The 1153433-nt window shown below is 38.5% G+C and overlaps 14 protein-coding genes and 1 long non-coding RNA gene across 34 annotated transcripts; 6 read left to right on the top strand and 9 right to left on the bottom strand.

Moving 5' to 3' along the window:
- Window positions 1–5267: 5267 nt before the first annotated feature.
- On the top strand, window positions 5268–58694 carry RGS17 (regulator of G protein signaling 17). Of its 2 annotated transcripts, XM_079331855.1 has the most exons (6): window positions 5426–5532; window positions 42383–42472; window positions 44667–44810; window positions 53104–53193; window positions 55001–55235; window positions 58349–58694. In XM_079331855.1, the coding sequence occupies exons 3-6, from the start codon at window positions 44692–44694 to the stop codon at window positions 58535–58537; spliced, it is 633 nt and encodes a 210-aa protein (XP_079187981.1). In that variant the 5' UTR covers window positions 5426–5532; window positions 42383–42472; window positions 44667–44691; the 3' UTR covers window positions 58538–58694. The 2 variants fall into 2 exon arrangements, with proteins under 2 accessions (XP_079187980.1, XP_079187981.1); XM_079331854.1 differs by lacking the exon at window positions 42383–42472 and having other exon boundaries at window positions 5268–5532.
- Window positions 58695–64814: 6120 nt separating this feature from the next.
- On the top strand, window positions 64815–76170 carry MTRF1L (mitochondrial translation release factor 1 like). Of its 3 annotated transcripts, none has more exons than XM_079331760.1 (7): window positions 64815–65236; window positions 66566–66645; window positions 67811–67994; window positions 71495–71658; window positions 72552–72669; window positions 74430–74566; window positions 75170–76170. In XM_079331760.1, the coding sequence occupies exons 1-7, from the start codon at window positions 64975–64977 to the stop codon at window positions 75383–75385; spliced, it is 1161 nt and encodes a 386-aa protein (XP_079187886.1). In that variant the 5' UTR covers window positions 64815–64974; the 3' UTR covers window positions 75386–76170. The 3 variants fall into 3 exon arrangements, with proteins under 3 accessions (XP_079187886.1, XP_079187888.1, XP_079187887.1); XM_079331762.1 differs by having other exon boundaries at window positions 65097–65236; window positions 66505–66645; window positions 67836–67994; XM_079331761.1 differs by having other exon boundaries at window positions 65097–65236; window positions 66505–66645.
- A 1469-nt stretch (window positions 76171–77639) lies between these two features.
- FBXO5 (F-box protein 5) lies at window positions 77640–83426 on the top strand. The gene is made up of 5 exons (XM_079299088.1): window positions 77640–77714; window positions 79497–80227; window positions 80510–80600; window positions 81440–81601; window positions 82661–83426. The coding sequence occupies exons 2-5, from the start codon at window positions 79512–79514 to the stop codon at window positions 82910–82912; spliced, it is 1221 nt and encodes a 406-aa protein (XP_079155214.1). The 5' UTR covers window positions 77640–77714; window positions 79497–79511; the 3' UTR covers window positions 82913–83426.
- Window positions 83427–193026: 109600 nt separating this feature from the next.
- VIP (vasoactive intestinal peptide) lies at window positions 193027–199835 on the bottom strand. Of its 3 annotated transcripts, XM_079298297.1 has the most exons (7): window positions 199674–199835; window positions 199139–199260; window positions 197563–197703; window positions 197073–197177; window positions 195476–195595; window positions 194711–194819; window positions 193027–193198 (listed from the first exon to the last, which is right to left on the bottom strand). In XM_079298297.1, exons 2-7 carry the CDS (start codon window positions 199249–199251, stop codon window positions 193190–193192), a joined length of 597 nt encoding a protein of 198 aa, XP_079154423.1. In that variant the 5' UTR covers window positions 199252–199260; window positions 199674–199835; the 3' UTR covers window positions 193027–193189. The 3 variants fall into 3 exon arrangements, with proteins under 3 accessions (XP_079154423.1, XP_079154421.1, XP_079154422.1); XM_079298295.1 differs by lacking the exon at window positions 197073–197177; XM_079298296.1 differs by lacking the exon at window positions 197073–197177 and having other exon boundaries at window positions 199682–199835.
- Window positions 199836–213458: 13623 nt separating this feature from the next.
- Window positions 213459–236862, bottom strand: MYCT1 (MYC target 1). Of its 2 annotated transcripts, none has more exons than XM_079331811.1 (2): window positions 236598–236862; window positions 213459–216441 (listed from the first exon to the last, which is right to left on the bottom strand). In XM_079331811.1, exons 1-2 carry the CDS (start codon window positions 236845–236847, stop codon window positions 215909–215911), a joined length of 783 nt encoding a protein of 260 aa, XP_079187937.1. In that variant the 5' UTR covers window positions 236848–236862; the 3' UTR covers window positions 213459–215908. The 2 variants fall into 2 exon arrangements, with proteins under 2 accessions (XP_079187937.1, XP_079187938.1); XM_079331812.1 differs by having other exon boundaries at window positions 213459–216436; window positions 236598–236782.
- Window positions 236863–240938: 4076 nt separating this feature from the next.
- On the bottom strand, window positions 240939–252484 carry LOC306815322. Of its 2 annotated transcripts, none has more exons than XR_013777377.1 (3): window positions 252368–252484; window positions 248541–250670; window positions 240939–244634 (listed from the first exon to the last, which is right to left on the bottom strand). It is a non-coding gene; the product is annotated as an uncharacterized lncRNA (long non-coding RNA). The 2 variants fall into 2 exon arrangements; XR_013777378.1 differs by having other exon boundaries at window positions 248541–249545.
- SYNE1 (spectrin repeat containing nuclear envelope protein 1) lies at window positions 250831–534315 on the top strand. The gene is made up of 147 exons (XM_079330874.1): window positions 250831–252479; window positions 261170–261425; window positions 300055–300116; window positions 309516–309611; window positions 311416–311499; window positions 314327–314347; window positions 314639–314731; window positions 316354–316532; window positions 318479–318675; window positions 318819–318928; window positions 326307–326414; window positions 327157–327294; window positions 328470–328634; window positions 331594–331706; window positions 332243–332411; window positions 335920–336016; window positions 337293–337495; window positions 341088–341252; window positions 342730–342882; window positions 343326–343469; window positions 343749–343922; window positions 344982–345140; window positions 347106–347270; window positions 347825–347959; window positions 348365–348523; window positions 348756–348964; window positions 349223–349331; window positions 350609–350773; window positions 352646–352813; window positions 354235–354411; window positions 355695–355835; window positions 356850–357010; window positions 359769–359919; window positions 363209–363436; window positions 363974–364072; window positions 365780–365967; window positions 366076–366199; window positions 367216–367382; window positions 368585–368738; window positions 369014–369642; window positions 370293–370472; window positions 371939–372089; window positions 373121–373279; window positions 374249–374431; window positions 376042–376143; window positions 377503–377706; window positions 378646–378853; window positions 379540–379652; window positions 380334–380539; window positions 381489–381644; window positions 382804–383095; window positions 383789–383961; window positions 385354–385663; window positions 387430–387594; window positions 389039–389395; window positions 392564–392700; window positions 393636–393813; window positions 395779–395961; window positions 397462–397605; window positions 397934–398089; window positions 399572–399736; window positions 400862–401034; window positions 401857–402010; window positions 402149–402292; window positions 404298–404462; window positions 405189–405506; window positions 406257–406412; window positions 407083–407253; window positions 407985–408311; window positions 409531–409683; window positions 410836–411003; window positions 412115–412291; window positions 413131–413277; window positions 414332–414457; window positions 415922–416098; window positions 417759–418024; window positions 418824–420984; window positions 421172–421509; window positions 422160–422304; window positions 423260–423478; window positions 424093–424355; window positions 425866–426031; window positions 426250–426405; window positions 426601–426753; window positions 429145–429327; window positions 430814–430951; window positions 432096–432281; window positions 432994–433116; window positions 435230–435412; window positions 436662–436805; window positions 440333–440527; window positions 441544–441684; window positions 446154–446321; window positions 447089–447250; window positions 447850–448044; window positions 450161–450334; window positions 452123–452314; window positions 452908–452955; window positions 456577–456711; window positions 457325–457431; window positions 458456–458606; window positions 459403–459537; window positions 459691–459846; window positions 460655–460864; window positions 462163–462264; window positions 463344–463463; window positions 464941–465141; window positions 466360–466533; window positions 467010–467141; window positions 469790–469986; window positions 470875–471007; window positions 471383–471565; window positions 472383–472533; window positions 474016–474191; window positions 474800–474955; window positions 477783–477938; window positions 478672–478842; window positions 480652–480785; window positions 482162–482366; window positions 483571–483753; window positions 484691–484837; window positions 485300–485454; window positions 485763–485910; window positions 489606–489700; window positions 490692–490926; window positions 491682–491876; window positions 493619–493744; window positions 494493–494648; window positions 496586–496744; window positions 497200–497366; window positions 503285–503447; window positions 507072–507259; window positions 508868–509018; window positions 512220–512402; window positions 512798–512935; window positions 513674–513865; window positions 514722–515052; window positions 515895–515963; window positions 517872–518014; window positions 518817–518943; window positions 520109–520320; window positions 521776–521976; window positions 522308–522436; window positions 522803–523015; window positions 524002–524091; window positions 525906–525964; window positions 531921–534315. The coding sequence occupies exons 2-147, from the start codon at window positions 261362–261364 to the stop codon at window positions 532159–532161; spliced, it is 26481 nt and encodes an 8826-aa protein (XP_079187000.1). The 5' UTR covers window positions 250831–252479; window positions 261170–261361; the 3' UTR covers window positions 532162–534315.
- Window positions 534316–540035: 5720 nt separating this feature from the next.
- Window positions 540036–696693, bottom strand: ESR1 (estrogen receptor 1). Of its 2 annotated transcripts, none has more exons than XM_079331385.1 (9): window positions 696639–696693; window positions 642988–643492; window positions 611694–611884; window positions 598895–599011; window positions 586597–586932; window positions 564073–564211; window positions 552436–552569; window positions 547058–547241; window positions 540036–545256 (listed from the first exon to the last, which is right to left on the bottom strand). In XM_079331385.1, exons 1-9 carry the CDS (start codon window positions 696661–696663, stop codon window positions 545022–545024), a joined length of 1866 nt encoding a protein of 621 aa, XP_079187511.1. In that variant the 5' UTR covers window positions 696664–696693; the 3' UTR covers window positions 540036–545021. The 2 variants fall into 2 exon arrangements, with proteins under 2 accessions (XP_079187511.1, XP_079187512.1); XM_079331386.1 differs by lacking the exon at window positions 696639–696693 and adding an exon at window positions 694097–694115.
- Window positions 696694–729843: 33150 nt separating this feature from the next.
- On the bottom strand, window positions 729844–761947 carry CCDC170 (coiled-coil domain containing 170). 3 transcript variants are annotated; one of them, XM_079331297.1, is made up of 13 exons: window positions 761344–761947; window positions 759382–759468; window positions 758897–758945; window positions 755489–755620; window positions 752384–752508; window positions 748691–748835; window positions 746772–746957; window positions 740681–740998; window positions 737750–737950; window positions 736265–736438; window positions 735279–735521; window positions 734186–734422; window positions 729847–731649 (listed from the first exon to the last, which is right to left on the bottom strand). In XM_079331297.1, the coding sequence occupies exons 2-13, from the start codon at window positions 759453–759455 to the stop codon at window positions 731437–731439; spliced, it is 2097 nt and encodes a 698-aa protein (XP_079187423.1). In that variant the 5' UTR covers window positions 759456–759468; window positions 761344–761947; the 3' UTR covers window positions 729847–731436. The 3 variants fall into 3 exon arrangements, with proteins under 3 accessions (XP_079187424.1, XP_079187423.1, XP_079187422.1); XM_079331296.1 differs by having other exon boundaries at window positions 729850–731649; window positions 752384–752640; XM_079331298.1 differs by lacking the exons at window positions 748691–748835; window positions 752384–752508 and having other exon boundaries at window positions 729844–731649.
- A 3715-nt stretch (window positions 761948–765662) lies between these two features.
- ARMT1 (acidic residue methyltransferase 1) lies at window positions 765663–775998 on the bottom strand. 3 transcript variants are annotated; one of them, XM_079331682.1, is made up of 5 exons: window positions 775832–775998; window positions 773706–773811; window positions 772933–773174; window positions 771337–771502; window positions 765663–770343 (listed from the first exon to the last, which is right to left on the bottom strand). In XM_079331682.1, exons 3-5 carry the CDS (start codon window positions 772965–772967, stop codon window positions 769576–769578), a joined length of 969 nt encoding a protein of 322 aa, XP_079187808.1. In that variant the 5' UTR covers window positions 772968–773174; window positions 773706–773811; window positions 775832–775998; the 3' UTR covers window positions 765663–769575. The 3 variants fall into 3 exon arrangements, with proteins under 3 accessions (XP_079187808.1, XP_079187806.1, XP_079187807.1); XM_079331680.1 differs by lacking the exon at window positions 775832–775998 and adding an exon at window positions 775134–775264; XM_079331681.1 differs by lacking the exon at window positions 775832–775998 and adding an exon at window positions 774718–774812.
- On the top strand, window positions 775268–795993 carry RMND1 (required for meiotic nuclear division 1 homolog). Of its 2 annotated transcripts, none has more exons than XM_079331660.1 (12): window positions 775268–775402; window positions 777995–778503; window positions 782608–782716; window positions 785452–785527; window positions 785871–785910; window positions 788937–789037; window positions 790290–790396; window positions 792414–792478; window positions 793366–793442; window positions 794338–794458; window positions 795145–795261; window positions 795501–795993. In XM_079331660.1, the coding sequence occupies exons 2-12, from the start codon at window positions 778009–778011 to the stop codon at window positions 795531–795533; spliced, it is 1341 nt and encodes a 446-aa protein (XP_079187786.1). In that variant the 5' UTR covers window positions 775268–775402; window positions 777995–778008; the 3' UTR covers window positions 795534–795993. The 2 variants fall into 2 exon arrangements, with proteins under 2 accessions (XP_079187786.1, XP_079187785.1); XM_079331659.1 differs by lacking the exon at window positions 775268–775402 and adding an exon at window positions 776221–776609.
- A 6977-nt stretch (window positions 795994–802970) lies between these two features.
- On the top strand, window positions 802971–810161 carry ZBTB2 (zinc finger and BTB domain containing 2). Of its 2 annotated transcripts, none has more exons than XM_079331602.1 (3): window positions 802971–803112; window positions 806589–806772; window positions 808734–810161. In XM_079331602.1, the coding sequence occupies exons 2-3, from the start codon at window positions 806600–806602 to the stop codon at window positions 810094–810096; spliced, it is 1536 nt and encodes a 511-aa protein (XP_079187728.1). In that variant the 5' UTR covers window positions 802971–803112; window positions 806589–806599; the 3' UTR covers window positions 810097–810161. The 2 variants fall into 2 exon arrangements, with proteins under 2 accessions (XP_079187728.1, XP_079187729.1); XM_079331603.1 differs by lacking the exon at window positions 802971–803112 and adding an exon at window positions 803226–803407.
- Window positions 810162–825176: 15015 nt separating this feature from the next.
- On the bottom strand, window positions 825177–855522 carry AKAP12 (A-kinase anchoring protein 12). Of its 3 annotated transcripts, none has more exons than XM_079325908.1 (5): window positions 855143–855522; window positions 845726–845912; window positions 830954–834675; window positions 828316–830200; window positions 825177–827796 (listed from the first exon to the last, which is right to left on the bottom strand). In XM_079325908.1, exons 1-4 carry the CDS (start codon window positions 855278–855280, stop codon window positions 828317–828319), a joined length of 5931 nt encoding a protein of 1976 aa, XP_079182034.1. In that variant the 5' UTR covers window positions 855281–855522; the 3' UTR covers window positions 825177–827796; window position 828316. The 3 variants fall into 3 exon arrangements, with proteins under 3 accessions (XP_079182034.1, XP_079182036.1, XP_079182035.1); XM_079325910.1 differs by lacking the exon at window positions 855143–855522 and adding an exon at window positions 854504–854600; XM_079325909.1 differs by lacking the exons at window positions 845726–845912; window positions 855143–855522 and adding an exon at window positions 842761–843005.
- A 36802-nt stretch (window positions 855523–892324) lies between these two features.
- MTHFD1L (methylenetetrahydrofolate dehydrogenase (NADP+ dependent) 1 like) lies at window positions 892325–1029646 on the bottom strand. 2 transcript variants are annotated; one of them, XM_079299279.1, is made up of 28 exons: window positions 1029396–1029644; window positions 1028199–1028283; window positions 1025468–1025518; window positions 1025337–1025390; window positions 1022670–1022794; window positions 1021509–1021603; window positions 1020484–1020608; window positions 1013588–1013699; window positions 1008854–1008933; window positions 1008076–1008173; window positions 1004052–1004225; window positions 996158–996294; window positions 994888–994934; window positions 993942–994049; window positions 992993–993067; window positions 991547–991649; window positions 988308–988384; window positions 984002–984142; window positions 977427–977495; window positions 970519–970630; window positions 950593–950732; window positions 948862–948903; window positions 947706–947806; window positions 947114–947291; window positions 934729–934836; window positions 933201–933353; window positions 896092–896200; window positions 892325–892520 (listed from the first exon to the last, which is right to left on the bottom strand). In XM_079299279.1, exons 1-27 carry the CDS (start codon window positions 1029515–1029517, stop codon window positions 896111–896113), a joined length of 2802 nt encoding a protein of 933 aa, XP_079155405.1. In that variant the 5' UTR covers window positions 1029518–1029644; the 3' UTR covers window positions 892325–892520; window positions 896092–896110. The 2 variants fall into 2 exon arrangements, 1 of the variants encoding a protein (XP_079155405.1); XR_013773499.1 differs by lacking the exon at window positions 892325–892520 and having other exon boundaries at window positions 933104–933353; window positions 1029396–1029646.
- Window positions 1029647–1030378: 732 nt separating this feature from the next.
- On the bottom strand, window positions 1030379–1152742 carry PLEKHG1 (pleckstrin homology and RhoGEF domain containing G1). 3 transcript variants are annotated; one of them, XM_079299277.1, is made up of 20 exons: window positions 1152414–1152742; window positions 1140315–1140399; window positions 1116701–1116775; window positions 1075284–1075822; window positions 1058411–1058511; window positions 1053750–1053819; window positions 1047512–1047558; window positions 1046867–1047017; window positions 1045767–1045898; window positions 1043273–1043455; window positions 1043089–1043184; window positions 1042888–1042974; window positions 1040982–1041015; window positions 1040432–1040527; window positions 1039197–1039235; window positions 1038712–1038734; window positions 1037618–1037836; window positions 1036415–1036516; window positions 1033931–1035599; window positions 1030379–1032978 (listed from the first exon to the last, which is right to left on the bottom strand). In XM_079299277.1, exons 3-20 carry the CDS (start codon window positions 1116747–1116749, stop codon window positions 1031873–1031875), a joined length of 4743 nt encoding a protein of 1580 aa, XP_079155403.1. In that variant the 5' UTR covers window positions 1116750–1116775; window positions 1140315–1140399; window positions 1152414–1152742; the 3' UTR covers window positions 1030379–1031872. The 3 variants fall into 3 exon arrangements, with proteins under 3 accessions (XP_079155403.1, XP_079155402.1, XP_079155404.1); XM_079299276.1 differs by having other exon boundaries at window positions 1140331–1140399; XM_079299278.1 differs by lacking the exons at window positions 1039197–1039235; window positions 1152414–1152742 and having other exon boundaries at window positions 1140331–1140399.
- Window positions 1152743–1153433: the final 691 nt, after the last annotated feature.

Below are 1153433 nucleotides of genomic sequence, written 5' to 3'. Positions count from 1 at the left end.
CCTGTGACTGGCACCAGATTCAGGTGGGAAAGTTGCCTGTCTGATGCTGGTGGGCTCTGGGCTGAGTCAAAAGTACTGTCAAACCTAATGTGAATGACTGATAGAGTGATACACCATCCATAACACAGGGAGCTGCTCACCCTGCTCCTTTGAGTGTACAATAAAACTTCTGAGGCTGAGAGCTGTAAAACCTGCCTTACAGGGTGCTGAGGAAAAGTCTCAGCCACAGATCAGACCCTCACCGCCTTGTCACCAGCTGCATAGTATAGGCAGAAATATGCAGGATTAAAACCACATGAATTTCAAAAGCTTCACGTTAAACGACTTGAAAAGATATACCATGACCCTTTATTTCCATAATATAAATAGTTGCTATGGTACATCATGGTTTTTCTTCTTGAAATAAAGCTCTTGATTCTCTCAGAAACTCCAGGTGGTCACCTATATGTGCTCCCAATCCCAAGTCTTGCTGTTGCAACCAACTTTGGAAGAGGAATTAAATATATTTTAAAATTAAAAATGAAATGAAATGGGTTGACTTAAATACTTAATTAAAGACATAAAATACATTTCTTCACATTATACTGAACACATTGCCTGTACCTGTAATAGAGAACAGATACCACCCAAACTCACAAACAAGATCACCAATTTTATTGCAACACTTCCACCTTGTTCTATATTTACTTACAATTCTCCACCCGAAATATTTGCCTTTTTTAAGAGGTGGGCTTGTATTCACCTATATTCTGTGCCTTCAAATGCTCAGAGGTTTTAAGTCAAAGCATACTCTATTGAATTTCAGCAGTATAAGTTCCTGTAGACACTCTTGTGCTATAAGGTAGAGGGGATTTGGGACTTTTTAACTGCTATTATTTACACTCTGACCTTTAGCTTCAGCTTGACTAAGATTTTCATGGAAATATGAAGTAGACCAATTAAGTAAAAACAAAGTATACAGTACAAGTCTTTGTTATTTCATTTTGCCTTCACAAAAATATATGACATTATAAGCTAAGTAAAACACAATGAAAATTACAAAAATTTCTTCTTGAGAAAGCAATCAATATGCTATTTTTATAAAAATTTCTTAAGCATGGAATTACCACTAAATCTCTATATAAGTCTCATATACTGAGAACAAGCATGTGCTTAAAGGCTTTCTTGATTCAAGATCAATTCTTAAAAGTAGTTATTTACTGATAAAACCCAAAGTTTTATAGACATCACATTACAATAATCCCATGACTTCTAAGGATAGGGTGATATTGTGGGTGTCAACATTAAAAAGAAACATTAAAAAGTTTGTGGATAAGCAAGCTATGTAGAAACTAGCATGTTATTGTTTAACCTTAGTTTGGATAATTTATTGTGAATTTGTCAAGATTCATAACCTTGGGATTATCAATCACTAGAAACAGACGTATATATCTGATATCCAAAATACTTCATGCTAAATGTCATTTCTTGAGAGATACAAGTGGGGTTTATGACTCCTAAAATCTTACTATTGGTCCTTTCTGTTCCATGCCACATAAACACCAGAAATGTTTTGCTGCAGACTGTAAAGATCACTTGATTACTGAAGCAAATCTCCATATCCTGCTTCTGTGCAATGAAACATTTTAAAATCTATTCACTCTAGCTGCTAAGGAAGAGGAATGAAATACATTTAGTTTTAGGAATGGTGCTAAGAATCTTTGCCTATCTTGCAATGAAATTTGGTGAAATGGTAAAATGATACCACTTTACTACTGAGCTGTGATCAAGACACCACCAGGACACCTGAAGCCCATAGGAAGCCATTTCAAGCATTAGAGCTATAGTTCAGTTTGGTTTAGTGACATTTTTCTTCTGAGTCAGCAGACTTTTGGTTTTTGGTGGCTTTTGGCACATAATACCAGCCTCTGAAACACTGGTTGCTCAGCCAAAGTTAACAGAAACAGCTGCAAAACAAGATGCCATTATCTCTGGGTCTTGCTCTGAGTAAGCTACAAGAGCATTGCCATCTGTAAAGAGCAGTTCTTTAATAAGGGGACTTCTGAAGCCTTTGTTTCTGCATACAAACAAGCCAAATTATAAATGTCACTTGGGGAAATCTAAAAGTGGACTCTCAGAGACACACTCTCTGTTTGCTCAATTTGCCGCTACTAAAAAAAAAAAATTAAAATCTCCCTACCACTGAGGTGCTGTGTCTGTAATCACATTTACAAGTAAGACAAGAGCCAACTGAAGATGATCATTTCAACTCATTTGCTTTGGGACAAAGAAGAGTTAGGTGTGGGGGTTGTTAGTCTTTTTTCATTTTCATGTTTTTATGTATAGCAACACAGAAAAGTCTATTTAATTCTTTAAATGCATCTTAATAGTGTCAAGTAACTTTTAGACAGCCTGATAGTTATTTAAAAGTGCCATAGCTGAAAAAGAACCATGGTATCGCACAGATATATCTAAGAAGGATTCAAGATTCACTTATTTTGCATGAAGTAGATCATAAATACACATAAATACATCTCTGTAACAGCAGGACATTTTTCTGACCCATTTCTCAGCAGATACTACAAATCTAAGTGTCTTTAAGCTGTTACAGTACTGCTGCTTACAGAGAAAAAATATATATATGATCAGTGTTTCAAACACCTTTTAAATATTTAATTTTGTATCACACTGAGGTCATGCTGGGGCCACAAAATAAGACCATGACTTTATGATCAATATTAGGTCTTCAACTATTGAGTTCTTTAATGTGAGCCTTTGATTTCTTTTACATTGAAGACATGCAGGGAATACTATTAACTGACTGTAATCTTGAAGAGTTCATGACTGTAACAAGTTTTAAATGCCTGGATTTCTACAGGTAGAATATGAAATTGACTGAAATTATATAATCAACTAACAATAGTGTAGACTTAATACCAGAAAATGAGGAACCTACTTTCATGACCATTAAATTCAGTAGGAATTCTACAGACATTTAACCTCACAATGTTGAAGTAAAATGATTTTAGTAGATTTATTTGGACTCTGTTTCAGAAGACCTTCTCAAGTACATGTTATAGATTTTCACAAGTCTTTTATAATCCATTTCCCTTATTTCAGAAGACAGTGACAATTCTTTGGAAAAATAATGCAAACATGTTTTAATTAATTAAAAAAAAAAAAGAAGTGCTAATAAGGAAACCATTTGGATTAAGAAATGCAAAGAAGCACAGAAGAAAACCCATAAACCAGGGAGAGAGGACAGAAAGACCTGGAAGAAAAAGTAATTGAGAGCAAATCCAGGGCTCTAAAATAGGAACAAGGATTAGGCAGTGGCCAGAACAGAGCAGCTAAACAGCTATTGAAAGGAAGTGGGTTTATAAACAGGAGTTCAAGCAACAACAAGAAATGGCTTCAGTGCAGGAAACTACGGTAAATAAGAATGGCTGGGCCTGTTCAGAGCTGTGGGAAACATTAAGAGAGTAATAGAAAATAGAAGTCTTTTATTCACTTAAACATTTTAAACATAGCATTTTCAAACTTGTAGAATTTGATATTTTTCTGATACATGGATAAAATTATTTTCCTTCAATCTCATCCATTACTCAGTCTCCCATTACTGTTTTTCTTTTAAGTTGAACCTCTCTATGTAGATTCTAAATCTGTAGGAGAAGATGCTTGCTATGAGTGATTTCACAGTTTTTGTCAGAGTGGGGCAGTCTTTGTAATATTAAGCAAGTATGAAGGCTGACAGTCTTTACTGAGAAGTCATTAAGTTTCAACATATGAGTTTAAAGCTAAACAACTCTTGAGATTATTTCCTAAATATGGAGGTTTTTCCTAACTGAGGCCTCAGAATAGCACAGGCTCTCTTACAAGCTGTAGAAAGATACTCAAGAAATATTGCAAGCATTGCAAGTAACTAATAAAAACACTGTTAATGATTTAGAGATGTATTTTATCCTTTACAATACTCTTTTGACCACTGTTTCTAGAGACAGAGAATATAACTTAGATTTCCATAAAGACTACCAAATTGTCATGCCAATAACCCTTGGTAATCAGGCAGAGTTGTGACTTCCAGTTCAATGACTTTTTCTCCACAAGGATCAAGATCAGAAGAAAAGAAGTCGTGGTTTTATAGGCAGAGACTTTCAGGGAGATTAACACTGACTTTAGTCCTTGTGAGATTCAGAATTTGAAGCTTCTATCCCAGAAGACAAAAAGTAAGCCAGACAACCATGGCTGCTACTGTCATGCTTGAAATTAGTTGTGTTTTGAATACAGATTCCCGAGAGCCGAGCTGGTTTTGATGTGCCTAAGCTCTTACAGCTCTTATGCAAGCTAGCCCTTACAGACTGCTTTCAACCCTTTTAATTTCAGCCCCAATAACATACATATGATTTTGGCTTCAGTTTTTGCAGCACTCCACTTTGGGCTCTAGATGGGATACAAAGGTGTGTTGACCGCTTTGTGAAGAGAATTGATACACATTGATGGCAAGCCACAGAACCACTTTAATGCAGCCTTGTGCCTTTTTGTACCATCTTGCCAGACTGTTTTAGTGAAGTGGTAAATATAGTGATGCATCCTCTCCTGAAATATTAACATTTCTGGATTCATGGCATGAAATAACAGGACCCAGATGCCAAATATGTATTTTTCCAGTGCTTTTACCTGGAGGCGTATCAGGCTCCAGATTTTTAAGGTGCAGAAGGAAAGCTAAGTTCTCTAATGAGCCAAAATTTGGCAGCTGGAGTTTGGAAAGGTAGGACTAACTAGCTGGCAAGACCTGGCGGGATTCAGGATTCACAGCCAGACTTTCAGAGCATCCTGGTCTTGATTCTTACAGTTGACAGATCCACGCAGACCCACTCTTGTTCTTCACTCGGAAATTGTGCTTCAGGTGCGCAACACCAAAAAGTTACTTGGCCACTGAACCCCTGCCTCTCCCTCGGCTTCAGAGGAGAATGAAGTGCTGGACAGCGGTTTACGGAGTTTTTATTTTTCAAACCTATCTGGACACCCCGACGTGGGGACCAAAGCACAAACCAAACCGCAGCCCAGCACCTCCAGCGCTGCCCTGCCCGCCCGGCCGCGTGTCGCGCCGCTGTCACAGCTGCCAGCGCCCCGGCGGGGACGCGGCCGCTCCGGGCCGGCTGCCGGGAGCGGGTGTCGCTGCGCCCTGCGGCGGGGCCGGGCCCGGGGCCATGCGGGCCGTGACTCACCGGCGGGGCCGAGCGGGGGAAGTCCCGCAGCCGCCGGGCTCCGCCGCCGCTGGCAGAGCGCATGTGCGGGGCTCCCGGCTCCGCGCCGCTCCTCGCACCCTCCCGCCCTCCTTCCTCTCCGCCGCCCTCCCTCCCTCTGCTCCCGCTCTCTCCGTGTCCCCCTCCCTCCCTTCCTCCCTCCCTGCCTGCTGCCCGCCTCCCTCCCTCTCCCCGCCGGCTGGGTGCTGAAGTTGGGCGGATGGCAGCGGAGCAGCTGCGCTAGGGGACGAGCCGCGCCAGCCCTTCCCGGGATCGCTCAGCGCCAACTGCACGCAGCCGGGCGGGGGTGGGTAAGGCGCTCCGCGCTTATTTCAGCCCGAACCGTGACAAACGGCACCAAAATGTCTGCTTTATAGTGATGCAAAGGGTGTGTGCGGGGGGATAACCACGCCGACCGAAGGGAGTGATGTGGGGGGGAAGAGGAAAAGGAAGGAGGAAGACTAGAGGATGGTTGGATGGATGGATGGATGGATGGATGGATGGATGGATGGATGGATGGATGGATGGATGGCGGGCGGTAGAGTGCAACACAGGGAACAGGCTGTGTGTAAGCGTGCCCGTGTGTGTGTGTAACAACGGGCGGCTCGGGCGCCGAGGTTGCAAGGTGGAGTGTGTGTGTGTGTGTGTGTGTGTGTGTGTGTGTGTGTGTGTGTGTATGTGTGTGTGTGTGTTTGTGTATGTGTGTGTGATGCACAAAGGGTTGGGAAGAGGTGTCGCCGGGCTCTACCCGCGTCCCCCCATCTCCGCCGCCCCCCGGTTTGTGCCGGGGATGCCGCGGGGTATCCGCCGCGCCGGGCCATGCTGCCAGCTCGCGCAGGGGAGGGATGGGCCGCCCCCGGGGAAGCCGGGGCACGGGCTGCCGGTGTGACAGCCGCCAGATCGGAGGCGAGGCAGCGGTCCTCCTGTCTCTCCTCTTGACCTTCCCCTGCCTGTAACATGGGTCTGCTTCGCGCGAGGAGAGGTGGTGTGATTTTTATTAATATTATTGTTGTTGTTATTATTTCAAACCGAGGAACCGGCGGAAGGTGAGGGTGAACAAGCGAGTCGTTGCTCTAAGATCAGGAGTTGCTTTCCCATCCTTCCCTCCCTCCCTCTGCCCCCTTTCTCGGCTGCCTCGCCGGGCCGGGGCCGGGGCACCCCCGCGGGCAGCGGCGGCGGAGCCCCGGGCGGCACCCAGCCTCCCCCGCCCGCCGTGCCCTGCGGCACCGCCATCCATCCCTCCCTCCCTCTGCCCCGGCCTCCTTCCCGCCCCTCCCCTGGAAATGCCGGCGGGAGGCGGCGGGGAGGAGCAGGTGGCGGGGCAGGGATGCTCCCGGTGCGCCGTGCCCGGCTCCGGGCGGCGCGGGACAGCGGCGCGGCCGCGGGCGGAGCGGGGCTTCCCCGCCGCTGGGAAACACCCGGCGCTCGGTGCGGCGGGGATGCGGAGCGCTGCCCCAGCCCCGCCGTGTGCCGCTCCTGCGGGGCTGCGCCGCGTCTCGGCATGGAGCCGCCCGCAGTTCTGAACGCCGAGATTGCCTCGGTCGGCTGCCAAGCTAACATTCGTCTCTATCTCTTCCTGTTGATTTAGAAGGAAACCTTACTGGGGCTGTCATGCTTAGAAACAGCAGGGGTGAAATTTATGGTTTTCGGTATTCGGTTTCTTCATTTCTGTATCTGGATTTTCACCAACGTGTGTCATAGGTTTGCAGCCAGATGCTTTTGCAAAATGGATGAAATCTGAAATACCCTTCTAGGTTAATATAAGTAAGTTGCATATTGGCTGGCAATGCTAGTATGGGTAACAGTTGAAAAATAGCTTCCTATAAATGTAATATTCATGCATTAGAAATGTGGGGAGTTCTATAAAGGAAGCTGATTCTTTTTCTCATCAGTGGATGCTGGTGTCATAATCCTTACAGAAATCACTGGGAAATTTACCTGTGCCACAAGCCATTAAGGCAAACAAACTCTTTAGCCTTTATAGAGAAACACTGTTGCACACTGTTATCACTGTAATCAAATACATATTTTTATTCTATGTCATACCCAGAAAAAACAAGGTCCTAATAAAAGATGAGTGAGCCCCACCCCAGTAAGTTTATGGCCTAAGACGCAAATGCTATGATACACACAAGTACTTGCCTCCCTGAAATAACGTGAGCACTGAACCATTTAAATGCCTTTCTCCATCAGGGCCTTAGATCCTTTTAAGTAGCCAAAATAAGAACATAATTTAATTAAAAGAATACGATCAAATAAATTGCTATAGTGAGTTGAACATCTAGTCCAATATCCTGGCTCTGACTACAGTCATTAGCAGACGCTGGAGGGAGAAAAACGTAAGAAACAGAACTGGCATACAGGGATCTTTTCCTGGCATATCCTTTCAAGTTTCAGCAACACATAGAACATGAATTTCTTAAACTGGAGTTTGCTCTCAGACCACTACATTTAATAAATGTTGAGTTTCCGTCCTCCCTTTTTAAAACTCTGTTTATGCTTTGGTCTCAATCCCATTCTGTGGCAATGCGCACCATAATTTAATTATGATTTGTGTGAAAAAGCACTTCCTTTTGTTTACTATGAGCCTGCTGCCTGATAATTTCACTCAGTGCTCCTTAGCTTTCGTATGTGACAAGGGGCACATACTGTGTAAAGTGCCAGGAGCATCCTCTCAAGCCAGAGCAGGTACAGCACTGGCACATCAGGTCCCTTTATTTTGCTTACCACCAGAGGCCTGCCTGGGAGTGTGAGGCTGTACTCAGCCCTTGGTCTTTATCTTGAAATCTACAGATAAGAATAGTTATCCTTCTTCTTGTTATGCAACATGGACGCACATGCACAAAGAATTGCCCTGAACCCATGAACTCCTTTCCAGAAGGCTACTGAAAAGCTGTCTGCTGAAAAATACTCCAGCACTATTGATTTGAATTGGAATCTGACCGACAGCTTGGTGAAAAATTCCCTACCCCAATGCAGTTTTCTAACTACCCTGAAGAGAAGATGAAATATTTTATTCTTAACTGCAATTCTTGTTTTTTAACAACTATATTAAATACAAAATGCAAGCTATATGTCAAGGGACATACATACATATATACATATACATATACATATACATATACATATGTGTATATATATATATATATATATATGAACTCTGTACATTTGAAGTAGCATCATTTTCTAATTGTTCTGTGTAATGTTCATTATAAGGATGTCCATATTGACAACATGCACAGTTTGAAAAAGAAAGTTTAAATGTCCCATAAAATGTAGCTGATTTATGTGGAGCTATAACACAATTTCTTCTTCAGAAGAGTACTCCTGAGTTCAGTCCTGCTTGAGGAGACCAACACTGATCAGGTCAGACCAACACTGCAGAATACTGATCTCAGCTGTAGCACCTCTTTGATTTTGATAAGAATAATAAAGGAACAAGAGACCAGAGAACTACCAAAGCACAACCCAAACCCAAAGACACAGAAGTTCTCACAGTTTTAATTCAGCAGCAGACACAACTTGGAGCAACACAATCCACAACATAACGTGATGAAGCAGAGAAGTGCAGAAACCCATGAGCTGTGAAATTCTTCACAAAAAATAAAATGCTGGAAATCTGAGATGTGTTAATCCCCATCTCCCAAAAGACTAAAAGAAGGAGAGATATTGTTATAGGGGCAGATAGGAGTAATGTCAGCCAGTCTCAGACTTAAGCCAGTCTCAGACCAGACATGATTTTCCACTTACAAATGGTGTGTATATGTCTGTGTGTGTATATGTAGAAAAACATATATATATATGCGTAGATATATATATGTATATATATGTGGCATATATATTTTTATTCACTAAAAATACATTATCTTAAATAAATTCTACAATCCTAGTAGTTTTAAATAGCACTTTCTGACTTGTATGCTTCACATGCATGCCTTTAAGTATGAACATATGGAGATTCTTCTGAGTACGCCAGAAGTGTACTAAGTGAAACAGTATTAGCTCTTACAGAGATGTTCATTACAGTTCCATTAGCTCCCTCCTGATCATGTCTTTGTGATGTCAGGGATTAACTTTGCACTCATACCAAGATGTCAGCTTTTTTAGTGAAAAATATATCCTTAACATACCAGTACTGCTTAATTTGTGAATACAGGATGAGTTTTCTAAGAACATAAAATTCATGTGCTAATTGGCTAGAGCTAAAATTCATTAAAAACTAAATCCTTCACAAAATTTAGCATTTCTTTTGACATACTCTTTGTTCTAATTAGTTTTTATAATGAAATAATGCAATTAAACTTTCCATACCATTAATTCATTAAAAGCTTGTGCATAGGGTATGAAAACAAATGAATAGATTAAGTTGTAATTAAGTTTATCTGTTCATGGTTATATCTAATGGCTAAGGCTACACAGGCTGTATGTAGATTTGTGTGAATAGCTTTGCTGCTGACTCCTGGGGGTCCACTGAACCCTCCAAAGAAGCCCAGTCCTTCAGCTTGGCACCTCTGCAGGTCTTGGCTGCAGAGGGTGTGAGAAAGTGAGCTGCATGCCTGTCTCACTCTGACTCTCTGGGAAGCTGACCATTTCAGAGAGGTCTTTTCTAGGGAGATTTTGTGTCTCCACTTGAGGTCGGGTATTGGCTCTCCAAAGGCTCTCCTTGGCATTGCTGCTGTCCCTAGCGTGTGCAGAGAAAGCAGCCAAGCAGTGTGACTGTGGCAGGCACCTTGGGGAATGCTTGAAGCACACAAATAGATGAACTCAGGGTCTGCTCTGCTCCTCCTGCCCAGCCACCATGTAGCCTTGTAACCTGTGCCTTGACCAAACCAACATAAGGGGCTTGATTCCCTAGTGTGCTTTCTCTGATTTGCACTGCTCCAGTGATGTAAAATAGATGTAGACTCAATTTAAATGATTTGTGTGCTTTGAAAAATTTGTGTTGTTCTGGTATATTTCATGAATCCAGATTTAAATAAAGGTATTGTAATCAATTTAAGGTTGATTCTATCGTATCATCATAAAAATTTTGAATCATGCTTTGGCTTTATGTTCTTTGCTTATAAAATATAAATGAAATGCATCTTAACTTCCATACAATAGAAAATTTTCATACATTATTTACTTGCAAGCAAATGGCAGCAAGTTCTTTGAAATCAGTAAATACCTAAATAGAATGTATGTGGAAAATTGCAGGTAGGGAGATAGAAAAAAAATTTAATAAAATCTTAAATCCAGCAGCCAAGCATTAAAAACATGCACACATCTTAAACACTTTATCTGTGCTGCATAATCTTTCTTCATACAGAAGCAATTTATATCTAGCCTAGGTACTTCAGTAAGAAAGAGGTAAATTAGACAGTGATGCATTAACACTGTAGCCTCTGCTACTGAAGCAGCTTCATTTGTAGCAGTTTTGCTGCTCTCTCCAGTGATGCCAGCTCTGTGCTTGCTGAAATAGGAGATATCACAAGCTGAACCACTGTATGTAGCCCATCTCTGTACATACAGACTAGCAGAGACTAGCACAGTAGTGCTGTCTTTGAAGGACACAGCCACTCTGTCTCAGATCCCTGATTAAGTTCAAGTAAGACTTGAGGTCTTTTTTTGTTTTAGGAGAGCTGAATCTGGTTTGAGCAGTTCTGCTGTATTATGTTTTTGCTGTATTATGTTTTGCTATGCTGTGGTATGCTGTAACAAGGTCTTCATTTATCATCAGCTCATGTCAGTTGAAGTAAAATAATCCTGTGAGAGAAAGCAATTAAACCCCAGGAAGCACGGATGAGGCTGTCACGGTATCCTTAGCACAGCACTTTTATAGCTGCTTCCAAGACCAGGTTGGATGTGGCTTTGAGCAACCTGGTGGGGGGGTGGAACTAGGTGATATTTAAGGTCTGTTCCAACCCTAACCACTCTGTGATTCTGTGATTCTCTGGTACTGTGGTTCAGACAGCTTTCAAGAGAGAGATCTCAGAACAGTGAGCACCCTTAGAGGTGGCGTGTTCTAGGCATGCTGCAGCTGTGGCAAGGAGCTGCAGGAAGTTCTGACATTTCTCACAGCACCACTGCCTGGTTCATATCACCATATATATGCTGGTCTCATAGAAGTTTAAATTTGAGGGAGGTCATAGAATGTCTGGGCTGGAAGGGCCACTACAGATATTTTAGTTGCAGTTCCCCTTGCCATGGACCAAGACGCCCTCCACTAGACTGATTTGCTCAAAGGCCCATCCAACCTGACCTTGAGCACTTCCAAGGATGGGGCATCCTTCTCTTCTCAGGGCAACCTGTTCCAGTGTCTCACCAGCCTCACAGTGAAGGAATGTAAACTAAATTTTTAATGCCATGGTTACTGTTTATGGTTTGCTTAATGGGAAAAACCTTCTGAAGTAAGGAATTTCTTATCCAATCTGCCTTAATTTGACAGTACTGCAGACAGCACATGCTCTCTGATATTCACATTGCACCAGACCTTTGAATAGTGTAGATTCTTCTCTCTCAATGATTTGCATCATATGAAAATTGAGAACAGTGAATAATAACTTCCTGTACAAGAACTTCACAAGTAGCCCTGATTTAATGAATGTAGGTGGGAAGTGTCATCCTAATTACTCAGTGTCCAAAAGGTACTTTTATTTCCAAGCCTTATTATCTTCAAAAATTACAAAGTCCTACAATATTAATCAGATGCTCCATAGCTTTCAAGATGGGTTTGAGAAGAGTGAGATGTAAAAGTTATTTTTTTATAATTCATGTAGAATGGTTTAAAAATATATCTACTGTGTTGTAATGCAGTTGTCTTGTAATGGTCTGATAATTTAACTGGTACAGTTTGATATATCTGATAACCTGGTAACTGGAATCTAATATGTAGAATTATATGTAATACATTTGTCCAAGTATTTTTATAAACACTTACAGACCCTCAGAACGTAAAAACCCCAGATGGTGTTAATTGACAGAGTCTCAGCTGTATGGTAAGCGTTGCGCTGATCAGAATAAACAAGGCTGTTTTCAAATTTTTGATTATTTGATATGTAAAATTAAGTCAGAGAACAACCACAAAAGAAATAAGTACTTGTGTGGTGAGAATCTTGAAAGGATAGAGGGAATACCTACACCCAGTGAATGCAACTACTTCATAAACTACGACATTAGGAAGGCAGTAGCTTTGAGCTGATAGCTCATGTAGGACAGGGCACTGATCAGTGATTCTGCATACAGGAGTCTGACTGTTTATTGGATTTGTCCCCAGCTCTCTCTGCAGAAGAACCATCCCATATCCAGTATCTGTCTCAAAGCCTATGCCTGCAGTGCTGATTGAGGTCTAGGGCAGAGATAGCTGACAAAGTTCAGACACTTGAAAAATCTAGTTAAAGCAGCACTAACAAGAAAGTTACCTTATTCTACCTGTACTATCTGTATGTCATCTTGCATCCTGCAGTACAGACTACTCAGAAACTGAGACATGCACTCCTGAAATTTTTCTTTTTTTAACCTAAATGACTCCTGAAGACATTTACCACCAAATATGTTCCACCCTCCTTCAGCTGTGGTCTTAGCTCTTCTTAACCTACTTCAGTTGATCAGTAACCATCTAAGGAAATCACAACTGTTGTTTCAATAGCAGTCAGTGCTAAAATACAGAAGTAACATGTGTTTATGTGACTGTCTTTAAGATTTCAGTTTTATGTAGTCAAGGTAGCACAACTCCTGTGGGTGCAGGATTGGACTGAGTACTTTTTCTAATTGCCGAGACTCTCCATTTTTTTGTTAGGAGTCTCAGGTTTTTTCTCTGAAAACTACCAGAAAACTGAACTTTTGCACCAGGACTTGATTGTCTATGTACTGTGTTCTTAGAATGGTCCCAGACCTGGTTGGAAAGTTACCACATTCCAGGGATCAGTCCCAATAAAACACTAATATGAGACTGTCCTGTTATGCAGAGCAGGTCACTCTAATTGTATGAATGAAACTAAATTGCCCATTTAGCCTCAGAGGCAGAGTTTCTTTCCAGTACAGGTACATCACATCTCTTCAGGAAGGCCTCTGCCTTTGGCCTGCATTCTTTCTTCTCAGGAATATGATATTAACCAAAGGAAACTGTGCTTGCTGAGATTTACTTAACAATGGATGCAGATCATCTCAAGTCAGTAACTTATTTTTGTTAGCTTATGTTGTTCCATTGATATTCACCTACCACAACCAAGAACACTGCAGATTTTTATGGTTCTTTTTATTTTGTTCACAACAGAGGAGTAGGTTGTTAGGTTGTATAAACGAACATATGCTTGAAGGATCTGGTTTGTAACACACCTGCTTAATAGTTATTCCCCATGTTTAATTTCAGACCAAGATTCAGCTTTAATACATTTAATCTTTATCATGCTGAATTCTACCATGTTTATTCTAGAATCACAATGTTGTGTTCACTAAAAGTAGTCAACATATTTATATTGACAGTACCATCAATTTGGCAATCTGATATAAAATATTAATATAACCATCTCATACCCATCTCAAATATACATGGCTTTAAAAATTGCATTTAACATAACTGATATTGAATGGCTTTAACTATACTGAGCTCACTCAAGTCCTTTATCTGTCTATTAGGATTCATATTCTATCAAACCTGTGGGACAAGGATGTTATGATTTATGCTCAATATTAATTTTTTTTCATGCATAACAGGCGAGAGATATGTTTGAACATATTTTTAAAGAAAGTGTAAAGTTTAGGAAAGGTGAGTTGCTTATATCTGTATGTGCATGAGGTAACAGGAAAATTATATATCTTGTATGATCTTACTTCTGCTGAGCATTTTTCTTGGTCAGGCATATAATGCTGTGGCAAATACAGTGTCCTGGTTTCATACAATGTGACCTTTCAAGAACTTTCTAGAAAATAGAGAATCCAGAAAGATGAAAATAGTAAAAGAGGTGACTGCTCATTATATTATTATTATTCTGAGAATCTAGCAATTTAGCAAGCATAAATAAAGAACACATTGTGAAAAGACTATTATTCATGTCCTTCCAGATTTTTGGGATTCAGACCTAATAAGTGCTTTTTAATCATTCCATCCTGCTGTCTTTTCTACAAGCTCACTTTTCAAACAATCACTAAATTACCTTTACATGCTAAGACAACAGCACTGCTTTTCACAGAGCAGAAATACAGATACACATGAATTAAGCAATTAGAGGATCACACAGTAAAATAGTGGCAGATGCAGAAATTAAACATATGGAGCAAAATTGTTGTTGATTTCAAGGGTTAAAATCTAACACTAAGAATCTTGTCTCCTACTCCAGTTTCCCTGTTACCAAAGTAATGCTCATATATAATCACCAGAGAGAGCTTAAGATCCAGAAAATCTCTAGACCCAGACAATTTCCAGGACAAAATTAGGAATTTGCAGCTGAATGAGTAGTTAGTCTTTCTGATCAAGTGTTCTTACTCATTTGATGTGACCAGAATGACCAGGGTAAAACCTCTCCAATATGCTCCATTGAATTTGTAATCTAAATATCAATATAAAAAATATAAATTAGGGCCATGTTAGAAAAAAAAAAAAATTGCTCCATAAGCAAAACACTGCAAAAACATGAAGACTTTGGATAATTGAGCAATGTAGACCTGCATCTAAAAAATGAAAAAGAGAGCATATGGCAAATAGCATGGGATACCTTCTGCATAGATGTATGCCATAACTCTCAGCTCATTAGTTCTTTAAAAATACGTGGGATTTTGGGGATCCATTAAACTGCTGCCTCTAGATCTGTCATCCTCATAAAATGACTTAGCTCCAGTATAGTCAACTCAGTCCTGTTCATAACATAATAGCACCTGTTCCTAACTTTACCAAATTATGCATTATAAAATCTGGGCCCATTTGTTTTAGCTTGATTGTTTTTTGACATGAGTTCCTGTAATATCATGGTTATATAGTATTTTTACAGGTAACAAAAGTTAGTGCATACCTAATAGTCAGTGCACACCTAATTCTAATAATGAAGGCAGCATACAATTTCTAACCCCCAATTACTCTGAATTTCAACAACATTTCTATCTTGGATGCAATCAGGACTAAGGGAGATGCATTACTCAGTCCATATCAGCATATAGTTTATATATGCTTATATATATTTCTTTGTAATTTAGCCTCAGATGCTTGGAAATAGTTGCTTTCTAGTTATCACTGTGAGAGGACACACCATGGGCTGTGGCATAAATTACCACCAATCAACTTCTCCAGCAAATTTCCTGTGAGGTATGCTGATGGCCCAAGTAAATGCAATTTAGTTTATTTTTTAAAGAAAAGAAGTAAGTTACTGTATATCCCTGGGAAGATGGAGGAGAGGTCTCCATGAATTCAAGAAAATATGGTCTAAAAGTGCTTTCATATAAGAAGACTAAATTTCGGAAAGCGTAATTGATTGCAGATCCAGCTACAGATAGGAGACAGTTCATAGGGGTTTTAAGACTCCAAATAATTGAATTGCTATTAATGTTCAAGGCATTTTTCCATTAAATTGAGTGGACTTCTATGGCAGAAACTATTCTTACACCCAGTGCTAGTCATCATTCACATTTCAAGCACGGGATTTTAAGGTTCTGTTTAGGGCTTTGTTAAGTATAAATTGTTCTGATGAACAGTGAGATCATACACAACAAGGGGACTGAGTGCCAGAGGCACCTAGATTTTTACTGCTTAATATTCAGTGAGGTACTATCTGGAATAATCTAAAGACAGTAATGTTTTATGTTTTAAAGTTAAGTTGGGTACTATTCATACAGCAGACTGACGTTTTTGTTGGTTTGTTTCTACATTAAACCTTGAGCTATTTAGGTGAGATACTGTTTTAAATTGTACTGTTTTAAACAGTCCTGTTCTCTGGGGTGGAGAGTGTATCCAGCTGGGTAGGAAGGAAATCAGCTGCTATTGAACCAGGCAGGCAGTGTGTGCTCAGCAGCACTGTGTTAGGCTGCTGTTCAGTAGCAAGGCTGATTCCAGCAGGTGCCACAGTAGCAACTTTAAGAACATATGAAGGCATGCTGAGAGAAAAACCTTGATTAATTTAATCCCAAACTGCCTATTTCCATCAACCAGTTCTCACTTTTTCTCTCCTTCTCTTGATCAAATTGATATTAAGAGCAGGAAGTCTTGTTTTGTTTTGTTTTGTTTTGTTGTTGTTTTGAGTTTATGGGTTTTTTTGGGGTTATGAGAGGGAAGGAGATTGTTTGGGTTTTCTTATTTCATTAGGTTTGGTGGGTATTTTTTGTTTTGTTTGCTTGTTTTTTTACATCTATTCTTACCCAGAGGCAGCTCCACATCTCCTGTTGAAAACCTTTTTCTCATTCCCAGCCACATTCACTCAAAGACTGCTTATTCTCCATTTGCTCTTGTGCAATGATCCATATTAAATTGTTCTCCCTCCCTTCCATTTGTTCACCTGACACATTCATATGCCTCCCCTTTAAACATTTGTCCCAGAAACTCTCTTTAGATCAAATGGACATGAAAAAATGAACACTCAGAATGCAGAATCCGTATCTTGTGAAACAAGGGGGCTCAAATATCCTGGCAGCACAGTCACAAAACTCCTCCTCCAGCCTTTTCCCTTCCTAACTCATCTGTGGGGCTCCCTGGAGCAGAAAGACAGTAAAGCCTGTGTGACTGCTCCTTGAGCATTCTCTCCTGTTTATGTAAGGGCATTCCCTTGATAAGGAGTATTCAAGGTGCAGCTTACACCTGAAGGAATCTTAGAAGTGTGCTGCTTGAATTTCAATGCTGTGTGACCCAGTGAATAGTGGCAGCAAAACACATAAGGTCATGTGTATAAGAAGAGATTTACTTACCTACCTACATAAACTTTGGGCAACCTAAAGGCTCTTTTTTTTTGTTTGTTTGTTTTGGTCCATCATCAAAATACATTTCCATGTTGATTTGTATGCAAAATAGCTTCAGTATTATTATTCAGTATAATTTCTCTTCTCAGACAAAACAGCTCTTTCAGGAATCTCTTCTGTATCTTACTTAAAATTTCTTCTCAATCTTGGCATCCTATGGAACTAGATAAAGATGTAAAATTTTAGTGTAGACATGTACTAGTCTAGAAGAGAAGGATTCCAGCAATAGCAACTGCATTGCAAGTGCATTGGTTCACCTACATGAGATTGCACAGGACAAACAAAAATGTCATAATTTTGATTTGTTGTCCATGACTCACTTTGTAAAGAAAAGTCAGATCACAGGAGAAAATTAAACGTTTGTCGAGGAAATGAAGAATTTGGGTCGCTAAGATGAGTTGCTGATTGTTGGTGATTGTTCTCAGACTTCTGTTATGTTGACCCACTTGCAGACTTGAATGGAGACTGATCACTCTTCTCTGTGACTTCTCAGAGTCACATCTAGAAAGTTGTTTTTAGAGCCAAGGAGAGGTTTGAACTGACAATAACCACACCATATCTTAATGTTAACATCCTACCTGTTATTATGTGAAAAATAGTGCTATCTCAGGACAGGCACTTCACTTAAAAAAATAATTTGCTGCACCCAAGCATTTGATGGCTGAATAAGGATCAAACATTTAATCAGCAAGCATGTCTGCCTCCCACGCTCTCCTGCAATTATAACGTTCAGTTTACTTTTTCTATTTAAAAATAATTGTATTATTCAAACAAAAATAAAACCATTCAGAAAAGGTCTAAATTTGGCTTTCAGACTCAGATTTTGAATGCCTGGTCACTGCTTCTGAGTGAGGTATAATGGAAATTGAAAGGTCAGTGCTATTAGCACATTATAAACATTTCCATCCACATCTCCTTCCTAAGATGTTGCATGGATGAAATACCAGCAGGCAATGTGTGTCACATGTATTGTCTATGTGTGTCAGAAAGCCGTTCCCTGATCAGAAGGAGCAGCCACTCTGAGGTCATAGGTATGCATACACTATTTATTAAAGGCAGTATGAAGTTCAGAGACTCCCAAAAAGCATGTAGGGACAGCACTGAGATGGTCTGGCAGCCCAAGATTAGCCCTTATCTTTCGAGTGTCCAGTGGATGGTCCTCCATCAGGCACTGCATGTCCCACCTGAGTGCCTGAGCCTCCCTGGCCCTGCTGCTGTTGTGATGCCACACACAGGCACAGCTAATCTTGCCATCTTGTTCCCCAGAGAGAAAAGGGTTCCTCAGCACATACTTATTCTTGCTAGGACTCTAATCTGCAACTCCCCAAAAAGAAAATTTCACGTGTGTATTTATACAGAATACTGTTGGCAAGGATATCTAACCTGCCAGTCTTTCTTCAGAAGTCATGGGTCATACCACAATTATAGCTGTAAGGCTGTAAGTTAAAGTGAATCCAGAGAAAGAAACTTCCAGGAGTTTTGAGACATTTAGATTGTCTTTGAGAAGCATTTAAAAAATATTCTCCGTGAAAGTATCCCAATACTTGCCTACAGGTCTACCCCAGTGAGGAAAGATGTTAGTCTGAATCAGTTATTGCAAGGCAATACTCCTTCCTACATTTCCCCCCTGTGAAACAATAAACATGAACATAGGCATTCACCCTAGCAGAAAAATCTGCAAAATCTTACTTTGTGACCAGACATGCAGGTGGTTCAATTTAATTCTCAATAGTTTTTTTTTCACAAAGCTAAAAAAATTCCCCGAAGGAAGAAGTGCTTGAGTCAGCTCCACAGAGAACAGAAGTTTGTCCTATTCACTAGCTGGGATGAATCTTCTATTGAGATGCTAAGTGTTGTTTCATTGCTTTCCATACAGCCTTTCCATAAGATCTAAAGAACTTTTTATGCCACATTTATATTCATTGTGAGATTTTTGCCCCTGGCTCTCCAGCTGTTTCCTTGCTTACATCCTGAGGCAAGAACTGCTGAACTTGGGGAGCAGGAAGACAGAGTTATTGACAGGGAGAGACAATTTTAGAGTGTGTACACCTCAGAATTGGCTATCCAGATGTTCCAGGTGAAGGGACAAGTCTCAAGACCAGAAGTAATAACCAGCACAGACTGAGAGAACACAGAGAAGTTGAAAAGGACCTTTAAAGTCCAAAGGAGCAAGAAACAGGCATAATAGACAGTGAGACTGAAATCTCAGTAGATAGCAGTGAAGGAAACTGAGTGTAACATGGATCTGGATGCTAGTTAGTGAAGAAAGAAGGAAATTAGTAAAGAACAGGTGAATTAAAAGGCTATAGTGATAAAGTCTGGAAGTATGGAATAGCAGAGACAGACACTGAAAAATAAATGTATTAGAGTCACTTTTTAAAAAATAAAAGCTGGTTTCTAATAGCTTTTGATTATAGCATTTGAAGAATTCAGTCTTATAAAGAAAAGTTTGTTCAGCCTGATTATTGAGAAAAATATTACAGAAGTCCTACCTTTAAAGAAGTGCTAAAATTTAAAATCATTCCATTATGTGCAATAAATAATGGCATATGGGCAACAACAACAACAAAAAACCCACACTAAACCCAGGTGGTTTTCTTTTCCTATCTGCAGCTAGAATTTGCTTCTGAAACACTCAAAACTATGTGCTATTCAACTAAACCTCCTTAATCTAGAGACAACAGGAGATAAGAGCCAACAATTGGGTGATGCCTCTTTCCCTGCTCCTCCTTTCTGATTCTACACCATGGTCAAAATCAGTGAAATGCCTCTGGCTAAGCAAGAACAGATGATCTTGAAAAGAAAGGAGATCAGCTTTCCCAATGCTGTGTTCATTTGATCTGGAGTTCTGCACGTGAAGAGGAAAGAAGGCAGAGAACTTTTGATGGCAATGGAAGGTCACACTGTTTGCTGCACGTGTCAAAGCTACTGGACGCTTTTCTTACCTGCAGCACACTTACTAATACAAGACTATGGTCCTAAATGAGGAAGGTACTGTTTAGTCAACTGCAAGTCTCCAAAAGATTTTAGTGCTGTTACAGATAATTTGAAATTTCATTGTATCCTGATCAGTACCCCTAGCATTTACAAACTAATTTAGCTTAATTGTTTTTGTCTTTTTTTAAAAAGAGGCAATTTTCTACTATATAAAATTTTCCTAAAATTATTTTCAGCAATTCTGTTTGTGGAAGATGCATAAATATTAGAGTAGCATACTTATTGGCACCACTAGTGTCCTCTGGTGAATAAAGTGGCCATTTCAGTAATGCCATAAATGTACATTCAGGGATCAAATCTAAGAACTCCATAATTCAGAGGATACAGGCATTTCTAATAGCCATCTTCTTGAGGAAAGCACTGGGCTTAGATGAGAATTAAAAAATGCTATTAAAATATTTCTCTTAATTTAAACATTTTCTGTAGCTCCTTCTTCCATGCAGCCTTCCAGGGTGAAGTATTTGTGCACAGGTAGAACTGGCCTAGCATAGAGATGGACAAGGAGGAATTTTTTTCTTCTTTACTGGGATGACAGCTGCTGTAATGCACCTCCACCCCAAACTGCTACATACAGTAGTCATCCAAACTTAGAACTTAGTTGGCTTTGAGTCCTCTAAGAGGACTGAGTTTTTAAGAACACACAACATCCCATTCCCCTTTCACCCTTAGGTCCCCAAATTTCCCCAGTGAAGTGCATTGAGTGCCTATTACTCATGCTTGAAATGACATCCTGCTAACTAGGTCACAACCAGCTCTCAGCAGGGCGTGTTGTCTGCCAGAGATCTCAGAGGAGCTTGGTCCAGAAGACACGCTGAGAGTGTGCTTCTCATTTTCCAAAAGAGCTGGACTCATCACAAAACACTAGACACAAATGAACTGTCATTCCAAAACAGCCAGAGAGGGGGGCTGGTCAGATGTAAGGTTATTTCATCCCTCCTGCCCTCACCAAAACTCTTGCCATTTTCTCAATTTTTCTTTCATAAAATAAAGGAGGAGGGTCAAGTTCAGCCAGGATATGATACACCTGGGTTCATCCAATGTGAATCTGAGGGAATTCACACCTTCCCCTCCCCACCACAAAAAGTCTGCAATAATCACCAGTTTTGAAGATGCTCAAAGGCAGAAACAGTCTCCCCTGTTACCATTGACACTGCTGTTTTGCAAAAACACCTACCCAAAACCCCATCATACAATTAAAGAGAAATTGCCTTGATTCCTGCCTTTTTCTAAGCACTAGTGAGTGTGGGGCTACATTATTTAATCTTTGCAAGACAGAATAAAAGCAAGAAAGCTCATCCACCATCTCATTTTACAAAACATGTTCTAGTCCATGATGTGGTTTTTTTTAAGGAATGAATCAGGGTCTTAAATCTAGGTGAGGGCCGTGGCTGCAAATCTTTCATTTTGCAGTCCAGGCTGGGTATCTCCATCCAAGGATGGAGACAAGGGCAAAGCACTCTTGGTCACCAATCCTTTGCTCCTACTGTGCAGCATTTTGTGCAAGTCTAAGCCAGAACTGCTGCCTGTCTCTCCCTGCCATGAGCAACTGCAGTGAATCAATTTGGAGAGTTAATCCTCCTAACAGCTCATCATTGCTTCTACAGAGCTAGCTTTCTGCCACAAAACCCACTTGATTTGTGTTACCACGTGGTAGAAACAAATCAACCAGAAAACAGGAGTTGAAGGACTGATGGCTTGAGCTTTATTGGATCAAAGTTGCCTGGGAGCCTCATGCTTGGGATGCTGCTTCTTGGAATTCATTCTGAGGTGTCTCATGTTGTCAAGTTATTGCAGATGCCCAGGTACTTTACACAAGGCTATTCTCTTCTACAAGAGAGAAAAAATACAAATCCAACAAAAAACTTACAAAAATATGCATGCACACATAAAAAGAAAAAGCTGCTTTCTCCTCATTGTCAGTCACTGATTCTTCTACCTGATTTTAGAAAACAAGGTTCATGATGAGCAGAAAAGGTACTTACACCTACATCCCTTGCATCCCCTGTGAGCTTTGTACCTGCTTACAGCTACATCCACTTTGATGCTGCCTACACACAAGGGAGAAGTCTGGAGCTACTCACTTCAAACCTGGAAAAAATTTAAAATCATATATATGTTTCATTAAATGGAAAAATTAAGTTTTATGAGAATACCTGAAATATATGATTACACAACCTCTAGTGTCCAAATGCTATTGAAAGAAGTATCTTGTAAAAGACAACAAGCAATGGTTTAGTTTCTTAAAAAAGTTTCTTAAATTCTAGGATAGTCCTCAGCTACTGGATCATCTTTCCTCTCCAGTTTGTTGACTATCTCTGATCAATGTGCTATGAGCACAAGTGGAGCTTCCTTTGTTAGCTGTCTCTTAAAGTTGTGAATAGCCAGCTGTTCTAGAAAGTTTGATGCTTATGCTCTTTAGTGGAATGTGAACACTTGCTCTTGAAATGTCTCTGGCTTATCTACTGAGATGTGAAGGGTTGCAAAAACTGAGAAAGTATTCACATCTCCATAACCAGATTTTCTGTTTAGTTAATATAAACATTAACTCTATGTGGCTGGATTTTTTTTTTTTTTCTCCTTGAATGTCTTGCTTATACACTAACAAATTTAGGATATGAGAGAGCAGTGAAGATGAACACTGAAAGACAAATCAAATAAAGAACTGTGTGGTCTGTTAGGGGAATGCAACAGCAGAGAACATTGCTAAAACCAAAGTGCAATAAGTGAGAGGCGTTTTTATGCTAAATTAAACTTTAATTATAAGGATTGCACCAGGACCTCAGAACTTATTTCTTCAGTTAAAAAGTGTGCAAGCATCTTTGTGTGAATCTAAGAAACAGACTGACCAATTTTGTGAAGGCTCTCATGAAAGTGACACAAATGGACAGAAATGGGAATAAATGAATAAATGAGGAAGCAATATTTCTATCCATTGCTACAATAACTTAGATGGAAAAGGACACACCATTAAAAGAGAAAGAGTGATAAAAGCCTATCACTAGACCACTGAGTTTGGCTTGCACTTTGTTGTAAAAGCTAGGGATCATCAGTCTGAGTGTACTGAAAGCTTCTCCATTCATCAGGACTCAAAAAAGCAGTTCGTACATTTTGTTATGAGTCAAGCCAGCAAAATGTTTTTAATGGGCTTTCAGGCTTGATTTTGGAATTATCATAGTGTCACTTATGGTAAAACCAGGAGAAATAATAGCATCTGTCTTGAATATAGCCATCTTAGCCCCATTACACCATAGCAATGCCATTAGAAGCAAACTGGTTTTCCTGTCTTCTCTGCCTATTAAATTATCTTCCAAAGTGATAGCATTCTTACCAGGAAAATTTGCCAAGCATCTCTAAAGAATTATTAACTGTTTATATATTACTTCAATTTCTCCATCTATTGCAGCTTCTGATTTCCTTTCATTTATGTCTTGAACATCACATCCAAAAAGTAATTTGTTGTCCCCATTTGATAAAAAATACCCTCTGTATCTGAAGGAAACTAGTGTTCAACTTGCATCTAGGTTAGTATAAGATAGTTGGGAGATTATGGGTCAGCAACTCCAAATTTAAAGAAATTCATATTTTCAAGAACCTGTGGCATGTGAAGTATGTTGCTGGACTTGGGATTGGGGTTTATTTTAAATATGGTCCTTCAACCTTTCCCTAAGGAAGCATACTGAAGTAAGCCATGTAAACTGCAAGTGTGAACACTGGGTAACTAATGTCAGCTGTCACTGAAGAAAATGTTCAAGTGTGCAATGGTGTAGAACATTCAGCATGAGATAGAAAACTGAATCTCTTTCGTATCATTTTGGGGACCAAATAAGACATGGTGCTGAAGAGCAAGGTATTGTTCTCTTGAATTGAGTATTGTTCTCTGCAGCTGATCCTTTATAAACTCCCTTAACTAATGGACTTTGATAGCTAAGCTACCAGAAAGACACAGCTTCAGCAGGACACCAGACTGAGTGGTCTTATTCCTGAAATCTGAGCTCAGTCTGTTGTGACCACGTGGCTGCTGAACCTCACTGACTCAAATCAGTTTCCTGACATGGAAAAACATAAACCATATTTCTTGTTGCCAAATGGCTGTGAGCTGCTCACCAGAGCCTCACAGTAGATATATATCTCTGTGACTGAAGCATAAACACTCACTGGATAACAAGGGAGGACAGAGAACAGAGAAAGGGATCTGAAAAATCTGAGGCAGCTGGCACAACTGCTTTTGTAAAGGAAAACAAAGGGAGCACCTGCAAACCCCTGCACTATGGCATATGTCATTCTTGAGCACGAGTGTGGAGTAAACCATATTCTGCACTTGCCCAGGAGTAATCCTGACTCATTTAGGAGACAAGGTATTTCCAAGTTATTACTGGCTTTTGGTAGGAGTAATCACTTTGCTTCTGCTTGTTCTATGGCAATTTGATATCTTGTTATCAGCCTTCTTGACTGCCAAGAAAATAAGTCACAAATATGAGTCCTATGCCATTCTCTCTTTCTTTGTAGGAGTGAAAAATTCAAGTAAAAAATCCATCCTATTTTAAGAACTTTGTCACTCATTCCCCTGACCAAAAAAAAAAAGACAAGAAAAGAGGGGGGAAAACCACCAAAATTTTAATTGTATCCAATATGAAGTATATTCAATTCTATCTGGGGGCCTTTGGGGCAGTCAAGAAAACCTTGTATCATCAGTACTTACTTGGTGATTTCCTGTATAATTCTGCAAAATATCCTGCAAAAACCTTATGCACTTGCTTTTATGTTTAGATGGACAGTTAAAGGAACCCAAAACTCCACTTCTTCTAGGGTTATTTGGGTTATTATATAGGATTATTGATGCCTATCTAATATATCTTATCTGTTTGGAGTCTGATGCAAATTCTATACAAATGCATAAAGCTGTTTTCTTACCAAAATGTGTCTTTGCAATGGTTAAGATGGAGTTAAACTGGAAATACATCTGGGCAGCTTTATTGGGTCACTGGTTGAAAGGATTATTCTTTGATCTACACTACAGCTGCTCTTTAAATTACGCTTCTTCTCCAACAGCTCATATAAGCTTTTGCTCACTGTTCACTTTCTCATTTTAAAATACAGTTTATATAACTTTTCTAGTTTATAAGTAAAGGGATGGTAAATGGTGCCTAATAAATTCTAGATGTAGTTATGATTCAGCAACACTAGAAAATAGTTATGCAAATAGCAGATATCTGCCTTGTGAAAGAAACACCAGGGTAATTTCATAATCTTTGAACCAGAACTTTTCAGACACCAGTCACTTTGTACTACTCAGTTTTGAATCCCTGATCCATCCAGTTGGCCAGAGAAGAAACCTTTCACCCAGTTCAAGTGCTGAGGTGCAATCAGGATGAAGTATCTTGTCATAACATGAAGTAAATATGCTTTTAGTCACTCTGTTGCTTTAGGGATGAAGAGGAGTAATTTTTATTATCACATATAAGATTTTGTTTTGCACAGGTTTACCATGAACATCGGATATTACAATTATTATATCAGGTATTATATTAATATGATACTATATTTCTCCACCTACTTATTGATTATTTGAAACTACCTGACTGTGATGAAGCTCTAGCTTTTCCTCTTCATTATGCTCAAAGTGTTCCATTCTTTCAGTTCAGTCATCTACTTGTCTACTGGTGCACTCAAAAGGAATTGGGCTAATTAGCAGAGGTAGCATAGATGTCTGTAACAGAAGAGATTACATTGTCAAAAAGTTCTAAATATTGTCTTTTTTTTTTTTCCCCTTATTGTGAGACACTCAGGATAACAAATTCTAGCTGCCATTATTTGCCTTTCCTGCATACTATTGGCATTCAAGTATAATTGTTTTATTAAGTGGAAAAGCTTTGGTAGCCCAAAAACCTTCCATTAGTATTCATTCTCAGCTAAATACTAAGCTTGCTATGGGGAATACTTCTCTCCTGTAAAATAACCAGGTATTTCCAACTGAATCAGTAACAATCAGCTGATAAGAGACAAAATTAAGGTATTTATTTACATCATACAAAGCAAGCAAATAAGGTTTGGGTACAAGAAGAATTCTCAATGTATTCACTAAGTATTGGTTTGTCTTTCTTTCTTAACCAAGAATTTATGAATTGTATAGCTTGAGCTCTGCTTTCTCCTCTGAATTGTTTGCCCATTTTTAGCTATACTGCAGCCATTTTCACTATTCATGTGGGAGCACTGAGGGTGTTTTCAGCACAACTGCTTGAAAACACAATAAATTGGATTCCAGAGGAGAATGAAACTTTTAAATCCAGAAAATTACTGGTTTATAGGCAAGTAGGAAATGGATATTATCATAAACATTTTGTATTGTACTTTTCACTTGCTGGCATCTCTAGTAATGTGTTGACACAGAGTCCTGAACAATTCCATTCTAGAGCCAGAAAGATTGGCTGTTCCATAAGCATACAAATATTTTCAATACTGTTTCTGCCTTGAATAGTGAAAAAAAGTCTTGAACATAACCATTTTTCATGCATGGGAAAATGTAGGTATTTGGTTGGACTTACTGAAACAAGGTTTTGTTATTCTTTTATTTCAGTTCACAATATAAATTTATTAATTTTTAACTAAAGATTCCTTTAAAATAAAAACTGCTTTTCATTGATAAAAAACAAACAAAACTAACTAAACTGTTTCAGTGAGATATTTTGGCAACTTCCAAACTTGCTTTAAAAGATCTTTTCTTAAGACAACATCTTTAAAAAACAATTGTTTCAGCAGTCAGTTTTGATTCTGACAATTGTAGCTTTTTCTAATAAATATTTAGTTGAAAACTTCCTGATTGTACCTCTACTAGATTGATATGGGAGTTGTCTAGAATTTGGCACTGTGCAAAAGAAATATGATATTTGTGTAATCCAGGGAAGAAAAGAAAGCTGGGGAGTGAGGGCTTAAAAATTAAGGTGATGTTATCTCAGGCAACTTCTTTCCCAGGAAAATCTCATAGTGAGCAGAAAGCATTACTGACTTTGTTTGCTGTAGCTGCAAGGGGAAGAAGCATGGTCAAACTGGGATTGCTTAATGCCCTGGCTGTTTCCCTGCCCTGGAAAGCATCTGCACACCTCTGCAGGATATAGAATATCAGCATGCACATTGCCAGTAGTTGAAATTTCACAGGAGACTGGTGTCATAAGTATCTCTTTTTTGATGAAAAAAGATTAAAATCTAGATTTTCCTTTACTCCATGGAGTAGCATTTGTGACAGTGATGCTCAACAAAAAGCTTATCTTTTGCTAATTGTGGGGCTACAGAAAACTATACGTGAACAGAGTTGCAAAACTTCCTTTTCCTCTTGAAATGCCTTAATAGAATAATTACTTTGCCAATTATTACAAATTAGCCCTGCTTGTAAAGAATCCCCCCCATTTTTAGTCCGGATTTTCAAGAAGAAAAGGGGTTGTTCTTTGCTGCTGTTGCACCTCCCACCAGATTGATTACTGCTGCCTGAGCAGAGGTGATGGTAAGGTGCACTGTCACAGACAGCAGTGGTGCTTGCAGCAGGAGCTGTGCCTGTGGGGGTGGAAAAAGTGCAATCATAAGAACAGTGTCAAAAGAGTTGGGTATGTGTAGGATGAGTTGGAATTCCTGCATTCCTAGGATGAGGAAATGAGATGCTGGAGAGATTTCGAACCTTTTTATTCCTCCAAATCAAATCCTCTTTTCTTTGATTCTTTGTTCTTCTAGAGTGCAGCAGAAGAATAGTGATTACAGTCTCCCTGTGCAATTCCATCTTTCTAGCCACAGACATTTGGGGGGAAGATATAATTAATCTTTTTCTTGTGCACTTGAGAATGCCTTGGGATATTCTCCAAGTCTCATCTTCAGCAGACACCTTTGTTCCCCAGGGGGAATTTATTCACTGCCACAAATCACTCACTTTGAACATCCTAATCGATATGTTTCAGGAGAGTTTGAATAAATTATGCTGGGAATCTCTGGTGAATAATTCTTCTTCTAAAAGGAAACAAACTGTCCTTGAGAAGGGATGCATCATGTAATTACACAGGAGAACTGAAAAAAGGACAGAGATACCTGGATACCTGGTTCACTGCAGCAGCTACTCTTCAATGTGAATTTTAGGCAATAATAAAACAAAAAGATAGAAGATACTCAGGGTTTTAGTGTAATGGCAGAGGTTGATCTTTCAACAATAACAGCAAAAGTAATCTCATTTGCATAGGCCTTGCTGACATTAAAGCCCTGGATGAACCAAAACTGTAAGAGATCACTTTCTCAGCCTCATTAGGTAATGAAACAAAGTCTGCAGTCTTGAACTGCTGAATGAGAAGTAGGTGGAGACAGAATCATTAGAAGTGCCAAAGTGGCACATTCCTGATTAGTGCAAGAACACCCAGGCTCTCCACACCTCTGCAAAGGAAGAACACCTACAATAGACTCAACAGAGTAGTTGCATTTACCACTAAATAAGAACATCAGAATTTGGCCTTTTGTCACTAAAATGTCAATTCATTAATACAAATAATAGTTTCAATAATGAAATTAAAATTATGAGTGATGAGAATAGGAAAGGAACCACTCCAGTAAAATTATTCTTCTGGATTAATTTGAATTTGAAAAGAACACAAAGCTGATAGAAGTGACAATGGGCTTTTTAAGCATCTTTTCTGGCTCTGTAACATAAATTAACTTGCACAAAAATTACAATTTCAATCCAATGGTAATCTGCCTTAAATATTTGTGTTAATTTTAGATGATTGAAATAACTCTGCAAAACTTTTGACCTCTAATTATAACAACTCCAGTCAAATATTTCAGGCATTGCTTGCTTTCCATTGCATCAAGATCTTTTCTACCTGCTGTTTCCTATGAGGCACTTCCAGTAATGGGACTTCAGTGCTACATTGTGGGGTTTAGGCAGTGAGGGAAAAGCAGTACATCAGAGGAGACAAATCTTGCAAATGCTCCCAGCATTCGGGAAAATGATTAAACATGGCATCAGGGACAGAAGCAGTCTGATGTTGAACTGAACAAATCTGAGAGGAGGCTGGGAGAGGGGAGAATTGCCCCAGCCAGAAATTTAGAACGTAACTAGCAAAATCTGTTCACCACTACCACACCACCAGAAACCTTTGGTGTTGCAAAAATTCTGTTTTCCAGCAGTCACAGGGAAACTTTGATTTATCCTTGCCAGAATATTACATGTTGTTCAGTAATTTGCAGCAAGACACAACTGTTTACTTCTGCAGTATCTTTTGTATTTTTGAACTATCTGCTGTGAGCAGCAATACTTAATTTGAGTCTTTTTGTTCTGGGAAAAATGTGCAGTCATAGTTGTGAGTATTATTGAGTAATTCACAAGTGTTTCAGGATAGAGCAGGTTATTTTTGAAGTTTGTTTATGGATAAATAAATCACAAGTAAAATACCTGGTGAGTTCACAAGAAACTAAACAAGAGTGTCCAGCAACATCATCTGAATAATTTTTCATAAGCCATTTTTTGTTTCAGCTGAATTAGCTTTCCTGTCAGAGCACATGTTACTAATGGAAAACACAACTTCCAGGTTCTCATCATTTTCATTAACTAGATTCAGATTATCTGTAATGATTAATCAACTTGAAAAGAACTGCCTGCAACATGCCTTTGAGCATTTCCTGCTTGTGATTAAAAGCAGTATCTTGACATGGGAGGGAAGGGTGGCAGATGTATTTACATAAAAATAGGAAAAAAATCTCCTCATCTTGTCAAGTTCCTGCCTCCTGCAGTAAGAATTGCTTGTGGAGTTGTCTCAGCCCATCCTGGGGGACCTGATTCCTGCAGTTCCCTCGATGGAACAGCATCCTTCTGTGGGCTGGAAGCAGGGATGGAGCCGCGTGTTGGGCTTGAAAGAGGGAGGACAGGGAGGGATCTCGAAAGGGATGTTGAGCTCAGCCAGGCACCAGTCCAGAGATGACAAAGCACTAATTGAAACTGTCACCCCAGCCTTAGGGGAAGAAAGGAGCAGATCCTCCTCCACTGAGAGCTGAAAGTCTGGAAACGGAAAAGGCTAATAGAGAAGTTTTAGATATTCTTTAGGTATTTTGACAGGAGTCAAATTTGCTATTTTAAAAGGAAGGTAGGAAGAAGCATTATGTTTCCAGAAGTAGATGGTACCAGACAATCTGTTGGTTTTTGTTATTTTAAACAACTCAAGTAGGGTTTCTAATGACCTATAGTATGCTCAAACTAGGAGCGATGCACAAAACTGAGCCCCAGAAACAACAAATTTTATAACAAGATATTACATGCAAATACAAATGGAGTTAAGGACTGATCTAGATTTCAAAGGTAATTTGAGAAAGGTGAATTTAGATACAAAACTCCCCTAGGACTGCAATTTGGGACAAATCCCTTGGTTTACTGAAAGATGCAGGATTGATTCTTACCAATATGTTTAACAGGCAAAGAAAGGCCCTCTGCCTGAAATTGTGAATGATAAATAGGACTTTGGCTTCTGAATGGCATTCTACTTCAGGCCTATTTACAAATGCATTTTATTTATGTCCTCATTTTCCACAATGTCAAAGTCTACCATGAGCAGCACCCCACAAACAGCATGAGTATGCCTGGCCCGTGTAGAAAAAACAGAGGAACTGTGTTAGATTTTTGCCCTTAGGATGACTCTGCAAATTTTAGGAAAAGCAATGAGCAGAAGAATGCTTTGTTACAGTCCAAGACAGCCCTGAAATAAAAGATAAAGGGATTTTTAATTGGAGTTAATGGAGTGCTCCAACACTGAATGCTGATGCACAGTTATTGCTGACAGTATTTTAGAGAGAAAAGCAGTAGATAGTAACAAGCAACCAGAAACAGAGTTGTCCAGGTGACTTTTCCCCCACAAGAGGACAGCTAGATAACAAACAGAAGAGGTAACTAAAGCCTGCAGTACCACTGGGGGAAGTATCCCTGTTAGGGCTTATATCTGCTCTATCTGTTTTGTCTTTTCTTTTTGACTGTGAGCTGTTCTCCCTTCAGAAGAGGCTTCAGGTGGCCTCCAGTGGAATGGTAGTCCAGAGACCTCTGCCCCCACATGCTCTGTGGGTGTCAGGAGTGCCTGCCCCATCAGCCTCATTTGTTCCACATCTGTGAGCTCTTCTCTACAGCACAGGGCAATTCTTCTCCTCAGGTTGTCTCCAAGCATAACCAAGTAGTTCCACTGGGATTTTTTTGTTCTCCTTGTCTGTATGGAATGAAGCCACTCCAAGAGATGTGTGTTAGAGCTAGCAGGGACTGTCAGAGTGGCATTAGGCATTCTGACCTGTGTCAAGTGTGCTGGGAAGAAATGCTGTTTTGCTGTTTCAGTTGTGCATTCACTGAATGTACTAAAGCTTTGCAAAAGGCACGAGTCAAATATAAAACATAACAGGGAAGAACAATTTCGTTTGAGAGCTCTTGAAACAAAGCAGTAGTCTCTTTATTGAGAGATATTGTGTTTAATGTCCCTCTCTGAAGTCTCTGTTCTTACTTGTCATTGCACTTAGTTGCACACCATTCAGATATCAACAAGGAAACACATAAAGTAGAATTCTGAGGCTGCACAGTTGTGTTAAATATTCCTCTTTTGTCTCAAAGGGTAAGGATTTATTTAGCTGTAGCAAATGTAATGATTTTTACTTTGTGAAAAACTACAGTGTCAGTGGATGCTCTGCTCCACATCATGAAACCTTAGAAACCACTACTATGAAACAACCTTATGTCTAACACCTAAAACACAGATAGCTTTGTAGTAAAACAAATTAATTTCATTCAGCTTTCTGTGATTTATGTATTTTTTTAGGTTCTTTTTCTATAATCTTTTATACCTAAGGTTTTTAGAGTATCTTCAGAAATGTCACCTTCTTCAGAGTGAGAGCCTCATCTTCACTTTGCTTCAAACGAGAGAATTTTTTAAGATTCAGTACAGAAAGTACTACAATAATATGGATGTTTCTGTAAGTCCTATCATACAGAACATGTTGTATTTTTCATAAGAGGAAAGATATGTCTTGGTCCATAACAAGCTCTGCTTGCTACAGTGCTCTAATTTCCAATTTGCTCACTCAACTAAAGCTTCATTATTCTTTTATTATAAAGGGATTTAGAAGAAAATATGCTAGAAATTGCTATGGTAGATATTTTAAAGCAACTGATTCCATATTGCATATAAATATAGAACATACTCTACCTTTTGTCTCAAAAGAATCAGCTGAGGCAAGTTAAATCAGAATATAAGAATTTTGACCTGAAATGAGTGCTAGATAAGACCCTTCAGATGGAAAACTTCAAATTATCTCTTATGTGACTTAAAAAAACAAAGTCTGAACAAACATTTTTTCTAATTTTTGCCTTTTTTAAGAAGAGGCTTAGGTAGTTTCTAATATTAAGCTTCCTCTTTAGCCCACTGCAAAGCTTGATAGCTTCAAACATATTTTCTAGCTTTTTTTGCTTCTCCTCCTTAAAGCACATAATGAAATGGCACAATTGACAGGGCTGAATCTAGGCTAAATACTCCTGACATAGGGAAACAAAACCACAGCTCTGCTAAAGTCAATGTAACTGGGCTAGAAAGTGAGCACTATTCTCCTTCCACACCCCTTTCCAGCAACAGCCTTCCTTCTTTGCCTCAAGGACTGAAGTAGCTCCTGGATCATGGTTGTGGCTGGAAAAAAACAGAAATGTATTATTTGGTGATGGGCTATCCAGAGCTCAAAGCTCTCACCATTCATCTAGTTTCTGACTTTTCATGTCGTTTTCCCAACAGATGATCCTTGCTGTGCCTGCCTTTCTCTCTCCCCTCAATTCTTGTATGTCATTCAATTTCAACCAAAATGACAGCTCACACTTTCAAAGGCAATCTCAAAGGCAGAAATTTAAGCAAAAAATCAAACAGCCATGTAAAGGAAAGAGGTGACACTAAAGCTTTTGTGGAGAGAATCACAGCTGAGTATCTGGGAGAGGGCAAATTGTGGGGAAGGTGGAGTTGCAGATGGCTGGACGGATCAGATCTGCCACGACCATAGTTCTTTTTAATCCACTTAATGCTGTGCTTAAACATACAGTCAACAGGCTTCCCAGAGCTCCTCTTGCACTGTTCTTTTAAATTAAAACATTACCTTGTCATCTTATCATTGCAGACATAATTTTTTTTTTAATTCAGCAAAATCCCTCTACCTAAGTATATTTCACTGGCTAGAGGATAGATAAGGATACCCTCTTTCTGCAAAGTTCTATATTTTTTGTTGTTGTTGTTGTTCCTTATGTTATGTAATTTTGGGTTAAAGGATGCCTCTGAACTTCCCTCATGGAATCTGCCATCTGTGCAGCAGTAAACAAGGATACCAGGCTGTACTTCCAGTGAGAAGAGCTTTAATGGGAGGAGGGATGCTTGACCAGACATTCACATTGTCATGTTACAGCAGTGTTTTGAAAGGTCTCATCTGCTGATCTTCAAAAATATAATTTTTTTTAAGTTAAGTCAATTCACCTTATCTCATTGCATACTCTGGTGGAAGAGCTACTTTAACACCTTGCTGTGCAGTAACAGTGTTTGCAGTCTGTGCTAATGCTCAGCATAAGAGCAGAGAGCCTGTAAATGTATGGATATGACTATAGAAATGGAACTTTCATACAGAATTTACATGTTTCCAGAGATTCTGAAGGTTTTAAGTTTTCACAGCATGTTTTCTGTCCCTTGTGGTTTAGCAGATTTTTTTTTACATTGGTATAATAAAAAGATTATGAAAAACCATGAACTTCATATTATGAGAGAGTAGCTTTAAGTTCCATCCTCTAAACTTTATAAAAACAAAGTGTTGAAAGTAGACCTTTTATGTAATTCACTTGTATGTGGTATTCAAAAGGTTTTCTGTGTTTGGATGTATTTTGCTCTTTTCTGGTCATCAAATAATTTGCAATTCTTTTGCTCTTTTTAAGCTTTGAAAAAATGCAGTAGCACCACAGCCTTCCCTAGGCACATATTGCTTCACATAATCATTATAGAAAGAAAAGGGGGAACAAATTAAATTCTGGAATATCACTTACTATTGCTGTTTGTCCTTCAAAATGAAATATCCTTTCTGAGAAGGAAAAATGATGGATTCTTTCTATAATTTTTTTTTTATTTAGCATTAGTAGAAATTATAGATAAAATCACTCATATACTTGGTAGGGTAAAGAATGAGAAAAAAAAAGGAATAAAAACTCCTATAATGTTTTTTAATATTAAATTTTTTCTACAGCAATAACTGTCAGATTGTGCAGGAAGACATAGCTGTTGGTGAATATGAAAATACATGCACAGCTTGCTACAAAAAAATCTGTTTACTGGGATGGTTGGCATTTTGTATTTTCAAACTGACACATTAAAAATGACCATAGGATGAGAAAAGAGAGGAGAATAAATAATTGGGTTTTGTTTTCTTTCTCTGAACCTCCAAACATCCCCTCCAACACACAACATGCTAAATAGTTTTCCACAGTGGTTTCAGGACATCTTAATCTTCCACCACACAGAGATGTATTGGGCTATGGGCGTGGCTTGTCTTTTCCATGAGATCTAGGTAGACTTTTTGTATATTTGACCACATAAATGTTGTTGCTGGAATGTCCACTTTGTTAACATATAAATATAGCTCAAAACACATAGTAGCTGAAAGCTGTGTGCCTGTTCTTTTGTGGATTAAAAAAGCCTCCCATTAGAAGTTTGGCTTTTCAAGCCATATAGTTTGTGTTGTCTCAGACATCCACTCTTATTTGTTGCTCCACAATGGTTCTGACCCAAGATTTATTCAGGTAAATTCATGTCTTTTGTCGTTATTTTTTCACCGTCTTGCTGTTTTCCCACTCTAGCCAACTACCCTTTTTAATTAATGCCAGTTTTTCCTGGTAACTTGCAGAATAGCAAAAAGAGACCAAAGAGCCCTTGATAGCTCCTCCCAGTGACTGTCCTGTGCTGATGGCTGTGATCAGTCCCCCAGCTCTCTCTGGTGAAGCCCCAGCCATGTCTCAAAACCAGCTGCAAGGCACACAGAGCCTGGGGAAGGGAGAGCAACAATTGCAGCATGTAGCAAAGCCTTGAGGAAGTATGGGTCACAGCACTCACTCCAGCACATCCACACATCCATGAACCTTTCTGCTAGTGAAGACAAAGGGCCACATTCTTTCTATGTGTGGGAAACCCTCACATGTGATAGACCATGAAGGAAGGACGTGATGCTCAGAATCAGCATATGGAAATATGAGTGTTGCTATGTGCAACATGCAGGTAAACAAAACAGCATTAAACACAGAACAAGCAAGTACAGTGAAAGATTCAGACAGAAATATAGGATTTCAGACAAAAAACCCTTCTCCAAGCATGGTAGCCATAGGTGGTTCTAATAGCATGTGCCAGCATGGTGGAAAAGAGCACATGCCTTGCACAGGGTGGAACTGGTTTCTCTCTTCCTCAGACCAGCAAGCATCAGCACTGTCTATAAAAGCACAAGCACCAGGGGTTTGCTATGAGTTTAACAGAAATAGCACAGCCTGTGGGAGAGAAGTGGAAATTCATTACAGGTGGGTATGCAGCAGCCTGGCCACTCCCTGCCAAGGGCAAATATTTCTTTAATTCTATGGTTATGAATTTCATAGAAACTGTAATGTGAGCAGAACACGGCACCTAGACAAGCCCTGCCCCTGCCTTTCATTCTGGAAGCAGCCTATCTGAATCTAGTGCTTGCATTCATCTTCTCCCACTGTACCAAGGCATCAGAAAGACTTTAAGGCTGTTTCTACTTCATGCCACCTTCTGCTCCTCTCCCTCTGTTATACCATATTAACTAAATACATTCTCTACACCATACTATCTTATTTTTAATACTTATTGTATTTTATTTTTTTCCTTTTGAGGGTGGCTAAGGAAAGGAGGGCTGGAACACACAGAAATCTTGTCAGAAGATATCTCAGAAGTCAGTCAGTGTAACTGAAATCAGCATGACTCCCAAATACTGAGTTATTTCAAAAAGTCTATAGTCAGGAAGCCTTTTTGAAGCTCCTTCTGTTCAAATTTGAGACTTTCATTTTGAAAAGGAAATTGAAAAAATAAAAGGCCTTTGAAGTAGAGGATGCAAGTCTTCACCTTACAGTGAAAATGTTGATTCTGTCATTTCAGAGACTAGAACCATGTCCAGTGTGGTTTCAGAAAAGCTCTCCTCACATTAAAACAATTTTCCTAATCCTTTTTTTGTCTTTCAGGCCTTAGTAGCATGTGCACCATAAACAAAATTTATGTGGACTTATTTGATTAAAAACTGCCATTTCTGCAGATGAAAATTTTCCAGAATGGTCTTATGTGCAGAAAAGGTAGCTCACAACAATAAAGCTTGTTTGACACTTGGATCACACCTGCAAATCTGTTTAGTCTATGCTGGCTACAAAGTCTTGTGCTATGATTATGGCTTTTTTCTTAAATTTCTGATTAAATTTGTACAGAATCTTTGCAGTTCACATAACCCCCAAATGACAGCTGACTTTATACAGAGAAAAGGCTTTGAGCACAGGAAAACTTATTTAGCAATTACAATGTTAATGCATAAAATAAAGCTCTCTGGGCTCTTAAGTGTCTTCTTAGTATCCTCTTCATGAAGAATGACAGAGACTTTAACAAAACACTTCTTTTCAGCAATATGTCAAGGTCTGTATTTCCCCACTGTAAGGAAATTATCTTCTCAGCTTTCTAAAGTATACTGGCTTCATGTGTGCAAGTCAGTGGAAGCCATGCCAGCCATAATGAATAGATATATAGATGTCATGCAAACAGGATTCTCAGATGTTTTTCAAACACATATGAATAAAAACAATACACTTAAAATAAATAAAAGGTTTCCTGATGAGTTTTACATTTTTCTTCTTATAAAATATTCCTGAAGACTGTAAAGTGTTCTTAATCATAATTTTAGTGCAGTATCTTAAAAACCACATGCAGCCATCTCAAACTTTTCAATAATGCATTAATGTCAGGTTTAATGTTTTGTTACTGAACAGTAATGTCTGATTCAGAAGCACAAATGCATATCAAGTTGATGATGCAAAGATTTAAGCAAAGCTTCTTCAGGATACCAAATTCATGATAACATAATAAAAAGAAATCTTAGACATCCTTTATGAGTACAGAAGGTGTCTTGGTAAAGTCATAAAAAGAATATTACTGCACAAAAGACAAGGATTTCATAGTGTTCAGCCAAATTGCACAGTTTCAATTTAAATGAATATTTTGCAGGAGTATTCTATCCTAAATAAAACATTTAATATCTGAAACCTTTCTGCCAGTTTTCCACTAGTTTTGTTTGTTTGTTTGGTTGGTTTTTTTATTATATTCCTCTAATGGATAGAATGTCCACTTTATGACCTTCTCTGGGCTTGCTGTGAAAGACTTTTTCTAAAGTCCTACATCTCTAGGCCAAAAGACCTGACAGGAGAAAGATGTCTGTATGGCAGTAGTAGATCACTTGAATATTTTTTGCTGAGTTTCAGTAACTAATAGAAGAGCGAGATATTTTGCTGTAGATACTCAAGTCCTCAGTTCTCCAAAAGCAAAAGTCATTAGGTGCAATAACATGTTCTCTGAGCCAACAGGTATTCAAAACCTATGATGTCAAAAGTTCAAGAAAACTCAATTGCACTTTTTCTGGTAGATTTTTTCATCTCCATTACTTTGTATGAATTTATTTGTGGAGTAATGAATGACTTCCAGGATTTAGTAACAAAAAGAGAATGTCCCCATGTCGAGGTGTCTGTTGTGCAGAGTGAGTGGTATGAATGCCATTGCTGTAAGCAGTCAGCAGCACTCAAAAAGGTGGTTCTGCTGTCTTGATTTTGCTGCTCACTCAGCATTGCAGGGGGTGTATGGAAATTTGTCTTGCTCAGAGACATCTGGTAAAATCTTGTGGTCTGTCTTCATTTAGCTTGTGGTACCTTTAAAACACTCCTTCAGATGAATAAAGACAGCACAAATAAAAAATCGAAGTTGTGTTAGGGCTGTCTATGCATTGCAAGTGCAGCACATGCATCAGTGGCATTATTTAACTGGCAGCTGTATCCAGACTGTGTTGCATGGTTCTGTTACTCTAGAATGCCTGTTCTTAAAAAACCTTGTGGGTTTAAAACAAAGAGCACATCACAGATCATTAACTGTGTCACATTGCAGCATTCCCTGTGGGGTTTTGCTTAGTGTTTCAAGTTAAAAAGTGGTCTATACATTAAAAATTGACTGACTACTGAAAACTGACTATTTGGAAAAAAAAAAAAAAGAATTCAGGATTATCTCTGTCAATCTCCTTATGACTATTTTAGGAAACCACAACCCAAGCAACCAATCAAAATCTTGTAAAGCCATCCAAGTATCCCCAAACAACTCATTAAAAAAATTCAAGTAAGTGTTAATGTAGCTCTGTTCCAATAAACTTTGAGATTTTACAATTATATGGAATGCATTCTAAAATGATAGTTTGAAGTCTTAAATCAGCAGGATACAAAGCTTTCCTCAGTGTACATTTTGGTTCTTACAGTGAAGCCTGGATAGGTCTTAAATGGATATTGCCTACCTTAATACTTAGGTTTTACAAGCTTTCAAAATCCCTAAACTTAAAAACAATCCTTGTTAGGAATCAAGAGAATGCCAGTACAGACGGTGTAAACAAGTATGGTTAAGAGATTGATAGTCACATCTGGGTCTAAAATAAATGAGTATAAGGTGTGAATTTGTACAAACTACATGGCTGAGGTTTTGGCCCTTTATTTTCAAAGTCAAAAGAAGTAAAGCAATGTGGGAGAACTGATGTGAAAAATCACAAAAAAGATATTTTAAGAGCCAAGTTTCTTGCCTGCAGAGTAAATCACCCTTTATATCCTTAAGTCGTTGACTGCACCTTTCTTTTGCAAGGTGATCTTTCTTGCCTATTGCAAAGTTTGAAAAAGGACAGATTTTTCTGGCTGATTCTGCACCAATTCTGTCCCGAAATCTTAGCCATTATGTGTCCTGCCTGCAGCAAAAGACAAAAAGCCACTTCCTTGCTGTATAAAATGGTGTGTGTTTATCCTCACCCTTACATGATCTCTCTCTTTCAAAACAGCCATTAGATAATGATTCCAGAAGACAGGCTAGAAACTCTTTTCAATCCCCTGTGGAGTTTCAAGATTTTTCTCTGGTTTCATAATGAAGGAGTTTCTCTAGGGAATTTCTTCTCAATGCTAAGAGGGGGACAGAAATTATTACAGGGAGATCATGTGCAAGGCAAGGCCCCAAAACAAGAAAAAGGGTCAGACTGGACTGTGCCAAAGGTTCAGAAAATTGTAGTACTGTAATGACAGCCTTTTGAGGCCAGGGGACAGAAAAAAAACCAAAACATCTCTTCATCAGAAGAGAGACATCAAATTAAAATATTTAAATGATGCAGCCTGTATTTTTTGCCATGTCCAATACCTAGGAAATCTCTGGGGAAAATGCTTCAAAACCTGTCTAAAACTTAGCACAAATCGTACAGGAGGTGGAGAGTCAGGGAAGTGCAACAATTCAGAAATTGCCTTCTTTTCATTTTTTAGAGGTACTCTGTGGAATTTGAAAGGACTGTATTCTGTATTCAATAGGCCTTCCCAGGTATAAATGTAATAAACCAAATAATTCTTCCATCAGTTATTTCTTTAGAGCAGTCTTCCCTAGATAGTGCTCTGTGCACAATGGGATTTCTGTAATAATTACTCCTGGGAACCCAGTGGAATTGTCTACCTTAATAGGTAATAGGTAATTACACTATCTAAACACAGAAATAGATCTTTGTGCCATTGGTTCCAGAACTAATAGGAAATCTTACTCCAAGTTTCTAAGGGTTTTTTAGTATTCATAATCTTCCAGCACTGCAAGATTGAAGATACAGGGTCACACAGACTTTCTTGCTCTGCAGCTTATGAGAGCCACCTGTCTCATAACTGGTATAATAAACAGTTGCTGTACCCTTGGGTTCCTTTCCTCAGCTACAGAGTAGGGCCAGCAGATGTTCTGCAAAATGAAGTCTTCCATGATTATGGGATTGCTCAAAGGGCCATAATACCAACACACCCCCAAGAGAATGAGTCAGTCAAGCAAGCTCGAATACTTTTCCTATTTCCTATCAGTACAAATGGAACTCATAACACAGTTAGTAAACCATGCCACCAAATGGAGGCAAAAAGCCAGATGCAAAACTAGCAAAAGAAATTGATGCCTGTGATATGATGGTCTGAGAGATCATATGTAGTGTACCAAGAAGAAAAACCATTCAGTTGGACAAAAGGCCGACTTTCACCCCCTGGTATTTTTGCCAAGCTAGAGGTCTCAGGAAGAATGAAAATGGTGAAAAAGCTAAAAGGAAAACTGAGATCTTGGAGACAGTGTGTACTATTTGTACTATTATTCTAGAAGGACTACTTAGAATCAGTTCACAAAATGCTACTCCTTCACAATTATGTACTAACTTTCACACTTTGGAAAAATTGTTCATCTCATCAGAGTGACTTGCTAAATCAAAGATTCTGAATTTCTTTTTTATGCCTTGGAACAAGGCACCAAATATACACCCTCTGTCTACTCAGTCTCTAAATATAGCAAGAATTAAGATATTCCTGCCTCTGCATCCTAAATAATCTAATGGAATCAATTACTGTTTTGCGTAGATGACATCTGGTATTTGCAAATAAAACATGTAACATGAAATCCAACCAAAATAAGCATGAAAGTAAAGTTTCCACCCATCCAACTACACCCTCATTAAATGCAATAGTTTTGCATCACAGGCTGGGTTTTTCTTATTTCTTACAGACTTCAGCTTAAAGCTCTTTGAGAGAAAGTATCACAAAAAGAAGAACAGGGCTGATGACTTTTACTTCAGCCACTGCATAAGCCAGTGAACACTTCGTGTATTCAATGAGAACCTTGTTCCACTGCTTGAAGTTTCAGCCTCATGCTTTTATTGAGCAGAGCCCCGTACATGCCAAGCAAAATCACTTTCTTTGTACCATGAGACTCAGCAAGGTTCGGCATGAACACCAATGTCAATGTGGGAAGGAGAGAATCTGAAATGGATTAAATGCAATTTTTCCCACTGTGCCAGTAAGATCTTTCCCCATTATTTTTGAAAGCTAAGGATAGTCCCACTGTATAATATCCATGTTTACAACCCATTTCAAAATATATTCCATTGCAGAACTTTGCTGGCATTGCAATTAATGCATTATTGTGCTAGAGCCAGAATCTCCTTGCATGTACATACAGGATTTGGAGATGTTGCTTGCTCTTTCTTCCTTTCTTCCTTCTTTAGGAAAAGAATTCTTTACTGTGAGAGTGGGGAGGCACAGGAAAAGGTTGCCAAGAGAAGTTATGGGTGCCCCATCCCCGGCAGCATTCAAGGCCAGGTTGGATGGGGCGTTGAGCAACCTGGTCTAGTGGAAAGTGTTCCTGCTCATGGCAGGGAGATTGGAACAAGATGATCTTTCAGGTCCCTTACAACCCAGGCCATTCTATGATTCTCTCTCTACAGTTCTTTTCTTTTTTTCCTTTTATATTTTTTTTTTCAAATACAGCCTAAATAGATAAATATAACTTTACCTGCAATCAAGGACTGCCCTCTTCCTTCACCAAATAATGAATAATGCATAACCAGAAAGGGGATGGGTTATATGCCTCCCCATACTCTAAAGCAGCCAGAACATAGCAAAGCAAGCAGCTCTGCTCTAAAGACTGGATAGACTGGCCCTGAGCAATCTTGGAGGAAGCCATTTCTCCTGAAATTCTCTACAATGGAGAGCCATATTTCTTCACAATTCTATGTTCTGCCGGACTTGCAAACCTCTGAAACAGTTGGCCATGGTAATTCATACCAAAAGATGAATGCTGGAGACTTTTCGGTGGCTGAGGTTGCTGGGCAGGATTGAAGGTGTGAACCATCCCTGTGAAACCTCACTTCTGACTGTCCTTCTCTGTCCCTCTCTGCCATATTCCAGATTTTACATTTCTGCAGCTGCATAATTGCCACACATTTCACCATCACTTGCTGACAGCATGAGCAGGAATGGAAGAAAGTGGTCCCCACATTCTCCTTGCCTGCCTGATATTCAGTTTTCTCCCCTGCTCTGTCCAAGTGCTCACATCACATTCTCTTCCCGTGGTAAATGAGAAAGTCTCTTGAAGCAAGTTAAACCTATTTTTTTCTTTTCCCTCTAGATTAAATTTCAATCATGCCTACTCTTTTATCACATTCACCAGCTACCCGTACAAACGCTGCTGCCAACACAGAGAAGGGGGACAGCTCAGGTGAGGGAATGAATGACTGTGAGCTGTGCAGGAGAAAAGGGAGAGGGATATTTATTTTAGCAGCAGCAGCATCTTGTGGTGTGGTAATTTTTGTGAAACTACAGCAAAGTAGCCAACTGTTATCATCATGTCTGAATGGATAACCTTCCTCCTGTCCCCTTTATTTATAGTGCTACATATTCTAGCCATAGTAAATTTATATATATATAGCTAAAATGGTGAAAAAACTGCTTCAGGTACACAGGGGGAATGAATGGGATTACAGCCCAACAAATGCCTAAATTTGGGTAACTTACTGGTTTCTGAAACTAATTTTGAGGCTTTTTTTTTTGTTGTACAAATATTTCTGGAATCACTATCTTAAAATAAACAAGCATTCCATGTGAAAATATCTGACTTTAATTCCTTTAACCATAGTCATTGCACTTGCTGAATAAAACAAAAAACAATTGACATGACGCATCTATCTATGAAATAATTTAACTGCATCATGCACAGTCAGCAGAAATTCTGCATTGTAATTTGGAGACAGACTTTGTACTGTCACTTACTCTCTGAACTATGTATTATGCTTCAACAGTTTTCCTTCCTTCCTATCTATTGAAAAAATATGGGCAGTTATCCGATTACACCAGAGCATCCCTTGTTAACCAGAGGTTTGCATTTGACATGAAAAAAAAGGTGTGGGTTTTGTTTGCATGTAATTTTAATTTTCAAGAGCAGCTATAAAACATAAGTAATATCAATAGCATAAGCAGGTGCACCTACCAGTGATAGTTACATGATTCTTCACTGTTTGATTTGACCAAACACTTCAGAAATTACTTGATTCTACTCAGTGACAGTATACATGGGAAAGATAGCTATGCAAGAAGGCAAAATAACTGCCAACCTTGAGTTTTAGAGCATGAATTTGAGTTCTGAAGCTTAATATCCATGCTGTGTGTGGTTGTGTGTAAGCTGTCAAGAAGGATACTGTTGCAGAATAAAAACCTTGGGAGTTTTAGCAACCATGTAAATGAAAATTCTCACAGTTGCTGCTTGAGTGCATGTAGAAGTGGCATGTCTCTTCTTTGCCTGTGCATGGTGTATCCAGGTGGCAAATCACTCAGATTTTGCCTTTCCCCAGCACTCCTGGTTGTAGCAGGATGCCCTGGGAGTGTGGAGCACAGTGCATGCTGCTCACATCAGGCCATCTCTATCCACTTCTGTTTTCAACCAAGCTCCTCCCCACAGTACTGTTAGTACTTTCTCAAAGGCAAAAGTACTACATTTTACTCTAATTTATATGTTTGTACTAGCCATTACTCTGGGAAATTTATAGTTGTTGTTGTACAAAGATGTGTGCCATTAGAACAACCCTGACATCTAAGCCTTCCTAAATAATGTAACTTAGCAGTAAATGTTTGACTTCTTTTGAAGACTAGATTATGCATGGTATACTACTTCCAGCTGCATATTTTAAGTCAGTGGGAGGAAAAAAATCTTGGCCTAAAAAAGATCTTGGCCTATAAAACGTAGGAAAAAATGGCAATGAGTAAAGATCTGTGGCCAGAAAATAGTCTCAAAGGTGGAAAAGTATTTTATAAATACATATTTGTTATTAATTTTATTTAGCAAGAATAACTATTAAATGGCAAGCCTCTCAGTTATGACATAAAAATCTTGGCCCTTACCAGACAGCTGCCCTTGATATAATATCACTTATATCGATTCCATTGGTCCAACATAGACTAAAGAAGTCAAAAAGTAAAAAAAAAAATCAGTTTCTAACTCATGTTTAAGGTGAATAACCACCCTGTTGTATTTTTAGCTGCATATTTAGTACAATGAAAACAGCTGTGATAGTCCTATGGTAAGGAACAAGCCAGTCTCTCCCAAGTGCTACAAAAGCTGTATGGCTTGCTCTTAAAAACACTGATAATAAACAGCTCTTTGAGTCCAGCCAAAGCAGTAAGAATGGGCATGATTCAGCAGCACAGGAGCTGAGATTTGGTCTTCTGGAAACTGCTTTTAACACAATGAAACTGTTTCTTGGCTGGCTCAGTTGATGGTCACATCTGGTCAGATGATGTTGCTTCTGTTGCCACAAGCTGTGAAAATCAGTTGCATCAGACATTGCTGTGGAAATGTGAATGTAATTTATGATGGTCTGTAGTAATTCTGTACATCTCTTATGTCTGTGTTCTTATAGCCACTTGGGCACTGAAGTAGCTGAAATGAGAAAGAGGCAGCAGTCACAAAATGAAGGAACATCAGCTGTGTCTCAAGCACCTGGAAACCAAAGGCCCAACAACACATGTTGCTTTTGTTGGTGCTGTTGCTGCAGCTGTTCATGGTATGTCCTGTAGTATATTTGCTTCCATATCAACCACAGGTAAATGATGAGAATGGAAAGCACTGGGGACATGTTAACTTCTGGGAGAGGAGACACAATTTACCTTTTCGCTTAAAAATTTGATTTCAATATTTCCTAATTTGGCTGGACATGTTGCATGTCCATGGATGGACATCCATGGATGGGGAAGAGGAAAGAATAGTAAATTCAAGCTATATCCTATTTAAGCTGCAACCAAATAAGGAAATTTCAGCTGTAAAACTTGTATTTGTGAGTGACTCAGTAATTAATATTTTATAGCTTGGATTCAATTTATTTTTCTGCTTGTACTTTTGATAGTGAAGTTCTCTGTATTCAGGAGAATAAAAGGGAGTTGGTCATAAATGTGAATATGTGGTGTCCTGTTAAATTATTGATATAAATTCTGCAATCTGAAAATGTGAGCCTTAAATTCCACTTTATCTTTTAAACAGAGTGGCATAATTTTAGGGGCTACTTGTCCCTTCCTCAACAAAGGGTTCACTTGTAAAGTCAATGATTTAAAGTCAGTTTCAGAAATAGCTTTAAATCTCAGTGTCTTGAGATGCATCAGATCTTTCTTTGTTTTTCATGAACACAGTATTGAAATATAAGGTAAATGACATGCAGCACTATTCAGAGCCTGTGCCCCATATTAACCAGACAGTTCAGCTTTTTTGGAGTGACAATTCCTCTGTATCTGTTATTTTCACTCCAATCATCCATCTGCCCCAGTCTAAAATCTGAGGCTATTTGCTTCAGTAGATTTAAAAATACATACCAGCATATATGCACTAGGTACCAAACAGGACAGTTTTTTTTCCGAGATGCTGCCACATCCTGGAGGCTGTAGCAGGGTAGATCTGCCTTGCCTGTTAGTTCCAGTTTCACCTGAAGGCAGAGTATATTTGGAGCAAGGATGAGCCAGAGCTCATGTTTTACTAAGTTACTTTGCAATATGGTCAGTAGAGAGAAACAGGTGAAAATGTATTCAACAGGAAGTAAAGAGAGTGTTTTGTCACTTTTGTCTCTGCTCCGGGACAAGGGCACAATATCAGCTACAGTGTTACAGGCCAGAGATTCATTTACCTCAGTATCCTATTTCAGGAAGTGACCTTTATCAGATACCGCAAGATAAGGACGAAACAAGTAGATATACACCTCCTTTACCCACAGTAAGACACCTCACAACTACTGTCAATCTGCAATTTAGGGATTTCCTGGCCCAGAGTTCATTTCTGTGTGGTTTATAGACTTTGGTAGAATTTTATTTCCTTAATTTGTCAAACCATTTTCTGAAGCTACTTCCTGAACTCATCTAAACTTTTGGCACCCAGGGTTTGCTCTAGCAATAAATTCTACAATGGACCTGTGCACTCCATGAAGTAATACTTATTCCCTCTTGTTTGTATTAACCTGCTAGAAAATAATCTCATTTGATACTTCCCTCTTCTTATGTGAAGAACCGTGACTAATTGCTCCCAGGATGGTCAAGATTTTACAGAGCTTTCAAATATCTCCCTTCAGCTGTCTTTTCTTCCACAGTCTTCTCTATTTTTAATCTCTGTTATACAGAAACTGACCCAGACCATGATTTCTCCTTATCTGTCCTATTTACTCACCTACCTTGTTCTCTCTATGTACCTTTCCTATTTTGCTATTTCCCATCTGAGATGTGTGACTAGATCTGCTTTTCTGGTTGAGGCATGGGTGCACCATATTTTGTGTTTGCTCTTGAGTTTTGTTACTAATTCCTAGCACTCTGCTTATTTTTTAATAGCCCCAGAGATGCTGTTTTCATGGAATTACCCACCCTGAATACAACATCTCTTTCCTGAATGAAAATAAAGGCCATCACTGTGCATGTACAGCTAGGGTTGGCATTTTCCTTGCATACTAGAATATGAATAATATTAATATACTATCAATAGTGTTCACATAATATCAATATTATTCAATAAAATAGTGTAATTTTTAAAACTTAATGACAACTGATTTCATTTTTAAGCATGTTGCTAGTTTTCAAGATTTAGTCAAATAAGTGATCAAAGGAATCGTTACATCACTCATGTTTGCTAAAATCAAAAAGAAAGAAAAGGTGATGTAGTATTTTCCAGATTTAACTTCTTTGATTCTGCAGTGGAAACTCCATTAGAGTAAAGAAGGGACAAAACTTTGAGAAATGCAGTATGAAATGTTCCAGAATCTCATTTAAAATGAAGTAACTGATTGTGATGCCAAATTTGTTTCATAAATCAGAACTGTCCAGGAAGAGTACAGGTTACTGTTCTTGCCTCAGTTGTCTACACTAAAAAATTACAAAAATAATAATATTTTTTTTAAAGTGGCTAACTTTATTATTCTCTCATATATAGGGGATTCTAGGTAATTAATTCTCTAGGATAGTTCTCTGTAACAAAAAATCGTGATCAACAACTGTAATGGGTTCTCTGGACCTAAGATAATTACATGTTTTCCCTAGTTCCACAGGTCTTTGTATTTGAGTAACATAAATTTCTCAAGAGATACCTGTCTGGAAATGTTGCTGGATTCATTAATGAGGAAGGCAATGTTCTATCAAGATTTGAATTTTCTTCAGTTTTTCCACCTGTGTGTGATTGAGGACAGCTCTTACATCACTAACCACTTGTTGCCTCAACTTCTTCACCATTCACAGAAATGGGAGGAGAATGGGCAGATTTTAGTTTAAAACATTCCGTTTTTACTGTTCAAAGAGTTAGTTCAATAGTTCCTGTATCCAAATAAATCATTAGAATTCTGAAAATATCTTTGGTGAATCATGTGGTGCTTGTTTTCTTCTGTTCTACCCCATGTTAAAATCAGAATAGGCATTAAGTCTTCTGTTTGCACAACATCATAGGCAAATATTCACACCTTTGTTTGGGGAAATAGTATCTTGCCTAATAGAAATTTGTTAAAGGCAAAAAAGTAGAGAAATTATTTGGTACATCTTATTGAAAACTTTTTTCTTTTCTCTAATATATCTTCCTTAAAGATAACAACTATTTGGCGGACTTCTCTATTGTTATGGAATAATGCTTGTAGGTAGCTCAACCCAAGCAGATGCTTACTCACTCCTCACCAGCAGAATGGAGAGGAGAATCAGAGAAATTAAAGCAACAAAACTCTTTCATTGACATAAAGAGTTTAATTGGTAAGGCAAAGCTGTGTGCACAAGTAAAGCAAAACAAAAAATTAATTCACAGCTTCCCATCAGTTCAGCCATATTCTGGAAAGCCATGGTCCACCACATGTTACAGTGACTTGGGAAAAGAGATGCTGCAACTCTCAACCTCCATCCTCCCTTTTTCTTCTGCAACTTTTATTGCTGATCACAATGTCATCTGATATGGAATATTCCTTTGGTCAGTTGTGGTCACCTGTCCCAGCTGTGTCCCCTCACAGCTTTTTATGCACCCCCAGCCAGGCCACTGACAAGGCAATGTCAGAAACAGAGAAATCCTTGTTTCTGCGCAGTGATTGCTCAGCAGCAGTTATAACATTCATGTGTTATCAACACTGTTTTGGTCAAAAATCCAAAACATAGCACCATAAGGATTACTATGAATTCCATCCGAGTCAGACTTAGTACATCTATTGGCTTGATAATCATCAGGATAGTAAATTTCTCAGTTTACAGAGACAAAGCAAGACTTTATTAATAAGCTTTGCTCAGACTGAAAAAGAATGGAGATTAACAGGACTGTTAAGATGGCTATTTTATTTTAAAAGGTATGCTCATGATGTTGCCCAACTAGTTTAAGCTCTGAGCTTGTTTCTGAGTACAAGTAGTGAAGTAAACACTAGTCCTCCTCCATGGAAAAAAATGAGGTGCTTCTGAAGTTCCCAACAGGAAACACTTGTCCCTTTACAGCAGAAGCAGATGATATATCCCTGTGAAGATCTTCAACAGAGCTTCCTCTCTTCACTGACCAGATGTAGACCTTAGGCACACCTTTCAGGAAGACTGCCTAATTTAGGTAGCTAACAGAAAAGTATCAGTCATGTGTCTGTGGTCATGAATCATTCCATGTCTTAATCTTCTGCAAAGCTCCATTTCAATAGAGGAGAGAAGAATGTGCTTCCTTATGAGGCATGATTTCAATGACTTCAGTTGCCTGAGACTTGCAAAAGTTGCAGTAAGTCTTCTAACATTACAATCCATAATTTCCTCAATTACACTTTCTCCAGAGAGTTGCACATTTCATACTTAGAGCTGTGACTTTATAGTTTTGAGCTCAGTTTGGCAAGGCTAGAGGAGTAAGCCTGCTGTTTCACCTCCCCAACCTTACTTAGCAATCCATTATTCCAGCTCCCTGAGCAGACATGCAACTAGTTGTTTTCTTCCAAACACTTGTAAATTGCATTCTTCAAAAAAAATCTTCAGGCACTAGCACAGGGAGGTTGGCTTTTCTGCCAATTTTATTTTGCTTCCTCCTTTGTGTCCTACCAAGAGCAAGAGTCATGTATTTTTATCCCCTCTTTCTTTCATAAGGAGCTCAGTAAATTTGAAAACTGTGGGGCACTGATGCCCAATAATCTGTCTCCTTTAATTGTACACAGAAGGCTTAGAAGGAATCTGACATCTACCCTGCAAGAGACCTTTGCAGTATGGCAGTTGGGGGGACATGAAAAGGCTTCCAGGGGATAAGTGAAGATGATCACTTAGCTTTACTTGTAGTTCAATTGAAGTGAGTGAGCTCAAAGGCCTTTACCCAAAAATGTAACCAATTAAAACTGCTGAAGATTTGTGGAAGAGAGTTTTCCACAAACAAGATATTCCAGGGAAGATAGGGTATTTGCTCTGTAGGCAGTACACAAGAGTTGGTCTTAGCAAGAAACCTCTCTCCTCAGTTCAGGATTAACTGATCAGCCTAGGGTTTCAGCTACAGCTAGGGTTATGCTTGGAGCTGGGGTTCAGAAAACTACCAAGCCCTGAGGTACCGGGACTCTGCCACTACAACTGACATGCCAAGGAGAACACAAGACTGCCATAACATGGCTCCCTCACCCACATTTCTGCGTGCCTCCAGCCTCACCCCAGTACAGCTTTAACTGCTCAGCTGAGGGTAAGGGTAACGCCTAGGGTTGGCGTTCAGAAAACCACAAAGCCTAGAGCTCCAGCAACTCTGCAGCTACAAAAGGCATGCCAAGGAGAAAACCAGACTGCCAAAATATGCCTCTCTCCACACCTGTATGCTCTGCTCCAGTCTCACTCCCGTGCCAATTTAACTGCTCAGCCAATGGTTTCAGCTACAGCTAGGGCTAGGGTTACATCTCAGGTTAGCATTTGGAAAACGGCAAAGACCCAAATTTCTGAGAGTGTGCTGCTACAAAAGGCATACCAAAGGGAAAGCCAGACTGCCAAAACATGGCTCTCCACACCTATATGCTTGGGTCCTGTCTCACCCCCATATAAGTTTAACTGCTCAACCTCGGGTTTTGGCTACAGCTAGAGTTAGCGTTATGCCTAGAGTTGGAGTTCAGTTAGAGTTCAACTCTTGAGGTACTGGGACTCTTCCACTACAACTGGATGGCCAACGAGAACACAGAACTACCATAATATGGCTCTATCCACACTTTTCTGCTTCCCTCAGGTCTCACCCCCATACAGGTTTAGGTGCTCAGCCTAGGGTTAGGGTTACAGCTAGGGTTAGGGCTAAGAAAACTCCAAAGCCCCGAGGTTCTGGGAGTGTGCAATAGGCACAGCAAGGACAACGTAGCACTGATTTAATAATGGGTCCCTAAACACTTTGATGCCTGGATACATTCCCACCAGCATACAGGCTTAAGTACTCAGCATAGGGTTAAGGCTAAAGGTTGGGTTAGGGGTATGCCTAGGGTTAGGGTTCAGAAAACAGCAAAGACCCGAGGTTCTGGGACTCTGCCACTACAAAAGGCATGCCAAGGAGAACACAGCACTGCCATAAGATGGCTCCCCCTGCGTGCCTCCAGCCTCCAGTATCACCCCCATGCAGATTTAACTACTCAGCCTAGAGTTAGGGTAACGCTTATGGTTAGTGTTCAGAAAACCACAAAGCCTAGAGCTCCAGCGACTCTGCAGATACAAAAGGCATGCCAAGGGGAAAACCAGACTGCCAAAATATGTCTCTCTCCTCACACCAATACAGCTTTAATTGCTCAGTCTACAGTTAGGCTTACGCCTAGGATTGGGTTCAGGAAACCACCAACCACAGGTCTCCAGGGGCACTGCAGCTGCAATAGGCATGCCAAGAGAAGCACAGGACTGTTGTAACAATGGCTCTCTCCACACTTTGCTGCCTGGCTCCAGTCTCACCCCCATGCAGGTTTAACCACTCAGTGTAGAGCTAGCATTAGGGTTATGCCTAAGGTTAGGGTTAGAGTTATGGTCAGGGTTAGGGTTAGGTTTAGGGTTAGGGTTACCCCTAGGGTTAGGGTTCAGAGAACAGCAAAGACCCAAGGTTCTGAGAGTCTGTAATTACAAAAGGCATGCCAAGAAGAAGAGGACTGCCGTAACAAGGCTCTACGCACACATTTCTGCTTCACTCAGGTCTCACCCCCATAGAGGTTTAGGTGCCTAGCCTAGTCTTAGGTTTATACCTAGGGTAGGGTTCAGGAAATCACCAAACATAGAGCTCCATGGACAGTCCACCTACAATAGGCATGCCGAGGGGAGCACAGGACTGGTACAAAAATGGCTATCTCCACACTTTGCTGCCCAGCTCCAGTCTGAACCCCCATGCAGATTTAACTACTCATCCTACGGTTAGTGTAACACCTTGGGTTCGGGTTTAGAAAATCACAAAGCCTAGAGCTCCAGCGACTCTGCAGATACAAAAGGAATGCCGAGGGCAAAACCAGACTGCCAAAACATGGCTCCCTCAACACCTATATGCTTGGCTTCTGTCTCACCCCTATGCAGGTTTAACTGCTCAGCCTAGGGTTAGGGCATCTGTTACAGTAAAGGCTACAGCTAAGGTTAAGGTTCAGAAACCTGCCAAGCCCTGAGGATCTGGGACTCTGCCAATGCAATTGGCATGCCACAGAGAACATAGGACTGCCAAAACATGGCTCCCCCCACACATTTCTGCATGCCTCCAGCCTCACACCAACACAGTTTAAACTTCTCAGCCTAGGGTTAATCTTATGCCTCGGGTTAGGGTTCAGTAAACCACCAACCACAGAGCTCCACATACACTGCAGCTACAATAGGCATACCAAGGGGAAAAACAGACTGCCAAAACATGGCTCTCTCCACACCTATATGCTTGGCTCCAGGCTCACCCCCATGCAGGTTTAACTGCTCAGCCTAGGGTGAGGGAATTTTTTATTCGGTTGCTTGGTTTCTATCAACCGGACACATAGTGAACACCTGATGAAAAGAAATTTCCATCTCCTTACTGTATTTCACTTCTTAAGCTTAATTAGAAGAACCAGATTTTCCATATGAATGTCTACGTCACTCAAAACACACTTTATTTCTGCAGTTGTCAGGAATTGAGGGTTTGCTGACAATACCATGTTCTTGAAGATTCACAGAGAACACACAGAGAGGAAGTCTTTGCCACTGTAGGAGATCTGATTAAAAAGATATTTGCAGAAAAAAAAAAAAAAGTTATTCTAATTAGCAGTTCAAAGAAGAAGCAAAAAAAAAACCCAAAACAACCCCATTTAAAACATGCTTGCATAAAGGAAGTCTTTCTTTTCCTTGCTTGTGTTAATATGAGGATAATGGATGCCTTTCTACTCTGAGACCAGTATGTTTTACTTTTTGGAATGGAAAACAAATTTAGGTCAGAAAAGGAAATCATAAGGAGCTGCCACATGCTAAGTTCTGTATCTGAGCCATCTACTGGACTCTATCTTGGAGAGAGAAAATGGAACATTCATGAAGACTGAAAGACTACCCAGAACTGGTGGGGCATCAAAGCCCCATCAATATCCAGTTCAGATATTCATATCTCCCTACTCATATTGCTGTTAGTATTCTCAGTTAACTAAGAGAAATCACTCCAAGAATGACCTCTAAGAATTCACCCATCTTTCAGTGGATAAACTGTGAGCTTCAAAAGAAACCTATATGTGTTACTAGCAATTGTAAATTTATATTCATCATAGTTCAGGTGAAAAGTAATTATAAAAAATTTTTGCCACAATTTTAAACACAAGAGTGAAAAATTATACCCTATATCTTTTAAAAGTTTGCATTACTATAGTCATTGTTTTAAACTATCTTTCTCTAGACAAAATAAAGTGTTATACTACATTGCAGCCTCACTGTTAGGAATGAAGATAGAGGAGACAATGCAGGAAGGCCAACACATACGACCAAACTGGAGAGTATTCAGGTCATAGAAGAATGGTAAGTTGGTCAAACTGTTATCTAATAAGTGTTTTGTCTTTTACTAATATCAAGAATTGTCTTGGGCTTAATTCTTTGGGAACGTCCTTTTAATTGCTTTTCCTCCAAAAAATTCCATGCAAAAGGAATCAAAATCTGTGCTGACAATGAAATTACAGCAGAGACATTCACAAGTCAGGATTATTTACAGTTTCTTATTTGTGGGGAAGAGCCATGGGGAAAAATGAAAGGTGCATGGACAGTTCCATATGTGAGTCTCTATAAGAAACCTCTGCTACCTATGAGAGCCTTTTTTCCTGTCTATCCAGACAAGAAAAAAAATTATAGTCACAATGTTCTTCATGACCAAATTTTTAACAGGGCTATCTTTCATAAAACAGCTTGAACTATGTTTTCACTGGAATTAACAAAAAAACACATATCTTGCAAACAAGTCTAAATACACTGAAAGTCTGAGCTTGTACTTCTGTCTAAATCTTGGATCCATGTTTATTGTGTGGGGAAAATTGTAATCTGTCAGGGGCCCTGAGTTCTCTAATCCCATAAGAAGGAAATTAAAACTTTAAAGGATATATATGATGGTAAAAACAGCCCAAACAACTCATCATGGTCTTTTATGAGAAGACAATATCACCAATTTCCACAAAATATGACAGTGACAAGAGCTTCTCAACACACAATAAGGGAGCCCAGGTTGTTTGTCAGCCCCATCCATCTCAGCAGGTTCTTTGCACTCTCCTCAGCAGAGTCCAAAGTCCTAATGGGATTGTTCACCTTAAAATATGTGTTTAAACTTTTTCATTCAGTTTACAATTACTTTGCAGTTAAACAATTTGTGATTTATCACAAATAGCTTCCCATCATCCAATCTGCTTTGCATGCAGAGTAGGAGTTGATAAATTGACTTGAACAGAAGTCATATAGAAAAATGTCACTTACTGTGCATCATGGTAACACAGAAGGTAATGACAACAGCTAGTAGAGCTCTTGTGCTGGATCAGGAGGGAGACAGCAAGTGCTCAAAATTAAGTTTGAAACTATATTTAATTGTTAAGTAATCTGAATAATTAATTTCTTAAGTATTTATTAATGGATTAGTGATGCCAGTAAGTCTCCCAATCACTTACCAGTGCATCCACTGGAAAAAGTCACAAATAGTTTCCTTCAGGAAACAGAAATAAGGACTTTTCCCTATTTGTTCTCTTTCCAGTTTTGCCAGCAAAAGCCATCACATCTCAGGCCAGAAGATTATCATTCAGGTCAATAGCCTGAAACAGTGGGAAGCTTAGCAATCCTTAGGTACAAGTACAGAGAAATATGCTAATTTAAAATCTCTCTGAATTACTACTTTGGTTGGCCTCATTAGTATGCTTTTGGCTGCCAAGAGCTTTTTTTTTCTTGTTCTTCCTAAACCAAATCATGTACAGCGACCATCCATCAGAGGGAGGCAGGGACATCAGGTGTCATCTAAACTCCTCATGAAAGAATCTATTTCCAGCTTCTTGGAATCTCCTTTAACTGCAGAGGCAGGAATTCAGTGCTTTTGAACCACATGGCTAAGAATATCAGCAGAAAACTCCTAAAAAGAGAAGTGCATGTCTCTTAACATTAAAGACATTTAGTGAGCTATTGGGGTAATGAATGCACAAGTGAAGAGCAAACAAAATTCCCCCGTTACTACTGAAGCTTGTTGCTTCCAGTTTTCCCTTTGGACTAAAGTGCAGTTGAAAGGAGAATTTTTGGATGAATGTATGAAAACACTGTTGCAAAAATAGAAGCATATTTGTAATGATATTTGCTTTTGCAGCCAAAACCCTACTGCAGACGAAATTTTGTCTTGGGCTCAGAATTTTGACAAGATGATGAAAACACCAGCTGGGAGGAACCTTTTCAGAGAGTTTCTCAGAACGGAGTATAGTGAGGAGAACCTGCTTTTCTGGCTTGCATGTGAAGATCTAAAGAAGGAACAGAACAAGAAAGTTATTGAAGAAAAAGCAAGACTTATATATGAAGATTACATTTCTATACTATCACCAAAAGAGGTAAAGCTGTAAATGTTACATTTACATTTACTGTTATCCCAGAGAGAAGTGTTATACACTGGACTGCCAGGTGAGGGTCTGAAAGTCTGTCAGATGATGTAGTATGAACATTAAATCAGGAAAGGAAGGGACAGAAACAGCATCCACTGGGCCATTTAGCATTACCAGCCACAAATCATCCAAGTTCTCTGTAAGGTTCAAGAAATTCACTAAGACAAGACTGAGAAATAGGTTTGCTTCTTTAGTAATGCTACGTGTCTGACAGAGAGAGGAAGAAATGCAGATGGATTTCTGGAGAAAAAGCATCATAATTAAGGGATTTAAATCACAATCTTTATAGATTTATCTGCTGCTAAAATTGTCTGGGAGAAAATCTGAATTCTTGTGTGAGAGTCCAGGAATGAAGCTGACATTTTATCTAATGAAATGTATAATATCTAGGGAATTATATAAGATTTTATTCAACCCTTTTACTGAAATAGACAAATTCTGGCATTATCTTCACCTGTAGTAAAGAAAAATCATCCCTATCAAGCCATGTTTTGTAATACAAAGATATATAAATATATAAGCACGATAGAAGAGTTTTTCTTAGGCCACATCATGTACCTTTATCACCTTTGCCTTCTCTTTGTGCATTGCATTTGAATTTCTACTCAATGGCATTATGCTAATTTGTGCTCACTGTGGACCTTGCTTCCTACATTTTACTTCTTCACTGCATTCAGTAATTTGCAACTTCATTCATATGAATGAAGTCAAAAGTGATTTATAGCTCCATTATCTTCTCTTGTGCCATAGTATCTGCTTTTGCTTTGGAGTGAAATACAATTGCCAATACAGCAAGCTAATAAGAACTTTTTAATATTGTGTTTTTAGCAGATAGGTATGGGATGAATGCTCAATTGTCTTTTTAAGCTAAGACCAATCAGCATTTAGGATTCAAACACCAACTAAGCATTGTTTGACTTAAGAGTTTAACAAAGCTACTCATGAACTTAGTGCACTGGATGCATACAGATCTCATCCATCCATTTGCTCCTGCCCATACTAGAAATCTTCGGAGGCGAACAAGAACTGTTTGCAATGCACTAGAACAGCATGGGAACTGAAAAATTCTTGTTTATCCAGGCATCCCTTTCCAGATGTTACCTTTTGGCATAAGAACTGAAATATTTAGCATGACTTGTTCAGTAAAGAAATTATTGAGGCAGAAGGTCTTGGTGTTCTAAACAGATACTTTGTATTCATCTGTTTAGCAAGAAAATACCTTTAGTAATTCCAACTAGTTTTGCCATCTGGCTTTAATGAGTCACTGAAAAAATACAAAGCAAATTAATGGTTCCATAATTAATTTTGTTTTTTGCATTCTCTAAATGCAATTAACTTTTATTATGCTCAGTGGCTCAAAACCCCACTACCCTGCCAAATTTGAGGGTTTTCTTATCCCAGCTATTGTGTTTGATATTGAAGAACCAATTAGCTGCACAAACTGATTTTGTTGACATAAATGTGGGTGCCTGTATGTCAGGGGCAGAACTGCTTAAATCTTAGTGTGTTCTTTTTGTGCTATAGAAATAGTAATGGGCTGGGCTTGAAGAGTATGCAAATATATTCTGAAGACACGTGGCTGCAACACTGCCACTCAAAACTAGCGTAGCACTGTACTCCTGCCCACACTCACTGGCTGAGCAGCACCACTGGTCCCCTATAGTTGTGCCTTGTGACTGATAACCAAGTGACAGCAAATACTGGAGGGGAAAGAGCTTGTCTGATCTGTCAGTAGCATACTCCAATATGCCAACAAACCAACAATGCCAGATTCTACAGCTGGTACTGAAGATAGAATGAAAATGTATATTTACTTCTCAGTACTGTACCATACTATATCACACCACGCCAGCATCTTTCAAAGACTTTGCTTCACCATGTATGAAATCACAGACTCACACATCCAAACATATTCTGAGTTTTCATCTTGGTTAGCATCCTTCATGTAGCAAGGTATCTTAATACATGGAGCTTTCCACAGCTGAAGTCAATCCTTCAGACAGTATTCTCTCTCTGTATGGTTGCAGAGCAGTAGGGACAAGTTGCAACTTGGTATAAATAAGAGTGTCTTAACTGATCTCTTCTTGGCATTTATCTACTCAGGATTTTAGCCCTTTTCTTCTTAGCTGAGTAAACCCTTGCTGGTGTCACTGGCCTTTGCCGCTACTGCCATTTCATTTAATCAAGAACGCATTAATTTACTAGGTTTTAGAGCATTTTGTGGGTAAACTGTACATTCACTCAGATTTCTAAAGGATATTCTAAAATCATCTGGACATTCATCCCAAGCATAATATGTCCTTTTCTGCCTAGGCACAGGAGTTCATCACAAATGGTAAGTAAATGAGAAGCTACAACTGAAATCTGCTAACAACTTCAGTAGGGATATATGATCTCCTGAAAGTATGAATTACCAGATGTTAAGGAGTCCTGACAAAAAGAACATATATGAAGTAGTTAGTATTAATGGGGAGATTAACACAATAAAAATGATAAAAATCTCTGGGTAATTTGTAAAGAACAAGTGCAGTGCCTAAAAAAAAACCAAAACAAACAAACAAAAAAAACCCAGAAAAAAAATATCTAGGGCATGGCATGCAGGTAAGAATGATGAATAGAAATCTTCCAAAAGTTTGAATACAAATGCTCAGAGGAAAAAAAAAAAAAGAAAAAAAAAAAAAAACCCAAAAAACCTGCAACTCTCTGAATGAAGGTAATTCAACATTCATTTGAGAGAAATAATTTTAAATACATACAAATTATTTTCCAAGTTAAAACAATATATTTTTTGAAAACTTCAATTGCAGTGCATTTAATCTGCTATACAGCTGCATTTCATTGTACAGATCTTAAGATGGATGCAAAGACCAAGGCAAAACTCAAATTGAATTTATGGTCTCAGTGTATTACATAGTAATTGTGTGATGGTTCTGAAAGAAGCACAGAGCATTACTTGAATAACTGATAAACTCAGCATGTTCAATGGAGCCCTGAGAAATAAAGAGACATATTACAGCTTTTCCAATGTTATTGTTTTATTATTCTGTGCTCATCTTCTTCAGGTTAGTCTTGATTCCCGGGTGAGAGAAGTTATCAACAGAAACTTGTTGGATCCCAGCCCTCACATGTATGAAGACGCCCAGCTCCAGATATACACCTTGATGCACAGAGACTCTTTTCCAAGGTTTTTGAACTCTCAGATTTATAAGTCTCTTGTTGAAAGTATTACAGGCTCTACTTCTGAAACTTAGTTATAATTTTCAAAAAAAAAAACAACTTGATTAGGTTTTTTTTTTGTTTTGGGGTGGGTGGGATGGAAGAAAAGTAGTTTAATAACATCTGGAGCTGGGTTCCTGGAGAACTACAGTTTAGCTCTACTCAGGCTACTGTGAAGAAAAAAAAAACAAATTATGGTCTCTGTCTACATTTTTACCAAGGTCCTCCTTGCTCAAGATGGCGTAGGAGGGGATCAATGGATTTGCCAAAATACATTTGTTTCACACTCCTTTCACCCTACTGCAGTCAAGATTGCAATGATGTATTTGTAGTTTTATGAACAGTCCCCTTGTGTATTCTCACACTGCATGTGCAAGTAAAACTGCTTCACTTACCACTTAGTTGTTGCAATATTTAATCCAATAACATAAATTATATCTGTATTTAAAAACTTTTTTTTTTTTTTTTGTGCAATACAGTCCTATGGTACATAGAAACAATTGCAGCAAACCAGAAAGAGGCTTGCATTTTTTAACATCACTAACTAAAAAGCCAATTTTTAAGGTGTAGCATTACTCTACATGCTCTACTGAGTACAATACACTGACTTTTTGAAGCCAATATTTCTGTACAGAGAAAAAGAGCTATTTATCACTGTTTATTTAAAATAAATCAAGCAGAGAATTCCTCTGCTTGTTCACTGCCAAAACTGTGGCATTTTCATTACAGAGTTTGCAATGTCAAAGAAAAAGGAAAATAAAAGAAGAAAAAAAAGCACAAATCACTTAAAGGGATCCATTTCTGGGTGACACAATCTATGCGCTGATATTGTTTAATTGTTAAAAGAACAAAGATTTTCAATGTACATTTCAGATGTCAGATACTGTAATTGATTTATTAAAGACTGGCTATCCAGTTCTAACACTGTTGTATAATGTTATGTACTTCAGAAAAAAAAAAAAAAAGAAACAAGAAACAACACACAAAGCTTGATAATTTAGTTTTTTGAATAAAGAAATTTAATAAAAGATTGCCTACATGTAGCATTTTAGAGCATTTTAGAACATTTTGATGAACTGCATCTGTTCTGTAAGATATTTTTTTTGAAAGCTAAATCTGGTATAAAATGTTTTTAAATGAAGTAATGTTTTACGAGGTGGCGGGTTAAAGAAGACTTAGCTTCTAGCCTCATTGATTTCGAACAACTCCTTGAAAACAAGGGGTTTGGAGAGTAATATTAAACCAAACTTAAAGGGCTTCTAAACCCACAGATCTTACCCAAGCAAAATGCCTACAGAAACACAATGGGTATCTTTCCTGGGTAAAGATTCCTGTACTGAGCCCTTAATCTGAGCTAAGGCAGCACAGTACTCCCATCACTAGGCTGCCATGGTGTTTTTAATAGGTGTTTGCTTGGCCTTTTTATCAAAGAATGTCCAGTTTCAGGACACATTTTGATGTTTAAAGAGACAGTGACTTGGAACTTAAAAAAACCCCATCTTCATATCTACCATATACAAGCAAAATGAGTGTTAGCATCCCTCATAAACTGCTAAAGATAAACCAAGAAATTGCTCCGAATACTTGTTAAATATATATATATATATATGTGTATGTGTGTGTGTGTTTGTATATATATATATATATATATATATATATTTAATATTGACAACCATACTAAGACTTGAGGCAAGGTTCTTCTCACTTGCATAGGACTAAACGTGGCACACGCCCATCGCTTTTGATGGGCCGGGAAGGTCTGGCAGGTGTGTCCTTGAGTGGAATCTGGCCTGGCCACAGTTGGCTCCAACCCCTCAGTTGCTTCCTGCGGCAGCCCCCGGTGCCGGCTTTGGTGGGAGCTGCTGCTGCCGAGGCAGGTCTGCCGGGACACCCTAACTGGGAGGCTGCAGGTCTTAGTTTATCTTCTGGGGCTTATTTTTTTCACTTTGTTTTACTACCTCTCATTTTCTTAATTTATTGAACATGCTTCAAATAGCAGGTTTGGGGAATTTTTTAGTCATTCTTTTTACTTGAAACCTGTGTGCTTTTTTTGGATATATATATATATATATGAACAATTTAGCAAACTGTTTCTTAAACTCATTTGGTTTTGTAATTTATATAGAATTCAGGAGATGATTAAAAGGGCTATTCTCTATTCCCTATGCAAATATTTTAACTGTTGTAGTGTTTGACAAAATGGGATCTAAAACAAAAATCTGCAAAGTGGAAAAACAAATCTGTTTACAGTGGCATTGCTGACTATCCTACCATATTCAGCACTTTTAAATATTGTTATTTATGAAAATGTAGTTTAAAATGCAAGACAAAATATTTATAAATGTTTCTTTTAATAAATACCTGTTTTGTCTGAAAGTGCTACCGTGTTATGACAACTTTATTCATGTTGGTTAGCTACTTACCATTATGAATAAAATATTCAATTATTATACTGATAGAATATGAGCTATGATGTTTACAAATCCTGAGGGGGGGAAATTCAGTGAGAAAGGACTGCCTCCTTCTACTGTGAAATGCTGTTAGGAAAAAATTAATTTTCTCACTTTTTTCTTAATTGGAATTTAACTATGGTCCTACATATGTCTAGTATCATTTGACTAGTTGTATTTACTTGGTACTAAACATATACAGCATCATATATGTATATATTTATACAGTGTAATTTCAGGTTGTTGGTGTTTGAGGCACAACACATTTAGTGCACACATCTGAGCAACGTGTAAGAGATAAAACTGCATGCATAAGTCTTGGCAAATGTAGACTTGAATTCTAAATGTTACTATTTGATGGTGACCTGCTAGTCATAAGCTATCTTTATAAGATATTTCACACAGGTAGAAGTTCTTGTCAACACAGACAAGTCATCCTTTCAAGACAGTTTTAAAGCTAGGTGTGCAGGCCCTAAAATATTACCTGGATTTCTAGCATAAGATTCCAAAATATGTACTTGGAAACTGTGACATCATTTTGAAAAATATTACACCAATCTTCAGTGTAATACTGCAATGAAATCACGTTCAAAATTTATTGTCTAAAATCCTCTATTGGGAGGGATTGAAAAATTGAACATAACATGTAAAGTTTCTTTCTTGGAGTAAATGCTTATATTAAAATGTTTAATATACATTTCATTTACTGGTTTGGGTTTCCCAAATTTTTTTTATGACAAAAATGGATGTGGTCCAAATGGACAATAAGTAACATGATCTCATTGCCTATCATACAGTTCTTTGAACACAAATTGTAAACAGTCAAGCTATTAAACTGATTTATTGTGCATGCAGTGTACAATACACTTTGAAAAACTGCCTAAATGCACTTATTCTATAGCTTGGAATAAAATAAGTATGTATTTAACTTGTATTTCAGTTTTTCATGACAATGTATATAGCAAGTGCACTACAGAAAGTGAGTTATGTTTTTGTCACTTTTGCCTGGTGTTTTAAATTCCTTTCAAATAGAGCCTAATGCCAAAGAGATAAAAATAAGCAGAGCACTTCTGTACCATCCTGTCCTTTAGGTTACAAAGAAACTGAATCTATATTGTGTTACACGTGTTGAACTTAGCTGTTTACAACCAGCTTTCATATAATTGAGCCTAAAGCAGTTTGGGCTACCCAGGATGTAGCAGAACACACAGACAGTATCACAAGCATTCAGACTAGACTGAAGGCACATGTGGTATGAAGGAGACTAGAGGTTTGATGGAGAAAAGGCAGGTCAGTGACACAGGTGGCTGGGCTGCAGGTTAGAGCTACAGGTACTGTGGAAACATGGGCACAGCACGACCAGGTCCACTTGCCAGTCCATAACTCACTTGAGTACCTGTGGAGTACACATGCTCCATTTGCAGGCCAACAGAAAGTGGGCACAAACCAGGCTTCAGCTAGCAATAGTGATTTTTAAAGTTAAAAGCATGCTGAAGTGCTGCTAAGCTGGTCTAAATCGAGCAAAAAGGCAGACCTATACTCTAGCTTAAACAGCCAGGGCTTAAGATGTCATCTCATGCCAAACTTGATTCCCTAGGCAGCAAACTCAATTACAAGGAGTATTTGTCTGTGGAGCCAATATCTAAAATCAGGCAGGAGGCTTTTTCAGTAAGAGCAGCTTGCTGAACTGACCATGCTGTGAGCCCACTCAGGAACCCACTTCCATATGCAGGAAGTGGTTTCAAAAGCCATTTAGCAGAAGCATTCCACACGACAAGTTCAAAAGCAATCAAAGCTGATACAAGAAAGTCTCTAACTTCAGCAACTCTGCACCATGAGGAGTAAAGTCTGTATTTCTGCAATGTCTGCGAGTCTGCTCCTGGCATTGATGACCCAACCAACAGAGCCTGCATCCTTATCAAAATCAACAAAGCAAAAAATTAAAGTTGCACTTAGACAGAGTTGTACATAGACATGCTGGGACTTGGACACAGTGACAAAAGTCCCATCCTGTTCAGCAATACACTGAGTACATTTGCAGTGACAAAGCACCAGCCCTGCTCGAATGTGTCCTGAAAACTTCTACCAGCAGTACCAGTGATGGTGGTGGGATGAAAGAACAAAGGAGTAAGTAATAGTGCTAAAATCAGTTGGACAGACTTGACAGAAACAGTGTCTGCATATTATTTTAAATTTATACCAAGAGCCTGATTTCCCCCCTTCCTTTATCCATAATCTCACCCTGTGGAAATATGATTTAGGTGATTCAAAGGCTGAGCATTGACTTGGATTACTATTTTTCCCCTCCTCAAAAGCTTTATCTTCAATTACCCCTTATTCTAAGTTTCCTGAGTTTTCCATAGGTCTCTTCACAAGCCGGGCTCACACAGCAGTTAGATACTCATTCCTTGTTACAGAACATCAAAAGATTTTGCCTGTTAAAGCATAAATTGGGTCATTTTTCCTTTATGCTTCTGGAAGAAGACTTCAAGGAGCTTCATGGGCAGGCAGTAGTGGCTGCAAAGGAAACTTTTGGTGGGTGAGTTTTCCTAAGTGATGGCCTGGGGTTTTTATCAGTACAAGACAACTCACACAAAATGTACATTCTCCACAAAAATCTTCCAGTGTGACTTTTACTTATAAATTATTGCTACACTGTATTTTGCCAATACACCTTATCCAAAGTTGTGCACTTAAAAATCATAGGAAAACATTTTTATCTAACCATTAATTTTAATGTTTAATATTTTAAATAGCAAATCTGCACTGGCCTTTAGATTTCCATCATGGAACAAAAACTTCCATGTTTTCTTCTCTGATTACTAAAACTACTTAGGTTTTCAAGAATTACTCTTGCTTTTGATATTGCACTCGTGAAAATAACAATTTACTAATGTTTCATAAGGAAGTAACTGTTATTCCAACAGTGTAATTTAGTTGTAAGACATGATTGCCTAGTCCTGGTAAGACATAACCAAGGATAGAGGAAGGCAAGGACACAACTCTGCCTCCTCCATGATTGTAATATTAAAAACTGCCTAATAACATTTTATGAATAGTTGCACATTTCTATAATAAAATATATTCTTGAAACTGTTTTGAGCTTAGCCAAAAATCTCATTAATGATATTATCTAAAACAAGGTAATATGCACTTGGTCTGCATTTCAGGGGGGATTTGCCCAGATCATCCCACAACACACAGTTCCTAAATGGCTGCATCCTCGCTGCCTTCCCACTTGAAACTTACATCTAAAACACTGTCCTCAGACCTGTTTTGTAAATGAGCTGTCTTTTAGTCTCACCACTAATCTCTGATGCGAGACGGTTCATTTCTTTTCCTCTAAATGCTCCATTTTACACCTGCTTTCAGTGTGGGGCCATCCTTCCACAATATTTGCATGTTCCTTCTCAGCGTACTTTAATTCTGAGGATTTCTTCTGGAGGGAGAAGGTCTGAAAGAGTAACCTGGATATCCAAAGCCCCAGCTCACACTTCCCACCAACCTCACTTCTACCTCTGCAACCTTTAGACCGCCCCGTTAGAAACCTCAGTACCCCCGAGGCTCTTGCGCAGAAGTCCTGCTATAAGCTTGAGGAACGGAGGATTCGCTGTGGTTTAAGGCTTTCTTGATTTTTTTTGGATTTTTGTTGTTTCTTTTTTGTTTTGTTTTGTTTTTGTTGCTGTTCAGAATGACTTTAAACCGCGTCCGTCCCGCGGCCTGCAGAGGGCGCTGGGGGCGCCCGGCCGCGGCCATGAGGCGGAGCCCCGCCCCGTCAGCGCTGGCCAATCAGAGGCCGCCCGCCCCACCGCAGGAGAGCGCGAGCCGAGGGATGCCGAATCCCTTCGGCTATTTCCGCCAAGGAGCCCGATGATTTCCGACTGCGCCCAAAGCCAGCGCCGAACCTCTTCGGCAACTTCCGGAAATCCGGAAGGGAGGCTGCCAAGCGCGTTCGGGCGTCTCCGGCACGGCAGCGACGCCCGGGCGACAGGAGGGCGGCCGCGCTCCGATCCCAGCCAGACATGCGGCTGCTCTTGCGGGCTCTCCGCGCGGCGCGAGGCTACCGAGCGGCCGCGCTGGCCCCTCGGAGCCTCCGGGCAGCGCCGGTGGCACGGCTGAGCGGGCGGCCCGGCCTGGAGGAGCTGTTCGCCGCGCCCTCCCTGCGCCGCCTGCTGGAGGCGCGCGCGCGGGACGAGGGCGGGGCAGCGCCGCAGCTGGCGGCGCGCGTGCGGCGGCTGCGCGACAAGGAGCGGGAGCTGCGCGACACGCGGGAGCTGGCCCGAGGTGCGGGACGGGGCGCGCGGCGCGCGTGACGTCACCGAGGCGCGGCCACGGGGGGGCGGGCGGAACGCGCGTCGTTTGCATACGCGGGCGCGATTGGGCGAGCGGCCCGGGGGGCGGGGCGGAGGCCGGCGCGTGGCGCCGCGCACCTGCCGGGGTGGCGGCTGCGCGCGCGGGGGGCGCGCCCCGGCGGCGGGAGAGCGGCGCGCGTGCCGCCGGGCGGGAGGGGGACGGGGACACACGTGTCACCTTCCGCTGGCCGAGAACAGCCCGAGCACGGGGCTGGGCTACGAGTGAGGGGGAAAAGTGCTTCTGCCGGCTTGGGAAGTGCTGGTACTGCAACCTGTTTCGTATAAAACAAGGAACTCGTCGGGAACATACAATTTTAAAGTTTTGGTGTTTTTTTAATCCATCTTGTTGCCAACACAGCCCAGTCCGTCTGCCTGCCTCCGTTTGGACAGTCAGCACCTGAATCTACTGTGTCCAAACTGTCATTTGATTTTGTTGTGTGTCAGTAGCTGCACACTTTTATTGCTGCCAAAAAGTTGATTTTTTTTTTTTTTTTTAAACCCAGAATCGAACTCTGTTTTGATGAAAAACTAAAATGTAGAAAAGGAGTACTTTAGGATCAGTAAACATTGGCTAGGTGATTAAGTATTCACTAGAACTGTAGTATTCCGATTTTGCATATACAGTGATACGGGCGTAAGTCCTTTTAACAAGGAGTGCCAGTTTAGGAGCCTCTGTGCTCTTTAAATCCTTTTTGTTCTTGCCATACTGCAATACATAAAATAGTTTTTTAGAGCCACAGAATGGCTGGTGTGGGACGGGCCTCTGGGCATCACCCAGTCCACCCTCCTGCTCAAGCAGGGTCTCCCACAAGTTGCTCAGTGTTTTCCCCAGTTGTGGTTTAAATATCTCCAAGGATGGAAATTAGCAACCAATCTATGCAACCTGTTCTACTGTTGAGCCACTGGCACAGTAGTCATTGTTTTTGATGGTTGGCTTTGATTTTAGTTTTTGATGTTTTAGTGGAAATCCTTTTATTTCAGGTTTTTCTCATGTCTTATGCCTGCAGAGGATTAGAAAACACTTAATATGTACTTAGGACAATCTTCACAGACCGTATTAGTCATATGATTTTCTGGCCGGCTTAGTGTTCTGGGGGAGGGAGGGGTTGTGTGGTAATTTGGTTTTGGTTTGTTGGTTTGTTGTTTTTTTTTTTCTATTATTTTTGGTAGAGTAAGTGTTTCATGTGGTTATTTTTTCAGAAGATTTTCACAGAATGGCACTGATAAGATTCTGAGGATTAACAATACTCAAATATTTCAGATGAGAATGAAGATTTCCGGAAGCTTGCAGAAACAGAAATTGCTTCCTGTGAAGAAGAGATAGCTGAACTGAAACAACAGGTTAGATCCCCTAATAAAGCATCTGTTTCCTTGCCATTCTTAAATTAAGCCAGATTGTCTTCTTGGGGGTATTGGAACTAGGTGATGTTTAAGACCCCTTCCAACCCAAACCATTCCATGATCCTTGTCAAGATGTATCTGATAAGTTCTTCTCCTCCCCTCAGTGCTAGTTGCAGTCAATAACTATAGTAATAATAATAATATAGACTGTTAGCTAAGGAAAATAAAAAAATCAGGTGCTATAAAGACATCCTGTGTGCAAGTGCCTGTTTGTATATGAAAATGTTTCAATCGAAGTATCTTTTCGAGGAGGTGCTATAGTTTGTCTCGTCTGGGCGTACCTTTATGGATGTCAAACCTATATAGTATCTGTATCACTGTATAGTATCACTGATGGTTTTTAAAAAAAATAATACTATGTAACTACTATAGACTGCTACTTTGTATAAATTCTACAGAGTATCTATGCTATTTTAAGAAAATCTTTCTGTAAACAGACTGTTAAGATTTCTGTTGAAGCTGCTATTGTCACATTCTTTATTCTTCCAACAACAATACAACAGTCACTTTATAAATATTTTTTATAAATATGATTCTGCCAAAAAAGGTCATCATCTGTGGGAGGAAACATCACCTGATTCTAGTAAAGGAAGAAGATTTAAAAGCATTTACAAATAATCCAGAATTTTGGTCCAGCATGCAAAATTGTGATCTTTTTTTGGTTTTGATATATCTTTCTTTTGCAAATCAGGGTCTTCTTTTTAAAATAAATAAATAATACATTTGCTCTGTTGTTGAAGGACTCTGAACATCCATACATTCTTAGCCCTGCAGTTGAGGTGGAATTCAAAGAGGAATCTGGGTAGAAGGGAGATGTTCAGTTGTGTTGCAAGAACAGGCGTGCATCTTGTGGTTTGTCCTGATGGATTAAAAATTTCTGTGAAATTCTGTGGCTCTCAAGAGAGGCCTGTGTAGCTCCTATGACCATGAACAGACTGAGGGAGCCTTCCTGCTATGCAGCATCACCCTTACACACCTTTGCCTGGCTGGAGCCTGTCCTCGGGGCAGGAGAACACAGCCTAGATCAGTCACAGGCTTTACACTGTCTCAGGTGTGGGTAGTAGTGTCAGAGAGGAGTCTTAGCTGGGTGCTTTTGTATTCACAGATAGTGTTGCTTTTGATTCCTTCAGAAGAAACAGATGAGAGTGATCTTGTCATGGAAGTAACTGCTGGAGTTGGAGGGCAGGAAGCCATGCTGTTCACCTCGGAGATATTTGATATGTATCAACGCTATGCTGCTTATAAAAAGTGGAAATTTGAAGTATTAGAATACTTTCCCAGTGAAATAGGTCAGTAATGAATATACTATAACTTTTTAACTCAAGTTGAAATACTCATTCATATGACATTTTAATTTCCTAAGTAAAGGAAGCTTATTTGCACTATCTTAGTTTTAGGACTGGAATAGTGTTTGAATGTCTGAGTACAGTTCTCCTCAGCTTCTGTATTTGGGCATGAAACTCCATTTCAGAAAAGCTATTGAACTACTAAAGTGCTATAAAGAAAATTTGTATTTTAATATTTTTTTTTCTACATTTTAAAACAATAGTTTTAAAGAGAAGTGCTTGGCAGAAGGAAATTTAGGAAGTTGTACAGATATGTTGGTCTAGCTTTTTTTTTTTTTTGATAAAGATTGTGTGAATTTTATTTGGCTACACTGTTCTACTTAGTTATCTAATGTTTTATTTATTGTTTATAGATTAGGTTGGTGAAAGATTGAAAAATCGTATTACAGATCTATTAGCATAGAGGAGTCCATTTTCGTAAAACAATCCATGGAGTTTAATCTAAAACATCTTAAATTTATTTGTAATAGTATCTCATCCATAATATAAGGGAATGGGATATTTGGATATAGCTTATTTGTAACAGCTGTTAAAATCTTTATTAAAATCTGTTTTTAAAAATGTTATATTTGTAAACTGTTCAAATAACTCTCTTTAGAGTTCTTGGCAAGTATCTTATTTCAAGTTGATGAGCATGAATTCAGGCTCCCTTCTAGAGTGGCTCACTCCCCTCAAGACTGGCTGCTAATAATTCAATTAAAAAAAATATTAATTTTATGACACTTTAATTCCTTACTTTCCATTATCTAGATTTTTTTGTATTAATAAACTTCTTGTATAGTTAAGAGCTCAGTGCCAAGTAAACTGTTTTTACAGTTCAAGTGGAGATGGGGATGAGAAACTTCATATTACAGTGCATCTTGTTGCTGAAGGAGCAAAGTCATGTTCATCCCCATTCATGACCAGGCAAAAGCTTTGCCAGGAGCTGAACCAGTTCAGCTTTCAAAGCCAAAAGAAATCTGTTTATTTTCTTTTTTTATATTTTTTTTAAGTAAAGGAATAAACCTTGTACGGGTTAAATGGGTGCAAACATAAAAGAAGAAGGGCCTGGGTCTTCTTTTTTTCACATACTAGGGGGAGAGTTGCCCTTTCCATTGATGCAAGACTTGGTTTGGGTGAACTCCAGCAGTCTCATACACTTCACCTTCAGAGCACAGTTTCAGTCAGCTTAAGCAAGGTCTGACTCACCTTCCAGCCAGCTGTATGTTTTTTCTTTCTCAGCTCTAGCAGTTTTGAGGCCACCGTGCTAATTGGATCAGTCCACTGATTTGGCCTGAAAGCCCTGTTATGGAATAGTATGGAATTAAGTCAGGGCTGACTCAGCTTACAGTCCTGTGATTAAAAGAAAAAGAGAGTTGGGCTTGGCTAGCCTTTTGGTGAAAGCTCAGTCCTTGGACAAGGAGCCCACACACTCAGACATTCTCATTAATGCCTTAAATGGGAAATTTAACTAATATGTTAACCTGGTAAAAATCCATCCATATTTTCTCTTTGAAAGGGTTAGGTTTTTTTAATGGCTGTATGTTTATTTTAAAGTCTTTTGCTGAGAATTTGTCTATGCACCAAAATTAATGTTTAGGATGTAAATCTTGGGAAAATAAAGGCAGCCCTAGCTTTTGTCAGCCTCTTGCAGGTTATTTTTTAGATTTTTCTTAACCACATAATATCGAAACAGATGCTTGAAATAAATTGGGAGGTAGGAGCACTATACATGGCACAGCCAGTGAAATGGATGTTTGAACCCTCAGATTCAAAGTGTCCATGCTGTGCTGAGTAAGAGTGGGGCTAAAGATGCTTGTGACACTAGGCTATTACATCCTACCCACATTCCATTTTTATTGATCACTTGAGCAAAAGCAAGGTCCTGTGTTAAAATGTCAGACTCCCTTGTTTCAGAGAACTCCTGAATTTGAAATCTGAAGGTGAACATGTGTGAACAAGGTGAATGTTAAATAAAGCTGCAATAAAATACAGGTTACAGTCCACTCTTAAATTACTTTATTGACCCATTGTGCAAGAATAGCATGTTGAACTTTTAGTGCACATGTTGAAGCATAAACTCACATATCATTATTTATCCACTTTTTCTCACCCTGTAGTGGCAAGCAGAGACAGATGTGGGACTTTTCCTCAATCTAAGATGCCCTTTCATAAGAAATGAGTGCAAACTCAATACCCTTGTTCTGAGTAAATCCAATACCAGGATAGATTGGGGCATTTTATATGACAGAGGCAAACACATAGTTATCAAGAGTTAACTATATTTGACAAGCATACAATATGTTTGCCAGGGTAAAAGGTCTGTCAAAATTTCATTAGATTTTCATAATAAAGCTGTGTTGGTAATAGTCAGCTTGAAGCAGTATGATCTAAATACCTGTCATGTGAACCAGTTTCGTGGTCATCTTATTCTAAGCACTGTAGGCACACATATCACTAAAAATTTTAAAAGCAGAAGGACAAAAATTATGTGAAAGAGAAAGCCAAACTGCCTCTTCCTTGTCTTTCACAAAAATGACTGTAAAACAATATATATTTTAATAAAGTTATGAGTAAATCAACATGTCCATGGAGGTGAAGAACTGGGCCTATGTTCTGGCGGATGATTTTTTTCCTGCTATGCATGTTATTTTCAATTCCACGTTGTCTTCATTTTCCTTTTTCAAAAAGCTGCTGTCTTGACCTTATGAGTCAAGACCTTACATCTTGAGTTCCTGAGTCTGAGAGATAGCCTAAACCAGTATTTCTGAGAAGTATGTGCCTCTTCTTTTCTCAGCTGTGGTTTCATATTGCAAGGCTTGAAGAGCAGTACTCTTTCAAGACCACCTGTGTCTTCTTCAGTCCTTCCCTTGGCACACCATCCACTGTGCTGAGAATGGCACTTGGGAATTGAGCTGCATTAAAAACAAAACTGAGTGAAAAGTTATATTCATTTATAGTGCCATCACTTCTCTGACCCTTCACTTATCCTGCACACCAGCAAACACAGAAAATCAGAGTGTCATAAACTAGTGGAGCAGCAAACTCTTGTCCTGAAGCTGTGATTGCTATAGGCTTGATTTCCAAGTTCCAAGTTGTTCAGTGCTTGTAAGATGTTGCTGTCAAATGTTTTGCTGGAGGCATTAGTAAGAGGTGCAGGAACCTGTGTTCTGTTTGCTCCAGGAAAGAACGTATATAAGTGTATATATAAAATGTATATAAAATTAAATTGGACTCTACAAAAGAGAATTTTACAGTCCTTTCCTTTTTGAGATAGTGAGTAAATATGTATGGCTTTAAGATTTTTCTTGCATTTTTGGTGTAATTTTGCCCAAGTGTGTAAATGGTAGATTTTTAATTTTAAGAAAGAAATGCCAGTGGTGTGTAAGTACACTGTTTGAAGTATAGCAGCATAGTACCAGCAGTTCTTAAAGGTTTACAACTGTTTTTCTTCTCTGTTTAAGGTGGCCTACGGCATGCAGTAGCCAGTATAGCAGGTATTGAGGCTTACAAATACATGAAGTTTGAAGGAGGAGTGCACCGTGTTCAGCGGGTACCAAAGACAGAAAAACAAGGACGCATTCACACCAGCACAATGACTGTTGCAATATTACCCCAACCCACTGAGGTAATATTTATCTTTCAGTAGAACAGACATTACCAGCAGCAGTATTTGATACCAAGTGTTTTCTGCCTCTCTTGATATTCTCAATATGACTTTTTAAATCTTAATTTTAAACTAGGTGATATTTGTTAATTTATTTTTATCACAGGGATGAAATAAAGAATTTCCGTCTTTCCTCATAATCCTAATCTCGATAAAGTCACTGACAGTTTACTTGACTATGACTTGAAAATTCACATGTATTGCATGTTTTGTTGAAAACTGAATTTTCTACAAAGTAACAAGACTAAATCATTTTACCAGGCTAAAAGATTACTTCTTTTAGCACTTCCTCTTTCCCATTTTTGTAATATCCTCACTTGCATGTTCTAAAGTGTACCATAATTCAGCTTTGCTATATTTGCTTAAAAACAATGGGCTAAGAAAGCTTCATTTTGATCTTGTTTTCATGTTGTCCTAGCAGATGTTACTCCTTCCTGAACTTTCTTGAAATTGTCTTGCTCCTTCCCTACAGAGACTATTGCTCCACTCCAAAGCCAAAAAAAAAAATGTCTGCCGTTTAATTTTAAAAACATCTAATCAAGCTCAAATATTGGTTAACAATGCTGGAAGAGGATGCAGAATTCTCAGAAGAGAGGAAAATCAGTGCTAAGCAATGGTTATGCATTAAGTTACTATTTGGCTGATTTCTGGGGTTCCATTGTGATGCATTCCAATCTGATTACCAAGATTTCTTAATATGTTTATAACAGGATTTGATCTAGTACCCATAAATGTTCAGAAGTTTGATCTTGCATTAACATGCCTTCTAAAATAAACTGACTGCATATTTGATATCTGGTGAGTAAAAAACCAACATAAAATGATGTTTTCTCTTCTTCTGTCTCCCATGACAGATGAGGCTGCAAATTAATCCAAAAGATCTACGGATAGAAACAAAGCGAGCTAGTGGAGCTGGAGGCCAGCATGTCAATACCACAGACAGTGCTGTACGGATAGTTCACATTCCAACAGGTGTGCTGCTTCATTCTTTCCTTAGTGCAAGATCTACATTCCAAAACTGCTGTCAGAATTTATTTTCAAACAATGGTTTTATTTTCAAGCCTGGGCAGCAGTAGAGCAGAGGTTTTGTGTAGTTCTCATATCTACTCTAAATGCATCATTTTGTGCCCACTTCAGTTTTTAGTGAAGACTACTGGCTTCAGTAGGTAAGCTATTAATTTTGCTATTAAACATGACATTCTAAAAGCATTCAGATCAGATTCTATCAAGAAATTATATTTAAGCTTTCAAATAATGAAAGTGACATCAAAAAATAGGGTAGGTTGAAATCTGATTTGAATTTTCTTGACGAGTCTCCAAAAGAGAGATTGTGCTATTTCCGTATTAAAACATTACTTTTAATTGCAGAGTCTGCTCGGGATGCCAGCTCCCATTCGTCTGCTGGCTCCGTTCCCATAGATGACACACATAGTTAGGAGGCCCATCCCTCTGGCTCAGGTTAGGAAACATACCAGGGATAAGATACACTCTCAAACACAACTTGATTTTAGCTGTTGTATGGGGGCTTTTTATTGCCATTCCTAAGCCTTTTACTTCCCTTTGAGCAATTCACAACAGCCTTCTTGACTTTCATTGCATTTTAACTTTTCCTCTTCTCTACCACAAACATCAGTCAGGCTTTACAAGGTTTCAGGATAATCCCAAGCACTCTTTATCTTCATGTATCCAGATTTTTGCCACCCATTGCTTTGTATCTGTTTAAAACATCAATCCATTCTGCACTTATTGCATCACCATAGTGAAGCAGAAGGCAAGCAGTGGAGAGGTTAAAATTCACTGTAGATGCCCCAGATTAAGAATGTTTTGAATTGCCTGTATGTTTGGGTAAAAACACAACAAACTAAAACCAGCAATTGATCTTAGTTTTTGCTGATGGCAGTTTTTAGGGCATCTTATAGAAATCTTAAAGTGTATTGCAAATTTTTTGCAGTTATACACAGTTAATAGAGTTCATACGTTACATTAGCTCCTTACTTTTTCCTGTTCCACCTTTCCCTTCTTCATTTCTCTGATCTCTCTTCCCTTTAAATTGTCCTGTTACTTCTTCTATTTCTCTCATCCTAAGTCTTTTTATAAACCTTCACCATGATCCAAAATGTTGTTTATAAATAAGTCTTTCAGGAACTAATACTATGCAATCTTATAAAATCATCCTCTAATATTACCAGAGCTACTTAACAAATCCAAATAACAACTTAGCTTGTACTGTATTTCTTCTCCGTGCTCCTTTTTTTGGTTTTTCATTTCTTACCTCTAATTGTGTGTTTTAGGATGAGAAAGCGCACCTTTTATTTTTTTAAATAAAACAGTGCCCATTTCTTATATTCTGATCATATTCTAAGCACTCACCATCTTATGTACTTTAGTATTTCTTAAATCCTACATTTCCTGGAACTGTGGCCAAAATTTACAAAGGTGTCTTTTACAAGTCAGATCACATCACGTATCTTTTATTTCATTATTCATCTGTTGTCCAGGTGAAATGAATTTCCACTGAATTAAATTTATTGTCTTATGGCTTAAAACACCTGTACTACTCAGCCTATACTTCTCTCCCAGAATATATCATTACTCATTAATAAACCTGGACTTCTACATTCCCAGTCCAAATGTAACAGCCTAATGTAACATATAAAAAATCTTCCAGAAATTGCAGAGCTCTTTTAGTACGTGTTAATCTTAAGTGCTAAATGTCACGATATTTTTGACAGGGATTGTGTCTGAATGTCAGCAAGAAAGATCCCAAATTAGAAACAAAGAGAAGGCTATGCAAATGCTATGTGCTAAACTATACAATGCCAAACTAGAAGAAGAAACCAAAAAGAGAAACAGTGCTCGAAAGATTCAAGTAAGTTTCATTTAGTTGTGATATAATTCTGTACAAGCATATGTTTTTTGGGTAACACCTTTGTTGAACAGCTAGTAGTAATTGGAAATATAGAGCAACAGGAGCACAGGAAGGACTTACATAAGACAAAAAAAAGTAATAGAATCATAGAATGGTTTGGGTTGGCAAGGACCTTAAAAATAATCTAACTCCAACCCTCCTACCATGGGAAGGGATGCTTTCCACTAGGCCACTCTGGAGAACAAAATTTGTGGAGTCCCCAAGCTCTAAACATAAACATTACATTTCACTTCAGCAATAAAGTTCACGTATTAACCAGGCTTAAAATTTCAGTTGTATGTAAGTCCTAAAGATCCAGTGAAACAAACTGGATTGCAGCATGAAGAACCAGAATAGCATTAGAAAAAGATGCAATAAAATTGTTCTTTTACATTTTTGAGAAAAATCACTGCAGCTGTTGAAGTGATCTGAATAGTATGTAACTATAACAGATTTTGTATAGTCATGTGAGGAAGAAAAACCTTTTGTTTTATATGCCTAATCAATATTTTATCATTTTTGTAAGATAGTGATGGTGATAAACTGATTCTTCTTGTTCAATAGGTTGGGACTAAAGGAAGATCAGAGAAGATCAGAACATACAACTTTCCACAGGACCGGATTACAGACCACAGAATAAGCAGATCAGTGCATCATGTTGAGTCTTTCATGCTTGGGGAAGAAATGCTAGATGAAATGATACAAACTCTGAGAGAATATGCTGATTATGAATCTCTAATGGAAATTATTTCAGAAAATGAAAAAAATAATTCCTCCTGAACATTGTTCTTTCTCAGGCCGTTACAGCAGATGTAGACCTTGTTCTGTGAAGAAGCTTCTTGGAGCACCACCCAGAAAATGGAACTTATTTTCAGATCATGAAAAACATCACAACTTGTTTCTTCATGAATATTAAACAATCTTATTGCTTGCTGAGTAAAAGACTTTATTATCTTAACATAAGACATTTTTGCTGCAGTAGTCCTTTTGAAAAGTTTGACTGCACCAGAAGTAACAGCAGTTTTTAACTTTTTCTACTGAGAACTGATACACCATTCTCAAAAGGTATACCTGCATTAAAAAAGTTCCAGCTTTCATTTCTACTGTGGCTTAGCCATCACACAACAGTGAAATAGTTTACTTGAGTGAACAAAAAAAAAATCCTATTTTGTTTGAGTGACTGGAAAAAAGTGATAAATAAATGACCTCACTCTACCTATCCACATGTTTATTAATCGCTTATTTGTGTCATGGGAAAGGGAGTCAAAGTGTATCTCTGTCATGTTTTCAAGACCTCCTGGGCCTTATTTATAAACACAAAACAATATTTATAAACACAAAAGGAATATCCCTTGTTTGAGAAAAAAAAAAAGCCAAGCCAAGTGATGAATCATATGAATTGGTTTTAGAACAAATATTTCTGTTCTTGAGTCAAAAATTAAAATAATTTTTACAATATTATTTGGCTGATATTTTAGTATCCACTTGACTTCAATTTCTCCTTTATGGTTTTAATTGACTGTCCAAGTTACTAATCTTCCTAAAGTTATGTGCTGTGACTGGCACATACTGGTTTTGTCTGTTTATTTAACAGCATTTTAAAACATTTGATACCTTTATTAACTTTTTTTTTTCCTACTAAACCTGCATGATAGCTATGATTAAGTTCTAAGTCTTTTAATTTAAAGATGCGTACATTAACTTCAGGTAGAGGAATGTCTGTGTGCATAAGATGAGGCATACATAGTTCCTCTAGGTAAGCATGAGATCCAGGTCTGTATTTACTAGCAGTTTTATAACTCCAGTCTTCATTCTTACCAGATCAGTATTGTAAATGGAGCGCTAGAGAGCACTAATGACAGTCCTGCTGACATGATTTAAAGCCAGGCCTTCTTACGCCAAGTGATAGATGGAGTTTGCTGTTCAGCTTCCTATTCTTCCAAATAAATAAGGGCCATCAACCAAGTTCATGCACTGGACTTCTGCATGAAACTTAGATAATTGTTTAGGTCTTTGTCACCCTAGACTTTCTCTGATCTTCCAGCTTGTATCCTGTCTGGCCAGATCCTACCTCCCTGTTCTCATCTGGCTCTTGAATAAATGCTAAATGTGTTATTGCCTCACAAGTGATCAGACTCTGATCAGCATGAGAAGAAACAGACATCGTGTAGTTGTGGCAGGAGGCTGACAGAGGTTTTCCAAACCTGGTGTCTGACAGTGATGTACACAGGAGGACCTTGGCCTGTCATGGCAAGCTTTACTATGTAAAGTCTTGAATTCCCCTGCTTGCTCTGTATTAATTTTAATGCAAGGGATGTTGTCTCTGCAAATGCAGCCTCCTTGAGCTGTGAGCAGACTGCCTTTCCAGCAGGGGCAGGGATCCCTGCACTAGTGTCCAGTCTCCTCAGTAGTATTCCTGCTCACTCTGCAACCACTGGTAGCATTGGTCATACAGAATAAATACAGTTCTTTTATGAGGAGGAGCCCAGATCCACCACCAGACTGGAATCACAGAATGGGCTCGGTGGGAAGGGACCACAGTGGATCATCCGGTCCAACATCCCTGCCTATGCCTGGTCATCCTAGAGCACATGGCACAGAGTTGCATCCGGGCTGTTCTTGAGTATCTCGAGTGCGGGAGCAAATCCTTGCCCGGCAGAAGCGTTTTGCACATTCGGAGCTCGCCAGAGAGATGGGGAGATCGCAGGCGCATTGTCCATTTAAACAAGCGGATGCAGCTGGGCGCCAGGCTGCGCTGAGATGCGTGTCAGTGCCGGGAGCGGCACCGCCGGCTCCCTGGGGGCCGGGAGCGGAGCGGGGCCGGAGGGCGGGAGGAAGGGGCGGGCGGGAGCGGCCAGCGCGGGAGCCGCGGCCGCGCCATCGCGCTCCTCCCTGCCGGCCGCGGAGGGAAAGCGAGGGGCGGGCCGGGCCCGCCCGCCGGCCCGGATTGGGCCCCCTTCGCCTGCCCGCCGCACATTGGCGGACCTGGCGATCCGGCGCCTCGCCATTGGCCGACGTCTTTTGGATACCAAATTTAAAGTATTTAAAAAGCGCCCGGCGAGAGCGGGACGTACTCACTGCCTGCGGCGGCGCTGGCGCGGCTCTGCAGGTGAGCGCGGGGTGGGCAGCGAGCTCCGCCGGGCGCCGCCCCGGGGATGCGGGACTGCACGGCCGGGGCTGCGCTGCGGGGCCGGCTCGGGGCAGCGCGGCTCCGCGGCCAGGGCTCCGCGGTTGGGGCTCTTTGGCTGGGGTGGCGGGACTGTGCGGATGCTAGCGGCGGCACCGGATGGATTGAGGATGGGGGTTCCTGGCGGCCGCCCGGTCCCACTGCTCCCCTAGCCTAGCCCCGCAACCATCCCGCCGGCGGGATGGGACGGGGCGGCGGCGCATTGGCGGCCAGGGAGCGCCCGATCCCGCCAAGGAGCCGCGTGCGGGGTGGTCCGGCTGCTCGCCGCGCTGGCGGGACCGCGGCCGGCCGGGGTGCGGATCGCAGCTCGGCTCCCGCCGGCGGGCGGGGAGGCGCCGCGCCGCTCTGCGCTGTCTCCCGCCCGCCGGCCACGCCGTCGGAGGGGCATCCATCCCCTCGGCGCGCCCTGCCCGCCCCGCCGCCGCCGTTTTGGGGGGAACCCTCCATTGCCGGGGAAAGGGGAGGCCCCCGAAGGCGCGGGATGAAGTTCCCGTGGCCGTGGGGCACGGGAGCCGGTGTACCTGCAGCCATCTACCCGGGCCATCTTGAGCGCTGGGCGGGAGCAGCCTGACAGCGCCGCGGGGCCCCGCGGCTGAGCCCGCTCCTCCGGGGGTCGGGACCGGCCCTGGTGCGCTGAAACGGGATGTGGGGTCTTCTCCAAATCATCAGGCTTTCAGCCCCAAAGCTCTAGTTGCTCGAAGGGAAAGAGGGAAGAGGAGGATGAGTTTTAGGAAGGCCTTGCATCTCTTCCCCCAACTCACTATACAAAGCCATTAGCCCATTTTCTCCTTTTTCCCACCAAACGTAGGTACAAAGAAGGAACTTTTTCTCTAAGTTGTTCATGTAACACATTTTTCTCCCGTTTCTTTCCAAAACTGCAGGAAGTGCTTAAGTCGTTTAAAATGCTTACTCAAATCGGGGATCTTCTATTTTCTATGGATTGCATAGCATGTTGAAACTCTTTTTCCCTTTAGATTTAACTGGGGAGACATGACCTCCTTCTCCCCTTCAGGCCTCGCCCATCCCCCCGCAATTGTTAATATAGATAGCACCACATTTCGCGGGGGAGGGGAATGGAGCAGGGCAAGAAAAGCTCAATTCCCCTATGATATCTATCTACCTCGACCCTCTTTAAACCATGCTTTATTTCACTCTGATCATTGTTTAAGGATGGCCACTTCTCTTTGTATTTTACTCACACATGTGAGCACTCAAGCCTGTCCTGTGCCACCCACCCTCCTCCCATCTCAAAAATGCCAGATATCCGGCTGCAGCCGCAGCATTGCCTCTGGTTTTGGATGCAAACTTCAGGCTTCTCTGGCCTGCTCAGGCCTGGGTCACTCATGGACCCTCTGCTCCTAGTGACCCTTCCAGGGACCTCTAGTGTCTTTAATATGTTGCTGCCTTTATGGTAGAGAGTAGAAGCACTAGTGTGTCTCATCTATGCTGGTGAAATGGTGACCAGGTTTTCTTGCTCTAGTTATATCCAGTATAAAACTAGTTTTTGGGAAGATCTTACATAAATTTGATCAGTGGCTGTTCAAATCCTTAGTTCCACTAGTTATATTTTAGACACTAGAAGGTGTGTCAGAAAAGCATAAAATTCATAATGCAGAAGGGAAGCAGGGTAGTGTCTTTATAAGAAAAATCATTTCTGATCTAGTTTATGCTATGTTTTCATGCTGACCTTGTTGTTTCTTGCAGAATACAAACAACAAAATGAAATCGAACATTAACCGCTCTTGCAAAATGAAACGTGATTTTGATTGCACTTCTCTTCGTGCTGGGTTTGCACCATTGGAATGTGCTGTAGAGAAAGCAAGACTGGAAAAATCCTGCCCCTTGAATTGCAAGGAAGGCTTTTGTAAAAACTGTGCAGAAGAACATCAGAAAATACTCCTTAGTGACTCATACCATGCAGCTACCAGAAATCTAGTTCTTGAAGAAAGACCCATACATAACAAAGAAAACAACCAAATAACCCAGAGACTTGATGAAGGTATCTGTGAAATGGAGGCAATGGAAAGCAGTAAACTTAATGAGGACAGTGGTTATTCCTCTATGTTGAGTACTCACTATGCTGATTCAATAGAACATGAGGATAGTTTACCTTTGGCTGGAAATCTCTGTGGTACACCAAAGCATTGTCTCATAAAGAACCAAAACCAAGAACAGTTGTCAAAGAAGACACTGTTGCCAGTAATCCATTATGAAGAAGTGATTTGCTCAACTTTGAAAAAAAGTGGTAAAAGAAATCTCAAGTCTTGGGCTGCTGTAGACAGAATTGTTTCTAGGGGAAAATTTGAACTTTGTAACTTAATTGGAAAGAAAATGGGGCTGGATAGAATAGACATTCTTGCTGAGCTCTTCCAAAAGAACTTGAAGCATATACTAGCAAACATTTTAAGGCATCTCAGCGAGATGGATTTAGTAAAGTAAGTATATTGATGTCATTGTATTTCACTGGGAGAGGAAAAAACCTAACCAGATGCCTTCATGTTTTTGATATGGGGCTTGTGATGTTTAATATTGTGTTAATATATTAGAACATGAACTGACAATGTAAGTCATGATACATATAGAGAATGTGTATTTTCCCTAACTACAACTGTGAACATATCCTATCTTTACATAAAAGAAAATGATTACAGTTATTGTTGCTATTTAATAAATCCCTTTCCTAGGAGACAACTGATATGTTTGTATTTTTGTTGCAGTTTTGCCAAAGTCAGCACAACATGGCAGAAGATTCTACAAGAAGATAAATGTATTTTCCAAATGTATAGCAGAGCTGTGAAAAACCTTTCTGTAAGTTTCTGCACTGAACCATCCATGTTTTTCTTCTACTATTTCAGGTCTTCTATGCTTAAGAGATCACAGAAAAGATTCTTAGATTGAAAACTGTCACTGGAGTGCCTGAGTTTGTCCTGTTAGGATGCCTTGTCTCAAGTGTTGCTAGATACATCAGTGACTTGGGGTACCCCAAGGAAGGTTGACTGAGAAGGTGACCCAAGGAGAGATGCAGGTGTTTTTAAGAGCTTCCACAAGTCCTATGAAAGAGAAAGGCAGGAAGAAGAGAGTCATTGCCAGCACAGCCTACTGGGCAAACCCTAGAGCCTCTCATCAGAGGCTTGCTTTCTTCAGCATCCACACTGATCCAGAAGGGAGGAAGACTGAGATAAACCACTCAGCTGGCTCTGTGAGTCAGGGTCTCTGTTTATAGCAACAGTCTCTGAAGTCCATCATGCCTGCTATGGAAAAGTGAAAAGCGTTTTGCACTATGGGCTACTCCTAATGCCTCTGTCCTATGAAATAAAAATACTAGATCCATCCACACTAGACTTGTGTTCTATGATGAATAGGCTACATGCTCTGCCTAAATAACTGTTAAGATGGAAGTAGGATTACATGATAGAAGATGGTTGGTTTTTGAACCAGCAACTAGGGAGCTGTTCTATGCATGTATAACAGAAGTGACAGTGAAAAGTGTGGTAAAATCAGTAGCACTCTTTGATGTGATGCTTTATTGTTGGAAACCAGGAGAAAGGATCTAAAATTATTTATTGACTTCTATCAAACATTAAAACCTGTATCAGGTAAGTTCTCTTTTCTCTTCCCAAATTTAACTCTGTTTTTCTTTTTGTTAGAATGTCACTAAGGCATCAGAGCATCCTGCAACAAGAGAGTACGTTCTCTGCAGAGTGTCCTTAGCTTCCATTCAGAAAGCAGCCCCACCAAAAAACTTGAACAACAGATGTACAAGATCCAAAGCATCTAGGAATCACAGCAGGCTCACGGAGTTTTCCGAGGTAAGAAGTGGAGAATATTGATGTACTGAGATGTCCTACATCCTTTTTTTACCTTCTTAAAAATTTCACTTTGTGAATTTTTTTTGCTCTAAATTTTGTCTTGTCAGATATGAAAAAAATTAATGATTTCCTGTTATTTTCCATGAGTTTATAATGAATCTCATGTTTTCCAGTGTTTACCAGACATATCACTAAAGCAGTCTACTTTGCTTCAAAATTGATGGACAGTTAGAAAAAAAAGACCAAAGGCTTAATAGTTTTTAGTTTCAATATTTTAACAATTTAGCAATGTTTATTTTTTTTAATAATTCTATGGCGTTTTTGCCAACTAATTACCTGGCATTAAAATGAATTTTTAACTAGATATTTATGGTGTCATAGATTTGAAGTTGTCACTAGCAGCCTGTTTCCCCTTCACCTTATTTTTCTTAAGCTTTTTTTTTTTCCCTACACATGACCAATGTAGACTTGCACCTATATCTTATAAGACTTTTAAAAATGCTTATTGAAAGCTATTGCTTGTTATTAAGCAAAATATTTTCATAACTAGAAAAAGGTTTTATGCTCAATTCTTATTCTGTAAATTAATGCAGTAAGAGAAGATGAAATGTCACTGGAAAGTATAATCAAGATGCTGTAATACTACTGTGTAGGACTTTGTAGCATTAGGAGTGTAAAAGTACAACTGTTCTGTAGCTGTTTTAAAGTTTAATTCCTGATACATATATCTATACACAATTATATCACCATTCTTGAATGAGGTTTGGAAGATTCAGGAAGGCTATTCTCCTTACTGCTCTTGATTTAGCCTGTCCTTTTAACTTTTAAATTTTAAGAGATTAAAATTTGGTACGTCTATTCCAGTTTAAAATACATGCAATTATAGACTGATTATTCCTGTTCAGTCTCAATCAGAATTTAATGCAACAAGAATTAGGCTGAATTTTCAGTTTGTCTCTCTCTATTAGGAGAAGTTGTGTTTTGTGGCACTAAGATAAAATCAGGTAGTGTTTGGGGAGTCCTCTACTCATGATTTTCTGTATGTGCTTTTTCCAACAGGCTGCCAGGAAATTGAAAAACACTGAAAGCCTTAAAGCCTGCCATCGCTGTGGCTCCCCTGCCAAGTACGACTCCTACCTCCAAAGAGCAACGTGCAATCGTGAAAGTTGTGGCTTTGACTTTTGCACTAAGTGCATGTGCAGCTACCACAGCTCCAGTGACTGTGTCAGCAGCAGGCCAGTGAAGCACAGCTCTGCATCAGGGCCACTTCCTGGGACTAAAAAAAGCAAACAGAATCTAAAGAGATTGTGATCCATCCCCCCAGTACAAATTGGCAAATGTCCCATGAAAGATTTTTTTTTTTAGTCATCCACGAAGAGAATGCTCTCTGCTATTCTGTATTCATCAAAATGGTTAATTCTGTTATTACTCTGTACTATTTAACCATCCTGCTCAGAAAGGTTTTAAAAGCATTTCTAGTGCTGTTGAGTGAGGTGAGTGAAGTCCCTTTTAATATGAAAATATGAAGGAGACTAGATTTTATGGTTTTTGGTGCTTTGCCTTTGATTTTAAAATGTGGACATCCCTTTCCTCTGATGCTTATGTGAATCTTAAATTGCTCTTCCTTCATTTCTTCTTTCATTTCTTGAACCTTTTCAAAGCTGGAAAAAAAAAGTACTGTATGTTGGCTATACTGCTAAAAATACTTTGACTTTTTTTGACATCACAAGCTAATTTTAATATTTGTATATATTTGTAAATATTATTCATATTTTTCTTGTAAATGTAAAAATAAATGATTATTCTCAACAACTTGGTTGGCAAATCTGGCCTTCCTGTTTATCACTCTGAAACATTGTTTCTCATGCTCTTTTGCAGGCCTTCTACTATGTATTTCTTTAAATTGTTGATTTAACAAAGGGCAAGTCCTCCTGGGTTTGTGTAAAACCTGTGGAATCCATTGTCATGCTGTATTCCTGCATCTTACCTAAAGGCTCTTATCAGCAATTGCCTCAGGGTCAAAAGTACCAACACTTCCTTTTCATTGCAATTGAAATTTTTCTTTTGGCTGGATTTATACTGTTACCAAATTATAGCTCAGTCAGCAAAATATTCCTGATCCTAAAGAAAAGCAAGCTTTCAAGAAATATAGCAATAATTTTGTGGAATTATCTGGGGTGGTTTTTTTTCCCTTTGGTAACTAACACTGTAGGCCCTGCTTCTTGAACTATAGTGCATGTAGTGACAGGACAAGTGGGAATTGCTTCAAAGTTAGGAGAAAGTAGTTTAGATTGGATATTAGGAAAACATTCTTGACTGTAAGGACAGTGAGACACTGAAACAGGTTTCCTGGAGAAACTGGAAAGTGTTTATGGAGCTCTGAACAACCTGGTCTAAGGAAAGATGTCCCTGTCTGCAGCAGGAGAGTTGAAACTAAAATCTTTAAGATCCCTTCCAACTCATACCATTCTATGAATCTGTGATCCTATTATACTTTATTCTGGTATTTAGGTAGTACTATCTTGCTATATTATATAAAATCACAGCAAGTGTTAGGCTGAGCAGAGACAAGAAATGTTGCAAGCAAAATTGGTTACAAAATGTTCATCTGTGTCTACTGAAATTCCTGAAGAGTGCAGGTAATGTGATCTGAACAGAACTGCTATTTCCTATAATAGTTTAAGGAAATTTGGCACAGGCACTTCTCTCTTAAACTGGTGTTGCGCTCTAGAATACATCTTGAATTAAAATTGTGTATTTTCAAGCTGAATGTGGTAAATCAAGTTTACCTTTTCATATTTTTGAGCTTACTAAAGGAACAGTGTTTTTTCTAGTAGGCCTATCAATTTGTACACTGAGTAAAGAACAGCAGTTCCTTTTATTCCTTTTTTTCATTTTTTAGTTGTAGAAATTTATTTGTTCATGAAAAATTTTTAGAAAAATTCCTTCTTCTCTCCAGATAGGAGAGAAGAAATGGAGATTTTTTTTTTTTTTTTACTAACTTCTGAGTGATAAGGAGCAACTACCATCTTTCTACCTTTAACCTTGTTGAAAAGGTCAAATTTGACTTAATGAAGCTTTAGCCAAGTTGTAATGTATCTGCTGCAAACCATTGTGTCTGTTTCATGCCCAGTCATTTTTGATTTATATGATCCTCAGATCCTTGCCTACCAGCTTTAGATTTAATCCAAATAGACATTCAAGATTGCAGCCTTCAACAGGTGAGTGACATCTTTTTAAGGACCTTGATCTGTTATCAACACTTTTAATTTTTTTATGTATAGGATCTGTTAGGGTGCTATTTCTTTATCATAATCCTGCTCAGCATTTGAAACCTTGCCCAATTAACACTGAGCAAGAAGCCTGAATTAAAACCATGCATCTTTCTGAAAGTGGTAGGATGTTTGGTCTCCTCATAAATAGTTTCAGTGAATGGTGAGCTGTACAAGAAAAGGGTGGACAATCAGTCCCCATCCAAGCATACTGAGGGAAAAAGCAGGTCCTCACTGAGTGAGGCTGATGAGTGCTACTACTAGTAACCTACTAAAGGAGAGTGATTTGTGTGCCAAAAGTGTGAAAGTCGTAGTTGCAGATTGTTGTTAATGTCTCTGCTCAGCTATCTTGGCCATGCCTTTGATATGCAATCGCTGTGAGTCATACCCAGGCAAGAGCACAGCCCTTGCCCTGTGGAGATCACAACTCCTCAGGTACTGCAGCTGTTGTCAAAAGCCCCTTCCAGACTCAGCAGTTGGCAGCCCCAGTGACTTTGCAGGAATGTGATAAGCTGCTTACCCACACTGCATAGGCCTTTCAGATCCACAGAGGGTGATAAATACCTGCAGGCTGCCACAGTCTCCTGCCTGCCTGGTGCAAGTACAGATTTCTTCCAGTTACTTACTTATCTCTAGCAGTGGCTCTGCATGGTGAGGAAGGGTGGGACGTTTCTCTGCTCTGTAAATTGCTGTCTAGCAGCTCTTCCCCCCAGCTAAAACAGCTGTGAAGCCAGATTATCCCTTCATCCTAACCCTAGCTGGGAGACAGACAAAGGCATTTAAGGACTTTCTGAAATCAATATTGAGTATATGCATTTTTCAGGTCTTCTTTCTTGCACTTATGATGCTGTCCTGAAAAACCCAAGGAGCTGCTTGAGGTGCTTGCACCTTTCTGCAACTCATTAAAGGCAATTTCAGCTCTCACCACAGCAAGGAGAGAAGCTGAAGAGAAGTGCCTGATAGTGATGATAGAGTCAAACAGAGACAAGTTTGGAGCACTTGTCAGTTTAATATATCCTCCGGCAGAAGCCTGTATGCTCCGTGGGACATGTTAGAACCAAAACAAGAAAAAACAACTCTCAACTCTGCAACTACTGGCACCTTAGCCCAGCTGGTCACCTCGAAGCCTGATTTCTAACATGTGGCAAAACTGCAGCAAGTGTCAAATATGCTCTCCCTAGCCAAAGACTTCACTGCAAGGAAGCAAAAATTTAACACGTTGAATGCTTTGGGGTTTTTTTAAAGTATAAAATAATAGTTTTTCCAGTGACCACTCAAAAAACTCCGAATATTTAGCCCTAAAAGATAAAATCTGTCCTGACTCAGAGACTTCAAAAAGAAAGAATCTAAATTAAGATTTAGCCAAAGCTAAGGACTGACAGCCTTTTGAGGAAATTATGCTGTAGTATAGAGATTTTTCTTAATGGAATCTGTTCTGGAAAGGGAAGACCACGAGATGGTGCTCTTGACTCACTCACTGTGTGAAGCCAGATCATTGAGCTCCTTTTGCTGTGTGCACAGAGTGTGTACTCCGTCCCCCTTTAATAACAGTAGCTGTAGTTATAGTTACTACAGTCACAGGGAATCAGATTAAATTCACAACTAAAAGAACAAAACCCAAACCCTTGAATTAAATTACTGATTTTAACATTTGTTTCAAACATATTTGTGTAGGATATGTGCATGTTTGCTAAATTTAAAAATATGCAGGTGCCTTTCATAAAAGCTTTGTTGTGATGCAAAATATATATGCTTTCTTCAATGAGTGTTTAACTGCCCTAAACTGATGTTTACTTTGCTCTCCAGCTGTTACCATGAGGTTACAAAGTGGACAAAATCACCACTCCTAAGCAGTGGGTGCAAGCTGTCCTATGAAGCCATCGGTGCTGGTCTGGAGGAAGCAGCAAACAGAGCTTTGCTTGGGATTGGACTGATGGAGGCTTGGAGAACACCCCAACAGCACAGCAGCTGCGGTGCCACCTTGATGTGTCTTCTGGCAGGAGCTAATGGTGCTGACTTGCAAAATATCTAAAAGGCACAGCATGCCTACAATCACCTCCTGCAGAGTGCCTCCACTGTGCTTAGGGAGGGCTGGCATCTTGAGCTGAAGTGCCACTACCTGAATGCAAGGATGGACCAGGCCATTACTGTGGTAGATGCTTGATTTCTTGAGACACTTGCACCATGGAGAGATCCCCCTTCTAATATATTTAAAGTATGGAGTAGAGGATGAGGAGTAACAGAGATGGACATCTCTTGGATTGTGAGTCTTTACCTAAGGATGTACAAATTATCAGGTTAGCTCAGTTTTAGTGCAACCATGTCAGAATGGTTTCTCCTCTGAAGTAGTCCATGGGAACTTAAGGTTAACAAAGGTTAAAACGGAGTGCTGATATTCCCAACACAAAAGAAAAGCAGCTAGGCTCTACAAGCCTGCTGGCACAGGCACAAATAGTTGCAAGACTCAGATGATGGAACAGACATTGTTGTAGGGGCCACTGAGATGGTTCAGCTGCAGCTGAGGTTTTGTCCCTTAAGGTTTTATATTGTTCTGCTTTTTGCATTCAGAGCTGCCCTCACAGTACCTCAGTCCAGCACTTAAACAAGCTGTCTGCAGCCCTCAGCCAGCTGCAGTGTCAGGGCCAGGCCATGGCCTGAAGAACAGCCCTGAGGATATCTGGGAAGAGGGAGGGAGCCCTGCCCTTCTCTGCCCTATTTCCCACCTCACAGGGGCTGGGCTAGCTTTTGGGATGTGCCAGTAGCACTGTTGCCCTTGACGTGTGTAATTGTATCAGGCCAGGGCTGAAAAACAAAGTCCCCTGGGCATTTGATGTTTCCTTGTAGCCAGGGCAAAGCAGTAATGGTTCATGCTGGTTTGGGGTTAAAAAGCCTCTCTGGCTTCATCAGGCTCTCAAGTCAGACTCACACTGAGAAGGTGAGGAGTGTCTCTAACTTAAAGTATTTGCTGTGGGCATATCAAGGTGGGGCAGCCCCCAGCTGCTCTGCAGAGGGACTGGGCTCAGGGGACACTTGAGTGTTTCAGGAGGATTTGCAGCTCTTCCAGGGCTAATGCAGGGCAGCTATGGCTTCTCACGAGGGACCTGTGGTGGGCACCACCTCCCAAAACCGCCCTGTGCTTCCTGCCCGTGGCAGCTCCGTGCCCGCCAGGGAGCGCAGTGCCCCTGCTCAGCAGGGATGGAGGCTGCTTCCAGAGGCTCCACTGGAGCTGGCTGGTGCATGAATCATAATGCAAACATGATGACACCAGAGCTCTGAGACTTATCTCTTGTGTTTAGTGTCATTTTCTGAGGGTCTACCTTGGCTCAGTTAATTACATTGTACAACAGATTTTTGTTAGTCATATGTAGATCTAATTTTCATGATTGTCCCTTGGTACCAAATTAGCAGAGAAAACATCAACTGCAATTTGCTTACAAACATACTTTAAACACCAGCTGCTTGTAAAAATGCATATGATGTTTTTAAATTAAAAAGCTCTGTGTTGCCTTAAAAATAGTTCCAACAGGCAGCATAACATTTACTCTCTACAACATGCTTACTTATGTACTCAACAATAAAAAGTCTGTGTAAAAAGCCAGTAGGAAATCCAGAAAGTTTGAATAGTTTCATGTCCCTTTCTTTGTGGTACAGCATGGTTGTGTAAAAAATTGTGATGCTAAACTGTAGTAGTAAGAGCCCTCTGAAGGAGGGTAGAAAAACATGTAAACTCTCTTATGTTTAAGATAAGTAAATCAGTAGGAACACAACATGACTTTCAATCTCACTCCATACGCTTAACAATGGTTTTGGCAAAATAAGCAGTTCATGTTTGTTCTCATCTCTTCACCTCTGTTAAACAGCAGTGGTATTCTCTGTATTTGATAAACAAAAGTAAAATGTATAGAATAAGATGTCTCAATGTCTTACAACACTACCACAGCCCCACCACTCTGCCTTGAATTGACTGTGTAGTGGCTAACAAGCACACTTTTTAGTATTTCTATTTATACTCTCAGCATGCTAATACTCACAGAGTTATTCTCTTACCAGTACTGATAATCTTCACTTTTCTCAACACTCCTGTAAATAGCTTAAATCCTGAAGGCTGGCTTTCTTAAAAAGATTAAGACAACTCTTTTACCATTTGACCTATCAGAAGAGAAGACATATTCTTTCCTTGGAGTTTCAATCAAGAGCAAGGTTTTCACTGTTCATACAGAACAATTTTTCCTCACTACAGTAAGGTTTTCACAAAGTTTCTCGTGTAGGTGGTAATTCAATATATTGCATTTTGTTTACATGCCATTTCAAATATGATTAAAATTCTTTCAGTTTTTCTATCCATACACATTGACACTGAAACAAATTTAGTGCCTTTTTGTACTTATTTTACCTCATATCAATTTCTTAAATTCTGCTGACCAAAATCAAAGGTACCAGTTGTGCAGGTCTTAGTAAGATTTGTATTTTGTCTTACCTGATGCTCAAACAAGCAGCAAAACTTCTGGGAACATAAGGGATTGTCAACAAAAGTAAGATTACTGGTTTAATTAATATATGTTTGAAATTGGGTTATTTTATTGTTGAAATAATATATAGTTACAACTACAGATATACAAAAGAAGTTGTATGAAATGATAAAACCAAGCTCAGCTCATGCCTCATACACCTTTAAGACCAAGCAAAGATCAGAGATAAAAAATATTTTTATTTTTCTTTCTGATATGAAGTTCACATTTAAAGCAACTTCTCACTGCAGATAAGTGAGGTACACTTGTACAGACCTCCTAAGTCTATATCACATAAGGCAACTGCTTATATAGCTGGAAAAACCAGAAATTTATTCTCCTGTATAGAGCCAGGATAAGCATTTATCACTGCTAACTGAGCTGAAATAGTTGCCATTCCAAGTGAAAATATCTGTGACCTGACCAGTGGATTAGGCTTCCAAAGTTTAACAGATGATAATTATGGAGAGGATGGTAGAGGGTAAATATTACTTTTCCTTTGCCATCTTTCCTGAATAAATTAAATGTATGATTTAATATAAGTTTAGAAGGACTATAAGCTAAAAAGGAAAAGCCATCAGCAATATTGTTATTTATTTCTGTTCCTTTGATTATAAATTAGTAGATTCTTTTTTCAGAGAAATCATTAAATAAAATTGTAAAGTTCAAAAATATTTCATTACCATATGAACAGAAATTCTTTCTTATGAACCAACTCAATTTTTATTCAGGGAATAAGGTTCTCCTATTCCAGAGTTATCAGTAAGCTAAATTCAAGTAATTGTTCACAGAAAATGTATTCCATTTAAAAAAAAATACATTACACATAGAAATCAGAATGTCTCTGTAAACTACTGTGGTAGGACTTAGTAGTAAGTAGGGACATTATACTATACATTTTTTTAAATTACTGAGTTTAGTTTTAATTTACAGAATTTTAAACTTATATTTTTTACCCTTTTTGACCATTGACAAGATGTAAAGTGTGTTTTATGAACATTTTTAAAATTTATAAGCTTATTAAAATATATAAATAATATGAAGGCTAATTTTAGACATATATTTTTATCTGATAAGTTGCATTTTTGCATGGGGTTTTAGGCTCTTTTTTGCTTTTCCATTACCTCATATCCTTTCAGAGAAAGGGGGAGAGAGAAACATTATGCCAGCTCTTTGTTCATTCTGGCTTTCACTTTTACTAACATTTAACAGAAATTTCTGTGAGAGCTATGTTGAAAAGACATCAGTTTTATAAACTAGTTAAGAGCAAATCGTGAAAGTATGAAAAATCAAATATGTATGCCAGGTCTTTGCTTCTAATGGAAACTACATACAAACTAGAAATAATGTAATTTGTCTTTCAATTTGTAATCCAACTTCCTAGGGTTATAAGGGAAATACACAGTTATTATTTATTACACAGCTTAGAATAGTTGGGGAAATGTTTAATCCAGTATCATAAGAGGTGTTTTCTTTAAAAAATGAGATTTTAAACTGGTGAGTAAGTGAGAGTGTTCCCTTTCAGGCCACCACAAGTATCACAGTTTGCTGGTAGTGAGCCATACACCGGGTAGAAAAAGTTCTGAAGGATAAGAAATTAAAAGAAGCCAGCAAATATTTTGGCTACCATCTCCATCACTTGTTCAAAGCCAGCAAGAAAGCACATAATTTTAAAAATTAACATGGCAAAAAACGTGATCCAAAAGGCTTCTCTTTAAGCTTGCCCTTAAGGGCATGAAAGGAGCTCAATACAGGATTGTGATACACAGCCCACAGGCAAGAAATTGATCCATAAATCTTTGTAAATTAAGCCAGTATTTGTGTTACTGAAAAATGGATTTCATCTGCTGGTGAACTCAGAGCACTCATAGGCACGATATATCCTCTGTATGAGCTTGGTTTAAAGGTGCTGCTATATTGTATTAGAAGCTACTGCAAAATTGCCACAAAACCCCCTACTGTATGCATTTTAAATGTTATTCTAGTATTGATGTGTTTTGTACATAATAAATGTTAACTCTGAGGACAATGAAAAAGCATCATGACAATTTTTGTGTTAAACCTCAGTTAACATGACTAAATTTTAAATTCGTAGTAGTATAATGTTTTTTATTTATTTTATTTAAACACCATGAAAAGCACCTAGAATATATAATTTGGAAGATCTGAGAGATCATAGAATTTAATCCAGAGAGTACAGGACATGTCTATAATGATATTTTATTTTCTTCTTTATATGTGCTGTGTAATTTTAAATTTGTTCATTTGAAAGGTTGTCTTCTTAATATTTCTTGATTTTCATCACCCTGCTCTTGCGATGTTTATGACAAATTCCAATACTTTTCAGGATATTTTACTATCTTTCAAGCTAAGACTTTCTGAGTCAGCACACTCAATCTTTTACAAGGTCATCTTACACAATGATCACTGGGGAAAAACGCCAAAAGAAAAAAAGACTTATTTCCAATAGCAGAGAAAAGTTTTAGTAAACTTTTCTGCAATTCAGAAATGATGAAATGGAGCAAAAGTTGAAAGTTTGGCATTTGTTACTTGGAGTCTGCCAGTGTAATGTCCACATTGTGAACACTTGTGACATAAAGCACAGTGTGGCTTAAAGGCAGCCTGAGTTGAAGCCTGGTTCCTCCTTACTTAGCGAGGGCTCATCCAAGAGATCCTTTTAGCATATAACACTAATCCTAACATACCTCTTTTGCTTTCAGTATGAGTATGTAATGAGGGTGTGCCTGTAGAGCCTTTCTCTTCTTGATTTTCCAGACTTGTGATTTCTCTGCCCATGCTCTGAACAAGCAGGTGGCATTGGGTTCTATCCAAAGCCAGGTGTGCAACCGAGTTAGCACCATCCTGAATGCAGGCTGAGAGCTCAGGATTGCCCCTCAGCTTTGCTCTTTACACTGGTATGACATGGACATGGGCACCTTGTGCACTCCATTTCTCCCATGTCCCATCTTTCACACATGCAGGTACTGCACACACAACTCTCCTGCTCTCAGCCTACAGCACTCTGGCAAGCAAAGCTCACAGCAGGAACACTGAAAATAATTTACTCTTGTTTTAACCAAAGACAGGGTTGGTTCTTCTCTTGGACAGACTCACATTCAGAGCAAAAAAAAGCTGAGCTTTTAAAGAAAATTTCAAGTACTTTTGTACTCCTCCATTTCTGGTAAGCCAGAGGCAGGTGGGAACAGGCTGGCAGGGAGTGGAGCTGTTTTCCAGCACTGTATAAACATTCCCACAGCAGTGCTTCACTGCTTGGGCCACTTCTACCCTAGCAGTGTGGAAACTGCAACCACCCACCTTCACACCATTGGAACCACGGTATCCATCCCGTCTCCTGAAGCAGCTTGAGACTGCATTTTTAAATTTGAAATACTTAGTATGGATAACATCTGAAAAAAAAAAAAATTAAAAAAAAGTCAGTGGTTTAACATCAGAACAGAGAAGACAGAACCATCTTCTTACCTGCCTTCTGAATGGATATAAAACAAGCAGGTGAAAGCACATGCACATACAATTCTTGATCTTTTGTGATTTCCTTGGGGAAAGCTCTAATTGGTACAAACCTACAGAAACCATTACACTAATACAGTGATACTCTTCTTTCCTGCTGCGAGGTGGGCTATAAAATGTGTAAGAACTCATGTCATCAGTGCCACCCTATATCCTTGGTGCTAAACTTCGCCACAATTTCAAGTTTGCTATCATGTTAATCTTTCTGTGGTACCAACAACCATACCAGTACCCATACATTCCTCTAAAGTAAGAGTCCTCTGCAAAAGAGGAAGGAAGCAAGGAAAACATCACAAAATAAAGTGTGTACCAAATATTTTTTCCTTTTATTAGATATTTGTCATGCATAATATTTTTGAGTCCTATTTTTCCATGAACTAAAGCACAGTGTTTGTCTATTGTTTTAATTTCCAAAAGTAATATCAGAAAAATATCAGAGTTCAACATAATATAATTGAATTTATCTGTTTATTGATGCATTTATGAGTGTTGTTTAGAACACACATATTTCTTTAATTACTACCTTGTTTTATTGTCAGTGCTGTTTAGTAATAAATTCTACTTCACTGAAGTTATTTCTAATTCTATCAGTTCCTAGTGCTTCCTATCTTATTAAGAATGTAAAGCCATCTCTCTGTATACAGACTTGCAGGCATGATGAGGTGGATTCAAAGTTAATGAATCTTCCTCTTAATTTTAACCCCTGAATGCAGCCATGACCTTCTCCTCCTCCATTGTTGAATTATAATGAGGTTGGGGGTGGCTTCATCTATTGATCCTGTTGTCCATGACAGGTCTGCTATGTTATTAATTGCAGACACAGACTACGTGTGCATACTCATCCCTTACTTCAAGAAGAGATACTTTTCAATCTTTATGTAACAGAGCCATGCTGGGCATCTAATTATCCCAGTTTAGGCTTTCTAACTGGAGTATGGTCTTAATTTGTCGAGGAGTGCTAGTCACCATAAGAACAATACATACTACACTACAAGGCATTCATAACATAGCTGTACTTTAGAAATCAAATATATGATATATTATAGAGGTTTAAGAAAATATTTGGTATCTGTTGAGTGTGGTAACAGTCCCAGGACCCAGTCCTGGTTTTCAAGATGCACTTTAATTTGAAGGCAAACACAGTGGTGTTCAGAATAATTTTTTCTGCTTTGCAATGTGAGTGGGTTTAGAGCATACCTACAGCTATAAGCTGGCAAAATAAAAGCATTCAGAAATGTTTTCCTTAACTGAGGCTGACTAGTACAGAACAGCCCATGTCTGTGCAAAAGAGCTTGACTATGTGCACGTGACCTCTTTGTGGCAATGTTCATTCAGTGTTAACTTTTGAACAGAACAGCAATTATTTAGGAAAAGTTAGTTGATACATGCTAATAGCATGGCTCTAGCACTAGAAGATAGAGTTTTCCCATGCCCAGGTAACTCTTCAGGTAACTTATAACCTGCTTGCATAAAGACAGCCACAGTGGACTAGCTGAGCTGCTGTAATATAATCAGTTGAGGCTTTAGAATACAGAATGTTCTTTACTGAAACAATGTCATTTTAAAAGTGATTGGAATTTGGCCCGTTTGCATTTATGGCAGTGAGATAATTGGTTGGGTAACAACTGGTTCACATTCAGATCTTTAACCAAAGGGGCCAAGTTTAAGGACACCAATCTGGGGTGTTAAGACAACTCCTGGCAGTCTGTGTCAAACTGTCTCAGCTTATTCCTGTTTCCAGTGACTGAATCCTGCATAAGGGACAAGTAAAAATGCACTGATGTTGTAAGAAATGTGTGCAGTTTCTGTTGCTTCCCAAAGGATAGTACACCTATTAGATAGATAGATAGATAGATGATAGATGGATGTAGATGGACTGTAGGAACTTAAAAACTTGCTATAGTGAATAAATTACCATGCGTGTATAGATCTGACCCCCTCTGAGGAAAGACGCAGATCTCTAACAGTGCCATGGAAGAAAAGTGCAAGAATTATATATATATATATATATATTTATATATATATACATATATATATATATATATATACATATCCTCAGACAACTGAGCTGAAGGGATTCTGTTCTGTTTCACCCTGAGCACATGGGAAGGGAGGGTTTTGTTCTGTCCTGGAAGGAGTAAAAAGAGAGATAAAGAGGGTTGTGTATGATGATAGGAGGGCAGGGAAAAAGGACTTTCAATCCTGAGCCATGTCAAGGAAATGGAAAGAAAACCTTTTTTTCTGGAATTTGTTCTGCAGGTTAGGAAGAAGAGGTGGCTAAGAGCTGAAAGTATGGCTTAACTTCCTGACCTTGCACTAGCTATGCTTGACTATCACCTGCAATATTCAGCAAGATAAGATTTTGTCTGATAATACTCTGCATGTGAAAACAGCACATAGATTCCATGTCAGCCAAAGATTCCCAGGGATTTACCTCTCAGATGAAGCCTGTAATTTATGTTTGGTGAGACAAAGATCTTTCAGCTGCTGTAAATCAAAACACCTACATAATTCACAGCATATGAGGCTCTAGTCCAAATTGTGTAAAAATAATTTCTGTTATACTTTAAGGATTACGTGATCTGTTTTTCTTGCAAATTCTGTGAGCATAATTTTGGAATGACTACAGTGGAAGTAAAAGTGTTTCTTATTGAGTAAGAAGGGAATTAGCTCCAAAATGTGTGTTGCAAATATATAAATGACAGATCATGTTGTGTTGCTTGCTGTCACTGTCAAGTTTAAACCCCAGCAGGCATATATTTAAGTCGATTGATAATCATGTTAAATTGAGCACGTCATCATGTTAAATACACTATAAATTTGTGGATAAATCTCAATAAATTTGGATTCTTTAGATAAATAAGATTCTTTCTTTTTAGTACTCTTCTTCTAAGTAATTTTTCTCTTTAGAGAAAAAACATTGCTTATTCAATTCAATTGATGCTGCAAAAATATCAAGAATATTGAAAGAAACGAGCCTTTTCCAAGCAGAAAAGCAAAACAAGAAAACTACGTAATACTCCTGAAAATGTGCTGAGAAATTGTAGTTTTGAACAATCCAGCAAGGAGTTGTCAGATCTGTGAAAGATTTTTATGAGATGCTTCCTTAATAACAGTGTTAAGAACTGGTGCTCCCCTGTGGAGAGTCTTTTACAACCATTGTGCTGCTCACAGCTATTGTTTCTGTCTGTACAATGAGAAAAATTTTCTGGAGTGGCACGGTTCAGCTGAATATTTACACCTAAATCCACATAAAATTGATTTAGACTCCAGGATACTTCTGCCTGACTCTTCAGCCTCTCCTTGAAGGGGTGGTTATTCAAGTAATGTGGGTAGTCCTAGAGATACATCCAAAAATCTGCCAACACATCAGGGCAAGAGGGCAAGTCTCTGTCACTGTGGGAGAGAAGGTGGAGAGGGGAGCAGCTGTTGTCCACATGTTCTACATTTAGATTTGCTTCTGGAGCAAGCCAGCCCAGAGACACATCCCTCATCTGGAACATGGCCCCAGTGCTGATGGATTTCAGACTACTGTCTAAAATGTAATTATCTCTAATATGTATAACTGAAAGTCTGGAAGAAGGCACTTTGAATGCTGCTTTCCAAGATGCTTGTGAAGTGCTGGCATGAGAAATTGGACTCAATAAAATAAGAGAGGAAGGCTAAAATAGAAGTGATAGACATTTATTAGCCATTTGTGGAAAGTGTTGGTCATCATGCATGCTAAGTGGTGATAATGATGCTCTGTGGTGGTGTGGTGACTCAGAGCTGACTCCAGAAGTCTGCAGCAGCTGCTGGGCTTCCAGTCACCCTCTTCCTCACTGCTATGGGGAACTGTGCTGGTGCAGAAGCAGTGGCTTTGCCCTTTCTTCTGAAGATGGAAGCCTAGAGGCTGGGAGAAAGAGCTACAGGCTGTTACCACTGCCTTCTGTTTATATTCCCCTTTTACACTCATGGCAGTAGGTCCCTCCATTGACTGGAGGAGCAAAGGCAGCTGAGGTCTACAGGAGGTCAGTGTTGGTGTATGGGTCTCACCTGGAGCACCTGTAAGAAGTGGCTGCCCTTCCTTTACTTGTGACTCAACAGCTGGTGGCTTGGCTGGGCCACTCAGCCTTCTACCACAGGGAAGATGAGGAGGTCTAAGTAGCCTCAGGGGTTAGGGGAAAGCAGAAAGATTTGGTGCCCCAGAATTTTGTTAGGTGCTGTTATTCACTGTAAGGTGGGGTCTGCTTTAAATATGACAGGCAGCTCTTTCAAAACACCTGGAGGTGGAGAGGAAGGTGGAGGAGTACAGGATGAGCTTCTTTCTTCAACAAGAGAGAGGGAGTGGGGAGGTGCATGACATTGAATCATATCTACACTCTTTTGTATGGAAAAATAGGCTGAGGAGAGGCTCTGCTCCTGACACAGGCCTTCAGCCAGCAAGTGCCTGTGGATGGTCAGAGCCTATGAAATCATCTCACATGACTTGCTGCCATTAGGAGCCTCTCATGAAGCACTTCTTGCTAGGTAGGTCTGTGTTATGGGTTTTTTTTTTACTTATTTCATGTTTAGGAATTGATGCCAGTGAAGAGCAACTGCACTCTAACACACCTGGGGTACACAGCTTTGGAACTTCTGTATTGCAGAGTCTCTAGAGCAGTGCTTTTTCCCACTCTTCTCCCCAAACCTTTTTGATTTGGTCATTTGATTTGGAAATTTTCTATCCCTCACAATTAATTTTTGTAGAAATAATTATAAACCAAACAGCATTATACCTAACTTTACTAAGTGGCTGTTGTATGTGCCCACCAGCTTGTTCCTGTTTTCATCCTCCCTCACCAATCTGACTGTGCTTAGCTGCTGTTGCTGCTGCAGGAGCTGGGGGAGAACATTAACACTGTCCTGTGAGTTGCTTTTGATGGTAAAACTGACGCATTGTTTGAAGGAGAGATGGTTGGGGTCAATCACCAAGCCATGTCTGATTGAGGGTGTTGTGCTTATATTTTATTACAATATGTTGATGTATAGTTTTTATCCTTTGGAAGGACATAAGTTTTTCTGTTGACAATATTTAGCACTAGACTGAAGTTTTCATTATTATAATCTCACCTCAGGGAAGTCTTTACATTTTTTAAGCTAATTATTTAACATAGAAATCTTTAATGAATAAAATCTCAAACAATCCCAAAGCAATCTCTTTTTTTGTATTGTGGACTAATGTAACCTCATATACCAAAAGTATGTTTCAGAGAGAAATTCTGCAGCCACTAGCTAAAGTATGATGACAAATGGACTCAAACTATGTGTGGATTGTATAGTGATATTACACACTGGCAAAACATCTCTCACTGCAACCCTAGGATGTTGCCTATTAAACTTCGTTAATTTTCTTGTGGAAGCTTATGGTGCTTGATGCAGCAAAGGACCAGGATGGATCAGCATGGTTCCAGATGGGGCTCTGGTTGATGTGGACATGGATAGCCTAAAAGGGACAGTAGAGTCAAGAGGACGCAGTTACATTACTGAAATCACAACAGATATTTTACCTGTTGGGCTCTGCATTGGAAGGAATGAAATCATTAATGCCACCCAGATCCTTCACTTTCTAGGCCTTGCATGTGCAATTATCTTTCTTGCTTCATTTCTTTGACTTGCTTTACTAACCTCTACTTCAGTTTTCCTAAGAAAAGTTTTATTCATTACATAAGCCAAAATTTCAAGTAGATGGTTTTTGTGAAGGGAAATGAAGGTTAGAAAAAGCTTGTTTGTGTCTTTATTACAAAGGAACTAGAATGTTGCATTTGTGAATACTCATCCAATTATTTAAAATCAAACAGCTTTTATTCAAGGTGAGAAAGCATAATTTCTCTATTTTATTCACAGTAGAATTCTGCAGACTTCAGTGGAATTATTCTAGTTTATAGTTACCTAAAATTGGAAGGAACAAGACATCCCTTTTTAATTATTCATTCTTTCTTTTCTGATACTTGATTTTCCCACTGTTTTACAGTGTATACTGAGGATGAAGATCTGTTGTGGTGTGTAAAAAATTCTGTGCAACCTCTGCTGTTTGTCTGAAAGCTTGCTGAACACAGCTCTGCAATGTCAAATGTCTTTGATTTGATTTGGTCTGGACCAGATGTCAACAAATTGGAAGTTAATGTTGTTGAGACAGAGGACAATGTAGGAAGCATAAAGGGTTTCATTACAAATTACAATTAAAGAAAATATTCAGATGCAGTTGTGAAATTTTTATATACTGCAACTTAGAGCAATTAGGAAAAAATCAGAAATCCGGTTTTCTCTCATTATTTATAAAGAATTGAATGGGAATTTAGCACTTGTGTCATAAAGCATGATCATGGTGGCTTGGGTTTTTTTCATCATAACTTTTATTTTTAAAATAACAGTTTGTGGTATATAAGGTGAGGTGACATTCTTCTTCAGATCTTTTAAATTATACATGCTTTGATTTGTCTGGTAGAATATTGAAAACTCAACAAAAGACCAGTGTTAAGGAACAAAAACTAGCCTTTAGTATAGTTTCAGACTGATCTACAGTAGTATGTAGAAAGCTGGCAATAATATTTTCTTTCTTCATACTGCTAGCAGCAAATATACAAACAATGGCATTTTACATGCAGAATTGACTGAAAACCAATTTCTAAAAGTCAGAAATGCACAGAAATGAACCCTTCAGACTGCCTGTGTGAGCATTTGCTGGATGATGACTGTCTGTTGCTTGTCTAGCAGAAAATACAGAAGAACAATGAAGAGGGAGAACTTCCACTGCAACATGGCATCTACCTCTCTGCAGGACAAAGCTCCTTTTCTCCAGGTTGTCTGTGGTGGAACAGAAGTTTCTTTTTCTAGCTCTGACTTACCCTTAGTGCATCTACCTGGGACCTCAGGGACACCTTTCTTCTGCCCACCAGGTGTGACCCCACATTTTCTTTAGGAGAGCAGGTGGTCTGGCTTTCAGGAAAATGCTTGTAATGGAATTTGGTATTGACTGGTAAATCTCAGGAAATTCGAAGAAGTCAGGAAGAGACTGGGACCAGTTTTCTTCAATCCTGAACAGTGGATTCACATCCCCTTCCTGGTGCAGGCGGTGTGGTGGGAATGGAGAAAGAAAAATCTCCAGAGTGGTTTAATTTGCAACTGTATAAATATTTCCAGAAGGGGTTTTTGTTGGTTTTGGTTTGGTTTTCTTGGGTTTTTGTTTTGGAGGGGGACAGGGGTGTTGGGTTTTGTTTTGTTGGTTTTGTTTTTGGTTTTGTTTTCTTTATTTCTGCAAGGCTGTATATACTTCAGATTGCATTAGTTCTGCACACTGTGTTAGATGCTTAAGGTTCTATGTGTATTTTTTCTGAAATTAGAGCTGAAGCTTTCTGGAGTCTAACCTTTAAAAAAATCATAAATTCAGATTTTTCTCTGCTTCCCATTGATGTTAAGGGAGGTTATAAAAAATATTATTCCTTGGTTTGTAGAAATCTCCATGGAGATACTTCCTTGTACGTCTTCAAGAAAACTTTTACTAGAAGAACATTTAACTCTTTACTTTTTTTTTTTTTTTTTTTTTTTTTTTTTTTTTTTTTTTTTTTTTAAGATGACAGAAAAAAGACATTGGCCAATTATAATTTAGAGATTTGGGCACCTTCTAATTTAACTAAATTTTGCAAAGCAGTTGATAAATCCTTCAAGAACTTTGTCAACAACAAGTATGTCTAAAAGTAGTATTCATCAAATTTTTATGTGAAGTAAATGATAAGTACGATTACTTATAAGAACAAATCTTCCTCGTTTCCATAAATGCTCATTTAGCAAGAGTAGGTTTTTCCCTACCGGCATTATCTCTAGTTCTTCTGTTTTCTAGAAATACAAATCTGGCCTGAGAATGGTCTTAAAAGTTGACTAGAATAGTAATAGCACCTATTGAATGTCTCTGGTCTGGTAGAATCCAGTATAGATTGACTTCATATCAGATATAAGGGATAAAATCCACGTTTCTAAGATTAAACCTCTTTAGGTTCATGACTTCATTCAGTGACTGTGATTCTGAACCTAGGAGCTGTAATGCTTGATTTTGCAAGAAAGAACAGTTCTGATGATCCACAGCTAATTTTCCTCCTCCTCATTTTTTTGTTATTATGTTAAATATAACCAAAATGTATATCTTGATGTAACTAATTTTATAGGCAATTTTGAAATTATTTAAAGCATATTATCTCAATACCAAGGTGCATTAGCACCACAGTTTTTCTTGCCAACTAAAACCAAAGCTTGAATTCTGTCTTTCAGACTTCCTTTTTTTTTACCTACCCTTTATCATATCCCCAATGTTTTAGAGTAAAATAAAAAGCAGGTGCTTTATTATTGTTATTATTATTATGATTGTTTATCTCAAGTACATAGAGGAGCAAACAGGACAGAAAATGCTAGAAAGATAGTACAAATAGAGACAGAAAGCTATAAATGAGGTTTCATACGTACTTCAGAAGAGTGAATGGCTAAGAAATGTCGTTTGAAATGAAGAACACATGGCAATGGAATCTATTGCTACAATGTAAGGTTATTCCTTCTCATGACTGAAGCAAAGGGAAGGCTATTCCCCACCTTTTTGCGAGGGTCTCACAAGTCTGCTCCACTTTATCCCAGGATAATTTTGCTGCTTTGGTAACAGCAAATCATTGGTAACTCATGTTTACTTTTATCTTTTCTACTCTTTATCTTCTTTCCTGAGAATGTATAGAATCACAAGATAAACTCATGAGGAAGGGATGTGGAGATGTGGGTGCTTAGTTCAGCCTCCTGCTCATGCACTCAGCTGTGTGCTCCCCAGGTTGCTCATTCTTATTGCTGCCTGTTACATCTCACCCTCCTGATGCAAAGAGCCTTACTCCATCTTTTCTCTTATTTTCCCAGAGGAGCTGGTGAGATACAGAAAAGAATCCCAAAAACCACCTCTTCTGCAGGCTGAGGCAGCCCAGCTTTCTCAGTTAGTTCTCACAGGGAGAGTGCTCCAATCCCTGACCATCTTGGTGGCCCTCCACTAAATCCACCCTCATTTATTTATGTCTTTCCTGTAATGGGAAGAACAAAATTGACTGCAGTACTGTAGAAGGAGTACAAGAAATGCTGTGTAAAGGGAGATGATTACTTTGCTCCATCTCTTCTAGTCACACAGCTGAGAATATTGTTGCTCCTCTTTGCTGCCAAGGCACACTGCTCTCTCTGTGTCTGCCAACACACCTTGCATCTTGCCAGCAGTACTACTCTCCTCAGTCAAGCCCAGCTGGCAAAACTGCAAGGAGCTTTTCCTTCCCAGGTGAAGGACCTTGCACTTGACCTGTTGCCTCAGTAAGTTAGTTGGTGCTAAATTCCAGGGTGTTTATAAAGCACACCTGCATGACTCAGAAAGAAATCCTCATCCTAACTGCAGAGTCTGGGTAGAAATATTCTATAAGGAACAAAAGCCTTCTACAGTATTCAGAGAAAGAGAAGAACATCTTCAGTGAGCTGGGCATGTATTTTCCAATTAGCAGAGCAAACATTTCTTCTTCAGTTTTCTTTCTCAGAACAAAATCTATGGGGCAGTCAATATATTAAAAGAAAAAAAAATAATCCTAGAAACATAGAATCATATAATATGCTGATTTGGAAGGGACATGCACAGTACAGTTCTCAATTGAGATAATTTTTTTTGTACTGTGATTTATTTAAAAACATTATGTTAATACTTCCTGGGTAACAGATTTCTGCAATTGCATTATACACACCCCAAATGTGAGGATTGTCTGCAATCACATACAAGAAATACGATCTTGCAAAATACACAGAGAAAAGCCACATGAGCATCTTTCCTTCTGTTGTAGGAGTCATCATTGACTCTCAGGAACAGAGCATGTTGCCTGAAGACCCCACAGAAGCCTTCCAGTATCTGAAGGAAGCCTGCAAGGAAGCTGGAGAAGGACACTTCTTCAGGAACTATAGTGATAGGACAAGAGGGAATGGCTTAAAACTGAAAAGCAGTAGGTTTAGATTAGATGTTGGGAAGGAAATCTTTACTGTGAAGGTGATAAGGCACTGGAAGGCACTGGAACAGGTTGCTCAGAGAAGTTGTGGATGCCCCAACTCTGGATGTGTCAAGGCCAGGCTGGATGGGGTTCTGAGCACCCCAGCCTAGTGGAAGGTGTCCCAGCCCATGGAAGGGCTGATGGAACTAGATGGTCTGTAAGATCCCTCAAACTCAACCATTCTATGAGCCTGTAATGCTTTTTTGAGGTGTAAATTCAGTTCTGTGAGGGATGCATTGTTTCCTTAATAGCACCTTGAAATTATTCTCAGACAAGCAGTTATATTGTGAGAATGTTAACTTCTCCCAGAAAATTCCTCTTTGTCCTTTCATGTCTACAGTTCTGCTGAGATTTGGAAGTTGAAATTTACTGAATTGTCATTTACTAATCTCTTAGTATCATGCTCATCACCGTGTTTTGAATATTTGTTTGATTACCAAAGTTTTATTGTGTTTCACCAGTGTATGAAAGTGAGAAAACAAGTTATTTCTTATTATCCAAGCTTCAGTCTTCAAACAGGATCCTAGAACAAGCTCACTGCCTGCTGCCCATCATCTCAAGCAATGAGTATTCCAGCTCTCACACCTTTGTGCAGTGTAATTATAATTATATTACTGGAACCTGCACAAACACACAAACCTGCCCAAGGCAACAAAATCTTTAATCTTCAATTATTACTTCCTGTGCTTGTTGCCTTCATGCTTCTTGTGCAGAGAGATCATTCCAGTATGAAATTAATCACTTGAAGAAGATAAATTAGTTTTTACTTTCTAGTTAAAATATATTCTTGCTTTTCTATTCATAAACATCTTATTTTAAAGAGGTATGATTTTGTAGAATGACCACAAGGCTTAACATTTTCAAATAACAGCCTTTTACACAGACATGTTGTATTAAACGTGCTTTCACTGGCCTTCTTTGAGTAAGAAATTGGAGAACTTGAGTTCCCTTCTAACCTAACTGATTCTGTGTCTAGCCTGCACATCCTTGTTGTAGGAGATGTCGTATTTTCAACTTCGAGAGATATAATAAATCTTTGTTATAGTACAGGAATAACTTGGATTATAGAATTTCTAGATCAGCTCATTGTTAAATCTTTAATTTCTGAAATCCTCAAGAGTCTTCCAAGACATTCAGAAAATATTAGAAAACATTTGAAATTGAAAACATGAAAAATTAATCCTAGGAGTTGCATTATCTTTTTTGAGTCTGTTTTCAAACTATCACTTCAGATTTAGAAGTTATTTCTTCTGGTTGAGTGTTTTTTCATCCAGGATCAGATGATTATGGAAAAAAAAACAATACTCAGACAGTTTTTTTTATCCTGTTGTTAATCAGCAATATTATCATTATCTGTTTCAAAAGCTAAGGAGTTAAGTGAGAACTACTGCTGGTCTTATTCTGGAAGTTACTAAAACCTAAAAAGCTATTATGATCAAGATTTTCCTATTAATAAAAATGGCTTTATAAAGAAAAAAATCTAATCTCTGTGGCTAGCTTCTGGGAACAAACAGATTTTAAAATTTTGATTTAAAATGCAAAAGAAATAGGAAACATTAATATTTAATGTTAGTGGGTTAAAACTATGCTAACCTTAGTAGGGAGTGACCTATAAGTTCAAATGTTATTATAACAAAAAGTAAAGAAATTTTTTTGTTATTTGTCTTGGAGTATGCCCCTTACATCTTTCCTTATCTCTCCCCCAACTAGGACACAGAATAGGATTCTGAATACTGATAGGTATAGCAGTTCATAAGATAAATGAGTTTCTACAAAAATTTTCTACAGTGTTTTTTTATTTTTTTCTTGTATTATATGGTTTATATGGTTTCTTTAGCATATTCCTATTAAGCTTTAAAAATTTAGCACTGATTTTATAATTTTAGAACTTGTTTAACAGTCAGGTATTTCCTAATGGCCTAATTGTGCCAAAAAAATTGTCAGAAAGGAAATTAAAAGCACTAAAACTTACGCTGGCAGTACCATAGAAGTTGGGAAAATCATATCCACATTGTTATTAAACAGAGCTGGTCACTGCAGTATCACATGTTGCATGGTTTCTGAGGAGGTTGCAATGGCATGATTTCAGCATATGCTATACATGTGGCAAGAGGCAGCATTGTATAGCTCTGGGCTTACATTAAACACTGGGAGCTCAATTCATTTGTGTGGACACGAGTGTTAGTTCCCCTTACAAGGTCCTAGGATATCTCACCCAGGGCCTTGAGGAGACCCATGTCCTTCTAGTGCAGCAGTGAGAGGATGCACAAGGCCATCCCAATGGTGCTACCTGCCTCTCTGGGGGTACCTGCATGTGGCTGTGCTGGCTCCCAGCCTATTTCCTGCAGGGTGTTCTCCCTAAGACATCATCGATATGCCAGGTGTGCATGGAGCTGACAGATCCATGGGAAATATGTGTCATTCTGTAGCAGCAGTTAGGAAGGGAGTGAAGAATTGTAGGGTAGCTGAAAAGGCACTAAATTACCATGTCTGAACAGCTGGATCCAGCCACAACTGCACGTGCAGGCAAATAAAACTTTCTCATTAGTTTGCACTCTTCTTTAATGGAGAAAAAACTGTGCATTCTCCTTGATTATACCTCTGTCTTAACTTGGGATTGCCATGAACTAATTTTGTTTCTGAGAATTCAGAGAATTTTGACAATGACTTTATGCACTATGGAATTAAAAAATTAACAGCAACAGAAATTCACCTGCTTTATTTCCCGGTTCCCTAAGCAGACACACCTGTACCTAAACTCCTCCTAATGGACATTTGTTCTAAAACTTTAAATGACAGAAATGCCATAAGATATCTATTCTATGAAAAAACTAAATATATTCTGCTACAATTTAAAACATTACTAATGCTATTCAGAGCAAATTAAAAAAAACAAACCAACAAACAACAAAAACCAAAAAACCCAAAGCATTTTATCACTTTTTGTTTGAAAAATAGTCTAAATATTTGAAAATATTGCTTTATATATGGCGTCTTCCAGATGTTTTATTTTCTTTATCTGGTAGCATCTTTCAATGGAGCAAAACATAAAAAGATTTTCTTCCCTGCTATTGTAGCCCAATTAAAACTGACCTTTATGATGGCAATGGTGAGCACTGAATCAGAGATCATCTACATTTCAGGAACACACATTGTCTCTGGCTTTGTTTTTGAGGAACATTCACTGAGATTAAATTCTGAAACCTTCAAGCTTTTCACAGCAATAATTTGTAGTGAGCTGAGCCTGACTTGTCTGAGAGGCCATCTTTTTCCTCAGGTAATAATGATGCAGCATGTGTTTTCAAGTTTATGCCTTGCCTGTGATTTAATGAGGACTGGAAGCTTTTTTGTTTGAAACTGTTTGTGGAGGTGCTCTAAGCTTGTAGTGCAGTGAGGGAGCAGCAGACTGAAGCACAACAACTTTCTAAATGTTAAGTAGGTCACCAACAATTTACTAGATTTAACCTGACTCTTTTCAGCGTACATAAAAGTTTACTTAACTTGCCTATATTCTTGTTGACTTGCCTATATTGCTGACAAAAAGTAAATTAGGAATTCAATAAAAATACCTTTCCAATTAACTAAAGAACTACCAATGCACCACCCATGGAAATGCATGGCAGCAGGGGAGCTTGAAAGTCAAATGTTAATGAATTTTATCACGTCCTGCAGAAAGTTCTTCTCTTTGAGCTTGCCTAGTGGCAGGCACAAGAACTTTGGCATGAGTCAGTGTCAGTGATGTACCATAGCTTTATCATAGGACAGAGACTGGGTCAGACACTCAGCAATGGAATGAGTTTCCCTGGCTGAGGGGCCAAACACTGTTCAAACCAGCCAACTGACTGCTGTTCCATGCCCAAACCCAGGAAACTGTTTTGAAGAAGCCTACACAAACCTTTCAAAGTTATTATTTTCCCCTCACTCCTTCTTGCTTTTTCAGTCACTGGAGCTTATTGTAGAGAGTAGAAGACAAGAATAGTAGAATGTCACTATAGCACAAATTGTGGGGGATCTTGGCTACAGGGGTATATCTGTCACTGCTTTTAAAGTGACCAGATTTTGTCACAACTAAATGTGATGGGGATACAGTATCACTTTAACAGCTAAAGTGTAGTTAGTGATCGGATGAAGCACTGAATTAATTTGGTGAGCCTGGAATATATAAATCTCAAGGAAAATAGACACTTAAAAATAGTTTGTCAAATTATGGATGAAGATCAGATGAAAGAAATAAAAAATAGAAACAGCACAGCCTTTGGGACGTCAGTGGGATCCATCAAAGTCTAATCATTATACAGCTGTGGCATTTTGCTTCAGTGTAGGGGGTCCCCCAAGCACTTCTGGTTGGTGGCTTGCTGAGTAAATGTCAGTTTAATGCTCATTTCCTGTTTTCGTAGAAAACTCCTGTAGGGTCTCTCATCAGCTAACCAGTTAGATTATGTCCCCACTGCCTCTAGTCAAGCATAAATGCTAGTTCTAAAAGTAGCTGTCTTACCTTGTTTCTATTTCACTCAGTGACATAAGGTTTTTTTAGCCATCAAAGGTCCAAGACCAGCTATTTTTGAACAGTGAGCTTGTGGTGGTTTTGATGTTTCTTGCAAACCACAGCCCTGAATGGATGTCACTGAATTTGATACACACACCATTATGACAGTTAAAATTATTATACATAGATGATGTAACCCAGTGAATACACAGGAGACAGGTTCAGCTCTGCTTCTTTGTCATAAGCACCAACAAATAGAAAAACTTGTGTCTGTTCTTGTTCTTGTTCCATACAGTATGGGGAGAGAGACACTTGTCACTTTTCTGTTTGCAGAGTATGTGTCTGATCATGATTGCATGCTATACTTCTTCATTTAAACACGCTTCACACAAAATAGAGAGAAAATATTATTGTATTAGTTAATTTAGAAAAGCGTCATCACCTAGTAATGAAAGTAATGCAGTTCATTATTCTGTTCTAAACCCTGTAAGCAGCCACAGTAACTTACAGCATGCCATACAAACATAATCCCTGCATCAGCAGAGCACTGCAGTCTAAACCCATACTCAGTAGGCACAGCATAGTGACCTTTCCTTGCATATCTGTTTCATGGACACTTTATCACCAACATATATATTATATATAAAAAAAAATATATAGAAGAATTAATGGCATTAGACATGGGCAAAAATACAGGAGAGGGCCCATTTACTGACCTTCTGCTATAATTGCTATTTAATTTGTGGTCAGAGTGGGAACTTTTTCATGAGGCTGAACAGTCTTCTCTGAGATAGAGCACTTAGAGTGGAGAGAGTTTCAGTAATGCTGCCAGACCTGGTAGTTTACAGCCAAACCTCTTTCATGTTTTTTTTGTTTGTTTGTTTTGGGGTGTTTGTTTGTTTGTTTGTTTTTTAAAGAAGTCCCTTGTAGGCATGGTCATGCTTTGACTCACCTGACTTCTCTGCATAGATCCCTGTCAGGCACTGTGAAAGATTGAACTGTAAACCTTGGGACTGTGTCTATCTGTGGTCAGAGAGTCATGGTGGGAGCAGAAGCTCTGCATTTAGACAATACCAGGTTAGGAACTTGTGTTTTCATAGACATCAGGTCACAGAATTTGCTAGTAGTAAACAGAAGCTGAGAAGTTGCCACAAAACCTCTCCCTTTGCCAAAGAGTGAATCTGTGCTGAAGCAACAGGGCAGCCATATTTAAATTTGCAGTCTAATATCTCTCCTGCAGATATTATTTTCTTAGCGAAAGAAAGTAAATTTTTAAAAGGTGAGAAAGCATCATTACTTTGAATAACTTTGATTTAGTTACAGTCTGAACCTTGTAATATTTTTATGCTGGGTTTCTGTACATAAAATATAAATGAAAGCAGCTATTAAGATTCCGCCTTTTTACTGCATCATAACGTGCTGCTATTTTTAAATAATCATCCCTTAATGCATCACATGCTTGATTTTCATTAAATAAACATTTTGAGTGTATAAAAGTCATATTCATTAGTAATTTTTAAATATAAGCTAATGAACATGCCTTTAAGAATACATGCTATTTTATCTCCTATTTCATAGAAAGAATTAGTTATATTAAAATAATAGGGTTTTTTCTCATCTCTTCTATTTCTTCTTCTCTTTTGATTTCCCATATAAGTTAAAGCAATTCAAACACACTTCGTATTTGTTTCATTCTTCAGTTTTCTCTTGGCTCCCTCTCCAAAGAGCTGAGAAGCTGCAGCCATTTATACAACCTATACACTGCACTGCCTATTCCACTTACAGCTTTGCCTATGATCCATCCTCAGCATTGTTTTTTCATTGTGGTACCAGAACCCATTAAACCCAGGCTTCTTGCAGCTTCTAAGTTTCTTTAGAATATGCCATTGATAGCATGCTGCTCCTGGGTCTGAGCCAGATGCCAGTGTAGTTGATGGAAGGGCAATGGGAGTTGAATTAAACCACTCCATAATAATTTCCTGGACAATGAGCTATGTTTATCAAATGTTTTTCACAAAGAATTACAGAATTCTATGATTTTGGCATGGAAAGGGACTTGTGTTGATTTTCCAGTACAAGCTCCTGCTCAAGCAGGGTTGGCTACACCAGATTGCCCTGTGTACAACCAGGACTTCAAGTATCTTCAATGATATTACTTGAAAAACTAGATTTTTTCCAACTATAGTAGCTGGTCAAATCGTGGGGAAATACAATGCAAACAGATTTAAGGGCAAGTTTTCTAATGAAAAAAGAGTCAGAAGTCACAAATGTTCTGATTTATTCAGTACTTTCCATAGTACCATTTTTCAGGCTTTTGGGAAGCTTAATTATTGAGTAAGAAAAAAGTAATTAATATATTTAACAGTGGATTAAATCAGAGACTGAATTTTGGCTACTTCTGAATGGCCATGTGATCTGATGCATATGTGTATTTTGATGTACTCTTTTCCCAGTAAACCTATTCAAAGTGCCATGATGTCCTAAAATAATAAAAAGATAAGTCTGTGATCAATCTGCCAGGGAGTTAGAAAAACAATTATCTTCTGGGTTTCACAGATTGCTTGCAAGGAATTTGCTAGAGTAGTAGATAACAAAGGAATGGACTGTCATGGGGACTAGGAAAGCTTCAACTCACAAGTTGTCTGAAGTAACAGAGAATGCATTCTTCAGGGTTAAGGGTGGTTTGGAGTAACAAAACTTTGCTGGTTAGAAACTAAACATGATGAGAGTGGTTTTTGTAGCCATAGATGGGACTGGTTGGTAAATTTTTATATAAGCCAATAGTAACCTGAGGAAAAAGGAATTGCAGTAGCCAGCAGTCATGGGGTCTGCATGAAAAGAAAACTCTTGGGTTCACTCAGTGTGTACACATGACCAATCAATCATTTCCTTTTAATTCCCTCTAAGTTCTCTGCACAATGTTTTCAAGGACAGCAGACATTACTCTGAGTAGACCATTAATGCTTTTTGGTTTGATTTTGGTTCTTGACTTAACCATATAATTGTCCAATCTTCTTTTTCCTCTTCAAATTTATTTCCATTGTATTTATGAGATCCTTGAAACTCACACTTCTTTTTTCCATTTCTGGGGACAGAGAGACACTTACCTAAATCTCTCTGAAATGAGAACAGTGACTCTCAATGGAAGAGTGACTGGGAATTATACTAGGAGATTAGAGCCCCGGTCTCTAAGATTACTGTTTTCTAATTTTTCCTAGGCTTTGAGTCACTTCTCTATATTCTAACTTTTCCATCAAGTGAACACTTACTTCATTAACCATTAAAATAAATCAGGACAGTGGTTATAAAGAATGAGCCATGGCTAGTTCTTATGGCTATTTTCCTTTCCATAATTGTAATTACTTATATTTGTGAGAGTGAATATGTAGAAATAAAAATTCCTCATGTTTTGTTATATTGAAACATGAAAAAAAAAAAAGAAATGCACAAACAGTTGTTTCTGACCCCACTCAAAATGCTTACAAAATAATCTTAATGGAAATGTTTCAAACTCAGAAAAAACAATTTTTTTTAATTTCATAGAAGCATTTTCTAAATGACTTTGTTTTGAAAGCTGATGTATTTGCACAAAAATAAGGATAATTCTGCAAGGAACACCTATGATGTAGAAATAATTTCTTCTCACTATTAGGAACACCCTTGCAAAGATCTGTGTAGCTTTCCTGCTGTTATCCCTCTTGAGCTCTTATTGATTGCTGACTGATTAGCACACTGCTTCTCATGCTCCTGAGCAAATCTAAATCCTGATTTTTATTTCTTCACCTAGATGTTTCTCAGAAATGTTTCTGAATGCCTTGTTATGGTTTGTTGCAGGTTTTTAAAGTTAATTTACTAGATTTGATGATTTTACCATCCCTCTTTTTACAGATTCAATATTGACACTTAGAGAAGATTCAAATCCCAGAAGCTGCCATGGAGTTGTATTTGGAACTTGTGTGTCCTGAAGGTTCACTGTAATCCTCTCTGGTTAAGGTTAGTTGTGATGCCCAGTTACCATGATCTACTTCTGGTTTATGTTTTAGCATTGTCTTGTAATTTTTAGAAAGTCTCTCAGGCTTTTCAGTGTTAAAGAAATCAAATATGAAGGCAGACACTAAACATGAAAGAATTTAAGCTTCATCTTCAGCAGTAGCCTTGAGGAAATAGAAATAAAGGACAAAATTTCTGAACAGTCATTCTTGCTCTGTTTTCCACAGTCTATAATCTGCTAGTGTGTCTTTACAAACCTCCCCAGGAAAGTGGTCAGAGCACCAAGCCTGACAGAATTCAGGAAGTTTGGTGTGATCCAGGTGCTGTACTATGCTGATCCAGGAGCTGGACTCTATGCTCAGAAGCGTCCCTTCCAACTCAGCCTCTCCTGTGACTATATGATTCCAAGTCCACTATAAATGTACATAAAATATCCACTGCTCAACACCACAGGACTCTCTAATGGTTTCTACTGCAAAAGGAAGCAGAGCAGAGTTGCATCCTTGTGCAGATTTGTTGAATTGATTTTTATTTCCATGCACAGATCCCAAGTGGCCCTGTCATGAATCTGCAACACTTAATTTGACTACAGAAATCAGACAGCTGTATCAAATGTCTGCTCTGGGTCAATCTTAAATGGAGACTGAATATTTAGCAAGCAGTGAAATCCACTGTAATATGATAGAAATACTTTCTCTGTATATAAACGTGGTCTATCTGAAGTAACCAAGTACTAAATGTTTGCTCTGGTTTTTTGCAACACATTCTCTCAGAGAAATGGGCAAATTTAATTCAGTTGTATTAATTTCATTATATTTCTAATCTTTTTACTACAAAGGGAGGCATAAGAAAAAGAAACCTAGACATGTTAGTAATATTGATTATTCAGTTAATACTTCTGTTAAACACCAAATTTGAAAGACATTATTAAATTTACAAAGACCAGACAAAGATATTCACATTCCATTTTTATTTTTATACTTTAAAGGGAATATTTGCTCCTTAACACAGACATTAGTGATCAGGACAAAGTGATGGTAGCAACACAGTGGTTTTTTGTCTATTTGCTTATTTTTATTTTCTATTATTTGTTTAGGAAAACCATGTCACTTTACCTTCTTCTGTTATTTCACCTGTAAGTAGAGCATCTTTCAATTGCTTTTATTTAAAAGTTAGAGAGCTAATTTGAGCTGTTCATTTAGTTAAAGCTTAAGCAATACATCTAGCCAACCCTCTTTAAAAAAAAAGAAAGATTGCTTGAGGACCAAATTCATACCATAATGGAATCAAATTCAAGTAGGATACATCATTTTTCAATATGCATGTGTCTCTTCATAGACAATAGAAGTAGTCTGAAGGCTTACCTTAGTACTTCACTTTTATGTGATTAAAATTAGGAAAAAAGAAGCCCACTCTAAGATTCTGTCCATCATCTGGGATTTTGGATGATATCCCTGACTATTTTACAATTTAAATTCTTCCCCCTCTCTCATTTCTGGGACATTTTTTCTCTTTCCTGCTTTGTACGGCCCCATCTTCTTAATCTTTCTGCTATTTTTCATGCAGCTGAAGGACAAGACTGCAGAATTTCAGCCATTAAGGAAATCCAATAATACCTCAAGTAATAGTTTATTTCTCAAAATCTAAGTTTGCCTGACTTTTAAAATTGGAAGCTCTAAAATGTTTCTCCAGAAATTGTCCAGTAGAATAACCTTTTCTCCTGTTTCAAATGAACTTCTAGAGGTATATTTTGCTCACATTTAAAGTTACAAAGTAAGTGATTTCTTTAGTTGCTAAAAGTGAGCATTTATTTATAATGAGGTAAAGGAATTATATATATTAAAATTTATCATATACTGTATCATATGAGTAATGCTTCATTTGAGATTGACTGATTTTATTATGCTGTGATGAGTAACACCGGTTTATTTCAGTTACATATTTCTAGTCAACTATATGTGGTTAAGTCATTCACCTTAACATATTATTTCTCTGTGTTTGTTTTTTTGTTTTGTTTTCTTTTTAATTATGAAATCTTTATTTTAATTTCTTTCATAAACACAAGAATAGTCTTTAGAGTGAGATTTGATGAAAATTTAGAATGATGGTAAAGGTCCTTCTTCCTTTCTAACTTTCACTAAGGTAAAAAAGTTACAAAAACTTAGAGAGGGAGAAAGAGGAAGAATTGAAAAGCCATATTTTCCCCATTACTGAGATCCATCTTGGCTAGAAGTGCTTTGTAAAAAGCTGGTAAAAGTTGCATAAATATTTGCTTGGCTTTGGGAGCCATCTCTGTCAAGACAGCATCTGGCTGTCTCTTGTCTTGTTTTTATTTGGCACTGCTCACTCTGAAACTGGACAGTACAAGGTTGCTTGTGTTTTCTTTGAAACCCCCATGCACATGGTCTTTTCATGGTGTTTACAGGGACTGCTTGAGCTGATGAGAGCATTTATCTGCAAGAGAGGGCAGCCAGCTTTCTGGTAAGGCTGCTGACAGAAGGAATTGATTTCATAATTAGAGCTAAATGGCACCTCCCTGGCAACAGACACGTTGAGTCACATCTGCTATGCATGTACCTCTAGGCTGTTCTCTTGGAAACAGTCCTGTATGGGATCTGCCTGCCTCTCAAAACCAGGAACAAAAATGGCCTTTCTGAACTGTTCATTTCAGACAGGTTTTCCAGGTACTGATGTTTACAGCACCTATTGCACCTCTTATTTTTCATGGTTTCCAGATATTCTGCGTTAAGGTTAGTGTCTTCACTGTATCCCCTAGGCTGAATGGGATGTCATACATCACTACAAACTCCACAAAGTAAATAAATTTACAAGAACCCTATACAGCTTCCTATACAGCTTTGTGAATAACTAGAGGTGATTTCCCCAAACTTTTTGAAACAATATTCTGTGATTAAGACACTGCTTGTACAAAGTAAGGCAATAGCTGCTTTCAAAATTTACTGCATACAGGCACATAAAAAAGGTGGAAATTAGCCAGCCAACAAAATTGAAACAGCAATTAGCTAAGGAGAATCCTGTGAGTTGACTTGAACAGCTCAAGCTTCACATATCTCCTACATGAAAGGAGAAATCACAGAAATTTAGTCACATAACATGATTCCTCCTCTCTACAGGAGATAATTAATCATCCTCTTGCCCTTTATTAGGTAGATGGAGCTGTGATTGAAATTACACACTCATTAGAGTAATCAGACCTCAAAAAACACTTGACTTAAATTACGTAGATCAATATATAGCTTTACTTTTCAGTAGCAAAATGACACATAGTATAAGAAATTACGGAGTAATTAGCACCTGTATTTTCTTTCCCTCCAGTCAGTAATTCTTCTTTTGTCTTTTCTCTGTTTTCTTCATGTAATGAAGGTTCTCTGATCTTCCTGAAGAAATCTGTCAAATTGTTTCACATTCAGCTTTTGAAAAAATGTCAAATTATTTTTTCCAGGAGTACAAACAATGATACCAAAGAAAAATTAAAAAAACCCCAAAACCTAAAAGATATAGTCCTCTTGAATTTTTAGTGATGAACAATAAAAAGTGACTTCACTTATTAAAGGTAGATTCCAAATGCTGCAGGAAATTATTTGGTGGTTAAAAATGGCAGTGGAGAATTTCCTGTTATTCATGTATTATTTCCTCTCTCCTTCAAATGTAATATTAGTTAAATGATAGCTTGTTTTTTCATTATGTTCAGGAAATATGATTCAACATTTCTGCAATGTTTCTTGTAAATGGAAATAACTATACTTCTAGAAATTATAATGTTCAATATTAATTCCTGTAGATAACATTTCACTTGGAAAAGGAAAAACAAATGTAAATGGAAAACACTTCCAGCTGATTAGACAAAATGCGAAATCAAAAGTCCTTATAAATACAGTGCTATGATTGCTTCAACAGAATAATGAGAATAATGAAAAATAATTTTCTGTGAAAGAAACCAAGAGCTCCTATTGATGCTGAGTACAAAACAATCCCTAGAATATTATTCCAGTTTTTGTTGAGATCAGCATTTGTTTTCAAAATTATACCTTTGAAATAGTATCTACACATCAAAAGGCGAAAAAAATGTAATTTTGGCTAGTAAACCTCACTGTTTAAATTATGTTCTTTATTTCTGCCTTGACTTGGATAATCTCAGAACAGGTCCAGTAAAAGCAAGTTGTTCAGGGCTCCATTCAGCTGAGTCTTGTCTGAATATCTTCAAGCCAACTCTGAACTTATCCAAGGACAGAAAATCCTCAGCCTCACTGGACAACTTCTTTCACGGCTTGCTCAAGCCCAAAGCCTCATGGTATCTTAGGCCTCTTCAAAACATTTTGAAAATATTCTATAACAGCTATATCAGATTACTTGAGAAGCATTTATTACACCCAGAATAATTGTGAACAACATACGGTGCTATAGAGGATTTTTTAAAGATCAGAGTAGAAATCTTTTTCATTGCAATTCTTAGGATACCACCATTCCATGAATAGTAAAGAGGTAACTGTGTTATAAAAATCCTGAATGACAAAATTTGTTTCTTAAAAGAATAGACTGAACTAAACATATTTTAGTTGAGAGTCATCATGAATCTCATATATCATGATAAAAAATTACTTTGGTGTGAATTTTTAATGTGTTTATGCTGTCTTCCCAGGATTGATTAAAAAAAAATCACACCCATTGCATATATAAACATGACTCTGTATAATGATCAATGACCAGTATCCTATTAGGCATGAAAAAATGGAAAACTTTTCTCTGCATAACCTTTATATAGTTTTATGAAGCAAAACTGAGACCTTTCATAAAGGGTCAAGAATTTGAAAAGTGGAAGAAAAAAACAGGGTTGAAACTACTGAATTAAATTAAATTTTTTAAATGTTCCTGGAGTTATAAAAATTATCTTCCAATCATTAGGGCTTCTGTATACTTCCAAATCAATGTAAGATCTGGAGACAAAACGTTTTCTTTATATTTCTCTCCCCAGTGTCTTTTTCCACAAAAGAAAGACGTATAAATGCTACTCAGACAGACAGTGCCTCTTAATCTAGAGCAAATTCCTGAGGGAAAGAAGGCAAATATAAAGATTATTTTTTTGAGAGGCAGGGGAGAGATTGGAAATTATGGACCAGTTATCTTAATTTCAGTTTAGGCAATAATAGCAATATGAAAGGATACATTTTTGCAAATGCATCAAAAATAGAGTGAGAATGAGTACCAACTAATATAAATTCGTCAAAAACATATCATAGCCTCTAAATTTCCTTCTCTGTTAATAGGAAGTTCTGAATATGCAGAATAGTATACATTGTATATCTTGACCTCCCCACTGTCTTTTGTGTGACATTTTCATAAAACGGAGAATATCTTCATGAAATTTCTATGAAGCAGATACATGTTTAGGAAACCATGGTTAGAAGTTATTAATGGTTATTTTTTTTCTAACATTACGTATTGAGCAGTGTTCTGCAGAGATCAGTCTTGTGCCCGGTTCTTATCAATGTTCTCATTAGTGACTTGAGTCATTGAGTAGGTAGTCAATGATTAAATAGTGTAGTGTGCTTATTAAATTTCCAATGACATCAAGCTGTGAGGGTCTGTAAACATATATGAGGACAGACTTAAAAACATCTTGACAAATTAGGAAAATCATTTAAATAAAATGGATGCAATTCAGTAACAGGAAATGCAGAACACTAAATTTAAATGATCAAAAATTTCAAGATAAGTCATAGTACGTGAAACAGTAATTTTGCAGATTACAATCTGAGGCAGACTGAGTTGACTTTTTCCTTAACATTTGATATCCAAAATGTTCAAGACATCCATGTCTTATGTATTTATGCATTTATTTTCCCCTGTAGACATTGGCAAGAAATTCCTTTTCATGAAACCTTACTTGTTCTAAAAATTTGTTTAAGATTCCTTAGAAAAGTATTTATGTCTCCAATGACTATCAAAGAAGCCCAGGACAGAGGTTCAAATGTAGATGTCCATGTCGTAGAAAGAAAAAAACATAGTAAGTTTAAGAGACAGATAATTTTCTCTTAAACCAAATGAGAAAAATCCTCTTCATTTGAAGCAATTATAAGGGATTCAATGTCAATTAAAGAATGGGAAATCCTATATGTGAATTTACCAGACATAATGAGAGAACACCACTTGTTCCTACAATTCATTAGCCAGCTCCTCTTTGACTACTCCCCACCAAAATCATGTCACTAAAATCTCACTATTCAGGAAAAAAGTATTTGAAGAGCAGATGTTCAAACCATTATGAGTCAACACGACACGTCAAACAATGTAATGTTGGTGCCACACATCTGAAGTCTGGCCCAATGCACCAAAGCACTTCATACTTCTCCATCTCTTATTGCTGGCTGCTGGAAATCACTGTGATTATTCAGGTCCCTTGAGTCATGCAAGTGTCCATCCTGGCTACCAGCTTTGACAAAATTTCTTGAAAAGCCTATCCAAATACTGTCAATAATCAGCAAGAGCTCAGCTGCTTGAACAACTGCAGCACCAATTTTATTCAAAATGTGTTCAGTTCTTGTTCTGATCCATAGGATTATTTCAATTACCCTCCCCCAAGAATCTATGGGTTATTAGAATGAACAAGAGCTTGTGATAGCTGTGTACTAAAGACTTTGTGCATGTTATTCATAAATACTAACCAGGTGTTCAACAATCTACTGAAAGATGTGGACAACCTTCCTGGCTAGTGTTAGGATTTTGGGGTCACCTACATTGGCTTATGAATGATGGATTTGCAAACTGACAAACCTAAAAGGAGAAAAATCTGGGAATATCTGATAAAGCACTAGTCTCTAGCTACCCATTACATGCAACCAGGATGATTTCAGATGACTGAAAATGCTTGTCTTTTTTGGCTGAAGACCTTTGTAGGAAGAATGTGACAGTCACTTCTGGCTCCCAACAGGCAATTTTTTTTAAACACAATGTCAAAGGATGTATTTTTTAACTTAGTGGAATCTTTACACAGAGTTCTAGGACTTAGTATTGTGTAGTACCCAAAACTCCCAGTGACAGTTTGTTTCTCACAAAAGTTTCAGTCTCCACTCTTTCATCAAGAATAAAATTGGGAATGTGTTATGGCTACAGTCCACATCTTCTATGTTTCTTTCCACAGTATCAGAGGAGTTAGACAGATAGAATCTGTCAGTAGGAGATTGCCTATACTTTTTAGTCCCAGCAATAAATTGCTTTAAAAAATAAAATGCAGACTTAACCAAAATGAACAGTAAAAGCAGCAAAAATCTCAGGATTTCTTTTTTTGATCTGTTAATATTTAGCTTGTGAGGATTTAAGCTTGCACTAAGCAGTCATCTGGACCATATAAATCAAGTGTGATACCTGCTGTCACTGTCTGTGTCAATCAAGTGACAGTGTTATTTCCATCAGATTTATTAGAGTTGTGTGTCCCTGGACACTGGCTCTGAGAGCTGAACAGCCAGCAGCCTAAACCAGGAGAAGTTCAGTGACATTTGGATGAGAATGATTCAGTGCCTGTTTCTTATTGAGGAAGGGGATAGGAACAAATAGGTTTATGCATGCAAGGAGCTCAGGGCTCAAGGTCTGTAAACAATGAGAGTCACTATTTCATAAATGTTCTGTGACACTTTTGTTGGGAAGTAGAGAGCACGAGGTTGTCCATAAATCAATAGACATAGATGAGGATAAATATACAGCTCAGAGATGTGTTGTGACCAGCAATAAGCAGAAAGACAAGTGCCTTGTGCCCTGTCACAGTCAATGCAGGTCTTGGCCTGCCACTGTGAGACTGGTTTCTTCCTTTGGTCCTCCCTCTTCCTCATGTCCTAACATCTGGGACCTAGCCCCTGTCACTTTGGATGTCTTTTCAGCACTCTCCAATTGCAGTTCTCATGCCTGCTGTGCCCCCTCAGCCCACAGCTAAGTACTGCTATTGCCCTTCTGCTCAGACTTTTCTTGATGGACTTGTTTTCCTCTCTAGAGTGGATTTTCACCTGCTAACTCTCACTCTTCCATAGTTTCTGAGAAACAATTTGTTATAGCTTTAGAGCATGATAAAGTGGTGGAAGCATGGATTTTGCTGACCTCAGCAAGGATTGCTGAAAGAGTTTTGGCAAATGATCTTTGTAAATTATAAAAACCCTTTGAAAATATGCATATAAACTGCAAGTGGAATACATCTTGACAGATGTCTTTTCAACTCAAAGAAAATGTTTTGTTTTGATAGCATCAAGCTGTTCTATTCTAAGTTTGACTTTTTATGCCCACAAGCCCAAATAAAAATCAGAATTGTTTTCCTGAAGGAAAGGGGAAAGTATTTTACATAAGAAGTTCAATGCCAAAAAATGGATTTGCATGAACACCTTAGAAGCTAATTTGGTTATCAAATTTGAGGTCACAAAAACTAAAGAAAACACAACACTAGTAAAAGAGCATGTGAAATACCCATAGAGGTGAATAAACCTTCACTGTCACTGCCTCAACATGGTAATTTACTGCATTGTTATCTGAGGAAACTTGTCTAGACCATGGAAATTTTTATGGTTATGGAAGAAACTCAGAATGGGATATAAGCAAGCTCTTAATCTGCCCAGGTTATATCCTGACAGGCTGAAGGATTATAAAATCAGCAATAGTCTACTTTTGTATGTACTTTCCTCTTTGGAAGTATTTGCATATGTGTATGAAGAACAGTATCTGTAGAGTTCTTTTGTATCTGCTCCTTGCACTAAAAAGCATATTTCAAAACCTCCTTTGTATCTGACTTATCTAATGACATCGATGTTGGGAAGTCTAACTGCCCAATTTCTATGTGCAACCCTTATTTTTTCTTTCATTATCCTAGGATGACTTTATGATGTTTGTATCCCCAGTCGAGAGGTTCCATTGTTGAATATTATTCATTTTTACATGTTTGTGAGTACTTTGCTTGCTAAATAAACTTCTTCCACTTCTCTAGAAGAAGGTTTATGTATCCTGAATGTGGAGGGAGGGCCACTTGAATTTGCTTTCTAGAGGGACCCCAGTCAGAGGTTTCCTCCCAAATTTGTTCTAAACCTGGACACTCATGTATCTCCAGGCTTATTCCTCAATCTCTCTGTGGAACATTATTTGATGCAACCTTAGATCCTCGTACTATAAGTAAAAATACTCTGATTCCTTAGTGAGGATCCTCTCTTGCATTACAGCCATTTATTCTAGCATAACATTCTCTACTGTTTTGCACAGATGCAGCATAAATATGCCCTCAGAAGAGAACCATTACAGCTCAGGCCCTTGATCTCAGAGCCTCATTATGCAGTCCACCCTCTAATTCACTTGAGGACTTCCTTGATGTAAATTTGCATAATACTTAATTTTGTTAGATGAATACACAGTGTATTTCTTATCATGAAACAGAGGCATACACATGAAGCAAGCTTTTCTGTGGAAAGAACCTTATTTAAATAAGAATATGAACTTGAAAAACCAAAGGCCAAGTTAAAATTAGATTTGTTTCTTGGCGGGAGCAAATATCTTGTTGATTAAAGTATACAAAAATCTCACTTTTGCTGGAATTTGGATAAGTAGTAAGTTGAGAAAATTTTAAGTGTCCAGCACTTAAATATACACTCCAGAAAATCATCCTCAACATCAAAATATGTTTTTTAAGGGTCTTAAAATATTGCCCTTTGATAGAAGAACAAATATCTATTGCAAAGTTAGGAGCCTTAACCGATGGTGTTTAAATGCTGGATTAAAACCACCCTGCTTCTTAGACACCAGGAAGGGTTCCTCCATGACACAGTCCTTCATAAAATATGATAAAACCTTCACAGCCTGCCTTCCAAGTCAAAAGCTGTAGATACAGACCTTTTATCTTTGCTAATCTAATTAACCATTAACTGTCAACTATTGGCTGTTAAACTATTACATTAAGAAATAGCCTGGTTTTTTTTATCACCAGAGCTTTCAGAATGACCCTAAATATATAACACTGTTAGACTGCATGACCATACTGTGTTTACAGTGTTCGTGTTGCCAGTATGATGGTTGACAGATTTTTTTATACTTTCAGTCTCAATATGAAAATATGTATTAGATTTTTCACATGGGAGAAAAGAAATATTGAGATATATTTGCATCTTTTGTAAGGGACATGATGAAAGCTAATGTTTTATTATGTATTTTATGTATCCTAACACAGCTTAGTTTATAGAAAACATGTTATAATTTTTTCCACAAAATTGGTCCCCTTTCTTGACAGTTGTGTCTGTTGGCAACTGACTGCAAATAATTTTACACTGATATTACATAAAATCAGCTGCTATTGTAAGCAATAGTTCAGCATACTAAGTGCTTATTTGATCTTCTGATTTCTCAGCACATTAATTTTACATAGCAATGTGTGGTGCATTTTGGTATGCACTGACAAGCTTGCCCACCTTTGTGAGTTGGGACTGAGAAGCTGCCACCCTCCACCCCTGAGCTCCTCACTCCTTCTTGACATACTTTTTAAGAAATTTCTCTGAGTTCAGTTGTAACATGGGCACATTTTTCAATATAAAGGTGTAGTTATTTAGACAAAGACTAGCTATTTCACTGAAAAAATCCACCTTATAAACATTGAATAGCAACATTTCCCTGTCAGGCTTTCTTTGCTCACAGTGGGTTACGAAATGAAGAGGTCTGAGATATATCAACACTTTGCATTGGATCAAATGTTGTTACAGGAGATAATAAACTCGGCTTTCTCTCAAGTTGTCATTTTCCCTTTTGTCTTTGTCCTGTTTTTTCCCTTACCTCATTCACTTATCAGCCCTTGTGCACTTGCTTCTTTCTGCTGTGAATTACGTCAGACAGCACGTTGGTGCTCACTGAGATGCTGGGCAGAGGCTTCACAGGGAATAGTGCCTCCAACTGAGAAGAGCAAAAGAAACTGCATCACAACACTGCTGTACCCCAAGACAGAGAAAAAACAACCTGCATTTTATAGCAGCCATGAACAGATAATATGAATGATTCTGCTGGCTCTGTCCTATCAGCTTGTGGGTCAGATGTGAAGTGGCTTTTTCTTTGTTTTATTCTGTGCACAGCACAGCAGCTCTGTAGACAGCAAGAATTTTCTTTGCAAAGATTTTAAGCAGTGCAGCCAGAAGCTTGTCATCTATCTTTAATACTACAAGGATATGACATTAATCAATTTCCAGTAAATCTCTGTTTCATGTCTGAGCATGCAGGTTTTATTCTTCCTGGTAGTTGTTCTAATTGCCTGGCTAAATGCAGCAAATCTGTACCTCTGGGAGCAGTAACACTCCAATACTCTTTCCACAGCTCTGAAATCAGTCAGCGGTTGAGCATACTAACTTCAGATGGCCAGATATTCATTTTTTCAGTGCTTTTACCCTGCATTCTTAAGGAAGGCAGGTATGTGTGAAAACATTGTTTCACTGGCATCCAGCCCTGCCCTTTCCCTAGTAACTTCTAAATACATTTTTGGGCATTTTCAGCTATATTTGACAATGCCTAGATAACTCAAAACTATTTAATTCCTTTGACTTTTGTGGAAGCAGATGGCTGTAACTCAATTTTATCCCTTCTGTCTGACTTCCTAGCTGCAAAGGAAGAGAGAACCTAAAGCCAGACAGTAACTCATACAAGACAACCAGTCAACCCCCACCACAGCAAATTTTACTGATACGTGAAGGCAGATCATGGAAATTCAGGAGGCTGTTTGTGTTTTGAGAGAGCTGTGGCTAGAAGAGGAAAAGTTTCAATGAAGGCTGCAGCTGAAAAATTTTTGGACACATAGAAATTTGAATGTGCTGTGAAAAAACAAGTCTAGAGCTTGAACAGGTAGAGAAATTCTAGGAAAACTGTAGAGACTTAAGACTAATGCACTTATTCCCATGGAGGACATACAACACATTAGTATATTGGAGGAAGAAAACATGGACCAGAGGAGGCACCTACATCCCTGGGTTAATTGCTTTATTGGTCCTGCAGCTACAAAAATACGAATACTTGCTTTGAAAGGACTTGAAACAACTCCAAGAAGGTACTTTGCAAAATCCAGTACAAGTGATTTTTATCTTCAGCTATGGAAATTTGTGTCACTTTTCATAGATCAGAAGGTTACCTAAGCTGAAAAATCACATGCATTTTCTTCTGCTCTTGTATCATCCTGGAAGTGAGGGTTGGATTGTTTCCTGTGTTCTGTCAGAAAAAATAACAAATTTAACTCCTAGAGCTATCTGAGCATATCATTCCTAAATTAATCTGCCCTCATGTTGCTTTCCTTCACTTCTGTTGCCATATTTACCTTTCAGACTGAAAATAAAACACTCATTGAGTTCTGACCAGTGAAATTATCATAATAATATACCAATTTTAAAAATTCACTGCCATTTGAAAGCATAAGTGGCATAATAAATTGAAATACCAAGCTATTATTTTCCTCTTACTACTTGTTATGTTCCTTTAAATTTCTCTAGTTTCTGCAGTTTTATTTAGGAGACAGAGGGGTTTTTTAATTTTGCATTACTGTTATAAACTTGATTGAGGACTATGGAAAGTTAATCAAACACTCAAAATGGGAAGTTGGCTCTATTTAGTCACTGAAACTGCTCTTTTGAACTGCACAGTTATGAAATTTTGCTTTTGATTTACAATTGAAACAATATTCATTAGTTTGGGATTTTCCTCAGTAACCCCTTCCCCAAGCAGCACACAGTAAAGACTTCATTCTTTTAAAATATTACCTGTTACTTGGAGTTTTTTGATCTCAAATTATTTATCAAACTTGTTATCTTTAAAAATAAAGTATACTGAATGAATATTTAGTGGGTTTATTTATTGTATTTATCAATATTTATGCAAAACCATTATTTTTTTCCTTAACCCAAACTCTTCCCTAATTTCAACACAGTATTTTCAAATAATTTTGATTCTTCCAGAGGTATGTCTTTGGATGGTATACATTAAGAAAAACCATCATAGTTTTTTAAACTAACATCTACTTTAATTTTCTCTCTCAAACATCATTAAATCTGAAGATAATGTTACTTTATCCTTTGTCCTCTTAAAAGTGGAACAACATAAATGTATCACTTTAGGATATTGTCACACATGCTGCAAAATTCATGACTTACAAGGAGAGATAAAAAGCAATCACTTTTCAGGAGATTAATTTCCAAGTTGCTCTAAGTGGTGTCCCATTTCCCTGCTTGCTACCATTGGCTGCAATTTTGTGACACGGTGTTATTCAGATTGTAAGAAAGCTTTCTGTAGTGTGAGCTTGATTTCTGCGAGCAATCAATTTGAATCCAGCAGTAGAAAGTAGAAGAGAGGGAAATTCAAAATTTACCCTGCTCCTCTTCCAGGGCTGTGCAAAGAGAAAGTGCATCATTGAGGAGCCATCATTCTTGGAGTCCAGAAAGTAAAAAGGGATTAAAAAAGCCCCATATAGTTTATTCTTTAGGCTCAGTCTTAAGGGAGGTGGGTCTTTGTGTAAGTTGCTGCTACCTTCTGAAATTTGCATTCTAGAGGTTCCTTTAGTCTGTATCAGTGCTCAAGGCACAGCTGCTCTCTGTGGGCAGGTGAGCCAGAAGCTGGGCAGGCAGTGATCTCCCCCATGGGCACTATCCTGGAGAGCCCAAACACAAGGAGAAAAGTTGGGGAGAGAGGTCCTTGGGCAGCCCCAAGCAGACAACCAGCAAGGAGGTGAAATGGAGTCTGTGCCAGCCAGGGAATGGTCCCAGAGACAGGGCAGGAGGAAGGGCAGATCACACTTGTCCAAGGGAGGGTCACACCTCCATGAGACCCCTCTCCTGGGGTGTGGGGCCAAGGCCCATCCAGCAGGCAGGGCTGGAGACCTGGCAGCTTTCAGCTGGGCTGAAATTAGGAGATTTGTTGATGGGCTTGTCTCATCAGCAAGGCCATTGATTAAAAACTTTGGTGGGTGTTTGCTCCCTGGGGAATGCTCTCAGTAACCAGCAGCCAGCTGGTTTTGTGCTGCTGATCTCCACCCTGGAGACCAGATAACTTTCCACCCACTTTGTAGTCCAAGTCTGCAGCCCACATTTCTCCAATGTGGGTAGAAGAACACAGTGGGTGAGGTTGGATAAAGTCACAGTGAACAGTTTTCCATGCCACCTCCACCAACACAGTCCTGCCAGTGCAGAGGGCAATCTCTTTATGAGGAAACTGCAAAACATCTTAATTATTTATTTGGTCTGACCAGCATTTCACTAGGAGCTGGATCAGGGCTTTGGCTAAGCAAACACTTGTCTTGTGTTACCTCTACTGTAAACTTATTGTTCTTGAAACATAGTGATAGTGATTCTTTTCCTTCATACCAGTCACCTGCCTTACAGAAAATGGTTGTATTCTACACTAAATAAGCTGTACAAACAATATCAAGGTTGCCTTCTCCAGGTTTTTCAAATCATCAGCTTTCAGTTATTGTCAGTCATTTGCTGAGGTTATTGTCTTGAAAATTCTCTCCAAGAACCAGTTATGACATTTACTGACTTCTCTTTGTTTTCTAAAATGCAGAAAAACAATGCTATGTCTGTATTTTCATACATAGTTCATTACCTCTACAAATATTAATTTTATTTTATTTGTAGTTTCTTCTTCCCTGATTGATTAATCTCAGGATATGATATGAATTTTACTTCCTCTTTCCATAACTGAAAACAATTTCAAGGAAAAAAGGAAAGCTGAGAAGGAGCACTTTACTTGCATGAGTTCTAACATGAAAATGTCAGAGCACAGTTTTGTTCAGGAAACCTTCTCTCTGAGCTTCTGCAAATCAAGTGACAACAGTGATATTCATAAAACAGTCTTGCTACAAGTGATGTACTCATGACAGAGTTCTGGGTTTGCACATTTCTAATTCAAATAACCACGTTATCATACTGCAAGCTTATTAAGTGGTTCTATTGATGTACTACCCACATTCTGCAAACATTTAAAAAATTTTATGCTTGTGTCTTAAATAAACCAGTTTCAATTGATTTCCTTTGCCTTCCCTTGCCTTCCCATCCCTTTCTTTTCTCCAGATGGTTAATTTTGTCTGTCTCCTGGTGGATTCTTGTGATGTGTGCACGACATGCAGATTTGTGACATGTTCTAAGGAAGTCTAAAGGGTGGAACACCCATGAGAGCTACCTACTGGGATCACCCAAAGAACTAACATGAAGTTTTGAACCAGAAAAGACCTCTTTTGTCAATTATGTCAATTATTTGATGTCCCTGCAGCCATACCCCATGCAATCTCAAAAGATTCAAAACTGCAGAAATGGAGTGAAGAAAGCAATTTTGAGAATTTAATTGCCTAGATGATGATAGAGGAGTTTGCTTTTTGAAAAAAAAAGAAGAGCTTTAAATATTTTTATTATATTCCTTTTTTTTCCCTGATTCTTCTCATGGGGATAAAGGTTAACTTCTTGTTTCAAATAAATAGCTAAATTAAAGCCAAACATTTTGACCCGAGGTCACAAAGGCCACCTAGTCAGATGTCTTTTCAGCTTACCTTCAGTTTCAAGTATTTAGGCCAGGAGGCCAAAATATGATTCTAATTAAGAAATTCTGTTTGGCAATTGTTTATTTCATAGTTAGATTGAAAAATAAATTAAATTTATTACTTTTGTTATTTTCTCATTTACTTCAGAAGTTCCTCAATCACTAGTCTAAGCTTATCTCCAATCACTTTTCAAGCACTAGCTGAACAATTAATATTGATCTTTTTTAGTTATCATTCAGATATTCTACCTACTACTAAAATCCATATATGATTTTAATAGTACTTCCATGAAGCTGCTAAAGAGTTAAAGTGAAATAAAATTAAATTAGTGTTATTTGCTCTGTAATAGTCAGTAAAATGTAAATCTGAATCTAAGATTGTTCCAGCTGTCTTTCCATAATATATATTTGTATTCATATAATAAGCCTTGTTTAAATATCAGGTTCTAACCACAGTTTTAAAGACTACTGAGCTAAAAACTTACGAGAAAGTAAATTATAAGCTTAGGGAGCTGGGGATTTTGGTGCCATTTTAGCAGTCCCAGAGACTGAGAGTAGGTGGGTTGAGTATGATTTCAACTTTCTCTGATTATGCTGGAATGATTTGCTGGTACTGCAGGTACTTTCTCTTTAGTAACCCTATGTTTTTTAAGGAATTTCTAAATTCACCTTCAGCTAACAAAAATATATTCATTGCGTCACATCTTATTAAAATTGGGCTCCCTGCAGTATCAAGTTCTATGAATTAATCAAAAAATAAGGGAAAATCGTAACATTTTTAGGTTAATTTTTAAATGGAAAAAAAGCCCCAACCCAAGCAACAAAACAGGCACTTTAAAATATTCAAAACATCCAAAATAAGCCATTTTATCCAAAATGCATTTTCACAAAGTAACGTCTTACATCCAGAAGGAAATTTGCCAATTTAAATAGCTCCAAATCAGAACTCAATGAGCAGACTGTATTCATTGTTAATAGCCTGAGCCAAATTTTTTAAAAAATAGCTTATGCTATTTGATTGTATAGAGTAATATGTTTGCATTAAAGTGCTATTTGCATGCTTATGTTATTTTCATTAATATATTTTATAATTTTTTTACGGTTTTTGTATAAAATCATATATTGAACTAATTAGTAGTCCTTGCCAGTATTGTTGTGACTCATAACAACAACGTGAATCAGCAGCTCTGACTGTTTCTCTAAAGGGCATCCACCCAGTCCTAAGACCTACACCCCTGTTTGTATAAATAAGTAAAACTCAAGTTGGATTAACCTTGGACTATTTCCCAGAAATTGTTATTTTCCCCTCATCTTTCCTTTTTTTGCAGTTAGGAGAGGCCTGTATCAAAATGTCAGCTATGGAAATCTGTCACTACGAAACCACAAGCTGCTTTTCCAAAGAGTTCCTACATTTGGTTATTTGACAACTGCCATGCTAAGTAAAACTTACAGCCCTTTTAATCAACATTTTTTAACAGAGGGATATTCTAGGTATTTCAGAAGAATAATCAGCCCCCATATATTAAGTTTAATCATGTTATTTATTATGAGTGAGATATTAGTTTGTGCCCCAAAGCAGGTTTTAATATTTCTTCCAGAATATATTTTTAGCAATAACATTTATAACTCTGGAATTTTTGCTCTCTGTTTAAATGTGGAATTTCTTTTTACCTCTCACTATTATTTTTTTTTCCTTCAGTACTTCCTTGGGCACTAAGTCATGCAGACCAATTACTGGTATCTTGAGAATGTATTCACTTTTATTAGTTTTGATTATGCTACCTGTTAATTTCATGGTGTAATTCTCTAGGGGTGTTTTCTGTTACAGTTCAGGATGAACAGTAATTCCCAAGAGAAACTCTTTATAGCATACTGTATCTTACAGTTTTACACAAATATTTTAAGCTAATTAATATAGTCCTCAAGTACTACTTAAATTAAATTTGTTTGAACTTTTCCCTCTCCTTTTCAGTTTACTGAACTAACTTGGAGTCAAAAGTTGCAAAATAACTGGTAGGTTATTTTGTACAGACATGTTGCTGCAAGATTTTCTAGCGCAGGGAAGACAAAAATCAGAGACTTAAAAAAAATCCCAAATCCATGGATCTCTGGTTAAACACTAGGCTTGATCCAGGCTATTATAAGAGTAAACAAAGTATTTTTATTTCACTAAGTTTCAAAGAAACCGAATGGGGCCCTTGACAAAATTTCCCATTACTAATTTGCAGCAGCATGATCGAGGCAACCCCTGTTACTGCTCACTTTTTCTTGACTTTGTTTTCACAACCAAAGATAGAGTCCTACATGCCCTTGCCACAGAGAGCACTTAGAGATTAGATCATTTCATGAACTAAAGACCCTTTTGTTCACTGTTCTGGCTGACTGATGAGTTGTTTATCCTATTTTTTACGACGACATTTAAAAATACACCTATAGTACAATCCATGTCCCCAAGGAGCATTTTAAGAAGTTTGTGGGTAGAAAGTACCATATGTGCAAAACACTGCAGTGAGTTAAGAAGATTCTTATTGAAGATTCAGTTGGGTCTTTTGAACTGAAAAAAATATTTGTGGGGTTTGTTCTGAAACTTACTAAATTGGTTTCATTATATTTCTGCAGCTAAAACAGATGTCTTGATATTGTGCTATTCATCTTTTATTAATTATCTACTTAGACATATGAACAGACCATTTGAAAACTATAAGCATTAGCAAGCTGAACTCTTCTGTACTGGATATACTCAAAATTTTCCTCTCAACTAAAATGGTCCTCATTATAGGAAAATATTTAGGTACTGAGACAATATCCGCTGTATTCATAAGCCTATAGTTGAACTTAATAACTGACTTATTTTTCTAATGGAAATCTATGTGTGTGTTGGTTGCATATATTGATGTTGCCAACTTGTCTTTCATGGAGAAATTAATTAACTGCTCTAACAAGCAGCAATATGTCTATCATACATATAACATTTTATATATATAGCAAAATAGATCTCAACCTGAGGTTTTTTTACCTTAGATGGGTTCTTAGATGTTGGATTAGATATGCTACATCAATAAATCATCTCAACAATATGCAGGGTCTATAAAATATTTTGGGAGCTTAGCAATGCAATTAACAGGCCTAATAAGCCTTTGAATTCATGGTGCTTTCACTTCATTGAAACTACTGAAGATCATCAATAAAATCTCTGAAATGCCCATGTACTTACTAGAGGGAAAGAAGGGATGGAAAGAGAGAAAACCATTGCTACTATGCGTGCAGCCCAGAAAAAGAAAATCATACTGCTGAAAATCATCCCCAAAGTACAAAAATGAGTAAAAAAACACCCACTGTACTGGGTTTAGCTGTTAAATTGGAGACAAATTTCTTGACAGTAGCTCATGAGGTGCTATGTTTTGGATTTGTGACCAAACCTGTGCTGATAACATAGGGCTGTTTTAGCTGTTGCTGAGCAGTGCTTGCACAGTGCCAAGGTCTTTTCTGTTTCTCACTCTGTTCCATCAGGCTGCAGTGCACAAGATTTGAGAGTGAGCCCAGCTGGGAGACCTGACCCCAGCTGACCCATATATATGTCCCATATTATATGACACTGTGCTCAGGATAGAGGCTGGGGGAAGGAGGCAGAAGGGAAGGTGGAATTTAGAAGTTATGCCACCTGTCTTCCCGAGTCACCATTGCCTATGGGACCCTGCTTTCCTGCCAATGGGAAACAGGGAATAAATTCCTTGTTTTGCTTTGCTTCTGTGTGGGGCTTTTGCTTTACCTACTGAACTGCCTTTATCTCAACTCAAGAGGTTCCTCACTTTTACCCTTCCAGTTCTCTCCCAGGTCCCACTGTGAAGCTGGGTGGGACTGAACTGGCTCAACACAGCACTCTTGGGAACCGCACCTTAGACATGCTGTAATGTACATTCAGTACAGAAAATATTTTGTCAATAATTGCTTTTAAGATTGTCATTTCTGCTTCTTTAACTACAGGTCCCTGTTCCCTAAAAAAAACCAACTTTCTTTATCTGAAATCCGTTATTCAGAGATAATCCTTAAAACATATTTTGGTATGGAAGAGGAGGTGTAAAGATGGTGAAATAGGAGACAACTTTAAGGATGATACTTTTAAATTATGTGGGCCTGCACAAGCAAGCAATATGTGTATGAGAGAAAACTGGGGTACATATTAGTTTTGCAAAGAAGAGAGATTTAAACTGGTGTGTTGATTAATATATCTTTAAGCATAGAAAATTATTTTTAGTTAAATAGACCCCTTTTAATTCTTCCTGCTTGCTCACTAAGCCACTGTCCAACATCACTGATTATCATAACAAAACATTTGAGTCAATTATGACCCTTAGCAAAAAATGGGGAGACAAAACCTACTAAACTCACAATTTTGTGGTCTCAGAGTAGTTTTACAGTGGGTTTTTCCTTAAATCACCACAAGTTGCACTAAAAAAAACCCCAAATAACCAAAGATGAAACTTTCAAAAGTTGGGCTTCCAAGGCAGAAAACCCACACATTTCATACTGATGTGAGAAAATAAATAAGTATGTCAATGCAGAGTTTGATCAAAGGTTCACCTTTTTCTGATGCTGGATACTAAGAACTTCATAAATTTTAAGACCAGGGTCACCTGCAGTGATCATTCTCCAGCCTGTCTCTTTTTCTGCAGACTTGTATTTCAGATGATTTTGCATTTCTTAGACTGTTTGGAATTGTCATTCCCAAGGTTGTCTGGCAAATTCATGATAATTGAAAATGTAACTTGTGCAGAAGCTGAGGGCAACTGCAAACAAGACTGATGAATATCACAAAGTGGTGCTGTGATTTCCTGTGGCAGGTGATACTAGATAAGAAGATTAAATGGGAGAGTTGCTCAGATCTTAGCAATATGGAGAGGGAGGAGAAGAGCTCCTGTGCCACTTTGCATGGGAGCATTCTGCAATGGCTGAATTAACTGGGGAAATCTGGCTCATCAGAACGATCAGTTGAGCCTGGGGTGACGAGGTTGCAGAGGGCACAGGGTGAAAAAACTGACAAAGAGAGAGCAAAAGCACTTCAGATACCCCATATGTCACTGAAGCTACCACAAACCACCAGTGATACACAAAGGTCTGTTGATAAATTGATACTGCTTGTTATGAGGACAAAATAAATGAATGATGAAGTTGAAGTTCCTTATAACTAAGAGGACAGGCCTGCAAAAATGAAAGACTGAAGCAATTAAACATATTGACTAAAGATCCACACACAACAAGATAGTAAGAGCTGGACATGGAATAAAGTTAAGGCATAAAGAGAGCATAGGTTGAGCATAGAAAGGAAAAAAAGAAGAAAAAGAAAAGATAAAATAAAGATGGAATCAGGTGTATTCATTTATGATAGTATCACAAATATTTCCTCCCCATGTCCATCCAGAAGAGACCACAAATCTGACGGTCTCTTCTGTCCCTTAATTGATAAATCCATCTTTTTCAGTGCCATTTTTTCAGCAGTGTGTGTATGCAACAGTAATCCATGTAACCCTACTTATACAAGAGCAGAAAATGTGAATTTGTTGTTTGATATACCAATAAGGATTTCGGAGCATTGAGGTAAAGTTCTTGATGTTTTTCACAACAGGGATACACAACGTTTCACAATATTTGGTAAACCAGAGGACTCCTTTGCAATAAGAAGTGTTCAGGAGATGCTACTCCTTGCTTGAAAACACTTCAGTTTTCATATCTGTCCTTGATGAGCTACAACTGCATCTTTGGTGGACTACTACAAATAATGTATTTTCATAATTTTATGTCTACAGTTTTTCTCTCAGTGCAGCTCCTGCTTCAAACTAGGTAACCAAAGAGCACTCCTTATAAACAAGATGAAGATAACACCCTGCCTCTCTCTCAAATCTCTTATTTAGTCATGAAAAGGGGCCCCAGTCTCTTCCTTTTGTTATGTATTCTGCTGCCATCCTGTGGTTATTTCTTTTCATTCACATCAAGATTTTACATAAAATTTTTGGATTTGCACCTCATGCAAATTGCAGGTTCTACACTCTGTCCTCAAATATCTACAAAACTTGTCTCTAAGAAATATACTCCTTAATTTCATATTTATTGATAAAGGAGGCATCTGGCCAACACTTGCAGAATAAGTTTTTCAGAGGTTCTCAGCTGGATTGCAAAAGTTATTAGGTGAAAATACATAGAATTTTCCACAATGAAGAACAAGTGCACATGTCATTTACAGTTGAGTAAAAAAATTTTTGCTCACATGACACTTTCCATAATGTTTGTTCAAAATGGCACCTGGAGTTGTCACAGACAAATTCTACATTTTTCCCATAATAATGAGTTTGACTTGATGTGCAATTGTTGAAGAAGCCCTCTGATTTTTAAAATTTCTTTTTGTATTGAATTATGCATTGAAACACTAAAGATTTTTTTTTTTTTTCCCTGAGCCTTTTTCCTCTGGTTTTAGTCTTGCAGGTCTTGTAAGAAACTGAAGATAATTTGATAGGGAACATGGTTGGTATGGCTCTAGATTGATGCAATTTTGTGTTACCAAATTCTTCCTGAAATGTGAACATATTATGTAACATGTCAGTTTCAAAGAAATAAATTATAGTGGTTTAAGCAAATATTAAGATACATAGGGATGTTAAGAACAATATTCCATACTAACAGAATTAATGGAAATTCCATCTTCTGCTTAACACACTTGGGTATGCTGCAGTGCCTAAGTTTTAATTTATCAATATGCGTAAATGCTGAAAATTCTGCTGCTCTTTCTGCCTGGAAGCGTTGCCATCTTGCTGAAGTTGAGCAGTGCAGCACCTACTTCATGCCTGACACATTTGGAAATTACAAATTGCCTGACACTCCCCAAGAGCATTAAATGCAGTACAGATCTACAGGGGGAAAGATGCTTTTCATAATATGGTAAGCAGAACTTTATAATCCTTACACATTTTCAGTACCTAAATTAAGATATAATTGCCTGTTGCTTTACTCTATCTGACATCTCTGAAGTGGAAGCAAAAGGAGAGTTGCAACTTAAAGCTGAGATGCCTGTTCCTGCTGTTGCAATGCTACTGTTTTCCTCCCATTTGCTTATCACTGTGCCACATTCCTTAGGGGCAGAAAATTCCCCATTTTATGTTAATGTAGGTGGGAAATGGGTTTTAAAAGTTTAATCTCACACACTTGTGTATCTATACTTATGTGCATGCACATGAAGGAAGAGGATTTGTCCGTTTGTCATCAGACACAAACTGTAAGACAACATCTGAACTGGATTGTGACAAACTGGTATCTTTGTAGCATCAGCTTGGAATCTAAAGTTAAGCATGAGGGACAAAAAGTTAAGCTGACAGAATATTAAAACTATATGCATATATAACAGGATTTTTCTCATCACACTTGGGAATGAGAGTATAGCACTCACTGACTCAGGAGAATTTTACAGGTTTTTCTGTTCATTTTAAAGATACTGCAAGCATTGGCTGCTCTGGGAAACATTTTAACTTCTAAGATACTTGCTTCAGAGCAGAGAGTAAACAGGAGCAAGAAAAGTGAAAATATATGCTCCCAAAATTTGAACCGTGGGCTTCCCAACAGCATTTTGACACACTTGGAAATTCTTGTAAAATGTAGAGGTTATCCACCATTTTAGCACTGTGATACTGAACTATGTCTGATGCAATGGCCTGGTTTTAGCAAAACAAGACAGATTTGTGTGGACAGCAAAAATTTTTAGAGTCTGGTAAAGCATTTTGTTTGGTTACCTGTTTATTTTGTCCCAACAGAGCCAAACTCTTGTGCTTTGTCCAGAAGTATATGCTAGACAAGCATAACACAGGAAGATAATATGTCAGACATTGGCTATAAAACCTGTGGACAGAATTTCAAAGGGCAGGGAATTAATCTGATGGGTTTTCAAATATCTGTTTGGGAGCAGATATATTCAATCATTAATAGTTTTCATACAGTTTTGTTTTGCTTGCATGTGCATAATTTGCAGTGATGAATCTCTTGATAGCTGGAATCTTCCAGTTAAAGAAAATAAAACCTTAGCAACCTGAAGATCACTGAAATTTGATTAATATGGAAGGATGACTACCAATCAACTTGCTTGACATGGTACTTATTGAAAAGAAGGTTAAAAAAACCCTGTAATTTTGAGTTGTGTAAATTATTTAACTTTCTACTAGGAATTAAATTGAAGGAGCAGTAAGAAGATGGAAATTTTCCAGTCAGCAGCTCTTTATAATCGCTAAGTCTTGATAGGTCACACACAGATTCTGTAATAACTTCAACCATGGTATATTAATTATCTAGCAAGACACTGACACAGGAAACATAGTATAATGTTTTTCTGTCTTGATCATAACTCCTCGGTCAAATTTCTTTCTAGGGTATTGTATACAACCATGAAACTTTTCTTTCTACTGATATTGTGACGATGAAGGTTAATGTGAAGATGAAAATATTCTCATTGTTATAGCTGCAGTTAAGCAGGAAAGAATTCTAAATTATTTTAAAACAAAATAAGAATGGAAGTTGAAGTGGGAAGTATTACTCTATTTCATCACAGAAACAATAATTATTATTACAGTAGTAAAGATACTCAAAAGCTGGATAGAAAAAAGTGTTTGTCTAAGTTGAAAATCTGTATGCAAAGAGCTGTGTACAGCATGGGGAAAGCAGCATGCTTAATCCTCAGAAACTCATCTTCACCTCATCAACCAAGGCATTACAGGGTAGGAGACTGAGGGAATTTTTCCAATGAAGAATACTTTTGCAGAGGAGAATGTGAGTTTTACCCAAAATATTTACTGCATATACAAGTTCTAATATTAATTGAGTTAGACTACAACACTGCTTCACCATAGCCCCTGATGTCTTCATCCACAGATAAGGAAAATTAAGTGGAGGGAGCCAAGCTACCTCACTTCAGCAAGACTTGCAAAATCTCAGAATTATGTCCCATCAGTCCAAGTTGCTGTGTGGGTCCAAGGCCCCACCACAGTCAGTGCATAAGCAGTCTACAGCTGGTGGAGCATGGAAAACCATCCAGCTGGCCCCCAGGAGCACAGCTTGGTGCAGGATGCATCACTCCACATGTTCCTTTCAGCTGCATGACCAGGGGCAAATGCATGTACCTAAATGCCTTTATACTCTCTGATAATGACATGTCTGCACTTTTATCAAATGATGAGCTGTAGTATCAGGCTACTCAGTAATTCTGTAGCCTCCTGAGTACTGAGCTTAAATTGTTGACTCCTCAACCCAAAACTAGCCTTACCTGCTGTATTCAGTTTGAGTTTAAAGTATTCTTTTTACACAAAAAATGAAAATATATTTTTTCTTCTCCATATGTACTAGAAAAACAGGTATTATGGAAACATGATGACCAAGTATACATAGCTCTTGAAACTATAAATGTGAACTTAAAAAAAAGATTTTCGTAAGAATATTGGACCCATTCCTGTCTGCACAGGCAAGAAAGCCAGCCCTGTGTGTCTGAGGCAGCACAGAGTCTCTGCAAACACTTGTGAAACCCTCTTCTTTGTGGAGTGTGCTGGAAACCCTTGAGAAAAACCTGTCCTCATTGCACTCTTTGTAGAGTTCTCAAAGTTCACATTGCGGATGATGAGCCACCACTTATGAATTAGCATATTATATAAATCATGCTTGATTATAAGGGTATATTCCCACTCCTTCACCAGCACAATGAAAATAGAACAGGAAAAAAGAACTGTATGACTGTTTTATTTACGTAAAGACATGTCATTAAAATTCTTTTGATTTTCCTGAAGGCAATTTTTTTACATTAGTAGGAATACAGATCTGGCCTAATTTCCTATCTGCAAATTAATGAGGATTGGAGATATTTAAATTACAGCCAGTGAACTCAGATATTTAGAAAAGGGAATATCTCTGCTGAAAGAGATGATGAGGAAAAATACTGCAATGAAGTTGGAAAAGAGAACTTTTTTTTGGATTGAGTGTATGACAATTTTCAATATATAGTGTTTTTTATTTGGAGCAGCAAGTTAAAACAGGTATTGAAATATAAATAGGGTGTTTGTCAAAGCTGGGCAGAGTTGAATTTTTCTTGAAAGTAAGATGCTATTTTGCTTTTTCTCTTCTTTTGCCTTTATTGCTGTATGTGCTTTTCAGTCAGGGTTGCATATCTGCCCTAATTTGAGCTATCACAGACATCAAACTGTATCCTTTAAATCCCCAGTAGGGTACTGGACCTGGTATGGCAGAGCTGCTCAGAGGAAAGCCAGCTGGTCCCTGGAGGCAGCGTGCAGGTCACAGTGGGAGGTGGTGGGCAATTGTATAACAGCTGGATCAAGTGCAGATACAGGCCCCCTCCCTAATAACATCAATGGCTACAAATTCTCTGTGCTCTGGGGGGAGTCATGATGGACACATGCTGTACAAGCACAACTGGATATTGTGCTGATTGTATCCTTTTTCCTTACCATGCATTCTTGAACTTACTGGAATCACAGATATTTTTTTGATTTTTTAAAATGAAAATTATTTCATTTCTTCCCTCTTCTTCTTTACTCTTGTTTCCTGATATATTTGGGGAGGCATGCCTGCTGAAACACTGCTAATTTAAAGTCTACAAATATTTGAAGTTAGAAATCTGTGACATTTTTATGTTGCAAAATTTCAATTTGATAAGGAAAGCTTAAACCTTTGACAAAAGAAAAATTGGCTGTAATATTGATTTTTATTACTTCTTTCAGTTGGTAATCATATTAATTTAACTTCTAAACATATCTACTGAATTTGTGCCTTTCTTGACAATTTTGTCTCTAGTGTTTCAGAGCAGTACCTTGCTGATAGCTCATTTCAGACAGTTCAGTGTTCTACCATTACACCCATTGTGCAAAATAATGACTACATTCTTGGAAACTGGCTGGAAACTGGAAAGCAGAGGGATGATGACAAAAAAAAGAAAGTTGATAAAATAATTTTTTTATTGTACATGCAAAAAATAAACCTTTCTGATTTTTTTCCAAGTCTGAGTTTCTGCCCAAGGGCCTTGCTGATGGCTGACCCCATTTCCTGCAGTACTCTGGCTTGTCAGGCAGCTCCTCAAACAGACACTTGCTGCATGGTGGCAAAGCTGAATAAATTTAACAGGAAACCTAAAAGCCTTGTGGGCTAAAAGAGGCAAGTCTCTTGCAAGACACAGAAGGTCCTTCCAGCTCGTATCTTCTACGGATTTAATGGAAGTTCTGCTGTGGGCAGCAAGGCATGTGTGGCCACTTACTGGCCATGCAGACTGAATTAGTGACTTCTGTCAAAGAAAATTCCCCCAAAGAAGTGTTAGTTACAATCTCTGTGATGCTGTTTCAGTGAACAGGTCTGGAGTAGATGTTTTCCTGATGTCTAAATTTCTCTTATCAAATATACTGTTTGTGTCTGTACAGATTTTTTCCCCTGACTGCTAAAAAATTCTACTACAGCATCTCCATATTGGCAGGTAAGAAGAGGTTTTTATTGAACCATGCAAGAAAGCTGACAGCATTCCTCAGTCTTTAGAAGTGAACTCTCACTAATTAACTGTGGCCTTTGTTGCTGCAGACATATGGCAGAAAAGTTATGTGCACATTTTAAAATCAGCAGAAAGACTGGCTGGCAAAGATTTTCTGACCAATATGTATTCCACTTGCCAATTTCAACATACTAGCATCAAAAGAAAATGAAAATAAACCCTTGAAAAGATCATCTCTTTCCAAACTTGGTCTTAAAACAAATGGTTCTTATAATCCTCCCTCTATGTCAAACTGGTGTTACTCTTTTCCCTGGCATCCTCTATTAGAGAATGAATTTGAAAATTGTTGCTGTAATAATACTGTGTAGTTACACATGCATCAAATGTTAATATAAGGTAAAAAGTAATTAAACAAGTTAAATTTGCATGATCGAGCTTGATACCTATATCACTTTCAGCTTTGGAAACTCAAACTATTTTTTTTTATTAAGACTTAATAGTATTAAGTGAGTAGGAGTGCAGGGAAAACAGGTAAGGGGAAATTAATGCAAAAACTCTCTGTTGTCTTAATGAAGAATTCACCATGAAGATCTTAAATTTTCTCTAGAGATAAGCTGAATAGGCAAGCATGCTTTTACAGTGGAAATATATTTTTTATACCTTTCAGGAAAAAGTCTTCCTCAAAATCCATGTATGTTTAAGAAATGAAAACTGAATGCTGAGAAGTTCATCAAGATTGTTTGGGAGACAGTCTTTTAATTGTCTATTTACATGACCTCTGACAATAAAATAGCCACAGTTCCCAGACATTGAATTATATATATATAGATATATATATATATGTATATTTATTTAAATTTTAAAATAAACATTCATATTCATAGACATGATACCACAGAGTCCCTAAAAGGTTTAAACTCATGTTTGCATCCGTCTTTACCAGGAAATCCAGTTACAGTCACTTATTGTATTGATTTATCCTGGTGATAAAGCATTGTTTGTTATTTGCAAAAAGCAAAAACTGACTTTCAAGTGTCATGGGAAATTAAAATACATTAAACTGGAAAGGCTGATAAGTGGAGATAATAACACATCCAGAGGATTCAAGAGGAATACTAGAGAGCTGATTGAAGTAAACCCTGTGAGCAGATCAGCCAGGAGGTGCATCTCCTCCTGCCCAAGCAGGCAGCTGATCACAGAGCTCAGAGGGGCTGCTACAGTTCCTGTTCTCTACAAGGCACATGAGCAAAGTGTGCTTGGGAAGTGCTGATTTACAGTTTCTTGACAAATAAAATTGCAATTCAACGCATCTATGGATCTTGTTAACCTTGGGTCTCAGTATTCCAGCTTTTCTGTCTCATAACAGACCCTTTCCATCTAACTAGACAGTAGGAAATGGGGACAGTCCCTGTTAGTGGTTGTTTTCAACTGGATGGATCTCAACAGAATTTCAGCACATGCATTTGAAGATATTGGTCTTATTGCAAGCTTAATTCCTGCAGTGTAAAACTGGATGGATAGTAAAACATACTTCAGAAAAACTAAGAAACTTATGCTTTATGTTTAGATATAAATCCTACTGTTAAAGGAGTTTACTGTAGTAGGTTGACTAATGCTCAGTATTTGTAGCTGTTGAGTCACAAAGTGAGGTCAATGGAAGTTGGATCTTGGGTGATCATACTTCAGCAGCAGCTGATCTCCCTTACCAGCTGATATTTCATACTAGATTGCAGTCCCCTGTATTTCACTAAAAGGAATTGCAGTTTACATTTACCTCATGTCCTGTAGTCAGCTCACTGTGAGACTGCACAAACCTGAGTGAGGGAAGCAGCTGTTACATCTGTGCTTTTCAATGCAGGCAATATATTTGCAGGCAATTACTTTCCATCTTCTTTTCTGAGTTCATGTCCTCTATGCTTATCAGAGATGACAAATTAATTAATATAGTGAACAGAATAATGTAACAAGAAACCAAGCCCCTTTAAAAACTAGGGGTCAGTTTTGGGGATTTTATGTTTTGTTCTCTCAATTTCAAAATAGCAAAGCTTGAAAAGTTACTTCTCTCTCTCTTTATTGGTCTTTATTTTTTTCTTTAAGAAGGATTTCCCATAAAAGCTGCCTTTTGCTTTGGTTTCTTTTATTTCTAAAAAACGGAAGGCCAAATTTCTGCTCTGGGACAGAACATAACCACTGACCTAATCATGGAAGCATCACAAGACCAAACATAAATCTATCTACCCAAAATTTACTACTTCCTTTCACAACTAGCTCTGAGTTTTGTAAGGTCTTCCTGAAAACTTTTATGGCAGGTTTTGTCTTTCTTGTTACCTTCCTTGTCATCTTACAGCTGGGCCTTTCCATGCTGGATCTGATACTGGGATAGGAGTTTCTGTGGTTTTCCACAGACAGAAAGTAAGTCAGATATTCATCTGACACAGAGCCATATATCTTCATCATATATCTTCACTGACTTTGAATCCATATTTTGTCTCAAAGAAATGAAAAAGAGCATCCCAAAATCTCTCCAGTAGCAGCAATGTATGGTTAAGGATATCAAGACTGGTCTTTAGCAATTTTTTCCCCTTCCTGTGGCAACTGACTTCTTCATTATCTTGAGAGGAGTTTAGGCATAATACTGTTAACCTGAAAAAAGAACAGACAGAGTCCTTTGGCCTAGACAAATTTGAAAGTAAAATAACAGGTCTGGGATCTAGATGAGAAATAGAAACATGGAAAACTTCTGACCAGCACTTTCCTGGGTTGGCTGTCCAATCCATATTTGGGTGATCAGCCATCACAAGGTGCTTTGTTACTGCAATTCAGTCGACTTCAAAAATCTTAGTTGTGGTTGGTTCCTCACAGTCTTACCACACTCTGGATGCTGCCCTTGTCCATCTGCCTTCCCAGTGATTATTTAGTTGTTAGAATTTGTTACATTATTTCTACGAATCCTAATTACAAAACCTACAACCCAAGAAAACTCATCCTTCAATGTCTTGTTTCGTGTTCTTACAGACAAAAGTAGCATGCAGATGTTTATGCATGCATGTAATTTTCCTACAATGCCTCTCAGCACCAAGTTTTGATACATAGAACAGAAAACCATGGCAGTATTCTAAGGTTTGGCCTTCACTTTAAAGTGCCTGTCATTTCATCATTATATTGTATTAGATCAGTCCTTAAGGTAGTTGCAGACAAAGCCTGTAAGAAAGGCACAATAGGAATTTATCAACTTTGGAATTGTTTCTGTTGCAATTAATGTCTAGATTCTCTGACATGGATGCGCTTTCTCAGCTAAGTTCTTAGCACATTTTCATCTAATCTTTTAATTCATAATTTTATTGTTTGCTTATCCAGAAGAGTAACTACAGTAATCAGAACCATGATCTCCTCTTTGTTAGTCAGGAGAAACTAGTAAATTATTTTATTTTATTTTATTTTATTTTATTTTATTTTATTTTATTTTATTTTATTTTATTTTATTTTATTTTATTTTGTTTTGTTTTTCTGTTTCCTAGTTGCTCCTCAGATCCCTTAGTTTCCCCCTGTGGATCATGAAGAAAATGTGATATTCAATCACTAAAATAAATACCAACAAAATTTCTAAAAGGAAAACAATATACACAATTCTATGGATGCTGGTGCAGATGGTAATGAAAACCTTCTTTCATTTTATGTGTAACATTAATAGCTGAGTACCTAGGTCCTTTCTCAGGGGAAGAATTGCATTACAAAAAGCTGAGGAGGTGTGATTTCATTTCCTTTTTGCATCTGCAGAGCATTGTGGGGTCAACATTCCTTATTTTATTTGCTTAGTGAATGATATAGAAAATGTGCTTTTTAAAGAACATAAGCACACCAGAAAAACAAAGATCTATACAAACTAAATAAAGGCTTTTTTTCAAAATGAAACTTCACTTAGGGTTTTTCCTCCAGTTTGGTTAAAAATCTGAGTAAGCCATGTCAAAGGTTAGAAACACAAGAAGCAATTAGACATTTATTAGTTTTTTGCTTTGTTATATATTCTGCAGAATAAAGATGATATCTGCTTTATTTACTACAAATATGCAGATTTCAGCCTGCCTTGCTATTATCCAACCTGAATGCACGGAGCTGAATCAGAGTAAGCTGTTAGTGAAAAACAATGAGAAACAAAACCACTGCAAATATCAGGTCCTTCAAAGAACAAAGAGGAGCTGCTATTTATCCTCAAGTGGCCCTGGAGAATAGATGAGACAGAAGCAAAATAACCTGTGTCCAAACAAGCTAGTGGCCTGCAGCCTCATCATCCCTCAATTTAGAAACAAAACAAATTCTAAAATCTTGCACATGCTGAGGTTGGCAGAAGTGAGAGTGGGTTTTAAACACATTGATAGATACTGGGAGCAGTTTGCAGCCAGACTCACAAAGGCAGGGAAGCAAGGAACTGGGTGGATGAAGCTTAGAGATACTGGCCAGGAGATAGTGGGATGCAGGCTGAGTATGAATCCCATTGCTGTTTTAATCATTTTGTTTTATGCATTGCAGACAAAGAGAAATGTAAAAACAACCTTTTTACTTTACAAAAAAAAAAAAGGTTTTGAGACTCTGAAGTAAAATTTTATATAGTTTATTGAATTTATTTGTCATTGCCACAGGTATTTGTTGCATTGTTGCATTGTGCAGGAAACAGAACAGGCTACATGCAGTTCCTTTCCTACTCTCATCCAGCAGTGTTACCTGAAGCTCCCTATCTGGTTGTGCTCTTGATAAACAGAAGGCATAAACCCCCCAAATAACTGCAACTGAGATACTTCACCCTTATAGTCCTTCAGAGAAGAGTGGTAGAATTCCAGTCCCAGATTTTCTCAGGTAGCACACCCTCTCTTGGTCCCAATTATGGATGTTTGGCACCTGATCAGAACTCTGATGTTAAAAAAAAAGGTTAGAGTTCAACAAAACCCAGGTAGACCTTGGTTCCCAAATGGTGCTTTTAAAAAAAAAAAAAAAATTGATATAAAAGATGAGCTCCCAGTGTTAATAGGAGTGTTCAAGTGAATTTTGGACTACTTGTAGGCCTTTAATTATGCTAATTTTTCACTTGTAAGCCAGAACTGTATTCTAGTCATATCCAACATCAGAAAAACTGAGCTAGTTCATGAATTGCACTCACTATTACAGCATCACAGTCAATATATGTTATGCTACTTTTATGTGTAAAAATGTATAGTAGAACACTGCACATGTCATTCCTTTAACTGTTTATACAGTGTCCTCTGAGGAATTCAATATATTTCTTCTCTTAGCCCAGTCATGATTCAATTTCTCACATTCTGAACAGCAGGCACAGATCTATATTTCTTTTCTTTATTTCATTACTGGCTGATAATTTTATTTTATTTCATTTTGAGATTCATCTCATGAACACAGTATGTGTTTTGCATTTAGCTAGATCTTTCTTATTTTTAGATCTTGCCTGATTCACAGTATGCTTAAAAAAATGAAAAAGCAAGCCACCCAGTAGCTTTTGTTCTTACAACCATTTAAAATCAATTTATGATCCTTTCCACTCAATCTTTTTCTTTAAAACTGATAACATTTTCTTCATGAAAAGTTGCTGAGTTGAGAACAATAATATATACTAAAACCATATATGCATTTTTCTTTTTAATTGGTTTTATTATATCCATACATTTTCTTATGTTCTTATTATCTTCTTCAAAGATGGGATTGTATCATGAAAAGCTCTGTACAAAAGAACAAATAAAGGGCCCACACATTCCCTCTGTGACTGCACATACTGGAAAAGAGATCTCAGCTTGGGCAGTCATGTGAAAAGCTTGTCATCTTCTCTTTTTCAGGCTAAGGTAAAAGTCTTGAATTTTGCTCTTTAAGATCCTGGGAGGAGCAGAGGTGAGAAGTCTTCTGTTCTGGTTATCTACAACCTGTCAAGGCAATCATTTTGTCTTCTAGCTCATGAAACTTCTTGCTCTTGTCTATAGCAACACACTTTAAAACAAGGGTCTGGTGAGTGCCCTTTGGGAATTCCTAAACTGAAACACCACCACTGAGTATCCCATCTGCAACATGCCTGCAACAGCTGGATCCTACTTCAGAGGTATCCCAAGACACACATCTGCAGCAGGCACAGCAGCCAGATACATGATCCATGATAAAATCTGCTTCCACAAGGACTACTGCCAGACTGTCTCTGGATTTTATCTCAATTTGATGCTCATTCCAATACCCACAGCTCAAAATATTTACTGTTACAATGGAGGAGACACAAGATACAAGTCTCAAAGATGAGATGTTTTCTGGTTTTTCTCCAACCTGTAAGGTATTAGACAATACTTGGGACTGGAGTAGAAAGTGAACTAAAAATGGAGCCTCAAAATTCTCTTAGATTCTCATTCTCACACACAAAAGATTCCTTGCACAGAAGTATTACAAGAAGGGTAGGAAATGTTTGAAATATTAAATATAAAGCACTTCAAACTTTATTGGTTTTTTTTAATGTCCAGGTGTTCTTTTTGACACACAGCCTGACAATGTAATTTATTCATATACGAGAAGTGTTTTAGTATTTAATATTTTTCAAATACCTGCAATGATAAAATCCCCTGTAGATTAATATATCAATGCAATCACTGGTGAAAGTATGGAAAGTATGCCTTGGATTTCAGGGTTCTTCCAAGCAGCTAAGATTATGATTCAGAATCATTATATCCTTTTGTACTTACACTGATGTCAATCTGATACAATGGCAAAAGTAAACTACTATATAGAAGTACATTTTTTGAAATACATTATCTTTCCTTATAAATCTCTTTGATTTTTCAGTTGTTCCTTGCAATCCTCCAAGCTGTTAGCCACTGTTTTTAATCTGCCAGCACACAGTACTCTATACATTGTAGTGAGGTCTCATGAACATAGAGGCCCTTGAGGTTGTAACACTCATTTGGACACCATCAACTCAACATGGTTTTTCCTGGGTTGAGCATTTGGGGCTCTGTGAAAAGTTTGCACAATATTTTCAGACCAGGAGTATTGGTTTTAAAGTTTTCTCAGCCCTTCCTTGCCATCCATATTCATAATCTTTGAATCCTTTAGCACATAAGCACATAGACAAAAACTCTCCAGAAGTAATATGAAGAAGTCAGACATAGGGACAAACTGAGATCTGATGCTTAAATTCTTCCTCTGATTATTTTATTTAGTGATGTACAGACACAACCTGTACCTCCTGGAGGACCTGATAGATGGCTTCAAAGAGTCACTTTGTTTCAGCACAGAAAACAATTTCAGATAACTTGTGGAGAGACACTGAGTACATTCTCTAGAGTTTATGATTCTGATATTTTTTCCCATTTTCTTTTCTCAAAAAAATAGTCTTTCATCTTTCATATATGTAAAAGGAACAAAATGAAATTTTGGTTGCAGACATAGTGACAGTTGTAGGAACTTGGTTGTCCAGTGTTGCAAATAGTTTTTTTTATTGTAGAAAATATGAGTTTTGATGAAAAAAGTAAAAGGTAGAGCAAACTGTGTAATCCAAGTTGTCACTTGTTATTCAGGCCTTTGTCTCTACCAACTTTTATCTGTGGCACCACTTAGCAAGGGTATCTGTAAGCATTTGAATATGTAAATAATGCAGTCAGTTGCTTCCAAAGGAGAAAAGTTGGGGTTTTTTTATCTTTCTTGTGGCTGTCTCTAAAGTCTATTGATCTCAAGCTGTGTATCTTGGCTGATTATACCTAACATATTATATCTGTTTTCTGTGAGCCTATAATAATTTTTAACTCCTGCACAGAGGAGCAGATGTTTTAAAAAAAATGTTTGAACAGCAAGCTGAGCACAGCCACATTACTACATGGCCTTCAGCTGTGTAAGGTTTCAGAGTTATTGATGTGCTGCAAACTGAGAGCATAGATTTTCTTTCATATAAAAATTGTTTGACTTTATCTGTAACAAAGCAAGCAGAAATCGCATACTCTGAACTGCAACTGTGGCAGTTTTAACATTTCTGTACAATTCTTGTTTCTGCAGTGTCAGGGTGTCCCTTTGAGTTTCCTATCAGATGTCAAGGGAATTTAAAATGAAAGAAAACCTTGAGTAAAAAAAGGTCTAGGACAGATTTGTGTTACAGAATTTTTATATGTTAATTCTACTGAATTTGGCTCCTAAATGTTAGTGCAAGACATCAGTAGAAAAAAATTTAGAGGCCATATTATGGGGAAAATACTCGAAATATGATTAAATGTCATAACTGAGAAAGAGGAGAAGTTCTTCTAGGGAAGAAAAAGCAGTAGCTCTCAGATCCTCAATCTCCTAGTGAGTGAACTCTATTCAAAATTCTTCTGGAGTACCTTGTTTCTTCACAAGCAGTGTGAATGCACTTTACTAGACATGCCATGTTGGGAGAGGGACCTGTCATTTTGTGAGAATGTGAACAGTGAACAGGAGGAATGATGTGTTTCCTGGGAATAATCAGAATAAAAATTATGGAACAAACTGCCTACTTAAGTAGGTCTTTTGGAGCCTTTCCTTGTATTTCATTTACCTTAAAAAGTATTTAGCTTTGTGATTTTCCACTCCTCTTTTTTTTTTTTTTTTTAATTTTTTTTTCTCTGCTTACAGTCATCAGTATTTTTCATCAGTATTTAATCTGGATTATGCCTTCTAGGCAGTGTTAGAGCATAAATGCTAAATAGAAATTATACAGAAATAATATCTTTCTCAAATACTATTGAGATATTAGAATATAGTATATGAAGATGGATCTTCATATCTCTGGGGGGTTTAGTAGCTTGCTGTTTGATTGATATATCCCATTGATACAAAAGACATAGTTTACATATCTGAAATGGAGCATGGACACGTGAATTCTGAGCATGAATTGCCAATATCAAATTTTTATGAGTCTTAGCCTAGCCTGCATTGCATCTTCAAGTATATTGTCCTAGGCTGGTAATTACAGTCTTTTATACAAGACCTATTTTAAGATACTGTTTTTATATAATGTATATTTTTATCTTGACTTTGAAAGATCAGATCCTGTTTGTCATGTAAATTCTGCCTTGTGAATGCTTCAGTGACTTAAAGGAACATCTCAGCTTCTAAGAAATTGAAGCAGCAGTATTTTTCCTGTGATTGCCACATATGTGCAGTTTTCTTCCAAACTCTTCTGACTGAAATAAAGGTGATGGGGTGAGGTGGAAGAAGAAGTTACAGCAAATTTAAAATAAGGTCCATTCACAAATGAAACAGATTGCATTTAGTTCTACTTGGAGTCAAAATAATTTAAAAAAATAAATTCAAGTATTTCTAGTATGTAGGCTGAATGCTCAATTCCAACACAAATGTTAGTGGAGGTCCTTTTCCTTTTTCTTGTTCTGCTCAGTCTTCCACCTGGGTAAACTTGAACACAAGAAGCTTAACAGAGGTATCCTAGGTTGAGTACATATCTCCCTGCCCAGCAGCTTTTAGGAATCTTTCTTCAGTCCTGTTGGGATAACCCATATCTGTGGGCTGCAAGTGGTACTAAAAAAACCCCCAAATAAGTGATGTTTTAAACAGTTGCTTTAAAATCAAACAACTTGAATATCTAAGATTGTGCTACAAAGAAATTGTTCAAGTGGGAGGAATTCTCATCAGTTTTGCCAGTTTCTACCAACTGCAAATCTAAGTGAGGATATTTTTTATACTGGTAGAGGTACTGGATATAGCAGGTATTTCTTTTGTCTTCCAATAATCTACTCCATTTTCCTTTCACTCTACATATAGTATCTGCTTGGAATAAATATGATGAGACAATTGCAGTAGCCCTGGTGTTCCTAAGTCCAGCAGCTGTCTTGAAATGTATACACACTGCTTATTTTTAAACATGCAAAACTACTGGGAGGAGAGTAGAGGAAAATGAAGAATTCAAAGTGATTACCAGAGTACATTATAAATAATATGTGAAACAATGGTATGTAAATGTACCATGGTGTAGTTAGAATACATTGCCACAAAAACTTTTTATTTACTTGCACACTATAAAAAATGAGTCTCCAAAACCAGGCAGAATTTTAGACAAAGTTAAATAATGCTTTAATGTTTCATAAAGGGGGCAACTACATTCTCCCTTCCTGTTGTGGAGGCAAATTTAAGGGTAATAAATGACATTAGAGTAACAAAATTTTTCCACTGGTGGACAAAGCAATGAGTCTGGACAAAAATCACGACATTTTGTCTGCACTTCCAGGATTTAGGATCTCCCTCTCAGTTTTAGGAAGATTGCCCAGTTCCACAAGTAAATTACCACTTTTCTCAGGAACCTATGGGATTATATACATTCATGTTTCAGCCTGACAGGAATATCTTTGTAGGGATCATCAAACAACAGCTGTATTATTGAAAGTGATCTGCTGAACTGATAAAAAATTTCAAGATGTCCACAATTGGACCATGACATTTAAATGATACAGGCTGAACTCTGCACACATCTTAAATTACATGACCAGGTAACTCAGAAAACAAAATCTATATAAAGACAAGATTTCTCTATGCAAAGTAGAACAATATGAGACACACATATTGGTGTCAAAATGACAGTACAATAGCTTTTACCTCATGAAATATAACTCAACAAGGATATGGTTCTTATTTCACACAAGCCTCTTAGTTCTCTTCTAGTTTAGGAAAAGTGATTTGAAATATGGGTGATATTAATACAATCTTGGGTCCATCTATGAATTCATTATTTGTGTTCCTACTTATGTTATTTTTCATTGCCATTATTTTTCAAAACCGTCAGAGTGGATTAAGTTTTTCACAAGATGAAATTCACATGTTGGTAAATGAGGCTGTTAGTACTTTTTCAGGGTTAATAACTGGTCAATTCGAATTAAATTAAACCTAATAATGAAGCTGCCAAACTTGTGCCTCAGCTACTATTGGTAAATTTGAAATATAAGCTGCATTTTATGTAAGTCTGTGGGAGTAGCCATTGTCTTGAGAACTTTATATAATATTGATATCACTCACTAAGTTACTTTGATGTCTAATCATCTTTTATTTCTCTCTCTCCTTTCTTTTTTCTTTTACTCTCTTGTAGGATATGAACACTCCTGAGTACTCAAACAGAAAGTCTGTCTGTGTATGAAAGAGAGGAACCCTTTTCACTAACACATAAACTTAAACCCAGCGATCAGATCACTGCTCTGTCACACTTTGAATTTGAAAGACCATGTAGGATATGCTAGTATGATATTACTACAGCTTTTCTGAAGAAGATTTTCTTCCTGTGGTCCATTTTATCTTTGCCAGTCATAAGTAATTTCAAACTGGAGTTGACTGTAGCTCCTGAGGCACACCAGCTGCCATGCTGCAGTGCAGCACTGACCTCCGTGTTCTGGATGACTCCAACAGAATTGTTCGAGTCATTTGACATTAAAATAATGTTCAGTGACTCTGTCATTTTCAACCAATTTCCTGAATAATTTCAAATCTATTAATACACAGGAAACTGCTGCTTGACAAAGGTTGGATTCTGTGAATGCAGGAGCACCAGTTAATTTTTAACTTCCCTTATTATCTGAAATGAAACCTGATATGACAGACTCATTTTCAATACCAGATAGTGAGGAAGATGGAAGCAATGCACACAACTGAGATCTTTGTCTGAAAAATTGCAGTGATATTTTATTTTCCTTGTAGTCCAATGTTTTACATGAAAAGCAGAAAGATAAGCTAAAAATATAATGCTACTGCTCGAGGCTTAGGAGACTGCTCCAAAAACTCACAGAAATTTGGGTGAAGAAATTATATTTTAAATAGGAATTTTGCCTTTACACTTGAATCTTACAGTTTTTTGTACATTTTCTTTCTTTATCCAGCTTCTTGGCTGGAATCAAAATAGATGAGCTAACTTACTCATAATAGGCACAATTTGCATCTTGTTACTGCTTCTTTCAATGTTACCTCCATTTTTATTTTGATGGTTTTATCTAATGAAAATATTAAATAACTTAATTAAAATTAACTGAATGAAAATATTTAAATAATTTAATTGAATACACATCTAAAATATTAAATAAAATATTAAATATTTAATATACTACTAATAAGCCAACACATAGCCTGACACTTTAAGGTGTTTAGCTCCCTTAAAAATTATCCCAAATACATTTGTACCTTACCTGTTGTGTTTCAGAGAGCTAACAATTCCAGCTATGAAGTTTATATATGATTGCTTTTTCCATGGCATCTTAGAGTGTAAGCACTAAAGGGTGTCTGTGCCAAGCTACTTAAAGTTTAGTGAAAAGATCATTGCCCTGCTGAAGTGACTGACTACATATTATGAGCCAGTAAGAACTGAATCATTGAAGAGTTTATTTTCAGCAGGCAGAAAAAGGAAAGATGTTGCAGGATTGAAAGATATGACATATTGTTTTACTTTGATGAATATTGAAGATTGTCTGTTAAAGAAAAATTGAAGACCTCAGAGCTTCACATGTCAAAAAAATAGATAAGCCCAAGGGGAAAAAGGAAAGGGAACCACAAGCTAAAAATTGAACTGTTGAAATGCAGTGATGATTGTAGTCATTATACTGCTGTCAATTAGATTAGCAAGTAGTTCTGGAAATGGTATTGGATGACAAAGTAATGGAAAACTTATTTTGACTGCAACCAAGTGGCTTACAGCAAATTAACTAATCAGTGACTTGAGTTTTCAACTCAAAGGTGGATTTCTCAAACTCTCAATCTTCTGGATAAATGCCTAAAATAAATCAGATCATTATCTTCTCACAAGCAATACCTCTGGAACACAGAAAACAAACAATTCTTGCTGAATTTTCCCCAAATACTTCAGAAGAAATGGAAAATATTCACAACCCTCCTTCTTTGAAATGGGCAGACTGAATATTCCTTTCAGTCAATATCCAGCCTTCACAGAGGATCTCACAGGAAGGCAACAGGCCTGTCTGGACAGGAGACCAGCTTTAGCATTTGATATAGGGAAAAGAACAGCTGTAGAACAGTACAATTTTAGGACAAAAAAATCATAGTTTGAGTCCTCAGCTCAATGAACACAAGCCTGGAAACACGTGAAAAGAATATGACCATGTGCCAGGAAGTGATAAATTTGCTTAGTGGCCTTCAAAGCATGGTCCACCTATTTCTTTACTCTCTTTACATTCTGGGTGCAGTCTGTTTTCTGGAAGGAGCTAGACATCATGTTTCCATTCAGTCTTAACAGCTTGATCCTTTATTTTTCATCTAGTGGAAAAAAAAAGATAATTTCATTTAATACTACTCAACAAAATCTGGTAGTTGTCAGAATAGGTAACGTTAGATATGGAAGAAGTGGGAAAATGGACCAAAGATACAGAAAATCTATTAAAGTATAAATTAATCCCTCATCTCTAGTCAGAATTGAGACAATCTACATAAAGTTTGTGCCATGACTTCAAAAAGGATAATGCCCTTAGGTATATTCTTAATCTAGTCATAACATGACAGATATGAAGGTCCATAAACTTGGTTCTTTATTTAGTAAACACATGTATCCATATAGGCTTTTCATATACATACCAAAGCTATTTTTTGAGTAATATAAGTTAAATTGACACATCTTTTAATACAGGAAAAACTTAACTTTGCAGTTTAAGGCATTGAATGGCTGAATTTCTGTGCATTTGTCTTGCACAGAGTAGGAAAGGAAAGCAGTAATAATAGCCATGAGTCAAAGCTGTGGTAGCAGATTTCAAACTGTAACATCTGTATACATTCACTAAAAATATGGCTCTAATAATTGCAAGATCACTCTGTCCAGTATTTATTATAGTGATGATGTATTGATGACACAGTACAGTTGTATAAAACCCAGACTCTTTAATCCATTTTTCTTGTCTCTTTGGATGGTGGCCATACTTCAGATGCACTGCACTTCTGACAAATGAGTGAGGAATGCAGAATGCCTTTTCTGTCAGGAGCTTTGCAGCAGGATTGTATAATTCTTCTATAGATAAAAAAAAACCAAACAAAAACCCCAAACAAACAAAAAACTGTGCATGAATATACAGCCATGCTGGAGACAGAAAACCTGAAATGCTTTCCTACATCTTGCATGAGAATAATTTAGTCAGGTGATAAAGAATTTTCATTTCATTCATCTAATTTTTGAGGATCCCATGTATCCCTTACAAAAGCGGTTCTTGATATTTTACTAAATATGGAGATGGAGAAGCAGAAGAGTTTCAGCTGTGAAATCTCAACTTATTTTTGATTATTCTAGTTTCTCTTGACTTTTTAAAAATAATTTTCTTACCTCTTATTTCACTTTTTTTTTCTTTTTTTGTTTTTTTTTTGGTTGCTACTTCAGATTATTTTTTTAGAAAACATTAAGAAAATACAATTTTTAGCATAGTCGATCCTAAAGTACCCCAAATGCTCAGCAGCCAAAAATTAGATGCACTAATACCACTAGCAGTCTTGCTGAACAGCTTTTCAAATTGTTGTCTGGGATTAGGGAGGAGCTTTTTATTTTACATAATTCTGACCAAGACTTAAAACTCCAATGTATAGTGCCTAGCAGAAAAGTCACATAAAATATAAAAACTAATAATATATAATTATACATATATATAATCAACATATAATACTTATACATCTTATATATATTATACTTATAGAGTATATATACTTATATATACTTATAGAGAACAGCACTACTGTGGTCATCAGTAAAAAAAAATATAGGAATTTTGATTAGACACAAAGAATACCTACAGCTATGTCTTGATTATTTGTACAAATAAAAGAGGTGATAGTAATTATGTTTGGTATGAAAAGGCTGATGAAGGAAGCAGGCTTCTTTTTCATCTTTTATGGAATGAAAATCATGCCATTACTACTGGCAAGTGAAAAGGTCCTTCACAGGAGAACAGTAGTTGCTCTTCAAGAACAAGTTAAGGAGAACATTACCCTTTATTCTACATGGAATGACTTGTACAAAAATTACTTTTTGCTCATGAATTCAGACAAGTAAATACTAAACATACACAATTCTTCAAAGAATATGAACATATTAACATGAGGGCAATAAAACATATACCCTAGTATAAACCAATATATAGATCCCTTTATGAGCCAATCCAATTCCAACTGAAAGGATTAGAAGGACTACCACTTACTTAGAAAATATTCACTCAAGATATTAGGGAGGCAGGCTTTTGGAGTTCAAGTGTTTGTGATTAGAATGAAATTTTAAAACCATTCCTAAATAAAAAATAAAACATACAAAACCCCAACCAAACAAACAAAAAAAGCCCCAGCAGTTAAGTAAACAGCAGAAAACCTGAAGCAAATGCTGGCAATCTGAGGGCAATTTTTAAAATCACATTTTACTGTAGCAGATAACACAATTGATGAAACACAGCCCATCATATAATTATGTCATATTACTGATATGGTTGAAACAGGACAGCAGCTATATCCTTCTGCCACTTCTCTGTCCAAACACTGTCTCTAAAGTACTATGGACTTCTAACATAACACAGACTGCTTGCCTTTAGCCAGCCAGGCTGTAGGAACTCTGGAGCTGCCCAAACAGAGCAGTTTGTCTATGCAGCCACTAATGATGACATATATATGATTAGGGGAAGGCAGGCTGCTTCCACTGCTTGGTGGTGCTTCTGGTCCAAATTGCACAAATACTTGTGGATGGCATGAATTCCTTTTCAGAGAGGAAAAGGGAGCTATTTGATCTATTTCCTGAAAACAGTCACTGACTTAAAATACCACCAGAAAATTGCTTGAAGTGTCCAGAGCATTAAGGTCAGGATCCCTTAAAATATTTCTCTTATACATAGAATTTCAGTTCTATGAGGTTATTACCTAGCAGATAGATCATGAAAAGCACCTGCTTATGCAGGTGCAAAAAACTGCAAAGTCAGTGGTGAAATTGCTTATTTAATAAATTATTAATTATAATAATGATCCATACAATAACAAGCCAATCTAATAACTTATAGAACTATTCATTGATTACATTTTTTGGAGTGTGGGAAGTTTTCAGCGTCCAGCAATAGTATTTTCCTGAACCAATTACTGTTCCTCATTCTGCAAGGAGTGTGGGAGAGGAAAATTGCATCACAGAGAGAGGAAAAATACTCAGCTGTTCTGGATTTATACCAAGCTCAAATTTTTCAAAAGGCAGGATATTGAGTTCTTGCTGATGGTCTTAATAAGAACTTGACTAATAGCACCCCTTTGTAGGAACTCTGAGTATGTATAGCATGCAATCAAATAAATTGGATAATCACTTTCTCTTAATGGTCTTGTAGTGATTGCAGTGCCTGAAGATTCAGAAGCATTCATATATTCCACGTGTTTGGTTTGTAGTATAAAAATAGTAGGCAAATTCTGCTTGACTTCAGTGTTCCAAGGATGAAAACAAGACATAGGCTTGGCATACTTTCCAGATTTAAATTGACCTATAGCAGTTTTTCATCACATATATAGAGAAAAGATAGGGCAAGTGGGGGAAGGTTGCCACTACATTTCTTTAAAAAAATAGTTAGGAATAAATCTGTACGATATAATTTACCCAGTTCTTTGGTCCTTCCATTCCATTTGTGTGCTCAGCACTTCAAACAGATTATTCCCCAAATCAAGCTAATAGGACAATTAGCTGAAAGTAAAGGTAAATTAGACATTGTAAATATAGCATAATTAGATTTACTGGCAATTAATGAACTGCTGCAGATACAACACATCCACAAAGGAATATCCGGAAGAGGAGTAGAAAAGCCTGATCTGAAAGTATAATTTGTTAAAAATTTTTATTCTATAAAGGATTTATTTTATTCCTCTCTCTTTTGATTGCTATCAGCATTGCTATATTATTTTCAATAACAATCAGTATAAAAGTAAAAAAAATATTGTCTTTTCTAAAACATAGAGGATTGGCAGTCTTTCTGAGCAGCAGACTTTTATCACTGAAAACTTCAGTATTGTACCACTAGAGCTATCCAGTAGTTAACAGTCATTGTGAAGGTCAAAGTGGAAAATATTAATTCCTTCCTTTCATCCCTTTCCCTTCTCCACCCTCATTCCTCTCAGCTTTTAGCAACAAAACCATCGAACATCCTGGTTCTACCACTATTGCTTTTGAATGCTTCCTAGGTATAGAACTTGGATGGCAGAATTCAATAGACACAGGGATCTTGTTACCATTTTAGAAGCCCTGGTGCCATTTGAATTGGATCATCTGTGGAAGTAGAAGCTATATATGAAAACTCATGGTGCCTAAAGTGGCACCAAATCCTTTTTTAAAAACCTCGTATCACTTAATGCATCTAAGAATATGAACTGGAATCCAGTTTGAAGTTAAGGTGGGACTAAAATTTTGCATCTAGATTCAGAATTCTAGGTGAGTGTCAGATGTCCTTTCTCCCTTTCCAGCCTCTGGGCTTGGCTTAGCTGCCAAATGCCAGTTCCTTGTGCCATGACAGGCACTCTGAGGTGTAAGTCCTGGCCTCCATCAGCTACTCCAAAAAGTGTGCATCTCACCTGGGTCCTGCTGCATTTATTTGTCAGTTCTGTGCAGGTGTATAAAGCTGCATAGAATTCCACATACATTTCAAATGATAACAAGCAGATATATACATGGACTGCTGAGCTGAACATTAGCTGGCCTTTTCACATACAGGTATAGTCAGATCAGCTGCTTTGAACTGAATCTCTCTGTTAGAACATGTTTGAAAAAAGCTGTTCCTCCTAAAGTCAACATGAAAATGAGTTCATGAAAAGGGTTCGTGAAAATTTCACTTCAGAGCATCATCATTACTTCTCACTTTGAGGAGGACCCAGTTCTAAAGAAGCCTCCAGGTCCTGCCCTGGAGCTGACAGCCCAGGGGGATGTCTTGGGGGGCACATCTGCATGACCAGCTGAGTGCCCCAACCTAAGGAGGAGCTGGCAGCAGGAGACACACATGTAAGCAGTGTGTGAGTCTGGAGAAGGTCCAAAGCTCTTGGGAATCTATAGGTTGGGGCCCCACAGACAAGGTGCTTCCCTGGCTGAACATTGATCTCAGCCATGAGTAGTAGAAAGGGTGTGATGACATAAAATCTTTGGATATTTTGTACCCTCCTCTCTGAGGCTGCCCTGAGCCATTGTCCAGTCAGCAATAGGCAGCTCTTCCCTGCTCAGCCTGCCTGGGACTTTGGGAGGACATTTAATTCATTCCGAATTTTGGGCAGTCAGAGCACTTCCTGTGCTGGAATGTAAATTCTAGTAGGAATTAGAAGCTTAGGTTGTAATGTTAAGTCCAAAGTTGACTTAAACAAGTCAACATTATCTACACATTGCCATAGGTATTCAGCGTTTGGCAAATTTTATAAAGGTACCTAGTGTCCTAACATGTTTTAGTTTTTGTTTAATTTTAATCCCACAAAACCACTTTAAAATGTTACCATATACCATTCAAAATAAAGTCTTCAACTTAAGTGACATAACTATACATGTTTCCATTACGTGTTCTTTGTGGATAAATATATCAAAGATTGTGAAGTTAGTCATATTGTATATGTTATAATTATCATAATTATTGATTGAACGCAAATGCATTTCCTTTAGAAATCCATATTATCAGAGTACACTTTCAATCTTCATAATGCTCAAATGGGAAAAAAAAAAAAGGCAAGAAAGGAACCATAGTATTCCACCAATCTGATATTATTACTGAGGCAAAATTGTTTCTTGCTCATTTTAGTGTCATCCATCAGTTCAAGAGTTAATATATTTCCTGGTAATTTCAGAAATTCTCATTAACTGTCTTGGTGCTGTTTCAAAATATAGATTACAATGTTTGCATACCTGAACCTCATAATTATATTCTATTAGTGTAAAGCACTTGTATTAAGTATATTGTGGGAGACCGAAACAAATTCTAAAATTAACATCATGTCAGTGCAACAGCCCCTTTCCCCAAAGAAAAACTGCTGCCTATATTTAGTATTGTCTGGAGATATCTCCAAATGTCATATATGACCTTCTGTTTTTACTTGACCACTTCAAGCCACATACAAGGTAAACATTTAGCTAGACTTTTCCACTTTTACGAATCCAAACCATTTCCTGCCCAAAGCCTACCTTGAAGTCTCTGCAAATATTTCCCTGCCTGGCTGTGCAAAGAGCTTTACCTGACTGCAGTTTAATAAATTTTTACTCACCTCTTTCAAAACATAAAGGTCATTAGTGTGGTCTTTCTTCTTTTCCCTCCTGAAATAAAAATTATTCTGAGGACAAATTTAAACCAAAAAGCAAAAGAATAATATAACTTAGGGTTCTAATATTTAGCTAAGGCTATTAAACACTTTTTGTTCCACCCATCCCAGTATCTTAGATACAGAGTGAATTCTATCCAGCAGCTGGTGAATTCTGATGTCACTGTATAAAACCAAGAGGAGTTTTAGGACCACAGGAAAATTCTATACATGGAAGGGATCTCAGGAGTCCTTACAGTTCAATATTCTATGAGCAGGGTCAGCTATGACAGTTTTCCCCTGGTGAGAACTTTCTGTTCCAGACCATAGCTGACCAGTTCAACAAGAGTTCAGCCTTCTGAAGATCCAAGTTACAGAAATTCCTTTTGAAATGAGCTGGTGGTAAAGAATTTCCACCAGCCCCCACAGATTTCAATAGGGAATTAAAGGTACTCAGCTGCTTACAGGGTCAACCCAGATAAAAGAATAAAGTATAGCATCTGTAAGGAGATGTTTCTTACAGGGGAATTATTATTTTTTTAATACACTCACCAATTAAAGAGCTCTCCCCTGGGCTTCCAGAAGCACTGAAAACTTTGTGAGCCTGTGTCCTTTCAGCAAATGAAGAAATACATAGGGGGCTCGCTCCAGAAAGCCAAATCAATTTCAAACTTAGTGACTCATGAGCCTTGTTGAATTTGGTTGTTTCAAGGAAATAAACAGCACAATTGAAAATACAGGCTTTAAATCATTAAAAAGGAAAGGAAAAAAAAGCTTGGTCTTAGTATGATTTCCATTCTTTTTTGAATCTTTAAAATCCTAGTATAAGAGTTTAGATGATAATGTGAGGGCCTGGACTCTGCTGTGCCTCCATGAGCTGTGCAGTTTTGAAGAATCTACACAACTCTTCATCTAATCATCAGCTAGAGTTACCCAGTGCCTTGTTTTTGTATTTCCCTGGAACTGATGCTAGCAGAAGATGATTATAGTGGCAAAGACCACGTACCTCCACAGCAAGACACTGAACAGCCACCCTCACTTTATAACTTAAAAAGGACCTGGTTTTGTAGCTCTTACCAAGTTACTAGAAAATAAAGCAGTTGTAATAAATGCTGCTCCTAGAATAAATATATAAAATCCCATTGGAAAATTCCCTTTCTTAGAATTAAAAAAATGCTCCCTTATGCCTTCCAGAATTCAATAAAATATTCATTGATGTTGAAAGGGTGGAAGGGAAAATCTCATCGCTTGTGTTTGCTCTTTTTCCTTAACTCTTACTTCTCATACTCTCTTCTCAAATATCATACTGATTCTTTTATTTAATTTGAGCCTTAAAAAATGAATTTACTTGCCATTTATAAGAAATATATATTCAGAATTCCTACTGTTTTCACTCTCTATCCATAGAATTACAATGTCTTTATGAAGTTTGCTAATGAAAGGCACCAGGATAGCTTTGTAAAAAGGCAGTGGAGAATAGTTCATAGAATGTTCTGAGTTGAAAGGGACACACAAGGATCATTGATTAAAGCTCTTACTTGAATGGCCTATAACTAAACTATAACTGTGGAAAAATGTGCTATGATGTAATCATGACAGCATGATGTGATAGAATTGTATGGATATCTACAAAAGCAAAATTAAATCTATTTTACCTATAAGTGGACTAGGAAGACATTAGTACCTCTGCCTAAAAAGTTAGTGTGAAGACATTTGAAGACAAGCAGAGTGGCCCTGCATCTGTAATCTGACATCTAATGTACTCAGTAATTACTCATAAATTAATTTTCTTGCTCCAAACTTATTCTCTTCTCTCTTGAAATACATTGCCTGTATCTAGATATTTTGGTTGAGCAGACAACTAGCACAAATTCTATGAGCTGTGTTTGTTTATGATCTCTGTTACTAGACCTGATCTCCCCATTAGATCTGTGTGAGTAGATCCTTTCTATGCAGCCCAATTGGCCCAATTCATCACACACAGGTGTGACCAAGAAGAGTATTCGAGTCTGGATCAGATTTGTATGGGGTTTGGTGAGATAGAACATATAATTTCTTCTGGAAAGCATTCCATTCCCTAACTGGACTGACCTGAATTAATGTAGTTGTATTAAAATTTACCATTCTTACACTATTACTTGACTTTTAAGTTATCTTTTAGTATGCAATAATATTGAAATGACAAGGGGAAATAGATATGTTAAAAAATTTAAATGGACTAATCTGGAACTTTTCCTTCAACAAATACACTTAGATAGAATTCCTAAGTAAGCAAACTTCTGAACTTTTACAGGCAGCCAACATACTGACAAAAAAACTTGTTCTCTTTACGTGTCTATGGAATATTTGTGAGTCTTCCAGTTTTACTCTCTACCCTTTACCATACAGCCATACAAAATTATTTAGTTTTAACTAATTTTTGCAATAAGTAAGTGAAGAGTCCTATGAGAAGGACTGGAGGGAGCTGCATGTGGACAGGTGGAAAAGAGAGATCAGTTATTTTAAAAAGGCAAACAGGAGATTTAGTTTTCAACAATAAGATTCCAAGATGGGCATCATCAAATACCAATGGATGTGATCAACAAAACAACAAATACATCTCCACCAACTAACAAAAGCTTTCTTAAGCATTGTGGGTGTTTTAGAGAACTCAGGTTCCAAATGACAGTTGTATTTCAGCCCTCTGTATCAAGTGACCTGGAAGAAGAATGATTTCAAATAGGGCCCTGAGCAAAGACAAGCCTTTGAACAAAACAGACAGGAGATAGTTCAGCTCAGGTGAAACCCTGCTGAAGAGGTCTGAGTGTATAATAAATTACCAGAAAGTGAGAAGCAGTATGCCTTGCTTACTGATAGTTTCCTACTGCCATGTTGTAGGAAAGCCTTGGAGGTAGAAGCCATCTGTATGGAGTCCTCTATAACAAATGTGTAAAGTGTTGAAGAAGGGAAAATCAAGTCAATTTGCAGAGATGAAAGCTATCCACCTGGTTACAGACATTGCTGAAGGAGGAAAATGTCCAATACTTTTTATCTATTTACTGACCTCAAGGAGGAGATGCAATGCACAGATAGGCTCATGACTGAGGGGTGGACTTGATGTGAATGTGAAATGTGATGCAATTGCCAAGGAAATCAGCTGAAGCTCATGTGGCATGAAGGACAATGGCTGAAATATAAATATGGGGAGGTCTGTAAGATTGACTCTATCATACTCCCACAAGCCATGGGGCCTGACTCTGCCACTTTGGATTTGGGGATCTCAATCCAACACCTCTTCAATCACACTATCAAGGATATGACAGTAAAAATCACCCAGATTAATAAAAATTAATTTTGATGAAACCAATTTTGTTGACATGGTAATCACAATAATATATTATTACGATCACAATTTCATAGAAACAAATATGTGCTCTTCAAGCATAGTATGGAAATAAAACATTTGAAATTCAATTACGCTTTGTTTTGCACACCAACAGCACAAACACACTTCTTTCTGCTGCTCTTGAATGTGAATCGGTTTTAATTTGACTGTTGAGATTGTCCTGTTTACTTTGAATAAGGCTGATTTCCTGGTTACCTGGTATACCTAAAATATATGTTGGGAAGACACTATTAGATGAGAACTATTAGATGATAATTTATAGTTTAATATCTGTTGCTTTTTCCCTTTTATAGGATATTCGTAACTTTAAAAGTTGTGCGTAGGTGAAATAATTTCTAAAGAATTTTACATTAAATTGATTAATTTTAAGTATATAGTGCTACAAGTTACTCTTCTAATACCAGGAAGTGCAGAGGGTAAAAGTTTATATTAATTCATAAACCAACTCACAAACTTTAACAGAATTTAGCCTACCACAGCACTGGTACCAGCTATATAAACCAGCTATAGTCCCATGGAATTGCTCATTACATTCTGAGGTTTCCCTATCTTTATAATTCTCTATAAATGTTCATATTGAACTGCCACTCTTTGGTGATCTTTCTAACACATTTCCTGGTGCATGCTGGTGACCTTTCCCCTCAAGATAATGAAATAGCCTGGTGGTCTCAAAATTCATCGATTTATAAATTTACCAAATTCATTCAGCTTGTCAGAAATATCAGGAAATATTTACTACCTTATATTAACTGTGAAAAAATGTCTTAATATTCCAAGCAAAGCTCAGTTTTGCAGCTTTTGTGTTTCCACATATCTTCAAATCCACCTCTTTTTTTCTGTGAGCATTCTTAGATGTTTATAAGATTCTCATTAATGTGTCACCAGAGCACTAGTTGCATGAGAATATGTCTCTTGTGATACACTGAAATACTTAAAAGAGTGTTGTCTTAGGCTCTAGATGAGAGACTCTAAATGTTTCTAGCTGAGAAACATTCCTGCTTGTTACTGGTTTAAATAATGCATAAATAAATGGACCTTTTATATTTTTATTCACTAGGAAAAATTATAACTAAGATTCTTATATTTTAATAAAAATATTTTGGTTAAGACAATGGTCCATACCTTTTCAGTGTGAATCTTTCACAATCTACTCTCACTTGCTCAGTCTGCATAAACAAGAGGTGAACGCTTAGGAAATATTTCTCCAGGGTTGGTCAAAAGCAGAAATACTGTTAAACTTGGTATCTGTGCAACTAAAGGAGCAATAACAACCCTCTAAAAAACAAGGACAGAAACTCTGAATATGTAACTCATCTCAAACAGTTAGTTGCTCACTCTGTGTTAGTAGCTCCTAACACTAGCCTGTAACATTACATGGTTCATGAACAGCTGGATTCTATGATTTCTGAAAGATGTGTCATTAGAATGGAAAGCACAAGTAATGCAAGCAACATGGATATCATTCCAAAGGAATTCTCCATTTTTATTTGAATATGCCATAATTCCCAGACACAGCCTTAACAGGAAAGGTCTTTCCATCACTCCTAACATCTAGTTGCCAATGCTTTGACTTCAGTTCTCTTGCAACTGCTGACATTTGTGCAACTCCCCCTAACTTCTTGATCTGAAAAACCATGTTGGATTTTTCTGTTCAATTATCTTATTTAATTTATATAAATAATTTATATAAATCTGTTTGATTTTGCATTACAGAAGTGGACCTTCCTCTGTAACAAAGGTCTCACATTGTAGTGACAATAGCCTGAATGATGAGGGAGGTGATGACCCAAGATATCATTCCTACACATGACTGAGGTCTGCCCATTCCAGTGGTTGTAGGAGTCTCTTTCTTTTCTATACTACACAGTATACAAATCGTGTGTAATACGTTTTTTATGAAAGCAAGGATGCTTGTATGGCTCAGAGTAAGCTCTCCACATCACTATGATGTAACAACTATTCAGGAAATGCTTAAATTAAGAAATTTCTTAAATTTGTTTCTGTATCAAACTGTTATCATCCTTTCCAATGCACACAGAAGAGCTGATCCCCAGAGGTCGGTCAGATGAGGAGTATTTTCAGTGATATCAAAGGGTGAAGAACAAGTGTAACTACATAACAAAAAACTGAGTCAAAAGAAGAGAATCAATCCACACTTGAGCCCCACATCATTCACTGTGCTTTCACTGTCAACCCCTGAAGAAGCATTTACCTACTCTTGCCCAGCTGTTGGCAATTGCAAGACATCTGAAATCAAATCATGGACAGCTAACTTATTCTTATTAGAGAAATGAAAAGCTATTATTTTTTATAAAGGTTCTGGCTGAGAAATTTTGGTTTCTTTCATATCTAAATGAACATTCCCACAAATTTCAGGGAGAAATCACTGTGATATAACTTGAATTTTTGTATTTTCCTGAGTCCTCCTTCTCGCATAATGAAACCAGTCTTTGCTAAGCCAAGCTTTGTAAACAGTGATATCTAAAGCAAGAGATGAATTTGCAGCTTTTAAATCATATTAGATGAAAAGTGAAAAGTGCAGAGATAATACTTTATCAGAAGGAAGTCTTGTAGTGAACAGTGAAAACTGTGGGAAAACTTTGTGCAACTGGGATGTGTGAGTGCAGCACAGGAAGGCACATCAGCTACTTTCAGCCTGGTTAGTACATGTATGAAATACAGGCGTGCCAAGGGTAACAGATGTAGTGCAAGGCAGAAAGAAGTATGCAGATGTAAGTTCTCCAAACCCATCCTGAAAGCAGCTTCATTGCTTTTGCACTGTGCTCACCTGTACAGTTTAATGTGGAAGTTGTCTTCTGGTGTTAGCCATGCCATAGCTGAAGATATGCCCTTATGAGAAGCCTTGAACATATCTTAATGCTGCCATTCAGCACTTTCAGTGGGACTGCCTGACATGCCAAAAGCTGGGCAGAAACTTGCTGCCCCAGCGACTTGCTGAATTAAGATTTCTGAGTTGCACTGAACTTGATTCCTCCAAGCATCCACCTCTTTTTCTGCAGTTCCCTGTTTTTACTTATGATTATCAATTCTTGTTGGTAGGAAATGATCTCTTCTCACAAGGGCAGACAGTCTCACTAATGTATTTTCTTTTGTATCATCTGGCTTTGTCTGAGAAACATATGGATAGCTTCAGAACAAATGAAAATAAAACATGTTGAGAGGCTGTGGAAACAATCTGCCACTCTTACTCGGCTGATCCCTCCCACAAGTAAGTGTCATTCAGGAGTGTAGCTGTCAAGTTAAACGGTGTCCCATGCAGCCCCAGGTGCCAGGCACTGAGATACCTGTGGATATCAGGAAATGTGGTGTGAGGATGTGCAGTGCTCCAGGGTTAGCTGCTGGAGCAGCTTCAGCAGTGTCCTGAGAGGGCACTGTGAAATTCAGGACTGTCCTTGCTTTGGAGAGATTAACAGGTGGGGGAAAACTATTTGCTACTAGCAAAATCCAGCTTCTTCATAAATCCTTCTGAACTGATGAAAAAATGCAATCCAGATTTGCTCCCTGAAACCTATCTGTTATTAAACTCTGTGAATAGTTGTCTTTCAGCAGTAGGTAAACAAGCACTGCAGTTCTGAGCTCTGTTTCTGAAAAGATCTGTAAGAGATGTCAGCAGAAGTGCAGGATGAAACTCCCAGCTTGGTTCTCATCTCTCCGAAAGCTTGAAAGACAAAAGCAGTGTTACAGATTCATACATATGTCTTTGTTTACACATACATGCACTTATTACATTTGTACAAATGTACAAATAATTGCTAAGGATGAGGGAACAATGGTGAAAATAGTTCTTCACTCTTCTGTTGGAAAAAGATTGTGGTTGAAGATGAAAAAGTTTTGTAGACTTTCCCTTTCCAGCTAAGGTTTGGCAGGGGCTGCCCTGGGGGCAGTAGTGGTGAAGCTGGGTAGCACTGACCTCTTTTCTTCCTTTCCTGGGACGAGAAAACACTCGGAATCCCTTAGCTTTGACTCCAGGGCACTGCATGAGAACTGCTGTTAATTCTTTATCCTGGTCTCAGGGACAGCAGCAGCACCTGAATTTCTTGCACTTCCTCATGAGCCTCTGGCATCTTGACATTTATTCAGAGTTTGGTTGACCTCTGCCACCTTTATGTATCTTTAAAGTTCATTCCTGTGCAACTGTCAATACATCTCTTTTGAGGCTTTGAAATAAGAAGCTTTAGGGTGACTAAAAGGACACTTGGAACTGTTCAGTCAAGTGTGATTGTGATTTTGAAGACCTTACTGTTTTCGGTTGACTTTTTGCTAATATTGTTATCTATTTTCATCAACATCTTTGGAAAATACATCTAACCACTTTACCTTGTGTTTCATGAAGCAAACTATATCGTGGAAACAGAAGTAGTTTTGGGATCAAAATTTATCCCAAAAGATATTCCCTGGAGTGAATTTTTGTTTGCCCTTCAATCCTTTATAATTATAAAATCAGTTTTTCCCAGAATTATTTGTTATTGTCATAAAGCAGAAAACAATTTCAGTTGTATAAAATACTTTAATATGGTATTAAAACAGAAGTTAGTAGTGCAGACTATATAAATTGTGCCAGTAATTGAGCACTGAGATTGAGGTTAACTTCTAGAAGAGCTCCTAAGGAAATAAGGGGATGCAATGGGTCAGTTTAATTCTCTGCTGAAAAGAGACATGGCTCATATCTAATTTGTTACATTATATGTGACATTTTTATCTGGATAGAGCTGCAGGAGTTGTAGCACCAGCTCTATTTCTGTTTGCCCATTATATGTCAGTGCAACAGTAAGGTAAGTCTAATGCAAACATTTCAGGGTGTCTTTTCCAGTTTAGGACCACACAAAACCCACTGTGCTTTACCTTTTTCAGTCCTATTCAAGAAGTGAGTCAATCACAACTTCAGATGGTCTGCAGTGGTAAGCTTGGCTGTTCTAACTCACAAGCTGCGTTTTGTTCCCTAGTCCATGGCATGAGATGCATGTAGACTGCACAGACAGCATGAAAAGAAATGACAGGCTTATTTGTTGCATAAAATGCTCATTTTATTCTCAAAAACTCTTCCCTTTCAAAGCTATGTTTATAACGTAAAGCAACATTGTTTTCAGTCTCCTTGGGTAATTTTTTTCCTGTCAGGGGAGTCAGAGGACCCATTGTAGCCTGTTTGAGAATCCCCAAAATATTTTTTGCTGATCTGGAAACATATCTCTGTTTTGGGTAGCTGTGCTCTGCAGCAGCAGGGGATGGCTGTGCCTCCATAGGAAATTGTGGCAATCAAACCTGGAGACAGTGTAGTCACAAGTTTCATTGCCAACTAAGGAGTGTTAGCAATCTTCACTCAGAAATTTAAAAAAAACACTACCCCCATGACTTGTACCAGCTGGCTGCTGCAAGCCCTAGGGACTGACCAGATGTCCCAGGTGGTTCTGCTGACCAGGACCATGCCAGGCAGCTCCTCCCTTCAGGAAGGCACACTCAGGGATATTTCCCATTGTACCAGACTGTGTAGACTACCAGTGCCTGGTCTATCTGCTGACAATATCTGTCTTTTTTAAACCAGAGTATCTGTCCTGATGGTCTCATACATATATTTGTTAAATGTATGGGTTTCCTACCTTACTTGACTGCCCATATTATTTCATGTATTTCATGCCTTCCACTTTCTATCGAAATCATAGACAATTTGTATTGTAGACAATTTCATTTGGTCTTTTTCTCCCTGGTATGGAATCTGATTTTTTCCTTCTAATTTTTTGCTTATGCCCATATTCCCATCATCCTTTTTTTATATTTCGATTCTCCTATTTTCTTGTTTCTATGTCTACATTCTCACAATTCTCTTTGCTCCCCTCTTGTTACTGCTTCCTTTATTTTCTTTCATTTCTCGAGGAAAGGAGGCTCAAGGGTGAACTTATCACTCTCTGCTCCCAAGTAAAAAGTGACATCATGAGATGAAATAGCCTCAAGTTGCATATGAGGAGGTAAAGATTAGATATCAGGGGAAAATTTCTTCACTGAAAGAGTTGTCTACCATTGGAACAGGTTTCCCACTGAAGTATTTGAGTCCATATCTCCAGAGGTTTTAAAAGAGGTATAGATGTGGTGCTTAGGGATATTATATAGTGATTAGGGACACAGTTTAGACTTGACAGTGTTGGGTTAATGATTGGACTCGATGATCTTAATGCTCTTTTTCAACCTAAATGATTCTATGATTAATAATTTCTTGTGTCTTTCTTCTTGATCTAATTGTTAGCACTGCATTGTGGTGTTGCATTAATCTATTTTCCAGTGACATTTCCAGGCTTAGAATTTAAATAAAACTAATTCATCTACTATGAATATAAACCTGGGATAGGAAGACTTTTGTATGAAAACCTGTAGAAACCCAGACTTCAAATCCAGCTTCTTTAGTTAAAGGCAAATGCTGAATTCACAATTAATCCACCCTCACTCATACATCTCACTTCATTAAACACCTTTTCTTTGCTATAAGGTCACCACAATAGTTTTGTCACTGAACATCACAGTGCTGAGTTGAGGGCTACTGCTGTTTGGATTTTTTTTCCTACTCCTGAAGAGTTGTTCAGTTTGTGAGTAATATTTTTGTTTTGGCTAATTGAAGAAGAATTTTTTTTTTTTTATATCATATGGTAATTGCACAATCTCTCAATCAGAATCAAACAAATCAGAAAGTTAGAGCTCATTAAATTTGTTTAAAACTTACTTTTGAAGACCCTTTACCAAAAGAAATAGTTAAAATGCTAATTCTGCAACAAATACATTTTCCTTTCTCTTGAAAAAAAGCAAAACACTAGCAACAGTCAGGTAGATGTCAAATTTAATACTGGTCTTCAGTTTTCTGATGTCAATGATTTAAAGAGGACATTGCCTTTCTGTAGTTTTAGTGGGATCTCTGAAGGACTTAACGAAGAGATGGTGGTCAAAAAAGCTGCATAATACAGCCTAAGCTCATGTGAATGACAAATCTGGGTGTCTGTGTCCTTTCAGAAACCCTCAAAGTCCTCATCTGACAGGAGTGAGATAAGCTGTCATCTTTAAATCATCGAAGGCTGAGATCAAGCAAGGCTCCTAAGCTTAACAATTCTTTTCCTGCATATCTTGGTGTAGCTATCAAGGTCAGAACCTGCAGTTGCCGTGCTTGCTCCTCATTCAGTGGGGAAGGAAGTTGCAAAGGGATGGGCAGTGCAGTCTGGGCAATGGGGAGAGAAATCTGAGGCTTGCAGACAAGGACACACAAATCTTCAGATATTCTATGCCTTTTGCAGATGGAAAACAGAGTTGAAACTTCATCCAAGTACTGAGTAACAAATCAAAGCTTTTTTTTCCTTCTATCAACATTTCTTAACACATTGCCCTACATTGTTTTATACCTACTTATGTTAGACAAGGATTTTCTCTATCTCACTCACTTTTACTATGCTGTGTTTATTATAAGCTACGCAGCACAATGAGGGACAGTTGCAATTAAATTATTATCTTTATTAACAATGCCTGTTTGGCACAGTGAGGATTGCTTTCTGATAGCCCAGATTCATGCAAATGTCTTCTAGAGAGCTCTACCCTTCACTCTGAGCAAAGGCTGCCTGTGACTGAGCCAGTTCCCAGGAAGACCCAGAGAGCTGAGGGGAGGAAGAGGACTTGTGTCATTATATCAGGCTGAAATAGCTCTTCAAGACTTAATATTTATTGGCAAACTGTATTTCCAGCTTTGAAGTCTTCCACATTGAAGGTGAGGGGCTGGGCCAGGCTTTATACATCTGATTCATGGGTTTGAATTAGAATGACAGCTCAAAATAAAACAAAAGCAAATTTCCTGCTAGAGGGGTTAAGCCTGGCATGGATTTGCTGTAACTCTTTTGTTGAATGAATATTGATCTAAATATTCTTTATATTCTTGTGACTGGAAATCATAGTATTGCTACAGTAGAATGATTTCAAAACTTTTTGGTCAAGGTAAAAAATTTTGAGTACATGTTCTCCATTTACTTATTTATAAATTATGTGTATGCACATTGTACTATATACAATTCACACTCTAAATTGTACCAAAGAACTGAAATTTTAACAAGGATGATATAAAGGCAAAAAAAGCACTATTTTCAATTTAAAAAATATTATATCTTTCTTATTAATGGCACAAAATTATTTTCTTCTTGCACTCCAAAGGATTACCTTGCATACCCCCTGGGTTTTATGCACATCACCTCACTTTAGAGACCACTGTTTTAATTTATGTTCTGTAGTGGACTAAGCACCTTCTCAGTAGCCTTAGTAACAGTAGCAGTATAATCTGTCCACAGACCAGAAACTTGATTTTAACATCACATTCACATGAATTTCTCAGTCTTCCAAATCTAATTCATCTCTGCTTTGAGTCTTCTGGAATATATGTGGCTGGTTTGAGTTAAAAACACTGTTGTTATGGTATTAGGAAGCGATGAAGTAACATCACATTCACATAAAACTTTCAGTCTTTCAAGTATAATTCATCTTCTGCTTTGTGTATTCTGGAATATCTGTGGCTGGCTTGAGTTATAAGCACTGTTATAATGGTATTAGGAAGTGATGAAGACTTGCCCATAGCTGTCTGCTCACTTCCTTTTCAATAGAATCACAGAAATTAAATAAGAGAGTGTTTGTCATTTATTTAATTGTTTGGAAATGACTGTCTATTAAAAAGTACTGGAGGATGGCTGATGTATTTCCAGTATTGGCTTCAGTACTTGAATCCACATTGCAACCTAAAACACTGTTGTATTTAGACGTCAATTAATGATTTATCCTTTAGCCTAGCACAAACGTCACCATTAATTCAAATTCATGAAATTAATGAATTAATCCAAGTTCTGAAAATATTTTAAAAATTCATTAAACTTCCTACTTTAAATATTGATGTAATTCCTGTAAAACATGGTTGTGTTTTTGTTTATTTTTATGAAGGTCAAATATTTGAACACCACAATTTGGCCAGTAGCACAATATAGAAGGAGAGCAACCACCTCCAGAATTCTTCTGTCCCAAAACAGGACTCTGAGGGTGACCTGGGATGGACTGAGCTGCTACTGTAAAGAACAGACTTCAACCCTCTGATCTGCTGTCTCTGACACACACATCACTGTATTCACAATCTTCCACAAAAACTCCAATCTCAAAACTCTGCTTTTCCAGAAAAAAAAAAGGACCTTTAATATTAATGCCAAATAATTAAAATTGCAACCAACAAATTTTTAAAGTCTACTCTTTTAAACTGATTTTTCTGTTTTCCATCCTTCAGAAAATCAGATGTGGTGTTCATCTTATTATTTTTCTCACTGTAATAGATGAATCTCCATCTCCGTGTACTTTGCCAAGTTTTAGTGGCCTGGAGAGTGTCACAGCTGCCTTTAAGTATTTTTAGGGAGTTGCTGAACCCCAGCTTGTGGGAAAGCATGAACATCATTGAAGTTCATTGAAAATCCCTTTGAAAATTGAATCTCCATTGAAAATGCAAACCACGTAATTCACTGACATATAACTGCTCTGACTACGCCGCATTTCTGCCACTGTTAATTTTTCCTTCCACAGTTTTAAACTATTAAAGGAGTAATCATACATTATCTCTGCCTTGCAACAGCAGCACTGCCCCTCACTTAAAGCTAGAAGATATTATCTTGCCAAATTTAGGAAATCTCCTTGTGATTCCATGGACGGGATGGACATTAATTCATTCCTCTCTTGATTTTTGTCAGTGAAAAGATATTCATGCTTCTCTAGAGCCTCTTCAACAGCAAAAAGCCTGATCCTGCTTGTATTTAGGTAAAAAAGTTCCCACAGAGTTAATTGGAAAAGGAGAGTAGACCATGGTCAAAAGTACTGTGGTATACAGACATCACAGCAGCACCTAGCTGGCAAGAAGATTAGCAAGCACATCTGTTCTGAACCATTAAAATGATATAAAGAAATTGCCTTTAACCACCTGCAGGACAGTAATTTCATATAATCATTACAGAGTCATTAAAAGTTAATGTAAAAAAACCACCACCATGGGAAATTCAATCTTCTTCTGTGTTCACTAGATACCCTAAAAATGTGAGTAGAGAACACAGATGTCAAATGATTATGCCTTGTCTACAGAAAATATTCTCTCAAATATTTCCTTTGCCACAGATTAGACCACTTTCCACATTTTCAAGTCATACAGAGAATTTTCATGTTTGACCTGACAAGCACATGGCAGCAAGATTTTGGAATCCTTTTGAGAAGAAATTCTTGAATTCTGAAAGTGGTATAGAGGTCTGAATTTCAGGTTTTGAAATTCTTTTATTCAAAATAGAAACATCAGGATGAGTATTAGCAAAATGAACATAAAGAAAGATGTGCTAAAACTGAGAAGGGGATATAGTTATTAATGCTATGATCAAAGCAAGACTGGAGAGAAAAAAGTAATGGAGTGCAGAAAAAGGAGCCTAATTTTTTAGATCAACATAAGAGAAGGTATTTAAATGATGTAACAGAGAACATTGTGGTTAAATACTGGATACTTTTCTTATAATCCTTTTTTACAGAGATAATATGAATGTGAAGGAACTATGAAGGGGGACATGGAAAGAAGAAATATTACTTAGAAATGTGTTCATCTGCTCTGAGGGAGAGAAAGTTCTCCATGTCAGACTGGGCTGGAAGACATTAATGGAAAGAACTCCTGTTGACTTTGTTAAGACTTTGATGTCCCCTACAATAGCCTTATAAACAAACTATGGAAATATGAGTTTGGACAAAACCATTGGGATCAGGAAAGATCCATGCACATGAGGAAGATAGTATATGATGTAGAATCACCATTATGCCCCCATGAATTACAAAACTACATTGTGTGGAGTATTTTCCTTAATGAATGAAAGAAGAGAATAGAAAATCTTATTAATAGCAAATAGGATTAGAGGCAAAGGGGCCACATGCATTTGGAAGGGAAAAAAAGGAATGAAAAATGAACTTGGCAGATTGGAGGAAAGGTTTGAAATCAAGAGTATGTAATATAAGTGGCTCTGGATATTGTAATGATTTAATTTAAAAAGCACATGATATTGAGATGTGTAAGGGAGTAAATTCCAGCTGTAAAAATATCCAGCATGAAAAATGTGTGAAGCAGTCTTTTAAATCCACCAAAATGCACTTGGGTTATTGTTTCTTTACTTCAGGAAAAATTTATCAGAGGTGTAATCTCTAAAAAAAAAAAAAAAAAAAAACAAACCAAAAAAAAAACCAAAAAGCAAAAAACAAAAACCAAACCTAAAAAACAAAAACAAGCAAAAAACTAATAAAGAGTGAAAACCCAACAAACACCAATAAAGCAACAAACAAACAAACAAAACCCGAAAGAGTGGTCAGAAATTTTGAAAATATAATTGACAGAGAAAAACAAGGAGACCTGGTATGGAGAAAACAGAAGGGTGACGTACTAGCCATGAATGAAACACAATCTATAAGGTTTAAATGCTGATTTTGAAAAATTCAAATGCTGTAAGATGTTCCCCACATCTACTGGGGAGGGTACAAGAAATGCCTCAATTGTAGCATATAATAGTGAGTTTGACTATTAGGGAAAAAATCCACAGGGATAGTGGAGTAACAGCAGATGCTTTGCATTAAAGTTTTGAATCTCCCATCACTGGAATTTTTAAAACATAGTTTTGTCAAATATCAGTTAGATGTAACTGACTCCTTGCTTAGTCAGAGTCATTCTCAGGACCCTTTGCAACTGCCTGGAGTTTTGGAATAAAGTCATTTGTCCGGTCCATAACTAAATTCAGAGGAAAACAATTTTGCTACTGCTGCTGAAAGAAGGGGAGGACTGGAGTGGGAGGAGGAGTGGAAGGAGGGTTGGAGATGGTCTGGAAAGCAGAGTGCCATATAATCAAAAAGTTTAACATTTGTCATTAAAAGGTAAAGCTACAAATGCAATAAAATAATTAAAGGAAATAGACACATCTGTAGCAAAAATATGATCTTATGTCATTTAAATACACAAGCAAAAAGCCAATCAAGTATTCTGTGAAGCCACTGAGGGATATACAGAAAGTGGGAAGTAAGTTAATGACGTTAGTATTGCTCTGAGCCTGAATAAATTCTCTGCTTTCGTCTTCATGAAATAAGCCAAAGGTCAGATTCTGAGGATTGGGATATTTTCCCAAGTGGGAGGGAAGGGAATGGAAACGTTGAAAGACTTTATGAGTACATCAAAGCAGAGAGGCAATTAGAGCTGATAAAAGTTCACATAGAAGCAGATAAATTGCATTCCAGATTTTTTTTAACATAGCAAGTTGTAGAAAGAGTGGAGGTTTCCAGCTCATAAGCTCTAAGAAAGGATAATGCTTATACAGGATTCAAGAGAATAGAGATTCAAGAGTCAAATTGGAGTAGCCATGACACTGAAGTTTATTTATTTGATGATTTATACTTTTGTTTATTTATTGTTTCAATGACACACAAGGGAAAGGATTTGTAATGAGACTCACTGAAATGAGTTATATATCGACAAAGGAATGAGACAACAGTAAGCACTGATCTGAAATCATCACTGTGGTGTTTTCAAAGTAATTTGCACTTTGCGGTCTCACTTTGCAGCAGCTGTTTGCTGCTATTGAAGTTTTTTTCTTAATATCTCCTACTTCAATCAAACCTTTCTGAGTTATTTCCTGTAGAATTATGACAGAAGATAATTCACTGCTATTCTGTTATGATGATCTCAAATGTAATTTGTTCCTGTCATTTTAGCTGTCTTGAGTGAATGAGTTAAATAATATTAGCTGTCTTCTTCAACCTATTTTAGCTTTGTTCAGCTGGACCACTCTATCCAGAATATTTCTGTACTCTCATTAAACCAAAACCAGGGAGAACAGTTAAGAGGAGACAGTTAAAAAGAAGCGTGCACTCCCAATGCATTCAGTTGTGGGGACTGCTCTGATTTAGATAAAGAAACTGTGGGAAACCTACAGCATCTACTGACATCTCTTTACTTACATGCATAGACAGTTGCTCTCTTTAAGTGAGGGGCTTCCTGTATAGCTCACAAATGTGTTTCACATTTTCAGTATTATTCATAATTTTTTTGTCTTTCTGCTCCCTCCTCTATGGCACCCTATAACCTGCTGGAAAGAATTTTGTAGAAGAATGTTGTAAAGTGGGTTTCTTGGATCAATAAAAAGCCAAGATTCATCAGATATTTAGATCCAGTTGTATTTTTAACAACAAATACAAATCTAATCATTAACTAACTGGTCTTCTAAATGTGTTTTTAAAAAACCCAAAACACCAAAAGCAAAAGACCATTGGCATCTCAGTCAAAATCTGCCTTGTAATGCATAAGCACTTGGTTTAAATTTAGTAACAGAAGTAGTAGACAGCAAGCTGAAAAAATCTGCACGGGAGATCCCTTTTCCTCAAAACTGTTACAGTACACCAGAAAGCAGTTCCCAGTGAAAATGGCAAAAGGGAAGATAAAAGCCAAGGAAAACTTTAATCCCTGTGCCACAAATTGCTTCTGACAGTCCTTGCACATATAAAGATCGTTCTGGTTAGAACTGATAGGATGCAGTCAGCTCTTGTGTTTTTAGATGTGATAGTAAAAATTCATAATTGAGAAAAAATTACTTTCCAAATATTCTCTTTTCAGGAGATAAAATAGCAAGTATATTTAATGTTGAAAAAAACATTGTTGAAAACTTTCTATAAATATGATACATGGATTATGAAAAATACATGTTAAAACAAGCTTTAAAATACTGAAGTGTTGTATGGCTCCTTGTGTGTGGTTTACTGGAAAAATATCCTCACTTAAAACGTGACTTTTAAACAAACAAAAAAAATATTTTATCCAGAATACCATTCTGAAGCTGTGTAAATGTGTCTCATAGTTTTCAAAAGACATTTTTGCTAGACTTTTAATCACTTCTAGTTGCAGGTATTTGAACTCAGTTTATTGAATGTGTGGCTTTGAGAAGAAAACATATGCAGCAATAAATATGAGGAATAAATACAGGGTTTTACAAGGAAATTGAAATACATGAAGCCTAGTGTGGAGGAATTTAATTTTTAATTCTGAATATCAAATACAGTTTCTGTATTAATCCATTGGGCTTTTATTAGATGAATTTACAGGCCTTTCTACTCACACAGTTTAACAGTTTCAGGGTTTTCCTGTAGAAGTTTCAAGTCATCTTTAGACATGGAAAGTGACCTATGTTGCCTGAATCTATACTGAGCATATGGGCACGAAGTGAAGTATCCTTATGGATTAGTTGCTAAATTAAGTGTTTTAGTGAGAAATTTAGTATTTTAGTAAGTGCAGTGCCTTGCATCTCAAAACCTGCTGCAGCCATTGGCTGAGGAACAGGCATTGTAGGGATTATTTTATTTTTTCTTCCATCTAGAGCAATGGGGCTGGGTCACAGGATGTGTCTCCATTGTGTTGACATCAGGCACTGACCCACCTGCAGGACCCGTCCCACCTGTAACTCTAGGTTAAGCAGTAAGGATTTTTGGGGAGACATTTTCCATCTCTTAATATATATTTTATATGCAAAAGGCTGGTACCCTGCAACTAGAACAATGATTTGACAACTGAGGGTATTGGGGATTTAATTTCTGGTTTTGTGGAGATATCAAATATGTTGCCTATATTCTCTACAGCATAATTTCTCCTCCTCTGTCAGATGATTTTAATGATTCTAGCTCTGCTTCCCAGGAGTGTTCTTGATGAGCTTTAATTAATATCTTTAAAGTGTTCTGAGCTGCTTACCTATGAAATGTAATATCACTATGAAATATTATTAGATTTCAGAAACGACTAACCCAAAGGTTAATAATAACAAGATTAATAAGGTATTGAATTTTATGTCATCTGTTAGAAGCTTATATGTCAGACATTATGGTTTATACTTGTACCTGCCTAGAGGAAAAGAGTTTTGACTGAAGACTTTTTCCTCTCTGATTTTACATATCATATCTAAAGCAGTTCTGGTAAAACGTCTGTTCCTTTCAGAGATTGCAGTAGTCATCAGAGATTTTATTTTTGTAAGTAATATCACTGAGGTAGTGACCAAAAAAAACCTCCTGCTCCCACGTAGGAAAACTGAATTTCATGTTTCTCACAAAATCTCAGGTCAGTTAAGGCCTTCTTCCTACTTACTCAGGCAAGTTTACTCAGTACTGTTTTCACAGTTTACAGGTTTAAAATGGAATTTTGTGGCTTCCCTCAAATTCCAAGTTTAAGATTAATTCACATCCATTTTGGCCAAAAATCTTCATCTGTCATCTGACAGCCATCCAGAGCAGTGCTGAAGATGTTTTGTTTGCCAGTCTTGGACTTCTGGTTCCAGAGGACTACTGGTCACACTTGTGCTAAATCCCCTTTCATAGTATTCTCAAGCAGGCACAGAAAGAAAACCAATTTTGTCATGTTTTGAATAAAGGGAGGCATTCTTGGATGGGTACTGTAAGTCTTCTGCTTCCACTGCTGCTCTTTGACTGAAAAACAAGGCTTTTAGTAACATAACATGGAACTGGACTTCCAAAAATTGCTGGCAGTGATTGCCAGTGCTTCCTGTACACAGTAGGATTCTCAACAGAGCATCTGCAAACCTTGCATGTGCTGACCAAGGCAGTTCCTAATCTAGGCCATCCTGATTCAGCAGGATGTCTCAGGGGCCAGGTTTCTGAACACTATCAGGACTGATTTTCTTCTTCTTCTTTAAAATATTCTTTATATTCCCAAAATAGATGCCAGTACAATTTTCTTTAAAATAATAATCTGTACCTTTATTCAAAACCCATTAAATAAATACAAAGTTTTTGTAAGGGTACTGGGAATTCATGCTTCTCCCAGCCTAATTCATTTTAGTTGTTTTTCTGGCATCATGAAGGGAATTTTTTTCCCCATTTATAATGAGTTATGTTCAACAGAAGGGCTTGAGAACATTCCTTTCTTGCTATTTCCTGAATGCATCCCTTTGGCTAACACAATTTACTAGAAAGCTGAGTTTGAATCTGCTCTGGCAGCAGCTGACATTTGTAGAGTGTTGCCAAAGGGGGAATGTTACCACTCCTGGGGGATGTAGGATAAATAATGGGATGCTGATGTGTAGGTGAGCTCAGAGACCAGCCCTCCCCCAACACACGTGGGTGCAACAGGCGGCAGCACCTCCACTCTGTGGATATTTATGAGATGAGAGCATCAAATCTGTTGCAGCTGGAGGGGCTTCTGCATTCTTCCAGTATTAGAATTTTAGACATGAGGAAATGTAATAGTTTGAATTACATTGGGTGTCACTGGGTTTCTTCAGGGTCAGGCAAGGGAATATGGCTCTTTTCTCTGCCTTTCTCCTTTTTTTAATGACTACTTCCTTATGGGCACCTTTTTGCTCAAATACCAATGAAATTTTGAGACTTAAGTATCAATTTAAAGACTACTGAGTAATACAATGAGCTCCCTATTTGCCAGCATTGTTTCAGTTTCATTATTCTTAACTGCCTTACAAACTGTATTTTGAATATTTAAATTAGATTTTATGTACTCTATTAATTTTACTTTTGCTTTCTATATAGCATAAATAATTGTGTGTAATACATAATTGTTATACAAATTATTATATATAATATATGTATGTAATAATTCCTGCCATTTACCATTCAAAACTTACAATATTTTGCTCTCACTCTTACTTATTTTTCCCTCTTACAATGAAAAACATAAGACACCCTTTGTTTTATCTTGTTTTCAGTTAAAGAATTCATTTCACATCAGACTTTCAGTGCCTATTGATAATTTCATTGCTTGTTTTTAATTAATATTATATGCCACTCAGCTTACAACATTCAAAGTAAATGTTAAACCCCTGGCAGAAAAAAATCCAATTGGCACTTTATGTGCCACAATAAAATGGCAGGCAACAGTTGGTCTTGTTCAGCAAAAGGAGTGCTTTGCTGGGAAAATGGAGCATGATGACCCCCTCTCCTAACCCTGAAAAGCACTTAAGTCTCACAGGGCTTATGACACTGACCTCAGGGAGCTAAAAAGAAAGTAGATCCCATGTGTTTGTGGGGACAGAGCATTGCTGCACCAGCGCTTCATCCCTGGGATAAACTGGAGTGCAGGACTCAGACTCTCATTCAGGACCTGCAGGTGGGATATGAGATATACTTTGGTCTCTTCTGAAACAGATGTCAGTCTTTTTAATAGGAAATTATTTTTATGGATAGTCAAGTGGTGTTATTATCTATCATTGTTTTCTGATGTATAACTGAACATCATATAAACTCAATTCAGTGAATACTATTACCATTATGACCTGTCATTTTATCAGGTTGTGCCAGTTAATGGTGAGGTGCATCTATCATGGAGGTGTGAGAAGGAAGAAGGATTTATTGTATGGCTGACCCAGGCTGCCTTTGTGTCTTTGTCACCCAACCACCCTTCTCTGTTTTCTGGAACATATGCATGTATCTGTAGAAAACAATAAAGATACACCCTGCCAAGGACACTCACCAGGATTTGTAGGTTGTTGAGATCCTGTGCTGGGAATGGCTGCCCAGGCAGGATCCATGAAAACTGTCTTGTCCCCATCACTGCCACTGCCTTGACAATGAGCATGTCTCCTTGAAATGTGTGATCAGCCCAAGAGCCAGTTTACATCAAGCTCCCTAATCTTTTGTAGTGTCACCAGTCACCACAAACAATAGGGTTTGATTGAGATCTCTTCTGAAGGAATCAAATTGCAGTTTTGTCTCCCATGAAATAAGGCTCACTGGTTTGTGATTAAGATATAATATATATCATCATTTGTTTCCTTGTTTGTATGCCTATATATGTATGATGTGCTCAGCCAACATTGTGACAAATAGATTTCTTTCAAGAAAAATTTCTCATGCTTTGAGGTCACATCTCCTTACATTATTTTCTGGCAACTAGAATTAATGTGTCTTGCATGAAGTTTATTATTAAGATTCACTTTCATATTGCTAGTGACTGGCAGGTAACACTTGTTTCGAAGGAAATCTTATTTCCATGCAAATAATTTTTCTAGCTTTTCTGTGCAAGTACAGCTCATGACAGAGAATATACTAAAAGATGTACAGTTGCAAAATGGAGGTCTAATGGTGTTAAACAGGATTTCAATAGGCTGAGGGTTTATTTTGCTAAAATTCATCATAACACAGACCAAAATACATTTGCATATCTTACAATTAATATAAGATGGCACAGCAACACTTTGTCAGGGTTCTGATTTGGGTATAGAACAAACCATGTTCAAATAATCCATCATTTCACAAATATCCAGAAGAATGACCATGTGATACCCTTTCTTCTAGGACAAAATAGGCAGGGGAGTTGAATAAGATAATCTTTAAAGGTCTCTGAACACAAACCATTCTATAATTCTGTGATTCTATGAATGGAAGGTTATTTTTTTATGAAGATATTAAACGTCATTATTTTAAAACACAAGTACTTCACCCACCCAAATAATACACAAAAAAACCCTGTAACACATACTAATTCTGAAAGTGATATACACACCTAACTTTATGTCAATTCTAATGGAAGTGAGGGAAAAGAAATACATTTCCTTTTCCCAGTTGAAACTGACACAGAGTTCCCATATCAAACTAAATATCAGAGTTCAGCTATCAATAGTACTATTCCTATTTGTTCTTTGACCTTTAAATACACCTTCCATTTACAGTGTAAACACCACCAATATGCTGAATGAAAAGCAATTAGTTATGAATTACATAATCATGGTTTTTACTATGATTATTCCAAATTATGTCACAGACATAGAAAAGGTAAAATGAATCATGGATCCTTTCTCAGCTGATTATGCATTAAAAAGCTGAATCCCATTTTATGTATACAAACCTATTTTTTATTTGTGATACCAGAAAGACATAAATCATGATCATTATTTAAGATATATATATTTGGCTTGTATCCTTTCTAATTGCACTCTTTTCACTGTATTATGTTGCTTTGCACTCGAAAAATAAAAAGCAAAAAACAAATCCAACCCCCAAAATAACAATAAAAAGAAACCCCACAAACAAACACAATAAGACTGAAACTTTCCATCAACTCCTTGATATCTGTAATATTTAAAATTAAGACTAGTAAAAACTTATTTAAAGCTGTAGAAGAGGTGGAATAGATCAAAATCTTGAAGTTGTGGAAAATGTGCCAAGGATCTAACCCGTTACTTCTGGCTACAATGTGCATAAAGAACAAATTTGAAATTGGCCTGTGGCATTCTTAGCTCGATGGAGCACAACCAGTTTTGCACAGATATAATTTCTATAAAACCATTGGTGTTAAACAAGCCTAAAACTGCAGTTTTAAACCAAAGTTTTAATTGCAATGATGTATTGAGACAAGGAGGGAATAAAGGTAGAATGAGTGGTAGAAAGCCTCCTGCGGCAAAGCAAATGTTGGAAAGAAAACTAATCAGACACAGTTGGAAACAGTTGGCTTTGATAGACTGTAAACAGTAAAAGTCATGATTTCTCTCCAAGTCATCTGACACCTTCATTACTGCAATTACTTATTTAATGCCCCTCACATCAAGAAGCAAACACAGCTTTATTAGCTCACACAAGCTTATTTTTTATTCTGTATTCTTCACCAGTACTTGCCAATTAACACTGTGCATCAACAACCTGCATTTGTAGCAGCTGCTGAGCTAAAAATGTATTCAGATAGTAGAACAGTATTCAGAAGTGTCATACTCCTTCTAGGAACATGACTAAGTGAAATCAATATTATAAAATACATTTTGAATTACAGCTTTTTGATACCTGAAAGGAAATGTTAATCTGTATATTTACCATAGCTGTCCAGTTTAACAAACATTAAACATTGCATTTCACGCTGTATGTTCTTGGTCCTACTTTACAGATGTTCAACCAAGAAAATATCTCTGGTTTCTCCCACAGGCGTTTTTCAAAACATGTAACTTAAATCCCAACTTCTCATGCTACATTGGTTAACTCATCTGCAGAATCTTGGTATCAGGGCTGTTGCAAACTAAACAGACTGAGGAAGTAAATAAAACCAGGTCTGTGAGGAGAAACAATACTCTTTAATAGATCAACTGCTACACTTTCCATGGAAAAGCATTCAGACTCAAGCTTTTCTTAAAGTAAGAATCAGAAATAGCTAAGAAACTTTCAGGATCTTGTAATCTCATTTTGTAAAAATATGAAATTCCTGGATTCTGGCCACAGAGATTTGACAATTTTCAAAGACATCACTTCCACAGAGTTTTTATAACAGCTGTAGTTAGGCTTTATTTAGCCAAATGCCTGAAATACATGTTTATCTCCCTTGCAGTATTGAGCCAGATGTCAAGTGGAAGGCTTGGAGTGATTTTTTTCAGTTGTTTGATTTAAACTTTTTCTGTCTTTCCAGTGTGCTGGTGTGGGTAAGAATACATTTGTAATACATTCAAAATACCAGTGAAATCTGAATAAGTTCCTACAGTTAGAAAAAAGGGTTGATGCTTCAATTATCACAGGAAATATCATCAGTGGATTTTAGTATCATCAGACATTTTAACCCTTTAAATGAAGAGTTTCGTTGAAAATTATGTAATGCGCATTCAAAATAATATTTCATTAACTGAAAGGGAAAATCAGTGTATCTTCTTTTTTGTTTTGTCAATTTCCTTGTTGTTAGGCTGGCTGAAGAAAAGGTACGTATATTTTCTATAGGACTGAAATGTGTTCCTTAATGTCTCCTTGCAACATGCAGAAATCATTGACCTGCGCTTGGAGTTTAATGGGAAGATCTCAGATGGAGCTAAGGGCTTAAATAGAGGTAATGGAAGTCAACCTTCTATTTTTTTTCTGAACACAATCTTGCATACAAGAAATATAGACCAAGTTGCAAAATGCAAAAACAGAATCTACTGCATGATACTCCATTATTTTTTTTCATATTCCATATTTCAGATTACCTTTAAGGTTTTTCCTTCTTGAGCTGCAATTTTAGTGCATGATTTATTCCAAGAAAAGCTGCTTCTGCAAAGAATCATCATGAGTAGGTGATGTTATACATGCAAACTGTGCTGTAGTAATTTCTTCCATACCTTGAAAGTGTAAAATTCTTGTACTTTATGATCTCAGAGGAGGCAAGCAGCCCTTCTGTTCCAAGTCAGTCTCCATTAAAGTCCTGTAATGCACATTAATGCAGTGTTCCTAAGGGAATGCCATGGTGATATTTATCCTTGCTCGCCTACTAAGAAAATCCCTGCCAAGCAGGAGAGGAAGCATCTGTATGTGTGGTGGAGTGACATTTTTATGCTAGCAGATATTCAAGGGCTCTGAAAAGATTCAGATTCAGTAGGAAATGAATTTGAAAAAAAAAAACACCTGAGGAAAGGCCATTTGACTTTTTTTTTTTTCTCCTTTAGTTTGGGGGCTTACCTTGACATTTAAAGTAATAACACCATCTGCAAAGTCATGTCTTGTCCAGGAGTGCCATTATAACAAGTTGAACTCTTCCAGATTGAATGGCATAACAACTTAATTGTGGTCTTAATAGATTTCCCAGTTGCTTGCTGCAATCAGACCTACCTTTTTAACAGTGCTCATTGCTCATTAATTACATTTCCTCTCTTAATTTCTCCATTTCTTTTCTATTCCTTGAGGAGTATGGAAACCAGCACAACTAATCACCTCTGAATTATGTATGTGAATCATCCCAGAAACACGTGGTTGGGATCTTTCTCTAGGTCAAGAGGCTATTTTAGATACAGAATAATTTCTCATCTTTTGCTAGAGACTTATTGTGAACTTCAGTTCATCCAGAGGCTGTGTTAACAACTGGCTCTTAGGCAGGAATTTTCATTCTAAACTAATTAAGGTGTCCTAAATCTTAAACTACTATAAATGAGAAATAATGTGAGATGACTGACTCACCTGATCATGCTTTTCTTTCCTATCAAATGTGTTTAAGCACTCTGAGCACTCTACAAAATGGACTTCAATTAACCCAACACCCTGACTGCTATGATTAAATGGCTGTGGATAATTTTCTCATACCATGTTGCATTATGACATAAGTTTCAAGTTTAAAGATGTTACCTGACACAATGCATTATTTATGTGATTGTAATGGAGTTATGATATGCAAATAGAAAAGCAATTAGAGGCAGAACAATGCCTAAAGGTGGTATCTGTTTTCTCTAATAAACTAATTCAATACAATAGTTTAGCAAATTATTTCTGAGCACTAAACCGAGAATCTCAAAATATCAAAATGTTGAATTTCCATCCTAATCCACAGCATAGTAACAGTCAAGTAACTACGACTTTGGAAGCACATACAAAGTCCATGGAGAATCCAGGCCTCAAGTGCTCCATTCCTTCCTGTGGAACAAAAAAACAAATTAAAAAAGTAAATTTTTTCAATAAGAAATTTTCTGAAGAGCCATGAAAGCTGGATTCCAATGACTCACTTTGATGCTCTAAAGAACCTGAAAGTTAATGGAAAAAAAGCTTTGATTAATCATGTTTATGCCTTATGCTGCATGGTTTCCTTCAAATTGTCATTTTCCCTGGAAGGTCTAACCCTCCCAAGAATTAGAAAGGCAGCTATGGATGCAAAAGCATGTTGGAATATATGTGTATTTATTTTTATGTACATCAAGAGAATTAATAAACAAGCAGTATAGCATATTTTACAAATTGTATTTTATTTACCATGCAACAGTAAAAAGGGTGATGTGTGTTACATTTCTCTATCTAAAAATGTAGCCTTCCTTCATTCAAAGTGATATTTTTATATGCATGAAATTTCACCATCTCTGGAAGCCTTTTGTGACCTAAAATGTTAATTATTGTCTACATTTCTCCATTTATTGTTATATTTTAGAAAGTAAAATCAGTACATTTGCAATATTGTCAGCCATCTAAGTCTCTATCTGTAAATCTATACATCAAAAAAGCCAGTGTGAAACTCTTTATTTTGACAAATAACAGGCATCCATAGTGAAAAGCTTTACTATTTTCTGATATGCAATTTTCATATATGTTGATTTGGAGCAGGGTACTCAGATCCCTTGGACATTCAAAATCTTGTCTTTGCTATTACAGAAGAACCATATCAAATTACTAATTTTATAAATGCACTAAATTTATGAACTAGCAGCTTAAAATTGGAACTTGCTTCCATAATTTCAGCTCTATGATAGATAGAAACTTCATCTCATTTCTCACCTAAATTTATTCTCTGCTAACTTCCAAACTTGTCTTCCACCAGCATTATCCTTTTTATTTATGCTTTCTTTCTATATATCTATTCTTGATGGAATAAAAAAGAAATAATGAAAATTATGATAGGAAATCATATTCACTTCTTATTTTGAAGTTATATTTAAAATAAAAATAAAAATCCAGTTCACCACGTTAATATTTTTAGTACCTATGCATTATATACTTAATATAAGACTCAATGAACAAATACAAAAGTGGTGGTTTTGATTAATTTTACAGTCATAGTAGCAGGTCTTCATGTCCATATGATTAAGGAAATATTTTTAAGATCTTCATAACTAAAAGAAATTTAACCAGGAATATGAAGTATCAGGAAACACATGAAATCACAATCTTCACAGTAATTAAATGTAACTCTACACAATTACTTTTGATGTAAGTAAGAACAGTGAGCTCCATCCAAGATGTGGCTGTTGTGTATCTGCAGAAAGGGTCACATTCCTGTAAGCCATAATAATTCAGAGAAGTCATAGACATGTTGGCTCCTTCATCAAAATAGAAAGATAATGGTGCATCTGAAGAATACTTTGCTTTAAAAGTTCTCCAAACATTTTATCCAGAGATGAGCGATTCATTAACTAAATAAATTATCTCCTAAATAAATCAAGTTATTTGAGACACTCTCCAAAATCCAGTTTCTTAAAATTCTTGTTTTCTGGCAGTGAATATTAGCAAAAGGAAAACAAGATTGAAAACATTCATTTGCCTGGGTTACAGTGCAACTAACTTTAAGAAATCTAAATAAATTTTGGTGTGTGTGTTTCATTGGTTCAGCTTAAAACTTTCTATCACTGCCAGGTAAATATAGAACATAAGTTCTTTTTCAATTTGCTCTTACTTGGTTTTAGTTTGTTTCCTTGTGCAAAACATTAGCAATATGTACCAGTTTAAGCTTGTAGCTAAGCTGCAGAATGCAAAAGGAAATGACAGCTAGACCAGATGTCATTGATAACCTGCTATTTGTACATTTTACTTAAAATTACTGTCTAAACTAAAGTCTTTAATCAACACATATCTGAAATGCTATCATAGAAGAAACAGATCAAAAAATAACAAAAAATTATGAATTAAATTTTTCCATTAGTTATTTTGGATATGTGGTATTACTCTAGTAGATTTATAGGGTGTGTCTTGTGCATCTAAGCATTAAAAACCAGAAGATTTTTCCAACATTTGAACTGAAAATCTCAGAAAACTAGACCTACCAAGACTCTGTTTATGAAGATGGCAATGTAGAAACTAGGAAAAAATAAGTAATTCTTCAATTAAGTATGAGATTTTACTTAAAAATTAGTAAGATCTCAGATTGCTCTTATTTTTCAGTAGCAGATCCTTCCACAACGGATAATACTCCACATAGTTGTCTCTTTCTTGCAGTGTCACTCTATGATGCATCTTGTGATGTAAATAAGTTACAATGAGATGTTCTTTCAAATTTGTTTATTTCCAGTAATAATAAGAAGCCTGAAATAATAATAGGTACTCAGGGAAATGCACACTAGGAAAAAATCTCTCGACCAGTCAGATCTAGCCAAAAAGAATGCTCTTTACTCTGTGTCTATGTCTGAGTTTGGAATACTGTGGTTTCTGAGCTTGCCAAAACTCCTCTATTGATACACAGCTCTTGCAAAATTTAATCACAAAAATGTAGGTTGTAACAGCTTAAAATATTTTTTTGATTTTACCAGAAAGAGTGTAGAAGTCCTTGAAATCATAATATTTTCTGCTGTTGTCTGCCATTGCAGGTACAAAGTAAAGCTGGGGCAGGAAAGGTTCGCCTTCATTGATTTCTTCACTTTTTAAAAGAAAATAATTTAACAGTCTGTATGCATTATAATTATGTAGCATGCTGTTTTTACACTGAGAAGTATCAGTCAACAAACAAAAATTAGCATAAAACCTAATACGTCTTTGAAGCAGAATTTTTGAGAGGTATCTCTCAGGGAATTGTTAAGAGGTTATGTAATTAGAAATATAACAGAACATTTATATGGATTAGTTCTTTTTACCGAGATAAGTTGTCTAGTGGCCATGGACTTTCTTACTAATCAGATCCTGCAAGCCTACTTATAAAGCATAGCCTAGTAAAAGTCCCATTGAAATGTCATTCTGACTTTACCAGGTGAAGTTCTGTTTGTTCCAACACTGAAAAGTAATCTAATTACCTCATATATGATTCCAGAACCCTTCAGAACATTGTAAATGTGAAAAAGCTATTCAACAGTGCTAAGGCTAGGGAAATGAAATTTTGAATTAGCCATTCTTTGGTAAAATACATTTAAATGGAGCCTGAAAGTTACAGAATGTGCAATACCCAATTAAATTTGATCTTTGCAGAATCAAACCCCTTCTCTATGAAAGCAGGGTACATTGAGCACTTGTATTCTCACCTGTACTGAACAGAGTATGAATCATAAATCAAAGAGTGATGACCCAAGTAGTATACTCAGCTGGATTTCTTTATTCCTGCACAGCAGTAGACTAATGATCCAGAAGGTAATCCCTGTTGTAATCCTTTAGCTATGGATGAAAGGAGACCCTCAGCCTTTTAGCATCACTGGCACTACACTTTAGCATGATATTTTAATATACATGACATAAACACAAAAATGAGTGCTTGTCTGGCTCTCTTCCATCTTCATTTTGAAGAATTAATGTAGATGACAGGCCAGTGGGTGAATTATACTACTCACTACTCACAGGGCAAGCCAGAGGACATATATCTGTTTTCACCCTAATCTCCTTGATAGGGCTTTGCTGTGAACTGATCTCCATTTTCCTTCCTTAGGCTGCCAAAAGTCAGCAAAGAACCAGGGCTGCTCCTGCTGGCACCTGTCTGTCCAGTATCACAGAGAATGGAAGGGCAGCATGAGAAAAAAAAAAAAAAAAAAAGAAAAAACAAGAAAAAAAAAAAAAGTTGAGTAAAAAATACAGCCTATAACCATGTAAAAAGGATGCAGAAATCTAGGTGAAACTACCCATTAATCTGGGCAGTTGATTTTTAAAGAATAGAGTTTTGCTTTACAAGCATTTCAGATTGAATTGTCTCCCCCTCCACTCACTCCAGAAAAGGCATCCTATATCAAGTGTGTGGTGATTCTGTTTCCTCAGCTTTAGAAATGTTTCACAAATGTTTGAAGTAAAAAAATATAGGCAGACTGAAAACTCAGCCCTTCCAAGACCTTCAAGACAGAGGCCTTCAAAACCACTAGTCAGTTTTCCTAAATATCTACAATAAAGAAGAGACTTTCAGATTAAGTTAGCAAGCAGTTATTTAGGATTGTTAAACTCATTACAGAATATGAGCCCACTGAGCATGGGACTTCAGCACAGTCTTGGAAATAGAGATCTGTTTACAAGATTAGATAAGAAAAAAAACATTTCTTCAGCCTAACAAAGCAGGGCTGGAAGGGAAAAGCAATCTATAAATACATCTAGGAAGACAAGTCCCCGAGAAGGGTAATGGTACTCCTAAAATAGGGAGATTAGGATGGCAAGAAATGTTCACAAATATGTAGGTCAGTTTAGGCTGCCAGCAAAAAGAAGGTTCCCAATAAGTACAGCAGCTAGATATCTACAGCAGCAGAATTAAGGGACAAACAATCCAGCTGTGCTCCTGAGGGAGTTTGCTAAGTTAATGAATGAACTTGCATGATGTGAGGTCCTCTGACAGCAAGATTGCTATTTCTTCTCAAAGCAAGAGTTTTAAACCTACAGGAAACAAACAGCCCTGTATAAACTAAGTTTTACAACAGGTACTTTTTTGAACACATATTCTTCACCTGCTCTACCTCAACATTTACCAGTTTCTTCTTTTTTACTGCAAGCTCAAGACCAGAGCTCTGACACCAGCTTTGGAACTCCAAGTACAATGCACTGCTGTGGAAGGAATCACCAGATGGGACTGAAACTATTGACACCAAATCTTGAACTTTCAAACTCTTCTTTCTTTTTAAGCAAGAATTGGTTTTTCTGCATAAATTATAAATCCTTAGCCTTTTCATGAAGAGTTTTCCTAGAATGCAGTAGTTTGCTTTCTATACTGCCTAATAAGAGAAAATTGCTTGCTTAAACCAGTGTGCAGATGTTCTGGCTGTGATTATGGGAACAGGGACTGTCTGAAAAACAAAGATTAAGAACTGTGTTAGAATAGAAACAAATGGTGGTAAGATATCTGTCAAGCATACTTGTGGCCACTGTGAAAAGCAATTCAATAGTGTATAAAGCAAAACAGTTAGGATCCTCCCAGGCTTCATATAAATGAATTCTCTATCAAAAAGCTGATATGTAACAACTTGACACTTCCCAGTCAACAACTTTGCTATTCCATAAGCTACTGACAAAAGTTGCTGCTCTGAGTACATTTCCTAAGTAGAAAGGTCTTCACAGATATATCTCATCTAAGAGAAGACAGTGAGCTTTTAGACTTTTTTTTCTGCTTTCCCGCCGTTCCACAAATAGGATATGTGTTGGATAAATTCTGACAAGAAAACTATTACATAACTGAATCTACATACTAAAAACATTTATATCCCAAATTTAGAAATAACTTAGGCTATTGGAAACTGTGGTCTCATTGAAATGTTCAGAGCAGCTCTAGAAAATTATTTTATGCACTCTTCTCATGTACATTCTTCTAAGCATATTATCCTGTGCAAAAGTTGATTTAATACTAAATAATCTGATCAGTGGGGAAGAACAAGATAATTTTATCCTTTTTTTCATCTTATTATGGAAACAGCCTCCATTCTTTCCCAAAAATATGCTTTACTGAAAATACTGTTCTTACCATGATAATGTTAATATTTAGATATTTATCTCTTTTTATTGTATAATTATGATTTATGGAACTTTCAGTTTAGTTTTGAATATTCATTCATATTTTTATTTACAAATATTTAATAATTAAAAAACTTAAATAATTAAGTTTTTGAAAATATTTTTCCTCAAAAGTAAAATTTGGGGTTTTTTCCCTCCCTAAATGGCCTACATATATGTGTGTGCAAAACTGAAATAAAACCTTTTCTATTTATTTACACCAGAAGAAGAATATGCATGAAATCATTCTTTGGACTTTTAAAAAAATTGGTGTAAAAGATAGGTGCCTACTTTCCTACTTCCAGTTCTAAACCAATTTGGCAAGCTGGCAAGCAATTTGTCTGTGACTGCTTCAGATCAGAAAAGAGAAAATCTGGAAATATTGCAGTTGCCTGAGCCAGCACAAGCCCTGAGAGGACACATGTTCTGTTTGATGTATCCAAGGAGAGGTTTGTCTTCTCTGCCAGTCACACAACAAATGGGAAGTCTCCAGTGCTAAATCAGGGACTGTTTGTGAGCAGGAGAGGCTGCTCCTGCACATCTGGTTGTGCCAGGTTCTCTGCAATACTCCTCTCCATCAACAAGTTCTTAGATTGCTGCATCCTAAACTTAAATTCTGCTCCAATTGCTCTTCTCAAAAGCAAAGGTATACATTCATACACCAACGTTGCAAGGCAACAGTGAGATTATTAAAGTGTGGGAAAACCTGTGGTAAGTGGGAGGATGGAGAGAGAAAATGAGGAAATATAAAAGAGGTAGTAGAAAGCATAAGTAATATCACTAAAAGGAGTTGGCAGCCTTTTCCATCTCCCTGCCCCAATATTTTGCAAGCAAATAAATTATTCCTATATGCATACATCTCTTTCCTAAAGGTCCATCTTTGGGGAGAATTCAATAGGCCTATACACAGAATTATAACTCTGTTTTGGATCAAAGCTACCCATTTCCGTAGTTTTAAACAGAAATATTTTCTCTGACTTTCAAGGTGGAATAAACACTCATAGCCCCTCAAATCCATTTAAAATATCAGAGGAGCTGTTAGGGTTTTATTCGTTTTTAATGTGCTTTACTGGCTGCAGTCTTAAATTATTTTGTCAACTTCTGTAATTCTCAGGGTGCTATACACAATTCTGACTGTTCTTGAATGGATGATGAATGCACAGATGCACACAAGCATGCAAATCCTCTCTATGGATTTAGGACCAAAAAGATCCTCTTCTAGTGCTGGTGAAAATGCACTTAAATGTGATTCTGTACCTTTCTTTAAGAGCTCCAAAGGAAAGCTTTAAAACACAAACTAAGTAGTTTTATCCTGTGAGACCACAGGTATTCCTACTGTGTGTCAGATGTGAAATTCTGAAGAAACATAGGGAGATCTTCCTTTAATATATACCCAAATAACCCATCACAATTTTATTCCTTCCTCCTCAGTGGTTGCATTCTCCCTCTTGGTGGTGCTGCTCTAAATCTCCTGAGTATTTTTTTACCCTCCTAGTAGTTGTCCTGACATTTCCTTTGGGACTGACTTGTTCATTCTCCTAATAATGACATGTTTGATTCCACTCTTAAGATATTTTTGCAGATGGGCTAAAAACTTGAGTCATTCAGTGAAACATTCCAATTTCTCTTCAATTTTAACCTTACCATGAGCACTTACCCATGAGCTTGAGGTGAACAATGTTACCTCTTCCTCAATTAACTCCTCTCACTGTATTAATTGGGCTTTAAATCTCCTATGGAAATCAAAGGTTGCTATAACAAGTTAAAAGCCATCCTTTAACAGAAATACCAAGCCTAAGGTATTATTCTGTACCTTAGTGCCTCTCCTGTCAGTGCTAGATTTTGCTACAATGTACACAAAATTCAGCATGCTTTTTTGACTGTCACTATTGTTAATAACCTCAGAGGATATTACCATGGTATCACTGAATTATTACAATGTGTGTGTGTGTATATATCTATATACATGGTTTCCTAATAAGTGTCTCTGTTTTCTTCTCCATCGTCATGTGACAGAGAAAATGCAGGTTCCAAATTCTGCAGTTTTCTATGAAATACAAAATATCAGGAATATTGGGAAGATAATATATTAGATATGGAAGACATGCCCTTCCATCAGATGCCTTACTGGTAAGCTGGAAATAAAAAAAATAAAATAAATACTTAGGAAAAAATATTTCTGGAGTTGTGTACTCAAAACTTTGATTTCTCCAAATTTTGTTACTTTAAATTGGGTGAATGACATACATTTAAAAAGAATTCTGTGTATAAAGGCCATATGCAGCTTTGCTTCTGTTTTTTTCACTTACTTTTTAATGATTACATCTCATAGAAATACTAATATAGTTCAAACTACATTGAGGAATATTTTTAAGAAAGTATTATAGCATGAGTCTGTTAGTATCCTTCAAGTATTTACAAAGATGTTTTGCTTTCAGATGTTCATAATATGATAGGGATTGGGGGTGGAAAACAACTTTTCAAGAGATGACTTCAAAATTATGTCTTTTGTGAAAATATAACTTTTGTGAACCACTCATTGGCTTAGGCTAAAATAGATTCTGTCAAGGATAGATAGAAATAGCAATATTAGCACCTGATCTGTGAAAGCTGGTTTTCTTTTGACATGCAGTTGCCAATATTAAAAAAAAAAAATTGCAAATCGGAGGGCTACATATTTATGAGAACTAGTCTCCATAAATCTCAGATTTTATCATGTTAGAAGTTTCTTTCTAAATGAGAACAGTAAACTTGTAAGTGAAACTTGCAAATCAGTTTTATCACTATGTGTGCATATGTATGATTTATAAATAAACTTGAAATTCCAAATTGAGCTTGTAAGTAGGTCTGATAAGTTTTTCTACTTTCTACATCAGTACTGTGAATCAAACAGCTGCAAATTTTCAGTTCCATTGTCATCTACAACAATGGAAAGCTACACAAAAGGGGACTGTAGATTTATTTACTTGTCATTCTAAAATCATATAGCATAAATCAGTTAAAAATATCATCTTCCTGCTGTACAGACAGCAGGGACCTCTGCTGTTCCAGGTAACTGTAGCACTGATTCAAACCAGTAATAGCTTGCCATGATAATAAAATGATTTATTGGCTGCATATTTTGTAAATTACATTCATTTTGAAAAAATAGTAAACTGTCTTCAGGTCTATTTTATATATAAGCAATAGTTTCATCATCAAAGCTACAGACAATTAAATGTAGAATAACTGATGACTTTAGGCATCAAACAAGTCAAAAGATTGCATTCTTTTAGTGCTTTGACAGCTCCAGATGATCTGAAACACGACTGAAAATAAAGGAGACATTTCTGGTCTTAATATAATTTATCTCTTGTGAAATATTAAAAATATGAACCAGAAGTGAAGATAAGTCTGGAGGTCAAAAACTTTTTAATTGTTATTATTTTTTTCTAGTTGCTGGGTAAACTGCTAGAAAAGCATTCCCTTTTGTATGGCAATAACCTTCACACATCTTTGTAAAGCAGTTTTACACACTTTGAACATTCTTCTCTTGCTGTTACATGTTCTTTAGAGGCTATCAAGAAATGTTTCCTTACTATTACACGTTTGTCTGATGTTGTAGAACACCTGAAATAAGCCAATTAATTAGTCATGATGGGCTCTTTTCAGCTGCACACTCATTTTCAAACAAATTTATTGAAGTAAAGGATTTACAGCATATGGACTCACAGACTTCTCATGAGTTAAACTGGCATCCATATGTACAGCTTTCAGTAGAGAACTCTAGAGTAATATTTACAATGTAAATATCAACTTTTATTACGTAAGAAACAAATATATCACAACTTTCACTTCACAACATATTTGTTCTGGTTTGAAGACTAAAGTCATCTCTTTGAAATACTATGTGGAACTCAAAAATAGCTTGTTCTTGTCACAGACTTTACCAGATGTCCTTCAGAGGTCCTGAAAAGCAAAGGAGAGATGTGCTTTAGAAGTCACTTTTGCAAGCAGTTGCATCATGAGGTGTATGAGAGCAGACAGCAGGCAATGAGTAACACTTGTTATAAAACAATTGCTGCACTTGGGACTGACAAGCTGAGATGTGGCTGCTCACAGGAGTTTGGTGGGCATTACAGTCAGACAAGACCATGGGATGGGAACAGATGAAGGACTAGAGAAAAATGTTACTGCAGATTAGCCTACAGCACTGCTCACTTTGGAAAAAACTGTATCCTTGAAATGGGCACACAAATTCAGGCTGCTCAGTCCACACTATATTAGCAACTGAGCACTGCAATAAAATGACAAGTAACAGTCGGGGCTGATTCACCTACAGACATCTGCCTCATTGATAAAGTCAATAAAAATGGAAAGGACTGAAAATGTTTTCAGAAAGACATCTGCAATCTGCTGCACCATTACTTTCTCCCTTAGCTAATGCCAGAACTTTGAAATCCAAGAGCATATATTTTTTGTATTAATCTTGTCTGGAAAAATTATTTCTTTCCAGAATAATGTTGTTTACAAATTATTTATTTCCTCAATGCATAAGAAGTTTATGTCCTTTCTAACCTTTGGGAACTTTAGAGGAAATGCCACATTTGTGGAAAAGAAAAGAACATGTTCTCATTTTGTTTCAGTCTTGAAAGGAAAAGTCTTTTTTTTTTGGGGGGCAGGAGGGATGGGTGGTTGGGGATGATACAAGAAAAGACATTTCTCTAAATTTTATTTTTAAGAATAGTCTTTTAATATTTTTTATTACTTTTTGAGATAGAGCTGAATGAAAAAAACTATCCTATTAACAATTTCATAATACACTTTCAACAATACCAAGCCAAATTCGCTTCTACCTTACCCTATCAATGTAATGTTCTTGCAAGTGTTGATGTAGAAGGGTTTACATTTCAGTAAACCAAAAAAAAAAAAAAAACTGTGAATAACATCAGAAAAAATAGTAGTAGCTGAATGGAAAACAGTAACTGCAAGATCTGCATGTCAAATACTTTCTTAATGCATTAGGTTCATCTTGCTGATGCTCTTAGTTCTAGGGGCAACTTCTTTCTAATGAAAAAGATGTTAAATAAAAGCTGCAGCATTTTTTTAATTAAAAGAAATGTCCTCAAGTTTGTTCTCTGAAGAAATAATGATCTTTGTAATTAAAAATGAGTCACTTCTGGTTTTATGCTGCAGTGCACACTGGTTGAAACACCCAAGTGAGTTAGGTGCATTATGAGCAGCGCCATTTAATTAGGAATTTTCAACAGCAGCAATCATGGGATAACTTAAAGCTTATTATTAAAATTATTATTTTATTCTGACACAATCTCTGTAGAAACATAAAGTTTTTCATGGAACCTAACTCCCTTTCCTAGATTATTCTGATTTTCTGATAGGCCACACTTCATGTACTATTAATCTCATTTTATGGGTCAAGTCAAGTAACAGATAGCAAGAGAAAAGACAATCTTGGCATACCAGTGGGAGGTGGCTCAGCAGCTCATCTACAGAATCGTAGTTTTCTGAAAAGGACGGTTCAAGGAGTTCTGCTTCATCTCGAAGTTTAGCAGGATTTAGCTCTTCCTGGCTGTTGTGGATCAGAAACAAGTTTTATTGCTCTCAGAAGAAAAAGCAAAGCAAGCACAAAGCCTCCTTCTAACTGTAGCTTCTGCACCTTTTCTTACACTTAAACCAAAAGGGTTACAGAACATATGAAACAGTATATTTAATGAATAATGAGACATGATATTTAAAAGCAGTTGTGTAAATGAGTGAATATACTAACAGAATACAAGATCTACTAAAACATATGCTGGCACATCTCACCTATATTGATTAGGACATATCGTCCTTCAGAGATTTTCAAATTTTCATTTCATGTGTTTACAGAGAAGCAAATTTACAACATATTTCTTGATAAAATTGTTGCTAATGTTCCGTGGGTTTTTTCTTTAAGAAGATTTTTTTCTAAATAAAAACAATTTAAGAATCTGTTGGAAGATTTTTAAACTTTCCAGATGCTATCCTCTCTTTATTCTTCTATTCTAATCTGATCGTGGTGTCTGTTCCAGTCAGGGAAAAATTATTGTCTGTATGTGAAAACAGCATTATAAACTATGCTATCAAGTCATTAACGTTCAGTGCTTTTTGCTTGTCCTCTCTGTATACATACATGGATGCAGCCCTTTTCTGTCTTAGTGCCACAGAAGTATGGAAAGAATATGTATGTATTTCCTGTAGTACCTTCTTTTTCCAGTTAAAACTGAGTTTAAGTATTTCTTCACAGCCATCTGCTTTCGAAAGCGGCTGTAGTTGTCGGTGAAGACAGCATCAGAGTGGCGCTTGACAGGACTGTCCTGGGAGCTGCCAATGCAACAATTGCAGAGGAAAAATTAAGACATTATATCTGTTTAAAAGAAAATACTGCTAAATGAATGAAATAAACTTTATGATATTGATTAGACTAATAAAATCAAATTTTCATTTCAGCTTTCATTCCTATCTGTGACTTTGGATCTTTCTTCTGCTGAAAAGAAGCCACTGCTTCCACTGCTTACTATGCATTTTAATAACAAGGATCAAACTCCAGAAAGTGATATTCAGCCTTTTGGGGTGCACCTCCCACTGATTGTCTTCTATTCTCAGTTTTGCCATGGCCTAGGACACAGAGTCAATGATTTCTAGACTCCTTGTCCCAGCAGTTCTGCAAGATCAAGCAGTTAAATGTGGATTTCATGAGTTCTACTGCCCGTTCTCACACCCCAGGTTGCACCTTTTAATAAACAGATTTTATTCTATTTTCTATCATTTGTGGGGATATATTTCAGTGCAATGCCAAGGTACAACCTAGTTTAAGTTGCAATAAGTTCCTAAAGGACTCAGTGGAGGTGGAGACTGCCACTAAGGAAAGTTAAGAGTGCATCATCACATAAGTAGCTATAAATGCTTGCTCTAAAGTTTCAGAAGACAAAACACACCTTGTGAAAGCCAAACCTAGAGGCCTTGTCTTTGTGCATAATCTTGGGAAATGTCAGGGTGTTCTCTTTTAAATGGTCTGTGTTAGTTTACAGCATATGAGAAACTGGAACTGTACGTTCTGGTACAAAAGCAGCACTGACATAAATGGTGAACCTAATTTTTACTCAGCTTTTGAGCATATGAAGTAGGCACTCAGTGGTATTGTCACAGAGGCTCCACAGTTGCTGCTTATGGATTTGAAAACAAGGAAAGTATACAGTGATCCTACCCAGCATCCTGTGCCCATTAGTTTATTAATGTATTGGTCTAGAAGTTGTAACCAGACCTCTAGCCTATAAATTTGCCTCTTTTTGTTTTTTTTTAATTCTGATGCAATACAGATCTCACAAACATCTGTCAATGTGTTCTACAGCAGGAAAAAACTATACATTTTCCCTATAAACCAATAATTTCTCAATTCACAATTCCATTGTGAATTTTCCTTTTATTAAGTACTGAGTAATCAATCATTTAGTATTTGCTTTTGCCACTCATCCACCAAGCTAGTAAAAACACTAGCAAAAAAAAAAGAACTAGCAATTCAGCATGATAATCATTAGAATATTTCCAGTACACATTATCCATGCTTTATGCAGTGTCTGTTTCTCTACCTCTAACAGATGTGTGAGGAATGAATAGTAACATACTCATTCAGTAATATCACTAAATACTTATACAGGATTTTCAGCTCCCCCATAATTATATAAGCTTTTCTTTCGGTATCTCTAAATCACAAAAAGGAGGCCTTGGATACAGAAGTGTAAAAAAGTTGCCAATAAAGCCAGCTAGGAAAATAATCTACCTATAGTAAGTGTCACCTCACCTAACTCGTTTTCTAATAAGCGAATGCAGATATCTCTTCACAGCAAATTTAGCCAAAAGATGGCTGTAGACACTGGAGAAAATTCCATCAGCATGCCTTGCATTTCTGAAATGGACAATAAATAAACTCTACAATACAGCCTGGGTTCATATAATTTTGATAATGTTCATTTTGTAAATACACTGCTTTCCTTAATTTAATTATTGTACATCTTAAATGAAACTAATTTCATAAAATAACTTCCAGATTTTCACAATATACTTTTTTACTTCTTTCTGGAAATTGAATGCATTCATCATGCCAGAATGGCAATACAATCAACATTTCTGCCAACATCCCTACTGCTACCACTATTCAAGCAGCGGCTGTGGGATTTTCTTCTGTAATTGAGTCTTCCTTTCCTAATTGTCAGGTTGAAAATGTGAATGAGTTTTTGGCAGAAAACAAGTAGTCCATCATCTTTTGTATTTATGATAATAAAGAAACTCACCTATCAATAATTCTGGACAGATCAAAATAGAATTTCTCATTTTCAGGTAGTGTGCTCTGCAAAATATCTGATTCTGACTTTAATGACCCACGGGCATGGTCAGGTTCACTGGCTCCATCAAATGGCATTCTGTTTCCCAATCTGTTGGAGAAAGAAACCATGTAAAGAACAGCTAGCTGAGGACATGAGACATTTCACTAGAGTTAACATTCCAGTTTATGTTAAAATGCATACCCACCTACTGTAATCAGTAAGGCACTTCAAAGAAATCTGGATAATTCAAAAATCACTTTCAGGTAGAATCCATGCTAAATTGTAGATTAATTGATATAACAGATCCTTCTCTCAAATTCATGTTTTCTAGATAAATGTTGTCACTGAATGCAATTTATTCCAGTGCATAACGTATGACAATCACAGCACAAGCGACAACTATGAAGTTTTTCCTAACAACTGTATTTTGTATAAATGATGAAATTAACAGCCTCTACCCAAGTGAAAACTGCTCCTGAGATGTACTTACCTCCCAGTTAAAATATAAAATATGCATTAAAATGCAGAATGAAACAGTTCTTAGGCCTTCTCCAAAGAAAGCAAATACACCAAGAACTTTGAACTAAATAAATAGTGCAGTTATGTATCTCTACATGTTTTTATTCTCTCGTGTCAGAAGCTAAAAACTCTTCACATTTGATCTTTAAAAATGTATCATGGTGATTTCTCTGTATGAATTGACGTACAGTTACTTCACATTTTCGTGTGGTTTCTTATGAAGTGTCGTATTTTATCAAGAGCAATCTGACTGCATAGCAGTAGTTTGGCATCATTCCTTCTGGCTGCTCTGATATTCTGTGGCACACAAGAGGCTCCCATCATTGTAGGAAACCCTTGCCTGTGATGACATGCAGAAATCACATACTAAAACAAGATAGCTCTTATAATTTTAAAGTCACTATTAGCACAGTTTATAAATCTGATTCATGTAAGTCTTCTGTCTGGTAATAAAAAGGTGCAAAGTTGCTGTGTAAAATAAACCAGCTCAAGTCATACCTTTTGCAAGTCATACCTAAATGCAAACCGTACCATTCTGCCATCTGATTCAGTTTAGCTGGACCACTATTAGCAACTTCAACCAGCCGAAGCATGCAGAGGTACAAAACCAACCCTCCGCTCTGTGCCCACGGACCCGTTCAGGTCCCGGGGCTCACCGTGAGCCACATCCCGTCCGAGCCCGCACACTGCGGGCACCGCGGGGCACCCAGCCCGCGGGGCATGTCGGCTGCAGCCCCTCCGGAGGTGAGTGCGTGTCCAGGGGCTTTTCCAGGCTGGGTTCGGCGGGCACGGGCCGGGACCGCCCGACCGCAGCCCGACACCGGGATAACACCCGACGGGAAGCGCCGCACGGCGCGCTCCTTGGGAGGGCGCAGCGGAGGATTGGTGCTGCTCGCAGCCCCGTCGGGCAGCGGCCGGGGCTGGGCAGGTCGGTGCGGGCGGAGGGGCGCGGAGCGGGGCTCGGAGCGGGTTTGGAGCGGGATTTGGAGCGGGGTTCGGAGCGCGGTTCGGAGCGCGGCCTTACCGCGGCACGGCAGGGAAGGCGGCGCCCCGCGGGGGCAGCGCCCGCGCCCGCCAGCAGAGGGCGCTGAGGAGGGCGAGGGCGAGGAGGAGCGGGGAGGCGCCGCGGTGCTCCATGGCCGCCACCTGCGGAGGGAAGAGCGCAGCCGTCACCCTCCGACCCGGCCCCGCAGCCTCGGGCCGCCGAGCGACTGCCCCGGCCCCGCTCCCAACCCCTGTCCCTGTCCCGAAAGACGCCGCCGGCCAGCAGGGTGGCAATGGCGGGGGAGCTGCCGGCGGTCAGGGAGCGCTGGCATCCCCGAAGGCCACCCCCGGCCCGGTGCCAGGGGCAGCGGTGCCCGGGGCTCGGCGGCTCAAGCGGTAACAAGGGAGGGTCCTGCCCCGGCTGCCCTGGGCTTTCAGAGATCTCCCCGCTGCCCGACGGCCGGGTGTCCTCCGTGCAGGTCCGGGAGGGGAGAAGAGGAGCTAGGGTACGGGACGGGGACATCGTTCCTCATCCGCTGGGAAGTTGCCGCTGTGGCGGGGAGAAAGTTACTCACGGAGCCGCGAGTCCGTCGGTGGGTCTGGCTGGGCGGGCGCGGAGCGGAGCGGTGCTGGGGCAGTGCGCCCTGCTCCGCTGCGCGGCTGCCGGGGCGGCGGCAGAGGGTGAGGAGGAGGAGGATGAAGAGGAGGGCTCCGTCTCGCCGCACGCTCTGAGCTGCCCGCCGCGCCACCGCGTTTTATAGCGTTTACACGTTTCTGCTTCCAAAGGAGCAATCACGTTACTGGAGAGACGTCACCCTTCCCAAGGGGATGGTCGCTTTGCTCAGGACAGTCAGAGACTTATATTTAACACATGAGCAGTCGCGTACCTCTTCCCCCTTCCCCTCACCACCCTCCCCCCCTTCCCCCTGGCCATTATTTGATTTATGTTAATGACATGGTTTTGGAGGAGCGGAGCCCCGTCGGAAGGGTGATTCCGCCTCTGCAGGCGGGAGAACAGGCGCCCGTCGGGTCTGCGGGACACGCCACACCGCGCATCCCTGCCCGCACCGGGATGGCCGGAGCGAAGGTGGCTGCGCTCCCGGGGCCCTCCGCTCCCCCACACTCCCCCAGCCCCCGGGCTTCCCTGAGGAGCCGCTTCCGCGCCGCGGGGTTGCCCCTTTCCCTGGCTCCCGGACAGTGTTTCCGTGCTAAGCTGGTCCCGCTCCATCTCTGGCACATGCAAGTCCCTGACGCGAGTTCCCCCCCGAGGGGCGCAGAGAGCTGGTCTGAAAAACAAAATTTTCCTACGGGTTTCAGTATGATTTTAGCAGGTGTCGAGGTGTTTTCTACTCTTCGCTATTTTGTTTAAACCGCGCGCGTGTCCGTGGCACACGGATTAACTCCCGCACCCCAGCGCCGCTTGGCGCAGCCGGGCACGGCGGGCGCTTGTGGCGGCTCCGCGGGTACCAGCGCCGGCACGCGTGGGTACCTCTGGAGCGTGTGTTAAACCCCCTGAGCAGGAGGGAGAATCAGCTCTTAAGCCCAAACCTCGGGAATGCCACAGCAAGGGAAAATCAGTTTCGAACCTTTAATTTTTCTCCTTCGAATTTTCCCTGCCTCAGAGAGGCAGCAGAGAAAGAGACTCAGGGGAAGGCGGGATAGGACCACCGAGCGGGCCGGCTGCTCCGGCAAGAACTTCTTCAGTGTCTTTTCGGTGCCTGCCCTGGAATATTTGCCAAACAATCGCGGAAGAATTTCAGTTGTAAAGGTCATTATCCTCTTTTTCTTTCTCTCTCTCTCTCTCTTTTTTTTTTTTTTTTTTTTTTTTTTTTCTCCTTGAGCTTTTGTGCCTCTAATCCTCCTCCTCAGTCAGTAACGATTGTACCAAATCCATACAGACAATTTCACCATTTCTTCTTACTTCTAATAAGTTTTTCTGTTTCATGTTTCACTAAAGGTTAGGCAGGCTCAATGCCGAAGATTCTGCGATGCTTAATCACATTTTCTAATTCAGTTACATAAAGAATAAGTGAATTAGATTAAAAATGCCTGGAAATTTGTTTCTCGGATGACAGCTGTGACTAAAACCAGAGTTCCTGCAGTAGTCTAATTTCAGGAAATTTTCCCCTTGTTACTGCATAACTAGGGGTCGAAGGAGCTATTCTGCTCCGGAATGGCACCGTATTCCCCTCACCTCAGAAATATCCCGGCGCACAGGCGTTGTGCCGAGTGCACGACCTGGGGAAATGCACTGGGCTTCACACAGCTACTTTCAAGAGGAGAGGGGAAGGCAAAGCCGTCCCCGGCTGGCGTAGGGACGGTGGCTGGGGCACTGTGGGGTCTGTGCTTGCCCCGTCTCTTGGCCCGGAGCGGCCAGGGTGGGTTCGGGGAGCCGCCCCTGCCTCTGCTCCAGCTCCTCAGCCCCAGTTCCAGCCCCTCTCCTCCTTCTCTTCCTCCTCATCCCCGATCCCGCTCCCTCCGAGGGCGCTGCTGCTGGAAAAGCCAAACGCTGCTGGCAGCAGGAAGCGGAGAAGAAAGAAGTTTCCTTCTAGCGCTGGCAATCCTGAGTTAGCGCAGCCTGTAGAGGGGGTCTCGCAGGAGTCCTGCGGTCCCCGCGAGGGAGAAGGGCAGCAGCCAGTTCAGTCTAAGGGATGTGTGGAAAACAAGTGTGTATGGGTGGCTGCATGCTCCGAGGAGATGTATATAGACTAAAAATTGAAGAATCGCTGGCAAGTCAGGGTTTTCTTACCATCCTGTGCCATTTGGGGTTGTGGTGTACCGCACTGCACCCTTCTATACGGCACCCAGTGAATCTGGTTTGCTGTAACTATGTTCCCCTTCTTTGCAGGTAGTACACTAGGTTGGACTGCATGCTGTCAGGCTGGCTACAGTGACCTCAGAACATCTCTCTGACAATATTGATAAAGAAACCTCTCTAGAACTCCCTTAAAGATCTGAGAAATCTGTAGTGCATCCAATCTTACAATTTCCCCTATTCCATACACAAGAAACTGAGTCACAGGGAGATCCAGTGATTCCTCTTGTTTACTCAGGAGGTCTCCAGTGGAGCTTTGAATTGACCCCAACTGCCCCAAGCACTCTTCAGTTGCACTAATAATTTTCTGCATTTCCCTTTAGCACCCTGATACAAGCCACCATCTCCTCCTGTGGAAGGCAAACTGCAGAAGAGATGCCACCTCCCCCTTTCTCCTTAGTCCTTCCTTACATTTCTCAAGAGGATTTTCTTTGAGGGAGGTTAGTTTGGGATGACTGACAAAGGTTTGGGATGGCAATCCAAATTCTGTCTTTTCTGTTTTTTCCCCCCTGAAGCTTACATACACTATGATTTTCACACTTGAATAAGTTTTGATAAGAGTAAGACATTAAAAGAAAAATAATTCTTTATAAACAGACAGATGGAGAAAAGACACTTTTCCATTGACATCCATGGATTACCCTCTCAACTCAAGGCAGATTAACCCTTTAGGGATGGTAGCTCCCACTGTTTTATACTGGCAAAGACTGTGCTCTTTCAGGAAAGTGTCACTTGGGGAAAAAATATTGCTTGGGAGCTTCTCCAAGATAATAATTAAACGCAGGAAAATCCTGGGAAATCAGGTATTTTTCAGTGGTTTTTATAGGAATCCTGATGCATAACATTCTCATATTTACTGAACTTTTAATCTTAATTTTATGTGTTATCAAATATCTTTTGGTTGCCCTCCATTTTTGCTTCAATTTCTTCTTTAATGTTCCACTTAATAAAACAAAAAAAAACATTAAAAAGTTATAATTATAAAAATGGTGGAAAACCAATTAGACAAGATGGACCAAAGGGCAGAAGTTTTCTGAAAGTTTGTCTTAACATTTGTATACAAACTTGTGTTACATATATAAATCAAGTGTTGCCTAAAATATATAAATCATCTGGATTAAGAAATTTGGGAGTTCTAAGGTTTGTTTGTTAGATTTGTTTACTATTTTTCGCGCGTAAAATTGTTCAGAAATTGATGTGCTAAAAATCTGTTAAAGTCAAATTCTTAGATAAGAGAAATCTGCTTAGTTCCATGAAGGACCTGCTTAGCATTTACCACTTTTATCATGTAATTGTATTTTAAAAAGGGGATTACATCAGAAATAGAATTAACATTTTATTTGGCAAATAAAAAAGAAAGATAAAAATACTAAGAGACTTGTTTTAGGACTTTAATATTCTATCAGAAAAGGAAACTTCTTCTGACTCATGAGCTGTCTCGTACGAATCATCGGGTTAGCAGAATGTCCCTTGTGCATTACAGCTCATGTTGCTGTGGATGAGTTCAGAAACTCTGCCTTTGATCCCATAGTCATAGCACATTGATCCATGAGTTTTTAGAGTTTATAGAGCAGATTGATGGTGCACTACTATTCAGCAGCTAACAGAACAGCTTTTTAAACTTTCACAAAAGAGATAACAGAGGAAAATTCAAGAAATGGTATATGAAGAATAGAAAATACAACTAAAAATTGATAAGCTGACCTGCCCTTCTCTAATCCTTTAATGGCATGATTAGCATATTCTCCAATATCTGTTTTCAGCATAGTGTTCCACTGCTGGATCCCACTCTCCCATAAATATTCATATTCCTCAATATCACCTGTTTTGAAAAAATGGATGAAGTGCTGAAATGAAAATGCTGAAACTTTCTTCACCTTCACTGTTTTTTCAGCTATCTCTGAATGCTTCTCAGAAGAAATAAGGAGAAAATAATCAGTTTGTTCTTTTAGGTAAGTTTTATTACAGAAATACAGTCTACATTCTATCATGCCTTTAGCCTGAGTGAGTTCAGCAGACTCAGAAATGTGATGCCCAGCTGAATAAAACACAGAAAAATATTTTCAAAATAAAAACCCATGAGTTACCTTCTGCAACAGAAACATTTACAAGAATAGTGCTTGTCTCCTCAGATCCCACGATGTGGGAGGGTCACACAGGTGGAACAGGGAAACCTTCATTTCTTTTTTCACCCTCTCTGAGTCCTGCTTTCATGTAAAAGTGTTTATCCTCAGAGCAGGGTTATCAACCAAGACAAACTCCAGCAACATGCAAATTGTATTAACAAACATGATACTGTCTACACCACATGAACAAGTTCCTCCTGTTCCAGGTGGTACCTTTGCATTATTAATCTGTGTGAGTTAACAATTTTCAAAACCACTGGAACATTTGAATTGTGCCCATGACTCCCAAGCAGACTTACACTGCTTGCATTCATGTGTCCAGGTATGTCACCAGCATCCATGTCCCAGACCTGCTTGGTTAAAACTTCTGAGTAGATGCAATGATGAACAAAAGACATGCAAGAGACATGCTGACTCCTGTGATCCCCCTTGCCTGAGATGTTATCTGGGAAAACTCCTAATGCTTCTAGTATAGTTCTGTGTTTTCATATCTGTGCTCCTTCACCCCAGAAAGCAATCTCAGCTTCTCTCAAATACACCAAAGCAGTTTGGGATAGATATTTTGTTCTGGTTGTCTGGTATGTGTGTGGACTACTGCTTCGTGTCCATCTGGTTCATGATGGTTCTAGCTGTCCTAGAAGTGTCAGTCCAAATTCCCTCTCATTCTTTAGCATGGATGTGATGCTTTTGCCATCCCCCTTTCACTATCAGACATGTATTCTGCACTCATACCCAGGAGGATATGTGACACACAAGCTTTAACAGGAGCTTTAATATATCTGGTTTTCTTACAAAGCAATTTCCTTCTAATGTTTCACCTGACTTGTTTAAAGGATTCCATTTACCTTAAAGCCCAGAAAACCACATTGTAATCCAAAGTTTGTCAGAAAGTAGAATAGTTTCTGATTTGGTCGTGCTGTGTTCTTTGTTTTGAACAAGCTATCTGAAATATGTCCTATTTCTACCAGCACAGTTATAATCTTCAAACTTCAGCAAAGAATCAGATGATTCTTTCATCACCAGATATGTTTCCCTCCTCCTGCAGCTCCTCCTCCTCCCAATCCTCTCCTCTGGAAATCTAAAATAACCTTTATATATGACAAGAATGTGTATTTTAGATGTCATGACATTCAGTCTGAATTTCCCATTCATTTTCACCCTTTCTTCATGGTTTTGGATATACAGAACTGGATTTTCTATGGTGAACCTTTGAAAAATCCCTTTATATTTTATGATGTTCTTACATGTCTAAGTATGTCTAAGCTAATATCTAATTATCTAAACAGACACAAGACATCTAAACTAAAAACAATCTTTCAAACCCATGCCCCTACATTTTCCCCATGCTCTGAGGCCTGTCACCTTCACTATAGGATGGGACCTTATGGCAGTCCTTTTGTCTCTACCTGCACAAAAGGAATAGAAATAACCTCCAAAATCCATTTAGATTATCTGTTAAAAGTAAAACCCCATAAAATAGTGCCATAGTAGAGTTCAAAATTTAGAAGTCTGAGACCAAACCTGCCTAGGGTGCCTTATCTCACTGTGATTCACTATTGACACTCACCTTATGTAGTCTGCAAGTTTACTGGGATCCTGGGGAATCCAACCTTCCTTGGGAAACTAATGATGCCTAATGACAAGGAGCACATCTGCAGATGCAGGCAAGCTGTTAGAAATCTCTTTGCCTAATTCCTAATACTGTAAGAGAACCCATGAAGTATGAGAGAATTTAGTCCATTTACACATCTGTGACCATATGATTGGACTCCTTCATGAGTTGTAAATGTAATATCTGTGCTGAAAACACTGGTATACTTCTCCAATTTTGCATAGATCCTTTTTCCTGTGTATAATACAAGATGCTGGTTCTAGGCTGTCTTCCCCAGTGAATACTGCTACTATTGCACTGTCTGGAAGCTTGTGAGAGCAGACATACCAGAACAGGATATAAAAAAAGCCACGTCAGTCGGGCTGGAAGGCTCATCTTAAGATGCTAATTATGCCAGGATAACTTTATCCCTTGAACTGACCTAATCATCACAAGTTCTTTATTTACCAAGCTGAAAAAAGAAACCATCTAAAAGCTAGAGCAGAAACAAGCTAAAAATGCTTCAGTCTCAAGCAATTACCACTATTGTCTTCAAAGAAAAAGAGCTGAGAGAGGTTTTCTAAAACTGTCCATGTGTATAAAGGACAGAGTGTAACGTGCTGTCTCTTAGCACTACTCTAAGCCTAATGTACATTATTATGGCTGTGGAAATCTTTATTCACATTTAGTTTCCACAGAGAAGCCAAAAGAAAGTATCAACCTGTTGGTTTATCATCCTTGATAAATGATATAATTTGAACTTGACTGTTTTTGAAAGAATTTCTGTAGTCTTCATGGACAAGTGAGATAGATTTCCAACTTAGTTTATCATTTAGTTCAACTCCACAGGTCACCTGAACAAATGATAACTCCTACATCTTGTTTAATTGGCTTCTTGGCCAATACATCAATGGCTAATTACTCTTTCCATCTTACATGAAGCATTAAGAGTGTTCCAGTAAACATAGCACCACAGTCAATATATTCCCCTTTAATAAGTACATGAGAATAGATCCAATACTAGTAAGTTTCTAAGAGATTTTGGGAAATGACAATTATCACAAGGATAAAAGACATAGGCAATAGCAATAGGCACAGCAACACCTTTGATAGCCATCCTGTGTGCTGTCGTCATGTATGTGTATTATATTCTTTATTATATAATTATATTCTTCAGTTTGTTTGCATTTTTGAATGTGACAAATTAATTAAAGTGATTTCTGCAGAAATAAGTGAAACATTCAGCACCAGAATCAGCACTACTGAATATCAGTATTAAAATGTTGCTAATTGTTGGACTTAAGCCACAGGCCTTAGCACCTTGAAATTTACTAAACTTTCTGCTCAAATTGTACTAAAGCATGAATTCATGAATTAATAATATAGAGTTGAATCTTGCTCCTGGTGACTCTGTGTCAATCATGTGGCGACATCGATAGCTGCACAGTAAAAATAACTGGGTAGCTATTTTCCAGCATGTAACTACAGGATTTTCAGGTATTATTTTATGTAGTAGATAATTACTCTACACGCTTCCAGCAGTCCAAGTCACAGGTAATATTTCTGTCTGGCCTGAGATATTATCTAGTTTAATAGAAAAATTTTTCCATAGATGTGAAATCACACAATGTCACAATAGAAAATTATATCCCACACATACACAACTCTAGGTGTGAAAAGGAAAGAAAGGTCATCTGTTGCAGATATTCTTCCTGGTTTATTTTCAGACATGCTCTCTGGTTGCTTTTAGTAGCTTCAGCTTGGAAAGAGGGAGCAGGGTCTTTCAGAATAGCTATAAGATTAAGCAGACAGGGCTTCTTTGTCTATTGACATTACTCAATAACTGTTGTAATTTTGAATACTGTCTTCAAAGACCTTTGCAATGAAATGGTAGCAGAACCATTGACTCTAGGAGATTTACACTTTTGTCAGATCTTGAAACAAATATATTGAATAGTATTGCTTCCTTTTTAAGACAAGAGGTAGTTTAAACTGAAGCTGAATCCACAGTCCTGTCTTGGCCTCTATTCCCTTATGCACATTGCTCCATCCAGAATTTTATGGCTCAGAAAGCTCATCCTTAGCACAACATGTGGTTCAGGTGTCTGTGACTGCACAAGATCAAGGATCAGGTTCTCCCAAGCAAAAACAAGGGCTGCATCTCCCAGCTTGACTACCACTGACTGGCTAGGAAGAGCTTAATGATTGTCAGCTTGGAAGCTGAAGAGCATAGTAATGTGCAGTGTAGTCATATTTTAGCTACTTACTATGTACACTGCCCAGTAAATAGCTATGTTTACTAATAAGGTTGCATACAATCCTTCATGCACACAGTAAAAGACAACTGAATAAAATTGTCCTAATACATAAAAGATTACAGAGTCACTCAGAAATGCATGTCATGTATAAATTTAAGTGCATGAAAATAAGCCAGAAACTGCAGTCATTTAAAAAATTCCAGACCCCTTTTTGCCTTGTCCTCCAGAAAGCTCCAGACAAAGCTGAAGCCAAAGGGACATCTCCCAGGATCTATCAGAATAATGCATTTTGTCAATTCCTCATGCTGTCTAGAGGCAGTAAAGATTAAAAACAATCTTTTCACAAGCCTCTAAGAGACTGTCCTGCTGGGGACAGTTTGTCATCAGACTGTCTTGATTGCAAGTAGGATCATTGTAATGTTTGCCTCAACAGTCAGAGGAGAGACTGGCTGATGCTGGAACTGTCCTTGCTCTCCTTTGCTTTCCAAATCCCTAAAATGCCTCTCCAGAAGTCATCTTTATCAGAGTGAGACTCTAGAAAAACTTCTCTTTAGTCTTGCTGTCATTCAATTTCATAGGAAATCATGAAAATCATTCAGAGGGATGAGGTAATGCAAAAACCTCTGTCAAACAACAAAACTACCAAGACTCAAACAAAGCTATAATTCAGAAGTTCTTAGCCCTGTTCTCACATCAGATAATATAAAGGAAATACAAGCATTGATTCACCATGTCCTTCGTTGTCAGCCTCTCATGTGACTGCATAAGGATGTAAGGCTCACCCTTATATCCCTGCAGAACTTTTTATGTGCTCAGAGAGAGCCTGGGCAGGCAAGATGAGTGGAGTAACTTGTGTTTTCACAGGGAAGAAACTTTCAAGAAACAGAAATCATTTGACAGATAAAAATTCTGTTCCTAAATTAGCATCAAACCAGTTCTTAAACTAGAATGATGTGCTTTATGAAATTATATTCTGATTCAACAGAGTTATTAAATATATGAGTAATCTCACTGCAGCCAATAATAGAGCAATATAGATCAAGCTACCAGCAGTCAGCCAGAGCATTTGGAAGGTTAAGGGTAGATTGTGAACAAGTTTTTTCTGAAATGGGTTGTGCATCAAGGCCCTCAGTTGTTTGTATAGCATATCCCATTTGCAAACCTACCCCTTAAGTACAGCAATATATAATACTACTGTATTATGTATTTCTTATTTTCTTTTCATTCACTATTGTGGTTTAACCCAGCCAGCAACCAAGATCCAGTTGGCCTCTCACTCACTCAACCTCTCTCTCACTCCTGCAGCAGCAGGATCAGGTAGAAAATCTGAAAGGTAAAAGGTGGAAAACTCATGGGTTGAAATAAAAGGCAGTTTAATAGGGAAAGCAGAAACTGCATATACAAGCAAAGCAAACAAGGGAATTAATCCACTTCCCTTGGGCAGGCAGGCATCCAAAACAGCAGGGCCCCATCACAGATAAGAGTTACTTGGGAAGACAGACCATCACTTCAAACATCCTCCTTTCCTCCTTCTTCCCCCACACTTCATATATTCTGAGCATGGTGTAATGTGGTCTGGAATATCCCTTTCGTCAGTTTGGGTGACCTAAACTGGCTGTTTCTCCTCCCAGCCTCCTGTGCACCCCCAACTTCCCTTGACATGTGGCAGTGGAAAAAGCTGAAAAGGCCTTGGCTCTGTGTAAGCCCTGCTCAGAAATAACAAAAACATCTCTGTATTATCAACCCTGTGTTCAGCACAAGTCCAAAAAATATCCCCATGCTCCCATACTAGCACTGTGAAGACAATTAACCAACCTCAGCCAAAGCCAGCACAACTATTTTATTGTACTGTTAAATAAAAAATTAGTCTTGAAACTTTTTGATTACTAGTAACTCAGATTTTGAATACAAGCACAAGCCTGTCTGAAACTTTCTTGTTTATTTTTAAATCTTCATAATGACCAGCACTGGAAGCAGCTTTTAAATCACCTAGCTATTTAATGTCTTACTTTGAATGAAGTGGGAATGTCTATTTATACCTCTGTGAACTAAGAAAATGCACTCAAAGGTATGTGATGACATCTAGCCTTCAGTGCCTATAAAACACCTGTGAGAAGGCATACAGAAGGATAAGCTTTGTTATGGATCAGGGAATGGTCAGGAATGACCATTTCAGGCATCTTTCAGGAGCACTGTCAGGACATCAAACACACTCACACTTCCCTTATTTTCTGAAGTCATGGTAAATCTGCCATTCTCCAATGCATTTGGATTAGTTGAATCCTGTCAATCTACACTGAGCTGTCACAGTGTTCTTATTTCTCTCCTATTTTTTTTTTTTTGTTTGTTTTATTTGGAATGTCTCTGCCCTAGAGCATGTTCCATGTATTGGTGAAAGAGATGAAAATTTGAAAATGCTTAATTTCAGTGTCTCAGAGACAGTTTATTTTTTTTTAAGCTAATACATTTCAAACATGATTACATGCTGTTGAAACATATTTAATGTTCAGTTTCCTTGTCAGAAGTGATTCAATGCCTAGAAGCATTTAGAAGCTTTGAAAGATTTAATTTAGTGTATATAAAAGTACCCAAAAAATGTGTTCTTGTGCATGCAGGAATTTTTATAGAAGTAAGTTTTATATTACCCAAAATGTTCGAAAAATATCTCCATCATGAGTTAGTTCATTGTGGAGTTATGAGAATTTTGCAAAGCAATTCAAAATTTTGCTAAATGTTGTCTGCCACTTAGTACTGGCAAAGAGGTGTCTGTATCTTTCCATGACATTTGCCCAAGGAATTAGGGGGGAAAAAAGAAGAAAAAAAGATCAGTGCTTTGATGCTGGCAAACTAGTGCTAGAGAGCTTATCACACACAAACCAATCAATTCCTCAAAGTGATTTTCTGTATAAGAAAGATCTGGCAGAACAACAAAAGGATGGGGTAGAGTGAAGATTTGTGTATTTTTATCATCATACTTATACACAGAGAGAGCTTACTGTGAAACTAAATGGAGAAGCACCAAAGGAGAAAAGAAAATCTACAATCTGTCTAGAAAAGGTTTAAAGGGGATTCTTCCCTTCTATTAAAAAAAAAAAAAAAAAAAAAAAAAGCAAAAAAAACCCAAAACCAGCCAACAATTAGAAGATCACCAGGGTATATAGTACAGGACCAGAGCATGGACCAAAAATGGGACTCCTGCTTGCCTCTTCATGTGCTCAAGTGTTAGACTCATCAGTCTAGGGGATTCATCCCATTTCAATGTGCAATTAATAATCAGCAACTTCTCCATACATGCCAAAGAAATGCATATCACTCCCAGCTGTGAGTTGTGCTCTTCTCAAGCTGGAAAAAGAGAGCAGCATCATTCTTCCTTTGTACACATCAACATGCTGCTTGCTATAAAATAAAGTGGATTGATATGGCTGCAGGTCCAACATGAACTAGACAGGAATAATTTTGCATTCCAGTGCCTTTCCATACTGTTCCTAGTCATAGGCACATCAGACAGTTGTGTCCTAAATCAGCAAATCCAATTTCCTGCTATCTCAGTCCCATCACTATGCGTAATGCCTTTCATGATTAAGCTACTCTTGTTTAAAAGAACTCCTTGCTCTAAAATAGGGCAACTGCTCCTTCACAGCCCTCAGCACACAATCACTTGATTCTGCTGCTAAATAGATGAAAACATATCTCTGATGCAGAATGTCTCCGGGAATGCAGACAGGAAACATGTTCACTGAAATAGCTCCTCGATCCAGTCCATGCCAGTCCAATCCAGGCGTTGCCACAGTCATGCACTGGTGTCGTCAGAAACCTGATGGAAGCCAAAAGCTTTCACAGAAGTCAAAAGCAGAAACAAGACTCACAAACCAGACTCCTCCTAAGTTGTTTCCCTAACCTGCAAACAGTTTGAGGGTAAAAGTGTGGAATAATGCACAGACCCACCTGGCACAGTGAGGCCAGAGATCCTTAGTGGAGTCACTGCTGTTGCTGCTGCTGCAGTGTGAGGCAGTTTGCTGCTTTGTGTGCTTCAAAGAGAGCCAGCAGTAGTTCACCTATTGAGTGCTGCAGTAGTTTTCTCAGACCTCTCTAGTCCAGCTGGCTGAAAAATATTGAGTCAATTGTAGCCAATATTAATATTAGATTGAAAAGAGATTAGGATGTTGTTATCCTTTTTGGCATTCAGAAAGGTAAATATCCAAACTAAGTCATACAGGAGGTCCAAACACTCAATCCCTTTAAAAGCACAATTTTATTAAGAGATCCAAATGAAGATACAAGTATTTTCCTTGAGTTTTAAGACTTTGTAAATTAAATTTCTAAAATACTTTTCTCAGTATTTTGAAGCTGTATCAATACCTTTTTCTTTAGTCCAGTCTGGACTTGGCAGAGGTGAATTTCCAATTCGTATTTTCTTTTTTTTTTTTTTTTTGTTCCAGAAGCTGTACTGCATCATTGACATCACATAATTTTATCAAATGCTTGTAGGTCAGGGATCTGGCATGTGTTATTTCACCTCTGAGAGGATATTTCCAGTGAGCATAGTTTTCAGTTTATACTTAAGAATGGATATTGAGATGATTCAAAAGCTTCATGATAAATTACAAGTGAACTTTAAAAATGTGATTTGGCAAAAGTACTGCATGTTCAGTGTGTTACAACATGGTAATCAGTAGCTGTTTGAAGAGGTGATTAGCAGCTCTTCAGTGGGGAAAGGTCAAGGAATATAGCATGAGCTACTTTTGAAAATAAGATGGAACATAAATATTCTCTGACAAATAGCTGTCAAGTTTCACCTTCTATATGAACCTATAACTGGAGTGACTCTGTGGACCTGGACAATGACAGGACAGCATTTCTCTCCATGAAGAGAAGATGTAGTTCTTATTTAGAACAAAGTGTCAGGATATCTGGATGTTGATCAAAGTTCTGCCTATCACTCCCTATGTGATTCTGGGAGCACCATTTTAATTGTATTTCATGCAAAATAATTTTCAAGTTCAATTTATGCTTGTGAAAGCTCTGAAATTCTGAAATCTGCAGTAACACACTGTTTTAATTCAGCTCTTCTTTCTAGTATTTTAAATTGAAATGCAAAACATGATTTCAATATGCAAATATAATATTTTTTCATATTGAACACACAATGATTCCTGAATCCCAGTATTAATTTGGGAGTTGGTCCTGTGCAGTGTGCTTTGGTCCTAATGCAATAAAATGTGCATGAGCCCATTTAAGCATGAACCTTATAGTGATTGCCCTTCTGCTTAAAGCAAGCATTTGTTCAAACACAATGTGAATTGAAGCCTAAGTACTTATAAACCAGTGGATTTAATATCTGTAAGCACTGTTATTTGTGAGAGACCTTCTCACTTTTAATCCTTTGAAGCTGTTCTCATAAGACAAATTCTGACTCCAACTTCAAATAATATCTTCAGTTTTGGGGTGTTTCCCCACACAAGCAAAGGAAGAAGAGAATCCTCATTCACATTTCAACTGTATCAGTTTGCATAATTAAAGATAATACTCTTCCCTTTAAATATCTTTTATGCAAGCTACCATATTCATCATTAAGAAAAAACATGAGCTTGAGATTATAGCATCTAACTTTATTCCACATTCTGAAGCTTCCTGAATGCTTGCAAAACATTTATTTCAGATGTGAAAACAAGTTTTAGGCATCTGACAGTCATATTGGCTATGCACCAAACATGTGGTTTTAGTCTTCTTAATCCAGGGCACATAAGAAATGGTTTGATATCCAGTGCAAATTTCAGGAGCTAAAAAATACAGTACATTTAAGCTTCATTGTTTACTAAATACAGTGTAATACAAGTAATAATTGTGTAATAATTGTGCCATGGAAAGTTCTACTGTAATGTTATGTACACTTACAATCCAGAAGTAAAAATTCACTTATCTAAAACAACTCCGCTCTCAAGGAACAGGCGGGGTGCACACAGGGTGCACAGCTGGTAGGGTAAGTTGTCTCTTCCACAGTTCATCAAACCCACTGAACAAAGGGAGCAGGCTTGAATTCTGCTTTTGTAGGCAAGTTAGAATAGGCTGCATCACCTATTCTACAGGAAGGAAACTTTGAACATATTTTTGCATGCAATGAAATTCACCAGACTCAGAAAAACTCGAAATTTAAGAAAAAATTAATGAATGAAGCAGAACTTTCTTTCCATCTTCAGAGGACTGTTATTTTAAGTCTGTAGCCTATGATCAGCAAAATGCAGTGTTACAGTCTTATCAGCAAGTTCTGAGTGTGCTAGAACCCATAGTGTCTGCAGTGAAGTGCTGTGTAAACTCTGTAAATTGTTCTTCTAGCAATGACATACATCTCTCCAAATTTGTTACATACTAAAAATCAACAATGAAATCTAGTCAGTAAATATATGCAAAATAATTTGCCTTTACAATACAGAATACTTGCTGTTTACAGTAAGAAATTCTTGTAAGCTCAATGTTTGTTGCATTATTTGCAAATGGGTGAATATTGGGCTGGAATACTGAGGATCAGAGATCAATGCCAGTGCTACCCAAGGGATGTTGACCTCAGCAAAGGGATGCATGCTGCCAATGTCCAAAAGCCTGGAAAACCTGGGAGATGTTAAGCATTTTGCCCATTCTCAGAAGCTGCTGAATCTTTGTCCCTTCCAGAAGAGAGATAAGAGCTTGATCTCCCTACAGAATCAGGAGTTCTGAGGCTGGTATTGCCCAAGCCTTTTAGAAACAAGAGGCATATTTGCAAATGTAGAGTGTGGACAGCTCCTCTACTTGTGGAAATTCTTTACCCTTAATTTGACCATGAAATATTTAACAGGAAACTGATATAATAATACCTAATTCGGGTCCCATTTGTCTCTGTTATTTCCATATCCTGAACATTTTGTCACATAAGAGCAATTAGTCTCTACTAAGCCAGGGGTTAGTTTGGCATGATACACATATAAAAGTCAAGAATATGTGTAAGCCTCAACTAAATACTTCATCTTTATCTTCATATCCCAATTCATTATACAATCCCTGTATTCAGCCACAGATGTCTGAAACCTTGTTTTAGTGAGAGATGAGATTTCAGTGAATAAAAGGAAGAATTAAATGTTGGTACAATTTGAGAAAAACAATTTGAAATAAGGAAATGACTAATCCCATTGGAAATCAGGAAACTTAATTAAAAAATAGTTGTCATTCATACTGCTTATCTGGATAACCAGAACTAGAAAAATGAAACATGAGGAGTTCTGCCCATACAGCCTCACTGGGTATTAAAATGTGGCTACCTGTCCTGCTGGCTGCAGACAGAAAATTCTTTATAATTATTATCATGCATTTAGTATGTTGTTCAAATTTCTTTCTGCATGAAGCTATACATGCTTTGCATTTTTTTTTCCCACACTGTGGAGAATTTTAAACAAACATCCCTAATATGGAGTCTTTTCAGATCAGATCTTTGCAATCAACAAAACAGGATGTCTGTAGTGGCCAGGACTGCATCCTCTATGAGGTCTGCATTTTAGGTTCCTCAGACCGAAGCTCTTATGGGTTTATAGCAAGAAGGTGGGTAATGGGAGGTGCTCTCTGAATACATAACAAGAAAATGTAAAAACAAAACTTCTTAAAAAAAGGAATAGTGAAATTTGCATTGATGTGCTGTGTATACCAGTAATCTCTAGATTTATCCGTTTCTTCAAGAAATGAATTAGTTTTTTATGTGGCAGCATTTTTCCCTCTAAAATAAAGAGACAATGGCTGCAATTAAAGATACAACACTATAAATATGCAAGCATACAGCAGAGCAGTAAATCAAAGGCAGCAGTGCAAAGACAAGTGATCTCTCAGACAGTGGGATGCTGGGCTCCATGAAATCACTGCTACAGCCTCTTGGCAAACTATGTCCCCTCTGCAACTGCAGCTGGAGACTTCTCAGGGATCTTCATCAAGCACAGAAAATTGTTGAGATAGCTGGGGTTCCTCCTAAGATGCAGGTGTGTGTGTGCAGCGGGGACAAAGCTCAGGATTCCGGGAAGGCTTTTATGATGGTTTCGTAGGCGGGAGGCGGCGTTTGCGTGGAGTGGCAGATGCGGAGGTTGTTGTTGGACCAGTGGAACTCGGGGCGACTCAAGCTGTTGGTGGTGCTGCCCACGAGGGTTGTGGTGGTGTTTGTGGGGGTGAGCGTGATCAGCTGACTGTTCGTCTCCACGGGCAGGGGAGGACACTGCAGGAAAGGGTGGAAGGTGGACGCTCGGAAGCTTGACTTCCTGGGGAAGGAGTTGGGCTGCTCCAAGGAGGCTTGGCGCTGGAAGGTGAGGCTGGCCAGGCTGAGGTTGCTCCGCCGTTCGCAGCTGCTGTTGCGGTAAAATCCAGTCCTGCCGGCAGCGTGGCCGTGGGAGGAAGGTCTGGAGCGACGGCTGAAGGATGAGGGGCTCCCCTGGGAAATGTGGGCGCTAGCTCGGCGACGGGACAAGCAGGTGAAGAACGCCCAGATGATGCCTCCAATCACCAGTCCAATCACCATGGACACTGTGAAGGCTATTGTTATCTGCTCTGAAATGCGGAAAAAATTAATGCTAAAGTTAATGAAGGAACTCTGAAGGATATTCCTGCAAGAAAATCAATTTCAAATGCCAGCCTCCTGAAAAGATGAACCAGCCCTTATGTGTTTGCAACACGTGAACTTCACAACATGAGAATGCTCTTACTATACAACATTTTGGGGTTTTGTTTGTGTGTTTTTTAGTTTGTGCCTGGTTTGTTTCTTGATTGATTTTTTGGGTTTGTTTTTTGGGTTTTTTTTTCTTAATTTGCATAATTCAACAACATCCAGAAAATCACTTATATTTAATATTAGTTTTTGTACCTAGGCAAGATAAGTCTTCAGCCTTTCCCAGAATCAGCCACCCACCAGCTCCAAGTGTTATAAAACTGCCAAGTATTTCCTTCTCTGGGCAATAGGAGATATGGATTTATGCAGACTTGTCTTTCTGGTTATATTCTGTGTGTATGTGTTTGCAAACTCACCTATTAAAACAGTGATGTGCCTTCTGCCATGTTCTTAGTGGAGTAAGCCCTGCATTTATAACAACATGAGAACACTTCTCAGCCTTTTACTGCTGAGTAACAGATAGTTTAAATCCTCACAGTAATTAATGTAAATGACTACATCCTAAATTATTACGGTCAGAGATAACCATTCATAATACCAAGTCTCTTGAATATTTCCTATCCCTAATGCCCAATTTAAAGATGGATTAATCTGCCATTAAGGAAAGTAAATTTCTAGCTCTTTCAGAAATGTTTTCAAGGACTATAAGGTCTGAAAAAAGAAAACAAGCAGAAAAACAAAACCCATGGCTAGGATTGTTTTCTCTCCCACATGGTTTCACAGAATGGAGAGATGTGATTTTTCCTTGTATATTTCTAAGAAGAGAACAGTTACTTCAGAAAATGTCACTTGGTTTGGAAAACTGAGCACCAGAATTATTGCTGTTGTAAAAAGTTCAGAGATATATTTGTAATCCTGGGTAAGGCCTGAAATGAATGCAAAACCTTTATAGATCCTTTCAAAATTCAAGAAGGGCTTGGATCTAAAACAAGAAGGAACATTATGTTGACAACTGGTGGAGCAAAGAGGAAATAAGCAAAGAATATCTGTTGGACACCTTGAGGGATGTTTCTTCTGTCTGTACTGTTCTAACACATTTGTAAAGCATTTTTGGGAAAAGGGGAAGTGTGTTCATGAGATAGAGAAAGGTGAGTAACTCCTAGAGCATACTGAAGAGCAGGCCCAATAACACTGTGCCAGACAGAAGGTATTAACTCTAAGACTGGGATCCAGACATAAGAGGCCAGAAAAGGCAAGCTGAAATTAGGCTCAGAATTTTCTAGCAGCCATTAAAGAGTTTCCCCTTAATTTATGGTGCTGTATAAACAGTCATTCCCAAACCCCAGAATAATGAAAGTGAATCTGAGTTGTGGGACTTGGCCAAAGAAGGTGTTGAAGATGCAGGGAGAGTGAGCAGCCTGAGTGATGGCTATGGAGAGCAGCCAGCACTCCATGAAGACGGAGGAGCGGTGCCAGGCAGGGCCAGTAAGACTGACTTGCAGACAGAGGGACCCCAATACTGGCACCCTGGAATGGATTTTTTAAAGTCAGACTTAAACTTAGGATAGGTCACTTCAGGAAAGAGTAAATAAACATTAGCTTTGCTTCCAGTAGAAGAAATGTAAATGTTTATTGGTTAATTGCACTTTAAGATGTAGTCATTATTATCTTCCTTATCTACCTTTTTACTTTTCTCCCTTCAGGGAAAAATTGCTATGTGATTCATACTTGGAAGGCACACAGTCCTATTGTTCCTGGCCTGTTCCCTCTGCTTTCAGGTAGGCTTATAATATTATCCTTTTCAAATAAAGACTGGCAATGATAATACATTGGGTATGGTTGCAGGGGACTGCTCCCTCTCAGGAACACTGTGGTGTCCTTTCATTCTGGGACAGATCAGACTTAACCCTAAAAGGCAAATTTTCTTTAAGCTCCAATTTCTACAAGACAAAAACTTTTGACTGGGCACTGTAAAGACAAAGGGTGACTGCCCAGTCTGCTTTCTGCAAGAGCCCCCAGGCAGCATCTGCACTGCAACTCTTGGCTTCAGATCAGATCATCTTCCTCTCACAAGCGCAGTGTGATTCTACTCTTTATAAAACATCTTTAGAGACACAGCAGGACTGTGCCCCTTTTGGTCAGGAATAGCTCATTATGCCATTTTAATAGATTTAATACATTCTGTTACTGCAAGTTCCTACTCATACTCCCAAAGGTGGGAAGGGAGAGCCAGGACTTGGTGACCTCCAGTTGAATAAATCCCAGGGGGAGTCCTGAAGACATCACTTCCCACGCACCACTGCTGTCCCTGCGTGGCTATGGAAAGTGGAGCAAGTACTAATCCTTTCTTGTGCTCATTTCTTCTGCACTTCAGCTCAAATGCTAGTTGGGTTATATTTGAGGCTGCCAAGGAATCCCCCAGGCACAGGGCTCTGTCCTGCCACCAGATATCCCTGCAATTCTTTGGGCTCTGAGCTGGCAAAGGGGATCTCCAAGGGCTCAGCAGCTTAGAGTGTAAGCAGAAGCACAGCAAGCAGCACAAGTGTATCTGGCTCTGGGGTTGCCATGCACCATGGTGAGGATTTGTCCCTGCATCCCTCGAGCCATAATTTTCACCAGCTGCACAATCTAACCAGAGTTTCACACTGTTAAAAGCAGATAAGGGAATTGACAGAAGTATTGAGTGCAGCTCTTCAGTCCTTCCCACGTTCTGTTCCCCTGTGCTGGAGGTACAGCACAGACAATTATCCCTTTGGATAACGACATCATTTTCCTTAACTTGTTTAGTTCTTTTATTTCTCTATCTCCATATATGATGGAAAAATTGAGGGTCAAATTATCTCCTGATGAAGCTCAGCTGGGTTTACACTGACTATTTCAGTTGCCAGGACTTCATATGCTCTCTTTTCCATTTGGACCTACATTTAACTCCCCTTGGTTCTTAGAAATATCACTAGACCCATTGCTTACAGACATTTCATTTTTTCTCTACCCAAAATCTCACTGAGTTCACTTGGAACTGTGGGTCACACTAATGGGCCAAACTTGTTCTTTGCTTACTCCCTGCAGAGGATGAATTTCACAGAAATGTTCTTCGTTCTAAAACCTTATATTGTAGAATTGTAAATCTATGCCCATTGATTTCCTCTTTAGAATGTCCAGCAATCACAGTCCTGAAGTACATTAGAGAAAATTTTTGTCAAACAGAGAAAAAGATCAAAGGCAGAGTGGGACTTACTGCACCTGGGATTTTGAGTGGAACATCTGGCCTTCACCAAATTGTTTTTCTCTTCCTTTATCTGAGCAGTGCCAGAGCAGAGCTAGCCTTCAGGGGAGTCAGAGTGACAGTGGCACAAAGTGTCTCCCAAGGGGCCATTGTAATATCTTATGGTTTCCTGAGAGCTGTGCCTGTCATTCTGTCATTGCTTTTAAGGACAATAGTAAAAAGAAAGATCTGGGGATAAGTTAGGGATGTTGCTAATAACAACAGCTACCCAGGGCCCAGTCCCCTAAACATGTTTTGTTCTGTGTGTTTCTCAGACTGCTCACACTTCCTGCTTTATTTGATTATGCCATAACAGAAAAGATTGGTACCTCATTGGAGTCAATTCTCCACTCTCACCTCTAATATCAGCTGAGGTGATGAACCAAGGTTTTTATCAACAATGCAGCACTTTGAGGGACAAAGCCAGAAATGAAAGGCCAAGATAAAAAAGCAACTGGAAATCTTAGCCATTTTACCTTCTATCTGTGGGATTTCTGACATGACCACACAAAAAAGGGTTGGCATTTCAGAGCCCACAGTAACACCAATAACTTATAAATGTTACCCCCAGATCTGAACATTAAGTCAGCACATTTTTCAGCCCAATATCAATCCAGATCAGGCAAATTCTTTTGAAGTCTCTCTGTTCCCTCCTCTCTAGTTTCTGCATGCAGTGTTAGGGAAATTTGGTGTGACAGGTTTGTACAAGGGATGATTATTGCATCTGCTGCGCAGAACTTTTTCTTTAAGAATCTTGAATCTTTCTTTAAGAATTTCATAATTTTCCATGAACACTGTACATGAAGTGATAGCATAAGTCCTGTCAAATTCTGGCAAGTGCTTGTCACTTGACAGAATCCCCACTGGAGAAATTCAGACATGTTATTAGAAACGTGATAAAAGACTGGCTGATTCCTACCATTTGGACCTGTAAATTTTTTTCCCATCTGGTCTGGACATCTGAAGCGGGATCAACTAGAGGTGGCTCATACCAATTGCTAAGTCTTCTCAGAAGTATACTATGTTCTCTTCTTCCTCACTTTGGTGTATAACCCACTGAAAAACAACAACACAATCCCTGACTAGATGCATCATTCCCTGAAATACCCAAAATCTTCATAACCATAGATCTGCTTTTTGTGATAGAGTATCTTGCTTTTATCATGTAGGCTTGCAGGATGCTTGAAGACATACTAGGACAACCTCTTACTTCTGTGAGTTTCATTTTCTTTCATTTTTATGGACCACATCAGCCACCCCTTTGAATTCAAAACCCATTTGTGCTGGGGTTTCATTTTCCCATGGAGTCTCTCTCTTACCCTCAGCTCTGGCTGCAATGAGCTGCAATAGGAATTTGTTCCTTGACCTCAGGAAATCCTTGGGACTTGTATATTTCCTATACCTTTATGGTGAGCTCCTGAGGTGTAAAATTAAGGTGGACATAGATTCTTCCTTCCCCCATGCTCACAAATAAACACTTTGGAAAAGTTTACAGCTGGCCATGATGGTACTACCTTTCAAAATCATGTAAGCAGTGCCCTGAATGAGGGCATCTCAGAGTATGAACCAGGGTGGGGTGGAGGAAGACAGGAGAAAGTACTGAATGCAAAGGAAAGGGAAATGGAAAAGCATCTTTTAGTTAAGCTGTGGACAAATTATTAATTTGAACTGCATCTTTGCCGATATTAGCTGATAAAGCTAATAAAGGACCATTCAGCTTTCCAAGCATCCCTTCTGCTCATTTTATTACTAAGCCCAAGAAGTCAAAAAACACCCACAGGTTGAGATGATACCTACACAACTGATTTGGTTTCTAGTGGGTGACTTCCAAATATTGCAATCTTTATGCTTTAGAGCTGTTAAATTTTTTGTTGTTGTTAATGGTATGGTATTGTTCTTATTTTATTTGAGGAGTTTAAGCAGTTGCCTGAGTTTTGGCCAGCACAGAGCTGACTTTTCTCCAACAGCCAAGAGGGGGCAGAGCCTGGAGCTGTGTGGGCACTCTAGGGTTTTATTCTATTTCACCTCTAAGGTGAAAATGAGGAACTCTCACTTCCAGGAAGAAAGGTGTGGCTTCAGGTGGGACAAAAAGCATGGCAGGGTAGGGAACCTGTTGGTTCATGGTCTCTAGATCATGCCATGTCACACTGAGATTTTGTTGAGTTTTTTTACATGTAAATCACTCACTTTTTGTACACTTTTAAAATTACTATTGCTGGTGTTACTGTTTATTTTCTTATCTAATTGCTGTTTCCAGTAAATTTTTCTTCCCTCAAACCATAATTTTCACCATTTTGTACATCCAATTCTCAGCTCCACCTCCACATGGGGAGGAAATTGGAAGGGAAGGAGCTAGAGAGTGAGCAAATGAAATGTGGTTTGGGAGAGCCTATGGGGCATAGGCACTCTAGTGTGAGGAGTAACATTCCTAAACCACAACAGAAGTTTTATTTTAAAGTTATTAGAAGTGGTAAGGCAGCTGGTCACCCAGGAATGACATTTTTTAGCTTTTAAACTCAACATTCTATAGATATATTTTATTTACACTACATTAGAGCAAGACTGTTCATTTACATTAAACATATTTTTCTTTTTTCCACCTGCCCCAAACTAGCATGAGACATTGTGCATCTGACATGTAACTTTTATTCCATGGGGACTCCAGCAAACTCAGAGGTAAAACATACAAGCTCATTGATTTCAGCTGTATTAGCAACAAGAAGTATCAGTGCATACCACTGTGACATACAGTGGAAAAGAGTTATTTTACACTTTAAAACAAAATTTAAGAATTTTAAATTTATTTCCATTCTATTTTCCTTCCTTCTCATGTTTGCTAGCTCTCTCTCCTTTATGTGATGTCATATGCCAGTTACTCAAAACTTGTTTAAATTGGTAAGCATTCCTCTCCCTACATGCACACACAATTGCACAAACAGCTTCACTTGCTTTACTTAAAGCTGAAAGCCTTGATCACTAGAAGAGAGTTTGATCTCAACATGGAAAAATCAGCTCAGCCTTTTTTTACCAGGATGATCTTTTCCCAAAATGAAAGCTTGGGGACAAAAGCGGGTATGAAATGCATACAAACCAGCATGGGAATTCATACCTTACACACCCATTGCACAGCTTAGTATAGAGCACCAGCTAGTGTACTAAAGCATGAATTGCAGTCTACACATTGCAAATCTATTAACCTGATAGTAACGAGGGCTCAGGACACTATTTTTGAGGAGTCTCAAGTGAGGTTGAAGCCATTAGTAGATGATCATAACACGGTCTCTTCTCTTCTGTGCAAAACCAGACTGGAGCAGCCAGGGACCATCAGAGCTTGAACAAGCTCATAGCAATTTCCTGACAGCTACAGTGTTAAGGACACCACCCTGACTGACATCCAGGAGCTGCTCTGGCAGTCACATTTGCACCACCAGAGCTGGGACAGAAGCCCTTTCACAGCTACTCCCCTCAACCCACACAGTCAGACCAAGTTTCCTTACCCTGGTGTCCCATAGCAGGGTCTCAGATGTCTAGATCCTATTAAAACAGTTTAATCATGGTGTAATAACTAAAGAACAAAATAGCAGCTCAAACTGGTGCCTCCAAGAAAGAACCCAGAACAAAGGAGCCTCAAGGCTTTCATCCCCTCACAATCTGAGGGTGGGATGATCTGGGGTGCTTGGCTCCTGCTATCTCAGAGAGTCCAAGTATCCAGTTCCCTGGCAGGGTCACAGGCCCCTGGGCCCTTTTTTTGCAGGTCACAGGCTCTTGCCTTGGGCTCAGCCTCCTGCCCCTAGAACACAGCCTGCAACTGGCCCTGCAGCTGCACCCTGAGCTACCTGCACTGAATGGGTTCATCAATGGCAAAGGTGCATCTCTGAGCTGGACAGGCTACAGCTACTCATCCTCTTGCATCCCAAGCAAAGAGTTTGGACATGAAGTACACCTGGAGCCCAAAGAGCCACCACTTCCTCCCATCACAGGAGGCTTGAAGTGGTTAGCAGTATTTGAAATTTTATGCTGGTTCTACTAGCTCCAATAAATCATTTTAAAGCTGGGGCTAGTATCAGTAGACAACTCCTCTGCTACTGTTGTCATGCTGAGCTCAAAAAAGCAATTTCTTTATATCTGACAAGTGTTGATATTACTATCTTCCCAATTGCCACTAATTGTGTTAGCAAAACAGCCTCTCATTAATCATTTGTAGGCAGTCCATGATTCAGTTGGGTGGATGAATCAGTTGCTGCGTAATATCAACCAGCTGTGATCTTAGTCATGGCAAAACTTCAAGAACCTTCACACATGATTCTTGTAAGATGACTGAGACTGACAGGCTACAGCATAAGGTGGTTCAGGTAGTTGTGATGTCCAGAAAACAGAATCTGTAGGGGAAAATAAGCTGAAAGAAAAGCAGGCTGTGCAGGACATAAGAACTAATAAGTGAGATAGAGCTGCTGCCAGAAATATCAGAGCTCTGCATTCAGACATAAACTTATTAAAAGGGATGTTTTATTCAGCCTGTGCTACTGCAAGATTCTTTTCTACAGCAACAGAGAGCAATTCTCCCACTTCACTTAATAACAGAGGTTTTTTAATGTCCACAGCATATAAAATAGGGAGTGCTGGGTTTAAAATAAAGCAAAAGAAATTAAAAATCTGTTTCTATCTATGAGGACAGGTAAGAACTAGAATAGATAATCAATGCATGTAGTATGTTCATCCCCAGTAAAGATTTTTTAAAAGCAACATCAGTCAGGAGTTGTAATATAGTTAATTCTGTCTTGAAAAAAAAGGTAGAACAAATGACAGCTCAAGGTCCATGCTGATGTAATTTTGTGCAGTTTCTAAGATTTTTTCAGTCAGGTAAACAAATGGGCTTCAGAAGCATTGGAAAAAGTATTAATTAAATGACAAGTTAAAAAAAAAAAAAGGTAGTCTGTGCTTTTGGATTAATGCTGCTTTTGAAATGCAGAGTGGCTGGTTGTTCATCCTAGGGTTAACGCCACAAATGAAGAATCTATCTAGGAACAAGATTGCCCTCTGCTGGAAACTGATGCTGGAAAATCAAAACTATACAGACACCACCTTCATTCCAGAAAAATGCAGTCAGAAAAAGCTATAGGGAGAAATTCCAATGGAAGATTACAGAGGTGTTCATAGTACCTCAAAAAACAGAAAAATTCTGCATTGTATCACTATAAACACTTAGGACTAGCATTTTGCAGAGGCTTTGCAAGTGAAGTAAACCAAGGCATAGCAAACATTTTGAGAAGTTTAAAGATGTAAAACTTGCACAGCTTTGTACCTTGATGCAAATATCTGTGATCATGGTGGAGCACAAGGCTAAGACTATTCTTAAATTTGTATTTCTTGATATCCACAGTGATATCCAGAATGATCTTCATGGACCAGAGTACATTTGCTATGATTACTAATACCAGAATTCATTGTCATAAAAAGCCAGAGGAGTGGAATATGCCATCTCAATTTCCCACAAATCAATTCAGAGTTAATGATGTTCCGTTGATATTACTGGCAGTTGATTTTTACTGGAATGACAAATAAAGAATAATTATAAAAATCAGAAGGAAACATCTAAGATAGAGATGTCAGCATGTTTAATGCCTTTGGCATAACTATGTAAAACAAAGCAAAGATTCCTTCATGCATACTTTGTTACCAAGTGGTTTCATTGTGATTCCTAATGCATAACAAAGGCAGTAATAGAATTTGATCATTTCCGCATATGCAGCAAGCAGTCCTCTGGCCAGACATTCTTACCCACCTCACAAAAGCAGAGCTAAGCTATATGGCCTCTGCAGAAACCTAAACCAAACACTAAATCACAATGTGACCCAGTGCAATATGACATTATACTTATTAATTAATTGATAAAAATAATTTATACCTGAGAAGAAGTAACCTCATATATAAACAGACTTTAAAATTAATCAGAATTTTCTAAAACTCTTAAAATTAAGGACAAAATACTGAAACACATAGCCTACATTTAAGAAAACAGAAGACATCTGCAGGGAAGAATGTAGGGTGAAGAATACATAGGAAACATCCTCAGCCCCACCACAGTAATTTTGTTGTCAGTGCCTGACCCTGATACAGCTTCAGGTGGAGCTTGTTCTCACTTTAAGAACCCACAAAAGCCAGGAAGTATACTGGAAGCACAAGCCTTACAAGAATATAGAGAAGAATACTTTTAAAGATTCAGAGTGAGGAAGTGCTCTGAGTGCCTTGAGGTATACTTGAAAAGAAAGGTGGCATTTCAGCCTTCCCAGCACATCCTATAGACAATAGCTCCAGACACAGTGCTTGCAGTGAGTGCTGAAAGCTCTGAACATGTCCCTGAGTCTCAAGAGTCTCTTCCTATCACCTGAGAGGCAAGATTTTGTTTCTGCTCCTTGCTTTTGGCATTGCAGTCCCTGTCCCCCTGTAACTGCTCATCTGTTTCCCTGTTTCCCAGGAGAGGAGTAATCTCCCCTTCACAGTTTCATAACTCTTACTCTCCATTTTAAATGCATGTCATGTATTCAGCAAGGTATTGGAAGGTAACCCTTCCTGTGGCAGACAGGTTGGAACTAGATGATCTTAAATTCCCTTCCAATCCAAACCATTCTATTATTCTATGATTAACATAGATAAAATTAAGGAAATGTGTGCAGCATAGTGTCTTGGCAGAAGCTGAAGGAAATGTACCGAGGCTCAAAACTATGAAATTTCTCCAAAGAGTTCCTTTCCCACCCATAACACTGCCTTTGAAATACTGCCACAGTGTGTTCTGCTGATAGTCTAACTTCTGTATTACTTGTTCAAAATTAGACATCATTGAAAATGCTGTTTACTGCTCTATTTACAATCTCATTATTTCTTGAGATTGCTGAAACATGGACCTTCTTCAGGTGAAAATTTAAAAAGATGTACAACGTCGAAGAATGGATAGAAGAGCTGTTTGTGAACTTTGCTGAATACTTTTCTAAAGTATCCAGTAAACAAGTATTCAAGGAGCAGGAATAGTGATCTGTACTTTTTTTCACTACAGTAATACCTGAACTAAGTCCAGTAAGGCAAAAATAAAAGTATCTTTTGCTGAATGTTTCATCTGGAAACAGGTGTAATAGTGAGCATTTTGAGAATACAGAAGTATGTTTATATGTGGTAATACTGTACTCTTCAGTTAGCTACTGAGGTTCAAAAGTTGATTTTTCTTTGTCCCAGTACTTTCTGTGTGAACATCAATCTGTTTGGGAGATTTGCACCAAATATTTCTATGAGTATCTATATTAGTGTGGCATAGGAGATCCAATTAAGTAGCAGTCATAAAAAATCTGTGCAACCACAGGGTTATAAATGCTGACATAATTTCTAAATTAGTGGATCACTGATTTGGAGTTTTACTCTCCACTTCTTGACCCAGGACAAATGATCCAGGCTGAAGACTCAGTATGAAGTGGGATGTTGGTGCTTGTCTCACATGAGCCACTAGTGTCTGGGAGGTTGTGTTTGTACAAGGTTGGCCCAGGTCCTGCTTGTACAGAGATTCCTAAATTTTCAATTAAGAGCCATCAATGGTTTCCTTCATTATTTATATTTTGCCTTCATAACTTATGCAACTCCCACAGAAGCCACTTCTTTGCTTGGCTTATTAATCTTCCATGACCCTGGACAATAGGTAACAAAATTTTTAAAAACAAAAGGTTTAAAATTAACAGATGTCATTCAAATGGTCAAACATGTCATAAGTGTATTTTAGGATCCTGGATTGTGAATGTTTGAAACAGAGAATTAATTTTCTTCTGCAAATGCCAAAGCAACAAGGCAGAAACACAAACTGCCATGGCTCTTTCCTTCAGCAAGCATTTATCAGAGCCCAAAGAAGTTTATACATTATATTAAACTATTTTTTTCTCTCCCATTTATTTTGCTGAAAATATCCCAGATGCTATTTCATAACAATGCTGTATATATTTATATTGTTGATGGAGTTTTGGTTGAGGTAATTTAACAGATAAATCTTAAAATACAATTGTCTCATTTCCAATATGTGAAAATCAAATTAATGTCTTTCTTGCCTCTTCAAGTAGAAGGGAATAAATTATATTAGAAGAATAGTTCAGGATAGCTTGGTGCAAACTTCAGTACAATAAGTTTCAAAATCTGAATAAGTACATTTTTGTAGAAGAAGTAAAACTTCTACCTTGAAAAGCAGGGGAAAACATCATTATTGATAGATGTTGATGGATCTTGATAATCTTTTTTGATTATTTTTTAAATTATTCTTTTTCCAGGCAAAAGGATATGGCTATGAAATGAAAATAATCTTGCTAAGAAAAAAAAGATTCTGTCTTGAGCCTTGAATTTTCCTTCTGCTCCTCTTTTTGATTTTGGACATTTCATTCCCTCTCCATGCTTCAGATTAATCTTCTGTATAAGGGAGGTGGTACCACACACAGCCACTAATTTGGCTCACAAAGATTTTAACAAGTATTATAAACTCATTTAACTCCTGTTTAAAATAAATTACAATGGCAAAAAGAAGAAGAACTATGGCACCCACAGTGTGCTGAGACCAGCTCATGTGAGCATGAACACTGCTGGGCCCTAGCAGGTGACTATGCAGCCTCAGGGCTGCATCCTGGGGAGAACACAGAGCCCTAGGATGCCTTGGTTATGTGACACTTTCACATGATAAAATGTTCCCTGGTGTAGTGCTTGAAAGAAGAAATACATTTTGTTTCCTACAGACCAGATTTCTGCTTTTGGTGGATAAAGAATGATACTTCTGGCAGCTTATGTAACAACATGCAGCACCATAAAATTAGTCAATAATGTAGGTGTAATTATTAAAATGTGTGTATGCTATGTGCTTGATTGTTATTTAAATAATACTCTGAAAAAACTTTTCCTTTTCCTTGCACCACCTCAGATTTGTGTCCTTCCTGCTAAAGATGGCGAAGCATTTTATAAATCAATGTCTGTATAGTGGGGTAGGTAGAGCTGAAAAGCAGTAATTAGGATGCCACAAAACACAGCCTGAGGATGACAGACTCACTTTAAAAGAATAATTTATATACAAGGAAGAAATCGTGTTCCAAACAGACAGAATGCAAGAATGGGACTGGTCTCTTCTCTTTGTGTATTAATGCTCTTTTCTTTGGGCTTGTCAGAATAAGGGCAAAGAAAAAAATAAGTTCCTCATTAGTATCTGCTTTTATCTCTCTGACAGGCTTGCACATAAGATCTTGGGATGCATTTACATATTAACTTTTTCAGTCTAAGCCTTCTCTCAGTCAGATTTTCTCAATATCTGACTATTGTTAGGGTCCCCTTCAGTAATGGAAGCGAAAACTTTCATGTGTTCATCAAATCTTTTACCTAACTGATAGAAAAATAAGCATAATGATATTAAATGTGGGGTAGTTTGATAATTCTTCCCCTTCAGAAGACAGTATATGATTTATGAAGCAAAAGGACACAGCCACCCCAACAAACAGTGCAGCTATGTGCATAAGAAATCCAGCTGAAAAGCTGCACAAGGATCAGCTCTACCCAAACACAGCTGAGGAGGAACAGAAACATGGGATATCTTGAAGCTGAGAAGGGGAAGATGAGAAATGCCTTCCTTTTTAATTACATAACAGATCATGGACTTATTTCTTTTTAGATACAAGAGTATTTCTGGAGTACTTCAGACAAGGCACCAGGGACTTTGTGTGTTACAGAAGTCTCTCATGCTGGCACTGCAGAGCTGTTGTTCAAACACAATTGCTGCCACTGCTAATGCCTCACCATCACATGCTGTCTTTTATCTTCCTTCAGTTAAACTCACACCCTTGTTGCCATTGCTCTCAGTATTATCACTTTTTATATGACAGCTGTGTCCTTTTGAGTCACTGGCCCAGGCTGCTCCACTGCTGCCTTGTGACACATCCCAAGTCAGCTCAGGGGAAGTGGAAAGGGGAAGATCTTCTGATGATCTTGACCTGACAGACAGGACAATAAAGTCTTCCTTGTAGAGATCTTAATATATTCAAGCAGAGGAAAGGTGGTGTGTGGGTCTTACTTGCCCTAGAATCTTCAGGGTACCATGTTTGTAGTTCAAATTATGTGTCATACTTAAATTAGCTTCAGACTACTTGATCACTTGAGAAGTGATTTAGTTATGTGATATTTTCTATATCTTTATCACAGTATTGTCATGCAGATCAGTATCTCACCTGAAGTGGAAAAGAAAGCAACCGCAATACCTGTAGCTGTGGAAGCCACGCAGCAAAAGTTACTCTGATGCTGCTGGGACTGTGTGGATGCACAATCCTACAGCCCTCTCCAAGAGGGGAAAAAAATGCTGTCTCAGTTCTTATACAGGTGAAGCTGAGTTTTACTGGCTTTACCATTATTTGGTTTTCTCTGTGTTCTCAGCATCTGTCCCAGTCTGTGGCATTTTTTACAAAAGCAAAACGAACCCCTATCCTAAAAATTCTGCTGAGATTTTCACAGTCCTGATTTCTGCAAATTCATTGTGCAGGGACATTGGAATTGTTCTTCATCTATATGAATGAGGTTACTCATTTGAGGTAAATAATTGGTGAAGTAATTTGGAAATACGGTTTCACTATTAAATTTGTGGCATCATGTAACATTTCACTGAGGAGCAGAAAGGAGATCGTGTAGGTTCTCTAGATTTACACAGAAGGGAAACATTTCAAAGATTAAAAACCAAAATAAAGACCTCACTGTCTTTTATACTGTTGTTTAAATGCATCATATTTTATATCTATGTTGTTGCTCTGCTTCTCAGATAAATCTACTTGAAATAATCAGTGTGTTTACAGGAAACCTTTGCAAAGCCAGAGATGTCTTTCTATCTGATCATGTGTCATATTTTACCTCATCATCTTTCTCTTGAGGACATCCTTATGAAGAAGCACAGGGAAATGATCTCTGATTTTCAAATAAGGACCTGAAACTTGCTGATACCATCCATCTTCTCTACCAGAAACCCAACCAAAAATCTGTCTTCCAGTATGCCTATTTCCAAAATCATATTTAAGGGAATCCATCTTGTTCTAAGTTCAAGTTGCTGCCCTTAGGAAAATAAGACAATTCCATTTCTCAGTGAAATTGGGAAGAATAAAGATATTTTGCTCCATGTTAAGAACCCTGCCTTAGGAGTCTGAACACATTTTGAAGTTGATAAAAATTTCTTGTAGGAGGAGTGTGAGAAGGCTTTACTCATTGCCTTTACTCAACACAGCTACCCATCCACGAAGCCAGGTATGCTGGCAGGTGTGTTGTTTGACAGAACTGGAAATCTGCAGCCCCAAGGACGTGGTCTGTCCACACACAACTGACACAAAGGTGCAGTCTCTACTTCTTTCTGCACTATACCTGATAGATAGATAGATAGATAGATAGATAGATAGATAGATAGATAGATAGATAGATAGATAGATAGATATCTGACCAGGAAAGTGGTTGCTGCAGATATTGTCAGTGTATGCCAGATGGAGAGTTGCAGATTCATGTACATTTTACATATGGCTGGCTGTGACACAGGAAAGGTTTTGTACAAGCTCCTTACCAAAGAACTCAGACATATTCTTTCAGGTATGTCTGACCACATTAATATGGTTCCTTCCTTCCTCTGATAACATTTCCTTAGACCATTCTGTTCCTTTCCCTCCCATTCACCATATACTGATGAATTTGACTTGCTTTTAATTTTTTTTAATTCTTACTGGATAATCATAATTGTTTTTTGTATAACATTTAAACTAAATGCTAAAAGGCAATGAGGTTAAATAAATTAAAAATTGGCAATATCAGGCATCACTGGAATGCAGCTTTCATTTATTGTCTCCAGTTGTAAGGCTCTACCCCTACTTTAGGTCTCTTTTTTCTGATAAATACCTATTATTTTGGAGAGTCCTATTGTTTTGGATAAGCACTGTAAGGAATTATTCCCTAAAACACTACAACAGGACCACACAATGAGGATGAAAGCATTCTGCCTTTCCCTGTCTCTGTTGTCCCATTGGTGCTGCTTCCAACAACAGGAGCCTGTAAAGTCTGAACTCATCTGACTCCAGCACAATAATTTCAAAAGGAAGAGGTTCATTTTTTCACATCCCATTTCCAAACTTTTGTAGGCATCAGTGATCTAACCCAAAGACTCTTCAGAAAGAGATTTTATCTCCTGTAAAAAAAAAGTATCTCTTGTGCTATGAATTCCTTATGATGTGTGACACTTTTTAAATTACTGGGTGTTCTCCAAATCAAAAACAAAAGACACTAACTGCAAGGAAAAACTCTGGGTGATGCAGTGTCTGCAATCACCTTGCTCTATTTAGGCTCATTGCCTAAATTAAAATACCAGGAAGAATGCACACACTGGGGTGATTTTGAAAAGGGAGAAAAGAGAATTGAAGAGAGGAGTAATAACAATTCAGGAATACAGCCTTGAGGTTGATAGATCACCTGAATCCAAAGCTCTAATTTTATTATGTTTTCCTCCTTTTATCCTACTTCAACCCTGAAGATTTTCTTACTAAGAAAAAATCTTCAGTGGGGTAAATAATCTGTAAGTATTCACAACTTTACTTCCTCCTTTCTGCCAGGAAAGGAGTTGCATTGTCAGCTTATTGAAATCCTCCACCCTGTTAGCAATGCCAGGTCTCCAAGGAAAAAGGCCCTTTGGGTGACCCTGGTTCACAGATGTTGGGCTTTGTCAGCTATCAGACTGGGAGCAGCAGTGGTTTGTAAGAAGATTCCACTGCCACATCTGCTCTCAAGTGCTCCACAGCTGGCTCCAAACAATATTTCTGTGTCCACATCTCCAGCAGGACAGCTGAGACAGGTCCCAGAGCCTTTTTGTTGCTGCTGAAGTGTGACTGGAAGGTGAACAAAGTTTATGAACAGGAGCAAAGGGAGTGAGGGGAGAGCACTCAGCGGGTGTGCTGGAAATGGGCTGACACAGGCATCCAAGAGGCTTAACCTGGCTCACCACACAGGCCACCACAAATGCTTCTTTTCCTACTTGCAAGGAACAGGGCTGGATCTCTTGCCTGTGCTTCTACTCTGCCATGAGTGCCACTCATGAAGGATCCCAGAAGAGGAATTTTGTCCCGTGGCTGTCTAGGCTGGACTTTGCAGTGCCCAGCAGCTCTGTTCCTGATTGTGCCAGTGCTGCCCTTCACAAGTTTTACTCCAGTGCCCAAAGAGAATGATGCACAGCCCTTAGCCATGACTATTGCTACACCAGTGACACGACAAACACGGCGTCAGCAGTTGAATGGCTCATCCCTCGTGCCATTTTTTTCAGCAGAGCACATAGTCTGACTTCTTTCAAACAAACACATTTTAATGAAGGGAAGACCAATGGGTTGAGGGAGAGACTAGGCAAAATTTGATATATTTAAAAACATGGATGTATTTGTAGCTTATGAAGCCAGGTGAGAATGCCTATAGTATGTGCCAAGCAGTTTGCAATCTCAAAATGCTGGAAGCTGGCTGGTATATGGCATTATTTCCACACACCCAACAAATACACTCTGGATTCTGGTTCAAGAAAAGAAAAATTGTTCTTAATGTTTCTAAGATACTAAATTTTAAGGTTGCATTTTTAAATAGACACTTGAGTAAACTAGACTGGAGGGTAGTCTAGGGATCTAAGTTAATGTTGATTAAAATCTGCTTACACTTTCTCTCTCTACTGCTGTCACATTGATCAAATGTACTATTTAAATTAAATTTCCTGATCTCAAATTATATTGCTATCTATGCTGAAGAAATAGGATTGTCTTGAAGACATTTATTGTATTTACTTGTGTGCAACTGAAAATGCTTTTAAGAATTACAAGAAATGCACTCCTGGTTTAAGTGGAAACATCTTTGTTCCCACTGTTATGTTATAAATCAAAATGAACTCAATAAAGACTATATTAAAACAGTAAAAAGTTAGATTATTAGTTGATGAATGGGTATCAAACCTTGAATTTCTCACTCAGATATTATTAAGCCTTCTTTTGAAACTAGTAATAAAAAATATAATCCAGCCTCTCTGTCTACAGTAACAATGTGATATCAGCAGTGCTGAATTTCAGCAGGGACTGGCTTTAAGTGATTCTCTTCTTACCTTCCAAATTATCACACTATGGATTCCCACTGCAAAGGAGGATGGGCAGCAGTTCCATAGCTTCACAGAAGCTGGCACCTGGTAGCAATGAGCTCCTGCATCCTGGCAGTAGCTCAGATAACTTATCTGAAGCACACATGGCTATCGACAAAGACTTTGCAAAACATCTGTAGTAGGAAAAAGCTCTAGCCAAGCAACAGTCAGGATCTAAATTTTTGCTTATGACACATTGCTCAGAGGACATTTGCTGACAGGGCCAAAAGTTCCAATATAAACTCATTAATTGAAAACAGAAGAAGAGTTTAATATTTTTCTTTTCCTAGCAGAATTTGTTTTAGGCCAGCAAAACAACTTTTTTCATCCTTTTTTTTTCCTTCACTGCATAATTTAGCATTCCAAAAATACTTCAGATTAATGTTGGTGGCATATGAATTCAAAGAAGAATTCCTGTAAGGTCTAAAGTTAAGCATTACAGTTATTGATTCTCCAGTCTGTCACTGATTTTAAGCAGAGCTTGGAAAGAGATGTGTACTGATTTTTTAAAATGTTATAATTTTTAAAGAACTTTGCATGAGAAAAGTGTTCAGACTACTTAGATAACTCACACAGAATTACTTATATTGAGGTGTTTATTTCTTGCTTTTCTCTACACAGTTTGCTTAAGGCACACTTCCACTGGCCTGAAGCAATTGTAAAAAGATTTTTATGTGTATTTATATTTTTTATGTGCCACATAAGTAAGTAGAAGACAGCTTAGTTTGTTCATTGTTCTAAAATTGTTAGAGTCACTTTTAAGAAGCTATTGTGTGAAGTTATCACTGGAAACTGGACAACTATAGAAAACAGGATGCCTGTATATTTTCCAGCATAGGGAACCAGTTGTTAGACAATAGATGGTTTATAAAACTGTAAGAGATTATATATCATGATGAACAGTTGCTTTGACTATTTTTATAGCACTTATCTTTTTCTCACAAACTTAGTCCCTCTCAACAAACCTCTGCACGTATGTTGAAGTTCACACTTTGGCTGAGTTCATGGAAGATGCTGAGATGTCACACATGCAGGGAGAAAGAATGTGTCATGGTAATGTAGTAACATGCACAGTACTACATACTACATACTTAGAAAACAGCCTGTAAGTCTTGTCCTAAAAACCAGTTCCATGTTCTGCATTCTTATTTCAAAAAGAACTAAATTTTATTCATATATTTTATATGTAGGTTTTATTTTTACATCTAGTTTTATTTTTACATCTAGTCCTTTTATTTTTACATCTTTTACCTCCAGAATGTCAGGAAACACATTTTATTGTTTTAAGTGATGTTTCCACACAATGAGCTTAAGCCAGTCTTCATCTTCTCACACATGCTAAACAGTGACCCTTCCTAGTCTACCATGCATGATATATGTACAGGAAACAAAGAGAAAATTATATTCACTCCCCTACAATCTATCAGAAAAGTAAGAACAATCTGAGAGACATCTTCCCTTTCAAGGACCATCCCAGCTCCTCACAAAAATCCAATTTCTGAGGTTCATCTACTGTCAGAGCCTAAGTAAATGGGATGTGATCAGGGCTGGGTACAATGTCAAACAACAATAATAACTGTAGTTTTTCCTCAGTTAATCTGAAAGTATTTGCCAAAGATGGAAAGATGTATCAGTACTCTACTCTTTAACCCAAGACACAAAAATCAAGTGTCTCATGGTCTCTCAGTAGGAAAATATATGTGTCACTGCAGGAAGCCTAGATTGCCTTCAACAGATTATTGCTCCTTATGACAAGAAAGAAAAGTGACTTCTATCCATCCTCTTGTATGTTTTTTTCCCACTCTTTTCCCAGGGCACTTCTGTGCAACTGAAGTCATATTTTGCTGATGCATATTATTTTGCAGTTTTAGTGTTCAGATTATTGGAGGGACCATTACTCAATAGCAATAATATAATAGAGAAAACCAGATTTGTTATTAATTCTAATCAATGCTAATATTAAATATAGCAAGCAATAGAGCTTTTAGGAGGGAAAGATTCTCCATAGCAATTGTACAGAATCCTTTAAGATTATATCTACTGAATTAATTTCAGTACAACATATATTTTCACCTCATATAATATGTTTCAGTTTATGAACTATTCCCAGATCTGGGGGAAAGAAAACAGCCATAATAGATAATAATTGAAATATACATTGAGGAAAAAATAAGGAAAATCTCACCATGAGGCAGCACAACAAATTACAAATAACTTTTCATTCTAGAAGAACAAGAGCTTATTCCAAATGTTGAAACACATTCAGCCTTTGCTATCCCATTTTCATCAAAAGATGAAACAGATCATGGCTGCTGTGCAGGTACATCCATTAAGCAGTTGAGAATATCTGCCTGATCTGACTATTGACTGAAGTCAACAGACACCTTTTCAACTGACTGTGGTAATGAACTTTTTGAAACCATCAATTTTGCCCTGGCAGTTCTGCTGTGTTCATTCATTTAAAAACATGATAAAACTTTGTCAAAGAAACATTTGGAAAACAGTCTTATCACTGCAGGAAATACAAAATCTATTCATTACTCTTTGCATCCAACATGAGGCTTGAAAATATATAGAGGTACTTTTTAAGGCAATCAACAACAAATATCTGCCGCTACATAAGCAATATTCTGGGAAAAAAAAATCAATAACCTTACCCCAAAATTTTGGTGGCCATGTGATTGGAGGAAAAGTACTGTTCTTATCCATAACATCCAAATAGCAAATACAGAATGGTAGATCCACAGAGGAGCAATAGTTTTCTGAAGGTTTGAGATTTTGCACTACAAGCAAAGCTTTTGTGCTGCCACGGAACCGTGTTGTTTGCCTGAAAGGAAATGGATGTATCACATTTCCTGCTTGTGAACTCGAATTAGTAAGTGCTTGCCTTATCTTGGAACACCACATGGTTCCCGAGACAGGGCAGTAGTTTCCGTCTCGTCATTTCCTCAGCCAGAGCAAATTGACTCAGAACAATACCAAATCACCTCCTTCTCTGAAACTTTTTGAACTCCAAAAGTCCAGAGCTAGAGAGATGAAAATTTCTTTCTCTTTTCTTCAAGGATTTTCTATGTTGAAGACATTCCTTCAACATCCAAAAGCACTTGTATATGGTAGGAATTTTCAATATGAAAAAAATGCATCAAAACATTTTTAGTGGACACCAATTCTTTAGGACATTAATTTAGGGTATGAAGATGATTAAGTATTCATCATTGTTCCCTGGCTTGTTTGAGGAACTAGCTGGGCCTGACAATGTAACTGTAAATTTTTTCCTTTCCACACCCCATTCTGAAATATGAGTTCCCTGGAACACAAGCAGACTTTGAGCTGATTGCTTGGACACGTTTAATGCAATTCTGTGTTAATTTCCCATTGGAATTGTAGGTACTGCTGCTATATATAACATATAGCAATAAAAACATTGCTACAAGAGAAAATAGCCAAGATATTTAATGACATAGACCTAGAATTACTGGAGAATGAATGGACATTGATAAAATATATGATTTTGGATTTGTGTGATAATTTCTGTGGAACCAAGTTTTAACTATTTTCTTCTTAAATATGTTTCAGATAATGGATGTCCATAAGTGTTTTGCTGTGAATGGAAACCTCTGATCTCTGAGGAGGTTTTCTTGCCTTGTTTTTAGTTTACTGGCTGCATCTGTTGAGATGATCATTGTAAAAAAGAATTGAATTCACTCTAGTTGAAAAGCATCCGAGTTCAGACATGAACATGCGGACAAATAATTTCATGTTCCACATAATCAAGTGTATGAAATACAAACCTTAATTTTTTGTGAAAAAGTTGACAACACTGAGAAATGGGACAGTTTCTGCCTTGACGGTGTTCCACGATGGGAGTTTCCTTGCTTTCCTCAGAAACAAGCAGCTTATAAGGGCAATTACCAGCAGCAGATCAGAGAAGCTGCACAACTAAAAGTTTTACCAGTGACACACACCCATTATGTCTATCAGCAATTTGCAGCAAATGAAGTTTTGAATTAATGAAGGTGATGTGGGTCAAAACTGACTTGCTGATCAGGAGACTTTCCCAGGTCAGTTTCAAACTGTCTTTCCACTATTTACTCTTGAAAGAAAAAGGAAGAATTGCTAGTTTGGGCAGCAGAATTTATCTGAAAGGGGTAATGCCTCAGCATAACATATTCTAAGACAGACTCATAAAATGGTGTGGACTGGAAAAAACCTTAAAGATCTTCTAGTTCAAATCCCTCTGTCTTGTCAGGGTTGGGACCATCTGTTATACCATGTTGCTCAAAGCCACATCCAACCCAGCCTGGAAGACTTCCAAGAATGGGGTATCCACAACTTCTGCAGGAAACCTGTGAAATCTTCACCAAAAAGCTAAAGCAGATTGATAAGTCATAGACTCTCAGTTTATTATTTTAAGTGTTAGACTAATTTAATTTTTTTTTCTCTCTCTTTTTTATTTTTTTTTTCTGAGTATTGAAGAAATATATTTTACTGGTAACGCCACAGACTCCCATTTTTCTTTATTGAGAAGTATCTTTTCCTGAAAATAAAATCATCATTGCTCAAGGTAACCTCATGGGTAAAAATGCTCATCATTTTTCATTTTACTGACAACTGTCACTTCTGACTGATGGGATATGGGGGTATGTAGATGATGAGATGTCAAATACATTACTGATGTGAGTTCAATTCCAATTAAATGAGCAATCTTTTACTCTTTGAAAAGACTAATTTAATTCTGTCCTTAAGGGTTTTGAATGCACTGGTTAAATTAGGGGAGGTGCTTTGAATTTACTGCAGCACTAGCCCTAATGCTGAGGAAACACAGATATATATATATATATATATAATTCTCCTGCATGAAACCACAAAATCTTATTTAAAATGAAAGCAGAGTTCACTGGAAAGAAAAAAGAAGGATAGAATGAGCATCCAGTGAAACTTTTTCTTTTTCTTTTTTTTTTTTACACTTTCCATCTGGAGATTGTGATTTAAACTGGGATTTCCTTTAATTGTTTCATATTTCAGCAGCCTCATATTTGTCCTTGGGTAGTTTTACAGCTCTCCGGATGCATGAAGAAAAAAACTCAGGAGTTTTTTTTTATTTGACCAGTGATGAAAAATGTTCCTGTCTGCCATCAAACTATCAATGTTAAATGCTGCTCATAATGTGACAAAGGGCTGAAAAAGTACATCTTGACTTTACTGGCTTTAATGACTTGCTTCAAGTTCAGACAGCAAAGTTCTTCAGTTTACCAGCTGCAGGTTAAATGTCCTGCTGCCACGTGGTGGCTTTATCAGAATACACCTTTCAGTGTGATCTGGCTGCCATGAATGAAATGAAACGTGGTTGCAGTAACACCCTCATCTTAGAAAACTCATTGGTTTCTGGGAGTGTGTTAGTTGTTACTAAATTTCCTCCATATTTTTTGGAGAAAGGAATTTCATGAGTATTTCGGACATTCATTATTTTTTGGGAGCTGTGAAATCCTAAGAATTATATTAAAGACAATAAGATCCCTCATTGCTAATTATGCACCATTATGTGATTGAGAAGACACTGTCACTCTGCAGTACATGAATACTCTTTTCATTTACTGGAACACATGTAATATTTTTAGATGCAATATTCAACTCAAAACTCAGTAACCATAATTTTTCCCTAATGTGGAAGTCTTATACTATTCAGCAAAAGATGATTGAGAAACATAAAAAGAGGCTGAGGAGAGCACTCCCCTTCTGCCAACTGGACACTTTCTGATTCCTGTTTTTCTTCATTGTATTTGTGTTGTTGGAGACTGTGTGTATTTACGTGTGGGTGGAAAAGGAAGGAGGAGAGGATTAAAAGAGGTTACACAGCAAAATATCTTTTATGTTGTTGCATTACAGCACTGATTTTCAGTTTAACTGAGTTTCAGTTAAACTTAAGGTCAGAGGAAAAAAAAAGTGTTTCTGATTCAGGTTTATATATTTTAAATAAAATGTATCTCAAAATCACCCCAGGGCAGTGGGTGCTGCTAGAAGCAATAGTGGTAAGTAATATGGGTAAAAGACAGTTTTAGCATCTTGGTACTGGATTCCCACAGGCAAGTGCTAGCTAGGGAGGATGGTGCTGAGAGCTGGCATCATGGGGCGTGTGGGAGTCCATCTGCACACCTCAGCATGGGTGAAATCCTCGGGGACACAAGAGGGGGAAGAGGGAGGGGACAAAGATGAGCTATTTGAGGATAACAAAGTCAGGGCCTTCCTTTCTCACTGTTTCCTGTCTATTTCATGGTGGCCTATATGACACTAGAAATTTGGAAAATTGAAAGAACCAAACTCAAATTTTTAGCAGGAAACTAAATTGGCAGTAACCATCCCAGGAGAGAAGAAAACAAGGTAATGTTGTTATCTAAGATTTCTTTCCTCACAGGGAATTGAAATGGAGGCATAAACTCATCTAGTTTCAACCTTCAAGTTGAATTTTCACAAATAACTAAAGAGGATTATTTGACATGATTGCTAATAGGGGCAGAAAACTGGAGTCAGCAAGCCAAAAAATTCCCTCTTCATTGTTAGTTCTCCTACAAATGCATCCTGTGAACCCACTTCCCACACAGAGGATGAAAATGAAATCCACCAATATGCTTTCCAAAAGGTGGAAAATATTTATCTAGTGGATAAATTTGTCAGTTTTGTATAAACTTACCATCTAGAAAAGAGATTTGCCATTATGTTCTTAGACAACAACATTTCCTTGTCTTCAGCTATGATGCTAGAGGGCAAAGGACAGAGCAATAAACCTCAGAATCTTTCCATTCATTTCTGCTCCCTGAAAATCCTGAGACATGCAGTGCTGAAGCATGACATTTAGTAAAGTCATTACCTTAATTCAGATTGCTCTGCTATTCTTTCTTCTGCCCCCTGAGAAGGGAACCAAGTAAGGGGACAGAAAGAAACAACACCCAAAAGTTATTCAGTATGACAAGAACTTTTTATTTTAGCACTTTGGTGGTAACTGTTAGAGTTCTACATTTGAACTGAAAAATTTACCTCCACCTACCAATACTGGATAAAAAAATCATCTCTTGCTGTTGTATTCTGTTCAATCTGCTGTTAAAAAGATGGAACAAAATGGAATCCATTTCCCCACTCCCTAGGATGCTCTAAATTTATAATTTCATTGAAATAATATTCATAGATTAGCTGTATTTGTTCATGCTGTGAGATACTTCTATTTCACAAGATATCAGTCTTCTGGTGAGCAGCAAGTCTCACTTATCTTTACAATTCACAAACTGTTTAGAAGCAGAAATGTACTTTTTCCCAAGTAGCCACACGGAATTTAATGGATTTATCATGCAGCATTCCCTTACTACAAGAAAAAAACATAAATTCCTGTACTACCATTTGTGTGTGGAGCTGTGCACCAGTGAATCTGTGTTCAGTACCTCTGCAGTGCTGCTGCCTGTGGGTGGGCAGAGGCTGTTATCTGCAATCCTTCTGCTGAGTTGTAAACTAGGATTTAGGACTGACATGACTTAATTTAATCATGAAGTTAGTCACACCAAGAAACAGCACACTGGATTCAAGGTATGCTTCTTATGACCATTTTTATAGCCATTTTAGTGGAAAGGGTTCCCGCAGTTATTTCATTACAAGTGTTAGGTAAGAGCCTAATCCATCACATCATTGCTAATGAAAATATCCCTAAACATAATGAGATACCATAGTAGGTGTGAAACCCTCTAGAGGGTATTTATAGCTCCTGAATATCTGAAATATTTTTCAAAAATAAGAATAGAATGATGGTAAGAACAAAATCTTTGCTGTTCATCTGTTTATATTAGGGCTGTTTCCAAAGTTATTTCTATAGATTCTAATGTAAAAAGAAAAATCCAGGGTCATTTAATAATAAGATTTTTTCCCAGTCTTAGGTATTATATCTGGATCACTTAATTATTTCTTTCTAGACCTATATCTGGTCTACCTGGCTAGTCACAAAAAATAGTCTTTTAATAACCATACACCACCAGATACCATTTTGGTTTGATTCAGTTAGATTTACTGTGGACATATTGCTTAGTTTTCATGACTCCATTTGTTTGATAGATGAACAGATTGAAAACTCTTCTTTCATTTTTCTAGCCAAATGGCTTGTTACAGTCAAAAGCTGCTTTCTGAGTCATACCATGAAGCAAAACAACAACAAATGCTTGATAATTATAGTCCCCTTCATCAGTTTACTACTACCATAAAATGTCTAGTAAAAAAAATTTTCTTAAGTTTAGAGCAAGAGGAAATCCTATGGGAAATGTTAAGAATGGAGGCATGATGAACAATTGAAGGAAATTGCCTTTCCAGTAGTCATGAATGTTTAATCTTCCCATCCTCTGATTGACAGGATCACACCATAGCCATGGTGTATCCATGGTGTATTCCTATAAATTCAACAAGCTTGAAATGCCACCCATGAATTTAGCTGGACTTTGATTCCTCTGTTACAGTACTTTTGATTTACTGTCAGACAATTCAAATTTACATGGTATCAAAATTCCCTAAGTATATGAAACCAAGATCAACCATCCAGAAAAGTACAAAGAGTACAACACCTCATAGCACTGAAAGTAGAGATTTTGAGGACTATCAAGTCCAAGGGCAATGCTTTGTATGCCAACTTAGCTTGCTTAGTTTTGTAATTAATTATTCTTATTAAGGTTTCCCCAAGGCTTCCCATTCATCAATCCCAACTCTGTTTTACTTAAGTTCTGCAACAAAAAATTACAGTGAGACTAGATGATTTGCATTTCTTCTTTTTTTTTCTGCAAATTATTTTTCCTGTACTCTGCAGGAAAATATCACAACAAAAAGCAAGAGTGCAAGTTTCCAATAATTTTTAAAATTTTTTATTGTCCATTTTCTTTGCCCTTCCCCTGACAGCAGCATGAAAGGGTTAAAGAAATTTCAACTTGTTTGCCAGGTCTGTCCTGCTTGCCTTGCTTGTTGAGCTGCAGTTTATTAGAGCAGGACCATTATGACTGCTGTAACTGGCAGCAACCTGTTTGTCTGACCTTGTCTTCAGTAGAGAAGTAATCAAGAGTAAAAGCAGGTACTTGATCATGTTTAAGTGGGAAAAAGATAGAAGCCATGTCATGAAAACTGTTGTTCCCTCGGCATACCTATGAGTCCCAGAGAAGTTATGTCCCAAAGTAATTACAGGATTTTTGTCTGATGAAAGACTGCGGTAGTCATTCCTCCCACATATACTTTCCTTCTAGTCATCCCAAAACTTTCCAGAGTCATAGAACCTCCAAACCTTTGCCCTCACTCTCACCCACATAGCCATCCTAGCCACCTCTGACAATGCCCCCTACTCCCTCTCTCCCGAGAACCCACACAGACTTCTGTATTTTTAACCTCCACACCAGTGAGCACCTCGGTCCCTCAGCAAGCTAATTGGAGAACTCCACAGAGAATGGAAATGCAATTATGGTCCTTTGGAAACTGGTGAATAATTAATTTAACCATTTTGTACTGCAGGTCATTAATTTTTACTGCTCTCAGATAGCTTGCCATTAAGGGGAGTAAGCTGAATAAATCTTGTGCTGTAAGGGTGAGAGGTTGTGGACACAGGCATCCAAGCATGGAGTGACTGCAGAAACTCCAGATGTAGAAAATCATTTACCAGTAAGTACCAGGAGCTTGGTATTCCTTGAAGAATGCATGTGCACTTTCATGCATGCTTTCAGTTTTACAATGATGAAACTTTCAGTGGAACAACTCCTGATGTATTCTGTAAAGATCTTGGGAGACAAGCACATCTGAGATGTAGGAATTCTGAAACAGATATTCAGCAAACACAAACTGCATCAGTAAATTGAATCACATGTGCTCACAATCATGATCTGAATGACTGAAAATATCAGAAATAAAAGTATGAGAGATGAGGATATTATGGAAATGAAACTGTTAAGACAAAGGCAAAGCATTCAACAACATGACTACTTAACATGGGTCAGTCAAACTTAGGAAATTTCTGAAAGAAAGTGCAGTAAGAAAGAAAGCACAATAAGAGTAAAATGTAGAACTAAAAGACATACATCAGGAATGACTGCTAACCCTCTCAACTAACATCACTTGATCTTAACCAAAGATACCTGGACTGATCGAGGAATAGTCCTAAGACTGTCAGGACAGGCATGGTATGAGACTTAAAAAATAAACAAGAAAGAACTGGAGACTCCATAACTAGACAACAATCAGAAATTGTAAGGGGAAGCAGGAGGAGGGGAATTAATGTCAGCAAGAACTCTTCCACTTTCCAGTTTTGAAAATAAAGATAAGTCACGTCTTTTGAAATTATGGTTGTTGCCAATTCTCAGGAATATATCATGAAAGATTCTTGTATAGTAATGACAACCTAAATCTGATCTTCTGATAAAATCATAGAATATATCCTCTAACTGGGTGATTAATTGCTTGCTGTTTCCTTATTTTGAAGCACAGTCAATAAAACGAGCAGGCTGACCTCAGAATGAAATCTTTTTGGATTTTCCTGGGATGGATTGAGCTGACCGGAGTTGTGATAGGAATTTTGAGGTGAGACCACTACTGACCATATTGCTCTCTTCTGTATCCAGAGGATATGAATCTGTGGCAAGTCTGAGATGCAGTGCTGGTGGTCCAGGCTGCCCTTTTAGTTCTAGGGTGCTGCACTTCAAAGTCAGAGGTGATAATCAGAACAGTGGCTGGTATAGTCATCCCTACCAATGCAACATGAATACAAACCCAGGCCATTCTGCTCTGACAGTATTTTACAAAATCTGTGTAAACAACAACAAAATCTGTCTCTGGAGAACATAAAATGTTTATGAAGTCTCCAGAAATAAGCATGGAGGAGCTAGAAGCATCTGGGCCTTAACACCATAACTTTGTCTCTGACAGGCACCTGCAAACGGCGTAGTGGTCCCCATAACACAGAGGAGCAGTTTTATAAAATGTGATACCAGCAGATGGAAATAAAACCCTGTAAGGATATAAACCACCAGTGGGCTGTCTGAGCTTCTCTTTCAGCTATAAAACTTAATTTTTGGAGGTCGAAAAGATACAGTTATGAGAGATTTTTTAGACAGAAAAACTCTTCCAGAAGAGTGTTTGGTCACCCAAGAACAATATTGAACAATGATTTGGTCTATACAGGAAAAAATATTCACTCAAAGCATTAAGGTAGAAAGAAAGAGTTCCCTTGGGGACGTTTTGCCTAGTGGAAAGAGCATATTTACTGAATAATTATTGTGATGAATTTAAAGTACATTCTGTATTTTTGAACTGTGCCACAGTATTTTTCTGAAATAATATTACAGTGTAGTCTTGAAACTACCAAATTTCCTTGTCGTTACAGCTAAATATTGAAAACATCCAATGAAAAAATATTCAGACATTGTAGGAATGAATGACTCACATGAAATTGCAGCCACCATCAGGATAAAGCATAGCACTGAAACAGTGGACACAATTAAAGCCAAGAGATGGGTAGCACATAATTCTGGGGGGAAAAAAAGACACTTTGTAGGCATGATACCTTATTCTTTCAACATTGCTTGGCCTTTCTACTGGTCATTTAGAAATCTTATAATTTCATTCTTAAGTTTAATCTACCAATTCAGAAAATGTTTGTTAATAAAATTTATGCCTGCCTCTGTGTAAGAGAGATTTTTGTACAATTATTTTTCATTGTCTCTTTATTATGTTACATTATTCTTTAAACTCCTATTCTAAATAAGCATTTTTTTTTACAGGAATTGCAATACTGTTTTAAACAACACCATCTGTTTTCACAGAAAACAACATGCTTCCTACTCATTATATGCTATTAGACAAGACATAGAGCTTCCAGTTCCTGAATGAAAATGAACATGATAAAAAACATTGATGTCTCATAAAAGAATCCTGACATTTCAGAAAAACTTCTGGTGCTACCTGTAAACATCAAACGATAGAAAATAATATCTGATAACATTAATTTCACAGAGATGGCAGATATCTGCCCTTGGAAGCTCACATGAATACCAAGATGGTACTTTTACTTAATGAGTTTAAGGTATATTCAAAATGAGGTCAGGAAAGCTTTTGAATAAATTCTTTCACTCACACAATATTTTTTAGTGGCTCAGATCCATACCTTGTCGTTTAAAATATTTACTGTACTAGACATACCTTAGATATTTAATTTTAATAGATTTTTTCATGTGTTTTGCATTCAGATCACTATAGAAGTCAGAAAATACAGCTTTGAAACTCCAAGCATAATGACAGTGACAGAGAATAGCCACTGTCAGTCAGCCAATAGCTGAGTAATCATAGTGATCATGAGAATCTTAAATATATTAATCACAGATTATGAAAAATCATGGTCCAGGGTTTCCTCTAGGTAGATAATGTATTATCAGGGAGATTAGCCTCCCACTAGACCCATATGCTGCTTATAACAACTAAGTAAATCTAAGATGTTAAAAATCCATTTCTTATTAGCAAAATAATACTTTCTCCAATCTGAGTGATACCACCTGCCTTCTCATGTTTTGGTAACATCAGTTTGGTCTTGCAAGATGCTGTAGCTGCCTCTTGTGGCACACTGAGCTTCTCATCCCTCATTAAATACCCTGTTCTCAATTTCTGTTTAGATCTCCTTTCAGATTAGAGCTAAAAGACAGCTCCACATTGTCTAACGACCCCAATTTACCCAAGAGCCCTCTCTTCCTACCAGGTTAGCCTTTTATTTTAGTCTCCAAATCATCATTTTGCTGTGGTCACTGTCATATACTGTGGTTTCCATCTTGTTTATTATTTTTACCACAAGGATTTTTTGTTTGACTGTAATATTGTAATATTCAGAGCAGTAATTATTTTTATTTCCTTATCATTTAAGATAGATTGTTTTTTCTGTTCCCACATGTATCTCCAAGCAAGTAAAGAAATGCAGTTATTCTGCTTGTGTTACATAACAGGTAGATAATTCACCAAGGTATTATGACTTTTCCTGATAAGATATTTGTCCATGTTTGTTTGAGATTGGTGCCAGCTGAGAATCTGCCCAATGCTGTTCAAAGGCACAGTTCAAAAAGGTATTTTGTCTTTGTTAGAATGTAAGGAGACTCAAAATTACTTTTGATTTGGAGGATTAGAATTTTTGGCCTGTTCCTGCAGCATTTTTTTAGCCCAGCACTAAAGGAAACAGCACTTTGATACAGTCCACAGGGTGGCACAATCTGATCATGATTGCTTTGTACTACTGGTTCACTACAAGGAATTTACTCTTACTATGTTCATCTGAATTTTTTAACTGATTTTATTTAATTTTTAAAGTTATTTTCCTATGCCAAAGCATTGCTAGAAAATGTTAAGCTATGTGTTTAAAGATTCATCTCCTCAACAGACAAGGGGCTGGAGGCACAAGGGTGAAGGGCTAAGTGGTTAAAATGTGTCCTGTAAAAAGCAGTAGTGTTTGATGATGTGAGTCTTTACCTGCCAGTGCAGCAGGGCTCAGGCTTCTGGAGCTGGGCAGACTGGGATCCAGGGGCTAAATGCTGGCACAAGGGAGTGTTTAACATCAGCTACAGGAGGGGGTCACCCTTTATGGCTCTGTATGGACTTGCATGTATATTCTGCTCTCAGGCTTTCACCCTGGCAAGGCAGGACCAGGCTGGTCCCGTGACAAGTGTCAGCATGAGCACTGTGGTTTGGGTCCCTCCTGAGCTGTGCACGCACATTCCTGTGTGTGCACACTGATGTGATGAGCACCTGCTGGGAGCTGAGCACACTCAGCTCTGCTGCTGGCTGGATGTGGGGTTGGGAACCTGTGGCAGCCTTGCTGCTATTCAACTGCTGGATTGGGCAGCTTCTAGTGGAATTCTTGGCTGGCAGTCCTTCTGCTTAATTAACACCTTCAAGGAATAACCTTTGAGCCTATTTTAGACAATATTGGGGTATCCCCTTTTCAATCTTGTATAGAAGTTTGAGATTTTAGGGGTTTTTTCCAATTTAGTGTAACTTGTGAAGCATAAACAAGAGAAAATTGTCAAAACAATACATTTTGAAAGGATATAATGACTTTCTTGACAAAAATGGGGTGACTAACACTAGAAATAAATGCCATTTGTTTTAGTTCGACTCTTGCCTTATGTTAGACTGAGCTCATTCAGTACATATAAATCCTAATTATCTCTAAGCTGTTATAATTTTTATAACTTCACTTACAAGAATGTATCACATTTCACAGTATAATATACTAGTTTAGCAGATGATTTTTTCCTGATTTTTTTCCACTCCCACATAATTTTGTGTAATGTCATCCCACAGTATTTATTTATTTCAGCACAATGGAAGGGAAGTGGTGTGTTGCTGTATTTCATGTAATTCAGTAAAATTCATGTTAAAGGGAATATATTCACTGGCTTCTAGTTGTATCTTCATTTTATTTTCAAATATACTTCACCCAGGTTTTGTTACATTCAAATAGAAAACATAAACACTTAAGTACGACATACAAAACTATGTGGAAAAAAATCATGCAGTTTTGCAGTGTATAGATTCTTGGAGAAGCAGGGAGAGATTTCAGATACCTTGGACTTTTGAAGGGCAGACTTTGGCCTGTTTAGGAGATGGGTTGCCAGTCCCTTGGGAGGCAGTCCTGAAAGGCAAAGGAGTCCAGGAAGGGTAGTCATTCTTCAGGAAGGAAATCCTAAATGTGCAGGAGCAGGCTGTCCCAGAGTGCTGAAAGATGAGCCAGAAGGAAGGACCGCCCTGGCTGAGCAGAGAGCTTTGGCTCAGAGATAAATGTGGTGCTCCACAAGTGGTGTTCCCCAGCTCTCAGCACTGGGGTCAGTTCCTTTCCTTCATTTAATATCTTTACCAATGATTTGGGTGAGGAGATCAAGTGCAACCTCAGTCAGTTTGCAGTTGAGACACCAGGCTGGGAGGGGGTGAGGATCTGCTGGAGGGCTCTGCAGAGGGATCTGGACAGGCTGGACCAATGGGCTGAGGCAAATCAATAAGGCCAAGTCCTGCCTCTGGGGCACAACAACCCCAGGCAGTGCTACAGGCTTGGGGAAGAGTAGCTGGAAAGTGGAATGGCAGGAAAGGACCTGGGGATGCTGGTCAAGAACCAATGAGTCTGAGCCAGGAGGTTGTAGCAAGGTGGGTGTCAGTCTCTTATTAATAAGTGATAGTACAAGAACAAACAGCCTCAAGATGTATCAGGGGAGGTTTAGATTGGTTGTTAGGAAAATTTCTCTGTGGGAAGGGTTGTGCACTGGAACAGGCTGCCCAGCCAAGTCATTGATTCCCTGACCCTGGAGGTATTTAAAAGACATGTAGATGTGATTTTTTGGGAACCAGTGAAGAAGTGGACGTGGACTAGGTCAAGAGTTGGGCTTGATGATCTTTCAAGCCTTTGTTCAAACGGTATGATTCTTTGATTGAATGTTTATACATTTATGCCTGATACAGTGCATGAAAACCAGATGTAGAACTGCTCAGGAGGTGTGTGGCAATGCTTCCAGGTTGTACATAGATACTGTGGCAGTTTAGGACAGGAAGGAAGTGGCAACTACTGCTTGCTGCAAAAGCTGCAAGAAAAAAAAAAGCTGCTCTTTTACTCAAACCAGGCTCAGCATCCACAGTTACAGCAAAGGGACCCAAAAGAGATCAAGACACTTACAGAGATAGCCCATTCTGCACTCTGACAAAGTATCAAAAAATTAAAAATGCCTTTCAGGAAGACACTTGTCTAGTCCGAGCTTAAATATCTTCCACGACTCCAGTTTCACTTCTTTCTTATGGTATGTGGTGCAAAGCTTCATTTCCTCCTTAATTTTTGGTTTCTGGTATGACAATACCATGGCAAGCAGTTTACTTCTTGTCCTATGTACCGTGCACACCGAGAAGAATGATTCCCTTCCTTTTAGTGCTTCTTTAGAATGTTATTATACCTCATGCCAGTTTTTAATCTCTAGATTGAATAACGATTTCAGACTTTTCTTTTGGATTAAGTATTCTAAACTTTCCACCATTTCCATGGCTGGCCTCTGGATTTTCTCTACCTGATTTAGATATTTTTTGAAGTCTGGCAACCAAAACTGGACCAAATAGAGAGTGATACAATACTGGGGCAAACTGAAACATTACTGTATCTCTCTTGTAGGCAGTATTTCTCTTTTGAGGAAAAGTGCCCTAAATTCTTCAGTGCAAAAGATCTCTTCATGTTTCAGCTAAAAGCAGCAGCCCTTGAGAATGCTATATATTATCAATTCTAATCGCTTGTCCTTGCAGAAAAGATATTTACACATACCAAGAGGCAACAGTTTCAGATAAAGTAATTTTAAAAATTAAAAGCAAAATATAAAAAGTAATAATGACAAATACATTGTCCTTAGGACAGCACAGACAATTTTGTATCTAGCTGAGCTTTTAAAACATACAGTGCAGCATTTAATGCTGACATTGAAGCTTATACTAGCAAGTACTTTGCTGAACTGCTTCAAACAATAGTAGTATTAGTTACATGAAGTCTGAGCTTCTGCAGAAAAGATGCTCCCATTCAAGTGGATACTCACACTCTTAGCCTAGAAAAATAACATTTTCCAGAAGATGCAGCAAAGTGAGGATTTTTTTTCAGCAAAAAGATATATGTAGAAAGGGGGAACTCAGAAACACGTTAGCATCCTCTTCCTTTGCCATTTTTGGTGCTGCAACTGGGGTAAGGCAGAGAAGAAGAACAAAGAGGTAAGAAAAATTAGATGAGAAAAGCTTTTCAGTTCTCCTCCTGCACACTCTCTGCCCCCTGCCCCCCTCCCCCCCCCAAATACCCCCCAACCAAACAAACAAAAAATCCCATAACCCTTCAAAAGGAGGAAAATTTCTGGCCCAATATGCCTGGTTACACTCATTGTCAGAAAGAGGTAATTTTTGTGGATGGTTGGAGGTGACCTAGATATGTACATCCCAGTTGCACATGAATTCTTGCTGTAGCTCCTGGTATGTTTGCTTCTTCCACACAGGACCCTGGCTCCAAGTGTGCAATCCATAACTGCATAGTGTTGGGATAGGTGTCATGAGTGTAAGTGCTCATATCACGAGGGAAGCACCAATGTTAATGTGACTAGTGCTGAAGGACAGGGTGATGCTGAGTAATCTCTGCTGCCTCTAACTCAGATTTTATCCATCCACTCAGTAAACACTCTGCATGCTAATGTTGTAGAATCACTGCAGCACTGCCAGAAACGATGAAAACTAAGAGGTTCATTGGCACTGCTTCTCTCAACTTCTCCATTTCGGCTCCAAATGAGTGGGTTTTTTTTTTCCCAATGACACAGACCAGAGATGATCCATCTCTCAAGCAGAAAAATATCCTTCTGCCTCCTGCATGGAGCTAGCCTTAATGGTATCAATTACAATTAAAGAGGGAAAAAGCAAAAATAAGTCATAGGGATTGTGCAATATCTTTGGAAGAGGCAGAATCACGTTTTATACTGGGGGCACAAGAACTGTTGCATGGTTAGCGTGGTTAGAGCTCGAAAGTGGCAGACCGTCTTGCCAGCTCCTTTGAATATTTCTGTCCTGCTGCTGTTATGTAAGAGCTGCTGTCCCAGTTTGCTTGTGCAGCTCTCTGCCTTACGCGTGATGATGCTCTGGAGCCTACGCCAAAGGTAATGCCCTACAGCACGCTCTATATCGCAGCAATAATAATAATAATAGTAATAGAATAGTAATAGTAATTAGTAGCGACATCTCGATACAGTCCTACGAGTATTTCGGCTACTCGCCAGACCGCACTTCGGGGCCGAGGCCGGTGTCTCATGCTCCAGCTCCCCGGCACGGCGGTCAGCGCAGCCGCCCCCGGACAAGCTGCCCCGGCTCTGCTGCTGCTGCTGCTGCTGCTGCTGCTGCAGGCGCGGCGGGGCGGGGCGCAAGGACAGCGGGCACCGGGCACGGGCTGCAGCCCGCAGGCAGCGGCGGCCGCGCTCTGACGGGGAGGCGCCGCAAGGGTACGGCACACGCACCCCGCACACGCATCCTGCACACGCATCCTGCACACGCATCCCCGGCACACGCACTCCACACACGCATCCTGCACACGCATCCCCGGCACACGCACTATACACACGCATCCTGCACACGCATTCCCGGCACACGCACTATACACACGCACTCCGGACAGGCGCCCGCACACGCATCCCCGCACACGCACCCGGCACACGCATCCTTCACACGCACCACACACACACATCCCTGACACACGCATCCTTCACACGCACCCCACACACACATCCCTGACACAGGCTCCCGCACACACATCCCGGCGCACGCGTCCCCGGCACACGCATCCCGCACTCGCATCTCCGCACCCCGCGCACGCACCCGCGCTCCCGCCCTCTCCCCACCCCCGCACCTGCTTCCTCGCCGCGGGCCGGCGGGGCGGGGCGGCGCGCCGTGTTGTGCTCGGTAACCAGGCAGCTGCGCGGAGCAGCGCGGAGCAGCGCGGTGCGGTGCGGCGGGCGGAGGTAGGGCGCGGCGCCGCGGGTCCCCGGGGCGGCGGGGGGTGCCCGGGGCTGCGGGTTCGGCGGGGGCGGGTGCATTCGGTGAGCCCGCGAGTGGCCGGAGCGCGGCAGGGAAGAGGGGGGTCCCACGGGGCAGCCTCTGCCGGCTGCCCGCCAGCCGCCTCCTGCGCAGAACTGTCTGGAGGTGAATCCGAAACTCGGTGCCTGGTTGCGGAGTTTGGCCGCGTTCCGGAGTGGGTTTGAGGTTTTGCCCTTTCGGAGCGGACAAACCCGGCGGGGGTCTGTGCTGGTTCTCCTCCTGAAGTGCATGTACGTGTGTGTTGCAGAGATAGCCAGTTTTGTGCTCAGTCACACGCTGCAGGCCAAAACGTAGTTAACCAAAGGAAATATGACTATTGATGGGCGCTCCCGGGAAGCCAGTTTTAGCCTGGGTTGCGCGCAGTGATGGTGCAAAAAGGGCAAGTGCACCACGACAGAGATGCACAGAGCCCATATGTTCCCTGGCTTGTGTGGTAACTCCCCGGAGGTAAGACCTGCTGAAATACTCACTGACAAGGTTGTTACTAGGATTTAGACAACTATATCCATGCTGAAGAAAAGTGCTTGTAAGAAATATTAGTAACCTGCTACGAAAGACCAGGTATTGGAATTTGATGAGGAAATACTTATGCAAATCATATGTGTGATGGTGAGGGAAACGCCGGTGCGTCTGGCTGTGAGGGATTTATACCTATGTGGCTTGTAGGGAAATGGTGTGTGGTGTTTCTGGCTGCCTGCCAGAACTCCTCTAGTGCAGAGCCTGTTGAACGACTCCTAACAGGCACGCGCTTTCCTGTAGTAGTACTAGTGATGGACTGTCTGCTCTCCGTGATCTCTGATAATTATTTTTGTGATTCTTGTGTGCACTTCAACACTAAACAGATCCCAAGCTGTAAATGCTGATGGGGTATGTTAACGTGTTGTCACTGGACAGAAAAAAACAGGGTGCTAGGTAATTGTAATTGGTAGACAGAAAGGCTTTTTGTTTGTTGTACTAAATGTTTGTTTTCTGGATGGCATGAAAAAACATGATTTCTCAGGTACAGGGTTAAAATTTTGGAGTTACTTCTTTCCCGGTGAGAGTCAGGCATTGTCATTTGGAATGTTTCACACATTCCTTAAAGCAGGCGATTTGCCCTGAGAAGGGAGCTCTCCAGAATGAGCATGGTGCTGCGTGTTGGAATGATTGAATCGTCATCTTTGTAAACCCTGTTAAATGTGAATGTAGAAGGAATAATGTCTATCCTTCCCACCCGTTTCTTTAATTCCTGTTCGTAGTGTCTGCTTTGGTTTCTTTGTTTAATATTACCTTCAGAAATAATATCTGTCAATGGACATTCCATGTTGCTGAGTATAAAATACCAGTGCTTACATATTTTACAGGTGAATCCAAATACGTTTGAGATCTTTAAAAATTTTATTCTGTTTTTACTTTAAGCTATTGTAATAAGTTTCAGTAGTGGACTGCTGTAATTAATACAGACACAAGAATCTTGTAATGACTATATGCCTTCATGCACCATTACTTTCTCTTTATTAAACACAAGAGTCCTCAGTGATGTTTTTTTGGAATCTTAAGAGCTTAAGAACTTCACTGGAACCATGTCTCTTACACAGCCTGTCAGAAAGCACACTGCTCAAAGAAACTGACTTTGATACTGGATCAGGGAGAACAGAGACACATAGGGAAAAAAGGACAGTATTCTGTTAGTATTTAAATTTGAGAAGAGAGAAAGAGTTCCTGGCAATGAAGAGGGTCTTCCTGGGTGAGGCACAGAACAAGGCATGAACCTTTAAGGCCAGCACAGTGAGAGTGATTGCTGGGGGTCTACAGAGTTTTGGTGCCAAGAGGAATATACATATATTCACCCTTCAGACAAGACACCACGTTAACCCATTAGTTATGTTAAAGGAAGTCAGTTGTGGCTCAGTCTTTTCTCTTATCATATAGTGGCAGTAGTTATTGAGAAGTTACATACATCAAACATAAGCAATTGTTTCTATAATTATTACCATAGCTAGTGACAATACTTTAGAGTTATTGTATCTCCTTAGAGGTCACAAAACTAGCAGCAGTGATGTATGTCTGAAATGAATGGACTTCTGGCTTTGTTTCACCAAAAGGCACAATTTAAAGGGGAAAACAGAGGGGTTTCTGCTTTTGCATTTGCATGGCAGTTGGCTGCCACTTGCTTATAAATTATACTTAAGCAAAGTTGCTTGCTTGAGAGATGTGCAGGAATACCAAAGAACTGACGCTTACTTGCTTATCTCAAACTGGGTTTGACCCACCCTTTCCTGAGATGCTTCAGTGTTTTCTGTTTTAGTGGTCTTTCTTGGGTTTTTTCTGTTTTGTTTTTTTTTCTCCCACAGATGTACTTCTGCAATAGTCTTGTGCTATAGGTCATATTATGCCACAGAACTCCTCAGGGCCATCAGTATTAAACAAGAAAAATCATAACAATTTCCTACCATTAACTGGCTTACACTTCAAATGTGAACTTCACTCTGTCCTATTTGCTTGTGTATTGTGACCTCTGATCTTAATCTCTCCCTTTGTCTGCGCAGATAGTAAGCTCTTTTAGGCATGGATTATATCCTGTGTTTGTAGAAGGTAATGAGCTACTGATCCCAGTCTCCTGCTATTTCCAACAGCTATATAGCTGTAATATACTCCTGCACAATTTCAATAACAGGATTACTAAACTGTAGTTTATGCTGTCTTTAACTTTTTGTATCAGTAAGTCTCAATGACCATTCTTTGTGTGTATTTAAAAATATATGCTCTTCCAATTTTCCTAGGAAAAGCAAGTCTCTGCCTTTTATTTTCTCCTAGAACAGTTTGAATTTTCTCTTCAAATGGAATTACGGCTTTCAGGACAAGAATCACACCACTGGATTTTCGTCCATCTTACAAAAAAGCTAATAAAAAGTAGATAATAAAACACTCGATGAAATGCAAATACATACATAGGTATGTGCATAACTAGGATCCTAAAAATAATTTTTAAATAATGGACTGCAGTGGTAGGTAAAACATAGAAGATTGTTTGCCATATATGCCACAGATTTAAATGTCAGATGTGGAAATTACCTTGAACTTTCAAATTATTAATTAATGTTGCAAGACCTTCAAGCTTCTGTAGAATGAAAAACTTACCTTCAACTCTAAAATATGCTTAAGGATACTTAGATGAATCAAATAGTATGGAGTTCCAGACAAGACCTATATCTATCTCTCTGCTGCCCCACACTCCCCAAGAAAAACAAATTTCAATACCTCCAGGTAGTTACTGCACATTAAGTCACTGTGAGGTGGGATGGTCAATGAGAAAGAACATTGTGTTTCAGTGTTCCTGTTTCAGTGCATTTTTTGTCAGTAGAGAAAGGAAGCACGGAGTGACAATGTTGATATTCAACCATGAAAAACACCTTTCAGAGCCAAAATTGCATTTTCCATGATCTTATGTGGTGCACAGTTATGTCCCATTGCCTTTGGGTAAGTTCCAGTATTCACTGACTTTTGCTGCACTGGGTGCAAGTGCACAACTGCAGACTTGCATTTCAACTGTCAGAAAAAATTAACAAATGGATTCCTCTATTGGCCTGAATTTTGGAAGATCAGTGAGGAGATAGTGCACTTTTTCTGAGGAAAATATAAGAAACATGTTGGATCACTCTACCCCACTTCTTGATCCTAACTAAGAATTTTATATATCCAATAGACATCAAGTGAAACTTGATTGATTTATTCAAATAAATTTAGAAAAGGATTCTCAATTTTTAATCTACCAGTTATCAATATCCTAGAAGGAATTTTGAGTTTTTCCACTTTTGAGTTTTGCTGCTTCCATTTTTCATCATGATTTTGTCTATCAGAAAGGTCTTCTGTGGAAAAAACAGTATAATACTAATTGAGGCAAATTAATCTCTCCTTGATCTTATTTTCTATTTTCTTTTTATTTATCTAGCTAAAACACAATGCTGTCTTTATTTCTCAGATGATTTTTCAGCACCTGTCTTCATCCCTGTATTCAGCACACACTATGGCAGTGCTCTTCATTTCTCATGTTCTGTTTCTGCCCACTTATTTCTGACCTATGGCTTTTCCAGTTACATCTGGAGCAGTTTAATTGTTCTAAACAAGTGTAAAGCTACTAAACTTTGGATTTAAAGAAAACCCCAGCTTGCTTCACAGGGGAGGCTCTGTGCTTTTCAGTCTAAGTGACTTCTCTGCTGATTTCCCTTTTATTTACTTTTAAGCACCGTGTTTTTAGATTATCCCCTGAAATGCTTACATGCTTTGGATTATACTTGTAATATTTTGGACAATGTCAATCACTTCCTCAGCTGGAGCTATTTTCTATTGATTAGAATTTTCTTCCCACTAACAGCTAACACCCAACCTAAACCAGCTGTTTTTCTGACTATTTGCTGTTTAAAAATTATAACCTCCAGAAAATTCTGGTTCCTCAATTTCTGTGAGTCATTTATTCCTGACTGGCAGGAGGCTCGCTGCTGTCTCATAGAATTGCATCTGTTCCAGTAGTGTCTATCAACCTGGCAGCATTTCCAAGGCCTCTTATATTTCAGAAATGGAATCTGTGGATCAAAGTGGACTTCTAGCCCTACAGCAGTAAACTATGTTTGGAAATTATTTTTCTGGAATTCTTTTTTTCTCTTGACCAGTTCTGTACAAGTCTTGTTCACAGGGAAGTCGGCCTCTATGTTAATATATAATGGCACCCCAGCACCTGACCCTATTTCAGTTGCTCCTGAGATTGTGTTCAGTTCATATGCTACAGTTACTTTAGTTATTCCACTGCATTTCTTGTATCTGTGTAACATTTGATTTGTAAATGTCTTCTAGCTGCAGGACTTCCTTGAATTTGTTACTCTGTTTATTGTCCTTTCAAGTATCTCTTTTTGAAATGTTCCAGATTAAAAACAGCCCTTTCACTGCCTGCCCCTGTATATTTCTTGCTCTCCTCAATATCTTTGTTTATTATTTGTGTTTATCCTTGTTTATCTAGAGTTTCTCTATCTATTCTGATGCTTTGTCCAACCATACTTCCACATCAGCAGCTTCTCCTGACTTCTGTATGTGGCATCAACCTGGTGTACTGGGAATCACAGAATGACAGAATGGTTAAGATTGGAAGGAGCCACTGGTGGGGTCTTCTGGAATCTGCAATTAGTGGCAACATGAGGAACAGTCGGGGAATTGTTTACCTCTTCTTGGTCAGGTTTATCTCCAGCCCTTGATGCAGATTGTAGATGTCTGCACCTAGGCGATGTCTCTGTTTTTCTGGAACCACACTGCTGACAGGCACGTCTGTTTTCCTTTAATATGGTTTGTCAACTTTGAGAACTAAAAGATAAGTTACAATCTGGTCTTGCCAGTGGTATTCTAGTTTTACCCATAAAATGAAAATATCTTTTTAAATTCAAAGTGTTCCTGAGCAAAAAGAGAAAAAGGAGATTAAAAGGGACCCAGAAAAGGTAATCCACAATAGATGCAGTGTTTTTCTTATTTCTTCCATAGAACAGACATTTCACTTTCCTGGCATTTGAAGTAAGGAACAAAATAATCCAGAGAATTATAAACTGCAATTTACTAAAGCATAATGGCTCTTATATGAAGGAAGTTCATGTTTCCTCTTTTCATCTAAACTGGGATATTAACATAAGAAAATGGTGTCAGTGTAACTTTTATCCATTAAATCCAGATAAGTGGCAAATGTAATAAAAGATTTACCTAATTTATATGCAAATCCAGTTTCATTCTTGTGTGTTGATTCCATGTATGTTCAGATAAAAAAAAATAAAAATTGAATAATCACTTGTTGAATGCTGAAACAGGGAATAGCTTATACTCAGGGTTAGCTTCAGGTTTATTTCAGGCTATGACTTATAAGATTTAGGGCATGCACTTCTTTAAAAACCCTTGTATTTTGAAGACATATCCATCTGACTACACATCTTTGTGTCTGACACCCAAATTTAAAAGTAATTCCATTTATTAAAAATTATTTTGTGTAGCATCTATGCAAATACTTAAGATTTTAGTGCTTACAAATCTGAAAAGTGTAATCTTTCAGCAGGAAAAAAATATTTTGTAGATGCCTTTAAGTATTTGTAAAAGCCATGAAAAATTCTGTTCTACATTGCATTAAATACCTGACTGTCCACATAGGATTTTTTGTTCTGTGAAACTTTAGGTGTTGCCAGAAGAGAGATGAGAAGGGTGCATGAAGCTTTGATTCATCTGTTTTGCTGGTGCTTTGCTGTGCTCTTAGCTGTGGTTTTCTGCCTGTGGAGGTGACTGCACACATGAGAATCTTTCTTCCTACCTGTACTAACTTAGTGTCACCTTTAAATGAGTTAATTCCCACTGCTTGCAAAGGAGCTTTTGAATGAGGAGCCATATTTAGAAATGCACATTCTTTTTATGCAGCATATAATTTAATATCAGCTAAATAAATTATTAATTGCAAGTCTGCCATTTATCACTGCACTGTGACTCAGCCTGCTGTATGAGTATACTGAACATACATCTTCATAACACTTTCCTAGACTCTTTTAACTTGGACTTGGATCAGCATGTTCCACAGCTCCCCTAAATCTGCTCATGTACAGCTGATTTATGCCAGCTCTGTCACAGTGTGAGTGAGCTGGTGTTCTGATATTGTTACTGCTGTTAGCCAAAAACCCAATCAGTTGAAGCATTTTTAATACCCCTTATCCCTGCCTGTAAATCAGTCTAGCAGCTTGCTACTATAAGTGGCTGTACCCAGGTTGCAGTACTGCTCAAAATGTTAGCAGAGGCACTGCTGCAGAAACAAGGCTACATTTAACCCACTGTGTTACAAATATTTCTGGTTTGGATGAGGTTAGGAAAGCTGATGTTGCATTTAAATATTGCAGTGGAAGCAAAGTTCACCAAGCTGTCATATGTGAGCACAAGCAACAGAAATCCTCCTGCTGCTCCCCATCCACCCAGCCAGGTGCTATTTGGTGTGCTGTTGCTGATGCTCACTGCAGGGATTTGGTAACACCAGGAGACCATCAGCCCCAGCCAGTGTTGTGACTGAGGGATGTGATGGTGGCACCTTCTCATGCCTGGGTGACACAAGCATGAGGCTCCTGCCAGGGTGCCTCTCCATGCTTGGGAAGGGGTGACTGATGGGCAGAGTCCCTGTGCACCCCAAGAAGTGTGTAGGGCAAAGCCTGGAAGGTGGGAAGGGCTATGGAGGGGAGGAGACCCTTAAGGGAGGGAGCACACATGGAAAGAGAGTGGGGATAGAGCACCCAAGTATCATGTGAAGTGCAGGCATGTGTAAGAATAGCAGCAGTTTGTCTGGAGTAGGTATTAGTACCATGATGGCCATGGCAACAGCCCAAACACATGGGTGGGCTTTGCAATCTGTTCTGCACTGTGGCTCCTCAGAAGTGTGCATCCCTCAGCTCCACTGATTTAAGGACAGCTTGGGGCTGCTGACCTGAGAAGCATTTATGTATCCAACATACAAGGTAAACATACAATAAAAAACATCAGTAACAGGGAAAGCAGGATGTATCTTGGGTCAGGCAAGGTTTGATAGGTTAGAAAAGGAGATGTTGAAATATCATTTCCTCTGGCTGCCCTTACATGTTGACACAGCTCCTTTGGGACAGTTCATCGTGCCTGAAGCTGTGCAGCCTAAAGGCTTGTCTGCCTGATAATGGAGGACTCTATTCTCTGACAGACCTTGGGGCCAGGAAAAGGGGAAGGTGCACAACACCAATAAACCCACTCACATTTGTGATATTGATCTGTTGCATATTATCTCGGATTTGGGGTTCACCCAGAGTGTATGGTGTAAATCCAATTATTCTTGGGGTCTATACACTCAGTTATTTCTTATCTGGGGAATCACTGCATGCATACACAACATATACTTGTTCCTCAGAAGATAGGATGTTATTGATAGTGTTATCTGAAGAATCTAATTATATTATTTTTAGACCAGATTTATAGTCACATAGATTATTATAGATACAGAACTGTATCAGTGTTCATATAGCAGCTCTAGTTCATAGCTTTTGGTGTTAAATGACACAAAATATAACATCATTATGCACTAAAAAAAGGATATAAATGCAACTTTATTTAATAATGAAGTATATCAATCCAATTATTTCAGAGTAGACAACATTGTCAAGTGAAATTAGGAGTTATCCTGACCAATGGATTTGTTATATGCTCCTTCCAATTGTGGTGAAATAGAATGAGAGTTGTATAGTTTTTGGATATTTACAAGTGGTTTTGGTTTTCTTTTAAGCTTAATAGTCTCTGGGTTGAAAAGTATTACAGTATTACTTTTAGCAAGTATAACTTTATTATTATTTCTAAAACAACATCCACAGGCATCCTCAGGAAAGCATTGATGTCTGGTGCATTGCCAATTGCATTTAATGATTTGTTTTTGCAGCTTCATTCTGCTTGATGGTTGCCAAGCAAGCTTTCAGCATTAATCATGTCTCTGGCTGGGGTGTTCACTATAGGCAAAACATAAATCCTTTACCTGCTATGATAGCTATTGAGACTCAGACTCCTTAGTTTTCCAGAGCTGGTAAAAGTTTCCTCTGAACGTTGTTACTTTCTTTCTCAGGTGTTGAGTTGTTTGCCACTGCTTTGCCCCGATGGGGGCCAGCGTTGGATGGAGGTGTCTGACTGCCCCAGGGATGCTCTGCCACGGCTGAGGGTGGGACGTAAAGGGAAGCATCCCAGAGTCTCGTCTCACTGAGCTCCACAGCTTGGAGGAGACTCCTGTTAGGGGAAGTGGAGTCGCTACAAAGAGACCATGGCTTCATCCCGACTGGTGGCAAGATCCAGAGACATTGCCAATGTCATGCAACGGCTTCAAGGTAAGTGACTGACTTGGGCTGGTACTCTCTGCCAGGTCCTTGTAAATTCTAATTTATAATCATAAATTAGAAGTTCCTATTTTCTAACAGTCAGAACAATATTTCTGAAGTTAAGTAACTTTTCTAAACTTACCTAAGTACTTCTAGTATATATAAAGGGTTTATATGAGTCCTTTGGCATAGCACTGACAGTGGTGCTTCAAAGCAGTTGACATGAACTTGGCTCCATGGGACAGCACACTGAATTGAAGGTTCTGAGACTTTGGTTTTGGTTCTGTTTCTCCCAGGTTACCTGATTTGTGTATCAGTTTTCTCATGGAAAAGAGAATGGAAATTATATTCATACTTTCCTCAACTACAAAGTCAACTGGTAGATCGTTTATACTGACAAACTAATATTTATTATGTTGTTAAGCACTGAAGAATTCATAGCTCAGTGAGCTTATTATTAGTCCTCAAGTTGATGACCTTTCAGATAACACATCACAGGATGTCTTTGCAATATTCATGGAGTATTCATTATGGTTTTATGTTCCTATAATATAGCATTACTAAATAAATTTATTCTGTTTTCTTAGAAGTTATACACCTAACTGCTGCTGCTAAAATCTTGCATTTTTTTTTTAATCAAATAATGATATTTACTAGAAACAAATTCTCAGTGCTGCTGTAGATTTCACTCCTATTAACTTTTGAACTTGATCATAAATTGCTGGCCTTCCTTCTTCTACAGAGTAGTTTCCACTGACTTCAGTAAAAGCTTATATGCACAGGACCTTTGATACCCCCTTCTGCATCCTTTAAATCTGGAAGCTTAATCTGCTTGTGGGTTTTCCTTCCATTTATTTTTTTAGTTCAGGAGATCTGAACTTAGCTTCCCAGCCACCAGCTACTACTAGTACAAATTATTTCCAGGTAGCCTCGGTAGACAAATAGCAGAGTTTGTCCTGTTTAGACCTGCTACAGCACTTCATCAATTCCAACAGGGTTCTCCTTGTTTTTCTTCAGCCTTTGCACATTTACTACATGTTCCCATGGTTTTATGTCTGCTAATTCTTAGGCCACAGTGTTGGACAATGGCTGTTCAAAGTGCCAATAAACATAGAGTGAGGAAATATTTCATGCTCAGAGGACTTATTGTTTAAACATTAGACTAAGACAGAGTTTGTGTATATCACAGGATTCTATACATTTGCATGAACTCATGTTATTAGTAGGTATTCCAGAAAAAAATACTGAGAGACTTGAAGCAAGAAATGAAATGGTTATGAAGACATATTGCAAAGGAAAGCATCAGGGAGCTGAACTGTGTTCAGGGAGGATTATCCAGGTCCTTTGTAGCAATGTATAAGGAGGATGCTGCAGAACATATTTACAGAGTGTGAGGACCATTAATTATCAGACTGTTATGTGCTAACTTTCTAAACATCTGTAAAGCTGTTGCTGACAAAATGGCTGTTCCATTTCTTTGCATTTTGGGGTTTTTTTACACTTTTTCTTCACTTTTATGTAGTTGACTCTGCTGAAATCTGATGCATAGTTCAGTCTGCTATAATGTTTTTATATCATTTTCTTTTTGGAAATTAAGCAAAAATAGTTACATGAATTCTGAAGTGAAGACATTTTAAAATAACTAAATGGAAATATTGCATGCTAATTTAAAGTCATACTTGTAACTGGATTATTTGTTTCTCAGATGAAATCAGCCTAGCTTACTGCTGATGTGATCTGATTTTGCTGCAGATGCACTGTTTCAATAAATCACCTGTGCCAAAGCTAGAGTGCTTGGAGCCTAAATCTTTTTTTAGTCTGTGGTTCTGCATTATGGATGAGCAGGCAGTCTGCACTGCGTCTACCTAAGCCCTTGTGTATTGAGGTTGCTCTACCTTTCAGAAATTACAGTCAGCTGAAATAGGAGTAGATGGGCATAGGAGCACAGAGATATTTCTTGGCACGTTTACGTGGCAGCCCAGAATCAGTGCAGAGCTGGGTGCACAGCTCAAGGTGAGAGTGGAACTGACAGCATTCCAGGTGTAACAGGAATGGCACTGGTTTGGGGGATCCCCAGTCAGTGCAGAGCAGCAGCTGTGCTTTACAACATCTGTTTTTGTACCTGCCTGTAAGATGAGGCAGGAGAGTTCTTCTTGTATGATACAGTGCTGCAAGATGGCAGTGCTGAAAATTCATCAGCATTGAGAGGTAAAGCAAGCTGTGCTCCCACCTCCACACTGTTCTAATATTTTCCTCATGGGTTTCCAGTGAGTGTTTGTGGTGGGCGAGCGTAGGAAATACCAGAAAAATGCCACTCTTCACTGGAATTCTCAACACCAGTTTTGAAATATTTGCTGTACACACTTTTTGTGAACACAACTATGTATGCTCTCCTAAAATCTGTCGGAGAGCAACAAAGTTGATTCTATGTTGGTTGTTTTCTTGATTTATTTGGTTTTTTAAAAATATAAATATTTCCAGTCACTTGCCTTTGGTAATTATGACATTTGCAATACACTCTGTATACAGAGTTTTTGAATAACTTTTTGTATCACTGGCTCAGAAATTAACTTAGGACACACAGCCAAGACAAACTTTCTAGTTCTAGATTTTGTACAGTACCTTATGCTTCCTAATTGTTCATATTATAAAAGCACTCACAAAACCTGGGCAGAACCAGTGTACCCCATCAATATGAGTTACATTCCAGGGACTGGTTTTTGGATTACTCTGGGAATTAGAGCCAGTTGGCACAAAAGCACTGCTCCTTAGCCTACAGGAAGTACAGTGTAACTGTATGCTAAAAATTCTTAAAGCATCTTTGATAGCTACAAATATCAAAGCAAGGAGTGCTGGAGGACAATCTAGTACATCTCTTATGAATTTGCAATCTCTGCCATCATGAAATGCAATCTTTTCTGTTATTATGCACTGTTGCAGGCAAACTGCAGTCATGTTCATGCTGTTCTGAAGAAAAGAGCAAAACTGGGAAAAAATAAATGTTTATTTGTCCCATTCCTCAGGACCTTGTTGTTCCATAATGCTGACTTGTTCTTATTGGCTTGAAAGGTTATGTTGGACAGTCACTGTATCATACTATTACTGCAGGCTTTTCTGATTCCCAGTTTTCCATCCCTCTGTGTTTTTTTTCCCTTCAATTTCTCATTTAGTAGTCTGTGCTGAATGAAGACTTTTGTAAGTGTCATTGTCTTCATTATTGGGTCATTAAGTCAAACAAGACACTTTTTTCCTTTTCTGTAGTGGATCACCAGAAATTCCATCTGCACTACAATCTAAACATATATGCCACCCAAATTAGGTTACTGTTGTATAACTGGTATTTTGAGACTGTTATCCATTTTAACTCTATGCAGTAAAACCAGTTCTCAAGTGTACAAAGTACAATTTAAAATTTTTTACAAGACAATAATTTTGTTGTCTTAAAAAACCCTCTACAAATGGTAGAGAAGCTTGAAAGATTCTTTTTAAAGTTTCATTTCTTCTGGATTGCACCACTCTTCTTATTAGGCACTTAAAGTCACTTTAGATTATGGGTATTTTGGGGTTTTGTACACTCACTGTAAGAGAACTTCATGATGTAGGAAAAGCTAAGGTGGGAATACAAGCAACATGGTCATGCATGAAGATGAACCATGCTGGAAAGGAGACATCGTTCTAGTAACACTCGTACATTCCAGAAAAGCTTCAATACAGGCAGGTCAAATAACCTTCAAGCCCAGTCCTTATTTTATGTAAGATTACCTACAACTGGTAATCATCTTCTCTAGTTTTATGTCTCATTTACATCAGCACTAATCACAGAATGTTGTGGGCTTGTTTTTCTCCTGGATTATCCTTTTTTCCTTCCCCCCGTCCTCTTCCCCTTAAGTTTTGGCTCTTCTTTTTCTTCCTTTTACAGTCTAGCATTTCTTCTCCATACCAGCAGCCATAAACTAAACAATACCTTTTTTTTTTCTGTTTAGCTCATAGGCCCTTTGATAATGTGTACCCTTTTTGGTGTTTTCCTCTGTTTTTCTTCTTAAGTCAACAGTGCCAAGAGCCACAGTTTAACATTAAGCTAGGGTGATTTAACAGATACCTGCCGCTGAAATTACCTTGTTTCACTGCGTGCATATTCCAAACTTTGTTTTTCCAGTACTCTTCTTCTTCTTACCTCACACCTGAACCAGCTGAGAATTGGTTTGTAGAGGGCTCCTGGGAAAATGTCTTTCCTTTAGTGTCTCTCCTTCAGTGCCATTTTCCATTTTATTGTTGGCAAAACCGAAGTGCAATATCACGTTTGTAAACGTCAGCAAAATTGAAAAGGTGTGCTTGATCAGAAAAGGCATGCTGCACATCTTTGCACAAGTGAGTTTTATCCCCATATTACAAACACTTCTCTGGTCAAGGTTTCCTTCTGTCCAGTTTGGTTGTGTATACTGGTTCCACGTAGTCAGTTGCGCTGATGCCTTTTTCTTGCAGTCTTTCACTGTCTAAAATGTCCCAGTTTGATTCTTGCATCTTTCTTGAATTTTTCTTGAATTGCAGAAAATGCCAGTCTATTGGGTGAGAAAATCTGGTACCTAAGGCAATTCATTACTCACTGGCAGTGTGTTAAGGGAAAATTAACACTTTTGACTCTATTGACTGGTATGAAGTCTATGATCTGAAGGTCAATGATTAATTGGGAAGCTGAATAACATTGCAGTCTACATGCTACTTAACAAGAGGAAGTCAAGCAGGATTTCAGTCTCTTTTTTAAATTATTTTTTCAGTGTGAAAAAATTTAAGTTAATGCTATTTTAGAACAAAATGCTGAAATACAAGGTTTATGTGTGAAGGTTAAGACAGCTGGGAGAAAACTTCATCATCGTAGCTGGAAAGAAGATCATTAAAGGGTAACAAAAATGTTTTCATCTACTACAAAAAAAAATGTGTGAAAGGATAGTCTGCACCTGGGGATATTCAAGCTAAATATTAGTCAATACTTGATAAGCAAAGTTACTAAGGCATGCTGTAAAATCATCATTTTTAGAAGTATTTAATTTTGGTTTATGCATATTCAAGGAAGTTCAGTGAGAATCCACTTCAGGTTTTTTCTGACCCAGGTATGTGATGGTAATAATCTGATGTATTGCTGGTAAAGAGAAGTTATGAGCTACCCCTAGGTATTGCAAAAACATGGGGGAAAGAATATGATCAAAACATTTCAGTAGTAGTACAAATGACTGAAGTATGAACTGAATTTAGGTGTCATGTTACATTAGAATATTTTGTCATATAGTTAGACTGTTTTGACATATGGTGCAGTAAGTATCTCAGTGGAAAAAAACATATGCTGCCTTTTTTTTTTTTTTTTTAAACTGCAGTTAGCTTTCACTTTGTGTTTTCTTCAGTGAGAGCACAGTCCTGGGGCAGTATGTGAAATGCAGAAGGTATTTTAGTGAGGCATGGTCCTGAATTTTTTATTTTTAGGTGTTTTTTTATCATTAACAAATTCCAAGTTAGTGATTTTTTAAAGTTAATAGTGCCATCTCTTTGCTTATACTTTTTCTACTGCTTTTGACCACAAACCTAGCAATGTAAATCAACATATTCCTACCTTTTTTTATGCTTTCACTTTTGATTATCACAGTACAGTTTCCATAGGTTGTTAATATAACCTGTGCTCTTCTTCCCATTTGGTTAGTCAACCAGGATACAAAGCACTAAAAATCACACATAATTGCACATATATATTTGCATTTGAGTTGCTTTTTAAGGAAACAACAACACATTTTCCAGTTTTAATCTGGGATAAAGTATATATTTAGGGCAGAAAATGGCTGACACAGTGGTGTCTCACACTGAGAGAGTTTGCTTTCGTTTGGATGTGCAGAAACACAGTTCAAAAATCGAAATTCTTCTCCTATGTGACTATTAAAACACTGACATGATTTGTTACACAAAATGCAGGAGGCGAAATGCAAGAGGAAAGTCTTCCTTGGACTATTTTATGGATGGTGGTTAAAATGCTGTGTCTTAAATATAGTGGATATCTGAAACATGCCAGCAAGTTGTGTTTTACATGAACTTGTCTTCGGCAGCTCTGTGCTGCTCACTATGATTTGACAAGTCTGTCTGTAGGCATCCACACTGCAGCTGTTTAATTTTGGTTTTGATAAAGTGTTATCTGAGGCTCAAAAACTGTTTTCAGTTAAGATTTTGTCTCAAAATAACATCTGCCATATTTGTTACTGGTGTGAAAGGAGATATTTCAGGAAGTCTAACTAGGGACAATTATGTGTCAATTTTGATGGTTTAGTGAAGATAGAGATTTTGAGAAGGAAAATATTGCTGTGTTTATTTTTGAGCATGCCCCCTCTATTCTGACAGGCTGCTAGACAGTTATTTTAGTAATAGCTTTGGGTTTGGGGTATCAAGGAGCAGAATATCTTCAAAATATTTTGATGACATGTTTTTGAATGCAGGTTAGACAATATATCAGTTGTCTGTTTTGTGATTTCCCATTTCTATTATAAAGACTGCAGGCTTGAAAAATTAAACTCTATTTCCTCAGAACTGTACTTTAATACCTTCCTACAATATATTTTGCTGTGTTATTAAATTTGAACATAGCTTATTGTCATCACCATAAATATTGCACCCTTTTGGAGTGTCACAATTGTTGTGTTTTTAATACTGGAAGAACTGAAAAATGTAGGAGGACATGCCTCTTGTTACTAATTCTTAGGGATTAAAATAGTTGTGTGGATGAGCTGCTGCTGATCATGCTTCTACACTGATGTAGAGCCTTCTGTAATATAAAGAAATATATGCAAAATATTTCAGTGAGAAAGTTCTCTTTTTCTACAATTTTTCTGTAATCATGTTTTGCCCATTTGTAGATATCTAAAGCCTCACTATCTTTATTTACTAGGATGATAATATACTTGCAGGTAGAAAAAACACATAGATGAAAAATAACACATAACAAGTACTAGTTATTTATTCCACAGGCTTTTTTTATAGAATGCCATTTTTATTTTGCACTTTAGACTTCATTTGCTTAAAAATATCCTTGTTTCTATCACAAAGCTTCTCCTTGTGACTCATATCACTGAGTTCTAATTTTAGACTCACACTGAGGTTTTTTGGTTGGCAGTTGTATGTATCCAAGTGAATTGTCTATTACTGGGTGCAAGAAAACAGGCTACTTGTTCTGTCTTTCATCCAAGATGAGAAAGAGCTTTATGAGGGAAGTGTCAATGCCTTATTAAGAATCCAGTAGTCTAGAAAGAAAGAAAGAAAGAAAACCCACCAAAACCCCCCTCACTAGCTCTTTGGAATTTATGTCTCCATGGTAAACTAAAAAGAGATGTTTAAAAGATATTATTGCATTTTACAAGAAGTTATAACTGATTGCCTAATTGCACAGCTATTTTTAAAATTAAAATTCTGATTGCTAGTATTTGGGGGTATGCATTTTATTTTTCTCATTTGTTAGTAGATTTTAAGTTGAGGCCGCTCCATGTACAACCTTCTTTGCAGGAGGGTGTAAAGAAACTCGGACTAGCATTAAAAACTATCCTCCACCCTGTACTTTGAAAGAGATCTTGATTATTTTAACTTCTCAGTGACCATTTTAATTCAATATCAGAACTGTTAGGGAAGTAGCAGAGAAGCAGCTTGATGTTTCAGGAAAAGCAGCCTCCAGGTAAGGAGGAGAAATGCTGAGTTACTGCACAGCAGGGACAGTTCTTGGACTCCAGCTCAGCCCCTGCATGGCTGGGCTGGGGGTCTAGAGCTCATTCCTTAATCTGCTCTCCCCTCTCTCTCTGGTTTATCTGCCTTGCATGCTTTCCTTGCTGAGGAGTCATTGCTAACAGAGATAGCTGTGAAATATCTTTTGGAGCTTCTTTACATGCAACATAAACTTTAACATATCAAGAGATGTCGTTTGCGAAGATTCTTTTACTGTAATTTTACTTGATTTTATGTAATTACTTTCCAGTATTTGTTACATAGTCTTTTATACTTTAAAGAGGATTATGCCCTCGCTGATGTACATTGGTTTAAGTGACTATGGAGAATGTCTGTAATCTCGTTGTAACACTGTTAGGCTTGTGACACAACCCTGCAAAACCTGTAAATCTCTAAACTGAAGACTTGTATTCATACAGATAAGAGATACATCTAGAACATTTAAGAACACCTTGTACCGACATTACTGCAGAACGAGAGTTGAAATTTAGTTTATCCAAATCCCTGAGCTTCTTTAGCTATGCCAGTGTAACTCTGGGACAATTCATCATCCCCTTTCAGAGATGCCAAAGGCCTGTACAAATGTGGTAGAATGTTCCCTTGCTTTTTGCTACTCACTCTTAGAGGCCAGCTCATGAATCTTGCCATAACTGCATAGCCTGTCCTGCATCCCCAGGTTCCCTGGGAATCACTGTCAGTGTACCTGGGTGAGCACATATTCCTGTAGACTTCCTGTAAGTCTTTACCTAAGGTGCTATTGCAAGAAAGCCACAGACCTTGTCAATGCAGCAGCTGTTCTGTAAAGACTTTATCTTAAGCTCATTAAAACAGAGGGAAAAAAATCTTCTTTCCATAAGGTGAATGGAATGAACTACACCAGCAGTTGTATGTGAAGAGCATTACTGTTAGCTTTCCGGTCTTGGAGGGGGAAAACCCCCAACTCTACATGCAAGAGCACAGTATTCAAGATGATTTGTGGCCAAACCAGTGTAGCAAAGCAGAATATTTACTTGCTTACTGTGACCTATACATTTAAAAATTAAAAAAATAATGCAACTTAGGAACGGAGATTGTAGTTCTGATGCTTGTTTGTTTTGAGAAATTATGCTAATTTGTAGTAAATTCACTTTTGGACAGTGCTTTCAACCTGCCCAGGAAATTCAAGTAAGCTATTACAGTTGAGCCTGTGTAAAGAGCTATATCTTTTTTTCAGTTTGTTTTGGCCAGGATTTCTATTTTATAGTCTCATTTGCCAAGATATCCCTAAGCTTTTCTAAGTCCATGTGGTGCAGCCATTCCCAGTACTGAGGCTGCAAACTGCTCCTGGTTTACACAAGACAAATAATACAGATGAATTTTCTCTTTTACTTGACTCCAGAAGCATTCACTGGGTAATGCAGAAGCATCATGTGGTTTTTCAGGAAATAATCAAGAGTCAGCATCACCAGTTACAGCAGTTATGAGCCAGTTGTACCAGCCTGGCCATTCTCTGCTGGGAGCTGAGTGCTGTTTTGCAGCCTGGGCATTCCTATTCCATTCATTCATAGGTGAACCTGATGTGCCTTGGTACAGTGAGGACAAGAAGTACCTTTCAATAGAAGCCACAAAGCTTGAGCTCCCCTCCAAATGAGGAGACAAGTGTTGGGAATGAAGCTTTCACTCAAATTTGTAGCCCAGCTGGCATTATTTTCCCCATTGGAGTGCATTGGCACAGAGCTCAGACTATGGTGAACCAAAACTCAAGTCTGTGGATGGGAAAGACAGGGGTGGGACTATGCAATGATCAATCACAAATCAGTGGAAAAAAAAAAAAAAAGTGATCAAGCCACTGTTTTATCAGAGGTCTCCAGGCATAAACTTCTATTAGCAGATGTGAGTTGTGGTAATAAAACACTCTGGTTTGAGATTTATTAGACAGGACATATATCTAATTAACCTGGATTTCTGGCTGTTTTGTATTACTGGAGTTGTGCATTGCAGGAAGAATAAGAATTGAAAAGGCATTTGGGCACCTAGAGATAGATACTGCCATAAAAAGGCATGATGTCCATTTTTAATACCTCTTTAAATGCCTTACTTCAGCTTCAAAGACCTGAATATTTTATAATCCTATCCGTGAACAAAGTGAATTAAGAATCTTCAATGAGATTGTATTGAGATTCTAATTAGAATTAAGAAATTACAAGTTTATTATTTGCAAATTTATTTAATGTCCTAAACATAGATGATATTTCTAAATCTGAAGTCTTGTCTATCAGCAATTGTGATATGAAGTCAGTGGGCTATCCTGGAACTACTGATTTTTGTTCTTTAGAGTTTTGTCCATTAAGTAAAAGAGAAGCCATGTGATCACCTTGTTTACATTTCTAAAATACATATTCATCTTACTAAGAAACTATAGCTGTATTGAAAGCTTTGTACTGATTTCTGCTTTTTCATTCAAATGAATGAAATCTTTCATGAATAGAAAGCCTTAAATTGCTGTGAAGATTTTGCTTTCTCATTCCAAAAGAGAAAGGAGCTCATTTTGATTTTTTTTTTCCCTTGTCTGACTCTCAGGAGCAGAAAATCTGCTGCTTCTGCATCCCAATGTATCGTGGAAAGGAGTTTAGTTGTATAATCTGCTTTCTTGGTCTTGCTTTCCAGAATGGCCTTTTGTTTGGTCACTTTGGTGAGTTTGTACAAAGCCTCATTGCATAATTCTTCTTCTTTCATAATCCTGAGCCTGCCTTTTCGTTTGTGTGGTTAGTAAGAGAGCTGGAGGTGTGATCAACTGCCAGAAGTGATTTGAATAAGTGAGAGGAATCATGAACAGTTAATTGTTGTGTTTATATCTGGTTTCTAAGAGACTAACAGTTTAGGCTTACTGTTTCTGTGTGTTTGTATTTGAGATCTTGAGCACATTCAAACTCTGTGTTCCCTGGGCACACTTGTGTCTGCTCAAAAAGTTACACTTTGTATTTATCAGTATGACCTCATCAGTTTTGAACAGGAAATTACATCCATTTATGAATGAGATTAAATAATGGCCTGCCATTGTGCTAATTCTTAATTAGTAGAGGTATTTTTTTGTTGCTGGTTGTTTTTCTGCATTTTTTTTGGGGGGGTGGGTGGGGGTTGTTTGGTTTGATTTTTTGTTGGCTGCCAAATATGTAGTGAAGTAGCACATTTTGACCTGTGAGGGAGGTAAAGATAGTATAGTATCACACTCTGGGTTGGAATGAGACAGAAAAAGGTATCATTCTCACCAACTCCTATGGAAGTTTAGGATGCAACATGGCCTTTACTGCAGTCAGGAAGAATAAATCAGTTCCTAAAACTACTGAGCTGGTTCAGTACCAGAATGTTCCTACAAATCAGGTGTGCATGTATGTCAGTACATGTATGTACTGACAGAAATTAGCTCCACGTGTTACTAGTAGTTACAAGTAGTTATTTCTCTTTATTATTAATAGCTGGTTGTTCCTGTTGAAGGGCTGAAGCAGCGTTATGAGGAATAGGAAGTACCTTAAAATTTAGCTTAACAGCTTCAGCAGCATGTTTGAAAAGTCACACTAAGTTTCACCTATGTATTTTCTTCACATTTTCTACAGTATTATATGCTAGTAATCAAACTTGGAAGTTTTACAGGTTGCAGTACTTTAAAAGCAATTACTCTTTTCATAGTTAAATGCCAAACATTTGGGGTGCAAATGTGCAGCTGTTTAAGGTATGACAATACAATGAGTATTCTCCAATTGGAATGCCAATTGCCAGCAGGTGCATATTTTGAGTGAGGCCAGACCTGGAATCTGTGTTCAATGACAACATTGATTAGCACGTTAGTGACAGCAGTTAAGGGGTTCAGGTCATTCTCGCAGACTTGTTATTGACTTTAAAACTATCAAGCTGAATTATAGTCATGTCACAGGAAATGCAAACACCACCCCGCCCCACCCCCACCTCCAAAAAAAAACAACAAACCCGAAAAAATATAAACAAACTTACATGAAAATGTGCATTGAATTTTCTCTGTAGGGAAAGAAAAGATTGGAGTTGATAGATCAAATTCTCAACTCCCAGCTACTTCTTTCTGCCAAAGGAGATTGTAAAGCATGGAAATCAGAGCTGAGTGGAGGATTAAACAGCCTTAAAAAGAAAAAGCCCATTTTACACACAAACACATATCTTGTAATGCTTAGATGTAATTTGCATAGATGTAATTCATCTATGAGAAAGATAAATATGTAATTAAAAAGTTAGAAGGTTTTGAAAAATGTATTCTCAAGGAAATAGGAATACACATAGAAATGAAAGAAAGGGAAATGAAAGTGAAAGGAACATATGTAGGCTTCTGATAGGTAGAAATCTAAAAAAAATTACTGGGGAAAGCAGATTGGATGTTGAGAAGAGCAACAACATTGCCTTGAGAAACAAAAATGAGAGAAGCTGCTCTACATTTCTGAGCATAAAAATTACCATGAGTTTCAACTGTGTTATTGTTTGTGGACTTTCTTAGTCTCGATTGACATCTAAGAGCATGTTTCAAAATCCTTACATGCAAAAAAAGAGAGGTCTTTCATCTGAATAAGTAATTTTAGTTCAGGATACAATCAAAATGTCTATACCACCATTACTCGCTTGCTCCCTCCCTATCAGGATTTGGCTGTTTGCTAATTACTAGATGACAGGTGGATGCTGAGCTGTGCTTCCCTGATCCTGCAGCATTCTCTTGCCCTTGCCCTGGCAAGCAAGAGCTGTCATTAGTCTGTTACAAAGAACTACCTCGGTTTCTTCTCTCTTCCTGATAAATGGATCCCATTTTGTAGGTGATTACTTTAGTTTCCAAATAATTTAAAGCCCTGAGCACTTGTAATTAGAGTAGTTTCTTACTAGTCAATCGCTACCTTCTGGTTTTCTGTGGCCTCTTTTGCTAAAATCTGTTTCTTGAATTCCCTTAAACTCTTTAAAATTCCAATTTAATGACATCTTTTTCTAATAATTGTCCTCGATGAGAGCAATTTATTTTAGCATTATGTGTATTTTAACATTTTTCATGGTTTTTGTGGCAGAACCAGAAAGAATTAAAAGTTTAATAATAGCTGATTTGCATATAGTGAAGAATGTACAGTGGCTACTGGTTCAAATTTATTGATAGGCATTTCCTCTAGATTTATAGGCATCTTCATCTAGATTTATATTCTGGCGTAGAAATATTTAACTTGAGATGCTGAGAAATAAAGACACAGCTCAATAGCTTGTCACTGAAACCATATGCTGCATTTACATGACCTCTTTACTCTGTCTCAAATCAGTGCTACAGGATGCTGATCATCTGTTCTCCAGAAATACCTTTTTTTTTGCCTGTGACTGGACAGAATTGGTGGCTGATTGCCAGAAATGATGGACATAAGCTGCTTTAGTAGATTTACCCTTTTAAAACTGTGCTTTATTTGCAGGGAAAATTGTCTTCTTTCCCACATACAGGCAAAAGCAAAACCAGAGGAAAAAGAGCCCCTCAGAATAAGATTGAGATAAATCTAGTGCTGAAAAGTCACTATGGAAAGAAATCCTAAGCTTAATATTTTTAAGTTCACTAGGTTTCTGTAGTCACAGTGAGGACTGACTGTAACCAGTAAAGACAAAATCAGATTAAGTTGTTGGGTAGTGATATAGTGTATAATCTAATAATCTAATTTCTCTAGTTTCCCTTTTCTTCACCCATTTTGCTATCCAAATTAGGCAAATGTATGCATCTGAACTTCTTTCTGTAGCTGAGACTCAAATACAGATTGAAAATACAGACTTTAGGCTAGCATAAGCCTCTTACTTGCTCTAAAGGAAACACTCAAACCTTGAAGTCAGTGTGTTGCTCTGGAGGAAAAACTAGGCAAAACAAGACAGACGCTTTTGGAGAACCTAGCACAAGATGCACCAGATAAGACTCTGACCTAAACTGAAAGAAATCATGACTGTAAAGCCAGGAGATTCTGTTCTGATCACCTACACAATTTCAGAATCCAGTCCTGAGTGGTGCTGTGTCTCATGTGACCCCATAAAAGTGAGAAGTGGAGTGAAAATGGGCACAAGGAATGTCTTCTCCATTTGGAAATATTGTCACATTCATTAATTTTGCATTGAACTGTGTGTGCACGTGTATGTGAAAAAGGGAACACATAAGGACATAGAAAAGGAAGTTGTCCAAATGAATAAGTTCCTCTTACCTCCTTACATAAGCAGTTTGTATTTTGCCAATCAAGATTGCCTAACATAGTAAATTTACAGAAATAATTGTAGTTTCTCTGTTCAAAGGCAACACCTCTGAACATGACACTTACTAGACCCCACATATAATGAAACCATATTGGAGGAGAAAGGATTTGCAAGTATGACTGTATTTTGGAGATGAGTGCTTTAGGGTCTGCATGCATTCCTGCTTGTTGGAAGGAGTTTGTATGCATGGGAACCAGAAAAAGATCTCTTTGCTTGTCTACTAGTCAGGGTTCAGAGCACCTTGAATATTGAAATTTGCATATGATATGACTTTTGTCAATATTAATACTATGCCCTCGGACACTTAGTTCAAATCTTGGGCTACTGGTGGCCACTTTCAATTCTTCAGTCTGGATTTAATCTCTTTAGCAGTTCAAAGTTGGAGATCATGTGTAAATCTGCGTGTATAAACACAAATACAAACACTGTAAAAGATATTTCAGGTCCACTTGATCAAATTACTCTCAAAACTAAAAATGTTTACTACATCCCAAACATAAAAGAATAGTCCTTAATGGAGTTCATAGGTCATTGTCATCTAATTGGCAAGGCCTGAACACAACAAATATAGAAGTGCTGTGATATGATTAAAGTATTAAAACCAATTGAAAACATCCTTTCATTCCTGTTTAGGAAGTAGAGCTCTGCTGACAAGAAACCAAAGCATATTCATACCAGATTCATAGCAGTTTATTGCAATTGTAAATTACCACATTATTTAGGTTTCTCCAAATGTTTAAGGTATTTATCTTTACAATATCCCTGCTTGGAAGTTAAACTACCTTTTCTTACATTTTGAGTAAAGATGCTCTAGACCTGCTTATAAGCATATCAAATATAAGAGGTGCAGGCAGAAGCTAAGTACCTGTTACTGCAGATTTCCATGGTTTTCTGTGATTACCATGCTATAATTACCACTGATAAGCAGGATAAACACATTTCTGTATTCACCCTTTGTCTCTCATATAGTAATGTGCAGTGGCATATCATTAAAAAAAAAAACAAAACAACAAACCAACCAAACAAAAATACTGGGAAGTAGCACACCATGAAGAGCCTAAGAGCCTCACAGATCGTAAACACGTAGCTGTGGAAAAGGCACTGACCCTTCTCCTGCTTTAAGCAGAGCTGTGACTGAGGTCATAGCTGGCCTTTCCAGCCCCTGTGGTACTCCACCCATATGCTGTTTTCATGAAGAACTTGAAATCACATCAGAAAACATCAGAAGGAAGTAACGTTTGCGTTGAATTTATGTTTGGCTTGTTGTTTGTTTTCTTGGAAGGAGGTTGTTCTTCAGATGATAGTTATTTTTAGTGCCTGTAAAACTGAAAGACAGCAAATGCTGGATGGAGCCAGGAAAGCTGTGAGCGAATATAGTATTGGTGAAAACTTGGAGACCAGAATAACTTAGTTGCCTTTGTCCTAAGCACCACCTCTTCTGGATATTGGCTTCTTTCAAAATAAAAATTTTTGGGACATTGTGGTATGGGTGTGTGGTCTTTCTACAGAAAATCATAAATTACTGTTTTCTGTGACCTAAGGCAAGTGTAACTGTGCCTCTTTCAATATTTAAAAATATTTAATTCTGTCCTCTTAGACAACCCTATTTTGTATATGCATTGAAAAATTTAACCTCGAGAGAGTTTCATAGCGCTATTGAGTTCTTATAGTACTTTAAAAAATACTTTATAGCATGCTATACATTTTTGAATTTTTTTTTTTATACCAGCCTGATATAATTTAGACTCCATAGCTTCTGTAAAATTCTCAGTATGAAATTTTTCTCTGAAAACCGTAGAATGCAGAAAATACTATTAGGGATTACAAAAATTCTGCCACCTCTAGTGGTGATGTTATGCTCTTCAGATGAGTGGAAACTGGCAAAGAAAAAAAAAAAAAGCACAAATTTCAACACAGAGGAATTCAGTGTGTAGCAGCAACTGCTCCAACATCAGTTTCCTGCTGGGTTCAGTGTTAGGTAAAATTTCTGTGGACAATATTTAGCCTCAAAGGATAGTTAGAGTTTTTACTAAACTTCAAAGTCTGCATATATAGGCTTGTATTTATGTGGCCTTGAACAAAAGTGATCTGCAGACATCTTCATCAAATTATTTGTGATATCATTGGGTATTTAGAAGCTGTAGATGTAAGTTTTCACTGTAAGAATCTAATCTGAATTTGCAAACTATATGTAAAGCCATCAGATAACTTGGAAGATATAGAAGACACTGTCTTTCAAGAATTTTATTGGACTAATGAATGGCCCATAGATTCCCCCATATTTGTGAGCTCTAGGAGAAGGTAATTGCAAAAGGGCTTCTGAAGCTGTCTCAACTGATTGAAAGTGTGTGGTGAGTCAGCCATTTGAGATAAGGAGAGCAGTCTCAAAGCAAAGCAAGTGAAATAAACTATATGAAAGAAGAGATTGTCATAAAAAAGGCAGTGTAGAAACTATTGACAATTCAAATGATTTATTGAGAGCCTTGTTTGTTTGTTTTTAAAATATTTTTTATTAAAAAATGCCAAAATACCAAAAAGTATCAGTTAAGGAGATCATATTATTGAGGAGATTACTGAAGAAAATTATTTTATTTATTTATTTCTATTCTATTGTATCCATTACAGAACACAATCATCTGCAGGAAGAAAATGAAAAAGGGAATAAGTATTCACTTTGAATAAGTGAATAGATAAACCAAGCATGGATTGTCTGTAGGGGAAGAAAGGATGATGTAAAGATCAGGGTGATAATGCAAAGCAAACTATAAAAAAATGCAAAGCAAACTATAAAAAAATAACTCCATACTACAACCAAATGAGTTAAATGTCTCTTCTGAGAAACTTAGTTTAGCCATGAGGAACTACATTTTACTACAGCTAGAACATTGTAGAACTTCCTTCAAAGTACTTTGCTTCTTCCACCTTGAAAGCTTTGGAAATACTGAAAGTGCAGAATGTACATTTAACAATTCTGAATGATTGTCACCTTTTCCACCTCTGACCTCATTTGTGCTTCAGTTTAGCTTATTTTAGTGCAGCAGTTTCCTTTAGTGCTGTAGTTCATCAGACTGCTTGTAGCAGTATCTGCATAATCAGCAGTTATTTATAAAGGTGCCTGCTTGACCTGCATAACCCTGCCAAATCAGCCTGCCATGATTCTGATCTGCCCTGAAATAGAAAGATTGGCTTAGTCTTCAGGATGCTCCCTTTACCTGCAGGTTGCATGTGTCCATCCTCCAGCTGGCAAAGTCCAGCCCACCAGTTATCCAGAAAAGTAGAAATGTAAATATCACTGTTTTGTTTGGTTTTGTTTTTGGTTTTGGCTTTATTTTGGTTGGTTGGTTGTTTTTTTGGGTTTTTTTGTTTTGTTTTGTTTTTTGGTTTTTGTGTTTTTTTGGGTTTTTTTTGTTTGTTTGTTTGTTTTTTTGGTTTTTTTTAATTATTATTTTTTTTATTTTTTATGCAATATACATTAGTAGAGAATAATGCCTGGAATCTGGTGGCACTTTCACTGACACTCTTGGCCACACATCCATGTGTATGGATGCCCAGGTAGACACAGGCAAAACTGTTGAGGCTGTTCTAAAAGTCTTTGAAATCCTGGCCCAGGTGACAATTTAGGAGATGCTCTTGCACAGCACTTCTGAGGTCCCCTAAGATTTTTCTGGAGGATGGAATGGAGGAGTGGATTGATGACTGCTACACAAGGGTCCTACCACTCAGAGCAATGATGATTATTTAACAGTCTTTTAAACTCAAAGGTTATAGTCTGATCCTACATGATATCCAAAGGAGGTTCATTTTAAGTGATAACACGATAAGAGGTGGGACTCAGTCTGATAAGCAGCATTCTTTACAGTGGATTAGCTATGAATGGTAATGTTTCTGCATGTTTACATTTTAAAAAAATCTATCAACAATCTATTTCATACAAAACATCAGGAAAAGTAAGATCAGTAATTTATAGTTCCATATCTGCTACTTGTACAGTGCTGTTTTTTAGTAACACTTTTCTAATATTCTGTTTTTCTGGACTTATTACCAAGTCATTTGTGTTTCTCCAGATTTTCTTTATAACACTACCAACACAGTGTGTGGTTTGTTCAGGGGAATTTTAACACTGGGTAATTTCCTCTAGGAAGCAAACTGTTATTAATGAATCCAAACCTTTAATTAAAAATATCAAATAAATTTTCATTTATAAATTATAATTTAAATTTTTAAAGTTTATGTCAAGAGATTTTGGAAAGAAAGATTCTTTTGTACAGAGCAATATTTAACTTTGTAATTTCCTCGTATGTTTCTTCAGCACTGTTGAGGGCTCATCCTTCTACATCAACATCCAGAAACCAATGCAAGGAAGTATTTGTATTAGCCAAGAAGTGAATTCAAAGTATGATTTGTATCAGAACAGAAAAGGGTGTTTCAGTTGAAAATCTTATCTGATCTATGTCTCCATTAAATTACAGATGAAAGGTGGTTATAGCTTGTAGATTCAGTGACACAAGCTCCACCAAGCAAACCACATACAAGCATAACTGTATTAAAATAATGGTAATTGAAACTGTCTCAGGGAAGCTCTGTAGTGAGATTGGTGGAGAAATCCTTACTGTATGAAAAAGCAGTGACAGAGCAGATAGCTGAGAAATACAGTTAAGGTGTATGCTCTTGGTTCAGTGAGAAGGATTCAAAAGTGTGTTATTAGTGGTAAGGATTTAGGAAATGTGGAGATATCCTGTCACAGGGGAGATGATGGTGAATTTCTGAGCCATGCAGGGAATCAGAAGAGAAGTATGCCCAACAGGACATGGCCCTAAGGTAAATTCAGGTCAAGCTGGAGGAACCTCAGGCAGAGTAAATTGGTGCAGATCTCAGTTGGTAAGAGCAATCAGTGAGGAAAAGGAGGATCATTTCAGCCAAGTGGCAAATTGAACATCTAGGAACAGCTGGTGGGATGACTCAGATGGCATTTGGGGAAACCCTCTATTCAGGCTCACAGCCAGGCATTGACTTACAAGGCTTATCCAGGCTCTCAGTTCTCATTTGGTGGTAGAATCTGACTGCTAGGGTAGAGTCGGACAAATGCTGACACACATTTATCTGTTCTGGTTTTATTCTTTGTGCAGGAAACTATGTTTTCAAATGGAAATCTACCGTGCTCTTTTTTTCAATATATGCATATTTTTTTTAGCTCTGAAATGGTCACTAAAATGGTTTTATACCCCACAAATTAATGTGTGTGTGTGATGTGCACACTCACATTGATTGTGCATCCATCTAGACATGCATGAACATGTGCGTGTGAGCTGAAGGGCATTAGCCAGCAGCACTGGCAGAGACACTGTCATATTTTATTATTCCTCTCTAAAATGCTATTTGCTGTTGGGAATGAAGAGGAGCTGCAATCAAACAGTTCATTTCGTAGGTGCACATGCCACTCTGGTATTCTTTGAACTTGTATATGCCTCAATATTTATTTTTTAAAGGTTACATTTTTAACTGAAATCCCTAGAGAGATACCCATATGTTTGTACCTAAATAGAAGAGGCCTCATTTTCAGAAATTAGGAGTGCCTTCAGCCCCATTTGACATGACTGAGATTCTTTTGCTTCTTTCATAGTAAAAAATGAAGGTGCACACCATGTCTCATCATACACTCCACACTAGCATTAAAATACTGAAGTTTTTTAATATCCTCTGCCTCTCATTGTCTTCATGCAGTATTATATTGATTCATCAGGAAGGCAGACTGGTTTTGCCCTTGATTCGATGTGACAGCACATTAGGATTCTGCTTGCTTTTACTTCCAGAACTGTACTAAAACCCATCATTTTACGTTCCCTGTTTCTGTGTGAAAGCTTAAGTACTTTTAATTGCCACAGGAATTGTCTGTTTGTTTATTCTTTTGCTGGTTTTTGTAAGAGCACACACCCAAAACCTGTGGATATGATCCAACTTGGCTAAGACTTACTGCCAGATAGATAATTTTTCATATTCAGTTAATGTTACTCAGTTAATCTGTTCAGAATTAATTTTGTAACACATTTTTAAGCTGTGAAGCTCTGCTGTTTTGGCCCAGGGGGATAAGAGATATCCAGAAATTTTGAATTAGATTTAAAAAAAATACATAAAAGCAAACATAGCAACTTTTCACTTGCCCAAGTCTGTTTTATCTAGGAATAACTCTATGTGTTTTCAAACATTAGCAAGACCTCTTGTTAAAATTTACTTTGAAGGCTGTATTTATAGTGATGTCTATATGTCTATAACATTGTGAGTTATTTAAAATGCTATGTTACGTATTGATTGGGCTTTAGTGTAATTAAAAAAAAAATAACCTGTAATTTGTGCAACTCCTGGTAAAAAAGTGTTAATCCATTTCTGTGTTTGCTCTCTACCCTCCTCATTTTCTGTGTGTTTTTTCAATGTTTGATTGCATTATGCTTTACCTGATGCAAGGACTTACATAAGGATGGAGATAACCTCAGTCAGGGTAAGTCGGCATTGCTCCATTTCACTTGAGTAGAGCACAGAGGAGCTGCCCTGTATCATTTATGCACATGAAGTTAAGGATTTCAGCTCCTGTGTGAGAGATGGAGGCAAACCCTTTGAGCAGGAACTCTGTGTTTTGTCTGTGTCCATGTGGCACCAACCAAATTTCTGTTGCTAGGGAATAATGCTAACAAGCATCCTAAAATGATAAATACAAATTGGAAATGCAGGTTTTCTCTAGGCACTCCACTAAGCTGAACATACTGTATTAAGGCCACTAAAGAGCATATTACAGTAGGTTGGTGTCCTAGAAATGACTGGGGCTTTTGCACACAGGATTATCTTGCAGCTTGAATCAGGCAGTAATGATGCCTGGCTGGGCCTGCACTCTGGAAAGTCTCAGCAAAGCACTCAGGGGAAGTTACAGAATTAAACACTTCCTCCTTGATCTCCTTATCCACACTGCTCTCCCTGCCCCTACTCTTACCCTATCCTTTTTCATATCCCTTGCTTTATGGTGCTGCATATGGGGAGGGGAAAGAATAAAGTGGTGCTACCTGATTAACTTCTGATTTTGCATTCCATGCAGAACACTTTGCAGATCTGCTGGTACAGAAAGCCTACCTTAATGATTATGAAAAGTTTTTATTCTCTGAAGCATAAATCTCATGGCCTCATCCTGATCTTTGTTACCAGTTGCCTACAAAAGTACTGGTGTAGTAATTTTATTTTACACTGTGAAGGTGACACAGTTGTCTTCCATCTGCTGGGAGCCTAAAGGGCTCTAACAATAATGACAAGTGTCATTATTCAGGGTATCTGCAGATACTTGCTTTCAGAATTACTCTTGATATCCTTCTCCTTAGTATGAAAAATTGACCAGCAAGTTTGGACTACTCTAGAATAGCAATGGGAAACTGAGTTTTTCACTGCATTTCACTGCTATTCTCTCCAGATAGGACACAAGCTGTACCCACTGAAGTTTATAAAGGCTTCTTGGACTTTGATCAAGGACTTCAAACCTTCAGTGTCTTTCAGGAAGTATAACTCCTTTGTCAAAGCCACTAGAAAATACTGTGGTATGCAGCTATCCGTTTTTGAGGCACAGATTAAGATACTGGGTTGTAGCACAGAATCATTTCTGTTACAGTTTTTCTGCTTTCCTGGTATGAAAGAATATCATAGTCAAACATCATTGCCAAGGATATAAAAGCAAAGTGAGCTGAAAAACATTAAACAGTTTGTTGTAATGCAGTGAACATTGTGTCCCATTAAGCAGCTGAGTGAAGTATTTCAGCTCTGTATGCTGTGGCAGACTTGTTTGGGCTTGTTTGTTGACCAGACAGCATTTAATTTTTCTGCTCTGTCACAGATACAAAGTGTTGCTTTCCCAGACTAGGGGAATAATTAAAATTAAGATTTGCAGTCTTTAAATGCAGACACTGTCATCATAAGAAAACCATACCTGATCGATACAGCATTGGATTGGTGGGAAGGCATCCAGGTGTTGTTGTTAGGATGTCCCTGGAGGAGGCTGACAGTGTTAAATCCCTCTTGGGGCCAGCTCCCACCTTCCCCCAATGCCTGCTCCTTTTTCCAGCTCTGCTGCCAAGTCTAGCCACTCTCACCATTTATTGAACTCTCTGTGATGTTATACCTGGACCCCAGACTCAATGCTCAGTCCCTGTGCTGAAAATTTGTTGTTTCTAGGAGGATTTAATAGAGGTTATTCAAAGTAATTTTTTCACGTGTGCTTTGTCTGCAGTATAGTTTCCCTACAAGAGTGAAGGACCTGTTTCAATAGAAATGACAGTGATAATAAAAATCAAGTACCAAGAGGTGGTAGAAATTCACTCAGTAACACATTTCTTTGTTAATGTGATTTTTTCCTGGAACATGGTTTCATGCTGGTCAGTAATATCTAGGTGCTATAATAATTGTTTATCTTGTTTTTCTTGGCAAAAACAATAGTTAAAGGAAAATTAGCAAAACTTGATACCAGAAATACTGATAATGCTACATAGAATGAATTAGCACAAGCAACTATTTTATTTTTCTGACCTTATGCAGGTATTTAAATATTTATTTATTAATTGTAAGAAACTCTTTTTTGATGGATGTAGACAAAGAAGAATAGGTATCTGACTTCTTAGGGCACATACTTTTACTTACCTGAAAGAAACTGATTTGTTATCTTCACTGGAGTTGACAGATAGGCCAGGTACACATTCTTACCCAAACCAGCAGAGGAACTGGATAAATTACTTTTTCTTTTGTTTGAATAAATGTTAACAGAGAAATGCCAACTATTTCTCCCTTTCTTTTCACAAGAGTAAAAGGCAAATGCTGTTACTGTATTGCAAGATTTAGTTTAGAATGAGTTTTATCAGTTGCTGCAGCCTGGTAGGAAATACTCCCTGGTGTTGTAATTAGGGTCACTTGTGCTCATGAGCCAACACCGCAGTTGCTTCTCAGTTACAGCATATGGTCATGCAGCTCTGTTTCTAACAGGATATGAATTTCAGCTCTTGTACTGCCCTTTCTGTTTCCATTGCATCCTTCTGCACTAGCAGATACAAACAGTGCTTTTTTAACACCTCTTGAGAATGTTGTGCATTTAATAGGAGTGCAGTTGGCATACATAAAATAAAGGCAGCACGTTGCTGTACAGGAACAAGGTCACCACTGTGCTGCTGCCCTTGCTTGTGCCAGAGCTCTGAAAACCCAAGCTGGAGCTGCTACTTTCCCTGTGGAGTCAGGGTAGTAGGACCAGAAGGGACAGGAATCTTTGGAAGCCACGGTTGCTGCTCTGATTTTGTAGAGGGTCTGTACCTCAGGCTGGGCAGGCAGCTTTATTGTAATGTACCTTACCTGTAAAGATACTTTGCCTAAATCCCCAGATCTTTTGAAAAGTGAATTTGAAACTTCCAGTAAGGAAATATTTTAGGGTCATGATTTTTGATGAGCTGCAGTTAAAAACTTTCACTAGTGGTTCATCATCATTATTGTCATAATCTGATCTTCAGCACAGTCCTCACATTCTGCTGTTTGGTATTTGGTTATCTTTAGAGAAAATTGACCACTGTTCTTAGGAGTCCTCAGGGGTTTTATTTACTGACTCTGAAAGGAAGATACTGTGTGAGTTCTCATGATAATATTTTTTTTTTTTGCTATTTGGTGAATACAATAGAAGCATCTGTGGGAGGATCAAAATGAAAAAGCCTCATTAAGAATGGTGAAGTATAAATCTGTGTGGTCTATTTTCTCTTTAATTTAGACTGACATTACAGCTGAGTGTAGACCCCAATATGCTCATCTCACTGTGGTTCTCATCATGTTCTGATTTATTCTCATGCAGCCCTGATAATGTCAGTGGAATGACTCAGTATGAAATCACAATCAGGCCATGAACTTTTAAGCTTTCTAGAAGGTATTCTCAGGTATAAAACAATGACACAGAAAGGGAAGACATACATGCTAAATGTAGTGAATAAAGCAAAAGTTGTACCGAACAAGAACAATATATGGGTTAGATTTACAACTATTTTTTTCTTTTCTTCTTTTCCATATTATGGTAATGGAAAACAAAACAAGGAAGAAACATATACCTAGAAACAATGAAAAAGAGTCTACTAACAACAAACCAAGATGCTTTCTCAAGAATTACTTTCACAAAGTTTTACGTAGCTGTTTTTAGTCTATGTTTCTGTAATATGTATAAAATTTAGGGGAGATTTATGATGCTAACTGAAGGCTAGTATTTAATTTTTTCAATTAAATTATTACTTTTTAATAAAGTAAATATGGAAGTTAGTTTCAGCACGTTTATAATCACTTTTTGTTTAATGAGTGTTTCTGATTATTTCATAGAAGGTACATGTTTCTCACATAACATTGTATTTTTGTGATTCAGTAATATTTTTCATGCTAGGTGAGGGCATTTAAGTATGATATTACACCATAATAAATGCTTTCTGCTGCTTCTACTGAGAGTGAACTGAAGACAACAAGAAAGCTGGGAGTTTGCAGTAGAATTTGTAAATAAGTTGAAGGTGTTCTGAAGCCATACCCTGAGGTGCATTAAAATAAATGTGCCCTTGTTAGACTCTGCCTCAAGAGCTACATCCAGCTCTAGAGTCCCCAACACAAGAAAAATGACCTGTTGGGGAGAGTCCAGGGGAGGCCACCACATTGATCAGAGGGCTGGAGCACCTCCACAGTGAGGATGGGCTAAGAGAGTCAGAGCTGTTCAGCTTGGAGAGGAGAAGAGTCCAGGGAGACTTTATAGCACTTTCCAGTACCTAAGGAGGGGATACAAAAGAGCTGGAAAGGGACTTTTTAAAAGGGCAGGTAGTGACAGGACAAAAGGGAATGGCTTTAAACTGAAGGAGAGTATATTTAGATTAGATATTAAGAAGAAATTATTTACTGTGAGAGTGGTGAGGCACTGGCACAGGTTAGTGCCAGTGTTCAAGGCCAGATTGGATGGACCTCTGAGAAATCTGGTCTAGTGGAAGGTGTCCCTGCCCATGCGAGGGCAGTTGGAACAAAGTGTTCTTTTAGATCCTTTCCATTCTTTGGTTCTGTAAATCTGTGATTTGTATCCTAGACTCCTGGGGACTTGATCACCCAGAAGAGAAATCAGCTGAGTGGTATCTTGTATGTTCTCTGTTCCTTCCCTTTCCTAATGAATCCAAGCTTGGGAAAGTAGAGAATTGTTGCGAGTTGTCCTATCTTTAGGAGTTGGGATGTGTGCTGGCGTCTGTTGTATTTGAGGACCACCAGGTCCACTAGATTAAGCAAATGCAATTCTGTAACACTTTTTCTGTGAAGGACAGCAATTTAGATAAAAGTGAAAAAGTAATGAGTTTGTAATTCATCTCACATTTAAGAGGCCCACAGGGAATCAGGGAAGAAATTTTGCCTCTACAATAAACATTCATGTGCTCCACTTTCTTGCCCCACGTGCACACGGAAATCCTACAACCTGAACTCCTCCTGCCTACAGTATTCTCTGAGTTCATGGGGTCACTGTTGCTGTGTCTGGGGGCACAGCATGTTGTGCCTATTGGAATATGTTACCATACTGATTGATAATGTCTGCTGCACTTGTAATTAGTTGCCTCGTCACTGCCATTGATGGCAATCAGTACATACTTGCATAATAGAAAGAAGTTTGGAAAAAAAAAGCAAACAAGCACAAACTATGTTAGCATTGATTTGACTTCATCTTTGGTTTAGACCCTTGGTTTAAGGGAACCTACTTTCATACTGTTCTAGAAGAATAAAATTAATTTAGAGTCTAGAAGTTGTGTTAGGGAGTTTCTATTTAGTACTGTATATTCCATGCCTTCCCATTCTGCAGAGGAGTTGTGTCACAGCAACTGGAATAAATACAGACAAAATCTTATAAAATGCATATTCAGCCTGAAGAGATTCTCCTGCTCACTCTCTAGTGTAATATGTGAATGAGCTGAAGGAAATGAGATTTTTGGTATTTGAAAATATATTAATTTTGTATTTTTCTCATTGATTGTGGATTGGATTAAGACAAAGGGTTTTGTCCTAAATTAGTGGCAAGTCCAAATGGGTTCATCTTACAGATGCTGTTTGAGACCAATATTGTTGTTACTTCCTTAATTAGTAGAAGTGAAAATTTGTGACTCAGGAATGTACCTATCAAGTTTATCTGTTCAAGGGCTGGAGATCAAGCACTGAAATGCTTGGCAGTGGGAATTATTAAATAGAATTAATTTGGAGCTTTATGCTATGAGAAAATTAGATGGACCTGAGAAATTGCAAACTTCTGAGATTCAATAAATATCATTCTCAACAGAAACTTTCTAAACTGTGCAGTTGTGAGTACTCTGCTTTTCAGTATGGATGAGTGAATAATCTCCTAACTGCCTATGCCAGTATGGGATGAGTAAGTCTCCTGAAAAGCAGCATGGTTATATGAGTTTTTCCAATTATTGTCTAGCTGTCTGATCTACTGAATGAACTTCTCTGGGTTTTACTCTAATTAGTTATTTACAAAGTGTGGTTTCCATTAACTCTTTTTCCGGAGGTTATGTTTCATAGGATGATAAGAAAATTCAGCTAGAAGAGCCTCTTTTTCAGTTTCCAGATTGGCCAGCTGGAAGCAGCTGAGACCAGGTTTTCAGGATCTTATCTCCATATTCAGAGATTACAGATGACCTGATCCACTGCCCTACAGTCCTCTGAGCAAGAAGGCATTCCCATTCCTGAGACATTTCTTGTTTCTGCTTCTGCCCATTGTCTTTCATCCCCTAGCCACATTGCTGAAGAATCCAGCTCCATCTCCTTGCTGGCCTCCCTAAAGCTGCTGGGGGGATGCAGATACATCCCCTGAAGCCAATTCTGCCCCAGGCTGAACCAGACCTCATACCTTAACTTTTTCCTTACAGGGCAAGTCATGCATGGCATGGATCCTGTTCACATAAGGTCCTCTGTGTGAAATATTCACATTGCTCATTGCTACTTACCTGTGTGCTATTGACATAGAATTGGAACTTTTAATAAAAACTCCAGAGTAAGTTCTGACACTGTCATTAACCTGTTCTTTCATTGGAATGGAGTTTCCCTTCACTGTGTTTCAGATGTCCCTGGAGATAGTCTGCAGTCATCCACTTATTATAAAAGCTGTGATGAAGCCTTGAAAACCTTTTTGATTAAAAATATAAATAAGAACTGTCGAGTTTGACAAGGAATATATCAAATGTGAACAGTGTTTAGTCACAGTGTGGTTCCTGGGCAAATTTAAGATATCACTGTCTTTATGCATTTTTTTCAAATGTTTCTTATTGTTTTGATGGTTTTTGATGTTTTGGTTCTGTTTTGTTTATTTAGCAGCCTGCTCTGAATATGCCTGTCATTTCTTCTTTGTCATACCATTTTAATATATTTTTGGATGTCTAGTACAAGAAAAATTTTCACTGAGGAAATACCTTTTCAGCTTTTTCTTATAAAGAAGAATATATCTGTCAAAATCAAGATCTAGTCAGTTTAATTAGAATGGTGTTCCCACAGGGGAACATAAATACACTCTTCCTGTGATTTGTTGTAACTTGATGAACCCAGTACATCTTATGTTTTTCAGGCCTCTTGCAAAAACATTGTTTCTGGAAAAAAATTTCTAGGAGGTGCTGAGTGCAGGTGTTTATCCAGCAGGACCCAATAAGAGCAAAATGTTTTGTGTGCCTAGGAGGTATTTCCTCCTTACAAATATATATGATATAAAACAAATGAAAAAAATTCTACCTCTGTATTTAAGATGAGAAATAATGGCCATCTGAAGTATAATCTCAATGACAAATGCTTGTTTCTTTCATTGGCAATATTCTCATTAGTTTCCATGTTGCATTATTAGGGCAGGAATGATTAATAAGATCATGGTTATAAAGAAAATAATTTTTATTACTAAGAAAAAGTAAAAAGAAACAGATGTAAGAGTATAGGAGCTTAGTTGTCCAAAAGCAAAGTTAGCATTTCACTTCAGTCTAAAGTGCAGGCACCAAATATCATAAATGCTTGAAGTCTCACTTGGCCCTGGCTATTAGGGCTGAGAACAATTATTTGCTTGCAGACCACCACTGCCTTTCCCTTCATGGCAGCCCCTTTCTTTCCAACTGGACTTTGAAACTCAATTTCTGTTGAGTGGGCAAGGATATAAATTGGCAGAAGGCATTTCCCTCTCCCAGGGCATGGACTTGACTCCTCCTCACAAGCTCAAGGACTCCATTATTCTAATACAATGGCCCAGATTTGCTTTTTGTCCTTTGAAGTATATAGTCACTACAAAAATTCTGTTACTTGCATGGGTGTGCCTGGGATTTGCTGCTGTGGAAGACTAACACAGTTGGGACAATGCTGTTTAGTTCTACTCTTGCTTACTGTGATGTTTCACAGAAGAATGCCAAATCACCTTTAAAAAGGTGATTGCCTGGACATGCACATTTTAGTCTAAATAATGTCCTTTTTTTTTGCCAGAGTCATTCTGTTCAGATCAATGCAGTTCCATTGAGCAAACCAGTGTAGTATATGGCTGAAACTTGTAAGTGAACATGTTTGGTTGTTGATTATGAGCTGTATCCTGGGGCTTTGGAGTGAAATGACGTTCAGAGAGCAGATTGATTTTGGTGCTTGATGAAGTCCATCATTCCTAAGACTTAGTTTCAGAGTTTGAAGTGTCTTCATTCACATTGTAGACTTTTTTTTTTCTTTTCATTTTTCTCTTCAAAACATTGGGCTTCAAGGATTTTTATAGGGTTTTCTTTTGTTGTTCATTTTTTGGTGAACTGAATTATGCCTCCCTCATTATTTTTCATAGTATTTTCATAATAAAGAGATGTAGTTACAGAAATAGTGCAAGAGTTGCAAAGTCCCATGCTTAATGATTAGGTCTGACAGGGACAGCAACACTAATGTAAACAAAAAAAAAAAAAAGAAAGAAAACTTCCACAATTTATTAATTGACAATTTTCCTTCATGCACAAAAAATTGTAGGGAGAGTGTAGTTAAAACCTGTTTGGCTATGTAATTAAAGAGTGGTCTTATCACATGTGTAGAAGAGGAGAAAATAAAGTTTGTGCAGACTTGGTTACACAACTGGGTTGTGTAACTTTCTGAGTTGTCTTGGCAATAGTGTTGTGCACTCCATGATGGCACAAGCAGATTCTTCCTGTTTCTTTCACTTTTCCAGTTGCCAGTCAGAGGTTTTTTCCCACCTTCTGGGTACATGCTGTTTAGATAATTCACATGTTTCTTCTTTCCTCCTTAGATTCCTCCCTTTAACCCAGCTATTGTCCCTTCTGTGCCTGAAACAGAGAGCTACATGCAGCTGCCATTATGGGAGGGAAAGTGAAGATGGATGTTGAACTTGCATCTCTATATTCTCAAATAATTCTCAAATAATCCTCTATAGGATTATTTGAAGTTGAAGCAGTTATGGGCAGTAAAAATTTGATTTTTTTCCCCCCTGTATTTCCCAAACTAATGCATGTTTAGCTACTCTTAGTGGGAACAGTTTGTGTGTAGTCTGCTTAGTGTTTCATCAAGGCTATGAAAGTGGGTTGTTGGAGAGCCTAAGTGCTAAAATTCAAGTGTATGTGAGAATTTAAAAAGGCTTGTAATTTGGACAAATTAGGATAGATTTTTTCAGGGATATCCAGAGCTCTGATTTTTGCCAAATGTGTAAATCTGAAGCTCCTGCTTATTCATTACTGTATTAAGAAAAAAGCAAAGGAGTAGCCATACTAAAATTAAGACTTTTTGCATCACAAATAGCTTGTAGATGGATGGACAAAAAAGTAATTTTATTTCCACTGACTTTTTAAAGCATTGTTTGACCTAAGTCATAAGCTTGTTTATAGTTCTTCACTGTCTGTAGCACTTTATCTGGTAGTTTCTTTACTAGATTTGTTTATCTTTCCATGCTTGAGCAATTACAGAGTGTTCCAGGCCTAGATACACTTAGTTACCATAACAGAATTTTCTGTAGGAATGGAGTTTTTACTGAAATAAATCCTAATAGAACTGTACTTTGTAGCTCACCAGTCTACCTTGAAGCTTCAGCAGCCTCTTTTACCTTTGGCTGGCTGAACTGAACACCACAGACAGATCTATGATTCTTATCACTTTGAGGGCTCATTGAATGCTAATTTTCTCAGTGGACTTTTAGTTATTTAACTTGAGAATAAAAGTGGTTGAACTTCAAAATCGTTGCTTCCATGCAGCTTTCATTGAAATAATTCACTGGTTGTCAGTGGACTGTTATCAGAAATGATGGTCAAAGTCATGCATTTTTTCCATGATGTCCATGTTCATGTAGGACAGACAGCACAGAGACTGCAAGAATGTGGATCTCAAAAGTAACTATCATTTTCAGGTACACCTATTTCTGTTAAGACATTGCCCAGTTTGATTTCCTTGAAAATCTCTCACTTTTGGATAGTTAGCATCTCAAAGTGCTGCCTGATATTTGTTGGACAGCTTGCTTCCTTTCTGGATGGTGTACTGTTTTTCATCTTACAACGTAGCAGGATGTATTATTTGGGACTACAAAATTTAGTATTGCTTTAATCCTTGTACCATGTCTATGTTTTTACTGATTTTGAGCTGTTTGGTAATTTTCCTCTAGTTTCTTTTATTTATATTAGACTTATTACAAGATTTTTTTTTTATTATAAACAAATATAATTTTAAATATAATTATTCATAATATTCTGAATTAATGAGAAACATAGTAAAAATACCACTATAGTACAAGACTGTTATATCTTGACCTAATCCATTGGATAGTGTGCCCAGTATATCTCCATTATTTTTTATTTCAGTAGATTCTGAGATTTCTTTATCTAAATCAAGTTTTTGTTCCCACTGTTTTTAGGCCAATGAATTCATTTAGGCATATAAAAATGATAATTTTACTACTGGTAGTAGAAATTTGCTCCAAGCAGTGCATTTGCTGCAGCACATTTACGTTTCTGTGTCTTATGACAGAGAAACATCAAAAATTCAAATTCCAATTCAGTTCTGACATTTTTCCACTAAGTCTCTCTCAAAGGTTGTGGTACATAATGTTATTAGAAGTCCTGCTAATGTCAAACAATATTAGTAAATCTCCTGCAAAGAGACATGTTAGTACTATCTAGACATAGCTATCTATAATCAACATTTTAAAAGATATTCTTTAAATTATTTCATTTAAACAATTTGATGTGGGTACTGCTTGTCTTTAAGACTTTTGTTAAAAATTCTATTAAAAATTTCAATGTGGCATGCTATTTTTTTAAAATTTTACTTTGTTGAAAGATCTAAGGAAGTGGACCAACAACACACAAAATTTATTACACAAAAGGTTTTCATCTCAATAGAAAAGGATGGCTGCAGAACGTGTAAATAGCAACATGATGCCAGTTGCAGAACTGCAATGGGCTGTAACAAAATCCCCAAATTATTTGTTTAGGACCTTTTTTTAAAATTATGGTCATTGCAAATGCTAGTGTAGTAGGTAGTTTATAGACAAGAGGATGGTTTCTTGTCAGTGTCTTCAAATACTGAAGTCTTCATGAAAAAATTTTAAACTGGTGTGCCTGCTTAATAGTATGAATAGATTGAAATGAGAGTGCTACATAGGGAAATTCATATTAATTAAATTCTCTGGATTTTCTAGATTTTTACCTGATTTGTCACCATCCAAACCATCTCTTTAAGTATATAATTAAGGAAAATAAGTAATTATAAGAAAAAATGGCAAGAAGTTGAGTCTGACCACTTTATATCAAGCTGTTTTCAACTTATCTACTGGTGCAGGAAAAGATAGGTGTGTGTGAACACTTAACTTCACTATCCCCTGTGCCAAATGGGGGAATAAACAGACACCTGCAGAGCAGCAAATCCTGAATCTTTCAGACAGAGCTGAAACCATTACACATGATTAACTCAAATGTTGGGTATCCTGATTTTAGCTAATGTCTGCTTCAGCATGCTGCTTTTAAAAACGAATTAAGTGTGCCTATAATTGTTTTCTAAATGGTGGTGTTTAAATTTCTGGCTGTGTCCATTCGAGTGTGGATACTATGAAAGTGAGTCGTATGTGAGTAATATGTTTATATCACATGGAGATTAAGACAGCAGTCAGTGGAGATGAAAATAGTAGTTCAGCAGCACAGGCAAATACACAGTAAACATGAAATGCAAATACATTCATTGATTACTTATGAATGCATTCTGCTTCTACATGTGCAGAAGAACAAAATGCAGCTCATCCAGGCAAAATATGGTGCATAGCAATTTAATTTCAATTTGTTTTATTTTTAGTCGCTCTAAACACAAAATAGGAGCAAGTATACTGTAATGTAAGGACTGGAAATGGAAAAGATGCATGGAGTAAAAAAAAAAAAAAAAAAAAAAAAAAAAAAAAATATATATATATATATATATTTGAACATATCTTCTTATCCACTGCAGAAATGTTGTTCTCTTTAATTTCTCCAAACACCAAGGGAAGCTTTTCTGATCAAAGCACAGAGCAGTAGTTAGGGGCAGTGCAGTTGTGCCCAGAATATCCTGGCTTCTAAGAATCAGAATTAAATCACTGCACCATGCTCTGTTCCTTCCCGTGAAAACCAGAGCACAGGAAAGTGGGGGATAATGTGAGTTTGGATGGCTCAGGAACATCTGATGTGCTGATGAGAGTATGGCCACATCAGGGCCCTACCTTGGATTTAAGAACTGGAAGTCTCCCAAGTCCCACGGTATAAACATATGCTGTGACAGTCTCAGTGCTGCTGTGAGGTGCAGCCAACAGCCTGAGTTGAAGCACACATTCACTGGTGCTGGTTAAATTTTTTGTTTCACAGATTTCAAAAATTTAATCTGCTTGCACAGTCCACAGCATGTGCTTCCAGAGAGCCTGTTTGCTGGTTGTGCTTGCAATAATTTGACTGAGAACAAAAGAAGATACATTGATTTGTTCAGTCTGTACTTTATTCTAACCTGATGTTTTTTATCATGTGACCTTTTCTGGATGAGAAATGGAATCAATCCTGGTATATTTTTAAATAGTGGCTCTCTCTTAGAAGTGCAGGAAATCAATAAGAATTGCTTAAATTTAAAAAACATATTTGTAAATGTATTTCAGACAGTAAGAGCAGAAAGTCCTCAGCTGTGTGCCAGTTGCTGTGCAGCAGCATGTGCTGCTGCAGAGGTGATCCTGCTTCTCCATACTTCAGTTTCCTGTAGTTATTCCACCAATATGTGTGTGGCTTTTCTCTATTTCGACTTTTCCAAATGACCTAAAACCTTTAGCTCTCAAAGGACTGTGCTAAGGTTACCTGTACATTCTACAAACCCCAGAGAGCTGATCTCCACCATTTTCTCTAGAGGCCAAGGATGATTGGTTCCCTCCTGGCCCTTGTGTGTGGATTTTCTTTCTGCAGAAACTGATGGGGAGCAGACTGGTGCTCAGTGGTGGAGCAGGCTGTGAGTGATGTGTAGTCCTACATCCCAAATCTTGGAAATTTAGATAAATGGTCTGTTACTGTGACCTTCTCCCCATCTCTGATAAAGCACATTCAGGAGAAGCAGGTATCTGAAAGTTGCATTTTGACAAATACTGTCTTTCACCTTAAAATATAAAAAATTTATAATGTGGGAAGAATTTAAAAATACATTCCCATTCTTTGTATTAATACTGCTAAGTCTTCTCAACTGAGTAGTAATGGCTGCTGAAAACAATTTTCCCTCTTTTCTTTCATCCTTTCTTTTATCCTAATGTCTATAGAGTTAATATTAACCGAGAAACTTAGAAAAATTTTTTTTTAATTTTTTTAGAAACTTTAGAACCTTTACTTCAGAAACTTTACTAGCAAATTAATTTGTTTGTTGGGGTTTTTTCTGAAAAAACAGAACTTCCCTTTTCCCATAAAAAACATCAACTGGTGATTTAAAGGACGAGAAATTTGCATTACCCCTGTGCAGTACTCCTAATTGGGATAATTCAACTGTTATTTTAGTGTTGATTAAATGATGTAGCCTAGACTATTGCCCCTTTTCATAAGCAGTGTCCCCACATTATTATTTTCACTCTCCAAGCTTTTCTACAGCTGCTTTAAGTTACAGCTGCCATTAATGAAGATAGGAATTCTTACATAACATAACTTACAGAAAGCTTTAGGGAATTTATGCCATACTGCTCATCAAACAAAATTTTCCACTGAGGTACTGTCCATTGCTTTCTGTGCTGTGTTTTCAAGTGACATTGAAACATGGCAGCTGTTCTGGACACTTTTCTATACTTCCATGTTGATTTAGCAGTATGACATAAACCTGGGAAACAAAATAATACCAAAAGAGCTTTGGTATTTTTAGTGCCGAACTATCAAAGCCAAAGAAAACAAAGCAAAACAAAAAAAAAGGATACTGAAAATGAGGAGCCGTGAAGAACTTGAAATTCACTAAAGCAAGAAACAAAACAAATAATGGCATTTTTCAGTTTGTGAGAATCAATCAAGATGCTTTTATTAGATGTGTGTGAACTTGACTCTATTGTGTCTCTGTGCATGAGCCTCCTTCTTGTGTAACCTTGAAGCAGAACCAGGATTTGCCACCCTGCACTGTCCCATCCCCAAGCACCAGGTGTTTGATGTGCCATCTGCTGCTGCACAGTACACACCTGTCAGGATGATAGCAGACATTAAAAAAAGTGTGCATAATGAACATTCCATCAGCATCTTCATAACTGTCTGAAGATAGTTGGTTGTGTTCATTGATCCAAATAATTTGTTCTAAATGTTTAGAGTAAATGTATCCAATTACATTTGTCTGTTTTTGCCTAATCAAAATAATCCTGTAGAAAGGCAGGCTGTTGGTGATGCTTTAATAGAGAAAAAGCTTGTAAAAATATGGAGACATTTCCAGGCAATTAAAAGAAGATATTTGATTAAAGGTATCTTTCTTGCAACATTTCTTTCAGATGCAGGGTCATATTATCAGAGTTCTTGTGTTTTACAGAAACAGAAATTTGAATTTAACCTCTGTAGTGATACAATTACAATAATGGCATTATAAAAGTGAGCCTTTTTATTGTCATTACAGTAGAGTATGTTTCTCTCTTGGCCCCTGTAGGGACATAACATACGAAAAAAAAATCTCTGCAAAGAATGTTTTATATCTGCTTTCATTTTACCAGAGGAAAAAAATATCTGTTCAAGTGCTCTGATGCTCTGATTTAATAAAATCAAAAGTACTGCATATTATCAGAAATTTGAGTATGTTTCAGACTGATCTAGGCACACTCCAAAAATTCTCAGCATCCTTACATACGTTTTCTGCCCCTTGTACAACAGATCAAATACATTATTCAAAGCTAAGTGTCCTACATATCTGTTCAGATTCATTGCTTGCTATTTCTTCCACTTTCGGTTGCAAAGCTGAAGGACATCCCTGTCTCTCAGGAGTATGCAGTGAACCCAAGTGGTTGTTTTTAAAAACTGTTTTCCTTTATATGTGTGACAGCCTAGAGAAGAAGGTCTGTGCCATTCAACCATTTTTACTTACTGAGCACTATGTTATTAGAAAAGCACTGGTGAGGAAGCTGCATCAATTTCTGCACACATCTCTTTGCTTTAGGATATCAGCAGTGTAGTTGGGTTGTCACGGTCCCTGGATGAATTATTCAGGCTCTTGACATCAGAGATTTCTGCTAGCGGATTGGCTGGTGCTGGGATAATAAAATCTTTGCACAGAAAAACAGTGGAGAAGGATGATGGCAGTGAGACCAGCAGAACTGCTGCTTCCCATACAGCTGGCTTTGTCTGGCTGTTGCATTTCTGCAAGAACATATAAGGATGTTTTTAAGGTTTGGCTTCATGGGGATTCTCTGATAAGAGATGGTGGAGGGATTTTTGTAAGAGGCTGCATTTCCAGTGAGGGAAAGCAATCGGATCATTGTTGAGAAATTACTTCTGGCTGCATTCTAAAGAAACACTGCCCATGAGAGAGGAGTAGAAGCCACAGCAGCATCTGCAGCAGCAGCAGCAGCAGTGCCTATGGCTCACTGTAAAGGTGCTGGTGGCAGAAATGTCCTGTCACTGAATGTGCTTCCTGAATTCTTTCAGTGCCAGCAGGGTAAGTCATGCAAATATGGAGCTGACAGTCCTTGTGAGTGGGGAGAGCATAAGGAGCTGTGTGACACAGCTTTATTTTTCTGTTTATCTATACAGGTAGAATATATTTACTCTCTAGAGTATTTAGAGAATTTAATCAATGAAAATAACACAATTTATTCCATGTAAATTTGTAAAAAGCATATTTATGATGGAATTTTAAAAATCAATGCACTGCTTGTGTTATGTTCAGACATAAATTTTAGAATGGTAGAATCTGTTCCTTTTAAGCCTATACAAAATAAATGCTAGAACCAAGGAAATTGCATTGTTATTAGTTTCAATTGGACTCATAAAGAATATTTTGCTCACGTAAATTTCCTTGAAACAGGTTATTTAAAAGAGCTGTTTCTGCTGTGTGTTGGTATGACTGAAACTCTGTGCGTCTTCTGCTTGTAAAGTGTCTCATCAGAAGCTGGAAGCTGGTTCTATGATTTCCAGTTTTGTCAGAAGGATGTTTCTTAAATCACCAAGATATACTGAAACTATGAATTATGGAATAATTTTCACTAATTTTATTGATGAGAAGTTTCTCTTATGAAGGCCTGGTTTATTTCTTTTGGCATGCCTTGTCTTTTTTGTATCAGAGGTTACTGGGGAGTTTTTTTGAGTAATAGAGGTGTGTATTAGGGCAGAAATGGATTAATTCTGTGTATGCTTGATCTTTGTCCCTACTCCAATTCACATATAACCCAATAGAAATGTGTCCATGGAAATCAGTTTGGCTACCTACACATGTAATTGCAGAGCACAGCTGACATTTACTGTGTGTCAAAGGCAGAGATTGTTCATGGTTAGGAACCATACAGTGAGAAGTCTGTTTTTCAGAATGTAGAAACAATTGTCACATACAAAGTCAATACACCTCCCTCCCAAAAACAGTCAGTGTGGAATGATGCATGATGCAGTATCTTAGTGATATTTTTTCAGAACTTGCCCATGTGTGCAAGAAATACATTCTGAGAATGTAATAAGTTTGAAAATCTTATGTAATCCTGCCTGCCCAGTGATACCAAAGGAAACTAAAGAATGCAAAATTGTTTTCTTAGGCATAAAGTGTGATCATCTAGCAATAGATGCTGGTGAGTTTAGGTATTTTTTCCCCCTGATATTTCTTATATGCGAGATGTTATTTATATATAAAGAAAATATTCCTGAATTACAATGCACAGACAGACACTTTTGGGGGTGTTTGTATATGTATGTATATCAACCACTGACCAACTGAAGATAACATTTTTACCTGTGAATTTTGTGTGGTGATTTCTATCCCTATGTACCCTAATTGTGAAACAGCATTGCATGAGCCTAAATTAATGGGTTTTTTGTTAAGAATGCAACAAGCTTAGTAGCTATCTATTCCAGAACTTTTATGGGTGTTAAGGAATGTTCCATTTTAATTTTACAGATGTGGAATAGGAAAAATGCTCTTCAGTGCAGCACAAGTGGCTAGCAAATGAAGGAGCTAAAATTAGGTATTCCATCTGTAGATTTTGGGATATGCCCATATTTTTACGAAAAGTAAATATCATCAAACAGCAATTGTATTTATTTGAATATTTTGTTGGGAAATTAAGGTATTCATTCAGACCTGATGATGGTAACAGCATGATTTGGTTTTTTTTGAAAGAAAAGGATCTCTGTCATGAATACTTGAATACCTCTGCTGTGAAATTATTCCATGTGTCAAAACTGCTTACCCACAAGAACAGGGCAGGACTTTGTGGATTGGTTATAATGCAGTGATGCTCTTCTCTCCAGTGCTGTGACCCTTGCAGCTGAAGCTGGAGGAGCTGAATTGGGAGCTATTTTTATCTGAGCATCTGGCAGCTGTCCCACAGGGACTATGTGACAGTCAGGGAAATTCACTCTGAACCAGACAAGGGCTTTGAGACAGGACTAAGGGATGTAGTAAGTAGTGGTGTAGAAACTGCCTGAGCTAGCTAATGGCTCCTTCCTGCCAGGATCTCCCAGGGGACAAATAAGTTTGATAATGCAATTTCAAATCTTTAATTCAACATTCTAAACATTTTCAAACACATATGCTAAGAAGTATTTTTTTCCCAAGTCCCTATTTGACTTTATACATAAAAGCAGTTTGGCTGTGGGAGATGTGGATTCTAGTTTAAAAGTATAGAGAAGTTCTAGATGCTCAGACCTTGGGTGAGTATAGTATGGATTTAGAACACAAATTTCACTTGACATTTAGATTTTAAATGGTGTTTTTCTGGTCATTAGCTTGTTAATACTTGAACTTTGCTGTGAAACTCTTCAAAAAGATGATTATTGTAATAATATGAAGTATTTGTTATGACTAGAGGAAAAGTTGACTGTCTCAATAAAACAGAAAGTTGTTTCCAACAAGTGCAGAATACATTTGTTGTCAGTAGGAAGTTTTCCACCATGTAAATCTGAAAGTATCCAATGATGTCTAATCAAAATGGTTTTCCTTTTATTCTCAGATGAGCAAGAATCAGTGCAGAAACGGACTTTCACAAAATGGATCAATACTCATCTGGCTAAGGTAACACATGGCTTTGAAACTTTTTTTTTTTTTTTTTTTTTTTTTTAATCAATCCTTTTAATCTATACCTATACAGTTCAGGAGAATAGAACATGTCAGATTTCTCTGAGTAGTATTTCCTAAAGTTAAAAAAGGAACTCCTTCCTCCTCATCTGCACACCACTGAGGATGAATCTCAGCATGGTAGTGGTCAGCTGCAGAAGTGCAGTGGTGTCCAGAGGCAGCCACCCAGCTTCCTGGCCAGAACTGAAACAGGCCATCACACTACCTGGTATTTCAGCCAGAGGAAACATCTGAAACTGCTTTCTATTAAATGGAAATATTAGACTTACTGCACACAATATATTTGAATAAAACTTAACGTCTTGTGTAGTTTGATACAGACATAAGTAGTGAGTGCTTCATGAATCCAGTGTTGAATTATTTATCTGATGCATTGTGGGATTTGTCATTAAACTATTGTTGCTTCTTCTTAACATAATTTAAAACTCCTGTTTTTGTCTTTAGAAGAGTAAAGACTGTGATTTATGCACAGCTTAGATGTATTAAGCTATAACCGGTACCAACCTTATTTGAAAACATAAGCAGTGAGATTCAGTTTGGCATTCCTGGAGTTTTCACACAACACAGCTCTAGCCGAATTGGTCCAATAAATTAGAATTTTAAACTCCAAGAGCAGCTTTTTGCAATATGTATTTTTAAACCTGAAGATTAATGATCATTAAAACTGAGTCAAGAATAGCTGTAGCAGCACTGTTTTAACTTTTGTGTAAGGAGCTGGCAAATAATACCCTCAAAAATGAGCCCAGCAAAGCAGGAAGCCCATTTAATGCTGTATCATGTGATTCGATCTAACAAGACAGTATGGTAGAGCAGATACATTTATTTACATTGCTGAGGAATGTAATGGAAGAGCTTACTGTGAAATTAACTGCACTGGCATTGTAAAATTCAACTACCAGAACAAAGTTGCCTTCAAGACTTCTTGCAGTGGATTCTCACTGGAAGCGAGGTCTGTGCCCATGTTGTCTTTAAAATAATTTGGAACAGCCCCTTGTGTAAGACAGAACTTAAGGACTCTGTTCTGTTTACTTTAACTGAAATTTAAAGACATTCAGTGTTTGCTAAAGCATCAGCTAAGGGGGCTGTGAACTAGTGTCAGAAGAGAAAAATAACTCTTATTTCATATTCATCTATTTTTTAATTGTGTTTCGTCATTAATAATAATCTGATAATTATGGAAAAGTAGAACTATTAGGTAGGTTATGTGTATCATATTGTTAGATATTACAAGTGTGTGTGTGCATGTCATGGTAATTCCCTGTTCTACAGACTAATCCTTGGGAAGAGACAAAGTCGTGGTGGCAGCTCAATTAAAGATCTTGCCCTGGATTGGGATTTGTGAATGTTTCCTGCTGTGCTCGTCCCTTTGGGCCGTGAGGGTTCAGATGAACCTTTTGATTGTGTAGGTGTGTAGCTCCCTAATGTGCCTGATACTGTAAAGACTGATCAAACACGTTCAAGCCAGGCAGTTATGCACCCACAGCCCTGACTTTCAGCTACCTGAGGTACCTTTTAGTTACTTGTAGTAACTGATTTTGTGTTAATTCACACTTCAGCAGGAAAGCTGTGTCTGTGATACTTTTACTGATGGCTGTCAGCACATTTGCTTCACTGCCTAAGTCAGATCATCTGGATCTGCTTCCCGTTTCCACTGTTATGCTGCCAAAGGAGAAGCATCATTTATAGAAATTAGATTCAACAGAAGTGACCCGTGCCGTTCAAATTCTTAAATGTTTAAAACTTCAGTTTTTGAAACTTTGTCAGTAAGGTTTTTGGAAATATGTAAGTGGAAATATGTTTTCTGAGTTAATCACAGCTGTAGGAAATACAGATGGGTGTCTGAAGTGCCCAGGAATCCCCTTGCACTCATGTCCTTACTTTTAACTCAAAATTTCAGTATTTAGGCTATTTGAATTTTGTAAAAGTTTGTTGTAATTTTGATTGTTTCAAAAGAAACTGTAAGATTTGTAAGATCTCCACTGTCTGGAAGCCTTTGAAATGTGGAAAGTCCTAGAAGGAGACCCACTTTTAGGCAGCATCATCTGCATTCTGCTGTCATCTTTGACCCAATAAAAAGTGGAGCATCTACTAGTCTGGTACGTAGTGAAGAGCACTGTGAAGTGCTGGCCTCAAAGTTACAGCAGAGAAACAGCAATACATGCTGTGGGGTAAAGGAGCTGGGAGTGAAGGAGTGAAGCTGAGCCAGGGGAAAAAGACGTAGATAGGGGGAAGGTGATCTGAATTTTGCCTTTCTGTCTCACCATTGATCCAGAAACACTGTGCTGAATTTGACTGAGTATATGCATTCAAAATTAACAGTAATGTCATGTCAAATTGTCTCTATCTCTTGGCTACTCTTGGAAAGTCTGTATTTCTTTGCTTTCATTGCCATTTTTTATAATCTCATAAAATTATTAATGAGAAAAGAGGAGGAAATAAGAGAAAACTGAAAACTCTAATTAGGGTATCTAACTCTTAACACCATGGCTATCTAAAGAAATGTTTCATCATAAATGAGTTTGAGGAGTTTTGAAATTAAGTACTGCATGAAATCTCAAAAGCAGAAGAAATGAATGGTTTCTACACAAAGATTGATGGTGTTTTACTGTAGCAATTTGAAAGATGGGTTTGGAGGTAACAAAGGAAAGGTAGAGTTGTCATCCTTAAGCTGTATTGGTTGAGTAGAGCAAAGGAGGATCTAAAAAGGAGCAGTTTCTCATATTGTCAGGAGGAGTGATTTGAAAAAAATGGATATACAGATGTGATTTGATTATTTTAGGTAGAACCAAGACCAATTCATAGCTTGGGAACATTAAGAAGGATGTGACAGTTTGTCAGGGTTTGCTAGGAGTAAAGGATTCTTCCCTGCAAATCTGTAAGATCTTAGTACATGTTTTTCATCTAAAAAGTAATGCTCTAATTGGAACAGAAACTAATTCAGTAACGAGCATTAAACCAATTTATTTTTGGCTATTTAATGTTACAAATGGGTTTGAAAATATGGATACAAATAAATACGAATGAGCAAAACAGATAAATGAAACAAGATCATTGCTGAAATTTCTACACCAAAAGGGCTGTCAGGCACTGGAATTGGCTGTCTGTGAAAGTGGTTGTGACCATCCCTGGAGGTATTTAAAAGAGGTGCAGATGTGGCCATGGCTTAGTGGTGGACATGTCAGTGTTAGGTTAATGGTTGGACTTAATTTTAAAGCAATTTTCCAGCCTAAATGGTTTTCTGGTTCTATGCATTGAATTTTATGAAAGGCAACAGGAGAAAGGTGTGAATTTTTTATTCTCTCTCACTCCTACGATAGACTGCTACCTTTTTAAAATTATACTTCATATTTAGAAGGTGTTCTTTCACAGAGGAGAATTAAAGGACTTGGCATCAGCTAATTAAGGGACAACTCAAAAGTTGGAGGTAAAACAGCCTTGGTGCAAGTTGTGCCCTCACCCAGAGAGGATGAACAGAGAAGACCTGCAAGTGTTCTAACTAGCAGGTAGAGTAAGGCAGCTTCATTTTGGTTGGGCTGTTAGCCCAAGGCTGCATCTGTCCCTCTACAGTCTCCCCAGCTGTCTCTGTTCTGTGATTCTGAGCAGTAATCTGGTGCAACTCATCAACTGGAAATCATGTTTTCTCTGCCAACCACTTGCAGAAATTTGGTCATAATCTGTGAAATGAGAGTGGTCTATTTTCTGGTGATCCTTTTGAATTTTTGTGCATCTGTGCAGTTCAACTAATGGTAAATGAGATATGCATGGGTAACATGCATACAAAAAGTTTTCTTATTCCATATAATCTATTCATGTTTTTCTGTGGTTGTAGAACTGTCCTTCCTCATCTTAATCTCAGCTTCAAGTATAGACATAATTTGAGTATGCTTCTTATTATCTTTTAAAGCATCATTTCAAAATCTGAATTTAAAATACAGAACGAATTTACACTAAATACTTCAAAAAGGAGACATTACTTGCATTTAGAGCAGCAATTGCTTAAATATTTTTTCATTTCATTACCTATGCCAATTTTTGAGGTAGGGGATTAGATGAGTAAAGAGGATGAAAAAGATATCACTGTCTTTAACAGCTGAGTCATGTGCTTTTTATTGCCTTTTTCACCTTTCATGAAAGTTTGGGGGAATAGTAGTTTCAAAATTTAAAACACAGACTGTAAATGGGTTTAACCCAATTAAATAACATTTTAATTCCCAGTTGTAAGGATAATTTTAGTATTTGTACTCACCAAAGTATTAGTGTAAACTCACTGATAGAGTGAACAACAAATACTGAAAGATATTATTATTAATTTTGTGTATTCGTTAAGAGTATGTGCACATTAAAAAAAAAAAAAAAAGCAGAGGATGGATATAAATTTAAAATAAAACTAAGAATGGATGAAAATTTTAAATTTTATTTATCCAACATTTATATAATGCTGAATTAAACCTGGGCATTAATCCTCAAATTAAAGCTTTTGAAACTGCAAAATTTTATCTTTCACAGCAAAGAAAGGAAGAAAAAGAAACGGGTATATCAAGACACAGAGCTTTCACATACAATGTTGTCCATGATCTTTGCTTGTTCTTACAATGTAAATGTAACTTGGTCTTTCATCAGTTTTCATAATTTAATTAAGTCTGATCCTTTTTGTCTTTTTCAAGTGGGAAAACAGGGGCTCCCTGTATCTTAGTCACTGACAGAGAAAAAAATAAGCTACTTTCCATCTTGACTGCATAATGAGTAAAATCTGACTGGTAGTTTTCTGCTTTCACAGTTACTATATGTTTTCAGCTAGTATTGCATATGACCTCAATGTTAAACCATGAATGCTAAATTAATTTATGTGATGGCATTAATACTGCAAAACTTAGGACTGAGTCCCTCAGATTAAGTAATTAAAAAAGTCTCTAACAGTAAGAAATATGAAAACATTCATATGGATTTAGTAATTAAATTGTGGCAGAGGAGGGGTCCAGCTTTTGCAGAGTAATGGAAATTTCATTGCTGTTCTCACATACATTTCCCTGCAGAGACAAATTCAGTAGTTACATATATTTGTTCATTTTTGTGCATGTGGATAGATTTTCATACATTTTTTCAGCAGTCTTTGAAAGATTATTTAAAAATTAATGTTGCAAAAATTGTTTCAGTGTCTGCATAGACATTCATTATGATGCAGATGCTGCTATTTGTTTTATATGATTTATTCATTGGAGAAATTAAGTACAGGGTGTGAAGAAAAGATTCCGGTAGAAATTACAGATTCTTGTAATTTCTCATGCAAATGAGAAATTAAATGCAAGAAAAAGTTTTGCAATAAAAGAGTAAAGCTTAACAAATATGTGTTTCTTCCATATCTGAAGTTTGGATTTTACAAAGCTTATTTTACTGAATATGAGGAAGAATTTCTAGAGATTGCAAAAATCTTTTTTTGAGGCTTATCATTCAAATATTTTTATATGTACCAATGTTCAGTTCTTTAGGTAATTCAGAATATTTCAGAGAGATTACACCAAATTAGACAAGTTTTAAGAGCAACAAGTTTATGCAAAGCATTTCTTCCACAGCTCCCACTTATGATCAATTTTAAATACAGTTATTTAAATAAATATTTAATATGACCAAAATCTAGTTTATTAGTCTTGAAGATTCATTGTCATTTAATTCATATTCCTCCTACAGATCACATGAATTTCCTTGTTCTGAGTGTGACTCCCTCCTTGGGACATGACTGTTCCTAAGTACCATTATCACTACAAACTGCATTACTGTGATTGGATAAACTGCAATAAAGGAGTCTTTAATAGAATTCATGTAATGAAGCATGTAGCAGATCATTAATCTTAATTTGTTGTTTTTCTTTCTTGAAGAAGCTTGCAAAAAACCTTAATCGAATACTGAGGTACCTGAAATCATAGTGTGGACAACCTGAAAAGTTGTAGATTTAATGTCTCATTATTCATTGAAGTAAATTCTGAATTCTGCCAAGAAATTTTTTTCAAAAAGTTTGCAGTTGAAGGGTTTTCTTTACTATTACAGGATAATTCTTTGCACAGGTTTTCCAGCATTCAAAATAGAGTGTATTAGGATCATTGCAGCTGATTGCATTGCTCGGCTTTACACTTATATACAAAAATACAAGATCTGAAGTACATTCATCATTGTAAAATTGCAAATTTTTTTTTTCTTTTACTGATTTACAGTTAGTATTTTGGCCGTGCACTAAGGAACTAAGTGAATAGTTGTTCAGTCTGAATCACTGAAAAGTTTTCATTATATTTTAAGTGAATATACTGTAAAAAAACCCTAAACTTTTCTTCTCTGGGGCCTAATAAGTAATCAGTGTTCACTTTCATCTTTCACTTCATTTGACATTATATATGCAGCCAAGGAGTAGGTATTTACCAATTTCAACAGAAGATGTATAAATATCAGTGGAGGATCTGCTAGAAAACATTTAAGTAGCTTAAGTCATCCTATGCAATGGTCTATATATAATAAATAAGCACATGTGAACTTCTCACTATCAGTTAGTATGCATATCAGCATGGGGTATAAGATTGATATCTATGCTTGTGTGAAAGAGGAGTCTATTTTTTTGTATATGCCACTAGAAATATAACTAATTCCATATTTCTGAGAGTGACTTAATAACAATAATCCAAATTTCATGATTATGTGCCCAAAGTAGTAAAAAAAAAAGGTGATTTATGAAACATGATGAGAGTATAAACTCTTGTAATTAGGTGTTAACATTTTCAGGGTAGTCTAAAACTTCCAATTATCGTATATTACTGAGAACATTTCTGGCAGTCTATATAATTAACTAAATTTCCATACTAGAGGGGTATGGAGACATATATCTCTTATACATGAGATCTTGTGACAGAGGTACTGTATCTGCCTTCTCTTCCAGTTTTATTGGTGTAAGATCCATGGTGTGTGCTGCTGAACACTGGCAGTGTTTGTGATTATGCCACCTTCCAGCACCACAAGTGCATTTCAGCTTGCTGGGTTGAGGACAATTGTGATTCTCACACTTCAGAGCAGCAGCTCTTACCAGCTTTGGTGTTTGATGGTTTCTTTCTGCTTTTCATCTTGCTCAGTGTTTTCTCTACAGCTGTTTTTTCCCCAAACCAATGTTTGATTCTAGTACTGTAGGAGTTAATTTGCTTGAGATGCTTTCACTGCCTTACCATGCTATCAAGCCTCAGTTGGGGTGTAAATCTAGTTTTTTTTCAAGACCACTGAAGGGTGGTTCAGAGCAAGAGTTTGGCTTGGATGAAGAGTGTTTTAACACTTTAACAGAGTGAAGTTCTGCTCTGGGGAAACCAGAAGTGCTTCCCAGACTTGCTTAGCAGATGAACTTCAGATTACTTTTGGCTTCATGTTGGGATGAGGCAAATTCTGACCTGTGCCTTGGTTTGTGAGAAAGGATACCTAAGCACACAAGTTAGAAGGGAGCTGTGTTATGCTCAGAGAGGTTGTCTGACAAACATCTGATGGACATCAGAATCACAGGGTACTGGAAATCTGACCCTTCAATTTAAATGTATCCTAAATTGCCTACTGTAAGAAACCCATCTCTCTTCATTGCTGTAGAGTCAATTTCAAGACACAAACCTCACTACTGGGGCATTTGGTAAGGTGGTTTTTTCAGCTTTCACCTCCTGTTGGATTGAGATGGCAGCTGCTTTAATCCTCTTGTCTTTATGGCTGAATCATTTTAGCACATAATTCTTCAGTGTTTCATCATGTGGTAATACTTATAAAACCAAAGCTGCTCCAAGCTTCAAACAGGAAATGATAACACAGAAGGTGAGGAAAATTAATTGTGTTTGTGTCAACTGCCTGTGATGCAAGACTGGGACAAATTAATCTTCAGTGACTGCTTGCTCCATTGATTTCTTTGGTGTTATATTAAGGAAGAACATGATCCAAGGAAGAGCATTATCTATTGTATTGCTAGGAAACAAAAAAGAGCTATGATTAAATATACCATCATAATGACTTGTAGTGCTGCTTTATTTTATATACATGAGAAAATAGGCTCTTCTATTAGTGTGACTATTAGAGCATGTCAAATCTCAGATGAAGTCTGCTTCCAGCTGAGGGGTTCTTTTTTCACTTCATATCAAAATTATGTTTGTTTGAAATACTACTTTATCCAAGCTGAGCAATTTTTTTTTGTTTGTTTGGTGAGCCAGGATCTTTTTCTTTCTCCTGATTTGTTACTTCATTTTTACCTTTTCAAGAGCAGTGTTTCATTTGTTAGATTGATATTTTAAAATCTCTATTTCTACACAAAAATAGGTAATAGATAATTTGCTATGCAAGCACTTCTTTCAACAAGTACCCCGAAAGTAAACTATTAAACCTAAAGTATTTTCAAGAATTCTGTAGTCTCATTGTAATTTTAGTGAATGAGCAGGTATTAGTATTACTGTCATTATTTTTATTATTATCATAATCATTACTATAATTTTGATCATCAGCATAAGGTATATGAATTCTCACAAGCTGATGGTAGCTGGAGGATGCCTGTTCTATTTGTCAGCTGAACCAAAACTAAACTTTTTTGGTTTTGAGAGACTTTTTGTGATCATTAAACTGCTGAGCAGATGAGAGCCATAATTCCACAAACTGGGGTGTATTTAATAAAACAGTTTTATCATGTGACCTTGTTATTTAAAATTTAAAAAAAGATCATCAGTTTGCATATTTTTGAGTATTGTTATTGTTGTTCTTGTGAAGGTAAAGACATTTGGTGAGCAATTTGTCTTAAGTAGGAGCTGAGACATGCTGACAGCACCCGAAACCTGCAAGGCTGGAGGAAGGGAGATGAAAGACAGCAGCTCAGTGTGACAACTGTCAGCTGTGAGAAAGTGGCAGCATCACTCAACCTGCTACACTACTCTAGGGAACTTCACTTCATACAGCTCCTCCTATTGCTTGGACTGAGAGAGTGAAATTTCTGTGGAGTACTTAACACGAGGGAAAATAATCTGATGGATTGAAATGTGACTGTAATAGTACATATGTAAATTGTGTGTATTTTGTAGAACCACAGGCAGCTGTTGGTGTGTTTCTCTGCTTGCAGAGGCCAGGAGATTTTTCCTTTGTATCATCAGTTGCAGAAATCCACAAAATGTTACACTCCCCTGCCAGAAATGTTAAAGGCAAAGCAGTGGCTAAAGGATATGTTGACATTAAACATTATAAAACACAAAGAAGGGGACCAGCCACTCTCTTGGGGTTTCTGTTCAAGAGCAATGGAGTTAGGATGTAATACTGGTGAGCCTTTGTAATATCTGAAACCTTCTCCCTTTTCAGCGCAATCCTCCCATGCTGGTGAATGACCTGTTTGAAGATATCAAAGATGGGGTAATGCTAATTGCCCTTTTGGAGGTTCTTTCAGGGCAGAAGCTGGTAAGAACTTTCTTCCTTCTAAATATACAAGAGAGTTGCATAACTTCTGTGCGATAAAATTTTCTGAAGTTTCTGTATTTCTATGCTGTAAAAAACCTTACTCCTTCATAGGAGAATAAGTTTTTCTCCAAGTGGATTATCTGATTACAAAGCATTATTACAGATTATTACAGGCATGCTTGATTATATGCATTTTTATTAATTTTGCCATGTAGCTCATAAAAATTTCTTATTTGTATTAGTTTTTGTAGTTCATCTGGATTTTGCTATGACACAATCAAAGTCTAAACCGTGGGTCATTTCTATGCATCTTTAAAAAAAAAAAAAAAGAGACATTTCCTGTTCAATGTATGGCTTTGTCTCAGATAAACCTCATACAAGCCCCTCAAATTTCATGGGGGCTTGTATCCATTTGCCTTGACAGTTGCTCTGCTGCTGTAAAGAGCCTGAAATGTTGCCAAATGGCTTTTTCACAGCCAAGTTATGTACAGAGGGGATGATATGCACACAGCAAGCAGGCTGCCTCTCGGGAGGCATTCTAGTTTTGTGTATGGAGGAGAGAAATGAAAGGATTTTAAGCCAAGGGCTCTGACTTTCCCCAAAGCAGCTCGCAGATCAGGTGGCAGCACCTGAAGGAGCAGTGCAGCCTGTTCAGCTCAGGTACTCAGGCTCCCTCTCGTGCAGGCAGTTTGCTCTCCTTTTCATATATCACCTCTCTTTTGATTGCAGGTGAACCCCAAAATTAGGCAGTAAATCAAACTGCAAAGGCGATTTTTCTGTGAAATTGGAAAAAGCTTTACTTTCCGTGTGTTTCTGCTCCATTGAAATGCACCCCGTTCAGTTTCTGTTAGTCTGAGACAGAAAGCCTCCCTCTTGTGGCAAATCAGAAGTAGTGAAACAGGAAAAAAATTAGTGATGCCACCTGTTACAGTGAAATTCACTGGATTGTGTCCTGCCTATATTAATTAGGGGAAGACAAGAGAAATTCCAGAATGAGAATAGTGTCTGGTGAACTTATTGGTTACGTATACTAGCATATGATATCCTGTAGTAACTGCAAGAGGGATTCAGAATTTATAGAAGGCCCTTGTTAAAGCCATTTGTAAAATCCTGAATGGGAATTTAAATTACAATAGTTGCACATTTGCATTACAGTGTAAAATTCACCGGGGAATTTGATTCCGCTGTGAGTTTTAGAAACCTAGCATATGTTCTTGATAGAATTTTTAAAAAATCTGTGTTTTTTTAGCCTGCATGTCTTAAGTTCAGTGAAATTCATTGTTCAGTGGGAATTTAGCTGAGGTTGCAATTGCTAATAAGGTACTAGAGAGATGGCACACAAATTCTCAGATAAAATGTCTTCACTTCAAACTGATTTTTAAAAATAACAACCACTTTGACTTATACATTGCAGGCAAAGGTATTTCACTGAGAGAATGTTGTCTTCTCTCAAATGCATATATACATATATACATAAAAATATATGTTCGTGTTTGCATGCATATCAAAATTGTAGTAGTTGTTTTACATTAGAAAAACAGTTTTCTGCTTTAATGATGTTTACAGACTGAAGCCAAAAGTTTGCATCCTGAGATTAAGACATATGTAACTTTTTTATAATGGAATTATCACATTTGCACCCCCTGTATCTGTCAGTCCTCCCCATGGTGTGTATATGAAGGTACAATCCAACAATTTCACCTTTCCAAGGAGCATTTGTACATAGGCATTGACAATTAATCTGGAAGTTCAGTTTTTTGAAGCATAAATCTAATTGAAGTTTAATCTGTTCTTTCTCTTTAAGCCTTGTGAGCAGGGACGTCAGCTGAAGAGAATTCACTGGGTTGCCAACATTGGCACAGCTCTTAAGTTTCTAGAAGGTAGACGGGTAGGTATGGTAGCACTTTGCCCTGGTTTTACTCTTTTTTTCCTTTGTCTCCATAAGAATACAATGTGTATCTACCCATCTGTTTTTGTCCTTCAAAATTTGAGCTGTGTATGCAGTCTTCAGTTTCTACACAGTGCCTAAAAAAAGCTGCTGTAAGGTAAAAATCCAATACTATGATATGTGGCATAGGGTGAAACTTGCCCTTTTTTGTTTTTTTTTAATGTGCTTATTGGCTCCTCATGATATCTGCTTCCCTGTTGCTGTTCTCAGCAAAAAATGAACTTTAGTTCAGGAGAGACACTAATTTATAATTTTAAAAAAGGAAATTTCTGGTCCTCACTAGCTTTTACATGTAAAAATCTACTCCCTGAAATTACAGATATGAAAATTTAGGATAATATGACCCCTTATTAGCTTGCCAGGAGTCCAGACTAATTGCTGGATTTATTCTGGTACAGTCAGTGCTGTGACTGTTTTAGGAAAAGAAAATTAAATTTAACAAAAGAAGAAAACTTGCTTAAAAACCGATTTTAATCTAACTATGACTATCATGCAAAAACAATGTATTTCTCCCCTTTTTCCTGAATTCACTCTGTACTGTAATGACTCAGATATGGATTTTTTCATTAGATTATAGCTATTTTGTCCCCTAATTTCTTTGTTTTACTTCAATTTTTGTCAACGCTGATGTTACACCTGATGGATTTTATGTCTCCACAATGCTGTTCACTGGGAGTTACTGGATTTTGGTAATTTCTCCATCACTTTGACTCTCTGACATCTAGACCTAACTACAGTCATTTTATATGGAAAATAATCTTGGCAGATGCCTGTAAAAATAAATCCAAATGGGAAGTTCTAAAAATTGAAAGTGTATAACCAAGCAAAGACAAATCTATTTCTGAAGCAAAAGTCCACTTTATCTCACAATGTACCCACTTGAGGAATGAGTTTGTTAATGCAAAGCATAAGGCAAGGCTGGGGCGAAGAGCAGAACCCACTCTGCCTCAGTTTCCGTGTCTCAGCATGGTGGGTGACCCAGCTTGGATCCCAGAAATGCTGTAGTAGTGCTGCTGGGGAAATGGCCTGCCAAGGATCAAAGGAGATTGCCAGAGCACTGATATCTCAGTATTTTTGTCCAGACTTCTCTTAGTAGTTGTATTAATGTCCCAGATTTTCTTCTAGAGGGAGTTGGAAATATGCAGATTGTCAGGTGTATCAGGATGATCAATAGCAGTGTTCCATAAGCTGAATTCAGCCTAAAGGAAGCTTCTATCCAGCCTTCTTCTCCCAAAGGAGGTGGGAATACTATTCAGACAACAAATGCCCCTTGAGCAGCTGAACACCAACCCTGGGCTGTACTCAAAGGGCAGCAAACACACACAGGAAATCCTTCCTCTGTGAGGTCTCCCAAAAATAAACCTTATTATAGCAGAGACTTCTGCTAATACTCCTGTTACACTACAAACTGCAGTTTGCAATTAACAGATACGATTCTGGACAAAATTGGTGTTCTCATAGTTCTGAGAAGTTTATTTTTAGTTCTAGATTCATCCTAATGGTGTATAAGATAAAGGTAACTCAATAATCAGACTGGATAGGCTGTGCTTCTGTGAACAACAGCCTAATCAGAAGCTTTAGCTGAGTCCCTGTAAATCTTTTAATTTGTAATAGATACTAAAATAACCTCACTTTCTGGAAAAAGAAAAGCTTTTCTTGGAATTGGTCCAGCTGGGAAAATGACGTCTATTTTTTTAAGATAGGGAATAGAAAATTTTCCTTATTGACTGGTGGAGGAGCTAGTAATGTCAATTTTCCTAGAGTTATGCCAATTTCATGGTGGAGAGGATTGAAACTGTAAAGTGTGGGGACTTCTGCTCTGCTGCTTCCAAAGCAGCCTGTGCAAATTTAATTTGGAAAAAACAGAGGTCTGGACAACATTTTGCTTGCACTCGACATTGTCTAGTGGATTTCCAACTGCTGATTCAGAGAAATGCAGTATTTTCTCTGTTTTGGAGAGACAAATGAGGTCACTTGAAGTCATTCTCCATCTTTTCTTTAGACTGCTCACCAAGGTTTTTCCTCAACCTTTGTCCTTGAATGGAGTTGTTGTAGATGGACACTTAGGCAGTTATTCATATTTTTATCATGGTGCCTGACTCCTAGTTTTGCTGAGGAAATAAGTAATAACATAGTTGCTAACTTTCCAACACTGTTTTATTTAATTTCTTTGAGCATTATCTACATGTTAGTTACTTTGTCATATATTCCCCTCTTTATTTCCTTCTATCTTACAAATTTATTTTAGGGTGATATTTTGTTCAGACTGTAGATTAGCAGTTGAGAGTTAATAGTAATGAAGTCTGTTCCCATTTTTGTACAAAAACTTAATTTGACCTTGGACAACTAATTTTTTCCCACTCTATTTTTAAAAGAGCTATTGTTAGGCTTGTCTTGGAAAGGGGCCTTAATCAGTGGTTGTGATATCCTTTACAATAAAATGCTCTTTGCAGGAGAGCCCTAGAATTATTTTTCCCTTTTCTTTCTTTTTTTTGGTTTTTTTCCACCCCTTTCCTTTTTATATTTTTATTTTTTAACTCACTTTTCTCTTTTCATTACACATGGGTTAGAACTATATCAAGAAATCCCTGCATAATTTAAAATCTATTGCATAGTATTTAATTTGCTCTCCTGATTAAATTTTCTTGTAAGATATGCCAAAAATATGCTTTCCTTGCATTAAAAAATAGATTAATGCATTTACCTAATAATTAATCATTAAAAATTTATTTTTGTGTCATATTTTTCCTTTTGCTTTTCACGCTAGTCCGTATACAGAGGATCTCCGGTTTGTACAGTGTTTCTATCTAATTTTTTTTTTTTCTTTCTGCTTGAAATTATTTTTTCTACAAATAATAGCATGGAGTAGTCGTAAAAGTTTTTCATTACTTGCAAAGTCTATCTTAATATGAAATTGTACTTGTCTAAATGTGAAATTGCACTATTCAATATTTGGGTTTTTTAATTGAGAATCTTGTTTGATTGCAGAAATGCATTTCAAATACAGAGCCTATTTGATGTGCATTTCATAGTTGATGTTCTTTCTGTGTGATGGTAACACGTTTTCTTTTCTGTGCAGATTAAGCTTGTCAACATAAACTCAACTGATATTGCTGATGGCAGGCCTTCCATTGTGCTTGGCTTGGTGTGGACCATAATTTTATATTTTCAGGTACTAATTTTTTATGCTTCAGAATCACTTGCTCAAGCAATGGTTCAGATCATAACATGAACTGGTGTTGTTTAAGTCTTTGACAGTAGCTCAGTCACTTTGTAATTTGCTGAGGATCTGACCCTGAATAAAGCAACAGTTGATGGTGGGGGTGCTTCTCATTGGGTAAAGTTAGATACTTGTATGTGGAATGGGTTGTTCTTTGCCTAGAACAGAGTCATTTCATCACCAAAACATATTCTTCAGCTTTCTCTAAAGAATACAACATAGCAAAAGAAGAAAGTAAGAGTTGTGGATTCTTGTTAGAAGTGTCTTTTGCCACCTCAGTGGTGACTGTGCCTAATTTTGCTATACTAGATGTCAGTCAGTAATTATTCTCAAACCATACATGTCAACATGGTGATTTCAGTGGGAGATGAAATCTGCCAGGTTTTTGCCAGGATGAAATTTACCTGTGAGTGATGTAGATTGAGAAGGGGTTGAATTTCTAGAGGAGAAACCACTTGCCTTCTGTTGAAGTTAGGTGGGAGGTAAAACTGGCTTCTAAATCCTGTCCATATGGGTTAACAAAGTGAGTCACTGTTCAACACTTAAAATAACAACTAATTTTATTGCTCTTCTCTATGAAGTTCTTTGGCTCCCTCATGGTGTCTCAGGGATGCTGTTCTCCTCATCATCAACCACTATGATGCCTCAGTAGTTCAGAGTTCATCAGAATAAAAGTTAGTCAGAATGATATTGACATTTTCATTTATAGCTCCTTGAAATGAACACAAAAAAAATTATGTTTTTCAGGCTTACTGAAACTAGTTCTCTGCATCATTTTTGTCATTTTTTGACCTTTCCTCTAGCTGTCACCAGCAGGTACATAATTCTAACATGAAAGAAGGAATTCACAAAGCTGTGATTCTCATTCTGGCAGACTCATTTGGCAATGTGACAACCTTGGGTTTTAAGAGGACAGCATATAAAAAATCCTGCAACATTCTCTGGATATAGCTTTGTCGTGTTGAAGAACCAAATTGTTAGTCAAATTAATGTTCTTGAAAGAATCAAGTTAATAATTTTCATTTGATGAAAGACATAATTACCATCCTACACCCTCAACAAGCACTTTTAATGTGCTTTGCCTGCAGTGCATTAATTATTTCTTCACAAGGTACCTCTAATAAAAACACAATTGAACTTATGCCACAACAGTGCAACAGTAAGTACAAAACTATCCAGATGAGATCATTGAGGTCAATTCCATTCTTTAATTGAATGAAACTCTTCTGAAATGAGTGGATTATTTTATAATCTGAACTCAAACTACATGTAAGATATTGTCTTATATTTTGGTGATAATTTTCTATAATAGATAACGTGACACACATGCATATTGTTCTAGCTGTAGGGTGTGAAGTCAATAATTGTTAGATGCCCAGTGCTTCTGAATTTAGGACCATCACCTGGGCACATACATTAACATTTGTAAACCTCCTGTAATGTATGTTTAAATGAGACAGAGTTTATAGCTTCTGCACACTTTATTTTGGTAGTATATTTGAAAATTATTGAAGAAAGTGTTGTGAATCAAGAAGATTATCTACAAAGAGTTAATTAATATTTTTTCCTTGCAGATTGAAGAGCTTGCAAGCAACCTCCCACAGCTGCAGCCCTTGTCTAGCAGTGCTTCTTCAGTGGAAAGTGTTGTCAGTTCAGAAACTGCAAGTCCTCCAAGCAAACGGAAGGTGGTAACCAAGGTCCAAGGAAGTGCCAGGAAGGCTTTGTTAAAATGGTTACAGTACACAGCAGCAAAGTAAGTAAACTACAGATGAACTGATTTTATGTTTTAAGTACAAGCTTTTTGCTCAGATTCTAAGCTCCCTCAGTCAGGGATCATCCTTTTGCTCTGTATTTATATAGTACCTTCCTCTGTATATAATTATAAAGCCCCTCACCATATTCTTTTTGACAACTCAGTCTGCTAAATGTTAGCACCATATGACAAAGCAAATACTGAAAATGATTTACATTAATTTTGCATGGGATCATATTTTATAGTTTCTGACTAATGAATGGGATTATCTCTGACAGAATGAGGAGCTGAAAGGGGAATTAGATGTCTGAATGACAGTGCATTAGTCCTGCTGCCAAAACACTTGATGTGACACTGCCAGTAGCACACTGATTAAGCATTCCTCAGTGAAAACTTGCAGGAACACTAAATTCTGGCACTTGCTGTGGAAAAGCAAGTGATGAAAAGTTATGTATATCCTCCTGCAGTTTTTTGATACAAAGGAAATACTATTACACAAATTGCCCTCAATCTTCATTTGTCTTAATCCAAGTTATTTTGGAGTTATTTCTTGCTAGGACTAATTAACTCAAGATTTTTTCCTTTATTCTGTAATATTACCCTATCCTGTTTCAGCTTTCAAAAAGACATTAACCTCCTCGTAAATTATATCAAAGATACTATAGTAGTTTGACAGCTTCCACAGTAAGAAAATCAGAGGTGTAAAATAACATGGATTTGTTCGCTCAAATTAAAGAATCACTGCTATTTGAAAAAATCAATTGTGCAAAATATAGAGGGGAAATGGTCAGTTATTAAATGGTGCCTCTGGAAAAAAAAATAATTGCAAAGATTCAAACCTATGGAGAGGTAGAATATAGTAATTTATAGAGAAGTACAATCTAATTTGAATTTCTTCCTTTGCATGTTACTGTTAAGGCAACAGCAATGTAAAGTGATCAGCTTTTATTTCCAGAAATGTAAACAAACAAGATGAAAATAGATACATAAATTAAACTGCCATTTTTACTGGCAAAAGTTGATAAAATATATAGGAAGAAGCTGACTGACACATAGTCGCACACTTCACCTGAGCCTGCTTCACATTGCAGTTTGCAGGGGCAACTTCCTTAAAGACAGTGAAAGTGTTTCATGGGTCACAGAGAGATTTAAAGGAAGCTTTGCTCTGTTACTGTTGTTTGAACCTCCCAATGGCAAGAGTACTTCAGTGTCTTAGTGTCCTGAAAGGATACTTGCTTGCTCAAAGTTAAAAATGGTCTTGCTGTCTGTGGATCACCAAACCTTTCAAAATTACTGGTAAAAGAAGCAGTGTGATTCAGTTCTGTTTACTTTCTTATTGTGTATTGCTATTTCTTGATCATTTTTGTTTATTTTTAGTGGTCATATTAAGTGTCCTGGGCATATTAATTTATAGTATTATTCATGTTTTTGACAAGAGCATTAAGAAATTTGTGTTATAGTTTCCCCTGAACAGCACTCATGTCACTGTTCACGCTATCATTTTAAAAAATAACAGGTTAGCGCAGGTTTTTTAAAATTTTATTTGTATGATATTGGTGTACCTAATTGAACTGCAGCAGTTTTAATGGAGTGGGATTTATAGGGAAAGAGATAATACTGAATGGAAGTTTGTACATCTATGGACTGTATACTCTACTTTGAGAACTTTGGGCACTTCATTGCTCATTGACTCTTTGCTAATTGGCACTAGCAAGCCCACTGGAGACAAATACATCATGTATATGATAAAAACCACTTGGATATTCATAGGCAGAAAATAATTTATGCAGTGGGTAGATGGAGCTATAGTTGACCTGACTGGGCATGACAGGAACAAGTGGTTTTGGTTTAATGATGGGTAGTCATTGGGTGGAGCATTCATGTCTCTCCCCATTTCACGTAGTTCTGATGTTATGAGCAACTTCTTTCCCTTTCATATTCTTTAGGCAATTTGGAATTGAAATCAAGGATTTTGGACAAAGCTGGAGGAGTGGTGTTGCATTTCATTCTGTTATTCATGCTATCCGCCCAGATTTGGTGGACATGGAGAAAGTGAGGGGAAGGTCAAATAGAGAAAACCTGGAAGAAGCCTTCACAATTGCAGAAGCAGAACTAGGAATCCCAAGACTCCTTGACCCAGAAGGTACCTTATACATAGTTGAAAAAAGTTTGGACTACTTGGAATGTCTTAAGCCAGATGTGCTTATTCATAGTGTTTAAACATTTAAGAAGCATTTTATGTCATTCAGCTAAAAATTTGATTTTCCATGTTTTATACTTGTCTAGATGTGGATGTTGAAAAGCCAGATGAAAAGTCTGTCATGACCTATGTGGCCCAGTTTTTGAAGTACTATCCCGATCCTCATCACACAGTGACTGATGTGCCAGAGAATGATGTAAGTTGCATCACTATATGAAACAGTTTATAATGGGGGGGGGGGGGGGGGGGGGGCTTTATAAACACATTTTATAGCTTTTTTTAAGTTTATTATATTTCCTTTTGATGAACAGTTCAAGTGACAAGCAAGCACAGAAAACTGGGAAAGATTAGCTGATAATAAAGGAACAAGTCTTGCAGCTGTTTAGTAGGTGGAGAAAATGATACAGTGATTCTGCAGATATTTTCCTTTTTTCAGGAGTGGCAGGAGCAAAAAGTAACATGAACAGTTATTGTAGATAGTAGCAAACCAATGGATCCTAAAGTTCCTTAATATGTTTTTAACATAACACAAATGATATAGTAATAATTTGTTACCTGAAGAAATCTTTCATTTACATTTCTATCACCCTGGGTTTCTGGATCAGAAAAAAAATAGTCCAAGATATTAGTTAGGTAGAGTGTTTGGGCTTTTATGCTTGAGAGGCTTTTACAATTTTGACAGAGGTTCCTTTCTATTTCACACTGAAGTTTAACTCATTGCAGTAAGGAATTGTTTCAATCATGTTTTTTCATTGGAATTTGTTTTGTGTATGCTCTAGTGCATTGGCTTGCACTGGAATGGCAATGCTCAGCAGTGCCAAAGTGTCATGACTCACTTCCCAGTGCTGATTTGCTTTCTTCATGGCAAGCACGGGAAGCACTGCTGAGACAATCTGCTCAGCCCCAGCAAGAGAGAAAGAAGCAGCAATTTTTATCTGTGCTTCTCTGCATTCCCTACAGAGGTAGAAAAGAGCTTTGAAGGGAGTGGCTCTCCTTCCTTATGCCTGTGTGAGGCCTTGTGCTGTGGCCTGTTAAGGCTGAGGCAGTCCTGCCATCCTCATACCATGGCACAGAGGGCAGGTTCTGATGCCAGCAGCCTTGGCCAGGCCTTCTGCTCTGCTGGGGTTGGGTTTTGAGGAGCAATCTCACCACCTTCCCCTGAGCTTTATGCAGAGATGATGCAGGAGAATGCAGGATTCAGCCATTCCCTGCTTTGCCTGTCTCTGGCTGGACCCACAGAGATGCTAGCACATGAGTTATGAAAGGGCAAATAATGAGTTGCATCCAGAATTCTATGTGTATTACTAGGAAGCAGAACACAATTTGACATGCTAAGGTGCTGATCTCAGAACCACTACCTCTTCTTAAATATCATTAAGATATTTCATTAGCAATCCACAGTAATTTTGGTATATTACTTTTTACTGCCCTGGAGTATCCATGTCCATCTCTATATAATTTGGCTAGTTTAGTTACTTAGGACAGGATTCCCCTTTGAAATCTAAAAGCTTACAACACTCCACTGGTAGTCAGCAAGAGACAGGCAGTTTCTCAGATGGCATCTTTCTTAAGACAGTATCCTAAACAAACAGTCTTCTGGAAGCCTGTGTTTCAGAGCATCTTACCAGAGATAAAACAGAGTCAGATTAATCCATTCCCTAGGTAAAATAGTTTTAGTAGTTGATTAAAAAGCTTTTTGTTTTCATGATCAGTATAACCCCCTATTTTTAGTCTGTCTTCCTGCTGAAGTATAGTCTAAATAAATATTTATCACACAATCCAGGTACTTGGGAGAGATAGCCTTGCAAGATTCTTGTCCCCTAAACTCTTGGAGTAATCCTAATTTCTTGTTGAAGGTTTTGGTTGTTTTTTTTTTTTTTTTTTTACCATGTGTTAGGTTCCTGCTGTAGAATAAGTTGAACAGTAGATACAAATGGTTTTATCTGTTTGGCCTAAAGGACTGAAAAGGGACTGTCTCAGTCCCTATCTCTCAGTTGCAGATGCCTACATTTAGTTAGAAGAATCCTACTCCAGACTGGACTGTGTCTGGGTGAATTTTGGCAGAGAGAGAGAGGGCAAGAGGAGATTACTAACCATCTTCCCCCACCCTCAACTCAACTCAGCTGTCACTGTGTTTCCTCAAGATGTGTTGTCCACACAAATTCCTATTCATCTTCTCTCCTGCTTCAATGCTCAGTTTATAAAGAATGTGCATTGGAAGAAGTGGAGTAATGGTTTAAATTTATTTCTTATTTGTGGTCAGAGGGAACAGCTATTTACATGTGCATTTCCAGAACTAAAAGGGGTCTAATATCTCATGCATGGACCAGCTATGAACATGTGTGAACTTGTGTGGTCAACACATCTCAAAGAAACACTGTTACTCTAAGGTAAGTAATTATTTTTCCAGGTGAAATAAATGAGGTAGTGACTAGCAATCTGGAAATCAGATCTAACATGAAAATTACTTCACTATATATGATGCAGACCCATGAGCTTGATAATAGTTGTAAGTACATCTTGTATTCCTACATGTGTGGCTCTTACTGTTCTCTCTGGACTTTCTGCCTGCTTTGCTTTATTTTATTTTGCTTCTTTTTTTTTCCTTTTTTTTTTTTTTCCCCCCTTCCTTCTCGTTTTCCCATTTGTTTCATATTGCTAGGAACTTCAAGAAATCCCAACTTTTGTCATTTCTTTTATGAAATTTAAGGTAAGGGTGTATGCTCAGAATAATTGCTTAGATTGGACCTTTCATGGTTGTTTAATTTTTTCATCCAGAAAAAAAAAAGGGGGGGAGGGGCTTAGTTTGCTAATCTTAAATTTATCTTTCCAGAAAAGCAATAGATAACATGATGAATCTAGGTCTGCTCTCCCACATGAGCTGACCCTGACAGCTTAACACTTAATTTTGCAAGTAACTTAACAGAAATATTATGGAAAACAAGGTCAACATCCCTATTATCAGTGTAAGACTATGCTTTTGGTCTTCTTAAGTATAGACATAAACATGAAATAAATAGATTATAGTTCGATGTTTCTACACATCTAATCTCATTTTAGATGGATATATTTGTATGTCTTTAGGTTTATAGAGTAGATGGTAGAGTGTATGATTGTGTAAGTGATGTGTGTGGTTTGCAGGTAGGAAGAGCGTGTATTCATCTGTAATTGTGTGACATACTGCTCCTTTTTCATCTAAATTATTATATTTTTTAAAATATACTTTTTTAACCATCCAAGAATTTCAGATGCTTCTAATTTTATAGTATTAACTGAGAGAAGTTCAGAAATTTAACACAATATATGAAATGAGCATTCAGAGGTGAAACTGGAAGACTGCAGAAGTGAATATATAGTGAAATAAATAGCAGGTGTCACTGCAGTCACTCAATAGTGTTTACAGCTTGACCCATTTCCAAATTAATTGTCTAGATTCCATATTCTTGGAGGTTTTATGGTTGAGATATTTTTGCTAAATAAATATATAAAATTATTATATATATATATATCGAATAGTCATAACATATAAATGATTATCTTAAAGTTACTAGGATTGATGGTTCATCTTCATCTCACATTATGTATATCTAATTAGTCATACATTGAAGCAAAGATTTATACTGATAGCAGAATTACTCCTATATTTTCAATCCATTCAAGCAAGTTGGGGCACCTTTAACAGGACTTTATCTATCCTTAGCTTTACACAGCCCCAGTACATTGCTTCTTAACCCAGAGGAGATTTGAAGTGGTAAAAGCTCTGCTGATTTCCTTATCATGGTATAAATTTAGCTGTACTTAAAGCTCACCCCCTCAAAGTATTTCTGATGTAAAGTCTTCCTCTTCTTGTGCTCTGATGAGCAGGTAATTCAGAAGATAATCCTATCATCTCTGACATTTTTATGCCAGCAGAGTTCCCCAGTGTAAGAGGAATTTCCTGAGCAGCAGCTGCAAAAATAGCTTTCTGAGCTTTTCCAGGGATTTAGTCTACTTTTGCAGATAGTCATTAATAGTTCATCCCTGAAGGTGATGCCTGGCTCAGCATTCACCCTGTGCCTGTGATACTGCTGTCAGGGAGTGAGTTTCAGTAACACATAGAAGTTACACTTTTATATATAAATATATATGAGCCAGAGTTTTCAAAATGAACAGCATAATCAGTTGAATTTATGCATAAACGTTTTTGAAGGGATTTCATTTTCTCGTTACATATGCAGTACAGTGGTTCAATGTCCCTGAGAAACAGACTTAAACTTTTTTGGATTTTCTGTTCTGTCTGTGCCTAATAATTTGAACAGTTTGGCTTGTTTATAATTGCATATTAGAGAACTAAACAAAATCTACCTTTCCCAGTTCATAATTAAGATTCTCATATTTTAAGGTCTTCAAACCCTGCAGTATTAATTATTATGTCATTTTCAAATTAACTCTGTCATATCAGTTAATAAAATAATGTTTTGATTTTGAGTCTGGGCTAAAAACTTCCTTTGCAAATTTAAAATATATTCCATTATCATAACAGAACTCATAAACACTTCTCTCTAAATACCTTCTTTGATGTTCCTTGTCAGCTGAGTGCTCCAGTTCTGTTCATCTCTACAAATCTGTGAATATTCATGGAATCGTGTAAGGATAAATTAATATTTTAAAATGCTGCTTGGAAGTAGCATACTGACTGAACCATAGGATTTTAGATAAATTCAAACAAATGGATCAGAGATCAATGGTCCTCATGCTGGAGAAAGCACAAATAGTTATATTTATTCTAGATAACTTCTTACCTTCTGATCTCTATGCTACTTCAGACTTCAGAAAACAGTTTACATATCTGTGAGAATGTCCTTTTGATACTTTTTTATTGAGAATAAGAATACTAGGCACTAATGAAAGTCTTTTATTAAGAATGATAGTACATTAAATCTGGTATGTGTTGATGGTAAGTGCTTTGGTGTCTAAGAAAGTGAATCTTTTCTATCTATTACTTAAACTGAGACTTTAAAGTGCTTTAGAATCAACCAAGGACCACAGAATCTAATTTGCAGGTGATAGGTGAAGTACTGAATTGGAAACCTGTGAAAACATGAATAAAAAAAAAAGGATTCATCATGCATTGTTGCACAATATAATTTATAGCATACAGTTAGGTGGTTGCTGAAGCACCTACATCTTTTGCAGTTAAACAAAGTGATTAAAATTTGCCAAAATATATATTTTTTAAAAATTCAGATGATTAAATGCTACCTATTAACTTAGTATCAGAGAAACCATATGTGGTCTGAGAGAGATGATGCTGTTCCTGTGTTGTCTTCAGGTACCATAGAGGTATTCTTAATCCCAAAGATACTCTATTTCAAAAGTATTTGGTCAGAACAGATTTTAGCCATTATTAAATTTTTAAACTGATGAAGTAATCTTACAAAATACCAGCTTTGCTCAGATTACTGTATGAACAGTTGCAGCATATAGATGTTCTGTCAAAGTCTTACCTTAAGGAATGTGAGGAATATATAACTGTTTTATGAAACTGAATTTTATAGTGTGAATTAGAAGTAATATGCAGAGCATTGGGGACACTTATTCTCTTCATGATTTCAAGAATATTTTACTGAAAGATAAGTTGGTAAGATTGTTATAGGATTTCCAATCCATTAAGATGCATAGTTTAGCATTGCTTTTATGGAGCTGACAGCTAAATACTAATAGAGATCTCAATAGTCTCACTAACATTACAACTTCTTAAGAGGAGAGCAAATTTAGCATCCAAGTTCGTTTTTCATGATTGAATGAGTTAGGATGCTCTCTTTTTATATTCTACTTGGTTGGATTTGATGATCATAGAGGTCTTTTCCTACCTAAAATATTCTCCTGAGGTGATGCCCCTCATAGGGGGATACTCATGAATTTGCTGGTTTTCTCAGAGAATCTTGATGTTATACTCACACACATAGACTAGAAGAATAGAAATTTTATTCTCCTTCTCTATATTTAAGTTATTTGTAGAATTTGGAAGTGCTAGGAGTTTTGGCTTCTTGGGACACCATGCATGCTCCAGGAAAGCCCAGTATTGCAGGTAGCTGGAGCAGGGATGTGTTATATGTGTCCTATACTCTTTCTTAGGTATCAGCCTGTGTGGTCAGAAGACAGGAGCATGACCTACAGAGAACTTTGTTCCAGCACAGCTGCTCTAACAGCATGCTAACCTCACTGTTAACAGGATACTGTGATAATTGCAAATCTGTCGTGCAAATTATGTCCAGCCAGCTACCACTGTTCTGAGTAGTGGCTTAATAAAAGAATTGGTAGCAATGCATCGAAGATTTCTTTTTTATCTGAGGAACCTGTCCTTTTCTTGGCTGAAATGGAGCAATGGCTTTGCCTTTTAAAAATGAAGGGGAAGTTATATTTTATATATTTCTGGCAGCTTTCAAAGAAAAGAACCACTAAGTGGCATCTTTCCACGGTCAGGTTCATTTCTTAAAAGATAATACTTTGTTTCTTAAATGCAGGCAGTGGCTACTTTTTTTTTATCCCATAGTCCAGTTTTTCTTCTCTCATGTAATGCTTGAAGTATGACTCATTTTGGATGACTAGCTTATATGATGAGATGTTACATTTTTTCACTGTAATAGGCAAACTTGTATGCTGTATGTCTGTTTCTGACAAATTTTACAGTAATAAGACTTCTTTGGTTTCAAAAAGTAGCTTCTGATTAACAGCCAACACATCTGGTTCATTGTATGAAAATCTGAGAGGGACACTTGTATCCTACTTGACCAGCCTCCTTACACAATGCATAGAACACTTTCTATTTCCTGATAACCTTTGCTTATAACATGCTCACAGACCTGAGACTTCCTGTTAGTGCTTTTCTGTCCACTGCCAGGTCATTGAATTCTGCAGAGAACTTTGCAGCCTTACAAAGCTGCAGTGCCATGACAGACTGAAGTGGTAAACTGTAAAACAAATATGCTTTTCTTCAAAACCATAGAATGGCATGGAAGGAAAAGAAACTTAATATATTTGCGTTTTCTTTTTTTCATTTTCCATGTTAAAATATTTTAAATATTTTGCAAACTTCTGAACTTGGAGCTTGATATCAAAGATTACCCAGAAGTCAATTGACAATAACTTTTAATTTCAGCAATAGCAAACCAGCTAATAAAATGGTAAATGATTAGAAAGTCCTGTCCTATCTCAGCTCAATTAACTTTTACTGAAAACTGACTTCACTAATCTGTTGAAGACTAAAATTACTTGTTAAGATATCTTTAAAGAATTCTGTATTAGTTTAGCATCAGATGGAAACTGCTGATGATATCTCTGACACTGCAATCCCCCCATTTGCCATGATTTGACTCCTCTAGTTGCTGACTTCTCTCATACTGAGAAAGTGCTTTTCAGTTAGTCTGTAAGAAGGTAAATTATAAGAAAATTGGGCACATTTGCTTTCACTACAGCTAATGACCTTGACTTGCCATAAAGATGTTAATTTCTGGACTACATCTGACAGCTCCACTAAAAGGCTGCAATGGGTTTGGTTTTTTTCTTTAATGTGTGGTTGTACTACATCATAGAAGGAAGACAGACTGGTGCTAAGAGACCTAAAAGTGTGGGCAGAACAATTTGAAAGAGACATAGCCCGAGCACAGATGGCAGAAACAAGCTTACAAGAGAAGTATCAGGTAAGCAGCAGGGAAATTATGTATGCTAACAAATTTTTGTCCTCATTATGCATAACGGGTACTGCAGTATTTTGTGCAGTCTGTATGTATGAGAGTCACTATAGTGTTGTTTAAAGAAATAAGAAATAAAGTGTCTTGCCTGCTATTGATGCAGGAATTACAGTGTCAGCCCCAGCTTTGCTACCCAGGACAGTGCACAGATGGTTTGCCTGACACAGAGCTTGCCCCAGCAGTGTGCAGAAGGACTGTCCTAGTTAGAGGAGAGCATGTGTCTGTGCCATCCTTCCAGATCCTGCGTGATTTAGCTCAGATGGCAGGTACAACTGAAGGATGAGGTGACAGGTGGAGAGGACAGGACTTAGAGTTTTATTTTCACCTGCTCTCTCAAAGGTTAATGTCTAAATCAGAAATATGAAACTTGGCCTAAATTTCCTCCTGAAGCATTACTAAATGCAGCCCCTGTGCCAAGTAGGATTAAATCCAGTTGCAATTTTATCTGATCAATTATTATGTTATTTCATATATGGTTCAGGCATCTGGTAGCTGAAGGACAGTACTAAAGTCCTATCTATATATAAATAGAAATATACTAGTAAATATAAAAATTAAGCGCTATTCCTCTTTGAGAAAGATTAGGACTCCTACAGATACAAAATTTCCATAGGTTATGGTACTCTATAAATGTTAAATAATTTAACTCCTTTACTCTCTACTGCAATCGATCTGATTTTCTCTTTTGCAGTCATTTAAGCATTTCAGAGTACAATATGAGGTAAAAAGGAAACAGTTTGAACTGGCAACCCAGTCTGTAAGGAAAGATGGTAAATTATCACTTGATCAAGCTGTGGTGAAGCAAGCATGGGAGAGAGTTACTTCCAGGGTAAGTTCAAAATCATTGTGCTATGTATTTTTTTTAATTAAATGAAGGTTAGAATTTAAAATCATTTAAACACCTGTTATCTATTGATTTTATTAGGCATTAGGAACCTTAAAGTGGAACAAATCTCTGGCACTGCTGAATTATTTTGCATTTGTTATGAGAATATTTACTGCGCTATCATGTTTTATATTACTCAAAGATAGAATATGAACTTTAAGAAAAGGACTAAACTTTGAGATTTTCCTTTACTTGAAAGTGTGGTAACAGCACTCAGCCAAGTTCAAGACATTGTTGATAGAAAGAAAAGTATACACAATGCAACTTGCAAACCCAATGTTCCTATCTAAATTGGTAGTTATTTGAGAAATTCTAATAAAATATTTTTTAGTATAACTACAAATAAAACCATTAAGTGAGCTTTTAATTCTATTTTTGGCCTATTTGCAATAGTAATAAATTAATGTTAATATTTATGATTGTAATTTTGAACAACTGAATGAAAAATCACAAGCAAATTACACTGTTTGACCCAAATTAAAAGTTATTAAAACATTTTTACTAGTGTATATCCCTGCTGTGTGTGTATATATATATATACACACACATATATATTGTTTATTTATATCATGTATTTAACAGATCCTCTGTTAAAAATCATTCTGGAGTTATTACATAATTTTAATGATGTTTTTACTCCCATAACTGGCATTGGCAATAAAACACAGTGTTCTACTGCTATATTCTCCCCTCCACAGTCTTTTGAGACTCTTGTATATAAAAAATATGTTCAAAATAGAGATATAAAGATTTTATATGGAGGAGCATGAATTAAATAACATTGGCAGAAGAAGGGATTCATTACTATACCTATTAACTTATGAAATTCCAGATATTTTGCTTCACAGTTGTTCCAGTTTATTTGTGATCATTCTGTAACTCAGTTACCATTCAGAAAGGGAAATAAGCAAATCAACAAATTCTTTTAGAGCTTTTGTTGCCTGTGACAATGCTGTAATTTCCAAACTGATGTGGAATAATACACCTAGTTTATGTGCCAATTATACTCTGTTACATGGGGGTTTGATTTTGCAGTGTAAAGTCTGAGTTTTATCAATGTACTTGTTTGTATTATTTAGCAAGAGAGGAATTTCAGTCCTTTGACTTTTATTTCCTAGATGCTTGATTGGCACATACACCTTGATAAATCCCTTCCTGCACCTCTGGGTACCATAGGTGCTTGGCTCTACAGGGCAGAGGCTGCTCTGAGGGAAGAAGTAACTGTTCAGCAAGCTCATGAGGAGACAGCAAACACAATACACAGGAAGCTGGAACAACATAAGGTAGATGGAGATGCATTCATCCTGTGCATTATCCTCCAATGTTTTCACAGCTTTAACTGATCCCTATTCTACTAAGATAATTGCTTCTGCTTTCTGTGGGGTGTGTTGGTGGCCAAAGCTTGGCATGGTGACTTGAGCTGTGGTGTCTGTGTATCTTACAACCAATATTCTGAATTGCTTTTGGATGCTTTTGATTCTTTTATCTGAAGTATATCAAGTAATAATACTTCAATGTCTGTGGTAGAATTCTGTAGGGAACTCATAATATTGTGTGCATTGTTCAACCAGTATCCACTAATTCAGTGAAAAAGGGAATAAATACACTAACTGTGTTTACAGTGCAGGTGACATTCATGGGAGTGATACAATGAGAATGAATTGAATTTTGATAGTGTTGAATGACAGATAGCATGATAGCCATCTGTTAAGGCAGATAGCATGCTGTGGGAAACAGGAAACTTTTCCAGATGAATTTAAATAATTCTGCCATTATTCCTTGCCGAGTCCAAGTTCTCATTTAAACCTCACTAAAACACTGAGATTTTTTCTGTGGATTTGCATAATATGTGTGAGAAAAATATTGGTGAAAAAATGCTGGTGAGATGACAAAAGAAACTGAACCAGTAAATGAAATGGAAAAAGTAGAGAAAGCCTCAAGAGTACTTAAGGCTGTATTGTTTTATATTGCTTTTTTTTCTCCTCTAGTACTACTATTAAAAAAAAAAAAATTGTTTGTTGTTATGGGTAGGGTTTTTTCACCAAGAAGCAATGTTACATAATGAAAAGCTGAGAAGCTTCATGTTCATTTGATTACTTTTTCTTAGAACAATTGTAGCTCTTCCAACTTTAAGAGTAACTAAGTAAATTTTTAAAAACAATGTTACAATCTGTAAGGAAGATACTGATTTTTTTCAGGGTCTTGTCTCTTGTAATGATTTATTTCATTAACTTTCTTGGTAGCATCAAATGTTTCAGGATTCATAAGATTTAACATTTGTTTAAAAAAATTAAGTCAAACACTCTTTTGTTTTTAGAGTGTGAACACTGTAGACCTCCTTTTGATACATTCATAAGAAATACAAAAGAGTGTGCCCTAAACTGTTTTTTATTTGCATCAGAAATGCTGTGGTGACGGATTTCCATGCCAACAAATAAACTTTGATTTGGGTTAATCTGTGCCAGGGGAGTTTTCCCATGGGAGTGGGATGGAAAAAGCTTCAAGAGAAGCATGTATAATTATATCTGTTCCTGGAGTTCGTTTTATTGCTCAGATTTGAATTGATGAATTCTAATGTGCTACTGGATAGTACCAGAAATGCAGTAGTGTGGTTTTTTTCAGTCCTTGTTTCCTTCTGGTTTGTTTGTTTGCTATGGATTTGTTCAGATGACATCATTACTTCCTTTTTATCTTTGTCTCATCTGACAATGGGTTATTTTAGTAAACTTTATAGTTTATGGCCATTTGGAATTCAGTACAAAATGTACCAGCTTATTTGGACAAACCTCGTGCAATCAGGAAAGCGCCTATGTTTATTTAGTTGATACTGCTACCAAGATCCAGGAATTTAGGGCAATGTCTGTGCTTGTTGAGGGTCATTTCCAAGTGCAGGATTTCACTTTATGAGAATGCTGTGCATAAGTTTTCATGAGCTTCCTGTTGATGTTAGGTGAAATTACTGTGGTTTGTTTTGACTCAGCAGCGCATGTTAGGGGCATCCCTTTGCATCTCTTGCATGACAAGGTCTCAAATGCAGCTCAGATATTTGTTCTAAATCTTTCCTTTATGTGGGACTATATCAGTTTTCACCGTGGTGAAATCAGCACTCTACCTGCATCTGAGAAAGCCTAGCTCATTTCTCTTCACAGCAAGGTGTTGGCTGAAGCAGCAAACAGTGAAAACCCAGGCACGTTGATGGGGATAGTGGGGCCATTTGGCGAGCTGAGACAGAGAATTACCACTGATTCCTCCTGTGCTAGCACCAAATTTTGGTTGGGGAGAAGCCCTTCCTTGGCACGTAGGAATAAATACACATGTAGGATCTGTACAGAAATCTGCCTTTTGTTCCCTGAGGTGAGAGAGGGGGGAAACCTTTGTACAATCTGCTTTGCCAGCAGACTTCTGAGCACCTTGTGCTAGCAGCTGTCTGTCTGCAGTAAAAAACCATCATTCTGCACCTCTCAGCCGCTCCCTGGGGACTTGACGTGCTGCTGCTAGCAGTATCTCTTCCAAGAGTGCTGCCAGTCATTCATTTCAATATGTAATCTCCAGGAAGCCGTGTGAAGCAGTGTTGCTTAGTTACAGTTGAAGTGTGCTGTGCTGTAGGGGTTTCGCTGGTACAGCTCAGACCGCAGGAATACGGGTCGGGTACCACATTCCGCAGTCGTGCCTGAGTACTGGGACAGCCAGCCTGAAGTCTTTTGATGGTGAGAGAGTGAAAAGTTTACTAAATATGGAATATGTACTTAGAGAAGGAGCTGTAGGTCTTCTGCTTATGTATAGTAGAGTAGATTAGTTGCTTAAAATTTCAGTCTATACTTATCAAAGGTTAGTATCTGTTATAAAGATTTAAAGAGTAAATTTAGGAGGATTATGCTTTTGGGATGTTAGCATATTGGCAGACTGCATTTCAGGGATTATTTAATACAGTTAAGGGTTCTTGTTAAACCTTTTGCAGTGTATCCTGTTTTAAAAGCTTTCATAATTGTTAGCTATAGCTGGAACAGAGCTTCACATAAGGGGGTTCCCTGTGTAAATGTTTAAGTTTATGCAAATGCTTATATGGTATGCATTACCTTGCATGGAAATGTGAGAGCATGATCAAATAGTTAACTACATTGAGTCATCAGAGCCGGCTTAAAATTGTGCTTATTAGTTAGATAGCCTACTGTGAGCCTTTTCTCTCCCCCCTTCCCTCCCCCCACTCTCTCAATATCCCTTTATTTCTTAAAATCCAATCAGGATCTGCTGAAAAACATAGATGGTCACAAAAAGGCGTTCCATGAGATCCACAGGACCAGGTCTGTTAATGGCGTGCCTGTTCCACATGACCAGTTAGAGGATATGGCAGACAGGTAAGGCTTTCAATCTGAAATAAAAAGCTTCTGTGCATGGAGGGGAGCCTGTTTGCTTTTTTATCTGTTCATGCAGAGATCACTGCCTAGTTACATTTCTCAGTGGCAAACTGAGATGGATGGAATAATCTCCTAAAATATACATTAAAATATACTGAAAAATCTGATGCTTTTAAGATTGATAAGAATCAAGATAAACAATAGATTTTGGATGGGAATACTTTTTTATATTCATCCTGTTATTACTTGTCCCTGGAAGAAATGTTATATAACAGCCAGGATTCATGTAAAAAAAAAAAAAAGAAAAATGACTTTGCAACACTTAGTAACAGAAATGAACTGATGTTTTCTATGATTAAAAAGAAATTTAATTAATTTGTTGTTCAAGATCAGTCATCAGAATATCATCACACATAATTAAATGTTTGTAGACTCAGAGGTGAAAGAAAAATAACCAAACTGTAAATAAAGCTTTCAGTCTCTCCTACAAAAATGAACATTGCTGTATTTTACTATACTGTGATTCATTTTTATAGGTTTAATTTTGTTGTCTCTTCATCTGAGCTCCATCTGTTGAAGATGGAGTTTCTGGAACTGAAGTACCGTCTACTGTCACTCTTAGTCTTTGCAGAATCAAAGTTAAAATCATGGATCATCAAATACGGAAGGCGAGAGTCCGTGGAACTGCTTCTTCAAAATTATATTGTAAGTCAGGGTTATCTTCTTTTTATAATTATCTTTGAAATATTCATATTTAACTTTCCTAGAATTGTAAAAGAAAAGAAACAGATTAACAGATTTGTCAGTCATCAGCTTTATGGCTGCATTCCTATGGAATATATGTTCAGAGATGAATCTGCCTTCACCATGGAGGAACTTTAGTCAAAAGGCTGAAAGCAAAAATTTTTTTCTTTGCATCATTTTTTGAAAAAGAGAAATACCATTCCAACTGCTGTCTAGTGATTGATTTAGCAAGCATCTCTGGAGATTCCAAATCCTAGATTTTTGCTTACTTGCTATAGCAATTCCATAGAAATTAATTTCATCTTCTTTTACACAGGGATAGAAGCTCTTTATAGTGACTATACACAGTTAAAGGGTTAAAGACAGAAGAGGTTTTGGCATGTATTTCTACAAAGTATTTTTACAGTCTTCCAAAAGATTAATAAAAAGAATGTTATTTTGCCTCTATATACTTGTTTAATATACTATGCCTGTAAGGGAGTAATTTTCTTACCTAAAGAATGATTTTTCTTTTCCTACTCAGCATTAGTATATTAAACCCTTTTCTTTATCTCTGTTCTGGAAAGAGTTTGCTCCAGCTCTGCATCAGCCATACACCATGCTAAGGAACAGAAACTATTGACTTATAGATGTTCATTGATAATTTTTTTTCAGTGTTATGCTGCTGTATCTTTTTAAATTCACACATGCAGTGCCAAGTGTAGGTAGAATGATAGTACTGCTGCACTTCTATGTTAGGGCATGAAGGATTCTTTCAAAAGGAGGGTTGGTCTAAATATTTTTTCCATTCTATATAATCTATCTAATTGCATGCAAAAATTAAGTCTGAAAAGAACTAATACAGTTTGAGAAACATTTAGAGCCAGTTCAATGAGCACAGAAAATTATTGATGTCCCCACTTCTTTGAAAAGAAAATTTCAAACTCAGTGAAATTTCAGTGAAATTCTCACTCTTCAAAGTGAAAATTTCTGTCTTTTAATTTCAGCAGTTAGATACACACAAAAATTCGGGAATCAGTTAACCTTCTTTTTTAGACAAGTTTACAAAATTCTGGTAATTACTTGAATTAACTTAGTTTGCTGGAGCGATATGCAATAATACGGGTGTAAAAAAACCTACTAAAAGGTGACAGGGGAAATAATAAAAGAATGGATAGCTTTAATTCTGGGGTTTTTGGTGACTTTGTAAGTTTTTTCCTTTTAAATGAACATGAAGTTGTTAATTTGTATATTAATTTGCAAGTGCCTCAGTTGTTCTTGTAATTCAGACCACTGATGCTGAGGTGGTCTTTAAGGAAGGAAGATGCTTCCTTGCATTATTTTTGAAACTGTGTAACATCAAAATGGGGAAATTGGGACAGGAAGATAAATAGATCTCATTTCCATTCTTGATGGCCTTAACTTCTGGCTCCTTCAAGGTGTGATGAAAAGGAAATTTATTTGCTTTGGCTTACCTGGGACCAGTTTTGTAGGATTGAGAGACAAGTGTTACTCTCCCAGTATATTAGGAGTCTTACGTAGGAAAGTGTAGTCAGTACCTTATAGTCAGAGTGACTATATTAGCAGGAGATAAAAATGTAAGTCTGTTTGTCTGCCAAAACAGACTGGGGAATGTCAGCATTCTAGGAACATGCGTAATTAGGATCTGGATAGAACATATGCCTGGAAAATATTTATGTGCTGTTGCTTAAAAGTAAGAATGGTGGTTTTTACTTAATCTTATCATCCTTTCACCTGTGTCATACACCAGAAGTAAAGGTCTGCACAGATTGTACACCATCAACCTGAATAATATGCTATACCAAATTCCACCATTATGGTGATGCTAGGTGCAATTATCCATGGATTTTAACCCATGGAACTGTTTTAACACTGTTGTGCTAGCAATTTTTAGCATCCTATGCTATACTGGTTTGAGAAAGCTGCTTATTTTCTTCAAGGAGTCTTGTCAGGTGGTAGACAATATTAATCAGTAATGTCTTTATTTAATTTTTGAAAATATTTCAGATAGCTCTTGATACTAGTGTTGTGTAAATCTTTTTTGCTCTTTCATGTGAAGTCTTGGAGGTTTTGTTTCAGGTTAAAATGTCTGCATGGGTTTGGCAAAATGGCAAGTCATGTCTGTCAGATAATTAATGATAAAACTTGGACATTTTCATATGTGGCAGATATTGTTTTAACAGAAAAACAAAGAAAAATTCTGATTGCTCTTGACTTCTAGTTTCCTTGGTTATAAACACAGTTTTAAACTGCAGACTAGAAAACTGTTGTAACCTGATACAGCAACTGTCAAATTTTTTAAATAGAAGAGTTTTGGATATGTACTGGCAGAATTATTTTAAGTGCTTTTTTCATATTATATAATATGAGCCAACGAACACACAAGATCTGATTCTTCTGTTTGAAATACATTAAACTTGGACTTCATTTGAAACCTGCTTTAATCAAAATTACACTTGTCTGATTTTGTCTATTCTGACATTCCAAAGCTTGTGTAGACATATGTGGGGTGTGCATTCCTCAGTTTTGTAATCTGTAGCTGAGGAGGGATGAGATGTAGGATAAATCACAGAACCATTCCAAACTCTACATTTCTCTTCCTGTTTTAACACTGGTAATGCAAGATATAATATAGAGCTAAAATTATGTATTGCAGTTAAAGGAAATAACATTTCTAAAAGAAAAATGTAAAAAAAGGTCAGTTTTATTTTCCATAAGGGATAAAGAGGCATAAATGTCAGAGGCATAACTTTTTACCAAAATATTTCCAGATAATTTATTCATCACACTATAACACATCACAGAGCAAAACTATCACTCACAAAGGAACAGCACTGTGTCACACTTAGGAAAAACAGCATCTCTCTATGCCATGTTTCCATGATCCTTCTTTCTGCCAGTTGCAGAGGAGATAAAGAAAAATTGAAGAATAAAGCAAATGTTTTTCATCTATTAAAGTGTAACCTGTCTTTCTGCAAAGGCTTAGTACAGGAACAATTGGATTTGATTTTTGTGATGACATATACAAAGGACATTTTCTCTTTCATTAAAATTATTCTGCTTGGATTTGAGTAGAAAATGGTTTTCATTAAATAAATTCTTAGTTACCCAGTTTCTGCACATTCTAAGTATCATATGCTAATGACATATGCAAGTATCATAAGTATTCTAAGCATAATATGCAAGACAGCAAATAAGAACTTCAAATAACCTTTCCATGTGGAAAGTAAATAAATTTGTATTTGTAATGATAGACTCTGCTGTACACCTAAATTTAAAAGGTGAAATTTTTATGCTATTTTACAATAATGATATTAAAAATATTATTTTGTAATGATGAAAATATGAATGGAGGAATAATGATGTTAAATGCTGTCATCAGTATCCTGATGTAATTTCATAGAAGTTATTGCTAATCCTAACACCCATCTTTATTTTATCTGTGACAATTTTTTGTTTTTCTTTTCAGTCTGTTATTGAAAATAGTAAGTTCTTTGAGCAGTATGAAGTTACCTACCAGATCTTAAAACGAGCAGCTGAAATGTATGCCAAGGCAAATGGCTCAGGTAAGTGTCTGTATTTCTTTTGTCACTAGCAGGTAGGCATATGATCCAGAGAATCCTGCTACTTCTGTATCTCTAGAGGAGGATGGTCATATTCAGATGTCAGCCTGGGAAAAGCCCATTGTCCAAGCTAACTCTTGGTTTATTGCATTGTTGTTAATTTGGGATAAAAAATTGTGACAGAAACCAAATTAGGAGTAGGGAAAATCATGTTCTAGTGCCTGGAAATGTTCCCTGGCTTGGCTTAATTTAAAAGGAAAAGACAACTGGGAGTTGGTCCCAGTATCGTAGTTGGAAAGTCATCCCTTGGTTTATTGGAGGTTCTTCATTAACTTTGAAAACCTGCAAGAGATACATGTGAAAAGATGTGCAGCTGATTCAACAGCTGCCTTTGTCACTCTTGAATACTGCCAAGTTCAGTGAGAATTTGAGGGCAATATTTGACCTAGATAATTACAGACATGAGATCACTTTAATCTGTAGCACAGTAATGTCTGTGGAGGATTGTTGCAGCTGGCTGCTAAGTGGGGGTAGGAGAAAATGGATACCTTTGTTTGTTGTGAAATTTAAATTGATAGTGACACCCAAATTTTACAAAAGTAAACATTTTTTCAAGGTATTCTTACAAAGAAAAATAGTCACAGATTTATTCAATGCTATTAATAACATCCAGTAACAGATTATTTTCTAAAGAACAAGTACCAACATATATGAATTCAGCAATAGTAGTTCAAATTAGCTAAAAACTCTTGAAAACAAGTGTGTATTCTGCATATTTTATGAAGTCTCAGCATTTACTTGGCCTTTTTTCTTCTCTCTGTTTGTTTTCCTCTGGAATGAGGGCAAATGGCAAAAATTAGCTGCAGTTTCAAAGCCAATGGCAGGAAGATCAGAATTTCATTCTATAGTTTTCTGTGTAGACATAATATGTGTTTTATATAATACAACTCTCATTTTCTGCTTTTCTTTCAAGGCAAGCCTGTCTCTTGATTTCTTTTATTGCAGGTTTGAAATGAGCACCACACACAATATACAGTGTGACTATTTTAATTTAGCATTTATTTTATGTACTTTCCAAAGTCTTTAATTCACACATTTAATTTCTCAGTCATGATCTTGTGCTAAAATTGGGCTGTGAGCTAAACATTCGTATATAAAAGGTTACTGAAATAGAAGTTACAGTAAAATATAATTCCTTGATGAGAGTGAATAAGCGTGATATAAAGTTGACCTTTACAGAAATAGTAATGAAATAATCAATGTCTTTCCTGTATCTCAGTGGAAGAAGTTGAGAATGTGATGAAATTCATGAGTGATACCACAGCTCAGTGGAGGAACCTCTCAGTAGAGGTGAGAAGTGTAAGAAGCATGCTGGAAGAAGTAATTGCAAATTGGGACAGATACAGCAGCACTGTGGCAGGTCTACAAGCTTGGCTTGAAGATGCTGAAAAAATGCTGAATCAGCCTGAACATTCCAAAAAGGTATGCACTAGTAACATATGCATATGTAAATTGTGAAACATTGGATTTTTTTTTTTCATTTGCTTAGGTTTTGCTCAGACTTCAACATCCTGTTTTCATTCATCACAGGAGTTTCAGTGTTTGCTTGGATAGCATCTAGAGGCAAATACACGTATGGAGAAAGCCTCATTGTGGTACCTTGGCTAGAGGCACTTTGACATGAACATAGGGCAGCAGTTTTGCTCAGAGATAGGAATGTTACATGATTCACTCAAAGGCAAATACAGCTCTTAGCACCAAAGTGAGTAATCATGGACTACCTATAAAGACACTGATTTTTTTTTTCTAGATGACAGATTTCAGTACTCATTACCTCTAAAGAGCAGTATTATTGCTATGTGCTCTTATCTTTGATGGTTGATTAATTAACCCATTTCCCTGGCATTTCAGAAATCTTTTAGACAATTGATTTTAGGGACCTGCAATTATAAAGTTAGTTCTGTATTTTTTTTTCTTGTTGTAATGTTAGTGTACTGAAGCAATAAGATTTAAGTTTGTAAATCTTCAATAATAACCTGGATTGACTTGAATAATCCTACATTTAATAGGTGCTGAATTTGCACCTGATTCCAATGTACCACATGTATAGCTCTTAACACTAAAATATGGTTCTCAGATTGTAAGATGGCAAACTGATATCTGCTCAGGAATGAGCATTTCATCTTACATGTAAAAACATTATCCCTTTTTTTTAAGTTTGTTAGTTCAAACTGATGTAAATTAATGGAATGCACTTTTTAAATTAAAATAAACCAGTGGAAAAACTGGCCTGGAATAATGTAGATTCAAACAATTATTTCTGGGCAGAACAGATGACTTCTTCTGATTAGGGTAATCTTAGATACTGGTGTATGTGTTATATAAGTAATTGGACAATGATTCCAATTAAATATTCTTAAATCCATGTATATGAATAAAATCAAAACATTTACTTTTCTGTTTAGATGTATAACTATATCTTCAAAGATTTTCAAAGCAGAAATTTGGATGTACCCATACAGTATATACTTGCTTTTGATTTCTAACATTAAAAAAAACCCAATTAATTCTTTTAATTCTGATACATGATTTCAAAAATTTCAAGAAATCTTGTTGAAAACCTTAGACATGAAGCTTTATTCTTCCCAAAATGCTAATTTTTTTCATAAAAATACATTGGCTCAGAAGTATTAAATGTTACTAAGTCATAGTGTAATCTGCCAGGAGACTGAGATACATATTTTAAAAGTTGCTTCTACTTTTAATGTTGAATTAAGCTCTCCACAGCAGTAATGTTCACTTAGATAGTTCCAAGAAAAGGTCTGATTTAGCAGTTTTAATATTTGGTTAATAAAACAAAATCAATTCTTACAGTGGTTTGTAAAATTAATAGTCTTACAGCCATGAAGAAAAACCATCTGGAATACCAGGTAAAAGATGATAACTTTTGTTTGGAATATGGCATAAAATATTTTTAAGCATTTCAAGGTATTTTTTCTGTAAACCCACAAAGATATCTGTAATAAGATACAAAGCTGCTCATTTGCAAACCTTACCTGTATTACTTAAAGCCTCTACATTCTGTCCTAGGTGAAGACCACAGTAGCTCTGCATCGTGCTGTCTTGCTTTCTTCTTTCCATCATCTCTGTATCATTTCCAGACCAGCATGTACCACTGTTTGATTTAGAAAAGAAAGAAGCCTGCTGACTTTCTCGTTGGCTTCAGTTTTCAGAAACACTGTAGCACTGAAAATCTTGCAAAAAAAAAAAAAAAATACCAGCACGCACTTGGATTTTTCAAACTGTTCCTTCTAAAACTCCTTTGTTTACTTCCAGTACCTCTTAGACACTTTCCATAATAATTTCATTCTGACTGCACCTTCCCACACTTTTCTCACACAGCTGTATCCAAAAGATTTTAGAGAGCTTCTAGATCTCAAGTGGTGACTTCCTTAAAAAGAGCTGCATTGTTTAAATTGAGAATGAGTTGTGCTTCCCAGTACCTTCCAAACTTGTTTAAATTGAACACATCTTAGGTTGACTTCTGAAATTGAGAGACTCCCCAGCCAGGTCTGCAGGAGGTAATGGTTTGTGGGAATAAGTGTGCAGAAACATGTGAGTAGTTTAATGCACATGGTTTTTAATTCTTGACCTTTAGTGATCCTGACCTTTGGAAACCTGACCAGTGCCAGATTCAGTAGACTTAATTTCTTTTGGATGTGCTCATAAAGTTTAGCCATTGTACAAAGCAAGGGGGCTGCTCCACTGCAAGTGGAAAAAGATAGAAACTGCAGATGCAGTTTACTGAGCTGATTAAATGTATTCACTGATACATCAGTACAGAGCACCTGAATAATGCTCTGATCTATTGATCTCAGTTTTAAGGGATTGAAACACTGTGTGTTGTTCAGTTCTCTCTTCAAGATATTTGACCTGCATACAACCACTTTACACTTTCATCTGGATTTTTTAAATATGTTCATGAGTTCTGACAAATATAGTTTCAGAACTATATCCCTGAAACTTGGGATGACTGACAGTGTGGTTGGATAGGAATTTTTCTCATGTACCATTGAGCAAAGGACTGCCACATGAAAGGTGAATGGTTTTGAAATTAAAGGGTAGATTGGTAGCTGTGAACAAAATGGATCACTGCCCCCTCCTAAATCCGGAGGATCAGGTAGCATGGTTCATCTTCAATACTTCTGATTCTTCTCCCCTGAAAAAGACATTGTCAAAATCCAATCTGTTTGGAACAAACTGGGCTATTCATGGAGTTGTGCACTGTTTGGGAGAATGGTAGCAAGGACAAGACAAAACCATGTCAGAGAAGATGTGGACAATCATGAGACAGTGATGGAGTCCTGTTTTGTTTACTGATATAGGTGGAGTCATAGAGCCCAGGGATACTTGCCTTAAGAGCAATTGTCCATTGTCTGGAAGAGAGAAGAGGAATGGAGGGAATTGTTCTTTGTCTTCTCTACCAGTCAACGTGTTTGTACTTGCCTATAGGATGTGTATGGTCTGTTAGGCTGTCTCAGTGAGGGGAACAAAATCACTGACAACTATCTCTATCCCCTCTGTGTTCACCTGCTCTGAGATAGGAGGAAGCAGTGATAAAAAATCAGTCTTCACAGATCTTCTGAGAAGCCAGACCTTAGAAAGCTGCATGTGGTTGACAGCAAGGGGAGGAACTCTCCACAGCCTGTATATGGCCCAGGTTACTGTCTGCCCACACTGTTTAAGGATAACACAGAAAATACAGAAGCCCTAACAGCATCTTCAGTTATGGAGCTTTCTCTTAAGGAGGAGTTTCATTAGTTTAACTGAAGCCCCTCACTAGAGTAAAACTTACTAGAGCTGTAAATAAACTGTCAGTAATTTTTAATTCCACAGGTTATAATCAAAGACATTAAAATCCTATTATGGCATATTTGATATGAAGAGTTTCAGAGGATAATTGTTTAACAAGTTTTTATCGAGTCATGAGTGGGTGAATAAATGTTAGCTTTGTGATTTAAGATAAAAAATAATTGAAAATGTTTTGGAACTATGTTTTTATTTTCTTCTTCAGGATTTCTTCCGGCACTTACCTCATTGGATCCAACAGCACACAGCCATGAATGATGCTGGCAATTTTCTAATTGAAACATGTGATGAGACCATTTCCAGAGATCTTAAACAACAGCTTCTGTTGCTAAATGGAAGATGGAGAGAACTGTTTATGCAAGTTAAGCAGGTAAGTGATTTTGCCCTTGTTACTTTTAAATATTTACTTTGTCATTTCCATGCAAGCAAGACAGATTATCCTGTTTGCAGGACTATAGGACAACTTTCTAAAGTGCCTAACTGTTCATTAGTATTTAAATTAGCAATGACTCCCTGATAGTAATTTACTGTACTGGGGCTTTTCCTTTATTTACCTTTTTGCCTATACAGCTATTTTGGGGCAGGTGAGGAGACATTTTCATCTAGTATAAGCTGTAGTTTTTCATCATAGTCTCGTGTCTTGATACAGTGAATGTTATTTATACGAAACTTCTACTGTTCTACGAAGAAACTGATTGGCATTCAGTACCTACTGCTACTGTCAAAGCTCTGTAAAGCTAAAGAGTGAAAATGGTGAAAATTATTATTTTCACTACTCTGATGAAAACACTTTCCAGTTATTGTACTGCAATCATAAGCAGGGACAATAATTAATTTAATTAATTGAATTTTTTCCCCATTTCAGTCAGACTTCACTTCTATCTTATCTACAAGCAGGCTCTGATAGTAAACAACTAAACCTACCCTTTACCTCATGTGGGAGATTTAGCTGATACAAAAAGAAATGTTGTTTCTATATTTCCTCTTTAAAAATCAAAGATGTGATCTTAATTACACTGAACTATTTCACACCTCATAAGCACGTTAGAAAATATCTTTGTCCTTGTCAAATACATCTATCAGTATTGTCCCCTTTCAGTGATTTAAAATAGCAGCCTGTTTGAAGGTACTGAATCTGTTTTCCTTGCTGGCATTATTATCTCCTATGCAGTCAAGTTAAAAGGAAAAGCAAAAAATGATTATCTCTCTTCTATTGTAACTTTTCCAGACTGTTGACAAGAACATTCTCAAGCTTTACTTGCTGCTGCTATTTAGGGTGATTCACTGATGTAAATGTCTCTTCCCCTACTTATGCAGCTTCTTTCATATGCTGGCTATGTGGGTTATTTCCTCACAGGATTTTTCACCATTTCTGTCACACAATTTTTTCTACTTTCTAAGGCATGTGTTTCCCCTTCCCCCGGCCAACATTCCTTTATTAAGATTTTCCTTATCCTTTAGCTTTCCTAGGCTTTTCATCCTCCGCTGAATTTTCAAAATTGGTATTGTAGGTAGTGAGAAATGAATTGAATTGTTGATTCTAGGGTAGAAACAAATGAGTCTGGCATTCCCCAGACTTTAAAAGAGGCTGACCTCCTGTATGCATGCTGTTCATTTTAGCATCAATACTCTTGAAACTAGTGCAGATGATGAATTTAGTTTGATTTCTGTTATTTTTTATTTCATTGAATGTAATTTTTCCAGTAAACAGTTGTACTGAAAACATGCTAGTTCTCTTAAATCATTATTTAATTGCTAGGTATGTAATTTGGGGTGGAGGTCTTGGGGTTTTTCTGTTTCTGTTTTGTTTTGGGTGCTTTTTTTCCCCTTTACTTTCTCTTTTTTAGTATGCTCGAGCAGATGAACTGGACAAAATTAGGAAGGAGTATGCGGATGGTGTGGCCCATTTGACAGCTTTTATTGATGGAAGCAATACGAAATTTTCAGCCCCTGTAGAAGTGTCCTTTCATGATGTCAAAATGTTTGTGCAAGATTTAGAAGTAAGTGTGTTCCTTTTGTTTTTTTCTTCCTCCTTCAAAAGAAAGATATTTGCAACTATTTAATTCTGATAGCATAAAGTTAATTTAGTATACATTCCCATTATTAACTGGGGTTTTTAAACAATGGTGCTTTGTTCCTTTTTGTATAATTTCAACTGTATCTAAAAATACATATAATTGTATTCTATTAGTGACATTTTTAGAGCAAATTTCCAAAACACTCTCTCAATAGATATTTGTTTCTTTGTAGTTTCAAATCACATTCAGGTGGGTTGACTGATGCTCTCTGGTTCCATTTCCATGCATTTGAATATGATCCAGTGTTCACTGAAATCAATGATGAAAATAATTTATAATTAGAATATATATAATTTTTCAGTCTTTTCTCTCCCATGAATGTATAAATATTGTTGTTGAAATATTTTTTGAAACATTTGTTTCAGAATATTAAGCAGAAATTGCCTGCAATGGAAGCTCAGTACAAAGCAGTTACAAGAACGGTGCAACTTGTTACAAAAGAAATTTCCCAAGAGGAAGCAAATGAAATGATGGGAACTTTGACACGGCTCAAAGAGCAGCTGGGCAAGGTTGCAGAACACTTTTCTAACTACATATTGCAGACTGTTGTACTAATAAATAGTAAGGTCCTGTAGATAAATTCTCACATAAATGCACTTGAACAATTACATAGTACATGTTACAACATATCGATTCATTCCCTTAAATGCTAAGACTACCATCCTTAAATGTAATACAAGATCAGGACTGCTCTTTCTTAAAAAAGAGTAGGTAACAACTGTATAAACCTATATGCAGAAAAATTGAATTATACTACTGTTTCAATAACTGATTTTCTTGATCAAAAGGTTAAGGAGAATTCCAGCACCCTGCTGTATGAATGCCAGCGTCTGCTGTCTCCATTGGAAGAACTGGAAAAACAAATCACACATTTTTACGAATCTCTTGAAAAAGTAAATGAAATAATTTCTATTGTGGATCCTGAAGCACAACCAACAACTGTTCTTAAACAAAAAGCCCAAGTAAGTTTCAAAAACATCTTACGAAGGTCTACTGCCTCTGAGTATTTACAATTATCTTTCTAGGAATCTGGATTGCAACTCTCTAAGCTGAGCAGGTATTTCTCCATATTCAGGCAACAGATGTAGCCTTATCCTAAAGTCAGCTAGGCATAAATAAAAAAACAATGAAACTTTTGTTCCTATCTAGTGTCCTTGGTTTAAATCCAAGAAGTAAACTTTTCCCTTTTTTTTTTTTTTTTTTTTTTTTTTAATCTAGTGGAAATTGGACTGAAGTACAAGAAATACATTAGATTTTTTTATTAAGCAGAAGAAAAATCATGGTCAGAAACTTCTCTATGTTTCCTTGGACAATTATGGAAGTTTCTTAGTGGCTTGGAAAAGTGCTTTCTTTGAATGGAATTGCAATATAACATTAAGTTTACTTCATGGCTAATAAACATTTCTCTCTGGAGGCATTCAGAGCTAATCAGAGCTCTTTTGAAAGTTAAATGAAAATAGGATTTTTAAAACTCTTTTTCAGCTTATAATACTATTTCATGCATGTTTTCTTTTTCTCCCTCCCTATTTTTTAAAGTATATTTCTTATGACTTAATGTGATTTATAATGAAATCTGAATTCCAGAAGCTGGCATGAAGGATCAATTACTTGAAAGGCAAGGAAGGTTGAAGTCTCAACCTGCTACTGAGATCTGTCATTCCTATGTCACTGTTGGTTATTTACAGCTATGCAATAAATATAGAAATACCATAAAATTAAATCACAGAACAATGTATTGGCCTACATTCTCTCCAGTAACTCAAAGGGTTTGGGTGTATGTCTGCATATTGTATTATGAATAGCTAGAGATGTATTTAGGTACAATACTTCACATTAAAGGAGAAGGTTGTGTTATCTGTTTTATTCCATATAATATTTTGTGCAGTCTGTTTGCCATGGTCTTTTGACCTCATCCCTTTTATCCTTACTGTCAAAAAGCATCTTCCTGTTATTTTCCCAAACCTTTTTCCTCTTTGTTCCACGCCAGGGTGGATATATGTTTGTTTTTTATTTTCCTTCAGGATTTGGTAGCTTATCAAGAAAACTGCAAGAAAGATGTGTCTCTAATTGAGAGAAATAGTCAGAGTATCCTTCAGTGTGTGGCTTCGACTGAAGTGTTACAGCATTTCCATCAGTCAACATTTCAGAAGAAAGTTACACAAGTTCAGATTACCTTTCAGGTAAAAATGCCATACCTTGGTCCATGTTTCTGAAAATTTGTTCATTTGCAGCTGGTCCATCTTACTGTACCTACATTTCATCACTCTGTAGCTACTGTCTTGGGTAACTCTTCTCTGATGTCAAGTTATTAATTAATAAGATTTTCTTTATCAGGTAATCAGGGGTTGGGGGATTGGCAGTCTTGTTCTCTGTGCACTTACCCAGAGGTGAGTCTGCCACAGAGGAACCTGAAATCCTACAGTTAGGGCTGCACTGTTTGTTGTTTCTCCTGATTTTATTATCTTGGCTAATAATTTGCTTCTATATTCCCACACATCTCCTTTTTACACAAAGCATGGAAAATGGAAACTTTTGCACATGCTGCTATTGCTGGGGTTTGTATTTCCTCAGAAAATGCAGTGGACTGTGAATATAGAAAGCTAAAAATATGTAGCATTTGACAAAGATGTGGTCCTCAAACTATATTCCCCCTTACCTGTTGTAAGTTAATACTGCTGTTATAAGTTATTACTGATATTTTTGGGGCTGTTCAGCCCCTGTCTGGCCCCACTCTAATGTGAAATTAGCCATTACACATGGTGGGGTTTTTTTGGGGTTATCTTGTGCAGAGCCAGAGATTAACTCAACAATCCTTATGTATCCACTCAAACTGAGAATATTCAGTGATTGTGTGACTGTCTTAGAGTCAGGTTTCCACACAATGGGTTTTATTCCATCTATTTTCAGGCAATTTTTTTTCAGTATAAAGCTATCCAGGCTTTTCATTTTAAACTGCAGAAAATTACCTATCAGTAAACAGCTCTCTGTGAGAGATGAATTTCAAAATTTATATTATATTATGTGGAGTGTACCTAAAAATAAATTGTGCTTGATTGATAATGCAGAAATAATTGGTTAAGCTTACTTTATTGTAGCAGAAGCAGATGCAATTGTAACTTTACATGGTAAATTTACCATGTTCAACATTAATTATTGTGTTTCTATAAAGCTGGACTCTGGTTATCTCTTTTTGTGTTAGAAAATAAACCTATAAAATAGGGTGTAATCATACAAAATCTGACATTCCCGGAGTTAAAATATTGGAAACTGGCAGTTTTTCATGTAAAGAATATATCCCTATACGATTCTATTACCATGCAGGTACTTTTATCAGAAAACTTTAAAAATATTTAGCAAGATGCTTGAGAACTACAGGTTTGATTAGCTGCTGGGTAAGTTCACTAAAATTCCTTATGCTGAGGTTTGTAATCAGTGAGGATGATGAAGTGGATGTACAGTAAGCTGTGATGCAAGTAGCTTGCAGCTGTTAAAGTGCTGAGCAGTTAATTTCTCCTGGGAAGTTCTCTTACTTGCTCATGAAACTGGAACCACTGGAAATTGCAGTGGAATGGACTAAAAAGCCGACTAATGGAAGAGCTTTGACTAGGGTTGCAAAACAAGGATTTCAGCAACTAAACCACAAAATTTGCTGTCGTCTAAGCAGCTTTGTGCCTGGTTACTTATCTTACATACTGGTGTGATAATCATACAAACCTCTTCCAGGTCAGAAGAACTGTAGCATAGAACTGGTTGGATCCATGGGTCAAACCAACGACCCTCACTTCAAGTCATGTTAGGGGAGGTAGTTTATGCTGGGAAAAGTGAAATGGCAAACTTCTAATTGTACCAGGTGCTTTACATTTGAAAGCAGGCTTTAGGAAGGAAACTCACTAATCAAATGGCAGAGGAGTCCAGAAAATATCAGGGACATCTAATCTACTAATTTTTATTTGAATGATGATGTCAGCACAAGCCTCAGTATTAAAAATTGGGAAAATGGGATCATGAGAGGGAGAAGCACGGTGAAAAGCATATAATTAAAAGAGTGACACAAATTAAATGCATGCTTTGTATGGTCATGGTAAAAGAGAGCAAATAAAACTCAGTGTGAAAGTGCCAGCTCATTTTCTTTGCTTGTGACTCAGAATATGGTCAGGAAGGCTGGTGAGTGGAGAAAAAACATAGAAGCAAATAGCCGTTTGATGAAGAAATTTGAGGAGTCTAGAGCAGAACTGGAGAAAGTAATACAGATTGCCAATTGTTGCTTAAAAGAAAAAGGAAATCCTGAAGAACTTCTCAGGAAACATAGCGTGAGTAAATTCTCTGACCTTCCTCATGGAAATCTTTGAGTGCATGACATAAATGCCTACTTAATTCTAAAATTGATGTGGATTTCTTGCACGTTATACAGATCAGATTAAATTTATGTTAATATTGAGAAACAAAAATCAAAGCAATCAGCTCACTTGCTGATGTATGATTAGATGTAAGCAATCAGAAGTTGAAAAACCTGGGGCAGGATTTTCAGTAGAACCATTGAGAGTTAGAACCCTGTATTTTGGCAATCTCACACATTCACTGCTTTCTTTTTAGATTAATATCTGTTTCTGTATTTTAACCATAACTTATGCATGTAGCTTTGAATGTATTCCAATTAAATTACCACCTCAGTGTACTGGCTGAGAATAAGCTAATTTACTGGTCTTTAAGTGGCTAGGAATGGTTATTTCCTTTATTCAAACATTAGTTCTTCAGTGAAACAGAAATAACATTGGAACTTAGAGAGCGTATTAGGGAACATGATGTTGGCATATCAATATCCAGCTTCATCTTCTCACCTTCTCACTTTCTGCCTCCACTTCAGGAATTTTTTAACCAGTTGGATCAGAGAGTCCTAAATGCCTTTCTGAAAGCATGTGATGAGCTTACTGATATCCTCCCAGAACAAGAACAACACAGCCTGCAGGAAGCTGTGAGGAAACTCCATAGGCAGTGGAAGGTCAGTGAATGACACCTCTGGATATTGTCAATCTTAATTTTAGAGAGTTTCTGTATGACCTATATATTGAAAAAAAAAAATTAAAGAAAACGAAATTATTTGGATTATTTGTCTTCTCATACAAAGTTGTGAATGCTATTTTATACAGGGAATATTTGCCATATCTCACCAAGAATGTAGATGTCTTTTTTACATGCCTTATACACATGCATTTTGGTCGAACCTTACAGCATTTTGATAAATCAAAAATATTGTTAGCAATGGACAAACCCCTATCTGTTCATTAATATGTTTTATTTTCTGTATTATCAGGTTTTAGACTGTTTATTTTTAGCAAATTTACACTGATACAGTGGGACTAGTGCTTTATTTCTGTGCTTCTTTATTGTCCCTGTGGGTGTGTAGGATCTTCAAACAGAAGCCCCATATCATTTGATCCACTTGAAAATTGAAGTACAGAAAAGCAAGTTCCTGGTGACAGTGGAGGAGTGCAAAGCTGAACTGGCTCGCCAGAACAAGGTGTTATCAAGAGAAGGCAATGAAAGAATGATCAAGGAACACATGGTAAGAGTTCCATGCCTCCATGGGGGCATTTACTGAAACCCATTTCAATGTCAGTAATAAACAGAAGCTCTGACTAACCCTTCAGCCACCAAATTTTTTGTGTTCAGCTTACGCCAGATCAATTCTTGAGGTCTTTGACAAAAGAATTTATTTTATTTTATGAAAAATATGTAGATATGCTGTGTGATTCCTTCCAGTTTCTAGTTGAATTTTTTGCTTTGTCTCCCATCAGTTGTTCTTCGGTGAGAGGGGCTCTTACCACCTGTGTGAGAAAAGGCTACAGCGAATGGAAGAGCTGTGCCAAAAGCTGCCAGTTTCTGATCCAGTGAGGGGTACTTTGGAAAGCAGCCAGCGAATCCTGAAGGATCTGAAATCCCAGATAGACAGCACATACATGAAGCTAACAGAGCACTCGGACACCTGGAAGGGCTATAAGAGCAGGTGTCACCTTAATTCCTACCTGGGTCACTCTGTGTGTCATCATAGACCAGTACCATGGAAAAAATACTGCTGTGATCTTACCTTGAAGTACAAAACCATACTTTGTATAGAAATTCCACAAATTATGGTGGGACTTCAATTGGATTTTTAATAATTTTTTTGCCTACACTTAAGAGGTTATTGTTTTGTGGTGTCAATTTTTGTCTAACTTCTTTTTTTTTTTTTTCTTTTTTCCCTCCCTCTTATGTCTTATTTCAGATTTTCTGAATTGGCAAATTGGATTTCATCAACAGAAAGAGAGCTAAAGAAGATAAAGGAAAATGTTAATGATACTGCCAAATACAAGCAGTGTAAAGCATCTGTGGGGGTGAGCCCTTAGCTTATATTCTAACAAGGCTGTGGTCATTGCTACTGGAACTCTGGATAAAATCCTGCTCCAAAGGAGTGCAACTGTTTTACTACAGAGACCATAGTAGCTCTGTTGATTCTTGGTATTCTTAAAAACTTTACCAGGAGAAAGTTGCACATTACAGCAAAATGTAGCAGAAGTTCCTACTTTGAATAATTTAGAGAGTGACTGGTCCCTTTCCTTCTATATTTTGAACATTAAAAATGCCAGGACAGATAGAAAAAGTATTTGCCCCTCATCTTATTGCATACAGAGTTAAAAGTGCTGTTCAAAGAAAAGAAAAAATTCTGGATTGCAGGTTTTTGAATGGTCTTAAATTATTTACATGTAATCTTCTATTATAAAAATTCTCTTCTACAGCAGTATAATAGGAGAGGAAAAAATATTCTACCATTCAGTTTTGTGCTGGTGACTAGTAACAGTGTGATCGAGTTAGTTAGCTAAATTAGTTTTAAGCAATAATTAATTATGTCACTTGTGACTCGACCCTTTCTGTTTTTTTAATTTCATATACTAGGAGCACCTACATATTTAGGTGTTTATTGAAATTCATGAGCAGGTTATAAGTCTAACTATATGGAAACATATTTTTAGGATGACCTGGATGAAACTGATAGATCCTTAGCTTAATGGGTGCTTCTGCTTCAAAAAGTCTGATTTACTCATGTTTCAGTTTCACTGCTGCCAACAAGTCAGCAGCACTGCCACAAAGATACAAATGAATTACAGGTTGAAAAGAGGTGTTGAAAAAAAGAAATTTAAATAGGAAAAAAATGCACAAAATTTCATATTGCATGAAATTATGTATTTGGAAAAGTCAGCAACTCAGATTTAAATTGCAGCTAAGAAATAGGGTCAATATATGGAAAATGTATATGTGGTACCTGCCCTCTACCTATCTATCTGTCTGTCTATCTATCTAATTATCTGTAAATAAAAATTTTTGTGAGGGAAAGTACTCCACTACTAACTTAAGAACAGTCTAATTAGTAGTGGAGTAAAGTCTGTGGAAGAACTACAAAATTCTAGGCATTGACTAAAACAGAATCTGATAGGGTATGCAAGTAGAAAAATACTGCATTTCTAGTGTTTCAAGCTAAAAAAAAGTAGTATTTTTACAGTACTAATCTTTGAACTGATGCCATTAATTGGTATATATTGATGTAAATAAATAACATCAGTTATGGATGTATTCTGTTTATTTGAAGAAAATATGTTTTGATTATTTTCTATAGGAAATTAGGAAGCATATTCACAAGCATGGAGAAAATCACAGCTGGCTGAAATCTAGACTTGCTGTTTTGACCACACTATGTCCTGATTTGGAGGCCAAAGAGACAGAGGATGAGCTTTGTAAACTTTCCAGCGACTTCAAGAGACTTCTAGATTTGCTGGCTGAGGTACAGTATGAGGGACACAAGAACTCTCCATTTACAGTGTTATATGAAATAACATCGATCATGGCTTCACAAGCTCAAGTTCCCTGCTGTGTTTTTTTAATTAAGCTGCAAGCTGCAAGCCTTCAGCAAGGAAAAATTAATTTGTACTCCATGGGTAGCAAAGCACTGAGGGTACCAGACAAAAAAAAAAAAGACATAGTGAATTCATCATAGTGAATCTTTTCTCTTTGCAGAATTGGAAAGTATCAAAGTAAATGTTTCTGCAATCAAAATGTCCATTTTTTTTAGTTTTTAAAAATCAGTTCACAGTGAACATTGTCAAAACCATGATGTACATCAGCTAGTGGATATAGATTTTCACTTACATCATGATTTATTTCTCTTTTATTCTGAAATAAAGCACTACTTTGAGGTTGCTTCTGGTCATTAAGGATGTGTATCACATCCTGAACTCACAGGAAAAGGCTGCAGCTCTCTGAGGCCTGAATGAAAATGAGATACTGTAATTGCAGAAATAATGGGAAATTTCTAACTCATAACAAGCAAAACCTCTTAGAAGCATTGAACCTTGAGTTCTGTGAGCTCTCAGGGAACTTACTGCCTCACAGGTGATATACAGTGAAATGAAAAATCAGGTAAAATATAGAGCATCTTGCACTTGAAAGGTGGAATAAACCCACTTAAAAGCAAAAAAAAAGAGTTCAGGAGACAGAAAGAGTTCAGACTTTAGACTTGAAATTTCATTGTTAATGTAAATTCTTGTGGTGGCCTTATAGGGATCTCAGATGTATAAAATTTCTATGAATTTACTGAAAGTTCTCTAAACTTTTTTGGTTTTTGTTTGTTTGGTTGGTTTTTTTGTTTTTTTTTTTTCTTTAGTTTTTTGGGAGTGATTTGATGAGTTAAATGACTTGTTTTTGTTTCCTCTAAAAGTCAGAACTAAACTAAAGTTAGCGAGTAACTTAATGACGGTAATATAAGAAAATAAGAGATCAATCTATACTTGGTTTGAATCTAAAGACATAATCTAAATGGTCTCTATATTATAGTTAAACAACTACTGATACTTAGAAGTCTGGATGCTATTTATAAAGTTTGTTAATCAGATGGATGAGACTGTTTAGACAAGGACTGATACTGGGTATTGCCAGAGTTCAGCAATAGTTTTGGAGACTAAAAACTAAATATTTATATAACAGGAAAGTAAATGGCTGGAGTTCAAATTACTCTCCAAAGTAAAAATTAAAGGAATGAAAAAAGGAAAAGAATCTAGAATAGTTTATTATTAAAACCTTAAAACACAGGAACTCTATGAAAAACTGAGCCTAAGCCACTTGTATTTAGCTGAATCACCCAAATAGAGAACTCTGATATGTTTAATGGATACACCTTTTTCTTTACAAAACTTTGCAAGCTGAGACTGGATACTGCACCACATGCACACTGTGGTCCATAAAACCAGGGTAATACAGCACTTTAATGTATTCATGATTCACCAAAACACTGTGCTCACAACAGTCCATACAGCAGCAAAACTTTTTTGTGTGTTGAGTAGTGCAGTTCTGGAATCTGGGCCAGCCTGCAAGGACAAGGATAAGTGTATTTTCTAAATGATCACCAATAAATATTTGTCATATGGCAGTGTAAAAAGGGAGTATGTTTGAACAAGGCAAAGGTCTCTCCCCAGTCACATTTTAAGTTGAAAGATTCTTTTTCAACGTAAAATTAAAGCTGTCAAAAATGCTGGAGATAAAAATAATTTAAATATAAAAAAATTGCTGTATTTTTGAAAAAGGTATTCCAAATATAAATGTACCCTTAAAATAAAGATGTCTTTCAACATGAAATACTCAAAGTTATTTGTGATGTTAGATTGAAAATACACTAGGTGCTGTTGGAGACTGTGTTCAGTACAAAGAAGAAGTCAAAAGTGCAATTGAAGAGTTAATCAGCAACTCTAAAGAAGTCCAAGCAGAGGCTGAAAAGATCCTGGATACAGAAAGTTTATTACAAGCTCAGCAGCTGCTGCTTCATCATCAGGTAGGGAAATTACTCATGTCCTTATCCATTTTTTTTAAAAGACTGATTTATGTAATTACAAAGTTTTGTTAATATAAGTCTTGATATCTAAACGTGAAAGGGTTGTAAAGTAAACAGTCCTAATTGTCAACTTTTATTTCATTTGGGGTTTTGGACATGAAATACTGAAAAACAAGCTTCATTCACTTCAAATTTTGGGTGGCTGTACTTGTACTCAGCAAATGTGTAGACTCTCCCTTTTTGAGTTTCAGATTCAATAATGGTAAATTTGGCACAATTCTGGCTTTGGGAATTTCTCTATTTCAGTAGTTTGATGTGGCCCCAACTCTAAATATTGGTGGGGAGGTATTAGTCTAGTCTTAACTCCTACCCTGGATAGCTGTTTTTGTGACAGCTGGGCCTCCATTCTGTAGGAGTAGAACAAGAGGTCTTTTAGGCACTGATAAGGGATCAAAACATCTACAGCCCATGGTAATAATCAACGGGATGGCTTGCATACAGCAAGAATCATGGCTTTTAAGGCCAAATATGGGAAAATAACTTTTTGAGTTGCTCAAAGCTAATGAGAATAGGAGTAATTTACAATCCATGTTTTAGCATTGTTTAAGTTTTTTTTATTTTACCATCTATTTCTTTGGAGTCAGACAACTTAATGTCTGACCAATAACTACTAAATCTTACCTATGTCCTATCTAAAATCTTTGGTTTTTATATGCACTATTCTATGTGTTAAGGCTTGTATTAATTCTTTAAATGCTCTACATTCCTTATCTTTTTTAGGAGAGGTAGTAGAAATAGTTAACTTCTCCTTGGGCTCTTTTTGTTGTGGTATGGAGTCTACCAAGGCAGAAATAGATTTTGACACAGACCTAAAGGTACTCAGAGTAGAATTGGGCTAGTTGTGAGTTTACCTAGCAAGGCCAGCTGGGTCAGGCACCTTATAAAGGAGATGAATTAGGAGTTTCTGATAGTGCTACAAATCTAGCACAGGTGCTTTGCCACCTCCAGGACAAAGTTACACAAATTAGCCATACACTGCTCCTCTCTAATAAGGCTTTTGCTCAATCTGAGCAGAGTGCAGAGCAGACCTGGATTCAGTCATGGGGAATACATGCACCTGTGACTCCTGCTGTGGTTGTTCATCTGCTGCAGCTTCTGCTTTCTCAAATATGCTTTGGGAAAATGGCCACATTTTCACTCTTTTTATCACATGCATATGCCACAAAAGGCAGCATTTGACATTTTGGAAGCTAGGGTGTGTACTTGATGAGTATGAGGGTCTCCAGAATACTTGCCCCAGTTTATCCCTTTGTCTATTACTCTCCTTGCATACCCCTGCAAAACCAGAAAGGGGCTGCATTGTGACAATTTACCAAAGGGGCTGAAAAGTCTAATCATTCCTGTTGGATGAATCCTTTTAGCAAAGGACAAGGAGACTCCGTGCAAAAAGACAAGATGTGCAAAAGCAGATTTCCCAAGCCAAGCGGTTGCAGATTGAGGGTGGACTGCCCAGCACAGTACGAGAGGATTTACAAAAATTAGAGGGAACTTTGGAGAACATGCAGCAGACTATGGAGAAACGGGAAGAGCAACTGCAGGTGGGTCTTTTGCTCATGGAAATAAGACCACATGCCTACTTCTTCCTCTTTTTTTTTTTTTTTTTTTTTAAACTTAGTAAAAGCCAATTTTTTTAATATCAAACAACTGAGCTCATTTTCTCACCTCTGACTCCTGGTCCTTGGGGTTTTCATGATCTATTGACCTCTATGAAAGCTTCTTGAAGCTGTATACCTCTTAAATAATAAATAGCATTCTGTCTGGAAGTGTTTAAAAGTCTCAACTATTAAGTCATAATAGTTAACAGTTTTAAATAATTTACCTGTGAGTTTATTTTTAGATGTCCCTTTTCTGGTTACTAAAGAACATGTTGCTCTTTAGTTTGAGTGTCATTAGTCTGGATATTAGGTTAAGAACACCTGGTGTGCAAATATAATCCTCATAACTGCTGTGTGAAGTACATGTTGTGATTCTGAGTTTAAAGAAGGAGAAAGAAAGTCACAGGGAAATTAAATGGATTACTTCAGCTTGTATAAATAATCATGGACTGTACTGGGGTTAGAATTTATAGCTTCTTGCACCCTTATGTGATTTGCCCTTCATGTGTTTCTAAGAAGGCTGTTAATCAAAATGGCCACTATTCCATGCAAACATTTAAAGTCAGTAAAATTATTTCCCATGAGAAAACACAAGAAACACAATCAATAAAGCTCAAATAACTTCTTAATATAAGCACTTATTATTGAAATACTTTTTTCTCTAAAAATTCCCATATGTAAAGTCTTAGTCTGTGCTTCAGAATCAAGAAAATAATTGTTTAAGCTGTCATAGTTCTTGTGACTGGTAATTAAATGCTGTAGGTTAACCAAAATTCTACATTATCAGGAAAGAACAAATAGGTCCTTATATGTGGTTTTCTTATGAGTAGGGATTTTCTTCTACTATTTTGCTGTAATTCATTTCATTAAAGAACTTGAAAATCCTTTTGATATTTTTGACTACTTGTCACCCTAAATCTCTGCATGTGTTACTTTAGATTTCTTACAGGACATTCAAATATAAGATTTCAATATTGCTGGCAACTTAGAGAACAGTGCTTTTTTAGCACAGCATAATATCAGTCAGCAAACATTCAAGGATAAAGTTTTATTATATTTAGAAGAATTTAATCTGCTCACTGTTGAGTAAAGGGCTTCTCAGGAAAAATTATTTTATGTCAAGACTTTCTCTTTTTTCCTTTTTCAGTAATGTACAAGGCAAAAATCATTCTCTCCCTTTTGATCTCCTTGTGTTCCTTTTTTGGTTTTGTTTGTCTGTCTTTTAGGTCACAATAAATAAATGGGAGCAGTTTGAAAGAGACAAAGAAACAGTAGTAAAATATCTCAATCAAGCGAGCTCTGTACTTGAACGAATCTTAAATTTTAGCAGTTTAGAGAGCCTCTCCTCAGAACTGGATCAGACAAAGGTACTGGTTGTGTGAAATGCAAGAGCTGAGGTATCTTTCTGCCTTGCCTGTGCACATGGGCTGAGTGCATTCCCTTCAATCTTTGCATGGTTTCCCATTAATGCCGATGCAAATTTTGTGTACAGATGAGAGATTGCATAAACTTTTTAGAGGCAAAAAGTCATTTTGTGAAAAAAAGTGAAGGATTTCTCAAAGTCTGCATCTGAAGCATATCTATGAAAGTTAATAATATTTTGAGGACTTCCCATTTTATGCTCAACAATTATCTATGCTGGTAATCCAGTGCAGAGCACTTGCATATCAACATTATTAGGGTTTGGCATGGTTGTGTGGAGTATGACAAATAGCACTCTTAGCCCTGAGGAGAAAAAGTGGAGAAGTCTACCCCACAGACAAAAGCCATAACATGCCATTTGCCCTTAGTAACACAGAATTATCCCAGCCCATTTTATTTATTACCACAGAAGTAATAATAATGCTTGTTTTCCCTAAGTGCCATGTTTTACACACTGCTGTCAACCTTTCATGAAGCCAATAATAAATTACATCTACCTTGATTATGCTCAGCATTGCTTGCTCCTGTGTGTGGGTATAATGTTTGTGACAGAAAATAATTGCTAAACAAAGTTAAAATACAAAATATGAGGTACTGCAAAATCCACTTGGTAAATGGTGGGATCTAAAAATTAAGTGAATATGTGTATTATCTTCTGCGGTACAAAAATAAATTTCTTAAACAGTTACAGAAGAAACTTCAATTTTTTTGAGTTAAAAACTTTTGCACATACAGTGTCCCCTGATAAATTTCATTCAATCTAGTTTGTTCAAATGGACTTTTCTTAAATGCAACATGAAATTAACTTTCTTCAGAGAAAGTTTTTGTGCATTTGCACATTCAGAATATATATGTAGGACACGGGTACTTTTTTCCAACCATAAACATTGAGTAAAAATACTTTTTGTGTAAATATATGAAACTCTATAGTTGTATTAATACATCTTGCATCCTTACAGGAACTTTCTAAACAAACTGAAGCAATGGCAGTACAGGCTGAGAATTTGGTGAAGAATTCCTCTGAGATACAGCTTGGTACAAAGAACAAGCAGTCCCTTCAGCATCAGGCAAAATCAATCCAAGAACAAGTGAAAAAAGTGGAAGTTACTCTTGAAGAAGAGTATGTTCTTAACAAGTCCTAATATTTATTCTTCTCTATAAGATTGTACCAGATTTCTAGACTACCTTGTCAGCATTTTGTGTTGTCTCATCAGCTCTGTCATTTACTGCTTGCTCTGGCATAGTAACCAAGTTATGGTACCAAATATGTCAAAAGAGTGTGTGCAAACAAACAAATTATTTTCTTTTAATTATATGTAGTTCATGAAAGTTAGTTACATTTAACCTGTCACTTATCTTTAAGCCCCAGTCTTGTGAAGAAGGAATAATTGAGCTCATTTTTGAGGTACTGGATTCTTTTGGAAAGAAAAATCTCAGAGTACTAGAGCAGCACATTTACCACATTTGCTTCATTTTTCAGTATTCCACATTCTCTGTAGTGTCAAGAAGTGCCTTTGCCTTCACTGAATGCCCAGATTGCATTTCATGGGCAATATAAAAAGCTGCTTCTACTGCCAAAAAAACAAAAGCATCATTTTCCAGATTTTGTTTAAAAATGAAAGGTTCAAACGCCAAGGAAAGCTTGATGGGTATTTATAGCTTTATTGTATTTGTTAAAAATTCTTCCCCTCTCTCAAGTGAGTAAGTCAGTTGTTGAATTTTTAATACTCAATATTTATTTATAATACTCAAATTCAGAATGTTGCTATTCTCATTTTTTCCCTATATGGATACATTTGTGTGTATGTATGAAATCAGTATTTTTGCATACACTAGATCTGATACATAAGTCATGGAGACCTGTGCCACTTATATTTTGTCTTACTGGAATTACTCTCTAGAATAAATTGCTGTATAAGCTTAAGCAGGTACCATCACCTCAAACAGAATATGGGTGAAGGGCAATGTCCAAATAATTGTGAGTTTTTTTTTTTTTCGTAATGACCACTGTTATCTTAATTTGATTTTAATTTTGTACCATTTTTTTCCTGATGTGAAGGAACAGCCCTAAACCAGAATAACTAGCCTGTGCAGCAAATGGTGGTCTGACCATTTATGCTCTCTCCAACATGAAGTGCTAGAGTGATTTGCAGTCAAATTCTACCATCTCTTATGAAATATTTTAAATGTAATTTTCTCTACTATTGGAGAGAAAACTAGTGTGATTTTTCAATCTAAGAAATTTACAATTCCAGCAATGAATATTTGATTTTTTAAAAAAAGCAATGTATTTTTTAATGAAAATCATCATTGATATACCCTTTCAATGTAGATATGAAATTGGTTTTAGTTGGATGTATGGATAATACAAAGCTAAATACCTTCTGTAAAAGATGCAAATACATACAACTATCTATAGGGTATCAACAGAACTCATAGTAAGTATGTAAGAGGTTTTTTTTTACTTGTATCATCAATAAAAATCTTGCCAAGTAAAGTGAAGTTATTCCAAATTCATAAGTTACATAGTGTGCCAGTGAACAGGAAAAGAAGAGTTTGAACAGCTCTCCACAGTCAGCTACTGTAAGAACTTAGCCCATCTGTTTTCCAAGGAGATGATGCAGAGCTGTGCAGTGTTTGGGATTATATTCTTTACAGTCTGTGGCTTTCTTGAAGAAACTCCAATGCAGGCATGCAACAGCAGTTGTGCCACTGATTTAGTCCCTGGGTTCTGATGTCCAGCTGTATTTTCATGAGCTGGACTTGAGTGAAGTATTTTTGCTCTTGTTTTCTACAAATAACTTGAATTTGCATACACTCTTATCAGTAAATGACTGTTGACATTCTTATTTTTTTTTTAATAAATAAGAAAATATAAAAATGCCAACGTTTACATTTTTAGGCTATGTCTTTTCTTAAAGCTTCCTCTGGCTTTAATGAGGGGGAAAAAGGTTTAAAACTTTTTACCATGGAATGGTTTTTAGGCTATATTTAGAAGGAAATTGTATTTTGAAATTTTGTAATATTCAAACTTTTATGATGAAACTTTAATATTTTCAATGAAATAGAAAATGTGTGTTTTGCAAGTTGTGTGCAGGGCCTACATTAACACTGGTTTCAATTATTTGAAAGGAATGGAAACTTGTATACTGGAAGTTAATGCTCTTAGGCCTTGTATAAGCATGGCCTTCTTATTTGTGAACAAAAAAGGTGCTTTGTTTGCAATCCTAGACATAGAAAATCAGTCATAATCTGTCTCTGTTTAACATACCTATAATGTAAAACTACTAACTCTGAGGGAGTTGAGTCACATTTGTTGTTGATTCTTTGGTTTGATATGAAATCATTGCCACAGCAAACATGAACTTCCTATAAGAGGGGGAGATTGCTGTTACAAAAAAGCAAGATCAATAAAGCAGTCAAGCTTTGGTGACTGTGTGTATGTCCACACATTTCACTGGTTTAAATCATTCCACTATAGCGACTAAATTATAAACATCTATGAACTCAGTTATCTAAATATTTAGATTTCTGATGTAATCACCATACCATATTATTTCATAGAAATTTCATCCTGTTGATGTTCCTTTTCCTTTCTCTTCCTGCTGTGATGAGATTCTTGTGCAGCTGATGAATAAAGCTGTACTTTCTTTCACCTCTCGCTGTCCCCTCTGTCACTAATGCATTTGTTTGACTTTTGGTGCATGGTCTAAGAGAGAACCATGTTTGAGTTTAGATGCAAAACTTGATCCTCTAAAACAAGAACTTTTTGAAATGTCCCTCCTGTAGATTAAATTCCATTTTTATTTTAGCAAGAATATGGGCAGCTTCACAATATTAAACTGTTTATTCTCTCTAATTGATTTGGTTAATTTTAGTATTAAAAGCATGGAAATGGTGAAAAACAAATGGGATCATTTTGGCAATAATTTTGAAGCTCTGTCCATCTGGATAGCTGAACAAGAAAAAGAACTGGAAACTTTGGAAACATCATCATCTCCTTTGGACATACAGATAAGCCGAATCAAGGTGATTAGTTCTTGTTACCTTTAGTATTAAAAGCCCATTTAGCTGTTATTTTGCTAGAGGCCAAATGAGAAAAGTCATTTTACTTGTTTCAAAAGTACCATGATGAAATGACAGCACATTTTATTAATGAATATACCAAGCAGTAAGGTCTTACATAAACTAAAGGAAAATCCTTACAGGATGCCTTCTCTTTCAGTGTTTAATTTACATATATGAAGTCTGTGTGTATGGTTACATCCTTTATACCCTTCTTATTTTTTGAGTTATCTCAACAAAATAGTTACATAAATACAATTGATTTGGTTTTTTTGTTTTTTTTTTTAACCTACAACATTTAGTGGCTATAGAACTTGATTTTAATCTTGCAAACTAAAGTTATAACTTGATTTATGTATCTTTTATGCTGAATTAATAAAGAAACTATTGCTCTTGGTAGCTGGAGAACCTACATAACATTTTCCTGTGATTGTATTTGCACTGACTTCAGTTCTTTGTACATTCTTATAGTTGCTCAGTGGTTTAGTTTAAAATTGCTGACTGAGGTGCATATTGTCTCCAAGCATTGCATTTCAAGGGATGACTTTGTATCCTTCCCCAAATGAAAATGTACCTTCTATGGAATAGCGTGTTTCCAAGGGTACAGAGTTTTTCAGTAGGCAGTGCACATTGCCATTTTCTTTCTTCTGTGACCTACTTGTTCTTCAGGAGGTGCACAGGTGTGCAACTGCTTGCAGACCAGCTTGACATTATTTCCAAAGGATCCTATTAGGCAGTTGTTTCATGTGACAGAAACAGTTTATCAACAGATTTTCCTGTTCTTAATTTGTTCACAGCTTTACAAAGACTAAATAAATAAAATCTCTTGACTTCATCACTGATGAACAAAACAATGCTTGAATTCTTGCTTCATTCCCACAGCTATTCAAAAACAGATTCCTTACGGAATAATATGTATGCACTTACTCCACTAGCAGAAATGATAGTGTTGTCTTGCTTTTCAGTAATTAGTGGACAGGATTCTAGTGTTTAAGACAGAAAATAAGTGCATCAAATGATGCTAATATTGCATTAGTGTCAGTTCTTGTCTGTTTAAATGGAGTCTTCTTAAGTACTGCTAGCCTGTTTCAATCAAGTTCCCAGAAAGATTGTTCCTTACTGTAGATGAAGATAAGCAGTGATTTTTTTTTTCACTGCATTGATAGTTTCTGAAAATTCCATCATAATTGTTCCACATTTAAACACCATGGACAGCAGATGATGTTTATGAACACCTGAGTGAATAGACAGGAACCAGAAAATCCTTCACATAAGGCACATGGTACTTCATTGTATCTCAGGCGAACTGATGAGCTTTGTGAGCTGTGATATGTGAAATGCATCATCTTGCCTCCAGTGCATGGACATAGCTGGAGATCTGCTTCAGCAGTGTTGCTTTGTTCCTGATTTTCAGGAATTTGTTTCTTTATTGTAAGTTTCCTGACGAGCCACTCTGTGTCACAACACTAATCACCATACTTAGTATATAATTTCTACTGCACTACATTAGTAAGGAACATTTCAACATAGGGCAAATGACAACAAAATGGAGTGCTCATTTACACCTTTGGCCAACCAGGTAAAAAGCCTGGGGTCAGCTGAATGTAATTATCCTATGTGGTAGTGGTTAATATTCTACTTTTGGTGATGCTGATTGCAAAGCCCCGGTGACTTCAGCAGAGCCAGATTTTCACCTACACATTTCTCTGAAATTCCTGGTGGAACAAAATGACAGTTATCACAAGTAGTTACCATTGGTGGCAGACTCAGTGCGAGTTTGAAAGCCTCAATTATCCACCTTCTTTTATGTAACTGAGTGAATTTAACAGAATAGCGTAGGAGTGAGAAAGCACTGCCTCATTTGTATCTGCTGCATTGTTAGGTAATTTCAGCTTCAGGGCTGCAAATCCAGTATTTTTCCTCAGCAACACGTTCTCATGCAAAAAAAGATATTTTATAATCCAAATTAATTCAGGCTATATTGCATAAAGAGAAACTATAAATTCTTATAGCACCACTTTTTTTTTTCTCACAGTCACCCTGCTAATTTTTGACTGAATGTTGCAGTAAGCCTCTCCTGAGGTTTATAATGGTTTTATAAGAAACAGACCGTATTTTTATCACATTTTTATTAAAAGTTGGTTACTACCTATGCCTTGAGAGTGCATTTTCAAGAAAGTTTTTTTTTGCTTTCATGTACATAGGTATTTTAGTGTTTTTTTAATCCAATAATGCTATTACCTATTTCAATTTCAAAGAACCCACTTGGATCTTTCAAATCTCTGCCAATGGGTGTTACCATTGCTTTTGAGAACTCCATGGACATCAATTAAAGAAAGAAACAAAACTGTTGTGAAAAAAGAAGCTTATTTCCAAGTTCTTTGGTGCCAACTGAATAAATAGGCACTGAATGAGAAACACTATAAATTTTTGTTTTGGATGATATAGTTGCTGAATTTGCCTCTAGTGTGTAATAAGACAAGTGCAGAATAATAGAAGACAGTTGTTGTCATGCAGCTGCTGAAATGTAAAGCCAATACAAGTTCTTGCATTTACTAAATGAGTTACAGGATAAAAAATTGCCAAAACCCATTATGTTTTATGTTTTCGTACCCTTGTTTTATGTTTTCGTACATATACTGTAACGTGGTTCTTTACTCTATCTTCTGCCTAAGGGCACATTCACCTTAACTTATGATCTAATTAAATTTATCCTTTCTTATACCATAGTATTTTAAATTAGAAAATTAAAACCATCTCTACTGTTTTCTAATCATGACATGTTTTATGTGGTAAGTGCTTGAAAACTTATTAAACATAACTAGCCAACTTTTAGGGTTCAGCTCCTTGACAATACTTTTTCAGTGTCACAGTCATGTTTTTCCATCTTCTGTTTATTTTCAATCTTAAAGAGAATTGTGTAACATTTTCCTATGACATAAGAGATGCTAAAATATGAACCATCATATCTGCTTGAAAATATGCACCTCAGCCAATTCTAATTGTGCTTCATACACACTGGTTCTAGGGCAGTCTCTGTCTTAAACCTTTACCAGTGATAGTTTCAAAAAGAGAAAGGGTATTTATAGATGATATTAAAGACTTTGGTAACTATTTCAAGTGTTAATGAACTCTCTTCTTCATAATTTTTGATGAAGGATGTTTGTAGCACAGAGGAAAAAAGAATAGGAAAATATTGTTCTAATAATTAAAAACTTATTTTGAATCTTCTTACTATTGCTTTACATTTTAGGTTATTAAGAAAGAAATAGATGGCAAAATAACTGGAATCGCAAATCTAGAAGAGGAAGCCAAGTCTTTTTCCCAGTTTGTTACCTCTGGAGAACGTGCACATATTAAAGCCAAACTGACTCAGGTCAAAAGGTACTGGGAAGAACTAAGAGATCGTGCACAGAGACTGGAAGGAACCATCACAGGGAATGCATCAGCCCAGCAGAAATATGAAGAAAGTCTTAAACAGGTAGACTATGAAAAATCTAATAGGTTGTTTACAGCAATTTATAGAATTACTCTGTATTTTTCTAAAATTGACTATAAAATGCATATTATAACAGGATGGACTAAAATACATAAGTGGATTTGTAAGGTAATTGCAAGACCTAGATACATAAATTTGTGCTTTGAATTATCTAAAAGGCAGATTCAGAAAGACAGTAAAATATACACACTCAAAAAATTATGTTGTCGATTAGAAAACCTATGTGATTCTCCTGGATATTGCACTATTGAACCACATCCATACTTCTTATAAACACTTTTAATGTTGTTTTGATTGATAGAAGGTTGTAAAGAAAATGATTTAAATATTATTATTATTGCCCCAACTGGGAGGAACTGAGCACTGTTAGCATATTTTATCTTCAAAAGGTACTCAGCGTTACAAAGGCTTAGGATATGAAATTCTCTTAGCAGCAAAAATTTAAAGGTTGTTATTTAAAGAATCATTTATATAATTCCTGCTGGTTTTAGCTTCTTGTTTGCCTTTTTTTTTTAATAGGTGCAGCAGTCAGTGTCTGAATTTGAAGCTAAGCTGGCTGAGCCTCTCACATTGTGCTCTTCAGCAGCAGCAACATACACAGCCCTTCAGGAGTGCACGGTGAGCATGTGGCCAGCTGTTCCTGGCAAGTGTCCCTGGCAGGGACACGGTGCCATACCTACAGAAATGTGACCTCCTTACAGAAATGCCCATAGCCTCCAGAGCAGGTGCTGCTTGATGCAGCTCAGGGCAAAGGCAGGGGGAGGCAAGGGCTGCCTGTCTGGGTGGGCAGCCTCAGGGCAGGCTTAAGTACTTCCTCAACTATTTATTGTCACCATTTCAGACAGGATTGGAAAGTTTCTTCCCCAGTCTGGGGGTAAATAAGCCTGAAAGTGCCACTTAATCCTTCAGGTTATTAGTTTTAACTTTATGCATCTAAAACAACACAAAAAGCAGATATGAAACAAGTCTTTTAGAAATTTTTCCTCTAAGGTTTTCATGAAACTTGGATTTTAATGTAGGTAGCCCTGTGATTAAAGAAAATATATCCTGGGAAGTAGTTTTTCTTGGGCAATGAAGAGACTGGACATAGTTTTACCTTCGAAATTGTGTTGCTAGGAATCCATGGGTATTTGGATATTGGGTTCAGTCTATTACAAAAGGAAAATAAATATTGGATTGGTATTCAAACCTCAGATAATCCCATCTCAAGGAATTGGTGCAGTATTTTTGTTTTTAAGTCCTGATATCTTTTTTCAACAAGAATCATAGCTTTTCTTTCCAAGAAAGTATTGCAACAATTTTAGTCATATTGCTCTTGCAGTAAAATGCATATAATATCTTCTGAACTTAGCTATTGATAACTGCTTGCAAAGGCTGTTTTCAAAGGGGACCTGACCTGTCTGCTTCAAAAAAGCTTGATACTAGGTGGGGAAATGATTTTGCATATGGGGAATTTATTTAGACAGCACTTGTTATCACCACCATTTTTACTGACTTTTAACCATAATGAATATGTTTGAGTATGCTGTTATAAGGTCTTTTTCTCTTTAGGGGATCATGATAACTAAATATCTTGATGTGGAATTATCAGCAGCTTGTTCCTGTATAATTCACATTTCCACCTATATATGGTTTCTTGTAATTATAGCAATTACTGTTACTATTGCACACCTGTGAGTTGGAATTTTCCTGATCTTAAATCTGTTTCATTTTGTGCTTTTCCAACTCACTGTACCACATTTCAATAATTTTCGTATGGTCAAGTTTCCCAGCTTTCTGGAAACAGCAACACTGGAAAATGTAGTTAGCATTAGATGTCATTTCTGTGAAAAGGACCTTTAGCTAATGATGACAGAAGTTCCAAGTAACACTTCCCTACTTCTCCCATGTTGTGACATTGGCTGCAACTCTGGCAGTCCTCACCTGTTGGAGTGAGGTTTTGAGTTTACTCTGTATAAACTAAAACAGCTCTTACACAGATGTGAGGAACTCTCATGCTTTTTCTTGAATTTGGAGTTTTGTCCTACATAGATGATGCCTTTGCATGCCCATTCAGGATGTCTGACTTTTTTTGTTGCAGTTTTTTCCCTTTAGCACTGTTCCTAGGGAAGTCTTTTTCCACTACAGTCAAGCTCATTGGTGTGCTGGGAACATGTGTTCCGAGGGTGGATCTGAGCAATATCTAAGCTATGAAATGACTTCATGACCTGATGAATGTGACATAGCTTCAAACTTACAAGTAGAACTACAGAATTTTTCCTACCATTGTTACCATATCTCCATTGTTTATGTATTTGACTTCTGTTTCTTTTACATGTTCAATAGGACTTTTGTCATGCTGTGGAAAAACTGAGCAACCCTCTGGCCTCTCTCTCAGCCAGTGTCCGAAAGGTGGCCAACAAAGAAAAAGCTGCTCAAGAGGTCACAGCATTACAGCAGAAATATGAAAAAGTGCTGGGAAGTGCTAAGGAGAAGCAGAACTTGTTAGAGAATCTTCTGGCTCAGTGGCAGAAGTGAGTAAATTCCCACATCTGTTGTGATGTGTGAGGACACAGAGACCTTCCTGGGCTGGGTGTGTGACTGAGAAGATGACTTGGTAACTCTGGGCTGTGGTTTTGCAGGCAGGAGAAGGAGCTGTCTGCCTTCCTGGCCTGGTTGGAGGGGTGTGAAGCTACAGGCAGGTCTTCAGAGCAGTATGTTTCTGCTGACAGAATTAAGCTGGAAGGTGAACTGCAGGCTCTGCAGGTATGTTTAAATTGAGATATTGTCCTCCTGCATTTCCTGGTGTATTTCTGTGTCTTTTAAGGGAAGGAATTGCTCAGTTATCGTTTGACAAGTCCATTGATTCTGGACTTTGCAAATCTCCTAGGAGGTATTACATTATCACTTGCTATTTCTCAATGACTTTATTATACTTTTAATGGTAATATGCCATCTAAAAAAAAAAAAAAAGGTGCCTTGGTATATCCTATTATCTGTCAAGGAAGGACATTGGCCTTTTTCCTAGAAGATTCTTTCTCTAGAGAAATTCCTTTATTAGGCAATACTTAGTTTCTTTTGTTCTGTATGTGAGAAAACATTCTCAGATGAAAAAATGCTCAAAGGTTTTGAAATCACGATGCAAGTCTGCTTTCTGTTTTTTTTTTTTCAAAACACAAAACTTTCATCCTATTCTAAATTATGCCTTCCCTTTGAAAATTTCCCATTTGTTTTTATATTAATATGAAACAATTGGCCAAATGTAACATTTTTATACCTGCCTTGAAGCCAAGTAGTCCAAGTTGTCAGTTTTAAATATTAATGAAGAAAAGGAAAATTAATTGAGGGGTTTGGGCTTTTTTTGTTCTTGTTGTTGTTGAGTGTTTTTTTGTTCAGGGATTAGTTTGCTGTTTGGTTACTTGTTATTTGGGTTGTTTTTTGTTTGGTTGGTTTTGTTTGTTCGTTTGTTTTTGGTTTTGAGTTTGGGTTTTTTAATGGTTTGCTTTGTTTGGGCCAGTTTGCAACATTTCCTCACAATTCTCTTGCTGCACACAAAATCTGTTTCAAATTTTAACCACTGCCACAAAATTTTGGCCACTGGCATCACACAACAAAGCTTTATGGAGATGTCACACTTTGTCCTAAAGGAGAGGAAAATACCAGCTTTGATGAATTCCAACTGAATTTTGCTGAGAGTTGTTGAGTACCTGCTTGTTTTTGTTATTTTGCATAACATGATGCCATGCTTAATCTAAAAGCTTTTCATTCCATTTTTATCCCAGGATTTGCGAGCAGATATTGAGTCCCATACTTCAGTTTATGAGAGCCTTTTGCAGTTAAATGAGTCGCTATTTCCAACAGCTTCAAAGCAGTGTGTGGAAACAATAAAAGAAAAATTTGAAGAGCTGGATGAAAGGTGGAAAGCTTTACCACAAATTGTTGATAAAAGGTTTGTGCTTCAGAGTGTTTTTTACGTGTTAGAGTAACCAATATCCAGATGAGGAATGCCAATCCCAAACCATATTTTTTACAGTATTACCATTAGGAAGACAAAGGTTTTAGATCAATACCAATCCCTGAACTCCCAGAAATGGGGCGGGGGAGAATCCCCCATGTTTATGTTTATGATGCCATCTTTTTGGCATACATTGCCCCTATTTTTTGGTAGAAGAGGCTGCTTGAAGGAGTGTGGGGTAGGAAATGAAGGCAATGTAGCATTTCCTCAGTTACAGTTTCCCAAGTAAATTTCAAAATCTCTAATGATCTGTTAATGATTGTTTCAGATATATGCTTTACCTTGTGCAAAGCCACACTAATGTATTTTTAAACTGACTTTGAAATTCTAATTTGCCATAAAATCTTCAGTTGTTAGGTTGGCTCATTTTAAGATCAGAACAACTGTCTATTTCAAACTGTATGTTATATATTTAGATTTCAATTATTTCCATGATGAGCACACATATTTTACTGTTTGTAATGTAGCTTAAATAATAGGTCCCAATCAATGCCATGATCTTCTAGGTGCTTTGTTAATATGATTGTTTTACAATAGAATGAAGTGTACATGCTGAATATTAGATAGAGAAATTTCTAGCAGAAATGGAAGGTAAATTGCAAAGTCTTTTCTAAGGTAATAGTTTAGACTTGGTACTTGGGTACTTAGTTCTGCTGACTACTCCTCTGGACACATTCTTCCTTTGAATTGTGTTCATCTGATCAGACTTTGCCCTTGCTTATTTCAGTAAAAGTCGAACATGAAATTCTTCTCCCCAGCCTAAATTAATGAGACACTTACCTTAATTCACTGTTTCAGATGATGGACAAGAATTGCTGTGACTAAAACTCCAGGTTTAGCTACCATCAATAACATTGTCTTTGCTGGGATTACACCCATGAAAAAAAATGTCGAGGAACATATCTTTTTTTTGGGGGGGCACTTGTAACAGTTGATTTAAATAAGATCCAAAAGTGTTTTCAAATGTTATGTTATTCCCCAGAATTAAAAAATCAATATGGGAAACTAAAGTAGTATTTCCTACTTTCTTTGTGCCTGCCATTGATTTTAATGCTGACCAGTCAGCTGTGGGTTTCATTATGGGAAGTGATTAAATTGCATCAAGTGCTTTCATATTTACATCTAACATTCTATAGGATCAACCTCCTTCAATCACTTGTTGCCGAGCATGGGCAGTTTGAGGAGCTCCTCCTCAGGTTTTCAGACTGGATTAAGCAATTTCTTGCTGAACTACAAGCCACTTCAGAGATAAACACAGCTGATCAACAGCTAGCTGCATCTCACAATAAGGTAAACTTTTGGTAAATATTAAAGATGGAGAAATTGTACAGCATATTTGCTAAATACTTATCTAGAACTAGCAAGTAATTTATTTGCTTTAAAATCAATATGCTGTTGCAGTCACATACAGACTTCTGTTATTTGACAATTTTCAAGCAAAACTGTAAAACTGAACTATTCCTACTGGAAACCTCTCAGTAGTTCTTGTTTCATTCACATGTACTAAAATGCTCCCTAAGCTCTTGATTTGAAGAAGAAACAGCCCTATTTCTTCTTTCCCATAGAACCATTCAATGGAAGTTGAAAGTAGGAAACGAGAGTTGCAAAGTCTGAAGGAGCATGTAGAGAGATTGGGTTCTTTCAGCAGCCCCGAGGACCAGCAGACATTGCAGGGAAAGACTGAAGATTGCTTTCAGATCTTCCAGGAGGCAAGTCAAATCACTAGCCAAAGACAGGATGCCCTGCACCAGTTGCGAGTGTTCCTGGAGCTCCATAGTGCTGCATCAGGAGTGCTCCACCAGCTGAGGCAGACGGTGGAGAAAACAGGAAATATGGATAAAGCTAAATCAGAGTTACTGGAGAAGGAACTCAATGGTGCTATTAAGGATCTTAACAAGTTGGAATCTGATGCTGTGAGTTTGGATGGTTCCCTTACTAAGGCTCAATATCATCTGAAACACAGCATTTCCGGGCAGAGGACCTCCTGCAGGGCTATGGTGGATAACCTGGGTGTGGAACTAGAGGAAATTCAAAACCTGCTGGGAACCAAGCAAAGTGAGGCAGAAGCTCTTGGAGCCCTGCAAAGATCTTTCATGGAGCGTAAAGAGCAGTTACTGAAGAGCATTGAAGATACTGAGGAAAGGGCTGACAAAGAGGGCCTGAAGGAGACAACCCTACAAGCCTTCCAGCAAAGGTAAAAACATTGACACTTTCACACTTGATTGCAGCCTCTAGACCTTGTGTGATTCACTGGAGGCATGTGTGTGTTTTCTCCGTGGGTATTTTATTTCTTGCCAAGCATACGTATCTACTTAATAAAATTTTGTAAGTGAGCTATTTGGATACACAAAACACTAAGCAAGTCCTGCTAATCTTTTATATTGAAAGAACAGTCATGAAAGTCTACTTCTCAAAATTATATTTTGTCCAAATGAGTCTAAGATCCTAACAGCATTAGAAATTCCATAAAACATAACTATCTCTACCTTGGAGAACTGGAGATTGTACCTGGGATGATGGAATTGAAAACACTTATTGTAATAAAGTATTAATCTAAGTATCAGAGTATATTTCCACGTAACTGCTTGAGGGGGAGGTACATATATATCTCTATGATTTTATAGCAGTATGTGTATCAGAAAAATCACATTCTGAGCCCAGTTCTAGCAGAAAAAAAAACCTCAAATTCTTATATTGTTGGAAGTGTTAGAAAAAGGAAGTTTTATGCACAGTAACACTAAGAACAATTGTTTCATTCATTCTTTCTCCTGTCTCTCACACAAAGAAAAAAAACCAAAAAGCAAAAAAGATGAGTAAATTTGAAACCAGTCTTTTAACTTGCAGATTGAGGATCTTTAACCAGTTAGATGAAGAATTGAATTCTCACCAGCATGAACTCCAGTGGCTTATAGACAAGGCAAAACAAATAGTCCGAAAAGATATCACACTTGCTCCTGAGACTGACAAAGAGATAAATCGTTTAGACTCTCTGTGGAAGGATACCAAGAAAGCTATACATGAAAAGTAAGTACTTTTTAGTTTAAGATTAGAAAGGAGAAGATAGGGAAAGAGATAGACTTATTACATGCAATATCTTCTTGCTATATTAGTTACACAGAAAAACAGGTTTTTTAGGTTAAATACATAGTAGAAGATGAAAATATGTTGTTAACAAGAACATTTGTAGCATTTGTCCTTATACTATTAATAAAGCCACAGAGAGGTCCTCACTACATCATGACAGATGTACATTTTAATACATACATGCTATGTTGCATGTTATTTTTTTCTGAAAGATAAGAATACTCTGCTAAACTTTTGCTATCACTCTAGCTGGCACATATTCTCCTTCTAGCACAAATTTTCATTCCCTATGGGTAATGTTTTTCTGACAGTTCTATATTCAGTGGTTCTAAATAATTTTTATATTTAGGTATTTCTTTCTGCCCAAGGGCACAGGTTTATAATGATCATTAGTGTGTAATCAGTTACAATATTTGTATACAATACATGATCAGATGATCAGTTTTATCAATGAAAATTGATAACATAAGAAGCTAAAGAAATTAGAGAAAGTTTTATAATACTGTTTTCTTTGTCTTAACTGCCTCACAATCATCTTCAAAGAATACTAGCAGTGCTTTCTCTCTCATATGAACACAATTTTAGTCCCTCCTGAGCTTGGTTATTTTGAAGAGCTTTTTGGAGCATTTAGAGAGGAGCCAGCTCCTAAAATATTTGCTCCTCTTTTTTGATAATGTCGTGTTTCCCAAAATCCTTTCTTTGAAAGACATTGTTTTATAAACAAACATTGCATATATCCAAAGTATCAGTTCTGCTTCTCTCTCTTCAATATAAACGCCAGGAATGGATGAAATAGGTCTTTTTTCTCTGTCCATTGCCTAAGCATAAATGAGCTTTCCTAGAAGGAGGGTGTGAGGAAAATTAGGCTTCTTTTTAGCAGAAGTCTAATTTATTCTCAGTAGAAGGGAGGTAAGTTGAATATAATATTTCAGTCCCAAAACCATGCATCTGACAACTGGAGAACAAAATAGACCTTAGTATGCATTTCTTTAGTCTTTATTTCTGCTCCTTCTGCCCGAAAAACCTTCCAAGCTAAAGAAACAAGTTGTTTGTTTTTTTAAATGAACTGTGAGTGGCATAACTATTATAATGTGGTTTTCAGTCAAAAAGCTGTTAAACTTAGGAACTGAGAAGCTTGAATTCCAGTTTCAGTCTTTCTTTTGCTGGAATCAGTTGCTTTAGTGTCTGATGTACATGAGATGGCAATTCACATTCTTGCCTCTTCAGTAAGATGTTTTGTGATGAATTGACAGTGATTTGTAAACCCAAAATATTCATATTTCCTTGGCTGCTCAATTCATGTTTAGCACTGCATCCTGGTTCTCCCAGGTGAATTTCTATGCCATGTTGTCTATCCTTCAGAAACATGACAGGAAGTAGTACTAACACAGCTTTTCATATTACAGAAAGGAACAGTCTTGTGTTCTGATCGATCTGATGAAGGAATATCAGAGCTTGAAGTCAACAGTAATGAAGGTCATAGACAGTGCTAACAGTGCTTCTATCACCAAGTCCATATGGAAGGATCATGAAGATATCAGGCGAACATTATCAAAGGTAATGACATATATTTTTCTTTGAGGAATTTTACAGATTTTTTTTGATTAAATGGACTTTTTTTTGTTTGAAAGATGACCTTGAGCTGTGTTTAAAGCTCCTTGAATTTACTGTCAAATTTTCTCATGCTGATGTTCAGAGTTTAAATTGTATAGGTTATGATGAGGAAAGAATTTTTTTTGTATGTGTGTTTTGGTGAGATCTATTAATCTGTTGTCATAGAAAATGCAGATTTTTAATATATGGAAAGCATAAGTGGAAAATATTGGAAAGCTCTTTATATAAAATGCATTGAGAATATGTTCCTATCATAGTATGAAAGGATAGTTCTATTCAACATCTTCAATGTTTTTCGATATTGAGTCAATTTTCGAATAAATAAAAGGCCACAAAAGAATATGAATTGCACAATTTTCTGATGTGTGTAATTTTTATGTCTCTTTCCCTAAGAGGACTTCTGCCATAGTGTATAATGTTGATACTAGCCAATGACAATGTTTTAAAGATTTCTCTATGCCCAGGGTTGAAACTTAATAGCTCTGAAGATTTTGTCTAGTTATTTCAGAACACATCTGTACTTTGGTTTTTCAGAATGTCTAGTAGTGAGGGAGTTTTTAATCCTAAATTTTATTTGCAACACCCTCTGTTTACCTTGCTCTAACTCCTAAAGCAATTATTTAACAATGAAGACTGGAATGGCAAATTTAAAAAAAAAAAAAAAAAAAAAAAAAAAAAAAAAAAAAAAAAATTTCCTAAATTTTCTTTAGTCCAGAAAATATCTGGTGACTAAGTGGAGGAAATTTAAAATTTGTTACTCCCACTTGTGTGCTTTATTTATAAGAACAATGATTTTATATGATTATACTCATGAGAAAACCATGTCAGTTGCTTTGTATTTTGTGGAGTAGTTAAATATTAGATATGAGAATTAACAAATTCATAACACAGGGCTAGGGATGAGTACTTGGAGAACTGTATTTTTCTTTCTTTCTCTAAGGCTTCATTAAACAAGCAAATATTTATGTCCACAGCATGAAGCTGCCAAGAATGATCTGAGTGATAAACAAAAAGACCTGGATGCTTTCACTAATAAAGGAAAACATTTGCTAGCAGAACTGAAAAGAGTGCAAAACTGTGACTCCACTGCACTGAAAACAGATATGAACTCCACGGTGGACAAATGGCTAGATGTAAGAATCTGGTGTTTATATGCCAAATACAGCTTTTAAGTTTGGCTGAGCTTCCAATATTTATATTTTTTCAGGCTCTAAGAGTACAATTGTTTACTAAAATTTACTTTGAAGTGTAACTCAAAGTTTTAGTCAGAGGGATTTGACATCCACTGTATGCACAAAGTTGTGCATACATATCAATTTGATAGATTTTAAATGATGTCTTACAGCAGTGTATGAATGCTGCTATTGTAAATTTGCTCACTCTGCAATTCCAAGCATGAATGTGGGTTGGATTCACACCTTATACATACCAGCAATACTTTATTCAAGTAAATTGGACTAATAAGCTCAGCAGTAAATTACATTAAGCTAAACCACGAAAGATATGAGTATGTTGAGAAAAACGTCACTATAGGAGAGAAACATAACATAAAAGCTAGTTACAGAATCACAGAGTGGTTTGGGTTGGAAGGGGCCTTAAAGATCTGGTTACAACCTCCTGCCCCCAGGGCAGAGCCATCTTTCACCAGACCAGGTTGCTCAAAGCCCCATCCAACCTAGTCTTCAACATTTCTGTGGATCCATCCACAACAGCTCTGGAAAATCAGGTCCAGTGCTGCACCACCCTCACAGTAAAGAATTCCTACCCAATATTTTACATTTTCACATTTGTACTGTTTTAGTAGCAAATTCCTACATTAAAATAAGAAGAATAAATGCAGAGTTTTTTGAAAAATAAAATTTATTTAAACATAAAGCTTTTTCCCAGTAATAAATATACAAATATTTGCAAAGAGACACATAAAATTTGTGTTTGTTTTATGATCTGAGAAACTAAATTGAAATTAGAATTCAGAACTTAGAACTAAGTCCAAGAAAATTATTTTACTGAGGCTTGCTAATTATCTTTGATGCATTTGTCTTGTAACTTTAAGTCTAAAATGAATTTGTGAATGATATTGATACATTCTTCTTTCCTAAAAGGTGTCTGAAAGAATTGATGACAGCATTGACCGACTGAGTGTAAGCTTGTCTCTATGGGATGACGTCCTGAAAACTGGAGATGAATTGGATGGATGGTGTAATAAGTGCATTTCTCAACTGAATGAAGGCATCAACAACTTCAGTAACAGTCAGAGAATGGAGATTCTCCTGAAAGACTTCCAGGTTCTTACCCACAAATCGGTGATAAAAATGCTGTGGATCAAAATGTCAAGTGATGTCCAGTGAAGAGAGAAGGCTGTGCTATTGTAGACTTCTCTGTCCTCTGTTCATGCTGTGGTACCCTAAGCCAATAGCTAGCTGAAACCATTCCTGTCCTTTTTATTTGAAGGTGTTAACTTCTGATAGAAACAAGAATGGCACATCTTACTAAATATAAGCTCCATAGTTATCTTGGCGCTTGCACTTCTATTTGGTTCTAGACTGAATTCTGTTCTAGTAAAAACTTATGGAAATTTTAGACAATTTCAGCTTAAGTTTAGCAAAAAAATTAGTAGTTTCTAAAACTTCATCCAGGAAAGTAGGTTCTCCAGACAATCAAAACTGGAAAGCAAATTTTAATGTCTGGTTCTGATCATTTCAGTTAGATTATGACTTTTTCTTTTTTTTTTTTCTGGATAATGTTAAACTCTTTTAGAAATCTAGCCAGTGTTCAGGATGCATCCTGTCTCTATTGGTTTAAAATACACATCAGATCAATCATAGATTGAGCCATATTACATTTCATTCAGAATAAATGATATCCTTAAGAAGATGCACAGTGAACATATTCAAGTAGTATGGTAGAATATAAGCACTGATAAATCAGTATTTTGCTCAAGGTTAAGCTTTATTGAATGCCTTATTTAGCAATCCAACCACTTAAATTTATTGCTGTTAAAACCTTTTGTTTCCACTTTGTTTTGCAAAGGCAAGAGGAAGAGCAGTTCAGTGACAGCAGGGTCCTGCCCTTTCAGCAATAGATAACCATGGACAGCAACAATCAGTTTACCTCTTCTTTACCAAATCACTTTCAAGTCACTTTCTTGACTGACCACCTAGTATCATATCCTCCCTAGCAGAAAATACCCGCTAACTACTCTTCTGGGCATTCAGGGAAGATGTTAAATTTGGAAATTTAATCCTGCAATTTACTGTCCAATCTTTTAATTTGAATGATCTGTTTGAAATTTTTAGAAAAGAAAATTAGGGCAGTAGGATACTAATACTTCAGAACTCCAACTCACAAGTTTTTTTGCTTTTACTTTGATACTCTATTTTTAATAAGTATTTTTTTATAACTTGAGTCTATAGATACAAATTCCAGATATATTAATGTATATATATATCAGCAATTTTTAATCCCTCTTAAGGTTTAAATCTATTTCTCTGTCCAATTTTTTATCAAGATCTCACTTGCTTATAATAACATGTAATACACTCTGTATATCTTTAAGTGGAACCTAACACCCCCAGTAGATGTATCCAGTCAAATCAACAATGACATTTCATCTTTATTTACCCAGTTTTAACAAAAAAAAGCTTTTAGATAATTTTAGATTCTAATAATTTGTATGTTTATTTTAAGGGAGAAGAAAATTTCTCAGAACTGAGTCTAATAAGGAAAAAGAGATGGTAGATTTTTAGAGCACAAAATTAGTACAACAGTCTTTTCCCGCTGGTTGCTAAATTGTGCTTACATCTCCTTTCAATTTTGAAACTGATGGAGCCTCCTTCTGAAAGTCTAAAAGCTTCTTGTATTTTGGTATGAAACTTTGACCACATCTCTTTTACAGTCTGAAGTCAAGAATAAAGAACTGAAGTTGGAGCAACTTAGTTCCAAAATTTCAGAACTCAAAGAACTGACCCATAGTCAGGAGCCTCCTGCAGATCTCCAGGTAAAATAAAGACATTGGTTACCACAAATTGTGTTCAAATAACTGAGAAAATATTCCTGCTGAATTTTTTGTCTTTCCTACACAGCCTTTTTCTTCAAGACGACAGATGCAGCATTATTATTTATATGTAGCATAACTATTATTTGTTCATACTTTCCATGGTAATCTTGGGGGTTTCTGTATGTCATGAAGTAAGTGAACATTAGGGTTGTAGAAGTATTTTTCAATAAATTAAAATAGAATATATAGTTTATAATGTAGCTGATGAGAAATGAGACTACAGATATTCTCTGCACTGCACAACATTAAGCCACTTTACATGTGAGCACATGCACAGTTTGTTTTCCTGAAAGGATTATAAAGCAGCAAAATATGTTGATTTGCTTTGCTAACCAAAAAGTACTCTTTATTGGACTCAAATAAGAGCCCTGAACTAGCTCTTACAAGAAAAACATGAAACAATGAGCACAAAGGTGAGCTGTTGAACTTTTGGAATTCTACTTTTTGTTGCATTTCTGACAAATGTCAGAAATTTTAAAAAATAAGCTGACTTCTGCAATTTCCATGGGTGGGATATATCTTGATACATACCAGATTTTAATGGAAGTTAATATAACACTCAAGTCTTGCCCACATTTTGGAGCAGGCTGCCCAGGGAGGTGATGGAGTCTCCCTCTCTGGAGAAGGAAAGAACCCACCTGAATGTGTTTTTTGTCATCTGCTGTAGGTGACACTGCCTTGGCAGGGAGCTTGGACTAAGGAATCTACAGAGGTGCCTTCTAACCCAAAGGATTCTGTGAATCTGATTTATGTACAGTACCATATTAAGAGATTCTATTTACTTCTATTAATGATATGTGCTCAGCTAACAACTACCATAATTTTGCATATTCATGTTTTGAGCTGGTTAGGGGGCAAGATTCTAACTTATTTTTTTAATGTCTTCAAATTTCACCTGCCTTACATTGTGATACTTTAAGCCTCAGTGCTCTTAAGGCTCACTCCCCAACTGATATTTCTTTTTATTGAACTATTTGAGCGCAGTTCATGTTCTATATATATGAAAAATTAGGAAAGGGAAAATATAAACTGTTTAATTTTTCAGAAATGGATAATAAATGCAATAGTTTGCAATCTGGCTTTCTATAAGTTAGTATCCTTTCTTTGGATTATTGTATATCTAAGATTGAATCCTGAATGGTTGCCATTTTGTTGGTATGTGAGTATCTCCAGTTAAAGCTGTAAAGAGAGCAAAATTATCATTGTGTGCCACTTTCCTGCCTTCCATTTTGCCAATCACCATTTACTGTAATAACATTTTGATTATAAATATCTTAATACATAACCTTTTGGTTTTAGTTTATAGAATCAGATGTGAGGCAGAAGTTGGAACATGCCAAAGAATTATCAGAGACAGCAAAGGAGATGCTGAAAGATTTCAGTACTCAGAAGATGCAGTTACAGAAGCTGATTGGTCAGATGACAGAATGGCTAACTCAAGTGGAAGAGACACTGCTAAGCTGTGCACGTAACCTGGATCCTGAAGCTCTAAATAAACTAAAGGTCAGTGCTGAAGAAAATTAGTATAGTTTTCCCTATGCATTAATCTTTGGGGACTTTTTTTTCCTGAGCTTTATACTTAATTTTTCTTTGATAAAAATCTGCATATCTCCTGCATAGCTGCTAGAATATTAGCAAATAATGCCGTGATAATTTTTAGGAAGTTGTACCAATGAATGAAAGTTCTGATTTATTAACTTTATACAAGCCTTTTATAAAATTTTAATCAATAATATGGTCTTTGTTGTGGTGAGAACTGGTTTTGTTACACTGAACTCCAGCGTGTTTGCAGGTGCATTGACTCACTTGCAATAAGTTATGAACTCATAGCACATCACAGTAAAAGATGGTCCAAATTCAATTTTAACTCAAACTCCTACCTAAGAAGTCCTCCTCATATATATATATATATATATATATATAGCAATTCTCTTTTCTGTTTCCAAGTACTTACTTGACTGAATGCAGTTATGCACATCATAACGTGACAAACCACATGGAGATATTTAACTGTGAGCACAGCTAATATTGATATGCTAGCCAATTCAGAAAATGTTTTACTCAAGTTTTGTGTAAAGTTGCTCTCATTTAGAAGTCCTGACAAATACCAGTGTCATATTGCATCCCACATGTACCTTCAGACTCTGCTGAAAATATCTATTTCTATTCAATATGCCTTGAAATCTATTTCTTTCTACCAGAGTAATAAATCTTGAGAAACAGCACTTTTCACATTTCTACAACGGCTCTTTAGTTTCAAGGATTCATCTCACTTGGAGAATTCAGGAAACATGATCCAGTGCCTCTTCCCTTCATTGTGTCTGGGCTGACTTATAGAGCACAGGAGGAAAGAGCATATGGCAGGAGTAGGAATGCTTGAGAAAAAGACAGTTCTTTTGTTTCTTTATAAATATCGTATTTATGTTGTAACTTCATTTTCAGGAAACACAAAAGGACCTGCAGCTTCAGCAAAGCAGCATTGACTCAACGCGGGAGACACTCAACAGCCTCTGCCGCAAATACCATTCCGTGGAGCTGGAAGCTCTTGGTGGCACTGTCACTTTGTTAATAAAGAAGTATGAAGCTGTGAATCTGCTCTGTTCCAGGACACAGGCCAGGATGCAGGAGTCCTTGGAAAAACATTTCCTCTGTGAGTCTGGTTAATACGAGTGAGCCGTTAGCCCGCAGCCGTGAGTCATTCCAGAGTCTGCCAGAGTTTCCAGTGACGTCACTCACAATTACAACTTTATTTTTGTATGGAGCCTCTTTAAAAGTCCTGTTGCCAAGTGTTCATTGGATAACTGCTATGAAACAAAGCATTTTACTAAACAGAATTCAACTCTAACCGTGTAATATGCCTGAAAATGCACCTTTCGTCCCTACTAGTATTCACCTCTATTGCATAAATACAGTTTGTTTATTTGCAATAAAGAGAGGTATTTAACCAAAAGGAGGTGTTTATAATGTAAAAGTACCCATCTCAAGTCTTTCCTGGGCTTCCTGGATAGTCAGTGGGGAAATGTAAGTAAGTTTTAATCTTATTTATGAAGATACTGATTTAGATTTATCTAGTATGAAATTGGGACCTATCATAGACTGAAATTGACTGTCAAGGGCAGCCTAGTAAGACTGTTCAAATTTGGATGTTTACAGGAGAAACATCTAGTTTCTTGTGAAACTAATCCTACTCCCAAGGTTATTGAAGAAAATTAGACTTATTCTGTTAGCTTTTGCATGCTGTTCCTGAAGGATAAAATAATTGTTTAAAACAGCTGTAAAATATTATGGATAATGCTAAAAAGGAATTCTCTTTTCTATACTTTTTTATTAAATAAGACTCTATGCAAGAATTCCAGGAATGGTTTTCTGGTGTGAAGGCTGCAGTAAAAGAATCATCTGACAGGTCTGGGGACAGCAAAGCCATAGAGGCAAAGCTACATGACTTGCAGGTACAGTGAACAAATTAAATTAAAACAACCAGTAATTAGCAATTTAGAATAGGAACCAACTGTATCTCTAAAATAATTTGTAGATGCTTACACAGTTGTTGTTTTTGTTTAAAAAAAGGTAATGTAGAATGGTTTGAGGCAACAGTATGTACTGTAGAGGGAATACAGAGAAAACTGTCCCTTTTCTGAGAGATTAGAATTTAATTTCTGGAAGGTTTATGTGTAAATATACTATTCTTGTTCCTGATTATTGATACTTTTTTTTTTTTTAATTTCTTTCTCTTCTTTTCTTTTTCCTATTTTTATAACACTTTTAATTATTCAACATTTCAGATTAATACTGATACATCCAAGATAGTATATATATATACTTTTGGTAAGACAGAACATAAGTAGCAGATACCTATTGTAAGCAGCCCTAATTCCTGGAATGTGTAACATCTCCAAGAGATTATTGAACTTCAGAGAAAGCCATGACTATCTTGGGATCAAATAAGAAAACTGAGTGCTGTGAGTTGCAGCACCACTTAATAAAATTTTATTTGAACAATCTGCTTAAATTTTTTTCCATAACTAAACATGGCTCTCTTCTTCTTGGAGAAAACTGACCACTTCTCATAGAAATATTATTTACCTTAATTTATCAAATCTTATGTTTTTAAATGTTCTTTAATTGCACAGGGTGTGCTGGACTCTATTAGTGAAGGACAGAAAAAATTAGATGCTGCCTGCAAGGAAGGAGAAAGTTTATATGGCTGTTTACCCAAACCAGTTGTGAGCCATATTCAGGAGCAAATAGCAAAATCTAACCAGAACTTCCAGGAGTTTCTCAACCAGTGTCTGAATGACAAGAAGGCTCTGGAAGCTTGTGCCTCACACCTGGGAAAGTGAGTAATACTAGTAGTCACAAATAAACTGCATTAAATGTAGCTTCCAATGTGCAAGGCAAAATACAAAATTATGCCCAGTTGCTCTAGTCCTGCTTGCTTTTTGTTTTGGTTTGATAGGTTGGCTTTTGATTTGGTTTGAGGATGGAAGTTCAGGACCATATATGTAGAAGTTCTGAGTACCTTATGAAACTCCGAATCAGCAGTTGGGATTTTCTGAACAGAAAATGTGCAATGAAGTTCATTTCTGCCCTGGGGTTTGTAGATAGTATGTATTTTACACAGCATGTTTCTGTTCTGCTCCAATCCAAACGGGCATATTTCCTATGGAGCCAAGAAGAAAAACACCTTTAAATTACTGCTTAAGGCTTGAATTTTGAGAGTTAAAATACTTTCAGATCTAACTAGATTCAAAACTGTTGCTGATTGAAAGCAATTTTAGTGTGGCAGTAATGGATAAAACAGCAGGATGAGATGGTGTGCCTGCATGTAAGAAAAATGTTTATAAACTTGGGGCCAGAACTTTTTTTGCTGAGTTCTGAGCGCTCAAGATTCCAGTTCTCTTCTGTAGGAGGAATTGAAAACGCAACACTTCAGGTATTCTATACATAAATGCTGGAAAAAAAGCTCAATTTTACCCATTGTTTGTTCTAGTCTTAATTATGTAAGAATTTGAGAAAAACTTTTTTTGGACTTTTTTTACTGAATCTAGTAATAAATAAAAGTACTGTGTCTTTAAATTTTGGAGGCTTCTGGTCTCCCTGTAGTTCCCATGATTTTCCTGAACATTTTTGGAGAGTTACTGAATATTTTTAGACTACTAGTCACAGTGGAATTATGTTTTGTGTACGACTCTTATTCTCGAAGCATGAAATTGTGGATATTAACGTCTTCCAACTTTACTCCACTCAAGAAGTATTTTTTAAGGGAGTACTTTTCTGCTCCATAGCTTTGAAGATCAGTACAAGAAGCTTGCCCTGTGGATGCATGATATGGAAGAAAGAATAAGCACAGAAGCATTTGGAGAGAGCAAACAGCTTATTTCTGAGAAGAAAAAGGAGGTGCAGAAAGTGGAAAAGTTCCTGGAAGAGTTGCTGAATTCAAGGTATATTAAAAATATGTTTTCAAAAATACTTTTTCCTCTATTAAGGCAGAATTAAAATTAAACTGTTGGGGTATAGTGTGTTTTTGAAAGGCAGAGGAATGTGTTGGAAAATACTTTCTGTAAAGAGGCTGAATCCAGATACTTCTAGTTGTAATGAATTTCAACCAAATCCAGTATTTGCTCTTGATAATAATAAAAGCTTATCATACTTCATTAATAAATGGAAACTGAATTTTTTTTTAAATAAAAGCTAAAAATATTACTTTTAGAAGCAGTAGTGAAAATTAAATTTATCATTGTGTCCATTTTAAATTTTTCTTTCCGTCCTGTAACATTCAGATCCAAACAGGTTAGCAGAATCCCCTTCCCCCTACAGCTTGCCTTATAAAAGAGCTCAAAAGGCATTCACATTAGTTGTGAAATCTTTCTAAAATTCAGACTTAGCCAGTAGATGATGAAGTAATTGCTATTTTGAGTACACAGAGATTTTTCCAAATTCTCTCTTTTTTATTGGGCTGATGAAGGTAGAACAAAAATACTAGTCAGTTGTCCAAGTCTCACATCATCTTAAAAAGAAACACCCAGTCACTCCCTATGGCCTTGAGACTGGTGCAAGACATTTTGGTCTGATGTAAATTCCCTGTAGTAATCAGGTATCAGGAAGGGTGATCAAGTAGATTGAGTTTAACTGAGGCTGTATAAACCCAGTTTTTATCCCTTTTACTGACCCTTGTACTGAATCTGAGTCCTTGTCTAGTCCTGGACAAATGACCTCTCCATCATGCCTTCCTACCTGTCCAAGATTATGAACTCCTTAGAAGCTTTGGCAGGTACAAAAGGGTGGTGGTTGATATAGAAATGGAAAGTTTGACTGCTGAAAAGAAAACTAAGGTAGCTTTTATTTTAAATGTTTGACACAAAGATTTCAGTGTGATCATTCTGGGCACCAAAATTCTGCAAGAAATGGCACTGCACACAAGAAAATGTATAAATTGGTACATGCTGCTTATATTATTTCAGTCTCTCCTAATTTTTTCAGTTAACTGTGAACTCTTATCACTGGTGGAGTAGGTGTTATGCCAGCAGCCTTCATAACCTCTGACAGTGGCTATAATACTTCATGCTTTCTGAAACTTTTAGTCCCATTATTTTGTTTCAGGGATTCTTTTGATCAACTCTCTCAAATGGCACAGACTTTAAATGAAGAAGGCCATGGTGCTGGGAGGGAAGTACGTCTGGCTTCTCAACATCTCACCAACTATCAAAACATGGTCAAAAATGTCAAGGAGAAGCTGAGGACAAGTCAGCTTGCACTCCAAGAGCATCTCAATTTTGAGGAGGCATTGCAGAGTATGTGGTCATGGGTGAAAGAGGTTCAAGATAAACTGTCATCATCACAGAGCACTCTTGGAAGCAAAGCCACCCTGGAAGGACGACTGACACAAATTCAGGTAAAGGAGGATGCAAATAGATATTGCACGTCAAGATTAATATTGGGTGTGGGCCACTTCAGTGGGAAAGGTTTATTTTTATAATTTATTCTTCCACTGGTTATGAAGAAAAGAATCAGAATATAATGTTATCTTGGCAAATTGGGATGGGAAGTAGAAAAAAACAGGATGAAGTTTAATGGAAATGGGTTTCAGGTATTACATTTCACAAGAAATAATGAACTATGAAAATGTGTATTCAGGTCCCAGAAAGTTTTTTAATAGAGGAGATGCCTTGGAATAATTTACAGAGTCTCTCTGTCATGGCTGTGGTGTTTCTATCATGGGAGTTACTCAGGAAGAGGTTAGATAAACATCTAATAGGAAGGTCATCATGAGATCTGCCATGGGCTTTCCTGATGTTCCTCCTAGCTATGAGGTGCTGTCTTACTGTGCAGTGCTTGACCTACTCAGGATCTGCTGCAATGTGAGCAGGATTTTAGGCTGACCAATCAGTGAGTGAAAAACCTGTGGGAAAAATTGCTGGATCACTTGTACATGGTAAGGTACAGGCCCTTATAAGAAAAAGCTCCTACTGGACATGACTGTTAAGGGCGGATGAGCTCAGAGAAGATGGTGTTCACTGCTGAAAGAATGACAGCTCTCATTTCTCATCAGGTTACATTTGATATTTTGACCTGTTTTGCCTCACAGGAGATCCTCTTACTCAAAGGTGATGGTGAGGTTAAGCTGAACATGGCCATTGGCAAAGGAGAACAAGCACTTAAAAGCAGCAATGAGGAAGGACAAAAAGTGATACAAACCGAGCTCCAGACGCTGAAGGATGTATGGAATGACATCATCAGTACCTCAGTGAACTGGCAGAGGTAAGAATCCCTGGAAAACACAGGTCAGACCCTGCCATCTTCACTTACAGAGAGTGGTACCTTACAGCATGTAGGAGTACATTCATTCATTCATTACTGGTATGTGAGGGGAAATTTTCATTATCAGAGAGAACCAAAATTGCCTGGAAAAAATACACCCTTCTATAAAAAAAAAGAGTTGACCCTCTCAGATGAATCAAATTCCATATGAGTTGGTACTTCATATTAATGTAAAAATTAATAAAAATAATACAAACTCATACAGAGAAAAATCTAGAAAGCGCTTTCTAAATTTTTGAGCCTGTTTTTGGACAAGACCAAGAACATGTGACAGATTTAATCTACCTTTTCCATACATAACCCAGGGAAGATTTCTCCTGTTATTAATATTTTTTTATTTAAAAAAAAATCCTAGTATCAACTCCAAATTATCTTTCTTTTATGTTGAGCTGATTTCATCTCAACCTGTGGAAACAGAAAGGCTTTTTTTTAATTGCCTGTGTGAGATAATTTTGTATATTTGAAGGCCTCCATCATTTCTATCGTAGACAGACTGATGTTTCTCAGTTTCTCCGTGGACTTTCTGGACCTCTATCACGCCTGTTTCTTATTCAAGAGATTGAAGACTATCACTTGTCTGCATTTTTCTTAAAATATAATGGCTGAAAGTGGTGCCACTTTCTTAGTTGCACCATAATTGTAATAGAATTGTATGTAGAAAATTATAGGGGGCTTTCTTTATGGTGTCTCTCAAATTTCACATGATTTCTATCATAAATTATTATTTAGATTAGGTTAGATCATGGTATTTTGAGTGAAATTCTTACCACAGCTTTCTCTGTCTTTAAGTCCAGAGAAATGAGAATTATATTCCTCAACATGTATCCCAGGGAAGTATGGTGATCTACTAGGAAAAGCAATATATATCAGAAGGGAATACTTCTTATAAATTGCAAATGAGACTATGGATAATGGCTTTGTTCTTTCAAAACTTGCCAGAATATCTCTTAATTGACAGTAATTTCATAGGCTGCTGCATATTTTATTACTCTGATCATAAGTGGCTCCAGTAATGTTCCATATTTTACTTTGCTGAACAGACACTGAAATGTGTTTTTCATTACTCTGGGACAGATAGATTGCTCATGTAGCCTGTAATAGGGAAGCAGCTATGTTGGTTGTACAAGAGGGCCCAAAATCCACAGGAATTATAAAATAACTTGGATGCAAGTTGATACAGAAAACAAAAGCAAGATGGAGAAAAAAAGTATATTCTAAACCTATTGTGCATGGCTACAGATAGTGTAACGATTAAGGTATAAGTAGGACTTTTTTTCCTCCAAACTGTTTAAAAGTTCTCAAGTTCTCATCTTTACTTTTTTTTAATGTAAGCTGCCTAGATTCTGTCATTAGCCAGTGGAATGACTATCTGGAAAGGAAAAACCAGCTGGAACAGTGGTTAGAGAATTTGGATCACAAAGTGGAACAGCCTTTAGAACCACAAACTGGTCTGAAGGAGAAGTTTGCTCAGCTGGACCATTTCCAGGCTATTGTTTCAGAGATAGAGGATCACTCGGGTGATTTACAGCAACTCATTGAAAAAGCTGTGGAACTACATGAAAAAACAGGGGATGATGCCTTTGGAGATGCAGCTCAAGAAGAACTAAAAACACAGTTTAATGACATCACAACTGTAGCCAAGGTAAGATAAATATCTCCATTTCAAGTAAGTAAAATGTTTAGACATTTGTATATATAGCTAAAAATTTTTGGGGTTTGTATTTTTAGTAACTAAAGGATTAAACAATATTGTGTCTATATATAGTTGAGTCCAATAAAATCATTGAATACACTTTACTAAAACTTAATGGAATGCAAAAATGGTATTGAGAGTTGAAATTGGTATGATTTTGGAAAAGTGAAGGCCATATATTTTATTCCTAGTTTCTTATATGCACAATAGTATTTCTGATATTCTGATGCATTTATTATCATCTAATTATTTACATTCATTCCTAGCATTTTTTTTCTTTACCTAGAAAGGGAAGAATAAAATGCCTACCTGAGCAGGAAACATATTGTCAGAAAGAGAAATCCCATTGTCAGAAAGATATATGCCCATATTTTGTGGTGTTTCAAGCCACTAAGCACTGCACATGCTATACAGGTATTCTGTTTGGTTTCTAAGGAAAGATACATGAGCTCACTGAGACCTTCTGCCAGCCAGATCATGAGAGTGAAATACCTTTCCTCCACAATCCCCTTGTACTGGTGCTATATTTTGGTGTGAGCAATGTACACAGGGATGCATGGTTTCATTTCATAGGAGTCTTGCTACTCTAGGAAGCTGCTTTGGTTAGAATCAGGTGCATGTGGACATTTTCTTACTCTGTTGCTGCATAAAATGCATTAAGATATAAAAACTTTGAGCATTTACTCTAGGTCTTTGTTTAGCTAGTAACTATCCACTGTCTAGTTGACAATGACACATTCTGAGAGATTATGATGATTATTTTCAGAGGGAACAGCAGGTCCTGTTAATCTAATTTACTTTTAATAGCATGTGTTGAATGTTGAGTTACTCAGACTTTAAAATGAGTTAAAATTGTAGGTGGTTTAGTTTGAAACTGACTTCAAGACACTTCAATCTAGATTAGAGTATCAACGCAAAAAATAAAAATCTATTTGATTAGCTCATTTTAATTTTGGTTAGTTTTGATAAACATTCATTAGTGTTATCTCAAAAGAATATAACAACAAGTTTACTCACTCAGACCAGAGGCAAATCTCAACCACTGTTCTCTTTCACTGAGTCAGAGTAAAATGAACTGACCCTACTCTAAGCTTACATTAAAGAGCTGAGATGGAGCCAGGAAGCAGCTGCATGTCTGTGTCAGGGAAAGCATCCTCCAGGACTGCAGGGTGGGTGGCTGGGGACAGCCACCACTTCTGATATGATGGGTTTGAGCATCACAAGATCATTTTGGACTTTTGGACAGCCTGAGTTTTTGTTTGTGGTCTTCCTATGGGATGTCTCCATGACTCTGCTTAGTATTTGTAAAGACTTGGTGGTTCTGAGTAAGAGCTGTGTTTCTGACAGCAGTGCTGCACCCTGGGTATGCTCATGGGTGATCTGCAAAACCCTCTCTGGGGTGTATTAGGAAAAGCATGCCAGAGTGACAGAACTGCATCACTGATATCTAATAAACCATACATTAGACTGTGTTAAAATATATTTATCATATATTTTTAGAAGGCTTCTGCTCCAGCAGAAAATCCTTGTTCATACCAACCCAAACCAAACCTTTCATAGTGTAGCACTCTGTTCTGATGCCACAAGCTATACCCTATTCACTATTCAAATGCATGCAATGGAGTCAAACCAGCACTGCATGCTTAAAGCCAGCCTGGTATTTAAGTACTTTAATATTCTTTATTTTTTTTTTCTTTCTTCTATCTGATTGATAGGAGAAAATGAGGAAAGTGGAAGATATTGTGAAAGATCATTTGCTTTATCTGGATGCTGTGCATGAATTCACAGACTGGCTTCATTCTGCAAAGGAAGAGCTTCACCGCTGGTCAGATGCATCTGGAGACACACCAACTATACAGAAAAAGCTGGCCAAAATCAATGTAAGTGAGCATTTGGGATTTCTTCTGCAATTCAGACCCTATGCTTCAAAAAAAAAACCCAAAAAAAAACCCCAAAAAACCTAAACCCAGTCAAACAGTTGTGGGGTCTTGCTCCTTTTTTCTTTGAAATGGTGATTTTATTTCAGTGAGCTGAAAGCAAGCTTTCCAAGCTGTGCTTTGTTTTTGACTCCCTTCTCATATTAACAGATGGAGTAAAAGTATAATCAGACCTCAGTTAACCACAGCACACATGGAAACAATTTGCAAGAGAGGAAGCCCAGTGGCATCACAGAAGAATGTGGCTTAGCTGATTAATGAACACTTCTCTTTCCTCATGCCAAATGTGCTTTCTCCATGAGCAGAATTGTCTAAATCAGAGACAACCTTTCCTGCTTTTGCATGAAATGGAGGTGTGTAAAGCAGCACAAGGATTGTACTCAAATATGGTAGAAAATTGTTGAGTTGCCTCTCCTTAGCCTGGCACCTATTCTCAGACATCGGAGTGCTTAAGAAATTTGTGTATTCCTGAATACAACACTAAAGCAGGCTACATGTTTTGCCCATGCCTGGTGTTTACATTCAGATATTGATGCTAGCAACATTTTACTCTGCTACTAAACACGAGAGAATGGCATAGTGAAATTGAATGCTAGACGAAGATTCAGGATACCCAAAATCAAATTACAGATTTTTTTTGTACATTCTGGAGTAATTTTCAGTGTCCTTTGTGCTTAAACTCCTGATATGTAAATCGGGAAAGGGAGGAGTTAGCAACATCTAGTTCATAAGATGAGAGAGAGAAGGAATAACATGACTGTAGCATGCAGCGTTTGGGATGGTAGTTATACACTCTCCAGTTTCCTAAGCTGAAATCTCCCAAGATTCCTTTGTATGAGATGAGTGAGATTGAAGTAAAGACGCCGTAGAAAGAATTCAACTCTGGAAACAAAACCAAAATCATGTACTCAGAAAAAAAAAAAAAAAAAAAAAAAAAAAAAAAAAAAAAAAAAAAAAAAAAAAAAGTTAAACCAATTCCGGCATATCACAGGTTGCAAGCAGGCTGAAAACTGCAGTTGTGTTTCTGCGAGTGCTGCGAGCAGCTGCACACCATTATTTCTTACGCAAAAGATTACAACAAAGTCTTTATGTCAACCTAAATACCATTTTTCGTATCTAGAACACGTTCACTCTCTTCTCTCCGAAGCTGAAGACAGTTTCAGCAGGGCTGTTTAACCCCCTCAAGCTGTTGGCTGGGTTTTACTCCCCCCGGTTCCCGGTTGCTGTCGGGGAGCCGCGGCTCGGGGCGGTGCGGGGCGCTGGGGACGGGACGGAATGGACGGGATGGGATGGACGGGACGGGATGTGATGGGATGGGACGGGATGTGATGGGATGGGATGTGACGGGTGGCGGCCGCCGTGTTTCCATGGCAATGTCGCCCCGCAGGAGCTGGTGGAGTCCCGGCAGAGCGGCGCGGGCCGGCTGGGCCGGGTGGAGGCGCTGGCCCCGGCCGCCCGGCGCGGCACGTCGGCGGGCGGGTGCCAGCTGCTGGCGGCCGAGATGCAGGCGCTGCAGGCGGACTGGCGGCAGTGGGAGGAGAGCGCCCGGCGCAGCCAGGGCGGCCTGCGGGAGCTGCTCAGCCAGATGGCCCTGTCGGAGCGGGAGTTCGCGGCGCAGGCCGGCCGGCTGGAGGAGGCTGTGCAGCGGCTCGGAGGGCAGCTGGCCGCCTGGGCACGGGGGCTGGCCCCCGCCGACAGCCGCAGCACGGACGCCGAGGTGGTGGAGAGCTGGCGCAAGGAGAAAGTAAGGGCATGTCTCTTTTCCTAGCAGCGTTTCCGCTGTGGCCGCGGGCAGGAAACTTCCGCCGAGCGGGGCTATCGAGCACATCCTAAAATCAATCCCTGCGGAAGATGTTTGTGTGAAACCCCGACTTTCCAAAGTCTTTGTGCTCACAGCGAGCGGAGCTGGCGGAACACGTCCCTCCCCTTGGCCTCTGCCGCCCCAGGCTTAGCAAACGCTGCCTGGATTTTCGGTGTTAAAGCCAAGGCTTGCCCCTGGGAGGGAGCCAAGGAGCTGGCACACCGGCTCTGGGCTGCGCTTCCAAGTTGCTCAGTGGTTCGAGCCAGAGCAGCATTTGATGGAGAAAATGTGAAGCTTCTCCTAAAAGCCAAGAAAGAAACTGGAGCCATTAAAATTTGTTAAGAACGTATTTGGCTTATGCTTTCCTTTTCTTGAAATATCCTCTACGTTATGCTCGTTGAGCTAATGTCCACTATTTAAAGAAGTTAATCTGGAAATTCTAATTGCTAATGGCTTTGCTTTGGAATGTGGTAGAATTTAGAGAAAAAAGGGTTGTTTCTGTTCCTGATTGTCTCCTAGCAAAAAATTCCCATCGCAACTCTTTCATGTAAATATATACACATATTTGCAACAACCGAGATACATGTTTGTAAGTAGCTCAAACACAATGAATCACAGATGTTGATGAAAGATAGAGTATTACTCTCGCAGCGTAGCGTTGCAATAGAGTTGTTTCAGTAGATAGGTGCGTATTGCCTACTTTCTGATCCCTTGACTGAAGTCATGTTCGAAAAAAACCCAGAACAACTTTTCTTTGAGCTGAGATTATTAATCTCCTTCTGCAGGCTCCGTGCCAAGTTATTTCTGTGGTTTCCTCTTTCACAGAATTCCTTGCGTGGATTTATGAAACCTGCTTGCTTGAGTGCCATTATGTATCTGTAGGGGTAACAAAGAGGGCATTAAGATGAAGAAAATGAGTGTACAAATATGCTAAGTGTTCCATATATGTGTGTTTTTAAAAAGGAAAGGAAGACATGGGATTGTTATCAACACACCAGGCATTTTTTATTTCATAAATGGAAAAGTATTAAATTCAAAGGATTTGAATTAGGTAGTATATATATGTAGTAGTACTATATATATTATATACTCTAATATATATTTGGTAGTATATATATATTTGGTAGTATACATAATAGGTATTTACAGTAGCTCTATGTAAGAACACTTTATTTAGATTAGGCAGTTGTAAAATTTGGCTAATGAGGAAGATGCAGAAGCATTTCATGTGGTAACTATGCATAGCTCTACTATGCAATTTTATTTATAGTTAGAGGAAATGTGGCAGTAATCTTCCCATTTTTGGACCCTGGGGAAAGGCCCCATTGTGAATGTGAAATAGCACTGCAGTTTCCATTTCTATTGTCTCCCAGTGATTCTGTTGCCATGTTAGCCAAGGCCACAAATTAAAAATACATTTCCTAATTCGCAGAATTAGCAAGATCATTCTGCTACTCTGTTATACTGAAGCTCTATTCCCTTAGGTAGGTGCAGCATTAGAGCAACAGATTTTGTGCTTGGAATTCAGCAAATTATTTTTGTAATTGTCAGATTCAATATTAAATCCAACTGGCTGCAACAGTGATATCACTCTATGGAAAAATGCCATAGTTATATTTACCCTGTTTTGCAAGTTATTGCTCCTGTTTGTTTGTACGTTATGCCTAAGGCTGTATATAGTCAGAAAAACTTCTTAGTAGTTTTTGAGATAGGGTATTTGAAACTGAAAAATTGTGTTGAAAGCAGACAGTTCTAACCTTGTGCTAGTCTTGAGTGATGATTTCTTTACATAAAAAGAGGCTGTTAGCAATTCACTATGGTGTCTCCTGCCCTTGGCAATTTGTGACATCCTGTGTTTAGGTAATGTCCATTGTGATACTATTTTTAATGCTTTCCAAAAGAATGGTTTCAGTACTTTAACATAAGTAAGTAGAAACATAATGTAAGTAGAAAGTAGTGTAGGGTTTTTTCCTAAGCATTATTACTCTTACATAATTACTTAGTTCAAATGCTACTTTATATGGCATTGAAACAAGTAACTATTTCAAGTGTCTGTTAATCATGATGAAAAGATTTCTGGTGTATGAGTGGCTCAAAGAAGATAGTACATAATATGATAATGAATAATGTAAATCAGGGGAGTCCTGAAAAAATTTGCTGCAGCAAAATATCTTTCGTACTTTTCCTGAACATTAAATTTTGTGCTGAGCTGTTCACTGTCTATATTTTCAATCATCCTCTTTTTTTTCTTCTGAATATGTATGTATACACACATGTACATATATGTATATATATATACACATACATATACAAATGCTCTGGTCTGCCTGCACTGCAGAACCTCTGCTGTTATTCTGAGAGGAATGTCTGAAGAATTTAGTTCCTAGTGAAGTGAGGAGCCAAGTCTGCACTGTTCATTATGCTGGAGTAGCTGGCAGAATTCTGCAGTGGAGATGCTGTGGACATCATCAAGCACTGTTTTTGTTGTAGTACTTATCACACCTCTCCTTGTGACGCAAGCCAAGCCAACAAAATCTCTCTTTTTGTTGTTGTTGGCTTAGCTGTCTCTAAGGCAAGAACTGCTCCAGTGCATCAATGACAGGCAGTAACCCAGTTACTCTCATGGGATTGTGAGCAGCTGTGCTTTTAAATTATAAAGTCATCTGTGAAAAGAGTTGAAGCTGTTAAAAAGCTTTGTGCATAAATTAACTTTCTGTATACAGCTCAAAATTTTTAATTTAACCAGTTAAACTCGACAGGGTAATTATATTTATATAAACACATATAATTTGCTTTTCTCTAAATGTATGTACTTTTATATATGTTCAGCTAATTGACAATACTCTTGTTCATTTATTAGAATGAAACTTATATCTTTAAATGGGCTTCAAGAACATTTTGAGTTAACAAAGTTGAGGTATCCAGAAATTTGGTCTCTAGAAGCTCATAATTTCGGATAAGGTACTGTAGAGTGGAATGCTAAAATACTCTTGAAAGTAAACATATATATCATAAATTAATTAATTTGAATTATGATAAACTTTGATTTAAAAGTTTTGGAGTTTTTTTGTACTTACTCACCAATATTTTTCATTTATTTTGTTTTAACAGGAAACATTGGATGCTCTAGTAAAATCTGAACAAATGACAGATGAGATCAAAACTCAGTTAAATGATCTTTGTAGATTTTCCAAGGATTTAAGTACTTATTCTTCAAAAGTTTCAGGGTTGATTAAGGAGTATAACAGGTATGCATTTGTCTTATTTAATCTCATTTGTATGTGGGGTGGGGGATGAGTTGTCTTTTAGGAATTCATTAATTAGAATTTTAGAACTAGAGACAGACATATGCAATAGCTAGAATCATTATTTTGATTTTGGTGTCAACAAAAGTTATGCAAAGTACTAATTTGATTTTTTTACTTAAAGCCAGACTTGCCATTAAACTCAGCTGAAACTAAATATAAATCTGTACCTGATGTATTACAGGAGTCCTTGTAAAAAAGTGAGGTAGCAGTACATCTTGCTTTTCTGAAGAAGGAGCTGTACCAGCTCATTCAGATATTTTTCTTGATTTTGTCCTTCAGATTATTTTTCTTTGTTAAATTGGTTTCTTGAAACAGGAATTAGCTAGGAAAGATAGCATATGCTTGCTTTCTTGTTTTCTCTCAAGTCACTCTGATTTACTTTGGAGTGTGACACCTGCATTTCAGATAGAAGGTTCTATTGTTTCTTACAGGAGATTACAGCTTCTGGTTTCTGTAGCTGCAGAAGATGTGATGGCTCAGATTAATCCTTTATAACCTTGTAGACTCAACAGAGCCACAGAAGTTAGAATTTTATTCTCTTTAGACCTGGTCCCTCTCCCTAGAGGGAGAAAGAGGCTTGTAGAATACACTGATGCTTAGGTGCACTGAGTCACTCTGGAAACACTTGTACCTGTCATATCTGTGACAGCTATGTCCCAATTTACATGCTTCACTTTTGAGAGCTGAAAGCTTCTAATGGATTTCCTGGTGCCTCAGTTAAGTGCATAAATTTGGTAGGAGGAATCCAGGTTAACCTACCCTTACCATTGTGTTTCAGAGAAGAAAATAATAGCATTGTCACCTAACAGAGTCCTGCCTTTTCTCCCTCTCTCCCTCCCTCGCTTTCTTCTTATTCCCTGATGTGATAAACTCAGCCTCTGCCTGCAAGCTTCAAAAGGATGTCAGAGCAAAGAGCAGATCTTGCAGCAAAGGTTTCGGACGGCTTTCAGGGATTTTCAGCAGTGGCTGGTCAATGCAAGAGTCACCACTGCCAAATGCTTTGACGTGCCTCAGAATATCAGTGAAGCTTCAGCAAGTCTGCAGAAAATACAGGTAACTTTATAGCAGTCAAATACTAGTCTGAGGGAGACCAAATCAATTTCATGTACAGCTCAGATTTATTTCTTTGATAAATTACTGTTTTTGTTAATGTTGTTATGCTAAAGGTGACTCATTGCAAAGAAATAAACACTTCTTGTTTTTATATTTTGTTGGGCTACAGATTGTTAAGTGGTTATATATCATAATAGTTCTCCTTGTCTGTTTCCTTTTAACAATGGGGAAAAAAATGTGTTTTAGGTGGGAGAGTAAAATCAGAAAGATACCAGAATCGAGTCTTAGTACCTGAAGTTATTACACAATTGTGTGAATATTTTTCATCATGTATGAAAGTGGAGCCCTTACAGTACAAGCGCAGAGTTAAATTATATCAGTGTGAGGCTTTTAAAAAGAATATTTTTCACATAAAACTAAAATAAACCCAAACATGTCTGTGGAAAGGAATGTCAGTTGAAAGTATATTTTAATAAATCAATTGAAAGAAATACTTTTATTAATAGAATATATATATAATTTTAACTGAAAATAACAAAATGAGAATTATTTAATGAGACAGTTATACCCTTAGTTAGATAGTATAACAGAAGAAATTTATATGTTTCTCAGAAAACACCAAAAGCCAATCACTTCTTCCTCATTTTGGTATATTCACTTTTTCTTGCTTAGATGGTTTACTTAAAAGCCTAAATAATGCTGTCTTGATAAAGCAAATATTTGACTGCACCATGTTAAGAATATATTTGAAAGGGGGAAAAGTCATGGTAATTTTTAATGTTAAATATTAATCTTTAGCAAGGCTGGGGTTTTTTCAACAGTGAATTTCTTTTTTAATCACTACAGCCCCCTCATACTGTAAGACTACACCTTGTTCTCCTCTGTGAAAGCTGCCTTAGGTGAAATAAACTTTTTATGACTGCTTTAGGACTTCTAAAGATATCTTGATAACTTGTATAATCCTAAAATTTTATTCTTCTTGAAAGTTAATCTTCTATCTATCATTTTGCATCTTCAAGTCACCAATATCTTTCATTTTAATACAGCCAGAATTTATAGTCCAAGTATCTCAAACTTAACAGACCGTTTGCACTCTCCACAAAGACCTCTAATGTAACACAGAATTAGAACCTGACCTAATAATTGTGGTATCAAACCTGTTACTCCTGAGCATGGGTGTAACCTAATGATTATGTGTATTAAGTAATCATGATAGTAACAGTTAAAAAAATATTTCTATACAAGACTACTAAATTTCTTTGAGTGCTAGATGCTCACAAAGTTTTTTTTTAATAATTATAAGTTGCAAAGAGATTATCCCAATAAATTGGAATTTAAAAATCTGTCTCTTTCCTTACATTTCTGTATAATTCTTGTACCTTCATTTTTCCACACACTTCTTGCACACCAGTACTGTGTAAGATTTCTGTGAAGAAAAATACTACTAAACAGAGGAGGTTAAGGATACAGAAGCATGAATCACACAGACTGACATTGGTCAGGTTCTGAGCATGAGCCCACACCTTCACATGCTCATGGCAGGACCAGCATAGCAGGAGCTTGCCCATGGGCAGGGGTTTGGTCCAGTGTGTGCCTCTGGGGGGGACCCTGTATTATCTCTGTCAGGATAATAGTTCCCTGAAATGAAGCTTTCTGTACTAGGGATATTTAAGGGAATATAGTACCCAACTAAAGCGCTTGTAATTGTCTCATCAAATACAGAAAATTCAGGTAATCCTAGAGTGTTAACATATACATTACTCAGACACTTTCATTTCTGGATCAAGTGGCTGCTACGTGTATATTCCATCAATACAAACAATATTGAAATTAATTTACCAAAAGATATATTAACATGTTAACAAGCAGAAAGAGTAAACTCTCATCAGTGATAAATTTTCTAACAGCTTGACTTTATTGGGACCCAAAGTTCACCAATTAGCTTTTTTTTATTACTATTTTTAGGAATTCTTATCAGAAAGTGAGAATGGGCAACAAAAGCTAAACCTGGTGGCATCCAAAGGAGAACTGCTGTGCTCTGTTTTACCAAATGAAAAAGCAAAAGTTATCCAGGACAAATCTGCTGCTGCTAAAGAAGATTGGAAAAATTTTATCACCACGCTCCACCAGAAGAAATCTGCATTGGAGGTATTGAACCAGTCACAGTGAGAAAGACTGGATCTAAATTTCTTTGATTCTATTACAAACAGAACAGTTTAGATTTCATATATAGCTGAGTGTTTTCCGTGTGACAGAATTAAGAAATAGATGTTTCCAAGTAGTCTTATTCTTCTGTATGCATTTTACTTTTGTTTACTTCTGCTATCTTTATGACCTGATTTCACTTTAAGTGAGGTGTTTCATGCAGAAGGGTGTTGTTCAGAATCAAAGATAGCACTTGCTGAAATTCAGTATTCTCATCAAATGTATTAGTAAGATGCATTTTCTTTTTGCAAAACAGTTTCTGACACAGCTGCTAATTAAATAGTCCCAGCAGAGTGTGTAAATGTTGTCTCTCCTACTGCAGATAAGTGACATGTACTTATTTAATTGAACAAATTTTTAAGTAAATGTCAGTGCCTTTCTCTGTTCTGAACTCACAATTCAACCAGTAGGTGGTGAATATCTTAAAATCAGAAACTTTTTAAGGTCACAGGTTGTAAGGCCAAAAGGTCTAATCAGGAATTCCCTGCATAGCATAGGAGAATTGCAGTTCTGAGGCATTAATGTTTCAAACCAGTGATGCTTAGACGTGTGAGAAAAAGTTTAAATACACTTAATGCATTATGAAGGAAATCATTTCAATGAAAATTCTCAGGTAGCAAGGACTTACCTTTCTTCGTCTTGAGTTTGCCATGGAAAGAGGATATTCCCATACGTTAGTCTTTTTGAGTTAAGTATTTTTCAGTCTCATAGACTTAGTTTTTCATTCTGATGTTTAAGTGATATGAGTGTAGCTGAAAAGAAAACTAAATACGTCTGGGGGGGAAAATGCATTAAAATAATGAGGGCATGGGAGCTATGCTGTTCAGGTTTATATTCCACTTGAATTATTTCAGGTGTGCTCTTTTATTAAATAATGCAGAATAAGCTTACAGGAAAGGTATGCAGGCCTTGAAGGAATGCCTTCATATGCCTTTAATGCACTCACTTATGACCAAAATTTTACTCTAAAATAGAATATACCCAGAAATGTTCCCCAGGACTGGGTTGAATTTAGACATTACTTAGAAAGAGTGGCAACCCATTTAATGAAGGGTCAATGTCAATGACTGAACTCAGATATTACATAACTCATATCCCAAATTATTTACACTACCTTAGTTACGTGAATTAGTATTAAATTAAGTCAAATCTCATAACTGTAAAGCTTCCCAATCAAAAGAAATTTACTTCAGCCTTCCCTTAGCTGTGTAGTTGTTCTTTATTGTTACTACTGTTTTGCTTTTTTATTAAAGTGTGCCCTGTCAAACTTTTGTTTTGGTGTCCATGGGATAGGAACAGGCAGAGCTGATGTAATTTATTTGAAGAGTTGTGTATAATTTGCCTACAATTATATATTCTTTTTTGTGTTCTTGATCTGTGTCGTGTGAATTAGTTGTGTCTAGTGCACTGGGACTATTCATAGAAATTTACATGCCTTCCTAGAACTTAAAGATCCAGATGAAGGACTTTGAAGCAACTGCTGAGCCTCTGCAGGAGTGGCTGACCACAACTGAGAAGATAGTGCAAGGAAGTAGCAGCAGGCTCCATGATCTTCCTTCCAAGAGGAGAGAACAGCAAAAGCTACAGGTGACTTCTGAGGGTTCCTAACACAGCCAGACCATCCTGTCCCATCCTCCTGGCCTCATTGGTTACTTACAAAGATTCATCATTCTAGCATCCTGACCTCTAAATAAGATGGGATCCGGTTTTGAGGTTTGCTAGTGATGATCCTGTTCCATCAAGTTTTGCATCTCCACATTTCTTATCACATGCTGCTCCCCTGCTGTAACCGTATGGTGTGCCTTTCTCAGCAAGCTTGCCATATGTCACTTCTGTTTTTCATGGCACCTTCATGCTTCTCTGTTTCCTGCTTTCTTGCACCCACCCTTATTATTACTGTGCTTGTGCTTTACAGTCTGTCCTTGAGGAAATAAGCTGCCACGAGCATCAGCTCAACAGGCTAAAAGAGAAAGCTCAGCAGCTGTGGGAAGAACAAGCTGTCAGCAAAAGCTTTATGCGCAGAGTGTCTCAGTTGTCTTCTCAGTATCTTGCTCTAAGCAATCTGACAAAGGTAATGCATCCAGTGTATGTGCTCTTAACTCCTTTGATGTACGTAGGGAAAAATAAAGACTGTGAAACACTGCAGTTGTCTTGCTTGCCTGCTCTGTGATATGTCTGAGCTGTTCTGTCTTTCACATTGACTTTTTGGAGTGGAGAGTAAGGACTGTCAACAAGGTGAGGTTTTTTTGGAAAATACAGGATGCAGACAAGTTGTTTCATCTCATCCCATAAAGATTATTGGCATTGTAACTATTTTCACCTAAAAGTAACAGATTGGTCTTCTAAAAAAATTTACCTCTTATGCTGCTTTTGAAGGGGAGGCATGGGTCAAATTCTAAACCATCAGACCAAGAACTGAGAATTGAACATAATTCTGTTTTGGAGCAGTGTTTCATACACTTCACCACTTAATAGTTCTCCCATTTCTCTAGAAAGCCTCCATATGAGAACTGTTATTTTTCTCAAAGTTCATGTCATGAAGAAGGCTTGATGTAGGTTTACAGTTGCTACAGTAACTGGAATGATTAAGGATTAAGGATATAGGAAATATGTTTTGGAATAACTATTCAATTCCAAAAGTATTTGTGTTTAAGGGATTACTACTTTGGAAATTCCTACATTTTCTGTAGAAGTAACAATTTTAAAGCATGTCTTTGACTTATGGGAAATGATTGCATGCATGGCCATAATGAATTTTCATGTCTTCAAAATGAGAAAGTGAAAGATGCATGAGTTACTGATGTAGGCTTATGTGACCAGAACTTGTAGAAGATGTCAGGATAAGTAGGAGTCATCTAAGATGCAAGATACATATGATCCAGCCTATTAGAGAAATCCTGAAACTTTTGGATAGCCATGGATCTTGAGGAAGATACTTCTCAGTAACTTCCAAAGCTTGTTACATTGACTTGACTTTAGTTCTCTGTCACAGTGGAAAAATACACTCTGCCTTGTATTCTTGTTCACCTCAAGCCTTTTGGTGACGTCACTTCAGCCTTTGTTTGTGATTTGTATGAGTGCCAGTGATTTTTCAGAATGGTTTTACCAGTGAGAGTCGTTGAGGAAAACAGATCTTTTCCAAATATCAATAAAGTAATATTGCTGCAGTGGTGTAACTTCTCAGGCTTAAATCTGTCATTGCACTGGCCAATTTCACTAGCTAGTTTTCACTGCAACACATGGAGCTTAGATGTGATTTACCAGATGTGATTTACCAGATGTGTAAGAGGGAGTGAAACCAGTAAACTGCAGATTTAGATTTAGAAAATAAAAAATTACATTTCTGAAATTTTCATTTGTATTTAATGTTTAGACAATTCATTTGTGTGTGTATACAAAATTCATTCCATGCTTAAGTGCATTTGTAATTATCAGTGTATGAAGCAAACTTCTGTGTATAATTGATGAGACTCATTCTAAGGTCCATGAGTTGGTAGGAGTAATAGGCAATCCTTTAAATAGTTGTTGGTTCTAATTGTGCTATAAATTGCAGGAGAAAGTTTCCAGAATGGATAGGATTGTGGCAGAACACCAGCAGTTCTCACAGAGTGTCAAGGACCTCCAGGACTGGGTTGCTGATGCAGTTCACATGCTGGATTCCTACTGTCATCCTACTGCAGACAAGAGTGCTCTGGACAGCCGGATGTTAAAACTAGAGGTATGGAAATGAGAGTCCAAAACCTGCTCTTTATAGACCTAGATGAAGAATACAAATATAGGATATTTAGTTGTTGCATGTTAGTTTAATAACTGTTGTTCAGGTGCTGATTTTCATTTTACTCAAAAGTAACTCCTTTTGTAGCAGAAATAGCTTGTTATTAGAATTTTTCTCTAAAAAGTAGATAAGGACCTTAATGACATGGAGAGCTGCATATGTGAAAATTCTTGAAGTACTTGAAAGGTGTTGTGTGGCTGATGAAAGTTAAATGGAAGAAGTAGGATAATCACTTCTGTTAGTTTAGTATATTTCAGTATATATTCCTAGGTGTTACAGGATACAGTTGATTCAGCAAATATTTTCCTAGAATTGTATGCATTTAAAATGGTGACTGCAGTTAAGAAAACAGCATCTGTTGATAACAGAGCATCATAATGTTAAAGAACACTATTTACAAGACAATACTTTTCATTTTATTGATGTATTGGATTCTCAACCAAAAATCTTCAAAATTATAAGGATAGGTCAAAAAGCAAAAGTGTGTAGCATAATACTAAAATTATGTTTTGGCTTTTGTTTATTGAATCTTTTGGGTTCATGCTTTCAGGCTTTTCATGACTACATAGTCTTAGAAACTGTGAGTTTGCAACTGCACAGCTCCAGGAGGTGAAGTCCCTAGGCTGACATTGAGGACAAATTTTATTATTTGGTACCTTCATGTTGCAAATATATCTTCTAGTGGTAGAACTATATTTCAGCCCTGCAGAAGAACTTTGTCATTACGTCTTGCTGTCTCTATGAATGAATCCTTCTGTTTACATCTAAGTGATATTTCCTTTGGGTTGTCAGCCTTTTCACTGAACAGTACCTTCTCCAATATATATACTCTAATTCCCTGCACAGATTCCACAAAGAATTCCCTGTCAACTAAGGGTTTCTATAATAGCTTGTACCTACCCATTAAAAGTCACTTTTTTTGGTGAAGCCCAGCTCTGAACCCCACTGTCCATATTCCAATTCACTACAAGCTGCTAAATGTGATCGGGTCATGTTCCATTAAAGTTCCATTAGAATATTCAAGTCCAGGTAATCATAAAAAATAAAATACATCCACTCACTTCTTAGGGCCTGCTAGCAGTGAAACAAGAAAAAGAAGTCCAAATGAAAATTGTTCTGACAAGAGGAGAATCTGTTCTGCAAAATACTTCTCTGGAGGGAGTACCAGTGATTGAAGGCCAATTGCAAAATCTGAAGGACAGCTGGGCTTCTCTTCTGTCTGCTTGTATCCAGTGCAAGAGGTAACAAGGAGTGAGGTCCAGAACGATCCTTAGTAACAAAAGCACTGTCAAAACTTAGGAAAAGTAATTTTATTACTACAAGAGTCAAATTAATCTAAAATAATTGCATATGTCAGACTTTAGGTCTACAAGTTGTGATATATTCATTTGAAGTTGAAGAAGGGGAGGAGGAAACTGTAAGGGGGTTAAGCTTTACTAACACTTATTGTCAATTTACACTTAAAATTGGATTCTACATTTATAATCTTGAATATTTTACTTTGTGTTGCACTTGATGCTTTGAAACCTTCTCAGAAACGAGATTTTTTCATGGACATTAATGGTTGTTCTGGCAAGAACCTGCCTGCTTTATCACTTGCTAGCATTCCAAAGAACATACTATAACTTACAGTGTCCATTAGTGCTGCTTCTAGTAGTAGAATAAAGAAATATAAAGGAAAAAATGTAGTAGTTGCAAATATTTCAAATTAAAGAAACAAAAGTAATTAAACATTAGAATGCAGCAACTTTTGAATGTAGGTAAAGGGGTAGAATGCTTTCAGTTATGCTTTCAGTTGCAAATTATTTACTAAACCTAGAGCATGTCAACTAGCTACATAAATTACCGATCTACTGAAAATTCCAGATTTGGAACACTCAATTTATCTTTATTAGTCAAACAGTGCTCCTAGTTAAACCCTGTAATATTCTAACAGATTGCTTATCTTGTAATGTATCTCTCTCATAAATATAGTCTAGAATATCTGTATATGACTATATCTCACTGCTCAAATAGCATGGGAACTTCCACTATCACAAAAAGTATGTATTTTTTAATTACAGTCAATTGGAAGGAGCTCTCTCCAAATGGACAAGTTACCAGGAAGATGTTAATCAGTTTTCCAGATGGATGGAAAAAGTAGAAGCGACTATGAATGCTTCTGAAAGGCAATATTCTGAACTGAGGGAAAAAACAGCTGCCCTCAGCAAAGCAAAGGTGTGTTTGATTTAACAAAAACCATCAACAAGTCCATAACACCTTAAAGACAATAAAACAAACTATCTAATTGCAAGATTAATCTGTGGTCTTGTTTTAATGGTGCCCTTAATTTGTTCTTCTCTTTCTATTTTGCAGCTACTCAATGAAGAGGTGTTGAGCCATAACAGCCTGTTGGAAACTATTGAAGTGAAAGGAAAGGGGATGGCTGAGCATTACATTGCTCAGCTTGAGCTGCAAGACCTCCAGGAGAGGTATAATTTCCTCAAAGAAAGAACAAAGGTACAGTTTTTCTTCATAGCACTCTTTGTTTTGTTTAGTTGGCAACAAGGAAAAAATATTTTCATCTGATGATTTATTTTACAGTTAAATATGGATTAAAAGTTTGGGGAAAGCTGTAACTTGATGCAACAGAAACCTACTAGGGTGATTAATTAATCTGTCTTCCTGTATTGAGCTTCAGATCTTTCAGAAGGATTCTAAAAATCAGGAGAATAGTCTGAGGAAATCCATGACAAAAGGTTCATTGATTCAGCACAGATTTAATTTTACCCATTGTGACTGAAATGTTGAAAAAATCTTCAAACCTGTGATTTGCATAAGCGTATGTTTGCAATAAAATTTACCAGTCAGTTGTGTGATTCACAAATGGTTGACAGCTACAGAAATTTTATTAATGAACAGCAAGTAAACTGACACAAGTGTGATAAGTACTACATTTACTGATAAATATTAATGTTGTATATCTGGAAAAGATTAGGACATAGATTAAGATCAGGATGGGGTTTAGGGTGAGATATCAGATAAAAAAGAAATAATAAAAGACCTGGTGATAGATTTAAAGCTAGGCGATTGTCTCCAGTTAACCCAAGTTCTTCTGTGATAATTAAATAATGACTAATGCATGCTCAGACAGCCAACTTTGCTTCAGGACAGCATTGTCATAAAATTGAATTTTGTTGTTTCAGTGATGCCTTTGTCATGTAGAATGACAAAATTCAGCCAAAATTTAGTTTTTCAAACACGTAAATGATTCAGCATTTTGTGGACCTTTCTTCCACAACAGCAAAAAATGCTGTGCTCTGTCTTTCTTTTGATAAAATTGCTCTGATATTACAGAGAGTTGCATAAGTCCTGGGAAGTGCTGGTAAATAGGTACTATTCCTGTTAGCATGGGGATGCCCTAGTCTTTACCTTTTTCTCCTGCACAAAGCTGTGTACAGGCTGCCTACATTTGCTCAGCTTGAGCAACAGCATGGGAACAATAAGAAATGGATGGTGGCTCAAGAGGCAAGAGTTCTGTACATCTTACCCCATATAGCAAGAAGCATTCCTTTTTCTTCACCTAACATCCCAGATAACTTGTCTTCCCTGTTCCCAACTGTGGTGATGGTGTTAAGTACCAAGAGTGCAATCAACCCTTAAAAAGAAATTCAGAGGTCAAAGCAAATAGCTGGAAAGTAAGGAACATTCAAATCTTTTACCAATCCTCTGGGCAGGCAGAAAACCTGACAAGATTCCCTAAAGGTTTATGGCCATGTCTGAGCAGACCAAGACTTGCAATTTCCTAAGCCTCTGTTGAGAAGCAAGAAAACTGGTCTCTCTTCACCCCTTCCCACTTCTAGGCATGGACAAGCCTTGGAAAAGATATTATAAGAATCCTATTTTTCTCCTTTCTCCCACTAGACAGACCTGTTAGAAATAAGAGGTAAAGCAGACAGAAAGTTCAAGGGTTTATTAAAGTGTTTGTCTATTTTAGTTCTAAAATTATTATAACTTGCTGAGCCACATACACAGAAGGCTTGTAGTCTGTTTCTTACTGTGCTCTGTAGGGACTTCCTGCAAATATCTTCAAACCTAAGATAGTAGATATTCCTAATAGAAGATTCCAATTCCATTTGCCAAAAAAAAGGTCATGCAAAAGAAAACAATTCATTTTCTAAGATCGTATGTTTCTTAATTACTTCAGTAAAGTTAATTTAAATTGTATTAAAAATCAAGAAAGCCATTTGTTATTAAACTCTAAGGTGTTATTTGAAAGCAATCCCAGATCAAAACTCTAAATCTCAGAAGTTACAAACTTATCTTTTGGGACAAGTATTTTTCCCCCTATATGGTGCCCCCTCTTTCCTTGTAATCTATTAAGTCATCTTCAGAATTCAAGTACTCTTGAATTCTTGGAAAGTTCAGCATCAGATACAAACCTTTTCCATTGGTGGATGTCTGGGGTTTATGTTCTCTTGGTTTGACAATACACTAAGATCTGTGTAAATAAATTCACATGCAGGAGGCTGTAACAAAAACTGAAGGACTGCTTACCTTACACCAAGAGTACCAAAGAAATCTAAAAGCCTTTGAAGTATGGCTGGAGAAGGAACAGGAAAAACTTGACTGTTTATCACATCTTGATGGTGATGCCCAGGAACAGGAGGCAACACTTCGGGATTTACAGGTATGTGATGTGTGACACTCTAAGAAAAAAAAAAAAAAGAAGAAAAGAAAAATCAATCCTGTGATGGCATAGTAACAGAATATAATGGTAAATAATGTGTATGTCAAGTGAAATCTAACATGAAACACAACTGTGTTTTGTCAAGGTAATTTCCTTTTTATGTTTCCTAATCAGATTGAATCACATTGTATTTTCTGATTAAGTGCTAATAAGCATGAAATTGCCATATATGTCCAGAAGAGGATGTCAAAAATTAGTCTTGTGTGTTGTCTCAAACGCATGGAAAAATAAATAGGTTTGTTTATTTTAGAAGATTAAGGCCTCTGTTTTTAAAGAGATTCAATTTTAGAATCAGTCTTGCAGTCTGCTTCCCACATCTGGAAAGTTTTGGATTTATGCTCTGGTGAATGGATTCCATCCATCCCATGCTGGCTCAGGCAGCCAACATTTCAGAACTGATAAACTTGGCAGGAGAGAAAAGAATGTAATGCATGCTTTGTCAATAATTTTCTGCAGTTCAGTTGTCAGTAATAGTGATACTTGGCATGCTTTGTAAGTGAGCATTGCTGTCACTGGTGTCACTGAAGAAAAGACTCTTTCTAATATGTATTTACCATAGATAACTAAAGGGAATGCCCAGCTGTCTTCAGAAGAACCAGGGGTGGTTTTGCCATGTGTGAATGGAAGCTGTCAGTGGAGGGTATGTAACTAACTCTGCCTTTACAGGAGCTGCAGGTCCACTGTGCAGAGGGACAAGCATTATTGAATGCTGCTGTTCATGCCAGAGAGGAGGTGATTCCCTGGGGTATTCCCCAGATAGAAGACAGAGCCCTGGAATCCCTACGGCAGGATTGGCAAGTTTATCAGCACAGGCTTTCTGAAGCAAGAAGCCAATTAAATGCTACTGTGAGCAAACTGAGGTTAATGGAGAAAAAATTTCAGAAGGTAAATGACTGGTTAACAAACCTGGAGGAGAAAGTTGCTATCAGGACTGGGAGAAGATCTGGTAGAGCAACAAAGGAAATGCAGCTTCAACAAATGAAGGTAAAGAACATAGTTAAGGCATTCCTTAAAAAAAATAGTGTGTGGGGTTTCCATGTTGATTCCTGGTTACACTGTGAAAATGAGAGCAAGCTTTTTTTATTCTGAGTTAGTGACTAAAACGATGGCTCCAAGACAGCTTTGCAATTTCTAGATCCGGGTTCCTCCCATTTTACTGGTGGAGGTATGTCTACAACAATGTTGGAATCCTGCAGGGAGATCTGTAATTCATATGCTCTGTAGTGTGTGAAGATGTAACTGAGTACAAAGGCAGTGAAATGGAAAATAATTAATATGGTAACAAGAGTAAATTGTGACCAACTGTATTATGAAGTCTCCACTGTGTTGATGTAATAATTCTCCTTTAGTCACTGGAAAGAGCAGACATGGTTGTGAATAAACACAGGAAGCAGATTTGAAGCCAGGTCACACTTGACAGTCATCTTCAAAATTCCAGATGAAATCTATAGGAGGTCCAGATTGCATTTCTACTATTATATTTTGAGGGGGGAGAAATTACAAAAAGTATCGAATCTGTTGCAATGAAATGAAGTCCCTATAGGATGAAAACCTTTCCAGCATATTTGTTACAACTTTCATCAGATTCTGGTTTATTTTCCACTGGTAAATGAATGCTTACAACCATGTATTTGTTTTCCTTTTCAATGATTTCCTGACCTAGTTACAATTAGATTCCTGATAGTTTAAGGTATTTGAATCAGTCATATAAGTTTGATAATTTCTTTCTCATAGAAGTGGCATGAAGACATTATAGCCTACAAAGATGATGTAGAGGAAGTTGGGGTATTGGCTCAGCAAATACTAGAGGAAAATCTCACTGCAAGTAGAATGGGAAGTCAGGCTACACAGCTCACATCTCGCTACCAAACTCTTCTTCTTCATGTCTTGGTATGTAATGAAAACTGATTCACTGTAACATCATAAATTGCCAGTTAAGAAGCAAATACAAAGAGACTTTTGTAATTAGACTTCATCAGAGTCTACTCATTACTGTAGGCTTAATAGCATAACAGTCACCTATAAATTCATATACATATAAACATAGGTTTCATTGGATCAAATGTATTACAGAAACATAATCAGGATAATGAAGTAGAATGTCCTGTCACTATCTTTTTTGATAATTTCAGGAGATAAATTCAGAATAAATGTGTTTGAATGGTAATTGACCTCTAGAGAAATGTTTTCAAGCTGCCACTGACATATATTAGTATGGGAAAATTTGGTTTGGTAAGGTGCAGTCTCCAGGTTACTTCAAGTAGTAATTGCCTCATAGTACTGTAGTGACAAGTCACAATTCAAAGTTTAAAATGTGACTACATTTTCAGTATTTAGTATTAGCTCAGTTTTAACATTGGTGGTTGCCATATGTACACCCTGACAAGAGCCCTGTAAGAATTATCCACTATTTATGAAATAACTCAAAGCCTATATGTTTTATCTTTGTATAATAGATTATATTAATAAATAGTAATTTATTGTTATCTTAAACCAATAGCAATGATAAATGTCTGAGTGGTTGTTGCTTCTTCCCCCCACCCTCCATATTTGTTTGAAGGAGCAAGTAAAGTTTCTGGAAGAAGAAATACGCTGTATGGAGGAGTCAGAATTGTCTTTTAGTGCTTACACAAACTGGTATGGAGCTACTAACAAGAACTTCAAAAATGTGATCACCAAATTTGATGTGGTTGATAAAACAGTAATGGAGAAAAAAGTGCAGAAACTAGAGGTACAGCTTTCTTAAATGCAATTTTTGTTTCTGTTCACTAACAGGAGGCTGCATTTTAACATACATCTTAACAGCTGCTCAAAATTCTAACTTTACCTTGCCTAGAGAAGATAATGGGATAAGACAACACAGTAAAAATTTCGTTAGATCATAGTTTGGGTATTGAAGTTACAAGTAGTCCTAAATAATATAGAAAATATTCCTAAATAATATAGTCCTAAATAATAGTCTTGTCCTTCCATAAGGTATGCTTGTATCTGTTTTATGTTAGGTTAAAACTTAAAATAAATTCCCATATCCCCAATTCCCCACAAGTACGCTTTTTTGTGCACTGTGTATTTTCTATGCCCTGTGGCAAGAAGTGCTTCCTATTTCTCTTCATTGAAACACTCATATTTCATATCAAACGTTGTAGATGAGCTTCTCATTATGTCCTTCAACTTAAGCAGTTTAAACATTATACACTAAGGGAAAACTTTCATCCATTCCAGAGTTTGGAGTAATCATCCTCTCCTGGGAGCCCTTAGATTCTTTGTTTAAATTCACAAGCCCAGTGCAGAGCAGAAGTATTTGCTTTATCCACTTCCTTCTAACTTGACACACCTTAACTCCAGGCAATTTTGTACTGAAAAGTCCACTCATTTTCCTTAGCAATTCTTTCTGTGTCTGTAGCAAAGTTTAAAAAAGGCAAGTTTTAATCAATTTTCTGTTAACCACGGTTCCCTTCACAGGTGCTATTGAGTGATATGGACATAGGCCACAGTTTACTGAAATCAGCCCGAGAGAAGGGGGAGAGAGCTATAAAATACATGGAAGAAAACGAAGTTGACCAGTTAAGAAAGGAAATTGGAGATCATGTGGAGCAGCTTGAAGAGCTGGCTGGCTCCATCAGAAAAGAGCACATGACTTCAGAGAAGTGTCTTCAGCTGGTAAAGGAGTTCTCAGACAAGTATAAGGCCCAAACTCAGTGGGTCATGGAGCACCAAGCCATCTTACATGCTCCTGTGGAGCCAAAGAGTGAACTTTATGAGAAGAAGGCACAATTGTCCAAATACAAGGTAAAAAGGAGTTATCTTAGTACTACTGAATTGCTTTTAATCCGATGATTCTCAATAAATCCTCTGATCAGGTATCCAGGTTTCTTCAATAGCTACATGAGGTGTTTCTGATCTGCATGTCCCAATCAGCCTCAATGAAAACAGGCATGATACCTGCCTCTACAAACTTGACTGAGCCCCTGGATTTGAAATGTGAACATCCTAAAAAGTCTTCTATATCTGAAAATTTCCTGTAATGGAGCAGAATTCTTTTTGAGTGCACATATGAATGATTGCATTGATCTCAACAGAGGTGGTTGCAGTTGAAGTGAATATAGAAATCAGTTGATCTTTCTTGACTTCAGACATTGTCATTGTTTACATTGACTTAATCAGCTTTCTGGTTAAAGCTGGATGATGTCCCAGCCCAACTGATATCCCAGACAGTCAGCTGCTATGACCTAAGTTTTTGTTACGATTTTAATGATGTGTTTGTAGTTAATTTTCAGTCACCAAAATAAGTAGAAAATTTGCCAACCTCTATTTCTTCTTCTAATGGTGTTTTTGTAATATACTCCAGGATTACAGATGTTTCATGAAATACTTTGCTCAGCTGTGATGGAGTTAACTCTCCTCACAGCAGCCCTTATAATGCTGTGCTTTAAATGTGTGGCTAAAGAAATGTTGCCAACAAACCAGTGTTTTGGTTAGTGCTGAGCAGTACCTACATTGCTTCAGGGCTGGCTTGCTAAAGCTGCCCAGTACCCCTTGCCAGCTTCCCTGCTCAAAGTTGTATATCACAGCTGTGTGCTTGCTTTCTACACCTTTGGGGAGTTGTACTCTCTATAGTACAGTGCTAGGCACTCATCACACACCATCTCATTAAGGGGATGGCTTTGGTGATACTTTTACACTTCTTTTCATAATTTGTTCCTCTGAACAAGCTTTATCCTTAGCACTGGCCACTTCATTGCTTCACCAGCTCCAGTCAGCCACTCTACTAGCCACTCTCAAAAGTAGCAGTTGTTTTTAGATGTGCTTTAGATGTTTTAGATGTTTTTAGATGTGCTCAAAATTGTTGCTTCAGAGAAGTGCTGAGTAACAGAATCCTGCATTAGTAAGAAAAAGTTCTGCCTATCTAGAAAGGATGATATAAGCCTGTGCATCAGATCAAAGGGAAGTTAGTGAAATACATCTCCAGTGATCAGTAGATATATTTTAATTCTTCCTTGCATTGTAGTCTATACAACAGACTGTTCTGTCTCATGAGCCCTCAATAAAGTCAGTGATTGAAAAGGGAGAGGCACTTTGTGATCTGGTGAATGATGTGACTCTAAAGAACAACATTCAAGACCTTCAGAGCAGTTACCAGGAACTCTGCACCAAAACAAAGGTAAAAAGGAAGAAACCTCAGGGTTCTTCCAACTTGCTATATTTTTACCCCTCTTTAAAAATTAACTATTTATTTCATTCTGTCATGTCTCTGCAATGAACCAGCTTCCTTTAATGACTTTTGATGTTTTGTTAGGGTGTTTTTTTTTTGTTTTCTTCTGCAGAGGGGGCAGAAGTGAAAGGCAAAATTCAAATATGGAAAAACTATATAAATAAATCTAAGCAGAGTAGCTGAAATGAATTTTGAGTGTGGCAGATGAAGTCTTTGTGCTTTGTAACACTAAGGGGATATGTATTGGTGACTACATAGTCTGTGTTAGTGTCACTACTTTTAAAAGCATTTAACAGAGTTGTAAATACATTACTTCTTGAAGGGATAGATGCCCTTAGATTAAACTCTTTTGTTTCTGCTTGATCTCCACAAACACTGTTTAGTTTAATTGTTGAATAAAAGGCATTTAATTCAACAAGGGCATTATTAATTAACATTGATTAATTAGTCCATATGTATGTAGTACTTTGAAAGGTCTAATGCTTCTAAATACATCCCAAAGTATGATTATTCCTAAAGCTTTTAATAGGTTATACTCTTAACAAGGATAAGCTCTGCAAACCATGTTAGTACTATGTTTGACCTAGGCACATTTAATTGCCAATCCATGCACCAATAGGAGATGATTTTGTTTTTTCAAGGTTGATTTTTAATTCAGTGTGTACATTCTTAATTTGTCTGCCACAGACACAGGCAGTATGTACATGCAAGGGCTGTAAACAGCAGCCATAGCACTTGGTAGGTCAAGTGCAGTCTCTCAAAAAGTGTGTAGTAACTGCTAATTAACTTAATGTCAAGTTGACAGTGTTCATTTTCTCAAGTGTTTCCTCAGTCTTCAAAATATGGTATTTCATCTGGAATTAAAATACTGCCCAGTACCACAGAAGTAATTATTCACAGAAATTTATTCACAGGACAAATGTCTGTTGTTGTCTTCCTTTACAGTCTATTCACATGAGATACCCTCACAGGAATATAAATTTAGATGACAATTATTACTACTATGTTTTCAAGTTTTCAGTGGGTTTTAGCTTGTTTGGGGGTTTTTTTTAACCCTTGTAATTACCAGAAAATTCAATTTTGGTTATTGTGCACCTACAGGCATACGTTGAAACTTTAGAGGTGAGAGTAAAAGAACATGAGGATTACAATAGTGATTTGCAAGAAGGGGAGAAATGGTTATTACATATGTCCAGCAGATTGGCCAGCCCTGACCTCATGGAAAGCAACAATCCTGAAGTAATCACTCAGCAACTAGCTAACCACAAGGTGGGTCTGCTATTTGTGATCTTTCTCTGTAAAAAGACTTTTTCTTTGCTTCTCTGCCTTTGCTCCAGGGCTCTAATTATTTGTCATTCCTATATTTTATTTCTCTTACTGCTAACTGTGTAAATAAGCATCAGTATCATTAATGCAGGTAAAAAATCTGGCTTCTTGTTAGCATCATTTCTTGGATGAAACTCCATTTGCACAAAGAACTTTGTTGTACACTGATCTGAATTCTGTGTCAGATTTTCTCTGAGGCTTCCCAGGAAATGACGCACAAAAACTGGATTTTAGTAATATTACTCTTGAGGTATTTTTTGTTCTAGTAATTTTAAGATTGAAAAAAATATTTAAATTGAAAATTTTCTGGGTATAGATCTGCTAACAAGAGCTTTAGAAATGTGGTCACCAAATTGAATGTGGTTGATAAAACAGCAATGGAGATGAAAGTGCAGAAACTAGAGGTAGAGGTAGAACTAGATTGTTCTAGTTCTAGGTTCTTCTATTAGGCTGTAGCATTTTCTTCATGGCTTTTATTCAAGTTGTTATGGTTGCTGTTAGTGAGAATCATTTAATACCTTGATAGCCAATGCTTTCTAGAAGATAAAAGAGAACAAAATCCAACCTACCACTACCTGAAACTGAGATTTCGTTGGAAAATATTGAGGTCTTTAAATGACTTATGATTGGTGTGTTATTCTTTAAGTAACCTCCTCAGATGGCTCCCCCAAAGTCAATGGAAAGAACTGTCCACTGTGAAAGAGCTTATGGAATGAGATACGGTTCAGCATGAGATTTAATTTGCCTTACTAGACACTAGAGAAGCTGGAGAAGCCCTGAAAAGCATGCAAATGATGATTAAGTGTAGTTTTGGGGTCTGAGCACAAAGTGTTTGCACATTATGGCAGTGCTACTGCTGTTTCTGTGGGGTATCTGTGTGAAGACTTTTGACAATGACCTTACAATGAACATGCAATTCAATAGCTTGACTATGACAAAATCTGAAGGTGAAAAGTGTTTAAAGGAGGGAGAAAACATGTTCTATGATGTCCATATTTGATATTTCATACTCAGAATTTCATATTTCTTCAAAAGTGTTTTATCTGTTTCTTAGGCTATCATGGAAGAAATTGCAGGATTTGAAGATCGTTTGAACAACCTTAAGAGTAAGGGTGATTACCTGATTAGTCAATGCTCAGAACATCTTCAAGCAAAATTTAAGCAAAATATACAAAGCCATCTTCAGGGGACAAGGGACAGCTATTCTGCCATATGTAGCACAGCCCAAAGAGTAAGTCTTGTTTCAAAGATTTTTTTTTATGCCATTTAAAAATAAAGTGCATTATTATATCTATGAGCTATTTCTTTAATTGGTAGAAAACTCTTCCTACATTTTCATTTCAATTGAACGTACAGGTTACTGAGTGCTTCATCATTTCTGTGCTACAGCTGAATTCCTTGTGATCAAAATGTTGCTTTGCAACCAGCAAAAGAAGTGGCCTATCATTTCATAACTTTATCTTGCCACATACTCACTACCTTCATGTTACACCAGCCTCTAAGCAGCTGCACAAGAAAACCTTAGACTTTTTCTACTTCAAAAACTAGGGAGGAAATTGCAGTCTTAGTGTTGGTAGTTTGCATACATACATGAACAGGTCTCAAGTATGTGCTAGGAAATACTGTCTCTGATTAAAACCAGAATATGCAGTTAAGAAGGGCCATCTGGGTCTTTATGTTAAACCCATTATGAGATCAAGACAGCAGTCAAAAAAAAACCCAAACAAAATTTTAAAAAAACTGAACAAGACAGCCCAAAAGCAAACTGAACATAATTTTATACAAAATCAATGCAAAAATGTTGGATACAGAAAAAAGAGAGCATGCTTTTCATTTGCATCTCTATTTTTTCTTTTCAGAAGCTGTGCATCAAATATTGTCCATCTTTTTCACATGTTAGCAGGGTGCAGTGAGAGTTTAAGGAGCTTTCAGTCCTTAGTACTTTTATGTACAAGGGCTAAAATAATCGAAGTCTCAATAATTCTGTTTTATCAGCAGTTTTCAAGGTAGGAAAAGAGAAACAATTGTGGTATTTGAGAATGTGATAAACTTACAAAATGTTTTGTTTAGGTGTACCAGACTTTGGAACATGAGCTCCAGAAGCATGTTAATCATCAGGATACTCTTCAGCAGTGCCAGACTTGGCTGTCTACAGTGCAGTCAGAGCTGAAGCCAACTACTTGGACAGCTTTCAGCCTGGCAGATGCAGTTAAAAAGGTAAAAGTTTAGCACTTTGAAAAGCTGAGTTATTCTTAACAAGGTGAGTTCAGGTAAGAGATTGAAATTGCTGGAAATTAGATATTTTCTAGCCTTCTCAGAAAGCTGTATAGCCTTGATGTTCATTCCCAATCCCAAAAAGAATACCTGGAATGCAAAATAACTGTAGGTGAAAAATCAGAGGGTTTTTGTTAGCTCTGCTTTGAGAGCAGAAAGAGGTTACCTGAAAAATGTTGGCTAGTTGGATAAATCTGCTCAGATACTCCATGGATGTGTTTAGCAGAGGAGTTGTGTCCTTCTGCTTGTCCAATTGCCCACCTGTCTACTATGTTCCTTATGAGAGCTGTTTTCACACTACCATGGACAGAGAGTCCATTATCAGGCAATTAAAACAATTTTTCAGTCTAAGGGCATAGTATTGACCATTAAGAATTCTTTTATATATTTATTCTTTTATATATTTATTCTTTTATATATTCTTGATTATTCTTAGTGACAAGGTGTTGTTCATTGGATTTGTAACTTGGTTTTAAATTAAACTGGTATGGTGCTAAAAACACTGGAGTTCAGAGCTGTGTCACTTAATAGAGACCTTGCAATACTAGAGATGGCTGATCTACAGGGGCAGGGGAAACAGGGTGTGTCACAGTGAGACCAGCACCTAAGTGTCACTAAGCTGAATTTCTCATGATCTGTCAGACAGTGGAAAATGTTATAGCTGTACAGGACACGTTGATAACTCCATAAAGCTCTGGTTTCTATCCACATTGGGAAAATCTGTCACCTTATTGAGACTGTGTGTCTCAATAAATAAACTAGCTAATTCATATGTCTTTAAGTGCTTTGGTGATTGGATAATAATCATGTTTTTAAGGATTATTCCTTTTCATAATTATAATATAGCAACCTTACTTAAGAAAGAGGATGTATTTCTACATTTAATTTGACAGAAAAAATAAGAAGGCAAAGTAAAAATACTAAAATGTGTGCTTGTAATAAAACAAGACCTTATTTCCACATTCTCAGGGTTTATTTTTGAGTTGTCTTCCCCCAGGTTAAACATTTCCGAGCTCTGCAGGAGCAGGCCAATACATACTTGGATCTTCTGTGCTCCATGTGTGATCTGTCAGATGCCACAGTGAAGAGTACAGCAGCAGATATTCAACAAACAAAACAAACGGTACAAGATAGCCACAACAACCCACTTTTAATCCTATTTAGAGCTTTAACTGCCTTGATCTGTTCCCTTTTAAAAAGGTCATATTGGGTAATGGTTTAAAGAAATGTCATCTTACTTTCGTCTGAAGTATTTCTTTAGAGATAGTTAGTTTTCTGTTTTCTCTTTCTGCCTTTTTTTAAATTATTAAATCAATACATTTCCATCCTGGTACTAATAAAAAGACTCGCAACTAAGAAGTTGCTAAAGGTACTTATGCAATGTTACAAGATGTTGGTCTAAAACCACAGAAATAACATTCTGTGAAGAACACAAGAAAACATTATTCAAGTTATGTTTCCAAAAAACAAAATTCAGTCTAATCTTTTCTGTATTTTATTAAATCTGAGGTATATTTAATGTTATTATTTATTCAGCAATAGGCTGATATTCATATTGGCCCATATTAATAAATAACTAATATAATTATCATAAAAATAAAAAATTTGATGATTCAGTTCATTAATCCAAGTGCATCTATTTCAGCATATTAATCTGTAGACATGTTCCTCAATTTTAGGTTTTAAAATTTAAAATAGAGCTACAAACTTAAATTATTGGAAAAGAAGAATTATGAGCATTCCTTTTATCAAAAACATGAAAAATTTAGTCTCTCTTACACAGACACACAACCAGTTTTGAAACTATGTCTAACAAGAGTAAAAATCTAATACATACAGTGAGAGTATTCCATACCAGAGAAGGGAATTGTACAAATCCAAATAACCCATAAAAATATGGCAGTCCAAGAACTGAATAGCTGCAGAACATCCCAAACATCAGAATAAGATTCTCCTTTGACATACAAAGCAGTGAAATGTTCTTAAAAATCACAGATGGTATAGTGCTGAGATATACTAAGCTGGTTGAGTGTCTAAATCTTCAGGGCACCCAACTGCTGTATTTAGAGCAAAAGCAGCTGTGTCACTATTGGTCTAAGAGGATTGATGGGCTCAGATCTGGTAAGCATTCTTCTTATTGGCATTTTAGAAAAGATATGTAGGCAAAATAACCAGGCTAAGCAAATCTAATGCAAGTGTTTAATTGAAACTTTTATGTAGGGTGCACTCTAATAATATTCTTGGCATGCAGTAGACTTAAAATTATGCAATTAATTTAAGCTTTAACAGAAGACAGAGAACTCTGAAATACAAACACTCATGAACTTACTTGCTTCTCTCAAGGGTGAATAATTAATTTCTTTTGTTGTTGTTGTTGTTTCCACCCAGAAAAAAATTTTGATAGGTACAGTTTTTGTGACTTTTGAAGGTTAAGATTTTCTGTGGATAATATTAGCCCCTTCAGAATCTGGTGCAGAAATTGCTTTAGTACAGTATTGTGCTCAGAGGAAGAATGGTGTTCATCCTCCATTCTCCAAAAATAGATGCATTAAAGCATTCCTACTCCTTTTCATTTCTTTTCTTCTAGATTGAGCAACAGATAATGCACTCACAGTATTTGTCTCAAGGCTGGGAAGAGATCAAACAGTTGAAGGCTGAGCTCTGGATATATTTCCAGGATGCGGATCAACAACTGCAGAATTTAAAAAGGAGACGGGCAGAGTTGGAGATAAATATTGCCCAGAATATGGTACTCCAGGTTAAGGTAAGGAGGCTTTGGGTTAAGAAAAGAACGTAAGGAAGAAGTTCATGCTGTGCCTGATACTATTTTATGATTTATATTATATGCACATATTGCATACAATGGCTAATATGTTCTAAGCAAGAGCAGATAGAGGAAAGACTGTTTCTTTGTTGATGCTGCAGGGTGATTCAGAGAGCAGAAAACTGTACTTAAGTATTTTTCTGGCTTTGTTTTTTTTTAATAAAAGACAACTTTCAGCCTACTGATCTGATTTGCCTTTGCTTTTAGAGTAGACTAAATGCTGATCACAGTGGACCTGAAGATAAGATTTGCAAATTGTGCTTGCTGAATTCTTTGATTTCTATACTTCTAAATAGCTTAGAAGTATTTCAAAATTAGTTAATGAAACTATTTGATGTTGCTGAACTCTAAGAAGGGGTATGACAGAAACACAATTTAATTAATGAGACAAATGCCTTCATATCTTCTCTCCTTCATTCCAGAAGGGAGGCATTTTATGACCATTCTGTACACATCATAACCAGTAATTTGACAAAAAGATAACTTCTTTAATAAGTTACTAAATATGTGGGTTTGATCTAGACTTTGCTTGTATTCTTTTTCTGATGTGCCAAGAGTTAGGTGAAAAGTAAACAGCACTTCCTCTCCATGTCTGTTCTATTCACACTTTGGAACAAAGTCAAAGCCTTTGAAGATGCCTCAGCACAATCTGAACAGAAAGCTGTTATACCAGCTATCATTAGAGTCCAGGAAGAAGAGAGAGTCTCTATTTCTTCACTCTTTCAGTCAGTCACTTTGGATTATAATGAAAGGGAGACACCCTCTCTACTGTTAGATGTGACACAAGGGGTGTTTTTTCTGATAATTTGCCCTGGTACAGGAAGATGCCTAGCTCTGTTTGAAGCTGTCATGAAGAGGAATGGGGCAGAGCTGTATATGCTTGTTTAGTTATATTACTGGAACTAGAATTTAGGAAAAGATTCTATTCACCTTAGTGTATAAGGGCTAAAAATATTTGGTTAGTTTTAGTTGTCAGTATATTGCATATTCTTCCTTTTGGGATCTCTCTGACTTCTTATTTGGTAGGATGTGTATGCAGATGAACTCTTTTAGTTACTAGCTATTAGCTCAGACAGCAATCATACCTAGGTAATCCATGGTTTTGTTTCAGTAATGACAGTGGTAATGGTTGCTGTTACAGAAGTAGGAACAATACAGAATACAGATATGGAGGCTCACTGACTCATGGACTCTGCTTCCTATTTTTAGTCTCAAATGGAAAAGGAAAAAGAAAAGCTAGTAATAGTACTGGTAAAATGAATTATTCTTGTGAGATTCAAGACTACCTTGCATGTTTTAGTGTACAGTGGAGCTGTGCTAGTTCAGAAGCCTGGACAACAAGATGTGACTCAATCATGAATTCTGTTTATCACTGGCACTTGGAAACGCCTCTGGTTTGCTTTAGCATCTATTACCAACTTGTCTTCATGTGAGAAGATGGGGAGGAGGGTTTGGAGAGGGGTGAAATCACTTCTTCCAATTCACATCTGCAGAGCATTAGTCCATATGCAATTTATTTATTTCAGAGCTTTTATTTAAATTCCTTTTTATAATTTTGAATGTGTGTTATTATACTGGGTTTTATTTGTATCTTTTTCAGGAGTTCAGTCAGAAGTTGCAGTCTAAGCAGTCAGCTCTCACCTCTGTGACTGAGAAAATGAACAAACTAACCCAAGGACAGGAATCACCTGAACACAAGGAAATAGGAGAACTGAGCAACCAGTGGCTAGACCTCTGCCTTCAGGCACATAATTTGCTCATGCAGAGGGAGGAGGATCTGCAGAGGACAAGGGATTACCATGATCGCATGAATGTGGTTGAAGTTTTCCTGGAAAAGCTCACGAAAGAGTGGGACAACCTGGCTAGGTAAAAAAGGAGTCACATTCACAAAGAAAACTGTGCATATATGCTGAAAGAGCTGCTTACAGAGTGTCTCTAAGTGGCATCCACTAAAAATCCTTTTTTGCATACTTAATTAAAAGCACACCTTCCTTATTAATTATCAGGCAATTAACCATTTCTGTTGAGATAAAGAGAGTTTGACAGGCTAGATCTTCAGTGTTTTTCTTTAAGGCAAGTACTGATTGATCCCATCTCAAGATTTAGCATTTCCTGATATTTTAAGAGTGTTGACTATTTTGTTTTATTCTTTCATTTGTAGTGGTTCATGAATTCATGGTTCATTCACTGGTTCAATTTCATTATGATGTTGTGTTATATCTATTAGACTATTATATTAAAGCTTAGTAACTACTCCTAAATTTTGACAGCTGCTTTGCATTGGACAAGCACACAGCTGTGCTTAAAATTGTGAGTGTATTGCTGCTCCTGTCACTGTCATGGAACATGATTCACTTCAGCCTCAATGCCTGGTGTTGTTCATATGTGCAATATAATCAGGATGATCTGTATTCATGTAAATATGTATGGTCAGCCTGATGAGCATAGAGCAGATGAAAGAGAAACTAATAAATCTAATAAATTTGTAAAATTTTTGAATTAGTGTTTAAGGCTGCTACCTTTAAGTGAATCTGAAAACTGTGGATCTTTATTTGACATTGATTTCAGTACATAGTGGGTTTATAATTAATCCTGACCTCCCTTAAAAGCCTGTGCCAAAATAGGATCTAATAATTAATTTTTGTCATGTCCTTTTTGATGACAGATCTGATGCTGAAAGTACAAATGTGCATCTCGAAGCTTTGCAAAAACTAGCAATTGCACTACAGGAAAGGAGATTTGCTCTGGAAGATTTGAAAGATCAGAAGCAGAAGATGATAGAACATTTGAATCTTGATGACAAAGAATTAGTAAAGGAGCAATTCAGTCATTTTGAACAACGCTGGACTCAGCTGGAGGACCTTGTCAAACGAAAAATTCAGGTTTCTGTTTCAACCTTAGAGGAGCTCAGCTTGGTACATTCCAGATTTCAGGAACTAATGGAATGGGCAGAGGAGCAGCAACCTAGTGTCTCAGAGGCTCTTAAACAGAGCCCTCCTCCAGATATGGCTCAGAGTCTTCTCATGGATCATCTTACCATTTGCAGTGAGCTTGAAGCCAAACAGCTCGTTCTGAAGATGCTTGTGAAGGATGCTGACAGGGTGATGACCAACCTAGGGCTCAATGAAAGGCAAGAACTGCAGAAAACAGTGTCAGATGCACAGCACCATGTGGCTTGTCTCAGTGATCTGGTTGGCCAGAGGAGAAAACACCTGAATAAAGCACTGTCTGAAAAGACCCAGTTTCTCATGGCAGTCTTTCAGGCTACAAACCAAATTCACCAGCATGAGAAGAAGGTGATGTTTCCAGAACATATTTGTCTGTTGCCAGAAGATGTGAATAAACAGATCAGGACTTGTAAGAATACCCAAGCTAGTCTGAAGGCCTATCAAAATGAGGTCACAGGGTTGTGGGCTCAAGGAAGGGATTTAATGAAAGAAGCAACAAATCAGGAGAAGAGTGAGGTGTTAGGTAAACTGCAAGAACTACAGAATGTATATGACACTGTTTTACAAAAGTGTAACCAGAGATTGTTAGAACTGGAGAAAAATATTGTTTCCAGGAAATATTTCAAAGAAGATTTAGATAAAGCTTGCCATTGGCTAAAACAAGCTGATATTGTCACATTCCCAGAAGTCAATGTAATGAATTCTGACACTGAGTTATACAGCCAGTTGGCAAAATATCAACAGATTCTTGAGCAATCTCCAGAATATGAAAATCTGCTACTTGCACTGCAAAGAGATGGCCAAGAAGTCCTACCATCACTTAATGAAGTGGATCATTCTTATCTAGATGAAAAACTTAATAGCCTCCCTCAGCAATTCAATATTGTCACTGCTCTGGCAAAAGAAAAGTTATATAAGGTTCAGGAAGCAATTTATGCCAGGAAAGAGTATGCCTCTTTGATTGAGTTGACAAGTAAAGCTCTGACTGAGCTAGAAGACCAGTTTATTAACATGGACAAAGCTCCAGCTGCTGTTTCAGCCAAAGAAGCTGCATCAGTCCAGCAGACCTACAGAGATCTCTTAGGTGAAGCCATGAGCCTTGCTGCAGCAGTGGATGAACTGAACCAGAAGAAGGAGGCTTTTCGAAGTACTGGCCAGCCCTGGCAGCCAGATGAGATGTTAAAACTTGCCACTCTATATCACAAGTTGAAGAGGCAAATAGAACAGAAAATCAACCTGTTGGAAGACACAATAGAAGCATGCCAGGAGCATGAGAAGATGTGTATGCAGTTTGAGGCACAGCTAGAGACCGTGAAAAAGGAGCAGGTTAAGGTGAATGAAGAAACTCTCCCAATAGAAGAAAAGTTGAAAATATACAATTCTCTGGTGGGCAGCTTGCAAGACTCAGGAAGTCTTCTGAAGCGAATAGCTGAACATCTAGAAACCCTTTCTGCTCAGGTTGACTCATCTGCATATGAGAGAACAAATCACCAAGTTCAGGCTTGGCAAGAGCACCTGAAGTCTTTGCATTCTGCCATTGTTGACACGGTGATGGAGTGTGAGAGCAGACTTGTGCAGAGCATTGACTTCAAGACAGAAATCTGCCGCTCACTCGACTGGTTGAGGTGGGTGAAAACAGAACTTAATGGAACAGTAAGTTTGGACCTCAAACTGCAAAACATCCAAGAAGAAATCCGAAAGGTTCAGATTCATCAGGAAGAAGTGCAGTCAAGCCTCAGAATAATGAATGCACTGAGCAATAAAGAGAAAGAGCGCTATATGAAAGCAAAGGAGCTGATACCTGCTGACCTGGAAAATACTCTTGCTGAGCTGGCAGAACTGGATGGTGAAGTTCAAGAAGCTATACATGTGAGACAGGTTAGTCCACCCATTATTTTATCATTAGATCATTAGTTTCTCAATCACAAAGTTGTAAAAGATGGCTCTGTGGCTTGATCTTTACAATCATCACAAAAAGACTCATTTTAGTAATCCTATTGTCTGGGATTTTAAAATTACACAGGGTACTGTGATTTTATGTTTGTGACTCTCCCTTTTATTGCAGGCTACTTTGAATAAAGCATATAGCCTCTGCCAAAGGTACTACCAAGTGATGCAGATTGCAAATGACTGGCTGGAAGATGCTCAGGAATTTCTACAGTTAGCAAGAAATGGTCTAGATGTTGAGAACTCTGAGGAGAATCTAAGGAACCATGTTGAATTTTTCAGCACAGAAAGTCAGTTTAATGATCATTTGAAAGAGTTGCAAGGCCTTGTGTCTGAGATAGAGCCCTTTCTACAAGCCACAGCAAGTGAACAGTTGGTGCAGAATGTAGCTGCATTGGAGGAAAAGGCCAAAGGAACAGAGCAAGAAGCCAAAACTCAGCAAGAGCAGTTACAAAGGTATGTTGTTTCCTTTTTTTTTATTTTTTCTTCTCTTTCTTCATTGTAAGATCGCCTGTTGGTAATGAAAGAAAGCATCAGAACATTAATTGAAGTTTTTAAATATTTATGCTATTTTAGAGAAAAATTGAATTTGGAGATTCAGAGCCCTTGGATTTTGCTTTCTTTTCTACCCTTGATTGACTACTTAAGAAAGCTCTGGTAGAATTATATTAGGCTTGTAACAGCATGGAGAAGAGTAGGGAGTAAGTGTTCTGTATTTCACCTGACACAAGATATATTGAAGCAGACATTTTGAGCTAAAAGGAAATACCTTTTTAACAAGCATAACTATGTTTCTTATTATTCCTGAATGTTCTGAATTCCATATGTTTGGGTAGGTTTAAACTACAACACGGACAGTCTCTGAGGAAAAGTCATATAAGGGCTATTAAGTGCCTAGCTGGGTTTTCTGTGAGGTGTAGCTGAAAATTAGGAGCATTTGCTTCTATGTGTGCTGTTTCCCAAAAATCTTCCTTTTTCTTGGAAAATACTGTGTAACAGCAAAACTAAGCAGTTGCATTGAAAACTAGGTGCAATAATATTTGTCATTTTCAAATGTTTTTATATAGAATTAAGTGTTGTTCTTTCTGGAATTGTATTTGTTTAAGGTGTGCTTCTGAGTGGCAGGAGTACCAGACATCAAGGCAGAAGGTGATTGAAGTGATGAATGACGCTGAGAAAAAGTTATCTGAATTCTCAGTAGCTAAAGCTGCTTCTTCTCATGAAGCAGAAGAGAAATTGTTAACACATAAGGTAAGGTACTACTGATAATTGCATGAAATCCTTCTCTTTCAAGTGAAAATCCTTCTCTTTCAAGTGAAAATGAATATTTGAGTTTTTAGATCTTGACCTGTAGCATTGAACTGAGTCATAAAGCACCAAAATATGTTTAGAGTTGTGGAAAACACACATTTTATTTGTTGGGTGATACTTTTTCAGCTTGTTTTCTCTCTATGTGCCTATGACTATAGAGAAATGCAGAGAGTCAGAAGGTTCCTAAAAGAGCCATGGGTCTGTAAGCCCCAAAATTACATACCCTTCAAGCAACTCACATCAATAGAAACATCCATCTACTTTCAATCATGGAACAGTTTTACTAGGACAGGAACAGCTGGAGTTTAATATTAACCCTTGTTCAGTCTAAAAGCAAGAAATATAGCTTAAAAAAGCTTACTTTCTTTTCTTTAGGGTACTATTCAGTTGCCTTAATACAGACAGTCAGTGACACCAAAAATGCTGCCAGCTGTGTCTTGTGAAATCAAGAATCTTCCCCAAGAGTAATGTCATGTCTGACAGGTTTATGAGAGTGTCCTCAAATCCTTGGGCATTTAAAATGTTGTTAAATATAAACAGGACATAAATGTTCACTTAAACACCTGAACTGCTTCATTTGTTTTTAGACTGTTTACAAGTCAGTCTTTGCTATGAAAGGACCCTGATTGCTCATTTTCATCCCCTTTGTGGGGCTATCAAGGAAGAGAAAGCTGATTGCACCAGATTGCTGCTGCTTCCAGAAGCCTACATTTTAGACCAAGCAGCTGTAGCTAATTTATTGCATATAAAAAATAAAATGAGACCTAGCCACCTCACTCAAAATACAGCACCTCCTCCTCATCTGCAGTGGATGGGGGTGGTTCACCTACCTATGTTGGATACTATTGAGTTGTCTTGTGGAAAAGGAAAACAGTGCTTATTTTTACTTTTTCAGACTCTCGTGTCCATAGTCAATTCTTTCCATGAGAAGATCACAGCCCTAGAGGAAAAGGCTTTGCAGCTGGAAAAAGTCAGCAATGATGCCAGTAAGGCATCTATAAGTAGATCCATGACAACAGTTTGGCAGCGCTGGACACGGCTCCGGAACGTAGCCCAGGAACAAGAGAAAATTTTGGAAGATGCAGTGGAGGAATGGAAGGGTTTTAATGATAAGGTAGATTCTAGTCTTGGTAAATCCTCCCCTTGTACATAAGTCTTCTCTTTCTTCTCTTTTTTTCTCTCTTTCTTCTCTCTTGTTTCTCTTTCTTCTCTCTTTCTTTTTTCTTCTTTCTTCTCCCTGAAGAATATGAATTTGCTCCTTTTAAGTGTAACCAGTGACTATAGTTCCTGTCATTGCTCATTGATCATATGTCTCTTTTTTTCCCTAGTTGACTCCTTTTATCTGTCATTGTCAATTATTTATGCCCAGATAGCAGGTTCTCTAGGAATGAGGATAATAATTTTATTCAATGCATGACTTGTGCCAAACATGGGTGTGTCCCAGGGTAGAGCTCTAGTTCCTAGATCCTGTGGCAATAAATATAATAAATACCTAACGATTATAAAACACCATAACTGGACAAAAAAAAATCCTTTAACAAGTCCTAATTCCCTGTGAAGAGCAAGGGATCTGGCACAGTAGAGCACGAGCCCTGAAGCACAACAGTTTTATAGAATCTAAATGTACAGCACTGGGTGTAGCACCTTTTGGTGTCAGTTGTACCAGCTTCTTTTGTAATTTTACTATTGACAAGACTATTATTGACAAGACTGCATCTCTTTCCATAGATTCAGAAAGCCACCATAGCTATAGATCAGCTACAAGGTCGCTTGCCAGAAAGCTCAGTGGAAAAGGCATCCAGGACAGAGCTCCTGGAACTCCTGGATTACCACAGCAGTTTCCTGCTGGAGGTGGACCAACAGCTGTCATCTTTGGGCCTGCTCAAGCAGCATGCTGTTAGCATGTTCCAGGATGTGGAGGTAAAGCCTCCATCTCAGAGGGAACTACCAGTTATGCAAGAAATCAAAGCAATGCAAGATCGATGCCACAAGTAAGGAAATATTTTAAAAGATTCTCCAGAAAAATGGTACCTTGCAATTCATTATTAAGAGCTTATGTGTTTTATATCATTAACAATTAACATACCTAAATAAATATTAGTTATTATTTTTTAAATAAGCATCAGTTTTAATTTAAAATTACTTAAAATTAATTTTTAAATACCTTTTTGCCAATATTTTTATTTCTATCAGAAAGAGTATGCCTTTTAGGGTATGTATTTCTTGCCTTGCATAATACTTACATAAAAGCTGCATAAACTGCATTAAAGTTATAACTAATTTTAAACACTTCCATTGCTTCTCAGATTAACAGTGATAATTTATCTTTTTGTATGCTCTTTTGATTAGTTTATCACTTTGTTTCCCTTGTCTAAAGCATTTAGGTACCAAAAGTAGGTCCTGTGTGACATTTCCAGGGGAATGTAGAGCATATACAAACAAAACATAACTTTTCACCTTGAGGCTGTGCAGATGTTTATCTAAATCTAAAACATCTCCCTGTCATGTAGAAAACAGGAAGTTTTATGTTAAATTTTTATACACATAGCTCATAACTGTGCTAAGATACCATTAAGTGGATCTCCATGGTGGAAAGGCAAAGAGAAATTAAAAATGACTAAACTGTAAACCCTGCACCAAGCCTCTGCAAAGTTCATTTTGTGTGTGTATGAATAATTATAGTAGAATAGCAATCCCTGCAGAAAATGTGTAGATGTAATACCTTTTAAATTCCATTTTTCACTTACTTAAAATTGGTTTCTAAGATACAGGGTCTGGTGATGACCTCCTCCTCATGTAAATAAGACATGATTCATCTATGCAAGGTTATGCAAACATAAATGAAATATGGGAATGTCAAAGATCCATGTCACATGTATAAGAGCTGCAAGTAGTCCAGTAGAACTTTCACAGAGGTGTCATTTTTAGCAGGAGATCCAAGTTCTTGAGCAAAGTGCAGAGATTCTGTCTTCGTAGAAGTGTGGAAATAGTCCATGTTCAGATGCTTGATCCACAACTAATCCTAAGTATTCTGCCAATGCAAATCCCATCAATAGGAGTGGAATTTATCTCATGTTATTTTGCATTCTAGATATCAGAGCAGGTTAAGTCTCGCTCTTTAATTAGCGTACAGAAAGAAACAAGTGTAAGATATTTTTTCTGACCTATTTTAGAAGTTTCTTTTGGAATGACAATGAATAATCCTAATTCATGCCCTGCAATTGCCTGTTTCCTCTACTGGCAATCACAGCAGTCTGTGGTGATGGGCTCAGATTTAGGGATCTCTGTATATATTTGCATTTTTCCAAAATAATTGCATGCTTGATGTCCAAACACATAAAATCAAGGAATGGACATGGAAATTTTAATTTATTTAAATTTATTTCTCTGGATATGATACTCTCAAGCACTATATTTATTGTTCAGTATTTTTTGACAAAGCAGTGTTTTTAGACATTGCTTAATTCTTCACAAATAGTTATTGTTTCTTTCTTTCTGAAGTATGCAGCAGAAAGTTAAAAAAAGCATGAAGATGGTGAAACAGGAGCTGAAGGAGCGTGAGGAGGTGGAAGCAGAGATTAATATTGTGAAGTCCTGGATCCAGGAAACAAAAGAATATTTATTAAGCCCTGATGCAGAAGTGGACATTCAACTTCAGGAGCTGCAGGTAATCACAATTCTTATCTTCATTTTAATCTCCTAGTGAATGTTAATAGTTTCATAAACCACCACAAATTCAAATTAGACAATATTAATGAGCTTTTTAGTAACCCACTCGGCAAATTCATGAAGCATATGGTACATGATGGACTGTGATATTTTATTTAGAAGATATTTAAGATGTATTTTCACTGTTCTTAACAATACTGTTTTTTCTATCCTTAGTCTCTCTTTGGTGAAGCTACTACTCATCGCCAAGCTGTTGAAAAACTGGCTGAACAACAACAGAATAAATACTTGGGGCTTTATACCATTTTGCCTTCTGAACTCTCTCTTCATTTAGCAGAAGTTGGACTGGCCCTTGTAACTGTGCAGGATCAGGTAAAGTGCAGTAGATAAGTGCCAGATCCACAGCCCTCCTTCAGGCTTTATAATTTAGTATCCTGCTGTGGCCAAACTGTGGAAACACAGAATAGTTTTATTACCCTCATCCTTTGAATTAAAGTTAAATAAAAGTTAATTTCCTTTAAGGAGGACTGATTTCTGTTTATTGAATTTAATTCTTATTGTTGACAGATTCAAGCCAAAGAGAGAGAAACTCAGCAAATCAAAACATTGAATCAAGAGTTTGATCAGAAAATCCAGGGGATAGCAAATGAACTAAATACCATTCTTTCCAAACTGAAAAAGAAAACTAATGACATAGCACAAGCTAAACATGAACAAAAGGTAAGACAAGGCTCTCCTTACCTGGTTATGCCATAAATTTTTTGGCATTGGGACACTCACTTCATACCAAAGTGATGTTTGTGCGGACTTGCAGAACACAGTTTTTTAATGTAGTTCAACAGAAGAATTATACAGAAATAAGGGTTGACTGACGGGATTTTTTAAAACTATATTCTTTGTAAACTGACCCACACAGGTAACAGAACTTGGAAGAAGCAGCTGAGTGTTAAAGTCAGATGGACAAAGTTTCTCGGTTGCTTTTAAATAATGAGTATGACTCAAATCTGGGAAAGCTTGAGGAACCTTCAAACTGTACTTGTACTTGTCTGTACTGTAAAGATAATTCTTTATTTATGATGAATAGATCAGTAGAATTTTACTTGTAGCCCATCTCACATCATTTGGTTCAACAACAGGGTAAAGTACTACTTATGCAATTAAAAGTAGTGGAAAGGACTCTTGGTTCTTTTTGAAGGTTTTATTAATCTTAGGTATGTGCCACACAGAAAAAATCATCTGTACTGAAGTGTAATGGCCAAATTAGGTTTATAGTATGAGACTAAGGGATTTTAGGGAGAGGAGACATGGAAAAGGGGTTGGCTGAGGGTTTGGGATTTTCCCTTGTTTTAGTTATTTTAACTAGGCAAAGATAAACTTGACCGAATTACTGTGTGAAATTAAGAAAGCATACAAAATAAGAGAAGATTTATCATGACTAATATGTCATAAATTACCTGTTTATTTTCATGAGATGTTCAAGATGTTCCAAAATACTTTTTTGGAAATAATCTTTACTTTGCAGGAAGTGTCACTGAACTATATCTCTGGTGTTTCTCCTTTATTTCAATAAGAAAGCAGAAAGCCAGTGAAATCTGCTTTCTTATGTTGCATAAATGAAAATTCTCTGTCACTGGAGATGTAGTAATGTTCAACAGCTTTTATGTCAGCTGATACACTTGAGACTGGGTTGGCTTTGGTTACAGCAGTAAATATTTTTATATTAACATTGAAACAGATTATGAAAAAATAGAATAAAAAACATTTTAAAATCCATGTGACTGAAGTCAAATGGATCCTTACTTTCACAAACAGCATATAAATTCTGCATAATATCTGTAGTAAATACGTTTTTTTAAACTTGCTGTAATATGTGTGTCTTTGTATTAAGATGAGCAGTTTAACATCTGTCTTTGTGTTTACATGTAGACAGTTATGTCTCCAAGTTTGTGGAATAATCTTGATTTGTCATAACAATTGATGGTAACTTGCACTCTGACGTGTGTCTGCCAGGACAGCCCTAACCTGAAGACCTTGAAGTAACTTCTTGAAGCACCTGTAGCAGAGTTCTGAATGACTGCAGTTTAAATTTGTAGACATAACTGGAGAGAGGCTAGGATGTTTGTCCAAGCAGTGGGACAAGGGACAATGGGCAGAAATTGATGCACAGGAAGTTCCACCTGAGCATGAGGAAGAACTTCACTGAGCATTGAGTGTGCATTGGAACAGATTGCCCAGAGAGGTTGTGGAATTTCCTTCACTGGAGATACTCAAGAACTATCTGGACACAATCCCGTGCCATGTGCCCTAGGTAACCCTGCTTCAGCAGGGAGGTTGGACCAGATGATCCACTGTGGTCCCTTCCAACCCAACCTCTTCTGTGATTCTGTGACTTATTTTTACATTACAAAAACAATGAATTTGTAGCACCTTTGATACAAAAAAAAAAAAACCACCAACAAGAAAACAACCAGTAGCCTCTTCTCAAAAAACTGTAGCCCAAGAGTATGCTATAAATCTATGAGAAACTTGAAAAACTTTTTAGTCTTCCTTTTCAAAATATTTGTGACTATAGGAGGAAAATCTGATTTTAAACTGTGTTTCTATTGAAACAGTCTAGCACAATCAGATTGCTCCTGCATCAAGATCATGCTATTAAAATGCAAGTTTCAAATTAAAATTAAAGTTTTCATAATCCATTAATGAGTAACTACATTTTTATGAGTTTATAAACATATATTTTAAGACAGCAATAAAACAAACCGCTTTTCCAACAAATGAAAATCCTTATCCTGGCAGTCTGTGCTGAAAATTCATTTCAGAAACAAGCACAGAAAGATGCCTGAGAACAGTTAATGTCACACTGAAGTGACTCAGTCTTTGGCTATGGCAGGAAAAACGGTTATCCATTTCAGCCAGGAAGTCAGAGGAGAAAGAGTAATGGCACATACTTGAGAGATGACCAAACATCCTGCTCTTCTGCTTTCCTGCTTAAAAATGGAAAAAAACTACGGAGACTTTGGACAGGGCACAAAAGTTGCAAGCTGGACTAGAAATATTCAACCAAAAAGCTAACACTTCCTGGATCACTGATTTTATTGTTTTTCTGTCTAGATCCTTGGTGATGAGCTGGACAGCTGCAATATAAAGCTGTTGGAATTAGATGCATCAGTCCAGGACTTTGCAGAGCAGAACGTGCCCCTGGCTAAGCAGCTGGCTAACAGGATAGGGAAACTCACTGCACTGCACCAGCAGACCATACGGCAGGCTGAGTACAGAGCAGCCAAGCTCAGTCAGGTATGGTCTTAAATCCTTTCTGCTCTTTCCTCTCAGCACCAGAAGGAGCAGTCAACAATCTCACTTATTTCCCTGGAGTTAGGCCAGACAGGGCATTCCTTGGCACATCTGCCTATTATTAGTCAGGGTTTGCATCACATTCCAAAGAGACACAGGTCAAATCAGAGGGTGAAATAATTCTCGGATGCTGCTTTAGCACCTTCCTGCGTTAAGCCCTTGCTGCTTGGGTCCTTTGGTGCTCTAAAAAGATTGTAGATCTCAAAAACAGTAGCATGCCTGCAAGTAGTAACTCATTGTGCTTCTCAGGGTCTCTGTTTTGTCACTGTTACCTATATTTGCAGCATTAAAAACAAAAATTAGAAAAAAATATTTCCCTCTAATCTCAGTCCATGGAGGGTGACTATAACTTGTACATTCAATAGAAAAGCCTATATACACTGGTCCTGATAATGCATAATGTTTATGCATTATTTTGGCATTCATAAAGAAGCATCTTCTGTGGTTCAAAATCTCTGAAATTCTTTCTGCTTTTTTGTACCTTAATTGTTTTTATCCCCCAAAACCTCTAGCTAAAATCAAATAAATGGATTTTCTGTGGTTCTGCCATTAATACTCTGATAAATTATGAGTTCTTCTTTCTGCATGCATGAAGTTGCTTCTGTAAGAAAACTTAAAAATATTTTCAGTTTCCTCTGAAAAATTGTTTTTAAGAAGAGGTAGAAAATTATTATCAAAATATGAGTTCAACCAGAGGTACTTGGTAAAGAGATTTAACATTAGGATATTTTTGTTCAGCATCAAAAAATCTACTTTTAAAAAAATGATAGGTTTTGAAAACTTTTTGCAAATAATTTGGTCAAGTTTGGTCACCTCCAATTTGATCCATCCTTTATAAAGAGAAAATTCATGAACATCAATGAAATTATTCCTGCTGAAAAGAAAATTGGAGCTTATGACTACTTTTCTAAATAGAAATTAGATTAATTAAAAAGCAGAGCTTTTGTCCTGTATTTTGAAATAGTGTAGCTTTTAATTTTTTGGAAATATGGCAGACTGAGTGGACAAAGCAGACTAAAAAAAAAACAAACAGAAGATGGTTTGGAGAATGTAATGGAAAGAGAAAGTTCAAATTAAGAAAATGAGCCATAAACTGAAAGAGGAGGTATTTTGAAACTTACACATGAGGCTGAAATATGCACAGGGAGTGTTCCCTCAAGGGATATAGTTGAGCATCAGTGGACTCTCCCAGTGGGACCTACATTCTTATAGTGCCTTCTTTTCCCCAAAACAAATAATCTTACTACTGGAAACAGACCTATTTTAACTCCATAAATATATAATCACTTAACTTACATAATACAGGAAGGAAAAGTTGTTAAAATGATCCCCAGTTTAAAACAATGAAGGAAATAAAATTAATTTTTCATTGTCCAAGAATTGTACCAAATTACGTCTTAGGCTTAAGCAAATTTTTTTTTTTATCCAGGCTGCTTCACACTTGGAAGAATACAATGAGATGCTGGAGTTCATATTGAAATGGATTGAGAAAGCAAATATCCTAGTGCATGGTAGTATAACATGGAATTCTTCCTCTCAGCTTCGTGATCAGTTTAAAGCCTACCAGGTGATTATGTGAGCTATGAAATTTAAAAGACAGTGTATAAAGATACCTTATAGAATAAAAATGTGTGATTCAAAGTTAATCTTCATGTTACTCAAGGAGTTTGGTTTCATAGAAGTTTTTGGCTGAATAATGTGTCTGCACACTGTGATTCTACCACACCAAGCACTTTATTGCAACTCATACTCTAAAGCTTTAGTTCACTATGGAGTTTTTTCTTTCTCCATTATGCAAAGCTAGAATAGCCTGTTCCCATCTAATGAGTTTTATATCAGATATTCTCAAGCTGATATCTAATGGAGGAGTTTCTCCCAGTCTCTTCCTGAACATTTCACATCAGAGTAATTTGCTGTGCCTGTAATTGTGCAATTTGTTCTGTGTGTGTCTGTGTGTGGAATGTGTGTATGACATCAGTGGGATATTTTGATGAGGTTCAAGCTTGCCTGGTGTTACATGACCATGTGAAAGAAATCAAGGAAATAAGATAATAATGTATCACTAATACCAAAATAAATATAAATTATGGTTTTTGTATGTACATCGCTTAATTGTCAGCTGCATTCTTGTTCATTAGTGCAGTGTAGTATGTCAGACTTTGTATTCTGAATAGGAGCTTCCAGGCAATTTATCCTGAGGAAAGCTGGAGACAGAATTTCTGTTTAGGTTTTGCTATGGCTTTTTCTGTGCTTCAAAATCTGATGATACAGGCTTAACCAATGCCATCCCACACAATACTTCGGGAGTGATTTTTTTAGGCAGCATTAATGACCCCTGCCCTGCTGTAACACTGCACCCAAGTGCTTTCTGCTACTTTCTGTAAGGTGTTTGAGGCTTCCAGGACAAAGCTTTTGCATAGATGGCATATATTATATTTTTATACACAAGTGTGTATAGCAAAACACTAAAATCAAGGTGTAAAGCACAGCTGCTGAAACCTCATGACTTAATCTTTTGTTTCCCTATAAGCTGAAGCACTTCAGCAGACCTTCAAAACTATATATTGCCTAAACCCTACAGGAAATCAGTGGAACTTAATCATAGGCTCACAAATGTGTACAGATTTAAGAGTTTGCAGAACAATATACTTAAAAGATACGTGTAATTGAGTCTCAAACTTGACATTCAATTTGCTTGTATCTCCACCCAGAGCATTCTTGATGAGTCTGGAGAGATTCACGGGGATCTCGAGGCCATGAGTGAGAGGATTGATTACCTGGCAAGTGTGTACTGCACTGAAGGGATGTCACAGCAAGTGCTGGAGCTGGGGAGGCGCACGGAGGAGTTGCAGCAAGTTATCAAAGTGCAGCTGCCAAACCTCCAAGATGCTGCCAAGGTAAATGAAAGCAGTTTTTCTAGTGCTGGGTGGTGTCTAGGGTGATGCATGTGTGCATCATACTACTGAGATTGTTAGCAGTGAAGATAATTTGTGGTCTATACAGGGCATGACTTTGTTGCCCAAAGTCAGGTATCTTGCACTGTTTGAGATGCTGCCTTCAGGTGCTGACTCAGATGGGCACAAGATTTCCGCAGGTCCTGCTGTAAGTGCCCTTTCTGGATGGATATATTTGGGATAATGGTGTGTCTCAAGTAGCACCTACCACGTATATTTAGATACTTGAAAAACTCATTTCTTGACACTTACATTCTGTTATTTCCTTTTTTCTTCTCTTTAATATCTAAATGCTGTTATTTATAAATTTAGATCAGCTCTGGACCAGACCAGAATTTCGTAGCATAAGGCCCACCTCTACAAAGGACTGCAGTGAAAAGAATGAACATGCTTTTTCATTTTTATAAAGTATATGCTGTATTTGATATTGAAGTACTTAAAATAATAAGGCTGTCTATGCAATCCCTTTTTCTAGACTGTCATACAACTGGTATTTTTATCTTATATTTTAAACATTTAAAATTAACTGTCAAAATTGGTATTAATTGCTTTTTGTACTGTATGTAAGGGGGATATACCTGCAAAATCCAGACAGATATATTTATAGTGAATTCTACTTTTCCCCTTACTCATTTCTGAATCAAATGTGTTACAGGACATGAAGAAATTTGAAATTGAGCTGAGAGCCCTACAGGCTGCTTTGGAGCAAGCCCAATCCATGCTGACGTCTCCAGAGCTTGGGCATTTGAGCTTGAAAGAGCAGCTTTCTCACAGACAGGTAAAAGACCAGGACATCAAAGCTAACATTTGAGTAGTGTGATCTTACACAAAGGATAATGAGTGTTGATAAGACTGATTTGTGTGTTTCTCAGGTGGGTCACTGTTTCAGAGTGTGGCCCCAAATTACTGCGAAGGAAATAAGTGACAGAGCAAGGAGAATCATTCCCTCAGAGGGAATGGTTGAAGTATAACTTTATGAGCCAGTTCTTAGGTTGGAGCAGTTCTAAGAAGTGTGCATCCAATCCATTTGAACCAGACTAATAATTGTAATAAAGTCCAATTCTTATCCAGTGCTTATGGTCAGTAAGTTTTTTAATTACTTCAAAAGGAAGTCTAGATTGTTACCATTATTTTGCAGTTAGAGACACAATGATACAGTTTGTTGCTAGCTTCTCCAATAGTAATCTGGAGCACTACGAGACGCATCAGGTTTGCTTAAACCCAGTTACACTTTCGTATGCTTAGTTGAATTACCTCCATAAGAGATTGTGGCTTTCTCTATTGCATTTGTTCTGCTATGGACATTTGTCAGTTTGTTAGTTTTGGTCTCAGTCTCTTAAAATGAATGATAAGTTATAGCTTTCTGAGTTTCCCAAGATGTGTTTATTTCTGCAAGCTAATATGGATATTTAACTGTCTTAGTCTGCCAATGAAAACTGGATGCCAGCAGGTTCATTGTAGGATTAAAATCTGCAGAAAAACACATGTAAGACAGGTAAATTTGCACAGGTTTTCCTTTCCATTAAAGTACACAATCTTTATTCTGGGAACTTGCAAACAGATTTCAGGATGTGGCCTTGAAGAGTGTAAGTGAAACACATCACCCACCATAAGAATAAAGGAACATGGAGTTTGCACTGGATTTTATGTGTATTCTTTGTCCTGACTCTAGCACATCTCACAATATGACTTTCTTTTGTACAGAAAGGGGCTATAGCTCCTGTCCACCTGTTTCACCAGACCAGAGAGGGGATTTTGGAAAGCCCCTGGCTGGCACACAGCCCCCAGGGTGCCTCTTGGTGCTGATTCAACAATAAAAATACTCTTTTCCAGCAGCATAGGGTCTGACAGAGGAGAGGCCCCACCTGTGCTGCCTGAGGAATAGGTCATTATACTGAAACTCTGCTTAGATTATCCACCATATGTCATGAAACAGCAGAAATAAAAAACACACCACAATCCTCTCATCAGTATGCTCTTCAGACCTACTTATCTGTCATTGTGCATGTGGTGTAGAGGAAGGGAGATTACCAAATTCTCTATCCCTGTTTGTCTCATTGTCCAGCTGATTTATATCCATTGAATCTAAAATCTTTTTCTAATGTGTTAAGGCCCTTTTTACCAACTTTGGCTTTTCCTTTTTTTTTTTTTTTGGTTTTTTTTTTTGTTTTTTTTTTTTTTTTTTTTTTTTTTTTTGGTTTTTTTTCTGTATCTGTACATACATTCATTAAAGACTTCAATGTAGGTAAAAAGAATGGTGATCAAATCTCTTCTCCAGCCATTGCACTTAGATCCTTCTCATGCATATAAGCAGACAGCTCAAATGCACATCTTGTATGAAATAGGCACTATTAACAAAGGCACACAGCTTGTGATTATTCAAAGAAAAAGGTTTCTGTGTAGCTCTATTCCTTTCTGTTTGATTGCCTTTTGAATTTTAAGCAACATTTTCAGGCATGGCTTGTATTTTCAGAGGAAGGTTGTGAATACAATAGGATTCATGTGCTGTTTTGAAAATGTGCTTCTATGTCCCAGCAGGGAGTTCCACTCAGATTTTAACACTGAGATATGTGTATAGATAAATTACTCTTGTGCTGCTTCAATTTGTGGAGTCTGTAAATCTATTTTCTCAAATCTGCTAATAGAAATATTTTTTTACTTGGACACTTAGAAATAGTTACTACTATGCTTTTTCATTAATTATTTTTATATCTAGCATATGGGCTTTTTATTTATATTATCTTTAAAAGAATTCGCATTTCACAATGAGAAAATGTTTCCAATTTAGAAAATAGATAATAATTTTTTTTCTTTTATTGCTTGAACACACCGTTATTTTTCTCTGGGAGCTGTGAAGGATTGGTTTGTTTGGTCTCTGACTCTGTTTCTAGCACCTGCTGTCGGAAATGGAGGCGCTGAAGCCCAAGGTGCAGGCGGTGCAGGCGTGCCAGAGCGCCCTGCGCATTCCCGAGGAGGCGGTGGCCAGCCTGTCGCTGTGCCACAGCGCCCTGCGGCTGCAGGAGGAGGCCAGCCGCCTGCAGCACACGGCCATCCAGCAGTGCAACATCATGCAGGCAAGTGCAGCCCCGCCCGTGGGCCCCGCTGGGGAACCCGAGCACAGCACGCAGGTTGTGATGGGAACGCTGGATTTCACACCTCTGTGCGTTCCTCTGTTCTGTGGTACCATTGGGAATTTCCCCACTAAGACTCGGTTATTCCTGACTTTAATTTACTCATCAGACTTTCACCTCAGTTCTGTTCCTGATGCTGCTGTGATTTTTGTAACGCTGTTAGGATCAACTGGACAAACAACTGATATAAAATTTTATGCAGGTTAATTTTATAAGATATATAATCAATTAATAAAATTAATATAACATTATAACATCGGCTGCTTCTGCAGATAAAAACTATTTTAAAAAAAACTCATAAAAACTATTGATCATTGATTCAAACTATTAATTAACTTAGAGGTATAAAAATAATTATTTTTATTCACTGTATTTATGGTTTATATATATTTGTTTTCTGATTTTGGAAATTAAATTTGTATTTTAAAGTTTTGCTAAACACGACTAAACTAGATTTTGTTTAATTGTTTGGATTTATAATTAAACATGTAAAAGGTATTTCTAAAAAAGAGAATAAGCTTTTGTTCTCTGCTATTTAGTGATAGCAATATAGATATCATATTCCATAGGCTAGGGTGCAACTACAAAGTTTCAAGCTGGATAATAGAAGAGACTTTTGATGATTAAGGATAGTTAATGATGCTTAAATACAAGAAAGGTTACAATGTAACACTGGAAATTATAAAAATGGGTTAGACAAACTGCTCATGCATGTGTGATAGAAAGAGCTGGTACAATATTGGTAGGATAATTATCTGAACCAATCTTCATTATCCTCTCTCAGTTGTATTTTCTGTAATATCTAAGCTTTTCTTGTAGTCACAAATGAACACTTGAAGTCAAAAAGCAGATGAAAATGTTTTATAATAAAACCATGAGACTAAGGAAGGCTATCTTCTGGTGTGTGTGTGTTAGGTTCAGGTGCTTATTGGAATCAAAACTTACAGCACCTTACATCAGAAATCTAAAATACCATGTTAGAGGAACTGTGGGTGGGAAAATATTTAAATAAATGAAGCAGTTCAAATCATTGCAATTCACAATATTTATGAATAGACATTTTCCTGACTGTACTCCCGCTTTGCTTATCAAGATGTGAGTGCCAGTTACTTCAGGAGGGAGATCTGTCACTCCTAGACTGAGTGAAAATTAATTTTTGTGTAGACACTCTTATCTTTTTTCCCTTCTCTAGGAAGCAGTGGTTCAGTATGAGCAATATGAGCAAGAAATGAAGCATTTGCAGCAGATGATAGAGAGTGCCCACCGCGAGATCCAAGACAAGCCAATAGCGACCAGCAACATCCAGGAGCTCCAGGTCCAGATTTCACGTAATGAGGTATGGCACCCAAAATGTACCAAAACATTGGGCTCAATGGCAGCTCACTGGCTCAGACAACTTTTCACAAGCAATAGTCAAAACATAGCTGAATTGCTTTTCAGACTCCAGCAGAGGAAACTCCTGCTATTGGTACAATGTGGACAATTCGTTTGTTTATTCAGTTAGATATCTCCTAACCTTCTGACAACATTATGATAAACAAAGGCATTGCATAATTAAGGGACAGATAACATTAGAACTTGACTGAGGGGTGTCCCAGAAGTTCAGCAGTTGTTCACTTAACCACAACTAGTTGAATCATCCATATGTGTATATATATATATCCTAAAAAACTTGTATATATACACATGTATATCCTAACATACTTGCTCATTTTCATCCCAGTCACATTCTGTAAAGAATACCAAGAGACTTGAATCAAAGAAAACTCACAATAGATTTGGAGGGAAACTGTAACATTCACTCCAGAGGTTCCTTTAAAGTCTTTGTTGGGAAGATTTTTGCACTCTGGAGTTGTGGGTCCTGCCCGCAAACTCACAGATTATCAGCTCTTGAATAAATCACAATAGTCTCTATCCAGCCTTCTTGCTGTTCTGGCTTTAGAGCTCCTCCTGAGCCCCTTTCACCTCCACCTGTCTGTTATGTAATTCCTAGAATAAAAAATGCATCACTGATCTCTGTGTGTCTCTTTTGGCACCAGATGGCACCATTTCTTTGCATTTGGATTAAAGCTATCCCTCCTGCCATGTAATATAACCTAATGTTACATGAGTTGCCCATTTTCTATCCAGTTGTTACAACTGTTACTTACAATAAATTCAAGAGCAATTTTCATATACAAACACTTTTGGTTTTATTAGTACTGAATTAATAATGCTATTATTCTCTATTCAAATATTTTGGAACAGCAAATGCAGGAGAGTGACCAGCAATTCAGGGTAATATTACAAGAAGGAATAATGCTGCAGGCAGGAAGGAATTAAGAATGAGGCAGATGGAAGTTTCATGTACGTTTGTGCCAATTTGGTAGCTAGGAGGGGTCCTAAACATCTGCAGGAAGAGATCAGCTTTAGGATAACACAAATGTTGGGATCAGCCAGAACAGACAGACTTCATACATGCAAGCTTTTCACATTTAGGGGTAAGGGGATTTGAAAGACTGAGATAAGCATACTTTATGCTCATGCTTTCTGTGCTAAATAGCTGTGAAAAAGCATAACATGAAGTAAATATTCTGAACCATATATTATTAGACTACTTCAAAAGACAAGTCTGTCAAGATGATTGTTAGGTGTGTTACTATTTAAGAAAACAAGTTGCATCAGTTATATCCCTTGATAAAGGCTGCAAGTAAAAGAACTTAAAGGGAACATTTTTAGTAGCTATATTTAGAATTAAAATAAGAGGAAGGAAGAAAGTAGAAGAAAATTACATCTTGATTTTTGGGAAGCTTGTATTAATATGCATATATGTAAGTAGATACCAAGTCTACCCATGTTGTTTAGAATTTCAGATAACAATGGGGGCAAGTATCTTCGTACTTGAGAATTATTTCAGTGGAAAGCACAATACCTCATTGGACCTTTCTTTTTTAAGATGCTTTAATATTTTTAGCTTTCTTTTGCAATCATATTTTTGCTGACTTTTTGTTTTCAGTTGAAGGAGGCATTTTAGATACTCATTGCATTTAGTAATGTGATGGAAGAGTGAATTACTGAATGACAGTAATTTTGTTCTGAGGCTCAAATGTGTCATTCATTGAGCATTTGTGAATGACTGGAATTTGCCAAAGAGCAGATAACTGTTCGAGCTGCTAGACAATAATTTTGTGGCTTGATTTGATTGCAGCTTGGTTTCTGACTATTCTGCTTGATGTTTTATAATCAAGACTTTTCTTAGTGTCCAAGGAAAGTTTTGGAGCACCAAGAGATCCTTTTCTTGCAAACATGACAGATGGTGACAAGGTGCCATTGAAACTCAGGTAGTGAAGTGTCATCCTCAGTCTTTGCATCATTTCAATTCCTAACTTGGTATTTCTTGCAATGAGTGTTCTGCACTGTAATTTTGAGGAATTTTTTTTTTTTACTGAAAATGTCATACAGCCAAAAACATCTTTTAATTTATTAGTTTGAAGCAGTAGTCTTATTTACTTTTGAAAAGATATTGTAATAATATGCTTACTAGGTCTTGCAACTCCTATTGCTATTTTTCTTGGAAACTTGTGGGTTTTGAAAAAGTTAAAACAGATATAAAAATTAAGCAGAAATTTGCACTTGAACAAATAATCACCAATTTAGCAGGCAAGCATATACAAATGTTTTTACTTCTTAGACCAAAACTTTAACTTGTCACTGAGCATCTAGGGAGACTGGAAAAATGGCCTCAGCAGAAATATGAAACGCTGACACCATTTTTTATTTGAAATATATTAATTGAAAGCTTTGAAACTGGACACTGAACAGAGCAACACTATAGGGTGGGAGAGAAGATAAGGCACTTATGAATAGTCATAAGGCTATTGATTTTCTTCTTTCTTGTCTAAAAATCTTAATCTTATGATGGTGTTTGGCCATATAAATAGACCATTTCCTAAACATAAAACCCCTAGTAGTTTAAAATGTGGTCTACTTTATGCTAGTTTCCCCATCTCTTTTTAAAGAAAGGTTAGTCCTGTGCAGCTCAACTTTTGACTCAGTAGACTTACACAAAACCAAAACGAGATTAAAATGCAGCTTATCCAAACAGTGAAAAAACCGATCCAGACTGCCTTTAATCTTATTATGTGACTGATTGTTCCTATCACATTTGAGCCTGTTACACCCTGTGAGTTATTGTTTGGACAATTCATTCTTTCTGGTGAGAGCTGAATGGGGCATTTTTGCAATTGTGGCCGCTCCATGACCTCATTTCCCTGGCATGCACTATTGCGGGAGAGCTTCATCTTCCTCAGATAAATGGAAGCAGATCGGGGGCGGGGGGAAACAGGCAGGAAGAGGGAGAGACGCTGCAGCGTGCAGCTGTCAGAGGTGGGCTCAGATTCGGGCAGGGTGCGGGCGTGAGCCGTCTGTCCGTCCGTCTGTCCGTCCGTCCGTCCCCGCGCTCTGCGGCGCGCACGGAGCGCTCCCCGTGCGGCCGCCGCTGCGGAGCCGCCGCTGCGCGGTCCCTGCGCTGGCGGCATCCAGCTCCTCAGCACCGCGCACAGCGGCAGCGCTGGGTCCCTGCGCTGGCGGCATCCAGCTCCTCAGCACCGCGGCAGCGCTGGGTCCCTGCGCTGGTGACATCCCGCTCCTCAGCACCGCGGCAGCGCTGGGTCCCTGCGCTGGCGGCATCCAGCTCCTCAGCACCGCGGCAGCTCTGGGTCCCTGCGCTGGCGGCATCCAGCTCGTCAGCACCGCGACGGCGCTGGGTGGGATTGGCTGCCGCGAGAGGGCACGGCTTCATTTCGCCGCGGAAGCTGAAATGCTGCCGGTCCTGTGGCCTTTGCCGGCTGCATCAGCAGTAGGGGAATAAAAATGTTTCCTCAGGAGCTGGCTCAGAAGATCAAAGGATACCAGGAGCAAATTGCTTCTTTGAATTCCAAGTGCAAGATGCTGACGATGAAAGCGAAACATGCCACCATGCTGCTGACAGTGACAGAAGTGGAGGGGCTGTCCGAGGGAATGGAGGAGCTGGATTCAGACCTGCTCCCAGCACACCCCACTCATCCCTCGGTGGTTATGGTAAGCAATGCTTTGGTCGCTGTACTCATCATCTGAAATGCTTCCTTTTCCATCATTACAACACCGCCTTGTAGCAAATTGCCACATCTCACATCTACCTTTAGCTTTTGAAATGGCTGTAGTGTGACAAGCAAAACAAATTGCAGCTTCCCTTTACAGTATTATGCTTTATATGGGTTCTCAAGACTTGTTGATAAAGGCTGAAGTTATTTAGCATATACGTGAAATTTGTGAGCAGTAATATGTAAATACTGTGCTTTTTATTTTGTAGCTGTCAGCATGCAAGAACAAATGCTAAGAAATTGATGAGTTGCAGGAATAAAATGCAACCAGAATAAATATTATTTCATTAGGTGTTGCAGTGTATAGGCTTTTCACACATTAAAATGTTGATGTGATAATTGACAGTATGCTGCTGTATTCTCAGCTGAGTACTGGAAATGAAAGCTGTCCAAGTGTTGCCATAGACCTAATGTTTGACTTTGCTTTTGTTTGTTTCTAAGTGGGTCTCATTACAAACATTCTGCTGATGCTACTGGGATTTTTGTCTGAGTGTCAGACAAAATAGCAACATTGTAGAAGGAAGAAGGTTACCTTTGAGTACTGTGTTGTGTGTATTTTGTATTTCAAGTCTGTTCCTTGTTCTAACCAGGCTTGGATGCTGAGATAAAATAGTCCAGTATTCTGTAGCTCTCCATAGTATTTCTGTACGCAGCAGAGATTGTATTAGAAGATGTTTAGGCAAACCTGAATTTGTTATTATTGAGTTGCTTGCTCTACATTGTCTTTTAAAATCCATTAGGATACAGGAGAGAATTCTCATACTGAAGTATGACAAGTAAATGAGACTATTTATTCAACAGATTTCTAAACTGGTAAATGTAGGAGCATGAAGCATGACTAATTAATGTTGTGGTAATTCTGGCCATGTGTTGTTTTGATCTCAGTCTAAGTCAAGCCTCAGCTGAGGTTACTGATTTTCTTCCTGTGCTCTGGGGTTACTTTTCCTGTGGCAGATGACTGCTGGTCGCTGTCACACACTGCTCTCCCCTGTCACTGAGGAGTCTGGGGAGGAGGGAACCAACAGTGAGATTTCTTCTCCACCTGCCTGTCGCTCTCCCTCACCTGTGGCTAATACAGATGCTTCTGTTAACCAGGTACCTCTCTCTTGGCATTCATTCAGCTTTTATCTCAGACATACATGGTTCCATTCCACAGGTGGCTTATTTAATCCTCTGAAATAATGTTTAGTTATAGCTCCAAGGAACTGAGGCTTAACCTCTTACCTTACTGAACCTTCAGGTTCTGGTTCAAAATGAATGCAGGTATTGACTTCTGAGTGAAATTGTATAAATCCAGTGTTACAGCTGTTCATTCTTTTAAAAAATATATTATAAGTGACAATTTCAATTTCACCAGTGTTTCCTACTTATAATATAATTATTATTTTCTCGGTAGTACTCAATGGAATCTTGCATCCTGAGAAAAAATGCTTTTTATTCCCCATAATGAAACATTGCATTATGTCCCATATCCATCTATCTTACTGTACCATTGCCATTGCGGCACTGAAATCACAGCCTAATTTCTTCTACTTAATATAATTTCAGTTATTAACTTTCATGTGGGTTTTTTCATGTATTGTTCATTGCAACATTATTCATTTCCATGTCTATTTTAAGTGCCAGTGAGGCAGATCAGTGAAATAACAGACATTAGATTTTAAATCAAAACTGAGGGCTCCTGAACTTCTAATTGAAGAAGCTATCAGTATTGATTAAAATGTAAACATTGAACCAGCACATTGAGCATCCTGCACATGAAGTCACACATGAAATGTTATACTTTGAAAGTTTAGAAATGTGTCATAGAAGCAGTAACCACCTACCTCACTGAATCCATCATGGGCTGGATTTTGTGGTTATGGGTTGGTTTTGCATTTGTGACTGCTTCCAAAATTTGCCACTGCAGATTTGGAGATTAGAATGTGTTGTGTTGCACTGCTAAGAATTAGACAAGTTTGAGGATGATCCTCATTCATTCTTTCTTCTAATTTCCATGTGCTATGGAAGCTGCTAAATATAAGACATAAGAAAGAATACTAATGTAAGATAGTAAAAGTGGTGACAAAATCATCAATGGCATACTAAAAGAAGTTGTATTATGCATAAGAAGGATTTTTCTAGTTTTCTGTCATTTTAGATTATCAGAAAGTTCCCTGTGAAGTTTACTTGCAGTAGAAAAGCATCTATATATTTCAACATAGGTGTCTTATGGCACTATTAATTAATGAAGGAGTTAAGTGACCATAAGCAGCATGCTTCCTAATCAACAAAGCCAATGTCAGTTCCTTACATTTCTCTGAAAATGTAAAAACAACTCAAACAGCTCCAGTCACTCAGACAGTAAGGAAAACAGTGAACATGCTGTTGCACCATGAGCTGACACCAAAATACGAGTTTTAGAGTAAGTGATTTACTAGGGCAAAATTGAACAAAAATATTATATCTTTCATTTAGCAGAATTTTTTTGAGAGATAAAGTTGATGCTGTTACAGCAATCTTAAAAACTTAGAGCTGAAGTTTTCTTCACTGTGGTTAATGTTGAAATGAACCGCATGTATTAAACAACAAGCGGAAGAACATTCTGAAATGCAGTGCCTTGCTTACAAAATTCATAGGTTCACACTCACATAAGATTAAGACTAAGGAAGCCATGAAACTGCCAGTGCTGGTCATGAAGAATTCCCAGGGAGAGTTCAGGAAAAAAGGTTGGTTCAAAAAAAAATATCCTAGACATTAGTGAACCAGGAGCTCAAATGTAAGTTAACAGCATTTGCTATTTTTGCAGCAAATCAGCAAAATAATTTGGAAATATTTTGTTTTAAAAATCAGCCAGAGTTAAGAACTAATTTCTTACAGGAAGATCACCTGCATGTGGACAGGAACTCTAGAAAGTGGAGAATAACATGAGTTTAGTCTATGGAAAAAAAATTTAAAACTCTTCTGAAGAGGCAACTGGGGAAGGAAATGTTATGGGTTAAGACTGCTTTTTAATTCATCCTGAATAACTATCTATAGTTATAATTTCATCCGTTTCCCAGCATCTCTTTATGGTCAAACATAGCTAGTCTGAATTCAGACATCTGTGCACTTCGTCTATGTTTTTAAGAAATGATGAAAATATAAAACAAGCTTCAGCTGCTTATTTGTGAAACAATGGGGTTATGTATTGAAATAGATTAAAACAAGACCAGAAATACAAGAGAAAGTGACAATTCTAGCACTATCATTAGTTTAAAAATTGAGGGTTTTTTCTGAAACTCCTCTAAAACCAGGGTGGGGAGAAGTATAAAGTTGTTAATGTTGCAAACACTGAGGAATTTTATAATATATAAAATGTTATGTTATCAGTCCTGAAATGCAATTGATTTTGATGTTTAGCAAAATCAGACACTTCATCTGTGCCGCAGTACTGAATGAAATCCTTTGGGGCTAAATCTGTTTTCATTTACCCAAAGATGCAATTTATTAAAATTTGGTACACTTTTTAAAACTTTGTTTCCTGATACACAGTGCAGAGCAGTTGAACTGGAAAAGCTGAAGTGTTGGCATGATGCCCTGTAGGACACAGCTGATCCTATGATTCTAGTCTCATGTACTGGGTCACTTTTAAATGCTTTTCAATCTCCTTGTACACAGCCTACTTAAGGACTGTTTCTCTTTCCCATATGAATACTCATCTAGGGTGCACCAGCCCTTGCTGCAGATCTTGCAAAATCTAAACACACCCTCTTGCCCCTACATCTAACAACAAAGCTGTTCATTGGCTACTTTCCATAAGAACAGCCATGGGATATTAGGGCCTTTATAGGGCCAACAAAATATTTTACTTCCATGAACATCTGGATTCCTGCTATCATCATGTGAAAGCTCTGCCAAAGAGAAGTTGCCATGTTGTATACTCCAGAAAGCACTTGAAAAGATGAGGAAAGGGATTTCTTTTCCCTCACTGTGAAAACAAGCCCTTTATTCTGAAAACCATACTGAGAGGTCACAGAATGGTTGTTCTTGAGAGGGGACTAGCAAAGGACTAGATAATAGCTGCAGGCAAGGAAAAATGAGAAGTTGCCTCCACTGGTGCAATTTTTCACCATTACTTGTGGTCACTTGTGGTCAGAGTGAAAAATTCTGAAATTGCAGTCCTGAATGCTGTGCTAAACTGTTACCTATTCCATTCTGGCTCTTGGACACTGTAACAATTAAATCATTAATTTTTTCAAGTTTCCCAATTATTGTCTTTGAAGAAGTACCTCATTGGACAGTTTTATGGGAGTAATCTGGTTTCTGTGCTCTTTCAGAGCCTAACTGGTTTTGTTTATAGATGGTATTAGATAATGTATTTGCATGGTGTTCCAAATAAGGATCCTTCTTATATGTTGAGATCCAGTACCTCAGAATTAGTCTTGTTTAGTACCTAACTTCCATACATCTGTACAGAATCACAGAATGGTTGAGGTTGAAGAGACCTCCAGAGATCATCTGGCCCAACACCCTTTGTCAAGCTGGGCCATGTACAGCAGGTTGTCCAGGACTGTATTCAGGTTGATTTTGAGTGTCTCTAAGGATGGAGACTCTGCAACTTCCCTGGGCAACCTGTCCCAGTGCTCAGTCATCCTAAAAGTAAAAGTGTTTCCTGGTGTTCAGAGAGAATTTCCTGTGCTTCTGTTTGTGCCCATTGCCTCTGTTCCTGTCAGTGGGCACCACTGAGAAGAGCCTGGTTCTGTCTGCTTTTCACCCTCCCTTTAGGCAGCATTTTTCACCTCCAAAATAATGTGATGCTAACTGTCGTACATGGTTTAAGTTTTAAATAATCCTTGTCATCAAGTCTGCTTTCCTGATCTAAGTATAGATCCTGTACTTGTTTCCTTAATTTTACATTTTTGTAGATGTTTTCAGTTGTCATCTGCAACAGTTGAAGAAATCTCCATACACTAAGTATAGAACTTCTGGTGAGAAACAATTCCACTCTGAATTTTCATTGGTGGTTTGAAAATTTGCCCATTTCCTTAGCACTTTTGGTCCCATTTCTCAGTATCTTTTATAAGTTAGCTGAGGCTCCCTGTTTGTTTGAAAGCTTACTGTAAGCTGATGCTTCATACTCTTTCTTGCCTCATTTACCAGTCCTTCAGCATATTCCTTTTAGGTTCTTCTGTTGCTCTCTCTGTAATATTGTTCATTAGGCTGATATTTGCCACCTACAGTACCATAACTCACCATCTTTTGTGGTGGGTTTTCCCTCATGTGTGGTTGTAATGATGGTGGAACAACACTCCCATTTATAGCACTTCCCCTCCCAGTCTGTGTTTGTCCACAGCTGCCTTCTGCACCTCATAGCTAATATGAACACAAAAAACGTGCATCCAAAATCTTCATCATAGTGAAGGTCCTAAATGTTCTCAGTCTGCTACTATTAAATATTGATTTACTGTGTTATTAAGAGCTTTCCCAGTGGTTTTGCCTTTGTTGTATTTATTTTAATGGACATATGCAGTGGGACAGTATGGGGGGCATGGTATGCAGTGTCTTTCTTTTTGAAAGTGCAATAATGTACTTCGTGCTTGTAGGACATTGCTTATTACCAAGCCTTATCTGCTGAACAGTTGCAGACAGAAGCTGCTAAAATTCAATCCAGCACCTCAGCCACCCAGGAGTTTTACGAACCAGGCTTAGAATCATCTGCTAGTGCCAAGTTGGATGATTTGCAGCGTTCTTGGGAAACACTGAAAAATGTGGTAAGTTTGCATCTGGAGACTTCAAAATAGTTAGCTAGCTTGTAAGGAATAAAATTCAAATAACTGGCTCAGTTAATATTCTTCTCAGGAGTTTTTGGGTTTCAGATGGTAGCTTGAATGGTTAGTTGTGTTATATTATTTTTCTTCTTTGAAAGCCTGTGCAAGATGGACCTCCATTAATAAAAGCAAGAGTCATTAAAGCTGATAGTTGGCTTCAGAAATATTGGCTATTGATAGACTGTATTCCATAATTGAGTAGGGATATCCAATCATGCTAGATGAGTAGGCAAAGAAGGCCCAAGAATCTAGTTTCTCCAAATACTGAATCAACACATTTCAGTATAGTTTTGCAGCATAATCATTCAGTGATGTATGAAAATGGTCAGAGTTTTGATAACATGCTATAAATTTTAATTCCTTTCAGAGACACAATAACTGTTACGGGGTCTTAAGAACTATGTGTCTAGCAAATAGTGCACATTCATGTTTGAGTGTATGAAATCTAAAATAATGTGTGAGAATCTACATAGGTTTTCCATGCTTTATTAACATCCATTTCTTTTAAGCAGCAGAAACTAGAATTTTACTGATGAAATTTAAGTAAGTATTTTTAATATGGATGTTTTGCTTTGTAATTTATACTCTTGAAAACTTGTAAGTTTTTTTATTTTTTTTGCTTTAGTCTCTTAAGCCTAGGGACATTAGAAACAGCTAAATAGTAAATGCTGGGTCAGAGGTCAGAATTTATGCCTTCCATTCTTCTTCAGATCAGTGAAAAGCAGCGCACACTCTATGAAGCTCTTGAGCGTCAACAGAAGTATCAGGACACACTCCAGTCTATATCCACGAAAATGGAGACCACTGAAATCAAACTGAATGAGAGTTTGGAACCAGCCAAAAGCCCAGAGAGCCAGATGGCTGAACACCAGGTAGAATCCTTTTTGTGAGGAGGAGAGGCAGAGTGCACATTGCCTCCATATCTTTTGTTCTGTTTTGCAGAAAGTAACCTTCTTAAAGGCTGATATGTCAACATATGCATTTGTTGCATGAACCTTCTCTATTAACTGTATATTTTGGCTTTCTGGGCTTCCTGCTATTCTAAAGGTGGTGTGATGGGGATTCTTTTAATCAGGAGCCTTTTTGAAAGAAGTAGAATAGTTCATAAGAGTTTGTCCAATTGAAGTTTTCAGCAAGGGTTTTTGTCCAAGATTGTTTCCAATAACAGCTGTACATACTGTACTTCAGCATCATTGCTGAAGAATATTTATAATGTTGCCAAATTTTTGAAGATCATAACCAATACTGATGCATTGTATATTGATCAAAGTAAATTTTTCTCCTTGTTAAACAGAACAAATCAAAAGCATACAAAAATACCATACTGGTATTGATACTCTGCTCTACTCTGTGTTCCTGGTGCTCCCTGGGATAGTTGTCTTGAGTTTTATATTTAGTTTGTGTCTCCTGAAATACTTCCTTCTCACTGGTAAATTAAGCAAATACATTCTTTGCTCTCATTTCTAAATAGGCTTTGATGGATGAGATTTTAATGTTACAAGAAGAAATCAGTGAGCTTCAGACATCATTGGCCCAGGAGCTTGTTTCAGAACCAGTGGATGCAGAAGGTGCTGATCAGATGGCATTGCAGTCCACCCTCACAGTCTTGGCAGAACGGATGGCCACGATTCGAATGAAGGCATCAGGAAAGCGACAGCTGTTAGAGGTACAAGAAAAAACATCACCAATATTTATAGTCACCATAAAATTAAAAAAATAATAATTTTCAGTTCTGCTGTTTTTTTCTCACAGTTGCTTTCAGTACTAAATTACTATTCTTTTTTTAGTGAGCCCCTCATCTTAATGCTAAGTGATAAGAGGCCAGAAAGAGCTTGGAACACACATATATTATATATGTTCTAGGTTTTTTCTGGCTATGTATAGCCATATGGATATATATATAAAAATATGTGTGTGTGTGTGTATAAATGAAGAGTAGATATTAAAACACCCATCCTCACTCCTCTCTCCCGAGATGGGTTAAAAATAGAAGACAGACAAAAAGACTCATGGATCAAGATAATGACAGCTTAAGCAGGGTAAGAAAAAGCTGTACATGCAGGCAGGGAATGAGGAACTTATTTACTACTACCCAATCAGCAGGCAGATGTTTAGCTGCTTTCCTGGAAAGCTCAGCATGTGTTTCTTGGGAAGACAAACACTATAACCACAAATGCCCCTCCCTCTCTCCCTCCCTCCCTTTCATTGGGCTTTTATGGATGAGCATGATCTCATCTGGTGTGGAGTATCCCTTGGTCAGTTCAGATTCGCTGTTCCAGCTATCTCCTCTCCCAACCTTTTGTCCACCCCAGGCCTTTGTGAGGGGCAGATAGAAGGTCTTTATGCTGTGCTCAGCAGTAGCCATAACTTTGCTGTGTTATCAGCACAGATTTAACCACAGCTGCAAGGCCCTGTGCAGGCTGCAATGAAGTTAACTCCATCCCAGCCAGATCCAATATAATTTTTTCCCTTTGTTCCATAATATTTATACCATGTTTAGATTTCACATTATCTGATAGAACTAAGTATCCTCTGACCATTCTATTTGTTATATTATTCACAAAACCCCTTTATTCTATTGGGAACTCAGTATCTGTCTTGTTTTGGGGAGCACAGAGCTACACACAGTACTCCAGGTGTGGACTCACCAGTGTTACATAGAGGAGCAGGATCACCTCTCTCATCCTGGAGAATACTCCTAAAGCAGCCTGAGACACCTCTGGCCTTCTTTTCCACATTGCTGGGTCATGTTCTACCTGGTGTCTACCACCACCCCCCCAGTTCTTTTCTGCCAAGATGCTTCCCATCTGCTTGGTCTCTGCCTGTACTGGTGAATGAGGTTGCTCCCCTGCAGGTGCAGGACTTCACACTTTCCTTTCTTCCTATCTGCTCATTTTTATAGCCTTTCAGGGTCCAGCTAGATGGCAGAATAGCCCTCTGCCTGTCAGCCACTTCTCCCATTTGTGTTATCTGTAAACTTGTTGAGGCTGATTACTGGCCACTCACTAGACACTGTGCCATTGGTCACTGGCTGCAGCTGTTCAACCAATTTTTAAATTAATAAGGGACAATTAAAGGATGAGCAAGACTAGCTGATCACTCCCTGTTTTTCCAATGGACGGATGAGCTGAAGGATGGACTGAGGACATCTGTGTTGCTGTGATGCTGATGCTGCAGCAGCCATTGAAGCTTAATGTCCTTCCACATCCCATGGCTCAGAGATCCTCTGAGAGGCAAAGAAGATAGACAGCTCTTTCTTCAGGCTTATCTTTACCCCTGTGACTGTACCAAGGGCCCACCCGAACTTTGTTTGGTCTCCTGTGCCTCTCTTGAGAGTCAGTAAAGCTGACTAACAGCCTGCTGCCAAAAAAGGCAAAGTTGCTCTCCTTTCCCTGCGACCCATTCTCAGCTCTGCATTCCTTTTCTTCATGTGCATCTTTCGCCCTAAGCAAACAGTGCTGTGCTAATTGACCAAACTGAATCGATGTGGAGGGAAACCCATAGGAGAGCAGCAATAGGAGATGGAAAAGACTCACCTTTAGACAGCTGTAATAGCAGAGTTCTACTGAAGAAAGTAGAAATAAAGTGACTAACTGAAACAGAATTTCAGTAATCAGAAAAATACACTCATCAATTGAAAAAAAATATTTTATAAAAGATAGGTCTTAGTGTGGCTTGGAAATTCCACATGGGATTTGTGCCGAATAGAGAGGGGTAACTTTTAAAAAGTCACTGCTATGGTTTATGTCTCCTAAAAAGTGAAATCTAATTTGTTCCTCCAGGAAAGACTGAATGAGCAGCTGGAAGAGCAGCGGCAGGAGCAGGCTCTCCAGAGGTATCGTTGTGAAGCTGATGAGCTTGACCACTGGCTGCTCAGCACCCGAGCAACGCTGGACACCACCCTGCTGCCTGCCCAAGAGCCTATGGACATGGAGGCACAGCTGGTGGACTGCCAGGTAAAAGAGTAAGGCAGTTATCAAGTCAAATGAGCCAGCATTTTTGTGGAGAAGTTTCTGAGCTCTTTAGCATCTTCTCTATGCTCAGTGAGCTTCCTCAAAGATTTGTGAAGCAAAATATAGCCTGTTCTTAATTTCTCTTTAGAGGTTGCAAACAGCACTTTAGAAAACCCATGTGAACATAGCAGTAAGAAAATAAAAAAGCAATCCTGACTAAAGAAAGATTTGGGGTTCCACATATTTCAGATGTAGTTTTGTTTAGCTGTAAAGGTGTTGTATTTGCTTCATGTATTGTTTTTGCTCCCCTTGAGCTGAAATTGTTGAACTGCTCAGCTGACAGGTATGAAAACACCTGCAGTGTACTTTCCTACACATCCTTTTCCAGCTGAAGTCCATACTGGTACTTGCAGTGATGACTGGGATAGTGCTGTGTTATCTTCAGCAATAATCCTCACATACATGCAAAGTAAAGGATAATCATCAGTATTACTGGTTTTATGGCTTGAAGATTAATCAACTCAGAATACTAAAATGAGGACAGACATGTTGCTTTAATAAGAGTTTTTAATACTTTCATTAACAGGACGTAATTCATAATATCCAGGTTCGCAAATTAGTGGGAGTTTTCTATTTTTAAATGATAGTTTAGAATTACATGATCATTATGATTAAAATTACAAAAGACACAAGGGACCGATGGACAAAAGATCCCTTTCCTTACTAAAGAATGAGGATCTCAATTATTTTAGGATAAATGAGAATTAAATTTCATGCAAGACTAAAAAATTTTCACTGACAACATTTCATCATTGGAATTTTCAGTCTACTTAGTGTCAAGAGTTCTTTCATCACCTGTCCTGAAGAGCCCTTTGTTGTTGTAGATAAACCCTATGAACTTTAACAAAGCAGTATTTTTTAAGATAGTATGTAGGAAAATCACAAAGAAAACATAATTTTTTGGATAAGTTAATACTGCTGTTCTTTTCCTGCTTCTTAAAACCCTAATTCAGTAAGTTTTATCTATTTTTCCACTTTTTAGAGACTGTTGATCTTATTCTGCACATATTCCTTCAGGAGAAATATTGCTAAATTCATACTTGACAGTTGCCAAGGAAACAAAAGCATCTGATGTCAGGCTAGGTTTTTGAGCAAGACTTGTTTGAGCAATGAATCTGGAGATCAAAATATGCACGATGTCTCTAATACATGAATGGTTAATGGAATGTCAGGGAAGTAGCTTTTGAGAATAAACATGCCAGAGATTTGTCACTTTAAGTCTCTCTTTAGACTAAAGAGGATTATACAGAAATCCTTAAGTCTGTCATGCACCAATCAGAAAGAGCAAATAGTGAGAAGAGAAGCTTATCAACACAGCCAGAGCAGCACATAGGAGGAGGTAGGAAGCCCTTGACTACATGTAAATGAAAGAAGAGGAAAGAAGTAACTCTGGCTGTGTGCTTAATTTCTTGTCATAAATGGATGTCAGTCTAGCTTCTCAGCCATCCTTTCCTTTAATATGCAAATAAAGAGCATCTCCTCTACAGCAAGTTATTTGTTTCAAGTAACTTTTTAATTTCTTATTTTGAAGAAAGTCGCAAACTGAAATGGCAAATACAAACATTTGGAAGCCTATTCTAAAGAACTGAATGGGACTGGAAGGCAAAGCAATGATAATCTGACTTTCTTTTAGTTTGGCAAAGGGTGAGGTAGGCCACAGGTCGTCTTGCCTGAAAACTTGACAAGTGCTGGAAAATGTTTGAATTTGGGTCTTTGTTTTTGCTGCTGCAGAACATGCTGGTTGAAATAGAACAGAAGGTGGTGGCCTTGTCAGAGTTGTCTGTGCACAACGAGAACTTGCTTATGGAAGGGAAGGCTCACACCAAGGACGAGGCAGAGCAGCTGGCTGTGAAGCTCAGGACACTGAAGGGCAGCCTTCTGGAGCTGCAGAGAGTGCTCCACGACAAACAGATCAACATTCGGGTGAGTGGCTCCTTCCAGCTGTTTGCAAGGGGGCTGGAGTCTGGGGATTTCATAGCAACTCTGTGCAAACAGGAAAAAGAGTCAAAGTCTGCACTGATTCAGTTTGAGTTATTCATCTTTAGTCAGTAAATGGGAGAAATGGAATTATAACTCCAAAATAAAGAGCTGTCTAGAAAGTTTTAGTTGATAATTTTAAAATTAACATCATTTTATGGTAAAACTATCCTAACTTCAGTATTTTCACTGAAAGGACAATAATAAAATAGATAGATGATTAGCTTGGTCTGGATATAGTCTGTTCCTGTTTCCTGTCTTTTTAGGTTGTGTATGGTCTGAGGCAGGATTTCTCTTCCCCAATCAATGAATGATCCTAAGTATGTGCTTTGTAACAGTGTGCACAACACAGTGAACAGATAACAGAACATTTTTAATTATGCCTAATACTTAGTGGCATCATTATACCAAATAAAATATTATATAAGCAAAAATTCAATTAATCTCAGTCTTGCCCTTGGTTTCTATTCCTAGCAGCTTTGGTCTGCTCATTGCCACAAATTCATTGTCTTTAACAGTTGCCTTTGGTCATTCTTTAGGTCAAACTAGCATGTGGAGAACCGAATACATACAAGAAACCCAACCATGTAATGTGACTGACTGGTTTTGAATTTGCTTGCCCTGCTGTGGCTCCCTTCCTCCCCCCTTTTCTTTTACTTCTTTTCTTGGCTTTGCTGTGCAAATTAAACATGATAAGCTTCAAAGATTTCTGGCTTGTAATGCAGATTAAAGTCTACTGAGAGGTTAGCTTGAAAAGTCACTTGATGTTCTAAGAACTATTTTTAGTCCAAAGCAACTACATAGCTTTAAAACTTCACGTAATTTCAGAAAAATAGAGAAATAAAAAAGAAAGGAAACCCCCAGGTATTTGTTCCTCTTGCCTCTAAGAGGAAGTAACTGTAATGTTATTCTTGCTTATTAAACCTCATGACTAGGCAAATGAAAAGTTTTCAACACCATGTAGACACATGATACTTTGTCTTCATATATTACTTGTGAAATGAAGAGGCATCAGAGTTTTTTGCTAAATTTTAAAATATTTTAAAATGCAGTGATGTGATTTAGTTTATTTAAAGTCTTAAAACAGATTTTTGGATATATCTTCTAATATTTAAAATAACAACAAAATAATTCCCAGGTGTAGAATATGAAAAGTTTAAGACAGTGCATGAATGCAAGACTCAAGTTTCTTTTGAATTTCAAGCCTTTCTTTGACTTCATTTACAGATCATGTAAAAAAAAAGGAAATAGACATAGGCAGAATAACCTCTTTTAATGCACTGAACAATTTTTTTCAAATTAATTCTACAATGTCATTTTCCAAACACTGAGGACTGAGGCAAGGAGCATCAGATGCCTCAAATTCTGTCCAGTGGCAGTAGTAACCTTGATAGACATTACAAACTAACAGCACTGATGTTCATGCATATAAAAAATTCAGACTTTTAAATGTCTCAAGATGTTCTGATGGCCTTGCAACAGCCCAGAGGCACAGACCAGCCTCCTTCCAAAAGAAGGAACCTCCCAAGTGGCACTGGGAGACTGTTATAAAGACTGAGCTATATTTTCCTGAAAGCATATTTCAGCTTGTCTGTTATCCTTGTGCACAAGGCTTTTTAGCAATCAGTGTGAGATTCTCTGACTTTCTTGGAACGATTTCAGTTTTCTTCTGATTTTAGTTAAAGAATGTCACTAGTGATACAGAAAAGATGACTTGGAGACCAGCTTCTTTATTCATAAAATAAAGTAGTGAAACTAATTAGAAACATACTGGAAGGAGAATGTTCCAGGCTACTGCTTCCAAAGGTAGCCCATTGAAACACACAAAATATTGTGTCTGTTACTGTTTATTCTCTGCTTTAGGGGCAATGAAAGTGAATAGATTCCTTAAAAAACAAAGTAGGACAGATTCTGCAGTAAAAAAAAATTAAAAAAAATAAATAAAAAAAAACCCCAAACCAAACCAAAACAAAACAACTCAACAAAACAGATAGTGTTTCTTTACTTTTTATTGTAAAGGATATGTGGGAGTAATTACTCCAGTTTCACAAGAAAAAGGTATGCCTCATATAAGTTTGTATAATTATGAAATCCTTTGAAAAATCAAATGAATCACAATCTTCTTCAGGGATTTTCCATTTATTTCTGTGCTAGACTGGACAGTAGCCAGGAATTACAGGTTCAAACTTGTATTTCCCAGGCTGTTTAAAGGAAATGTTATACAGTTCTTCCAGACAGACTTCAAATGAAAGTGCAACTGTAAATGCAAGTGTAAGTTTTTTTCAAACCTACATTCTGTAATTTGAAAGTGATAAAATCTGGTCCACAAATAACTTTTGATCTAAAAAGTATGTACCAGAGCATATTTGCAAAACCTCATTGCATCAACAATTGCCACAATCCCTTTTACACTCCTTGTTATTGCAGGAACTATGAGACTATTAATTATATGTCTCAGTATAATTTCAAAATTGTATCTTCTCCGTCCTCTTCCCAGAGAAAAAGAGACCCAAAATGTAACTGAAATCAATCAGCCTACTCAAATGCAATGAAGAACTAGATACTGTTCTCTAAAATATTTACAAGTTGAACAGCTATGGTCCCCAGAGTATACAAAATTAAGCAGATTTGACCCACCCCCCCCCCCCGGAATTTACAGAAAAATTGTCCATTTCCTAACCTGTAATAGAAAAGCTATAATTCCAGACCTTCTCACATACTATTTTCTTTGCCCAGTCTGACATTTTGTAACAACATTATTCACGCTCCAGCTACATCAGCTTTTCTAGAAACTTGTTCCTACAAAGTAAACTATCAGAGTTTACCTACAATCTGAAACCTTAGTAAAACAAAGTTATTTCCTAAAGCAAGGGCTAATGGTTCTTTCCAGTACCAGGTATTTCTTGTTTTTTTGCTCCTCTTAACAGTTTATATTCTCTAACACTAATCAGTCCTTTCAACTTCAGTGCACTCATCATCCCCCAAAATTAAAATCTTACACCTAACTTTGTAACACTTAACAAAACAGCTGTTTCCGTGGCTCGTGCCAGGGTCACTGGTGGCAGAGGTCTATCTCAGTTGTTAGCATAAGGAGCACCAGGTGAGGCAAGTAGGATTTCCACCCCCACCTTCTGCCCTGCTGGTCCCTCTCTGATTTGAGAAATGTCATCTGGGAGGCAGTGTTTGTGTTTTGGAGAGCCTGTTGTCAAACCAGTTGGCACTCTTAATCTATTTAGAGTAAAAGCCGAATTATGGGCATTATATGAATCCTACAAAAATGAAATATATAGACAAAATGGAAGAGGAATCAAGCCCCAGCTTTAGGTCTTGTAGCTTTCAGAAAAACCAGAAGGGTGCAAGCTCTACAGTCATCATATGACTGCAAGTAATATTAAATAAGTCCAGAGAGATGTGTACATCCAAGTAGCCAGACCTACAAGTCTAACATAAGGCCAAGCATGTTAAAATATCTACATTTGAATACATTGACTGCTGAAATTACTTAAACTTACAGACAACACAGACTTTGGAAGCCAAGAAGTTGATAAAACATTTTTTTGAGCTATTAAGGTATTTGTTCTTTTTTGCATTGCTTACACAAAATGCCTGTCTAATCACTCATGTTGGAAAAACATGATAGAAATATGAATGGAAGGAACTGTTGCTTTTGCTGTGCTGTTCTAACATTCTGTAGTTTAATCTCGCTCTCTGCTGCTCATATCATGTCATCTGCTGTTTACCCAGTGTGTTTCTGCCTAATGTAGAGTTATGTACCTACTGATAAATAAATATTGACCTGAATTTTCTCCTTTTCAATTAGACAAAAAAATTTTGATTTATTTAGATAAAAAACCTGGCAGAAACAAACCACTGAATCCCTGCATTGCCAGGTAAAGCTGCACCCTCCTTTACAGATCAAAGCTGGTTTTTGTAAGCAGAACAGTCTTTAGAAACACATCAGTCCAAGGTCTCTGACCCGTGGTCTCTGATTCTGCTAAGTGCAATGATACATGTTTATTTCTACATTTTTAGAGATGCTTTTCTTGCTAGTAACCAAAAACCAGTAAAACTCAGAAGTCTGAAGTCATTGCTCACTTCAGAATTTACATGAGCCAGCAAGTTGAGAGATTTTGCACAGATGAACTGAGCCTACCTGCTCTCAAACAATGCAAGAGGGTTTTTTAAATCTTAATGTCTCTTTCTTAAAGCAGGGCTCTTTACAAGAAAAGGAGGAGACTGATCTGGACTTCGTTTCCTCACAAAGCCCCAGCGTTCAGGAGTGGCTGGCACAAGCAAGAACTACTCGCTCACAGCAGCAGCAGAGCACCCTGCAGCAACAGAAAGTTGGTGTTTTGCATTTCTTTTACTCTCATCTTTAGATTGTACTTCATGCTATAGCTGAGCCCCTCTTGTTTATGTTTACACTGAAATATCAATTTTTTGCACAGTTTCTTATTCACTGCTTTTGTAATGATGTATCTAAGTTCCCTATCTTATGTCTGTAACAGTCAGGCAAGCTAGACTTCCTGAGTGACCATGGTCAATTCACATAATCAGTAGAATAAAACTTGTCCATCAGTAGAATAAAATTGAATCAACCATTTAAATTACTCTAAGGAGAGATGACAATAATAGTAATAATAAAAACTTTGTCTTCATACAAGCAAAGATATACATGTTACATGATGTATTGTGTTGAATGATTTGAAGATATTTTCACTAGAGTAGGTTCCAGAAACTGCATTGTATTAGTTAATTAGTTCAGTAACTCAGTTTAAGTACCCAGTTTTTCCGTGTCCCTGGCTGGAGGTTTTGGCCACTTTTGGTATTCAAGCAAGCCATTTCAGAAGTAGTTCTGCTAACTTTGCATGACAGTTAAATAAGGTAGACATACCCTTCCAAGGCAAAACCAGTCTGTTTGAGATTTGTTCTGTTTTTTGTACCTTGCTTTGTTAGGAGCTGGAGCAAGAGCTAGAAGAGCAGAAGAATCTGCTTCGATCAGTAGCGTGCCGTGGAGGAGAGATCCTAACACAGCAAAGCTCCACTGAAGGCCTATCTATAAGGTGTGTTTATGTGTTATTCCAAAAAGTAAATTTCTATGGCTGTTCTTTGTCATCCCTGTGCTTACATCCCTCTTCTGCTCATAGCCCTGCAGTTTTTGTTTTCTCATTTTTATACAGCACCTAGGCTACTGGAGTCCTGGTTTATAATCCAGGGGTCTGGCAATACAGCTACACAAACTGTTTTGTGATAATAGATCACCTGCAGTGTTTAGAAATTCCCTTTATTCTTATTAGCCAGAATCACACCAAAATTGAAGACTAGCAAGAGTCATTAGACATGAAGTGGATCAGTTACTGTAACTTTATGGACCAGTGCTGGTGTGTGAATCACGTCTACCTCAAACATTGGCAAGTGACATTGTAATCAGATCTTCCCAGATGAGATACTCATTGCTTAATTTTATTTTTCCAGCAATTGGCTAGTATTTTTTCCTTTTGAAGCCTTAATTATAATGCCATAAAGTATTAACCAGGCTCCTTCTGTTTGAGGCTTCCTTCTGTCAAGTGATGGTGTACTATAGAAATAAATAAATAAATAAATAATTTTCAAATTTTAAAAAATCCCTCACAAACAAACCACCAAACAGAAATTTCTGAATGTGATTAACTGTTTATCAAAGCTAAACTCATATGCTTGTCCTGCATTAAACTATGCCTGCCATTTTGAGAAAGGAGATGAGGAAGGATCCAGATAAAATATTTATTTTAATTCATACTTTGAACTAACACCTCTTTATAGATTACATTTCAATGTATTCAGTCTTGTTTGGAGACTTTTTACTTATTTTGGGTACTTGCAACTCTAAACAATCTTTTAGAAAGTACATTTTATTTCACCAGGCAAGAAGTTCTTGCTTTTCAAACCAGCCTTTGTCTTATTTTTGGAAAAAAAGGAACAAAAGCAACAAGTCAAAGCTTTATAAAGTAACACTTAATTTAAATATAGAATTTCCTAATGGAAAATTAAAACTTTCAATAGTATAACTTTTACATTTTTTAAACCTTTATGCATCTTCTGATTTAGTGAGAAGCCTGATGCACTCTCTGAGGAATTAGTCTTAGAAGGCGAGAAGTCATCATCTGAAGAACAGATGAAGAGGAAATGGGAAAGCCTAAACCAGGAATTCAGTACCAAGCAGAGACTGCTCCAGAAAGCTTTGGAAAAAGAACAGCTGGTAGCTTTTTTTAATTTCTCTTTCCACTTTTCTCTTTGAAAGTATCAACAAGAGCTACAAGTGTAGATCCATTAAGGTGCTGTAATTAATGCATGAGATATGGAACAATTTGTTTTTGTGACACCTTTAAAAGCTGTTAAATATTGACACCAGCACTGCTCATGTTCAAAGTGACTTGAATTGCACTACCATCAGGTTAATGAACTAGAAAGGAACAAAGAGCTCAGACAAAATGTTTATCTACTTATCTAACTCAGGATAATTCTGTAACAAATCATCCCTGTGGAATTGATCAGTACTCTGGCAACAGCTTAGAGAAAAACTGTTATTTTCAGTTTGAATTTATTGGCTTCATATAATTCTTGATCTTAGTGGATGACGAATTTCAGGCACTGAAAAGATACTGAAAGAAATAGAATTAATCATTTAAACTGGAGACTAACCAAAGTCTATATTAACATGCATCTTCCATTTTACTATTAATAGACCCAAATCCACTCTTCTTTATATAACACTCCATTAATCAACTTCCAAAGTTCTAAATACCTTGTATTGATTAAACAGTAATTGATTATATTTTTGGTAAAAACTAGTAATGTTTAATTCTGGCTATAAGCACTTGTCCTGAATTTCTAGTGAACCTCCTGTTGAGCAATATTTATGCAATATATTCATGACATTTGTGGGAGGACCATGAGCATTAGCAGGTGATAACCTCAGTCAGTAGGGAATCTGTGCAGCTGAATTTTGAACCCTGCATATGGTAGATGCATCCTAATTAGAGCTTCTCTCCCAGCAGCTTTATAGCAGACCAAACAGACTAATACCAGGAATGCCTTTGTATAAGGAGGAGACACAGGATGAAGAGAAATCCTTAGTGTCACCAGTACTGGTTGAATTGAATCAGGCCTTTGAAGATGTCTCATCTGAGGTAATTTTCAATTGTCTGTCCTACAGCAAAGCCACATTAACAGTGAAAACTCCTGCAGCTATGACCTAGAAATCCAGGCCTTTCCCAAATATGACAAGTTAGAAAGACTGTCTTGTACTTCTGTGCTGGACTTCTCTGGTTCCTTTTGCCCAGGCTGGACGGGTGGAGGAGACCCTGCATCTTGAGCAGAAGCTGTATGATGGTGTCACTGCCACGTCCGTGTGGCTGGATGGAGTGGAAGAGCAAGTCTTTGTTGCTACAGCTCTGTTGCCAGAGAAAGAAACAGAAACCTACCTCTGCAAGCAAGAAGTAAGGAATCCATGAGTAGGGCTTCCTTTTAATTGCTAATAAGTGTGTATTTTATGTAGAGTTAAAACAAAAGTGTTAGAATCCTGGATAAGTGACATGTGGCTGATATAATCTCTATGTAATTGCAGCCTTCTGCAGTTGACGTAGAGAATGTTGCAGAAAGCATAGGCTCTTTCTCCTGTTTTACATCCTTTCTAAGTATTAGCAAACACCACATTGTCAAAATTGAAACAGAGTGAAAAAGAGGGAGGAATGCTCTGGGATATGGAAACAGTGCTAGTTCATCAACATTAATTAGGGGTGAGGGCAGTGGAAAGAATTGAGTGTTGGGGGAGAGAGAGGCAGTAGGACAAAGAAATAACTGTTTTCAACTGAAGAGGATAGATTCAGACAAGATGTAAGGAAGAAAATTTTCAAAATGAGCATTTCCACACTGGAGCAGGTTGCCCAGAGAGGTGGTGGTTGTCCCATCCCTGGAAATATTCAAATTCAGGCTTGAGAGGGCTCTGAGTATCCTGATGTAGTTGAAGATGTCCATATTTACTTCAGGAGGGTTGGACTAGATGTCTTTTAGTCCAACCCAGATATTTCTGTGACATTAAATCATTTTATCCAGCAGTTGCTTTCCTTGATGCATGAAATCTTTTTACTATCAGAGATTACTATAGCTGCCATCTTTTTCTAGTGTGTGTGTATGCCAACAATGTAAAAAATTCACTACATCATTGCAAAATTGACAGTGGTTATGGCAATGATTGCTTGCTTTCCAGAATGTCTGATTGTCCCTTCTCTTTTTCTACAAAATTAGTCTCTTGCCAAAGAAATCAAAGACATAACAGAAGAAGTGGATAAGAACAAGAATTTGTTTGCTCAGATATTTCCTGACAGCAGTGATAAGAGGGTTATTATAGAAGACACTTTGGATTTTCTCCTGGGAAGATTGACTTTACTGGAGTCAGTGGTAAATCAGAGATGCCAGCAGATGAAAGGACGGCTCCAGCAAATCATCACATTCAAGGTATGAGGTGATGAATTAACAGAGGTGTATGTCAAATGGGGATACAAAGACTGTGAAGTTTTGGTACCAAATCAAAAGAACAAGTTTGTCACAGGTTTTTTATTGAAAAATCACACTTAGCAGTCTATGCAAAACTTGATATCCTAATAATTACTCAAAATTTAAGCTGTCTGCTGGAAGGCTTCTACAACTCAGGCAATTGCTGTAAAGTGATAATATTTTTGTGACCTCTCACCCTGCTGGCATTACATAAAAGGAAGTCTGTGTTGTGCAACTATGAAAAAATGCTAATAAGCAGAGAAATGTGCACTTTCAGAAACCTTTTCAAACACAGTTCAGAAATGCCTTCAGATCTTACTTTGTTTCTACCTTATCTCCTATTATTATTATTATTATTATTATTATTATTATTATTGTTAGCATTATCATTAATATATTAAGCCCTTCAGTATGTTTTATTTTTTATTAAAAACCCCATAAATAATAATAAAAAAAGATTCCTTGTGTCTTTAGATGAGGGTCATCTTTTCATAAGTTGTTACTACTAGATCTCCTTTTCAACTCTGTAAAATTTCCTCTGTAGTCTTCCATTTGTCAATGAAAGACTTCCATTTACTAATGACAGCAAGGTTAATTAGAATTCATGACATTATTCTTAGAGATTTTTGGTATTTTAAATAATTACTGAATGTAAAAATGAATACTAAACCATTTATGCACCTCTTATGTAATGCTGAAGGTCTCAGAAAATTGTGCTGATTATTTTCTCTTGAAATGATTGCAAGAAAAAGATAATTGATTGTATTTCAGCAAAACTGTTAAGTAGTATTTATGTATCTGTACTTAGAAAATATTCTAATTTTTTTTAGCTTGGGGTTAACCCTGTTATGTGTGGAAGCCTTCTTTACTTATGTATTATATTTGCTCAAATTTGAAATTAAAACAATTTCCCTTAAAAAGTAAAACCAAACTTGTTTACAATCATATGTGGTTGAATCAACTGCACAATAATGCTTTTGTTACATGGAGGTAATGACTCTTGGTAATTAATTATTTAATTGGAGGGCAAAATAGAAGTGCATTCACGAGATATATTTTAAATATGAGTTGTTTTAACTCTTAGTTTCCACAGCTGGATTTTCAGCAATGAATGGTTTGCATTGGCTAATTATGGTGTTTTATCGTTTCTATGCTGTAGAGCTACTTTGTAATATTTAATGCTCTAAACTTTTTGAAACATATAATATTTTGTTTCGTGCTGCTGTTGGCTGTAGTTTGTTGGTTTTTTTCTCCTATAGAATGATCTGAAGCTCATGTTTACATCGGTGGCTGATAACAAATACTTAGTTCTACAGAAATTAGCAGAAGCAGCTGACAGACCAGAAACAGAACAAATGCAGGTACTACCACGTATCTGTCACTTGGGGAGAGGGGATGAGGTAAAGCTTTTATTCAAAGCATAAATGGATTCTAGAGAACAGCTGCTTTAAACGGGAGAACATACACATTCCCATGAAGTATAGGAAAAGGAGTATTTCCAAGAGTGTACTACACATATTTATAAGTAAATAAAACAAAAAGGCACAACAATAAAAAACCCTAGCAAAAGTGTCTCTCTTGTCTCCCCAGCTGACCTAGTACCTAGTTATGTTTATACTGGGCAGTATTTGAAGTATTTTGTTTGTTGAAGAAAACTTCAATAAACAAAAATGTCCAGAGTTTTGCTAAATTGTTCAACTATTGAGCTTTATTAGGAACCAATGACACTTTCCTGCTCACTGGTTTATAGTGATGTCTTTAATGTTACTCATTTCAATTTAAGGCAGTACTTATTATTTCTTTATCAGGAATAGCCTGATGAATAATTAATTATTTCTGTAAAAAAGTATATCCTGTTTTCTTGTTTCTGTTTTGCCAGTGAGAAAAATGAATGAAGTATGCTAAGGGCTACTTTTTATAGATACTTCTTTAGTGATGTCTGGTACCAGCAGGTGACTGAATGGAAGAAACACCCTTCAGCTAAACAGAAATATTGGATTTTATATACTTGACATTCAAATTTTGAAGTCATTTATGTCTCCCATATGAAAAAGAGAGGTCACACTGTCACACATATCTTTTGTAATGCCAAACATTGGCAAAAATTTATTTCCAGCATGATTAATTTAACTACCAGCAAGGAAAACAATATGGTAACAAAAGCAAGTGAAATTATTTGTATCAGAAAATCTTCCTTGGATGATAAACATTCAAATTTAAAAGCATTGTTGCTTGTTCAATATTTTTTTAGGAAAGTAGAAATAAGGCTCTTAATCAGCCTGGAGTGGAAGTTTAGTGACTGTATTGAGCAAACTCCATGCTGCTGAAAGGCAGGAGCTCTACTTCACATACATAGTTTAAAAATATTTGGATAGGAAGCTTCCAGCAAAGGACCTGTTAACTGAAACTTAAAACTAAGCAATGTATTTTTCATTTACAGGTGCTACTGCAGGCAGAAGAAGGTTTAAAGGAACTAGATGCTGGAATCAGTGAATTAAAGAAGCGCATAGACAAGCTACAAATGGACCAACCTTCTGTACAAGAGTTGTCTAAGATCCAGGTGTGGTTCATTAGTTCCATCCTAGACCTGTCCATCCTATCACCTTTATCAACTGTGATATCACAGAATGCTTTTTTTTTATTGTTTAGGAAAAGGGATTTAAAGGCATTTCAGTATGCATAAAAGATTATGTTCTCTCTGGTTTACCTAGTTTTTATTTTTGCCTCTTCAGATTTCCTAACATCTCTGATATTAGCAGTATTAATTGTAAAAATCTACAAAAAAATTGTTTTCTGTCAGCTCGCATCCACTCCCTTTTCACACAGGGGATGTTAGGCATGTAAACATGAATTTATCTGATGCAGGTTCATCCCTGTTCTCACCAGAGTCTTATGATCTGTGGTTTAGTACTGTCTCATGTCTGTCATTTAAAGAAGGAAGGGGGTAAAGGAGGATAGAGAGTGAAGTGACACCTGAAACTGGAAATGTTCTGCTTTTGCTAGAACACCTCTCACGTCAGTACACGTGGGCAATTGATCCACAACTTCTGTAAACCTGTTAAAAGTCCTTTTTGAGCAGTTTGGCTGATGCAGGGGAACACTTGAGGAAATATCAAGGAGAGGGTTTATGGCTGAATTTTACCATTTACACTGACATAGTGATAAATTGGATGCAAATAAAACAGCTGAAACTGGACCATAAACTTATTAAGTCAACAAGACAGTGATATCAATTAAAAATTATTGACTAAGAAATAAATCACTAAGAAATGTGTCCTTTGCCCAGTTCTTTATCCTTTTGGTCTTAGCGCCTTCTCCTGGTTTGTTTGGGAGTTTTGAGTTTGTTTGTTGTTGTTTTCCTCTCAATTTATGTGTTCCCTCCCCTTTATCTCAGTTTTTAGAAAACTTTCCTTTGGCTTTTTCTGACAGTTTTGCTTTTCACAATTTTCTGTTAAAGGCTAAGACAGTCGGTTGCAATCTGAGGGTGGGCACTTTGCTGAGACACTGGATGATCATAGAGATATTTTGGTTGTTGGAATGTCTTGCATAGATCAAACGTATGGGCTTGTTTTGGTTTTTGCAGTAAATTGTATGTATCTTGCTTGCTACCAGTAAGATTTTGGGGAAGGAGAATGAAACAAACCTGACTTTGAGATGCCTATGGTCTGTATCCATGATGGAATCCATGCAATCCTCTGCATTATAAAAAGTAAAATGTAAACAGCATCTGCATTGTATAGTAGTCACTGTTTTTGATGCTTTAAGCCAAATCTTTGCTACCTACATTAAGCCTTTGGGATTCTGCTATTTTTTTCCCCAAATGCACATACTTAAAAGAGTTGTCGGTGTTGCTGCTTTTTTTGTCTTTAAATGGTGAGGTAATTTATCAATGAGGTCAGTATATCTGCAAACTTTTTGACTGGAAATAAATGTTATTCTGCTAGTATTCACAGGGAGTACAGGGACAGTGGGGTTGCTTCTAGGAAGACATGTAAGATGTGCAATAAGAATCACCTTTGCTGCCCTTTGCCCCCCAGGATAAGTATGATGAGCTGCTGCTGATCATTGGATCCAGGCGGAGCGATCTGAACCAGAATATGGCTCTCAAGAGGCAGTACGAGCGGGCTTTGCAGGACCTGGCTGACCTGGTAGAAACAGGCCAAGAAAAAATGGCTGGTGACCAGAAAATGATTGTTTCTTCTAAGGAAGAGGTCCAAGCACTGCTTGAAAAACATAAGGTAAGAAAAGGACATATTTCAGTACTAGTAATGGCTGTAAGCTTGTTGCCATGGTTTAGCTCCAGTGGGAAACTAAGAACCACACAGATGCTTCCTCCTTATGTGTTCTTTGCTTGGGGAGAGGGAGAATTGGAAAGAAAAGGTAAGCCTTATGGGTTGAGAGATGAATACTAATACTAATAGCACTAATAATAAAAATAATTGAAATAGTAAATATAATTGTAATAGAAAGGACAGAGAGAAATAAACACAAAAGAAATAAATAAATTATGTAGAGTGCAGTTTTCACCACCTTCTGACCAATAGCCAACTTCTCCCCAAGAAGAAATCAGCTTCCAGACAGTTCCTCCCAGTTTATATACTGAACATGATGCTATTTTGTATGGGATATTCCCTTTGGCCTGTTCAGGTCAGCTGTCCTGACCACAATGCCTCCAGGCTCCTCACTCACTCCTCACTGGCAGAGCAAGAGAAACTGAAAAGTCCTTCCCTTGGGGTAAACACTACTCAGCAACAAACAAAACATCAGTGTGCCATCAACATTAATCCTGCAGTAAAGCCAAAACACAGCGCTTTACCAGCTACCTGGAAGAAAATGAGCTCTATCCCAGCCAAAACCAGGACACTGGATGAAGAGCTAATTGCTAACCTTCTGTTCCTAAAGATTCAGGAGCTTTTCAGAACAGAGGGCCAGACTGTATTTTAAATTGGAGCCAATGAACTGTTCTAACAGACTGAGTTTCAAATGCTTTGTTGAAGGTGAACCCAGATAGATTACATTTTCTTCATTATTCTAATAACAAGCTCCTAGTATTATCCTGTCATGCTGTAAAGCAATTTCATCCACCACTCCACTTATTTTCAACAGAAATTTGCATTTGGTAATAGCACACACAAATAGGACAAGTATTTTCCACATTTTCATTAGGCATAAATTTTTGGGGTTGTTTATCTGATTTAAACTGGTTTTGTTTATGGAATGAGGGTCAGGATGGAATTTGTATGGGAAGAATGACTGACTCCTTTCTTTGAATAGACCATTGTCATCTCTATGTTGGATTTCTTGAAATGTTGTGAAGTGAAAAGTTTACCTAATTCTATGTAGATACTTGATTGTACTGCTAAGGTCTTGAAATGTTCTTTTGGTGGTAATGAATTGAGTAACAATTGCACTTTCTTTTTTCTATTCTCCCTCTCCCTCACATCCGAATTTTTCAGGAATATTTTCAAGGGTTGGAGTCGCACATGATCCTGACAGAAACACTTTTTAGAAAGATGAGTAGCCTTGCCCTCTTGAAGGAAACTCAGTCCCATTCAGAGATAATGACACGAGCTTCAGCTATATTAAAGCTGGCTCATAAACGAGGTGTGGAGCTGGAATACATTCTAGAGGTGAGAATTTCTGTGGCCTTTTCTATACTTCCACTGTGATCAACCACCAGGATATTCTATAATGCTGAATTCCTGTTCTTGGACAGAATTAATGAGCACCAGTCCATTTGTCATACACACAAAACATTGATAGACTCCATGCAATCTTTTCTATTTAACTTTTCTGACCTTCAGATGGAACTGATTGTGTTTCTCTAAGTCTAAAGAGCTGCTTAGCTTTAGCTGTTCAAGAGAGCATTTTATCCATGTGTTCTTACGAAAAGTTGAGCTCGGCACAGGGATGGTGTCTTTTTATAGGTTCACTGGACATTTGTACTGTCATTTCCATACTTTCACAACCATGTAGCTAGCTGTGGGATTTCAGATTTAAAAAGAAAAAAAAAAAAAAAAAAAGAAAACAAAAGCAAACAAAAAAACAGTAATAAAATTTCTAGGTACCCAGATTCACCATGTACATGGATAATTTGTGCTTGTAGACCTGGATGCACCTGGATGAAGATTACCAGGAACTCACCAGACAGCTGGAGTCTGTTGAAGGAAACATCCCCACTGTTGGTTTGGTAGAAGAGACAGAGGACAGGCTTACAGACCGGATTACACTTTTTCAGGTTGGTGCTCTGCAGAAAAGAGGGGTTAAAGGGATCTCTGGCAGTCATCTAGTCCAGCCTCCCACTTGAAACATTGCAGTTGTCATGGGTTGGATCAGCAACAGCATTGGAAACCTCAGAAGTAGAAGATCTCACAGCTGACCAGGGGACCAGTTGAAGTCCTGCACCACCACCTACTATAAAAGGTTTTCTGTACTGTCCAATCAGTAACATCAAATTTCAGCTCATCACCATTGTCCTTTTTACATCATGTTACACTACTGAGGAGTATTTACCTCTATCATCTTTTTAATTCTGACTCAAATAGCTGAAAATCGTTGTTAGACTGGCCCTTAGCCTCCTGTTTGTCAATCTAAAGCAAGCACTGCAGCCTCTTTGTGAAGGACATGTGCTCTAGGACCCTAAATAACTTAGTTATTTAACCCTGACTACTTCCTTCTTCCTCAGCTCAGTGAGAGATGGGTCAGAGAGCAGTCAGATGGAGTAGAAGTGGCCTCATCAGCACCATCTAGATGAGGATAATAAAATAACTTCATCTGATTTTTCACAGTCTGTGGCCTGCCCTATAAGCTGCCAGGTTAAATACACTATCAATTTCCTTCCTAACCTATACTGAGATATGCAGCTCGTCAGCCCAAGGTGCAGAAGTTTCATTTCTTCAGGCTTCCAAGGCTCCAATCTCAATGTTAGTAAAGAGTCTCTGGAACCAGTCTGCCATTTTTTTGTCCCAACCACTCTCTCTACATTAGTATCATCCACAAATTTACTGAGGGAATGCTGTCTGCCATGATCTGTGCCATTAAGATGTTGAAGATATTTGGGATAAAATATCAATAATCTCTGCCCATTGCAACCTGCCAGCCAGGCATCAAGCCTTTGATCACTAGCATTGAGATTGCTAAAGCACCTCATTTCCAGTCCACCAAACAGTACATTTATCCAGCCTGAATTCTTTCTTCTGCTAAAGGAAAGTTCTGTGGGAGATAGTGTCAAAGGCCATGCTGAAGTCAGATCCAGACAGACAGTAATTTTGTCATAAAAGGCTGGTAGTGAATTTAAGCTGAATGTTCCTGGTTGCCTCTTGGTCCTTTTTGTCTTTGAAAATGGAATCCAGGAGGATGTGCTCCATGATCTTTCCAGAGAACAGAGGGCAAGGTGAGACTGAGCAGCTTGTGGTTCCTCAAATTGCCTTTCTCCCCAAATGCAATAAGTAGTTTAAATGCAGGTTTTCTACCACATTCTGGTTTTATGATCTAGTGATTTTATTTTTGTCTCCTTATACTAGACCTTTTAATTTCATTCTCCTTTTGGTTTTACAGAAAAATGTCGGTCAATTTTTTCTTGAAAATTGACTTTGTGTTATCTTTTTAGTTATTTTACCAGACAGCTTTCTGCTTTTCCAATGGGATGAAGACAACTTAAGCAATCTCGTGTGGGAGAGTTGTTTTGGTTTTGTTTGATGCTAGGCATTGTTTGTGTTGGTCCTGACCCTAAATTAGTTATCTTCTTCTGTTTTTCTTTTCAGTTGCATAAACTAGGTTGTTCAAGATAAGATTATTGTCATAGAATGACATTATGTCATAGATTTTATAAATTGGCCACATTTACCTTTAAGATCCATCATAATAAATTTATTATTATCTTGTAAATTTTTAAGCCTCTGCCTAGGAATTTTTTTGTATAAATGTAATGTGTAAATACACAGACACACATATATAAAGATAATTTTTTTTAACCTATTAAAAACTATTTTTCTGAAAGAAGAAGTCAGATCGACAGGATGTTTATGTACTCACTATAATCTTGGTAGCTTTGTACCTTTTACATTCAGATTAGTTTCATCAGAACTGGAAAATGGGAATTCATGTATGTCTTATGCTCCAGCTTATACAATATACAGATGTTTTTAAAATCCATACTATTTGTGTAATTACAGTGGAATTTAGCAGGTGTATTTGCCCACATGTACAAATTCTTTACCCATCCACAAGTCACTATTTTAATTAAATCTGTCTGAGTTCCAGGTTCATTCTGGGTAATAGTGTTAACAGCCTTTCCTTTTTCATTACCCTTTTTTGCTTTCATGTGCAATAAAAATTAGTCTCTGTGTTCAGAGGTTTGGATGGGTGGGGTGATCTTCTGGTTTGTAGCCAAGAAGAGCAGGAGGGTAGATCAGTAAAAGAGTGAGATGTCCAGAGAGCTGAAGACAGGCATTGGAAGGGCTGAAGAGGGAACCACTGCTAATAATTTTGTATTGGATGTCTTTAATAATGTTCATTGCAGTAGATGACAGGTTTTCAGCAGATGGAAAATTAAGTTCTGGTGTTTTAATCAATTTCTATCAGAAATGGCGTTTCCCCACAAAGATTCTTTTCAAGTATAGAATATCTACATGCAGGAGGAGTTCATCATTAAGGAGGAACCAATAGACATATTGACATGATTGGGTTTGTGGCAACATGTTCAACTTTTGAGCAGATTACCTGCATGATGGTACTCAGGGTGTTCTAGAACTGAAGCAGAGGAAAAATTTGGTATTCTGTGATGACATTGGATATGCAACAAATTGCAGTAAAAGGAAACTAAATGTTGAGAAAGTGTGGCAACAGAGATCTGCAGTTTTCTAACCATCTCCTCTATCATTACAGCACCTGAGATCTAACCTGACTGAATACCAGCCTAAATTATACCAAGTGCTAGATGATGGGAAGAGGCTCCTTTTTTCTGTTAGCTGCTCAGAACTTGAAGGTCAACTGAACCAACTAGGAGAATGCTGGTTAAGTAACACCACCAAAGTCACCAAGGAGCTTCACAGGCTGGAAACAATACTGAAGCACTGGACAAGGTAATGCTGGTGTAATGGTAAATATAAAGTTCTTCACCTGTGCTTTTCAGGTCATAGCCACTTTGGACACAGACATACTTGATTCAGCATTTAAAAGAAAGTACTTTGAGATGTATGTCATAGTTTGACTGCTCTTCTGTTCCTTAGAATTGCTGTTGTACTCTCTTATTTGTAATAAAATATGTAGCAGATCAGAGCTGGTGAGGAAATCAGAAACTGCTTCCTTAGATGATTAATTTAGAAGCCCTGTGTGCATACAGATTGATAAGAAAAGTTGTGTGCTTTGCTGGGTAACGTGAGCAGCCTCAGCATGTTTTAGTGGATGCATTGCAACTTCTGGGGTCTTGTGGGTCGGTGTCATTGCATATATGGAAGGGAGCTTTCACTACTTTACATTCATACTAGTATAAAAGCTTTGTCTATGCTTATGTGTGGACACTCATGTTCTGTTATCTCATTAGTTGGTTGGCATGTGAAATGATATAGAGATGGTTTCTGGAAAAAAAAATAAAATTCTGCTCTGAGATACTTTTTGGTAAAGATTTAGGAAGACTGAGCCTTCCAATGGAAGTAAAAAGTCTTTATGCACATTGGGTGAGGTTACAGCTTGTTCAAAGAGGCTTGGGACCTATTTACTGTCCTTCACTAAACTTTTTTTAAAGGCAAAACTAAGGCCCTGTTAGAAATTGTGAGCATAGTGGCTAAAAGAGTAGCTTCCTGATACCATGCCTGTCTGTAAAATTAAATTACGTTTTTTCTGAAATTTGATAAAAATAACATTTCAAATCTGGTATTCAGTATCTTCCTCTAACACATGGAGGAAGGACTGCTCAGTTGGAGGCAAGAAGTGGAGATGGCTGTTTCAGTCTTCTTTAAACATCTTCCCAGGTATCAGAGTGAATCAAATGAATTGACACAGTGGTTGCAATCTGCAAAGGAGCGACTCGAGTTTTGGAGCCAGCAGTCTTTGACTGTTCCTCAGGAGCTAGAAACAGTTCGAGACCACCTGAACTCCTTTTTGGTAAGTTGTTCATGAATCTGTGACCCCTATTTGTCTCCAATTACAATTAAACAGTTGATTAATCAAATGGTTATACTTCTCAACATTGATGAGTATGTAGGTAAGCTGTTCTTCAGAATGCTGGTGTGTATGCACATTAAGGACTTCTTTGCTACATGCAAGGATTGTAAATCTTGAGGATTCTGAAAACAGAAAATGGTTTTATGACTGCACACAATTTTTGTTGTAACTTATTCTGAAGTATAGCTGGTGAATATTAATAGAAATTACATATTTTAGTGGGAAAGGAGAAAACCTTAACTTTCTGAGATTCTAAAACTCTAAGTAAAATAAAAAAGTAACTAATTATTTCCACATAAATGTTTCTGCTAACAGGAGTTTTCAAAAGAAGTGGATGCTAAATCATCACAGAAATCTTCTGTCCTGAGTACTGGGAACCAACTCCTCAGACTTAAGAAAGTAGATACAGCTGCCTTGCGTGCAGGATTGTCCCACATCGAAACCCAGTGGACAGAGCTTCTCACACAAATCCCAGCAGTACAAGAGAAGCTGCACCAGGTAAAAAAAAACAGCTATGGCCATTGATATCCCAGAAAACAAAGATTATACACTTGGCACTGACTGGTTGCTCCCTTTCTCAATTTGTCCATGTGAGGAAAGATAAGGAAAAGCTTATTCTTGTTGTATTGTGGGAAAGCTTACCCTTAATTTCAAATCCTGCCTGTCTAGTACTCATCAGTCTTAGTTTCAGATTTTCATTGTTACATCAGTTAAATTTTAACCAAAGAATAGGTGACGGTTTTTTTCAACACATTGGTAAGCTTTCTGGAAAAAGGGATTTCACATCTTTGTGCTCTGTTAGCTTTGGGTAGTGGTTTTGTTGAAATTGAGTAGGTTAGGTAAGTTCAAGTCCATGAAAGACAAAGTAGATCTAAAAATATTCTTGATTTTTGCTAGTATGTGTAGGCACAGGAGGCTTTTGGTTGTGTGGTTTTGGGGTTTTAGTGTTATAATACTGAACTTAGGGAATTATACTGGTTAAAAAATTGCCTTAATATATAGTTGCTAGGAGGTTATCAGTGTAAGCTCTTGCTTTAGTTTATAATGCTCTCAGAATAAGTAATAACTTGGTGATTTACAGAGAGAGAGGAAGGGCCACTTAACCAAGTCTGTGATAGCAAACAAAACAATCTGTAGTCCTCTGAATTGTCTTGTGCAAAATATATACATCCACCTAAAAATGTCATAGAACATATATTCTTGAGTAATTAAATGCATGCAAGCAGTACTCTATCACCTGCTAAAACTGTGTTAATGCAAAGCAAGGAATTCTGATCTATCTTCTTCACAAGTTCTAAATCTGTTATCTCAACAGCTCCAAATGGACAAAATTCCTTCTCGTCATGCCATCACTGAAGTCATGAGCTGGATTTCACTGATGGAAAATGTAATTCAGCAGGATGAAGAAAACATAAAAAATGTAGTAGGACAGAAAGCAATTCAGGGTTACGTCCAGAAGTACAAGGTACTGAAAGGCAATATTATTAATTTTTCTTTTAAATTATCTCCATTATTACCACAATTAAATAGATAGAAATATGTAAAATATAAGTGATTTAGGGAAAAAAATATACCAACTTTGTGGAGTGGTTGGTATTGTATGCAAGTTAGAACTGCAAAACATTTGATATTATGGAAAAGAAGCAAAAATTACTTTTACTCTACTGTTTACTTATGGTGGGAATATAATTTTTAATATGCTTACCCTAATTTCTAGGAAAATCCAAAGCAATATGCACATTATTAAACCTTGTTAGTTCTGCCAGAGTGGATGCAGTTCTCCGGGCAGGATCTTGCAGGAGCAGAGCAAAGGGGCAGAATCACCTCCCTTACACTGCTGGCCACCATTCTTTGGAAGTAGCCCACAATGCAGCTGGCCCTCATAAGCCTGTTGGCTTATGTCTAGCTTTTTATCCATGAGAACTCCCAAGTCCTTCTCTGCAGGGCTGCTCTCAATGAGTTCATCTCCCCAACCCAGGTGCAGCAGCTTGCACTTGGACTTCATGAGGTTTTCATGGGCCTAGTTCTCAAGTTTGTCCAGGTTCCCTGGATGGCATCCCATTCTTTAGTTGTATCAACAGCATTGCTCAGCCTCATGTCCTCTGCAGACTTGCTGAGGATACATTTGATCTTACTGTGCCATTGATAAAGGTGTTAAAGAGCACTGGTCCCAAAGTAGAGTCCCAGCACTCATCACTGGTCTTTAGCTGGACACAGAGCCATTGACCAAAGTCCTCTGACTTCATCCATCCAGCCAAATCCCTATCCACAGAGTAGTCCACCCTTCAAACCCATGTATCTCTAATTTGGAGATGACATTTGGGACTGTGTCAAAAGCCTTGCAGAATTCTAGGTAGATGGCATCAGTCAGTGTTCTCTTGTTGACTGGTGCAGTCATTCCATAGAAGGCCTCAGATCGGTTAGGCACAATCTGCCCTTAGTAAAGCTGTTCTGGTATCTTGGATCACGTCCTTGGCTTTTATGTACCTTAACATTGCTTCCATCAGCATCTGTTCCATGATCTTTCCAGATTCAGAAGTGAGCTAACCAGTTAGTAGTTCCCTAGATCTTCCTTTCTTCCCTTTGTAAAGATAGGAGTGATGTTTCCCCTTTTCTAGTCATTGGGTATTTGCCTGACCACCGTGACTTTTCAAATGTAATGGAATGTGGCTTGGCAACATCAGTCATCTCCCTCAGGACCCTGGGATGCATCTCATAAGTCCCATAAACTTGTGCCTATTGAGCTTCATCAAGTGGTGCTGAGCCTGTTCTTAGCTTACAGTGGGAAGGACTTATGTCCCTGGTCAATTGCTAAAATACCCTCTAGTTGAATTGTGATAAACATATAGCTGTTCAACAGTTTTCCTCTGTTTTGCAAGAAAGTAAGAAATTATGGTACTTATGTGCTGCTTTGTTTTTTCCTTTTTTTTTTTTTTTTTTTCCCTTGGGTTTCAAGATAGATTTAAATTGCAAGCAGCTGACTGTCGACTTTGTGAACCAATCAGTGCTACAAATCAGCAGCCAGGATGTTGAAAGTAAACGCAGTGACAAAACTGATTTTGCAGAACAGCTCGGAGCAATGAACAGACGTTGGCAGATCCTGCAAGGCCTGGTAACAGAAAAGGTAAAGGAAAAAACCTAAAGGAAAAAACTGCTCTAGAGTGAACTTTCAAAATTCATAGAACAATAAAATTATAATGGTTGGAAGCCTCTGCAGGTCATCTAGGTCAATCTTCTACTCAAACACAGCTAACTTTACACTTAGATCAGAGGAGACTTGATTATCTGAATCTTGAAAATTTCCAAGGAGATGTTCCACAAACTCTTCTGGGTAGCTGATTCACGCTCACCCACTCTGGTAGGGGACAAGTTTTTGTCCTGTTCCCAATCAGGATTTCCCATGTTGCAACTTGTGACTTACATCTTCTCCTTTTATTGAGTACCTCCCAGAATAGTCTGTCTTCACTTTCCCCATGCCTCCCTATAAGGAGTGGACATCAGAGTGAGATGATTCCTTTGCCCTCTTTTCCCCCAGCAGAATGAAGCCAGGGTAATTATCCATTCTATTAAAAATACGAGATATATTTAAATTTGAATATATATTGTTTTTAAATTCTGAAAGCACTGAATTCCAAGAAGGTACTACTTTACATTGGTCTTCAATGATTTATATAATTGACCCAAGAATAAGGATAATTTTATGAGAAAGTATATACTAATTTTTCTTTGCAGATCCAGCACTTAGAAAGTTTGCAGGAATCCTGGACAGAATATGAAAACAATGTGCAGTGCCTAAAAACTTGGTTTGAAACCCAAGAGAAGAAACTGAAACAGCAACAAAAAATTGGAGACCAGGCTTCAGTGCAGAATGCTTTGAAAGACTGTCAGGTAACATTTACTTAAAAATAAGAGTGTTCTCTTTCCAAGAGTCTGAAACAACACTTGATAAATCCATGTGAAATCTTCATATTGGTGAAGTCAGTGATTCAACTCCCCTTGACTTCAGTAAAGGAAATATTTAATTCCTAAGGTGCAAGGAATAAAACAGAAGGAGTCATAATGTCTCAAAGTTGCTTGATACTCACTGATGTCATCGCTATTTTTATACTGGAAATTTTGAAGCATTTGAGACATACTGAACTAGAAGAATGTCAAAGGAATATATTGTCACATCTGTTTCATCAGTCTTATGGTTTTTTTCTGCCTTTTTGCCATCTTCCCTCCACACCTCACTTTTTCCCATTGTTTTCCATCTCATATGTTCCACCTGACTATTCAGAGAAAATGCGAGAGTCCAAGGAAGATTTATGCTTTCATTCAGAAAGTTGGGAATTGTTTTTTGTTGTTTTTTGTTTTCAAATATTTAACTATAATGTTTAGCATTATTTAATATTAATCAATATTAATATTATTTAATATTTCAGATATTTAACTATGCAGAAAAGGGAAGAGAGTAATGATCATGATGTGCAAAGATGAGATGAGGCAAAGTGCAGCAATACATAATACATGTAATTTCAAAACCACCACAGTTTTTCACATGGAATTCATACAAGGGTGACACAGCAGTGAACTGGGTATCCTAGCAGTTGTCTCTGAACATCTTACTCAGAGTAGCACATATTTAAATATTAAGAAACTTACCTCTGGAGCTGTAAGGCCAGAGTTAAACATTACAGGTGTATAGGCAGAACAGATACTTCTGAATTTATAGACAAGGCCTCCACACAGTATCAGACATCCTATAATTTTTGTTCAAAAGAATTTTGTCCTAACAGATATCATACAATAAATTTCACACCAGATGAAATTAGAACTGTCCAACTGAATGCACAAAGTCTTAGTGCTCTTGTCCCCATAAAAGGGAGTGAGGAAGTGTGTTTATATTCATACGTCTTTCTTGCATGAATTCAATTAATGGGACAAATATACTCTAACATTCTTCTCTTCACAAAGAGAACAGCTGTAAATTCAAATGAAATGTATGAAATAATTTGCTCTATATTCACCAGTATATTAAACCCATCTTTGTATCTGTAAAGGCATATAGGGTAGTTAGGCCAGATATGTTAGAGGTCACATTTTTTTCTGAAATTGTTGACCTAAGTTTTCAATCTGTCTGAAGTGCTTAGTTTTATTCAAATATTTTTATGGTTCCAGCATGATAAACCCATACAACTGAAGCAAGGTTAATTTAACATAACCTGACATAATCAGCAGTCTGTGCTTGGCTAGAGTTCAAAGCTGAATCTGATTTATCACTTCTTTGGTTCCTTTTGGTCAGGAAAGTTAGCAAATACACTTGGGGAGTTAGTTATGAATGGCAAGACTTTGATCAGTAGAGAAACAAATTGTTTAAGAAATAACTGTATCAGACACTCCCAGATATCCGGTTCAACTACTACAAAAGCTGGAGTTTATTTATTAACCAATGTGGGTTGCTGCTATTATAGTGTCATATTAGTAAGTGAACTCAACCATTCTTTCCTGACATAGGTTAGAAAAAATGATGTGTCTTTAATTCAGTTATGAGTATTAAATGATTAATAAAAAAGCCCTTTTCAAAAACAACCAGAAGTATTTGTAGTCTTGGTGTTTGCAACTTTTGCGTATCTTACATTTGGGTTTTTGGAGCAACCTTGTATGAAGTTAAATTACATTTTTTCAGTGCAAAAATCCACTTTTTGGAAACTCAAATTTATTATGTTCAACTTAGAAGTGTTTGTGTTGTAGGCAGCTGTTAAAAAAGGATATATATTACTCTGGCTGTGCTCAGGAACACATGTTGAAGAAATGTGAAATAATACAGAAAAAAAAGGCTGAGAATAAATAGTGCTGTGAAAATGCTCTCAGGAATATGTACATAGACAAAAGTGTGTCATATTTGTGCAGGGATAAATTCTGTTAATAACAAATGTTTGCAAGACTGGGGAGAACTTTGCTCCAAATACTTGCCCAACTATCTACTATGTAAAGTTTCTTATGACATTGCTTTGCATGTTGTGTTTTGGTATTCATTGATATTCAAGATTTATTGAAAATTTGGGGTTTGAGGTTGGCCAGAGTTCTGTTGTTTTCTTTTCTTTCTCAGTTGATCTGTTTCTCTCAGTAAGGAGAGTCTTGCAGAAAATTACAAATAACCTGAGATCACATGGTGTGTTATTTAATATTAGGGGTAACACAAGGTTGCTGTCACCTCACAGTGTGGCTTCTGTATCACACAGACAGGTAAACACAAATCTGTGCTGGCCTGAAGCCTGCAAGCCTTTCTGCCCCACTCTGCTCAGACTCAGTGTTTGTGCTGCCTGAAGCCCCAGAGCTTCCATAGGAGCCCTGCAATCTGCAGGACTTCCTTGGATCTCCCTGCACCATGCTATGAAATTATATAGGTAGTTTCCCAGCTAGAAATGGCTATTTTTAATGAGTTTTTTACTCTTACAAGAGAGCAGAAAATTTTACAGGGGTTTTATGTAGAGGACGTGCTTCTATTTAAATCAACAACAAACGTTTAGACTTTAAAGGGAAGATAAAATATTCAATTAGATTGCTGATGAATTCTGAATGCCTTGAGAATAAAAAGTCAAAATATGCCAGCATGTCTCCTTTTTTTTAAACTAAGGAACTTATGGACATCTTTTCTATGTGAAGTTATTATTTAGCCAATTAAACAAACAAAAATATTCAGATATCTTCTTTTTTTTTTTTTTTTTTTTAGGAATTAGAAGAATCAATAAAAGCAAAGGAAAAAGAAGTAGAGAACGTCGAACAGAGTGGTCTTTCTTTGGTACAAAACAAGAAAGAAGAAGTCTCTTCTGCTGTTATGAATACACTGCAAGAAATTAACCATTCCTGGGCCAATTTGGATCACATGGTAAAAGAATCCGTAAGGGGAAAATCACAGTTCTAGGAATAAGGCATGGAGGAGAGGGAGAATTAACAGCTGCAGCTAGTGGATTTCTTCCATGTTGTAAGGGAGGAGATTCTGTGTCCCTCTTTCCATCTCTCTAGCTATCAATCCCCAGGTTTGTGTGTACACTCCACATAAAATGGGTATAATACTTCCTGTTTCAAGAATACTTTTATTCATTGTAACTGAAGCTTTTTACATGCTTCCTGATATTTAGTGTAAAGGTACCAAATTATCTGTCAAGAATTAACTTTTCAAGCCCACAGGTCTCACAGAGTAAGGAAGAGATCAGCATTAATTTTCAGCATTCAAAGTTTGATCAGCATCAGTCTGCCTTCTCAGGAATGCAGTGTGTTAGTACTAGCCTCTCTGCTGATTTCCATAGGCTGATTTCTTTGCCTTAGGAATATGTGCAGTCTCAAAAAAATTCTTTTGATTTTGCTTTGGACAAAGAAAATGAATTTTGACATCTTTACAGTCCCTTTCATCCAGCCTTTATAAAAAAAGTAGAACTTTATGCTGTTCCCAGTGTAAGCCCAGCTGATGGTTATACAAAATCTTCACTATCCAGCAGATTTAAGATTAGGCATGCAGGACATGAAGGATGTGAGATTCAAAGGAAGAAAATAATTTTAACAAATCCCAAATAGCTTGAATGCTTTTAATTTATTTCTGTGTTTATCCTCCCTCCTCCTAGGTTAGCCAACTGAAGATATTGTTGCAATCTGTTCTTGATCAGTGGAGCATTTACAAAGTGGCTTATGAAGAGCTGAACAATTATCTGACTGAAGCCAGATATTCTTTGTCCCGTTTTTATCTTCTTACTGGTTCTCTGGAAGCTGTGAAAGTCCAAGTTGAGAAACTTCAGGTGAAGAGAGTTAATTTTGTCTGAAATTGCATGGATGCAGATAACTGAAGATTTTGACTGATTTTGGCTTGTAAGAAGTAGAAGTAAAGCCATATTGGCACATTAAAATCACATGACACCAGGAGAATACTTTGTAAACCAGCCACTGCATATTTCATTTTGAAGAAAAATTAATTTGGGATAGTTGTTTTCTGTTTAGATTTTTGATGCCGTTCTTCATAATTTTGAGCCATACCATGAAATTGTTACAAGTTTTTAAATCATGCTAATGGCCATTAAAACTGAAGCTTCTCATTCTACTTCATGAGGCTTCAGAGCTACAGTTGCATGTTGAGATCCCATTTTTAGCCCCCCACCAACCTTGCACTAGATTGATGATCAAAAAAAACTAATGTTCCAGAAGCTGAGACACTCACATATTCAAGTTATTTATCATTGTAAAAAAAGGATAAAAAATATAAGGAGATAAACTTTATAAACTTATAAATTAATAATAATGGAAATAATATAATTTAATAAAATATTCAAATTATGGTTATATTACATAAAAATCCTTTTATTTCAATAAAAATTTTCATCTTTGAAATCAAAAATAAATATGCAAACATTTCCAGATGCCCAAGGTAGAGGAACTTCTGTTGTTCTTGTTATGTTCTTATGTTAGTAAAGCAAATTTAAATTTACATTATCATTTAAATATTTGTGTGATTTGAATCCCAGACATATATAAAGCAAAATTAGCTAGGCATGGACAGCACTTTCAAAACCAGGAGTAGATAAAACAATAGGTACAGAAAATTACTTTTTTGCTGATTAAGATTTTGACTATCAACTGTGGGTGAAATTTGCTGGGCTTTCAAACTGTAATAATATGCATGAAAATATTTAAGTTTAAAAAAAAAGAAAAAAGCACTTTCAGAGAGCCACAGAGTGGGTAAGGTTGGAAGGACCACAGTGGATCATCTGGTTCAACCTCCCTGCTCAAGCAGAGTCACCCCACAGCACATGGCACTGTGTCCAGATGGATTTGAGTGTCTCCAGCGAGGGAGACTCCACAACCTCTCTGGACAATCTGTTCCAGTGCACGGTCACCCGCGCTGTGAAGTTCTTCATCATGTTCAGCTGGAGCCTCCTGTGCATCAGTTTCTGTCCATTGCCTCTTCTCCTAATGCTGGGCACCACCAAGGAGAGCCTGGAAGCATCCTCTTATCCCCTTTATATATTCATGTACAATTATGAGGTCCCCTCTCAGTTGTCTCTTCCTGAGTCTGTTCAGACCCAGCTCCCTCAGCCTTTCTTTGTAAGACAGATGCTCCAGTGCCCTCACCAGCCTCATTTCCCTCTGCTGGACAAAACATAATTCCATGACAGACGCACATCACGGTGTAACTGAAAGAGCAAGGCACTTATTTTCCAAATATGGCTTTCTTTATATTGTTTTTAATCTTGTTATAAACAGGAAAATGTTATTTAGTTAGTTTTCATCCATCTGTTAAGTGTTTTAATCTGGATCAGTCCATGTGCTTACTCATTCTGTACAAAAATTCTTGTTTAGCATTGTTTCTTTTACAAGATTTTTATATTTTGAGAAAATACAAGCTTAAAATTTGCTTTTTGCTATATTTTATATAAAATAAAATAAAATTGATCCAAAAATTTATATTAAGCAACCTATTTATATAAAACACATGAAATCAAGTTTTGATTTATAATCTAATGTAACTGATGCATGCTATTTTGAAATGTTTCTACATCATGAAATTTTATTAACTCATGGTTTTGTTTTGTTTCATTATGATTCTGCTTTAGAGCCTACAAGATGAATTGGAAAAACAAGAGAATAACTTGCAGAAATTTGGTTCTGTGACCAATGAATTGTTGAAAGAATGTCACCCACCAGTGACTGAAACACTTACCAGCACTTTGAAAGAAGTGAATATGAGGTAGAGAATGTCTTTGTGTTAAACTTTAATTTCAGTAGCAAATTTGTATTTATCCATTATCCAGTTTTCCATTATCCCTAATTTTCTTGTATTTTATTATTTTAAGTTCCTGGAGTCATGGGGAGTTTGTTGGAAGAGGCAGGATTATTCCTTTTGCCAAGCACTGGAATAAAACTCTCATTTACTGCTCATAATAAATTAAATACCTTTTCCACTGAGCATTTGGTCATTAATGTCAGTAGTTTCACTCTGTGCTTCACTGCCAACCAAGATTCATACATAGCATACTGAGCTTGAAATTTGAGAACTGTGTCTGAAAATTTCTGTTTGCAGTGTTTCAATGGTTTGCATCAGCTTCCCCAAATTTTAGGTTACTATTTCTAGTTGTGGGAAGGGTATCATAGACAGGAAGATTTAAGCCCCTCACCAGTACCTTGGCTTTCCCAGGTTTGAATTCGGGCAAGAGCTAGTAAAAGGGTTTATTCAGATATAGGAAGGAAGGATCCAGAAGAGAAAAGATAGTTTGATGGAAAGCTGGGAATTTTTTGAAAACAGAATCACACCAAGTTTGTTTTAATCTTTGTTCAGACCTGTCCAAGAAACTGGAAGTGGAAGGAGAGATTATTTAACCCCATTTCCCTAAAGATATCATAGAATTTACCAATCTTAGTGATGGCTGGCAGAATTTTTGCTCCAAAACCTTTGCTTTTCATCATATAATAATAATTGAGAAATATTGTTATTTTCTTTGGTAAGGAAACAATTAGGCAATTTGGTAACTACAAGCACATTTGAGAAAGCATGTGTTCCTGGTTGCTATTAGAGCAAAAAATTCAATGGGCCATTATTATATGAGAGAATTCAATGGGGGAGATTAGATACATAATTGGATAATAGAAATATAAAGATTTTTAATATGTCTGGGAGTATTTTACAAGTGAGTTACACAGAGCTTTATGGCTTTAAATACTGTGTCAGAGGTAGGAAGGAAATGGCAGGAGAAGAAATGGTGTCTTGTTTACAGCTGTTCTGAGCCTCTTAGGCCCTCACAGGAATCTGCTATTGTCAGTGCATGGTTAGTCATGGATGCTTTGTGATGCTGAGGGTACTAAGTGGAAATATCAGGAGGTTCACTACAAACAGTGAGCTGCAGCTCTGACCACCAGCATTAATAAACAGCATCCAAAATGTAGCACAGATCACACACATGGTGACAGCTCAGAACAGCCTGGTTTGAAACACAGATTTCTTGCCTTGGTATTATTTTCACCCAATGTCTATATCTTGATTATTACCAACTTTTTAAAAAGCCAGGAGACCACGGGCAGCAGCAGGGAGAGGGATGGTAGTTGTGTCTGACGCGGTGTGTCCCGCAGGTGGAACAGCCTGCTGCAGGAGGCGGCGGAGCGGCTGCGGGCCAGCAGGGCCCTGCTCCAGCTGTGGCACCGCTACCAGGACTGCCACCAGCACTGCTCCTCCGCCCTCCGCCAGCGAGAGCACCAGACCAGCGAGCTCCTCAGGGCTGCCACCAGCAAAGACATCGCTGATGACGAACTTACCGCTTGGATTCGGGACTGCAATGTATGTTCAGTTAAGCTTTGCAGTTCTTCTCAGCTCTGTGGGCTTAAAAAAATATCTCAAGAGGCTCTCCTTTGCTAAACTCTGTAGTTGGTGCTTTGGAATCCTGTATACTAGCATATTTCATTTTACTGTGCAGCTGAGGCATAGGAGAGACAGCTTTGTCTGCTACCCAAATCTCATGAGTGTCTCTAAATTTTGATCCCTCCATTAGTTGTGAATTTGTTTCAGAAGCTTGTATCTAAAGTCTCTGTCTGGAGAAGGTGGATAAATTAGAGAATTTGATTCAGTCCTAAGTTCTTGCTTAACGGAGGTATTCATGCTTGGGAAACTATCTCTACCAAGTCTTTTGAGTTCCTTATAATAGAAAGAAACTCAAAATCCTTTGAATATATTCCCACCAATCAAGGCTGTTCACATTTTCAGAATGATGGAGATGTCTTTATCTTTCCCTATGGAAGGTCATAATTCACTCTGAAACCTTGAATTTCTTCCTTATTTAAGGTTGTATCTCTGGACAACAGAATAGTTTATCTCCTGTCTGTGCTTACATTTTGATTCTTTTGAGCTTAAATTAATGTTAAGTGTCATTGACCAAAAAGATGAAATGTAAGCAAAATAATTGCAGTGAGAAAAAAAAAAAAACACTTTAGTGTTTAAAAAATAGACACATTCATGATCTATTGGAGCATTTTCTGCCATGGTCAGGCACCATGGACTGGCAATTCAAATGGTTTCGTTCAAATAATTTATTTTCTGATGTCCCTTTCTTTAACAACCATGTTAGGCCATTTACAGAAGTTATTTTTTCAGCCCTCCTGGTAAATCATAGCAGGAAGAAAAGGGAGGCCCACACCTGAATCAATTCACAGTGAGGGTTGCCACTGCTCAGGACCATCATGTCAGTAAATTCAAAAGATTTCTTTCAACAGTTATTGCCTCATCAACAACTCAGGCTTTCCCAAAGGTAGTTGAACTCTATATTTTTTCTGTTCCTTTCAGAACAGGTTCTCTGACATATCTTTTTTATTCTTCTAGCCATACAGAATGTAACTGGAAAGTCTGATATTGAAATGCAGTAGTAAATATAAATTTTCCTTACAGTGCCTGAGTTCAGTCATTTCATTCTTTTTTTAAATCAGGGGATGATGACACCACCAGAGTGTCAGGTTAACTATTCATGCCCTTATTCAATGCATTGCTACAGGATGTACTCATGGATTTGAAAACAGCCCGGGAGTCTCTGGTTGTTCTTCAGGAACTGGGGGAGGAGCTAAAAAGCCAGGTGGAGGCTTCAGCAGCAGCAGCCATACAGTCTGATCATCTCTCTCTGAACCAGAATCTGTCAGCCCTAGAGCAGGCTCTCCGCAAGCAGCAGGCTGCACTTCAGGTATGCAGACAGTGCTTACAGTCCTCAAATGTGATCATCCTGGAAACACATAAATTAGCTAAATCTACCTGGGGCCAAATCTGAGAGTAGAAAATATGCTCAAGTTCAGCAAAGAGACCTTGTAAGAAGGTACACATTCTGGGAAAAGGGTAGCAAACCTCATGCAGAAGAGCATCTGTCTGGAATGCCAAGGTGGCCATGTTTTCAGCACACAATAGTGCTAACAGCTGGATCCACAGCTACTGCTCCCCTGCAGACAGCCACTCTTGCCACCTATTTCTTCAACAGTAGAAGAAATGAGAGATTCTGAATATTGTGTAGAATTGATTTTTTGCCATTCCTATTGATGTCAGTGACCAGACTGACACCTACCATTTGTGTCAAATTCTATTTAGTAGATGTAGCCAAATTTCTTGTGGGACTAAAGAGCAAAAAAGGAGTGGAAGAATGTATTCCATAGGAAACTATTTGGATGAAAAAGCCACAAAGGTATCAGCTTCTGTTTGAAAGAAAAGAGGATTTACTCAAGAAATCCAGCAGTGTCTGGGATGTGCTTTTAGTATCACTGTACTGTGAGGAGACCAAACACATGAAAGGTTTTTAATTTAAAATAACAGTAGGAGTTACTAGTTTTCTCTGCTTGCTATACATTAAACAGAGGATTTTCTTTCATAAAAAGAAAGTTATAAAAGTTCATCTGTTTCAGGGTAAGGAGACATTTATGCACTTGTCTGAAATGTTGTCTTTGCTATGATCAAAAATCCAGATCTAACCTAAAAAAAAATCTAATTCCAGTCTGCAAGCAAAGCAGCAGATACAATTACTCCTAGCCAATTCAGCTGTTTGCAAGTCTATAGTGAAAATAAACAGGAATGTAATGTCAATAAGGAGGCTGTGAAGCCAAAGTTATTAAACTGTGGATCCTTTTTTATTCAAGGCTGGAGTTCTGGACTATCAAACCTTTGCCAAGAACCTAGAAGTCCTTGAGACCTGGATAACAGAAGCAGAAGAAACATTGAAAGAGCAGGATCCCAGTCACTCATCAGATGTCTTGACAATACAGAGTAGAATGGAGCAACTCAAGGTGACAAATAAATGAAGGAAGTGTTGGGGTTTTTCTTCTGTTGCCCTGATTATTTGTAGTGCAGGGTATGCACAGATCTCATACATGCATTCCATAGGTGTTAAAGGGACTATCATTCATGAAAAGTGCAAGACTGAGAACTTGGAGTTTGATGGCAGTCAAGGAATGACTGTCATGTTGTCCCTGAGTAAAGTCAAACTGTTGAAAATGAAAATAACAGATCAAAATGGGGATGGAAACTGTAGCAGTTTTTGAAGATTCCTTTTGTCTTGTTTTCTCCGAGTTATTTTTTAATTTATTCAATTTCTGTCTCAGGTTTTCTTCCCTGGCATAGAGATTGCTTACCACTTGGTGGCAACCAAGGCCATTCTAAATTTAACTAAGTCCTAGTTCATAGTTTTCAAGTCAATAATAATGTAATTTCTGAACTTCCAAGTTTATCACTTTTATTGTTTGTTGCAGAGTCAAATGCTGAAGTTCAGCAGCATGGCCCCTGATTTGGACCGTCTCAATGAGCTGGGTTACAGGCTTCCTCTGAATGATAAGGAAATCAAAAGGATGCAGAACCTGAACAGACATTGGTCTCTGATCTCATCTCAGACTACAGAGAGATTCAGGTGTGGATAAATAAAGATTGTTTTGCAGTTTTCTACAAGTTAGAAAGTATGCCTTTTGCAGAATATAGAAATATTTCAGGTACTTTATTGACCAAAGTTCATTTTCTTTGGTGTAGCTTATAAGTGAAGAGCAAAGCCATTGAGTGGAGATGCTTGTTTTCCCACAAATTAACAAGATTTGAAATGACTAGGGCTACTACTATTCTAAGTATTGACTAGATAAATTCAGTGAGGTAGCTAAGTGGGAAAGGTGTTGCCATCTAATTTGGAATTACATGAATCCATCTCTCTTTCTTTCTTTCTTTCAGTAAGTTGCAGTCTTTCTTGCTGCAGCAGCAGACCTTCTTGGAGAAATGTGGGACTTGGATGGATTTATTAGTTCAGACTGAGCAGAAGTTGGCAGTAGAGGTTTCAGGAAACTACCAAAGGCTTTTAGAGCAACAGAGGGAACACGAGGCAAGTAATCATGTACATTTTATGCATCACTAAAACACATGCTGTTTATACATAGAAGAAATTCACATTATTTTTTGAATGATAAAATACCATGTCTTGAATTATATTTGTGTACACCATATGAGGAAAACTTAAAAACAGGAGCATGCAAATAAGTCAATAATGATCACTATGGAGGAGGACTTGAGTGTCTCTGTCTCATAATGCATCACTATGCCTATGAGTGTGTCTCCTACGTTTAGTCTACTTCAGATTAGTTTGCATCAAGGAAACCAAAACTCATTTAAAAAGCTAACAATTCTCATGTTGTTTCGCTCTTTGCCTTCACTCATAACTGGAGAAAATCTCTATTCTGATTGTGTTTATTTTTTACTAAATTATCAATGCATATGGCTTTTGAAAAGCATTTTAAAGGAATTATTTTGTGTCAAGTACTAAGTTATAATTCACCATGGGGCCGCCATTTGATAACGTTTCCTTGGAGAACAAACTGATTTGATCTTTGCTGCATGCTGGAGTCATTTGTTTGTAACAAATCAAGAGCTAGCACAGCTTTTGCTTCAGGGAAAAACTGATTCAGAGCTTTTACTAGTACTAGATTCAGAGTTTATGATTCCTCTGAAGTCAAGTGGTGCACATTTTTTTTCCACCCATATTGTTACTGCCAAGAATCCTGGTAAAGATCAAGTAAAAGAAGTCAATTTTCATACCAGAGCTCCCATGTGGCCCCAGTAGTTTCAGTTCCCACAACTTTTTCAGCTGACCTTCCCCTAGAGTCAGGCCAGATTACAGGAAGAGTTATGTCCTTCCCCCTCTCCTGCCTTATATCTCACAGCACAGTGTTTGAATGAGTGTCTGATAGCAAAAAGTAATCCACAACCATTTTTAGCATATGTTTGCCTTAGCATCTAACTGCCTTTGCTTTCACAAATGTCTTTCATTTAATTTCCTTTCATTGCTGCCAGCATTAACTAGACAGTCTCTGTAAGTTTAAACATCTCAGGTCTTTGAGATTTGAATGTCCAGAAATCATTACTAAGTGAATAATTTCCTACTGTTGTTTTGTCTAGTCATAGCTATAATTATTTGAAGGGAGTTATGGCAATCTTCTTGCATTCATTTGTCTTGAGATCTCAGATTAATTTCCTGAAACTTTGATCTGCCCAGATGAACATTATTTAAGCCCTTTTTTTGACACTGTAAGCCCTTTTTTTGACTCAGAATTCAGATGATTAATATCTGTTTTTCTAAATATTGCAGTCTATCCTTAAAAAAGTAACCCACTTCTATTTTTTTAAACTTTATTTTTGGATTTTTTTATAATCAAAATGTATTCATTACGAAATGTCATTTTCAGTGCTTCCTGATAGTCACTAAGAATTTTCTTTCCATTCCTTGTGGCTGAAAGGGTCAAATCTCAACTTCTTGAGATGCATTTTCACAATGTTTTGCTTTGTATTTTTGAAAATAATGAGAAAATACTCTGTTTCCACCTGAATTCCTAGAGTAGATATTGAAATGCATCCAATTCTATTACTGCCTTTCCAGTGACTCATAACTTTTACTGGTCTTTACCTGAAGATGACCCCAACCACTTCAGTGTCCTTATTTAGAAATACCTTCCTGCTGGAGTTTCCAAGGTGGAGATGATATCTTTTTCAGACATCATGTGCAAACATTGGCTTCTGCATCAATGTACCAGGACAATCTTGCAATCACTGTTGCAGGGTTCTCCAGTACATGGGACAGTGCTTGGGACTCCTGTGCAGTGGGAATGCACTGAGACAAGCACTTGAGAGAGTGCTGGCAGGGGAAGGGGAAGGAAGTTCCTTGCCAACTCAATTACTGATTTTTTTCCCAGTGTGCTGGTGTTGTTTGTTTTAACACTTTCCCTCCTTTCTCCCCATTTGAACTCCTGTTTCTGTGGTTCATACATATGGGTATAAATTTGGGTGACAAGTGGTCCCAGGTGAGGAAGTATTCCTCTTAGGTACAGGGTCTAAATATGGAAAGGAAGTGGATGGTGGCCAAAATATCTCTACTTTTGTGTAGGGCTTGAACACATCCACTCTAAGCAGTTTCTTATGCTTGATAAGCTCTTTTTTCAGCTGTCCTCCTAAAAATTTATTAAACTTTTTCCTTTTGAAGGAATTGGTTTTGCTGGTTTTTAGTTTTTTTCTTCTTTTTCAAATTTTTGGGGGTATTGAGTGAAAGGAGGGTGGGAAAGGTTGGGGTTTTTGGGCAGGGGACTTGTTTAACCAGTTGCAGCCAGTTGTGTTCTGTTTAGTCTTGATCTTCAACAATGCTGGTAAATGCTGTTACCTCCTGTGCTTCATGTCCCCTAACTCGACAAAAATAGATGAGACAGAAAGTAAATTGTTTGCCTTTTTGCTCAGCTTTCTGAAATTCTCAGTGCCACACTGTTGTGGTTTCATTCATGAGATGATAATAATAGCATTCAGTTTCCCTCTGATTCAGGCTCAGTCAATGATAAGTGCCAAGGTATTCAAAGAACAGTATCAAATATTACCATAAAGAAATCCAACAACACTATTTCTTTCTATGAGAAATTGTATGACCTGAGTTGCACTTCAGAGTAAACTCAGTCATTCAGAGAGGCAAAATCTTATTTTGAAAAATTACTGCATCATCCAAAAGACCTAGACTTCATACAGTGTGCTTGAGGGATTTAATGTGCATGTGCCAGTGGATGTTCTGCTGGCAGGAGCAGATGCAGAGACTGGTACAATCACAGTTTGTGCTGAGGGGATGCCATATAACAGGAGTGGAGAGTAGTGGCTCTTAGTTCAGGCAAGGGTGAACTTCTACCAACTGTAAATCACTAGCAAAAGAAAAAGAAATCACAAACTTCATACCAGCATACTTTTTCTTTGAATCTCTCTGTAAACCTTTTGAACATGAAGTGGATCCAGTGATGCCTGAGTATACTTTCTTTAACACAAAAATATTCCTGAAGAACCTTATGTAAAGACATGGTCCCTTACTAAAAGGAAAGATGTTTTTAAAATAAATTTAAGTAGTAGTTGCACTTGAGTTATGTTTGCTTAAGTAGTAATTAGTCAATTTTTTGTGTTAAGTAACATTAAGTAATATGAGGGTTTTAAAATTATTTTGAAAGTTTATTATGCCATTATTATTTGTGGGGGAAATTGTAAAATAAATATGAAAACTTGGAAGAAGTGGAAAATTGTTTTCTACCTCCTATACATAGCTGTCTATTTCTTTTAAAGCTCTATTGCCAATGCAAAAGTCTATTACAAGTGTATATAACATTATCATCATATGTCTGTGTAACAAAGCAAAAGATTATGAAATTCTTAAACATGTCAAAAAATGAGAAGTGCCCTTTCTGTCCAAGCAAAAAACACCCTCTCTGGATTTTGTTGTAAATTATAATATCAATCACATAACTGTACTCAGAAACATAAAATCTAGCTCCTGTTGATATAATTTAGCTTTATAATATTGGTCTTGAGGAACAAGTAATAATTACTAGAAGCAGAAATTACCTCAAAAATGAGATCTTGCAATATGTTTGCAGTATGTCATGACAAAACTCCCATGGAACTAATCTGAAATAATATTAAATACATGAAAATTCATTTTCATCAGTGCATACAGACAGAATTAAAATGTAAGATCTTGTTTTAACATCCTTGTCTCCCGTACAACAGCTGTTCCAGGCAGAGATGTTCAGCCGCCAGCAGATTTTGCATTCGATTATCTCTGATGGGCAGCACCTCCTAGAACAAGGACAGGTGGATGACAGGTAGACATTGCTGTATTGTAGCTGCTCCTGGTTCTGTGAAGTTTTACTTAGACTGGTGGGAAACTTCCAAACAGAGAAGGTAGCAGATGGCAGTGTTCAGATCATGCTCTTCTGAAGTGCAAGTTATTGTGGTTAAGCTGTTAATTACCCAGACCTTAGGACATTGTCCTTTAGAATGCTGTGGGGCATGTGAATGTATTTGGGAATACAACAACCTTCTGAGGCTGCTTCTCTGACAAAAATTTGTCTTGAAATATCAAGCGTATTACATATTTATCTATTCTGATGTATTCTCAAAATGTCACTTTCATCAGAGGAGCCTGCAGTGACACATTTAGTGTCACTACATTTGATTTATGCTACCTGTGCATTTGCCTCTACCAGGAGGATTTCCTACTGCCATTTAAGAACACCTGCAGCCTTAATGTGATGAAATAGGAATTTACTGTTGACTGTGATTTTATTTTAAATGCTTGTGATCAAATTAATGAAAATTAGTGGAACACCAGTGGCTTCACACTTGTGCATATGCATTGACTTTGCTAAGGTTATCATAGTGCAAAGATGAACTGTTTTATTGGAATGTGAGAATTTTATTAATGCTGTGTGTATCTTAATGCTTGCTTTGAAGTCAGTAGTAAATCTGGGGGTGAATTATGAAATCTCCATGATTCACTATGAATTTGACTAATCCAAACTGGCAAAATCTGTGGATTTTTTTGTGTATTTCTGGGAAGAAGGTAGAAGAGTTTTGGATTTTAAGGATTTGGGGTTTTAAGGTCTCAATACTTGGATCCCTTTAACTTCCATAGTATGTAAAGTGTGAAGTACTTATCCTCAGTCAGCCTTCACGAGACTTCAGTGCTTTTCTTTTAGTGTTTTGTAACTGGCTGACAGACACCTTCCTTTTCACTTCAGTTTGTTTCATCAAGCGAATATATCAAAGTATGAAGGTTCCCATGTGCTTTTATGATTTCTCTATTTGTGATAGGGATGAATTCAATCTGAATCTGACTCTTCTGAGTAACCAGTGGCAAGGAGTGATTCGCCGGGCGCAGCAGATGCGGGGGATCATCGACAGCCGCATTCACCAGTGGCAGCGCTACAGGGAGATGGCAGAGAAGCTGCGCAAGTGGCTGCTGGAGATGTCCTGTCAGCCAGTAACTGAGCTGGGCAGTGCTCCCATCCCACTGCAGCAAGCAAGAGTGCTGCTGGATGAAGTGCAGGTATGCCCAGCGTGTTTGAAGTACAAGGAAAAAATCCCTGCCTTTTTCACAGTCTTCACCATTTAAAACGCTCCTTTTAATGTCTTAGATTCAGCCTGTCTGCTCTGCCAGTCCTGTTTTTGAACTGTAATAACATGAGAAGTGTGATGCAGGCAAAGGTGGAGTTCATAAAGAGCATGAAAGAGAATTTATTGAGCCCTTGCTCTCAAGCCATGTTTGCTTCTGTTTTTGCTTTCAGCCAGTGTCACACTGAAATGGTCTTGAAAAGATAGAGATGACCTGCTTGAGGAATGTATGCTAGATAACAAGGATTCCTTGAGTGTCCATCTTCATGAGAGATTAGCAGTAAGCAGCTTGGTGTCTTCACTTCAAGCTTTTTAGCTGGAAGATGGATATAATAATAATAATAATAATAATAATAATAATAATAATAATAATAATAATAATAACAACCCTTATAAACATAACAGGCTCTGAAATCTTTCTCTTTAAGAGCAATTGAGATACTGACATTAATGGGGAGAAAGGAGTCTTTCATGTCTTCATCTTCTTGGAGAAATTTTCTGCAAGTCTGCTGCAGTAAATGTTTATGAAAATGTAAAAGTATTTGGTAAAGTATTTGGACTGTAGCTCATGCATAAGATGGGATATGCAACCAATCAAAGTATGGGCTTGAGAGTGAATTACTGAATTGTAATTAAGTGCTAATTGTAATTAAATGGACTAAGCTGACAGAAAACTATTAATATTTTCAGCTTAAAGAGAAAGTTCTCTTAAGGCAGCAAGGGAGTTACATCCTCACTGTGGAGGCTGGGAAGCAACTGCTGCTCTCTGCTGAGAGTGGAGCTGAGGCAGTCCTGCAGGCAGAGCTTACTGAAATCCAGGAGCACTGGAAGATAGTTAGCACTCAACTGGAGCAACACAAGAAACAGCTTGCTTTGCTGCTAAAGGTAAATGTGCCATTTCTTCTGTACTTCTTCAGCAAGTTTGTGGTTTCTCTCTGTGACCCCTGGTGGAGGAAAACATTCTCAGTGGACAAACACAAATACAGAATTGCATATACAGTACATGAACTATTTCCCTTTATCACCTCTGAAACTGGGAGTGCATATCAGCTGGTATATTGTAACTGATATTTCCAGAATACTGCCAATAAAGTATATCCATACCACTCCTATTTTCAAAATAGAGCAAAAATTTATTTTATTTTGCACAATTTTTTTTCAATTTTTACATGTATTTGTAATTGGGCTTGAGTGGCAGAGTTTTTCTAGGTGGCAGCTGCAGGGATGACTTCTGTGAGAAGCTGCCAGAAGCTGATGGAGCCAGTGCCAGCTGGGCTCATAATGGACCCACTTCTGGCCAAGGCTGAGCCCAATAGTGACAGTGGTAGTGCCTCGGGGATAACACAGTTAAGAAGATGGAAAAAAAATATTTACTGTGCAGGAGCAATTCCATCTAGAGGGAGGAGTGAGACAATGGGACAGCAGCAACTTTGCAGACACCAAGGTCAGTGGGGAGGAGGTGCTCCAGGTGCTGGAGCAGAGATTGCACTGCAGCTCATGGCAGAGATGTGGAGCTCTATGTTGGAACAGAAATCTACCTGCAACCCGTGGAGGTCCATAGGGAAGCTGAGATCAACCCACAGCCCATGGAGGACCCACACCAGAGCAAGGTGGATGCCCAAAGGAATGTGTGACCCCATGGAAAGCCCACCCTAGGGCCATGTTGCCGGCAGGTCCTCTGATTCCATACCAAACCCTTGTTGGAGTCGGTTCCTGAGAGTCTGGAACAAATCCATGGAAGGGACTCTAGATAGAGTAGTTAGTGAAGAACTGCAGCCCATGAAGAGCTCATGGGAAAGCTTATGGAGGATTCTCTCCCATGGGAGGGAATGCCAGAGCAGGGGAAGAGTGATAAGAACATCACAGGCTGTTGTCACACAAGGTTCTATTGTTTGATATGGCTAATTCTTCATCAAGGTGAACATGAAATACTGGCATAGACTGGGAAAAAAAAGGAAGGAGAGAAATACAAAGGCAGTGGTAGAAGGAGAATATCTTGAAACAGTAGACTTAGTTTCAATACAGTTCAAGTTTCAATACAGGTTCTGTGTTTTCTAGTATCACACAACTGGCATTCTTTGGCTTACTAGGGATCTTTTTGTCTTAATATGAGACTTTGACCAGCAGGTGAGGCAGGTAAAACCATATTGTCATTTGATATGGTAAGTTTGCATTGAACACATAAAAAATTTTGGAAGCTATACAAACACTAAATCAGAGTCTAGCTGCTAGAATCCTGATTTAAAGAAGATACTAGTTTTCCCAACCATTTTTTTTCTCCAATGCACCTGAATGAAGCTCTTGTCAAAGAATAGTGGTGTGTTTAATACTGGCATTCAAGAAAGGAAGTGGAAAATTAATTTTGCCAGGGAGAGACTTTGCTGAAAAGATGGAGTTGGATCTAGACAGAATTCTAATAACAGAAGACCTTGTGTGTTTCTACTAACAGAGACCTACACACAAAAAGAAAAATAAACCAAAAAAAAAAAAAAACCCAAAAAAAAAACCTCTGAGACTTTTAGTATTATTTAGAGGGAGTTTTCAGGGCATGTTATTTTTAGTCAGATCAACTGACATTAACTATAACACAGATCAGAACTGACGTCTAATAAACATTCTGCTTTCAGGACTGGGAAAAATGTGAAAAGGGCATAGGAGACTCCCTGGAGAAGCTAAGATCATTCAAAAAAAAGCTTTCTCAGCCATTGCCAGATCACCATGACGAGTTGCATGCAGAGCAGATTCGTTGCAAGGTGAAACACTCCTCTCTTGATTGTTGTCTTGTCTTTGCCTGCCTTTGTGCAGTGACCTCTTCTGTTGTTAACCGGGTTCATATTACTGATGATGCAAACCAGTCAGCCTCCCCCATGACAAGAAACTATCTATGTAACATATGGACACCATAATACAAGAGTGATCTCACCATAATGCAAATCCTCCAGAGTAATTACAGATCTGATCAAAGTGATACCAGAACAGGGTCTGAAAAATACTGTAGAAGGGTGCATTTTTATTACCGAAATTCTAAACTCAAATTTAAACTTCATGGTATCTAAGTGTCTGGTTTAGTGCTTTTTGCTTGAGGTGAAGAGTCTAGGGCATTTTAGACTGCACTTCCAGGCTATATATTTGCATTTTGGAAGTGGATTACTAACTTGAAAATATTTTCAGTGCAGAGAGGTCCAAACCAGTACTTGAACTTCCTAGATACCTTTAAACTTCAGAGAGCTGAGTAGTATCTTAGTTTGCAGCTTCTTGTTATAAGGATGATGTTTCATTCTCTGCTGGGGAGTTAAAATGATCATAACTCTGAAAATATTAGTACATTTGGGGTTGATGCTTTGTTTTCTCTTTGTGATGGGGCTGAAACACTCTGATGACACAGTGGGTCTGCTCAGATGTGACTTAAATCAGTGGCTAACACTGCTTGTCTGTTTCATCAGCATGCTCAGATTTTTTTGTTAGCAAACTGGTCCTTTTTCCTTGTTTTCTTCTTTTAAGGAGCTGGAGAATGCTGTTGAAGGCTGGACAGATGACCTTGCACAGCTCTCCCTGCTGAAGGAGACCCTGTCTGTGCATATCAGCGCAGATGATATCTCAATCCTGAGTGAGCGAATAGAGCTCCTGCACAGGCAGTGGGAGGAGCTGTGCCACCAGGCAAGTACAGCACTGAGCACTGGTGGGAGCAGTCTTCAGGCTACCAAAGTGTTGGGAGAAAAACTGAATCCAGGTGTCAGCTTTTAGAAAAAATTCATGTAGACAGACCTATATTCAAAAGTGAATTATTTCTGGATCCAGGGAAATATCCATTGAAATATTCCTTCAGTTACTGCTAGTGCTTCTAGATCTCTTAAACTTTGTAATGGCTGTGAGGTCATATTTAAACAGCCTTGAAAAATGAGCAGAAGTGTCACATCATGAGCTGTTGGACTTGGCATGGCTGGCTGGGAAAAAAACACAGAAATAATGCAGTTATCCTTTGCTTTGGTGGTAGACCTGTGCTCAGAAAGGATGTCCCCCCCCCACTCAACATTGCCTTACTGTACTTTCAGTCCTGCAGATGGCTTCTCCTTCTTCAGACCTCAGATCTGCATTTCTTTTAGTCTGAGGGTGCCTTGCCTGCCTGCAAAATGAGCTGAGGAGTATTGTTTAGTTCTTTCAGGTGTATCACACTGTTAGTGTGCTTCTGGCCTCTGATTTGCACCCCATGTAGTGGAGTCTTCCTTACCCAGCTTTTCAGATTATCCTGATGTCTTTCTGTGATTCGGTAGAGATTGCAGTCCAGATATGCTGGAGCTAACTTGAAACAGTTACCTCATGTAAAGTACCTGTGAAGATTTCACAAACACCCCCAAAGTAGGAAAAATGCTTCACAGTTACCAGCACAGAACTTGTTATGAGTTAGTTTCATTTGAATGAGCAAATGTAGACACATCTAAATTATGATTCAGTCATTGCTTGTATGTCTATGGTAAAAGAAGGAGCCAAGTAAAGAAGTTTTATCTTCATTTTGAGCATGCTGAGTATTTCAGGATGTAACATAGTGCAACCCTTCATTCATTTGCTGCTTATTTCCGGAAAGCTGTCATCAACTTTAGAACCACAAAAAGGAAATGCAAGATCACATGTATACCCTGTTCAAGCTAAGGCAGTAGTTAATAAGCACATCAGTTTCATTTGTGAAAGAACTTCATCTTTTCAGCTGAAATTATGGTGCAAACTCAGAAATAACTCAGACCACAGTGAGGAGAAAGTAAGTAGTTGTACCAAGGGCTGAATCTGGAGAGATGAATTTGCTGCTTAGCATGTGCTGCTGTTTTGATTTCAGTGTCCATCTTGGTCTGCATTCTGAGATGGTACCACAGTTGCAGCTGCTTCTTAGACATAGCAATATTTTCCTTCCTTCTGTGTTAACTGCAGCATTTGTTTGTTTGATGTGTTATGACTAATCTTTCCTGTCAGGGCACACTTCAGTGCTTTGGAATCTCTCAAGGTGTCATGCCTTTACACAGGAAATAGTCATTTATTGAATTAGTGTATTGAGACACAAGTAAAAAATTACATTTGCAAAATACAGTATATCTTGGACTTAACTTTGTATTCGTGTGCTTGAGCATAAATGGCACAGACTTTTAATCTTTGGCATGTACTACACTTGTATCTATGGTTTTTATACTTTGGTGAAGCATTTTTCTTTTTAATTTCATCTCTTAGACTAAAAATAAACTAATATATTTTAAAGATTTTTAAAAGTGAGCAAGAATTGTAAAAAAATACAATTTTTATCTTCTAATGAGAACTTCAGGTTAGAGACATTATGAAACAAGATATAGACAGACTGCTGAGCTTAATGCTTGGGTGGTTGTCTCTGTGCATAGGATGTAGCTAACAGGAAATCTGAGATCAGCACTTACCCCTGAACTTACAGGCAGTCACACAAATTTTTGCTGTGCAATTCCAGTTTGTTTCAAGGGCAAGTGGCTGCAACACTTTTTCGAGACTAGAGGAATTCACATTGAGGCACCAAGTGTTTTAAGCATGTCTTAAATGCTTTTGTTATTTTAGTTCTGTTTACTCTTTGCAAATGTTTTAAGGTCTCCTTGCGTCGACAACAAGTTAGTGAGAGACTGAATGAGTGGGCTGTCTTCAGTGAGAAGAACAAGGAGCTCTGTGAATGGCTGACTCAGATGGAAAGTAAGGTGTCTCAAAATGGTGACATCCTCATTGAAGAAATGATTGAAAAACTTAAAAAGGTATAGTGTACACTTGCATACTCTAACTTTACTTGTTTGAGAATTAGCTGTAATTAAGGTTTTACCTTACCCTGATGTGTTCTGGTGTTTGTGTTCTCTCATTATGCAGCATTTTCTGGTCTTTCTTGTGATAGGATCTCCCAGAATACCAGAAAACTAAGTGAATGCAGAGGCATCTGAATGCTTTACTAAGTGTCCAGTTAAAATTGCCTATAATGAGTTAAACTATAGCATATGTATAGAAGGCATTGTGTTTTAGGTTGTGTTGGGTAATTTTTTTCCGTTCTTCTGGTAGTTGTTTTTGTTTATCCATCAAATATATGAGGTTGTCAGTCCACTCTACCAATCAACTAAAAAAACAACATCCACTTGTACTTTTCCACCATTCCTTTTGAAGTAGAACAGAGTATATTTAGAATAAGTGCCCTGTCTTCTGATTGCTCTTAACTCTCTAGGACTATCAAGAGGAAATTGCTGTAGCCCAGAAGAACAAAATCCAGCTTCAGCAATTGGGAGAGAGACTTGCTAAAGCCAGCCAAGAGAGTAAGGCATCAGAAATTGAGTACAAACTTGGCAAGATCAATGACAGGTGGCAGCATCTTCTAGATCTTATTGCAGCCAGGTAAGACAGTTGTTTTGCTTCTAAGTTTTAAGATTAATATGCTAAATTCTGAAATAAATTTATTCTTAACAATCAACACATTTTTGTGAAATTCACTTTCCTGTTTTACATTTTAGTACAGGACAACTTTTCTTCAAGAAGAGTCATTCAAAAGCTTCATTATAATAATATGGTGGTGATGGTAGTTGGACTTGATCTTAAAGCTCTTTTCCAAACTTAACATTTCTATGTTTCTACAATATAGGATCAGTTGCAATCAGATTTAGTGGGCCTTGCTCTGGTACTGTCTTACTTTGCATGGTGCTTAAAACTGGATGCAAATGTAGTTTTTCTAAAAATTTCTTGACAGCAGAATCAAAACAGTGCCTTTGTAGTTTTGGATTTCAAGAAGAGCAAGTCCAAAACTAAGTCTTAAGTTTTCTGGCAGATCCTTTTTTCATGCATGGAGAAGACTAATTGCAGATAGATGTATGCACACTGGGCTTAAAGACTCTTTTTATTCAAGGTTGAAACTAAAACAACAATTTTCAGAACTTAAGAAAAATGCAGGACTATTGTTTGATATGTTAAGAAAATTATTTGTGGCAACACCTTTTCTTTAGTTGTGCTACAGCTTCCCTTTCATTACCAACAATAATTTTCTTACATGTTTGCACTTCATGAATTGCATAAATAGCTCATATACTTTATAATTCCCATTTCTCTGATGTAAGGACATATGCATTAGCAATAGTTTAGCCCTGGTAGCAGCAAAAGTGTTAGTTTACTTTCATAGTCTTTTTTTGTCTTTTCTTTTTTCATATGGTTTTAGTGCATTCTTACTCTGAAATCTAATAGCCTGGGAGCAGTAAATTTTATGTAAGCAGAAACATTCCAGTGGCTCCAGCTCCTTTAATGGTAGTTTGTTTTAAAGTAAGTAATTTAAAGTAATGGACACCATATATTTCTTACAGAACAATTAAGGCAAGGAGCGTTGCATTACCATCAAGGAGCCTGCTTGGTTTCAGAGAATGTGATACATCACCGATTGTTGAACTTAAAGGATATATTTTATATTTTTATGCTATTCTTTTGAAATGCTCACTCAGAGAAATGTTCAAATAATACCTTCAGGAAGCTTCTAGCAAAAAGAGATTGCATTCAGAAACTACAGAATACCTCTTAAAATTATCTGTCTTGTCTATTCAGTATTACAGATTAGTCCCTACTATAGGGAGAACTGAGGGTTTAGGATTTTGTATCATTCTTTGGTGGGGAGACATAAGATGCAGTATTATACACTCAAACCCTCTCATTCTGTTATCATGAAGTGTCAAGTCCCAGTTCTAAACCAATGAGCATAAAATATTATTTACTTTTATTTCCATAGAATTTCAACTTAGTCCTCTCAACTGGCATGCTCAACATTATTGTATTCAATTAAACAAATAACTCTTTACATTCCAGTGCTCACTGAAGGGAAAAAGAAACTGCAAAATTGCTGAAATTTGGAAAAAAAAAGTGGAAAATTTTGATATTAGGCTATGAAAATTTTGGTAGTTCAGCTATATATTAGGCTGGAAATCATTAAACCCAAGCTGTTGATTAATGTATGAACAATTGCTTCTATTGATGTCTAATTACCAGTGCACAAAAGGGTGAACATCCCCCAAGCTAACTTTTTAGAAGGCTCCAGAGGCCCTTTAGAATATGTTCTTTTAAACTGGCATGTGTTTCTGTTATGATATTTTGGAATTTGGAGTGTATTGTATAACATAATTTTGGCTTCATTCAGCTAGTAAAGGAAGATTAATTGTCCTGGTACTGAGAAGAAAATACATCTTTTCACAGTCTGAATGCCTGACAGTATTAATAAATTATTAAAGCCTGCAGACTTTTCTGCAATACTACAGTAATCCCTTGCCTGGAGCATTTTTCTTAGTGTTTTGTTTCCTACAGCTGTGAATTAGTAGAAAGTGCTTTGTGAAAATGCTTTAGTAATATATTATACTAATACATGTCCAGTCTGAATCTTTACCTGTCTGTTTTATGCTGTCTGGTGAAAGTTCTGGAGTCCCCTGTAAAAAAATCTTTCTTTGTCACCTTCTGTTACCTTACGCCTTATTCTTAATTGCCCCTCTGTTCAGAGGAGATCTGTAACTACAGAAGTGGCAGCTGCAGAATTGTCTCTGCATCAGAAACTTCCATTTTTTTTCCTTCTGGAACCTTGTAATCCTTTCAGATGAATTTGTGTGATATGTCAGTCTCGTGAAAAAAGTTGGCATTGTTTACAGCCAGGAAACTGCTCTTGCTGCAACTGCTCAGGCTTTGCAAAGAAGGTTTTGTATGTGTTTTCATCCCTTCCTCTACCACTCCCAGTCCACATTCCTGGAGATCAAATCTGGCACATGTTGATGAATGCAAGTTTTATTTAGAAACATGACCACTTGTCACCATCCAGTGTCATGTTATCAGGCAACGGCTGGTAACATTTGCTTGGCGTGAAACGTTTTCTGTACAGCAAAGTGTGTCCCCTTTCCTCCCCCCACCAAAAGAAGTGTTTGCAGGCTTTGGGAGTGGAAGTTCTTCTTTTTAATACTGGAAAATTTCATGGTTCTGGTGGAAGACTTGCATGCTGTGAGGATGGCAGAGGACAGCAATGTGGATTCAGACCTCCCAGACTGTAACTGTGATATCACAAGGCAGGCAGCTATTTTTGTTTGCTTTTGATTGATACTATTCTTTCTGAAGTCATGGCTTGTTGAGAAACTAACTGAAATATTGATATGTAGAAATCAGTACTATAGCTAGAAATCACTGTTTTCTGCTCAGATGAAAAACAGTTGACAGTGATAATTTGTTGTACTTTTGGATCCTGGAATATTTTTTTCATAGTGATGGAGACTTAGAACTAGTAAAATTTCTTGGCTGTCTGAGAGAAACTGTGGACTGATCTTACTGCTGTTTTCAAATAAGAGAGCATGTGCACACATGAGAATAAACAGAATGTATCTGTCTGCTTGATGTTTGTGTCATCAAAGGGGCATGGCTACAAGCAAAAGGCAGAGAAGGAAAGAAGCTGTAAAGAAAATATTTCAGACTTAATTTATCAAAGCATGTCTGTCCTGTTCAGATTAACAACGGTTTTGTAACTGCATGTAATACTGGCACTCAGCCTAAAACATCCTGGATTTTTGATTCAGCTTCTCTTTTTCCCTTTTCTCAGTATCTTTTCTAGAAATTTAGCTGTTGTTCAGAATTCTAGAAATTCAGTCTTTGAAAGTACAAACTGATTGAAGTAGTAAATATAAAGGCTTTACTGGTGTGTTACAGTAATACTGTACTTTGGAAAATAAATACTTTTTAATAATAAAAAGATTACTTTTCAACCTATCTTTACAAAGCTCATTTTAATAGTGCAACATTTTTCACTCTTTCAGAATATTTCTTTCAACTTTGTCTACTGTGCCAAGTAGATACTTTTTTAAAAACACCTTTTCTTCTTTCTAGTGTCTACTGTACAGACTTAGCCAACATGCTCTCCCTTGAGTTTTTTCATGTTGCTTTTAGAGTTTAATATTAGTAAGCAGCTGTCTGAATGACTAATGCAGTAGTTATGACTTCTATATGATGCATTTTTCTGTACTTACAGGGTTGTTCCTGTTTAGATTTGAGTGGAATCTAAGATTTTCTTCTTTAGGACTAATTGAATTAAATATATTTGTGCTTAATTTTAGCTCCTAGTTGTTTTCCCACTGTCTTTGCTTAATTTAGGATAATAGACATTATTAATAGGCAATCTAAAGTTAGTGCTTTCTAGGGGAAATTGAGGCACATTAATTAGAACATGAAAATATAAAAATCATAAGCCCATTCAAATTGTTAGATGATTTTTCATCAGTAAACAATGAAAAACAATTGAATTCTGCTGTATTTTACTTTCTGAGAAATTTAAGTATTTGTAAAATGTAACAAGACTGGAGTGTGTGTGTCCATGAAAAGCAACCTTCAAACCAACTGTGTCATGGCTCCAATCCATGACTTCAGTGCAGAATTTTTATTATCAAGGAGCAAAGTTATCCCAAGTCTTTCACAGTAACGTGCAGTTAGAGCAGTTACTGTGCTGCCTAGTGCTGCAACAAAAGCATGAAATGATTATTGGAATTATTAGCATTTTAAACATAATCTTGCAAGTGAAATCTAAAAACATCAAAATTGCACTTTGCCAGGGATCCCACATACCTAATTTAGAATTTCACCTTTGTCTCTTAAGCAGAGCTTTTAGAGCATAGGCAGCTTTGCTTTCTGAAATTCAATAGGAAAGCTCTCAGACATGTTGGAGCATCTATTATCTGACTCTGGGTATGTTTTCAGTGTACCTGGAGGCATAGCACTGTACTGCAGTTCAGTACAAAAAAAGTCTCAGCAGACTCAAATAAGCACTTGTTTATTTGTTATGTTTGTACCATGGGCAAGGAGCCTGTTATGTTATACTCAGTACAAAAAAAAGAACAATGTTAAGGGTAGATGTACTGAGAAGACAGGAAGGAAGCTGTAGAGCTTGGGTTTGGTTGGAGTGTTCTTTTAGTATGTCATGCTGTTTTTCTTTATCTCTCTGAAGTAATTTAGATCATGTGACTGAAAATAGTGGTAGTTTGCCCTGATTATTTTTTATGCTCTGGCAGGGATGTACTCCTGTGCAGTTTGTGTGAGGCAGGGGGCACTTTCTAAATGATGGACCCTTTATAGTTTTTGCAGACAAAATATAGATTAAATCCAGCACAGATTAGAGTGCCACAAAATTGCAAACAAAAAAATCCTGATCCACAGCTTGGTTTTGCATATGATCAAGTGACATTGCTTCTCCACAGGGCTGACATGACTCAGTGTTGCCTTTCCCACTCCAGCAGGTCTGCAAAAGATCAGTAGCATAAAGCTTGAAAATATAAGCAGAGAACGGGCAGGATTTCACTCCTTTTAAAAAATGCCAGAGATTGAAAAACTGTATGTGAGTTGCAGAAGGGTGATAACAAGCCTTCTTGGTCACCCTATGAGCAATTTTCAGTTGGTTCAACCCCACAAAACATTGTATGTAGAACCATAGGTGACAGGGAGATGGTGCCCTCAGTGGGTGTTCTCCCCAAGCCTAAAAACATAGCTGTGTTATGACATGTCCTCATGAGGAGGACTGAGGCAGTCTTTAAGCATAATTGTATTAACTTCAGTCCCACCATAGGCAAATGTCATTGGATACTACTGGGAACCAGGGAAAAAGCAAACTTGAAGCCTTGCCTTTTTCAGCCTTCACAAGGATAAGAATGTTTAACAATGATTCTGCAGCTGCAGGGTGTGTGAGAGCCATATGAGTGTCTCATGATATTTTGCAGAAAACGTGTTTTCAAAAAGGTGTTGCCTTCTTGGACCAATGAGTTTTTTCTATTTTATTTTTCACATACTACCCTATACAAAGTGTAGTTTGTCTTTAAATAAAGCTCTCTTCTCTTTTGCTTCTTCACTGCACGAGGAACTATGTTGCATTATCATTATCCTTTTCACCGTGCTCCTATAGCCTAAAATGCAACAGACAGATTTTCAGGTAGCCCAGATTTTTTTCCAATTACCAGGTGGGGTTTTTTTACAGTTCAAAACCCTATAGCTCTTGGTCAGAGACTCTGGCAAGGAAGCTGTATTTGAACTATTCTTAAAGTTTTTTAGCAATAAAGAACCATGGTTTAACCATCTGTGAGCTAAAGAGAGAGCTATAAAGAGAAGAAAATTGTGAAGATTCAATTTTTATTTTTTTCTAAGATGACATAATTAAAAGGAAGACTTTACAGCAGAACTCATCATCTAAGTTTCTCTGAGAACTTCCTGTAATGCATGCTGTGAAAATTTGTTTTCAGGGTGTGCTTAATTCTGCCATTTCTTTTTCTTTACAGGGTAAAGAAGTTGAAGGAAACCCTTGTTGCAGTCCAGCAGCTGGATAAAAACATGAGTAGTCTGAGATCTTGGCTTGCCCACATTGAGTCAGAGCTGTCCAAACCCATCGTCTATGAAACTTGTGACTCTGAGGAGATACAAAGGAAGCTAAATGAACAGCAGGTAAAATACAACACACTTGCCAGGTGAACAGTGACATGGGGAGAGCCCAAGTAGAGTGTCCTTGGGCTGCCCACACCCAGTCCAGTTGAGAGGGCATGAGGCAAAATGCTTAAATATCAAGGCAAGTGGTACTTACTGTGTCACTTATAGAGCCTTCTGCTGGCCTTGACATCGAATCCTGCAGGAGCTGATTGACATTTCCAAGAAAGGTAAGGCACCAAGAGATTGAACCTGAACGAGTTATTGCAATTGTTTTCCTTTGGGGCTTGTGGTTTTCTTTTGTTTGAATTGTCTGTTCCCAGAGGCAAAACTGACATCTATTAGACCTTGCCAATTTTGCAGATGCTTGAAAATTACTATTTTTAGCAACCTTTCTAACTCAGTTTTATTTTGCAGCTTGTTTGAGAGTCACTTTGCACGTCAAGATGCATGAGCTATACATGTGAAGTTAAAATTGGTTGGTTTATACTACACAAAGCCTTTATGCAGTGCTTGGTAAAAATATTTAGAAAAATGTGAAGTCAACCAGTTTTTGGCATTAACACTAATGTTACTTCTAAGATGATTTACTGTATTTTCTCCTTCCTGTTACACTTCACTGCCCAGTGAAGTTTTACCTAGAGGCACATTGCTGGAGAGAACTGTTGATGATTTATTGGCAAAAATACCTTTCTGTTGCCCACTGAAGATGAGTTAGATGTTTTCCTGGGTTCTTTCTCCAGAGAAGAAAGAAGTGCGTGGGAAGAGGATATTTTGTGGATAATTTATGAAAAGTACAAATGGGCATTTTTCTCCTTAAAGCTGAGGGTAGAACTGAGAGCTAAGAACTCCCTCAGAGATTTTGCCATCTCCTCAACTGATTTGCTACATCTCTGTTCAGAATTAATTATTAATGTTTTATATGTAATTTACATAGGGATAATAATTTATAACCCAGAAGCATCACCAATAAATGGTATTTCTGAGACAATAAAATGCTGGGAAGGGCTAAACATTGCTATCATCAAAGTAGACAGTTGAGATTATTTACTAGAATCCCTCTGCAGATATCCCATTGTTTGTTACAACCACTTCTTAGGGGATTTATTTTGAGCACAGAGACTGGTATATCTCTGCCTTCCACTGTTTCATTGTGGTGACAGCATGCAGTGATATTCTGTAGAATTGAGAGTGGTTAAATTTGAACTCTAAAAGGGAGAAATGGAGGTAAATCTTACCACGGGAGGATGCTTTATTTGGAAACACAGTGATGATTTGATATGATAATGATACAAGACATGGTTACAATAATAACATCTTTTAAAACCCACCCTCTTTCAATGCTTGGCAACCAGTATTTTTATTAGTTGGGGGCTGTATCATTATCCACCACACCTCAGAAGGCTACCTTCTCAAAAACTTTGTTCCCTGTCTCTTAATTAGTGACTTAGTCTTCTTTTCCGTGTTTGATCTTCCACTGAGGTCGTATTATCTTCCCAGTTATCATATGCAAAACTAGGTTAAAGATGTTATATTGTGAAAGAGGAGGGACAAATTCCATTTATGAAACTCCATTATCTACTTCTCAGCATCTGCTTCAGCCAAGCATCAGCTTTGCAGATTGCTGGTCTCTAGTGAAATTAAAATTGCAGATGAATCTGGATATTCTGGGGGAAGGTAGTGTGACTTCAATGCAGTATTTTCCTGTGATAATGAACTTCCTTTAAAGGATTGCTTGTTTGTTTATTTTCTCAGTCTCCTACCTCTTGAAATGTGAAAAAATGGTGTTTGCTTCTGGGCAAATAAAGTTTAAAAAAGAGGTTGTATATGGGTGACAGCAGTGCATAAAAGTGACACTCCTTTGTGAACTAACCCAAAAGCTTAATGTTCTCTAATAAACATAATAAATTTTAAAATCTGGGAAATAAATATTAGACTATGGAGAATAAATAGGCTAGACATTGCTTGTGGAAATATTCTGTAGGTAAATAAAAAAAGTGTAACTCTTAGGATTGCTCAGGAGCCATGGTTCTCACTACTGCTTTATTCCAAAACATAAGAAAGGATATAGTGTTTCCTCAAGTCTAATAGATGTCTGGAGTGTGTATTTCATAAAGTATGACATCTGATTATAGTACCTACAATATCTCAGGGCTTATAGAAAGAAGAATAAGTATTTTGACATCACAATGAAAGTATTTTTCAGTCAAGTGAAGTGAGCGGGCCATTGCTGAGGAAGAAAAAAATTGTGATTTTCCACTCAATGTTCTCAAGTAGATGTTTACAAAATAACTTTCTAGTTGAGAAGATGAGCTGGATTACTTCATTAAGTGAAACTCCAGTTACTGCAAACAACCAAAAAAAAAAAAAAAAGGGCTGATATAGGTCTACTTTGCTCTAATTCAATTTTCCAGAGTTTTTAAATTTGACATTTAGATCTCATTTCCTGTGGAAGACATTTTCATGTCATGTGGCTAGCTGTAAGAAAAGTTCCATTAATTAGACCTTAAATATGTATAGACACAGTGTACTGACACTGTATTTCCCTTTTCATGCCATAGTTGACTTCAATAGCACATCTACAGAGTAGTGTATCTTTACTCATCCTCAATCTACCACATTCTCCTATGTAAACCTCCACATCTCTAATTGTCCTATTGGTTCCTTTCTTCATCTGTATCAGAATTGAACCTAGTATTCTAGGTTCTAGATGCAATATAGCATTTTTGATGTAGTTACATTAGTATTTCTTTGTCACAATTGGAATTAGGTTGTCTTGGCTTAGCTATTGTCCATACTGATTTTTCCATCTAATATTCTGATTTATTACAAATGTAGACAAAAGTCAAGCAGAGTTACTCCTCATAGCACCGATCCACCAGCAACAACCAATTACTTTTGTGGTTTGTCTCAGCTTGAATCTGGAAATGAAAACTAAGGTGAAGTATCAATTCTAGAGGAAACATTGTCATCAGTGTAGAACAAACCATTGAAACTAAGAAACCATCAGGAAAAATAATAGTAATCACATATAATAAGTGCTAAGACAGTGTGAGTGCTTTTTTTTTTAGGTGTCTGGAATTTTTGTTTTCCATTTCCAATGAAAATGCTATAGAACTGGAAATATGAAGGAGGAAAAATCTCTTACACATGCATTGTTCAAAATGTGCTGCTGCCAATCTCCATGCCAAACCTGCCACTTTGGAGCTGTCTCACCTGGGGAGCAGCATTTTCATGAAGGATCCCTCTGCCAAACCTTTGCAGTCACACTTCTCTTACTAACTTCTGCTTTACATTCTTTGTGATAATGGGAAAGGGCTGAGAATAATTCTTCCATTTATTTGTGATGTTGATTAAATGTGTGTGAAAGATGCTCAGCTGAGCATGCAGAGCTCTGGCAGTTTATCCCAGTTAATGGTTTGGAGTTTGTAGTCCCTGGGAGAGCTGTGCATGCTGCCAGGTTCACCTGGCTTCATTTATAACATTGCATCACCACTTGTGTAGATGCAGTCTCTTAATTTATATTACTGGATGTTTTCTTCTGTTTGCAAGCTTCTTTCTTTTTTTAAATAAGTGGAAGATAAATACATTTGCATGGATGCATGTTTTGCAATTTCTCTTAAGAACTGATCTCTTCACCTGCAGGAGCTCCAGAGGGACATAGAGAAGCACAGCACTGGCGTGGCATCTGTTCTCAATCTGTGTGAGGTTCTTCTTCATGACTGTGATGCCTGTGCCACAGAGGCAGAGTGTGATTCTATCCAGCAGGCCACACGCAATCTGGACAGAAGGTGGAGAAATATTTGTGCAATGTCAATGGAAAGACGACTTAAGTAAGTCTAAAACACCTACAGATCAGTTTTTCCTTCCCCAGGCAAAAATACAGGATGGGATGTGTATTATATGGTTGTAGTACTGAATAAAAGAGTGTAAGGTTCAGAAAAAGCTCATACATTGAGTAGAAGCCAATAGCTGCTATGCCTCTATTAAAAAATGAAATTTTGAGTTGCACATGCCTTTATACAGAGTACATATCTGCTTCATAGATATGATGAGAGAGAAACTAGAGAAATTATAGATGATAGCAATGACTCAATGATATTTAGAAAAGATGACGTAAAAGGGAAGTTTTAACACTTAAATTTATGCAAGAATTACTGAGATTGATGGGAAACTAGGTATTGAGTGGATGGAATGTTATTGCAGGTAATAGGGTTTATATGTAGCTGATGTTCCTCAGCAGTTTCTTATATCTATCTAATTTTGTTCATTTGGAAGAATTTTAGGACTGAGCACTTACATGGAATTTCTTCACCTGTCCACCTTAGCTGTGCTGAGCAAATAAGGGCCACAGCATCCAGGATTCTTGGCTGTGGTCTGGGTGACTGCACATGCTTAGACCATCATATCCAAAAGACTCATTGTTTTCTATTACCACACAGGATAGTTTGGTGGTTTCCACAGCAATAATGGTATAGGTTAATGATGTGGGGCAATGCTATGTACTATGTGCTGACTTAGTAATGAGACATGTTTACAGATTAAAGTCCTGTATTTTCTTTAACTTTTTAAGTTGTGAAGCTTATTTCTGTCATGTTTAAACAGTCATATAAAAAACTCTAGGAAGAATTTCATGTTGCAAAAGGCTGCATTGAACTTTTTGTGATCTTTCATTTTGTGGTATATTCTTAATGTATTTAGTAAAGTTTTTTGTTCAGTTTATGAAATTTTATTTATTTATATATTTAATTATGCTTTTAGGTTTGAGTCTATATCCATAGATTTGTATCTCTAAGTAATTTTATCCTATTGCCGTGGCAATTCTTGATTGTATATATCTATAAGTTCTGTGTTATAAGTTCTACTTAAAACTACATTTATAAGTTCTGTCTTCAACATAGTCTATTTTGAATATACAGGGACTTTCATAACTTTGTGTCAGACACATCAATTCAGAACTATTTTAAGTTAATGTGGAACTACGTATGGAATTCTATTTTACTTTCTTAGAATGTACACATTATGCTTTAGTGGATTTGTCCCGGTAAGTTAAATGAGCTATCAGTACTTAGGATCTTTATTGTACTTGAAACAGTCATTTGCATAAAGAGCAGCTTTACTGATGTCACTGGCACTGCATTTCAGAAGTTATTTAATGTGTGCTCAGCTTTTTAGAGTTCCTATTACAAACTCAAACTTCTTTTTTTATACTGATTCCAAAATTAGATGCATTTAAAAAATGCTTCATCTTATTCTAGCTCAGTCTGGAATGAGCCAGCCTTCCCTGTGGTCTGTTTATCAGTCTGGCTGGCTGAGTTAGATTATTAGTCAGTTAGTGTCTGGTGCAGTGCTAGTTTGCTGTTGCAGATGACAGGTTAGAGTTCTGTAGGTCAACTGGCTGTCAGTCCAAGCATTCTCTGATTTTCCGTTATCTGTTGCAGAATTGAAGAGACCTGGCGGCTATGGCAAAAATTTTTGGATGACTACTCTAGATTTGAAGAGTGGCTAAAAGCCTCTGAGAGGACAGCTGCTTTCCCAAGCTCCTCTGGTGTGCTTTACACTGTTGCTAAGGAAGAACTGAAGAAATTTGAGGTGATTTATAGTGTTTGAAATTCAATATCTACTGATCACATTGCAGCAGCCAGCTGCTGTTCTTGCTTCCCATAACCAAGTTACAGAAGAAATGCTGTATTAACAAAGTGGAGTTGATGATTTTGTAGCTGTCTTCAGTGGCAGGTTCCTAAGATAAAAAGACGGTGGAAGGTGGCAACTGGAAGTGCCTCCACTGTTTGTTCACCAAAGCTAGATTCCTCACCTTCTTTTTTATTTCTGCAACTTTTAAACGTGTCCAATCAGTCAATGTTCCAGAGCCTTGCTAAATCTCCCTTCACCAAGTGCCTCTTCAAATGCATGCTGCATGTTCTAGTTTTGCTTTGATTTTATCCCTCCTCTTCTTTCCACAACTTCCTGAAGCTAGCTCTCTGAATCTCTCGTATGGTGCAGAATATCCCCCTTTGGATCCTTATACATTAAATTCATGCTCATGCAAATATTGTTACTTGTCCACATGATGTCTCCTGTGACTTAAAAAAGTTAAGCATGCTTCAAGACTGACAAGCTGTCCTTTTGGTCAGTGCTTAGGGGCTTGTTATATGACTGTTGTATCCACTGCAATGTGAGGGCTTGTCTGATAGTTACAAGGGATTGTAAACCTGTGTGTAAAGCATGCATGCATATCGCTTGTGAGCCACAGAGGAAAATATTTTGCTTGGATTCATATTTGCGAAAATATGTCAGGATGGGAGGGAAAAAAGATAACAAATTATTTTGGCAATTCCATTAACAGTCAGGCACTGTAAAGTACTTGCTGTGAAGAAGAAATGCAAATTTTAAACAATGTTTGAGAGCAGATGATTGGTTTTGGTTTAACAGTTAAATCAAAAACATAAACTGTGAAGTGCTGTGTTTTATAATTGATATTCACATTTAGGAATGTACTGGCCAGGTTTTGGTTTTAGACAGACTTCATTATGCCAGACTTCATTATGGCCAGGTAGATTGCCATAGTATAGAAATACAGTGTATTTGCTTCCTGGACACACCCTCTGCCTCAGACCTCTTTCCCATTGCCCTTTATGTGGTGGTCAGGATTTAAATCTCTTATTTTTTAAGTCTCTGTACAAGAAGCCATGCCACAGGTATATTGACTCTTTGATTTCTGCTGCTGAATTGACTTTGCCTGAAGTCTGTTTCATTGAACCTCAGCTGTAGTGGTGATTTTTCCTCTGCAGCAGACTTGTGTGTTTTTTACTATCTATAGAGTGTCAGCAGGAGCAAGATGTGAAGAGAACTGTGTAGCCTTTTCAAAAGCCTCCTTCCTCTGTAATTTGGTTCTTTCTCTTTTTTCCTTCTTTTTTCTTTTTTTTTTTTCTTTTTTTTCATCCTGAACACCTGATTTCTTTGCCTACCAAATAGCAGAAGGCAATGTGGTATTCAAATCCAGTGGCATTCAGCAGTCTTACTGTGAATTCAGTATGAAGTCAGTCACTTACAATTACTAACAGAAGCAGGTTTCTGCTTTAAATAGGTATTTTTTCTGATTTTATTTTCTTCTTCATATCTGCACTTTAATTATAAAACCAACAACACATAACAAAAAGAGCTCATCAGATCATATAGGAACCTTTCAGTTCTTGAGCACAGAGGTCAGAGATGGCTCTCACTGGCTTCACTGTACAAGAACAAACTCCTTCCTCTCCAGTAGTTTATGGAGAAATGAAAAGCAGTGACAGGAAGGAATGCAACAAATGAATTATTGTGTAGCTGAGATAAAAAAATGGAAGGCAAATAAACAGCTGTTGTTTTGCTGGAGCATGCTTGGTAACAGGTGAAACAGCAACTGCACACTTTTAGATTTCATGATACTTGTAAATACAGTCAGAATTGTGCCTCCAATATAGGAATACTTGAGCAATTTTTAATTAATTCAGTTGTACTGATCATTTCACCCTAGCTGCAAGTGTATTTCCTCCTTTTTGGTTGTCTCCTACTTAATTTGATGGCCATTCAATTAAGAGAATAATTATGTTGAGAAGACACTACAGAATTTATCTTTTTTCCAACCAGTTTCTTTATTTTCTTCTCTGATGCTTATGTAATTTTTAGCTTTGAATGGTACAGTATGAAGTGTGTATCTTTTTATGTAGAAAATTCATGTGTTTAATTAAAATTTCTCTACAGAAGTATATTACCTATCCCAGTACTACAGCCCTTCCTAAGGGAAGTGTCTAGTTTTGGAAGGGATTGACTGTTTTATTGCATTGTGAGGAATATCAGACAGCAAGTTTGTAGAATTCTAGTGGGATCCAAACCCTATCTGTATTCAAAAGAGAGCTGGTGTAATCTTGGTTTTCAGGTGTTCCTTTGGTTGCTTTTCTATTTAGGTGGTGTGACAAGATAAAAACAAGTAGATTTTTGAAAAAAAATATTCTGGTAGTGGTAGTGGTGGTAGTAGTAGTAATTAAATTATTCCTTTACAAGGTGCTTCCTCCAAGCTTCATGATTGCTAGTCACAACATAAAAGCCATGGGCTAAGTCATTTGTGTACCTCAGGTGCATCTCTGTGGCTCTTGTAACAGCAGAGCAAGCACCAAAAGTACATGGTGCAAATATTTGCCCACACATAAGCTGGCATGGATATTAGTGACATTTATTTTTCTGTGAATATTTTAAGACAAAACTTACTTGCACACCAGTATGCTAAATATAAAAAGATGTCTCATTTAGTACCATGTTTCAGAATAAACAATTGCTCAAATCTCTTCAATGTTTACATTTCAGCAAATTCAATATGTGAAAAGAAATCCAATGAAGCCACAGGAATCTTGGATTTCTATTTCTTTTTTTCTTTTTTTTAAGTTACATGTTCATTGTTTGTACTTCTGTTTTCAAATTCAAAAGTATATAATTTGACAGAAAGAAGAGGCTTTTTTTTGGTACTGATTTTGCCTTTGTAATGGATATTCATGTTGCAATTTCTCATTCAGTGAACCATATCAGATTTATAAATGGTTTTGGATGGGTTTTTTTTTGGTTTTTTGGTTTTGCTTTTTTTAATCAGAAGACAGCTTCTCTATAGGGTAGCCCTCAGGAGATGTTTGCAACTAGTGGAATTTATTGGCTGACATGAGTCAGAAGGCAGGAGAAGGGTCGAAATAAGGCACGAGATCTATATATGTATCCTGATTTCAGTAATTAAAATTCTGAAGGTGTCTTTTTTCCATGCTGCTTTAGGCTTTCCAGAGACAAGTGCATGAGAGCCTGACTCAGCTGGAGCTGATCAATAAGCAGTACCGGCGCCTGGCGCGGGAGAACCGCACCGACTCCGACGGCAGCCTCAAGCAGATGGTTCACGAGGGGAACCAGAGATGGGACAATTTACAGAAGAGAGTCACCTCCATCCTGCGCAGGCTAAAAGTATTTTTCCACTTTTAAGACTTCAATATCACTATTCTAGTTGTGAATCAAGGGTACTTCAGCAGCTTTCAGTTTAATGCATTTGCACAGTGTTCCTCTTTGGAAGAGGAAGGAAGGTCATTGGTTCACTTAGTCAAAAGTAACCAAAGTATAGGCTTGGTGACATCAAACACTACCTTCCTCACAGAAGATAACTTTCATAGCTAATTTTTCAGCTAATTGCAACTCTAGATGGTGTTACTTGAAAAGGAACCTTATAAAGCATGTAGGAAGTGAAAGAAGAGGTGTACTAAGTTTAAATAGTATTCAATAGGGATGAAAGTTATTTCCCTACTATTGTTGGGGGTTTTCATGTTTCTGGTAATTTTATGCCACTCAATTTTTCCACCCTCCAGCATTTTATTGGCCAGCGTGAGGAGTTTGAAACAGCACGTGACAGTATCCTGGTATGGCTAACAGAGATGGACCTGCAGCTGACCAACATTGAGCATTTCTCAGAGTGTGATGTCCAAGCAAAAATAAAGCAACTTAAGGTAAAGAATGATTGTGTAGTTACAGAAGGAGGGGTGAAAGAAGGGAGAAAAAAAAAAGAAAGCCATGCATGGTGGGAAAATAATTTTAAGAAACATTATGTAGAAATGCAGCCTGATATGGTTGCTTTACTTGTAGGCTGAGACTTCAACCTCAACATTTATGAGTTATGTCAGATTTCAGTATGTACTTCTTGTCAAAAGAGAAGATTCTTGATCTGTGAAAAATGTAAAAAGAAAAACCAGGGGTGATAGTGTACATTCCCTCATCAAAATAGGAAATATTAATAAAAATATTTATGTAAGGTCTCCATTACTCTAATATCTAATCATTACTATGCTTCTCAACCATTTCTGCATCAGAAAACTCCTTGTCTGGAGAGAAAAATGCCAAATATCACATTATCCAAAATTCCACTGTGCTAGGTTTAGCATCTTAATTCATTCTAGACATTTGGTCATTGGCATGGCTTGTTTAGAGAAGAACTTACTTTCCAAATTCAACAAGTAAGGAATGAGATGGTAAGCCATGAAGAATCACTGGTTTTGGCTTGAAAGACTGTGGAATGCTAAATTTAATTTAATTGCTCATCGTTACTCATGACAAGAGTATTTGGCATAATCCCTGTTTCATACCCACACCATTCTTTCTGTAAAACTCTTTAAGACTTGCATCTTTAATTGCCCAGGTTGTTGTCATGTTTATTTTGTGAATAAAGAAAGGGCTTTTCTTTTACACAGGCTTTCCAGCAAGAAATTTCTCTGAACAACAACAAAATTGAGCAGATAATTGTGCAAGGTGAGCAACTCATTGAGAAAAGTGAGCCCCTGGATGCAGCTGTGATTGAGGAAGAACTCGATGAGCTGCGTCGTTACTGCCAAGAGGTCTTTGGGCGTGTGGAGCGCTATCACAAGAAACTTATCCGCCTACCTGTGTGTATATTTACTCATGTTTTTACTTGTTTGGTCCATTGCCATTTTACAAATGTAAGAATGAGGAAAGATGTTGAAATGAAACCTAAGTAACTTCTCAAAAGTCCTGTGGTTAAATTTTGTTGCAACACTGACCATCTGCCCTCCCTTCCATTACATGCTTCTTGTGTCCAGTTCAGAGAGCGAACAGATGGGATCTGGAATTTCTGTAAATCATCATGAAAATGCCTGCAATTTGGAGATTTATAAAGCTTTATTCATGGGAGTAGCACTGTGGTACTGGTCATAAGACCATCTCCCTATGCTGTCAGATAGTTTGACTGGCAGCATAGGGACTTGGGACTTATTAGAAGAGACAGAAATTTGTCTCCAGAATTGACAACAAGCTCAAAAGTGTAAGAGGAAAACAAAAGGAGAAAGTGAAAATAATACAATTTTTGGTAGCTCACATCCTACTGAAAGAAAATAATACAATCCAGGGGTTTCAAAGTATGAAATAATACAATAACAATACTCATGATAAAGATCACTTATGCCTTCTATTAATCGATTCCACATGTTTTTCTAACAATATTTGCATTGAAGTAACACCAGTAAAAATCTGGCAATATTTGCCTTACGTGACACTTTATGTGCTTCAAGTAATTAAAATTAGCTGGCACTTTGATCTGCTTTGTTGTTATGGTTTTTTAGTACACCTTAAAAATAATGAAGGGAAAGTGCAAAAGGAAATGTGGAAAATGAAAACCCCACCATTGTACCTGTCACCTAATGCTGCTTTATTCCACTGACCCAGGCTGACCATGCAGTGCCTCTGCACGTTTCACTGATGCTTCTGTTTGCATTATGCTTCTAGCTAACAGATGACGAGCACGACCTCTCTGACAGAGAGGTGGATCTGGATGAATCAGCAGATCTCTCTGACATACGCTGGCATGACAAATCTGCGGACAGCGTTCTGTCCCCGCACCCCTCTTCCAACCTTTCGCTGCCTCTTTCCCAGCCGCTGAGGAGCGAGCGATCGGGGCGAGACACCCCTGCGAGCGTGGACTCCATCCCCCTGGAGTGGGACCACGACTACGACCTTAGCAGGGACCTGGAGACAGCCGTCTCACGGGCACTGCACTCGGAAGAAGAGGGAGGACAAGAGAAAGACTTCTACCTGCGAGGAGCAGCCGGCATAGCAGGTATGGTGGCGGACTGAGTGCTGTGTTTTCCCGAGGAAAAAAGAAGCAAATGTTGTATGTGCAATTGTGTGGCCAAGATTCTCATGGAAATGTACGTTAAATAGTCCCTGATGAGTTTAAATAGTGTTTCCTAAGTGATCTCAGTGGCCCTCTGGCCTTAGAGACGGTGATGGAGATTCCTGGATGATGAGAGCCTTGGAAAATGCTGGCGTACATGATATGGCAGAGAATTGGCCGTGTATCTGTGCATGAGACCTGCCAGATGGGATATGTCATCTGTAACAGCCTTGTGTGCTAAGTTGTTCTGACTAAGAGAAACTATACTGGATATGGCAAAAAGTGCAGAACAAGCTAATGAAGAAATGCTGCGGGAGAGACCCACAGAGAAAATCATAGCTTAAGTAAATCCCAACTCTGCCCTGATGCAGGCAAGACTCCAGCAAATGAGTGTTTAGTCAGAGGTGGAATCTTATGTCTTGTTCTCCAGTGAAGTTGGAAATCCATTCTAAGTGTTCTTTGTGTAATAAATCTTAACAAGTGAGAGTGCCCAAACTGAGCTAGTTGTGGCATAAGACATACAATGAAATACACTCTGATCTTCTGGCTGTCTTCTGCTTTCCAAGTCATTTTCCAGGTCATTGCAGGAAAGTGTGAGATTTGCCTGGATCTTAAAGAGACTTTATATCAGCCTCACTGTGTTTCAGTCTTCAACTTTTTCCTTCTCCAGAGAGAATGTTTGCTTTCGGAACAGTTTATTTAATCCATCCTGTGAAAAGGACTCCTGCTGTAAGGAGACAGCCATTGCCGAACCATGAATTCAGATTGTGCTTTTATTTTTTCAGATGTAGAGATCCCTGAAACTCTTGAGGCCTATGTAACACTCACAGAAAACGCCCTCAAAAATATCTCTGGTAGGCATCATAAAAGTCTAAGCATAGCCAGATGCAAATACCATGGTGCACAAGCATAACTTCTTTGTCTTCTCCTAGCACCTGCTATCTTTTCACAACTTACAAGTTAAATATTTCTTACATGGTAGCATTGGCATATTAACTTTGAAGTATCCTCCTGCTTTACTGCTGTGCTTAAAGGTACCACTGGGGACATGGAAGAATCAATGATGTCTGAAATATTATCCCTCCCACCTTGTCTAACTAAAATAAATTGATCTGATTGGTCTTTTTTCTCTGATGTCTATCAGCTGGGCTAAATACATTAATCTTATGGCAGAAGGAAAGGGTACGGAGCAATTCCTAATTTTTCAGGTTTGCTTTTTTTTTTTTTTTTTTTTTTTTTTCTTTTAACACAGCCACATCTTGGATTATAATGCAGATATAAACTTTTAGGTTGGTTGTTATTTCATATGATCAAAATGTCAAGTTGAGTTGTCTTTATCTTAGTTGCATATATTGGAAAATTATTTTCTTTTCTTATTGCACAAGATTAAACCTTCTCTCTCATTTGTTCAATGACTCTCTTGGAGAAAATAGAAGTGTTTGCAAATCCCTTTTCTCATGATTTCACAGTTTTTCTTTTCTTAAATAATGTCTTCATGGCAAAAAGCAAACAATTAAAATATTAGTGTCTGTGACACAAGCCTCAGCTCATTTTTATTTGCTCCCCAAATTAGTTAAATAATATTATTGATTAAGAATATAAGTAATAGCAGTACTTATGGAAAAAGTGTGTTTAGTTTTCTGACACATGAACATTTTTTCGAAGTAATGAGCAAAAAACAGTGTTGAGCACTTTGTCCTGTCCATTTGGTGTGAGGTGGTGTTATATATGAAAAAGATTAATCATCTAAGAGGCTCCATTTTCTGTAATTAGGTGGACAGAAGGCTCTCTATTCATGTTTTTAATTGTGTCTTTATGAATAAATTCAAACTGTCTTTGTAAACAGATGGAAATTAGGCGCAGTGATAGAATATGGATAAGAGGGATCTCATGTGGTCCTCCAGTCTGCAGCCAGCTTCATATTAGAATTGTCTGTAGCTAATTTATATCACAAAATTCAGCTGATCACTATAAGGAAACTACAAGTTAGCCCTGCTTCAAAAACATTGATGTTAGTTCCCAATGGCTTGAATGAATAATAGCATCTTGCAGATATGTTAAGCATGTTCTTTTTCAAGTATATAATTTGAAAAATGCTATAAAATTTGCTATTTAGTGTGGTTGCCCAAAGCAGTCACAGAACATTTGCTGCTGGCCTCCAAGATGCCCAGCCATCTCTGGATTTTGACAATATAACAGTATTTGTATGCCACTTTTAGTCTCTAAAATTTTGCACAAATAGGATCCTTTCATGGAAATGCAAATTCTACTACTTTTTAGAGGGGAAAAATAATACAAAGAGAAATGAAGCTACCAAAATTTCACATGGATTTAGATCATACAAATGAAGATACGGGTTACATGGTTTTATTTGACAGTGTTTGTGAAAGGGATCAAGGTGTTTCCCAAAATCAGTGAGGTTAGAGTATGCTTCACTGAGAACTTTCTCTTTAAAAGACAAGGACAATATGGTGGAAAAGTCACTTCAGAATAATTTTCAGGCCTAGTTTAAACTGTGGACTCTTCAATAGTATTCTAATGACAAGCTTGAACATTGGTATCATCTTCTGAATGTTGCTAACACTGTCTAACGTAACCAGTTATCACTTAGCTTTGACGTTGTACAACTCATACTGCTGCCACCACGTTTCTTCTGCACTGTCTAATCTAAAGAGTGTTCCTAATATTCTCTCTGCCTGGGCAAGAAAAAATAAACTTTGGAAAAGTAGGAGTTACAGTCGCAGTTTTTGGTTTTGGTACAGGTGAACCGGGTGCCCTGGAAGCACATATCCGACAGCTGGACAAGGCCTTGGACACCAGTCGCTTCCAGATCCAGCAAACAGAGAACATCATCCGCAGCAAGACACCTACAGGACCAGAGCTGGATTCCACTTACAAAGGATATGTGCGTGTGCTCTGGAACCTGAGCTTAGCTTAGCCCCTGAAGGAAATGCAGCTGCTTCAGCAGAGCAGCAAGCTGTAACTGCTTCTCAGGCTCACTCGTGTGGCTACTACCCTCAACCACGTGCTATTGCTCTTTATCTTATTTGTGTGTTTACAATAGCATAAGATTAGAAGAACACGACTGTAAGGAATTTATTTTCCTATTTTGCAGATGTCTAGAAGTACTTTCTCACACGTGCTGTTATCCATCTAATGATGATATCTGTGTTTGAAATCCTCTGCTTTTAAAAGAAGGTTTTATAACTTCAGGCATAGTATTAATATAGCTAATGAATTGTGAACATGCATCAAGCAAGCAAGAATGGAATCCCTGATTAAAAAGATTTTTCTCAGAGAGAAAATCTCTCTCTAAGCCATTCAAATAATTTTATTAAGGACAGAATTTAAAAATTAGCTGCTTGGTTGCATAGTAATATCTTCACATTTAGGTTCATTTTCTTTTTCAATCTTCTAGTGTCTTTGCCATAGTGTATTACAATTTAGAAAAAGGGCACCTAAGTCATCTAAAGCAATTTGGCATAATAGTGCTAAATCATTTCTGTATAACTTATAATTTAGGCCTTTACCATTTGCATATACCTTTTCTGTAGTATCAGGGCAGGTTGCTAAAATAGTACATCTTTTTCTTCATGCTTACACTTTCAAAAATTTCTGGAAATTGCATTGCAATTTTCACTGTCCATACAGTTAGTCCTGTACAGTGCATATTGAAAAGGATTTTTTAAATTTTTTTTTTAACACAGATGAAACTGCTAGGTGAATGCAGTGGAAGCATAGACTCAGTAAGAAGGCTTGGATATAAACTGAAGGAGGAAGAGGAAAAATTTTCGGGACTCATTAACATGAACAGTACTGAAACACAAACAGCTGGTAAGTAACACGTAGTTCATTTGATGAGCGGCAATTATGGAAAACAGCAAACATGCAGGGCTTTTCTGAATAAACACTTGGTATTATTTGCTGGCATATATATTTATATAACTGTCTGTTACCTGTTCTCTTTAAGATCTTTTAATAGGAATTTTAAGGAATAATAAGTATTCCCTGTGTATCCCATATGAATGTTTAGGCATATGAGTCCATTTTAAGAACCCCTTCATATCATGAGACATAATCCTAAGCCTTTCAGGAGGTCCCTGTGGATACAATGGCTGTGGATGCAATGTGTTTTTTGTTGTAAGATTTCTCATGAAAAACGTTGCTTATATTGCTGTACAAAACATGTAGGTCTGAATTTGTTTCTTCTAACATTAGCTTTCACCTCTAAGATTATCTGCCTACGATAAAGAAATTTATTTTCACCTGCTAGAAGTATTCACCTGACTAATTTAAAGCATCAGGTGTAGAACAAGAGATTCTATTGTGAAACATGGATTTCCAGAGACTATAAAGGCATCATTCCATTCTTAGCTTGACAAGATATGCTACCTATAAAGTCTCTTAATTTGTTTTGGGTTTTATTTGTAAATTTTAAGTTGATAGAATGATACAACTTGTTCTACTGCTTTAACATTTCATGATAACTAGCAAGAAGAAATAGCCCCTCATTTATTTCCTGCTAGTGCTGCTGTTTATCCAATGCATCATCAGTACCTAAGGCAAGTGTAGTGAGGTGTGGGCATTAAACTGTGATAGGCACAACTACCAAAGAAAATAATAAATATGTGTGGTAAGTTAGATATATCCATATTTCTTATCTCGTTTGCACTGGTCTGGTAATTTGAGATGTCTTTTTTTACCTCCATAATCTGTTTTAGAGAAATGCACGTATCAGCTTAATTCTACTCATAGAAGTCTGACACAAAGCAAAAAAACATTGCCTGTTCACTGGAATCATCCAGGTTCTTCATTCTTTTACTCCAACACCACTTTCTTCAATCTAACTTAGCTTTTAAAGTGATTGGTATTTGTGACTTAGATTTTTTAAGGAGCATCTTTTTGTCCCGAACAGAATTCAATTTATGTGATTGTGTGCGTGTGTGTAGCTAGTAGGGGTTTTTTTGGCTTTTGTTGAATTTGGTGTTTGCAATTCCAGGTGTAATTGAAAGATGGGAATTAATCCAGGCTCAAGCTCTAAGCAAGGAGTTGAGGATGAAGCAGAACCTTCAGCAATGGCAGCAGTTCAACTCCGACCTAAATAGCATCTGGGCTTGGTTGGGAGAAACTGAAGAGGAACTGGAGAAGCTCCACCGCCTTGATCTCAGCACTGACATACAAACTATTGAGAGCAGAATTAAAAAACTGAAAGTGAGTTTTATTTCTCTTTTCCATGAGTTACCTTCTAAAGCTGAGTGCAGCAACTATGTTGAAGAGGTTGCTAGTAATTCCAGCTGGTTTTCCCCACATAGTAGGCTGCTGCTGATAAAGTCACTTCAGAAATTGATTTTCTAAATCACCTTTTGGAAGGAAAACATACCACTGGCTGTACAAATGGTATAGTGGCAATTCTGTAATTCCAGAATGTACAGATAACTCCTGATGACACACAAATTGATGAAATTTTTTAAAAGTGCAAGGTTAGATCAATTCTCTTCTACTCAATTTGGTAACAAAATAGCTGCTTTAAAAGAAATGCCTCAATGAGACATTATTACTTGGTTTGGAAGAACAAGGAGTCCAAAGAGGTTGTAACCTGTCACCAGTGCAACATAGGAAAAATTTTATGCCCCTTTGCAACATTTCTTTTCTTCTCAGATGCATCAAGATCCGAATGCTACTTTTCATCTCAGGGGCAAGAGGATCTGAATGTTACTTTTTCATCTCTTGTATATTTCACAGCTATAAAGATCTGCAAATCTGGTGGTCCACAACCTCACATTCAGTTACTAGTACCTTAAAAGCTTGGGCATGAAAATATTGCACCCAGTGTCAAAATGCACTGTGCTTCGTGCCAGGGCTGAGGTGATCAGATAGTAAAGGCTGTTTCCGGCAGTGATCCATGTCAATGCTCATCTTCACTGTAATCCAAATATAGCTGCCATAAGCACTGCAAAGGTTACTGTGACATCGTGCTTTTAAGTAAATGCTGTAAAGGAGGCGAAAAACAGGGCATTTCATAAGAAATCTGTTCTTATCTCACCCTCTCTTGGAACGCCCATTAGTACCAAAAGAAGTGGGGTTTCTTTTGTGACTTCCAATGTAAGCAAATCAGAATTTTTATACAAGTTGTGCTTCTATAAATTGAAATTCTTTATATTCTGTGTATATTTTTGTTTCTCTCAGTAAAAGCTTTTATTTTAAAATACTCGTGACAGCAGTTTCCACTTGAAAATATGTCGGTTTTTGTGATTGTCAGCAAAACTGAGAAGTGAGGGCAAAAGTTTTATTGTGAGCTAAAATAGAGCTGTGCTACATCTTTAAATTTTGTTGGACCTACTTTGTCTTTAAAATATCTGAAACATGAGCCAGATCTTTAAAATCCAACTCTGACTGCAAGCTTTTAAGACTTTACAAGTTTAATTGGGTTGCTCTTGTTTATGTTCACAGTAAAATGTTAGTAGATGTTAAAGAGCAAACATTTGCAAAGTCACAGAGTGAGCCCAGAAGTGTCATATCCAGTGTAAAGAGACTGTTACAATATGGTACCTTTCAGCAACTGCTGATGGCAAATCATTGCAGTCTTGGTGCCTTCTCTGCTTCATGTTTCTGAAAGTCGCGATTTACCAATTTCCATTCTTTCTTCCCCTTTGTCTCACCTTCAAGGAGCTGCAGAAAGCGATTGATAACCGCAAAGCCATCATCCTGTCCATCAACCTGTGCAGCTCGGAGTTCACTCAGTCTGACAGCGAGGAGAGCAGGAGGCTCCAGGAGCGCCTGTCTCAGATGAACGTGCGCTGGGAGCACGTGTGCAGCATGATCGAGGACTGGCGCAGCTCCTTGCAGGACGCATTAATACAGTGCCAGGTCTGTACTGCGCCTATCTTGAATTGTCAGCAGCCCACACGCTGAAAATATAAACCATTCAGTTACCTGGTGTGCTCACAGTCCATCTGAAACTTGCCCAAATACAGCTTTGGCATGTTTTTCTCAAGGGTGCACCTGCGCTACCTGAAACATGTAACGGCCCAAAATTGACAAAATTTGTCATTTCTGGAGTAGTATTCTAATATTCTATTGTGTACTTATTGGAAGTTATTTTGTTCAGCTAATAGAATGTATCAGAGGATAAATTAAAAACCTGAATTTGACTAGAATGCTTTGCTACCCTGTTAAAACCATGATTCATCATTTGCAGGATTTCCATGAACTGAGCCATGGTTTGCTGCTTTGGTTGGAGAATATTGACAGAAGAAAAAATGAGATTGTGCCCATCAATCCAAACCAGGACTCAGAAATTCTGCAGGATCATCACAGACTTCTGATGGTAGGATTATAATCACACCTTTCTCTCCCAAAACACATCACCAGAAAAACATCTAATCAGATTTATCTTTCTCATGAGGGTTAGCACTGTACATTGTGTGCTAACACAGAGCTGTGGGACCAGTGTCAGTGACTGAATTTACCTTGGTGGGGAACACCACTCACTTTCTTTAATAACACAACATCTGATTTTAAATCTCAGGTGACTACTAGGCTGCTGTATATCTTTCTGTCAAAATAGAAATTTGTATTGCGTCTGTTTTTTTCCATTTCTTTAATTTAAAATGTTGAGTTTTGAGAGTTTTACTTTTTTGCTTTTTTTTTTTTGACTGCTATTAAAAAAATTTGATGCTTGCCTTGGCAACAGCAAATCAGACGTGAACTTCTGGAGTCTCAGTTGAAGGTGGCATCACTGCAAGATATGTCTTGCCAATTGCTAGTCAATGCTGAAGGCAAGGATTGTCTTGAAGCCAAAGAAAAGGTACATGTCATTGGAAACAGGCTGAAGCTCCTCTTGAAAGAGGTTACACATCATATTAAAGACCTAGAGAAAATTCTAGACATTTCAAGTAGTCAACTGGTAAGTCACGTATTTTTATTCCTTTCTGTTCACTGAGCATGTTTGCTGCTGTTTCAACTGCCTTTCTCTGATCATTGCTATTGGCTGTTCTATTTCTGTGGTTTGCAGTGCCTATAAAGATGGAACATGTAATCTTGAATATCATAAAGTAATCTTAAACTTCATCATGTAAATATCTCTTCTGATATGGGGGGAGGGGTAGTTAAATTCAGTATTTTTTTTCTATTTGGTGTAGTGATAATTACTGAACTTCTTGTTTACCCTGCTATTACTGAATCAGTCAACTGGCAAAGTATATGAGATAATTATTCCAGTAGCAGTACTGAAAATTGTAGTATGTCAGTTGTCACTGGAAATGAAGTTAATGCGCACTCTGTCAAAGAGAGAAAAAAAAAAAGCATAAAATAAAATCTATACTAAGGTAAGGAGTCTCTTATATGTGCTTCTTAGGCTTTGAGCTATAGTCCAAACCTTTTCAAGTTATTGTGCATCTCAGGTGTTTGAGAGGGACTTACACATATGTCTGCCAGCAGTGACAGATACAGAGTAAAGATTTCAAGGATCTCCTTTAGTTCACTTTTTTTAAGGACTTGGATTAGCAGAGTGCTTAAAGCACAAGAACTCAGCTCTTCTCTCATTCTAGTGTATTTCTGCCCGTTTAATTAAAATCTTTGTAGTACCAAACTCTTCTTGAAATTCTGAGCCAGTAAAGAACAAGTGGTTTTTCCCCTGTATTGACTTTGGTGAAAAATGTGTCACCTAAACAAATGAAGTTTTAATTACTATTTGCTTTTCTTTTCCTTTAGGACTGACAGAGAAAACATGTAATGCCTTAGTCTTTTAAAATTTGGTAACAAAATTTAGCTGCTTTATTTTATTTGCCTTGGAAATAACTCTGCTGGAATTTCACTCAGGGTAATTTTTGTAGTTTGCTTACCTGTGCAGCTATTTGTGTATTTCTGAGCTCCGTTCCTTCTGAACTTTAGGAATTGTCCTCATGGTCTTCCGATGAATTAGACACATCAGGCTCAGTGAGTCCTGTATCTGGAAGAAGCACTCCAAGCAGACAGAGAACGGTAATTTCATGTAATTTATTTTCTTCCACCTCTTGGGTGGGAGCTATAGATATCTACAGCAGTTCTAGCCACCTGGAAGTCACCCCTTCTCACTTGTTAGGAAAGGAAATGGCATAAACCAAAAGCAAAACACAGCTGCTTTCCCCAACCCTGCTGCATATCCCATCCTGCATGAAATCAGAAGTGGTAAATACTATCTGAAGCCAGGGCTGTCAGTGTGGTTGGTTTACCATGGTATGGCATGTCGTGTCTCTTGTATTTTGCTCTAGTGATGGCAGCACCTCAAAGTCTGGTCTTGTCTGGTACAATCAGTCCTCCGTTTCTGTTTGGCCTTCTCTTCAGAGCTGCTTCATCAAGAATCTCAATAAGTTATTTTGTCATTTCTGATGCAGGTTGCAGATGGTCTTATTGAGACTTTGGATGAATGGCTAAGTAGAGCTGAAGGGCACAAAACATTGTTCAAACCAGCTAGTTGTGCAGGACCTAATCAATGGCTATGGTGGCAACTCTGGAGTTGTCCATTTACATCGCTGGCACAAAATTCAAGAAATATAGCAGTACATGCCTAGTACTTAACACTTCCATACTCTGAGCCCAAATTGGAACTGCAATTATTTTGTCTTTTTCTGCAAATCTATTGGTTGATTAATTTGCTTTTTTTCCTTAGTTCTTAAGACAATCAGATTGGTTTGGTTTTATTTTGTTTTGTTTTTCCATTTGCACTTTTTTGTAAAGCCTCTGGGTTCTGTCTTGATAAATTTATGGCTCTTGAAATTTATTTATTTTTTTAAATTTTTGTTTACATTCACTAGTTTCCTTTTAGATGCTAGTATGAGAATGTAAAGGAATACTGGCTTTTCCAAAGGAGAAAGAATATAAACCCTAACATTTTGTTTTATAATTCAATGGTTTTTATCTTTTAAATTTAAACCTAAATAATTTCTAAAAACTCTGATATCACAGATGTAACTGAAGCTTGCCTGACCATTACAGGAAATTGAGAAGTATTTTACCATAAATCTTTGTCTAGAGAGCATGTAGAACTGTGATAGGTTCACAGGTCTCATCTTAATATTTAATAAGGATTTTTCTGTCTCTAATTTGTTGCTGTTCATGTACATGATAACTTTTTTCCATTTTTTTTCTTCATAATTCATAGCTAAGTTGTATGATTCCTTGGGTCTAATTTTCAAACTTCTGGATTCTGTACCCACACAATTTTGAAGACTAAAGTGATACTTTTTAGAATTTCACTGCCAAATATGCTAAATAAATACAAATACAAAAGAAATATGATCAGGATTATAAACATCTAACTGCATTAAATAATCCAGCAAATAGCTGTGAGTACAATAATGTGCCTACAGTTATTTGGCCTTCAAAATCGTGGGGTGGAGAAGAGGCAAAACATGTCAAAGGAGGGTCTTGGACCTTTTCTCCTTGACAATGTAATTTTTTCTTCATGTGCATTTTTAAATCCATTGTAATAAGATAGCATCTATTTCATATTAAAAATATTTGAACTAGATTTCTAGAGACTTTTTTTAAAACCCAGAGCTACTGTTCATAAACATGATGTCTAAGCTGTTATTTTTGAGTTCCCTGTGTATGTTCCAATAATTTTCATACTCAGCTTGGTGCAAAGAAAAGCCAGTTTCCTTGGTTCGTGGGTATTGGTCATTTCATTTGATTTTTCTTTTTTTTTTTTTTTATGTTTCCTTTGCTGCACTTTTAATTTAATTTCATCAGTAGCTTGTCTTTATTTGCCTGGACTGAACATTCTTCTTTCTTTACCCCCTGTTCATTGCAAACAGCCACGGGGCAAATGTAGTCTCTCACAGCCTGGACCCTCTGTCAGCAGTCCACATAGCAGGTACCTTATTCTCCTGGTTTCCACACTCTGTTCTAGAACAACAAGAGGATGATAGAAATTGGCCGTGATTCCTCTCAGTCCCACTGACTCTATCAGGTGGTCAGGACTAAAAAGTGGTAATTTCCCTATTGTTAATTGTTTGGCAAAAGGGACTTTCAATTGCTTCAAATTTTTTGTTCAATAGAGATACAAGTTATTCCTTGGGCATCTGCAGCTTTTGCTTCACAGAAATCCCATGTACTCAACATTTCTCATATGCCTGATGAGGGTGAGTGTGTGTTTGCACTCATGTTATTTAATGATTATTTTACTTTGTTGTGATTTAAGAGGAATGCTAGCAAGTTCATGGCAAACACTTTCTATCATCCTCTTTACCTCTAGATATTAAATTAAGGCAGGTAATAGGCCAATATCTTATTCTAGAATTCACAAAACCCACAGATCTGGATGAGACATACTAACATCTTTTTATTTATTTATTTACTTATTTATTTATTCCTTTTTTTTTTTTTTTTCCCCTCTGAAAAGTTTTGTTCAGTTTGTGGGTTTTCAGTACGTTAGACTCAGAACTAAAAGTCAGAATCTGAGACTCCTGAGAGTCGGGATCCCCTTCTCTCCCCTGCTCAGACGACTGCAGTATGACATGCTAGCGTTGCCTTGGCTGGCCCGGCGCTCGCATCCCTGCCCTGCTCCGGGAGCACACCGCCCCATCTCTGTCTGACCAGTAGAGAGCAGGCTTGCAGCTGCAGCTTCTTGCATTCCACGGTGTCTCCAGCAGCCTGTCATCCCTGCAGCTAACAGTGCTTCTGCATTCCTGTTGTTGTCAGTGTGATGTGTGTACCTTCGCTCTTTCACTGATCCGTTTACTGGCCTCTACAATTGCGAAGTTAAAAAAAAAAACAAAAAAGCAAATGAGCAAGCCAACGTGTGTAAAGAGGGCATCTTTTTCTATTTCAGTGTCTTGCACACTGCTAAAATAATCAGAGAGTGTGATATTAAATCTAATAATAAACCTCATTTAGCCTAAATCTCATTTATTGTCTGCATATCAAAATTTGACTGATTTGCTTTTAAAATAGCTCCTGTTAGAGTCAAAGATTTTATGTTGGAAAGAAGAAAACGCAAAATTAAGTAATTTTTTAAAAAAATAACTTCTGTTAGAGTCAAAGAAAGAAGTGAACACTAAATTTACTACAGTGATTGAGACACAAACAAGCAGACAAGAAAAATACCTTAAGAGTATTATTTTTTTCATGAGCAAATCAAGACTTTATTCTCATTATAAATGAAGTAAAGAGCAAAACTACTTACCATGTAGATATGCAGTTACTATATAGATAAACAGTTCTTTTAAAAATTTTGCTTTATATCTGTAGTTAGGGACTGTGAGTAAAGTGGCATAGTTGTAAAACTGTGTAACAAATAGAACAAGTATCCGTTACTGCTTCCACATGCATTGCACTAAGAAGCTGCCTACTTTTAAGGATATTTTTTCTTCTGAAACAAAAGGAAACCATATAGAAAATAGGGGGTATAGTAAACTCCATCTTTCTGTCTGATGGAGAAGTAATTATTCAGCTCCATCCTGCTATGAAGTTTGGTGTTTTGTTTCTCATAGGGAGGAAAAAAAGGGAGGAGAGGGGCTTTACTCTGCAGCCACCAACAGTGAGGAGGAGGGGGCGATGTCTTTCACAGATCAGCATGCTTGCACTAGCACCATTGTACTCCAGGAACACATTGTGTGTGCTTTTCCACTCTCCTGTGTAGTCAAACCACTTCTGCCAGCCTTCTGAGGTTTCTGGTTGTAGGTGTGAGCCCCTGGCTCTAAGAGCAGCTAGCAATGCTTTGCAGCTTTGAGATCAACCCCTGTTGTAGCACTGGCATTGCTGAGGCACCTTTCAGATCAAGGCTTTCCAGCACTGTTTATTAACACATCTTGTAGCAGCACCACACAATGTTCAATTTGTCATTCAGACAAGCATGGAATACGAATGAGTCACTGCTGAATAGGAAGCTTAATCAAATGCGCAAGCCAGACAGGTTGTGGTTGATGTATAATGTGGTTTTAACTGATAATGCGGTACAAGCTGTCACTGTGTGCTTTAATATTTTGACATGCCTCTGATCAGAGTACTTTGTGTTTGATCTTGCACTGGATCAGCAAACCCTGTTAGGGTTTAGTATAAAGGAGAAATAAAGTCAATCCTAAAAGGTTTAGCACACAAGAAGTTGTGAAGGAAAGTTCATCTAAAAAATTAGAGGGGCCATGTTTTGAGTATAAAAATTATCATATCACTTCACCTTCTCCATTATCATCACAAAAAGACAGGCATATATAGTGTGATGCTAAGCAAGGTACAGGATTAAACTAGACATTGCATTGTGGATTTAACTAGACTCTCATCCAAGCAGTGCTAGTAGTCGTGCTAGGTGGGAAAGCAAATCCAAGAAGCAATTTCTCTTTCTTCATCAGTTTAATGGAGCTGTCATAAGCGCACACCTGGATCTCTGCCTGTGAATTTTTTTAAGTGATTAAAATGTTAAAAGATTAAAATAGTGGTTCAGTTTGCTCAGGGGTGTTTACATTGTCTCTCTTGAGCAGCTCTATTCAAGTCTTGGTGCCACAGTGCCAACCTCCATTTCCTGCTCTCCCCAGACTTCCCCAAATGACTAGTGGATCTTTAAAGGTCACTTACTGTTCCTAGAGCGGACCAAACCACATCACTCTTTGTAACTTTGCCCACAAAATGATATTCATGGCTACACAGTAGCTCAAACACAAGGCTTGGGTTTGGCTTGCCATGATTCTTTTCCCAGTTATCTCCCTTGCTCTTACTTAGTGCTTGGTACACAAATATCATATACAACTGCTGCTTCTTAAACTTACTGGATTCACCCACTTTTTCTCTGTGCAAGAACTGAATCCTGTCTGGTAATTGCAAAGACCTTCAGCACCTGTCATCATGGAGATGAAATTTACTTTTATTATATTTTATGCAATAGTCTTTTAATAAAGATATTAAATTAAGGCTCATTCTTGATTAACTGCAGTGAATGCCATCCTACTAGGCCAGCAGTGCCTCTTTCAATGTAAGCCTGTTTTCCACATTCCATTAGTCACTTAGCATTAAATTCACTTTATTTATTTCTATCAGCTTCAGTGGAATGATGAATTCCTTTTTGGAAGCTTTCAGATGCTTACTGCATACAGATTGGTTACATCAACCATATTTTCCTTGGGAAAAAAGTAGCAATCATCTTTACAAAAAGGTTCCCCCCTGAGATGAAATTAAAGTTCACTTTGACCATCCTATCTATAGCCTAGCAAATTAGCTTCTCCCCTGTTGAAATGCTTAGAGAAGAGTTCCAATACCACTGACATTACTCTCAAAGTAAGGGTAGCTCTTGCTTGCACTTAGGTTAGTACATAAGATTTCTTGACTTGAAGAAGCTTGCTGTTGGCCAGGACTGCAGCTGTGCTTCCCTCTTTCATCTACTAAGTAGGAATTGTGTACTGGAGTGAGTAGCAGATGGCACTACCTCTTTCCCTGCTCACAGTGTGACCAATGATGGAGCAGCCAGAAGAGACAGCTAGAGCAAGCTCAAGAACAGAAATTACATTTTTCTCCAAAGTGGCACACAGTACATCAGCTTTCCCTTCTCCTGCCAGAGTAAATAGGTGTTCTGTCCTTAAAAATAGTGAGCTTTTTTTTTTTTTTTATTAACAATGTATATTTTTAACCATCTCTCCTTACAAAATCTATTAAACACTCTAAGCTGACCCATTCAATTTTTCAGCCAATTATGTAGATTGCAGAGGTGTATCTGTCATAAACACAGGCAGTACAGCAAACTTTTTATAACTCCCCCTCTGAAGATGTTTTTGTAACATATCATTATTTACTTGTTAATTGTTTCTATGCAGTATTACTCTTCAATACCCTACTCCACTGCAGAAAAAATGGTAAAGTTTATGTTCCTTTTGAGATCAGCCATGCAAGCTTACATTACAATTTCTTTTTGGGAAACACAAAGCAAGAAGTCCCAGATTGTGCTGCTAAAAGCAGAGGTAAAAGAAAAGAAAAACCAGGTATTAACTTTGCTCCCTTTTAATTTAGCTTTTTTGGAAATTCCCCTTATGACATCCAGTGTTGAAAACAACACTTTGCTCACTATCAAACACCAGTTAGCAACTGCAGAAATGTGGTCTTTCTTTATTTGGATTAACAACATTTATACAATGGGAGCCTTGTAAATAGGTAAGCTGTGCAATCAAATGCTTGGAAGGTAATTAAGCACTCCTTGTTCCCTTGGTTCCTGCCTCAGTCCATTAACTTTCTGTCTTGGTATTCTCAGACAGTAGAAGTCCTGATCTAATTGAGCTTTAATGTGGAATGCTCTGATGCTGTTTAATGTGCCTTAATATCCTTTCAATACCTTCTTTATATTATGTGATCCTATGTTATGTGATAAGCAGCTTTCCATCTGGGCTACAATAATGTGGATTCAGACCACACAAGATCTGATGTTTTGATCATCATTGCTTCCTGGAATACTTAGTTCCAAGCTAATAATTTAGCATATCTGTAAATTAGTGTTTATGTATCTCTTGGTCATCTGAACTTTACCAAATTTGCCTGACTTTGTTGAAGTCCTCACCATGGGGTGGTGTACATATATGAACAAGAAAATAAAATAATCTCAAGCACTGAAATAATTATTTTCTGAACATGTGGGAAGAGAATCCTTGCTAAGCCTGGCATTGTTTTGAAGGTGATATTTTTGGTTTTGGATGCCTCCCCACACAGATTCAGATTTATCAGGAGACAGGATCAAAAGAACAAGGGGAAGTCAATGAAACACTGAGGAACCAGCACCACCCCATCCTTACTTTACTGCAGCCAATAAGCCTGATTACCCTTGTCTCCTTATCAGAATTATCTCTTAAACTCTAGGAAAGCATAGGTTTTCTGAGACCTCATGATCATAGCAACCAGGCAAATGTATTATAGCAGCCCATCTGAGACAAAACTCGTGACCTAATGTCCTAATAGCAGAGTTCTTGAAGCAAGTTACTTGAGGGCTCTGAGTTCTTCCATTTCTGGCTTCTGCTGAAAGACAGTATTTTCCCATGCCATTTAATTAGGACACTCAGTCAGATTTAATCTTTCCTAGTCACTCTTTTCAGCTCTTGACAGTTTCAGTAAAAAAGAAAAATGTGAAATTTATGTCTATATCTTTCATTAAAGTAATGAAATTAATTTTTAAGTGTTCTTGGGAAATATTTGTGTTAGACCTCTCCTGCCTCATAGACATGTGATAGGTATGTGTCATTTCAAGTCAGATCCATCAACATAAGGGAGAAAATCTCTTGGAAGGTGATGATGTCAAGTCAGTTGAGCAGATATATGTTACTTGCTGATTCTGTGCAAGATTCAAAACACAATGTGCTTTGGAGAAAATAAGACTCCATTACCTGTATATTGGTTTATTGATTGACAAAATCATGTAACTGAATCTCAATGCATTGTACCTTCATGGATATCTTATACATAAACAAATGTAGAAACTGCTGCAAATCCAATGCAACTGGCCATTTTAAAAAGGAAGGCCCACCTTTTTAGACAGCATGCCTTGAACAAATATGGCAGGTATGGCCCAACTTTCGTTTTTCCCCTGCTTTAAGTGGAGAGTATTCCCCATAAATGACAAAGAGGCCATGGGGTCACAAAGCCCCTTCTGTTGTGATCATTTGGTGTTTTCCTACGCAGTCTAGAAATCCGAGGTCTCTTAAGAGTGTTAGGGAAGAAGCATGTTCACTGAAAAATACCTCTGCAGTTGTCAGTCAAAGTCTGTGCAAACTGTGAATTGCCCTTCAGGGAAGGTTGAGTGCCCGAGGGCAGCCTCTGCTGCAGCAATGTTGTAGTGTGTTCAACTGCCCGTGTTCTTTTCCCAGGTCCACAAGAGGTGGCTCAGGTTCCTCCCGTTCTGAGGCTGGGCCAGCCTGGCAGTGTCCGTCCTTCCTGCTGCGAGTCCTCAGAGCCGCTCTGCCGCTCCAGCTGCTGCTGCTGCTGCTGATCGGGCTGGCCTGCCTGGTGCCCATGACCGAGGAGGATTACAGCTGTGCTATGGCAAACAACTTTGCCCGCTCTTTCCACCCCATGCTAAAATACATGAATGGGCCTCCTCCCTTGTGAAGGGGAGCTGTGAGACCTTGCTGGAGTGCTGGCTGGGAGCAAGGTGGTTTTAAAGGGTGACAGGGCTCAGCGTGGCAGCTTTACCTGTCTGCTGCGGCCACATCTTTCTCTGCTGGCACTCGGCTGGGAAGGCGTCACTGTATCAGTATCAAACTGCACAACGTATTACTGAGTAGCATCATTTCAATACTCGCATCCTGGGTACTGAGGAGGATGCAGTGTGTGTGAGGGAAACCTCTTCTGTACAGCTTTTGGGATCTTTTAGCCACTTTATATCCAGGTCATTGCCCTGTACTATGCATAGCCAAGGACTTGATACTGTAGATCCTTTCCTGTGTGCTGCTCTAAATGACCCATTAGCCAGTCTTTGTTAATACCCTCTCAGTATCTACAGTATACAAAATAACCAATGCTTAAGGAATTTTAGAGCGTTTGTAACATACAATTTTAAAGAATCTTGTATGGCAATGTATTATTCCCTGTGGTTTCTGTTTCAGGCATGGTGTTCTAACTTTTGCTTTGGATGCACAAGGTGTAAATCTGAGAAGCACTTTTTTAAGGTTTAAAAAAAAAAATGGATGTAATAAATAAGATTGCAGAAGTTTTTATGAGGAAAAAATGTTGAATGTCAAGTTGAAAAACAAAGAACATATTTATGTATGTACAGTTTGCTAAGCCAAGTTTTGTTTGTATTGATTTCTTTGCATTTATTATAGATACCATAAAATATTTTGTCTACGTGCTTTTTAATGACAACTATGGAATTCTCTAAGTTTAGAATGAGGTATGTATGGTATAAAAAATAGAAGACATCCATATGCTGCACTTCAAAAAAGAATTAAAAAATTCTGTAACAAATTAATGGCATTAGGTATATATTTGAATGACAAGATCTGGAAAATGACAACTGGCTGAATACATGGGAAAGTATCACATTAGGAGTTGTGCTAATTTTGAAAGCAGTACATGTTTTGGATTAATGATTCATCACTTCAGGTTATTCTTTTTTTCAAGCTGCTTCTTGAAGTGTTCTCTCCCTTGTGTGGGGTTTTTTTTCTGTCTCTGTGCATGCATTCATGTGCAACCTTTGACAATTGGAGTTGTACCAATCTATACCGAAATGGATTTTTTCCTGTGGGTATACTGGAAACTTCCTAATATTTTCCATAGCGACTCAATACCAAGATAGATATTTATGTTTTACCCATCATTATTTTAGTGGAATAGGCCCAAATTAAAAGCATAAATAGCAGAAAAAGAGAACAAATTGGAAACTCATTAACTTTCCAGAACTATTGCAAAAAACTTGCAGTCTACTCAGTGTCACTCTGCCCAGCTTATCAGTCAGAACTCAACTTTGAAATAACAAGATTCTTCTCAATTATGGAAAAAATACAGAGCATGGCTCTAAGTTACTACTCTTTAATAAGTTTGGGGGATTTGAAGCCATGACACACATAATGTGATTTTTTCTTATGAGTTAAGTGTTTTTGTTTCGAATATATTGGTTTGCATGATAGAAATAAGATGGCCAGAAAAAACTACAAGCACATTAGTTGCTGTTATGCAAAATTATTTTTTGGCATGTCATCTTTTGAGCTGTTGTGACGAGAGGGTGGTCAGAGGTAGAGAGCCACAAGATGAACTCCAGCATTTGGAAGAGCCAAAGCAAAGCTTCCTTTTCAGATAAGTGTAGCATTAACATTTTTGTGAAAAGGATTTTGTATGCTCACAAAATATTTTCAGTATCTGAGACACAAGTCTGGACTGACACAAGTATGTGTTCTTTTCAAGGCTGAGTTTCTTTTATTGCTATTCAGAAGTTATGCTAGGCTAGATTAGTATTCATAATCACTCATTCTTAATAGACAAAGATAAGGAATACACATTTGGGCTACAAGGAAGAGCTGTTACTTGCAAAAGTCCTGATATACTACATTAAAATTGACCCCTTCTCTCTTTTCTGATATTATTCTCTTTGGTGACAAAATGGTCTTTAATCAAGGGTAATCAGTGCACCTACATGAATAATTCAGTAGTTGCTACATCTATTAGTCTAGGTCTGTGCATGCTTTAGACATCCTTTCATCAGTCATTCTCTGGATCTGCTGGTTAATTTTTTGTGAAAGATATTTTTGTTTTCTTAGAAATAAACACTGTAAAGGGAAAAAAAAAGACTCATTTAGGGAGACATAAATGAACCTCACTGTCTCCTATTTTCCAGGAAGTAAAGAATGTGGAAGATCACATCATCAAGTGTCAATAGCCCTTTCAAATTCAGTGCATTTTTGGCTGATGATTACCTGCAGGACACACATGCACTCTCCTCTGCCTTGCTGATGAACTGGTGGACAGTGTCTCTGCTATGCTTTGCTTCCTTCCAGCTGTTTCAAAGTAAAGTTGCTTGTGTCCATACCTTCAAGCTCTTATCTGTAGCCATAGATCTGACTATCAGTGTACTGACTGTCGATGTAGAGACCTGGTTTTTGCCCCCAGGGGATCTGCTCACACAAAGCAGTCCTTCCAATGACCAGTAAACTCTCTACAATGCCTGTGAATAAGGCAGCCCCAGATGGTGATAGAGACCATTAGAAAAAGATCACAGATAGGAAAAATGCCTGTTTGTAAATGCTAAATTTCCTATTCCTTCCAGGACAGGGATGTCAGTCTGTAAGCTGATGTGTCAAGGGAATCTCAGGCAATTTGTGTCACCAGGTTAGAGGGTCCTTTGAATGCCACTTAGAAGTTGCTGCTTTTGGTACTTTAAGCCTCAACTCAAAATCAGCATCAGACCAGTTAAAGTGGTTTGAGCAACGTGCTCCTAAAAAAGGAATTCTAGCCATTACAACTTCATGTGTCATTTTACAGAGCTGGATCTTCATCCTAAAAACTGACACTAAGAAGGCAAAATATAAGTGGGCAAGCTCTTCTCAAGTCCTATCCCAAGATCACCAGTGACTCAGAGGTCTAGCTTGAGTTGCAAATCCCCATGAAATATCAACATATGCATTTATCACCACAGCAGGAACCAGCTTAAAGGGGCCAACTGTGGGGGAGGAAAAACACACCCAGAAGGCTGTCAAGTATTGCAGCCAGTGGCACTAGCCAGCTTGGCAGCCTGGGCATCATTCTCATCCTGATAATGGGATGCTAAAACTCTCTAAGCAGTGCACTAGTTAAAGTCTGAGATGCCCTGCCTCTGTGATAAACCTGCAACCCAACACCTCTCCTCTTTCTGAAACATCATCTACTTGAGCTCCGCAAACACAAGGGCTGATTTCTGGTCATGCACATAGAGCCTTGGCTGCAAGGCATGAGGAAAGGCAGCAGAGGAGCTGCCAAAATCTAGATCTGTATTGAAATTGTGTGTTCAGGCATAGAGAAAATAGACTATGCCCCTTGGGGAGCTCAGGTTACAACTATGGTGTATTTTTTTCCCTTTTTGTACTGTAGATAAATGCAGTAGCTTCTGTAGAGGTGTAATCATTCCCCCAGCTTGACATACCTTGCAACTCTGAACTTTGCTTATTGGTTTGTAATCACCTCAGAGCTAGTGAGTGCTTAAAGATAACTGGTTGCTCAGTGTCTCCAGACTGTAGTATCAAGGCACTGTGTCATTATCTTGTATTGATGGTAGTGAAAAATAATGAGCACACTCTGGACTCCCTGCATCTCTTCATGGAGTTTCATTTGTGGACCATGCTTTGCAAAGTCTGAAGGCATCTTGTAAAGTGATATTTAGAGACATCTGACAATGTTAGGAGTACAAATGATCTCAACTTGACAGAAGTAGTGTGCCCTTATTCCTCATAGCTGTGAGCATGATGATACCCATTACCTATTCCCCACCCTGCTCCAGCAGCAGAAACAGCTTCTTTCTGCAACACATTATTAGTTCCTCACCACTGGTTTGCCACCCTTCCAGCTTTGTGAACACCTGCAGTATTGCTCTCTAATTCCTTAGAATATTTTTCTGCATCTGGCTATTGAAGGAGAACAAAGATGCTGGGCTTGCTTGTGATCAGTCATCCCTGGCCCTCAGTCTTGTGTTATTTGTGGTCGAGAGATCTGTTTACAACTGATAGCATCTCTCAACATGCTCATCATCATCATCATGTGCATCTGAGTAGATGTGTGTCTGTTCAAAGGCATAACAGATCCTGGCTCACAGCCTTCAATCTAGAGATGCTATCAAGACTTAGCAACTGTAGGAGGATTCTGAGAAATAAGTCAAGGAGAAAAAATGTAGATTCTAAAGCAGTAGAAACCACTGATCTGCTCTCTTTCTGGCATTTATATTTTATTTGGTGTTTGAAGCAATGGATTATGGAAAGGAAAAAGGCAGTTTTGATCTAAGCTGGGTGATTTGGCAGCAGTCAAATGCAAAATCCATCTAAAGCAGTATTTGTCTAAATTGAGGGGGAAAAGGAGAGTGCAGGGAGGGGTCTTTTGGTTTGTGTGTGTTTATAGGCACAGAGTTCCCCACATAAGGGAACTTGTCTGGGTACTTTGTTCAAGTCAGAATTAGTTTAAAGACCTTAGACACAGCAAATGGATTTGATCACAGTGAGGTCTGATTAACATAGGCACATGTAAATTTTTGGAAAGACAGGATGCTTTAGGAAAGCATTGCCCATTTCTTGTATCAAAGGTGTCCTTGGTGAGGGGGAAGAGATGCACTAGAGAGCTCTTCTGGTCAGGTATCATGCAGATGTGGATGTAGTTTCCCTACAGGTTATTCAGATCAGGGTTTTTTTGTTTTCTGGCATGTTGTAATTCCTGGGAGACTGCGATTATGGATGTTGTAATGGTGGGTTTTTCCATTCCTGTGTTTTTGGAAAGGATGTTTTAAAAAACAGCTGGAATTAAACCTACCAGAGTCCACTTTTTTATGTAAGTGCTCACAAGGCTGGGAGAAGTGGGACAATTCATAGCTGTAGTATTTTCTTTAGAAACAATTAAAAATTTGTCTGGGGAGCTCTCCTGGCCATAGAGCTGTAGGTTAAAACATGGTTGCAATTTTGACTCCTTTGCTAAACTTGAAGCATGGTAGGCAGGTGTGCAGACTATGGGGGGCAAGGGGAGAAAAAAGGAGTGGAAGAAAGCATGATGCTGTAGCATTTCGGCTGAGATAGATAGATAGAAACAAGACATTTTTGAGCTGTAATTTCTTTTCCTATTTTCAGATTTAATGTAAGCTAAAAAATTAATCCCGTAAGGGCAGGCTGGAATTCAATCTTTCCTGCTTTCATATTAATGCCTAAACTTTCAAGCTTTTGTGTGCCCTGACTCTTAACACAGAATGGACAGCACTCTTTGCTCATCTCTGGAGTATAACATATTTGTGCATCTTTCCATACAAGACACAAGTTCTGAAGAGGTGACTGAAAAGAAAAATACTTGCTTCTTGTCAGATACATTTTTGTCTTAGAGGGTGGCATTCAGTCTTTATCTGTAGAGAAGCTAAGATAAAGAGAAGCTAAGAAAAGCTAAAACCTTTGTCCCAAAAGTGTTGAAAAATATGGCTAAAAAATGCCCTCCTTTCCTCACATGCACATTTTTCATTGTTTAAAATGGTAACATTCTGAAGTTGTGCACAATGTGTAGGAATGGACGACAGCAGGAGATAAATTTCATATCACCTGTGTGGCTGCAGAAATGAAGACATTAGCAGAATGACACCCTAAATACTGCAGCTCAGAGTTCTTAAAGGGACATGAGAGCTGGTTAGCCTTGTTCCTGCTGAGATAAGTGCCAAATGTTATTATTTTGATGGTCGATTTTCCTGAAGACTTCATGACCATTTTTACACTTGAGCCTCTGTGTCTGCAGGATGCCATGGTGAATGGTAGTAATTGGAGCCTGGCTGGGCATAAGAAAAAACACATACGCTGTGCCCTTCCCTGGGCATTCTTTCTGTGTGAGCACTCTGATGAGTGCTATTTTATATGTTTGGATTTTCCTCTCCACTGTGTGGGTGGTGGAGACAAGCAGTGTAATGCAGAGGAAGGAGATGTAAAACTTTTCCAGCCTAAGAAACTGCTGCTTCATGGGGCTTTTAACGTTGCACTATCTGGATAGGAAAAAAAATTTGCATCATTTAATTTTGAGGAATAAGCATGGCCAAAAGGCTTTTAATGAGGGAGGATGCCCCACTGATTAAAAAAACCCAAGGCTTTAGCCCATGAAAAAGCTGTTATCACTGCATTATGAGGATTGCATGAACTAACAGAAAAGAAAAGCAGTGAAATATGTTCTTGCATTATGCCTTAACTATGTCATACCCTTTTAATTAGTTTAATAGAATAAAATATGCTGGAACAAGAGGTGAGGCATCACTTACATGTCAGCTAGGAGAGAAGGGGGCGTGGGGGTTGCCAATGTCTGGCTGTGTGCATCTATATAGGATTCCCTGGGGGAGCTGCTCTGTAAGGTGTATGTGCAGTGAGGGAAGTGTGCAATCCTTCTCTCATTCAAATTGTTATAATTTTTGCAGAAGTAAGTATCTTCAGACTATATCTGTACAGTTTTTCACTTAGGAGTGTCATATTTTTGATTTTGCAGGAATATCCTCCTATCTAGCTGCTTTTTTAAAGTAAAGTTTGTTAGTTAAGTATTATGTAACAACTGTCTTCTTAAGCCATTTTTCCATGAACTGTAAATGCTCATTTGATTCTGAGGTTAAAAAATTGCATAAATCCATGAAATGGTGCCATGTTTTAAATCAGCATTGAAAATTAATTTATTATTTTGAGCACTTGTACATATGCAGTTAGTTCCTAATTCTCTGACCCAGCCTTTGTGGCCAAAGAAGCAACTTGCAGTCAAGTTCTTTGTTATGGAAGTGTATTGCAAAACAATCACATGATTTGGAACCACTGTTCAGTTCTACTCAGCACTTAAAAAGCCCAACAGTCCCCAGCATTCTTTTAGAGTCTGAACAGATTATTTGCTTTCATATTTAACAGGCTATAAGGTAAGGCTTCACATTAATTAAGTATATTGCCTGTATTGTCCTCATCGAGATGATATTTGGAATAGAGGTAACCATCTTATAATTTTTTTCCTTTTAAGTTAAGTCCAATTAAACATCCCATTAAAGCAAAGAGCTTTTACATATATGTTCATATAAGAAGAGAACCCATGAGGCAATAATTCTATGTGGATCCAGCATGGCACAGAAAACAGATTATGAGATAATCAGTATAGGCACCATATTCTCTCTGTGTTACTGATAAATATATAAACTACAGTAGGTATGCAAATGCTATTGGTTACTGGCTTGATTCTTTGCAAGCACCAAATATGGTTTTGAGATTATTTTACAGAATAGAGTTGAGTTCAGAGTGGTCTTATGTCAATAAAAGTATCTTTCATTTCTTTTCATCCCTTCCTGATGGCTTAGTCAAGACATTTTTTTTCCCTGAGGACTAGTTTCACTTGGGAAAGGAGTACTATTTGCTTTGATATAAGGTAGCTCATGGGAAGTGGTGGCCAACTATAGAAGGCTAAACTCAACAAAATTTGTCTCTTCTGCCATAATTTATTTTACAAGGTAAAATAAGGAATTTAAACCAAAATACTGAGAACATTAAAGAACATAAAATACTAGGTACTTAGGCAACTTTCCTGGTGTTATTAGAATTACTAGAGACTATACCTGTCTTGTTGTTGACTCTAGATATGGAGTATCTGATTCTTTTCAGGGAAAGTGAAGAAACCAAGAAACAGTTTTCACTTGCATTTAGATGCACAGAAACTGACACAATCTAATTCTTTCCAAAACAGCGTACCATTTTGCTGTCCACTGGAAAACAATAAGCAGAGAAGCATATTTTCAAAACATGCAAAATATAACAAAATGAAACAATGTGTTCTGATTAATTCTTTATTTTCAACATCAAATACATTGATAAAAATCTTGCACCAATCAGGTACCATATCAGATTTTTTATCTAAACTTTTTTAGAACTTTTTTTAGGTGCAAAACAAAGAAAAAAATACCTCACCAAAACCGAAGACATCAATAATTTCATATGCATCAGTGAAAGAACAGAATACTTCGACCAATACGTTATGACAGCTAAGCCTATACCAAAGAAAGGACTTTGCATTTACAGACTACATAGTGCACACAAAAGCATTGGTTTCATAGTACATACAATAAGGTAATACATAAAGTGGCTTGATAATGCAAGTCTCATGACCAGCAGTCTATCCCTTCCATTTTCAATGGCACTTTCTGAAGAAACAGACTTCTAATCATAGGCACACAGGATTACAGAATTTACTAATTTGCATGATGGCAGCATATAATTTTAAATTTTTTTTTAATTTATTTATTTAGGCACATTCGAATGCAAAAAAATTAATATCCTTTTAACACAGTGCAAATCCAAATACCCTCTATGGGCAACAATCACTTTGAAAACTTTCAGAATATAAGGCTACCTACATTTGAAGGATGAAAGGGAACTGTGAGTAGAAAGGGTAGGACATTAATATTGGGAAAACATTAATTTTAAACTCTCAGATCAATTTGAGATTATGCTACACTTGCAGGTCACAGCAAAGATTGGTTTGTATTACAATGCCATTGTTAACATAACCCTTCTATTACATGTGTTGACTTTCCAATTGTAAAGCCATGCCATGGTTGTAGATAGCATTGAAAACATCAATCTCTTTATTCAAAATAAGAAATGCACTTCACACAAGTTTAGCTGAGAATGCTTTATATACAAAATCCCATTATCTGAAGGTTGAGTTGCACTCTAATTTTAAAGCAGGAAATTATATACTCAAGAGGGACTTGCCATGTTCTTACCTAAGCTTGTAAGACTAAAGACCTACTGAGGCAGAGTTTTTACTTTTTTGGTAGTTTGCTTATTTTTAAGCATTTGGCACAGCTCTTAAGGAATCAGTTGGCATGAACTGAAATGGATGGAGGCTTCAGTACAAATCCTGGCTCTTATGAAGGGGATGGTGTGGGGTTTTTTTGTTTGCTTTTTTCAACTCAAGGTCCAGTGATCTGCTGACAGTCCTTGCAATATTCTTGGGAGCTCAGTTCAGATTATTTCTTTAATTACATTTTTAAATCTCTCAGTGTAGAGAAGGAGAAAAATCATCAAGTGATGTCACTGAAACATAATAGTAAATTTATCACAACACACGCCAAGAAACTTTCATTAAACTATTTTACCCGAGTACAAATCTTATTAACCCAGCTGGGAATTTTACCTGAGACAAAGTCTGCAACATTGAAGTCTGCAATGTGGCTGAAACCACTATAAACCAGAGTAGCTTTCACATATCCAGACATCACATATTATGACACCACTAAGTGCTACACATCTCCCTATCTCCTCTTCTACCTCCCAAGCTTTTTGCAATACTTCAGTAACAACCATATTCTCAAGCAAAGCAAGTTCATCTGGTCTATTTATGTTTGCCTTGTGCTGGTAATACATTGCCTATGTTTCTAGAGGGTTTTTTTGTTTTTTAATATTTTTGTTTTTTTAAAAAAATCCATGTATAAATGTTACAAAATAATTATTTTTTTAGCTGTCTAGAGGCATCACTATGAATGTTTTGGTAAAAGCATAATTAGCTGCCTTGAAAAGTTTTCATTCAATTTTTTTATTACAGCATATATTTTATGTAATATCCAGCACCAGGTATTCAGGTAGTACTGGTTTGTCAGCTGCAAATATAAAGTATATATGTATATATATATATATATATATACACACATAAAATAGCATCTTGTGAAATAACGATTACCAAATGTCAGGCACAATTGTTTGCATACATGAGAGTATCATTCAGAATTACATATGAAAAAAGGTGCCATGTTTGTATCATAGACTTTTTTAATCAATTGAATAGCTACATTCAGCTGTCTGATAAGGGGGCCATCTTTATAGATAACTCTGGGAATGTTACCATATTCGTTAAGGTGCTGCTTCTATTAAAATCTCATTAAAAAGTTAATGATATGGATCCTAAATCTGCCCCGAGGTAAATTAATGTTCTACTGGGAATCACTCTCCCTCTTTCTGGGTGGCCCTTCACTGTTGTCACCACTAACATAGGAGGACTGGTTGAAAGTTAAATTGCTTCCTTGCAAAGGCTGATCCCAGGAAAGGATTCATAATTATTGTGAGCTGAGTGATATTATTCTGTATATTCCATGACACATTATGATACCCTTCTGACTGCTGCATACCACTTCACATCGTGCTTTTCCATCTTCACTGGCAAAATCTCTTGAGTGTAAAGGTACATGCCCTATGTAGGTACCATCCAAATCTGAGCCTCTCTTGCGAATTGCTCTCCGTGAACTACCTTCTATCCTCTAGGTAAATTTACACTTGAATTGATGTAATGACATGTTCTGGGATGTAGGGAGGGAGGCATTCATTTAAACCAATTTGTCTTCCAGCTTATGAGCTTGATCTGTGTGTTCTATCTTAGAGAACACCAAGTTGAATGTACAGTATTTAAAGAGCAGCTCTAATGCACACTGGGCTACAAGTGAATGATGATGGTGTAAGCACGTGAATTTAACTATAGGGGTTCCTGTGCTCCATTCAGATCTTAGCCTGCACTCATTTGAGTGAACTCATGGGTTTTCTAACACATCTGAAAGCCAGCTACCAAAAAACCCCAAAATTTCAATTTTCTTTCATTACATTTAGGAGCCCTCAAAAAGCCCTTAGGTACCAAATTAGCGCTCGCACACACACACATATACACACACACACACATGCTTTTACTGAATACACAAAAAGACAAAATCTTCAGCACATTCAGATAAAAATGACACCATAATATGCATCAAGAAAAAGCCTATGAATTTACGGTGATTGCTTCACATGTTTAGGCTTGCACAGTTTTCGAGGAAACTTCTCAAACATTGGTAGCATGTAGCTTTAGGCTTTCAAACTGCTCATGTCCTCAGATATGTACATTAAACTATTATAGACACCAGTATGTACATTCACTAAAGAATTGAATTCTTGACTTGAAGCACTAACCCGTCCTATGCCTTGCTGCCTTCACAACTGCTATGAAATTTGATCTCACTGCACACAGACTCTGCCTGTGTGACAGGGAGTGTAATTTGACATAGGCATTCCTGTATGGCATTGCTGTTTCCTATATTCAGTTTCTACAGAATATTCCAATCAACATAAAGGTTTGAACTGTAATAAAAACATCCCCAAACCATTTCACTAGCACTGTGGCCAGCTGCTATTGAGCAGCCTACACATGTGCTAGGAAACATCCTTACTGGCAGGGCAGTTGCTTCCAACCAGCTATTGGAATAGTCCCCGGTCTGTGCTAACTCCCAATCTGCACCTGCCAACCAGAAATGCAGATAGCACAGGTAAAGTTTATAATTCGATTGGTAAATTATCCCTGTCATATGTAATAATCTCATTCCAGTACCCAGCAAAGTTCCCTGACATTTAATTGTCTAGCATAGAGGCAGTCAAACAACAGCACCAACTCCTACTTTGGATAGAATATCACGTGGAGTTCTTCAGTCTCTTTCATCTTTTGTTGAAACTCTTGATGTCAGTGGACCTTTTGTATATTTACAGTTGGTCTGAAGAATCAAACTGATCCTTATGAATATCCTTAGGAGGTAGAGACGCATGGAGAAAGACAGATTTATCCTTCTGGACATGCAGTCCCGAGTCTACACCATGTCTGAGGCTCATTGCCCAGTTTTTGTGCCACAGATGAGCTGGCTCTTAACAGTGATTTTGAAACATTCCACAACAAGAGCCAAAGAAAGCCAAGGTAAGGGAAAACTTGCTGCTCTGACTGTGATACTAGCCCTCCCACACAAGCTACACCACACTGCTGAGTGGGATAGGACCATCCCACTCTTCTGTGCCAGTCTCACACTGGCATCCTCACCCCTTGCTTTGTAGCACAACAAAGCACAGAATAGGGGGAGGGATTTTTGTAAATAGTGCTGTATCCTGTATGTGTGTGAAGACCTTTCTTTAAGACCTCATGATTTTTGTAATCATCTGGTCTGATTTAAGAGTAATTCTCTCTGTTATCACTATTTTCCTTGTTGCCCTGGATTTACACTCTTGGGCAACAAAACAGCTTCCTAGGATCAAACAAGATAGCATGCATGCAAAGCAATTCATTAGAGAGTATGGTAAGGATACCTAAAAGTTTGGTCAGAATGAGCTTGAGAAGGAGTTTCCTGGTGACGTAAGCCAGCAAGGTAAAATAGTATAATTCTCAGACAGCAGTTCCTTTATACTGTAAGAAGAAAAAGGCAGGAATCTAACTAAATTACCAAGGCAGTCCCTCACAGTGCAGCTTTCCTATGGCACAGTCAACTTTCTGTTTACACTGTCCAAAAAGTCATCCAGAATCTCTACCAAACTGCTTCAAAATTTCAAGCAAGTTTTGAAAGTAAAAGTAAAGGACTAAGTGAGCTCAGGATTTTGGGTGGGTATTAACAAAGACTACCACTCATGAAGATACCAATATGCATGGGTGGTATGGTCTATCAATTTATAGTAAAATGAATGTATGGTTTAGATTAGGACTTAGTTATCCAAATAACATGCAAAATTAAATAAAAACACTGCACATTTTAAATCAAGCTAGCCAGACAATCCTTGCTGGCTATCCATGGTGATGAAATGTCTTCAATTTAGGATAAGCAATAAATTTAGGCAAGAGGTTGACAAACACTCATATGGAAAATGCTGGTGTCTGTTGTCACTGGAGTGTTTTCAAAGGCGGCACTATAGACAAAATGAAGCATGAGCTAGGTAGAACACTGCTGGGTTTCTCATACCACTGTATATACTGACTTCTGCTTATATCGTATTCTGCATGCTCTCCTCTTCTTTGCTGTTTACATAAAAAGACTGCAAGGAATGAGATGAAGCTGATGCAGCTGTCAGCTGGCTGCGGCTCTCCTCCTCCACGGGCGCGGCACTCCTGGCTGCTGGGGCGTGCAGCCGGTGAGCGTCCAGCATCTCCAGCAGCAGATCGTACAGAGGAACTACGTTCTTGCACTTCATGTTGTACAGGTGCTCCATGCCTTTGTTGCTGTGGGTTGTGATGAAACAGCAGTTACTTTCCAAATATGTTTTGTGGGGATTAAAAAAAAAAGCTACCAGCTAACAATATTTGCTGGGTTCATATAAATCCTGACTTGTACAAAACAATTAACTTAGCAGTGCATTTGCTGTGCACATCTGCTATAGTTAAGCAGAAGGTGTCACCTTCAAAGAACGTTGCTGACTGCTGCAGTCAAGTTGCCTTCCACAGGTGTTTCTTTTCCTCTTCTTTTCCTAAAATGTAGCCTAGAGCACATAGACTCTTAACTTAGCCACCATGACTAAGTGGATGGAATTAATTTTGCCTTTGCCATAATAAAAAAATGTCAGTTTCAATATCAGTCTTTCAACCAATTTCTTTGCAGAAGCTCACTTACAATACCATCCATTCACAAAACTATGAAAAATAATTAGCTTTCCTTTACATCTGGAATGTCCTGAATTGTTATTTATTTTTTGGGAGAAGGGGGAGGAAGGTTCATTAACAAAGGACAAACAAACTCTATAAAATGCTCTATAAAATGACACAAATTTAAAAAAAAACACATGCACACATCCCTTGACTTTTCCCCAAAGATCTGTGTATCAGTTCAGGAGGTAAAATCTGCATGTTTCAGCTTTAGCAGCTAAGATGTGGTGTTTAATTTAAATTTCATTAGCTGAAATAATGAAAATTAAAATCTGTGTAGCAATATCTCCTGTGGTTTCATAATAATAAAATCCATAGCACATCTTTATAGAAATGTATACTGTTAACACCTCATCCACTGAGCAGCTACCTTAAGAGGCAATTTGGGAGAATCATTTGCTGCAATTACTAACAATATAATAACAGGCTGCTCACCTGTTATTAGCAAAAGGCATGGTCCTCTAGACTGGAATTTAGTAGTTCTGCATTTATCCTCATCCATAATGAGGATATCCACAACTCACATAACATTCCTAAATCTCTTTTCTAAAGTGATTTGCAATCATGACACTTGTGAAAAGTGGCTGCATAAAAGTGATAATTTTATTAAATCTTATAGGAGACTAAAGTTTGCAGAGCAAAGCTACTCCTACATTGATATTCTTCTCAGCACTTTTCAAACACCCGTGCCCAGGTCTGGGGTCCTCACCCTGAGGAAAAACTTACACCTGTTAGAAGCAGGGCCGTGAAGGTGGTCCAAGGGCTGGAGCACCTCTCCTATGAGGAAAGGCTGAGAAAACTGGAGTAGTTCAGCCTGGAGGAGGCTCCTTACAGAAGCCTTCCAGTACCTAAAAGGGGTCTAGAAGAGAGCTGGAGGGGGATTTTTACAAGGACATGCAGTGACAGGACAAGACAGGGTGACTTCAAACTGAAAGAGCACAGGTTTGGATTAGACTAGTAAGAATTTCTGTACTTAGGTTTGTGAGGCACTAGAACAGGTTGTCCAGAGAAGCTGTGGGTCTCCCATCCCTGGAAGTGTTCAAGGCCAGCTTGGATGAGGACACGAGCAGTCTGGTCTAAGTGGAAGGCATTCCTACCCATATCTGGAGATTTGGAACTAGATGATCTTTAAGTTTCCTTCCAAACCAGGCCATTCTATAATTCTATGTCACACATAAGATTAGAAGCAGATACTACTTTCCATCAAACTATCAGCACTATCAAAACAAAAGGCAGATAAAAAGACAACTAGAAGGGACAAATGGGGTAAATGTTTTCATGTGGATTTTTTTTTTTTTTCACATAGTTTGCACTCTCACCTGTGAAGGAGATGTGTGCATGTACATTCATGACACCTCTCTTGCATGGGCCCAGCACTCACCTCATGTGTCTGATGTGAGAGAGGATGAGGAGGAGCTGGGCCAGTCTTCTATGTTGCTGCTGCAGAGAAAGACCTGACTTAGCCATCAAGTGTATGAGAGTGTCTGTGATTTTGTCCAGGACACGGTGAATATAATCTTTCTCTTCCAGAGATTTCAAGGTGCTGGAAAGAAAAGTGTACACACCTAAAATAGGAGGGAGAAAGAAAACAAACAAGCCACAGATAAAAATTACTTTAGTGGACTCAGAGTTGTTCCCCTTGAGAGCTCTGCAATACTTACAGACCAACCCAAGCTTTCAGCAGCTTTGCCATTTCCCCTGCTGTTTAATATTTGATTTTTAGTGGTTTTCTAGTCAATCTATAACTGAATAATGTTGCCACAAAACATGTAAACAAAAACAGGGTTTCTTTATGGACGTTTGCCTCAACAAAATCCTCACAACCAAGCAAAAGCCTTGAAAGGTGTATTCCTTCACCTGCAAAGCTGACTCTCCTTTAAAAACTGTGTCCAAATCAACTTGTGCAAATTTAGCTGTCTTGAATTGCTTACTGCTGTCGAATTGCTTACTGCTGAAAGTGAGCCACCCGAAGATTCGGATAAAAACTTTTTCCAGAGGACAAAACATCTAAAAACTCCCTCTCCAACAGCCCCTCTACATCACCTATGAGAGTCTGTAATCCAGGCATAAGAGCTTTTGCTAATGGTAAATCTTGGGAGCATGAAGTACATCAGCTTACAAAACTGCAAAGTCTAAATTATCTGATGCTGTTTTATATTGATTTTTTTTCTGGACAACAGCACACAGCCAATGTGAATCAGGTCACAACAACACTGTGCTGCCAAAAGAGAGCTGTTGTATTCAGCATCAGTTTTTAAATCTTTTGGACTGAACCAACAACTCTAAACAGGTCGTACTGCCATAATCCAGTCCTGAGGCACCAGAGGTTTAAGATGCACATATGGTAATACAATCAAATTGGCTTCATCATAGAGTGTTCATTGTCCTGTGTCCATAACACACTTGACAAATCCTGTGCTTTCGTCCTTCTGCATCAGCTCACAGAGCCAAGAAGAGATTTAGCTTTTGTCCTTGAAAAAAAAAAAATGGTTTCTGCAATAATATTTTATTTTGCTCTTCTTTAAAGCATCATATACAGCAGACTTTGGAATGCAGTCAGTGCTGTTAAGTATAAAAGACATGCATTCACAGACAGACATATATGTTACAACATATATGCTATATATGCTATAGCTTGTTTTCATTGTTTGCAGCCTTGGGGCTGCCACTGGATGTGAAGATACTTTGCTGTGCATCTGAGAAGTCAGGGAGCTGAAATTTTTTAACATCCTCACATCATCTGGGTACTTCAAGGACCTGACATCCAGAACTACTGTAACCTGCAAATAGCTTTTATGTTTTGGGTCTTCAGTACTATAAAGAAATGTAACTGTGTTTGTGAATGTGAGTGTCTCTGGGAAAGAGTAAGCAAGAAACTGCTTTTAAAAACCAAAAGGATAATTCAATCATATCAAAAAATCATCAATCAGAATTCTTAATTTTGGTAATGGGTATTGCTTCAAATTTGATATAGATAGATAGTACTGTGGCCTCTTTTCTCACACAGCTTTTCATCACTATTGTTATTTTTACTGAAATTAATTCACAATTAATGGGGCTTTACTCAGCTGAACCTTTCTCAGCTGACTCTGAACTGCCCTCACACATGTCTATTGACAATACAAGTCTTGATAGCTTAACTCATACCTGTAGGGGCAAGATTCTTAAATATTACTGGCAAAACACAATCCACTAGAAGGAAATATTAATCTCATAAATGCACAGTGCCTCCAGAGATGTTTACTTCAGCCTTAGGAACTATTGTGCTCGTGAAGCAATACCCCATAGCTCCATACTACTGAAAATAGTTAAAGAAAATAATCTTTAAGGAGGAATTTTTTTCTCACTTAGTCTAGAAGCTATTAAAAACTGTAAATCAAAAAAGCACTCCCCAATAACTGTAGAGAATTCAGGCAACTGCCAGTCAATAACTGCCAAGGAAAATTACGTGTAGTTTTCCTTTCTACATCCTCATGGTGATTGCTTCTGCCCCAGGCCACTGACCATAGACTTCCCCAAAAATAAAATACTGGTTATCACACTCTCATACACATCCAAGCAGAGTTTTCAAATGAGGGTGCAGAAAATTGCCTTAGCAAAGTGAAATTTAACAGTCTCCAAGGCCTTTCCAAACCTAAATTGAACAGCTACCAGGTTGATTTCCAGCTCTTTCTGTAGGTCAGTGTTGTAAAACCAAACAGGTGCAAGAACAGAGGAAACACCACCCTAGAACCAAGCAAGGCCTGTTGGTCCATGCCTGTAACACATACCAGGACAGGAGCCCTTGGGGGCTGCAGGGCTACTGTGCCAGCCCTTGGCAGACATTGATATAATTTTTTATCTCTCACCATATATAATTATATATTTATTGCATGTTACTGTAGAAGAGAATGCCCTCAACATCTTTTCTGTCACAATAAACCCCAGTTTAAAATATTTAAAATTTTTAAAAATATTTTATGCCACATAGCACCACTCCTCTGATACACTCAAAAGGAAGACATCTGGCATCATGTTTTCCTTTCATGACTCTAGTAGTTATTTTCAAACGTTAAGTAACACCCCTTTAATAATGAGCTGAATGTGGTTTTCAAATACACTGCTTTTGTAGTCAAAAGGTTTATTGCTTCAGTTTTAGAGGGGCACTTTCAGGTTTGTTACTTAGCTGGACACAATGATGTCCTTGTTACAGACATGTCACCTTGGTATCTCAGCAAAACTGTGAAAGTAGCATAAGCATCTACCTTGGCTTACAAACAAAACCTTCCATCCTTTTCACATGCATGGAGCAAAACTAAAAAAAAACACAACCTGCATTTTTTCCAAAACCGTATGGAAAAGGAGTGTAAAGATATTTAACAGCCTTGAAAGATGTTGCAAAAACAGAAATGTCCAACAAAGGTACTAAACAACACTACTTCATGTGAAGAGAATTCCAGATGTCCAAGGATTTAATAAAGAAATGTTTGTGTACACTCAATAAATTAAATCCACTCAAAGATTTGAATGCAAAAGCAGACTGCTTTTAAACATGAGATGTAGCATAATTAGTCCTATTTGTTTAATTAACCCGCTTGTTTAAATCTTTGAGATCTACCTGTTTAATCACATGTATATATAATACAGGCAGCATAATAAGCCAAAAATTCATTGTGTATTTATCTGCTGTTGCTTTAGTAGAAGATTTGTGAATATTTGCATATACACCCACAGAAAGAAATCAGGTTAGGGTAGGTTTAGAAGTCATCTAGTTGTTCCTCTTGCTCAAACAGTGGTAACTTCAGGGTTAGATCAAGCTGCCTAGAGCTTTCTCCAGCTGAATTCTGAGTATTTGAAAGGATTGAGATCCTACCATTTTTCTGGCCAACCTGTTTCAGTGCTAAGCCTCTCTCTGGGTAGAGTTTTCGTTCTGTTTATCTGGCCAGGATCTCCCTTGCTGTGGTTTGTCTACATTGCAGTCTGTCCTTCTGTTTTGCACCTCTGAGAAGGGTCTGGCCCTTCATCAGCTGTCTGAGGGCTGCTTCTCTTTCCCTGGATGAACCAGCACAGCTCTCTTAGCCATGGGCTACAGAGCACACAATGTTTCATACCTGTTCAACCCTTTATGTTAGGAGCCACATTTTGTGAAGTAAAGCATCTCCAAAAGACATTTTAGAGGATCAGTGCCAAACACTTACACAACTCTTACACATACCCCAAATTATGCTCTGTATTGCAGTCTAATGCCTCTCAATTTGAGCATCTAGAGAGTCTGAGAGTCATAAACTTGTATCCACATTCCCATTGTCTAGTTATAAAATTAGTTTGTTGTAAGAAAACAAATACAGAAATGTACCTTTATGCATAAAGGCAATGACATGCAATACAGACATACATTCTGTGGCCACATATACATGGAGTTTAAAGTGATCCCATCTCTCTTATGTGCAGAAGGAAATTTGCCTCTGATTATCACCAACTTCAGTTGTTATATATATATTATTTATTTATTTACAATTTTTCCTTAGGGGTATCTTGTAACAAAAAAAAATCCCATTAACACAGTGAGATGTGCTTATGAAGGATAGCTAGTGATGCCTGGAAGGGCTTTGTCTGAATAAAAAAATTAGTGATATTGATCAATATTAAATATAACAATACAGTAGGCACAAAATTTCTCTAGAGCATTACCTAAATTTTTCATATTCATGACATGAAATTTAATTTATTTTATTCAAACTTCCTGGGTTTTTTTTCTAATTGAAATCAATATTCTAGATTTATTTAAGAAGTTAATTACCATTGAATATATTAGCTAAAATTCTGGAGGACAATCACTTATAACAACAAGACTTAGAGCCCTACACGTCTGCTTAGATCTTCAAGTTCAAATGCATCAAAAAAATTTACAAGTGGGAAAATCCTCAGCATTGGGAAATTCTGGAGTCTTCGGTCACCAGGTAACAGCTTAGCAGAGAATTGTGTCTAAATTTTTTACTTTGTTGCCTGTATTATGATTTTAGATGTTCTAAATAGGTCTATCATTTCCATGAGAACAACATGGGTTCCATTTCTGCATATAAAAAACAAATTGTCTGGAGTTTTTTTCTCATTTGAAACAGAAAAAGTCATCTGGCGTGCAACAGTTTTCTGTCACATGTTTCAAGTTAAATTTGCTTGTTTCAATCATCTCATGCAAAATTCAAATCATCTAACCTTACATATTTATATATTTAACACTTTTTATCTAGTAATTTCTTTTTGAAGTGTACTTCAGGGTGAAATTTACAGCCAAAAACTATAAAGGAAGTGGAAAGTGATTACATCAGTGTTAGATGCCTATAATTTATTATCAACTAAACCATGATAAACTCAACCACATTTTTGCTCTTGTTTTCTTTTATTTTGCCATCACCTAAGCACTGAAGTTAAGCATTGCCTTTGGGTGACCAGCTATTTTGGGTTCCAGCTATTTCAGTGTCTTGCAAGCAGAGTTTTAAGTCCTGCCAGCATCTGATTCAAAGCACTTCTCTGACCACTCTCCACACAGTGCACACAGTGTGTCATCTACTCACTGCATCCATTTTCTGGGTCCCACCTACATCACTGGACAGGTTTGACTGCTTCTACCCCAGTCTGGTGCTGCCTGCATCTGTGTTGAAAACCCATTTCCATTGTTGCTGTCTCAAAATGAAAATGCCATTAAGGACAGCAAGCAGTGTTCAAGCCCATGCAGAAGCAGCCACAATTACCCCAGTGACAGCAAAGCACACGACTTACCAGAATTGAGCAGGATGATGGACTTAAGGCACACAAATTCCTCCCCTTGAAGGTTCATCATGCGGAACCGAGCAGCAGTAGCCAGCAGCATGTCAAAGATTTCCACCATGCCCTCTACACATTTCCCTTGATTCCTGTGTGAATACAATCAATGGGGAGACATTCACAGTTTTATCCCAGTGGGACCATGAGTTTCTCATCCCCTTGGACCAATACCCTCCGATTTGATTTCATCAGCTCAAGAGCAAGTATGTGACTTTCTAGTCCGTGCATATTTGATATATTTGTGATTAGGAAAGCACTGTTCTCAGTGTTCCAAGAAAAATAAATAAACTATTAATTTCTGCGTTTGAAAAAAGAAAAATCAATTTCAGGAGCTCATCACAAAGGCATTACTGTGATGGAACATTTTAAATTGACTCAACCAAATCTTTATATTGAGGAAAAGATTTGTTTAAAACTACATTTTGATTTGTGTGTATGTGTTCTGCTTTTGTTACTTTGGTTACTCTTTCTTTTTTTTCCCTTTAACTGAAATTGTCACAATTCTTTGCATTTCTCCCTCCCTAACCATTTGCACTTTTTCTAGCTGGCCAAGCAACAAGTGTTCCAACACACTTCTCTAGATGTTCAATGTCTACATCATTCCTTCTTAAAGAATAAGCTTATTCATGAGCTCATAAAAGGATCTAGGAGGCTAAAATCATATTTGTATGACTGATTAAAACTGTCAGTTCTCTCTATATATCAAGTAACTTTTTACATTGCAGCATTAAACAAAACTGAAGTTTGGAACATCTCAAAGTGTTTATTAGTAATGGCAATTAACCATCTCCTTCTGCTCACAGTACTGGGCATTCCAGCTCACAAATTTTTATCTTGCCCACTCAACCTGCAGCTGAAGAATTTATGCAGATTGTAATTATTTTTGGTGAAAATTTTGTCTGCAGATCATTTGGTGATTTCCACTGCTGCTTTTGCTTTTTATCAAGAACTACCTACTTTTACTTTTGTTAGGCCTTCCTGAGTAAAATTTTAATATATAAGACTTTATCAGTGATCTGATCTGCTGTTTAGAAATATAATACTTTTTAGATAAGGCTTTCATAAACAAAATTAGGAAGATCATTGCTACAGGAAAATTCAAAGACGTTTTTACAAAGAAAAACTATAATTTATAACATGAAAAAGACTGAACATGTCCTAATTTCATTGTGACAAGAAACCTACCAGCCTAGAGACACCTGCCCCAAGTCCTAGCAGAGATGTGCTGCTGAGAACCTGTAGCTGATATCTGAACCCACACCAGACCCTCAGACAAAGCAGACTTCTTCCCTTCTGATTGCAGACTGTGAAACTTCTTTGCACCTTCCAAGGTGTCAGGACAAGTTTCAATGTTTCTGATAAAGTATAATCACCCGCAACTATAGAAAGGTTCATTTCCTCTCTGTAGAGTTTAGCACAGAGGACTGGAATACTTTAATAGTTTTGCATTTAGTTTAAGGATTTAGTATTCCAGGATTTTGCAGAAATGAAAAGTTTCCGTGGATCAAAAGACAAATGACTGATATTAAAAAAACCCACATCTTCATGTCTGACTGAGATATTTGTTTGGTTCCTAGAACCCACAAAACTACTGCAGCCAGCTTTCAAAACATTTCAGAATATTACAGTCTGAACAAATTGCAAAAATTGCATGTCTAAGACCAGAGGAAAAAAAATAAACTGAAAATTATTTGTAAAATAAGACCATTTAACATGTCTTATGGTGCCTCTGAAGACAGACATTTTGATAGCAAGTAAGAATTATTCCTGAACTCCTACAAAAACAATTCAATAGACTGTAGTTTACAAAATCAATATTCCAATCATGATTCTCTTGCTGACAAGTACGATCTCTAGACAAAAATCCCTAATAGAGCAACACGTATTCCATGTGCTTAAATCAACCTGTGTGCCTCTTTCCCACTAACTGAACTCATATGATAGAGGATTAATAAAAATTATGTAAATTTTAGAGATTCTAAATGGTTCCTAATCTCTTTTGCTTTGCTATATGCTGTGTGTGTAAAAGACCAGACTACTCCTTAAGGGGAAAAAAAAAATTAGTTTCACTTAAGGTAATGTGGTTTAGGTGAAGTAATATACTGAGCTTTAGGTACTCATGTGTGCAAGGAATGACCTAGAAATTTCTGCTTTATTTTCAGAGGTACGAAGCAGATCCACCTCCATTGACATCAATGGGAATTGCAGGAGCTAAGTATCTTTGCAATACAGGGTACTATTAATTTATTTTATTATTATTTAGGCTACAACAATTATTTTATTTTTCAATCAACAAGAAACTATCTGAAACTGGAATCTCCAGTTCTCTTGAATTGCCTTCTAGCTTTCTAACATGAGTTGATAATATCATCAAAACTTCACAGTTATGTGTTCAGTTGATAGGGAGGCCTGTCTGGGAAAGTCTGAAGAACTTTCCCAAAGAACAAATTAGCAATGGATTTGACAATTATCTTTGTCCTAATATCTTGCTGTTGGTTTTTTTTTGTACTCTCATCTTACTCAAGACAAGACAAAAGAAGCTTGTTTACTGCAAAGCATCACAGTGTATTCTCAGAAGAATTATTTAAATTTGGCTATTGAGAAATGCTTCAGAAAGTTAAACCATTTGAATTAAAGGTCTTAAGTGACCCCATAAAAGTACTATGTGCATTAACTTTAGTAGGTCTATAGAATCAAGGCACCATCCAGGTCAGAGGGCAATACAGAATGACTTTAGTCCAGCCTCCCACTCAAAGCGGAGTCAGCTCACTCAAGGCTTTATGCAATGCTGGTCTCAAAAATCTCCAAGGATGGAGACTGCATAGCCTCTCTCAGCTTCATCATTTTCATCATCATGTTTTTTTCCTCCCCTACATCCAGTCATAACCTCCTCTGCTTCAATTTATTATTCCCATTTCTCAGTCTCCCTTCAGGTATTTTAATAAAGAGCCTTGTAGGCTGTAGGTTTTGCAGACTTAAAAGCCCTTTCTCCTCCAGGTGGAACAAATCCACTTGTTCCAGCCACAAGGCATGGAATCTGGCCTTGGTGGCTTTCCACTCTGTTTACTGGATTTTATTAATGTATTTCCTGTAATAACTGGATATGGTATTCCAGGTAGTGAATGCCAAATAAAAGCAGGATAATGGCTTCCCTCCCACTTATAGTGGTAGCAGCACCAGGACTATTCCACTGTATGTAGGAATAAGAATATAGATTTTATTTAAGTCCAGGGAAAAATCTAGACACCAGGAATGCCTTTAACAGAAGCTCAGGATCAAGTAAAAATTAATGAAGGGTGCTTGGATGAAAGGAACAGGCACTCAAGGACTCAACGGATGTTCTCATCAAATTTTTCATTCAAAGGGAAATGCTAAAGTAAGACAGATGCACCCACGTCTGACTGTGTGTTATCTCTCCGTCTTCTTTTGCCATGGCACTTCATTTGATGAAAAGGGACTGCCAGGAACAGATGGGATGCACAAGGTTAGGAGAGGGAATATCAGCTTCAAAAGTGGACTTAGTAACCTGGCGATGAAGCCTCTAAACAAGGCTTGGCACAGACTGTGTTCCTAAGCCCAAAGGTAGGTTAGGAAATGGGGGAGAGAAAAGCTGCAATAACATTCACATCCCCAGTTAGAAAGGAGGGCATTCACTCACATTTGAGACTTAACTCAAATGCCTGTGCTCTGACCCAGGAGAAGCACAGTAAGTCTGTATACAAGCTTCCAGACAATAGTTGATGTTTATAATACATTTATGTATTCTATATAAACTAGTTCTATTAGTAGACATTGTTAGAAGCTTTTTACTCCTATATAAAACAATGGACTAAAACAGCTTAAGGAAGTGGGATGTCAGGAAAACTCCATCTGCAAGGATTTAAGATCAAATCAAGAACTTCTACTTGGATGCCTTGAATACTGCTAGGCAGGCATTATTGGGATACTTAACTAACAGAGGATTCCACCTTTTCTCAATGCTGTGCTTCATCAGTCATTAAAAGATGAGAACATTTTTATCAGCAGAGAAATATTACTTCAGACCATCCTGCATTTAACCAGTAATACCAAGGGATTGTGGAAAATATTAGGAGAAAACTAAGCAGGAAAAAATTAAAATACCAAGTGCAAAGTAAAACACTGTCAGATGTAAATTCTGTTGATAAAGAGAAATGCTTATTGTTCTGTCAGTATCCAGGAGTTAAATATCTTTTGCTTTGGAAAAAATGGTGCTTTGATCACAGTAATCAAGCTTGCACTTCACACATATCATCCAATAAGTGGTAGGTGGTCGTGAAGGTGTGAGCTACCAGAAAGGGACAAATTAATTATATACAGGGCTTCTTCTACAGTTCTATTTTGTTGTTTTCAATGAAGTTTTTGGTTTGGGGATTAGGGGATTTTTTTAATTTACTTGTTCATAAGCCTTCAGAGGTGGCAACATCTTTTGCTTATCCCATTTCTCCCTGAATACTGACTTTCAATTAACACATCCTGGGGAACTTCATAGACCAGTATGGTACCAATAGGCTGGTATTACAATCTGCTCTTCCAGAGACTACTGTTAAGAGCCCATTGTTTCTTAGTCAATATATGCTTAAGAGCAAAAACTTGGGTCATTGCTGGCTAAAACATATTCAAAAGTGATCAAATTAGTCCAAGATTTAAAAGTCATACTTGGAAAATATTTGCAAGAAATATGAAGTAGCACATTTATCAATAGAAAAAAAAAGAAATAAACATATATTTTAAAGTTATTTTCACCTTTAGTAAGTCAGATTACCAGAGCTGTTGATATTGCATGAATTGTCTGGAAATCATTTAGCTCAGTGGCCCTGCTCAGGCCTAAATATTGTTGGGTTTTCAGTAGCTCCAAGGACTGAGACTCCAAAACCTCTTGTCCTATCAGTGAGAAGAATCTTCCACTGCTTCCTTTACTTCCCTCTTCTATCAGATATTTATCAGATCTGAGTCTTCTCAGATTCTCCTTGTATGAGTCCATTCTTTGTGGCCCATCACTGGCCTCAATCCAGGTATGTACATGTCTGTCTTGTAAAGGGCAGCTCAGAACAGACACAGCACTCCAGATTTGCCACAGCATGTCTGAACAGGGCGAGAGCATCACCTACCTCTAGATGCTGCTAAAGCTTTTCCTAAGGCAGTCTGGGAGGGGAGAACTGCTGGTTCAGAGGGCACCCAGTTGTGTTGAATTCTCAGAAAGTTTGTGGAGCTTCCCTCACCAATTCTGTATTTATGTGCATGCACATACTTAGGGAGGTTTCCCCCTAACAGAAGTTGTGACTATTTCTTCCCTGCCCACATCACCCTGGTTTAAAGCTCCCTCACCAGGCTGGCCAGTGGAAATCATTATTTTGCCCCATTTTATGGTATGGATTTCATCTCTTCCTAGACATCCTTGATCCTCACAGCAGGTTCCATGATAAAAAGTTGAATCCCTGCCATTGACACCAGCTATGCAGCCAGTTGCTGTCCTGCAGGATCTGTCCACTGTGCCTCAAGCCCTTTCTCCCCAGCAGCCCCCATGGACTGCACCACCTGGGCTCCCACATTCTTCACACTTGCCCTCAGAGCCAGGTAGCCACCAAAGTGTCTTTCCTGACTGGATGACCAGAGGATCATCCACTTAGGCAAACAGAGTGAGGTGTACTCTGCACAGATGAGCAGTGGTCAATCAGGTCTGAAACACAGACACAATTAGCTACCAAGTACCTTTAAAAGATTTTTCTCTTTGTAAAATACAATGTGAAATGGATCCAGAAATATGCCAGGTAGGAAAAAAAATCCCTAAAATGCTGCTATGATAGTTCTAAAAAACCTGATTATTCTTTGGTCATATTTAAGACATTCAGATTATAAAATTATTATGAAGGCTCTCCATTTGGGAGTAATAAAGCTAAAAAAATTGGCTGATGAAAAGTTATTCTGATTTACAGGAGTGCCTTTCTCAGTTTAATTTATATTCTGTCTGAGTCACCATAAAGCCAAAAAAAAATTCAAAATTCTCTCCATATCAGAAATGCAAAGAAAGTTTGATTTTTGAATAAACAGCATCACAGTACAATGTGACCTAGAACTGGGGCCTGAGCTTCCAAGGTCAGGGTTACTAGATGAACAAGTAATCTCATACTTTGTGTAGGAAATATCTTGAATCCAGAATTATTTAATTTTCTTTGAAAACTTCTTTTCTGTGCCTACAAAGCCCCCAGGGAATCTATCAGCTGAGAACTGGGAAGATGTGAAGCTCATGAAGCTGGAGTGGGCTAAATTTTTTAATCTTTTTTTGATAATTCAAAACTTTGAGCATCATCCAGAACTTCCCCAGACTCTGGAAAGATCTTCCTGGTTTTACATTTAAGTGGTTTGAGTTACAGAATTGGGTAGTCTTTGAATTTCGCTCAAAGAGACAGTAAAGACTGATTCACAATAAAGAGACAATATTTTTTAATTTTTTTAAGTTTTTTAATTCTGTCTCTTATCTGGGTTCTTTTCATTCTACAGGGTCTGCAGTATAATAATAAATTTCAAAATGTAACCATACAGTGAAAGATGAAAGAGAAATGAAATTATTTCAGGAGATCCTTTAATTGTCTACAAGCTAATCCATTCAGCTCTACCAAGTAAGTAGCCTAATGACAAGATGATTTTTTGAGCTAAGTTTTCTGCATGGAATCTATTGCTATTAAAGATGTGATGAAAAGTAAATGTACAATTGCTTTCAAAATAATTTTGAAGGGTAAAGGAGGATATACTTGTTGCCTATGGACTTTTCCTTTTTTGAAATAAACACAGGCAGAAGGTCACTGAGCAAGCATTCTGAATGAAGCACTTGGGATCACTTTAATTTAATTTCTCTAATAAATCAATGGTAATTAATGCATCCACAATTTCACATGAAATGTGCACTTACTCAAGTGACAGACAAGTGTTGTGTCCTCAGACATTTGAAACATTTTACAAGTTGAGGGACTAGAAAAACATACTCAGATTTCATCTTGATGCTCTTCTATTGTATCTAATTTTATGCCTGTCAAATATCTGCATAAAGAACTTATTATTTTCAGATATAGTGAGAAAAGTTCAGAAAAAGAGCCATGAAAGCAGTAAATTATTCAGATACCATGTCACATAGTGAATGTTGTATGTGTTTTCGCTATTTGTTTTAGTTGCAGTTTAAAGAGATCCAGTCTCCTGCTACTGCTCAGTACAAAAGTCAGTAAAAGCAAAATTCTTCTGTTTAGAGAGAATGAAAAATCTTCATCAAGCACTGGAAGTGGAAGTGAGTAAGTTTCCAAATTAAACAAACCCTGAAAAAGACTAGGTTTCTTCACAAAGAGAAGGAAAAACCTGATAGAAACACAGAAATGCTGACTACATTGAACTGAAATAAGTCCCTAGACAGGTTTTTTTGCTACAAGAGATTTTTTACAACCATGATAAGAAAATAACAGTAGACAATAACATGAAGACATCCATACTGTCTCATATCAAAGGTAAATTTAGCTGAGGGCTAAGCACCCACGTATTTGGATTGCTGGCTTGAAGTGACTACCTCTAGTGCTGGGCTGGAAGAGATAATCACTTGTGGATTACCACACATTTTCTCCACATGCTCATGACTTTATATAACCCCTATCATCCTTACTTTGTTACCATTTTTCTAATGAGCATCACAGGCAGAGAAGTCAGTCCATTTAGTTAGTCTTTGTAGCAAAGCTCATCTCTCTAATTGCCTATGCAACACCTCTGGGCACCTCTCCTATTCTTTCAATGCTACTGTCAAGAAAATCAGAAAGGCACAGTTTTCTAAATAGAGATGAAGCACAGAATTAAACAGAGGAATGGCAATGATCTGTTTTATTTCTATTTCCTGTTTTAAAGATTCTCGGGGGGGAGGAAAGCTGCAGTCTGACTGCTGGCAAGCAAAGAATTGCTGGCTCTATAGAACTAATTGCTGGTAACAGTGAGGTGGAAAGATCAACTAAGAATGGTGTTTAGAAAAGTCAGAACTCTCCTATATATGACATTAGATAGATAGATAGATAGATAGATAGATAGATAGATAGATAGATAGATAGATAGATAGATAGATAGATAGATGATAAATAGGTAGGCTATATATATCTATCTTATAATATCTATATGTTCTCCCATTCTCTTATATACATTCCATCACATTTGTCTACATAAAATTTGGAACTTGTTTAATACTTTTTGGAAATTTGACAAGATGTCCATCATCTACTAGCTCATTAATTTCTTAAAGGACCTCAATGCATTCATGGCTTCCTCTTACAAAATGCACAGTGACTCTTTATCACTAGGTCATATTCATACAACTTCAGCCAATTATCTTCTTTAAAAGATAATTTAGAAACCTGATTTAGAAGCCTGTGGTCACCAGGCTTCCTTTTTAAAACGCAGCACTGCATTTCCCATTTTGCTAAGAATGTTTCAAGTGAGATTCAGCAATGCAACCATATCTATCATGAGATTCTTTATGTTTCAAGCATTTGAGTAGCCTGGAATCAGCATGATATCTGAATGCAACAAATCCTTTAAAAATACAGTGAAATATGACTCTTATTCCTGAAGAAACATTACATTTTCTTCAAAATTATAAACGGTCTACTGTCAGGCCTGACAAATTTCATCCCTGGTCTAATGACATTTTTAAAGCCTAGCTTCTTGGGAACCCTCCAGACAGGAAACATCTGGTTTGTCCTACTAGAAACCTAAGCTTTTACTTCTAAATTTGTCTGATACAATATACTAATATTCAAAAACAGAATATAAAATACTTAAGTTTATTATTTGATTTTATTAGGTATTGTACACTAATTGCAAGCACTGTGAGTGTGCCTTGTATTTCCTGATTGAGCCTGTTTTTCTAATCCATAATTATTATAATTTGAGCATTTTAACAGCAGCAGTTGTACATTGTAAAAATCTACCAAGTCCTATGTAAATAACAGACTGTTAAAATGACTGATTTTGAACCAAGACACAAGTGGTCGGGTAATGCATTAACAGAATAAGAAAGGGTGCACTACCTCACAAAATACTCTCTAATTACAATGCAGACTAGGAACAAAAAGAGATAATGTGATTATATTCATCCATACAGAAGACAGGAGTCTACACATACTGTCAAATTAATTGTTGTTTAATTATTTTCTTATAGGCAAAGAAAAATTTTTAAAAGGAACATCAAATTAAAAACTAAGATCTGCTTGACAGATATTTTCAAGGAGTCTTCCAAGTGTGAATTGTTGCAAAGGAAAGTTAAATAAGTGTTCTTTTGAAAATGTAACTGGTTGACTTGAATAGAACTAAGAAAGACAGTTTCTAAAAGATTTTCAGAGTCAAGACAAGCATATGTGTAATATGACCCAAGTAGGATGAGTGAGCTGGGAGAAGAAAGATCACATTTTTTCAAAAAGCTGCAAAGCTGAAAGGTTATTTTTATGACATTTCAGATAGACTTTAACAAGACAAGGCTGCATTTATCTAGCCAAATGGCAAAAAGTTGTATAATTAAATTTGGTGTGTGACCTAAGCTTTAGGAACAGATGTATACAAGCCACTACCTATTTATATTGACATAAAGAATCTGCTAGAATCAGGATAAACCTGAATGTTAAAATGAAAGGGGTGTTCAAATAAGGGAGGATGCCTGATCTAGATCTAGAGGCATACACAAAGAGTGGTAAAGCTCAGTATTAACAATATATAATTTTCACTAACTATAGAAGTACTGGATGGAACTCTTGAGCAAAGTGGTCTAGTGAAGTAGTCTTCCTTGCCCTTGGAAGGGGGGTTGGTATTACTGATCTTTAAGGTCCCTTCCAATCCAAGACATCTTATAATTCTATGAATACTTGATGCAGTGGAAGGACTACTGAGTGAAACAGGCTTTGAATCAGTGTCTGTCCTGACTTCTCAAACCCGACAAACATATTTTGCTCTATAACAGTCTCAAAAGCTAATTTGCCTAAATCAAATTAACACATCAAAATATTGTTAGCATTAATTAACAGTAAATTAAGAGTTATTTAACTGATTAGCATATCAATGCTTCCCAGATTCAAGTAATTTATTATTTTACTTTCTGCAAATATCCCTACCAAATGACATGAGGTAAGTATATGATGACTTAGAAATATGTTTCTTATTATTTGAAAATTAGAAGATGCAATAGATCAACATTTTTACAGTCATAATTGAAACTCAGAAAACAAAGAGCCCTGAGGTAATATGTGTTCTAGTTGCATGCAATATGCAATTGTTTTCTTAGTCCAAGTTGACTTAAAACTGTGTGAATCAATGGCTCAAACCCCATTTTACTGAGAGCATAGGGATTTTAGAGTTGAGGAAGACCAAAATTCCAAAATTATTTCAAAACTGTTGTGATTTTTTGTGAAGACTATACCTACATTTAGACAAGCAGATATTTTCTGTACCTAAAATGAGAATGTATTTTATACTTATTTAGTTCCACAGCTTACAGATCACTGTGCTTACACCAGTGGACTAGATTTTCTCCTAAGGCAGTAAATTTCTCTATTATTGTAGAATATTATTTTTTACACTGTTAGGTATTATCATTCACATTTTACTAAAATGTAAAATGTAAATCCTGGGAGTTGTTTGCAAATAGAGGTCAGGGAATCCAAGGATTAACAGTGCATGCCAAACTCTGCTCTGAAGTCCCTGCACTTCCCTGCCAACTCTGCTGTGTGGGCAACAGTCTTCAACTATGACCACCAATAGCTGACTCTATCCTAAGCATTTTTTTCTGAAATGGAATTGAAATTTTTAATGAAAATTTTCCCATGACTAGAAAAAAAGAGAGCTTGAGTTTACATTAAGATAGCAGAAAATGTGTTTTGAATTATCAGTCTTCCTGCTTTTAACGTGAAGACTGCCAGCTAAAATCCAGGATATTGTCAAATGGCACAGATGCATCATTTTTCTCTCAGAAATACTTAGCATATTAACAAGACTGGCTAAAAAAAAAAAGCTTAGTGAAGGAAGCAAGTATGTGTTTGTCATATTTGTCTCCAGTTTTCATGAGGAAAAAAAAAGCCCAAACTTAATATATTCTCTGTAAATAAATAAGACTGCACTTGAGATTCTATGATGATTTGCGTCCAAAATTTTGGCTAGCTACTTGGATAAATTTATTTTCAACTAAGAAAAAGTAGGAGGATTTTAAACAAATAAAAATAACTGTCTGAATTAAATGAATAGTGATCGGGTTTTAATTAAAATTACTTCTGCAACAAACAGTATAGATTATAAGAGAAATTTCTGCTCTCTTTGAAAGAAAGTACTTCAAGCAACAGATGAATCTCAGACATGTTGCTTGTCTAATAAATGACCAGTATCACATTCCTGAGCATTTCTAAGTTTTTTTAGAGTTCATTTTTCAGTCTCACCTACTATAAGTCTGCTTGACATATGAAGCGCTGTCAAATTGTAGTATTGGTGAGATGATATCATGCTAAAAATTAATCTGATTGCAGCAGAAATAAATTAGCTTAAACAATTCACAGCAACATGCAGACTGACCTGTCCAGTAACAGGTTAGGTGCAAACAAAAGCTTTCCTGGGTGTTCCATGGAGCGCCACACTAAGCCGATCATCAGGATCTCTAACCAGGCACATTCCAGTAGATGGACCTGATCATGGAGTGTTAAATCCACAAATCCTGAAAGAATAAATAGGAGACAGTAAAAACACTCCAGTTTTGTAAGTGGAACGGCATTATTCAGAGAACTAGGTTAAAAAGTGCTTTAGGGCTGGATAACCAAAAGGAGCAATAAAAGAGACATTTGTTCTCTTTACATTTTGGGCTGAGTTTTGTCCACCAGGGTTCCCAGTGTCAGCCAGAACAGTCAGAACTTTCTATCCTACTGTTTCTGTGCTGGCTGTACTCTTCCCAAAAATCAGGGTCAGAGCCAGGACAGCATCTCCATCCCCACACCTGTTGCCAGGGCCTGGGATCCAGGTGCACGTTGCAGAAAGGGGCATGTCTGCTTCACCACCATGAAGCACGGGGTAAAAGGAAGAATGCCTGCTATAAAATTAAGTGACAGGTCTAATCAGCTAACCCCAGACCAATTCTCTTGGTAGAATGCTGTTTTACAGACTCATACTCAAAGTGTGATACCTGTATGGAAGAGGGACCAACAGAGGATTTCAAATGAACTACAGAGCAAATGCTGATGTTCTTACAACAAATGCTGATTTTTGCACAATCACAATTCACAAATAAAACACCTATTTATATTCCTACTGGGCTACAGAACACGGAGGAAGTAAGTACTTTGTATTTCAACATTGTTTAGAAACAATGAATGCAAAATAAGAGATAGCTTATAGCAATACTACAAAAATTGAAAAAGAAGGAATAATGGTGTAGGTAGACATGAAACCATAACCACAGAGGTTCTCCCTGTGTTAATTTCCTTCAAGAGATTGAATTATTGTCTGGTTTGGATTCTCACTTTTCATTAATGTTATTTTCAATCCAAAAATATAACCAAAGTGGAGATTGCATAATACAATTTATTAGATCTTGCGTAAGTTATTCTTTGAAATTAGAAATAACTTGCTAAAATAAAATATGCAGAAGTTGCCTTAAAATAGATCTTATTTATCTTTTACTCAGTGTTACAAGTGAAACACATTATTGAACTTTGCCATAATTTTGTGGGGTAATTGTAATGACTTATACTAATCTTCAGAATACAGAATACATGGTAAACTCCCTCACCAGCCCTAAAATCGCAGAGATTTTCCTTCTGTGCTCTGTTGTCTCTGAAGGTATATATTGAGTCAGTTTAGAGGAATATACCTGACATACACTCGAGTATTATCTTGAGAAAAAGGAAGAAAAAAGGCACATATTTTAAAAGTTAAATGATATGCCTAGAAATATATATACTTTTTTTTTCAAATAAGAAAGAGGTAGGGAATAAGCAAAATACAGTTCACAATGACTTAGAATTACAGTGAGGTTTGGTAAAATGGTTGTTGATACAATCATATTTAATGAAAATATCTGAGAGAGTAATCAATCTGTTGGCAAGAAATCATCCAAAAAATGGAAACAGCTTTGACATGTTTGAAATAAAACCCATCTATCCATCATTAGAAGTGAATTTAGGCAGTTGCAGAATCTACTGTTTTTATGGATGAAGAGGAAAGAAATAAATGCTTTTTCCTGTATTTTTCTTTTATTACCAAGTACAAAAAATTATTTCCAGACTTCAAAGACTGGTGAAATGGCACTTGCCAGAGTCACCAAGCAGCTTGAACAATAGAGCTGAAACTTAAAAGAGCAACATTTTAACTACAAAGCATTGGTTGCAGCACTCAAGCACAAAACTGGCAGAAAGAAAATGTCTGTATATGGAGAATAAATAATAATCACCAGGTTTCCTAATAATTATTTCCTTAAAATGACAATACATAATAATTGCCCTGATGGCTTTTTAGGTGACATTGTAAATTTATTATCTTGCTGTTGATAAAACTACCTAGTTAGTTTAGTTGGTAAACTAAAGAAGCCCAAAGAAGCTGTGAATTCCCATCCCTGGAAGTGTTCAATACCAGGATGGAAGGGATTTTAAACAATCTGGTCTAATGGAAGGTGTGCCTGCCCATGGCAAGAGGGTTGAATGGAACTAGGTGATCTCTGAGACCCCTTCCAACCCAACCATTCAATGATTCTATAAAATAAGAGATTTGATGAAACAAAGTTCTGTAAGATAACTGATACTGTAAGAACCATGAAACACATTAACTGAATGAAAATATTTAAAATTTTGTATTTCAGTATAGCAAAAGGGTAACAAACTGAACTGAAGTATTTCTAATGGAAGGACATACAGTTTACTTCTTTACCATAGACAATTTTTAATGATGACACAGAAACAACAGAAGTCATAGTTCAGATGTCCTGTTGGCATATGGGAAACATCTAATGAAGACAATGAGCCTTATAAAAAGCCTGGGAAACTCTGAGAGTGTAAGTTAGAATGGTAAAGAAAGACCAAAATGAATAAAGCATTGAAAAATATGCCCTCTGGTGAGAAGTAAAAGGAATTTAGCTACTTTTTGTGAAGCTAAGTAGTCGATAGGGATAAATGGACAGTGGATAAATATCCAAAGAAAAAGAGAATAGCATTACAAAATGTAATGGCATAATGAAGAGAAGCCCATGCTGACAGCTAGATTGGCTCCAAGTCAGACTGAAAATCAGACTGCAAATTAGGGGCCAGTGTTAACAACAAAAGTAGTTATTACCTAAGAATCACATTAAATTTCCTTGAATATGTTCTCATTTGAAACATTAATCAAGATCTAATTATTTTTTTAAAGACATACTCTTGTTCAAGAAAGTTAATTCAGAATAATGTGACAGAAGATTGAATTAAATTATGAATATATCATTAGTTCATCACGTGTTGCTGAAATTATATGTAGATATGCACATAATTCTCAAATTTCAGTACTCTCGTAATCCTGGAAAATTTTGAAAATTATTCAGACAGTATTTTTTAATTCTAAATTTTTGATAACTGTGCTTTGAGGAAGAAGACAGACATTCACTTCACTGTTAATAAATTAATTATTTGCAGTTTGGATGTAATCTACATCTCACTCCATATATACCAGAATTACTAATTTCATGATCTTATATCTGTCCATATCAATAACCTAGATTGCCTCTAGTCCATCCTATCCAACATATATCATATGTTTGGCAGCAGAAAGATGCTTAGAGAATAAAAGCCATGCCTAGACTATTCCTTTTTTTTTCAAATACAGATAAATCAACAACATTTCCAAGTGATTGTCAACAACAAACATGTAAATTCTTGTAGGAATATGGAAATCTGAACTTCTGAAAAGCCAGAATGATCTTCAGAATGTTCAGCTAGGAGTAAGGGGCAAATAAACTTGTGTGTAGAACACAAAACTGTCATGTTCAAACAGAACTGATTTTCCTTCCTAGTATAAAGCAGCAATATGTGCTGCATGAGTGACAATATGACACTGTCTCTCTTTGAGACAACAGGACACTCCAAAGCAGGAGTGGGTCCACAGAGCAAAAGCTATTAAAAGCCCTACTGTGGCAAGCATGACATTAGATTGCAGTAAGGAACTACATAAAACTCACATGATTTTCATTAATTGCCAAGGTAACATTAGATTGCAGTAAGGAACTACATAAAACTCACATGATTTTCATTAATTGCCAAGGTAACATCCATCCCAAATCCTTTCGTTCTCTGGAATAACCACTACCAACACAAGTATATGTATGAATGTGTGTTAAATTTTACCAATCATTCATCACTTGCTTTAGTGACTTTTGACCAAATATGTAGGTACTCATTTTATGAGAAACAATTTCCATAACAATTACCATTCTCTGAGACCCAATATCCAGTGTCATTGCAGATTCAGTCCCTCAACAGGAAGTCCTCTACTGGGCACTTACTAACATTTGAGGATCATTACCATAATTTTGCCATTTCTACTAGCAAGACACTACTATGGCATGTCCAGACTGCTCAAAATCAGTTAAGTAAATGTGGAAACAAATTATAAAGGAACCCTTCTTTTCACATGAAAAGTATCCCATTTACAACAGAAATTGATACCAGATGTATCAATACAGCAGGAAAAATAGGCTTCTACAGGAAGTTTCCTCATCTTTCAGAGGTGTGCAGCTGAGACTTGCAGAGCTGGAATTGCTCTTTTTGTGATTGATATCCCTTAACAATTTCCCCTCCAGGTTTCTCCAGTGTTTTCTGAACTGCATTTAACTGGCATTTAATATGCTTCAGATAGTCTCTATATACTCTGAAGCAATAGTCTCCAGTAAGAACTTTCATACTCTCAGTTAATTTTCTCTCTTTTACTCTCAGGTAAATCACAATCTCCTGTTGTTCTGAAATAAACAAACATCTCTCTTTTTGATTATCACTTGATACATCTAATTACTGTATTGGAAGTTTCCGTCATTCCCTAGGTCATCATCTCACTTCTCTTTTCCAAACATTTTAAGTATATTCAGTCACTCCTTAGATGAAAGCATTTTTTTTGAAACAATGTTGGAGCATTTTCCAGTTCAGCTATATCCTCTTAGAGACAGTGAGACCAGGACTGCAGACTGTTTCGGTCTGCCCTTATCTTCATCATATTATTTAACTTAATTACATCCATAATTTTTATTACTATTATCCACACCTTTTTTCTTCACAGCAAAAATATGAATATGTTGAACACTAAAGTCTTACACATTTGGCCAGTTTGTCTACTCTGTCTTTAACTTAATAGCAACAGAAATTTTTATAATACCTCCTATGGCAGACAACAGGATTCTAAACTCCACAAAAAAGTCATGGGAAATCAGAACACTTAAATTTTGTATCTTAAATATGTCCAGACAGATCACTGTTTTTTTCTATCTTAATGCAGCATTTTGAAAAGTGCAACCACCACCAAAAAAGGCTGTTGTTTACAATTCAATACAATTCAGTCATGCCACAGTCATGTAATAGACTACATTTGGAACAGAATGCTAATTAGGTTGGCAAAGACAGAAGGAAAGTAGTGGTGGGTGCTGCAACCTAATTGCTAGCAACCATCCAATAAAACAACAAAATAAAGAGAGGCTTTTATAGAGGAAAATATCTAAGTAGATGAAAGGCAAACAGAAAAATAATTCCTATGGCAAGTTCTGTTCTCCAAACAACAGCCAAAGAGAGGAAAAACATCAGTTTTTCCTAACCTAAAGCACATTGAAGGACTAATACCTCAGTCACCACTGTTTGATCAAGTGGTGAAATCTGTGCCTGTTTTAATGCCATGACCTTGGTATCCAACCTCTCCACTTTAAACAGAGTGGTGAGACTGCATCTATGCATTTATCTAGCACATAAGATGACATTCTGTTCTGAAATTGCACAGATCACTCAGCCTCTTCAGCCTTTAAGGCTGAGCCCTGAAACCTCTTAGTTAAGAGGTGGCTAAAAGCCACACCTTGACTATAGCCTTGTCTGTACACTACAGCAGAGCAAAACAAATTCTGAGGCCGAGTGAATCAGAGAACCACAAATGCTGTTTTCTTTGAGCCTCAGTATTCACACAGATATTTCAATAATGTTACTCATTCCTAATTCTTTCCACAGATCTTCAGACCAAAATTATACAACACTTTTATTAAGTTCTCCCTCCTAAGGGCACTTACAGTATGACATGGACATATTGGTTTAATTGTTTACACAACACCAATGTTTTAAATCAAGACTTATTTTGAAGACCAAAGATCAAAGATCTCTAAACCACAACATTTTCAATCCAAATATTTTGCCAGAAGAGGTTTTTTTTTTAAAGGATATTGCTTTTGTTTCTGTAAGTGCAGTCAGAAAAAAAATTAACTACAATTTACTGAGCTCCTGGGAGGAAATCTGAAAGACAAACACAAAGCAAGTGGCACAGTTGTAAGAACCTTTAACTACTTTGTCTGCTCTTTCACAATTCTCTTTTTTTTCTGCCTGTATAATTAAGTATAGCAGCACACCAATCCAAACTTGCACACTGTCTCGTCTGAGTGTAAACAGTCTGTCAGAAGTTAAATTTCTTGAGATCAAAGAGAACAGCATCTGCTCTTAATTAATGTTAATTCCTTTAGAAAATTGTACTTCTCATTTTTCCATTTTCAGCTCTAATGGTTTTAAACTCTTTTCTGAAAAATATAAATTACAATTTACAGGTGCAAAATTAATATTGATTAGGAATGTTTGGGGTTTTGGGCAAATACCCTAAAAGTCAGAAGGAAGATGAGGGCCCGCTTTCACAGCCTGTACTCATACTGAAAGTCAAGATCAAGCAAGCTTTTGCTCTTCACCTCTAGTGGAGGTTTCCATCCTTCCTGAGCTGTCCCTAGGAAAGCTGCCTAACAGCTTGGCAGGTGGACCATCCAGCCAAACTCCCTACATGACACTGTCTCTAGAGCAGGATGCTGCAGGGATGTCATATTTGCCACTTTTATTTCAGATCCCATTTCTAGGAGCTGGTCTCTTCTGCCTCCACTTAAAAGTTGCACTGTGATGATTCTGAAATGCATTTCTCAGGTAAATGGGAACCATTTCAACTCCTTTCCAGGGATATGTAAAGTTATCATGACTTCACTTAATGCTTTCAGATGGTGCAAAAAGTACATGCTTTTTCAGACCTGTTCAGTCCATATCTTTTCAGAATGAGCAGTCTAAAAAGTTCCTGAGGCCATTCCTATTCCAAGAAGCCAACTCCTTGTACAGTACAGGAACCTATCTTTCCCTCCTCAGGTACACACCAGTCTAGACTATGACCAAGTGCACCCTGCCTACATCAGTTATAATAAATACTGTCCTATTTCAACTTTCCTATGACAAAGTAAGCTTGTAAATAAGTCGAACAAGTATAATTTCACATACTCAAAGCAATACTTTTAACCAAGCACAATTAGCACTTAGGGCCATGGCAACACTTCAGAGGTAGTGACAGACAATTGCCACTGGTCAGACATACATTCTCTGCTCCTGACAAACCCTTGTGACATTTTTATGAGATGCTGATGCTTTGCCTGAGACAAACATGAGAATTCTCCAGCGCAAAACCAGCTTGGCTGGCAATGCTCCAAGGGAGATGGACTATGCTCTACCTGGGGGTCTGCAGAAACATTCAGCATGAGAATCAGACTTCAGCTGTGAAGTGCTCCTGTGAGTTTCAGGGACAGTAAGCTCTCTCTGAACAGCAGCACAAGCAAATTATTCTATACGATTTATCTGACTGCCTGAAGATCTGTCCTGTGCTGGGGAATGATCAGGCTGTGTGTCCAAAGCCCAAGACTTTCTCCATGGAGAGAAGACAATCTGGGCAGTGTTGTAGCTCAAACCCATTCCTGAGTCAGGACACAAACGTACCCGGTGAAGCTGAGCACTGCCAAGTCCTTTCTCACACCTGTCACTGTCAGCCTGGTCTTAAACACAGAGAGTTTTCTACAACAGTTGCACTTTGTTAACCAAAGATTAGTCCAGAAAGTGCATTAGCAGTAACCATTTAACACAAATACTTTGAGTCCTTCCATCAGGGAACATAATAAAAGTAATTGGCACTCACGTAGCACTTTACATTTCCAAAGGGCAGTGAAACCATTAAGTATCATTAAATGTATTTTATAGATAGAACACAGGGAGGTTAAGTGCCTTATCCAGGAGGAGGCAGGATTAGGACAGAGGTGTCTAAGCGCACTCTGTCATCCTTTCAACCACAAAAATCTTTGAGTTGAAGACTCCTTGAGCCCAAGTGAAAGTTCCATTTCTTGCAAATCAGTAAAGGTAAAAAAAAAACAAAACCAAAAGCAACTGAACTTTTCTCACAGAAAAAGGAAAAAAAGCTTTATGAAGTTCATTTTGGGGTGAAAATTGTTTAGAATGTGAGCAGAAAAGCTGAATGCAGGGAAGTAAACAAGTATTAATTTTAATCAGTCTCACTAATCTAGGCAAGGCAACAACTTGTACAGAACAAATTTTAGGCTTAAATTTTCCTCACCCTCTTAGCAAGCACTTTAAATATTATTAAAATAAGAATAAATCTTGCTAAAAATAATTATAACAACTACTGTATAAGATTATTTTAAGTGAAGGTTGCCTGCAAGTTTGCAAGTGAAAGCTTATCCTACTTGCATTGTAAAGCAAGGAAGGAGACATATATATATTTTCTGTATGGAAAACAAGCTCCTCAACTAATCAATAAAAAGCTATGTTTGTTACTACATGGAAAATTCTTGCAGCACTATATTATTATTTAAAGCATGTTAATGATAATTCCTTCCTGGACTGTAATCCAGATGTCTGAGACTCAGGGTACACTCTGACAACAGTATGATGTTACTTTATGGTTCTTTTAGCAGTGAGAGCTGTGCCATTCCTCAGGAAGTTCAGGATTGCAAATAAAAGCCACAGAACACTGTCTGCTTATTGAGAAAGGAGCAGCAGCTGTTCCCTCTTATTTTGAGTGTAGGAACAGGCCATCAGTTGCATGTGAAAGCTTTTCTTTGAAGGTTGTCCTCTGAATTTTTCCCTGGACAGGTGAAGAAAGACACTGCACAAAATGTATTAGCTGCTGACTAAAATAGATGGTATGAGGTAATACATCTTTTATTTATTGTCTCTGCAACAGTTAGTTGCATTATAATATAAACTTATACCAGTACTCAGGCCAGTTGCAAGTAGTTTGAAGGGTTTTTTGGGGATTTGTCATTTTTGTAAGAGGTCACAGCTATGCAAAATGTTTTCCATCAAAAGCAGATGCAGCTAAAATAATTTCTGGGGCTGGTTACGCATTCTTAAGTGACTTTTACGAACTCAAAGACAGTCTCATAAATACAAACTGTCCTCTCTACTTCATTCTTTCCCCTCCTCCCCTTCCCCACCCAACTAGGGCTGCCACACTGCTGGTCTCTTTGCTGGTTTAATTGTTGAGAACATTGGTGAAATAAACTATCAAGAAAGAGGAGCATGAAAGCGACCGGTGAGCACCAACCACCTCAGACTTTCTGTAAATTTGCCCTAAAACTTGAGGTCATGTCCAGCACAGCTTGGATTTTTTTTTTGTCTGTTCAGTTGCATCCAAGACAGTATGAGGCTTCCAGCATCTGTTTGACCTCCTTACTAAAGTACCAGGCTATGCTCCAGTCATAACCTAAACCAAATGTAAGTGATGGTTTTGCGGCTGTCAAAAAAAATCATTTGAGGCAAAAGGTCTCATTAAGCAATCACTCTTTGAGCAATCTCTTTAAGCAACCACAGTTTTCAAGTAAACATATAATCTGGAGGGGGAGAAAGCAGGCAGACGAGGTAGAATTTTTCAGAGCTTTTTAAATGACCCCAGCATGCCCTTTCAAGTTTTCAAATGGTTGATTCAATACACAATTACTAGGGGAGAACTTTAAAACCAAAGATCAAAGACTTCCCAGTTGTTTTCCTCTTTTGCAGAGAGTGCCTACACGCTTTTACTACATCCTCTTACTGTTTTTATCAGCTCTGTAGTTGGGAAAGGCACTTTGGATGGGGCAGTGCCCTGATGGTGTCAGTGAGAGCAGCAAGCCAGAGGTGGTTCACACGGAGCCCTGGCAATGCAAGCATGTCATATGGTCAAATGGTCATAGGGGGAACAGGACAGGGATGGCAAGTGAACAAAACTAGGTTAAAGGGAGCCTGGAGAGCTATTGTACCACAGGCAGCTCATTTCTACTGCTCTGCACCTCATTTCTTCCACAAATGTTAGGGTGAAAAAATATCTCCATTGTTCCATTTTTAATTCTTTTGTTCCTTTAATTATAGGAGGGATATGAAAGATTTAAAGGTCATCATAATGCAATCAAGAACATTTTAAAAAATATTTAAATTAGATTTGCAAGATAACACAACCAATGGCCAGCTTCAGCCATTCTTGCAAACTAAAATAACTAACTAAATTAGTTATTTAAACTGAAATTAAGGATTAACCCCTTCCTTTCTGACTGTCCCTAAAATACTGGGTTTATATTTTTATCTCCAATAATTCTGTTTAATTCTTTAATAATTAAGGTTCCACTGTTTAACTTTATATTTCCACCCATGTCTGGAAGCTTTAGAAGTGTCATATTTTAATTTAATACTTTTTTGACTGCAAAAACTTTCATGTGATGAAACTGGGAAGGCTAAATTCTTCCCTTCTTCATTCATAAAATCTGGTGAACAAGCCACTAAGCTTTTTTCTCCACAGTGTGTCCCACTACTGTGCTCACCACTGAATCCATTATCATTCATTGTAGGAGCATCTGGAATTAACAAAAAAGAGGATTATTTTGCAAGCCAAGGAAAAAAGGGGGAAATTCAAATTTGTAGTGAACTAAATTAAAACTGCATCAAGGCTACAAATAGAAATTTCTCAGAACATAGTGTGCTGTACCCAAGAAATGAGGCATAACTTCAGAGTACACGGTCTGGTCATTCTTTATAGTCACTAGGACATAAAACTAGCTTGACTAATGCACCTGCATCAATTTTTTTTCCTTCAGATTGTTCACTTGTAAGTATTATTTCTGTCTATTGCACTTACATATGAGTAACAGAAGCTATATATACATGTGTACTTTAGCATCCATTACACTGGCTGGTACCTACATCAAAAGAGAAACACAAGCACAAATAAATGAAACATCAAATGTTTCTTTTTCTTCCTATTCCTTTCACCCCTACATGACTGGTTTTGAACAGAACCCAATCTCTAAAAAATTGTCCAAGAAATTGTAAGGATACATCAAAGAGAAGAAAGACAGCAAAATTAATTGCAGCAATTTCCTTTAACCACTACAACAAGAAGACTATTTCAGCAGCTGTGTGGGAGTGTCACCATAAGACAGAGCACAGGAATACTTCACAGGGAAAGCAAGACACTGGAATGCAGCTGGCAATTTGTATTAATCTTCTAATCCAGGGAGACCCAGTAAGTTATCAAGCAGCATGTTTCCACAAAACACATCATTAAGCCCCTTTTCTTGTACTCTCCCTCAATGGGTAACAAACCCAGGGCACCCTCAGGAAGCTGTGACACATTTCATGGAGCAGGTGAGCACACAAAGCACAGGACCTGCACCTGGAGAGCACTGACCTTGACTCACCCTCCCATACTGCCTGCTGAGATACAGCCTGAGGCTGGAGCTGGTTGGAAGTGCTCTGACACATTGAAAAGTGACAGCTGGCCAATTCAAACACTCTGGGTAACATGTCAGGTTTCACAAAATGAAAACAAACAAATAAAAAGAGGCTGGCTTCTATCTGGAAACACAGCCTCCTTGTCAGCACCTCATCTGACTTTTCAGCACTCTACCAGGCACCTATTCCTACTCAAGATTGCAAAAGTTATCTAAACTTCTGGAAATATAGAGCTCTTTTCCCTAAAATAGTCTTTTTATTTTAAACAGATGCCTGAAATATTTGAAATTTTATTGAAGTCTATTCTTTCATATAAAAAAAAAAAAATCATTTTACCCAGAAAGTTTATAATTTAGCAGAAAGTTTTAAAAATTTCATTTTGCATGAAGCAAAAAAGTTTATTTTTTTACTATTTGTATCTGCCATGAAACATAGAAACTAATTATTTACACAACTCTGATGAAGACATCTGGAAAAGCTTTGGAAATGTGTAAAAACTCATCCAAAAGGACCAGATCTATAATCTTAATTGGCATCCTTTGACAGAACTGGAAAATTGCATGGAATTCCACTACATTAAAAAATATCACTGTAATACCTTATAATAAGTACAATAGCAGAAATGAAAGATCAAAAGAAAAATATGTAACTTAAAATTCCAAAAGTTTTCCCTGGAATTATAACTTGATATTTTTTCTAACTTGTAAAAAACATGGTAGTTTTCATCTTTCTTATTTCAGAGACATTTTGATTTATTTTATTTTTCTTTTTTCTTTCATATGCATATGAAATGCAAATTTGACAGACTCCTTATGGATGGGAATAAAACTTTGGCTTGGATCAGGAAATAGAGCCACTTCACATGGGTCAGGCATAGTCTAGGAGACTGTTTTATGAAAAGCATCACCATACTGATCCTCAAAGCACAAAGAAGATTCCTAAATGTTTATTAATGATCTGACAGGCCAAGAAAACAAAGAGGCAGCAAAATATGAAGATGGCAGAAAATAATTTAACTTAATCAGAACAAATAAAACAGGAATTTCAAAGATACTCAGAGAAGTGAGTCTCCTCCTAGCTGTTTGTGCTGTCTGGAATCAACCTAATTTTTTAAGCATTTTCAGGCTGCATTTTTGCAGAGACAGACAATCAAAATATGAACTGAGGAAGAGGGATGAACTTGGAAATTTAAAACAAAAAAAAGAGAAAAATCTTAATATTATTTTCAAACACATACACAAAAAAGGGTAATTCTGAGTGTAAAACACAGCATCTTCAAATACATTTAAATATAGTCCTACTCTGATTGAACATCAAGTGTTAGAAGCTGCTCAGAGACAGAAGCCAAGAGACTCTGAGAGTCCCAGAGGCTGTCAGCTTGCTAAGAAAAGGGGGAAACAGCTCATCAATGTTACACTGAACTACTTCTGACATCCCATTAGTAAATAATTGCATATAATTAGTAAATAATTTCACTAGCGTGAAATCCCTTACAGCCGCCACATTATTTAAAAATAAAATAACTCATGGAAAGCTGGTAACAGTTGTTCACTGTCAGCTGAAGAAAAGCAGATCTAGATTCATCAGCCTGCAGTGATGGATTTTTAGCAAAACATCTCAGGAGCCCTATTACTGATAAATAAGGTAGCAAAAAGCTCATCTGAAGTCTAAAGAAAAGAGCACTCTGACTGCACTGTCTGCTGAAATAAGGTAATAAAGGAAATGTATTTGTATTCCCTAGCACTATCTCATTCAAATATTCAAATGTGTCTGTTCAAACACCTGGTTAGAAGTGCCCTCTTAAGAAAAAAAAAACAAAACAAAACAACAAAAAAATCAACAACTAAAAAGGCCCAAAATACAACCAAACCAAGAGGACAAGGAAGAAAACAAACAAAAAGCTGAACAAAAAAAAAATTTAAATACATGAAGTAGTATGTAAAAAATTCTACAAAATATAAGCCACTTTTTTTTTTTGTGAAGAAAAGGTATACTGGCAAGGCATAAAACAGGGCCATAATGAGCAATATAAAAGAAATAGCAGATTTAATTAATATTTCTGACTGTAGGCTAAGAATTTTCAAGTTGGGGGGGTTGGTTCACAACAGGGATATTTAGTGTGCTTCACAGATTTCCCATGCAGCAGATAAAATCCCGAGGCACCAGTATAGGAATGTATTCACTATGGCACATTGTAAGAGAATTCTACATAACTGACAGGGAGGCATTGGCACAGTCAGTGCTTCCCTGTGACAAAGCAACATCCTTCCCAAAAGGTTCAGTGTAAAGGAACACAACCCTAAGTGTTCACCTGGGGGGAAAAAAGTGCATTTGGTATTTATATTGGAGCCAGTGGTCCTCCATAACTGTGGTTATATGACTACCAAGTGGGAGAACAAATGAAGTCACAAGTTGATAATTGTGCTGGATTTTCATGGGCAGCCCTTCTGTGTCAGCTGAGAATCACTCCATGTATTTGTTTTAAAATGTGTGATATGTTAACCAATTAATACCAGTGTTTAATCCCATCATCACCAAATAAAGTCTACTAGAGCTTTCCTTTACCACTAACATTGCAAAATCCCACCCTGCAGAAGACTAAGAGTCAATTGCTGATTCTGCAAAAGGCTACCACCTACTTCTGTCACTTTGGGTCACTATTTGCTAGCTGTACAGTGCAAACTTGGCCCAAAGAATTTCCAGAAGAATTTACTGCCTTCCTGGAAGAGAAAGAACAAAAAACTTTCAAAAAATATGCACTAGAACTGGCAACCAATCAACCAGTCTTTGCCTCCCAGGAAGTAAAGCATCTTGTACCCCAGGGATGGAAGCCAACCAAAGACCCTCTGTGAACAAGGATGCATCTTGAGTTGGGGGGTGGTACCTCTCACCCATGAGTCTCCAACCCCTCACAGCTCTGGCACAGCATTACAGATTATGCTGCAGATTGAGCAGGAACATGCAAAGTAGGAGCTAAACACCTACTTCAACAAACAGGGTAAAGACTCTAAATGGTGCCAGGAACCAAAAGATTCTTGACCTTTACAGGAGAGACTGGAAATGACCTTTCTGCATAAAAATAAAGAGACATTAAATTATAAGAAGGCTTACTCTACTGTCGTATATTACTATTGGCAGTGCAGATACATAAATATTTCTTTCTAGCACCATCACATTAATACTTGCCTATTCATTCCTGATATACTGTCACCCTTCCATTTCAATTGCCTCGACTATTTTATGAGCTGGACTGGAGATGAAGTTAGTAGCAATCCCAAACACACACCCAAAAGATTCATTTTTAATCCAGTTAAATCCCTATACTTGAACAGCCATCCCAAGACAGAGAGAATTACAAAGGTAGGAACTGTTCTAGCCAGTACTGCAACTGGAATAAATACTTATGAAATTACAATCTTGCAGAGTACATACTACAAATGCATTTGATACTTACAAGAAATACTACCTTTGTAGCAATCAAAGAAGATTTCTATAATAGGTCAGACACAAAGTGTTAATACAATAGATATTATATGGCAATATTGTAATTTTAGCTCTATTCCAGCCAGTTTGGGTTTTTTGATACAATGATCACACCCAGTCAGAGACTGTTCAGGGTTTTAGTAAACACCTGGCTCTCATGCCAGCAACCCGTATAGCTAGTTCTCTATTTGCAGCCGTGTTTTCTAAGGAACAGCAGCTGTTGCAGAAGATTCTTCATTAGACTACTGATAGAGTTACTATTCTCTAGGAACATTTTAATTAGCCTACTCTACCACTTTCCCCATCTTTGTGAATCAAAGTAAAATTAGATTTCTTGAATTTCGGTTTTCCAAATAAACCTAAACACCCTAGAATGTAATTCCATAGGGAACACAACATATTTACCAATAACCAAGATCTTGAATGGCACTTTTCCCCTCATCTGTATATTAACCTTGGTTCTGGGTCTTAAGACTTCCTACTGCACTTGGTTCCAAACCAAAAATCTCAAGCTGAAAAGAAAAAAAATTACTGAAAATTCTGACATTAATTTTCTTTTCCTGAGATCAGTCTGCTCACAAGGAATGCCAGATAGCTGTGAGATTCACTGGGTACCTCTGACAGCCTGAGCAGTGCCCCTCTCTGGTGGGCAAAGGGAACTAGACACTGAAGGCAAGTCAAGATCTTGATTCCTCCCTTCTGTTTCCAGAGCTCCTCAAGAAGCTTAAGAAGCTTTAGGTCTAGACCTGGAGTCTAAGTACAGTAATAAATATTTCACCCCTATCTCCCTGCTCCAGACTGTGGCAGACATTTCTTACAAGCAACAGAACTTTACATAAGGAACAGAAGGCAATAGTTCCTTATGGGCACTCTTAGCTGAGCACAAACTCCTGCAGGAGCAAGGCAATTGCAGATTTCTCATCTCCCATTCCACTGTGGGATATTCTTTATCTTGCTTACACTATTTTAAATTCACAGCAGTCCATAACTAGCATGCAGACAAAACAACATACTCTTTCCACACATAGTTCATTTCCCAGAGAGATAATCAAAGAAAACAAATGAGCTGGTAACAGATGTGTCATATAATGCACCACTGCAGCAATACAGACAGGGTAAGAGCCCATCCAGAAATCATCTGCAATAAATCTTCCCTAATTATTTCTATGTAACTTAAAAACTCCTATATAGCTAACATGAGATTTTAGAGTGACTCACTTGAACAGAAAACTAATACAAATGATATTAAAATAACCTCTAATCTAGAATTACAGCTGACTCTGCTCAGAAATGTAGTTCTAGAGAGAATCTAAAAGAATTAGGCTGAAGTTATTAAACATCAAGTTAAAAGGGCCAATTTGTGTGAATTATGTGAACAAGAAACAATGGATATGTGCACATGCACATGCATATCGCATCAGTGCTTTCCAACAATTGCATATTTTTTTGTAAATTATTTTAAGAAATAAATAAATCAGGAGGGATCATTACTTACTGTTTACTTAGAGTAGAAATTAACGAGCATTTCTTGGAAAGCTCCAGGGTTCAGCATAGCTGAGGACGCTAAGACAGATATGTTCATCCAAGAGTGTAAATTATTTATCAGCTAAAGAAAAATAGCAGGAAATGTTTTTATAGACGGATCATATCTTTTATAAATAAAATATTACTGATTAAGTATTTAATTTCCTAAAGTTTTGGCTAAAAAATATAGAGATTATTACTGCAAATGCTCATTTTGCCTTTCCATTTGCCAAGAGCAATAGAATTCCATTTTCAAACACTTACTATCAATTAAACTTGTACAGTATTGCATGTCCAGTAAACTCCAACATATTAGTAGTTATAGCTAAAATATATTTTACTCCTTCTTGCCTGTTTGGTGTCAATTTTCATCTATCAATACATGCCAAACCAGTAAGCAAGATTGCTTATAGTAGATACATTTTGGTTACTAAAGGTAATTTTTTGAGCCAGCTTATTGGGAAGTCCCAAAATTCAAATATTTGAAATTCAAATATTTCATACTCTCAAAAGGCCTCAATAAGATCAACCTTGTTCAGCACTGAGAATTCTAATTCTAAAAACACTGTGTACAGATGGAACTACAACTCTATATATATGTGGAGTAGCAATCTTAAAAAATTTTGGCTATACATCCACATAATGGCATCAGCAGCCCCTGATGAACTCTTCAGAATCTCTCTCTTCTTCTGAACAATGAAATAAAATCTGGAAAGTTACAGAATTAGCTTGAGGAATTTGTAAAGAAACTGGTAAGAATAAGAAAAAAAATTTGAAATGTTTCAAGATAAGTTTAGAAAACTCTAGAGGTTGTATTTCTGAGTTCACTCAAAGGTTCTCTGAAGAAATATTTTAAATGGTTCTCTAAAGAAATATTCTAAGTGGTTCTCTACTTTTCCTGTCCTAACTCTGCTTCCCTTGATTGAAATTTTATGCAAATATAATGATGCAGTTTGAACACATTCTTTTAATGCCTATTGCCAGGAAACTCTTGGGAAAGAGTGGGACATAAAGCTGAAACACTGTGGCTTGGAAGATGAAATGGGAAAGAATTGTGTGTAAATCCATTCCAAGGTTCTTCTTGTGGCAATAGGAGCAGCTAAAAACCAGACCCTTCCACCTTGAAGGGTGGAAAAATTACAAATTACTGCCTTCAGCAGGAGCCCTAGCAATAAGTCCAGCATCGAGCTACTGAATTTACTGTTGGCTCATCTGACTGATTCACAGCATCTTTTTCCTCTTATCCTCTTATCTGTATTCTTTACTTTTTCTCACTATTGGAGTTCCTTGTTGCTTGGTCAGCTTGTCCTGATGTATTTCTCCCCACTTCTATATCCCTAACTCTAGAGACTCCACGGAATTTGGAAACCACTGCATTAGGATACCTCTTAAATTTCCAATACCAGAGTTGTAATTCAGACCTTGATACCTTTTTTCTTCTGCTATAATTTTCTTCCAGTCTTCAGCTAGTGAAATCACTGCCTATATTTTTGTTTTGTATTGTTTATGCTCCTTCACAAGCGCTTCTGCTGAATTGTTTCTTCTCAGTTTTGGCTTTTTCCTGTCTAGCACAAGCTCCTGGTGCATATAAAATCTCCCTGTCCTTTAGAATCAGCTCCTCCAACCCATCTCTCAACAGCAGTGTCACATTGGCTCATCCTTCTCTCTTATTAGAAATTCTGTACAGTAGGAAATATACACCATCTATTTTTCAGAGAAGCACTGAAAAGAAAAAGAAACTTGTAAGAGATGGATTTTTTCATGCACCACCCAGGAGCTGGAGGAGTACAGAAAGGAATGGAGTTTTTTTTGGTTTTACAGATGTAGGCAAGAAAAACTGAAGATGCTTCCCAGACTAAGAAAATTCAGAGATAGAAAGTTTTAATTTCATATTCAATAATTTTAATTCTGTTGCCCTTCACAATCATTCTATTGAATGATACAGCTCAATCTGATGCTCAAATACAAATGGTGTTTACTTTATTCCACTATAATTTTTGATGCTTATCTCTTGCATTCATGGTAATTAATTGAAACACAGAAATTAAATTAGCAAAAAGCAGCTGGAAAGTAAGATTCTGATGTCTATTTTCATTTCTCTTTTTCTTACAGATTTGCTTCCTCTGTTTTTCCTCTAAGAAGCAGGGGAGCAGAGAGTAACACTTAAACATATTCAAGAGATAAGCCATGGGGTGAGTTTTTGAATAATATTTTAGAAATGTCCACAGCAAGCCTGTTAGCAAAGGAGAAGAGCCTGTAAAATAAATGTTTTGAAAGTATTATTAAAAATTATTACAGGAATTGCAAGCCGTTTCTTTTTTAAAATAAGTGTAAATTATTGGCAGGAGGGTTTCAGAAACTCTATAAACATTCCTGCACCTCAAGAGTTATAAACACATACCACTCTCATCTAACACATCTTTCCTTCCACTGCAAGCCAACTAATTTTTTTTTCAAGGTTTGGTGCCACTAAAGTGCAGTGTGAAATTGTGGCTATTGGCCTTTTTACACACTGTTCCTGATTTAACAGAGCAGTTTAGAAAGTCAAATAGGAAAACAATATCTTAAGAAAATAGCAACCTCTGTGGCTTTGAAATAAAGAAAAAAAATCCAAACCCAGTGCCAAAATGTTTATCTCCTCGGTTCATGAAGTCATAAAATAAGTACAGCACTGTGAATCATCTCAAAACTTCAAAGCCTGTATGCCCAGTGTACCATTTTAGGGCTATTAAGTTGTACAGCTACTGTACTTGTAGTAAATAGTTATACAAGATTGTAGCAGCACTGCCAAAGATTTCACCCTTGCAACAGAATTTTCTTAAAGCTACACTCTTTACCATGAGCTCACTGCATAAACTTGTAATGTCTCTTAGCATCTCAAGAGATTCTGCACAAAAAATGCTTGGTTGATCACATTGAAAATGCCAGCTTCATTTAGAAAATACAGTATTCCACATAAGACATTGAACTAAATACACAGAAAGGGAATAATGAAATACAATAAGTTCATTCCTTTGACCTAACAGGATTTTTGTAGGAAAGCAGAGTAATGATTTTGCTCATTTTATTAAAGACTATTTGAAATGGTACTTTATCTCCAAGATGTTATATAAGTCAAAAACATAAGAAGACATATCTTTCAGGAATATGTGATTCAGAAATCATCTGTACTGATACCTTGCCTACATGTGATTTTTAACAATTTGTCCCAATTAAATGGCAAAAGGCTCAATTTACATGTAAAGTCTACCCATTACAATCCGTTTGCACCCACCTCGTGTGCTGGGGCAATCAAAAGACACATTTGGTATCTTACAGAGGCCACCTGGGAGGACTGCAGCCTAAATCCCCACAAGGCCATCTAAAGAGTAAGGCATCCTGAATTTTCTGTATATGTCATAGGACACCGCACAAGATTTTTTGCTCACTTAATCTGGCCAACCCAGTTGTATTAGTTGCTAGGGTATTGGGGAAAAAAAAAATTAAAACAAGCTTCTGTGTACTTGGCATACTATGAATTGCATTGTCATAGAGGAACTTGGTTCTGACCTCAGACAAAATCATGTTATATCTAGGTATATATAGGTATCGAAGTTATTTTTTGTGGTTGTGCATAAGAAGCTGCCACAAGTTCTCTTTTCCCCAGGAACTGGTTAACACCACCAAGTTTGCAGAGTCAGTTTAAGCAAGTTTGAGCTGATGCTGAATTAGCTGCAATAAAGACTGAGACCAGTTCTGACCTTCCCAATCAGGGCATGCTGCAAAGATATCTCATTTTGAAGATTTTCCTCATCTTTTTTTTTTTATATATATATAACAGATCTCTGCCTACATTATTTTACACAGTCTATCACAAATTACATTTTATTACTCCATTTTGTAGAATAGTTTCATTTTTACCCAGTACATCTAATTAGATGTTTATTCTTCCATGCCCACCTATTTATATAACCAGAAAGACTGCCTGACCAAAACCTATTCTTTAAAGCCTACACAGAAAAATAGAGTCCAAAAATGTCCTGAAAGTCTTCACACCTTTTTAAGCTGTATCTTCGTTGCTTTTCTGCTATCTTGATATAAATTTCTTCCTTCTTCAAAAAATATAATATTTTTTGATTTCAGTAAAGTTTTCAAAACACACAGTATTTTCAATAGTCACAGTATGCTTCTGGACAAAATATCCAGCACAAAGCTGTTTTCATACTTTAGTTCAAAATGGAGTAACTACTTTTATCACTAAAATTTCATTTCATTGATCAACATTCAAAAATAAAAGTATGAAGATGTTCTTCCAAAAAAGTATTCAGGCTTCAATAGCCAATTTAGTTTTGGCGTTGGGGCACAGTCTAAAGTGAAGACTTCACCACAGTCTGCAGCTTCTTTATGAGGCCAGAGCAGGGGCAGACACTGATCTCTCTCTGCGGTGACAGGACCCAATATGGCCTGAAATTATGTCAGGGAAAGGTTTAGGTCGGTGTTAGAAAAAAAGTTTTTCACCCAGAGGGTGTTTGGGCACTGGAACAGGCTCCCCAGGGAAATGGTGACAGCCCCAGTGTGAGAGTTCAGGAAGCATTTGGACAATGCTCTCAGGCACATGGTGTGACTCATGGGGATGGTGCTGTGCAGGACCAGGACTTGGACCCAATGGTCCTTGTGTCCTTTCTGACATTTGATTTTCTGATGTCAGATGCTTTCTTAAAAATTTGAAGCTTATATTTAGTAAACCAGGCAATTTTTTTTTATCATAGCCAGTTTTAATCATCTTGTGACAGACAGTTCTAGAGAGATTTATGAATAAAAACAAATCTTGGTTCTCTGACACTGTTACTTCATTTCTAAACATATTTTCATTAATTACACTCTCAAAAATGTTTCCAATTGAACAACATACGAATTTATATTCATCTCAAAAATACATTAATTAATTTTAACAGACTTAGACTAATTATATCTCTAAAAATCCATAGAAGATAATTTCACTATATGTTTTAGTATTGAATAGCTTTAACACTATGCACATTTTTTAAAAGCACTTTTCTAGTGGCATGATGCAAAACACACCTAAATTAACAGCAGAATAGCCCTTGACTTGAACAGACTGGAGATCAGGCTTCAACCACCGTGACTTTCTCGAGAATAAAATTCTCAAGTGATTTCTTATAAGATATGATGAAAAATGAAACACACAGACATTCTCATTGCTCATAGCTGGAATCCACAAAGTGACATGTGGAAAGTGACTTTAAGAACTTAAGAACTGGAGAAGACATGATTGTTGATTTACCAGGAACAATCTTTCCAAGTTTAAATGAAGGAAAACAGAAAAATGGCATAACCTGGGTGTAATTCTTTTGAGGTAATGCACTATGTGAGTGAGAGCTGTGTTAGTCATCTCTAGCATCCCTTTCTAAGGCATCTACATAATTTTAATTAAATAGATGACTACAGTAAAAACTTATAATATCAGAATTCCAGTAAATTATGAAGTATAAATTACCATGTATGCCAGTATTTTTAACAAGATAAAACCATGATGTGCAATAAATACCTTACAAATTTTGAATTCTTAACTTACAAAGAGTATTTGTGTACAGTGAAACTTTGAAAGATGATGAACTTTGACCTTAAAACTACTCTCTCATTTAATTTATACTGATTAATTGAACTACATGAATGAATATATAACATACAGTCAAAGAAAAATGTTACATATTTCGGTGTATTACATACACAGTTTTGTAATTCCTTTTGGAAAAAGAGGGAATCACAGTGCACAAAAAAAAAATCACACTAAAACTGTTATTCTGGATTTGGTTTTTAAACCCAAAATTCATGGAAGATCTGTAATTCACAGTGAAAATTATAACCTGGAAATTAAATAAATCACACTAATACTTATGAGCTTAGTAGTGATACTGAATTCATGAGGATAACCTTTTTCTAAGTGGATCAAAATACTCAACATAATTTGATTAGATCAAATTGACTAGATTTGACCAATAATATCTCTCAGCCTTTAATTTTGCTGAGTTTTGTATGAAAAAAAAAGGATTTTCAAACAAAAAACTGCCCAACATTCTACAAAGTGGGGAAAATATCTTTTCTTGAATAAATCTTTCCTCAAAAGTCACTTATGTTGCATTTTAGCATTTTATTATTTTTATATTAATTTTTTTTAAAGCTGTAAATTTTGTTAATGTATTTATGCTTTAATGAACAATTTGAATCAAATAAGAATAGGTAGTCAGAAAATCATTGTGTGGGAGTTTGTTTTTGGTTTGTGGTCTACAGGTTTTATAGTTGACTAGGGCATTTTTTTCCTTACCTGGAACTCTCTTTGCCCAGTTGATCATGTGCACTAATTCTCTGTCTGCAAGGTTGGTCAACAGGGTCATCATAGAGGCTTCATTGAATGGTCTGTTTGGGTCATATTCAGAATAAACTATGGGTGGCTCAGCTTCCAGCAAGGCACTGACCATCTGTTCTGCCGTCAGGGACAGGGCTGGGCTGTTCTTCTTGGTATGCTTCACCACCAGTGGACTTGTCCAAAGGGTGGGAGCTCTCAGCTCTGTTGAAGAAGCCTCCCCATTCCTGGAATCCTGCTCCTCTCTCTGGCGTTTTTGTTTCATCACTCGCCCACCTCTGCGGTCTTTCCGGATTCCTAGAGACACACAAGAATATCATGAACTCCTTTCCTTGAACTTAAGTATTGCATACACTTGGCTTCAGCCAACAGCAGATGCTTCTGATAGACCCAGGCAGCATTGACTCTTGATTTATTTTCTGTAGACTTCTTCAGAAATCTTACACCAGTAGTTGGACAGAAAAACTATTTTAATAAGTGCAGTGTCAGGAATAGTGGAATCTTTCCTAAAATTTACATCAGTTGGGCTGACAGAGAACTCTAGACTAGTGACACTGCATAGCTGCCTTAGCCCCACAAAGTCAGGTTTTGGGGATAATTATATATTTCTTCATAGCACAAAATTTCAAAGTATGTCCCAACCTCTATCAGGCCATTATTTTATAAATTACCAATGACAAATTAATGACATTGGTCAGTCAGAAGAATCACAGGAGCAGCTCTCAAAAACTATCTAGAATTTTTTGCTTAAGGTCGCCAATTATTCTAATTAAACATCATCCTATTACTGAGCCTGTGATTTCATAATTATATTTAAAAAACACTCAGGAAAGTTCCCATTATAAGATGAGCTTACATAACAATAAAGAAAGCCATTTAGGTAGATAAACATAAATATGAAAAGGAGAGATAATTGTGACCTCAGATTCTATTGTGGGAGACCTACTGTCAAAAGGCTGAAATAACCACAACAGAAACCATTACTGTCATTACTGCACATTTCTGCAATGTGCTTTGCACTGTGTGACCCTGAACCTTGGGATATTATCAAGTCAGCCATACCAATTCAAACAACAGAAGACCTTTGCAGTGGAACAAAATCTCCCTTTGTGGAAAGGTTACAAGAAAAATATAATGATAAAGCCCACGTGGACTCTGACCATAAAGGGAAGGTTAAGTCTGGCTCCAAGTGGAGGAGTAACATTTTGAGACTGAGTCAAAAACTTAAATCCATCATCAAGTGGAGGCAAGGGAGGACAACCAAGTAATAAGGAAAGCACACAAGGAATTAATATGAGGAGAAGGCAGCTTAAGATGTGGCTTATTCTCATGCAATAGGAAAATCTAGTCCCATATTGAAATGCAAAAGAAAATAAAGATGTAAACCATTCAAGAAATGGGGAAGAGAAAACATTTGAAACAAAACCAAAACAAAATAAAAATGCAAGCACTCACTACAGGTCTTTCTAATAGCTGGGGAAAGGGAAACCTAACATTTGCTCAGCTCTTTTCACACCACAAAATTTTGAACTTTAGAAACCCAGTCTTGGTCGGCAGCATTTTCATCTCAAATACAACATGCTTTCATTTAGATGTTGGACCACAGCAGCAGGTGTCCTTTCCAGCCTCAAAGAAACAGGGAGAATCTTTAAATCTCTTTTCCTCTTTCTTCAACTATGGTGAGATTTTCACTTAATCAGCATTTAGGGATTAGGCATTCTATGTTTAATTCATTCAAAATCTAGTGGGCTTTGTGATTCTATTCCATTAATCCATTCAAATAAAAGGCATTCAGTAAATCTTTCATCACTCTCATTACTTAAACTATCTACATTTTCCTATTCACTAAACTGTTTCTAAGCCAAAACTTTTAAGTGTGTTGCTGCTTCCATTTTTTATTCAGCAACACAAATCTTTCCTATCACTAAACAGTTTCTGTTAAGGCAGGGGAAGGAGATTCTTGCTATTCAGAAAAAGACAAGATTTATTCTGGCCAATTGTCATAATACAGATATTCTCACTGGTAATTTCCTTGCAGTACTCAACAGCAGGCATGCTCTATCTGTAACAGATATTTTTGTTGTATGATTTATATCAATTTAATGTTTTTGAATTAAAATTGCCCAGTGAAATATGTAGATATAATGGCATGAACAAGCTCACATGGTTCACAGAAACTAGGGCATTTGTTAACATTCTCACATTCCAAATTTTAAGGCTGCTTATCTAGAAATTTTCTTTCAAAGAGAAAGCATCCTTGGGGACTGTGGTGCTCAACATACTCATAAACAGGCTGACATAATTCATAAACAAGAAGTTGGGGTTAGAAAAATACTATAAAAACATCAGATAAGTTTAGAAAGTAAATAGAAGGCTAGAAATTACAAGGAAGAGAAGGGAGGACAGAACAACTTCATAAATCACAGAGTTTATTATTGTGAGGCACACTACAGTGAACACTGCATGCAGTTCTGTTCTTCCCAAATTAAAAAGAAGTATAAAAATAAATGAAAAAGGGATAAGAGGAAAACAAATAAGATTATTCGAAATGTGAAACAACTTTGGTGTAAGAAATATCTAAATTGACTTCATCTACTTGGCCTGTAAGCCAGACACAAGACTACAAAATCAGGAATTGCAAAAAGATGAATAAGGTACAAAACACTGAAGCTTCTCTTTCAATACAGGAAGGTTTCAAATGAAAATGCTCCATACAAGGTGTGAATAAAAACAACGTGAATAAATTAGAAGGTGGTATGGTTAGAAAGCTGTAGGTCAAATGTGATAGACAACAGAATCCATTAAATGTTAATAAATATAAGTAGGGAAACTTCAGCATGTTGTGCCTCCATCACATAGATTACTGGAAGATCAGAGTTTTTTTGGGTTTGCTTTTTACTTAGTCTAGGCCTGCCTTGTTAAGTAAAACAAGGATGGGATGAGGATTTTACATAACAGAGGAAAGGTGGCTCATGTGCTTCCATTTTTACATATTTGGCTGTTGACAAATAAACCAGATGTTAAATAATAACATTAGTTTTATTTTTAATTCATCTGAAAGCCTACTACTCACTTTTCTTCACCTTAGAACAAAAAAAAAGTGCTGCATTAAGCAAAGTTGAATATAACCAGTTTGGAGGAGATGTCAAAAATTTATTTTTTGCATGTTAATTTGAGATTGAAAAAAAAATCAATCAATCGACCAACTGTAGCAATACTGGATTTTTTAGAGACTAAGTCTGAAAAAAAAAAGTCGGTACGAGTATGCATTCCTTCTGCATCACATCACCAGCTTTTATGATCACAGACAGAAAGGTCTCTGAATCTGTGTATCATATTCATCAGAGATTTATAGAACTTACTACTAGCTCTTTACCTAAGCCCTGGGTGGACAAACAACAAACTTATTCATTTTCTTGGACTAAATAGGAATGAGTAGCTCTCTGAAAAATGCAAGTGCTCCCAAATCTCCTTCAACTTAATAAAATTTTATCTCTGTTAAAAAGAGATAATAGTGATGCACAGTCACTAATTCCAAAAAAGGAAACTCTATCAAGCTACAGTTTCCTTGCCAAAAATGCAATGATTCTGTAAAGTTTTTTTAAATATATGTATGCATCCATTTTAATTGGACAGTTCAGCCACTAAAGGAACCTTAATTGTCAAGTGTTATGAAAAACAATATTCTAGCAAAAATTGAAGTGCTATGCATCTTGAAAAAGCTCTAAAACAATTTCCATTTAAGTTTTAAAGCTGCAAGAGCCAAGATTCCACAGGCAGTTTTATAAAGCTTCATATGTATATTCAGTCAGACTTTTGGGCATGGAGACAGATTTCAAAACTGCTGAGTAATTATATAATCAAATCATTAGAACCTGATCAGCAATAAAATTGCATGTGGACAATAAAATTGCGTATGACACTCCCATGGCATGGGATTTGGAGCTAGATGATCTTTAATGTCCTTTCCAACTCAAGAATCTATAAGTGCATGCTTGTGAAAGAAAAGTTAACAATATTAAATACTTCCCTAGTGTTTTCCCATGTCATTAAAACAAGACAAAAAATAAAATCCAGATATTTAAAACAAAATTTCCAAAATTAAAAATGCACTGAATGAGCATTGAATCTCAGCCATACAATAGCCATTTTTTCCTGTCTGTTGCTAATAACAAAGTCCCACTTTTATACCTACAGTGTTATTTAAAATATTCAAGAATATTTAGAGGAAGAAAAGAAGGAGACCAATCAATTTGCTTGGCCATGTGTGAACTACAGAATAATTCATTTTAGATTTGAAGATATAGGTATAATTTAAAATTTTATTCAAGTTAAATATATTCCCTGTCAACTGGTTTGTATAATATTTATTTTCTTTCTTGTTAGAAATTATAAATTTAATCAATCAACAAGAGTTTGTAGCCACACTTTTTTTTTTTTCTATTGCTTGTTTGTATTTTGGTTTGAGTTTTTGGGGTGTTTTTTGGGTTTGTTTTATTTGGGTTGTGGTTTTTTTGTTTGGTTGGGTTTTTTTTATTTATTTATTTAAGAGGACAACCAAAAAATAGAACTGAAACTGAGTTTGGAAACAGTAATTGGTACATGTTTTACCATCTAACTTCCCAGCCTGGAACAACCTTTGAACCTGAGGCTCTTTGTCCATGTTTCTGCTCCTTGTCAGCAGACCCCAGAGGAGAGACATTTGACACTTCCATATACACTCACAGCCTTGTAGCATTAACAGCCCATAATTTTTTCAGTTTGTCAAAAGTGTGTTTCAAATGTGCTTGGAAACACTTTCTCTTGTAAACAATGTTGTTGCTCTTCAAGAGCAACCAATGTCATCGGCATCCTGTTGAAAATTGCCAGAGAGAAGGAATCTCTCTTTTAAAGATAAAGCATCTCTACTGTTTTGTAAAAAAAAAAAAAAAAAAACAAAAAAACAAAAAAAAAAAACAAACCCTGCTTGACAATAAAAGAAAAAATATATGTGGTAAGTAAAAAAAAAATTATAAAAAAGAAGGTGCCTGTCAGAGAGGCAAAGAGTCAATTGTGCCACTGATGATCAAAGTGTAAAGGGAGAATGCACAGAGCAGAACATAGCAGAGATGCCACACAAATCCTTTACACCAGTGTTTGCAAAGGAAGAAACCAGATTTTCCTATGATATAAACCTACCTTTCTGAAACTGAGGTTGGGTTTGAAGAGGCCAGAAATTCAAAAGCCTCTCTTCAAATGTCAAGTATGGGAAGGATTTACTGAACTCTTGGAGAAGACCTCTGGGACTGAGTCCAGGCTCACTTTGATGTCATTGCTGCCATTAGCCAAAGTAAAGGATTGCAAAAGTAAAACTGTGAACAAGCCAACAGTTCCCTTACAGACACAAACCTGAGTGTCGGAGCACTACTGGCTTTAGAGTTGTAATCTATCCCAGCATGATGGTCCTTCCAAGGTTATTTTATAGACTTTTGAGATTTTTGGAAACTTCCCTGCTTGAATAAATATATTATTTGGTTGCATAAAGGTAACACCACTCTCTAAATTCAAATTTTATAGCCTAATAAATACTTCTTTTGAATATGATTCAGACAATCAGCCACCTATTTCATTCCCATTTTTCTTTCAGATAATGAAACAGCAATGTAAATTGTGCTGAAAACCCAGGTGGGTTGACAATTAGTTTAAATGAGAAACATTGTCTGAAATCTTCTAAAAAGATTAATCAGAATTTATTGTCTAATCTCAAACAGACCTGCCCTCCTAGTGACAGTACTTAACAGCCTGGTTTCTGACAAGGATATCTAAACACTCAGTACTATAAAAAAGTAACAGATTTGTGTTCAGTCTGTGCATCTGGATGTTACAGTCTTTATGACTCCTGAGTGCTGTATGTCTATATATGTAAGTTTTTTTCAAAAAATATCTCTCATCCTTTTCCAAACTGGGGCTTATTTCTCTTCATAACCAGGACCCTCTTCTATTGAAAATGGAGGAAGAGAGAAGTCAAAGTGGGGATTTAGATTCAGATATTCTGGTTCAACTCCTGGCTCTGCTGCTAGTTTACTCATTGACCAAGTCACACTATGTATAACAGTGCCCCAGAACTCCAACTAACTAAAATGCAGATCATAAAACTGGTCTACCATGTAGTCTTAAAGACCTGGTGACAAAAAATAGCTGTTATCCAGCAGGCAAATGTCATTTGGGGTCTCTAATGACTATTCATAATGCACAGTTTGAGAGCCATGATAAATTAAAAACGAAGGTGCAAGGCATGATTCATCCTAATCTGTATTTTTGTATTCAATCTTTAGCAGTCATAGCACACATTTTAAACAGTATCTTAGGACACGTAGAAGTGAAACAAGAGAAGTTCAATTAGTCCATCATTGAAATGAATCCCTTTCAGTGCCAACATTCCTGATAAACTCATACCAATTTTTGGTTACAGTAAGCATGACAACTGCTCCATTGCCTTTAGACATTGCAGGGATCACAATAAAGCCTTTAGAGGAACATTTCCTACCTTTACATCAACCATTATTTGGGAAAGCCAGTCATTTTAGGACAATGAGTATGTTGCTATAAATCTCAAAGAAAACAAGAAATTTATAACAACAAATTCCTAGACTTTAGAAATTAATTAAGTTAATTGAGTATTGGAGGTGTTTGGCCTGATACCAGGACTGAGTGCTAGAACTGAACTGTAAATGTCTAACAAAGAGAAGAAACAGAATCATGCAATCACAGAATCATGGACTGCTTTGAGTTGGAGAGGATCTTAAAGATAATCTAGTCCAATGTCCTTGCCATGGGCAAAGGCACCTTTAATTAGACCAGGTTGCTCAGAGCCCCATCCAAGCTGGCCTTGAACACTTCCAGGAATGGGGCAACATCTCTGAGCAATCTGTTCCAGTGTCTCTCCACCACCTTCAGGGAAAAGAATTTCTTCTTAATATCTCATCCAAACCTACCCTCTTCCAGTTTGAAGCCATTAGCCCTTGTCCTGCCACTAAGTTATCTTGTAAAAAGTCCCTCTTGAGCTATCTTAAAGCTCTAGACTCTAGGAATCACTCAATGAAAAAAGGATGAAAATGTAAACAAATATACAACTATAATCAGCTTTACAATCTCAAACTTAAGAGTTAACCATTAAAAATTTGGCAGTATTCATTTTTTTTACATATCCAGTTACAGCATATAACTAAGCATAAGACAATCTGTCCCATTTTATCCCATTTCCACCTGACTGCAAAAGGTCTTAACCATGTATAAATTCATTGTTGAATCTGCTTTGAGCAGGTGGCTCAACAGAAGACCTCCTAGAATTCCTTCAAGCACAGATCATTTTAGAAAATGGAATAGAAAGATAAATAACTTTTGGCAAAGGTGTTCACAACAATGGTCTCTCTAATTTTGGGGGCAGAACACAGGAATATTGTGTTTTGTGACAATTTAATGGCAGTGATTCTCTTTGTATATGTACAAAGAGGGGAAAAAATGTTACACTAAAAAATGTGATTTCATTTCTACCTTATTTTCCCAGAAAACTGTAAACTCAAAAAACTTTGCTTCAAATGTGCACGAGTACATGATTTGAGCCCAACAATTACAATTTTAAAGAGTACATTTCCTCATACATTTATCAGGCCCCACCTACACAGTTATTTGTCTGAGTACAGAACAGTATGTCTAATAAGAATCATTGAGGTTCTCCTCGAACAAACCAGAATCATTTCACATCCACTATCCATTTTCCTTCATTCACTAATTTCTCTTTTTAATATAATAGTTCATTAAAAGATAATTACATGAAAATGTAGAAGACCTTGAGCCTGTCCAGTATTGCATCAGACATCAATTTACTTCCAATTTTGAGAATTATTTTAATAACTCTCTAGCCTCTTTTTCATGAATAAATATAGAATTCAGCAAGGAAGCATAGCTCTCTCCATTTAAAGATGAAATTCAGCAAGGTCCTTCTCTGAGAGAATGGAATTTTTTTTTCATTTTCCCTGTAAAAATTTATCTTAAACTTTAGCAAGACTGTCACACTGAACCAGACTGGCTTAGAGGGGGGTAACTGTTTCAAAAGAATGTAAGAGAAAAACTGAAGCCTAGAAACTCCAATCTCTAGGAGTTAATGAAAGTTTCTACAGTCAAAAGGCATGTGGATTTAGCACTCTGTAATGGCCAGCAGAGTGTTTCACTGGGTTGTATCGCAGTTTCTGAAGGGCTCTCAGACAATTTGTGAGGGTAACACGGAAGGATGTAGGCTTGAAATGTGCTGAAACACTGTAACTTCATTATCACAACAAACAGTACACAGAATCTTCTCTCTACAGCCTGAGATTTCAGGCTGTTCAAAGACAGTAAATACCCCATGTCACATTCACAATCACCACTGAATCTAGCACACGAGCATTCTAATCCTTGATGGCCACATTTCCTGTGATTCCTAAACTGGAAGCCATCAGCTTTTGACAACTGGAAGAATTATGTATCTGTCAGGGTGGTTAAACATGGACTATCAGTCAAATAATGGATTTTTCTTTAGGTATCTGGCATTTAGCATTATGGCAACTTTGTGCCATAGTCAAAAATTCCACTAGCACCCTGTTGCTCTGATTCCACACAGCACTTAATGAAAAAACTGTTTTGTCACACATTGAAAGGAGTAGAAGAATGCAGCATGCTAATTACTAGAAACTCTCATTCTGTTCCACATTATGAAAATAATTAATAAAATACCAATAAAATAAGGTGCTCTTGGTTTTATAAAATTACAGTCTTTGGGCCCAAGTAATCAGTGATTTTTTAAAACAATGGAGAAACAGAAAACTAGGTCTGTATTGGAGCAGGGCTCAACTGCACCATTTTTATGGTTGGGGTTTCAGGGTTGCAGCTGCTGTTAACAATTTCATTTGAAAGCTGGGACCTTGCATCATGTGAAAGTTGGAGCACACTTCTCCAAACCAGCACAGAAACAAGCTTCAAGAAGGCATCAGTAGATTGTAAACAAAAACAAGGCTTCTCTCCCCTGCTGTGGAACAAAAGTAAAAGGGACACGGCAAGGATCTTACTTGATGTATCCACTTTATCCTCAAATAAAAGCAGAGCAGCACAGATGAAATAATAACACATAATTTTAAGGTCCTTTGGGTTTACTCAGAAAGAGAGAATGAAGCATTTGGGCAAAATATTACAGCTGTAAATTATGCCTCAGATGCTGACTGCATCAGCAGAGATTCTTGCAGTCTAATTGTCTCTTGAAGCAGCACAGTAACAGATGTAGAAGGAAACACTTGCAGACACAAGAGGAGAGAAAAAAATAACTCTTCAGTACCGAAAGAAGTTTTTAAAAGACCCAAGAACAGGGAAGAAAAAAGAAATCAATAACATTTCCACAGGAACTCATAAGAGGAACTCCTAAGTAAATGTTCCTACCACACAGTTCAAGGGCCACTTGAAGCCTGCATTATTTCTACATGAAGCCTCTAAAACATATTCCAGTTGTGTCCACTCTACTAAAAATAATATATATGAACTTTTTAATTCTGCATTAAGTGACCTTCTGTGAGGAAAACCTCAGCAACCATATTCTATATCATATGCTTAGAATTAACCAGAGACATTTAATCAAGATTTTGTCTACTTTCCCTAATATTTACTAAATGTCCAGTTTTAATATCAGTTATTACTTATATCACTTAAATGGCAGATAAAAGTCATAAGTTGGCAACTTTTACAATTTATTGAGAAACCTCAGCTAATTTAGTGCAGAAGAAAAACTGGGATTACATTTAGGGGCAGGCAAGATTACATGTGTTTCCCACTATATCTAAAAGTTATATCATCATAAACAAATTGTGGAGATAGAGATAAAAGTGAGATAAGACACAAACACATATTCTAATGTATGGCAGAATTAATGCCTTGAAAAAGAGCAAATCCTTCAACATGAACATGAGGTGATTATTTAAACTAAAAGATCCAAGCACAAGAACTAGGAATTATTGGAGAACAGTGTGAAGCTTGAGCTACAGGATTTTAATATGGTGAAAAAAGTTCTATTATATCTATTAAAATATGAGATCTTCATAGCTCTCCTCAGAAAATAAAATCTAAAAATTAAAGACATTTAAACATTATCATTTAAAGGTCAAGCCAGATGGCATAACAAGAATATTTATTTGACCTTTATCTTCACCTCAGAGAAATGGACAATCACAAAGGTCTAGATTTAGAAGACAGGTTTTTCTTCCCCACACATCCATGTGGATAAAGGGGGATCAATAACAACTCCAGAAGAACTTTTAATGTTTTAATTCATGCATATTAATTTTACCTTCCCTGAGGTCATCTGCAGGTATGACAGATTTATTACTTGTAACTGAGAGATCTCACAATTTTTTTCCAAGACTAAATAAAATAATTATTTTTAAACTCTTGCCTATGAACCAGTGATGGACTTCATGCACTATTAGTAGTACTATGGGAGCAGATACAATTTATGCTGATCCTGATTTCCTTGCTTATAAATTGTGAATTTAGTGTCTTAAAAGAAGAAAACAACAACTAAACAATAAAAATACTCAACATTGGCTATTTTGGAAGTGTCAGTTCCTGTAGTGACTATAGAAATCTTACAACATTTTAAAAGGAAAGGAAAGGATGAAATCCAGATTACTTTTCTCAGGTGAGAGCCACTATATGAAATAGAACATCTATATTTGAAAGAAAATTTGAAGAGAATTGCAGTATTTCTTTTGCACTACTTTTACCTAAAAATGCCGGTTGAGAAATCTTTATGATTTTTATGAGAGTAGAACTGTTAAATATAGAATAGTCAAAAATTAGAACCTATTAGAACCTGCATCCTAGGGAAGAGATACGAAAAACATAAAACTGGTACAGTGTATCATTAATTAAATACACCTAAGTGTAATTGGATGTAAATGTGTCAAATGAAAAATGTAATGACATCAACATAAAGCATAATTATAAATCCTAGCTATGATCTGCCATATGTACAATGGTCAAAACTAAATCTGCATGGAATATTCATGTATGGATTCTGTGGTTTGAGTTTGCCTTTCTTGAACCTCTGTCTTTTCAGGACCATAGCTGTGATATTAACTACCTACCCTTTGAAGAGTTCTAGCCATATAAACCAGGATGTTCAGATTAATACAGAAGATCTCATGAAAAAATCAAGCATTGTTTTAACTTCTAGAAGCAAAAGCAGATTTTACATCTTCCTTCTGCTTGCTTCCCAAAATTGAGAGTAACAAAAACAAAGCTCTTTCCTAATTCTTGAGTTGAGAAAAATGCAGATCCAATCTCGAGTGCAGCAACTGATAATTTTTCCTTTAGTCTTTCCCTTTTTCTCCTAAGATTCCCAGACTCAGCCTACCTTTGCTGGACTTAGAAATTATTTGTTGAGGGTGATGAGCTACTCTTCTCTCTTGCACCAGACTTTCCATGGCAAAGGAAGCATTAGGTGTGCCAAAGAATGGAAGAACCAGTCTGCAATTTAACTAGCTCTTTACACACAAAGTACATGGGACCTAATCCCTTCTGCTCTGAGAACTTACTAGTTTGATAAGTTTTTTCTATAGATATAGGTTTTTATACACCTACTGATTATTCTTCATTGATAAAAGCAACCTGATATTTTTAGCAGGCTACAACAAGCCATCATTATTACATGTGTTCCAGGAAGGTGGCATTTGTCTCAGATCTTATAAAATGAGTAAGCCTTTAATATTGTTGGGTTAAATTAATTCACATCTAAAATATGTGCATAGTACCAGAACAGAGACATTAACTTTCCCTTCCAGGATTCACAGAATAAAAATTACATATCCAGAAGTTTATTTAACAGATATGGATTGATTTTACACTACCAATGCTCTTTACACTGAGCTGCAAAATCTTGGGTTAAATTTTGTTCATCAAGATCTGAAGCCTACCATGAGACACCAAAAATACACTGAGATAAAAATAATAACAGAGGAATTCTAATTCTATTGAAATCAATGATCCCCTTATTTTTCATGCAAATTTGGACAAGATAACATGATAATCGGGAACTTCTAATTTTTTATTTAATAAAATAATTTTGATTTATTAGACTTCAACTCAATAAAATCAGTAGCTTCCTCTTTAGTTAGAAACCATATCATCTGCCCAAAGAAGTTAAAAGGCAGGAAGGGAGACAGCAATGCTAAAGTTGTGATGATGGCTCTGTACATACCACCTTTCATCATTCCCACTTCGTAGCATTTTCTCAGTCGGCAGGCCTGGCAACTCTTCCTTCTGTTCTTGTCAATGGTGCACTGGTTAGTAGCAGGACACATGTAGTCATTGTGCCCTGTAAAACCAGAGGGAAAATAAGGACACAGTTATACACAGACATAACAAAAATTACTGTAACATCTTGGCAATAAAAGCAGGCTTACCATCATAATCTCTCATAAAAGTGTTGGTACAGATTTTGAAACTAACATCTCTATGCCACATATTTATTCACAAATTCTTTAAATTAAGACTTCTGTAGACTAATTAAAAGAGTGAGCAATTAAAGCAATTAAAGCAACCACAAAAGAGGATATATTAATATGAACAAGTGCCTTGACTTCCTTGCTCTCAGGCTGAGAAATACAATGCCATCTGGTTTTGTGTGCCTGTGCTGATGTTTAATCAATAGACTGCACAAAATGAGGTTTACAAAATTAAAAAGGTCTACGCACAAAAGATTTTACCTATGACAGTCAGGGCCAGTTAGGAAAACAAACAACAACACAGAAGCAACAATCCTCAAATGATTAATTGTACCTCAGGGATAAATCAGTCACTAATTCCAGCTGTCTGTCTACTGATTTGTGCAAAAACTTTTTGACATGACAAATTCTAAATTACCACATGCTGAAACCAAGCTAGTTACTGGTATCTTCTCCTTCAGAGCTCCTCTTCCTCATTTATTACTCTTTATATCTCAATTCTCATAACAAGTATTTTTAGCATACCATTATTTATTACTGCCAAAAAGCGTCTATTCCAATTTGATCTTAAAAAACATGTGCTTAAATCTGCTATAAATTATTTGCCAACCACTGACAGGTTAGCAAGGATGAAAAAGCCTCTTCTAAATTATCTCATTGGTGCTCTGTAATCATCTGAATGCAACTAAGGTACAGCATACACACAGAAAAAAAAAAAAAATGGGCTACTGCAGAACTGTTTGTTCTTTCTTTGAGGTCAAGGGATCAGCTTGAGGTAAAGTAGAGTGGAGGTTTCACAGAGACCTTGGTCTCATCAAATCATCTATCCTTGACTACAAATTAGAAAATAGAGTAAAAATTACTATCAGATTACACCAGGAACATCTGTTCTCTAATGCTGCATAACTGGGATCTCATCAAGATAAGTATCCAACCTCCAAACTTGTTAATAGGGCATAGCTGACTGTGCCCTGTCTCAAATAGAAATACTATTTTTTTAGGTCTACTGGACAGAACAAAAAAATACTGGAAAAGTCTGTATCCACATGCTTTGCTCCAGCACTGTGGTAAACAGGTACAACTGAAGCACCATCTCAACCCAGCATGAGAGAAGGCTTTAATTTTCAGTTCCTCCGGTAGGATACAGACTGTTCTATATCTATATCTAAACCTTTCACATGTAAGGACACAAAAAAAATCAAGTCAGATAGAAAACACCCTCAACCATATATGCAGTATCTACAGGGAAAAGCAGCAGAAAAAGAAAACCACATTTTTAAGGAAGTGGATTTATATTTAGTCACACTAAGCAGCAGTGAGTGTAGCACCTGACCTCAATCACCTGCCTTGTTTCATTAGCCAACTTTGGAAATACCATGAGATAAAGATGGAAAATTCTAATTACTCTTTTTAAAAACAAAAGAATACTTTGAAAGAATAGCTAATCTTCTTCCTGGTGAAGCTAAAAGGTAAATTCATATGACAAATGGGTGCACACTTTGAAATCAGCAAATTCGGAATACCCTTTAGATCTCTCTAAAATAAGCAGAGAGATCCCACTTAGGTGAGAGCTCTGAGATCATGCTTATCATCATTAATGGATTGGCTGATATTCAAACTGTTCAAAGGTTTAAAAAATAAAAGTGATGGAAATGACTGCATGCAAAAACCAAAAATCAAGTGTAATCAATGTCATCAGGGCAGCCATCCTTTTTTTTGCTATGCTTATGTGGGTGATAACCTTCTCTTTGGCTATGAATCTGTATTCACTTGTGCAAACTGTGAGTGTTTGAAAATATACACTTGGCTTGTACAATAGTAGATAAAATAATCTTATTTTTAATAGACCTGCAGTTCCTACATTCATATGACAAGATTTTTCCTTTTGAGGGCTTTATTATGAATTTATCATTTAAATGTTAGCATAATTAGTCTGTTTTCATCTACATGATCTGCACACCTTAGACAATACACTGTTCACCCAAAGTGCTTTCTTTATTGACTTCACAGAATAAACAATGTAAAATCTGGCTGCTAAATACAGAAAGATCTGTGTGTGCTGGGCATACTTCTTCAGATTGCTAGTAGCATGGTTTTGCCTTTCACATTTCCTGTAAATCTAGGAAAAAGATAGCACATTTAACATTTATCATAATTTTTGGTTTATTTTAACCAACATTCCTTCAAGACATGGGAAAACATGTAAGCAACCAGAAGAAAATGTTTGATAATTTGAGTATACAGTAAAAAAAATTATCAATTTAATCAGGAAAGAAGAAAGAAACAAAGGGGAAAAGGAAGGCAGGAACCTTTCATGCTTCTCCTCAATATTATCGGATTTCAAGTATTTAGTTGCTGCAAGTGAAAAAAGAAGACATAGACAGACTAAGACAGTCTAGCTTGGGGTAGTATGGAAGACAAAAAGGAAGGAAAACCCAATTAAGGAATAGGTTATTTGTTAAAACAAGTTTTACTTTAAATTGAAATAGTACAGAACTAAATAATCTTGATGTAGGTGAATTGTCATTTAACTATTCTACCTTTTGTCTAATGCTTAAAGCTCATCTCTCAGCAAAGTTGATTCCAACCAATCTGACCTGCTAGAAGGGATTTTTCACTGGTAGGAATCATCAACATGAAAATGGGATACACCAACACCTGTCCTGCCCTTTGTCTTCATGGTATCCAAAGAATGGTACATGCTTGAAGAGAGGGTAACTTGAAAATTGGTATCACAGGAACACCAAGAGGAAGAAATGCCTCCAGCAGTCACTGACACTTGTAGAGGGAAGCATATGTCACTTGGACTCTGTATCTTACTGAGGCTTTTGAAAAATGAACTGTCAGATAACCTGCACAAAATTAAAGGCAGTGCATGCATTTGATAGGGTGGATCCCCTAGTTTTAATCCCCCAAATGCATAACTTGCACTATCATGAGCTACCGTGGAAGAGTTTAAGGGATCTATTGGAAGAGTTTAGGGAGGGATGGTCTCTTTTTCTTCTGAAGACTCATAAATTGTATGTTTGAAAACAGTAAAAATAAAACTAAGTATATAAAATTAAGTACATTATATCACTTCAGGATATGCTAAGGTGTCTCCAGAATGGGGTGCAAAAATCAGACCCTTTTCTCATGTAACATTCCACATGATAATGACCAACAGCAGAGGGGAAGAGGTTAAGTGTGCCTAAACTGATGTAGTGAATTGACTCATCATGCATCTTGAGCAAAGCCAGTATTAATTATTATCCTTTTACTAGTATGTGCTTTTCCATTCTTTTATTTTCAATCCTCATGGCACATATTTCTTAAACTATTCTTTATCTATCTGAATAAGGCAGCTACCAGCTCAGCCATTACCTCTGGAAGCACCAGATCCTTCTATGATCTGACAGTGAAATTAGCAAAATTTTCATACATGTCAGCTAGGATGGAAGAAGGAAGGAAAGGAAAGCTAAACTGCAGACTTTATCAGCTAAACTGCAGACTTTATCCAAACAAGACTGGAGATGAAAAGCAAAACTTTGGAAAGAATTACATTAAAACAAAAAGGGGGAAAAAAAAAAAAAAAGCACTTGAACCTTACATAGGCTGAACCAGTAAAAACAAATGTTGAATTTAAAATAAAAAGTAACACCAATTTCAAGTTAAAGTGCCACAATAAAACTGCATTGATTGGTTTTAAAATCACACTTTTTCCTAACAGCTTCACAGAAGAACAGAAGGTTATGTCTAAATTCTTTAGAAGCACAGATACTCAAATTCACAGCCTAGTTACTCTCAGACAAGGTCTTTGGATTGGGAATTTGGGTTCTCTTAGCAGCTGAGCACTGCTGAGAATATTAATCTTTCTGATTTTTAACAAGCAAAATCTTAGTAACATGACAGTAAAAAAAAGGGTGTAGAAGGCTGTAAAACATCCTCCATTTGTATCCAGTGAAAAAGTCCTCTTTTTCTGAATACCTCAGAAGGAAAGATTATGAAATATCCTGAATTAGAAGGGACCTGCAAGGATCATCAAGTCCAGCTCCTGGCCCTGCACAGGACAGTCCCAACAATCACACCGTGTGCCTGAGAGCCCTGACACATCAATCACAGAACCACTGAAGGAGGAGAAAGAAAGAAGAAGAGGTTAAAATTTATATACCCTGTGTTAGGTCCTTTAGCTGTGTCATGGAGCCCACAGACTGTGTTTGCCTTCTAGTGGAATCTACTTATCTTCACTTAATTATTACTGTAACTGCTCACATGAGCAGGTAATTCCAGACAAGTGATTATGATACCAAGATTTTCTTAAACCTTACCATATACTAACAGGAAAAATTAAATGGTCACTGCATGAGGGTACCAAGCCTGCTGCCATCTCACCAGTATAATAATGCATGAACTCATATATGGAGAAAGGGTGATATATATTAAAAAGCCTCTATTTAACTTTATAAATCTATAAACATAAAATTATATTTTCTATTCAAGCAAATAATTTTGATTATGATTATGATACCATGTGCAAAGTCTACTTCTACCCCAATTCAATTTTTCTAATTTTAGACAAGGTAGCAAAATAGAAAGCATATTTTTTGCTCATAACAAATAAAAATAGAAAACAATACTGATCCAATCCCACAAAATCTGGCAAGGAGTATGACATCAAGTTTCTGTTTCCCTAGCTGATAAATCACAATTGTTTTAAGTCCTTGGCACATGATTAAAACAACAGCTGTGTTAAAGGGAAAAACTCCCACAATGTATTACTCACAACCATCTCAATATGATCTCTCCAGAGACAAAAAGCATTTTCAGAGAGAGTTATAGGCATGTCATGGCCATCTTATTCCCATAGACTTCGAATGAAACTCTTGTATTTTTAGCTTCCCAGTTTATTTGAGCCAGAATGGGAAAGGGTAGAATTCTGCTGAAGAAAACTCCCACAACTATTATAAAGAGCCTAAGAACCTAAAAATATTGCAAATTACTCTTGTGCACTCAAGATACTGTCAAATGTTATTGACAAAAAGTAAATGGAACTCTCTATTTTTATTCCATAAAAATCCACATCAGGTTTGGATCTGCAGTACCTGAATGGTTCCTGCTATCATACACTGTTGGGTTTGGAAGGGAATTTTTGGGTTTTTTTAATATTATTTAATATTTAAATACTTATAAAATATTAAGTATTTTATATTTATTTTATATTGATTTATTATTTAAATATTATAAGATATTTACAATATTTTAATTTTAATGGCAGAAGGAGGGAAACAATAAAGAATTTTAACCACACAGAGCATGCAGTGGACATGGGCTTTTCTAATCACAGTGAGTTTCCTGCACTGAGGTTTAAAAATACTGAAACTTCAGTACAGGCAACAGCTGGCTTGTTAAATTGTTATACTAGTCTTTGACACCAGTATTTGGGGAAAAAAAATAAATAAAAAAAAGACTGTTTTCTGCCTGTGTATCACAACCTAGTTATATTCTTTTTAAACTAAGTGATATGTATCTGTGATCCTTAGTTTGCTCCCTCATACCCTAACACCATCCATGCTCTATAGTATGAAGAGTTATCCATTTTATAATCAGAAGGGTCAAGCAAGGTATTTTAGACTCTTGTCCTGCATATCTCTAGCCACATTTTAGAGTGGGAGTGGCTGTGTTATCTGTCACACTCTCTAAAAGTGAGTGGAACAGTTCAGTACTTTCCTGCAGGACAAAAATTGCATCCTCTCTTGCAGTTTTTAAATGTAAAGTGCTTTTGTTTCTCATCTGAATATTTTGAATTGCTGACAGGCTCAATCCTGAGCTAGGAATAATGTGAGTTTTCAGATTAAATATTCACTAAACACTTGCAACATGTAATCATGTTTAATTTTTTTGTTGTTGTTTGATATTGCACATCAGTCATATTCCAGAGGAAGTAAAAAAACATTGAAGGTGACAATACAGGATACATTAAGAACAGCTTCTAAAGCCAGGAATTATATCTAGGAAGTGGGAAAAGCTTGGATTTGGCAGAGGAAAAACAAATGACCATTCATAAAAAGCAGATAGGAGTCAGTTCTCCACTCTCTGGCACTGTGTTGCCCAACTTCAGAAATGTTTTCAATATTGCCTAGATTCATACATCATATGTCAGCTGGAAAATATAAGTTCAGATGATTTCAGAAAATCAGTCTCAGGGAAGAACTGCCAGAGTTCAATGTTACAATGGAAGCTGATATTGAATAAGGCTCCATAGTGTCTGTCCTGAATCATGTTATATGTAATGTTTTGCTCACAAATGGGTAGTGATCTGGGTTATTTCTCTTATTAATTGTTATTTATTTTTAGATGACATTTATATGTGTTAGAAGAACAGAAGAAAGGGCAGACTATTCTGCTAGCCAGACTGAAGTAAATGGCAGGAGAGTATCAAATAAGAATTCCAAATTACCTTAGCAAACTGGAGGTAGCACATGGGAAAGCAACAGCACAAAAGCACAAAGCACAAAGGACCGGTAGAAATCTCTGCATTAAAAAGAGCAATCATATGCACAAAACAATAAGGAAGAGAAATGGTTTCTTCTCCAGAAAAGTATGCCTGAGTTTATCCTGCATCGCACACGGATTATGAGTGAAGAGTATAATGGTTTTTTTTAAAATAAGGCAAACATTACAATGCAATGGATATAGACAAATGCAGTGTGATGGATGGGCCTGTAATGTAATCCTATTGCTCTGTTCAGTACTTGTGAAACAACATACTGAAGGAAATCATGCTTCAAGAAAAAAAGAAAACAGTAAAAAGAGGAGAACCTCCAAAGCAGAGCAACTAGAAGATTAGAAGACCTATAAAACAATGAAACAAGACCTATAAGAAAATAATGAATAAAACTTGTTTCTTCAGGTTTGGTAAAACAGAATATTTTTTTCCAAGTCTGATAGCAAACTTCCATGCTTTAAAGGTTGTTGCAGAAAAAAGAGAGCATTGGTTTTTTGTGGTGTGATTTGAAGGAAAATAAGTGGTGACCTTAATCTGCAGGCAGGAAGATTCATATTTCTCACTAGCCTTCAGAGATAAGGAGAATAAAACATGGGATCGAGCTACAGGTTTTAAGAAGCAGTTCCATTAACATATATAAGGAATTGGTAGAAGCTGGTCCTATCACAGGACATAAAAGATGAACTAGAGCTCAAGGTCCACTGCAGCCCTATGATTTGATTGGGCCTTGAAAAATGAAGAAGTATCCTGGATTCAAACATCTTAAGCCACTATCACATCCATGATGAATGCAGCACTTAAAATTTGCTAAAAGAGTACCATATTCAAAACAGCCTTGCTAGGAAAAAAGAGGTATTGACTCTTGCCTTTCAATAGCACTCAAATTTCTGAAACAAGATCACCATAAATTACACAGCTGAAATTAAAAATGCATCTTAGAGAATGCAATCAGAGAAAAAAAACCGCAATCAGTGTGTGTGCTTACCTCGAGGGACATTGGGGAAAAAACTACTAAATGCACAAAAATAAATCAAAAGAAGTTTCAGAAGAGCCTGGCTAACCACCAGCAGTTAGAACAGTCTCAATGACAGCTAAACCAAGGCAGACTTTCCAAATCCACCTTTTCCAGCCTTCAGACTTCCAACAGCCATCTCCAGCTGGAACCATGTGTTTTCCACCCTGAGGCCAGATGCCCATCTGCAGCTCCCTGTTGACTGACTGTGGTTAACTCTGCCACTCTCACTGAGGTTCATATTCTGCAGTTCATGTTTCTGTAGCTCATAGCACCAGTGTACAAGCAGTCTTACTAGGGAGGCTCTGCCTTCTTGGCTGCAGGATCTGAGCTGTTACAAAACAGATTACAAAAATACCATCAAAACAGAAGACAAGAATGGAAAATTAAAGAGATCTCAGAAACCTCCCAAATTGACACTATTGCAATTGCTGCACTTCATCAATACCTAAACACTCACTTAATAGCATGTTTTACCAGTAAAATTCTCTCAAAGATGAATATATGTATATATTACCACCCTTCTCAAAATTACATACTTTTGACAAACTACAGCTCTATCTCTGTCAAATAAAAACAATTGATAACACTCAAAGTCTTCTGCCAAAACTCTCCTACTTGATGGTCAGAAGGCATAACTGCTAATTAAATCCAGGTTCAAGGCACAAGCAAAATACTTCCCTGCTTCAAGAATTCCTGCACTTTGGAGACCATTATATCTCTGATCAAGACATTAAAGCCAGGCCTCTGGAATTCCTCAGCTATTCATCCATTCTCAGAAGCCAACCATGCCTACCATCATGGTGTAATTTTTAACTGATAATATTGGAAATATCCCAGATAAGAATAACAGCTGTGAACAAAAGCAGAGAAGATGCACCTGAAAAATATCAGAAGGGCATATGAAGAGGAAATAGAATTGGAAATTTCTAAAATGCTTGAGTAACTTTAGGATCAAGAGACACACTAATGTAAGGATTTGTTCTGGCCTGTTCTGGGTCCCTTGTGCTCCCTCTGGGGGTTTGCAGACACCCATATGTAGGCATTTGCTGGATGCTTGTCAGAGGTGGTATGAGTAATTCCTTCCTGTCTCATAGGGCTTGGTGGCTATCCAAAAAACAAGGGAATTAGAAGAAGGAAAGAATGCTTGAGTCACAAGGGGATTTTTTTAATTTGTAAGTGGCATTTGTAAGGCTCGTGTTCAAATACATCATCCAATTCTGACATCCAAATTTTAGAGAGGCTGTTATGGGTGTGGGGGAATGAGTAAAGGTGCAAAGATAATGGACTCAGAAGATAGAAAAATATACAGCAAGAGACTGAAACATTTTAGTTCACTTAAAATATCAAGGTGATTTGATGACTCGATGACCTAAATTTTAAGAACTTTCCACAGGAGAAAGATGGTAGTTACTAAGTCTGTTTCATGAAAGTGATGTAAAAGCCAAAGACACATTACTTTGAGTAATGCACATTAATTTGGTAAATTTTTAGCATATGGGAGGACAAATCATTAGAATAAGCCATCATTGTAAGAAAACACTTGAGCCCATGGGCATCCTGAGTCTTGGCATCTTCTAAAATATTTACCTCCATCAAGTTTCTGGGCTTTGTAGATGGGTAGCATCTAAAGTTTATATTGAGAGAACAGAATTATTGATCTAATGGCCCTTCTTGGTCTTAAAATTCATAAATATTTTAGGAGAGAAGTACTGTGGCTCCTTGTTATGCTTCTGAAATGAAATTCCTCATCCAAGCACACTTCTGGAGGCTACATATGCTGGGTGAAGAGTAAAGCACTCTTCTATCACCAAGCAATGCACTATCCTTGGTGTTCTGTGACTTTTCTCTCTCATGAAAGATTGTACATTAATGTCACTCTGCACTGGGGCTTGTCAAACAAGGCCCCAGAGCACTTTTGGGACATAAACTAAAAAACAGATTTACATAGGCAGTTTTGGGAGGCAGTTCAGGTTTTCCACAAACCACCTGTTGTTTAAACAAAACTGAAAACTTGCGCCTATTGAGACAATCTTTAATTCAGGTTACCTCTTAAGCTTGAACTACTTGACAACAAAGAAAAACACCTTAGCATTTTAAACTCACAAAATATTACCAGGAACATTCCAGATCTCCTGGATAAACGTGTAGCTATCTGCTGTCACCTCAGGTAAGTTCCAAAGCAGATGTGAGTTTTCAAAAAATTTCAGTATATACTTATGCAGGTAAATATAGATAACCTCAGATATCACTGAGAATTACAGAGGTAATTCACTACCACTTACAGCTTGCTCAGGTTTGTCCTTACTTTTTCCTGTGGTTCTATTAAGAACAATGTAGAATGTTTGTATATAGTCTAAATGGAATATCAAGGTTCATTACAGCAATTCTCCTATGAAATCTCTGATGAGAAGTACAGAAATCATGATATTTGCATCTATATATATATTAACAAATACAGGCTAGCAAAGAACAAAATAGCACAGTTATCTGTGCTGAAACAATGAAAATCTTTGCTAAAAGCATTTTGCTTTATTTTTGCTCGTGAAAAAAAGTTCTGTGAACCTATACAGTGTTTGATAATATGATTCACAGGAATTTTTTCCCACTTATTTTAGGAATGCAGGGCATATATACAATGAAGTATATTATATATAATAAATATAATAAATAATAATATTATATATATATAAAATAAGTATAATATAAATAAAAATATATCTGATAATATTTAGTCCATGTATTCTTCCATAAATAAACCTGCATGTAAGTAGCATTCATTCCTAGCAATCTGATCACATGTTTAAAATTATTATCACCTGCAAGGTAAATGCATTTTTTGCATCTATTCTCAATCTAAAAATTATTTTAATTTTCATAAATGAATGAACACATATTCAATGAGAACATGCAATTGCTGAAATAGAGATTGCTTCCAAATTCAGTAGAAAATTCAAAAATTACCTTAATTCATCAAGACTGGGTAGCTATGACTTTACAATTTCAGAAGACTTTTCTTACCCTCAGTTATCAAATGATAAGCACTCTCATAAGTACTCATATTCTTGAATTATTTTCTTTATACTTGTGGATGTCATTTTTATGATAACTTAGTCACAAAAGAGGTGGATCAACTGGGGAAAGTACAGAGGAGCTTACAAATGGGATCAGAAGTCTAGAAAGCATATTCTACTGAAAGAACTTGGTTTGTTTAGTCTAAAAAAGAGAAGACAGAAAAAAATATGATAACAGTCTTCAACTGTGTGAAAGGTTGTTGCGATAAGCATTCTTCATGCCCACGGGGGATAGGGCAAGAAGTAAGGAGCTTAAACTAGAGCAAACATGACTTACAGATCACAAAAGTCAATTTATGGGATCCTGGAAACTTAAATATTAAGATTTGAAAGCTTATCCAATTAAAAATTACCTTAAATATATATACGTAGCAAGAAGCAAATTTACTAACTAGTCTTTAGTGCAGCCCAAATAGAAAACAGATCCAGTGTGGTGGACCACAACATTTGTCCATGTGGAGATCAGGGCAAAACCACCAAGTCCTGGCAGCAGAAGCTCAATGAAACATTTATTTTTTTCTTCCACAATGGCCAAAAGCTGAAGATCTTTGCTACACAGTTACTTGATAACTCTGACTTTTGCTTGAGGGTATTTCAATTTCCACTTTGTTGTGACTTAGTTCAGTTCAAGCACAAGGACATAATTTCAAAAGTCAACAAATAATTCTGACTTGGTCAGAGGAATTGAAAAAGAAAAATAACAAATACAAAATAAGAGAGCTGTTCTCCTGAAGTTGACTCTGATGGGAAGAAAAAAAACATTTCACCCTTTCTCTCTTCAGTGTTTCTTATTGCTGATGTCTGGCTCTAAACACTCACTCTTTTAAAAATCATTTCAGTGTGTCTGGACAAACAGAAATATGAGTAACTATTAACTAATCATTGACATACAAATGATTCCACCAATGTCTACTCTTCAGTCATTATTTCACTTTTTTTTTCTTTAAGGGAGGGGGGAATTCTGAGCTGGATGCTGGAGGCCCTATTTAACTCACCTCAGAGCTAGTCATGCAACAAAACAGGCAATAATCACACCTTGTGGTATGATGTAAAACTGTTCCACATTATGTTTACTTCAGTAAAAGAGGCAACAGAAATTTTTGTGCCTATGTATCATCTGGAGATTTAAAAACTAGAGAAACCTAAATAAAGTACAGCAGATCAGCAGTTTTCTCTTTAACAGTAATGAATCTGTTTTATTTTCTTCTCTAAAACTTAGATAGTGAACAGTACCTGTATTTTCAGTAGAATTATAATTACTTCTTACTTATTTTAAGAGATGTTGAACAAAGCAAAACAAAAAAGCATCCATTCCACAAAGTGACGGGCATTTAAATAATTATCTCTGTCACAGTAATTAACAGTGTTTTTGCTGGATGCTCTTTACTCCACTAGCATTTTTAACCATGACAAGACTGTGAACTAAACCATTCTGTGTACAGTTCAAAGCTCTGCTTTGTTGACAGACACAAATAATATTTCATCAAGGAAACATTCCTTTTCAATCCTGGTTCTCAAAAGACATCTAGCATCTTTAAGGAATTGAGATTTGGACTGAATGATCTGGCTAATGGAGCACTAAATTAAGATTAATAAATCAATCAGCAGATATTAATCATCTGACAGAGAATTCTCAAAAAAATGCCTTGGATAAGAGGAGAGATATGCATAGCCTGAAAGAGTGATCATCTTGATCCAATATTGATTTTTAAATTAAATTTCTCACTACCACTGTGGTCGATACACCTAAAGCAAGGATGATATAGAAAAGCTTTGCTTTTCTTCTTTAGTGTTGGACTAAATAACAACATATTTTATACCTGCTAAAATCATTCACCCAGCACAGAGCCAAAGCAACGAGGGAGAGCGCAACAACTGCTAATGAAAACCCAACAAACATCATTGTCCCGGACTCAGGCTGGAAACCCAAGCACCCTCAGTTTCCTCAAGAGCAAAGGTGACTCACTTGAAGGGTTTATTACCTTGAATGCTCCTTTTGAAGAAGGCTTTGCAGCCCTCGCAGGACCAGACCCCGTAGTGGTACCCCGAGGCGTAGTCGTTGCAGACGGCGCAGTACCGCGTCTCCTTGGTGGATTCCATGGACAGGCTCCCCTTCTCGGTGGCACTGGACATCCTCTCCCGGATGCTGTGGCGCCGGTTATCCGAGCTCGGCCTGGTGACAGCAAAAAAAACAAAAAAAACAAACAAAAAAACAAGCAGAGTTCTTTCAGGGAGGTCAAGCTTCATCCGCTGCTTCAGGTTGTAAGAAAGAAGTCCTGTTTGTTTGAAAACAACTGATAGACAAAAAAAAATATCTACTGCCCTCTCTCCTAGTTGGAAAGTTGTAGAATTAGTAAGATGCAGGGTAATTTATTATAAATCAGCCTGAAGTTATTGGGCATTGTACCTTGAAAAAGAAAACAGCTCTTTGATAAAATGTTTTCCAACAATATAAAGAAATACCAAAAAAACCAGCACTGTTTTGTGTACCTGCTCCCATCCAAAGGTTTCAGCATAACTGCAATATCAGCAGCTAGGTGGAAAATCTGAGTCAAAAATCACTTATGATTGCACCTGAATTAGTTTAATTATTAACTTAAATTATTATATTATGTATACCTAAATTATTAACCAAACTGTTTTCAAGTGTTATTGTCCAATAAGAGGTGCAAGTTTTCCTTCCATTGTCAAGATCTAATACTGCATTCAAAAAGTGCCTTTTCTCATTATAATACATTTTCATAAAAATTAAGAAGCTATTTCAGCACAACTATAAAAAGCCTATTAAAATTTGTTGCAGAAGAATTTTTGTTCCAGTGACACAGACATTACTGCACATGTACTAGACAGACACATAACCACCATGTGCAGGATGCTGTGCAGATGAAAACCAAACAGATCTATCTGTAAATGGCAATGATATCACATCCACTGAACCTGGCAGGAGGTTATTATGGGTAGCTGCTGGGGGTGTGGTACACAAAGTGGAGAGGATGTGGAATTGCCAAGGGAACCACCAGTGAACTCTGGGACTGCCCCTGGAAGGCAAACAGTTCTTGCAAAACATGCTTTCCAGTAGGAGTCTGTGCTAAAAATTGTCCAGGAGACAAATACCATGGGGTGTGCCAGCACCAGACAAGCTAAAGCATGAAGAGCCCTACTGTTTATAGCAATCATCCACTTAAATGCATGCTTTAATAGCTGATTAGTAAACAGGTGGCTTTTATCACCCCAGAGTCTCAACATTTTCTCAAACATATCCTGGTTTTGAGCCTAGGAGACTCTTTCAGGTTTCTTCCTACATACCTAATTTTGCCTTATTCCCTTCTTGCTGTGCTTTGATGACCTGAAACATCCGAACCAACCATACCTTCCTGATCCAAACCTTTACTCCCAGGCTGCTTTCTGATTTCTTTAGGTATGCCCTAATAGCTCATCTAGCCTAGGTTCCCTGACATCTTCTGCTACAGTGCCTCTGAACTGCTTTCTACCAGGCAAAGGCACCTGGACAGTCTCACATGTGCTCTCAGCCATCCCCTCAAGACTTTATATACATATAATTTCTGTCCCCAAATAGTATATTAATTCAATGCTTTTCAATGAAAATATAGTTATTAGAGAAGCATGAGGCTTTACCAAGTTAGCAGAAACTGCTACTGGCATCATTCAGGAAAACTGTATTTTTTTTAAACCCAATGTTCTTTGCCAAGACTTATATATCAGCTAATTTTGAACATTCACTTAAGTAATCTTTTTCTTTTGCTTAGAACTTGTGTAGAAGTGAAGAATTGTAAAGGGTGAAGTACTGACATGACACATCTCTGTTTTTTTAGTGAGATGGGAAAATTGGAGAATGTCACAATTGACAACATGATTCTATGAAAGTAAGCAAGGAAAAAAGTAATTGAATATTTTAGATGTTAACATGGACAAAATTAAAAATTCCAAATTTACCAAAATTAATACAGTGTCATTAATCTGTCATTATGGATACAACACATATATTATACATATAACTACCTTGTACCTTTTCCAGTTCAACAAACCTAGCTAATATTTTTTATTCTTCTCAAGGTCCTGAACCTTCCTTTGAATTTGCTTTATCCCAGTCCCTCATTTAATTGACTTCTTTTTTTTCACTATTGAGCACAGATCAAAGCTGTTATTTCTTATCTTCTCCACCCCATTCTCATCTGTCTACAGATTTATCACTTCTGTGAGTAAAAGTTTAAATAAACCATGTTGTGGCTTCTTTAAAATGCATACTATTAGGTGCACATAACCACAAGAATTTGAAATAATTCAGCAAGCAATTTAATAGCTGTCATTAAAATTTTAGAATTAGCAATAGACTAATCAATTAGGTATACAGGATGACTTGATTGATTTTCAGAATTTTTGATCAATTTTTTAAAACTAATACAAAGATGCATGTTATAGAAGATAAGGTTCCCAGAATTATTTTTGTATCAACAACAAGTACAAAGAGATTAAAACTTTGCACTTTAAAAAACAGTAGAAGAAAAAAAATTCAAATTTCAAAGCAATTACATATTTTTGCAGGTGTGTAGCAGTTTTCCAACATTACATGCTTACTAAAGCAATCCCAGTTTCCCAGCTGAATACAAAAGAAAACCCTTTCATAGGTAAAACCAAAATTAAGAAATACCAAGAAGTATTAGTCATCACTGATCTATCAGTCCAGATAAATTAGATTTTCATCTTTTCAGAATACTAATACTTTTCCAGATCAAGCCTAGGGTCTCAAACCCATTTTTATTGAAGTTATACTTAAGAAAGAGAAAAATTTTCCCAAAAACTACCTGAAACAAACAAAAACCCCAAAGGTTTTACTAATGTAGAACAAAAAAAAAAAAAAAAAAAAATTCATTAAATATGTGCACTCCAAAGAAAGTAAGCTGCATGAAAACACTAAGAATATGTCAAATCTGACTTGGCTCTCCACTGCCTTGCTGCACACAAACTTGCAGCATGGAGAGAGCACTATAAACCTCTTAATACAGGCTTTCATAAAGCAAAAGAAATTTATAGATGACCTTGCTGCTTCCCACCCTCAGGATCAGTTCCACATCAGCAGCACTTGGGCAAGGTTCTGCAAACTGGCCCTGCAGAGTCATCACATTCATTGATGAACCACAGTGGGAAGTACACTGAAATAACCCTAAACCCATATTCCCCCAAAATAACATTCTTCCCATTTTCCAGTGGAAATAAAAGCTGGTAATAAATTAAGTTTTTGATGCATTAATTATTAGAGTAGCAATTGTTAGAGGAGGTGAGGAGAAAAACTTTTTGTGAAAAGAGGATCCCAAAAACAGAGATTGCTAAATCAAAATAACGTATCAGATTTCTTCCAGAAACCAGCTGCTAGTTCGTGTACACCTCAGATCACTGATGCTGTGTCCCAACAAAAGGAAAAAACCATAACAGTCCACTCTTCATCCAGTTTTCAGTTAGGTTGGTGCTCTGGAGAACATAATACAACCTAAAGCAGCTTAATGACTTTGGCAAGACCATCATTCCCAAAATACAAGAGCAGAACATTTTCTGCAATTCCCTTAGTAACCTATGCAAACCATAACAAAAAATTAAATGACCAAAAGATCTTCCCAACTATGTTCACCAAAAAAACCCACAAACTGCAAAGAAAGAAAACCCCAGAAAAAGCCCTCTCTCCAAGACCTGCACAAAACCAGAAGAGATGAAAAATCGACAAAACCCCAGAATTTACTGCACATTTCCAAATATAATGACACAGCAGACATAAAATGGAAAGTATTTGGAAGCTACAGAGCAGAACAAACTTGTCTTCCACACTCCCTCCCTTTCATGTTTCACACTTTGATGAATGTGTAAGGAAACAAGACAACTCTGCTTTATATACTCACTCATCATCTGCAGCTCTGGATCAGAAAGAGATTATTAACCTTATACTGACTGTAAAGTAAAAAGGAAGTGTGCATGAGACAATTATTGTTTTATAATGTGAACTCAGGTGTTTTACATCAAGAGAATCTGGCTGGCAGGCAGAATGAATTTAGAATAGCCCAAAGTACACAATCCATGCAATAGTCAGGTAAGGCCCAATTTATTCACAACCCCAGCTTTACCTGAAATAAAGAGGCTTCTTAGTAGGAAGGCTTAAGGGGAAAACCATATAAATAGTCAAATAGGACACCTTGAGAAATTCTTGTTTTCTGGATTTATTTTCAAACCCAAAACTTTAATCTGCAGCTGCTGCGTCCTTCTTACCAGAAGGGATGAGTTTCCCAGGGTAAGGTGCCTCAAAAGTAATGGTCATTTCAAAAGCAGTCAAAGTCTAGTACAAATGCTTTTTCACACATTGGACTTGTAAAAACACCATCCTGCCATTCCATATGAAATAAATCTGCTGTTATAATGTGAACTGCTCTATGGGGAAAAATATTTATGAAATACTATTTGAACAGATATAGGTGCTTGAAAACACAAGACATCTCAAGAAAAAGTACTGCAATAGGATTGACCAAGTATATAAATAAAGAGTATGTTGTTAAGTACATTAAGACCTCAAAAAAACTGTACTTTCAAAAAGCAACTCCAATGAATCTGAAGAAAAATCATATGCTATCCAAATGAAAGTATTGGCTTAAAAATATATCCAAAAATGTCTAGGGCTGTAATTAAGCTAAGTACAAGCTGACAATAGAGAGAGAAAGCTTTACATTAAGTTGTATCTCAGATGGACAGAATCACAGGATATTTTAGGCCAGATGGAACATTGGGACATGACCACAAGCCAAGCTAGCATTGGCATGAGACAGGCTACAGCCATGAAGGGAGGCTCCAGCAATGGGAGCAGAAACTGGCATCACTCCTTGGCTGATACTCCACTGGTGATGAAGATCAGCTAGGGCTCACCCTGAGACATTTTCACAATGCCCTGGCTTTGTTTAGGTAACTGAAATGTATGCAGGGTTTGCTTGCCCTATTCTCCTCGTTTATTCCCTGATGATCAGCAATGCCCCTGGGTGTAGCATCAAAAACAAGAGTAATAAGCATTTCCCTTAGAGAACAATGATGTCCCTTTCCAGCTTAGTGCTTCACTAAACTTGTTATTAAAGTTCCGTATGGGATAAACGTGGCTGTGAAGGTTTGACACTCCTGGGTGAGAAGAAGCTGTAGGATGAGAAGAGCTGCCTTTAAATCACACCTGTAAAGGGAACACATGGCTAACTCCTTCTCTTCCCCACAGCCCTGACAGCTACCTGTGACAAGTCTTTCTGCCAAGGGAAATATCAATTGTAACTAGGATGATCACCAGAGCAGAGCTGCACAGCAGCTCATTTGACACCTAGACAGGACAGGAGATGACCATCAGAGAAATGCTCCTCTGGTCACTTATTCTCATTAATTTCATGGCTTTTGCTCATATCTTTTCTTTTCTTTTGGAGTAAGTGCAGGGACATCTCAACGGGACTACCTGTGTAGAAAACCCCAAGTTGATGTAGTGAATGGATGAGGTGAAGAAATACTAACATAAAAGAACGAGGAGAGAAAATATGAAGAACTACTTTTAAAACAACAGAAGGACAAATATGAAGGTCAAATAAAAAATGGAAAGGAAACCAACTAAAAACTGGCCAGCTCCATTGCAGAAAAAAGAAAAAATATAACTGACAAAAAAGTAATATAAGAAAAATAAATTAAATACAGTTATATGAAAGTTGAATGGTAAAATAATCTTTAAATGCTGATGGTATTTCACAGTGTATCAGAAAATATATTTTGTATTCAGAACACATTGAAATGCTTTCTTTAGAACTAAAATAAAATACAATTTGATTTGGCAACTTAAATTTAAAAATTTATGCAAAATATCCTGATATTGACCAAGAAACAGTAATGTTGAAGACAAGCTCTGGCAACATGAAAACAAAAGCTTATCTTCTTAGGTCATCAAAACTCCTTATTTGACATGAAATTAAACATTTCCCTTGGCATTAGTTTTATCATCTTCCTTCATTCTTAACTCTGGTTAATTTTAAAATGAGTGATTGAAATTCTGCATTTAGACATGCCAAAACTAAACCAGTCCACATGTGCAGCAAAATGTCCTCTAGAACTATCTAGTAAAGTCAGTACAAATTGGCACATTCTTTCAGTCCCTTAAAGCTTACTTCTCAAAAAATTTAATTTTATTCTCAGATCTGTCACTAATGTTTGCAGTATGCATTAAAGTCTAGAGAGATGTGCTTATGCACTATCCCTGAGTGGTCCACAACATCTCCAGCCACATTTCCTGGAGGTTCTACTGATGGGAGGGTAAAGGAGCCCAGACTACTTGTTCATGTGTCTAATGCCTGAATTTGGATGTTTTCAATACTTTCCTGTCCCATACTTCCAGTCCTTGGATTTGTTTTCCATGCCATATACGTGTCAGCTAGTAATTTTTTTCAGCAGATTCCCTTGACAACATAGAAGTTTACCCAGTTTTCTGAAAAATCTGGAAGTTTTTCTGGGGAATAGAAGGGGAGTGAGAGATGGGCTCTTAAGATGAAAGATCTCAATCTATTTGTCAGTTCTGTGAGTCTGAAATTTGAATTCATACCCAAAAAATCCTTTAAATAAATACTGAGAAATTTATTCTCTTTCATTCTGTTTCTCAGTGCTGTTGGAATCTAAACTACAGCTCACTTACAGGGTCATTTTCATTATTCTTAAGTAAAGAATGGTGATGTACCTGTACTTTATGGAATAGCCCAAAATTGAATAAGTTTTGAAGCAATAGCAATTTTCTGGGTTTTTTTCCTTATGCAGAGAAGTTTATTAATTTTTTTCTGTACATAAGGTAAATGCAGAAACACCCACACATATTCTTTATATGACTATACCTTTAAAAAAGATTAAGATTTTAAACAGAAAGTGGTTGAACTGCATCTTGCAAGTGCTACTCAAGCCTTCATTTATCTGTCCCGTGTATATGCATGCTATCCTTAATTATGTGACCATTCTTTTGAAAGGGCAACAGCTCATCAGTGCACAAAATAAAAAGGAATTTAATAAATGAGAAGCTACTCTGTCTGTGAGGGTTTTTTTCCATGACTGTTCAGTGTCTGGTGCCTTACTATCAGCACATTGTCCAAATTCAGAATTAATTTCCTCCCAGTATTTCCATGCTACTATAGCAATTTAACAGCTGGCAGGTCCTAATGAATGTATTTTTCCAATACTCTTCTGAGTTGAAAGGATAAAAAATGAGACTGAAAGAGATTAAGGTCAAAAGTATACAGTGAGTTATGGGCAACCTGAGTTTTTAAGTACTCACCATTAAATAGGTTGTGAATGCTCTGAGTGCTACTTTTCTTGTCTGCAATTGCAAGAGCAAATGTTCAACACTTACATGAATCAGACTGCAGGACTTCCATTCTGACAAAGAAAATTACAATACAACACCAGAAAGCTTGTGAAGAGTTTGATTTAAATGATTTCTGAACTTTACAGAAGCATTTGTGGCAGAATTAGTCAGAATTTCAGTTCTTCAGGCCAGAAAATCAGCTGCTTCCACATAATAATTTTTGCCTCTTTCCTTTTTTAGTTACCAGCCTTTGGGAAAAATGAGTAGAGAATTAACAGCGACTTATTCCTCTATAGTAGTATGACACATTCCACAGGTGATCTTTTTCATATATTTGAACAGCAGCACACTTATAATTACCTTACAAATATGGAAATAATTATAATCATAATCACAAAGGGACCAAATAAGATTTGCCCAGGTCACCCTATCTTGGGCTTAATAAAATTACAAGCTAGCAAATAATAGCTTTTGGGCATGTAATTCCTCACTTTCTAAAGAGGACATCTAGTGAAAAAAAAAAAAAAAGTTACCTTTCTGCCTCACAGAGTCACAGACAGCAGAGCAGGGCCATGTTGATGGACTCTTCACTTGTGTTAATGCAGCATGGGATGCCAGATCACAATTCAGCACAGAGGAAGGATAGCAGTGACACCCACTAACTGTTGTATGGAGTGACACTACAAGTCCTTTCTTCTACTCTGTTTTAGTAGAAGGAAAGGCTCTTGGACACACAGAGACTGCTGGCAATGGAAACTTCTGCTCTGTCCTGCAGATCTGTGTCTGCTGCTCTCATTTGGCCCATCCAGCTCCACTTGTCCCATTTGTACACTCACCTTCCCCTTTGGGCTTTCCCTTCCAGCCTCATCTCCCTGTCTAGAAAGGACAAACTTCCGTCCTCTGACTCCTGGCCTGACTCTGCCTGGCTACTTCCCCCTGCAGGCATTTCATCCGAAGCTCCCCTCTCTCTCTCTCCTCATTTTCCTCATGTCCTGGACAGGATGGCTCCACTCTTCTGCCTCCATCTGTACCCCAGCAAGATAGTCTGCCATGGTTATTTAGCTTCTGGAATATTTATATATAATCCTTTTTTTTCCCTGTCACCTGACCCACAGTTGCACAAGCAGATACTGAGATTTGTAACTAAAGATTTGAGGGACCTTAGTATTGCTGCCTCTTCACCACACATAACTTGTAAATCATAAAAGGACATAACTCTATATTTTTTTACCAAGGCTGAATTAAAAATTTTTGCAATCTTGTAGCAGCTCTTTATAAGTGCTATCAACTGTCAACAAGACAAACTATGGAGTTTTCCAAGACAGCCCTACTGGAATTAAAAAATACAAATTTAAAAAAAAAAATCCCAAATATTTATTGGTAATACCTGTAAAGCTATGAGACGACATTTATATATAGGGCCTTGCCTTATGTGACTTGCAATTTTGTCTTTTGTCCTCTGGAGTGAGACTGCTTCTCTTAGAAGACAATTCTTCAGAGTAACCACTCTTCATAGAATGAGGTTTTGTGTGCCAGGACATTTTGCCCGTGGGATAAAATGAAGGTCAGAAATACATCTTAGAAGAACCAAGTAAGAGATGCCATGCAAATCATAACACGTGATAAAGGCCATACTATTTTACACAAGAATTTAACTTCTGAAATAAGAGAAAACATTATTGTCCTATTAATATTTTGAAAATTACTTAAATCACCACAGATATCTGGTTTCCCCAAAGAAAAAGTTCAGACCAGAAAATGTCTCTCCTTGAATTTTCAAGGAAAGAATATTTACAGTGACATTTCCACTTTGCAGAAATATATTCAAACACCAAAATTTTCTTTCCATGCAATACACATTTACAAAGAAAAAAATTCTATAATTAGCACAAAGAAGAAAAGACACATCAGTAGGTACTATATTGCCTTTTTAAGCAGGAGGAGAAATTGCTGAGACCTCTACCAGCAGCCAAACTGCTCTGCAGCCTCAATGTGACATAAGGAACACCAACAAACCCACAGAATTTCTATAGTCTGCAATGACTATGTAGTGGCATCCAGAAAAGCACAGGCAAAGCATCACTTAAAAGACTGTATATCTAGACCTGCGCCACAGGAACTCGTTTAACTTGCCCTTACCATATTTCCAATGATTAAGCCTCTCTCTGCCAACTCTTTGCTGCTTCACTACTTCATGGCCAGTTCAAGTCCTCTGCTGCAAATAAAGCTAATTTTCCCTCAGCTGTTTCCAGTTAGCCTGAAGAACAATTCAGATGCTTCTCTTTTGGTATACATTTTCCCTTCCCTTTCCTTCCACACCACCCACTCTGCCTCCATCCTTTCTTTCAGTCTCCTTTCTTGTTCCCCTGCTCTTATACGGACTTTGCTTGTCCCTTAATGACCATAAAAATCTGAAAGGTGCCTTGCCAGTCCCTCTTAAAACAGCATATTGACCTGTTCAGGTGTTTTTCTGTTCACAGAATAAAATCTGCCTTTTCTGTAAATTATTCTGTTGACTTTTATTTCACTTATGATCTTCTCTTTCACTTAGACTGTTTCTTATTTTGATGTCCTTTTCTCTACTTAGTAATTCTCCAGTTATTGTACTTGTTCACTAGTTTTCTCCTTCCTTAAGTCCAGATACTGTACTGATCCTTAGAATTTGAGAAATATTTATGTTTTAGATTCTGTTGTGGTAAGCAGCCCTAGAAAAATGTTTTCTTACATACTCACATTTCAAGTGACCCATTTACAGACCTCTGCTACCTATAACATCCAGCAGATAACTTCTGGTTATTTAAAAAGTAATGGTAGTGTCTGATCTGTGGAGTAAAGTCTCTGCATATTATTGGTTTTGTGTGTCTCTTGAATCCCTACTCACTGGATGACTCCTCTACTTTTTAAGGAACAGCACCAGTGGAAAAAAAAAAATATCTAATTCCCTAGGACATAAAATAATGACTGGTCAGATTGCTTAAGGTTTTTCTGCCCATTTCTACCTCCTGCCAAATGCAGTTTTGCCTGGGCACGATCTGTCCCTGACACCATCTCTCAGTCCCAGACTCTGCTGCGTGAAGAGCCACATAATCTGAAGAGCCTCATTCCACCCTCTTAAAGCATGCCAAACTTGATGAAAAAGCTGCTGACAGAGTGTCCCTGGGCGCTGTATAAGATATGATTTTCTGGCAGCAATACTGAGTTGCTGTGTGGCTCTGGAGACAGCAGCAGCAGGGCCCTGAGTGTGGCAATCAGCTGTGCCCACAAGTGTGCCAAAGTGGAGTGCTCAGCAGGCAAACTCTGGAAGCGTGCACTCAGGATATCCCACTTGAGTGTGAACAATCTGAAGAATGAAAGGTTTGAAAGGCAGAAAGCATTAACAAACCAAAAGGCCAGCTACAGCTAACAATCTCATGCACGTCCTGTACAGCTTTCACGCTTTCAGAAATTCCCCGTCATCCTTGTCTCTATTGAAGTTGTTCTCTCCCTCAAAGGCTCGGCTAGAAATTGCACTCCTGCATTTCTTATAAGTCTTAGAATTATAATATGGCTTTTGTGAAAAAGCTGGAGTTAGTCCTTTCATTACACATCCAGAAGTATTTTCACCAGGTTTCACTCTAGTAAACCTTTTCCAAAATTACCCAGACACTAGGCTACATTTTTTTCTTTTTTTAATGCTCAGATAAAACTAGCACAATCCAACCATCTGAAAAGAAAAGGTTAAGTGCACTCAATAGATTGGAAAAAGGTATTTCAGGAAGTGCTGTCAGATTCTTACACTTACCTCCAAACTATTTCAAAGGTAAGTGCCAGCAAAAACACAGGAATTGCTCATAAATCTTTCTTTGTTGTGCCTTTATAGGACTTCTAAGTGCTCATGTGACCCCTTTATTCTTTGGCAAGCCCTCTTTCCAAGTATTTAGCATGCACACATTGTTTAACCAATTATCCAAAGGTTTATTAAATTCCTTGCAAAAACTTTCAAAGATCAACATTAAACAAGACATTTTTAAGAAAAATGCTTGAAATATTTAAATTTTCTCATTTACATCACACTCAAAAAAATTAACTAGGAATGCTGACTACAAAATGCAACATTATAATTTAGATGCCATTGTTTCAAAAATTCCAACCAAAACCAACTTAATGTTTCAAATTACATTTCTTTAGAATGAAATCTTAAAGTGTTTTTTAAGGGTCATACTGCATTTCAAAAACAAAACATTGGTACTGCCACGTGTGGTCACAACAAAGAAATCTGAGGGCTCTGGGCCACAGGAAAATAAACCTTGGTGAAATAAAAGACTACTTAAAGTAGTGCTTTGAAGTTCATCAAAGTGCAGGCAGACCTCTTGAACCAGCTAGAGAAGAGACAAAAACATTTTCCCAAACAGATTACCACTAGACCATCTCCAAGAAATTCTGTGCCAGCTGCTCGTAAGAATATAGGAAAAAAAAAACCAAAACAAAAAAAAAAAAAAACACTAGGCAGGGGGGGCAAACACAAAATCTCAATGGGCAGCAGAAAGGAAGGAGACACTTGGGAAAATCTGTCACCTGCTTGTAAAAATGCTTGAGGACTTACCCCAGCAAATAAGGTTTATCTGAAGCTCCCTATTTTTGCAACAAAACAGTAATCCCTAGGTCAGAGCCTCTGCAGTCCCTTGGACTAACAGCACACAGTTCAGGACCCAGTGAAAGAAAAAAAAGAGTTCCTGAACATACAGACCATTTGTGCTTAAGCCAATTTCATCAAATCAAACTAATAAATACACACATTTAGGGTAAAATTTTTGGGAAGATTATTCTGGAAAATTGAAAAAACCCTGAAGGACAGCACAGGCATTGGTCACATACAGCATAATTTCATGAGACAAAAGTCCTGCCTTTCTAACTTCATCTCCTCTTGTGACAAGACAACACACCTAGATGAGCAAGGGAAGCCAGTTGACACAATCTTTTCAGATTTTAGTAAAGCTTTAGATACTGTTTCTCAAGGTGTCCTTCTGCACACAATGTCCAGCACACAGCTGGATAAACTCATGGTGAAATGGATGAGCAGCTGGCTGGGTTGGGCACAGAGGGTTACAGTGAATGGGGTGACATCAGACTGGTGTCCTGTCACTGGTGGGGTAACACAGGGCTCCTCAAAGAGACCTAAACAAATTAGAGGTCTGGGCAATCACCAACATAAGAAGTTCAACAAAAGAAATTCTGGATTCTGCACCTTGGGTGGGACAACTTGGGTGTAGAGACAGTCTGGAGAATGAGGCTGGAGAGCAGTGCCATGGAAAGGGACCTGGTGCCTCTGGTCCATGGCAATGAGCCAGCAGTGCCCTGGAGCCAGGAGGGCCATCCCTGTCCTGGGGGATTCAGGGACAGCATCACAGCCAGGCAAGGGAGGGGATTGTCCTGCTCTGCTCCGAGCTGGGGCAGCCTCACCTCCACTGCTGGGGCAGTTGAGTGCCACAATATGAGAAGGATATAAAGCTATTAGCATCCAAAGCAGGGTGAAGGGCCTTGAGGGGAAGCTGAATGAGTTGCAGCTGAGGGCCCTTGGTCTGTTCAGCCTGGAGGAGGCTGAGGGGAGACCCCATTGCAGTTACAACTTCCTCAAGGGGGGAAGAGGAGGGGCAGGCACTGATCTCTGCTTTGGGGAGCCCAGTGACAGGACCCCAGGGAATGACCTGACATTGTGTCAGGGGTGGCTTAGTTTAGATTTTAGGAAAAGACTCTTGACCCAGAGGGCAGCTGAGCACTGGAACAGGCTCCCCAGGCAAGAGGTCACTTCAGCCCTTCAGCACCACGCCTGACAGAGTTCAAGAAGCCTTTGGACAATGCTCTCAGGAACATGGTGTCACCCTTGGGGCTGTCCTGTGTGGGACCAGGAGTTCAATGATCCTTGTGGGCCCCTTCCAACTCAGGATACTCTGTGATTCTGTGATTCTACTGGTACATGTACAATGAATATGCCTCCCAGACATTGAAATATGATTTGAAAGTCATATGTTTGAAAGTATAACAACGGTAACTGATGGGAAAAAGTCCCGTGGCCAAGTGTAACCAATAGCTGCAAAAATAGTCACAGTACTCAAGGACTCTCTGGCTAACAGAATACCTGTGCTCTGTAGCTTATTATATAAATGTATATATATGCATATATATATATATGCACAACACTTTTATTCCTCCATTAATAAAAGTTACTAGCAAATCATGTTAAGTTTCATTGCACAGCCTGGACCCTAGCAGGGGAAATGCAGACCTTACAGAAGTATGCTTTAGTTTGTCCTTTCAGTCGAAATGGAGGCCAAGATGGATGCACAGAAATAAGATGCCTCACAAAATCATGGTAGTTTGTGAGGAAACACTGACCCAGCTGAAGTATTTGAGTTAAACATGTCCTCTGGAAATTGCTGAATTCAACTTTGCATGCCAAGTCATTCTGTGAACAAACCACAGGATAAACATGCTAGACTGTGACACACAGCGTGGAGTCTGTCAATACCATATACTCTAGTTCTAAGGTGTGTCCTAGCTTTTTAAGGCTATACCCTGTTAACACACAGTGACATAAAATATAATAACTGATTATGTATGTCGTAGAGGTTCTCCAGAAAATTACATATGCTAGAAATATCATAGAATCACAGAATTCATGTTGGAAGGGACCTTAAAGATCATCTATTTCTAGCCCTCCATCCATGGACAGGGACACCTTTCACTAGCCAGGTTACTCAGAGCCCTTTCCAGACTGGTCTTGAACCCCTTCAGGGATGGGGAGTTCATGTAAGAAATAAAAAGAAAGAGAACCTGAAGAGATTGTTCAGTTCAATTTGGGACACCACCACCAAAGTGATTTTCAAAATTATTTAATTTCTCAGATTCTACAGTTTCACTTTCAAGCAAGGACAACCATAAACATGCAGCATCTCTCTAAGTAACTCTTGGACATCACCTCTGAAAATTTATGTTAAAGGCTATAAAGGCTGTAATTTTTCTTTATGTCCAAAGCATAAAAACTGTAAACTGCTGCCAGACAGGCAGTCTAGCTCTCCTTTCATTTCTGAACATAGATGTTGAGGCCCAGAGAAGAAAATTAATGCTGTTCAACATAGTCACAAGACTTGAGATGAGACCAGGAAATGCAGAGTGAAGAAGGAAGGATCCCAACTGTGTGGTCACACTGGTTTGTTAATCCAGTCACAGGAACTGTGATCAGTAATGTGACAGGGGAAGAACTGCTCCTTCAGTGGCAGCTTTCAGTTGGTCAGACTAATGGTTACATTACAACAGAATAAAGAGCAGATTGAAAACTGGACCATGCTCTTTTCCTTATTCCTCTAGATCTCTTTTCTGCAGATCTTTCTTCATGTACAGATTTCTCAGTCATCATCAGTACTGAGTAGCAAATAGTACATTTTGCATATCTAAATTCTCTAAATTATCCCAAAGCAGTTAAATTATTTATTCAGATAATGTTCACAGATTAATTTGCATATGCTGACTATGCAATCAAGAGAAAGCAAAGAGAGCATGGCTCATGCAAGGTAGGAAACACATTCATGTAGCCAATTGCACATAATGTATGGTCACAACACAGCTTGTTGGAATATTTTTGGGGTAACTTATGCAACAGTGTGTGAGAAATTAATTCCATGAGAAATACATAAACTTGCCTTGTGTTTGTGGTAACATTGTTTCAATACATTAAAGAGTTGCATTTGACTTTGGCAAGTCCATATCATCTATTTGTGGCATTTCTTATTCCTCACAGCAGCACAGAATAAGTTCATGTTCTTCACAGGTGCCACAATAACACCTCATTAATCTTCTCACTTTTTATTGTTGCTAGACAGTAATTGCTCCCTGCCCTTTAAATTACAAAGGAAGGAAAAGGTCTATTAGACAAATTAATGTAGAATTAAATGTACAGTATTATGGACACAAGAGCCACACTTCCGTCATGACTTTTAAAAATATATTACCCCTTCACATGGGAGACACCTAACACCAGACTACCAGACACCAGGAACTCCTGCTGAATATTCATTTTCCAGATATGCACGCCTCTTATAAATGAAGGGGAAAATAATCTTCCCAGGTTTGAATTTCTGTTTGCTGAATAATACTCTTAAATGGCTAACTATTTCAGAAAACTCATCTATTTACTCATTTCTAGCTTTGTTGCATACAACTGAATGTTGGAAGTGGATGTTGCACTACACTTAGCACAACAAACCTATTAACCCACCACGGTCCAGTCCACACCTCAACAGGAGAGCAGCAGCTTAATGGAGCTGAAGCAGCAGCTGATGGCAGCACATCCCTCCTCAAATCTGTTCTGGGAAGATCAGCAGGATCCTATGCCAGCCCCACAACCTCTTATGGCAATTTGCAAGAGCCAGCAGCTATGACAGCTTACACCAAAAACACCTACAATATTTTGAATTTCCTCACACTTAAATGGTCCCAAGAGCTTTCAACACTCCATTTTAGACATTAGTCTTCCAGAAAATTATCTGAATGAGCAGCAAGTTAGGAGAAAACACCAGGTTCTCATCTAAGCTTACTGTGGTATAAATATGAACAAAATTAGTGCTTGATTTTCAAATAGTCCATGTATTCAAAAATATATCTGCATATGGTGAAGTACCAGGTGCTGCACTTGAGTCACAATAATCCCATGCATCACTCCAGGCTTGGGCAGAGTGGCTCAAGAGCTGCTCAGTGGTGAGGAACTTGGGGGTGCTGGTTGACAGCTGCTGAACATGAGCTCAGGTGGCCAAGAGGGCCAGTGTCATCCTGGCCTGGATCAGCAATAGTGTGGCCAGCAGGAGCAGGGCAGGGTTGATCCCCCTGTACTCAGCACCAGTGAGGCCACACCTCTAATCCTGTGTCCAGTTATGAGCCACTCATTTCAAAAAGGACTGTGCTGGAGCAAGTCCAAGAAAGGGTAAAAGTGTCATGAGGAGCAGTTGAGGGAAATAGGGCTATTTATTCTGAGAAGACTCTCTACAGCTGCCTGAAGGAGGTTAAAGTTAAGCAGGGGTCAGTCTCTTCTGCTGTCTCAAGTGAAAGGACAAGAGCAAGTGTCCCTAAGTTATGTCAGGCGAGGTTCCAAAACGATTTTAAAAATAAATCACTGAAAAAGTGGTTAGGCATTGGAATAAGTTGCCCAAAGAGCTGGTGGAGTCACTGTCTCAAGTGTTCAAGAGGTGTCTGGATGTGGCACTTGGGGATAGGGTGCTGGGTTGATGGTTGGACTAGATGATCTTGAAGATCTCTTCCAACCTTAATCATTCTGTGATTCTGTGATATCAAAAGTGTTCTATAAGACAAAAAGGAAGATATTTCAATTATTGCCCATAAGCCTCTGTTCTTTGACTTATTCTGTTTTGGTTTTAATTTAGAACTAATTAATAAAAATATTTTGAAATATCAGTGACTTCTAAAATCTTACTGTCTTTCTTCATTAGTTCTATCTAGTACCATAGTCACTTCATTTCACATACATATTTATGTGAATTTACAGATCACAAAGATAAATAATTCTAAATAATTCTTATCCATTGCCAAATCCAGAACCTTAAACCAAGTCATTCAATCAGGTAATTTCTATCAAGTCATTTTGAAAAGTACAACACATAAAATGGAAAGATAAGCCAACAGTGCAGAGATTCTCAATGAATATATCTTATTTCTTCATTCTGCAGCCTCAGTGCTGCTCCACAAACCCCAGTGGGAACTGCCATGTGAGACACTCTTGATTCCTGTTTTCGCTTGCTGATAACCCTGGTAACCTTGCTGGAGAGCCCTTTGCATTCCTACTTCAGAGCTGAGCCCCCTTCCAGCTGCGCTCTCTGGATCACACATCCCTCAAGAACTGAACAGTGGTGCAAGTGTACACACAGCAGCAGGCTTGGAAAGGTAAGTACACATAACTCTTCACTGGCGGCAAAGAGGTTTGCTGCTGCTCATGCTAGGGAGTCAGAAAGTGAGAAAGGTGTGGAGAAGGGGAGAGAAAGAGTATTCCTTACTGATAAGGGGCAGCTCTACAAATGCACAAACCCCACCCCCCCCCAAAACAGCAGGCATCAATTTTTAGCTGATTTTTCATGTATGAATAGGTACCTGCAAGTAGGTTTTGGGTTGATTCATATTCAAAGTACCCTCTAAAAATTATTTGGATTATTTTTTGGTTAATGAGATATTTTTCCGAACCTGTCAGAGAGAGTTCACTTAAAGCCTATGATTTATGTGTACAAATGCAAAAGGCAAAAGATCGTATTCTCAGACAAGAAATTGAACAGGTGCAAACTCTTTTCTGAGACCTTGACCTTTATCTTGAAATAAAAATTTTAAAAAAATTAAATAGCAATTTCAAGTTTAGCAGCAAGGTTCCTAATGCAGTATCTACTTCTGCTTTAAAATTCATCAATTCTTCTTGAAAATGCTCTGCAACGACAAGGTAGCCTTGCTAAATTGATGAATCACAATAGTTCAGCCTTCTGTTATGGATGCTCATCATCACAAATTCATTTGGTCAAAAATACAGTTGAAATAAGCTTATAGATTATATTTATGCAGAATCATATTTAATAGCAATTACTCCAGTGTAGTGATAATTCCATTGAGTATTAGACTTCAGTTAACAGCATGAGGATTAATATCATCTGAGTATCTGCATTGGTACTGAATTTCAAGCCTATCTCAGGACCTCTGATTGCAAGACAAAGTAATTTTTTCCTACTTCTTTTACATCCTGTTCCTTCTACAGGACAGCTGTCTAATAAGCATATTTCTAATGGTAGAAACAGCACCCCACATCTTCAGAACATCCAAGGAATTAAACAGACAAACAAAATAGCTTGAAAGTGCTGAGAGTCACAAAAATGGAAATCTAAAGAATAAAAGCAGCTCTTCAATTAGTTTTTCCCCATGACAATTTTAGTGTAGAGCCTAACACAGACCAAAAAAACAAACAAATAATCAAACAAACAAACAAAAAAACCAAAGAAAAAACCAAACCACAACCCCCCCCACACACACACAAAAAACCAACCAGAAAAACCCAAAAAACAAAGATGCAATTGGACAGCATGCACCAATCACTTCCCAGTTGCAGAAGTACCTGTTCTAAATCTTTCTGTAGTAAATGAAACTTCCATTCCATTCCTTGACTATGTTGGGACAAATGAGGTTTAAAATAAAGGTAGTGATTTCAGATTTATTAAGCACTGAAATACTTTACTACATTTGCATTAGATATATATTTCTCTTTTTTAATTTCTACTACGCCTATTTTTGTGGGACTAACATCTGGCATCACACTTTTCAAGGAATCTCAGCTCTCACAAAAACAGTCTTTAATATCTCTCACACTTAGAGAGAGAATGTTCAATGAAAACTCTGATTTTGAAACTGGGATTCAGGATTGGCCACAGGACAGAAGTCTTGTCCTTATTTTTTAAAATTTGTCCTCTGATGTCATCAGAAAAGATCAAGTAGTTGGCAGGCACCTACCTGAGGAATTTCTCTGGGACAAGGAGAGCTTCCCAAAGTAATCTGGAAGCAAATTGACCATAACAAAGAGTGCCTCCAAACTTCATCCATTTTAGGCTACTACATGACACAAACATGGCTCTCATCAAAATTCATGAAATGGTGGTCTTGGGGACCTGTTCTCATTTATTTCTTACCATGTCTTCCCTGTAATAAGCAAGACAATTCCTTTTGCTCTTCTCCTCTGGTTTTTAGTTCTGGAATAACCTAGGACTGTGCAGAAGTGGGGCCAGTCTCTTAGGCAATGCAGCTTTCAGGTTGCTTGTCATTTCCAGACAGATCCACATTTGTTGACAATAAAGTGAATTAGAGAGAGAGGAAACAAGGCATTTATGAGTCAGAAAATGGGTCATACATGAAAACAGCTTGAAGCTATTAATACCTAAAGCTGCCATTTTAAAAATTATTAAAAAGCTGGTGCTATCCATACAACAACATTTTTAATCTTGAAAAGGCAATCTTTGTTCCAAGTGATATTCTTAAATGCTTTTTAAACAAAAAAGAAAAGGGGAGGGGGTTACAGACAGCATTTCTTATTTGCTTATGTACTGATTTTTATACCAAAATGCATCCCTCTCTCTGCAGAGTAAAGAATACAATGAACTGAATGTTGTATCAAAGAGTTCATGCCAAAAGAAAATTAACTCCTTGTTTCTGAGCAGTCATCCCTTATCTACCTATGGAACAAATAAGTGCAAGGTAGCTGAACATACAATTCCTTATAAGGACTGAAGTGGAAATATATTGATGCTCCATTCTTTCTGAGAAATATGCTGGGTATGTGTGTTTAGCAAGCTTGTAAACAATTTTTGTTCCATTTCAGATACTGTATTTAGCAATACCATTGCTAGTTTCCAAACCCATGCTCGCTGACTGAGAACCTACTCAATATTTTATTTCTTTTCACCCTCTCTCATTCATATGTAGCCTTGTGTCTTCTTTCTTATGAACCTGCTATGGAAACAGTCCAGTCGATTTTTTACATATGATTTTCAGTTCATTATTACAGAGGGACACTTTACAGACACCAGTAAATGTTCACAGGATGTATGGTAAATCAGCAGTGTCTTCACTTCACATGCTAGGACATCAGGCAGAGAGAGGGAGATTTATGCAAAATTAGTTCTTGCATGTTTCAGCTTTAGCAAGGCTGCTGAAATGATCTCCCTCATAACTTTATTTTCTCTATGCATATGAGAAATACCAAGGCTTTAGGCAATTAAAATAATCAAAATCCAATCAGTCTTTGTGAGTGGCAGTGGTTTCAGCAGTGATGGAAGCTCATGTACAGCACATTGGGCCAACCAACAGCTGGGCTAATCCATTTCCTTCTGGCTAAATCTGTAACAGACAGCAACAAAATGCAAGAGTTGCACATATCTGTTGGGAGGAAGACTGTTCCACATGAGCCAGCTCCATACTCCATTTCTCCCTGTGGGCCTTTTTATTTCTCCATGCTTGCTAACATGCACTTGCCCTGTTTCCGTGTTTATACCCCATTCCCAGTCCAAGCCACATTGCCCAAGAATGTTAAAATTCTAATATTTATCCCCAGTTCAGACATCTTCTGGAGTTTCTTCTCCAGCTTCTTCAGTTCTGGAGATTCTCCTTCATCTTACTTCTGCCATTCATATTAAACTCTTCCAGGAACTTATACATAATCAATTTTCTGCTACTAGAACATTCTTTCCTCCTCTGTGTTCTGTCTCACAGCCTGCTGCAGCACATCACCAGACATTCAAAGTTTCTACTTCAGCAGACCCATCATATTTCTGCACTGGCCCCATCCTGTTCTTCATTGAGACCACCTTTATTTTCTTCTCAGCCTATCTTCCCATACAGAAAGATCAGTTTTTTACTATATTTTGCTGATGTGACTTTTGCCAAATACAGAACAAAGGCACTAAAAGCACAAGATAGACCAATTTTCTCAATCCCAGTGAAGTGCCATATGGGCTGCACAGATGATGTATAAGGTGGATGGAAAATGACTGCTAGTCTCAACAGACTTTTATCAGCAGTTGAAATTTGGCAATCTAGCAGTAGTATTCATGGGCAATCAATACTGAGGTGAATATTTCAATAATAACAGAGATGAAGGGAGAAACTGCACCCCCATCAAGGTAAAGACAGATAGCGAGCTGGGAGACAGGGAACATGCAGAGTGGTGAATTTGCTGGAGTGCAATGCTCCCAATAAGGTGGATCTCAACAGGCTGGAGAAGTGGCCCAGCAGAAATCTCATTAATTTCAGCCCTGAAAAATACAGAGTAGCACACCTGGAATAGAATAGCCCCCTGCAGAAATACAGCAGGGTCTGGGCTGTACTAATATGAACATTACAGGAGACTGAGAGCAGAGCTGGTTCCCTGTCCTTGGCAGTTGCAAAACTGCTTCCAATTTGGGGCTTCCAAGCTGAAGCCAGCTTTTGACAAACTGGAGCAAGTCCAGGGACAGCCACTAAGATGAGGAGGGGCCTGGAACAAATGGCATATGAGGAGATGCTGAGGGAACTGGATTTGTTCAGTTTTCCAAAGAGAAGGCTGAGGCAGGATTTATTGCTGTCTTCAACAGTATAATGGGACATTCCAAAGGGAACAGAGCCAGACTCTTCTTGGAGCACACCATGAAAGGACGAGAGACATCTAACACATCTTTGGGCAAAGAATATTATAATTTTATATTAGGAAAAACTTTTTCACAATGAGAGTGGTTCAGCACTGTAACCGATTGCCCTGGGTGGATGTGGAGCCTCCATTCCTGGGTTTCTCAAAGCTCCACTGGATAAGGGCCTGAAGAACCTCATCTGGCTTTGAAGGGAGCCTGGCTTTGAGCAAGATTTTGACCAGATAATCTTGGAACTTACTCACCCATTCAAACTTACATTACTCTGTGATTCTCATCTCTCAGTGAACTGCCCCTGCCCACAGTATTATTTGCAGAGAAAATCCTTCTGAAATGTCATGCAGCTGTGCAATGAAGCAACATCACACATTTTATCAGAGAAGGATGCTCTTGCAATCAGACCAATATGCAATCACTGGGAAAGGATGGAGCATGTATGGTACATAAAATTTCATATAATTTAGCTATCAAATGCAAACAAATTCCCAATGTGAATAGTGAGATGTTTCAAGAGTTTGTAGCTTAAATTTGAGAAAAATTTCTGGGGAAAAATTAAAGAAAAATAACCCTGATTTGACAGCATTTCCCCACTACCAAATCTTAGGTGAATGTATACCTATAATACAGTGATGTCTAGGATGTTCAGTAAAAAGGTTATGGGGTCTTTGCCATGAGGATAGCAAAATTTTCGTTTTCCCTTCATGATACTTAGAAATTTGAGCCATTTTTGTCAAAATGCATTTTAAAAAATTTACCTGAGACAATCATCTAACATGGAAAATATAAGTCAAAGCTAAAGAATATAAGTAAGCCACAAAGAGAGGAACCTAGTTAGACTTAACAATAAACAGTGTTACTGGAACTGCCAGTAAATAAAGTTGAGCTTTATTCTGGGATGTTTAAAAAATGATCTGTAAAATCAGATTGACTTTGTTAGGCTTTTTTTGTGGCTTGAATCAAGAAAAATTAGTACCAACTTACTGATGTTCCTCCTGCTTTAAAAATATTTGATTCCTTAAAATGACATACATCTGGCTGATGTAACATCTTAACTGGTTCTGATATTACTACCATTAAACACTCGGCTACATTATTTTATATGGGTTTTTACCTCACTACCTTTCTCCATGAACATAACTAGAATACTCTCACCACTTCCAGGGTTTGCATGCTTTATCTCTAATTGATATTCTTGTAGATTAGAATTTGGATTATATTTCTCATAGCATGGCAAGAATAAGCTAACAAACTTTTCAACCATAAATTCTAAATAATTCAAACCACAAAAAGATATTGCAAGGTAATAAATCTGCTACAGTGGCTCATATGTTGGCAACATACTTATTTTTCCTTGCTTGTGGTTATCAGTATGGCTGAAGGAGAAGTATCATTTTACTGCAGGATGGAAGCAAACAGACAAAGCTCTCTCTGACCTATTAGCTCCCCAAAGGCATCTAGATTTGCTGTGCACCCTCAGAGTATTCTTTGCCACAGCTAAGTTTCCTGAAGGCAAGGGTTCTGTGATATGTAATTTGAAACAGAGATCTCACTATCAAGTCCAAGCTGCAACTAATAATGAAAGCAATGAACACTTATTTGAATTAATTTCTTTTGGACACCAACTGATACAAGTCATTCAGTAATAACTAGAGACTGCTTAATCAAGATGGCTTAGCAAACAAAATTATTTAAGAATGTTTAAATGGCTTTATAAACTGAAAACAGAGATGGCAGGATATTATGTGACATTTTATTTTTGCCAAAGATCAGGTTTTATAGTACTTGTCTTCAACAGTAAAATTAAATTACATTTTTTTAGAGTTAACACCTTCCAAACTTCCATCTGTTTACAGATCACCATGAAGAAGGGAAAAGAGTAAGTTTCTAAGCCAGAAACCAGAATATGCCAACAAAGAGCTGGAATGCATGAAGCTCTGCCTGGGGATGGATGTGGAGCCAACTGAGAATCACAGGTCAGGATTAAAGGGAGGGCAGGGACAGGTGGCATTATAGTGGAGGTCTGCTGCAAGCCACCTTGTCAAGAAGGTCCAGAGGAGGACCATGATCAGAGGAATGCAGCACCCCTCCTTTGAGGAGAGGCTGAGAGACCTCAGGCTGCTCAGCCTGGAGAAAAGACCTTATAGTAACATTAAAGTACCTAAAAGTGGACTACAAGAAAGCTAGTGAGGAACTTTTTACAAGGGCATATAGTGACAGGACAAGGGGAAATGACCTTAAACTGAAAGATGGTCAGTTTAGACTGGACATTAGGAAGAAATTGTTTGCTATGACACTGATGAGGCACTGGAACAAGTTGCCCAGATGAGTTGCAAATGCCTCATCCCTGGAAATGTTCAAGGCAAGTTTGGATGGAGCTCTAAACAACCTGGTCTAGTGAAAGGTGTCCCTGCCCATGCCAGGTGACTTGAAACTAGTCTTCCCTTTCAACCCAAACTTCCATGATTCTATGATCTTGCACTGATTTTTTAATTAATAGATCTTATCTCAGAAGCCTGAATTACATTTAAAATAGAAAAATAAAAGGGAAATAGAAAGAAAGCAGTAGGTATTACATATTCCAATTTTAGCAGAACTACATGCAAAAACCACAGTGAAGGCTATTTGGAAAGCTACTATGAGTTTCTCAGCCTTGTGATTTAAGATTATTAATCTTATGCTACATATTCTTCTGCAGCTGCTGCTTTCTGCACAGCATCTTCCTATTGATTTTTATTTAGCATGAGTTGAGCCTTTTCCTGTGTTGCAGTAAATTTCCCTTCCCTCCTCTTCCAGCTTTGATGTTCCCTTTGTAGTATCCTAGAAAGTTTTATATAACCATCTTGTAGCAGCACAAATCAGTACTAAAGTATGCTGAGGGATCAAAGCACTGGATGATTGCAAGTACTAAAAGGGGGAGAAAAGACTGGAAGTAGCAATGAAATTTGCACTGGATATTTGCACTGCAGATTACTGAGAAACTGGAAAAATCTTCAATGGAAGAATACAGCTTTTCCCTGTATAATCAGTTAAAAGTATTTTCCTTAATTAGATAGTATGATCAAGGTGAAAAAAACTCATACTGCTTACTCACATAGCTTATGAATGCCAGGTGAAAATGCATGGGCTTTAAATGCAGCCCAGTGCTGCCTTGATGCTCTGTCACCCTGAAGGGGAGAGAAGGTTTCCCCTTTAGCATTCAACAACTCCTTGCACTGATTCTGCTGCCTGGCTCCTGGGAAGGTCAGTTCTGGCAGCTGACAGCATTGTGGAACAGCAGCACATGGGAGCAGAATGTGACACGTTTCACCCATGTTGTCTAACATGAGGGGAGCTGCACCCTTGAAGAGTTGTAGAAAACCCACTGGGTGTGAGGTGGTTACATGCATGCTGTTCACTGTTAGTCATCAACTGCTTTTTCAAGAAGTCCTCTTAGCTACTTACAACTTTCAGCCTTTACTGCTGTTTTTCACTTTTACCAATGGTGTCCATGCAGTGAGACATCTTTTCTTATTTCTTGTTTATATAGGTGCTGGCTGTTGTGTCACTAGTTAAGACTTAATGGTTGGAAGGCAATTGCAATTGTTACATATGTGTATCAAATAGGATTTACATTTAGGACAGTCATATTTAAGCTCTCTATCTTCTGAGGACCATACTCCCTTTTTCTAGTAAAGAGTTAAAATAAAACTCTTAATAAATCACTCCTGAATCCAATCTTGTAATCAATATCTTATCAAGGAAATTGTTATCCTGCAGATTCATGATCTTCTTGTCCCTAACAGGTATCACTCCTGCATTCATAGTATTGCACAAGAATATCTTGAGTGAGATGAAGTAAGATGCTTCCCAGCAAGTGGAATCTGAGCTTGGCAAAAAAGCAGAAATGCCTTACCTATCCCATTGTCACACTGATCAGGATTCCTAACGGGCTGTGGTAAATTACAACCTTTTGCAAGTCACTGGAAAAGCCACTCAGCCTCAGATGTGACTTCTCCCTGTACAGCAAATTTTATGAACAGTCCCTGCAATGCATGCAATGAAAACAGCACTTCAAATGAGAATGTTGAAGGACAGCATCTCTGCTTTAATCTCTGTTCTGATGCCTGAGTAGATAATAGAAAACTCCTTGCAGACAGACCAGGGAGCTCATGATTTATTTCAGTGTTTCATTGTCAACAATATCAAATTACAAAAATGTCCAAAATCTCAATTTGTCAGGAAATGTGGATGCACTTCAGTTGCAGGACTCTTCTCTTGTGGTTTTCTGGAGCAATGCCTTAGATCTGGCCAGCCTATCTTGTTGGTTTAATAAAAAATGCTGGCATCTGATGCTCACTTTGCAATTGCTGTAGAAACTGATGCCAGCAACTAATGCTTTCCATATCAGAGCAGATATGGCCAGTAGTGTTTGTTGTTTCAATAGCCTTAGAGCAAGAGTGATCAAGGCCAGTAACACAGAGTCAACTCCCCGTCTCCCTCTCCAGGGACATCATGCAGTGTCTATGTGAAGGAATATTACAGAGCTTCTTTTTTCTTTTTGGTTCTTTACAGGGGAGGTATGGGTGGGATTAACTTCAAGTAACTTTGGATATCACTGGGTATTCATCTTCATCCAGTAGCTATCTAGAATAGAATTCAGCCATCTTATATAATACAGAAAGATAAACTTGACTAATGCACTTGGTCTGCTTTAATCAGGTGCCCTAGAAAGAGACAAGGTGCATTGTCAGTCTCCTTCTCTCTGTGTCTCTCAGACTAACAAGGGGATCCCTGTGCAGGTTTGATGCTGCTGTCAATGCCATTTGAGTTGTTCCATGTGGTGACTCTCACTGACACACAGCTCCTACTCCAAAAAGTATAGTTACCCCACAGGTCCTGTGTCACATCTGCTAGACCTATCTGACCTTCTGGCCCCTCAAATAGCAGCAGAAGCCTAAGGAACAGGGAAATTAATACAAACCTAGGTGTCTACATTTGATCAGATTAACCCCATTCACATGGCCTGTCTGAATAACCATGAGTTTAGACACAAATTTCAAGTCCTGTTGGGAAGGACTTGGTATATGGAACACTTCCTACGTCTGTAGTTTATGCAAAAAATATAACTGCTGCAGAAATGAAGCAAGTTTTCTTCAATGAGAAGAGAGAGCAAGTGAGATCCATCTACCTGCCTTGGCAGAAAGGAGGGTAATGAGGAAGCATAACAGCTCTTTCACCCCTTTCTACCACTGTCTGCCCTTATTCAGGGGCACAAGGAGGCACAGATCACACGTGCTCCTCAGCAGTTCAGATTGGTGATTTTATGGTGCAGGCACACTTGCAGCAGGATCCACATCAACACGTGCTCCCAGGTTGCAGAAACACCAAAGTGGGTTTCTACAAATCCCTTATAATTGTCATGTGTAAGCATCTCAGAGCACTTAATGGCCTTATCTTTACAACATTTCCATGAGATAAGAAACTATCCATGAGATGACTCCATGTTTTCCTGTCTCTTTTATTACAGTCATCTATTGCTGCAAAATTGTCAGAGATATCAACACAAGGCCTGAAAACAGGAACACTCCAAGTGTTCAAGAAAATGCATGAACACTTGAACTGTTCAAGAGAGGACCTCTGAGCAGATTGATGTTTTAGAGAAAAATAAACAAAAAAGGAAAGCAAAACACTACGTTACATCACACTCCGTGTTATGAAATACTTCATGCTACACTTTAAAAAAATAAGAAAAGAAAAATATTCTTTGAACTTTGCACTCATTTTAACACTTTTGATTTTAAAATTTGGAAAAAAATCTTTGTTTAGACCTCAGCATGGACAGCTAGACAAATTCACAATTAATCAGACAAGGTTAACAAATCTTATGTATTTGGTTACGTAACTATTTTTGTGACCGATGGAGTTATGAATTACGACAGAAGAGGGATCAGTCCACATTTGTAATCTTTCTCAATTTTAGCAAGCATTAAAATTAAAGCTGTGATCATATTGATTAGAACAGCAGACTCAATTGGAGTTTGATAATTGTGGCTAATGCTAAACAATACTTTTTGACATTAATCTACACATATTGCCTGAAGTATTAGAAGATACAAAGTGAGGGAGCAATTCATCTATTACTGTGTTTGTACACTGATTTGTCCAGCCTCTGTCCCTCTCTACAGACTGGCAGATAGCTTTCTCATCAGGGAGCAGGAAGGTGCAGTCTCAATGGGACAACACAAGAATAACATGCACTGACAGAGCAAAAATGACATTCTGCTTTTGTTTGTAGGAATCCACTGAGGTAAATTAGCTATTGAAAGACTCGACTTTTCCCTGAGTGGATCAAAACTTGCTGAAAAGTGAGAGGGAATAAGCAGAAATTACCTGAATTCAAATTCAATAGTTAAGAACAAAAGAAATATTTCTGTTAATTTACTGTAATAGTCATGAGAACATAATTTTCTGTAATAATTATCAACCTCTAATCAGCATATAATAATAAAAAGTCCCACTACTAAAAATTATCGATAAAATTTTTTACATGAGATTTGACATTGTCAGATAAGAAAAAGGTATTTTAGTATGACTACCTATCAAAACAGCCACAAAATCAGACATAAAATGGGTCTACGTATAGATAGCACAATTTGAGTTAATTAAGCCCTTATTTTCCCGCTTCTCAAATTCTGATGCCTCATGATTTAGAGAGTCCAAAAGGAACATTAATATATTTATCGCAGTCTTTAAAAAGCATTCTTTTCATATATCATTATATTCTTCAGCTAGATATAGATGCCTGCCAGTATCTCACAAGACTCTTTTGAAAAAGAGTAACTATTTGAAACAAAATATAATTTCAGAATTAGCAGACATAGTTATAAAGCTATAAATACATATCTGTCTATAGGCAGTATGATTTTGAATACTTATTAACAAAATCAAAATATATTAAAAGTTTTCCTTACCACGTACAGTAATTTTTTAGTTTTATGACTGAAGATTTTTAACATTTTGTTTAAGTATCAAACAGAATATCATCTCATCTCCAACCTATAGTATTTATTTATTGTCCTAGATACTTGTATCACTGAATGAAGCACGTGCATGTCAAATTCAGAGTAGAATAGGGTGATACAAAGCAAATATTTCAGCCATAAAAGCCAAACAGCACAATTCAGTTAGACAGAAAGGTAAATGAGAATTGCAGAGGAGTCTTCCTGAGTCTTAGGTTACATAACTTTTTATAGAAGCAGGCAGCCATATCATAAACTAATCATGATTCATTATAACTTTTTTTAGGGCTTCTGTTTAAGGATTTTCTGCCTTTATCACTCCTACTGGTAACTTGTTCCATAAACTCACTATTTTGGTAGTTAGACATCTTTCAGTCTCCAACATCAATTTGTTCATTGCCAGATTACATTGTCCTATGGTCTCTTTTCTACCATAACCCAACTGAAATCAATGACCCAAATAAATAAAGCAAATTGGAATTTTTTAAAGAACTTTTCTTAAGCCAAATGGTTAGACATTTAATATTTCCCAGGCAGTGAATACCTATTCAAATTATTTTTGACAGACAATTGGTGATTGGGCTCATGCCAAAAGACAAGAATAAAGATCTAATGTTTAATATTGGGTGGGTAAAAGCTTTGTAAATACAATCTCACAAAAGTGAACACCAGAAAAAGCAAAGTTTTTAATTAATTTAATTTCAACAGGACCGTGCCTGTTAACAAAAGATAATCATAGCAAGCACTTTGAAGCATATTTCTTATTACCACATAAGATGCATTCCACAGAGTTATGGCTGGAAGGGGGCATTAAATCATTTGTATAACACTGTATGCAGATAAACCTTCTGGCATATCCAAGATCATAAATTCACCTAATTACTGCTGCATTAAGCCTCAGCAATTTCAAATGGCTAACACACATCTCCAAGGGTGACACACAACCTTGATCAGAAATGTCAGGAAAAAAGGAATACAGCACTGGTCTTACACGTTTGCTCAAGTTATTAAACTAAAAAAGTTTCTTAATTTTATCTTGAAGGGTCTCACCTCAATTCACTGCTTAAAAATTAAAGGAATGCTATTCCCATAGCAACTTTTATGTTCAGATGGTTTTAAGGTTTGAATCCTCCTGCAGTACAAAGCCTGACTATAGAACATTTTCTGACTCTACATTTCAATTTCATAAACTCACTACTCCACTGTTTACATGCATAAAGTTGCTTACACACTTCACCATAGGTTTGCACAGGACACTCACCATTAAAAGACAAAAAGTCTTTTAATTGAGCACAAAGTGCAGTTTAACTTTTAAGTTACTGGTAATCATTCAAGATCACTATGCTCTGACATGTACTCATTCTTCCAGGAAATATCGTATTTGGTTGCACTAAAATGAATTTTGTTTGAATCAATTCAGTTTGCAGATCACTATATTGGACAATTTAACACAACCATTATCTATCATTTCACCAGTCTTTATTCTATCTGCTCCCCCAAACTGCGTAAATCCATTGCAAAAAGTGCAGTAATTTTGTTTTCTGGGACTGGATTTTACCACCAGATTCTTAGTCAGGCTGAGTTAGACTTAAGAACTTAGGTTGCTGTTTATGGTAACATGTTGTATTGTGCAAATAAGTCTAGCAGAGTCTGGCCCTCAACATGGAAAAAAATCACTTGCTTTTATTTTTTCAGAGTTGTTATACTTCTAACAAACTCACCTGTATCTCTCAAATCAACAGAGACCAACAAAGTTCAGAAAAAATACATCTAACTTTTCACTTTGATTCAGAGAAGTCCAGTACAATAAGCTGACACAAAACCACACAATAAACACTGCACAAAACATTAGCAGCGTGGGTATTAGTATATATGATGATTTACATTTTTAAAAGCCATAACTCTATCAGTTTCTGCTCCTTACTTCAAGAAAAGATGCAATTTTTTTCACAAATTACAATAAATATTTAAACCAAGGAAATTTATTTCCCCCTTTCAATGATACTTTTATCTTTTTATTCAGGATTAAAAAGAGAAAATAAAAAGCAACCTCCTATTGAGGGACAAAAATATTAACAACCAGAATGAACAAGCCTCTTTTGAAAAGCAGCATGCCAGGTTTACAGTTAATATATATCACCTTCCAATGAAAAATGCATGTTAATATGTATACAGCTCTTTGGATAGCTCGGGAAGGTGGTTACTGACCGAAATACTGTCACTGAGTCAACTCTAATACTTTGATTAAGAAGGATATAGTGCTTCTGAATAACTTCCTATGTAAGCCAATTCTCACAATGTAAAGGAGGACAGAGGAGAAAAATACCCTTACTACCAGCTAAGAGCTGGACAAACAAACACACTGAAAAATATGTGATGGTGGAAGTTTTTTAGTACACTTCAGACAGTATTATAATGCATCACTACACCGAGTTCATTTGCCATTCTTTAATCAATTACGGTTTCATGTTTTCCCAGGAAATATTTATACCCATTATCTGATTGGTTTTTCTTCACAGGTTTTCAAAATTTACAGCTTCCAGTCAGAGTGGGCTGTGAATTACAGTTTGTTTCATTCTACGTTATTTCTTATGGTTTAGATATCAGCGATGATTCACTTAAATCACACACTCCTTTACACAAAAAGCCAATATTAGGGCATAACGGATTTCTGCATTCTAATTTTCTCAGATCATCTGCTTAAATAAGAAAGAAAAAATTCTGCAGCATTTACCTGTAGAAGGCTGGAGGAGCAGCTTCCCTCATCCCAAAGCTGCCCTGATCATTTTCAAGGTAATAGGGTACCTGTTGGCTGTGATGATGGATGAACGGTGAGAGCTGGGGTGCCGTTTGCAAGAACACCACTGGGCTCGGTGGGACACTGTTCAGTGAGTGGAATCCTGCCAGACTGCTGGACCCAAAAGATTCAGAAGTAGGAGCATAACTGAGGGTAGTTGAGCTGTAGACGGGAGCTGTAGTACCAAAATCATAGGTGGCTCCTTCTGGGTAGTTAAAAACTCCTGTCTTGTTGGTCTCCACATACATGTCGCTGAGCGGTCTTTCCAGGGGAATCTTCAGCTGAGGTCTGCTCAGTGTCTCCAGTTCAGTGCCTTGAATCTGGTGCAGCAGGGTAACTCCAGAGGTTTTGGTGTGAAGGGTCATGGTCAGCACTAATGGCAGTGAGCAAGGAACATATCTGCTTTTACTGTCAACAGCAAGATCGGCAGCTGGCAGTCCACCTAAAAAAAATACCAGAACCTATTCTGAGGCTCAGCAGAAATCATAATAAAGCAGCACTACACAGGTATTCCTCTAATCTCGGCAAGGAGGAGGATACAAACAAACGCAGAGTGAGCACTGAAAACGCACATTCTCTCTCTCTCTTCTTCCCTCCCTCTGCCTCTCTCTAACTTTTAGGAACTCCTCATCTGTGCTAATATGCATTACAAGGTGCTGGCTGCCAGCCAGGAACCCTTGCCTTGTGCCGACGCTGGTTTAAACATCACTTCAGAAACAATTAGTTTGGAGTTATACCAAAGAATTGTCCGTCTAAATGTTACTTCATTCTTACTAATCGTTTAATTTTTCACTTCAGGGTACAGTGCTTTGCAGCAGCTAACGGGAAAGAACACTTAAATCCAACCAGGAAGACTAGTCCAGTGGTCAGTCAGATTACTGCCTTTTATTTCCTCAGCAGGCTCCAATCTATCTGTGCTTATCTCACCCCCTGTTTGATTCATTTTCATGTTTGCTAGAAATATGTAATGTGTACATTGTACTGACCCTGGGCAGGACTGTGCTGTAACCGAGATAGGGCAAAGCAGAATGTGTGTGTGTGTGTGTGTGTGTGTGTGCAAGTGCCTGTCTGTGTGTGTGTCTGTGTATGTTTGTGTGTCTGGGTGTGTGGGGAGCAAGCCCCAGTCAACAAAGCCAGTGCACAAAATTAAAGTGTGCATGATACCTATGCAGAAGAGATTTATAATATACTTTCATCAGCAACAGCAACTCGCACTTACTAGAGCACTATAATAACAATAAAAAGCAACGAAAAGCTTTAGACTAGCCTAGAAAATTATGCCTGCTTCTTTTTATTCTGTAAAATGATGAGCTAAACATCACTCACATTTTGCCACAGTTAGGAGATGGTTATTTGATTGCATGATACATAAATTGAATATAGGAAATTCTTTTTCCTAGTCTTGTGAACAAAAGCTTAGCAAACTTGAATTTCGAAATGAAACTACGAAATCAAGTAACCTAAAATAATCAAATGGGATCGGCTTAAAAAAAAAGACTGTCATGCCTCTCAAAGTTATATTTAGAAAAAAAAAAAAAAAAGGAAAAGAAAGAACATAATGAAAAGGTGTGGCATGCATGCTTCTTCTTGCAATCTCATTCCATATAATTTTAACTTTGCACAAACCAGTTCTCCTGCACGAGTGAAATGAAAACCTCCAGAAACTGTTTCAAGCTCTCCAGCTCCATTGCTGTGGTCTGCGGTTCAGTCAATGAAGCAGGCTAATGTCAACCCTAAATGCATTAATATATGGGCTTCAGTTAGTGTGCTTTGAATACTCGAAAAACCTGTGCTATACTTAAACAACTCCACAGTGATTTGGCTCAACCTTCAAAAAACCCAAGAAACTGAAAAACTGAATATGCAGGTCACTTGAAGTGTCAAGAAAAGTTTACTAAAACCGGTTTTATTTTAGAAATAATATTGTGCTTTCAGAACTTCTACTAAAATAGCCTAAGTTTTTTGTATTTGCAAGAATATTCTGGAGCAATATATGTTTTTACCTTCACAGGCACAGAGCTGAGACATCAGCACACGCACAGTTATGTACTTGATATATTTCCTCACCCACCCAGCCACCCTCCCTACCCTGTTCAAATTTCAGATTGTAGACTTTGATCAAAGAGATAAGCTTGTTTAAATAACACTGGACTAAACATGTTCCCAGTTAAAAAAATAATAATCAGACAACCATACCCAGCAGTTCAGAAAGTCTTCGAAGAGTTATGCTGAAGGTATGCCAGACAGTGTGAGAGAAAATAGAGTGTGTGCATGTTCTCTTAGAGTGGGCGACCGTGCATGTGCACAGACTCACAAAACAGCAAGTAAGCACAGCTCTCAGCAGTCAGGCTGCAGGGCTGCACAGGCTGAAATGAATGGCAGTTATGAGTTTAAGCCCATACACATTTCATTTTTTCTTTGAAATGCACAGAGAAGGCATTATCTTTTATTAAGATGCATAATCTGAGAATTAGTGTGAATCTACCTGCCACAATAAGTATCCACTGCTATAGTGTGCTACAAATGTTTTGAATTTTTTTCTAAAGCCTTCTCCAATATGTATGTTCTATTAAAACTAATATATTGACATGAAATAAAATACTCCAGTGTAATAGCTATTCAGAAGATGGAAAAAAGAAGTAAGCAAATGGAGATTTGGTTTCTGAGTCTGCCCTGAGCTTCTTACACGCAATTTTGAAGAACTTCATTAATTATTTTTGGGAGGTGGTATGTTTCCAAGGAGTCAAATATTTAATATTTCCATCAGATGCAAATAGCATTAAACATACTGTAGGGTTAACTTGAACCACCATCACTTCTGCTGTGTACCATTTAAACTAGGGACCCTAAGGGCAGCTCTCCACAAGCCACAGTGCTCCCACAGAAAGGGCTCAGCAATAGGCAGCTGCTGTATCCATGCAGCACACAGCCTTGTACACATCTTGAGAGAAAAAAATGGGAGTGCCACAAACAGGATCTTGGGGATTGCCTGAGAAGCTCTGTGACAGCATCCTGTAATGTCTGACTTACTTTTCCTGTGGAAGAAAAGCAAGAAAGGGCAAGGGTGAGGCAGGGGGGCATGACAAGCCAAATCTCATGAAAAAGATGAATGTTTGATTTTTGTATACTGAAAAAAAAATCAGGCTTTGATCCTGCTTACTATATATGGGATTTTTAGATATAAAGAAACTATGAAAGCAAGTTATCAGAGTGTTGTTTTCTCTCTTGTCCTACATGGTAAAAACTGCTGCTTGCTCCAAATTAACAAGCACTGCTACTTCAGCCTGCTTTAGAGATGCCATTAGGTGCACCCGCCTGTGAACTCGCCTCTCAGAATAATGAGATCTAGGTTTCTAAAGCCTGCTATTCGTGCTTAAAGGTCAGGACTTACTTCACCACTCACTTTAATCTGATCTATTACGTGTCAGATTTACATGCCCTAGAATACAGAAATATTACAGTATGGGAATGGGTACAGGAGACAGCAATGATATTTAATGCTGTTTAGCAAGAAGTTTATGCAAAACTTGTTTTTTCTAAATCCCACATCATGTATGCCTTTAAAACTATGCAGACCTCATACAGAAGGGCTTGCCTCATTCACTCTGGTTTTTGGTTTTTTGTTACATGCAGTAACAAGAGAGAGTAAATAAAAACATTAATTGGCTGCAGCACCTTCCTTTCTAGTGCTAGACAGATGTGTTCAAAATGGGGAAATCTATGTTCTCAGATCCAGTAATCTCTCAACTATTGTATATTCAGTTGAGCCAAGCTGCCCTATGTATTTCTATCACCTTAATGAAGGTCATATTGCTATGGAGCTGCTGAGCATATACTACAGGAGATGCATAGATACATAAAAATAGAGAGGAACTTGTTCTACAAAATCTGAAGATTTGTTAACTTGAGGTCAGGTATAGATTGGAGGTTTTGCTGTATTTCTGAAGTTTGGGAGTATACAAATAACATTTGGCTTTGATCCATCCAGATTTATGCCTGCACAGAAAGGAAAGAAAGCAGCATTTAATGAATACTGAAGAAGTAGGAGGGACCAGTCCCTCCTGTGACTGAGGAGCACTACAGACATGTTAGCAAAGAAGATCAAAGCAGAAACTGCATCTTCATACACAGGGATTTTAATGAGAATTAGCTGGGATGAAACAGTGAGGACTCAGGCACTACTCTTCTCACAGAAATGAGAAATTAATAGTTTAGATAAATGAAAGTGACTGATTAAATCCTGTGTTCTCCTTTTAAAATTTTCAAGCTTTCTGTTTTCCTTTTCTAGATAGGCCGAAGTTCCAGTGCTCAACTCAGATTTTCCAGAGTGGGGAATTTATTCTGATTACAGTAACAAAATATCAAATGCAGCAACATTAAATCACATTTCTGTTGCTCTGCGGTTAAAAAATAATAATTTACAGCTGAAAAATATTTAGGTATTGTTCTAAAGGCAAATTGTGCTTATTTCAATTAATTGATGAATAGTTTGCATTTAATTTTTTTTTTTTTCATTTGCTGACAAGTGACAACCAAAATCAGATTAAGTCAGCAGACTATGCATACTGCAGTTTGGTTCAACTGGATCTTGGGTCCAACACTTCAAAACTGGAACATAGCTTAAAAAAACCACAAAATTAGCCTTCTTCCACTGATGCCAAATATTGTGGAACCAGTGAAGTGACCTCAGAAACAGAAAAAAGAAAACGGTTAATTAAAAAATATACAAGATAATATTTTAACTTCTCTAAATAACTGGAAGAAAGTTTGGGGATTTCAATGCCACTAACATCAATAATTTTCTAATGACTACAAATCCTGAAAGGCAGTCAGAGAATGGTAGCAAAATAAGTTCATTTTATAGGATTAAAAAGAAAAAAAAAATAATAAAGGAAAAAAGAGCAATCCGGACATATTTTGCATTTCAGACAAGATAAAACAGAAGTTTGAGGGAAAAGGAAATAAGCCACAAAATACTATATAAAGTATAGCATGCAAAAGTATATACATGCATATATAAGTATAATGTATAAAATTAAATATATAAATATTTACAAATGGTATTAAAATTACAGGAAATTTTAAAGAGAAAGCAAAACTCCATTCTATAATAGGCATTTTTCAGCACTAGTTTTAGTAAGTATTGCAACAAAAAGTGGTGAACTCAGAGCATATACTATAAATTTTCTGTAAACCTACTGACAGTGAAAGACCATAAAGTTTGTCGCTTTGGTTCCACAGCTATAAAGATAGAAGTTTTTTTTAGCTGCTGCAATTAAAGAAGAATCTATTGTACACAACAGGAGGAACATTATGTTTTTCCAAGATTCCACAGTAACATTACAGAGAAATTATGTTGTGTTTAGTCCAGTGAGGAAACTCCTCAAGACAGACAGCTGGAGAACAGCACCATCTACCCCACTGCCTTATAAATCTTCTCTGGGGAAAAAAAAAAACAAAAAAATTAAAGCTCTTGATACCACTAGGCAAATGAGGCATGCTTAAAAACTCCTTATGCTCTGAGGAGAGATAAGTGCTTCATGCTGTTAGAGGAATTTTTGAACATTTAAAGTTTTATAAGTTGATACAGAGATGTATACTTCTTTTTTCCACTACTCCAAAAAAATTCACTATAACTAGCCATGGCACCAAAAGGCTAGACCTAAGGTTTCTCACCTTAAATTTTTGGTTTAGATTGGTTTTCCTGTCAAAAGGGGAGTTTCTGCTTTCTCATGTCAAATGTAGGTAGAGGCCTTGAAGACAAATTGGTCCAAATAGTTCTTTGTGCAAATGGGATACTGCTAAATGCAATTTTTCCACATATGTGTTCATAAATTACAGCATTTAAATATGCCTTCAGTTTTACCTGTAATTTGTATGAAAGATTTATTACATACTCTGAAATTATCTGTGTGAACACAAGAAATATTAGACTAGGATGTCAGCATATCTTTTCAGTTAAGTATTCTGACATTTTAAATTTTAAGAATTTGTTTACATCCATATATGACACTATAAGATTTTAGCCATTCAGCTGGAAATTTTGTGTGTCAGTGATGAGCTCAGTGATAATAATTTGGAAGAATCTGAGCCAATTGGAAGGAAATTATTTGCTTTTCCCTCCTTAGAGGTTTCTAGAAACCCTTTTTTAAAACAAGAAACCCTTTTGCTGCAGCAAATAAGGAGTTTGGAGCAGGAACTCTAAATCTGGCAAGGAGCTGAAACTGTGTATTACAGAGTTGCCTTTTGCTCTGAAACTCCATCCAACTTTGGCCAATTTTTCTACCCTTGAAAATACTGCAAGTTTTTAAGAGTGATGATTTCTAAAAGCTGTTTCCTGGCTGAGTCTGCTCTCCCCTCTTTCAGATCTTAGTCCTGGCTCTACTGGGCACGAAATTTACCAAAAGAATGAATGACATGCTAGAGTCCAAACTAGTATAAATACAGAATGTTTTCCCCTTTCATTACTCTTCTGGGGCAGAGTAATAGTCTGGGATTAAGTGCAGATTATTTTGTCAGTTTCAAGACTGAATTTCAGTTCCCAGATGTTCAGACTGAATTTCCTGAAACCAAAATGGTGCACCATCTCCTTTTAATTCAGCATTAGAAAACAACATGCTAAAAACATATCCTTTTCTATAGGAGTAGAAGACATCCTGTAATATAAGTAACTTGTGCATTTTTTCAGTTTTTTTGTACCTCGAAAATGGGAGAGTATAAAACTAACTAATTCTGCCTGACTCATACAGAATAAATGGCTTACTACATATGTAAAATGGGCCAAAATACCTGAGTACTCTGGACAAACTCAAAAGATATTAGCAAATACTGATGTTTTAAAGAGTTAGTAGATATTTTCATGGGTTCAGAAAGACAGAAGCAAAAAAGAGCATTTCTCTGCTTTCCTGCACAAAATGTTAACTAATTGTGAACAAGGATGTTCACTGGTAGAAAAGCAATGACACTTTGATTTAAGGTTAAGCAACATTCCATGCTTAATAACAAACACAACACCCTAAAAGAATATTTCTCATAGATCTAGCTTTATGTAAAAACCAAAATGAGCTGGGAAATGCAAAATGGTCCCACATTTAAAGAAAAATTGAATGGACTGACTGATCACTATGATCACTAGCATTAGTCTAGTAAGAAAACTATTTTTTGGATGTCTTGCAATTGGCTTAAGGGAGAGGCATCTTCAAAATGATTGAATATTCCCATGCCTGAGCTCCCAAACACAGCCAGAAATAAGACACCTGCTTAATCCATTTATGTGGTGAACCTCATAAACAAAACTCTCAAGTTTTGTTTATTAGATTAAAGACATGAAAGTGGGTCCAGATTCCCCTGCTGAGCCTTCCTCTCTTTAAGCAGATCAACATTTTCACCCAGCCTGATGTCATTTGCAAACTGACTGAGAGGGCACTAAATTTGTCTAGATCAACAATAAAGATGTTGAACAGGACCAGCACCAATTCTGAACACTGAGGAACAGCACTTGTGACCAGCTGGGGGTAGCTGTATTTTTAGAAACATATTTTACTCTCATTTATGGCAGCAGACAAATAAAACTCTGCTAGGGTTTTGGCCCTTCCAATTTCCTCCCTGCACACCCTCATGACATCCTTGCAGTCCTCCTAAGATCCCAATATGGTCAGGATATATAAGGACAGGCTCAGGTAGCAGGGCCTTCTCAACTTGTAATCAAAAAAGACACAGTAATACTTTACTGCTATCTACAACCATCTGGGAGAGAATACAGAGAAAATAGAGAGATAAACATGTCTTGTAGGTGCACGATGACAGTCCAAGCGCAACAGGATACGAGATGGTCTATGGGAAATTCTGATTCAATATTAAGTATGACTTTTTCCATTCCAAATGATATAATACTGGAATGGACTGTCCATAGATGCTGGAACTCCTCTGAGGATGAGATGCAACTTTGAGTTCAAGGCTCAACTGAACAAGTCCCTGAGAGATCTGATTTAGGCTTTCTTTGAGCAGGGGTTTGGACTAGATGATACCTTGATATCCTTCCAATTTATTCCATGTGTCTAATACAGAGAACTACACCAAAATACTCAGAAGAGATTAATTACCTTGGTGATGATGGTCTATTTCCCCATTTTCCACAGATGCCTCATTTCCAGATCTTACACATTTCATGAGTTAGGAAGGAAAAAAATTCTACTGGCCTCACTGTATCTTCTCAGCATTTCTGTAAACTACTCCAGTCCTTATCCAAAATACCTTTGCTGCCCATTGACTTGGCAGTGGGCCCCCTGTTCTCAGTAGTCAATGGCAGACCTATATTTGAACATGCACTAAGATATTGGTGATAAATAATCAGCCATCTTTTATGGCTTCCACAAAACAAAACCAGCTGCCTTTTTGGATGAAGATAACTATCTCCACCACAAGACTCGTTCTGAAGTGTCATTAGTTCCCTGTGTCAGTGTTTCTCCATACATACATATAATGAAAGTACCTGTACAGTAAAGTGAGCAGTGTCCAATACTTAGAAAGTAGAGCCAAACCCCAAAACAGAAGAAAGCATAAAATCAATCTGATGACATAACCTAGTTTCTTCACTCATTTCTCTTCAGTAATGGTATTCTAATATGCTAAGTTTGGCTTTAACATTTACACATTCACATTTTCACTCTAGAAGCTGAACCTCCAATTGAAAAGTCCTTGTGATGAGGCTAATCCTGTCACCTCAAGTAGTTACACTTATTGTGACCCTGAGGCCAAGAAAACTCTTCACCCAAATTACTTGGAAAAATTTTGCTGTTTCCAGCATCTCATTTTTATCTACCAGACACTGGTAGCAAAAGTGCTTTACTTTCTGGGCATCTTCTGGATTTGCTTTATTTACTCCCCTAATCCTTGTCAATCAACCTCTGCTATTGCAGCATGCCTACATGTACCTGGAATAATCTGCAGACAGCACATCAAGTCCTCTTGTATGCCTTAGGTTCTCCCTATCTGCTTAGATGTTAGCACAGAGCCCCTGGACTGTTGCCAGTACCACATAAGGAAGGTGTCTCAGTTTACCTTTGGGCCTATTCTCACAGATCCAAAGTCCAAGAGGAAAAGTCCATAAGGAGTATCAGTTGTTAAACTAATCAGTGCTGCTATACATGTTTCTATATTCTCTCCTTGAAGTCAAGAACAGGCTTGTTGTTGCCCTACCAGACCAGACACAGTTACAGCCACATCTGAGTGGTTCATTCCTGCCATTAGTCATCCCTCTGAACCATACTCTAGAAAAGCAGTCAGACAGCAAGTGTCCATTAAAAATTACCATGTCTAGCATGGAAGGTACTGGCTGCAATTGTCCTGTGCAGACCCCAAGCAAAGAAGCAAAATCAGTATTCTAGAGATAAAAGTATGGTAGATGTTGTAGGGAAAAATGCTATAAATTAATTCAACAAGCCTCTGTAGCCTGGAGAAGTGTCGCCTGCCCTGGTCTAGTTCTCAAAATTTTCTATCACCAGTTAAGAAAATATTTCTTAATTCTAACAAAAATTCAGGTCTTCTACAAAAGAAGTCTCAGTCAGAGGATCTCTCAGAAGACACAATTCCATTTAAATAGTAGAAATGCACCATCTATATTAAAAGATGCATTTTGGAGGTAATTAGTGGCTTCTTCCGCAATAGACATAGTGAAGACGTGGCACAGCCAGAAGGATCATGAAATGAATCCTTATAGGGACTGTATTTAATATATAGTCCTAAATATGGCTGTGCTATATATCATTCATGATAATTTGAATCAGTTGTTGACTCCAGGGAAACTGATCATGATGACCTAAATTATGAGTTTAAGTGCTTTCCTGGATCAAGGCCTAAGTCTGATCCTCACACACACATCATCTCCAACCATCAGAGAAATTCAAAATCAGAAGAGGTTATATCTCATTTTTTGGGAATGACTTGCAAGCTTTATAAAATTCTGGTTCTATGATATAACATATCCTCCTTACTCCAGAGAAGAATTTTTGAAACTGACTTAACAAGCCTACAAGAACGGTCAATGGAATTCGAATGAAAAACCAATGCGAAACATTCAGTTCTATTGTGATTGTTATTTGTACTCAGGAACACCTAAGATCACCATCAGAAATTAGGTTCTCCTTGTGCTAAGTACAAGGTATACTTAGAACAAAGAATGTTTACTCAATAGCCCAGATTTAAATATATCAGTGACTAAATGCAGCACCCTTAAAGAACAAGTGCCTCCATTTCTCCACAAAATCAAATAGACCTGGTCATCTATCTCCTGCTTCTGTTTTGAAGTTGCATTGTTTAATGCAACAGGTCTATTTTCTAAACTCTAAATAAAAAATCTTTTGATCAAGCTATCAAGCAATCCAACATTTGCAAATACAAGAAACCTGTACAGAACTGATGAATTAGCACTAGCAACAATTGTTCAAAAAAAGTCACAGAGCAACAAAGAGAGTGATCACAAATGACGCTCACAAACTAAGCATAAAGCAACTGAAGCATCAATATGTGCTACAGCTGTTGAAGCATTCTGTTCTTGCCTGAACAATCATGAGCAAAAGCAAAATCACACAACTTCAATGTTGTCTAACCAGCACCTCACAATAAATGGTGACACAATCATCAGCAGTGAACCATCACAGTGAGATGGGAAATAAAACACACCAAAAAAAACCCAAACAAGATAGAAAAGAGAAATCTAGTATTGAAGAAAACCTAGGCTTCTTGCTGGAGAAAACTTTCAAAGTCTATGCTTCTGTAGAAAGACAAAAATGCATTGTCATCTGTCAAGCGGAACAAATAGGACCTTAGTGATTCAGTAACAGTTGCACTCTCTTGGCAGATATTAGCTTGTTTAAGGCAGGGAAGATCAAAGGAAGTAACTAGATGCCAACAGATGGGGAAAAAAAGGTCAAAGTTATTTATTATTTCAGCATTCCCCCTATCTTTATTTGTTCTTCCACCATTTTCATTGTTTTGTGCAACAAGATGGAGGTCTTTCTGAAACGCAGCCATCAGTAATTCAATGAAATGGCTCTTTTGCAATACAGGCTCTCCTATAAGTTCAGAAGTCCATCAGATCAACAGGTTTCCTATCCATAAGGGGTGAGTGAAGTAGACATTTCTACATACTCATTTAGCACAATGGTCTACAAGCCACAGAAATTATTATTAATGAATTACAAAAACCAAAAAGAAGGAACAAAAATCACTGGCATTAGAAATGTCAAAGTTAGGAATATTAATATTTGATATGATGTCAAATTATAGGAAAAACAGAGTTAATATTAACTAGTAGCCATTTTTCCAGGGAATTGAGGTTACAGTTGCAAAAGCTTTAAAAGCAGCAAACACTGCTGTCCAGAGACCTCTCACACCTGTAGTAAACTGAGTTTTTCAGCAACTTTTTTGTCCCTGGAGAAATACTAATAAATTTTCTTATTGTGCAGCTAAGAGAAAGGATCATAGTAGTAGCAATGTAGTACTTCTAATTAGCTCTAGTAATTCCAGTAATTCTAAAATAGCTCTTCCACAGTCAGAACCTCAGCAATGCATCACCTGTGCAGCATGACAAAGGGCAGATCTGCAGTGTGGAGAGACAGCTGACACAGAGACTCCCAAGCCATCTTTACCTGACTCAGCACTGAAAAGTGAAGGAACAATGCTGCCAGCATGTGCCATGCTCTGGATTATTAACCCCTGTCACAGAAGACAGCATATTGCTACTACACTTCCACTGCCTTCTACACCAAGTTACAGATTACCACCAACTAATTCAGGCAGTGATGTTGCACAATTCTGTCTACCACACTCCTTCAAATAGCATACCTATGCACAGAAAGCCCTCTTGATGAAAAATAAAAAACTCCATAGTGTAGACTCTATTGATTCTTCTCCTTTGAGTACAAATAGTCCTGGCACCATTAGAGCTGTAGGGACTGGTGACACACTACAGAATCATTGTGGAGACATCGTGGAAGGCACGAGGAGGTTAGCAGGCAGAGGATAGCATCACCCACCTCCATCAGACTGAGAAATGAAGAGGTGACAATGAAGACACTGAAAGCATCCTACTCAGGAAAGTGCTGCCTTTAATGAGCTGTGGGTCAGTAAAGCTCAAGGCTGTTTTTAACCTAGTGAAAATAGCACAGAACTGCAGATTCTCTGCAATTATACCGTAAACTGCTGTAATATTTCATGAGATAAGTTTGGCATGTGTCAAACAGCACTACCCCAAAATATTCCTGAGCTTCAGACATTAAAAAATTACAGAACCATTACTAATATTTATTTTGCTTTCATCCGCTGCTTTGTGGAAACTATTAGCACAGATGCAAACTACTCCAGGACAATTGGTCCAGCTCCCTAGAAATCATCTGGGGTGTATATGATTTACATTTATAGCTAAAGCTCCTGGCTTTTAGGTTTGGTCCAAAAGACTTGTTTGCAATCTACTTTTTAGATTACAGAGTTCAAGAGCAATGCAGACTGCTGAAGCCTTGGCATACCACTCTTCCAACAGCTTCGGCATGACTTGAGTACACACAGGGAGTTATTGGGCACTCCTGACCTGAAATGGTCAAGGGAGTATTTGGAAGGCACATAGGAAACACATGCCTGCTCCAGTGTTCAGGGAATTCACCTTCCTGAAAGCCAGCCTGCTAAGTCAATTTTTAGTGCTTCTCAGGGTTTTAAAAAGAATAATTCTGCCATACAGCTCAAGTGATTTAGCAGTGAACTGTTTGTCAAAAGTGGTCATATCCTTCCTCCTGCCTTTTCACCCCATCATCTTTCATGCTTCCAGTCTGGAGACTGACATTAGCAAAATGGTCTTGCTGTATTTGAAAGATAAGTATCACACTGGTGCAGATCTTGAGCCAGATTAGGAGAAATTGCAGGAGCACATGGTCAGAATGAAAAGGGAGACCACCTTGTTCAGCAGCAGGAAGTCCTTAGATTAATTTAACAGTTCACTCAAAGAGCCAAAACAGAAAGGATGTAAACTCTCAAAGGGATGTATACACCACACATTCAAACTGGTCATGATGAAACTGAGTCAAATATACCATGGGCTATATATATACACCTTTTACACAGTTTATTTATATTATATTATCTGTATTATACTAAGCTGTCCTTAATTAATAATTTTGTTTTATCTAAAGGTTTATTGTTTGCAAAAGAAGAAATGTCCCCTGCTTAATATGAAGTAGTATTTTGCTTTTCAAGAGTTTTTATGAGAAGGTTCAGTTCACATTTTTTACACATTTCTATGGAAAAAAAACCAAGTGCAAGATAAGTTGTTTATGAGGAACTTCTGCATATTTGTGATTAGCCAATGTTGACAAAGAATAATAAAGTAATTATTTACTACTACTAAAATTATGACTCAATTTCATAATAACACTGAGTCCTGATTTCTTTCACCAGAAAATAAATATTTATGTAGAATATATATTTTTTAATTTAAATAAAGTTGATTTCAATACCTGTGACAGATCAAAAATTGTTTTTCCATAATATTAATATTAAGAATTTTTCTCCAGTTAAAGGTAGTTTCAGATAGGATTGAAGATTGCTGAAGACAAAATAGTAGAGTTAGTAATTCAGCATTTTGCTTCACTATAGCAGCAATCCCTGTATGCCTATGTTTCATTTTATCAGAGGAAGTTGAATAAGTGTAGATCAAGTTACAAGAATACCTATTATTATTCATACTATCATTGAAAGCCTGCATCTGCTACTGAAGAAGAAAAATGCTTGTCCTTGCTTTCCACCCTCATCTGGTTACTGCTCATTAACCAGAAGAGCTCCATAGCTGTAATATGAACTTCAGCCTGGCAAATCTGCACTGCACAGAAAGCACAAGCTTAGTACCCATGACTAATCACAAATCCCCCCACATTTCAATCTTCAGATATTACAAAGCACTAGGATGTATTCTCCTATGCAATCTGGATCCTGACACATAGTATACCTCAGCAAAATATTTGGAAGCAGAAGTAAAAGTTACTATTTTCATTCAAAATTTTATCATTCAACATTCAGAGTTCTAGTTTAGAAAAAAATTTAGTTTGCATCTTACAAATATTTCAGAAAGCCAATTTTGAGAGACTGATCTCCACCTAATATCTGTGTATGGCTGTGAAATATATTTACTGAAAAAAGAAACTGAGGGCAAATATTGGATATGATTTCTCTTGAGCTTATACCATTAACCAGTTCAAACAGTTTTAGAATTGAAAAAGTAGTCAAATTTATTCCTATTGTGTAATTTGATTATGCTTAACAATACTGCTGCAGTTTCAAGTCAAGTGTAGATGCCATGTGTGTTTAAAGACTGCACTGGATCTCAGGTAGTATTTTGGGCAATATATAAAAATGATTGCTTATCAGTCCACAATGTATGTTGAACACTGATGACTTGTAAAGATACCTCCAATTTCATTTCCAGCGTCCAATTTTACCAGTTAAAATTCTTGTTTAATGACTTCAGACACAGCTTATTTTCCCAGGCATTTCAACCCACTTTCCCTACAAATTATTCTTAACTTGCTGTTCATTGTTCATTATCAAATAACATAAAACATACTTCTATGTAAAAAAATAAAAGCCCTATTAAAAATCTAGACTTTCTCTGTGACAAAACAAATATATGTTGAATGCAGATGTCTACTTATTTTAGCTGGGGTGTCCAGACTGCCAAAAAACACCATTGATAAAACTGAGTGAAATTTGTCAATACTTCAAAAGTTACTCACAAACCTGCATGATGAGCATGAATGCATCCTCACTTAAATCAATTAATAAATAATCCCTATAAAATTATTTTCAATAATGGTATGTAAAAACAATATGACCCTTCTCATTAAAGAAGGTGGGAGGTGGGTAGGAAATCCACTGCAAGGATATTATTTTGCCCTATTTCCCCTTTGAAATGTTAGTTCTGAGGAAATACAGGAGCAAATGCTCTTACACAGCCTCACTGACAGAATTAGTAGTTGATTTTTTGACAAGAATCTGTCACTGATTACTTACAATCTGAATTCAAGAAAAAAAAAACACCATAAAAGACACTGTAGCAAGAATGTTTGAACTGCAGCAAAGTTGAACAGTTTTTATTTTGTCAGGTGGACAATTTCTGCCTTGAAGGGTTAAACTGTTATTTATTTTAATCTCCCAGACATTGTCAATAACCACTGATGCCATAACACTTCTATCTGGTACCTTTCACTCTCATGGATGGAAGTCCATGATGGAAAACAATAGTCTTAACCATTTTAAATACATTCTAGGTATGTTTGTTCATTTTACAGAGCAGCAACAAAATGTATTCACCTGCACTTCATGCTCTCTTCCTTTAATAGATACAGCAACTTCACAATCATATTTAGCAATAACCAGGCTTTCTATCAAAAGCCATCCAATTTCAAGAAAATATTTAGAGGCAAGAAGTACCTCATCCTATAGTACTTTATTTATTTCTACCTAAATATGTTAACAAACATTAACAGGGAGTTGGCTTAAATAATTTACAGCTGCAAACACTGCAATAAATAAACCAGTGTTTGAAGCACAGTTAGCACTCTGTTAAAATACTGATTTTAGGCAAAATCTTCAGATATAATATATTTTTCTTAAAAAAACCCAGATGTGCTGATGCTGCAATAACATTTGCAAAAGAAAACACCTGGCCTACATAGGATATGGGACACAAGCAATGGAGCTATTTATTTCACACTTTAGATATATTACTTAATAGCTTCACATCAGCTTCCTTCTTCCTAATCCAAATCAGTTCCATTAAAACATCCTTCCTGACTGAACCTACAACACCACAGATCTGAAGACATTCTCAAGTGAAGTTTCATAGGCTCATATTGCTTAAAAATGTAAGTTGCAAAGAAGCAATCAAAAGAGATCACCGTGAACAATCCCAGTATGAAAATTTATACACTATAATCTTATCTCAAAGAAATGGAAGTGCCTGTAACATCACAGAAACCACCCTCCTGAAGAAGAGGTAAATTCCTTCCAGACAGAAGTGCAACAAGAATGTTCATAAAAATTGAGGCCTGATCATCTCCCAGAAGCTGAAGACTTGAAAACCCTGCCAAGGTCATCATCTCTTCAAATAAACAGCAAGATGCATACCTGCAGCTAAGTGGCTGGCAATGCTTGTCACTGGATCATCTCATTTGCTTTACAGAATCCTTGAATTCCATATGAATTCCTTTCCTAATTCTACTCATGTACTCATAACTTGCTCCATTTACAGACTGTTCCTAGGTAATTGTATATTATGGTAACAAAAAAAAAAAATCAACTTAATAACCTGCATTTTAAGGAACACCAGAGGTCAGAATTATTAGATGTGAACAAAGAGTCACAAAACAACATAACATTTTTGTATGTGTAAGACATCTACAGCACTTTGAACATATGAAAATATTGTTCAATAGACTTAAATCTTCTACATCTAAATATATGCAAAGAAAATTTGTATTTTCTTTAATTCTGAATCAGCTTAAATTGTCAGAGAGAGACTTCTGAATCTTTTGGGTTTGCTACATCAGTATCTTGTACTGACAAGAAGTCTGAAGAAATAAGTGAGGAGAGCCAGACTACACCAAAAAAAAAAAAAAAAAAACCAAACCACCAAACCAAACAAACAAAAAAAAATACAACCCTTTCATATATTTTGGGTCCCTCTAGGACAGCCAAGACACTACATGAGCTCCACATATGACCACAGAGCAGACCTGTGACCTTTGGAGCAGCTGTGAGTGGGCAAGTGGCAGCAACATCTCAGGGTCACTGTGCCTGCATGGATCTGCACAGATACACACACACAGCAAGCTGAAAGGGTTTCCTTCATCTTTTACTACCTATAGTTCATTTTTCTGCTTTCAGGTGAGATGTGGCCCACTGTGCTTAGAAACTACACCAGGCAATGTTGATTGTGTTTTCATCTGGCAATAGATCCTCCTCCTACTTTGTATTTTATTACCACTTCCTATATCCTATATGGAATTCCAAATAAATTTCAAAACCATTACTTGCATGTTACTTCTACCTCATATGAATTAAAGACAGATTTAGCAAAGGTGAAGTGATCATAACATCTATCTGCATTTTTTTTTAAATACACCTATAGCATTTTTACACAAGTATTTTTTAAGATGCCTTGGTTTCTGGAATAGGTATATCTATTCATAGCTAGGTATGTTATTAGCTTTCCAAACAGAAATTCTTTTCTTCTTGCATTATCAACACATCTTATTTTTAAAAATAGTCAATTCTGATAATATTAAAATTTAAATTTGACATGGAATCCTTTTCTGTGCATATTAATAAATCAAAGGCAGAATAAAATAATTAATTTTCCTTTTCAAGGCTACTGTCATTGCTTTACATTCAATTACTTACCAAGTCATATTTTATTTTGAGACTTACTTATCATCTACAACTGACTGAAAGATACATCCAAAGCAAACTACAAAAGAATTTAATCATGCTACAAGTTTTCCAAAATGAACAGAAGCACTGTTTTGGGCAGACCAAGGAGGCTCAAATCTGCTGAACTTGCATAACTCAAATGCACTATATGAAGGCATTAGAAAAGGTGATAGACAAAGCTAGTGCTTTTTGGAAAAGTAAATCATTGGTTGGTTGAAAACAGATGTCCATAACTGGAATCTTTATTAAATAAAGCTGTTTAAATTGGTCTTAGAAACAGAACTCGATAGACACAGAACAGACTGGAAGTTAACTGGAGGAGAAGTGAAGCTATATTGGTGCAGACACAGTCCCTGCAGCCATGTAATTCTTTCTTCAGCAACAGCAGCTACAAATGAATGTTGAGGGAATGAAAAGAACAGTGTATGTGATATTTCTCCTATATATTCTCCTAGCTTCTATTTTCTGCTCACAGGATGTGCTGAGCCTAATCCAGTTATCTATTCAACAATCCTCAATGGAGCTATCTTCCAAGTTGTTTTCATTTTCCCTTCAACCTGTACAAACTGTTTCTACCCATAACAATCTCCATCAGAGAATCTCACAAATGCCTGCTATGTAGGAAATTACTTCCTTTTGCTTGTTATGAACATGGTTTCTTGAAGCTTCACTGAGTGGTCTAGACATCATTCTCCTTTCGGAATAGCATCTTAACACTCAGTCCCTATCCATTCTCTTCATTAAATTCAAAACTGGAACCAAAAAATACACACCAAACCAACTCTGAAGACCCTCAGAGGAAACTGAAGTCACTAAACATCTGCCTGCTTTATCTGAAAAATGACTCCTTTCTCTCCTTTGGTACATCACTGAAGTCATTCTCCCTTAGCAGCTGAGTTCCCAGTTTCCTGACTCAGGCAAGCTGGGATACATAGGAGATGAAAAATAGTATTAAAATTCTCTCTGGACAATTTAGAAGGAGTGCTCTGAATACATCTAACACGACAATACACTAAAAGAAAGCTTAACACAAGTTAGTTATTAGCTTATTTTATTTTTAGATGATGAAAGTATGAGTAGAAGCAAGACTGCAGCCTGGTGGTTGGAAATTTCACTGGGGAAAATGAAAGCTTATATTTTGGTCCTGGTCCCAGAACTATCTGTGATTTATTCAAAGCTTTCATATAAAACTCACAAAATAAGTTTTAGATGAAGACTGAAATGCACAACTATCCTGGTTTCCCCCAGCTAAACAATACAGGAAGACTAATGATTTCTCTGGGGGGTCTATTAAAGCCTGAAAAAAAAAATCTTAGTGCAAAGTATATATGCTAGGATGGTCCATAGCACAGAGAGAACAGCAGGCTCAGAAACTTACTGGGGCAAGGCACACAGCCCAGCAGTAAGGCAAAGTTTCTGCCTGTGAAAGAGGCAGAGTCTGGAAAAATTGTTCATTAGATCACCAGACAGAATTAGCTAAATCCAAAAAAGGATTTATTTATACTTCTGATAACCCTCTCTGAACTCATCCTTCCTTGAATACATAGCTAAGTATGAGACCAAAGAAACTGAGTTCCCATATTCTCATCATGGTCCTAGAGGACAATGATAATAATGTATGCAAAACATAGAAAGGTAATTACAAAATGTTGTCTTATTCTCTGGTAGTGGAATTAAGTATTACTTTTCCATGAGGGATGGTTTTCCAATTGAAAAACAGAAACTACCTCTCACCAAAATATTTATCCTCACTATTAGCTTCCTGCCAAATTTTAAACTTATTTTTATGCCTAAACTACCAATATAGTTTTAATCATTTGGTGAGTGATGAAAATACATGAATTTTCAAGTGAATCTGCACATCACTCAGTCTAGCTTAGGTTTACATATGTACCTGTGGTTGCAAAAGTACTCTGGTGCTGTAATGCCATGAAAAGCAATGGCTAGATTGCTTCTGGTTTATTTACTTATTCTCACTAAAGAAGGCTGCAGTAATTAGTAAAAATACATTTATCCATTACCCTTTGATGACTGACACATCCAAAATATTTCACTTCCTTATGTCCCATTTTCATATACATCCTGTAACTTCATAGCCACTCAGTCTCACTGCATGATTTATATGCTGGCACCAGGCAGTGTTCTCAGAACAGTTATAAACATTAAATGTCATTAATATTTTTCCTTTTACAACACAGGGATGTAGCAGGGTTACACTTGAGCAACAGAGCAGGATGAAACCCAGAAAACTGATGTTTTCCACTTTCTTGATCTAAGTGTGTTTTCTCATTGAATATCGTCCGTCAACTCAAAGGCTACTACTACACAGAATATAAATTTGCAAGATCCAAAATTCTAAGAAATCTGAAACCTAAATAAGGCCACCTTTGGAAACTAGAAGTTATTGCACTGACAATCCCCTCAGCCAACTGTGCAATCATGTGTTTGCTGCTCAGAGGTGGCCAATAGAAATGGAAAAGCTTCCTGTTAAACAGGGATGAAGGCAGGGGAGAAGGAACTAGTGCACAGAACAGATCCAGGCATCTGTCTCAGCCTTTCACTGGAGCATTTGCAGCTGGACCACATGAAACTGCATGGAGAGAGGGTAGGGTTAGGAAAATAGTCTGAGAGTCACTCTAAGCAGTTTAATAAATAAAATATTTTACCCTTAGTCATATTTTTCAATTGTATTATATTCTTCTCCTATGTACTTAGCAAGACTAATCATTTTCCATATAGGAATCCACCCAGTACACTAAAGGAGTCCCAGGAAAACTACCATATTCAATGCTTATTGTTCTGAATGCACAAGGGGAAAAGAAAAGAAAAAAATATCTCAGTTCAAAATAACACTTTATTGTTTGAAAATTGTTACAAAAGATCTTTTGCTTATATTCCAGGTAAAATTCTACATTTTTAACTATAATTGTCTTTTCTCAATATATAAAAGAATATCTATAGATATGCAAATCACTGACATCAGCCTGTTGCCACAGCTTTCAGCTACAATGGGAGCCATCATGCAGTTCAATGATGCTGATGAAATCATTTCAGATAACATTTTCTATGATGCTAGTTCCATTAGGAGATTCAACATCCAAAATGTTGAACACTTGCCTTCCATAGGGTATCTAGTGATTCCAGCAGGAATACTATTTTGAGAACTAAATTAAATGTTTAAAAATCTTACCCTACACATATGTTAACCGGATCATGCTGTTACATCATCAGAATATACCTATTGCAGGACCAAATCCATTGCTAGCTTATTGTAATTTAGTGGTATTGTGTTTACTCAGGTGCTAATTAAAATCTGGATGTACTATTTCAATCCCATCTGTTCTCTCTTCCTCCCTTACCCTGCTGGGAGATTGGTTGGAATATTCATAGACACAAGAGTAAATCATGTCCTGTAAAGATGGGTATCTGATTAATACAAGAGAAGATGCAGGAAAACAAAGTTGCATTTCTATTGTGCAACAACTATGAAAAGAATTCATAAATTCCTTAAAGTTGTTATAACAGTTTGAAACTTTGATTAAACAGAGATCCTGCACTGTTACACTTCCCAAATTGCAGGTAATTTTTGTTTCTGTTTTTCAACTTTTCAACATTCTTCTAAAATTACAGACAAATGAATCAGTATTTTCTGTTCGGGTATGTTTCAAGCACTCTTCTCAGTCCTGCATGGTGTTTCCCTGTTTCAACATCTGAGGATTACATCAGGTCTTCTTGTCACAATATTGTACAGACAGATCAGATCAGGTTGCTTGGTTCCCTCAATACTCTTTCCAGAGCCATTGTTTTCTGAGACATGGAATAAGATTATAACAAATGTGCAAATATAACACTTGCTTGGCTCATTTTGTGATTCAGTTCGAGTCCTGCTTTCCTAACTCACTGTATTGCTAAACTTCCAATGTCACTCCTGGCATCACTGCTGGAGTGGCCCAACCAGCTTAGAGCAAAGATTGCAAATTTGTCTGAGTTTCCCAGGAAACACAAGCACAGCTCTCAGCCCCATTGGCTGTAGGGTTCCTTTCAGAGTGCATACATTCTCAGTTGAGTTTTGCCCTTCCAGGGTATTTCTAGTCCCCTGAACCTAAAGGACTTGCATCTTCTTCATTTGCAGCCAGGCACAAAAATGCACATCTTATCACCCAGGTACACAGGTAGAACCCTCTCACTATCCAGGACATGAAATGTGTTAAGAATTGTCCCAGTGCTGCAGGGGTGACGAGTCCCAGCCCCATGGTCTGGATGCAAACACTCACTCAAAGTGAGCGAGGACTGACTTTGAATTAATTCATGGGTGTGATCCACAAAGATAAGGTAAAAACAACCTAAGGGTTTATTTATTTTGAAGCAGATGTATCATTGTAAAGTTCAGAATATATTTACATGGAGTGATACCGCTCCAAAACATCAAGATGAATGAAAATTTTCTTGCAGGCCAACTAAGTTCTACCAGAAAAGGAGATAAAAACAGTATTTGTCATAGGACCAAAAAAAGTTCTCTACAAATAAGTTTGCCTCCACTTGCATATATTCCACTGTAGATAGGCACATTCATTCTCATACTTTCATTAACTCACTAAATCTCTGAAGAGTTTGCTGGTTTTTACCTTAAAGAAAATACTAAAGTATTCTTGTCACAATGATACCTCAATGACTAGGAGAGAATTAACCAACATATGCACAAATTTCCCCAAAATTAATACTTTCAGCAGACAAAGTAGTTGCTACAATGTCCATACAACCAGCATTTATGACTAGCAGCAAAATTCACTGTTGACAATGGAAATCATACATGAAACAGCACGTTGGTTTAAAATTATTCATTCTAATCCCGTTGAAGACATTAGTAATTTAGCTTCAATCTTAAATTAGAACATTTTAAGACCTTAAAAATGAAAACTAGGAAGCAAGTCTGTAGCTAGCAAGGTTGGTTATAAATGAAATACATTTGAATTACAAAAGGAACAGTCTCCAGAAAAATTGCAAAAGGGAGCAATTTGTATAACACAGATAAAAACTGGCACCGACTGAATAAAAATCATAATAACTACCATTTGAAACACAAATTCTGTGGGTAAAAAAAAAAAACAAAAAAACACCAAATCAGGAAAAAACAAACTATTAAAAAACCCTCAGACACATTTAATTTTCCACTCACAATAAACATGTAACAGTTGTTCTGGGATAAAATCCCATGTTATTTAAGCCACGTCAGAATAAGGTAAGTTTTCTAGGGCGAGGAAAAATTAAGTGGCTAATAGCACTAATTTAAAAGTTTTAACTACATGACTAAAGACAACAACTCTTTCAGCTATATTTCCTAGTATATCAAAATTCATAGAAAATACAACACAGTAGAATGTTCTCTGGGGGACCTGCTGTAGGAAAGCAATGAAGCAGAAAGTGGTATGCCCTGGAGTAGCTAGGTTATAAATTTTTTAAAAGGCAATATGCTGAGCTATGTCGTATAGGAAAATGGGCAACTGTCCAAATTAGGAATTGGTAGATGTGAATTACTTGCACTTACCTTTGATTTCACCACTGGAAAAGCTGTCTTAGAGTATTTACTTTTTCCATATTCCTACCACAATATATTGCAGGAAATATGAATGTCATAAAAATGAATTTTAAAATTATTATATACTTTAAAAATGTTATAAAATTTGAAAAATCATTTCAGGACTTAGATATCAAACTCTAAATGCTGTGGCTCTACCAGCTGTATATTCAAGGAACAATGGATGTTAGCATTCTTTTGGACAGGGCAGGGAGGAGCTAAGTGATAGATAATCACTTATTAACCACAAGTCTGGTTTGCAAAAGGAACCTCCTACACAGAGAATAAATAAATTTTGACCTCTTAAGAATATTGATCTGAAGTGACATCAAATTTGAAGAAACTTTCATGAATACATTATATTACATATCCTTTTTCCAGTGCTTACAGAAGAGACAGCAAATACAGAGAAAACATAGAAACACAGACTTCCTAGAGGTAAGTAGTAAGCCAATGTATCTGGTTATGTGCCAAGAATCTGAAATGAAAAAGGGATAAAGAGCATGAAGTTTTACAAATTTAGAACTGTTGGGTGAACAATGAAATTAGAAAGCTTCACATTTTCTGTTCTAGATGACCATTGTGAAAATGGCTGATGCCTTTTTTCTCATTCAACACTCTTAGTGGGTTTTGGAAGACACTTCTGCCCAATGGCAATGTTGAATCTTCTTCATGTATAAATCACCTATAAACTGCCTTTTATCAGTGAACAAAATTTAAAAATTGCCCCCTTAATGGAAATAAACCTCAGAATTCTGGAGCACAGCAGTGCTGGCAGCTGTTAGCAGAAACATGGATCTTGGGCTGGGGGAACGTAGAGGAGACATCCATAGCTCTTAAGATAACTGGCACAAGTACACTAACCTAACTGGCCTCCTACAAACAAAGTCTCTCAGGGAGAAATTGCCATGGGAGACCCTGGAACTTCCCTCCTCTGAAACGAGATGTCACCTTCATTGTCACGGCTCATGAGTGGAGCCCTTAACACAGAAGAAAAAATACAAAATATGAACTCCACTCACAGGTGTCTGCATACAGCACCCTTTGCACAACCATACCACTACTCTTATTAGTAAAGCTCCAGCATTTCAGATTATTTAAAGAACAGTCCTCAGAAGCCTATACAAAGAGAAGCCTTGTCTGACAGTGCACCTTGTTTCCCTGGCACTGTAATTTGGCCAGCATCATGCACTGAACCTTTTCCTTAATTTCAAAACTGGGGAGTTCTGCCATCTTCCTTGATTACCAGCCACTGAACTTGGCATTCAGCTTTTCATTCCTATTGGTCTCTCAGGCCACCCCTTGTTCACACTGCTAATAATACATTAGAAAAGAAAGATACTTATGCTAAATAAAGAAGCCTCTAAGATACAAACTGCTGGGTAGAGAAGGCACATTCTTTGAAAATGTTATAAAAACTGACTACATTCTTATATATTTAAACATGCCTACACTTTTACCACAGCTGGAGGCAGGACTCTGTGCTACATAAATATGTAATCTGACCCGGTACAGCCTTTCTTTTGTTCTTGAAGTTCATTCTAACCAAACTGCTAAGCTTTATAGACTACTTAACTTATTTTTCAGAGATGAAATAAAATCACTTTGATCTCATAGGTTGGAGGGCAGTAGGTTATAAGCAGACTTCATCTCATCTATGTGAGAAAAGCTTCTTAGAATTGTTCCACATCCACTAATGAAAACAAGTAGGAAAAAAAGCTATTTTTTTAAAGCCAAATACACAGGCAAGAATTAGCAAGCCTATGTGATGTATTTTTACTAGTTTATCAAAACTAAAGAAATCTCAGACTGGAGGGGATCATGCCATAATGTCTCTGCATCATCCACAGAATCCAGCCTTGCAGCTATACCCTTGTGAACACTGCTCTCCTCAGAGCACAGGAAGAGTCCTCTCTCCAGCTTCTATTGTAGAAACCTGACATGTTCACATGAGATCCTGAGCCATTTTTAAAAAGGAATCCCTCTAAATGAAGCATAAATTAATTCTTCTGGAAACCTCTAAGAGCTAAAAACTAGTTTCAAGTAATCATGAACAGAACCTAAAAAGTTCTCAAAACCTTTGGGCAAACATAAAGAGCAGAAACGAGTATAAAGCACAAAAACAAGAGTATGGCTCAGAACAGACAGAGCTTCTGAGGGCCCAGCTGAACCTGGCTGGGATCACAGTAACTCATTTCCACAGCCACAGGTGACAGGCAGCCCACAGTGACCCACGGTCAGAATGACATTCGCACATTCAAGAGGACAGAAGACATAACGGCTTCATGTTTGCAAACAGTGCTGAACACTATGATTAAAATTAAACAAGGGCAAGTGTTAAGAGAAATGAAACCAGGGGCATAACAATGCACAGCTATCTGAGCCCTTGAGCATGGAAAAGCCAAATGGCAACCTGTCACAAGAGATCCCTTTATACAGCGTATCGGGACAGAGAGATCCAAACTGGGGTCTGCTCAGCCAAGGGACAGAAGCACAAACACTTTACAACTGAAAGGACTAATCAAACCAGGAAAAAAGCTCCAACCAAGTCCATACCTACTTCTTGTGTTGCAGTTATCTAAATAGTTTTTATATGTTATTCACTACCATAATTCCTGGACATGTATGCTGTTCTAACCATATTTTACTTCTCTCTCACATACTTTCTAAATTTCTCTTCCAGTGTCTGATAATTCTGTTTAGTTTTTTCCCAAGCAATATGTTCCTTACTCACAATAAAAAGGGGAGAAGAAAGCAAGAAAGAAGAGTTAGTACAAGAGTTATACCTTCTCCCTGGAAAATAGGAAGTTACTGCATTGTATAAATGAAAACTAACAAGAGAAAATGGATTGAGAAAAATGTCAGACCAGAGATACCCTTCCCACAGGTAACTCTTCAGGGCACTCAGCAGCACACAGCAAACTTCCCATTATCCCACAGGTTCTTACAAGAGGAACACACATAGATTCCTTCCTATTAATCATTACATCAGGAATTCAAGTTATTTGCATGAGTAAGAGTGGTAGAAATGAAGTTTTAAATGTATCTATTTTTTCATCTGTCAGTGCTGAATATCTAGTTGTATAATTGCCTAGAATTCAGAAAGAAGCTTGGGCAAATTATTTCCACCGAAGAGTCATGAAAAAAGAAGACGGCTGCTACGTATCAGGCAGTATTGAAAAAATGAGATATTGATAATACTGGGAAGAAACCTGATTGCTGTTTTCTATTTGGTTACTAAAGGTTAAAACAAAGAGATGGCTGTATTTTTACTTCTAGCTTTTAAATGGATCAAGATTAATTAGATCACTAAGAATAGTTAAATATTAATCAAGTTAGCTTTTGGTGATATAATTCCATTTGCTCTTTGTAGTAGTTCTTCTGACCTTGTCTGCCTAAGTAGCAAACTTTCATTTTATTCTTCAGGCTCTTTGCCAGCTTCTTCTTTCCTAAATTATCAAAATCCTCTTTAAACTGTGGTAAAATCTGAGATATTCATGCAGTGATAAGATAATTATATCACCAACAGGTGTCTGGAGCATACATGTAGGAAAAGAGAGCGCTCAGAATGAGAACACCCATGCTGTAAAGCATGCTATCACTCTCCTGCAAGATGCTAAAAGGTGAGTGGACATTTGCTGTCTGTGCATATGAGAGATTCATGGGGAAGAGAAAAGGTTTTATTTGTTCTGCCTTTTTTTTTAACATCTCTCCTAAGTCAGGGATCCATGGAAATACAAAGGAGTATTTTTGAGATAGAAGGTGGTTAGGAAACACTCACATATATTTTTATGCAGATCACATACAAAATCACACAGAATCACTAGGTTGGAAGAGACCTTTAAGTGCCTCATCCAATCTTTTTTTAAACACATCTGCAGAAGATGTTACACTCCCTAAAGCATACCCCTGGGATGCCATCCCATGAAACAAAGAAATTCCTTCAAACGAAATCCCCCCTCCCTTACCGAAAACCCCGTTATCTCTTAGGATTTCTATTGGCTCTTAAAGTTACAAGTTAATTGGTTCTTTTCTCACTTAGAGTTTTAAGATAATTGGTTAGTTTGTAAGTTGTAGTTTTTAATCGGTTAGAAACTCAATCCTTTGGAAACCTATATAAAGTGTTTTGTTATCTGATATAATTAGACCGTTGTTAGCATCTCCCTTCGAGGACAATAAATCCTTGGAATTTTGTGGCATGATCTCAAGCCTTTGTTCTTCACTAGTGAGTAGCTGAGGGCTCTGCATCTGGGGTTCAGAAGAACCTGGACTCAGGGCTGCAGACCCCGGGGTTGGAAAATACCCAACCCTAAAAACAGCTACACACATCCAGGGATGAGGACTCCACCACCTCCCCAGGTGGACCATTCCAGTACTTTATCACTCTTTCCATAAAAAACTTTCTCCTAATATCCAACCTATACTTTCCTTGGCACAGCTTAAGACTGCCCTCTTGTTCTGTCGGTTGCTGCTTGGAGAAAGAGACCAACCCCCACCTGACTAGAACCACCTTTCAGGGAGCTGTAGAGAGTGATGAAGTCACCCAAGTCTCCTTTTCTCCAGGCTGAGGAACCCCAGCTCCCTCAGCCATTCCTCACAGGGTTTGTGTTCCAGGCCCCTCACCAGCCTCATTGCCTCCTCTGGATGCACTCAAGCATCTCAACATCCTTCCTGAACTGAGGGGACAGAACTGGACAGACCCAGCACTCAAAGTGTGACCTCGCCAGTGCCAAGTACAGGGGGAGAATGACCTCCCTGCTGGCCACGCTATTCCTGATCCAGGACATATAATGCATGATCCTAAGGAATAGCTGAATTAAGGCAGACAAAAATATAGGTTTCTATGAAACCAGCAGAAACCAACCAGGATTTCAGAGGTGGCATTTTCTGAGTGCTCACAGTATTCTGCTTAGAATCAGAATGAGAAGTGAAGTGTACCAAGATTTCCACCTACCTCAGAATAGGGCAGAAACAAAGAACCAAGGTTCAGAATCATTAGAAATTGAGGCTATGTTCTGGGTTGGTGTTGTGACTAGCTCCTCTCCCTGCCCCCCGCCATGGAGCTGCCAGCTGCCTCCCTTGGGCTGCTTTATCTAGGCTGTTGGTTCTGCTGGCCCTGCTGCCACCGCTGCTGCTGCTGCTGCCCCCCTGCTGCTTTTGCTTGCCCCTGGCTGGCTTTTGCTTGCCCTCGGCTCGCTTTTGCTTGCCCTTGGCTCGCTTTTGCTTGCTCCTGACTGCCCCTCTCCCCCTCTTCCCTCTCTCCCTTCTCCTCATCCCCAAGATTTGCACCGGCTCCAGAGGAGACGAATCTGAACTTCAGAGACCACCTCTGGAAGTCTGCCAAAGAAGCTCTGCTGCCCTTCCCAGGGAAGATCAGCCCAGTTCGTCTCTTGGTGAAATTTTTTGGTCATCTGGGTCTGTGCTGGGAAGTGTTTCTTTTGTATTTTTGCTAATAAATAAGTTTTTTCCACTTTCCCCTGAAGAAAATTCTTTCCGAGCCCAGTGAAGAAAGGAATTGTAAGGGGTGGGGGGCTCTTTTGGAGGTCTTTTCCCCCAAATTTGTCCTAAACTTGGAGAGACTGCTTCATCTAAATAAAGGAACCTTCAACTGAAGAAAACAGGAACCAATGAACTGGTACTTAAAACTAAGAAAATAATGAAAAACCTTTTAAACAAAAAAAGAAAAAGTAAGAAAATACCAATGTGGGAAAAGATACCACACCATATGAGGTAACATCTCTGTTACAGATGATGAAGAGAAAATTCAGCACAATCAGTATTAGAGGACAGGAGTTTTCAAATGGACAAAAAGAAAACTATCTAGCACTTTGAACAGAGTGCCAAGAGAACAAAAAAAAGTTGGTAGACATGCTTCCACATGAATACTGGAAGGCATAAGAAATATAATGACAGCACTGCCATATCCAGCCCAAAATTAAGGCATGGACACCCCCAGCATACTGGAAATTAGTGAATAACCCCTGATGCCAGCATACAAAATACACAGGGAAAAGTAAAGCTTTATCAGAAACATATATGGTACTTCTGTAGGTTAAAGAGAGCCTTATGAAAACAAATAGATGTGCTAAGTACCTCAAAAACTTGCACAGACTCTAGGCTTGAAATATCAAGCCTACTCAAAAAGGATGAATGGGAGTCTGGGAGTCTGCTATTGGAATGGTGACACAGTCTCTGATGTGCCTGGGGATGTGAGGCTTCACATGAAGAACATATGACAATAACGTTAGATTTTGGCTATCTCTATGCAGAAAATGTATCAGGCTATAATACAATTCCCAATTAAATGACACCTTTAATTATTGTTTCATGGAGCAGTTAAGATAGTCCTCAATAAAAGATGCAGTTCATTACGTGGTTCAAAAATCTTACACACTTAAACAGCCCATGTAGAACAGCAACCATAGCTTACCTACAGACAGCATCTCTGCAGAGGCATGAAATTCTAAATACCCACGACAGTGCCCTCAGATCCATGAGAATATACAGTTAAAAAACACAGAGGGAGAGCTGAAATGACTAAATCCTTAGAAGTGGCTTCTTGAGGACACCATCACAGGAACTGAGCCACTTAAGGAAATGCTTGAAAAAAGGCAGAGAGAAGCTAGGAAGGAAAGGGAGTACATTATACACAAGAAAAAAAACTTTCAAAAGTTGAAGTCGTGTCTAAAGGAAGAAAACAGAAAGTCTGTCGAGGTGTGGGAGATTAGGTGCAAGCACACTGTAAGGCAGCCCAAAAAAGTGTTTGAGAAACAACTAAAGCAAAGCTAACACTACATTGTTCTTGAGACACAACTGGAGCAGACACCTGCCAAGGTCTAGCTGAAGATCAGGGCACAAAATCAGCAAGTAGAGCAAGAAGAGCAGTCCTTTGCAGAAGTACATGGAATAACTAGAGAGCTTCTAAAGGAAGCACGAACTTGCTTTGTGAGCAACTCAGGAAAAGATCAGTCTGAAATGCTGCTGCGTGTAGAACAGGCTATAAAAAGATATGAAATAGTGAATACAAAAAAAATTGCCAGAGTCAGATTATCTCCACTAAGGACAGCTAAAAACTTCAGAATAAAGTGAAGTAATGAAGTTATGAGTGTTACACTCTCAACTTTAACTTCATACATTATGATTGGCAGATGGCCAAAGAATTCTGCCATAAATCTATGTTTTTGCTATACCTGGAATACCGGTTGCAGGTTTTGTCCCTTTCTCCTAAGCAGTATATGAAAGGGCACAAAAGGTTTAAGATAACTGAGGACAAAAAAAGGCCTTGAGAGCATGCAGAATGTCTCCTTTGTACAAGGGATGAAGGATAAAGTAAACTGGGATTTCAATGTTAAATCAAAAGAGGCACATTAGAGGGAGTATGACAGATCCGACACACCATGACTGACATGAAGAACATGGGTGAATTTTGACTCTTTACCAGTACAAGAACTACAGGGCATGAAATGAAGCCACTAAGAGCCAGGTTCAAAACAATCAGAGATAATTTTCATATAACAGAGAGCTCACTGCTAAATTATTTTCCAGATGTTTTAAGCTTACTTGGATTCTGAGGGACAGAGAAAGCTGAGAGGATCAATCCACTAAAGTTCACTAAATACTCAAAAGCCCGACCCAGCTCCTTAAATCCCTAAATTAACTGAAGGTAGGGAGAGTATTAGAGGGAGCACATGCATTTGCTTTTCCTTCTCTCAGGTTCTTACCCTTCTCCCAGCTAGCAACAGCTGGGCTATTATCTTGAGCTTTTTTGTAGCAGAGGCTCCAGCATATGTGTAGAAAAAAGCCACAATAGAACTTTCACCTATTCAGTCAGTGTGTCTTCTCCCATAAGGTACCAACCACTACTGTGTGCTCCAACTGGTGCTGTTCATAATGTGTAAACAGCCAAGGTCTGTCCAGAGGCTGCACAGCCTCAGTACAAAACAAGAAAGGGATAAAAAAGTGTAAAAGTGCCTTTTCAACAGCACTTGATTAGAGTGCACCAGAACTGACCCTATATCCAGCACATTGTCTTGGAATGTTAGCAGGCAAATATTATCACGTGCAGAGAAGCATTCTAAGTTCATATCTGTTTATGCAAATCTCGTCAGGCACAAATGTTTAGCTAACCAAAAGTCCTTCTAATAAACCTAGTTATTTTCCTCAAGTGTCCTGAACAGTAGTGACATACATGAAATAGTTCTATCTGCTGCATACTGCAATTCTTACCACTTTACACAGCTATACATCTGGCTCTAATAAAATATTATTATTTGATTTAAGAAGCATTATAGGGCTGCATTATAGAAAGTCTAGTAACACTGCCAGTAATTAAGGTTGTGCAACAGCTCTTTTCATATTTCCAGTTTCTTACAACACTATGGGATAAAATTTATTGCAGTGATTTGCTGTGCTGTACACAGGATAAACTTTTCCATGGATAATCTGTGATGTTCCCAAGGACAACACTGAGAAAAGTACATCCATTGTCCTTTTACTGACCATTTCAAATACTTCTGTATTCTCAAGCAGAGTTCAAAATAATGTCGTTTGAGCTGTAAGTTAGAAGGGTCTTCAGCTTTTCTGTGAAGTTTTACTTCATTTTGATCAAATTAGATAGCTCTTACCAGCTAAAATCTCTCAGTCTAAAAGGAAAATTATTCTTGAATCTCACTGCACATACTTCAAGAACCTCTACATTCATATCAGCTTTCAGCTTAGTTACTGCCTTTTAGCTTAAATAGCACTATCCATTACCTGAAGATTGCAGTCCTTGATTCAGAGCATTCTGTCATATCTCTCATGCCTTTTCCAGATTTCTTCCTTTCAAATTACAGTTTATACATTTTTTTGGTCATCTTCTAGTTCAAACCAATTTTCTAGCACATGTGTGACCTGACCAAAAATTATATGAAATATAATACAGAACATTACACAGTTGAACAGATATTTCTCTACATCCTAGGATACGAGAGTCACTAAAGGGAAGAAACCTTGAGAGATTCATTAGTCCAACCCCTCGCTCAAGCAGGGGCAGCCAGAGCATGCTGTTTATACTGTGCACAGCCAGATTTTTAATATCTCCACAAGTAGAGACTCCACCACCTCTCTGGGCAGCCCGTTGAAATGCTTGACTCCCCCATTACTGTAAGAAAAGTTTTCTCCTATATTTATCTAGAATTTCTCATGTTCCAGTTTGTGCCCACCACCTCCTGTCCTTGGACACCACTGAGAAAAATCTGGCTCCATCTTCTTTCTGTCTGTATGTGTATAGAGCTGCCACCCACCAGGTACTCACACATTGATGAGAACTCCTCACACCTCACTCCAGGCTGAACAAACACAGTTTCTTCTGCCCCTTAGATGCCCCAGTCTGGGGCTGGACCAGCTGCAATATATCCCTATTTTTGGTACTCTGAACCATTCACTGAAACACCTGAGCATATTGACTCTATTACAGCTGCACAATGGTATCCATCCACAACCAGTCAATTAACAACCAATACATTGGTGCATGCCTACAAACACCTAAACATGTCTAGGTATACCTGACTTGAAGTATTCTTTAGTTGACTTCTAGCAAGGAGATCTCATTTTATAGGGAAAATTGATAGTATAACTTGCCCTTCATTTTACAGGATTACGATTCTGTTTTACAATTGACTAAACAGTACAGTTAAGTTATTTCAGACCTCATGCTTTAGGGATTTAAATCTTCACCAATCTAGTTAATACTTTTTCCTGTGCTTTTTCCCCAAATGGTTCAACTAATGTTGAACAAACCAGTTGGGTTTTCTTAGTCTGGAAAATAAATTAGCAAAAAAATAATCAAATTACTGTGCACAATAAGCTTTTGGTTTCATTTTAACTCATTTTTTATCATCTAGTTTTTAATGTCTCCTTCCTTCAAAATGTGGTATAAAGCTTAGCATAGAACTAAAGATAGACTGTAGTTAACCCTTCATCTTTTTTTTTTTTTAAATAATAGATACCATTTTTGTCAGCATATAATCAAAATATTTACAACTTGATAGATGATAAAAATATCAGCCTTGGAATCTCAAGAGTAATATCTCTCAAATTATTTCATCATCTTACTTTAAATACACTCAGTTGTAAGTTTTAACTTGCTATGTAAATCAGAGGTGAAGTTAAGACTGACACTTAAACCTCAGGGTTAAATATGAATATTTAAAGAGCTTTTAAGATACTAAGTGCTGAAAAAAATAAGGTCTCAAAAGACTAAATTTTACTAATCTAATTTTTATCCCATACACGAGCTCTAAAATAGAAATAATACTGCTCTCTTGTCCTCAGTGATTTTGAAATGGTGTTTTATGTTAAACCACAAAAAGACGTAAAGGAAATTTTGAAAAAATAATTAATCTCCATAATGTTTTAACAGCAATGTTTAAAATAAGAACTTTACCATGTGTTACACAATAACAAAACATGGAATAGATGTTCATCAGTTACGCTTCTTGTATTTTGTGCCAGAAAAAGAAATTTTACAAGAAGTATCATGCAATCATGTCATTAAATTTTATCCTATACACTCCATAAACAATAAAGATGAACTAACAATGAAGCAGCAGTTCTTGTAATTTTGCAGTGTTCATATTTCTGCTTTTCTTTTCAGTATTTATCCGAGGAACATGTTACTGAAAAAGTGACTAAAAGCATTTTGTGATTAGCAGTAAGGAATCAAGTATCTATACATACTGTGACTAAAATACAGTCACACTGCTGAAATAATACATTAATGTCAATTGAGAAAACACATTGTTTCTCAGGCAACATGCTGAACATGTGCCAATAGACATTGTCTAACACACTAAGGAGTGTTGTGATATCTGCCATAAAGTATCAAATTTCATTATAAAAAAACCCCAACTTTTCTTATTAAAACAGCATTCCAAAAATAAATGTCAAGAGGTGAAAAGAAGGCAAGCAAAACTTTCAGAAAAACCACAACAAACACAGCCTTCTTTCTAAAATGTTTTCAGAATTTCTTCTTGACATGAAGTTAAAAAAGCCTATGGCCACCAAGCATTTATTTGAAACTGCTCTGTCTAGTTTCCCACTTCTCTTCCTGAATCAACCCATGAGAAAGAAAATAAATAAATAAATAAATAAATAAATAAAGCCTTCAAACTGCTGACATAGCCAGATGATGAAGGTCAGTTCTCCAGGAAAGGACTGCATTTAAATGTACTGCGTTCAAACACATATGGTAACAAATAACAGTAGACAATAGATTTTATATAAGCTGATGATGACTGGAAGTTGACCCCTCAAAAAAAAAAATTCATTTTGAATATATATGGCAGACTAAAGACAGTTACACTAATACTGATTACCTGCAGGGAAGAAGGACATGCACAAACATCACAGGTCAGAGTCTGGCCACCAGAAACCCCTGTTACACCAAAATGACCAATAAAGTCAGAGACATACAATTTCCATACAGATCACCAGAGAAAAATCTCCCTAATCTTAGGTAACAGCTCCAAGTCACAATACTTTCATAACCATTTTTGCCATCACTACTAAAGTCATCTCTCTAAGCACTCTACTTACAGAAGTACTACAGCTTTTTATGGTGTCCCAAAACTTGAGGAAATGAGCACTAATGCTCAATCTGCTTTAGGAGGTGTTGGCTACCATGCACCACACCTGAAATGTTTCTACACCAATGCAGGCAGCATGAGGAACAAACAAGAGTAGCTGAGGCTTTGGCCCAGTCCCAAAGGTTTGACATCAGTGGTGTAAATGAAACCTGGTGGGATGAGCCCCTGGAAAAACGTTGCGTGCAGGTGCTGTGGTCTATCAGCACTGGTGACATTTTAAACATCACCTCCTGAGGGCACAGGAGCAGCCAATTCCCAAATGTAAGAATTCAAGCAGGTGAGGGCAGAAACCCAGCTTGGCTGGGAACAGGAATCTTCTTTTGAAAATAAGAACAAAAAAAAAAGAAGGTGTATGCCCAGTGGGAGCAAGGTGAAGTGATATGGGAAGAATACAAAGATGGTGCTTGACACTCTAATGAGGAAATTCATGCCACCGAAGTTCACCTGAACAGAACTGTGGGGGACAATAAAAAGAGTGTATTCAAACATAATAAAGGCAAAAGGCAGGGTAAAAATAGCATTGGTCCATTACAGGATGAGCATGGTCAGCTCACAAACAGGGACAAGGCAGAAATGTTAAATACATCCTTCACCTCTTTGGTCAACACCGATGACTGAGACCGCCAAGGGGAGTCAGTGCCCTGAGGATCATTACTGTGAGATTTATCAACTCCCACTCAACTCTGAAAGTGGCTCCAGCTGGTGAAGGGCCTTGAGGAGAAGCCAGCCCAGGTCACTTGGTGTGTTCAGCCTGAGGAGAGACCTCACTGCAGACACAGCTTCCCCATAGGGGAAGAGAAGGGGCAGGCACTGATCTCTGCTCTGTGGTGAGCAGTGACCAGACCCGAGGGAACGGCCTGAAGTTGTGTCAGGGGAGGTTTAGGTTGAGTATCAGAAAAAGGTTCTTCACCCAGAGGGTGTTTGGGCACTGGAACAGGCTCCCCAGGACAGTGACCACAGCACCAGCCTGGCAGAGCTCAGGAGGTGTTTGAACAATGCTCTCAGGCACATGCTTTTTAATGGGAGCAAAAAAGGAGGAATTTTGATATTTCCTTTCCACAGTGCTTCTTTTCTGACTTACAGGGTTTTTAGCCATCTATTTTTCCAGTAGTTGCTTCCTAAACCTCAGCCACTACCTCAGTGGGATCAGAAGTACTGCTGGCAGGTTGCACAGTATTCTGATCCAAGATTAAAATGCACACACACACAGAGCTCTCACAGTTAGTAAGCTTTTTTAGATGTGGTCCCTGATCTAGATTACAGTACAGTTCAACAGCTTTCCTTATTTTCGTGCAACGTCAATATTCACAAACCATGCCCATCATCCTTTTGGCTCATTTTTAAACAAGTATTTGCAACTAATTTTTATTTTTGTTACTTTTTAAATGCCAAGTCAGCTCCAAACTCCTTCACATCTGAAATGATTTTCAAATGCACAAAAAAAGACATACAAGTCTAACAAAGTCCCCTTACAAAGAAAAAAAATTGTGAAAGTCTCTGGATAAATACCTATAGACATGCACAACTGTATACACATAAAGCTAGCAGGCATTATATGCCTGCAGAACAGGTTCATAAGCGGCCTTGAAGACAGCAACTATATATAGATTTAGTCTTGCAATGTTAGCAGTGGGAAATAAAGAAATTATTATTTTAATGACCTCCTTTTCAAATAAGTTGTATTGCATTTCAACAGTCAATAAAATAATATGGCATATTAGAAAAGGAAATTGGAAATCATGGTAAAAGATGCTCAAAACCCAGAGGACCAGGATTTAATTTTTGTAATCTCAAATAACCATTTCTGGGAAAATGGGGTTTTGAAAAAAAAAAAAAAAAACAACAAACTTGGCCCAGGTCTTCCCACCTACAAATCATCTGCTAATTAATTATTAGTTCATCAAAGATTTTAACACACAAATAAAAACAGATATTACAGGCACTATGTGAGCTTACTGATGTCTCTTCTGCACTCAGGCTATGTGGACATTTGTGTATGCATATGTGTTACAAAAAACTGATTAGGCTCACACACTTCCTAGCTGCCTACATATAAGAATGGTTAGAGCAGGAGGAAAGGGATAACAGGTGTTTTATTAACTAACTGATCCTGAGAATACATAGTTAAAATAATTTCACCTTGCCTAATATTTAAAGGTAATAAAATTTCTTTTCAAATAGAAAAGATTTGATTAAGAAAATTAATCTTTCAAAATCTTCCAACTGTGAAAAGATCATCAAACTGCACATATATTTTATTTGCACATATCTTTAAACGTGGGGTTTATCTGCAGTCTTTGCCTTTCTTGTCAACACTAATGACTAAGACCACTAAGGGGTGGTGGCCTCCTCCATTTCATTCCATGCTGAAAGCTCTTTCTCCTAAGAAAAGAAATCAAATATCATAGCATAAGGTCCATCATCTCCCAGAGCCAAACTTCCAGGCCTGAGCCTCATTTTTGCATTGCCTCACTCAGGTAAGATGCATATGCACCCAAGTTATACTAGAAATCAGTGCAGGCACACATACACACCCCACTAGAATAACTCTTTAAGAAACAGCACACTCAGAATTCAGAACTGCAACAAAATTAAAAAAAAAAAACAAGCAGGCTTCATATTGAATACTAAGCCTACATAGATTATAATGCATATAGCTATAGCACCCCCTGGCCTTCAGAATTAAGGGAGTTGATGCAAAAATTGAGACTGTAATTCTTAGAATTCCTCAGCAGTATAATGAGAACACAATGAATTTTCACAGGAACTCTGGAAAGTGATTCCTCTGAATATTGCAGTCCATAATATGCAATTATACAAAATATAAATGCAAATATTTTCTTCATCCAATCCAGACCCAGGGATCCTATTACACACAGCTGACTGTCCCACTCCTAATTCCAGGTAAGGTTGCAATACCAGCATTGGAAAAAACAAATTAGAAATTTCTAGATCCATCTGATATCCACTATTAAATAGCAGATAATAAATTCAGGATAATAATAGGAACAGTAAAACTAAAATCCTAAAATCCTTTGCAAGTAAATTCTGTTTCTGATTCAATCACAGGGACAGTAAAGAAGCCATTGTGCTTCTTTTCATTAGTAGAAGATGTTGCTAAGGGTACCCAGACAAACCAATAGGCAAGAGAGGAGAAGGCAAAAAAAAACCCAAGCAAAAACATCTGGAAATAAAAAAAATTCACAAGGTGTGTACAGTTTGCCTTAATCTGAAAAGACTGATGCAGAAGTTGTTTTGCAAAGAACTAGAAATCTTTTTAAAAGTAGACAGACTTTTAAAGCTAACAATAAACTTAAGACATCATGTAAAAATTTCAAGGATGTGTCTGTTTACAGAACAGAAGTGCCTAGTAATGCTCTTAAAACAAGACTTCATATTACTATAACAATACCAGAATGAAATGTCAATAAATATGTCAATATTCATTAATAAATTTAATATCACAGCCATCTGACACTACCCCATCTACCTAAGAAATCACAATGAGAAAGGTTCCTGGTAATCCCACAATTATCAGCAGAGCCAGAATTAGAGTGAGCAGATTATGGGTCAAGAGCAGTAGAGAGCAAGAGCTATGCAAAGTTTTTTCACCTGTGCATGTGAAAATAATCTAGGAAAATTCATTTTCTAGTCCTGTACTTCAGTCAGACAATTTGTTCTTCTTCCTAAACAGTGCTCCTTTTCATAAACTATATCCTAACACAACGACTGGTGTGACTGAGTGGATTTTCTAACAGGAAATCTCTTCCTTGAAAGTTGCCTAGAGAATTACATCTTTTCCAATTGTCAATTATCCCCTTCTTAAATATTTGCATCTTTTTTGCAAGCTTCTGACCTTAATATGTTCTCACCTGCTATCTCAAGGACATTCCTATTATGAAACTATTATTCATACATAGAAATTAATAAACCATCACCATTATTAAGAGTAATTTTCTTCGGTTTAGACTAAGCCAGATGTTCTCCTGGAGCTCTCCTGTAACTTAAGGGTTGGTTTAATTCTTGTTATTTCCAATTTTTTCAGTTGTGGCAGGCTCACTTAGAAGTAAGAAATTTATAAAGAAAACGTGTCACTTTTGACAGATTTTCTAAATACTTCAGGTCTTTATATCCAACAACATTCAGCCTCCAGCTATCTTTACAAGAAACAAGCTATTATGGAATTTTTAAAAAGTCATTCAGGTAAAAGATGACACCCTCTTCTCTACCCATGTGAGAATAATCTCAAAAACTTATGTGTGCATGAGTGTCTTTATTGTTTTCCTAACTCACATGCAGAAAAAAATTCTATTGAAAGGTGGCAGGGAAACCTTTTAATAACCTTAAAATATCGACACTAAATGCCAATTTGAGAAACAACATAATTTTGAGTATAGCAATACTTTTCAGAACAAAACCAAAATAGAGATTAAGGTCTGAAAGGAAAGATGTTGAGAGGAGAGCAAGGAAGAAAGAGCCTGTCCTGGTCCTAACCAGGGCAGGGTTGATTTCTGCAGTAGCCAGAGGTGACATGGCTAAGACACTGAGGCATTCTATGTGACCACTCATCATTTTCCAGGGTTAGGGGAAGGACTCCCTTCTGGAATTAACATAGCACAGCAGAAGGAGCAGTTAGGTACTGTCTGCTGTCAAGGGGTTCATGTGAATCCTTCATTTCCTGTACCCTCTGTTGTTAGTATTGTTGCTGTTACTGTTTGCTGTCTTATTGTTTCCAGTAAATTGTTCCTGTCTCAGCCTGTGATCTTTTGACCTTTTGTGTCCCCAATTCCCATCTCCAGCCAGCCACAGGGAACAGTGAGGGGGAAGAGAACAAGCAGCACATGGTTTGGAGAGTCTTAGTGTGAGCACTAAACTGGGGAGTACCAACCCCAAACCATGACAGAGACAAGTAACATCTCTCCAAAATTAACTTCTTGATATATGATATGTGCCAATGGCTAATCATCATTACAGACAAGAATATTTAAATGTGTGTGTGTCTGTATGTATGCACACACACATACATATATGCATGTGTATAGGTATATATGTGTGGGGGTGTATATATATATATATATATATATATGTACACACACACACATTAATATGTTCGTGAAAGAATGAAGCCTAAGTTTTTCATGGTATTTTTTCAGACTCAAAGGAATCAACAGTTTCCCTAAAGGAAAAAAAAAAAAAAAAAAGATACTTCAAAGGTAATTACAAAAACTGCAGCTTTGTGATTCACCTCTTCCTCACAGATTTTGTGGCAGTCTGACTTACTTTGAAGTGAGAATAAGCTGCAGAAATTGAAAGCTGTCAAATTTATCTGAATTATGCTTTTGACTTTTGTACTCTCCGAAAACACTTTTGGAACCAAAACCATTATTGAACTCATGAAATTAATCAAACTTTTCTAAACTATTCAACACAGAGAAAAATAATCAGAGACTTCTGGAACATCTGAAGATGTCACTGCTCTGGTTATGCTTCTCCTCCCTTCTCAAGACAACATGGGCAAACACTCCTGCCACTCATAAGAGTTGTGGATGTGATAGAGCTGGTAGCTGCAGGATCTGAGGAGACCTCCCAACAGTGTCTGCCTTCAGCAGACCCTGTCAGCAAGAGGGATGGGGCTATCCATGAGAGAATCAGGGAGCAGCACACATTCAGGGAGCTACCACACAGGACAGACAGTGCAGTCTCGGTCAGGACTGTCACCACCTGAGATGGTGCATGGAACATGAGGGATAGTGAAGAAGATAATGCCTAAAAAAGAAGAGAGAGAGAGCAAAAAGTAAAACAAATAACAACAATGAGAAGGAAATAAGCAAGAGGAAAAGATGTGACTGTCAGCCAGTAGTAAATCTGCCAGTAAAGGGACTAAGAATTTCCTTCTGAATCAGGCATCATGTGTTAACTACCAACTGCCTGGTAACCAGGTGACTTTTTCTTGAAGGGAAATAGTGTGAAAACACACAACTAGCAATGTCCCAGCCTGTGGAGCCTTTGGATTACATTTTGCAGCAGCACAGCTGAATGTGCCTTCCAGCCTGAGCCAAACCATGGCACATATCACCACATCATCCTTACAGCAGTGCTGGGAGCAGGTCAGCTCAGCCAGTGGTGAATTCTTCCTTCATTTCCCCTGCTTCCAGGACAAAGACGGCTCCAAAGACAAGCAACATTGCTTCAAGTATTCTTCATAAATATTTCCATGTTAACATTCTGCAGGCTTGCCAACAAACCAAGAAATCCTTCACCAAGATGGAGGGTGTCATCTTTAGGATGAATATTATCTTATAAATCCACAGATCAAACACAAAAAGTCACACATACAGGGGCGGTTTCTTTACCTCATAGGCTGACACATCTGGGTCAACTAAGACAAGAAAGTTGTTCCTTCAAAGACATACCATCAACAGAATGGAAACTCAACTTGCCTGTTCTGGTTGCCAAGCAATAATGAAGAAAATTGCTGAAACCATCTCTCATGTACACCCAGAACAGGCTAATATGCTTCAGAGTTAGAAGGCAACGTAGAGATAAGTTATTTTGCTATTTCAATTTAACAGTCATTTCAGTATGAACAGAAGAGCTCTATTATGAGGAAGGAGGGAAGGGGAAGGGGAAGGGGAAGGGGAAGGGGAAGGGGAAGGGGAAGGGGAAGGGGAAGGGGAAGGGGAAGGGGAAGGGGAAGGGGAAGGGGAAGGGGAAGGGGAAGGGGAAGGGGAAGGGGAAGGGGAAGGGGAAGGGGAAGGGGAAGGGGAAGGGGAAGGGGAAGTTCTCATCAAGTAGGAAGTAATGCCAGTGTTCTCATTTACCAGACAGGGTAAGGTTCACAGTTTCAAGTTCACAAATGTCAATGATTTTGCAAGTATCTATGAATACAGACAATGCAGAACAGTGGAAGTATTTTGTATTAGTGCTTCATTTCATTTGTAGAATTTCTTCATGTCACCACTGACTGCTTTTTCTATGACAGCAGTATCAGCACTTCCCTGAAGGCAAAGGGAGCAGGCTGAAAAATGTGACCAGTCACCACAGTCAAAGTTTACTTAATTCCAATGCTGTAATCCAGAAGTTATATGAGAAATAAAAACAAGGTGGGGGGAAAAGGTGTTACTGACTGACTACATTCCTGATGATTCCAGTGGTACATATATATTCAATAGAACAGATACTTTCTCAAGGTAGGCTGTTTTGATACTGGTATGACACTAAATGAACACAGAGTCAAGAATAGTAACCTTGATAATGTAAATCATTCTTTACAACTACTAACTGTGAGTAAAGATGTAAAAGACTGAAAAAGGAGGACTGGGGGAAAAAAAGAGAAGCCAAGAAAGAAAATTGCATGAGAGTTGTGGGATGTGTAGACAAGGCAAGGAAACAACATATAAAGAAGAATGAATGATATGGAAGCGAAACGAGATAAAAGTGATCATAAAAAAGGAAGGCAGCAGAAACCAAGGCATAGATCCAGAAAAGCTCTTATGTTCTTAATGTTAAGTATGTTATTAAATATTTGAAGCACACCAGAAATAAAATTAGTGATGTATGTTGAAAGATAGGAATTTATAATCAAGGAAAGAAAAGTAACAAATCAAATAAAAATAATAGCCAAAGAAAGAATAAAGGAATTCAACAGAAGACTAGAGCAAAAAAAGTATAGTGTGAGCCATCCTTGTCACATGGAATTTTCTTTTGAATTTTCCATGTTAAAGAATCTTTGGATACCCTAAAAATCTTACACAGTAATTTCTCAAATCAAAAATTGCTGGATCCAGCTTGGGGGAAATTACATATTGTTTGACAAAAGAAGAAGAGATAACAATTTAACAAAAAAAGTTTACAATCACAGGGATGCAATTGATAACAACTAAACTGCAAGAAGTTGCAATTTCATCAAGACCTTATCATATATATACATATCTATCTCTTTACATAGACACACGAACATACACAAAACTTCTCTCATTTTAAAGGAATAGTTTCACAGGCATGAAAGTGACAAGGATTAAAATCAATTGAAAGCAAACATTTGCCCAGAGATAATAACTGGTATTTGAAAAATTTTTGAACATACTTTTCTGGCTCTTGGGAAAAGCAATAATTCACAAAAATATCAGAGTTCATAAAAATAAAAAAGGAAAACTAAAACTTGGTTCACCTTTGGTTTAAAAGATGAACAAGTGAAAAATTATAAATTTAGTAATAGTTTTGGGATAATAAAATTTTAGATAGCCAAACAATAATGGCAAGATTAAACATATCCAGAGAATATATTCATAGAGTGAAAACATATATAAAGGCATCATTTTAGGAATTCTAAAAAAAATTATAATTAATCTAAATAATAATTAATGACTAAAACAAAGGGACACAAAAATAAGGCAGCAGTTCAGGCAAGGAAGGCTGTTTTCCAAAATATTTAGGAAACAACAAAAGAAATCCTTATACTGACATCAGACAAATCTTAAAATGAAACTGGTATTCTCAATAATAGTAATGCCAAAAAAGCAGCATTCAGTAAGTCTCTTCTGGTTCAGAAAATCAAGTTTTTAATTTAGAACTATATACTAGTAAAATAACATCCAAAAATAGCGTTATGTAAGTCCATTCTGTGTAAGTATAATGTGATTCTTGTTAAATTCACTGAATAAATCTTAATTTAACATTCTTGGCTGATAAAAACAACAGCATTGTGTAATATATTTTGCCTACTGTAAGGCATGCAATACAACATTCCAACAATTGTAAAAGTATGAAACAAAACAAATTACCACATAATAAAATGAAAGAAAGCTATTTACTATACTTTAAAAATGCAACAGTGAATGGAGAAGAATCAACAACCAAGCACTCTCAATTGCAATTCACATATTTTACTCAGGGTCATGAATGCAAGAATAATAGCATTACTAACCAGATGTGGAAAAAAATACAGTACTTGGAATAATAAATACAAAAATACTGCCTTTAATCAAGAGATACAGCATGGAATGTTTTATAACCATCTTACAGGAAAGCAACATAATTTCCATTACAACTACCTATAAAAGCATGTATGGGGAGGAGGAAGGCATGTGAAACAAGTCATTTGCTAGACATACTACTATGTCCTGAGGAGATGCGACTCTCAAAGATTTTCAGCAGTAGCAGAGAGCCAAACAGGAGCTGTCAATGTTACCCTGTGCCCACAGAGTTTGATAATCTTGGTGTAATACAGCTCATTAGGGAAAAACAGAATAGCAAATAAATCCTATTTGCCTCTGCTTATCACTGACACACCTCCTACTGGGGATACACACATAAAGACTAGAAATGAACAGCACTTTTTAACTGCACAGATAATTATCCATCAGAAACCTATGCCATGCTGGTATCAGGCTGATATCAAGTATGAAGCAGAGCTGCTTTCCTCAACCAGCTATATTTCAAAAACATTTGGAGAGCTCCTATAAGTTGTGCTACTAAAAGTCAGCAAGGACAGTCAAAGCAGGTGTTTTCAGTCACACAAGTTCTGAAAATGGGACTGCTCATTCTCTGGGAATTATCTGCAAGGCAGACTCTGCAGCAGAGATGTTTCCCAAGGTCTGTATCACAAAGCCTCACAGCAACCAGGGGCCAAGAGCAGGGACAAGAGGAGAACAGCACAATGGACTGCAAGAAACAGTGATGTGAGAAACCTAAGCAGCACTGCCACTCAGGACTTCCTACCTCTGCTGAGGCTTTTCCAGCACCACCTTCTTCTTCCTTCATCTAAGTGCAAGAAAGTGGTGGCTTTATTTTAACTGTGTTCAGAACACATTTATTTTAAATGTGTTCTTCAAATGTGCAGAATCCCCATCCAAACATATCAAATTCAGTCGCTCAGTCACCACAAGATACTGTCAGATTGGAGGGTACCAGAAAATAAAATATCTAAGCTAGTCCAGGAACTTGCCAGCAATTGATAAAGTCACTGAGGCATATTTAGCTGGCATATTTCAGAATACAACATACCAAAAAGAAATAGCACAGGAGATGCATGATACAACATAACTTAAGACATGTAGAATGAATAGCAGGAAACAAAATGTAGCTGTCAGAAAACATCCTTACCAGCAGAAGATACTCAGCTGTATGTCACTATTTTGAGCAGAGGGGAGGGGGGGAAGAAGAAACACTCACTGATGGTACTCTTAACAAGCTAAAAAATTCAAACATATCTGCCCTGAGCAGAATATGGAAGGGAACACCCAGTACAGTTTTATTATTCCAGATTGCTCTAACTATGCTGTAGCTGGTGACTGGTGATACAAAATATTTATTTGCCAGAGATGAGACAACTATGTCAGCAGAAAGAAAATTGTCCCATACGATCAAGTAAATATCAAAATTGTACCCGATTGCAAAATAAAACCTTTAGCTACTATTAAATTCTTCAGAGAGCAGATAAACACATAACCCACAGATGAGCAAATACAAATTTGACAGGGCCTCATAATTTGAAATTTCCTACCAAACAGCCAGTTTTTAACAGCAGTCATAAAGCCCTTAAATTAAGCATTTATACAGGAGAAAACAAAGCCAACAAATCCCCTAAAATACTGCTTGATTGGAAAAAAGAGGAAATAAAGAATTTGCAATTAAGGAACTTGCAATGGACAAACAGAAAGGCAAAATATTTGTAAGTAGTATACAGAATATATTGAGTGATGCAGAGCAAATATAAAGAAAACCAAAACAGCTAACTACCAATGTAAGACATTATTTGAAGCAGCCCTTCAAAAAAAAACCTCTGAAGTTGTTCTCTTAATGAGGACAATAAAAACCCAAATAAAACTCTGGCAGACTGAACGTAAAAATCCAATAAGCCAAGCCAAAAAAGGCTTGACAAATAACTTGCAAGGGTTTGGGGTTTTAGGGTTTTTTTTAAGTTAGAGTAGTTAAGAGTGAGGGCCAACTGCAATGAGTTGGAAAAGGATTTCACAATATAAAATATGGGATGAATTGGCAGCTAGAATCCAACAAAGATCTGAGGAGAGTATACTCAATCATGAGAGTGTACTAAACAAACGATGACTAAAAATTCAACTCACTTAGACTAAAAAACACCAAAGATCAGAGGAAAGCTGATTATTCCCTATAAATACATTAGGCATAAGCATCAATACCTATAAGGTATTTAGGAAAAAGAAAGCTAGCTGCAAATAAATTTACTATGGAAATTAGAAGCCTGTCATCTGACAGAACAGTGAAGCTCCAGATCAGCCTGTCCATGAGAGGAAAAACAGCCTAACTGGGCTTTAAGATAAATGTGGATAAGCACTGTGAACAAATTACATGATCTGGTTGCTATGACAGCTCAGTACTGGGTTAGCCATCCAACTTAGGCTGGATTCAACAAATGGCACTAAAGCAAAAACTTACCTGCATAAATCAGATGCACTATGATTTTTGTCTATGCAGAAGCAAGTCATAGTGCCTTACCTATGCAGAAATAAGTTTCTGCTTAAATGCAGAATGCTTCTGTTCCTCTTTAGAACAGGAGAGGTGAATTGCTTTGTGTGCAAGAAGCCTTGGAGTCAAACACACTAGACTTCAAATGAGAGATTGAATTTTAAAGAGCGTTTTTAAGAGAAATAATGTTCCATTTATATCTAAAATATCTGGTTTTGCCTTTGATTATGTTTTGATAAGAACAGAGGTAGCTTTAAAACATGAAGGTCCAGCCTTTCAAAAGAAGTGATTTGTCTTGTCAGAGCAGATGCAGGGCTGAGACAAATTAGTGACAGGTTAGTTAGCCAGAATAGGGAAGGAAATTGGTTAATAAAAATAATCTGTGTCTATGCTACTGGTTTTGATCACAGCAGTAGTGAGGTTTTAAAGTGATTTCCTTCATTGGCTTGGATTACAAAGCAGTTGGGAGGATGTGAAAAAGAAAAAATTCCATTTGGGGTAAACTAAACAGAAAATTCTGCTCCAGAAATGTACCAAACACAGACTGACTCTTTGCAGAGACACAAGACTGGTTCTTTGGGCAGTCTCAAGGCATATGTCTGGCACTGAAAGCCAACCAGGACAGCAGGCCCTCACTGTCACATCACAACTTTGCCACACATCCACATGGATGAGCACCAGTGTCTGGAAACCCACCAGGAAAGCCATGCCAGGAGAGCAGCACACAACAGACATGGTCCTACCCTAGTCCAGATATCCAAGTGGGAGGGCCTAAACTGGCCAAGTATCTACTAGAACTGTTTGTTTTACAGTGGGAACAGGTTGGGTTGAAAGGTTGGCAAAACTAGAGCAGCTGATATCGGTTTGAGTCAAAAAGCATACATTTCCCAAGAACAAAATTTTACCTTGAACATAATGAGTTGTACAATGTTTTGTCTAGTTTTCAATCCTTTAAGTTACCAAATATCAAATTTGCTGAACAGTTTGTCTTACTTGCCTCAGTTTAATCCCTGAGGGAAAAAAGATTAGTTGATGGTGCCTAGTTCTTATTTTAAAAAGAAAAAAATATCATAATCGACTTGACATCTAGTTCATGAAGTTTCTTGAGTCTCTCTTGACTCAGCTTTCCCTCTTATTTTTAAAGGTATTTCTACAAGTGTATCCTTTATGTTGCTAGCTTTCAAGAGAAAATAAATAAAGGAAGAAAACAAATCAATATTTAAGAACTTTTTTTTGTCAAAAGTCCATAAGGAATTATGAAAGTCATCTTCTGCTACTTATGTCAACCTCCCTTTTTCTCTAAATTTGCTTTCCCATCGTTTGCAATGGACACTTCGCATACAAACTGTGCCAGGGAGCAAAGGCAAACACTTTATTAATAAAAAGACCTCCCATCAAAAACCGAGGTGTTAAGGAAATAATTATGACCTTCCATGATGCATGTAATGACAAAATTTCACTCAGGTGGTGCCTTTGAAGCCCTCCTGCTTTACAGTCCGTGCATGCATAAGCAAGAGAGAGCTGCTGTGTGTCTAGGAGTGCAGCACCAGGCACTGGAGTGTTTTGTCTCACACATGACACTGCCAAGAGAGGAAAGATGTGATCAGAGGAGAGGATCCTGCAGAGGTGGGATGGAGCTGGGCTGAGCCAGCTTCCTGCTCACCTTGACACCGGAGCTCGGTCCTCTCAACTCACTTCCTGCAGGAGGGCTCAGAGGGCTGAAAACTCTATTTTAAGCCGAGAAGTGTGCACCAGTTTAATAATAAACAGAAGGGGATCAGGTCCCCACACTCTCCTTTTCTTCTCTCTTTCACTTTTTCCTTTTCCCAGCTCTAGACTATCCTTGTGGCAGAACAACACAGGATCTAAGGACTGCTGATACTCTTTGTTCTCTTCTTTTTCTGTCTTTATCTCTCTCCTCCCTGTTATATTTTACTCAGTATTGAAGTTTGCTGTGGGAATGGGAAGCCTATGGAAGGGTGTCATGGTTTTTTAGCCAACACCCCTGAGCAGTGCTGTTGTGACTTGCCAACCAGCAGCTTTGGTTATGTGTTGAGGCTTGTCAGCCAGCACCTCTGAGAAGCTTTTTGTGGGAGTTGAGAAACTTAGTGAGGTGTACTGTATAAAATATAAGGGTTTCCTAGCCATCATTTTGAGAAAGTGTACTGTTGGAATTTAAGAGTTTGTTGGCCAGCACGTTTTGAGTGTTAGCAGTGGGCTGCTTGCTGGAGTTAAGGTGACTTCAGTAAAGCCTGACACAGGGCCCAGAGTCTGTTCAGCCTCACAAGAGGTTACAGCAAGCATCGTGCCCCACCAGTGGCCATGGCACTGGTATCCCAGCAAATACAGAACACCATTGGAAAGGTCTCCTGTTTGGTGCAAAGCTGCTGTTAGCTGGATATAGCAACACACACAACAGCCCAAGAAACGATTCCACATAAAATACGCCCAGTTTAAATTGCAAAGAGTTCAGGCTGACAAGGGAGAACAATCAGACTAGCTGGAACAAAAAATATTATGAAATGCACACGGCTTTCTAATGAGCGCATGAAATTCAGGGTTCAGGGTTGCTTTTCCACCCAAATGTGCCCAAGCAGGGTATCAATGGCTACAGAAAGTGCCTTTCAGACAAAGCCAGAGGAAGACAATACAAGCAGCAATTGAATGATTTCTTGGGATGGTGGGAGCACAACCTGCAACAACAGTTGCAGATGGACTTGCCTCAGCAGTCTGAGATTAAAGGCATTTTGGAATGAATAAGCAAGCTGCCAATTTACAGCCATATAGCAATGGCAACAAATGCCATTCAAGTCCATTACCTCAAAAATTGGAGAAGCCAATAAAATGAGCAATAAAATTCTGTATAATACTGTATAATTGCAAAACAAAATCTCAATTACTTTAATTGTGAAGACTCAACCAGTTTATCTCCACTTGAAGGACATAGAAGGCAAAACTATAGGCAGTTACACTGAAGTTACTCAATAAGTTTCAAAGAACAAAATATAAAGAAGACTTTAGTTTTCTGTTGTTTTGGATTTCAAATCAAGTGATTTGACAAAATTGCCAAAATTCCTATCTGACCAATTCTGGCTGTATGGTGTTTATGTTTAGCTGCCGCAGATGATATAAATATTGAATTGACAGTTATGAGAATCCCCAAGGCATCTTGGCAGATCTAAGCCATAATCACTGTGCTATTGAAAACCATAAAAATCATCAATGAAAGCTATTTAGAACTGAACAGATACAAAATTAGTATCTCTATATGGAACTGCAATTAGACTCTTTAAAAAACAAAATAAACATAAACACATAATTCCAGCCCTGTTTCATTAAAGATTATTCTCCTTTTAGTATTAATTTTTTCAATATAATCAAACACAAGTTAAATGGTATTTTTAGTACTTGAAGGATTTTGTAATAAAACTATTTTTTTATTTGAGCATTAATAAAAATTTAGAAAAATCCCACCGAAAATATTTTTTCAAAATCAAATACTTTTTCCACTTTAAAAAACTAACCATGTTTTACCATTTAGATTTTAGAACATACTTGAGCAAAAAGATTCTGTTCTTTGTCTGCAGCAAGCAATTGTAACAACAAAAGTTATTTAAAAAGTAAAAGCAAATATTAACAACCCAAATTGTAGGTTAGGGAAGTTATAAATATAATAACTTTTAGCATGGAATATAGAAAAGGGCTTTTCACAGACCAAAGAAATATGAAGATATACAAAAGCTAGCCACAAAAAATATACTTTGGAGATCTAGCAAATTTTTCAATATCAAGTAATTATTTAAAAAATATTTTCTTCTTGATTTGTCTTCTTTCTTAGACTAGTTTGCAAGCATCAAATTAGTGCTGCCAGACTGAGCTACTTCTGGCTCCTTGGAATGTGAGGTGTTTTTCCCTAAAATTCATAAAAAGGAGTATTTCATCCTTGCTCACATCCATGTGCAAGAAAGGACTGCACAAATTTATTTCCCATTTATCTATAGCATTATTCTCCATAAAGGAAGAAATACAAAAGTGAATAATATATTAAGAAAATAAATTGTCATATTTTTAAAATGCGTCTTCTTCAGGAAAAAAAAAAAAAAAACTACTGTCTAAATTTGAATTACACAATTTAGTCAGAAATGGAAACAGACATCTGAGTCACTGAGTGCAATCCTTGCTACCAAACCTTCACCTCCTGTAGCCAGCTCCCCGAGCCTGTCGTAAACAGTGACATGTCCTAGCCTACCCCTCTGATAGGAGGCTGAACCCATCTACTTTTCCATCTCCAGTCTGAATTTATTCACAGTCACCTGTTTGGATTTATGTTGGCAATTGCTTTCAGGACAAGTGTTCCAAATCTCATCAAGATAAATATTCCTTAAGCAATATCATCACCTACAGCATTAAGGCAGAGAGAGATTCAAAATAATCATTCCAAAACACAAGTCAAGCTTGTTTTGGCAAGTTTTTGCCATTTTTATTTAAAATCATATCCATATGTTAATGTGAAAGGTATTACTTGAACTGTCTGCACCTTTCATGTTCACTTTATGTCGCATTTTCTATATATTAAAAAAATTAACATTTTCTTTTCTCTTTTTTCTGCTTTCACACTTCCATTTCCTACCCAGTGATCTCATGTTCCCTTGTACCCACCACTCATCTAGAGACCTCTCAGGTCTCTAGAATACAACTCTGCATACAGTGCATGGGACTGCAGCTTAATGTTTTTTTCATCAGCCTTCAAGGGCTCCTGTGAGATCTGCCTCTTCCCCCCCTCCTTCCACAAACCCTGGCACAGCCTGTGCAATCTACATCCCATCCTCAGCTTCTGGAGATTCCACAGTGAGATTCAAGCAGAGTAGCAAGATAGTGCATGAACTCAGTCTGTGTCAGCTCTGTCCCCTTCCTTTCTACTTACCCTTTTCCCACAGCATGCCCATTAATTTTACTCTCTTCTGATTCTCTTTTCATCAGTGTCTCCTGAGGAGACAGCAGACAAAAGTCGTGGGATTAGAGATGCTGCCTGAAGTGCCTTGGAGTAGCTGCTCACAGTGTGCCGTCCCTTGCTGGGCAGTGACATTTCAGGCAGGGTGTGTTGGGCAATGCCAGCAAGACAAACATGGCCATCACACCAAATGAATGATTAATGACTCAACTGAGGCAGCACAACAACAAGGTCCAAGCTATGAGTGACAGTCGAAGATTAAAGAGAGACTTGTGATCGCTCCCCGGAGTAGCAGCGCTGTCTACAGCTCCAAGAGGCAGAGGGGAATTCTGAGACTAATGGGATCACTGTGGCTCAGAAGGAACTCAGAGTCCCTGTCATGCAGCACAACCCCCTGCTCAAGCAGGGTCACCCACAGAAGCTTATTTGGGGTCAGGGCAGGGTTCACTTGGGGATATCTCCAGGGTTGGAGACTCCACAATCTCTCTGGGAAGCACGTGCAACTATCTGACTATCCTTGTAGCCAAGCTTTTTACTGTCCACCAACCCCTCTCCGTTTTGTTTTTTTGGTTTTTTTTTGGTTTTTTTTTTTTTTTGGTATGTTCTTATGTTCCTTTTCAGAAACAAAGAAAACCGATGAGCACAAATTAAGTAAATAAATCAGTTGGGGAGAAAAAGAAAAAGAAGAAAAAGAAAATAAGTGATAACACAGACCTTCTAATTTAACCCTTCTTTTACCTATTGTAATTTCTCTGGTTACCAAAAGATTGGCACAATTCTTAGGCTTGTCTTCACAAGCCTGAGCATTATGTTGTAGGAAGAAACAGGAAATCCAGCTCTGAGCTGCAATCTCAAAATTCCCATTATTTGCACATTGGTACCATTCAAACTCACTAAGTGAAGGCAAATAGGCAATGCTGGGTTAAAACTCAGTTTATAATCTAATAGACAAGTTATAAACAATCTTCAGTCCTGCACATGCTTCATTTTATCATCAAAACCAGCAACACAAACCTTTAAATAAAAGTTCTGTAAGAGTGGCTCCTAAATTTCATCTAGTTCGCACGAGTGTGGCTTTTTCTAATTGCTTTCAGTTTCTGAGTCAGATATTTACACAGAAATGCTGTTGCTCTTCTGACACCACAACAATTCAACTAACACAGAATTTGGGACATTTTATTTCATGCCTATGATGATGAGAACTGAACTGAAAACCTAACATGCTCTTTTAACTTCAATGTAACCACTGTGTGAAATTTCTCTGTTCAGAATTAATTTGGGGAAAGGAGAAAGAGAAGAAAGTCTTCCAACAGTCCTTCACTTATTACCTGGTTGTTAGGGTATAGATCAGAAACACAAAGAATATAAAGCAATGTTCATTAACGGCCCCTGGACCTTCAAGTGATGTGAAAGGAGGTTCAGGCTACAGGCCATGAAGAGAAATAGAAACATTCTAGCTTATTTCATTACACCTTTTTCCAAACATTCATTCTCCAACTTTTGCATGATATCAAGGCATATCACTTAGGGACCAAAGTTTGAAATAAGCTTAGCAATACTTAAACACTGACTCCAAAACTTAAAAGTAAACTACAAAGAGAGCACATGTAATTTGGAAGAAAGAAAAATAAAAGAAAATAAATAAAACATAAATAAAACATATATGGGGAGAATAAGTAAAGTATAAGTAAACTATGGTGGAGAATGGTTTTTGGAAAATCATGTTTATCATGGTTTTTTTAGAAAAAAAAATGCAGTTAGAGAAAAACATTACTCAGAAATTACCAAGTAAATTTTACCAAGTTTACAGTCTGTGTTACAAAATAGAAAGATCAGATTCTTACTTTGTACCAGGAAGCACCTAGATGATAAATCTCACTAAATGCATGATTTCAGTATCACATGCTATAAGCATTACTCAGCATCAGTTGAGATCAAAACACAGTATTTCACTTCATTCATACCAGAAAAACCATACTCTGCCTTGGGTGTGACCGCCCTCTAATTCAAGTAAATCTTTTCCCCATTCTGTCTCAGCCAATTGGTAAAGGCACCAGCTGGAGATTCCAGATTATTTTATTTACGATTGTCTTTCTACCTACATGAAGGATTCTGACTGAGGGATTGGAGGACGGGACAGGGGGGTCACACCGTTCTTTCGACTGCAGCACAGGATTTATGGCACTGTCGACAGCACACACTAAACAAAGTACTGCTACACCTGAAATATTCACCTTAAAACATACTTTAGGCAACTTTTTGCAATGCCTTTGGCTTGTTTTCTGTTGCTTTTTTAGGCTTCTCAGAGACACTGCAGGACACAGGAAAAAAGGAACATAGTAAGAAAAGTAACATTTGAAAGAGTAAAAACTAAATCCAAACCAAAACACCCAACTTCTGAGCATTTCAATAGGTATAACTGGGAGTGCCCAGCAAAGCTCCAGGGTAAAAGCAGCGTTAAGAATGGAGTGTGAGGGACAGAAACTGCAAAAACCAAGAGTTTTTTCTGACTTACATTGCTCCCAGCAGGCTGTTGCCATTCCCTGTGCGGGGCTCTCACTGGCCAGGGGAATCACATGACACTGGGAACCAAAATAGAAAAGTCTCGGGGGCAAGGAAGCTGAACCAGAAACACATTTTCAAGAAAAGACGTATCGTGGGCATGATAACACACCCTTAGGAGCACAAGGTGGTAAATTTAGACAGGAACCTCGGCTGTGCTGAAAAATGGGCAATGCCTTGAACTTTGCAACCCGGCAGCACGATACAAGGGAAATGTTCATAAATCTCAGCGTGTGTCTGTACAAAACTAAACCTGCTAACTGCTGTAGTAAATCACCAGACCTTAAAAGAAAATAAGATCTGTCAAATTTTAAAATGCATCTTTTGACGTTTAAAAATAGCCTCCCACCGTCGGAACCATATTCATCTTAAGGTTTCTAGTACTTTGTAGAGAGGAAGCAATTGTTTTTAAAGGATATGCTATTAAGATAATTGGGCAAGCTGTAAACACATTTCAAAGATTGTTTTCAATTCTTTCACTAGTGAAAAATACTTGTTTGTAAAGCATCACTGTAAATCTATAAATCACATAATTTAACCATAAAGATATAAGCAAAAATGCAAAGAATCCGAGTCAAAAGCTGAACAGATGAGTTAGTGACCAAATGCAAGTTCCATTCAACAATAAAACATCCTCTGATTTTAAGGCTGCTGTTTATTTATCCTTGTCAGCAGATTAACTCTTCCAGTTTTTCAAATCTTGTAAAAAATAAATTCCAGCAAAATACTGTTCTTGGGATTACAGGAAATGCAAGTTACTATCTGTAACAGCTAACTTTTTCATCACTTTCTAGACATTCAAAATTAGATTGTTACAATTTTTCATTCTATAAAATGTCAAGATTTCCTTGTTTCCAGTGAAAGGACAGTTATTGGAGAAAAAGGCTTTGCTGAAAAATGCAAACAGCAGTAGAGAATCTGTAACCAAGGAAAGGAAATATGCTGTATATCTTAACAGGACAAGGACAGGAAAGAATTTAGTGTTCTAACCTTTAAATGCAATCACCCTCACCTTAGAGTCATAAGGCAAAAATATTAACAATCCCACCCTTTCAATGCAACTGGCTCACAGGACCTTCTGGATAAAGATAGGAGTAGAGAATTCAGTTCAAAATCCCACATAGCAGACTCCCAACTCTGCAAGAAAAAAACTGAAAATAATATGAACATGAGTTAAGAAACCAAATTGTTCTCCTTTCATTAAGAAAAATAAGTAAGTATATAAATAAATGAAGGGAAAACTCCCTCCACACACTAAAGATCTTAATAAAATCTCAGATTAAGTTTCCCAGAAATAAATGTACATCTCTATCAATATATATTTAACATTAGAGAGTATCTTCAATTAAGACAGATAACTTGGTGTTTAAAAAAAAAACAAAAACAAGATCTGCTTTATTCTCCAGGTTAACCCAATACTTAAACAATTTTTCACAAAGGTACAAGTCCACGTAAATATGGTAGTATAAAAAGGCTCCTTGTATCTTCCCTGTAACTATCCCTGTGTGAAAGGAAACTTTAACATTGATTCAAAGTAGTAGCAGTACAGAAGATACACCAGAGCTGCTGCCATTAATTACTTAAATACAAAGAAAACCTTTCTAAAACAACAAATTCTGAAGTATTTGGTGGGGATTTTCTGGAAAAAGAAAAAAAGTACATTTTAAAAAAAAGGAAGTACAATTACTGTATACATGCTTCCAAATATTCTACCAGGTAAATGACTTCTATCACTGTGGTTTGGGGAGAGGCTTTGCATTACTGAAATTTGCCCTTTTGCAAGTTATAAGGCAGAACTGAAATGGATGGAAGCTTGCTTGCCATTGATCATGGTGAGAGACAAACCAGGGTACTAAGTACACAGAATACACAAAATAGTAGATTCTGCCATAGCTCTTAAAATTACTACAGAAAATTGGCTTCAGCTACCTCTTGTTTATTGATTTCAGAAACCTGTACGAAAAATCATCCCTTGGATCAATTTGAAATGTAACAGTGGCATGGTTTACCATACATTCAGACAAAGCCTAGCTAAAGTGGTAACATTTTTCTCATGGTGTTTTCACTACACTTCCCAAACAGAGTGCAAATCATCTCAGGAACCCGTCTGTGGTCAAACACATAACTTATTTAATTTGCTTTGTGTTATACTCTCCTCTGTTTCATTTATCAATTGGGATCTATGAAAGCTGAAAAACACACAGGGGCAGGTGGGGGTTATGCTACAGTATTCCACCATAGGTAACTCAGTGGGCTGGAAATGCAAACATATGAGGGGAAAACCTAAAGGCAAAGACAGCTAAATAAATGGCTAGAGGAATGCCAATTTAGGAAAAGAAATGCACCCATGTGGGATAAAAGCACAGCAAGGAGGTTGTACACCACCTAAAAGACAGATTACAAAGCCTTGGATAAAAACAGAAAGAGCATCAGTGTATCCTGGAGCTTAATGCGGAGCAAGGAAGACTTGAAACAGAGTAGAACATCTCTTTACACAGCTGGAATCAGGGCATTGGTGTTATTCTGCCTGCCTGCCTCCCCCAGTTTTCTTAACACTGATATATATAGAATTATAAAATCATTTACATTGGACAAATCTTTACAATCATCAAGTCCAACTTTTAACTGAGCACTGCCAACAAGTTCCCAACTAAACCAAGTCCCTAAGGACTACAGGCATACATTTTTAAGTACCCCCATGGGCACAGGGACTCAGCCACTTCTCTGAGCAGGCTGTCCCAATATTTAGAAACTCTTTTGGTGAAGAAATCTATCCTAATATTCAACCTGAACCTCCCCTGGTACAGCTGGAGGCCATTTCCTCTCATCGTGTTGCTTGTTACATGGGAGAACAGACTGGCTGCCACCTGCTCCAACCTCCTTTCAGGTACTTGTGGTAGGTCCCCCTTCAGTGTCTCTTTCTCCAGATAATGCACCCCCAGCTCCCTCTGCCATGAGTCCTGTGCTCCAGATCCTTCCCCTGTTGACCTGCCCTGCATTATGATTTCCTAAAAAAGTCAGTTCATTGACTGTTAAAGAACACTATTTAAAGTACTGTGCAGAACAGTTTAATCAATTTTAATTATTAGAAACTTGTATCTTTATTTTACCTTCTTGGTAGGTAGCTTAATTCTTGATCCAGAAGAAACCAAGTCAATCTTTTCAAGATGTGGGGTTACTTATGTCTCAGGGTAGGACTAGATTAAACCAATTTTCTGGGATAGTCTTTTTGTATATTAATACAATACTTAACAAGAGAAATAGTAGGGCCAGCAAGTTATTCCACATGCATGGATTAACTCAGTATTTAGACACATTTTTATTCACAATACTAATAAATCCTCAAAATAGTTTTCTTCACTACCACCCAAAATTTTAATAGGGATTGCTGTCACTGAGTTTCCATATGTTCTAAAGGGACAGTTTGAATAAAGTTATGGGAATTCCTAGTATAAAGAAACAGAAATTGACTAATAATATGCTCACCCTTCCTTATGCCCTCTGTTTAGAGCAAAAATTTATGGTTTAGTTTTAACATGCAAAGAGGGATAAGTAATACTACTTCCTTAATTCCTCCTGTGTATAATCCACAGCCATTTGAACAGTGTAGTAATCCCAGTGCTACAATTGGCCCTTGAGAGCCTAAAGATAACCCTTTGCAACAGTGACCCCAATTTACTGAAATTCACCACACCCATCTTTGCAAATTTACAAGTGTGTGGTGACACACCTGGTCTAAACACTAACATGCATACATTGTTCACAAACAATTCTCCTGGAAAACTCCATCCTCATGCAAGATATTTAAACTCCTTTAGTGACCTTCTATGATTGAAGATTCCAAGTGGTGATTTGAACCAAAAGGATCATATTCCCTACAACCAGGGGGAAAAAAGTTTCCAGTATGTTCCAATGTAATAATAAAACATAACCCTCCTACTTCTTCTGCTGAAGACATTTTTCTCCCTAGCAGATAAAACAGTCCTTAATAGAAATGCAAACACTTAAAGACTAATTTTATGCTTTAAGGGATGAATGTAAATAACAGATATTTCTTAATATGCTTACATATGAAATGAGACTTCACACGTAGGAGACAGTAGCCAGTTTTATGCAGTCCCTATTTCTGCTAAGGGAAATAAAACAAAATGGAGTAATGTCAGGTTACACAGCATTATCCACTGCCTGCTCTGTCAGCCATCAGTATGTCACAACCACAACCTATGCTACCAAATTGTTGCAAAGACTAGAGATATACATTTCTTTTAGACTTTTTCCTTTTTTTTTTTTTTTAATGATGCCAGGTTCTTTTTCAGTTTAAACAAAGTAAAAATATTTATATGCAATATTTGAAATGTAGCTGACTTTGAGTTATTTTGATGCAATGCAATTTGACCAAATATTTTACCACAGTAACTTCTGTAAATTCAATCTATTTAGTAAGAAAGAAAGATCCTCTCTCCATTTCTGTCACTTAAAATTAAGAAGCAATTTAAAGTATATACTATTGGAATTTAGACTTTAATGCAGGACAAGCATTTAATTTCAAATAAATATTATCAAAAGTGTATACACCAAACAACTATATGTCTAAGCACCTGGTCAGGGTCAAAAGCATCAAAACTTTCATGGAATACTTGGAACAGATTTATTAAAAAAAGATTCCCTTGTGAAAAACTTGATTGCTCCTTGATCATCAGTAATCAAATCTATTACTTAGGCCTCATATTTCCCATATGCCATTCAATAGCATTCTCATTGCCATCATTATCATCATCTGTTCAAGAAAGGTCAGGATTTAGATGAACATATTAAGTCTTGGAAACGTAATATTAGAATTGGTTTAAAAGAAATTAGTTTCAAAAGGTTAAACAAATTAATTTCCTTGCTATGGCTGTTGAGCATTAAGGGAGACAAAGTACATTCAAGCCAGCAGGGAGCCTCCCTTTTCCTCCCAACCCTCTGTAACAGCCTCAAGAGAACCCAGAAGATCTCTATGCACATTTTCTGTCACCCAACACAAAGATCCTTAGTGCCTAATGGAAAATCAAAAATATGCATTGGTTTGAGCAGAGATATCTAAGAAGGTGAATCCACATGATTTACATCAGCTGGGTTTCACTTCTGAAGTGTCCAGGGAGAGAGTATTTCTTTTCCCTTATAGTGCCAAAACTAGAAATCACCTTACCACTAACGGACAAATCACCAAGGCTTACTTAATTAGTCACTAGGCAGTTCGTAAATTTTTTTCAGTACTTTAGAGTCTGCATACACATCTAGGCATGAATTAAATAGATCTCATTTTCATACAGTTATAAATATACAATCTGTGGAAGTGACACAGGAAAGAAAGTCTGCAAAGCTGAGCAAGCAAAATCTTATTCTGACAATATTTATTACAGAACAGAGTGAGGGCTTCATTAACATGTACAGAATATTCAACAGGGAATTCCTCCATTTCTAAAAATCATTTAAAAAATAGAGAATGTGTTGATTAGAAACCTGCATACCATTGCAGGAAAAGTGAGCAGTTTAAAATTGTAGATAAAGATGATCCACCTTCATTGACTTCTCTGCTATCTTTGTGTATGTCTGTCTTTCTAATATTAGGCACTGTCTGAAGTCATGAAACTCAAACCTGCACTGTTGAGCTCCTGCCAAAAACAGATGTTGTTGTTATGAGTGACAGACTAGTAATATATTGAGGTCTCAGTTTATTCAATACCTCCAAGTTAATATGGGATTGTTTATTATGACTAAAGTACATAGGGGTTTTTTTGTTATAATAAGAAAATATTATGATCAACTATGGTTTTCCTCTGATTTTTGAACAAGAAAGAAGAAGAAAATAAAGTTATCTGTCCCTAACAATAAAATAGAGGAAATTATAGCCTAAAGAATGAAATACTTGTAAAGGGATAAGAAAATCATTCAAAGATGTTATAAAAGATATAATAAAAAATATCTCAACATACAGTAGTCCTAAATGTCAAGAATTAGGTCAAAAGGAATTTCTAATACTGTAGTCATTATTTAACTCAGCCTTCATAGGATCAATATTTAGAGGGCAGGATCTGTTTAAAATTAACAATAGGTTGAGATCCCAAAATAATATGGTGAATATAAATGCAACAACAAATGGTACAACTTCAAGCATATAGCATAACCACCAGCATATAGCAGAAAAAAGTATTTGATATAATTATTTTGATTGTCATGGAACTACAAGCTCTTTGAAGCATTTATTTACCTGCTTATGGGTTGTACTGGAGCTCCCAAAGTCCTACTGCTTTCTCAGCATTACTGGTAGTGCTGCCAGCTCTTGTGTCCTTAAATCCAGGGCACGATGGGTGCAGCAGCCAGGAAAACCAGCAGGACAGACACCTCACCCACCTGGGCACTCTCCCTCTTCCTGGGCAGGCTGAGTTCCACAGCAACCTGTGCCTCCTTCCATTGGCACGAGGCATGTACTGCCTCTTCCACCTCAGATCCACATCCTTTTCCAGACCTACTACTTTTATGTTACAGAAGTCAAGTGTGAAATGAGAAGAGAGGGTCTGTAGATAAGGAACAGTAGGAGGATTCATGGAAAAAAAGATGTTGTGCCTGAGTTTTCAATGAAGGAACAGAGAAAACTGTGTAAAAGCAAAGCTCACTGTTCTGCTTCCAAAACGTTGGTCATATGCACCGAATCGGAATTTTACCAGCTGACAAATTTCTGTTACCTCTCACTAGTCCCTTGTGCTCCCCTCTAAAGGAGAGGATGAGCTCTGACACACACCTGCATCCATGTGTGCAGTACACAGGTTAATCTGTGACTTGCCAAGCCAAACAACCACCACCCTACCCCTGAACACAGAGATTCCTGTGACTTCTCTGAGGAAAAATAGGAAATACTTTCTAGCACCCAGAAACACAGCTGAGGCCACTCCTAAGTAGGACGAGAAAAAAAAAATGCACATAGGTAGCCAGGAACCAGCAAATATTCTCATTTGTGAATCTTCAGACAGCTCAGCACTGTTAGTTTAATCTGCACAACACCTGTTTGCCAGCACAGGCAACCAAAAAGACCTTTCAATCTCAGCCTGCATCTTCCATAGGCCCAGCACTCCAAGCCTTAAGTATGAAACACTCTGAAACCTTCAGGACACAGGTGAGAAAAGCTGAAAGCACAAGAGTTCAAGCTTCTCTGTTGATATTTCAAGGCTGCAGACCAAGCTCATGAAAGTAATCTCTTGGTGCTTGAGTTAAACCCTATTTGTAATGATTAGATTTGGAGAGCATATTGGCAGAGGAATATGCCATGAGATGCTTCTGTCACATCTTTTCTCTTGATAAACTAAAACTACCAGTGATTTGATTCATTTTCTCCTTTGAAGACTGGGCAAACCCTGACCTCCATATTCAGGGCAATCCAGGCAGCAGATGGGGCAGGCCATGCTGGGTCAGACAGCTGCCCAGTAGCAAGTGTCCAGCCCCAGCAGGGGTCTTGGAGGAGCAGGCAGGGGTCCATGGCAATTCCCCCCACACTCAGCCATCTCCAGCTACTCCATCTGTGGAGGTGAGTGACTTCCTGAACCAGATGCAGCTTGCAGAAACCAGAATACATATATGCTTTTATTCAAGTTGTCCAAATTATTCAAGTCACAGGAGCTCATCTACTCCCCTTTTAGCTCCAGCTTAAGATGCTTTATTTTCAGTAAATACACTCTTGAGAAAAATCTACAAAAAGCCTAAACTTAACAGGGAAACCAGAAAGATAAATAAAAGAAGGATAATCTGTTCTGTTCTCAGTCTTCCTTTGCAGAACACTTTGGCAGAAACTATCAGCGAATTCATCCTTTAAAGTACTCTATATTTAAATACATACTTAAAACTTTTTTTAAATTAAAAATGAAGAAAAAAATCTGTCACACCTCTGTTTATAAAACAGGATATAAGAAAACTACTGCTTTTAGTTTTTAACATAACTGGGTTTTTTAAGGGACCAAAAATATTACCACCTTCTTGTTTTCAGATTCCCTAAAAATATCAAAGAATAATTATTTTGAGACTTCAAACAAATAAAAAGGAACATACTGACAAATTTACAAGGGCATTCAAACTGACTTCTAAATTTGTGGGACTGGTGTTCTTTAACTGGCATGAAGAAATGAATGCTCTTTTAACACACAAACCAAGAACATTCCTTGAATCTTGTACTCTACAAAGTCGCTGCTGATGGAAAATTAAAAAATCCTTTTTCTTTGTTTGTATTTCTCTGAAATAAAGGTGAATTGGAGAGGGGGAACAATGTATTAAGCTTATTAAATGCTAACAAGTTAATTCACACTGCATGAACATAATATCCACCCTGCTCAGAGTTTTTTATGCATTTCTATCCAAGCAGTTTCCCACCAGGCTGCTGAGAGATAAACAGATCCAAGGAAGTCTGACTCAGGCAAATTTAATCAACAGCACCACTGACAAACTTATTTTTACAGGACTCTGTCAAAGAGAGATACACTTTACTGGCACTTCAACCATAAAGCTGCCCTTTCACATCAATCTCCCTGAGATTCAGTTACCTTTTTTCAGCACTACCTCTGTACAAAATTGCCTGAAGGATTCTCAGAAACACGGGCAAGCGAGCCCTGCAAGGTGGTGAAGTGTGCAGCCAGAAGTTCAGCAAAAGGAAGAGAGACGAAAATAATGGATAAAGCAAGAAGATGGGCTGATGTAGAGCCCCAGCTAGTGAGGCTTGCTGCTCCTTGGCTGCCAAAAGAGCCAGGTGAGCCTGATCAGCAGCTGCTGCAAGATCTTCCTCCAGCAGCAGCCCTGGCCCAGCCAGGTATTCCCTCTCCTGTTGCTGGCTGTGGCAGCCACTCTGCAGTAGAAGGGCTCCAGTGCTGGCAATACACAGAAATCTAGGCTAAATTCTAATTTAAATGTAGGAAAGGCCTAAAACTCATGCTTACAGGAAATCTGAGAGAAAAAAAAAAAAAAAAAAAAAAAAACCCAAAGAGAAAATGGAACTGTTAATTGATTCCTTTTGTAACCTTACCTGTAAAGTCAGAGTTCAGACAGGCTGCAGTTATTGGGACATAATCTCAGAGGTTCTGACTTATTTATCTAGACAGACTGTTACTTCACATATCAGTAAGTCTCCTAGTTTTATGATCTAGCTCACACAGAATTCAGAAACACTGCCTTTGCAATCTTAATTAATGCAGTAGTAATGGGCTCTTTCTCCTATACTACCATATTTCTATGTCAGAGGGGCCAAAGAGCTAAATGAAGAGCAAGAAATGTGCACCTTAGCAAGCACTGTTTGATGATCTAATTCTGTCCTTAGGCCCTGTTATCATTTTCTTCAAGCATATTTCGTACTTTAAAACAAAATCTTCATCTTCCCATGTTCCCAATCTTTGGGTGCTTGTTTGTCCCTCAGAACTGTCATTCCACGTGAATGCCAACTCTGTATATCAAACAGTCTTCTCTTGTTTCAGGAAATCAGGGTTTCTGTTGGGTTTGGTTTTGGGGATTTTTTTTCAGGAAGGACATTTCTTTTTTCATCTTTTGCCAAAATTTTATAACTAATCAGTGCATTTGTGAAGAACAGACGCTCATCTTTAAGGGAAGATGAACATAATGCAATCATATTACTTCACCCTTTTTTTTAATTAACAAGGTTCCCCTATTGTGTAAACCACAAGGCATACTCTCCAAGTCTGACACTTGCCAGAAGTCCTATCTTCCTTCCAGTTCCTACACATCTGTTCTCCACATCCACACCCCAAGTTCATTTCCAGTTCTGAGCCCCTCATTTCCAGAAAGACACTGAGGTGCTGGAGCAGTCCTGAGAAGGGCATTGGAGCTGGTGAAAGGTGTGGAGCCCAAGTCTCATGAGAAGCAGCTGCAAGAGCTGAGGTTGTTTAACATGGGGAAAAGAAGCCTCAGGTTGAGGCCTCTACAACTACCTGAAAGGAGATTGTAGCCAGGTACATGGTGAGTCTGTTCTCCCAAGTAATGAGTGATAGGACAAGAGGAAAAGGCCTCAAGTTGCATGAGAGGAGGTTTAAATTGGATATTAGGAAAAAATTCTTCATTAAAAAGCATTGGAACAGGTAGCCCAGGGAAGTCACTATCCCTGGGATATTTTGAAAACACATGGATCTGGCCCTTAGGGATGTGGTTTAGTGGTGGACTGGAAAGTGTTGGGTTAATGTTTGGACTCAAAGGTCTGTTCCAACTTAAATTATTTTATGATCCTACCCACTTGGCAAGGCAGATGTCCAGACCTCATGAACCTCTGATGCCCAAACCCAGAAGATCTGCCTTCTAATTCCTGGGCTGTGCAGACAGTGATTCTGCACTTGCTTGCTGTCACATTTGGGCAAACATCCCAGAGGCTGGGCATTTCAAGACAGATCTCAAAGTGCTGTAGTAGAGTGCTTTTTTGGACTTCACTGGGAACAAGGAATTACTCCTGCATGGAGTGAAGCCCTCAGTGGGGAGAAAACACAAAATATGAGCTGCTTGAAAATTCATTGTGTGTGCAGTATCATCTAATAAAAGAGCATGAATTAACTTGGAGATTAATTTAAATTTACTTAATTATTTTTATTAATTTCAATTTTACTTAAAGGGCTTAATTTTAATTAGTGATTCAGCACTGAACTGCATACAGCAAAGATGTCCAAAGCAAAGCTGAAAACCAGGCCTGAGCAACAGGAAGAATTAGAGTTTTCTCTGCCGTGTCAAAAAAAATAGTAAGGGTGACAGGGACAAGGAAGAGGAAAAGGAAGAGGAATGAAAGCGATGAAAAGAATTCTGTTTACTTTAAGCTAATGGCCAAACATCTGTAAGAAATGCAACAGGATTTTAGACTAAGCAGAAAGGGGAATGAGCTGAAATAGAAAAAAAACTTGGTGCTTGTTCTGCACTCCTCCCTTTCCTTCCACTCTTCCCAGGAGCACTAGAAAATAGTAACAAAGAGGAAAAAATTAATTGCACGAGGAGGCAAGTGCAGAGAAGTGCAAAAAACATTGAGATGTCAGGGGAAAGCTTACAGATTATAGCCAGATTTAAGAACATTTACTTTTGCTTGCTTTCCAAACGTAATTGGAGATGATAAAATTGATAATTAGGATGAAAAGAACAGCCTAGAGAAAAAGCAGAGTGCAATGCTTGCATAACTGGAAATGACAAAGAATTTCCAAATCTATTATTCATTGAGGATAACATTAAACAACACCTATTAGAGATAAAGACTTTATAGATTATACCCTAGGGCACTATTTGAAGAAGCCAATGCAATCTTTGACTTGCTAATCTAGCAGCAGAGCAGTTCCAAAAGACAGTTGGCACTTCTTGGCACTTCTCATAAAATTTCTGCAGTGATCCGGGCACTTTGCAATGATCTGATCACACCTATTAATCAGAGGTGGGGAAATAAAATCTCAGAGGACAGCATTTGCAGAGGATTTAAAGGTTGGCCATTAAGCACATTTGGAGCACTTCTCAGATGTTATTACTGAAGGCCAGGGCAAAGTATCTAGGAATGTAGGTCAACTGTGGTTGAAGGCAGGGTTTTATCCCATCAAATTGTGATGGAAAATGTTCGAGCCGCCCTGCATGATTTCAGTCACCAGCTGTACCTGAGCACCTGGTTTTAAAGAGTTCAGTATCACAGCCAAGCTCCCTTTCCAACTCACCCATCTGAACAGCATGGATTTCCTATGCATGCCCCTGGGACAATGACTGCTAGCAGCAAGGCAGCCAAAACTGCACAACTCGGGTGCATCAATCCACCCTAAAGTTCACACTGGATCTCAGCTTCCCCAAGAGCACAGGACCACTTCTTTTTCCACAAGACTACAGATGCTTTCGTTCTCTGGCTCTGCAATTAGAAAGAAAAGCCTGCGGGAGAGTAGGAGGTAAGTGGAATTGTGCATCTGTACATAAGAGCAGACAATGAATCCCACAGCAAATTCTGAGCATTATCTTGCAGAGAAGAGCTGCCAATCTTTTGAAAAAAAAAATTTATCAGTATTTAGGGAAATACTGGATGAAAGGATAAAAAGAAGTAAATTGCTTTAAAAAAAAAAAAAAAAAAAAAAAAAAAAAAAAAAGGCACCAGGGTATTCCTATTCCTGGTAATATTCCTGTAAATTTATCTTCACTGTTAAACAACAAATGGAACAAATACTAAGAAATTATTTACTGGCTAGCAATAGGTTTATGTGAATCAAAGAGTATTAATTATAGAAGAAAAAGCTCGCCAGAAATCCATGGCCCTTTCCAAAAAGACAATTATCAAATTAGTGAAAGAAGTGAATTGCCATGTGACAGTAAGAACAGCACTTGATTTCTTATAAAAATCATAACTTAAAAATTAATTCCAGCTGGCCTGGATAGCAACTATGCCAAATTCAGTGAAGTTATCTATAGTTACACTGCTATGACCATTTAACATTTGCAAAGAACAGAGAATTCAATAATAATATAACAAGGTACATTTTAGACATATCCTACTTAATATCCACAAGATAGAAGAGAGAGCATGATTGTTTATTTATTGCATTAATGCCCTCTAAACCTATTAAAAAAATTCTTTAAGCCATGTGTCAATGGACATAAGTAAATTGAGCACTGCAACTCTCCCACTGCATAATGATGCTCCTCCTTGGACCCCCTGAGCCGTGCACTAACCTTTTGACATACTAACCTCTTGCTGGAAAAAGTGTATTTAATTCTCTAGTCACCTTCCATTCCTCTTCAGTTTATAGATAATTCAAGCCAGCTTGTCCATGATTACCACTGACTCACCACGAACTCTGTCAATGTTCTCAATAGTAAACAATAGGGGAGGAAAGAAAAAAGGAAAAGAAGCAAAAACCAGGACAGGATCCCCTACTATGTCTAGAGGGGACAGCATGTTCCTGACAGCACTGGTTGCACCCTGCATAGGGTGGCCTGGCACATGGAGGGATGGAGAAGGGAGAGGCCAGCCACTGAGGGGTAAGGGGAATACCTTGTGGAGAGTATATCTTTTGGACCAGCTGAAAATCCATGCTATTGTGGCCCCTTTCAGAAATTAGCTAGCCTAAGAATTGCTAAATCAAGAGGTGGATGGTAAAGAGATACTTTCACTGCATGGTCTGAGCTGCCTTCTCTACAGCTCCAGCACTGCTCTGCTGAGGAGATCTGAGCTTTGGGGAGGAATGACTTGATCTGAAATGTGTAGCAGCAAACTGAAAAAATGCTGCATGGACTTCTACAATATTCTCTTAAGGGCTTTGGGACATGGAGACATTATATGAATTTGGGGAAACCATTTTTGTCATAAAGAAATTGACAAGGAAGACAAAAAAAAAAAGAGAGAAAAAGAAACTTCATATCAAACTTATGGAAAATATACCAACTGAAGTAGTTTTTAATCTGTTTATTTTTTGTTCTGTTCACAAAATTACTACATTACTCCTTAGCCAAAGAATTCTGGGAGTATTAAAACACAGGGAGGATTAAAACACAACTTGCATTGAAGTCTGAAGAGCAACTTTGCTATTTCTAGTATTTTGAGTTCTAAATTAACAAGCTTCCACAACCTCCGTATAATGATGATCAATCTTCCTCTTATCTGATTGTCAAAGAATGGCCATCCTGAGCTCTGTCTTTTGTCCTGAATTTAAAAATAAACTCTTTTCCACAAATTCTGTCCAAACATTCTACCTTGTGCTGCATGGCCAGCCCAATCTTTATGCTAGATACAAAAAAAGGCTGCTCCTCTGAATGATTTACTGCCCTCTCTGAGTTTTCACTGACACAAAAATTACTTTGTCTGTATTTTTTCAAAGAATGTTTGTGTGCAACTCCTCCATGCCCATGAACGAGCTTAAGGAGTGCAGACAAATGCTTTAAAGTGCTATCTGTTTTCCAAGGTCTGAAACACAGATGTCTCTTTTTGGTAATGCTGCATGCCATTGACCTTACTGCAGATTTGATGTCTTCCATTGGCGCACCAGCCAGACATGATTTGTTAGGTAAAGGGGTTGGATTTTGTGAAGGTTTTTTTGGGTTTTTTTTTTCAGAAGCTTGTTTGAACTTCCAGCCTTCATTTAGAGTTTACCTTAATGTTGTTTTACTTTTCAATAAGTAATTTAGAAACAAAATTATAGCTACTTGTCAGATTGTAGGGGCTCTTAACTAATGAAGAAGGAAATATAAAATTAGATTCTTTTCAGTTTTCAATCTTTCATAATTTTTTTACTCAAGCAGCATCTTCATTTTCCTTCCCTTCTTCCCTCCTTCCCTTCATCACTGTATCCATATTTTGCAAAGAAAATTTGGAAGAACAGATTAGAACCTACCTGTATGGTATGTATACCACAGCTATACCTAATTCTGAGTTTCTGTCCTTTGTTTGAATAAAGCTTGCACAGAACAGAACGGTTAGGTTTTATCCTCTTCAGTTTCTCTTTTTAGTGTATACTTTCTTTAACTTCTTAAATCACAATTAATGAAGAAGACTCCTTTTTCTTTCCTGTTCTGCTAAATCATAATGATATTTTATATATTTCATTTTATTCTATGCTACTCTTAAATTGCCAAACACATTCCCCCATGAATATCTCCTTAAAGAGTGTTCAAAGGTAGGGAGACAGTATTTCTCCTCTCGGGAAAAAACACCGTAACTTTCAGACTCTGGTGAGAAGGAAACACTCTTAGGAAACTTCTTGGTTTCTGGTAGCATGACAGCATTAGAACTGGTCCATTGGTGCAGACAGGTGCACAGATAAGGCAATTCTTCTGTTGCCACATCTTCAGAGCTGAACAGAAGCAGATGCTTGGGGAACAAGTATATGTGATATTTCTGAGTACTTTACTGTGCTGCAGCTATTCTCCCTCTGAGTATTTTGTGAAATGGATCTGGTTTGTCCGTTTACTGACCCTGATCTATCCCTGCTTTATACATTTGTTAACCATGTACATAATCTTTTTGGCAAACTTATCCACATGTCCTTGCACATATGTAAACTACCACACATGTAAATTAGCCATAACATGCTCTAACATTTACTTGCTGCATGACTGTTGCATTAAACACAAACCCATCTTCTGCTTGTTTTGAACCTGGCTTCTATTATCTTTTATGTACTGAAAGAAATTATTAACTGTTAACACCATGCATAACTTTGAAGAGTCTATAAAATACCCCTTAATTCATCTCTTTTTAGTGTGATGAGGCTGAACCTTTTAAACTGTTTCCCATTTAATGTCAGTATTTGAACAAAACTCAGAAATTTGTGACTTAAGAGACACTGCTAACAAAACTCCTCCTTGCAATTGCATAATTTGTTTTTAATAAAAATACTGGTAAAAAAAAATTATTCTTTTAATACTCAGACTCATGTGTTCTTCTGTCTAGGCCATAACCAAGGGGCAGATATTCTTTTCTATGTTTTATATTAATTTTACATTATAGCAATATTATAGAATATAATTAAATGTACAAACACAAAAGAAAGAACTTTTGACTAGGCAGCAAATGCATCCCCAGAAGCCATTGATTGCTACATTGGTCACTGATGAGTCCTCAGACAAAGAATTAATTATCCATTCCCAAGAAAAAAATTAAACAAATCAGAATCCAGAGAACTGCAACAGTATTAGAGGATTTAAACAGTAAAGGTGATGAAAAGATAAAAAAAGACTGTGCTAATTGGGTTTCTTTTCTCTGAAGTGGAGGCTGGGAGCAGGTACATCAGTGATCTTAGAATAAATAAGAGAGCTCTATAAAAGGAACGTTAATCAACAGCTTACAGTATCTAGCATGAGAAAAAAAAATGCAAAATACTGAGGCTGGATAGTACAAAGAGTTATCTAACAGCCAGAAGAGAAATGCCAAAATAGTCTAAAGAATTCTGGAATCTGCTCCTCTGAGAGCTTTTAATATCTTCCAGGGTGGCATGCTTGATCCTTTCCCAGTCTAAAAAGTGGTCTTCTAAAATCCCTGACAGCTCTGCACTTCTATGGTTCTTTATTGATGTAATGTAACATGTGGCTTTAATGGGACACAGCTGCTTAAAAGCATTTTATAAGTTCTGGTAGCTAGCCAAAGGAGCAATATATGGACCTACAAATAGCAGGAATGGGACACAAGAGCTATTGTTTGTAGTCATATGGTTTCATTTGTATGTTACTTGGCTGAAGAAGGTTAAATCTTGCCTATTCACTTCTTGCTAATTCTGTCTGTTTAAGGCATGCAAAGTGGGGAAATAACAGAATCAAAGCTGAATTCAAAATTTCCAAATTTCTAAGTGCAGCTAGGGGCTATCAGCACAGAGCAAACAGAATTTGTTCTTGGGAACAGGCAGAATCACAACTTTGTTCCAATTAAAAGATACTTTTCCATTGATCTCTCCCCTGTTACCATTACAATTGCCATGATCTAATGGGAATTCGAGCTTGAGCTTATTCTCCAAAATTACAACAATCCACTTTGTAAATTATAAAATCACACTTTCCATCTGCTTGTGGCAGAATTTGCTCTGATTTTGCAAGGAGAAGTATGTGGGCCCTCTGTTGCATCTGATGAAAGGAAGGCTCATCATTTAAGGCTTCTCATGGCAGCTCTGTCCTGGTGAGTGTGAACAAGACTCACTGTAGGCAGTAACAGATGACAACCAAAAGACATTGCACTGCTGAACTTTAATTTGACAATGTAACTTTATTCCTGATGTGCATATCTCATTTTAGATTTACATATAACTAGTGAAAAGAAGTGGGTCGTAAACCACAAATTAAACCCTTCCATTGAGCAGACAACCAGACACCCTTCCTAACAGGCACTTAATTTAGGTGCTCACTTTTCTCTGGGTGCAAGCTGACAGCATCTGCTAAATAAAGAATATTGGAATACATGAGTTCTGTCAGGGAGCATATTTACTGCTCATTAAGCAGCCAAAATCTTCAAACAGAAACAAACTTGTGAAAGGTTAGATGCAGAAAACACTGCATTCTTCCAAGCAGATTCAAAGTAGAATAAAGCTATACACACAAATATTGTGACGGAGAAGAAAAGCACCATATTTTAATGCACATAATTTTAATTAAACACTGACCTTGTGGTGAAAAAAGTACTCATCAGACTTCATGGCAGTAATTCAAATTCATGTGCAAGGTATGCACAGCCTTTACACAGCTTGAGGTAGTGCCTACAGGGGCAGTTTAGTGGCCCGTTTTCATTCTTGGGTCCTGATACAGTTTCATCTGCTCTGCATAAATATAATAACAATGTTGGACTGTCTCTTGGGGAAAACCAAGTAATTTCCTCCAAAACAAGAATTAGAAGAACATTAGAAGAGCAGAGTTGCAAACTTGGGCATCCAAAGTAAAGGAACATGAAGGCTTAGCCTAGTTATCATTATTGTTTCTGTTTGTAGATTTCCATTGCCACTTTGCTGCATACACATTAACACAGCTTTCATTTCCTCTTCGTTCCAAAAGAATAGCTCAGGTTTAAAAATTATTTATTTCATAATTTGTTCTAAAATATCACATACTGCTTAGCTCAAGGGGGTCTTGTGCCAGCTAGTGTAATATATTTATTAAAATCCTTTGCTATTAAAATAACAGTGACATGAACTTTCACAGACTGCTCAATCCCCCTATTTTGTGCATGTGTTAAGCAAAGGGAAACATTTTCTGGATGTAAACAAGCAAGGACAAAATTAAGGTTGCATGGGATATTTTATCTCCGGAATCCACTCATTCTGAGGTTTTGGCACTGCAGAATTGCAAATGCACTTAGAATAGGTGTTGTGCACAGTTGTTTTGGTCTGAAAAACAAGGTAACATTCTTTCAGTTATGGACATTGATCTGCTCCTTTGATTCATGTGAGTAACTAGAACCACAAAACACACAAAACCATCTTCTGTCTCTTCTCCTGTTTTCTCCTTTCTTAGGCTGGTGCTTCCTCACACATAAGTCTTCCCATTTTGTCTTCTGGAGCTGATTTTAGTGCTTACTGCTTGGCCTTCTGATTGAAGTTCATCTTCTCATAGACACTACAGTGGAACATTATTTTTCAGTATTCCAGTCCCTCCTGCAGGAAGCACCTACTTGGGCTATATGGCCCACCAGCCCCATTTCTTCTGTTCAAGGCTGGTAAAATAACCTCTGGCTATGCTTTAACTCACTTCCTCATTTGTTGACCTAATCTCTTTGTCCAGCTGATCCAGACCATTAAATCCTGGTTGTTTGTACCTAGCAGATTAACCCAAACATTGTTTTCACTGCCCCATAGGCCCCCAGTCCCTGAATTCTATGGTCTTCTACAGCCTGATCCCTTGTCCTAGTCCCTTGCTTTGGTCTCTGGACCAAGGTCTCCTCTGTTATTCTTTTAAATTTTATAATTTTATACAATAATTTTATAAAGCATTGACAATGAAGAGTAATGATGTCCAGGGCCAGTGTAGCCAGCAACTCTTTGAGAACTTTGGTTACAGGAGACATCTGCTCAGCCTGAACTGTCCCAGCCTGGGCACATCGAGATAAACTATAGGGAATAAGGCTGAAAGCATCCAGCAAGTATAATGATATTGGAATTACGTGTTCTTTAAGCAGCTTACAGCTTTGCCAGATTTGGTCTGATTTCACGGAGATAAAAGCTGTCCTTTAGCCAATAGCCACTTCTCTTCCAAGTGTCAAGTCTCCACTCAGAAAACACAGATGCACTCAGGCAAGAAATGAGAGCCAAACAGGACTTGAAAATACCTTTGGCAGCCCACACAGTATATGTGAAAAAAATCCATTAGGGTCCACATTTTCTACATTAATACAAAGCCTACACTGACTCCTCACACTAATGAGATCATGAAATCATGACCTGCGGATCAAAGATCACACAACTACATTTAGAGTTCCACAAAGAGAAGATTATCTTCACTGTGAAAAAAAAAAAAAAAATTCTCTAGCCTTATTAAAAGAAACCCCAAACCTGGGGAACCGTTTTTATTAATTTCCACATGAAGCACTTCGGCACACCAGTACAAGAAGTCAGATTTCAACTCAGATAGTTATAGTTCAGCTACATTATAATCATCTAAAAACAAAGTCTGTAATGGGAAGTGTCAGACAACTTTAATAGGTGGGGCTGATCCAGCCACCTTATCACAGGGAAACACACGACACATGCAGGGAGATCAGCCATACAATAACCTCCTTCCCGTTATTGCCCTACAGGTCCAGTAGCTCTCACACTTCAAGCCACTTGAATTTTGGCAGCCCAGTGACAAACAGCCAGAAGCACAATTTCAAGCAGATGATAAAACATGAACCTCTCAAAACAACTCATAACGGCTTTTCCAGCTTGTAATTTTCAGTGGGTGAAATTACCAGGAGTTGTACACCTGCTGCTACACTATATGTTCTAAGTTATCAGTACTTTCTGGAAATTTCTCCAAATGTACACCTGTAGCTGATAGTTTCCAATATAATCAATAAGCCCACTGAATATAAACAAGAGTTATTATGCATTACTAAGGGTAAGGTTATCTCACAGGTACCTCCCCAGCCCAGGGCACAATGCAAAACACTGTTTTGGTGCCAATGGGTATTTCTGCAACATGGAACTTCACAGGGAGCTGTACACAATGCATTTTACTTGGAGTACAGGAGATAAGCTGTCATTTCTGCCTTGGGAAAAGGGCATCCAACATCTTACTGATTTTTGCTCCAAAAGCCAATTCTCCCAAAAGCAGGCTGAGACAGAGTCCTGCTCTCATAGTCTAGAACACAAAAATGCACAACAGGTATAACACAGAAAAACCTACATTGACTTACTGTACATATAAATAGAGACATGCAATTAAGTCACAACAGATATAAATCAAAACAGAAACAAACCAAAAAAATTTATAATTACCTACTCTGACAGATTCATACCTGCAGTCTTCTCATTCTAAAGCAAAAAGCCAGGAGAGAGAATATTCAAATTTCTTGTCCATTTGGGTGGCTTCTTTGCACATGTTCCTGAATTTTCAGCTATGATGAGATCCGCTCATTGGCAGTCACCAAGAGGCTGATATGACCATGAAATGAGGAAACACAGGGAATGAAAAATAAGGTACTAGCACCACCGTTTGCTGAGGGCTGGGAAAACTAGCAAAAACTTTCAGAGCCCTTGTAGACCTATTTCTATAATGCTAGATGCTTTTAACTCACTTACCATTGCTGCTATTGGAGATGCTTGATCAAAACATGCTTTCAGCATTAATTACTTGCCAGGAAAATCTTAATGAAATCCAGATGATGATTTTTATTCCCAGCACTATAAATCTTTATATGTAGAAACAGTTTCAAACAAGGGGTTATTTTAGCAATTTGAGTCAAACAAAAATATAATTGAGAGCTAACTTATACATTGAAAAGGAACATAAAGTGGTTGGCAGAGGTGAACTGAGACAGTTTAGTACAATTTCTTTCCCCCTTGAAAACACATATTTTATTGTTGCTCCTTTTCATCCCAATACTAAAAAAAATGGGGTTTCTGCAAAGTAACCCTGGAAAGGATGAGCTCTCCTCAGCCAGCACGGCCCTTTCCCACTGTCACATGGTGTTTCCATTTCTGAAGTCTCCTGTTTCCTGAAGCAATTTAAGTTTGCTTCTAAGAAAGAGGAGGTCTGTGAAGAGGAAAAGTAGCACAAATCTTATTTAAACAATTTAAAAGAGCACAGTTTTATTTTAAAATATACTGGTTAAGAAATAGATTTCAATACCTGCATTGCAAAGTGTAAATGAGATTGAGGTAGACTTTTAAAATCTAACTTTCTTCTGGCTTCTCTGTTGCTGCTAGTTTCATTTTGCTCCTCTTGATCAACAGATGTAGATGATACAAATGATCAATTCATAAAAATGGATGTATTACACTTTCCACAGTTTCAACAAAAAGCTGCTGTGGAGGAGAAATCCTTTAATGTGCAACAAAATTAACTCTGCAATTGCTATGTTTTTATAGATTTAATAGAAACATTCTTTATTGAACTTACATGTTGATAAACTTGTTACCAAGACATTACTGTTGGGCCAAATGTCCTAATACGTATCTCTTTTACAAAGTTCTTAAAGTGATATGTTTAATTCCTTACTGTAGTTTGTTCCTCATTTTTGAAAAAAAGAAATAGATTTAGTTCTGTGAAAAACAAAGAAGAAATAGCTTTTCCATCACATCAGGATGATATCTGACGTCTGCTCAATGCAAGGTAAGTTCAGAAGGGGGTGAGGAACAAAAACTAAAATGTACCTTCCTCTTTTTTTAACTCTTTCTTGAAAACTATTTAGACCACTCCAAGGTTATGATTGAAAATCTATAGTTTAATGCAACAGCCATAATCATTCTTCATTACCATCAGGAACTAGGCTAAAAAATTACATCATTAGGAGCTTCTGTGTGGTTGCTGGTTTTCCTTTCTCACTTGAGGATTTTTTGGAAAGGCTGTGAGTTCCTGAACCTCTGGGTTTGGTGAGGGAGATACACTTGCAATTGGAAAGATTGGAAAGGCAGGGGAAGCAACTTCTAGAGTGATCATGGTGAATGAACCCTTCCTCCACAGCCACTTGGGGGGAGTCCTTGTGGGACAGGAATCAGGGTGCCAGCATACACCTTCTCCTCCCAAACCCTTCTGGTGACACCAAGGACAAGGATGGGAAAGAACAAATGATGGCAAAAAACCCCAGAGGTCTGTCAGAATGGAAAGCTGGGGAAAGGCAAGCTGCCAGACATCCTCCAGGCACATTGAAAGAAAGAATTGAAGCACACTGCTAATATGTGCTTACATGCTCCTCTATGCACTCACAGCACAGTGGCACTGTATAAACTGGGGGAAAAATTCTTGTTTGTGTGGCAGCCTATGGGTATCAACTTCTTCTCCATGGTAATGCTGACACTAGTGATGATTTTGCTCAAACAGGCACATAAACCAGAAATCATTCTGCTTGTCTCCAGCCTAATAAGGGAAGAGAAGTACGCAATAACACAAGGATAAAATCAAGATTTAACAAACAACAATAAATTTGTGTTTTCTAGCTTCTGAAAATGGCACCATCTGAGCAATAGAAGAATTAAGAGCCATTTTCAGCAATCACTTATTTACTGGAATCATGTAAGCAGATATATTCAGAATCATGATTGAGGAGTTCTGTGCAGTGCTTTCACATAGCATTTATGTAATTTATTCTGTAACAAGCTATTCCCATCTCTATTAAGAAATTATTATATCCTACATTCAAGTCAGACTACATATTAATTCCTTTAAGCTTCCTTTTTTATTGAAAGGCAGAACACAGATGTAAAAAAACCATCACCCTTATAAAAGAAGTGACTGCAGATAACAGACGCCAGAACTGAGGCAAGTGAGAGAACAAAAGAAAAAAGAGCTAAGTGGCTAAGACACCTGCAGCTTAGCAGGGGGAACAGCTTCCCTCTTTCAAATAAAAAGTGTACTGTGGGAGTCCAGGGTTTTTCCCTGGCTCCTTTGGGGGTGCAAAAACCCCCCTGGCAGACCCCTCAGAGACCCCTGAGTGCTGCCCAGGAGCTGCAGGGGCTGGATTTGGCTCCTTGGGAGAATCTGCCCACATTGAGAGAAGAGACACAGAACATAATGATGAGTAGAGTGTAAATTACAATGTTAGAACGTAGATAAATAGGTTTTCTTGAATGTTTATGATAAGGGACACGTGGCCAAGATGGAGAATTTGGGGGGTGGACACCTTTTCCTCCTTCTTCTCCATGTCATCCATGTTGGGTGACACATTGGCCTCTTGGATTGGTTGGGGTCAGGGCTGGACCATTTAATAAAATTGTATTGTATTGGTAAAATTTTGTAAACATGTAATACGTAGTACTAACTATATAAGATAAGCCCTGCCTTGACCAGGCAGATTCCACCATGGATGCCAGGCTGAGCAGACCGCTGCTGGCCAGGCAAAGTGTCCCAGAGATAAGAAACAATAAACTGTCCTTGGAAAAAGAGAAAACTGTCTCTGGCAGTCTCTCTTCGGCAGCTTCGGGGAAAACCAGGTTTTGAACCACCTTCGTGTCCCTCTGGGGTGATCTCGGGGCAGAGGAGGAACCCCAGACTGGGACAGTGTACGTGTCTTGTACTTTCAAAAAGAAAAAGGGATGTTAAAAGAATAAGTACATAATTTACCTATTAAGACAGAACATCTAATTTGCATGATAGTTTGACTGGCAGATGTGAGTTCCTGAAATTTCTACAAAACTAAAAGGTATCTACACTTTGAAATGCTATTTGTTACTGTCATGAGAAATGCTGATACACTCAAAATAGTCCCTTTGGACAGACACAGCAGGGAGAGATTTAGATCAGTGTGGTTATGCAACTATTCAGGCCGAGTCCAAAGTTAAACATGTGTCCAGCCGATGGTCTTGCAGGCAACCATATTTAGAGGATGACATATTTTTAAATTTCTTTTCTTAGAAGGGATTTAAACAAGACTGCAATAAATAAATCAACTCCTAACCAAGAAGCATAAGATAATTTCTTGGCAGTAATGAGAAACTGATCCTGTGCAAACTTCTTTGTGTGAGAAGGTTACTTTCAAGTTTCTGTGGTGCCCAGTCCTGGCTCTTTCCTTTGGTGAGCATCAGCCATGAGAGAGCATCAGTTGGCTTCACTGCCAGGTCCCACAGCCAGGTTTGCCAGGCCAGCATTCTGGAGAGAGTAAAACCTGCTAAAATCTTTTCATAGTTAGGCAATTTGAAAATAGGTAAACAACAATTAAAGTTTTATTCTACAATCTAAAACGTGAATCTTGTCACAAAATAATTGTCTATCTTAGGAATAACAGTCATATTCCTCTTTTCCACCCCTGCCAGTTTTATTTAGCCAGTTTAACTGTAGGGAAGAGTTGTTTGACTAAAGTAAAAGTAAACAACATTTTAAAGACTTAAAATAAATAGTTTTATTTAAACCAAGCTTGTGTTGTCAAGATACCAAAGAAGCCCCAATGAACAAGGAGTATAATTAGAAAAGTTGATAGTATTTTTTCCACCATAAAATTTCATTAAAGGATTTGTAATTGATGCAGAACAGATGCATCTATGAAAATAGTGTACTTTTCCTTCAAAACAACAAATGAACTTATGACTGCCCAGGTCACTTAGTTTGTGTACTGACAAGCTGGGTTTTCAGTAGTTGACCTTTATCAGATTGGCTCACTGACAGCAATTTGGTCGGTCATTCTGTTAAAGGCAAATGTGTATTTCTTGGCCCCAGAATAAAAATGTTAATTGATTAATAGAATATCAAGCCCTATTTCAGTTCTGTACTCTTTTGTTGGTGTGTTGTTGTTTGGCTCAAGTATCTTTTATCTTGCTATTTAGCTAAATCACTAGCAATAAAATGAAAGAATTTGAATCAATAACTGTGTTCAGAAAATTTGTACTAAAGCTATAAATAGACCGAGTCCCCAACAGGGACTAAAGCTTGCAGGGTACTCAAAGAAAATTTCTACTCCATTAATACCTGAACTGTTCTTATAAACAGCCACATTTGCTTAGCATAAGGAACAAGACTCTTTTTGATGCTTACCTTGATACCTAACGTAGTATAATATTCTTAACAGGTTAAATTCACCTGGCCTTAGCAGAGCAAATTCTGCTTCTATTGGGATTGGATGGGTTCATCTCTTCAGAATGTTGCTTTCCAGAGACTCCTGCACTGAGCAGGCAGCAGCTGCTGCCTGACGATGCTGGACTTGCTTCTTTGCATCTGACAGATCACCTAAATCAAATCACATCAGAAAAGGCAGCTACTTGATACATGTGAAATATGTTGATTCCTTAGTTCTGTGATAGTTACCAACTGATTGAATTAGTTTGCCAACCTTCTGAAGCCCTGACAGAGCATCCTTGTGAGTATTGACACAAGCCTGCTCAGCAACAGGCTCCAAGTCTCGATGCGTGACAGCAACAGCACTGGTAGCATTTTGCCTCCCAATTCTCTTGGCTATTCTGTGTTTACACAGTCAATATTTTCCCATCAGTCTTTCTCAATTTGCATTCTGTCACTGCCAATTTCTGCCTGCTTCAGAAATAAAAGCATTAGGCTGATTTTTACCTGTTAGGTGGGGCCTTTTAGTTGTAAATTGCCACAAATGTGTGCATCGTCTCTGAAAACGTAGCAAGTGAGAGTTCTCAGGCATTTTCCTACAAATCCAATTCCTGAATTATATTATACACTGGCATTCACCTTCCTTCATTATTTCTTATCTTTGTAATATGTTTCCCTGCTTCACCATAACATTACACATTAGCCTAGCCAGTAAAATACAACATCTGCAGTAAGTACTCATTTTAGTTTCCTGCTGGTATTTAGTAACAGATTAAAACATACAAGTACACATGTAATGTGTTAAAAAACTACTCTTGAAAAGTTATGGTATTTTTAATACCACCTAATTTGGACTATATAGGCTTCTGAGCAGAGGAAAGGACACTTAGAAGCAATTAAATAAGAAATTCCACAGCAGTCAAAGCATTTAAGTTTTTCATATAATACAATTTCCTTACATTTTAAATTGTCAGCCTTTTCTGTTACACTTTAAGAAGCTACAGTGGTACTTTGTTATGGATATGACTTTTAAAACAAATATAAATAAATACTCAACTATAGCTTCTAATTGCAAAGCTGAGGATAGAAACAGGATGGCAAAGTACTGCTATAGCTATTTATGTTGTTGAAAAATATTACCAACCTTGGACAGATCTGATACATAATTATGTATTTCTGGATGGAAAAAAAACCCCTGAAATCCATCTATTCCAGTCCCTTTCTTATGACAGGAGAGATCAGATTGACTCCAGACTTGTGCACATATGATTGTCCCACTGATAGTCCTGTCAAACCTTGATCACATGTACTGCCACGAGTTTGTCAGATTTTCCCACCCTTATTTACCTTATTTCAGCAAATAAGCCCCTCCTGTTCTGCCTGTGTGTTACTGACCTACCCCTGTGCTCTTTACCAATCTTTTTTGCAAGCTATTATCATTGCTCTACTACTAGAGAAACAGGAATTGATACTTACTGAATGAATTGCTTCCAATGAGGAGATGAAGCAATAGAAGGTACCACAATAGATAGAAAAAATGTCATTTGTTTCAAGCAGGCATTTTAGCAGGATATCAAGAATAATCTAACACCATGTAATTACATGTGAACTGCCTGTATCTGAGGCAATGGCAAATATTAACATGGCAAACATCACTTTGTTTTATTTGATGAATGCACTCCACAGACTCCTGACTGGGAGTTGCTACAAACTAGAAAATAAAGACTATCATGTGTCTGGATGTGTATAAGGAATATACATTATACCTATACCATATACATGGAGACTTCAGTAATTTGGGTGATTCTTCTACACCAGACGCTCTTTACTAGTTTGCAACCTGGCTCCATTCCCTCATGGCACATCTCTGTGCCACCATCATCCTGACCCCTCAGACCAATCATTCCCATCCCCCTCACAGCCCTTGGCTCCTGCTGGATGATACTTTGGGGCTTTTACAACTCTTCCTTTTTTTGTTTTAATAGACATATTTTGGTGTGAAAGAGGTATCCTCTTCTCTAAATTGAAGCTGAAAGTTTTGCAATTTTTTTAAAATCTGTTGTTTATCATGTGGAACTAAAACAAACCTGCCCATCTGGAAAATTATGGTGAGTTTCCAGGAGAGCCAAACCCAGATTTATTCAGTGGTAATTAGAAGATCTGGGATTCTAGTATTTTGATTACTCTTAATTCTAATTTCAAAGTCCCCTGGTGTAAGTTATAACAGGTTGCTCCAGAAAGGATCACTACACACAGGGGAGTTTTCTCTTTGCTTTTACTTCCTGTTTTTATTTCTAATTTCTCTAACCTACTAATGCCAAAAAGCACCCTATATTTATGATCATTTAGAAATATTTGTGGCAATGATATTCAGGTATTTGATGAGGGAGTATGAAAGCAATCTTAAAACCTCTAAATGCGATTCCTGCATGATTCCAACCCACTTTCTATATGGTGTATTAGACAGCCTGGAGTTTAAGTAATGGCATTCAAGCTGCAACTGAGCTGAAATGCTTTTTTCTTTAGCAAGTGTTAAATTGGAGGGTTCAGTGTACTACAGGATGACCCCCCACTTTGTCAGGAAATGCAGCTGAGAAATGAGCCCAGAAAAAAACAGGGGAAGTATCAGGTCCAGCTGCAACACAGATGTGCAGCTCGGCACCATGACAGAATGAGAGGATACACTGATCCTTCTGCCTTGCACTTTGTTGCATTTTTCAGCAAGTTACTTCATTGTGGGACTGCTGAGATGTCCCATCTCCTGCTGGCGTGAAATGCTGGGAACATTCTGTACAGTTGATTCCATTCTATGTTACCTTGCTTCTTCCCATTCTTCCTCAAATTCATCTGGAGATGCAAGTGCTGATTTCTCGTGCTGCTCCTGGGTCCCCCATTACTGCACCCAACAGACTCAACCTCAGCCTTTTGCCCTTGGCTTCTCCCCTGTCCTTCATCCTGGTCTTTGACTAGGAAGCTCTGAAATGCTCCTATCCTCACCATTACCTGCTGCTTGTTTCCCAATCATCAGGTCACCCAAGCACTTGTTCCCAAATCCCTACTCAGTTACTCACAGCACTCCCTTTCTTTTTTCATCTTACAGCTCACCTTTACTGTATTTATTACACTGGACTTCCTTTCTCTTCCCTTCCCTGTGAAAACTGCCATAACCAGCTCCTTCCTGAGTCTGTCCCTTTTCCTTGTGGCTTGGAGATGTATCCCTTCTTCCACTTCTGTTTACTTCAAATGAAAAAAGCACTGGGAGAATCAAGGTGTGTCAACCTTTGCTCTGGTCCAGAGCAAGCCAGGAACATTTGTTACAAAGAAACTTAGTTTTGATTCTGGCCTGAGTTGATCCAAATTGCCACATTTTTGTTTATAAATATGGAAAAATCATAGGTTTTCCAATAGTCTTGTTCTTAGGAAGGACTGAATCATTTTGGCTTGAATTTTCAAATAAATAAATTCTGCTATTTGGCAAGGAAGGCTTCCCTCCTCCTGTAAATAAAAGCAAAGCATCTCATTGCATTACAGGCAATGATACTACTGCTACAGATACATGTAAAACTGAACTCCCAAACCAGTCCAGCAAAGAATTTCTCAGGAAAACCACAGAGAGAACATTTTTTTGAGAAATACAACCTCTTCTTCAGCTAGACCAGGAAGTCACTATAAAGAACTATGAATTATTTGAACACACACTACTTAAGTATAAAAGAGTAGTTGTGGAAAACAGTTATCCTAATTGGGGGGATTTGGGATCTCTGTCACTTGCTGGTGCAGACATTGTCATTTGAAGAGCTTCATGAGAATGAAAGGAAGGCTTACCTATCTTGATTCAAAAACCAGCTGGGCAGCAGTCTTCAGGCGCTTAGCCAGCCTTTCCTCCTGTTCCACCTTCTTTTTTCCCCCTCTACATCACAGGCAGATTTCCAAGGGCAACTAGCTCCTCTTGTTTCTATCCTGAAGTTCACCCACAAGTCAGGAGAAGTTTATAAAGCCTTGCAGTTAAGATTTATCACCAGAGGATTAGTCTGTGCAGCTCTGAACCCATGACATTATTTTCTGTTTAGGTCATTAGTCTAAATCCCTGTCTGTTTACTGGTTGCTTTTTCAAATATTTATTCTTTTTGATTCCTACACTCTCCACGGCCTTCTCTCTCAAACTGTTGAAATGAATAGTTCCTAATAGTAAATGCAAAAAAAATGTCTTTAGGCATATTTTTAGCCACTAGAATCAATGCAATTTAGCTCCACGACTTTGTGAGATGTGTCTCAGACACCCTCTGTTCCCACCTCCTTCCACAAGCCCTCAGGCAGCTACAACACACAGTGAGATCCATCCTGATCCCTGTGTGTTAAATGAGCCACGCTGCTTCTCCACTCCTGCTGGACGCATCCCAGTTCTGTTGTTTGTCCTCTGTTCCACTGTTCCCAGTCCATGGTTTCAAAGGCAGACAGGACTATATAGTGGTGTCATATGTTGGAGTAATACCATAGAAGTATTATTCTAAATGTCTCTAATACCAAACAGTATCAAAAATGTTAAACATTGATATTACTATGATAATCTCAGCACCAGCCTAACACTTTTCTGCAACAGCCTGGTTTGGACTGATCTCTAAAGAAAGCTCTTAGGGACTTGACATAATCTGCAGGATTCCATCCATCTATGCTGATGGCCATAGTACTTCTGCTATAAAAACCATTGCACTCTGCTTCACAAGAATCTGCACCTGTCCTGGCTTGTCTCCTGCCATCACTTTACCCTGGTGTTATTTCTCCTTCTCGCAGCTCCTCCTCCCCTGCAGAACCCGCAGCACATATCTGTCCCCTTGTGGCCGTATGCCTGACACAGCCTTGCTACTTCCTAGGATCCTTTAGGCTGACCAAAGCCTTTCAGCTCTTCCTCCCACCCACACAAGCGTGGGCTGACTGTCCCTGCCCCAGCAGCTCCAGAAGACTACTTAAAAGGAGTAGGAGGCATCTAAAAGGCACTGCAGTCTGACAGGAGAGATTCAGCTGTGTCTTGATGTCTGCTGGGTGCAAAGATCCGACCACACCGTGCTGAGATAGAGTGCAGGAGGAGGCTGCCGTGTCTGAGGGATGGAAAGTGGCAGCACAGCAAAAATCTGGACAGATGTCTCCAGCAAGCCTACACAACCCAGCTGATGCTGGGGCCCCTTGCAAGGCACAGATGTGAAATCTTGCTGGGTGAAGAGCAGGGCTGACCACAGAGATTTTGCTGCAGGCAAGTGATCTGTGAAAACTCCAGGTGAAAAAGATATTTACTGTGAACGACAGCAATTCCAATGCAGCATGTAGAGACTAATAAAAGAAATGTCTTCGGATAAAGGTCTAAGAGTTGTTGCTAGTCATGTTGTTCTGCTAGTCCTTTGGGATGCTGTTGGTTTAATCACGAGTCTCTGACCTCCTCTAAGGAAAAGTAATCAGCCAGAGTGGCTGACCATACCAATTCATACTGTTCTTTTATAATTCGTACTGCATATTTTTACATCGTTATTGAAGTATGAAGGGTACACAGGGGAAATAGTTTTAAATACTTAGTGAAATACTAGAAATACTCTTACTGTTCCTTATTTCATGCCAGCTTAAGCCCAAGACATCAGTCAAAGCACAGTGTCCAGGCTGCAGACACTCCCTGTAGGGACCAGAGGTGCCTCTTTCAGATTTCCATCCCCATTGGCAAGGCTCCCCTGATCCCTGCCACAGCCCCCAGAGCTGCTGTGGCTGTGCTCTTCCTCTCAGTACAAAAACACAACAGGAGGGGAAAGGGCTGAGTCAGCTCTGCTGGCATGCTGCTGCCAGCCCTGGGGAAGGTCTTCCAGCATGCCATGGGTACCATCACATGTTAGTTTTGTAATCAGAGCTCCCAGTGTTTTGTGGGCAAGATTCTTTCTTTTTTTTTTTTTTTTCTTTTTTCCTGTTTTATTCTGTCTGATAAAATTGCATCCATTGGCCTATTTCAAAACAGTATTAATAGAAAATTGAATGTTTTGTTTAAACCAAGCACTCAACTTCCCCACCCAACACATTAACATTCCTTAAAAAATTAAAAAAAAGCCCAAATAATTTTATAAAATAATTTTCATTTATAACAAAAATTATAAAAGACACACATAACCTGTGGCTATGCTCCCAGTCTAGTGAGACTTCCTGCTCTCCAGGCCCATCCCCAGCATTACCAGAAGCCATCTGACAGTTGGTTTCTCTGCCTGGCACCTGTTTGGAGCCTGCTGGCTCATACTTTGCAATTTTCTTCGTGTTGTTTCTCCTACTTGTCCAAAGTGTAAGTAGTCACAAGGGAAAAAATGAAATAACATGTCTCAACTGTTTTCTTTGTTCCCCTATGAAAATAAATGTTCTTTGTTGTCTCAGGGCTCTTTAGCTGACTTTAAGACTGACAGAAAAGTAAATTATTTTGTTCAAACACATTGTTATGTTTTGTAGATATTTCTTTTCTGACTCAGTTATTCTTATGAGTACAATCTAATAAACTCATCCTTCTCCCAGAAAAAAAAATAAAGAAGTACTCCCATAGAGGATTCTTACTTGTTTTTGACAGAAAAAAAACCAAAACCAAAAAAAAAAAAAAAGACCAAAAAAAATAAAAACCCAAAAGCCCTGAAGTCTTCTATTCTTCCATTTGACAAGGATTATCTTTGAACATTCTTTACAGTTTCTATTCTGTCAAGCTAACATTTTTTTTATTTTCCACATAGTTAACTAATTTTGTTTTGTACGCTTCAGTGATATCAGAAATCTCTTTTCTCTAATTTCCTAGAGTTTCACTTCAGTTTGTTTCATTCCTCACCCTTTTTCTTTTAGATGGTCAAGAGAAAAAGTCAGAATCTGTAGTCTTACAAAACACTTCTATTTCACATGAAAAATGTGGGAGAATACATTACTTTTTCTCCCTAAATGCACCTGATTCCTCATCTGTTATTTTTTAAATTAAAATCTACTATGAACTTGGGTCATTCATATTTTTCCTCTCCTGCACCATCATAATGTGTAAAATAATCCAGTAACAGAACAGCTGTAGGAAATTGTGGGTGATGGACATCCACAGAAAATCTGAAAAAGCAAGCAAACTGCTTTATACAGTAATAATAAACTACAGAGTAACAGAAGTCAAAGAGTAATTTAATGTGATCTGTCTTGATGCATCTTAGTTCTTATTTAGCCAAGTACCTGATTACTTTTGCATTTATTTTCTGTGAGGAATTATGGTTCTACTACATTAATATTCTGATGTATTTGCTGTGTTGCAAATAGTGTATTATCAATAATATGAGGCAAAGAATTCAGTTCCATGTACTTTCATGCCCTTATAACACTGTAACACTCATTTTTCTATCTACTTTGTGATTTTATTATTACAGTGTTTGTAGCATGTAAATAATTTCACGTTAATATCTACAATTGCAACATTTGAATTTCTTGAGTTTTGCCTTAACACTTAGTATGGTTGAGCTGTTATTTGGAGAAAAAAAATGTAGTTCTGTAGCAGTACTGTGAGTTAACACATATTACTTCTTTACATTATTTTAGCATGCATTCTGCTGATAAATCAAGAATCCTTTATCACTATAAAAAAGTAATTAAGAACAGATAGCAAAACTCTTAATTGCACACCTTTTTAATACAGACAAACCTAGTAAAAAATAACCTGTGGGAAGAGGGGATCTGCTGACATAAATCATTCACACTTGCAACACCTGTCATATATTGAATGCATCTTGTTTTAAAAAGGAAGAATTTGAAATAAACTTTGAAAACATTCATAAGCCTCTTCTAATTTTTCTCCCAAAAGAAAGACTTACCTCAATGCTGTATGAAACAAAATTGACAGCTAGTTTTTTCAGGGTTTACTTAAATTGTAGAGGTTAAAAATCACCTGAACTTTGTTAGTTTTTTCAGGGATTACTTGAATTATATAGGTCAAAAATCACCTGACCCCTGTTCAAGTCAAATTACTTCTTGCTTGTTTGTTTGTTTGTTTGTTTGCTTTGGTAAATGGAGAAATATGTCAGTACTCTTCCAAAAATATAGCAAATACAGGGAGTATTACTTCAGAAAGTACAGATGTGCTGTGCTAAAAAAAAAAAAAAAAATTAGTTAAGACATTATAAAACTTTTAATCTTTCTTCTGGCTTAACATGCAAGACACTAATCAAGCATTGCTGTGAACTTCATGTGAAAGCTTGCCTCCTTTGAAATAATTTAGAGACCCATGCTGGTGGCTTCTGTGGGGCTGGGACTTCACTGCTGGTGCCAGGGCTGGTCACAGGGTGGCAGGAGACAGGGCCAATGCCAGGAGGCTTCAAGTCTCCTGGCAGACATCAAGAAATTATTTCACAATGCAACCTTACTTTATAATTGTCACTCTCAGAGACTATTTCTTAATGTTATGAATGTATTATCTGGGCTGAGTGTATCTAAATTTGTAATGCAATTTGCTTAATTTTCAAAATATGCTAAATCATGTTTTGTATGATATTTATTAATGTGGATGAAGAAAATGGGTTTTGTTCTTTAGTAATAAATAAAAAATAAGTGCCTATAAAACCAACAAAACACAAAGTGAAACTACTTGTATTATCTCACAGAGAATTAGAAAATTATTGCATCCTTTTCATCCCCTAAATCCCCAACCAACATATCATGCCTAAATTTCATGTTATCTAGCCTTGAACACTTCCAGGGATGGACCATCCACAACTTCTCTGTGTGACCTGTGCCTCATTACCCACACAAAAAAGATTTTTTTTTTCTAATATCTAATCTAAATCTGTTCTCTTTCAGTTTGAAGTTGTTCCCCCCAAAACAATTTCACATTATAAAACAAAAAATTAATTTTTTTTAATCCAATTAGCCACAGGAGCACAAGAATTTATGCAAGATTTATTTTTATCTTCTCAAATGACTGATTTTACAAAAGCTCAGGTGTTTATTTTTATATTTTACATGAAGTCATCATGAAGCAATTCTTCAGAAGCAATTGAAATAGAAATGTGTTTTGAGTCCCCAGCCAGATACCAAAATTACCACCCTTACATGTTTTCTTAAAATGGTGTGTTCAGTTTGACTGAGTGGGTCATCATTTGCTGAGATACTGTAAAAAACCCACAAATGGTCAGACATAATTAGGTAAGTCATCTTTACTGTTCTACACAACCATACAAATCATATAATGGGAAGAGAAAACTAAAACCACAGAATCAAATTTGAATGTGCTATTAAAACAGATTTATAATCCATAATTTTTTTTAAAAATCATGAATTTGAACAACACTCAGAAATAAGTTTTTATTACTAAGAGGTAGTTTTTTACACTTCATCATCACTACTCTGGAAAGAAACACTTTAGTAGTTCAACTATTTTCTGTAGTGAGCAAGAATTCTAAAATAATTTTTCATTAACTCAGAAGAATTGCCACTGTGGATTAATTACCCAAGGAATACAATTTGGAAGCAACATTTTTAAGACATCATGACCAAGACCAACACTCCGTTTTACCAAATGTATCTGTATGATGCCCATTACAGGAATCTGTGAGAAAGCCTTTGCTGCAAAAATGAAATTTTTTGTTTTGCCACACGTGCAGACAAAAGAAGTCAAGAGAAGAAAAAAAATCTCTCAAAATTAAGATAATCCTCTAACTTGCAGACAATTGTCTTGAAGCTAAAGCCCTCATGTGTAAAAATTCAGAGATGTCCCAGGGGGCAGGAAGAACAGAGCAGGTCAACTCCTACTTGATTTTATCCTTGTCACCTAGAGGTAAAACACAAGGAGTGCCACTGAAGCAGACATTCAATAACTTCTCAAAAATGTGAAGTGACCTTGGGTGACCCATGACTTTAATATTGGCATCTGCACTGAAAGTTGAGGGAGTTGTTGATGTGCTGCCTATCACTTCCATAACTGAAGTATTAAGCTGCCCAGGGATTTTCTGTTTGCCATCTCCAGGTTGCTGACTTTACCCATCCCAATCAGTCTCTCTGTTGAAGTTCTAAAAATCAGCCCTAGTTGTTGTCTCTAGAGTAGGGAGCAGAAAATAGAGATCTGTTTTCTGCAGAAGTCCAGCAGCTAAGGAAGCAAACAGAAGATTTTACTTTGTTCCATCTCCGTTCAGTGAAGAGGCTGGATGATTCTTTGCTGCTCCTCTGGGAGTCACATTTTGGAGGCAGACACAGGGGAAGAAGAGGTGCTGATGGGAGTGAATCAGCCCCTGAAGGCGTGTAATGATTTCATAGTCAGGGAGAGCCAGGCTGGCAGTGTCGAGGCCCAGCATCCGCGAGACCACCTCTCGGAAATCTGCCAGCTGGAGAGCAAACAGAGGGAATCAACCAAATAGGAACCAAAGGAGTCAGGGAAACATGCAGGCATACATGCAAACACATGGCATTATCAATGCTAAATACAGGCATATCAGCTGCTGCTCAATACAGAGAGCAGAAGAGGACAGAAACAGCCCTTTGAGGAATACATCAAATGACAAAACAAACAGCTGAGATGTCAAATGTCTCAAACACAAAACAGTTTTCAAGTGTTTCTTTGTATCTTTCACAGGCATATCTTCCCTGCTCACTCAACTCCAAAAACTGAGGAAAACACACTTTTATTGATCCAGCTGACCACAAACTATACAAACTGGAAACTCTGGTGGGCACATCCCAGAGCACAGGCTAAGGTGCTCATTTTTGGCCACTATCTGCCACCTCTCCCCTCTACCCTGCACTTTCTAGAGAAAAAAGAAAGGAGGAAGTTAGAAGAAAGGTGGAAGATTTTTGCACATCCTGCAGTCTGACTTTGATTTGAATCAGGATACAGCCCAAATTCAAGATGCAGCTTAAGAAAATGCTTGTTTTTCTTCTGTGAAAATGTCACAGGAATAGTATTTGGTAAAGTAATTAAAGACACCAGCTTTGTCTCTGTAATTCCACATGGACAGACATCCACAAGTAGCTGTCATCACTGCTGATTTACTCTTCTCAACTCACAATATGTACTACTATCAGTCAAACTTCAAGGCCTCTTGAGCAAACCATAAATTACACAGCCAAAATGGCAAATGCCTTAATACCCCTTATCATCAACACATAAAATAGGAAAATGTTACTATTTGAGGAAATATGCTTTTCTAGCTCTCTATTTGAATGCCAAGATCCCCATTCCCAAGCATGAAAGAGACTCAAAATGCCACAAAATCATCAAAACCATCAAGAAACTGGAATCATGTTCTAATGTGGAAGCATCCTCACTCCACCAGTCATGCCAAGGGCTAAGGATAAGGAGGAGATTGACAGCCCTGATATGTCTCCAGCCCCAAGAACACTGTGCAGAATTATAAAGCAGTTAAGTCCATGAGAAAAGAGGTTTGCAACCTTCCTGGAAACAAGGTCTCAGTTTCCAAGACTTTGTCAAAGGCAGTTTGTTTCAAACCCTGAGGAGCTGCCATCAATTCAGAAACACAAATATGGAAATCAATACAGAACAGAGCTGGGGTCTGGAGTCCTCAGCACCAGACAGACATGGACCTGTTAGAACAGCTCCCAGGGAGAGCTACAGAGATGATCAGAGGGCTGAAGAACTTCTGTGGAGTCAGGCTGAGAGAGCTGGGGCTGTTCAGCCTGGAGAAGTGGGTATAATTCTCCATGCACTGCTCCAGGGAGACCTTATAGCACCTTCCAGTACTTAAAGGGGGTTTGCAAAAAAAAAAAAAAAAAAAAAAAAAAAAAAAGGGAAAGCAACTCTTCACACAGGCATATAATGATAGGAAATGGGAGGAGGATTTTGAACTAAAAGAGGAGAGATTTAGATTAGATATTAGGAAGAAATTGTTTACTGGGAGGGTGGTGAGACACTTAAACAGGTTTGCCCAGGGAGCTTGTGCTGTCCCATCCCTGGAAGTGTTCAAGGCCTGGTTGAATGGGATTTCAAACAACCAGGGTCTTATCCCAAGAGAAAGAAAACAAAAAGAAAAGTCCAAAGAACATCACAACAATATTGAAGTGGTTTGAAACCCCTTGGATTCAGAGATTGTAAAAAAATCATGTGTGTTCATGCTTTTAGCAAAATAATTAATGTATTACTCCATGGAATAATTTCCTGCATGTAATTAATATCTTCTCTGTGCTGGATGTTTTTTTTCCTCATGAGATGTATAAAGAAATTAAATCTTTCTGCCTAATTTCTAACCTTTGTTATAAAACAAAACAGCACTAAAGATTTCCAGGGGAAAAAAGATTTTCAGGTTGTTAGTCTTCACTCCATGTAATAAAAAATTATTTTTCTAAACTAATCTTCTGAAATTGCATTCTTAAATTTCATCCAGAATCATTGTTAAGGTCAACATATACCATAAGATTTTTAGCTGAGAAATCTAATAAAGTTCTATGCAGCTGAAATAAATTTAAAATTACAAATTTTTTACTTTAAAGAAACATCCATTTGCTTTCAACAATTGTACCATCTATAACATTGCTAAAAAACACAATATGGAAACAAAAGGAAGCAGATGAGAAGTTGGTAAGTTTTGTACCTAAGATATTTGGAAAAAAGATATCTTAAGAGAGATACCAGGATTTTACAGTATTTTGATACTTCTCTAAAAAGTGATGTAATCTTTTGTGATGAGCAAAGAAAATAATGCCTGTATTTAGCTTTCTCTTGCAAAGCTTAACTTACAGAATAGGTTTGCAATCACAACTGTCACTGTGGCTCACAAGTGCTAGCTAAAATTTCCTTGTTTGACAATGTTTGGAGCAGTTTTAAGGACTGTTGGATGGCTGCTCCACTGTATCCTTTTCCTACTCTCTAAGGGACATCTAGCACTTGTCAAATACCTATACACCTACCTGTCTCTCTCTTTTTGCTAGTTCTGCAAGGGTTGTTTTAAGCACCTTCATCTCACTGGTAACTGCTTCTAACATATTTTTGTTTTTTTCTTTATCTTCAGTAGCTTTACGCTCCTTTAGAAGAAGTTCTGATTTGGCAGATCTAAGTTGTTTCTCAACTTTTTCTTTCATTCTTTCCAATTTGCCTTGAGACTTACTGAGTTCCTCTATTGTTCTGTTCTGTTCCAAAGTTTTGATCTGCAATAAGATGAGGAAGTGTTAAATTTGTCATACTTTTTTCTCTAACTTGAGCAAATAATAAAAGCATCAGGAGTGATCATGAACAAGTACTTTAGTGTGGTTTCTTTTGGGTTCTTTTCACATGTGAACAGAAAAGTTTTTAAAGAAGACTGGCCTATTTCAACACAATAATGTTTTTCCTTCAAGGACAGTTAATTCTCTACAGGTTTTGTGAAAAGAGGTATCTGGACAGGAAAGGAAATCTCCAGCAAGGGCTCACTTTCTTCCAGCCCCCTGGAAAAATAGTAGGAAAAGGAGTTGCCAAATCTTTTGCTAATAAAAATGGTTCAGTGGGAACACATGCAGAGTTGTCTGTTTCACTCCATCAGCCACAAGACACAAAGTCACATTAAATCAGTCTTCCTTTCTCTTAGTGATGGCAAGTTATCAATGGCCACAAACCACTCATATTCACCTAAGTAAAAGAAAGTAATGCATTACTACTGCAATGTAATGAAACATAGAAACAATTAAAATTTAGAATCTTGCCTGTTATATTCCCCCCATACCTATCAGAATAGACCTTCTATGAGCAATGCATGGGAAAATACATGACATTCATACAAATGGGAGAGAAAGGGATGCATACATTATATTTTTCCTATACTAGCCTGAAAATTTACATTCTGCTTTGCAGATGCTGCTTAGCATATCAAGACAAATTGTAAAATACCCAAAACGTTGTAATATTATATTTGCTTTTGCCACCAAGATTTGAGCAGTTCACCATGAGTACTATTTTAAATGAAGTCCAGCTTTATCCAAATGGAATAGAAAAATGGATAGAAGTATAAATGCAATCTTTTTAACTCACCTTAAGTTCACTGGTTTCAGACAGCTTGGCTTTGAGATCAGTATTTGTTTCCCTTGCCAGATCAAGCTGCTTCTGTAGCCTGTCTATCATCTTATGTAACTTTTTGACAGCAAGATTGGCCTCATCCCTTTCCACAGCTAAGGCAGCCCTTACTTGCTTCTCTTCTTCCAGCTGGGTTATTTTTTGCCGCAGAAGGTTCATGTGCAGCTCTTTACTTTCAAGTTTTTCTTTCTGAGCCTTCAACTTGATTTCCAAACACAAGGACATTTTAAAAAATAAATGTGAAAAACTGTGCTATTACATAATTGCAAATTTAATCCTGATGTTGCATCTATAACCTGAAAACTTTCTCTTGAAAACTTTGAGAAGTATCAACACATATACCCTAACTTGATACTCCTTATATTACCAATTCATTGTGCTTCTCTATTGTTTTAAACCTTAAACAGACCCAATAATCAGCTCTAGACCAGTCTGGCAAGCCTAAACCCAAAAGATTTCCCTGTGTCATAACAGGATGAGAGGGTTGTTTGACCAAATTTGAACAGACTTGTTCCTGTAGGAACAACTGAATGAAGGAACAGATCTTGCTGGAAAGGTTGCAATTCCTGGTGAAGTACAACCAACACCCTATTAGTTTCTAGAGAAGTTTGTGTAATGTGCCTCCCTCCTTGGCAGATCCCTTCAGATTTAAATATTAATGGCAGTTGTTTGCAGAACTATAAATGTGTATTTAAACATAGACAAATGTACAGATATAAATATCCATAACTTCATCATTCTTTCTTAAGAAGCTGTGAAAAGCAGTATCGTGTTCAACCAACTGGTGGGTTTAGTTATTTCAATATGCAATCCTTTTGCACAGTTTGCAAACACTATTTTCTTTTGATGTCATGGACTACTTTGATATTCTTTGCACAAATACAGTCTGCTGCCTCTAGCAAGCCACTGCAGAACACAGCCATATGTTTGTCTTTTTTGCATACCTTCCTTCTGAGGCTGTATGCCACAGTCTTGTTCTCAACCACGGCATCACCTTCCAGTTTCACCAACTGATCTGCCCGGGCCAGAATCGCATCCAGAGTCATATCAAATCCAACTTCTGCTGCTACACTATCCAGCTTCATCTTCTCATTAAGTTGTTCCAGAAACTTCAGATACTAAGATGTGGAAAAGTGGGCAGAAGAATAATAAAACTTCAGTAAATGTCATGAAGTACAATATAAAAGCAATCCCCCCTATAGTGGCAGCCAACAATATGTAGACAAGTACACTACAAGAAATAATATGTTGAAAGGGTGTAATTGGGCACACTCCTGACACAACTGCAAATTCTCTATATGTCCTTTTTTTAGCCAACACTTACTCTATCCATAAATCCCTAGATCTACTGTATTTATCTTAGCAAAAAACCCTGGGGTTTGCTTCTCTGCAGCAATAGGTATGTCCCTGTTTCTGACTCCAGCTCCTGTCTTGAGCTCTGTTGTTTTACACAGCCATGCACTGACAGGGAGAAATCAGAATGGACAGCTGTTTCCTAACTAACACTGCAGGTGATGGGATTGCCCCATACTGTGAGCTCTCAAACAGATGGAACTGGTACCAAAAGAAGAAAGCACTGGAGTTATTTATTGACAGGGAAAAAAAATCGCAAAAAAAGATCTCTAAATTGCATCAAAATCTAGAGAATAATTTAAGAATCTGGAGCCACATGTTATTCACAGAGGAAGTAGAGCAGAAGAAACAGCTCATTTTTCTGGTTTCCTCCCAATGTGATGGATGCTTCATTCAAAAAAGTTATTTTATCATAGTCTAAGGCAAAACAAATAGCACAAAATAGTTGATTGCTCTAAGCATTAATCCTGGCCTGGCAACATGCTACAACTTTGATTTTCCTAGCTGTAGTGTTTGGCTTTCCAGGTACTATGTCATTTTTCAAATTCTTTGGTACATGGATGAGTTATAAGCTAACAGTGCTCATTCATACAATTAGACAAAATTGTATGTTCCTAGTAGCCATGATTGTTTAATAATATACAAAAATCAAAGACTACGAGATCTTGAGAAATTTCAGACCAGATGATCTAGAGAAAGACATAGAGATGAGAGAAATTTTGAGATCAGAGAATAATTGAAGGACTTCTGACAGGGTATTGACAGGGACTTCTTTTAAGCTGGTTTTGTGGCATAATTTGATTTTGGGGAGTTTTTTGCTTGGTGTTTTTTTGGGGGGGTTTGGGTGGCTTTTTATTTGTTTTGTTTCACAGTAATGGACGTGGAACTCAAAAGCTTGGCTACATCTTCCAACTGCAATTGTTGGTCAAAGAAAAGTTATTAAATTATTGCTCCCTACATAATGTCTGACTTTGCTAATTCACATTACTTGCAGTGCTCCAGGAGACCAAAGCAATACGAGTTGTGCCTCTGCCTTTAGTGACTTCTATTCAAAAGTAAATAATGTGTGCAACTACTTTTTGTTTCTCAATCTTCAAACCATCTTGCATCAGGTCTCCAGTTAATAATTCCTCTTCCAAGTGCTTCAGTTGATCATGGAAATTCTCAGAACATTTTTCAGCTTTCCTGCTCCTCTCCAGGGCTTCATGGTACAATCTGGTCTGATTTGCCAAAGCCTTAGTCAATTTAGCTAATTGTGTTTCAAGCTGAGATACCATCTAGGGAGCAAGCAAACCAACAAAGCATATGGGATTAGGTGGGAAATGCTAGAAAGATATGAAACATAAATCAAAATCTACTAAAAATAGGGCAAAATATCTATCTTTAAAATATATGCATTTTAAAAGTCAAAAAGAAAAATCTGTAACCACCAGCAAAAAATTGCAGAAGTGGAGACACCCAAAAGTGAACAGCAGACATTATAAATAAGATGAGTCAAATTATTAAAAGATACTGTTATATATTAAAAAATCAATACAAAGTAATTCAGATACAAAATTTCCAAAGATGTGGGCATAGCAGCAATACCTAGCAGTCAGCTATCATTCCTTAAAATAAGGCAAAGAAATCACTATTATATTGAGGAGTTGATTAGAAAAATCATATAAGTTATTTAGAAAATGCATGCAGCATGTAGGGGAGAATGTAGATATGGATAATTAAGTCTCAGAGACGTTCCCAATTGGCAACTGTTAAGCAGTGTTTAAAAGGCTGTGCTTAAAAAATAAATAGTAGTAATAATTACCGTAATCTAACCAGAGCCCAAGGATAAAAGGATAAAATCTCAAAACAAGTGACTAGAACAATTTAAAAAAAATGTTCTAATTCTTCACTGTTAACTTTACCACACCAGCATATAATATAATGGATTTTAAACTGTAAACTATTTATAAATTAAATGCTTGAAAGTATCTGGTTATACTGCTGCCAAATACTGAAAGGAACTCCTATACACAAAGTTGCTTGCTTCCCTCTGTCTACTCCTTGCTGTCATGCAATTATTTGTTTACATAATTCATTATATTGCATTTGTAACTCAGTGTTCAGACACTCATCTCCAAGCAGCCTCTTCATTTTAAGCATCTTGTTGGTTCTGGTTAATAAAATGAACAGTAAGTGCATGGTGCTCTCATCAATTTTAATGGCACTGAAAGGTTTCCAACCCAAACTGCAATTAAATACAGTTTGCCCCCAACTTGCCTAAAAACACTGAGAAATTACTGCTGCTCATACAGTAGATAACACTAAACAATAATAAATCTGCAAGAACCCACAAACATATTTTATGCTTTTTTGCATCTCACATCACGCAGTAGGACCAAGAATTGGAGTAGCTTGTTCCCCCAGAGATGTGCTGCTGCCAGAGAACCTAGAGCCCCTTTATCAGGCTGCAGAGTGGCTGCAAGGTGGTTTTAGAGGTTTCAAAGAGCCATAAACATGAGGAAGTGAAGGACTATACCACAGAAGCAGACCAGAAGCTGTCATTTAATCATCCTGGGGCATCCTGGTGTAACTTCCATCCTTATCTTAGGGACAACCCACAAGATAGGTATTTCCTAAAACAAGGTTGCACCCTTATTACCCACCCATGCCTGACCCATCATCTTACAAAGGCTGCATTTTTGATCCTGCAATTCTGACCTCCAAAACTTCTCATTCTTATGACTCATGCAGCTTGATCAGTCAGCCTGCAAAATAAAAGGCCCCTTCCTGCTTTTTGTTTTAATGTGGCTACTGGATAATTTTAAACTACAACCCTTGTACATATGACACAAAGTAGGGTGGGACTGTGGATCTGCAGGAGGGTAGGAAGGCTCTGCAGAGGGGTCTGGGCAGGCTGGTCCAGTGGGCTTCATGCCAATGTATGAAGTTCAGCAAGGCAAACTGCCAGGTCCAAGTGCCAGGTCCTGCCCTTGGGTCACAACATTGCTACAGGCTGGGCAGAGTGGCTGGGAAACTGAGGTGAAAACAGATGTGGAGGTGAGCCAACAGTGTGCCCAGGTATGCAGGAAGGCCAATGGCATAGGGTTTTGGTTTTTTTTTTAAATACTTCACCAAAATGCACAGGATATCCTCAAGAACTATTTCCAGGCTTGGACATAATACAAAACCAATTGCTGTCATTAAAAGCTATCACATCAGCAGGAGATGCTAGAAAATCTGGCAAGAATATTAAAGCTGGTTTTCAGTGGTTCACTGAAAGCAACTTTTGATTTAGTTTGTAACTTTTAGTTATATAAATGGTCCTCACTGATAAAATTAATAAATTGTAAGTGAGCAAGTGAGAAACTTCAGTGTAGTGTCAGGATACTGACAATGATCATGCTGCATTTTGATTCACCTTCCTCCTGAGCTGTCTTTTCTTTATCTGTACATTCAAACATACTTTTGCAAACAGTACCAGCCCAAATGCCTCAAGCCAGAGTCTTTATTTTACCTTCTTTGGATGCCAAATAATGTTTAGCTGTAAATGTGAAAACACATCTTTATTTTTAGGTGCAAGTTTTGAGGATTGGAGGGAAAGAAGTTGCCTGTGGCAACTCATCAATTATATCTGCTTTGAGAAAGAAGTCAGTTCTTGAAGTCACCATTGTAGCAGCAAATCCATACTTGTTCACAGGTTTCACTAAATCATAGCAATCAAACAGCCACCTTTGAGGTCTGCTGGCACAGAAACCAAATTTCAATGTTGTAACTGAAAGAACACTCCAGGTCTTTTTTCTTAACAGCATCTATTCTTAATTTAATTTTTGAACTTTTTCTGCTTAGTAAAACATTGATGCTTTCCCCCTATTACCTTAGATAAACAGATAACAAAATTAAAGTTTTCTGTAATTCCAAAACCTAAGCAGAAAAAATCAACACTCTACCAGATGAATAAAATGAAATGGAACCCAAAGAGAATAATAAATGCACACATTGGGCAAGTGCAGTAGTTGCTGACTTACTTTTTCTTTATTCTCCTCCTTGCAATTTATTTCTTGGATCCTCTCCAAAATGGCCTTCTCAGAAGGTTTAACCACTGCAGATCCACAGCTGAGCAGAGCAGCAATTTCTTCTTTAAAAGCCTCTGAAGAGTTCTGGGCAGTCCTGGCCTCTTCTCTGCTATTCTTCAAGCTTGCATCTAACTCCCTGGAAGATTTCTTCAGATTGTGCAGTTCCTGCTTTGAGGTGTCCAAAGCTTTCTGGTTAACAGTCAGTTTCTCTTGGAGGTTTCTAATCTCCATCTCTAAACTCTGTCTCTTTATTAGAGCACTGTCAAGATCCTAAAGTGCATGAAAAATTAAACAAGATTTTTAAAATCAGTTATAAACCCTCTCCACCCCACACAAATTAAGGAATAACTCAGGAGCAGGTACTGCAGGCGGAGAAACCCATATTCCTCATATTTGCTAAAGATCTCATAGGGGAACTGCCACTGAAATTGATGAAAACCTGAAGTCTGTGTAATCACACTAAGGACTAACCTCTTATATTAGTTTGCAAAAAAGGAGTATATAAATAAAATTTTCAGGTGAATGAAACAGATTTTTTTATTGTAACACTGTTGAAATCTTGCTTTTCCATTCAGATAATATGAGCTGAAAAAGATGTATTACAAATAAAGCCAAAGTACTACAATTGAAAGGGGAAAGGACAGGATAGAATAGGATAGAATAGATTATTTCAGTTGGAAGGGACCTGCTAGTGATGATGAACTCCAACTGCCAGACAATTCAGAGCTGTCCAAAACAACAGTCACAATCTCCCTGAATATAGTGACAAGAGGTGATCTCTGAGCTCAGTTTAGCTGACTGCAACAAAAATTCCTGAGATTATTAATTTACAGAATTGAGAAGTGAGGGACTAGACAAAACAAGGCTTGGTTGGGAAAGAATACAATACAGCAAATACATACATATCTATCTATCTCAAGTTGTATATAAATATTGACCTAACAGGTCAGATCAGACAGAAAGAATTGTGCATCCTGACCCATGACCACAAAATAAATGATGACAGAAAAAAAAAAAAAAAGAAAACTAACCATCTAAACATAAAGAAATAAAGTATTGTGAGTCTCTCCCCACAAAACCAACATTAAGAGTCCTTACACATACTTATACAAGAAAAATACTTGTAGCAAGACCAATCAAAAGTACAGCAAAGACTGAGTCTTCATTTCTCAGGGCATTTTCTGTTTGGTAAGAACAAATGGGAAAGAATATTACGCCACACATGACACAAAAGGAAAGAATAATACCTATGACACAAAATTACTACAGGGGATGGAATATTTACAGAGAGGGATTGGATTCTTCTGGAAGTCTCAGTGGTAAGTAGATGCTCAGTAAGTGGACTGATATGAGTTAAGATTGTGCACAGTGGAATTAAAGAACTGTTCCTGGAGCAGTTATGAATGTGGTGATGACTCAAGGGTCTCTCAGGGTCTGTGTGTGCTTGCTGTGGAGCACAGTATGTCATTTGTATTAATGGAATACCTGCCAATCAAGCAGTTAAATGTGGGAGTACTTCTGTATGCTGGAGGTGACCAAAAGAAAGGAATTTGCAGGGCACATTTAGAAAATAAAATATAAAAATATTATACTAAAAATACTAAAAATTTTTACTAGCTGTGTAAAGGCAAACATGCAAAAATATAAATAAAAACAACTCCTGTCATTTAGGAAATTATTTGTTATTACACCTTTCTGAGGTAATTTTAGAATTGTTTTAGAGTCAAATGTTGTTTGCATGATTCCTTGCCAAATTCTCCTTTTTTATTCTAGAATGCTCCTATTAATAGAAACTAGAAAATTCCCACCTGTGCGCAGAACTATATTATGGTAATTACAGCAAAGAATAGAGTAATTTATTTCAATTACAGTTTTCAGCAGTGCCTATTTTTCCTTTCAGCGAGGCAGTGCTAAAATGGTTCACCAGTACCAGGGAGCTTACCTAATCACCATCTTATTAAATTGTGAACATCTGAAAACAAACATTGCTTATTCAAAAGATCAAGGTATAAAATAAGGAACTGCAAGCCATCAAAGAGTGGCTGGGAAGTGGGCTGGCAGAACAGGAGCTGAGGGTGCTGGTGACAGCAGCTGAACATGAGCCAGCTGTGCCCAGGTGGCCAAGAAGGCCAATGGCATCCTGGCCTGGGTCAGCAATGGTGTGGCAGCAGGAGCAGGGCAGGGATTGTCCCCTGTACTGGGCACGTATTTTCCAGATGAATTCTTATAGCAGCTGCACTTCCAGTTATTGCTGTTATACCATAAGGTTGTAAAATAGTTTGCTCTTATCTCCTGTCTTCTCTAACAACTCAATCTGGAAATATCTTTGATGCCTGCTGAAACCTGTTTCTAATAAGCATTTTCTTAATGACATTTTATAAACAAAAACAAAAACAAAAAAAAAAAAAAATCCAAGTTCTGAGAAACTAATTCCTGCATTTATCTGTTGGAACAAGAAAAACCTAAAATCATTTGGCTGTCTTTCCTACAATCTGAGCATTTGGGTATATTCAAAATGTAGCCATGTTTCTCAAGTTCAATAAAATTCCTAAAATAATGTTTTCATATTTTAATTAACTCTTTTCATACAATTGATTTATTTTAATAAATTTATATTGATTATAAACTACTTAGATCTATTTTGTTCCTTAACATAATAATATAAGCCAATATTGAATACTAAAGAGTATTTTCTTGGTTAATTTTGCACCAGTAGTATATGCAGATATATTTGTATTAATTAAATTTGCTTGTTTACACTTCAAGAATGTTCTTTAAATATTTTGTACATTGCACATCTGTGCAAAACAGATGCTTAAAATAACACTCCAGAGAGAAATCACAAATATTTCCAGGTTGAATCATCAGCAAATATGTGAAACAGAACAAGACAGTTTACTAGTTCTTGTGGTTCATCTGTGGCAATGCTGTATTTAAATTTATTTGAAAGAATATACGCATCCTCTTCTATACCTTAGAAAAATACCATAGAGGAATTTATTAAATATTAGAAAGAATCTTGGTTAGAGTAAGAAGGACATTTTAGAGGACCTACAGACACCCTCAAAGAATATCATAATTCTCTAATTATGATTATCATAATCAGTTATAACTCTCTTGAGATACAGAAAGAAAATTCAAGTATTCTGATTCTCAGTCTAGAAATCTGGGCAGGATTTAAAAGTTGTTTTTCATCAAATGCAAATTTGATATCAAATGCAGCCATAATAAAGATATGCACAATATTTACAGATTTACAGAAGCAAAATCTTGCAATATTCCATCAGAAAGTTGAGAAATTCAGAAATAAATAAGAATATATTCAGAAATAAATAAAAATAATAGATTAGCAAAAAAAAACAGCTTCTTGAACTGCTTTTTTTACTTTTATTAGTTTCAAGAATTACTCATTTTTATTCTTTGATGGTTCATACTGTCATGCAGTGAGACTAAGAGGGGAACAGATAAAATTATTGTTCACTTGTTAATGTTCCTCAAAAGAAGCCCAGCTGACTGCAACAAATGCTCAAGTATCAAATGTGCTAAAGCATATTTTAAATATATTAACCTTAAAATGGAATTAACTGGCTTTCATTTTATTCAGTAAGAATTTTTGGATACAGGCAGCTCCTCCTTGGACATAAAATAAAGCACCCAATCAGGATAGGGAATTCACAGAAGTCCTAAGGATTGGGAGTGGAGAACTACCTGGCAATTAAAACAGGCAGTTCTTCAGAGGGGTGGCAGGGAACAGTGTGGTGGCCAAATGTTGGTGGAGATGACTGACAGAACTGTGTGATGGTCTCTACACACTTAGGAAGAATTTTAAGAGAAAACTGGAGGAAATGGGCTGCCATCTCAATCTGTAAGATTGAAGATGGCAAAAATGTTTGGCCCTGAGAGCTGTAGGCACACACAGGCAGGAGTCACTTGTACTCAGCCTTTGCTGGGTAAATTCAGCTACAGGCAGTTCCATTAATTAAGTCCAGAAAACAGCCCAGAAACACACAGCCAAGTATGAGTCTTTTGGCACAGAAACAATGTGGATTTCTGCTTCTCACCTCGACAGAGGAACATGTCACAACACATGCAGCTCTGCTGTGCAGCATGAAGCACATGGCAAAGTCAGACTGACTTCATGCCACTGGTGCCCCTCTTGCAACTAAGTCAGACCCATCAAGGGAACAGGGATCCCACACTTCACACTTTACATGTGAGGACTTAAAGCATTTTTTGGGGTTTTTTTTTTTTCTTTTGCAGTACTGAACTTCTTCATACACTTTTGTGAACACAAATGCTTCTCCACAGATTTACTCGGTGTCTGCAAATGTAAGTCACTAAACCGAAATTGCACTGGAGGAATCTGCAGCCTCTATGCAGATGGGGCTTTTCAAAGGCAATGCTTTTGAAAGGGAATGCTAATAGTTTAGAAAGACATTTGTGTAAAGTTGGTTAAATAAATTATGTATTTGGCACAAGGAAAATAATGATAGAAAAATATTTTTCAGAAAACTAGATCAACTTGGTAAATGCTTTCGCAGTTGGAGCAAACTTGAAAAACAAGCCACAAATGGAGCCCTGATCATGGTTTAAAATATCTCCTGATTATGATTTACTGGGTAAACTACACTCTGCTCTTCCTCACACACCTGTGTTTGAAGTAAAGCATGAAAACAAAATGTTCTCAAAAAGGACCTGTTTAAGTTTTTGGTCCAGATTTTCTCTCAGTTTCATTGAGTCTTAGAAAATTGTACACAGCTTGGTAAGAACTATTTTCAGCAGTAAGTAAAATTTATGACCCTTGTGGTACTTACATTTATCTTCCCCATAAATTCTTTCTTCTCCAGAGTATGCTGCCAACAATTTCTCATCTCCTAAGTATTTTGCTTACAACCGAATCAGAACACTGTATCCTTTAATGTGTTTTGTGGGTGTCTCTTCTTCAGGAAAGGAGGAATGCCAGGGGTGGGGAAAATGCTGTATTACTTTGGAAAACTTACTTGCACAAGGTTGCCTTTATGCTAAAAATTCTTACAAACTCAACCACACACAAGATACATATTTGGCAGTCTAAATTTCTTTTATTTTCTCACATTCCAGCCATCAGCTTTAACCACACAGTTTCACCTGCAGGAAATCTTCACTCTGGCTTCACTAAACTACTTCCTTTCCACATCACTCATAGTGCAAAGCATTAAAGAAAATTGCTACAGAAATGCACTTTGTTCATTCATCCTTTGCAATGCGCAAACTCTTAATGGGGAGTTCTCCTGGAGCAGTTCAATCCTTACATCACACCCTCTTCCTTCACAAATCATAGCTTGAATACCTGACTTAAAACTGAACTTACATTTCTCATCTGACCATCCTTCTTGCTGCACAGATTTTCTCTAAGGCTTCCCAACAGTGAAACAGTGCATTCCTGCAAGAGCCATCCTTCTGCCTGCAACTTTTTGGGTATGAGCCAATGGTTATGAAATACAAATTTATAATGCAGTGAAAAGATAATCTAGAGTATATGGAAGCCAAGACACTTTACTGTCCAGTGCCTTAAGAGAAAGAATACTGTCCTACCAATTCCTTTCAATTTCTTATTAGAATGTTTTAAAAATTGAGTAGAAAAATTCTCAGGAAGCTTGCAGTACCAGATAAATGTTATTTAAAAGAGCATTTTTTCACCACTGCATGCTCGTGCCTCAGATATTAATACTATATATTTATTTACACATCCCTTTATTTACCTGATTGTGTAAGCATAAAGGCTACAACACTAAGAAGAAAGCAAAAATAGAAATTTGCAAGCAGCATTGAAAGACATCACCTCTGCCTCAGATCTATTTTACAAAATTTTATTGTTTAATCTTTGTATTTCACCTTCAAAAAGTTGCAAATAACCTTAGGACATTTTCCCTTTAGGAAAGATCCTAATCAACATAATTTTTTAGATGCATTTTTTCTCATGTAATTCCTATTGAAAATTAATTTGAAATTTCAAGAAAACATTTGAAAACCAGACAAGCACAGAAGCCATTCAATTATATACCTTACTAAGTTTTTCCATGTCTTGGTAGTATCCTGCTGCCTTTTCCTGCTCCTTGGCCACTTCTGAAACTAGTCTCATGATAGTTTCTCTGTTAGCTTTAGACTCCATCTCATGGACATTCACATCTTCTTGAAGAGCAGCAACCTGGTCTTTTAGTCTCGCATTTTCTTTACATATTTCAGAGACCTTGAGAAAAAAATCAAATGTTATAAGCTTCTTAGAAGCATTTAAGAATTAAAAATATTCACCCCAGTTACACCTGGTCCTAATCATGCCAATAAAGACTGGGAGTTCCTGCTGACCCCTAGGCCAGACTTATAATTGCACCCTACTTTTCTTCCAGGAAAGGAGTAGAAAGACAGTTAAAATCATAGAATCATATCCTTGTTATAAAGCCCCACCCTAGCATATTGTGATTTAGATTTACTCCCACACAGACTTTATGATGTATTAAACAGGTGGGGAGCCACTGCTGCTGCACATCCATGCTTGACATGAAGCAGGTCAGAAAGCAGACCATGAATCTACTTAGTGAGAAAAGCAAACCATTTCAGCCTGGCTTTCTAAGATGTGTGCCTTTCATTTGGAACAAGAGAGCTGCAATTCATGCTCAAAACTTTTTAAGCATGAGAGGTTTGAGTTAGTAACAGATATTTCACAAGCACATTCAAGGGCAGGGCCAAATACCTGGTGTGCTGCCACTATGAGCAGCCAACACCTTGGAAAAAGGAGACACTTCCAGGAGGATTCTAGGGCTGTTTTGGTACACTGTGCTATCCCCATCCCTGGAATGTGGGCACTTCAAAGGCTGAGCAAAAAATGTACCCTGATTCCTACTGGCAAGACATTTGCTAAGACTAAAACAGATCAATCGTGTTTTAAATAAAATCATAATGTGGAAAAAAAGCTAAATACATGTGCCAAGACCCCAGAAAAAATAGTTGCTACATTTCCTAAGGCACAGCTTTCAGCACAAATTAGATTTCCCAACTAGATTTATTACTATCTTGTTAAAAAACATGAAAATATGTTTTTTAAAGCGCTAATTGTTAACTTATTAATTATTAAAGCATGCAAGAGTGCATCTTGTATGACAACATTTTTAAGAGCATCTTTTAAAATTTCAATGTGCTTGCAATATTATGAAATATTATGAGGGCGTGAGTTCACCATGATACATACCTAGATAATTTTAATTTATTAAGACTTACAATGATGTGAACATAATGAAATTGAATTTTCCCAAATAACTATTGTGCTCCAAAGTGAAGAAAATTAGAGGCCAAAGAGTAGACAGAAGATGAGTAAAATGCATAAAATTAGAATAAAATGTCTTTTAGCAGCATTGATAGATGTTCAAAGAATATATAAACTATTTTCTTTTCTCAATGGAAGCTTAGTTTTTGGAACTTCAGAAGTACTCTGAAGAGAAATAATAAACTTTTATTATTAAGTCTCAGAAACACCACAAAGTTATTTACAGCATTTTATTGCAGGACTCAGTAAGGGTTGTTTTAGGAAATGCCATTTCAGATGTTTGTATTTAATGGTATGTCAACTCAAGATAAGAGTTAAGATCTAGTGCTACAGTTCATACATCACCTGTTGATCCCTATGTTAATGTTTTAAGAAAAGCTTTTAATCAAGTATCTAATCAGGGCTGTATGTGGGAACTACATGCTGATAAATTATTTATGCAGATAAGAGCAGACTGAGTTCACTGAGGCCTGTTAGAGTTCAGCACCTTCGAAAATCAGTCCAGTATGAAAAAAAAACTGTCTTTAAATGATAGTACTGATAGATGATATGTCTGCAAACCATAATTAAATACACAGATCTCTATCATTTGCTTCACTTCTGTGACAACTAAATGTTTTTCTATTAAATTGCGGTAGAGAAATATTTGCCTACACAATCACCTTTGATGTTAAATGTTCCTGTGGTTTCTCTTTTTCTCTGATGTCTATGTCCAAGAATCCAGAAAGATGTGTAAGGAGGTCTTCATAGCTTTGGCTGAGTTTAGAAGCCTGAGTCATATTTTCTTCACACTCATTCAAATATTTACTAATCAGACAGAAAAAAATATACAGATCAAGATTAATGTTCCCTGAAAAATAATTCTAGGTAAAATATGTTGTCCCAAGACTATTACTAGCTTCTGCATACCACCAAATGAATTTTAAAAGTTGCATTTAATTCTCTGTATCTGTTATTTAATACATATAACTTTTGCTGTTGTCTTATGTTCATCTTTACTTTTGCGTAACACTGCAAAAAATCTATGATCCCAATCTCATTCCCAGTACAAAATTTGAATAAAACACAAGAACCAAGTGACATTAATAAATAGTGCCCTCAAGATACCACAAGTGGAAAGAGCAAGCAAAAGTTTAGAAAAAAGTGAGGGGGAGACATTGATCAACTCTTAGCAAAAATATTTGAAAAGCACTTCACATCTCCTCTCTGAAGAAGCTGACAGAGATGATTAACAAACTTCAAGTAAAGAGAAGCCTTTCTGGACCAATGGAAGTGTAAAATATCCATAGTACCTGTGAAGAGAAGTTTATCAGCAAAAGCAGAGATGGGAGACACTACTTTGTTGTACAGTACTCTGAAGCACTACTCATGAAAGGGATGCATTTAAAAAGACAGCATCTATCACAAAGATAGGAAGGAAAGGGAGCTTTTTGTCAGCAATTTCACTGCTCAACAGGTGCTAATCATGCAGGTGCATATCCCAAATGAAATGTGTTTTCAGCCTTAAGAGCAGGTGTCAGTTTGTACTGTACAAGAACCAATGAATAAATTAACAGTGAGTTTTACTCATTAGTATAAATGTGGGTACATTCCTTCCTTGCCAAGGACAAGGATGCATCCAGCAAACAAGAACTACCGCAGTCTGATTTGGCAGGAAACACAGAAAAAAATCTCATTCATGATGGTGAAACACACATCCCTTATGAAAAACTACAAAGAAACAGGTTAGCAAAACCAGCCGACCAAGCAGAGCTCAAAACTACACCAGTATAATCCAAATGTCAATTCCAACACCTCTCAGTAACACCCATGGGAGAGGTACTTAGTGGTAGAGTGCAAGTCATGGTAGATTGGTAGTGATAAATTTGCAAGACAAGCTATTGTGTTTCCATTTGAAAAAAGGTTCTTTTAAAGCAAGTTCTTCACTCTAGAATAAATCAAGAGCTGAAGTGTAACCAAATTTGTGTCTAGAGCAAATATTTTCTTGAAACTCATTTGCTTATCAGAGCGTAACACTATTCTCAGTTTCCAAGGTGGGCACAGTAGTCATTGCTGGACTCATTCTTTTCCATTTCTGATTTCTTCTTCTCTAGGCTGGCAATCAAACAGAGCATCATTCCATAACCACAGAGCCACAAGAGACTCCAAGAGGAGATGCACAGTGAGTGCAAACGCAGTACATTGAATGCTTATAAATCAGTAAGCAAAACAGTCCATGAAAAAATTTAACATGTAACCTTAGGAGGGAGATCAGCACAGCTGCTGAAAATGCTGCAAAGTGAAAGAGAGTGGCACAATAACAGAGAGGAGTGGAAAGCATTCATTATTGTTCTGGACACTGTGAGGGCAGTTCCACATGCTATTATTGCACAGCACACACCATGAGCCATAAGAGCTCTGCCTTCTGCAGCAGACACTGTCCCTCAGAACAAAAGCACCCTCACAGCTTCCTCACCTCTGGGCACCTTCCTTTCCTCTGTAGCCTAAACAAAACTGAACCATGAGATGATTGCTAAACTGTTGTTGTGAGGAGGGATATGTCAGAAGTGAAAAGGTATTAGGCTCAGACATGCCATATATGAATGCCTATATGTCAGAATATTATATAAGATTGACCACCAACACCACAACTCTTCTGTGGCTCTAAAAACTGACGTATCCACTCATAAAACCATGGCTGAAAGAAATCAAGAAATCTAAAGTACAAAGCACTCACTTGATAACTTTAGGAATAATCTAATTACCAGCAGCAGGGCTGTAAAGGTGTGAGCACCTAGAAAATAGGCAGTCAGGTACAAGAAAGTAGAACACAGCTTTTTCACAGTTTTGCTAGCTCTTCAGAACTAATGAGCAAAGAGAAGGGAAGAGAAGGGAAGGGAAAAGAACAAGAAAAAAGCTTTTGACAGTTCACACTCTAAAAATACCATGGCAATAGACATGTCGAGTAGAAAAGCACTATTTTCAATAGGAGAGGTGCACATCCTGGAAGCCAATCATAGAATTCACCAAACATTTCTTACTATATCCCCAAGGTACAGAATGTAAATATGTACTTCATGTGTGCTGGCTTGCTCTCCCCTTTCATTAGTGGTTTTCAGTGAAAATCTTTTTCAAACACCTAATTAGGACTAGTCATGGGTGAAGCACTACCAGGGTGGCCAGACCAAGTGACTGAAGTTCCCTGACTCAACACACTGGTTAGTATGAAGCGATATATGTAACCATCAGCTGAGGAAAAAAGCTTTGGCAGCAAACACTGCACATTCACGAGCAATTTAACATGTTTGTTCCTTCCAATGAGCAGACTCACTACCAGAGTATCACCTTTTGCCAGAAGTCCAGTGGCACACTCCAGGTGTCCAGTGAACGAGATTGGTAGAGGTGGAAATTGAGCTTTTTTATTTTGCTCACTTCCCTCTTGGAGCAGTCCCCCGGTCCTGATCACTATGCATCCACACAAACAGAGCTGATTACAGAGGTGTTGTACACCAAGAGAGCAGCCAAGATTTATGCCCATAAAATTAATTGTATTGCTATAATGGCAGGTGAGTATGAAACACAGTACTCCAGAAGTTTATTCCCAGGAGTTAGGCAAGTAAACAGGATAGGAGGTTTTTCTTCTCTCTTCTCCTTTTTTTTTTTTTTTTTTTCCTTACCAGAAATAGCATTTTAAAGAATCTTAACAGCCATTATGTAAGAACTGCACTCTCCAGGCAGGGCTTTTGGCAAGTTAGCTGGTAATAAACAAGTGCACTGCAATGGTTTTTTTCTAAGTTTTAAAGTTACTTAATTATTCACTTTTAATGCACAAAACCTGGCACAGCTGTGCAAAATGCTGATTTGGGAAATACAGGTGTCTGGTAAACACTCACCTTGCTCTTGAGTAGACAGTATTGATAAAGTCACAAATATCAGTCTAGTAATGGGCAGAAAAACCCATTATAAATGTCTAGGTATCTATTAATATGACTGACACTGACTTTGGAATTTAAGAATATTTTCATACCAATCAATTTTGCTATGAGTCTCCATCCTACAGACCTGAAACATGAGCAATTATGTAGAACTGACAGATAAGTGCTCTGATACCCTATGCTAAGAACAGTACAGTTAAAGGATACTATCTTTTATAAGTTTAATGCATTTCACCTTCAAAGTACAAAACATTCAAACCTCCATGTATGAACTAACAACTCAAAACAAAATCCAAATTTCAACACCTTCTACCCACTCAGATGCTGCAACAGAGTTCAGAACTGCAATAAAGTCTATCCACCAACTTATTTGTCATATTTGACTGTACCATTTTGTCATCCCTCCCAAAAAAGTTGTTTCTTCTCTCATATGATTCTTACTTAAGTGTGGCACTTTTCTCATGAAGCTCCTCCTTCAGCTCCAAATTTTCCTTATATGCCCCCTGAGCTGCCAGCTCAGCCTGGTTTTTAGAAGCAGCAAGCACACACAGCTCTTCTTCCATCTCCTGGATTTGTGCTTGCAAAGACAGGAGGCGAGACATCAGTCTAGCATTGTTTTCCTTATAGCTCTCAGCTTCAGCCTTCAGCTCTTGAAAAGAAGCTTCTTTAGAGATCATGCTCGACCTGAGTTTAAGGAGCTATGGATAGAAAAGGAGAAAATTAATGAAGAATAGTTTTCCCAGCCTGAAAAACATGACTATATTACAAGCTTAGAAATGTGACAAGAAACACATTTCTGTCACTACAAGACTGCGTAGAGGGACAAAACTTTACTTTCTTAGAAGTAAGAAAAAGCAATGGAAGCTACTGTTGGGTAACACAATACAACTTTTCAAGATATCACCTTACAGGAAGAGAAGTTTATTTCCTAATTCAGAATTTAGGAATTAAGTTCTGCTGCACAACCTTAACTCATGTCTCCCATGTATCAGCACTACAGCAAAGTTATTAACATCAATCACTCCTCCCTCTTTTTTGCCTGCTGCCTGCCTGCTTCCAAATATGGTGCTCAATTCCACAAATAATCTAGAGCTGCTGAGAGTTATAACAGCAAAGAATCCTGTGTATGAATGTAGAGCCTTCTGATGGTTTGAGGCATATTCAGAGGCAAGTAAATTTTTGGAGCATTGTGTGGTAGGCACCCTCTTCTCATCTTATGCAAATAATTATTTTTGAGTATGATAATCCAATTAAATATTGGTGTATTTACATGGAAACAGCAACAGAGCCTTTTAAGGAAGGGTAGGAGGAGGAAAATCACTCTGAAATGTTAAAGACCTCTTACAGGGATGATGTTAGAGCTTTCCAAGAGTTCATGGAGTTCAGCAGATTTTCTTCTCTCTTTTTGTTAAAAATACCATTTTCCATTGAAGTATTTCTGCTAGAAGCTTTTCTAGGAGATTGCACTTGAGGAAGACTCACTGGGCAAAGACAATTTTAATGTGTTTTTTTGTTATTAGGAACAAATAATTTAAATCGGACTTTTTTGTCTCAAGAAACATTAAGGCATATTTCAGCATTCCTGACAATTCCAAATAAAAGCAGCAAGATGCAATCTGAGGGGCTTCTGTCCTATAACATAAAATTAAAAGGCAAATAATTTACCAAGTTAACTGCTCTTTATGGTCAGTGACAGAACTTCTAAATCGTGGCAAACATTCTAAGGCAAAAATATTGAAGACATTAAACTGCAATCAGGACAATGGGAAATCCACGTCTCTGTTGGAGTCTTTCAGTATGACCAAACCCAAGACACTCAGAGAAATTTGAGACGCCAGTGAGCCAACAGAACAGCAACTGCCTTGGGAAAGGGAGGTTCTTCTTCTCCTAGTTCCAGCCACACACGCCTGCCCTCTCCCTCGCCCCAGCTCTGTGTTTGCCTCCCCCACAAACACCTTAAATAACAACTGATAGAAAACCCTTCACTTTTCTCTCACAGAGGAGAAAGAGGGCAAAGGCTAACGCTGAGAAATCAGGAAGGAGGACCAGCCTTGCAGCAGCATAGCCTTCAATAAGCTTGTGCTTCACATGCAAGCACTGGCTTATCAGACACGCTGGAGCAGCACTGAATTCAAGAAAAGCAGCTTGGCTTTTGCCCAGTTCATGGGCTTCATTTCCACACTCCACCCTCTTCATTGTGCTAGAAGAAGCACTTACATGGCTGCAAGGTGAAATAAGATTGGGAAACTGAACTGGCTAAAATGCAATTCAGAAGGAAAGAAATTATTTCTCAATTGCATTGACACAACAGTGCACTGTAAAGCTGCACATACGCCTGTGCCTGCACAAGGGGTGGGGCAGTGTGGGGAAGGAAATGAGCAGCTGAAGGAACAATAGCATTGCTTTGCTTGGCAGCTGGACCAGGCTATGGTATCTCAGAGTGTTCATAACCTTAACATTTCTCTGTGGTTCATCTCCCCATGTGATTTTTTTTCGTTTGTCCATTGTCTTTGTGGTCAGTTCCAATAGCAGAAAAAGCAAGGATAATCCCATATCGTGCATTTTACAGAGCACTCAGCAGAACACGGCTCTGACCTCAGCTAGGTCATGAAGGTCTTTATTAACAAGAGCATGAACAGCTGCTTTTTTGACTATGCTTTTGCAAGCACTGTCTTGAAAAACCTATAAATCAGTCAGATGTTCTGGCAATAAAGTAATTTGCCATTTCCAGTAATAAATTCTTTGTATGAGAACATTAGATTCTGTATGGCTTCTTAAAATTTAAATTTAAAGCACCAGTACTGGATAAATATTAAATGTAGGGGAGCCCTGCAGTAACTTCAGGATCCAGTGATCAAATTAAACCTCAGCCAATGCCCACTTACACCTGTAGTTCTGTATGTGAACAAATGTAAGTGTTTCATGTCTTCTAAAGGCAAATTTTACTCCACTTTAAAACTGACCACTGCCCACATTGCTGATTTCAGTCAAATAAATTTTAACCAGTTATTTGTTACTTGTGGAAATAAGGCAGTTCTAAAAATTATCCTGTAGTAAATCCTCTTCTGAGAAACACCACCTACACAGCAGGAAGAGTAGAAAAAGTATGTGTATGTGTTCTGAGGCCTCTCTAGCTACAAGCAACCTCAACCTTAGCACAAATGTCTTAAATTAAAAACTTGAATAAAAGGGAGAAATTAGTAAAGATGAGCAGCTACATCTTAACTCACCAGGAAGAAGAGGATATCTATGAATGTTCATACATCCACAATTTAATTAATTTTCAGGTTTAACATAAAAATACTGCATTTAGATGATGTTAAAAAGCTACACTGCTTCAAATCGTCCAAATACAAACTAATAATCAGTTTTTGATCACAGAAAGAAGAAAAGTAAAAATCATACAGACATTCTAAAAAGAAAAACCCAGAGGTTCTATAGCAAAAGCAAGTTTCGGACTTCATGCAAGCTTTCTATTCTCTGCATAAGGTGACTGCAAAATATCCTCAGGTTTGGAGAAGGATTTGAAGATATTTTTAGATGTACCTCTGACTGGGCAGAGTCATACTTCACTGAAAGTGCTGCAAGTTCACTTTGAGCAGTTTCGGCTGCAGCTCGATAGTGATTCATCTGCTCTCTAGTGACGGGATTACCCAAAAGAACGTGACCATGGGATTCCTGCAAAGACAGAATGGAGACAAAACCATCAGACAGCACATTCTTTGAACATTTTTTATTCGGAGCTTTTTTGTTTGATTGAGCTGCTCAAGGGCATCACTCCAATTATTCTCCAGTACTATTCCCAGAGTAATATGCACTCACTGAAAAACAGGTTAAAGAGTCACTTTTCTACAAGTCACCACTTCCATCTCCAAGTTGAGCCACCAACACCAGTGCCAAAGTAAGATAGTCCCCCTCAACAATCCCATGACCTCCCATTGTTTTCAGCTCTGGCTATTTCCAGCAGTTTCTATATATTTAGTAACATTCAAAACGTCCCTGTTCTCCAAACTTATCCAGTCACTCCTTCTGTATAAACTTTAACCCAAAGGGAGTCCTCAGGGATCTCTTATGCAAAGAAAAACTTTGGTTTTTAGACTTCAGTAATATTGCACATCCCCTCATTTTTCGTTCAGAAGAAATGTTGAAAAAAAGCAATGGCTATCCATCTTCTCTGTGCCACTCATGATTTTTCAGATTTCTATCATATCTCACCTCCACTTGTATCTGCTCCTCCAAGTCACTTTTTGGCTTGCCATTTGCTTTTTTACTTCTAACCTTTCAGGGTTAGAGTTCCTTTTGGACTTGATCACTTGGACACAACTTCAGTTTCCTGACTGATGCTTTCTCATCCAGCCATAACCATAATGATTTCCTTTCATTCTTTTTCAAGTCCTGATTCCATGGCAAGCACTGCCTCTGTCTTTCTAGTACAGTATCCTTCACATCATTTGTACAACCCTTTTAGCTGTGCCCTTCAGCTTCTATAGTAGGCTTTTTCCTTTTTGTGGTGCTCTGCTCTTCTGCATTGGAGCAGGAATGTGCTGGATCTCTTGGCCTTTATTACTTAAGTCTTTCAAGATGAAAAGTCAGACCTGAAGTCTTGGTAAAGTTTCATTAGACAGAACATTTTTTTTCTTTTTTCAATCAATAGTAACTAAAAATAATGAAGTGTAACCTCTCCAGAATAGAACAAGTTTAGGTTATGCTGGGAGCACACATGGCAGAGAACTGAACATAAGATTTGTTCCCCATCAGCTCTCATACAGGACTGAAACAAAACTGCAATCCTGGTACATTTGGGTATGATCTACAAAATTCATAACACCCCAAGATAATGACTGGTGTTGGGAAAAGGTATTGCAATGGAGACAAAGACATCTTCTCTTCATGCTTTTCTACATTAGCATCAATTTCCAGGCTGAGATAAATTACAAGTTCAGCCCCTACCAACTAGGGGAAAAAAACCTGAAGAGCTTTCCAAATATGTGAACAACTAGTAAAATAAGCATTTATCATTCAACACAGAGAAATCCCTGAGGAATAAGGAAAAACTACTGATTTAGACTGCAGCACAAGGTAAATCATCTTGGATTAGTTGCTATAATATCACCAACCCTAATCTTTCTTCCCTATGCTAGTTGACACTGGATTAGACCCATCAACTTTAATTGCATTCATCTCCTTCAAAGACACTCAGCTGTGCTCTTCACAAAGGAGTTGCCACTCTCATCAAGCCAGACTGGCACATGCAGAAAACTCAGGGCCACATAGAACACAGCACATAATCTTGGAGATAAAAGGGCTCCTAATTTTCTCAACACTTTATCACTGTTCTGAGGGAGTGAGGGAAAGCACATGCAATCTCCTCGCTGCTTTTGTCTTACTTTTGCTTCACTCTGCTTGTCTCACATGTACAACCACATGAAATTCTTTAATGTAGAGGGTATTTTTCTAATTCTGTAATACACCAGGGCTACAAAACAATGGATGGAGATTGCAAACAGTAACACTGGGTACACTGGTTATATATGTTATTACATCTGTAGTACTGCATGAATGTAGGTTTTTCCTTTTCTTCCCTAAAAAAACACAACTTACGACTTCACAGAAAGGAGTATGCCTCAAAACTGGTGAAATAAATATATTTCAGAGTATAGCTGAAGAAAAGAAGTCCCCATTCTGCAGCAATAATCAATGTAACAGCTTTAGAGCTGAAACTTCCAAAATCTGTGTTTTTCACACAAATTAGATTTTTAAATGACGAGCACTTTCAAGATTCAGCTACACATCCAGAAGGATTTTAAAAAGTTTAAATGAAGACAAGTGTCAATGGGAATTACTATTCAACTCATCTACTGTCTTAATGAGACACAGATCTCTGCATCCTCCAGTGCCTTAGTAAATATATAACTAATCCTGGTGGCACCAGCCTTGTAGAGTTGGTATTATTGTAATACTTTTAGCAGGAAACATGCATGCTCTAAAACTAATAGTTTTCTATGTTTCTGTGAGTTTCCATCAGCCAGTCACAAGTCTGATCTTTAATCAGACCTATCAGACAACTAAATTAAATTGGCATGATTTGACTATAGGGGTAAAATTTGTAATGCAGATGCAGCACTTTTCTGTCTGTGGGAAAATTCAGATTTTCAATGTTCTGTGAGTACTATGTAACCTACACTATTTTTCGTTAGGAAAATAGAATTCATGAAGTGCTAAAAGAATTAGAGAGAGTAGACAGAAGAAATCTTAATATTTTAACACTCAATCAGTTCTAAATAACCTAGATTTTGGGTGTTTCTCCCACTCACATTACTAACTTTTTATCTCTTTCCACTTACCTGCAAGAAAATGAAGCTTTCATCTAACTTCATATGCTAAACAGAAGCTAAGCCTATATTTACAATACTTAAAAGAAATACTTACTTGGACCTTCAGTTTATTAGTAATAGGTGTTCTTTAGAAGACCAACAATATATGGTGATTTTTATTGTTGACCATTTTTGTTTTGACTTTTTTTACCAAATAATTGCCTTTATCTCCCTGGAATCCAGCCTTTAGTTGGAAAGCTTCATTTGATACAGAAATAACAAAACTACAACAACATTCAGTAGTTTTATACCTATCCATGTACTTTGAAATCAGGCAACTGTTAAAGTCACTCACTCCCATTCTGCTTTTGGCAGCTTCTCTTTCATTTCCTGCTGTGTTTCTTATTTCAGTGCTGCCAAAATACCACTACCACTGCCATTGCCTGCACACAGCCCAGACTCCTTTCCCAAAACACATAATTTTAAAAAAATCTTTTTTGAAACAGAAAGCCCCTAGTAGGCATTTAAGCACCCATCACCACCCTGAGTGACTTGTCAATGCACTGCCATAGATTGTACTCAGGGCAGGGATTTCTTCCTCTCATTCCCAAAGGACCTAAACACATTGGGGTTGACATACCAAAAATGATGACTCACGAACTTTTGTTGACTTCATTCTTCCTTTGCTTCTACAGAACAAATGGAGGGAAAGAGGGAAGTAAGGTTGAAAATTAAATAGATTTGTAATATGATTGCACATGACATTATTTTTTCACAGATATGCTTTACTAAACTGTATCACAGGTCACCATCAGCAAAGTTGGGCATGAAAGCAGAACACCATGGGAATGTTTCTCTAGCAGCCCACAAGCTCTGATTGTCTCCACAGTATTCAAGAACACATCTAACCAAAGCAGGCACCTTCCCATTGACTTGTCCAGGATACATTCACCAGTTCAGCTACACAGTCAGCCTTCATGCAGTGATTGCTTCCTTTTCACTGTTTTCAGGTGCTCCAAGTTTTTATTTGATCTCTCCTTTTGTCCTGCATTTCTTCTAAACTGATATATTTCTTAACTGAAATACATCCTTTTTTTTTTCCCTCAGTGGGTCCTTTTTACCTACAGATTTGTACAGGACTTGATACAGTGGTTGGACTCAGTGAGCTGTTCAATGATTTTTATAAATCCCTGTGTCATAACTGTTCATATTCTGAAATCAAACAAAATGAGATATCCTAAATCTGCAATGTTTTTTCTTCAGACAAATGAATATTCATGATTGTATATGTGCATAACATTGTTGTAACTTCTGAAAATACAATGCAGCAGCAGAAATAATAATTATTATTATTATTATTATTATTATTATTATTACTATTATTATTATTTTATTATTTGCAACCAGAAAGGAGATTACATCCATCATTAAATACTAGAAAGAATGGGTAGTTGAAAAATGTTTACACTTGAGTTCTGGAGATTTTTCTTGGTAGCAGCAGCCAGGCAGCCAGCCAGCATGCACATCACCTCAAAAAACACAACAGTGAGCATGAGAAGGTTCAGACACTATTCCACAGTGACTCAGATTTTGTTAACACATACAAAAACAGTCCAAAATGAATCACACAATCGATAAGGTTGGAAAGGACTTCTGAGAACATCAAGTCCAGCCTATGACCAAACACCACCATGTCAAACAGATCATGGCACTGAGTGTCACATCCAGTCTTTCCTTAAATACCTCCAGGGACAGTGACTCCACCACCTCCCTTGGCAGTCCATTGCAATGACTAATCATCCCTTCTGTAAAGAAATTCCTCCTGATGCCCAACCTAGAACCTCTCCTGGCACAGCTTAAGACTGTCCTCTTGTCCTGTCACTGTTTAGCTGCAATAGCCTGACTCCCTGATTGGAGTCACTTCAGGGGGTGGGGGGAAAAACTGTTCACAAATTAACCATCTTATATGTATATTTTGTGTCTTCTTTACAGATAATACTTCCCCAATTCACCTATCAGTGATCTCAAAATGTATTGATAATTATATATTAACATAAATCAAAATTTGCAAGTAGTATTTCACAACTATTTCAGTTCTGTCACTTGCTCTTGCACATTATAAAGTGCCAGAAACACCCAAATACTTTTGATCATTATCCACTCAGTAAAGTCCTATTTCCCCTTGCTGATTCCTTCTAGTAACTAGGTTCAATTCATTGCTTGCAGTGCTTTTTTTTTGTTATTGTTATATACCTATGGAGTTTTTCTGCATTAGTGTAATGTTCCAGAAACATGTAAAACTAACTTAAGTGTTCTCAGCAGCTCAAATAAAACACCAAAGAGATTTTCTAAATTCCTTTCAGAAGGGTCCTGCTCAGCTCTACCCTCCTCCCTTTGCAGTAATCATTGAAAAGATAAAAATCACTCCTGCTGTTTATCTGCTGAAGAGGCCAATTTCAAGCTTGATTAATGGGCCCAAATAAAAGCTCCATTACAGGCAAAATTTTAATCTTACCCACTGCTATCACTACAATAAGCAGTTAAAGCATTTTCATCTTTTGTTTTTCTCTTAGGATGAGGTGACTTTGCATCTAAATATTATAAATGCATTTAATGTGATGAAAGACAGCAGTCATCTGAAGGCAATTAGAGAGACAAATCACCTGCTCTAAACATTACTTAACGTGCTTTCTGGTTGAGTTCATCCTTTGTCTGCACAGACAAATTAAGAAATTTGGAACTCCCATGAAACTTTCTCTCACAGCTTTTCCAAAATGCTTAACAAGGAGCTGCTGTGTTTATTCCCTAAATAATAAAAAGGGTAATTGATAAGAAAAATTGCTTATGCAGAGATTTGTGCAAATAATTTTTTCTACTGTTTTTATTTCATCAGTGCAGAACTACTTAAATGGTAGATTTAAAAAACAGACCATCATGCAATGCCAACAGCTACAATTTTCCTACAATACCTTCTATGCTTTACTGCAGCCAGCAAAATGCAAATATTTTAGACACACTTGAGTATATTGGTATATACACAGCTAAAAACTCATTGGTGCTGTAGTTTGATTACCAGTTGTAACTAACATTTTATAAACATGTAATTTCTAGCGTGTTTTTGAGTCCCAAAATCAACACTCACAAACTATTTGAGTTCAGACTGGTTAAAATATGGAGCAGGTTGCTGTCAACTAAGCAGTGCTAGCAAAAAGTTTGTAATTGGGTCATAACAGTTGTATTTAATATAATAGCAGTTGTTTTGCCATCACGAACTACTAAAATTCTGTATTTTTTTATCTCAGAACAATACAGCTTCATTACAAAATTGATGTTCCAACAATTCAGGAGATAATGAACTATTCACACAAATAAAGTTTTCATCCTTTGGAACACGAAACTGTTACAAGGTTCCTATTATATCTTTAGTAGAAGGGTTTGATCCTGCTAAGCAATATCCTCTAGTGTCTCCCTTAAATTCACATCAAAGCCAGCAAACCACTTTCAAAGGAGGAAGAGATGCAAAGAAGAAATTCTTAGATAACTATAAATTCCTGCTCGGTGAAAGTTACTCCCTTCTGCAGCACTTAGTAAGAAAATCTTTCTGGCCTTGAACTCGTAAAGATAAGCTGTGATGATCAGCTCAAGTTCATGGGGCTGCACCACGCACGGACCACCGGGTACAGCGCTGCACCTGCAGGACTTCCAAAGTTCCCAGCTTTGGGGCTGGGTTTTTGTTTGGTTTTTATTTGGGTTGGTTGTTTCTCGGGGGATCTTTCTTTCTTTTTGCCTTTTTTTTTTTTTTTTTTTTTTGGTGGCGGGGGGGAAGGCGTGTTTAAAGGCGAGATGAAATTGAATATTGCATAGATTAGTTGCAAAGGGAGGTTGCAGCCAGCCTGCGTCAGCCTATACAGGAACACCGAGAGAGAAGGGGGAGGGAAGGGGGCGAGTCTCAAAATCGTGGCTTTGTTCCCTAAGTGCCGAAAAGCCCCAGTCCCGAGCCCAGCAGCCCCTCGGCCCTGTGTGCCCGTTCCCGTCCCTCGTTACCGCGGTCCGGCGCTGCCCCGCCACCCGCAGCCGCTCCCGCACGCCCGCGGCCCTGGCAACGGAGCGGGCCCGGAGCAGCCTCCACCAGGGGAGCCGCGCGGAAACGCCGCGTTTGTTGGGCTCGCTCCCTTGTTTTCACTGCAAATAAACATTTGCCTGGGAAACCTGGCTCCTCTTTTCCTTTAAAAAAAAAAAAAAAAAAAAATGGCAGAAGAGGCGAGCGGAGCAGAGGGCACCCGAGCGGCTCCTGCTAGCCAGACAGGCTTTGCTTCTCCCCCCAGAACCTGCCGCAGCAAAAGCATCCGTCCCTCATCTTCCTCAGCCTTCCTGAGCTGCCTCCAGCTGACAGAGCACCCCCTCCTCTTCCTCCCCACCTTCCATGCAAATAAAGTCGATAAACATAGGAAAAGAGGAACGGAAGGCTGCAGTAAAAGAAAGTTAGACCTGCCGGTGTATGGGAGCTGCACATAATCTTCAAAGACCCTGTGAGCTTTAACCAGCCCCTTGGGGACAGTGCCATCGCGCACCATTTCTGTACTCTAAAGTCAACAAGTACTTCACCCTTCTCAGGAATGCTGACTTAATCACATTTTCCAGAGGAGAAGATGAAGAAGCTAGGGATAGTATTAATGTTTTTGTCCTTGTCCCTGTGTGTCTGATACCGTTTCTGCTGCCGAGGACACAGAAGCCCCCAAGCAGAGGGTTTTGCCGGCGTGGGTCAAGCTGCTCTTCTACAATCCCAACCTGAGAAGTAATTTTGATGGGTTTAATTTGTACCGGCAAATAAACTCAGAGTAAACCTGGCACACGTTTTACTATCCACTGCAAATTTGAACAAAATATCATCCTGGATTTGTCCAGCATTCGACTACAGCCTAATCCGTCCTACACTGGAGCGGCGTGCAGATGCAGAAATAAATGATTGTGAAACTGTGCTAACATCCCTGAGCATGTGCTCGAGCACGCTTCCCCATCGCTAGTCCTGCAGTGCCACGCCTGGCTCGGGAGGCACACTTCAGCGGCTTCTACAGCCTTGGGATGGGGAGGGAGTGCTCATGCAGCTCTATCTCACTACCCGTGGAGTTATTTGTCCTTAAAAAAACACACTTCATTCTGATGAACTGTGACAAGAGTTACAACAAAAGAGAAAAAAAAAATTTAAAAAAGATGAAGAAAAGCAGAAGTGTCATGTAACACTGAAAAAGAACAGATACAATACCCACTCTTCAAGCCATTTCACTGAGAAAAAAACTACCTTATTAGACAATGCACACACCTTAAAATTCTTTACCCTTGTTTGCTAGTATTTAAAAGTAGAGTTCTCAAAAGAACATCATGTTTCTTTTTCTTTGACAGGAAATAATTTAGGAAGGGTTAATTTGGGATTTTTAATTCTAAATAATTTCAAGGAGTCCTTTTCATTAGTCAAATTCTTCATGTTATATTTCTTAAAATACATGGAAAACATGTTCTCAGCCTTTCTGAGCAAAGAATGATGCATATCTTTCAAATGCTGGTACCTAATAAAGCCACAGCAATTTTTAAAACAAAAAATAATTTATAAATTACTACAAACTTTCTCTTCCATTAAAATGCTCAACGTTGAGAAAAGATGTTAAAAATTGATTAGTGTTATGAAACTCCAATTCCAGTACCCAGTACACTCAAAAATGTACCAGCTGATACTCTGGCAAATGTCTAAATGAGAATGCATGTGTAAAAATAATTTCAAAGCCAAAAGTCATGTGATGATGTCCCTGTGATAAACTGGGGTCAGCAATTTTCTGAAGGAAATAATCTAATTTTACAGCCCTGGACTTCCTCCCTGGACAAAGGGGGTGGTGAAAATGCAATACACACATGGGGGAACTAATCAGGCTTGGGAAAGTAGTGGGAATCTGTGTAAGTGAAATCTGGTTCTGACGTAGCAGATCGTTTTCAGTCCAAGGAACTTAAACCAGACACAGAGTCCTTGAAAGTCTAAACTCAACCCAGGCAGCTATTTTACAAATCCTGTGTATGTGGATCTCAGCTTTCCACATATGTATGAAAACTCCCTGATTTGCCCCAAGCAACTAGTTCCTGCTAATGCTTCCATCACAATCCAGCAAAATAGCAGCAAAACTTCCAAGAGCCAATTTAACATCACGGATACAGTCAAAGCTGTGTATCCAATACCTGACAAAGACACTCACATGCAGCTCTAATTCAGGATTACCTGAAAGCAAGAATACAACCAGCTGTGGGAAAATGGGGATGCTCTTTGTTGGCATAAAGATACTCGAGCCCTCACTGTGGGTTGTAGGCCCTCCTGTCTGGAGGGATTTACCTGTCTCCTAATTCCCTAACCTAGCCCAGGGACACACATGCTCATTGAGTGGAAATAGGACCACTGCTCAGATAACACAAGAGTCACTGGACAGAAGGAAAAGTAGGTGAAAACACCCTTCAGCTAGCTTGAGGGAGCACTCCTGGACCCTAACCCTTTTTCCTGAACGGTTCTGCCTTTAACACAGATCCTAGACTAAAATTAACAAGTATGTGTGTGTATAAACCATCTAGGTCCAGAACTCAGTGCACTTCCTATGACAATTAATTACCATTACCATTTTTGGGGGAAGTGGGAGATAAGAGATTAAACCTATTCCAAATGCAACTGCATGACATGCATCATCAGGCCTATCATCAATTAGAGTCACTTGGAAAGCACCGGCCTTACCGTGGTAGTGTGAGATTAATCAATTAGTTAATATTAAGAAAGCAAATAAAAAAGCTCATAGTATATATCTTGATGTATCTTACCTCAGCTTTTAATTTTTTGCTTCATTAGACTTGGAAGAAGTAAGTGGGATCCCAGGAAAAATAAATTTCCACAAGGATGAAAACTTCTCACACAGAGTTTGAAAAGATTGTCACTCAGTGAAAAGTGATACAACAGAAGGAGCACCCAAGTACTGAATATGTTTATTCACTCTAAGTTATCATAAGAGGACACTTTGTATGTTTTTCACAGTGGAAACAAAGACAGATGAGCCAAATCTCAAAAAAGCACTGTAAATAAAAACTCTTCTTACAGCATGTCTGCAGAATCCACAACTGCAAAGCTGAGCAGAATGTGGATTAATCCATAAACTAATTCTTAATTCATGTAAAAATACATGTATGTGCACTTTTTATTTGCAGGCTGTTAGAAATAGAAGTGTATCAGCAAGAATAAAAATGAACAGAAGTTTTCAAAACCTTTTTTAGGAAAAAAAAGAAGAAAACCAAAATAGAAACAAACAAACATAAACTTCATGTTATGGGACATTTTTCCTCATGTGTTCTGACACTAGTATATGGAAAAGAAAGAAAAGGACCACTTTAACCAGCACATTCTCAGTTTTATTTAAAAAACCTTAGATAAGTGTTAGGTGAATTTCAACTTACATTTTGCTTTAAATAAAAATAATTACAAGCTTTTGTTCTGTAATTTTGGGTAAACAGAAAACTGGTAAGCAAACAAACTTTAGTGAAAAAAAACCCAACAGTTCTGTATAAGATTCCATTTTGGAATTTTTATTTTAGACACAATAAAGGGTTTCTTTTTAGATTAAAACCGTTTCATAGAGCAATTTTCATGCAACAGAGTAAACTTTTTTCCTGTGCTGTTTGACAGCACAGGAGATAAATGTTCACATAGAACAAGTTGTTAACCATGAATACAAATAACACTATGAACTTTGAAGAAACTATTTCAAGAACAACAGTTAGAGTTATGGGACATCAGCAAGGTGTGCAAACCAAAGTGTTTTGGAAATATTTTAGTTACAGCAAGAGTAACACCAAAATATTTCCATTTTTGCTGAGAACACATGGAGCACCTATCACTTCTAGAAGTGATTCTGGAAATGACACCATCAGCTGCACCAACCTTAGAAAGTAATTACCAGATACATTTAAGAGATTCTCAATTATTTTTAAGGTTTTGAAATTTTAACAGGAGTGTAAGTAAAGATTAGAAAATTCCTTTTTTTTGCCCTGTTTTGTTACAGAAGAACATTTTATGATACTATCTCTTGCATCTGTATCTTTCAAGATCTCATTGAATAAATATGCTTTACAGGTTTATGCATAAAAGCTGTTTCAAAGAAAAAAATATCAGGAACTAAGACCTGAATTATTTTAAGTCGGCTTCCCCAGCCACTGAAATCGTATAACATCTGACTTGCACAAAAGTATATAATTTATTTCTATATTCTTACAAGCTTCTAGTCATACAATCAACTTATTTTCCACATCAAACAATTAATTTTAAAAATCTTTATATGCATAAGAAATTATTGTAAATATCTGACAGAACTTATCAAGTATTCAGACAGATGTGTGTACTGCCTTTCACTGTGCCTGACACTACTTTCCTCCTATTTCATCAACAATGAAAGTCATCATCAAATACTGACTTACTAATACAGTTGTTTAAAAGGTAGAAAACAAAACTAAAAAGTAAAAAACTTTTTTTTTTTTTTTATTGTGGTCCATCCTCAAAATTGCTGAAAATGCCTTTAGCTTTTCCAATAAATATTCAAATGGCATATGAAATAAAAATCTTCAAAATTTGGATGTACAAATCAGTGGCTCCTGAGTTATACTGTAGAAACATTTTGGGCAGATGTAATACAGATGTATTGAAGGAACTTTCTTAAATACTCAAGTAAAAAAAATGTTACATTACAGCACATGCTATTGATCTAACACATGCTTCAGATTGTTTTTAAATTCCACCTGAATGCAATAGTTCATGCTGCCATTTCATTAAGTTGTATTACAAAAAGTAATTAACACAGAATAGCTACAAAAGTGTTTCCTATTTTTAAGTAAACTTTATCAAATCCATCAGCAGAGCGCCATGCCTCACTGGAATATGTCTTCACAACTTTGTTGTGTCATGGGAGACTGTAACACTGCATTTACAGCAACACTGATGTTATTTTTTCTTTTTTTCACACAATCAATCAAAATGTTACAATAATATAGCCAACCAACAAACACAAAAGTATGCTGCCCTATTCAGTTCTGCCTAGAGATAGCACTTTGCAACTACAGCTATAGAAGTCAAGCATCTGGAAGTTATGGCTGTGCACTCTCACACAGCCACACAGTCACACTGTGTGTTATCACATAAACTTCTCTTTGTGAGCAGCATAAGATGGAAAGTGCACTTTTAATCAGCAGGAGAATAGAACTATTTTTTTTCAGCATGACATCATGCCATACATTAGCATTCACATGCTAAGCTATGAATTGCACATTTTGTAGTAGTCTTCATAATTCAGTAATACTGAGCAAACGCCACCGCATCTCCTAATTGATTTTGGATTTTGTAGGACTGTATTTATCATAACTTCATACCATTAATTTCCACCAACCTGCATTGTGAGTTCCCAGAAATAACAGCCTGAAAGCAACCTGGGCACAGGGACACATTACCAACCAGCAGAAAAACTAAATCAAGTTTCTCAGCATGTGTAAGGAAGAGGCAAATCTATTTGTCAAGGGTAGCCTCAACAGTGACTTTCTCCTCTTGTCCATTATACACTTTTAAACCTCTCCAGCAAATTAAGCCAGCACCTCACAAACAATCTGAGCGCAGGCAACGCAGATTTCATCCCCAATTCATTTTGTCTCTCTCAGTAAGGTATGATGTTCTCATTTCACATATTCCACAACTTCCATTTCTCTGTTCTTGACCCAAAGCTGTTGCTTCAAAATGCATTAGAAACAAGTTAACAGCATTTTCAAAGATGAGACACTGAGGCTGCAGTGCACAGATTCATCGTGTTGTTTACATATTTGATCAAAGCACTAAAGCTGGAGTGCTGCTGAGCTATCTCCAGACAGAAACTTTCAGCAGTCTGACCTTCAACTTTCTTGACCGGATTTCTAATCTCTGCAATTCAATCAGGTGCCTAAGGATGAGGATGAAATCACCTTGTAGGAGTACTAAGCCAAAAATACAAAGGGGATGAGAGCAGTAAATCCAGATCTCAAAATTATAACCCTCCCTACAACTGCCTCATGAGATTCCTTGCATCTTTGTTTTTGAATACTTGACCTTACAACCTTAAAGTACCTTCAGATTTAAGAAGAAACTAAACACAAATAATCAAAGTCATTAGCACTTGGATTTGTAGCATATTTATCCATTGTATAGATCTTTGTTGCATGAACATAACATGCAGCAACTTTTGAGACCAGGGAGAAGAGTAGAAATGTGCACCTAACAACTCCAGTTAACAGGAACCTGTATGGCATATGCTTCTCTACCCTGTACTTCTCAGTGCAAATGGGGTTGTATATCCTCCCTGAAAATTAAGGCATCCTTCTTAAAAAACAACCAACCAAACAAAACTAGCCAAACAAATACATTTGAAAAATAAAGAGAATTACCACAACAGAAGGAAGTAGCAGTGCTTGAACCTCATACAGACACTGCTGACAGGCTACCTGCAGATCAAGTCTGCATTATATCTAAAATCCATTTAATGTAACTAGTTGAGTTTCATTAATTTTTTTTGTTTGGAGAGGCTGTTCTGTGTGCTTCTTTTTTGGTAGAGCTTTGTAAATAAACAGTATCTTTAATATTCTTAAAATGAGGTTGTCCTTTCTTCCACTAATCTTCCTACCAGATGAGACAACTCTCCTACAGGCGAATTGGCTAGCAACATTCACTTGTGCTTTAAAATTGAAATTCAATTTTCAATTCTACATTAATATTTACAAGCTGACACCCAATAACTTAGCATTTAATGTAACACTATACTCAAAACATCAAAAGAATCTGTCTGCAATTAATTTCTGAATTTTCTAAAATACTAACTTTCATGCAACGCATGAAATGACATGGAATACAAATTATCCTGAAATAAGTAAATTCATGGTAATGTGCCATTGGGAAAATTGTTTCTGAAGCAAATTTTTCACTTGTTAAACTTTCATTCGGTAAAACTCCTACCCACTGATGAGAAAAAAATATTATGGACAACCAAATATTCCTCTTAATGATCTGCTGACATTGCACATTAGGAAAACAAAATGCATTGAAATGCTGATTGATTTACACATAAGAAGTGAGTTTACAAATTTTTGCACAACATTTAAGTCTTTTGCGGGACAAAAACAACAAATCACTTGAGAGGAAAAAGCAAAAACAAAAAAGAATCTTTACTGATGCCAAGCATGGAACAGAGAAAATAATTAAATTTAATCGCTCTTTCACTTTCTCTTTTCACTTAACTAGAGACCAGCATCAAACTGAACTACCCCATATTTTCCACTTACCATCCACTCAGGGTCAGAAGCCTGAATTTGCTCACCTTGTCCAGGTTTCAGGCCAACCTGAGTGTCAGATTTCAGAGTTCTCAAACTACAGAGAGGAGCAGGATGAAACTTATTCAAGGCTTGATGAAACGGGATACTGCACTCCCATTTTCTATCTCCTGTCAATTTTCTATAGTTTAGATCACCTTTGAAAAGAAGCAAGTTTGACTTCTGTAGCTCAGCATACAAGTCAGGAGCAACTTCACTCATACTGGAAAAATCATGTGGTAAGGTCCAAAACATGTGGTCACGAAAAACCCAAACTCCCTTTTTCAAATTTCCCTCCCAGTTTATCCCACATCTAGACATCCACATATGATTAGCTGACCCCAGTTGTTTAATAGTCCAGTTAAAATCATGCTTTGTGGTATCTGATACATACCATGGAATGCTTTTTCCATGGAAATAGACTTCATCAGCTAGCTTTGACGATAACAAGAAATCAGCCAACACAAGATCACTTACAAGTTCAAATCCAGCATTATCCAGGATTATGTCAACTCTAACATTACTTCTTTCTGTTCTATTTTTTTTGGCATTTACAAGTAGTGCCCAAACTTTTTCCATATCATTCACTAAGATGTAAGGTATCATGTTTTCCAGGGATTGGAAGGGACTAGATTTCTGAGAGCTGTCTTCACCAGCTGAAAAAGAAAGGTCACACTTATTGCCCCACAATGACACCTAGAAGGAAAAAGAAAAAAAAAAAAAAAAACATTTTCTAAGTCTTATTGCAGTTACGTTCTCAACTTCACATACACTGAAGATTTTGTCCCCTTGTTTTTGTTTTAGGTAATAAAGGTTCTAACTACACATATTCTTCCAAACTTTAATAAAACTCAACTTCTTGTACAGGTACCTCAACATAGATAAGATTTTGTGGAAGAAACCAAACAAAGCTCTGTATTTACACAGGTGTCAGAAGTGACAAAGATGGAAGATTTAGATCAACATAAACACACTGATAACAAGGCTCAAAATAGAAATATTCGCCATACTGCAATTCCAAAAAATATCAGTGGTAACACAGAAAAAGAAATAATAAAGGCAGATTTATTTTTTATTACATGCAGCCAAATAAATACTTCAGGTATATATATATGTATTTTAAGTACTCACTAATGAGCCCTTTGTAAAGATTCATCAAATACTTGGCATACACAGTTGCCAGCTAATGGACTTATTTGTAATCCTACAATACTTTGGCATTTCTACCCAAAGGCACTATATTCCAAGAATAATACTGTTACAAAGCTCTTAAACCACTTCTGACCCAAACTGACTTCTAATTTTTTCTCCAAAGAAGTCTAAAAACATTTAAAGTGCCAACTAAAATTAACTGTTTTCAGAAATTACAGGTAAATATCGAAAAGTTCATCTGGAATTTGACTTAAAATATTTGAGAGATACTGGTTTTGAAAGAAGAATTGCTGCATTTTCATATACTCAATGAAGACCAGTGTTAACAAAAAAGTGTCACATTCACTACAAATACACAAAACATAAATATTTTCAGAATAGTAGCAATACAGTAGGCCTATCAGGACTTCACCACACTTTTACCAAAGATCTATATTTTAATTTCCATATGGAGTTCAGATTCTTTATAACCTCAAATTCTTGTTTGTTTCATAGGAACGATATTTTCAATTCTTGTGTTAAGCACTACCACTTTACCTGCAATAGCTTAAAAAGTTCCTCCTGAAGTAGCTTTTCATCTAGATCATTAATGTTCTTAAGAAGTTCCTGAAAGTAAGTGCATAAGGCAATGATAGCTTCTTGGGATTCAAAGAAATTTTGAGCCTTTCCTTCCTTAAATACATCAAAGTTGTCAATAGGTGGGCTAAAAAGAGAAGAACAAATATGTTAACATACTTCCCACATTGTTCATTAGAGCACATGTAAAGAAAGCTCAAAGGTCAGCTTTTTTTGACTGTACTACAGGCCTTAGTTAGATTTTCCACTTCTAATTTGTCATACTAGATTTTCCCACATCTCCCTCACAGCCTACTATTGCATCTTGCTAAAACAGACACTATGCAAGGCATCTTTACATAGCAATGTATTCTGAAAGTGAACAAGTATTCCATCACAGCAACTGTGGGAACTGTACATTGAAGCACTTTGAACTCCAACTTTCAGACAAGAGAATTAAAACTGTAACATACAAGTGAACTAAATCAAGAAAAGCTGACCTGATTTTAAACGTGTTTGTGTGTGCTAGAGTGCACTTCCCATAGCAAATTCTCTTCCAGCGATAGGAAGTTATTGCTATGAAAGTCTTTACTATGATTTTGGAAAACGGCAAATAAGAATGCTGTAATATATAAAAATTGTAGACCAATCTATTATGAGACATGTTTGCACGATGACCTTTCAACAAGTGATTGAACTCCATCCAAGCATATGCTTAAGAGCAACTAAATAATGGAAATGAAAAAACTTAAAAGCTAATAATGAAAAGTATCTGCTCAGCTTTTAAAGGGCAATACAGTGGATCAACCTTGTATTTGAATCTTTTGGTACAAGAGTTCAAATTAGACAACATACCAGCAGAAACCGAGTCCCATTACTGTGTTTGCATCTCCACAACACTAAGGCTACATCCGGTACTTGTGGAGCTTTCAAATTTTTATGGCAGCAATGGGATCTTAAACTGTTCACTCCTACCCCATGACGTTGTACTGGCACATCTCCATGGTACCAGCACAACAAGTTTTTCATGCCCAGTTATTTTTAACCAGTATCAGCTCCCAGAGTTTGATGCAACACATGGGTCTGCAAGCACTTCTGTAACTAAGAAGCTGGTGTAGAATGAACAAGAGCGGCTGCTTAAGATGGGTCTACTGCTGTAAGAAACAGTTCTCAAATGCTAACTCCAGACTGCAAGCAGAAAAACAAGTTGGAATTCCCAACAGATTTATGGGTCTCATATTTTGTGTTTAAGGTTTAAGAGAAAATTCTAGACCAACAAACCTTGTAGAAACGCTACATGATTTTCTTATCTCAATTCACATTAGTCTGCAAGGTCAAGCTATACAGTCAAGCTCAAGAGTTTTCATGTAAACCAACTCACCAAAACTGAAGCACAAAAAATTTAATAAGCTTCAAATTCTGCTGAATGCAAGAAGTAAATGCATTAATTTTAAATCTGAGGTGCAAGATGAGGAAAAAGGAGTATGGTAAAAGCCTTCCTTGCTGTCTTTCTTATTCCCAAAATAAAAATGGGAAAGAGTAATGTTTTGTGAAGTAATATACCAAGCCAGTACTTACTTCTGTGCTAATGCTGCATGGATTCTTCGATACATGTAACACTCTACATACAGCCAAGGAGACTGAAACCAACTTGGTTCTCCATTTCCATTTGGTAAATTTCGTTGGTAGTCCAGGTATTGGTTCCACAGGGCAGAATCAGGCAACTCATCTTCCAAAGGGGTCACTGGCTTGTCTGTTTGCAGCTCATTCCGCAGTTTGGAGAGGAAAGATATAGCTCTCTTCTCTGCTTCAACACCTTTCTGAAAAAAGTGGAGAACAAAAGTCCCTATTCTGTATGTTTACTTCTGTAGAGATACAGATCAAGTGTTCACAGAATGTGTGATGTTTTAATTGCCATATGAGAGTCCCTGACAAATCAAGCTTGATTCAACAAAATACATTTTGGCGAATAAAGTTCATTTCAGATCCAAGAGTCAAAAATGAATTCCATATGGAACTTATTTTTAGATTGGACTTTTTGCTTATTAGAGGTGATGGAAGTGTTGAAACAGAGTCATGTTCAGAAGGTGTTACTGTCTATCAAACACTGCATCAACACAAGAAACCAAGTAGTGATACAGCTGCAGCAGCAACAGATCAGAAGGAAAAGGTTAGCTAGAAAAGTGTGTTACAGAACTAATAAAAAATAGCTACAAGAAAGAAATCTTTTTTAAAAAAATCCGACAAAAGGATTGAGACCAACTTATCTCACCAGTAAAAACAAGGCAGAGAAAGGGTCTCAATGGCTAGAGGGGAATAAACATCAGGGAAAATAGAGACCTTACTCTTACCTCACCATGTTCTTCAAAAAATTCATTTTTATGTCGATGCAAAGTATCAATAACTCTTGTGAGGATCTGGGGGAGTCTGTCTTTAATTGTAAAATATGCAAAGGATCTAAAAAAGAGAGATCAATATTTCATTATTGTCAGCAAATTATGAAATGGTTTCAATTTTTAAAAAGAAATAAAGGGTTTTGTGTTGGTTTGATCTGGGGTAGAGTTAATATTCTTCACAGTAGCTGGTATGGGGGTCGTGTTTTAGATTTGTGCTGGAGACAGTGTTGACAACATAGGGATGTTTTCCTTACTGCTGAGCAAGGCGTGCACAGAGTCAAGGCCTTTTCTGACTCACCCCACCAGTGAGAAGGCTGAGGGTGCACAGGGTGTTGGGAGGGGACACAGCCAGGACAGCTGACCCTAATTGACCCAGAGGCTATTCCAGACCATATGGTGTCATGCTCAGCAGTGGAAACCAGGAGGAAAAGTTGGCAGGGAGCCACTGCCTGGGCATCAGTCTGTTCATGGTGAGCAATTCCTTTCATTTGCTTTGCTTGGTTTTCTTGGGTTCTATTTCTCTTTGCTCTTTTCATTACGATTTATTATCATTCCAGTTATTAAACTGCTCTTATCTCAGCCCACAAGTTTTCCCATTTTTACCTTTCTCATTCACTTCCCCCCACCACACTGAGCTGTGTGGTGCTTTGCTGCCAGCTGGTATTAAAAGTAGCTTTACGTGCCCCTTAAAGTGGACAGCAATAAAAAACCAAAGCAAACTGGTCAGGTTATTGTGCCTACTCTTGCAGAGGATTATAAACAGCAGCCTTTTCAAGGAATGAAAAGCTAAATGACTGGCACTGTCAACACAGCGGGAAATTGCAGTTGGTTCACGGCTAAAACGCGACATCTGTTGCTAAGATAGCCAAACGCAAAACCTGAGAAATGTAAAACTAGAAGCACAGATATCTGCTCGAAGTTTATCACGCATCTCGTGTCAACAAGAAGCGAACTTTCCATTATATACTTGATATACTTGTTAAACATTTTCTCCAAGCGCTGTTTATGTACGAGCAGAACGCCCCAAGGAGAGCGCCCACCCGGCCTGGAGGAGGATTTTCCCTGTGAGATTCCTACCCGGTGGGTTGGAGCCCCGGAGCCGAGCGGCGGCACCGGGAGCGCGGACCGGAGCCGCAGCGCCCCTCGGCCGGGCCGGGCCGGTTACAGCAGCGGCGGCGGCGCCGCGCCCACAGCGCCGCCTACGGGCCCCGCGGGCCGCCGGCGCTGCCGTCCCCGCCCGCCCCCCCGGCCAAGAGCCGCCCCCGGGCCCCGCCCGGCGACCGAAAACCTCCGCTCCCCGGCGGCGGGGCGCCGCACGGCCCCTCAGCTCCCTCCCGCCCCCCACCTCGCTGCCGGTGACGAGCGCGCCAGGCCGCGACGGACCCCTTAAACCTGCCCGACAGGGAGACCGGGAGAGCCGGTACCGCCGCCATCTTGCTCCGCCCCCCCGCGAGCCGGCGCGCCGCCCTCTCCCCGCCCTCCCCCGGAAGCGGGCTCGAGCGGCGGCCGGACGTTATTGGCGCGCGGGCCGCGCCCCGCCGCGCGGCGGCGGACGGGCGGGGCGTGTCGGCCCGCGCGCCCTGGCGGGGCCCGGCGGGCGGTGGGCGGGGCCGCGGCTCGCGCGGCGGAGAGCGGCGCGCCCCCTCCCCCAGGTCAGTGCTGGCGCGCGGCGGCGGCGGGAACCGCCTCGCCCCTCCCGCCGCGGCGGCGGCGGCGGGCGCGCGCGCGGGGCGGGGGAAGGGAAGGGAGGAGAAGGAGGGCCGGGCCGGGCCGGGCCGGCGGCGCTGCGGGTGCCCTTGGCGGCGCCGCGCGCCGGCGGGGACTGCGGCGGAGCCCGCGCTGCGGCACGGGAGGGGCGCGCAGCCCCCCGGGACAATCCCGGCGCCGCGGGGCCGGCCGCAGCGCCCGCGGGAGGGGTGCGGGCGAGCCGAGGCGGCCTCGCCCGCCCTTCTCTCCAGCTCCGATCGTGCCGCAGCGACAGAGCCCCGCGACGTTCCTCTCGAGGAGGATGCAGTTTCGGGGCGAACAGGAGCCCTGCCTGTGGGTGTGAGGGGTGATTCCCAGCCCCGCGCCTGCCCCACCCCAGGATGCCCCTCTGGCGGCCGGAGCGGGGCGGCTACCGGGCACTCCCCCGCCACCCCCGGTGTTGAGGTGTCGCTTCCCGGGGCTGACGCTGCAGCGGCGCAGGCCGCGGGTCGGGGGTGGGGGGGCCCCGCTCCCCGCGCGCTGGCGGCGGTGCCGTCCGCGCCCGCCAGGGGCGCCCGTGAGTCAGGCGGGGAAGGGGCGGCCTTGCTCTGCCCGCGCGGGCGGGGCACCCCCGCCTTCCCATTGGTCGGCTGGCGGCGCGCTGTGCCCGCCCCCCCGGCGCGCAGCCAATCGGAGCGGGGCGCTCGCTCCCCTGGCTCCCTTCCCCCGCTCCTGCCGCAGCGCGGGCGCTGTTCCCTTGGAGCGAAGGGCGGCAGTGCGGGGGCAGGGAGGGGGCGGAGTGTGCCGACACCCGGGGCTGCCGCGCCCCGCCGCCGCTCTGGAGGCCTCAGCCCTGCGTGAGCCGGGCGGAGCTCGCGGGCTGGTCTGTGCCGGTCCGGTCCGCCCTACCCGTGCATGCTGCTGGCCGGGCCTCGCGGCCGGGAAAACAGCGGGCGTGGCTAAAGTGTTCCGTATCCTGAAGAGACGTTGGAAAATAAATCCCAGTTCCGTCCCTGCTGCTCGGAGGTGGCGCCTCCTGCCCTTCGTCCCGCTTCCTTCTTGGATTGCTGCGTTCCGCTGGCTCTGGCTCGGTGCCTCTGGTGCCTCGGGTCTGACGCTCAGGCCCCTCGATGGAATTCAGTCTGTATGAGCTCTCTCTCTTTGCAACGTACTGTAAGCCTGTACAGTTGAAAAATCATTCCTGCCATTACTGATTTAGTTTGATAAATTAGGTTTAGTTGGCTCGGAAAGCCAGCAAAACAATTTTGAGTCTCTTTCTGCCACTTACCATGCACTGCTGGAGACTTTACCCCTTGCCCTAGCTCTCCACCACCTGAGTAGCAGTTCTTTTTTTAGTTCTGCAGCTCTTTTTTTTTTTTATCCAGGAGGTATCAGGCCTTTAAAAAGGTGAACATGCCTTGCCCTGTACAGTGTTGCTTTTTAAATACAAAACAAGTTTAAAATTAAAATAATAGTATGTTCCAGTAAGTATGCTAGTAACAGGCTTCTAAATTGGGTAAAAATGTACCAGTGAAGAGCATGTTAAGGTACAAAGTTAAGCCCAATATCATTTCTTCTAGGTATCCTTCTAGGTTCCACAGCACACACCATGATTTGCTCTTTAAATAAAATGTTTATTTGAACTATTATGTTAAATCTGTTTTTTGTATTGAAGATCCTCCTTCAGTTTTTGAAAATATTCTGAAACGCAGAGGTTTTTGAACTAGGCAGCTTAATGACTTTTTGTTATTAATTTGCTGAGGATTAATTTTGTGTTACAAGGGAGATGTTCTTGATTAAGAAAACTGGGTGAGGGCAGGGACTTGTCACTGAGTTTTTCAGCAAATGGAACACACCCACTGAGGTATCGAGTCTGTGAATATTTTTATTTTATTAGCTCACACAATGTAGTGTAAATATAGTAGGGCTGCTGAGTGTGAGCTGCCAGCATAAGGACGCTGCTGTGTTTCAGGCTGCACGGTGGCTCTGCAGGCAGGCCTGGTGCTCCCTGTAGCTCCAGGATGTACAGGAGCAAGGCTGTTTGTCAGCTCCATTCTCGCTGTGATCAGATGGCTGGGGCTGGATCTGTGCTTGGCTGTTCATGGCACTGCAGCTGGAGCTGGTGCTGAGCAGTGTGTGTGTTCTGTAGGTGACATTCCCATACAACCACGTAGTTATCCAATTGTTTTTATTACATATCACAATGATTCACAGCATCAGATGCCCTCTTTAATGTGTGTGCTTGCTTGCTCACAAGCAGTGGCGTTACTGAAAGTGCAGGCTGCTGCACAGAATGAGCAGCCAAAGGAAAAGATGCCTGCTTGCATATTAACACAGCAACCAGTTCTATTTTTTCACCACTTACTTCAAGCACACAGAAATGTTTTGATCTTAGAGTGTTTTCATAGGATCAAAAAAATCTTATTCCCACCAATGTCCTGCTGAGGAGTACTAACACATTCATGAGTAGTATGGACCACCTTTTAAATAAGAGATGAATAATGCTATTTCTTTGCAAAATGTTGATGGATGATTTTGTTTGTTTGTTTTAAATACAGTTCAGAGGGAAGAAATGAGACTGAAACTTCTGCACCTTCAGACGAGATCTTTCCATGCTTTAACAACAATATGCCAAAGCTTTAACAAAACTGGATGTCTACTATTAAAGCTGGATAACAAAGTTGAAAGAACAGCTCACAGAGCAGCCAAGTCTTGGAATTTGTATGCACTGAAACCTGCGTTCCCGTGGTTGACAAGTCAATGTATGCAAGTCAGGAATTTGCATTTTCTCCAAGGATTTCTGTCCTCTTTAGGAAGAAATGTTTATTATCAGAGGGGGGAGGGTTTTTTCTCATCCTGGAGATGTTTGGGTGTGACGATGATGGATAACTACAGGCTCAATACAGAGTGGATCAAAAAGCTTAGGAACACAGGATCAAGATTTTATGCAGTTGTATCAGCTGGCAAAATTGTCTCCAAACCCAGTAACCAGCCAGTTAAGAGGCCACCAAAGGCACCGAGGACCAAGCAGCCATCCAGAACGAACCTGCCACTCTCAGCCATGGAGGTGAAGTATAACATTTACAGCCTATGTGACATTAAGGGAGCACGTCAATTTAATCTGCATGCAGATTTGGATTTAGAGGAGCATTTTAATGAAATTAATATTATTTGGTGAGAAGGACTGCATTATTTACACTAGTGTTGGAGCTTTGTAAATAGAAGCAAGCTTGACAGAAGTTGGCATGTCTGGTATTTTGAAGGTAAAATGGAAGTTTACTTGCAGTGTGTTAACAAAAGTGGAGGGAGGTAAATGATTAGTAATCAGTGGTAAATATAAAGTGGAAAGGTGAAGTGCATTAAAAATAGTTTTGACCTGTGCTTTTGAATCACATTTTCTATTGAGAAACAAAGTCTAGCTTTCAGAATAATGTAACTTTCTCTACATTTTCTTGCTTATCCAGATCTACCCAGTTTTAAGTTTCACTCAAACAGAAATAAAAGTGAAAGTAAGAAGTATAAAGTTTATATTCAGATTAAGTTTCAGCTGGAAAATGAATATGCAAATGTAGCCGGAGTTACCTGAGAAAGATCATTCCATATATAGAAATAGCATCTTGATTATCAGACTCGGAGGTCTACAGAGGAAATGCAACAGCACGCTGTTTTAGATGAAGTGAGGTACAGTGAGGAAGAACAGGGCATATTTGTAGCCATATCTCCTTAAGATGGATCTTAGCCAAGCCAGGCCTTAAGTGCACTTGAATACAGGATTTCCTATTTGGTAAATCTTGGTGTCAGATGCTTTACTGTTCTCCTCAGCCTAAAACAACCAAGTTCCAGGATGTGCTTAGTAAGGTAGTGTAATAGGTGAAACTGAAACAAGCCTTCAGAAATGGCTTCCGTGTTGCAAAATGTATCTGTTACATGTTCTACTGAATGTGAGCAGACAAAAGTTTTAGTGCTTGCCTTCTCATAGCTAAGCTTCTGATTAGTTTTTTGTGTGATAAGCAGGTGTATGCCTTAGTGTAACATAAAGAGGTAGTTATAGACAATTTAGTTCCCGCTCACATTTTCATGTTGCTTTGGAAGAGGAAAGTGAAAAATACTAGTCCTGAAACACTGTGTAATGTTCCCAGCTTTTTACTCATATGGTATGACATTACATTCAGAGTTCAATTCTTCTTGGGTTTGGGTGAAGTGACAACATTTTTGAGGCTTTTAAATGACAGCATAGAATGCAGTTTCTTTGTTTGACATTTTCATATATATGTGCAAGCAACATGCACATCATTTTTTCCAGTGTGAAGAACCTGAGAAAATACTGCCTGTACACTGAAATAATAATATACTTCCTGAGGAAGCTTTAGCATGGCAAAATACTGGGCCAGAAATTACCTCTAGTATTGCAGGCCCTAAAGCAAATTGCCTTAGGGACATTTTCCCATCTTCTTCTTTTTCTGGAGACAGCAGTTGCAGGCCCAATCCTGAGGTTTTCAGTTAGAAAACCCTGGGGATCTATGGTGTTTCCTGTCTGGGACGGCCTGACAGCTTTCTTTTGCAGAGCACTTGGTGAATGAGGTCCTTCCCATCCTCCCCAGCACTGGTCTTCATGTGTTTTTGCAGGCAGAGTGCTGGGCAGCAGCAGTGATAAATGGTTGTACAGCCAGTTTTTCAGGATGGATAGTGGAGTTCCTTGAAAGCAGTTAAGTAGTTCTGTCAGTCCATCAGTGAGTGGTACCACTATTTGGATAACTTGATATCAGATCAGATCAGATGGCAGGAAAAGCTTCTGACCCAGTTCTTAATGCTGCAGCCATCTAGCATAGAAATGGCTTGAAATTCAGGCAAAGACATAGTATTTACTACACCTCAGATAAAGACTGATTCCTGTGGTGATAACAGGTCTAAAGTTCATCTTATGGGTTTTCTTTCTTAAAATTTGTTGTATGCTAGAAGTGGAAGAGGTGGACTAAGGGGAGTTAGGATTCCATGAGCATGTACAGTTGTTGGGGGCATGATGATACAGAAAATGAGTTGTCAGTGTATTTAGCTGCCCTCTGGAGCAGCCATCCTGTGTGCTGCTCTGAATTTCAATAACGCTGTAGGCAGAAAGGAGGAGGGGGTGAGTAGCTTGAGTCCCTTTCTAGCACCAGTACAGGTGCTGTATACTGGGGTTTTGAAGATTGCAGATGAAAATGATGTAACAGAAAGCATTAAGGGTGATCACCCATTTAACACATCTATTTTAGGATTAGCTGAGTCACTGATTAGAGTAGGTTTTTTGCCTGTATCTCCACCAGCACCCGCAGGTGTATTTTAGGAGTCTTAATCACAAATTATGCCTAAGCCGAATGTTGTCTATCAAACAAGATTTCTGTAAATATGTAAGTTAATTATGTATGTACATATTCTGTAAATATGTAAGTACATTTTAACAAAAAAACCCTAAAGTAGTTCATACCCAAAATGCTATTTCAGGCATGTAGCTTAACAGAAAGCCTCTGGTTGTAACTAGATGAGAAATGTAGCCATTGAAACTAAAATTGCATCTGTAAGACAGAAAGTCAATCCTATAGTGCATTTGCTTGAAAGAATAGCCCAAGTAGTAAACTGTAGGAAGCACAGAGCAGGATAAGGATTTTCAGATTGTATACTAACTACTAGATGAGAATTCGCTCCGTTGACTCTTGACAGAAGAGTTTCATGGCAGAGCATGTGTACTTAAAATAACCAGAGCTTTTTGGAAGAATCTTCAGATTCAGATGTATAATTGGCACTAGTGATTAAGCGATTGAGAATGGATTTATACAGTTGAAATTGTGATAACGAAACTTGATACTTCAAGGAAACTGAAAACAGTTCTGTTCCACTGTTAGTTCAGCCTTCTAGCACAGTTGTGGGAATATGCCTACAAAATTGCTCTCTGAATATCATATTTGAAAGCTTATTTTGTGCTAGGGGTTGCTGAATTAAGGTGATATGTAAGCAAAGCTTTGGATGTGACAGTAGAATGTTGACATTAAAAAAGAAAAGTTCAAATGTGAGTTGGTGATTCTAATGATTGGTGACAGGCCCCCCGCAGGGAGCAGAACCCCTCTTGAAGCCTTGCTATTGGACAGTGTATGAGAGCTGCAAGAATGTAACTTGGATTTTAGGTTGAAGTGTATTGTGAGCCTAAATGCCTACAGATGAGCGCAGTTCTTTTGTTCGTTTGTTGTTAGTTACATCCCCATTTGTATTAGTTACAAAAAGCTGGGAAGTGATTGATCCACAGTGAAACACTGCTTTCTGGATAGTTTCCACTACATTGTACTGAAAAACAATTTTGTAGGTCATGCATGGTATCAGAACAAAGAAATACACTTCAAATGAGTAGCAGAATTTGCAAATCAATTTGTTGTGACTTATTTGATTAATCAAGAAAATCTCACAACTCCTTTCAAGTCAACCATTTTTCCAGTTATTTCTTTGATTGTGACGTTTTAGTTGTTGAAGGCTGTGGGGTATTGGGAGAAGCTGCCATGGTGTACTGTTGGTGGTGTCGCTGGAGACGGCGCTGCTAGTGCAGGATGCAGCTGGGGGCGGGCAGGGACGCTGTGATCTGCAGCACCTGCAGCTGGCCCGGAAGGTCGGGGACTTTCTGTGCTGCCGTGGCTCAGCCCTGGCAGCAGCTTGCTGCATGACAGAGCGTGATGTTTGTGGTTGGAGCTTCTGCTTGATAAACAGACTGGGGTAGTCAAACTCCTTTTATCTCTAAAACATGGATGTTAAAACTGCTATCAGGGGTGTGTTGCCTCTAGCTTCAGTGGTCAGCCAAGAATGTCATAAGCTGTGGGATGGGAGAGCAGCAGCAAGTGCAGCTCCACTGTTCAAGTGTTCAAGCATTCAGGGAAAAAGGGTTGTCTTTGTGGCTCTGTCACAGAGGTTTTTCTTGTGACTTCACTGGTGCCACCTGACTTGTTCTCAGTGTGTGATTTGCTTTCCCTCTTAACAAGGAGCAAGCACTCTTATTAGTATATGTACACCAGGTGAACATCATGCCATGATACCACAGAACAGTGCATAAATTAAAATTGTCACTCTCTTAATAAATTCGAAGCAAACAGTTGTCTTATTACCATCTTGCTTCAGCCTTTCCCTAACTCAAATCTCTATTCCTTTGGCACAGAATCTGATGCAGTGCACAGCCTTTGCAACAGCAGATGAATATCATCTTGGTAATCTGTGTCATGACCTGACTTCACATGGATATGTTGAAATAACAAGTTTGCCTAGAGGTAGATTTTTAAAACATATTAATTGCAATGTTATATTTGGGAAATATGGGTAAGGGATATAATTTTTATAACTCTATGTATTCTTATTCTGATAATATCCTGGAATATATAATACTGCCTGTAAAATTATTGCTTTGCCTAAAGGTTCTACTTGCCTAAAAATCCCCACAACAAAACCTTTCAGAATAGCAATATGAGCAGCTCTTGTTCTTACCCTCTGATAAATTTTCCCAACATTACAATTACACTAGAGGTATAGAAAAATTACATGCATGCCTGAGAAATAAGTTTGGAAATTGACTGATACAGAGAATTTCTATAGACATTCAGTAACTATTAGTTTTCAAATGTTTTATTTTAATTAATCTTTCAGTAGTGAGGTAGTGCAGTACGTCAGCTGTCAAAACAATTTTGCAATTTGAAGTGTTGCATCTTCTTTCTGTACCCAGATTTCTATTAATGTAAATCACAAAGCTGGAGAGGAAGGCATGCAAGAGAGAATCTTGTTGACTAAGTGAAATGGAGAAGATACCCACATAAATGTTTAGTTCTAGTAAAGAAAATGCTGTTGATACTACTTCTTTATTGGGCCAAGTATATCCTAGCAGTTGTTGAATGCTTCACTTAGGGAGGCTTCAGCAAAATTGATTCTGGTTTCCATAAAAAGTATCTCTGAAGACTTGGAAAAGTATGGCTTGGAAATAGCTTCAGTATACTACAAAAGAAAAACAAATAGATCTTTTTATAGCTTAAGGAACCTTATGCCCTGGAACAGCTGTGATTTTCATATGTCAGTAGTAGAATGCCTTTTCTTCTTCCTTTGAAAGAACAGATTCTATGAAGCTAGAAGGAGAGGCAGTTAGTTCATGAGCATTTCAGTAGGGCTTATCAAAAGCCTGGCTGCCTCTTAAATAATAATCTAAATGCAGTAATACTCCAGTGGGTCTCTTTCAAGCACGAGATTTACTAATGATTGTCTTGTTCAGAAAGATGAGCATGAAAGACAATACCCGCTAGAATATAGGCTTCATATTCCTTTGTAGTTTCTTTGTATTAAAACTAACCCTGGTTTCACAGCTTTGGGATAGAAACTTTGTACAACCTCAGCATGACCTTGAATTAAATGTTACTGTTGATGTTATTTTACCCTGGGAGTGTCGGTTTTGCCAGTTCCTTTATTTCTTCATGGTGTTTTTGACTCATAATTATAAGCACTGTTTATCAAAGGTTGTGAGGAAGTAATGATGAAAGGATATTGGGGAAAGTAATGATTAAAGGATACTGGATTGTGCCAGCAGATCTGAAGTGTTGTGACAGTTGGCATGTGCATGTAACAGTGGTCAGTTACCAAGCCAAATATTGAATCTGGGAAAAATAATTTTAAAAAGTATTACCACATAGAAATCTAAAACAGCAGGTACTGTGTGAATTTGTTGCTTTGTAGTGTTTTCCAAAGCATTATCTTGTTTTTGACCTCTTTAAAAGCATTTTAGAGGCAGATCCTGCACCTCCACTTAAAGTAGACCAAATTCTCTTCGGTTGTGTGTGTTTTTGCTGGAGTGGATAAATAAAGATATGACTGGTATTTGAAAAGGCAAATGAGAAAAATAGACAAATGTTATTCCCATGGTGAACTCAAACTTCACACCTAAAACTGCTCTAATTATTTATCTAATGATAAGTTTCTGAACTGGAATAGCAAGTAGAAGAAAAGTCTTTAAGGGCTCATTCAGATCAACTGTCTGATTCCAATTCACATATTAGCAGAAATGTATTTGATACTTGCTCATCTCGCTGCTGCCTCAGTCTACCTGGCCTCTATGGCCTGAGCAGTAAAGCAGAAGGTAGAACTTGTACACAGGCAGAAGTAACAACATTTGATACTCTGTCACTTGATTTGTGATTCTCCTCCAAAGGCCTTTAAATTTTTGAGGCTTAGCTGTTAGGCCCTGCAAAATCTTTATGAAGTCTCACTTTAAATAGAAGTAGGGGGCTTTTTTGGTCTAGCTTAGTGCTGCAGCTAAACAAGTCATGCTGGTTTGAAACCACATCAGGACTTCCAAAACTTTATCTGTATTTGTGAGTGGCACACGTAGAAGAAAAGTCAATCCCTTGTTTTGAGAACGCAGCAACCACATTTGTAAGTTTGAGGGTATTCTACTTAGACTAGCTCTGGTTTCAGATTTGTTTTAAAAGCACACTTCCAATATGCAGGGAAATGCAGGTGTAGGCTCTCTTGTCTTGGGGGTATACTCTTTTAAGTTTCTGACTGGCAAAGCAAGGTCAGCACAATTTCAGTGCAGATTAATCCCTTAATGTATAGAAAAGACTTTCCAGGCAAGCTGATTTGAATGGTAATTTCTCCACAACTGTGCACAATTTCCACAGTTCTCTCGCATTGCATGTCCACTTCTGTGTTCTGTTTCTGCTTATTTACAATGTCTGCATCAGTTTTCTCCTAAGTCCTTTTTTCTTCAAGGCTGCTACCTTTCATTAAATGAAGATTCTAATGAAGTTCCCAGTAGAGGCCCAGTTGGTCTAGAGTGTGACAGTTCAGAGAAGCAGTATAGTTTGATATTGTAGTTGGTCCCTGACAAGCATTTTGATCAGAAAAATAAAATGTGGAACTGGCTGATGTGTTAGTATGCAGCTGTTGAATTACATGCTTACAGCGATCAGCTGTCATGTTTAGAAGTTTGACTAATTATTCCATTTTTTCACTTATTTAAAACCAGATGCTGCAAATGTTTTAGTGGTCAGTACTGAGAAATCTGCAAAAGAGGATGATCCTGGCATGATTTTTTTCTTCAGGTAAGCTATAGATCATGCTCAAAACATAATGTCAGTAATAGTGAGGGAAGTAGTGCAACTTGCTAGATCATTTTATCATATTACCTCATGAAACTCAAGGAATAACTGTCCAGTCAGAATGATTAAAAAAAAAAATCAGAATTATTTAAATGGTTAAAAAAATCACCTTCTTGTGGTTTTTCATTGAAGTGTGATTAAAAAGCAACTAGTTTGTAATTTCTTTGAAGATTGTTTTAAGTTTATTGATTCACAATGACAAAAATTGCCACTGTACAATTTGAGTATTCCATTAAAATACATTTAAAACAGTATGATTACACTCAGTTTTTCCTTGAATTCACAGGGAAGGGGCTGTTGTATTTTGGAATGTGGAAGAGAAAAGTGTAAGTAAAGTGAAACTTGGTTAAAACTGCATAAGCAGGTGTTTTGTCAGTCTCACAAAGCTCAGCATGCCAGAGGCTTGTTTGGGAGATTGATCTTCCTGCGAAGGAAAAAAACTGATTGACTCTTCTCCAAAGAGTGCAGGTTCTTGCCTGCTACTGCCCTCAAGTGTGTGGGCTGCTGATACATCACCTTTGAAACTCATCTACTTAAAACAAAAATCTGAAACCATAATCTGGTGAGACTGACAAAAAGAAAATTCTTGCAGCTCTACATCCTGAAAAAGTACATGAGAAAAATCTACCTTTGAATGATTGTTTGAAAAGCACTAATGTAACAGAAAATGTGTTAAAAGAAAAGGATCATTCTATTCTATTCAATTTTAAGTTAGAAATATTAATGAAGTATGTTTGTATAACTTTGAAAAAGAAAAAATAACTATAAGCAACTCTTTAATATTGTTCTGTGTTTTTACCAGCCAGCAATTTTCCTGAAGGAAGTTTATAATTATTAAATATGTTGCTGACATACTATATTTTGGTGATCTTTGCTGACCTAGAAGAGCATGCCAGAGGCATACCTATTTTAATAAATGTATTTATAGTTACTTGATGTTTTAAATGTATTTTTATTACTGTGGTTAAACTGGATTCTAGATACAAAAAGTATTGACCTTATCTGTACATAGAGTATGTGAACTTAAATGGTGTACTAAATAGATGATACTGAGATGCATAGAAGATGCACAGGAGGATTTTCATTAGGGTAAATGAAAACACAGAACAGTTGTTTGTTTCTATATGTGATCGATTTCTAGATTCAAGTTCACTTTTTCTGTTTCCGAACTGGAATGTTTCTGATTTCCTCTCTGTTTTGGGGGGGGGGGGGGGTGTCAGTGTATCAGGTGTCCTACAAAAAGATACCAGTTTTCCCTTCAAACCTTGCCAGTAACACATGTAGGATGCTGTGGCTGTAACTACACCACTGATTCACAAGTATTACTGAAGGCCAACTGACTTAACTCCTGATAATCTTTGAGTTGGACACCTCAGCCCGTGAGAGTACTCTGAAAATTCTCCTTTTGTTTTACATGCTTGAATACCTTTGAAAATTTGATACCTTGTTTTCCTGGTCAATATTAGTATCAGTAGTTGGTCCCTTGGTAGCTTTGTTTATGAAAGAGGAGGAAAAATGCCTCTTTCTGCTTAGTGAAATAATAATCAAAACTGTAACTGTTAAACTACTTGCTCAAATAGAGGAAGTATTTTTATGGACATGCTTTAATAAACTGAAAGGAAAGGAGAAAAACCCCAAACTGGTCCGTAGAACAGAAACTGAAAGTAATTCAGTAAAACAGAGTAGAGATTATCAGTGCAAATGGACAAAAGTATGCCAGAATGACTAGTAGGAGAAAAAAAACCTATTTTAAATTATCAGACACTTAACAGGAGAAGTAACAAATACAGACTGATCACAAAAAGAAATTTAAAATACAAAGTACCAGTTTCACATACCTGAGTAGGAAGGTTGTACAGCAGCTTCCTTCCCAAAATAGCAAGAGCAAAAAGAAAAAGCAGGTTTGAGGGTTTTTTAAAAGGCAATTGTGTGTGTACGTAAGTGCCTGTAATAGCAAGAGTTTGCAACTAGTGACTCCAGAACATCTCTTCTAATTAATTTTACTGTGTCACAGCTAGTCCCTTCTCTAAAATTAGGCTGGGCCTAGAAGCAGTGCAAGGTTAGCACTGCTGAACGGCCCCTGGACACTGCTGTTTGGCTGAGGTGACACTTCCTGTGTTTTCATACCCTGTTTTATCACAAGACTTGAATTATATGACAAATCTTAGTCATCTAATATTGAATTTGGGATTATGAAAGGAGCAGTTTCAGCTGTAGGGTTGAGGGGTTTTTTTCATTGAAAAATGTTACTGTGTTACATAGATAGTATCACCACAATTCTTGAAAGCAATGAAGAAGCCTGCAGTGCAAAGAAAATCCCCCTTGCAGGTGATCCAGCAGATCTTTTTAGAGTACTTAACCTGGAGAATATGCTTTATAAAAAAAAATTTATAGGGTACAGTTTTGTGCTAAAAGATTAACTATGATTTTTAATTTCAAAAAGAGAGTGCTTTTAAAGTATGAGTTAGTAGAAGATTGAACTCTAAAGAATTTAGGCATCATAAGTGTATTGTGGTTTTGTGGTTGTTTTTTATTGGCTGTTGTGTAGTTAAATGCCTTCTAAAAACTTGCAGGTGATTGCTTTTTTTTAGTTAAGCATTCTTTCTAATTACAGAATATTTTTTGAGGGGAGCCTTGTAGCATATAAAAAAGGCCCAGCAAGGAGAGATCCTAAGTCAAGTGTCAGAGGAGGAAGTTTTGAGAGAGTAAAGGGCTCTTTCTTCACTCACCAGGTTTTAGTGTGCTGGAGAATAAAGGGGCAGTGAGATCACTTCTGCAAGTCAAATTGCATATTTCACTATTTACAGGAATGAATGTGGCAGCTGAAACAATTTTTCCAGATTTTTGTAGTGGTAAAGGGTTTCTGTAATATAACTGACCTCTAGTAAACAAGACTACTGATTTCAGCAGCAATCAAAAAGAAAATTGCTGATTTAGCAGCAAGCTAATAATTTTATCAGAAACAACCACCTAATGTACTTCTAAAGATTCATTCCCACACTCAGACATTGCCAAAATCTCGTACAGCTCATTGTTATAATACTGAATACATCTGTGTTGTCCTTACTGCTGCTGTGGCTATCTTACCCTGTTCCATGTGTGTACATATAAAATGACATTTCAGTTTTCCCAGATTCATTGCAGTTGTTCATAGCTACAAATTCTTCTCAAACCACAACTAATTTCAGAAATAAACTATGTTAATAATAACTTCATTATTTGGCACACCTCTTCATTGTTAAGTAAATAACTTCAGCATGAGGGTTGCATTCATCAGCCTGCCCTATGCAAGTTCTTTGCAAAGTGATAATTTACTGCATGGTAACTATTGCTGCAATTGTCTCCTTATTAGATGAAGAATATCATGCGAGTGCTAGAGCAGCATGAAATTCAGCCATATGAAGTTGCACTGGTCCATTGGGAGAATGAAGAGCTGAACTATAGAATAGGAGAGTAAGTATCTTCAGACATTCTGTATATAAAAGCTAAACCAAAATTCAAGCACCTAAACCAAATTCAAGCAAACATAATTCAGCTAGTAGAAATATACTTGTCCTTATTTTTTTTCCCCAAATGAGTAAAATAAAAAAAAAGAAAACAGTAAATCTGAGTTGACAAATGTTTCTCTCTGGGTAAACTTGCAGGTAGTGGCCTTTGTGATTTGCTTATACAATAGATCTTGTAAATAAGAAGCTCCCCTGCCCACACAACTCTTCAGCAATCCCAAACAGAAACTATGTACATCACAGCAAAAAAAAACTAATGAGCATTATTGGGATGAGTCTGATTTTAAAGAGGATGCTCTCTATAAGCTTTCTCTGTGTATACTTGAGGTTCATATACAAAGATGTAATTTCTGCATATACTTCATTTCCTAGGAAAGTTACAACTTGATTTTTGTGTAGTGATAAACCTGGCTGGTTATCTTTCCTTGTTAAATAACATTTTTTCATCATGGAAAGAAAAATATCTCTACAGAAGTATTTCACAATGAAAATGATTATAAAAATTACCTGTAATTTTCCAACAGCACAAGAAAGCAACCCCTAGACAGGACACTGTTAATACTAGGAACCAAATGAATGAGGTTACCTTATTTAAGGAGACAGGTGGTTGGCTTTTCCTGACCATTTGAAAACTGCATGTACTATTTAGTTGTGTAATTTGTGATTCTTGACATGCTCCATTTTGCTCATGCATGTTTCATAGTGAGATTGACATGAAAAATTGAATGAGTCTTTTGTCCCCTTTTCTTTGCTCCTTGCCCCCTATGCAGTAGAGGTTTTAGGGAAAGTATCATTATGGTGGGAAGGAAGTAAAGTTGATAAGAGTGACAGTGGAAAATAAAAACAGAAAGATAATAGAGGAGCTAATGAGCAGGAGAGAGGCCAGCAGCTTGCATACTCTGAATTATCTGTGTGTATGCAGCAATGCTATAGTTACCATCACAGCTTGCTGCACTTGCACTTGCACCTAGAAAATTTGGCCATAATATTTGTCTTAGATTGAGGAACTAATTTTCAGTGATTTGTTGTGATTATCAGACTGAACATGAGTGAAATGCAAGGATGGGGATGATACCCATTCAGATATGGCATGCCTTATCTAAATAAACAACCAGCCTTTCTTGTCTTGTTGATTATTCTTTAATGTTCCTATGCTGGTGGCTCAGTCAATGAAGATGCTTCAAATCTTGTCTTAACAGAGGTCAGTCAAAGCTCCATAAAGGACAAATCATGTTAAATTCTGAGCTGGATAGTGATGAAGTTGTTCTGCAAAAGTTTGCCTTTTCAAATGCTCTTTGTCTTTCTGGTAAGTTAATATTGTTCGTACTATGTAGTCTCTGCTACAGATTTTGTGAAATGTCATTGTGAATGGGACTTGTACAGTGACAGGCTGGAAAAGACTTGGTATCTGGTTTAGATAAACTGTGTAAAGAGTGTTTGTGCTTCAGTTTGAGAGGATTTGTTTTCCGTGCTTTTTTTCAATGTGTTTTCTGTAAAATAGAATTGCCTTATTCAATGTAAACCATTTTAAAGCTGAACAAAGTAAATTAACAAACATGCTTTGCAAAAGATACACATTCTACTGAGCATCCTGTTCCCCACCCTTGAGAACTGTCCTAGGAAAACAATGAGTGTGGAGCTCAGTATTAGAAAACTCTCAGTAATCTTGGTAATTCGTTCATACTGACATCATTTCCTTTGACAGAAAAAGCTAAAGAAGCTAAAGAAGTGACACAGAGTAGCTATTCCCAGCTGGGGAGGTATATCAGTAACATGTATGTGGACCAGAGACACAGATAATGTTCTGCAGGCTTATTAGCCATGGTAGCAGACTGCGGGAGGTGCTGTGACTAAGTCAGGCTCACCAGTTGTGCTGCTGCTTGAGCAAATAACACCTGTCTGCTGCTCCAGACCTTGAACGATGTTGGAAGTAGGGGTTAGGAACTAGCAGCAGAGAGGCTGGCCTCGAAAAGGCCTTTAAGGGAAGTCTGGTCTGTCCACATCTACTGCCTTTAGGGTAAATGCCAGGATTCCAGTAGTATTTTGGGGCAGTAAACTTTTACACAGGAGAGAAACAGAATGCACATTTTTGAAGTGCTACACCATTTGATCAAGGAGTGCACTGTAACTGAATGGTTTCTGACTGTTGAAGAAAGAGCTATTGAGAAAAAAAGAATACTGCTCTTTATAGTTTTCTTACTTATAAAGCCACTGTATGGAAGAGTAGTGCTTCTTAAAAGGCAGCAAGGGATTTATTCCCAGGAGATAATGTTCAGTAAAAATAAAGGATGCAAGTATAGTCCCTAGTCAAATTTATGAACACCAGAAATCAACTTCTGTCAAATAATGGGTGACAGATGAAATGCTTACTGGCTGGGTTCTTTTTTTTTCAGGGGCTAAATTTAAAGTCAATTAAGTCAGTGACTTGGATTAGGCCTCTGTATTCAAAAGATGAGTGTGCAAAATGCTCAGCATTGGGTTTACTGGCAGTGCCCTAACCATATGATGCTATTGATTACTACCACAGAAGAGTTCATTTTGACAATTAAGTCTTCCCAGATTAATTTTTTCTGGTTTAATTGGGTTGATTTTTGATCTGTCGCTATTTCATTCTTGTCTGGGAATCTGTGGACTAAAGAACAAGGCTCAAGTTATCATCTTGTAGAAACATTATTCTAGGTTCAAGCTGTTGTCAATGCCAGTGCTGAACTCAAGCTTCCATAGAACAGAAGTTAGTATCTTCAGTAACAGTACACTCACCTAAACACAAAATGGGAGATTGCTGAAGTTTGAATTGAGCTTCAACAGGAGCAGATGGTATGTCTATACAAGCTAACTCTCTGTGGCTGGAGCACAGTGCATCAATACTGCACAAATGGAGAGTGAGAGCTGTGCAGGATGCTAGAAATGCACTGAAGGCTCTTGAGGTCCCACACAAAGTCAGCCTGACGCCAGCATAGCTCATTATCTCCAGCCTCCTTGGAATGTAATTTGCAGAAGGCTCACACGTCCAATAGAGCACTTGGACACACAGCTTCTGAGCTGAAACAAAAGCTCTCCAGGATCTGATCTGATCACTTGGAAAAGAAAGCTACGCTGAGGGTGAAACTGGTTCTGTGTGCAGAGCTGTGTCAGTGCCCAGCCCAGATGTGTCCACTGGTACATGAACAGTGATTGTATAGTACAAACTCTGAGTTGCTGCAGATAATGTCTGTAAGTATCAACATATCCTGAAGCAGCCCTGTTGGCAGATTTGAAGTTACAATTACTTAAAAGCTTATGTACCTCTCACAGTCTTCTGCTTTGTGATCTTTCCATTGCAGTAAAGCTGGCTATTTGGGAATCATTACTGGATAACTTTGTGGAATCTATCCAGTCAATTCCTGAGGTGAGGTCTTGTTGGTAATCCTCCCCTCCTTTTCTCCTGTGTTTTGTAAAAAGATCAGTCCAGATAAGTAGCTGAGGATTGGAAAAAAGCAATTGAATGTTCAACACATTTGATGGTAAATGCATCAGTGTAGAGAAGCTCAGAACACCTGCAAAGTGGTCACACAAGAAATCATCAGCCTTTGAAGGGCTGGGAGTGGGGTTCTGCTTTGTAGTAATGTTCCCCATGTTGTACCACTGTCACTTGCTACTGGTGAAATGTAGGTGTAACAGGACGAGCAACATTTAAAAACATGGCTAAATACACTGTGTGCTAACTTGGGCTGGAAATAATGTGCTTTGACTTGAATATAATGAAGAGTTTGAGTGAATTACTTGAAAGTTTTAAAGTTTTTAATGAGACATGTAATTACAGTACAAAGCCCATATTATGTTGTATTTAAAAATGAGATTTGTAGTGTTCAAAGGAGAAAACATTGGTTTATTACTTCTATATGAAGGAAATAAAGGGTAATACATTCATTGTTGTAAGGAGAAAGTCGGTAAAAAGGCTAAGGAGTGGCAAGGTAAAAAGAACACTGTCATGACTTTAAAATAAAAACAGCAGGAAGGAAATACAAATGATCTCTTGTTTAAGAAATAATTTCTAGAAAATGCCCCAGTATTTCTGTAGCTACTGATGACAAACTCAGTGATTTATTGAGAAGCCTGGATGAACCAGTTGCATGGTGATATTCTTAGAAAGCTGGAGAAGCAAGACACTAAGCAAACAAAACTAAAATGTAATAAGTACAGTATGTATTCTAAGGTAATTTAGGCTGTAAAACTCTGTCTTAACTACTAGTACATGTTACTTGATCAAGCAGTGAATAACTTCCTACTTTTCAGATTCTAAAGTCACGAAGGAAGGTAAAACTCTCTCATGCAGATGTGATGCAGAAAATTGGAGAACTCTTCGCACTAAGGTAACTTTTTTGGTTACTCCCCAAGACATTGTATTACACAGAATGTCAAAATTACATTGTGCATGATACAAAGAGCAGAAGAGCATGACACAAAAGAGCAGGGTGAGATGAGGTGAGAGAATTCCTTCCTTTGACTGAAGTCTGTGTACTGTTTACATTAGTAAGGGGACCCACTGGCTCACCACTCACACTGGCATTTCAACTGCAGGCATTAAGCAAGCAGTATATCATAAATGACCAATTAACACACTCTTTTCCCTTCCTGAGTCCAGCAACACATCTCTTAACTAGTAATTACAGTAGATACTACAGTATGTAAAGAATACCAGGAAAAGGGTGGGTAGATAGAACAGTTAACTACACCCTAGAGCTGGTAAAATACAGACCATTACACTCAAAAAAAAAAAAAAAAAAAACCACAAAAGGAAAAAATCCCACCAAAATCTCCAAGGTAAAATTAAAAAACAGTTCCTGTTTCAAACACTGGTACAGTTGAAGGAGTGATCAGTAGTCAACAATGACATTGCTTGTATCCAGAGGTCTGTATTGTTACTTTGTGTATTGCTTCAGTGAGCTGCCAGCACAGCCAAGGACCTCTCTATGGGTGTCAAAAATTAAGGAAGGCAACAGGTTTAGGAGGCAGTGTTGGCATAAGGCAAAAGTAATTTATGTTCAAAACAGTTCCACAGTAGAGTATTCCCAGAAAAGTTTCAGGAAATGTGAACAATTTTAAATAATCATTCCAATTGTATTTTTACTATGAAAGGAGATTTTCTTTTCATATTCTGTGTAGAATTACAGGAAACTTTTCTTATTTCATTTAACTGCTTGTAAATATTTGCTCCTGTATTCACCAAGAGCAAGCCTGAACTACAGTAGTACCCATTCTTTTTAGACACCGTATAAATCTGAGCTCAGACCTGCTAATAACACCAGACTTCTACTGGGATAGAGAAAAACTGGAAGAGCTTTATGACAAGACTTGCCAGTTTCTCAACATAAATCGCAGAGTTAAGGTGAGTGTCTTACTGTTGTGAGAATCTTCCATGCTCAGATCAGTCTTTGACTCAGCAGGGTAACAAATTGCCCCATTAATGTGTTGTAATTGCAGAAAGGGAATAAATAATAAGATATTATACACTCTCCCCTCTTCCAGATGTTATTAGCCCACTCACACCTTTAGCTGGTTTAGGTTAACCTGCCTCACATGAATGGTTTATTTCCTGAGCCACTAAATTAGGCTTTAAATAGATAGAAGTGGATTCTTCTTACTGACATTATCATTCACACCAGTTCTTGAAGGGTGACATAATGTTTAATGCTAAACCAGAATAAGCAGCATGAAAACTCTTGGTGGTACAGCAATCATACATATTTAATTTTGAGGTATTCCAGAAAGTTGTATCTTCTTTTGCTTGTGACTGTTTTCATGAGTACGTATCACCCAGAAATGCTTCAATACCTGTAGATGCATATCTAAATTTGTATTTTTGGGGGGAACCTATTGAAATAACAGGTTCAGTTATACTGAAGCTTCTGTTGCTTGTGCATGTTGCCTTACAGAATTTTCTGTTCTATTAATTTGCTGTTCTATTTTGCAGAGGTGTTAACCCCTTTCTAGTTCTATGGAGTGTGTTTCCCCATTTAGTGATCTGATCCCATTTCTGGAGTCCAGATTTGTGATGTGTCTAATTGCTTGCAGGTAATGAATGAAAAGCTGCAGCACTGCATGGAGCTGACAGACCTAATGCGGAATCACCTGAATGAAAAGCACGCGCTGCGCCTTGAGTGGATGATAGTAATACTAATCACCATAGAGGTTGGTGGGGCTTTTTTCCAATATTAAGAACATAGTAACAAGTGCAATTTCTGTGCTTCATAATTTGAGAATTAAGATTACTGTATTAATGTGATGTACACGGGGATTAGTATTTGTTCTTCACATCTTTCAAACTGCAGGTACAAGTACTTTTCAGATTACCCGATTTATAGTGTAAATAGGTTTAAAGATTTTTAAATGAAATAAAAATTCATACCAGTGTGTTTGCTGTTCCACAGGTTCTGTTTGAACTTGCAAGGGTAGTTTTCTGATGACAGAACAAACCCAGGAAGAAGAAAACAGACAAAACAATAGAGAATACAAGGCTTGAAAAATTCCTTGGAAAATACACTTCTTGAGAATCATGAAATTGTGTCTCTTGATAAATCTCTAAATCTTCTACTCAAATAAAATAAAAAAAATTAAATCAGTCTGTGAACATTATTTCCAACCACTGTGCTAATAATGTTAGAGAGGGCTTAATCTATGGATGAATCTTATCTGCTGACGCTATTTGGTGAAGAACTCTATTGCTTTCTCTCCTGACAGTTAAAATGTTGCTGAATACTTGGCTGATTTGTTTATTTTTGATTGATGATGTATTCCCTCATGTTTACAAGCTCACTCTTGGAGAGCTGCAACATTGTCCCAAGCTTGGAGATGGCATTACTATTTGTTCTCCTGGCATGATTTCATTTTATTTGGCAGATACATTTAATGTTCTGTTCCATCCCATCAGAAAGTGGTGTTTATATACTTGTATGGGAATACATTTATTGAGATGTAGTACTAGTTACATTATTTTTTTTACATTTAGTATTCAAGTATTCATATAGAAGGGGAATTAGTTGATCCCAGAGGTACAGCATGTAGGAAGGCAGTAAACTAAAAAAAACTCACAGAATTCTTCTGTCCACCTTATCATGCTGTTTGATTTTCATCAGTATAAGTTGCAAGGAGTGAGCATAGGGTAAGATGTCTTAATTATCCTCTAAGGTGAAAGTTTCTTCTTTTTTATTCTTAATCTATTCCTAGTCCACAGAGTGTTACTTACTCATGAGAGGACGAACATATTTTTTTTCCGAGCAACTTTTTTCTAAATGTATTTTCAGAAACTGGTACACAACTGCTGTTTTATCACCTGTTTCAAATTCTCTTTAGTCCAGTATAACGAGTAAGGAACGGAACCTAAAGATTCTGTTAAAAGCTCCTGGAGCATCATGAACAAGCACAATAACTAAATTCTGGCTAAAAATGCAACTATGGTTGCAGTAGCCTACTGTTCTCTTCACCTGAGAGCAATATTTCTGAGTGCATTCAAATTCCTGTTCAATACATCAGAGATAATGGAGAAGAAAATGAAAGGCACAGCTATAGCAAAATCATCTGACTACACACCCATCCTTTTACCATAAGTTACAATACAATGCCATGGGTGCCTCTGAAGAAGCAGTCACTTAAGACTTCACCTAAGAGTAGGGTTTCTCCATTGGAATCAGAACAGATTGTAACTGGAGGTCTTGGTTCTGGAATAGCTCAAGTGTCTGTTCTCTGAATTGCTGAGAAGGTCTGAATGGTCAGGCCTGCTCAGGGAAGTGAATTGGTCAGGACACTCGGTGACAAAGACTTGTCACTGCAGAACTGCTCTCCATCAGTAGCCTGACTTACACAGCCTTGTTAAGAAACAGAAGATTATATCTTTTATGCAGCAGAAAAACTCACCAAGCACCACTTAATTCATATAACAGAGAATTAGGTTACATTTTAATTTTTCCAGCAAAGATTTTTCAGGCTCTCCCTCCCCCACTCAGGTAATACTTACACTCAAGGGCATTAGTTGCCATTCATCTCAACATTTAATGTTTCAGTATTTCAGCTAAATTACTAAAATGTAAATATGCAGACCAACTGCACCACTAAGAAAAGTGGTTTTAACAAAGTCATTGGAGGACTCCTAAATGCTCTTTAAAAGCATAAAGTATCTAGGCTTGATCATCTTAAGTATTCTGTCTCAGGACTGCAAGAGTTACCAACACCTCAAAACAAAAGTAGCACAGTTACTTTTGAAACTGTCAATCAGTTTATCTTGGCACGTGAAATCACAGACATAAAGTTGTACTGTGCTTCTTGCCAAGCTCCCAACCCTGCTTACTCTATTGAGTGGCTAGTCACAGTTTAAAATAACCCAAAAGCTTCAGTTAAGCCTTAACAGACCTTTACAACTATGTATCTGGTTTTTTCATGGTGTACACACTGGCAGCTGTATCCAAGCAAGAGGGGGTTTTGTTTCAGAAGCTAACTCTATAGAGAATCCTCTTGCTATATTCCACACAGAGAACCAAGCTGGGAATTGAGTGCACCAAGAATGTAACTTGAGCTTTCACAGCACAGTATACCAGGGAGTAGAGCCCTCTGTGACCACACAGCACGTGGGAAACTTTACTTGCCTGCAGTCCCTGTTTCTGCTTCAAGCCAAAGATCCCTTGGGGAGCCTGTGCACATGTACACATGGCCTGAGCAGGAGGAAGCTTTATGGCAGAGGCAGGATGAGACTCAAGCTCCAGAAGCAACACAAAACTGTCTTATTTGTGAGAACACACCCATCTTTAGCCTGCCTCACCCACCACATCTCTCCTGCTGTAACTGAAAACAACAATTGTCACTACAGTTTGCACACTTTGAGTCTTCACAAAAAGGGTCTATTCTAACCAGTAAGGGTTACTTGAGGGAAAAGAAAGATGCAATAGCAATAAATACAGAATATGCAAAGAAAACTAGAGAGGAATCCTAAAATACCCAGAACTCTGAAATTTTAACAAAATTTAAGACTATACAGTAAAAATCTGTTCATATGGAGCCTTGATAGACCATTCTTTATAAGGATCCCAACTGTGCAAACTGCTTCTATCTGTGCTTTCTATGTCAGATAAGGTAAAGGATAACTTACACATGATTTTCTTAGGCAGATCTGCTGGGAAGTTGTCACAAGAGTAGCTATTTGTAAAACAGCAAGGAGTGATGAGAGCTGTGACTCAATTCCAGACCTGTTTTTCTGGGGTGGCAGCACTCATGGGTAGAGTCAATCCCTGCTCTCTGCTGCACTGTTCACATCAGCTGTACTTGCCGGATGCATGCACACACCTCCCTGGAGCTCTGGCACTGAGAGCTGCTTCCTCTGGAATACCTCACCAGCATGGACATCACAAATGCACTTGGGAACCACTGCAGTATGAATCCTTTTCTCCTAAGGAAAACAACACATGCAAGTACATATATTGCTGTAACTTTATAGTCAAGCTCCAGTAAAAATGTCACTCCAGCCAAGAGGACATTGTGACATTTGAACTTTTCCTGTTAAAAGTGGGCAGGGCCCATGTAAAAGGCTTATTTTGGACAAAGCCAAAGGCAGAAAACAGACGGCTAATCGGCATTGCAAGAACTGTATTAGTTAGGTTACACTAAAAATTCCTGACATAGGTGAGTCTCCTAACAAGAACAATTATACATACAGTTAAACCATTTCTTTAAATGACATATATTGTACTGAGAAAAGGATGGTTATACTTATTTTCCCTGGTCTAAACTGCAGCTACTCACCTAGTTTTGTTTACTAGGTGTTAAAACATAGTTCTGATACCAGAAAACCAGCTTAGCATACAGAAAAACAGAGATCCATTTCTTCATCTTTTCATCTTGTACAACCTACACAAAAGGTGGCTCACACACCAGAGACCTTCACCTCTCAAACCACTAGACCTACTGGCAACAAAAATGTGAAAGCTCAGATCAACTTGGGGATGACCACTCACCTAGCATGAACGTACCCCAAAAGCAAGGCAAGGAAGAGCACAGAAGCCAAGGCAAGAAAAAGCAGAGCCATTCCACTACTGCTGCTGGGCCCTTACATCAGTTTTCCCAAGGATCACTTTTACATTCCTACAATGCTGTCTAAAAGACAGGTGAGACTTGGCCAAACTATGTGCACAATTCTAACGGGGAGAGGACGGAGTCCTGGATGTAAAGCTTGGAGACTCAGAGGTACCATGTTCTAGCAAGAAGCTACTCCAGCTGTCACACTTGTCACCCAGCCTTCTCACCAGCATAAATGAAAAATGGAAGTGTTAGAAATGGCAGCTGTGTTAATAAAAAAAATTTACAGCATTGACATAAATTCATGTTTTACTACAGCTGTACTCATGTGAAGAAGGGTCCAACACTCTTGGGGAAAAATTCCCACACATTGCCTAGGACATGCAACTCCCAGATCCCCATGGCTTCCACTCCTCTGGGAGTGCATCAGCAGTGTTGCAGGGAGCAGTGAGCAAAGAGCTTTTCAGAACAGCAACTCTGGTCTCTTACTTTCCAAAAATGCTGAGAAATTTGAAAACTCACAAAAAATCTTAGCTCTTTGAGCCTAATTAACTTCACTAGAGCTGTTGAGGTTTTGACTATAGCAATAAAAAATCTGCTATTCCACTCCAGATTTCAACTGAACTCATCCAAGAAGACACACTTATAGGACTTGAGACTGGATCAAGTTCTTCCCACTGCTCAAGTGACTTTTAACTTAGATTAGCAGATGCTTCCATCATCCTATTAACACTTACATCATCAGCAGTATGCTCATTTACAATGTAAAATATGATCTTATCATATAAAATGCTGCCTCTAATCCAAGTACATGCAGACTGAAGTAAAACCCAAAACCTAGGACTGATCCTGTCATCAACAGCATCACTCCTAACTAAGAATGTGCTACACACATCTGAGCACTACCTCAAACAGTCTGAACAGTCCTTTCAAAAAGTCATAAAAGTGGGAAAGAAATCCTAATAAAGTACCTCTAGAAACTCAGGAGGACAAACTAGCACAGAAAAACTAAAAGCACAATAATGCCACTTAATGAGACAAGGATAAATTTTTACTGCAGTTTTAGGTGCATGGATTGTAACCTAAAAAACAAACCCAAAACTCTGAAGAAGAGATATAAGTAATATTTTAGATTCATGTGATAATTTGGGGTCCCAAATGGATCAGGTGAATGTTTATCACTCCCTGTGACACAGGTGACATGTCTCAGGTGTCAGACAGTATTGAAGGTCTAAAGTTTGGCAACATTACACTCAACATGGCCATTTTTCTATAGATTCCAATAGGCCTTGAATCCAACAGGATTAGAAACCAAATTATTGCTGGATTCAAGTATAGCAGTCCAAATAAAGGTGATTTAAAGCTGAATTATGAGCTGTTAATAATAAACCACAGCTAAGTTATTTTTTCTCCAGTTTCAAAGACAGCACAGAGGAGAATCACATATGAATGCCAACACACAAGTAAGCAAGTGCAGCATAAAAGAGAAAAAGAGGCCAAAAAGCCTGCCAGATATCTGCCAGAAACACACTGGTTTTCCTAAGCAGCCCATTCAATTAAGTTAAAAATTATATCACTTTTTCAGTATCTTCCAGGAGAAAGAGACAGATAATGAAACACTAAGCAACTTGAGTTTCAAATGCCCATCTACTCTCTTTACTTTGTATTTAGTTTGCAAAACCAAAATGCACGGGGAACCATTCAGGGGAAAAATTGCCAAGTGGACTGGTTAAATACACTCTATAAACTTTCTGCCACATGCTCACATAGCAGAACTCTGAGAGTTGTGCTGAACTGCAATGGACATATTTTTAAGACTTCAGCTATTCAAGGGTCTTAAAGTTCTGTTCAACTGCTTTATTCTAAGTACAGAAACAGCAGCAGTCAGTCAGCATTCAGCTCCATTAAAATTAAAATTTGTTGGGTTTTGGGGTTGGTTTGTTGTTTTTTTTAAAGACTTCACTAATCTTAAAAACCTTCACTTTTCAAATGCATTTTAACTAGGGTAAATAAATTAATATTCATGAGCTGTTTGATGCAAAGACTCAAGCTGTGCCTATCAAGACAACCATTAATTTCAGTGGGAGATGGCTTAGTCAGATTCACATAAAAGTGGTCTAATCCTTTATCAGTTTAGATCCTGTAAAAGTAACAATAGCATGGGATGGCTGCAATCATCTACAAACCAGACAAGACTCCTCCTCCCCATCAGCACACCTGCTGTCAAGACGCAAAGTTCAAAGTTTGGGCCTTTTTCCATAGCATACCTTATTTAATTACCATGGAAACAACATCCCAGGTACAGCTCGACCCCTACATGCTTGCTTAAAAAACTATATTAAAAAAAAGGTAATAATCATCTGGACCTAATTCAGACAGTTGGCATTGTAGCATGTGCTGTTGCCCATGAACAACAAAAAGCACTCTGGAGGGCAGCAGGAGCAGGGCTGCAGGGCACGGGCTGCAAAGCAACCCCCTTTAACTACTGTTGGCCAAACATTTTCCCACAAGGTCTTCAGCAACAAGGACAGAGTTTATCTCTGAAAATGGTTCTGTCCATGCCACTGCTCTACTTGGCAGATATATCTGGGCTCTCCCTGGACTGATTCCCTGCCTGAAGAAATCACATCCAAGGGTTTCCAGGCCTCTTAAAGAAGATGGCATCCCTGCTCCACGCTAACACCTCTGATTTCTGCAAGACCGACAATTTTTTCCATGTATCATGGACATACATGTATTTCCAGGTGTGTCTGTTGGTGCATTTCCTTATGCAGCTCTATAAGCATCCATGAATTACTCTACAGCATGCCTTGGACCTGAATAAAACGAGACCCTGCTACAGCCACCTTCCCTCTGCACTCGACCACAACCAAATCTACCACTATGGGAAGCTGAAGATATGATTTTTACATACAGCAGCTATATTATCTCTAAAAAAATGCAAGTTAAGAATATCCACTTGAAATAACCTGCGTCCAGCTGAACAGACCGCAAACAGACCCAACCTTTCCACTTCTGTACTCTGAATCACTCTTTTTTGACAACTGAACTTGTAACCTCCCATCTGACAGCTCAGCCACGGCGTGGCCAGGGCAGCTCCATAGAGACCGGTCCCACGCCGCCCCTTCCCGGCGCACCGGACCGAGACTCACTATAAGTGACACCTGGAGAGCAGCCAGGGTGACTCGAAGGACGGCACCGGCTCCCGGAATTCGCGCCCGATAGGCCCGGGACACCGCGTCCCGCCGCCGGCCCGGCCCGTCTCCCCCATCCCCGGGAGTCCGCGGGAAGCGCAGGGACGCACCTGCGCCCGCCACTCCTGCCCGGCAGCGAGCGCAGCGCCGGCGGCACCCACCCTCCATCCCACACCCAGCGCCCAGCGCCGCCCGGCGGGAGCCGCTCGGGGGCCCCCGGCGGCGGCACCGAGCAGCCTCTGCCGCCGCGGCGAGCCCGGACGGGCGCCGGGAAGGCGGCGGCGAGCACAGCACAGCACGGCACAGCACGGCACGGCACAGCACCGCCCCATCCCATCCCATCCCCGCACGCCGCCGCGATCCCCGTTATCCCGCAGCGCTGGAGGCGGAGGGGGATGCACGGGGGCCACACCGGCCTCCGCCGCCCGGGAGTTTTAAAGGGACAGCGCGCCTCGTTAGGACGGGAGCGGCGGCTTTGCCCCGGGGGTGCCCGGAGGGCGGGAGGGCCGCTCCCGTTGCCGGTGCCGGCGGTGGGGCGGGCGCGGAGGGAGGGGCGGGGGCTGGGTGTCTCCCGCTGCCGCCACAGCGCTCGCCGCCTCCCCTCCCCCACGGCGGGGGCTCCTCGCCGCAGCCTCTGTGCTCCGCTCCCGGTCATGTGACCCGAACGTAACCGGACAGGAAAAGCCGCCGCCGCCGCCGCCGCGCTGACTCCGTTGTTGCTGCTGCCGGGCGCGGAGACGGCGGCGGCCCCCGCGCGGCGCCACCCGGCGGCCCCCACGCCCCCCAGGTGAGCGAGCACCGGCCGCGCCGAGCCCGCCCCGCGGGGCAGCCCGGCCCCGCCGCCCGCACGTGCGCCCGGCCCCGTCGCGCCGGCCGCGGCCCGGGCTGAGGCGGCGGCGGCGGCGGCGGGGGCGCGGCGGGGCCTGCTCGGCCCTACCTCCGCATTGTGTGCGAGGGGCGCCGCGGGCCCCGCCGGGTCAGAGCGGGCCGAGGGGGCGCGGGGCGGGAGGTGCAACTGCCCGGTGAATCCCCTCCGGGCCGGGCCGGGCCGGACCGGACCGGGCGGCTCCATCCGGGACACGGTACGGGGGGTGGGGGGGGATGGGTGCGCACCGAGGGAAGGGCCGGGCCGAGCCGGAGGGGAGTGGGTGGGTCGCGGAGAGGGAGGGAGAGAGGGAGGGGGCCGGGGGGCCGGTGCCGCCCGGCGCGGGGCTCGGCTCGGCCGGTTGAGGCCCGCGCTCCCTCCTCCCTCCCGCCCCCTTCGGCGGCGGCGGCGGCGGCAGCAGCAGCAGCGGGATCCGGCGCGCGCGGGGCGGGGCGGCCCCGCCTGTCCCCCGTCCCCCCCCCGGCGGGTTGGGATGGGCCGGCCCTGGCGGCGGCGGCGGCGGCGGCTCTTCCCGTCTCGCGCGCCCTGGCGGCTCCGCTCGCGCTGCGTCTCGCGCGCCGTCTCCGTCCCGTCCGTGCGCGCGTGGCGTGCGCGGGGGGGCGGCGGGCGGGGCCGGCGGGAGGAGGGAGGGGCGGGGCGCAGCCAGTGAGAGCGGCGCGCGGCTGCCCGGTCTTCCGCCGCGGCGGCCAATGGGAGCGCGCCGCCCGCGCCCGCACCGGGGCCGAGCGTGCTCCGGCATGGAGCGGCCGGGCACGCCCCCGGCCGGGCCGGGCGGGAGCGCCCCGGGGCCGAGGGCCGGGCAGCGGCGCCGGCCGGGCCCGCCGCCCGGGCTGAAGGCCAAGGCCGAGCGGGCGGCGCGGCTGTGAGCGGCCGGGGCCGGGCCGGTGCCCTCTGCCGTCGGAGCGGGAGCAGCGCCGCGGGCTCGGTGCCCGCGTGCCCGAGCTGTTCCTGCCCGCCCGGTTGGCCGCCCGTGCCCCGCGCACTCGCGCGGTACCGGCGCTATCCCGGTGTTAGCCTGGGCGTGTTCCGCCCCCTTTTCCCCGCCGGGTCTCCGCGGCGAGCGCCCTTCCCGGGCGGGCTCGGCCCCGCCTGGTTCTCACCCGGCGCTGAGCAGATGAGGTGATTTCCAAAGCGGAGCCGGAGCCCGGCCGGGCCGGGGAAACACTGTCCCCACGGGGTTTCAGGGCACAACAAGTGTTTCGCACACTTGTTGAATAGGTCAGCACTGAAATACGGCCTTGCCGGCCTTAATCACCATTTTATTTACCTAAGGGTAAAATTCCTGAGCACACGCATACCTGTAATGTACAAAGTGCTTTCCTCGCTCTTTTCATCTGCCCTGTCATTTCCTCAGAGTGTAATTACTGTATTACTTTTAGCTAGAGCGTTTAAATATCATCGAGATACATGAAAAACACAATGTTGTGCACATGTATCTTTTTTTTTCAAAGATCAATTCAGGTCTCTAAGGAAGGGCTTGCTGTTTGGGGTAAGAGTGAAGCTCCAAACTAAACACACTGAGGACGGTAATAACTAGAAAAAATGCTTGTCTGGCTTGGAGTGCCCTCACATCAGTGGTTTTCTCTGCTTGGCAAGTTTTGTTGTCCAAGTGCAAACCCGATGAATTTTAAAAATGTAGAACGCATTAATAATCTAAATTAAAGGGGAAAAAATCGAGTGTGTTTTCTGTAATATCACCTGCGTGAAGCATCTTGCAGGATTAAATAACACCAAGCATGATTTTTGTTTCTGCTGACAGCAAGTATTCCCTCTTGTGGAGAGAGGAGGAGAATCATAGCATAATGTATGTACAAATTTAGTTATCCAAACATTAGCTTAGGGAGGAGAATATGTACCTAAAGAGAGCCAAAACCTAACTTCCTTTTCTCTTATTAAGTATAAGAAAATAATCAGATGTATCTTACACTGTATTTCTTTCTTTGTCTTTACACCCTTGTCTCCAGTGAGTTCTGATCTCATGTGAATGCAAAGGAATGCATTTGGTCAGCCTGGTTATTGGTTTAAATACAGGGGAAATCTTCCCTGTCCAGCAAGTAGAAATACTTGCTTCTCCAGTGACTAAATACTGGCATATGTGCACTTCTGTTCACTTTCCCAAAAAGCCATGCTCTTACTGTATAAAAGAAACTAGCTGCTTGAACCTGACCTAAAATTTCTATAACTTGCTGTTAAGTTTAGAGGGGAAAACACCCAAGACTTTTTATGACTTTTTGGTCCACTTCTAGTTTCACCTTCTCTTTCTGTTCTCTTCTGCTTCTGTTCTGGGCATTACATGGCCAGGAATTTTGTTGGCTTCTCTTGCTGTTTTATATGTTTATGTACAAGTTTGCATATATCCATCCATCCATGGATAACTGTCCTAATGTTTTTTCCCCCAAAGTTACCAATTTTTGCTTCCAAGACTGCCCTTGAATCCTTGAAAAGTTTATAGCTCTTAGGTAGTTCTTTGTGGGCAGCTCCAGCAGCTGATACAGGGAGGTGCCCAGGAGGAAGAGGGGCTGTGGAAACTCTGGCCTAGGTCAGTGCCACATGTCACTGTTCATTATCTTACCTAGTGCTGATGGCCAGCCGTGGACACAACTGCACCTCTCACCCTTTGAGTTTCTTTATTGGCTAGAAAGGTATGAGGCTTTCTTAAAAATGCTGTTGTGGCAGCATAAATAATAAAGAGATCAATAGTTATTAGCTGAAAAAGATTGGCTGCTCCTTTATTGATAGTCCAGGGGGCTTGCCAATACCTAGAATGAATTCACTGTTTAAGTATCTGATATTTCCCAGGAGAGGGCATAACCATCACAAATGTTTGATTATTTAATGCAGGGCTTGGATTCAGCTGGATGGAGCCATAACTTTTAGGTTAAAGATACACAGAGACACTGAAAACCCAGGTTAAAAGGCTTCTGTCACTCCCACCAGTGTAAGTGAAAGGAACTGAGAAAGGGATATGAGAAAGGAAATTCCTATTTGAGCAGACAAGTGGCAACCAAAACACTTTCTTTTTCCCACTCTGTATAGGTATTTTTACTACTTGTTAATATATCTTCCCCTTCCTTAGCTATTTATATTTCTGTATCCAAGTACCACCCCCCCCATGCCTTTTCAGAACACTTTGGTCCTGATTCTCTTTTGCTTTTTAAGCCTTGGCAGTTCACTCACACCTTTGTGGATCACATCGCTCATCATGAAAAAGAAATCCTTGCCTATGTGTAAGGTATCTTTTATACAGTAGTTTGGGATTAAGATGTGTTGCTAAAGTATGGAATCTGGATATTGTAGAAAATATCTGTTTAGAGGCAGCTACTGTTGCATCTGTGCATCTACTGTTAAGTTTTACATGCAAGTCATTTGCTTTTCAGAGTGTAAAAACATGGATTTGGCCAACCATGGACTTATTCTGCTGCAGCAGCTAAATGCTCAGAGAGAGTTCGGTTTCCTGTGTGACTGCACAGTTGCCATTGGGGATGTCTACTTCAAGGCACACAAATCTGTCCTCGCTTCTTTCTCCAACTACTTCAAGATGTTGTTTGTTCATCAAACCAGGTAACTCTAAAAAGGTTCACCATGTAAGTGTTGTTCAGTTAACTAAGCTAAGGAAATCGAGCAACAGAAGTTCTTTTTACTTCTTGTTACGACATAAGGAATGTGGAATCCAGTCTTAACTGCAAACTAGAACCTCACTTTAAAACATACTAAAGTTGAATTGTGATTAATTAACACTAACTTTATAATTTAGCACAAGTTCTTTATCCTTAAAAAAGCATAGAAACTTTAATTTCTGCAGTTGAATACTTCAAAGATCCTGTCTTCTCTCCTGCACTTTCCTTCCCCCACTTACTGTCCTCTACTCTGTCTTGACACTGTTCTTGACATTTGTGTAATGTTATATACAATCCGAGAAGTACTTGCTAGGAAGTTTTGAGAAATAAACTTACAAGAGAGGTGTATGTGTTTCATTTCTTTGCAGTTTATTGTCAGTTAAATATAGAGTACTACATATTGGTAGAAAATAAGGGGTTTGGTGGTACGTTTTTGTTTTTGTTTGGTTTTTTTGTACCACAGGCTTACATTGAGGGGATTGAAAAGATCACCAAAGTGTGAGATCACTTTAGATATTTTTTGGTCTTTTTCCAAAATATTTGAACTAACTCAAAAAGTTTATGTTAAGTGATGCACACTTAACTCTTTGGCTAAGAGTTCATAGCCAGAAGTGAGCTGCTAGGACAGAAGTGCATTTGCACTTCTGAAACAGGACTGCAGGCAGATGTTATCAGTCTTAATGCTCCATCGAGAGCATACAGTCATCTTCAGAAGACAGCATTGCAAAGTTTACTTTTGAGTCACATATCTCAATTCAGAAGCAGTCACAGACAGAGCTCAAGAAGGGTGGACCTCAAGAAATGGAAGAATTGGTTATAATTTCCTCCTCGTCTTGGTAGCCTACTGTAGTTAGAGCATTCAGACCACAGCACACAATCATGTCCATTTCTGAATTTCTGTGGTTTCTTTATGTTTGTTTTTAACAGAGGAGCTACAAATACTTATGAAAAATAATGAGAATCTCAGTTCCTCTCCTGTTAGCTAACTGACCTCACAAAGATGTTCCCTGTTTTCTTTCTCCTTCTGTGAACCTTGCCTTACTTTCTGCACAGAGATGCAGCTTTAGCTAGAGCGGTGGTAGCTGTCTCAGGCCAGAGCATGGTAAAGGTTGATGCATAGGGCACACTCTGAGCTGGAGGGTGGTGTTGGTTTCAGTCCTGGTGGGCTGAAGAGGGCGTCACAGCTAAAGCTTCCTTTGAGTGTACTAATCAAGGGACTGCTAGGCTGACCAGGCGGTCCACTGGTGCTGCTGTTTCTCCCTCCCTATTCAAGGAAAAAAGCTGCTGTTCTGCTGTGTAAGGAACCTAGACTCCACAGATTATACTCATTGCATCTGATCCCTGGGGGGATTCACACCCTGTCCTGCATGGTTTCTGGATTGTAATGCACTTGGGACAACGCGATGCCACACATTTGCGGAACTGTAGCTCTAAACCCTAGTAGGACATAGAAACCCAGCAGGCAAGAGCCAGATGAATTTTAGGTGTTTTCAGGGCTAAATACTGGGAAGAGTTTATTGGAATTTAGAGTCCTGTGCTAACAGGGGACTCTACAGCTATAGATGTGTTTGAATCCAGCCAAGAAAAGGGGGAAAATGTCTTTGCAGTTTACAAAATACATTAATATGTGACAACACACTTACAACGTAACAGCAGTTTAAAATGGTATAGATTACAATGGGACAGCTTTTCTTTCAAGCCAGTTACTTCACTGAGGAAAGAAGTCATCTTTCAAGTAGCTCCTAAGATTAGCTCTTTTACAGTAAAGCGTTTCCCTTAATGTTTATTGCAGGTTCTGTATTTTGAATTTAAGAAACCTCCTATTTTTATCAAGGGCTTGAATAACCTAGAACTGGAAAAAATATTTTCTTTATGTCTTATTTCTAATTTTGTTTCACCTTTCAGTGAATGTGTCCGTTTGAAAGCGACCGATATACAGCCAGATATCTTCAGTTATCTCTTGCATTTGATGTACACTGGGAAGATGGCACCACAACTCATTGACCCAGTTCGACTGGAACAGGGAATAAAGTTTCTGCATGCATATCCACTAATTCAAGAGGCCAGCCTTGCAAGTCAGGGAACTTTTTCTCACCCGGATCAAGTCTTCCCATTAGCATCTTCATTATATGGCATTCAGATTGCAGATCACCAGATAAGGCATCCCAGTAAGGTTACGTCAGCGACTGACAAACTTGGGCGAGACCCGCGGCCTCAGACATCACGGATGAGCCAAGAGCAGGCGTCCGACGGCTCACAGCTCTCGCAGCTGGCTGCAAATCTGCCACAAGTGACCCGGGCGAGTATGTCTGCTTCTGACCCGTTGCCATCTTCTCTGTCTCCGGAATTGGTATCTGCTGCTGGTAATAATTCACCTTCGGGAGAAGAGGCCAATATGGAAGCGTCTTCTTCAGATGAGCAGCCTGCCTCTCTCACAATAGCACATGTCAAGCCAAGCATTATGAAAAGGAACGGAAGCTTCCCAAAATACTACGCCTGTCACCTCTGCGGCCGCCGGTTCAACCTGCGCAGCAGTTTGCGGGAGCACCTGCAGATCCACACGGGAGTTCCCTTCACATCTAGCCAGCAGGGAGAAAGTAATATCTCTTTGTCTCTCTGTAACAACACAGCTGATAAAGATGCCATGGAAGTGCCTGAAGCGGGGATGATTAGTGACAGCGAGCTGCAGCAGATCTCAGACTCCCCAATAATTGATGGGCAGCAGCAGTCAGAGACACCTCCCCCCTCCGACATCGCAGACATTGACAACCTGGAGCAGGCAGATCAAGAGAGGGAGGTAAAGAGACGGAAATACGAATGTTCCATCTGCGGTCGCAAATTTATTCAGAAAAGCCACTGGAGGGAGCACATGTACATTCACACGGGCAAGCCCTTCAAGTGCAGCACTTGTGACAAAAGCTTTTGTAGGGCTAACCAGGCTGCCAGACACGTGTGCCTAAACCAGAGCATGGACACATACACGATGGTAGATAAACAGACTCTGGAGCTCTGTACTTTTGAGGAAGGCAGTCAAATGGACAACATGTTAGTACAGACCAACAAGCCCTACAAATGTAATTTGTGTGACAAAACTTTTTCAACTCCCAATGAAGTAGTCAAACATTCGTGCCAAAATCAAAACTCTGTCTTTACACTAGAAGAAGATCGCTCCATTCTGTTAGGTGGTGGGGACACAGAAGCCACAGAGACTGATAATGCAGTGTTAGCCTCCATCAAAAAGGAGCAGGAAGCAGTGTTGTTAGACTGAATGTGAAACCTATATCAGTTTTTTAAGTTTCTTTACTCATTTTTTATTAAATCAATTTTTTCCTCCCCCTGCCTCTTACCTCACTTACCCCTGCCATCTTTTCCAGCAACCTCCTTCCCACCCTTTGTCTTCAGCAACCAGAACTGTACTGGCACATTAGGAAATTAGACTTTGCCTCTCCCACCAAAACAAACAAAAAGCTCTTGCATCAAACCACAACAAAATTGATTTTAATACAAAGGAACATGTGAAAAAACAATCCAGCTAACTATGTTGATAGTATTAGTTATTCCAAATTTAATAGATTTTAAACAAAATTTAGATTGCTTTAAAGTGTATTTAGATACAATGATGAGTGTAATGAGAAACAGAGTATCAGTTTGGTAAGCAAAGGATATTTGTATTTTAGTTTCCCTGGTAGAAGGCATTTTGAGATCTGGCAGATTAAACACCGTGCTCTTTGCAAGTCCACATGCAAGTTAAGGTTATAACCTAAGCCCTCAGAACTTTTCTCAACGACTGCAGAAATCTCTGTTCGTTGAGTTAAAAAGAGCTGAGGGTGTTGGTTTTCTTTTAGCCATACATTTTCCTTCAAGTATGCCTTTGGGTATCTGTTTCAGAGTCAAGCAAAGTCATTACTTAGTCAAATTTTGACTTAAGTAGCTGCAATAGTAATGTGATGGCAATCTTTATATATATATATATATAAATACTGTATATGTATAAAGATTTATATATATATAAAGTGTCTGTGTATATTTGGTACAGGTAAATAAATGCACACATCCTTTTTAAGTAACTGGCCATCTACACTCAGATTCAGCCTGGAATGTCTTCTAGTTGTTTGACAAAGTTAGTCATTGCACAGGTTGCTTTTAACCAAATTTGAAACGTCCTGAGCTGTGTGCATTTTTATTGACCTGTTGAAGAGAAGCCAATAGGTAAGTGCTGTCACCCAAGCTACCAAGGAAACTGGAGAAGTGGCATACTGGTGAGCACTGCACCATCATTAGTGCAGCACATGCGTGTGTTGTTAGCTATACAGAGGTTTGAGTCATTCTGAATGAAAGGAGAGAGAAAAGCTTTATTCCCTTACTCAGGCAAGGAATGTCTATGATTTCATTTGATCTAATGGCATGAGTTAAGAGGGAGGAAAAGCGCTGTTCTAGCAACAGGGGATCATGGTTGTTTCAAAATGAATCTGTAGTGCTGGCTGGGAAATTCTGCTCTATGAGAGTCCTGTTATTTTGAAAGCCAAGACAAAGCCTGCAAAAACTAAAAGGGTGAATTCTGTAGTTTAGTTACTGCTGATGGTAGTACTGCATCTTTGTGTTAAAAATCAAGTTGTTGATTTTTATTGTTTTATATAGATGCCCAGATTTTTTGCTGGTAGCCTAAAAACCTAAACTGACAGCAGCAGTGAAGCCCACTGAGCAATTACTGGGCCAACAGAAGGTGTAAGTGGACAGAAAAAGTACCCTATCATAAATGGAGACAGTGTGTGTTTGGGGGGAGGGGTGGGAGAGGGCAAGTCACAAACCACAGCTCTTCTCTGTGTATACGTTTAAACTGAATATCATCTTTTTGTGTATAGTTAAGTTCTCAGATTTGTAAGTTTTTATACATCATTTCATTGAATAAAAACTGAATTAAATGGGATATGATTTACTGAGTTGAAGGTGAAAGGTTGTTGGTGTTCGGTCTTCCTGGATGAGCTCTTGCTGAATCAGTTCAAAAGCCAAGCAATGTATTCTGTTTATCAGACTAAAACATCCATCACACAGGTGAACAATGAGCTTACTAAAACCTAAGGTGGATTTAGCACAGAAAGTCTCTACATACTAGATTTATTTCCCAGTTTATTATAATGTGACCATTATTGTAAAGTTTATTGTAAGTGATATTGATTTTATTATCTCTCTTGTATTAGAGTAATAGATTTAAAATCAATTTACTTCAAAGTATAGAAGTCTTTTGAGGTAAAAAAAAAAAACCATCTTACAGAATTTAGTGATGCCCATTTTAAAACTTCTTTAGGATCTTCATGTACCAGTATATTTTTCTTTAATGTGGGTTTTATTTTATCTTCCTTAGTCCAAAACGTTCTCAGAGTAGAAAAACAAAAGAGTAAAGCTTTCCTAGTTCAGGGTAATGTCAGCTTTTGAGTTATCTGTGGTTTAGGGTATAGTCACAAGTTCATTTCCAAAATGACTGAAGCTGCTAAAGGTGCTACCACCTCAGATGTTAATTACTACTTAGACGCTCTTTTCCTTTTTTTTTTCTTTCTTTTTTATTTTTTTTCCAATTCCAGAGCGCCAGTTGTGCTCTGGGGCAAAGTACAACATTTCAGCTCAACTCCCCAGGTGGCTGGTTGTGTCAGGGTGCACATGGACACACCATTTATTGTGAGACATTATTCCTGCTCTCACCTCTCCTTCTCCACTGTTTGGACACCATGGTGTTTGCTAAGTTACACGTTGAATGGACTCAAACGAAAAACAACCAGTCTTAAAAAAATGCTGTTTTTCTGTCAAACCTGTTCCTTATTTGAGCTCTGCAGAAGGTTTTGAACAGCTCACAGATTGTGCAAAGATGGAGATGAGCTGGGAAGAGCCTTACTGAAGCCAGTGTTGCTGCTGGCAACATGCAGGATGTGGAAGATGGGATGTGGTGACTCCCACCCGTGCAGGTAGCTCCTCTGGAGGGCAGCGTGGCCTTGCAGGCTGGTGTGCTGCCAGCAAGGAGCAGGGTAGGGCAGGGAACAAGCAGCTGGGGAAGGAGTTGCTTATGACAGTCCTGCTGCTACAAGGAACGTGAAATTGCAGGCTCAGCAGAAATACTTTCACCTGTTAATATTTATTCTTATGAAATAACACTGTCGGGTAAAGAGAAAAAAAAACACAATAAAGAGACTGTTTTAATATGCGTTGAGCTATGATACTGGTTTCTTTTAAATACCCTTTATTGCCTGATGCTCCATGGGGATGTTTAAGTCATTGCCTTTCAACTTCATGAGCAGTTTTGTTCCTTTACAACAAATTAGAAACTCTGTATTCTGGTTATTAACAGCTACATTGAGAATTTGGGAAATTGCAGCACAAATGCGGTTTCGTTCAAGCTTCTTTGTTTTACCCCTCTGAATTATTATTAGTTAGAGGTAACTCCCGGTTTTAGTTTTCAGTCTTTGACTTGGAGATTTGTGGCTGAGTTGCTCATTGGTCATTCAGTCTGCTCACCTGCTGAAGTTGTGAATTTTCTACCAAACGAAAGCAGACATCTTGGCAGGAACTGCTGAGGAGTCGGTGAAATCAGCCATCATTCAAGGCCGTGGGCTGGAACTTCAGCCCCATGTTTTTCCAAAGGACTATCTTCAAAGTTGATTTCCTAGGCATGTGACTTGATATCTCTGCCTTGGCTTCAGAAGTAGCAAACATCTATAAATCTCTCTACTCCAAAAGAGGATCATCACTTCTGAAAGTGGTTTGCAGTCCTTTGCAGTCAATATTTTTGTATCAGACCATCAGTGGTCTGATAATCATCCTGCTTCATCAGGGGGAGAATTTATCAGAAGACGCTTGTGTTGCAAACATTGAATAGTTAAAATTGTGCTCCTGTTCACACTGCAGAGCCTTCAGTTGCTGTCTTGATATTTAGAAAATCTGGCTGGCTCTTCAGCTCCAAATTCCATAAAATAACAGCCTCAGTCACAAAAAGTTGCAAGAGAAAAAAAAAAAAAGGTATTGATTTCAATCTGTTGACTTTAAATAATTTCTTTTACATTAATTAAAGGAGGCCTGGTTAGACCTAAGCAGGTGCTATGGTACCTGGTACCTGATGGCATCACAGTCTCTCAGTGTTTCTTTCCCAATCTGCTTTACAGGAGAATTACCTTCTCTGGGTATTTTGCCTTTTTGGGGAGTAATAAAATTCTTTAGATATCCCTGTCCGAAGCGCTTAAAAATCAAACTGATTCATTCTTAACCAAGTTAAACCAATTTTCCTTGATTGTATTTCCACACCTTTTAATCTTAAAAACTAAACAAAAGAAGGGAAGTTAATTTTGGAGTTCTGTCATTTATTCTCTTATTATTTTATTTACAAAAAATAAAATAAAATAAAATAAAGTAAAACCAATTAGATTCCTACTTCAACACTGCAAATGTTACACTGTTAATTACAGCAGCACACTTAGGTTAATGAAATCCAAGTAACAGATTACCAGTGCTGATGGAGGCTGGCTGTTCAAATAGCCCACTCTACCTGAGAAAGGGTGTTTGCATTTCTACAGCTCTTATTTTGTTCACTTGTTTTTGTTGGTAAAAATGCCCATTGTCACTGGATAATGAAATCCCACTAATACCAAAAGTAGAACAAAACAGAAAGAAGCATGAAATCTTTTGCAACACCCTTCATTAATGTGTGTTTGCCAAATTATCTGTGATCAGCTCTAGAAATAAGAGAAATTTACTGTCCTTAAATATGGGCTTCTATCAAGCCTGCCATTAAGAAGGACATATTTAGATGAAATATGGTTTTGAACAGGTCATGTGTGCCAAGATGCAAGAGCTCAGCGTGGCCTTGGAGCAGCTGTCAGTGACTGCTGTCATTCCTTGAGCTGCCAGCAGGACTTCCTCATACTCAGTCCATGCCTATTGCCTTGTCCAAAACTGAAGCCTTCCTGGAACCTTAGGAAATCTGCTCAGGGAGGAGAGAAGCAGAGCCACAAAATGAAGTTAACACAAATGTTCACTTACTGTACTGCTCTGTGGAGTGTGGAGGAGATACCCAGCATTCCAGCATGCCTCAGCCTGTAACCAATCTGCTGACTGTGTCAGGACTCATTTTGAAGCAGCTTATACACTTTCTAAGAGAGTTTTCTGATCAATCCATTGTTTCTTTCTAACCTTAATCTCTCAACCATATGGTTAAAGCACTTTCTATTTTGTTACTACTGTATTGTGCAATTCCAGTTTCAGCAGTGAGTTATTTTATATATTACCATTGTTTGTTTGGGTCTCTCAAGTTCACAGAGCAATGTACTCTGTCAATCAAGCTTTGTTTCATGAGCTTATTAGGTAAAAATCGAACCAGAGTTCAATCCACTTTTGACAAATCAGTCTGATCTTTCAATGTGTTGCTTCAACAATTCACATCTTCATTAACTCAGGAGCTGACTAAAGCACATACTTATGAGCAAGAGAGTAGCCTGGCTGAGGGTGAGGGTGCTCCTCCTCCTTTTGCATCACCCTGGAGGAGTCCCCTCCATCACCCCAGGAAGCAGGAGGACCTCAGCAGCCCAATTTCTGCTGGACCTGCTGCCAGACTTTTGGGGTAAGCTGGTGTAACCCTGCCTCCCAGCTCAGAAGCCCAGTCTGCACCTTTCCTGTGCTCACTCTGAAGACTTTCAGGCTCATCAGAAGGAAAATAGTCACTCAAAGCATGTGGCTGGCAGCTGAGGAGGAAAGGAAGGTGATGGCCCACTGCCAAACCAGCACCACTCCAGCTGCTGGTACACAGTTGTCCACAGACAGACATATACACAGAAGATAGAGTCATAATTGTTCGATAATAATAATGATATTCTTCTTTTATATTATTACATTATTACACAGAATCCAATTTTTTCATCTCATTTTGAGGCACCTTTGCAATACTTATAACAGAATGGGACCCAGAACAAGTCCTGATTTGTGCACAAGAACTGAAAAAGAACACTTGTAGCAACTTCATCCTTGTTCTTTGAGTTTATTAACGTTCAAAATTTTCATGCCCTTTTTAATAAAACTGTAGTATGATATTCATTTTTAAAAAAGCATACTACAGGCATGACTTGAAGGATGTGTTGCTGTGCATCACTGTCCTGTCATGTAGGAAATATCTCTGAGCAAAAGGCCACAATGTCACCAGTTTTTTCTATCTACTGCAAGTGAAGAAAAAGCAGAAATCAGCAGAAGGAATCAGCTGAAATATGGATCAGCTTCCAGCTGTGTGCAAAGTTGTGCCACACAGAGTGGAAAATTAATGTAGTTAAACAGCAGCTCAAACTAAATGGGGTGAGTCTGAAAGAATTGAGCAGACACTCAGGAAGCAGCCACTTAAACTGTGAAACTGTGATCATGCCTGTAAGGACACCACCTTTCCTGTTTCGGGGTGGGGTTTGGAGGTTTTTTGTTTGTTTTGCTTTGGGATGTTTTACATTACATTAACTATTTTCTTTTAAAGGAGTAGTGCACTTGTCCTAGGGAATGGAAGCACTACCTTCAGCTCCCATTGGCTCAAGGGTCATAAATCTCTTAGCTTGGAATTTGCATCTGTGTCTTAAAAGAGAAGAGCATACTAGGAATTTGGAAACAATGGCTGTATGAATGTTTTTTCTGCCTTTCCATAGATAGATCCTCTTTCTCCTAAAGGAGATGTTCCATGCTCTGAAAAGAAGCTGGCCTACAGAAATTAAAAGTCATCAATTCCTGAATCCTTGGTAGACCCATGAGAAAGTCATTCAGTGTTGCAATGTCATAGAAAACATTTCCCTGCTTCTGATACTGCTGCAAGGGAGTGTGAGCTGATGGTTTACTCTACATCTGGCCATGCTGGTGGGCTCCCTCAGAGTGCTTACAGGAGCTGAGGTTTTGCATGGTGAGAGGAAAAAAACGCAGCTGCTGCTGCCAAGAGGATTTATTTGCTCTGTCATGCAGCTGCCAGTAGCAGTACTCCCTTGCAGAGCCACACCTCCGTGGTGACTCTCACATGAGGAATGAGCACATCTATTTCCTATTGCTGTCAAGGAACGTGATTAAACATGGCTCTGAGAGCTGGGAAATAGAGATACAATGACAGTGGCACTTCTACTGATGTCTCTGCCACTGAGCACAACCAGGGTTTCCAAAGCAGTAACACTCCAGGCTTCAAGAGGTCTCTTGGACTGAGCTCAGCTGCTCTGCCTGAAGTGAAGCAGGCAGCTTTGCAGAGGTGCCAGCTTGAAAAGTGCTACAGACAAGGGCAGTTCCTCAGTCTGGGTTTAAAACCTAACAGCTGGGTGGCAAAATTCTTCTTCAGTTTCTGATGGGACCAAGAAGATGGATTTCTTAGTATTATCCTGCAGCAAGAAATGTGTTAAGAGTACTAGGGTGAGTTGCTCCAGGTCTCAGAAACCCAAAGGAGATCCCAGGGAATTGAAGCACCTGTGGAAGCACTGGCTAGGTTCAGGAGTGGCACTGCCTCTGACTGGACTTTGGTGGCAAAGTCACTCACTGCAGGAGCCCCACTGGGCCTGCCAGCAGGCACAACCCCAGCACTCCCAGCCCAGGTCATGCCCTGGCCATGCTCCCCCTCTGCCCCTCGTGCCCCTCTCACCAGCAGAGCAAGGGAAATGGAATGTCTTTGACTTGGGGCAAAGCTATGCAGCAACAACTACATCATCACTGTGTTATCAACATTATTCTCATACTGAGTATCAACACATGGCCCTGGACCAGCTGCTGGGGAGGCAATTAACTCCATCCCAGCCAGAACCTGGGTTCAAGGATTAGGGTTAGGACTGGGAGAGAAACAGAGTGGTAACCTCTCTCCAGAATGGGGCTGCAAAAGAGCTGCCAAAGGAAAGGGGAGACTGTAGAAAGTCAGTGTAACAACTGGAGGAGAGTGCAAGCAGAGGACACTGCCTGTTCAGCTGGAATGACACCAAACAAGTATTTCAACCACTGCAGCCACTGAACAGAATATGATTTTCTCCCCTTCTCATGCAGTCTTCCCTAATTTCAGCTTCAGTTTTCCTTTTCACTTAAGAGCATGTGCAGGACATGCCCCTGTTTCTATCCCTGATTCATAATAGGAAAAGGGAGAAGGAGGCAGAGGAATCCTTGATGTCTTCCATGAGGGGGGTGGGTTGAGGGGAGTGGGTTCCATGATCTTTGCTCTGTTGTGCAGACCTTGGCATGGAGCACACATGCAGCTACACTGAGCATTAGACACATTGCTTTTTATAACCATGACAATAAGGTGAGGTCTTCAAAGAGTAACTGTCAGCACCCCTGAATTAATCCTCATGGATAAAGCTCCTGACTCTGCCACAGCCTTCCCAGTTGTTCTCCGAGACTGCCCAGTGTATCTGACAGAAAGAAGAGAATTATGGAAGTTTTATTAATGACAACTTACTCTCTCAAGATTATCTTATTTTCCTAAGCAGTTCTTAGAGATGGAGATAAAAAGGTCTCAGTTAAGCAAACATAGAAAATGGTCCAGGGAGAGGCTACACCTACCATTTTTTCTGACGCAGATCTCACTGAAGTGTAAAAAGCTTTGGCAGTCCATGCTTACCACAGAAATAAACACTCATGCTCTTCATGTTTTGAAAAGCTTTATTAGAATGGAAATGCACTTGCCTTCAGATGACCTCACTGCCAGCTTCATAACCTTCCTCTAAAGTCATAGTTTCTGGCTTTCTATTCAGAATAATTTTTCTTTTCATAATTGTTTTATAGAAATCTTCTTGTTACAGATGACTGCATTCTTACATTCTATTTGGAGCCCAGAGTGACTTGATGTTGCATGGGTCCAGGCAGTCACTCCTGCTCTAGTCCCCAGCCATATCCCTTCTCTCCCGCCTGTGTGAGGGGCCACATAGGGCAGATGAGTCTCAGGGACTGAAACACATTTATGGTTTTCTCTAACAGCTCTAGGGCGTTATGTTGTGGGGTCCATTCTCAGATTGCATTTTTATTTAGTAAGTTATGGAGTAGACAGGTTATTATACTTAATCGTGGAATATGCCCCTCCAAGATCCATAACAACAACAGAGATACATGTTTCTGGCACAGCACATAACTAATTTCTTATTCTGGGACAGGGATAAGCTTTGGATTTCTTGTAGCACATGTTTTTCTCCCATCTGACTCTCCAAAAGAGGGAGAGCCCTTGTTCCTGGTATCTCTACTTCAGCTGACTGTGGCTGTGTTGCTGCAAGTGTCCATAGTCTTTACAGGTTTTGTGAAGCAGCCTCCTCCATCTCTGATGCACTGCCTCACAGTGACCTCTTGTGGAAATTTTAACATTTCCAGCTTTCAGGCAATGTAGCATGAGCGACATAAATTATAGGACTACAGTTTAAGTTTTGGAATAGACAAGTAAATGTATAGGGAAGTCCCTGACAGACCAAAGCAAACCTCATCTGATCTGCCCCCGGGGCTGGGGTCATGAAAAACATTTCTTTCACCTTGGTAGTTGCCATCCATCATTAAGAGGACTGACTGTAACAGCAACACTGGGAACAGATGCAGTGAGTGGTTGGTAGCAGCTGTCAGGCCTCCATAATCTGCTGTTAGCTGCTACTTGCCATGTGGGTGCCTAGGAGACCACATCCCTAAAACCCTCTGCCTTGCTCATTACTTTTTTTGAAGTTGTACTTTGTCACCACCATCCCTGGGTATGGATCCCAGAGGATTATTCTGAAGAGAGAAAATCAGCTAATTGATGCAAAACAGGTGGTGTCTATACATTTAGCTGACAGAGTTTGCTCTTTTTCTAAGTTCATTTTCCACAACCACTTATACTCAAGTGGTGCTTCTCTCTTTCCCCATTTTGCTTTCTCCTTTTCATGTAGAGACAGGCTGGCTCTTTTGCTTTTCAATCACCTTTATTTTCAATGAGGTTCTCCTCTGCTTTTTTACCATTTGTGGGATGTACTGGGTGTATCTGCAAACAGGCTGAAGAACCTCTTGGAAGGCACTGCCACTCAGCCTTGGCTGATGACTCCAGTGCTCGCTCAGCTTCCTTGACATCACCCTGCAGGTGTCCCCCCATCACCCCAGGAAGCAGGAGGGCCTCAGCAGTCTGGATTCTGCTGGATCTGCTTTTGGGGTAAGCTGGTGTAACCCTGCCTCCCATCTCAGAAGCCTGGTCTACACCTTTCCTGTGGCTCACAGCTCACTGTGAAGACTTTCAGGCTCCAAATACAGCAGCGATCTGAAGTTGTATTTTCCCTTCAGAGCCCACTAAAGCAGCTCATCATTTCACACGTGTGTTTTGTGCACATACATCACTAATGCAAGCCAACACTTTGTCCTGCTTTTTAACAGCTGCCCCGGCTGGATGGAATTTCAGCTAGCTGGGAAGACAGCAGCTAGAAGTCCCTGCCTCTGCCGCACCAATTTCTCCACCTTTGGGGGGTTTTGAAGCAGGAGATACGGTGCTGAAGGTGCAGCCTGGGTCAGTTTTTCCTTTTGGTGAGTTTTTGGGGGTAGCCCCAGCCCTCGCTGCCGAGCCTGCCTGCGGTGTGTGCAGGGACAGCACTCACTAGATGGTGCCGTCACTCCACAGCCACCCGCGCTCTGGCAGGGACAGCCCTGCTCTCCCAAAGAGCATCATCATCCCCCGCAGCATCCCCGCGCCCGGCGGCGCTGCAGAGCCAAAGAGAGGGAGCGACGCGGGCGGCGCTGTCCCGCAGCGGGATTGTCCCGGAGCGGGATTGTCCCGGAGCGGGATTGTCCGGAGCGGGATTGTCCCGCAGCGGGATTGTCCCGGAGCGGGATTGTCCCGCAGCGGGATTGTCCCGCAGCGGGATTGTCCCGCAGCGGGATTGTCCCGGAGCGGGATTGTCCCGGAGCGCAGAGCGCTCAGAGGCACGGAGCCCGAGGCTGGCGGGGCAGGTACACCGGGGAACACGCCCCCAGAGGGTGTTCTGTGTGTGTCCCCACTCAGCAGGACAGACCCTGAGCTGATATCAGCGCCTCGTCCCTGCACTCCGCGTTCCGGCCGCGCCGGGAGGGCGAGGCCAGGGGGAAGCGATGGTGTGAGCTGCAGGGCAGCTGCGGGAGCTCCTGTCCCCAGCTCCGGAGAGGGGACACTGCCCGAGCACACGAAATGCACAAATGCCCGCCTGCTCCGCCCGCCCCGAGCGCTGACCTGGGAAGGGCTGAAAAATATTAATTCTCCGGGCATCACCAGTAATGCTCCCTCTGGTTGGTCTTCCTCCTCTCTGCTTAAAAACCAGAATATCTTCTCGCTTTCGGGACATTCTGTTCTCATCGTTTGGTTACATTTTGAGACCACAACAGAATCAGAAAGAGCTTCAGATTTTTCCCCGGAACATTAAAACAGTCAGACCTCAGCACTGTGCACTTGACAGTCTATTTTAGGCTCTTCTAAGCTGAGGAATCATTAATATTTCAGTCTAGCTCATTTAAAATTCAAACATAACCTTCTAAACTTTGGTCTGTGTGTTTTATTTAGAATAGGGGCCAGGTAGAGGGTTTCAGTGTCTCCTCTAAGAAAATAAGTAACAAGCAGGGAAATTTAGCTTTACACTTCAAAGATCATAATTATTTAGCCATACATATTCATATTTCTTGTTTCTAGCAAATTTTTAAAGCCCCCTTACCTGTCTTTCCCCTTGCAGTAAGGAAAGCACTAGCTTCACACTATCTTTCACTCACTGGTGTTATTTTAAAACTATGAGCTTATCTTTAAAGTTAAGATACTTTCACTTCAAATGTTGATATGTATGTATGAACACGTTCTTTAAAGAGCATTTCATCCTTGAGAAGCCACAGTGGCCCTATTATCTGCATTCCTGCAAACAGGTCACAATTCATGTTCCATAAAAGCACTCATTGTTTTTCAACTCATTTAAATCTTTTTCTGGATTTGCAGATTGTGGAGCCTCTCTGATTTTTTTTTTTTTCCAAATGCCAAATTTGTCATAATAAACATTCTGTTTCCAGTAGCAGCAATCTTACATCACTTGATGCATGTTGATCTGTGCTCCTCTGCTTCCCTGCTTGTTGTTGTAATTTTACTATGTCTCTCAATGGGAAAAATTGTTACCTTTTCTAGTTTAAAATTCAGAATTCAAGTATTATTTTTTTCAGTGATATGCCAAGGGTCCTGGTTTCTATGGTATAATATAGAAATACAGCAGGTTGCTTTGTCATAGCACATCATTGCTGTGCTCCTGTACATTAGTCAAAACTAGAAGTTTTAAGCAAAATCATCTCATCTGCTTAGATTGAATGGTTGATACAAAGTGATCCAAGCTCTCAATCAGAAAGAGGAAACAAAATGTGATGCCTCTTCTATTGGAAAAATAACTAATAACAGGAACATCCAGAGCCTTGAGACACATTAAGGAATATTTACAGAAATAAGTATTGTATATTCTCTTCATAAGCAACTATTGCCTATGAGTGAAAGAAAACAAAATAGCAATTTCAACATAGTCAATATACTGTCATGATTAATATAAGCCCATAATGAGTATGAGCCTGCTTCTACCAACTGGTGCCAATAATGGCTCCAGGGGTTTGTTTGTATGAATTTTTTTAATTAAATATGCTTTTGTATGAGGAACTGCAATGTAAGCAATATGCCCAGCCTTTGCCACATCATCCATACTGATGCAGGTTCCCCCCTTGCATCTGCAAGGCATTAACTGGCTCTACTGGAGGGAGGAGAGAGGATGTATAAGCTGGAATCCAATTGCAGGATCAAGACAGATTATGCAAAAATCCATTAAGAGCATTTCTCCAGCAGGGAGACTTACACCAAAGAAAATAATGCTATTTTCAAGATTATTCAGCAAATATTCCAGTTTAGAAGAGTTCATGTCAGCTCCAGAATAATGGATAGGTCATATTTGTCCTTGTAATTCTTAATCATGCTCATGAAATGATAATGAAAACGTTATCTGAGAGATTGAGAAATAAACTGGGCTAAAAAACTTCTTGCTCCATCTTCACCTAATAGATTTTCCTTGGAGCTGTAACTTCCCAGCCTCCTCTACATTAGTGAGCCAACCTTGAAAACTTTACTCCTTTTTGGCTGAGCATCACCTCTCTCTGTCTTTTTGTTACTCTCAAGGCTATCCTGGAATGCTGAAAGGGAGACATGTTAGTACAGGCGGTTGTGCATCAGGATTTCTGCTTCATACAGCTGCTTTTATGGGAAATTACAGGCACCACTGACTGTCATGCTGCCTCTGGGACTTGTCTGATGAAAATCTCCCAGAAATTCATTTGGAAGTTCCCAAGGAAGGTGTTTACAAAGCAGACAGCTAGCTTGGGCAGGGGAGAGGAGACCGTAGTACTGCAAGGCTGGGGAGAACCCCTGGGGAACAGTTGCACTGGGGACAAGGCAGGAATTGCTCCCAGGCTGCTTCCTGAAGGCTTCCTGGGATCTCTGCCTTCCAGGACAGCAGCTGGCATGCAAATGCCTCGCCATATCCCACAGTTCCCGCCTGTCTCGCTGCTTAGGGAAAAGGCATCGCGTTGGTTATCCTTCCCAGTCTGGTGCCCTTGCAGGAGGGACAGAGACCCATGCGTAGAACAGATGAGGACAGGGCCAAGCTGACACAGAGACCATCCCCAGGGCACAGCTCCTGTGGTGTGTCTGACTTCTGCTCCCCTCATTTCATCATCACTCCTTGCCCTGCCCATTGCAGGTGGGGTTAGAAACAGATGATCTTCAAGGTCCCATCCACCCCAAATCATTCTGTGATTGTACACAGCCTTTTCAACATCCTCTGGTCATTTTCAAGGGGGAATAGGAGATGCTTCCTAAAACTGTTCTTCCTGTTTTAAGGAGTTGATAGTATTTTTTTCAAGAGGATGTTGAAGCAGAAGAGACATACGCCTTTACTAGACCCATATCCCAATTCTTATTTCTGTAAAGACTCATGTAGTGCCCAACTACAGGTGACACCAGCCCTACACCAGGTGATAGCATTGTGGTGGCTGTCTCCCCCGTTAGGAGGATCAGCTCACAGAGCTGTCACCCTCTTTTATTCATCCCACTGCCAAACTAGAACTCCAAACCCCATGCTCCCAGTTCCACTGGCCTTCTCCTCCACATTGCTCCTCATTCCAGCCCCATCCCCTTCTTTGTGAGGCCATCAGCCTCCTCAGGGCTGCTCCCTTCCCGTGTGGCAGCTGCGAACGACAAACATCCAGCGCGCAGCATCCAAACACGAACATCTCAGGAATCCTCTCTGCTCTTGGCAAGCCTCCTGCCCATCCCCAAGCACTTGCTGTATCCAAGCTGTGCAGGTTCCTCAGTGAGCACAGCTGTCTCCCATATGCTCTGGATTGCATGGGAAAGCCAGACCCACTTCCATAGCCTGAGCTAACAGGCAGGATACTTGAGCTGTTGCCAATACAACAGCCCTACAAGAGGAAACAGCAGACAAACTTCCAACAGGCTTGGACTCCAGTCCCTAGCTAGATGCCTGTTCAGGGATTTCACTAATCAGTATAAAAACACTTATCTTGCAGCAGAGGCTTGTACACCTGGAGCACAATGTGTGCAGGAGATGCTGGTTCAGTTTGTACCTCCAGGTGCCAAAGGTGGACAGTGAGATCAGTCCCCTGACACCCTGCCAGAGCAAGAGGAGGGACAGGCTGTGTGCAGTGTTCCCATATCCCTGCACTTGCTGCAGCCAGCCCAGCTAACTATTTACAGATACTGGATTTAGCATTCCAGCTGAGGATGGGAAGGCACCAATTATTGCAAAACTAGTTCAGGTGTAAATCTGTCTTGAGATACAAACACTGCTAATCAGCCTCAGCCAGAGCATGAACAGCTGGAAAAACTTAATGTCTAAAGTCCAAGGTTTGCTAACATAAATAATCAGCACACCCAGATTTTTGATGCCATGAGTATACCCTCACTCAGCAAAAGTAGGGGAGCCTAGAAGATACCAGTTATGGGCCTAAGACTCTTCATCTATAACAAAGGTTTTGCAGACATTTATGCTGCTGCTTTGTTGGAGTTTTCTATACTTTAGTCACACCAGCAAGGCATATGATATACTAATTTTTCATTCTGGCTCACTGAATACTGTTCTCTATCTTGAATTTAATAAAGGTATTTCAGTCTTCTGAGGTACCCTATTCTTACTTCATCTGAAATATGTGTATTTTATTGAAACTCAGAGGCAAATCATAGTTTAATTCTGTAATTAGCTACTTTAATTCATATCAAAACCTGAACATGAATTCTCAGGAGCAACTCTAAGCCCCTGAAGATGAAGCAATCATCAGAAAATAACTTACAGTAAGCAAGGTGAAAAAAAAACTCACCACATACACAGGTTAGAACAAATTTGTAGTTGCATTTTATTTAATCAATGAAAGTCTACCTTAAAAACACAAAATCAAATTTGGTAACCCAATACATTGGATTAGAGAAAGCTTCAAGCTTTTAAGCACAAGCCAGAAGTCACAGTCTCAAGGAGAGTTTCAGAGGCCAAAGCAATACACTGGAACAAAGTAGGATCTTTTTGTGGAGACATGGTCCCTGCACCATTAGCGTGGTTTTGGGTGCAGCAGGCATTTTAGCTGTCAGTTATAAAAAGAAGCTTTTGTATTTCTTTCATAGTTAGGTTTGTTGCACTGCTTACCTAGGCCCTGGATTAATGGAGAGAACAGGCAAGTTAAAAGCCCTTGCCTGCCCAATTACTACCAACAGACAATTTACATTGTGGTAAAGCTAGCTTTATTTAAATGAGGTTCAGACAAGAAGTAACTTTACATATTATTAACAGCTTTGGAGCTACAAATGTAAGAATCAGGATTACACAGGTCATGCTTTTGTTATTTTACCTGCTGCAGTTATTGCAATATGGCTTAAGGTACATAGGTATACAATTTGTACAAATTCAGCCAAGTTTGCACTTGTGAGGTGTTATTAAGAGCATCATTACCTTGCAAGCCAACCTACATGTGTGGAAATCAACCGAGGTTTTTGGAATTGCCCAAAGCTAAGGGGGAAAGCTGCCGCTAACAATGGACAGAGAGAGACTGGATTGTTTGAAACCACATTGTTTGGCTTTAAATATTTATATAATCCGCTCTGAGGTAAAGAAAAATCTCTTGATGCTTCCACGCAGGGCAGCACCAGATGGTGCAATCACACCAGTGCAATCAGTCACATCGTTTGCTGGACGTGCAGCCTCAAGGAGAGGCCAGCACCTGCCGTAACAAGAGCATTTGTACACTAAAGTTGATTTTCAAATAAATTACTATACAGGTATGAGAGTGAGCTACTGTTTAACTTGATGGGCACTGGTTTCACAAAGAGTGATCTGTAACCTCCACTTTGGAAATCAGAGCTGAAAGTCCTGACTTGTACCCCTCGTTCGATTTTAACGCAAACGACAAAGGAGAGGGCAATTCCTGCTGGGGACAGACATCCCAGGACTCAGTCTTGGGGCTTCTAGGTATCTTTATATCACCCTGCCCATTCTGGTCTCAGCTGTTGTCAGTCCAATCCACCTTTCATGAAGCTTTTTATGTCCTCAGCACCCCAAAGATCTCATTAGCTTTTTGCAATTCAAGGCAGAACTCATTACCGAGTCCTTTTTTTCCTCTTTTCTACTCCTGCCTCAGAAATTGTCAGGAGTGGGGAGAATTTCATAAAATGGTGTGGTGGGAAAACAGTTCAGGCAGGGGTTGGGAAAGGAGGAAATGTGTATGCAGGAAAGATGTTCGACATAAGGCAGGGAAAGGCTTTGGGTTGGATGGGACAGTGACCAGAAATCAGAAGAGTTTGGAATGACAGGAGCCAGATACAAAGGCAGTGGAACAAGAACAAGGTGACAGTGAAACGGTGCTGTCTGGAGGGTACTCAGAAACCAGGGATGGCTGCAAGTAGAAGTGAGCAGTGGGTAAGGTCAGGGCTCTCCTTTTGTCATTAGAAATATCATAGTTATACATTAAAATCACAACTGGGTATAGGATATACATATAAATATTCAAAGCAAGACAGCCAAATTTTTTTGAGAGATTTTACAGGGGGAAAAACCTGGAACAATAAATAGGAAACTACATGTTATCAATTTCTGCTCCAATAGTATCCATTTCCTCTCCAGGCTACTCTACAATATTCATTTAAGGGAATGCCTAAACAGTACAGAAGTAACATTGCTCTACATTAAAATCAGAACTGGGTTTAAGACATACATATAAATATTCAATACATTACAGTCCAGTCCTGAGACCTGAAGTCTGGAACAACAGAGGAAGGGTATTTTCCATCTCCTTTCAAGCTACACTGTAGAAATAATTTCTGACTAAATCAGGCCTGCACAAATACAATTGAAAGATGGACAGAGATACCTGAATGGGACTGAAAGGCAGCAAACCTGAGCACCTTGCTCAACAATTTGTGCGTGATCCAGTTCCTGCTGTTTGACAGACGTATCCAGAAGTCTCACGTGTTTTCATCATTCAGCCCTCCTCTTCCCCCTCACACACAAGCTGAGCAGCACCTATGGCCACTCACAGGTCAGATCAAGGCAGCTAGGAAAGATGTGAGGGGGAAGGGAGGCTGCTAAAGAAGGGAGGGAGACTCAGGGACAAGTGAAGGGATTCAAGGAGATTGGACAGACAGGACACACATTAAATGAGGGGACAGTAATAACCATGGCAAAAATTCTTCTAGTGGTCTGCCCAGTCACTCAGTGGTGCATCTCCAGTCTTAATGGATTATTTTGGGCAGAGACAAATAACCTTCAAATGGAACACAGGTATGGATACAGCCAATATTAAAGGCTTTGTTTTTTTAACAAAAATGGCAAGGCGAGGTCTTCAAAAGAACAGGTGTTAACATCCAATAAAGGGTAGTGAATAAAGCTCCTGGTTCTGTGGCAGGATTGTCAGTTGTTCTCTAGAACTGGCATCTCTCCAAATGCCACATGGATGCTTAGCACATCTGAAAGAAAGATGACAGTAAGAAAGTTTTAGTGATGACAACTTACTTTCCCAAGAACATGCTATTTTCCCAAGCAGTTCTCAGAGATAAAGGTCTTATGACTTAGTGAAGCAAGTGCAGTATATATCCTAGGGAGAGATTATACTTGTAATTTCTCATTCAAATTCCTCTGAAGTGCAAAAAGCTTTGTACGTGAGGCACTCCAGGTTTATCACGTTCTCATATCAGTCAGGATTTTAAGAAGAGCTTTGTTAGAGAGCGTGTCTGCATATTAAATTACATACATTAAATGTGTCATGTGAGTTCCTACCAAGGAAAACTGAAAGATACATTTACTACCTTCCAGAAATACCACACCAAAATATATGCCAAATCCAAGGCTACTGAAGTGAGGGCAGCCCTTCAGCAAAATAATTAAAAACAGGACAAACCAGCAGACCACATCAGAGAGAACAGTTTAGAGATTCTCACAACCATATTAGAAAAATAAATAAATTACTGGCTAAAAATGCTACTTACATCAAGGCGTCAGAGCCACCGAGTTCTGACTTTGTCTGTCACAAGATGCTCCTTCTTGACAACTGTCATCCTCCCATATTTGCATTTTCCCATCTTCCACTGGTGGATGATATGGTTGTTCTTCACTTTCTCTGCATGTTTGCTGTCCTGTGTGTTGGTCTGAGATTTCCATAATGTACCCAACCTCTTTTTCCCTTAATTTTGGTGTGTGTATGTCTAGGGTGTCTTTGGTTGAATCTTCTGTAGTACTTTGTCCTAGGGTGGATTTCTCAAGTCCCACAATTCCCCCTGAAATGTCTTCAGGGCTTGTCACAACTGTTAAAGAATTCAGACTCTGTCCATCTTTCAGGATCTCAGAAGTTAAAGGCATGTCCTTTGTTTTTTCCACAGTTGCATGAATTTCTCCAAACTCAGTTAAGGTAGTAGTTTTCACTATTCCTGGTTGCTTGAGCTCTTGTTCTTTACTTTTTATCTTTTCCTCTTTTACTGGAAGCTGTTGATCTACCTGTGCACTTCCCAGAAGTTCAGGCACAATTGTGTCTGACGGGCTTTTCCCTATGGACTTAATGCTCTGCTCTGACTCAAGGGCAGCTGACTCCTCTGTTTCTGCAAGTTTGTGAACAGCTGACTGGATGGCATTCAATACAATTTTGGTGCTCTGGGACTCTATCATCACAGACTGACCAACGTGCTTCTGAAATTCTGGGTGGCTGGGAGACAGACTGTGACTGGAAGCAATACCGTTGTGTTCGGCTTGCCCTGTGCTCGGGGGCTGCTCTTGCTCTTCTGATACTCCGTTCATGGAGGCACAAGTTATTCCAAGCTTGGGTGCCTCCACACTACCAGGCTCTGAAGTCCCACAGCCTGAACAGTCAATATTAGAAACTGGGACCTCTTCAGAAGCCATTTGCTCTGGTGTGGTTGCCAAGGGCTGTGCAGTTTTGGCTGTCACGTCTGCGTGTGTTGCAGTTTCTTCCCCGACGTGCTCTCCGCCTGCTGCAGCTGCCAGAGCCACAGGTGTTTTCAGAGCCCCCGAGCTTTCAGCCTGTGCACAGGCTGAGTCAGAGCCTTCCTCCTGCTGGACAGCAGTTGAACATTTATCATGCCTCACAGCTTCCTGTTCTCCATATTCAAATACTTCTTTGGCTCCTTCCAGCAATGGCTCATTTTTCTTATCTTCTTTCTGGAAGCCTTGACAGTTCAAGGTTGCTACAAGTTCTTGTCCTTTTCCCACAGTCTCTTCTCCAGCCAAGCTGCTGGGTGTTTCACATTTCTTAGGACTTATATCAGTGATAACAGCACTGCCATTTTCAAAAATCTCTGGGCGTGTTGATGTTAAATTAGATGCCCCATCTGCTTCAATCTGCATGGGAACCTCAGCAACAATGGAAGTGCTCTCTAGCTGTGTTTCAGATTTGAGCACAGCACTTTCCACTTTGCCACCTTTGGCTTCATCACTCTTGGAGGGGATTTCAGTTTCGTCTCTGCATTGTAGCTCTATGGCAGGCACAGAATCTTTTGCTGCAATGTCCCTGTCAAACCCATTGCTTACACTCTGCTCAGCATCTGCAGGAATGGCAGAGGATTTTCCCTTGCTCTGCAGTACAACCTCAGGAACAGTGACTTCTGTGCTTTTTACTCCACTGAGCATAGCATCATCTTCCTCTCTGAAGGCAGGTGTCTGGCTAGGACCTCCTTTAGTACAAACCTGCTCTTCTGAGTCAGGAATTCCATCTTGCTTTTCAGTTTTAACAGGGACCACAGTGCCAATTGCTTCTGTGCACTCTGGTCCCACAGTGAGCGTTCTGCCCTCTCCTCCAAGCTGCACAGGCTTTTCAGCTGTTAGCCCTAAGGATGAGGTTTCATCCTCTGTTTTGTCCTGAACCTGTGGAGAATTGCAACAGCTCTGTGAGAACGGGTACAAGCAGAGAATGACCACCAATGTTCTAGGTGAAAAACCACAACACCCAAAAGGACATGAGTTATGCAGAGAGCATAAGGTGATGACACAGGGATTAACAGCTCACCAAAACCCAGCTTGTGTTGTTTCTGAGAACATGTAGCTCATTAAACAAAGGGCAGCCTTAAAATTAATTAAAGGAAGGGACAGCTGGCAGCACTTGAAACAAAAAGTAAGCCAGAAGATGAGGAGGTAGGGAAGAAGGTAGGAATGTGCCAGCCACAGTAACTACAGCATTTAAACCTGGAGATAGTGATGTTGTTTCATGTCTTCCCTTTGCAGAGCTCCACCTATATTTCTGCCTACAACTGAAGACACCATCCACTGTGTATGGAGTCACATGGATCTGCATCTCAGGTGTTCATATATCATCTTGTTACTTTGTGCAACACAGGAGCCATAATGGCAATCATTCCAGTACCTCTGCATCTATGCACATCATCTCCCACTCCATTTCTGTAGGCACTGCATCCACCCCATCCTGCACACAAACTTCAGTGCCTGCTGCTTCTAGGCATGTGTGTCTCTCACTGGAAATGAATTTCAGGTGTCCCAGGCTTCACAAGGAAGGTACTTGACAGTAACATACCCACAACCTGGTTCTAAGCGAGGTATAGCATCTAATACTTGCTGATTTTTCTTTCACAAATCAACCTTTGTGTTACACACAATACTTACTGCAGGCTTTCCTTCTGGAGCACATTTATCTCTTGTCTCATCCAGTGTCAGCTCTGTTACGGGCAGTTTCTCTTGTTCTGAAGGCTCCTGCTCTGCAAACAGCTCTTCCTTGGGAGTGATGCCTTTGATGCTGTGAAACTCTTTGTCATGTGATAAAGTTTCCTCTGCTGTCCTCTGCACTTCATTTACTTCTTTATGGTCTTCAACATATCCTTGATATCCTGTGCTTTCTTCCATCACAGAAGGTATTTCACTTTTCTCTGATCCTGCAGGTAAAACACTCTCTTCAACTCTGTTTTGGCCCTGAATGCTCCCTGCACTTTGCTGGGGCTGGGGGCCATCCTCTTTATATTCGTTTTCCAAGGACTGTTCAAGCAGAACAGTTTCCTGGCCTACAATGCTCCCATCTTTATCACCATCTTTCACTTCTGACTCAAGTCCATGTGCTGTTGTAATTGTAGTTTCTGCAACAGCTCTTTCACTAACCAGGTGTGTTACATCTGACTTGACTCTTTCAGCAACTTCATGAAGAACTTTTTGCGTCTGTTTGTCCAGTTCTTTCAGATTTTCTTCAGTGGCCTCTACTTCTTGAACTGGTGTAGCTTCCTCTGTAGTATCTGGGGTTTCTAGTAACTGTGAAACAGCAGAAACCATCTCAGTTGTCTCCTCAGCAAGAGACACTTCCGTTGTTTCTTCAGCACAGGAAGCTTCTGCTGTCTCCAGAGCAGTCACTGCTTCAGAGGTTAGCTCCACTTCACTTGCTGTGGTGTCATCACTTACATCCTTTCCAGTCTCTGGCACTGTCTTAGCAGCTACCACTGCATCCTCCACAGTAACCCCCAGTTCAGCTGTTTTCTGAGTTTCTTTCTCTTCCTCTTCCCCTTCTTGCTCAACGCACTCTGTCAGAGCAGCAGATATCCATGATGGTGACCTTTCCTCAATGCTGCTCACTGCCCTTTCTTCTTCCACAACAGTGACAGCAACTGCATGTACCAGCCCTTCTGATCCTTGCTCCATCCTCAGCGTCTCCTCTAACTTTTCTGCTCCCTCTGAGGTTCGTTCTCTCATCGCTTCCGCATCTTTCGCTCGCTGGGCTTCCATTTTCTCCTGTTCTGCTGCTTCATATTCAGATAAAGGAACAACAGCTGGAATATCAGAATCTTCTTCAGCTGTTTCTGCCATGTCTTCTCTTGCTTGTTTAAGATGAGCAGCTTCTGGTTTTCCATCTGACTTTTTCTTCCTACGCCCAGGCATCAGTTTTCTAAATGAAACCCACGATTCATCTTTTCCAGGCTCACCATCCGATGTTGAATGATCCAGGCTAGATCCCACAACAGAGTCTTCACTTTTCTCTTCCATTCTGGTTTTGGATCTCCTTCTTGGAGTAACTAACCTTTTAAATGATTCCCACGTTGAAATACCTTCACTTTCAGATGGGCTTCCAGCTTGTTCTGGGGAAGAATTCCCTTGTCCTTGATCACTCTCCTGAGAGCTAGTAAGAACTGCATCTGTTGCTGTTTCTTTGCTCTGCCCAGACTCTTCTACTTTTTGGCTTTCTTCATCAGATGATGACGACTTCCTGGCTCTTTTCTTTGAAGAACCTACACATATAAAAGTTTCCCAGGACACAGAGGTGTCAACTTTTCTTTTGGGCTCTTCTGTAATTTTCTCTGGTTTCTGGTCAATCCCATTTTCTTTTATTTCTCCCTGGTTTTCATCAACAACATTTTCAGTTGCAGATGCTGCTACACTCTTTGTCTTATCAATTTCTTCTTCTTTATCACTTTCAGAAGGCCTTCTGACACGTTTCTTGGGAGTCACCATCTTTTTAAATGATGCCCAAGGTGTAACAGCTTCTCTTTTTCGCTCCACATCTGGAATTGTGGCATCTTCACTTTCAATGATCTGCATTCCATCTGCACATTTTTCCAAAGAGGGAATTTCATTCATCTCTTCAGGAGAAGAAGCAGAACTCTCCCCTTTTTGTTCCTCTGGGCTATCTGGGGAATCTGATAAGTGCTGAATTGGTTCACCCTGTTCCCCTAACTTAGATTCTTCTCTTTTACCTTTTTGCTTCTTTCCAGACAGTTTTTTCAATCCAGTACCTGTAAAGAGTTTCTTTAAAGGGCTGCCTTGTAGTTTAGCCTTTTCTTGAGAAGACAGGAGTTCTGCTCCATTTGTGATACTTTCTGGAGGCATCTTTCCAGCAGCCTCTTCAGAAGTTATTTCCATGGTTGTTTCATCTGGTTTGACAGTATCAGTCGTATCTGTGCCAGGTTTTCCCTGCAGTCCTTCATCAGTGGGTTTAACTGACTTTTGATTATCCCCTGTGTCAACTGAATGTTCAGAAGTAGAAAAGGACTTTGATTCAGGAGCACTCAGAGGTGACTTTGCTTCATGTTCTTCGCTTTCTTTTTTCTCTGTGGTTCTATCCAGAGCTTCTCCCTGTGCAACATCATCTGCTGTGGGTGACATTTTCAATTCTGCTTCCTCTGTTTTTTCATCTGATGTCTCTTTCCCAAGTACATCAGGTTTACTTCCTTCACTTCCTTCAGATTTTTTAAGTTGATCACTAGAAATTTCCACTGCCACAGATCCTGTTTCAAATGTCTCTTCAGAGGCTACCTCAGTTCTGTGATCTATTTCACACTTCTCCATTGACTCCAGTTCTTCTCCCACAGGTAGGACTTCTGAGGATGTTTTCAATTCTCCATTCACACTCTCAGTGACAACAGGTACCACTGACTTTGTTTTCAGTGGTTTCTCTGCCACCTCACCTTCCTTCTCTCCTTCCTTAGCTTCTTCTTCCTCTTTACCATGATTTTCCGAGACTTCCACCAGTTTCCTTTCCTGATCATCGTTTTTTCCCTCTGCACTTTCTTTTACAGCTGCTGCTGCCAGGTCCTCTTTTTGTCCCTGCTCATCATGCTTGACTACATCTTTCTTTTCACTTCCTTCTATTCCTATGGCTGCCGAAGTTTTTTCCGACTCCTGCATTTCACCTTCAGTTTGCTCCTTTTCATGTGCTTCAATAGTTACTGCTGTCACATTCCTCTCTTCATCTTGCTTCTCAGACTCAGATTTCTCCTCCTTTTCACTGATTTCAGTTGTTAATGTTATCCCCTCTTTTTCCTTCTCCTCTTCTTTCACAGGAGACTGTTGTTCATCTTCTTTAGGCTTCCTAAAACTCTTCTTTTTTCTAAACCCAGTCCATCCTTGAGTAAAAAGTTTTCTTAATGGTGATGCAGTTTCAGTGGCTAAAGCAACTGGCTGAGAACAAGTCTCATTTACTTCTGTTATTTTAGGAGATTCATCTTCTGTTTTTTCATTTTTCAGTGTATCTTTGGTATTGTCTTCTGCAGACAGTACATCCTCAGGCACTGCCGCTTCTTCTGAGTGGACTTCCTTTTGATCATCAGCTCCTTCAGGGACCTGTGTTTCCTTTTTTACAGTAAGCAGCTGAACTGGTTCTGATTTTCCTGTCTTTTCCTTCTTCACTGTGAATCTGAAGCCAACAAATTTAAAAACCTTTTTAAAACCCAGATCATAAGACTGTGGCTCTGCCACCTGGTCTTCTGCAACTTCTTCCACAGCTGGCAACTGCTTAATTGAATCCTCCTTCTCAGCATCTACACCGTCCTTGGTGTCCGAGTCAGATGGATTTGTCTCCATAGTTTCAGTGTCCTCCTTCAAAGTTACACTGGAATGTTCTGTTTGTCCAACTGTTTAAACGAAAATAACAAAAAAGCCCAGTTAATTTCCTTCTAAATTTAACCTTATATTATACCTTTATAAATTTTTTCATTATTACCAATTTTGATAAACATACTTGTTCTATTATTATCTGTGTACCTTTTCTGTATGCTACTAGTACACTTTTAAGAACTAGTTTTTGTTCTACCATTACTGTCATTATTTTCCTTCTTTGTGTAACTGTACAATTCTTTCCACAGTTTATTTGCAAATGTACCTTTCAAGCTCATATTCTCTTATTCTATACCATGATTTTGCGGTTATTTTTGTGTGGTTTGTTTGCTTTTTTTTGTTACTTTAAGGCAAACTTAAGAAAAAAAAAATTATATCACAGACTATACAGAAAAATATATGCAATTATCCCTGAAGTAAAGTTCAATAAACATTTCCATGCAGACAGACACATCTGAAGAAACCCAACAAACAAAAAAACCAGCAAACAAACAAAACAAAACAAAACTTCAAAAAAGCCTGTTGACCTAAAATGATGACAAAAAGAAATAAAGCTTATTTTACAGCTTTGTCCCAAAAGAATAGTAAAATGTGAAAACACCCAGGGAAACCTGTTTTTCTGAAAACCTGTAACCCCTAAAAACAGTTACATAGCAATATATTGCTTTGAAGATGATGAATTTTTGTAATTCTTCCATACAATATCTGGATGTATGCAATACATACATAGCATCACCACCTACAGCAATTCCATGGTGCTTAAAATAAATGAGGCTGTTACTAAGCAAGAAAGTAAAATCCTCCACTGCCCACATGTCCATTTGCATTATCTTTTCTTTGAGGACAGTTTGGGTTTTTCCTTCAGGTCACTGGTAACCCCCTTCTCAGACTTGCTAGGATAATTTAAGTATTATTGCACCTCTGGTCAACTCAAGAGACTAACATGTAAATTAAATCTGTGGCATATTCAAAGCACCAAAAGATTCTTGGGCTTGGATGCTGCCAGGTTGTCAGTTTAACATTGTTCTTGACCCTAGGTTTTGTGCAATAGGTGAAAGTGCAAGGCCATGAAGGAACGTACTCTTCTCTCTGATCAAACCTGTTAAGAGTGCCAAGATAAAAAAATAAAATTATTTTAAAATACTCAATGTTGAACAGCAACACCCTAGAAGAAGGCACGGTCCCTTTCTCTTAAGCTGCACATGTGCTACTTCAATGTCCAGAGGCAGGAGGAGACAGCTTTACAAAGCATGTAATCATCAACTTCCTCAAAGTGATGTGGTTTTTATTTGAACCACCTTGAAGTTGTCTCTGACTCTGCAGCTGGCCCCGCTTTGCTGAAACACCTGATCTCCAGAGGTCCCTCCCAGCTTCTTGCCTGGTTCCCCCTTTATTGAGGGCTGCTTCTTCAGAAGCTCACAGACAATGCAGTCCAGGTAAGGCTGGAACTAATTACACAATATGCAAAACAAAATCTACAATGATACTGGCTTCTAATTGCCATGTAGAGGGCAAATTAGGTTTCACTATCAGCAGCCTACTGGTTGTTGTTTCTAAGTCAACATAAGCAAAGCTTTTTGTTTTTCCTTTATCTAACTGTTTAATATTCTTTACCTCAACTGTTAACTCCTAATTCAATTAAAAGCCTGACCTCAGCTAACATGCTAACTCCCCAAACATTTTTGACCAGACATGTTTGAACTGAGCCATTTATAAGACAAGAGAGACATCTTGAAGAAGCAGCCAGAATTTTTAGTCCATTGGTAAGATACCTCTTGTAAACACTAGAACAACCCATAAGCAAGTAACTCATATCAATCAAACATTACATTTTGTTTATTTAGTTGTATGTTGAGACTATATGAGGATAAAGTCAAGGAACTACTTCTGTGTCTGTGTTCATTTATTCCTAGGTCTGGAAATAAAGTCCTTGCTATTTCCATAAAACTATGGAATTCAACAGAAAACTGTCAAAGGCTTAAGAGGAATTCACAAAGTTAGAGGCACTTCTTCAGACACTATCTTCAAAACATTCATATTTTACAATTATTTAGAAACAAGTACTTTAATATATTCTTAAGCTTGTTTATACTAAAAATGATTCCTTTGGCTTGACCAGCTATGAAACTAAATTATACTGATCATTTAACATTAACTAAAAATCTGCTCATGAGGCAGACCTCTTAGCGTCTCTGCTGGAAACACGGTCAATAGAGTCTTTCTGTTTGTCCCAGCCCTGTATTAATGCCAATCTGCTTACTCTTACACACCTTAAAATCTCCATCTGACATGAGTTAGATCAAGGTAGACTGAAATACAGGGCTGAGAGCCAGTGGGAAATGCTGGGTCTAAGTGGGAATGACCAGAACTGCAGGAAGGCAGAAGGGAGTGGGGAAGTCAGAAGGCACTCTGGACTGCACAGACATGGATTTCTACGGGCTCACCCTTCCTCCTGCAAACACTCCCTGGGGAATGCATGCCCATCATCACTGAAAATCCTGAGCTTTCAAAAAATTTGTAAAAAAAGGTGATATTTCTTTTTTTTTTTTATTTATTTCTAGTTTTTTCTTAATTCCCTTAAGGAAACATCCTTTTGGAAATTCCCTTCCAAATTCCTACCAAACTAGCACAAGTGTTTAGTGTAAATTCAGTGTTTAAGATGAGTTTCAGGTTTTACAGATAAATGGGGTTACTGTAAGAGTGCAATGATAAAAGAATACGAATAAATGAGGCATTCCATTTCCAAAGAGAGATAAAATACAAAACCAGTATATAAAGGCATCTCTTCATGTTTAAGATACACATTCAGAGGGTTTTTGCTTATTCTGTTAATAAAATTTTGTGTCCATAACACCCTAAGATAAAGACCATGTCTCTTCAAAATGTTTTGCAGGTAAAAAGAGCTGTGACTATTACAAAATCTGTAGGTATGGGTATGAATTAAGATAGCAAATGCAGTCACAGAAATAGAGAACACAGGGTTTAGAGGCAGTGGTAAGCTTTCTGTTAAACTGTTAAATCAAGCTGACAGTAATTAGCTCTTCCTTGTGTGTCCATCCAGCAGACACGTTACCTTCACTAAAGGGTGCAAAAGGAAAAAATAACAGAAATATTGACTGACTGAACACACTTATGAGTGCCAGTCTGAAAAGTCACAGCTATGCTACAACACATCACACTTCCATCTCTTCTTCATGGTGCAGAGATGATACACTTACAGACCTAGCCCAAGCACTTCAATTTCACCAAAGGGTTTAACCTGTCCAGAAGGTATTTCATCACCAAGATAACATTCCACTGTCAGCTGGTAAGTGACCTGCTGCTGTTGAACCTGAGGTCTCCACTTTGTCTCCTTCTTTAACATTTTAAAAACCCTGGAAGATTCTTTAAAACAGAATTTCTGATGCCTTTTCTCAGTGTTTGAGGAAGGAGGTGCCATTCAGGAAATTTGCATGCATGTTGCCAGGAGGCTGCCACTGTTGTGTGACAATGCTCCAATGCCACAAGCATCCAAGCTGTACTTTCATTCACAATGTATACTCAGAACTTTACATTTAGGTTGGATTCTACAGTGATGGTTTTACTAATGACACTTCAGTGCCCAAATGCTGTCAGTACAATTCTGAATGCAGAAAGCTTTGGAAGGTAGTTACACAAGGCATTGCTGGTCAGAGTTCTATATCATGTCACTACCATGGGTTTTTCTGGCAAGACAACCAGTATTTTCTGAATTAATTCAGTGGTTTTGAAAGTACCTTAAACACCAGACAGGCTCATCCAAAGAGCTACCAGAAAACAAAACAAAGCAAATACAGTAAAATACTGATATGAATAACATTTCCCTAGGTCTCTCCTGAGCAGGGCTGTACTTTACCAGCTATGTGTTAGCCAAGGAGTAGAATACAACAAAACTATACCAAGATGAAGTGATAAAGATCAGGGGTGATATCATAAAATTGATAAACTTTGCTGTTTAAATCTACCATGGCTAAGGACCAACACTGAAATTCTATTTTAACTGCTTACATACCAGTTAACCTTTCAAATATTTTTAATTTAATCAAGGTGCTGCTCATGTTTTAATAACTGCATGTTTTATTCTGAAAGAAATTTTCAAAGTTGACAGTCTTGAGGACTCAGAGGCGCTTGATTTCACAATTTCATAGGTACTTAGCCCACTGTAAGATTTCTATTTTATCAGGAGCATGCTGATCAGTTGTTGGAGAATTAGTATTTTCAGAATGACTGAATTCCTGTCTCATCCCATTAAAAATAAAACAAATAATTAAACTCTTCTTTCTGTAGACTGACACTGTCGGCAGTGCAATTTAACTGTTCATCTCTCTTCAGAAGTGAAAATGTGTTTCTCCCCTGGTAGCTACCAAAGAGTTAAAGAAAAGCACTCTGACTGCAAGAGTTAAATCCACAGCACTTCATATGCTCCAAGTCAATCCTGTCAACATCTGGAGTTGGTTGACTTTTCCCCCTAAGGATTTGCAGCACGGCGCTGGATTTTTTCCATGAATTCCCTACATTCTCAATCTCTCAGATGGATGTGACACACACCCAGCGCCCACCTCGCAAACTCCTCCAGCCACTGCAAGGCTCCAGAGGCTTTGTGCTGTTTCCATTTATTTCAGTGTTTAGGGCTAAATCGTGCTTTTGGTCACATACACAACTCTCACTAGGTTCACATGAGCAAAAGCAAATGCTGTAGCCATGAGGTGTATTTTACAATCATTTGCATCTGTTGCGTCTAGATTTGCTACAAACACAACTTGTGAAACAAACAAACAAACAAAAAACCCACACAAACAACAAACCACTAGCTACTGCTACTAAAATGAACGTGACACAAACAGAAGGCAATTAAAAAAAATCTGAACTGAGCTTGTATTTGTCAAACGCAGTTTTCTCAACTGCACAATTCATCTAATTATCATTAGAAACATAAATGACAATATAAAGGATAAAAACTGATACAAGTGAGTAATTAAAAACCAAAACACAGCTTGAAATTACAAAATCTATGAAAAAACCTACCCTGAGCAGATTTATTAAGAATAAGTAGCTGTCCAGAATTACTTGTGAAATTGAGCACTTTAGCTTTAAAAAAAACCAAAACAAACACAAGCAAACAATCTGTGCTTTAAAGTTTCACTACAGAGTGTATAAAGTGGGTATTACACCACAAATTTTGATTCTTTTAATCGTGAGTTTCAAAAAGTTGAGTTTAATACCTCAAACACAGTACTCACTTTGCAGTAACAAAATAACATGGAAATATGATTATGTGTTGTCCTTCTAAATATTTAATTTTTTTAACTACACCTGTAACATTTCTGCTTCTCAACAATGCATTTTTTAAAAAATTCTTCCTTCCTTTGCCTGCTACACACCATATTTATTTCCACTTCAATGTATTAACTACTCTTCCATAGAAAAAACACAATACATCCTTCTCCCTTCTATTCACTAAATTTTCTAAGAACTGACTTGCCATGTTCATTGCAGGGAGCAAGTTCTTTCAGATTAATTAAATAATGAGGGAGGATTTAAAAAGATTTTTGCATGCTAAATCTCACAGTGCACCCATGCAATTCATGAGCTTTTTAACTATGATGTTATTTCGAAGCTTTTGAAACAAGTACTTTTTAGTCTTCAGTTCTCTGGTACTTGGGTGGGAACTGAAGAGTTAGGTTCAAAAATCTCACACACTTTGTGTTCATTTTAAAAACCAAAAAAAGGAACAAGCCACAAAATAACTATTTTTCATGACTTTAGAAAGCAAAAGCAGCATCCCCAGAAAATGACATCTTAGAAAAGTAACTGAAAAAACAAACAAGCAAAAAAAAAAAATCCCCCAAACACGCAATCATTTCCGCTGTGATGCTGTAACATCCAAACATTCCTCAAAAATCTTTATTTTTAGAAGATTTTGATTTAGCTGTATTTGTCTGCTCCAACTCAGAGCTTCTCAAATTCCAATTCTGAGCCCAGCTTCTCAAATTCCAGCAGGAAAAGTTATGTATCTCATTTATTCAAGATTAAAATATTTCTTTTTTCATTTCAGTGTTTCAAGAAGCAGCCTAAAACATCAGAAAACAGTATAATTCTTCTTTAAAAATTTACAGAGGACTTTTAAAGCCAGAATGGTCATTATCTATGGCTTGGAATAGCTGCTGTAGTTAGAAATTCGTCATTAAATACACTCACAATAATAAACAGCTCTCAGACCAGCACAGCTGTTCTGTTTGGGAACCAAACCAGCATGCTACAAATATTTATGAAATTTCATGGTTAGACATGCTGTCCACATCTCACATTCAGTGACTTGGTTCTGCTTCTTAAAATAAAATCAATTCACCCGGAGAAGATAGAAGCAACTCTAACACTGAGGTATCTGAGGGGAAAAAATTTCATTACTCCATTAGCAACAAGCATGGGATAAGCAATAGAGGCCAGTAAACATTAGGAGATTTTTGAGAAGCCCTAATGATCAATGAACAATGAAAAGCAGATTGAAAATTTTTCTTTATCAAAACGACCACATAAAGACTAATGTAAACCTCAAAAACTCACCACAAAGGAGATGGAGCTGCATCTGCACTAATTAGACACATGACAGCTTAATACACTCCTTCATACCAATAAGCAGAGGTCCTCTGTCCCTTCCAACACATACAAGCTAAATGCAATTCCTGCAAAATGTACTATAGAAGCAGCTGTGCTGCAGTGAAAATTCAAGGTTCTTCCACAGGAATTATTAAATAAGGAAAACCTCAAACGATCAAAACTGTACAAACCTATAAAGACATTGCTTTTGAAAAACAGTTTAACCTTTAATTGCTAACAATAAAAGGAAATAAAAAAAATAGAGAACCCTTGAGGAAAAAGACTCAGCATGTGATAAGCTCATTAAACATCGAGTTTAATGAAAACCCTATTGTAAACAGCAGTAGGATATCTCCTGCACTACTCACTGATTCAAATCACGTACAGTCCTCCCCAGGGCCCGCTCCAAATGGAGCCGCACTTCTACAGGCTTTGTTGTCGATATGTATTGTAAAGTTCAAGTATTTTGCATGAATAAACTCCCCCTATTTGTCGAATTCATTCACTGGCTCCAACAAACAATATAAAAGAGAGTAATTACTAATACAATGAAATAAAGATTTCCTAGATAGCTAGAGCCATACATCATCAATCTGAGTGAAATTCCGATGCAAATTAGCTATCTTTAGAGGAAAAAAAAAAAACAACCCACAAAAAAATCCGGGGTTTGTTTATTTAAACTTCATAATAGAACTTTGTCTCCCAGAGAAAGAGACAAGTTTGTGCAAACCCAGAAGTGCGATAATGCTTTTTCTTTTAATTCTTTGCTCCCCCAAAATTCATCTTTTCAGAAAGCCCAACTAGGGCACGGTATTAGCTCTTAGTTTCAGTGGCTTTCATGCTAATTCCTCCAGTAAGATGTGCGGAGTTCAGCGCACACAGGATCAAGTTTTTGGTACTGCAGGCTGGGATCCCGCTGCCTCCCATCCACACAGACACACACATCCTTGCCACGGTGCTGATACCCTCTGACTTTTGCTACGTTAAGATAAAACACTAACAGAGTAACAGCTTCATTTCTCTCATGCAAATATTTTTACAACATATAAACGATGCCAATTTCCATATTTCCTCCAATTTCACCAAGTTGAGCTCTTAAGGTATTTTACTGCCTTATTGCCTGATTGATGTAAAACAGCACCATCAGTGCGGTCACTACCTTTTCTTTCTATTCCCAATTTCAGACACCAGGTCCCCGCCCTGCAGAAGAACACCCAGTTAGCACCTCCACATTCATAAAGCCTCGTATCGCAGGTACCACACCGCTGGAGGCGATATGGCACTTCCTGAAGTTCCAGCAACCTTGGAAGCGGTTCTCACCGAGGTAAGAACCCTTAAGGCAGGCAGACCTTTCAATCCCTGTGGCCCTGCCCGAAGCGCAGAGTCGCTAACCCCGGGGGCTCGGCGGCGCTCCCGCAGCCCCGCACGCCGCCGAGCCCGGGCAGAAACCGCGTGTGCCGGCACCCGGCAGCGCCGCACCGCCTTACCCGCCATCGTCACTGTCCCCAGCATGGCTGAAGCCACAGCGGCACCACGAAGCTCCGCTCCGAGGTTCCTCCCTGGCCCGCGGGGCAGCCCCAGCCGAAGGCAGCGAGAGGGAGGCGGCCGGAGGCAGCGGCGCTTCCACCGCCGGCACCCGCTGGCTGCACGGAGGGACGGCCGCAGCGCAGGCTGCCCGATGAAAGTCTGCCTGTCGGAGGGCTGGGCTCTCCCCCGAGCCCCACGGCCGCTCCCCCCAGCCCGGACAGCGCCGGGCCCCGCCCGGGACCGCCCCCCGCCCGCCCGGCTCTTCCCACCGCCGGCGGACGAGCGCGGTGCCGCGCAGGGTCCCGCCCGGAGCCGCCGCTGGAGCCCGCATCCCCCTCGAACCAGCCGCCCGCTTCAGCTCCCGCTGCTGCAGCACCTTCCCACAAAGCATCCGCACCCGAACGCAACAGAGGCGGCTTAAAAACCCCTGGATTTTGTCCCTCATAAACAAAACCATACAACACGCTTCTGGCTTTCCACACTGAAGTAATTGCTCCTTTGCCTGTTACACTGTGGGGTTGGTTTCGCCTTTTTTTGTTCAGTTTTCATTTGTCTGGAGGGTTTTTTAAATTGGAACTCTCTACAACCTAATTACTTATAAATTGTCTCAAATTCTGCTTTCAAGAGTTTTATAAACACATTACTCCAGATACTTGTAATTTAATGATCCTACTGAGAGTAAAAAAGGGAAGCAGTATGATAAAATAACACAAAGGCTCAGTATCTAATATAGGTGTCCTTCTGTAATAGCGACAGTATTTCTATTTTGATTACAATTGATTGTGTTGAATATGTCCAAAGTTCTGATGATATTTTGGGCCTTCATCTCTCAGACTGTCAGAAACAACTTCACAGCCAATTTACCAGAATATCTGGTTAATTTAATTTTATAGTGGCAACTTTAATGAGTCTAGGTCATCTCCCAAGTGGTCTTCTGAATGCAAGATTCAAATAATGATAAGGACCAAGCAACCCAAAAAACGTTTAATCATAAACACTCCTTTATTATAGGCAAACCCTTGTGTTGTTTCAGTGTTTGGTGCCACAATACTTCTGAGTTTAGACTCGCAAGCAAGGTGAAATAAACAATGAGTTCTTCTATGTGGAAAGATTTCTCTGCAAGAAGTAACTCTTCTCTTTATTCATCTGCCTAAGGACAGATGAGGTAGACCAGACTCTCTAAGGTCCAGAGGAATGGACACAAACATCTGAAGATAACTTTTACTTGAAGAACTCTTTCCTGTGCTCAACTGAGCAAGTTCTGTCTCTATACATGATGTCATTTTCAGCTATTGTTACCAGCAAATGTATGCTGCATCTCCTGTCAAGAGTAAACACAGAAAACTGTTTTCCCTTTCACATAAATAATGTTACCATGTAGGCTTGGCTCCACTGACAACACTGACAAAATTACAAGCTTTTGTCTTACAAGACAGGATTACAACAGGAGCATCACACAACCACAGGAGAGATGATTCTCAAAACAAAGCCAAGGATTTTCAGGCAGTCTACTCAAATCCAAATTCCTAATGCTGTGCATATTCACATCATGCTGTGCAAGTGGTTACACCTGCACTCAAAGGGAGCTTCAGACCTCTTCATTACATATCCTAGGTATGTGATTTCCATACAACTGAAACTACAATCCAGGATTATTCAAAAATAATTATAATCTTTGGCTATTATCTTGAAACTCATGCCCTTTCAACGGCCTTTTCTTTTACTTGATCCAGAAGCTGAATATCAACATGAAATTTTCTGACACTGCTCCCAAACATCAGGTATTTTCTCTTCCTTTATGACTCTGTTTAGCAAGTATCTTCCCCCATCCCTGTCCACTTAAGAGTAAAATTTTAGAGAAGTGTAGTTTCATGAAGGATAAAATAAGTTTCACCTCTTTTTTATAGTGTCAAAAGCCCCTACTGATATGATTAAAAAAAAAAAAAAGGCGCAAAAGCTCAGGATAAAACATGGTAGCTTTCTATTGGGATAAAAGCATTATGGCAATTAATCTAAAGATGTGATGAAGAATGGCTTTTACCAGGATTCAAGCCCTGGAGTACACTAAGGGTTACACACACATGCCTTACCTACTCTATAGGCTGACATTTAAGATAGTGCCTCATCTACTCTTCTCCCTGCCCCATCCCTTCCCTGTTCTCCACCACCATTAGATGCCTGCTCTGATTGAAAACCAGCTCTCCCTCCTGCCATCCTGCCAAAAAAGTCAGCAGGACTGCTGAAGCAGATCTCTCAATGCATGCCTGTGAACAGGAACAGAGGGAAGCAAGAAGAGGCTGATGAGGACAGAAAAGATGGGCTACCACATCACACAGGAGAAAGAACAGCACATTCCTGACTGTGCAGCAAGGGCGACATTCCCAAGACAGAATACACTGGGATGCCTATGATGAGAAAGGTTTTGTGGTCCAAATGCAAATCTGATTAAAAGCTGTAGGAAAGGGAACTTTAATCAAGGTAAAATCAATGGATTAGCAGCCTGTCCCTTCCTATGAGTTCAAAATCATTTATTATTATCACTAATGAATTAATACAAAAGGATTTCTGCTTTATGAAGGAAGGGACAGGCCTATGCAGCAGGAACTGAGTGGAAACCGAGCTGCTCCTACCAGGTGGATGGTCAGCAGACAAGCAGAGGTACTGAGGTACTCAGAGCTGAGAGTGACCCCTAAGGGGGAACAGGTGGGCACCTCCACCACTGACACCAACACCTTCAGTCCACAAGCCATCTGAACTCTCTCCTACAGAGAAAACATCTCCCCCAAACAGTGCTCTAGAAGCACCTGAGCAACAACAGATCACTTGAGTAGTACCTGTTCAGTAGCAGAGCCCCATTTCCACTTCCCATCCCATTCAGCAGGCAGGCCTCTATGATACATCCACTGAACACACGTTTTTACTCACCATCTGTTCCAGCAGACTCCGTCTGCTCTGCTGGTGATTCCTGGAGTGGTGAAGCCACCTCTGACTGCTGCCCACCCAGTTCCTTAGATGCTGTAACAGCTCCCAGCTGCAGTGGCTCCTGTGGTGAAGCATCGTGCTTCACACTGTCTTCACCAACTTCAGGTACTGGTAAACTTGCGTTTAAAGCCTGCGTGGTCAAATATTGATTGAAGGATGGCAGTGGGGAAAGAAAGAGAGAAGGAAAAGAAAACATCAGTATTAGGCTGAATTGCCCCCCCAGCCCACACAGAATGTTCTTTCATTCTCATTTTGAATACATACATGCAAGCACTTTTAACTTTAATAAATAAAAGTACTTCTGTGAGGAAGAAAAACCAAAACACAACTGGGACTATTCATCTTTCTGCTCTCCCACATGAAATACATGGAAAAAGCAGGTCTTACAGACAATGGCCTATAACCCTGTGTAGAAACTGGTTTCTTCCATGAAGGAAAACTCCAGGATAAGGTGAATCTAGCTGATGGAAAGAAATTCTCTATTCAAAATGTTTGGCACAACTGCTCTGATATATGAACTAATCCTCTCTACAATACAGCCTTTGGTATTGCACCTCTCCTGATGTGCTTATCATCATCAACAATACAACTACAAAGAAATGGAACTATTCAGGACAGAAAGAAGAATACATATGGATTTTCCTCAAGGAAATGCAGTGAAACAGATTAAAACTAGAATTTTTGGACCTGTTATTAGGCAGAAACTATTCTAACAGGACAAAAGAGCTTTGCAATTCTTTGGGACTCTGCCCGCTAGCATTTGAAATATTTTTTTCTAAATTTACTAATATGTGTAAAAAGAAGAATCTGTTTTTCAGCCTCCACACCTGATACATTTTAATTATTTTCAGAATTTGTACTGGCTTGCCCTGTAAGATGAAATATACTTTCACAAGCATTTTTTTAAAGTATGGAATGTGTTGTGGTCATTATAAGATACTTAATTACCTTTTAATTTATTGATTACCCTTTATTTAATGAACTAGCTCTCCAACTGATTCTATTACCTTCCAACAGAAGCCATTTCAATTAATTAACCATTATTTCTGAAGCGAAGGTTTGCAGTTCCTCTGGTGGAACAGCAAACCTTAATTATGTGTCATTGTTTTACAACTCATCTGTACTCCCAAAATACTGCCAATGAAGCCCTGTTAATTAATCAAAAGGTATCACAGATATATTATACTGAAAGATAGGATCTAAAAACATACACCTGAAGCACCAAACTGGGATCAGGAAGATACCACATTCCTGATGATTCTCTCCCAACCCTCCCTCCCCCCCCCACATAAACATTCTGAATGGGGAAATCTATTTATTTATTTTGATTAGTAATTAGCCTGCTGCAACAGAATTTCAAGTCAAGAGACAAATCAACACAGTGCCAGGAAAAGGGCTTTCCTCTTAATCACCAGCCTCTTTTCACACGCTGGGTGTGATCTGGGAGAAGCGCTGTACCCCACTTCCACAAGCAATGAAGTGTGTGCATTCAGGTTCCAAATTTTCAGTTCAGAAGCCCTTAATTAAGCCAAATTGTTTCCACCCGGTGTTGTTGTGCTCCTCAAAGCTGCCTTTCACAGCCACATAATCCACCTCACGAAAAAGGATCCCATTCTGCTCCACTGCCAATACCACAGATGGAATAATTTGGCTTCAGAGTTTTCACATGCTGAGACCAGATATTAAATAGAAGAAATACAGGATGGCTCAGCACTCAGATTACATTCCTGCTTCTCATATCATCCTTCCCGTAAATCTAAAACACGGGAACTCAGGAGGGATAAAGACACCACACTACTGAACAAAGGCACGTAAACCCTGGGAAGCTCCTCTGCAGCTGCACACAATAGTAGGTGAATGGCAGTAGCCGATTAAAGACAAGCAGAAAAATCAGATACAGAAAACAACAACCTAATTCTGAAAGGGCTTTAAGATTCTTCTGTACAAATTTAGTAAAGGACAACTACTATTTTTTAATAATAATAAGTTTTACTGATTCATTCTTGAAAGACAACTGCGAGTCCTGCAAACACAAGAACAACCTTAACTGGACTGGCTCTCAGGGAGCTTGGCTATCTGAAGAAAAAGCCATGGATGACTATTTCAATATGATACCTTCAGAATTAACACCAACAATTCTTTCAAGTCACAAGAAAGGCAACAGAACTGAGTATCTTAGCATTCCTCAAGTTATTCAAAGACTTCTTTGCCTTTCTCTCCAAACCTCCCCCCAGGCAGCACACCTTTTTAAAGCTAGCTCCATGTACAGACACACTCAACCATTTGCCTAACAAGCACCAGTGGACTCTGCAAAGAACCAGAGCACAAAGGTACTTGGTACCCCAATGCAGTACAGCTTGTCTCCTTCCTAAATTGAGCACAGACTATTGCAATAAAATATTAACAATGGTAACAGCACTTATTATTACCCCAGCTCTGAATTGATTCTGCAGTTTTGGTGCATTCAGGAAAACTGACTTTATACAATCCTAAAGACTTGTGATTTCAGACCAAGATTCAGGCCAGAGCCAGTCACTAGCAGACAACCTTTGGATCTGTTAAATCTGCAATACTCCAGTATGAAAAACAGAAATAAATATAAAACATCACTAAATGTAAGACTATAAGCAGTTTTTACAACCTGCCAGTATAATTATAATCCCTATTCACTCTGTACATAAATTCAGTTTAGGAAGTAGGATACATCAGTCACATCTGAGTAAAAAATGTAAATACATGGAAAACCTCAGTATTTTCAAATCTGACCAGACCTGCACTATAACCCTACTTTTTTACCCCAGTCCCCTGGGAAAAATTTGATGTGATTCTTGGCCTTGCAAAGGCAAACTTAGATTTTCAAATCAAGTGTTCTGCTTTAAATAAATGAATAATCAAAACTAATAAAACAATAGTACTTTTTCCAAATTAAAACATGCAAAGGAGAAGAAATCTTTGGGCAGTTGGAAAAGTGAAAGGAGACATAACAGCATCACTAGTTAAAAAAAAAAAAAAAAAAAAAAAAAAAAAAAAAAAAAAAAAAGTTGTGTGTTCTAAAAAAAGTTGCTCAGGCTCTTTTTATGAGGGTCAGTGCAGTCTGTCCCACTGCATTAGTCCTCAAAAGAAACTAATTTCAGTATTCCTTCACATTAACTGCTTCATTTCTCTGAAGGGATCTAAACTGCAGTTTAGTCCAATTACATCTAATTTGGTGAGCAGTGTTCTTAATTCCATTGAGAATAGTTGTAAAGCTTAGACAAATACAACATCAGAGTTTAGAGAGATGGGTGAAAACAAAATTTAAAAAGACAAAAATTAATGGTATTAGGAATCTCTCTATTCATCTTTTTGCATTAATCTACAAGTAATGAGACATCACATTTGGCAGGTTTACCAACATTTATCAGTTTTTTGTGGCACACATTAATTACACTCCTTTGATTATTAATTTATGAATGTGTCATCTCATAAACACAGGAGAAACCAAGGAGAACTGGTTATCCAGTTCACTGATCTTTCAGATTCTTCATTCCCAAAACAAAGGGCTATTAGCAAAGCAACACTCCAGTTTCTGTCACGCCATTACTATACAGCCTGGGTGTATTTTTTTATTATTTGCCTCACATTCACCACAAGGATGGAAGCAAAGGGCAGACACCCAGCTGATGAGACTGCAATGCACAAGGCTTGATGCCCACATCACTCCAACCAAGAGCAGCTTCTGCTCCAGCTTGCATCCAGCAGTGGGTCCAAGTGTTAGACCCCATTAAACGCACACAAAATTGAAAATGGATAAATTAACACCACAAATTGCATGAGATGTGGATGAACTGCAAGTCCTGATCTCACTGTACAGAAGTGGACACTTCCTTCAGGCACTGCTCCTGGGAGGTTTGCAGCATCCACTTCCCCCGCCAGGATCACCATCATTCCCAACATTCCTTGTACCAGACCCAAATCATTCCAGGGATTCCTCACACCAGGCCCAAATGTACCAGAGTTAATTTTGCCTCATTTTGTTAATCCTGCTACTCTGATTCTACACTAGATTACTAAAATAGCCAGATCCAGCTGTCTGAACAACTGAGCAAACTAACATAATGGTCTCTAATATTTTTCCTGAAGCTTGATTTTGAAACTCTGGGAAAAACTGTTGGCAAGCTCAGGGGGTCTGCTCTCAGCACACACTGCTTCATTAAAAAGAACTTCAAATACCAACACTTGGGAAAAGAAAAAAAAAAAATTGGATCATTCCGACTCTTTGTTCACAGCAGTTTGTCTTGTTTTGCATTAGCTAAACATGAGAGGTCCGTGGGACACTGCAAGTTCCAGGTGAAGAAAACACAAGGCCCTTCTCCTGTAAGGCACATAACAGCGCACTTAATTCCATCAGTTTATTTCTGTCTCCTGAGGACAAAGCCAAGAACTTTCTCCACATCTTCCATCTCCTATCTACCCTCTTCTCTCCCAGTTCTCAGCCTGACTTCCCTGTGACACCTCCTCATGGATGACTACCCTCGAAATCCAAATGGATAAAACAAACCACTCGAAACACCAAAACATTTCTACACCCAATTAATCTCTGCCATCTCTTTTTGCAACCTGTGAAAGAAGCACTACCCCCAGTCTACTCTGAAGCCTGATCCACACTGAGCTCCTTCCCAGGTCTCATGCCTTTCAGACACCACCTTATGGATGCATTTCACAGGTACAGCTCACCCAGGCTCTAAGGACCAGCCAGAACAAGGGCTGAGCACAAAGCACGTTCCTCTCCTCTCAGCAACCACACCCAGGCTTGCATTTCCAACCTGGAGGACTTTCAAAGTCCCGACGCTCCTCTTTGCATCTCTTTAGCCTCCACCACATCAAACGCAAGCTAATTGCCTCGGCTTTCAAAGTGCCCGGCCACTCCCTCTACCCCCTCCCTCTTATCTCCTATATGATTAGGGGCTTATTTCACACTTTTGGTGCCTCTATGACACCAATTTCCATTGTGCGTTTTTTCAATTACACGTTTTTATGCTTCCATCCCAAACACTCCACAGGCACGGTCAGCCCTCCAAACCTTACCACTAAAATTTACTGCTTACCACTGAATTGTGCCAGTTTCTTCCTCCTTGGAAGAGGAGTATCTAATGGGAATCAGATCCGCTGAACCAGGGGAACCCTGCAGCTTCAGACCAAATGTCTCCAACTGGGGCTCCCAAAGACACACTCTAGGGACTTTCCTTGAAGAAGTTTAGTTTCACCATTGCTGATGTAGTATTTTCAGGCTGACTCAGCTCCCTCGCCAGAACGCAGTTGTTTGAACAGCAGATATAAGTCTGCCCCAGCTGTTATTTGTCAGGCAGTGGGACAATAAGACACCCTGACAATCTCAGCTGGTAACCTCTTTAGAAGAGACAGTTCCAAATATTTACTGTCTAGCACACACTTGCTCTCATTACAACACAGGTACCGTAATCAGGTTACTACTCAGAAATGGGAACCATCCCGAAAACACAGTTTGAATGACTTGCTGTTCAAGTGGAGGCCCTTGCATGCCAGCAAGCCAGGAATCCACCACTGCATTTTCAAGCCGTCAATCCCCATTAAAATATTATCTCTGACAAGCATAGATTTTGGTGCAAGAATAGCTTATTAGCATGCCCATATTTTTCCAAATTCTCTCTCCGGAAATTACTCCGTTTCAGGTAGCTGTTCCAACAGAGCTTGCTTGCCTCCTTTCACAGGGCCACAGAAAGAAACCTGCATTAAAGCTGGCACCTCGAACTTCTAGATGCGTGTGTGCGATTGTCACTGTCAGCTGCAATGCTGGTAGGATGACGCAGCTATCCTGGTGTTGCCCTGATGGCTTGAAGTCACCTTCCTCTCCATAGGAGTGCACCATACTGGATTTTTTTTCCATATCTCCAGTGCTTAGCATCAAAATTGGAAGTTGGGTGAGAGCCACATCACTGCTACAAACAGAGAGGGTGCTCACAAAATGGAGACACCCAAACCAATCCAGACACATGCTGCCACCAACAGAAATGTCACCCAGCTTCTTGTCCAGCTCTGGACACAAGATCACACCTGCTCCCCTGTACCTGCAGCTTCTGCTGAGCGCCAGAAGCCAACACATCTCACTCCATCAGCAGAGAATGACCTTGCCAAAGAACTGGAACAGTTTTCCAGGGGCTTAGCTCCTTGAACAAGCTCACACAGTGCCAGATGCAATAAAGGAGAGGCTGCTCTGGGGAGGAGGCAGGAGCACATGAACCACCTCACCTGACATCTCGACGGCTTTTGCCAGTTCAGGACACCAAATGATTGTCTGGTCTTCTTCAAGACCAAGAAGATCTTGTTTCTACTTCTAGAAGCAGTACTGAAATCCGGTAAATCCTTCTCAGGCCAAGTTTCAGGCCTCCGTGCTGCTCAGGACAGTCTGCCCAAGAGGTTTCAAAGTGTTTTCACCAGCTCACTGCTACCAACAGGAGTTTTTTACTCATTTTCCCTCCTGCCCTGCTGGAAATGCTTGCCTTGTCCTGCTCTTGGTCTTACCTCCACAATGTGGGAGTCAAATGAAATCACAAGATGATCAGGAAAATGGTCCAGCAAGAATGAATTTCAGTTTACTGAAGGGTTAGTGAGTTTAACCTGCTTACAGAAAGGCGAGCTTAGGACACAACACAGCAAAGTGAGACTGCACCATCTGAGGCAAAACAGAGAAGAAAAGGAGGGAGAAAAGAGCATTGCTGCTCAAAAACCAGCCTTCTGTAGAACCATACCCTACAACTTGGTTTCAACAGGGTGTCAATTCACAGATCTGATTAATTCAGTTCAGGCAGCTGAATGGATTGGTACCACCAGGATCTCTCACACTTCCCTACAGACATGGCTTCCCACGTTGGGGTGGCTATGCAAGATAAGGAGCAGCTCCTCCACTGCCAGAGTTTAACTCTTTTGCTACAGTAAAGAAACCCACCCGTTTCGAGTCCTAGTACAGTAGTAGGCTGGAAACTCTGGAGCTGCTTTATGTGGGAGCAGGAATTTCAGAGAAGATGGAGTCAATAGCAGAGATACTCAAATGAACCCACATTTAACCTACCTTGTTCACAAGCCAGGGCCCAAAGGCCCCTAAATACCCCTCATTCTCTAGACCAAGTGCTTCCCAGGGTCCCTGGGCTGCAGAAATGAGCAACACCAAAGCCATACATCCTCCCTTTTAGTAACCAGGACACCCAAAAACTGGTATCTGGCCAAAGAGTCACGTGTGAATAACAAAACAGCTTAATGACTATAAATTTGTTCCTTTCTAGAAGGCGAAGAGGTTTTCAGCTTGTAAAAAATGCAACTACATCATGAAAGAAATTTAATTAAATCTTCCAAGGATTTCACATCACAAAAGAAAGCACAACTTATCTGAGATTTTATAGCCTGTATAAGACTAGTTGCTTAGACAGTTTATTTGTAATTGCCTTGCCAAGGCTCACTCAAGTTGGATTCCACTGAGGTCAGTTTCCAAAGTTTTTCTACTAAATGGGTTGTAATAAGTATTTTTATTTGGAAATCACAAGAAAGAAGACCACCCTACAAAAGATTCCCACTGTATGTTTCACAAACAAATTAGCTGACAGATTTCTTCAGGGGCACTGCAAGACCTGGTAATTTTCAAATTCAAAGTGCTGGAAGGAATAATGATGAAAAACTGTTTCACAAATCTGCATAGTAACTAATGCATATGTTTAGAAAAAAATAAATGAGATACAAAAAAAGTGTGACTAAATTTCATTAAAACTTTTTGTTTTTTTAAATAATGTAATGGAAGGCAAAACCAGCTGTTTTAGGAGAACAGCAGTAACACAATATCTTATAGCAGCAAAATGGTAATAGAACTTCCCCAATTTTAAACAGTACTACTTGAATAACCAGGCAAAAATCTACTAGAAAACATTTTCCCTAAAGCTTAGAAGACATAAAACACAATATTAATAGCAATCTGTACTTGAGAACAGTATTAATGTAATTCTCTTTTTTAGAGGGTCTTAGTTCCCATAACTGGATAAACATGGCTATGAATATTAAGTCCCTTCTTCAAAGTCGCATTATCTTAAATTTTAAACAACCGCAATAGCCAAATGCTTGCCCGTTATAAATTCCCTCTTTTCTGAACGTCAGCATCTGAATTCTAAAATTGCCCAACACAACTGCGAAATATTTTGTTAACCAACACCAATCCCCAACGCTTATTTGGTTAAAAAGAAAATAAAATAAATCTTAGTTAATTTAAAGTTCATTCTCAATGTGGTTTTCAAATCTGTCAAAACACGCACAAGGAGGTCTAGCGGCAGCCAGGAACTATGGGAAATTCAACTTGAAAGTTAAATCTGAACCACAAGGTCAAAGAAACAAAGTCATAACCGGTTCTCAAGATCTAATGCACCCACGCATCAGTCACAGAAACTTCGGAGTCTCCCTGCTCCTAGCACCCAAACTCAGAAGAGCCCGAAGAAGGGGATATCTCGCTAGAACGTGGTATTATTTCTCCCCTCACAAACTCCCCAAAGCCAGGCTATGTAAACACACAGATGCACATAACCTCCCTTTCAGTCCCAAAATCCCCTAAACGCGCCTATTCCAGAGGGATAAATGGGTTCATTCATAATCTATTTTTAAACGCCAGACATGTTTTAAAAGAATTTCTTTCAATTCTTCAACGGCTTTATTTTAAATCACACATACCTAGGGCTCCTTCGCTCCCCACGGGCTGGGAGTTCGGGAGTCCCTCCCCCGTGCCCCTATGCGGTGCGGCGGCGGGCCGCAGCAAAGCCGCGGCTCCAGCCCCCGCCATAGCCCGGCCGCCCCCTGCCCGCGGGGCGGCTCAGGTGAGCCCGAGCCCGGGGGCGCGGCACGGGGCGGGAAGGGGGCACAGCGCGGCCGGCGCCCGGCCCCAGGCACCGCCGAGCCGCCCGCCCGGCCGCGCCCCGCCGCGCCTCCCACCTGCTCCCTCGGGAGGGGAGAGGATGGGGCGGGGGGGCTGCGGAGAGCCGCGGCGATCCGGCCGCAGGACCGCAGTCAGGAGCTGCTTGGCGCAGACCTCGCCGCGGGTGGGTGCGGCTCCTCTCGCCCCGGCCGCACACAAAAGCGGCGGCGCCCCCGCGGCCGCCCTCGTCCCCCGCCCCAGCGCTGCTGCCGCCGGCGGGAGTTTTATGACTGCGGCGCCGGCCGTGGCGCAGTCCCGGCTCCGCGCCCGGCCCGGGGGGTGCCCGGCGCTGCGGCAGGTGGCCGCAGCCGCGGCGGGAAAGTTTCCCCGGCCCGGGGGCGCGGCGGGAGCCGCCGCCCCGCGTCCCCCTACCCGCATGCCCGCCGCCCCTGCCTTACCTTGGCGGGCTCCGCCGGTGGCTGGAGCTCCGCCGCGTCTTCTGCCGGCAGCGGCTCCGGGGGGGTGCTGGGGGGCTCGGCGGCGGCCCCTGCCCCGTCCTGCGGGGCGGCCGGTTCGGAGGAGCTGCCGGCGCCCATGGCGCTGCCCCGCGGCCGCGCGGAGCCGCGGGCGGGGGCTGGCGGTGGGCGGCGGCGGCACAGCCGGGAATGGAGCCCGGCTCTCTGCAAACTCCTTTAGGGCGCGAGAGGGGGGAAATTTAAAAAAAAAAAAAAAATGGAAAGGGGGAAAAAAAAAAAAAAAGCGCGAGCGAGAGCAGCGAGGAAAATCACCTCCTCCCCTGGTCCCCCCGCCCGCCTGCCTCTTGCTCCATCACATGAGCAGATCCCCGGACACGCCTTGCAGCATCAAACCGGGCTGATAAGGAGCGGCCAAGGGGGGCAGCGCCCTGCCCGCCGCCGCCGCCGCCTCTCCCCGCCCCTCCCGGGCACCGCCGGGCGGGGGGGATCCGGCCCCCGGCCCTCCGCGGTGGCACCGCGGCGCTGACTCAGCGCTTCGGGCCCCTCGCCGCTCCCCCGGGACCAGGACCGGGACCAGCGGCCGCTCGCCGGCCCCTCGGGGGCTCCGGCCCCCCGCCCGGCCGCGCCGCCCCTCGGCCCCGCGGGGCTCCTGGCGCTCCCGCCCGGGCGCTGGGCTCCGCGGGCAGCCGCCCTCAGCGCCGCGCTCCGGACCTCTGCCGTGCTGGGCCTGCTGCCTGAGGGAAGGACGCACAGGCTTCAGCTGATGCAGAAATGTAACGTCCCATGTCTTAGGCAACTTTGAAGAAACAAAAGAATCCCTTTTTGGGTTTTTTTGTTTGTTTGTTGGGGGTTTTTTTGGTTTTTTGGTTGGGTTTTTTTTTTTTGTATTGTCATGCAGGATGGGTTCCCTGTTATTAATTCATGCCAGATCATGGCATAAGCAAGCAAAGCCAAGAACAGTATAGTGTGTCTCCTAGCCCAGAATACACAAAGCATCTTTCCCATGCCACAGAAGCAGGACCAGTGTGTATGTTGGCAGGCTCTTACCTGGTACTTTCAAAGGTATCAGCAGTGAAATAGCGCACACAATAAATTAGTGACTAATCACAATGAGCCAAACGGGTAGCAAACAGATCCATTAATGTTAATATTCTTCACCATAAGTATAAATATTTTTTCTAAACATACCTGTCCTCTACAAAGTTCATGGTTAAAATCAGGAATGGTCTGAAGAATTCATAGCACATATGCAATTTCCTTTAGAATATTTAAATCAGTCCTCACCCACCAAAGCACTGCTTCGTTCAATAAAAAACCTGTTCTGTTAAATTTCCATTCTACAAATGGCCTAATATTTACATACTGGTCAGTTTTTTTCCCTAAAAAAGTAAACACACATCAAGTCAATGACTGAAAAAGTATTTTCATCGTCTCCCCCCAGCTAACACAAGAATTGTTTGTGTTCAGCAGAATAAAACCGGTGTTGTGGATCACAGAGTTGGATCAACATCTCTCCCTTTCTGCTTAGTCTTCCTCATTTTCAGAAGAGCAAGGTCCAAGCTTTAAGCGGTGCCTGAGTCCCTGTAGCAGAACTTACCCATAGTCACCCAGTACTTCTGATCACCCCCAGCAGGGAGCAAGGAGCCTGTTCCTGCCCTTTCCTGGCTCTCATTCTTTGATGTCCATGACTCTGGTGGAGAAAGAGCCAGCACCACCTCATTCCCCACCAAATCTGCCTTTCTCCCTGCCTTTGGCTGCTCCTTTGCAGGTTCAGCTGAGCAACAGAGGCCAGCCCAACTGCTGCAGGACTGTCTTGGGATCCCCTTCAGCTGCGGGCATAGACACAGAGAATTCCTGGGCTTTGGAGAGGGGAGGGCCAGCCGTGGGGCTCAGTGGCGCACAGAGGCTGGGAACAGCCTGTGCCACAGGAAGATTGGAGTTTTGCCAGGGAGTTCCTCAAGAAGTGAAATGTGACATAATTCAAGGTCTGTGGCACGTCATTTCTCTTTTCACTGCTCGTTGACCACCAATGCTTTCTCTGCAAGCAGCTAGAGCACTGCCTCCTTTCTGCCATCTAAACTTGCTCTTTAGTCCTTCTGCTTGTGCCCAGCAACACTGGCTCTGTGCCCAGCAGTCTCAGAGCAAAGATGCTGCAAGCACTGCAGCTGAGAGAGGCACCCCGCAACGCCCATTCACCAACCATTTTCTGAACACTAATTACTTTCTTTTCTTTTGGCTACTTCTATTCAGTGAAGTAAAATGGGCTTTCTGGTGATAAGGTCGAGCAGCACAGGGTGGCTTGTGTATACACTCACAACTTCTCCCCACTCTGAACCACCCCATTTTTTCAAACCTGTGATGTAGACAACCTGTTGTCTATCCCTGTATAATCCCTGATCTGTGCACCGTTCTGTCTCCTTACCTCTTGCATTTATATATTTGAGCTTTTTTTCTTTCCTGGAGTACATCTAGCATAGGAACTTTCAAGAGAAATATCCAAATCTCCAGTCTTGTCCAGAGGGTGGTTGGTTCCCAATTTGCCATTCTTGATGGTCTGTACCTTGCCTGTACAGATGGAATCACAATGAATGCCAGACTGTTTCCCTGTCTTCTGCCTGTGTACTGGGGTGGTTTTTGCCCAGACCTTTACCCTGAACGCTGCAAATGTTTCTTGCTGTGTCAAAGTGTTGTTCAGCACTACGTCTGTTTCTCTTGACAGCCATGCCAGTGAAGTGCAGTCACATAAGCTTCCACTGGTCCTCTTCCAAAGTCATCAAGTGTTGGTGCTGAGGTGAGAATATTCAAATTGTTGACAGAAGTATGCATGCACACTTTTTTAGGATGAATCCAAGGAATAAAGAAAAATAATAATTAAAGTTCTACTGGCATGTTATCTAGACTATTTCCAGTGAAACATCTTTGAGGAAACTCCTAAGAGGTACAAGCACAGACCTTCCTGGCATGACAATCTTTCAGCATTGCAACTGGTACATGACTGTTTTGAAACTCCCCTAAAACCTGAATGACTTTTATAATGATATTTATAATTCAGAATCTGTGGACAGAGCTTAATGAACTTAAAGTTGTTTCTTTTCCAGAAGCATTTATGATGGGTGTAACTGCTGCTAATTCTTTTGTACTGAAGAGATGAACCATGTGTCAGTCTGTGAGCCTGTGTTGATTAAATATTTTCCTGCTGTCTTCTGCCCCATCCATGATTTTCCTCAAGCACTCCTTCCAGCCTTGACTCTGTTGGTTCCAGCAAGTGGCCCCAGGCTTTGCTGCTGTTGGCCCCTCTGGCTGATCCTGAGGAGTGGCAGGGTGGATGGGCAGTCAGCAGCAAGGCGGGGATGGGAGAGCTGGTCCCCAGCACCCACGGTGGGGAACAGGGCTGCCTGCCCAGCCAGCACGCCAGGGGCTCCTCCACATCCCAGGCTGGCTGGGATGTTCACAGGTTAGTGTGAAACAGTGGCTGGGAGCACTGGCAGCTGCTTGGAGCCTTGTTTACATGAAGGCTCTTGCTTCCTTTATCAGTGGCGGAGCTGCATTGGGATATTTTTGGCACAAAAGTGAAGTGGAAACATATCATGTAAGTGTTCTCAAAATGGGAAGCTCTCAAAAACATACCTTAGATCTGGATAGAGAATATAGTGCTCTGACTTCACCTCAGCTGTATTTACTCTAATGTTCAATTTTTTCCCCCCTCTCTTGTCCAGTTATGATAGGAAATTCTAGGGTGCTGTTAGAAATACACGGGTATGCCTAAGGAGCTAGTATGTATCAGCCAAACAAACTACTGCTGAGTGTAAAAAGAAGGAAATTTTTAAAATAGCTGTGTAAAAATAGGTGTCCTGCAAGCAGCACTTATAATGCCATAGTAAGAAATAATGAAAAAGGATTAAATTTTGCTGGTAGAAAACTCTTTCTTTACCTCCCAGGAGCTCACATATCCCAGAAGATTCACAGTGACAGATGAGCAGAGCCTTTACATCTAATAGGTTCACATCACAGAGGTGATCTGTGTCAGAAAAGACCTATTCATGGACAAAGATACACATCTGTGTGTTGCACATAACAAAACTAAATTGGCTCTTCACACTGTGCAATTTAAAAATAATGATAGTAGCAGAAATTGCCTTCAGTCTTGAATTTGATGGTTATTTTGGTAAAGGCCATATGTTTGTGTAGCAAGTGTGTAATTCAGTGAGTAGCTGCGCATTACTGCAGCACCCAGAGACCCTTGTTGGACATTACAGATCTGTTTCAGGAAGAAGAGACCCAGTCTGTAGTTTTCTCTAGTACCAGTCTGTCTCTGCTACCTCTTTACTACTCTCTCTACTACTCAGCCTTTGGTTTATCTGTAGTTTCCCTGTGGTTTCTCTCCTCACCAGTTCTTCACTTGCCCTGTTCTTCCCAGGAGGTGTTGGACAGGTGTGTTAAGCTTCAGGAGTCTAACTGTTGTCACCTGCCCATCACAGCTCTTCACAGGGGCATGGGACAGGGCAAGAGACTGCAAAGGTCCATCCCATTGGGAGTTTGGCTGAAGATTCACAGCATGTCCTGGGAACAGCCCAAATGGTCTTGTCTCAAACCTGTAAGAGCTCTGGTTATTGGACAGACATTGATCTGCCCATATAAATATATTGGTTCCAGGAGGCAATGCTTGTGTGTTCAAGCTTGAAGGTGACAGTGGATGAAATTTTTTTCTTAAATGAGGAAGGAAATTAAAATTTGGCTTTATAAAGAAGGAAAAAATAGTATTCTATATGAGTTCCCTTTTCATAAGAAAAGGAGGAATAAGCTCAAAGGACTGTGTTTCATTATTCCCCTATTATGCCAAGTGGTCCACTTTCCAGTTAAGGAGGAGAAAAGTACAGTCAGGCTGTAGTTTCATGTTATCAGTATAATAGTAATGCAGTGTAATAGGAGAATAAATAATGTTGTGTGCAGGTGCAAGGGGACACCAGCTTACAGGCAAGTTTAGTTACAGTGGTAAAGATGGAAGAATGTGACCTCCACTACAGTGTTTTATCTGCTGCACAGATAAATGCATCTCACCCAAGAAGCCTTTCAGCCTCCTCAGGCTCTGAGGAAATTCCTCATCAAGGGAGGAATGCTCAGAGGAGAGAGATAAAGAGGCATAGAAGGTCCCCCTAGTGCCATTAGCCCATTGTCCCAGCAGCAGGTGAGTGAGGCTCTTTTGTCTTCAGGAGGAAACCCCTGTGGCTTGGGACTAAGCCCAGTGACTGTTTAGAAATGCCTTGGCACTGCCGATGTTATCAAGAGTGGTGGGGTTCAGAGCCAGCAGGTGCTAAAACACCACCCTGGAAATTAGATTGGGATCTGGAGTGGATTTAGAGAGTAATTTAGATTGGAGGGCGGGGGGGGGGGGAACCCTCCAAAGGTCATCTAGTCCAATATCTTGTTCAAAACAGGGTGATCTTCAGGCTTAGATGAGGTTGCTTAGGGCTTTGTTCAAGTGAGTTCTCTTTCCTGCTCTGCTACTGCCCAGCACCTGCCCCACATATGCACATCAGTAGCTAAAGAATTCACCTTCTCTCTGTCAGCAGCAGCAATATGCTTCCAGTCACTGCTGCTGAAGGATCCCCATCCCTCACAAGCTTGGCTGTCACCCTGAGATGTCCATCCTTTGCCTGCAGTCTCTGCCAAGCCTCTGTATCCCCATCTGCTCTCCCAAAGGCTTGGTGACACAAGCAGGCTGTATCTCCCCAAGGGGAGGCACCCACAGCCATATCCAACAGGCACCCAGCTCTGCCCACCTGGACAGACATCCCCCTCAGGATCCCTGTCCATAAATGGGAACCAGGATGTGAAGCTGTGCTGTCTGCTCTCCAGAATACCTGCCCCTCTGGCAGTTTCTCATCATGTTTTGTGGCTCCTGGCTGAGCCAGGAGACATTTGCAGTGTGAAACTGCATAAGCCATGAAATCCTTCCTCCCTCCTTCTACCCTGAGCAGGATCAATCCACCAGGGAGACCCTTATAGCTGCAGGTAGGAGATGGCAAAATGTTTAAAATGAGGTTTTGTCTTAGTACTGTCACATTCTTCCTCTGGCCACTTATCTTTGGCTTTCCTATCTAAACCCATCATATTTATAAGTTATCTCTCAGTACTGGCAATGGTCATGACAACCCACCTCCTTCATTTGCTTTTGAGATTTTCAAACAGGAGCATCTGTGCTATGCTCTATGCTGCTCCTGATGCCTGGAGGCAATGTCCTTCAGAATCTTCATTAAATCATGCCTTTGACATGTCATCTACAGAAAATGGGACAGCAGATAGGCAGCAGTGTGGCTGACCTCTGACACTAATTACTTAGCAACATTATTTTCTTATTTCCCTGTATCCCTTCATGGACCCATCCCTATCTATTGCAGACACATCAGGTTTTACCTCTGAGTCAGCCCTTTTCCCTTAACCCCTCACCTGCATGGTGTCTGTCAGCCCAGGCTGGCAGGGGGTGTCCAGGCACAGAGATCCAGTGTCCCTGTCAGCAGAGGGTTTCACTGGTGAGCCCCCCATGCCCAGGGGCAGAGCCATCGGGTGGTCCCCTGCTGGGCAATGCCTCCTCCCTTTCCTGGACTGGTGCACACGGCCACTGAATTGAGGGAAGCCACAAGATGTGTTGTTTACACTACTTTGTAATGGGACTGCAAATTTTCAGATGTGAGGAAAGGGCTTTTGTTCTGGCCAATATAATGCCAAATATAAGGGGGGCCTGGTGTGGCTCAAAAAGCCTGTTTCTGAAGTAATACAGACAGTAAATACACCTTGATCATTCATAATTTATATTTTTTGTTATGAGCAATCCATAGAAATTCTAGTCTGATCACTTGACTGACAAATTACAAAGCAGCACTTAAACTTTCAAGCAGAAGTTTTTAACTGTCTGCCAATATGATCAAAAATAAAATCACTTCCAGAAAAATAACCAGAAGAAACATAGCCATCATCATTCAGACTTCTAAATAATACCCAAATTGGCATTTGAGCTCAAAGCTTTTTTCTCCCCTTTGTTGTTGAGGCACATAGAAAAATGCAAAAAGAAGAACAAGCATAGGTAATTTCTATAGAACTGGTTTTGTCTTAGTTTGTAGAAGAAGGTACTAATACTAGGCAGAAATCTTCAGCAGCAGTGAGAACAAGTGAGAACCATCTTCAACCTCTGTGTGGGTCTGTATCTTGGAAAACCAAAAGTAGAGAGCCTCTGGCATGAAGCTGGGAGTCTTTCAGTAAGGCATCATGTACAGATGTAAAATGTAGATCAACTTTTCCGATTTTTACACATAAAAAGGTCAAATGCTTTTCTTGATGGGTCTTCACCCTTATGAATTTATAACAATAGTAACACAGATTCAGCCCAGTCAGTAAATGGTCTCTGCACCTCTGCTGTAACAGCAGGGACAATGACCCAGCTGGTGTCATTTCTAGGGCTGGTCAGGCTACCACTGCACTTGAAGTGATCCTTGATAAGATTTCAAGTGAAAGGAGGGAAAGACAGAAAGAAAGAAGGCAAGGAAGCCTCCCCCACTTCAAATTCTTCAGGCTGACCTGTCAGCTTCTATGTTACTACATTTGGACTTGAATTTCATGCCAAGGTCAGAGCAGATTAGAAGCTGCTTTCATATCTGACAGAAATACTACTCCCCGGTGAACAAGGGGGGTGTAGTTCCAGCATCTTTAAGTGGAAAGAAAAGTTCCATCTTCTCCCATCATTAGTGTAGGGGGCCTCCCAGTATTAACTCTGGTCAGCACCAGCAGGTCATCTTCTCTCTGTAATCCCACATTCTTCCCCTCCCTGCTTGGATCTGAGTTGCAGACTCAAAAAGCACAACTGAAAATACCAGAAAAACAGTGAGATTTGAAGGATCATATGATCACCTCATGATCACCAGTATTTGTTGCTTTTTATGCTCTTTGTGGGAAATATATACTAATTTTTTTTCTAAATCACCCTTAAAACACAACAACAGAATTATGTGCAGCCAGGCAAGAGTTTGATTTCAGGAGTGACCTCAGGACTCACGTTTCCTCTTGCCTGAAGCTCAGTTCACATTTGTAGGGAACTTGCTCAGTGGGAGACATGTTTTTCTTAAATGTTCAACAGCTGCATGGAAGCTAAGCAGCAGGAAAAACATAGGGGCAGGCAAAGGATAAAAATAATAATACTGTATTACCCCCTTGTCTTTTAAAACTTCAGTTCCCTCAAATAAAGAGTGAGAAAATGTGGAAGTCCTGATGTGATGAGACCAAGGCACACTGGATGAGAGTCTTGCCAGAGGTCATAAAGGAGCCTGAACAAAGAACAACATGCATCGTTCAGCCATGTTTACAAAAATGTCTAGCTCCACCAGAATTAGTAACTGGATGCCAGAATGCTAAAGATTTTTGTTTTTTTCACTACAGAACTAAAGAACACAGGGCTGAGAAAACACAATGTAAAAACAAAAGGGAGACAATTTTATAAAGTCTTTAGAGCAGACTGGCAAGGTAAGAGGGTTTGCTGAGGAAAATGGCTGGAGAAGATTTCAGTTCCAGGAAAAGAAGGAGGCTGTAGTAGTCAGCAGGTGACCACAAATCACTGAAGATCAGTGTTAACCAGAGTTTTCCATTTGGCCACTTGGCTTCCCATATGTCATTTTACATGTCACAGGCTGAGCTTGCACCCCTTTTTTTCTCTGCCTCAATGATAGTTTACAGCAGTGAGAGGAGCTGCTCAAAATAATTCAGAAAAAGTATTTTCCTGGTTTACTTTCCCTTTGTAAGATGCCTTGCTTGGCTAGGAATCAATCTTTGTGCATCTCACAACCAGGAAGGGGAAATTAAGAAAGAGAAGATAAAGAGAAGCAAAGAAGTCAGGAGTGGCAGAAATCAAAAGAGACACAGAGGTGATGGTTATGGACAAGGCAGGTAGGAAGAAGCAATGAAAACCAGTCAGACCCAGAGAGAGCAAGGAGGATAAAGGAATGAGGGTAAAGGAAACAAGTATTTTCAAAAATATAGTGTTCGGTTGAAAACTGAATGCAGAGTAGTCCCAAAAGTTTTAACCTTAGCTGATATCATATCAATAAACACTATTTGGACAAAATCAGGAGTTATTATTGCCTCATCAGTGTGCTCATAGCCCTTTGCTGGGTCAGTGGACTGACCCCTCTCTCTGTGCCTGCCCATGTGTGGTGGTGGGGAGGGATGGAGATAATGCTGACGGAAATGAGTCCCTCTTTATCTGGCCTGGCTCTGGCTGCAAGACTAAACAAGCTGAAAATACTCCTTAAAGGTGATAGGTCTTCACAAAACACAATTAGCAACTTCAAGATGCCCTTCAGGAATCAGCAAGACAATTTGGAGCATGCAGGGCTGGTTTATCCTAAAAGGAGTCAGTCTCTCAAAACACAGAACTCAAAAGCAGGCATGTCTGTCAGGCCATGGGGAGCAGCATCAGCTGTGTTCTTCTGGCCCCATGGGGAGTGGATGCTGGCAAAAGCCAAGACTGGGAGGCAGAAGGGGGCTTTGTCCTTCCAGTGGTTCATAAATATCTTCTATCTGATGCTGCAGAGGCAGCAGAGGGACCAGAGATGTCTCAGAGAAATACTTCTGCACAGAGGTGCTGCATGTTCCAGGTGTGGCAGCAGCCTCTGAGGAAAGCCAGACCAGGCACTAGCATGGGTGCTTGCCTGTAGCTTGTTTCTCACTGAATTAGAAGTTGTAAAATCAGTGCTGTAAGTATCAGTACTGGTTTGAGTCTCATGCTGTGATGGTAGCATTAAAAAAAAGTCTTGCCAGCAAAATATGAATCTTCTTGCAAAACTTAAAAGCAGTCCTTTTGTATGATTCTCCTCTTTGTTTTCCTGTCCTCAGATGTAAGTGGCATTATTTAGAAGTCCAGTAAATTTCTTTGGTCACTCTATCCAAAAACCTGCAAATTGATACATTAAGAGTGTGAGCAGTTAACATGGACACTGCATGATAACAAAACTCCAGCAGACTTCACCAGTTTACTCTCAAAAGCAATCAGTCCTGCACTGAATTCCTCCCCAGAAGAGCTAAGTGTGGGACTGGAGCATTCCCAGGGGACTCTCAGCTGCATTAGAGACATGATCTGTGCCTGGCAGATGTTTCTTAGCACAAGCCCTTCCCAAATGGGTGCACACAAGACATGGAAACCCATCAATGGGGCTGTGGGTCTCCTCAAGTCCATTCCCTGAGTGGGCAGAGCTGTCCCTGTCACCTGGGAAGGTCCTGTCTCCACCAGCACCAGCACAGATCCAAGTTGTCCTTCTTGCTGGAGGCTGGTAATTTAGTGCTTCCTTTCTTCATTCCCTCTCTTCTCAGTGCTAAAATTACCTAACCTATATTGAGAGAAGATATTAGTAAAACTTGTAATTACTCTTTTCAGATCTGAAGTGCTGGGCACACCAGAAAATCAGAGATTATTTGTGCTTTGCCTGGATTTTTATTTTTGTAAATCTTTTCAGTACCAAGCTGGGCTCCCACAGCCCTGCATTTAAATGATACCTATGAGCCTCAGTGTGGCTGCGTGCTGCCCATGGAGCTATAGACAGGGGTCAGCTAGTGTGACAAAAATTACAAGTTAAAGCCAATCCCTCTGTCAGCTTGTGGCTGTAAGGTCAGGAGTGATGAGACTAGAGGCACTGCCTGCTTGTATCAGACTAAAGTCTCTTCAGGTCCACAGTGTGACACTGATGCTGTTCAATTCCAGATTACTACAGGGGCAAAGATCTCTTAAAGAATGTTTATGAAATCGCTTTCTATTAAATAGGGTATGGTTTTGCTAAGCTCTGCTATGTAGTGACTGACAGAATCACTGGGTTGCTTTTTTTTTAATCTCTCTTACTGTGTATTTTAAATCTGATTTCCAGAAACAATAAATATACTGGGAAACTACCCTAGATTGTGTCTTTGTGGTGTCTGGAAATAAACTGGCGTTGGAAAAAGTGATAATAATTTCTAAGGTTTTAACCACCCTCTATCTAACACTATGGGTTTGTTTTTTTATTTTCATTTTAATCCCTATTTCAGTGACTGCTATGTCAGATTAAACTAATTGGAACATTACTTTCATTTCAAGTCCATCGATCATTACCCCAGAGCACTACCTGCCATACCCCAAAAGTAATGTGAAACAGGGGTATAAGCAATATTTTTTTCTGTCTGAACATCCACGCTGCAGTATCAAACAGATACTCAGATTACTCCTCTGTCCCAAGGGGTCTTCCCCATGATTATCTGATCCCTTTCAATCAATTGGGTGTGTGCATCAGTCCCAAAGGCAATGTAAAGCTGACCAGAGCCATATTTCTGCAGATTCCCCAAAAGGCACAGGCAACAATTCTTTTCCCCTCTGAGGACCAGAAATACTGCAGGAGTTAATTGACTTTATATGGATGCTTCAGGCTTCCCATCCATCAGCAACAGGAATATTTTTTCCAGGGATGGATAGTGGTGCAGAGGCAGAAATTCCCTACAAGTAGGATAGTGCTGGCCAAAGGATTCCCTTCTCTCATGTTCCCATTCTCCATGACAGAAGTACATACTGCATCAGTGGTGCCTTCAGTATATAAAGTATTCTCATATAAATGTGTTAATTCTCTTGCATTGTCCTTGTAAGGTTTGGAAGCATAATTTTTTAGTTCTAGGCTTTTTTTTTTTTTGTGGGGGGAAGCAGTGCCCCTAGCTTTTATAAGAACTTCTTTTTGACTATGAAAGAAAAGCTTGGTTATTTGATAGCTGTGTAGATGTGGCACAATACTGCATGAAAGAGCAAATGCAAACCACCAACTCAGAGATGCATACGGTGGTTAACTGCATGTAGTGTTGGAAAAACTCATATAAAATCACCAACTTTGCCTCTCTGGCCCAAGGGAGGATCAGCTGTAACTGAGCTATTCTTGACTGCTGCTCATCCGTCTGGTTCTCAAAGACCTCCAGAGACGGAAACATTTCAGTTTCCTAAAATAATCTGTCCATACTCCACAGTGGAGCCTGGAACTTGTACAGCACCCTTTGCACTTTTGTGGGAGGCCAGGGATTCACCCCAGATTCTGCAGAGAGCTTTGGAGAAGGGGGAGTAAAAAGGTTTTCTGCTCTTGGACTGTGCTACAAGACAGCACCAGCACGCTTGTTCATAGCTTTTGTCCTTCTCCTGATCTTTTCTGCCAGATACCCACAACATGATGTTTAGCTTCCCCTCAGCTTCCTGTCATAACTGCAGTGTGAACTGGATCCCTGAGACCACCTGCATAAGGAAAAGACCCGTGATTCTCCTGGCTAGTGCCAAGTAGGGGTCATGGACAGGAGCAGGGAAGGGAATGGTGTCCAGAGAAGGATGCTTGGAGTAGTTTCACTGCGTTTGCTGCCAGGCCAAATGGTCATGGAAGGGACTGTAACATTTCTCACTAGGTAACCAAAAGAAACTGGTCTTAATTGGAAAATTCCAGAGATATTGTTACTCTTCATCCAGTCTTCCAAAAAGCCCCTGCACTTGTACTTCACTAGCTTCTTCCCCATGCATGTGTACAAGGATCAGTCTGAGCCTCAGCCTTGAAAAAAACCGCTTCAGATCTCTTTTACAAAGGATGCTAGTCCATGTTATGAAGCAACCCATTATTAAAAATACCTTAAATTAACTTTGATCATAGCAACTCAAAATCATTGAGGTATTTCTGAGTACTCAAATTTCCTATTTTTCTTTGTATTGAACTTTGCATAACCTTACAAAAAGTAGAATTAACTTAGATAGTTTTAGGAAAGTGAGAAAAAGTACAGCCCTCAAACTCTGCCTGTGGTTGTTTCTGGTGCTGTTTTGTTCTGTAGGAGCGTTTCACAGCAGAGATCTGATCCTCAGCATTGGTGTTTACAGGGAAGAGCTGCCAGATCCATAAATACAGAGACTAACGAGCACAACTGTGCTCAAAATGTTTCTTTGTGAATCACACATAATTTCCTTATCCAAACTGAGGGAACATCGTGTTGCTAATGCGGTACACAAGGTCACCTCAAATTGTGAAGTAAAACATTTTCCCTTTGCTGGTTTTACTTTCAATGCCAACATGTTCCAGGTCAGAACATTGTTCTACAATGTCTCTCCTGCTAGTTTTCCAGGTATCCTGAATGGGAGAATTTGGCTATCCCTGACCAGAAACAAATGGATTTAGTCAGAGATTATCAAAACAATAAACATTTTTTTTTTTAATACCACAAAATTTTCTGCTTTAAAGGAAATGTTCCAAGAATGTCCCTGCTCTTCTGAGTAACAGCTGCAGCATAGCTGGAGGAGTTGCACAGGTGAGAGAAGCTAATGGATGGGTTAACATAAATGTTTCTTTTTATATCCCTTCAGCCATTGGGTTGCATGAGGTGGAAATCAGGGTGTATTCAACAAATGTTTTCTCAGTTTGCACCATTTTTCTAGCATGTCTAGGAATGTATGTCATGGATAGGAGTGTCCATGGCTCTGTGCTTGAGCATATGAAGCAGATGAATAATTTAGTTGTTGGCTATTGAAACCTGATGCAAGATGCGAGTAAAATGGTGAAAAATCAAACAGCTGAGTACCCTGTTTTTCATGGGACATCCTCAGATACAGTGTGATGCCCCAGTGTAACGTTCTGTGGTATCTATCCAGGGAGGAAATACTTTGGAGCATTTCATTAGATAAAAATATGCAGCCAAGAAGAATTCCTGCAAATAGTAATGCTCTGCTACAGATATGTAATATGAATAAAAGGCATTGTTCAGGAGGGTCTCTGCAAACCAGTCTTAATCCTCTTAAATTTTTGGGCTCTTGATACCTATTCTTCATGGTCATTATAAACTTCATATTCATTGTTTTAAAGTATTTCCAGTGTTGTGGAGTAGGATCTCTGGAGACAGTAGAGACAGCAGAGACATGAGATAATGTGGGGTTACTACAGATGCTGTTAGTCTTCAATGCAATAATTTGATTAGTGTCTCTAAGAACTCTGATTTTATAATGCTGTCCATTTTTCAGAGAAAAAACCTTTCATAAGCTCTGACCCAATTGTTACAGAAACCAAAGTAGAAAATTAAAATCTAAATGCACAGAAAAATATTTTCTTGAATGACCATTAGTTTCTGGAGATTTTATTACTATTTTTTCTGTCTTGTATAAACAAATATGGTAAGGAAGTGCCACATAAAGTTTAATGTCAGTATGATTAAGACAAAAGGGAGGGGGGCTTGTGTTTCTTTTTTTTGGGTTATTTTTTGGGGATTTTTTTGGTGGGATTTTTTGTTTGTTTGTTTTTAGTTTTTTTGTGGTTTGGGGTTTTTTTGTTTGTTTGTTTTTTGGGTTTTTTTTGTTTAATTTAGTTCCATTTGTTTAGGTTTCAACAAGCTTTGTTGTGCTTGCAAATGCTCACACTGAAATATTCTGTTGGGGCAAGGGGGCCAAAATTGGCAGGGACTGCAAAAAGTTCAGTTACAAATAAAAATTAACCTGATGTCTGTTTACAGAATCGAGACAAAATACAAAAAGTAAACGCAGAGTATTGTGAAATAGCAATTAAACAGTCAGATTAATTCACTTTTAATAGTCCAATAATATAACATTTTTTAACAGTCTTTAATCTGGTGCCTTCTCTATTCAGGAATGTACTGCTACATTCCAGAAACACAGAAAAGCATTACATGTGTCAATCGTTTAACCAAATCAAGAAAGCTACTTGATGATATCTGAAATATTAATTACAAGAGATCAATCTGGCATTCCAAGCAAAGCATGATGATCTTGTGAAGCAGGAAATGTTAGGTCTTACATCTTGGTCTGACGGAGCTACCTTTTGCACAATACAATATAATCACCTGTTGTTCACAAAAAGTAAACTAGAAAAAACTCCTCTGTAAAGGTGAGCAGAGGCACAGCTATAGGGCAGAAGGGGGCATGAGTGTTTCTACTGCTAGTTTCAGGCAACACTTTGAGGTGCACGAGGAGGATTATTGTATGATTTTGTAGATATCCTTCAACTCAGTCTTTCCATAAGTATCTGTCTGTGGGTCAGTTTACTTTTATTAGCTTGCCCAAATAAATATTAACTCTTATACTATTATTCCACATACATTGTTATATTCTTGTATGCTGTGTAGTGGTTTTTATGTTATAGCCATGATAGTTTTAAGAATATAAGCAAACTGTGGGTTGAAGTGCATAAGTAGAATTTTATTAGAATAAACAGGTCTTTCATCATATAAGGTCCTCTTCAGAGCTACACGATTTTTTTAATTAAAATGCCATTTGCAGTTAAATGTTGCTCTTCAGCTCTAGTAATTGTTATATGACCCATGTTGACAAGATAAAATATTTACTTCTGTTCCTTACATATTTATGGTTATAATAGTCTCATGCCTATCTTACATCTTGCACTGATTCAATTTTCAGTTTTACCTGAAGCTACTCAATTAAGCCAGTGCAAAATTGTTGTGATCCCTCCTTTGAAACAGACTTACTTGATTTGGACAGGTTCAGGCAGATGTTGGTCCAAGCTGAAGTGAAATAAGTCACTCTCATCTGACTTCACATGGGCTTCTAAAAATGTAAGTGCTTTGGTCAGTGAGTCTTGGAGTTTGATCTCCCTTTTACTGAGGTACCCGTTTTCATACAAGCTTTCTTGCAGCAGTAAGCTGTGATGTGCTCGTGATGGTGGCTGTGCTAACCCAGCTCTCCTTCACACCTGCAGATTCTGTCCCTGGCACTGACCTACTCTGACAGTGCAGGTGCAGTGGCCACATCGGGATTTACTGACACCACAGGAGGTGAAGGGAGGTGCCACTGCCCTCAGCCCTCTTACCACTAGCTTTGCCCCTGAAACTGAAGCTGATAAAGGAGCAGCCTGATCCCCAGCATTCACTTTCAGTCCTATCTGGCCCTGTGAAAGCTGCATCTGCCCTGCAGACATGGGGGATGATGGCTGTGGCAGCCAAGGGGTGTGAGGAGCTGTGAACCCACATCAACATCCCTGTGTCAGCAGAAGTATCTCACATAGACCAGCCACACTGCCAGATCAACATATTTACTGGGATAGTTTCTTCATCTTGGGGAAGGGCTGGTTGTTTTACCCACAGTGTCATGCATGATTTAAGAAAATGTTCAAAGCTAAAGCAGCTTTGGTAGTGAAGCTGCCAAGGATTTAAAACATTCCTGTGCTGGAAAAGCACTCCAATTGGAAACATATCAGTATATGGAGGAGTCCTGTCCATGTGCTCACACAAGTTAACATTGATGTACTTAAATTGATTTAGCATGTGATTTTAGCTCACTCATAGCTGTGTCACGACTGAGACATCAGAACCACAATCACTCTCCTCTTAAGAGCATCACTGGCAGCATGAACTCTTAGTGAGGAGGAGTCTGGTCTCTCCAGGCTGGATGCAGTTCATCCCAAAGTGAGACACACACGTTTGTTAGCTTGTGCTGTGATGCACTGCTGCTCCTGTCCTCACACGCAGCCCTTGCAGCATCAGTGCTCCCTGCAGCCATGCCCAGGACGAAGGTGGCCCCGCTCAGAGGAGCGGTGTCCCTCCCAGCAGCTGCAAGTACTGCCTACCACATTAAAGAAATGAAATCTCGCTCTTTATCATGCAAATTAGCAAGGTTAATTCCCTACCACGGGAAAAACGTGAAATTCCCGTGTGACATCCCTTTCCCTCCTCCCTTCTCACTGCTACCAAGTGGAAAGGGACAGCCCATTTGGTGCAGCATCTGAGAGGAGGGGGAAGGCAAGCACACCCTGGGAGCTTTCTCCCACGGGAGCTTTCCCAAGGGCCTGCCCTGTTCCTGGCAGCATCCCAGAGACCCAGGCACTGCAGACCAGAGTGCCTGCCTTTGATCTCTGCATCTTGACCTCAGAGCAACCCTGCTGCCACGCCAGCCAGTACTCCCCACTGGAAATGAGGAAAAGAAGGAGAAGCTTTATAAAATATTTCTTCAGCTGAATTTTTGTTCATCTGGAGTAGGGGCCATGTGGTGTGCCTGCCTTCTGGTCTCTTTGGTCTCCTTTTGGCAGCAGATCGTGTTCCTTGGCCACAGCACAGTGAGAGGAGAGATTGTCAGGGGAGTGCTGCAGAATCAGCAATCTGCCTTGTAGATGTCATGGGGATCCCCCAAAATGGGAAATGAATGTCCAGCCTAATGACACGACACTATTTTCACAATTGAAAAAGCAGTGGCATTTGATTTAAACATAAATCTGCAGTTCAGTTACAAAGAGTTTCAACGCGTCTGGTTTCAGAAGGTGATACTTTCACAATGGAGCCACAAGGATCACAGCTGTATGAGAATATGGCCCCAGGGAGTGCCATCATTTTCATTATTCATGTTGCCTGGCCTATTTTCTCCCCTCTTCTGGAAAGAACGTGGGAGTGTGTATGCACATGTGTGTGTGTGCATGTGAGATGACGTAGATCAGTTAACATTTTTCAAATAAAGTAGCTGGAAAGTGTTGCTGATAATTAACCATGTCTTTGGCTTGTCCCACCACAGAGTACAGTATCCTCAAGCAGAGTTGTGGCTGCATGACCTCATGCCACAGAGGCATGAATTTCTGGCAGCTCCATGGCATCCATATGTGGATACCTTAGGAGCTGTTGCTGATGGGAAGATTACAGATTCACGGGACAGGAGGGTCACATCCACAGGTAACGTGGCCACTGGGGACTTGCAGTGACAAAACCCTGAATCCAGACACCAGCAGGAGCACCCTCTGGGGCTTGGTGGGCTTGTCTGGGCAGAATCAGGGTCTGCTGGCAGAGGGAGGTTTCACACAGGTATTGTGAGGATGTACCTCCCTTTTTCCTGGGGGCGTTGGGCCCTTGGCGGGGCAGCAGTGTTGTCACGGAAGGGATTGGCCTCTCAGCAGTGCTGTATGTGAGTGATAAAACCTGTAAGCAGATAAGTTATTGCATCCTAAGGGGGTAGTGCTATTAAATCTATTTAGCATCTTGTTCACAGCTTTGAAAGATTTCACAGATATGAGCTATGCTGAAACGTTTCTATCCCGCTATGCACTGGAAGCCAAGGTGTTGTCCTGATTTAAATATCTCTTTTTTTTTTTTTTTTTCATTCTGCATTCATCATAGAGACTAAATTATCAGAGATAAACAGGTGGCAAACACTCCTCTCCTCCCCCCACTGTGCCACAGCTGTGGCTGTGGTTCTGCTGGGTGCCAGCATCCTATGACAGCTCCAATTTCTTGCTCTTGGCTAAACCATCCACACATGAAATGGTGGCACTTAATGGTTCTCTGCACAACCTGCTTGCCTTTGACATGAAACTGCTTTTTAATTCATGTAGTGAAGATGTCTAACATTTCTACATGAAAGCATTACACTTTTGTAGCATTTCAAAGTGACACTTTTATATTAAAAAATAAAATCCACAAAGCTGTAGTTCTGAGAGAAAAACAATTTCAAGCCATTATCAAGCTTGTCAGTGGCATCTTTTTAATCTGCAGAGCAGTGGGCACACATGGGTTCTGGTGGGGTGTCAGTGGCTGCAATGCCTCTGGGGTGTACCACCCATCCCTAGGCAGGTCCAGGGAGTCACCCTGTGCTAGCAGTGCTGGCAGCTGGGCAACTCTGTGTGTGAGTGTGTGTGAGAGAGACTCAGACCAGTAACTCAATCTGATGCGAGGAGTCACCTTTCTGTTTCTGAATCACACCTAAACCCTTTGGAGAAAGTAATCATTAGGCTACTTGCAAGGGTAGAGGCCACTTAGCATGACGGTGAAACACAAAGCTGCAGAGATAAGAGGTAAAGATAGCACTCACTCATCATTCAGCCCATCTGGATTTGGTTTATGGCACACATTCCTCAGCATCTGTACTAGAGACCAGAGGATTTCCTTGTTTCCCTCAGCCTGCATCTCAGCCACCCACCACTGCAGATGCCGTGTGCTGTGTAAAAACTTTCTTTAAACTCTATGCCCAGGGGAGTCCCTTCTAAACACTGCTGGGTAAGGATTCATGTAAGGACTGAACACCATCCTGCCTTCTTCCCTGCTGTTGCTAGGCCTTTTCTGCCTTTATCTACATGCACACACATGTACACAGAGCAGGGACTAAACTCTGCAGCAGGGAGGATGCATCCCCCAGTGCCCTTCCCTGGAGGGGTGTTTGCCAAGGCTGGCCAGCTCCGGGCACCCTCTGCCTGCTTCTTTCCAAAGGGGCAGTGGCAGAGGCCTCCTGCTGCTGCTTCATCAGGTGGATCATTTGGTTTTAGAGCAGCTGCTGCTGGGTCAGTGTCGTGTCTGCACTGCCAGCCCAGCCTTCTTCAAAAGCTTTCTCCAAGAGGTGGTGAGCAGGCTTTTTGCGGGATGGTGCATTGCCTCCAGGAGCTGACAGAGAGCCAAACCAGCATAAACACAATGTGCTCTGACTAATGCGACAGAAAAACGATGCCAACATAGTCTGTACATCCAGGTGAGCCCACGGTGCAGGGAGGTAATGACTGGACCACGGGGGACCCATGCTCTGACCCACTTCACTAACACAGACACAGATGTCGCTGGTCAGGGACCCCACTGAAATCTGGGAGGAGGGGAATGGTGGATGATATCTTCCTTCACTTAGCTATTGGCAAAGCAGGATTGCATCCACAGCCTCCCTGGCAACATTTACCCTGAGTCTGCAGTATGCAGATGAAAGGGATGATAGCCATCATACTGAGCCCTTCACCCCTTGGGAATACTCCGGAGCAGTGACTGACACACCCACTCCCACTCACTGCCTGGGGTACTGTGAGTCTGCAGCGCTTTCATCAGCCTGCTGTGCTGTTCATAACTACTTGGGGTTTGAAAATGCCCTGCTCAATGAAATACAGAGCCAAGCTGAGAAAACACTAAACAGATTCCTATTCTGTAGTTGGCTACATTTCTATGGAAATATAGATCATTACCCTAATCCAAACTTTTTCAATAATGCGATTAAAAACCATGTTTATATTTTGACTTTCTGCATTTAAAAGAAAGTAGAAATCAATGTTGAAAGATATATGAAAGAACACATCTGTATCTCTGGACAGAGATGAGAGAAGGCATCACAAAAGTGACCCTGCCACTCCTGCAGACCTAAGGACACTGTTACTGTGTTATTGAAACCCAAGGTGTCTGAGACCAGAGAGGCTCTGTAGGAGCTGTAGGCACCAAGTGTGGGGGTGGTTTGTCCCAGTGGCATAGCACAAGGTGGTCAAAATATGGCTCAGGATCAGCAGGTTAAGTGATAATCACATCTACACTTTTTTAAAAATAGCAAAGTGTGAGGTCAGTCTGCAGAAACTGGTGTTAGAAATGCCACAAAGAATAATAAAGACCTGCAAGTCTGGCTATAAAAAGAGCAGTGGGAAGAAAGAAGGCAGCAGAAAGGTGGAGATTTATGAAGACTTCTTATAAGGCATTAATTATGGTGAGATCAGGGAGAAAAAACAGAATGTAGGTAGAGACACAGAAGGTATTTTTTAATCTCATATCTGAAGATGCATGTGCCTGATAGACAAGTGATTATTCCAGCATATTAGTAAGGTCACATCCATACATCTGCAGGTTCAGGTACATATATATATCTGCAGGCATCCTTTCCCATTCAGTGCTATGATATGAAGTACATGTGTATCTTTCCCTGTAAATGCAGCATCCTGTGGCTTTTATTGGTACAGATCAAGATTACTCCATTTTGCAGATATGGTCCTTTGTGTCTGCTTACAGCTATGCCTGTGTTTTATTAGGCTATTGTGTGTATTTTATAGAGGCTGTGGTGCAGAGATCCGTGCCACTAGCAGCTGGAGATGGGGATGCTGTCAGTCTGTATGGCCAGCATAGCAACCTTAGGTAACTGAGCACTAAACTAATCATCTTTTTCATGTCCTGGGATGATGTATAGCAAGCTCATCACATGATGCAGCAAGCAAGCAAGCAATGCTGGCTTGAAAAGGAAATGAGGTTACATGGTGGTGACTTTTTCTCACTGAGGTGAGATGGTTGCCTACCTTTGCTATGCTGAGACAGGAGATTTGGTTATAAAGCGAAGTGAGAGGTGGTGATTGATTCTCAGCTGGTGAGGACTTGCTGTACAGCATTAAGCAAAGCATCTACCCTTTTGTTCTTGCTTCTTGCCACAGAAAAACGGGAATATGGGATTTTTTTCTGGTCTTAGATGCACTGTTAAACAAAACTGTCTGTGAGATGCTCTGAGAGGATAAGAGGATAAGTGCTTCAGGACTGCCAGTGTTGTTAAAGGATTGCCTAAGGACAAGGTCTTCCTGGCTGGGAGGATTTAAAATTTCATTGTGAAGGCTTCAGTGGAAATTAGATACCATTCCAGCATTTGGGGTTTTTACCCCCTCTGTTTGAATGGTGAGCTCGGTCCTGTGGACGTGTCAAGCATTAAAGCGTGGTGGGGCTGGTGCTGAAAGCCCAAACAGAGCAGGAGACAGAGCTGCTGCCTGCTGACAGACCCTCTCCTGCCACTCCTCCTCATGGGCCAAAATGGAACAGTCTGATACAAAACTCCAGTTGGCCTGGAGAGAAATGGGGGGTGGGGAAACCACCCATTTCTGTGTGTTTTAGAGCAGGATGTGAGAGTGCTGCCTGTGCTTTGTTCTCGCTCCCTGCCTGAGCATCTTTGCATAAAGTCCCTATGATCAATACTGATTAACTGTCTTCAGAAAGAAAGGGTCCTTCCTTCCTTTGTTTCTCATGAGATAAGAGGCATCCCGATTCTGCCAGCCTGCCCTGTGGGAATTGTTAGATACTCTTCAGACTGTAAAACCAAGCAATAGCTTGTGCACTGGACAGTGCACAGCTGAGGTGACTCATTGCACAGCTCTTTAGACAGGAAATAGGTTTATTCTTCCCACTGATACAGATGAGGAAGAGGCTGAATTATTGAGCTGAGAATCCTTTCATTTCCAGATGTTGTAGCTGATCAGGTAAAAAAAATATCTTTGTTGTGGGTCTGGCTTTTCTTAGTCTTTAGGCTTTGTTTGAAAATGGTAGCACCCCTGGGATTAGTTAATATTTAATTTAAATGGGAAAAGAAATGAAAGGCAGGCCACAACAAATGGTTTTAGTGCACAAATTTAATCCAGTGACACAGCAGCTAAGAAAGAAAGCCAGTCACCCAAAAGCTGCAGTTAAATGGTAAAGGATGGAGCTGGAGTTCACTGCCTCAGTGAGATTTATTTCACCCTCCCAAGGAAAGCTAACCTCGGGAAAAAATAAAACAGTAAATACTTCTTTCTTCTGGTTGACAGTTTACTGCTTCTGAGAAGCAGTGGTTTATGGTCAACAAGAGCACCAGACAGATGACAGCAAGAGGTGCAGCAGAGAGAAAAATGGGAGATGCTGTCGGGAGAAGGGAGGGAGAAGGAGTGGGCAGGGCCACTCTTCCCAGCAGGAGCCATCCTGCAGTGAGGGGAGAACTCGATTTATGTTAAATTTAACACAGCAGATAACTACTTCAGTTTGGAGAGCTGTGGTGATGTGGACCTAAAATGGGTGATATCATTCTCCCTTATTCGTCCCACCACTCTTGCATGCACACAGCTATCAGCACCAGCAAGGTTTAAATCTTGATTTTTGAACCAGTTTTTTTTCCTTATGAACTCTAATAATTTTTCATATGGGTGTGTACTTGGTCTTTAAGTGCTGTGTTTATTTGATTGACCGTAATGACTCCTCAAGTTAGACTGTTATTTTATGTATTGGTTGGGGGCTTTTAAACTACAGCTGTAACAGGACCCTCATGAATCTCATGCATGATAATACAGAAGCATTCTTTCCCAGTTTAAATGATACTGTAGCATCTTGGCACATTTGGAGGTCAGGCAGAGTGGCTACTTGATGAAAACTCTTGTCAAATGAATCATTTGTCCTTTTGTAATTTGGCTTCTTGGCACATCTTGCTGAGAAAGTGAGTTGCTTCAGCCCTGAAAAACTCAAGTTCACAATGTTCACTCAAGTATCGAATCAGTATCTGTGCAAAAAGGGAACAAGCATTTGTGATATTAATTCCCTTCTGTCTAGGGACAACTGATACATCCTCTTTATTTGCCTTTTCTCTCCCTGTAGAAATGTGCTCTCTGTTACCTGAGTAGGGCAGAATGAATGGGCAAGAAATTCTAAATCTTTACCCAAACTTACAAAAAGGCTCAAAATGATAATGTTAAACTGCTGCCATTTATTTGTGAGTCTTTGCACTTTTGATATTTGGCCCAAATTTGAGGGAAGTCAGTGTGAGAGGTTGCTTATGGGATATTTTTGACACAGGAGAAAACTGGAATGTGCTTAGAGCCCTCTGATTTTGGAAGAAGTTTGTATAGGTATTTCAAATTTCATGTCCTCAGTCAACCTCCTGGGCCTTTAGAAGCTTGCCAGAACTGGAATGTGTGCTGTCACTCTGTAGGAGAACATTAAGCCAAAGTGCAAGCTATTTTCAAGATAGAAATAATAATTCACCCCCAGGATGTAGCAACTTGAGCAGTGGTTCCATTAGCAGCCTGCCAAGCTCTTTGGGTCTTGTGGAGGTTGTGTACCACCACTGCTCCCAGACCAGCTCTGCAGGATGCTGCAGCCACAGGTCCTGTGGATCTGCCTCTTCCCTTACACTGTTCTGAACCATGTCTACTGGCAGCAAAGAAATGGGTGGGGGAAAATACCAGAGAGAGAATAATGCTGAGTGACCCTTCACTTAGGGTATTTATTGTGAACAAGAATAATAATCCATTTATCTTTTTTTTCCCCACTCAGTGATTGGAAAAACAAGTGGTATTTCAAATGGGATACCAGATGTTTGGAGTCCCTTTTGCAGAAGGATTTCAAGGTTTTTATTCTGTATTTTTGAGAATCCTAAGGAAATATCTCTACAATATTAGGCTGGAACTGAGGTACTGAGGTGCTGCTCACAATGAGCTAAAGTTTGGCTTACTTATTTATATTCCCCTTGGCTTACATTTTTCATACTCCATTACTTTCATTTTTCATACTCCCTTTTTTTAGTTGCATATTAAAATTATGACCTTTAAATCCACTTTGCCATCACATATAGTAAGCACCTTTTTGTTACTTATGTGTTTAGGAAGCCCCAGACTAACTAAAACTTCAGATGTGGTACTGCAGATGCAGCTCATACAGTGTTGGTGCAGCTCATTGGGTAAATTATTATGTGGCCTTAGTTTCATATTACATTAGACTAAAGCCATAATTGCTGGTAATTCAATATGACAAAGGAAAGGAAACATCATATTCAGCCAATTAGGCTTCATATGACGGCATTACTTACGAAATGAACAGTTGGTCAAGGACTTTTAGGGACTATAAATAGCAGGAACCTGTAAATTCAGAGTGGAGCTTTTAGTGATGAAAAGCAGAAGCATTGCAGCCACTGCCATAACAAGGCAGAAAGAACTTCTCTGTGGCCTTCAGGGCTGAAGGGTGAAGGAGGTGGATCACATTCATTGAACATCCCAAGGGATGGGTTTTCTTTTAGAAATTTTTGTACTGGTGATCAGTGAACAACAGTGCTTTGGGAGTCACTGGGGTTTGCTCTCAAATTAAAGTTCAATAATATTTCTGGGTGAAAATCTGCCCCTGCTGAGAGTGACAGGAGCTTTGCTATTGATTTGGCAGAGGATAAGGTCTTACCAAGCATGGCAGGGGAGGGAGGATCTTCTTGACCTTTCTTTTCACAAACTTGGAGGATGTAAAGAGTGCAGAACAGGTCTGCACCAAGCCCCTTCCCAGGACTGCTGAGCTCAGTGAAAATTGCTCTGCCTTTGATCATGTTTCCCATGTTGAGGGTTCACTGGGTGTCTGGAGGTGGCAATGAGCAGGATTTAGCATTTAGGATTTAGCATTTAGTCTCTGGTCTGAGCTGTGTTCCTCCAGGGAGCTGCCCTCACCCTCCATGTCCTGCTGCTCACTGCTGTTGATGGGAACTCTCGTCATGCCTTTTCTGAGGAAAAGGGTTGGGTCTTGCTACACTGTGGATATTTTAATCCTTCCCGATTTTGATGTAAAAATTAAAATCTAAGTGCTTTATTCCTGACAGAAAATTCAGCTTCATTGTGAATTTTAGAGGTTTTTTTTTAATCTTGTTCAATTATTTGTCCATTAATGTCAGCCAGGAAAATGTCTTTAGGAGTATTCAAAAAGTGATAGAAATCCAACCATTTCCTATCATTTCCCTCTGGAAAACATGAAAAGCTGAGAAAATAAATCCTCCCCTGTTCTGAAATGAACATTTGAAGATCTATTTATTTCCATTTTTCACCTTGAAAAATAAATTTCTGAAATGTTTTGTCCTGTCTGCCAGATGCTTTTGCTTGAGTCACACATTTTCTCTAAATAAAACCCCCTCAAACATTTGACACGTCCTGTGTAAGCAGCAGTGATTTTTACATGCCTTTGATAATGAAGACCTCTTACCCACCAGCAGTGACTGAGGAATCTCTTGGAAAGGAATCATTCCCATCTTTCAAGAACAATAAATCTTTTATCTTATCTTAGAGTCTTAGATCAATACTATAAAATCGACATAAGTCTTTTATCAAGCCTATACATTTTATCAAAGTGCTGATCAAGAACTGAAAAGGGATTTGGGTCAAAATCTAAGCAGAAGGATGAAAGACCATGAGTTGTGACATGTCTATCCCTGCCATCAAACTCTATGTTCAAACAAAAGACCTCATTCCTGGTAACCTTGCCATTGATTATATCTCCAAACACCTTGTCTGTAGTCCCACCTTCCTTTCTTCTCCTGATCCCAGCAGGGCTGGGTGGGTGTCAAGGGAAGGGCTCCAAATCGATCAATAGACTTTGGATTAGGCTATAGGTGATTATGGGCTGTACTAAAAGATTTTAGGTAACATCTAGGGTCTGTTCAAGCCAGCTTTCTTACAAGACTAGGCAAATAAAATAAAGATACACATAATTTACCCTTTTGTATTTTTATTTCTGTCTGAAAACATCAGCCAAAACTCCATTTTACCTTTGTCTTTCAGTATTTGAGATATAACTGTGTTTTCTCCTACAGTGCATGGCTTTGAAATGTACTTTTAAAATTTAAAATGTTTTAAAAAGGCCTCATTTCAAATTTTCACTTCGCACACACATTTTTTAATTCACCAGAGTATTTTATATAGTTCAAACTATTTTAAACAGCATTGAACCAGTCAGAAGTACTGCTCTTTTTTTTAACTGAAAAGTCAGATGTGTAAACTTCTGTAATCTGAATGTACCTGTTTCCAGTGATGATGGTGCACATCCCATTTAGCCTCCTGTCTCTTTCCCCATTGTTCTCTTCCTTCACCTCTGCTGAAGAGTTTTGCAAATTTTGTGTCATTATTTTAATTTTTCTCTCATCTCTCAAACTGTGCTCCAGCAAAGACACAGAACTTCAGGAAGGTGATTTACAAATTTCCCTTACTCTCAGCAATTTGAACAGGTAACTGAAATGAGCCATTCCTCTGCCTGGCATTGCTTGGTACATACAGAGACACCAACCTGGCCCCGCTGTACCTCTCATCTTCCCACCACATAGAAATAGCTGCTGCATTTTGTCTCCTCCAGCAATTCCCCCAGGCCTAATTCTTTGCTCTTCTGTCTCCTCAGTCCCTCAATTCTGTGAACAGTAAGTGTTTGTCAAGCTGGCTTTTATAGTCACTAAATGGTTCTGCAATAAACATCAGGATTGTAATTAAGATGAAAATATTTTCCCTCCTCAGGAAACTAATAACTGTCCTCAGTAAACTAATAACAATGCTGTAGGTCAGTGTAGAGCTGCACAGCACACCTGAACCAGCCACACAAACAGGATTGTCCAAGCTTGAAGTTCTGTGATGGATCTGCCTTTTCCTGCCTTTCTTTGTACACAGCAACATTTTTCTGTAGTAGCAGCAGTAGTAGCAGTAGCAGTAATGAAGATCTGGGATGGTTTAAGTGAAAGACACAAGTATGCACTGAAGAGCTGCCGAGCTTGCACACCCACAGGTGCAGAGGCAATCTGGCCTCTCTCTAAAAAACACCTTCAGAGCTTTTCACCAGGGGCAGTGAGGTGTTTCTCACCACTGCAGCTCTCAAGCTGCTGGGCAGCATTCACCCAGAGCTCTGAGATCCTACTGCATTGTGTCCTAATAATGTCAATGTATTGATCACTGGTTAAAGAACACATGCCCATGAATAAAATGCTCAGGCTGAAATGCTGTTTCTAAATTATTCTCTTACACAACAGAAGCATTTTCCTGTTGCATCAGACCAAGGTGCTCCCTCCCCAGAAAGAGGGACCCATGGTCCTGCCGGGGTTTGTGTCCCTGGAGCTGCCCAGTTCCTCCAGGTGCATGGGAATGCACAGGGCATGGCTGAGACACTGCAGAGGCCAGCGAGCAATAACACCAGCTTTGCTTTCCTAGGCACCACAGAACAGATAAACAAGGACAGATCTTCTCTTATGTGCCAAGAAAAGTAATGCAATTATTAACCTCATTTCCTCAGAGAGGACAAGAGGTGATTTATTTGGTATTTTGCTTCTATAACACATTCAGTGTGTGAAATGCTGTAGAAGTCTCATCCTGGCCACAAAGAGAAGACAGTGACCAGGAGTGAAAGTCTAGGTCTGATGATCAGCTCCTGATGAGTAAAGCATGGTCCAGAGGCCCGTGTTCCTGGGGGAAGTGAAACCATAGGGACACAGGGAGGTCCCCTTGTTGGGGCATGCAAGAGGGACCAGCCCTGGGGATAACACAGGGCTGCAGGTCTGGGAAGGTGAGAGTCAAACCTTGGAGGCTGGGCTTTGGCAGGCTCCCGACAGTGGTGGGGAAAATAGCCATTTGAAAAATTATGCCAAGATTAATTTTTCTTATTGTTCCAGGAAACTGTAGTTTTTTTAGTGTCTCTCCAAGGACTTGCAAGAGATGTCCTGAATTTCTCCTGCCTGTATGGGCAGTGAATAGCTGGAAACTGAGACTTTTGCCATACGCTGTTGAAGCTTTGATGGAGAATTTTTCTTGCTAAAATAAAGTTGGTGGGATTTGATATCAGAGCAGCATTGAGGTCCTGAGCTTGTTATCTCCTCTAAACTCATTTTTTACTGGCTCTCAATCTGTCCAGTTTAAAAAATGATAAGTAAAGTCAGTTTGCCCAGTTTTGAGGATTTTCTATTGATAAGATGCAATAAAGAGCACCAGGTTTATCCTCTGTTCATAGACCCATTTTCAGGACTGAGTAGGGCCCTCACATGTGAGATTGTAGCAATTTAGGATTTTATGAACATTATATTGCCTTCCAACAGATTTACAAACTGTTTGCAAACTGACTCCTGATTCTAAAATACAGCAGCTTAATTGCAACCAGAATTGAGTTAGTTAAAATATTAAATGTAGTGAAAGCATAGCCTGACAAGAAGAGAAATTGGAAAGTTTGTTCCTCATAGATTTCTATATCAACATGGAAAAGATTGTACATCTCTCCTGTGTCCATTTCACTCTTCATCTCCCAGTGGCTCTCTTCTTTCATGAAATCTATAGTCATTTACTTGTCTGTCAATTTACTGCTGAGGGACCGATTCAGTATTAGGGGATGGAAAAACATGCAAAGGTATCACGATCACATAAAATCAATTTCCTTGAGAAAGAATAAAAACAAGGCTGAGAAACTCCACTACTCAGGAAGCCTTGGAATAATTTAATATATGCAAATGTATGTAAAGTGCCATGGAGAATATAAATTTTATTGAACATTAATTGGAAGTGATCTATGGTATGACACAGAGGTTTGAGTGAGCAGGCCATTTCCAGTTTGCATTTATGTGTGTGAAATGTGTGTGCACACAGATGCTCAGATGTGCACATAGCCCTGGCAGCGATTACCAGTGCTGAAAGCAATCACACGCTGCAGCTGACAAGTCAAAGATCAAGTAGAAGTTTTTTTGTAAAATGGGGGAAATCCTGCTTTGAATAACCAATGACTTGACCTTTGTCAGCTCTTAGTCTAGTTGGTAGCAATTATCCAAAGGAGATTAAATTATCAGTCTCAAGGCAAGGTACTTTGCATTTTGAACAAAACCAGGGATTAAATACAGATACTTTCTGAATGCCAAGGGAGTTTCCAGCAGGATAATGATTCCAGAGGAAAAGCACACTACTGTGAGTAAATTGCAGTTTTCTTCCCCCTTCCTTGCTCCTTTTCCTTAGCTTGAGGAAAGCTTATCATGAGATGGTGACAGCACTACTGGCTTATCCAGCAAGTGGGACAGAAACAGCAGCACTGGCTGTTCTTGCAATCCAGACAGGTGGTGTGTCAGTCCTGCTGGGGGGTCACAAACACCTCTGTGACAGGTCATGGTATTTTGTGGTTGGGTGCTAATTTCTAAGGCCAGACACCCATTCCTGAAAACCATTCAGAGTCCCAGGTACCATCCAACTCCTCAGGAGCACCTAACAGACCTCATTGTTATAGAGAAACTTCAAACACCTGAGGGTTGGGAGGGGAGGAGTGAGAGTGGTTTCCTTTGGTTATTTGGGCTTTTTCTTCTTGTTTTTCCCCTTAAGTGCTTTGAAATAGGAGATTTCAATGTCCTATTGAAATCACTGCTTGGAAAGTCTGCAGGATGTGACTTGGACTATGACAATTCATCCAAAAGAATGAGAAGGTAAGTGGTCTTAATGTGGTCCCTTTGTAGGGTGGTAGGGGAATAGCTGCGCCATGCTCCCACAGTCCAGGGGACTGGCTGGTTCTGGCCATCCTACCTTTGCAGCAAGCCTTTGGTTTTTCAGCGCACTGAATGATTTACAGCAACCCTACACTGTGTCACCTAGTCCCTAAATCTGTACATGAAAGCACAAATTTACTTAAAGAAATTTTGTCTAGTAATAAATACAATGCTGAGCATGTGGTGGGACCTGGTGAGCTCCAGAGATCCTTTCCATCCTGAGTGTTTCTGTGTAAGCAGTGTGGATAGCATCTGTACCAGATCTGAGTGGATGGTTTAAGTGAATATTTAAATTCTAATATGTTTTTAATAGAAAACATATAGACTTATAATCTACTGGCTCTATACTGGAGTCCTCACCTTTACTGAGAATATTTTAAAGAAAATCCATTTGCCTGCTGGGCACCGGCATTTAAAGAAATCATATAGAATTTAAAGCATATGCTTGAATTTTTGAATCCAGCATTTAAGTTTATAAATCTTGGGAGAGGTTTTTAGTTTTTGGGTTTTTTTTTTCTTTTTTTTTTTTTTTAACATCTGTTGTGCACATCTTTCCATATAGTAAACACCTACATCTTTACCTGGTAGTGGGCTGCAGTAAGCAGGATTTTTCCTCTTTGCAGGGTAAGGTGCTCTGGCCAGCCCTTGGGCTTGGTGGCATGATGGCAAATGTCTGCAGTGAGTCCCACTGATCCAGTGCTGATTGTGTGTCTGAACAATCCCCAGACATTTGTTTCAAGACCCAGGCGAGGTTTTCTCCTATCCTGCTGGAGCAGATGGCTGTAAACATTTCTGTAGCTGTTCAGGCTCAAGTCAAGCTGGTTGAGGCAATATGAAATTGTAGGTCGAAAGGTGAAATGCTGCTAAATTTAAGGTTCAAGTTTATGTAGATGAGTAAATGGTTACTTGGACTGTTTCCATTTCAGTTGCACTAAGTAAGGTATGGCAATCCCAGCATGTCACCCTGCCACAGCTGGGTATCACAGCCACTTCACAGGAGTTATGAAAAGCCTCCTCCCCAAACATGTTTCCCCAAGTATGCAAGCCTAATTGCTCCTGTGCATCCAGGCTTGTCTCTCTAAATGTTTGGATTTGGCTCTGTAGGTTCACTCCATCATCACTTATACAGGATTAAACAGTGTATTCTCCTGTCAGTTTGTTCCTACCACTTGTCTCCAAACAGTGGAAAAACCTGAGCATTAGAGATGTTTGGGGTAAGAATCCATTTGCAGATACACAAATATATTTGATGGGATCCTCTCACTGGGAGAGAGTGAAGTTTTTGGACTTTTTTCTTTTGTCAGAGCTTAAAGGGACAAAACTGGAATACCAGCAGAAAAGCAATGTTTTAAGGAATCATTTTTGCACTCAAGTACTCCTTCCCCAAGTACGGTGTTGGATGAAGATGCTCTTGGTCCTTTCTGAAGGGTTAGAAAATAAACCATCTGTCTTAAACAGCTCGTGAAACTCTTGGTTTGATAATTGCAGGTTGTCTGCACAGCTCCCAGACGTGTTTAAATCATACTGGGTATAACTCTTCCATTTCTGCTTCCAGGCTGGTGTGTGGTTTGTTTGTTGCTGAGTAACTGCAGTCGTGGGGTAGAGATAACCTCACCTTGGCTAAATTTGGACATCTGTTGCAGTGACCTGGCACAGAGGAGGCACGTATGAGGAGGGCTCAGTAAATACAGGAATCTGAGCCTGGAGCCTCCCCCACTCTGGGCTCCATGGCAATTGTGCCACCCTTCTGATCCCCTGCAGTTGCTGTAGGTGATGCCAGGCTCAAGCCCAATGCAAGATCTTCCTCAGAAGCTATTCTTTTTTTTTTTTTTTTTTTTAAACTGATGACATTTTTCACTTGCTGGTCATCTTTTAGCTACTATTTCTTAGTTACACTTCGGTACATTGTGCTGATTTAGTGTATCTCTTTAATATCAAATTAGTATTAAAAGTTCCCTTTTCAGCAGCAATTTGCAGTTAAATGTACTTTGGTTTTATATATAGCCTTCTTCAGAACTGTTGGTGCAAAGTTATACACTGCTCCACTTAAAGGAATGTTTTATGTGAGATGTAGTGAAATTGCTTCTCAGACTCACCTTGATTTACAACTGCTTTCATACAAATCTGTCCCAAAAGAGTGAACTTGATTCCTGTGCTTTGTTCCTTCATAGTTTTTCTTCTTTTATTATTTTTCATTTTCCCCATACTATTGAGAGTTAAATGACTTTACTTGGTTATTACTGACTGAGATTTAAAGTCTTCCTGACTTTCAGTAGTTCAAGAAGCAGATTTAGATAGAGGATTTTATCTGCAGATACAGAACAAACTTTCACCAGGTATTAATATCTGACACTGAATGACAATGGTTGAACATTCTAAATAGGGGGAAAATCAACCTCTGTATGGCAGTGATGTGAAGGGCTCAGTTCATTAAACTGCCACCTCAAGCTAATGCCAGATTGGAATTAGTTGTTGGTTTTGTTGCTCTCCCCAAAACCTCTCTCAGGGAGAGCTCACTTACCTCAAACCCTTGAAAAAACCCAACAGATTGGCAAATGTAACTTTTTTTGACTGCAATGGAGATACCACGGTGATTGAGATGAGCTGGAGCTGTGTGGAAATGGGTGTAGACCCAAGCTCAGAACCAGTGAATAAAGGGATTTTGTGTCCTTGCAGAGATTCTGTCTGACTGAAAGCTGTGTAGGGGCTGGTCTGCTGTCCCAAGTCAGACATCCTCCTCTCTGTTTTTCTCTCAGCCTTTCCTCAGAAAAAAAAGGAAGGAAACATCCTGAAGTTCATATAGTGGTGTAACTGTGTCATGTACATAATGCACATTTTGTACACAAATAAAGCCATAATTGCATTTTTCTGGAGAATAAATATAAGCTGGCTGTGTGATAAGAACATGCAGGGGCTGCATTATATGGGCAAGTAACTAACAGGCTGTATCCTGAAAATCTGAACCTCTTATTTGGCATAAGAATGTAACTTTGAACAGATGTTGATGGTAATTGAGTTGAAGAGCATGATGGAAATTGCCCAGTGGGAAACAATTTAACTTTTAAAATGTCATAACTTACACTTTGATTTAGTGTATTGCACAGAAGTGGGCATGACCTGTATTTGAGACATCCTCTTTTTCATTAGTACTCTGCAAAGTGAAGTTCTTAAGGTGCCTGTGTGTGGGGGTGTATCCCAGCCCTGGGCTTCCTCAGTGCTAACTTTCCTGCTAGCATCTCAGCTCCTGGGAGTATAGAACAGTTTATATTGGAAAGGACCTGGAGATCACCCAGTGCAGGGTTGACTTTAAAAGGTTTGCCAGGTCTTGCCCTGTTGAGCCTATGTTGGTATGTAGCAGTTTAGCTCCTCCCAATCATTACTCAAAAGGTTTAAGTTAAAAGTTTTAGCAGGGAAGCAAATTTTGAAGATTTTACATGAAAGCTGCATGCACAAATTGATTCTTGCTCATGCTTGTATGTATGTAATACATTATACTCAACCACATGGAGTAGGAAACTATTATTATGACCACACTTGTGAAAATATTTGAATTCATCTTACTTTACGTAAACACTCTGGCCTTAAATCCGCAGTGAATGGTAACATGTATAGCACAGCAGTCCTGTTTAAGGACAAATGCCTGAAGGGGCTCCCGGTGTTTCCATTCCAACACTCTCAGGGGGTCATACCTTGGCCTTAAAATTTTTCTCTAAAATATTTTCTCCAAAGAAAATTCTATGAAAACCTGCATGTTTAAAGGGGTAACATTCTCCCTCACCACCCTAGTTATTCAGTGGAGGGAAGAGTTTGCACATGCCTCCCACACACACCCCTGGCTGTCAGCAGGGTAGAGCCAGGGGCCACCAAGAACAAACCTAGTGCTTGAGACCTGTTCCATATGGTAAGGTCCTGGCTGAAACATTGCAGAGAAGCTGTTTGGAAATCCAGCCATGAGAAGTATGTTAAAAACCCAGTACTAATGCAAACCACATGGTTGGGACTTCATTTAGCACTGTCCACTATGTGCCTGAAATGCTCAGATTCTTCTCCTGCCTTCCCCATTTTATTAATTTGTGCTCCCAGGATGCTTTCTGCTGTTCTGGCCTAATGTTTCAGCACTCATAATTCCTGAAGCTTTTGCATTGCTTGTGTTTGAATCCCACCTTGAGAAGCCCACAGATAATATTCCTGTAAGTGACAGTGCTTCACACAAATCCAGCTGAAAACTGAGAAGTGGAAAGTGTCCTTGCATCTGACCCAGCCCTTCGTGTCAAGGACCAAAGGGAACAGCAAGATATGTTGGGACCAGGACAGGATGCTAGCCTAGTATGTCCTTCCCCAAGCACAAACCAACTTCAAAAGGACTGTACTGATGGAGAAGAACCCATGGACAACCCTCTAGTGCATGGCCCTTTGTGTTATCAGCCAGGCACCAAACACTTTCCTGGGTTCTGGGAAGCCAGGTAGGAGTTGAGTGCTTGGCTCACATCTTCACCACACTGTGGCTGAGCTCCTCTCCTTCCATAGCTGTGTTTAGCTGGAGATACGAGCATGACAAGATTAAGTGGCTTATGAGGAATTTAAAAAAAAGTCACCATTTAAGTAGACAAGATCACAGAGAGAGAACAATATTAAATAATGCATGTATTTATTAATGAATTCAGACAGGCACAACTTGCAAACGGAATGTTAGAACACAGACTTTATTTTCATGATCATGGCAACTGAAATTCTGGAAGCTTGAATTTCAAACTACAAATGAAGAGACCTGTTGCATGTATTCTGAAGTATTTCAATGTCATTGCAGAATCAGTTCAGCAGTAGCAATAACAAAGTAATCAGTCACTACAGAAAGCAGACCTTCTGATAATAAACAACCACATGGTGCTAGACACATTTCAGCAAATGCAGGGATTAGCCTGGCAAGCTGCCTTACAAAGCTGTGGTTCTGCCATGTGTCAACATTGCTCAGAGTAGATGCAGAAAAATTAGCTCCACAGTCACATCCATGTAACAAGTGACACACCTACCAATAAGACTGATCTTGAAAAGTTTTCACCTTAAACTCTTCTGGAGAAAAGGCACAGAATCAGGGTGGCCCCAGGGGACATATTGTGTCAGTTTCTGCAGCTCAGTTGGTGGCCCATAGCTCAATCCCTTTGAATCATGACAAAGGACCAAAAATGCAATAGCTTGAGAAAGTTTGGAGCTAGTTAACTAGATGGGGTGGGGGAAAAGCTACAACAAAAGACAAGTGGGTCACTTCAGCTTTCCTTGAATTACTGAAGCTATGTAAACAATATAACACATCTTGTGCACATCACAGTAGAAAAATTACAGGATGTTTGTCAATTCTCAACTGAAGCTGGAGTGCTGTTTTAGGGAGAGAGTGACGGGTCAGATAATTGGTCCCAGTGTTATATGTGGCCTGAAGGAGTAAGATGGAGTCAACACTACAGAAAGTAGCAAACAGCAGCCTGAGATCACTTAAAAAACTTGTTGCTCGAACATCTACATTTATAGGGAAGCTTCACAGGCAATCAGCCAGAGCCACATTCCAGTCCACCTGCAGGGGAACCACAGTGACTCCTAGAAAGGCACAATTATGTATTTTCTGAATTCCTTGGGACAAAATGGAGGGAAAACCTTGTTTATTTTTCCTGTAAGAAAGCTACTAGGAAAACTAAGTCTCAAAACCACACTTATTTTCTTCCAAAACGCTTTGGCTATTTCTTGGCTAGATAGAAGAGCGTGTGCAAGACTCATTGACAACACTGTTGTATGTATGAATAGCACTGAGTTGCATTTTGTGGCACAATTTAATAGAAAATATGAGAAATCTCTCTTCCCAGCATCTGACTTTCTACTTACCATGTTTGTCATGCCCCAGTGTAATTAAAGCATCCACAATCTAGGCTGTTATGAGCTCTATCGTCTAGTAAGGATAAAATATTAAATTGCTCAAGTCTTTACATTTAAATTTATCTTCACAGCAATCCCCATGGTGCTGGAGGACCACGCTATGAATAGCACTGAAATGCAGTCAGCAGACATTTCTGTGCTACTCCAGGGAAGGCACAATTAATTGTCCCCAGTTTGCTCTACTGTCCATAATTATAGTTTTGAGTTTATAAATAACGAAGCATGATTTGAAGAACCAAAACAAACCCCTCAATTACTACAGAGTTCCTGAGATAATTAAGTCTCCAAATGTGGCTCTGTGGAAGGGAACCAAGGCTACACTGCAAAAGCCCATAACATGCAGATGTGCGTAAGCAGAGCAAAGCGACAGGATGGGAAACGTCACCAGGAAAATAAACTCTCTCATCATTATTTCACCGCTTTTTGCCTAAAAAAACAATTGCCTATTGTCTCGATTCACCCTATTGTTCTGTCACATTTTTGTTATTGAAGGGACCAACAGTCAGTCAGCAAGAGTTTCCTGAGGAGTAGCAGCTTGGAAAGTTAAATGCAGTATCCTGTGCTTAAGGCTTGTTTTGCTACAGGTTTTAGGAAAAGCCAGGAAAGTGAAGTTACTGAGACAAATTAAAGCACATGGTTTGCAATTCAACTTGTTTGAATGCCCCTTCAAATGGAAATACCCTCCACTTTCACAAGCATGGTCGTTAAAACCTGCAAACTGAAGCAGAAAAAAGCCGTGCCCTGTCCATATCCCTGCCTGATGGACGCTCCTCTGTTGTTACTGGGCCGTTGTGTACTGCCAGGGACAAACTCTAGGTCGGCAACCAGCACAGCAGGAGGCTTCATTAGCCATGAACAGGAGCAAAACAGCCCTTCAGAAGGAGCAGTGCCCCGTCTGAACAGCCAGCTTCACCACAACAAGCACATAATCAGCTGGACAGCCTGTAACACGCTTCAGATAAAGACAGATCTACCGATACAAGACAGCTATGGCTTAAGTGTTTCAAAAGATCTTTGCCCAACAAGGAAACAAATTATACATTAAAAACTTTTTACAAAATACATGCTCTGTTCTTTCTCTGTTTAATATCTTCCTTGCTTGACGCTTGGCTGTTGCCCAAACGCATCCAGAGCAACGCTTGACGATAACTCAAAAATGTGCAGTTAATCTGTGTGTAGTTTCAGCTCTTGAATGCCAGGAGCAAAAGTGTACTTTTCAGAGAGAAATAGGCTTGGTCACACAACAGAATCATGTTTACACAAGTTTTTAGTAGATAGCCAAGATAAAGGAAATACTTCTGTGCACTCCTCAGAGAAAAGACAAAAACTCTGATTTGAAAAACTGCTCTTTTTCAATGTCATTTAATCCACAAACAAGCGTAAGCCCCAGTAAAGAGCTCCCTGCATTACAGCAAGTAAAGCTTTAGCTTGCTGGTTTTTGTTTCTTTTTTTTTTTTTCTTTTTTTTTTTTTTTTTTTTTAATGATGGGGTTTTTTGTTTTGTTTTGTTTTTTAACCTTACAGCTATATTTCATCATAAAAACTAGTCAGAAGAAAGAGTAAACTTTTGCTCTTTGGTCTATCTTGACATTCCTCCAGAGACATAACAGGAATATTTCAGATTCATTTTTTTGTCTTCTACTTGCAGGAAACAGGAAAGTTGCAGTTCTTAATTTTCAGGCTTCTGGAATGACAAAGATAAGAAATTTATACATTGGAACAAGATATCTTTGCTTTCTTTAAAGAAAAAAAAAAAAGCGTTGCCACCTAAAATGAGTGCTTCAGTGAAATGGGATATTTTTGCCTTAACCATAATAAACAAAAATGTATAGTTATGCCATATGCACCTCCTATTTATTATCTGTGTAGCTTTCTGGGTGAGAAACAAAATTCTGTGCTTGTACTCCACCATGATACAGACTTCAGACTGCACATTACTGTAGTAATTGTTGCTGACTGAAAGTTAATACTGTGGAATGCGACTAAAAGAAGTAATTTTTTTTCATAGGCTCAGTTTTGTGGATGTAAGGGAAAGGTCTTAACACACTTTCTACTCATCTGAATAAATTAAGATGAAAACATCTAACAAATAGTTTGCAATTTTAGATCACCAGTTTTGGTCTCCTGCTCTTATGGACTTCTTTATGGCCAGGAAGATGCCCACAGGCAGAGCTCTGGAAATTCCTCTCAAGTTCAGAAAAGCTCTGAGGGTGACAAAGTATCCATGTTGTGTATTAAAATAATTCTGATGCTCTGTAGTTTTGAAAAGTGCAAGAATACATCAGACACTGTGGACAGTGGCAGCCTTAGGAAGTCACAATCAGCTGAGAACAATTTCCCCATTGCTGCCATCAACACAAATAATCAAAGTCTGCACAGTAAAAGCAGGCACCTACTGCCACTGATTAAATTGGAGGGATCCTTAGAGCTCACAGGGTCCTTAACAGACTTTACTTGTGCAGGACCAGTTTGCAACTTCCCCTCACTGAGCAAATACTACTTTTTTTTTTTTTTTTTTAAATATAATTTTTTCCTATTGGCAGACTTGTCTCCATGTAAGACTTAATCTGACTGGTGCTCTCTACAGACAGCTCCTAAGGAAACAATTTCAACTTTCTTAGTTTATGAGTTGGGCAGTGTAATTTAAATAGGACAGTGGCCAGTGATGAAAGACTAGCCAGATTACTTTGGGTTCATTTCTGTACAATAATGTTTCATTTTTTCTTGATCATGTTGCTCCTACAGAGAGACTGCAATATTGTGTGTCCATGTATTGGCTATTTGTCAACAAAGAAAAACAGAGCTGTTATGATAACGTTTTTTTCTATTATGACTTTTTAGAGCATGTTCAAATGACTGGTGTGAAGTGGTAGAGAAAAAACAGTGGCAAATGACACCCAGTATTTCAGCCCAACCAGAACCTCACAGAGCATCCTGAGAAGCAGGAACTTCTGCCTGTATCTCTTTCACAGGTCTGAGGAAGATATACATTGCAGAGGAGGATATTAACTCTGCAAGCATGTTTATAATAAAACATCTGCAGTTCTACCAATTTCTAAATATTTTTCAATTAAAGCATCTTAAAGATCTAAATCAGCTGTAATGAGCTGGCAAAACACCACATTATTAGTAATACTACTTCATATACTAAAATGCTGAAGAATTCAAATTAAATTAAAGAGTCCCTTGATCTGCCATCTCAGAAACAAACCCACAAATACCTCAAAGTGTAATATCACCTACAGTGTGGGTTCACTTCAGTGAAAATGTGAAAATAAAGAGTACTACTGAACCTCTCCACAGAAAGTTGAGAGTAAAGACTACACAGGAAAATTATTTTTCTCTTTTTCCAAAATTAGCAATGTACAAATCTAGCACACAAACCAGAAGAATTTGAGAGCTAATGAACACTTAACTACCTTGTGTGGTGCTCACAGGGTATTACCAAACTCTCAGGGCATTTATTTAGATTGTTAAAGGTAGGAACACAGGTGACCATGTGCCTATATTGATGAAAAATATATATAATCAAGCTGTTTTTTTCATTAAAATGCTTAAGCTTAATGAATCATTCATCTGTTAGATGCCAAGAATACCTCCATAATGAAATTAAAATAATTTATTAACAGTTGGCTATATACGCTATTTCCTACCTATTATGTTTTTGTGATTTGATAGCATTTCTTTTTACATCTGACAAAAAGCCAAGTTTAACATTTTCATTTCATGCACATCTTCCAATGAAAGGTCTTCACAGTTGGAATGGAGTATTTTGTCTGCTTAATTACTGTTGTTCTTCCAAACTCATCAGTCCCTGGTTTGGATGGATTTATGTAAGACTAGGCAGCAAACACCCAATTAAGCAGACAATGTGAATCTGCATATAGATTTTACATTAGGATTCTACAGTCATTCCAAATGATTCAGAAGCAATTACATGGCTGACACATGATGAATCAATATGTATGCATGAAGTTGTCAGACATATCATGAGAATCGTAACAAAAATGGGATATATGCCAACAATACCCAGCTACAGAACAGTCAGGGATGGTTTAATTACAGGTAATGCAGGTTGACTTTCAAGCTAAGTGCTTTTTGCTTGTCTTGACTGGCACACACAAACTGGCAGAATCTGCTCTCACCAGATTTTACTTGAACTTTGTGGCAATCATGTGAGTGTGTGGGTATGTGAACAGCTCACTTGGTCTGGTTGGGTTGTGCAAACCTCTCCCCTCCTATGAACAATCCATCAAAACAGAGAAATAGAAAATGGATAGAAATGTGGATTTCTCTCAATCCACAGTAAGAAAGGACTGCTAAAGCAAGGCTGAAGCTCCTGGGCACATCCACCTCAAAGCTGTGGCTGATCTGGGGTCCCATCACAGTCCTATTAGCTCATAGTAATAGTGTTGCTCTGTTTTAAAAAAAGAAAAACCCTTTTTCTTTCTAGACCAATCTACTGGGGGAGAGAGCTAAGTGATGAAAGGAGAGAATCCCATGACAGGCACACATGGTTTGTTTCAGTCAGGGTTACATTCTCTCTTACTCCACTTATTATGTTAAAAGGTTAAAATGGAGTAGCATGAAATATTTTCATAACATCTTGTATTTTTAAGTGAGGAACATGTGCTGCACAAAATTAAAGCAGGACACAAAGAAGATTAAGTACTTAGAGAAAGGGAGGAGGTGGTGGGGGAACTGCAACCTTCGAGGAAAAGGGAAAGAATCCAGCATGAAAAACAGGCTAAGAGGACAGCTTTGTGTTCCTGAAAGGCTTATTACCATTTGAGAGAGATGACAGCAGCTATGAAAACAAAACATGAAAAACAAAGCAGGCTCATGAACAAACTGAGAAATACTTCCGTGATACCTAAGTAATGACAGACACACACTGCCACGTGAGTGTACATCAAAGAGTATTTCTTTTGAGGTAAGATGACAGGGTTTCTTCAGACTGGCTTTTTCCATAGCCAAGAGCAGTACAGTTGCAGAGCTGGCTCTCCTGATGCCAAACTGACAGTGCCAGAAATCCCAAAGGCACCCTTAGTGGACAACAGCAAAGTGCCAGTCACCATTCAGCAAATGAGAAACCCATGTGATAAACTGCACATTATGAAATATACCCCCAAAAGTGTCTGAAATCCTCACTGAAAGTAGAGCCTAGATCAACTCCTGACAACCTTTCTCACACATATACCAGGCACGAACATCCTCCCCCAGGCTGAACACAAAGATGAAGGCTGTTGACCAACCTGAATTTGGATGTCACTCTCAAAACAATCCTTTCACTTCCTCCGTGACGGGGTCAAGGTCAATGTCATAGAAGCACGACCTTGTGGGCAGTCCTGGCATGGTGCTCATCTGTGGAAACAATGACACTCAGTTATACTCCTGCACCTGTGAGCAGATCATCAGTCTAGCCTTGCATGTAAACCTTAGATTAAGAGAAAGGTTGGATTGTTCAACACAGGCTCGACCACAGATGTGATCTTTACCACATTTTTTGTTTCTGTTAAAAATGTCAAACTTGGTACTTTTTGGATTAATTTTAAGTATGAGCTTCTAAAAGACAAGAAAGAGAAAACAAAAGCCACAAAATACAGGCTAGCACAGCAAGCTAAGAACAAATTCTACAACAAAATGAACACCCTTTAGGACTTGCTTGTTCCTCAAAATATTTATCCAGAACATTTATCCATTTATATCTCCTGAAAAAAAAAAATCACACAGCGAAGGGCAAACATGCAATTGTCTGAATTTACCCAGTGATATGAATGTGTTGATTTCAGTCCTCTCCCAGAGAAAACCAGAATACAGAAGCAGAATTAATCACAACACTTACCTAATGTCAGGAGCAAATTGAAATAGTTCTACTAAACATACAGGAATTACAGCTGAATCCTAATTTAGTAGTTAGAATTAACAGGCTGAGATATGAAGCTAAAGCAACCCAATTATCTCAAACTATGCATAATTAAGATCCTGATCTAGCATAAGACACTAGCATCTGCATACTTTTAAACATATCAATAGTTTCACAGAGTTAAATTACACAGTTAACTACAGCTCTGCTCAGGGTACTCATACTATTATTTGAAATTGGCATTTTTAGCAGCAATTAAAGGCACATGACTGACATGGAAATCTTGAGGTGCCCCACAACAGTTTAAGCCCCTTCAAATCAGAGGTTCCCCCATCACCCAAGTCCCTGCCCCAGGACTCCTTGCTCCTCCCTTGCAAAGGAGATGTCTGGAGAACAGGTTTGGCAAAATAATGCTGGTGTTTGATCTGCTTCACTTTCTCCTGTTTCAGCTCCTTAAGCCAGGAAGGGCTTCCCTATTCCCAGTGCCACCACTGGCACAGTGTAAAGGCTGTGCCTGTGGGGCAGTTTTAACACAGGACCCATTTAGACCAACTTGTTTCACTTTGGATTCACACCCTGAATATCTCACTATATTTCCACTAATTCAAGGAACTCTAAAAGCAGCATTTGGGCTTAACGACTCCTTAAACCCTTTTGATATCTTAACCTCATAAGTGGAGAAAGTGGAGAATGCCCCTTCTATAATAGACCCTATATTAATACTCACATTGATGAAAGACCTTACAATCTCTCAAAACAAACCTGAAATTCAACTTTGTTTGACTGCTTGTTGGCCGAGAGTCTTTAAGCATTAAAACTTATTTGCTAGGTTTTGGGAAATGAACTTTTCTCCAGGGCAAGTCAGCAGAGTTCATGAAAACTGGTGGTTAACCTGACCACAGGAAGTAACCTTCAAACATGGCTGTGTAGGAAAAAAAATATACTGGCTTGAGTATAGAAACAGTCCAAACACAATAACCTACAGAAAGGGTCAGATTAGGGTCTGTCTTCATGAGCGAGCTGAAACAGCTTGCTGGAAGAGGGAAATTTCACCCTGGGAACCCCTGGAATGTTACTGCAACCAACCTTGTTCAACACGCTGAACTGGTGTCAATACATGTTTTTGTGGCCAGGGCTGGTTGGCTGATGAGCTAAATGTGCTCACCACATGACCAGATCACAGCCAGCCCCAGGGGAGCAGCCAGAGTACACTGTGGCCAGCCATCACCTCCAGCTCTCCAGCACACAGCTCAAAGCCAGGCAACCTCCTCCCTCCATCCTCCCTAATTCCCTAGCAAGCACAGCTCAGCTACAGTGTTTTCTCTGGCCAAAGGCAAGCCCTAACAGGATAATTGGCCTACAAAGAGGAAAAACTTATGACCACCATGCTAGCTGCTCCAGAGTGCCAGACTCACAGGACACCCTTTGCTCTGTGTTTCATCCTGTGAACCCGACCTGCTGCATATTCAGGGAAGGGGTCAGGACCTCCCTTATGCTTCAGCTTTGCTCCAAACACTCAGGTAATGACTCCATCATGGGAATGCAAGCAAAATGTAAGACCTCCCCAGCACAGTGCCTTTTACTCCAGAGAGTAAATGCTGCTGCCATTTCAGAGCTTAATCCCATTCTGAGAAGGGGGAGCCTTGGGAGCTCAGTACTGGCGCAGCCATCATCTCACTTGAGATCTAGCCCAGGGGAAAAACAATGCAATGACTCTTCTAGTGGCTCAGTACATTTCCTCTGTTTTTAAATATAGTCCTTCCTGATGTTTTGTTATGGTACGTAGTAAGATTAAAAGACAAAACTGTCAGTTTGCGTGGACCAAGCCCTGCCTCCGACCGCCTGACATCATTTATTGGCTGACACTGCCTTGGCATCTCAGCTAAGTACTAAAACACCTTGCTACTATTCTTTATCCATTGGCCAGGGTAGTTGAACTACTACATCATTAGGGTTACTTAATTATTTTCGGTCTCAGATTCCTTCCAGTTTCTGAGTTAATGTTTGACAAGCAACTGCCTTAATGAATTACATCTCACTGGGAGGGGAATGAACAAATTGCCAAAGACAACTTTCTGGTTACTTTGTGTATGGCAGTTTCACATCTGAAAACAAACTCCCAAATTCCAAGTTATTTTTTAAACTATTTTTTAGAAAATTTAGAAGAGTTTTCCCTTCTTTTTTTTTTTTTTTTTTTTTCTTTCATAGACACAGTTCTACATCAGTATAACTCTACCATATTAACTAATGAAAAGTTATTAAAAAATACATTTTAAAAAATGCAAATATCAAACCAGTTTTTTGCTGGTTTGGAAAAAACAACTATTCTCATATTGAAAACAGAAGTCAACAAAAGGGAATAGGTTCATTTGAATTAAAACTACTGCTGCATAAAATGAAGTACAAGGCAAAAAAACCCAAAAAACAAACCATCCAGAAGAAACACTCTGGGACAAATACTTATGTGAATTACAGACTGAAAATAAAGTATGTACTGTAATTTTTCCCATGGCCTAGACTTTCAAGCAGGCAAAGCCATGTAGATTTATGATCATTACTCTCTGCTCTCATTATCTGTACACATAGAGGTAGCATGCAGAAGAATCTTTCCCTTTGTCATTACTTCAAGGCCAATAGGAGGAGATGGCTGGCTGAGGAGAGTACAACTGATTATTCCCTCTCCAGCCTCCATTTCTCTCCTTCAACCACAAAGGCAGGAAGAAAAGAGGGCTCAGTCTGCTGCAAGGCTTCACCTGACTGGCTTTCCACATGGCTGCAGGCTCAGGATGATCTTCTCTCTCATCATTTTCCATGATACTGAATGAAGTCATTAATAAGTGAGTTGGTCTTTATTTCAGCAGGCATGATCCAGAGGGATCCCTCTCCCTGACCTCAGTAACCAGAGCCAGATTTCTGTGCATGGAGGGTGAAAGCCAACCATCCCCTGGCTGTAGCACATTCTGTACCTGCACAGTGCCCAACAGACTATCTCCACCTCTCCAAGGCTTCCTGAAATAACTAATTACAAATGACTTCTTTTTAAAACTTGAAAAAAGCAGAATGAACTACGAAAGAGAAAATATGCTTAAAAATCTTTGGTAATTAGCAGATATGTTCAGCATGAGAAAAACCCACAGAAATTTATAGTCATACAGCAGCTTGCTTGGCATCTCATAAAATATACATCCTCTATATATTGCCCAGAGAGCAGCACAACTCTCCATTTTAATATAACAACATTTGGGTTGTAGATTGGTAGCTATGCAACACTGCACAGTGTGGCTGTGAGAAAAGAACAGGGTAGGAAGTGGAGAATGACAGCATGTAATCCACTGAAAATCACAAATTGGATTTAGACGGCTGAAATAATCAGCACTTAATTTGAATAAAATTGCTACTATCACACTTTTCCTGGGAGAAGGAGAATACAAGACATAAGCTTGGTACCTTAAGGCTTAATGCAATTCATATGAATGCTTCATGCAGGGAAAAAAGAAAAAAAGTTATACAAATAATTTAGGAATTACTAGGAGCTAGTTTTCTAGGAACAGACCACTTTCTCTACAAACTGTGCAACTGTCCATACATTCAAATCAACTGCAGAAAGATAACTGCAAAATACAATGCTATTTGTTACTATGCCATTCTGTGTTTAGGAGGCAAGAGCAGCAAGTCCTACAGTCAGCTTATCCTAAGGATCATTTACACTCCTGGAAATGCACAGATGGTGGAAGATAAAATACAATTTTAGTTAAGAATGCCTGAAGGTTACTGTTATATTAGGCATTTCTGATCCTCCAGAAGTTTACTTACATGACTGAAACATAAAACCATAATGAACTTCTTTACAAATGGAGAATGCCAGTTATCTTCAAGAAAGCCATATGAAAGTGTTGCTCCACACCCCATTCACAAATGCAACCAAAGTCACTGGAAGAGTAACTAAGTTTCATTTAAATTACAGTTATGTGTTGACCTGTAATTTGAGTTGGCCATGAGATCTACATAACTGTTATACACAGTCAAGCACCAAGACTCTGCTAGCCACATTTCTTGTGTTCCCATGAGGAACTCAGCTGCTTAGCTTCCTTTTTTTTATCATACAAATGCATATAGTGCAGTTGATATCCTGCCTTCAAGCATGCATTCATCCATATATGTATCTATATTATATTTTCATTTATCTATATGAAAAGATCCTAACAGAACCTGAGATGCCTCAACAGGGTTAGCACAATGGCACAATTTGCAAAACAGATGGTCCCAAGGACCATATCCAGCTCATGTTTAGTGTCTTTTTCACGTATAAGACAAGAAGTGTCTGTTTTATAGGCATAACATGGTTTCTGTTGAATAGAGAAAGAAAACCAGAGGAAAATGTACTTACATAAAATCTGGCAAACAACTCATTAGAAAATACTGAGAAATCAGCAAATTAGGAAACCTCCCTATTCTGTGGCTTATGTAGTTAACATTGTGTTTGACAAGAAATGCAAGTAATTCACGTTTTGGAATTGTATCCTTTTGTTAATTAAACAAGCTATGACAACTCACAACCATTTCAAACTTGAAATACTGCAGAAAACAGATGTTGTTTCTCAAGAGAATCCAGCGTGCACATGACTGCGGATAACTCCTCAATAAAATCTGATGGGATGAATTGCATGTCCCACACTCCCTCAGCAAGAAACAATACAAGAGGAAACTCAAGAGATTTATAAATAGTGCTGTAAACCTGTGTGCATTATGGTCAACGTGCCAGAACTTGCTGGAATCCTGAGGCACAGCACGAAGGAGCTACGCTTCAGGGTTTCAATAACGTTTCCTAGTGTGAGTTAGAGCTCTGGAAGACAGATCCACCACCAGGAATCTGCTCGACTTCAGTGCCTCTGTCAGTCTCAGGGCATGCAAAGGTGAATGGAATTACTTTCTGAAGAAATCTTTCCAGGTTTCCAGTCCTGCCTGCCTTAGGTGTGCTTTGAGTGCCAGTTACTCCCAGTGACTGTGGTGCTGGCACCAGGGGAACTGCAGCCCATGGAGCAGGACAGAGAGATTAACAATCATCTCACTGCACTGCATGGCTGAAGAAGTGTGTGCAGATCTCTCTACTGCATCCTTCATGGTGCCTGCTCTCTTCATGTCAAACCTGTATTTGGAAACACTTCATGCAGTGAGGGTCGTGGGTAGGACTAGAGCACTCTGAAGCACACGACTGTGCAAACACTTCAGTGAGCAGTCACTTATTTAATCTTCAAACTGGACACTTGGGGTGAAAAGGGTACAGAAAAATTAGGCACCATATAACTAAGTATTTCCAGGATCAGCTTGAAGTTTGTTCCACAGAACTGGAAAATTCCTCCACTCTGCAGAGCTCTATCACTTCAAAGGTAGCTCAGGTTTTGAATGGTGGAAACAAAAATAATTACATGAAAATAACAAAAGAGAATAGTTAAGAAAATAGCACGCCACCCCCTCCTTACAAGAACATCAGATTGAAATGTCCACAACAAAAAAAATGCACAATACAGTCTTCATCCCATCCAACCACCATGTATTACAGAGGGGAATTATACCAAACCAAAATGATACTCAAGTGACCTTTCACCACCTCTTAAAAGCAAACAAACCTCTAAATCTCATAATAGGAAAAACATATGCATAATGGAGGCAAGTTCATTCTTCCTTCAAAAAATATCAACCTTTACAAACTAATAAATTAAGTTTTGGAAATGGCAATGTTTTTTAATGTTTTTACTTTAACATCTACATAATGTTCAAGAAAATATTATCTCATTGTTTTTCATTGCCTGAAGATAAAGGCTTTCTGAAAGCTGCTAACCAACGATCTTTAGTTAGTATTTAAATAATGGTTTATTTTTAAGTTTTAATGAAAATCTGCCAAACCTGATGATGGCCACGGGAGTTGGGGAGAGAGAAGATCGTATTTCCTTCTCAGGAAATCTTTAACAAAAAAAATCCTACTGCAATGTTTAAGAACAACCACAGCAAGAAACTCAACACATTAGCAGCTTTCAAAATGGTTAAAATAATGTTTGAAAAGATGCTGATGCTACCTCAACATATGCTGTAGTATTCCTTGCAGTAAATGACTCTTTTTCACTGGCATGCTGACTGATATCAGGTGGAGAAGTCCATCTGGCATCAATTATTCTATTATAATTGCCTCTTACTTGATGCTTTACACATTCTTGGCTATTGTTCGATTTTTGTGAAAGGATTTACAACGACGAAATGCATGGACATTGCTCCTCTGCTCTCAGCATCTGGATGAAGTTATAAAAGTACTGAATATTGATTATACAATCCAAATTGGCCTTGCTGCCAGGTGCTCAAGTTAGGCAGAAGCAACCTGTGCCCTGCTACATCCTCTGAAGGATTACCAGGATCCAACAAACCACTCATCTTGACTGGGAATTATCTGAACCTAAAAATGATCTCCTGGACACCCTAGGGAATAAACAAAACCCACACAATAGTCCACATCTGTCCAGCACAGCTTTTGGAGAGGTCTTTGGGTGCGTATCCCAAAGGAAGCAAAGGATTTCTTAGTGAATCAGGCAGTGCAATACCACTGAAACTGAAATGCTGCTGTTAGTGATGTGCTGAAGCACCAAAGACTCAGAAAGGACATTTTTTCTAGCTATTAAATAAAATATTTAGGAATAGATGTAATCTGTAACAGAATGAGCAATTTTCCCAATTAAGTAAAATATTTATGACTCACATATATGACTGCAGTTTCTCTTGGCAGAGTTCTCTCAAGTCATTTTAATCTTAGAATTTATAAAACCACACTTGAAGCAGAATAAAATGGTCCCCATATAACAGCACAATGGAAACAATGTATTAAATTTTAATTGAAAAACACACTTCTCTGAGGTAGCATGTTAGATGGGGTTAGTTGAGTGTACTATATTCTATACAATCCACACCATGTTTCACAGAGCATTCTGCCCTACACAGGATAATTGACAAACAAAATACTACAAAAATGAAAGCTACAGAACCAAACTTAACCAAACAACCCCACAGAAAAACAAACATTCATGAGGGAAATGAAGGGGGTGAGAAAAAAATGAGGACAAATTCCAGGTGACCTGTTCCAAAACACTTCCTTCATCCCAGCCCACTCAAATCCATTTCTAGAAGTAATTGCTCCCTTGACCAAGGCCTACATCCTGATTTTCCTTTCCCTCTTGGGCTTTAGACAGAATCCCTGGCAAAGGACTTTTGCTCACTGCCTCTTGTACAAAATCACCTCCTCATCCAGAAGAAATCCTTCCCTGCAGCTCAGTCCTAATGTCAAATGCTCCCAGGGCTGTTCCCATTCTTGAAAAGTGTCCAATACATCAGACACTGCTGGAAATGGGCCTCTGAAGGAATAAATCCAGAGGATAAAGGCATTTTTCCCAAGTGCTGTTTCAGCAACAGGAATACTTAAATCATCTGATGTTCCCGGATAATTCTCCTGCTTTGTTCAGTGTTTGGGTCTCCTGGTAAAGAGGAGGTATCCAAACTGTGCCAACAGCTCAGTTTTTGCTGAAAACAGCAAGTTTTTTGGTATTTGGAGGGGAGAGATTTTGGGTGACCCATCTCAGCTTGTATTTGCCTTGTATTTGCTCAGGGACTGGCATCCTTCATTTCCTCTGTTTATTTTGTACCAAGTGTTTCTTTAGAAGTGCCAAACCCTGGGAGCAAGTCACAGTTTGTGCTACAACATTTTGGTTAAAATCTTCATAACTTTTAGCAAACCTCAATTACAGCCCAGAAACTGGAGATGGTGTCAGCAGTAGACCATGAGAAGCAAATGTGTGTGCTCAACATGCCAACAAACTTCACTCTTCTCAGCACACCATACTAGAGGAGCATGCAGAGCATCATCCAGTCATTTCATGGCAAATTACAACATGAAAAAATAAAAAAAGATTGTATAGGTGTGGTGAATAAAAGCACATTAAGCTGATATCTGAGTAAGTGAAGTTTCCTAGGAAACACCATATCAGGCAATGATGATGTGTGCATGTGCATACATGTGAGTACACATACATGGGATGAACTGCTTCTAAAGAACATAAAGGTATTTTAGCAAAAAACTCCTTGAAATTAACTATTGTTACCTGTTAAATTGCCAAATTGGCTTGGTCTCATTACTTGATTTAAACCAGTTATGACCTTGGTGGTACCAAAGGGTATGACATTTTTGGAAACCACCCCAAAACAACAGAAGTGGGAAAAAGTGGTAGAGGAAGTGACTATACTTTGCTGGTCCCATCTAAGTAGACACAATGAAAGCTAGGATTTACACTTTAGGGGCAGAGTTCTGCTTTCTGGTCTGTAGGTATCATGGGAAGTGTCAGAAAGAAGAGCCTGGGAAGTTTGTCTCCAAGGAATGATCAAGCATGGTGGGCATCAACAGCCACTACCACTGCACTGCCATCATGTACAAACCTTGACCTGTGAGCATCACTAAGGTTGTTAGTTCAAGTTTCTATATCTACTTTTTCATGTCACTTGTTGTTTGAACAAACAATTCAAATTATTTGCTCTTTACTAATTAAATTTACTTAGCGTATGCTATTTCATGGAAGACTGAAGACAACAAGAAACAGACAATGACAAAAAAGAATTTTATATTGTAATTTTGGATATGGATGCTTTCTAACCCCACACAGTTTCACTCTCCAGACAAATTAGACAAATTACTGTTTTAATATGCTTGGTCAATGCCATCTTAGCTGCACTGAAGAATTCAAAAGCTTTTTCTTTCTATTTGTTCCTAACCCAGAAGATCAGAATGAATCCATCTTCAATTGATACAAAGATGCCAAATTGTTAAACTGTCTGCATAAATCAGATATTCTGAGTCACAATTCTGCCACAGAACTCTGGCACTACACACTGTTCAATATAGTGTGTCCTCTAGAATCATACCAGAATATACTGCAGTCCCCTTTGACAAGGATCAAAGTAGAAAAAAGAAGTATATTATTTAGATCAACAGTTTTCCAGCTACTATTTAAAGAAGTCTTCAGAAGGCTGCTAAGAAAAGCAAACCTTGAATAACCTATGCTGGAGCTCACACTTCTCCTGGAAAATGAAGGAACACAGAAATACTTTGAAAAAGGCTGAAGCTACTGACTTGTGATGAACTCGAGTGTTCAGAAGAGCCAGCTCCTTTGTAAGCCATCTTAACAGCACTAAAAGCTGTAAGGAGAAAGGAAAAAATTCTATCCATGAACATGGGACTTAACTTTCTTATGGCAGTACTGATTTTTAAAGTTTCTCTAAGAAGATACTAAAACCCTAATTTCTATTCACTGAGAGAGAGAGCCATGAGTTAATAAGCAGTCAAGACAGATTTAATTGTCAAAGGAAAAAAAAAAATTTGTTAATGATGGAGAGCACAGCCTTTATCCTAGAAATGTGAACCTTACATAATATAATAAAGATTTATGTATTTTTTACTTATAATTCTTCTCAAAGTACTTACACATATGAATGAAATACTTCAAGTACATCTGGGAAATAAATAGAATAAGATCACCACTTTAAATTGTTAGGAAGCAGAGAAGGTTGAATGATTTGCCAAAAGGAGCTGAGGTGCTGCCAGGATAATAGAACTTGAAATTGGTAACTGATTCTTATCTTAGTCTCATATAACTGAAATTCAAAAATAACACTGCATGCAGCATCTTTTTCTATTACATAATGAATGCTGTATCAGCAGTTTATACAACTTTCTCCATTTCTCACAATTTGCTCTCTATGAACTTGCAGCAAGTCACTTCCCTAACCACAATTTGTGCAATAAAACAAAGGGTAACAATTTATTCACAAAAGCAACAAAAATGTTGTTAAACCATCTAATTAAAATCAATTCCATTTGGAAACCCATTTTTTTCAGTGTGAAGAAGAAACCAACCCCCAAACAGGTATTTTGTGGGTAGTATTTTTCCCAAATGAAGTCTATGACAGGACAAAAAAAAAAAGGGAAGGTAATGAATTTCTGCATCCCAACACAAGCTTGCACAACTTTTTTTTATTCTGACAAACATCTAGTACAGACACAGTCTATGGGAACTTCCTTTCAAGCACTAGAAAAATTGTAAAAGTGCCACCATCATGGAAAGGTTTTCGTGCACACACAGAGTAAATCCTAAAAAGATTAAAAACAAAAAACTCAGAAATCTCTCTAATGCCAAAGTGAACAAACTAGCAGGCAAAGACATAAGCTTTATTTACTCTTACTGTGTATCTCCCCCTCAACTCTTCCTAATCAAAACAAGGCCAGTCTGTAATGAACTTTCATTTTTGGCAAAGGAATCATTTACAACTCCACTGCTCAGCCAAGGCATAACAAACACAACCTGTAACACATCCACTAATGTCCAGCCTTCTTCCTTCCCTCCTGGCAACCCCAAGAAGACAGGTTGCCCCAAGATGGCACACCAAACTCACCTGAAGAGCTGCAGTGCCCCAGCACCTGCCTGGGTGCTTTCCTTGAACAGAGGCTGCTGGTGAGCAAGAGTGCTCTCCCTTGAATGCAGCCAGGGATCCTGCTGCAATCTCAGCAGCAGCATCCTCTCCAGGAACTGGAATTCATGTAGTCATCCTCTTTTGAAAATTACTTGTTGTTTATTCATAGGAAAAGACTGCTTTATCTTTGCTGCCACATTACATTTCTCAGACTGTGAGAATAAATACTGACAGTAGAGCTATTTTAAAATTGATTTTATTTCTGTGAAAGTTATCAAGAAATTTAGCTTTTTTCTTTTTTCCCTGAGAAAATTAAAGAGACAAAGAGCTTCACAAACTCAGAGGGAGCTTATTTATGCTGTCACAAGCATTCCTTGATCCCACTCTGGACAGATTACCTGCAGAGGGCTTATTTTCCATGTCTACTCTCTGCATCACATCTTTACTACAGGTGCCAAATACAATGGCATTGATGTTCTTTCCTACAGTCTGGAGCAGAGCTCTACAGTCAGCACAACTCATTCAGGGTCTCAGACACAAAGCAAATCTGACATAGACAGTGCCAGCAGTGTGATGTTTCTCTGGTGCACACAGAAAAGGATTTACTCTGCTCCCTGTGCACCACTGCATGGTCTCTTTCCTTTGTTTTCCTGCTGTTTTGCTGCAACCGTGCCTGGCCCTGCAGGATAGTGCAGAGCACGTGCCTGGCCACAGCTGAAACACAGGAATAAGAAAGAGCTGTCAAAGCCAGAAGAAGGAGGGAAGTTTCTGTATCTACTTTATTTGTTTGCTGTTTCCATCTTTGATTCAGCCCAGCAATAAAAGCTCCCAGAGCCTTGCTTCCTACACGCACGGAGCAGCAGGGTGCTGGATATGCACAGAAATCTGGAGCAGTGTGATCAGTGACTGCAGAAGCTGCATGCTCTGAGTGAGCCAGAAGGCAGGCAGGGAGCATGTTTGTCCCATGTCACAGCAAATGCGCGTGTCCCGGGGTTTTGTCTCGCGCACGGGCTGGTGCCAGATGCTCTGCGGAGAAAAGCTGAAACCATGGAGGTTGACAAAGCAACCTCTGTCCAACTGGGAGCTGATAGCTGAACACCAACTGAACCCTTGAACACCACTTGTATTAATTACAACCCTGTATATTGTTGATGGTTATAACCTTTCAGAAGTCCTGTTGAATTCTTGGACTCAATGGCTTTCCTGTGTTAATGACTTCCACATTTTAATCACATGTGAGAAAGTATTTCCTTCTTTTATAGAAGTATTAATATAAATGCCTGGCAGCATCTCTTCACAGACTGAAAATATTTTTAAAGTAAAACTAGTTTCCAGGCAGTATGGAGATGGCTTCAGATAACCTTTAAATTTTGCATAACATCACAGGAACATGATACAGGTATAAATACAAGTCTATGAAATTCACAAGACTTTGGATTTACAGACACAAATTCTATATGAACATGGCAAAAATTCTTGGCTTTCTCAGTACTTCAAATATTAGAAACATAGTAACATGTCAAGAGTCTTAAAACTGTTTCTGTGAAGAATGATCCAGGAAGTTTTAATTAAGTGGAGAGAAAGAAAGTGGTCAAGTTGCTAGAGAATAGGAAATTTTTCTCAAATGGCTACAGGGATAACAGCAGAGCTCTGATAACACCAATCAGCTCTTATATACACATTTTAAGTCAGCAAGCCTATGCAAAATACTACGTCATACTGTGTGCAAGCGGATATTTAAAACCCAGTTCACTATTTTGTTTTCAGAAGGGAATGGCCACATATTAATATGCAGCTGTATGAGAGTCTCTTTAATATTCTGCTTTTCAAGATTACTGTCTAGATACCCACCAATTCAAATTTTAGCTGAAAAAGGTACTTTACATGAATTTTAATTTTTGTGGTATTCAGATGATAATGTAGAAATAACCAGCATTATGTATGCCTAACACATGTGATAACCTTCACAACTGTAAAGTTTCTCTTTCTTGTGAATAGGGTTGCATTACTCCTCCAGTTATAACTTTTTAGTTTTAACAAGCCAGTTGAGGTGGCTGCAATGTTAGACAAACAAGGATCTTTTCTTTTTGTGGACATGCTGGGATTACTGGTCATGGTGATAAAAAGCCTGGCAGACACTGAAAAAACCAGCACAGGCCAGAAAGCCATTTCTGGGAGCAGATGTTTGTTCTAAGTGCATTTACAGAGGGATGCCATACAAGTGGAAGCTGGCATTTAAATGGTACTGCACTCATCCATTTCACTGTCATTGAGGCTACTATTAAATATATATCTATAAAAAGGAGATTCAGTGAGAGAGAAGGGAAAACGAACCCAGGGCACAACTCCAATTAACGCAGGAGATGGTCTGTGACGTCCTTATTACTCATTTCCTCTCACAAGATTTTGACCCTTGCCTGCCTCATCCTGATGTTTGAGGCTTAAGGTCTCTTTGCAAGGACCCCTTAAAAAGGAAACAACAGGCAGTCCTTCACACTGCTGTTCCTTCAGAGGGCTGAGGCAGGCAGGGCTGGGAGCCCAGGCTCCTCCCCAGGGCAGCAGTGATTTACAGCTTCCAGAGCACAGCCACCTACACCCAAATTGCTGCCAAGAGGGGCAGGTCTGCAGCCTGTCTGACCCCTGCCCAGCTCACCAAAGGACTGCACAGCTTCAGGACTGACTGCCAGCAAGGACAGTGGGACTTGGAGCAAGAGCCGAGACAGACACTCCTGCCATCCCTCCCTTAGCTCTCGTGTCCCAAATACCTCACTCCTCAACCCCGTTTCTGCACAACCACTGCTTTTTTCAGAGTGATATAAAGCAAAGTGAAAAGACCAGAGGCTTACCTACAAAACACTAAATATAGCACACAGTAACCACTGTGGAGCTGATTCACAAGCAAATCAGATGATCCTGCACTCAAGGCACTGCCATCCCTCAGAGACACAGGGGCTGATACAGCTCCGGCAATATGATTTTCATTTGTAGACACATGTCTGTCAGAGAACCCTAAATCTCATATTATATTACCTTTGTGACTGATACTGTGTGGGTCTGGAAATAATCAAAGGGCAGCCAGTTGCCTTGCATTTTATAAAATGTAAGAATTTTTCTTACTCAAGTGTCAAAAAATATTAACATAACGTGTACTATATAAAGAGGAAAGACTCCAAAACCAGGCAGTGTTCCATGTACCTGCAGTGATAAGTGGAAGAATGGTTAGCTATAATATAAGCCTATAAAAAAATAAAACTCCCTTGTAAGTTTCTTTTCCATCTGGGAGAATACTGCAATTCTCCATGAAAAATGCTAGCAGTGAACTGTCATACTGATTTTTCCTCAACAGAATGTATTTGATTCTGGATCAATCCCACAGAGAACAGCAGACATCATCAAAACAGAAGTCTTTAATTGCCCCATAAAATGAAGACTACTTTAGACCCCTAAAAATGAACTTTTATGAGTATATCCCTGGAAAATGAAACCACTAGACATTACACTGCAGTTATCTGGGATTCATCTCATATACTACTCTTTTTTTAAAAGCTTTACTGGAAATCATATTGAAAGGCCTACAAGAAGGCACATTTTTGGATTATCATGCCTTTTGTGTCTGGGAAACAGAATTCAGAACATATCTTTAATGAAATGGTCCATTTGGCCTAAACAACTCAAGAAAGACAAAAGTTGCTTTCCCTTTAGAAAATGTGATTTTAAATGGTTTCCAGTTGCAAAAGTAAACGTAGGCTGAGCTAACATTTCAGTCCACCTATCACTTTTTAACACCCACCTCTTAGGGATTTGTGGGTTGTAATGTCACCTTGGCCCTTTCCCCTGAAGGAGCCTTCTCTCTCTCTCTTCCAGAGGACAGGGATTTGAATAATTTTTGTTTTATTTTTGATTGAGTGTCTGGGAGACGGAAGAGCAGCCACTGCACTTTGGAGGCACTCATGATTTCATGTGTCTGACTTTATTTCTTTCCTTTTCTACTGGCTTTGACCACTTGAATGAGCTTCAGTATTGCTCTGGGTATCTTTCTCCCTCTTACACATAATCCTTTACAGATTACATGTCTTGTTTGACAGCAGAGGGAATATTTGAAGCAATGCATCTATTTGTATAGCTCTGCCAGACATTCTTCCTATGCTCTTCCTGTGCTGTGTTTGTAATTTTATCTGTCTTTCAAAAATTCAATTAAGGGGCTGTTAATAAAAATAATTAAATTAGTCCTCTGACAATACAGAGCAGCACCACACAGATGATATATTACCAGTTCATGACAGTGCAATGAGAAAGAAGCAGCAAAGTGCCAGTAAGTCTCTTCTGCATCCCTCACAATACTGAGGAAGGATGCTCTAAAGTGGCTGGTTTGAAAGGATGTCATGTGATGCAGAAGGTAAAACAGCTGCTGCTTTCTAAGTGAGGCATAAGGGAAGCTAAAAGTAAAGCAAACAGAAAGGTAACGTGGATGAATCCTGGATTCTTCTCCTTATTCCTAATGAAAATAACTCTCAGCATTTTTTTGAGGAACAAGTCTGTAAAATACACAGAGGAGGGTTAAGAAAGACTATGGATGAAAACACCTAAAGGAGGATCCAAATAATTAATAAACAAGCAAGCAAATAACTAAATCTGCAACATTTCATCACAGAAATAATTCTCCAACTGTCCAAAGTGTTTTGTTTTCCAGCAAAGATGCAAAAATCCTAAAACACGTAACACTGCATTGATACAACTTTTGTATTTGATTCTATTCCAGCACACACCCAATATACTGGGGTGGGGGAAAGAGATGAAAGGAGGAGGAAGGATAAAAGATACCCTTATAATCAGAAAGTGAGCCACTGTGAAGGATGAATAACTTATATGCCAATCAAAACAAATGTGAGGAAACACAGAGGAATTTTATCCCCATGAATGCTTACCAGTTGCTTCTTACTGCAGTAAAATGTACAGATTCTTGACAAGGTAACTTACTTGTGAACATTTCTGAAATTTGATTTAAATTACTTAATTTATCCTGAATATACAAATCCAGAAGTGGAAGCATCCTTAATTGTATACTACAACTAAAGGTGTGTAGTGTGCAGGTAGGTGGGTATGCCCATATGTGTGGGTAGGTACTCCCACTATCCTGAATGCCTGTGAATAAAAAGTTTTCTTGTCAAAAGGATGGTCATTAAAAATAATGGTATTGCTGTTATGATTCAAAATTTTCTGTGAAGTTTTCCCATCTTCCTCACACGTTATTTTATGATTTTAATTTATATGAGATTCTACTTTGCTTCTTTTTGAAACCAGCTATCCCAAAGCAAAATGATGAGTGACAGGCTGAATTGACAGGGTTGACTAGGTTGAAATGCTCCCACCATTCCTGGCTTGCTGCACCTGTATTAGCATGTTAGTCACAGTGTGTGCTGCAGAGCCTATGCATGCCCCACCTCTAGGTTCCAGCACTATTAATGGAATTCGGGGTTGCAGCCAAAGAGCTTAAAACCTTCCCTTTCATATACAATGCAGCACTTTGTCTTATTAGGACAGGAACCTTGGGTGAGCTTGCTCAGGCGCTCTGCAGAGAATTAGCACTAGGAACAGTGCACGGGCTGAGTTTGCAGCAGGACTATTTCAGCAGCCACATCTCCCTTTATGGCAGGGCCTTCCAGAGCATCCAGCTGCAGTAATGTAACCTGTCTGAGAGGCAGGGCTCTGGCACTTGTCCTCAAAAGTGATGACAACAACTTTATTTTAGAGTCCAATGAAAAACAATAAATTTTGACACTTTCATGCCACTCTTCATATGGTCTATACAAAAAAACCCCAGGAAACTAGTGTGGAATATAAATGTGTCAAACCAACCAGAGTTGATCATGCACTTCAGACAAGCACCTTTCAGCATCACCTGCCACCTGAGTTGCCAGCAAGCCATGTTTCTGCTTAGCTCCAGAAGGGGACTGTGCCCAGCACAGCACCCATTGACAGCTCACCCAAGGGATGGAAACAAGGAAGAAACACTGCTTTGAGCTACTGCTCCTAAAATGCTTCAGAGCAAAAGGAACTACAAATTTGGGGCTGAGAAATGAAGGGGCACTGAAAATCTCAGAACTGGGTATAATAATATAATGATAATCAAACACATTTAAACACTGTCCATTACACTTATGTTGTAAGAAACGAATTAACCTTCTTTTAAGTATCACAGGATCTAAGGACTCATTAAGTCAATTAATAATATGATGCTTCATGCTAGTTCATCAGGTGGTATTAGTAGCACACTATGTTCTACCACAGCTCCTTTTCCACTTAACTATGGATCAGTATTGAGTATCAATGTTTTTGTTGTTTGGGCTAAAAACAGGATTATAAAAAGTTGTAACCTAATGTTACTAATTCTGACTAAAAGTTACATACAGTATAACCATAAAAGATTATGGAACCACTATTAGCAAAGCAATTGTTACTAAAACAATTACTAAAACACTGAAAACACTTATTTTACAGCTGTTTTTTCCCTGATCCACTTTGGGTATAAATGGATAATTTCATCTGAGCTCCAGTCACACAGTTGCAGCTTGTTGGTTTGCTGTGGGTAACCAGCAATAAATTTATATGATCAAACCCACTGAGACACAACTGAGATCATTTTGATCATGATGTAGGAAAACAGCTAACACAAATTTTATAGCTTTCAATAATCCTGTGTGCTTCACAGACCCGTCATATGAAACTAATAACTGATGATGAAACTTTTTATTAGGGAAAATCCTTGCCAAAGTGAAGGAAGATATACTAACTCAGGAAACAATCACAGGGGAAAAAATCTTCACTAAAAGCATATTATGCCTGAGACTGAAAAAAATGGACTTTGTAGCATGATGTGAAAGTAGAAATACCCATTCAACAGACAGAAAGTGTGAGTTGCCTTCTCAGCAGCACAGATAATATTCCCCAAAACCAAAGGAAGGCTTGTCCCTGGCTGTATGTTGGTCCAGGACTGCTCTCCTTCCTGCTTGTTCATTATACCCATGCTGACAATACCCAGCTCAACATAACACAAAGGTGGCAAAGCTCACCCACAGAACCTTTGGAAGCAAAAGCTATGTATATAGATATGTGTGTGTGTATATATATATATGAAGGTGCCATTGAGCCAAAGGGTGTTCATTAGGCACAGTGCCCTGCTCATGGCCATCCTTCCAACTTTGAAACCACATTTTTAAAGTCCTTCCCATGCCCGCTGTGCCATCCATTGTATCATCACAGATCTCCATGCTGCACTGCACAGCATGCCATGGGCTCCTCCCCCTCCACAGCCTAGTAAAGCACTACCTTCAATGCTTCTCAAAAGCATCAAAAACTTAATTGAAGGAAAGAGTTAAAAAAGCCTAAACACAGAGCTTTGGAGAAGTTTGTGCTTTACTGATAAGATTTTGGCCATCTCCTTTCAAGCCATTGATGTCTCTCACACGGAGTTACCATGAATGCTAATTTGACATAGTTTTTCTTCAGTTCTGCACGCCAAAATCAATATAGCAGTGACTATAACTCTCTTTCTCACATCATATACTTGCAGTCCCTCTCCGTGACAGGGAAACCAAATAAGAAACCAAAGAAAAAACTGTTTCATTGCCAAATTGGAAGGACACTAATAAACAAATTCTTGAAACTATCACCTTAAAAACAGACTTTAAAAAGCCTTAGAAGCTTTGGGTCAGTGACTAGACTACAGATGCTAGTCCAAAACTGGAGTCAGCTTCTGAAGCAACCAAAATATGTCCATGCCTATCAGACTTCCAGGACCACACTCCTTCTTCCCCTGTTCTCCTCATAAAGGCACATATGCCTGCCCACTTTCATGTCTAATGCCTTGGCCCCATTCCCAGAGCAGTGTGTGATATCCTCCTTCCACTCTTTAAAGACGTGACACAGAATCCAGCTGCAACTACACTGAGATTTGGCTACAAATACCATGTGCAGCATATCAGTTGCTGGAACTTCCATTCTGACATGCAAAGCAGTGAGTTATGATAGCTAAATAAATAAAAGATTACACAATAGTAAAAGCAACCTACTTCCTTACAGAATTTTGCAGGCTTCAAATGAATGCTGCAAAGTATTTTCTAAAGGAGAATCACTGTAGGAGTCATAAAGAAAGAAAATGGACGGGGATTGTGATGATAGGGCCACTTCCTTTGTCACACTGGCCATAGTTTTAAGAACTAAGAAATAGAAAGGTCCATTCCAGGAATAAACCCCCAAGATGCAACAAGAAGAGGATTTTCCAAGCTTTGTGACATTCAGATAAAAACAATATGTATTTTATAGTCACTAATTCCTACCTAGATTTGTAACACGTGACTCTATCTATGCTGCTCATTACAAAAATCAGTTCACCTGTATGCTACCAAACCAAATTTCAGTAATACCTACTTTAATTTCATTGGGCTTTGAGGGGCTGTAAAAAATATTTTAGCTGCGAAGCAGCCAGAGTAAATCTTGCTAACTCTCAATGCTGGCAATATCCCCAAACAAGATGCCAAAAGATTTGCTTCTTAATTGTGCTATGCAGTTCCTTTGACTGGCAGCCATCTCCTTCCCTGCCATTTCAGCCCATCCCAAGAGAAAAATTCATTCTGTCCCTGAATCAGTTGTCCCATGACACTCACTGGAGGTTCAGCAGCAGCAGTATGTGCACAGCTGTAAAACATCTGGCACACAGGTGTATGAAATGGCATTTGCTTGCTGTCTGGCTAGTTACCACACATTTTTTTGTAAAGATAACAAACAGTTATTGTGCAGAATAACAGATAGTGCTGTTGTGTTCACTATTGTAGGTTACATTTATCTTCAATTGTGTAATCTCCAGGACAAGACAGAAGAATAAATGCTAAGAAAGAGAAATTTTATGGAATTCAAGCATGGTCCTTCACGTTGGTACTAATAATCCAGCTTGGATCCAGGTTTATTTCCAGGGAGCAAGTGAGTGGGGCTGGAAAGCACACTTTAAATAAATCCTCTGACACTGTCTGAAATGGAATGGGAGCAAATGCTTTCCTTTGCTAGCTTGAATTTACAAGTTAATGCCAGCAACATTACAAACATTAATCTTAAATATAGCACCAACTACAGACTAAACACAAACCTCTACAAAAGAAGTAAGGCTGTATAAAAGCAAATCTGATATACAAAAGACAGCTGACATGGAGCATAGAAGAAAATGCATTGCTTTCAGCATATGACATTAGATATTTGGGGAAAAAAATGTAAAAAAATTCTATCAGTGTCACATTTGCCATAAGTGTTGATTGGACAAAACTGCTAACTCCAGAGTTCTACATAAAATAGTACAAGACAGACCTACATGGCCAAACTGAGGAGGTAACTCATGCCCAATGATTACCATGAGCATGCAGACACATGTGTGAGCTTTAACACAACAGGTGCAACACTAGCAGTGAAGATCTTAGCATGGACTGATTAAGCCACATTCAGAATCCTACCAGAGCTTGCACTACAACTAAAAGCTGCATCTTCATCACTGGCAGCACTTGGGTGTGCCTTTGCTTACTCACAGTACAAACACCTTGGCTTACTCCTCATTATTGGCAATGGGTGTACAGTGGCTCGTGCTGTGGGCAAATGGCAGCAGTGCTGCTACACCCTCCTTCATTCCCCAGTAACTCACAAGGAAACCTGATGAGACTCTGCTGGCACCAGGGCCCTTCTACCTGAACCAAGTTTTCAAACAGCAGACCAAGGAACAGATTCTCTGATTTACAGTCTGTTAAACATAAATGACCTGGTGTATTTGACATGTCAACATTGTGACTCAGCTTGCAAACCCAACATCCTCACCATTGCAGAACTCTCAGTTTTCTTCTGCTCTTATCCTCTTACTGTTAGGAAAGAGCACATTTTACAGCACCAACTCTCAATGTAGGCAATTTACACAGGAAAAACAGTGTAATCCAACCAAATTATCCAATCAATGTTGAAACCAGAAAACACTGACTGGTCTTTTCCATGCACTGTCACACCCAACAAAATGTTTGCTTTTTCTTTCTATGTTAACTTTCTTCTGAAGGTTTTCTCCCCAAAAGACAAGGCTCATCAAGTCTCTCAAAAGCCTATGGTTACTGAAATGAAATGGAACAAGTATGATTAGATGGATAGTCATGAAGACAGGAACCATGAGACAAGAATTTTAGAAGGAAGGGCAAGTCTTTACTATAAATCAAAGCTTTCCAAATGTTTCCAGCATCAAAATGGATTGGCAGTGTGAGGTGATAGGTGCTTTGGCAGAGATAAAACTGACAACATGAAATGAAATATGTGCAGGTTATTAAAGTAGCGAGCTTTGCTGGCACCTGGGGCTTGTTGAAATTCTAATCAAGTTTCCAAAAATAATTCATATTTAGAATTAGAAAGGGATGCCTCATCCATTGGCAGAAACTTTAAGATCCATTTAGTCCTGAAAACGAATGTGTGCAATATTTTTCTTTAACTGATATGCAAATGCATGCATGTTTCAGTTTACCTGTGCTTCTCCAGAATTCATACTTCCCTCTCCTGGCTGTTAAGGCAGCTGGAGTCAGTGAGCAAATGCTTCCCATTTTGACAGTCAAACAGCAATTCAACTGTACCCATAACTCTTTATTTCCAGCTCCATTCTCCATTGAGTTATCAGTACAGGACCAAACCCTCTGAGCATGTTATTGGCAACTTTTTGATTCAAAAAGTAAATGCTAAAGATCTACTAGGAGAAGCAAATCTACTTTTTGTCCTGCAAATACTCTGTTGCTAAGTCAGAGTCAGAGGCAATATTCCATGAGCATCATTATGCCCTAATGCATCATCTACACTGTAGCAACATTTCATAAACTATTTCAAAAACAGACTTTGCAGCTGCTTGGCCTAGAGGGTGTATCATGGGATCAATACACAAAATGAAAGCAAAACAAATGCCTCAGATGCTACTAAAAATTTCTGCTGGAAAATACAAAGATTTTGTTTTCAGTTTTGGTGAGAGATTGACAGATCCCTCCAAAGGACTGCAGATAAACAGCTAAACCTTAAGTTAAAACTTTTAAGGTATTTTTAGCTGGTTATTGGCTTCCTTTTATAGTTGCCATAACTTTTTATTATTTTATTAAAAGTAAGTGAAAACCCAAACCAACAACTTACACCATTCCTATGTTCAAGACCATGTGAACATCAGGAAGTGGGAAGAGTTAACCTGGGCATATAAACACAACAGGTTGGAAAACAGTACTAAAGAATAGATACTCAGTGCAAAAAATTAACACAACTCTGCATTCCTCACTTTGGTCTCTTTCCTATCCTGTACTTAATTCTCCATTCTGCCCAGGGGCTCCATCTCCCCTCTGGAAGGGGATGAGGCTGCCCCTAGTGCAGGTACACATGTGCAGACTGCAGCCCATGCTCTGTGGAACTGCAGGAGCTTTGTCTTAGCTCTGTGAAATGAGGGACTGGAAAAAAAAGGGGGAAATATGTTCTGTGCAAACAGGGATGGTACCAAAGCCACTTGGGAAAACTTAGCAGGAAGCAGAGGAAAACACTAGCTGAACTGACAGACAGCTCTCATCAGCAAAATGCAAAGAACAGAGGCACATGGCTTCAGAAGGCAATTGCTAAAAGGTAGAAACGGTGAAGCAGCAGTAATGATATTATGGAGTCCTTCTACCTCTCTGAGGCCTGAAAACAAATACCATCTCTAATGTACTACAAGCAACTTCCATCTCAGTAGCCTGAACTTCAGGAACTGTTCTGCCCTGGTGCCGGTGAACTAGGAGAAATTTCCATTTTGAAGACCCAGAAGTCTAAATAGCCAAAGCAAACAAAGGAAGGAATATAAAGAGGTTGAGGGTTTCTGAGAACTGCATTTTTAAAGCAGCAGTAAAGAACTACTAATTAAGAATTTATCATATGCATCTTAAAATCCATTCTCAATGGAATTAAGAATCAATATGCCATTGCATCCACAGCCAGAAAATTGTCAATGATATTAATCTTTTCTTCCATGGAAGCTATATAGAGCTGTTAGAATTATGTAGGGCTGAAAATAACATTATTTAGAGGTTGTAAAAAACCAGAAACACCTGATTGCTTTTCCCCCTCATTTTTGGAAATAGTTTTCTTTCATTATTTCTACAGATTTAAAAAAATATATATTTCAGCAGCTGATTTCCTCTGAAAGTCTATTCCTCCTATAGTTTCTTTCACAAATGTGAAAGGTCTCAAGTGCATCACAGGATAGACAAACCAGAAAAAGAATGGGTCCGAGATACATTTACCTTAGGCATGTCCTTCCCAGTTTTATGTTTGCACACAAGAAAGTCAATTAGTTCTTAACATATTTTTTCCTAAAACTACAAAAATCCTTTGAGTTTTGTTGGTTTTCTGTTGGTTTAAAACAGCTCCATCATTTGTAAGAAACTGCTGTCCTATAGCAGCTGCTTTTAACACTTCCTCAGTAGAGTAGATTTATCTTTTGAAGTTCTCACTGCAGTAAGTTTCATCAGACTTATCACACAACAATGGAACAAAACTAATACAAACTGTTTGGCAATGCTTCCCCATGACCTGCACTAGTGATGAGCACACTAACTCATCTGTTTAGAAAAGCAGACCTAACCACTGCATTAAAAAGAGGACAGATTTGAATTGCCTTCCTCTGAATATCTGCAGGTTTCTCCTCCATTTACAAATTAGCGCAGCAATTTCAATTTAATGTGGTCCTGTAGGGAATTTTACCTCATGCAAAATGACACACTAATGCAACACAACCAACAGCACTAGTCCAAACAAAAAGATCTTTACACTTCAGTAAAAATGGATTCAGGTGAAAGTTGGAATTTGTTTTATAATTATGTACTTGGTAACCTTTCCTCCAAACTTTCCTTTAATTTTTCAACTTTTTCTATGAATTTACCCACAAGAAATTCCTTGAGGCTTCACACAAATTGCCTTTCTACTTTTTTTTTGTTGGTTTTCACTAAACCGTAGAATAAACTTTATTAGAGGGCAAAGTCCAATTTACCAAAACAATTTTAAAAAGTGGAAGCTCATTCTGTGGCAAAGGCTAAATTATGTCTTCCAAGAATCACATTTGGCAGAAGTCTTAATACAGCAGACTGCCTTGGTTTGCAGAGGTTACGTCTGAATTAAGGGAGAGCCAGCAACCCCAGCCCACAAACAGAAACACAACATGTGAAGCATGGAGCAGAGAGCTGAAGATCATGAAAAGTTCAGGACTTTCTGAGATGGAGTTTAGGATGTAAAAGCTGCTTATTGCTCAAGCAAGTGCAATTAAGAGCACACCTTTCATTCAGTACATTCCCTGGCTCGCTCACGCCTGGAAGAAGCCAGAAGTCTTCTAGCTGACCTCCCTCCCCACCCTCCATCCTTGCTGACAAGCCTGGAAGAACACAACATAGTGACACTAATGCAAGGGATGTAACACTTCATACTCAAGGAGTAAAATGTGGATTGGAGTGACACAGAGAAGGAGCCAGAGAGTCTCCCCTTTACAACTACACAGGCAGAAGAAAGGAGGTAACAACACACATTCTGAGGGTGCTCATGCTCCTGCTCTTCTGCACAGGTGTTGTTGGCACATGGAAACACCTCCATTCTTCAGATGAACTCAGGACCATTGGCATGCACATTCTGAAATTCTGACCACACAGAAAAATCCCACATTTGGATACATACGCTTTTCAGTCCAGGACTGATACTGAGAATAGCACATATGTGGTTATTGGTTGGTTTTGTTGGCTTTGGTTTGGTTGTTTTTGTTTTTTATTTTGTTTTTTTAAATATACAACTTCCTCTTGGCTGGATTCCTTTAAGCTGTAAAGTACACATTCTATGTTTAATGTATGCCATAATCTTGTTTGTCATTTTGTTTCCATAAAATGTTAAGTTTTATGGTGACAACAACATAGCAAAATTCCCTCCATTTAAATAAAGCCATTTAATTGCAATTTATTATCTCATGTATAGCCTGAGCTAAAACAAAAAACTGTTTCTATTCGAAGGACCAGAAAGAGAATTCTTAATTTCTGCAATGCAATGATTCAATTTTTTTTCTTTCTTTAGCTTTTCTGCTTCCCGAACTGGACACATTCCATCCTTTACATCAAATGTGTCAAGATAAAAACTGCCTCCAGATGCCAGAACAGATCCCAGGAGGAAAGAAGAGAGACAGAAAGAAAGAGGGAAAAAATGGGAGGGAGAGAGAAGGAAGAGGTGGAAAAGGTGGGAAAAAAAAGAGGAAAATGATTAGACTTTTGACCACTATAATGAAAATATGATGGTCATCTATGAAATCATACCAGTTTGCTGCAATGATATGTACTAAAACTGGACATAATGAAGGCGTGGTTTAATGGGTAAAAAATGCATACATATTCAGTGCAGTCCACAATCCAAACAACATATGTAGAGAATTTTTCCACAAATACCTGATGATCAAACTAAAAGCACTCTTCTATCAACAAATTCACTCCCACGAGTTACGTTTTTATGTACATATAAGGAAATTCTTGTTACATCACATGACTGCTCCATTCATTGCACTCCACCTCCAGTAATAACATTATGAATTAAGCCAAACATGTATAAACTGATGGATGTAAAACTGCCTTTTCAACTTAAATACACAGAAATCCTAAAAACACTTCCAACAAGAAAGAGATACTACTCAAAAAATGCTGGTGAATGGCAAAGATGAATAGGAACTGATCTGTATAGCAAATACATTTCCTCTGGATACTGATACAGTGCATACAAAAACAGGAATAATCCTTGTTGAGGCTGGGTTTGAATGGGCATTTGCAGAAGAGACGAGGCCAAGTGCCTGGGTCACAACAACCCCAGGCAGTGCTACAGGCTGTGGGAACAGCAGCTGGAAAGCTGCCCAGCAGATATAGACCTGGGGGTGCTGGTCAACAGCAGCTGAACATGAGCCACAAGAAGATGTTGGCTTGGGCTTCCCAGGGAGGTGGAAGAGTCACCACCCCTGGAGGTCTTCAAGAAAAGACTTGATGTGGCACTCAGTGCCATTGACAAAGTGGTGTTAGGCCACAGGCTGGAATCCATGATCCCAGAAGTCTTTTCCAAACAAATTGACTCTGTGATTCTATGAAAAGAGCAAAATGGTAGGAGAGCAGGAACACTATTTATATACCAATGTCCTTCCAAACAGGCACATATCCTGCATAATAGTAACACTCTTGGAAACCTGAAATTGGATGTGAGCCAAAGCCATGAGCTGGATGGTGAGAAAAATCTGCAGGACAGCCTTCTGAGCAACCACTAGCTGAATGAAGCCTGGAGATGCTCACAAGGGAACTCCACTGTGAGCAGGGAAATCAGGCATTTATCATCTATGAACAGCACTGCATGTAAGATATCAAACTAGCTTTTGTTTTCCAGCAAAATAACCACAGACCCCTGAATTTTGGGCTATTTCATGAATCAAAGAAAGGTAAAAGTCACAGCTTTTGTCGTACAGTTTCCTTGTACAAACTCCCAGATTAGCTGTTCACTTCTGAGCCCCAGCAGCTTTTGAGAGCTGTGCAAATGCAGTAACTTCTGAGCAGAGAGAGGCAAGTGTTGCAAATGGAACTGGGAGAAAACAACTCAGTGGTACCACCTATGTGACATTTACTACTTCTTTTTGGGGGTGCATTTGTCATTTTATGTTATGAATAGCACTGCTTAAAAGTGCAATATAAATTAACACCACTGAGATTCCACAGCCTAAGATGTCCCCAAGGAAACGTCTCCAGCAGAACTTCTGCCCTCACAGCAGACTGAAAATAAGGAGCCAAGCAGGAACTCTTTAAGTGGTGTTGAATTTCATGCTGTTTTGTAAAAAAATGTAAGTGAAAAGTAAAATCAGGCCAGGAGATCTATTTTCACTTATATAAATTAATCTTAAAAAAAGACTAGGAACAGTACAACAGGTTTCTACAGATGACAAATTGTCATAGTTCTTCCAGTCTGAGTCTACTAGTTGTTTTCATTGAGTGAGCAAGTAACAAAACCAGAACATCTCAGCATAAGAGCTTACTGATGATTTACTAAAAGGCAAACACATTTTCTACATTTCTCTGCTGCTTTTGCTTATGGTATGCTCATTTGATTGCAACACTGAAACCAGAAGCTACCTCAAGACACACTAAATATTCAGTATTTGTAGGGCATCAGCCTGGTAGGTGCCTTACAAGATACAAAAGATTTGCCACTTCAGTGAGAGTTAGTATGCAATCCTTTCCCATGTAACAATGCAGCTCTCCCCTCCACCCATACCCAATGTTCCTTTGCAGACTGCTTCTGCTTATTAAACCAGATTTTAAGCAGAATCAGAGCAAGACATTCTGAAGATTACAGGGGACATAAATGATACTTCTGTGACTGTCACAAACCTCCATATGTTTAATCATTGTTGATGTGTTGGTTGCTAAATGATGATCTTTGTGCCATTTTGCATATTTGTAAAAACAAGAAACAGTTGATTTGGATTCAACTATCTTTTTAAAATTCCTGTAGACATGGAGTCTCCAACTAAAAAAAGTGAAGTAGAAACCTGTAAAAAGGTGACATGATAAAATAGCCCCTGTGGCTGTGCAGAAAAGGAACCATGACCTGATTACCTAATTCTCACCACTTTTCCTGAAAGCATGTACTCAGAGGTTAACTTTAGTCTCAAAGTCTTCGGAGCATTGCTGAGCTTGAAGTAGGACAGCTCATGCAGAACTTAAACATTTCTAAAATACTTTCTTTCCAATTGCAACATTCCTATATGTGACTGAATAGCTCATTCTGAGTTTCTTCATGTCACTACCTTTTCTTATTAAGCCTGAAGCTCAGCTTCTTATGTTGTCTAAAGAAATATGGTTGTTAAACAAAGATGTTGCAGTCAGGCACTCCAGCTAAAATATCATGCAATTGTAGAATTTTATCTTCTGAAAATAGGGAGTCCCTCGAGAGAAACTGTTTAGCCTACTAGCTCCAAACTTTGACATGTTATTAAAAAACATTATTAAAAATGTGAAACCAGCTAAAAAGAATGTTCTATTTTCAGTATCAGGCATTTTTATATGACTTCAAGAAAAGCTGAATGTCCAGCTGCCAGGCACTAACTTGTGAAGTGTCAAGCACTGGTATGGCCAGCATGGGATTATTACCCACTGGATGGTTACGGAGGTAAGAGTCAAAATTATCTCAAAGGAGCCAAACTTTGCTGTAAAAGTGAAGACCCACCCATCTGGTGCCACATCTCAGATCTTTTGCAGCTGTCCCAGACAGCAGCACTCTCCAGCATGTTCCATTGGGATACTCTCCTGACACAGCTTCATGCCATTCCCTCAGGTCCTGTCACCCGAGAGAGGAACTTGTGGACTGCAATGAGATCTCCCCCTCAGTCTCCTCCTCTGTTCATTTCAGGAGCCCAGTGATTTCAGCTGCTCCTCATAAGGCTGCTGCTCCACACCCACCACCATCCTCACAGCTCTCTTCTGCTCTAATACCTTCATATTCTGTTTTATGTGGCACCCAAAACTGCACACAAGACTTTACGTGAGGCCAAGTTGCTCAAAAGGTGATGCTCTATTTATGACATTTCATCATGTCATAAGTAAAGAAAGACTGCTCTTTCCAAAGCAAACCCATTGACACTTATCAAAAGCAAAATTCAGTATGCCAGCATTTGTTACCTTTTGTATTTTTTAAAATAAGGACACATGAGAAGTATCTCAGGAAATAATTTAGGATTTTTATGAGGGTGGAGTAGGGGAGGAATAAGCAGCATAACTTTATCTTTTAGCATTGTGCACAGGATGTAGGTCAGCCTACTCCAATGGAAATACCCCGTGCTGATTTTTCACATTCTTAGACATAAACATCTCATGATTTTGTAAGCCAGGAAATTGTGAATTTTATTCATTGTCCCATCCCAGAATTGTCAGGGGGACCTTACTATTTGTACCTCTGTCTTCCTTATAAAAAAAAAAAAGAAAAAAAAAGGTCAAAATTTTGCTTGACTAGCAAGTTACTAATATAAAGAGATAGCATGTAAATGTTGATTATTATATTTTCTATAGCCCATGCCACAACATAATAAATTGGAGAAGCTCAGTTTCTAATTTCTCAGTAAATACTATTTTGTGCATAACAAATGCAGGACACATTTATTTCAATATAAAACAATTTGGAAAATGCCCTTCCTTCCCTATAAAAGCTATTTGCTAACTAATAATAGATATATATTTTACTGTGTAAAAGTATAACCTATTTTTAACCTCACATTGTCATACAAAGTTTATGGAGAAAATACTTACAAAAAGGAAATCAGAGTCCATTTCCTGTTTTAACAAGGATAATCCCTTGACCAGAAGGCACAAATATTCATTCCTCTTTAATGCTAATTAGTACATTATTTATTTTATATTTCACAATTTAACAAAAGAAAGCAAGTTGCTGGGAACATTATTAAGTTCAAAATGTCTTTCACCTTATTTATCCAGAACTCAATAAAACTGTTCAGTCACAGACTTGCAGCCTCCAGCTAGATTCCTGCTATTAGCCTTAAATCATTTTTAGAGTTTCAGTAACAGTAAGTTGCCAAGCTCAAATATACAGCTATCTACATCTGCTAGATAGTTTGTCTTATTGGACAGTCTGGAAAAATTCCACTCACTTGATCCAAACTATAAAGTTTTTTGCTGCTATCAAGGAATCAATACTTCTAAAATTTGCAACTCAGCATTTGAAAAATGCATCTCTAAGAATGTTGGCAGGACAATGGTTTTTTCCCTTTAGGTGAGCATAAGATAGCCTCTCAAAAAAAATGCATATAGGCAGGAGTTTTAAAAAGTAACTACTCCTTCCTTAATGAATGGCTGAATCTTTATATTTCCCATTTGAGCCACAGAGAACCTTTTCAGAAACTGCAATTTCTTCAACTGAGGAAGCTTATCAGGCTGAACAAACGAAAATAGGGAGCATGAAACATAATTTCAATTTTTCCTTATACAGAGGAACAGCAGAATGCTGGGAATGACAGGAATATGGGTGCTACTACTGCCCTGAACCATGACAGGCAGCAGAGATACCCATCCTGTCCCAAAGCAATCAGATTCAGTGACCCCTACGTCTGGCAGCATCAGTCTCTTCACCCAAAATATCAGAAATACCTGGCTGCCCTCTCCAATGCTCAGGTCTGTACATCTTCTATATGGATAGCATAATCAAACCATTAACATTGCTGTTTCAAGGCATTCCATAAACTGATTTTTGAGCTCCTCAAATTGGATCAAAGTCCACAGGTACCAGGTTGACTGAATGAGCTCTTAACCAAACCATTTACCTGCTCTGGACACATCAGGTGTGCTAACCAGCACTAGAGCTGCAGGCTGGGACCAGGGTGGGCACCACAGAGAAGCTGCCACAATTCACCCACCTGCTTCCCTCTGTGCCCTGCAGAAGAGGCATTCACCAACTGCTCAAACTTGCACGTGCCTGTATTTCCACTGCAACATCCCCACTTCTTGTCTGAAGTCATGCATAAATCCCAAGGGCAGTTGTCCAAAATTGGTGCTGGCTTCTGTCCAAATTGCACTTCCCACTTTTAACTGATACATCTTTGTTAAAAGCAAGCCCCAAGCAAACAAGTTAACGTACATCATTTAAAGAGCCCTGCTCTATGGGGGCTAGTTACATTTCTATGCATGCATTTAATATAAATATACTTGAAAAAGATGACCAAGGAAAGCATATAAATACATGTGGAAAAGATGTCCACTTGATTAATTTTTGTCACTAAAAGGTTTAATTCTATTTAAAACCAAATTTAAACATTTGCATAGAAAAAATTCTCTGACAAGGCTTAAAATAAGATGGTAAAACGGGAAAATAATTCTGGAAAATAGTGGACACTGGATACAAAGAAATAATTTCAGAAGAATTATACTGAAATTGCTGATAATGGAGGTCGTAGTAAGGAAAAAATCTCATCAAAACAAAACATTACATAGCTTACCAAAACACAGGGTTTATTTTCTTCTTTGATATGTTATCTAGTGATTTCATCCTGTCCCAAAAAAACTGGTTTTCCTTTAACAATTCAGTTCAGTGACTAAATAACAAACAAATACACCTACAAAACTTTTTTTTTCTTCTCACAAGAAAAGAAATCAAAACCATTCATCAATTTCTATACCTACAAGTCCTAGTCCTCAAGAAATGTACAGTTAGGTGGAATAAAGCAATAATAAGCTACAAATTTAATCTGGCCAGCAATAGGACATGTTCCTTCATTCAGACGAAGCAATATATGGTACATTACTATGATGTAGGTTAAATAATGCTTACCAGCAAACAAAGAGCAGTCAAGAGTGACAGCATGAACTATACAGAATCTGTCTTGCCTTTATTATCTGTCAAGATATGGCAGAAGAGGAAGAGAGGCTGGTTTGTGGGGGTTTTGGGGTGTTGCTTCAGGCTGTAAAGGAGTATTTTACCATAAGCCTGTGTCACAGCCATAGCATGGAGGTACATGATCCAAAGCAAAGATTTTTACTCTGTATTTCCAACAAACACTGGCTTATCTCCATCAGTTTAAAACAGGTCAAGTAAACAGTAAATGCACAGACTATATGGAAATTTCTGTCATTTAAATACATTTTCTATTAACTCTCAAAAGTTACAGAAATTATAATGATATTTTCAAGCCAGCTAACCTCTACTCTTTTCTTCTTAAATTTTAAAAAAATCCTTAGTCATCAGCAAGGCATGTTCTGCTCTCCTATAACTACATTATTACTCACATGACTTCTTCCTTCCCAGATCTTAGGTCATGTCATTGTTTAAACTAATGCTTTGGAACACCTTCAAAGTTCTTTAATCATTTTATGACAGTGTCCTCTTTCAGTTCTCCATGTACAACTTAGATGTGTCTTCAAATAATTTCACAGTTATCTCCTCACACTGGTACAACTCTCAGTTTTTCCCTTTCCAGCCATTCTATGCTTCCAATCCTGCCCTCAGTCTTCTATTCCATCTTCTGATTACAAATGGCCACAGCCATCCTTGAATCTTAACTGACTCATAGTCCAGACACCTGGGATGTTTGCAAGGCAAGCCATTCCATTATAATCTACAACTTTTTCCTCAGCTCTTCAGCTAAATCATTCACTTAGGACTACTTCTGCCCCATCTACAGAGACCCTCCCCTCTCTGGCCACCCCAATACCATCACAACCACATCATGCAATCCACCAAGGGCCAGAAGTGGATTTCCTGTTATTACACTAACCTCAGCCTCCTAACTAACCTCTCAGCCTCTAGGTTTTAGACACAATAAACTGAAGTTGATTGTCCTCATCCTTACTTCCAGCCATCAATCATACCTATCTTGTCACCCCCAGCCCATCAACCCTATCCTGAATAATTTATCAGCCTTCCACCAAGTGTAACATCAATCAGCATTTCCATGTGTGCATATCTGGTCACTGTACAGGAATGATGCACTTTTTGTAATTCAGAAAACCTCTCTCCCTCATTGGGATGACACCAACTGTAATAGATACAAAGGCACATAATCTAACAGGGGCAGCTTTTCTTTTCCCGTTACCAGTTTTCAATTAGGAACTAAACAACTGTTAACCTACTTTCCTATGTGAGTTAACTTCATGGCTTTCCTTTTCTCTTACGGCTTTCAGACTTCTTGCAGCTATCTCAAAACCAGCCCACTGATTCTGTGAGCACCTACCTTTCACAACTGAACATTGCTACAACACAGCAATGAAACAACACCAAGGGAACGTGCCAAATGCTGCATCCCCAAGGACACTTTTTTGACCAACAATGGTCAGAATACATAGCAGAGCTTAAATCCTTTGTAAACAACATAAAATTGAACTGTAAGATGAATGTTTTACAGAGCAAATATAAACCTCGCTGTCATTTATGTTTTTGAAACGTTATCCTGTGTTACACAGATCACCAGGATGAGTTGAGCAATCAAACAATTATTATTCAGCTGTTTCATAAAAGCACCTGAGAAAAGTGACAAAATGACAATTTGGAGACAAACTGAGCATCATGTACCACTGAAAAACTGCAAATTCACTTCAGGTGGCCTGGACTCCAGCTTAAGTTCAATAGACACTCTCAAAACTTGTTAAGCTCTTAACCACTAAGAAAGAAGAAATTTATTCAACAGGGAACAATATTTTCTTTCTGAAAGTATTAATAAAGATATTTACTTGTGATATCTTTTCCCTCTTACAAAACCCAGGTAATATTTTGGCAGGACAGTGCTGGTCCTCACCCACAAGTGAACTAGAACTTTGTCCCTCCCATACACTGATTTCAAACTACACTGGGTCACCCCAAGAGCTCTTTCCAAGGGGATATAGTTTCAGCACTAGTTCCAGAGACTTGAACTTCTTTCTCTATGAGGAGAAAAATATTTCTATGATAGGCTGACCTTTCTTCAGATATGTTGATATCTGAAGGATGTCAGTTCATTGTGAGAACTTGGAAGCTGGCATGACTCCAAAGGCTCCACATATTTTCAGAGTGACTATGCCTGTAATTTTAACCCATTGAAATGAAAGTGCATGACTGGAGAAGTACATACTTAAAAATCTCACTATGATTCAAGCACAGATTTATTTCCTGCACCAGTGATTTTGTAGCATCGTTTCACAAAGGCAAAAGGCAACTTCTATGACCTTCCTGAATTCTTGCAACTCACATGAAAAAGAACAATGGAAATGTGGCTGAATGTGAGAAAGCACTGAACTGCTATGGCTTTTTGGGTGGGTGTGGAGAGAAACACATATACTACAAAAAATCTAATAACTCCCCACCCAAGCATTGCTAGTGAATGACCTCACTGGTTTCCTACATGTACTCCAGCAGCTTTCCTGCCATCACTCTGTTAAGCCAAGCAATGATGTCAACAGTCCACCTGTGAGAGTGATGTAGCCCTCTGGGTCATGGTCTCAGAGAACTTGGATAAAAGCTGTGCCAGTGTTAATTAAAAGCACCTCTTGTTTCACTGCTGATTTCCTCTGATAAGGCTCAGCTCATTTTTCCTGGAAAGACTTCCATGCTGTACAGGAACTGGAGCCAACCACAACACAAACCAAATATTGCTTAGAGAATATGAAGACAACATGCTAAATATTTAGTTAAAAAAAAGTCACTGTGTATCAGAGCTGAGATAAATACAAATCTCATTACTTTGCATGTGCTAGTGACAAGGCTAAACTGCAAATGCTAGATACTGCAGATAGTTTATTATCTTTCATTAGTATTTATCTCCCTCATTTGTAATGCTCTTCCCAATTACGTTGCAGCAGAACTCTAAAAGCCTGCTTTACTGATAAATTCTGGCAGGTTAGAATATGAGAAGTTTGCCCAGTAAAAAATATGCTTTGAGAATGGAGCTTGACATTTAATTAGCATCAGAATTATCACTACAACTTGAATGAAAATAGCATTTTTTTCCTGCCACCAGAAAAGCCTTATCTGTAAGAAGGTTCTGAGCACCATAGGTATTAAGGGACCTCTCCATTAATACAATTAGCCAGCAAGCAGTGGAAGGCAAAAAAAATGTTTATGCTGCTCCTTTTTTTCCTATATAAAGAAATCTAATCCACTGTCATGACTGGATGCTTTCACCGTATGCTGTTACTGGGATTTCTGTAATCCCTCTACTCATATCATTGACTTCCAGCCACTTTAAGCCTTCAGGACAAGCCCTTTTATACTTGCTTTGTTGTTGCAGACATTTTCAGATAGCTTTATTAGTAAGGGAGCTGCCAAAGGAAGGCTTTCAGTTTTGAAACTAGACATCAAAAATATTTATTCTTGCACAACTTAGAAAGTAACACTAACCCCAGGACTTAAGTTGCTGACAACAACACGCACAAAAAATCTGAAGGTGACAAACTAGGAAAGTGATTTCAAAAGTCATGGCACAATTATATTATGAAATTTTGTTTCTTGATGATCACAACTCTCCACTCTGAAAGGCAGCAAGTTTGACATCTTGCTATAAATTTAATTCTACAGAGAGAACTGTATGGTAATGATGTTAGGAATACATTCGCATTCATTCATTCTTTCTGATTTGTAGCAATTGTGATGGTTCCAAGAAGTGTTCTGTCCCACATTCCTGAGCATTACATTCCTGAGCATTAGCAATATTTTTCCAAACAACCAATGATTGATGTCCATGTATTTACATTTGTACCTCTTGGGGATCTTATGTTTATACAGTACCTTGCCTACAAACTCTTTTGCAATACATAACACAGAGTATACTGCCTTCCCAGCTCAGGATATGGGAGAAGTTCCATGACTCTCACCAAAGTCAGGCTAACTAACTTAGACATATGTTTTACACTCTAATCCAAAAAGAAATCTCATATACAAAATGTCCTTCAAAAGAACTGCATTTTTTGTTTCTAAATGGAAACAGAAAGAGGTAATCCTTGAACTTTTTTGGTTTATACTGCTCCTATGGACAGTTTCTATGGATTTATGACACCGAGTTTCAGCTAGTTTATAGCAAAGCATGCAGGGTGTGACTCATTCAGAAAGCTCAACCCAAGAATATTTCATTCTGACATCCAACAGAATAGCTCCCTCATGGATTGGAATTAGTTGCTGCCCATTACTCACATGCACTCCTTCTCATAACTTCATGACACACAACTTGCAGTGCAAACTTGAATCCAGGCCATGAAGGAGATACTAGAAGTTCTGACAAATTTTATCCTGTCACCAGTAATTGGAGTTTAGTCATACACAATTTAAATACACAGCTGTGCACTGCTTCTGGTGGATGTGCATGATGTGGTCAGGCAGAAGGAAAGCATATCCCCAAGTCCAGTGACTTAAAGTGACACAGTTTCCTGAACTCCAGGAACCCTCCTGGTCAGAAAGTACTTCCTTCCTCATTTCAAACACTTGATTGTTTCAGAGGGAATTCAAAACAATAGATTAGAAACTTTCAACCTTTCCTAAGTGTACTGCTACACACGGAAATCAGGCCGTGCTCTGGGAAGATGAGATAACATTGGGAGAGGACTCTTTCCGGAAATGCAATGGCTTTTGCATCCCTTCTCCAGCACCATCCCATGAATCAGCTGCATGTAAGTAATAACTCCAGCTATGAGATGTCAGATGCAGCTCAACTGCTGTTTGGATTAAGAAGTGTGTGGCTGGCAAAAGGCATGAGCCAACTCACTTCTCAGCTATTTTGATAAGGCCTGTAAGGGAAGAAAGTATCATGAGCTTCCTCATCCAAGTCTGTACTTGTAAGGATGGGTAGGAAGAAAGGATGACAATTACTTTTTTTTATCACCTCATTGTTTAAATCTCTAAAAAACAGGAGAAGGAATGTGCTATTCCTTCTGCAGTTAAAAATCTACCCCTTCCCACCATAACTTACTTTTACAGGACCGGTAGTGATGTTCACAAAGACTGGAGCAGATCAGACTCATCAGCTGAAGAGCAATTATTTTAAGCATATTCTATTCCCCAACACAATTCCTTTAATCTAAATACATTAAAATGGTTTGTAACAATGGATAAAAGATTCTAACTAGTTATTTACAGGCTGCATTTTGAGTAAGAAAAGGCAATGACAAGTAAATTCATTTTTCTGCAGCATTAGGGTGCCTAAATACCATAGATTAACATAAAAACAACAGCAATAGAAACAACAGCACGAGCCATTCTCTCAGATCCGACAGTCAAAGCTCTTATATGACACTGGATTTTCTTGATTATCTTTTCCTATCAATCTAGAGCTACAAAATGTTTGAGGATAAGATCATTACACAAAAACAAGAACTCACGTGGCTCTACACATTATTTTTAGAGGCAAACAGGAAATGCACTCCCCTGTCAAGCTGGGTGAAAGGGGAGTTACTGAGCTGAACACTTTGCACTCACCGTTCCTACTAGAGGGTAGATGAATCCAGCTCCAATGCTGGCTCGCACATCGCTGATCGGCAAAATGAAACCAGTGGGAACACCCTTCCTCTCAGGCTGGTGGGACAGGGATAGGTGAGTTTTTGCCATACAAATGGGAAGATTTCCAAATCCCTGATGAAAAAAAAAAAGGAAAGAAAAGAAAAATGTCTTTAAAATTAGTAAAGGCACATTATGTTTTTGTTTTGCTACCATAATCCTCTAATACAACAGTTCCCTTTGGGCTCTAATGACCTAGATAGACACCAACTTGAGACCAGGATTCAGAGTCTGAAATTTTCTAAGGGCATTAATGTCTTCTTGGGGGCAAACACAGATGGAGCTCATGATGCTTTCCTTTGTTTTTAAACAAGACAAAACCTGCATGGGCAGATGTGCTTCACTAATGCCAGTGCACCAGTTTCTGAAAATGTGGGAGAAAATCTGGAAAAGTGTCTCAGCAGCCCACTCTGCCCATTATTTGTCTCCAAGTTATTGATTAACCTTGAGTGAGGCAACTTCCACTCTTCTGTTCAATTCTTTGACAAACAGGGCCAGGAGAAGAGGTGGAACTTCAAGGGAGTTGTCTCTTCAGCCCAGTGCTGACAACTCTTTCTGACATTGTGAAAATATTTCCTAATATACTAAATATACTACTATTTAGACTAAAAAATTGATTAGAGAATCACAGCAGGAAAAAATAAAGGCATGGACTATTTTGCTTCAAGTACACTAAGTAAACTTATTTTCTATTTGGAGGACTGAAATTCATTCTCAGGAAGTTTGCAGTATTGGAAAGATGGCTGTCCTCCTGTCTGACCAAGGGCTTCTGCTTGTCTGACAGTAAGCTGCTGAAGTTTACTGAGGAATTTTTCCTGGACATATTGTTTCTACTTTCTGACAGAAAGGCTCCAGCCACATTTACATCCAGAAGCCATTCCACTACAAAAAACACATTCACCTCTCCACATGGTTTCAAAACTTTTCAAACTGTAGCATGCTCCCACATGCTTTAGGATAGGTGATCTATTTCATGTTCCAGCATTCCTAACTCCTTGAAAGTAATAGCAACAGAAAGAAATCAAAAGATTTTACAAATATTGGGACCTTTGTTATCAAAGTGCATAGCTGTGCACAGGTCTTACTGTGTTTACTCTTTTGCAGGTACAAATGATTGGTTACATTTGCTAGCAGCAGCTTTTGCAGATGTGCAGTTGTCAGGTTCAAGAGAGTAACCCAAACTGCACAGAAATACAGTTTAATGGACAATCTCAGAAGCATTCTGAACATTGTTCACAACTCACAGGAGATCGCTTTCAAGGTTAAAACCATTCTGTTCTATCTAATCTAAACCAATCCACATTGACCCCCAGAGTTTACTACCATGGGTAAACCCATGCCTTTCAGCAAAGCTTGACTTAACACTCCAGTCTGAGAATTTTCCACCCTGAGGTTTCCCAAGGCTTGCATCCAGCAGGTACCTGCCTGCATAATTCCCTGGTGCTCTTACCTGCTGGGTGTACCGATCAACTTGAGACTGTGCAATGGGAGACAACTCTATATCCTGAGCTCCATACACCTTCTGAGCAATGACCCTTATTTTTTCAGCAATAGGAAGCTGCAGAGACAAGGAAACAATGCAAGGATGAACATTAGCCAAGAGAAACTAGGATTTTGTTTGCTGAGTGAGGCCTGTGAATCTCTCATTTAGGTTCATCCTTGTTAAACAGGCTTGCTAAAATATGAGAAAGTAAAGAGCAGTGGTGATGGATATGATATGCAGCTACAGGCATGTGAACTAACAGCCAGGATTTCAGCTACTCCATCATTTGGAAACTTCACAATTTGTGCATTACAGAGTTGACAACATGAGCTTACACTCACCTGAAGTGGGGGGGAGGAAATTACTATCTAGTTACAAGAATGAAGAGATAACCTACACTGCAATCTCCACTGGGTTAACAGGGATCACTAGACAAAAAAGTTTCATTTCAGAATAAAGATAAACTACATGAGTGGACAAGGCAAGGTAAGAGGCAGCCAGGGAAGGCTTCCCTGAGAAGTGAGGAATTATAGCAAAATTCTTGACCCATCACTGCTCCTTTGACTGTGATTTTCTTTTATTATTTATTATTATTTTTACCACCTATCCTTTCTAAACATGCATATTTTTAACTGTAGCTTTGATACTGTAAAGCACTTTGGATACTTTAAAAAAAAAAAGCATTCTCAAATTCATTTTGAAACCTCAAGTCACTAAGTTCAATCCTAGTCTCCAAGAATATTTGCATCATGTTACTGAGCTCAAACTGAACAAGTTCTGCTTTCACAGCTTCTATTTGAAGGCAGAATCTCACATTCAATCTGTTAGAAAATCCTTAACAGATTTTCAAGAAAATCAAGTTTTTTGTGGTCAAATCAGGCATTTACTTTTTGTGCCATAATTTTTGTGTATTTAGAATAAACAACTCTTTCCTATTTCCTCTTTCTCTTTTCTTTTGTTTTTAATGACCCAGGAGAGAGTAATTGTGACTCCTCCAGCTATTTTAAACAATATTCTCTGCCTTCTTTCAATAGGAACAGGATGATGGAGGAGGGATCTGACCATGAGTTTAGCTAATTCAATGTTGATTATAGATGGCCAGAGATGTGTGCAATATTAAAGGAAATATCTCATTAGTAACTTGTAGCATATTTAATTAACAACACACATGGAATAAGTGCTAAAGAAAATCTGGAGAGATAATCACTTGGGTAAGAAGACTTGGTAATCTCAAGCAATACAAAAATGATCTGAACACAAAATAGAAGTGTATAATTTTGTTCTAACAAGGGCAAGAAATTAATTAATTTGTGAATAATGAGATCTATCTGGTGCATTTATAGGAAGTTCCACAGGTAACCACATTTTTGCAATGCCTGTCTGGAAGTAGCTCTTTTTCTGCAAAGATACATCAGTTGAAGGGTTTGTGTCAGGCTGACCTTTTTTGTATTTGTGATTGAATTTTAGAAAAATTAAAGCTTACATTACTAAAGAACTCCAGTAACAGAGGCATTAGAAGAAAATAATCTCTCCAGACTTCTAAGTACCTTTAATGTAATGCAGTTAAAAGCTACTAAGTCTCAGATAGTAACTCTCAGATCTGAAATTTCAAAGACAGGTTTAAAGGAGCTTCGCAAAACACTTTCTGAACATGCTCACAATACAATTACTGCACCTTAATTGGGTGGAATAATTCACATTCCCAACATCAGGCTTTTATAGGAATCCAAACAATGCAAAAAAATCTAATCAGGACTGGAAATAGCACATTTCAAATATCCTGGGTATAATTCCTGGCAGCAGTAAGCTGAATGGAATACTTAGTGCCATGGACAGCCATCACAAGATGAAACTTGTCTCAGGGTAATTATTAAGTAGTTCATATCCATGGCAGTTTTCAACACAGAGGGAGAAATGCAAAATATGTCTGTTAATCAGCCTTTTGGGCGCTGTTTGCTTGCAGTAAAGGACTAACAGCAATGGCAAATGGAAAAGCAAAAGGAATTCCATTCCCTGTTGTCAGCAGGCCAACATTGAAACTAACAGCTCTCTGCTTAAACCTCAGTAAATTCATTGAGATGGAGATGGACATTTAGATTCAGCCTGCATTTGTGTCAAAACATTTCCAACTAATTTGACAGCAGCACAACTACTGTGCCTTCAGCCCCCTTCCAATGAGCACAGCCGTATTTTCCAAAAGAAGCCCAGCAGGGCTCTGGCTATCATCAGAGGAGAATGCTTTAATGACAGCAGTGGCACTCTGCTTCTCCTGGGAAATGTGCAGTGTGTTGCATGACTGAGTCTGAGCTGGACAGTCAAACCACATCCCTATGGATTCATGGCTTGTGTTTTATTCCTGGTTTTTCTTTTACCAGAATTTCAGACACTTTTTGTGGGTCAGTACCCACACCTCAGATTTTGCAAATGTAACCTCAGAAGAATCACCACTGAGGAAAGAGTTGTGGGTGTGGAAATGGCAAAAAAAGGTGATTTCCTGAGCCTGTCATGTTTTTGCCAGGCACGTGCACACAAACAGGTGAGGCAAAGTGTGCACGGTGTCAGAGGAGAGTTTGAGCCTAAATCTCAGCAGAGGCAAGATGAGTCCGGGCTGAGCCAAATTCAGACAGAAACCAGCAGGAAGGCACAGATGTGCTGTGGACATTAAGATAGCTCATGCACATGCACACTCTCAGATATGCTTCCTTCCTGAGGTTTCAGGAGTAGGGAAAGGAGTACATTACACTGTGCTAAGGATCCACCTGTTTCCTAGTATTTAGTAGGAATTTTAAGGCATTATCTATTTAGAATCACAGTGTAACAGGGCATTTCAAGCTAAAAAGTTTCCTGTGTTACAGTTATCAAGTAATACTGCTGGGAAACTTCACTTTGATTTAAAGAAATGTTTTCTGAACTAAAAACACCTAGTGCATTACATGAGAAATAAAAATTCATCTTGCCTGAAAGTACCATAATGGCATCTAACAGAAAAGAAGTTCTACTAATTCAAGAGATATTCTACATAGCAGAAGCCTGGATGTTTACAAGACTTGTTTAGCTTCAGGTTTTCAACCAAATTGCTGATTATTCTGCTTTTCACTATCAAAACAGTCTCACTAATGGGCAAAGACATCCACCATATGTAGCAACAATGTTAATTCACATGGAGAAGTGGGCTGAAAGCTAAGACTCGTATTGCACTAGTAACTAAATCATTAGGGGATTTTAAGCTGGATTTTTGCTCCAGCTGATACTACATTTACCTAGGAAAAAACAAAAACAAAAACATGTGAACAACCTGTTTGTGCCTTTTATACTTTGGTCAAATGTCTGCCAGCAGAAACCACATATTTGAGACACTTAAAAAAAAAAATAGTAATTTCACATCTGCTGTGGTTTGGGAATGGTACTCTCCAGTTCAGTGTCCAAGACTCACCAAAAATGCATTCTCCCAAAAAGAAACTCCTTTTCCCCTGCCCCCATGATGTGACATGGTGTAGAATAACCTCCTGGCCATGCCCCCTTCCAGCTTCTGCAGAAATTAACCCTGCCTGGGCCAGAAGCAGGACCACATCTCTTACTTTTTCTTTTGTCTGAGAATTTTTTACGATTGCCTTAGGAATTTCCCAAAACAGTTGCTCATTCCCACTAGCAAACTCCAGTGCTGCACCCTTAGCAGCACTGATGCAAATGTTTGCAGCCATCACCAAAAGTCTTCAGGAAAGGAGGAAGAAAAGTCTCATCTGAATGGAGAGTATTGATGCACCCCTATCAACAGCAACTTCATTCCACAGCACTTCTGCCACCTGGACAGCTAGGGTGAGAAGGAAAGTTGTAAAAGTGTGGCAAAAGCATGAAAGATTTATGATCAGCAATAAAAGCTATCTCTCTTCTCAGTTCCCTCATGTAAAGTTGTGACTGTTACACAACTAAGTACTTTTAGGTGAAGTACTTTTTAGGTGAAGATTAGGTGACAGACAGACAACAGACAATATGGATTTGGATAAAACCTGACTTTTGTAGATATGCAACTACATATTAGTACTACTGCTGAAGGAATTATGGCAGCTTGAGAGAATTCATTCCAAATTCAATATCAGCTTCCTGAGAAAATGGTGACATAAAATACTTAATGTAAATTTACACTGAACATGAGAAGATGCTACAGGGCCACACAATACAAATATCTGCTGACAATTCATTAGGGCTCTCTCAGAGACAGACAGTCTTGCCACTCCTGCCAGAGAGAATGTTCACTTGTGAAATCTCACACATTTAGAGTTACCAAAGCCATATGCTGCTCTGAGGCAAGCACAAACACAAACACTTGCTGAGGCTGCCAAGCACCCACACCATAAATAGGATTTTCTCCTAGGCCAAAGCATAACAAGTGCTAAAGCACAAACTGCTTTCACAAAAACAGTCTCTGTGTAGCTGTAAATTTCATTACTTGATAGAGTATGATTAAACCACAAAATCAGCACTGATAAAGCTGAGAGCCTGTCACTCCTAAGACTGTGTTGATTATCTAAGCTGAATCATACCAGTGTTATCATCCAGCCATACTGTCACTTCCAGTGCAAGACATGATATTAGTGCCAAGTGGTGGTGTTCATTACACAATTTTCTTTCCTCCCTTACTATTGACAGCAATGTTTTCACTAGAACATAATTTAATAGTGCTAAATTTCTAACCTTTTCTCACATTTCCTTCACTCTTCATCTCTCCCTTCACTTCTAACAGCTCACTTCAGATTATATTTTTTTCCTGTAGAGCTTGATAAGGATTTCCATGGACAGTAGAGCAGCTACAATAGATCTTCCTTTCAGCCTTGTTTCCTCTGCTGCTCACACTCACCCATGTGCCAGTGCAACCGAGGCAGCGCTGCTGTTTATGCAGCTGCACATACCAGAGAAACTCATCCAGGCTAAAACATATCCCAGGGAAAAAAAAACCTATTGCAACTCATATCAGTTCACACATCCACCTTTATCAAAAAGGGAAAGCCTGTGAGAAGCAGGAAGAATTGCTCACACTGTTCAAATCTGAGCACTGAAATGAACCAGCAGAAGAAGCGAGTTGGGGCAGGGACACACACCTTGGCTGGGATTCCTGAAATCAGTCTCACTGCCAAAAGTCAGTATTAAGTAAAACAGTGCAAGCATATTACCAGGAATCTGGTCTGAAACTATGCTCAAGATTTCCATCTTTTTCATCCTAATTTGGACACTTGACTTTTTAAGTTCTTCAGCTACTGGAGAAAGGATCTTTTTAACTCCCCACAGCCAATCCCTGAGACTGCTGAAAACAACCCCTGTTCCCTTCCTCCTTCATTTCTTCTGTTTTTAAACATCCTCCTTTCTTCCTCACCAACAGAACACATCTGTGCAAAGCCAGAGACAACAGCAGTAAGTCCCTAGTCACACTACATTCCACTAAGTTGCAGCTAAATCCCACTTCTAAGAGAAGCCCTGGTATTATCTAGTTTAAATTGAGTACCATAAGTGAATGCCCATCAGTGCAGCACTGTCTGACAAGATCCCTTCACAGTTACACAACATAAATACTTAGAACTACTTGATTTTCCAACAAAACTATGACTCTGTTGAAAAAATATGCATTTAATCAGAGAATATACAAAAGCACTATTTACTTGTAACTTACACATTTAATACTTCAAGTACTTGAAACATTCACTTTGGTCTCAATTTCTAGTTTCAATTATGACATCAGTTTAATTATAAGGTGACAAACTCTGGGCTTACTGTTACTAAGCTGTTTGTGTTTTAGCAGGAAAGAATTCTTAATATAATTCAAAATTCAAGGCAGTGCCCTTTTTTAAATTTTTTTTTTCTTTTTAAACTTACACATTCACTGAAAGCAATAAAGAAGAATTGCTGGTTGGCTAAGTGAAACAGTATGCAGACATCACTCATTCCTCTTCTTGGGAAGACTGCCAAATGAAAACATGATGGGAGTATGGCTGAAGGTGCTGTGTGGGGTGACAGAGTGCAGTGCTAAAACAATAGCTGACGCTGCACATTCAATCTCCTACTTCTGGCTTTTCCCTTGGATAAAATAAAAACTCATTCATTAAAGCATCTCTGTATTCTGGTTCCAGAAGATCTGAGGCTGACAAAAGGATTTCCAAGTCTTTAGCACCCCTCTTCCTTTGCTGGCACAGGACAAGAGCTTGTTTTTTAATTTGTGGAAAAGCATTTTCAGTCAAGCTAAACGATTTGCGAATCAACACCTAAGCCTGTGGCCTTAGAGATTTATTTTCCATTTCCCCAACTTTGAAGCCCCAGCTGTGCCTAAGAAAATTGTTCTATGCAAAGAATAGGAAAATAATGAAAACAAACATAAAAGTACAGGGCTGTCACGAGCCTACATCCACAAATAAAGAGATGGAGTGGCAGAAAGAGAGCTTCCAACTCTAGAACATCCAATTCAGTGAAAAAAGTGTCCAGACTCCACAGAAATCTCTTTGATGGGAGTGGGAGGAGTGGGTGGTACAGCCCTGTGGAATTCCTCTTTAATGTGGCTTCACTGCTAGATGTCCTACTGGCAGTAGAGGGGAGTGGGGCAAATAGTTTAAAGCCTAGCAAACTCTGCAGGGCAGCACTGCCTGCATTTCAGGATGAGAAATTACAGTCATCAATTATTAGGAAAAGTTTCAGTAAGGACTATATATTATTTTACCTATTCCCACCCCAGCAGCACTTAAGGACTTTCCATTAGGTCCACACATGACTGAACTCCATGCTGTACAGAGAACAATACACAAGCCATTTGCTTCCTAGACAAATGAGCAGAGGTATGCTGGGCTGGTGTGACAGCAGACACATGATGGATGGCTTTCATGGCTTAGTGACTTCATCGTATTAGTGCAGGAAACAGAAAACACCCCTGGCAGCTCCCATTCAAGCATTGGGATTGAAAAGATGAGAAGTTTGCAAACTGTAAGAAACACTCTGCCTTGGGACATTCTCCTGGAGGCTGGCATTCTCAAACCCAGACCCCATAAGCACTTCTTGACTGTGCCTTCCTCTTTGAGCTGCTCCTCCCCTGCCAGCACATGCACCAAGGAGCCTGCTCCTCCACCAATGGGGCTCTTCCTCCTTCATTACTCACAGCTCATTCTTGCTTTGGGAGACCATGGATGGAAGAGAAAATAGCGCACAGAGAACCGCTGCTGGCAGAGCTCTCTGTTTCGATGCCACCCTTAGACCCCTCTGAGTGACCCATTGTCTGTGACAGCTGAAGCGAAGACTGGAGGGAATGAGATAAGTGACAGCCCACATCATACTGCCACAGCAAAACAGAGGCAGGGGCAGACAAAACTCTGGGCTCAGACGCTCCAGATTTGCCCAAACTATTATTATGCTCCCCGCAGGGGAAGAAAAACACCAGTGCTGAGGCTGTTAACTGCTTGAATGCCTCCCTGAGAAGTGCTGCACCTCAACCTCGCTCCCAGTGGATGGTCCCAAGCTGAGAAAGCTCTCCTTTGTTCTGCAGGCTAGCCAGGCAATGCACCCTGCCAAAATATTTGTGAAATCAACTTTCACTGTATAACCTGGAAGTATTTCCATTTGTCAAGATATTACCTAAAAGCATAGCACTGTCAAAAAAAAGTTGTCATCTGATAAAGCTGGAAGGCTGGAACAACCCCTTCTCTTCCCTCCCATTTGTGACCTTTACAGTCTTTCAATTTAGTTTTCCAGTGCAGCATAAATCCAGTGATTTGAGGCTCTTCAATAATATTTGTCAGGTTACCATGTCATTCTATTAAGAGGACAGTGTGAACTGACTGCCCAGCCAGATGTGCTGATCCTGCCTCATGCCAAATGCCCGTCCTTCTCCTTTCTTCCATCTCCCAAGCACCCACTCCACTCCAGCTGCTTGCAGGAAGAGGCAATGTATCTCCTAAAACCTAATGCCTGCCTACTTCTTGCCTATGCTTCCTGTCCCAGGCTGAGGAGAGCTGCTCTAAGTCAAGGGAGAGTTCACAGAGCAGAAGAGAAGAGACAGGATAGTGAAGGCAGGTCACTCAGCAGGCGTGCATTAGTGAGGAATATAGCTTCCTGCTTTCTCCTGATCAAGAACAGGCACTGAAGCCAGAGAAATTTGGGAATGGGATGCGTTTCCATCCTCTCCTTTCCTCCCCCTAGTTATCTAAACTTACTTTTAATGGTTCAGTCAACATTATTTTGAATAATAGCTTTCTGCTGCAACTTAAAGACCTATACTTCAAGAGAGTTGAACCCAGAAGGGAAGTCAACAGTGATAAGAGGATTGATATTTTGATATTTTCCATATGTAGCAAGCATAGATATTAAAATAAGCTGCCAGAGATATTTCACAAAGAGTTCAGGAGGCCTTTTAAACAAACCCATCCTTCAAACATTGAAGAGAAACACTGCAAGAAACTAACTCAACAGTAACTTAATAGAAGTTATTGTGCACAGGGGGCAAAAATCCATACTAAAACCACACAATACCACAGTATTTACTTCAATTACAGCCAATAATATTTTAAGTGATGTTATAAACTCTTAAGTCTATGATATGAAATTCATCATTGCTCCTGAAGCAATTCCTAATACTGTAAGCATTTTTGGGTACACTCTGTTTCTGTCCTTTTCTTACACTTTTACAGTGGCAATGATGGCATTTGATCCATGAACTGACCGCCACACATACGCACTCCCAAAACCTCAGAAAAAAGCAGCTGATTCTCAACTTTTAACCAGAACTTGAAAGACCTAGAAAATACTTTCTTCTAGTGCTTTCCTCGCATTTGTAAATCCCCTTCAAGGAAGCTTTTGTTTTCAAAGATATATTTGGAAATTACATAAAGCACTACAGAGATGAATGCATTTGGAAAAACAAGTGAAACAAAGAGAGTCCACTTGACCTGGGCTATCCTCTAATTACATGTCTGACTGCACGCTAATAATATAGTTTACTGCAAAGTTTGTTCTAACTAGAAAGAAAGGATATAAACCAGCTTTACATTTAAGGGTTTGAAGCTTTCTCTTTTAAATACCCTGGGTGATGAGTATTGAATGATCCTGCTACAGCTACAGTGGTCTGTGCTGTTGGAAATTTTTCTAATTACAGCCAAATTCTGATAAAGTTCTCTGACAGGCAAACAAGGTACATATATATCAAAGGATTAAATGGAGATGTGGAGTAAAGAGAATAGTAGAACAATCTTATGAAGACAGACAGGTATATGAATGAAGTGGTAGTGACTTCAAGCAAAGCATCTCCCCTCTTTGACCTTCCAAAAGGGGAAGAAAACAGAAAAAACCCCCAACTACAGTAAATCCTGTGAAACTTGAGGCAACTAGGACTTAATACTATTCCATAATTGGACAAATCTGACAATCAGCTAAGGGATGGAACTATGTCCTTTCACTTACACCCCCTTTAGGCACAATGAGGGAGGAAATAATCTGTCTGAATCCCATTTTACTGCTTAGCTTCCTTAAATTTCTTAATTTTACCACTTTGTACAGCAGAAACCACATCTCAAAATTGCTATAACAAAAATAAAAAAAAAAAAATCAGGGCAGGCTTATTTGGGAGAGGTGTCTTTCCTTTACTTCTCTGTAAGCCTAGTAACCAATTGACCTACATACTGTAAAACTGACAGCATTGCTGTTTCACTCTCCTACTTCCAGCTGCTCCAGCCCCCTTCCTTCGCACAGAAGGATGAAACAGGAGCCTGAACTTTACACTTTACTGTTTTTGTTGGCCTGAATGTACTTTTTTACAGTATTTAAAAATCTTTATATGTTTTTATAAAATCCCTTCAACGTATTTTTGAGGCTTACAATACATGTGTGAAGTTATGGGATACTAAGTCGATGTAAAGATGTGATTCATTCCCTTTGTGCTTAAGATCACGCTGCTTACGCAACACAGCACGGAACGATGTGCCTGGGAAAGACATTAAAGTGGAAATCAATCTGATTTTCTTCATAGGCAGAGTCCACCCCTACCAATCCTTTTTACTCACTTGTATCACCAAATTGTAAGCTACATAGTGTGTAGTAACATCAGAGCTTAAGCATGAGCCTTGTCAAAGGCTAATGTGTTATCCCTGTCACAAAAGTGTCCAGTGAGGAAAACTATTACATGTACTTCTCAAAAAAAAAAAAAATTCCCTCGTTTTATGACACAAGGCCCATAAGATGATAAGCCTCAGCTTTTTTCAGAGCATCTCAGTAGAGACAAACTTAAAAAGGATTATACATTGTCCATTTTTCAGCTGTAAAAATGTTGCATGGACAAAATGCCCTGAATACATGCTGCAGCACTAATATTGCCAACATATTTCCATCTCTTCTGTCAGGGCAGGGATTAATACTGATACAGGTTGACTGGATTACTGACATTTTGTAAAACAGCAGGGGAGGTGGAAAGAAAAACTAAAACGGGTGCAACAGATACAGGGTGCATATCAAGGGGAAAAGAGAATGAAAGATGACCGTAGGGCATATCTACCTCAGGCTGAACTTTTTTCTGGAGAGAAGAATCAAAACAGGAACTTCCAGCCATTTAAAAGAATGAAGCTGAGGTTCTGTTGTAAAAAAATAGCATTTGGACATTTTCTAAAGAAACTTAAGTAGGACGGGCACAGAATCTGAAACTTGACAAGGGCTTCCTTGGAGCCAGAGAAGTCTGTTTGGCTGCTCAGATTTAAACCCACCCACATTTGGATTGCCAGGAAGGTCCTGAAAAATCATTTGTATAACATTCTTGGCAATATGACCCTCCAAATGTTCTGCCAGCACAGTGGTACCCCAGCACCTCCAGTGCTCCCAGGGGTCCAAGCTCCTCTTGACAGCTCAATGCTGTGATGCTACCTTGCAGACAACTGCAGTAACTGTCTCCAAGGCATGGAAAAAGTCACTAACTCTGGCAGACATGGAATTGAAACTTGGACCACACTATCCTTTGTTAGGTTATCTAAGGGCTAAGCAAATTAGCCACAAAGCTCCAGCAAGGAGCAGAGGAACAATGATAGATGGACAAACCCTCTGTAACGTAATCACTGGAAAAACCTAATCAGTGAAAATCAGAGTACACTGAATTGTCTGTTTCCTATGACAATCCAAGGGGAAGATGAGACCATTGTCCTTGGTGTGAAATGCACCAAGGTGGGCCAATGGAGAAACTCTTTGATCACAGAACTTTGCAAATGGAAGGAAGTGATTGCATACAGCAGCACAGGACTCTATGGGATGTCTGAAAAAGCATATTTTTGGACTGTGTGAACCTATGATGGGATTTTCAAAGAGGATTGTGGGAATGCGTAAACATTGTTTAGTGGAAGGAGAAAAGACAGGAAAAGACAGCAATCAAGGTGGACTTAAAAGCAACAAGCATGGGAAGAAACGAAGAGAATAGAGGAAGAAGGGGTCAGTTGTGTGCAAAGTTATCTGGCCAGTACTCTAACTGAGCTATGTGCTTGAGGACCTCACTATTCTCATTAAATATGGTTTCTGACTGCCTCTTGTGTGGTATGCTAAATGTGTATGTATGAGGACAGAGAGTGCAAGGAAAGGGCTGTGCCCAGCAGTTGGAGTGAGCTGCGAACCTCAGGGGCTGTGGACTCTGGTGCCATCAGCTGGAGCAGGACAGAAGGCCTGGGGGCTGGTCCTGAATAGACTGAGGATCTGGGGCCACCAGCAGCAGCAGTGACCCATGTATTGTGTGTACCATATCATACTGGCAGACTCCAATCTGGTTATCAGGGGAGAAGGAACAGGACTGGGTCACCTATGCTCCTTGTGCTCACCTGAGAGCTGTGCTGTGTGGGTGGGTGCAGGGAAGGGCAGTGCTTCCTCTCTGTGCTGTCCTGCCTGGGCTGGGCAGATGTGTGGGATGAGCATGGACAAGCTACCTGTCACATCCAGCTCACAGAGACAGTGACTGCTTCAGGAAGCCACAGCTTGGTGCAATACCTGTGACCGTGAGACAGCAACTACATCTCCTTTTATCCCACTGTCCTGGACCAACAGAATGAATACTACCACTGTGAGATCTCTGGAGTAGCCTCCCAAAACAATTGGTGAATATTCCATCTGCATACATACTTTTATGCTAAACATTATCATTCAATGCACTAAGTAATGATTCATTACCAGTGAGTATCCTGCTCCCTGGTTAGACAACCCACAGGTTGCTTGTTGTCTCCAGCTTTTATGTTTTTAAAGGAAGGCAAGTTCCTTTCAAAGTATTTTACATAACTTTATTTCAATGTTCTCAAGTTCTTCTTGTTTTAAATCCAACTCTGATACAGAATGTATTCATTAAAAAAAAGAAAAAAAAAAATCTTACCTCCAAGTTGTAGAGATATTTGAAACTGTTTTTTTGATTGACTGCCTTTTCCACAGCTTGAGCTAATTTTATTGCTCCTTTACCACCAGCTGACCAGTGATTGCAGGGTACAGCATCAAATGCTCCAGACTCCTTTGCAATCTTACACACCAGGTCGATCTCAGCTGGAGAGTCAGTTCTGCCAACCAAACAGTCCCATCTCATTATTCTGTTTAATTAGTTCTCTTCCACAGCCTTATAAACTTAGCCTTATTTTATCATCAGCAGTGGTAAAGCAGGTATGTATAGAAATTGTGTTACATACATAATGCATTTATATATAGCATACGTACTTACATGTTTCCAGAAAATTTTGTAATTGTTACAGCTAATTAACATGGCAGATTATCAGCTCCATAATAGTATATACTTTGGTTGGTTTTAAAACTTTAAGAACAAGCCAAGAACTTAAATAACTTTATATTCATGATGAAAAAAGGAAATTCTTTAATAGCTTCTTTGTTCGTGCCAAATTTAATAATTTGAAAACCAAGAAAAGCAAGGTGTTTGAACTGTGTATTGACTCACAAGAGTAATGAAAGAACAGACTTACTTGAAGACATTTAGAGCAACCACAACAGGAACTCCAAAGAGCTGAGTAATTTGAATTTGTTTCTGTAGATTACAGCAGCCATCAGCTACCAGCTGGAGGTTCTGTGCAATTAAATAAAAATTAATGGAAATGGTAAGATACATAAAGTCTTCTCCAGCCAAAGAATTTTCCATAAATTTAAGTGAACATAAACAGTGCTGACCATGACAGTTGCAGGCAAGTGAAATTCTTCCAGATGAAAGTATTCTGGCACTTATTCCTTCTCATTCCAATTAATAAGCATCAGACATATTTAAGTAAGCAGTGTCCAGAATTTGTACACGAACCCATTGCTCTCTTCTGAGACATGGGAAGATGGTGCAGCTGATGACTGGTTGCTTGTCATGATTGTGAAAGGGATGTTAGTCTGCTGTTTGCAAAGTTTATAAACAGACTGCAGTAGTGGGGTGGGGTTTGACATACAGATGTGTTAGATGCAGCATTCATACACACACATACATAACCCAGATAAAAGCACATTACTGGATTTCCTTATTTGCTCTTTTACCTCACACTTTGTAGGCCTTGTCTTAGTTGTAACACAACACATATCCTTAGCCTCATATAAGCAGAAGACCAGAATTTGTCTGGAGTGAAGTGACAAAGAAAACAAACCAGCAGAATTCACTCTTTATTTGAAGAGTGATATCCCACCCCAAATGTGAAGCATAAACACATTAAACTTATTGTTTAATGAACAGGTTATGCTATCATTAATTTCAGGGAGTGTCCTTGACTCCCACACCTCTCTGTTCTTGTGCTTCTATAAATGCCTTTATGTTGGTCAGTCTGAAAACTTAGTGTTCCTAGAAAAGCTACTGAAAAAAAGGTTATTTTTCAGCTATTTCAGTTCCTTCTTAGAATGCATCATGCAGTCATCATACACCTAAGAGGGATAACACAAAAAGGCAGAGGGAAGATGAGGTGGTTTCACTTGTTGGTAATTCCTGTTAGAGATGCTCACTGAATGTCAGCATTAGAGCATGCTATTGTCAAACCTGAGGCTGCACACTGTCCACCCAGAGCAAGGAGAAGTTCTGATTCTCTGTACACCATATTATTTTGTCCCTTTAAAAAAAAGAAAAACTCTTTGAAGTTTTGTAACAATTCCTCTTACCTCTTCTGTGTATTCTTTCTTCAAGGGGGCACCAGCAGTCACCTGGGATCAGGCAATAATAAACAAAGTCATCACAGATTGATACATGTCATAACCCTAAAAGGTCTGAAGTGTAATTTTGCTTGCTCTCTGTACTTCCAGGTAACTCATACCAGTGCAAACAATATCACACCCTGACTGCAGCTTGTGTTTTATTCCAAGCTGCAGCAGCACACAAACAATGGCAACACTTCCTATTGTATTTGGGTAGTGACACAGGTACTGCCTCAGCAATTAGTTGCCAAAGACTACCGGGGAGGCAGCTGGATCTCATTCTACACTTTGCTACAGCACACCAGCAGTGCAAAGACAACAGGCAGCAACTTCCAACAGCTGAAGAAATAACAGCAGCACAGAAGAACATAGTCTTTGATGTCCTTTAATTACTGCCCACAGCAAGGAACTGCATGCAAGTAATTTGTTGGGAAGCCAAAGTGCATCATGAAGTTACTGGGGTACTGTACTGAGTCTCCAAGGACCACATAATGTCAGTCCCAGGCACCAGACTTACATTTGTCTCTAGCATTAGTCCTTTTTATAGTTAACCTCCCAGTAAAATATCTGGTACTCTACATGCCTCAGTGATGAATGCATCACATTTGTAAACAAATGAAACCTTTAAACTTCTAAGGACACAAGTGAGACAGAAATAGAGACAGTTATTAAGACATATTTAAGTCCTAGTTTTGCTAGATTGAGTGATAACACGTGAAAATATATGTGCCTCGATAGGGATAGAGAAATATAATTCAAAATAAAGAAAGCATGCATTAGAAGTGTACTAAAATGATAGAAAATTATATCATTATATCAACCTGAAAGACTGGAAAAGAGTAGCTCAGCTTTAACTCTTATAAAAGATTAGCAGTAAGGGAAACCATGCATTCTAAAATTTTGTGGCTGTGGAAACAGCTCTGGCATTTTCACCCATCGTGACTGTTTCCCTGGCAGCATCACTCTCTAGCATGCTGCTGGGCAGATGAAAGTGTTCCTGGGAGTTAAGTGTCTGTGTGCTTGGCTACAGAATCTGATCTGATTGCACATTTGGGGAGCATTTCTACAATCAGTAATCTTTAAAATCTCTTTGTGGCTTAGGCAGCAAAAATTGATACATTGGTGACTCTTGGTACACCAGGAAAACACTTGCAGAATTTCATTAGTTACTTCAGCAGGGAATTAATCTAGCAAAATAAAAGGACATAAGGGGTACCTATTCCTGGAGTGAAAGAAATCTTAAAACCTTCACCAACAATGTGAACAATAACATTTCCACTCACATACTGCAACCTGAACGTGTCTCATTCCTCCTCAGCTGTCAAATTTACCAGTCTGTGACAACTTCAGTGCATTGACAAATGCTATTTCAAAAGGCAAGGAAAATTATATATATATATATATATATATATATATATATATATATATCTTACAGCTTTCTTTTTAATGCAACAAACTTCCCTTGCTCTGCAAATACAGTACTTCTTCAGAGCTCTTTCGTCCCTCTTCTTTAATTTGAGGCTTAGTTTTAGAGATAGCATTAACTTTAGTGATAACATCTATACAATCAGGCATCTCAGAAGGGTTATCTAAATACTGCCCCATAGACTACCCCAAATATTTCTTAAATCAAGGTATTTTACTTATTTCAAATATTAGCAACAATTTGATTTTTCCAAGAAAGGTGCAGAAACTTACATTTGGCCCACCTCCATGCATCTTCAAAGCCCTCACTGTAGCAACAAGTACAACCACACTGGGAACCAAGCCAGACGTTCTGCATTTGATGTTGAAGAATTTCTCCATCCCAATGTCAGCACCAAAGCCAGCTTCAGTTACTGTTAAACATTAAAAAAACAAAACAAAACCACACATTAAACATGCTTTTGGTTAAACACTGAGGGATATTTCTACTTCAGCATATAGTGCACTTAAATGCACACCAGTGCTCAGTTTTGAATGAACTTTTAAATAGAGGTCTATTTACATTACTGAGTCTGATTAAAAACCTATTCCCCACTCAGAAATAAATTCTCTTATTCTTATATGTACAATACGCCATCAAAGGTAGCTGCATGGGGGGAAAACCAAGCAATCTAAACTAGTTTGAACTAAAGTATTTTAAAAACCCCTAGTCCTCTAAAATCACTGTTTCTGTGCATTTATGTGTAAAATGACTGCAAATTCTCAGATATAAGACTTTTCCATATTTTTCCTTCTCCTTTGATTTCACTAAAGATGTGCTTTCATCACAATTAATGGACCTAAATTCTCCTAGATTTGCAGAACTTCTGGTGATTTCTTGCTTTTGTGGAGAGGATGTTTAGCTATAAACACAAACCAGCAGTTACAGTCACATCTCAGTGTTGAATATGCTGTTAAATAACAAATTTAATAATCGGAGTTTGCACCAAAAAGATCAGACACGAATGCAACATGACTCAAGAGAAAAATCTGTGCAGAATTAGGATACCTGTGCAAAATGTGTTTAGTAGAGCTACAAATAAAGAGAAGATAATCTGTATTAAATGATACCAGTCTCTTCAGAGCGAATTTGTCCTATTTGTCAAATAGCAAATATTTTAATTGCTTCTTTTAAAATCCAAGTAATTTCTTTATATTGGGCAAAGACAAGCAAATAAAAAATGCAAGGGATTAAATCTCCTGTTGGTTGAAAATTTACCAATGCAATGATTTCCCACTAGAACACATTAAAGAGCTGGGCTCAGTGCACACCTCTCAAAGATGCGAAGGGACTTTCAGTCAGACAAGCCAGGGTGGGAAAACAGCTTCCTCCAGAGGCTTCTGGACTGGACTCCAAGCAGGGCTTTGCAAAAACTCATAAATTCCCTTCTCTTTCCCTCTTGCCAGCAGTTTTGTTTCTCATGCTCATGAGGGGAAGGGACCACAAACGGCTGATTGAACATTTCAGGATTGGCAACCTTCAGCAGGGTCAAGGAGGAGGACACACAGATCTGCTCTGTTGCTGCTGCACAAAGCATCTCACTGTTGGCAGGCGATGCACTTTAGGAAGTCCCAGCCTTTGTGCATCTGTCCTAACCCCACTGGTCCTTTTGCACCTCTTCTTCGTCCTGCACAGGCTGAAACAATTGCCTGGATCTGCTCTTTGGGAGGAAATGGCTGCTGGGGCTGGGAGAGGAAGCAAGTGGTAGCAAACAAGGCGGTGGGCCTGCTGTGGGGAGCAGGCACCTCTGGAAATAGCAACATGGCAAGTGTCATGATTAACGTTCTCCTCAATCATTGTAATAACCATATCATCTTTTTCTAAATAGCCCTGAGAAAAACAGACACACCAAACACAGGGAAAAAAAAAAAAAAAAGTTGTTTACACAAACGCAGTAATTCATAGGAGCAAAGCTAATGCCAGGATAAGTCACATTAAAAGCAGAGCCAGGGATCACATTTCTGCTTTCCAGAAACCCTCATTCTTCTTCTCCAGTCTCTTATGTGCCATAGGGTGATTAATGGGAACCCTGAATTAGGAATATATAGCCACGATCAATCTTTAATATAAACAACAGATAAACTACCAAGTGCTTGAGAGGGTGGGAAAATAATTTGTCTCTCTCAGAGATAGCCAGCACATATACATAGCAGTCTCCTAACATTTCCAAACAAAGTTTCCAGGGAGTTAATCCATTTCATGCCAAGCCCTTTCAAGGGTCAGTCTCCCTCTGAGAAAGGGGGGATTGCAAGTCTGCCTTCCAGTGGGAGAGAAGCAGAGATGTCAGGCTTCCCCAGCAACTGCTCGCACAGCAAGCCACCCTTCAGCGGTCCAGGCAGCCAGGGCTGCGCACATCCCTCCGTTCTCTGCAATCTTCCCTTTGATAGGGAGGTCAAAATTCCCATCTGCCTAAACAACCCAAATACTGGATCAGAGTTCACTGGAGTGAGCGCTGCAACATGGAGACCGGGGTTTTTCCACTGGAAGCGGAGGAAAGGGAGACAAACGTCAGCGCTTTCTCCAGTGTGCGGAAGGAAACAGGATGCAGTAGAAAAGCTGCCTGGATGAAAGTTGCAACTCCATTTTATTTCCTCCAAGGAATAGTAAGAAGACAGAATAACATGCCAAGCTATTATATTTTAAAATCTTTGTGCTGAAACACTTAATGCAATTACTTTCAGATTGTTTCCTGCTTTCAAATGAAAGCATCAATGAAAAACACAGACTACGAATGGGAAGTTTCAAACTACTCTGCATTCAATGATCATGAGATAAACCAGCTAATCACTGTAAATGTAACAACAAGAATTAAAGGAGTGAGTACATGGCGAGCTAATCACTTTACATATAACAACTGAAAATTGAAGTAGTACGCAGGTCCATTAATTTTGATAATAATTTCTCATACATAGTTTGTCAATAGAAAAGAATTACAGGTGAACTCACCTAAAAATTTTGGGCACTACTACCTGCCTATACATTTTTGCCCAGCTTCAGCTTCTCCCCCAATGCCTGTTTATGCCATGCCCTGCCAAGAGACCATTTCCCAGCTCCATGAATCACGGCTACCCGGGCTGCTGCCCTGAAAGCAGGCAGGGGGCTTGTAATAGGTACCAGCATGGTGTTAACTGCTTGCTTTGATTTCCAGGCCACAAACACAGCTCTAATGCACTTTTAATGAAAGTAAAGAGGTAAATTATTTGCCTTCAGCAAGCTCATGGGAAACACAGAGGTATTTGCATTTCCAGGCTGAGAACACAACTCCATGGCAAACATATACTGACCTAGATCAGTGTCATTACAGTCCCAGGCCTTGTTTGGCCTTCTGGATCCCCTCCTTGCAATGACAAGACTCAATGATGAGCTGGAAAAGTGCTAAAAGATTATCTTCTGGATGCAATTTTTAGTTATTGCAGCTTTCTGCAATCTCACTGTGTGGTCATACAAAGTGCAAAACCTAAAGTGCAAACCTGTTGTTTCATTTTATGCTTCAGTTTTAGAGCCTAAGCATCATAAACAACATCGAAATGAGGATTAAAAATTTAAATTTCATGCATCAGCAGTGCACTACCATTGCACTACAGTTAAGAGTGGGCTATAGGTCAAACCTAGCAATTAATTTACATATATATCAGAAATAAACTGCATGAAAATGATCAAATAATGTCAAATCATTTGTTCTCATAAAATACCCACATGAGTGTGACCAAATGCAGCTCATTCTAACACACTGGGGTCACTGTGGGACCTTGGTTCAGAAAGCCAGCAGGCAAAACACAACACACAATTTCTACAGGCCTTTCTAGAGATCATTTATGTGACATCTATTTCATCCACTCCTGCTACCAAAATCATCAATAAACCACAGTTTTCTTTCAGAGCAAGGACCCAAAATATCAAAATTAGGTAGGGGGAAAAAGGGGAAGAAGAAGCCCAAAGGGGTGGAATTATACAATAGAGAGAAGTCTGTTGGGTGGTGTAAAGTCAGAACAAACTCTTCACTGGAGTCTTTAATTCTACTCCACATTTCAGGCAAATTAACAAATCACTCTTATGGTTTTGTTTCTTGTTTATAATTATCAAAACCTCCTTCATTTAATTACTGCCTTACCAAGGACATCTGGGAATCACCTACATGTGACAATAGCTTAAATAGTGTTTGTGTTAAGCAGCTAATCAGATTTCACCATCATTCTTAATACAAAATGTAATTTTTCTCCTCCTAAAAATACATCTATCTTGCTAAAGCTACATAAAGTGGTTCCACATTAGTGCTACATTGACATAGCACTTAAAAGCCTTACAGAAAGTGATGTTTAGAATATTTTTCAAAAAGCTATTTCACCCACAATTGAACTTGATGTGTACTGAGGGTAATTTCTAGTGAAAGTATCTTTTCCCTAGTCAGCCCTTTGCATCAACAAATCAATGTCAAAATACAGCATTTGCACTATAAAGGGCCAAGTCAGATGCACACACATGAGGCAAAGCTTGAGGACGAATTGTGAGCCTGGATTCCTGAACAATGTAAAAGGAAATGGAAACTCTGAGCTGCAAGTTGCCATTTACTCCCCACATGTAAACATATCTGTTCTGGTGCAGCTGTCTGCTGGTAAACTCAGGAAAGGAAGAGCTCAAAGTCACAGAAGCACATGAACTGTGAACCTGGAGCTAGAGATATGCTGGCTATAAAGTACTGAAATGTTCTTTGAAAAGTGAAAAATACCAAGGTGCGCAATCGCCAAAACAAACCAGGATGATCAGTGATTTCTCTAACAGGATATCATATTTTTGTTACTATAGCTAGGGATGAATAAGACAGATGTTTGTCCATTCTGACTCCAACAACTATTTTATGTGAACTTCCATTATTATGACTGATTTTGGAATGTAACAAATACTTTTTTCTCCCCCTCCTGGCCCCCCCAACAGAGGGAGTTTTTCCTGTTCATTTTTCTTTCCACGCATTCTCAGATGTCATGGAACACAGGAACTCACTGCTACCACTGCTGAACACAAAGTCCAGCAGAAAACTACAGATGAATGGATTAAGCCTGAATATTTTCCATGCCATGAAAAAGCTATTTTCATTGGTTGTCAAAATTTTATGTTGTTGTTGTGAAGTCTAGAAGAAAAGGTAGTAGGAAAAATATTTGCCCCTAAATTGAACAGACCCTAATCTAACTGGATGTAATCTGTACTTTCCATCTTCTGCTAAAGAAAGATGCCAGGGCAGTATTTGCCCTGCGAGGTCAGGGCACTGGAGGTTTGGGATCGTTGACACCCAATCCATGATTTTGACTGAACCTGGAGATATGGCAATTCATTCTGCCTCCCTTCAATGGGCACTCATTATCTCCTTTGGCTGAGTCTCTAGCCTCAGTCACTGCCTAACAGCCACTGCCTGCTGGCAGCAAGGGCTGCATAGGAAACTTGGCTCCCAAGAATACACTTAAATTAAGTGCTGATTCCCTTGGGACTCCATAACAAGCTATTTCAATCTTTTCCTCAGAAACATTTATTTTTCCATAAGAAAGTAATTTAACCATTGAAATGCAAAGCAGCTTTAAACGAGAAACTAGAGGTTACCTCATAACCTCTCACAGTTACTTTTAATATCAATTGCTGTTCACTTTCCAAGAGCATCCCATACATTAAACAAAAGAACAGGCAAAATGACTCATACAGATAATTCCTAGACTATAGACAAAAAAAAAAAATAAATTCATTTATTCACTCCAAAAGTGAATAAATGTTATTTTATTTATTCCAAACTAGACAGGTGAAAAAAACTTTTACATCTTAATCCTTTGACAATTAAGGCTACAATTCCTTTCTGTGGGTGTTAAAGGCCTGTTTATGTATGTGTGCTGCAGATGTTGGATTTTAAATTCAGGGTGGGAATCAAACTGAAAACTCCAGGAGCTGGCAGGAGAAACAGTGTGTGACAGAAGGCATGCTCTGCACATCTCCACAGCTCTGCTGGCCTCCCTGTCTTGAAAATATACAGAAGTGCAACTGCAGTGATGCCTGCCTCCAAACCACCAATTTAGGGCATGGTTTTACACCTTGGCTGAACCAAATGAACACCCTGCTTTGCTAAAAGAGTAATTCTTGTTCATTCTCAAGTCTTCTACCTTTCTCTCCCGCTCTGTCCCTGTTGCCCAGACTTTTTTGGCATTTATTTAACTGGAAGGTAAACTGTTGCAATTTGCTAAACAGACAGCAAAATATACAAAACACAGCTCAAAAAAAAAAAAAAAAAAATAGAAGTCAGTTTTTCCACTGGGCTATATTTGAATTAGTTGAGGTAATAGCAGACAAGTATTTGAATGTTTTCAAACAAGCAGCAGAAGCAAAGGAAGGAAGCAAGATACACTTCAGCAGTGGAAAACTTAATTCTTCCCTTGCCACCTTGTCAAACCATATTCTGATACTTTGAATGTAAAATTTGACATTTTCTTGCAGCTTTCTACAGTAATGAGCTCATTATTTAGATTTATTACTAGAGATTAAAAACAGAGAATGTCTTACAAGTCACAAACAGACTCATTCTAATAGAAATTAAGTAAACTGAATGTGGCTTCATGGGCTTCACGTCTCTTTGAATCCCTCTGCTAAGTCTGCTGGGTTTTACAGTCACTCTTCATTTCTGTGTCCTATACTCATGCAAAGATCTGTAACTCTTAGGCTAAATGTTGGGCCCTGACATGAATTGCAAAGCATAGCTGAATGCACCAACCAAATATACACAGTCCCCCCTTTTGTAACCTTATTCTGTTACAACCAGAAAAATTCAAACAAAAGAACTGTGAATTTTAGGTTGTGTCCTTTCACCATTCATAGCACGTTTTCTTTGAGGTAACAGAGTAACATTTGCTCATAAGACAGATGACCACGTTTGGAGCACAATTAATGGCACAGGAATAAGGCAATTACATTACATACTTTAAAGATCACCATGGCCTTTGGCAAAAGAATTATTAGTCTTCTGGTAATTACAGAATTAAAACCTCACCACTTCTTTATTTGGAGTTGTGTGCAAGGAATAATTAACAGCAGCACTGATGGCTCTTCATTTAAGGCCATTCTTCTACAATTCTGCAAGGAGTATATGTAAGTATAACTTATGGTACCCACAGTATTTCCCTAAGGGCTTAAAATAAATTTCATCACAATTAATGGATATCTCACTACCTGATTTTCATTTACTTCCACTTTTAAAAGATCCAGTTGGCTGAAGCTCCTGCCACCTTTCATCAGAGTGAAACTGCTTTCTGTTGAGCTCTCAGGTTTGGGGTCCTTCTACACTTCCCTTAAAAAAGCTACTGAAAATGGACTTTGAACACACTTTGAGAATTCCTGTTACAAGCATCTGGAAAACACTAACTTCAAGGGGCAGGCAGAGAGCCTGAAAATTTCTTCCCTGGAAAAGTTCTAAGAATTTAATCAAATGGCCATGAAGCAACACATGCTTTAGCACCAATATTGCACTGTTTAGTGAAAAAAGGAAATTAGACGTGCAAAGAACCCTATTCTTGAGACAAACCACCATTTCAGCATATGCCTGGAAGCAGCTTTACTTTCTGAAGGGCAGCAGAAGTGCAATCAGGCAATGAGTGACGATCCAGGTAGTGAGTGAGGAACACAGATTTTTTGCAGCCAGACAAGCTGCCACCAGAGCCTATCTATCACAGCTCGGAGACAAAATCCAGTGGAGCAGCACCTCCCACCACATGCAGGTGCCCTCGAATGATGGAGGGGTTTGGGGGGCACGGCTGGGAGAGGGGGGAGCCCAGGAAATCACTCTGCCAGCACTTGTCCAAGTTCTCACCACAGAACAAAAGCAGAAAGAGCGGCGGCGGCCGAGGCTGCGGCGAGTGCCACGCAGCCAAGGCGGCACAATGACGATGATCAATGCTCCTGTCACCAGCACAGCCAGGCGTGGAGCATCCATCAGAGCCCTACAAGCCACTGCTCACAGGGCACCTCTGCGCCCCAGGCAGCACCAGGGCACGGCTCCCCTGACCCTGCACCACTTGGAGAGGCAATTCCGTCCTGCCCTTCCAAAATACGGGGAGCCCTTGCTTATTATGGTAGTGATTTTGCCCAGGTCTTAGGCACTGTCTTTTCTGTTCACCCATGTATTGTATCCCTCTCCTAGAAGGACAAACAGGTTCTGGTTTTATTTCAATCCACTTAAGTCTTTGCTAGGAGACAGAATGCCTGCCTTTCATGACTGGCCTGGAAGAGGACACCAACAACACCATTCTGCACAGCACAACTACATCTTATAGAAATTAAGCTAAATTTCTAAATTTAGAAATTATGCACCTCCTGTTATGTAACCCCAGGAAGAAGACTACTATTCCTCTGCATTAGCACTTTGTCTTAGTGAAATATCTGATGTAAAGGCTGTAAATTACTCTACAAGACCACCCCAAGAGCTTTGCTGGAGAGCTCTGTGAGAGTGGAAATTATTCTACACAGAGTGCTATACGTGTATTAAACACATACAAAATTTAAGATACAGATAAACAGAAAGACATTCCACAGAGACAGAGAACACCAGGCACTGTTTGCAGTATTTTAGGAGACAGGAAATAATGCCTAGTGGTGAGAATGTGCAGCATAAGCCACAGAAGAGCAGAGCAGGATAAAAGAAGCAGGTAAGTAAAGCCCACCGTGCTGCACAGACTTCGAGCAATGCCCACATACATGGAGAAATGCAGCAGAAGCAACTTTGGGAATCATGGAAGCTTTTCATGGAAGCTCTCCAATACCTTTTGCAGGTAGGCATTAGTTTGGTTGTAAACACCTGTATTTTTAAAATAACATATACAAAACTGGTATTTGAACCTCTACTCTAAGTGTAAGATTGATGATCTGTAACAAACTTCTTAATATGTATTTGCTCTTTTTCCTAAAATTTTTGGATAAGGATAAAGAACTCAATTGGTTAAAATTGCTCTGGAAAATAATTGTGTCTGTTAAATGATATGATGTCATATATAATTTATCTTACAGAAAGAATTACAGACTGAGGAGAGAGAAGGTACTAAGGTCACACATCAACAAATCCCACTTTCCTACATAGAATTCCCAACTAAAAATGAGTCAAAACAAAAATCAAACCAAATTATAATTCTGCTGGTTTACATGACAAATCCTTGCAATTCCTCATGGCTAAACCAATTCTTTAATGCCAATCGTAAATTTATCCACTTAACCACAATTCATGTAATCAGGGCAACAGAACTGCCATTGCAAATTACCCATTACCATTTCTGAAATATTTCTACATTATTAGTTGTCCCTCCTTACTACAGCTTATAAATTATTAATTTTTTTTTCAATTCCTCTTCATAATTGCCCATCATCTTGTCATCTTAGCTACTCTATCATCCTTTAGCCCTACCCCACATTTTTGTGCTTTCTTGCTCCTTGTGCAGTGAAGAACCCCAAAACGTACACTGAATTCCTAATTGGCTTCTGGAAAGGCTGAAGCTGCAACCCTTGATTTATGAAGCTGTTTCTCAGCCTCTTGGGAGCTCTGTTTGAGATGCCATAGGTGGAGGCAGCACAAAGATCCCGTGTCCTCATGCATGTAAAGCATCTGCTTGTCCCTGAAGCTTCATTCCCACTCAGGGCTTGCAGCCAGTGCCAAGTTGAAAATACATTAGCAGCATGTGCCTTATTCCTGCTGGAGAGCTTGAGATTGTCAGCTCCAGTAAAGCTGTCAGCATAGAAAGCCAATATAAAGGGATTAAAAAACAGGCCCATCAAAAAGACAGGTAGGCCACCCCAAATTAAAAAACAGTGTAACCTGTGTTTTTTCTTTTTGTAGTAGAATTTAGTCTGTTTTCTAAATCAAATAACATTAATGCAACAGCAGTTTTATAAAACCACAAAAATTAAATTACCAGATCAGAGCATTAAACTGACCCTGAGATACCATTTAGGGTATTAATCTTTTCTTTTAATGTATTATTTTATAGAATCAGAGAGCAGCCTTTGAACACTTTCAAATATTGTCAACATCTGACCTTCAAAAGTACTTTGGCTATTTGCCAGAACACCACTCTTCCCATTAACAAATCATACTGGCCATACATAACCTAGCAATATTTGCAATCTCATTAACATGTTTAAAAATTGTTTAGAAACAAATTTACATCCCTAGACATGAATTATTGAACTTTTCTTTAAACCTAATCTGATTAGGTGATAAGATCAGATATGTAAACAAAACTACTTTCTGTTTTCAACGAGAAATAATTATTTTTCAGTAATAAAATACTCAGCATAATACATATAGTTAGTTTGTTGCCTGAAAACTACAAAACCCCAACAAAACAACAATTTAAAGTTACTGTATCTTTAGAGAAATCACACTATTTTTCTTTTCTATTGTATTACCATAGAGTACTTCATTTCTGAGGTAAAACAAAACATCTGTAAATAAAAATATCTGGATAATATACCCTTAGCATCTGCACTTTTCTTCTGGGAACATCTAAAGACATAATTTTAACCTATTCCCAAAACCACATTATTTTAATTGGGCTCATAGAGAGGGCAGCACAGGATGAGAAGAGAACATATCAGAGCACTGATCCTGAATAAGAAAATGTAGCTTTAAACAATAGTTTTTTAAGCACTTGTTAACACAGCTCTCAGTGTGCCTGAGCTTATGGAATACTAGCAGAAAACAGAAAATGAACACTGCAAAATGTAAATTTGTACTAGATGATATTAAAACTTTGCCTACTATAATTATCATAATCAAAAATGGAAATACATGTATTTATGTCCTTTCCATATTCCATGTTTGTATTGCCTTCTCTGAAGCCTTCATGAATTAAGTCAGCCATTTCAAAAGTAAATATACAAAGTCAACAAACAAACATTACCCCCACTCGGTATGTGTACATTATTAACAATTTTAATTATAAAAGCTTTCAGAAAACAAAGGCCTTCTGCCTGCAGTTTCAGAATGAGTTAGAAAATAAAAGCAAGCACTGGTTTCTCCAATATGATGCAAATATCTGAAGAAACCTAATTCTTATACAAGTTGTCCATAAAAAAACATTAGGTTTCAGGATCAAAAGGTCAGTAAACCAACCAACCAAAAAAATCTAATAAAGAGATAACATTTTCAACTGATATTAAAAATAAACCATCCACTAAAATTAAAATTCAGGCTTTGAAATGGGACTTGAACTCTTTATGCATACTCTGCCCTGCTGACCCTTGCTAAAGGGTGTAAGTCAATATGAAATACTCACAAATGGAGAGAGTATGATGGATTTTCTGCCAAATAACCCTAAGCAAAAGTAATGCTGTTAGCTGGGGAGACTGCTTTTATTTCCTTTGCCAAGTGATGAATTAAGAGAATGTCCTAGCATACATGATGTTTTACTGTTTGCAATTTTTTTAACCCCTGGTTCTTTTCTTCTTATAAATAAAAACAATACAACCAGTAGGCAACAAGAGAACAAAAGGAGCTGCTTCTTACGTGGTGGGAGTTTTAAAACTAGGTAAGATTGCTTACTTGAGGAGGGAAGGGAAAATAAACAGAAGTTGCAATGTCATCAGTTTCTACTCAGTAGAATGGTATTTTATTTATCAGGAACTGGGCAGTGCCTCTGCTTTCTGAATGAATGACAGATCTTTCCTATCTATTTTTACCTCTGGGTAACTATCCTGAGACTGAGAATAATGGATAGCCCTTAACAGTTGCACACTCCATTTAGTTTATGAATATCACTGCCAGAGGGAGGAGTTGTGTTAATCTCTAACATGTTGCAGAAGAGGTCAGCATACAGGACATTAAAATACCATGTCAGCCTGTAAGTAAATTCCTGATGCATGTTTAAGTACTGGCAGCTGCCATGGGTCTACAACAGCCCTGTTACCTTAAAGCTCCTGTTAGAGCCGTGCTTGTCATCGCCCCGTTTGCTATGGCGAGACAGTTTCTGCCCCCAAGAAAGTTCATAAACTGAAAGAACACATGGGGAAGAGTGGGATTATATGTGCAGGCACAGAGGCTGAAATTACTTGCTTGAGGCCAGAAAGGCAGTCAAGGATGGGGGTGGGACAAGATGTATGGCTCCTGTCAGGCACTGCAGTGCCACAGCCACAGGACCGACCGGGAGATCTCCATCGGAGACCCTGTGCTGCTGGTGGCAAGCGATGCACTCAGATTTGTCTTACCCTGGGCTAGAAAGAGGACACAGGACAGGTTTTCCTCACAGCACCAGCTCCTCAGGAGCCAGCCAGCTCTAGTTACCAGCCAGCCAGAAGAACACCCACACTGCCTTCCTGCCTCCCCACCATCATCGCAGCACATTCCCCAGGCACACAGTCCCATCCCAAACACTATCTCACTGCATCCCCCTTCTACTCTCAAAACCCATCTGAAGGGAAGAAAACATGGATTTATCAAATAAGCTACATGTGTCCAGTTCTCCCCTTGTTTGCCACCCAGCCAGCTCAGTCATGGTGTGACACTTCATTCAGCACACAACCAACACACATGTGCCCCTTCACTCCTCCTAGTCTGTGAGAAAACCATTTAATTCCTTGTCCAGCAAGGCACAGAGCAGCATCCATCCACCAAAAATAAACAATAAAAACCCCACTGAAAATAACTGTGACAAGGCCACGTTCTCTATTAATTATTTTCTATCATGTAACCATTCAAGTTGCTTTCTTCATACTGAAATCACCCATTAATTCAAAATTCTCTGAATGTACAAATTAAAATGCCTGGTCTCACATGACATCTGACCTGAGAAGAGTGGTAACTTCTGGTCACTAGGAGGAAAGTTAGTCAAACAAACAGCTTTGCTATCCTGCAGGGTTAACTTCTTTAGTAGAAGATAATGTCACTATTAATTACATAAGTTCTAAAAGAGAGGAAAAGCCAGAGCGAGCTGCTACTCTAGGGAACAAATGTCAGAAGCTGCAAAGGAAATGCAAACAAATTACAAGGATCTTCAGCCCCACAAATTAAAACACGGAAGTCAGTGATGTGAGGTTACTGTAATATATTAAAAATAGAATTAAAAATCCAAAATACACAAGAATGCACTGCTCTTAATAAAGTGTGAATCAGAGTTTTCGAAATCCTGGAGTAAGAAGAAAAATACAAACCACAGTGCTTGTACCAGCATCTTAAATAAGTTCCTTTTCTTTTGGTGCCTTGTGCCTGAAAAGTATCAAAACCTATCTTCAAGTAATGGGGGAAGTCTAGATGGTTTTGTGACAGATTTTAAAGAAGAGAATACCTTTTAAAAAATTGAAATAAGTAAGAAATATAACCTTTGTCTACCAAAGGGAGGCTGTGCCAGATTAAAAGCTTTCTCCAGTGATGAAAATAGGACATCTCTTCAACGATGAGGAACAAAAGAACCTGCTACATAGGACTCTGTTAACCAGGCTGGAAGATCATTACTACATGATTAAGGGGAGAATAGGCAGCCACCACATGAGAACTTTGGGACAGGAGAGAGGACCAGCCCCAGGGCTCCCACTGTTAAACCATGTCAGCAGAAAGTCTGAGGAACACTGATAGAGTTTATTGGCAGTAGCAAAGCTTGAAAACTTATCACATGGGGTAAAGTTTCTGTGGATTTACAAAGAAGAGAAACAGAATAAAAGCTATTACTAATGAGTTACTGCCATTGGAGAAAAATGACAAAAATCTCACCTACAATTTGGGAACTTCACACTTGAAAACATCAGGGAGGAGTTTGGGAGCCCAGCAGTATTAAGCCAATCACAGAAGTGTATGGAAAATGTGTGCTTGAATGGTTAGAGACACTGTTATTAAAAATTATCACTTGAGAAAGAGAGGACTAAACTATAACACAATAGAACAAATGAGTCCAAACTGGCCATGGCAAGAGTTAAAAATCCTAGCTGGTTTCAAACTGGAGCTAAGTTTATGAAGCAGATCACTTAATATGCTTGTCAGATAAAGCAGAGAACTCAGCTAAATGGCTGATGATTTATAATCACGTTATTTTAGTCCCGTAAATTACCCTTGCAATTTTGGATATAAACAGATTTGGGAACAAATATTTACAAATACGCTTTGTAGCAATGAAAGACTAAGTGAATTTACAACATGTTTTTTGGATGTATTATTTTTTAAAGGGAAGAAGGTAAAATCTCACTATAAGACAGTCCATAATTTAGGATTTTTTGTCTTTAAAATAGCACCTCCTCTCCTGACTGGGCAAAACATCACTTTTTTATGCCAAGTGTAATAGTGGTTAGATGTAATTTAATAGTTCATGATCAATACCAACTTTGAGTTTTGAGTTCAGCTTTGCATAATTTATATGATTTCAAATTAATTCAGCTCTGAAATACGGTGACATATGATACTGAAGTCAATGCTAGAATGCTTCCTTACACACAAAAACATTTGAGACAGCTCTCATCTACTCAATCTTTCTTCTGAAAAGCCTTCTATTACAATATATACTAAAGAGCAGAAGAAAAAACTTACAGAAATCTGTAGTAACAAGGTGGAGTCAGAACCTTCTCAAGGACTCTGAACACACAAAAATGTAAGAAAAAAGTTGATTCTCATTTCACATAAAATTCATAAATTTTTCAAGACCATTTTAAGCACTTTCTGCAATAGAAGTAGATAGCAATTTAAATCATTGTCACCTGACTTCCAGTTGCAGCAAGCTACAAGCAAGCATGATTTGCACCCAGATTATTTGTGACAAGGCAGTAAGTAAACTCAGCTTTCAGGAACTCTGACTTCATGCCAGTGAAGAAAAATACATTGTACTACATCTCCTCTCTGAAGACTTTCCTGCTTTCTGGTAAGAAAATTTTCTAAGGTTTTAAAAGCATGAAGAAAATGACAAATTTTTTTGTTCTCACTTTACAACAGGTGAAAGAAATGAAATTTACTTTTACCTCAGCTGTTCTGAGGAAAGAAATAAAAAGGGGCAGCCTGGCTGTGAAAGGCACCACTACTCACAAGTGAATGGCACAGATTCGAGGATCTTCTAGCAGTAAAGGCACCTTATTGTGCACTTGGTGGTACCTCTGAGACTTGTATTATTAGACCATGACTTTAAGAGCCTCACAGCAATACCAACTAACACAGTATCACCTTCCCTCCCCCTTCCCCACTGTCACAGTTGTGCCCAGCACAGCTGCTCGAGCAGCTGCACTGGGAATGGGGTCAGAAAAAATACTGTAAAGTTCTGAACATCCTTTTCCTAGTTTGTAGCACACACAGATCAGGGTAGGCAAGTAACACCTACACTGATAATGCTCTCAACCACCCCATACTGTGAAAACTTAGCCTTTCAGTAACACTTAAACAAAAACAGCCACATTGTCCAGAGAGCAAAATACTGGAATGCAACTGCACTAAAGTTTGGGGCTTTTTTGTGAAAGTAGGAGTGAAGAAGTCAGAGATTAAATAATGCAAGCCAGAAAGATGCTGGGCAAATTCTTAAAAATTAAAGCTTTCTGGAGGGTCATTGCATGGAATCCCCTGCTAATGGTATCAAGCAAAAAAATATTAAAAAGAAATCCTTGAACTTGACATTTAAATGCAATAATATCACATTACTAGTGGTGCCAAAAGAAGTTTAGCCAAAGTATTTGGGCTTTATTTCCTTTTTAGGAAAAAGAGTACACTAAAAAATTGATTGAAGTGTCTTGTGACATTAAAAAAAATCTACTAAAGATTATTCACTAGTGTATTAAACACATACAATTTTTATAAGGCACTTTATAAACTTATTAAACAATGTCTGGACTGAGAGTATGTAAAGTGGATAGCCTTTGAAATAAAACTTTGTATGTATTGAAGAGATACTTAGAACAGCTAGCATCATTAGCTTACTCTAACCAACAGAGTACCAACACAATAAAAAGAGTCAATTACTTAGCTTATAAAAATTTACTGCATCTACAAATTCCTTCCAATTACATCAAGTGTACCAACCAAAGAAACAGAAAGTGAACTTTTCTTAAGTCAGCAACAGTTTTCAGTAATTCCCCTCTTGTCACCTGATAAAACACACCAGGACAAAGTTGCCCTGTACAGCATGCTCTCGAATGTGACATGCTTATTGGGAGGAGCAAAGAAAGCAATCGACAAAGCCCAAACCTGAAAAACAAACTTGACAAGAACTTTGTTTTAGGATTCCAAGCACCTACTCATGCTTCACTTGTCTTCTGATTTACACTGACCCCTCTCTTCAGCTGAAACATTAAAGAGATGGATATGGTGATCTGATGAGTTGTGCAGTGCAATAATTCCTGAGAGGTCAGGAAAGCCCCGAGTTCAGAGAGCCACAAGCCCTACAGCTCTAGGGACACAGCAGCTGTGATGATGGGTACATCCAATGTGCCACAGCGTGGCTGCTCCCCAGGCAGGAGCTGCCTGCAGCCATCCCCAGTGGGTCACTCCTGCTCACAGCAGGGCCAGGGGGATTCTGCAGGGACACATTAAAGAGGACAAACAAGTGCAAACCAGCCAGTGGCAGCTGCAGCATTGCACTTAAAGTTCAGTAGCAAAACTCATACCAAGGACTCAAGATCAGAGCAAAAAGGTTTAGTTATTGGTACATAGCAACAAGGCTCAGGAAAGAAAAAGGAAAAGGTGAGCTAAAGGCTTAAGCTATCTAAAACCCAATGAAGACCTGTGAGTCACCTGGATACCTGAAACTGAGGCAGTGAATGCCTTCAGTTACTGAGAGTTCACAACAGGACTCAATGGTTAAACTTCATTTATATTTTTTTAAAGCAGACTGTCTCTACATCACTGTTACCTGACACTACTCAAAAGGCACAGCACGATGCCATTCCAGCTGAAAAGCAAGCACAGGAACAGGCAATGCAGAATAGAGAGAGAAAGTAAGGTTTAAAAATAATTTTTAAAGAACACTCTGAAAGGTTTCTTTTTTTTTCAACTGAATCTACACAACAGATTGGTTTCTCACTGCTGGCTGTCCCAGCTCACCCTCTCCTGCACCAGCTCTGGTGTTTTTGTGACTCTGGGCTGAACTGCTTCTGTGTTAAGTCAGCAGAAAATGAAGCCAACAAAAAGGGCAATAGGTTTCTGCTGGGATGTCATGCAAAAACAGTTGAGCACAGGCTGAGAAAGGAGACAGGCTTAGCTGCCCTGGCAGTACAGGCTCAGTCTGGTCAGCTTGCACATCCACAGTAGCTTTACTGGCACTTGAAAAGTCCAAATGTGGCTTTAATACTATAAATATTTATTCCAGCAAAAACACCATCTTATGTGTCATTATCTCATCTTCCCCCTGTCACACAAAGCTGTTTGCCCAGACAGTGTCTGCTGAGGGGGAAGAAAAAGGCTTTTTTTTGTTGTAGTTGTTTTCAACCAAGAGCAATTCTCCAGCTTAGCTTTGTCACGTGGCTCTGTGAACAGGTGTGCTGGTGACACAGAGGGGCTGCAAAGCACTGGAAACAAGCAGCTGGAGGAAGGAGGGTGCTTAAATCAGGGCAGAGAGTTAAAAAAGCCTGTGTTTGTAAAACAGTGTTGCAAATTCAAGCCATGCTATTCTCCTTAGTACCGTCCACACACTTAACAGAAAATTCTGTTCTAAAATAAATGTGGTGTAAGCAAAAAAAAAAAAAAAAAAGAAATAAATATAAGCACTAAATATAGAAAAGAAATATATGAATTATATATATATTATATCATGATCCCATCTCACAGTGAGTGAGCTAATGGATGTACATTAGGATATTTATTCTACTATTCAGGAAAGTAATTTAATTGCAGAATATGTCACAGATTTCTTATATTCCTACTATGGATGCAGCTGAGAGTAATCTCATAGCCTGTGGTTCCTAAAATGTCTCTCCTAGCCACATGGTTCTGCAAGACACCTTATTCTATTCCTAGCACCTTTTGAATTCTTTCCTGAGCTTATGCAACTACCCTACACGGCAGAATTGTACTGTAATGGCTCATACAAGATTTAATGAGTGTCAGATCTAATGCACAAGAACACTCCCAAAAGGGAAATGTGGATCAGTGAAAACTTTTACTTTTAGCAGGACTGAACAAACTTACTCAGCTACTCACCTAACTGCAGCATAGCTGTCCTGCACCCTGGCTGGCTGAATTAACTACAGGATCAGCTTTCTCACTGGAATTTCAATGGCCATAGAGGGATCAGGCAAATTCCACAGTGAGCAGGAATGTAGAGGAGTTTCTTGATCCCTGCTTTGCTGTGCAGATTCACAAGGCACTGGGCCCTCCATCTGTAAGGATGTCACCTCAGTGTGGACTGGTGCACACTTTGTAGCTCTCATTTTAGACTTCAGTTGTGTAGGGTAGGATAGGACAGTATTTAATAAACCACTGGGTGCTACATGTAGTCTCTCTCTGCCCATGTGCTCTGACTAGTTACCAGAAAAAATGTATTTTTTTAAACCATAAAGCTTATGGTAATTACAACCATTAGAACAAATATTTACACTTGTGACTACCTGCAAAGTTTATGTAAGTAGACCACTCTATGAACTATTGCTTTTAATAATCTAACAAGGACTACAAATCATGCTGAAGTTCCTGGCTCTGCAGAGCAAAGGCAGTCTTATTGTGAAGCCAGTTTCATGGGGATTTGTATTCTGTGGAATAAAATCTGAACAAGAGCCTTTAGCTGGCAGAGTACAAAGGTTTTCCTATATTGAAGCTGTGCTGCTTTGTCTCCCAACAGAGAAACTGGAGCCAAAGACAAACAAAGCAGAAAAGAGAGTTAAAGACAAACAGGTGGATAAGACTGAAAAAAACACAAGAAATGCAAGGATATGTTCTCTGAGGGACACACTGAATGGAAGGGAATCCAAATCTAAGGCAATACATTTTGGGCTCCAAAACCTGGATCAAGACTCAAGACCATTGCCAACATATTTCCATTCAATTGATACACAACTGACTCCTCACTTGAAAAGACTGCACACTGCAGAAACAAAGTCACTTCACATGGCTTATGAAAAACCTTATCTACCCTAAATTCTTTTGCTCTTCATTCCACAAAGCCATGTAAAAACAAACATGGCCCAATGAAACAGGAATTCAACTATCAATAAATAAATGTATTCAGAATGCAAAATGTTCTTCTCTGAATGGATGTTTGATTAATAGAGGGAAATAAACAGACCTTTAAGCTGTACAACACTGTAAAAAACAATCTTTCTCTGTATGTAGGTATGACAAGCATACCTGCTTCTCTACTAGTTTAAGGGTGCTAGTATAAGAAACCTCATGTTTCACATTGTTGCAGCATCTTTTCAAGAGCATTGTTCCACAGGTACTCAAACTTCAGCTTTAGGAATTAATGCAATCCAACCTAGGTGTTCAGGACTCAGAAGAGAAAAGCTGCAGCCATGCAAAGGCATCACTACCGCAAAGCTGCAATGCTCCTTTTAGCTAATTAATTCTAAGGTATAAACACTCACAACAGTTTTTATAAAAGCTAGTTCATTGTTCAGCCACAAGTTTATTTTGCTTGCAACTGTAAGCTCTATGTGTCCATTGTTGCTTGTGCTGACTGGATTCCTAATATAAAAAGAGTCTGCCCACTCAAATGCTTTCATAAGAGCATAAGGGCCTCATGGTGAGGTTTGACAATGCAGCTGGACCAACCAAATTGCTCACAGCCACTAAAATGAGGCAGTATTCATCTTTCTTCCACCACCTTGCCTCTGCTATTCCTCCGCACTGGCTCAGGGACATCTGACTTCTAATTTGGCTGAGTTTACTGAACTGGTAGAGAAATAATTCATCAGGGAAAAAAAATGGTTTCTGTTGGTTTATCAAGTGAGGCCAGATGAATACTAATAGAATGAAGAACAGGACACCTCTTTCAATGCAATCCAGACTGATTCAGCCACCTTGTGGAGTGAACAGGTCACTGATGATCCAAGCATGGTGCAGGAACACAGTGACAGGACAAAAGGCAGGGGAAGAGAAGACGTGCTTTTGGCTTATTACACATTCACTTTAAGATTACTTTACACTGATATTAATAATAAAGTAGCATTCTTACCTTTAATTGCTAATTTTTCCATTCATTTGCATCACTGTCAATTTATTAACAGATCATAATACAATAAACTGAATATTTACTTACCTACAAATCCTTTCTCTCCAACTAATTTAAGAGCAATTTTGTCTGCCAAAACAGAAGAACTTCCATGTGCAATGTTAGCAAAAGGTCCAGCGTGAACAAATACTGGTGTTCCCTGGATGATAAAAGAAATGTATGTAAGTAATTCAATGTATAGATGCCATGGTTTAACTCCAGCCCACAGCTAAGCCTCACACAGATGATCACAAGCTCCTCTATCAGTGGGATGTGGGAGCAAACCAGAAGGGTTAAAGTAAGAATACTCATGGCTTGAGATAAATGCAATTTAATAGGCAAAGAAAAGAGTGCACACATACGAGCAAAGCAAAACAAGGAACAAAAAAAGGAATTCATTCCTGCTTCCCATGAGCAGGTGTTCAGCCCAGGAAAGCAGGGCTCCACCATGTGTAATGGCTACTTGGGAAGACAAATGCCATCACTGCAAATGTCCACCCTTCTTCCTTCCTCCCACAGCTTTGTATGCTCAGCACAATGCCATGTGGTTGGAATACCCCTTAGGCCAGCTGGGGTCAGCTGTCCCACTGTGTCCCCTCCCAACACCTTGTGTACCCCCCAGCCTGCTTGCTGGTGGGGTGAGAGACAGAAAAGGCCTTGACTCTGTGCAAGCCTCGCTCAGCAATTAATTACAAAAACATTCCTGTGTTATCAACACTGTCCTCAGCACAAATCCAAACACAGACCCCTAATTCCTAATTCCTGTGAAGGCAGAGGAAACAGCAGAAGCTGTGAGGGACCAGAGTCAAGGGTTCAGGAGCTGGAGAGGGAGATGGCAAGGGATGTGCTGGGGTGCAGTGGGGACACTGACACAGTGGCAAACCCATTCACTGCTGCTGGAAGCCCAGGTGCAGAGCTGAACTCCTGCACTAGACACCACAGGGGAAATCAACTCTGTAGGTGAAACAGTCTAAACGAGAGACAGGAGAGGCAAGGAGTAAGCAAATTAGCTAAGTATAGGGAATTTGTGAGGTAGGAAGCAGTTCTCAGTGTCCCTCTTGTATTTTTGTCAGGCATCCCAAGGAAAGGAGAAATTAGAAAATAAGCATCTTCAGAAAGGGATTAGGATTAGGTGAGATTACATTAACTGCTATTTTTTCTAAAACAGAATTCTATTCTATTCTATTCTATTCTATTCTATTCTATTCTATTCTATTCTATTCTATTCTATTCTATTCTATTCTATTCTATTCTATTCTATTCTACTACACAATTAGACAGAAGAATATCACTTCAGCTGTTTTACTACAAAATACTTAGGCAAACAAATGCCCACTGTTGCATTTATGCATCTTAAAGTGCCCAGCATTATAAAGAAAAGGTAAGCAGACAATTTCACATTATTTCCATTGATGTTCTTCTCACATTCTGTATTAAGAGCTACTGCCAACCTTCAAAATTTCAGGCAACCTACCAGGCAACCTCCTTTAAGTTTTGACTAGAAACACCACTTAAGGAGGACAGTGTTCTATGGATCAGCTGCAGGGCACATCTAATAGTCTCCTGAAGCACAGCTTGGGAACTGTAAACCATAAAATACAAGTTGGTCCTTCCTCCTCTCATCTCCCAGCCACCAATATCTTAAGGAAACAACCTACATAGGAAAATCTCTATTTCCTACTGTAATCTTAGTGGTGAGACATTTTAGTAATGACAACTAGAAACCATACGCAAAAATGATGCATCAACAAAAAGTATCTCTTCTTATTGCTTCCTTTAGAATTAGTAACATATAATTAATTGTTTTTCTTAGAGGAAAGACAAGTAATTTTTTAGCCACTGTCACATGCACACACATGAGTGGGGGCTATTCTCCAGGAGTAACAGAATTAAACTACAACTCACATAACTCTGCCTTGTACATGTAAGAGTAGAATGAGGAGGAAAAAAGTAAATTAAGGAGAAATCATGCCCTGTACTAAGAGAACTGATGTAGATCATTGTAATCATAACACAGTGCTTACTTAGGGTTAGCTTTTTTTCTATCTGCTAATGGACACATACTGCAATATCAACTAGATTTTACACAAGTACACAAAACCTTAACATGAACTATGCCTTCAAATCTTCTTATTTGGGCATCAGACTAATAGGTTCTATGCAAACTATGTTATCTCTATTCCAAAGATCTTGTAACATACAAAATCAAATGCAGACAACTTTCACCAAACTAAGTCTACTTTACTTCTACTTTAATCCAGCATTTAATTTAATCTGGCATTCAAATAAGTAGAACAAAAAATTTTAAGCTACCAGACTCAGATCTGTAAAATTTCTTCCAATTTGTCTTTTATTACTCAGTAAGACTAACTTTACTTTTCCAATCCCCAATTTCTTGTGGCAAGCAATCACAGGGCTGGTCCTATTAGAGCTCAGAGCAGACACTGGGCAGATGTGATACACAGACACAGCCAGTGACTGGGCAGCCCAGCACACACTGCAGCAGCTATGCAAAGAGAGGTGCCAGAAGGGTCTCCTCCTACATTCCCTGTGCCACTGTGTTTCCAAGAGTTCATCCACACAACATGGATAAGAAGGGAATGTGGACTGCAGTGTCCAAATTCCAGAATATTGGAAATCAAGAGGCTCCCATGACTAACTTTAAATCCAAACATACTACTAAATAGCTGGCACAGACAGATGCTCCCCTGGAGCTCTGAAATCCACCAGAAGGAAAGGAAGAGCAATGCTCTTGGAGGAAAAGTAAAGTCTAGGTAATGAAGAGAGTGAACTCCAGCAGGACCATGGGAGCCTCAGACACACCCTGGAACAGGGACAACATTGTCTTCTCAAGCCAGCTTTAGTGACTGTGCCAGTCCATCTGCCCCACTTATTTTTGCTACACTCTTAACAAACTACATGGACAACCAAACAATGCCACCGAGATGCATTCTGCTGACTGTTTTCAGTACAGAAAATTTTATTATCCAAGTTTCAGTAAAAGAAAATAAACCCAGAATGTCAATAAATATCTGAAGTTATCTGGCCGCTGGAGGGATGTTTATAATACTTATTACCATTCTTCTCTCATCTTTACTATGAGTGGCACTTCAAAAGTAACACAACAAACCACCCCAGAGCAGCCAGCCTGCAACTACAAAGGGCTGTCCCATAGAGCAGCTGCTCTGTTACTCATGGTATAAATAAATGCTAAACATTAAGGGATCAGTCGACAAGAGAACAAATGTGTCATGAGAAACATGGATAAACACTATGAAATCATTATGTACATTCCAAACAAAGTAATCTCAATTCTACAGAACTGGATATAAGTAAGCTCCACTGAAATCTGTGACTATTGTAGATGAAGTGCCCTGTGTCTCTCATTTTCAGATTTTTACTTTCATTCCTGCATATAAAACACTGTCAATCTGTAACACTTTCAGGCAGAATTTCTGGTGTCAGAGTGGCAGGATTGTGATGGAAAGCAAGCCACCAAGTAACCCCTTTAAAAACCAGCAATACAGAACACACATCAATTCACATATGAAAAAAAGCACTGACATAAGTTGCCAGTTCAATTCCATGCAGGACTGACATTTGGTCATGTTTGATTTATGACCTTCTAAGCCTTTTCTCCAGGGCAGGCACATAACCATACAAAGTTGGAAATCTACTGAGCATGTTGTTATTTTCCCTTTCCACAGGCCCTTAGAAGCAACTCCTCAGACTTCCACAGATGAACACAATTCCCATCTACAGGCTCATGGCCAAATCACTGCACTGGCTACTTCTATCTGGCACCTATTCCTGCAATGGCTCCTTCCAGACACTGCTGCCCACAGACACTGTGACTTACAAATTATGCCAAATCAACTGTCAGTCATCCAGATCTGCTCTGCCTGATCTGGCAGTCTTTCTGCCATTCCCCAAAGTGATCTGGAAGAACTGCTTTGGGGAACAGTGTCATCCCTAATTGCCAGACAGGTCCATGGCACGTTCTGAGCTGCATCTGTGGTCTCTGTAACCATATTATTCTGTTTTTTCACTGCCCATGTGCTGTAGGATTATTTCTAATTTTGCTGTTGTCAAATCCTGGTGCTGCTGCTAAAGGCCCTTACATTTTTGTTGAAGAACTGAAGGGATTAGGATTATGTTGCCCAGTTAGTACTGGTAACCTCTTTGGAAACTTAAGATGCTAACTTTTGGGTGCTACATATTAGGTTCATTTCAAGTGTAATGTAGGCTTCAGTTATCCTCATTTCTGTTTTGCAATTCACACATTCATAAGAAAGATGGCATTACCTACGGCAGAAGAAATATTATTACGTCAACCACCCCAGGGTATACTAAGATTACTTTGGTTTAAAATCTATCATGATAGAGGGTTTTAAACTCCCAAGTGGATCATTAGAGTACATTCAAGTGTGCAGGGCACACTTGTTCCACTCCTACTGAAGCTATTAAAAGTAGCACCTCTCACAGTTATTCAGATGCAGAATTAAAAATAATGAAGAGAGCTCAAGAGCAGTGACAGCACAGGCAGTAATAGAGAGGGCCATTGCATCCTCAGGAGGGCCATCCCTGTCCTGGGGGATTCAGGCACAGCATCACAGCCAGGCAAGGGAGGGGATTGTCCTGCTCTGCTCTGAGCTGAGGCAGCCTCACCTCCAGTGCTGGGGGTTTGGGTGCCACAGTGTAAAAAATGACATTGAGCCATTAGAGAGTGTCCAAAGGAGGCCAATGAAGATAGTGAGGTGTGGCTGAGATCACTTTGTCTATTCAGCCTGGAGGAGACTGAGGGGAGACCCCATTGCAAATACAGCTTCCTTGTGAGGGGAAGAGGAGGGGCAGGCACTGATCTCTTCTCTGGGGTGACAGTGACAGGACCCCAGGGAATGTCCTGAAGTTGTGTCAGGGGACGTTTGCATTGAATATCAGGAAAAGTTCCTCACCTAGAGGGTGTTTGGGCACTGGAACAGGCTCCCCAGGGTCACAGCACCAGCCTGACAGAGCTCAAGAAGTGTTTGAGCAATGCTCTCGGGCACAGGGTGTGACTCTTGGGCATGGTGCTGTGCAGGACTGGGAGCTGGACTTAGAGATCCTTGGGGATTACTTCCAACTCAGCAGGTTCTGTGACTCTACATGAGAGCAATGACACAGCCCAAAAGGACATCAGCCAAGGCACAGCACGATCTTGGAAAATATTTACAAAAACGGGGGTTCTCCATTCTTGCATAGGTGACTTCTATTAGTCTGCAAGCCAACAAGTATCCAAAGGGTGACAAAAATTCATCTTTAAGACTCAAAGTGGAGGAGTGGAACATGAAGCAGTCTTCTGAGCTGCTTTAGTTTGCTGTTTTAAAAAGAGCTTTGTGAGAAGAATTTAGGGGGAAAATGTGTCTTTGGGTAATGTGGTCAGGGTCCTGCTAACAAGCAATAGTGTTTGATGAAAGTTGGCAGATGTTTCACCCATAGCATAGATTAGATTAGAAAAGAGTACCACATAAAAGGCAGGAATTGTATTGCATAGAAATGTGAATATAAAGAAATGGAGGGGAAAAATAAATGCATATAAGTCCCACAACCAAATGCTTATTGATCAAAAGAATCTCTTCTGACATTTTTGACTGTCTTTCAGAACACTGCAACAAAACCACAGCATTTTCCAACAGATATGCAAACTGCAAACAGAATGACTAAACAGTTCAGAATCAAAGCTACCTTGTCACCCTTAACACACACAATATTATACAAGTAATGATTATAATACTGAGTTTTGGCCATGGCATTCTTAATTCTATGTGACCTCCAGTTTCTGCTACAGGATGTTATATTAAAATTATCACACACACACATAATTCTTCATACAGCCACATGAAAGAATAGGTTTTCTTTGTGGGGAAAAATAATTAAATGGCTATAATAAAATAATAAAATAACACAGACTTAAATTCTGTTTTTCTAATATTCCCCGAGACTAGGAACTTGTCCCTGTCCAAACACAAAAGCAAAAAGGTCATTATTACTTCAACATGCTGTAGCAGATGAGACAATTTTATCAACTGGTGATTGCACTATCTTTTTGCATTCTTCAGCTTTTCACCAAATCAAGAAGCATCCAGAAATATTCCAGTTATGTAATTTTGATGGTCAAATGAAAAAAAAAACATAAACACTGATTTTCCTCCAAGTGCATTTGTTTTCAAAGCTGCTTCATTATTTTATCATTTTTCTTTCTCCTTCTCCCCTTGAATGTTGCTCATCAGTTTCCTATCAAATCATCAATACCAGAATGCCTAGGCACCAAGTTAGCTTGCACTAATTCTACATTCTTTAAGCTTTTGGAAGAAAGCTCACTAGGGTAGGTATAAAACATCCTTCTCATAGTCCATCAAAGCTTTGTTTAGTACATGAAGTCACTGTGGCTGGGAGCTATCTTTTGAAAATGCATAAACAGCTGAAAGGACCCTTGTGTGATTATGAATGGCACAAACCATAACACAGATTAGAATGGCCACAGCAAAGCACCTTTTTTCCACACAAAATGCTGGGCTGTGGGAATCATCATGAGAACATCCATATAAAAGAAATACACAAAAAGGACACTTCCCTGTAAGAACAAGGTGGGAAATAATAAATCCGTGACTTAGAAGACAAACTTGTCTCCCATTGTGCTCAGAAGCAGCTCAATAGTGCACTGCAGCTTGCTTGCAACACTAGATAAAATGATGATTATAGCCAGATCTCAAAAAGGAAGAAAACCAACAAAAATATATAAATGCAAATGGAGTTGAACGATTAAGATAAATAAATGAACGTTTGCTAGAATGCCTTTATGGATCAGACCCTGGCTTGAACTTTGGAAATCAAGCACAATTGCTGAAGAGAAGCATGATCAGCACAATATGAAATTTTAAAGTTGGAGAAGGGCAGGCATCATAAGCCATACTTACCTCCAATGTCTGCATTAGTGTAGGCTTAATTGCATCTTTCATCAAAACTGCCAAAGCACCAGTTACTCCCTAAAAGACAAGAGTCCACATTTTAAGGAAGTCAATTCCAAGATGTAATATTTTCAAGTTACACTTACAGTTAAAAGACCCTTACAATTCAAAGCAGTGTTACAGTAATGCATAAAGAATTTATTTACATATTACCACAAGACTTCTAAAATTCTGTATTTACACTGTGTCAAAAACAAAAACGTTTTTATTCTGAATATACTTAAAAGGCAACAGGTAACTTATTTGTCCTATTTAATGGAGAGATTAGAAACAGAATTAATTGATCAGCATGAGGATGTTCAAGGTAACAAAAGATGAAGTGCCAAAGGCCACTGAGACCTGAGAAAGTAAGAAGGCAACAGCTTGCTAAAAGTGCCTAAAGAAATGACAGATGCATTTCTTTTATGACAGAATCAACAGCATAAATCAATAGCTAGCAACAACCAGAAAGGGTATTTTTCAAGACTTGTACAAATATATGCACAACAGATTCAGGATGAAAGCAGCCACAGAATTTAATAGGAATCCATAATGAATACATCATAAGATTAAAAGTTAGAGGTGGCTTACTGGGATGATGAGAGCACAAAAGGAGCAGAGCAAATTACTGCATTTTGGTTGTAGAAAACCATACTCCTCCCTAAAAATTTTCTTAACGTATAAATTTCACACTGACTGACCTTAAAATAAATTTAAAAAATGAAAAAAAAAAATAAAATGACAACTCTCTACACCAAATTTCAATGCCCATTCAAAAAAAAAAAAAAAAAAAAGCCTCCAGAGTGTACAGATCACTATCAGACTATATGAAGAGTGCTATCTAGAAATCACCAGCATACATTCAAATTTATTCTTGAATTACTTTGATTTTGAGATGGTGTGTTTTGCTTTGAAAGAATTAGATCATGTTTCAGAAAAAACACAGTAGTGTTATAAAGAATGCCTCATAGACTTGCCAGAGAATGCAAAAAAAATGAATTTAATATATTTTTGTATTGAAAAGAAACATGAAAACCAAACAAAAATCCTAGCTACTGTAAATTGTTTAAAATGAAAATTGAAAAACATGGGTACAATATCCAAGTTGCATATAAAGAGATGAACAGTAATATTCAAATAAAGCAAAGCAATAAAAATAGTGCCTTTATAATTCCCAGCACAGCTTTCATCAACTAACCCCAAACTTGGGCAATCAAATTCTGCATGAAAGTTTTGACGGCAACAGATAAGAGACATAAAAGTATCTGGTGATTAAGTACAGAATTTTACAAAATTAAATTTCCCCCTTTCTGAGCATCAGATCTGAGAATAGACTTCAGAGGAAAATGAAGCAGAATATTTGGCCTTAGATAAAACTGAATTAAAACCAAAATAGTAAAACTGACTTCTACTGATGCATAGCAAGTGTTTCCTTGGAGGACTGTGAAGCAGAGAGAGAAGAAAAAGATTTTTCTTTACACTCTGCGTCTCCCACTGTTTACAAAACCCAATGGATCCACAAAGATACAGTATGAGTAACTGGTGGCAAAAGTTTTTCATCTTCTGAATTAGACTGCTGTTTCTTAAGATGTTAATTTTAGATGCCAGGATTAAAAAGCAAGGAAACATAAGCACTCCAGCTCTTTCAAAATGGTGAGGCTCCACCACCTCCACAGAAACAGCCTGGTGCTGTGTTGCTTATATACCCAAATACTCTCATTTCTAGAGGGGGAAAAAAAAACAAAGTGCCAAATGTAAAACTTTACATCTGGTCTTTCAAGTGGTCTGGAAAGAAGACTTGGGGAAAGAAGAAGTGAAAAATAAAATCAGGACACTTCTCCCCCAGCCTCCTCCTCTACTCCTTCTAGATAATAATGGCTCAAATCCTGTCTCCTTTGTTTTCTAATGTTTGCACCAATCTGATAAAAACAGTGAAGTAAAAAAATACTTCCTTTGCATTTTAGCTTTTTGGGCAATATCACTTATGCATTATTTGGGAAATACTAGACACGCCTTTTGGAAAAAAACAGCTCATTTTACCTGAAGCTAAAAGCACAGAAAAAAAGATGTAAATACTCCAATAAGCATATCTTGTGTCTATCTGCCTCCCATGGGTCTTAACTAGGTTTGGTGTCAACAGCAGTCCTTAAATTAAACAAACAATAAGGTTTTCATACCTATCTTACACAACTGTTAGAACGAAGTTTTCATTTCCAAGTATCTATTACACAATTCCTACAGCTCACTCCAAGTCCTGGATCTGATTCACAAAGCTGTTTAAGGAATCAGGTTCCTATTTCCAATTCAGAAAAGGTAGATAAACTTCTCACAAAAGAATTAGGGGCTTCCACACTTACACACCAATTAAGCTTGTGAGAGCCCAAAGATCATCAGCTTTCTACTAACTCACTGTCAGAGGAAAGAAGCAGGGTCTGAATCAATTGTATACAGATGTTCAACTTTTCTGGGCTCCTTCCTGGAACTGATCACAGGTATTTCTGAAAATAATGCTCCTTCCATCTATCCACCAGCCATCAGGGCAGGTATGCTCCCCAGGACAGCACAGATCACAAAATAAATTATACACGTGACACAGGAAAGGCAAACTTAGATGAAAATCCAAGATACTTTTAAAGCAGCTTCCAGTGGAGCAGTCTCTGAAGTCTATCAAGACTGGAAATGAAAGCCAGCACCAGATGACAAGGAAAGTGATTGGAAGTAACTACTATGAAATGAATAAAGGCTACACAGACTGAAGGGCAGAAAAAAACCCCTTTTCTTTATAAGAAAAATAATGAAGTACTTGCAACTTCCCTTCAACTGAAACTATAGTCTCTAACAAAATAATAATACTTTGTGCAATTTCAGTGCTGTAAAAAAATTAACTTTAAACCATAATCTGAGAAGAACTGCAACTCCTTATTCTGATGAACCAGAGTACAAAATCTCACTAGCTAACAGATCATTTACATAAGTAAATATGAAACGCTTTCTTTCTTTTGGTTTTTTTTGGTGGTTTATTTTTTTTTTTTTGGTCCTGGAATTGCTGAAAGCTAACAGCATGGCACAGCAAGCAAGCTGAGAAGTTTTATTTAAAAAAAAATAGTGACATATTTATTTAATATTTTTCATATCTGCTGAAATACTGATCTAGGGCATATATACCGATTTAGCTTCACACAGAAATATGGAATGTGTCCATCAGAATTCTACCTCACTGCAAAAGCCAAAAAGCAATTAAGTCTTCAAAATACTGTACAATGAGCACCACATTTTGGCAAAGAGTTCAACATATTCCATTACAGAGGATAGACATTTAATCCATTACTCTTGTGGAAGGAGTCTTCTCAATTCATGAAATATTCAATTTATCTTTTTTCTATTATTCCTAGCCTGTCTCTGCATATGGTTTATATCTGCCAATGTGTATTCTAGGTTTTACTATTGTATTATGATAAATACATTGCATATAAAGTCAAAATTAAGAACAATTGTATTTTTGTGAAGTATTTTGTGTGTACATCTGGAAACAAATCACAGAGAAAGGTTTAGTGGTTTTGGTTCACATAAATTTCAAAGAACTAAAGACTACTGTCAAGTGTTTAAACTTGCATAAATTCAATCTGTGTAGGATATAAACATGAACCCCAGATTTTTTTTTCCATGATAGATGGAATTGACCCATTATTCAGGTTGTGTACTATATTTCATGATAAACTTGCCTTTAAAGTTTCTTAGGACTATATGCAATTGCAGTTCTTTGTGCTAAAACATTCCATGGCAATGGACTATGATAGATCCAAATTTTTAAACTTCATTTTGTTCTACACAAATAGAAGTCAAAATTATTGAACCCGGATTGAGAGCATTCTAAAACTTGCAAAGTGTTTTTCCTTTGTTGAGTTGTCTTGAGATCTTTCCTTACTGAACTTTACCTCCTTACTGACCCTGATTTGAAAGGAGGATGGAAATTCAGGAGCAGAATGGCTTCACATCAAACCTCTTGATATGTGTGACAATTTTCTCAAGAAATAATCCTTGGATTATATCAACACAGGCAGCACAAGCTGCAGGGTAAGTGGGGAAGAGAAGAGACTGCATTTAAAGTCTAGAAACAGTAGGTTTAGTTGCAAGCTGCTCAAACAGATTGACCACCTGTGGGAGGAAACCAGCACTGGAGATAAAATGCTACATGATTGAACAGAAATTTATCATCTTCATAGATATGAATTATGACTTGTTATTATCTTTGATTACACTTCTGCTTCTGTTTCCTGAGGATTCAACTTTATACAGTACACTTTCACCAGTGCAGGATAGTTATTTATAAACTCTCTTCCCTTGTACAAAGTAAGCATTATCTAATTTGATACAGAAATCGTAGAAACCCCACTGGTAATTTCTTTTGACATTTTCTTTTGACATTTTGACATCCCAACACCACAGTATCTGACTTCTTCATCAATATTAGTAAGTCTTCAGAAATGAACAATTGGTCCTGTTCTTCAAAAGAGAAACCTGTACACACAAGAATCAAGCTCAAAAATATTCACCAATTTTGGATGCTCAGCCTGGGACAAGAGAAAATAATTTCTCCTGGTCCAAAGCCCTTGATGGAGTATTACTCTTCCAGTTGTTTACCTCCCCAGTATTAAACCAGACTGAGGGATGTGTAACTCCTTATGCAGTCTAAGAATCAGTTTGTGTGGACAGAGCACTACATGAAAGTGTCACAAAAAAAAAAAAAAAACAGGACTAGAACTCTCCAAAGAGACGCTTTAGATCCTTAACCATGAAATCATATTCCTCTTATTCCCGTGGCTCTCATACTAATTTTTAACACACTGCACAACAAAAGAGGTAGGAGTTTCTGTGCTTCCCAATCAGGGCAAGCAACCAAGTCTTTCCTGTGCATGGTATGGAGAACCTCCAGAAGAAAAAGAATGCAGCAGCATTGCTGCAGATGCTCATAACACATGTCCTTCAGACTGTGATGATTTTTTCATTCTGGGCAGGTTTTGTTTTTTTTTTTTGTATAATACAAAACACTGCTTTAAAGAACAACTAGAAACATATGTTCAGTACAAGCAACACTATCAAATGATTGAGACACTAAGCATAGGAAGTTTGTTTTAAAAAAAGCCAAAGAAAACTGAATTAGTAACAGACATTTTGCTGAGCACTACTTTCATTTTAGGCACACAGTGGAAAAGTTCTAAAATTCTTTTGCTCCTATGGAAAAGCCATGTCTCTCATCCATCAAGCTGATTAGCATTAAGTGGTTAGCAGGTCAAACATTTTGCAATGTTAATAAATTAAAGTACTTCATGCAAAAGTAGTGTCAAAATCAAAATCACGTATATCAAAAGCAGTTTTAATTCTAACACTAAATAACTTTAAAGATTTTGCATATGTAATTTATTACCCATTCCCCTCCATTTGGCCAAGAAAAAGTTATACATTTGAAAAGCAAAAGCAAAACGTCAACAGCTGGAATATTAAATACAGTTCTTCATATCTTGTGCATAATTGGGAATAGATTATTTATATTAAATTTTAATGATGATTGTACTTAGAAATTTTTAACTTTATCTTAATTTCATTCTTAAATCCAGGCTCTCTAGATATCATGTTTTCATTTCTTTATTAAACTGGAATCCACTAAGGCTGTGAACGTGTTCCTGACTTGTGGATTTGCTGTCTTTCCTGACAAGGCAGGATACTCGTTGCTTTACTCATTCATTACTCAGTAAGTTTGAGCAGATGCTCATGAAACAGGGAGAAAGCATCCAGAGCCTGTGTGATACAGGCACCCATCACCAATGAGCTGGCATTAGACTGCTCCTGATTGTAATGCAGCTGATTGCAAACACCAGCTGGTACTTCTGGCTGCACTAGAACCTGCCATACACAACCATGTGTGAGCTTCCAACCACTGTTCAATGACTCACAGCCCAGATACAGGGGATAGAATGTGATTTAAAGAAAAAGCATACTGTTTTTCTTCAGAAACTGAAGTAGGGAATGAGGAAGCAGAAACTAATGAAGGCAAAGAAGAAAAAAAAAAAATCTAATGACAGATAAACCTGTCCCAAGCACTATCAGCAACCTTTGAATTAAGAACAGCTTGTTTCCATTCTGATTCAGTGGTACAGGCATTCATGTGGTAACTATCATTGCAACATCTGAGCAGACTCTAAAAGCACAGTAGCAAACATTACCAGCTCTCCCAAATAAGAGCCTGCACTTTGACTCCCTCCAGCACTGAATTTGTTTGCCTTAAGAAGTGCAGAAAATGATCCAAGTAGGTTATGGAGACCAGAGGTTTACTGAACCAGATGTTACCAGAGTTGAAGAAATAAGTTCTACATCTTGTTCTCATTCTCATTCCCAAGCAGGTTTTGGCCCAGAAGATGGTCTTTCTTTGATATCCGACTGTGATGTTCAAAGCAAAATCCTTGGCATGCACCTGCCTTTTTAATGCTTCAAGAGGCAAAACAAACACGTCTGAGGTTATTCACAGGTCTCTACAGCATTGAACATACCAAATCCTCTGCTGTTACTGGTTGTCCTTTCTTGTCATTAGCCACCACCACTCTCCCCAGTCTTTCCTTCATATCTTGAAGGCTGGTGGTAAGTGCCAGGATGGCCATAATCTCACTTGCAACAGCAATATCAAACTGGGCCTGTAAAGTAGAAATGAGAATCATGAATCAAATCAAAGTCAGCTGAAATACTCACAGGGGATCATCAGGAATAAACTCAGGAAAGATAAATTTCACACTGGAATTCAAACAAGTTCTAAATGGTAACTTACAGCTTTTTGAGATTATTCAAGACTAGAGTAACTTGTATGGACTGACTGGGCAATAAGCTGTGGGAAAGCAGAGCTGCAAAAAGGGACCTGGTGCTCCTGGTCCATGGCAATGAGCCAGCAGTGCCCTGGAGCCAGGAGGGCCATCCCTGTCCTGGGGGATTCAGGGACAGCATCACAGCCAGGCAAGGGAGGGGATTGTCCTGCTCTGCTCTGAGCTGGGGCAGCCTCACCTCCAGTGCTGGGGGTGGTTCTGGGTGCCATGATATGAGAAACACATAAAAATATTGGAAAGTATCCAAAGGAGGGCTACAAAAATGGCAATGGACCTTGAGGGGCAGCCCTGTGAGGAGCAGCTGAGGTCACTGGGTCTGTTCAGCCTGAAGGAAAATGAGAGGAGAACCTCAGTTAGAACTTCTGGTGAGGGGAAGAGGCAGGCACTGATCTCTGCTCTTGTGACAGGACCCAAGAAAATGGCCTGAAGCTGTGCCAGGGGAGATTTAGATTGGATATCAGAAAAAGGTTCTTCACCCAGAGGGTGGTTGGGCACAGAGTCTCAGGGAAGTGATGACAGAATCAAGCCTGACAGAGTTTAAGAAGCGTTTGGACAATGCTCTCAGGCATAAGGTGTGACTCCTAGGGATGGTCCTGCACAGGGCCAAGAGTCAGACTTTGATGCATCCCTTTCAACTCAGGATATTGTATGATTCTGTGAACTTCAAACACTTTATATTCCCTCATTAATATTCTCCATTACACTGCATTTATTTGAGGACCAGTGCTGCAGACTGCTTAGTCTCTTGACTCACATTTTCCTCAGAGAAGCTCCTTGAAAGATCAAGAATATCTTTTCTATGGCAGAAACAGAAAATCACCAGATGTCTTTTGAGCTTTACTGGCCTGAGCAAAGGAACACTGCATTGTGGAGGGTTTTTAATTTTTTTTTTCTTTCTGTAATGCTCTCCAATAGCTTTTTATTCTGGTTTAACAAACATTCTTGTTAAATTTGAGCATTCTTTTTCTACTTAAGCTCAAAATTTAGAGTTTATGCTGTTAAGTCTTGTGCTTGACCTATGAAAATGTAAAATATGTCTCTGCCCCCTTTTTTTAAAAAATTAAATGAACAAATATGTAAGTCAAAAAGTACAAAGAAACCTATGTGGCATTAGTTCTAATGCTTTTATAGAAACACATCCATACTGTGCAGCATTTCAGCACAATGTAAGCAATAGTTTTTACTTTTCTTTAAGAGTATAGATTAGTAGTATTTGTACTAATTCACTATTAGTAAAGCTCAGGCCACATGCTGTCAGAACATAAAAAGAGAAGAAAAGAAAAGCCATTAATATATTATGTGATAGGAATGCAATGCTGGCAGTGATCAAGAATTGCATTTCTTTAGTAATCTCTCCATCTCCAGCAATAAAAGCCTACATATAGTTTAGTAACTGACATCCTACCACATAAGAAAAAGCCCAGGACTCTTTCCATCAGATCTCTGGCAGATGTATCCCATGCTAACACCAGAGGAATCTGTTCAAATTGAGAGCTTTGTCTGTTGTTAAGAAGCATCTGCTTAGAACATACACCCTACCACTCTTGTGCATTTGCCTAGTATTTAAGAGCTTCTGCCCTTTTTAAACCCATGTTCCTGCTTTTAGTTCTGACAGCTACAGCCCAGAGCAGCCCTAGTCAGGCTGACCTCTAGGTACCCACTTGTTTAGTCAAAACTTCTGCAGACACCTGAGCACTTTTCTGCTGTGGACATAGGCAGAGAGTCCTACATACCAGGGAAAAGAACAATAGTTCTGTAACTGAGATTATCAGCATGGAGATAAAAGTGAAATGGTGAAACTACAAAACAGATTTTTTTGTATTTTTTGGAAGTGGCTCTACATGCAATGAACTTTGTTAGCATTGTGGTGACATGGATACCACTATCTATTCTGAATTTGAGAATGTCCTCAATAAGTCATTGCAGCTTATGGAAGATAAGAAAAAAGCCTGAGAAATCTATGTCCAACCCATTTTAGTGAAATATTTCCAATTTATCAGAATGTTTATCGGAAAACCGACAAGAAAGTTTTTAACATTGTTTCTCTATAAATCCAAAAGGACAAGAAAAACAATCCCAGGTAGATGTTCAAAGAGTGGCATAAAATTTAGTTGAAGAAACAGGCACACTAGATTGCAGTAGCAGGTGCTTTTTAACTCTAATAACCTTTATACACCTATGAAGTGCTGACAGAAGTCTTAGCTGCAAAGCCATTTTTGTATTGATGAAAGGATCCACCCACATGGATTCAATTGCAGGTTCAAGGGCATCAGTCATGTAATACTCTTCACAAACCACAGCATCCCTGTTCATTAAAATGCAGACTTTTGTGCCTGCTGTGCTCTGCCATTTTACACAGGTGTCATTGATTTTAAGAGCGCTAGAACATCATTCCAAATATTTATAAAATGCATCTGTTAACTGTGAAGTCCTGTTTTCTCTGGATCTCTGGCTAGGCTCTGAAATGAGTTTCCTAACTGCTAATTCTATTTCTTGAGTCACTAAGTCCATGTTAAAATGTGAATGGATATGCATCAGTCCAACATCTCAATACCGAAAGCATTAATTTTACCCAAAAAAGTACAGAAGCAACATTTGACAGCAATATTGTCAAGTACTACTCTGTAATAAAATAAACTATGTTTAACTCAGCAGTGCAATTACAGTGGTAAAACACTACACAATAAGGCTGGCAGAACCCAGCCCAAAACTAATAATCATATTGAGTAACTGAAACAAATCTAAACACATGAAAAGGTCTCAAGTGTTGAAGGAACTCATACCAAGTACAATATTTGGTAGTTCCAGCCCATTATCAGAAATTACTATTAGCTAATATTGAATTTCCTGTGAGCTGCAGATGGAAAAAAATTCTATTTTGTGCATTCAAAACCAAAATAAGTGAGCATTTCTAGTGGAAGGTGTCCCTGCTCAGGGCAGAATGCTTGGAACTAGATGATTTTGAAGATCCCTTCCAACCCAAACTGCTCTAGGATTTTATGATTTCTCTTTGAAGTTCTTCACTCCAATTTGGCTTTGCTTTACCTGCTGCAAAAAATACAGCAATATCTTTTGGTCTCTTTATTCAGGCACATGTTAAAGAAAATGTCAAAGAAATGGTAAAGAAAAATTCAAGCTAGGATTTTCAAAAATGTGGAGGTCTTATCTCTACCACAAGAGCTGTTTACATCAAAATAGTCAGAACCTCATGAATTTCATTATTCAGAACATTAGATTACAAGATCTTCATCAAATTAGGAACAACTCCACATCACCACAATGAATTTACTCCTCCTCTGCTGTTCCATATTGTGTTGTTTCAGAAATTTACTTACCTACATTACATCAGGAATACTTGTTCAGGAGGTGTTGGGAAGGTCTGGTTTTCAATTTATCAGTAAGTTCTTTAATAAACTTTCAAAATCTCTCCTATAGTAATGCAGGTTAGCTTTCTACACCACTGAAAAGTACTTATTTGCTGAACGATCCTTAGAAGCCCCCATAATAAAAGCATGCACATGCTCAAAGTTCTTACAGTTAACATTTCAAAGTTAAGATGCATATCAGGGAAATGAGAACTCCGAATTAAAAGCTTATTTTTAACAATTTTTAAAATGAAATTTAAGTGCAATTTGAATTACCTGTATGCTACATAAATTGTTAAGAGATTTAAAAAAAATTAAAAGTCATACAAATTAACTTTATAAGGGCATAAAGGCGTTTTGTCATAGGACAATGTTAAACACCTGACACATGCAATTTTTTAAGTGCTTTCGACACATTGTAGAATATGCATTGATTTCTGTTTCTGAAAATTCAGATTCAGTTGCTAATGAACACGATCAGTTTCACTGCAAGATTACTACACAACAGCAACAGACATCAATATTGCAACTCAAAGTAGGCTGAAAGAACTGCAGAAACTCTCAGCCTCTAATGCAAAGCCTGTCCAGAATGTGATTTATTAACTGCCTTTACATACCTGGCGGGCAAATCCTTTCTCCGTATTTCCCTGCCCAACTGTTATTTTGCGCAGGAATCTGTCGTTTGTATCCACCACTGGAATAAGGGAATAGCAGAAGCAAAACATGTTAACAAGGACTCGGGAATATGGATTTTCCCAGGCACACCTGTTGTTACACATATGATTAAACTGCTCCAACAGCATAACCAGATAACCACACTCTGCATATCAGCGCTGACTTGGTTGCTCCCTTCTAGTTGATACCATTTGATGGCAGGTTGAAACAACTCAAATACAGGTTATTTGAACAGCATTTGAGGCTAACAGATTCTTAGTATTCCAACATACAATTTAGTATTTTATAAGAGAAATATCAGTCTTAGTAGATACAAAGTACCAGATCTACTTCTAATTGTCTGCTTCATCACTGACTTGTTAAGAATTGATTTTAAGACTGCATGATGTTGGTCAGTTCCTCTTTTAAAGGATGATTATGCTGTCAGATTGGTTTTTCCAGACAAATATCTTTCACATGCATCACAGTAAGTAACTCACTCCATACTAAGCTGCACAGCATGAGGATGATCAGAGGGCTGGAGCATCCCTGTTATAAAGACAGACTGAGAGAGTTTGGGCTGTTGAGCCTAGAGAAGAGAAGGTTCTTGGAAGACATTATAGCATCTTCCAGCACCTAAAGGATCTAAAGAGGGACTTTTTACAAGGGCATGTAGTGATAGGACAAGGGGACATACCAATTCCAAGAACAAAAAAATAGCCTCTCTTTTTCTTATAGGCTCTGTAGCCCTAGAAATGCTTAAGTTTGATCCAACCCTAAAATAAAGGGTGCAAGGTATTCTTGGTAAGTTCAGACTGTAGCTTGGGAAAGAAATCAATCTTCTGATAGACTTGAGTCCTGTTCATTTATAAGCAAAGAGTCCAGGAACCCCCAGAGACGCTGTCAGTACTCAAGGTCAGTGAGCTTCTTCCACGTTTCCTGCTGCATTTGGTGATTTAAAAAAAATATTTCTATCTGTACAGAAAAAGATGACATAATTACCCAAGAACAAAAGGTACTTTGAATGTTAATGTTCCACAACCCCAGTACAGGGTTGTGAGTGAATTGGAAGAAAACCAAGATTTAAGTCACTTTCCCCCTTCTTGGGCATTTCTCTTGGGCTGTTGTAAATACCACACATACCTTCTTCCCTCTACTCCATCTTCAGGCCCCTAATTTCTTCAGGAATTCCATTTAAGGGATGGTGCAATATAGATTTGGCCAACTCATTTTAGTTTCTATATATACACAGTCATACTCTAAAACACTACACTACTGGCAGAAATTGCAGAACAGAGCCTGGTGCATGGAAGCTGCAGCCTTGCACCAAGCTGTGGTGCCATATGGCACTGTGAAGCCATATGGCAAGCTGATCTCCCCAGCACAGGCTTCCCCCTTCTCTTCCTGGAAGCTCAGTCTCACAACACAGCTTAAGTAGATTTAAATGTCTTTCCTGCCTACACAGGCACTCCTGAGGGCAGGAACCCACCTTCCCACCAGCCTCGACAGCCAGTGAGCTGCTTTTTTATCTGGACCTTGCTTGTGAAATCATGTAATCTAAACACCCTTACCATGAAACTGCAACTGCTCCTGCAATTCCTGGCCCCTGAGACATACTTACTTTCTCACTCTGGTCACTCACTCTCCAAGAAGATTCCAATAGCATCACTAAGTATTAATAAAATAAGAAATAACTGGTTTTGCCATAAAAGCAATTTTTCCTTCTCCAAATCTTCCCTCCTCCTTCACCCAAAGTAAACCTTTCACTAAGGTTTAGGTTCAAATAAGTGTTAGGTTTAATGTATCCACTTCCTTATCCTCCAGAGATGTAAACAGAATCTGACTATCAGGTGAAGACAAAGAAGGGGGAAGCTTTCCTTTTCCAGTATATCGTACGTTTTCAAGTTAGTGTAAGCTGACAATGGACTGAAAGTTTGTGATACTTCTATGGAAACAGGTCCTGAAGTTAATTTTCAGAAGATCTGATATCTTAGCTCTTTTTCCCTACAGATTCCCTGGTGCTGAACAAGCTTCATAGACATATGGACTGCAGAAACAGTACTAAATAAAACACTCTCCAAGTTATCTAAACCATTCCTAAACCCAGGTTTTTTCCTAAAATGTTTAAGGTATGTACATCATATAGAGCTGTGTGGAATAGAAATTTCACTAACATTGTTTGAGATTAATTAAATAACTCCCTTGAGGTTAACAGCTGTTGAGCAATGTTGCCTCCTCCCAAACCCATGCTGATAAAAAAGAGGAATCATATTACACTAAACATTTATATTACTTCTTTATCCTACTACAAGTCTCTTCCAGACACACTGTGTCACTAATAAAAAACATCTTATGCCACATCTCCACAATTATCTTAAGAAAAATATCCCAAGTCTGAGATGACACACACACAAAGGGCACAGCAAAGCATGGCCAAGACTCCTCCCTTCTCAATAGATTCACCCTTTTTTCTAAGCATCACAGTGCATTCCATTTAACAGTGATAACTCTAGTGTTTAAGAACTAAGAAAGAAAATAAAATCCAGTGGTATTTAGCTCAAAACTTTATGCAGAGTTTACTTCCCTAAAGAAGAAAAAGACAGGTATAGAAATTGAGGTAAACACTGAAATTTGACCCAGCACTAGAACTGGTAAAAGCACAGGGGAGTTGTCTAAGGGTGTCAGAGTGGATATCAGTTTGCTTGGCAACATCAACTCATCTTTCATCTCTTTTTCCAAATGAAGCAAACAACCCAAGAGACTTCAAAAATCAGAAAAACACATAATCCCTTAAGCCTATTAAGTCTCTTGAGCTACCCAGGCCATTGAGTTGGGGAGGATGAGGGACCAAAATCAAGAAGAATACAGACAAGTTAAGAAAATAATGGCTAAGATTTGCAAAATACACAGAAAAGGCATTTTCACGTGTCTGGAGAGGTATTACCTAATGTGAGAGTGACTGGGGGTGTATTTAAACTGTCAAAGAAACCTATCTTTCTGAATTTTAGTCTCTTGAGTAATTGCAGATACTTGACCAAGTTTAGAGCAACATGCTGCACCTGCATTTGTTATGAACCCACACTTGCAAACTGGTTATTCTTGCTGCCAGAGCAGAATTGGTTCTGATTCAGGTAAAATGAAGCAAATTAGGAGATAAGTTATGATGAAGTCCAAGATGAAGTGAGGCCTTCTGCCTACATACCTCTTTGCCATGTTATGGTTGAGGGGTCAATGTCAAGGCGCACAAATTTGCTGATCTCCTCTTCTGTTAAAGTCCCAGGATCAGTCTTGTTTATTCCCAGCCTCTACACACAAACAAGTTCAGTAAGTGCAATGGAATAATCAACTAAGTGCTTATTTGTTTCAAATGGTGTAGCTGCTCTGGCTTATCAACCCCACATGTGTGAGATGTTTCAATCTTAGTAATTCTGTTTGAGAAAAACTCAGTCTGGTCCCATAGTGATTTCGTTACAATTGACATCTTGTTAATTATAAGGAATCATAGCACTGAAACAATTCACAGCAAAATAATTCAATTATATTGGAAATTATGATTAATGTACTTGAATGTTATAAAGCCAAACTTTCATTTACTAAATTGCAGCTCATGTGAAGAGAAGAATTAATCTCAAATATAGAGATAGTTGGTATGTCATGAATAAAGCAAACACTCCTCCTCTTTCCATAACCTATTATCTATAGTAGTGTAAACAAGAACAAATTGAAAATACTCAAAATTCGGATGTAACAATCTCTGAGCTTGATTCTGCCTTAGAGTCAATCAAGCATTATCCTCATTTTAGTTTACTGACATTCAACTGAGCAACACAAAAGCTTAAAATGTTATGAGAACTCTTTTTCCCTCTGCCAAAACAGAAGCTGGCACTACCTCTATCCTTCTTTCCACCCCCGAATTCCAAGTGTGCACTTGGCAGCTGTCCATTGCCACCCCATGACTGACACACGATCAGTCAGGACTCACCAGCCAACAACAAACATGGAACTGGCCACACAAAAACTGGAGCTGTCCTTAAGGGTCATATTCAAGGGGTTCATATTCCCTTTCTCCTACACTAATGGACTGTGTTCTTCTCTAGGCTTTTATCAGAATGGTACTCTGAAACCCAGACATGTTATTTACACAAATTGCACAGGAAGCTCTTTTGGAAGCATTCAGGGAGAAAGATGGGATACAAAAATACACTGACCATACAAATGTACTCCTTGAAGGAAGAACACTGTCAGATTGACATCAATAAAACCTCAGAAATATATGCTATATTAAACTTTCAAAATTAGAAAATATTGCAAAACCAAAGAATGTGAGCTTTCAAACGTGACTATACCATAATTGGAAAAATATTTTAAAACCTCTAATATTTCATCAGAAAAGACAGAGCATTTAAAAACATTACTGGTTTATTTCAGGAGAAAAGAATAGCAAAAATGTTAGGTATAAAAATAATATCAGACCCAGATCCTATTGCTCCAAGGATGATGCTTTCAGAAAAAAGTCTAGACTTGATATATTCATGAGGGTTTATACAAATTCAGTCCCATACATCAAATCATTTTAAACAAGTTGTGAAAGAGAATACATTTCATGAAGAGACACTATAATTGAGGAGAGACTGAATTAACAACTTACTCTCAGACGGGCAAGCTGAATAGGAGAAAATCCTCTCACACCATTAACTACTGGAACCAGCCTATTATATAAAGACTAGAAAAAACACACAAGAAGTTCAAAGAAAAAGTTATAAAAAGCTAATACTTTTAAAATTTATTCCACTTAATTTCAGTAAGAATTTTCTAACTATATAGGTTGTGGACTTCTGGTTAAAGATTTAAAAAGCAATTCTGAGAAGGTGGTTTCTGAGCCACGTGTATGATTTAACAGTCTAAAATCTAATTGACAAAGATTATTGGTTTTCTCAAAAAATATATATTAATTTTGAAACTGGGAACCTTTTAAAACTTTAAACAAGATCCAAAGTATTTAAACCACAATTGAAATTTCCAAACTGGCCTAATTGGTACATTGTGTACAAATGTACCAAGCTAAGAGAATATGACAACCCTGCTCGACTTTAATACTACAGACAGAAAGAAGAGGCTCTTTCTTTGATCTTCTCCCTTCCCTTTAAAGGCCCAAGTTAAGATTTGTTTAAGGTCACAAAATATTTAGCATAGGGACAAGGATCTGGTTTATTTTCCCCATAACTCCTTCTTCTTAAGGTACATCATACCCAACTACACACCAAAAATACAATTTGTAACTTTAAAGTGAGTCTTCAAATTACTGAAAAGAAAAGGATTATAGGTAGGGAAAATATGCTTTACTACACTATTCAGTACAATTGGAAATAGTTGTCAATGTTCTGGGCATGAGATCCTTATCTTAAAGACAACCTTATGATAGCTATGTGCCAGAAAAATGCATTGTATATGGAAGAGTTCCCAGCAGAACATAAAATGGCTTCACCAACATATGATGAAAATATAAAATTATAAACAGCATGTTTTTCTCTGAAATGCAGTTTATTGAAAAATTAAAAATAAAAAATGTCATCTGGATAGAAGAAAATAATTCTCACCTTATCAGATTGAGAATTCTCATGCAAGATCCTAGCATCAATAGCAGCAGCCAGCAAATTATTTGCAGCAGTTATAGCATGAATATCTCCAGTCAAATGAAGATTGAACTAGAAGGGGGAAACAACAAGATCTTTTTATAAGAAAATATTTAATTAAATTCACTAAGACAAATTAGCAGCACAAATCATTGCTATCTTCTTGAGACTGCAGCTCTCAGGACAGACAGCTGTCAGGGTAGGCTAAGGATTTCCAGGTAAAATACACTGGGCCATATGAAGGATTTGTTTTCATCTGAGAACATGGTAGACTACTCTTAAGTGTGGTCAAAGCCAAGAATATCTTCATTCTTTGCTAAATGCTTCAAGAATAAGAAGCCAAGAGCTACAGTTCCACATCATTAACACTGAACCAGTTTAGCATTACTAACTGACCTGGACCAGAGGTGTGGATTACTGCTGAATCTGCCCCAAAGCACAGCACGCATCCTGGCCTTGGGGACATGTGCCAGCTTTCTGTTAGCTGCAGGACACAGCCCCTAACCTCACAGGCATGAACTTCACTGATACAAAGTTTAACAAGCAAAGTTTTGTGAAAATTCTGAAATGAGCATCTTAAATTAAGACAGGTACTGTATTTTTAATGTCTGACAGAAGGAGTTGGAAGGTCAGTTTTAATGGCACTTCAGGGCTGACATAGAACTCTGCTTGGACCAGCTGTGCACGGTCAAGGTGGTTCCTGACCAGTTCTGGCCACAGAGAGATTTTGCTGAGCTCTAAATCAGATTCCCTTGGGGTGAAACTGCCACACATTTCCAAACAAACACTGTGAATATCATAGAATCATTAAGGTAGGGAAAAACCTCCAAGATCGTCAAGTCCCATCTTCAATTGGATACCATCATGCCTATTAAGCCACAACACAGACTGCAAGTTGAAGCTATCTCACCTCCTCCATGGGGATGACTTGAGCATATCCACCTCCAGCTGCTCCACCTGCACAGGGAAGCACAAGGTCACATCAGTTTTGGAAAAAAACAATCTTTAAACACACAAAGGGAAACATACAGCAATGATGACACATTCTTGGTATTTTGATTTCTGTTAGGTCAGTGATGCACCCAAATAAACATTACTTCCTTAATCTTGTTGGCCTTTTTTTTTTTTTCAGCAGGCAGTAAAAAGGGAATTCCTGGTCTGGAATGAAAGCATATATGTGATGGGTGGTACAGGCTCTGGCTATGTAAGGGCTACCCTCTGCTCCTGCCCAGATTTAGGACACATTTAGTCATGCACATGCAGCTGCTGGGTGGAAAGACAAAGCAGTCACAAGCAAGCACTGCTTCTGAATGAAACCTTCACACCCTTGCCTGAACACTCCTTACCCTCTACCTCTCATGGTACAGGCAAAGAAATTTGCTGTAGCCTATGCACAAGTTGAGTGGAGGGATTAAAGCACTCACATCACCAGTCTTAGCTGAGAAGTACCAAGCACCAGGAGCCTTCCAGCTGAAACCAAACTTGTTAACTTAAACTTCAGCAAAGCAAAGCAGAGCAGATGGGGAGTGCTTGCCCAGTTAGGCACCAATTTCAGCTGAGAAATGGCAAAAAAAGATTGCATTACTTCCTATCAGCATTGAAGATGGGCTTGAAATCTGGCTGGGTATTACTTGGCCTTCAGGATCTTACAGGGTTTTAGGCTAAAAGGCAATAATAGGCCACGCTCAGAGGTGACAGCTCAGGAGAACAGAGAAGAGGTTCAGACCCAGCCAAACCTGTGCAGCTAACAGTGAACCACAACTGCTAAGTTCATTGTACTGCTGGAAATATCCAGTGAGGACCTTTTCTCAAGGAATAATTAGACAGGAATATTAAAAACTTATTTAAAGAGTCTCCAAGTAGAGGGGTGGCTGGAAGGGTGTGTTACACAAAATTCCTCATGGCTAATTACATTCCTCTGCCTTTCATTATGTTTAGGTTTTGTCTGCATTATCAATACATGTTAAGTGCAGGAACATAGGTGTGAACCTTGCACAGGAAGTTGTGTGCAAGAAACCTTAATCTATTAGTTACTCAGGTATTAAATATGCTACTACTGGGACAATCCAGAGTGAAGCAATTAAGAAATTTAAGAAGAAGAAATAAATTTTAAAAGACAAAAAAACCGCAGTATTTCCTTTTAATCTGAAAGAGGTCATAGGTTCAGCAACATTATGTACCTTTCACTCCAAAAGTAGGTCCTTGAGAAGGTTGTCTCAGACAAGCAAAGGAATTAATGTTAAGGTGTGCAGTAAGTGCCTGAACGAGACCAACTGTGACTGTGCTTTTCCCCTCTCCTAGGGGCGTAGGGGTTATTCTAGAAAAACAAGAAAAAGATTAATCAAATTCTTTGCTGATGTCAGCCTGGCTAAGGGTATCAGAACTAAGAGCTTTTGATTTCAATGAAGAATATTTGTACAGCAAATTTCAATAAGATTACTTTATCTTCACAAAAATACTGCCACAATGTTAGCCCCTAGCTCAAGCTGGAATGCTAATATACATGTGTCTTCTATTTAAGCAATTTACTATGATAGCAGAAAAAGAGAAGATTATTTTGGCAAAAGTTCTAAAAAGAATATATTGAATTTAGGCATTTTTATTACAGCACAAAAGTCTCACCAGTTTCATTAACAAACCATCCATCACGATACTCCAAGCATGTATTAATATTTTTCTGCAGTAATGCATGAAATCTTTTATTCCCACTGCTCAAACTTTGAATGAAATAATAGAATATTATAAGTTAAATAACCAACACTTTTATTTGTAGAACTCAACTATGCCTCTCCAGCTTCCATGTCACCATAACCCTCAACAATGACAGATCAACTGCTTTTTAAATAAAGCAGGACACAAAATTCACTATATTCAATTGAACATGATTTAACTCTACACTTTTGTTTCGGAAATTTAAGAGCAATAGGGGACAATGACAATCATAGTCCATACAAAAGATCAAAGCTTCAAGCTACAGCTCCCATATTTAGACTACGACTGAAACAGAATTTTAAAAAGACCTCCAAACTCAAATCAGAGACTCTAACCTATACTCTATTCTTGTCCCTAGAGGAGACTCAGTTCTTGCTCCTTTAGTAAAGGGACAATGACAGCTGATTTTGCAGTAGAATACTTCATCAGCCTTCAGTGAATGAGAGACACCTCAGATTAAATGCTCATCTCCCTGCTTTCAACAGCAGCACATTTGCTTATGAACCATGTTAAAAGTCTGTGTGCAGTGCTGGGGTTTTTCTTCGCTTTCTTTTTTTCTTCCCTGAGATATGAACACATCTCATGGCTTGAAAATGCACTTCAATGATTCCTTTGAGGCACAGCCTTTTCTTTTTCTGATTGGCAAAAGAAGAAAGCCCCAGTCTTCTTTCCACTCACACCACTCTCACACAAATCTTCCTTTTTGGCAAAGTGTAGCCATTCATATTTTTGGTGCCTTTTCTACCTGAAGAGAAGTACTTGGAGAAGCTGGTGTTAAGAACTAATGTTCATTCCCAAGGAAATACAAGCATGCACATGGATCCTAGTCAAAGGGGAGCCCTTACCCTCTGACCTCTCCAAAACTTGAGCTGAAACATCTAGCTCTAATTAGAAACACTTCCTTCCCCAACTAGTAATTTTTCAAAGATATTGCTATCCTCAGATCACAATTCAAATGGCACAAAAACTGTACTGTAATTGTAAGAATCAGTTTAGTTCAGTCAGTTCACAGATTGGCAAAAGCACTTCTTCGTCCCACAAAAGAAAATAGATGAAAAACATTAACTTTTCACATATCTGGTTTTTACAGCATCATCAGATCCTTGGCTTTTACTTTAAAAAAGATGCTCTGTATAGATATGTCTGGAAAAAGTTGGGTAGTTTGGAAGCAAGTCAAATTAACATCCTTATATTGTTCTAGGGAAAAACAAAAGCCAATTTAGAAAAGTAGTCTTTTAACTAAAGTTTTAGTGAAACTAACAGGGTTAAGCACTTCTCTAAGAGATTCCCTGAATTCTTCACTTTGATCTACACTTATGTGACCATGGGCCACTCACTTTGGGCACTTGGTTTTAGCAATTTTCTCCCACATTTTATAACATAGTGTTCACCAACCATCAGATCCTAAAACATCACAAATAACTTCGTATTCAGACTATTTCATTATCCTACAATGGGCACTTATTTAACTTAAAAAGAATTTTAGCAAAATATCTGTGTAGAGCTAAAATAAAGGTGGGAGATGTAGAGCATATCCTTTATCTACTCTCAAAAGCAGTTTTGGTCCCTGTTGTTTTTTTATCCATACTAGGCCTTCTTATTTCCTTCTGATCTACTGCAGGAGCACAGAATGCTACTTCATTTCTTTCACTTTTGAGTTTGCAGTTCCTAGAAGAAAGGGTATTTTTAATCTCTACATTGTCTGGACAGGGAGCCCTCAGGGTTTTACTGTTGCCACAGGGATATCTTCCTTTTTCCCACCATTTTTCTCACCTCCTTTTTCTCCCAGGATCCTTACTTTTGTAGAAACGTGTTTCTTTCAGAGAACCACAGCCAGGTTAACTCACACTACCAGTTTCACCTTTTAACTACTGTTCTAACACTGGTTTCCCCAAACTCATTCAAATAATTCTTAGCAGGGTTTCTGCTTATCCCTTGTCTCCTATTATCTCATTCACTTTTATCTATTGTCGTAATCACATTTACTTGATCCTCTTATTCCTGTGCATTAAAAGCAGACTTAAGGAATATGTGAGTAATCCTGAGGCATTATTGTGTTTAAGTACTTAACAAGGTAACAACCCTTGAAGCTAGCACTTATTTAAAAATAATAATAACAAAACAAAAAGAAAAACAATAACAAAATACCCAAAAGAAAAGCATTCTACAATGAAAGAGACACCTATAATTGTTTACTGGAAGCTACCAGTAAAGAACTTTCCACTGACCCAAAAAACTCAGTGCACACAATGGCTGCACTACTACAGAAAAATTCTCATTTGCAGGGCATCCTGTTGGTGGCTATCTCTATTTCTGAGCCTCAGATGTATGAAGTTCACACTCAAGAAAATTCAGAGACACCATCCCTAGTTGTTTACTTGGTGCAGCTCAAAACATGGCAGGTGGCTGATCTGGCATGCACAGCAATACAGGGACTCTCTACAACTCCTATGAAACCAGCAAAATCAAAGATGCAGACTCCTATCCAGCAAAGGAAACTGCAATTGAAAAATGCATAACCACAATGCATGTTGGTAGCATAAAGAATAATATCTACTTGTCACAGAAGAAAACAACACACTATCAAGTGTCACGTTACTAAAATACTCTGGTAACTTCACTGGCCTATTCTAGCATGACTATGTCATATGAACCAGAAAGCACTGGAGTTTTCTGTGACACAGACCTTTTTCCAGAAAGCAAAAAGAGAAACACACCACTGCTCATTGATGAAACTGGCAGGAAACCTCAAGAGCTAAACAGTTATTTATTAGTTTCAACAGTTACCAAAATCTCAGCTTTAAACATTAGTTAAAAGAAAAAGAATAAAAGGCGCCTGAAATTAAAAGAAAATTATATTCCAATAATTTTCCTTCCAAAGCTTATTTCAAATATCTTCTCTTTTGTACCTGCTCTACTTTGATTGGGTTTTATAAATAAAATAATCCACTTAAGCTGTTGTGTGGACACTGAGCTGTTTTTGCTGGCTACACTACTGAGCCCACACTCTTTCAGCTTAGGTCACTTGCTCACATGGGTATAGAATTACAACAGCCAATGGCTAACTTTAGCTCAATTGGGTGATGCTGTGTTTTAACCTTATGCAAATTGAGGAAAAACCTCCTTTTAAATGCAATAAATTTTAATGAACTTCAAGACTTTGAGAGCCATTTGCATTATTCTTCAAATTTCTTTAGTATGTTTTCAATCAAAACACAGAAACCCCACAATAATTTTCTGCCTTAAACTTTGCCACCTACCAAGCAGTCATCAGCTCCTTGGCAAAGTAAGTTTTCCGTAACATTGGAAAGCCTTCACTCCTTATGTATATCAAAACAAAGATAAGAATATGCAGGCTTCTTGTTTGTTTGTTATACATCACATTAGCTTACAGCAGAGCTGTTTCTGTGGGAAAGCTACATGAGGTCTCCCAAAGAGAAAATAAACAAACAGGGAGACATACACTGCACCAGCTGTAACCTCCTCACAGCTACACCAGCCACTGTGACTCCAGCAAGAACTTTACTGGATATGTGACAATTCTCTTTCTAATCCCCTATGTTCAACTCATATGTATCAGCAGATTGAAGGATTTTAATGAGATTGTAATTCCTGTGATCCACATGGAAACCTGCAAAGCCAGGCTATGGAGGCCATGGGCAACTGAGCTCCCACCCATGTATGTGTCCCATCCTAGATTACAGCTGCCAGAAATGCATTTCTGAGCACAGAAGTGTTGCAACTCTGTCACCTCATCCAGATGAGGTTATGGCAATGTTCCTTGGGTTGGGACTGGAGCTTCCAAATACAAAAGCACAGAGATTACTGTGAAGTTAAATGACTGAACAAAGTCAGGAACAGACTGAGGAATCCTCTACTCCAGACTCTCACAATCCACTACATACTCATAAGAGACAATCTCAATCAGGAGCTATGCAATGACATGACCAATATGTGACAATTGTCTCAACTATGACTTTACTTTCAACTGTCAGACAATTCAGGGCATCAACACAGGGGTATTTTCCCCTCTTATCCTTCTCTGTATCTTCCTCTAATTTTTGTTTCTCTTTTTTCTTAGCTTTTAAGCACCTTGCATCCCAAGAGACACAGTAAAAAGAAATATGATTCATTTTTGTTTTTCTCCATTTTTACCTTAATGAAAAGGTAGTCCATCACAGAACAATCTATTAATGTTAGGAGAAAGTACTGATTTTAAATTTTCCAGCATTCAAAATCCAACGCACTTCTTGTTAAAAGCAGCATTGTATTTCATATTTTCCCCACATTTTATTCTTTTTCATCTTTCATTTTTGGAGTGAATAAGCTTCCAGAATTGCCTGCTAAAAGCCACAGCACCAGAGCATTTAGGAACAAGATGCTGAAACATACACACACAGAGACATAGAATCTAACAAACTTCAGCTGTAATTCTATATTGTGTCTGTGAATATGCCATCTACATGCTTGAATACATGATTAGGTTACCCTGGACACTAAACTTAGCTCCTGGGTCAAGCACAAGCTGCATTCATTTGCATGCTCTCAGCTGGCAATGAGTGGAAGCAGTTTGAGTTAACAGATGCTGCAAAATACTATTCAGCACACTAAAATCCTGTTTACAGGCAGTTGATGCCCAAGAACCAATTACTCCATGATAACTTGTGGCTCTGCCCCCACAGGGTCTTAACAGAATCCCTAGAGAAAGTCAAACATAGACAAATAAAATAAAATAGCAAGAATGAAAAAAAAATAAAGAATAATGGTCTCAATACAGAAGTAAATGGAATTTATGAAGAAATAAAGTCTTCATCCTATTTTTGGGTGTCATGATCTGTTAATCAAACTGCAATATTTCAGCATGCAAAGTTTATATTGGATGAGATACTTAGCCACATTTGTTTGCATTCACAAAGAACAAAAAAGACTTTTCAGTTAGCAACTTTTTAAAGAGCCATAAATACAACTATCCTCAGAGATAAAAAAGTACATTTCAGTTGCATTTTCTTGCTCAGAACAACAAGCTGGGTCTCTAGCATACCAGGAATAAACTATACATGCATTTGCAGCAAATATTTATAAATTCCTAGACATTGTGAAACATTTCAGTCTGAATGTGGAATTAAAGGCACAAATGTTGCTGTCTGCATCATGGATGGAGTTTGGAGGTTTTGCAGTTTCTTGAATACACACACACACTTTACACTCTTTCCACATAAGAAGTTCCCATCATACATTACAAATATTTCAACCAGAACTGTAAGTATAAGCATGTATCTTAAATGTTTCCTTTGAAGCACTGAAAATTTATTCTGAAGACCTATACTGCATCATGATGAAAGGATTTTAAGTATCTTTGGTTATTGTGAACAAACATAATAACCCAAATGGTTGGCTCTGGTTGACCTGGCCAGGGCCAGGGAGAAGAATGAAGGCAAATGAGGATACTGTTTCACTCCCCAATTTCCACACTTTAGGGATACTTGATTTTCACTGCATTGAAAATTTCCCCATCAGAGTTCCCTGCATTTCTTACAATCATCATCTGCTACAGCCATTTCAGCAGAGAAGAGCAGCTGAGAGCATATAAACACACATTATATGTATATTTTACAAGTACTGGATTTCAAAGTCAAGCTTTGAACTCTCTCAGAAGAGAATGTTCCCACTGATGTAGCAACCTTGCCGGGGCACTCATCCTGCAGCAGATGTGGTTTTGCAGTAACCCCACAAGATGTAATGACTTCAGAGATGTTAAAAATAGCAACATATATTGCATCATCAGATAGGGTATGTACCAAACCAAGCCCTTGGTCTCTGAAGCACCATTCTGTATTGGTACATTTTATGTAAACTTAAAAGAGAATACAATTTTCTATTTTTTGCCAGCTTTTCATCTTGTTGGTCAAAACAACTGCATTTCTTCCACATGTAGATGCACTTCTTTCTGTGACAGCTGCTTGAGATACCTTCTTTGAAGGAGAATGGAAGACAAAGCAGTGTGAAGAAATGTTAGCACTGGTGTGTGCAATCTGACACGACTAAAATCCACCCAAATGGGGTTTTGCAACTTGCTATCTTTGCATCTCCAGACACCTTCAAATAACCTCTTCTTCTGTGAGAGGTTTGCTGCTAGGGAAGTCTGGATTAGTCTGCAGCATGATGACAAACTGGTGCTGTTGACATCATGAGCATGAAAATAGATGGCAGCAACTTTCTTCTAACTCAAATGCTGAACCTGTTTTGTTTCTCCAATGCCACAAAAAAAAAAAAAAACAAAAAAAAAAAAACCCCCCCAAAAAAAAAAAAAAAAACAAAATAAAACTCTGCCAAAAGAAACCAAGCTCAACCACCTATTATTTCTTACTCCTAACTGCTCCAGCATCCTCCAGGAGTATCTTTAATGCTGGACTTCTATCACATAGCTTTGATGAAAGCTTCATTTCTTGCCTGTGTCAGTTTTTTTTGACATCAAGTCTCTCAGTCTACAACAGCTCCACCTCAGACAGTGCCAGAAATCCAGACTGTTCCCACAGGAAGGCAGTAAAGCAAACAGTTTGAGAAACACTAGCCATGGTGAGGAATCAGTACATCAAGTTGGTTAACAACAGGCCCTTCCTGCTGGATCAGTCAAAACTGCACTTTAAATCTTCCTTTAGTTTAAAAGGAATCAACCAATAGATTAACTCAGAATATAAAGAACACACTGCAATTTAATTATTAATGAAAACCTTCACATGTTTGTTCACAAGTAGAAGTTTTCACTTAGTATACAACGTGAATGAAAAAGTTGTGTCACTGAATGCAAGAAAAACCTGAAGCTCTTCAGAAGAAAAGTGCATAATTCCTGCTGAGCATTGCATTTGCTATAATCGTGGGAAAAGCAAGCAGGATAAGCCTGCCTGGAGACATGTCTACATTTCAGAGAAAAAACATGGCTTTTTAAACTTTGCAATCTGTTCCTCAATAAAAAAAGTATTTATTGTTAATATCAACAGATTAGCATGTAGCTTCTGTTAATGTTTGTTTATAAACAGCCACAATACAAGTAGCCTTAAATATCCAAGTTAAACATTTAAAATTCTGATATAGCAGTAAGAAAGAACTCCACTCACCAACATTTCACAGAATGGTAGAACAAATTACCTTTTATAAAATATACTTCAGTAATAAGGGTTTGGAAGAAAAAGCTGGGTTACTTCAAAAAAGTTCAAAACCTGCTCACTTTCAGAAGAGATCAACATACAGATGAAAATATTCAAGATTCTTATTTGTGCAGAGTATAAAAAAGATGTAAGTTGCATGTTTATATTAATAAGAGTGGAAACAGCAGACATTAATGACATTACATAGCATTCTTACCCAGCAACTAGAACATATTTTCCATCTGGTTGATCCTTTAACCTTTCCAGCAGGGACAAACGTACTTTGGCTTTGGTTTGGCCATAGATCTCAATTTCATCTGTAAGCAATCCTATCTCCTTGGCAAGTACATCAACAGCTTTTGGACTCTGTGCTCGGGAAATCTCAATATCACTGGAAAAGAAAACAAATAGGAGCCAGGAGATTACTCTCAGCTTAGGTGGTCGACAACAGAGCACAAAACAACAGCAAATAATCCAACAATGGAGGTACTGTAATGAGTTTTTCAATTCTCTCTCACATTTTATTAACCAAACCTAAATATTTACCAACACCTAATATAACATTGAAAATCACGTACAGTGTTTGTTAATTGTTACAATTGCACAGAGAGCTCTTGTTTAATCAGATTCCAAATATTACATAATGCTTTCATATCAAGCTAGAAACGTGTCTGCTGGATGCTCAAGCATGTCCCACTGGAATGGATGTTTCTGGGTTTGTTTTTCCCTTTTGTTCTCCTCCCTCACAGCATATTTCAGCACATACAATTTACTAAAAAGTGCACGCATTCCTTAGCTAACAGCCACACAAACACATTGGCTAAACCCAAACCTTGAGCATGCAGCACCTTTCATCCAAGACAGCACCAACATTGCTACTCCCCCATGTGGGCACCAAAGGACACAAGGCATTTCAATACCAACTCCTGCACTTCTAAAACACAGCCAAACTAGGAATGGCCACAGAGCAGGACTCTAAAGCGCAGGGCTCAGCCAAGTCATCCAGTGAGCCTACAGACTACCTCCAGCAAGGGTGAGCAGCAGCTGAGGCAAGCACACAGATTCCCTGAGGGAATGTGGCCGTAGGGGATACTATTGTACCTGCAGTTCCTGACCTGGATAGCCTGAGGTCTTTGGGTTTAATATTCCATCATGGATTTTTCATTTGAGAGCTTGACTTCATTGCCCATTATATCCACACAACAGCTGTAAGCTCCTGCAGCACGGGAGCCCAGGGGTTGGCACAAGGGATGTGAAGAGGTGTCTCCTTGGGCTTTAAATTGCTCACATTACCACAAAAACAACTTTGAAGATTACCTTCAGCCTAACCAGACTAAATTTCTTCCTGTAGTTTCAGGTGATGACAGTATTTTTAAGATAGAATCTAGCCATGGTATGAAAGCTCAGGTCCTGAACTTTCAAACATTCTGCAAGACCTTAAATATTCACCAGTGAACATAAAACTACTACCAAATCTCAACTCTGTGTGTGGATTTTGGCCTTTCTGCATCCATCCAGTGACTGATCAGTCTGTTCCAACTTAATTACTTGCAATTCTTTGAGAAAATCTTAAACTGGCTCCATTATTCATTTATAGTTCTCAAGTATCCCGCTTTTGTACCCTGCAGCAGCTAAGTGAAACCCAGAAACCATCCACCTAAATAATGTCATAATCCAGTACTACAGGACAAGGATTTACTCAATCACAGCACTAACCTGGAACCTGCTTTCTTTCAAAGCCTTACTAAGTGCATTCTCTTTCATAGAAGGATATACCTTTGGCTTCTTACGTGCGACTTCAAACACAAGTAGCCGTAAAAATTTAACAAGAACACAAGATGGAGTGGCTTACAAACATCACAAAGACCATCTGAAGTTTTCACTCAGAACTTACTACATGTAAACAACTCAAGTCCCAGAAAATTCTTGCTAAGTTGGTGGTAGTGTGGTCCCTTAAAGATATAAGAAAGGAAAATTTTCAGGGTGACTATTTTCCTCTTAAAATAATTGATGCCTTTAGCAAGAGGAGAAAGATGTAGTCTAATACGACAAAGTTAACTTGCATTTTTTTCCTCCTACTAAACATATTTTCCTAAAACACAGGAAATTAAAGATTTGGACTGGATACCTGGATAAAGATAACTAGACTTTAGAATTCTGTATTTGTAGCTGACTCTTTTAGTCAGACAATATATTCTCTGTATTGGAAATGCCCAAATTATTCAATATATTATGTTATTCTATATTGCTGGAGATGTGCAAAAGTGGTTCTTCTGCATGAATGAAAACTGTTAAGGAAGAAGTCCATCACTGACAATGCAAAGTGATAATTTACAAAATGTAGAAAAATTAAAAAGATGGAAGAAGGCTCTACATCTACCTTTTTTTTACTGCAAACTTTAAGAAAATTTTCCATTCCATTTCTAATATATTTGGAAATACTTCAACCCAGATCTCACAGAAATCAAAAAGCAGATGTTCTTAGTTTTAGTGCTTAAGCAGCTTTGTCTCACTTTCAATGAAAACCCCATCTGTTTCCACACAACATGGTGTATTACTGCAAGCTTGCATTTTATTACAGGATACTTTCCATCTGAAGGGTTTCTTTACATTTAAAAGAAAAAAGACAAAGCTGTAGAGATAGCAGATAAATGCAAGTCCCATTACTAATTATATAATATATATTACACTATATATATTATGGTGTGTGTGTATACACCATTATTTATTTATTATGTAATTATTTATGTACTAAACACAATGTCATAGAGAGGGTTGGGAATACATTTGTGAAAGATTTTTTTTACCATCACACTCATGATATGACATACTTTAACTTTTAATTGTATTATTTAAGGATAGTTTTTTTAGGCTTCAATTCTAGAAATGTTACATGATAGCTCAGAAAAAGCTCAAGCATTTCTACCCCCTTGTGCCCCTGGTTACAAGAGAAAACTTTTTTTTGGCATCTCTGGTTTAAATTAGATTTGTGTTCATTCCCATTAAACTATTGTAGGAGACAGTGAAAAGTAAATCAAAATGCTTAGAAAATACAACATTTTGCCACAGCTTTCCAAAAAGACACCAGTTGGATTCAGAATTACAGAATCACAGAGTGGCTGAGGTTGGAAATGACCTCTGGAAATCATCTGATATAATCCCCTGGCTCATGCAGGGATATCTAGAGCTGCTAGTTGCTTATATCCAGGCAGCTTCTGAATATCTCCTAGGGTGGACACTCCACAACCACCCTGCACAATCAGTGCCAATGTTTGGACACTCTCATAGTGAAGAAATATTTCCTGATGTTCAAATGGAGCTTCCTGGGTTTCAGTTTGTGATTACTGCCTACAGCTCTGTCACTGGGCTCCACTGAAAAGAGCCTGCCTTGCTCCTCTTTGCATTACTGCACATTGTATTTAGACACATTGGTAAGATCCTCCTGTCCTCCAGACTGTGCAGCTCCAACTCTCCTTTTCTTCTGGTGTGAGGTACCTTCAGCATCTGCAGAAGCAGGTGTATCAACAAGCACAATAAAATGTTGATACTTGCCTCACTTTCAAGCCATTGGTTCCTCTCTCTGTCACCCAACACAACCAACACATAGCAAAGAACTTTAGTGCAGCAAAGAGCTCAGGCTGCTTTAAATGTCAGAGATGTCAGAAATTGTGCCAAGGCAGACCTGAAATCCCTGAGGCCCAGACAGGGGCCTTGGGAAGTGAATGACAGGAACTGATTGAAAAGATTCTGGCTATGAGAATAAATATGCTTCCTGCTTTTCACACCCACACAGAAATTTAAAAGTCTAATGCAGAAGAAAGTACTCTATCGAGGGAATAAAATAAATACAAGCTCAAATGCCATTTTAAGCACTGAGCCTTAACTGAACACCTTCCTACATCAGGGTTTAGCCATTAGGATCTTCTTATCTTTTGTATTTCTGTTGGTGTTGCAGGAGGCTTCTCCTCCCTTCATCAATGAAACCTTCCAGCTTTAGGTATTCACTAAGCTTGGTTCCTATGCATATCATCAAAATAAAAACCAATGGCAAACAGAAGCACACATGAAAATGAAGCATACACATGGCACAACATGTGGCATATGAATGAAGCATAGGAATGGCACAACATACAGTCCACATAAGATTAAAAATTAATTAGGCACAGAACATTTTTAGGTTGCCACACTTAGATTTTAAAAAAATAATTTTTATTTTTTACGTATTTTAAAGCACTTAATACCTGGGCACTGGGGAGAGGGGCTGCAGTTTCAAGCTGTGGAAGTCCCACTTCCTGTGCCTCTGGGACTGGATCCGTCGTTCCAAGTTTTTTACCATGTTCTGGTTTTAAACAAGAAAACAGCACACAACAGCTGCATCATAAATGTTCAACATTAATCTCAAACAATCTCTAGAGCATGGGAAAGGATAATAAAAACACCCCAAACTTAATTTTTTTTTTCATTTCATGGTTTTAGGACAAAGTAAGAGCCACTTTTCTATTGTTTGACCACATTTCAAAAAGAAACAACTCCATTAACACATAAGTGGCAGAGAAGAGCATCTAATTAAGCAGTTGGACATTTTATTCTGGTAAGATGGAAAATTACTATTCTCCTCTCACACCTTAAAAATAATGGAAGATACTGATTGTTCATTGACTGATTCATGCTGCTTCCAAAATTAAATAACAAACTTTTGGACAGTCTATGCATCATAATGCAAAAAGTGGATAGATAAAATCAATATTCACAGAGAGAGAGACATTAGCCTATTAAAACAACTGTTTCTGCCAAGCTCTACTGTATTAACCAGAATTATGAGATGTCTGATTTTTAATTTACCTTTCTCTAATTAAATGTAATAGGTATCACTTTATCTGATTAAGAGTTGCTACTAAAATGGAAGCCATATAAGATGTTCAAAAGAGCAAAACAAAAGTTAAAACACAAACTTGTAGAAGCAATTTGTGCAATTTACAGAAATAGCAGCAAATCTACAACATTGAAAGGTACACTGACCTGCATTCTCATTGCTACTGCAAGAGAACCAACAGTCTTTTCAGCAGCAGGGTCGTTCTGCTGACCACAGCTATGTTTCTCTGAAAAATACAAGTATTGCACTAATAAATCACAATTTTTTTCTGAGTGGGAGCATGTGTATTTGAAACTTAAGTCCAAACAAAAAATTACTGAAGGTTGACTTGAAATTTAACAATCTTACTGACAAAATTATAGGTGGATTTTTTAATACTTGAAATGAAATCACCCAGAAGGATAAAATACTATGAAAATCAGAAAGTAACTGTATGGTCTGAAACATGTTACACAAACCCACACAAAAAAAAATTCACACAGCTGTATTTGAAAAGCTATATATAGTCTTAAGCAAAACACCTATATGAGCGTGGCAAAGACTGTTTTCTCCTCAACACACAGTTACAGTGAGCAAGAACAATGAAATTATCACAAATACCATGCAGGATTATTATAACTTGGAAACAGTATATGCAATTTTTTTTTAATAGCAACAGTTTTCTTCATCAGCATGATATTAAGAGCAGGTATTCTGGAGGGTCTAGAGAGTGACTTCAGCTTCAGAGACAATTATAGTTTCTAGTGGCAATATGTCAAATTATAATCATACATTAGCTTCTCCAACTAAACATATTATTTTGTCATTTTGCTGTAATCCTTCCTCTGGCTTGTTCTTCTCTTGTTACTCATTGACTTTTAACTAGACACAATTTCTCCAAAATTCACATCCTAGTCTCTGTGGGCATATCAAGGCCATAGCCACATTCTGAAGGGCGTAGACACGACTGTAATAAAAAATAACAACTGTACACTGACAGCTTTAACCTTTCTGCCACGGGGGAACTGAAGTGCAAACCCTGGTCAAGCTCTTGCTCAGCTCACCCCTTCTCTACTGGTCATAGAAGGCTCACATTTCCTTGCACAATCACCCCTCCCAACAAGGGTCCCAGAGCAGCAGGGCACAGAACCCTCACACTGGAGACTGGGTGGTAGCTACAGCCCATTCTCCCACCCCCATCACCTAGAGAGCAAGAGATCCCCTCTCTGCAGACCCTCAGCCTCATTCCATGTGTTTCCTGACCCTTTCTCAAACTTTCCTGCCAGCAGGCATCTACACATCAGTGACAAAGCTAACCAAGCTGAACACAACAGTCCTCATATTAAGAAAGTGTCTGAAAAGCCCTTCTACTTGCATTAACACTTTCAGTTAAAACAAATAAACAAACAAACAAAATCCCAACAATTTCTTCTGGAGATGCTCAGCTTTAGATTTGGACAGAAGAGTTTTACTGGAATAGTGTATTACAGTCATAAGCTGACTCTTGTTGCTTTGAGACTGGGCTGGGAGAGCTGCCAAACAGACAAATAAAGTAGGAAGAATGAAGTTTAAAACCCCCTTTCAGACAGCTGTGCTTTACAGAAACATTTTGACTTTTTATGTTATTTGGCTTAATATGACTATTTTTATCAGGGCAGAGCTAGCATGTGTGTAAATACATTTTAGAATTAGACAATTCCCTTCAATAAACTATTTCTCTCAGACTGCCTATGCTACACAGTCACCCCACAAATGACTAACCAGGCTTTTACAGGGGTGAAGGTGAAACTAGAGGTGAAAGTCATGCACACATGGAGTTAGCAAGGCAATCACAAGATTGCAACAGCTCTCCTAGGATAAATTTTCCAGATGGAAGCTGGAATAGCACTCTCTGCTTCGGACTGTGGTCAGATCAGCTGAACTTCAGGCATTGTGCTCCCTCCTCTGACTCATACCCCATTGTGCAGATGAGTGAGAGCAGCTATCAGGTGCTACCTGTCTGCTCAGGGAGCTTCGAGTAGAGAAGAGGTGGGGAAATGGTTGAATTTTCCACTAACATACTTAAACCATGTGGGCTTCAGCTTTCAAGTGACCCAAAGGAGCTGGACATCAAATCCCAAATAATTCTGGATTCCTTAAGTTTTGTTCAGAAAGTTATTTTCATTTCTGTACATTTACACATAAAGTATATTCCTGCAAAACACTACCAGCACTCACCTGATTCCACGATTGTCAGTGCAACAGAAGCAGATGTTGCACTGCTAGAAAATTGCAGAATGTTTTAAAATTTTGATAACTTACAAATCTTCAGTTTAAAAAAAAAACTTGAAAAAGAATTGTCACTTTGAAGTGAGCACTTTTATCTCTACCCTCCTGATTTACAACATCATATTTCCCCAACTCTGCTATGTCCTTTCAAATTCTGAATGCTTTTAAAACATGAGAGTGTGTCAGACAACATGTACACCCACACAACTTGGAAATCTAGACATCATCTAGCAAGAACAAAAGTTACTTCATGACCATTACTGCTTTCAGGCTTCATTTAGCTCCTGTGACCCCACAGATGTTAAGCCGGACATTTCCAAAGCAAGAAAAAATCCAGAACAATTTCCAAGCACCTCAGCCAGATTCCATGGAAGTCAAGAGACAGTTATGAGATTCAGTTGTTTCTCCAAGGTCACAACTACTCCACAATGGGCTTTCCACAAACATCTTGAAACTAAACTGTGTTCTTCCTGTCAGACACCTGTGTTTCATGTACCTCTCTAGTAAGCCTTGAGAACAACACTTTCACAGTTGGTAAAATGCATTTCTGCTGAGTTCCTCCAAGGTTCTGACAACCTCAAAAGCATAACCATAAAGACAGATAAACACTTGGTAAATAAATTATCTTAAATTATCTTGATAAAAATCTCAGGCTGCCTTTCCAAAAAGAAAATGCAGTACTCAACAGAGCGCATTGCTACAACTAGAAAAATGCAAAGAAATGTATATGCTTATGCCAAATCTTACATTTCCTGCATTAGGAATGAATGTTGCTGTGGTATGTAATGCAGCTTTTCTAACAACACTCTTTCAGAGAAGAGAAATACTAGTATTATCTGTAGTTCTTTAGAGCAACTAAGGAATGAAGATATTTAAGTCTTAAGACATAGCATGCAGTTATACTGCATAACTTTTAGGTCTGTGAAGGCTCAGACTCACTTCTCAAGGGAGAGAATTAAGTGTCTGAAAGTGGGACCTGCACCAGGCACTACATAGTGCTGGGAGAGTCCAGTCACTCCTGGTGCCCACTTAGGCTGCACAGGCTGGCTCATCCCACCTTGTCAGAACCACTCTAAGTTTGTCACCTAAGAGGCTTCTACTTGCAAGATTAAAATGAAGAGGGGAGATTCCTTTTAATTTATTTATAGGTAGGTATGAGTGCTGTACCACAACTCCCTCTCTTCTCTATTCCTTTCCCTTTCTTCCCCATTCCTTCTTTATGTAAGGCTGTCATACTAGTAGGCTGGGTACTTGCTGAAGAGACCTGTGTGCCAAGCCCTGCCCTACAGATGCTTAACAATTGCACCCAAAAATCCCTAGAGGAAATAAATGGGCACTGGAGATGCAAGGAGTCTCCTAGTCACTAGTTCAGGAAAAGGAAAACATGGATTATTTTTGCACACCTTGTGAAGCATCAGGAAGGGGTAAGGCTTGGTAACCACCCTTGAGATCCTCAGCAGGATCAGAGCATCTGCTTTGGGAGGTAGACAAGGAATGTCCAAATGCCTTCAGACAACAAAGAGAATAACAACCCAGTCCTCCACACCTGCAGTGTCTGTTCAAGTCAAGAGGATAACATGAAAGACAAGGAAAGGAATCTATTGCCAAGGCCATGCTTTGCATGGGAACACCAACTGCTTTATTATGAGCCTAATCTTGCATTAGCTCTGCATGGATTGTCTGCTTAATTTGCCCTTAGGGAATATCCCTAGTTTAAAACCCATGCAATTAGGTTTTCTCAGCTTTATGCCCATCTCCACAGTTTTCTATCAATAGATGTCAATCTAGTACACTTGTGATAAGATTTTAAAAAAACCTCAGATTAACCAGTCATGCTATCCATGTACTCCCTCATTTTCCTATTAATCTGAAGCATAATCTAATTGGGATGCTGAGTAGACAAATTCATATACACACCAAAAATCTAGAAAATATCTAGAGATCTTCATATGATTTTAAGACATTATATAGGAGATATAAAATTACGTATTATTATTATTGTTACTACATGGTATTCTAGCAGCAGAGTAACTTCTGGGAAGATTTAATTTTTTTCCCAAGAAAATTCTGTAGCATTTTTTCAACTGAGAAATTATTGAACACATACACCCTCCACAACAAGTTAGGGGGAAAGGAAGGAGATGAATCCATACCCTTTGTTGTAGGAATAATCACTGCAGGAGACATTTTGCCTGTTCTTAACTACACATGATTTCTGTACTCCCTCCCACACCACTCTCTGCAGACAGTTTCACAGCACTTTGCAGCTGACAATTCTTCCCTTCTTCTCCTTTTCCCATATTCCGGATGAGACCACAGAAGTCACAGGACAAGACACTGTATGAAACATCACTATGTAATAGTTCATGTGATGACCCAAAGTCTTTCCTCCGAACTCTCTGAATCCATTGCTTATGTAACCATCCTGGTATGAAGTTCTTCTCTCACCTAACATCTTCTCCCTATTTAAACATCAGATAAAGGTGCACACATGCCCTGTACACACACCTTTAGAGGATCTCCTGCAGAGATGCAGCTTTTACCCACACTGTGTTGTCACCAAGATGCCACACACATGTCAAAGGCTCACTGCACATCACCAGCAAGAACTGTTACCTTTCATCACCTCTTACCTGACAGAAGATCATGAGCACCATAGATAACAGTGGCCCCAGGCTTTATCCAGCTCGCAGGAACATCACTGGGTTTTGCACTGCCAAACACCACCATGTCTGCATGACCAAGCTAGGGAGAGCCCAAAACACCCCCAGAAACAAAACAAGCATTTAATACTAGAAACACACTCTTGGATATGCATCTTACAAATATTCAGACTTATACAGCAATAACCTTTTGAGCAAAGCTTTTACAGACAGCAAGAACAAAAAAGAAAGATACAAACTGATAGTCTGATTCTTACTTGCCAGGTAAGAAAGTTAAAAATAGTATTTTTGAAGCATTTTAGAATAGCATTTAAAATTAAGTTAGGTGAACAAATTGTAAGATCAGGCAAGTGAGGTCAAAGTAAGTATCAACATTTAATGAGGATTATATCCTTCCAAATAAAAAGTTCTACCATTGTCCTGAAGTCCAAAATAACTTGGAGTAACTTAAGAAAAAGAAGGGTTGAAAGACAGTAAATAGGCTCTTATAAAGAGTACAGTCAGATTGTCTGACAGTAGGAAACCAGGCCAGCTGAAGGAATGCAGGATGACCCCTTCTGTGAAGATCAGTGCCTTTGGACACCAATTAAAGCACTTTTTTCTTTCTCAGTTCATGTCTGCTAATCACTGCCCCTGATTTAGCTCAACCTGGCCAACGTTGTAGCAAAAATGGTTACTACTAAAATTCTTATAAACAAAGATATAAGTGCCTTTCTTGTCCCACTTCCTCAGAAACAGGGCCCTTTATCAGTTAGTAGAATGACTATGTGATAAGGGACAGCACCAGAAGCAGACGTATTAGGATACACTAAAAAAGCTAAACACAGACACACCATTGCCTCAAGTCACACTGTAAAAATTATTTCAGAAATACAGCAGATCTGGTAATATTTTGGATAAATGCAAATTAATTCCAAGTGTCACAAACTCAGTGAGCCAATCTATGAATTGATTTGTGACTGACAAACATTCCAGCTTCCTTTTTGGCCAAAAGTGCTCTGACACAGCCCTGCCCAACACTCTTGCCAAGAAAGAATAGCTACAAATCTTGTCAGGATAGCTGGTTTTTGGCACAGCTGAGCATCCAGGAGGGGAGAAGAACATAACTGCAGCGGAAAAGGCATAAAACTAAAAAAACTCCATCTTCCCCTTGGAGGACACAAGGATGGCCTAACCCTCCTTAGAGATCCCGATGTGGAAACAAAGCCAGAAGTGTGGGAGAAGATTTAGTTGCCTGACAAATGACTAATGCAATGAGCTGATTCAGGCTTCAGTCACATGTCCAGCAACACTCCTGTGATTGCCTGTGCACAGTCACTCAGCCTTATTCAAAGTGGTCACACTGCTGAGTCTGGTGCAAGTATCAGCTTACACGCCACTCCTAGAAGACCACATAACCCTTGACCAGTGTCAGGTCAAATGATACTGAGAAATCTGCAAAGAAATCTGGACAAAAAAGATGCTGTAATGCCTCATGCACCAAGAATACCATGCTGAAGGCACACTTTGCCCTGCAAAAGAAGGAAATCTCTGCTGTAACAGTCAACATCAACACTGAGAAAAACAGTGATTTTTATCAGCTACATGAGCACAGCCTTTTTTTTTTTTTTTTGCAAGAAAAAAAGAATTCATATTCTAGCAGGTATAAATCATATACTGTAAGTCAAGATGCCTTGCCATGCAAAGCCTCTGGGACAAGGACTAAGAGCTTTGCACACTGCTTAGCATCGTGAATTGATGAACAAGTTGAGAGCTGTATGCAACAAGCAATAATTCTGATGAATGTTCAGCCAACATACTTATGACAGAATTGATTCAATGTAACTAATGTCAGAAAACAACTGATGGAACCAAATATTCATCTCTATGACTACCGACCCTAATGCTGAAAAATGTTCTTAACAGCTGAACACAATTATTTTTGTAGCCAACATTAACACTGGTCCAGATAGCTAACATCACACATACCCATAAATTTTAGCAGAAAACCAGCTGGACCTTTCATCTCACTGCCCTGCCCCACCTCCTCCACGAAAAAAGTTGCATCACATGGCAGCAAAGAGTTGTACCACAGGTTAAAGACACACAGATTTCTCAGAGCCTTCCCCAGTGTGATTTCCTTTGCCTTATTTCACAAAGAGTGTTTTATGTGCAACTATTGAAAAAGTTCCTGCAGAGTCAATAAAATATATATATCATAAACATTTTAGAGAATTTTTTCCCCTGTGAGTATTTTTAAAAGAAGTATATCCAGAAACTGGGAGAGCAAGTCCACTGAAATCAAAATAATTGTGTACAGAATTTTGTGTTTCCTTCAAAGAAATTTAAGTGATCTCCATCAGGGAATTTTAGTTTCACTTGCAAAAAGTTGTGCCCATGCCTCCTTTGCTTTTAGCTTTTTCTCTCTTGCCATAACTCACATTTTTGACTCCCTGTTTAATCCCTAAAGCAAGAAGCAAGCCTTGATATGCATGTTTAGGGACAACTCCTACATCAGAAACTGATCACAGGCCTGAGAGATGGAAAAGTCCTATGAATACAATCACATTTAGCCTCTCTCAGCAAATGCACCACAGTCCCTGGGCAGAGGACACAGAGGACACATCTGACAGGAACCAGATGCTACAGGCAGCCATAGCCAGAAGGTCAAGGAGATACCCATGAGGGAGAACATGTGGCTGCCTGCCTGATGCTTCCTGGACAGCAAGGCTCCATTCCATCAGGCTGGCTAGAGGAAAGAATGACAAGCATCAGGCCAAACCCTCCTTCATGCACTAGGCAACAGGCAGGAGACAAAGCAAGCCAATACTCCAGTAGTATCCTGCCTTCTCACCGGTAAATATTTTTTCAGTTGGGAAGAGCTGTGCCAATAAATAATCTGCAACCTTACCTCATAAGAAAATATGATCCCCTCCACCAAGATTTAAGTTGAAGCAGATTAAGAAGCACCACCCATTCCCAAGGCAGAACACCAAATGTTAAAACAACAATACAGACTTTCCAGCCAAGAATTAAATGATAATGGCACAAAGTAGCTGTATATTACAGATCACTGAAACTCAATTTTCCTATGAAGTCTGCATAAAATTTTCATTTTCCCATAGTTAAAATGGACTGCTACAAAAGCCATTTTAAAATGCATGATCAAACAAAAAAAATTTAAAAACTGAAATGTAAAAGCCTTCAGAATCCTGGGTATGAAGCTAGGCCATATAAAACTGAAGAGATGCAATGAGGAATAGGAATCTGACTAAAAGTTTTTTCACAACTCTGTGAAAAAGTCTCTTTGCACATCAGTTTATAGATCAAGTTCCTTTTGAACCACAGCAATTACAATTACTTTCTGAAATGTTGAAAATTTTTAAGTCAAGTTTCAGGTACTTTTTCACCAAAGCATGTACTAATCACATGGTTTCCTCCAGCTTTCCCTGCCACACCACCCTGAATGCACTTGCCCTACACAGAGCACGTGGAAATCAAGCCCACACCTCTGCTGTGGGCTCAAGCCTGCCACTATGATCCATGCTTTAGCAGCTGCTCCTCTAGCTCACAGACAGAGGGATACATTCCAAAATCACAAGGAACAGAGATGATGTATGTAAGATGTTGAAGTGGAAATACTTTGCCTATATCATCACCATTAGAAACCTCTCCCTCTCCCTCTCCTCCTTTCATGCTTACAACACAAGATTTATTTTTCTGCCCATAACAAGAGTCTTGGTCTTACCAAGGCAGTAAAACTAGGACAGCAAATAGCTATGAGAAGTCTAAGAGTTTGAAGCTCAAGTGTTGGCTCTAAGGAAAAGCACACTGTCGCCAAAAGAATTTATTTTTCAACCTGAAAAGGAAACTCCCATTCAGCACTCCAGCTGAACCACACTCATACTTCTTAGCCTCACTTTTGCAAACAACTTTTCTATTCCAAATTATACCTAGACAGACAAATTCTCACTTCTTTTTCTTTTAGTAAAATCATAAGATAAAATCTCTTTTAATCTCTTAAAATAGCCATGATGTTGTTCACACACAATTATATTAAAGACAATGTGCTGAAATAATGACTGACTGAATTCAGATGACTGAAACAAACTTCTGTTTTCTTACATATACTAAGTATTACCCATGTTTTGGCAAGAAAATAATCCATTTTTTTCAATATGAATCTACTTGACAACCTCCTTTCAAGTTACAAAGCATAATTTTGACATAATGAAGGATTAAAAAACATCAGCTCCCATTCTTCACGTATAATACTAAACGGCCTTTTAGGGAGTCCCATTTTAAAATTAAAATTATGGCAAGGGCTGTCCCTAAAATAATGTCACTAGGTCATTCTTCAGGCACAGTGCTATGAATGTGCTTTGAAGAGCTTTCTACAGAAAGCTTAATAGAATGATAACATCTTAAGTATTTCCTCTAAGATGCTTGTGTCTTTATCTCTCACTTTGTAGCTTCTTTTACATTGAACATATCAATGCAAAAAGAACAATGTTTCCTCATGACAACTTTGCACAGATGTGCCAGAACCTTCAAAAATGCTTTCTTGCATTTGTGAATTATTTGAAAACCCAGGAAGCTCAACAGTTCTGAAGAACAAGGCTCAGCTGTGCTGTGAGAACTCATCAAGAAAACCCAAAGTGGAACAAAAAGAAATATTAATAATCTGCTGAACGTAACAAAACATGAAGTGGGGAGGGAAAAGAACATTATAACTGTGTCCATTATTTCATATCAAAGCAATGAAATGAAAATGTACCATTATTTATTTTATACCCTTTTCCTGCCATAAGACAGAACAGACTTGTTTTAAAGGAGAATACTAAGTCAGATGGAAGATAGCATTATGCTGTTTGTTAAGAGAGCTACCCTCATATTTTTAAACTTTTCCTAAGGTGGACTAAAACATACTTCCTCTTGATCATTTTCAAAATATTTTTGCAAAAGTGCACAAAGCAATAACAAGTTCATAGCAATACAAAACCTTATCCAAGAAACCTACAAACTTAGTGTTGTGTAACTCATTTAAATTAAAAGAATTTCTAAATGAAACACTAGTTGTTATGCTGTCCTTTTTAAAAAGAAGAACAAATCAGCAGAACTAGTCTAAGGTAATGCAGTAACCACTTGAGAAAGGTATTACATCATTAAGGTCAGGATTAGTGCTTCAATGCAAATAGGCCTATCCAATGGATTACAACAAATAACATTCCCCTACCCTTAAGATAAAATTCTCCTTTCCTCTTATATACTGCAAAACAAATGCATCCATACCAGTGAAAAAGTCATCCTCTTTGCAAGTTTATCCCTCACTTCCTAAATGAAGTTATTATGCTACCACAGGTTATACTGCCACTGTAGAGTTGTCCCACTCAGACAAAGGAAAAGTTAGTGTATTGTACAGGAAAAACAAAACATCAATTGATTCTTTCAAGTCTTTGAAAAACTTAAATATTGACTAACTCATTTTCTTATTTGAAATTCAAATAACAAACAAATCAAGAGAAAAAACCTGGTGAACATTAAAGCTATTTCTCATAATCAGCATTTTAAACAACAGAAAAATATAAATTCTCTAATCGTGTTATCTAACAACATTATAGTTCAAATACACGTTGCCACAGTACTTCATTGTTTGGTTAGAAACTTGTGCTCAGTTTCTGACTCTCCTGCTTCTGGGAATACGAAACAGGATAGCTTTCCCTGCATGCATTAGATTTTATCAAGGAGCTAGGGTTAACTATCAGAGTGACATCCAGACAGTTCAGCACAGCTCTGGGATTGCTGGTGACATGCTGCTCCAGGCTCACAGGTGAGCAAGAGGAAGGTGGTTTTCCCCGGGCTCTGCTGATTAGTCCCGCAGGCGAAGCACAAACTCTCTTGCTGCCAAATGTTAAAATGAACCTGGAAGACTGAAGTGCATAAAGCCTCAAACTTAGGCCTCCCATTCTGTTTCCCATCAGTGGCCTGCTCCAAGAAGTAAGCTACGGGGAATGCCAAAGAGCAAAGCATGATTATGGGAAAGCATCTGGATGGAAGGAAGCAGAATTCTCTCCAGCTATTGACAGCGCTGGGCCCAATCCAGATTTTTTGCTGTGAACCAGTGGAAACACCTCTGGCCACCATGTCACCCACCCCATCCAGCCCAGAGAAGCCCACTAGCACAACCCCAAGCAATGAGAAATAACTGAGCAATGAGACACAGCAAGGATCAAGTTCACAGCACTCCATCTCCCAGAGAGCCATATGTTTCCTAAGTGCTGTCAGTCACTTAAAAGCCCAGCACTGAGACAAGCCTGACAAAAACATCCACAGCTGTGAAAACACGGGTTTGCCAGAGAACTTTCCATCACAGGCGCTGGAGTTGTGTGCTCCTCCTGTCGGCACAGAGTTTGGCCACCATGGCTTTGCCTCGGCTGCCACCCTGAGGCACGGGCTGTCCAACACAAGAGTTGTCCCCAGCACTGCAGCCCTTCAGGATACAAACCCCCTGGAAGCAATTTCAGGCAGATGACAGTATCACAGGACGAGAAAGAGAAAAGAGAGAAAGCAAAAGGGAGAGCTAAAACATTTGTTTGGTGATTCCTTCTCTCACAGACCTTGGTGTAAAATAATGAAGGTAGAGCAGCTGCTGTTACAGGTAATATTCTGCTGGAGGCCAGTGTTTGCACCATTTCTGAGCAAGCAGGATGGAGAAAAGACCCTTACCCACAGTGGCTACCAGCAACCCCCATGCCACCTGTGACTGCAACGAGGAGTCTCCCTCTTGGGAATGGCAGCGATGGGCAGGATTGTCAGGTGGGCAGCTGACAGGGATGAGCAGACTGTGGGGATGCAGGACGAGCCCAGGCAGACAGAAGAGCACTCACCTCACTCTGCAGCTGTGGGGCTTTGCAGTGGCAGCTGAGGACGGTGGCTCCCTGGCGCTGCAGCACACTCTGCAGGGCAGCAGCCTCTGCCCCACGCACTCCCACCAGCAGCACCTTCCTCCCACCTGTGCGACACAAGGGAAGCCATTCAGCCACCCCAGCGCAGGGCACAAGCACCAGCAGCTGCATGAGCTCTCCCCAGGCCACCCACGGCTGCAGCTCTGCAGAAGGGGCTGCAAAGGGGCTCAGAACAGGACAGTGTGTGCCTGCACAAGCACAGCAGCTGTGCCAGCAAGGCAGCTCTTGTGGAGCAGTGATACAGACCACAGGTCTTGAGGAGCTTCCTGGTGACTAAATTCAAATAGCCAAATACTGTTTTTTTGGCTTTCCAGTATTTTGCACAAATCTTTTAATTCACGTTAGTTACTAAGTGCATTTAACCTCCTGACTACACAGTTCTGCTACAGAAATCCTCACTTCAGCAATTATGAATCACTGCAAGAGAGACAACTTCTGAAACACTATGTTAAACCAACAGTGTCTTCACACACAGTAAACCTGCTTGTTTAAATCTGCCAGTTCAGTGTCAGAACCGACACAACACAATCCAAACCAAAAGATTTGCTCAGGAGCAATTTACAGACAAACCTGGGTTTCTCTAACTGCTCACACTAATCAAAACAGTCAAGTCAAGTCCCCAAGTGATGCCTGTATTTTTTGTTTGGAAGACTCACATGTCTTGTCTGTCTTCAGTGAAATTAGATCTGCTGAAGACCTCAGATAATCCCTGCCTAATACCTTAAAATCTGTAGGCCTGAGACCTGTATCTGCAAATACAGAATTCAGATGCCACTGAGCAGGGGGAGTCCTCCTCAATAGCAGGAGACAAATACATGTTAGGTGGGAAAGCAACACAAAATAGAAAACACAACAAGGTCAGATTATATTTGGCTCCCAGTCAGGATTAAAACAGAGTAAAATAGTTACACTAAAATTAATGTAATGATAATAATAGAAGGATTCACCTATATCTCCAAGAAGCTCCATCACAGCACCCACTGTAGGAGGAACTAGACAGTCATCACCATGTACCAAACATCCTAGGTTTACACTGGATAATCTGCAGTGGAAAAAATATGACAATTTAACAAAATAACAAAAAGAAGTTCGTGCAACATAAATCCCCAGCAATGCTTATAACATGGCTATGAGCTAATCCCAAGAGCAAATATCTCCCACAAAAGCAAATCCTTTGACAGTCACGTACTGCAGCTAATTTGTATCATCCCACACCCCAGTTAGACAAACACTGAGCCTCAAGAGAGGCCAGGAAAGGGATCTGAGTTAGAATGAGCAACACAATCCCAGGACACACAGGCAGCTCTTCACTTGTCACGACGGGCTCCCCAGCACACTGGGCTGAAACACTTCAGTGGCTGCAGTCAGACCAGAGCCAAACTGGCTTAGGAGCAGGCAACCCAGCTGTTTCCACACTGAACTCCATTCTCTCCCATACAGAAAGATGCTACAAATTTCCCATTCTAAGACAATCCCCAGTATTCCACATAGTGGAAAGGAAACTAACTTGCAGGATTTTTAGATTTCTTTCCAGCATTTAAAAAAAAAGAAAAAAAAAGAGAGTGGGATAAAAAAATTGTAATAGCCTGCAGCTAAGAGCAGGAAGGCTGCATGAGCAGCAAAATGGTAACTCACAAACCTAAATTATACCAGTGGTCTCTTCAGAGAGCAATACAACTCAACACCAATTGGAAACTCGTGTTAATGGGTCCAGACTATTATAGCTCACTCTCTCACCACGAGAGAGTGCTGTAAGGAAGTTAAAACCTTCTCTGCAATTTTTCCATTAATCCTTCTTGTGACAGTACTCTGTGACTTGTATTACTGAAGTACTGAAATACTCTAAGTATCACCAACAAATCAAGATTTCGTTTTTTATTTATTTGAAAGGACTATGCCCTGAATATACATTATGTAAAAAAAAAAAAGATAATGACCAAACTACTTCAGCAAAAGACTTCTCATTGATTCAGAGGCATCTTTTATCACTGCTCATAGCACAGCTAGACACATTGAGGAATCCATTAATGAAAAGCACAGGGGAAAACTGATTTAACAGAGCCATCAGGCTTGTGCCTGCTAATATTATTTCTCAGTGCTCTACTTACCCATCCACATCCTTCTCTGGTTTCACAGCATTTAGTACCTTACTGCTATATAAGCTTTCTGGGAGGTCAAGAGCAAGGCCTTGCACATTAGGATCCTCATTAAGTCTCAAGATTTCACCGACAATCTAGGAAGTTAATAAAAAGCATTAAAAATCAGAACAACTGAGAAAAGGAGAATCTGATTAGAATGAGGTAAAACCTGTAATTTTTTTTCAATTACTTTATGGCCGCCTCAGCTTCCCTTACTTATTACAGCAAATTCTAAATTAAAAAGCAATAACCTGCTCTACTCAGTTTATTATCAGTGGCTTACCAAATTAAGCCACCCTGACTCTATTCTAAACATCTTGCAAAGTAAACATGTATTATGTGATATTATGCGGCCCAAAGCAGTTTGTGTTTCACCACTCCAAACCTCAGCAAAAGCTTGTCACTGCAATGGCTTTGGAAGATGCTTTTAAAAGCAGGAAGCCTTGGTTAATACATAGTGCAAAATGGAACCAGACCATGGGACAAATACAGGGACAAAAAGCTGCTACACTTGAAAAAATAATTATGCAAGAAAAAACTAATTTTATTACACCAGAAGATATGGCTATCAATTTTCCTTCTCAAAATACCCTGATTCTAAGAGCTGGCAATTGCCTTGTGAAGAACTGTTATGTCGAAAAGGCACTGCAGAGAAGTTTATGAATTTCAAGTACTGAACTAGATGAAAGTTCAAGTGGTTTATAATTGGTCATATCTGATATCTGAGACTGTACTACCTACCCTTGATTCCTTCCTCTCTAAAGTGTAATGCTGATCCATGCTATTCTGCTGTGACCAGAAAGAATACAATGGAACAAAGTATGTCAAAGTTTTTTTAGGTGAGAAATGTCATGCAAGCATGTCCTCCCATCATCATAAAGCTTTATAACTGAATTGGATTAACATCCAACAGAACAGGATTATAAGTAGTTTTTTCTCCTTGACTAATACCATGCCTTTTTAAAATGCTTTTCTTGTAAACTATTAATTGTAATTGTGAACTCTGTTACTCAAACACTTGATATTCAATCAACATTAAGCTAGGGGAATTAGGCAGGAGCTAGGTAAGTTGCAACTCTGAACCAAGAGAACATACCACTTTCATGCTAAACACAGATTACACAAGCATGTCACTGGTACTGAGGCAAAATCAGGCACATCTCTTAATGTCCTATGGCACTTGACAGCAACAGGACTGGTACACAGAAAGGATGAGTATATATACCAGTACACAGACATGAAAATATCTGCATTTTTCTTTAAAATACCTTGATATGCTACAAAATGCTGAGGGCCTACAGGGCAATTAAAACTTCAAGCTGTATTTCTGACTCCTGGGAAAGTAATTCGATTTCCCATTTTAATTTCATCTTATTTTAATTCCGCTTTCCATCATCATAGCATTTAAATTACTTAAAACTAATTAATTAAGGGTAAAGTAGTGTAGTATTAACTTACCTTTATTGTACACAGGAAGTTAGGGCAAAACCCAAATGTGCAAAGTATTGAAATCCCTCCCACCTTCCCACACCAGGGAAGACAACTGAGATAAGGATTTTAGTAGATGACCAAAACCTTGTCATATTGAGTAAGCAAGAAATTAAGCAAACCATTATGAATTTATTAGAAGTAATTTCCTTCAAATAACAAAACCACCCCAATTTTCTCTTTAAATACACAGCTCAACTACTTCTAAGATACTACTTCAAACTAACTGCAACTACTGCTGCATAGTATTATTACCTATTTCTGTATTTTACCTAGTGCTACTTTTGTATTACCTAGTTATGTTTTACCTACTTCCTGCTGTGTTACTCAACAGATAAAACACATTTACCAACAACAAGGTGTATTTGTTTTTTATTTCAAAAGCCCACTCTTCTTAAATGGGTAGCTGACTATCCATAATCTACTAAACTTCACAGTAAATTCCTTTCAATGAATCTGGAAGCAGTTCCTGAGATTACACTGCAAGGCAGTAACATTTTAAAAACAAAGTGTACTGAAAAACAAGGGAGTACACAGAACTCACAAGCCTGCAGGATTATCAAACTTGCAAACACGTGGGAACACTGCCATCCTTTACTATACATTCCTTCAATGGTTTAACTTTCACATGGTTTTCCATATTTAAAACATAATTGATATTAAGTGCTGTGTCTTCAACAAGGTAAAGAATTCAGGCCTCTAGTGATTTGGGGTGGAGGTTTGTTTTTCAATACATAATTGAAACATTAAAAGATCAACAGACAAATTCAACACTCCCCCCCCCCCCCCCCCCCACAATTAATCTCTAATTTCCCTGAATAATCTGGGCAACAATCAGGCACAGTCACAAGAGCAACTGCAAGAGATCAGGATACCTGAGCTGGTATGGGATTTAAACACCAAGCACAAAACCAAAACATTACTCTATTGATTCTGCCCCAGCTTGCCAGGGAGCAGCAGACATGCCCATTAATTCTCTTTCTTTCTCACTCTTGCCAGTAAGGGGATTATATTTGCTATTTAAACCAAGGCAATCATAAGCCTAATTTAAGTTACAAGAAGTCAGTCAAAATAATAATGAATGTCAGTAATAAATAAAAGTTTATGACAAAAATTGAAAAGGCAGACTCTTTCAGGTACTTCAGTTACCTCATTTTTGGTGCTGCCTTCAGGAAGACAGATGTGAATAACACGTAGACCAACCTGTTAAAAGGAAAGACTTAAAGTTACCAAAGGCAAGTAGCTCATGATTATTAACACATGTATCAGCTAAAGCTTACCTCTTTGGCAAAGTTCTTGTTTGTTTCTTGAATCAACTGGTCATTATGTGCCTTGGGGAAAAAAAAAACAGTAACTGAGTTTTAAAATAATACATTTTAAAGATGACTACACTAATGTACATGTCTATGCAAGAAACATGACAATGCCTGTGTCTAAATGTATCTAAACTAATAAGAAACAAATCTAAGAAAGAAGCAGGCGGCCATCCCTGTTAATCCCAAATAGTTCAAGACTGCTGGCAGTGATAAAAAGAGCATTTAAAAGCACAGGCTTCATGGGGAAGGGCAACTCCTGTTAGGGAAGGAGGGCTTGCCCTCTATCCCCCAGCTCCTTCCCTGCACTGCCAGCATTCCTGGCGCTGCACAACCAGCATCCCACTCCCCAAGTGTGGCAGCTGGTGGTGAGTGACACTGTGACACTGTGCAGAGCTCACACTGTGCCAAGAAGGGACAGGTCTAGGGTCAGCTCATCAGCTGCTCCCCTGTGACAGCAAATGTGGAACTGTACCCCCATACTGACTGCTCAAGAAGTTTAACTGGGATGGAGCAAGTGGTGGTACCACACTGTCCCCTGTAATGTCCCTGTTGCTACAGCACTGGCAGGTGAACTTACCTTGTGTGAGTGCAAAAAGTCTTTGCCCTAAAATAGCTCCTATCAAAACCCCCTGAGCAGCACAGGTGAGGTCAGAGTTCAGCACATGGGCTGGCAGAGTGCAAGGGCAGGACAGGAGGTGCAGGGGAGCCAGTAGTGCTTTGTTGATCTTTGCAGGGCAACAGCTCCACTGTTAAGCATCCTGATGCTTTATTTTATTTTTCAGCATAAAAAAAATTTAAGAAGCACCCACCAATCATTTTTTGCTGTTGCACAGCTACAACCCAGGTTCAACTTGGATAATAAGTAACACATATCAACTAGTAACACTTATTAACATTAATATCAATTTTGGCATCAATTTAGATTCCGTTAACTCAGGAGGAAAAGAAGAGTCATAAAATCATTTCACTGCAGGTTCAATCTGCAACTCCTCATGCCCAGTCCTGCTGAAGAAGGGATGCCCTGTCATGCTGACCACTATTACTCACAAGTGACTGGCAAAGGAGACAATTTCACTGCCCTCCCCCTGCTCCTCTGGGCAGACGTGGCACATGGGGAGCAGCACAAACCTTAAGGCTCTGCCCAAATTACTGATAGGGCAGTGCATCACAAGAATATCTGTAGACCAAAGCAAGTTTTCTTTGCACCAACAAATGCACATTTAAAATGGGCTCTGCTTCAGAGCAGAGACCAGAGCTAGAGTGACTGGACAGCTGGAGAACAGTTTGGGTGAATTTTACCCAGAAGGATCTACATGTTCCTACAGCCACCTCATGAGGCAGACCAAGTGGGGTAAACAGGGACAAGAGGGACATCCCTTCCATTGTACCAGCATAGAACATGCATGTAGCCATGCAGAAAACCAGTTCCAGGAGACAAATGTGTTTGAAAGGAAGCCTTTTCAGACCCCTTGGGCTGGGGCAGATCATAGTCCTAGTTCAGATCATGGTGCAACTGGATGGAGACTAAGAGGAGTGAGAAAAACAGGTCACTGCTTTTCTAGGAGTCCTTAAGTTTTAGCCTTAGAGGGCTCTGTGAAAATGCAATTATCAGGGAGGGTGAGAGATGAGACAGCCTGTTCAGATAACCTCACTAGAAGACCTTCTGAAATAAAGCTGTTGCTGCATTACTTAGATTTACTATCAGTACATAAAAAATACTTACAGATGGGTTTTAAACTTAAAACCTACTGGGTCAGAGTTTCAGTGTGTGCCCACTCAAAACCAATACCACCATCCTAGGAAACAAGACAGTAACATTTTTGGTTCTCGGTCTCCTCTGAATGATAAACATTCCTGTTTATCCTGTCAAAACATTTCAAACCTTAAGAAATCTAAGGACAAACATATTTCAGCTTTGCAGGGATAGCAATCCTCATCTCTGATTATGATTGCCTATCAAAAATGGCACCCTGAGCAGAATGGAAAGCTCTTCACAGCATTAGGAAAACAATAGTTCTCAATTACTGCAAGATTCCTTCACATCAAGAAGAGCTGCTAATTCTACAGGATGCTGACACTTCACACAAGGCACTTATTTCACACAGACCCTTCTGAGCTGACTGGGACTTCCTGGTGTGGTTTTCCACTCCTCAGAAGAGCAGGAAGACATTGACAAGCTGTAGCTACCCAAAGGTAGCATGGCTGACACAAAGTAACCCAGCCTTTTATCAATTCCAGCATTATCTCAGGAGTGGGAAGTGATGGAAGGCCCACATTTTCAGGCACATGAGCACTTTGCTCAGGATTGCGAAAAAAGCTTCAAGGTAAATAAAGGTTTGAGAACACTACTTTAATTCAGCTATTAAGTTAATCAACTTAGACAAGCTGTGAGAAAAAGTGATCCATACTTAAATTGAGGAAAACTACTTTAGCAAAAGGAAGAAGGGATAAAACTGTTCCTTTCCTTTGCAAAGCTTTCCCAGTCTGAAGTTTGACTATTTCAGGCCTGAAGAAGGGAAATCTACCATCTGGTGGAACTACCACATCCTATTGCTTAGCTTTATAATAAAGCAGGCAATATTCTTTACAAAAAAAGGATTAGAATTAATTTCTGCATGGTGTGCTTCTGAAGTTTCAGGCAAGTAATGGTACCAAAGGAGATCTCTCACAGCCAGTGAGTGCAGACATACTTTACCTGAATAATGGCAAGCGTTGGCTCAAGCCGAGGGTTTTCTCTCTTAAGAGAGGCCAAGGAATTCTTTGCATTCTCGGTGACTCTGCTGCAACACAGTGACAAGCAAATCTTTAAAAAAGGAAATCCTCCTAACATTAGTTGGCAGAACTCAACATCAGTCAATGATACAACAGAAATGCTCGGGCACGTACGTTTTTAATCTCCAAAATTATGGCTGGATGTGAACGGTGAGAGCTGCTGTTCAGCAGGTAGGTACAGAAAATCTTAACAGGCCATTTTTTTTTTCCAAATAGGTATGTGGGGCATCGCTCTGACATGCCCAAGACTTTATAGCTAGGCTGTGCTACTTCATGAGAAGGCTTGTCCAGCCCCACCATGGAAAGTGCAGCAGGAATGACCCCCTGAGCTGTCTGATCAGCTCTTGGGTCAGGTGGGTCGCCTGTTTCCATAGCCTTGGCCAGGGCAGTGGCAGATGCAAAAGTCTTTACAGCTGGGGCTGCCACGGCTTAACACAGGCTATGCCAGCCCCATGAGCAGCAGACCAGCCACTTGCATGCACGCCTTTCAAAACCACTGGCAGAAGGGAGACAAGGCAGCTCTGTTTGCCACGGCGCTTATTGGAAAAAACAGTGACAGCCAGGCACTGGGAATGCTTTCTGGGGAAAAACATTCTGGGTAAGCGGCAGCCAGCTCTCCTCTGTTACCTTCTGTGTGTGCAGATGATACTTAGCCAATCGGGCAAAGAGGAGACCCCCTGAAATATGTCTGTCTGTCCCCCATAGCAAGGAAGACAAACAGAGAACAGCCCGGAGTGATTTTTGATAGCTCCTACCCTTGCAGAAGGCAGTGACCAGCTCAATTCAATGCCGCTGCAAACTATCCCGTCCCAGGCCGAATCGGGACGGGGAGGTGGGGGCCGACCGGGGACACGTTTTTCCAGGCACACACCTGCGCACCTTCTCACCTGAGCCACCGCCACATGACGGCAGCTCTGCCCGCTCTCAAAACGCCACCAAAACCAAACCCGCCAGCGGGTCTGGGGGATGCGAGGCATCTTACTGCGAGGTCCCCCAGACAGCCCGCTCAGCAACCAGCCCCGCGCACCGCCCAGCCCGGCTCACCCCTCCTCCGAGCTGCCCACACCACCGCAGCCCCGGTTGCATCAGCCGGCGCTGCCGCCCCACGTGCGCCTCTTACCGGGCGGCCGCGCCGCTGGCCCGGGGCTGCAGCGCGCTCAGCCCGCGGCGCGCCGGCAGCAGCGCCCGGGGCAGCGCCGGGGCCAGCGCCGGGGCCAGGCAGCGCCGCAGCATCGCGCTCATCCTCCGCCGCCGCCTCGGGGAGCTCTGTGTGCCCGCGGAGCCGGGCACGGGCAGGGACGCGGCCGGGGGGCGGGAGCGATGGAGCGCCGCCTGCCCGCTCCCCGCCCCGCCGCTCCCCCGCTCTCGCTTCCGCCTCTTCTCCCGCTAGAAGAAATCCCCAGCCCAATCGCCCCAAACATCAGCTCCGACATGCAGAAGCCACTAACTTCCTTCGTCCGCCCACCGCAATGAAAAGCACCCAAAGCTTTTGCATACTCAACGTTTATTAAAAATAGTATGAAATGGTCCCTGGGAGAAGTTACAATACTAGTAGAAGTCCCTTTTTCTGGTTGGTTGGTTGGTTGGTTGTCCCTCCCTCCCGCCTCCACTGATTGCATGAGATGCGAGTTAAACATTTCCTAATGCCGTTAAAACAAATCTAGATATGCGCCCACAAATTTATCTTCTATCCATATTTACAATACTTTACAAGCTATATTAAATAAATATGGGCTCTGCTACACTTCGGCGTCTTAAATATGTACAACACTATTTCTCAGTCGGATTTTACTAGATAGATACGGGTCCTATCACAGGGGATGTGCTGACTGGAACAAGTATTCCTGTGGTACGAGCTAGTAAGTACCATGACCAACCAGCGCTCAAAATAACAATTCCTAGCCAATGCAAGATACATGTGGTAAATAATTTAGTCAGTTCTAATAAATTCAAGTCCTCAAATCTTAGTCTACAAGTAATTAGCTGTACACTGATGACTTCAGGTTTTCCTCATGGTAACCAATGTAGTAAATAATCATTCTGGAAGTACAGTGCTCTGTAACTGAGGGGAGTGATACATGGTTAGTAAAAATAGTATTTCAATGAAATTCCTTTGTTTATTGATATGTTTAACTCGGTACTGGCTTTATCCATGTAATCTGAAAAATGTAAGCACCAAAAAAGAACAACAGTCACACAAGATGATCAGTGTAGATATATCTGGGCTTTCCTTTCAGTACAATGTTTTCAAGTAACAGAATCCAAAGCTGTGCAACAAAGATGATGAAGGGGAGTTAAGTGTACGTGATATTGGAAAGCCTGTCCTTGCTCTAAACGACAGCATTTATTCTATACATTATTTGCAAAAGAATGGAATGTATTCTTATTTTTAAGCTACTTTTTTATTGTACATAAACTGGATTAGAGTCAGCCCTGACTGATTTACAAAATATATCTTTTACCTGTCTCTCTCAGGAAGGCTCACTTCCTGCTACAGGAGATGCATGCCCTAGGGACTGCAGCTTGTCACTCAACCAGCAGTCTCACTGAACTGCCCTATGGGCCAAACGTGCCCCCCATTAGTATCTCACCTAAGAATCTGGGCAAGCCTCATTCTCTCACAGGGTTACTGACACTGGGACTTGAACAAATGCCCAGCAGGTCACTGTGTGTAACACAGCTGTGTCTCAAACTCTACACAGCAGCTTTCGACTGCTGGGTGCTGAGATACAAAATGCTCAGATTTTGTTCGTGTGTCACAAACACCACCATCACTGGAGGTACCAAAAAGGTTCTAGCCCTCTTGACAAGCAGTGCAGCTCCCCTTCTAATGCCAAAACCCTTCCCCAGGCAAGGACTGTGTCACATCCACAGGTTCTCATAAAAAGCCTCCACTGCCGGTCTTCTGCCTCCTATGCAGTTCCAGAAAGTAGAAGAGGCTTCAGACAGAGCCATCAACCTGGCACAAGTACTAGGACTAGATTTTCTTTAAAATGTAAGAAGCTTGCTCTAAAATAATGTAGCGTATGCACTGGTCCCACACACTTGGAATCTGTCTGATGAAAGCTAATGTGCAAAAAAGCACGTGCAATTGCACACATAGCCTGTTGGTGTAATCACCAGAACCCTGCTCAGAAATCTGCACAGTCACAGGAGCAGCAGGCCCAGCTAAATGCTCCTGTATGCAAGCAGAGTAATCACACAGGTATTTTGGATGCAGAACGCTGGACACCAACTGGAAAGTCTAAATACTAAAGTTTCCAAATGATAAAATGGTTTAAGAATCAAATGGCATCACACCTGGTTTGATGGCAAGAATCAGGGGGCATCACACTTAAGAAAGGAAGAGGTGTGAAGGTTCAGTAGGAGATGAGAAGATCACATGCCCTACAGAGAGACCCTAGACAGTGCACATGTGCCCTTTTTCACATCCAGGATTCCAAACCATTTCCAAAAGATACCTTTTTGCATCTATTTACAACATTATTGCAATACAATGCCTGATAGTGTAATATTATGGAAATACATGATGCCAGTACTGATTGTCCTAGTAGATACTCTGTGATGATAAGGCAACACTAGAAATTATTGAAAGCATCAAGCAAAGCTACTTGAACTGAGACACTGAAACTTTTCCCTTAAAGACTGGACAATATTCTGCTGATTAGGAGATGGTACTCTCCACAGGTAGTCGTTCAGTTTATCTGAATCACTGTATGCAGTCAGATAGGGGGTAAGTGCATGTTTGCTGCTGGCAGACTTTGCAGGAGTGCAGGAGACAGTTTTGCCACAGAACATTTCAGAAGGAACAGCATCTGTGTTACGCAGTTTAGGATCTGATTTCCTTGTTTGGTTCTGAGAAGTCTCCAAGTCAGATCCCTCATCCTCAGACTTTATTTCAACATAGTCATCATCATCATCCCCTTCTCCTTCTTCAGAATCTTTGAAATTTGAAAAATAGTTCTGAGTGGCCATCTGTGCCGTCAGAGGGGATGCTCTGTTCACTCTCAGGACCTTTTGAGAATCCTGCAGAATCATATCTGAATAGTTTTCAGGGACCTGCTTTCTCATCTCCAGCCCTGTACATCCTGAAGCAATTCCAGGAGTTTGATGGCTGTTGAACCGAAAGTTCCTATTCAAATGGAGCCTTTTCTTATCAATTTCGTTATTATATACAATCGATTCTCCAGACCTGTTGACCACTATTGAGGACGAGGACTGTGACCTGCTGTATGCCTGTGGTTTTACACTGCTCACTCTCCTCCCCAGCGAGTTGTAGACATGATCTTGATGCAAGTTTTCTTTGTTTGGTTGGCTGATAATGGCACTCCATCTCTGCGCTGGGACATGCAAACGGTTGGAAATCTGAAGGGAAGGCACCGAGCCAGCTGATAACAACTGCTTTGAACTGATTTTTGTACCAGATTCTGTATATGAGTTCTTGGACTTTGAGTCCTGGGGTTCAGACCATGGAGAGAAGTCTGCCAGCTCACCATTACTGTACGTAGAATGCAAAAGCCAATCTTCTGCTTTTGAGCATTCACTGGCAGGCTGGGAACAGGGAGGACATGTGGCCATGGGTGTGGAAAACCTCCCAGCTGATGGCTCCTGAGGAGGGGCCCCAGCTTCCTTTTGGACCTTAGGAGTACTGTCTCTGAAGACAATTTGGTCATAAAGCTGGGAATATTCAGCTATTCTGGCACCTAGAAAGAAGAGAGAATTAACTTAGCAGAGACAAGAAACCCATTTCAGTGAATCATGTGAAAATCTAAAAATCTCAAAGTGCTTAGTATCAGTAGAGAAGAACTTTCTGTAGTGTCAATAAAATTGGCCTCTGCAAAGTAACATGAAACATTGGAGGCTGGAAAGGCCTCTGCATCATGTTTCAGTACACTTTGTTGAGGAAAAGAAGCATAAAGTATCTTCTACAGCGAGCAGTCATGTAGGACACGATGCAGCACATGGTTCCAATAATACGCTGCTAGTTCCATGTTAAAATGGAAAAGAACATTCTAGAAATTGCCTAGTAAATAAGACATATAGGGACTTTTAAATATCACAAGAAGGCAAGAATGGCACTCTGGTGCATGGAGTCTTCTGGGTCCACATCTTCCATTTGTTTCAATTGATCATGGAAGAAAATAGTTCCAGAGCTGTTGCATATCCATGACTTTGCACATTCATTAGCTGATAGAAAGATTATCAGCTCTTTCTTATCTGACCATATTCCTTATGCTCATGGGTATGATTCTGAATGTTCCAGAGCAAATGTATGTGACTTGTTAGAAGGCAGACTGACTTGAAAAGACACTGGTTTAGTCAAAGTCTCAAGATCACACTATTAAAGGAAATAACTGATTTTCTGTGGGGATGCCAATTGTACTTCAGGCATGATTTCTACTTCCAGCCCCAGCTGAATTGCTCTTTCTTGATATTGTCCCTCTATCTCCCCCTAAAGTTATTAAGTAACAAGAAATGAGATATAAAGGACCATTCATGTTAAAGCACAGAAAATTAATTTCAGTTGTAACAGAAAATACGACCTTGATACTCAAAGACCAAGGTGAGAAAAATTTATAATCTTCCTGTTCAGAACTCAAAGTTCACTGAAAGTTACTAAAGAAATGTATTTGTACAGAAATGTTTTTAACATACCAATAGCAGGACCTCCTTGTTTCTTCTCCTCCAGAATAGCAGCAAGATCTTTGTGTTTCAGTTTCTGTTGTCTGCTAGCTGGCTGTTCCTGCTCTGGACTTTTAACTTTCAAAAGCTGGTTAGCCTTCTTAATTTTTTGACTGTACTGCCTTGCCATCATAAAAACTCTGTTCCTTGTTTTATCCATAACAGCCAAGTCATTTTCCATGCCCTCTGCAGGTGTGCTGGACAGAACACTACTGGCAGGCTCATATGGACTATCTACAAAAGGCATCTCACTGGAGAAGGAAGATCTGTTCAAACTCATAAAAGAGTTCTCCTTGCATGGTGTAGTGTCTTCAAGCCTGAGATTAGCCTCACTTATGGTGGCAGCCCTGGGCTTCACAGTTTTAGGGAAAATAGGAGTTTCTGGCAGAGAAAGAGTAGACAGTGAGTACTCTACATCTTTACTCAGTTCAGGTGTGCTGCCAGCATGTAGCCTTTCCTGCATGTCATCCTTACAAACAGGAAAGGCTGCAAGGACACGGTCCCTTGTCTTTTCCTCATTTTTCTTGATATAGTTCTCTAGGTCATTCCAAATCTCATCTACTTCTTCTGAGAGTTTATCTGCCACAGACTTATGCGACAGCGAGTCAGAGTTGGAGGAACTATCTACTAAGCTCAAATAGTCATTGTCAATGGGAACATGATGGTAAGGACTTTCATCTTCACTGAACTGGAGACTCTCCTCGGAAACAAAATGTCGTAGACTGTCACAATAGGCGAAGTCTTTTTCCAAAAAGCTCCTCCTTTTAGAGGGTTTTAAGGGGTCACATTTAAAATTCAACAGAGATGTTTCTGGAAGCCGTATGGTGTCATAGATGTTGTCTTCAACAATTCTGAGCTCATCCATACTTGAAGTTGGTGCTTCTTTACTGAGTAGCATCTCCTCCCTACTAGCATGAATGTAGGTCCTCTTTTGATTTGCTGTTTTCTTTTTGGCAGTTGAATCTGAGCTGCTTTTGTTTTCAGCCTCATACAGAGAGTCTCTAGCTGATCTCTGGGGACCATGGCGTGTCTCCTCCCTTCTTGTCAGACCCATCAGCTTTAAGTCTTCATAGCTTATATTATCATAAACATGTTCAATATCATCGATAGTCAGCTCCTCTGAAGATTCAGGATACGCATTCCTGCTGCTCCCCTCCGCTGCCTTCACTTCCCTCCGAGACCCACGCTCCCCTGTTTTATACCTGGAGCTGGCTGCACACGAGTTGCTTTCCCCAGCACTGCTGGCCCGTCTAACAATTTTGTGTCGAGTGGGACTGGAAGTCTCATTTTGACATGCCTGCCCCAAGTGCCAGCTGCATGGACGCCCAGAAGAACTCCTCCTTTCTCCACCAGGAGCTGAACTTGTGTTGGATGTAGACACTGAAGGCACAAACATCTGGTAATCGTCTTCATCATCTTCGTTCTCGTAAGGTGGGCGCCGGCTGGGGAACAATGCCTGCCTGATCTGATGGTCTGTCCAGATGTTTCTGACAGAGGTACCTCCCCCCAGGATATTCATGATCAGAGAGTTGCTCTGGGGTGTGCTGAATTGTCTAGGAGACTGGGGCTGTCTAGCTGTGCAGGAGAATGGGAGGTCAGTATTCAACTGCATTGATTCTTCATCTGAAGGGTCCTTGGAGCTCTGTGGAGATTTTAAATTTGCAGGTAACATTAGCATATCCCTGTAATAATACAGCAATTCCCTCTTTTCACAGGACTGCCATAGCACCAGGGTGTCCTGCAGCAGACTCATGTGGAGATGGGCAGGACACATGCTCTCTCTCAGCAGAGACTGAGGGAGCCAAGCTGGCAGTGCCAGACTACTTTGCCTCCTAATCCTTACCATGGCTCAGAGTTCACGCTTGGTGTTCAGTAACATCTTACTTCAAATACAAGACAGTAGCTTATGTTAATGCATGAGTAATTAAAGGCAAATTTGTTTGGCAGGAGTTAGATTAAACCTTTTATGCTAACTCTGCATTTCACAGTTGGATTAAGCTAATCTGACTCTGGGCTTGTGCCAAAAGTTTTGTTCTTCTCTTTTCCTTGCCTATAACCCTAGCAGAAAGGAATCTTATGCTCTCTAGCACATGCCACTGAAAATTTCTTTTTCTTTTTAGTGTAAGTTTTCATCCAGATCTAATTTACAGCAAGGCCACGTGCTCACTAATGCCAACATAAAGGATGCTTTAGATATTGCTGGTCAGAGTTTGGGGGAGAGACAGAAAGATAATTCCTTTTGTCTTCAGTTAATGCTAAATGGTTTGCTTAGTTACTTGTTTTTCCCAACCCCCAAAAGAAAGAGTCTTTTGTCACAGATATGAATATTGTAATGATATGAACATTGATACATGACATAAATAGAAGATGACATATCTGCCAACCTAGGGAATACAGATTTCTTTGACATACCTATGATGCATAGCAAAATAGAAATAAAAATTAATAATGACTTACCTCACATTTATTGAGATTGAGACTTCTCCGTTTTTCAACATTTTCAGCAGCTTGACTGTTAAGTCTTTTTCTTCCTCCTTTTGATTTCTGCAGTGAGTTTTGCTGTGATTTTAAAGAAAAAAAAAAGGAGGAGTAAGAAAAACTACAGTTCTTTGTACAGTTGAGTTCAGAGGAATAATAAGGAGCTAGAACAGGTCAGGGACCTTCACTGGGAGATGAAACAGCTTATGAGTCGACAGCACTGCCACAAGAATTATTCAGAGTTTATAAAAACCTGTAAAGTGTCATTGCCACAGTGGTTAGTAGTAACCACTAAGCTAATAGTATCAATTTTTGATGGTACTTTTTGTGCTTACTCATTCTTTCATTCTTACTTATGTTGGCAAGAGAGAGAATTACAAGACACTGCACTACACTGGTACAATATACTATTTTGCCAAATATTTATAATGTAAATAGTGTAATTTCAAAGAGGAAATGCAGTCAGCTTCAAAAATAATTTCAGTAACTGGTTTCAGGTAATTCACAAAATAAATGAACCACACAAGGATATGGCCTCAGTATCAACTAAAACAAAGAAACTGAAAATGTAAATTCTTTAATACAGCCACATATCAAAGTTGGATTTTTGGTCTTTCAGAGGTACTACATATGTGTGGAAACATCATAATGAGTAAGAAAAACTGCCATCTGTACAGTAGTAAGAGACAGAGACTCAATTTCAGAAAACCTACTCAAAACTTCTCATATTCAAATTCATATTTTCATAGCTACTGCCAGAGGCTCACAGGTCAAGAAACATCCCATCACATGCAGCAGTGCTTGAATCTTAACTTAATATTCAGGTCCTTGAAGGCACTGTCTCTGCATGAGGCCTAAAAAGGCTTTTTCAGGGCATCAGCTGAAGAAGCAAGGAAAAGCCAGTTGTGTACAATAGATAAAACCTTTCTGTAAGAACTAGGTTGGAGGACTGAAAGGACTAAGTGAAATTCAAGTAGTGGGAATTTCTCTCTTTGTGTGGGGGCTTTTACATCTTCTCTGTTAAAATGCAAGTGAGTATTGTGTGAAGCTAAATAAAAATATTTCTAAGGAGAGAAAGTTGTAAACACTTGCAATGCATTCCTGCCTGTTTTACATATAATTTTAAACCTTCTTCCATTCTCCCCAGGGAAAAATAGTTTTATTTTTCCCCCTTTTTCCTACCTGCTCAGACTCTTCTTCATCATCAGCATCAATCTGTTCCGTTGCAGAAATCTGAAGAGTTTCATCGTGATCACTACTGTAGGCTGGCTCAATAGACTCTTGAAACTGGCTCTCCAGCCCACTGGATTCCAGTGAAACCTTCTTCCTAGAATTCAGCAGGGCTTCACTTGATCCCAGTTTGGTGGCTTGAGATAATAGGGCTCCTTCAATGCCCATCCGCTTAAAAAAAAAAAAATAATGAAACTTTGATTAGAAGTTTATATCGATTCTGTATTTTAATAAGATCCTCTCACATCAGACTCACAGGTAACATTTAACCTACAGTCAATTAGCTGCACTGAAATGAGATTTGTAAAGAAATAAGTACAACAACCAGTATTCTTCCATATAATATTCAGAACTGAAAAAATACATGCATTTTTGCAATAATGCAATGTGAAAGACCCCATTCACATTGAATCCTGAGCTTTGGTATTGTGGCACGACAGTGAAGTAATATCTAATGTAGTCTGTATATAACACACACAGATTTTAAATTCCATCCTTAATAAAACCCCAAGACCTGAAATTCAAAATGAGACTTTCAAACTGCACTGGGAATTTCAATACAAGTTCTTACAGAAAATGTAAAAATTAGAAATGCTTGTTACAATCTGCTTAAGCTGCATGTGCTATGTTTGGTGATATATCATTATATATATACACATCTCAGAATAAGGTGAAATTTTTCAGTCTTATTTAATAAAAGCAAAGATAATATTATTCAAAGAATAAACACTATTTTTATACACTGCACTTCCTTGATTCTAGTGTTATTTTTAAGTATCCTATAGCACTAGTAATTGATTGGACTATATTATAAACCACAACCATAAATGGATTGGTGATTTTTTCTTTGTTAAATATTCCCAAACAATAAGCTGTATTTCTACGTCTTTCATTCCAGTAATCTTATTTGAGATGTTAAATAGAATTTATGAGTTTGTTTTCATTCTTAAGGTCAACACAACCAAGAAGATGCAGATTCTCCAGTAAATACTGTGCTCTTAAATAATATGAATGGGCTAAAACAAGGAATTTAAGAAACAGCTTACCTTCTGCATATCTGGGCTTACATCTGAAAACAGAAACACAATAATGAATAATCAAACTGATGTCAATCTATGCCCGTTTCAATCCTACCCCAATTGTGAATTCCCCAAAGGGGCAATTTAATTGAATGCAGCAGTAATTGACCAAACAGACTATGCAGGATTTCTGATATAACGGAGACAGTAGGAGCTTTACCAGAGTTTTACTTGAGGCCCTGATTTTGCAGCACTGCTGTGATTTGAGGAACTGTTCACAATCACCAAGACTTGGTGTATTCAGTTCCTAGGATGTTTACAGGACCAATCCCCAAGTGTGGGAAAGCAGATATAAGATCTAAACATTAACATTTTGAGTTTGTTTTTTTCCCAAAATTCCTTTCTCCCCCCTAATGTATTTAGGAACAGTTACAAGAAAAAAGAATCTGTCTCCAGTTGTTCTACAATGTACAGAAGCACCAGGTCAGTAAACAGTACACAAAGTATCTTACCATTTGACTTCAAAACTTTATGGACTCTAGATGAGGGTTCTGAAAAAGACAACAACATAATTTACCCACTGTGGCATTCCAGTGAAAGCTATGGGCATCCTAGACAACTTTTTATAACATGTCTATAAAAATTTTAGCTTCTGAGTTCATGCAGTGAAGCCACATTTTAATTTCTTTATTGCAAAATTTCCTCACAAAGGAAATTTGTTGAAGTGTGAAATCCACAGCTGTTACTAAAGAACATATTTGTTTCTTAGTGCAATAGCAGTTGCCCTCCACTAATCAAGCAACACATAAATTTTTATCCCATGCTAAGATTCCTGCTTTCAAATACCTAGTTACCTCTGTTATTGCTCTATAGTGTTAGAGATTTTCTATTAGAAATATGCATAAGGCACCAAAGTCTTAGATGGGCTTAGAAAGTATAAGTAGCTAAAGATTACATAGGAGACCCTTTAATCAGTATTTTGTGTCCTTCCTTTCACAGAAAGAGTTGCACCAATGGAACAAAGGTGTATCTCAAGCATAATTAGAACTTGTCTGCTTTTCAAACACAAATGCTGCTGTATGTCAAATAATTGCATCAATATTCTCATAAGCCTTAAGTAATTCCCAATATACAAAGTTACACACCCAATTGGAAAGGTCTTTAAGGAGACAAAGAGGGGAGCACAAGGACTGCAATATGAAGTCACTGAACTGCAGACATTGGCAGTGACTTTGAGAGTAATTATGGATATATGTTTGAGTTAGGAGGGCAAAAAAGCCCAAAGTCAGCAAAACCACCTCTCAAATCTCTATTATCCATAAGACAAACATTACACCAAGTACAGATAGTAATCATGTTTTGAAATAATAAGCCTATCATAATCAGGATGGAACTACTTCAGAGACAATAATAACTGCAGTAACGGGGGATGTCAGATTTAAGTAATGTGACTGGCTTTCCTGCATATGCACTTTAATCTATTACACAGTGCCAAATGTTCTTTATACATCCACCATTACAAATGTATATTCCTTAAATTTAATGCAAACAGTAGATAAAAACATAAATTACAAAAACAACAAATGGTCAACAAGATAATTCATCTACATTGGAGAGACAGTGTACCATGTTAAATGTACCTGGAGTACAGATCAAAAACAATTCCATGTGCCCAGCCTAATCCACCCCTAAAACAGCTCTGCTTGTTTTTCCTTTGGTCATCTAGGGTGTAAATGATTTTATTCACCTGATTTCCTTCTCACTCTGTGAGGAGTAGTGCCTTCCTTAGGCTGGTATGATGATTTCATTTCTCCCTCAGGGCTGTAGTGGAAGCCTGGGTGATCTGTGGAACAAGCACAGGGAATAAGAGAGTGACAAGGATGGCAGTTCACACACCTTGGCAGCTCTTTTTGGAGGCAGTGCCATCATCCTTTTACATCAAGTACAGCTGCACATCATGAGAGCCTGAAGCTACACAAGCAAGACATGCTGCTGTGGGGTAGCTGTTACCCAGGCAGCCATGGGAATGCCTTGCCCATGGAGCTGTGCCTGGTTCCAGAGGCTAACCCAAGAACATTTATCCACCACCATCATGTTTGTTTGCCAGTTTCTCAGCTAGTGCCTTTCCAACAAACTCTGCAGTATCTGCATCAAATTCTGCCTTTTCCAGCACAGTCATAATTCAAAGAATGTAAGTTTAGCATTCTTCCATCTCAGATGACATCAACAGCTACAGCCAAAATTTTGAAAATTATTTTATTAATTTTCAAAACAAAAATGAAAAAGAACCAACTTACGTATGGCATCCATTTCAAGAATTGCCTGCTTGGCCTGGAAGAGAAAAAGTAACAAATGAAGAAGTTAAAACTGTTAGTAGCAGGGCAAGTTGTATTGCATATTACAGATAGCAGTGAGCTTATATGCAAATAACAGCAAATTTAATTTGGGAACTAATAAATATGGTTAGCAGCATTATTTTTCTCATTTGTATTTTCTGTTTTTCTCTATATATTGGACATGTTGCATATGGGGAGGAAAATTTTGGTGGCAGGAACTCACCAGAGTTTATCTCCAGGTCTGCACACAAAACCTGTTGTTCACTGCACCCAGAATCTTAAATCTTGTGTGCCAACCTCTGCACAGGCAGTGCAAAGTGGGGAAGAGTGTGTGCCAAAAAAAATAATCATGATTTGGTTTAAGTAAGATTGATGCAGGATAAAGAGCATCTCTCCTGATTGCTTAAAACTTGTCCCTTTTATAATAGTAAAAAAAAAAAAAATTAAAAAAAAAAAATCCGGATGTTTTAGGAAGCATATAAACTACTAAGTAAAAAATAATCGAAACTGAAATATCCTGTCTAAGATGCTTGCCCTCGTACAGGTGCAGTTTGGTAATTTTCCACCAGGTGTCACATGTGGACTACTATTACATTCTCCAGAAGCTGGGTGGACCAAAGCCTCACAACAAGCCTCACAACCAGTTCAACAAGAGAAAAAAAAAAATAAAAAATACAGATGACCTCAAAGATTTCTTTCATTTGACTTTTCCTTTTTCTAGTGAAATTATTTATCTGAGAAGGAAATATTTTTGGTTTCACATTTTTTTTTCCACAGATAAAATAAAAATCTAATAAGAAAGGAAATTGATACAAGGGCTGAGATCATGCTGTAAATTTTTTTAACAACCTAATAAACTGCAACAAGTATTTACAGTTTAAGTATGGATACTAGCATAAACATTATACCTTCAATAGACTTTGTCAAGAAAAAGAGGAGAATTAGCAATAGGACCTGTTAGGGCTTTTTCCTCCCATCAGTCTCTTTTCATTACACTGTTGAAAATGCATGTTAGTACAGTATGGTGCATGTCAGTCACAGGTAACATTTTTTAGCCATTACAGCATAAATCTGAGTGAAAAAAACCAGGGCAACTGAAAAACCAAGAGTAAACTCAGTGGGAAAAAAATCCTGTTTCCACTCAAGTCAGTGTCTGCTGTGTCTAGGCAAGAGCTAACGAGGGTTAACCCTTTTGAGAGGTGCTGTATGTTACACTGTGAGGCACCACCTGCAGCTCTATGACTGGATTTCATAAACAAGAGGAGGAGATTTCCTCATTCCAAGATACTATAGCTATGATGATGATATCAGTGCCTCATTTTTTCTGGCATAAAGCTTGCTAGGTATCCCATAAAAAAGGGACAGTCCCAGCTAAGGATGCTGGGTTGAGGATGGGTGTGTGTGCTGCCAACAGCTTCACTGCTATGATACCCAACCAAGACTGATTAAAATTAAAAATATAAACAGCACTACAAATAGTGCATCCCAGTGCTCTGCAGACAGGCAGTGTCCAGCTAAGATGTGCTCCTAGAGTCAAGCTTTCTGACATTTCACCTCTGTTACTTATGTCTTGGCAGGCAAATGCTGCTAACCCAGTTAAATTCTTCTACTTCCATACCAAGCCCTGCAGATAATTATAGTGGAACTTCTGCATTTATTCTGAGGAGCTTTTAAAGACATAAGGAAACAAACATTAACTAACATCCTGGAGTCTAAACTCTCTGTATATCAATGCATCTTGCAGCTAACAAGTTTGTTTTAAGTTAGTACCCATACAAGGAGGCATCTTGTGATTTTGTTTGGGTTTTCTGTTTGTTTGTTTGGTCGACTGGTCAGTTTTTGTTTTTGCATTTTTTTTTTTTTTTACCTTGGCAGGAATTTTAGCAGGATGATTTTCTAGAATTAACCTCTTCAAGTGAAGAATCCAAAGGCGCTTGTCTTGCTGCGACTTTGCCTGATAAAAAAATTGGACACCATGAGAAAAATGCATTCCTGGACTGTGCAGGGTCATAAACACCATATGGACATAAGCCAGGTGATCCAGTGGGCAGGGAAGTTTCTGTTGTACCTGGACAGTATGCTGCATCTTAGGATTTTTGTAGTGGAAGACACTAAAGCTAAGTGGTTCCTTTGGTATTACTTCAACAAGCATCAGGTTTCCACACTGCAAGGAAGAGAGGAAACAATGTGAATCACTGGGGAGTTTAAGGGAGACCTGCAGACAGCACACTACCACCTGCTCTCTGACATACCAGTATGTGAGCTTTGTATGCAAACATTTCATCTCTCTTTTTTGTAATTAGCAGCATCTTGTCGAAGAGGAACAACGTGCGCTCGTTTTTGGCTCGCTGAATGCGGAACGTTCCTTCTAACACCAGCTCCCCGTAACTCGTGAGGTCTGGCCCTTTCCAGTTAGTGAGCAAACTCTGTATCTCCTGCAACAGATCAAAGAATAACCACCAAAATTAGTTTCAGAGATCTTGTTGAAACAAAAGACCCAAAGGATCTGCTGAGGCCATTCCCACTCTCCTACAGAATGTTTAACATCCAAGAGTGGAAAGTCACCAGATGCCATTCCTGAGGTTGGTAGGTTATGTGCAATGCTGCAAAGCCCACACTAAAACATGCCCTGAGTCCTCGTTTCTGCCTCTGTATGGACCCAGCAAAGAGTCCTGAGCTCTCTGGGGCAGCCTGCAATGAAAGAGCACAACCTCTGCTTCCCTTGCCCCCAGAGACAGAGCATCTTTTGTAATTCAGTCATCAGTCTCTGTCACACTCTCCTCTATGCTCCCAGTCAAACCCTATTAACATTTCCCTCTCAACCTGGGTATCCTCCTGAAGTTGCGTGGTCTCCCACTGAATGAATTATAATTCCACGTCCATGTCCTATAGGCCCCTCACACTTCTGTGAGGTGTTTGGATTGAAGAGATGATTCCCACAACACTAAGGGACCACAAATGATTCAGCCAACTGAATATCTGAATATTTATTTATATATTAATGATTTGCATAGATAACTCAGATATTTCCCACCTTATTTATGACTTTAAAAAAACAATGTTGGAGAAATATCTAAGAACATCTTCACAAGACTGTGCCACTTAGCTGTGGCTATTCTGTTTCCTTAAACTGCTTGTTGTTTTCTGTCAATGGCAATGACATAGGACTTAAACATGGGACATCAAATTCTAAAAGCAGGCTAAACTTTTAACTAGGGAACTCTTTTGAAACATCCATAGGACTTTAAACCTGGCAGCATCAGCAAAGCAGGGACAGATTGCCTCATCCCAGGTTGGCCACTCTAGGACATTACACTTACATAGAGCTTTCAGCTAGAAAGCAACCCAGTCCATTTGAAGCACCAATGCAGGCTAAAGCATCCACAGGAATAAAAACCCACAACAGCCCACTTTGGATTGTACAGACAGTTGTTTAAAAAAAAAAAAAAAAGTTCCATTGTATCAGTTGTCTCCAGGAACTTGTCAATAAGTCAGGATACAGCACAGGGACCAAGTTCATCACTCTTGAGGGACATGCTGTGCAAGAACTGCTGTTGCAGTACTTTCACACCACATCACAGTGTCAGAGCCCACAGAAGGCTCTATCCCTATGGCTGCAGAAACAGGTTTTATTTTTTTAAAGAGGAACTATGAACATAAACATTTTCCACAACCCCATACATTTGCCAGCTGAGGTCATAATAAAAAAAGCTTTTTCTTTTTCCAAAAGCATTTAATCCCTATTTATTGCCGAATATAATTACTGAGATTTATAGCAGACTGTTGTTAAAAGTCATTAGCATGCATTTCCAGCAATGTGTGGCAAAGGTTACCCTGCTGCAGGCAAGACATTGTCAAATCTTCCTTACACATAAACAACAGTAACACAAAAAATAAACAATCATTAAAAAAAAAAACCAAAAAAGATAACCAAAAAAAAAAAAAGAAAACCAAACCAGAAAAAAGAAGAAAACCTCAAAAAAAGGTAAATAAATTTAATGTATGTTAAAAAAAATGGGCAAAGAATTACATGATATGCATTTCTGGAATGGGATAAGCTTATTACTCCTTTTTATAAACTAAAAAAATCCCTCCACTTTTGTTAAAGTAATATAAATATTGAAAATGTAATCAATAGAAGTGTGATTCACTGGGAACCTGGAAACAGAATGAAAGTAAAAATTCAACAAAAGAGCTTGCTCTTAATGCTAAAATTACTCAGGGAGTAGCTTTTGCTTCTTCTCCCCCCAAAAAAATCTTCATTTGAAGCGAAGTTAGAGTTTTTCTGAGTATCATGTTTCTAGGTTTATGCTTTTCAAAAAACCAACTGATAATGAGTTTTCTAAAACCCAAGAGGAAAGTACTTAAACAAGAATCAGCAAAAGAAATGCCTCAAAACAAAATTAATCAGCACAAAGGGAAGAAATCGGAAACCACAGGATTTCTGAACAAAGCCATGCCCTAGGGTTGTACAGCAGTGCTGTACAATTGAGGGAAAGGAAGAAAGAAGAGTTATCTTAAGTTCCATATTACTGCAAAATAAATGCTTTACAGGATGCTGCTTGTAGGTTAGAGATGTCTGAGATTTTCCTGCAGCAGTTATGACCGTGGTTTCCAAGATCAAACAGCCACAGGCATGCTCAACAGGAGTCTAAATTATGACTGACAAAGATTAAAAGAAAAGATAAACTAAAAAATGTTAATTGCGTATATATTGACAAAACCAGGTTCTCTCTGGGAACTCACCTGGAGCCTGATGGCGTGTTCGTGTTTCCTCTTCATGTCATTTATATGCCATGCCACTCTCTGCATGGTATCTATGGCATCCAGCACCACATCATAGCCCTCAGTGTCCTTGTCAAGGTGGTTTTCTATTTCCTAAGACAAAGGAAAAAAAACCAGTCCCCTTATTCCTGAGTGAACTTTTTCAGTGGAATGCAATACTGTGTTTTTATCTGTACTGTTCTGTCTGTGCAATCACTCGAAGGCAACGTTCCTGCCCGTGTTACTGATGCATCTTGTTACCAATTTGATTAAACAAGATGACTACAAAGTCAAGTCTTTGGGTCAGCTGAGCAGCAAGTACACTCTGAAGCAGCCAGTGTGAGCAGACAGGCACAGAAAGAGAGGCAGCACACTGACAGGAAGATTTTTCAGACAGCATTAATGGCTTTCCTAAAAGACAGGAACATTTCTACACACTTAGAAAACCCTGATGGAATTACACTAGGCATGCTTTACAGTTGGAGCGCAGAAAAGCACCAGGCATTTAAAACAAGGATCAGTGTCTTTACACTTCACTAGAACATGATTCTCTAATAGAAACATATGTGGAAAATGTTAACAAGAAAGCATGAATTTCTGAAACTTGCTTAACTCAATTCACTGAATGTGGAAAGAGTTCCCACCTCCTCCATCATTCCTCTCCACAAATTCTTAGCAGTCAGGGTGTTTATATGTATTGGTCCTTCTTTCAACCACCCCCAGCAATTGCAAAATGTGGAAAAACACTGTTCTTCATTGGAACAATAGATTTGGTATACAAAATGTTTAATTCATGACAAGAATTTTCCAAACAACTTCAGAATTACAGACGAGTTTAAAAAAAAAAAGTGCTAATTATTTGGATGCAGAGACTGATGTTATGTGTCTAAAATAATTACCATAAATTCCCCACTCCAAATAGATGCATATGGTGTGAGGTGACAAAGACAGAAAGCCTCCACATGGTGAAATCAAACACCCACAAAAAGAAGAGCATTTAAGGAAAACCAGAACTTTTCCAGCCACCAAGCCGTGTGCCAGAGGCAGGAACTCCACAGCCCTAAAACTAGTGCATTTCTTACGTGCAAAAGCAGGTGGTACTTGAGGATGCGTTGGACAGGTTTCAGGAGGTAAGAGCCCAGGGGCAGAGAATGCTGCAGGGCTTCTTGCCGCTCTCTGAAGAACTTGGCCAGGGCCTTGTTCCTCATGCACTCTGTCAGCACAGCCACAGACCTGGAAACATCAATACACAGCTTTAAGACACACTGTCCCCATAAGTCTGTAGGTAAAGAATTGCTTCCTTTTCAGCTTGTAAAAAGGAGCAGCAGGTTCCCATTCCAATAACTGCTGTTTCTGTTGTTTGGTTTGGCTTCTTCTTTTTTTTTTTTTTTTTATCTTATGCATTCAGCTATGTTCTCCCTGGACATGCAATCAATCTCTCTTACTGGGAATTATATAAGCAGCATTGAAGAATAAGACTGTCCTTTTCTAAAGAAGGGTAAAGCAATGAACCACAAGAATAGATGAAACAACACTTCAGATAAGCATTTTTGAAAAAACATTATATTTTCTTTCTTTTTTACATTAAAGGTAAATTCCCTCCAATTTAGGAAGGGAAGAAGCTCACTTTTTTGTTTTTGTTTTTTTTTTTTTTTCCCACAGAGTGTAACTTGCATTACACAAACTGGCCAAGGCACAAAGGAAGGAAAGGAACCCATAATTCCTACCTTGGGTAGTTGGTGCAGTACTGCGTATATATGTGGAAATCTTCACTCTGCACAGGGAAGAAAAGTTTGCATATATTGAGATTTTGTCAAACTAGCAGCTAAGGTGAGGAACATAAACATGATGTCAAGGCAAAACCTCCTTCAGCTCCTGATCAATGAATCCTCTATGATCACTGTGATATTACTGTGATAGTCCTAACACATCCAGAATTAATTTCATCTTTTTGGGGAGGAGATTTTTTCCTTTATTTGAAAGAAAAACCAAGAAAACCCACACAGAGATAAAATACTTGACTTTGCAACAAAGCATCCAAGATACTCTATGAAAATCTATGCATCTCAAAAAAACCAAAAACCTGATCAAAACATCATCACTACACATACATCCTTCTAACAACTGGCTGCACTTATCTAATTTTTTATGTGCTGAAGCACACCTATATCATAGAATCACAGAATATCCTGAGTTGGAAGGGACCCACAACCAGCTCCTGGTCCTGCACAGGACAACCCCAACAATCACACCATGTTACTGTGAGAAGTAAGTTCTGCAGGTTAAGTTTGGTGTGCCATTTTCAAGAAATTATAAATACTTTCACATGTGAGCACAGTCTAAGCGTGAAATTAGAAGCCACAAAAGCCATTTTTTTTAAAGAAGTAAATTATGTGAAAGCAGACAGCTATTACCCCAACAAGTTGTAACTAGATCTGGGTGGGTTTCCACACTTGCTTGTCACACTGGAATTACTCAAACTTAATGCTGATAAGCTTCTCAGAGCAAGTCTGAGTTTCATTTCTTTCTTCCCAGGCATAATATTTTTTTCTTAATAATCATAATTTAATTCTATGCAAAAACAGATTCCTATGTGCTCAAAGTCCACATCTGCCTATGAACTTCTATTCTGAACAAAAACAATTTCTGTAGCTTACTGGAGTCCTAAAGGCTAAGAAAGCACTGCAGAATGGCTAAGTGTTCCCCAATATCAATCACTTTTTCTTTCATAAGCCCTAGACAGATAAAACACAATCCTCCAGCAGTGAATAAGACCCCAGTTTCCACTCAAAGCATCTTCAGAAGGGGCTCTGGCATTCTGCAGCACAATAGCTGTGCTCCAGGAGGGGCTGTCTCCCGGGGGTCATTGCTGGTGAATGGCAAGACCAAACATCTGCATTCACAGAAGGCACAGTGCTCCAAGGAGCACCACCCCTGGGGAGAGGGCTGACACAGGCTGTGGCTTTTGTTTCTCACTGTTGGGGTTTGGCTGTTCTTGGTTCAGCCATTCATCAGAAAGAGTCACCTCAGGCAGTGCCTTTGCCAATTCCAGCAGCACTGGTCCCGTCCCCCTCTCCCGGGGGTAAAGCAGGTTGTGCCATTCATCTCTCCACTGAGCAGTGATCCATAAGGACCCCGTAGAAAGTAAGATGTTACTCTGCAGGAGTACAAGTCATTGCAATTCATTTCAGGATGTCTTACTGGATTTCAGTATTCACTGTTCTGAAAAAAATAACTCAAGCAAACTTCTAATAAATGCTTCCCCAGGGGAGTGTGATCCCCATTTACTCACTGGTGGGCTGTAAGCTTATTAAACTGCACTTCTCTTAGAAACCAACAACCCAACTAAAAGTATTCTTGATACAAATACAGTTAAATAATTTAGCTTGGTTTTTCACACTTGAACTAGCCTTGTCATCTCAGCTATTTTTTGTGGCAGTGTTAATTTTCCTATGTCCCCCATCCACAAACAGAAGTGAGCCTGTGTCACAGTCAGTTCATGTCCATGCTTGGAACCCCAGCCACAGCTCCAAACCCTCTTCACTCAAAATGAAGAATTAACAAACCTCAGAGAGCTGCAGATATTACACTATGTAATTTTCTTTGGCAATCACTACCAAACTAGCAAGTACTCATAATAAGCCAGGGTGCTTAAGAGAGAACACTAAGGTGAAATTCAGTATGGTAAAAAAAATGTAATTTATTTTATATATGCATATATTAATTCAAAGTTTGCATTTAGGGGATTTTGGTATAAATTTTAATATATTCCCATAGCTATGACAACAGAATAATACAATTAGAACTACTTCATAAGCAGAGTGAAGAACATTTTGAGCCAATTTTTTTTAATGTTTTTATTCTGCTTATATCATGTGATTATTCTGCTTTTCAAACAAAAAGGAAAAGAGTATCTGTTGTGAAATTTTAACCAATGAAAGTACTGTCTGTAAAACAAACAAGGCCAAACACTTCAGGGTTACAGAGCAGGCTGTGTGCACATTCCCCTCAACATCAAAAGCATGTCTGAAATCCCCAGGAGCCTTTTCACACTCTCACTCTTTAGTTTGGTTTTTGGTTTAGGGTTTTTTTACACAAGGTCAGAACTACTTTTAATGGGCTTTTTGGTTTTAAAAGAATTTTTGTCTAGCTATTAAATGCAACAAATTTGTATTTAAAAAAAAAAAAATCTTATGCCCTTGATACATCTAAACCTTAAGCATGGTTTCACTATCATCCCTGCTTTCTGAACAGATGTAACACCACATTCCGTACTGCACTCAGCTGCCTACTCGCTCCAGTGAGCCACAGCTCATTTCACCACACAGAGCCACCAGAGAGCATTTACTTCTACTGAGCAATGCGAGCATAGTGCCAGGAGAAAGTCAAGGACATGTGTTTTGCCTCCAGGATGAGATTGTTAATACGCACTCAAACTCGCAGATCTCTTGTGAATCAACATCACACACCTTGCCCAGGCACTGGCCGGATTTATGTGAACATGTTGGGAAAGTGGCCAAGAGAGCCACTTCCAAGAGAAGTTCTTCCTCATCCTGACAAAACTGCACTGCTCAGAGCAGGAGCCAAAGAAAAACACGAACTAAGAGAGACTTATTATTTCACCAAATACTTTCACAATATAAGGAAAACACCAGCTATGCTCATCAGTGTTTCTTCAGACATTCTTAAACTTACTCAGCTTGCAAACAGCTTTGTTCACATCAGCTGTCTTCAGACCAGATTAAAACTGATCTCTGCACAGAGACTGGAATTGCTCCAGAGATCAGTTTAAATCTGGGGGCCCAAAGCTGCAAAACCTGAGACTGAAGCTGAGAGTTTGTCCGCACTGATTGCAAGTCCCTCTCAAGAGTAAAGCCAAGAGTGAGCAGACCTCAGCTATATTTATACTGGTCCCTCGCACTGGAATCAATTCTCTGCACATCTCTTCCACGTACATTCCAGATCTTCCCTCGACTCTGAGTGCACCATGCATTTTTATAGCCATAAAAGGCACTTTAAAAGAAAAAGGAGACTGAGAAAATGAGTGGAGTCAGTGTGCAAACTGAGGCCAATTGCCTGGATCTCTTCTTCACTAATGAGATGCTAGATTAAAGTAATTCTCCCTTTGCCCTTGGTTAAGCTGTTAGTGTGCCTTTCAGAAAACATATGTTCTGAATTTCTGGGGTGCTGAGTGAGAAGAGAGATGTGCCAGAACTCAGCTCTCCTTTAAAACAATTCACTTAAATGTAAACATGTAGAATACTGAAGTCAATCTTCTAATTAACACTGGCATCATTACTATGAAAATAAAACACTGAACTGGCAGAAAAACCTTATAAACTGTCTTCTGTGTGAATAATTAAGCCACAGCTAAGCTTGCACTGGAACCTTTTTATCAGTCTCCAATTAGTTAGCAGCAAAATGTCTTCAAGAACTTTTACACAACAGTATTAATACAGTTCTTCTAGACAAAAAGAGAGGACAGAACTGGTATAACTTGAACTAGTACAACACTACCCTCAGAGGCAGGTTATTTCCATGCAGCAGCCAGCCCACACTGTTAAACAAATACCCATCCACACCATCTGCATCTTAAGGAAGAAAGACTGCAATTCATGATGGGATAGCAGGTTTTAAACTAAGTGTGCTTTTCTGCATTTGTGTATATCTGCCTGTGAGTTATTAATGTACTAAAAATATGTGAAGCAGACAGATTCAATACAATGTTGTAAGTTGCCATTAAATATTTACATTTCCATAAAGTTGCAGCTTTGCATCGTTATTTTATTGGTTAATGAGTTTTGTGTTACTGGTTAGTTTAGACTAAAAACATTGCCAAAGTCTGTTAATAAATCAAAGCTGCCATTTTAGGGGCTATTTACAGCACAAAAAATGTTAAGATGAAGATTCAAATCCACAGTGATGTGTTTTTGTTCAAAGTACACTGAAGTGTGTTTTGATAATCCTTTCCCTTAGAAGTTACAAGGCTTTTTACTACTGAAGCATGAAAGTTATACACAGGAAACAGTCATGTATGATTGTGTGAGAGAAGTATAATATGCTATACAAGAAATTTTATTGAGCAAAACCAAATAACAAAGTTCAAAGAGAATGATCCAAAACATCAAAAATCAAGCTCCCCACTTTTTCACAGATATAAAACACTTTATACAATAAGCTCCAGAGTTACTTTAACCATAACTGTTCTGTTATACATACAAACCAACTTGGTGTGATTTCACATTAATCCTAAGAGAGAAACAACTTATACTTTATGCAGTTACTGAGCTTCTTAAGAGTGCAAAAAGCAAACACAGTAACTACAGTGAAAACTTGGTTACACCTTGAGAGATTTGCAACACCTACAATATTCACAGTTGGGTGAAAAAAATGGCACTGGGTCCAGAGCTCGTGTAAGCTAAGCACAGTTCCACTGGAAGCATTCAAGAAGCTCCAGCACAGCTACATCCATTAGCTAAGGCTGTGAGCTATGACTTCAGCATGATAATATCCCCGTGCTCAACTCACAGTGAAGATCTAACACACTCGGAGCAATGAAACAATAAATGGCCAAAGTCCCGTAAGACTTGAAGGAGCACATGCTGCCAAAAAAGGCAGTTTTATTTCCACTTCTCAGTGCTGGGAAGACACAAGCAACCAAGAATGGACAACTGGAGTTTGTTAAGACAGTCAGCAGTTGCTGTAATGAAATCCTCATGGCCAAAACCAGAACTGTGGGGTATTTTGGTATTGTTTGATTTTGCTTTTAAGTGTTTGCACTTGTCTGGATGAAGCTAAAAAAATGCATGTTAGTACTGCAATCTCTAGCAATTTCAGAGCCATCAGGCAGTTGCCTGCCAATAATACAAATGCTAAAAGCATTTGACAAGGGAACAAAAGGCACAAGCAACGATATGCAGATGGGTTTTGGAAGTAATGGCCAGAAAGTCTACCAGACAAGCCCTTTCAGTTGGCCAATTTGAATGAGAACACTATTTTTTCCTGGACTTCTTATTATCAGTTGCACCATCTCTGTTTTGCATCCCAGTAGGAGTAGTCCCAGCAGTCCCAGCTATAAGCAAGCAATAAAGCAGAAATATCTACCAGCTCCAAACTCTATTATCTGTAAATACCCTGAAGGCCTCCCAGTTGGTCTTCACTGCACAGGCACTCTGCTGACTTACTCACAAGTTCTTGCCCACAGGACCCCAGATCCTTTTTGTTAAGTTCTTCTCTAGTCAGCTAGACTCAGCAGGCACATGGGGTTATTCTGTTCCAGAAGCAGGACTTTGCACTTGCCCTTATCCCATTCCCTCTCTCCTTCAATTCAATTCATTCCAGGCTATCTGTATCCAGGCCAGCAATTAACAACATGCTATAAACTCCACTGCAATGGGGCAGAAATGCATCCTACTTTTGTAGTAGTGGTGCCAACTCTAGGGTCTCTCAGTGATTACAAATTGATCAATTATTAGATAAATTACAGCTTTCTCAAACTTAGCTGAAGCAAGAGATCTGGTGAAACAGCAGCACTTAGCTGGTATCATCACTCTAATTTACTATAAAATCCCTTATGTCACAACAGAGCCAAACAAATTACTGAATTAATGAGAGGGTGGTCCAGTTAATCCTAAATCCATGTGTTAGACTTATTACATTGAGTGCTTGGTGCTGGCAATGCTGAGTTCAGAAAAAGTATAAAACATTACAGGCTTTGGCTTTTTGGTTTCTTTGGAGTTTTTTTATTTTGGTGCTTGTTTCTTCATTTTGGTTTTTTTTTTTTGGTTTTTTTTTTTTTTGTTTGTTTTTTGGTTTGGGTTTTTTTAAATACAAAATGCCAAACACACCTATGAAGAGATTATTCAACTTTAAACAACTTATATGAACCCTTTTCCTCCAGAAACACCGCAGAGACACCATTACTTTTAAACACATGGCACTCTGCCACTGGTGCTGCAGACTTACCTTGGAAACAAAACAATCTGCTATTGCCACAGGATCATTTTCACAGTTTTCCAAATCTTGCAGAAGTTCACTAAAACAAAGAAAAGGACAAGGTAAGGCAATTATGGCACACCTTGGAATAGATACACCTCTATATTCAGAACTAGACATTGCTGTGCTATTCATGGCAGCACTTAATGATGCAGGGAGCCCTACAAAGGGAACAAAAACACCTTTGATGCCCCTTTCCCCCCCACCCCCCAGCTGCTGGGTTTATTTGCAGGCAGAGGAGAACTACAAGGAAATTGTATTTACCACTCTTTCAAAATTCAAGTCATCAGGATGACCATGGATTGGCTGTTCTGCTAAGCAAAGCTGAGCCCCTTCCTTCAGGTAGATGTCCCATCCCTAGAGACATTCAAGGCCAGGCTGGATGGGGCTCTGAGGAACCTGATCTAATTGAAGAAGTCTCTGCTCATTGCAAGGAGGCTGGACTAGATGACCTTACAGGTATCTTCCAACCCAAACTATTGCATGACTCTGTGACTGACAGCTTTTTAACAATAATCATAGTGATACAGTCAGACAGTTGTGTATCAACCAACATGATATAAAACTAAGAAAATTTAAAAGCTACTGAAACATGTGCATTGTCCTATAAAGACTTTATGTGTTCTACAAGCTTTACTTGACCAAGGGAGATGATGAACTGCTCTGAAAAATAGTGGTGAGAAGTGGGGACACATTTCTCACACATGAAGAATGTTAGGAAGCTCACTCAGGAAAATTAGTCTACTTTTAGTGTGTTTCTTCATTGAAGATAAAATAGCTAGCCTAGAAGAAGTTTTCTGTAAGGAAGTACGTACACATATATATTCTACATGCATAAAAACAACGAGAGGATTTTATAATTTTATATGCCAAAGAGAAAATAAATTCATTTGAACAGGAGCAAAGCAGTAAGGGAGCCTGTTGAGTGTTAAATTAAATTCTGTTCTTGCAAGCAAATTCAGTGAAAGAAAAGAGCTCAAGTAGAAGAAGAAAACCTCAAAGGTATCTCCCTGATCGAAAGAGTTTTCAGTCTTACAGAAAGACAACTCAGAAAAATGAGAGAAGAAACTGCATTTTCTGCCAAATTGTGCTCTAAATGTTCTCTAAAAGAGTTTTCTTCTTCTCCTCCTCACCCTCTTCTCCCCCACCCTCTCCCTCTACACACAGACTCCCACAGATGATTTTCCATTTAGGACTACTTTTCTCCCAATTCACAGCTGGTTCCCTGTACAAGTTTTGCTTAAGAGTTCTATGCCTGTATCTAGGGAACTACTCTTTTCCCCTGCAAGCAGACACAATTTCCCTCTGCTTGTACAAAAAAAACCCAGTAAACCAGAAGAATTTCCTGACTTGTTCTTTGCTTCTCTGATTACTGGAGGAAGGAAAGGGAGAAATCAACATGCAGTCACAAGTCAGGCAAAGTCACAAGTCACAAAGACAGGCAAAGACCTTAGGTTCAGCAGTCACTAAGTCACTTTGTACAGTGACAATTTAACCTCTACACCTCAATCTCTCCCTTCATCTATTTCAACCATTATTTTCATCTAATCATTCTCCATTTATTCCCAAGTGGGAATAAAAATATGACCCTTGCTTGATACCCCACACTCATGGAGCTCATTTACATCAGCAAAAGAAGCAAACTGTAGCAGTGGTGACCATAGCCATTAGTTATACTGACTGACTGGGCCCCACACATGAGTTTTGGAAACAAAATCAAACATGCCAAACAGGCTCAGGGGATTCCTGCTGTCTGGCAGTCAGACACTCTCCTGATGGCTTAAACTATGTAGCACCTGGACTGTCATTTTATTCCTACTGATCTCCAGTAAAACCACACCATTTCTCCTTCATGATACAGAAAAGGAACACTTAAAGATTTTATATATTTATGCAACTGACTCCATGTGTATATGTTAAATAGACTAGTGGTTTGTGTCTTCAGCACAAGCCCATAGTGTAAGGGCTGTTTTGAAAAGAGTTTGTTACCTATACTGCACTCTCTTCTGTCTCATCTGGATGGTAAGAACAGGATTGGTAAGAGCAGTCTGCCACTGTAAAAACAGCAACACTGTCATGCTCAGGAATCCTGAAGATCTTAAATCCCTATAACACCGAGCTGATGTGAAAGAGTAGGGCTATTATTATAAGCTACATTTAAGTACCTGGCAGGAGGCAGAAAGAGCAATAGAGAAAAGTGCTGGTTCTGTCCACCTGAATATCCAGAGGTTTTCTGCTGGTCACAGTTTTTGGCCTCTGCAATTGGCTCGTGCCAGGCAGGCAGGCAGGGAGCAGGAGCGAGCACTGTTGGAGGATCTCCGTGCTCTTCCAGCTGAATCACTAACAAGATTCAGACTGAAGCTTGGCACAGGAGCCAGGGCCAGTTAATACCACATACTGAGCTATATAGCTTGGGTTACTATGGGCTGGGAAAACCTGAATCTGTACAAACATCATCAGGAGCTATAACTCCTTTGGGATCAGAGAGGGATGTATAAAGACAAAATTTTGCATACCCGCATTCATTATCTTTTCAAGTCAAATGAATGGAAGTCTTATTACAATGCCTTTTAGGATGCTTTGATTTTTTTGGTGAGGTTTTATAATGGCTTCTCCTCAGAAGAAGCCAGACTTTATCACCACAAAGCTCAGAAAGAAATAGTACTTCAAAAGGAGATCACAATCATGGACTAGCAGTTACCATGATAAGCACCATTCTTGCCATTCAACACACCACTTGAAAATCCTAGGTAGTTTAGCTGAGTGAAATTCCCATTCACTGAAATGAAATTTCTCAGATCTGCAAGTCTGAAAAAAAACCAAGACTGAAACCTTTGATTATTCATTAACAGTCAAATTCAAATTTGAGAAAAACAAGGTAAATCTAAATCTATAAAATCATACTCACAAAAACCATCTGAAACGACTAATACAGAACTGGCAAGTGGACCTTTTTCTGAAGCTAAGAATAAATAAAAAGGCTCTAGAGTATGTTTAGGACCCAGAAGCTACATGCCAAATATCACACAGGAGTAAACTTAATCCTTGAAGCTATATTGGGATCTACAGTGAGTGTTCAGTTTTAAGAACTCACAATTTCCAAGCAGAACTTTATATCAGAAGGCCTGAATTCCATTAGTAATTTACTAGATGCTTTGGACAAGTTTCTAGTAAGTTTTACCCATTCTAACAGATCTATCTCTAATATTGCCCAAAATTGCTTTTTTTAATTTTTTTTTTTTTTGCACAGCTCAGTAATTCTGTGTAACAACGATCATACTTGAAGGTATTTTTAGTAGGCAATATTTGCAATGAAGCTGGCATAAATGCATCCTAGCTATCAAGTCTGTCATTTTTCCAGCTTTTGAAGGAGTAGAAAATATAATGGCCAGGACTGTGTTTTTCCATTCTGGGACCACTGGGAATCTGTAAGCTCATAATCATTGTCTTATGGCTCTAAAACAGTCCATGAGCCTGTTTTAGCATGCTCCCACTATGTATTTTCCAGCTGTTAGACATTCAGTAAAGTCAGTTGCTGTGGCTGAAGCAGGACACAGCAGCTTTCTAGTTAAGCATATTTCCATTACCCTGCAGTAGCTATTTTAAGCTTCAGGAAAAGACTTAAGATTTCATCTTTGTCCATAAATTCTGAATAGATCCATTCTCACTCTTTCCTTTGACACTAAACAGCAATTCCAGCAGTTGAAGCCCTTAAAAGTAACTTCCCATGATGATGGCAAAATGTTGAAGATGATCTTTGACACAAGTGCTCCACTTCAGAAGCCTCTTTTGATTCAATTAAATTATCTGTTGCTCTCCAAAGAACACAGTAGTTTGGGAGATGTTTTGTCAACTATAGCAAAGCTATAAGAGAGCTTTTACAGGAGTATTGGTATATAAAAAATGTGGAACTTCATGTCAATATATTTCCCGCATCAATTGAACAGTCAGGTTTTCCTTAAATGCTAACTAAGTTAATAATTTTTATAGCTACAGAGGATTCAGAGAAAAGCAGCAGTAGCATGCTCCTCAAACTGCAGATACTGAAATCCCACACAATGTGGCACTAGCTATGCAAGCAAGACATTTTACTTCAAGCTCCCAGTGTACACTAGAATTCCATTTGCAGAGTTTCAGAGAAGGCTGGAAAGACACTGCATAAAAAACGTCAGTGAAGAAAAGGTACTTGAATACAGTTTTAAGAAATTAATCCAGGGAGTACCTAGTAGCATAAAACACTGGCAATAAAAGCCAGATCTGGAAGATGTATGTAGGTACACAACAGGAGCCAATATAGTAGGAATAAAATATCTCTTCATTAAGGCAACAACTTCTTTTACAGTGGTCTTGCATTAAGTTCAGTTAAAGCACAGAGCAGGTTAGGCTTACATTCATGTAAAAACCCAGCATAAAAGCAAAAAAGAGTACATGGAGGCAACTTTTGATGCATCAAATAAACACCTAAAAAATCTGGTGTCAGCAAACCAACTTTGCTTAGAATTAAAATTAGATAATTTCTCAATTTATAGATCGTGGCTGTTTTAAAGTGCTAAAAGTGAATTTGGCTGGTTTGCTCCCTCTCATTAACACAGGCTATTGACATGCTTTCCTTTGGTTGAAAATGAATTTACCTGTTGAAATGGTAGATATCCCGTATGTTTCCAAACAGGGCTGATCGCTCCTCTGTTCCCAGGGAGAGCTTGGTCTGATCAGTGATACAGTCGAGGTAATCCTACAAGAGAAATGAGAGGGAGGTCTTCAGACATTTCCTCCTTTCCTAGATCAGTAAACAGAGCTATGTTTTATTGCACAAGATGAGTCTCTGAATATCAGTTTCACCTTATTATTACAATAAAGCCTTCAGCAGCCCCTCTGCGAACAGTCACTCTATTATGAACGGTAACAGTACTTATCTGTTCCCTGAAACCAAGAAAATAACAAAAGACTGAAAGCTAAGTTATACCTTTTAGTTGGGACAGTCAATGTTTCTCTTGCTACTGATAAACAAATGTTTTCAAATTTCATTCATAGTGACAGTCTAATTGATTATTTAGCTGGCTCAAAGACAAAATGTAGAAGAGATGAAGGATGTAATTTAATGCAGTCTTGGTAACAGAAAAGCTATATAATTCAGAACAGAAAGCACACAAGCAACAGAGGCTCAGAAAAGCAACCACTGAATAAATTACTTTTTAAAAAAATCATTTTTAATAAAGAATGCAGAGTATGTAGAAGACAGATCTCAATGTATCTATGTCCATGCAATTTACCACACATAGAGTTACATTTTACAAATTACATTGCTATATACTCCAGAAAAAAATTTCTTTTTGCACTTACAAGACTGATAGACTCTCATCCAGGGACTTTATTTGAATACGAACATTATAGCTAGGGACAGCTCAGATCAGTTCAGTCTTCTGGTAGAACAACTTTCCCACCTCTCACTTCAATAAGAGCTCAGTGTCACCTTTTCTTCTGTTGCTGCTACAGTATTAAAATTCTCACATAAGGGCAAACAAATGCAGTGGGCTATTTAACTTACTACAGCTCATGAAACAAGAAACCTGATATGCTGCCACATTCATGAAGAAATTCTGCTGGAGTATGGAAATAAAAGTGAAAACAGCTGAAACAATGTGAAATAAAAAGAAATAAAATCCCTTAGCCTGTGGCTAGGCACTGTGGTATGGCAACCTCCCAAAAGCAACACAGCATTCCAGGGTGCTGCAAGAAAGGAACCCTGCAAAATGCCAACAAGACCATGAAAACTTCAAAGATATAACTGTTCCAGAGCCATATACAAAAAGGTAGTATAGAACACATACACTGGCCAAGAGTTATTCTCTGTGTAAACTCTGTGATGACAAAGGGTTTGAATCAACCAAGGATCTGACCTCTGGTTTGTAGATGTTTTCATAAGGAAGTTTAAGAATTACAGCATTTAAGCCTCTATGCCCATATCCTCCTGTTCAACTGAAGTCAGCAAAGTCAGAGGCGTAACCAAGATTCATGTCTAGGTATCAGCAGAATTTCTTACCCTCTCCCTCCATCAATAATTCACAACTGTCATCATAAAGGTAGCCCTCATAATCCTCAAAACTCAGTATTTTTTCCCAGGGGAAACAAGTAAGTCTATTCCAAGATAACCTCAGTGTCTTAAAGAAGAGCAACGAGTGGCAATAGGCAGGCAAGTCCCTGGAGAGCCACCTCACCTCTCCTGTGACAGCATCCAACCTCACTCTACCTTCCCTCCTGGCTGGCAGCAGCCTCAGAGCCCACACCTGACTGTGAAATATATTTGTGCAGTTAGTCCTTGGAATCACAACCACAGGCTCCCTGAACTTCAGCTTTTTATTGATCTCAGAAGCTGCACAAGAGTAAAAAGGTTCAGGATGGTGAGGCAGACAGGACTGCAGCAAGCAGTACACTGGGTCAAAGGCAGAAGTAGATAATACATTCAGGTCTGCTCCCGTAACAGTATTAAATAAATAATCTTTTCTGACCACAGACACATCTTCATCAAAAGCAAAGAACAGAAAAGCTACAGTGTAATTGTGATCGTCTGAAAACATTTTCAGCACTGCAGGGACACTGCAGCACCCTGAGCTGATATGACAAGGTTGGGCTGCAGAGGAATGGAAATCTTACAATAAGTAACTCCATACAGCACATTTAATGAATAAAGAGGAGTTCCTTTCCAATTCATTCATCTCAGCATACCTGGAGCTTGGGTTTCTTCAAAATAACAAACAGTCCACAGTTATTTTTCCAGTACTGTAGACAGTGTTACATGCATGACCTAGTTTCTGCTCCTTCTGTCCTCCTATCCTGATTTTCCCGCACATACTCATACTCTTCCAGTCTTTTACCAATTATTAGTAAGAAAAAGGGAACCAGGTACCTTTCTAATGCTGCTGCCAAGCAGCAGCCTGCAGGTGCTTTGGCAGTTTTCCTGCACTCCTGTAAGATATGCCAGCATCAGCCTATACACACCACCCACCCACAGTCTGTGCTCCCTCTGGTTACAAGTTCCTTCAAACTGTCTCCAGGCCCCCTTCTTCATCCAGCCTCAGACCAGAAACAAACCAGAAACAACTGGATGGATTTGTGCTTACCTGGGGTAAGGCAAGATGGTTATTTGCTCAAAATGCTTGGGATTCAGAGCTACCTTATACCTCACCTCATACTGCTTGGAAATGACATAGTTTGGGGACTGCTTTCCTGGTTTTGCTTTCTGTCTTTGTCAATATTACTGAGACTACAGACATGTTTATGTTGCTGTTACTGGTGTAAGCAGATATCTGTAGCAAAAAGCTTTGTGAAACAAGTGGACCTGGACAGTCTTAACACCTTGGTGTCATGCAGAGCAGGCCCCACACAGCATCACACTGCTGGCACTGACTCAGCCAGTGGGACTGGCTGATTACACCACTTTACAGTGCACGTGTGCTCCATGAAGGCGTCATGAACCCATCCAGGAAACAGATGCAGTATCTCCATATAACGTCTCCTGCAAGGACAACACCACAGGCAGATCAAAGCTACCCAGACGTGGGGATTTTCCTAATTATTTCTTAGCAAATGATACTTTACCCCCATGGTAGTCACTGCCATGTATCAACAGCTGTTATCATCTGGAGCCATAATGAAAGGTTTGGAGCTACGAGATAAGAGGGCAGGCTGCAAACACAATGACATGGTGCAGAAATCAATGAAATGTATCAGAACAGAGTACTGGCCTTATTCACTCTATTTGTTTCTTGTCAGCATCTATGAACCCTCTGTCAGCACCAAATGATTTGTTTATAACCTTTGCCTTTTATTGCTTCTCTGCAGCTATGGCATAAACATTTAGCTTACTTTATAGGAGAAAAAAAAACCCTCACAAATGTCCATCTCCTTAGACTGATTTACAGACCATGGTTTGCTCCCTGGTATTGCACAATTTTCTCCTCCCTTTTCCTTGAAACTCTCCAAAAATTAGGAGAGTCTTGCCAGACTGTCCTGCCTTTCTTGCTGGGTTTGACATTCTCTCCATTTGTCTTTCATCATGCCAAATCCATCCAAAAGAATGTCTGCTAGGAGCTGCATATTCTAACTACTATCTCCTCCCCCACAATTGCAAAAAAAATAAGAAAAAAAAGATAGCTAGAGGAATAAAATAATGAAAACATAAACCTTAGAAGCTAAAAAATAATTATATGGATCAGAAATTAGAGAAAACTGTAAAGAAAAGCACAGAACTATTTTCACATATTGATTAATGTTTTCCACGACCAAATTTTAGAAACCTGATGCAAATTAGTGGGACATTTTCATCTAGCCCCCACAGTTTTCCTTTGAACACATCCAAACACTTAACCTTAAAAACTTCATCTATTGTTGTTTAGACCATAGTATAAGTCAGCCATAACTGTGGTAATGTTAAAATTACACATTAAAAGGGATAATATTAATGCTAATATTCACATAGTAATTCTTAAAAAAACGGGTAAAAGCCACACTGCCTTGTAAAATGAGAATCAATTTCTATCCTGCTCTGCAAGAAACATGTATACTATACAAGTTCATATATCCTATGTAAGAGGAGGGATAGGTAATATTTAATCAAGCAGGACACAACCCAGGCAGTGCCATAGCATCACTCAGACCCTCAATTTTCTGATACTCCCTAGATCTGTGCTACTAGTAAAGCAGTTTTTACTCCTAAATACTAGCCCATACACATGGCCAGAATTTTTCCCAACTCCCCTCTACCCAACTAAGATGTGCTTTGCCAAAATCAGATAGCTGTGCAGAAGAGGAACCACTGAAATGGTTCAGCTGTCTTAGCCACCTAAGCACTACTTCTGCACCACTTGGAGGAAAATACTGCAGGCCAGAAGGAAAATATGCCACAAAATGGATCCTATTGGTAGCCTGCTGATCCTATTGGTAGTTAGAGCCATGCTGTCCAAACTAGCCACACACTTGCAAACTAAGAAAGTTGGGCAACACATGTACACTAGAACAGACACTATAAAATGCTTCCCAGTGCTCATTCTGCTAATTATATAGGTAACTATAATATGTACCCAGTCACCTTTCTCCTGTTTTTTTCCCCCTAGTCTTTTTTCCCCATTATTTATTTTATTTATTAATTTATCCAGCATGTATAGCAGCATACTCTGAATGCCTTGTGGTTCAAATAATAGCATGCTATCCACACAACAGGTGGCCAAGGATGATGAATTTTGGACAGGGCAGCTCACTGCAACCCTTTTCAATTATTTAAAGTACTGCTCTGCAGAGGCAATGTGCATTTGTATACTAAGCATACTTTGCTATCTTGCTCTGGTTCCTTTGGCTGTATGAGTCCAAGGGATTGAAACCTAAAAATGCTTGCACTGTCCCACCTTACAGATTCACTGCATGCAAACTCAGAAGCCTAAATTTAAAAAAAAAAAATTCTGTGAGCATGTCTCCGCTTTTCCAGGTATTTTCCTGTGGAGGTTTTTATACACATATCTGAAGCTGGAAAAATCTCACAGAGACCAAAGCATGGACAGGTTTGAAAGAACAGCCCCTACCTGGGGCTATGCTCACTAAGGCACAGCACAACCCTGCCACTGACCAACAGCCTAAGCCAGGGTCTTTCTGCTTCCTTCAGCAGTGTGAGCAGAAAGTTCCTGTGCTCCCAGTGCTTCCTCCTCACCCTTTCCATTTGCTTTATATCCCTTGGTGCCGTGCATGTTAGACTGCCACTGGTCAGCAGCAGCAAAGCTCTGCCCTTGTGGGAAAGGGGTGTGTCAGGCCTTGCAGGTGGGTTTCAGAGGACACAACCACAAGTCCAAGGATGTGCTTGGACAGCACTAACTCTGCCATCAAGGCAAAGCACATGGAGAAGACCTCCCAGCACTGCCAGCCAGCCACCCTCCGAACAGGAGCAGCCAAAGCACCCCGTCTGCTTCACAGAGTCTGGCACTAGATGCAGTCTGTGATTGATTTGTCTCCTCTCCAATATCCCTGCAGAAGAGCAGTCTCTAAGCTGGCAGGAGGCCACCTGACCAGCACCAGGCTGGGTGGATGGTGGAGGATCCATCCCAGCTCACCTGTGCTTCCAGCTTCCCCATGAGTGCCAATCTACACGTGCAGCTGGCTCACACGCAGCCCGCGGGTAGCGGCAATAAAGCGTGACACAGTGAGATGATACTCTGCTGACTGACTGCCTGCAGAAAGGGCAAAGATTGATGGTGGGAGCACTCGTGAGAACATGGAATGAGGAAAGACTAAAAATAGAGAAGCAAATGCAAGCTTTATTTCCACTGTTTAGCACTGCAGAGTGAGGCGATCATGACAGAGATCTCTCTCCACACAGTTAGGGGTTTGTAAATAAGTTCACAGTATTAACTTAAGTTTTACCTAGAGAAGTGGATTTAAAAAAAGAAAACCCACAACATCTTTTTCTATGTAGCTATTCCTGAGGGACAGATTTTCGATAATCAACTTCCTCACCTATATTGTACATGCTAAAACATGTTCCATTTGCAGTTACTAAGGCCTGGAAGTAGTGACCCCTAGTAGGTCCCCTTAGCTTTATCCACACGCATGGAAAGCCACAGGGTCAGCCAAAATTAGCACTGAGGAATTCCTGAGTCCTAACACTCTGCCTTGCACCTTGAAAACACATGCTTTCTTTGGTTTAGGCTGCCTTTGAACAGTTGTGCCCATGCAGACATGAGCACAGGCACAGTCGCATACAAAGCTGGAAATTTCTAGGGCACATCAATGTCAACAATCTAACAGTCAGGAGATCTTGTCACAGGACTTCAAGCTGTCAGAGCACAGCTAATCTCAGGAAATGAACTGAAGAATTTGCCCTGGAAAACTCAGCCCCTCAACACTCTGTTGCACTGAATCCATTCACAGGGGCCCTGGGCAAGGACAATTGCCTTGCCAGCATGCATGGCTGGGGGAGAGCAGAACAGCTTCCTGCAGCTGTGGGTTCCCCTCACTGCTTTAGAGCCTGAGCCTTTAAAGCAAGCTCTGCACATCCTCCTGCCCCTGCCCCAGTGTCAGAGGATGCCTGGATCAGTTCCCAGCACTGTCCCTCAGCGCCCTTCCAGGACTGGGGTGGGAGGAGGCACATGTGCTACAAGGCCAACTCCACCAGTCCAGGGTCTTATGTCCTTCCTTTTGGCCCAGTGCATGCTTTCTTCTTGTGTCCCATGAGACATTTTAGCATGAACACTGTGCCTATACAGCTCTCTGGAGGGGTCAAAACTCGACACTAGATGATCCAGCATTGAACTGGATGGACTGCTCTCATGGATGTTTGCCTTCTTTGTCATAGTGAATTTTCGCTCTGATGAAAAACAGTCAGAGTTCAATAATTTTGCTTTGTTCAACTGCAGGAATTCCATGCTAAAATCTCCCATCTTAAAAAGACACCTTGGAAGGCAGGCTGTCAATTAAATCAAACTGCAATTTGACAGAGGTGCATTAAAAGCACTCAAAATGAAACTGTGATTGATGGATTGTGCACAGACAAGTCCTGTAAATGGTCCATCATTTGTAAAGATGATTATGGCTAAATCAATGGGAACAGAAACTCATGTTAAACCCCACTTAAGACACTTCAGCACACTAACTTACTGAAGTTGAAAACAACTGATTAAAACCATGTTCCACGTTTATTTTATCAGCCAGCACCCATTACCACACCATAGTTACAAGATTTTTTTTCCCAGAAGCTGGCACTCAAAATTGCTGCTCAGAGGTGTGGTAAGAAGCAAGTTCAGAGCACAGGTAGAGATCATGGGATTACAAATGCTATCAGTAGTTTACTGACATGTCATTAAAAAGTTATGTGATGCACTCATATAATGCCTTTCTAAAGTTAAAAGGAAACACGGAATAAATAATGAATGTAATGAAAACAGAAATGAAAACAGCCAAATGAAAATTATTAACAGTAATTAGGATGTCAAATAGTTCGAGGTTGCCAGACAGATGAACTGCTGTAAAGATTTCTAGATCTACATCAATAGTGTCAATCATCATCATCATTCAATAATCTCAATCTTACTCAAAAAATACTGACTGGAAGTGTTCAGTAATTATAAATTTAAAAAAAAAGAAGTTAATCAGGACAGCTTTAAATTAATTCTCACAACGCACTTTAGTTGGCCTGATTATAAGCTTATTGAACCATAATAAAACAAAACACTGAGAATTATTAAGGCATATTTGACCTTCCAGTATGCAAATCATCCAGGAAAAGAACCTGAGCCTTGTGGTGTAGACCCTTGCCCTGTTAAATAAACTTTCCACAATTTATAAGGCAAATTAATGTTTTTAAAAAATATCTCAATATCCTTACAAGTTAAGTGGGACATTCCAGAAGAGAAATGTTTATTTCAAAACACAAGAAAGGAAACTGAAAGAGTCTGTTTTCCAAAGAATGAAAATGCAAACCCAGCAAAATGGAGAAAATCTGCACACATCCTAAACACACACTGATCTTAACCTTAATAACCACGTAATTACCAGAGACTTCTGGATAGCTTTTCATATTAATATAAGAAAGCAATGAAATGGAACTTTATAGTGGGTGGTTTGCAAAGAAAAACTTTAAGTGTCTTATTTGTAAAATGGTCTTCTCATTAAACAAGGAAAAATAGCAGGTACCTCCACACCTTAATTTGCAGGAGTGGTAAGAGCAGAAAAGAGAGAGACTGTGGTTTGTTAAGCACTCAGGCTTAAAGGTCATGGATTACTAAAACATTGTTCACTGGCAACTAATATTTAATAACAGTGATATAACAACTTAAAAAGTAGTCAGATATTTCAATGGACCAAAATGGAAACGGGTGTAATACACAAAGGAAATTCCAGAAACTATGGCCTGGCTGGAAATGCAGAAATGTCTTTGCCTTTAAGATATCGCCTCCATATGTTGAAATTTCTTTACAGAAAATCCCAGTCATTCTGCAAAAAATATATAACCTCCTTAAAGCATTTTAATGTTTACAGAAAATTTTGCAGCATAAGTTATATTTCCTCTCCCCGCCTCTCAGCTCTCAGACCTCTTCTTCACAGTTTTCCTGCCTACTCTATAAACTTTTGCAGAGCTGCTGCTGCTGCTCTGTTCTGTGGAGCTCCTTATCCACGGCCAGTAAGCACCAACAAGATGGAGGGCAGAGGTGAACAGACCTCTCCTTTGTTCCTTCCTGAATCCCAGAAGGGCTCTGTGCATCCCCCTAGGCAGGGATACAGCCTCCCCCTCCTGCCTCAGTGCAGTCACAGGAACGACAATCCTGCCCACCAGCAGCACTCCTAAATGGCACACTCCCTATTTAAATTACATCTTCCCCTTGCCTCCCTGCTCCCAAAAGAATAAAGCTTTCTGGAACAGAAGATTAACTTTCATCCTTTTATCTGTATTCATTCACATTCAGCAAGTGGGTAGGAGGTTGCAGACAGCACGGTCGAATGATTTACGCCCTGCTGCCAGAAAAGGGAGGACAAGAGCAACAGCAGCCAGGCTTTTCGGCAATTCTGTGCCTCCCTGGAAGAGCAGCAGCCCTCCCTGCTGCTTCTCTCCCACCCACAGCTTTAGAAAGGCTCACTGTACATTTATAGACAGGTCATTTATTACTGCAGTGTAACTCACCCTTCTGTGCTGTCTAAACACAGCTGACCTTAAAACAAACCCAAAGCTATGGCTATACATTTGTGCTGTCTTAAAGTTTACAATCCCAGGCAACCAGTGAAGCTCTGCAATCACCTGGCAAAGGCAGTCTCTGTCCTAGCAAGTTTCCACAACGTAGCTGTAAGATAAGGACTGGATGCAAGATACAGGTGAAGGAAACAGAAGGCAGCAATGACATTTTATTCAGTGTCTTTCAAGCACTTGGGAAGATGCTAAATGAAAGAAATGTATGAATGTTGCCAGCAGAAATAAGACTGAAGCAGTGATGATGCAGATAAGAAAAACCATGCATCAGTATATTTAAGCCAGGCTTTGCGTATTTCCTGTGAAGTTAGTTTACAAAGAGCTCCCTGTCCATGCCACAGCATAAGCAGATGTTACACCACACAAACTGTTTATTAGGTTATTTCTGGTTGTCCACAACACATTATATTCCTACTGAACAGCTACAAAACCACTTTTTCCAAAACCCAGAACCATTCCCATCCTGCCCAGCAAACTTAGGTTTGGTTTTGCTGCTGCTTTTGTTAGGTATCATTAAAGGGCACATATGATGAGGAGTTTACAGCATATGTAGCTGGCAAAACACTTTTGTTCAAGATCCTGGAGTTCCAGAAACAGCAAGACTATTTAAGACACAAACACAAAAACCAGTTTGTATATACTCTGACTACTTTAGGTTGCTTAAGGATGTTTAATATGGCTCACACACAGGAAGGAAGAAGTCCGCAGGGAAAACTGAACTATCCCTGCAGTGCATCAGAACAAAGAAGTCTGATTTACTTTAGGTATTTCTTTAAGGGTAGCCAGAATAGCTTTTTTTATCTCTTTGGTAACTTAACCTGTGGTGTTCCTAACTACCTCCCTTCTCAGCAGTCTGCACTGGTCCTGAATCATAAACAGCAATCCAGAAACAAAACACAACACTAATGTTCTCTAATAAAGCTACTTACAAATTAATTACAATTTAATTAAGTGGAACATTTTTCTGCTCTGATTTATATTGCTGTAGTTCTGTTTAAACTTCACAAACTTCCAGAAGGCCTCTTGGACATGTACTGAGATGCTTCAGTTTCAGCAGTCATATCTCAATATTACCGGAAAAAATTTCCCTTGCTTTTAAGCCAAGCTTCCACTAAGGAGGTCAATCAGAATTTGACACTGCTCTTTCTTCACAGATGAAAGAAAAGCAGTGAGAAAGTTCAGCTCAAAAATTTTACAAATGCTAAACACAGTTAAACTTATCACTGTTACATAATCATACTACATTTATACAAACCATAATATTTGTTTTTCATGTAATTTAAATTGTTTATCCCAATTTTCACACGCAACTTATGTCAGCAATCCAAAGGTATCTTTCTCAGGTATGTAGGTTAGCAGGCATAGTAAAGGAGGTCACGTGTGGAAATTAACTATAATGTGGGAACAAACATTATGGGATGCCTTAGCTATATTGGAATTCCCAGGTCTTGAATCTACAAAGAATTACCTTTCAGAGTTACACTATCCAGCAAACCCAGAGCACGAGCAGCTATGTATTTACTAATCCACCACAAGGGACAATGAGCACACTGCAGTCTTCAGAGTGGTCTTTTTAACCAACTGCTGAAAACACAGAAGGAGACGTCCTCTAGCTGCAGCACCGGGAGACAGGAAACAGGGAACAATAACATTCCAACACTGACTTCCTCTCAGAAGGGTTTCCCTTAATCACTGGTGCCCCAACACGTATCTGCCTCAAACATCCAGCATTTCCCCTTGCAGGGCCTGTCCCCACCCCACAAGGGGTGTATGGCTTCAACAGACCTGTTCACCTCAGATGAAGCTTCCCATGCCAGAAACCTGCCTCCCTAATGAGTTGTTCTAGCAGATTTCAGCAAAGCCATTCCCCCGAGGCTTTTTGAGAAAGAATACCCTCTTTTGCTCATGTTGAAAAATTTTGGTGACCTTTCCCCCCAGAAGACAAGCACCCCCAGGCTGACTAGCAGGGACATGAACCATATCCTCATGTCTGAGGGAGAGACAGCAGCAGATTCAAACATAATGGAGACTTTGTTTCTGAGAGTATGCCTTTTGCTGCTTTAATGTAAATTCCCCTATTTTTGACCATATTGGGGTGGGGGGGAAAGAGAAACCCTCCAAATTCACATATCCTCAACAGGAACTTCCAGGCATGGTCCTTTGTAAGGTTCAGCTCAGGCTTCACAAGGACTTAACCCACAGCTGCCATTTTCAGGTGATGCCAGTGACATCTGGCTCAGATCTGATCCTCTGAGGCAAGAGCATGGAAAAGATTGTTCCCATGTCTCACGGACTCTCTGCAAACCATACACAGTATAGAAAAGCATGCTGTGCAATTTCAGGGCAGAAGAGATATAAGGGAGTACTACAGGAAGATGGGAAGGCAAAATGGGAACCAAGGAAAGCTTGGTGGGCACACCCCTCAAGTTCTGTGTACTTAAGAGGGCAGAAAAATTAGGAATGGTGATGAAAATGTTGTCAGGCCTGCTGAGAAAACTATGGAGAGAGCTCTGGAATCAGCAGAGATGAAGAAGATGAGAAAGATTAATACTAAAAAGCATAAGGTCATGTAAGAAAATGAGACAATATACTGATGGGATGCAGATGGGATTTACTGAGAGGAAACCTAGGACAGAGAGGCAGCAAGATCATGGGCAAGAGACTGTGCAGAGGGGAATGGGACTTTTTCAAATGAGGATACTTAAGTATAAAAGGAGAGATCCAGGGACAAAAGATCTGGAGAGGAGATAGGACAGACTTCATCTAATTCAGTGGAGATGGTTTTAAAAAAAAGTTACATTTGGAATTAAAAGAATAGAGGAATTCATTCACGTAAATGAAGTCTCCCAGATTTCAGATGGAGTTCAAGATTTCTGAAGCTCAACCTCTGTTTACATCAAATATACATGAAACACACTGAATGCACACTTTAGTCCCCTCTAGTCATTCTACAGATACCAATGAACTTTTACTTATATTGTTATACTGATAGGGATGCAGATGCAAGTATTGTAATAGTGCATTTGCATTATTCTTTCATTTTGCAAAGGCAAAACAGAAATGTTGATATCTTCCTACAGTTGCAAGCATTTATACACATTATGAATGGGGCTTCTGACTCCTAGGAGCTGCAAGAGCAAAACACAGATTTTTTTATAACTTCAGGCACAGGGGGAAAAAGAAAAATCACTCTGTAGATTGTAGAATCACTACCCTAGAGAATAAGCGACTCTCTAATTGAAGTTTAGGTTTATTCTAACCACATTACTACTTGAAAAAGTTGGGCTAGATCCTGAAGAGGAAAAGGTCAGTGAGTTCTGCCCTGGCCAGTACACCTGTCAGCATGACACAAGCAGGAAGCAGAGGTATCCAATTTCTCATCACAAACTTGCCCAAAACAAGCTTCAAGCTGCACTCATTCAAAATTGTAATTATCCTTAACAGATCATCTGATAAAACATACCAAATGGTGGAAAAGTTCACTCTGTCATTGTTGCAATGCTTGCCTGTGCAAGAATCACAGCAGCGTGCCTCAAAACAATCCTAACCCAACTGTCCTTCCAGGTCACAGGCAAAATGGCTGTCCTGGTGAGAAAAGCAGCTGTTTTTTAATGCTTATTCTGGAGCAAAGGTGCCAGAGAGTACCTGTACAGCCTCCTCTCACTCATCCTAAGCCTGCCAAATACTTCTTGTCAGCAGTTGGAAAGAAAACTGGAAAACCTCAGCAGCTCTCCAGGATCATTTAAAAATCACATTAACCACATCCCATGAAGTCAATTTCTACTTCTGTCTACCAACTTGGCACTGTTAAGATCACCCAGATACTCAAAAGGCAGTAGAAGTTATGACTTTTTACTTTATTTATTTGCTTACCAATGACCTAACAGCATTAGGTCAATACAAGCATAAAAAAGGACGAAATTCTATTTTGCCCCATTCCTCCACAGTGTTTTACTTCAGGCATGACAACTCCATGTTCTAAGGACAGTACAGGTTAGAAAGGACACTGCCCAAAATATTGTGCTAGGCTGACTTTTAATGAGCTGACATTTGATACGACTAGTACCAGGATCCTACATGCAATTTCACAACCACATAGGTCAAGAGGGTTAATAGGTCATTTGTGCTCAGCTAGTCCTGGAAACCAGTTCCTGGCACACTAAAGACAAGAAGGTAATCAAGAATAGTCATCAGTTCCCACCAAGGGAAAGCTGACCAGTCTGATAACCTTTTAACTACAAAATGACTGGCTTAGTAGAAGAATGGAAAGCAGTGGATATTGTCTACCTTGACTTCAGGAAGGCTTTTAACTCCCTTAAGATCCTCATGCATAAGCTGAAAGAGTTGGAGTTGGATAATCAGACAGTAAGTTTGACTGAGAACTGGCTGAACCAACAGACCTGAGGGTGGTGATCACAGGCACAAAATCTAGTTGGAGGCCAGTGGCTAGTGGCACAGCCTAGGGGCTAATACTGGGTTCTGTCCTGGTTTGTGCATTCATTAATGATCTGGCTAATGGGAAAGAGTGTGGATATATAAAAGAAATTATCAAGAGAAATAAAGAAAACCAACATCCCTCCCCCACTGTAACTAATAAAAAAACATTCCCACCCCCAAAAAAATCTAAAAGCCAAACAAATAGCACCTCACCCAAAGAAGGGGGAAAAATGCAAATATGCTTTGCATTTTTATCCCAGAAATTTAGAGAATGTAGATTCATGGACATGAGTTTTGATATCCTCTCAATTCTAGGCCTGAAATCAAAGTCCTGGAAACAACAGTAAGAACATATTTTTTTAAGTATATTTCTACTGCCTACAGAGAATGTAGCATCAGCAAATCCCCTCTACTAGAGGACAAAAAGCATTAGACTACATCTCTACTGATAGTTCTCAGATGGGGGTAGAGGGTGATTAAAACAGTACCTATTTATTTTTCCCTTTTTGCTCTTACACTGCCCTCAATCTGACACCTCTTCAGATTTCAGCTCTTTGTATGTGGGATGCCCCTCTCCTCTTTCTCCCTCCCTTGGCCAAAAAATCCCCACCCTGAAACAAAAGAAAGCAGCTCTCCTTACTACTTTTAGACTGTGTACATAAGATTCCAGGGACAAGCTGTCCATGAGCCAGCCCTGGGCCCTAGAAGGCCAGTGGTATCCTAGGGTGCTGAGAAAGAGCATTGCCAGCTGGTCAGGGGAGGTGATCCTGCCCCTCTACTCAGCCCTGGTGAGTCCTCATCTGGAGTGCTGTGTCCAGTCCTGGGCTCCTCAGCACAAGAGACATGGAGCTCCTGGAGTGGGCCCAGTGGAGGGCAATGAATATGATTAGGGCACTGGGGCACCTCTCTGATGATGAAAGGGTGAGAGAGTCGTGCCTGTTTAGCCTTGAGAAGAGGGGAATCTTGTCAATGAAGCACCTCAAGGAAGGGTATCAAGAGGATGCATCCAGGCTCTTCTCTGTGGTGCCAAGCACTAGGGTGAGAGGCAATGGGCAAAAACTGCTGCACAGGAAGTTCTACCTGGGTATGAGGAAGGGTGACCGAGCACTGGAACAGATTGCCCAGTGAGATTGTGCAGTCTCCCTCACTAGAAGTATTCAAGGACCATCTGGGCACATTCCTATGCCATGTGCTGTAGGACAATCCTGCTTGAGCAGGGAGGTTGGACCAGATGACCCCACCAGTGGTTCTGTATTGACTGTCAGCTGAAAACTCACTAGAGAGCTCCAGTTCCATCCAACTGTGTGTGTTAACCTTCCACTTCCTGGGTTTTCCCTCATTTCCTCACATTGTTTTCCCACTAATTATTCTCTCTCTCTCTACTTGCCACTGGCTCACTTGCTTATGCTTTACTCCACCAGCTCCCACCTTCATGTGTTTCTTCAGCTCCCACATACTTCTTGGGGCAGCAGTTGCCCTTGACCTTTCTCCAGCTCCCCTTTTCCCATTCTCATCCCATTTCCCAACCAGCTACCAAATCTGACCCATATTCATCTGGAAAATAAGACAAATCAAGTTTCTTCCCTTCATCTTAGTTTGGCTCAGCACCAGTTATCTGTCTGCCAAACTAAATGACCTCAAATCACAGAGACCCAGATAATCAAGCAATCCTGAGCAACTTTTAAAATGGGCCCTTCTGAAGAAGTTTGCTCCCAGTCACGCCTCCCTTCCCTGAAACCAAGAGAAGAACATTCTGCATTGGTTGAGGCAGCTGCTCCTGCTCTCCCCCACTGTTTTCACCATCTGGGGAAGCAGCTCTTTGGAAGCCCTTGCATCCTCAGCACCTACCTAAGAGAAGCTCCACTGCCAACCACTCCATGTCTTAAATAGGCTGTCTAGTTTCACACAAAGCTTTATAGATTAATTTTTAGTTGCTGCAGGAAATAGGCTTAGGCATTTCACAGGTTCACAATTCCTTCAGTTCTTCCATACCTAAAAATGCTTTTGTCTTATTTACTGTAGTGATGCTTGAAGTATTTTCTAGAAAGCATTTATTGGTATTCCTGCTTGTAATTGGAAAATCTGTTAAAAGTTATTAATTTTAGTTTTTGGTTTCTCAAGTTGTACAGTTTACAGCATAGGAGGATGAGTGAGGGCTAAGCTTTCTAAAACCATGGAAGTCATGCCTAGTGAGTGGCTACTATGCACAGAAGCTGACCTGGTTCTGCAGTAGCTGACAACCTTAAACACTCCAAAATGAAACTTGGGCAACAGCTGAACGTAGCAAAGCAGCACCAGCTACAGAAACCAGTGAAATCTTCAAGAAACAGCAACCTTTCTCAGAACTTTGCAAGGTGAGATACTGGTCTTTTAATCACAACATGCATTTGAGTTATCAAAGCATTCACATTTTACCCCTGCTATTGTGGTTAGAGCTGCAGGTGGGAGAGTGCCTTCAGCTGGCTGATATTTCCTATCTCGGATGACCACAGACACCTGCCTGGAGCTCTAAGTTCTACAAACAGCACACTAAGCACTTCTTTGTGTGTTAAACATGTAGGCTACAAACAATAGTCAAGGGATTCAACTGTTATCTTCAAAAATGCAAAGCAGTATGATGCTGATGGCACAGACACAAGTACAGAGTGAAGAGAACAATCCACAGAAGGACTCATCCATATTCTTCCCTGTACTAGAAAAGGGAAATGAAAGGTACTGTTGGGCTAGGGATTAGACAAAACCTCTTCTGCTGCTAATAAACACTACACCCATTCTGAATAAGTATTAAAGAAAATGTAATTCCTTCATATTATAGCTAAACATCAGTATTTCCCAGCAGATACCTATGCCATATTCAATACCACAGGCCACGGACAGAGAGAGAACAGACTACAGCTATGAACTGTATGAAAGGGACAGGGGAAAAGGCAGAAAAGAACAGGACTAGGACTCGGGGAGAGCCAGTAAAAATGAGTAAGACCCTTCAGATAAAGCATATAAAGAGGCAGGCAAAGCTGTCTTGCTTCTTGCTATACATTTTAGGACACAGAGCAATGTAATTTTTTTTTTTAATATAAAAATATAAGATTTTTTACTGTAAAACATTTATCACTCTGTTCACTACTGCTGCTAGCTGTAGGATAGTTTTTTTCTATTATTTCTTCATGAACACATAGTAACACTTAGATTTATCTAATCAAATTAAAACTAGAAAAACGCTTGAACAATGATGTTAAATTAATTTATAAAGACCAGCAAATTCCAGTTCCATTGTCAGGTCCATCTGTCCCACTATGAAACCAAACAATGTAAAAATGTAAAAACTCTGTCTTAAGCAGGCCCCCTACCTTGACAATGCTCTTTAGATCCTGCACATACATCCTCTCTGTCTCCAGAATCTCCTGGACAACTCTGTCGACGTAGAGGAGCTTCGGGCTGGTGGGCTCTGTGACCAGGGACATTGCACAGTTTTTGCTTGCTCCTTTTGGTTCTGCTTTCCTTGGCATGCTTGGCCTTTTCTCAAGGCTTTCTTCAGGATCCTCTTGCTCCACAGTGGAGTTTTTGCATGTCTTGTTACTGGAAAATTGCCTGGCTGGGACCAGTTCTAGCTTGATGGCACCTGTTTCTTTATCCTGGTTAAACAAACCCAGGTGGCTGTTTGAAACCAAGGTCATTCTGCTTCCAAAGGAGCAGTGGCTGTCCCTGGAGGATGCAGAGGAGGAAGTGGAACTAAAGCTGACAGGACGGTCACTGTCTGACAGGTCCATGGTCCTTTTTTCACAGTAGTGGAAAGATCTGCTCTCCTTGTGCAAATCTTCCTCCTTCTTCTTGGAGTCAAGGGTCTCTGTCACAGCTGGTACAACATCAAGAGGTAAGTGGAAGTCATCTAAATAAATAAACAAACAAACAGAAGAAGTGGGTTTATTGTTGCTGCTCCAGTTAATGCAAAAGTTGGGGGCAGATAGCTTTTTGCATAGAAAGCTGCCAAAACTCTATTTAAACCAAAAAACCAGAACAACATGGTTTGGGGGTCATGGTAACTCTAATGCTTTTTAGGTTGTGGGGAATCCCCCAACAAGGGCTACAACACCACATTCCTCTTGCTTACACTTCTGTCTCTGGCACATCCTTCTTCTGCCACTGTGCCGCGCTTGTTGCTAGCACATCCACTGCTCAGGCTCAGCACAGGAGAAAACAGAACTCAAAACATTTTCTCTAAGCTTATAAAAGACCTCCACAACTTTACTGGGAGCAGTCCCTGCTATCTCCCAGCAGAGCCCCGATCCTGGCTTGGGAGGTTTGGAAACCTCAAAATACACTCAGTGATACCAGAAAGTGTCTTTCATTTCAAATCCCGTAAAGCCAACAGTCTTAAAAAAACTAAAAGCAGTTATCAATTACCAGTTCTGTGGCTGGTACAAAAATACTACAAGCAGAATGATTTCCCAAAGAAAATAATGTAGTTTCTGAAGAAAGAGTCCCCACAGGAAATAGTGCTGCCAAATAATTCAGTTTTCTACTGGGAAAATAAGTAATTCTTAAACTGCTCTGTTCAAGCCAGAATATTACCCCCTGCTGAACTGACCCAAAGCTGTTTTTCAGATCAGTGCAACAACAAAATAAGATGTCTGTCTTCCTGTTGGCATTTCAATTCTGCTTTATTTTACTTGCCAAAATGCCCTGCAGGACACTGTCCACGATGCAATGCAGATTTGTCTCTGGCCAAGCTGTGTGTGATGCAGAATGACAATCTGCAAAAGTAGCTGCAGGTAAATTCAAAATCTTTGCTTCAGTAAGAAGTGTCCTCCCCAAAGAAATCTTGCCACAAACTCATGGAATTTCATAATGCCTGTCCTGTGGAAAAGGGAAACTTGTAACAATATATGAAGAAAAGCAATACTGAAGCTGCACAGAGTGGTAGCTGAGTCCTTATTTTAGTCCAGCGACAACTTTTCAAAAATTCATACCAGTAATTACAGCTCTTGACAACAGTTTCAGTAAAGAAACCATAAAGCTGCAAATCAAACCCGCCCAACCTCTAAGGTGGCCCTTCTTGAACCGAGTCAGACTCACTCTGCAATTACAAGCTGTCAGAGCAGGGGCAGGATTTCAACCAAAGCTGAATGCAACTCTCCCACTTTTCAAAATAAATCCAAAGCAAATAGAAATAAAATACCAGAGAATAATGTTTTGATTTATTTGGCCTATCTTGAATGCATAAGATTTCATTTGTATGTGAGTAATTACGAGCACCATTTCTGTCATGAGGGGATTAGCTTTCTATTAAGGAGAAATATTGCCCTCAAGGTGATGCATAGAATTAACACTGAGAGTAATTTGCTCATTACAAAGGTTAGAAATTGGCCATTCAATTAAAAACCAAATTCAGCAGGTCTGTAACTCTGGTTTTATCTTGTAGTCTGAAAATCAATAGCCCTTCTTTATGCCAGATTCTTCTAGTTTTGAAGAACAGAACTATATTTTCTTACCTTTTTGAATAAACTACATCAAGTGCCAATTCCAAAATAAAATATAAAGCAATAAATGGGGGGAAAAAATTAAAACAGAAAAATGCAGAGAAATTCTCTTGTTTCTAGGTGGGTACAGAAAGTGATGTGTGCCTTGCTATTACTTGTGATAAGAAAGTATACATTTTTGATAAGAAAGAATGCATTTTTGTTATCAGCTTTGGATCATTTTTCACATTCAAGTTAGAAAGCACAACACTGCTGAATGAAAAATGCCCCCTTGAAAAATGCACAGGATAAACAAGATAACGGGGGTAACACTTCCGCTAACTTGGTCCAAAGTATTTTACTAAAATTACATGACAAAGAAACACCTGATTAGCTACATTTAGGAGGGAAGTAAAGGATCCTTATGAAATTCCATTACTCCACATTCTTTTCTTCCTCTTTCATTGACATGTGGTCTAACTTGTGGTAATAACCCAAAGGCATTAGTATGTAGTATTTGCTGTGCAAAAATTTTCATTAATATAAAAAACAGAAACAAAACACAGTTCACATCAATGACACTGGAGTCAGAAAAAATGTTAAAAGTAGTTTAACATACGACACACTTGTAACCAGAAGAATTAGGAGAATTTAACATGTCTTAGAAATCCAAAGCGAACCCACTTATTTTCTTGTTTAATAACAGTGTCACTGCTTATTAAAAAAAGCTGAGGATTAGTTTAATAGTTAAAATTAGCTTGTTCTTTAACACCTGTATTCCCAGTGACCTTGGCAAACATCAGCCACCTGCAAGGCATGGCTAATTAATTGCATGCAACATGGTTGAGTCAAGTTCCTCTATTTTTCAGACAAATTGCTATTCCTGTATGCTTCTATATAAATTACACTAAACTAGGTATTTGCTGCTTGATCTGGTTTTTGTCCTCAAAGCCTCATCCTGACTATTAATCTCAAAAGTTATTTTCTACTTCATTTTTACGCCTTTCTCAGCCAGATGTAAATTGTCATTTGACTTCTCTGTGGAGACCTCTGTTACAATTTTGTCCATTATGTCTCCAACCAGTAAACATGTTTTTCAGGGAGCACTCTGATGACACTGACAGAAGCCCAGTGTTCCTGCAGAGCAGCAGGCAGGCACCTAGGCAGCTGGCACACCTGGAAGTAAGGCAGGGCACAGCAGACCAGGGATTTCAGCATGGCACAGAACCAGGAAGCAGCTCCCTTTCCTCAGCTGGCAAGTCCTATACCAAACACCCTGCTCATGGAAATCAGGGCTTGGGGGCATGCCCTGGTTCTGCCCAGCTCTCAGTTCCTGCCACAGGTATAGGTAGCTGTGAAAAACCTATAGCCTTCCCACTAACACAGGATCTGTAAATCTCTCAAGGCTTCACAAGTTTGTATTTCGAAACCCATCTGAGCATTGTATTTGGCACTGTATGAGGCCACATCTCAAATCTTGTGCTCAGTTTTGGGCCCCTCCCCTTTCATTGAGGGGCTGGAGTGTGTCCAGAGAAAAGCAACAGAGCTGGGGAAGGGTCTGGAGCATGAATCCTATGAGGAGCATGTGAAGAAGCTGAGAGTATTTAGTTCAGACAAAAGGAGGTTCAGGGGAGACCTTATTGCTCTCTATAACTACCTGAAAGAAGGTTGTAGCCAGGGGGGAGTTGGCCCCTTCTCCCATATAACAAATGATAGGACAGCAGGAAACAGCCTCAAGTTGCACCAGGGGAGGTTTAGATTGGATGTTAGGAAGTATTTCTTTACCAAATGGGCTGTCAAGCACTCCAACAGGCTACACAGAGAAATGGTGGAGTCACCATCTCTGGAGTTATTTAAAGATGTGGCACTTGGTGACATGGTTTAGTGGTGGACTTGGCATAACCACTGGGTTAACAGTTGGACTTGATCATCTCAGAACACTTAGGCAGGAAAATAACCTCTACTATCACTCTTGCCGTTAAAATTAGGAACAGAGTTTTTAGATGATTTCTGCAGTTACAAGTGCATCAGGATAGAGAGCAGTTGAATGAAGTTCATTGCCACATGCCCATCCTCTTTTCTCTTGTCAGGGTCTGTATTTGGCTTTTCAGAACTCTGAAGAGTAGTTTTACTCTTCAGTTGTACCACAAAGCAACTTTGCTCTTGCATCAGCTACCTAAGGTCTCTAGCAAATGCGTGGTGAGAAATTCACAAATGAATTGATGAGTGAAGAGAGAGTAAACAGCCCAGGATTGCTCTCTATGAATCATAACTGACCCAGTGCCTTTGAAAACCCTGCAACCTCTTGCAAATTTCTGTCTTTCATACAAACTTGGTATAAAAAGCAAGTAATTTGTCCCATACCCTGTGGGACTGATTTACAAGCCCACTCCAACCCATCCTCCCAGTTTCAGCAGCAGCACCAGTGGGTAGGTGCATTCATCAAAACTCAGGCTGCAAACACTGCGTGAAATTGTAGGTACCCCCAGAGCCTGTGGAGCCACACACTCTGAGCAAGTCTTCTATACCCTGACCCATGTCTGGCCTGGTTCACTGCTTTTTTTGTTAGGCTTTCTTTTGGTTACTGAACCTTTTCAAGGATGAACCAAAATAATATTGAGAACTTTTGTCAGTTGTGAATAACGGTATTTAACTCAGTCGGGGGAGAAGAAAAAAAGAAATCTTCAATTTGCATACTTTAATTAAGGAATAACAGTAATTACTTGTTAGTTCAGCACTGAAAGGAGGATAATTACTACTTGTCCCTACTCACAAGGAAACACGCTCCCCAAACAAGGTCATTTCTTGTTTGTGCCTTTGCATTAATTCAGTTACTCTCTCCCCCTTCCCAGCCCTGCACAGCTCCCTGCTCCTGTGTCACACACACACACTGGCATGGCACGACCCCAGAGTGCTCCCCAGCAGGAACAATGACACGTCCCTACTCCACAGACATGCAAGGGCAAGGAATACTACTGCTTCATCCCAACAGGCAGCTCTAATATTAGTTACAAGACTGAAGGCACATGCAAAACAACCATCTTGGCATGTCTCAGGGTTTCACTGAGCAGTCACAAACAAGTTCTCACCAAAAATGCATAACCTTCTTCTATCACTTGCTTTTCTTTAACAAAAACCTCCTTCTTGTAATTATATTCCTGGTAACGATAAATGGTTTTCCATTATCTCTGCAGCTTTGGGTATGCTAGAGCATTAGCATTCAATGAGAGATAAAAAGCTTTGTCTTTAAATACAAAACTGACTTAAAGATCCCCAAGTCCTGTCTATATATAGGTGTTTATTCCTCTAAGTTGTTTACTGCACAAGAAATTTTATGACATACTGCACAAGTGAAAATTGCAAGTCAGTTTATATTCATGATTAGCATGTTGTTGCCCTTCTCCTGGCAAGAAAAAGAGCACCTCAGGTGTTATCTACAAAGTCAACATTACCAGAAATTACAGCCTTTACATCCTCCAGAGTTTAGCTACAAAAAAAGCGATGAGACTACAAGAAATATCTTTCCTGTTTTTTTCCCTGAGATATCTTCATATTTCAAATAAGGCATTCACATTGTGGATGCAATTAAGCAAACTAGTTTAGAACAATTTCTACTTTCAGTATCAAATTCAAAATGCAACTCTGGAATTGAGAAACAAAAACACTCTACAGCTTCCTGACTGAGAAAGATTAAAATCCATCCACTACTGATCCCAGATTATCTTAAATACACTACCTATGTCTTCTGCTCTGAATCCTGTCCAAGTGAGGGTCAGCAGATTTTTAACCACTAAATTTTGTATATGAATATATATCAGTTCTAAAACGAACACCCTCTGTGAAAAATATCACACTAGAGAGCTAAACTATTTTCAGGATTAGATGTCTAGTCTGGACTGTCACAAGCGATACTCTGCCAAGTATTTTAACTGAACTTTGAGCAACAGAAATCCCATTTATTAGAAAACTCACAACAAGGGAAAAGAGTCACCAACTAACATGCTGCTATCAGTCCAATTACTGTCCCCCCACCCCCACTCCCCGCAGTACTTAAAGCAGAATAGCCTCTGTCACAACCAAGCACGCTAATACCCGAGAACATTATTGCAAGGGAAAATCCTCTGCGACAGTATCTCACCACTGAGGAATGTCTCTGGCTCCTCACACCCGGGCTGAACAAGTCCTCTCTATTTTTCAGTCCTCTCCGAAGAGCCCCCGACCTACCTGTGCGGCAGCGGAGAGGCACGGGCTCTGACTTCAGCTGCTCCCGAATTAGCTCATTGGGCACTCAGGTAAAATGAGAAGCTCTTACTAGTCTGTACAGCTCCTTCACCAGAAATATTGCATGAGTCAGCTTTTATCTATCAAAACCCTAAACACAAAGGCTTTACAGAAACCTGATTCACAACTTTCTCATCGCCTTTTTCCCAGCGCACCGACGGTCCTCGGCATCACTGCAAGCTTTAAATGGCATATGACATCATGCAATTCAGGGACAGGACAATGGGCATCACTGTGGGTAACTTTAAAATGCACACTTCACTGAGCAACACCCACTAACTTCCAGTTTTCCAGGCACAACACTGAGCAAACATCAAATAGAGCCCCCACTTCCACAGCATTTGTTTGCTTGATTTGTAGGCAATATTGATAAGCATGTAACGTAAATAAATCACTTGCTGGTATTGTGAAATTTCTGTGTTTACGTTAGAAACTTCCATGAACTTGCAATATAATAGGATGATCCTGGGAAACAGAAGCACTCTGGATTTTATTCTGCCCTAACATAAACAGGAACAGCCTTTTGCAGAGTACTTGCAAAGCTTCAGTGCTTTGGGGTTTTTTTTTAAGGGCAAGAGAAATCAATTTCAGAAATGTGAAAACTAAACCATCAAGTCTTCTGTGCTAAATCACAATGATGACAAGTAAAAGGAGAAAAAGAAAAAAAGAAGAAAAAAAAGAAAGAAGACAATGAGAGGAGAAGCAGGAGAAAAGAAAAGATGAAAAACAGAAAAGGAGAAAAAAGGATATAGGCTGGTGCTAACCCGTGAGAAAGCTGATTTCTCCTTTTCTTGCGGAGGAGGTGGTGTCATTTCCATCTTGGAGTTGGGAGGCAAAAGAAGTCAGAAGAGCTCCCAGCTGCTGGCACCACTTTCCAGGTGTGCTCTCAAAGCTGCAGGCTCAAACGTAGCCCACAAAGAGCCATTTTATCTTTAAAATTCTATCTGAAATTCACTACTTCTGTCCTTGTCCATGACATGCCTTGGCTTCATTCAGAGTACTCCTAAAGAGCAGTCCTTGCAACAACTCCTTGCAGCAGGAAACTGGAGGTAGAAAAGGAAGCAAGAACAGCCTCGAGACCATTGCAGAGCTGTGAAACACTTTGATCTGAACGTCAGGGCTCCTGGGGTGAAAGTCCCTTTTACCCAGGCTAAAAGATCAGGTGTTTACAGCCTGCCACGCTGACATCACAGATCCCTGAAATGTGCTCTTGTGTATTCTCTGGATTCTCCCACAGCTTCTGAGGGTTTTTTAAATACTTACATATTTATAAAAGATGTTTTTGCAAGATCTGTGCAAAATACTACAGATCTTGCACACAGCTACCACATACCTGTAAGTCCTGGGCACACTCAAAGGCACAGAATGGCCAGCACTGGTGCTGAAGTTCTCAGTGCATCTACAGTGCAGCACCCAGAACTCAAATCACTTGAATATGGCGAATATTCCATAGGTTTGCTAAGTTCCACATGCACACATATTTCTGTCTGGAGCTACTGATTCACTCCTCTGGACTTCTGCTTCCTCACACCGTGTGCCCACCTTGCCTACAAAGCTTTTATCACCTCCAAGTCAAGTTTGAACTAATTCCTGGGCAGGCCTGTAGAGCATTAACCAGACATAGGGCACTGCTTGGGCAATTCTATGAAGTTCTAAGACATACAATACCAGCAGCTTCATCATTTAGTGGTGACAAAGCTCCTGAACTCTGAAGTCTCAATGGCAGAAAGCATCCCATATCTGTTTCAGTGGGCTGGGTAAAAACAGGGGCTGCAGCACTGCAGTGTGAGCTTGGGCCACTGGTCTGAACTGCCACAGGGAGCTCTCATGAGGACTCCTGTGGGTGGAGGGAAGAGGGAAACAGCTGAGATCCTTACTTTGCTCTATCATGCTCTTTCATCTCTGCACACCACACCTGACCTTAGTTCTCCCTTCCATCCCCATGTATGTGTCAGCAGAAGTTTCCCCCATACATAAGAATTTCCCCAGGAACAGCCCCTCAATCTCCATCACTTTAAACATGCACAGCACTGGGAGCTGTCAGGACAGAAGACTGGAAACTAAAAAGCCTCCTGTTTTAATGATGTGCATCACAAATGAAACAGTACACAGATGTGCCAGGAAAGTAATGGGTTGGCCCCACTTCTCACTTTTGGGTATTTAATGCATTTTGTTTATCTGCATTGTATTTCAGGAGTTCCATACCTTTCTCTGTCCCATCTCCTGCTTCCTTCTATTGTATGTACAGAGGCATAAGACAACATTTTTAGTGTATCAGGATTCAGATTTGAGAAGGGTGACCTGTTTTTATTTTGGAACAAGGCTTTGATTTTTCTAAACTTCAACAGAAAGTGAAGTTTATAGAGGTTAAGAGTGATGTTATTCTATAGCTCCCAGCTGGCTAAGGATTTACTGAAAAAGTAAGTTATCCTCAGCAAGATTTTAAAAAGTCACTCTTAACTCAACTGAAGGTACATTCAGGCTAAAGGACACACTGACATCTTCCCTGGAAGTGCAATGTAATGTATTAATAACTCTCTGCAATGCAGTAGCTATTTAATCTGTACACAGTGCTGCAGAGACATCTAACAAAAGGAACAAGCCATCACATGCTGCTGATGTACTGCAACACAAACAGAGCATATGGATCCAATCCTCCATTTATAGTCCTTTTAGAAGAATTGTTTTCCATCTCCCTGCCAATTTTGAAGGCTGGTTTCTCTCCTCTTTAAAAAGAATTTTAAAAAGGCACAGTTCAATTCTTTTCTAAATCAGAGCAAATGAAAATTCAGTGAAGATTTGTAGATGTGAATGCATATGGAGGAATAACACCCTAGATGACAAGGAAGAATAGTACCCTAAATGGCAAGCAGCCAAAGCTTTTGCATCCTTTTCTTCTCTGCTCGTACTGGCATTCAGTGAAGAAGTGTGTTCAACATGATGCTGCTTGGATGTTTTAGTACTTCTGCACTCAAACTGTTGTGTCAGAATGAAAATCCGCATGTAGCCTTCCTTCCACCCAGCACCACACAGGATCAGGTCTTGCTGCTGGCACATTACCAGTCACTTTCCGTGCTACTGTATCCCTGTAACAGTGCTTGGACACCAGGTTTAGTTTCTGGTTTTTTCTGGACTAATCTACTGCTCTGATCAAATGTTCTGTCAGCCAACATGTAACACTACTGTTTTCAACTTCATCTAAGCAACCTGAAGTTGCTCCTGAAGTTCTCAACTTTTCAAAGCCCACTGCAGCACAAGCACACAGAGGGTCTTGGCTAGGCAGCCAATATAGCACACATTTGTTGCTTTACCAAGAACACTGGGAGGTTTTTAAGACTAAAAATTGTTAAATGTCTCCCACTTTAAAGCAGGTAAAATAAACTTTAGGGTGTGAGACATAGTTTCAGAAGAAGGAAATGTAGCATCTATGAATCATTCCTTCTAGTTCCAATGAAAAACTTAATAGGTGATCCTAAAGAAGACATCCTTTTACAACTCACCTCTTTCAACTTCAATATAACCTGTAACTACAGTATCTTGCACAAATGGATTAGTTCTTTTAAACTCACTTTAACAGTATTTTGTTTGCTTCTGCCACCAAATTCTCTGTTGACTTATGGATCTTTCCAGTGAAAATCCTGCATGAAGCAAAACACATTCTGTAAAAGCCAGTTCTCTGATATAGCAGACAATGTTTGATGCCAAATAGAAGTGAGTTTCAGAAGCTTTAAATAATGTATGTATTTCTTTAAATACAGCTAAATGATCTCTCCCATTTGGTTTCGAACCAAAGCCACTTACTGGAACCTCCTCTGCACCTCAGGAAGTTTAGCAACCAGAATTTTGAAACAGAACCTAAATAGCAACAGCAGGCTCATCCCAACAGATGTTCACATTTACAATAGAATAAAAATTTTCTTCTGTGTTTCCTCTCTTGAATAAAAATATAAGTTGCAGAAAGCAATATTTGTGTTTATGTCTTGGGGAGAAGAGTCATTAAATTCTACACAGGTTGGAACTAAGATTGTTCCAGGTTGGAACTAAGATTGTTCCAGAATATTGGTGGTCTGGCTGCACTACAGATTGGCTCTGGCATTTCAACTCAGTTGTTTTCTTGTGCTCACCATCCTAAAAGGGAACATTAGGTCTTACTTTTAATGTGGCATTACAACAGGATAAAAGCTAAGAGCTCTTTCAAAATCCCAATTCCATAGGAACATATGCATTGACAGTTGAAGGACTCTGGATTTAATAAATGACTGTGATGGATTTTTACAAAATACAATAATTGGTATTTTGACATCTCACAAACCTTTAAATGGAAATAAATAAAAAGAAACCAAGCAGATGTTCAGGTTCAAAGGAGTTTAGCGTACACAATGTCTTCTCACTGTATTGCTTCTACAGCTAAGTGTGGAATTTTACATAAATAAAGCCAAGAAGATTAAGACTGCCAAATGGCAGTGAAATAACTGGTCACAGCAGAAAAATCAAAGGTGTCTTGTTGCTGCCACGGACAACATATCCTTAAAAATGCAGCCACTCCAATTCTTCCTTTTTTATTTTCTACTGATGGTCCTATCACATCAGGACTGCCATTTACCTTAATTTGGTCTTTCCAAATTGCCCCTTGGAACATGGGGAACCACATTTTTAAATTATGGGCATCATATTTTACACCTTTCCTCTCCATGTCCTGGTGCATTACAGAGAGAATACAGTGCCACATGAAAATGAAACTTCCCTTCCCTCCTTGTCAGCTTTTCAGGCATGTCTATGAAAGCCACTCCAACAGATCCATGCTTGTGATGAAAAAGTGTTCACAATGCTTTCAGAGCTGCTTTAAGGCCCTTCTGCAGCATCTGCAATACTTCCTACTGCTTCTTTGCATGTTATTTCATGAAGACAAACCATTGAGAGCAAAATTCCTATTCCAACAAGCAACACTTTCCTTAGAGTTTTTGTATTCAAGAAGCAAAGTGTGAATTGAGATTGGTATCTCTGCAGTCAGTGTGCAGAGCAGTGCAGCCTCTGCACCCATATACAGATGGTGCTAATGCCTGCAACACTTATTGACATATCAGAATTCAAGATTAACAGTGACAACAATCACACTTCAGAAGCCACAGGGCAAGAAGCAAACAGATTAAAGGCCTAGACTTGGTTACAGAGAACATTTGGTGCATAATTCACAGCAACTGACTTCCTGAATCATAAGCCTTTCTCTGTGCTTCCTTATCAGAGCAATAAAAAGCTTAATTTGAACCAGAGCCATTTTATTAAAGCTATATATATTGCAGAGTCCCAGTGCCTTCTTTACCAACAGCTTCAGAAAAATAATCCTATAGACTTCAAAGTATTAAAATTCTCTATCATTCCTATTCAGGGGTATATTGATTGAATCTCATGTACATACCATACAAAAAAACTTAGTAAAAAAAGGAATCCTCTGATTTCTTCTGACCATTGGATTTATTATGCAATTTTTGGTCAATCTGGACGGGAAAAAAGCCGTGACAAATACAAAGAGAGGGGTATGAAGCCTTTTGAAGATATAGCACTTTGTGGTTCACAGCAAGGTAGCTTAAATTTAAAACATTCATGAAAAGATATCAGATAACAACTGTCTGCTAACATCCTTCTGCTTTTCTGGCTTTTATAGTCAGTACCATTTTACTTCTCTTTTGCAGCCTTCAGGCACTTCTATACAGGCCAGTTTTCAGAGTTCTTGTTAACAATAACATCTAAACAGTAAACAACATCTAAATCCACTGGTATTCAGTAAACAATTCAGATCAATCTTCTCAATGTTTAAACCAGAGATAGGGAAAACAGAAACTTAGACTCCTATTTAAATCCACTTAGTACAGCTAAAGCAGTTATTTTTCTCAGATTTTTCCTTCACACTTTATCTTACTTCCAGATAGGGACATTCAGTCCCAGCACTTTCCTTGTTTGGGTTTTCCACTTGCTTGTTTTCTATAAGAAAGAAGTAGCAAACCCTTCCTATTTAAAATATTAGAGCTAGAATCCAAATCAAATTCTCAAACCCAAAACACACCTCCTGGACTTGGAGAAACTTGGCCATAAAGGCCAATTTTGTGGTCTAAAAGAAGTGTGGATTGGGGGCTGAGGTGGGGAGGGTATATTAACTCTGTGGTGGAACTGCTGGATTTTCCCAACAAGCCTGATTAAAAAACAATACTTTTTGTTATTCCCATTTGTAGAGAGAACATCTGAGCTTTCTTAACTCAGTACCCTATACACATGGGAACTTACAAGGTTATTCACTTAAGAGCCATTTTCATGACTTACCTAGAGAAAAAACACCCAAAGCCCCACACAGGTGAAGCATTAATTTACTTCCAAAACCTGTGATCAAATGTAAACTATGCTGTATGGAAATGGGATGGGATGACTTCTGTTATGTCCACGCTTTTCCTTAAATTCAAATGTCGCCTGTCTAACTCCTAAATTGAGGGAAAGCTTTCACCCAGCATTCGAGCAGAAAACCCACCAGGAGGGAACAAACCCCTTCCCCACTCTCATGCTCTGCCGCAGGCGCACTGCGGAGCCCAGATCCCGCAGGGGATCTGCCACAGACAAGCACCAGGCTGGTGGAGCCCCCCAGGCTTCTCCCAGCCCTCTGCCAAAGGAGGCTACAAGCTGAAAATCAGTTTCCCTCGGTGTGCCCTGACATCCCGGGCTGCTCCCAGCGGAACAATGCGGCGCATTCACTATTGAGCGCAGTCACCGCTATTGTCGCCCCGCGCTCAGCCTGCGACCGCGGCTACGAGCCGGCGTGCTCGCTTTTCAAACCCTCATCTCTCTGGAAACCATCGCCACCATTATTGCATTACAAAGAGGCACAGGTTAAAAGAAGTTTAGCTGGGCAATTCCCTGCTCTTCCCCCTTTGGCGTCGCATATAATGCATGACTCGCATAGGCAGAATTTCATTAAGAAGCATTTGCTTTCACATTCATATAGAAATTCTGTCACTGTTGAAGTATTCCCTTAACAAAGATTTTGACAGAAGATTCGTGAAGTTTTTGTAATTAAGTCAGTAAGAGGATGCAAACAGATGACCAGCCATAACAATTCAGTAAGATGCTGAAATTGTTTGCAAGCCGATTCAGTTAAAGTAACTATTCAGCAAAAGAGAAAGATGGTGGGTTTACTCCATTTTTTCTTCTTTTGCACTAATTCCTAAACACAGCCATGGATGAAAACAGCTATACTTAGCTCTCTTTCCAAAACCATGTATCTCTTAATACCACAGGCCATAAGAATGGCTATAATCTTTCCCAAGCCAAGTAGCACGAGAGTAAAAGTCTCTTTATCGTTTATTGATCAATATCACTTAACAGGACACCAAAAGATACTCAAATTTCCCCTCCAATGATATTTCAGTTAATACATGTTCTTTATCACGTAAAACTAACACAGTTCAAACCTTTAAACTATGCACAGACCCTGCCAATTACAAATTCACTGCAACATATTTTGAAGGTTAGGAAAACAATCTCAGAGAAACATTTCCCTCCTGATGAAATTACAGCAAAGTTCTTTGAAAATAATAACAAAGGCATCTTGCACTGAAGGTCTGAACACTTCATAGCAAGAATAGTCAAACTGACTGTGGTCATATTGCTGCCTTTTGCATGGCAATTATTACAGATAACCTTGACTCAGAAAAATGCAACATCAAAAACTGAAGAGTGCCACAGCTAAACTGTGGCATGAACATGCACTTTGATAGAGAGAAGTGCCAGTGGATCATCATGGGTAAGAGACCTTCAATGGCAAAATTACCAGACACCAGTAAAAAGTATCTCCCAACAAGCATCAACACAGATTCAATGAAATTATTAGAAAGAGGCTTCAATATCCATAATCCCCTTTGTCCTTTAAGGTCTAATAAAATAAAGTCAATTTTAGGATTCAATTAACAGCAATGACACAAACGGTTTCTAGAAGTATCTGCCAGAGGATTATACAAAATCGAACCCAGTTTGATCACTGCATTTAACATATATTGATATATGTTGGATATGTGATTTATTTAGAACTCATTCATGCCAAGGGAAGAAAGGATTTTCTGTGTTAGAAGAACATTCAGGAAAAAAACACTGATATAGATGATAATTTATGGATAATACTTTTGGATCTGCCAATAACTCTATGGTGGAAGAATACTGCACAGGGAGAAATGTGAGAGGATAGAAGCCTAGGAAAGCAAGAACAGAATGCCTAGCTACTGAATACTGTTAGCCAGTCACCACTGCCAATTTGTCAGATTCTGAGTTGTGGTCTTCCATTTTATTGATTTTCTTAGCAGTCACACTGACATACAGGGATCAAAGCAAAACAGTATCACAGGAATTTTCCAGATTTGTTAGTGGAGAGACCATGAGTTTTTTTCATTATCAAGTTCTATTTACTATGAAAATGTTAGTTCAAACTCTAAGCCTCACGGTGTCAGCACTATCTCTCACATCCAAAGGTGGCAAGAAACATATTTAAGATAAAAGACCTTATGATCACCACTAGCAAACAGGAAAACAACTATATAGTATGCACTGAGTGTGTTATACTGGAGCCCACCATACCCCCCCCCCATATTGACATTCCTTTCTCTTATGTTTGCTTTTCTCTTTCCAGACTAACATAGTTGGTTTAGGAACATATCACTGATACCATGGTCCTGCTTTGAGCCTGTAATACTACTTTGCACATAGTGATGTAGCTAGGAATCCCTCCTTAGCACTCCCACTTGCCCCTTTCATTTATCCCCTTTGTTGCAGAGATGAATGCGTGTGGGCAGTGATAGCTTATACTTTGCACAAATAAAGATAATTCACTATGCAACTCCACATTCTCATCTGAAATAGATTCATTTTGAGACAGAAAAAAAAAAAAGGTAAAGAAAATAAAAAACCTTCAGACTTGCCAAAGCAGTACAGAAGGGATGTGCATGCAGGATTTCAAGGCTTTCAAATTTCCAAGGTGTTTAGACATGGACTTTTTTTTTTTGTGTGAGTTTTAAGGAAACATTTACTGCATTTAAATCAGAAACTAAAATAGCCACCCTACTAAAACTGGGGTCTGTAGGGTCCAGAACAGCACTATGCCCATTCTGATACTTTTGGTGCTGTAGAAAGACCCTTAACTGTTCCTCAGTTTAGAGCAGAAGCCATCTCACACGTGCTTATAGCACATGTAATCACTGTGGTGTCCCTTGGCACTGCAACGTATTCAGATATGTATTTTTATGACATAAGGAGAGGAAAAAAACTTTCAACTTAATATTATCTAAGCCATAAATACATGCATATAACCATCTGTTGCCAGATTATACACCTTACTTTGAAAAAGAAGGACAAAGCTTAATCTATTGTCACTATTACAACCCTTCACTCTTACTGGAAAAACACAAGCAAGGTTAAGTATAGGTTTGATATAATGGTTATGCTTTGCAAATGTGATAAAAGTAGGACTAGCATTGAGTGGCTCAAGCCTGAAGGTTTGATAGATACCCTGAGACAGAAGACAGATAGAAATACATCTTTCTTCAGCACCTACATGCACCATCGACTTAGGACACTCCTGAGCCTGGGATCAGCCATCAGAAAACACTTAGTGTGCAGATCCTGTAAAGTGATTCCTTTCCTAATGCTTTAAACTCCCACATTTCCCTGATTGTTACAATGGAAAGGGCATTTTAGCAACTTCACACAGGGCCCTGTGATCTTGACTTCAGACCTGTCTCACTTGCCACACGAACAGAAGGAAAATGCAGTTGTGACTTTGCTGAGCCTGCTTTTACTGTGGAGAATCAGTGGCCTAACCTATTTTAGAGTCCATTTTAGAGTCATATGTCCAAGAGATGTGAATAAAACTTCAAAATTCACCTCTTATTACACCAATGAAAATTCAACACACAGTCATGTGAAGGAAGAAGAGGGTCTCCCATTTTTTGGTAGTGTGCAAAAATCTTGTGTAAACCTACTCCCCTTCATTGGGTTCAGTTTACACTCTGATCATAACAAGAGATGTTTCCTTCTGGAGTTGTTACTCTGTTCTTCAATCCCCCATCACAAACAGCCAGGCTTGTAAAAACAGGCATGTCAAAAGGTTAAGAAATGAACAAATAGATCTTCTCCAGCTGTAGCAAAGTAGCTGACAAACTCAACCTTTTGGATTACAAGAGAAAAATATTATTATACTAAATGTCTGGTACTGATTTAAAATGGAAATAAAGAAGTGGATTAGTTATCCAGAAAAAAGTAAGCAACTGCATGAAAATATATTTTCAGTTTGAGAAAACTAGATTATCTTTAAGTAGGAAGAAAAGCGTCTTAAGAGATTAATGATCTGGAGTATACATTATTAATCCAAAGGAAAATCCATTATAAAAAAATGCCCAGTTTAAGTGAGTGTTACTGAAACATTAACTAGAGCATATTAGTAATAATCATGTATCAGCAGAAAGGATGTTCAGCAGGGACTACAAACATTTTATAAATCTCAAATACTCATCTATTTCAGAGCTTGTATCAAATTTGTAATGCTCCTGAATACTTGATACTTTGCTTTCAACATTTGGCTTTTATGAATGATACAAAATGATCTGTATTTTTAGCTCTACTTACAGCCTTTAAACCCAAACAAGACTTAAACAGAAAGTTACCTTCTTTTGCAGGGTGGGGAAAGGGATTTCCTAAAGCTTTTCTTTTCTCCTCTTTCCTCTCCACCCTCCAGTAAATGAAATGAAAGGTCAGTAAGCATTCAGTGCAGTGGAAAGCCCCAGGTTACAAATATAAATTAATTACAAAAAGCTATCCAAGATTACAGAAACTGGACATGTACTCTCTAGACTACTCCCAAAACCCAGACATGGTTGTGGAAATGCACAAAGTGTCCTGACATTGTTAGCAAAGATGATTAAAGCATATTTATATGCATTGCAAAAAAATCCACACCATGCACAGGAACAACATATCTCCCCGAATTTTTGCTCTTTCACTCAAGACATTCATCCCTGAAGAAAACAATAATATAATGCATTTTCCATCTGCTGCCTTTCTGTCTTACTGTAAAGGAAGAGGAAAAACGTATCTTTAAAAATATTTTCTTAATAAATAGTCTTTAAATATTTTCTTACTCCTTTTGACAGGCTGCAATAAACAGTTTTCTAGTTTATATGCTAATTAAAATCCTTGCAAGGGGATTAAATGCTAACATAGGAATATATTTGACATAAAAACATACTTATGAACTTAATTTTCAGACAAGTTGAGTCTCAGAGCTCTCTAAGGGAGTAATTTAAATCCCTGCTAAGCCCACTGGTGGGCTTGCCTCTCTGCTCTCTGGATCACACACCCTCAAGCCCACCAAGAGCTCACTCCAGCACTCATGGTCCTGTGGACACCCAGCTCCCTTTTCACCTGCATCAGGCTTCTGCTCAGGCTGGGCAGCTGCAGGACTGCTCCTGCCCTGGGGAGGGAGTGACCTGGGGCTACAGGGGAGGAGAATTATCCCCTCTGTCACCACACCAGTGCTTGGAAACCTCGGGCAGAACAAAGGTCCCTGTGCTCTGGAGCTGCACAAAAACCCCCAGGCTGGGCTGTCCCAAAGACTGGACAAGAGGTTTTTGCAGGTTCAACTGGAAAACATGCCCATGCCCTTAGCTATCCAGGACCTCTGGGGAGGTACTGTGGGTTATTAAAAAGCATAAGAAACTGATGACAGGCGGACTGACAGACCATATCCTCCTTATATCCTCATTTAAATACAGACTTCAGGTTCAGGCTTGCAATGTCATTCATTAAACTGGAGTTAAGAAATCTAGCAACATGTGTGTGTGTGTGCATGTGTGTGTGTGAAGAAATGCACACATGGCACACTAGTTTCTGGACAGACATCACTTCATGTCAGCTGACTCAAACAAAACCAAGTTGCAGTCAGCCTCAATGATTTCAGATGTACATTTTGGGACTTCCTATCTCTTTTAGAGATAGTTCCTTTGGGGAGTGTTAAATGTATCCTTCTCCTTTCTTCCCACATTCTCCCTCAACTAGTATAGCTTCACTTCAATCCATCCTTTGTAGATCACTTACATGGAGGCCAAGACATACAAGTGACTTATTTTGAACCATAGAAAGGTAAAGTGTTGAACTTACGAACTTAGAAGGTCAGCAAGGTAAAGAAAAAATGTTTCTGGGAAAGGATTTAATAAAATTAATAACTTTTTTTTTTCTATAACTATCAACTTTTAGAGAGAGCAAATCTTTCAATCATAAAAGGAAACTAGAATGATATGTGAGGCCATGATCTCCTTAAACTGTAACTAAAGACAACTACTTTTGCTTTCACATGTACCTGTGCATCACACTTCCACAAATTAATCTCTAGAGATAAAACAAGATTAGCAGACAGGAATAGGATATTATGCTGACACCCAAAATAAAAGACATTGCACTTCTATGGTTTATATATAAACACATCATAAAGCATCTCTTAAACAATCAAAGTCTGCAGTTTCTCTCTGTATCTTCTGCTTCTTTTCCCCTATCTTAAAGAAAAATGGCAAATGAAACATCCAGAAATAATGTATTTAGGGTTGTAACACAGCTTTTCATTCTTATACAGCTATATAAACCCATACAAAATGCAATTACCAAGATGATTAAATCAGCCCCAGAGCATTTAATTTTTGTCACTTAGGCAGTGAATTAAAGACACTCAGGTGCTGAGACGACAGAACACATGCATACAGAAATGGACAAGCTTCAATGGCCACAGTGACTGATCATGGCACTGATGCTTGACTCAATGACCATTCAGGAAAGATCCTCATCTCAAAATTTTGTTATGAAAATGCAAGGTGTCACTATTTGCCATTTTTCTTGCTATTTCATTCTCAGAAATTAGCTTACCTCAGAAATTAATTGAAATATCACAATTTAAATGATTCAACACTGAATGCCTATTGCATTACACTATAGAGCTGGTACATGAAAAGATTTTTTTAAAAAGTCATATATAGTTTTACAAAACAGCATTATCAGAAACTTAGAAAATATTCTGGTTTTAAGACCTTATAAGAACTCTGAATATTGGTGAGAAACCTTAGAGGAAGCAGGCAAAAAGAGAAATATGCAAGGGGTGAAAAAAAGGAAGAGCTTACCCCAAAAACTCTTCCTACAGCAAATGCAGATTCATTTTCTCTGGAAGCATAAACCCATATACACCACTCAGCCCAATTTAGCCAAGAAATAGCAGAAAATGAGGTGCTGTGCTTCTCAAATACCCTAGAAATGTTATTATCCAGAAACACACTTGCAGAATGAGCCCTCCTCCCCACCCGGCCGTGATTACTTGTGAAGCTGAGTAACTGGTTACTCTCCTGGAGACCTTCAGCACAGGATTAACGAGTAGCTGACAGCCATCCCTTCATTCCAATTTTAAAACCACAGTTTTGATACCGAGCTGGACACCTGCCAGCACTGCAGGCCTCAAAGAGGAATAAGGCTAAAAAATAAAAAAAAAGAACAGCGTATTTTCTTCTTTCGGGAAAGTTCTTTTCCCCTGTCTGCTGCTCTGCAGCATCTTCAGCCTCCTCGGGGAGTGCGTTTATTCCACTGCCAGTTTCACATTCCAATTGCAGGGAGCTGCAGGCACAGCAAGCTGTATCTTTCAGTTATTTAAGTTTGGGAGTCCTCCAGGACTGCTTTCCATAAGCTGTCTGGGAAATGCTGCTTGATAAATTCACACTATGTTTAGGACTCAAACTCCTTGTACAGACTGCAGAAAAGACTTTCAGAAAGGACTTCTTAAAACAGTAACATCCCCACCCCATGCACATACCACATCACCAACCCAGACCCACATAATCTGTCAAGAGAAAAGGGAAGAAAAATTCTATTTTGTGCCAAAAGAAAATAAATTAGTTGTATATTAAATTATTTATAATAACTTAAAGACACAATCTTCTCAAACTTCTGAAGGGCACATCTTTATATACACAACATCTCTTTATTCTCTCTTCTAGACACATGGTTAAATTACTGAAGTTACCAGGCAGCACCAAAGCCACAGCAGACATCTCTACAGAGAATAAAGTAAAATGTATCAGCCTAGCTTCTCTTCCATGGCGTGCATGAATACCAAATTTTCCTCTCTTTAAACACAGTCATGAAGAGACAGAAAGTTGCTTTCCCTTTTCTTTGTTTTGGGGGTCTTAATTATTATTTTTTCTAAGTACTGTTTATTCCTAATCCACAACTGAAAGCTTGCAAATTTTTAGAAATAGTGGAAAAGGAAAAGAAAGAAAACACTACTGCCATACAGCTATGTAAGCAAGAAGGAGTCTTTCTTTTTTCTAAGACTATTTTGAACAAGAACAGTTAAATATGAGCCTAAATCTCGAGCAATGAGTGAAGTCTGTAACAAAAGTCAGATCTGAATTAACTGAGGAACTCCCAGTGGAGTATGGTAAATATGGTACCACTTGCTGGCAAAGCCACACTCAGGCCAGTTGCATGAGGCAATCAGTTTCACACATATACAATGCTGGTAGATAAGCAAAGGGTAGAGCACTGTGCATAATTAGGAGCCCGCACTGATGTTTAAACAGTTCAACTTAAAGAGTACAAGAGTTTAGGTCCTAGAAGTATCAATTAACTGTTCAAAGGGCAGGGCACACCAGATGTGCAATTACCACATATTCTCAAACACCTATCATTGCTCACTATCACTGGCTGTGTTCACTATGGCTTGTATTATCAGCAGTACAATGCATACCTCAGTAAAGTGTTCATAAAGAGTCAAAAATATGACCTGAAATTATCCTGGCATTAAGAGATAAGTTTCAGCTGTATTGGAGGGCAATACATGCACTGAATAAAGCTGAATAACAACCACAATTGAATGCTCCATCAATGTTTGTCAAACAGCTATGTGCATGGCACATAATAAATTTAAAAGAAAGTTCACTGTTATTTTCCAGAACCTAACTTCAGCAGTTATCACATCAGCAGCTACATGCTTCCCAGCATTTATTAACATACACCCCACAAACTTGAGTAAAATACTTCATGGGTGGGGGCCAACAGCCTGCTCATTCAAGCTTCAGGCAAACTCCCTGTCCCCTCTTTCATGTGTTATGACAAAATTTTGCAACAAGGAAGCTGCACATGGAAAGAGACTAACTAATGAAGGTTTTTCATTAACTGTTTTTAAACTTCAGCTGTGTGAATTAATGATAAAATATGTTTACTCCCTAGAAATCATATTAAAGTATGAAGTGAGTCAGAGCTCCTAGAGATAAGAAAATCATATCTTCAGATAGGCTTTACAAAGCTTAATTTTAAATTGAAAAGACTGACAAATCCTGAGATTTAATTAGTCCTGGCAGGTCTGGACTGCTGGGAACATTTCCATAATTTCAATCATCAAAGTAATTATTGAAGGTTTTAGGGCTGGATGGGAGAGAAAGGAGATGGGATAGCAAAGAGGAAGGAGAAAAGGAGGCAGCTTGTTTCTCACCATCAGCATAGCAATTTTTAACTTTGCAGTTCTGCACCTAACTTTGATCAAATAAGAAAAATAAACTCAACCCAATGATAACACTTGAAGCCTCTGAAAAAACAAACAGAAAACTAATTTAATCGTCTTCCAGCTCCCTCCCTCAGGCAACACTAAGCAAATGAGCTGCATCTTCCTGAACAAAAATTCACAATTAAATACAGTGTTTGTCTTTTCATCTCTTTTCTGTATGATCACGAAGAGGTTTGTTCCTTTCATTTGTTCCATTCAGCATTGAAAATTTTTGAGTTTTTATACCACATTTGTTGAAAACTAAAGTTATTTGACATATTTCATGCACCTTTCTAATACATATGAAGAATTTAGAGAAAGCAGGGTTTGATTTTCAGCTGCATGCATCAAAAAGTATTACTCTGTCAGGTAATACTTGATTAGATTTTAAGTTTCCCATTTTCACAGGCTTGGCTTTGGTCACTGTATTCAAATATTAATAGTGACCCCAATTCACCAAACAGCAATGTGCTCTTTTATCGTTATCATGTATGCTTAACTTTGTTCTTCTGAGCAAAGAATGAAGGTCAGAGCAATCTCACTTGTCCTCTTATATAGAGTTCCTCACTTAAATATTAAACATATCTTACTCAGAAGATATATGTCCATGAATTTACTTGAAGCATTTCATACTCTTTTTGGTTTGTTTTTCTATTAAAAGCTTTTTCATCACAATCACACAACCTGCCCAGACTGGGACAGTATCACAGCTCTATTGTGGAGTGCATTATCCTACAGAGAAATTTTAGTTCTTTTTGTAAGTAAGCATTTTTACAGAGCAATGTTAGAGTGAAAATACAAAAGGGATTCCCTAAAACTAATAGAAAGGCCAGAGACCAATACATTAAAGGCAGCACTTATACACATACCAAGCAAAGGAGAGATACAGTCACATGGCCATCTTAGCTATTGATTTCTGAGCAGGCACCACCAACATCCTGGTGCAAATGCAGCAGCAGAAGAGCTACCAGCTCTTCTAACATTACTCAGCTTACAGGACAACAGCCACAGGACCACCAAGTCATCACCATCACTGCTAAATTATTTATTTATTCAACATTATATTTAATGCTGAATAAAACATTCACTGTCAGTGTAGTCTAGATGTCTAAGCATACAATATCGATTATTTGCTGCCTTGATGGTATGATTTGGAAGTCTTTTCACAAAAATAGGATCAAATGCTAAGCAAGGCTTTGTATTTTAGTTCACTTGCTATATTGATTAGAAACACCTCATGTCACTTCACGATTATTCTTACATAGACCTAGCAAGTATAGATATATGAAAAACAACAGGTGTTGCATATGGACTATAGATGCAATCATTACATCAGGCTAACCTGCAGAGAAGCTCAATGATTTTGTAAACGAAGAGGTAAGTGTTGAATTTTAATCATTTGTAACAGTTTCAATTTTCAGTAAGTTAAGGATGTAATATCTATTACTGTTTGCTTTATATAACCTACAGGAGTAGAAACAAACAGAAACTGCAGTAGATATATCCTTATAAACAATGTCTTTGTAATCTTAGATTAAGAACTAGTTCAGACTAATAACAGTAACAGAAAATAAAACATATTCCCCGACTTCCTCATAGCTTTTATCTGCCAAAAGCAATTAAGAGTACTGCACCTTTGGGGAGTCATGAGGAAGGGAGGGAATGCTTGGTGAGGTTATGACCCTTTCTCTGATAAAAAACAAAGATCCGACTCCATACCACAAGAGACTGGATACCAAAGCTATTATACTTTCGATTTTCCCCTGCAAGCTGTTCACTCTTTAAATCTTACCAACAGGATCAGCATTACATTCAGATGTGCAGATCGTTACATTCTAAAAAAAAGTAAAAATAATAATAACAATAAAAAAATTAAAAGTTGAGCTCCCAAAATCTGAGTATTTTGGTTGAGCTCCCCCTTTGATCTGAACAAGTCAACCCTGCATTCTGAGTTAAATGCCTTTGAGCAGGCATATTCTGTACTACCATTACATGTTGAACTTGCAGCAGAAACAACATATCCATGAGCACTTGCTTTTATTGGGTCTAAACCAGCATTTTTTTGCTGGCTGGAGCCTGGGTTATCACTTTCAGTGCAAACACCTGTGCCCATGGCCATGACACCTGCTTGAGGGCACATTCCCACTAACTCCCCCTAAAGCTCAGAAAAGTTTTCAACTATGGGCACATGTAATCCTCCATTCAGAGCTTAAATGCAGGATATTGGAGAAAAAAACAGAGGCAAACACCCTCAATTGCACCAGAGAGATATATCATCTTGGTCTATCCCAGTTTACTCCACTATACACTAATAGCAATATTGCTGTTGCAGCAGTATCTTGAACAAGAGCAACAAAACAAACTGAAAAGAGACCAGAATTTATTTTCTTCTTGCAGGGAAGGTCTGCACCATGACCTAATCTGAACTACCTGGCTCTTGAGTTAAAAAAACAATACAAAGGCAGCTTTTTCAAGTATGATGTCTATAAGCTTCTTTTACAATGCAGAGTATAGTCAAGCCAAAATTATGATTTCTTAACTTCTGTCTAATTCAACTTCCCTACACTCCTACCCTTCTCTCAATATGGGACAGAAGAAAGCATTAACTTTTACCATACTCCTTGTTCTCCTCCTGTGATGGGATACTCTCAATTAACCAGTTGTCAGTGCAATCATATACTATTATAGAACCAGAAACCTGAGAAACAGAATACAATGGTTTTACAGATTTTCTTTTTCACCCTCCACTATCAGGATTCTCTAGGATTACCTTTAATCCTGTAATCAGAAAGACCATTTCACAATGGGGCTAAGAATTTACCAAAACCAAACTAAAAGGATACCTTTTTTTGCCAAGGGAGTAAAGCTGAGTTAGTTCCATCATGGTAAAATGGAAATAGGCTCCAGTTTTGTTCATGCTGAATTGTAGAATATGCCGTGATATCAGCTTGCTTTAGATGAAGAGATCCAAGTGCCCACTAGGATTTCACATTGCGATTGCTATCTCAAATTAGCCTTTGTCATCAAACAATTCCCTCCTTCTCAGCACTGAAAACATAGCCTTGGACATTTGGTTAACAAATTCTGTCCTCCCATGCATAAACAAAAGAAAAGGATTCCTCTGTAAAATGGTACAACAAAAGGTAACAAACCGTGTCACGGGCATCAGCACATCACTGGCACTCTTTCCAAGGTTAATCATGGCATCCAACCTGCCACCAGTGAGAGGAAATTCACATTCATGTGTGTTATTGATTTGCTTACCAGCAAACTCATTGTTTACCTGATGCTTCATTCACTTCCCATTTATACTGGGATAGATTACAAAAAGACATTTCAAGGGAAATTCCAAAGCTCAACATAAATAAAGGATTAGTTGGTGGACACCACTTTCAAGATAGGGATATATATGCCAGTAGTAAAGGCACCTGAGCTAATTAAGCCCTTCTAGCCACAGGATGTTTACTCTGTACAAAAATCAGCTTCAAATGTTTTCAATGTGACACTAGCTGCAGAACAGCCAATAAAAGTACTACCTGTTTGCACAAAACAAAATGAAAATGGGATGAGAAAAAAAACCTTGTCTGGGTTTGAAACTCCAACTTGTTTGATTTCAGTATTAAGTTACTCAGTTATGAATGAGGGATGAAACAATGGTAGCCAGACAGAACATGCCCAAGAAGCAAAAAAAAAAAAGCCCTTTTAAACAGGATTATACCAACCACTGAGCAAATATTGTAAAAAAAAAAAAATTTAAATCCCACCAAAAACACACCTTAGAATCAGAGCTCCTGTTTGCTCTCCTTCAGACAGATTAGAGATTTGGAGAGCACAGATCATAATCACAGGCTTTATTTAAATATCACTGTACAAAGAGTAAGCTAGTCTGGGCACTGCATTCTAAATACAACCAAGTAATTATACCAAATCATTGGTAAATATAATCCCAGGACTTTGAAAATTAGCACTTACTCCAGGAAAGCCCAGACATCTTGTGGTGTATTTTACAGGCAAATCCATTTTTCTACGTCATTTTCCAATCCTTCAAGTAAGGATAAGGTCTCTTTTCATCCACCCTTAAGGGATGCAGTTTCAGAGGAAATCCCTAGATACTTTTTTTATTCTTCCTGGTGTTTATGTGCACACTGACTCCTCCAAACTGGGAGAGTTTAATCTGTCAGTAAAATGACACTTGCATTTCTCCTGCTCATGACATTGAGATTTGAAAATTTTTTTTAAGAGTATGTTTCATGCTTTCTATTTTGGATTGTAATCTGCAGTTCATCAGGGATCCTCCTGGATTCTAGAACCAGGATGCTTCTTCCCTTTAATTTGAGTGGAAAAGACCTGTGAGAGCCCAAGAGCTATAGTATCCAACTATAACTGTAAAAACATTTTAAAGATTATAATTGTATATGATAACCATCTTCTGTAAATCCATAACCAAAGAGTAATTATCATTGTCATTTAATATCTCAAAAAAATCTGCCAACAAGCTTATTGTGTTACAACATGGGTGAAGCTTCACCTGAAAAAGAAACAGCCACTAGACCTCAGTTTTCTGTCCTAGTCAGAACTTACATCCTTCCAGCTGCAAACAACTGCCTCCTGTAACAAAACTAGCTGTAGGCATTAAAGAGCCTTACAGCTCTCTAAAAATGTGATTGTCAGCAGCATCTTTTTTGCCTTAGGGTAAGATCTGGGCCTATAGGAACAAAGAAGGGTGGTAGGCAGACTGAAACATTAAGTACTAACCATGGAGGAGAAACAGAAAAGAGAAAATTCCCCTGAGATGACAGGTTAAATTCTTCCCTTCGGGTTGCCTAGAACACTGTCAAGTTCCTATCAGGCTCCTTAGGCAAGTCAGGGACTTGTTTAAGTGTTACAGGCAAGGAAATAAACAGACCCAGATTTCAAAGTCTCGTCCCTGAGCCAACAAAAACGCCACTTTCCCTCGTCAAGCTGTGCCTGTTGCTCCGTGTAAGGATATCAATTACATCCTTTCCCAACTTGGCATTTAAAGTATCAAATTGCCCTGGCTGGATGAGAAACAGCCCCTCATCTGCTTCAGAAGTAATGTTTTTATTGCTTGGGTCCAAAAGTTCCATTATTTCATTAGCACAGATTTAACACCAGAGAGAAGGGAAAATGAGTTACAGTCACATTTTTAGCATGCATGAAGCAGAATGCCTTACTAAGGCCTGAATAATGTTGAATTAAGCCTTCATATTTAATAAAGCTGGACAAATCCACTGCACAAAGTATGGTTTACCCTGCAAAGCATTGAACACTAACATAGATGTTTAGCAGCAAAGCCCAGCAGTAAGTGGGCTCAAGGATGGTTAATCAGATCACATGCAGAAAAAAAAACCTCAAATGAAAAAAAATTACATTCCTGCTGGTCTTGCTCCTGAAATGTGGATTGCATGCTGGGTGAGAGCAAGCAGAGGTAAGAGAATATGTAACTAGACACAGGATGGGACTGTTCCTTCTAATGGGTACTACTGATAAATCTTAGCTGTATCATGAAATCATAGCATTTTCCTGCAAGGGGGAAATTTTAATGTGAGTACTTAGCAATGAGCATGCCAACTTCTCTATGTCTATGAATCCTTCATTAATTTAAAGTTATGCATTTGCTTAAATGTCTCGTTCTGAGAACTTTGTACTACTGGAGTAGTACAGCCCAAATATATTGATTTCTGATTCAATAAGGACTTTAAAGTTATGTTTTTTCTATGCTAATATTAGAATTGCTGCTATTGGCAGCATAGTTTACAGGAGGTGTTTCAAAACTAACTTATTTTGGTTTTTAAGCAGAGGAATGTCCACTTTCTGGACATTCCATCCCCACACTTGATTTAAACACAAAATATTGCTATGGTATCTTGATATGAAGATCTCAGAGTATCTTAAACACACTGAATAAACTTCAGAAGACTATTCTGTGATACTAATCACAATTATTTTGTAGTTACAAAGACACAGTACAGTAACTTGAACTGTGAGCCAACCACCTATGACCCAAAATAGAAAACAAATAGATTATGTCTGTGTCTGTGTATTTGCTTCAGGACATAGTTTCTTCAGGGTTTTTTTTTTGTTTTTCTCAGAGTTGGCAATCCACAAATCAGCCTAGATTAGTCACCTCCCCAGAACATACTAATGTTTCCAAAGGGACATACTTCAAGCAGAAAATTAGCATCAAACACAGCATCCTTAGAGCTTTTAACCATAACCTGTGCACCAGTTTATTTACCACAGTGGTAAAAAAAGCCAGAGCATTTTAATTTCTTTTGCATCAGACACTATATTGTTTTCATTATTCAGTACTGATAAAGAGGAGTCTTGGAATTTTACAAGAGTAATCTCCTGTGAGAATCCAAAGAGGTGACAAGGGTTATCTTAGTAATGTAAGTCATAATTAGGACCATGCCAATAAGCAAATTTGTGAGTCATTATTTTGATCTCCAAGTCACGTGCACAAGGTTGGTAGACATAATACACAAAAACACACTTGACTACTTTGAAGAAGCAGATAATATTGTGTGCAAATATGTAGATAACTAAGCAGCTACTCAACACCATAGAAGAGGTAGGGGAATTTTTGGTGTTTCTGAAAACAGAGTTCTTATATAACTTTTAGGAAATCCTTGACTGATGACTTCTGAGCCTAATTTCAAAATCCCACTTTGTTTTAAACAATCCATTTCACTTTTGAATGTTTCATAATGTTCTTCTAGTAAGAAAAAAAGTAGGAAAGAAAAGAACCCACAAACCTCCAACATTCAGGGTTATATTACACACAGAAACTAAAAACATAGTTCCCATTTGTTTGGTAAGTAGGCCACAGATTGCTTTTTTCTTAATTCTGAAACCTGTCCAAGTTAAAAATCTGAGCTCTTTTTCAAGCTTTGATTAGTGTTTAGATTTCAGTGGCACATATACAAAACCACCCTAGAGCCCTCCTTTGCATTTGTATTAATATTTGCAATACAGCACACACAAAGAAAGAAAGGTGGGCATCTAGGTAAGAGAGAGAGCAGCCCTTAGATTCCTCCCAGTCTACTCCAGCAGCAACATCTCTCCATCAGGAGGTGCTGCTTTGGCAAGGAGCTACAAAAAGCAGTCCCAAACCTTCTCTCCTTTCTAACTCTCAGCCAATCTGATTATCAGGGTTTTCAAGTACTCTGCCAAGGTACTGAGAAAAGATCACAGGATAAAGTCTAACAGCTACAACTGTGTGATTTAAGAACGAAAGTGACTTTAAGTCATCAGTTCAGTACTGTTTCCTCTAATTACTGGATCATTTCCTATCTGGACATTTATAGTTTTTGATTATACAGCTGCTAAGATACCTGGGATCACAGATGACTGCTATATTCAACAGCATCCAAAGTTCAAGGCAACAAAGTGAGCTCAAAGTAGCTTTAATCTTCCCTTCTGCTTAACCCTTCCAACACCCTGCACTACTATATGGCAATGTAAGTTACTACTTCTCTGCAAACTCACAATACCAGGGTGAGCAGGGAAGAACATTACAAAAAACCCTGCCCTGGATTTAGAAATTACCTGTAAAAAGGGTTCTGTTATTTACTAGTTTACCACAGTTTTACTCTGCAACTTTTGCTCTGTAGCCTGCATGCCTTTCAAAACATTATCATTTTGGACTAGCTCAGAGATTTAAACCAGGGATTACTCCCTTTTCCCTGCTAAAAGAAAAAAGAATAGAAAAAAAAAATAAAAAAGTAAATAAATTAAAAGAGAGATTTAAAAATAAAAAGGGAAAAGAATGTGCATTAATTACAAGGTACTCACTGACCTGGATTAGCCTTTATTCCAAGTCAGCAGAAAAGAATTCGGAACATCTGCATCAATTACAAGGACTGCTGTTCCAAGTGGATTTCGTGTGAGAAATAAATGAAGAAAATCAACTTTTGGCTTGTTTCTGTGCCTAAGTTTAACCCTGTGTAGTCTACTAATGAGATGGTACCTTTTCTACAAAGTCTTTCACATTATTTTAGGAACACAGCAATATTCTATCTCATCAAGTTTCTGCCTGTACACTTTTTTATTCCAAATGGCTGAGGGACCAGTTTTCCCCTATTTATAAATAATCCTAAGTATCTTAATCAAGTGGGAATAGGGAAAAAATGCCTTCTAGACAAGTAAAATGACATGCAGGATTTCAGGGCACTCAAGCTTTAGCTTTTGTATTTCAAAAAGAACATCCAAGCATTGTAAAGACTGCAAAATAAGACACGAGAAACATATGCTGTCAGAAATCCTACACTGTAACCACAGGCAAAAGAAGCTCAATCTGTTCAATTTACACAGTCAAGAGGTACCTGTCTGAGGGTCACAACCACTTCTTCAAACTAAAGTTTAATGGTTTAAGCTAAGCACACAGACATGTTCAGTCTAGAAACAGGATTGAACTGATGGCACAATTAGGGATAAAAATCTTTTTGTCATGGTTGATTCTACAATATAAGTCCTTGCTTAAAAGAATAAATCTCTTTCCAAACAGTACGAGATCCCAGAAACAAAATCTGTGCAATTCAGGTCTTCAGCTTCCAAAGAACACATTTTGCAGGGCATGGGCTCACACACCTACTGCAGTATTTCCAGGCTTTAGAAACTTCTAGACACATCTCCAACAGGTGCAGATTAATTCTTTTCATCAGGAAGTCCACAAAAGTCATTTGAAGACAAAAATTCCCACTTTTGTTCATACACCAATAGGTGTAATAGGTAATACATGTATTGATAAGCAGATACTCCTGCTGAAATCAGCACTGGACTTGGAAGAAAGACCAATTAACATACACAATCAAACCATGCAGCTTTGATTAATTTTACTTTTATCATTTTAAATTTCAGCTTTATACAAGGGACAGAACTATCAAAGGTATTCAAATACAGAAAGTCTCATGTGTAATGGTTTTGCAGCTCTTCATAAAATCAAAGTTAAGACAACAAAGATGTCATCTCTGCAGGGACAGACTGTGCATTAAAGCCAGACAAAACACTTAGAAGCCAAGACCTGGAAGACATTGCTATTTTGAAAAAAGGTGGAAAAAAGTTATTGACTTGCCGAGTGTACTACACCTTGTTCAGTAGAAAGAGCACATATTCAGTAAAATTATGAAGTGTTTAAGATAAAATACATAGTAGCAGAACTTGCTTAAGTGGAAAATGTACTTCCAAATACATAGTGTACTGGTAGAAAAATTATATCTGATGTATAAAGTGAAATATCAATTAGTTGTGCTTCTTGACAGATTGTAAAAACAGCTATAGACTGAAATGTTTGAACTGGGATTTTCATATATCTTTACAAAGTAACAAACTAAGTCAGCCAAATACAGTACTTGAATACATCCAGACTTGAGGAAGCTTGCCAGAAAGTCTAACTTGGCAGAAAAAGATTAAGCAGGATCAAGTCTGGTCAACAGGCAGTATTTTCAGCTCTACAAGACTCAGGGATTTTTTTGGTTGCTTGGTTGTTTTCTTAGTTTTCTGGTTCTTTTCTCTCTTTTTTAATATGCATTCAATTTTAGACGAATTTTAAAGGCTTAAACCTGGAACCTAGAAGCCTTCCTGTATATCACTGCTTACAAACACATTTGTTGGTTTATTTCAAAGGCAACCTATATTTCTTTTCTTTAAATTTAAAAATCAAGGAAAAAGGGATAGACATAAAACCTGTATTTTTTTCCTCCATACATTATCTTCAGTGTGATTTTTCCTGCCCTGCAAGCTTCCCTCCTCCCTGTGTTCTCTGTATTTCACATTAAAGATTTCCTGGTATGACATTATCAGTGTGGCCTTTCCAGTTCTTTTATCCACATGCAGAGAAGGGTGTGGGTAACTTATAAAAGTAGCTGTAAAGTAAATATGCCTATAAACTCTGACAATTTTATAAAAGGCAGTTATTTGTCTGTATTCAGAAGTGACAACAATGCAGTGACATTTTCCCACAATAGGTAAGTGCAAACTTCTTTTTTGGTATCATACACTTCAGTCACAGCAGTAATTCCACGACTTTTAAATTTGTGAACTTAAAAAGCTTGTGCAATAATTTTTATTCTAAGTAAGACTTTGATTTCCCTACCTCTCAAGGAAAGGGTCCACAGAAGCCAGCTAACACTACACTCTTAAAACACTAAAGAAATGTAAAGAAATGCAGAGTCAAATCCTGCCCATCAGGACTCATAAAAAATGTACCTCTATCTAAACAAAGTCTAAACCACTATCCTCAGACTGTTCACAAAAAGGAGGGCTCAGCACTTAAAAATGCATTTCAGTTCTAGTGGTTTTGGCCTCACTGTCCTGCACCCTGATTACACAAACACAGCCCCAGCTGGGGCCACTGCTAGCTCTGAGAGGGTCAGACTGTTCCATACTGGTGGCCAGGAGAGCTCAGTGCAGCACAGGGCACAGGAACACGCTGGGACAGTTGGATTTACAACAAAAAGCTACTCCAAAGGCATGATCTGAGTCACAGCCACATCTCCATCTGTCTGAAAGACGTGGCAAACTGGACTGGAGGTGCTGTATTAATAATGGGGATTCCAGCCAGGCCTGAAGTGATGAGCAAGTCGTGGTCTGCGGTGAATGCACAGCATCCATATATGATACAAAAGTTTCAGTCACAATGAAAGTTTGCAGAGGCCCAGCTGTATATAGAGTCAGTTGTTCTGATTTTAAAGCAGAAAGTCTAGCTTTCTGCCTTGACATAGAAGTTTCTGGAAGTAGTGCACAGAGCAACTTCCCCAGAAGCACAAAGCACTGTGAGTTCCCACTGCTGCTTCTCCAAATCAAATGAAGCTTGTCATGTCATCATGAGCCCTTCAGCTTTGGGTGTTGGCCAGAAAAACAGTACTTGCAGTACACCTGAAGCCCCAGAGAACAGATAAACTCTATTGCTGGAAAACCTTTGGCATCAACCTAAGACTTGTTCAAAAAAGCCATCAGTCCTTGTCACCCTGGTTGTAGCCACATTTTGCAGTAAGAGCTGAAGAACTGTGACAAACACAGGACCTGAGGTTCCCAACAGCATTAGATTTCTTCACCATGTGAAATGCAGGCATTATTTTTCTTCAGCATTTTTCTTATGAATCACTTAAAATATTTCTAAGCACTTCATTAAATGCACGACATTGACAGGAAATATGCAACAAGCCAAATGTTTTTATTTGGAGATGCTAAAACTACCATTTCAAGATGCAACTTGAAACCGCAGTGCTGCAACACAACTCACCCATATAGCTCCTTGCACCCACTCATTATTCCATAATTACAAGAAGTCACTTCCTTCTAGGATTGTAGCACAGTGCTCTTTTGAGACCAAAGTCCCAAGAAGTAGGGTCCAGTTATACAAGGTGCAGGTGTGAGTTTTTCCTTCAATAAATTAAAATGGGAGGGGGTGGAAAGCAGCAGAACTAGCCAACAATTGTTAATAACAAGTATAGATTTAAAATACAATTAGGACATTCTTCATCAATATTTCTGAGGAGAGAAACGAGCAACTAGTCCATTACAGACTTCACACTCAAGAAAGTCATCTTTCCGTCACATGTCTCCTTTCTGTCACAAGGATTTCCTAACCAGCAGCTGTCAATGGAATGGGTCTTTAAATACTTTGCCTGTTTCAGAAGGTCACAAAATATTTGTGTGGTGGGGTTGAGGGGACAGTTTAGGGGCTCCTTCAATTTCCTGTCTGAAATTTGCCAAATGCTGTAAGATTAGACCAGTGCCTCTAGTTAATACTGCCACTTCTTTGAAAGGTAAAAGCCTATGATCCTCAAAAATTTTAGACAGTCTTGTAACAAAAATAATGTATCTTACTAATACTCCATTGTGAAAAAAAATCACTAAAGACATAAGAAAAAAAAATTATTTATACACATCCTACTTACAGAAGGTGAAGAAGGTTCTCTGCGTCTCTTTTTTGAGTGACTACAGAACTCCTAGGACTGAGATCTAATACCAAAACTCTCACAGGGTAGGGATCCTAACTGAGCACAAACTTTGAATGCAGCTGTCTGCTTTTTGAGAGAGTTGTAGCAGAGTCTTATCATCCTAAAGGATTTCCTGTTGCCTACAATTTGTATTCATATGGCAAAACCACAGAACATTCATGGCAGAACATCCCATCTTTAGAAACACTGGCTTAGTTCGGATATGACCAGACAGAACCATCTGGCCAGACATCAGGCAAAATTCCCTAACAATTAGCTTCATACATGACTTGTTTCTTCCAATATTGCTTTCCATTGTGAAACACATACCCTCTCATGAGATAAGATTTAACCATGAACATGAAATTCTTACGCAGTGAAAAGTACAAATATATAAACTGATAACCACCCTTCTTAACAAACAGACATTGAGAGCAAGCATGTGGTGTAACTATCTCAACAGAAAGTAGACATAATAGAGCCCAAATAACTTGGGTTGCCTGGCCTTCCTGAACCAGAAGAGTCCACATTTGCTAGGACAGAGGTTAAGCCCCAATTCTTACTACCTTAATAAATTTTTTGGTTATTCCATCATTTGAAGCACAGGCTACATTGTGCACATATGGGAAAACAAGTGTTTACTTCATCTGGAAGCTGTGTCCATTAAAATGTGTCCATTTTAAATTATTCTACAATATATATATGTTGCAGGAACCATTACCAAGATGTATGTAATGGAATTTATTTTATTTTAAAACTCATTAAGGACAGGGGTTTTTTTTAAAAAGAGAATTTAATAACTTTTCATATCTTGAACTGCACAATTGGCTTTGCGGTGCATTCTGACCAAAGAGACAGCCAGAAACTAATGTGGATATAATTTAAAGAATCAAAGTATCCTGTGTGCTCTTTTGGCTGCACCACTAATGGATGTGGGCACAGTACAACTGAAGCAGCCTCCCACCTTTACTCCCCCTTCCCTGCTCTCCTCAGCTTGCTGACTCTTCAAGAAGTTGACTTCAGGAGTTTGACATATTGCTTCAAAATTTTTTATTGCTCATAAAACATCAAAGCTACCTCCCCTTCTGGTTTATCAGCATGAAGCAGTTCCCCCCTTTTGAAAGTTAAATAAAACTACAGGGAACCAATTAAAAAAGCAAAACTACAACTAAGCTTTCTTCTGTATATATTAATCTCTCAAGATTAAATTTAGGATATCGAGGCCTCAGCCCACTTCTAGCATCAGTGGCATAGTTTGAAATTACTGCTAGATATATAAATGGGCAAATAAACAACAAAAAATAGTGATACTTACAGGTTTACATTTGCTAACTATATAGCACCTGTCAAAATTCTCCAGAATCAAGTGGTCAGTAATGGGGAGGTACCTGTGCTGCTGCAAAGGAAACAGCAAAATGTGTTTGTATCTTTATTTTTACTACTTTGGATCTTTTGGTTTTAAGGATATGGTCAGCACAAGATGAAAGAATGTAAGCTTGACATTCTCATTTATCTTCAGAGTTGCAGCTCACTTTAACTGGTAGCAAGTAATCCATTTTTGTATCTTATCCTTCCATGTCCTTTAAGTTACTTTGGAAGAAATATGGCTGGGGAGGAGGTAAAATCAATGAATCTGAAAAGAGATTTCTGGCTTGTCACTTGAATAAAGCAGCAAGACAAAATATGGCAGAAATTCCAAAACTGGGGAAAAAGGAAGAGTTGTTGAGATGAAAGCTCAATTACTTTTAAGAAACTATTGAAAGATTGACTGTTACTATTACTTATTTTCTGTATATTAACACTGTGCAGTTACCAGCAACCTGGACTGTGTTTCCACACAATAACATGGAATATGTGACATAAAGAAGAACACCTAAAGCCACCACCACTACTAAAAAAAAACAAACAACAAAACAGGACATTACAAAACTGGCAAAGGAAATTACTTTAAATCAGCATTTCTAACAGGAAAATTTTCATTATAACTGTCTTTTTAGGCTTTTCCAACTATTGCAGAACAACAATTAAACACCTAGTAGCTGCTTTAACAACAATAATTGTTCTGTTTGGTGACAAAGTCTTCCCATAAAGTAATCTCAAGAGAAGCAGTGGTTATCAATCCCAATCTAGAAAGAGCAGATGCAAAGCATACAGCTAATATTTGTAATCACTGAGTTGTACATTTATATTTTTACTCCAAGTCATACACAGCTAAGATTCCAGTATTAGAGTGTATCTTCTGGTTGGGGCCTTCTCCAAAAACTGTTATGGTACTCAAATTATTTTTAAACAGAAGAAGATAATTAAAACTTGCAATAGTTTTTTTATTTTTTTTATGAGCACCACATTTCTGAGGTGGTGAGCAAGACAGATGTTAAACATAACACAAAAATTTAAAAAAACTATTTATGAAGGAGTGTTCAATCAATCTCTTTTTCAAGCATTTTATATATACAGCTAGGTTTAAAATAATGCATAAATGCCTTAATTAGACACTGTTTATTGTTCCTGATAGGAAAAGGAATTTTTACACTTCAATACACAAAAAATTAGTATGCTACCTCTTTCTTTTCTCTAGCAAGGAACCTTTGCTCCTCTAGGAATGTTTGAATTGTTTAAGATTTCTCTCAATTTGAATTTAAAATTTATTTAATTTATTAATTTAAAAAGAAATTAATAACATTAGGATTCAGAAGGGCTTTAAAGAAACTAGCTGTTTTTCATCAAGATGGATCATATGTGACTGCTTCATGCGAGCCACATTTAGCCTCCCTATTTGGAACTACCCAAAATTGGTTTTTTAATACGTGCACATGATGCGTGAAACATTATAGACATAATTTTATATTGTGTGCAATTTGATGATACAAAAAGCAAAAAATTAAAAAAAAAAGCATCAAACTCAAGTGCTACACTTCTTAATTGCTTGAGAACTAAGAATTAGTTACCATTAAAACAGAAAAATAAAATGAATTCGTTGAAAATGGGATCACTGATATAAAAAAAACCCTCCATAATTTTCCAAACCTCAAGTTTTAGCAGTTCAGGCCATATAAAACTTTTATAATTCGTGGATGACTAAAACACTGATCTTTAGCAGGATACCAGCCAGGGAAAGCCAGGGAAAGTGTTTGGCATTTGAAGAACCAGTTATTCTACTTGTTAATGGCCCAACCTTTGTAATCAGTGACTTAATCACCATTACAGTACAGCAGCTGCATCTTCACGTCTGATGAGGAGCAGGTTTTACTGCACTCAAACATTTCACGAGGTCCAGAACAGTCTACCTCTCACTGCCCTTCACTTCCCTAGACCAAGATAGCCTCCTCCTCCTCATCTTCCTCTTCTCTGAGCTGAGGAAGTTTAGAAGCCCGTCCAGTTTCAGCCTGCTGGTGACTGAGAAAGAAAGTGAGACCCAGCCAGAGAGTCTCGGTGACTCAGGCAGTCCATCAAAGTGCTCTCAGGAAAGCAGCCAGTGGATTCAAGGCTGTGGTTTGGTGCCTCCTGCACTAGCAGAGACCATGAGCTGTGCTGCACAGCACAGGGGCTGCACACAGGCTGGCTGCAGCTTGTTCCAGCTGCGGCAGTGCTCAGCTTCTGCGGACTGGAGGCTCGCCCAGGTGTCAGGAGTTCTGACAAGAGTCATTAAGCCTTACAACAACAGCCCACAACCCCTTTTGCAAAGGAAGATGTGCCACCCTCTTGCGGTGTGCTTAGGGCGGCCAAAAATTTAGCCAGCACTCAGAAACTAAATATCCAGTTTCATCTCCCTTCCACTTTGCATTTCTCCCATTTCCAATCAGATTTCAAATCTACTTATGCTTCATCACCTCCTTTTATAAACACCAGGGTTAAGAATTTCAGATATTGTCCTTATACAGAGACTTCCTCCTCCATCAAGATATGATTTTGGAGGGCACAAAAAATAGCAGCAGAAATAGCACACAAACCTAAGTCAGAGGAATTACAAAATGCCACGAGAATTTATCACAAGCAGCAACAGAAACAGCTGGTAGGCTCCCACTAGTGCCATCTGGGACACAATGCAAGGAAAACCACTGCTTTTTGCTGTAGGATATTTTACAATGACATCAGCTTCTTGTCCACAGGGATTTGTCAGTGGTTGTTTATAAAGTCCAGGTGTAACATTCGTTTCCTTCAGGATGCAAGTGTGAACCATAAAGTCATTAAGAGAGGATCCAGCTGTGGGAAATCATGCCTCTTACTTAATGAAAAAGTTGGTGTGGGAAGAGGGAAAGGAAGAAGACTTTGTGGGAGTTTAGCTTCCTCATATCTTCTTCAAATATGCCTACTTTTAAGGCACAGAAAAACAACCAGTTAAGCTGACTGGCGATACTGAATAAAGGTTCCCACACCCATACACATTTTCTAAACGTTTTGCATAAAGCTACTGCTAAGGTAGCACTTGACTGATATCCCAAAATCTTTGAGTCTGGGAATCTTGCAAACAGATACTAAGGCAGACCTCATTTGTTTTCTTTGAAGCAAGCCCAGCTGTTCACAGGTACCCTGACAAAAAGTTAATCCACTGTCCACAGGATGAAACACTTGTGTTTTATGAAAAAAATATTCAGTATAATCAGAATGTTAAGCTACAAAAAAGTTTTAATCCTATAAGGCAGATAATTTGTAATGAAAGAATTCAACAATCATTCCCCTAAATTTTTGCAGTAAGTAACTCCTCAGCTCCAGACACCATCATGAGCAGCCACTGTTAATCACAGCAGCCTCTGTACAGCAGAGAGGAGGAATTTGTGCAGTGGGTGGGGTACACTTGCTCACAGCCTTATTTCCAGTGGTTAACTATACTAGAAGTTTAAGAGTGACTTTTCAGCAAACACAAGCAGAACAAACGCTAATTCCTTTGCAAGCTAAAACAGAAATACACTCAATACACTTCCTGGTATTGACACAGTACATTGTTCTAAATGCATCCATTGTAAATAGAATATAATAGCTTTGCCAAAGGAAAACAGTTAAGAAATAGTTATACGTGGATCATGGTAGGAGTTTTTTTGTTTTAATTTGTTTGTCTACCACTCCTTGATAGCTAGACAAGCTTCTTGAAAACTATTTTTCCCTGTATGATATGCACACACTTCCATCTTTGCGACAAACCAATCTCCAGGCCCTGGGTCTTTTCTCCTGATAGCACAAAGCAAGCATTGACATTTATAAATACAGCTGTTGGCTCTAAAAGGTTTGACAGAAGAGGTGGTAGAAAAGCAAATAGTCTGCCCACCCACTGGGGACCCTCGAGTCAAGGACTAAGTTACAGTAAGTTAATTACAGGAAACTCCTTTCTCAATTGTCTGCTCCTGTGTGCTTCATGGCTTAACTGGAGTATGTGGAGCACTGGGTCAGGGGCAGGGAGGGGCTCTTCGAGGTTAAAGCAACACTGGCTTTTTCAAAGTTTCCAGATAATCAGTTACTTGCCAACACTTTGCTCAACCCAACTTGACCCTGACGAACGTAAGAGGTCAATTGTTAGAAATTTGTAACAGCAAACACACCTTTTTCTTTTCTTTTAACCAATGACTGCAAGAATATTCTTTTGGGAAAAAAAAAAAACCAAGCAGTAATAAGATGATATGATTTCTGGAAATAATTACAAAAGTTCACATAAATGTTTATGCACATAAGGAGCACTGATATTTTAATCATGAGAAATTAAACACCCACTTTAAATTCTGACTCAGTTATACTGGCAAAACATTTCTACATACCAGTTAGTTGTATTAATGCTAAGTAAACAGAGATGTATATGATCAAAGACTAACTATGGAAGTTAATCTTGTAAATCCATGCTGCAGCAGCCACTGGCATATACGCCTGACAATTTTTTTCAGTAAATATTATCATAACATATTTGAATATATTTATTAAATAAAACAACACAAACTCTCATTAACTTCCAGCACTCATGACTTTGTATCATTAGAATGTTTTACCTATAGTACAGCATTTTCATCAAGTCATAAAAACAGGTCTCTTAAGTGCAGATTCATTATTATTCATTAGCTCCCCTTTAAAAAATCAGTTTTTAAAGAGCAATTAAAAACGAAGCATCCAGATTAAACCAAGTGTTGTTTTAGCAAAGGTTGTATTTATTAAATCACACACACAGAGTCATATAGAATATTCTGAGTTGGAAGGGACCCACAAGTACCACCAAGTCCAGCTCTTATGTGCATGGCCCAAACAGGGGTCAAAGCTGTGACCTCAGCATTATCAGCATCCTGCTCTAACCAGCTGAGCAAGGATATTTTACACAGATTCTGGAATAACTTCATGAGCTCTTATCACAACAAAATACAATGATAACTGCAATCTGAAAATGAAGATCCAGAATAATCTCATCATTTTAGTTAGCCATATTTTATTGTATGTTTTCACTTCAAGTGGACTCACTCCAGTGCTTTTAGCATAAGTATTTATTTATAAGGATGACACACAACATGTGAATCAGAGACTAGCTGTAATTGCTTCTCCTCTTGTTTTGAGTTCTCCCAGTAACATGTTAAGCTTTACAGTAAATTTTAAAAAGGCCTTCTGCAGTTAAGCATAATACTCTTTACAGGAAGAGAAATACCTTCCTCTACTATTATTGATGCACTTCTTGAAATTATTATTGCAGCCCTCCATGCCTTTCAAATGCCAAAACTGAAGTTCTAAATCCACAAAAATGCTTAAAAATAAATTTTGAGATGTCTGTCTTGAGGCATAGAATAAACAAGCTTGAGCTGTAAGCTTAAGTCAAACAAAACCACACATTTGAATTAGTACAGTCCTCATGTGAGGACAGCAATGACCTAGAAAGCAAGGATATACAAAAGCTCCTATAGTTTTGACACAATACCATCAGAAACACCTTACAATCTTCACATGAAACAGCAAATTTTTATAAAATATTTGAATGACACATCCAGCAGAGATTCTGGGGAAGGAATCAAATTAACAGGGTTGTAATTGTTTTTAAAAAATTAATTTTTCCTGAAATCAAGAACCAAAACTTCAGATGTGGGAATTTAAAATCAATAGACCTTGAGAGGAAACAAAATGGTCTGACTGAGCATTTCAAGATTCTACTGATTTAGTGAAAATCACACAGACAATTCCTCCGTGTATCAATCAACCCACATCTTAAATGTCAGCTTTGGTTCTGTGAGACTCAAGTACCCCATACAAAAAAAAACTGGCTTCAGTTAATAAGATCTCTTTAACAAATGGAACAAAACATCTAAAATGCTGAAATCCTAGCAGTGCATTGGTCTTCCTCATTATTAAATACATTTTAATACTATCATGGATGATGGTCTAGGCAGGGATGGAGAGGCTATTTAAAGACTCTGTTTTTAAATTCAAAAAATTCTACACAGAATCCCAACACTTTTTTTTTTTTTTTTTTAGTAGTCAATAAATGGAATAAAACTACTAACCTTCACTTCTGGGCACAGGCTCTGTAGCACCTGGTGTTTTATCTGGCATCTCTGCAGACACAGGCTTAGTAAAACCTAATGGACACAAAGCAAAGAAAGAGTTCTCCATTAAACCACCACATTTCAGTAAGGCACTCCCCTGCTCCACAGTCACTGTGAAGGATGGGTTTTCAGCTTTCATCACTTCTGTGTTTGCATGTTAGAAGTGTAAACAGATGAAACTCTCTTGGGATTACTGCAATACCACTCAGTAGGCTCTCAGTTGGATGCACTACCAGGTAGGCAGGCACAAAAGGACCCTCTCATACCTGAAAGCACTAATTATATCTGGTGAACTTCTGTCTTTGATTTCATACATTTTTCTGCCTCAGTTAATTTCTAGTAAGAGGTCTATGGACTGGGATGGAATGGCTGCTTACACTCAGATACTGCTGAAGTTAACCATGCAGTGACCATCCAGAGGGTCACAGCAGCCTGCATCAAATGAAAATCCCCCACTAAGTTTATGCTTCACTAGGCTGTAGAGCACCAATATTTCTTCCAACACAGCAGTAGGCAGAGAAGAAAAGGTTTCTCAGGAAGGCAGTGAACACATCTCCTCTCAGAGCAACCTTATGTACCCTCTGTGGTACTGGCCAATGGTCAACATGTGGCCACCAGACCCTGGCTGGGATTTTGTACCCTCCTTTTCAGCACCTTTGAATATTTATCCCATCACCAACAACACTGACACTCCATTTGACATAATGAAAGCCTCAAGATCAGACAGGATGCACCAAGAAAAGACAAATCAGAACAAGGAAGATTCTCAGCCTTGTGTGCCAAGTGGGACAGGGACTTCAGCTGACAATTCACACAGTCAGTGCTGTGCACAGCCCTGTACAGAGTGCACAGCACTGGAAGTATTCACAGTACAGCCTTAATTCCTAATGAAGGAACCATCTACTTTCTAACAACACTGAGGTGAGGAGCTGATTTGGTATGCAGTTTTCTAGACAGCCATCAGATCCAGAGTTATGGGAGACCTCCCTGGATAACCCTGCAGCACAACTGAGACTGAACTTAAATAAATGGCCCTTTTCCCCTCCCTTCTTAAATTACTGTACTTTCAAATTAATATAGCTTGTTTTGAATCCTATCCTCAGACATAAAATGAAAACACTTCTGCCCTAATGTCCAGTAAAAAAGTTAGGTTTACATTACAACCAAACTATACAAAATTTGTAGGATTTCTTAGCTGTTCAAGTCATAAAACAGTATTTCAGGTGTGTTACCCAGGGCAGGTATATTTGTCATATTTAATTCACAAATATGTAAAAGACTTACAAACATTCGAAGCACATGAGGCTACAATCCACTAGCACATCTTAGGGTAGAAATTAATTTCTACCCTATTTTTTTTTTCCCATTTAGCTGATGGAAATTCTACTACATATAATTTTCTAGATCAGCCAATTAAGCTCATCTCAAGATAAAATCCACCATGTCTTACCCAGGAATTACTCTGTCCTTAATACAGATGTTTCATCCACACAACAGTACATATACTCAAGACTGTAATCTAGCTAAACATCTTCTCTAACTCCCCCAAATTAATAGTTGTAATGCTTATCCACCTGAGTTCATAAACCACAGCTAGACAGTGCCACAAACTGATCAAACAAGTGAGCCCACAACAGAGATTTAAACAACTATAAACATCTAGGGGGTCTCCAAACTCCTTAATAAATCTGCTGTAAAACAGAACCCACTCTCCAGAAGACAATTAAAAAATAAATTTCCTCTTCAAACAGATTACCCAAATTTAATTATCTATGCTTATCATCACCAAGCAGTTGGCTAGAATAAATACACCAACTAATTTTAAAACTTGGCATGTCTAATCCTCTGCATTCAATGATGCACTATGTATTCTCTGAACATTGCACTAGTTTTTAAATCAAATTCCAGTTATCCAGTGATTTACTAGTAAAGTTGATAGGAACCAGTTAATAAAAAAATGTATTTGAAACAAGAAATTTCATTAATAATACCATATTTACTTTCTGTGACTGATTTAAAAATAAAAACAAAAATTTCTTTAAATTTTACATTTTAAAGAAACCATTTAATATCACTTATTCAGGAAACAATATGTTTAAAATGGAAAAACATGAATATCCACATATTTGTTTTCTGGTTTTGGTTGGTTGGAGTTGCATAGACTTAAAATAAATATGTTAAGTAAACTTCACCATGAAAATGCTCACAGAATCGCTTACAAACATGTTAATGACAAAATAAAATCAGTAGTCCCCCCTAATGACAAAAAAAAAAAATCAGTAGTCTCAGAAAAAATTTTGGACTTCTTTACTGACAGTTTGTAGAGGTGGTAAATGCAAACAAGAAAATGAGACTTTTTTTCCTTGTCTCTTCTGCCCTGATTTTTATTTACATAAGTCAAATTTTTTCTTGTCTTAAGTAGGTCAGCCTTTTCTACTTGGCCTTCTAAGGAAGTGATAGCCTTGCTTTTCTGTTATCAAAACTCAAAACCAGAAAGCAATTTTACTGCAAGTAAGACACACCCTAACAGTCATTTATCCCAATTTAATGGAGTTCCTGTGCTTATCCCTTGCTATGGAGCATAACCCGTGACAAAAGCAAGTGGGATTCAAATGGGCGTTGAATGACCTTGCCATTTTTAATAAAGGAATAGTACCTTGAAAGCTGGATCATTCAATTACTACACACAAACCAAGGTATTTATTGAACAGGTCCAGACCTGCCACAGCTACAACAACTCTGTTCCAAGAGCTCATTTGGATAATCCATGGCAATTTAAAAAACTACAGTCCCACTAATGGTTTTCTACGGACTTACCAGTTTAGCGGCTCTGCATTACAAAATGTGACAGCAAGGACTTAACATAGTTACAACAGGTTTAAGAAAGTCAGCCTCTGTGCCTAGAAAACACATCTTCAGAACAATGTCTAGAAACTCTCAGACCTCCAAGATCCCTGAGCTCAGCTGTTAAACTGACACTGCCAAATCCACCCCTAAACCATGGCCCCACTTCTACATGTCTTTTAAATATCTCCACAGATGGTGTTTCCACCTCTTTCCTGGCCAGCCTGCTTCAAGTCTTTCCATGAAGAACTTTTTTTGCCCCAGATATTCTTGCCACTGTCTGTACTGGTTTTCAGTAATGAAACAGTCTGAAATTGTTGCTTTTTCTAAAGCTTACAGGAGATTAGCTGTACCAGAATAGTACAACCAAGTGCAAACATATCACTGTCTTCAACACTTCTCCAATTCATTGTCAATTGAAAACATTACATCTAAAAACTGAGGTCCAGTAACGTGGCACAGAACAGAATTCTATGACTTCTTTAAAAAGTACACAAATCTATATATTTTTTAAAATGCCTTTCCCCCTTTCTGTCTCATTAATGCAAACCAGTTCCATGCTATTACTAGAATTGTACCCAAAAACTTAAAAAAAAAAAAAAAAAAAAGAAATACAGAACTCTGCTGTTGTGTTCTGTAACACACCAAGTTCTGGATTATTCAAAAAACAGAAATCAGTTTTGAGCATTCCTTTACTTATAAAGTTCCTCCTTTTAATTAAGAAGGAAATCTCTGACAAAAACTATTCATCAGACAAGGAAACTGAATCTCTCTCTCTCTCTAGAGTAAGGCCAAGCTGAACTCATGTAAAACATAGCAGAAAAGCAGCATTTGGGGTACAATCTTGCTAGTAGTAAGTGTAAAAGGAAATAATATTTGCTTACATTCTATACACATAATTTCCACTTATCCAGACAATCTTACTAGTAGTAGTAGTAGTATTCCAAAGTTTTTAAGCACGTTATAAAAACATTCTAGGTAGACCCTTCTAGATACTCTTGCAATATAATTATTGAAATAGTTTAAATTGTCTCTGAATCTCAGGCTTAGTTATTCTAGTAGTCCATGAGGTCCCTTGTATTTTTGAATTCATCAGTCGAAACTGCTACCTATTTCTTAGAGCACTTTTTCACAGAACATCCTAGAAAGAGAACTTGAAATACATATGCATTGATAATTTATGAATAAACAGAGCTATACTGTTTACATTTCTCAGTTAAGCAAAACTCTTTAACAGCAACCAAAACCAGTCAGATGTATGACCACGCATTTTCATGGGCCATAATCAGCTAGGGCCACCCAAACAGGCATACTGGGAGGTCCTAGTTCAAGAAATTTTTTGTTCCTTCCAGTAGATTGATTTGCCTTTAAAATCCTGAGTTGCTAAAAGCTGCAAATCAGCTTTAGCATTATGAAAAACATAAGATTCTTTAAACACAGCATCTAAACCAATAGTGTGCTGTAGGTAAATTAGTAAAACATTCACATTTACAGCACATGAGTGGCTAAAAAAATTTTTCAAAAAAAGCATGCTCACAAAAATATGGATTTTTTTGTGTTTCACAGACAAATATATTCCTTGTCTCTAATTAACTGCAGTTTGAAAAAAAAAAAGAAAATAAAAGAAAAAAAGGAAAAGAAAACCATCAGTACCAGCAGTAAGGGTTTCCAACTATTCAAATATTCAAAATCACTGTTAATCGAAGTATCACAATTTTCACTTTTAAATTTCATGGACAAATTTTCATTGGAGAGAAGACTTCTGTTCCACTTTTGTTCTTTCAGCAATTTATTGCTATATTCTTTAAAAAGTATCAAGGCTCTTGAAAGAGACTTTGTCACAGGACAGTTTGCAAATGTAACTATGGAGCTCAACTATGTATTTATGTTGAACAACGATCATCACTAACCAAAATCCAACCTGAACCTCCTCCTTTGTGTCAAACCCCTGGCCCCTAGTCTACATCTGTTCTAAATAGTTGGAAGTGATCATATTTAAGAAAGTTGGTTGGATTTTTTCAGAAATCTAAATACAGTCACTCTTCAATGACAGACACTGCAGACACTGCACCTCTCCCCCATCTTCCACAGGCACAATCAGCTGCAGTCACTTTAGTCACAATCAAAGTACATGCTCCCTTACAATACTTTATTACAATTTTAAATGCAGCCTTTTACAGATTAAACAGTCAGTGCTTTATACACACATCAATACACATAAAACAACTGAAGTCTACATTACATTTTGTACTGCTAAAAGAAAAGCTATCTGTTGGTTTATTTTTAAACAGTATCTAGATGAGCTCTTCCAGCTACAATTAAAAAAAATGCAAGAGGGGTAGAAATAAAATAGATATTAGTAGATTTTTTGTCATTAAATATTTTGTACACAAATAAGGACAATCGGATGCCCAGAGGCAGCCTGCACAGACGACCACCCTTCTTGGATGAATGGTATGGGATGTTGCATTTTTGAATGCAAAACAACTCACAGAACCCCAAAACCAGCACTCACATTCTCAGGTTTCAGGATGAACTCCAAACTCCAAGGATGGCTACGGTAGAATTCATACCCACATCAACACACTCAGACTTTGACATTACACACTACATATTATCTTTGTTAGAGAACAAGGACATCTGTCCCTGATCTAGTTTTTGCCATTTGTTTGCCTACAAAATCCCTTCTGGAGCAGATGCATTGCTGCTCTGAACCCCACGAGAATAGCTTTGATCCCAGGTCACATAAACCATAAACCAAGTTGATATGCTAACACTAACACAGTTCTTTCACATGAACCAAGAACTGACACTGAAAGAACCTCTAAATAACATTGGCCTAAGGGATAGCAGTTATGAGGACTTAAACCAAGCCCTTATTTCTGCTCCTCTTCACCAGCAACCCTCAGCCTTCCTAAGTAATATGGAAGTATCTGTTTTAAGATTCAAATGTTATTTCAACTTCATAGTTATTCCTTCAAAATTGCACAGAATTCTAATGACTCCTTTTATTCCCTTCCAGCAGCACTCTGGACATGGATGTGAGTTGCAGCTTCCCTTCTACACCGTCCCACAAAAATCCTCCAGTCTTTTCCCCCCTGCACATCAACACATAACAAAATGTTCCAGCTTTGGGGGTTTTGCTGGAGCTTGAAGCTTGGACTTTCTGGGTTTTTTTTTGTAAGATGTTACACCATTTTGCTGGAATTCCCAAACCAGGCCATCCTTTCACTTTCTTTTCCAAAGAAAGGCAGTCACCGTGACACTTAAGACAAATGCAGCAAGAGATGAGCTGGTCCAAACAAGACTCTCTGATCTATATTGGCAAGAAGGAGCAAAACCCCCTTTACACATTTGCCCATGGATGAAAGTCACAGTAACATCACTCTCTCTCCTGCTCACTTCTTCAAAACATATTTAATCTACAGCATCCTCTGCCTAGTTTCTAGAGCTAGTCATCCATACTGTGGCTCCCATCCAAAACATTTAACTTTTTGCCAGCAGGCAAAGACCAAATCACAGAATCCCTTTGTCACTTTCATTCTGGTTTACTGTAATTCACCATGTTTGAATGTGAAAAACATCATAAATGTTCTACTGTAAGGAATGAGCTGTCTGGCTCCTCTGTGGTTTAACTGCTATGTGCATGTCTTCTCCCTCCTCCTGTCTCTCCAATAGCTCTGAATCCATTCCCAGTGCTATTCCAAGGCTTTGGTCATGGTTTTCCAAACCCACTGAAAGATCAAGTTCAGCAGCTAATCACCATGTTTCAGTCTGCAAGGCAAGACAGTGTATTTTTTACAAAGTAACGCCGGATATGAGGTCTAGAAGGGAATGTGACACAAAATTTTCTCCTTCAAACTTTGTATAGAACTTCTTAAAAAGATGAGCCATGCTCAACGTTTGGTCTGTGTCCAACCATGTTGCAAAGCTCTTTACTTAAAGCAGCATATACTGCTTCTACGCCAAGTGAAACAAAGAGGAAAACTCCCCACAGGGTCTTGTGGGAGGAGGAAGAGGGATCAAAACCTTTACTGACACTCCCAAATACGCTTGTGAAGCATATGCTCAAAGCCTAAGCAGAAAGACATCCGCTTCAGTTGATGAAATGCATGTATTTCCTGCATGGATGCATTAACTCTGTGCTGACCACAGTAGTTTCTCAGCTCAGCAGAAGCGCTGTCTTCCAAACTTAAGTCACGCCAGCACAGTTTGTAGGAAATTCCTCAGTATAATTAACCATTGCTCTTTCTCTTTCTGTAAAAACGAACCATTCATGAGTATTTTTGAAAACATATTTTTAGCATGCTCTCTTTTGTTCATGCAGCTTTGCTCAAGAGCCATGTAATCACGCTGCGCTACAGAAAGCTGACAGAAAGGAATGCAACTCCTCCCTCCCGCTGTGGAGCTGGAAACGCCAGAGCGCTTTCCCGGGATGCTGCCTTCTCAGGATGCCCCTTTCCTCGGGATGCCGCTCTCCCGGGGATGTTCCTTTCCCCGGGATGCCGCTATCCCCAGGACGCCGCTCCTTTCCCGGGATGCCGCCTCTGGGAGCCGCCAGGCACCGCTTCCAGCAGAGCTCCCGCAGGTGGCACTCGCTGCTCCACGGGAAGGCAAACCTGAGCGCCTGCAGCAGAACCTGTCTCTCCCTCCTCGTCAGCGTGTCGGGCGAGGGCTAAAAATCATTCTGAATTGTGCTTATCACTCGAGTCTGGATTTGGGGTTGGACAGCCTGACAGCTAAGCTGCTGTACCACCTTCTGCTTATTGCAAAGCTCCCTGTAACCAGAATGAACAGAAGTATTTTGTAAAGCACAGGGTATTTTTCCCGCATATTGCTTCTCTCATGCCTTTGTGCAATGCAGTTAATCCCAGCAGCTCCTCCAGGTCTTCACTAAAGTTAAAAAACCCCACATAAACAAAGAAAAATAAATCCATCAAAGGATCATGTTTCACTTACATATGGAAGGTCTGTCACTTTCTTTTGAATCTAAGCTTGAGAAAACAGACAGACTTAGGTGAAGTGGCTCAGCACAGGACATGCCTGACATACACTGATGAAAACCAAGGAAAAGCAGGATAAGCAGGTCAGTCCCAAGATATTTAGGGACTTAGAGGCAAGTCTCAGCACAGACCGTTCTGAGTAGAGCAGTAGCAAGTCACACTGCCAAGAACAGCTATCGTTATCACAAAACACTGTTGTCATCTACTCAAAGAAATCTGCTACTCAACAAGCATAGAGTGAAGCCCACAATGTATTCTAAGCAAAGCATTTTCTGAGCAAATTAAGAGCCCTATGCAATGCATTACATGCAGTTACTCTGCAAAAACCAACCAACAGCATAGTTGACACTTAGAAAGACAGACAAAATATTTAACTGAGCTTTCCTTACATTGTTTTCTGATTTCATATTTTAGATAGTACCTCTTCTACTGTGAAGTGCTAATTAGGGCTACACAAAGAAAAGTGAATTTGAAACAAACCTATTTAGAAAGAAACCAAATGCCTCAACACAGTCAAGACATTTCAACATTTTCTTTATTACAAGAGCTTATTTCCAGCACCATTAATTTGTGACTCAGTAATGCATATACCAAGTGCAGAAATAGCACAAAAAGCACTATGCACATACACCAGATACAGCACTAAAGAGATTGCAGGATTTTAGGACACAAGTCCTCACATTATGTTAACAGTCAAACCCATGGCTAGAACCCTCACAGTTGCCACAAAAGAATACCTGACTTTCCCTTCAATGAACAGTCATTTCACCATGTCACCCTAAATACAGCCTCTGAATGTTGGATTTACAGCTGCACTTCTGCCTTGCTCACCATTCACCCTTCCAACTACACACTCCAGGTAACCGTTCAGACTTTGTGGGAGGAACAGTTTAAAGTATTTTTTTAATATCTATATTAGGTATTTTGACTGGTCACTAGCATCCCCTCTTCTTGCATTTTTCTCAAGAGAAATACAATTACTAATGTATTAGGTCTTGTATTTTGTTGAAGAAAGTTCAGATGAGGGCCATCAAGTTGATTAGAGGGATGAGGCACCTCCCTCTAGGAGGAAAGGCTGATACAACTGGGGTTGTTCAGCCTGAAGAACAGAAAGCTTCAGAATGACCTGATTGTGGCCTTCCAGAATGTGAAGGGAGCCTATTAGAAAGCTAGAGAGGGATTTTTTTACAAGAGTATGTAGAGGCAGGACAAGAGAGAATGGCTTCAAACTGAAAGGGAATAGGTTTAGATGAATATATTACTGTGGGTGGTAAGGCACTGGAAGGAGTTGCCCTGAAAAGAGGTGAATGCCCCATCCCTGGAGGTGTTTAAGCCAGGTTAGATGGAGCTCTGAGCAACCTGGCCTTGTGGAAGGTGTCTCTGCCCGAGGCAGGGAGGTCAGAACTAGATGATCTTTAAGATCTCTTCCAACCAAAGCCATTCTATGATTTCATTCTAGTGAGCTGCAGAGGTTAAACCTCACTACTGGGCCAAAAGTTCTGGCATAATAAAGGAAGAAAAAAAATCCAAAAAACTAAAACATTCCAGAGCTGAATGTGAACCTGTCAAATTTCTTCAATAGCAGAGATTGCTTTATAGTGCACATGGTTAAGAAAAGGAAACCAAAGAGAAAAGAATTTCAGCATTGTTTATCACAGAATTACTCAAATTCCTTTCAAAGCTCTGAACTCTGCTACAATTAGGAGAGATGCTGATTTTGCTAATAAACAATCAGAGAGATGCACACATGCAAAGAGCTCTTCTTTAGCCTTTTTCACATTCTGTCCCTCTTTAGTCATTTTCACACTCAAGCCTCTGGTGCTCAGCAACTATAGTTTTAAGATTTCTGGTTAAAATCAAGGACTACTGCTGCTGCTGTTCCACTCTGCTCACAGATATTAAAAAACCACACAAGCAAATGAGCAATAACCCAGATAGCATCCTAACAGTCAGCTTTTATTCTCATTTTTCTCTTATACAAGGAAAAAAAAAGCAAAACAAGCAAACAAACCTCCAGACTTGCATCTGGCATAGACAGCAAAGAGCCCCTGGTACCTGCTTTTACAGGCTGTAAGCCCCCTCCAAATTGCTTTTCTATTAGAGAGGTTGTGTAGCACTTAAAAAGACACTACTCTTTACTTGATGCCTTTGTCTGGTGTGTCACTGTTGTATTTCACTAAACATTATCTTGGAAAAGACCACTGGGAAAATTCATCATTTCACCATAGGCTCAAGCAGTGAAAGAAATAAAATCAAAACACGCTGCAAAGAAGCAAAGCTGTTGTCGGAACTCAAGAAATCCAATTACAGCAAAAAGTCAAATAACAGTGAAAATGAACTATAATATGCAAATCCTTATATTAATTTGAATCTAGTTCTATGTGCTGAATAAATATTACAGTGATGGGTAACACACCAATGAATCCCAACATGTCTGAAGAAGTGGATCTAATGATGTTAGAAACAATCTTACTTTGTGTGCAGGCATTTCACCTTCTGACACTTCCTTTTTGTATTTTTCATTTCTGTTTCAGGAAATTTCTTGACACCCAACTGAAGTTCACTAATTTTGTCACACTTACTAGTCAGAAGAAAGGAAACAACCTTGCCATCCGCTTAGGAAGGACATCAGGCTGTGTCTATTACTCAGGGTGGTTTCTCTTGAAATCACAAGACTATGATAACAATGAAGGTTTTTCTGGGGCTTGTTTTGCTTTAAATTAAAACTTTATAGCCCTCTTAAAGAGATATTCTTTAAGGTCAGTAAAAAGCTCTTATCTATTGGAAGAATGAAATTTGTATGCATTTTAACTCTGTGTAGGGCCAAAGTCAAGGCATTGAGATAGGGAATGATAGAACATCTTCCTCAATTCACATAACCAGCATGCAATGTGAACCTTGACAACTTGACAGAGATAAGGTGCATCCAAAAACAAATACTCCAAGAGTACAGAGCAGCCCAATGCTTTTCAAGAGTATAAATACAGAAAAGTGCTATTCAGAGTCAGCTGATTCAAGGGTATTTCTTCTCTGCACTGAAACATGTTTCTGAAAGCTCTCTCACCCCAAAAAAACAAAACAAACCAAAAAACAGCAAACCACAAAATGCTGCTGTGCACCAAATTAAAATCACAAATTTATTCACTCACGTACATGTTTTATTTAAGCACTGCTGTTTTTCTTCCAATTTGGCTAACAGCAGAGAAATTAGTATGCATCAACTCCCATCAGGCTGCTACACCTCTTCTGTAAAGTACTTGTAATATGTTTGGATTCACTGTGTATTTTCAAAGAAATAACTTCAGACCTCATTGTAGACAAAAACCACAGAACTTTTAGAATAAGGGCATACTGATGAAAGACAAAAACATCAGCACAGTCCAGAAATTCCATTTACTTTCTTAAAATTTTTCCTAAACAATGTTAATTCCAAGTAAAGAAGAGAGAATGGTATTTTCCCCTTCAACTGTAAACTCTTGGAGAGTTAAAGGGGGGGTGGGAGATACAAAGGAATGTTTTGACTGTTTGATTTGGCATTGCTGACAAGGGGAATGTTCATGAAGGGGAAGCCTACTTGAAACCAGAATAATGGTAATTATTGCTTTATATGTGGATCCTTCATCAGTTTTGTCTCCATGACACACGGTGACACTGTTACATTTATAAGGAAAGACTCAGATACAGATTCACCACGAGGAGAATGGGCTCCTACAAAGCCCATTTATGTGTTTCCTTCAACTGCAATTGCCTGAGTACAGCATTACTGCTGAAATGGGAGGTTTAGATGTGGACATTATAATTATTAGACAAGTAATACCCAGTTGGCTTTTCCAGAAATTGCCACTTGAGTGGCTACCCAAAGTACAGCCATGCATAACTACTTACACATGCCCTCTGAAACACGTTTGTTGTGGGTTTTTTACCCACAGCCACCAGAAAAAGTCCATCTACCTTTCTGACAGCAGTGAAGTACCATTAATGACAATTTTGGGGTTTTGTTTTCATCACAGAGTATGCACCATTAGGAAACAACATAGCAAATCACATAAAAGAGTCAGCAGTTAAAGCTTTCTGAGCCCTGACATATTCCAGGCTCTGAATGCTGCTGAACCTGGCAGCCCCCCAGCCCTGGCTCAGGCAGCTGACTGTAGGACTCCTTCACCTTCCTCCAGCTTTTCCCTCTCCCTGCTTTGGGAATACACACATCTATGTGTATATATGCATATATATTTATATACACACTGTGCATACATGTTAAAAAAGAGGAAATTAATAACAGACAAGTTAGCAGCACTGGGCACACTCCCTTGCAATTTACCCAAATGAATGGCCTCATAACTCAGATTGGGACATTTCCTGTAAAAATACTCCACTATGTATCAAGCCACTCCAGAGTGCAACTGCTGAAGCATGACTTGCAAACAACATGCTTTCTAGAGCTAAGGCTTGCAGTTACCTACAGAACACTCTAGTTGGAATGGAGAAGCCACAACTCTCTTGCTGTGTATTAGCTTTGAAAAGTGTGTCCCCAGTTCAGAGCTCTGTAACTACAGGCATGGTCCAACTGGCTTTTGTGGCACCAAATTGCATATGCAGAGCACAGAGAAACAACATTAAGCAAATTCATGCTTAATCTCTGACAAGGAATATGCATATATATATATATATATTCATAAAATATATCCATTACAAAGAATAAGGAATAATAGATAAAATAGGATTAGAAATGGAAAGGAAATTATTTCATTCACCCATGACCAGCACAAGTATAGAGTCCAGGAGACTAAAACTGGTAAAACCATGAAATCACTCACAGTAACAATCTTTAACCTGTCAGAATTTCCAAAGGAATTTGGATGACCATTTCAACAAAAGCACATGACAAGCTGTTGAATAAACATTTCTTTTGGGTTAAACTGCAGTATTCCCCAGACATGGAAACTCCTTCTACATAAATATATAAAGCTTCTTATCTCTGCTGTTCTTTCACAGGAAAGCTAAATTTCTTAGTAAACATTGAATTGCAAAATGCCTTCACTGGCCCCTGACCGAAATACTGCTTCCATTCAGAAAAATCACATGGGAAAAAAATAACATGACTTATGAGTATTATAGTTGGAAAGGTGATTTCCTTCAGCTGAACATTTTTAATTTTTGAATATTTTTTCTCCTTTCTTAGACATGTCTAAGAGACATAGTTTGATCAATCAGTTGTTTATAAGTAATTCTTGACAACTGCATGGAGTCTGAGCCATTGTGCATTTTGATACTTCATTCACCTTCCCAAAAAAACCACAAACCAAAAAACTTAGACTTATTTTTCAGACACAGAAACAAACAAATACCTATTTTATGCTAAAATAACATAAAATCCAGCTGCAGCAATACCACTGACAACTCCAGAAGAACCTATTTTTAAGAAAACAGTTTTATATTTCACTGGTTATTTGATCTAGTACTGTAAACCAACAAAAACAAGGACAGGGTGTGAGCAGGAATCTCTAAATAGGCTTGATTGAAGCAAATATTCAAAGGGATATTACTCAAGTCAGTACCAAGAGCTTCAGCCAGTTTCCAAAGCCTTTTGAATTCTCAGAGCTAAGCCCGGTGAATTCAGATGAAAGTTCCTTTTCTTCCACTTTTAAGGGAAGAAGTAACTTATGTGAACTTTCTGCAAAACACTCTTCTGAGTGTTTTAGTAATTGGGGAACAAACCTAAAGCCCTGCCAAGACACACAACTAACCATTTATAACCCTTAATGCTTCATTCAAATATTAAGTTCTGATCTACTGAAACAACACAGAGGTATTCCAATAATGCTGTTTCAAGTTATGTAATACCACTCTCAGTACATAAAAATCCCAGCTCCTCCATTCTTGCTGCCTAGCCCACATTTTGTCCTCTGAGGAACACAGGCACACAGAGTGCATACTAACAGCACCAGGTTCCACTGAACCCAGCAAGAGGCACAGCAGAGCGAGGAAACCACCTGGCCCTGCCTCACTCTGGGATTATGCCAGCCTATTCAGTGGGGCTACAGGAAAAAAAGAAAAAGTCCCAGTTGTATTTCAAACACACACAAAGAGATATGTATATTACACAAAAAGCAGGGAACAACTCTATCTGATCAGCAGATGAGTCTGTATAGCCCTCTGAGCCTTCAGCCTCTGAGGCAAGTGGAGTAGGGGAAGAAGCATCTGCTCCCTTTAAATCTGATGACAGTTACTCGATCTCTTTCTCATTCTGTCACTGTTCCCACAGCCTGTGCAGTATTCCCAGAGATACCACCAAGCTACTATCACTTTTTTCCCAATGGTCACCACTATGAGTTCACCCACCAGAGCATACCAATTTAACAATTGGCAAGTCAGTTCCAAACTCTTCTGTTTCCTCTTTCCCAATTCCAAACTCCTCCATTTGTCTCTACAAAACAAACAATCCAGAAATTCATTTTGAAACAAACTACAGCAATTCTGTAGAGCAAACTTACCCAAACAAGGGACTAAAAAAGTCTGTAGAGAAATGCTGACTGAGAATATGTGCTCACATCAAATAAAAAGTGGCCCTTGATCTTCCCCACAGTGAAAACATTCACGGGATTTCTGGACCAACCTGCAGATTTTCTGATGCTGAATAAATGGTGAGGTCACATTGCAGGGTTTCATCATCAAAAAAATGAAGGCTATTCTTAAATTAATGCATTAGATGTGGCCAAAAAGTGCTCCTGAGTGCAAAAGCAAGCTGAGACAGAATAACACATCTGCGGTAATGAATAATCCTAGTCTCCAAAACAGGGTGCATAAAAGCCATCTCTCAAGAGTGATAGCTGAGCTGCACTAGGGACTGAGTCAAGCCTGGAAAGTGTCTGTGGACAAGGCCATCATTTCCCAACATCACACCAGCAAGCATGACCATCACAGACCATCTTCTCCCAGGCATGGGAACACTCCTAGGTCCACCTGAATTTTACACAGCTGTAAGCTTACAGCACTCGTCTCTCAAGCCACCTATGCTCATAAACCTTTGCTGACACATAATTTCAAATCATTTTTTCTTAATTGAGTCTTATTACACACTTCAAAGATTTAAAGACCTCAGAATGGAGACAGAGGCAGAAAAACACACGCTGGCACAAAAAAACAGAAGAGGGAGAGAAGAAAGAAAAAAAGACAACCATACTCTCTGCAGAGGAGAAAGTACAATTACATACAATTGAACTACTCTTCCCTTAAGCATATGCCTCCAGCAGGGCTTGTTTATACCTTTCAGTTCTGACCTTTAAATTAGACCAGACACAAATCTTTCATAAAGGAGCATAATTTTCTGTGTCTGTACCTCCAGAAATATTTCTCTGCAACTTCCAGCTCCTATCCAACAAATGGTGGACACCTCCTTCCACTGTGTTAGAGCAAGAGATTTTTGCACAAGGAGACTTCAGAGGCAGTGGCCCAGCTCTCCTGTAGTAATAGAAGTCCTCTTTTGGCTGTTCCATACACAAGTTTAAGTCTGGGCATCCCTGTGATATTGCCAGGCTAATGCCAGCATGAAATGCAAAGCAGATCCTTAATGGATCTTCCTTAACGGAAGGGAATTTTCTGTGGTTTGAGGACTTTGGGTTTTCTTTTTAAATCCAACTGTAATACAGTTGAAGCAAAATCTATCTTCAAGATATGTACCATGAGCAGCATTTTTGGAAGTAGAGGTTTACAATGCTACATTAACATATAAGAATCTTCAAGGAAAAATTATTTACTTTTAGTGATAAAGATCAATGGCAGGAAGCATGATACTACAGAGATATTAAGATATTTTATGATACCTACTTATAAATAGATGTGTGTTTACACTTTGCTTTCCACATACACAGAAAGAAGCATGCATTTTTCTACCAGTACTGCCAGTTCATTTTAAGGAAAACCCCCAGCTACTAATCTCATTTCCAGCAAGCATGCAGCAGCTTATGTCACTCACCTTGAAGACTAATATCCAAGAAGGCAGGGAAGGAAATTACTTGTGCAGGGGAATTTCATGCCTCTCCCATTTATATAGTTATTTACACTACAGAATTTACTCAGGTATCTTTATGTCTCATAAAGGTATAAGACAAAATATGATTTGATAATCTCAAGAAATGTACACCACTCTAAGTGCTGAAAGGCTGTTAAAGAGCTTCATGAGAATCAGTGGCAGTTAAACTACATCTTGGGAAGCAATTTACATGGAATGAGTAGCAACAGGGATGAAGAGCTGGGGACTCATCTTTTATCACATGTGCACTGCTGCACCACAGGAGATAACACAACAGCACTTGTGAGGGGCTCCTCCAGTCCCCAGAGTAAAAAGCATTTCGGTTTTTTGCCTCTCATTTCTCCTGGCTGGTAAGGAAATCAAATCAAGCTGTTCTCAGGAATGGAGAATAATAGTAAGCTTCAACCCCAGGAAGACAGTCTTCTCACACAAAAATCACCTAAATTTTATAGTTTCGTCCATCTTTTATTTCCTTGTTATGCTTAGTAGCAATACAGATACTAAGTTTGCCCAAGCATGTTACCACAGGCGTCACTCTGTCTCTTAAAGCCTTCTGGACATCAACAACCCAGCAGATGGTCATTACTTCAAATTCCCCACTCTCCATCATCATTAATTCAGAAGCAAATACATTTCAATGGGCTAGCCCCAATTCATAAAGAACTCATTGTCCTGACCAAAGTAATAGCTTTACATCTTGCATTACCAGATGTGCTTCAGAGACACAGTAACATTTTATATTATAATGTGCTGTTTAAAGTCCACTTCAATGTCATTTCTCATAAATATTGCTGTACAAGGCAAACATACAACTATGAACCTATTCCCAAAATAAACACAAATCTCTGTATTTTTGGTTTAGACCCTAGACAGATTTGGCACAAGCATTGCTCAATTATCCTGCAACCCACTTGATCAAAAGCTGTCTACTCTGATAGCACTGTCTTTTGAAAGGCATTACTTCACCCTGAAGATTAATAAACCCTCAACACTGGCACATCCAGTAAAGAGACAGGCACTAACAGGGCCCATTCCATAAGCAGCACAGTTTAGAACAATCATAATAATAGTTACAACAACAAATGAACAAATCAAATTTGTAAGTCATAGGTCTTAACTTTACTGATAAGTCACCAGCAGATTCTGATAGATGTCAAATGGGGAATGTAAAGGAACAGAGGGAATCATTTGCCATTACTTGAGTCATGTCGTGCCTGCCATTTGTCAGCAAATTTGCATTAAAACAATGGAAGACTCTTTTCCATAGGAACAATTTGCAAAAATGAACATCAGTAGACTAGAATCAACTAGAAAACTATCTTTCCCATTTAATGAAAAAATAAAAAAAATAATTTTGAAAATAGCCATGTTCCTTGTGAGAAAGAGGTAAAGATCATTGAAGGACTCTAAATCAAATAAAAAGTATAATTAAAAATAGAGACAGAACTTTCCAGAGAGATAGTACTCACTTGAGTTTTAAGTTACATTGTTATTTTTCCATGGAACCAAAACAAGTTTTCTTACAATCCTATATTTGATAAACTTCTCTTTCTGATAGTTTTATTGAAAATTGCTTGTGTGAAATGTTCTGTTTTCAGTAAATTGTTGTTTTCCAACAAAATATTTTTGGCTGAAAAATTCCTAACTGGCTTGACTTGTAAAATACATTGAGTGTAACATTTCATTATATCCAATGCCTTTTCTTACTTAAAAGGCTGCATTGTGTATTTTAAATACACATATATATCCACTCACTCTCATACCAGCACAAAACAAGCAACTTTTGTGTTTAAACCTGTGATGTATGGAGGGTATTTTTCCTAAGAAATCTATTTCTACCTAGAAGAAACAAATATAACAACTATGATTTTAAGGTCTGTTCTATTCTACCTTGAAAACAGGATTAGAATCTACATCTCAAATAAACCTTAATTTCTATAAACATAAAACTATCTCTGCTAAGTAACTTTACACAATTAAATTATGTGGTAAACAAATATAATCCAAGTGGATTTACCTTAGAAGTATAGTTTACAGCCATGCCTGAAGGAAAGGAGCAAGGGCTGAAATATCTGTGGTTTGACAAACAAAATTATGGGAGGGGACAAGGCAGCAAGGGAAAAAAATAAATATTTTCTTATAAAAAGGAAAACAAAGAAAAAGGAAAGTCACAGTTATGACTCTTATCAAATTTCATACTGGTATAATTTTTAATACAATAGAAACTCATGAATCAAGAATATAATTTGATATATTTCACTTCTGTAACTGAAGCTAAATATGCAAAGGCTGGGGTTTTTTTTCATGTATTAATTTTTTTTTTTCAAATTCCTACATAACATAACTAATAAAAATATTTACTTTTACAAAAGGTCAAGTGTACAGAACATAATTCTCTCAGAAGGAAGCCAGATGTTCAGTTTCTTCAAAGCGATGTCCATGCTGATAAAAGCAGTAGCTAATCTTTCTTTTAGAGGTTGAAGGTCTTGTTGAAGTTTCTTTTACTGAAGAGCTATATATCAAGCTTTAATGAATATCTGCCTCAATGGAAGAAGTATTTTTAATTTTTAATAGGATTTTGGCTTGTGTGTATAGTCATCAATGCCTATGTACTCAAAGAGCTGTCTTTGAAAATTTTGTAAAACAATTTATAATCATGCTCTAAGTCACGTACTGCATCTTAAACTCATGATAAAAGAAGTCACATCTGCTCCTAAAGCCAAGATTCCATCATAAAAACATCTTAGCAAACTCCTATAGAGTAATTTGAATACATTAAGTCACACAAATATTCAAGTGTTCCTCACAAGTAATTCAAGTGGTGCAGAATTATCTATCAATGTAGTGCTTAGAATTGTAAAAAGCTCAAATTAACAATATACTATGTTTCTTAACAATGCACTCTTTATAAAACTCAATACATTAAGAGATCCATAAAATGGCATTTACAAAAACTTGAACAAATAAATCTTGAATGATTCTGTGGGTTTTTCCTGTATTACTTGGCTTTTGTCATGACTAACACTCAGCTACACCATAATTCTTGCCAAGAGATGCAAGATAATTCTGAAATCCTATGGGGATAAGCTAAATGCTTAAAACGCTTCAGAGGCATGTTCAGGGTCTCTGTATATCTCACTCAGAAAGAAAAAGGATTACTTATTTGCTTAAATTACTCTTAGCTAAGTCTTTGGGGGAAAAAACCCTCAGTTTTTTCACAGGTAGAAGGAAATCCCACCCAATTTAAATTTAAATTTGGGGTTATGTCACCTGCTTTTTATCTTCTGAATTTTGTTCAAGGAATGACTGAAAGTTAACCTGAGACATTAACTGCAGCATGATTCACTTATGGTATCACAAATTCTGTGGTCAGCCACGTTGTTGTGCAGCTACAGCACAGATTGCTCTTGCTCACTTTTCCCATCTATAATGGCCAGGTGCATCTGTTATTTGAAAAACCTGTTTAGCTCAAGGAAGGCTGTAAGCTTCCAGCTAACAGCATCCTATGGATAGAAAATTGCACATCTCAACATATCCTTTGTTAAGGGTTCACTTCTAAGAGGACAGGCACAGAGCAGTCTCGGGATTGCAAGCGACAAGGGCTGAAAAAAAAACCCCAGCAGCATCAAAAACCCCCAAGGAAGTGGGCAACACTACCCAGTCCACTGACTTTAGTTAACCAGACCTCCTCAGTTTGTTTCTTAGCACTTTTGAGAGCTGTGCTGCAACACATCAAGCAATAGATGCTTGAGCAGGAGCTGGACAATGTTATCACAGACTTAGAAATGGCATCTTGGAAATTGTACTGAAAGCTGTGTGAATGTTTCAGCTTGAGACCTCAGTATGAAAGATATCTTATTTCTAATCTTCCCCAAAGGAAGCCATTTCCATCTCATTTTGGAGTATTACATTTACAGTTCAGTCAGCTATGAAGACATGAACCAATACATAGCACATCCCTGAAGATTTTGTAAGATTGTGTGTTGTGTGTGAGCATGTGTAAAACACACTAGTTTGAGAAGCAAGTTCATTTCTTCCAGTGTGTAATTTGTTTTTCTGCTTTGGCTACACCTGTGACAAAGGAACAATACTGTCACCTGTACCCTCTCTATTAACTAGTACTGAACAGGACATGCATACAAGCCAAAAAAAAAAAAAAAAAAAAAAAAAAAGTAGCTGTCTTCAAGACAGTTTCACTGCTGCACAGGATGCTCACCAGAAAACAACAGATGTGCTATAATCACTACTGCCCATTCATTTCCTTTCTGCCAGAAAGAAAGCAGCAGTCATCAATTAAGAACCCCTATCTACAGGACACAAAAGGAAGCATACACTTCTCCTTGGTCATTTGACTGCAACAATAGGAGATGGCAGCGGGAAAGGACCGACCGCTCTGAGCGAGTGTGGCGGGCGGGAAAGCAGATAGGCATGAGTGAGCTTGTTTCTTTGGACTTCTCCAAAAATAAATATAAGAATTTTCGTTCAGCACTTTAATACACAAATGTTTAAAAAATAAATCACTTTGTCTACAAATTTACAAAATCCTAATTATATTATTTCTGAATTTTTTTCAGACAATTCGTTTATGACTTTTCACAGCAGAAAATCCCAAACATGGGAACTGACAAGAGAATTAAGCAGCCTCTATCTGCAAAAGCTGTTTTATCAATTAACAAAGCCTTTTCTGAAACAGTTATCCCAATTTTTATAAAACCATTAGTCAAAATGTACTAGGTACATAGAATTCCAATGCATCACTGGTATAAATTATTTGCATTATTATTTTTAAGAAGTCTAGTCAGCTCTGTGGATCCTTCCGTTAAAGATTACGTTTGCTGGTCAGCTTCACTGCTCTGAAATAGAATGACAGCTTTCATAAAACTGCCAGCAACAGAAAACCCTAGAGATGGGCTTTATATTATGTCTGTTCCACAACTGTAGTCAGCCACAAAGGGTTTGCAGGAAACTTATTAAAAATGTTAGCCTTAATTAAGGTATTAGGCCCTAATCTAGCATGCTAAATTAAACTCCAAATATTCCCATGGACACTAATGCAACTGCTCTAAGAGCCTGGTAGGCACTTCCCACAATAGGAAAGCTTTTACAGGCCTTCACATTGAGACTGAACCCTTATTTTCGCCCTGTACCTCTGCTTCATTGCATACCAAAAATAGACCCGACTTACAGAAAAGCTCATACGTGGGCATAGAATCATTCCTCTCCACCCCCACACAGATTTGCAAGCCCTCACACCACTAGAGGCATGATCTAAACAAAGCATGCAGTGATGCAAAGATGCTTGAGGAATTTTTTAATGTATTGACTTTCAGCACAAACACTCTGCATATTAAAACTCACACGGAATAGTCAGAATAAAGTATATTGATCTAATGTTTCCTTCTATGCTACAACATGTTATGATTCAATAAATGCCAAAGCCCACTTCAGTCCTTTTAAAGATATTCTAAGCACCAATTTATTAAAACAATTAAAAACAAACAATATTGTTATGTAAGTCAAATGGATAATAAAAAGATATAAACAAATTTCATAAAACATTTCCCTCACCATCCCCAAAAGTTTTTCAGAATGAAAATATTCTTAGATATTTCAGATTTATGCCTGACATGTAAAGCAAATCTGGCAAAATTGCTGATGATTTTTTGGTAAGATTCAGCATCTGTCCCTCAAAACTGTATCCCTCAATGCCTAAACCATTAAGTTTTTCTTTTTATGGAACACTAGCCCTCACATTTTGTGTTTCTTCCTTTTTCCCACGAAATTAATTCCTTATTGTATGCACTTCATCTAGTCCTTGAATGCCTTATCCCCTGAGCTGATACATTCCCACACACTCCAGTTTTGTTGACACAACAATTTTTTGAAGCGCTTCACAGTGAATGCTTGTCTGCCAGGAATCCCAAAGAATCTTAGGAAATCCTCTGCATCTTAGGCCACAGGCACAATCCATGTTATCTCTGCTTTCAGAAGAGAGGTTATTTGAGTCTGATGGTCTGGTTAGCTTTTATTTTCATCATGAAAACACAATAAAACCACTGCAACTCAAAACCAAGGCCAAGCAGCACACTTGAAATGGCAATCAGGCAAAGGGGAGAGTTTGTGCAAATATTTCATTCTAAGGTCACTAGGCAAATACTTTGTGTGCATTTGGATATGCACAAACTTCAAGCTAAATAAATAAAACTATTTCCTCTGTGGAAGATGGGAATGTACAGCCCCTCCACACTTGTGGATGAAAAAATATGCTAGTAATTAACTATCAGCAAATAACACAGAGAACTAGTGTACTGAATTTAGGTCATGCATTATTTTTTTCTAATGCATGTTAAAACACGCAACCTTATTCAAATCTTGCTATTTTTGGAAAACACTGAAGAGGAATTTCTGGTCTTTCCTCTTGCAGCCTCCACAAAATATTTTTCTACTTATAGAGACTGTTCTCCCTTGGATCTAAAGTGAAGTAAGACCTCACTTAATGTTTGTCAGATGTAAGCTTCAATCTAATGCTGTCCTGCAAGAGTCTCTCTCCTACAGTTATGCAATCTCAAAGCATTGGAGTCAAAATACAGTTGTCATTCTCCTAAATTTTCATAATGATTTGAACACAATTGGATCATAAATATGTACAACAAAATTATATTACACGCCCAACTGTCAGTAGGGTAAAAGAATAAATATTATTAATTAGTAGTCTAATATAGCATATTAGTATTCCCTCTGCAGATCACAGAATCCAGAGTAGAAATTAACATAATGCACATTTTTTTCTTTTTTTTTAATTATAAACTTATCTATGCCACACTGGTTTCCATTAGCACTGGAAGGAATGAAGTAGATTACCTATAAGGCATCAAGTTTTTCCAAATAGCAATGTCTGAGCTGTTAGCCACCGAATATTGCTTTTTTCAGAGAGAAAACATTCCTCTAGGTTGGCACCAGGAATCTTTCTTGCTGGATAGGAAGAGAAAGGGATTTTGCCTAAAGCTCTCAATGTTTTCTGTACAGTCTCCTTCCAGCCCTATTGTGAAGTTTTCTGGAATGTCAATTTGTTTCAGATAATCAAATGAGCGAAATCAGTTATTGCAATCAGGTTACATTTCCATGGCATGTAAACCTGCGTTTCCTATGTTCCCAAATTCCCTAAATGCTCCAAGGCTTCCAGGCAGTGAGATTATATGAACAAAATTAAATCACTTAAAAATAAACTAAATTACGTAGACTAACATAGGAAAACTCAGGAGAACAATATTGTCCTGGCTCTCCCATCTCCATAGGGAGACCATAGTTTCTCCATGAAAGTGGAACTTTTACTTCCAAAGTGAGAGAAGCAAGCAACCGATCAAAATTTCAACTACAGATCTTTAGCAAAACCTCCATTTCAGAAACAAGGGCTAAAACTGAACAGTTAATCCCCCCTAACTGCTTATGTGCCCCCCCAAAATTTGATTTAATTAGCATAAAGCCCCACCAGTGTGCACGTGAGGAGCACCCTCTCTCTTGGCTAACCCACACAGTGACCTACTGTGGATTTGCATACTAAGCAGCCTCATGGTTAACCTGAGGCATGTTCACCTTACACCAGTGGTAATCCTCTCAGTCAGAGGCACACCAATCCTCACCCATATTTAAAATAAAGTAAAAAACCAAAAGTTAAAATAATAGTAAAAAAATTTACCTGGTAGAGCACTCACCAAATATATCACTGTTAGGTTGGGCAAAACGGAGTCACTTTTCCTCTCCTCCGCTGAATCTCTGGCATTCTGCAGAAAGGAGGGTGGAAATTATGGAATTAGAGAAAGGATAAAAGGGAGCTCAGCTGCACAGCTCAGCAGGAGCCAAGGCACACCTCAGTTTATTCCCCCTAAGTCACGCTCGCCATACACACACCTCCCGTTCTGTCCTAAGGAGCAGCTGAATAAAACATAGCACAGGCTGAATCCAGTTCAGACAAGCCATGGAGTCAGATTTTGAATAGGAATTAGACACTAATGTGATTCTGAAAATCCCATTAAGAGTCTTTACCACCTCTGCCTACCTACATATCTTTAAAAATCTAGATCAGACAGCTTGTCTGTGGTCGTCCTGCATGCCTGTGCTGAAGCAAGGAAGTTCTGCTGGGTGCCCAAGCTCTAAACCCCAAGGGCTTCAGGCCACACTCCTTCTGGAAATTGTTAGAGCTGATTTTCAACTTAATTTTGTTTAATGCCTGGAAACCTCTATCCAAATGAGCCCTCACTTCCCTTGTAAACATCAGTGGCCTATAAAGTACGTCAGAGACACGGGTCGCTGTGAACTGCCTGGTACCTCCATCAAAGCTAGATATTTTCACAAGGTCAACAAAGCATGATAAATATCTGAACAAAACTAATGTTTCTCCTACCACTTCACAAAAACCAGATATTTAGGTAGAACTGTGGTGCATCTTTTTCTTGCAAAATTTATTAGCCTGCCTTGAACCCTAAAAATGGAGGATTTTTGATTTAACAAGGAAAAAAACTCATTCCCTCTGCTAAACTTGTAACCCCTCCCAGGCTCAGCAAAATATCAATTGGAACTGAATAAAGATATCTTTTTTATTACTTTCATTTCTCTAAGACACTGCTTTACGTTTCCCTTCTCTAGAGTATCCAACACTAATTCACCTCTCCTTCTGTGCTATTTCTGTGCCACAGACTGAGCCAAAGGTGACAGTGAAGAATCCACAGAAACTCAACATCAAATGTTCCTGTTCTGAACTTTCAAGAAACTATTTAATAACTTTCTTCTTTTTTTATACCATCATAAGGCCTGTTTATATACTTGAAGTGGAAACAGTGCACATTCAGCTGCAATTGATTTCCTGTATGGCAAAATACCTCAGGCATTCAGCTGGCTGGGAACACTACAGAGGCCTCTTACCATCACCAGTTTCTTGAGACCAGGAAGCTCTGCCCAACGCTTGTTCTTATGCCAGAAAAAATGAGAGTCCCTGCTAAGTGTCCAAGTTAATTTGGTCTAGGTGAACCAAATCATAAACAGGCAACATTTTATACTTCAAAAACCCGTTTAAAAATATTGGTCTACTTTCAACTTCAACAGTAATGCCATCAATTCAATCTTCCTAATGGGGCATAACGTTCATCTACAGATGTTTTTTAAGTACAAAAAACTACTCCATCTGAAATTTTCTTTTAATAAAATATCAATATATTTGCCTTCTCCATGCTATCTTTACAGCAATAAATTAACACTACAGGCAATTTCACAGACTAAAAGAGTGTATTTTTTTTTCTTTTGGCAACACTGAATGACTACAGCAACAATTTTATTTACTTCACTTAGGTTTTCATTTTAATAACTGCAGACAGTAGTCTCCACTAACATTACTAGGAATTTGAAGAAGGTAATACATGAGTAGTCTCCCAAAGTTTCCTGTGATCAGACTGTGACAGCTGTTACATGCAAATACCCAACCACCCGACTGTACTTCAGATTGTAAATTAAGCAAAACGGAAATGCAAAGTGACCTATAATAACCATCCTACTTTCCACTTATCATGGAAGTTTCCCTAGCTTCAAATCCTCCAGAGTCAAAGGACTCAATTTCAACTGCTTGAGAACCCAGTTTCTTTAAGAACCCTAGAAAAAACAGACTGGCAATACAACCACAAGCATTTAAATATACACACATTTGTGTTTATATATATATATATAATATGCATTATATATAAATAAATGAAAATCAGGAACCTAGATAACCCCAAAGAAGCCTAAACTTTTTACAGGGGTTGACAGTAGTTTCATCAATAGCAGTTTCTTAGTTCTAGGGTAAAATCATTTGTCAAAAGCTGAGATATTTTCTAACCCCCAGGAGATACAATGGCCTTTCAAAACTTTTCAACTGATGATCGGAGATAGGGTCTTACAGTCATCCAAACTGACTGAAGTATAAGCTCTTTGATGCTACAGAATGTTCTATCAACCTTCTTTAACTTTCCCAATAAGGTTTTCTATAGATTTTCCTAATACTATATAAAAGGACAATCCGCAAGGAAAATTAATTTTTCATCCTGTGAATTTTTTTTTTTATCAATTCAGTGGTTTATTTCTCAACCATCAGTGTAAAAACATTGAACACTTTCGTACTAGAAAAACTATCATGAAGAAAAGATGCTGCATGTTTCTTTCAAGAAAGTGATTAACAAATATACTGTCATTTGTCCTGTAATTTCTATTTCATCTTTTTAAAGTTTGCATGATTTAAAATAGTCTTAGTTAGTCTAGAAATATATCACAATTATTAACAAAAAGTTTTATTTCTTAATCACTTTTAGAAAATATATAGGGTTAAAGCACCAAGGAAGGAGCAGCTTAAGAAGCAAAAGCACCAAAGAAAGCTGAATTTCAAATATTTAAACTGACTTGAACCATAATGTCTGGCTCTCATGGGAAGAACACTTTGGAACTTGGAGTTCACATTATAATGTTAAATTAAAAGCCCAGAAGCTTGAAAACTATGTTTTAAAATGCAGTAAATTTAAGGTTCTCCTTTCAGGTATACACTACATGGGAGGCAACCAAAATAATTTTCAGTAAGAGGATGGGTGCTTTACTTTATTCCTCAGGAGTCATTATTTTCACCTCAATTTCCCTAAAAAGTGTGAATGACACACGACCCTTGTGTTCTACACACTCTCTCAGTGTGGTGAAAGCTAACATCACTTTAGTCCAGGGTCCCCTCAAATCATGGGGTCTGAGCTTTGAAATCCCTGCTTTATCCTGTTCCAGCTAGGCTAAAAGACCATAGTAAGCCAGAGCCACCCAACTACATGTAATTGTGTTCCACAAACTTACAGGTGGGAATTTGCTTGAATTTCAGGTAGGATATCAAGACATTCATTCCATTCATTGACATTCCTGCTCTCAGCTGCTCCCCAAGCACACCCCACATCCATACAACTCCATCCTTATGACTTGGATTATATTATGCATTAGACACAATAAAATCGTGTCAACACATACTGTAGCATTGTAAAACAAATAATCTTGCCAAACAATTCCACATACTGACCCTTTAAGAAAAGCTCAGAATAAAATTCTTTGTAGATGTTCCCATGTGCTAGACAGCAAACCACTGTGCAAGTTTAACCACCAGTGAGGAGGGCTAAAGTGAAAATTTATTTTACATGACTTTTAGTGAGCTGTGTGCCAGTTCCTAAAGCCCAACTTTTCTGGCTGAGGAATGCAGCTTGCTTTTACAGGAAGGCCACATACTGTAGCACCTTCTCATTACATGACATAACCTATTAACAGACAGAAAATGTGCCACATCCCAACAAACAGATTTATTCCACGTGCAATCAGCTGAGAGCTTTCCCAAACATATTAAGCTAATTTCCTATCAAGCTAAGTTCATGCAGCACTCCTGGAGTCTCTTTCACTCTCCCCATTCACAACAGCACAAAGGTGAGTTGCATGACAAGGTCAACAGCTGGGTGAGTCTTTGCCAGAACTCCTCCAGACCATCCCTGATATGACCTCAAACTGTCCCCAGGAAAGAAGTCAGCATTGGGCAAGTATGGGCATAGACAAGTAACTGTGATCCAGATACCAGAACAAATCACCCCCTGATATGACTCAATATTTATAATTAACAAATAAAAGGAACCAACCCAGTACATTTTCCTCTTATCATGAGAAGATGGTCATCACTGATCCTCTATTAAGTATTGAAAGAACTCTTTGTGCAACACTGAAATTGAGTTAAAGACCAAAAGGGAAAAAAAAAAACCCATAACATTTAGTGGGCAGACTCCTCATTGCTACAAGGAGCAGCAGTGAAGAGGCATTCAGATGGCCTTAGCATCCAGACCCCTGTGGAAGCTCCAAGAGCTGCATGATGCACACAGCCAGGGTGGGCAGGTGCATCTGTCAGGTATGTATGTCAGCACTGTCCCCTTGGGATGAAAGAGACTGTCAAGCAACAGACTCAGTGACAAAGGCTTATGACCAGCTTTTCTTCTGAAGAGAGCAAATGAGATCCATCATGGTTTTGTTTTTTCAGAATTCATTGAAAAGCAGGCACAGCTCCTATCCTATCCAAAGAGCATGCAGTAGTGTCTGGGAGAAAAATCTTTCTCCTCCATACCCCATCTGTGCATATCACAGGTCCCAATCACATCAATGCTTCACCAAAACACGGCAGAAAAAAGTCACCTATTCTCTTTGCTTTGACCTTTTGGGAGCCTGAGTCAGCCCCTATTCTGTGCTTTGGATGAACAAACTGCTTTGAAGGGGCCTGAGGAGTGCAAGAGCCAAATCTGTATTTGAGAACAGAGGTTGCTTATCAGCAGGATCCTCTGCTGCAGGCTTGCAGAAATAACCTCTTCAACATGGTTCCTTCTGGATCTGCAGTGTGTGTGGCAGCAGCAGAACAGCCTACTGCTGTCCTAGCCCTAAGATGAAGAACACAAGTGGCACTGTCAGCATGCACAGCCATGAGTGAGGAGCACACCTGTGCTGGGAAGAGGCTACACTGCTGCAGGTGAAGTGGCAGAGTGCAAACTGCAGTAACTGAGATCACCAGCACGAGTCAGCATACAGGAGATCAGCTCTAAAATCTGCCCAGCACTGCTCGTGCCTTAGAAAACCATCCTGTCCTTCACATCAAGAGAAAAGTGGGGATTTCTTTATGCTCCGGTTGGCATTTCCCTGCTGGCAGGCTCTGAGAAAATGGAAAACAATTCCTGAAAGGAAGGCAAGCAGAAAACCTGTTCTTTTCCCCTGAGAAATCTGCCTAGCACTGGCTCTCCTAGCACAGATCTCTCTGACACCAATTTAGGAACTATGCCATCTAAAGCAATGGAGGAGCACAAGCATGGCAAGGTACTGCCCTATATATCATAAAGAAACCTTGGAGATTAAATAGTCATTAATTCCCTCAGAAATTACTTACTTTTACTTAGTAACAGATGCCAGCATTCTAGAGTGGTTTACCAAAACATCTGCACTCTGTCTGATGCTTGGTACTGCAGCTAGACTTTAAGAAAGTCAGTCAGGAGCTTTGCCCCAAAAATCTGGGAAAAACTCAGAAGATTAAATGAGTTCAAGCTCAGGAGGAGGAGATGCTGGAGAAAATCTTCTCATACATAAGGCAGAAGAGCCTTCACAGTACAACCAACTTGATAAGGGAAGGATTCTCAGAGGCAATATCCAGTGAGGAGTGGGCTAAGTGGTTGTCTGCCAACAGGACACAGACAGCTACATCCTCAGGGCAGGAGGAGCACAGAATGACCAAGATAAAGCAAATCAGAGATTTATAACTTCAGATTCTTCCAACATGAGACTGACAATTACCAGAAAAGATTGACAGAAAGATGTTACAAACCACATGCTGGTAGAGTAAGAGGGAAGGTAAACTATCTCTCCAGATTCAATAAGGATTTGTTGTTAAATATATTTTTGTCTACCATTCAAATAGGCTAAGACTGCTGATTCTTCAGAAAAATTAATGTTTCTACAAGCAAGTGGAGTCTGTGATGACATCACTCAGACACTAAGGTGTGACAGCCCTCTGAGTAACCTCACAAGGCATGTTATCAGGATAGTGAGAAGGAACTGGAACATAAACAGTGAGAAAACTTCATAAGCACTAGACTATGAAGCATGCTCATCTTGGCAGCACCCATACTGCTTGTAAGCCAAACCCAGGTTTCTGCTATTAATTTGGTTTCAGTTTAAAACAAAAAGTGGAAAGCTCTGTGCGTACTGAAGTAATAAAGATTGCTGATGTACAAAGATTAAAGACGTACAAATAAGTAGTACTTCACCTCACTATTTTCAAAATTATTTACAAAGAAGGAACTATCATTTTCCCCCCATATCAAACATCAAGGACACAAAGCACTATGTTACTTTATACTAAATACCACAGAGCAGTGGCAGCAGTAGAAAGCAAGCTGTTCTGCCACTTCCTTTCTGAAATGTGTTGGGAGCTCAGCTATGGGTCTGGACTCACTGGAGTAGGCAATGCAAATACAGAAAAAGAAACAAAAACAAAAAGAAAACCCCCAAACAGCACATTGATTCTGGTATTTAGAAATCACAATTAAGCTGCAGCAGACAGTGCATTTAATATTAGGAGGCATACATGAGAGTAAACATTGGTAACTACTTCAACAAACCAGAATTTACAGGGGGTTAGGGAGGAAAACTTACCTGTGTTTACAGATAACTCTGCATAACACAAGGGGAAGCACAGGAGAAAATACTAGCACTGGAGCCTGTGCACTAAATCTAGGAGATACAGACTCCTTATGTGGGATAATTAAAAGTCAGAAGCCTTGAAGCCCACACCCAGATGACAATGCTGGAAGACGTCAGCCACGACCATGAAAATAAACAGGCTGTTACACCGTCCCTGACACTGCTCCTCACAACCCAAACAGCCATCTCCTAACCAAGGCACCAAGGCTTTATCTCCAATGGCTGTGAGCAAGCAAATGAGCAGGTGATTCAATCATTATAGCCCTGACACACTTTTTATCTCTTCCAGTGAAAGGAAGCACGCATCTTATCAGCAGAAAACAGTAGCTGAATGATACTAATGCTTGGAGTGTGATCCTGAAACAGCTGAATGGATATGAAGGTTCAAATATTCAAATGTTTACATTCATTAAGTTAGGTTTTAAAAGATCTGGGCAGGGCTCATGCGAATTTCTACAGAATGTGTGCTTACAGGAAGAGGCTTGGCACTACTTGCAGTCTGAAACTCAGAGCAGGCAAGCAAGACATATAGGATTCACAGTTAATTAGCACTGCTTCAGTCTAAAGTTTACATGGGAAATTGCTGCCAGCCCAATTTATACCTGTTGACTACACTTATAAAAAACAACACGTGCAGCCTCCACCAGCATAATCATCATGGCCCCACACAACAGTAGGAAGCAGAACTAGTGGAGCACATATTGAGAAAGGAAAGAAGAAAAGAATCAAGTCAAATGCATGAAGTCACTGTTATGAATAAATTTTTAAACTGTCACCTTGCTTGGTACTTTCACAGCAATGCTTTGCATTGTGGTTAGTGAAAACACAGGTAGTGACCACTCCCACATGTAGGTTCTTCACAAGGTACCTCAGCTAACAGAGGACAGTGAATTTAAGTGTGTGTAACTTTGCCTGTACAACTGCTTCTTTCAAGCCTCCTTGATAAGTAGTTTTCCCCTCTATTTTCCTCCCCTGTCTACACCCTTTATTTTCCTGAATTTGTAATCAAGTTCATGGTTAAACCTATTTTAGGCCAAGTTCATATAAACTCAATTTTTGGTGAATCAGACTAGATTAACCTATTTGATACAACAACCATAACTTAAAAAAAAAAAAAAAAAAAAAAGTTTATATCCTTAAAGTTATTTGGGAAAGTTTAAACATCAAGAAATAGTATGTCACACACTTTTCCTACTTTTTTGAAAATTAATTAATACCAACAGGCTATACTGATACTTCTGATTATTATTAATATTATTATTAATATTATTATTAATATTATTATTAATATTATTCAATCTGTTTACATTAATTATTGTTTACATTATATTATTAGCCACATATATAAAAGACTCTTGTACTTACAGTTATAAAGGTTGCCACTGCACTAAGATTGACTTTACTCTTCATTCCCTTCATTCCCAGGCCAGTTTTGTGGTTCTACCACTCACTGTGGTGTGTGAGGCTTTTCTAAAGCACAGGAGAAATCTAGGTTCCACATCCTTTGCATTCTAAGTTTACAAGAATAACACTTTCTTCCACTTTCTTTTGCACTGACAGTCCTACTAGCTAAAACTTTTTATGTGCAGTGACAGTAATGCAGGTTCTCAGAATTAACCATTCAGAAACAGTTCTGCAAGCCTTTTGGCCACTCTACACTTTGCTGAAGGCTGCAAAAATTCTTTCCCCCCACCTTGCCCTCTTAAGTCTACAGCAGCAGAATGTCATCTCGAGGAAGCAGTGGTAAGACATCCTCATTGTCACCACCAGAAAAAATTCCAGGTTATTATAAGAGGACCAGCATCTCTCCAAATGCCTTCAGTAGACATTACATTATTAATCTGCATTTTTTCATATTTTATTATTCTATCTTCTGTTGTATATTCTAGCCAAATATCTGTGTACTATATTTGGCGATCAAGAAATTTATGGCAAAGTAACTTAAAGCCACAACTAATTGAACATGTCAATAAAACATGTTTCTTTAACACAGCAACCCTCCTTCTCAACACGGCTAAATGCAAAAGGGAATGCACATCAGATTAATTCCTTTGTTCTAATTTATAACTTCCACAGCTTTGTACATGTCTAATCTGAGAAACTTCTAAATGGAGCCTGCAAATGGCTCCCTTCATCAGCTTGGATGTTCCCATTATTTCCTGATCCAGCACATCTGGTCTTGTGGAGTTGGGGTACATGACAGGGTCAAGCTGCCACCCAGAAATGTGGTCCCTCTCCTTTATAACCCCATGCTCCCACAAGCAAGAGCTGCAGCTCTGGCTTGGCTGGTAGAAACTTAATGGTGCCCAGCAATTGATGGAAAGACAATCAAGCATGAAAAAAATTAATAAATAAATAAAAATCAACAGTTGAATGGGTCTTTGGCATCCTTTAACAACTGTGCTAAGTATCTGTTAAAATATTGTTATTTTGGACTTCTTAAAAAAATTAAGAAAGCTCCATCCATTATGTAGTATCCTTCCCTAAGAATTGCTTTGGTTTAGGATTGTTTTTTTATAGTGACAATTTTAGAGATTACACCTCTGTACAGAAACTTTTTTTCAATAGCATTATCTCAGGCTAATCTGTGGATCTGCTCTTCCAAATTACTAACAGCAGATTTTGTAACTGTGTTCTTGATTTCCCCATTTTTGGGTTATCTCAGAAGCACTCACCCAAGCCTCAAAGTTGTATTGGTGATGCTACCACAAAGCAAGATAAAATGACAGAAGCCAATGGTAAATTACAGTTCTGTTAGTGTTCTATAGTTAGAGAAACTGACCAGCTTTGCACTGCTGAGTTTGCATTCAAAGACAATAAAGCACTGCTTCAAGTAAATGCCTTTGTCAGTTGCTGCAGCCCTATCTGGTTAGCAGGGCTTTAAAAAGCCTTTCCTGAACAGGAGCCAAGAAATCACAAGCATAGGAAAGGCAGAGGACAACAGGTATACAGCAACCCAACCCAAATAAATGTACACAAGGAGGCTTTCAAACTGCACACTGCTCCAAATGACTTCACAAATATACTATCACCGGTGCCACATGAAAGACTGTGTCAGTGAAAGGTTCAAACATACCAACCTACACAAATAACAGTAGCAAAAAGTACACAAACTCACTACTTGCCACTTATTAGAAAAGCAAGCAGATATGTTCACTTCCCTTCTAGCTTTAACTTTTTAGGTCACAACAAAGGTTTAAAACAAAATAACAAAACAAAACTACAAAGAAACCCAAAACACAACGCCATTAAAAAAACTACCTAGACAAAAACACCCCACTCCCACACAGGAAGGTACCAAGTGCTCCATTAGTGAGCTCCAAACCCTTTCTACCTTTTTCCATAGCCTCACAATCAAACACTTTAGTCTCCAGTATGCCTCTAGACAGTTAATTTGTACTCTCACATCCTGCCCAAGGAAGAAGAACACATTAGCAGATGTCCTGAAATGATGAGAGCTGCCAACAAACTAGGTTCACTGCTTGAAGATTTCCACTTAAAAATCAAGTCAATGCTGTCTTTGCAAGATGTTATCAAGTAAGACTATAAATTACAAACTGATTTGGCTACACAATTGGTTTTTTCCCTTCTCTTTTTTTTTGGAAAATCAAAAGTAAAACAACTGGAAAAATCACACCTTAACACCTAGTGTTAGAATCCTAGCATGCCTTTGTAGAGATGCACTAAGTTGTGTGGCCACAGGTCGACGTTGTTTGCTTAGGTTGTCTAGGTCTGTGAGAAACAGCCAGTATTCCCATAAATGAGCACATTTGAAACTGAACCTTTTATCAGAGTGTTTTGCACCATTTCTAGTTTGCCAACTGAGAACACAGAGCTGAAGTACAGTCCAAGTTTAATAGCTAAGCATCTGCACAGACCCGAGAACAATACCAATATTCATTAAGAGGCCAATCTCAAACTGCCTTCTCATATTTTCAAGACAAGCACTCTATTAATACATTTCCTAACCTTAGCATAACTCTTTATGTTTTCATCCCAAAGCACCCACACACACATTGGTGAAGAGTTCCCAAAATTATGACAACTACGTGCCCCACACACACTATGGGAAAAATACCCCTAAAAATAAATCTCAAGGAAGCTATATATTGTGCCTTGCCAACCAGAGTGAATTGTACAGCCAGGAGTTGCTATAGCCAGATTTAGCTTCACACAAGCTAACAGGATTCCTTTATAAATTTAGCTAGAGGCACGGGCAACAAACGCTTCTGGAAATTTGAACCGCAACTCTCCAGGACTATTCCCTCCAAGAATGAAACAGTAGCAAAAGATGACTATTAGTAAGTTCTTATTACACAGCTTTCAAAACACCTATAAGTCATCAGGTTCTCTAGGCAGAGTTATTAAACTGCTGAAGTACCAGCAAACATTAAAAGAAAAAAAAAAAGCAAGGCTACAGCTCTTTATGTGCCTGCCAATTAATAATCAAAGGAGGAAAAATGCCAACCAAAGAGAGACCGTATTGGAAACCAGCTGAACGTTCGTCTGTTTCAGGTCCTTTTCCCTCGTACTTAGAGCAATGAAGAAAGAAGGAAATGAGTGTCTCAGGTCTGTCAGTGCTCACTGAAGGATGAGATCTGAAGGGCTTCTCCTTCAGCAATTAGGACTGGGACACACGACCCGCAAAGAAGGGAAAAGACGAGTGCAAGATATGGGGAAATTCATCCTGGGTCCTACAGGGCAGCTCTGCCCCACTGCCCCTCCACAGAATCAAAGCTCCTGCTACTTAACAATAGATCAATCATATTTTCAAACCTCTTTAGGCCATACTTGTCACAATCCCATTAACTTTAAAACATTAAAAAAAAAAAAAAGAGGATGGGTTTTGGGGGTTTGCTAAAGCATCCCCACAAAACCTGGGGCCCTATGGAATTTTATCATATTTTAAAAGAAGTACCTCCTCCCTCGCCGAAGAAACTCGAGGAAACCCCCAGGCTCGGGCTGAGCCGGTGCAGCTGGGCAGGCTCCGCGGGGCTCCGGTGGAGCACAAAGCGGTGTGAGCACGGTGCGGTGCCTGGGCGGGCACGGTGCGAGCCCGGTGCGGTGCGAGCCCGGCACGGTGCGGTGCGGTGCCTGGGCGGGCACGGTGCGAGCCCGGTGCGGTGCGAGCTCGGCACGGTGCGGTGCCTGGGCGGGCACGGTGCGAGCCCGGTGCGGTGCGAGCTCGGCACGGTGCGGTGCCTGGGCGGGCACGGTGCGAGCCCGGTGCGGTGCGAGCTCGGCACGGTGCGGTGCCTGGGCGGGCACGGTGCGAGCCCGGTGCGGTGCGAGCTCGGCACGGTGCGAGCCCGGTGCGGTGCGAGCTCGGCACGGTGCGGTGCCTGGGCGGGCGCGCACAAAGGCTGCGCTCACCGAGCGCCCGCTCCCCTGCGGAGCCCCCGGCGCGGCTGAGGGACTCCGGGACTCTCCCTCCCTCCCGCACCGAGCCGAGCCGGTCCAGCAGCCGGTCCAGGAGCCGCCGCCCCCTCCCCGGCGCGCCCCACGGAACAAAGCCCCCGGCAGCGCTCACCGCAGCCTCTCGCCGTCTGCTGCCCTCGGCCAGCGCTCCTCCTCCCGCTGCACACCAGGCGCAGGCTGCGGGAGGTTACGGCGCTCCGCAGCCCATCCAGCGGCGCCGGCCGCCTGTTCCCCGCGCAGCGGCCGCTCCCCGGCTCACTCCGAGCGCTCCAGCTCCGGGCAGCGGCTGGATCTCCAAACTTCCTCCTCCTCCCGGCCGGGCAGAGGAGTCTGCGAAACTCCCCTCCTCCATGCAGCTCCCGCAGCCCAGCCGCTGCCTCGGCCCCTCCCCGGGGAGGCCCAGCCCGGCTCTGGGCTGGTGCTCGCTCTGCTCTCCTTCCCCTCCCTACTCCGCCGCCCCCAGCCCCCGAGGCTGGGAAAGGGGGGGAAGAGAGATTAACCACTCGGATTTGTCTCTGGAATGGAGCCAAAGAGAGCAGTCGGGTTACAGCCCCGGGAAGAAGAAGGGAGGAAAAGGGAATGGGGGATTTAAAAAAAAAAAAAAAAAAAAAAAAAAAAAAAAAAAAAAAGGAAAAAAAATTAAAAATCCGCTACTGTTTTCACTCCGGGAAAAGCTCTGAGCTCCCCTGCCCTCCCCCATGTGTCAGGTCACAGCCTCTCCGCCCGGCTGCGAGCCCCGTCCCCGCCTCGCAGAGCTGCCCACCGCCTCCTCTCCGCCACCACGGGTCTGAAATTCAACTCACAGGTCTGAGAGATCTTCCGTAAATGAGTTGCCAAATTGCCAAAATGCGAGGAGAGCAAGTCCACCGCGAAATACAGACCCGTAAAAAGCAAATACCAAGAAGTTGTAGAGACTACACCTGCCTCGTGGCAGGCTACTAGGTCATCTTCTTTGGAAAGGTGAGCTTAAAGTTGCACAACATTAAAAAAAAAAGTAAATTAAAAAGACTCAAAAAATAAAAAAATGGCTTAAATAAAGCCTGAATTCTTCATACATGTTCAGTGCTCCTTATTTATCTGAGTACTAACAAAATCCTTGGTTTCCTGTAAAACCTCATTCCGTATTTCACAT

Source organism: Erithacus rubecula, assembly GCF_903797595.1.
Source record: "Erithacus rubecula genome assembly, chromosome: 2".
Classification (NCBI taxonomy): domain Eukaryota; kingdom Metazoa; phylum Chordata; class Aves; order Passeriformes; family Muscicapidae; genus Erithacus; species Erithacus rubecula.
This window is presented reverse-complemented; position numbering and strand designations above follow the sequence as displayed.

Coding starts and splice junctions, on each gene's coding strand:
- RGS17 (XM_079331854.1), top strand. CDS start 44,692: ATGAGAAAGAGGCAGCAGTCACAAAATGAAGGAACATCAGCTGTGTCT. Junction 53,194..55,000: donor ATTCAGGTCATAGAAGAATG/GTAAGTTGGTCA, acceptor TTGCTTTTGCAG/CCAAAACCCTACTGCAGACG. Junction 55,236..58,348: donor CTATACTATCACCAAAAGAG/GTAAAGCTGTAA, acceptor CATCTTCTTCAG/GTTAGTCTTGATTCCCGGGT.
- MTRF1L (XM_079331760.1), top strand. CDS start 64,975: ATGCGGCTGCTCTTGCGGGCTCTCCGCGCGGCGCGAGGCTACCGAGCG. Junction 66,646..67,810: donor TAGCTGAACTGAAACAACAG/GTTAGATCCCCT, acceptor TTGTATTCACAG/ATAGTGTTGCTTTTGATTCC. Junction 71,659..72,551: donor TATTACCCCAACCCACTGAG/GTAATATTTATC, acceptor CTCCCATGACAG/ATGAGGCTGCAAATTAATCC.
- FBXO5 (XM_079299088.1), top strand. CDS start 79,512: ATGAAATCGAACATTAACCGCTCTTGCAAAATGAAACGTGATTTTGAT. Junction 80,601..81,439: donor GAGCTGTGAAAAACCTTTCT/GTAAGTTTCTGC, acceptor TCTTTTTGTTAG/AATGTCACTAAGGCATCAGA. Junction 81,602..82,660: donor GGCTCACGGAGTTTTCCGAG/GTAAGAAGTGGA, acceptor TTTTTCCAACAG/GCTGCCAGGAAATTGAAAAA.
- VIP (XM_079298297.1), bottom strand. CDS start 199,251: ATGGAGCACCGCGGCGCCTCCCCGCTCCTCCTCGCCCTCGCCCTCCTC. Junction 195,596..197,072: donor CTTATTAGAAAACGAGTTAG/GTGAGGTGACAC, acceptor TTGCATTGGCAG/CTCCCAGGACAGTCCTGTCA. Junction 194,820..195,475: donor GTTTTAACTGGAAAAAGAAG/GTACTACAGGAA, acceptor GATCCACAACAG/CCAGGAAGAGCTAAATCCTG.
- MYCT1 (XM_079331811.1), bottom strand. CDS start 236,847: ATGTGGTGTTCCAAGATAAGGCAAGCACTTACTAATTCGAGTTCACAA. Junction 216,442..236,597: donor ATGGCCACCAAAATTTTGGG/GTAAGGTTATTG, acceptor TCCGCATTTCAG/AGCAGATAACAATAGCCTTC.
- SYNE1 (XM_079330874.1), top strand. CDS start 261,362: ATGGCTTCATCCCGACTGGTGGCAAGATCCAGAGACATTGCCAATGTC. Junction 348,524..348,755: donor GAATGATCAAGGAACACATG/GTAAGAGTTCCA, acceptor GTCTCCCATCAG/TTGTTCTTCGGTGAGAGGGG. Junction 408,312..409,530: donor CACAATTGTCCAAATACAAG/GTAAAAAGGAGT, acceptor CTTGCATTGTAG/TCTATACAACAGACTGTTCT.
- ESR1 (XM_079331385.1), bottom strand. CDS start 696,663: ATGGCAACAGCCTGCTGGGAGCAAT. Junction 586,933..598,894: donor AGTGGGAATGATGAAAGGTG/GTATGTACAGAG, acceptor GTGTGTCTCTAG/GAATCCGGAAAGACCGCAGA. Junction 545,257..547,057: donor TCTCACATCAGACACATGAG/GTGAGTGCTGGG, acceptor CACAACCCACAG/CAACAAAGGCATGGAGCACC.
- CCDC170 (XM_079331296.1), bottom strand. CDS start 759,455: ATGACACAGGGATTTATAAAAATCATTGAACAGCTCACTGAGTCCAAC. Junction 746,958..748,690: donor AGGAACATTTAACATCAAAG/GTGATTGTGTAG, acceptor TTTTTTCTCAAG/GTCTCTGAAATATGTAAAGA. Junction 736,439..737,749: donor TGAAGATTGAGAAACAAAAA/GTAGTTGCACAC, acceptor TCCACATCTTAG/TATCTGAAGTTTCTGGAACA.
- ARMT1 (XM_079331680.1), bottom strand. CDS start 775,183: ATGGCGGCGGTACCGGCTCTCCCGGTCTCCCTGTCGGGCAGGTTTAAG. Junction 771,503..772,932: donor CATGCAGCATTAGCACAGAA/GTAAGTACTGGC, acceptor TTCTCTTTTTAG/CCCACCTATTGACAACTTTG. Junction 770,344..771,336: donor AACTTTTTAAGCTATTGCAG/GTAAAGTGGTAG, acceptor TTTTCCTTCTAG/GTGTCATTGTGGGGCAATAA.
- RMND1 (XM_079331659.1), top strand. CDS start 776,567: ATGGAATTCAGTCTGTATGAGCTCTCTCTCTTTGCAACGTACT. Junction 785,911..788,936: donor GGAATGTGGAAGAGAAAAGT/GTAAGTAAAGTG, acceptor TCTCCTTATTAG/ATGAAGAATATCATGCGAGT. Junction 793,443..794,337: donor GGAGAACTCTTCGCACTAAG/GTAACTTTTTTG, acceptor CATTCTTTTTAG/ACACCGTATAAATCTGAGCT.
- ZBTB2 (XM_079331602.1), top strand. CDS start 806,600: ATGGATTTGGCCAACCATGGACTTATTCTGCTGCAGCAGCTAAATGCT. Junction 806,773..808,733: donor TTGTTTGTTCATCAAACCAG/GTAACTCTAAAA, acceptor TTCACCTTTCAG/TGAATGTGTCCGTTTGAAAG.
- AKAP12 (XM_079325908.1), bottom strand. CDS start 855,280: ATGGGCGCCGGCAGCTCCTCCGAACCGGCCGCCCCGCAGGACGGGGCA. Junction 845,913..855,142: donor CACCGGCGGAGCCCGCCAAG/GTAAGGCAGGGG, acceptor TTGACCACGCAG/GCTTTAAACGCAAGTTTACC. Junction 834,676..845,725: donor GGAGTCTGCTGGAACAGATG/GTGAGTAAAAAC, acceptor TCGTTTAAACAG/TTGGACAAACAGAACATTCC.
- MTHFD1L (XM_079299279.1), bottom strand. CDS start 1,029,517: ATGAGCGCGATGCTGCGGCGCTGCCTGGCCCCGGCGCTGGCCCCGGCG. Junction 1,020,609..1,021,508: donor GGAGCTTCTTGGAGATATAG/GTGAATCCTTCT, acceptor TGTGTCGCACAG/GTGGGAGGAAGGTGCTGCTG. Junction 994,935..996,157: donor ACCTACTTTTGGAGTGAAAG/GTACATAATGTT, acceptor TTCCCTGTGCAG/GTGGAGCAGCTGGAGGTGGA.
- PLEKHG1 (XM_079299277.1), bottom strand. CDS start 1,116,749: ATGCCAGATAAAACACCAGGTGCTACAGAGCCTGTGCCCAGAAGTGAA. Junction 1,047,559..1,053,749: donor CAGATTGTTTTGTTTCCAAG/GTAAGTCTGCAG, acceptor TTCCCTGTGCAG/AGTGAAGATTTCCACATATA. Junction 1,043,456..1,045,766: donor AACACGCCATCAGGCTCCAG/GTGAGTTCCCAG, acceptor GATCTGTTGCAG/GAGATACAGAGTTTGCTCAC.